The sequence below is a fragment of the Eumetopias jubatus genome, unplaced genomic scaffold, assembly GCF_037043125.1.
Source record: "Eumetopias jubatus isolate StellerSeaLion01/CBP00866 unplaced genomic scaffold, mEumJub1_p1.0 scaffold_2, whole genome shotgun sequence".
Classification (NCBI taxonomy): domain Eukaryota; kingdom Metazoa; phylum Chordata; class Mammalia; order Carnivora; family Otariidae; genus Eumetopias; species Eumetopias jubatus.
Window position 1 is genome coordinate 152,905,055 of NW_028274808.1, and position 1,153,433 is coordinate 154,058,487.

At 35.1% G+C, this 1,153,433-nt stretch overlaps 1 protein-coding gene, 1 non-coding gene and 2 pseudogenes across 21 annotated transcripts; 1 reads left to right on the forward strand and 3 right to left on the reverse strand.

Annotated features, from left to right (window-relative positions):
• Positions 1-92,947: 92,947 nt before the first annotated feature.
• On the reverse strand, positions 92,948-585,156 carry ADGRL3 (adhesion G protein-coupled receptor L3). Of its 20 annotated transcripts, none has more exons than XM_088020839.1 (24): positions 567,376-567,574; positions 493,091-493,304; positions 413,298-413,407; positions 358,661-359,461; positions 314,661-314,741; positions 242,009-242,311; positions 239,799-239,902; positions 229,472-229,657; positions 226,470-226,508; positions 207,907-208,090; positions 206,730-206,852; positions 200,820-201,028; positions 199,944-200,120; positions 177,705-177,914; positions 174,467-174,687; positions 161,727-161,793; positions 159,896-159,987; positions 134,786-134,812; positions 132,053-132,221; positions 125,417-125,542; positions 118,428-118,524; positions 100,572-100,700; positions 95,665-95,682; positions 92,948-93,747 (listed from the first exon to the last, which is right to left on the reverse strand). In XM_088020839.1, exons 2-24 carry the CDS (start codon positions 493,279-493,281, stop codon positions 92,948-92,950), a joined length of 4,464 nt encoding a protein of 1,487 aa, XP_087876965.1. In that variant the 5' UTR covers positions 493,282-493,304; positions 567,376-567,574. The 20 variants fall into 20 exon arrangements, with proteins under 20 accessions (XP_087876965.1, XP_087876968.1, XP_087876967.1 ...); XM_088020842.1 differs by lacking the exon at positions 100,572-100,700 and adding an exon at positions 361,769-361,783; XM_088020855.1 differs by lacking the exon at positions 100,572-100,700 and adding an exon at positions 361,769-361,783 and having other exon boundaries at positions 93,687-93,747; positions 95,631-95,682.
• LOC114206878 (U6 spliceosomal RNA) lies at positions 141,826-141,932 on the reverse strand. The gene has a single exon (XR_003608737.1). It is a non-coding gene; the product is annotated as a U6 spliceosomal RNA (small nuclear RNA).
• A 153,464-nt stretch (positions 585,157-738,620) lies between the features above and the next one.
• Positions 738,621-779,155, forward strand: LOC114206679 (large ribosomal subunit protein eL28 pseudogene; annotated as a pseudogene).
• A 143,837-nt stretch (positions 779,156-922,992) lies between these two features.
• Positions 922,993-923,060, reverse strand: LOC148164916 (U6 spliceosomal RNA; annotated as a pseudogene).
• Between the last annotated feature and the right edge of the window lie 230,373 nt (positions 923,061-1,153,433).

Consider the following 1,153,433-nt stretch of genomic DNA (forward strand, 5'->3'; position numbering starts at 1 on the left):
TTTCCCTTCTTAGTGATATATCGAATAAGTATGGTTTAGAGTCATTAGCATTTTGGATTCCATTAAATATGGTGTATTACTTCATTTCTCACAACAACTCTATGAAATGAGGAATATTTTCCCATTCTCTTTTCTCCCAAACCATTGACAGGTCAGAAAGAAAAGCTTATCAGTGGGATAAGAAGTGAGAGAGAAAGAGAAAAGAACCAGAATAACCTCTTCCCAAAAAGCAGACAGCCCACCCACAGAAGCTGAGGGATCTGGGAAAAGTCTTATCTTTGAGTGAATACTGAAGTGTCAGTCAGTATTGTGAAGCAGAGACTTGAAGGCCATGAATCCACACCAGTTTTGCTATTGACACTAACCAAAATATTCCTATCAATGAAGAGGGAATAGAAAAGTCGTGCATTTTCTTCAAAAAGTAAGGCAAATCTATCCTGCTTGATCAGTGGGATAAAAAGAATGGTGAGAAATAAAAATAAAGTTGCATTTATAATTATACTCCATGAATTTTCTTTGTTTAATGTACCTACTACACAAGGAGTCAGTTCCTATGTTGAAGGAAGTCTGTACTAGGTTAATTAATGTAGACTTGTAGTTGGCTTTCCTCTGTGTATAGATGATGAGATGCAGAGAAAGAGATAGAGAGATAGAAAAGCAGAGAGAGAGAACCTTCTTCCCCCATCAATAGGTTCCTGGAATAGGGCACATTAATTGGTAGTTTTAGGTTATTGGGCAGGGCTGGTAGGGTATATAGAGAGCCACTAAGTAGGCAACTGGAAACTCCTCCTCCTCCCCACCCAAGCAATATTTTACAAATTCAAAAGGGTTTACAGGGTATTTTTTTTTAGGGAGGAATCTTTTTCATACATCCACTGTTCGAATATATGTTTACCTCAAATTTCACTGTGTTTCTCTCTCAGAACCCAAAGAACTCACCCCTGAGGCCACTTGCAAACTCTTTCTTAGAACAGTTCCCTGGCCTGAGCCAAAGGGTAAAAGTCATTGCTGCCGGCCTAATTATTTACACGGGAAAGAAAGAGGCAGTTCTTTAAGGAATCACTCTGCTGATAGCTCCCTGGCCCACTCTCACTTTCACACGTTGACTGTGACCTTGGAGTTTCTAGAGAAGATCTATGCTTATGTCTAGTACCCAGGAGCACAGTTTTCTTTTCTTACTCCTTCAGTTTTATCACTTGATTTCTAGTATCTAGGAATTCCTTAACTGTTTGTTGTTCTGGTAGAAACATTTCTTGATTTCTAAGGACAGCATTGTTGCTGCTTTGTTGCTTTTAAAGATTTTCTGTAATTTCAGTAGAATAGAATCCTCAGGGGAAAGGAAACAGTTGCCTGAACTTAGTATTTGGAGACTCTTTTAAATGTTTGAAGTCAGCCAGAGATAGTTTTCAAACAATTGCAGCAATTCATAACATATTAACAGGATCTATGATAGAATTTGAACGGTTATTTTCTAGATTTGGCTTAAATCATTCAAATAAGTTAAAATTTAATTTTTTTGGTTTTTTATTTTTTGTTTGTTTGTTTTGTTTGTTTGTTTGTTTTGGTATGGAGTCCTTGGTGCAAAGAAATAAAGAGCTATTTTCCACTTTCCAAGAATTAAGGCAAAATTAAAATGCCTTTTGAATCTACCAGCTACTTGAAAACATCAGATTGTTGTTTTTTTCTTTTTGTTTCTTTTTTTAAAGATTTATTTATTTATTTATTTATTTATTTATTTATTTATTTAAGAGAGAGAGTGTGTGTGAGTATGGCGGGGGCAGGGGGTAGCCTTGAGCAGAGGGAGAGGGAGAGAAGCAGACTCCGCTGAGCATAGAGCCCAAGGGGAGGCTTGATCCCATGACCCTGAGATCATGACCCAAGTAGAAATCAGGTCGGACGCCTAACAGAATGAGCCACCCAGGTGCTCCTATTCTTTTTATTTCTTTCAAAAAAAAAAAATCCAAAAAACAAAACTGTATAGAGGAGCTTCATTATTCAGTTTGGCCACAGACTGAAGCTGGAAAATAGGAAATCCACACCACCTTCTTTGTCTCTTTGGAGGCACTTTTCTCAAACGTGACTTCTCTGCTCTCCCATAACTTCAGCTTACATGTGGCTTAGGTATCTCAGACTTCACCTCTACTTAAGGCACCTCACAGATAAAATGGAGCTGTTTCCATATTACTTGTTGTGTTTTTCTCTGCCTCTTAAAAAAGCTAATCATATGAGGTTAGAGGTAGCTGTGGCCTAGTGAAATGAATAATGGACAAAAGTCAGAAGATCTTAGTTCAAGAACTAACTCAGATGCTCAGTTAGTCATTAACCCTCCAAGACTCTTTCTTTTCCTATAAAATGATATTTTTAAGAAATTTTAGACGAAGTAGGCAGGATCACATCTGTACTAAAACAAATGGGGAGGGAATTATAAAACTGATATAAAGTATAGTTGTTTTTATTCATCAGAAAACATTATCTTTTATAGTCAGAAATGACATCATCTCATCATAAGCCTAATTTAATGTAAATTACAAACATAAAAAAAGGACATTTTTTTCTTTCCCACCTTGAACTAATAGGACACAATTCAAAATATGCATTCACTACCTTAGAAAAAAATACCCTCTTTTCTCAAAGTAATGGTTTCACTTCCTTACTAGTAAGCGAAGCAGGAAAGGTCTATACAGGTCAGATGTAGCAAGATAGACTATGAAAAAAATTATAAATAACTCCTGACCAGACCAAGGGACTTGCTTTCTCTGAAAGAATCTTTCAACCCCTAAAAAGTGAACTTGTTCAGAAGTTCAGTTCAGTTAAGTACCCAAAAAATTTGGCAGTTGATCCAAATGTTATTTGAACCTCTAGAGCACATATAATTATACTGGAAATCTTATTAAAACAAGATCACTGTCTGGTACTATTTCCACAAATTTTGCCTCTTCATATAGCCATAACAGAGGACTAGAAACATATGTAAAAGTAATTGATGAAAATTGCCCACATTTTTGTGAAATACAGGATAAGACTAAAGTTGGCTTGTGCTCATGTATAAGGTTCAAGTTGTTTTAAATGCATTCCCATGTGGCAGTTCAAAAGGGTGAAAAGTGAATGGTTCAGGTGATGGCTTTCTCCTAAACTAAATTGTGAAAGCAGATTAAAACAGCCAAGTAAAGAAAACCACCAATTTCTTCACATCCAGTAAAAAAAAAAAAAAAAAAAAAATCATCATTCCCCATTTAAAAATTCAAATATATATATGTAAATATACTCTTTGTTGATATTGTACATATGTGTGTATATATGTATATACATGTATAGATACATAGATGCAGATTTAGACATCTATATTAGGAACAATAGACATCTCTATTAGGAACAATAGACATCTCTATTAAGAATACCAGTCTTCCTATAGGCTGATAAAGATCTGCTTGGTCAAAGATTATAAAATTCTTGAAAATAGAACTTGCACTCTCTTTTAAAATACATCAACTATTTCAATTCATATCTCCACTCAACTGAGGATAACATGCTTGCAAGTGTAGGGTATAAATTTAATTCCTCTCTCTTCCCAAATAGTTTTCTACAGCATAACTACATGTTACTATCAATGATTTCATTTCAATACACACACAAGAATAACATGACCTTCAAAAAGCCTAAAAAGTGCTCCCCATCCCTGTGTGAACTCTGTAAACCCTACCATTGCCTTATTTCCTAGAGGGAAGAGAAAGAGGAAATAACTTTTTTTTTTTTTACTGCCACTCCATGTCAAGTTTTGTTTTCTCATATTATGTCATTCATCCATTCATCATCAGTCTAGCATTGGATTAAAAAAAATGCTGTGGGATTGTGCACATAAATGATAAATACTATTAAAATATCTGTGCAGTAGAGAAAACAATATGAATGCAAGCCTACAACTTGAAGTGGAAGTGTATTTTGGTACATGTATGCTTATGACACCCTACTTCTCAACTCTTAGGAGAAGGGCAGGAAGGAAGAAAAGGAGAAGGAGGGAGGGAGGGAGAGAGAGGTTTATACAGTTTGTCCACCCAACTTGCTTGGATCAGTGTATCAGTTAGTATTAGGTTCCCCTTTATGTAACAATGCAAACAAACAGGGCTTACAAGGTTATGCACACACACACACACGCACACACACACACACACTGTGTAATTCTCTTTAATAAATAGTCCTGGATGGGGATGGCAGTACCACAGTCCTCAAATTTCCTCCTTTTTCTCTAAAATCCTTGCTTCCGAGATCTTGAGGTTACATGCCTCCTTGGGATCCAACAATTCTCAGGGATTAAAATTTCTTATTAAACATCCTTTTTCCATAAAAGAATATAAGTACTTATGTAACGATTATCTTTTATTTTTTTAAAGATTTTATTTATTTATTTGAGAGAGAGAATGAAATACAGAGCATGAGAGGGGGGAGGGTCAGAAGGAGAAGCAGACTTCTGGCTGTGCAGGGAGCCCGATGTGGGACTCGATCCTGGGACTCCAGGATCATGACCTGAGCCGAAGGCAGTCGCTTAACCAACTGAGCCACCCAGGTGCCCAATTATCTTTTATTTCAAAGAGCTTTCTTCACAGGTCACATTTTCTAGGTGCCATCCTGTATATTTTGATTACCACCTTATTCAATGATGCTCCTTATTTGAGTTGGAAATTAAAAAACAGGTCATCTTGGAAAACAGATTCACTGGGTGTTACCAACAGAAAGAAATGAAATCTGTACTCTAATACTTCAGCTTCTTAGGCAGGCAGATGGCAAACACTCTATCTCTTAAAGAATTTGTTTCTGAATCATATTACACAACTCAGTGAAAATGTGGTATGTTTGCAATAAATTTTAAAATTAGTACCTTTTCTATTTACAAAACAAAACAAAACAATGGATGAAGAAATCCAAACTTGATTTTCCAAAATCATGTAAAACAACAACCAAAATAATCATGGAACACAAAGAGAAATAACCTCACCCCATGTAGCCTTTTTTTTTTTTTAACTTTTATTGGGGTAAAGTACACATAACCCTTGCTATTTTACCATCTTATTTTATTTCTTATTTTAAGTAATCGCTACCCCCAGCAGAGGGCTCCAACTCAAGATCCAGAGATCAAGAGTCAAATGCTCTGCTGCCTGAGCCAGCCAGGTGCCCCACTCACCCCATGTAGTCTTAATGCAGAAGGCTCACTCTACCTATAAGACTACTCACATGCTTGTAGAAATCCATGAGGGTATATTCTCAAGGCATATTTTAAATGGGTATTTGGCCCCAAATTTATGTGTAGTACAAATGCTCCTCCATTTAATAATTCCTCAATGTTATTTCACCTGTCAAAGTCATTCACATATAGTTTATATTCATAAATTTCACTTAAGAATCCTTAGATACAGGGGCGCCTGGGTGCCTCGTTCCATTGCGCATCTGATTCTTGATTTCGGCTCAGGTCATGATCTCAGGACTGTAAGGTTGAGCCCTGCGTCAGGCTCCGTGCTGGTAGTGGAGTCTGCTTAGGAGTCTCTCTTTCCTCTCCATCTCCGCCCACGCCCCTGCTGTCCCCCATCCTCATTCTCTCAAAAAAAAAAAAAAAAAAGAATTCTTGGATACAGTGGGCTGTCCCTCTCTTAAGAGTAACAAAAAAGGACGCTGAGATTTAAGATAGTGGATATAGAGCTAGAACAGGCCCTTAAGAGAGTATGAGAATGTCTCATCCCAGAGGTACATTTTTACTCATAGCAATATCAAAAATAAAGAAATAGCCTAAGGACTAAATGCCATTTTGATTTTCCAGGAGGTCTACTACTCTCCTTTACATCACTGTAGCATACATCAAATGCTATATTCAAGGCCCTGCTTTAAGAGACTGTGAGTTTCATTTATTTATCCTTGTAAGTACAATTATTAAAACTGTCCTCTCACCTTAACATTTGCTCAATTATTTTAACTATATTGTTTTCAAAAAAACTTTTTTAATTTCCTTGACTATTAAGGAGACTCTGAGGAAGGCATATAATCCTTGCCCATCTACATTTTAAAACCTTTCTTCATATTGAATTTAGCTAAAAAAAGATATAAAAATTAGCTGGGAAATTTTATAACAAAATGATGTTTTCATTTTCTATTTTGATCACTGATGTCTTCTTTGCAGAATCCCTAGAAATCCTACTGGAATATAGGCCTTAAATTGACACCTGTCAGAGACAGCCAGCCCCACCAATTAACGGCCAGTCTTTTTTGCTGCTAAATCCTGGCAGCAGAACTTTTCTGTAGAAAAGAGCCTCCAGAAATCTCATGAACTGCTTTTTCCTCAGAGGGCAAGAGAAATGAACCTCTATATTAGCAGAAAGACAATATTAAACAGCTGCTCACAAGTCTCTCTCCAAAAGCACTTGATTTCTATAATAAACAGAATTAAATTGTGTCCATTTCTGGTGCTAAACAACAGGGCTGGGCTTTCAAATGTAGACCAGGCACATAAAACCTCACTGTAAAATCCAGCCTCTATCATAAATAGGATAGTCTAGGGAAATTCCAGATTGAAACTGTAAGCCAGAGCTTATTAACCAACTGCTTTTAAAGGACATAGGCAAGTTTTGTTTTAATTATTTTTTATCTTTATTCCTAGAAACCAAATAAAAAAAAAACTTTTTGTTTGACAAAACAACAGGGTTTTTCTTTTTTTAATTTTTTTTGCCATCCTAATTTGTAATGAAGATAAAATTAAAATTGCCACTCTTGTTTAAATGCCAACGCATGTCATTTGTGCCAAAATGGCTTTATCTGTGTACCAGCCCCATCAATTAAAATTCACAAATATAAGGGACTTGGAGATTTAGTGCTGTGCCTGTTGAGTAGCCAGTGAACAGAGAATTTCTTTTCTTTCATATGTAATACCTACTGATGACATGAGTGTACAAAACGCCTAGTGAGAATAGCTGGATTGTTTCCAGGCTCCTTTTACCTCCCCAAATTCTTCGAGGCTCAGCTGTTGTTTTGCTTTATGTGCCCTGAAGACATCAGATGTAAGCTCTTGGATCTATCCACCTAGGACACGATTCCTTTGGTCTATTTATCTTAAGTACTACCTCTTCAAAGATAGCATCCTGAATGAGACCCTGGCCATTCTAAGACAAGCACCACACTGCAAAATGGCCAGTCTGTTATAACTTGGGCCATCTGAACAAATGAAAAGATTATCTTTGACATGATCTAGTTGTTTAAATAGTTAAAAACAAATTGAGGTGCTGCCAAATTCACTCAAAATGTGTTCAATTCAGTTACTGAGTAACAGGCTTAATTAGCAATAAGAAATGATAGCAAACATTTATAAAAGTATATTTTTAAAAACATAAATTTACTTTCACAAAATACATATGTATGAATGGAATACAAAAACACAATTCCTAAGTGCCAGGACTTTCCCTATCACTGAGCAAAGAATAAAAATAGTAACCTCAAACTATAACAAATTATTTTAAATTCATATCAAATAATGTTCTAAAAATCATATGTGTGCTATACACTTGCATACTATTTAAATTGTGCATTTTCTCTAGCTATTAGATTTATAAGAGTAGAAGTACCTTGAAATTAAAAAATATCCTGTAACACTATTTCAAAAGGTTCAATTGGGTGACATTGAGAATCTCCTAATCTATTTTTTCTACAGGAAAGGTACTTGGAAAATGAATAATTTATCTCATCAAGTAAGTATAAGAGTGAAAGACAGTCTGAAAACTTACATACTAAAAGTTCTAAAAATAAAGAAATATTCAAATTGAATTAATTCTATGTCATACATATACACACATGTATGTATATATCAACTGTTCTTCCCATTATTTGTCCTTTGAATTCTATTATGTTTAGGGAACATATTATAAATAAATAGGTACAAAAGGAAGAACATTTGTATTATGTATTTTTCTAAAAGTATGTGCACACATGCACATGACACATGTATATTTCAGTCAGGATGCAAACAATAGAACCCATTCTAGCCAATTTGGTAGAAAATGAATTTATTAGTGAGGAGGTGGCCCCCAGATTCTCTGGCATCATGCTCAGAAGCTACAGAGTCAGAGACAGTTCTCAGAAAAATATTAGAGGCTGATCATGGACACAGACATTAGGGCCTTTGCTACCTAGGCTCCAAAAAACTGAAATCTCTTCAGCAGGCTCTGTTACAACTGCCTGAAAGATCCTCTGAGTGCCTCTTTCTTCATGTCACTCTCTTCCCAACAGAACACTTGAGTGGTGTGTCTGGGGAAGGTAGGATAAATGACAAATACCTACTACTATCAATTTCTTGACCTCCCAACATCACCAGATATTTTTCTTCCATATTTAAATTTCAAACAAGAAAACACCCCAGCCTAACATATTGCAACTATCCTTCATACATATGAAAATATAAACACTCACACTCTAAAGCCTCATAGTTTTCTGCAACCAATTCCAAATTTAAGATCGTATCTAGATGATAGTTGTAACTCTTCTAAGTCCATTATAATGCCATCTTCATACTTTCTAACTTATGGACTAAATTGCGAACTAAAAATGTATAATTATCAAATAATAGAGGAAAGGAAGAGAAGAAAAATATTTGAAGGTATGTAAATACATGTAAGACACTGCAGGGAATATGAATATGTACTATATTCCCCATTTTTGGAACTGTTCATTATGTCAAGTTTTGATTTTCTTTTTCTACTATGTATTTGAGGTGTCTTTTTTTCCTTCAACCCGTTCCTTAATTGTTCAGGGTTCTGATTTGTCATGGAACACCAAATTGTATTTCTTAAATGTAGAAGCTTTGGTGGTCCTTCTTGCATGTTCCTATCTATAGTAGTCTTCCATTCACTATACCACTAGTTATAATAGCACTATGAAGACCAGAATATCTCTATATTTCAAATATTTATTTCTGTACCCATTGTGTAGTCCCCCATTATCTTTGATAATCAGAATCAGTCACCCTAGCAACATTTTAACTCCCATTCCTGGTCAATTTACAAGAAGCTTGTAATGATCATGAGGCAATTTCAGCTCCTAGTTCTATAAAAATATAGTTAAGTGCTAGGGGGAAGCATTCTTCACTTGGGTGCTAAGACTTCCAAACCAACAAAGCCATGAGCCATGAATCATAATTTTGGTCAATGGGTCCTAAGGAGTAAAAGTGAGAGGTGATATTCTGACTCCTAATCTCTTTATTCCCAGATCTTGGGAGAAAAAAGCACCATGTACTATTTAATGGTACATAACAGATGCCACATTCTTCCAGTTGGCATTCTAGCCTCATCATATTGGTACCATATTGTGTCTTCAATAATTTTGTACACATCTGTCAAGGCCAGCAGCTCTTGGGTGAAAAAAGCACATAGCTGGACCTCTAAATCTAGCATGTCTAATATGTCTATGCCTTAATTCTGTCCTGTAAAATCAGTCCCATGATCAGAAGCCATGGTAAATTGGCTATCATAAAGGCAGACAAGACATTCAATTAATGCACAGATATTATCCCCAGAAAAGAGAGAATGTAAACCCAAAACAGTAATTTATTTCATTGAGGCCATATCACTGCCCAGTTCATGATAAGTAAGTTGTCATACCCTACCACTGAGTATAGATGGTTATCTCTATCAGAGGTTGAGGGCTTTGCCCTCTGAGGTTTCTACCACTGGCTAACTGCAAATCTAATGTAGTCAGTAAATGGTTAGATCGTGTTAAGGGAAAGACATGTTGATTTGGTGCATATCCTCCTCACTGAAAACAAGAATGAGCCCATTCAATATTGGCATAATTACTGATATTTATTGGCTAGGTCACCTTTTGTATCTGAATATTAATAATCTCCTTCACAGTGAGAACCTTTAGTTTATCATTCACATGGGAAACAAATAATCTCATACTCTAGGTGCATTTTGTTATCCATCTAAATAACTCCTTAATGTGCCATGTCGCAGTCCTCCATTCCTGCTTCTTCTAAGTTTAAATCAACGACAATTCAGCTGAATTACTAATCAGTGTCCGTGAATGGGTGTGGAAGGTATGTCAGGTCTTATTTCCTTCTAATGAAAGGGCAATGAAAGGTATTGCTCAAAATTCTTCCCTTTGGGATATTAATTCTTCTCTACTGTCTTTTAGGAACAACCCTGAGTACTGTTCTAACATTGCAGAAATCCTATTTCTGATATACCATGCAAGACGGTTTATAAATCAAAGCAAGTTCAACTTTTTCCTTCTCTGGTAATTAGTCATTGGGAACTTCTAATGGGATCATAGGTATAAATTAATGGGATGAATGAATTCACTTGATGATGGAGGGTTACTGTACATGCCCAAATTTATGACTTGGTACATCACGTAACACCCAAAACATAATGGCAACTCCTCTTCCAAATCAAACTCAAGTGGCTGCTTCTAATTGGCAGAGCCTTCTAATTCCATGGTCTGAGTTGCAAGGGAGGCTGGGAAAGTAAATACCTGGTATTTTCCTTGAGGAGACAGAACTTATAAGGAAGAAAATACCCCTAAACATGAAAAGGAATATTCAAAATGTGGTGGATACCCACTAAGTATGAAAAATAATCATTGCAACATACCCATAGATCCTAGATGCAAATAGAATTGGCATCCTAATTGAAGATATTGGAGACAAAGAATCAAATAAGAGTATATTACATATTTTGGGGTAAATGATAGTGGTAAACAAAACAAAACAAAAACCCAAATTGTCTAATCTAGATTATTCTCTCAAAGGAAGTTCAAAAAATCCACTGGAAAGAGTAATTCATTTATCTATGCTATTTATTTACAGCATATGACATGATGACTTCATTGCTAAGCACTAAAGTTAGAACATTGCTTGCATTCCAGAGGGAAAGCTTGAAGAATCATATAATTTGAAGTCAGACAGAACTTTATGATACAGACCCTCAAAGCATTGCCAAATATGAAGCTAGTCCCCGCAAATGAGGCAAGTCTGTTGCTTACTGAATAGAAGTGAGCAGAGACAGCAAAATTAGAGATAAAAACTTGATTCAAAAAGAAAAAAAGAATTTTGATGTCATCATAATGTTTGTCCAGAAATGCAATGAGCTTTATTGAGTGACCCTAATTTCTAATCCATTCCCTAATAGTAATTAAAGAACTTAAGGAGATTCTTGGTCCTTTCTGGTCTATAATGTTTACTAGGCACAGCTTTTGCAGTGGCTAATAGCCAGAAAAGATGAAAGAGTGAATAAAATGAAAATGACAGTCATTAATTTTTTTGGTCAACAAATTCCAAGTTGATAAATCATTTCCAGGTCAGGCTTCCAGTCAAGTTGTAAAATATTTTTCTGGTTAAAGCTTTTTTAAAAGATACAGTATCAGGCATCATCTTTTATTTTATTTTATTTTATTTTATTTTATTTTATTTTATTTTATTTGCTTGTTTGGGAACATTTTTAAAATCAATTATATTGAATATAACTGACAAACTGCAGAAAGCACCCATTTTAACTGCATAGTTTTTTTTAAGATTTTTATTTATTTATTTATTTATTTATTTATTTATTTATTTATTTAAGAGAGGGAGCGCACATGAGCGTGAGCCAGGGAAGGGCAGAGGGAGAGGGAGAGGGAGAAGTAGACTCCCCGCTGAGCAAGGAGCCCCATGCAAGTGGGGCTTGATCTCAAGATCCCGAGATCATGATCTGAGCTAAAGGCAGACACTGAACCGACTAAACCCCCCAGGCGCCCCTTAAGTGCATAGTTCTATGAGTTTTGGCAAAAGTATACAGGCATGTAACCACCATCAGCATCAAGATATAGAACACATTCATCATCCTAAAATAATCCTTTGTCTCCCTTTCCATTCACCATCCCTCCTCCTGCCTCTTAGCCATCTTTTATTTTTAACCTAAAAAACCCTAACATTTGTATTTTAAACATCTTTTAATTTTAAAAAACCTAACATTTGTACTCTAAACTTCTAGATGGACTTTTCTTTGTCTCTGCTTCTCTCTAGCCTCCTGAATTTGTCTTCTAACAGCTAACAACAGCCTTCACAATGTTAAACTCATTCTGCATTTGGCCAAACTTCATTATGTATGTTTGTGGTGCAATGTTGTTAAATCTGTAGGTGTTTTTCTCTTTTTGCCTGCCACAGGAAAAAAATCGCTTAAATTTTTATATCCCTATATTTCAAATATCATTGAGAATTTACTTTGTGCCAGGTGTATATTTAGTACCAGGGTCAAAAATATGGTGCTGACAAGATTAGACAATGTCCCTGCCTTCATGGGATATTACAATCTAAGGTGAATAAATTCACTATAAACCAGACCCAATATTCTATTGAATTCTCTTGTACATCATGTACAACTTTAACACCAAAAAAATGTTTTAGCTGTACAAAAGTCGGTATATTTGATATGCATATAATTAAATCTATGTAATAAATAAGGACTTATATAAGTAATTAGTATATTGAATTATTGAATTTTTCATTTATTGACTTCATTCAGTATTTGGTTGGTTTGAAGAAGTCTATGATCTGTATATATACACAAGAAGTGTTTTTGAAAACTAGTTCTGAGAGTCTTTTCTTTCATTAGAAATAATTTTTTTTTTAAGATTTTGTTTATTTATTTGCCAGAGAGAGAGAGAGGGAGAGCACACGCAGGGGGAGTGGCAGGCAGAGGGAGAAGTAGGCTCCCTGCTGAGCAGGGAGCACAATGCGGTACTTGATCCCAGGACCCTGAGATCATGACCTGAGCCGAAGGCAGACGCTTAACCATCTGAGCCACCCATGCGCCCCTCATTAGAAATAACTAATGAAATATATTATATGGCAGCAAAACTCTTCCACCAACATCTCTCTTCATTTTCTTCCCTGTATCCGCCATCTTCCTCATCAATGTGATGGGCGAAATGATTTTTAAACTCTTCTGTTATTTCCAGTAATATTCTGATATTTAAAATAAAAAACTTCTAAAGATTAAACTTCATTATAAATGTCTTTCTTCTCCAAGTCAAAAAAAAAAAAAGTCAAAATCAATTCTACAACAAAATATAGAAATGGTTTCACTGAATGTGTGCAAGCCAGGGAGCAAAACAGGCACAATCTGTATTATATGTTACTCGATGAAATAGAAATGGATGATAAACTGAATGAAAAAACTATACAAGCAAAGATGGAATCCAGCCAAAGAGCTAGTAAATGGAAGGTTGTAATTAAGCAGGCACCTAGTGGATTAGAGGAAATTAGAGTGCTGCTGCTGTATTTCTGCTGCCAACACAGAATGCTTTTTAACTCAAAATAGTCAACAGCCTACCAAGAGGACTGTAATTATATATTTTTAATTTTATTTCACAGGGTATGATTGCAGGCAAGATAGAATCAACAAAAATTGAGAAAACTGCCTACTATCAATGATATTAAGTTTGATAAGTACATCTATGTAAGAAGAGTTATTAAATTTTAACTTTAAAAAGTTAGATGGCTTATTTATTTTAATTTCAGTCATGTGACATTCAGTCAGAGCCTTCCAGATAAAAATCGAAAGGTAAATATGTGAAGAATTCCATTGCCAGCATCCTGCACAAGAAACATCTGGCATCATAATCCTAAAATAACATATAAAGAGAGCAAATGCCTTGAGCTGAATAAATAAATTCAAACATCTCAGGCTAGAGCATCTACATTTTGAATTCACTAAGTTTCCTTAGGCACTCTGATTGGGGGCCAGCTTTCAGGGAAATTATAAAACTCAAAAGTTTTCAGACTTGTCTATTAGCTGCGTCTTCCCTTCATGCACTGTCCTTGTCATGCCCACCTGCCACCCATCCATGTGTCTCTAACTCCCTTTCAGTTATCTACTCCCCATGGGCTCTCCCAACACGAGTTTCCCTCAATACTCCCCAAAGTGGCTCCAGTTTACTAGTCTTAATGTCAGAAACCAACCTGACCATTTAAATCCCAATAGTTAGATCACTCACCATCTCTATGGGCTACTCGTTCTCAGAAAACATCTACTTCCAGCAAGTGATATGACAACTGCAGATTGAGTGGCAAAGGATAACTATGGCAAAGACTATAGGAGATTGCAAAGAAAATTCCAGAAATCAATGCTTTGTCTGGTAATCTCTGGCCAACCTTTTTTTTTTCTTTTTCCCGCCAGATTATGTTATAGATCTGCCTGCTTCCTTTTCCATCGACATCACCAATTTTAACATGATGACTTGTTTGTGACTCGTTCTAATTCAATCAACCAAGTTGCTATTGAACACTTAAAATTCTATAATTTTAGATTTGGAAAGCACTTTGGAGATGATTTTAGCTAAATACTTTCATTTAAAGTGCGATGATATTGAATCCTTGAGATATAAAGCCATTTGCATAGGATAGCACAAGTTAAAGCTGGAAGACCTATGTCTTCCAATTTTCAGAGTAGCACCTTTCCTTGAGAACAATGAAAAAGGGAACAATGAATTTTTTCATGCTGGTCAATTCAGGGAAATGAAAATGATTATCAAACACATATTTTTCTTCATTGAAAAGCAAAATAATTTTATTAAGACTGAAGAAAAACATATATTCTGTACATCATATTGTTAACAGAGGGCATTTCTAAGGAAAGAGATAACGAGAACATTTCACTTTCTATGTTGTGTATAAAACCAGATTATCCCAAAGTCGTGCAGTCTTCCAGAGTTGCCCTTCATTAGTATCTTCACAAAATCAACTCAAGCTTCCATTCTGTGAAACATGAGAGGACATTCATCCCTCCTCTATTTCTGAAACTTCCTTAGATGCCCTACCACAGGGTCACAGAGAAGGAACCTATAGACTTGCCCAGATACTTTGTTTCAAATCCCTGCTCCTGATACAATTTTCAGTTATGCAGTTAAGACCCAAAGCTGCCACAAGTTGCTTGGGCTTTCTATGTGTCAGTTCATCCCAAAGCTTTTGTTTAATTTTTACCAAATGCCTAGCAGTGGTATAAGAACTTTATATGCATTAACTGATTGATTTAATCCTGAATACAGCTCTATGATTTAAGGACACTTTACCCCCATTTTGGAGCTAAGGTAAATGAAGCACAGAGGTTGGTAGTTAATGGTGCCGGAGCCAGGATTTGAACCAAAGTAAGTCTGGCTATGAAGGCTGCATTCTCAAACATGTCTGTACTTCTGCTAATTCATCTCCCAAGGTACAACTAACATAATGCTTTTGTGTAAACTTCTATCAAATCTACGGTATACTGGGGCATAATTACTGCAGCACGAAAAATAAAGATTAAAAAACTGAATGACAGCCATTATTGTTTCTCTGCCAGAAAGAATCTCTTACTCGCTTTCTTTTCTTTGTTCCCAATTTCTCACATTCTTGTTCCCCTTTTAGGGCCATCTTTTCCCATTTCACCTCTTGCCTTGAATCTTTGAGGCAAACCAGCATTCTCTCTTGAGTCTTTAATAGGCAAAGGACAACTCAACTCAAATGTCATCTTATTGTTTTGAATAAAAAGTATTTCTTTTTTTTCCCCTCTCCATAGTAGCCTCGGTTTTGACCCTCCTAATCAAAAATCTATTATTCTGAGTTTCCTTTTTGAAAAATTCATCTTTTTAAAAAATTCTACTTCTCTTTCTAAAATGAGAATGTGAATATAGTTCAGTTTTGGTTGACATTATTTTTCTCGATGCAGGTGTTTTACAAAAAGAACAGATTGTTTTGAAATTAGAAGAAATTATTCTAAAGTTACAAAGTTTGATTTATACTTAATTCTTTAAAGTGTCAATATGAAAATTGACAGTTTTCTAAACCCTAAAATATAATACAGGGACACACTTGGAAACTTGAATAGTAGACGGTCCTTTCTACTTTTTCTTCCTGGATATAAATGAAGGACTCTACTAAAAACCAAATAAACTTAATGTCTGTTAAGGATATTAGGATAGTCATGAAGAATCGGAAAAACAAACAAAAAGTTACTTATGTGAATTATTTTAATGCAATCGTTAGAAAGTGTCTAATATGCAGTCGTCATTTGAACCATTAAAAATTAATCATCTATAATTATTTGACATTTTTCACTTCTTGATCACTAACTTAGAACTTATAAAAACTAAAAACTCCTTATGGAGAAAAATACACATACACATATACAAAAATAATTTTGTACAAAATAATAGGAAGTTGACCCATTTCAGGGGTCAGGAGTCCACTGATCTCTAGTCTTAAATTATACAGTGCTATGTTAAAATTGTTTTTACATGTATATTTTGCACAGTTTATTAAACTTACTTTTAGTATTGAATATCTTTTTCTAAATTTAAAACATATTGCCATATATAATCAAATCAAAGTTACCTTCAACTGTAACATGCTTCATTATTTTTGTTTCATGAAGAAAAAAATCATCCATTTTTAATCGTAGGATGCCACTGATGGAAAGATGCTTCCAGGTTGGTTTCAGAGATATTAAAATGTTTTAAAAAGTGCATCTTAGCATCAATGAATTCTGGTATTTTGTTTTTATTTTAGATATGAAATTTGCCTTTAATTCAAATAAATGAATATATGAATAGTAGGTCTTAGAGTCTTTGCCATTTTTGTTTATTATTTTCCAAGAACTGAATTCACTTTCCTTCAGAAATTCATATACTTGAACCTGGTTTTACTGTAAATCTCTTATTTCCAAAAGACTATTTTAGCAAGTCTGACCTTATACTGCCAGCTTCTGACCTCCTTCTTGCTTAAAATTATATCTTACCACCTGAGCCCGCCCACTCTAGGAGATAGTATAAAATGGGACAGAGGCCAAGAAGCCATCAATTTCTAGAATCAGTCATCGTTATTCTCCTATTACTCAGATGTTGAATTCTACCTTCTATTATATTTCAGTTGGGTGTCTTTGGAGTCCAGAACTGAGATGTCTGCCAGATCACTCCTACTCCTTGTGATTTTTTGGTTTGGTCTCCCTTATCAACCTTATGTCGATATAAAAGGTTTCTGAATCTTTGATCCAAACCTTTGTCTCAAATCAGTCCTAACACTACCCTCCTGATCCACCTCTGCCAGAAGTATCAATAATGCTGACATTAACCATAAGGCTGGCAAGGTTTTCCATCAGGAACATCGTTTTGGGATCAGATGACTCTTCCTCCCCGTTTCTTCACAAGCTGCATTTAACTAAAAGTCGAGTCAGTGAACAAAGAGAAGCCTGAAAAAGTTTAAACATTAAACATTAAAGTACAGAAAGCACTTAGCCATACCAACTTCCTGCTAGTGTCCAGAAAGAAACCACAGGTGGGAATGTTGGTAGGACTTAGGCTAAGTTATTTGTGTTTTAGTACCTTTAATTTGCCAAGTGCCCAGGAAGTCACTTGACAGATAAGATCTATCCAACTCATCAGATGTGTAAATAAAAGAAAAAAATTATTTCAATCTGAGGTATCTTTGAACAAAAGAGAATAATTAATTGATTAGATAATTAACTTTAAATGTAGTTTAGAAACTGAAAATATTATACAGGATTTGGGCACTAGCTTTTTGCACTAAATTCTTTAATAATGGTTAAGGAATTTTGACATATCCAAGCAAAACTAAAACCCACAAATGATAAGCAAATTCATGTAATGTGTAATGTAAATGTCATGTAATGTAATGTCATGATGTAAAAATGTTTCCAAAGTATTAGCAGTTAACCTGGCCAGTTAAATATAGGACAAATATAATTTCCCATATTATGACATTTATCTGAAAATAGAAATATTCTAAGAATTCTAAACGTGGGGCACCTGGGTCACTCAGTCAGTTAAGCAACTAACTCTTGATTTCAGCTCAGGTCATGATCTCAGGGCCATGAGATCAAGCCCCACGTCAGGGTCCGTGCTCAGTGGGGAGTCTGCTTGGATTCTCTCTCTCCTTCCCTCTCTGCCCCTCCTCCCCTACTCATGCTCTCTCACTCTCTCTCTCTCAAATAAATAAATCTAAATAAAAAAAGAGAGATTTTTAAACATTGAAAGGTGTCAATGCCAATACAGAATTTTTGTATATGTTAGATCATTGACTTATACTACTATGACTTCAGGCTTTACATGCTTTAACAGTTTTCAATTCACAGTAGTACTTGTCAATTCTAAATATATATATATATATATATATATATATATATATATATATATACATACAGTCTATCTTCCTTGTTCACAGATTTCATATTGTGATTTTATTTACTTGCTAAAATTTATTTGTAACCCAAAATCAATACTCGTGGTATTTTGCTGTCATTTGTAATCATACTCATGCACAGAGCAGCAAACAATTTCAGCGGCTGGACTTTCACATTCCCAGCAGAAATTAAACGAGGCAACACTCTGCCTTCTTGTTTTAGCTCTCATACTGTAAATGTGTCCCTCTTGCAGTTTATTTAGCACTGCACTTTTTTGCATTTTTGTGCTTTTTGGTGGTGGTTTTGCTTTTTAAACTATCCCCTAAGCATGTTGCCAAAGTGCTATGTAGTGTTCCTAAGGACAAGAAGGCTGCAATGTGCCCTACAGAGAAAATACATGAGTTAGACAAGCTTCATTCAGGCATAAGCTATAGCACTGTTGGCCCTAAGTTCAATGTTAATGAATCAACAGTGTATGTTAAATAGGATGTCTTTAAACATAAACACAAATAAAAATAGGTTATATATTGATCAGCTGATGAAAATGTGACGAAAGGTTCACAGGAACTTAGTTCTGTATTTTTCCCTAGGTGCAAGGCTTAGTATTCACTAATTCAGTGTTCAAGGAGACGTTATAGAACATAACTACCACAAATAACAAGAATCGACTGTATATATATTATGGAATGCCAAGTTCAGAGGACATCTGTTTTTCTTTAGTTTCCCATTACTCAAGGTTTCTTCTTATTTGATGGAGGAGATTCTCTCAAGATGAAGGCATAATTTTTAATATATTCTCGGAGGGCAACTTTCAGTAGCAACAGTATTTGGTCATGGAGACCAGACCAGACAACTCTGCAATGTGTCCAGAGCTAGGAATCTTGATGCTAATGCTTCCTTGTTTCCTGTCCATTTTCTGAGACTGATTCATCAGTCTTCCCATCCAGTCTGTGAGTGATGGTCTGACACACTTCCAATAAATTCATTTTCTGATAAGTTAGCCAGCTTGTTTTTGTAGCTTGCAACCCAGAATCCAGACTGATATAACCATTATATGTCAAGTGTTATGCCAAAACTGTCAAATTATATTGAATATCTATATGAATTTGGGATTATTTTAGAAAAACAAAACATATATGAAGTAAGTGTATTTCCCTTAAGGATTTATCATTTTATGTCTACCCTTTATGTAATATTTAATCTAAATTGTAGTGGAGAGAACCAGAATTTTTTAAAGGTGCTTAAGATATTTTGAAAGATTAATATATAGTCAATAAAACTATTAAAATCTATATTAAAGGCTTAGATTAACCTAAAATTTGGATCTAGCTGTTAAATCATTTCATTGATAATCAATTTAATTTTAGAAAGAATTTTCAAGGTCTTTTTTAACTTTCTACAATCTTCTGAACTTTAGGGTTTGACATTTTCTCCTGCAAAAATATCTTATAATTAGAAAGCATAATGAATTGCTTTTCAGTTCCATCAAAATGCGTAATAAAAGTATATCTTACTAGAGGTTAAAAATTAATAAAACCAAACAACTGTTCTATTGACGTTTCTTACAAATACAAGTTTAAGTAACTTGATAAATTCTGTATATTGATTAGCCACAGATAATTCAGTGTTCATAGGGTGATTTTCCTGGCATAAGGCATGAAGCCTTTTGCTTATGTTCTCTTTTGCATTAGCTGCATATTAAGTATCTAAAGCCACCAAAAGCATGCAGCCTTTAGTTAATTCTTCTATTTTATAAAGCATTTAGTGGCATGGTGCTTTTGGTTTTGTTTTGTTTATTTCATTTTCACATTCCAGAAGTATTGAATAATAAAACTGTTTTCACAGATTATATTACTCAAAAATTGTTTAGATATACTTGCAATTTCTCTCACTTCTTAAAAAAGATGGTCCCTGGTCCCAGAAGTTGAAGTGTCAAAGGCCTCAGGCGGAAGAAATAAGAGTTTCGTTACCCCTAAATTAAGCCTATCACTGAAAGCAGTAAGAAATACTACCCACATCTTGGAAATACAACTGTCAAGTTCTAGAAATAACACTTATCAAACCCACCTGAGATACACAGCTGACACAGACCCAGAAAAAGTCTTGTGGCTGGTGAATGTTTTGGCAGCTTCTAAACCCAACATCCCTGGGTATTTGTAAACCAAGTGAGCACACCACGCCATCACAGAAATATGTAATCATGTCATCTATTCAAATAAAACCTGTGAAAGTGGAAAAGGAAATATGCCAATAGTAACCCAGTGACCAACCAAATTGACATGGCTTTTCTTCATCCACATTGCAGAAGATGGAACAGCCACAGGGCCAAGAAGCTATTCTGCATCATATTATCTACACTCTCTGGAAAATTGCCCCTCCTGTTTGCAATTGTTTAGACACATTTTCCTGGAAATATGTTCAAATTCCAAAAATCAATTTTATATAATAGAATATTGGAGTTATTTTTCCAAATATTTTCAATCATCCAATAAGGCATTTTAACAAATACTGCTAATAATCCTAAGTATTGTTAACAAATATTGTTAACATTGTTAAAATGTCCATACCACCCAAGGCCATTTATAGATTTAATGCAATCCCTATCAAAATTCCAAAAGCATTTTTTTACAAAAATAAAAAAAAATCCTAAAATCCATATGGAATCACAAAAGACCTCAAATAGCCAAAGCAATCCTAAGAGCCCAGAAATAAAGCACTGCCTTTACAATCAACTGATATTTGAAAAGGGAACCAAGAATAATCAATGGGGAAAGGATAGTCTCTTAAATAATGTTGCAAAAACTGGATAATCACAGGCAGAAGAATGAAATTGCACCCTTATTATACACTGCTCATAAAAATTAACTAGAATAGATTTAAACATAAGACCTGAAACCATAAAACTCCCAAAGAAAAACAGGGGAAAAGCCACTTGACAACAGCCTTGGCAATGATTTTTTATTATGACATCAAAAACACAAGCAACCAAAGCAAAAATAAAGTTAGACTACATCAAACTGAAAAGCTTCTGCCTGGCAAAAGAAACAACTAACAAAATAAAATGGCAACCTATGGAATGGAGAAGATAGTTGCAAATCATATATCTGATAAACGGTTAACATCCAAAATACACCAAGAACACATACAACTCAATAGCAAAAAAATAAACAATCTGGTTTAAAAATGGGAAGAGGATCTGAATAGATATTTTTCCAAAGAAGGCATACAAATGGCCAAAAAGTACATGAAAAGATGCTCAACAAGACTAATCAGGAAAATGCAAATCAAAACCACAATGAAATATCACTTCATACCTGTTAGAATGGCTATTATTAAAAAGACAATAGATAAGAAATGTTGGCAAGAAGATGGAGAAAAGGAGAAACTTGTACACTGTTGGTGGGAACGTGCACTGATTGCTGCCACTATGGAAAATTGTACAGAGGTTCTTCATGACTTTAACAACAGAACTACCATATGATCCAGCAATCCTCCTTCTGAGTACATGTCCAAAGGATCTCAAAGAGATCATCTGTATTCTCATGTTCATTGCAGCATTATTCACAAAAGCCAAGAAATTGAAGCTACCTAAGTGTCCATCAGTGGATGAATGGATAAAGCCGTGGTACATACATTCAACAGAATATTATTCAGCCACAAGAAAGAATGAAACTTTGCAATTTGCAACAACATGGGTGGACCTTGAGGGTATTATGTTAAATGGATTAAGTTAGATAAAGCAAAACAAATACTGTATGATATCACTTCCATATGGAACCTAGATTTAAAAAGTCAAACTCATAGAAACAGAGAGAATAATGATAGATGCCAGGGCTGGGGATTGGGGGATATAAGGAGGTATCAGTCAAAGAATACAAACTTCCAGTTATAAGATGAATAGTTTCTTGAGACCTAACACATAGCATGGTCACTATAGTTAAAAGTCCTGTATTATATGCTTGAAAGTTGCTAAGAGAGGAGATCTTAGATGTTCTTACCACAAAAAAAGAGAAATGGTTATTATGTGAGGTGATAGAAGTGTTAACGAACCCTACTGCAGTAATCACATTGCGATATATATCAAATCATTGTGTTTTACAACTTAAAATTACACAAAGTTTTATGTCAATTATATCTCAATAAAGCTGGAAAAATATATATTAAATGACAATAACTTATATGAAGAAAAAAAGCAAGGTAAGATGTATAGAGAATTTCAGATGGTAGATGTTTTCTTTTCTGTGTGGTGACAGTTAAGAATCACATGAGGAATAGCTATGCAATCTCTTGGTGAAGTGCACAATGAGAATAGCAAGTGCAAAGTCCTGAGCCAGGGACATGTTTTGCATATTCAAGAAACTGCAAGTTGGCCAGCCTATTTGGACTCAAGTAAACAAGGAGGAAAATAGAAGATGAGAGCATATAAATGTCATGGAAACCAGATCATTAGGACTTCAGATTTTAGCCTTGTGGAAATGGGTCACTACTGGAGGGCATTGTAGGTAATGACATGATCTGTTAAAAAGAATCCCCCTGGCTGTGTGAAGATACTTAACAGTAGTGAAACAAGGTGATAAGGAAGAGGCCAGTTATAAGGCTACTGCAAAGGGCAGGCAAGAAACGATGGTGTTTTGGATGAGGATGGTAGCAATGGAGGTGGTAAGAATTAGCAATGGAGGTGGTGAGAATTAGTCAGATTCTATATTGTATATCAAACACAGACATGGTAGAGTTTGCTACTGGTTTGGATGTGGGGATGGGACTATAGAGAGAGAAGTCAATGATGACTTTAAAGACTTTGATTGACCAGCTTGAGTAATTAAATTGACTTTTACCAGGATGGAGGATTGCAAGGGAAAAAGTAACTTTAAGAAAGGAAATCAGGAACTTGATTTTTGATACATCAATATGAGAAATCTAAGTGGAGATATCTATGGTGGTTTGACATTCATGCCTGGATTTCATGGAAACAGTTTAGGCTGGAGCTATAAATTTGGAGTCTTCAGAATACTGAGGCTATTTGAAGCCATGTGATCTGATGAGACCACTGGAGGTGAGTAGATAGATTGACAGGATAAAAGCTTCAAGACTGAATCTTGTAGAGATTTTACGCCAACCTGTATACATTATAAAGAGTGGAACCAACAAGAGTAGACTGAGGAAGAATAGCTTGTGAGGTAGAAAAGAACCAAGAGAGAATTTTGAATATTTTAAGCTGAAGGAGTTGGAGAAAAGGGCAGAAGCACGAAGATCACCCTGACCTCTACCGCCCCTCACACTTTTTCCCTGAAACAAGTCATAAAACCCTCAACTGAGATGCCTATACATGGAGAAAAGGAGCACCCTTCTCTACAAAGACAAGGGGACACCAAGAAGAATCCTCACAAACAGGTCCTGCTAAGTTTCCTTCAGTTTGCTACAATTACCTCATACTTCTTAACTTATATTTCTTCATGACTATGCACTCCTCATCAAACCTAGCATAAAATGCTCAGGTCTAACTATTTTCTAGGTCTTCATTTTCTTATGAAGTCTTCCATGTCACGTAAAATTTGTATCAAATATATTTGTATGCTTTTCTCCTGTTGATCTGTTTTTGTCAGTTGAATTTCCCATCTGGGAACCCATAAGGTCAAGGAAAACTTTCTCCTCCCCTACACTGTTGATGGATAAACCCTGTGTCTAACCACATGGAGGTCATTAGGGGTATCCTGAACTGCCCAGAATACAAAATGATATGAGGGCATCTTCTCTCTGGGGACTGTGAGGTGACTTCTAGGGAAAGGGTTGTCTTCTATGAAGCAGGAAGCCAGAAACCACCACTTTCTTAAGATTATGCAGCAAGAAATCCCTTCCCCATCCATAGCGAAGGAAGCATGATGAACAAAATGATCTGTTTGTCCCTCTATCCTTAAATTCTTCTCACATCCAAACATGGGATCCCTAACTTTACCACACAGAGCAAGCCCTGCCCCCAGTGCACCTTCTCAAAGCTAACCAAGTTCCCCCATCTGTGAAAAACTAAAATCTGTTAGAGATTAGATTAAATGGCAATGGAACTGAATCATTAGGATCTGTTGCAGGTAGAGCGTAAGAGTGAAGTAATTTCGGGATTAATTGAGTAAACAAATCAAAATCACGCAAGGTACTTCATGATTTACATAGGCTTTTTGTAATTCAGAAATAAGTTATGTCGATGCTACCAAGCCTAAAGCATGGCATATTATGGGTCAGTGATTCATAAATGTGTTACTGAAACCTTGTTTCATTTGGTATGTGGATGGCTGTGATGGACCTCAGTTTCACTAGCCCAGCTCACTGTTCTAATGCTTTGTGGCTCACTCCTGGTCTTAAAGATCTGGGGTGCAGACTATCTCTAAATATTTCTGGGATCTTAGGTCACTTGCTTTGAACACCATCTCCATAATACACTTCTTGATATGGTGGAATTCATCTCCTATTACCTATCATTTAGATCAATTGGCCCCCAAACACTAATCCTTTTAATAATACCACTAAAAAGGTAGGGAAAGGTATACTCATCACCATTTGACGCTGAAAAATTGAGGAAAACCTTGTCAACATTGTTTTGAAATGCAAAAGAGAGTGCATTTTTCTTTGTTTTTTTTCTTCAGGTTGATGCAATATGTTTCCAATTCAAAGGATAAAAGTATTGTGCTTTTCATAAGATTACAAGAGATCAGATCACAAGATTAACTATGAAGCTAAAGTAGCTTAAACTTCAGGGCACTCACTAGACCACACCTCTCCCAAGGTCCTGGGAGGGGGCCCACTAGCTGTGTGTTTGTGATTTTGTACTTTATTTCTTACAAAGGGCTCCCAAAATTTTACAAGTTTCAAGCACCACAAAATTGATAACCACCCTGCCTAAAAGTCTTCTATTTGATGGACACGGAGCAAAACAAACTTAGTCACATAGCACTAAGTATCATTAATTAGTATTTGTTGAATAAATAAGTCCTCATAATAGACACTTTTTTAAAAATATAATCTTTACTTTTTTAATATAAAAAATAATATCTTTGAAGGGGAAGTAAAAGAATGAAATTTATTATGATCAAAATGAGAACCAAAGCTGTAGGTTTATATCACTTTCTAACCACTTTCAAACTTATCCTAGGACAAATGTCTCATTTTGCCCTATTAGTTCTTTTTTTTTTTAAGATTTTATTTATTTATCTGTCAGGGAGAGAGAGAGAGAGCACAAGCAGGGAGAGCAGCAGGTAGAGGGAGAAGCAGGCTCCCTACTGGGCTGGGAGCCCAGTGTGGGACTCGAGCCCGGGACTCTAGGATCATGACCTGAGCTGAAGACAGACGCTTAACCGACTGAGCCACCAGGTGTCCCTTCTATTAGTTATTTTTGAATAGGAATGATATGCTTCAGTTATGTGGTAACAATATATAGGTTTTTGTGTTTTAGTGTATTAAGCCATCGATAATAAAATTTTTGATATTAGATCTCAGGAAGACTATTTAAATTGGCATTTCTCTATGTGATCTTAATCTTAGTTTTTGTTTACCTCTAAAACGAATCGAGTAGCATCTATGAATAACTATATGTTTGTCACTGTTCCTGCAAAGTGTAGTAACTCATTTCATGGGGATCCTTTCATTTTGAGCCAAAAGAATATGTGAAACCTTCATTGCCTGCTCTGTCTGCAGTGACTTGTCAATCTTTGATGTGCTCACCAATCCTCCCCTGACCATCCTATAATTTAAAAATGGTCACTGGGACTAAGACAAAGCTTCACTAAATATTGTTCAGTTTGTTCAGGGAAGACAAACTAAAATGAGTTTTAGAAAAAAAAAAGTGTTCATCGTTTTTGTGTGTGTAAATTCAATCTCTTTTTTCACCTTCTCCCAACCCAAAACAAACAAGCAGAATTCAACTTCATTCTGGCTCTTTTTCCAAGTATTGTCTGTTTCCACATCTGTTTTTTTTTTTTCCCTCAATTCCACAGTTGTTAAATGAAGTAGGATTGCAAACTCAAAATGAAGAAAATCTAATTCTTGTTTTCGTGAAGCTCTGGTTCTGATAAGCAAACATCACACCCACACAGGGAATTAAATGTCTATAAAATGTGTGCATGATGGGGGACTTTTCTCTTCAGTTATATTTTATTGCTTCACCTATTGACTTGAACATATTAATTCTCATGCATTTAATTTCTTGCACAGATGAGAACATTTGGTTGAAAAGAGAAAAATTAAAAACTCCTCACACACATAAAGTATAATGATGCCAGTCTCTGTGACTTTTCTCTCTCTCACCCCACCATTTCTTTCAAAGCCCAAGAAACTAGAAAGAGAAAGAAAACGTTATTGATAGGAAACACAGCACATGCACGGGCTGTCCCTTTGTCTTTAAAGAACGTGAGACGAAGCAAGAAATAAGTTTCCTACTAGTCCCTGTAGACCAAAGTGATGAATAGAGCCCAAATACTTCCCTTGTATATAATATTACAGCGTTTCTGGCTCTCAGTTCAACTTTATTTTTGACTATGCACAGAGCTGAACTTTCCTTGGTTATTATTCAAATTGTAAAAATATTCTGAAATTAAAAAAGAAAATTCTGATTGCTCATCAAATATCCTACTGATAATTTTCATTTTCATAGATAACTATGTATTGCAAATAGCCACACTTGTAAATCTCTGATCTCTCTGGCTCTTTCTCTTGCAATGTGTCTCTCTCTTCTTTCTGCAAAATCACTTAGAAATTTTAGTTTAGAAAGCTAAATTTGCTCAGAGCAGCAAAAAAGATATTGGTAGAGATGGGCACATAAGATGTGTCATCTAAGCTATGAAATTTAATAAATACATCAAAACTCAGTAGGGGAGAAGCCTTCAGTCAGCTATCCTGGCAATTTACATCACATTACCCACAATGCCCACTACTTGGAATAGTATTTAAGAAGTCATGATTACATAGGAAAGAATAAAAGAAAACCCTAAAAAATGTCCAATCTAAATTGTTGAATCAAATTTGTGGCAATCACCTATTAAGTTGTGCTGACAAATGCTTTTTCTATGCTTTTTGTAAATAAATTTTAAAAAAGAACATGAAATGAAGGTAATTTTGTCACACAATAAGGGATTGCATTTTAGTGCAAAAGCAGGTCTCTGCAGGGCCATCAGACAGCTTCCTGGAGTGGAATAATTAAGTTTGAGATTGCTGAAGGAGACTGCAATGGTATTTTAGTTTATGGCCTCAAAGCCAAGGGGACTCATTAAAATGAAATAAGTGAAATTGTGCTAGTTCCTTGTAGGCCAAGTACCTGAGTGATGTCACCATCATCAAGGTAACGTACTTAAATGATACCAGGCTACATTTAATAATAGCGGAATCTCAGGCAGTCTTTCTGCCATACGGGGTAAAACAGTGCTCTAAGGAAAGGGACCTGACAGAAAATGAGCCACTAACGGGGCAACGATTAATTAAAGAGTCATTTGGGAGTTGAGAGAGCTGATAAACAGTCGTGAGAAAGTCACTAAAATCTGATATTAAATGTGATTTAGTTGAATTCAGTTAGAAGGCAATTTCACAATGTGACTCCCAGACAGTCTGTCTCTAAAACCCAGTTTTCTCATCTCCAATAGATGTGGGGGATGCAGCGGTGTAATTGACCCTGGATGACAAAATCTAAGGAATATAAGTGAGACCCAAAGTCTTCTGAGAATCCCTAAGTTTCAAAATGAACTATGCCATCACTTGAAATAGTATGGCACACACACGAAGTATTAAGCATGAATGATTTAATCTTTTTAATAGTGGAAGTGATGGAAACTAAAATGTTTCCATTGAAAGTTAAGTGCTATTAAATTCTATTTATCTATGGCACTGTAAAAAAAAAGTATGTTGCGTTACAAAAATGTATCAGCTTTCAATATGAATCCAATTGCTTGGATTCTATTTAAGCAGCCTAACTTGTATGATGAACAAGCAGGACTGAGACATGAATAAGCCAACTTTCTTTTGCTCTCCCACCACCCTTTTAGACTTTCTTCAATATAGACCATCTTTGTGTAGTCCTGGATGGAAGCTCAGGCAGACCCTGAGGTTTTTTGCACGTTCTTAAAGGATAGACAACAATATGATTGTTTTAATTGCAAATAGCATTTCAGTTCAGTAATTAGAATATCCACTGTAAGATCTTAAAAACATTCCAGTCTTGAGATAGCTTTAAATCTCTTCCTTCCCCCCAACTAGAAGCTCAAGAAAGGTGGACTGAGGTGGTGCCTGGTGCTTCTGCTATCAACTACTGGCTCCTCTCTCCCTTTATTTGCAAGCTGGCTATTTGGCCAGATTTACTTCACTGGGAGGCTTTGTGCTATGTGGCGGAGTAGATGGGTGAACCTAGGTACCCTTGGTGCCCCTAGCAAATGATTAAAGCTGACTCTCAGTGATCTTGATTTTATGAGCTTTGGGATGGTTCTCTGCTGGGCCTCTTGCCTGAAATTCCCTTGTCCTGGGTTGATTTGTCTCTACTCTACGTGAACTCTTCTGACCCTTTCATAGTCCCAGAGCATGATGAGGACACTTCTAGCCCTCATCCCTCTTGAGATCCCTAATAGACAAGCTCCCCTGCCAAAAACCAAAACCAAAACAAAACAAACAAAGCCCTCAGCATGGCCCACACCTGGTTCCCCAGAAAATCACACACACACACACACACACACACACACACACACACCCTTGCCTTGACAAGCCTGGAGAGGGTGGGCCAATTCCAATGCAGCCACCAAAACTGTTAGAACTTATGTCTTCCTCTTGACTTCCTGGTCGGGAAAGACGTCAGAACGCATTCTGCTTTAGCTTCCTTTGTCATGGTCTGGCATTAGTAATCAAATTTCCTGATTATTTTAAAGGTCTTCAGCTGCAAGCATAGAAGCTCACCCTCTTCAAGTTTGGGTTTGAATTCCTCTCCCTCAAAAGAGTATGGAAGAGTCAACAGGCTAACAGCTCTCTCCAAAGAAGTCTCTTTACTAATCCCTTTCATACAATCCTCTCTTGAGACCATGATCCTCTTGTATATTTTCTAAGTACATGAAGGTGTTCAAAAAGTAAAAGAGTAGGTCCTTTATCAGTTTCTTTCAACATCTCCATGGGTAGATATTTCTCACACTCACTTTGGTATTTGATATTATCAAAATAGGATCTAGGCTGAAACTGAAGCAGGAAGAATTCAATCCTATCACACACCCTAGAGTCATATAAATGTCATGTTATCTTTGACTGGAGATAAGCTTATTAAGCTTACTAAATTAAATCATTAAAATGCACAAATGAAATGTACAGCTTTCAGGAATGTCACTTGGATGGTGTTGAATGGCTTGGAAATGAAGTGGGACTAGTCTGTATTTGAGCAGAGCCTGTCAAAGCCAATAGTGTTAGTGGATTTTAATCACCAAAGTAATGTATTGCCTCCATCAGTTAAAGGGCAGGATAATTCATTTATTCAGTGAAACATTTAAAATAAAGGGGAAATTAAATCCTTTCCTGTGGAATTACATAGAGGCAGAAAGCTGGGGTTTCAGGGGAACTAAAGGTTTTGGCAGTCATAGACCATCAGATTTTAGAATTTGATACCTAATGGGCCATATTCTCCTCAAAAAAAAAAAAATCACACACACACACACACACACACACACACACACACACACGCACGCACCCCACAGGAGCAAAATATTGCATACAATTTCAGCTGTGAACTTTAGGCTAAGCACCCCTCAGGGACATGGCGGTTATTTGTTCCTTTAAGTCGGGTTCCTACCTTGAGGAACAATTTGTTGGTTATATAACACTGTGGTTACATCCTTGGCCAAACTATCTTCTGTTAGCAGATCCCCTTAATAATTATAGTCCAAAATAGAAACATTTATGAACAACAATATAAAGGTATTCCTTCTGGATTGTACTCTTGGCCATCTATAGTGTCAACCTGGGTTTTATTTCAGTCTCCAAATTTAGATTTTCAATATATCTAAAACTATAAAGCTATAAAACTCTATGGAGAAAAAATAATAATATGAAAATACAAACTAGGGAGAAAGAAGATACAGAAATGCCTATCCTAAAAATCACTTTATTTTTGCTGCTCAATTCACCAAATATAACTAAGTGAAAAATGTAAATTTTTTAAAGAAAATATAAATTAACAGTTTCTATAATTGCAGAATAATGGGGAGAAATGACAGGTATAATCCTATCCCACACTTTCTCTCCTTCATATCTATACCGCTTCTTGAATATATTTGATGCCTACCACATATTTGTAAAATAAGCAAACTTTTGGTTTAAATTATTAGTGAAAATTGCTGTCTCACTTTCTTATTTTTCAGTTTTTATTAAAATGATTTTTAGAAATGAGCAAATAGGAAGAATCATCTATAGACAAAAGGGATAAATAACTAAAAAGGGAAAGATCAGATAATTGGCTTCCTGTGATTTTATGCCTTCTGTAATATCTTTGGGAAATTTTTATGACAAGTGACAATTATCTTGCATAATGAGAATTTTCTTGATAACATATGCACAAGTGTGTGTATGTATAGTATATACCAGATAATATTTGACCTCATTCTATGAAACATCTATGAATATCTCATTAATATTTTCACCTTTTTAGCATGTGCTCAATAATTAGAGATTCAATTAGAAAAATAAAACATCTGAAAATAAAATTATATATTCTCTTTATAATGCTGAAAATTCTTTGCCATTTCACACTGAGTTTACCCGATTTATTAGTTTGAATTTTAAAATCTCCTCAGTCTCAAAATATTTTAATTATAGCAAAAAATAATTTTGTATATATCTAAAAATAACCACAGATAATATTTAAGAACCTGTACTTCTCTATACTAAATCTAGAATTAAAAACTGTATATAGTCAGGAGACCATCAAATGAATAGGTTCTCTGGCCATTGGTGTCAGATTGAAATTTCCACCAGGCTACAAATCAGACCAGATTATTTTAGGCCCCTGGTGCTCAGAAAAAAAAAAAAATCATAGTCTGGGGACAATGGCTTGGTAAAGGACATAGCAGATATATACTCTTAAGATCCATATATGTACATACATATGTACTCTGGAATTTTGATGACTTTTGGGATTTCATAGATCAGTGGAAGTGGGCATAGATCAGTGCTATCAAACCAACTTTGGCTTTTTATAGCATATATTTTGTAATACACACTTTTAACACCTAGAAATGAAGATCATAGATAGGAAGATCTACCTATACATAGCTTTTTAAATATATATAGCGCCCTATCTGCAATTTAATTATAAATAATAAGAAAGCAACTTATTAGGAAAAAAAATCTGAATTCAATATGTATACTCTTAAGCACAACTACACAAGAAGATTTCATGAAATAGGTGCTGGTCTCTATCTGTATAGTCACATAAATATGAAACTACAAATGTTGTCTGATTCAGGTAAAGCACTGAGGACTCAAATTCTATGAACAACTTGCTATTAGTAAAATGATTTTTCTGGAACAGTGGCTGATACTAGATAATGCTGGCTAAAATTCTAAACAAAATAAAGTGCAATAATCCCTCAATATACATGGTAATCTGTATTTCTAAAAAAAATTCTCTTTGAAATTATGCAAAAAAACCTAGTTATATCTCTCTATATAAAAACAGAATTGAATTTTTATTCAAATAAATCTGAACTTTTTTTTCATGTGTGAATTCCTTATGTGTCATTTGAAAATCATGTAGGACAAAGGACAACTGAATATACAACACTTCTGGTCGTTTCTCACTAAAAAGGCAAATAGCACCCACTTCCAATCATTATGAAAAATAAGATCTCAAATATTGTCTAAATAGTATAGAGAATGGATGCATGGAAAATTAAATATGGAATGAACATTAAAGGCCACCTAGCAGAGGTTATTAAGTGGCTTCAAGAAGACCTGCTAAAATTAGTTTGGCAAATGATATCAATACCTCAGGTATGTATTGAAATTCTTAGGTTGGTCACAGCCCCCCATTCACAATGACTATTCACTTAATTTCCTTTCTGGCTCCTAAAATCATATGAGTAAGAAATAGCTGCTATTTGCCTTTTTAGTGAGAAAGGACCAGAAGTGTTATACATTCAATTGACCTTTGTCCCACATGATTTCCAAATCACATAAGGCATTCACACGTGAAAAAAAGGTAAATTGAAGAAGGAGTTGGACATTAAGTAAATATGAAATCAAACCTTGCTAGTTGCTTTTTCACCTTAAAGTTCCAAACCCACAAACTTGACAATAACAAATGGAGGGATTTCATGGAAACATTTGTAACTGGTCATCAGGTGAAACGTCTTTCAATGCCCAAGAATCAGTGATCAATGTCCAAAGTTGAAGACAAAGAGGCACTGACTACTCAACATTTTTAGAAGATCTGGTCAACAACAGAGGACAAACATAGCCCTCACCTGCACTACTGAGCTAATGATGGGGTTGAAGAACCAGCCCTAACTTTGCCACCCGCTACTACTCCACCATCTTTTTCAATCTAAGAGTAAAAGAGAAAGATATTAGGTTGTGTTTCTTTCAGAAACTGTAAGCTCTTCGAGAAAAATTATTAACCTCTCTTCCCACAAGGAAGGCAATTCTTCCCCTCAAAGAATCTGAAGCCATGTGATATTCTTAGAAATAGATTTCCTGCAAGAAAGGGAGCCTGGCATAGCATTCCCTAAGTCAGTTATCAAGTAGTAGACCCTTCATAGCAGGACAAGAAAATTAGAGAGGAGTGTGGAAGCAGAAGGAGTAGAGTGACCTATCTTCAGTATGTGGCATGTTAAGAATGTGTGGACTTCTCCGAGTTCAGGGGAATGAAACATAATATCTGGGTTGTCTTGCCAGTATACCATATATGAGGACTGATCTCAAAGGCAAAAGGATGACAGCAACACAAAGTTTTGGATAGACTGCTTGCTATAGAAGTTAAGAGAAGGAAGGAAAGTTGAGCTTAATTAAGGCTCACCTTCCAGATCAGAAAAATTAGAGTGGGGAGACTCCCTAGCATTCTCTTAATAACCTGCATATGCGACCCAATGGAGCAAATATTGGATGTCTGCCACAGAGGAATCAAGAATAAGTGTATTTCTTTCCTAAGGCTGTCATAACAAATTGCCACAAATGAGGTGGAGCACACCAACAGAAATTTATTACGACATGGTTCTGGAGTCCACAAGTTTAAAATCAAGGTGTCTGAAGTATTGGTTTCTTCTCAAAGATCTGAGGGAGGATTAATTCCTGATGGCTGCCAGCAATTCTTGATGTTTCTCGGCTTGCAGATAAAAAACTCCAACCTTTGTTTCTATCTTCACATAGTCTTCTCTGTGTGTTTCTGTGTTTTTTTCCATTTCTTTCTTTCATAAGGACAGTCCTCCTTGGATCTAAAGACCACTATAAATGCAGGAGAATCTCATCTTGAGATCCTTACATTAATTACATCTGCAAGGACCGTATTTCCAAATATGGTCACATTCACAGGTATCAGGGGTTAGGACTTGGATATATCTTTTTGAGACCCCTATTCAACAAACTGTTGCTTATCCTGAGAAGCTCTATGTTCAACAGAAGGGGATTTCATCATTTCCCACTTAAATAATAAGATAGGTCTTGTCCCCTAAGCTGTACTTCCAAGTCCTGACAAATAATATCTTGGACCTGGAAGGGAGTGGTGGAGGATGTATTCCAGAGCCAGACTAAACCTCTCGGTGCTCCCATCAGGTCCTAGAGCCAGGAATTTAGTCTGTTCTGAGGGGAGGAGAGGAGAGGAGAGGAGATTTAAATGGAGTTTGAGGCCCAATTTTCTATCTGGACTGCCTTTAATAAGTGACAGCGACTGGAATTAGAGAATCTCTCTCAGATATTGCTTAAGGTACCAGAAGTAGAGCTTTGTTGAAAGCAATGATAGAAGAAAAATAAAACTGCTTCATGTTTTTAGGCAGTTGAATTTAGACAGCTCAACAGACTAGTTACATAAACTTTAAATATATATATAAAGTTTGAAGAGAGTAGTCAACTTGTGAGAGGAAGGGGGAAGGTGCAGGACACCAGGAATCAGATCCCCCTGCCCCATCCAGAACTTATCCCCCAATCCAGGACCAAAATCTGGCTTGATACTTTGGCATCTTTGTCATCTCTTCCTTGAATGATGTATTTAAAAATTGATCAATATGTTCTTTTTCCTATGTCTAGTGTTTTGTTTTTCACGAATATATAAATACATGGTATCTTATTGAACAAGGATTTGTAGTAAATCTGAGCTGAAACAATTGCATGCTGTATTTTATGGCTGGAATTTATAGAAGATGAATAAAAAGGGATTAGGTGAAGAGTGTAGGAAATTTATCTCAAGATTGCAAAATATAGCTAAAATCTTAGCTCATCCTTTGGATAAATGAAAAGGGCTGAAATTAATAATAATTGCAATATTTTTAATGGATAAAAATCTCACAGCATCGAATCACACCAAAAAATCCATTGGAATCTACATCAAATTAAATTAAACTCAATTACATTAAATCTTAATTACTTACATATTACTGTGAGCAGGATCAAGAACTCAAAAATACATAGGTCCTGTCTTGATGGAAATTAAAAGCTAACTAGAGAGATTAGACCTGAAAAAAACTGAAGAATTTAGATACCAGCATGGAATAACTTATAAAGAGTATTTGAAAACAATAATATAAGATTTCAGAGGAGAGAGGGTTAAAGAGGGTCAATCAGGATGCCTTTTTTGAAGAAGTGGAATTTGAAGAATTAAAGACCTATCATAGGGAGGCACTGCCAGGTGCAGATTCATTTTTCCAGACATCATGTTAATCAAAACCACAGTATTTGGAAATGCAAATTATTAAGATTAATACCTTGACGTTATATTGGTCTCATTTTATTTAGAGTGAGGTGTTTACCAGTATATTAAAATGTACACATGGCTACCATGCTTTATCTAGGGAAAAATGATTATTGACCAAAATTCTCCCAGAATTTTTTGTTATTGAAATAGTCTATTGAACAACTATTACGAATATGAGAGAATTTCTATTAACAAATCTGCTGAGCTATTTCAAAGGCACTGACCTTTGAGTATTGATGAACCCTTATAAAAAATTTGAAAGTCAATTTTTTCAAATAAGATGATGTGTAAGATCTATGTTTTTATAGATAGCAATGTATTTTTCCTATACTGATTTTTTTCATACAATATGTGACAAGTTTTGGATACATTCTTATTCCCCATGTGATATTTATAAAATTGCCATTTTTGACTTTTTTTTTCCTATTTATCGCATGTTCCTAGCAACTAACACTCTTGCTCCTTTGGTGGCCTCTTTTGTCATATATGAGCCAATTAATATGTATAGGATTATTATTACAAGCTTGATAGAAAACTGTGCCAAAAATACAATTGACTAAGAGTTCATGTTTATTTAAACAAATATATCTTTAAAATTATTATTGCTAATTATTTATCAAGGGTAGATAGAAGTTTTATGGGGCCTGAAATTCATATAATTTGGGGGACTCTAAGAAAAATAAACCTACATCTTTTAAAAAGCTGATTGTAGCATAAATATAAAATTGAGGGGGAAAAGAATTTGTATTAGTTAAATGCCTAACCCTTTTATACACCTTTCCTGTATATTCAGCAAAAAATATAAAATCAAGAAAATGAAGATATACAGTGCAATTTAAACTTTCTTCTAGGTTATACTCATCTACATAATTGTATAATCAAATTATTCTTATATTCTATGAATGATAGCAGAATATACCAACCCCAAATATGCCTCCTTGTCATAAGTTTGTTTTCGAGCTATGATGAGAAACAACAGACACAGGAGAAGCTCTGGAAACAAGTAGAAGTTATCCTCTTGAAAGAGAATTTACATTTATAAAGGAAATCTCCATCTGTTAGGGTGTCATCAGCTGTGTACCAAGAAGGGAAGGATGACTTTTTTTCTTTTTTCAAATTTTTATTTAAATTCTGGTTAGTTAACATATAGTGTAGTATTGGTTTCAGGAGTAGAATTCAGTGGTTCATCACTTACATACAACACCCAGTGCTCAACACAAGCACCCTCCTTAATACCCGTTACTCACCTAGCCCATCCTCACCCACTGCCCCTCCAGCAGCCCTCAGTTTGTTCTCCTTACTTAAGAGTCTCTTATGGTTTGCTTCTCCTTCTCTTTTTTCCACCTTTCCTTATGTTCATCTGTTTTGTTTCTTAAATTCCACATATGAGTGAAATCATATGGTATTTGTCTTTCTCTGACTTATTTCGCTTAGCATAATATACTCTAGCTCCATACACGTCATTGCAAATGGAAAGATTTCATTCTTTTTGATGGCTGAGTAATATTCTGTTGTGTATGTGCCACATCTTCTTTATCCATTCATCAGTCCATGGACATTTGGATTCTTTCTATAATTTGACTATTGTTGATAATTTTGCTATAAACATCGGGGTGCATGTCCCCCTTTGAATCAGTATTTTGGTGTCCTTTAGGTACATACCTAGTAGTGTAGTTGCTGGATCACAGGGTAGCTCTATTTTCAAGTTTTTGAGGAACTTGGAAGAGAAGGATGACTTTAAATCATAGAAGAATCTTATCATTGGAGAAGGCCTCACTTTTAACTGCATAACAAATCTTATCCTCTATTGCTGTACTTTTCCTGGTAACCTCTCCATAACTGGCTCCCCCTCAACACAAAAATGCCTTTTTTTTTTTTTTTTTTGGCTTTAGCTAAAGAAGGTATTTAAGCCTGAGTTCTAAGCCACCTCAGAATTACTCATTTTTTTTTTTTTGTGGATATCTCCCATGTATACCTGAGGTATACATGTTAATAATTTTTTTTCTCTTGTTAATCTTTTATTACAGAGATCTCAGCTAAGAATTCAGAAGAGTAAAGGGAAGATTATTTTTCCTGATCTACATCTGTAGTCTTTGTATTTCCACATTAATATATCCAAGCGCAATTGAGTTAAAGAGCAATTAGCAAAAGGACACACCTATGTCACCTCTCCTTCCTCCCATTCTCACTTCGCATGTTCTAATATTTAAGAGGGTACAGCAGTATCAGGAGAGGCTGAAGAAAGGAGACATGAGTTCATGTCCTCATTTCAGCCGTCTCCACTCCTCCAATGAATGAATGAATGAATGAATGAATGAATCCTATGCAACATTTAATGGTGATCAAATATATTCTAGGCACATGAGGCTGGATTGCCTCAGTCCTGAACTGTTTCTCTGTGTTCCTCCAGATTTTCTTTCTCAAGCAAGATTGTCTATTGCTTAAGAGTTTCAACTGGGTCTTATGGTTTATTTGTAGTCCACTTCCTCACCTAGGGCAGGGTCTGAAACATAGTAAGGACCTCAGTTCTTTTCATGGATTGTTTATTCAGCTATCCCTAAGAGCGCTTTAAAAATTCAAAGACCACAAAAATAGTTTATTTTTGTGATTACTTCTTGTTCTTACATCAGTCTTAGAGAACAAATGAATTTAATATTACTAAAGAGCTACAAATGAAAAAAATGACCTTGGACTCTCCTCCAACCATGGGCAGCCTCGAATGATGTTCTTATTTATGTTTCATATGCAGCAAGGCTGAAATAGCACACTAAATCAGTTGTTTGCAGTGATCAGAGATCTTGTGATGTGCTATCACGTTTGAGCCACATTCTTTTTTTTTTCAAATATTTATTTATTTTACAGAAAGAGAGCGAGAGAGAGTGAGTGAGTGAGCATGAGCAGGGGGAGGGGCAGAGGGAGAGGAAGAGAGAGAATCCTTAAGCAGACTCCCAGCTGAGCGAGGAGACTGACCCGGGGCTCAATCCCAGGACACTGAGATCATGACCTGAGCTGAAATCAAGAGTTGACCACTTAACTGACTGATCCACCCAGGTGCCTTGAGCCACATTCTATCACCATATCACATACATCACCATGTCCTATTATGATTCTCATCCTCTTACTTTTTTTTTGTAATCCACATAGCTACAAAGCATTCCTTTATTTGACCCATTCCTTTTTTAGTTCAAGACTAAAACAATGTAAAGAGAGCAAAATCAAAAGAAAATTGGATTTATAAATACAAAATCCTAGATCTGGGTATTCTCCAAGTTTGATTGTTTTTCTCCTCTGCAATGACAGAAAAAAAAAAAAACTGTGTTATAATCAACATGCATAAATATTGGACAAACTGAACTTGCCTAATCTGACTGTGAATTTTAGTCAGATTTAATGGGGATTCATGGCAATGACACAGCTTCCTTATATATCATGGACTTAAAATACCGTCAACTGCACTTTTACTGAGCCTTTAAGTCATGTGTTGAGCATGGGAAGGTGAAGGATTCTATCAATTTTATTCCACTCTTCCTTTGCTCTCCACATTGCACATCTCTGAATAGATTTTTCTTTTTTTTTTTTAAGATTTTATTTATTTATTTGAGAGAGAGAATGAGAGAGAGAGAGCACGTGAGAGGGGGGAGGGTCAGAGGGAGAAGCAGACTCCCTGCTGAGCAGGGAGCCCGATGCGGGACTCGATCCCGGGACTCCAGGATCATGACCTGAGCCGAAGGCAGTTGCTTAACCAACTGAGCCACCCAGGCGCCCTCTGAATAGATTTTTCAAATAATTTCACTGAAATCAGGATTCTTAGAGTCCCCTCTGGCAGATCTATAAATCATATACTGTAATAATGACTTCTATTTTCTGGGCCTTCTCTATTTTTCTATTTAGTTTGCACTTAAGATTTTGTTGTCTGCCTTTCAACTTCCATGAAATATAAAGTTATATCCTTTAGTATGGTATTCTGACTTTTTTCTGGATCAGCTAATTTAGCTCTTCACTTTTGTCATGAGAGTAACAATAATTTATCTTGTACTCCGTCCACAGCTGCTTCTGAACTTCCAAGATTTCTACTGCTGTTACAGAATGTATGTTTATAACACCAACGATCAAGAAACTTTTTTGAGCCTGCTAGCTACCAAAACAATTGCTGGGCCAAAGAATCCAACCCATGATAAATGGCCAAGTGCTCTAGAGTTGTTATCCATATAAAGAACCCTTAAGGTGATCTTGTAGAGGCCTCAACACCTGGCAAAGGAATAAGTAAATTTAACTGCCAAAGATCCACACTTAGGAAGATAAAGGGGGCAGAGGAGACTGAACAATACAGATAACACCATAAACCTCATTTAGTCATTAGACTGGACACATTCTTTCAGTTTTGATGCAGGTTGGCTGGGTCTGCAGGACCCTAAGGGGTCCTGCAGAACCAGCCAAGAGAGTCTTCAGATTCGCACAGGATAGAAATCAAACACAAGCTGAGGGGAAGTGGGAGCAGAACTTATTAAAGATATACCGAGAATGTAGGTATGGACAGAGCATCCAGGAGACTCAGAAAGAAAAGGAGAGTGAGTTTCATCTTTGCTTGGGGCCCAGGGTTTCTATTGATGATGGTGGTCTGATGCACATGTCTTCTCAGTAATCTAGGAACAAAGATGAGTGTTTAGTGGCCTTCCATAAGACACCTGGGCCCTGAGCCAAGTTCTTGATGAGTCAGTGGTCTTGGAAAATGTTCATGATGACCTTGTCTAGTCACTCCTTAGATGTTATCTATTGTGCTGGAAAACTCCAAAGAAATCATTCAATCCTTGACCTTTACAAGGAGGGCATACATGCTCTGTTCTATAAGGCCTGTGTGAGGGCGGGCATATAGGTCCTAGCAAGGATAGAAGCAGGAAAAGAAGCAAAAAGCAGTTTCTCAGGGGGATCCCTGTAGTTCCCTTGTCTCAGTTTTATCTCCTTTCCTTTTCTTCTACAATGAGGCATCTGAAATGAGATGCAGCATGCAAAGCAAATCTGCAGGAGACAGAAGAAGGAAAAGCAATCATTCTGAATGTCCACAAATAAGTTGAGTGTCTTTTAAAAAAAAAAATCTAACTTGATAGCTGGTACATAGCTTCAGTCCTGAGATGATAGCAGATACCTATTGTGATTTTTTTAAATGAGAAAGAAAGTAAAAGCAAATTTGAGTTAATAAACAGAAAGGAAATGGCTCGTTGCAGAATGATTTGTTTGAAAGTCTATTTAAATACACAATAAATTAGAAATTTGAAGGAATATTACTTGGCAGACTTTCTTGGAAAAAGAAAGTGAGTATAAGGATTAAAATGTAGCCCAACAATAAATGAAATAGAGACAAATTCTTTCTAAAAACAGCACCTCCAATTTACAAATTCAAAACCATGATTTTTGAATTAAAAAATAAAGCACAAGATGAAATTAAAAGGATATACTATCTTAGTAGCGAAATTTATAGATTGTTTTAAGAATAGGACTTGGTTCCTTTTTAAATGTTTAGCCAAAAAAAAAATTGCATTCAGATGAGTTCCAAACAACACCCTATCACCCCACATTACTTGAACCATTGTATTGTCATTGGAACTGTAGCCTGTGGCTAAGGAACTTGTCCTTTTAGAATTTTCATATGCAACAAAATTGTTTAAAAATAATTAATTCTTCACCATTCCTACTCCAACCATATTCGTTGTCAATCTAGAGGATTCATGTGGTGACATTTTATGTTCCAATTTCAATCGTAGTCACAAAAGCAAGCCTTCTAATTCTGTCACCATTTAATGATAGACAGATGATTTTGCACTCATTTGACCTTTTCCATGCTCTCTTGTTTGATTAGCAGCCCATTCCTGTTCTCTTACAATAAGAGGTAGAATGGATTAGCCAGTCAGAATTCAGACTATTTAAGTAGTTAAAGCATAACAACAGATCACTGCTGGCAAGTAATGCCGACATTAAAATTCTAATGATTCATTCCCCTGTCACAGATGAGGAAAGGAATAGAAATAGACATAACATGGATCTGTTCTTCTGAAACTAATTATAACAGGAATTTGAGATGGTAAAGACTTCATCCATTCATGTAAATCAGTGTTTCCTTTAGCTTTAGTTTGAAGCCCTCGGAGTTTACCAAAATTCAGACTTTCTGGGTATGGAATCAGATTAGCTTAGGATTCAGTATTAAAAGAGATCTTTTGAAGGTGAAAGAACAGAGAGGGATGTGAAAGAAGGAAGAAAGAGAGGTTAGAAACAAAGGTAGACTCTCTTTACTGAGAGACATAATTTAAGAGAAAGTTCGATATAAAAAAACAGAAATCAGACTCTCAGAAAAAGTTGTAAACACTCTGTCAGAGCACCTTCTTGCTCAACTAGAGACCCCAACAGTTAAAACCAGATACAGATGAGACCACTTAACTCAGGCTTTAACTAAAACCCATTGTGCTTATTCTTTATTGCACCTTCTTGAGGTATTGCTGAAGATATTTGGCAATGACTCCAGTCTCCAGGCCAGAAAAGCCCTGATAGCAATGGAATGCCTAGAAGATCACACCCGACACATCCCCTTCCCTGCCTTTGATCACGTGCTGAACACATACTGAGCCCCACCCATGCTTCTTGCCTGCTCTCTTGCACATACCCCCTAAGCCTCTCTATCTTAAAGTCTAGGTGCCCCTCTTGCTGGAGGAGAGGTCAATCGTTAAGGCTTGAACCTCTCACCTCCCCCAGCTGCTCGCACCCAAAACAAATTACTCCCTTTCTCTTTTCCAAACCTTCATCTCTTGAGTTACTGGCTTCTCTTATGATGAGTTTATCTGGACTTTTTTCAGCAAACTGTTGGCAAACCAGCCAGGACCTATGCTTTTAATTTGTCCAGCCCCCTCAGGATTCCCTGGGAGGGAGCTATTGGCCATGGCATCACGCCAGGGCTGACCCATTCATTTCCCGAGTTAGCTGCTGTGATAGATCAGTAACAAATCTATGACAAGAAATGAATATCTACACAAGATATTTCCTTTTTTTCTTGAGCTATCATAATATAAACCCAGATATTATAGACTACTTTTATCCTACACTATAAGGAATAGTAGTCAAATAATCCAATAAATATATTTTTTGAATTTGGGGAGGTGCTCTGCAATCCACTAGTGATATCTTAGAGACTAAATAAACATGTTTCCTATCCTGGCCTGCCCTGAGTCTATAAGTGAGTTAGTAACAGAGACATTAATCAAATGATCACACAAAAAAATATAATGTTGCCACTGTAAACAGTAATGTGAAAGGTACCAGAATATGCCAATCCAAAATATGCCTCTTTTGCATATGGATTATTTGGGAGTTTTGTTGTGTTTTGTTTTCATTTTCTACATATGTATTATTTTGTTCTAAAGATCATTGAGGACCTGAAGATGTAGGAAAAGATCTAAAAACAGGATAGAAATTTTCCTTTCACAAAGGAAATTTACATTTATAAAGGAAACTTCCATTTGTAAAATGTGTTTCCCTCTCCCATGCCTGGAAGAGGACTCTTAATAGCTCTTATCAATGAAAAGCCTAGACTACTTAAATCTGCACAGCAGGGGCACTTGGGTGATTCAGTCAGTTAAGCATCCAGCTCTTGATTTCAGTTCAGGTCATGATCCCAGGGTCTTGACCTCAGCGTCATGAGATAAAGCCCCATGTGGAGCCCCATGTTGGGCATAAAGCCTGCTTAAGATTCTCTCTGCCCCTCACCACCCACTAGCACTCTCTCTCTCTTAAAAAAAAAAAAAAAAAAAAAAACCTACATAGCAAACCTTACTATACCTTGTTTACTTTTCCTGATCATCTTCTCCTTCTCCCCCAGAAGCCTAAAACCTCTTTTCTTTTGTCTTAGTCTAAGTTGGTACATAAGCCCAAGTTCTTTTTTTTTTTTAATTGAAATATAATGGACAAATGTTACTTATGTTAGTTGCAGATGTACAGCATAATTATCTGACATTTGTATATATTGGAAAATGATCACAGTAAGCCTAGTTAACATCCATCACCACACATAGTTACAATTTTTTTTCTTATAATGAGAACTTTTAAGATTCACTTTCTTAGCCGACTTTCAAATATACAATACAAATAAGTCATCAGACTGTACATTACATCCCCAGGACTTACTTATTTTATAACTGGAAGTTTGTACCTTTTCATGACCTTCACCCATTTCTCCTACCCTTACCCCTAAGCCTAAGTTTGAAACACTCTTTTGGGTTACTCATCACTGGGTGCTCCCGTGTGTACATTTATGATGCACATGTTAATAAACTTCTGTTTTTCTCTGGTTTGGGCCAGTCTAATTTACAGAGCCCCAGCTGGAGAGTTCATACATCTGTATGAATATGATTAGATTTCCATATAAAGTACCACATTAGTACACTGTGGAGAATGGGTTTGGTGGGTAGTTAGGCAACAGGAGATGTGGGGAGCCCAGTTAGGACACTGTTGACATGTCTAAGTCTGAGATTATTACAACCAGAATGGAGCAGTAAATGGTAAAGAAGAAAAGAAATTTGAGTTTACAGGTTATAAAGCACTGAAAAGCAGTTGAATAGATTAAGAAAAGACATGGCAGCTGTGACATTTAATACACACATGATGCTGGTAAAAAATAAAGAAGACAATATGTAAAACTGAGAATTATTTAATCACTCATATTATCTCTTTTACTCATCATCACTTTTCAGTGAAGTGGAATTTATTATTCTTCTTCCTAGATTTGCATATGAGGAAGCTAAACGAGAGAAATGAAGTGTCTCCCGTGTGATCACTCAGATAAAGGGTGACACAAATCAGTTCTGATTCCAAGGTTGAAGCCTGTCTTATGACTTCATCATTTTCTGTTTGAAATAAGTTTGCTGGTTGTTGACATAAACCATTAGAACATATCTCTGGTCTAATAGGTAGTATATGGTCCACTTTTTCAGAATGGTTTAGAATGCCATCTTCCAATGTGTCTAGGATTTTATGAAGTATTACATGAAAACAAAAAGAGCTCTATAAAAAAGTTGCAAAATCTTTATTGAACAGTGCTATTTTAGATTGAATTATTGCCCTGAATCTTTTCCTTTCATTGCCTCCACATATTTGCCATGGCCCCAGTGTAGGTATGTTTTACCACCCCTTGACTTTGGGCTTGATGAAATAACTTCCTTTGACCAAGGGCATAATAAGCAGAATTAAGAGTGTGCCAGTTCTGAGCCTGGACCTCAGGGGGTCACACATGTTTGTGCTTATTATCCTGCCCCTCTCCCTATGCTATGAGGGGAAGGAACATCTCTGACTACCTCTCTGACATAAGGAGAATGAGAGACACTGAAGCAGGGCTGCCCACTCGGCCTTTGGTCCTTCACTTACGAGCACGACCCCAGCCACTACTGTGTACAGACCACCACCTAGTCATGTCCAATCTAGATCGCCCAAATCCCAGATGACAAACAGATGACCAGAGTGAATGAATGTTATTTTAATCTACTGAATTTTGAGTTGATTTCCTACAGAGCATTTTTGTGATTTCTCAGAATCTTTAATATGCTGGGAGTCTGAGGATTCCTCCTTTGGAGAAGTGCTTCTCTAAACCACCATTAAGAAATGCTATGTTAGAGGGGCCCCTAGGTAGTTCAGTCAAGCGTCTGACTCTTGATTTTGGCTCAGGTCATGATCTTATGGTTGTGAGATCTAGCTAGCCCCATGTCCAGTTCCACACTCAGTGTGGAGTCTGCTTGAGATTCTCTCTGCGTCTCTGCCTCCGCTCATGCTCTCTCTCTCTCTTAAAATAAGTAAACAAAATCTTTAAAAAGAAGAAGAAGAAATGTATGTTAGAATAAGAGCTAGCAATCAGAAATAATATTTTAAAAAAGAAATAATATTTTTCCCTAACTCTTAGTTCAGTATGCATTAGTTTTTCTGAGCAGCAAATGACCATAGTAATATATGCCATGTTATAGGGTATTGAATGGGACATTTCTTATTAACTTGAAAAATTTGGCTAAATCACCAAAATTGCAGATAGTAGGTGATATATTACTCCCACATTCAAAGAGAGCTACAAACGTATTCCCACAGAACTTACTAATATGTGATTAAATTGGTCATTGACTATTAACTACTATCATCCACTTCTTGTCTCTGTTAAAAATGACTGGAAGGTTCATGGAGGAAATTACTCAAAGAAAACACGTAAGAGGAAAGAATGCTGTGGCTTCTCTCTTTCCTTTCTCTGTGGGGAGAGGAAGGTATGCATCTCCACTGTCCCACCACCATCATGTCAAGAGAGGTGACTGAAGGAATCATTCACAGAGATAAGAGTTATCTGTAAGAAAGGCTACCTCTCTCTCACTATCTGGATCTTAGGCTTCCTGAGCTACAAATCTACTAATGATATAGGGCATCAGAGAATTCTTAGGAAAAACTGACATAAGTCCTCAGGATTTGGGAGTATATGTGATAAGAAAGACAGGTACACGCTTATCTTGGGAAATTCAGAGGCTAGGGTGCCAGCCTTGGAAACCTTTAATGACAAAGTAAAGGGAATGGACAGTACAGGAAGGAGACAGCCCTGCACCTTAGTTTTTCTCGGCAACAAATGAACATAGTAAGATATGTCATGTTTTAGGCTGTTGAATGGTATGTTTCCTATCAACTTGAAAAGTTTGGCTAAATTTGGTATTTTGTTCACACAGGAAGCATGAGTTTCCTTAGGCCACTTATCTGGAGCTGTGGAGTAGGGGGCAGAACCACTGGGGGACAGAACCAAGAACCAGCCAAAAAGTACTATGTGTTGTGTATAAATTCACATAAACTCATGGATACCTGACATGACAAACCATATTGATAACCAGATTACAGGTATACAACCAGTAAAATATTTCCTCTATTTCTCTTTTGCATTCAAATCCTACCTTGGTAGTATCAGAAAGACTGGGAAGGAGTTGGAGCAAGAGAGAAAAAAGAAAAAAGAATAGAACTCATCCGTACTGCAGGTACAAGGCTACAGATCTGGGGTGAAGAGAGGGAGAGAAAAAGCTTTAAAATTTGTTTAAGATCAACTGAGACTATTTTTATTTTTATTTCTTTTAAGATTTACTTTATTTTTCAGGGAAAAAGAGCACAAGCTGGGTGGGGAGCGGCAGGCAGAGGGAGAAGCAGGATCCCCACTGAGCAAGGACCCCAGGACACCGGGATCCTGACCTGAGCTGAAGGCAGATGCTTAACTGACTGAGCCACCTGGGTGTCCCAAATGAGACCATTTTTATAATTAGACGGTGACTGTATAAAACTACAGGATTTGCCAGAGTTATTTTCATCAGATGGGGAAAGGAGAGCTATATCAGAAGACAGTGATAGGTAAAGAATAAAGAATAAAGCTTTTCTTTTATTGAACTTTACTAATTTAAACCCATTTAAAAAAAAAAAAATAGTCCCCTCAGCCTCTGGAATACAATCTATGGCTTTGTTTAGGGTTGGGGGCTGGCCACACTGGGTCTCACTGTGGGACTGGGCATCCTAGAAAGACCAACCATGTGATCTCTTCCTTTAGTTGATTTTTTCAATGTATTATTTCCTTGCAGTAATTCATAACCCTGAGTTTACTAGCTTTCTGTGAGTATTTCTACCAAATTATTGAAATTGATGAGTAGGTTACTCCCAAAACTTGCTTTGATGTCAAAAGTCTGGGCAGTAAATAAATAAAATCTAAAAAAAAAAAAAAAAAAAAAAGTCTTGGCCAGAGTTAGCAGTCTGGAGGCCTACATTCTCAAACCTTACATTTCGGCTCACTCTGATAGCATCTTATTTCATTTGTAAGAATTAATATTTTTTAAGTCTAATGGAATTCACATAAATTTGGTCATGTTGTCTATACAATTGATCAAATCAACACATTAATAGTATATAGTTTTCTGATATACAAAACAAAAAGTGATACATTTAGAAAATTTTAGGTAATGGAATGTAAGAAGGAAAATTAAAATCATCAGTAATCATACCATCCAGATATATGCAATATGAGTATGCTAACATATTAGTGTATTAATGTGTGTATTCTGGGTCACATGAATTAATAAATACTGTTCTGCAGAAAGGTTGCAATTACTTCCTAGACACAGCTGGATTTCTAGGCTCAAATAATAACTCCTAGTCAATTTGTTTACTTGCTATGCTTTTCTTTATGTAAGCTTCTTTCTTAAGCTTCACACAGTGATAAGATGGCTACAGTAGCTCTAACTTCATATATTCTCAGGTTCAAGTTGAGGAGGAAAGCCTCTATACTAGTAAACCCCAGAAATATTCTAAGATCTGAATGCATCTTCACAGGACACATGCCCAGCCATGAAGTACTGATGAGCTTGAGCCTAGATTACATGTTTCACCACTGGGGTATGGGTGAACTCTCTAAATAAGTTTCAGGGCCTGTGGTCAGAAGAGGGGTCAATAACTGCTAGAAAGTTGAAACAAAAACAAATGTTCATCACATTATACACATAAACTATTAGTATTTCTCTATGAGCTATTTCCAAATTTCAACAAAAATTTTTAGTTTCCTTTGTGAATTTTTTTAAATAAGATATTAAGGTAATAAATTTTTGTCTGTTAAATTTCTTAAACATAATTACTTCCCAGCTTTTCATGAACATTCAATCTGAATAATTTTTTTGTGTATAGAAATTTTTCTAAGGGACCAAAACTGTCCATCCTTTGTGACTTCTTTCATTTGTTTTGTGCTCTTGTTTTGTTTTTTCTTAAAGTCCTCCCTGTAATAAGAATTCACCTATTGGAGCACTTGGCTGTCTCCATCCGTAGTGCATGTGCAATCTCACGGTTGTGAGTTCACACCCCACAATGGGCATGGAGGCGAATTAAAAAAAATTAATTTTCATATTGTTTATTGTCTTGTTTTTGCATTGTGCTTTGTGTTGTACATTTTTTTAAAGATTTTTATTTATTTATTTGACAGAGAGACACAGCGAGAGAGGGAATACAAGCTGGGGGAGTGGGAGAGGGAGAAGCAGGCTTCCCGCCGAGCAGAGAGCCCGATGCGGGGCTCGATCCCAGGACCCTGGGATCACGACCTGAGCCGAAGGCAGACGCTTAACGACTGAGCCACCCAGGTGCCTCTGTACATTTTTTTTTTTAAGATTTTATTTATTTATTTGAGAAAGAGAGAGAGCGAGCACAAGCCGGGGGGAGAGGAAGAAGGAGCAGGAGAAGCAGGCTCCCGGCCGAGCAGGGAGCCCGATGCGGGGCTCAATCCCAGGACCTTGGGATCATGACCCAAGCCAAAGGCAGCCGCTTAACCAACTGAGCCACCCAGGCCCCCCTGTGTTGTATGTTTTTGAATAGTAATTTCATACTTATTTATCATCCTCTCTATAACAGACAAAGAAAATCACATTGGCATACTGAAAGAGTACTTCATGTCTTCCTGAAATTTGACCTGCCTGGTTTTCTCTGTTTGAAAATGCAGACAACTGTAAACTGTTCAGATCCTTTAATAAAAAATTAAAGAACTCTGTCACACTCTAGAAACCTAAGAAGTGTGCTTCTTATACACTGTTTGCGAAGACCAGCTGTCTACAAGTCTTGCAACCACAGATCTTACCAATTCCCGTCATAACAGGGGGTGAATTCCTAATGACAGTATAGTGTGTGCTGTGGTCATGTTTGCTATGATTTGACAGTCTAAGGTCATTCCTCAGAAGAGAGAGGAAGTAATCCATTGTATAAAGATTTTGTCTCATATCCTAGTTATGAAAGATTTTACGCTGCCTTTTTCTTTTTTGGATATACTCGTAATTCAGCACCTTGCAACATTCTGGAATCACACCAGGAAACAACCCTGAAAATAGCTGAAGACAAGAGCAGAGTAGGAAAATTTTGCTTCATTTTCTGTAACAAGACCATTGCCTCCGATACCTCTTAAATAGCAGAAGGAAACTGTCAAGAGCCTCTCAGCTAAAAGATTCCCAGGGGCTTCACGAAAATGCTGTAGTCTTCTAAATAACATGACTTTCTGACTAATTTGTAGCCATATGTTTCCTATCTTTTTCTTGATTGGTGGGGCCTGTGAAATTAGTACCATCTAGTTCTATGGGAGGGTTGGAGAAACAAATTCAGTGCAATGGTTAAAGAATGATTATAATAAAAGTATATGTGCAACAGGGGCCTCACTGAAGGGCCAAATCTGTGACTACACTGAATTCTATCAGTTTTTTTTTTAATTTTTTAAAGATTTTATTTATTCATTTTTGAGAGCGAGAGAGCATGCACACACACAAGTGGGGAAGGGCAGAATGGGTGGGAGAGGGAGAAAGAATCTGAAGCAGACTCTGCACTGAGCTCAGAGCCCCACACTGGGAGATCCCATAACCGCGAGATCATGACCTGAGCTGAAACCAAGAATCAGAGGCTCATCCGACTATTTTAATGCAAAAGTGAAAAGTCTCCATGGAAAAAAGTGTGAAAAGACCTAAATTCTGACAGTTAACCTCAGAACCACCCAAAAATCTATACAGGAGAGGCACCAGGAAGTTCCTTCCTTCTCTCATTTCACCCCAATATCTACATTCAAACAAGCTTCAAACACGGTGAGAATTACCTCTTTAACTAGTTCTTGAACTCGTTCACTTTGTCATAACTGCCATTTTAGAAAGAAGCCACCATCATGCCTCAGGGGCACTACGAACAAGGAGCCACGCTGCACCACCCAATCTGTCTCTGATCTTGCCATTGTCCTTTCCATTGCAACATGAGTGAAGGAGGGATCTTCCCCAACTCCAATCTTAAAATAGCTTTGCACTCGAGGGACTCCTCTTTGCTCCTTCTGTGAAATCTAACCTTCTTAAAATGACCCCCAAATTCTTCAGGATCTGGCTAACCCCTCCAGTTTTCTCTCTTCTCATTCTCCTGACATTATCAGAGCTTCCACCGCACTGAAGCTCACTCATGACAGTACACATGCTCTTACTCTCCAAGTCTTGCTTCAGGCTTTTCTTTCCTCTTTGAAAATTGTATTCTTGCAGCCATATGTCTTATCTTGCATTTTGTTAGTTTAAGGAGATTCTTTAAGTCTTATGCTACAGAACATTTTCTTCAGGAATCCTCCTCAGACACTCCAAATCAGGCTTCGTTGCCTCTCCGATATGTGCCTCTAGTACCCTGAATATCTAATATTCTTTAGCATACCACTCTTGATTACAGTTACCTGATTTCACTGTTGTTTTTGTTTTTTTTGGATCATACTTACCATAAACTTCTTAGGCAGAGAACAGGGCTTTCGTGTTCATCAATGCAGTCCTGATGTAAGCTAGATTATTAATCATTATTCATATCCTGAGTCAATAGAGAACTCACCCTGTGTTTGGCAAAAGGAAAGGTGTCATCTTGAACATCTTCCACCAAGGAGGCAGCTGATGGCAATGTCCTCCAATTTACCCTGGGGAAATCTGCTTGAAGTGCCTTCTGAGAGAAGGCAATAAGAGACATAGAGATGCCAATTAATAAAGGAGTATGCAATATTAAAGTTGGTAAAAAGAAAGAAAAAATAGAAACCTTGGGGAGAAGAAATCAAAAAGGGGTCAAATCATCAGAACAATGAAGAGGTGGAAAAGAAGAAGTTTTAGAAGTGCTGTAGAATGCAGAGCTGACTACTTAGGATCGTGTAAGGAAAAGGAAGAGATTTCAGGTGTGCTTGGAACTCCAGTAATTCCACCAGGCGATGCTCAGAGACAACACAATTTTTACCTTTATCGCTCTTGCCATCCATATTCTTTGAATAACATGTCACACAGTGGTGTGACTTTGAGCGAAGCAAGTAATATCTATGTGTAGAATTAAAAGCTGACAATGTTTCATAATAATAATATAACTGTTAGCATTTATTGAGCATTTACTTAGAGCCAGACAAAGTGTAAAATACTTTGTATTCATCATTGCAATTATGGTAGGCTGAAGAGTAGCTCCTAAATTTATCTACATCCTAATCCCCAGAACCTGTCAATATTTTATTATCCAGTAAAAGGGACTTTGAAGATGTGATTAAATTGAGTATCTTAAAATGGGAAAATGATTCTGGATTATCCTTGTAGGTCCTAAATGTAGTAACAAGGAATGCAGGTAGCCACTAGATGTTGAAAAAAGCAGGAAACACATTCTCCCTTCAGAGCCTCCAGAAGAAACCCACCTCACCAACACATGGATTTTAACCCAGGGAAACTAATTTAGAACTTCTGAGTCTAAAACTGTAAGAGAAAAGAACCTGTGTGTTTATGTAACTAAGTTTGTGGTAAATTGTTATAGCAGCAACAGAAAACTAATATACCATTTAGTTCTCAAAATCACTCAATTATTGGAAGCCCAGGAAGTTAAATCAATTGACAGAAGCAGGATTCAACTCAAGCAGTCTGATTCCAAATCCCTTGTCCTCAACTACTACACTCCCTCCATGGCGGGAAAACCGAGTATATATTTGTGGTCACTCCAATCACATGCGGGTTTTTGATTAACCAATGTAAAAAAGAATACAAAAGCAGAAATATACATTTTGGGAAACTTTGTTTGGAAATGGTTTCAGCTATTTTTAACTTTCAGTTTCCTGACTGTTTCCCACAATAAAATAAGGGCTCCTTCTATTGTATTAAAGATTTTTAAAAACTATCTTAAGCCCTGTGGCACCTGGGTGGCTCAGTCGGTTAAGCGTCTGCCTTCGGCTCAGGTCATGATCCCAGGGTCCTGGGATCGAGTCCCGCATCAGGCTCCCCACTCTGCAGGAAGCCTGTTTCTTTCTCTCCCCCTCCCCTTGCTTGTGTTCCCTCTCTTGCTGTGTCTCTCTCTGTCAAATAAATAAATAAAATCTTAAAGAAAAAAAACTATCCTAAGACCTAAGACATATTAATTCATTAGCGATTATAATCACATTGTTATTAGATTCACATAAATAATATACTCAATTATAACTAATGCATGATTCTGTTTCAAAGAAAAAGGGTATAAAAAAGTCTCTGATGTGCATAGTTGAGTACTAGAGACTTGAACTTACAAGTTAGATACGAATTTCAGCTGCAGATTTTCTCTTTAGAGTTTAACTGTGAACAAGCAATTTAACCTCTCTTGATTCTCTTATCTATAAAATGTGGAGTTTGCCCTATCAGCCATCTTTCTTTTCCAAGATTCTAAGGGTCTGTGATTCACTTTGTTCCTCAAACTTTTTGGTGACACTGGATTTTTCCGTATAAAAAGTTGTATTTTGCCCTGTCCTGAACATACTGCTTATAGTTTGATTCCAAACAGAAATCCATCCTTTGTCCTATTAACAACTGCTTTGGTCTGTTGGGAACTCTGATTTAGTAACAGGCTGAGACATTTTTAGTGACACCGTATAGCCAAAATTTGGTAGAGGCGCCTCTACCAAAGCACATTGGGTGCTTAACATCTATCAAGTACTTTTGCATATTATCTCTCTTTCTTTTGCATATTATCTCTTTAATCCTTGCAATAACCCTTCAAAATAAGTGTATCCTCCTAATTTAGTAGACGAAGAATCTTTAAATAATTTAACAGGATTTTTAAGTTAATAAGTGGCAAATATCGTTATCCCAAATCTTTGCCTTTTCCACAATTCCATGTCATAGGATATAAAAGTAATAATAGCTTCTGTCTGTTAAACACTGTAGAAGTTTTATTTTTCTAAAGATGATTACTCAATATATGTACCCCATCCCATATGTTCTTGTGATGTGACTCAAATATTCCTACGAAGAGGTGGGGTTCCATTGCATCTGGGCAGGGGATTGTGGCTGCTTTAACCAACGGAGTATGGCGGGATGATTTTATGTTACTTCTGAGGCTAGGTTTTATAACAGATGCAGCTGCCGCCTGGCACCCTCTCAGGACATTCGTTCACGCAACCCACCCACCATGCTGTGAAGAAGCTCAAACTAGTCCTCACACAAAGAAGCTCATGTCAGGAGGTCTTGAGGCTCTCTGGTAGCAGCTAGCATCGACTCTAGATGTATAAACTGATGATTTCTTTTTTTTTAAGATTTATTTATTTGTCAGAGTGAGAGAGAAAGTGCATAAGCAGGGAGAGCAACCGGCAGAAGGAGAAGTAGGCTCCCCGCTGAGGAAGGAGCTGGATGTGGGGCTCTATCCCAGGATTCTAGGATCATGACCTGAGCCTAAGGCAGACGCTTAACCGACTGAGCCACCCTAAATTGATGATTTCTTCAATAATTTCAGCTTCCATCTTCAGCCAAGGCCAAGGACATTGCAGAGCAGATACAAACCATCCCCAATGTGCTTCTAGACCCACCGAACCCACAAACATGACTGTTTTGCACCATTATTTTGGGGGATGATTTGTTAGGAAGCCCCAATAAATGGAATAAGTATGTATCATGTACAGAATAACTTAAAAATTTTCCACTTTACATAAGTGAAAACAGGCTCAGAGATTATATGACTCACTGTGAGCCACATGGTTAGTATATAAAGATACTGAGATTAAAAATCAGGCTGTTTCCCTCTCCCCCTCCCCCACAATACTCATGCCCCATTCACTATATTATCTCCTGAAAGAATCCCAATCGGAAGTTGTTGAAGTTTATGGATATTCACCAGCCTATATTATAAGCCAAATTTTGATATGACATTAAATTTATGATATTTGATAAATTCAAGGCCATTCTGTATATGTAATCTGGTACATCAAAAAAACAAAAGCAAATAATAAGATTTTAGGAAACCACGTTATTTCTAGGTCATTTATATTCCATATCCATTTTATCAGTTTCATTGACTTTAGGGTATATTTTTATTTTGTCATTTCACATTGGGAAGCATATAATTTTGCTTTGTTTTTTTTTGAGAGCTTTAACTTTCACAAGCAATACAGCAATTAATACATTAATGTAGCGAAGCAATGTTATGCTTCAAGTACATTGAATAATTTGACTACATCAAAATTGATTTCAAATAAGACCTCGGAAGCAGATGTGGTTGGTTGCCTATCCAAAAACCATTTTATCTTCAATTTTGCTCTCAGAAATCTGATTTCATTTGGCATTCACCAGCCCACTTCCCTGCTGGGAGTAGACTGTTTTTAAAAGTAAGTAAAATGAATTTTGCTAAGAGTTTATGTCTTTCAGGAAAAAGATCCTTTAAAAGAAATAGTATGACAATTAGGAGGAAGAGCTTCTCAAGTAACATTTTAAAGTAAAACTTAAAATTCACTGGTACATAAAATATATAATATCCTGTATTCGTTTCATTCTAACCCCAAACATTATTACAAAAAAGTCCTTAATCTTTTGTTTTTTATTGCTTGCGACTTGTTACCATTTTCCTTGTACTTTAAGGGTTGTTTATTATAAAGTTTTTCCTTTTTAAAATAAAGTCACTGAAACACTAAAAATAGTACTTTGTTCTGATTATTTCTTTTTAAATATTCCCCCACAATATGTCTTTTGCATTTCCTCTCTGAAGTCAGGCAGTTTTTCAATTTTTTTTTAACCGTCAGTGGAAATAGTCAATAATTTCATTGTGAGATTAAATGTTGACCTTCCTGTCTTTAAACGTAAAAAAATATAAATGCTGGTATATAGACTCTCTAAATCTTCACTATGCCTTTGCAAGTATAATACACAGTTCTTTTTTTTAAGAGAACATTCTCAAAGTAAATCAAGAATTTTGATTGGTGCAAGATATTTGAGACAAGTTTTAAGATGTTGTACCTTAGAGTAGTAATTTAATAAATTCAAGTGCTAGCTAACTTCCTGAGAAATTTTTGTCACTGATAGAATCTGGCTCACAATGAATGAAATGGCAGGCGTTTTTAAACCAAACATATGTTTCTAATAACACTCTTGTGTATGCAGTGCAGTGTTTTCAATGTAGATGAGGTACTCTGGTGACATCATCCTTTAAATTCTCTTTAGGTAAACCAGATGGTTGAATGTGTATGCAGTAAGAATGCTGTTAAACTGTCCAGAGAGAATAGTTTAATAATCTTAAGGAATGTCACTAATACCCAACATGTGTATTCTTAAATGGGTATTTATATTGAAAAAACTGATGTCCCAAAATGTTTCAGACAATTCTCAGTTAAACTAAATGATAAAAGTTGCAGGATTTTTTTAAAAAAGGAAACAAAAAAATAATCTTAAAAACTTTAAGATACAAGATTTCTGTATAGCAGCTAGCAATTTTGTTACCAAACTATAAATTAATAACATTAAAATTTGTACCATACTACAAATAAATAGCTATAATTTTTTTCATGTCTAAAGGTGAAGAGACTGCTAAAGAAGTTTGGAAGTGAAACAAACAAATGAGAAGAGAAGAGAAAATGGGGAAGGAGAAGCAGAACTCAAGCTTCTCTTTCTACATGAAACCTTAGAGCCTAGAGATTTGACAAATAAATCTTGTCTCCATGGTTTTCTTATGCATTCCACATACACAATGTCATGGGAAGAGATTAGAGTCTTATGATGATGGAATAAGTCTAATTGAGGTTGGAACTGAAGGAACCAACATAAATTGAGTTGATCCACTAAGAAAGTAAAAATACATTCTAAATTTGATGCTTGAGATTTTCATCAATATAGTTGCATTGTAATTAATGGTTTACCCTGGATCCTACACAATGAGCTTCCTCCCACCCTGAAACTGGAAATATTAGAAAGGAAGTTGAGCAGAAGGAAATAGATGAAGTTAGAAGAGTTTTAGCAAAGAAGGTGCATCTTTTAATTATAAATAGTAAGAGGAAATTAACAGCATTTTAATTATATATTCAAAGTTAAAATAAGTTTGAATTCATGATTCCAAAGTTTGGGCTGGACTTTACTTCTCTGAGGATGTCATAGGTCACTACTTAATCTTACATAAAATATATAAAATGACAATTAAAATTTCAGGTGAACAATCTATACTCAGATTCTGAAAACTACCCAGTATGTTAGAATGCCATTATTTACCAGTGCTTAAGGCATCTTCAATTCCATAGTAACAAAGTTTTGTGGCATTTCACTGCATTACCTTAAGGAAAAAAAAATATATAGTGAAGCTCAAATTACCTTGATCTTAAAAGGAGAAATGACTTTCCTGATGGTGATTCTGGAAGAAAAAAACTAAGCATGTCTCTTGACAACCTCCGTGCTTCTGTTTTGTCTGTAGGAGGCACATATTCTGGTCTGTTTGCTGTCTTATTCATAAGGGTCTGGGGAGGAGCTCTGCTTTGTCCACTCTGTGATTGTGCAATTCTCCCAATAATGGGTGAGTTAGTCTAATACAGAGATTAAATATTAACAAGCCAACTTAGACTTATATCTAAATTTACCTTTCCCAATTAGTCATGAGAGAAATGAATTTTGAGAGAAAAGGACATTTTGCCCTTTGTCTGACCTCTATCTCTCAGTTTGTTCCAAACTTGAGAACAGAATAAAACTTGAGAAAAGAATAAAGAATTCAATGCGTTTTATGCAAGACACACTCTACCAGAATTTTTCATCTTATGAAATATATGAGAAAAAAGAATCAAAATATTGAATCAGAATAATATTCCACCTAACCCCATGTCTTATGGAGATATTAAAGGATATTTGCAAAGTTCTTTAAAATCAATTTTTATGAGATCAAGGATTGCCTTTTTGATTATAGGAAGGCATAAATTTACCACAAAACTTCTAACGTGGAGGTTCTGACTTCTAAAATGTTGCATGAATTATCTGTGGCGAATCTAATATTGAATCAGGAAATCAGGAAGTTAGAGTTCTATTTATGGAAGGAAGCTTTGCAAAAAATATATAAACATCATCAAACAATGTCTTCCATGTATTTCTCCTTTCTCTGCTTACCTGTTTCTGACTAGTACATATACAATGGTGTAAGATTACATGAAGTCAACCTAAACAAAGGATCAAGTTAAAACTCCAAGTGGAATTTATAATCAAATACGAACAACATACACTATTTTGATGTTCCCATTCAAGAAAGATACCTAATGGCAATAAATATCTAACCCAAACCAGCCATACTTGGCTCAGTAAAAATAGACTTACCAAAGAAGAAAACTTCTTTTTGCAAGATGTTAGAGTAAAACTATTTCTAAAAGTGACATGACAAATCTTGTTGTCATGAACCAAATAAAATTGAGTAAGGGTGAGCATATAATAAGGGAAATAATTATGATAATAACTAATCCTTACTGATGCTAACCTTATGCCAGGATATGTACATTTTCTTTTAATTCCCAAACCTCAGTAAAGGTATTGTAATTATTATGTCCACTTTACAGACAGGGAAGTGAGGCTTAGAGAGTTGATGTAAGTAGCCTAAGCATATGCAACTAGTAAAACGTTGAACCCAAATTCAAATCCAAGGCAGTCCAATTCCATATCATCCCAACTCAAGTTAAAATGTATACTATGGTGATAAAAATAAAGAACGGAAGGAAGGAAGGAAGGAAGGAAGGAAGGAAGGAAGGAAGGAAGGAAGGAAGGGAGGGAGGGAGGGAGGGAGGGAGGGAGGGAGGAAGAAAGGAAGGAAGGAAGGAAGGGAAGAAAAAGAAACCTAGCTAAAAACAATTATATTTGCAAAAGCTCAGTTATTGGTAGATCACAATCTGAGCATGACCAAATACAAACCAGAAAATCTGTGTAAATTATTTAGAAAAGTTTCTGGCATGTAAAAAGCATTAATAATACTTGGCTACTAATGTTTTACTCTGTAAAATATCCTTACATAAAAATTTAGGTATATTTTACCTAAGAGCTGAGGATTTCCATTATCCTAAATACTTTCATCAAGTTTACCTGGATTACTTGTTTCCATTTGAGTTGTCCAATCAGCTATTATTTTTTGTTAATTAATATAAATGTGTCATACTAACAAAATTTAGAAATACATTGTCAACGGATATATTATGCTATCGTTCATACATAAAATTGGAACTATTGACCCAAATTATTAGGATCTGAACCTTAAATTGTTTGACTTTTCCACTAGTAGGAATGAATTTGTAGTAATCTACAATTCTCAAGAGTCCCTTTATATTACAATTAAATAATATATAAAGAATTATATATAAAAAATGTTGATAGGGATTCTGCTTAGATATAAGTGTTAACTCAAGAAACTAAAGGATTATGTCGATTAGGAGTAAAGTGTACCTTGAAATAAAACCAATCTTCATGTACCTGGTCCTGACTTTTTAATAGACTAGAACCATGTTTTCAATTATCAATATGCAGACAAATCACCTGAGGATATATTAAATGCAAATCCTGATTCATAAGGGATAGGACAGTTCTGAGATTCTAAATTTCTAACAAGTTCCCTGGTAATACCAGGGTTGTTGTTCTATTGACCTCATTATGAATGGCAAGGAATTAGAAAATGTAACCATTGATCACATGCAAGTGACACTTAATAAATTGTCTCCCAGTATCTCTTTTCTGGGAATATTCCCCTTTCTTTCCCTCAATACTGGTACACTGGCTGTCATCATGATCATACTTGATTATCATTCACACCTGGGGGGTATGCCCTGAACTTGACCAATCAGTTGCTTTCAAATTGTGAAACCTGAGACCCAGAGAGAGTCAATTTAGTAATTCTCAATGACCTCGTGACTTTACATACATTTCAGAGCAAGTGTTTGTGGTCATTTTCTACCTAGGGGACAGGGAAAGAGAAAAACAGTTTTGTAATGAAGGAGAAAAATAAAGCACAATATACAGAGAGAAATAGACATGAGAGGCACCAAGAGAGTAATTTAATGGTTTTTTTAGTGTGTTCACATTCAAACTCTATTCCCGAGGCCCAAGTATATTGGTGCCCTAATAAATTACCTTTTTGCTCAAGCTGAGTGGGTTTCTATTTCATACAACCTAAGGAGTGCTAACTTTACACTCTAAAGTGTAATGTACTTTATCTTTATACATCTAAAAGTACATGAGCTTGGGATCCATAATCAGAGTCTCATTTATGTGAAGTGCTAGGAATCTGCGCTAAGCAGGCGCAGTATATATATAATAATATATATTACACACATGGACATTATTGTAATGAATTTTTGCATCAAATATTTTATTTCACTACATCTGTTACTTTAGAATTTGGTTCTAAATAAATAAACATAGCAACCATTAAACTTACAGATGTGCAATGATAGAAAAATCTATTAAATGATATATGAGTGAATATTATATTCCATAAGCTAAACAAACTGCCTTTTAAAAATGTATGCAATTCTCCTTTCAAAAGCTCAGTAGTTAATTATAACGATGAGAAATCTTACATTAAATACATATGTTGATTGCTAACAAAGGCACCAGAATGGTATTTTCCTTTAGACAAAGGTATTTGAAATTACTCTAGTGCTTCCATATTATTCACAGTATCTATTCGTATTTAACTGCTTAAAAGTTTAGCCTGATTAAGCAAAATGTTTACAAATAAGCAATGCCATGAAAGCATCTCCAGTTTTGGGGCTTTGGCCAAATCAACTTCCTGTAAGCGCTTAATGATGAATTCCATAACTGAATAGCTAATAAACCCATCCAACCTTAGATCGTATACTGAATCCACATATTTGTAGCAATCAGATCATTTCTGTAACACAGGTGTTATAAAGTTATCACAGAAACTAGGATCTAAAGGAAATATCAGACTTCCTTTTCCTCAAATATTTATATTAAATGCTATGTAAGCTCCAAGTATGGTTGTTAATCCTAAACACAACCAATTACATTGTTTGAATAAATCACCAACATTAAATTCCAGGAGCAAATCTATAGAATTGGCTTTGCGAAGCAGTAACTCAGATTGGTCCTCTGGTCAATTTACAGCCAAAATTCACATTGTACATTTAATGCATAAAAACTTGTCATAAATTTACAGTAAAGTTATTGGAGATTGGTAGGACTTCCAGGGATCTGGAAGAGGCAAATGAAAATCTTCTCTAGAAGAGCAAAGCTTTATCCTAGGACTCAAATAATCCCCATGAATAAATTCCCTTCAAAACATGAGCAGCACTAATAAAAATAAAGAGTACTCAAAAAATTATGTGTAAGAACACTATACATGTATATGTATATAGTGCATTATATAGCAGATATCAGACGGTGGATTTATTAGACAGCAGAAATAGACCATAAATTCATCATATAGTCACATTATTAGAATACAAAGTAATTATGCTGGCTAGAATTAAAGAAACAAAACACTAGTTTGAATCTATCTTCGAGGAACTGGAAATAATAAAACCAAGCAGTTCTGAAAGAAAAAAAATATTTAAAAATTCATATTTTAATTTTCAAAAATATATGAAAATTGAAATTAAAAACTCAGTGAATGGTTATAACATCAGATTAGACACGAGAGAGACTGCGTTAGTAGAGTGAAAGATAGAAGAAGGTATACATGGTGCAGCACAGAGGAAACATACGGAGACCTCAAAGAAGGTTAAGATAATGAAATTAACTGAGAAAGTCTAACATAGTTCTTTATGGTGTTCGAGCTAGAGAGAAGGACATTAATCGGTACAACGAACACGGCTGAAAATATTCTATAACTAATGTACAATGTCAAACAAAAAATTCAAGAAATCGGACGTCGCAGGCGCCTGGGTGGCTCAGTCGTTAAGCCTCTGCCTTCGGCTCAGGTCATGGTCCCAGAGTCCTGGGATCGAGTCCCGCATCGGGCTCCTTGCTCCTTGGGAGCCTGTTTCTCCCTCTGCCTCTCTCTCTCTCTCTCCCATGAAGAAATAAATAAAATCTTAAAAAAAAAAAAAAAAGAAATCTGAGGTCGCATTTGTAGAACAAATTGTTTTAAAAATCCATACACGGGAACATCTTAATGAAACTGTGGAACATCAAATAAAAAGACAGAATATTAAAATGAGGTAGAGAAAAGGAGAGGTTATTTTCTAAGGAATGCAAGATAGTTAACTTTTTAACAATAAAAATTAAATCCAGAAGATAGGAGAATTATATCAAATTTTCAAAGAAAAAATCATGCCAAATATTACAGACAATAGAAAAGAGGAAATCCTCCAAACTCATTCTACTATTCCTGGATATATCTGACATTAAAATCAGGAAAATTTGTTGTAAGAAAGTAAAATTACAGAAGCACTTCATTCAATATAGATGCAATATCCTAAACAAAATAGCACATTGAATCCAAATGTATTTTTCAAATAATATATCTTGGCCAAAATGGTATCCCAGTTGTAAGAGAATAGGTGAATATCTTCAAATTCATACATGTAATTCAGCACATTAACAGATTAAAAAGGGGGAAAAAGTAATCATCTACTTAAGGTTGAAAAAAATGTTTAATAAAATCCAATACCCATATTAGTAAATAGGAATAGAATAGAATGTCTTTAACCTTATAAAGAGGATAAACCTAAGGTAAATGTCTTGAAAGGGGAAACATTAGAAGAATTCTCTTATGGGTGCCTGGTTGGCTCAGTCGGTTAAGCATCTGCCTTCGTCTCGGGTCATGATCCCAGGGTTCTGGGATCGAGTCCCACATCGGGCTCCCTGCTCAGTGGGGAGCCTGCTTCTCCCTCTGCCTCTGCCTGCCACTCTCCCTGCTTGTGCTCTCTCTCTCTCTCTGTCAAATAAATAAATAAAATCTTAAAATAAAAAGAATTCTCTTATAACTAGTACTTTTACACAACATTGTATTAGTAATCTTTGCAAGTGTAAGACAAAAAATTGAATATAAAGATGCAAAGTAGAAATTGTATCATAATTTATATGGAAAATCAAAAAGTCTATAAATTGCTACAAATAATTTAGTAAATTGGCAACATATAAAATTAATATTTAATAGTAATACCAAATTTATACCAGTTGTATTTCTAATTATTAGTAACAAACAACCTTAAAATGCAATTAAACACCTATCACAATTTGCAATATTATCACAGATTATCAAGAATCTTTAAAAATGTTCAAGACTGCTCAGGGGAAATTTTTTTAAGGTTTTATTAAGAGATATTAAAGGATATCTAAATATATGGAGTGATGTATCATGCCCTTGGCTGGAAAAACTGGTATTTAGAAATAGTATATCTCCTGATCATGGTCATGTCCATTACGATTCCAATGTGTAACAAGGTTACTCAAGTAAGATGATTCTAAAATTTTATATGGAAGAGTAAAGGGCCAATAGTAGCCAGAGAACAGGGAGAAATGAATTGCCCACCAAGTCACCGGGAATTACTACAGTGTAAACTGGCACAAGGATAAAGAAAATGACAACCGAAATAGAAAACTCAAAAACATACCCACATGTGTTGATATATGACAGAGGTGACATTTCAGATTGGTTGGGAAAGGAAGAATGTTTGAGGGAAAAAATGGCTATCCATATGGAAAAAAGATTAAATTGAAACCACTTCACCCCATATAGAAAGTGCAAAGAAATAAAGATGTAAATGTCAAAAATGCAATGTTTTAAATGTCTGGTAGAAAAACCTATATGAAATATTTTTCGATTTAGGGATATGGAAAAGTTTCTTAAAAGTGCATTTAAAAAAAAAAAGTTGACCGTAAATAATAAGACTCACAAATTTGACTAGATCACAACTGAGAACTGTTATCAAAGCAAAAGATATATTAAAGTAAGTGAAAAACGTGGTAAGATGGAAAAATATTTACAACACACATAAACAACAGAATATTTAGATGTCCTAAAAAACTTTACACAAATCAATATGAAAACCTTTTAAATGATAAAAGAAATTATCAAAAGGGATAAAGAGAGTTTTCTAAGGAAAATTCATATGGCCAAATAAGAACATCAGCTGTGACCAGGAAATGCAAGATAAGACCACAGTGAAATTTTATACACACTTTTATACACACTTAATAACAAAGATTGAAAGGAATGACCCTTCCAAGGAGAAGAGATAGAAACAAATCCAGGTTTGCTAAAAGGCCAGATGTTTATTTAATTTCTCTAAAAAAAGAAATAAAGAATAATAATAAATTAGGTGCAAAAATTAATATTTATTTAGAATGAGATAAGAAATCATAACAAATCACAAGTTTTAAAAAGCCGATAAAAACCATAAACACCAGAAGCCAAAACAAATCTTTTAAAAAATTTCTTTTTGGACCCACTTACATAGCAGTATTTCTCTAAATCTTAAGATTCTCTAAATCTTCTTTAAATCTTAATCTAAATCATACTTTTTTATGGTTCTTTGTAAAATAACAATTTTGGAAATTTTTCAGTAAAGAGAAAAGAAAGATAGTTCCAATATTTTAAATGTGATTGAAATTTGTTATTAACATCTGGAGTGTAGGAAATGTTTCGGCTTTATGACTTATTATTAGTAAATATGTCACTTTATTAAGGATCTATCAAAATTAGGAAAATGCCCAAATTTGGTTCATATGTGAGCTATGAAATTTCAGGGTATTTAAAATTTTCTTGTGCAGAGAAGTAGATTAAAGAATTGTGTATTTATTAACCAAATTATTGTTGATAGACTCATTGTATGGTATACTTACCGATGTTAGTATTGTGGGTCACATTAGCAGGAAATCTTTTTTTTTTTTAATATAAACCATGCCATTTGGAACTTACAGCACGAGATAGGTCAGATATTCTAAGATGTGCTCCCTTGTGTTGAGAAGCATAAAACATGAGACTGAACATAATGATGTACTTCTTTGTAGCATGCCTGCAGCTTTGTGCCCTACAACACAGGAGGTCTAATAGATTCTATTGTGTAAGACAGTATTTTTTGAAGTGCATATTTATAATTGTACATGTGAATTACGGAGTATTTACCTGACAAGAGAAAGCTTCTATTCTGACTAAGCGTCAAGAAGAACAACAACGACAACAAGAAAGTAAAAGAATCAAATCCTCTGCTGACAATTTGAAACCTCTTTAGAAGAATTTTCCACAGATACATTTCTGCATTCATACTTTTCAAAATTCCTTTCTAGTCCACTTCACACACATTTGTGGTGCAAGGGACTGTAGGAAAAGTTCATATGGCAGCTCAGCTTTAGGGGCAGAAATTCTGTGCCCTGATGCCAGGTGAGTCAGCGCTATGCACACTCAGAGGACTTCTGGAAGGCATCCCTACACCGATCTGGCAAACAAGAATTAAATATTCAGGAAAGTGACTCTATAAATCCTGTAAACATATCTCTCTACACCTGAAGTATTTTTCCCCTCCACCGAACCCCCCATTTTCCATGGCCATTCTATTGCCATCCATCAGGGGGAACATATGCAATCAGTAGCTGAAAGAGTGAGGGAAGAGCACTGATACACAACCTATTTTCAATAGATGTTCACTTGATAAAGTGACTTGAATGACTAATTGAAGAGTCACGGCACAGAAAATGGACTGGTTTTGCAATCAGGAAGTTCACTTGGATAGGCAGAGAAACCTGAGTACTACGTTAAACTGTTCAGTTTTTGTTTTTTTTTTTTAAGATTTCGGGGTTTTTTTATTTATTTGAGAGAGAGAGACAGCGAGCATGAGAGCAGGGGGAGGGGCAGAGGGAGAAGTAGACCCCCCCCCCCACTGAGCAGGGAGCCCAAGGTAGGACTCGATCCCAGGACTAAGATTAAGGAGTCAAAACTAATTCAAATCCCTGTGTAAAACACACTAATTCAGTGTAAAATTTAGGTCATTTATTGTATTTTATTTTTTAAAGATTTTATTTATTTATTTGACAGAAAGAGAGAAAGAGAGCAAGTGTGTGCGTGTGCCCATAAGCAGGGTGAATGGCAGAGGGAGAGGGAGAAGCAGATTCCCCCCTCCCCGCTGAGCAGGGAGCCCAACCCAGCTTGATCCCAGGACCCTGGGATCATGACCCGAGCCGAAGGCAGATGCTCAACCGACTGAGCCACCCAGGTGCCCCAGTCATTTATTTTATTTATTATTTTTTAAAGATTTTATCTATTTATTTGACAGAGAGAGACATAGCAAGAGAGGGAACACAAGCAGGGGGAGTGGGAGAGGGAGAAGCAGGCTTCCCAATGAGCAGGGAGCCCGATGTGGGGCTCGATCCCCAGGACCCTGGGACCAAGACCTGAGCCCAAGGCAGACGCTTAACTGACTGAGCCACCCAGGCGCCTTAAACTGTTTGGTTTTATTAGATAAATAAATCTGTTTCCAGTAAAAGAGTTTAAAGTTTTCTTCATCTCCTTACTGAATGCAAATGTAACCTGTAACAACAGATCTACTTGTGGCAGGTTTTATTCTTCCTCAGAGTTTAAAAGATTGGGTTATATAGGAGATGCTTGATAGAATTTGGTTTAGTACCAAAGTTGCACAGAGCGCTCCATTATGTAACTACTTTCTATCAACCAATCTCTTTTACCTGTAACTAGGCTGCATGCACAAGATCACCTGAAACCATTTTAAAAATTATTTTATTTTAATTAAGGCTGGTCCCTTAGTGAAGTGAATATGTCCTTCATGCTGCAAAGTGACCTCCTGCCAAAATCAGTTCATTCATCTGAGAATAAGGACATCTGACAAGTCCTCCTCCTGAAGGTAGTGCTTATGTACCCAGGCATGAGCACCACAAATTCAGTTCTATTAAAAGTAATAAAGTAAGAATGTCAGTACAATTATTTGCAAATGGCTTGTATCTGTTCGGGTTTTTTCACAGTTCAGGGTAATAGCTGCTGCAGGCTTATAAAATTCCTGTGCAGCAAAGCCTCACTGTGTGATGCTCTGGCTTTTTATTTTTTTAGGCACCAAAAGGTCTTACCTAGAAGATAATTTTGATCTCAACATTAGTCACTAGCAATGAAATAGCATCCAGTTCACAAGATTGAAACAGAGACTTCAAAAAAAGTCCAAATGTTTTGCTTACAATGTAGTGGTGGCAGTCACGGAGCTGGAGACAGGCCAGGGGGTTTTTACTGTAGATGCATGGCAAGTTACTTAGATTCTCAAATATAACACAAGAGAAATAGAGTCACCTCACTTAAGATTCTGCTAGTAACCTTATGTGAATACTGAGCTAAAATGTGGATAATATTTAGTTTGGCATCAGCCATACGGTATTTAATAAATGTTAGCTATTATCAGTAATAACAAAAATATTACTAAAAATAGCAAAAAGAAAATGTTGGCAGAATTTTATTCCATGCATAACTAGATTTGATTTTATTGATAAGGATTTACAAATGTTTCTTCTCATCTATGACTCTGTATTATCTAGATGAGCCACGGTTGCAGAATCATTATAGAGAATTATAGGCAGAACTCTCAGATGATCTATAATGATTCCTGCCTCCTGTTATTCACATCCTTTTATGATCCCCTCTACTCGTGTGTGGGATAAACCCAGTGATCTGCACTTCTAATGAACTGAATCCAGCAAAGGGAATGGTACTACCAAGACTGGATTAAAATCTGACCACCATTGCTAGCACACCTTTTATATGTCTTCTTGCTTGTTTGCTCTCATGAACCAAGCTGCCAAGTTGTGAATTGAGCTAGAGAGAGGTCCAAGTGGCAAGGAATTGAGGGCAGCCTCTGATCAACAGCCAGTGAAAAACTGAGCAACAACTTGGTGAGCAAACTTGGAAGTGGAACCTTACTCAGTTGAACCTTACAATGACTATGGTCTTGGCTGACATCTTGATTGACTGCAACTTGAAAAAAAAAACACCTAGCCTAGCCTCACTTGGATAGCTGATGGACTGAAACTACGAGATAATAAATATTGTTGTTTTAAGCCACTAAATTTCAGGGTAGTATTTTATGCAGCTATAAATAACTAACCAAAGGAGGAAGGACTTGAAACCTGAGCCATGTTTTCCAGTAAATCAAATAATCTTTAAAAGGGAATTGGGGAACATGAGTTAGGAGTTTTGTGTATAAACTCCAAAATCAACTGTTTTGTAAAAGAGATTATACCTATGCTGTTTTTTAAAAATATAAACCTCATTTCTACTCCTTTTTAAGTATTCTTCTCCCATAAAAATGAATCCAAACAAAAATTACTTCAGAAACTGTCTCTGTGCCCAAATGATGTATTTATGATATTAAAAATGACCATTTCTATGGGTTTAAAAGGCTTTATAAAGACATATATGATTTTCTGGAGGAAAATTGGCAATAAAAAAGGATAACCATAGGATATTAGGCAGTCAGCTCTCAAGTCCAGAAACAAAGTAATTTGTTAGCTAGCAGTTAGCACAGAATCCAGCACACAGAACACAGCGCACATTTGTTTTTCTTGTTGAATGAAAACAACTGGATTTTTTAAAAAGAACTATGTAAATAGAACATAAATTTTGGAGCCAGCAGGTTTTATTCCAAATGCTGCCTCTGCCCACCCCATCATTATATGACCTCAGGCAAGTCAGTTATTTCCTAAGAAAGTGAAAATTACACCTAAATTTAATCTGGTAGAAGGAAAAAAATTAAGAAAATGTGTCAAGAGAGACATAGTCCTATACATATTAAAATATATTATAAAGATAATAATTTTAAATGGATGTTAACAAAAAAAGTAACCTAATTTCTTAATATGTTAAAATAATGAATACAAACAACCTGTTAGAAAGATGTTCAAAAGATAGAAAGCATTATTTCACAGGAAAACATACATGATTTGCCTAGTACAACCATGAAAAGAGCTCAAATCACCTCTCCTTTCTCAAGTTCATTCATGAAAGGCAACATAAAACAGTGTTGGTACAACTGTTCATTCTTAGACTGCCAAATATCAAAACTAATGATATCTAATGTTAGCCATGTTGTCAGAAAGTGAACTCTCATAAACTGTATGTAAGAAAACATGAAGTAGACTTTATTAAGGGAAATTTGCCACTATCCATCGAAATTAAAAATCTACATACGCACTATTCTAGAAAATACTAAAAAGATGGTTGTGGTGGCATAATGATGGATCTTCCAAAATCCGATCATAAAAAGTAAGATGGCAAAACAAAGACCTCACAAGACCTTTTACTATAGGCAACTATAGTAAAAATGATGACAAATTATCTCCATGGGCTCCAAAATACACGCAGATGGAGATAAACCAATAATAGCCATAAAATTGCATTGTATAGCATCTATAGGAGGGATAAGAATGAAGAAAATGAGCCTCTGAATGACCTGAAAGAACCTCCAAATTCCAACACAGTCTCACCAGAAGTCAAGCAGTTGAACGCAGAGAAGGTTTTTGCACAACCTAATTCCTGGTACATGAGTTTCACAGTAAGGTCTCATAGGATAGAACAGTCTGGTTTCTGTGAGCACTCAAAACTAACCAGTGAAAACTTCCATCCTGGACAAAGTTCTACAATGAGAAGAAATTATTGGTAATAGGATCCGAGGTGAGCAAGACAGAGATAATTTAGGCAGAAAAAGAAGGTCCAGATAAGGACCTGATCAGGAGAATTCAGAAAGTATAAAATCATATATTTTATCACTTCACTAAAACAAGAAGGTGACCTAGAACTATGAAGCTAGAGAAGATGTGGGGGCGCCTGGTGGCTCAGTTGGTTAAGCAGCTGACTCTTGATTTCAGCTCAGGTCATAATCAGGGTTCTAGGACCAAGCCCCACATGTAGCTCTGCACTCAGCAGGGAGTCTGCTTGAAGATTCTCTCTCCCTCTCCCTCTGCCCTTCCCCTCGTTCTCTCTCTTTAAAATACATAAGTAAATCTTTTTTTTAAAAAATGTTAGAAAAAAAAAGAAAAGATGCTCTGACCCACCTCTCCTTTCTAACAGTTCAGGAAAGCTAAAATTTCACATAGGAAATAGGCTATAGAAAGTGATTGGTTTGAAACCCATTACAAAGTTTTTGGAAGTAACAAAAGAATGTGGAGCAGGAAACCTCCTACAGATATGAAACCAGGCCAGAAATCGTCAAAAGAGATGAGAATTATTAACTAAAAATTTCAAATGAATTAAGGAAATAATAAAATAAAAGAAGTTATAAAAGAACAATATAGATGGGGAGAATTTTAAAAGTTCAAACAAGGTGTCTGAACTCAAAAAATTACAAATAAAAGAAAAAAATAAATTCAGTAATAAAAAATAACTATTAAAAACAGGTGAGCTGCTAAACTCAGATAATCTTAAAAGAAATACAAAGAAAAAGGAAAATTGTAAAAACGAAACAAGTGAGGAAAGCAATAAGAAATTTTGAGGGGAAGACAGATTTAACAAATGGGAAAATAAGCTCCAATATATCTTTAACTGTAATCCCTGAAGAAGAAACCAATAAGATGAAACAGAATGAAAATTAACTCCAATATATGTGTAATGGATGTCTCCAAACAAGAAAATTAATGCCAAGAAACAGAAAAAGTATTAAAAATTATAATTCAGGAAAATCATCATTAAATGAAAAAAATATTACAAAGGTATGCATATTGGAAAACTTGACCCAAAATTGCCAACATTGAGGACATATTTTAATAATGTTATAGATATTTAAAGAAAAAGAGAAAAAAGTTCTGTGAACATTAAGTAAAAAAATACCAAATTATTTATGAGGAATAGAAAATCAGAATGTCATCAGATTTTCAATAGCAGCATTTTATGCCAAAACACACAAGAATAACATATTTATCATATTTTACACACTCAAAAAGCAAATGTGAGTCAATGATTTTTTTCAGCCAAACTCTTTCAAGAATTTGTGACTTTTGTCATAACTTTTTTAAAAACTTTTTTGAACATCTATGAACTCAGCAAATACTGTTTAAAGTGAATCTTTCTTGGGGCACCTAGGTGGCTCAGTTGGTTAAGCATCAGCCTTCACCTCAGGTCATGATCCCTGAGTCCTGGGATTGAGCCCCAGGTTGGGCTCTCTGCTTGGCAAGAAGCCTGCTTCTCCCTCTTCCCTTCTGCCCCCCCCCCCGCCCCCGCCAATGCTCGCTCTCTCTCACTCTCTTGCGCTGTCTCTCTCCCTCTCAAATAAATAAAATCTTTAAAAAAATAAATGAAATGAATCTTTCTTGAGAAATTCACTGAGAAATTAGCCTCAGGCAATGAAAATCACTGGAAATATATTGACATAAGTATTGATGTGATTATTAGTGGCTACTAATATCCTATAAAGAGAGATAACCAGACATTATTTGTTTTCTGATGGAAAAATAATCACCTATGAAATAGTCTTGCCAAAACCATTTTGCCTGAATCTACTGAAGCTTCTGGATTCAACTATTTATAGAAAATATGCAGAGAATGGAGGAATTTGGCAAAGACACCCCAGGACACATCAAACAAAATCCAGATTGTTGTAAACTCCACAAAGCAAAGAACATGGTTTCTTTAACACACGCGCGCGCGCACACAAACACACACACACACACACACACACACACAAGCAAGGAAAAAAAAACAAACTTAAGAGATCTAATCAGTCTCAGTGAAAGAACTATATCTGGTTCCTGATCCAAACTATAAAACAAATGGCAATTGAAAATGTAAACACTGACTAGATATTTTAGGATTTTAAATGAATTACTTTTAATTTTAAGGAGTGCAAATGGTATCCCAGTTATGTTTAAGTTAATGGAGTCATGACCTCTTAGAAATACATGTTGAAATACGTATGGATGAAAGGACATGATTTGTTCCATAAAAAGGAATGCAAATCATAAAGATGACTTCCTTCAAAATGAAATAGGGAGGGAGGAGATGGATAGCTATATAAATGAAACAATACTGGACAATTTTTAATAATGTTTGAAGGTGGATGGTAAGTATATGGGGGATTTATATTTATCTGTTTTGGTATATGTTAAAAATGTTCCATAATAAGTTAAAAATGCATATACTTCTGACTTGGCAATTCTACTTCTAGAAGTTTATCTACAGATATGCTAACATAAGTATAAAGAATATATGTAGAAAGGACACCAGAAAGCTAGAATTAACTTAAATTGGAAGTTGAACCTGGTTGAAAAGCCTACTGGTATAAAAAATGAAACATATATATATTGCATAGGAAGCTGTCTATGGACTACTTATGTTAAAAAAGCAGAAAATTATTTCTCATAAGTAACATATTAAATCTGTACATATAAATGTGAGTCAGTGAAAAATATATAATTATGTAAAATGTGCATGTGTGTGTGTGTATATATATATGAAAACGTACGTATACATGTCTGTGAATATACACACATTGGCATATCCCCAGAAAGTTTTTAGAATACGTACCTATTTGATACCAAATTTTATAAAATTCTATTTTTAAAATTTGTATTATTGCTTCTCCATTCATCCACTCATTCAACATATATTTATTTTGTGCCTGCTCTGTGTCACGTGCTCTTCCAGGTCCTGGGAATAATGACTAACACACACATCAATCACCATCCTCTTGAAAAATAGAACCTGGAGAGACAGAGCAGATGCCTGATAAATAGAAAATATTATGGGATAAGAAAAACGAAGAGAGCAGGAGGGGGAGACTGCTGGACTTGTAGATGCGCTGGCTAGCACAAGCCTCACTGAGGAAGCGTGTGAAGTGACTACAGGGATTCGCAGGGGAAGGAGCACTGCACCATAGGCAACAGCTATTGCAAGGTCCATCGGCAGGAGCACACCTTCTGTCTTTGAGGACGAACAGAGAGAAGTGTGGCTGAGAGAATGGGGTGAGGGAAAAGTAGTAGGAGCTGAATGCAGAGGGCACTGCATGGAGTTCACTATGTGGGGCTTTGTAGGTCTTAGCAAGGACTCACTTTTGGATGCTGAGTGAGATGGGAGAGGCCATCAGATGTTTTTTGTGTTTTTGCAACACTAGCTTTGGGGATTTTGCTTATGTAATCATTTTGTGGTGATTTATTAGTTTGTATTGTTTCCATATGAAAATGTTTATAAAAAAGACATCTGCAGTTGTCTTCATATAATTTGGAAATCTGACCATTTCCAGAAAAAGAAAGCATTAGCCTGCCTGCCAACTGGCAGTCCTCTCTTTAAGAACCGATCAAATCAAACCTTGAGTCATTTTTAAATACTTATGTGTTTACCCACCAATCATCACTGCTTTTTCCTTGTAACCACTTGCTAAAACTAGTTTTACCTGCCATGATATCTAATTATACTCTCCCTGTTTGCTCCTTTTAATTCTAAGTAACAGAGGTACGTGTATGTGGACAAAAAATGGAGAATGTAGATACATCCAAAAATGTCTCTCTGAGCAACGTTTTACCAAATGATTTTACCAATAAGATAAGTGTTTATCATTTATTAGTGATATATCATGTGTCATGTGTTACTGGAACAGAGAGTTACGTCTTACTAAAGTCTTATGGCAAAATGACATGGCCTTATCAAGAGAAAAGTTAAATTACATGTGTGGCCATCTGCCCCCTAATAGGATGCTATAGCATTTGTTAAATGCCTCCTCATAGTGTGCCATTATGGCCCTTGCTAAGCCTTATCTAGGGCTGGTTTCTAACTGAGTAGTTAAGTGTTTGGTATAGACAGATTTTCTACAGGAGTCAAGAAAGAAAAGAAAGATTTGTGTTGCCATCAGGTTTTAACTGAAGCACACTTGTATCTTGTGACTGACTACTTCACTGCCATTTTCATAATGATTACAACCTTGAGAGGAAACTCTCCTGATAACTGTGGGCCAGTAATGAGAAATCATGCTGTGCAGGAGCGAAATGATAGCTGAGCTTTCCCCCACAATAATACATAATCCATGAAGAGTTTAGAATTAAATGGAATTGTCCTGTCTTCAGCAGTATACGATGAGACCTTGATGCAAAGCTGCAGTTTAATGTTGAAATGTAAAGGCCTCTCACTTTTATGTTTAAAAGACAATGGAATGACTGGCTTGTGCCCGGGGTGTCTGCGGCCCTCTCCATCATCATCTTCAGAAGCATCCCGCATTATTTCCAAATATTTCTTAGACAGGCAAGGACCAAAATGCCAAATAAAACCCTCAGCTAATTTTATTAATCTGCATGCTTTTGCCTTTTAAAAATAGCATTATTATTACTACCTCTTTCCACTTGGGTCAAAAAAAGAAAATAATTTGAATTGACTTACTGCTCTATCAATTTGGAATTATGGCTAGCTGCAGGTACAGAGAAGTCTAAATAAGAATGCCTAAAACAAGAGTTATTTTTGCTCAGGTTAAAAACACAGGTCTGAAGGTAGGCAATTCGGGGTCATACAGAAGCCCATAAGAGCAGGGGCCTATGCTCCGTCAGCCTCTCTGCTTCGCCATTTTTAACGTTTTGCTTTCTTTTTCAAGGTGACCCAATGGTCCAAGGTGGCTGCTAGAGTTCTAACCATTATAGTTATATTCCAACAAGAAGGAAGATGTAGGGAAAGAAGAGTAAAGAACACACTGCCCAGCTGAGACAGCCCCCTTTAAAGAAACTTCCTAGAAGCAATATCACTGAGTTCAACCTATATCTCATTGATCGCCTCTAGCTGTAAGAAACCATGGTTAACAGAGACTTTTAGCTGGGCACATTGCAACTTTACTAGAATATCAGGGTTTATGAGTAATAGTCATAGAGTAGTTTAATTATATACATTGCGTGCGTGTCAGGCACAAACACGTATCATGAGTTCTAAGTGCTTTTCATAGATTAACTTACTTAGTTTTCATAACAACCCTATGAAGTAGATAAAATTATTATTCATGTTTGCAGATGTGGAAACTGAGGCACAGAGGGATTAAGTAACTTGCTTACAGTCAGATGTGAGCCAAGATTTGAAGCTCGGCTTTCTGATCTGAAGTGTGTACCCCTAACCATGAAGGCAGAGGCCACCAACCTTTTTTTTATAAGGGCTAGATACTAAATATGCTAGGCTTGTCAGCCCTCAGGTCTTTCTGCTCTATTCAACTCCCTCTTGTAACTCAAAAACAGCCATGGATGCCACAAAAGGGAGGGCCGTGGCTGTGTTCCAGTAACAGCTGCAGGCCATACTCGGTTCATCTCTGCAAATATCCATCCTGCCTCTCTACGAAAGACCATGATGACTGGGTAGGTAGCATGCAATTCTTTGTTCACCAAAAAGTGAGTGTATTCTGTCTCCAACATCTGACTTATAAAATAGAGCATGATTGAAATCCTGCTGATCGAAAACTAAGTTTAGAAATCACTGGATCATGGACTTAGTAACGGATGTCTAATATATGTTCTAACTTGATTTCCTTCTTTTATATCCTATCATTTATTGTCTTAATAAAGATTCAGTTTATGTTTTCTTGGAGGAGATCACAATGAAGGTTAGTATATTAAGGCTTTTGTGAATTTTGCGGTTAAGAAACATGTTTAAATTTGTTCAATCTAGTCTTCCTGAATTTGCTTGGCCCACAGAGAGCCCCCTACCCACACCCACCTCCCCCTCCAGACATACACACACAATGTCTCAAAAGAGAAGTTTATCAGAGTAGCGTGGGAAACACTGACCTAAGTCTTGGAGTAACATTCTTATGCTTCATTGCTGTGGAAATGTCATCATGATAGAGATCATTTTGAGGCTCGATAACTTCTTCTAAACTCTTTAAATAAGAGGTGTAATATAAACATCAATTAACTGGGGAACCACTAACCTTTGACATCAGTAGATCATTTTTTTTTCTTTTCTTCTGAAGAACTACAAAATGGAAGTAGTTATCCAAAGCTTTTATCTCTAAACCTTTGTGTCTCAGTTTTCAATACAGTAAACATTCTTGCCAAGCTATGGTAGATTTTAGCAGAGAAAATAACCCTAGCAGGATGTGTTAAAAAAACAAAACAAAACAAAAAAACACACCTGTTACTTGCTAGCAACCCTCCTCCATTCCATTCTTCCATTTTTCTATGTTACTTTTCTTCCTCAAACCTGCTTAATGTAGTTTGGGTTCAAGTTAAAGTTCTAAGTGGATCGCTAAAAGGTGTATTACAAGGGAGATCAGATAATAGCAGCTGAATTAAATGCAGGTCAGATCATCCATCCCCTCATTTAGAAAAACAAAAAACAAAACACTCACTGGATGCCTGCTATGGGCAAGACATTGTTCTGGACATAATGTTAAATGTTTGTGAAATAATTGGAAATAATTATTTGGCTAAGCTGTTTCTATCTAGCAGTAGTTATGTATTTATTAGTCCACCGACTCTAATGGTATACTGTAACTTAATATGTAGTAGTAAATAAATATCTAATGGGATAATTAAATCTCAATAGGGACATAATTGCGGAATAGCATACTAAAACTCTGGAGCCATCAGAGCTTCGGCTCATTTAATCAAAAAGGTTTTATTATTTGCATAGACAGTTTATATTTTCCCTCTACAGGATGGTCTTTACAGCACCTATTTTCTGGAACAATCACATCAGGATTTATTTGTAGCACAACATGTTTAGTTACAATAGTCTTTTGAGAGTTAGAATCCTTTTAAGTGCTCCCTTCTCTTAAAAACATTTTCAAACACTTTGGGCATGAGACTATATAAGCCCCAAATGTAATTTAATCCTCTGTATTTTGGTTTGTTCTTGAAGTTGATATTCCTCTAAGAAGAGTGAAAGTATATGTTATATTTTGTATGTTGTTAACATTTATGTAGGATGATGAGAACTGGTGGATCATCCAATCACCTTAAAAACTTTAGTGTCAAAAAAAAAAAACAAAAAAACAAAACTTTAGTGTCCTTGGGTGCCTGGGTGGCTCAGTCATTAAGCATCTGCCTTCAGCTCAGGTCATGGTACAAGGGTCCTGGAATTGAGTCCCACATCGGGCTCCCTGCTCAGCAGGAAGCCTGCTTCTCCCTCTCCCACTCACCCCTGCTTGTGTTCCCTCTCTCACTGTGTCTCTCTCTGTCAAATAAATAAGTGAAATCTTTAAAAAAAAACTTTAGTGTCCTAAAATTATGCAACTGCTCTAACATAAAGCCTATACACATAGACAAAGGAATAGCCCTTTTTTAACAATCGAGTTCCACAATTCCAAAATCTAGGCTTTTAAATCTAGCAAACCTTCAACAAAGCATTACCATTCAACTGAATTTTGTATTTAAACTTGGCAAAATTTAATTGTATCTGTAATTAAATCACAATTAGTCTTTAATTATTATAATTAAAGATTTGTATCATTTCCTTATGATGGTCTCCCCTGTAGCTTGTTTTAAATTAAATCTACTGGAAATAATAAGTAATTTCTTCTGATGTATGTCCAAGTCTCTGCGTCTCAGATTTGGAATACTTCAAGCTATGTTTTTAATGAGACGACTCAATTAGGTTTTATTTTTGTCTGTGGAAATGCTAGAAATGCTTCAAAAGGAAAATCGAAATTTAGTAGCACTTCTACTTTGTTTATTCACAAAAATCTTAACTACTTCCACTTAGAATAAAACCGAAGATACTAATAAATAATGCATAACTCTACATACATATGGCTCATTGAGCAAAAGAGGCAGAACTGTAATTGTTTTTCACTTCTGATGTTCACTGGGTAGAGCTGAAAACCCTATGGCATTATGTGAGATTTGCATCTTCTCCTTGACACAAGAATGTGGAGGATCCCAGAATATGTTGCGTACATATTCCTCCTCAAATTTTTGTGAAACTGGGGAGATGAAATGCTAAGATTTGTTTTTGTTTGCTAGAATTGCATATATATATATGAATTTTTTTTGCTTCTTTTTTCCTTCTAATAACTGTGTGTGTGTGTGTGTGTGTGTTGGAAAATAAGATCAACAATCCATAGTCAAAAAAATGCTTGGGTACAAGGTGTACCTTTGGAAAAAATCCCCACAACTTTATCTGAAAGGCTGTTTTTAACTGGTGGCAGCACTCTTTTAAAGGAACTGTTCTTTTATTTAGATGTATGTATTGTGGTGGGGTGTACCCCTCAGCTTTAAGCCTTTAGGCTTGGTGAGAATAACAGCTTTTTTGGCTATCTCTTGCTAATCCCGGATTAAACCTAATAGCATTTTCATTTCTACCCTTTTTTCAGGAAGAGTTTTCATCAAAACCAATTTAATTAGCTTTTCAAGGACACATGAGTGTTTAGAAAAAGTAGTATTTCTCTACTTGAAATTTTCAGACTTATAGAGTGAAATCCAGGCCCTTGGTAGAAAAGAAGAGTCCATAGAAAGACTAAATATTCAGTTCTGCTTTTCAGATGTTTATAATGAAATCTTATTAATAAGAAGAAATCTTATTAACCAATAGAAATGGGAAGCTTTGTAAACATGACTGAATAGTGAGATTAATAGTTGCTTTTGATTAGTGTGACACTAGTGAGATAGAAATGGAACTGAGTAAAGACAAATGGAGGTCAGTTGGATATATAGCATGATTTAGATAGAGCAAAGAAGTTTACAAGGCTCATGTCTCAGATGGACTGCGCAAACTGTAGCATTGTAAGAACTGATACTAACACAGATGTATTTGTCCAGCTTCCCCCTCACATCAGCTTCTGGTCGGACTTTGCTGCCCTAGTTGGAGATATAAACAGCAACTTAGGCTGTGCAAATCATGGCACTCAATCCCCTGGGCACAAACAGATCCAGAGTAAGAAATAAGAACCAATCATGGTGAATCTGAATACTTCCTTGGATTTTTCTTTAAAAAAAAAAAAAGATTTTATTTATTCATTTGACAGAGAGAGACACAGCGAGAGAGGGAACACAAGCAGGGGGAGTGGGAGAGGGAGAAGCAAGCTTCCCGCCGAGCAGGAAGCCCGATGCAGGGCTTGATCCCAGGACCCTGGGATCATGACCTGAGCCAAAGGCAGACCCTTAATGGCTGAAGCACCCAGGCACCCCTGGATTTTTCTAACTAGAGCTGTTTTATATTTCCATGGAGCTATTTGATTGAAAGTCCAAAGCTGCTACCAAACATGACTCTGTCTATAACAAGAGACTGGCCTGTTATTACAATAAGAATAGGGGACGATTCTTAAGCATTTATTATATGTCAGACACTGTTCTAAAAACTCCAGTAACTTATGATTTTAACTCTATTATTCCAATAACCCTATTTGGTAGATTTTATTATTCCGTATTTTACAGAGGAGAGAATTGAGATACAGAGAGGAACTTGCTCCAAAGCACAAGGCTAGGACATGTGGGAAGGAAGTTTTCAACTCAGGCAGTCTATATTCAAAGCCTGGGCACTCAACCACCATAAAATACTGACTTTCCCTAGGAAAAAAATCAAGCTGGCACATAAGGAAAAACAGAAAAATAAGAAACAGTGTGTTTCATTGTCCTGTCCAATTGTGTTCAGTGTCACTGTCCAATTAGCCCTTGCCTCACCTTTTCCCTCCCTGATTAGGTGAGTCAGTAAATCGCATTAAAGGTATTTTTTTTATTTGTTTAGCTTCAGTAAATTTGAATTATGCTTCTTTAGTTAAAACCAATGGATCTTTAAAAATACTCTAGTAAGAGGGGCGCCTGGGTGGCTCAGTCAGTTGAGTGTCCAACTCTTGGTTTCAGCTCAGGTCATGATCTCAGGGTCACGAGATCCAGCAGAGTCAGGCTCTGAGCTCAGTAGGGAGTCTGCTTGAGATTCTCTCTCACTTTCCCTCTGCCACTCCCCCTGTTTGAGCTGTCATTCTCTCTCTCTAAAAAAAAATAAATAAATCTTTTTAAAAAAATACTCTCATAAGAGAAGAGAAACTACATCACAGGCCAGGCAAACATATTGCAACAGGAGGACTTAGCCAGGAAAATATGAAAAAAAAAATGTAGTAAAAAGGAGCTGGTCAGGATATCCTGATCCAAGAATTAGCTTTAGCATGAATGAGCTATGATATCGAATAATTGAATCCCATGTTCTCTTTGGTCCTCAGTTTACTTACCTGTGAAGTAAAGGGATTGAACTAAATGATTTGAAGGGATGTCTCAGATCCACAATTCTGTGAATTTGCACCATATACAGTAAGAAACAAATAGCTTAGAAAGATGGCAAACAAAGGAAAGGACTGACTGATGAATAAATCTTAAGGCTGAGTGGGAGAAGATGCTAATTTATGGAGCAGAGAAACATCAGTTAATATGTGAATGACCTTTGCAAAACACAGAAACAAAAGGGGGGGGGAAGTAAGGTTAAGATTAAACATGTGAGAAAGACTGAGAATGAGGTTGCTATGTAGGAAAATTATAAAGGAGAAAAGAGATTCCATATTTCTATGAGATTGGACGGAATTTAGTCTGAATCTGAGGGAGACTGGTCAGGGATTGGTTGGCTGGAGGTGATGATTGGTCAGAGCAGAGGAGAGCTTAGGTATAAGCTAAGTGAAAAATAATAGGAAAGAAAATCATTCTAAACTTTGCCCAGTAAGTTATACAAAGCAAACATGTGAAAGAAGTGGAATGAATGATATAAACAATTTTTCTGCTCCCCTTGCAAACTATTTTCTATCATTGCATAACTGAAGTAGTTGTCATCAAAAAGGAGTTGGGGGTGGGAGATGGGCAAAATAGGTGAAGGGGATTAAGAGGTACAAACTTCCAGTTATAAAATAAGTAAGTCATGGGGATGAAAAGTATAGCATAGGGAATATAGTCAATAATATTATACCAGTGTTGTATGGTGACTACACTTACCCTGATTAGCATTGAGAAATGTATTATCAAATCACTATGTTGCACACCTGAAACTAATATAACATTGTATGTCAACTTTACCTCAATAATTAATAACATTGTTTTAAAAAAGGGAGTTAGGGCTCTAGATTCTTCTAAAATATGAGTATCAGATATTTGTATTTACAACTTCTGTATCAGGGATGGCATATACATTGCACATGAATTGACCAATCATTTCCCTCTGTGGTCCTTTTCCATAATTGTAACAGGCATAAATGATCCATCATGGAATTCTTTCTTACTAATTTTGGATAACACCTATTGAAGACATCACTCCAAACAGGCATTACCATTTGATCCGTTGTCACTAGAGTAAAAACTTATGTGACACTCCATCACTCTACCCATGAAAGTTATGTGTTAAGTAGCTAGGTAATTTAGCTGTATTAATTCTGTGTATGATTGCTAACCACTGAAGAAGACTAGAGGATATAACAGCCCGACAGGGTGGTTTTTCTCTCTAATGAATTAATAAGTTTCTCTTACCTTCCATGTAGTCCTCCATTCTCTTCCTGTTTAGAGAAACTTTTAGGAATCAAGATTAATTGTTTATTAAAATTTAAAAAGAACAACGTGAATTGGGTAGCCTATAGAAGCTAAACACAAGCTGGGAGTCATATTGAAGAAACTCAAGTTATTATTTATTTATTTTATTCATTTTTGAGTAAGTAAATTCATTCATACTCATTCATTCATTCAATTTATTTATTATTCATTTTGAATAATAATTAAAAAAGAATATCTTTCATCAACTTAAAGCTGCACTCTCTGGCTTTACAGGCAATTCACTTTAACAAGAAGTAGACTTTCAGATAGCTGTGACACTGTGCCAAAAACCACATAGATATATGGTCTGATGATAGTCAAATGTCCAGAGAAAACTTGAAGAAGCTTTTGTTCCATGTAAACAATTCCTAATACCTGTCTGTGAATTTTGCCTGATGTAAAATTAATAACTGACTTTTTTCTACTATGATAGTATTTATAGACTCTTAGACTGGTGATAGGAACTCACATATTTTGAATAAGAATTTTTTTCCATGAGTTAAATAATGAAAAATATGGTTAATAATCTAATTGAATTTTATTTGAATGATATATTATCCATCTTTATAAATTGGAAGGAAAACCATAATTAGGTGATTAACTAGACTCATCTGAGGAAAAGAAGTTTTCTATTTTGGTCTCTCCCATACATCACCTGCTTAAAAACAAGTTGTATAATATTTAAACATGATTAATGCAAATACATATCCAATATTTTTTAAACAGTTAATTCTGCAATTCTTTGCTCAAACTGCACATTAAATCACCTGTGGACTTTTAAAATTAACTTAGACCGGGACCCACCCCCTCAGAGATTCTGATTTAACTGGTCTGCAGTGAGGCATGGGCTTTTTTTGTTGTTGTTTTTGTTAATATGCTCTAGGTGATTCTAACTGAAGCCAAGGCTGGGAAATGCTGAACTATTTTACTGACTCTCATAGTAACACATAAAAACAGCAAAATAGTTAATATTCTCTTTAAATAAATGGGGGGGACGCCTGGGTGGCTCAGTCGGTTGAGCGTCTGCCTTCAGCTCAGGTCATGATCACAGGGTCCCGGAATCAAGCTGGGTTGGGCTCCCTGCTCAGCGGGGGCATCTGCTTCTCCCTCTCCCTCTGCCATTCCCCATGCTTGTGGGCGTGCACATGCGTTTGTTCTCTCTCTCTTTCTGTCAAATAAATAAATAAATTCCTTAAAAAATAAAATAAGTGACTCAAATTTTACACTGAATTAATGTGTTTTACACAGGGATTTGAATGAGTTTTGACTCCTCAATCTTAACTATTACTCCAATTTGAATTTTTAAAGCCAAACATTATTAGTTATTATTTTTAACCTTTTAGGCAATTTATAAACTACATAAACTGTGTATTTAGGTTATAACTGTAAAACAATTACATTAAAAATTTTAGATTATAGAAAAATAGCATGTAATACTTAAAAATAAAAATTTTAAACAAAAGAGGTTAAAAGGAAGGTTCATATTCTTTTTTCAGTTTCTGTCTCTTCTTACTGTGTTTTTCAGAATTAACAGAATCGCTGGAATTCTATTTTCATCAGTTACAATGAAATGGTGGCAATTACCACTGTGCTAGAAACTTTCTAAGAATGTAAGAAATTATTAGCTTTAAGACGTATCAAGTGCAAGACAAAGGGCTTATATTTTAATTCACTTTACCTTTCTTCCCCCCATATTTAAAAATAACTGTTAATTTCTAGACTATGACTTAACTGGCAGGATTAACAGTATATATATTAAATATAAAATACTTATTCTCATATCTTATAGAAGCAAAGCATGAATATCAAAATAAAAGTGATAGTGAGGTTTAGTGAGATGATTTTACCATTTGGAAATATAAAAAGAATTATTTTGGAGATTCAGACATAAGTCTTGTTTTTAGAGAATTGTGATTATCTGAATGATCATGTTCATTGAAGGATTATCTAATAAAAGTATGTGGGCATTTGTGTTTAATATCATGGTGTGTTTTGACCTTAACACACTTAACACACAATTACCAATATAGAAAAGATCCCTTATTTCAATTTATACATAAAATCTTCTGAGCCTGTTAACATTCTTGGTACTTTTGGATCAGAAGTTAATATTTCCTGATGCTGTGACTGGGAATAAATTCCGGATGAAGCATCCTAGGTAAGTAGAAAAAAGTGAGCTGACTTTCATCTCATTAGATATTATACTGAGACGAGATTCTTCACTGTTAATAAACTTTTTAGTATTGCAATGAAACAAATAACTATAACTTATTTTTAGAAATGGATTTATCTATAAAATTCAAAATAATGTAACTTTCTGGGCATTCTTTAATTTTTCGCTTTTTGTCATATCTTCCTATGTGATTATATCCCACTTTACATACAAATAGAAGACTGGCAAGAATCTCTAACTGCAACAATTAGATCTTTTACATACTCAAAACATTAGTTTAAATTTCTCTAATAAATATTTCTAGTGTGTTGTATATAAATGTTAATGAGGAAAACTCCACTTTGCTAAGATCTTTCATATATACAATTACTACCTATATATGTGTTTTTTACATATACCTGCAATTACATATAGACACCAATGCAGAAACACACGGTCTCCTCCTTTCCCATGTCATTTTAGATCGAAAATGATGGAGTAAAACAGTCATGCTTCAGCTTCAGTTCTACTGTATCCATTACCAACCTTGAGAATCCACTCCGTATATATTTTCCAAAATATTAATAGATTTATTTTTTTTGTAAAATCAAGGACTTTCTGGATTGTCCTGAGACAAAGAGAAACTCTATTAATCCTTTCCTATAATATATTTCCTAGTGTCCCAAAATAACGACCTAGGGGCAAAAAACCCTAAGTAAGGCATAATGTGTTTCTGAGGAAGAGACAGTATAAAAGGTTTGGTACTGGGTGGAGTGGCCATGAAGACAGGTGTGAGCTTGTTTGAAACTGAGACCCCAGACCTACTTCCCGACTAACACAGATCAAAATTTGCATCTTAACAAGAGTCTCATGTTACTCATATGCACTTTATAAATGAGAAACACAGTAGTTGAGAATGGATTCTTTGTCTCCAGTTGCTGTAGCCAAATGGACAGTTGATATTAGAACATAGGAAGCTAAACCAAAATGAAGGGATTCAATGGTTAGGGCAGAATTTTTAAGGCAGGATTCATTTCATTAATTGTTCTTCCTCCACCTACAGATTGGGACCAGACATTTAGTGGAAATACTGTTAGTATCACATTACTTTATCATGAGTTATAAAGTTATAAATTAATATTGGAGGAGTCACACATTTCCAACATTTCATTCACATAAAATACTCAGAAAAAAACCCAAAACTCAGTTGTAAGAAAAATATTTTGGGTAATGTTTCACAAACTGAGTTCCATGGGTTAATAGTGCTCAATGTATTGCTCCTTAGGTTCCTTGAGAATTTCAAGACCAGATAATTTTTAAAAAGATTTATCTATTTATTTTAGAGAGCGAGAAAGAGAGAGCTCATGTGCACAAAAGCGGGGGTGGGGGGGAGAGGGAGAGAGGATCAGACTCCTTGCTGAGAATCCCGACACAGGGCTCTATTCCACGACCCAGATATCATGACCCAAGCCAAAACCAAAGTCAGCTGCTCAACCAACTGAGCCACCCAGGAGCTCCAGGGCCAGATAATTTTAAGAAACAGTGCAGTAGAGTTTTGCACTGTGTTCTCTGAAATTCTACAATTAAAAAAAAAAATCTCTGTGACTGTTAAACCTGGCATCTCCCAGGTATAATTAAACTTAGAACTGTTTTTTCCATCAGATGAGACCTGTGGAATGCAGATTATAAAATGCTGTATTTAATCGCTAGACGTTCAGTTGGTAAAACTGTTGTGTAAAGATTAAATATCGAGAAATTGCATACATAAAGACCAAGAAACTTGCAGTTATTATGCTGCTTTGATAATGGGATGAAATAGTCCTATAGATCAGAGTGGAACTTTAACTAGAATTTGAATTACAAGTATACGACTCTTCTCTACCCATTATGTATATTGGGGCAGAAGTGGAGGAGTGATAATATAAACAAGACACACACACATGCAGTCTATTTAGTACTAACTCAGAATCTGTTTCAGAATTTTCTAAATGAGGGTTTCATGGGTGCCAAGTACATTATATATGTATATATATTACACATTTATATACATATAAAGTATAGTTTTATACATTTATGTCACATACAAAATAGATATTGTATTTACTTTAGAGTTGAGGAACCTAGTCTTAGAAAAGTCATTCAAAGATAGAGAATCGGTGAAACCTCAATCTCTCACTCAACTAACTCCTAGTTAAATGGAGTTTAAATACTTTTAGCATCTTAAAAGTGGGCTCTGTATTTTTCCAACATTCCCTTGGCTGTCTGTTACCCACCCTGCTCCTTAATTAAATGAAAAGGGGTGGGTTAATTTTTTTTTAACCAGTTATTTAGTAGATGCATTATAACATTGTTACAAATAAAAACAGACTTTAGACTATGAGATTTTTGTTCAAAAATCACTAGCTCTATGACTGTAAAATCTGAATTTAAATTTCCTCTGTGAAATGAGCATGAAAAACAAATCCACTTCACCATATTATTAGAAAGATTAAACAAGGCCATTCAAAGTGCCAGGCACATCCTGGGCACTCAGAATCTGATGATTCCTCTTGATGTCCTTTGCAAATAATTCTTATGAAAATGTGTTTTCAATAGTATAAAGGAAAAGTATCTGAATTGGATTTTTCCAGCTGACATTTGTGTTCATTTTTCTGATGCTAAGAGTTAGTAAACGAAATAATCGGAGTCCCTGACACTACAAAATGGTGATTCTATAATGTCTATCTTTGCGACCCACACCATATACTAATATTGATTGCAGCCTTTATTCAAAAGAAAGGCATGTCCCAGCACAGATGTCCATAGTCTCCTTCGCACCAGAAGTCCATCAGTGACTGACTGTCCTTACCTCCACAAGTCCCCCAGTTCAAGACAGGGAGAAATAAGATTAGGTGACATTTGATTATATCTCAGTATTGGCAGACTTTAAGGGCAAACGGTAAGTTCCTATTTTAACTTCCTATCCTTCTGGAAAGAGCAAATCACCTTATGGTTACCTTGGATGGCAGCAGTTCTCTGAAGACATTAAAAAATAAAAAGCCCTCACATTTTACTTTTAAGGTGTGAAGAAAGGGTGGGGGGAGGGCATGGGGATACCAAGGAAATCTACTAGGAGTCTATGTTTCAATTACCCTGTAGTTCGAAAAACTGTCCCAAAACTAAAGTTTTGGCACTCCCATATAATAAAAGTGACTACATCACTTATTGTTTACTGATATTTTTTATTGAGGTTTGTAGCTCATGATTTTACATGTGATTGTACAGAGCATTTAAGAAAAAAAAAGGTTGGAAAGGTTGTACAAGGGAAAAAATCCAATAGCTAGAAATCTGGAAGGTGTATATGATAAGATTAATTCCACGTGTAAATATATGAGAATGGTAAGAGACCAGAGCCTGCGATAGCTATTTTCTTTTTCCTAGAAAGAGAAATTTTTCCTATCAATGAGAAATAACTTAGTTATTTTAAAAGATAAACTATCATTTTTAGAAAACATATATCTTGAATTAGATTTAATGCTTGGCAAGTGGGAAAACAGTATGGAAAAACTTCCCAGATTATCCTTCTACTTTCAATGCATTCACAGAAGCCAAATGAAAGGAAATCAGGCTGACTCTGTTATTATTTTGTAATTCATAGGCAAAGATTAGTGTGGGAATATACAAAGAAGACTTGTTTATAAATGAACACATTCTGATTGTCTACAGCTGTTTCAAGACATCATCTTTTATTACTTAGGATGGTAAAGGAAATCTTTATACTGAAATGAGGCAGGGAAACCAACTTAAGTGTTTTTTTTCCTCATCTTTCTTGATTCATGATGGTATTCAAAACATAAGACATTGTGACAGCCGGAAATTCAAGGCATTAAAAATGCTCTAGAAGACTAGGCAGTGGTCAGCCTAAGAAGACACTGTGTTCTAGTCACTGTATCCTGAGTTCCATCCCCAAAGACTTCTACGGACCGTTAAAGAGTTGATGACATTCATGAGTTTTGCTGAACATTTTTTGAAGTCAACCAAGCCATTTCCTTTTGAAGCTAGGATCATTTTACCAGTTTTATCTTCAGAAGAATCAGGGAATTTTTAACCTTTAAAAAGCTACATTACGTAAAGAACTTAAACACATTTCCTTGCCAATATAGTGTGAAATTCTTCAGTCTTGGGTCATTGAGAAAAACTTAACTCTTTTAAAATTTAAAATTCTCCAATATTGGACTAACTATAAATCTTTAATAACCTTAGATCACAGAGTGGAACATTCTCATTTTAAAATTAGTCATTCTGAATGGCAATGTTAATCTAAATTAGATCCTTAGAAGTTAGCTTTCCTTTCCTCTTCTTTCAAGCTCTTTCCTTTAGCGTTCTAGAATGAAAGAAGCATTGGGAATACTTTTAGACACATTTGGATTATGGAGTACTTTGATAAAATGTCATACAATTGTCTGCAGAATTTTACAAATTGACTATAATAATTGAAGAGAGAGAGGACTTGAGAGTAATATTTTCAGCTGTGTAATTATTTGTTCAGTCTCAATGTAATATTCATAGATACAATAAATTATCCTGTAATATGAATATTGCTTGATTATGAATTATCTTGCACAATGTACATAATTCCAATTTAATATTAATTTAATGTTTATTAGAAAGATTCATAATAAAGCTCTAAAAGGTACAAAGCTACTAGTAGCATTAACGGTGTTGGCATACAATAGAGTAAGCAGATTAGAGAGTGAAAGTGAATTGAGGCAAAAATAATTAAGAAATATCTATAAAATATTCTGTTTCCTTGAGACAAGGTGTGGCTAGACAAGGAATATTTAAAGAGTGTGAAAAGTGTTTAGAGTTGCCTGTGGAATCAGCAGGATAAAATTATAGTATGGTATACTTCAATTTTTGCTTTAATACATCAATAGCATTTGGTACACTAAGATTTTTACCACTCTGAATGATTTCATTATTTTTTCCTGGAATTTTTTTTTTTTTTTTTGTAACTCTAATTTAGGTCCTGCTACCTCACCATAAGTCTGCCAACTTGGTTCTGCCCTTTTCCTGTTCATACTGTGATTGAAAAGACCTGGTTATCCCAAAAGAGTCTTTTTTTCCTTGACTTCCTCATATAAATCAAAGTTCTCTTTTACCATGCATTCTTAAAAATCATAGTTTGCGTTTACCTTTGAAATACTCTAATGGGACTTAAATTAGAAAAATTTTGTGTGACATACTTCTGAGAGAAAGAAACATCAAAACATAGTTGAAATGAAGGCATTTCAATAATTTAAAGGTCCTGGATGTTAAAGACGTGTTGGCTTTTAATTTTCTTGGAAGAGGGTATAGCAATAACTTTATTGAAAATGAAAATATGCAAAACCATAATAACTGTTTCATTAAAAAAATTACAGTTATTTCCTCTGCAAGCTGTAAATAAAAGGAATTAAAGTATGTAAGTGTGTATATAGGTGAAAGTTAAAGATTGATCTCCCTTTTAAAGCAAAGGGGAAGTAGAAGTAATCAGGTTAATTAGCAAATAGGAGCGATTCCTCTGATGGCCTAAGCAGGAAAGAAGCAGCTACCAACACTTTTTAATTAGAAATGAAAATTTAGATATTTATCAATATTTTTCAGATGGCTTAAAAAGGATGTATTTACCGATTACAAAACTGAATTTATGGTTGGGATTCATCAAATCTATTTTATGATCTCAAAGAAGCTTTCCACATAGAATTCATTTGCACAAAAAAGCTTCCATAAGCTATTTTTGTAAAGTTGCTGCTTCATTCTTATGCTTCCATGTTCCTAATTTATTAATGTGCAGAAATCTAACATAAGATATATTTAAAGTATTTTTAGAAATGCATAGTAATTATTTATGTGGTGAGTTATAATCATGAATTACTAAACATGAACTAATTAAATCTTAATACCCTGGTACTATAGTATACTAGGAAGATTGTACATATTGTTCTTTTATCTCACATACTTTTGTTAGAGAAGAAAAGACATTCTTGTCAATATTTTTAGAATTGCTCAAAATCAAATTAGGGTTTCAGTTTGTTTATCTCTCTCTCTAAGTTTGAACTGACACAGTAGTTCTATAGTGTTTTGTTTTGTTTTTTCCAAAAACATCTCAAGCAGTAGCACCTTGGTACAGTACTAGTGAAAATTTCTAAAAACAAATTATTCTTTCACTAATGGGCGATGATTATTGATCAGTTTGGAGTTGATCTTTAGACAACTCAGAAACTATTTTTCCTTTCCGTTTTGGTCTCTATAATGTCAATCTTTAAAGTCTTTAATGTCATTTTTTAAAGTAAACAAGCCAGTCAATTGATTTGAACATGTGTGTGTGGGGGGAAAAGCTGAAGATATTGCCCAAAATTAAGTCTATAAATATTACTAATTGTCTTATATGTTTATCTCCATTACCATGAAACGTTTCATCATACCAACTAAGTTAATATTTAAAAAAATTTAAAAAACTAAATTTTAAAGATCTTTTATTAATATGTTGAGATTTTTAGGTTAATGGGGATTTAAAAAATATAGGCCATAAACTACACTTTTAATTTAGAGTCTCTGTGAATTTCTTTGACAATTTGCTTGACATATTTCCATTATCTGCATTTGATTAATACAGTTTCCTGATTATTTTCATTTCAACATGATTGTTCTCATGCAAATTCTTTTTTGTCATTATGATTATTTTAGCATAGCAATTTATTACTCAACTATAGTATTTTTAACTTTAATAGAGTGGAACCAGAGGGATACTCAAAAAGCTTAAAGGAAGTCAAATCTATTTCTCCTTCACAAAATTTAGATTTCTCCATAAATATTATCAGTTAGGAACATGGGCTGTATAACAATCAAACAGTCTGTGATTCAGCTAAACATGAGGTCTGTTAGCTAGTATCCTGGTAAAATAGCATGGGAAATAGACCTCAAAACGAAAAAAAAGTTCGAGTAAAATATTATGAAAATATTATTTTACTAGGAAATAATAATTGGTTTGTTTCATTGGCATAACTTTTACTTGCAGCTATCCAAATAATGTGCTATGTATGTACAGTATTTTGGTGAAAATTTACTTTATAGAAAATCAGACAAACACATCAGAAATATGCAGATAAGTAGGTCATGTATGGCACAGGGTAATAAAACATATTCAACCTAAGGTGGTAAAAAAACAAAAAAAATTTAAAATTATTAATTTACCAATAGCTACACAAGGGAATATGTGGGGAAAAAAGTCAAGTTCAGGAATTCAACCCTTGCTAGTGTAAAATGGACTAAATGAATACATGGTTGATATACACAAATTTCTATTGAAGTGCATACATAATTAATTTCTTTACTGTTTTGTTTTATTATAGTCACATAAAACTTGGGGGAACAATCTCTTTCTGTAAAAGTCTTTGAGATCTTAAATCTTTCTGAAAGCACATCAATTATGATGTATTCAAATTCAAAAATCTCATCCTTTCATCTTGATGCAAGAGCTTGGTAGTAACTGACAGTACAAAATGGCCTTCTGCACCAATTTATGTATTCAAGTGATTTTCTTCAGCTTGGTCTACGTAAAGCTGGGGAGGCTACCTGTTTCAAATTTCCACATAATGAAACATAAAAGATAACGGGTGGGGAGGTAGCAATATCTGAAAATCAGAATTGGCAGCATCAGCAAGCTGAGTTGAGGTAGTTTCCCCCATTGTTCTGTGAAACTTGCTTCTTACTGAGAGAGCTGCTTTCATATGGATTTCTGTTGAATTGGTAAAACAAGCATAAGTGCTCATTATCCACAGACCAACATCTGTGTTTCTGAAGTTACCTTAAACTTGTCTAAAAAGGGTTCTTTCATTACCAACTGTATTCTATGTAACAGATAGGATAACCACCTGTCAGGTGTTAATATTGTCATAGGGTGGTATGAGAAAACCTAATTACCATTAAAGCTTGTGTTTCTCCTGCAACTTAAAAAAAAAATCTGGAGACTTAAAAAATACTTCAGTTAAGTGACCAAAAAGGAATGATAAGTAAGATATTCTAAGGTGATATTAAGGTTATGATGTACTCTGGTCCAGCCCAGAATTTTTTTTGTCATATATTTTAAAACTATATATAGATTACTGGCTATTCTGTAAACTACTTTTCATCTTAATTTAAGAAATTAATTTATAGATTGATGGTATTTAGATTTGGGGGGGGGAAGAAACAAAAGAAATCACCAAAATATTACATACTACAAGAGAAATTATAATTTGGCAAATTCATTCTGGCTTTGCTCTAGAAGGGACTCCATGCTTAGACACTGCTGGTAAAGGTGCTTCAGTAACTGGAGATGTAGAAAGTTTCTTTGAAAGGACTTTTTTCCATATATGGGACAAGAAAAATTAGCATAAAAATATATTATCTTTATAAAATGGATATTCACTTTGCCATTATTCTGGCATTTTTTTAGCCAATTGAGTGACTTTAAATTTCTAACATCGAAATGGGACTTACAAGGAAGGAAAAGACATGACCCACACCCTCCTCCAATTCCATGCTTAAATCTCTGATTGAAGCTGGCTTTTATAGGAGGCATAGTGACTCCAGCTGGTTTATAAAATAAGCACATAGTAACATATTAACCTGCTTAAAAGTAAGTTATATATCTTATTTCATCCAACATAAACATGCCCATCCCATTTCTCTGGTTTACTTTGTCTGCAAAAATGGTGTAATTTTGTGCTTAGGTTATCCATCTAGGCAGATTTGATTTCTTTTGCCTGGCTCATTTGGGCCATAGAGGATTAGCAAAGTATATATAATGAAAACAGAAGGAAAGATGAGAAAAATGAAAAGAGTAATTAATCATATAGTACATACATCAAAACAATATCTTCTAAATCTCAATCAGTTGTTTATTGTTTGGCAAACAAGTTTCACTTTTACAACAAATATTAGTAATGAGGTCATCCAACTTTGAGACCATACAAAATGGATCATAAATTTAAAAAAAAAATTATATGTGCTGCTAATTTACCTCTTGTATTCCTACATTACTTAAAATCCTGTCAAATAAATAAATTTTCCTGTTAATAAACGGAAGAGTTTAAAAAAAAATCACTTCAAAATAACTTGACCTTTCAATTCTTACTACAAGGGAGTGAATTTCCTTTAAAAATTGGTAGTGCAGGTGCCCACTTGGGGATCAGACTGAGCATTCAGCACTTTAACGCCTATGGGATACCGTTTGTTTTTTTTTTCACATGCAGAAGCCCCACTAGTTCTATTGACACCTCTTGACTTCTAGAATCATAGCTACTGTCTTGGTGATGAACTGCTTGCCAAATATGCTTTGCATTACAACAGATGTGCACTGTAAACATAAAAGTTCGTCCTGCTCTAATTTGCAAAAATGCTCTTGGAAATACTCTGACTGAATAAAGATATATAGTGAGGGAAGAGAGTCTAATTTTATTTATTTTATTTTTTTTTGTAAAAAATAATTTGTTTGTATTACTAGAAAATGATTCTTATAAAGTGATAGTTTCATTTATTTATTTATTTATTTTTTGCCAGGTGAAATTTTAAAGAAAAAAAAGCAATAAAAAAAGAAAGAAAGAAAGAAAGAAAGAAAGAAAGAAAGAAAGAAAGAAAGAAAGAAAGAGAAAGAAAGAAAGGAAAACAGCAGAAAGAAAGAAAAAAGGAAAAGAGAGAAAAAAGGAAAAGAAAATGAAGGAAGAAAGAAAAGAAAGAAGAAAGGAAGGAAACTTTGCTCTCTTACTGGTAGACAAACTTGCAAGACCAGCACGAAAGAAAAAGAAAATATCTCTTTTTTTCCACTACATTAACAGGACTCAAATTCTGGAGGAACAGAAAGCTGACTATATGTGCAATGCTAGTATCTGTACATTACATAGAAATTGTTCAATTTTTTTCTGCCATTAGTTTTATCATCAGTTAATACAGCAAATCATAAAATATGCATTTAGCATATAATTCTAGAATTCCCCTCCATTTCATTATTTTGTTGTTTTATCTTGTATTCCACAGCTATTCCTGCTGCGGTGAATTCAGGTTGTGAGTGACTAAAAACCGCTATGTGATGCAGTTTTGCTTTGTTTTTATGTTTGTGCAGCACTCCAATCTAGATGCAGCACTGTTACTAATTTCAAACAACCATTCTGGCCTTTTAAAAATCAGGTCCTTGTTATTATAGTAACAGAGCATCAGAGATGTTAGAACAAACACAACAGAATTCAACAAGGCCACAATGAGTGCCACTTTCTTCGTATCTCGTTCATTAACATAATGAAGTCTCCATCTGAGGGGGAAAGACAGGAAAGGAGAGGGCACAGGGGAATTTCAGCAGTTATCTTTCTCCCCTGGGCTGACCTAAAAATCTCAGTTAAAAAAAAAAAAAAGTCTGAAAGTTTGTGTTTGTCTCTCAAGAACAGCATAAAGATTTAGGAGTACACACATTATCACCACTGCTTATATCAACTCAGAACAGTCAACCAGGTGTTAGCAGTTCTGTTGGCTTAAATTTCTGTGTCATCTTCTATAGACTAGTGACCAAATGAGCTGGTCCTTTTGAACTGCCCTCTGGAGGGGTCCCATCTTTGTTTGGAGGAACTATAAATCCATCACTGCTACCGCGCCCTAGCTGGTAGTAGGTGTGCAGCTGATGGACGTGGTTTCTGGAGCCTAGGTTTGGCATGCTTTTGTAGTAAACATCTTCGGCATCACCACATTTGGCCGGTGGGGGTTCGGTCTGGGTGCTGGTGGTAACGCTCTCTGTGGCAGGCACACCAGCCAGGGCCGGCATGCTGGTGTACAGAGAGTCCCTATGGGGTGACTGGAGATCTTCTGTGTGCTCGTTGGTTAGCAAAGGGAAAAAGCTCTCACTGTGGTCTTGGGGGAGCCGCCTTCTGGTGTAATGGTGTGGCTGGTGGTTCTCCGCGGAGTAGACTCTTGGGGGAAGCAAAGGAGCATCAGATTCCTCATGAATGAGTTCCAGGCCCAAACTCTCCTCATGGTTAAAGGAGGTGGCATCATCCAGGACAATGGCATCATCTTCACTCGCGCTGCCGAGGTTATTCACCAGCTTGTTCATCAGATTCCTGTTCTGTTCACTGGAGCGCTCATGGTTGTTAAGGTAAGACGGGATATAGTTGGAAGTGAGTTCCTTCAGAATCTTTTTCTCTAGGGCGGTCTCGTTGTGGTTATAGCCACGGTCTATAATTTGCACACAGTTGCTCAGGTATTCACCACTGGCAATGCTGTAACTATTGCCATGGTTACCATTCAGTGGTAGAGTATCCATGACACTTGTATCCCTGGCATTGTTCAGAAGCCCCTCTGAAAAAGATTACAGAACACTATGACATTTACATCCAATTGGCCAGAGAATGCACACACAAACACAAAAGCAAAAACATCCAACCATGAAGTATGTATAAATTGCTAGCATGTTTAATTAAGTATCAAATGTTTGGAAATAAACAAAAAATACTAGTAAGTCTATATGTACATATCTATATATACACTTGGGCAATTGATAGAAACCCTATAAATGGAAAAGTATCTAAAATAAATCTTTAAAATAGTAATTTTTAAAAACCTATGAATTTGCAATTTCCACACAAGCATTGCCTGATATTATCTGAAGCATATTTGTCTATAACTTGGAAAAAAATAACACAAAATTTTGGTGTAATCATTCGTAGCTTTCAATTTATACACATCAAAGTCAATTCAATAATTCATTACCTTTAATTTTACATGTCAACATTAAAATAGGTATAATATTAACATAATTTATGTGTGGTGCTTTGAATATGCTAGTCAAAAGTAAAAGAATCAAGCACTTTCTAAGAATTTGATATAGAATTTTGTAAGATTCAAATTAATTCCTACACACAAAAATCACAAAAGGATTATGTTAAATTTGTCAGAATGATGTAGTCATGAAATAATGCTTAGTCAAGTAAATGGCACATCAAAATAATTTGCACACAGGAACTTTCAAAACAAAAATATTTGGATTTACTTTCTAATTTTTTTTCTACATATAAACCCATTAGTGATTGTTTAGGGTCAGTAGGTAATAATACAAGAGAATGTGTAAAGACACAGGGATCTGATTCCTAAAAACATAGTGTCAGTATTAAAGATTCCATGCCATAATGAGTGATGACTTTGTGTGCATATATTAAACTTTGAGTTTAAAGGAGATTAAACATTTTATTCTGGGAAGAAATAGTTGCAGTGAAATAAAATTTAACCACATGCTTCTTCAAGGTTTTTGCATTCTCTTGAATAAACAGAAATCCAAGAATCTATAATAATAGTTCCAAAATCAGTTCAAATGCAACCACGAAAGAAAACACAAACATTTAACCAATACTCGTAAATAAGAAAGGATATTTCTTTACAGAACAATTAATTGAGGAATTCTATTAAACTTCTCAATACATTGCTAACTTGTGAAAATATAGCATTCATTCTATATCTGTGATGCAGTTATGTTTATCCAAAACTGAACTCATTCATTGCTGGTTTAAGTAAAGTCTCCCAAATGTATCAATTTTTATATGGACTTCTGATGCATACTCTGTACTCAAGTAACAGTTTCCAAAAAGAGGAACGCATAAAGGATTCATTAAAAAGCAGCCATCACAGACATAGAGTGAAGCGATTTATTTTCATGTTTAAGATATCTTGTAGACAAATCCACAATGTTAAGAAAAATAAAAGTAAATGCTCTTTAAAGGGCCATATGTAATGGGTGATTGCTGCTGTGGAGGCCGCAATGGTATGGTATGCTGGATGGTTATGGTTGAGTGACTGATGCATTGAAACGTGTGTATTACTTCTGTTGTCAATGCATTAGGTACAGGTTGGAAACAGCCATAGTAAAATAAAGTGGGTATGTTGCATGTGACATACATTTGTATGACGGAATGTACTAATAAAAATTAAAAATTTATGCATTACTTAGCAAAAATAAATGCTTGATTTAAAAACAATTTAACTCACACAAACATTACATGAGACTTAACAACTATGTTGATCATGTGACACAATAAAAGAATCAGACAACAAAAGCGTCTAATCTCTATTAACAGAAATTTATATAAATCGATTCATAGGCTCTTTAGTTTTTAAATTGTGAGATGAACTGTTTTTAATAACTACATCATCTATATGTGATGCAATAAAAGTGAACTAAAAAAAATTACATTTGATATGCAATGTTTAGCTTTACTCCCATACTTGTCTCTCTGTAGGGCTCTAAACGACAGCATGAAGAAAAGGAAAGAAAAAACAACAAGTAAGCTTACAGCGACAGTAGAAGAAACATGAGTAAAAAGCAAATTGATGATATGCAGAAAAAAGAGTCAAAGGAAATAATTTCCACTGCCCCAAAATTCATGAGTCTGTGTTACATGGTTTATCATAATTAAAAATACTGAAATGTTAGTCAGGAAATAAGAAACCCCCCTTAACACATGCTAATAAAATGAGTCTTTAATAAGCGTTTGTACAGTTTATAAATGTCAAACAAGAACACGTTTATTTTAAAGTTCAGATTATCACACCAACCAAGGAGAGTAAAGATTTGAGTGCCAGCCAGGACGATTCCCACAACTCTGTTTCAATATTGCATATTTTTATGTTTATATATGTTTGGACATACCTGCTTCTAAGGAATGTTATTTAACTTTAAAAATTTTCAGTAAAATTATAAATGAAATCTTTAGCTTGAATACAGAGAAAAAAAAAAACAGTTGTAAGTTTCCATAACCATGAGGTTTTTCCTTTATGTATCTTTTCTCTTAATGTAAAAAGGTTATCTTTCCCCCACTGTCCCACTGTACCTATACAAATGCTTCTTATCATTTGTGAATAATACTGATCAGAACTGTCATTTCTGGAACTCTTATTCAAAAGTTGTATAACTATGGAGAAAAAAAAGGTTAAATCCAACCATTATTCAGCATCAAGACAATGTGAGGGGAAGAAAAATACCACCATCAATATCAGGTTTTCTTCTGGATTGTTGCACAATCATTTGCAATCAAACATTTTTAGAGTCGATCCTTTAAAAAACAATCCTAGCAAAATTATTCTTTATTTATTTATCTTATTTATTTATTTTTTAATTTTTTTATTATTATGTTATGTTAATCACCATACATTACATCATTAGTTTTTGACAAAATTATTTTTTAAAAAACACTCATATTTTAATCAGGTCATAAAGGACGGCTCTTGCTGATTTTGTTTACAGGAAAGTTAAATCATCACAAAAATGAAAACCAGGAAGCTCACTGGGCCAACTCATTTGAGGAGATTCCAACTGGTTATAAGTTAATCATTGCTTTAGAGATATGGTTTTTGCATTAACAGTTGATTTGCTTCTCAGAAAAGACCAACAATATTTCAAAATGGAGAGGAAAGTTCTTTTAAAGTTTCCAAATAACTTTAGAAAAATAATTTGAATTGAAGAGCCAAACCAGTATAGTAACAGATGGAAATTGTTTGTAAGCTCATTATGTCTTCTTCCCTAAATGACAGAATTTTAGAACTGGAAAGCCCATGAGAAGATAACTGAAGTTCAACCCCTGTTTTTCAGGGACGAAGAAACTGCAGCCAAGATAGGCTGAGCCTTATCTAACCCCACCCTGCTAATCAGTGGCAGAACTGAGATCAGAAAGAAAATCTCATAGATTTCCTCTGTCTACTACCATCTATGTCCTCTTCACATCTGCCTTAGGCTTTGAAGCCATAACAGAATATTTACATATATATATATATATATATATATATATATAGCTCTTATTTATATATTTATATATAAATATCCATCTACCAAGGAGAGTAAAGATTTGAGTGCCAGCCAGGACGATTAAATATAAATATATATATTTATATATTTTATTATATATTATTTATATATATATAGCTCTTATTTATATATTTTATAATACAATCTTATATTCTTACCCACTATAATGTATTCCTCATTATATCCTGCCCTAAGGATATGTCTTTCTTTAAGTTGGAGGGGAGAATTAAATTACTTTAAAATGTAAATTATTTTGTAAAATCATGACATCCTCTCTATTTTCTGTCTTGTTGACAGGTTAATCTATAGCGAGATTTATCTTACAAAAATTGAATTCTCCAGTAGTGACAAGAAGATAATCGTCCAGAAATACTATGCATGAAGTTGTAAATATTTCCACAGACAGAATCTGAATCCAATATAATAAAAGTATATTACTCATCTTTATTCCTAACTCTGTATGCTTCAGTAACTCTATAAATACATCTCGACATATTTTAAATAAAGGCATGACAAACAAATATGGATACTTTAAATCTGAATGCTTCTTTGCTTGGATGGCATTGGTGCAACTGAATTAGAGAACCCACAGAACAGAACCAAGCGGTAATTCAACATAATCCACTCCAGTACATACCGAGTCACCTACATTTCAAGTAAGATTCCCCCTTGCCAGTAAGAATATTAAGTGCATTCATCTGAAAGCATAAGATTAGTAGCAATATGACAATCACTAAGATTTATTTTTGGTCAGTGGTAAAAAGAATTATTTTAAGCACTACCATAGTTTAACATCTTAAAAAAATCTTAAAACATAAAACAGTTAATTAAACAATTTCACTTCTGACTCTGAAAAACATGAATAAGATTATTTACTTTTGTTTTTAAGAAAAGTCAGTAGAACTTATTTAATTTACTGACAAACACAATAAATCCATTCAGAAGAATACTTTGTGAATTTATTGATGATCTTAAGAGCAATATTCAGTAATAAATTTCACAGGAATAAAACTTTATACCTATTTGGTATTATTTTAAATTTTCCGTTGAGAGAATTTCACTTTGATAGTGTTTATAGTAGTGTTCCATCCTTAGAAAAGTCCCCTAATTTATAATATAGGTAAAAATAAAATAAGACAAGAAGGCAGATATTGAATTAGGGAAAACATATAGATTAATAATTGTTAGTTTTTCATTACATAAGACATTAGAAATTATATCTGAATAATCAAAAAAGCTGAACAAAAGGTTATCTAAATTTTTACTAGTTTTATAACAATATTAAATAAGTAAAACATTTTTACAGTTTTTCTAACAACTCTTCACATAAAGTGAATAATGTAGAATAGATTTAATTTGCAGATACAATGCAAATATTCACTTAACATTATTGAAAACTTACTAATATGTCAGCACATTGTAAAATGTTTATAATGATACAATTATCTGTCACTTAATTTAATGAAAAAAAAAGCGTTCATAAGGTCTGCTAAATTGCTCTGTTAAGCTGCATTTGTTGTGTTGTGAAAGGTACACTTCACAATGAAATAGGGACACTGACAAAGGAGAGACAATTTAGAAGGGGCACCACGAAGAAGGACCCAGAAACTATCTCATATTGATGGCACTCAGGTTGTTTTACTAGAGAAATGGAGGATGGAAAGGAGCCAGATGAGCTGCTTTCAAAGTATTTAAAAGGATTGACAGAGAGAGCAGAAGAATACTTTGCTCTTCTTTACTCTAGAGGGCAAATCAAAGCATTCTGGCCAGAGGCAAATTTTGGCTCAGTGGAAGGAAAAAAATATATGTAACAAATGGAGCATTTCAACAATTGAATGTATGAAATCCTGAGGTGAGAAGGGTCCCCTTAGAGGGGATGGACACAGGCTGACAGAACGTCAGCAATGTGGTGAAGAGGATCCGTGAGCTCTGTCCCTTCTTTTGATTCTAAAAGTCTGTGATTCTTAGACAGGCAGGCCTTATGAAACTTGATAAATCTAAAGTTCCCTTAATTACTTCACCCTACTGAGAAACAGTCTGATCATATTCCTGAAGTCACTTCTGTATTACTGACTTCAGTATTTTTGAAATAATTTAAAATCATCTATGTATCTGATTAGGTGTCACCTAGGAAACTCAGAAGGTTTTAGACACCCAATGGCTGTGCTGTAACACACACACTTTTAAGGAACGGCCATTCACACCGAGTTTTATGTACTCGCGACACTAATATTTTACCTCTGACTGAGAAGGAAAAGAAAACGCAAAGATTCCCACAGAGACTAATAGGAATTCTATTCAAAATTGCCTGGGAAAGCTAAATACTGCTAATCTATCACATCCAACTTCAAAGAATCACTTCAGCCTCTTTGTTACAGTGAATTTTCTTTCAAATATAATATTACATAATTGGATCCCTAACCAGGACTTTTCTTTTAGGAAACTTTTATTTGAATAGTTCTTTCCTGTGGTCTCTTCTGTATGATATGAATATTTTTAATTTCTTGTGCTCCAGTACATTTTTTTATTCTTAGAAAAGGTAAAGCCATGTCCAAACACTTAGAGTAGAAGTGGTTTTAAAGAGATTTATGCTTATTTGTTTGAGATGCAATTAAATTTGTATATCATTTAGAGCTGGAGGATATTCAGAAGAACCATATCCCAAAGCCTTGTTTTTCGCACACAGCCGCAGTTTTAGAAAAAAAAGTCATGATGTTCCTGAACCAGCTCACATTGGCAATGGCAAGCTAGAGTAGAACCTGACTTGCTATTATTCAGTTCAGTAGCAAACTGAATGGCTCTTTTTTCCATGGCTTAGTTCCATGTAATTTTCCATGGAGTTGGCCTGAGTGCTTTCACCAGTACCAATGCCTTGCGCCTAGAGTGTGCTTCATGGCCCAATAATGTTAAGATTATTTTCTTGATCTTATAACATTAAGATGCTTGAATCAAGTCTTCCTTTATCTTACTTACCTTAGGCAAATACCTCATTTCTCAAAATAAATACATAGGTATTTAATATAGAAATCAATCAACAACAAGAAAAGCACTGACACATCACAATACATTTTATAACGTTACAGAGAAACAAACACAGATTGATGAATCAAGCATTTGTTTATCAGAAAGAAGAAATCCATTGGTTACTAAGGAAAACCTAAGGAAAATGGAAAATAAAAGCACCAAGAGGGGTGGAAGGCGAAAGGAGTCTGTGTGTCTGCTTCCAAAAGAAAGAAAAGGCAGGTGGAAGGAAAGAAAAATAGAATGTGGCCATAAAAGCTACATAAAATGGGACTCTCATTTGAAAAAATTAAGATAAACTCCAGCACACCTTGTGTGTTGTACATGCTGACAGAAGGGTTGTTACAGACCGCCGGTTCCCCAAGCAATGTATTATAGGGATTGTTAGTACCATGCGGACGAAGCAGAGCATTGCTTATAAGATGATTAGCCATGGCTCCTGGAGCAGCCCCATAGAGAGACAGAGAAAAAAAAAAAAGGTCAATCAGGCAAATGTGTTTGAAAAAAAGAAAGGAAACATTTAGAATGACAACAGTTGACATAGCCCCGATTACAGGCAGGCAGCTAATTAGACTCAAAAATATATGCCACTAAAGCACACGTGTTTCCAATAATGCACATATCCGAGAGTCATTGGGAAAGAAAATGGTTTACAATGTTGATTAAGCCACATTTAGGGTGTTCTCTTTCCCAAAATATAAGCAAGAATATACTCCCATGCTTGCTAAAAATAAAAAAAAAAAAATTAAAAAAGCAAAATATAGTCTTCCATACAAACAAAACAAAAGCTGGAAAAAAAAATTAAAACACAGAAAGAAAAGCCAAAATAAACAAAACATTCCCTCATTCACCGAAACTATTGGGTTGTTCTCAATGAAAATAAAAAAAGAATAAAAGGTAACATTACGATAAAACACTCATTTGGAGAGCAGTTGTTGACACAACAGAAGAATTTGACATTTCTTAAAATTCTGTGAAAGGAATTCCTTAAATTGAAATAAAATAACATATAATCACTCTTATTAGTACACCATAGGAAGCATACTAATTAGATGAATTTACAAATCTGATAAAATAATCATATGGATATTATTTTAAAAATATTTTTAAAAAATTCACTCCGTAATATCCAGCACATATATAATTCCATTTTCCATTTTCCAACTGGTTGTTCAACTTTGGCACAGCAAAGTCACAAAGTAAAATTATTTCGTCTCTTTGTGAGTAGATGTACTTAGTTATAATATCAGCATGAGTTGCAACCTCCCAACTTCCAAAACTCCTTAACCAAAAAAAGCAAAAGATCAGAGGAACAGTTTGATTAAATATAACTAAGCCATGTATCAAATGAATGCAGAATGCATGTTTATGTTAGATGATAAAGAAAATGTGACTGAGGAAAGGAAAATGCAAATTGTATGGGGATAGTCAGGTTAAACACAAGTATATGGTAACTTCAATATACATATTAGAGACTTAAAATACAATCTACAGACCAGGAGAGGATATTTGCAAACAAATTCAACAAAAGACTAGTATCTGGAATATAGAAAACACTCTTAAAAGTCAACAATAATATAACAACAACAACAACAACAATTAAAAAAACCCAAAACAGAAAACAAGCAAACAAAAAAACCCAATCCAATTAGAAAATGGACCAAAGACATAAACAGACATTTCACAGCAGAGGATATATAGGTGGCAAAGAAGCCCATGAAAAGAATTGTTATTAGCTACTGGGAAATACAGATTAAAACAACAGTATGATATCACTACCCTGATATCATGCCGAAAATTTCCGTGGTGACAACATTAAATGCTGGCAAGGGTGAAGAGAAACTGGATCATTCATACTTTGCTGAGGGAATGTAAAATAGTATAGCTACTCTGGAAAACAGTTTGGCAGTTACTGATAGAACTAACCATGCAATTACTATACCACAAAGCAATCGTACTCTTGGACATTCATCCCAGATGAAATGGAAATTTATGTTCACATAAACACCTAGGCATGGATGTTCATGCAACCTTATTTATAATAGTCCATAATGGGAAACAGCTCAGATACCTTTCAACCGGTGAATGGTTAAACAATCTGTGGCACATCCTTACAGTGGAATACTATTCAGCAATAAAAAGGAACAATTATTGATACACATAACAAACTGGATGAATCCCTGGATAATAATAGAGAGTAAAAAAGACAGTCCAAAAGGTTATGTACTAAATGATTCCATATATATTTCCATATATATGTGTATATATATATAATATTCTTGAAATGACAAAATTATAGAAACGGAGAAGAGATTGGTGGTTGACAGAGTTAAAGATGCAAGGGGGAGGGAAGTGGATATGGTCATATGATTATAAAGAGGCAACATGAGGCTTCCTTGTGGTTATGGAGCTACTCTGTGTCTTGACTATGGTGTTATAAAACAACATACTCTTGTGATAGAATTGCATTGAACTAAACACACACATACACACACACACACACACACAAATACAATTAAATATAATTAATATTGAAGAGATCTGAACAAGATTGCTAGATATTGGTCAATATCTTGGCAGTGATTTTGTAGTATAGTTTTACAAGATATTACTGAGAAACACTGGGCACAAGGTATGCAATCTCTTCATTATTTCATATAACTCTAAGTGGATCTATGTTTACCTCAAAACAATAAATAATCTATATTGAATGAATGAAACAAAAATGTTATTTGTAGAAAAATGTAAAAAAAAATGAGAAGAAAAACCTTGGCCATGGTAGTTTTAATATTTTTTTGAAATCATAGCTCTTTGTGATACAGTAAATTACCAATCAAATAATACATACTTTATCTTGTTTTTTTATTTTTTTAAGTACGCTCTATGCCCCATGGGGGGGCTTGGACTGTTGACCCCGAGATCAAGAGTTGCATGTTCTACTGACTGAACCAGCCAAGCGCCCCAAATAACATACACTTTAACCTCAAAACTGGGTAAGTGAACACCTCTAGAGTTACAGGACATTATAGCTTGTCAGATCTCTAGAGATGGAAGGTTTCAATTCTTTTAGGAAATAAGCCATGTGTTTGTGTTCTATACATCCTGCGAAGAACTAGCACAGGAATAGCACAGAATTTTTCACTTATTAAATGAGAATTTGCTGAAATAGTACAACATATACATTCAAATGGTTTTAACACAGTGAGATGGCAGATCTTCAATTTATCATACAATGAGTCAATCAGGCTATTAACTTCCACTGATAAATTAAATATATAGAATACTTGCAAGAAAAACTACAAGGAGTTGGCTACAGTGCCTTTTAGATAAGAAATGGAATATTATAAATATTAAACATGTATATCATTAATGTTACACAAATTTAAGATTGTTAGAGACTAGACTGGGTTTGCACAACATTTTTAAAAAGCAAATTAACCTGTAAATTGTACCTGATACCTAACATTTATTATTGTAGCTTCTTTCAAGTAAAAAGGAAAGTTAGTCTTCCAACACAAATAAATAAATAAATAAATAAAAACTTTCCAAAATTACTCTAAGAATTTCAACAGAAAATGAAATGTGTAAACAACTTAAAATGAACCAGGGTAAAAACCTTAAAAGTAGAAAATTGCTCAAAATCATTACATTTCCTTCACACATCAAATAAGGGTTAGACCTTTGTGGCTGGGGCTTATATCTGTACTCTATACATCTTCCTTCATTACTACACATGACTTAATTTGGACCAATTAAAAAACAACTAAACTATAAAAATTGCATGCTACTCACCCCTCCTTGCTTCATATGGATTACAAAAGAAAATATTCCTTTGTCATACCTGTCTCTCTATATTTTTTTCTATACCAATGTAAAAGAGTATACCCTTCAGGTGCTTTAGGATAAGGAAATAGGTGAGTTGGGAAGAATCAAACATAAGCAAAAAGCAGGTGACTAAATATTTTGTTTTCTGTTTATCATTGTTTATAAAAAATTAAGATATAAGGACAAAAAATTTAATCATACAAAAATGGAGTTCTGTAGTTGAATTCTACTGCAGCTATCAAAATTGTGACAGATAATCCATCTGGCTATAGCTTTCCTAGCATAAAGTTCTATTCCAGTTCTTTAAAGTATTTTCTAGTTTTTTGAATGTACTTGAAGACACCGTTATTAAACTACTAATGTAGGAAGTCTGAATTTTTTAATCAATTCCCACTCATCTTGGAAAGGCCAGCAACAATCACAGAAATGCCATGCTGTGACACAGTGTTGACTAAATGCAACAACATTCAGTCCCAGCCATGTGGCTTTGGTAGGTGGTTTCCTCAAATCTGGGTGCAATCCAGATCAGATACTGATCTATAGCCTAATGAGTGACTTGCAGTCATAATTAGAGATCCACCTGCCTTTAAACCTACAACCACACAAACACTTATAAAAATAGTCTAAAACTTTCCAACAAAATACACTTTTTTCTTTATCATTGGTATTCAGGGCCTTTTTCCTGATAGAAAGTGAATCAGTTTATGGATCAGGTTTTATGGATTTGTTAGTTTGAAAGAATAAGGGATATGTTTGAGTAACCAGTTATCTGTCATTTGATTCCCCTAGTGTAAGAAGGTAATCCTTTTTTTATGGACGTTCAAAGCTTGCAAGAGGTCATTTTTCCTGCTTCCATTCCAAACAAGTGCAACAAGCCATTATCACATGGTTCCTACAGTCCCCACTGTCATTTAGTCATTTCAGTGGTACCTTTGAAAGGTGGCCCTTACCGTGTCAAAAACACCGGCTTTCTGTCAATGCCTAGATCTCTGAACTGAAAACTTGTCTAGAACCTGTCTTCTTGGGTCTTTAGTGTGCAAAGTTACTTTTGTCTTTCTCTATAGCTGTCCTGCATTTCACTTGTCTTTCCTGAAGCCTATTCGGTTGCTTCTTGCTGTTTCCCCAATTTACTCAGGTCACTTTGAATTCTGATACTATTTTCCAAGGTTTTGTCCATCCTGTCTCTTCCTCTTCCTTCTAACTTCTGACTTGTAAACTTCCTTTCTAATAGCTGTGAAATTGCTGCAGACTTCCAAGAAGGTCAGTGTTTACAGACCATCTGTCACTGTTTTTCAGCTGAAAGTTAAGCTTACTGGTTAGTCAGGTTGAAGACACAAATAGGCTGATGTTGTGGGGTGGAGGAGAAGATACTTACAACACTACATATGGGAAAAGAATGTTTATGTGCAAATTCCACTAGAATGTAAGCCCCGGGAAAGCAAGGAAGACACTGGGTTTTATTACTGCTCTATACCAAGTGTCTGGAATAGTTCCCGGGGCTTGGTAAATATTTATTAATTAATGAAAAAAAGGTGAACTCTATGGCATCCTTAATGTATCAAACTAAAGCAAGTCATTTTAGCAATTATGAGCAGTTTTCTAATTTGAGCAAATTTCTTAAGAGTGTCAGTTGTCCAATTAATAATGTGATTTCTTCATTTCCTTCTAACACTGTACCAGATCCTATAATATTGAAACTTTAAAGCAGTGTTTATAGAGTGTTATAAACACTCATATGATTATTTGGAAAAACAAAATGCTACCTGAATACTAACTGCAGATAATACAATAAGAGGGGGAAAATAACTCGGCACAGCCTGCTGTGACTTAAAATAAAAAGCTCAAATTGGGTAAAAGAGATCAAAGTAAAAAAAAAATCTCCAAGTGGCTATGTAAGAGTAACCACTCCTTAATTATCTGACTCACTAAATCCTGGGTATAGTCTAGTCAAAACTGCTCCTTTGCCGTCACAAACAAGGGTTAGCTCTTTAAGAAAACCATGGAAAAGGAATTAAATTGAATTTCAATATATGCGGATCATCAACAAGACTGTCAACAGAGAGCCAACCACAAGATCTTTTCTGGCGAAAGCAGGACACAAAGCAAAAAGGTTTTTCATATTCCATACTGAAAAACTTTGGGAAGTTTTTCTGACAATTATTTGAAAGTCAGATCCTAAAGCCACTGAAAGTATTAAATGTAAAATCACAGACTTTTTAAGAAGAGTCTTTTTCTTTTTTAATTCGTTTCTATCTGAAGATAGAGATAGATACAAAAGTTTTTGAATGAGGGCAATTTGAATGGAATAATAAAGAGCACACTCTTTCCCGATGCATAGTTTTACCACAAAACTGTTGTATTTCTTGCCTTATGAAAATAAAATAGATGTTTTGACATGGGGAGGCATTGAACGACAGCACTGTCTAGGCCAGTTCAGTGTGATACGTGTAATTGAGGCCTGGAAATCAAACGTAGAGTGGCAGGCTTTGAAATTGTGAAGTAAAAAAACAGATCTGAAAAAAGATGACCGTTGAATCCCACTTGAATCCATATTATATCATTCAGAAACCTAATTCAAACAACGTCTCTTTTTCACAGCAGGCTAACAAAAGTACATCAAAAAGCTCGTAAAAGAACTTGAATTGTCACTCTGCTCTGGCCCTCACACTTTTTTTTTTTTTTTTAAGTATACTTTCCTTCTTATTTGTTCTTATTGGGTAGGCAAAGTTGTCTAGTTGTAGACCTTGTCGTTCTAATGAACCAACTGAATACACCATTTTTGAGAGTCACATACAAACATTACTAATTTTCAAATTCTTGTCATTTATGAATATCTAGGATGGTAAATGTTCTGTTTTATTCCAATAGAACATTTTTACCTGGATAGGTCTTTGTTCTTTAATATACCTTGTCCTCCATTCTATACCCTCATGGTTCTCTCTCCCTTGATTTGACATATTTTGCTTTTATGAAGTCATTTCCAATACATATATTGACTAATGCATATAAATCAGAGTTCTATATAAAGCAGAGTTACTACTGGATGATGCCTCTCTGCTTCTGTCTTCAGAACTTGATTCTGGGCCATAATGAAACTTCGTTTTGTACAAGTAAAAAACAGTTTCACTAAAGATGGCATTTTCTATAGAATTTTAATACTAACTGTTAAGCAAGGGATCTTCTGACAGGAGATAGTATCTATTGAGTTGTGAGGCCCTTAAAACTGAATGTAAAATTGTATGTGTGGTCAGTTGTGCATGCACACGTGACTGCATTTCTAAGGGTCCTGTGACTCTGATTTTCTTTTCAAAGAGCTAAGAAAACTGGTCTAGAGAAAAAAAAAGATAAGTCTTTTTCCTTAGTGAGTGAACTATATTATAAAGAGGAAAACTGGAAAGAGTGAATCAGAAGTACCCCAAATACGTCTTATGAATATAAGAATCACCTGATGAATTGCAGCATAACATAATGGAGAAAAGTTATAACTCAGAATTTAGAAGTGAATATGATTCTAACATTATCTAATCTCTACCATCATTTACTACATAAAGAAACACAGGCCCAGAGACATTTATAACTTATTCAAGGTCACACCTGACTCTGGTAGTTTTATTCAAACACATTTAAATCGGTGATTTTCAAACATTTTTTAGCATCCTCTCCCAAAAATATGTTTCAATAAAATTTTATCAGGAGCCTTATAGGAGTACATTACTTCTCTCTCGTGTGCTTTTCTGTAATGTTCAATTACTTAATTTTTATATTCATGTATTAATTTATATTATATAAACAAACACAAATGAAAGCTAATCAATAAAAGAGACTTCCAGAACTCTGGAGAACTGATTCAATAGGTATTATCTATTTTAAGTATTTTGTTTTCCTATTTTTTTCTTTTTCTGTGTAACAATACAATATCAACATTACACACAATCTACAGAAAGAGTGCAGAAACGATTAAGTTCAATTTTAAAGGGCTGCTTTATAAAACAGGAACAGCCATTTTAATCAAGACCAAGTTGTTTATAATAATGAACAAAACTAAAAGAATCTACATGCTATCCTTAAAAATTATATACAAATAACTTTAAAATCATAGAAACCATAATTTTATATTTTGCACTGTTTTTATTCAAATAATTAATGAAATTATGAAGTGTCAAAGAAGAAATATTTTATTGAAAGCCAAGAACCCTTTCATCATTTTTTTCTAAAGTCATAAATTCAAGAGCTGACACCTTAATTTATCACACTGTGCACTTTTAATAGCCAACAAGTTTGCTATTAAATTTTAATCAACCTGCCCTATTAAATTTCTTTCAAATGGTTCAGAGATAACTTCAGCTTCTTTTAATAGCAAATTCATTCACTGGGAATCTATTAATATGGACTTCAATGACATGTTTTCTCCAAAGTACAGATTGGGTTATTGTTAGTTCAATATGAAATTAAATATTCTGAATGCAGAGGTGTTGTCTCTGGTTTAATAGATAAGCTCAGAGTTTTAGATACGGGAACCCTAGAAATTACCTTGTTTTGCACTAATTGGCTTTATAGACATCTTCTTGTTCAGACACATGAGTTTTTCTACAATAAATACTTAGAAGTCAAATTACTGGGCCACACATTGTCCACATTTCAATTTAGAACATACTGCCAAAATTCTGTCAAAAGTATTTGTACCAATTCACACTTTCATGAGCAGTATAAGTTTTTCAGATTCTTATTAGCACTTGGTATCGTAAGCTTCACATTTCTGCCAATCTGATGAGACAAAATGACACCTCATATTATTGTTATACTTTGCTTTTCCCTGATTATCATAAAGATGGGGTAATTCTTCATGTTATTAGCCAGAAGGGTTCCCTATTTTGTGAATTGTGTTACCTTTTGCCTATCTATATTGATTTGCAGACATTCTTTATACAACGTAGGAATAACATTTTGTATGTTATATGTTGTTTATACCTTCTCCCAATATCTTACTGTTAGAAGTACTGCTCATATTTTGAGGCAAGAACCTTACCTTTTTCTTATAATTTATAATCTGTGTTTTGTTTTTAAGAACTCCTCCTTTAACCTAAAATCTAATATATATATATTTTTTAAAGCTCTAAAGTTTTATTTTTTGTATTATATATTTTTATGTATTTTATATTATATCCTATATTTCATTATATGTTGTAATTATATATAATAATTTTACATAATTAACTGAAAGCAAAACTGCTTAGAGATCTTGGGTTTTCTGACTGCTCAAGCCAACAGCAGCAAAATTAAAACTCAGAATTCTTGGTGAATCTCTGCTGCACAATAGTGTCAGAGGTTAATCTACAGTTGAAATGATGAACATATGCTATTCAGACATTCATCTCTAAAACTCATTCTTTGTGTCCAAAGGCATATATTTCTGGGTGCTATTAACTTGGGACATGTTGAATACCTTTGGACATTTTTGAATACATTTCATAGTACTAAAAACAAAAAAATACTAAGTCTAAAGATAACGAGCCAAGTTTGCTTAAGGCAAAATAGCAGTAAATTACAGTTCTTTTTAGTAAGTCAAAGGCATTTATCAAAAGAATATTTACCATTGTCATTCACACTATAACTACTTAAATCATTTTCTCTTCATTGGATTATCTCATAGTGATATCTGTTAATGGTATGTAGTCAATCCCACAGATACATGTATTTGTAAATCACACATTGCTTGTGCATTTTCACTTAATAAAATACACCTCAGAAAAAAAGAAGGTAAGCAAAGTATAATAACTCCCTAACAATATGAAATGCTTTACCAATGTGAAGAAAATATGACTTTTTATGTAACACTCTGCCCTACATTGGCATATTTTCCTATATTGAGCAAATTATATAGCTTACATGCAGAAGGTCTATCCTGGCTAAAACCTGAATATTAAATTTGGAACTGATATTTAAAAAAATATGTCTGAGAAAAATAAATTAAAACAAAGTATCTGTGAATAAAGAGATTCTTGATAACATTCAGAGAAGGCCTATTTTATCATATAATCATAATCAGTTCTCTCCTATTTAGGGACTGAGGCTGTTTCAGGAAACTTACATTGTTTCTACTTTTCTACATCAAGATTAACTATCTTTCTTCAATCTGTGTATCCTCTCAAATCTTTCTTAATTCTCCAGTGATTTTCTGGGGTTGTAAATTACGTTCTTTGAATGTGATGAGTAACTTGTCTTAGTTTTTGAAGCACCTGCATTCCTTATAGTAATAAATTATGTAGAAAGTCTATTATGAAAATCATAGGAGAACCTATCACAGGATGCAGTGTATACTTTTAAATGGCAGGCAGTATATAAGGTTGAGCTATATAAAGTGGATGCTTCTGTATGTAATGTAATTCAATAAAGCAGAAATTAATAAATTATTGGTAATGACAATTTAACTATATTTTTTCTATTGAGGACTCTTTGGCTAACCATATATTCCTCTTCCACGATTTAATTTTTCATGTAATTGAATTAATTTCTATTTACTTTTAAAGTAGCAGATACAAATTAATACAATCTATTTCTTAGAAAAAAACAATTTGAACAAGTAATGACATTGTTAGTTAACTTTGGCTGTTGTATACTACATTTATATCACCACAAGCTTTATGTTTATAACACAGTGGGAACATTTTTCCAGATGAGAGGTACAGTCAGGTTTTGTTTTTAAATTTTAATTATAAGACATTTCATACTTTTTGTTAAAACTGGACTTAGCACATAAAAATAGTAAGTTTAATTTAAACATTATCAGTATTTATTTGAAGTTAACTCAAACAGATTTTCTACTTGTTCTAGGCATTTTTATGTTGTCCTGACAGATGACAATATCAAATTCAAAAGTATAAATATCTGGGCAAAGTTATATCTTTGGCTGGTGCTATACTGAATTACTATAGGCAGAAGATATTTACCTGATTTTTAAAAACAATCTTTGCTCTGACTAAAATGTTCATCCTTTTACAGAAACATAAGAAATTAAAAGATAAAGGATTCTATGAATAAAATACCTTGAGACCTTCCAGGAAAGAAAAGAAGAACGATTATAAAAATCTTCTTGCAACCTAAGTCCTAAAATTGGACAATAATTTATAGCAAATCAGCATATTCCATACCAAGTAGTTTTGAAAAGCATTGCCAATCCATCTCTCCAGAAATTCACAGTGTTTTATGGCTTTTCTTTCCCTAAATGAATAGTATGAATACACACTAAAGAAGTATACCTAACACAAAATGAAGTAGAAGGACATGAAGAGTACGTGAAGGAAATTAAGAAATAAAGATGTTAATACTTGTGGTGTTAAGAATATCATATTTCCATGTGAAGTGAGAAAAATAGCTTTATTCTAGTCTTAGCAAGCTTCATGAAAAACTGTCATCATAAGAGTAAACACTTTTGTTCTCATGAGTAGGGCTTTGCAGTCAGAAAGATCTTGTTTAGAATCTAGATTTCATCCTTTATTAGCTATTCCACTTGGACAAAAAAATCCAGCTTCTTCATGGATATAAAGATAATGGATGAATAATGAATAGTGTACAATAGATAAAATCATAACTATACCCACTACAGGAGAAATCCCAAAGCAATCAAAAACTAGAAAGAGCCACATTGGGTTCTATTAGAGGAAAGAACACCAGAGATTTCTGAAGAGAAGTTGAGTATGTATATTTAGTTCTTAAAAATAGATATTTTTTTGAAAAATTACATCCTCAGCAACTTATGAAACAACAGTAATATTTCAAAAATATTGGGAATGTTTTAGAGTGCTATATTTAAAAATTATCAAGGTAACTCACTGTAGCTTGTTTAAAATAAGGAGATAAGAGATATGGCTAACTATATATAAGGCAGTAAGATAATAAACTGTAATAATGATGAATCTACATAGAGAATTCTCTTTGTGAAGGGATCTATAAAAGCTATAACAATAATAATAATAATAGTAAAATACAAACCATTTTTACTATTGTGTAGTTGGCTGTGAGAGGTTGGATGATTTAAAGGATTCATACCGAAGAGACAAAGTTAAAAGCAAAGCATAAGAAGGATTCACTGGGCAAGCATTTAAAAGTTTTATTTTTTCAATTCCTGCCAGCAATTTATAGCAAGAACATTTGCCCCTGATTGCCTAGAAATCAATATTTAATATATTTCATTTTGTAATGGAGAATTCATTCTGAAAATTATTTGGTCTCCTTGAGCTAGGAATCAAGGTATTAGTAGCATTGTTTAATTATCTATTTGGCATAGCATTTCACTTTTAAAATCTGTACATATTTTGTTTTTGTGTTATTAAACTGATTTTCCTAACACAGAAGATACTCTTATTTTATTGTACATTTTCTGATTATGTCTTTATTGATGACATGTATAAAAGGAAAGGAATTAACACAGAGAGTACTATTGCCTCATTTACAAATCAAGAATATAAAGGTCAAAAAATATTAGATATAAATGTAACGATGAATCTCAAATGAAAATTGTTTACATGCCATATCACACTTATAATATTTGCACTCAAGCATATTATCATAATGCTTGTTCATAATAAAAAGTAATTTGTTATACAAGTCCACTTTGATTTATTAGCCATGCAAATACTCTTAGGCATATCATTTAACTGTTTTTGCAAATTTCACAAATAAATGTCAGATTATAGCAGGATCTCATTAATATTTACAAACAATTTTATAATCTTTCAGAACAGCAAGGCTTTTGGGAAATATGACATATTTTATGCATATAAAGCCATATTATAATATTTACTGAGATTAATAAAGTATGAGGGTTTCACCCATTTAAGCTTTAATTTATAGAAGCCATTAATTACAGCGAAACACCACTTACAATTTTTCATTTGCGTTTTTCTTTAAAAACACAAAAGCAAAATATTTTGAGTAGCCTGAATATTAATGAGGTGACAGGTGATTTATTGTGAAGTTTCTTCTGCCTTGGTGACCAGCCTCCTGGGAAAGACAATACAGGCTCTGAGAAGACATGAGTTTAAAATGGGAATGAGTCGCATTCCTGCTCTGCTACATAACTGGTTATTGAGCAGGGTTGTATGAATTGAACTAGTATTCTCTGAGCTTCTGAAGGGCAGGATAGGGCTTGGAGGAAAGAGAAGGCAGTGTTTGCTTATATCATTATCTAAGGTAGGGAGAAGAAATATTTTACCTTTATTTCTTCAATGCTAAAATACGGTTACAAATCAAAAGTGGAAAGTACAACTAGGCAGATATAATGTGCATTTAATTTCTAATTTAGAAGAGACAATTCAGTTTTATTAGTTTATCTCTTTTTGTTAGCCTCAAGGGTAGCACCATTTTAGGTAAATTATTATTTCTTTTACTTGGCATTCAGGTAACTATTTTATTCCTCCCACCTATTACTAGAAAATAAAAAGGAAAGAAAACCTTCAGTAGTGAATGATGAATTTTAATATCTAATTATCTGAGAGCACTGGCAAGGATCAGTTTTCATTTGTTAGAAGATGTAAGGGAACTTCTAAATAAAATAATGATAAAAGTACTTATTATTTTGCAGGCACTGTAGTAAGGAATTAACATATATAAACTCACTTAGTCCTCTCAAGGTCCCTGTGAAGTGGGTGCTTTCTATATCCACACTGCATAGACACTGAGAATATAAGCAATTTACCAAAAGTCACTGAGTTAAACTCCATTCTCAAAACTACTATGAGTAAATAAACAATTTGCAAAGTCTGTTTGATGATGACTTTCCCCTTTGAATCAACAATGTTCCTAACAGGTGAGGCCACCATCAGTAGGTAGTTGTGCCACTGAGAGCCAAGATTTACCCTTAAAATATGAAAAGATTGTCATAGGCTATCATAATTGTGCTGATTACATAAATTTACTGAGAATGCATGTGTAGACTAATACGAATCTGAACCTTGAAAGGATAATCCATCAACTTTAATAAATATGTGCTGCACATCAACAGATGAGACAGTTTTCAGTCACACAACACTTAGATTTGGCTTAAATAAATATAGCTTTACTGGTCAGATCCCCATGTATAAAAATCACATTATATATTCTGTGGGAGGTTGATGAGATGGAGGATGGGAGATAGGGGGACATAAAAATCCACCATGCTAGCCAAGCTATTGTTTCAGAAGAAGAAATGTCTTTTTGCTAATTCTGCCACTAAGATGGGTCACATTTTTATAATAACTCCACAGTTGGGCAGGGGGTTGGGGTGAAACATTTTTCAGAATTCTTACATCGTATTGGTAGCAGCTACCAAGCAAAACCTGATTTTAAGCTGAATTTCTGGTGTCAATTCAGCTAATTAAATAAAAAGAAAATGGAAAATGCAATTATATTATTCACGATGAGATGAAGCCTAATAAAATCCGATTTCAGAAAATATCCCAATTTCTATATAGATCTATAAATGAATAGAAATGTTTAACCATTAACTGAACTACCAGAGAAATTTCCCAGCAAATGCTTCATTTGGGGATCAAATTCAAGTTTTAGAGGCATCGCTAATCTAAATTGTTCAGCATGAGGTTTGGCCAGCACAGATTGTGAGTTGGAAATATGAGTGGGAAAGATTACCTCAGCTACAAATTGTTTCTACCACTCCTGGGAAGTTAGAACTACTAGAAATTTGGGTAAGGTTTCTAAAAATCTGGGAGAAGCTCGGGGGGGGGATTGAGGATTGACCTCAAGATATGTGCAAATAGTAAATATTTAAATGAGCAAATGAATAAACCCTCCTGTGGTATTTGTAAAAACATGAGTTTGGATCAGAGTTAATCCTCCTTAAAACTTTCTATAATCAACTATCACATTAATGCTCTTGAAAAACTCCTGACTGTGTATGAAAGTGGCACCAGAGAAGTTAACGTGATCGTAGTCCTGGGGCACTGGCCTCAAGGAATTCTTAATTTACTTGAGTGAGTAGCACTGTAGCAAATAATTCAGAAGGGGAAAAAATATCTTACAATGTATAGGGAACATTTGGAAAACACCTTCACAAATACAGATATTCAAAGGACAAATGGAATGGAATGTGTAATGGAATGTTTTAAAGAGATGAGGTAACCAAATAACAAAATACCAAAGAGAATATATAAGAATGATTACACAAATTGAAAATTATCAATAAATCTTCCAAGGTTTTGCATAATTCCAAGGAATAAAATCCCAAAAGCAATCAAGTTTATCACATGGGGAAATCTACACAGGTAATCTGATACATAGGCTGTAACAAGTTGGTTCAAGAACAGAATATTAAAGATGGTTTGAAAAAATAAAAACCATTGAGAAGGAGTTCTGTACTATATGGTAGATGCTTTATTCTTAATGGATCCCAAAGATGAGAATGACGCATTTTTGTTTGGAAGAATAGATGGTAAGACACACAGAACTGTAAAATAATTATTCTTTTGATGAACTGAGCAGTGGTATGAATAGGAAAGAAAACCTAAAGTAGATACAGGATTAATTTTTAGACAACTTCTTATAGTTTTTGAGGCCAGAACTAAAGACAAAAATAAGAGATTTAATAGATCTAACTTAGAAAGAAAGGAAAATGGGGTTTAAATGAACAAAAAATTGCTAGCTGTGAGAAACTGAGAATGAATGGGAAGTTAGAATACATGAAGATGCAAAGATGCAGTGCCTAGAATTTTTATTTTTATAATAAAGAATATAATCTTTTGATTAAACAGAGGTGAATAAGTATGCTGCTGAGGTGACTGAAGTGTTTATCTGGAAAGGTGAATCTTGGATTTCACCTACCTAAATATGATACACACGCCTGAATGCAGGGAAGATAGGACCCTGGGAAATAAGACAAGATTAAAGAAGGAGGTTAAAGACTATCTTCAGAGATATAATATGAAGAAATAAAATTTTAAAGTATTCCATGTATCTGAGATAAAAAATAATGAGATGAGAATAAAATGAGGAGTTTCTGACTTGGGGGAATAGGGAATTAATATGGGAAATCAAGAAGATCACTATGATGTCTACCACCATTAAAGTCACTGAGTGAAAAGAAGATTACATATCCTGAAGGAAAAGACCACTGCCTGGACACACTTCAAATCATAAATTCAATTTAACCCCCTCTCCAAAGTCAATGTTAGAGTAACTTACTGTATGTCACAAGAAATTTTATACCCTTCTTCAAGAGTAACTTTAAGAAATACTTTTAAAACTAAAGACTTTAAAACCAGATTTAAACACATGATCAGTCAATATAAAATATTATTATTTTCTTTAAATATATTTCAAATTGACCCAGTCATCCACATATCACATATTCCAAGTTGATGAAATTCTTGAGAATGAACTAAAAAAGGCACAGCAATGTTATATGTGAGTGACCTTAAAATCAAGGTCACAAAAATGTGTCCATTTAAAACAATTTTTAGTAAAGTCACATGCCTTACAATCTTTACATGAATTTAGATCATAATGCTAGACAACATAATAATTTTACATGTTTTAAAAAATAATAATTTTACATATTTTAACCATCTTCACAGAAGGCAAATAAACAGTGCATCATTAAAATCACATGATCTCATCTTTTGTTTAAACAACAATTATTCTATAGTTGCTGTGCTCATTAGATGCAATATACTCCTAATAATAAATCCTATTCATAAGGGTAGTTATCTATCTAGGAACATACTATAAATTTTCCATTTATGGGATTAGACAATAAACAAAATCTGTCACTATGAAAGCAAATAAGTTCCTAAACTTTGGAGGCATTTGTAAGTAATTCGTTCTCTATGATTTGGAAAATAAGTCAAAAGTTAGAGTATTCATATTTAAATAAATTTTCACAGACTAACCATTAAAACTAAACTTGAAAAAGAGAAGGATATTTGGAGGATAATATGTAAATCAAAATCTAGCAAATAAAAACAGACTAATAATGAAACAAAATATAAGAAGGTAGGTGTTTTAGTGTATTTTCTTTATATTTGGAGGAATATTTGCATTCACTGTTCCTCCTTAGGCAAAAGTGATACAGAAAATTTAATATCATTACTAGGTTATGGTTATTATACAACTGTTCCAAATAACATATGAAAGTCAATTAAGATTATGTGTAACATGGATCCCTATATCAAATTCAGCTTGGATACTATCTGTCCTAATTTCTTTTATGAAAATAAGATGCAAATTACTTGAGTAAAAGTAATTAAGAGCACCAGCATCTGAATTTTTCTGAATCATAAGCTGTGATTGTTAAATTGTTTGTTTCTGAGTAGCGTTTAATATAACAAAAAGCTGACAGAAACAGGTTTAAGTGAACTAAAATTCTAGTTTGGGGATAGGAAAAAAAAAACAATGTTGATCATAAAAAATAACTACTGAATATATACATCAAAAATATCTTTCTTAGGACAGTGTGATTGGAATAAGCTCATGCAAACACCATCTTTCCAGATAAAACTATATTCTAAATATTCCCCAGCAATGTCTGTAGTGTACCCTAACTCTACACAAATATAGCATCTACTCATTTTTCCTGCAATCAACTTAATTCTAATCTCCCCACTCCTCCCCCCACCCACATACACTAAAAAAGAGGGAGGGAAGGAGAGGAAGGGAAGGAGAAAGAGAGACAGAAGAATAAAAAAAAAACAAAAAACCACGAACCAAACAGTAGATTAAGGAAACTTCATTTTAAAAATCGAAATGATGGCGCCTGGGTGGCTCAGTTGGTTAAAAATCGAAATGATGCCCTAGGAACATGATAACCAGAAGCACATAAACACACAAAAATCATTATATAAATATTCTTTTTCCTCCTAGATCTTTAAATATGCTGGATAAGTTTGTAGATGCTAAAATTCGTTGTGATTTTTACACCAAATATACAGGATGCCTCAAGTATGTATTAGACAGTATACTTTTACTTCCACAAAGACATGAAATTGCTCTATGCCTGGGACAATGTGCAACTCTATGATGCTTAGCAGACTATATAGCCACATAATTGCCCATTTTCACTGCTTCCAATGAGGCCTGACAGCTCACCAGTTTATTACAGTGGCAGATGACTAGAAAAAGAAAGTTCTTGTTTTCTAACTTCTTTTCAGAAAAGATTTTCTGAAAACCCAGGATTGGAAAAAAAAAAGAGGCTTATGAATAATGGAACACACTGCTACAGTCAACCAGGTTTTATAACCTTGCAATATTCCTATCACATGGAACAAGGTCCAGAAGTTGCAAAAAAGGCAATGCATTTAAGAACTTCTTAAAGTAATCACAAAAGTAATAAATATGAAAAATCATTTCTAATTACCTCTGTTGAGTGACGCTGAACTGTTTATATCTCCAGTAATGAAGGAAGACTCTGACTGCTTTCGGACCGTGTCATTCCACATTCTACGAATTCGGCTCTGGATGGGGGAAAGGGAAAAAAGGAAATGAACTCACCAGGCAGTGAATTTTAACACAAATCATTCTTTTTCTTTCTGTCATAGTTATATGAGACCTTTGTTTCTGGCATCTGGCAAATATATAACTTCTACGTGCTTGCAGTACAGTAGCACAAGAACATCAGAAACTAAATTAATGATAATAATTGGTTCTCATTAAGTGTATTCCTAAATGCTTATACCAAAAATAATTGTAACTATGAAAAAGCAATAAACGTAATGTACTATACCAATTTAAACATGTTGAAGATATATTGACGTGTACTCTAGATGGTTAGAATTTAATAATTTTAGTTTCTAAAGTGAAACAAATTATTTTCATTGTAACTTTTATGGGAATGGGGTATTTAAATATGTATTAAATTGTCAGTTTTATTAACAAAAGATTTACTTTAAGAATTCAGAAACTTGCAAGAAAGAAAAAGTTTGGTAAGAAAAGAATACAGTATTATTAAAATGCTACTAAACTTAACATCCTCCATATATTTTGTAAGACTAGTGTAATTTTACAGGTTATATATGATTTCAACTTTTCTTTCTTTTGAAGGAGATAAAGGAAGCCAATTCACCCTTATTCATTTCTTCACAGTAGGTAGTTTTATCAAGAACCAAAAAGTCTTACATCATTGTTTATATTCTCAAATTCAGTTCTAAGTGTCAGATAATTGAAGAAAGCGGTGTAATATTTTTTCATTTGGGAAGGAGAAGATTTTTTTCTGGTTTATTGTTCTGTTATTTTATTGAGTTAAGGATCAACAAAGTATTAACAATCCTGTGAGGAGAAACAACATATTTTCAGCTTTTTTAAGGATGAAATAATTTTAAGAACTATTACTACTAGTAATGGTAGCGGCAAAACCAAGCTCATAAATGGATTATGCTCCAAATATATTTGAACTCCTTGAAAAATAGAAGTATTTAATCTTAAAACACTAGACAATTTGTTTTATAAATCTTGCGACATGTTTATTCTTCAGAAATATTGCTTATATATATTTTTTTAGGTCAGCAAGTACACACACAGACCCATACAGAACAAAACTAATCAAAGAATTGGAGGGACGCCTGGCTGGCTTAGTGGGGAGAACATGTGACTTTTGATCTCAGGGTCATGAGTTCAACCCCACATTGGGTGTGGAGCCTACTTAAAATACACAAATAAAATAAAAGAGATTAAAACATTTTTTAAATAAAAAAAATAAGAAATTATAAATCCTGAGCATTTGAGAAATGTTTCTATCAAAAAATACTTCAAAACTTCAAACTGAAATACTGGAAACAATTCTCTCACATTTGTTTTATTAATTAATTCATCAATTAATTAAAATATTAATTACCCTCTACTGCATGCCAGAAGCTACTCTAGGAGATACAAAGGGAAAAGGCAAACAAAAAATATCTTTGTCTTCATGGAGCTACTAGATTAGTTAAGTTTTAGACACAACCAATTATCACAAAAATAAAAGCCAAAGTAAACAATGTGCCCACAAATCTCCATAGAATCATTAATTATTATAGCTAAAAACTACAAACCCAAATGACTGTCAGTGGTAAAATGGATATATAGAACAATATACAGCAATAACAATAAAAAAGCAACATAGCCTCCTGCAGCAACATAGATGCCTGAGGAAAGAAAGAAAATAGAAGACAGTAGGTACTGGGTGACTTCATGTGAATAAGTATCAAACACATGCAAAACAAAATGTACTGCTAAAAGTTAAGATGGTGGTTACATTAGAGGTGAATGATGGAGAAACGTTCAAAGGGTTTCTAAGGTACTCCCGACACTCTAATATTTGACCCAGGGAGGGGTAATGAATCACTGTGCATATACCTATATTTTGTGTACTTTTGTTAATGTTTATTAGACTACATAATTAAAAAAAATGTTTAAGTGCACATAATGAGGGGATATGTCCTTGGCTAGGAAGTCTGTGAGACCCCATTGAAGAAGTGACATCTTAACAGATTTGATGGAATTATGATCATTGTTAGGTGACATTTACATGAGCCTCTCCCATTACCTCATTTTCTGTTAGTTTCCCTAACCTGGGCTAGCCACACTGGTTCTCTTGCCATTCCTCAACAAGCCAAGCATGCTTCTGCCTCAGGCTTGGGACAAATGTTTCCTCTGCCTGAAGTGTTCTTCCCCTAGATACACGTATGAATAACTCCATCTCTTTAAATTTTTGCTCAAATATTTTCTCCTTAAAGAAACCTATTCTTCTATTCCACCCACCTAACCCTGCTGTTTTCCTCCCGTAGTCATTATCATCTTATACAACATGACCTATAATTATAATGTATTTATTTCTTAATATTTGTATATAATGTTCAATATTTAATGTCTAATGTCTGCATTAGATTTGAGGTTCTTTTGTCTTTCTTGTTTCTTGTTATTTTTTGTTATTGATGTGTCACACCCTGAAATAATACCTGGTATAAGATAAATATTATATGTACGCCTACATAAAATATGTAAAATATGTATCTTATATGTAAAATCTTTAAGCACTTCAATTAATTCTTTCTATGTTCTAGGCTCTATACTATGTAATTTTTCATTTATTCACTCACTGAAATCTCACAACTCCTTGAGTCAAGTACTCTTATTCATTAGAAAATTGATGTTTAGAAGTTAATTAGCATGTCCAGTGTCACAGACTTAATTAAGTGACCAAACCAACATTTGAATCCACTCAACTGGCTCCTGATCCAGGAGCTTAACAGTTCACTACACTATGTCAAATAATAGATGAATAGAAAAAGGAGGAAAAGATAAAATATTGCAGGCAGAAGAAAAGTATACATTACGTAGCAGAGAGCCAACACTTCAGTGTTCATGGAATGAACCAGGACGATGTGGGGGTGAACAAAGCAAGTCACAGAAGACTACATACAATAATATGCCACTTCAAAAAAAGATTTTTTTTAAAGATTTTATTTATTTGTCAGAGAGAGATAGAGCACAAGCAGGGGGAGTGGGGAGGGAGAAGCAGACTCCCCACTGAGCAGGGAGTCCAATGCGGGGCTCGATCCCAGGACCCCGGGATCATGACCTGAGCCGAAGGCAGATGCTTAACAAATGAACCACGCAGGTGCCCCCCCCAAAAGATTTTAAAAAGTAATACTAAACACCTTTTTGGAGGTGGAGAAACTATTAGAACACATCAGGGAAATGAAGAACAAAAGTTTTCTGATTGCAGGCACAGGAATTGATTAGGGAGAGTTTTCAAGAAGGGAAAATATATGTGGCGCCTGGGTGGCTCAGTTGGTTAAGCGACTGCCTTCGGCTCAGGTCATGATCCTGGAGTCCCGGGATCGAGTCCCGCATCAGGCTCCCTGCTCGGCAGGGAGTCGGCTTCTCCCTCTGACCCTCTTCGCTCTCGTGTTCTCTATCTCTCATTCTCTCTCTCTCAAATAAATAAATAAAACCTTAAAAAAAAAAAAAAAGAAGGGAAAATATATGGAAAAATGTTCAATTCCTGAGTTGGATGTCCACTTCACAAGTGTTCATTTTACTACTATACTTCATAATTTAATAGATGTTACATACATTGTTTTATGTTTCAAATATCATATGATAAATGTAAATTCATCTACAGAGTCAATAAAACAAATAAAAAAATGACAGAACAATTAAAGAAAGGTTGAAGTGAGAAGGACAATACTTTAGTCCACAGTTTTTATAAACACACATAAACACAAACCAATCCTATACATGTCTATGAATATCTACTGTGTGATTATGGTTACTACCAAGCTTTTATAAGTGATTATTAGCACCAGGAAGTAAGTATGGGGGAGCAACATGTGGAGAGGATTTTCACTTTTTAGTCTTGCCAGTCACGCTCCTCCATTATCTACATGGAAGCCACATGATCTTTATTATACGTGGATGATCTCTGGCCACTTCTTTTTCTAAATCATCTTATTGGCTTTCTAAAGTAACCAAAATAAAATCTAAATTTGTATACTTTTATAAATCATTACCGATCCATCTCTAGCCTTCTCCTTTGACTTCATCTCCCATTCACTGTCACCCAATTTAGCCAATGACATTCTTTCCCTTCCAGAGTTTGCAAGTCCTCCCCTACCTTAAAGGCTTTGTATTAGAGTTCTCTCACCTGGAATTCTCTTCCCCTGAATTTCCTTCCTGTCATTCAGAATCTTGGTGTCAATATCATCTTCCAAAATCGTCTTTCTCCAGCACTTACTCCAAGTAGCCACCTGCGCTTTCTGTATCAAATCACTACATTTGGATCTCTACCAGCTTTCATAATTTGATATTTTCCATTGGTTTGTTAATAAATTTTCTGTCTTCCACAACTGGAATGAAAGCTCCAGATCACAGGAGAAGTTGTCTTTTAACCACTGTACCTCCAGAGCTTAGAAGATTGCCATTATATAGAGGATATTCAATATTTCTTAGTAAAAAATAAAACATACAGAGATTGTTATTTTACAAGTTCTCTGATGTGGAAAAAGACATCCGTAGTCCAAAATTTTACCTTAATATCAGTGACTATTTTAGACTATGGAAGGTCATAGTTAATATGAAATACATTGATTATTTTTACCTAAACAGACTGGATTTAAGTACCTGTTACTTTATGTAGGGTTGGATTGTCATAGTTAATCAGAATTACTATTATATTAAGCATAAGAAAACAATGTAAGGTTTTTTTTCGAAGACTAGAATTGTGACATGAGAACCATAAAAGCAAAGAAAAAATATGATACAGCTTTAAAATATATATCTGAAATTATATTCTGTAATAATGACACTATTAAGTGATGGCTGCTCTGATTTGTTGAGTACTTGCAATTTGTTTTCAATGTTTTGAATATATTATCTCAATATTCCTAACATAAGAAATCAGTATCATCACCACCACTTTAGAGCTGAAAAAACTGAAGGTCAATGTTTTTAGGTGACTTGTTTTGGGTCATGGCTGGTACATGCCAAGGCTAGAATTCAAACCAAGGGCTATCCACACAGCAAGCTTATGATTATTCTCTTAACCTGCATTGCCTTATCTTTTAGCTTACTGGTATTGCTAAACATTACACAACTTTGTTGTAACATAACACATAAAGTTCCAAATAGTATTGTTTCATGAATGGCATTTGTCTAATGACTACGTGATGGTGGTTGCTGAGCTCGGCTATAGGAAAAGCATGTAAGAACTAATGAAGCTGGATGACACACAGGATTTCAGCAATTTCAGTTTAAAAGCTGTGGAGGTAAGGATTATTAGTTTGAAAATAAAGGTGTGGAATCTAAGGGCCTCATGCTAGAAGCATCATCCAGGTGTACCCTACAATTATGTGAGCCTTCAGATTTCTAACTGACCATTTTAGTAGTCCTACACTCAGAAATCTCGGCCCACCTACACTGGTACATCTGTTCCCCCTAATTTGCAACTTTGTAACCTCAGTAAGGTATAGAAATAAGAAATAAAATTCAAACTATTAATAATTGTGTATTATATGTAGGTATAAGTTTCAGGTTTATTATGATAACTTGTGGTTGTTAATTTAAGTATTAATAGTAGGACAGTTTGCCAGTTATACATTCATTTTAAATTTTAGTTGGAAATATTAGATTAAAAGATCAGATGTGGTTTTATTCATAAGATAAAAGAGAACTCCATCAATGTGAGGAAAGTGTTTCATTATGAGAACATTGTTCATTATCTTTCATTTCTAAGAGTCATTCAGGTGCTAGTTAGGGGTGTACAACTGTCCAGTCTGACAGTGAATGTGTTTGAGAGAATCAGATATATGATGTTTGTAAACGATATTTAAAGTCAAAGGATTTAATTTTCTAAGCCTATAAATGGAATTGTTGGGAAATTTAATCTATTGAGTTTACAAGACAATTAAGCATTGAACAAAGAACACCTGAAGTGATCTTTTCTATTTTATACAAAATTACCAAATTTACAAAAAAAATTAAGATGCAGAGTTAAAGGCTTAAGAAAAACCTAAGTTCCTGATTTACACGTTTATCAACTTTAAGTCTTCTTTCGAAATCAATTGACAACACTGAAAAAAAAATGATTGGTTTCCCCACTGGGTCAGGAAATCTTCAAAGTATTAGTCGGCTAGTCTGAACTCAAACTCACTCATGGCCCACATCATCCTGTCTTTTGTTTCCCTGGCTCATTTCAGCATTGTCAAGCTGCTGAAACTTCTACCTAATAATCTCTGGACTCACACCATGGCCGGGGAAAAATGACAGACAGGCTATTGAAAGTTACGAGGAGGTTTACGGCTCCCCAGGTTGACAGCCAACGCCATGGCCACATCGAGTGCCAGACAGCTGGGAGCAGTACATGCAGCAGTTAAGTCCACGATGCTATGATGGTATCCTTTGCTGCCCTGAGTCGTCTTCAACTTGTCAGCAAATCATATGAGTTAGGACTGTTTTTACTGAACATACCATTTAATAAGTACATGTGTTCAGTATGCGACAGAGAGTTATTACACTGGCTAAGAGATGTAATTTCCTTAAGATTCATATATGTAAAATATTACTTTCTTAGAATTTTTGGGTAAAGTGCCAAATTCCTTTTGTCACCTCCTATATTCATTCAACTAGGGATAATCTGAAACCATTAATTATTATGCAAATAATTATTATACAATTATTATTTCATAATTTTAGTGCAATGTGGTTTTCGAAATGTTTGTCATAATCATTCCTATTTGACACACTGAAACAACAACAACAAATTTGATGGCGTAAACACTTGGGATAGAAAATAGTTCTGATCAAGAAAGGACAGCAACTCGTGACAGAATACAGGTAAGGGATATTTCATTTTAATGAACAAATATTTACCTGTGAGCCTGTGGAGTAGCGTCCAGGAGTTCGAGAACCAGATGTTTTCCCTGAGCCAATGGAACTCTCTGTACTTTTGCCACTACAACAATGCGTTCGCAGGCATTTCCCATACTCTTTTCGTACCTAGCCAATTAAATATAAACTGCTGTTAGCATGTAATTCACTTCGGCTGGAACTATGGTATAAAATGTATGTGAGTTTCATTTTCAGATAATTAATATAATTATTGCCTTGCCCTACAGATACAAAAAAAAATCTGTTCAGCATAGATTTTACAATATAAAATGATATTCAAGCCACCAAGCTTGAAATTTTGCATAACTGGAACCTTTTAAAATATGCACACGTGCACACACACATGCCCAATCCTGCTATAATGTTTACTACCTCTTAATTCAAAATATAAAGTTAAGACTCTTTAAGACACTATTTTTAGCCTCATAAATTTGATTTGAAGTAGTCTATTGGTGCAACTATTCTCTGAACTGAGGTCTAGTGAGAAAGCCACAGAGAAAAGAGGGGATGGAGAAAGGGAGGGGGGTGGGGAGGGAAAGGAAGAGAAAAGAGAAAAAGAATGTTTAAACACAGAAGAAAGGAATGTACTGGGTTAAATTTCCTTTAAATCTGTATTTCTTTGAAGTTTATTTCTCCTAAAAGAGGTCAAATTTGTAACTTTATAAAATTCAAAATATTTTTAATTTATTCCCGCATAATAGTTCTATTCAATAGTCATAGATTGCTTTTCTTTATTAAATCCTTAATCCTGATTGTAGTATAAAATCATGGGAAAAAAAGGAGATAAACATTTTTTAGTTGATGTTTTCAAGCAGGAAAACAGACTAACAACGTCTGGGAAAACTTTTTTCTTGTTTAAAATTATTATTACTGCCTCTTTAATCAAACAAGACGTACAAAAATAAACAGTTACTGCCCTAAATCATACTTCCACTATCTACAACAACACAAATAATCCCCAACTATGTCTTTCTCAACTAAAAACACATTCTGGGACTTTTTATTGGTTATACATTCCAAATTTATGTTCATTATGAAATAACACTGTATATATAATTATTCTTAGCTCTTTACATATTGAATTCACATGAGTTCATCCTTTCCACAATTTGTGACAATGTAATATCCCAGTGTAATTTTATTTAAATCGAAGTTATAAATACATGCTTTTTTGAGGGACGCTATTTAGAATCAAAAGCAAAAAAATAGGAGTGTGAATGATACATTAATATTAGCATTCAAAACTAAAATATTGTATTTTAATATTAGAAAGTTCATTCCATCAAAGATATAACAGAATCAGAGATAGACTACATTTAGGTTTGTTTGAAGAATTCACATTTATTAAATGCTTATTCTGTGATAGGAACAACAATCTAGAGATGGGTGAATCAAAGCTGGCAGGAAGTAGGGGGACCCAGGAATGCTTCTCAGAGAAGAGGATTTCTAAGAGAGTCTTCAAATGATGGGTTGGAATCTGTCAGGTTAGAGAAAGAAGTTGAAAGAAAGGACAGACAAGAGAGACAAAGGCATCCTACGTATTGCGAACAGGGTGAGCAACCTTTGAGGACTTTCTCTGATCTGGAATACCAGCATTACATTCTTTAATATATTTTAAATTATAGTGATATGTTTTCCAACCAATCTCTTCTATGCTACATTTATGAATAATTAGAAATAATTAGTTTTATTCAGTTTTCAAAAGCCAATTCACATTTTGTTATTTTTTGAAAGAAATAAGTTGATACCCACTTGTGTTTGTGTGTATGTCTAATATATATGCGAGGCTGGGACTATGGAGTGAAGAAGTTTCTAATTTTTATTTGCTATTTACTAGGATTTATGGTATGTCCCTCCCTCAGAAGGACTCTGGGAAATAATTATTACCTAGATTTTACAGATAAGAACACTGAAAAGGTTAAGCAATGAAAATAAACTGAAATACTGAAAGATTAAGCAATATGCCCTTTGTGAAAAAATCCACATCTTATAGGTGCTCTATGGTCAGAAAACTCCTTCTAAGAGGCCACATTTCTAACATTAACGTGTTAACATTATTATTAAAGTAATCTATTAAATTATCCCTTTCTCTGTATCTGGAAAAATAGGGACAAATGCTTTAATTAGAATTTGAGAAAGCTTAAAATAATCTCTACCCAAAGGTAAGCACTATCAATTACAGTTTAATATTAGTCCTGAATTAACAACAAAGTATCTCCAAGAACCTAAACAATGATCATAACCTACATCCCACTTTGTTTTTCCTAATGTACTCAACAAGTATATTTTCCTCTTAGGAAAGAAAGTATTTTTTTTAACAAAGTGATTTAAACCTAAACAAATATTTTAAGAGGGAGAGATAGAGCAAGAAAGAGAAAAAGAGAACCACTCCCATTCCTGTTATAAAGGCAGCAATATTGTATAAGCCACAGGAATTCATCATGGACTATTTTCATTTTCCAACAAAGGTTAAATGTTCTGAACTGGTAATATAAACAACCAAAAAACCAAGGTATCTAGTGATGCCAAGTTCCATATTTAGGTATATTACTTACTGAATCTTTACTGCCTTTATTTTTCTGTGATTAGTTTTGAAATGCTAAGCGTGTGTTTTAAAAAGAAAAAAAAGCAAAATAACATGGCTTGTATCTATGAGATATTTTTCTTTAGATTACAATAAAAGTTATTTGATCGTTCAATCATATGCATATTCTAATCTACTATTTCACACAATACTCCATCTTACCACGACCAGATATGATATCTTAGTATTTTAATATCATTCTAGAATATAGAAGATGGGAAAGAAACTATACCTTATCAATGGAATATTTCTTTTATACTCTCAGATCAGAAATAAAATAATTATGATATCCTCTGAGATTTATAATCAAGTGCATAACAAAAGAAAAAGTGATAACTTTAATGTCACCAGTAGAAATACTGGTATTGGTCATATCATGCAATCCACATTCAGAATAGGACTGATAACTCAAAGTTTGATTTTTGTTAATAAGTTGAATCAATCAACAAATAGCTCTAGAAGGCAAAATATCTCAAAAATGGAATATTTCATATTTCTCTAATCAAAACATATGAGCAACTAAATCAGCATGGGCACATCATTGAAATTCAATCAGATGGCTTAAGAGAAACTCTTTAAGAGAATTAAGATTGTTAAAATGTGCATACTACCCAAATCCATCTATAGATTCAATGCAGTCTCTCAAAATTCCAAAGGTATTTTTCACAGATATGGACAAAACAATCCTAAAATTTGTACAGAACCACACACAAAACACACCCCCCCCAAAGGCCAAAGTAATCCTGAGAAAACACAGCTGGAGGGATCACACTTCTTGCCTGCAAACTATACTACAAAGCTGTAGTAATTAAAACAGTATGGCGTTGGTATAAAAATAGACACATAGACCAAGAGAACAGAATTAGCCCCAAAATAAATGCTTGCATTTATTGTCAACTAATATTTCACAAGGGAGCCAAGAATACTTGATAGGAAAAGGAAAATCTCTCCAATAAATAGTTTTGGAAAAACCAGATAACTACATGCAGAAGAATGAAATCGAACCCTATCTTACACCACTCACAAAATTTAACTCAATATGAATTAAGGACTGAAACATATGACCGGAAGGAAACTCCTAAAAGAAAGTATAAGGGAAAAGTTCCTGGACACTGGTCTTAGCAATGACTTTTTGACATGACATCAAAAACAAAAGCAACAAAAGCAAAAATTAGTACGTGGGATTAAATCAAACTAAAAAGTTTCTGCATAGCAAAATAAATATTCAACACAATGAAAAGGCAATCTACAGAACTGAAGAAAATATTTGCAAATCATATTTCTATAAGGGGTTCACATTCAAAATATATAAAGGACTCATATAACTCATTAGCAAAAAACAAAACAATTCAATTACAAATGGACAGTGGAAATGAATAGATGTTTTTCTTAAGAAAACATACAAATGACCAACATAAAAGATGCTCAACAGCACAGATCAGGGAAATGCAAATCAGAACCACAATGAGATATCACGTCACATCTGTTAGAATGTCTATCATCAAGAGGACAAGAGAAAAAAAAAGAAAGCAAGAGATAACAAGTATTGGTTAGGATGTGGAGAGAAGGAAGCCCCTGTGCACTGTTGATGGGAATGTAAATTGGTACAGTTATTGTGTGAAACAGTATGGAGTTTCCTCATAAAAATTAAAAACAGAACTACCATATAATCTAGCAATTTCACTTATGGTAAATATACTAAAAACTCTAGACTTGCTTTTGGATCCTGAGGTTTAATATCTCTTCCTGTATATCAAAAGCAATTCTTCCTTACACCAGCCATGTGTATTTGTAAGATAAGAAAAATAAAAATAATTATTGGGAAAACCCTAAAAGATATTGGCTAATAGAAATACTCAAAATCAAAATAATTAACACATAAAATACAAAAAAAATATTTTCTGCTCTAAAGAAAATTTCTATGTAACATTAAAATTTTAAATTTTTTTACTCCAAATTTCTAGCTAATGCATAAAGATAATAGGTAAATCTGGTTCATTATATTTGAAGATGTTAAAATTGCTTATGATGGCCCAATATTCCCTTATTTAAATTGACAAATGCTACCTTTTCCCTTAACCTCCAATTTCGCTCCCATCTTTTTACATGTATTTCTTGTGACAATCAGTTATGTCTTTCTTCTATCAAAATCTAGAAGTTTTTTTTTTCCCAAATGCTTAGTCTCCCTGACTTCTCTGAAATGTTTTATAATACTGGTTACTGTCTACTTCTGGATATTTTCTCCTATCTTTAATTCAGTATATCATCTTGATGCTGATTTTGCTCCTTGGACACTTCATTTTTCCATCTCTATTCCTACTCATCATTCACATGTCCTACTCTTTACATTTCTCAAGTGTGGTAGACAGCTAGCTGTTTATAACACCAAATTCCTCATCTTCCTGAGGTAAAAAAGCTAGACTATGTTTCCTAGACTTCCTTTCAGTTTCGGTGGTACCACTGATAGTGTCCTATCTGATGCAAGGGGAGTAGAAGTGAGGTAAGCCTCTTTCAGACCTTTTACACAAGATCCTCTCTTTCTCAGACTGCCTGCTCGATGCCAATACTCAAGGTGACTGTGGAAATCATATGTTAAGGTTGGTTGAGACTTCATCAGCCTTCCTTCCTTCCTTCCATGAGGTACCAACATCAATTGGGCCATAAGTAAAAAAAATAAATTTTGGGGGTTAAGCAACTGCAATTTTAGGTGTGCACTAAATATTTGGGAAGGTTCATCCATTGTAATATAATCTCTTTTCTAAATTAATTCTAATCCAGTAGATTAGAATATATCCATTCCCTTATAATCTCTTTACTTTTCTGTAACCTACATTTATAGGCCTGAGTCATCATTACTATCCTAGCCTTATTTATGATCATGTCAACACATTTTTGATAACTATCACCACACACAACTGAAACAGAATACGACTGGACTCATCTTGACAAGTGGACACCTCCCTCAAGTTTTGTTTTAGGTCCTATCAGTTTCTCAAACAAAAAAATCACAGACATAGATATCTTTACTCTTTTTTTTTTTTTCCAAAGAAAAATTTTAGGTGTTGTTTCTTTCTTAGATGAAATTTTCACATTTTGACATTTCGTTTTCAGAGCCACCTCTCAATATCTCATAATTATTTTTATTACCTCCATTTTACACATGAAGAAACTAGGGCATGAGCAGGTTAATTAACTTGCCCAAAGTCACATAAGCTTTTATGTTTTAGAGAAACTAGGATTTAGACTCAGACAGTCTTGGCTCAGGGGTCTATGTGATTGGAACTATAATGATCATATTTTTAATAGAGTTAAAAAGCATAAGATGAGAAAAATCAATCTTGAGATGTCTAAAAAAATGCAATGAAAGTATTTAGTAGCTAAAATTAACTTTGAAAATGAATATTTTAGGTCTTTGTAAATGTGAAAAATTACAAAAAAGACCAGCATGAAAAATTAAATATTGCATCCTAATCATCCAACTCATAGATTTTATAAAAGATGCTTTTAAAGGACAGAGACCATTTACTAAGTACATCATCAGTCACTTAAAAAACATAAATGTTATCATAAAATGATAAACATTCATATTGTCCAGTATATACAAACTGGTTTTTAAAGAAAAACAGAAAAATGTATACTTCCTATGCCATATATACATACATATATATATATGTATATGTACATATCCACCCCCCACACAGCTCCATAACATCTTAGAAAAGCTATTTCTAATACACAAATTCCATGTGTCTGCCAATAACAATATTAAAGACTATAAGGTTAAGCCTACAAGAATATAATTTTTGTACATTATCCAAATCAGCAAATATTTTGATTTTTTATTTTGCTGTTAAACACATTCACCAATTATTATGCTTCTGTTTTGTGTCTTTTGTCTTACTATTGTAAAAATAAAATTAATGAAGTAATATGCTTATTTCTCAGAGACCAAAACATCAAGAACAATTTATGTTATGGTTGCTTTGCTCTTGAGATATATGCCATTTATTTTTGAATAGAGAATTTTTGCTTACCTTCTTTTGTAGGACACAATGGAAAATGAATATAAACATTCCCTGTAGAGAATTGAATATGGTGAAGAGATACGCCATGATGACTGTGCTTTCATTAATATACATGAGTCCAAAGGCCCAGGTCAATCCTAATAGGCAGAGAAGAGCTATTGCACCTATAACCCATGACCTGTAGAGAGAAAAGAAAATTAAGGGTTATTAAATGATTGGTTTTTAATTAGCACAGTCATATCATATCAACAATACTGACACTGAAAAAAATGTTACGGTAAGTTTTATTGACAGAAAATGTAAGACAGGTGGTATAAGTACTTTAAGATTTTAATGGCGACTACAAGTTTTCAAACTTGAGGAGATATACATGAATGAGAATGTTATGAACACAGAAATTCATTTAAGCAAAAGCAGATTTGTACTATTAAATTATTCATGTATTTGCAGCACATATGCAAATGATATGGAGATGTAATTATGGTGAATGGAAAGGGGGAAAAAGTCTATAAAGCTATGTTAGTTTCCACTGGCCTCATTGTTATGATAACATTTGTTTGATTGGACTCTCTCCATTAGTGCTTCATCTGATACACTTTTACCCCATTTTTCCAAATTTCCTCTTTTTCCATAAAAATTTTAGTGTTTACTGACAAAAACAGAGCTTGAATTCAAAGGAACCAGTATATGGAATATATGTATGAATTAAAAGTTCTATTTGTCTGATTCTATAGTTATGTAAAACAAGTGTGATACAGTGGATGGGAAAAATTGTTCCACTCTAGATCACAGTCTGTGTTGTTTTGGCCTTTGGATTGCTGTCTTCTAGGTTAAGTTGGACTAGACTGAAAATCAGGCAATTGGCAGCTTTGCTGAAAAGAAGCTTAAAAGCTCAGGGCACCTTCATCACTTTGAAGGGTCTGTAAACCTGAAGGAGAAAATGAAGCTGATAATGGGATGGAGTGGTATGAACAAAGTAGGCTAGAATGGAAGACAATTCTCACTCTCCATTCCCTTAGTTTCCTCCAGCTGCCATCCGCAATAGTAATCAACGGGTGACAAAAGTCCATGTATTTGTGGCTGTGTGTTATGTATTTACTATCAACATAAAATGAATCTTTCCAATAGATGGGAATCCAATAAGTGAAAATGGAATCCTTCTCAACTCCTCTCTAAGTATATAGGAGAACAGGACCAAACCAGTCTAGATCTCTATATACCGATGAACCCACCCTGTCCTTTCCCAGTACGCCTTCCTTGAAAGAGTAAATATTTCTTTTCAGCAGACTATACTCTTCCACTTGCATTGTCTAAGGAAGAAATATTTATGGGGATCGAAACTTTGCAAAATGAAGGGGTTAAAAGAAACCACACATGTATTTACCAAATCTGAAGCTGGGTTGCCTAAAGTTTTCAGAAAGCACTATGTCTTAAGAAAGATATGGTCCCAAAGTAGTCAATTAGTATTAAAGTCTTATTAAAATTCATCATGACTATTTACTATTTTTCTTCTACAACCATCAGCTACTATATTGCATATTTAAATATCGCCTAAATTTAACATGTTCAATTTAAAACATTAACGTTATTGAATAAAGAATCCCTAAAGGAGGCTTGCCATTGTATGTGGCATGTTTGCTTATATGAATCAGAAAACATCTTAGATATTAATATTTTATTCTATAATTAAATTGAAAAATATGGGAACTCTCAAGGTAAAGCTCTCAGCTTCTTACAGGCATTGGAAAAAGGAAAAATGGAAAGAATACCATTAAATCAAGGTAAAATTGCTATTTCAATTTAGAAATAAAATGATAGAATAAAATACTCCAGTCAGCTAGTATCTGCTAGAAAACACGTTATGGGCCCAAGAGTTAATGATATAAAAACTGCAATGAGCCCAATTTCTAAAGAAAAAAAAAAAAAGCAAGAGCATGAAGAAGTAAGTGAAATGTCATTGGAGAAAATGAAAACAAAGGACTCTTCACCAGAAGAACAAACTGAAAGTCTAGAGTAAGGTCACCCATAGGCTGCCCCAATCTTAAGTTTATTGTGGCAGGACACATAATTTTAAAATGTACAAAAGAAAAGAGCCCAAATATCAACATTTGAGTTTATTCTTATTAGATTAGTACAGACTTGTAGCTTTGTTTTAGAAATCTAAAAGATATATTCATAAACAGGTCATTAATCAAGTGACATGTGTCAACACTGAAAGAGGTAATTTTGCATACATAAAATTGAATTTTTGAAGGAGACATTTTTCCCTTTTTGGATATTTAAAATAGAAATTCATTAATATCCATTGCAATTGGATAGCTTCTTACCCCTAAGATCGTTTGGAAGATACATGGCTAAATCACAAAATAATTTTGGATGAGCGATGTCCAAACAAACAACAGAAATGACGACATATGAAGCACAGAGTTACACATCACGATGAAAGGAGAAAGCTATTAAAAGCGAAACAAGTCTGTACCACATGAAGTTGCTATGATTGTGGCACTGATTTCAGATGGTATCCAATTAAAAGAGGTGAAGCAGAATTTGTTTTTGGCAATACACCTGCAGCATATTTATTCTGCATACGAGTTGTATGCCTGATTATTTTCCTGCACAGTTTGCTCTTCTGCCTCAATGTGAATGACAGAAGCTCTAATGATTTTTCAGTACTGATCTGACAGCTGGTTCATGGGACCACACTGATAAATGGAATTTATCAGCCATTCAGGTCATTCTTACTTGATGAAGGGTCTGTTATCCTCATAGCTAAAGAATGCATAGACATAAAGACAAGAACACCAACATTAGCATTTTATGACAAAGATTTCATATGAAAAATATTCTCCTGGTCCCCAGAGGCCTCTGTACCCCACCTCCCTAAAAGGCATCATAACCTTCCCTTTTTATCCAGAAGGTAAATCCTAAAATGACCATGAGAACTTACATAACAAGGAATAAAATCAACTTTACAATACTGCAATATTCCTTATGAGACTAAAAAATTCCATTTTTTCATCATGTGCTCATATTACTTGTGACTTGACAGAGACATTTATTTCTTAGAGATAGCATTTCTCTAGAGAATGAGAAATCTTATGAGCAATCTGGAAAAGGCCTCAGGGCATACTTAAAATGACAGATTTCATGTCACCTAAAGGTATCCTTATTCTGTAATATTAGTAGGTAAGATTACTTAATTATGGACAGTACGTTTCTAAGTAATTTTAACTTGCGGATGATTGACCTGAGTTGAATCTGAACACTATAGCCCTCTGAAAATAATCGATCCTGACTACTTTAAAATTCTTCCTGTTAGTGTACTAAGAAAAAAATCTGAATAATCTTTTGTAGTAATAGAAGCAACCATACAGCACCTGTTCATTATCACTTATATTAACTAATTTATTTTGTGTCATTTTGATAAAATAAGATCGCAGTGCCAAATTAGTGGAGATAAGTTAGGGAACATTTTGGATCATCTTTTCATAAACAGTCTGTTCAGTGAATTGTGATAGAACAGAAAAGAAGGGAAACTGTTCTTTTCTCTTCTCTCTTGCTAGGGGCAATAGTTTTCCAATACTACACATACACAAATAAAGCTCTTAGACCCCAAATGTGATGTATTTTTGAACAGAGAGAACTACTGAAGGGAAACCTCACTCTACAAAATGATGAAAGAGTAAAGAATGGAGGGAGAGCCTGGGATTTAAAGCCAGTTTGCCTGGAATTCACATCCTAGATCAGCCACTTAACTAGATAAAGGCAACAAATTAACCCATGGATGTGTCAGTTTATACAACTATGAAATGGTGATAATTATAAGTATGTAGGTTTCTTGTGATAGTGAAATTATATATTCTATATAAAGTGCTTAGAACAGTGCCTGACACATTTTATGTACAGTAAATATTATATTGTTATTATTAGACTATTTAAAGCTAGAGTAAAGTCACACTGAAAAGACAGAATCTCTCACCCAAAGAATAAACCACCAAATAATAGATATTGAGTAGTTAAATTCATCTGAGGACATTTCAGGAGCAATATTATGCAGCAAAATAAATGTGGCGGAAATAGGCTTGTAAATGGAGCGGGGAATGACTAACTGTGCTAATATGGTGACTACTGGCCCGTGGGTTTATTTAAATGTAAATTCTTTAAAATGAAATAAAGTTTAAAATTCAGTTCCTTAGTCACACTAGTCACATTACAAGCACTCAAAAGCTTCAGTAGCTGCCATATTGGACAGTGCAGTTCTAGAACATTTCTGTGTTCACAGAAAGTTCTACCGGACATCGCTGGACTAGGACATTCAAAGAGGGTTTTAAAGCCAGAAAATGGAATTCCAAGTGATATTTAAATAATGCCATGGATGTGTGAAAGGTAAACGGAGAAGAAGTTCTAAGAATTGATCATATTTAACAGTTGTGAACTGTTCCTAGAAAGAAAACCTTGTACTTATACCACTATCAGTTATAGAACATAATAATATGATATTTATTCCATTATATGCATTCCCATTGCATCAGTATATGCCATCTGTGACTCCAAGTTCATGACTGTAATAACTATTTCTACTGTAATTTGTATATAGTGGGATAGGAGTAAAGAAAGTTTCAAAGGTTAGCATGTAAGAACATGTGCAAACATGCTGTACAAAATTGTACTGAGCTATCTAAATGTTTCAAAAAAGAAAATACAAAACTTGCACTGTAATTGCTGGAGTGAGATGTTTTGCCATTAATGTGAACTATCAAGAAAGGGTACAGTTCAGCAGGTTTTGTGGGCAATTATGGGGAAAGTGCCAGTTGTTCCGCTCAGTAACAAAGACTGTAATCCCAGTTAAACTTACAGTTAGCTACAGCCATGCATTTAAGTAGTGTCCACTGGGATGTGAACAGAAGGGAATTGTGACATTTCTGGGTCTTGCCAATTAAAGGACTGGAATTGGGCTTCCCTTGACCATTTTTGCCTCCCACTTTATTAGGAGAAAATGACAATAGAGCCTCAGATCCAGAAATGGAAGCTGTTTTTTTGATGTGGAGCCAAAGGTATTAGATTTAAACCACGTTTATATAACCAATTTAAGCCACTATATTTTAGAGTATTTCTTTTACAGGGGCTTATGTGCAATAATTAATAAAGCATGTAATTTGTATCTTTTAGCTATAAGAATTACCAGCTCATATTTAATACAGAAATCCATGCTAATGGACAAAGAACCATTCACTAATTTTGTTTCCAGAATATCATAATTTATATACAATAATTCAAAATCTAGAGATCACTGAAAATTACCTATAATATGTCAATGTCTTCCATCCTTTTGTCAGATATTCTGCTGGCTTAGAGGATCTAGTTTTATAAAGTCTCTCCACTAAATTCAAGTTAAATTGATAGTAATGTTGCCACCATATAACTGTGGCAGTTATATGCTATTGATTCACTTAAAAAAATATATATCTACAGAACTAGTCTCAAAGCTGAGTAATTTTCATTCCGATTTACCAATGAATGTCTATTGAAATAAAATCCCATCCCAGGTTGTATGACTAAAATGATTTCACTGCAGTTATTTTAAGATTTTATAAAAAGATGGACACAAAGTTCTAAGATGCTCTGGCCAGATGTTAAAAGGAAATTTCAGGTCATCTTGTAAGTGGTGACTTTCTGAAAATGAAGTGAAATACCTTGTACATACAATTTTTAAGGAACAAATTTTAAAAAACAGTCTTGTTTCTTTAGCAAATACATTTTCCTTTTGTCAAACATTTTCTTATTATTTTATTCAACTAACATCTAAAACTGAAAGCTTTAAATATCAATGTCATAAAATTATCTTAAAAAGTGATTAGAATCAAGATCAGAAATTTTCGGGGTCTCTGCACTGACTGATAATAACAATGCATGTATTTATATATTCTATAACAATTTCAAAGCATTCAAAAGGGCCATTAAAATCTAGCCCCATGGAAATTTAGCTCAAACTACATCTTCAAGAGGATAGATTTTTTAGCCAAAACATTAACCTATACATACTAATAATATTGTGATATAAAGATTCATAATAAGTGTATCAGCATAGACAGATGATGAATGGATAGAAACAATGTGAATGAATCAAGTTAGTTGTAAGACATTCTTTCTCTGAAATCAAGAGTTCAAAATAGAATTGTTTTTGGACATAATTTTTGATGGAAATATCTAAAATTCAAGATAAAAAGAAGGTAAGTTAAATAATGTAAAACTTTCCCTTCAGTTATATTTACATATAGAATTTTTTTTAAGTAGTGGGATAGGTTAAGGTTTGGTGTGAAGGAAGATGGAGAGATGGAGGCATATATATAATCCCCAAGCCAAAATATCTAGCCATTAAGTCACAGCAGGTTAAGGAAAATGAAAGGTTTAGGCAAAATTGTAGATCCCATCAACATTCACCCCATTCATCTTACCAATATGAATGTATTCTGGGATCCTCTGGAATTGTTGGGTAGTCAGCTAATTATTGTTGGTAATTGAACTGTATGCTTAACAGCGAAAAAGAGAGCTATCACAGTATATAGATACACCGATTAGTGTCCCAATATTTCCAGGTTCAGTATGCAGCTGAATTTACTTTCCCTGGCATAAAACTAATTATATCAAAGGAATAAAGACATTTCCCCTTGAATTTGGTTTGCGTTACCACAGGAATGATAAAAGTAATGTCAGTGAATTTCTGAAGGTAAAATGTATTCTCCGTTTTTCATAGAAGGAAAAAAAAAGGAATAATAAATACTTCTGCATCTGTATGTTAAGCAGGCTTTCCCTACTGTCCCTTAATCAGTTCCCAACTGAGGACTGAGAGGTTTCAGTTCCCCATGTTCTAAAAGGAGCTGACGGCAATGCAAACTAATGGACTTCACGTAGAAGTGATCTTTGAGATGCTACTTTGCCAAAGTACCAATCCAGGGGGCCCAGTCTTTAAAAGCAGAATTGGAAAGACAAGGCCTTTTAGGACTACAATGTTCACAGAATAAATGAAACAGTGGAAAGAGGAAGGAAAGTAACATCTTTACTTGCACTCATTCCCCAGCAACAAATGTTAGCAGGCAATGGGGGAAGAATGTTTTAAATGTGATGTCATTCATGTTTTAAATTGATCAGATACTTAAAAATATCTGAATAGCCTGGCCAAGCAGCAACACCTAAGACAACATTAAGAGATCTGCTGCCCAGTGGTTAAGGAATATTTAAGATAGCATAACTCAAAGAGTAGTGATCAGAGAAAGATCTAAGTATTTCATATTTATACCTCACTGTGTTAAAAATGCTTAATCAATTAGTAACACTTAGGATAAAAATCATGACTGTTTTATATTTCTTTCAAGCGTATTTTATATTTGTGGGACTATATACTACCCTAGAATTACATTCAATTCTCTCTCTTAACAGCTATAGGAAAATTAAAGAAAAGGCATTTAGAATATAATTCAACATTTCTGAGTAAAATATGAATAATGTTTCATTATGGTCATACATTTAAGTCACTAAGCATTAAAGATATAAACAATTCTTAGAAAAATATGAAAGTCATATAACATAAATGCAGAAATTACCAACAGCAGAGAAGATGATTATATTTCAACTATGGATTTTATTGCTATTAAAGTATTACTGTTAAAGCTATATTGCTATGTTTTGTTCATTCAATATTTATTAGGAAAAGAATGAAATGAACCAAAAAAATAAACAGCTCAGAATATATCACGAACATTTTCATTCCCATGCCTCAGTGTCCCTATAATAATATTGCAGATTTGAGAGCATACACCAATATTTAATTTTTAATCACAGATTTCACCCTGCTGATGAATTGGGTAAGTCTGAAATTAAACAGAATTGAGTATAATAAATCAGGATCAATAAATATTAAATCAATGACTGATAAAACTTTAATTATACTATCTTCACAACTCAATGTTATGCAAATTTTCATAAGTCAATATAATATGGTCAAAAAATTAATTGATATATGAAAGAAATTAAAGCTATCAATTATGAGAATGAATAATGAACTATTATACTGTACATAGACAGCTACAACCTTATTACAATTTAGTATCTCCCTCTACCAGATTTATAGAGATGACTTGGTAGGTTTTATGCGAATAAGATCTCAAATTTTGGAATCCTATGTTGAAAGCAAATGATATCACCCTATGATAATTTATTAATTTTAATGTATGAAAGATAGTATAGGTTTTCCCCACTATCCAAGAGTAGAGTATTCCTATGAAACCTTTGATAGGCTCAAATGGCATAAAGCAACGAAGCAGTTTCATTAATTAATATGTAAAATTTTTTGAGCATTCCAAGACCCCAAAACCAATCTCTCTCGGACTTTTTTTTTTTTTAAGTTTCCTTGTTTTTATTAGTAGTCTCTGCACCCAATGTGGGGCTTGAACTCACAACCCCAAGATCAAGAGTTTCATTATTTTCTGACTGAGCCAGCCAGGCACCCCTCTCTTAGGCTTTTCTGATACCTTAGGACACATCTTGCTAACAGATGCACAAAATATACTGAGATAAAAAACAGATGCTCACAGACACAATGCAAAGCTATGGTCACTTGATGCTGAGATGGTGAGTATAGTTCCCAAGGAAGGAGCCTGACAGCATCACTCTTTTTGCTCAGGATGTGCACTGCTTCTATAACAGCTCGCTGCAAAACAAATGCTGAACGCTATTTTCGTTTTATCCCTTTTTTTTTTTTCATAAAGGTGAATATCCTCTTCAGGGTTTTCTCAGTTAATGCCAGTGTAGGCCTTTCGCAAAAGCCAAGTGGCTTAGTGAAAACTTTTGAAAAGTGGGGGATACCTGTATATCATGGTAACTGAAAGCCTGGACTTGTGAATCAGCTTGCCTGAGTTTGAAGGCCAGCTGAGCCTTTTACTAACTCTGCAACCTTCGGCTAATTATTTAACCTCTCTAATTCTCAAATGCCTTATCTGTGAAATGGGGATAAATACAGAACTTTTTTTCATAGGGCTGTTGTGTATATTAAATAAAAGTGCTTGGCACTCATTAACACAAAAAAAATGTAAGTATACAAAATTTTAATATACAAAAATACTCTGTAAATATTTGCTGTTACAATTACTATTGTATACTGACCTTCTGACCTCAAAAAAGGGGCCAAAGGGGAAAAAATACAAACACAGTGCTACATTAGGTTTCCTTGTAAGTGCTTTGGAAATTCATATTTTAAGTAGAAATCCAAAGGGGAAGAGGGAGTCACTGACTGTTTTTGAATTGATCCTTAATTTTACCTTTAAAAAAGGCTCAGTTCATACAATGTTTCATTCAAAGATTTCTTTGGGCTTACTAAATGCTATGATTTTTTACATTCTCAATTATATCTGGATTCCTAATGAACATTAAGGTAGAAACCCAGAGTTCCCTGAATTACATAAGAAAGCTAAATTTAATTCATAAATATGTTGTATCCTCAGTGTCAAAAAGTGCACTAAGGAAAGGCAAAGTCTCACTAAACATAATCATTTGAATATAAAGAATAAAAGACATAAAATCATATGTGAAATGTTCATGAAAATTCACTAAGAAATATATGTTCCAAAATTGGACTTCATGAATATTTTTATGATTTTTTGAAAATTTTAAACCTTGAATAGGAAAGATGAAATAAATGATATCTATATACAAATAAATTTGTATTTAAAGATGAAATAAATGATGTCTATATACAAATAAATTTGTATTTCTTTTCTTTTTCTTTTTTTAATATGGAATGCTTCACAAATTTGCATGTCATCCTTGTGCAGGCACCCTGTTAATCTTCTCTTTATCTTTCCAATTCTAGTATATGTGCTGCCGAAGCCAGCCCTGTATCTCTTTTCAATAATTTTTATCTTGTAATCAATGAAAACTGTGGCTTTAGTCAGTAATATCTCAAGATCCATAAAATAATAGCAACAAGCTGAAATCTTTTCTTTACCGATACTTACAATTAAAACCACAACGTTTCCTGGTCTACTATCTGAGGGCCAATGTTTTTTAGACTCACACAGTCTTAGAATTTGCTGATTCTTTAGAACATCTGACTACTGGGCTGACCAAATTTGGTCATTGCAATGCAAGGAGATGAAATTCTTTAAAGGGTATATTACACTTTCAGGATTTCTTTTTTCAAATTAGAAGATGCACAAACTTTTAATAACTTTTAATAATAATCAGGAAATTAACAACTTTTCTGTATTCTTGCCAAATGTGTTTTGACAGGTTGAATTGCTGTTATACTCTTTCTCATACCATATGGTATCATCACCTCTTGTTTCAACAACTTGTAATAGAAACATTCATTATACCCCTTCTGTGAATAAACACCTTATTATAAACTGCTTGTAAGAACAACTAAAACATAAAAAAAAAAAAGCACAACCGAGTATTTAAAACAAGTCTGTACTTACTAAAGATTCCAATAAATGGAACCATGGGAGGCACTGAAATACAATAGAAAGCAGACACGTTTTATTTAACTGTGGACAAGTAAGGTAACCTTCATGAGCTTTATAAGCTTCAGTTGACTCACCAGCACAATGAGTAAAATAACCGCACTAGGATCTTCTCAGAGTTAAATGGATCCAGGTAAGAAGAGTCTATGGCTCCAGGCTATCAGTTGGTTAAGAGCTATTATTGAAAAGTACTCTGAATTCCTGAATTTTTCATTCATATGGAACAGTGAAAGTCCATTGGTAAAGAATTTTAAGACGTCGGCCCACATAGATCGTGCATGAGAGCCAGTTACTTCCACAGTGAGTAGGCCTAATTAATGACCCAAGATCTCTACCACATACTACTTTTAATAAGATGTTATTGTTCCCAATTAAATTTGTTACGAGGAATCTAATCTTAAAATTATGTCAATGAGGAAAAAGATTAAGCAATATAATAAATAAATCCAATTTTGTAGATATATAAAAAGCTCCAAATGGCAAAGTAAGAAATCTTAACTCAATCACATTTTATGCCAAAGGGCAGCCTCAGTAAAGTACTAAGAATCAACATCAATCAGAATGTATTCTCTGATGATAACGACATTAAGTTAGAAATCAGTAACTAATACAATATGCACACACACACGAGCAATTATCCATCTGTTGCTACACCCAAAATAGCTTCAAGCCCCCCAAAACACTTTACAAACAAGTTCTATCTAATATTCAAGTAACAAATAATTCTTTTCTCATGTAAGTTAGGCCTGAACAGAATAGAAGGAAAACTCTGAGACTACTATAACTTAGCAGGTAAGGAGAGTTTAAGACAGTAAAAAACAAATTATAAGAACATCTTACTTAAGAACTTACATAAAAATCCTAAAGAAGCTATTAAATAGAAACATCTCATGGTGCATCAACATCATGATCCATTAAGATTTACCTCAGGATTGTAAGGAATATATTAAAAGAATTTAAAAAATAATTCTGGAAAAAAATATGTGAAAGAATAATAAAAGTCTATGAGTCACTAAGGCAATTTTGAAAGACACAATCAAAATGGGAAGACTCACTCTACCAGATATTAAGCAAGTTCTGGTAATAATATGGTACAGGTAGAATAGCAAAGTGTAAGTCCACGAAACAGAAGAGAGAATACAGAAACACGGTTTTGATACAGGAGAGTGTGGTAGCATCAATCTGGTGGAAAAGATGGAATATTTAGCAAATGATGTTGGAAATTTGGCTCATTAGATAAAGAATTCAAAATATCCTCCAAAGATCTAAAAAGTACTCACTGTAGAGGAAAGGTTAATGGTTTAAATGTATGTGTTTCTTTGTAACAAAGGCAAAATTAATATTAAGAGACATGACAGATTGGGCAGAGACATATACAATGGCAAAAGCATTCAAATTGCAGTATCCGCAAGTAAAGGAGAAAGTATATGGGAAAACTAACAGGAAACATAGGAAAACATTAAAACTTATTTTAAAAAATAGAAAATCTAGCTGGGCATAAATAGTTTACTAAAAGGGTTCCTCTGAGTATTATTGAAGAGGTTGCCTATGTGCTATTTCATTATATTGCACAAATGAAAGTTACTGAGTGGAAGATGTGGCAATTTTAGAAACCTTTATACAGCTAATTGAGCAGAATGTGGTAAATTCAAAGAAGGCAGAAAAATCAGAACTAGAATGACAAGGATGGTTACAAAGAAAATATGCCATTTTTTATTTCTTTCTTGGTATAAGTCATGTATTACTAGCCAATAATGTCGATACTTTTGCTGATAAATTATTACCTTCTGTGCTCATGGCTTGTTTTGTCAATCTCATAATTAAGCAGTTTTAAATTATAACCTTAGACTATCAATCTCAGTTCTGGAACTGAGAGGACTTTGCAATCAGCACATTGAAGGATCTGACTGAAAATATCAACTGCAATAGAGAACATTCCATAGTATTCTAAAATGCATACTCAGTGCATAAATGGCACATTTATGAAAGTTCCAGGGACTCTGATGACAGACCTTATTTAAAATGCATAATTGTATGTAGTGGAAAAATCCAGCAACAATTGGGACTCAGCCAAGAGAAAATTAGATTAAGAAATTTTCATGTGTGGACTGAGCAGCTCAAGACACAACATTCTACTATACTGTCTGCACATTTTAATTACAAATTCAATGATTTAATACATAATCCTTTATTTAAAGTAACTATGACTTATATGCTTTCACCACTTTTTAAAATGAGCTAAAGGAAAAAAAAAACAGTTTTATTTTATTAAAAAAAAACACAGTTTTAAAACACAGTAACACTCCTGTAAGAAAGCACTCCTGGAAAACAGGAAAATGAGAAAAGTTGAAGTCTGAAAGAATGTTATCTTCTTCCTTCACTGTCGTTTTTACTTGAATGAGAGGTATACCCTCAGAATTAGGGGAAACTGAAATGCATCCAGAGTACGCTGATAAGATTTTCAGTCCATCTGTGCAGTCTATAACCCCTGTGGTGATTAATTTGCCAATCAGGGTCACCTATTTATTACCTTTAATCGTAGAGCATTTTAGTCTCCTTTTATTAATTGGGATATATTTAAGTAGCCTGAGCTGTGGTTCTTCAGACTTGTGTATCTCAGTATTTTCTAGAATTTGGGAAGACAAGTGTAAGTAGTGTTGTCACCCATCTAGGGGACTTTTCCATCTCCACTGGTAGGGACTCTATTGCTTAAGATGGTAAGTGATGGCAAAAAGTAAGTAATGAATTTGGACAACAAAAAATGGTAACAGGCTTATTCCTTCAATTCATTTTAACATTCTTTTGGGTATATCTCTTAATCCAATCCAACTTTCCACCATTTCCCTTCCTCCCCCCAGAATTCCATATCTTGTCCTTTGAAATTCACAGTCAAATATCCACAAATTCCCCTCTACAGTAAATTTCATCTCTGGGTATTTCTGTCACCTTCATGCCTTAAGAGAAATTGTCCCCTGTTGACAGGACTTTCCACGCAAACTCAAATATTGGTTCTCTCACAACCCTGAGGCAGTAGAAGTGCCATGGCCAGACCATGATTTCTCCTGTCAAACCCCCAGCTTTTTTGAGGTTCTTGCCATCAGATGTTTACTACCACTCCAGGCCCCTATTTTTCTTTCTCTACAGTTACTATACATCACTCCATTTGTGATCATACTTCCCTGAGGCCAATCTAGATCCTATGACTTCTTACTTTCTTACATCCCCTTTCACTTTTAATGATTCTAAAACAAAACAAAACAAAAACCCTGAATAGGTGGGCATTGCTAGAAAAAAAAAAAACAAAAATAAAACACCAAACAAAAAACCAATACACAACCATGATTACTTAAGACATGCTAAATTCGTGACAATAAATTTCTTTCTTTTCCTTCCTCCCTCCCTTCCTTCCTTTCTTCTTTCCTTCCTTCCTTCCATCCTCTCCCTCTCTCTCTCCCTTTCTTTTTTCTTTTTTAGAAATAGAGAGAGAGTGAGCGGTGGGGGTGGGGTGGGAGGGGTTTGGGGCAGAGGGAGAGAGAGAATCTTAAGCAGGCTCCATGCCCAGATCCAAGGCCTACTTGGAGCTTGATCTCAGGACCCTGAGATCATGACCTAAGCCAAAATCAAGAGTCAGATGCTTAACCGACTGAGCCACCCAGGCACCCCGACAAAAAATTTCTAATGGCACTTAACAGTGTCTGACAAGCCAACGATACTTCCCTAGCACATATGCTTTTCCATTTTCTATAAGTAATAGTTCACATCTTCCTTCAACCTCAAACTTTCCTCTCATCCTAACCTCTCAGCTGAATGTTGTCATCTATTTCCTCGAAAAAACAGAAGCAATCGGACAGTTGCAAACACACGGGTGCACTGTCCAGACCGTGCAATCTCTTGTACAGCTCCTGAATTTATCTTCCAGCTGCTGCATGCTTAGCTGCTAAAGGCTTACCCCCTGTGACCTACAGATGATTGTGCTTGGGCACTAGAGTTATTATGCCCACATAGCCAGCAGTGCCTGGGAGTTTACATTCCATTCTCACCCCACAGCAAGCCTGTGGTCAATTACTAACAGGTGTGAAGTTATACAATCCCAGCTCCTTTGCCTCAAGGTCGGAAAGTTCTAAAGTGTAATTTACACTCAGAGCTCCCTTTGGGATCATGGTCAGTCTGAGACTTCACCCAAAATGACAACATTGCATGCTTCTTCCCCTTAACCAATACTGCTCCCCCTTACTTTCTTACTGATTTCTTCTGAAAGCACTTCCTTAATAAGGTACTTGAGCTGAATACTTGGCTCAGAGTCCACCTCTGGGAGGACTCTACAAGAATACTGACAGAAATGTTCTCATCTTTCCAAAACCAAATCTATCAACTATCTTCAACAGTCTATACACATTTCTTCCCTCCTTTTATAATGAAAGAATTGCCTTTGTTCTTACAAAGCCAATATATCTGCTCATCCTGTAATGACTGTACTCTCTTGTGCTTCATCAATGTCTCCTTCTCTACCAGCTCATTCCCATCGGGAAACATACTTTAGTATTCCTTACTTTTAAGAAAAAAAAAAAAAAAACCCTTCTTCCTAGATCTGAGAGAGTCTCCAAGAATCTTATGTTATCATTTACTGAAAAATATATCAAGACTTTTCTATACTAGTAATCCATACTTGCTCATTTTCTTAAAAGCTACTCTATTTAGGCATTCTTTCCCCATAACTCCACAGTGCCCCTGTCATTGACAAATCCATTGTTAACTTTTTCCATCTTATCATACTTGACCATTCAGAAATATTCTATGATTGACTACTCCCTTCTATTCTTGGCTTCCATGACATAATGTTATTACATTTACCTTGTTAACCGTACTTTCTGAGTCACCTTTACCAGAAAAACATTCTTCTTGGGTGGTTTTATTCAGAAATTCACCTTAAATTCCAGCAACTCTGAAATCTCTCTCTCTAATCCTGACAAGACTGTTGTGCCAGTAAAACTTCTCACAATTGCATTTTGCTAGCATGATTTTATAGTTCATAACTTAAAATATGAAAATCATAGGTTTTTAAAGATGGGGCCCTTGGTGATCATGTAATCCAATCAATATTTAGATTTAAAGTTTCAGAAGTATGTACTCAGTATAAAATGATGTTTACTGAAAAGAAAATCATATCTTTAAAATTAAACACCATTTTAGATGTGCAATGTGATATGACAAAGGCTATATGGTAATGATTAAGGAAATGGACCCTCAAGTCTGACAGTCTCCTGAAATCCTAGTTCTGGCACTAACTAGCCATGAGGTCTTGAGCTGAATTAATTACCTTCTTAGAAACTTAGAAGGTTTAGTACAAAGATTAAATTGACACATGGAAAGGACTTAGAATTGTGCCCAGCACATAGTAAAACTTCAACAAATTAACTATTTGTCTTATTATTTTGCATATAATTTCAAATAGACTCAACACATAAAATCTCAAAGTGCTATTTAATCAAGTATAGCAATTATAGTTGATTTAGGGGCAGAACCAGGGAGTACTGGTTTTTATTTCAGAATCCATGACTGAATTTTTACTTAGTGTATGTGACTCAAAATACAATATAGTATTTAACTTAATATTGCCTACAACATTTTAATTTAAGTATTTCCAAGAAGCATTTGAAACTTGTGTTGATTCAGATTTGGAGTCTCAAAGTCTTTCAGCCCAATATTATTTATTCAGTTTCCCACAACATATTTTCAAAATCAGTAAGTTTTGGTCAAGTTTCAGACAAATTTATATCCATATATATAATCACTACATAAATAAAAATTACAATTTAAAATAATGTGTCATTTTAAAGAAATCTCTATTAGAAAAAAATGTATTTCCAGTTGGTTCTGATTTCAGTAACCAGGCAAACCCTTAAAAGTCCAAAGATTATGATACCAGTGAGATTTCTTGAGTTCTTCATTCAGCCTTTGGAAGTACTTGTATCCTCCATGTAATACTTCAAAGAACTATGACTTAAATAATCACTGCATAAAAATTGGCTTATGTATTGAAAAAAAATCTACTTGGAAGTAATCAAAAAGTGATTCAAATGCCTTTACTTACAATTTGGAATCTACAATTCCTTGTATAATTGTTTATAATCTGAAACTTCATTAAAATAAATATATTAAGAGTGAATGAACTCATATTTGTGAGTTTTACCCATAATACATAAGAGTTAATTTTGCAACATAGAATTAAACAAGATATTTCTAAATGTATGTATTCATTTTTGAACCTTTATTCAAACGTTTAAAATTTAAAGGAAAATAAACAGCAATTATACTGTTTAAATGAACAAAAAATATAAAAACAGAGTAGGTTTAAAATCTTTATCCCCAAATTATAACTAGATTCTCACATTAATTTTTAAATTACATATCTAAAGCAATTTACAACACTAGAATGAGCTCTTACAAAAAATTTGGAGACAAATGAATCACAGTAATTAAATGTTCTCATTTTCATAAGATTTGATTAAATTTTCATTATGTAGCTATATACACAGTAGCATATTAATAATAGAAAATTTGACTTGATTTTTTTGAAACTTTTTCAGAGGTTAGCAATATAGGATGACTCTCAAAGATGACATTCTTTGCTCTGTTACTAATATGTTTGTGGACATAATGTAGGGCAAGCCATTTTCAAGTAAAATTTTTTATAAAGTACTATAATATTCATCAAACTAACTTCAAAAAATCAAGATTGCTATGGTATAACAAAAAGTAAATATTGGGTCTTTGTTCCTGGGGCAGAGTTTTGAAAACCCTTGAAATCTCTTGAGTGATATCAGCATCTTTTGGATGCTAATGAATGATGGGGGTGAGCAGAGGGAATAGGGGAGGGAGAAGGTGAGCAGGGTGGACAAGTCTGGAGAAAAGCCATGATTACAGGGTTGGAAACTTCATCCCCACTCCCACCTACAAGTCCACCCCCACCAAGGGGGCACACACAGATTGAGTTCTATCACTATTGGCCAATGATTTAATCAATCACACCTTTGAAATGAAGCCTCCACTAAAACCCCTCACAGAGCTTCTGGGCTGGTGAAAAATTTGAAGGGCGGGAGGGTAGACCCCAGAGAGGCCATGGAGTTCTGCACTACTGCTACCTCAATCCCTCACCCTTCCCCATCTCCTCCATTTGGTTTTTCCTGAGTTGTATCCTTTAGAGTAAAGCTACAATTTTAAGTAAAGCACTTCCCTGAATTCTGTGAGATGTTCTGATGAAGCACTGTATCTGAGGGGTGGTTGTGGGAGCCCCTGAATTTGTAGTTCACTGGGGCAGAAGTGTGGGTAGCTTAGGCAACCCAGTTGAGGCTGGCATCCCAGTGGGAGGCAGTGTTATGAAACTGAGCCCTTAACCTGTAGGGTTTATTCTAACTGCAGGAGTTAGTGTCAAGATTGAATTTAATTGCTAGACACTTAGTCGGTGTTGGAGAATAGGTTGGGGTGTGGAAAATTGGTATATATGTGGTACATAATTGGTATCAGCAGTGCTGTCTGAAAATAACATACAAGTGCACAAAATATAACATTTTAAATTATACATAATCTTGCCACCAAAAGGTGACCATTATTCATTTTATAGTATATTTCCATTTAGTTTTTTTCTGCATGTATAGTTATTTCTGAGAAATAAGAATGTTCATCTTATATCCCAAGAGGTATATTAGCATGCTGCTCTCCTATATAGTATGCTTAATAAATTTTATGATATATAGCTTTGTATTTTATTTCCAGGAAGATAGCTAAATAAAGAATTGTTTCTAAGGTATCAAAATGCATACCTTGTTATTACTTAAAGGAAAAAGAATTTTGTTGCTTAGGTAATTTTTATTGATGATTAATTCTTCTCTAAACTCTATACCCTATTTATTTTGCCTCTTAAATTCATGAAATTACACATAGAATTTACTAAATATGTACAAAATAGAAAAGATTGACTTATTAATAAAGTATTTCATTTACATTTTATAAAAAGTACATATACTGTAAATCTTATATATATATAATATAATATACAGGCACAGACCTATATATACATACATGTAGGTATGGATAGATTTTATAAGTAGAATATAAGGTTTATGACTAATATATATTAATATTTATATTAATTATATATTAATATTTATGTTAATTATATATTAATACTTATATTAATATATAAAGGGGGAAGTAGAGGATTAAAATAATCTTATAATAATGTTATATTTTTCAAAGTTATATAACTTTCTTTCCAGGTAGGTGAATGCTTCTAAATACAATGAATACTTACTACTTATGAGTCATGATAATTTATCGCATTACTTTAAAGGAAAACATCTGCTGGTCAATAACTTAACAGAACTCAGTCATAATTTCATCATATAAAGGAAAATTTGTTTTGTCTGTACTCCTTCTTACATAAGACCAACCTTCACTTGTACACGAGATCCCATCCCCCCTTGCCTATCAAATGTAGAAACTACACAATTTTCCCCTCTTGCCAGCATCAACTACTTGTCCATTCTTACCAGATTAAAAGGAAGAGGTTATAATCTCTATCATGCTTAAATTAATCATTCAATAAAACAAAACCCAAATTCCCTTGACCCTATATTTCCCTCCAGCTACTATATTCCTTCGCTCTTATTTACAGAAAAATATCTGTGGCTTTTTTTACATGTGGTTTTTAACTCCTTCTTCCTATTCTCCCCTCAACCCACTGGAATAAGGTGTTGTCAATCACTCTGCCAAAACAGCTTCTGAATGCACAAGGATCTCCATGTGGTCCAGTGGTCAAGTCTAAGTTCCTATCTTAACTAAAAGGCTTGATTCCCATAGCTTCCAGGATCTCTAGCCTTCTTTCTATCTCACTGGCTGCTCTTTCTAAATCTATTTTGTAGGTTCTGCATTTCCAATATGTCTAAAAGTTAGAGTGACCCAGGGTTACAGCCACTGATCCTCTTATTGCATGTTTTTACTCTCAATTTCTTTATTTTATCCAGTATCAACAATTTAAAATAAAATCCACCTTGAACAATTTTCCTACAATTGCAGCTAGTACCCACACTCTTGGGTTCAAGGAGTGGCCAAGGCGCAGCTGTTTATGGGAGGCACAGATGGAGCTTAGGTCTTTACTGACATCATTGAGTTATTGAACCAACTCTGGAACCACCTACCTCTGAATGTTTTGTTCCATGTGTCATGATTTAGGCCACCACATTGATCAGTATTTGATAGTCACACCGAGAGCTATCCTAACAGAAACATATTCCTGTGACCAGTGAGGGAAACCAGGCTGGCTGGAATATCACTATCTCATTTTTTTGCCCTATCTACATACTACTTTTACTATTTGATTATTGTTATTTTCCCCCAGTCATCTCACGCTGCTTAATATTTAAAGGAAATGTATCACTGTGACAAATAAAAAAACAGGATTATTTGACATAATAGAAAGTAATAAATATATATAAAATGAAATCAATACTAAAAGAAAATAAAATATAGGGGTGCTTGGGTGGCTCAGTTGGTTAAGTGTCTGCCTTTGGCTCAGGTCATGATCTTGGGATCCTGGGATGGAGGCTCCCTGCTCAGTGGGGAGTTTGCTTCTCCCTCTCTCTCTGTCCCCCATCCCTCTGCTTGTGTGCTCTCCATCTCTCTCAAGTAAATAAATAAAATCTTTCAAAAAATAAAAATTAAAAATAAAATATAAAAACACACTGCATGCAAAAATAAAACAAACCTATACACTGATGACTCCAAATATAAATCTCCAGCGTTCATTGCTCTAACTGCCTACTCAACGTCTACATTAAGATGTTTAGTGGGGCGCCTGGGTGGCTCAGTCATTAAGCAACTGCATTCGGCTCAGGTCATGATCCCAGGGTCCTAGGATGGAGCCCCGCATCGGGCTCCCTGCTCAGCGGGGAGCCTGCTTCTCCCCCTCCCTCTGCTTCTCCCCCTGCTCACGCTCTCTCTCTCCCTCTCTCTCTGTGTCTCGAATGAATAAGTAAAAAAAAAAAAAAAAAAAAAGATGTTTAGTAAGTCTCTCAAAGTTATGTTGTCAAAAAAAAAAAAAAAAATCTCCTGACTGACCTCTCAGGCGTTTTTCCTACAATGTTTTAAATCTTAGTAATAACAACTCACATTTCCAGTACCCCAAGCGAAAAACTTTGAAATCACAATCCACTCCTTCCTCTGATATTCTATATAAAATAAATTTGCAAATTCTATGTAAGTTCTATCTCCAAAATAAATCCAAAATTTTAGTACTTCTCATTTATTAAATAAATTAATGAATAAAGAATAAAAATCAAATCAAAGTTCATATATTAAAAATTAAATATGCGAATAATATGGAACGCAAATATTATTTACTTAAAATTATTCTCAGATTTCTACAACTTTTTTGAAAATCTGCAGCTAAGTATTTTTAGGGAAAAAATGAGTCTAGTTACTTCAGAAATGTTGGTTTCATAAAAAAAAATTCCATTTACCAAGTACTCAAAGTCTGACTGCACATTTCACATTGGAGACAGAGGATATCTGAGTCCAAGTCATATATAAAAAAACAAAGGAGCTGCTAATTTTTATGTTTTTATTATAAAGAAGAACTATTTTTCCCTTAGGTAGTCTTTCAGGCTTTCTCATCCTTAGACTGCACTGCAATGGACTCTCCTAAATTTGATATAAAACTATTTTGTAGAAAAGTGAAACTATTATTTAATCTCAAGGTATAATGCAGGACAGCTCCAGTGCACCTATAACAGTCATCTTCAAGCTGTTTTTCTCAAATGTCAGCTCCCAATGTATAAAGTATGCCAAATACAGTGATGCATAAAACACCTGGCTCCTAGAAAGATCATAGGGGGATTTAAATTAATTTTAATGAAGAACCTTTAAAAAAAGGAGCCAACACTTCTTCATTTCAGAAAACTTAAGATTACAGCCTAAATTGTATGATACAATGAGACTGGCAACAAAATTTGCAGAATGCACATCTTTGTGAATCTGTGGCTGAAATTCATTTTCCAAATAAGTAATTGTTAAATGCTTTTACTGTTGAAATTAAGTTAATCAGTAAGGGACTGCCTACTACCTACTTCCTTAACGTGTTTGAAGCAAATCTAGTGATCTTATAGCAAGCAACACACAGAACTCCAAACAGTGTTGTTTAGTCTTCAAATACACCCGGATCATTTATGATAATGTTATTGTACATTTCCAGTGATTTTTAACCACAGACCAAGGAAATGGAGGAAGACTGGGGAAAATGAAATAACAGATGATATTCCTTTCAAAATTTTCTTGAACACTATTTTCTTTTATTACAATGAATAAATAAATCAATTACTAGTTTTACTCTTTCTAGAGCTAGAGTGCTTATGGTATGTATGAGCATTAGGAAGTTTATCTGATAAAGAAAGATTTGGTAAAACACATCTTTAGTATAGTATGTTGATCCAGTAATCTTTTTACAAAAGAGGTGACAGTTTTTAAACACAACATCACTAAATATTTAATATAATTAGAAATGTGTAAAATTTAAATTTGAATTTAGTAGTTTTGGTGGTGAAAGGTAAACTAAGAATGAAATCAATTGCTTGGAGATACAAGCTATTCCTTTTTAAGTCTGCATGGACTATTGGACTACACTGAGCTTCCTTTTAAAACAATTAAATTGATATTTCAAAATTTTTATATCACTAGCTAATATTTTGAGAAAAGTGAGAAAGTACTCAAAATATTTTCCTAAAAACTCATCCAGAAACTTTGAAGTGGATCAATATTTTTGCTAAGTACAACTCAGAACTAGATTTACTTTCCTCATAAAGGTTCAAACTCTTTTTAGGATACTCTGACTACAGTATAAAGACAATACCATTTGAAAAGGAGGCTCTCTCCTTTCCTGCATGTGTCCTTTCTCTCTAGCTACATATACATATATATCCATGTTAATATGTTAATATAAAGGAGAAAAATTAAAGAGTTAAAATATTCTTGTGATACTGTTGCATTTTTCAAGATTATTTCAATTTGTTCTTCTGCCTTCAATCTTTAGAACCCTACCCCCTTATTCTAGAAATAATGTAATACTAGTAATAATGTAATAAGGTAACATCAAACTGAATGTAATTCTGACTTGACGGCTTCTACCAATACCTAGAAACATAGTCCTCAAAGTAAAAGTTACCTTCAAGAACAGAATAAGTTATTGTGGATGCTGGTAAGGTACAACATTTTTCTATTCATCCCTAAGCCTTCTTAGATTTCTTTATGTAGGGCATGTGTCCAAACTCACTAAGCATACTTCTTTTTCTTTTTGTCAGAACTAACTACAGAATTTGTTACTTATTAATTAAATGAGCATTTCCCTCCTAGAGCCAATTCTTTCATAATAGAATAAGTTTGGCTTAAACTATATATATATATATATATATATATACATATATTTATAATTTACATATTTATATATATATCTTTATACACATTCTTAATGACACCACATGGTAAACAAAGCCAATCAAATTCTAATGGGATTTTGATATGAGATTGAGCAAATTTCACCATGGAAAGCACAAAGAACTAAAGGCAGCAGTATATTTTCACATAGTATTTCAAAATAATCAAACCATCTTGTATGGGCACAAATTATGTGATGTATGCATTACACATATATTTAATTATCTGAAAACTCTACAAAGTAGATACAATTATCCCCAGTTCCAAGGAGATACTGAGACTGAGAGCCATGATGAAACTTTCAAGGTAATATAACAATGATTAGATGGAACAGAAATTCAAACCCAAGTGTCTGACACTGAATCATTACTCCCCTGTACTACTGTGCCTTCCTTTAGCAATTAGAGAACTGGGAAGAAGGAAGCAAAGTGAAACTATTTCTTTAAACCACCTGACAATATGTTTGCCATCCCATCACTCAAGCCAAACCTAGGTGAAGAGGAGAGACCAGAAATCAGAAAACATGTCTAAGCCAAAATGAGAAGTCCAGATGCAGAATTCTGTACATGGGAAAGGAGCTAAGGGACAGACACAGAGAAGGGAAGACTAAGTAGACTCCCTGTCACTCCATACAGGCACCAATTTTCTTTCTTAGCCCGAAAAGCCTCTACCATTACTTTTCACTCCTTAAAGTACCTGTGATGTTATTAAACCAGTAATAGAAGAAATAGTTGATAACTATGCAAGCAATACATTTTTATTGTGAAGGTAAAAGTTAAAAGTGCTCTAAATGCCCCTCAAGAATTAAAGTTTTACATGTCATAATACTTCAGCAATAATATAATTTGATTCAATAACTGTTTTATTACTATTTACACATATATGTATATATTTAAAATTAGTTTCAATTTTTGCTATGATTACTGTAAGCTCTAATTTCAACTTGCCAGAAACTCAACCAGAAAATTCAAATGAGTGGAATAACTTTTCTTCCCCCAAATACAATTACTCATTTTGATGAAAAAGAGACAAAGACAAGTAAGCGAAAAGCAAACAGAAATGTATTTTTAAATTTTGATTATGTTTTTGGGAATCTGAGAAATGGAACCCCATTTCCTTGGTAATCATGTTACCTATACTAATTCACTCTATTATTATTTGTTCTGGAGTATATCAGTAATATAGTAATGAGCCAGCAAAATGAAAGCTCTAAACTAACACACACACACACACACACACACACACACACACACACACACACACACGTGTTTATTTTAATGACCGTGAAGTAAATTTTGAATTAAAACATAATTAAATTGTTTTTTAAAATAATAATTAAATTAATTAGGGGAAACTGGGAGTCAGCCAGGAATAGTGTTAGGGAAAATAAAGTCAGTAGAGAAATAGGAAGGGTAAAACCTGAAGCAAAAGGGAGCCCATCTAGAATGGCCAAAGGGGCAAATGGCTTAAAAGAGGCTAAGGAAAGAAAGGAGCAACTAGAACAGGAAGGCTTAGTGGGGCGGGGTAGGGAGTCTCGACTACTGTGTGAGAGTAACAGGAAGCCAATGAAGAGTTTTACCCAAGGCAATTGCATGATGGGATTTACGCTTTTCAAGAGATCACTCTGGCTGATAAAGGTAGGGGCAAGAATCAATATGGGGAAAGAAGTTACAAGACCACTGCAGTGTTTCTGCAGAAGTTGATGGTGGCTTAAAAAAATGGTGGCAGTGAATATGGGGAGAAGGAAACACATTTTAGATAAAGGACAGATCTATGTGTGAAAGAATATGTATAATAAAGACAGTAAATATTTGATAAATGAATGAATGGTTTTAGAAAGACACTGACTTCCAAATATCCTTATATGGTGGGTTTTCTCCTCAATAAATTGAGCACAGTGGCCCATCTTATTCAGCATTTTACAAAAATACAAAAAACAAAAACAGGAAGACATTAACTTTTACGTCCTTTCCAGATAAATGATGCTTATGTCTCCAAAATAAATACTCCCATACCACCCATAACATTTAAAAATACATTTTACAAAGATCCTTATTTTTTTAAATAAAACGGATGCCAGATTTTGTGTGTTTTCCCTAATGTTCAAAATTATTTTTACCTTTCTTAAATTCTTCTTTCCTAATCAGTTATGCTCTGCTGATTCCTTTACATGTACTTCTTAAATAGTTAATATGTTTTCAATAAAATGAGATGTCCTTCAGAGTCTGGGAAGTTTTAAGGAATATTTTCTTGAGATTTCTTTCTTATTTTCTCTCTTCAACATGCCCCTATATCTTGCAGATGGCCACTTTTCCTACTTCATAGAGGAGAGCAGGCAAAAATTCCTCCATTTACTGCCCTGCCCTTGTTCCTCCAACATAATCTACATCACACCTATTATTTATTTCACCCAGTCTCAGTGGAAAAGAATCCTCCTTCCCAGCTTCTCTTACCTTGGTAGAAAAGTGTCCCTCATGTAATCTAATAGAGTGGAATGCTTGACCACTGTTCTGGACATCTAAAATCTCTACCCTACAATTCCTCAGGTCACAGCTATAACAATCATTCCCTTTCCCATGCTTCTAACCACTCTATTATTGGTTCTTCCTCATCAGCATGTCCGTGTTCACGTTTTTTTCTATTTTGAAACCACCCTCTCTAACAACTACTTAATGTCTCTCCTTGCTTTATTGACTCTTTTAAAAAAAAATCATCAAAAGCTGTGTATATTCCTCTGCTCATCTGATGGTTGGGTATTTCATTATTATACACATTTTATTTCAATTTTATTTTTTTAAAAAATAGTTAATACCTTCATTTATTTTTAAGTAAGTTCTGAGCCCAATGTGGGGCTTGAACTCACAACCCCAAGATCAAGAGTCACATGTTCTACTAACTGAGCCAGCCAGGTGCCCCATTATTATACCCGTTTTAAAGATGACGGGAAGGCTCAGCAAGTTTAAATAAACTTCCCAAAGGCTATATAAACTATAAAGCAGTTTGGACAGAATTTAAATCAAGATATTCTCTTTGCTTTGTAATGTAAAGCTTAATGCCCATCAATGTCATTACATGAATTATTGCCTTTTACGTGTTTGTTTTTTTAAACAATAACATCATAAAGATTCAACCCATATCACTTAAAGAAATATACATGAATAAATACAGAACAAATTGATCTTTTAAAATATGTGACTGTACTAAGTACAAGAACTTTTTCCCCTGATTCTTAACATTATAAAAGCTGTTATTAAATATCAAAGTATTTACTTCTGATAGTATGTTAAAAACCTAACATAAATGGTAATAAAGTATTACTTGCATTTTGCTTTATACTATAAAATAATAGATACAAAGATGTTGTAATTTACACCAAGGGGAGTAAAACTATGATGTGACAGAGAAAACGTATTTTATATGCCTATTTATTTATCCAAATTCAATTTCATCAGGAAAAGACAGTACAAGGAACTAATTACTACAGTTTAGAAGGGCAGTCTAATTGTACACAATTCAACAAAATAATGACTATTACCTCAACTAAATAACATTAAGAACTACAAAAGTCTACTACTCATAGTAGATAATTCCTAGTTTGCTACATTACATTTTTCTAATTTCTTAGCTACCTTTTTCAATTAAGTTAGACAGATGGTTCCTTCAAAAAAATGAACCGCTTCATGTCAATACACTTTTGTCACTAACGTCTTTAATTTACTGCTTTATCCTATAAACATTCATTAACGGCCTACTATGGGCAAGGAACTATGTCAGGAACTAAATGTAGAAAGATGGAAAATGAGTGACATAGCTGCTATCTGAGGTAGTTCAAGAAGAATGTTCAAAAGTCACAGGTGACCTCATGAAACTTCTGAAAGTACATTCATTGAAATAAAAAATTTAGCCAGGTTAATACATAGCATAGGCAAATTATATACAAATTGCAATTTAATATATAATATATTAATGACTAATGTACATCTCCACATTACTATCTTTCCCAATTGTCACAGCCTCTGAAGGAACAAGATAACATTTTTGGTTATACTGAGGAAATATTTTTCTTTTCAGAAAATGTAAATTAGCTTCTGTGTATATACAAAAGTGCTACTAGTGTGGAAATGTGAATATTTTCATATCTCTGCATGGCAAGGGCTTTCTGAGCATAGAAAAAACAGAATTTGGGTTAAAGGACAAACTTTGGAACTTGAAAGATGGCTGAGTAGATAGCAAGAGACTTTTGGAGTGATTTACCTCCCAGGAGGGAAACGTTAACATTTCAAAGGGGGCTAAAGCCTGGAGCCCTGTATTTATACACCATAGGATTTTACATCAGGGAGTTGTGTTTTCTCTCCCTCTCTCAGAAGGAGAGGAGGGAAGCTGTATAAGAGCTCCTCTACAAATGCCCAGATCAATAATCTTGGGGGTTTCTCTCCTGTGGTGGAAAATCTCCCTTTTAGTACTTGCAGGTGGCACCATCTGACTCTCTTCACAGTGCTCCTGAGGGGGAGATGGAGTGTTGGAACAGATATGGTTATTGCTCCAAGAAACAACAGTCTGCCCAGATACAGATACTTTGTATTTGCTTTCAGGACAAAATACATAAATGTACATATTAAAAACTTAGCATGTTGCAAATCAGAGTGTAGGGGGAAAAGTTTTTTTGAAGACAGCTTCATTCTACTGAATGAAGATCAAGTCATCTCAACAGTCAATAGATGATCTTTTCAGCAAAGACAACACATTGATCCTCTTCATTTTGTCACAAGATTTTAGTAGAATTAAGAGTCGGGATAATTTAGGGTACCAAAATTAGGTTGGCTAAAGAGAACAAAAAAGAAAAATCACTTACTTGATATTATCAAGGCAGCCCGATTCAGGTTTCAGAATGGCAGTATGATGAAACATTTTATATAGAGCAATCCCAAGGAAGATTACATTAAGCTGGAATGTAAAAAGTACTGTTATGTAGCATAACTGGAATATAAGAAAAAAAGGAAGTGTATTCTCCATAACAGATGAGTTGTTCTGGGAAATTAGATCTCACTATACTTATAAAGGAACTTGATCACAGATGATTGCCTAGTATTTTAGTAAAGGCAAGAAGCTACTTTAGGGAATTGGGATACCAACGAGTTACAAAGCACTATTATGACAAAATACGTACAAATACAAAATCAGCAGCAGTTGGAATGATGCCGTGGAAATTGTAAAGCAACTCAAAGCCAAGTATATGTTTAAAAAATATATATACAGGTGTGTTACTCTTTCTACCGTCTGAACAAAGCCCTGAATTTGTTGTTTAGGGATATATTTTGAAATGCTATGTTACAAAATCATAAATACTAAAATCAATATATTTTTGAATAGCTAGATCAAAAGGATTATAAAATGGTGGTTAATTCTAATGCTGCAACAAACTAGGATTAAAGTCCCGGAAACCCAAGACAGTATCAGTGTCTGTCTTGTCAGTGGAAGCAGAGAGAGAACAGGACTTAAAACAAAAAGTTCCAGTATGAATTCTATATATCACATATATGTAAACTGTATAGAAAACCACATATTGAATTGCCCTTTGTGACCTGGTTTGTTTATATGTTCCAAAATTTAGGATTGGTAGGGACTAGGAAAATCCAATTATAAGTCCTACTGACGTTCTCTCAATAATACAGTTCTATAATCCTTTCTCAAATCCAAAAAGTTTGAAAAATGAGAGTTTTAAAAAATTCATTGAGTGGCCAAAAAAGCCTAACCTTAACTAAACCCATTTGGTGGGAAAACCTGATTTGCACCGACATAAGGTCTTCTGTCTTTATTCCACTTGCTCCTACTTTTCCAATTTTTTTTTCTGTTGAATTATTACTGTGTTTGGATTCAGAGTCCTGCCTAGTCCCTACTGTGAGTATTGGCTGATGTGTTTGATTTTGGGCAACTGCTTATTCTCAACAAGGAATATTATATAATATGCAATACATGTACCATATTATCTTTCTAAAGTCTGAAAACTTTCTGAATTCTAAAATATACCTGCTTCAAGGGATTTCAGATAGTGAATTGTAGATCTATATCTTATTCAAAATCAAGAGGCCATTTTATTTTAAAAAATGGAGAACAATTTGTATTATAAAGCGATGACTACATAAATAATAATACCAAAATTAGGATAAGTAATTCATATGTGAAATAATCAAGACATTATGCATCTAAAAATACAAAAGGAAGTATGGGTACAGAATGTTTGCTTAACTAATTTGTGCCATTCTCAAGTGAAATGTTTTTGGATTTTAAAGTTTTCGAGATGTTTATAAAAAACAAAACTGGAAGGAATAGTAAGGTATAATGCCGCATTTCCAAATTCCGATTCCATTCATAATTCAAATTATCCAAATGAAAAAGAAAGGAAATATACTGTTGTGAAACTTGGGATCATCACTGTTTAAAAACCTACAGAACCAAATGACTTTTGTGAGATCAGGCTGTTTTCTTTGGCAACATTTTTGATTAAGTATTTCACAATATAAAAGTAGATTAGAATGAGTGTCTAATTGCTTGAGTTATAATAGGGTCAGATAAGTAGATGCTTTGCCCCAAATTATCTATGTGAATCAAAGGTAGGCAATGCAAGGATCGCGGAAGTTTTAGTTCTTGACCTGGGAAACACATAGTTAATGAGGCGTTCTTACCATAATTATCAAGGTCGCTGGTCCTATAAAGCTCCAAATGAAGTAGGTGTCAAGTCGGAGCCAACATCTGCAATGAAACACAAGGGAGAAAAGGCATTCAAGGACTGGCTGTGGGACATACATCAAGAGTGAGCGAGTGACAGAGAAGAATGTGAACTGCAAAGCATTCCACTGGGAGACAGGAAATATTACATTGCTTGTTCATTTAAATGCTGAATTATGTGCCCAATTTCTGACAGCACTATTGATGGAGTAAGATAATTACCCCTGGAGGAAGCACGGAAAAAAATGGCACTAGGCCTATTTGCTAAGGCCTTTTGTGTCTGTCATAGAAACCTTAGGGAAAAAAAAAAGGAAAAGAGAGAAAAAAGCCATACATACAGCCATTAAGTCGAGTAGCTTTAAGCTATCCTTTTCTCTCCAATTATGGTGCTACATAACCTGTCTATCAGCTGTCAGGCAAAGTGACATTTTCCTGTCAAGAAGATCTGAGGAAATTCAGTACAAAGAAGAAATAAATTTGGTATCAGAAGATTGAAGTTTAATTAGGTTGGGCAGCCAACCTTTGAGAGTTCTTGAGTCTTACAAAGTGCATTGTTACTCCCAGTGCTTCCAAGGTTGCAAATGATCCTGAGCATCCCGTGAAGTTGATTCATGACCCAAAAGTAAATTATTAATCACTTAATTTCAGTTACATTTAATACTCCCCCAATTCTTAAAGCCTCTGGGAAATTACATTTTCATTCTTCAGGATGACAGGAAGACAAAATGGAAGTGACTAGTTATGAGCAAGATTAATGTAAATTTTGAACAAATCACATTTGATGTTAAAACTCGTATCTTGAATTATTTGCCATTTTGCTATATTTGAGGCATAAGTAAAAAAGAAAACATCTCCAGTGGAAAATCGTCAAGAGTGGTTTTGCTAAGTGGCCTAAAACTGCGAATCCAAAGTACGTAAATACCTCTTGATTACTATGAAAACGTTACTTAAACCTCAGAATGAATGGAATACCAGAGACACCATGAAGAAAGGAACTTATCAATGTCCATCAGTAGAGGAATGGGTCAATAAAACGTCTTCTCTTCATAGGATGAAATGTTGTAAAACAGTTAAAAGGGAAGAGGTGGATCTTTATATGCCAATAGGATAGATCACGATAACAAAGTTTAGTGAAAAAGTAACACGAAGAATCTATGCCCTGTACCTTTGAACACTTTTGAATCACCCGGGTTTGAAAGGTATGGGTCCACTTATATGTGGGGTTTTTTCCCCAATAAATACAGTACAGTACTGTAAGTGTATTTTCTCTTCCTTAGGATTTTTTCTTTTTCTTTTTCTTTTTTTTAAAGATTTGGTTTACTTATTTGAGAGAGAGAGAAGAGTGAGAGAGAGAAAGTGCGAGGGAGTGGGAAGAGGGAGAGTGAGAGGCAGGCTCCCCACTGGGCAAGGAGCCCAACGACGCAGGGCTCTATCCGAGGACCCCGGGATCACGACCGGAGCCAAAGGCAGACGCTTAACAGACTGAGCCACTCAGGTGACCCGGATTTTCCTAATAATCTTTTGTTTTCTCTAGCTTATTTTAGTGTAAGGATACAGTATATATTATATATAACATACAAAATATATGCTAATCAACCTTTGATATTATTGGTAATGCTTCTGTCTGATCAATGGTAAGCTATTAGTAGTTAAGCTTTGGGTGGGGATCAAAAGTTAAATGGAGGTTTTGGACTGCATGGGGGTCAGCATTCGTAGCTGTTCAAGCTGTATATTTAAAATAATACTCATATTATTGATAGATACACATATGTAATTTTTTTAATTGAAAGGAAAAGAAATCAAACTCACGTTAGTGGTTGCCTCTCACATGACAGTAGGACTAAAAGTGGACCAAAGGGGCTTAACTATATGTTTTATTTTAATAATTACTGGAAGCAACATGCCAAAATGCAATAGCTTAACATCTGAGTGACAGAGGCAGTGATGTTTATTATGTTTTTCTTTTTACTTTTCTGTAACTCAATTTTTTTAAAAAAGGTTAAAATCTAAATCCTTAGGCAAAACAAAGATAACCATATATCCTGAAAAAAACAATTTTAAAACAACAAAATCTGACTTTCTTCTACTAAGTATATGTAAACTAACTTCAATAGAAGTATAATATCTGTACTCCAAAAAGAAACTGATTACAAGTTCACATTTTTTACATAGATGATTTTATTCAAGATATACATAATAATCCTATTTGAAAAAGTGTTACCAGGGAAGAAATCCATACTTAAACTATTAGCTATGAGTTTGAGTACTTATCTTCTTATTGGTCTGTTGTTCTAAAAATGTGGTCACGGAAAATAAAAGTGTGGTGCTGCCAATAAGCAGAGACAAATTGGAAAATTCAAGTTTGAAATATGAACATTATCTTCATGCTGACCATAGGCTAGCTTGTTATCATCCTAGTAAAGGTGTGTGTATGTGTGGAGTGAGTCCCTCTTGTTCTCAACAAAGACGGTATTTTCCCTCAAGATAAGAACAATAAAAGACAAAGCATGGACATTTTACCAGATTAAACACACATGCGTGTACATGTACACACGCACACACACGCAACAAGAATTCTGCTGAAATTATAACATGATAGGATACTAATAATAAATTTTAAAATGGCTGTTCCTAGCATAGCCCCTGTTCCTTTGTAGGTCAAACAAGCTTTTGGGAGCTCATCAGAGAAGTAAAACACATTTTCAGCAAATTCTTTTTAAAGGAAAATGTGCTTCTTCTGAAAAATGTTATTCTACAGGTTAAGTGCTTCTTATACAAATAATTTAAATTATATTATTAGAGAGTACCTTAGACTAGGTAGGGGATTTTAAAATGTTAAATAATCTCACCAAATGTGTTGTTAAAATAAAATAATGTTATTAAATTTTAGCCTTACAAAGCTTTACTTTTTTGAATACAGTTTCAGCAAATGCTTAGTTGGAAATAAACATGCTTTTGGCACAGTGATCTTTAAATGTGGAACTGAAATTACTTTAGAAGTTATTATTTTTTTTTATTTTTTTAAGAAAACGCTTCAATATCTATTTGGTATAATAGATTTAAGTTCCCTTTGGAATTGAACAGTATAAGAGGCAATATGAAACACTTCAAATGTACTGAGTAAATCATCCCTTCATGAGAGCTGCCTGGGCTTGACTATCTTCTGGAAGGCAGTGTGGCAAAATCCCTTTTCTAATTCGATTGCCATATGGCCATACCTGCTGTTGTTTTTGGCCACATGCTGGCTTTCTCAGAGCTTTCTATAGTTCCTCTCTTTCCATTAACTACCTTAAAAGTTTGCATGATTCCTGCTGAGTTCCCTGTGCCAATGTTGAAAGGATTCACCCTGGCTTGAAGGTAAAGCAGTATTATGTGGGGTGTTCATTACACACGTGGGCATATATATCCCACATCATGGTATTCTAGAAGTCTAGGCCATTCAATGTCAGTTGGATATAGTGAAAATGTACTGGTTAAGAGGAGACAAATGCTAGAGGACAACTTACTACACTAAGCCCAGTAAAGTCCAGCTTGCAAATGGCCAGACAGACCTGCTATTGAAGAATATAATTTATCTGAAAATTGCCTTTATCCACTAAGCAACATTTAATTTGTGAAATCATTAATTTTAATAGACCATTCTTGTTAATTTTTAAGATACATCAATTTCTTTTTTTAATGAGTCATATAAATATAATTTATAAAGTATGTTTATAGCCGTACTGTAACAAAAGAGAGGACTTGCAGTTGAAAAACAAGTACTTTCTAACCTTACTACATGCTTATTTGAAGTAATACTGAAAAATCTTAAAAGACCAGATATATTTTGGAATTCAAAGGAGTACTTGTCATATATCATAAGCCTTGACTTTTTTTCTCTCATTTGCCTAAATACAAAGATGTCATAAAAATTCTTTTTGTAGCATTTTTTCAAATTGTAAAAGCAACATATAATGTTATATATTTGATGAAGTCTTACGACATTAATTTAATATTCTAAAGAAACTGGTGAGGGGCGCCTGGGTGGCTCAGTCGGTTAAGCATCTGTCTTCGACTCAGGTCGTGATCCCAGGTTCTTGGGATCAAGCCCAGCATCAGGCTCCCTGCTCAGCGGGGAGCCTGCTTCTCCCTCTCCCTCTGCTGCTCCCCCTGTTTGTTCTCTCTCTCTCTCTTTGTAAAATAAATAAATGAAATCTTAAAAAAAAAAAAAGAACTGGTGCTAATCCATAAGGACATATTATTCTCTTCCAGAATTATTGTCTTCCAAAATCTAAGAAACATTATTGTATATTAAATAATAACATGTTGATATCTGGATCAGTCTTCCTCAAAAATGTCAGTTACCAATCCAGCAAGTACCACATTCATGTTTACTCAGAAAAGAGAAAAATAAAATAATGAAACAACTTAATTTCTAAAAACAGGACAACCGAAAACCATACTTCTAAAGCTTACTCTCTTCTATTAAACTACTCACCACTTTATTTTCATCAGTCATTTTAAAAATGTATGATTCTGTATTTAGAAAAATGGTAAACCAATTACCCAACATAAATAAATGACACTTAAAATCTATGTTTTACAATGCTTTTAGATGACAGTAACATTACCAGAGTGTAGTTTCTTATTCTAAGTTAGCATGTTTAATATAGTGCCATTAAAATGCTTCAGGACATTGTATTTTTGTCACCTGTTTAATTTGCTCTTCTCAAAGTAGACATCTGACTATTCACCAGTTTTTTGAAATAACGTAAGTTCACAATGGTGTTTGCTTCATTTTCTACAGGACCCTAAATCTCAGACTGAGCCATCCTTGGTGAGCCATCCTTGGTGAGTATTCATCCTGTAAACAATCTTTGGCTACTATTAGACCATAAAATTTACAAGGCTTAATTATATCAGGTTGTTTATGAGCATTTATATAATACATAACCTTTTTTTCTCCGTAACATATGCAGATCTCTTTATATTTCTACTACATATATCTGGGAAGATTGAGAGAGAAAAAAAGGAATAAAGAGAATTGGGGCCAAAAAAAAAACAAACAAGGAAGAGAAGAGGAAAAGGGACAAATATATACTTCAAGCATAGTAACTCCAGTTCTAAGCTTACTGCGTAATATGTCTGTTAGGTTCTTTTAGTGCCATTTTCATCACAGCACACTCATGCATCTAGTCTTGAAATACTTTGTGAGCAAGTACATGAACTGGAAAAAATATTGGCAGAGCGATGCAGGAATGGAGCGTGACCCGTGGTAGTCAAGACTAGCATTTGTGGTTCGGCTACAGTTTCGGATCTTAGAAATCAAAACTAGATTTCATTTTGCAGGTTATGTGCATTTTATATGCAGGTTATGTTGTCTTCATGTCCCCAATATGTTATTTTCTTTAAAAAGTAAGTTTTTCATTATTTCTTCAGCAAAATACATCCTACATTTTTATGGTGGACTACAATGGTTAGAAAAGCACTATCTGTTTTAATTTATTAATACTAAATGTTGGAATAATTCCCACAGTCCCATGTTGCTTAAATTAATAGAGGCAGCAGCATAAGAACTGTAATCAGAACTCTATAAATGGATGCTTTTAATACAACTTATTTTACAACTAAAACAATGTTGCTAATCATAAAGTTTGTATTCCTTCATCTGGATTAGCCAAATAAGAGTACCAGTAATAATAACAGTTCTAATTTAATAAATGTTTATATATGCCAGAGACTTTATACATATGCTTGCTTAAATATATTTACATATATATGCACAGACACATTCACATATGTATTTACTCACATATGCAAAAATTCATATTCTCAAACTTTGTAATAGTTTTGCAAGGTGTTTACATAACAACTGCCACATTATAGATTGGAAAATGAAACTCAGGAAAACTAAGTGACTTGCCCATAGCCACATGACTAATAATTAGTTGAGCCAAATTTTATCCTAGTCTACCTGACTCTGAAGTTCCTGGCGCTACTATGTGTTTCTCAAAGAAAACAATGAGTTACAGAATAAATAAAAGTTCTAGTTTTGCTGAAATTTATAAATTCTTAATGAGTAGAAGAGAAATTTATATGCTGCACAGAAAGCATAGACTGTTGAAACATTGCTCAAGTAAAAATATTCAATCTTTTAAAATATAAAGTCATCTCTTTGTAAGTTAGTAATTTTTAAGCAGTAATTTTAGTATTTTTAAGCAGTTTTATTGCAATATAATTTAAGCAGTAATTTTAGTATTTTTAAGCAGCTTTATTGCAATATAATTTATATATTATAAATCATCCATTTAAATATGCAATTTGATGTTTTTAGTCTATTTAAAAGTTGTAAAATTATCACCATAATCTAACTTTAGAATATTTTCATGGCACCAAAATGAAACCTTGTACCCACCTCAAGTCACTCCTCACTGTCTCTACCAAATTCACTCACAATGCCTTCCCTACCCACTCCCCAGTGCTAGGAACCACTATAATTTTCTCTCTAAATGTCTACCTGTTCTGGATGTTTTATATAAATGGGATCATACAATGTACAGTCTTTTATGACTGGATTCTTTCATTTAACATGATGTTTATATGGTATGATCATCTTGTAGCATGCATCAATACTTCATTTTCATTTCCAAATAATATTCTATCATACAGATATACCACATTTTGTTTATCTTTTCATCAAACGTTGGAGAAAGTATTCCCACTTTTTGGATAATATAAATAATAACACTCATATACAAGTTTTTGAATGAACCTAGATTTTCATTTTTCTTGGGTAAATACCTAGAATTACTGGGTCATATAATAACTATGGTTAGCATTTTGAATATCTGTCATACTGTTTCCCAAAGTAGCTAGCTACACAATTCTACATTGCCACTAGGAATATGTGGGGATTCTAATTCGTCCACATCTTCACCAACATATGTTATTATCTGTCTTTTTTTATTGTAACCTTCTAGTGGGCGGAGTTATGATACAAAGTGATGTCTAGATGTGGAAGTTATCATATTTCTTTGGTTCCAATAAGAACTTAAGACCAACATTCAACTTCAGGGCCAACATTTAACCACATTTTGTAAATAACAGGACAGCAATCCAGATGTTCTCTTAAATAGTTCTGGTATGGCCAACTCCTTAACAGAAAAGATTATTCTCAACCCCAAATTCTTATATATTATGATAATTTTATGCCCAGTCATAGGGTTCCCAAGTGATGAAATGATGACACAACAAACCATCAATCTCTTATACACATACACATAAATCATGCTCTTGGCCTTTAATAAAATAACATAGACACCCAGTATTCCCCACACACATAGTGAATAATCGTCTTGATATATGTTAGTGAAAAATTCTTCTTCGTTATCTATCCTATTTCCCTTGGTCAACCTAAAATCAAGGTAATAACATGTTCAGTAAGGTGGATGCTTCATATCAATGAAATGTTACAAGTGGGAACATTTTATAACATATAATAATATGCTTGGAGAACTACTCCAAATTAATATATAATTTCCTGTGAGTGGGTTGAAGTGCTTCGAAATTGTGAAACATATTAAATAAACATGCTGTGCATATAACTTGTAGATACTATCAAGTTCAATGTGTTTTGTTTGTTTGTTTAAGTAAATTCTACCTACGATGTGGGCCTGGAATTCATGGCCCCAAGATCAAGAGTCTCATGCTCTACTGACTGAGCCAGCCAGGTACCCCCAACAGGTTCAATGTTCTTTGGCTTGGCTCTTTCTTGAATAATACCATAATCTGGTATTTTAAAGAATCAATAATCACTTTTCTACCCAAATGATTATATTGGTTGAATAATGACGTGAAAATAAGAAACTGGGGTGGGGGAAGTGGGGGGCAGCTTTTAACTAGCAGAGGAGATCTTACCTTTTTTAGAGTTGTTCTTAAACTAGTGAGCTAGGGAGACAAAAATATGACTTAATAGATGACTTATAATAATTTTCAGATCATAAAATTTGATTTCAAATATTTTTAAGACCTTGGTTATGCTTCTAGTACTCAAGGATGTTCTGATTCATTATAACTGTTTATGACCTAATTGACATCTTTTGGAAACCCCTTACAAATTTTTAAGCCCATATTTTAAGTCTTGGGCTATTCCTCAAGCTTCACTCCTTTCCAGAGCCCTCCCTCCTCCTAGAAACTGCTCCCACTCCTTTTCCAATCTACCCATCACATTAACCACTCTTTTTTCCATTGTATACTTGGATTGTGAGGAAAGTGGTATAAACTATAAATGTGATGTTCTCTTTAAATAAAAATTAACTGTTAAAACGGTTTGCATTTTTTTGATAATATTGAGGTAATTAAAGTTTACATGAACTAATTAGTTTCAGGTCATAAAATTAAAGTATCTAGCACAGAATTTCTAAATCAGCCATGTTTAAAATATTGCTAAGTCAATGCCAGCTTTTATCTTCTGACAGTATCATTTACTGGATGGCTTCACTGAATGTGCATATGAATAAGAGTTTAAGAGAGACTAAGGGAAGATTAAAAAAACAGATAAAATTGAATAAATGCCCATTGTTAGTGCAATTTAGAACTGTGGTCCACTAGCTGTGAGTTTTTTTTTTTTATTATTATTTATATGATTGTACTGGTCTTCTAATCTAATTTTTTAAATGTCCAATTATTGTGACTAAATGTAATTCTAAATACATTCTCGAGATAATGTCAGTACAGATAAAAAGATTTGATTAAACAACATCAAAAAATAATAAAATTCTCTCACAAGCATTGCAAACTGACGGCAAACTAAGCAACTTCTCAAAATCAAATTATGTGTGCTTTGTGTGTATGTGTTTTGTACATATTAATCAGTTCAACAACCCTAAAATTTCATAGAAAAACACATCATAATCCATCAGTCGGATGGAATATGATAGTTACCACTCTCTGTATCAAAATAACATACAAAACTAATTTTATTTCTAATTTTATCTCCTACCATTGATATGAATCTCTGCTTTTTAGAATTGTAAGCTATTATTATTACTATTGTTAAAGGTTTCAGCGATAAAACCTCATTGTCAGTATAATAAAATATAATTAGATACATTAAGAGGAAAGAAAAGGGAAGAATGTTTATTATTATTTGGATTACTATAATATATATTCAATGGTTTATTCTAGATGTACTCTGAGTGGTTGAAACTGAAGTAAAAATTTAATAACAAAGTTCCAAAAATAAGTGAAATAGATTTCTAAGACATAAAAATTCATTGTATTGAGCTTAATAAGAATTTACAGAAAAGGGTTGAAAATATGTGTCTGAATTCTGGCTAATTCTAGTTTATTTAAGACTGTGGACATTATATATTTGTATTAAAAAATCAGTGTGGCATATAAGAAGGTAACACTGGCAAACAAACAAAAGAACAACAGCACAATCTGAGATAGATTTACATGAGAAAAAGTCATGAGATGAACAGGCAGTCAGGAATGCCATCAGAAGTCAAATAAAAGCAATCAACAATAGTAACAGAAACCAGAACAACAAAGACAGATTTGATAATAAGGAACAAGATATATAATTCTATATGCAGAAATCCTTCGAGTTGTGTAAAAATTCATTGTTTATATTTTTCTTTGAGAAGATATCTTGATTAAACTCCTGATGGAAAACATGATCTGTTAATTTCAGCTTCTCAAGCAAATACAAATGCCTGAATAATGTTTCTTGTTCCACACCTGCTTCTTCAATGGGCAAAATAGACCCTGGATTGGACGCGTTCCCAATCGGTAGAAGTTAAACATTTTTCCCATGTATTCTGGAAGGTTTCTCTGCGGACGATTTATTTAAAATGTACAAATCAGACACCAAACACTCTGTGCTTGTGATAGAATTTTAAAGCAATTTTCCTTATTCTTTTCTCTCCCTCTTTCATCTACCCTCCCGTTTCTCTATATCGGCTTTGCTGCTCTTTGTGTTGGGAAATATCATAATTGTGGAACTGAACTATTACGAAGGCTTATTTTAAAACGGTGCCTGGGAAGTAAATTAGCCTCTATTCCCACACAGTAATAATGTCAGTAAATGAGAGCTTCAGTTTTGGTGCAGGAAATTAAAGCAATGATGGCCAAAGCTTGAACAGTCACAAGAGACTTCTTATTATTGATTCTAAGAAAAGATAGATCCCTACTATCCAGAAAATGACATTGCTCTCAAAATAAATGATTAAAACGCAAAGCAAGTGAGTTTGAGTCAGTTTAGGAACAGGAAAATTTGCAAATATCTAAAAAGATAAAAACAACAACACGAGAGCAAAACGGAATTTCTTAAGAACAATATTTGAATAGTAGAAGGTCACAAATCACTATATCACTCAATTTGATATCTTAGAGGGGATATGCATTAATTAAAATGTAAAATCCTATGACCTAAGGGGAATGACTGCTAGTGGGTTTCTTTTTAAGGTGATGAAAAGGTTTTAAAATGAGGTAGTGGTGATGGGTGCATAACACTGTGAATGTACTAAGAACTACTGAAGTATACACTCTAAAAGAGTGAATGTTATGGTATGTGAATTATATCAGTAAAGGTATTATTTTGAAAAAGAAGTCTGATCTACCTAATTTCCCCTCACCTCAGAGGTCCTTAGATGCAAGCATTTTAATGTTTTTATCTAATCCTCATTTGTTCCAAAGTTGTCAGTGGGATCCACAAGATGAACTCAGATTTGACCACAATTCATAAAGGTTGGATTAAAAAATAATTACTATTAGTTACGTTTAGACAAATGGCCTTTTATAGCCTCCCCTGTACTAAAGAAAAATTCAACACAAGTGAGATGGTCTTCTTTCAACCATGTTGTTGGTGCCTCTGAACCAACACATATTCTACTTTCTGCTCCCAATAATGGTTCTGCTTGTCTTCCCTCCTTATGAATTCTCTCTTCTGGGAAGTGAGCTGCTTTATTGCCAGCATATTCAGGCTGCTGATTGCTGGTGGAAAGTCATGAAATTTGGCTTATTAACTTTTGTACAAATCGATGTTATCTAACCTCATCTGAGCTTTCACTACTGCTTGGAAATCTTTTTATTAATGTCTAACTGGCTCCTTAACACATTTTCCATAGTGCTCATTTCAAGACTTTTCAAATCTCCTGTCCTCTCAACGTGACCTCACCTATTCACACAGCAAAAGTCAGCTTCTTCTACTTGATGGAAAAGTGGTTCCACTTCGAAATTCATCTTACCTCTTCTTTCCTTCACACTCATCTCAGAAGAGAGGGGTCATTTTACTTTTCCAAAACCATTCCTAGTTTAGTGGAAATAAATCTGATTTATTTTATCACACATCTGCCACTATCTAGCTCTATAACCATGGGCAAGGCAATTAATTTATCTGGTCCTTGATTTTTTCATCTGTAAAATTGATGTCTTGGGCTAGGTGAATTGCAAAGCCACTTCCTGTATTAAATCAAGGTTTCCTTAATCTTATGTGTAATCTTAAGCCTTTCTATCCCTCTAGGACTTTTCACTTTCATTCAGCCTCTCTATATATTGCATACAAATGAGGCATAAGATATTTTCCCTCTATTAATCTCCTCCTATCAAACTGATTCTTCCCACCCCTAGACATTTTTTGGACTTCATTTTTAAAACTTCTTCTTCATTACTGTAACCACAAGTTAATCTTTTCACTATTTCTCAATCAAACTTTTTCAGGGTATAGGTAATACTTTAAGACTCTACTTTCTTGCTATTGACTTAATTCTTCGAACCTTCCAATTTGGCTTCTGCTTCCAGCACTGTCAAAATAATTCTTGCAAAGGACAAATAATTTTTTCTCAGTGCTTATCCTACTTGAATTATCTTTGATATAGAACACCGCAGATAGTGTTCTGAAACGCCACCTTGAAATGGCCTTCTCATTCTCTTTTAAGGCTCTCATTCTCTTTTAAGGCTCTTGTCTGTCCTTATTTTTATTTCCCCACCTCAAACTATGTCCTAAATGTGGGCATTCATCGGAACTCCATCTTGGTCTTCTTTCTAATCTTTCTCTATTGAAACTTTCATTCATTCTCAGGATGCCAACTGTTATATTGATGTGGATTACAAAAATATTTTTCACTGAATTCGTTTCCACTATGCTGGACATCGCTTCATGTATGTCTCACCAATCTAAGTGTATACTGAAAATAACATTCATCACTACAACCCAATACTCACCTAGGAAAAAAAAGGGGGGGATAACAAGCTGCCCCTGCTCATATTGTTTTTCTTTCTGTTAATGGTATAAATTTCTTTTCAGTGACTAGAACTGACAGGTAAGGAAGAAGAGAAGCCATTAATATCAGGGACTGTGCTGTCCTCTGAATACACACTTTCTGACATAGCTAGTTCTTCATTTGACAAATGTCTCAATGCCCTGAAAGATATTAAAGTGCTCATCTTCTTATAATTACTCAAGGCTCTGATGTAGCTGTAGGAAAATTAAGCTGTTTTAAACAGCATCCTACTGAATCTTAGGATTTTTCTTCTCTTTCTATATCATAACAAAAGTATAACCATGAATTGAATTATCCCCAGTTGCTTCTCCAGTTCAATCATTTCTTGCTGGGAGGTAGTATAAAGACCTTAGCTTCCAAGAAAATCCAAAGCATTTATTTCAACTGGATTTCAAAAGAGGGGAAAAAGAGGAAAGGAATGATAAACTCACACTTTATCTGTTCCGTAACTCCTATAGTCTACCGCGGCTGACACAGCCACGATGAGTGCGGGCATCCCGTAGCCCACTAGGTAGAAGTATTTCCTCCGGGAATGCTCACTCTCGAACACCTCCACCAGCATGATGTAGAGCTGCACTCCCTCCAGGAACATCCAGGTGAAGGCGGCCAGGAAGAAGAAATGTAAGAGGGCAGCGAAAACGGCACAGGCAATCTAGGGAAGGGAACAGAGGACTCCAGTAACAACCGAACAAAAGATCCTCAACCACCATAACATCAAAATAAACATTTATCAAGACTGCGGTAACACAAGAGGTCTGCAAAAGAACACTTTAGACAAGATTCTTACAATTCAGATATTAAAACCTAATTAAATATAACCTATCTTTCAAAACCACATTTAACATTTTATTAATAATAGCTTACAGATGACAGCATAGGATGATAATAAGGAAACATTATTAATAGTTTTTTATTAATTTTTTCTTATTACTGAGATTAGCCTGAAGTTTTAAAAACAGTATCTCATGCATTATTTTTCTTGGCCATAATCATGTGTGTTCTATCATTAAGTTCTTCAATTGTAAATGAAAAAGAAACATTAAAACCAAGGAGAATAAAAGCTCTTAAAGTTAAAAAAAATGTAATAATTACAGTATTTTGTGATGGGATCATTACTTCATTATTATTATTTGCTGGTTTACTTCTTCCCTGCCTGATTTCAGAAAGGATTTAAGATGGCATTGGGAAGTTCATGCTGCAAAGTATAAAGGTAGGTCTGGTTAAAATAAAATAAAATAAAACAAAATAAAATGTTCCAGAGTGCTTTCTTTCTCTCATTTTTCTGTTGTTGTAAGAAATGTTGGGCTAGACAAGCTTCGTCAAAAAAGACAGCCTGTCCTTATTTTGGCATATTCTCTAAGGCACTACAAGTTTCATCTGACCATATATTAATTTTTTTTATGTCAGTTCTGAAATTCTCACTCCTTGGGGGAAGTGGGGGTCTTTATTTTTTATTTAAGAAATCCTAGGGGAGCACGGGTGGAGCAGTCAGTTAGGCTTCTGACTCTTGGTTTCAGCTCAGGTCGTGGTCTCAGGGATTGTAGGATCAAGCCTGGTGGGGCTCCATGCTCAGCATGGAGTCTGCTTGGGATCTCTCCCTCTCCCTCTGCCTCTACCCCCCCCACCACGTGCATGCTCTCTCTCTCTCAACTAAATAAGTAAATCTTAAAAAAAAAGAAATCCTAACCAAAATCTTTATCTCCTACTAGAAAAGGGCAACAAATTTATAGACATTATCAGATTATAATGGATTCAATGATGAGTGTGATCCTTGAGAAAGAGGCAAAGGGCAGGTCAGTTTTCTTGAGTGGGAGAGATGACAATGAAGGGAGATGAGGATGTCCAGTGTCAGCAGGCTAGAGAGAAAGCAGAGCCTAATCGCCACCTAAGAGTCAGGAAGAGGACACCTACCCAGGAACAAGAAGAAAGACATGTTGAGCTAAGATGTATTCTACTCCAACTTTTCATATCAATCTTTGTTCTCTATGCTACTTGTCAGAAGTTAGTTTTGTGCAGTATGCAATGTGTGGCGAAATTTATCATACCATATGTATATCAGGAAACAAAAGTAAGAATATGGTTTCTAAATGAAAAGAAATCACACAGCTTTTGAATTGCAGGTTAACGAGAGAATGAAATGATTTCTTCTTAGAAAATAACACAGTTTTCCATTTCTTGCTTTTTAGAATTAGAACTTCAACTATTAATTTTTGTTATCAGAAGGCTTTACTTTTTTGGGAAAAGAAATGTGCTCTTTGATTGCTTATTCATATGTACGCATTTATGGGAAAAGCCATCACATTTGTATATGATAACCAATTAAAAGTATAATCACCATAATTGTACCCTTTACAGCCATTAATCATGAATGTGTATTCACAAACATGAATCCGACTGCATTTTTATTGTAAAGTACTCCATACTTATGGACACATACCAGAGGACAGCATTAAGTGAATGAATTATTTATTATGCCTACATGTCTTCTAAAAAATGGAAGTTTTCTTTTCAATTATAGTTTTAGTCATGAGACCGAACATGGACTATGAATCTTAAGTCAATAGAATGGGCCTCACAAAAAGTATAAGTAGGCGTAGAGTCTGTTGAGTAATTAGATACTGTTACTCATATTTTCTGTTTGGTTTTACCAAGCAGTTGGTTAGTGTTGCCTCTTTCCCCGCCTTTCTTCCCTTACTTCCTTCTGTTCCTCCTCTTCTTTATTTTCTGGTATGACTAAACATAGTTTGTAGTAAAGTACAAAGCTGACATTAAAGATGTAAACAGAACTTGTGCAAATATAATGTGTCAAACAAAATTTGGGAAGGGCTTATAAATTCTAAAAATGACCTATCGTTTGAACTATTTTCCAAATATGTCAATTTGAAAAACTCACTTTAGACATTTTAAATATGATATAAACTATTTTTGTTTTTTTTTTTTTTAAGTATATGATAGGGGCAGCTGGCTGGCTAAGTAGGAAAAGCATGCAACTCTTGATCTTGGGGTCATGGGTTTGAGCCCCACTGGGTATAGAGATTACTAAAAAAATAAATAGACTTAAAAAAAAAAAGCCTGTGATAAGCTTTGAAAAATAACAGTTATATATATATTAGGAAAGACACCTTTCCATTCCCCAAATGATTTTACTTAGTTTCCTCAATATTCTGTTCTGATAAAAACAAAGCAAAACATGGGGTGCCTGGGTGGCTCAGTCAGTTAAGCGTCTGCCTTTGGCTCAGGTCATGATCCCAGGGTCCTGGGATCGAGCCCTGCATCGGGCTCTCTGCTCCACGGGAAGCCTGCTTCTCCCTCTCCCACTGCCCCTGCTTGTGTTCCCTCTCTTGCTGCTCTCTCTCTCTCTCTCAAATAAATAAAATCTTAAAAACAAAACAAACACACGCACACACACACAAACTAATGAGGAGACACAGTTCTTGAGAAAGTCAAGGTTATGAACAGAATTTCTCAAGAAATATACAGTCATACATCCCTAACATTCACTGCTTCTTTACAATAATGGGGTTAAAAAAAGGGAAAACGGAACAAGATCTGAAAATTAATAATTATCTTAGACAACTGGAAGAGAGGGTACTTTCAAACAAGAATATTTCAAGTACTGGAAAGCTGGAAATGGAGATATTTTTCCTATTATTGGTGTAAGTTGCTTACTGGTTGGTCAGTTCGGTTGATCCCGATCAGGAAGAGCAGTTCAGCTACAAAAAGGCTGATGCAGAGGTTCTTATGGATGGTATTACGGTCACTCTGGAGCCCGCGGAAAAAGCAAAATGTGAAGATGCAAATCAGGAGACAAACAAGTGACAGCAAAATTCCAACCCACGTGATCACATCCAGAAGAAGGTCATGGACTGCATCACTGTGCTGGAAATACAATAGAAAAGCCGTAAGTTGCAATTATGCATAACAAATTATGAAGTCTTATGAGGACCTGGATTCATGGAGCGTGATTTTCATAATGTACTACATATCCTATGCACACATAAACAAGATAACTTAATTATTTGGGTTTTCTAGGTCATAGGTAAAGCATTTAATATTCTCCCTGAGGTGTAAATCAGTTTGATATTCAGGGATGACAATAGTGTTTGCACTTTTTTTGGTTATATATATTTTCAGGATACAAAGAGTTGAAGCAAATCAACTAATTCTGACCTACGATTTTAGGAAAAAGCTTTATTTTTTCAACTCATATCACTTTTATAGGCTATTTTTTTTGACAACTCCCACCAGGGAATACTCTAAAAAATTAAGTTATACACTTAGGGAAGTGGTGTCTCAACTAAAATGCTTTTTAAATCACCAAGGTACTTTTAATAAAAAAATACAATTCTTCTGTCATTTAAGTTCTTTATCAGAATTTCCAAGGTTGAGTTCATAAAAGTATGCATTTTTATGGGAATCAGTTAATTCTGATGAACAGCCACATATGCATACCATTTGTTTAGTGGAAGATCTAAAAGAATGAGGATATTCACTGGCTTTATATTCATACTGAATGGCTTAAGGAGATCAGGAAGTTTGATCCTTGAAGGGTTTTGCATGAATAGAGCCTGTTATACACAGACGGAAAATAAGCATTCAGTATTATATCCCCGATAGCAGCATAAAACACATAGGGCTAATAAACAGAAAAAGCTCATAAAAGCTTCTGTACTAAAACTGCATTTTTGGGGGGCTCTGTTAAAATAGTCCTGTGAGTTCCATTCCTTTCACGTACCTTGTTCTGTGTACTATCTCATTTCTGTCCTTGTTCTAAGATTCCAAACTCCATTCTTTCCCCCTGGTAGTTTGCCTCCACCCAAAACCACTTCTGTGAAGCATTAGAATTTATAGTGGCCCAACATATCGGTATACCAAGATGCTGGAGCAGAGTTGAGAAACTCTATGACTATCAATGCTTCTTTTCTTTGTAGGTTTCTTGAAAAGCCCTGAAGACCTACTTTCCATAAGTAGGGGAACAAATAAATAATGGTTGATTTATAGAAATGATATTCTGAAGAGCAATTGAAAATCAGTGTTCTAAATTTATAGTCACAAACATGGATACTTCTCAAAAACCTACTATTAGATTTTTTAAAAGTGTAAGTGGCAAAAGACCTGTACAGTATAATGCCATTTATACAAAATGAAAAAAAAAAACACAAAACAATGACATTGATTTTTATGGATATATATTTAAGTAGTAAAAGTGTAACATAAGCATGGGGAATTTTTTAGTTGAAAACAAAGCAATGTGTTTCTAACTGACATCTTTTTCAGCTGTGTAGATCATACACACTGATTTTTATTTTAGGATGGAAATTACTACATTTAGTTGTCTTCCACACTGTTAGCTCACTTCAAAAATACATAAATATCCAGGTTTTCTAGTGTTGTTTGTTTTTATTCAAACTTCATGCTTTTCTGCTTTATATAAAACTCATGCAAAGATTATTCTGAATATGGAAATTCTTACAAGCCAGTCACTATGCTGTAACCTAAATCATAGCTCTTCTCAAAGCAACAGATAAGTCTTCACAGTTATTTGATAAAGAACTCTGCTAGAACACTGTCAATGAAACAGTTCTGAAATATTCCTGCATAACTCTAGATATATTTCTCAGAAGGAGCTCAAATCATGAAAGAAAACTACATGAAATTTTGCTATAACTGCTTTGTTCTCCAGGGGACATTACTAAAGTAGTGTTGGGTCTCAGATAGCTTAAATTACTTTTACTGTTTGAGAGTGGAAAGTGGTTAGTGCTACCTGGTTCCCTGAACAGAGGGCTATTTGCTCTCTTCTTTGACTCAAAGGAAAGATGCTGTGATTGAGTATCAAGCACCAATGTTCAGCACAGCAGTCTTCTATAATGGGAAAAATGGCAGGTATAACACATTCTCAAATGTATCCTAAAGACCTAAAACACTAACAAAAAAAAAAAAAAAGGAAAGAAAGAAAAGAAGAAACCAAAAAATTCCTGCCTTTGTCTGGGTAGTTGCATTATTAGAAATGCATTTACTTTACTCAGTGCCTTCATAAGTCCTTCAAAAACCCCATGCAGAGTTATTAAGAGAAGAACACCAGATGTCAAAACATCAGTACAAAAAGTACATTACACTCAAAGACAGAACAAAAATGTCTACTGATTAATTCGCCTTTCAGGTATTACTGTCTAGCTCAGAAAACATCAACACCAACTACCTTGTATATACTATACTGTGATAGCAGCACCCTTCAAACACAACTCACCACTTGAATTTTATAAATAAGATGAAAGGAATAGAACAATGGATATTAAATGCCAAAAAGAGCTGTGAGAATAGCCCTCTTTATAACAGTGTGCCATAATAGAAATTCCAGGAGGCCAAGCCATGAAAAACAACAACAACAACAACAAAAACCCTTCAAGAGGATGACCAGTTGAATGAAACTCTTAGGTATGGTTGTAACATAACAGACCACACGTATTCTTATTTTCAAAGTTCCACGTTTGTGAGCACTATATTACTTAATCACCTACAATATGTACTATATACCATTATGTACCTTGTTATTTTTATATCTTATTAATGTTATATCCCAGCACCTAGTACTGGGCTTGACACACAAAGATGCTTAAGAAATATTTGTTTTTAAATGATGGCAATAATCCCCTCTGCTTAGACCAAATGCCTTAGAGCTGAATTCTCTATGTCAGTATAGCTCTGCATTCATTTAATCTCCACTGGATGTTTAAAAAGGTATCAAATATTATATGTCCAAAACTGAGCCCCTCATCACATCCTTTCTCTCCCTCTACCATCCAGAAAAACTTCTCTTCCCTCTGTTTTTCCATTTCAATAAACAACAACTTCATTCTGTGAGGTATTCTTGCCAAAAACTTAGGAGTCATATTGATTCTTCTCTTTCACTAAGAAACCCTGAGGAAATCTTGTAGGTCCTGTCTCCTAAATCTGGCAGTTGCTCATCACCTCAACTACACCAAATTGGCTGGAGCCACCCATTTTTTAATAGCCTCCTAACTGATCTTCCCACTTTGACCCTTGTCCCCCTTCCCTCTATATTCAACAGGGCAGAGAAATTCTTTTTAAATATATAATTCAGGTAATATGACTCATTGATGAAAGGCATCCAATGTTTTCCATTTCAATGAAAGCAAAAACCACTCTTCCCCTTGTTTCATAAATTCCACATATCAGTGAGATCATATGATAATTGCCTTTCTCTGATTGACTTAGGATCATAGGGGAAGAGAGGAAAAAATGAAACAAGTTGAAACCAGAGAGAGAGAGACAAACCATAAGAGACTCTTAATCTTAGGAAACAAACTGAGGGTTGATGGAGGGGAGGGGGGAAGGGGGATGGGGTAACTGGGTGATGGACACTGGGGAGGGTATGTGTTGTAATGAGCACTGGGTATTATATAAGACTGATGGATCACAGACCTGTACCCCTGAAACAAATAATACATTCTATGTTAATTTAAAAAAAAAAGTAAAAACCAAAGTCTTTCAAGGGTCTACAAGGCACTATAACATCTGCATATCTGTGACATCATTTCCTAGTCTCCCCTTCATTCAGTTCATTCCACCTAGTTGGACTGCTCCATTCTTTGAATATGCTGAAGACATTCCAGTCTCAGAGGCTTTGCCTTTGATGTTCCTTTGGCCTGGAATGCCCTTTCAAAAGATAGCTGCATGGCTTACTTGCTACTCTCCTTCAGTCCCTCATTCAAATGTCACCTTCTCACAGAGCATTTTTCTGAGTCACCATATTTAAAATTGCGAACACATTTTCCCTATTTTTTTTCTCTATTACTTTCCCTGCATTATTTTTCTCATCAGCACTTAATCTAAACTATATATTTTGTTAATATTGCTTGTTGATTGTCTGTATCCCCCACTAGAAGGTACATTCCAAGAGAATAAGTTATTTTATCTCTTCTGATCACCAATGTATCTGCAGGTCCTACAAAATTGTCTACCATAGAATGGATGCACAATTAATATGTTGACTAAATAAATGAATCTCTCTTAAATTATCCCCACCTTCTAGAATGGATTTCAATCATAACCTAAAAGTTGTATCATGCTGCCCGTTATACAATCTTTGGGACTCTTAAATCTCGGGTTCTTAAATCACCTACTCTAAAATCTTAAGTAAAAGATAAAATTAGAGTTGGAGAATGAGAAGGTTGTTACACGATAATATCTTAAGATATGTCAAAATGTCAAACTGTTAAACAATTATGACAATGGAGACCAAACTATGCATGGAAGAAGACTTTAGGAGTAAATTGTAGAGTCTAAAGGCATGGATTTAACCTTGTCAGTCCAATTTCACAATTGTTACCTTGAACAAACTACTTAACCTTTTGAGTATCAAAAGCCTCATACACGTAGAGATAAAATAAATCTTCAGATTCCTGTGATAAGTAATTAAGATAATACATATGAAAGCAAAAAAAGAAAGATAATATATATGAAAGTGAGAAAGTCAATTTTTTTTGATTGTTTGTTTTGAGAAATGTGGGATCTTTTATGTAATTCTTACACAAGGTCATTGTTTCTTATTTCCTTTTTTAATCTGAAAACAGGGGCACCTGGGTGGCTCAATAGTTAAGTGTCTGCCTTTGGCTCAGGTCATGATCTCAGGACCCTGGGATGGAGCCCCATTTTGGGCTCCTTGCTCAGTGGAGAGTCTGCTTCTGCCTCTCCTCTGCCACTCCCCATTGTGCTCTCTCTCAAATAAATAAATAAAATCTTTAAAAAAATCTGAAAACAGTCTGGATTATTTCCTTGTTTGGCAGCTACTTTCATATAAATAATCAAAAGTTTATAAAAATGATAAGGGATGGATCAGAAAAATAATAACCGGAACAAAAATAAATGTTAATATTATGTTAACTAAGGACACAAAACATTATTCCAACTAACTGATGAATTACCTAAGTCCACTTGATAACATTGCCAATTTAGTTTATGTTACTAATATTTGTGTTACTGATGAATTAAGGTCACAAAATTCCTACATCGTCCAAAGGAAGCAGATTTTAACTTTAGAATTTGAATTCTACATTCATTACTGTACAAATGTGTTTATGACTTTTGAATAATAAAAGATAAAGGGGCTCAATTTCACCTTTATATTCTTCCTTCAGTTATAACAGAAAGACAGAGTAGCAACAGAAGATATATACCTTATATTTTCCCCCCCGAAGGTGTACCATTCATAAACTAGTATGATTTGTTGGAAAGAATGGCTTGCAAACTCATAAAAAATTTTTTTTAAATACAAAAAATCAAAAACTTCAAGGAGATTAACTTCTAAATAGAAGATGGTGAGGTGTGAGAGAAAATCTTCAAGCAGAATGATGGAGTGATTCTCAGAACGATATTCTGGAAAGAAGATACTTTTGGGAAATGAAATGATTCTATCCTCTCTACAAAGAAATTTTTATTAAAAACAATACTTATTTTTCAGGCTTTCTATGAAGTTTCTATTCATATTTGAAATGCCAAATACTTTGTAAAACCTATGGACAGCTTGCTGAGTAACTCAAATACCACAAAAGGGTGAGTGTCATTTGGGAAATAAAAATGTCTTAAACAATGATGTTTTGTGAAAGCTACTCTGTCAATGTAAAACACTCAAATATACAAATAGGTACATTTAATGAAACTAAATCCAAATTTACAGAAAAGGGAAATGTGACTTTTGTCTTATGATTTATAGTAATTCAATCTGAGTACACTAAGACCTTTTGCGGAAATCCTGATGTTTCCAACTTTATTGTTCAAAAGGCAAGTCAACAAACAAGATGGAGAAACAGATTTTGAAATGGTTTTCACTTTAACTGCATAAGTGTTTGCAGATGGGGCACAAACTATATGAATTAATTTTGAAACCCTCTAGATGGTTTTTCTTTTTTCAAACTTTTAGAAAGTTGCATTTTCCAGACACTACTTGAAAATCACCCTCTAGTAATTATTAAATGTGGGCCAGTAATTATCAATAACCTGTTTTACTTTCTGCATAATAATGTGTATACTTAAATGTACAGCCAGATATGTTAAAGCATAATAACATGATTTTTAAATTGCCTCTTAAACATATCTCATTCTGAAACATTTGTAACATAGCTAAAATAAGTTTTCTTTCCTTTTTGCAAACATATGAGCACTTGCCTTGCTACTAATGGATCACATAAGTCAGTAGGGTTACAAAAGACTATTTTCTGATAAATGTTGTATAAATTCTGTAAATCAGTTCCCAGCATTGCTCTAACTCTTGGGAACCAGGTCATCAGACACAAAGTTCACTCTGCAAATGTTTGAGAAAATAAAGGGCTCAATGGACTCAGGAAATTAGGAATTTGTTACAGAACAGGATGAAGGTCAAAGTTGAGTAACCCAGCGAGAAAAGCAATATAACTGCATTTCTTAGAATTTTTACAGTAAATTAACCAAAAACTCAGCAAAACATTTTCAAGTTTGTATTACATTAAAAAAAAATCTAAACATTTGCAGGCTTTAATTGCTAAAAGAGAAACACTAGCAAGTAAGAGGTCCCAAAAACATCCAAAACCAACATCCTTTGGATTCAATAGAACTTATTCAGCAAATCTCCTTGGGTTCAAAATCAGCATAGCACACTCTAAGTTATTGAAAAATTTCTTGCTTTGAATTAAAAAAACAAAATATGAGGTGCCTGGGTGGCTCAGTCAGTTAAGTGTCTGACTCTTGGTTTTGGCTCAGGTCATGATCTCAGGGCTGTAAGATCAAACCCTCCCCTTCCTCCTCGGGCTCTGTGCTGGGTGTGGAGCCTGATTAAGATTCTCCCTCTCTCTCCCTCTGCCCCTCCCCACTTTCTCTCCCATTCTAAAAATATAAAATAAAATAATAATAGTAAGTAAATAAAATCTCACCATAGTTGGTGAGCCAAACTTACAACTATCATAAAGAAGGAAACAGAAAAAGAAATAGTAGAAAATGTAGGAACTAAGAAGCTTAGTGGAGTTGAGAATTAAACACAGTAATAGGTTAAAAAGGGTAGATTAAAGGTGATAAACCAAAAACTGTTTAGTGATCAGTTAGAACTTTTTAAGGAATGAAATGATCGAGCAGTAAATAAGATTTTAGGAGTATCTGGGGTGAGGGTAGGAAAAGAAGCTAGGCAGACAAAGTTCCATCCTTAGTATTTCTGAGTTATGTAATGTGATGATAATAATAGCTAAAATATAACTTAAAAATTTAAGGGCGCCTGGGTGGCTCAGTCGTTAAGCGTCTGCCTTCAGCTCAGGTCATGATCCCAGGGTCCTGGGATCGAGTCCCACATCGGGCTCCCTGCTCTGCGGGGAGCCTGCTTCTCCCTCTCCCACTCCCCCTGCTTGTGTTCCTGCTCTCGCTATCTCTCTGTCAAATAAATACATAAAATCTTTAACAAAAATTTAATATTCTGTTGGAAGTGCTTATTTATTAGGATATCTAATCATACAAAACATTACGATGTGATATTATTATCTCTAGTTTATAGATGAAGAAACTGAAGCACATTGAGTAAGAAATTTATCCCAGATGATTCAACTAGTATGCAGTAGGGCTAGGATTGGTGGGAGTGTAACTAACTGTTTAGGTTTACTCAGGACTATCCTAGTTTTAGTACTATGTTTTTGAACCCTTGGAAAGTCCTCCCCAAGACATAAATGGATCCCCGCCATCAGAGATGCTTCAGAAATTTGGAAGAAAAGTACAAATCTGAATGACAGCCTAAAAATCAGAGGTTAGAAGCTATACTATCTGTAGTGTTGAATGGATGTAGCATTGATTAGCTACTTTCTTTAGTAACTCCTATTGTTTTTCACCCCAACTCTTGATGTTGGCATCCATGATTTGTACTTCCCAGTATTGGATCATCCATTGCTGCATCCCTCTGAGTGATAGAGCTTTAGTGCTTGGGATCATGTCTTCCTCTATGACTTTGGGTTAATTTTTGTGCCTTGTATCAGGATAGCACTACTTCAATTTTTAACATTGTAAATATTGTGACCATGTTTCTAACAATTCATTGATGAAACTGAGAATGACCCTAATATAATAGTATGACAATACTAAAAAGGGCTAAACAACTATGTTATTTTAAAGACACATGGAAGAATTCATGAAATCAGATTAGAGAGATAACCAAGACAGAACATTCTGAACAATATGCAGAAATGAATTTGGGACCACACATACACATGAAAGAGAAGGTTGTATGAATGCGCATATGGAGGCTGAATCTCACAAGTTTGGGAAGAGACACGCAAGTTTTTGTAAAATCAAAAGGTTTTTTTTAAAAAAATCCCCCCCCCCAAAAAAAAGACACCAATGCTCAGTTGAAACTAACAGTCATTGAATGCACTGGAGTATGCCATAAGAATAAACATTCATTGTTGTTTTGTTCCCTTGATTTTTCTATGTACCTAAGGAAAATTACTTTTCTTGATTTGGAGATTGCAAATAAATGTGCTGTGGATAAACAAAGGGGAAAATTTTGATAGCCATGGGTTTTGGCCCTTCATAGTGTAGAGCTCATTCCATCAGATTTTATTAATAATCATACTTTCTATAGGATATCAAATGATGTATTGAATCTTGGCAACAAAAAATGTTTCCCCTACCTCTTAGGTATTTTGATTTGAAACATGGAGTTGAAATCATTTTCTTGATTTCTATAAAAATTTTAATGAAACTTCAGAAGACACAAACAAAAGATTGTTGACACCTTGTTTAGGCATAAAATAGACTTTACTCATCTATGTGCATATTCAATAGACAGTGCAAATGTAAATTTTGGAAAATTCCATTTAGCCTATAAACCTTTTAGAAAAGAAAATAAACAGTTCTTACCTATTAAATGTCCTATATACCTTGTACACAAGGCAGCTAAAAGGAGATGTGGTTTGCTTACCTGTGATAATGAAGCTTTATAATGAAACTTTTTGGTCACTTTTCAGTTTCCTCAAAATGTGCAGTTTTTTGGTTTTTTTTGTTTTTAACTTTCTAAAGGTAAGGAGACAATCTCCTGAGACATGTCTTACAAGATGGATATCATTGCTCCTGGTCATAGAGAAGATGTTAAAATCCTGGTCTTCTATAAAATCCTCTTTTCAAAGTGTGGGATAAAAAGACTGTCTTTCCCTAATTTTGAAATATATGACAGATGAGAATGAAGAAAAAGTTTACAGTAAGAGAAATTTTTATGATGTTTCTACAGAACTGATGAACTCTGAAAAAGCTATAAGGAACCTAGAAAAGGTAAACTGATCTCATCTGAGTTGCACGGAGTTCTGTGTAGATTAGGACAAAATCTCATACAGAGAAAAACATGACTTATTTTGGGGGGATTTAAGACTATTTTCAAAGAAAATGTCACTACCAAAGGCAATCAGGTTAAACAGGACTTTCTCATTCCTTTACTAAAACTGTAACTTATTTGGAATCCAATCTTGAAATCATAAAGTGAAATTACGTCAGTGCTTTAAAACCATTATCCTTGATAGTGTTCTACTTTATGTTAACAACCAGAGTGCTTGGAAGTGTTTAAAAATGATGAATATTTTGGACATGGACAACATATATGATGAATTCACAGATGCAAAAGAACTGACTAATAAAAAGCTAGTCTCCCAAATAAGTCTCTAGATACAAAGTGGAGGGGCATATTTGGAGAGATGGGAACTAATTCCTACAAGTCTAAAAACCTATTAGGTAATGATATTAAGTAAAATCCTTTGTATTCTATACTCAACATTTTTTTTAAGGTTTTATTTTTAAGTAATCTCTACACCCAATGTGGGGCTTGAACTCAACAACCGCAAATCAAGAGTTGCATGCTCTACCAATTCAGCCAGCCAGGGACCCCTATCCTCAACATTTTTGTTGAGAAGATATTTAGTTTGATGCCATCACATTGGATTGACACTAGGAATCTATGTAATATGGGCTTGGTAAAAGCAGAACTATAGGTCAAAGAGAATTTTACTTTTGACTATATTCACTTTTAATTCTCTTAAAAAAAGACAGAAAAAGACAAACAGAAAGAAACAGTTCACAGCTATTTCTTTTAAATATAAGTCCTATCTGTTTAATTATTGTACTTTTTAAGTCTCACATTTATATATCTGAAAAATATGCAATGACATAGCCACCAAATTTAAATATCCAATAAAAGATCTGTAGTATCAGAGGACAGAAAGACACATTTAGAAAATGTTTCTATAGTTTCTCACACTATTAGCCCTACTATTAATTAGTATTAAAGACTACTAATTGTCACAGTTAAGCAGTAATAACACATGTGTATAATTACTTATTAAATATTAAGTATATTTTTGATCTGGTAGTGCTGTTTCTCATTGAGCTCTCTAAAAAGCTGATCACCCTAACTTGTGGTCAAATACTCTCTGCTCTTCACAACTTCACCAACAGTGGAGAGAACCACAGATTCTTTCCTGTATCTCCTTTTATGGCCCAATTATACTAAGCTCCTTAGAAATGGATGGAATCCAGGCTTGCCTCGGTAAAAATTTCTTAAAAATATCCTTTGACTGCAATGATTAAATCCAGCAGTTCTTTAAGACAAAGTTTGCTGGTGATTATTCAGGAAATTTCCTAAATCTCATACAAAATGGGTAACTTCTCCTAAGATTGTTACTATTAACACACACACACACACACACACACACACACACACACACAATTTTTGAAAGTACTTCTTAAAGGGGTTAGATGATGTGGCACGGTGTAGCGAAGCTGAAGTATAGTGAAAGGAAATAATGGAACTGCCAGACTTGAATTACCCAGATATGTTTATTGTTACATATGTATCATTCTTCTCATAGAGTAATTTCCTTTGTCATGTAAGCAAAGATAAATTCACCACAATAAGAAAGAACATTTTTAAAATAGAAACAAATCAACTTAGGCTTAAAAGAGAAAGTAATTTTGCATAACTAGATTATGAAAACCATACAAATAGAAACTGCATCTAGCCCAAAGTATCTAACAAAATCTTGGTAGATTCATTCTAAGAACTTTCACTGGATGCCTACTCTGCTTCAGGTACTAAATAAAACAGAATGTAAATATAAACCCTCAGACACACACACACACATACACACACACACACACACACAATACATCTCACTTTTATTTCTTTATTCCAATTTCAATTGATTTTCTTAACTAAAGCAACTTCAGGAAAAAGAAAAAGGGGATGGTTCCTGGGCCTCCTTTTTGCCATTTTCATGAATAAATTTATTGCATTTTAAACAGAGTAGGGGTCTTCCAGATAATAACCCTAGGGGCAATTACCTCATATGTCTAGAGACAATAACTTGAGTTAACATTACATTTTATAAAATTAACATCTTAAAAGTTCTATGAATTGGTTATTTAAATTTGCAAGCAACCAACCATAGAAAACCTTTAAATGGTGATGCTTACACTGTAAGGACACACATAGTAGATTGGCAGTCCTTTGAATTGTAGAGACAGGAAAAATGGTTTAGTTCAGCCATATTTTTGTTCAAATGCTTTTAAAATCTTATTTATACAAGTAGACCTTGTTGCCTAACCTTAGGAAGCTGTATAAATAACTATTTTGAAAATCTACCCTAATTCCTTAAGAGTCCAGTAGTTCTCTAGCTTTATCACTTTATTTATTAGACACAGGAATGAAACAGGCTAGGAAAAAAGAAAATCACTGAATAGTCTCCAAGTTAAAAAAAAAAGTAAAATTTTGTGATCTGGAACAAATAGATAGTTAGTAAACATATCAACTAGTTCTTACTAAGAACAGTATAAGCAATTAAGGATATTTTTAGAACATTAGGGTGGAAGAGTTTTTATGCTTAGTTGGTTGATAATACCTTCTAAGCATGGGTAAATTGGGTAAGTAGAGCTATTATATTTAAATTAATAAAAAAAATAATTCCTTCAGTTAGTCAATGCTAAAAATTATCTCACTAATGAAGAAGAAAAAATGCAATCAATAAAAAAGTTATGTATTGATTGTATTAGTGTTGATTTATGAATATACTTAAAATTGAATTTGGAAGTGCTGATATTACAGGAATTTAATGTCCATATAACCAACATTTTGAAGGGCTGAAAAGTTATTTGTAGTTATGATAATAACTTGCTGCAAATCTATTATTTGACAATTTCATTGTGAAAAAAAAATCTGTCACTTCAAAAAGTGAGACAAAGCACTAGCCTAAACTCTTCTCTTTTTAGGGAAACTTAGCTGTATAGCAGTAGATAAAAATCATCACATTTTATTAGAAACAAAATTAAATATTTGGGCCTTGACAGTTAACTACCCCCAGAATCGAGAGCTCAAGGGCTTTTGGGACAGGTAAGCATATCATGTATTAAAAAAAAAATATTTTTTCAGAAAACTTTATAATTCTCAACATGATTTTAATACATTTTTGTTACTCAATCCCTAAAATAATTCTGAGATAATGTTAGAAAAAAATTATTAGTCTTATTTAACTTATTTAACAATAGGAACAGGGAATTCAGATGATTTGCCTGTTTTTCCCAAAGAACTGCAATCAGGACCCTAAGTCTCCTGATTTTTAATTCTTATTGCAACTTCCCTTCAGATTATAAAATGGGCAAATAAATTATGATAATAATACTTGTTGTGGTATTGCAGATTAAATGAGATAATGTATGTACACATTAAAGAAATGACATTCATTCCTATTATTACAGGACATGTCAGGCCCTTCTGAGAGGTGAAGTTCTCACTCAATCTCCACTCTTTGGAATCTCCATAAACTTGATTACTTATTCCTGATAAAATATTTCAAACTAGAATTGCAGATGAATCTCCAGCTGCTATTTTTAGCCAAGCTTATTTACTGAAGATGATAAAGAACCTAAAAATGGTAAGTGTAAAGATCCAAGCTGTGTATGAGAAGATCACAGGTTTCTTTTTGCTTAAAAATTCCACTACAACCCCGAAATAAAAACAATCAGAGTGTTATTAATACTCTTAAAAATATAAAATTTACTGAAAAAATGTACTGTAAGACCACAAAAACCCAGCCTTATTTCATGCTACTTCAACCCTGTCACTCTCATTTTGCTTAAACAGTTATGTGCCTTCATCTAGAGCATATTCCTTGACGCTGCAAGGTCGAGTTAAGACTCATTCCTGTGTGTTAACCACAGCATCCTCTACCACAATGATAAGACATTTCTCACAAAGCACTGATTTTGCTGATTACTTATCTGTGCTATTAATTGGACAATGAACTCTGCCTATTACAAAGACAACATTCAACTATTTGAGAAACAAAGGTAGACCAGACCCATTACAATTTTAAAAATGAGATGTAGAAAACAAATTTTTCAAATATGTTTCGACAGATTCCTCTTAATTATAAAAATTTGAATGTCCTTTCAATGTTCCAATAAGCAGTTTCTTGATAAAACGGAAAAGATACAGTATCTCCCACATGGATTTCTTGCCAAAAATGTTTAACTTGAATCTAATTATGAGGAAACAATCAGAAAGATTGAAATTACGGAATATTCTAAAAGGACAAATGGCCTGGACTCTACCAAATGTCTTTTTCATGAAAGACTGAAACAGGTAGGAAAACTTCTACATTAAAGAAGGCTAAAGAGATACAGCAACTAAAGGCAATGTGTGATTCCTGACTGGGTACTGCATGGAAAATCAAAGCCTTATATAAAGGACATTATTTGAATTATCGGAAAAATTTGTGTAAGGATTCTGTACTAGAGGATAGTACTTAATCAATATTAAATTTCCTGTGTGTGTTAATAGTAGGGAGAGAATGTCTGTGTTCTTAAAACATGTTTGCTGGAAGATTTAGGAATTAGATATTATAAAGTCAGCAATTTACTTTTGAAAAATCAAGTAACAGCTGAATATATATATATACATACATACACAGAAAAGTGACAGTCAAATGTGTCAAAAATTCAAATGTAAATACAAAAAATTGGTATATGAGTGTTTATTGTACTGTTCTTTCAACTTTTTAATAAAAGTTCTATAAAAAGAGTAGAGGAAAAAAGTGATAAAAGAATTTTTAATTGTTTATTTTTCTTCAAATCCATAATTTCAGCTCTTCTCTCTCTATAAATAGCTAATTTGGGATATATCTACCCCTTTCACAAACTGAAGAAGTTTGACCACAGCTAGTTGCCAATTCTTCTCAAATCCATATGCAAAAAGTATCCTCCTTGCTATCCCTAGGTAGGCTACCTTTCTTCCCTTCCTCCCTGTCCTGCACAGAGATAGAGGGAAGACAGATAGAACTTTCCTTTTCTTCTAATAATTTCCCCTTTTCTTTAAATTTTTTTTTTTTAAACTTTTATTTATTTATTTGAGAGAGAGAGAATGAGAGATAGAGAGCACGAGAAGGAAGAGGGTCAGAGGGAGAAGCAGACTCCCTGCTCAGCAGGGAGCCCGATGCAGGACTCGATCCTGGGACTCCAGGATCATGACTTGAGCCGAAGGCAGTCGCTTAACCAACTGAGCCACCCAGGCGCCCAATAATTTCCCCTTTTTACATCAACTTCATCAAAAGTCAGACAAAGACTGTAGGCAACTGGTGATCTAGTATAGATTAGGGGGAAGTGATATGGAGTCAGCATCCTTCATTTCTTGTTATTTATGCAAAAGAGCATTAGAGTTGAGGTCATGTGATGCTCCAGGAGCCATGGTAGTGGGAAGAAAAGTCTCCCTTCACACTCACTCATATTTTGAAATATCTCCTCAGCTTACTTCTCACAAGTATTACAAAATTGGAAATAGTCTCTCTGACTTAGGAAATTAAAAGATGTGTGTTTTCAAGTGTCTGATACACGGGGAGGGGTGTGGGTCAGTGAGGAAGGTAGTGCTATCATTCTTTTATTAACTAAAAGGGATATGTTGCTTCTTGGTAGCCTGGGCAAAAATGTAACCAACTCTAGGAAATCACAAATTGTTACAGGCTTAGATCTAGGTATATTGGACTCCAGAATAAATACAGTAACTGATTTTAAAGGACTTAAAATTAAAAGGAACTAAAAGAGACATAGAGATAAGCTATCTTGCAAAATATATATTTACTAAATATATATTTCTCAGTATAAAAATGAATCCACACTTTAAGGAAGTATATATATCATTTAGGGTCTGGGCATGGCTGAAGTTTCCCTCTCAATAAATATGTTTCAAACTGGTAGATGTAAAACATTTAATACATTACATATGTAACGTATGCTCAAAACTCTGCTGTGGTTTTCCATTGTACTTTGAGTGAAACTTGCACCCAAAATCATTCTGATGGCCTACAAAACCTTCCATTCTAGACCCTTTGACTTTTCCACTAACATACTTTTTCTCCTATTCTTTCCACTCCAACTGAAGTTCTTCAGACACATCAGAATCACCCTGGTTCAGGGTATTGCTCTTGTTCCATCTGCCTGGAAGAGTCTTTCCCCAGATGATCCGCACAGCTGACTCTCTCACTTCTCTCTGCTCTTAATACTGCACTAGTGTCTAATGAGAGAGTTGGACGATCAAGCAGCATACTGGCAAATAAATACTCTCAAATTTTAATAAATCTATGAAGGAAATATAGCATAAAATGGTTCACAGAGAACATCCAAGAATAATTCTTGGTTCTAAAAGGTTGTCAGTTTTAAAATATAAAGTTAATATTCAAATAATGTAACAAAATCTTACATGTTTGACCATTTTTTAAACCATTTTCTTTTCCCCCTATATTTGGAGGGTATTCAATTTGTCAGTTTCTAGTATCTTTCCCTAAATAAATACTTGGTTTAAAGTACTATATACCAGTTGTGATTTTTAATCTCTACCTCTCTCTCAATCCCATCATGCTATATCTGGTAAAATTAAAAAAAAAGAGCATAAAAATTGGGCAGTGGATATATACAACCTTATATACATCATACACTAAACATTTTATTTTTGGGGGCACCTGGGTGGCTCAGTCATTAAGCGTCTGCCTTCGGCTCAGGTTATGATCCCGGGATCCTGGGATCGAGCCCTGCATCGGGCTCCCTGCTCAAGGGGTAAGCCTGCTTCTCCCTCTCCCACTCCCACTCCCCTTGCTGTGTCTCTCTCAGCCAAATAAATAAAATCTTAAAAAAATTTTTTTCACCAATAAAATCATTGCTTAAACTCAAAATAATTTTTTGTTTTGGAATTTAAAGAATAAAAATATTATTTTTTAAAAATAAGTACTTTCCTTCACTAGCAACTGCAGAATCTTCCAACATAAAATTACCTGTTTTTTTCCAGCCTAGAAGAAGTTTAGCTATAAAATATTTGACACACACAATCCCTGGTATGACATTAAAATTTTCTAAATTGTCACTGTTTGGAATCAATACTAAATAAAGAAATAAATACAATGATTTCAAACAGCAAAATCAATGCTTATACTTGAACTGGAGTCAAGCTGGGGTGGGAACAATAGGATATATTAAACTGAAAAAACACAGAGAAAGTGATGCAAGCATTAAACTAAGGAAAGTGAAGCCTCTTAAAAATAATAAAGGGGTGCCTGGGTGGGTCAGTCGGATAAGCGGATTGCTCCTCACTCACCCCACCCCCCCGCTCGTGCTCTCTCAAATAAACAAATAAATCTTTAAAAAAAAAAAAATCAATGTCAAGTTGAACTGACAGGAAAAAGTTATTTTTTTTAAATTATCTCCCAAAGAATTACAATTTGAGTAGAGGAAAGAGCTAGAGGTGATATAAACTGTCAACTCTTTTCTAAAGCATTTGCTGCAATGCTTTACAAAATCACAGTAGAAATCTTGATCAATTAGTTTGAAACCTATGCTCCTTTTAACTAAAATACTTCTCCCACAAAGGGTGTTCACAAAAATAATCACTAGTAAGAGAAGAGATAGACAATTGAATTTGATGTATTTAATATTCTGCTGAACAATAGACAAATAAACCTGTAGGTGATCCACAATAATGGAAAGCTTTTAAAACACCATAGATACTAACTCAGTTTAGTATAAAATTACCTAAATTTCTGTAATGATTACTTTAAAAAAAAAAGAGAGAGAGATTTTATTTGTTTATTTGCAAGAGAGAGGGAGTGTAGGTGCCTGAGCAGGGGGAGGGACAGAGGGAGAGGGAGAAAAAAAATCTCAAGCATACTCCCTGCTGAGAGTGGAGTCCAATGTGGGGTTCAGTCTCATGACTCTAGATCATGCCCTGAGACAAAATCAAGAGTCCTATGCTTAACGGACTGAGCCACCCAGGCACCCCTGGAATGATTACTTTTGTTTCTAAAAGAAAAGACAATCAAATGTTTCCTTAGAAACAGAAGTACAGTGAACTCAGAAGTAGTTAACCAGCTAAATTGCCACCTTAGGTAGAAGCATCCCTTTCCTTCTTTAACCTGCCTAAATTGACGTAGCTATAGTTGAAAAGAAAAACCACAGGCCCAAAATGGCATCACTGAGGCCAAGTCACCAATTGCAGTTTCAAATGTAAGCCTTAACTAATCAGTCAGAAATTTTTTGATAAACATCAATGAGGTAATCTGTCACAAGAGTCCTCTCCATCCCCCCAAAGATGAGGTAATTCCACCTAATAAGACCCCCTACTTTTCCCCCAAGGGAAGGCGACCTTGCCTGAAACAATCCTTTCCTCTGTTTTGCTAATAATTTCCTTCTCCTACCCTCTCCTATAAAAACCTTCCATATTGTACAAATCATTGGAGTTCCCCTCTACTTGTTAGATGGGACACTGCCTCATTCATGAATACCTTAATAAAGCCAACTAGATCTTCAAACTTACTCAGCTGAATTTTTCTTCTTTAAAATTATGAAATCCCTCTTACCATTCCATTCAAAAATGAGTCTTAGCCCTTCTCTCCCTTGGTAAATTATGAATTCCCCAAGGTCAGGAAACTGTTTTGCCTTATTTATTCCTCACAGTATTTTGTGGGGGTGGGGTAATCTGAAATTTTAAATAGAGTGGATAGGGTAAGCCTCTTTGAGAAGGTGCCAGTGAAGCAGAGACTTAAAGGGGATGAGGAAGTTGGCTCTGGTGGCTGTTTGGGGGGTGGGGGGGACTTTCAGGTCTAACTAATACCTCATCTGTTTGTGGAAAGGCAGGTGGCCTGTCATGGCCGAAGCCAAGTGTGCTAGAGGAAGAATAGTAGGAAAGGAGGTCAAAAGATGCGAAAGAGGTCAAGATTTGGGATTTGATCTTATTGAGAGGAGTTATTCAAATTGGATCAAAGATATGAAGTACCTGATGTGCATTTTAAAGGGATTACAGAGCTGATTTTTGAGAATGAATCAGACTAGGGAGAAGGTCTGACTCATATCTTAAGAGTACCCCTCTGGCAACTCTACTGAGAACAAATTTAGGAAGGACACAAAGGAAGCAGAGAGAACAACTAAGGGGCTATACCTAGAAAGTGAAGGCCAGATGACAGTGGCTGGAACCTAGGTGGTAGTGATGAAGATGCTGAGAATTTGTCAGATCCTGGATCTTGCAGACTGTGCTCATAGGATTGGGTGTGCAGTATGAGCAAAAAGAAACAAATAAAAAATGGTGTAGGGCTTAGGGCCTGAGTACCTGGAAGGGCAGAGCAGCCCCCTTTACTAATAAGACTCAAGTGGGAGAATACCAAAAGTGTAGTTCTAGAATTGAGATACTTATTAGAAGCCTAAGTAGATATAACAAGTCAGCAGTTGAATCTATGAGTCTGGGGTTAAAAAATGGAGATAGAAATCTGGGAATCATGAGATGTTTAGAGCCATATGGCTATATGAGATCATCTTGGGACAAAGAACAGATAATGCCTACACTAGATCTAATTATACTTTGGGCCGGAGCAACAATGAGAGGTCACGGTGATGGGGAGGAACCAAAAAAGGAAGCTAAGAAGGACCAGCTGCACAGGAAGGAAACAAGAGGGAGGAGTATACCCAAGGCAAAGCGAAGAAAGTGTTGCAAGAATATGGTCAGTGCAAATTCTCCACATTGCCTTACTAAATACATCCTACTCAACCTTTAGAACGGGACTTTTTTTATTTTTTGATAAGAACCTTTCTGAACAGCCCTGCCTAAATAGATGATCCTCCTCTGCATTGCAAAATCACAGTGCAGGTCTCAATTACAATACTCAAAAATGCTGATAAAAGAACAAAGGAGGTGCTCAATGAACGGCAGAGAAGCATGGATGATAGATAAGGACGGCAGGTACAGTGCACAGGTGGAGCCTGGAATGAAGACCGATGCATCAAGGTACCACGGCTTAATGGCAATGGCTGTGACATTACTCAGCCAACTCCTCTTGCTCTCCTTCCAGGCTCATCAAGCAAAACTACCCAATATAATTTTGTTTCCTTCATACATTTTCCTGGGGAGTTAGAAAGTGACAACAAGCAAACAATAAATATCTATTCCAACTGGTCGCTGTCTTTCTCACTGTGCACAAACAGATTGGTGTTCTGTTTTAAGAAATTAGTCTCAGGTAAGTTTGGTTAGTGTGTTTCTTTTTGGACCTGTGGTAGTGTTCAGTCTGCTTTTCTGTTTTTCAAGTGCCAAAACCATTCTGTGAGATCCAAATGGGGCTGACTGGCAATTGCAAGAGACTATGGTACAGAAAACCAGGACATCCATGCTGTGTGACTGACTGCTAAAGGGAAATACTGATTTGCATTTATTTTGTCTCTTGCCGGCATACAAGAATGGTCAGAGCCGGGATTCTTGTATAATGGATCGAGTAGAGGGTGCTATGCCATGCCTGCAGGAAAAAAAATGATATTTTGTTGTTGTTTCAAATCTGATCCATTTTTTCTGAGTTTGAATTTATTCCCTAAATGGAAAATAGAATCCCAGAGCCACACTAACACATTCCAGGTTGAAATCTCACATTTGTTAGTGGAGCTAGTCTTGCTAAACTACATCAATTTGTGATGCTCTGACAAAATAGGGTATATAGTCCTTTAAAGACCAAAATGTACACTGTTCTGACACAGCTAAGGTAATTTACTTTTAAGGTGCTAACAGGGTTTGGATTTGATCTCCCTCTGGGATACCCACACTACATCTAAATTCAATAGTGTCAAGGAAAATTTTGGATGAAATTATTTGGAAAAATGACACCGAGTAGATAAAACCTGTGCCACAGTTTTCACTTTTAAAAACATGTTGGTGAGTAATCCTTCCTCTCTTTTTTTTGACATCAAGGAGATGAGAAGAGAATTTACAAGTATATAATTTCTTGTTACTAATCCATCAATCCCTATAAACAAGCTAATAAGCCTTTTGTTTTTTTTTAAGACTTTTGTATTTTTATGTCCTAAATATATCTGAAATCTAAATCCTCTTCACGCCCTCCCCCATGCACGGCAGCCAGAGTCATGCCAGGAGGAGACTGATGCAGCCAAATTAGCTGCGTGTCTGACTTTGGAAACTACCTACCACCTAGATTTTTCCTTAAGTAGGGTTGTCTTGAATGGAAAAAAAACCCTCACATTATATTAGAATTTGCTAAGCTCTTTGCATTACCAGGCACTGTTTATTGTGCTAACAGCTGCTTTTCAAAGAGTCATTTGGGCAGTATTTAATCCCAGGGTCTGGGATTCTGGTTCTTAACCCTATTGCACTGGCCTTTGGTTCTGGGGTCCTACCTTGCTTTGTTTATGTGATCTCCTTTATTCATAGGAAATAAGAGCAAGGGGAGACTAAGGGGATTTTTTTTAATATCTAGCAATTTTTTTTATTATGTTATGTTAATCACCCTACATTACATCATTAGTTTTTGATGTAGTGTTCCATGATTCATTGTTTGCGTATAACACCCAGTGCTCCGTTCAATACGTGCCCTCTTTAATACCCATCACCAGGCTAACCCATCCCCCATCCCCCCTCCCCTCTAAAACCCTCAGTTTGTTTCTCAGAGTCCATAGTCTCTCATGGTTCATCTCCCCCTCCAATTCCACCCCCCTCATTCTTCCCTTCCTGCTATCTTCTTTTTTTTTTCTTAACATATAATGTATTATTTGTTTCAGAAGTACAGGTCTGTGATTCATCAGTCTTACACAATTCACAGCGCTCACCATAGCACATACCCTCCCCAATGTCTATCACCCAGCCACCCCATCCCTCCCACCCCCCACCACTCCAGCAACCCTCAGTTTGTTTCCTGAGATTAAGAATTCCTCGTATCAGTGAGGTCATATGATACATGTCTTTCTCTGACTGACTTATTTCACTTAGCATAATACCCTCTAGTTCCATCCACGTCATTGCAAATGGCAAGATTTCATTTTTTTGATGGCTGCATAATATTCCATTGTATATATATACCACTTCTTCTTTATCCATTCATCTGTTGATGGACAGCTTGGCTCTTTCCAGTTTGGCTATTGTGGACATTGCTGCTATAAACATCGGGGTGCACATACCCCTTCAGATCACTACATTTGTATCTTTGGGGTAAATACCCAGTAGTGCAATTGCTAGGTCAGATGGTAGCTCTATTTTCAAATTTTTGAGGAACCTCCATACTGTTTTCCAGAGTGGCTGCACCAGCTTGCATTCCCACCAACAGTGTAGGAGGGTTCCCACTAAGGGGAATTTTTATAAGAACAATTTTATTTTATAAGTGAACTGCAATTTCATAAACTGTGTTGCTAACAGAACAAAAAAACCTTTCTTTGAATCATCCAGGAAGGTATGGGTTGAACCCTAGAGAGTTTCCAAACAAAATTACTAGGAAAGTGGAAAACCTTTAAAGTAAGACTGGCCTATGGACTTAGGACTTTTTATAGTAATATCCTGCCATATGCTTAGATATCTTTATTTTATGGTATATATCTTACCTTAACTTCCACATGTGCCATCAGTACTGCAAAATTGGTTAGGTGATTGCAAGAGCATGTAGTGTGTGTCTTATTTGTTGTCAGCAGCCGGCAGCCTTGTGTTGACCAATAACCTGTCATTGTGCGCTTGGAATAGCTCCAAAATGAACAGTTAGGGTTGAAATTCTCCTCGGACTGCTATGGGGAAAAGAAAATCAATAAAGTCAATAACTACTTTATGATCACGTAAATTAGATAGGCATTTTCTTTACATCTAACACACTTCATACTCTGTTCCAACTTTTGTGGAGATGTATACCAGTGTTTTCGTATTAAGTGGGCTTCATCAAGCCTAAGCAAATTTGAATATATATTGTTGTTTATTTCCTCTGATTAGAGGTGAGTTTATTTTTTAAAAAATTAGTATTAATGGAATACTAGTATCAGTGACTCAGAATGACCAACTAATTTCAAAGTAAGTACATCATAAAGAATTTAATTACTCTAAACAATTTCTGAGATAGTCTTTAGAAATCTTTGTTCAATTTATAATACAATCTTTTTACATACATAAAAATATATCTACTCACAAAGACAATTTCTTGTGATATCACATGTGAAGCCATTTCCAATTCCACTATGTTGCTAACTCTTTTTAATTATGGAGACACATTTATAAATCCATCTACAAATATTCTTATCGGAAGTATTTACATATTCAAGAAGTATTCTCCTCCCACATTTTAGAAAAAAAATCACCACTATAATTTTATAGGTAATGAATTGCTATCTGTCAAATAGTAGGAAAAAATTAAAGGAAAATTAATATATTCCATGTTTATGCTGTAACAAATATAGATAATGTGGATAACCAAACTTATCATGGCATTTTCTTACCTTAATATGTTTAACAGTGAACACCACAGGATCAGCTAAATAAACCTTATTGCTGAACTCTTTGTTTATTGCTGCTGTAATAACAGGGGAATTGACGATAACAGAATGATTGGTGGACAAAGCCTCTGTTCCCAACTTCATGCTGGCATTCTCCGTGGACAAATAAGGACCCAAGTTGTTGTATAGGACAAAGGCTACTCTGATCTCTCCTGAAATAAATGTAAATGTGAATTATAAGTTGGGAAGAAACTTTGTACATTACTTTGTACATTCCACCTAATTTAGATAGCTCTAATTAAATTATAATCAAATCCATACGGTATATATCCTCAACAAAATTAAGCATTCATTTTAACCAAAGTGCCAAGATATTTACGAGAAAAGGAATGTCAAATGATGCTGAAAAAACTATCGGTATTTTAAAAAATGAATGTCAATTCCTATATCACTCTGTACTCAAAACTTAAAGACAGATCATAGACCTAACATAAAAGCCAGAACCATAAAGTTTCTAGAACAAAATATAGGATCTTTGTGATCTTGGAGTAGGCAAGGATGACTTGAATAGGGTCCAAAAGACATTAACCATAAAAAAAATGGTAAACTGCACTTTATCAAAATTAAAAATGTGTCTATCAAAATACAGCATATTAACAATAATAATATGAAACTTCTGACTATATATAGCATTTCTGCTAATCAACCGAAAAAGAATAAATAATACATAAAAATGGCAAAAGACATAAACACATAGTTTAGAAAAAAAGATATGTGAAAGGCTAATAGAAACATGAAAAATTATCAGCATCATTAATACTTATGGAAATAAAAATGAAAAATCACATCGAGATACCATCTCATACCCACTAGAATTTCTAAAATCAAAATGACTGGTCATGCTGATATTGATAAAGATGAGGGACAGCTGGAGGTCCTGCACACTGCTGGTGGAAATGTGAAGTAGTTCAACTATGTGGAGAAATGGGGACTTTTTTGTGTGTGAAGTTAAACATATCTACCTTTCCTAGATAAATGAAAATATATATCTACAAAGGAAAAAAAAAACTTGTATAAGATTAATAGCATCCTTATAATATCTTCCAAATAGAAACAACTAAAAAAATCTATGAACAGACAAATAAATTAGGGCATATGAATATAATGGAATAGCCTGTGCATCAATAAAGAACTACTGATAGAGCAAAGAAGCTACTATTAGAGCATGATGATGGAATCCCAAAAATACTGTGTTTGGTTAAAGAATACAGACAGAAAAAAACACATACTACATGATTCCGGTTGTCTGAAGTCTAAGAACAGGCAAAATTTGTCTATGGAGATAATAATGAGAGTAGTTTCATCAGATGGGGAGAGGAGGTAAGAAGACTGGAAAGGGTTAACAATTTCTGGGTAATAGAGATTCTGTCTTATTTTATGTAATATTACAGAGGAACGTACAACTGTCTAACTCGTCAAGTTACATTCTTAAGGGATGTGCATTTTATTCTATGTCAATTATATCTCAATTGCAATGAAAACAACAGGGATTCAAAACCCTTATCTGTCTTCAAACTCAATTACCATATTCTTCGAAAGTCACTTTCTCCATACATCTTTCCACCTTATTTTTTTCTCTTATGACTATCTCCTACCTGCAATCTTCTGTAAAATTAACCTTCTTTTAACATGGGGAGGAAGGGCAGAGGGAAAAGGAGGAGCAGACCCGCCCCCTCCCCCCCCCCCCCCCCAGGCTGAGCAGGGAGCCTGATGTGGGGTTGGACTCCAGGTCCTGGGATCATGACCTGAGTCGAAGGCAGATGCTTAAGTGACTGAGCCACCCAGGTATCATGTTCTTGATCATATCATTTTCTTTCTTAAAATACATCAAGCCCTATGTCTTAACTTCCAGTATGAAATCATATTGGTTCACTAAAAGATAGGTGCGATCCTGACTATCATGGTGACTAAGCTGAGGAAGTCTCAATCCTTATTCCTGAATCTTAGGGTCAAGTGGGAATAAAAACAAGGAAATTTTAATAGATTTCTTTTGCGGAGGGCAGGGACTGTCCCAACATCTAAACTGTGCTCCCATGTTTGGAAAATTCCCTACTATTAGGGATTTATAGACACAAAATGGATGTACATTTGCTTTCCCAGCCTGTCTTGCTCTGGGCACCTGAGCTCGATGCCTCCCAACAGATGCCCTTGTCTTCGACTTTAGGTGAAGAGCTGGTGACAGCAGGGGGCGGGACAGCAGTCACCCTCACTTACGGCAGCCCTGACATCTCACGCAATGATGCTGTGTGTTGATACAGGCTTCTGTCAGCCTCCTAGCTCCTGTAGACTTTCTGGGCCCGATTCTCCAGCCTTCTCAGTGATTCTATGAGACATCCATTATCCTTTCAGGAATTTAGCAAAGAGACTATGATAAGAGCTACGTAAAGGAAAGGGGCATTCTTAAACTTCCACCCCACATCCGTTAACGTGGTACTGAGCAAAGAACAGTAATTCACTATATATTTCTTGTCTGTTACAACACTGCATTTAATTTTTGTTCTTTTCTCTAGATTTAATATGAAAATACTAAATTTTGGAAGGCTAAACTTAAGAATAACATTTTTTTTTTCCTTGTTGACAGTAACAACTTTTATTTTAACTTGTTGATAACCGGTTGATAATTCCTACCAATTTCCACCTGTGGGGCAGTGTCATGTTGATATCCTACCCTTGTTTTATCAATGCATGGAGTCACATATAATTGTTACATATTCTCCACTCCAAAATGAATGCTTAAATGTGACCTAAACTACCCCCACCCCTCCCACACACTACTTTAGTAAGTAAAATAAATAAGTTCAAAACATAATATGACTGGGGTACCTGGGTGGCTCAGTCATTAAGCATCTGCCTTCAGCTCAGGTTATGATCCCAGGGTCCTGGGATCGAGCCCCGCATCGGGCTCCCTGCTCAGCTGGGAGCCTGCTTCTTCTCTCTCTGCCTGCCACTCCACCTGCTTGTGCTCTCTCTCTGTCTCTCAAATAAATAAAATCGTTTAAAAAAATAATATAACTAATATAATCATATTTTAATTGCCATTAGCTTTATATCTGAAAGTTCACACATTTATTTGATAAATTCTTAGAAAGTTTATCCATGTGCTAGGCACAAGTGTTATATCAGTGAACAAGTAAGAAAAGATCCCTGCTCTCATGAGCTTACTACCTAGAGAGAAAGTCAGATAATAAGCAGGCAATTTAAAAAAATAATAATATTTCATATAATGTTAAGTGAATAACCTCCATGAAGAAGCACTGGTATAAAATGGCTAATAGGAAAAGAGCAATTAGGAAAGAATGGTGTACCTTCAGGGAGAGAGAGAAAAACTTCCCTTCCTAAAGAGGTAAGATTTATACTGAATAGTGAATGATAGAGAACCTTCAATGTAAAGAAATGTAAAAACTGCATTCTAGGAAGAAAACAAAAATGCAAAAATCTGATAAAGAAACACTCTTGGTGTATTCAAGGAACAGAATCAAGACCAGACCAGAGAGAATCCTCATGCATTGTTGGTGGAAATGTAAATTGTTATACCACTGTGGAAAACACTATGGAGGTCCCCCAAAAGTTAAAAATGGAACTACCATATGATCCAGTAATTCTACTTCTGGGTTTTTATCTGAAGGAAACAAAAACACTAAATTAAAAAGATCTCCATACCCATGTTCATTGCAGTATTATTTACAAGAGCTAAGACATGTAAACAACCTAAGTGTCCCCTTATAAATGAATGGATAAGAAAATGGAATATTACTCAACCATTAACAAAGAATGATACCTTGTCATTTATGATCACATGAATGGACCTTGAGGGCATTTTGCTAAGTCGGAATATGTCAGACAGGGAAAGACAAGCATTGTATGATCTCACTTATATGTGGAATCCTAAAAAATTAAATAAAAAAAAACTGAATTCATAGATATGGAGAAGAGACTCGTGTTTGCCACTGGCAGGGGGTGGTGCATAGACAAAATGGGTAAAAAAGGTCAATAAATTTCCAGTTATAAAATAAATGTCATGGGGAAATAATATATAGCATAGTCACTGTAGTTAATAATACTGTATTATATATTTTGAAAGTTGCTAAGAAGGTTGATCTTAAAAGGTCACAAGAAAAAATAAAACTATATGTGCTGATAAATGTGAACTAGACTTATTGTGGTGATGATTTTACAATATATATAAATATCAAATCATTATATTGTATGCTTGAAACTAGTATAAAGTTCTATGTCACTTCTATCTCAATAAAAAGAAAAAAATCAAGACTAGACTGTCTGGATCATATAGGGCATGCTAAAGACAGACAGGAAGCGGGGCAGATGGGGCAGGAAAGAAGTGGACAAGCACATGGTGGCCTAGTGAAATCCTCTGATTTCATTCTGAGTAAAACTGCAAGTGAACTGGTCAGATTTACATTTCAGGAAGATCTGTTTGTCAACAGGATATCCTATTGGGAGAAAGAGTGGAGGGAGGGAAGCCAGCTGGAAAGCTAATGCAGAAATCTGATTTTGCTTCGTAGAAAATCTTACCGCTGCCTCAAAATTCACATAGTCAAATTAGCGATATAATGACTTTTAAGGTCACTTAAAAGATTTCCAACACTTAAAAAGAATTTTGTTCTGTTGACAACAGCCATAATTTGTTTTGTCTTGGTATTATTCAACAGGCTCTTCTTTGTTTAAAACTATGCCCCCCGGGCGCCTGGGTGGCTCAGTTGGTTGGGCGACTGCCTTCGGCTCGGGTCGTGGTCCTGGAGTCCTGGGATCGAGTCCTGCGTCAGGCTCCCAGTTCGGCGGGGAGCCTGCTTCTCCCTCTGACCCTCTCCCCTCTCATGCTCTTTCTCTCTCTCAAATAAATAAATAAATAAAATCTTTAAAAAAATAAAAATAAATAAAGCTATGCCCCCCTGCACTATGAAACGCCAGCTTTGAGCTGGTTGCGACAACCTGAGGCCATCTTCCCATCACCTGACAGGTCAAAGGATCTCATTTAGTTGGCAAAAAGTATGTTTTTAAAAATTTAATACTGGTGACACTTGAGACATATTTTCACTATGAGTTTATTTAATTCTCATTATAGTCAGTGAATTTAATCTAGTATCAAACTGACCTATATTACCCAGTTCCTTTTCCTCAAATCATCTCCTCACATTTTAAATTTTCTATATGCTTTACAAAGAAAAATCACAGAAACACATTCAAAAATAGTGAGTAAGGAAAAAAATCTACAATTTTAAAATTAGAAGTAACATTTCCATAAAAAAATTTAGAAACCAGGGGCGCCTGGGTGGCTCAGTTGGTTAAGCGTCTGCCTTTGGCTTGGGTCATATCTCAGGGTCCTGGGATCAAGTCCTGCCTTGGGCTCCTTGCTCGGTGGGGAGTCGGCCTCTCCCTCTCCCTCTGCCTGCCGCACCCCCTGCTTGTGTTCTTTATCTCTCTCTTTCTCTTGCTCTCTCTCTCTCTGCCAAATGATAAATAAAATCTTTTAAAAAAAAAATTAAAGAAACTAAATCTGTCAACTCAGTGAGAGTTACTCCTTTCAAGAAAAAAAATCAGATATCTGGATTTTGTTGTTCATTAATTCCTCTCAGATTCAAATTTCTGACATTGTACTGCAACTGAAAAGTAACAGAACAATTTCCAAATCCGACTGATAATGTTATAGAGCAAATTCATTGTGACGTTGTTGGTGCAGAAGACGGGAAAAAGAAGGAAGTGAAAGAGGAGAGAGAAAATAGTCGAACGAGAGAAAGAGACTTTTGGATAGCAGAGCTAAACTCCCAAGCCAAGAAACAAGGCACTGATGATGAGCTCGATCTCACCACGCTTATCAGATAAACTCTAACCTACCGTTTCGGCCATTTTGTTTTAAAGTATTTGCGGAAAGCTGGATAGTGCTTCCGTGACCCATGTTTTCCGGAAATTTTAGGTCTTCTAAGTTTCCTTCTGTGCTCAGCCTTGCAACTTCCAATTCTGTTAATGGCAAAGAGTTATCAGTGCTCATTGAGAAATGCACCAAAGCTAAGATGATTTCCTAAATCACTGAAATATTTCTGAAATCAAAACACTGGAATTAACTTCTATTAATTTATAGTAGTCAAAATGAATAGTAGTTCAATATTTTATTTCGAAAGTATTTCTTTAGTATTTTATTTTTTAAATAAAGCAAATAAAAACTATTAAACAGGTAAATAAGAACACAAATGCATCAATTATAAAGCCTCAGATTTAAAATTCAAGCTCAAATTCTTATACTTTGTCATTTCCTTTATCTTCAAAATATTATTTTCTTTTGTGAATTAAGTAAAAGTCTCTTTATAATCTAAAGCTGCACTATTATATCAATATTGATATATCTTTAAATCTAATTAGTTTGAAACAGCTTTATCAAATCTTCTGAAATAAAACTGTCAGCTACATCCTTATGCACAACAAAATAGATTTATAGTCCTTATAAGCCAATAACACAATTACAAAAAACTGTTTTATCACCTTCACTAAATGACTAATTTCTTTATAGTACATAATTCAGAGACATTCTTTTTTTTTAATTTAATTTTATTATGTTATGTTAATCACCATACATTACATCATTAGTTTTTGATGTAGCGTTCCATGATTCATTGTTTGCGTATAACACCCAGTGCTCCATCCAGAGCCATTCTTATTCTAACTGATGTGAACCATAGGCACTATGTTAGGAGGATAAAATTTCAAATAGTACAGTGCATACATAGATACACACAGACATAAAAAAACTAATTAACTAACTAACTAAAGGACCTCACTGTGAGTGATCTCAGGCTAACATATCCAATATTGAATATCCTAAGGAGGATAACACACAGGATTACAAGGACGCTTTTTAGCCAATGGCAGGTGATATCCTTCTAATTATAGAAAAAATAATCACATCTCCACTGAAATAAAAATCACTCATAATATCTGCACTACCATAGAATTTTTTTCTTTTCTCTCTTCTGCTGTCCAAGGGTCTCTGGCCCTTCTGTATAACAAGGCCACTTACGAATATTGTCTGTGTTCTCCCTGACAATGTCAGTCTTCAAAAGGTTATCAGCCAGCACAAAAGCACTTTCCTCCACAGTGTCAAGCAACATGGTCGCTGCCCGTAGTTGATCGCTTATAGTCAGGTCTCTCCACGCATTTGAGGCTTGTGGCTGGAGGAGGTTGTTAACTGTCTCGACCATCGCCTACAAGAGGATGAACAGAATGACAGAGGTCTCTAGTGAACTCACAGAGCTGTCAGAAATCCAGGTGTACATGTTGCTCAGCAAGCAAGGATCAGCAGTGTGCATGAGTTCAGTATTGTCCCAGCCTCCCCTGTGACATGCTGCAGCAGAAGCATTCATTATTGTGTTCTGTTAAAGCCCTAGCTGAGACTGCAAGGCAAAAGAAAAACCAGCTTTTGTTTTGAAGGACAACAAATAGATCCATGCTTGCTTCATAGAATCAATAGCAAAGGCTTCAATAAGGCTACAATCACATAATTAAATTATTTGGCTGGAGAACTGTTGGCAAGTAATTTAAACCAACACTTTTATCATATCACCCACAAAAATGATTTTTCCCCCTATATATCACCATAAAACTAAATGCTGAATATAGCAGAGGTTAAAGGGATGACAACAGACAGGACAATACAAGAATTTGTTGCCTATAGGTTGAGGACTCACTAAGCAAACCAATTTATTTTTTCTTAGCCAGCTGGTAAAATGTCAGAATGGGAAAAATATCAAAGCATACATACTCCCAGGGGCTTGGGATATGTTACATGTGGAGAAAAACCTTCTTCATGCTGTGTACTATTAGAGAGGGGAATAAACATTTGGAACTTGCAACTTGTGGCCCTCAGGTGTTTTTCCCTTAAAAAAAAATCAGCAATAGGTACACATAGAGATAAAAAGTCACAATTCTCATTGCTTCGTCCAAAAGAATCACCTCCCTAGTTACAATTTATATATTTCCCGTGGTTAGCTTTATGCTCTAAGTTACAAAAGAAAAACAACAACAACAACAAACAGTTCTCCCAATAAGGTTTTCTTAAGGTTTCATTCAAACAGAGAATTGCAAAATAGAAAAATACAACACCTGCAGTTTGAAAGTGATCATCCCTGAACCCGTTGATTATGAAATATGCATCTAATCGAGAAATAAACTTGAATAAACAGACGACACAGGCAATTTCTAGGCAGTGCATGGGTGTTTTAAAACAAGCCTTATATTATTGACATGTTGGCAGAAGGATTAGGAGAGATTGAAGAAAAATACCCATTGCACTACAGTGTTTTCTTCTGGCTGGTGTTTTCATAGTAACCGACTAACAACTGTTAAAAATTCAGCTTCATAATGAAACACCTTGGCTGCCAATTAACACCATCTTCAAAAACTAATTTATCTTTTCATAAGAGTTGTTTTTTTCTTGATATTTTTCCCAGCTACTCCAAGTTCTGGCCAAAAATTAACATCACTGGACTTTCATGTAAAATACAGTCCTACTTGCAACTTGAGTACTTTGCATCATTTAAAAACAAACAAAAAACACCAAAAAGATCTCTCATGAGTTCAATAACTGGGCGTTTTCACATAGTGTGCTTAGTTCTGTCATGTGTTCTGAGTTTAAAGCATGACCTAGAAGCCAGACAAAAGCATTTCCGATCACAACAAAATGATTTGCTTTCCAGGAAGTTCTCTGTAGGGATAATGCCAACAGGATATGCCAAAAAGGAGGTGCCACATAGGAAACAAATGAACAAAGCAAGTTTAGGTATTTTCAGAAGCCAGAGAACATCAACCTCCTGATTGCAAAGAAGTATTCTTTCTGTGATTAGATGATGCTCTGAATTCATTAGAAATGCTCTGAAAATCCCACACACAACAGAAATTATGCCTGTTCTTTAAAGGAGCAGGCCATTGTAACATGAGTTAAGAATCTTATACCGATTAATTTAAACCTTAACTCAGGGAAAATTTTATTGGGGATAATGCAATATTTCTACTCCGCTCTTTATTTTTTTTTTTTTAAGAAATGCAAAAGGAGGGAAAAAGAAAAAAAAAAAACAAGAAAAATAAACAACTATGGTCAACTCTGAGAATGTTCCAAATAGCTACCTGTTTCCAAAGACTGCTTTATGTAAAATACCATGTTTGAATTGATAACTAATGAATCAAAGGCACCCCTTATTAAATTATCTTAATTTTGCATACAAAAATGTATGTGCTGCAGTATTTTTTCATAGTTATAAATTTTAAGTACATTTACAACAATTGCATCTTCCCAAATAAATCATAATCTTTAAAGAAGTTTTCTATTAAGGCCCAAATGATTCCCAAATTTTTATAGAAATGACAGACATAATATATGGTCCTAAAACCTGGATGGTTTAGGAACAAATTTAATATTTATATTCTTCTTTAAAAAAAAGCACGTGTTGTGATTCCTTAAGCATCAACATAAGGAAATTTCAACACAAGGGTTAGGAGACGGAATTCTGTAGTCCTAAAATCAGAATATGGGATTGGGAACCATATCTGCTGAGTTTGTACCTGGACTATGCCACTTACTAGCTGTATGATGTTGGGCAGGTTATTTAACTTCTCTGCACCTCATCTGCAAATCAGAGACAATAGTATACCCATTTTATATTGCATGGCGATACAAATGCATTTATGTTGCCTGGCTCATAACACATGTTTAAGGTGTAATCTTATGTTGACTTTCTTTGGCTATCTAAGTCCAGCTTGGGAAGAGGAGAGGTCTTCACTGAAGGAAACACAGGTAATACCTGATAATTACAAAATATCTGTTCTGAAGTGAGATCCCAGAGGAATAACTTCTACAATGTAACCTTAATGAATAAACCTGTTTCACAACTTAACTACTAAAGACTATAACACCTGAAGCTTTGAGGAATAGGACAGTACAGAAACGCGTATATTAAATAATTCATAATGTGTGTTTTAGAGGTTTGAACAGCATGGATAAGTCAATTCTAATAGCTTTATAACAAATGCAGTTTGTTTAAACTTTCCAAAGTTTGCTGACATGTCCCTGTGACCAGTTTAATGAAAGCCAATTAAATAGTCACAGCCTTCAGTGACAAAAGATTATATTTTGTTTCCTTGTACATTTTTGCATTTGTATATTTTACCCACAAATGATGACATCTGGTCATTATGTATGTGTGTGTGGTTTTTGTTTTTGTCAAACTAGTTATTTGCATTGCTTTCATTAGTTCAACAACATCTCTTTTTTATTTTTTTAATTTTATTATGTTATGTTAATCACCCTACATTACATCAATAGTTTTTCAACAACATCTCTTTAAAAACAGGTTGATTTTCATTTTATTTGGTTACAAGGACATGGGCCTAACTATGCTTAGAACCAAAGTTGAACAGGGAATGTACAATGAATTTGATTAAATGAGGTACTGGGACATCATTTACTGTCCAACAGCTCTCCCTGACTTCTCTTTTTGTGCTATAAATATTTTTCTGATCTAAAATTTATATGATCAGGTTGGAAGAAAATACACTTGGTCCAGCATTGATCATAAAGAGAAGACTTGATCCACGAGAACAAAAAAAAAAAAAAGAAAGAAAAGAAAAGAAAAACAAATCACTTAATGGTTTTGATGTGTACAGACTAAAATAATCTAAAATTCTGAAAAGTTAATTTAATCAACAATGTCCTTGTCAGAAACTAAATGTTAACTCACTTTATTTTCTTTTTCAAAACACTAGAAAAACTGAATAGGAGATGGCACTGGAAATTTGCATTCTAGTTGTCACTAAATTTCAGTGTCTTTGGACATATTTATGTTTTCTAACCAATCAATAAAGTGGGAACTACATGAGAAAATAAGTTTCAATATGTTTCAAATTGAGATAGTCAGGGGCATTCTGCTATTAGATATCACTCTTCTCCATTATATAGTTTATGGCTAGACTTTAAAGTGACTTTTGACTGTTTCTAAAAAATCAAATATAAATTAGAAAGTGTAAAAGTGACTTAGATTCATACCAGGATTATGAGCATACCATATCCTTTTGGACATATATTTGCATTACACAACCTAATTGGACCTTCTTATCATAAAATTCAGATCTTAGGCAAATTCATTTGACTAGTTTTACCCATAGCATATAATTATAGTATGTTTGTTAAAAGATGTTATAAAGTGTATAATCATACTATTTCAAAAGGGACGATTTACTTATTTGCTATAACTACTGTGAAAATTTGGGGGGAACCAGCTATATATCTCTCTAGTAACAACTTCTGTCACTATTCCAAGAGGATGTGCTTGTGAAATACCCAGGATCAATGATGAGAGACCTATCAATGGCACTTCTTACCCAGGTAAACAGTAAATCTTAAACTAGGTAAGCAAAATCACCTGGAGAACTTACTTACCCCTCTTTCTTCACTTGAAAACCACTAAACTAATGACCCAAATAGAACAAATGCTTGTGTAAAGATATGTAACTTTAAGGGGTGCGGGGGTGGTTCAGTCGGTTAAGCATCTGCCTTGGGCTCAGATCATGATATCAGGGTCCTAGGATGGAGTCCCGTAGGGCAACGGGCTCCTTGCTCAGCAGGGAGCCTGCTTCTCCCTCTCCCTTTGCTCCCTCCTGCTCCCCCTGCTTGTGCTCTCTCTCTGTCAAATAAATAAATTAATTAAAAAAAAGATATGTAACTTTACCACCACATTTTTCTGAAGATAGGCTTTTTAATCTTATGCTGGTTCAGGTTTTAGCTCAGGTACAAAGAAGTTTTCGATTATCATTATAGCTAGGGAGAATCCCCCCGACCCTTAAATCTGTTAGCTGTTCTGTTTTCTTTGTGTCATGAATCATTATCTAAAGTATCTAAAATGTGTATTTATCTACACAGCTATTTCAGATCTCTCACTCAAGAAAAGGTATGCTTCATGAGGGTGGTGACTCTGTGTCATATTATAAGTGCCCAAAACTCTGCCTGACACATGATAAGTTTTCAATGACTCTGCTGAATGACTGTCATCTAATGAAGATTTGTACTTCAGTGAATCTTCTCCATTTTCATACCAGCAGGAAAAAAAAAAAATCTCTGAAAGTATTGATTTTATTGATTTATTGATTTTATAAGAGAAAAGAATATGTAAGTACAAATGGAAAAAAACCCAAAAAACAAAAAACCTAGTAACTAGTCAATGTTATCTGAATCATTATCATTTAGAGATTCAGTGCCATAATGGGTTCCCATTTTAGTACTTATTCACCTTGAATAGAACTATCCATACTCGTGGTCTGGCTTTCTCATGAGATTATCATGTTCTCAAGGGAGAGGGCATGTTTACTGGTGTTTTCCTAGGGTAAATTTTAGTGCCTTGAGACATTTTACGTACTCAAAAAAATGCTCATTCAGCAAAGATGATCCTTTAACTATCAAATCATTAATGACCTTATATATAATAGGAAAATGAAAACATCTTCTAGTGTTACAACTTTTTGCCATGTCTCCCAAGAGGTGTTCTGAGAGAATCTAGTGTTCAGATATCACATGGTTTGGAAGGAAGACAAGGCTGAGTTAGAGGGAATTAAGAAGATAATCAGAGTTCAAAAAGGAGAAAAGCAGAACCACAGGCTATTGTAGTAAATGCAAACCACTAGGCATAACAACAATATATTCTACAAAAAGCTTTCCAAAATGTTTTTAAGTGTACCAAAGCTCACTTTCAATGTAATTCAATGAGGTCCTATTAAGTATGTATGATATGCACAGAACTAGGGAAGTCACTGTTGGAGGAGGTTAGGAAAGAGAAAAGAAAAACAGAGTCAGCCTTCAATTTGTCTACACTCCAAGGCAGAAGGTAAGCACAAAATAGAGCTAAAAACTCACAGCATATGGGACAAAAAGCAATGAATTCTTACAGAGGAAGATCAAGAAAAGATCCCAGAAGGTGTGTGATTTTGAGTTAGACATTAAAAGATGAATAAACTTTCCTCGATGATGCTCAGGAAACCTGAGGCTAAAGGACATAGTAAGCAAGTTAATGCCTAAAACAAAACAAAGCAGGTACTAAGGCAAGGGATGTATTGGGTTTGGGATGAGGAGAGTGTGTGGTGCGTGGAAAAAGAGTGTAGAAAGATGAGTATGGTGGGAGAAATGGTAAGTAGCAGTCAGATCTTAGGAGATCTCCAGTATGACAGAAGTTTGGGCTTTACTGCATAGAAAATATTCAGCAAGTAAATATATTTAAACAAAGGAGTTATATGTTTAGATATGTTTGGAGTAGAATTATGAAGATGTCCCCCAAAGATAAACAGAATGGAAAATGAATCCTATATTAAGTTCATTCATTATTTTTTTAAAGTTGTTTTGTGTTATAATAAAGCAGACATTTATAAATATGCAAATTATCATTAGGCAGACCACTAGAAAGTTGAGCAATTATTTCCTCTCAGTGGATGAATATAAGGTAATAAATTGCTGACATCCTTTTGGAAAACTCTCTAGCAATATAAAATTTTATTTTACTCTTTACTTCTACATCTTTGTTTTTTGATGTGTGATGATGCAATATTTCTTCATCAGTACATACTGTAATCATTATGCTGAACATGGCTAGTTCTTACATATTATATATACAATTATGTTTGAATATTTTCTTCATGTATAAACCTCAGGATATGCAAAGAGAAATGTCTTCTGTTCTCTGCTCCCATCCACTGCTTTCTGACTACATATGATGTGTGTGTGTGATAGTATATTATATAATATATAATACAAAATACATAATTACATATATAATATAAAATATAGTTTATATTAATTTATAATTTGAAAAAATAAAACTTTTCTTTAATTCTTCATTTTTGACTTGATATGAAGGTTAACAGTTAATAAAATAAAATGAGCAAAAGTTTAAAATCATTACTGAATAGGGCACATTGTACTCTAATCTGTGTTTATATATTGATTCAAATCAAAATTTTAAAGGTCAAATGTTAGAGGAGTCTTCAAAACAGTTTTGAACTTGCAGAGTTTTTATTAGAAGTCAAGTTGAGTGACTGATATTTACACATCTGATCAATAACCTAAGGTTCTTTTTATAATCACTGTCATTTAATATTATTAAGCATATAAAAACTACTAATCTCTGAACTCCCTTTGATATTACAGTGAAGTGTTGGCATTTTCAAGTCTTAATTAAAATTAGATTATATAACACAACTAACCTTAATATAGTGATAAGAGCCCTTATCAGTAGAACAAGATGAACCTAAAATTTCATAAAGACTCCCTCTTTAAGAGATCCCTTGTTGCTTAAAAATGTACTGTTTTTAGCAAACTGTAATTTATTGTACTATTTAAAAAATCCCATTTAGGGGCGCCTGGGTGGCTCAATCGTTAAGCGTCTGCCTTCAGCTCAGGTCATGATCCCAGGGTCCTGGGATCAAGCCCCGCATCGTGCTCCCTGCTCCGCAGGAAGCCTGCTTCTCCCTCTCCCACTCCCCCTGCTTGTGTTCCCTCTCTCACTGTGTCTCTCTCTCTCTCTCTCTGTCAAATAAATAAAATCTTTAAAAAAAAATAAAATAAAAAAATAAAAAAATCTCATTTAGAATTAAATGATTGAATGCTGTCAAATAAATCTATATTGTGTTACAGGAATTAAATAGAGCTATAAACTTGACTCAAATTTCTTGTTAACTCAATATTTATTCAACAAATATTAACTAAGTATTTTCAACTGGGATGCTGCAAGAAAGACAGATGTTCTCCCATCCTTAAAAGTGATGACAATATAGTGACGTCAGACTATTAAACAAGTAGAAACATAGCAGGCATTCTAATAGTGGAAACACAGAGTTCAAGCACTGCATCGAAGAGGCTCCAGGAAGTAGAATTCCAAGCCTAAATTCAACATTGACCAAAGAGGCAAAAGGTGGAGTATGTGCATAGAGATAGGGAGGGGAAAGAGAACAAACACCTCCAAGGAACTGAAAAGATTTCCTGTGGCAGAGCAGAGTGCAATGGGTTCAGTGGCAAGAAAGTGAGTGAAGGCTAGTTTTCAAAGTTTGCAAGCCATGTTTAATATGTACAATTCTTCTTAAAAGCAACAAGAAGTCACTGAAAAACTTAAAGTAGAGGAGTGATATAAATTATAATGGTTAATATTTATTGAGTATTGGAGTACCTTGTTGGTGCAGTCGGTTAAGCGCCCAATGCTTGGTATTGGCTCAGGTCATGATCTCAGGAATGAGATCAAGCCCCACAGCAGGTTCTGCACTGAGCAAGGAGTCTGCTTAAGATTCTCTCCCTCTGCCCCTCCTGCTTGTGCTTTCTCTCTCTCTCTCTCAAATAAATAAATAAATAAATAAATAAATAAATATTTTAAAACATATTTATTATGTTCCAAATTCTCATCTGAATGCTTTAAGCATCAGCTCCTTCCTTTAATTTTGACAATAACTCAATGAGGTAGAAATGAATATCCTCACCTTGCAGTGAGAAAACTAAGACTCAGAGAAGTGAAGTAACTTGCTATAGGTTAATTAACTAACCAACGCCAGAACCAGGGTTCAAATCCATACATTCTGACTCTGGGGATGAAGAAAAGTAGAGATTCCACAGGCATTTTTTAAAAATTTGTCGATTCATTAAAGTCAGTTGGTAAGGAAAATAAAGAAGCACAGTGCACAGAATTTGAACGTAGGCCATGAGGTGGCACACATTTAAAATTGGAAATAAAGAGAAGCAAATTTTTGTTCTTTAAAAGGTGGAGGATGCCTATTTTGAGTGCAAAGTAAAACTTGAATGGAATCAATTTAAAAGGTCTACAGAAGCCTGGTAAGGGAGGAAAGCCTTCCCTCTACTTTACCCTCTTCGTGTGGGATATACCAATTTAATGCCAAGACCTGAAAATTAAACCATTAGATAAACAAAAGAAAAGCATACAAATTTTATTTAATATTTTTATGTGCATCTAGGAACTTATATAGGAAAAATAAAGGCTTAAAAAAGCAGTTAGGACTAGCTAGCAAGCTTACATAATTTTTAAAATAAAAGAACAATACATTTGTGAAGAAGTAACAAGATAAAGGAAAAGGATTTGAGCTTTCAGGAACAGTAGGTTGCGGGAAAGTAACTAGGAAGTATATAAGGGAAACTAATGGAAGATAAGGATTAATTTCATATGTTTGTTGCTTTCAGCTCAAAATAATCAATATGCCTAAGTGGCATATTTGGGGCATGTTCTTACCCCCTCAGCTGGAGCTTACTCAAACATCTCTTCTTGACATAGGTTTAGGTATTATGAAGTTAAATAAGAAGCAAGCTATTGGTATGTCTGACCTTACCCAGAGAAACTGAGTAGAAGAAGAAGAACCCAATCATAGAGGAGAAAATGTAGAAAGAATGGTCAACATCTGAGATGAAGAAAGCAGAGCCAGAAGAGTGTGGTATGACAGAAGGTAAGGGAGGAGAGTTTCCAATGGTTTCAAAATAAACTCGACCATAAAAATATCCAAAACGCTCTTCTTCTTGAAATAATAATGACTCTAGGTATTTTTTCTGAGAACTGGTAGAATGGTTGTGAAATAAAGAGAAAAAAAACCCAGAGAAGCTGTTCTTGAGGGACCATCAGTTCAGTTTTATGAATTTTTACTTTGAAATAGGACATATAAATATATAAAATAATGTATGTTAGTAAAATAAAAGAAGTATATGCTTGTAAACAGTATTGTTTAGAAGTACATAAATTAAAGCCTGAAAAATCTGTTTATGGGACAGCAGCACCAACCTCACCCAAAGAAGAAATCACTTTGAGAGTTTGTTGTAGATCTCTCCAGACTTGTAAATATTTACACATACATACCAACAAATGTGATCACTATAATCATGCTGTTACCGATTGGTTTTTGCTTGCCTGTTTGTTTTCTCCTCTAATATACCACACCCACCTCTCTAAATCAACACAAGACCTACCTCATTCCTTCTGTGGCCTAAGGAGTATTCCATTATTTGGTAGAGCAGTTTATTCAACCCATTTCCTACTGATGAAGAATTAAGTTGTTTTGTTTATGTAAACCATGATATGAGGCTACCCTGTGATTCTCTCTACACATTTATTCATTTCAGTGGAGGAATGCTGCCCCATTATGTGGTTCTGCCACAAGCTACTCCCAAAGTCCTTATTGTAAGCAGACAGAACAACACTGATCTGTGATTTATAACAAGATTTATGAAAAAAATATTGTAAAAACATGGATAAGAATAAAAATAGCCTTCTCTGGTAGGCTATTTAAGAGGCTGATAATAGTGACTGTTTTGAAGGAGAGTTGGGGAGAGAGAGAGGGAAGGCAGGATTGTACTACACAACTCCAGGGGGCATCCTCCAACTAGATCACACTGTAAGGGGCACACCCCCGTCAGCAATGCCATGGCCATGGTGAGAAGACATTTTTATTATTCTTACTTTTTGAATTTTAAATGATGTGCCTATATTAGTTATTTAAAAAAAATAACTACTACTTTCAAAAAGAAGAAAAATGCTATCTGAAAATGATTTGAAATCACCTTTTCAACAAAACGATTGCCCAAGACCATAACTAACAAAATGATCACAAGAGAATTTTAATCTGTAGGGTTCAAAAGTAACCCAAATGGTCTTAAATCTATGGTAGGTTATTATATCAAAAGTGGATGAAGATATCAATATGTACCATGATATGAGAAAAAGAAGTATTTTTGGTTGCCTCTAAGAATGCTCGCTGCCCAACAACACTCTTTGACTTAGACATAGAATCACTGTGCACTGCCCACCTATGTGTCTTTTGGAACATTCTCAAAAGAGATGAATCTTTCAGTTACTTGTCCTTCTCCTTCTTCCCACGTAGAGATTAGCATGAAGAGATGACTGGAACCTAAGTAGCCATCTTCTCATTTTGAGGATGGAAGCCCATGTGTTAAAGATAGTAGAATAGAAAAACAGAAGCAGCCTTGGTCTCTGATGTGGAATTTTCATGCTAATCCTGGACTACATTGTCTGCATTTCTTTATATGCATATGAATAAAGCCCTGGTTTGTTTAAGCCACCTAGTTAAGTTTTTGTACTACCACATGTATTAAAATTCATACATTAGATAAAGGAAAATATCAAAATTATAACTCTGTTGGGAGCAGTACTAAAAAATCATTTGTTTGGTTCCAAGCCATCAGGCAACTACTTTCCTGCAAATTACACCTTAAAACTTCCATTTCTTTTCTGACCTGCACCAGAAAAGGTAATGATAACTTCAGAAAGTAGGGTCTTAAATCTGCAATGCTATTTTTAACATCTTTTTCCTTCTGGTTAGCTTATGTGATCATAAATATATTAAAGAAATAACAAAGTAAATTGATGTGTATTCTTTTTGTGTTTGCACAGAAATACTATTTATATTTTATGTATTCAAAAACCTTTCTGCAGGTAAACCCTTCAGAAAGCAATGATGCATTAGAAAGGACTTTAAATCAACAATTTTACAATTAAGTAATGACCCAGGCTCTGATAAAAAATTACAAGTGAGAATGCAACTTGGTGAAAAGAAGTGGGAAAATATTTTTGTTTTAGATGAAAACATTTTATTTGAAAACAGAGGGGTTTTTTTTTTAACCCTCATAAGAATTACTTCCTGAAGCATTCATAAACCACGTATATACAAAGAGCAGCTGGAGCATTTTGTTTATTTATAGGAAATGTGCAAAGTGGAAGAAACGGAAATGACTCTGTAAAGCAGCCCTCACTGGTTGACCTGACACATTCACCCCAGAAATTTTGAGAGATTCCCAGAATGACGTTCTTTGCACACATCAGAGTAGCCTCTCCATCATCCACATTTGCCATCGCCCTGTAGAGGTTTTTTAATTTTTAGATTGCTGAACTGACCTGTCCAAGTTAAATAATAACCTGTATAACTTAACTCTGCATACATTACAAACAGTTTTACTGTCTTTTGAGTCAATGATTGCTTTGTAACAGCAATTAAGGACTATAACTTATTGGGCAAAATTCTTAGGACTTCTGTATCTAAAGAAAACTACTCTGGTTTTGCAGATGAAAGTCACTTTCTTTGATCTCAATGTCTTTTAGCAATAGGTTCAGAGCACCGAACACGCAGGGTGCAGATTTATATTTTCTCTCTTACTGACACAAATCAAGTGCAGATTTATCAAGCTGTGAAATATATTAAGTTCACAGGGTTTTAACAAAGGGTTACCAAACCTCAAGGACCTGCTGTGATTCAAACTACTTTCAGATGTCCTTTTAATTATATTAAATGAAAGTTTGGGTTGGCTTTGATGCTTATGGGCAAACATCGAAATCTCTTGAACGAGCTGCTAAAAGTACTCCCTGTTGCTGTAGTTAATATACTACATTGTATGCACACCACTAGCCAATTTATTCTAGCCACTTTAACAAGGATATCCAGCCTGACACGCCACACAGAATAGTATCACAAGTCAAGCAAAGCACAAATCATTAGAGGACTCTGAAAGTTGTTTGACATGCACCACGGAGCTCTTTGTCACACAGCCAATTAAGTGACCAAACAAGGAACTTGAAAATACTCATTAATTTCTTCCTAGCAGTATAAATGGAGGTTAGAATCCTTCTTGTCTTATGCACCAAAGGCAGACAAGTAAAACGGGCATAATTCAATTTGCACTTTGTCAAAGGTGCAAGTAGCAACTTTGGTTCACAGAAAAGTCTGCATTAAAGACCCAAAAATTAAAGGAAGAGGTAAAAATGTTTAGATAGTACATATCATAATATAGCTATATGGGCTCTGGGATTTTTTTTTTTTTTAATTCAGCAAAAATTGACATTCCTTTTAATCGCTGAGAAGCTGCATCAGCATTTCTGAGCAGATTTGGCAGCCCTTGACGTTACTTCCTCCTGTGTGAAACGAGAGAACCTCGGTCGCCTCCTGAATGCCATGCTCTGCAGGTCTTCCTTGTTCCTTCAGGCTGCTCTGTGGCCTCTCTTGTTGCCTTCTCTTCTCCCTGACCTCTTCGGGTCTGACCGTGTCCTGGGGCTCAGACCTAGATTCTTTTCTCTTCTCTCCCTATGCTCATTCCCTTGATGAATTCACCTAGCAACAGTGGCTGCAAACACCACCCGAAGTGAAACATGGCCAAACGATTCTTTCTAGCCTGACCTCTGCACTGAACTTCATGCTTGTCTATCTGACTGCAGATTTAACATCTGTGTTGCACGGCTAATGGGAATCTCAAAGTGGACGTGCCCCAAAGTTGAAGTTCTTGTTGTGCTTGTCCCAACTTGGTCACAGACAGACCCTCTCAATAAATAGGACTTCATCTTTCTAGCTGCTCATGTAAAATAATTTCTGTCATTTTTGGCTCCTCCTCCTCTGGCATCTCACATACCACCCCTAGCAAGTTCTGTTTGTTACCCTTAAAAAAAAAAAAAAAGATCCTGAACTTGAGTAGTTATGTCAGCATCTCACACTCCTATTCTCTTTGCCCATTATTGTCCTTGGTCACCCTGTTTCAGCCCTTAGTTTTCCTGCAATAGTCTACTCTTCACTTGTAAAACACATTCGTTCATGTCGTCACTCTGCTCGGAAAACCACAGTGGTTTACCGTGTCTCTGGGAATAAAAGCCAGCGTCCTTACAATGCTCTTTCAGATCTGGGCCCTTGCCATCCCGCACATTCATGCTCCACGACCCTCTTCTCTTTCACACTGGCCTCAGGAACTGTCTATCTCTCTGCTAGAGGGCTTTTTCCTGCATAGCTGCATAGTTCACTCCTTCACCTCCTTCAGGGTTTTGCTCAGATAATCACCTCAGTGATGCATTTCTTGCTTTCTTTTTCTTAGTATTTATCATCATCTCATATGCCATATTTTTCGCATACTTACTGTATTATTTATATTCTGCCCCTAGAAAGTTCACCCTACAAGGGAGAGCAGGATTTTGCCTGTTATGTACATTGTTGCATTCCCAGTGCTGAGAAGGTTATCGGGTCCCTGTGCTCAACTATTAACTCCTGACTGTTTTTGTTGTTAACTACTCTGTGGTTTATTTCTTTTTTTTTCCTGTGATCAGATTTGTGTTTTTTTTTAATAATTTTTTATTGTTATGTTAATCACCATACATTACATCGTTAGTTTTTGATGTAGTGTTCCATGATTCATTGTTTGTGCATAACACCCGGTGCTCCACGCAGAATGTGCCCTCTTTAGTACCCATCACCAGGCTAACCCATCCCCCCACCCCCTCCCCTCTAGAACCCTCAGTTTGTTTTTCAGAGTCCATCGTCTCTCATGGTTCGTCTCCCCCTCCGACTTACTCCCCTTCATTCTTCCCCTCCTGCTATCTTCTTCTTCTTTTTTTTTTCTTAACATATATTGCATTATTTGTTTCAGAGGTACAGGTCTGTGATTCATCAGTCTGTACAATTCACAGTGCTCACCATAGCACATACCCTACCCAATGTCTATCACCCAGCCACCCAATCCCTCCCATCCCCCACCACTAAGACAGATACTGTTTTTCCATGCTCGTGCCTAGGATAGAGATCTCTAGGGGATAGTTAAGGTAAAACAAACACTAAATTAATAAATAAGTAATGAACAAATCATAGTTCCAAACTGAAATAAACAGATGGCTTGTTTCAAATACTTTGTAAGTTTTTTTAAGATTTTTTTTTTTATTTATTGGGGGGTAGCAGAGGGAGAAGCAGACTCCCTGCTGAGCTGGGAGCCCAACACGGGGTTCAATCCCAGGACCCTGACATCATGACCAGAGCTGAAAGCAGATGCTTAACCGACTGAGTCACCCGGGCGTCCCCAAATACTTTGTAAGTTTTAAAGAACACAGACCCTCTACCTTTGAAGAAGAAGAAGGTGGCAGAGGAGGAAGAGGAGAAGAGGAGGAGAGGAAGGAAAGGGACCAGGGTGTGTGTGTGTGTGTGTGTTCATTCATTTGCATCTATCTACCAATTTTTTCTGATCAGTTCTCAACCTGATGGTGCAGTTAATAGCAGATTCCAAAGAATGACTCAAAAGATTCATATGGATAACTGTATGTACTTATATCTTCCATTAAGCAAGGTTGACTGCAGACCCTCCAGGGAGTATGCGCAGCCTCTGAGATCTGGAGAACAAAAGGAATTGCTGATAAAAATTAAAAAAAATACTTATTTCCTTAGTAGGGAAATGTCCTGCTTCTAAAGCCATGAAGAATGAATGTCAGTAATTCTTAATATTTCCTGCTAAAGAAGAGAACAATGCACACAAATATTACTACTTAAAAATGAGAAAAAAATGTAAATCTAAGCGCTGGTTACATTTAAAGAACATGAAATAGCTGTTCTTAAGTGGTTTGAAGTCATATTTTCCTCCCAGACTCTCATGCATCTCTTTTTGGAGCCATGTGACTTTTTACTGGTTCAAGGACTATACTCCCAGAACCCCTGTCCCCATTCCATGACTGGAATTAAGAACTTTGGCAATTCACCTGTACTAGAATGGCTATAATCAAAAAGACAAAAAATAACAAGCGTTGCTGAGGATGTGAAGGAACATGCATTGTTGGTGGAACATTGCAAAATGCTGCAGTCACTCTGGAAAACAGTTTGTCAGATCCTCCTTTAACAGAGAGTTACTGTACTTCCTATTTGTTTTTCTCCTCTCTTAATATGGCAATTTTTTGATCACAGAGACCTCTGAAAACAAAAGGACCTCAAAGCAAATTATGTGTTTATTTGCACTTAATCAACAGTACAAAAATGATTATCATACAGCCATTTCAACTCAATCTCAAACAAAAAGGAAAGAAAAAACTATTTTAATCTATACTAGCCCTGAAATACAATAAAATAAATCAATAAACATAAACCAGAAGATCTATCCTGACTCCTAACAATAAATAATGAAGTCAGTTCTATAACAGAGATATCCTAGGGATTTGGAACATGAGATTCTGAGTCAGGAAGTCCTAGCTTTGAATTCAAGACCCCCTCAATTACTATTGCATGATCTTGTGAAAGTCATTTAATTCCTCCTGGGCTCCATTTTCTCCATTCTAAGTTAAAATAGCAATAATTATATCATAGGATTTTTGTGGATATTAAATAAGAATTTATGCAAACTGCCCCCCACAGTGATGGCCACATAACTACTGCCTAATAACTGCAGTTATTCTCAATAATAAATCATTGTTGATGTTGAGAAAGGATTGAAGGCACGTTAGAACAGCCGTATTAGTGCCATGGGTGCCAATGTGTGACCTTGGGCCAGTCATCTCATCTCTCCAGCTAACTCATGTTCATCTTTAAGGTACCTTCTATTTATACATGACATCACAGTAGTTATCTAATATACATATGTAACACAAGCCTTACTTGTCTTCTCTGGCATAAAATTTAACACTCTCTTCTTAAATGAAGGTATCTCTTTTGCCCAAGACATGTAGTGATTTCTTCTTCTTCTTCCTTTTTTTTTTTTACTATGACTCATATTAGTTTCTATCTTTTGATAGTAAACAAAGATTTCAGTGTAATCTAAATTAAAATGAAATAAGAAAAATATTGGACCCAATTGTTTGGTTTTGTTAAAATTTTGGAGGTGCAAGCATAATGAGTATTGGGGATCCACATATTATTTAAAAAATCAAAGCAACCACCATTTACTTGTTCGCCTACAGATCTGTTAACAGTTATCATGGTTGACAGATGATGGTCCAGATTTTACTGTCCTTTTTTTGGTGAAATAAACAAATATAGGAAGTAAAAAGTAAACAAATGGAAGGATGGATCTAGGCAATTCATAGAATAGACAGTGTACCTCTAAATAGTTAAAAGCTAAATGGATTTAATGGTCAAAGTCAAACCTAGAAGAATCATTACTTAAACCCATGGAAAGGCCACATTTTTTAAGAATCTCATGACACCTAAATAATTATATTTTTCAAATTTAATACATAAAGCATTTCTAGTGTATTTTATACCTATTTCATAGATAGCTCAGAATGTGCTCCAAGCAGAAACACTAGGGACATCAGCCAAGTCTTTAAAATTCAAATAGACTAAAGTTTAAAGTATGATTTACCCTAGAATTTCATGGAGTAATAATCTACGTGACAACGAATAGAACTAATGCCATGTCTTAGTGAGCAGAGCATTTCTGCTTCACAAATATTCTGTTTGTATTTGGTCTTATCAGATGTTTAGTCAATAGCTGAAACATTTATTCACAGCCAGTCAATTACAACACCAGGAAATCAACCATTGAATAAACTGTGCTATTAATTTTCCATCAGAGATTCATGTTTGAATGGCCATGCATTTCATAGATTTAAATACTGAAAGTCTGATTATCTGCAAGGCCCCATTAAGGGGATAGCATAGATTGCAATCAAAAACAATCCTAATATTGCTCAAAAAAGATCTTCAGCTTTCATTGCTGAAGAGTACTTCAACTTCTCTACCTATTGTACATACTAAGAGGATAGGTTTTCATGTGTGTGTGTGTGTGTGTGTGTGTGTGTGTGTGTATAAAATTCCCAAAGCCTTAGGAGAAAAAACAAAACAAAACAAAAACAAAGGAATGTTTCTTATACCCAGAAATTCATTAATTTATAAAGTAAAATGCACATTATCTAATATCTGTTTGATGTAAATTATTTTCCCTCTTCTTTCTTGAAGCCCCTGGCTCCTTTCCCATTCCTTAGCTCAAGATGACATATAAGCCTCAACTGCCTGACTGCTGTTGAGTCTCATATCTTTTGGGGGCTCCTGTACATATGGAATTAAATTTGTTTTTCTCCTGTTAATCTGTTTTACATCAATTTAATCATTAGACCAGCCAAAGAACCTAGTGGGAAAAAAGGAAAATTTTTCCCACTTCTACACTGCCTTCCTGCCTTCTTCCCTTGTAAAAATAACTATAAAGGTTGTTTCTAGGATCTTTTCACACAGAACCCATAAACATAGCAATGGTTTCTACACTGCTTAGAAACAAATTACAACATGTTAACTGGAGAAAAATCACATTTATATCAGGACTAAAATGTTTACAGTGAGTGGGAAAATAAGACAGTCACAGCATGGGTTGAACATTTTGGTACAGAAGCATGATATTCCAAATGTTCTGGACTATTCTTTGTCTTATAGAATTTTGATTATATGTCATTTCTGAGTGATTTGCTACTCAATATTAATTGGCCTAATGTATTAATGAAATGTTTTCATACACACCACCTCTATGAAGAAATGAGAGATTTATATATCACAACCAACTCACCTTTTAGTTGTGATCAAAATTGTCACATACCAAGTTACACCTCCTTGTTGGTCTGTATTCATCTTGTATATGACAGAGCATGGGCACTGCCAAATTTCTTTTAAGGCACATACACTTGCAACATGTCTCTCTATTCCCACCCTTCATGCCCTCCCTGAAATCCCTTTAGCTCAACAGGGTACACTATCTTTTTTCTATCAGATGCCCATAAATGCTACCACCAACAGAGACAATTCAACAACTTAACACATTTATAAAAACGCAGAAAGTACCTGGACATAGGCTCTGCAAGAGCGCTCTCTTTTCTGAAGCTGAATCCATTAAGACAGCAGATTAAACACAGAATAGAAAAAACAAGTTAGTGACAGAAGAAAACAAGAAAAATAAAAGAACACATCTACACAAAACACCTTATTTTGTTGTGCACTACTTTCTAGAAGAGAATGAAAGCTAAGCAGCAGCAGAATGTAAGCAATGAATGGCTTGAACACTAGTCGCCAGCACCCTTTCAGAATAACCCAAGTGAAAACTGGATGGTATAAAGTTGTTAATGATGGGAGGAAATCTTGGAATAAATTTAGTAGAAATTAGTAAAAATCATTATACTTCAGTCATTTGAAATGATTCATTTCACATCAGGTTAGCTGTTAATTCATGAGCCACAAATGAAGACATACGAAATTAAGTAAATTATGTCAAAAATTTGGAACCCACATTGTTTGTGGTTTAAAGATTATATAGATGGTTAATATGCACCACAAACCATATGTTCAAACACAAGAAATTTTGTTTATCAGAAAAATAGAAGTGCCCATTCATTATGATTATTCGGTTCCAAGGGAAAAATACCAACAGATAGGTAACTTTTGATTAGAAGAATGTGATTAATCTTCTGATTTATCACTGCTTTTATATCTTGAATAATTCCTTTTCATGGTTTTGACCAAAAACAAAAAAAAACCCAAACCGAACAAAAAAACTTAAACATTTTAGAAACTTCTGTGGGATAAGAAGCCTGTTTTTGTTTGTTTGTTTGCAAACAGAGTGATGTTTTTCTGGGCAAAAGGTTAATAACAACTCATATTCAATCCCATTTTTTTTCCTGGTGATAAAATAAATAAGAAGTAAGTTTAATTGCCCTGTTTGAATAAATGACACAAAATTTCAAGAATTAGACTGTGACTTTCTTCCTCTTCCCTATTTTTTTCCTTCAGTAGCCTTGATTGTTGAAGGAGAAAATTACCCAGGTTTAAGAAGCAGTTACTCTGATGCTTTTTGTGCGGTAATTCATGCAGTCTTCAATGAGCATCGAGCAGTTACTCCTCTAAAGAATTAAGTGAGGAATGAGTGCAAGTAAATTGCCAACGCTGTCATTTGGATCACTGACTCGCATCTTGGTTTTGCAGGACTCTAAACAGTTCAGAATTTCAATGTGGAGTTCAATTGATTTGTACCAAGTTGACTTTGCAAATCTGATGGGTTACAACGGCTTCAGGGAACAGTGGGAACCACAGGAAATGAGAGCAAGCCAGCAAGCGTGTGAACAACCTTTGCCCTCCCATCTCCTCACCCCATCATGCAAATTAACATATGACAAACCACATTATATAAACAATTGAAAAGAGCCAAATGGGAAACAAAAGAAAGCATTAAAAAGCTTCACAAATGGAAATTTGCCCATTATGTAGTTATTTGATATTCAGAGTAGGCAAGCTGATTAGCTGTAGCCAGTTAGAATGTGACATTAATTACCAGCTTTACCTGATATTGTCAGACATCAACACCATTTTTAAATAAAGATACAAAGTATTGCTATAACAAGTAATGTTATGGATATGTAACATTAATAGAAATCCTACTTCCAGTACATTAGGATAACAATAGCTGGTGGCAATATTCGTTAATAGCATCCAGTCAGCCTGGGTAATAACACATTAAAATCACAGCATGTCCAGATTACATAGGCAGCTGTGGATTACATTTTATTAGGGACTTGGTTGTGATTCTATCAGGGGCATAAGTGACAAGAATAACTCTTCTATGCTCAGCATGAAAAAAAACTTTAATAATAATTTATATCTACTAGATAAAACGGAATCTGTCTTCCGAGGATGAAACTGCAGGAAAAACCATATTTGCCGGATAGAATGTCAGGCCTTCCTGTAACAAACCATCATTATTTGAAAAATTTCTTCCATCTTGATCAGTGAGACTCTTAGTCTGGTGAGACACAAAAAACTTAACATATTAAAAGACCTCTCTCAAAAGTCATTTTTCATTCTAAAGGGGAAAGTTCATTTAGTGAATTCCCTAGAGGACTTTATTCTGTTACTGCCGAATTCTTGACTTTTTTAAAGTAGGAGGCCTATCATGACATTCAAGGCCCTAAAATCCAGTTTCAGTAACTGATCACTTCTACTACACAAATATCTTTCAGGGAACACACCTAGCAATCCTAGTATCTTTTCATTGGGGAGTTAATTCGCCATGTGATTTTATAAGGAATAAATTATACTCCTTAAAAAGATGTAAAACATACTTTACATATTTATGTAAATAAACTGCTTATATACTGGATAGGTTATATACAATAAACATATAAAATACTATGTTTATATAAGTGTATATTATATACTTGTAAGTAGAAATAAGAATATAAAAAATGTATCTTCTCTGAAATTTAAAAAATGAATTATTTTCATTATTTACAATTCAAATTTGCTGAAATACAATTAAACCTTCTAAAAGTGTTAACATAGTGAAGTAAAATCTGAGAAATTTAAATATCAAAAGGAAATATAAATTAAAACCTAATTACTTATCCCATGAGTTTTTAAGTATATTAATTAGATTAAATTATTTCATTTTTAAACATCTTTAATGAATTGCTAATATGCTTTCTCATTGAGGCTATTTTCTAAACTTCTACTTATTGATTAGACATTTATTTATTATGATTACTTTGATATAAAAGTATGAAAGAAAAAAAAACAAAATAAATCACATTTACTCATATTGACCTTGCCAGAATTTAGCATTCAAAACAGTAAGCACCAAAGAAAACAGAATTGTAAATTCAAAATGTATAATGAGAGATTATCACTTATTGTGTCTTTAGATTAGAGGTCAAATAGGGTCACCATTATAATAAAAGAGTGAAGCAGATTGAATATAACTAGTGATGCTCTTTAGAATGATCTGATTTTACAGAAAGAGAAAAATTAACAGAGAGCAGTCTCACTGATTTTACTATATATCTAAGCAAAGTCCTTACCTTGTTCAAACTCCGTGCAGCACTATCTTTTCCTCCTGGGGTCAAGTTCCGGAGTTGTACATCTAAGAGGCCTACCAGCTGGTCCATGGCGCGGACTGAGTAGGTGATGTCTCCAGCATTCAGATGATTTCTTGTTTGCTCAGCCAGCTCTCTAGCAATGTTGGCAGCTGTCTCTCCAGATTTCAACTGCAATTTTGAACACAGAATAAAAAGGAAAGAGACCTTCAATAAGTGACTTTATTGGTCTCTGTGAACAACAGTTCTTTGCATATGAATTATAATCAAACCAAGAAATAGTTTTTAAACTCCTTCTTCACCTGAAATATATGCCCTGTGTTTTCCTGTTAATCCATTTTTTTTTTTCTACAATACCTAACTTGAAATTTATGTCTTTAGGAAGCTCCCCCCTGAGGAATCTTACTTCTGAAAATTGTTCTCCCCTTAATTATCCATGTGAGTGGTCAAATCTAAGGTTTCCCTTTTGATTTTCTCTGTGGGTTTTTAAATCTGATGTTGGTAAATTTGTGTTATGACACCCCAACCATATTCTAAGTTCTCAGAGGCAAACACAAATTTTCCATTATGCCTAATTTAGTACTTAGTACACAAAGGCTACTGACTGGCTGCTAAGCTCTGTGAAAATTTTATCTCAAATACAATCCCTGCTTTTCAAAGGGTCTTCATTTTCTTATTAACCAAGTAAGGGGTTTTGATCCCAATGCACTAGGTAGCAAATTATTGCTATTTCTAGCATCTTCCTTTTTGGAAGCTATATATATGGTGATTTTTCAAATATATTCTGTAAGAATATATCAAGTTATCAACACTCCAAGGATGTTAAAAAAGAGACTAATACCCCGTGCTCATGTGAATAAATCTGATAGTTTTGGGTATTAAGAAGATAGGGATATTTTACCCTGTAACAACTTAAATACATAAATGTCATGTTTACTAAACTTTTTTTTTTCCTTCCCTTTTTTTTTTAGCAGTCCAGTATAAAATTTAGGGTTAAGGATGCCTGGGTGGCTCAGTTGGTTAAGCTTCTGCCTTCGGCTCAGGTCATGGTCTCGGGGTCCTGGGATCCAATCCCACATCAGGCTCCTTGCTCCAAGGGGAGCCTGCTTCTCCCTCTGACTGCCACTCCTCCTGCTTGTGCACTCTCTTCCTCTCTCTCTCTCTCTCTGACAAATAAATAAATAAAATCTTAAAAAAAAATAAATAAAATTTAGGGTCACACAGAGAAAAGTCCTCTCTGTAAGGCTATCTTCCTAGCAGGTATTCAGACAGTTCTAAGGAGCATGACTAAGACTCTTGGTCACATAGGTTATCAGTATCTTCTAAGGGATGCTTAATAAATGTTTGTAGTAGGATCGAATGCTAAAGAAACAAATACATAAATTAGAGCTATTGGAACAGCTAAATCATTAATAATCTCATCCTCAAATATATAGAAAAATCCAAATTAAATGCAAAAAAAGTGTAGTAACAAAATGTTGGCAAGGATTTGTGGAAATGTCTATCACCCTCAGAAATTACTACTAGGCATATATATTTGTATAGCCCCCATGTAGAACAAATTACCAGTGTCCATTAAATTTTGAAATGTGAAGACTATACAACTGAGTGATTTCTCTTATCAATTTCAGCCGTGAGAAATAAAATAAGCCCACAGATGTAAAAAAGAAATGTTCAAAAATGTTCATTCTAGCTTGTTTATAATAGAAAACAAAATGGATTATGACCTGCAGAAAACTGCTTACATATATAAATATCATAGGATACCGTACAACAGCATAAAAGTATAAAGGAGATCAATATCGTTAACATCAATTTTCAACATACTTTGTTGAGTTAAAATAAATGCAAGTATAAAAATTATTTATCTCAGTCGGTTAAGTGACTGCTTTTGGCTCAGGTCATGATCCCAGAGTCCTGGGATCGAGTCCCACATTGGGCCCTTTCCTCAGCGGGGAGCCTGCTTCTCCCTCTCCCCATCCCCTGCTCGTGCTCTCTCTCTCTGATAAATAAATAAAATCTTTAAAGAAATTATTTATATAAGCTAATATCTATTAGCATGGTATTCATGAAATAAAAATGCAAAACAGTAGCATATAAACATTTATCTATGAAAAAGAAATACAATACATACAGCATGATATTTTTGTTTATTTTATATATATTTAAGCACATAGAACAAAATCTGAAAGATGGGAATCATAGGAAAAATCTTTTCTATAATGTTTAAATTTTACAAGAAGAATATGTTAAAGTATTTACTATATAATCAGTACTTTTTAGAAATCCTTAAAAATAGAAAATACCCACACTAACTTTAACAAATTTGTAAAATATGGTCAAGGACTACATACCTAAAATACCTATAAAGCCAAATGGAATACATTATAGAGTTCAAGGAAAAGTACATAACACATTCAATGTAGATCAAAGTAGCATTCATGGCCCACTGATGATGGGTCATGAAAGTACTTTTAAGTGGTCACCGAGTGACATAAATGTGATAATAATTCATACATTTTAATTTTACATACAATTTAAGGCTGCTTACTGGCAATCTAATAATCAATGAATGATTTATAAAATTTGGTATTCATTAATTCAATTAGTGAGATGCTAGTATTCGCTAAGTATTCAAATTCAGTATTCCATTTAGTAAGTCTAAACACATGATAGAAGTGCTTGGTAACTTTGAAAGACTTTTCCTGTGCATATGAATATCCAGTAGCTGGAATTCCTATAATTGTCCAAGGGAATGTTCTTTTAATCAATGCATGATTTCAATGTGATGGCATTTGTTGTAGTTTCCATCTATGCTATTCTTATAAAAATGAATATATTTGTAGAACTTTATGGTTTCACTTTGTTAATCATTGTGTTGTATAATTGCTCTATAACCTTTGTTGTTGTTATATTGTTTTCTTCTATGCCTTTATTACCACATATTATTTTTTCTTTTCTTTTTTTTTAAGATTTTATTTATTTATTTGATAGAGAGAAAGCAAGACAGCACAAGCAGAGGGAGCAGCAGAGGGAGAGGGAGAAGCAGGCTCCCTGTTCAGCAGGAGCCCAATGGATGCAAGGCTTGATAGCAGGACCCTGGGATCATGATCTGAGCCCAAAGCAGTTGCTTAACTGAGCCACCGGGGTGCCCCCACATATTATTTTTTCTTTGAGAAATGTCAGGGCAGAGGAAGACCTCTTTTGATTTACTTGTTGAAAAAAACTTGAAAAAAGTTTGAGATCTACTGAACTTGGTAATATATTTTCCTTATTTCCTTTCTTTGAAACGAAGGAGGCAAGTATTGACTTTGATGACATCTATCAGGGAAAAGCAAAATTGTTTATTAAACAGAGAAAAAATAAGAAATGATAGCAACTGGTATTTTCATACTGTTATTCCATTTCTCTTTTTTTTTCTGTGTAGATGTATAAGCATAGTTTTCAAATTTGTTATTATAATATTAGGGTGGGACATGAAAAGGTGGAAAGAAGGCCTATGTAGTTTCCTTACATAAAAATTTAAGCTTTTTGTTTATGTACAGTCATCAAAAAGTTAAAAATGTAGATGACTAATAAGTCAAAATATAACTGTTCTCAACATAAAAGATGATGGTGCTCACTAAGTGTTAATAGCAGATAATCTAGTGTGGTAAAACAGTGAATCAAATATGAAAATCACTGGTAGATTATCTTAAAATAGTAGCTGTATTTTAGCATTCAAGAAGTATTTATTTATGAAGAATAAATCTAATTATGTCCGCCAAAGAACTCTGAAACTCAATATTCACCGAAAATAAAGTTGTAAGGTAAAGAAAAATAAACTGAAGTACACTTAAGTTACAAAAATGTTTATAATAAAAATGTGGAAAGTATGTTTCTAAAGTAAAATAAAAATTGATCCTGATCCCCTTAAAACTTAAGAAATCATAATAAAAATCTTCCATTCATTCAACATTCAACAATCATTTGGACACTCGTTATTTCCTGAGGAAATAAAAATGATTGTTATATAGCTCTTGTACTCACAAACCTTACATTCTACCTGTTGGGATGGTGGTGGGGGTAGGGGCATAAAGACAGGTAATAATAATGCAACAGTGCAATTTTAATTACAGAAATGTATATGAGGTATTATGGGAATATAGTAGAAGCGTAATGAACAGGCTGGAAATAGGGTGGGAAGGCTACAGAAATTAACAACTAGAATAACCGTGGTTTGGGAAGACAGGGTGCTGTAGGTACAATGGAAAGAAAAAACACACTTTTCTACCTTCAGAATTCAATATTGATACCTACGTAGTATACACTGTGTATGCGTATGTGGTAAATATGTATTGTATCTTACTTTAAAAAATAGGATGACTGTCTCTATAATTTCAACAATTATTCAGCCTATATGTTCATTGTTCTTTAATTAACACATGAATTTCTTTTTTTTTAAGATTTTATTTATTCATTTGAGAGAGAAAGAAAGAGCACAAGAGGGGGAGAGGGAGAGGAAGAAGAAGCAGGCTCCCGCTGAGCAGGAAGCCCGATATGCCACTTGGAGCTCAATCCCAGGACCCTGGGATCATGACCTGAGCTGAAGGCAGAAGCTTAACCAACTGAGCCACCCAGGCGCCCCTAGCATGTGAATTTATAATAGCACTGGGCTAAAGTCTGAGGCTACAATACTGAATAAAATGGTTCCTAATAAAAAGGAGCTTACATACTAGCAATGGAAAGGGTTTTTAATAAATTAACTAAAGAATTATTTAATTTTAATTTTGTTGAGTGCAATACAGAACGCAAGTTTAAGGGCATTTTACCCTAGTGTCTGTAGTTAGGGAATAATGTTGAATGTGAGATGGAATGGAAAGGGAATTGGGTTGGGAGGTAGGGAAGGGCCTCTTGTAAGAGAGGACACTTTAGGAGGGAGCATGGGTCCTAGGGGAACTGAACAAAGGGGGCTCTAAGTGGGATTTAGGCCACTGGAGAGGTGAGCAAGGGGCAGATTAAGTGGTCCCCTTCAGAAGCCATGATGAAGATTTTGGGAACTGCGCTAAGAGCGAGGGAAGGTACTAACGTGTCTAAACAGGAGTGGTCTAATCAGACTTGTATTTGAAATCAAATCAATCAGAATGGATTAGAGGTTCTGGAGTGGATGAAAGGGACCTTGCTAAGAGCCTCCAGCAACAGAAGCTGTGTTGGATTAGGGAAGCGGTGGTGAAAAGTGGCCTGATTTGGGAGAGATTTATTAAGTACAGGCCTACTATACCATTGGCTGTGGGAGGGGAAGGAAAGAGAGGCACTCCAAGGTGGTGTCATTAACTGGATTCTCCAACAGCCATTGTGACCACAACATTCATAGCTCAAAGTTTGCCTTTCCAGACCAGACTTTCACTGACCATATTCTTTCCAGTGGCATACAGAGGCTACTCTATGGTCTTTCTGATTGCTCTATTTATTTCTCTCACCACAGTAGTCATGGCCCACAATTACCTTATTTCTATACAACAGACATATGCATATCTTGAATCTGCCTCAAGTCTTCTGTGCAAAAGGGTTGAAATAATGTTACTCTTCATATCCTTGCTTAAAGACCTAATGAAAATCTCTGTTCTCTAACATTTCTTGCTCTAAATTCTACTGAAGTTATTTCTCAGAAATAAGCACATGCACACTGAGAGACCTTATGAGTTCTGTGAGGATTAGTAAATTAATGCCTATATTGAAATGGTGAGATTATATCCAGGACATGAATGGGAGGGGGGAAACCTGCAGCTTATTTAAGGATAATAATTATGACAGAGATAGATACTACTTACATTTCAAATTTTGACACATGTAAAAACAATTTTCTTTGAAATGTTTTGACATTTTCTGAGATTTATTACATCAAACATTAATTGGGTGCCAAAACAATTCATGAAAGAGTTTTTCATAGTGTTTAAGTATCTAGCTATCATTTCTTTGAAAGATCTACTTATGTTATTTTGCTATAAATCAGAGTCAAGAAGGTATATAAACAATTAAATGTTTCTATCTTACAACTGAAAGTAGGTTAAATAGGCCTGAAGTCCTAGAAACCCTACCAGTCTCTAATTAAGAAGCAATTTGTTTTCATTCCATATTAGCTCTACAGAGATTTAAAGAATGAAGAATATAAAATTCGGGTGATAGGATTCAACCTAGTCTTCCCAGGCAGATAACTGGCTTATTTTATACTGTAGAATCACTACAATTCTGGATCCTCACATCTCTAGAAAATGCAGGAAGAACTCTACTTATGTCAAAATCTGTCAGTAGCTTGTGAACAAACAAAGGACAAGACTCTTCAGTTTGCTAGAAATAGAAAGACTATTTCCAGTGACAATTTAGGCATTTATTTTCCATATAATAGTTGAACCAGGTAGTAAAGCAGGAAGCATAACTCACTTCATATGCAAAGAAGTATGGCCGCTATTCAAAACTGTAATTTCAAAGAATTTTAAATTGAAAAAGACTGGAGGAATTGTAAAGTGCAATAAGCTCTTTAAAGGTAAGCAACGTAGAAAATATAAACTCCTTTTTGAAAATCTGAGTGTAATCTAGAGATCAAGCTAAAACCAGAGACTTTATTTTAGCAAGCAGTAATTAAGGTGAGAAAATAGGATATTTTACTACATAGGATTGAGGAGCCCGAGCTCTGAACTAAATTTGCTGGCTTTTTAAGAAGAAGACCAATCTATCTTTCTATCCATCCATCTATTTATCTTTGAACTTGCCTTTCCTTCTATCCAACCATCCATCTATCCATCATCCATCTATCCATCCATCCATCCATCCACCCATCCATCCATCCATCCATCCATCCACCCAACCATCCATCCATCTATCCATCCATCCATCCATTCACCCATTCACCCATCCATCTATGAAACTACCTACCAATTTTTCTCTCTCCCTGCTCCCTTCTCTATTGTTGCTGGGGTAAAGGCCCCTTTGTGTACAACTTTTGCCTTTTTCTTTCTGCACAAATTATGCTTTTTATTAAATCTCATCATTATGAAAGTATTCTGGCTAGTTTGTAATAAATTTCTTCATGAAATTCTGACTTTAGAGGCTTACATTTTCTCTAATCAAATGTAATCCACTCTTTATCACTGCACAAAATTTAATCTATAATTTCACCAGTATGTAAGTAGCCTGAATTCATTTGTGAATTGGAAGCTGTCAAGATTCTTTGCCTGTTTTCTTTCTCCCTCATGGTCTGACTGCAAGGATGGGGGTGGGGGACATCACTCATTTCTTAACAAACATGAAAATATAGTTTGCTTCTTCAAACTAAAGTAAGCATCCTGATCCATTTATTTGTGTATACTTGCTGTCTACAGTGGTGCCAAACACACAGTGGGTGAACAGTATTAACAATAATGAAAAGAATGATCCTCCCCATGGTATAGATACAGAGACTGATCCAGAGGTGTTCTTTCCTCGAAAGCCCTCAACAATTCCCCAGAAACACTATAAAGTCATAAAGGAGGTGCCTCACATTCCAAGATGCTTTCACTCATTGAACTCTTGAGGAGGGGAAACTGAATACGCTGTTTACAGAGAATCACTCCCTCTTTTCTTTTCTCATCTATGCTTTCACAAGAGGTAAAAAGTGTTCCTTTATTTTAAAAGTTTGAAGTTCACAGGACAACAAAAGGGGGAAGAGAGAAGGAATGGATCATGAAAAATAGCTATTTTATTTTAATTTTTCAACATGACAAAAAAAATCCACTAAAAAAGGGGGGAATTTAAGAGCAGAGCAGAGGGAATGGGGAAGACTGGGAGGTGGGGGGCAGTGCAAAGAGGATGGGAAAGGGAGGGGGGTTAAGAGAAGGGAAGTGCAAAGCTGAGAACCATGCTGGGTACTTTCCAATTCTTGGTTCAAGGCCACTTTCCATCCTCCTCCATCCTGCTCTCTGCCCTACAGAGTGAATTTAGGATGTTATTCAGAGTGCCCCTTTTCTCTGGCTTCCACTGAGTTTGTCCAATGGGGAAGGTGGGCAAGTGAATGTAAGGAGGAGGGAAAGTGAGGTGAGGGTATTTATTCCCCTAGGTCCCTTTCTGAAAAGTTGCCTGAGGCTAGGCTGAATCTCTGTCTGTCCTTCTGTCCATAGGTCAACTTTCCTCTCAAAGACATCTGCTTCCATTTTTTTAAGTCACTCCTTTGATACAGCAACCACAGGCCTGGGGTTGGGAGCAGCTCCACCTCTGTTACTAGCACTGCATTACTGCTCAATCCCTCACAGTTCACCTTTGCTCCACCAATCACACTGTAAACAAACCCTATTCGAATGTTCCATCTGTTTGTTGTTGGGACTCTGGTACTGACAGAGGAAATGAGCAAAGGTATGAATTCAGTGAAAGATGCTTTGGAGAGCAGGGAGATAATTTAGACAAATCGCTCTGTGATTACTGCATACAAATTCTCTCTTGGAGGTTTACAATGTTAACATTTAAAAGTTTTGGAGCTTTGTGGTTAAGAAACCTATTCAACTACTGTTTATATTCCATGAATAGCATAAATATTTGGAAGTATGAGGGACACAACAGGTAAAAGGATGGACAAAAGTAAAGAGAGACTAGGAAAGTAAGTATGATAGAAAGGCAGTCAAAATCTGGGCACATTTTAATCAGTGTTGTGGCTATGCATGATGTCTTGATAAAGGCAGACCCAGCTAAAAACCCAGCTCCAACAGTGACCTTGGGCTAGTTAAATTATCCGATTCAGGGTGCTCCAAAGCCTTCTGTTACACCTTTGAAGATTTTATAAACTTATAAGAAATGAAGCTAAGGCATTATTATAAATTCCACTGCCTAAATGCTATAATCTTAATATAATTGTAATATTACATAATTTTACAGACTCTACAGTATTAAACAGAAATGCTCTGGAATATGGAATGTATTCGTTATATTGAAAAAAAAAAAACACCCATCCATAAATCAAATGGGCAACAGCTGTCTGGTCTTTGCAAAGAATTATCTCTTTTGTCATAAGATTAGGAGGTCTGCAGAGGAAAGAAAAGAATTAAGCATCATTATCAGGTAAAGTCACCCAGTAATTCCTGCAATGAAATAGTCAAACTATATTCAGGAATTATCATGAAAACACTCAGCTTTCTAGGTGAATTATTACTGAATTAATATTACCCCCTGGGCTAAGTATGTAGGGAGTATTTTTTAAAAGTTGCTAATGTAAGGAGATATGCTACTGATCTCTTAATCTGATCACATCCAGCAAGAGTTATTTGCCCTGGGGTCTGAGCTACATTGTAATAAAATCAAAGGACATAAAAACTGTGGCAGGAACAGTGCTGAAATTGGAGAAGCATCATTATGAATAGCAACAAGTATGGAGATGCATATGTAAGAGGGTAACTAGAGTCAATATAACCACTGTTCTTCCATGATTTAGGGTAAATAGATAGTTATGGCTCATCTGCTAAATGATCTACTGGGTAGATATTTATGGATTATTATACAGTATATTATTGAGGATCAGCCTGGTTAAAAACAAATAGAGAAAAGAGCAAATGGCACAGACAGGCTTTTAGTAAGGCCATCATTTGTAATATTTCTCAGGAAAAAATCTCTTTCAGGAATTCCTCAGCCTAGCTAATGTGCCATAGAAGGACTCTTCACTTTAGGAGTGCATAAATCCACACAAATTGCTATAATAAGGATTCATCCCATAGCCCTTTTGGCATAAATGCACATCTGGTCTCTGTTTGTAATGAAATCAATTCAAAGCCCCACAGTGCATTAATAATAAAAATGTTCAACATATTGCAACTAAATAAGCCCTGAAAATTTGAGTCTGCAAGATTCTGTCACACATATGTATACTTTTAACACTGATAAATGATTAGGTTACAGAACATTTATCAACTAGCTTAAGATTCCAAAGGTAGACTTTTTTTGGTAATTATTATTTCCACAGGAAAATCCATATGCATGTATGCTAGAAGCTTTTGCTTACTTGATTTATAATGCCTCTTGGACTTTTATATCTGGAGTTCACAATATCATAAAAATTTTATTAATAATAAAATTATTATAAGCAATAGTGCCTGGCTTAGAGGAAGTTCACAGATTTGCCCTTTAAAAAACAACAAAATTCTAGATTAGCACACAGTGTTATCAAAGGTTGTCACTAAATCTTAAAGAGAATTAAAATGGGAGAGTATTTCCACATTAATTAAAAAAAATCTTAACTATTTTGTTTGCAAGAGTTATAATCAACAACAGAAGATCTAGGTTTGGGAAAAACTCCCTGGTCAGTCACACGATTTACCTTTTGTGTTATATGGTTGACCCAAGGAGAAGAACAATTGCTAAGATCCGGTCCTTGGGGATCCCAGATTCCATCAGGAGCCAGACAGAGATAAGTTGATACTCCTAAAACAATGAGAAAAAATAGCTCTGCTTTAAATATTCAAACCATCTTGCTTACAAAGACTTCCTGTGTTATGTTTAAATATGAACAAAGGCAAAACTGAGATTATTAAACTAAGATAATGTTTGTTAAAACACCACACACAGAGCCTGACAAACAACTGACATTGGAGAAATGCAACAGAACAAACAAAATCATTCAATACTTTAAAAGCATTTGTTGGCAACTACACCAGATACAGGAAACAATTTCATAAATTAGAGTGATGTGGTACCTGCCTCTATGGGGCTGATTGTGTGAGTTTTCAGAGTCAAGGCAGCAGGTGAGTCTTAAAGGAATCAGTTTGCAGGTTTTTCGGGAAAACGAGGTAGGAAAGGGCATTCCAGGTGCAGAAAAAATATGTTGTCTTTGGGAAACTTCAAATGTTTTAAATTGAGGTCTACTATATAGTGTTTAATGGACTTGGAAAGACAAGCAAAGTCAGATCATAAACTCCCTTGTCTGCCACCTGTGGGTGCTCGAAAATCAATGAACATTAAGCAGAGGAGAGAAATGAGCTGATTAAGGTTTTAGAAAGATAACTGTGGCAGCAGCATGGAGGGTGAATCTGAGCAGGGAGATGTGAAGGTTTGGGGGAAGCTATTACAATAATTCAAGTGACAGCCTGTGTGGGTCTGAACAGAACTACAGCAGAACGGACAGAAAAAATGTTAAAAATAAGATTGTAGCATAGGGACATTCACCTGGGAGGGCTCCAGAAGGTTTGGTTTCCTTTAAGCCTCTCTCAATTTTCACAGAACAATAATGACATACTTCTATAGTGCTCTGTAGTTTTCAAACTGCTTTCAAATAAAGTATTTCACTCACCTTCACAACAAATATCTGAAGTGTTCGGTTGTGGGGGGGGGGGATGTTATTATTTCTCTTTTAGAAATGAAGGAACTGAGGCCCAGAAAGAAGGGGACAGTGCTAAGAGAAAAGGTTTCAAACTGTTGGAACCAAATGGATTTCAGTACCACAGAAAACTTTAGAACTAAACATTGCACCCTTTCATAAAGGGAAGAAAGATTTCAGAATATTTTTAAACACTTTGCTGAAAAAAGAAATTAAACGTGCACTTTCATAAAAGCCAGTATTCTTTTTGGTCTTTCTACCACTTCACAAACTATAGGATTCAGAATGATATATCCACGTTGGAACTGTTCTAAGACAAACCCGTTTAAAGCAGCCAAATCAATAACACCCAAAGACATAGTCCTGATTGCCTGTATCGTGACATTTATTGTGCATTTACTTTATTTACATATTTTATGGAATAAGGCAAATTTTATTTAGTGTATCAGATATTAGTTTTATGAAGAGCAATGTATGTGATAATAAGAAAACCAGGCTATTTCTGGCATAAAAATTGTAAATAATAATATGGTTACCACTTGAGGATATTATGAATCACATCAGTAAAAAATGAGCAGGAGAGAGGGAAGAACTATTTAGCTCTGAACTATTCCCTAGAGAAAACAACAGCTCTTGCTCTCTCTAGGGGGTGTTGAGGGATGGGAGCCTGTCTCCTGACTCTGTGAAGAACCTCTGGTTCTTAAAGGATAGCTACACTGACTTATCAAAAGGATGGTCAAATTTTATCTTTTGTGAAGTTTTAGGTCATTTCAATGATCATCTTCTAATGGAGAAGTCCACCACCTCCTTTTCTGTTCTCAACATTTGACAGTTGGTGACAAGCATGAGAACTAGCTCCCAACAATCCAGTGATTCGCTTGGGGCTGCTGCAGAGATGGGCTGGCTTTCTGGAGCAGCCGGGACATCCACAGCCTAATGGTAACTTCCCCCACAGCCCTCACACCAGGGACAAAAAAACCACTGGCCTCACGTGGATACGCACCAAATCCTCACTGGTGACTTCTCCACAATGTATTTTCAAACTCCAAAAATACACTGCTTTAAATTGCAATTCAGCTGAGTTCAGAATTCAATCAAGCAAAGTCACAAAAATATATAGTAATGAACAAGCAAAAGACTAAAGAAAAAAACTGCAAGAAAAGCAAGCTAACCTAACAAAAGACCTTTAGCTTCGCTCTGCAGATCATACTTACCGATTGTTCCTGCAGGGCACGGCTGCTTGGCCATCTGTCCTTGACGGGTCTTAAACCACATGATTTCTCGGGCTTCCACAGCTTCACAGCTCTCCTCCAGAGCTGGGATTTGGGACGATGCTGATGGCAGATGTGTGGTCATGTCATCAAGCACCTCCACAGCTGGAGACGGGGTGCTGGTGCTCCGGTTTCGTCTTCCTGACACTGATGGGGTGGTACTTCTGCCTGGGCTCCATGTTGTGGTCCGTAGGGTGGTACTGGTGGTGGTGCTTCCCATGCCAAGAGGTCCTGTGGTAGAGATTTCTGAAATAAAATTCAAAAGAAAACACCTACATTGCTTGCTCATCACCTCAAGGTGTCCTAATACTTTAGAAACCATTTTTATTTGGCAGTTCAAAAAGCCTTCAACATGGAAAAAAAACTAAGCCAGTACCAAAGTACCTGAATGCTACCTCAGTACCATGACAGCCATCTGACCCATGCCAAACATCAGCTTGTTCATGGTTCCGCTCAACTCAAATCAGAGAAAACAAAATTACAGCACAGCCCAACTCTTCAGTAAGCTTCATAATGCTTCAGGCCTTTTTAACCATTAGAGGATTGATACTTAGAGCACTCACCTTAGAATTTTCAGACCTAGTAGAATGGGGGAGAGCTATTGTAATAGTCTTTTCACATTAAGTATCACACGAATTTCTAAAGATAAAGCAATTAGGGGAGAGGGATCAGAAAAAAAAAAAAAGGCACCAAAATGTAAAGTGCTCTCCAGCTAAAAAGTAAAGAACAATTCTGAGTATGGTCTCTTTAACATGAAGTAGCTTGATGATCTACCTGATGCTCTTAGAACTGACCCATCTTAACAAAGTTCTCAAACTTGACATTTATTAATGTAAAGTATATGTTGTTGCCAATTTAGTTGTCTCACAAATTATCTTTTTTTTAAGATTTTATTTATTTATTTGACAGAGAGAGAGAGAGTGAGAGCAGGAAGACAAGCAGGAGGAGTGGGAGAGGGAGAAGCAGGTTTCCCGCTGAGCAGGGAGCCCAATGCAAGGCTCGATCCCAGGATCCTGGGATCGTGACCTGAGCCGAAGGCAGACGCTTAACAACTGAGCCACCCAGGCGCCCTCATAAATTATTTTCTAACTAGATTTCTTAAAATGGGGAAATGTATTCCAAATTCCAAATAAAACTGGTAAGGTTCCTTGACCAGATATAAATAGGTTATTAAGCCTAGAACATATCCAAAGGAATGTTCTAACAATACCATGGAAATAATCACTGCAGAGAATCATCTTTCTGGGGAAAATATATTTATATTTCCATCAAAGGAAGGCAAGGGTATGCCAGTCTTCCACATATATACATTGCATTCCTAACTTAACCTCATTTACTGGCAATAACCCCAGGGGCCCTGACTCTAGCCAGATTCCAAGTAGCTCAGGTTTATGGAACTCAGGTAGTCCTGTGCTGAGCCTCTAGGTGTTCGTCATTCATTGTCTGCTTTCTTTAACATGTCACTGACTTGACTCTGCTGCCCTAGAAAAGGTGCCACATCTATCACAGTGTACTTGGTACGTATAAAGCTTCCAAAAACACGATAGAGATGGCAGTAGGAAGGGGGTATGGATTTTCTGCACATTTAATCACTGAACTTGTAGCATTTTCTGAAGTGATGCTATTTTCCTAGCTGTCTCCTTGCTTGTTCTGTTTCCTCTTCCTTTCTTCTAAGCTTTCCTCTTTCCTCTAGGGTTCTCACTCTATGTGAATGTAATGTTCATAACTTCACTGACACAAAGTTCATGAAGGAAGAAAGAGTATCTTTTTTCTCCCCTTCTTCCATTGACACCACATCTCCCAAAGTCTCGTAGATTCTGTCTCATTTCTCTATTTTTACTTTCTTCCCAATCACCACCAGCTACACTCCCCCCACCATCAGCAGTGGACGAGTAAGGCAGGCTTTTAAACTTTTTAGCCAGTGAAAGCAACACTAGAACAAAATGGCATTACTGGGATTTCAATATCGATGTTTGCAAAATCAAAATTCAGAATTCATAAAAATTGACACTATGTTAACACAATTCAGATATAAAATTTAGCAACATAATTAAGTAAAATGGAATCCTTAAAATTTAAACAGTAGAAATGATTCTAATATATATCATTTGCATTTGAATTTGCTGAAATGTCTCAAAAAGAAAAAACACAATGAAGAAATATTAATAACTTGAAATTAAATATTATTTAATATTAAAATAATTAAAATAAGTTAATATTGAAATTAAATACTCTTATTTTGTTCTTATTAATTTTGTAATGTTAAAGTTAAATGTTAAAATTAAAAATTAAAATACTCTAATTTTATTCTTATTGTTCTTATTAATATTAAGCATTAGCCTTAAAAACGTGTCAGTGGTGTCATTGCTGGGATACAAGCACCTTTTTTGTGCAAAGTTTTCTGGCTGATGGAAAAATTCTTCTCCACTTTTATACCACTTGATAGACTAGTAAGGCAATAGTTAAAACCTAACTCCAAGCATTTTCTCCAGCTCCTTCAATTTAAATAATGCCATCTCTCATTTGTAGTTGATTCAGAATTATATAGATACTGAAGAATGCTTTCTAAATGAATGCACTTTTCTTCATTTAGATGTTTTAATTAGCATATAATGCTCTGGGAGGGAAGAGACTTGTTTTGCAAACATTTTTGCTCCGATGAAACTGCATAATCCCACATGGAATGAGAAGATTGACCGGCCTATTGTCTCAATCACACAAATCATACACAAGGAGCACTGACACACTGTCACAAGATGCTTGTTTGCTGTGACTCTGGCCTTGCCAATTTTGAACAGATTTGTCTTTTAGCATAGAGTTAGTATGTTTATCTTTGTGCTCTATAATGATCCAGATTTCAGATTTTTAAAGACTACAGTATCACACCAAAATGTATCTAACAATACACCACATAATAAATTAATGTTCATTATTTTTCTCTAAAATTACCCCATTGAAACAATTGTCTACCTTTTGCCAGAGGCATCTTGTAGGGTAGAAACTGGAGTATGTTACCCTCCAGATTAAAATCCCTTAAATCACTTTTGTCTGCCCTCTAAACAAACACTGGACTCCTTTTCTTTGTGCCTAAAGCCCTTCATGAGTTTATTTCTCTAGCTCATTTGTAATGCTTATTCATCTTTCAGCTCCACTATTAAACCATACAAAATTACCAGTAATTTCCCAACTGTACCCTGTTCTTTCTGCCCCAGGGCTTTTGCACATGCAGCAGTGTTTCTGATCCCATTTCCACCTGGCTAATTCCTGTTTAGCCTTTGGGGATTGCTTGGATGCCATCTCCACCAAGGAATATTTTCAAATTTACCAAAATGAGGTTACATACTAATGTGTTTTGTTCAGGATTATTTCCTCAGCTTTTAGCCTTGTGTCTGACCTATAGTAAATTAGCTCTCAGTCAAGACAGATGAACATTAGGGGTAGGTCAAGGGAGCAGGGGAGGGTCCAGTTGTGAAATATCACAAAAAAAGGAAAAAGATAATAGAGGAAAACAGCAAATGGGGTAGTTAGGAGTTCTCATAGTTGATAGGCTAAAAAAGTTATTTTATAAATGCAGTTTACACTACCGTTAAGAAAACTACCAGATAGCTCAAAACAAAGAGAAGCAGGGAGAACACAAAGTCTCCTTTTCCCCAAAGTAATCCTATCGCAGAACATTCATATTTAAATTGATTGTGAAGCAATGATACTGATAAAAGAGATTTTTTTCAAGTTTGAATTGTTACATATTACATTGCAAGGACTTAATTTAATACAGACATACTAATGTTAAAGGATCAGAACTTATTTCTTCGGAATTGTGCTGCAGAGAGGTGTCTACAAGCAGGGCCATTTCATTCCATTTGACTTTTAGCAGAATAAAAGTCAAATTTATCCCCCATCCCTTCTATTCCATATACTGCTATGTAAGACTCCCAAGAGTTCCACTCAATGCCAGACTTTGGCAGAGTAAGTACTAGTGATATACGTGTTGTCACCAGTGCCCAAGAAAGAACTTGCCTTATTGCTAGATACTGGAAAAGAAGATGTAGATTCACGGAAGAGTCATAGCAATGCACTTTGGCCAAGTTCCAGCCCATATCATACACCACAGGAGTTGGCTTTCTCTATCTTCCAGTAAGGGCAAAATGATATGACACTTTTTTCATTGTATTCGGTTATTGAGTCTTACTTGATGATAGAGCTAGTTTAATAAAACTATGTTATTAAATGCCTCATGTGGTTGTGGTTGTGTATCAGGGAAAGGTTAAAAGAATATAAAAGAAAATACATTTGAGTCACTATTTACATATAACACTTTATCAAAATTGTGTAATTTTCCTTACTATTCTATCATTGTTATTATGCTCACTGTGCTTATTATTTTCATAAAAGAAACTAAACAAAACTCCATATTAAGATTTTCCCACATAATTAACTTATTTCCAGAGGAAAATTTCAAGTCTCCTGTCCCCTGAAATATATTGCCCATGGCTTATTTCATTCTTGTATTTTGGTTTATTTTGTTTAATTTATTTTTCCTTCAATCTGCCTTGAAAAGAAGAAATATTATTTTCAGTATTACTACAGGTTATAGTTTGTGGAGTATTCTAATGGAAAACAGTGAAAATAACAAACATTTGTAGAGTGCTTTACATTTTTCAATGTCTTTATCTCCATTATCTAATTGAATTCACTGCAGAGTAATTGTAACTACAAATTTCTAATTTTACAAATGAGAAAACATAGGCTCAAATGGTAAGTGAATCATAATCATACATATAGAAAGTAAATCAGTGTCCCCCAAGTCCATATTCCATGTTTCTATAATAAGCTATCAAAAATGACATTCTGAATTATGTCATGCATTCTACAAATGAGTCTGCCAAATGCTTTAAGAAGGGACTGAAGTAAATAGGATTCTAATAAAACATTCTTGATCACAAAACATATTTATTTTGGAGGATGGACATTGTTAATTTTTTCCCCCGAGGTCATATGTTGAAGCCTTAACCCACCTATAATTCTATCTGGAGATGGAGCCTTTAAAAAGGTAATTAAGGTTTCAGTAAGGTCATAAGGGTAGGGCCCTCAACCAATAGCACTGTTGTCCTTAAATGAAGAGGACGAGATAGTAGGGATGCATATTCACAGAGTAAAGGCCATGTGAGGACATAGTGAGAAGGTGGCCATCTCTAAGTCAAGGGGTGAGACCTCAGGAGAAACCAACCTTACCAGCACCTTGGTCTTGGATTTTTAGTTGCCAGAGCTGTAAGGAAATCAATTTCTGTTAAGTTACCTAGTCTGTGGTATTTTGTTATGGCAGCCCTAGCAGACTAATACAGGCATTTTCTAAAAAACTGTAAGTTTAAAACAATATAAAGCTTCACAATACAAGTTTACCTCCTACTCATAAAGTGCATGAGCTCTCTTCTTGATTCTCCTTCATTTTTTCCTTTCTTCTCTAAAATATGTATCTCTCCTCATGGTTTTCCCTTCACTGATCTTCTGTGTTAATTTCATTCCAACATATAATATTTGGGCTGACTACAGAAACATTTCCTTCTCCCCACCCTCTAGGTATTTATTTAAATCCAAGGTCAATTACTGAAGAAATCTTCCCAAGGGCTTGATAGAGGAAATAAGAAACCTAAAACTATAACAACACTGCAAGTGGCTTTTGGTATTTGTGCAATGCTCTGGGTAGAAGAGAGAAATTCTGCCTGATCCCCATGGATATCAGATGGTTACAGGAGATTTGATTACACCTACGTTTTAAAAAGAAACATTAATTTTACCTGTCAGGAAATTATCCAATTCTTTTCAGAATTCACTCATAATACGTGGCTTTACGGCTTCTTAAGATAGTGAAATTCCACAAATTAATTAGCCATGTGAAGGTATATTTATTTTTGTAATTTAATCCATTTATATTTTCTGATTTTCTCATAGCATCTCATGCTTATTGCAAATAGAGGTAAACATCTGCTCTAATTAAACATGAATTTGTAATGGTCTTATTATATAAAATAATAACCCAAAATAGAGGGTTTGGGGTCATCTTATTAAAATTATCTGCTACATATTTAGTCTTACCATGCCAGAAACTGTGTCATATGTTTTATATTTGTTCTAATTTAATGCTCCTAACAATCTTTGGGTAGATATATTTACCTTCACTTCAGAGATGAAAGAAGTCAAATCAAGTAATTCTCCAAGCTCACATAACTGTCGAGTGATAGAACCAGGATTTCAAACCAAGTCCATCAAAATCCCTCACTTCCCATTAAGACAATGGGTGGTGTTAACACTTTAGAAATTTAATGACGGAAACACATATGGAAAAATCTTCATGTTTTGGAAATTAATTTGTCCCAAACACTGCTCATATGTACTTTTACAGGAATTGTAATTCTGAGAACATATCTATGAGGAGGTACTATTAATTACTTTCATTTTACAAATGATGAAGATGAAGCACCAAGAGATTCAGTAATTTTTCTTTCTTTTTTTTTATATTTTATTTATTTATTTGACAGAGAGAGACACAGTGAGAGAGGGAACACAAGCAGGGGGCATGGGAGAGGGAGAAGCAGGGTTCCTGCTGAGCAGAGAGCCCGAGGTGGGGCTCGATCCCAGAACCCTGGGATCAGGACCTGAGCCGAAGGCAGACACTTAACGACTGAGCCACCCAGGCGCCCCTAGATTCAGTAATTTTTCAAAAGTTAAAAGTTCATAAGTAGAAGAACAGAAAAACAACAGAGGCACGGTTACAGAGACCTCACTCTTAAGCATACTAACCTGGAGGGGACATTGAGAACCTCAACTTGATCCATAAGGAAACAGCCTGCCCACTGTTGTTAAGAGTGGGGGAAAAAAAAAGAGTGGAGGAAGTAATTGTCTTTGAGCTAATTTCTTTCTGCTTATGGCATTTCTAATTTTCCTAAAGTAAAAACTGTAGAATCCACAAAACTCAGTACATTGTTTAGCATCTAAGTAGACAATAAACAAGCAGCAAACAATAATGTGAGATATTAGTTGGCCTTCATTGAGCATATATCATATACCAGGCAGTGTGGTACTGCTTTACATGCACAATTGAGGTACAGAGAAGTTACATGAATTTCCTTACTTCACACAGTCCATAAACGGTAAAGTCAGCATTTAAATACAGATAGTTTGACTCTAAAACCCGTGTGTATCCATATTATCTAATAGAGGTTTGAAATCTTTTTTTTTTTTTAAGTATCAAGTCTGGCATATATTATGTGCCTTTAAGAGAGTTCAGCTCTAGGAATTACACGATTAATTCATTCTACCCATATTTATTAATCAACTATTAGTAATAGGAGGTGTATTGGGAATAAAATGTTGAGTATAGTTTTATGTTCCTTGCCCTCATTAAGCCCTTTCTAAGAGGCTTTATGGGAGAAGCTACTGAAGAAGATAGGAAATAGAAGGAAGAAAAATATACTAACTCTATTTTTTATTCAGGATATGTTTGCTGGTGTTTGCCTTCTATTATATATTGTGCTGGGCATCAAGGATTCAGAGGTGAAGCAGAGAGTACTGACCTCAAGAAGGTTTTAATATACTGTATTCTGTTGAATGTACAATATCATCAATTATTCTTTGTGCCACTTAACCGAGAAAAATGAAATCTTTGCTAATTAAACTCTAACATATTTTTGTTAGGTGCATTCCAACTTATGAATGTTAAAAGATGAAAAAATGAGAATCTTAGACTTGGTAAAACACTATAATAGCAGAAATGTTTTCTTATAACATAATGAGATAAATAATCATTTAAAAGAGATGTGACTTTGGGGCACTTAGGTGGCTCAGTGGGTTAAGCATCTGACTCCTGCTTTTGGCTTAGGTCATGATCTCAGGGTCATGAGATTGAGCCCCATGTCCGGCACCATGCTGGGTGTGGAGCCTGCTTAAGATTCACCTCTCCCTCTGCCCCTCCCCATTTAAAAATAAGTAAATAAATAAATAAACTGATTAATTAAATAAAATGAAAGAGATGTGACTCTGAACAAATTATAATACCTCTCAGTGCCTTAGTTTTTTTCCACTACATGGAGCTAATAACATATATACTTATTTGAGAAAAAAAAAAATGGCAGTATGGATTTAAAATACTTAGCAAAGTAAATGACAGAGAATGATACATTAATAAGTGTTTATTATCAGTGATAATATTGTTATTTATTCCTTGCTTTGACCAAAAATTATTGATTGCTTACTATGTGCCATATGCTATTCCAGATGCTGGGGATACAGAGGTGAACAATAAAAATGACAGAAACTAAAAATCTCTGCCCCCATAAAGCTTACATTTTAGTAGGAGAGATAATAAATAGGACAAAAAATTAAAATATACAGTATGTTAGATATTAAAAAGTGCTGAGGATTAAAAAGAACAAATAAAGCAGTGGAAAGTAATAGAAAGTGCTGGGTGAGGGCAATTGCAATTTTTGATAGGGTGTCAGGCATGGCCTTGCTGTCAAGGTGACACGTGGCAGAGTGAGAGATGGGAATACCTGGGGAGCCTCTCAGATCGAGGAGCCAGTGTCCATAAAGGCTTAGGAACAGGAGGTGGCCAGTGTAACTGGAGCAATGGATGTAAGGGAAAACCACCATGAAAGGAGATTGGAGAGGTGGCGGAGACTGCAGGCCATAGGACTTTACAGTTATGCTGAGGACTTTGGTTGGTATTTATCTGGTATGGGAAGTCACTGGAAGGTTGTGAGCAGAGCAGTTACGTGATCTAACTTAGGTTCACTTGAGTGGCTGAATCAGCAAAGAGCAGAAGTAGGAAGAACAAGTGCCTAACTGGCCAAACATCTGAGGTGCTGGCGGTGATGAGAATGACTAGAATGCTGTGACATACACATATACCCGCAAAAGCATGGGGTTTGAGAGAGGAGGTGATGACTTTTGGGTATGGGTGTTATGATCCTCACTGACACATAGTAGGCCTTCAATAATTGTTGATTGAATTGAACTGATGTTTGCCCCTTCACTTAAACAAAAGGAGAGTTAGTCCTTCTCATGTAAATTCTCCTCTAGCTCCATTCAATAATTATTATATAAATAATTAAATTTGAAACAACCACAGAAATATATTGATTTCAAACTGTATGAAAATATTCCTGAGGACTCCTGAGTTATAATCAACAGAAGCATGCTGGTTTGCTCATTACTGTAAAATATCTAGAAGTTTTAATTTCTGAGAATATTAAGTAAACTCTGGTCGTGATGAAACCATGCAAACAAACAAACTAGGAAACTAAATTCAAGTGGATTTGAATTTCCTGATTTCTCAACAACCAGTGAAACATTCAAGGAGGGGAAGTAGTTGAATTGGTGTTAGGATTTAGAATAATTCCTTTTTTCTAGTCTCAATATTGTGTTTTATTCCCCTAGATTTGACATCATTGTTATCCAGTTACTGGAGTTATTGCCTAATGTTTGCAGTGACATATGTTTTATTATTACCTTGTGAATTGTAGTTTACCTGTGAAGATAAAGTGATACCAAAATATAAGGGTTATACATGATTTATTTATAAGTATAGTGTTAAAATAAATTCAAGAAAAATAAAATTATCCTCTGTTTGGAAATGAAATACTCAAGTGAACAGTGAAGAATGAAGAAGAGTTCATCATTTGAGCTTCAAGTTTTTTTTAAAGAAATGTAATTTTAGTAACTTTGATCTATTGCAGATGCTTGAAAAATATATATGTGCTTGTCCTTGTTACATCTGCACAAGTTTCTAAGAAACTGATAAAATATAAGGCTCTATTTTAGGACAGCTACTGGTCTTGGCTATTTGCTTTGTTGTTTATGTTTAGAGTCTGGACAAAAGAAGGACATTATATGGCTTTTTAAGTACCTCAAAATATTTCTTTCAACCCCCCCCCAGAAATTTAAAAACCTCTAGCCCCCTTTTTTTTTTAATCTAATAAACCTGAGAGTGACATGAACTGGAGTTCCAATTAACTGACAGAATGGGACTTCCAGGTTCTTTATAACATGTTCCCTCTCCTCAAGGAGTTTATAGGGTAGGCAGTCTAATTTTATCATAGGTTGTAGAAAGTTAAAGGGTAGCTCTTCACTGTGCCCATCAACTCTCTCATACTGGTGAGTCACTAAACATTTCATTTATTGAGGTAATTTAAATAATGAAAAGGAAAGCAGCTGTAAAATTGGCATATAAGTGATTCTTTTTTTTTTTAAAGATTTCATTTATTTATTTGACAGAGAGAGACACACCAAGAGAGGGAACACAAGCAGGGGGAGTGGGAGAGGGAGAAGCAGGCTTCCTGCGGAGCAGGGAGCCCAATGTGGGGCTCAATTCCAGGACCCTGGGATCAGGATCTGAGCCGAAGGCAGTCGCTTAATGACTGAGCCACCCAGGCGCCCCAGCATATAAGTGATTCTTAATTTCAAATGCAACAACACCCACATTGTATGGTCTTCTAAAGGACTTAACCACATAAATTATAGACTTGATACATAAATTAAGTCTATCTGCCAAAATCACACTTAAACTTTACAACTCTTCCCGAGTGCAGGGAAATTTGACATTCTGTTTTGTTTCCATGTAAATATACTTCTTGGGATACATTAAGTACTCAATCATGCCTGTTGGGTTAGTGAGAATAAATATGCTTTCTTTTGCAAAGTATTTTCAGAAGATCTATGTATACTACTGTATCTCAATTACATTGACATTTTGGATTAAATAATTTGATTACCTACTCTAGATTACATTTTGTAAGCTTTGATATACAAGAGTTTCAAATTTTTACTTACACAATATTCAAAAGTCAAAATACAAGTATCAGAAATTATAGACCTAGACCCTCAAGGAACTTAAATATTTAAACAGATGCTATTAATTTATAATTACTTCCCTTTAAAATAATTGTTTAAAAAAAAGGAAATAGATCCAAAATGGAGTCACTTGTGCTAAGCCCCCCACCAGCAAACCAAGACTTAATACTTAACCTAATTGCAGTTTCAGCTTCTTCTAGGAATGTAACCTTTAACCAGTTAGTCTGGAATTACCTGGTCAACACTAGTGAGTAATCTGCCTGATGGACCCTTCTTTTCCCCATAGGAAGGTGACCATGCCTAAAACAATCCACTCTTTGCTAGAAATTTCCTTTTTCTGTCCCCTTCTATCTACAAAAACCTTCCATTTTGTATAGCTTTTTGCAGTCCCTTTCTACTTGCTAGATAGGATGCTGCCCAACTCATGAATCATTGAATAAGACCAATTAGATCTTCAAATTAACTCTGTTGAATTTTGCTTTTTTACAAAGGAAAGGGTAGAAATCGTCTTTGTTGAACTGAGGATTAGGTGATTGAGTGATTAGGCCAAGGTATTTTCTGTTACAGACTCAGGAATAGAATTCAGAGCGTTTAAGGCAAATGTTTTCAACTAGTCCTCATGTTGAGAATTAGCAGCTTCTTTTCTCTTACTTGTGCACCAAACAACTTATTTTCTTTCACCTATCATGCCAAACATGCCTAGCCATCACATTCCAAATTAAGGGAGTAATATAGAAAAACCTCCCCATCTTGCTTTCTCCTGGTTATTTCTATTATTATTATTATTATTTAAAGCATTCTTTTTAAAAAAAAGATTTTATTTATTTAGTTGTCAGAGGGAGCGGGGAGAGAGAGAGAGCGTGCAGGCACGCACACACAATCAGGGGAGCAGCAGAGGGAGAGGGGGAAGCAGGCTCCCCACTGAACAAGGAGCCCGATGTGGGGCTCAATCCCAGGACCCTGGGATCATGGTCTGAGCTAAAGGCAGATGCTTAACTGACTTAACCACCCAAGCATCCTTTATTATTATTTTTTAAGAGGATGGAATCATGTACTCCATAGGTAGTGATAAGTAGGTCAGAGAAGCAAATTGCTCGGGGAGAATCTGCCCACAGGATAATGATTTCCAGGTTTCTCCACTAAAAAGAAAAAGAAAACACACACATACACACATATTATGTACAAATACATGCACATCACACATATATTCCGAACTGCTGGGGAAAATAAGTAAACAAAATGGATACTGATTATATTGGGCTCCTCTGTTTCAAAAGAGTTATGTTCATTTTCAGAGACTTATGAAGAAACCTCAAAAGCTTCATAAAAGGGCATTTACTGTATTAATAATAGAAGGCAGTGAGGTAGCCTGGGAAAAGCATTGATTTTAGGTTCAAATATTAGATTATCATCTACTAGCTATTTGGCTTTGGGCAAATTAATCTTCCAGAAATTCAAAATTTCCTTATCTTTAATAATGTGGATTCCTATTATTTACTTCGGTGATACTAACATACAATAGACATTCAATAATAATATAACATTATTATAATCAAATTCAGGTTATTCCAAGATGCCATCAACTTTCTTTCAGAAGAATTATAAATAGCCATCTACCTTACAAAGGTGAAGTAGTTTTTGCATTTCTCTAACAAGAACAGAAGATAGGCCAGCCTGAAATAAAATTATAAAGTTTATCTTTTTCACCTCAATCTCTGAAGAACATTTGAAACCCTAGTAGTAATTTACCACCCACTTTATCCAAGCCAGCTTTGGAAAAGACAGTGATTTTGTTAGTTGCACTCCAATGGGAAATAATTTTTTTAAGAAAAAATAATGTGAATAAGGAAAAAAAAATTTCTTCAAAATTGTTTGCCTGCTCTGAATAGGATTGGGAGCATACAGGATATTTCAAAACTTTTTTCAAAAAAATATTCAGTGTTTAGCTTTGAAAGTAAAATGGGAGAGGGAAGATTGGGAAAGAAAAGGGCCATTTGAAATCAGTATTGAAATATATCATTTGAATAAAATCAAGATATTATGGATTAAAAATTGTAGATGGTCCACATAATTTAGGAGTCCACAAGTAATACTGCCTGTAGCCTGATCTCTTGGAAGCACAACTTGATCTTCATGTAGGAGAGTGTCAAAAAACTCTGCAGGCCAACTTTTAGACTCTTTTTGGTAGTCCAAAGGCCCCATGAAGACAGACTATTGCTGTTTTTCTCAGCAGTAATCCTCAATGACATGAACAGCATGTGACACAGAGGAGGGGCTCAATTAGCATTTGTTCAATAAATGCACTCTCACATCAACTGCCTTGATTCACTACAAAATATTCATAATAGGACTTGCAAATTTGATCACTGATGCACTGAGAGTATTGCTTTCGTTATTCTTCACCACCGTTCCCATTCTTTAAAAAGCCTGTTCTATTATAATAGCCTTAAAAAATAAACTTTTCATTTTAAAATAAGTATAGATTCACAGGAAGTTGCAAAAATAGTAGAAAGAGCCCCTCCCTCATCCGCCCTCAATGGAGAGATCTTATATACCTACAGTAGAATATCAAAGCGAGGAAATGGGCATTGGTACATGACTGCATCAGTTTGACTACAGACTGTATTTGGTTTTCACCTGCATTCATTTATGGGTGCATGCTTATGTTCTAAGAGATTTTATCTCAGATATGGATTTGTATAACCACTGCCACATTCAAGACGCAGAACCGTTCCATCATACAAAAGAACTGCCTTGTGCCACCTCTTTGTATTCAAATCTGTCCCCACCCCCCCATCGCTATCTCCTGGGAACCACTTATCTATTCTCCATCTCTATGGTTTCATCCTTTCAAGAGTGTTATATAATAGAATCATAGGCATGACACCTTTTGAGATGGACTTTTTTCACTAAGCATAATGCTCTTGAGGGCCACCCACGTAGCTGTAGCTATGGGTAGTTAAGTCATCTCCCTGCATCATCAAATGAGTACCTATAATCTGTCTTTTACCTTGTACCTGCAGATCTCTGAGAAATACAAATCTGATGTTGTTGCTCTTTGAAAGTTCCCAACCGATCTTACTATAAAGTCAAAATCCTTAAAGATGGTATTAAAAGCCCACTAATCCTCACCCTGCCTACCTCTTCACTTAAGCCTCCTTGCCTTTGTTGTCTTCTAACCATGCTGGATTTACTTCCTGTGTCCCCAGAAAGGCCCCTTCTCACCTTCAATGATGGGAGTGTGTCTTTCTGGAACACTATTCTCAATCTCAACTACTCTTCCCTCTTGTGTCCCACTCCCTGTACTTGGTTAAATCACTAATCCTTTTGGGGCGCCTGGGTGGCGCAGTCGTTAGGCGTCTGCTTTCAGCTCAAGTCACAATCCCAGGGTCCTGGGATTGAGCCCCACACTGGGTTCCCTGCTCTGTGGGGGGCCTGCTTCTTCCTCTCCCACTCCCCCTGCTTGTGTTCCCTCTCTCTCTGCATCTGTCTCTGTCAAATAAATAAATAAAATCTTAAAAAAAAACCAAAATCCTTTTGATATCTGTGATTTACAGTGATTGTAAGCAGAAATGGGAACTGATTAAAGAAATTGTTATTTTGGATTACTCATACTTGTATTCAATGTATTTTTTTTTTTTTATTCTTAGGATATAAATTCAGAATAAGAATTTAGGAATCCATTCTTTCTGGGAGTGGTCATTTATTACCCCACTAGCTAGACAGAGCCACACGAAGGGACATCTGCCTATAAGTACCAGCTCCTGCACATTCTAGTTGTGGAACTTTGGACAAATCTCTCAACCAGGATGAGCATTAGTTCTCTTTAAAAAATTGAGTAAAGTAGACTTACGAATGATAATGCAATATTTCACATCCAGAACAGTGCCTGGCACATGATAGGTGCTTAATAAATATTTTGTGTATTTGTGAATATCCATATAAGATATGCAAATGGTGCAATACAAGGAAGTTATATGAAGGAAACAAAAAACCTATTTGACTATATAATTCCATGTCCTCTAAAATTACGCATTATGAATACAAACGATATAAAAGAGAAATTCTGGATTCTAAGAAAGTGAAAACTACACTTGCTATCTACCATAATGCAACTTTAACAGTATCACATATGTGTTAAATATCACAGAATATGTCTTATATTATATCTCATAGATCAAATGGTATCTGAAAAGAATTAGTTATTTGTACATCTTAAGAGAATACAAATGGAAAAAAGATTCAATGTGATCATAAAACTCTTATTCATTAATATTTTGCTTCACTGCTAAATAATGAATCTCTTTAATATTATAGCCTTTGTGGTATCACTTTCTCACTGCTAAAATTAATTTCCAACAATGTAGAAATTAATCTGGCTTATATTAATGGCAAAGAGAAACATAGCTGCATATCAAAGAATATAGATTCAGCACATAATTGAAGTAAAAGTAAACAGAAAAAGTTCCCCAGCAAGTATCTAGTAAACAAAATTTATTATAACAAGACAAATTTACTATAACAAGATAATTTAATTTATGGTTACAGAGATTCAATATCTATTTTTGTGTTATGTAACTCACGGTACTTTCAGTTATTAGTTATTCAATTTATCCTATGTACAATTATATATTTTAAATGTAGAAGAATCTTCACCTATCACTAGCAGTGATGGACCCAAGATAGCCTTTCCTCTCCCCAAGCCTCCTACCACCAACCATCAAATAATGTGAAAAATCTTAACACAGAGGAAGAAAATAAAACAGAGAGGTGAGCAAGCTAACAGTGACAAAATATAGGTCTTCAGAAAGAGGGGACCAAATAAAGCAACATAGTTTTGTGAGTTGACTATAGACAGAGCACTCTGATGTTATTGCAAATACTCTACACCCATGAAAAAGTAGCAGTGATAGGCATTATGTGACAATTATCTGTGGTCTCCTTTCTACTTCCCTGAATAATACGTATATTTTACCACCAAGTATTTTATATGTAGCCCATTAATAGCAACATTTTTTAAATAAAATGCAAAAATAAATAGAAGATTATTTCCCTTTGGCAGACAGACTCCTAAGTGGCCCCCCTGATCCCTATCTACCAGTGTTCACACTGTTGTGTAATTCCTTACTCTTGAGCATGGGTGAGATCTGTACTTGCTTCTACCCTATAGAATATGGCAAAGCTGTTGGAACGTATGTCATCACGTGCACAATCTACATTACATATTTTGTCTGTCTTATGAAAAGACTTACCATTCTGGCTTTGAAGAAGTAAGCTGCCATGGTTGTGGGCTGCCTACAGAGAGGGTCACAGAACGAGGAGCTGAGAACAACAGTTAGCAAGAAACTGAGGCCCAGAAATGTAATGCTGCCCATGAACACATAAGCTTGGAAACAGATTCTTCCTCAGTCCAGTATTCAAATGAGAACTCATCCCTGGTGGCGCTATGATTGCAGTCTTATAGAAGATCCACCCAGGGTAGGCCTGGACTCCTGACCACAGAATATTTGAGATAATACATGTCCATTTTTTAAGTCACTCAGTTTATAGTAGCATTGTTATATACAATACAAGCCCTAACTCTTTTCACAGTTTTTGTGAATTAGAATGTAAAATTTAGGATATGATTTGGCTTTATATCTTTATTTACAGCAGGAATTCCCAACCTTGGTACTACTGACATTATAGGACACAACAATTCTTTGTTGTGTGGCTTTATGGGGTGTTGTCTTTGCATTGTAGAATATTTAGCAACATCTCTGGCCTTTATGCAGTAGATGCTGGTAGTACTCTCTATCCACAGTTGCGACAACCAAAAATATCTCTAGAAATTGCCAAATGTCCTTTCGGGACAAAGTTACCTCTGTTTGAGAACTCTTGATGTAGAGGAATTTCTTCATTTACCTCTAATCTGTGTTTGTTCAATGAGAGGGCTACTGCATGCTGATAGTGGCTTTAGGATATTTTAAATATATATTAACCTAAACATGAAATGGCTCCATGGTTGCTTTTAAACTTGTGAAATGACTCAAAGGCTGTATATAAAGGGAAATTGGATGGCTTTCAAAAACACAGATTCTGCTTTTTCAATTTCTAGTAATTCAGTGTTTCTAAGACACACTTCCACAAATCACACATTAATATTTAAAAATTGATTTTATTTTGTGGTTTTACTTAATGAGAACATGCACAGCAACATAACAGGAGACCAACAAAAAGCACAAAATACGAAGCATCCCAACTCCATGCCTGAATATGATCAAGAATGGGGGTAGTTAACGAGAGAAAGAGAAATTATGGCAGCTCCATGTTTTCTGATTTCAGAGATGACATGACACAGATCAAATTCTGCCAGCCTCTTGTTTGTTACATTACGTCTGCCTTCCAAAGATGTTCGAATGCCTCTAGTGTCCAGTTGCTTTCTGAGCGAGAAACCTGAGAATGGAACTTCTTGCTTCATTGCCGCTCCATTCAATGGTCATAAATTATTAGCTCTCACATAAGCATACCTCATAGATGTGTTCTCAAGTTAAACATTTAAGGAAGAAATCATGAAAAACAAACAAACCTGCTCTGAAACGAGTTTCTATCTTCCCCCTTCCATTTATTATACAGTTGGATTCACATCATTAACATGCAAATCATACTGCACTACAGTGCATTTTAAACAAAGAACTGAAAGCAGGGCTTGTAATTTCCTTATGGGTTGATAAAGAGATTTTGCTTTAAGAGTGTAAAATAAACTCTGATCATTTTGTTTATGTTTTTGGGGTTGAATAATAATTTCAAAACTAAACAAGGAAAATTACTACTTTTCTCACCTTGCTCAGGGTCACTGTTTAAGTTACCCCAAATTTAGTGTGAAAATCTAAAGACTGTGGTAACCAAGTTAAATCGGGAAAATACTGTTTTTGTTGTTGTTTGTTTTTTCTAGAAGACAAAACATTTTACCTTATCTGAATTCCTATTTTTTTTTAAATAAAGTTAACATTGAGACTAGAAACCAATTTGCAAATGGATTAAATGAATGTCTGATTTAAGCCACAGGGCGGGGGGGGGGGCAGGGGAGGGGGGGAATCCAAATTAAAATAATAAACAAATTTAAATCATGCTACACATTATATATCTTTAGTGTTACCTATAATTCTAAGTACATGATAATATAAACTATTATGGATAGGATGGGGAAAAAAGTTTCAGAGACAACCTCTTACTTGAAACAAAGACAGGGATTGAGGGAGAGAAAGATAAAGGGGTGGGTGAGGGGGTTGGGGGGGTAGAGTGGGGAGAGAGAGAAAGAAATTTAAAAAAAGCAGACCAGAGCACACTTAGTTAAAACTCACCAAAAAAAAAAAAAAAAAAAAGCCCACAATTGCCTGTCTCCAAGAAAGCAACACAATTAACAATGATAACTACGTTCCCCTTCTCACCTCCCTTCCATGGTTCTCCCTTGTTTACAGCATATAAGATTAAACTCCTTCGTGTGTCTGTAACAGATCCCTCTGCAGCAAGGGCTCCTCCTTCCCTCTACAGCCTTATTTATCACCACCCCCCATGGCTATCCTCTGATCCAGCTATTTAAGAACTATTCATAGTGTCCAAACACACCAGGCTGTTTGAGATCTAGGTGTTTCTGTCACTTCTTTTATGTGAGCAAATATTTACTGCATATCTACTATGTGTCAGGCATTTTTTAGAGACTAGAGATAGAGCGACAAAATCAACAAGCAAAATTTCTTCCCTTCGTGAGGAGGCAAATAATAAACAAGGTAAATACGTAAAATATCTGTATGTTAGACAGTAATACATGCAAAGGAGAAAATTTTGAAATTTAGATTGGTGATCAAAGCAGGCTTAACTGAAAGGTGACATTGGAAAGCAATGAAGCAGTGAGCACACAGAAAACAAGGAAAGATCATTCTATACAGAGGGAATAGCAAGTAAAACGAACATGCCTCTCTGCACCCTTCTTTCTTTAAATTTAAAAAAATAAAAGCATGTATCATATGACTTCACTGATATGAGGAATTCTTAATCTCAGGAAACAAACTAAGTGTTGCTGAGTGGTGGGGGGTGGGAGGGATGGGTGATAGACATTGGGTAGGGTATGTGCTATGGTGAGCGCTGTGAATTGTGCAAGACTATTGAATCACAGATCTGTACTTCTGAAACAAATAATGCAAGATATGTTAAGAAAAAAGAAAAAGAAGGAGATAGCAGGAGGGGAAGAATGAAGGGGAGTAAGTTGGAGGGGGAGATGAACCATGAGAGACGATGGACTCTGAAAAACAAACTGAGGGCTCTAGAGGGGAGGGGGTTGGGGGGATGGGTTAGCCTGGTGATGGGTATTAGGAGGGCACGTTCTGCGTGAAGCCCTGGGTTAACACCCTTGCTAACACTTAGGAGTTATCTGTCTTTTTGAATATAGCCTATCCAATGGTTATAAAGTGGTATCTCATTATAATTTTGATTTGTATTTCCTTGATGGCTAATGATGTTGACCATCTTTGTGTGTTTATCGGACATTTGTATATTGTTTTTAGAGAATGTCTCTTCAGATTATATACCTAATTTTTAATTGGGCTAATTGTCTTTTATTATAGAGTAGTAAGAATTCTTTATATATTCTGAATACAAATCTCTTATCAGTCATAATTTACAAATAATTTCTCCAATTTTGTGGGTTGTCTTTTCACTTTCTTGACAGTACCCTTTGAAGCACAATTGGTTTTCATTTTGATGAAGCCCAATAGACCTATTTTTTTCTGTATTGCTTGTTGCTTGTCATAGCTAAGAAACCATTGCCTAATTCAAGTTTGTGAAGATTTATTCCTATATTTTCTTCTAACAGTTTTACAGTGTGAGCTCTTTTAAAAAAAAAAAAAATATCCTGCCAAATTCTGTTCCTTACATTTTGGTTCTGCATTGCATCCAGTTTGTTCCAAGTTAACCAGTTTGTGGTTATCATACAGGTTTTATCTAGACAGGTTATAATGAAATTAATTTGGTTTATGTTTACTGGATCAAAACTGTCACTTAGGTAGGTCCCAGAAATTATTCCTAAATTATTTTAGTTGGAATTAAGAGTGATCCCACCTCCTTTCTTTACCCAGAAAGTTAATTATTAAAAAGTATATGAATTTTACTAGCTAATTCAAATTGGTCAGTTTATTTTATTTACCTACATGTTCTGCGGGGAATTTCACTGTTCTCACATACTCTCAACAAAATGAATTGTTATGAGGACTAAATGTCGTATATATGAGAATATATTTCTAGCATATCAATTGACATGATACCTTGCACACAGTAGGCATTCAGTCAATGTGAGATAATACTATTATTTTATTCTGGAAAATAATCACAACACCTATCTCTTGGTGTTATTATAATTAAAATATGGGTCCTTTCTTCCTCCCTCCCTCCCTTCCTTCATTCCATCTTTTCTTTTTCTTTCTTTCTTTCTTTTGAGACTGGAGGGCTACATAAAGTTGCTCCAGTCATCAAGATAGCATGATATGGCAAGAGGCAGGGGTGACTGAACAGGTATGGACCCAAGCCCAAGTGCCACTAACACACCAGACACAATATCTCCATACCTTGCAAAGCAAGACAATAGCTTTCCTCCCAACACCAGCCGGCTGAAGCTTCTGATTTGCCCTCTGCCCATTCCTCCTTCAGGTCAAACATCATCTTCTCAGTGAGGGCTTTTCTGAGCACATTATCTACAATTGTCACACACCCTCTCTCTCTTTCTTTCTGGCATTTCCCTGTAGCTGTTATCATCACTTAACATGTTTTAAGATCCATTTTGAGTTCATTTTTGTGCATAGTAAGTATGAATCCACCTCCATTCACTGACATACGGATATCCAATTGTCCTTGCACAGTTTGTTGAGAAGACTATTATCCTTTTCCTGTTGAATTGCCTTGTCCTTAAATTCTTGGGTCTGGTGCGCACCGACTCATCATTTAAAGCAACTCAAGTTCCATTCATGCTGTCAACAATTACAGAATTGTGTGATTTTAAATCTCAAATCAGTGCAATTAGTTTCCAAAGAACAGGAACTATGGGCTTTTTGCTTTGTTTTTCTTTCATTTTTGAATCTCAGTGCCTGCTACACAACTGGCTCTTAGTAATGCCAGGTAAGTTAAAGAAGGACATTTCAGATGGGTCTCAAATGTTGGTAGTATTCTGATGACTAATGGTACCAATGAAAGGCATTTAAATTTAGGTGCAAAGTTACGAAGTGGGTTGAAGTGATACTTTCCTGTGTCTTGAAGGATTTCAATTGCCTGCTAAATTAGAAAGATTCTATTGAGGCTTATGAACAGAGAATGAAGTTCTGTTTTAGGAAAATTAATTTGGCTACAAAATGTAGAATATAAGGGAGAAAAAGAAGAGATAGAAAAGAGTAAGGAGATGATTATAACAAACAGTAGAGTTAAAATGTAGTCAGGTCACATGGTGATTAACATAACAATAAAAAAATTTTAAAAGATGTAGTCAGGTCACAATGGCACTGGTAATGAAAAAGGTAATACACATTTTAACATGCTAGTGATATATGTGACGACAGATGAAGAAGGGAAGGAAGAAGGGAAAGAGATAGAAATCTCTTGGTGTCTAAAGGGATCAGAACTGGAATTTAAGATTTCCTGAAGCCTAAAGGGAAAGAAAAAGCCAGAAAAAATGAGAAGAGCTGGGGCGCCTGGGTGGCTCAGTCATTAAGCATCTGCCTTAGGCTCAGGTCATGATCCCAGGGTCCTAGAATGGAGCCCCGCATCGGGCTCCCTGCTCAGCAGGAAGCCTGCTTCTCCCTCTCCCACTCCCCCTGCTTGTGTTCCCTCTCTCTCTGTGTCTCTCTCTGTCAAATAAATAAATTAAAAATCTTTTTAAAAAATGAGAAGAGCTAGAGAATCTTGTTGAAAAGTCTTAATCACTGAATTACTTTCATATTTCTAGGACATTTAAAAATCAAAGACATATTTCATTTGTTTATAAATAAAACACATACAAATGTCCCTGGGAACATGTATGTTTCTCTCTTTTTTTAAAGATTTTATTTATCTTAGAGAAAGAGAGAGGGTGAGCACAAATGCGGTGGGTGGGTGACGAGAAAGAGGGAGAGGAACAAGCAGACTCAGCATCGAGCATGGAGCCTGACACGGGGCTCAATTCTACCATCCTGAGATCATGACCTGAGCTGAAACCAAGAGTCAGACACTCAACCGACTGAGCCACCCAGGTACCCCAACATATATGTTTCAATTTACAGTTTTTGTTAATTGTGCATATTCAAAACATTAGCCAAGCTGGATTTTCTCTAAGTAAATAGGATTAAAATAGGCTATTATAAAGTTTCAAGCAAAGAGGAATCAGGGCTATATAAAAAATGACAACATACGCAGAATGAATAAAAACATTATAACCCTTTCTCTTTATAGTTCCACTTAAGGGAATATATTATAAGAGAATTTTATGAAAGATATCCATGTATTTATATAAAGTGATGCATATTTGTGCTGCATATTGGGGGGGGATGAAAAGAATACAAATATGCAGTTTGAAAATGGCCGAAGTGGCCTATTGATTATTGCCACTTTCAAAAATGCAAAATATGTAGTGATGAATATATAAGCTACACAGATATACCTGAGAGTTTATACACAATCTAAGAGGAGAAAAGAAAAACAAAAAGTACAAGACCCAACATTATGTGCCTAATTATTGTAAACATGTAAATACATGCTAAAAGGTGTAGTTTGCATTTCTGGATTGAATTATATAGATATGCTAAGTAGCCAATAGAGGTTAAAACTCTGCTGTTAATATTGTTCTATATAGGCTATCTTATATTCTTTGATTTTATCTCAAACTCTTCTACTGGGAACTAAATATATGGATATATTTATGTATATAACTTTATGGAGCAATGTTATCAGGAATATTGCATTTGTCACACCAATACTGTAACTTATTTATATCATGTATATTATCACTTATTATCCTATATAGTCAATGAGAAAACTGTATAGCAACAAAAATGTCAATCTTACTCTTACATATTATACTGGCCTAAATAAAGGATTGTCATTTCATGTAAACCTGCATTTTACCAAAGTCACTTAAGATGTAAAAATAATTTTACAAGGTTCTCTGCTGCATCCTCTTATAAAATAAGTTCAATTACATTCTTTTTTTGGAATATGGTACATACTCATATGAATAAATAATTGTCGTTAAAAATGTACAATGGCAACATTTCAATTAAATGACATTTCCCATAAACAAGAAAAGGTATAAATTCACCTTTACCACAAAAGCAAAAATCCATTACCTCTTATCAAGTACTCCAAATCTATTTAGTAGAACTCTAAGATAAGAGTTATTTAAAAAACTTCAAAAAACTAAACAAATAATACTGCTCTTTCTCACTAGAACAACTTCAAATAACAAACCGAAACTCTTTTCGTATCTGTTACTATAAACTTTTAGTAGTTCAATGTGCTGCTTAAAAGACTATACTGGGGCGACTGGGTGGCTTAGTCAGTTAAGCCTCCGACTCTTGATTACAGCTCAGGTCATTATCTCGGGGTTGTGATCTCACGGTTGTGAGATAACATTCAGCACAGAGTCTGCTGGAGATTCTCTCTCTCTCTCTCTCCCTCTGCCACCCCCCCCCCCGCAACGTGTGCATGTTCACTCTCTCCCTCTCTAAGTAAAAATCTTTTTTTAAAAAAAGACTCTATACCATTAATGAATGAATCAAGTTGCATTTTATAGCACCTACTTTAAAAAGAATAAATACACTACTTGATCTTAGACTCCACTAGCTCCTCCTTAAAATCAACTTCACTTAAATTCATTTGTTTGGTAATGTTTTGGGGGAAAATAATTACTGCATCCTTTCAGAAAGGCAATGATAGTAACTATCAAGAACAACTACTTAGAAATATTGCAGGGAATCAAAACAAAGTCTGTTTGACTCCTAAGGTGGGTCTTCTCTACTCAACTGGGTGAAATTTTCTCTTGTTTCATCCCTTACTACCTTTCTAAATTCCTGCTCAAATTTTATCTGCCTGAATACCCTCACAGGCTTATCTTCTCTACCTCCTGTCTCTCTGCCATTCATAAGTCTTCCTCCTCTTTCCCTTTTAAGCTTAATTCTTTAACTTACTATTGAGTGTTAATATGAGTATCTCAAGAAATTATTTCTACCTTATGTAGGTTTCTGTTTGGTTTAATCTAACCAGTAATACAGCAAATTTTCCTTAGCATATCTGTTAAAGAAAATAGATATGGGCTAATATCATATTCCCCTTTCTGGTTTTTTTAATCTTAAAAAAAAAAACAGATTTTGAAGGCCAAGTGCATAAGAATTTTCCGTCTTGTAATCAAAAGAAGCTTGCAACAAAGTCAGTATGATCCTTATAGAGTCTGTACATAATCTCTGTTGTATCTATAGTTGACTCTCAGAGTACAGCTAAATGCCTTAAGCTTCAAAAGAGCAGAGGAGTTTTTCTTTTGTTTAATTTTGTTATTTAACAAGTACTCAGGAGGACTGACCAATGTGACACTACCTTTAATTCCTAAAATAGAATTACAACAGAAGTGAGAAAATAATCTTCTCTGAAAGAGGGCTTGAGTGCATGCTCAGGGGAGAGAGGCAGTTTAGTTAATGCCAGAAAGTGAAAGGAGTCTTCACTGAAAGGACTGAGTACAGGGAGTTCCTTAATTATGAAGCTTCGGAAAGCGAGGTTGGAAGCTTGGAGGCATTTTGAAATCTGACTGTTCTCCCGACTCACTGTTGATAAGAAGAGAATGGAGTAGCTTTGAGCCGATACCAATAGCATCTGACTTTGTCCTCACATGGAGGACCTGCATGCTCAGTCAGGACAGGCTGCCCAGCTCCAGAGCAGACAAATCTGATGTCATTAAAGACCACAGGCAAATGATGTTCAGAAATGTTGTTACATATGGAACTATACATTGCATTTTAAAAACTGTATTATTCTTGGAACTAGAAGTTATGATCAGGGAGCAAAGGTAGCTATAAGGGCAGGGAAAGCATATGGCAGAATTAGAATAAAGGTGTTGTACGATTGGACTTGGAATCCTTATTTAATGTAGTGATTACAATCCAGTTGATTATTCTGGTAGATTGAAATGCTGAGCCACAGCCTTTCAGACATCCATGGTGTTTTAAAAATCCCGTCCCAGGTACTACAGGCTCCAAGTTGATAGAAGGCAAATGCCTAATAATTTTTTGAAGCTACTGAAACCTGATATTTAGGTGTTTCTTTCTTTCTTTCTTTCCTTTTTTACATAAATTTGGTTGTAGGATGGGGATGGGAGGCAATTGCGAACTTCTTATAGATACTGTTATTAGTCAACCAACATATCTCAGATACTCTGGTCTAGAGAAATCTAATTATAAAAATAATGATCCATAGTATCAACGATATGTCAAAAAGCAAAACAGAACAGAAAATCACATCAAGAAATAACCACTATAAAAAGAAATGTTGATATTAGTGCCTTGACCAATCTTCTTCTATGTGAAATTTCTTTTAAATAGCTAAAATGTATTAGCAAATTTATTATTTATTTTCATTAAGAAAAAAAAAAGAGATTCTCCTCAAATATAGTCTAGGAGTTCAGTGAGTCTCAGTAGGGACAACGTGTGTCTCTTAAGGGATATTTGGCAATATTTAGAGATATTTTTGGTTGTAAGAACTGGGAGGGAGGCATGATAACCAATGGATAGAGGACAACAATATCCCATAATGTTCAAAATAGCCCATTAGAACAAAGAATTATCCTGCCCCATATGTCAAAATGCCCAGTCAGCTCCTGCCAAAAGTGTTGAGGTTGAGAAACCCTGAAGTAGGCAAGAGAGAGGAAAAAATGGGCATATGCTTTTTGACTAATTTTTGCAATCAAATAAAATGTGTGTGTATGTTTATGTGTACGTGTGTGTGTGTGTGTGTGTATGTGTGTGTATTCTTTAAGGGATACTTTACAAGTCTACCTGTTAGCTGAAATGGAAAAATGTCAGATCAGTAAAAAAATTATCCTACATCAGTACAACGAATAAAAACTAATTCCCACTTTGCTCTCTGTGTTGAATATATGTTGTCTTTGCTTCCCTCTTCTTGGATAAGCATTGCAATTTTGCTTTAAGAAACTCTCTATCCAGCCTCATGTGCCTACAAACTTATAGAATGCCATGGAAGATGCCCTCCCGTTCCTTGGTCCAGAGGTGAGTCTATGAGTCAAGCTAGACCCAACTAGATGTTCTGGAAATCTGGATCTTGGGTGAAGTGATATCAGGGTACAAGAGAGTTACACTAAGGTCTTGAAGAAAAATAAAATCATTCAAGTCTATTTTGTTTTGTTTTCCCTTGGAGGTTTCAAGTTTCTCATCTAAAATAATTCTTAAGACCAAAAATTGTTTTCATAGTTTCTGCCTTGTTTAAATCAACCTCGTTCAGTGAAATATAGGTAAAATACTTAGCAAATTACAAACATTTATACATAAATAATATTTTCTATATACTTTTTCTTCTTTTTAATATCTTCTATATTGTATACTAACAGTTTAAAAATCACTAATTCCTGCATCATTATTTAGATATTTGAGACATTCTGGATCAAAGTAACAAACATGTGACAGTGGATGTCTGCTAAACAAAACAACAAAATACCATTAAATGTAACATTATATACTAATTTTGATTATTGCATTTTAGTTCAACACTTCACAATTTTATGTTTTTCCAACCTGTTCCTTTTATGTGTCTTTGTGACACTATTCACAGAAACCTCTCAGTTCAGTAAATCTAATTTTTTTTTCAGTCAGTTCAATACCAGATTCAAAAGAATCTTAAAGATTTCATTTTTTTGCTCCAGTTTCTGCTGGTTATCTTAGCTTTATTTGGTGCCTCATCAGTATAAAGTAATTCTAACCACAAATTAAAGGGAATAGTAGATCAGAATTCCAACCTTCTAAAGTCAGAATTATTAGTTTCTGCATGTGTTTTAGGCAGTAAGTGACGGTCACAATAACATCTAAAAGCTTGGCTTTTTGGTGAGCTCAGTTTTACATAAGTATCTGAAACTCTGGGGCTTTGAAAATGTTCAAATCAAATGTAAGGTAAAGAAGAACCAGGATTTTATGTTGGACATGCCAATATTTACTGATACTCATTAAAGTCCTTTTGCACTGAAGAGAAACTAGTTAGTTTGCCTTCTTGCTCTGATAGCTTGAAGTTAGTGGGGAAATCATTATTGGCTTAGAGAAGTTATCTGTATAGATCAATTTCTAATACCTCTTGCCAATTTACTGATAAATTAGAATACATGACAATCATTCATGGGTAAATTGATTTCAAAACAAGATACAAACTTATTGTTAAGTTTTAAAACTAAGGACTTTAACTCAGTAAGTGAATTTTCAAGGATAAAATACATAGATATAGCTCCTTCCTGTAACAGCTTAGTGTTGACCATCTTTTACTTAAATATATTGATACTACTTTCAAGGTTTTGATGACAATCTATTATTCATATAAAATGTACTTTGTAATTAAAGTATGTCTATATACCAAAACTCTCCTTTTGCTTCCTTGCAGAGCTAGATGTTCAGAAAAATCTATGCTGACCAAAACTTCACATGGATAATTGCAATATAGTGTTTCATTCCAAACACCTGTTAGAGCATAATTAAAATAATTTAGAGGGAAAAATCAGTCTTTTCTAAAATGATGCCACATAAAAATCAATGTTTCTGAAATGCTGCATGTATGATTCAGTGGTTTGTATGTATGATTCAACGGTTTCAAACTGTGTCCTCATGTTGTCAGTGAGGTTTTGTGTCTTTGCTGCAAATAATAAAGGACTGCCCTGAAGTTACAAAATATCTTCTTTCCTCCTACAACTAATGTGATATATTTCTAAGACTTGTGTTAAGTAATGTTTGAAAATAAAGTAATTTTCGGTGTCCTTATGCATGTGCTTTTGTGTATACTGCTACTGATGTAAAATATCTACTTTACCTCACTTCCCTAAAAGAGGTGGGTAGTGGAATTACGGAAAATGGATATATCCAGACGGTGTGCAGTAGAATGTTTGTCAATAATGTATTGGTCTGTGTTCTTGAGTTCAGGATATCATGCATATGGCAGGAAGCCTGAACAAGTAAGGGTCATACTATTCATCTGGTTCAACTTGCCCTTCTCAGAGAGGAGTCCACAGTACTGAAGGGTCAAAGCTGGACTGAAAAATACCAGTTTCTGAAATCTAAGTCCTGTGTTTTATGTTTTGTTTGTTTTTGCCTATGCCCCTGTTTCCCATTGGCATTCATTGGTACTGAATCAGGAGCACTTCGGTGATGAAACCTAGGAATCTGAATTCAGTCTGATTTAAAGCCTCCCCCCCACCCCCAAAAATGGTTTGGATACACTCCTGGGATGAGGACTGCTAACCCAGTAGTTTTGTTGGAGCAGTGTTTCTCAAACTTCAGCAAACATAAGAACTGCCTAGAGAGCTTGTATTTAAACAGCTTCCTGGGTCACCGCCCAATGCTTCTGATGTAGTCAGTCTGGGATACAGTATGTGAATCTGTAGGGTTTTTTTTTTAAGATTTTATTTATTCATTTGACAGAGAGAGACACAGTGAGAGAGGGAACACAGCAGGGGAGAGGGGGAGACAGAGAAGCAGGCTTCCCATGGAGCAGGGAGCCCGATGTGGGGCTCGATCCCAGGACCCTGGGATCAGGAACTGAGCCGAAGGCAGACGCTTAACCGACTGAGCCACCCAGGCACCCCTGAATTTATAGTTCTAACAAGCTCCAGGGGAGCCTACTGCTACTGGTCCAGGGATCACACTCCAAATTGCACTGCTGTGAAGAGCAAGACCATTAGTACAGGCAAAGCCTTGGCCAATGGCTTCTCCAAGGTCATGTTGGCCATGGTGCTACAAGGGCCGTGGGTGAGGGGACATCAGTAGGCTTTGTTTTTACCCATGGCCAGATTCCTCGACATCCTATCATAGGCCAGTCTCCTTCTCTTTTAACCCACATTTGACAACGCCAACAAACAACTCTAGTAAAAAGTGGGTCAGGCCAGCTGAAACATGCAAATGCCTTGAGTTGGCTGATCCAGACTCTGGCCTGACATAGTTACAGCTCTGCTCCATAGTTTCTATCTTTTGTGCAGACTGTATTTTGAGCAACAGTATTTTCTTCCCAGTGCTCTTTTGACTATGATCTTGCGATAGGGAAACCAAACTGTCCTGGTTTTCCTGGGATTTCCCAGTTTTAAAACTGACAGGGTTGTATCATAGTAACTCCCTAGGTCCTGGGGAAAACAAGAGGGTTGGCCACTCTACCTTGACATTTCCCCATCAAAAATGAGAGTCTAATTCATTTCCCTTGAATCTTAGCTGTCTGTCCTTAGTGACTGCCTTGCACCAATAAAATGTTTGTGAAGAGACGTTACATGACTTGCAAGTCAAGGGCAGGAAAGGGTATTTGGCTTCTATTGTTCTCTTGGGAACACCTGTTGTCTAGAGGCTTTAATTGGGGCACTCTCTTTCAGAAAATGAAAGCCATGCTGAGAGAAGTCAATTCCACATGGAAACACCACATGTGGATAGATGCTCCACTTGTCAGTTTCCAATGGGTTTGGACTTCAAGTAACCAAGCTCCAGCAGTAGACATGAGAATGAAGAAGCTTCCAGATGGCTCCACCCCAGTCATTCAAGCTATCTCTAGTGTTCAGGTCTTCTCAGCTGAGACCACAAATATTGTAGAGGCACATGCAAACCAATTCTACCATGCCCAGGGTGAGGTGTTGATCCCAGAATTCGTGAGCAGAATAAAATGATAGTTTGTGCTACTATATTTGGGGTAGTTTATTATGTACCAATAGGTAACCACAATCCCATCCAACCCAAAAGGTATCATCCTCGTTTCTATTTAGACTTAGTTCTGTGAAGATTGTTGCTCAAGCTTGCAGCCTCTCTGTTGCATTTAATCTTCCATCCCTTTGATTCCTTGATTTAATGTAATTCAGTGCTTTAGTCTTTCAGAATTATTTTCTAAACATTAAAAGCACTAAGTATTCACTAGGCATTACCGTAAATCAATAACCTATATTATTTTCTGTCATCCTCACAACACCCTGTGATGCTATTAGCCCTATTTCACAGACACCCAAGTGAAGATCTTATAGACACTGGATTCTGAATTCAAATATGTGCCTCATTCCAAGGTCTTTGCTTTTAACAATCATTTTAACAACCACCTTTTCCCGGTCCTTCCCTGGTAATCCTGAAACTGTTTTGTTTGTTTGTTTTTTTTAATTGGACCGATGGTTTTTTAAAAGAAGCAGACATAATTGCCCTTTTACACTTCTATTTCAAAATTATGTCTTCTGGTACAAAGCAGCACCCTACATGCTCACTACACTAGGAAATAGAAATATTTCAGATGTAGAAATGCTTTCCAATTGGATACAATGTGATGAGTGATTTAACACAGTAATATCTGGCAGCTTGGCTCAGGGAAGAAAGCAAAGGTTAGGCCAAAGAGAGTTCTTACCTTTCTCTTGCTGGATAAGTTACTTTATAGTTGCTGACACTCAGTTTTCTTATTTGTAATGGAAGGATGATGATGATAGTGATAACAACCAACTTGTAATACTGTGATGATCACTAAATGAGAAGATACAGTGCCCAAAAGAGTCATGTTTCCACATGACATCTGCTCTCACGGAGGCTATTAACAATAAGAAGGAGCTCTGAGAGATGACTTCGCTGGAATGGAGCATTTCAGTGGCAACTCTTAGCCCTAGTGCCCAGGGGAAGTACCACAGATGGAACAGAGTGGATGAGAAGATTTGTATGATGTTGGCATCGACAAAGGGGCCCAGATATTGGCATCAGCATGCTGTATGGATGCCAGCAACATAAAAGTCTCTGCTCCACCCAGATTCAGGGAGATAAAAGGATTAGTTGGCAGCTGCTGTTATCCTATCTCTGCTTGTGGGCAAATTTGTTCATTTTCCGATCAGTAACGCAAATAATTCCACATTTCATTCCAACCCTGATAATTTGATTTTGGACAATGCCAGTAAGTAAAAGGGTTTAAGTTTATCTCCATATTGTTAAGGAAAAAGACAAAAGAAAGGAGGAGAGAATGGGACTTTTCGTCAGGTTAGTAGTCCTAACCTAGATGCAGAGAAGGAAGTACACACACACGCACACACAATATGCACACATACCACACCCACTATGCCAGCCCCCCTACCCTACTACTGTGTTTCTTAACTTTGAGCCGCATGTTAGAAGGTACCTGGTTTTGGGGCACCTGGGTGGCTCAGTCGTTAAGTGTTTGCCTTCGGCTCAGGTCATGATCCCGGGGTGCTGGGATGTAGCCCCACATCGGGCTCCCTGCTCAGCGGGGAGTCTGCTTCTCCCTCTCCCCCTCCCCCACTTGTGTTCCTTCCCTTGTTTTGTCTTTGTCAAATAAATAAAATCTTTAAAAAAAAAAAAGAAGGTATCTGGTTTTGAAAATTAAATGCTCAGTCACCCCCGTCCTTCTGATTCAAAACTCTCTGCAAGTAATTCTGAAGTATACCCAGTAGTAGAAGCTTTGTTTCAAAAACCATGAACATAGATATGCATCTTTATTTCTATTTTTTAAGGTAATTATAAGGATTTCCATTTTGAAAAATACCCATTAGCTTTTAGTATAGTGTTATTAACATAAAAGCAAATGAGAGACCATATTTCTCTAACTCAGACAAGCATCAGAAAAAGATAATGTCATTTATTTCTTTAACATAAATAATCAGGCACTAACTTGCCTCCCCTAAAATTGGTTTCAGTGATGAGATAACTGGCTGTCTTAAGTGGATGCCTCTTTACAGAAAATAATGCCACTTTCATACTACATACTGTAGAAACAGATGATTATCACAAATCCCTAGTCATAGTTATGTCCCAGCATTTAATCAGAACTAAATTATAATAGTTTCTAACTGTTTTTAAGTTTTTTGACCTTTGAATTTCTTCTATGTCTTAAAAAACTGCATTAGGTTACTGGTGTTTCTAGGTCATGCTTTTCAACAACTTAAAAATTGAAAAGAGAAAAATAGTTGAGAAAATACAGAGTTTGGTTTACTAAAACTTAATGATTAGGGACTCAACCACTTTTAAACATCAAAAAAACTATGAAAAATGAAAACATTTAACACTATCACTGATTTGATCTGAAAATTATTGCAAAGATTACGAGAATTTTCTTTAGTTTCCTTTCTGCTTATCTAGTAGGTAGAAGAAAAAACAAAACAAAACAGCCCACAACTTCAGGTGTTAAATCCAATAGTTCTAACTACTCACAATCCATCCCTTAGACATTTTTCAAATGCTTCTGTTGCAGATGGTACACAAAACACTGAAAACTACATGAAAGAATGAACCCAGACGTGCAGACAGTATAGTAGATACATACATATTTTATATAGTTAATGTATTTATAAAATAATGATTGTGGGATTATCCATTACAAAACGGATTTGTTTTACTTCCCAAATCTCTTTTATTGATTCTTACCCCTTAAATCCTGGTGGTTCCTTAGCCATATCCCAGAGAGACTCTTTTCCCCATCAGTCCTTGGTGAGATGGTATTTACAACAATCACTTGAGATGTGTTCTTAAATGCTGATAACAAAACCATGCCTTTTTCTAGTCCACACTTTGTTGTTGTTGTTGTTGTTTTAAGATTTTATTTCTTTATTTGAGAGAGAGAGGGAGAGAGTGAGAGAGCATGAGCAGGGAGGAGAGGGAGAAGCAAGCTCCCCGGTGAGCAGGGAGCCTGATGCGGGGCTCGATCCCAGGACCCTGGGGTCATGACCTGAGGTGAAGGCAGACATTTAACCGACTAAGCCACTCAGGTCTCCCAAGGCCACACTTCTTTGTTGATCAAGGGTCAGCCAGTTAAGGACCTTGGGTCAAATCCGCCATGCTGCCTGTTTTTGTATAGTCCTTGAGTACTAAATTCTTTTTTTTTTTCATCTTTTAATATTTGGGAAAAAAAGAATACTTCAAGACATGTGAAAATGATACAAAATTCAAATTTTAGTGTTCATAAATTTATAATGGAATGTGGCCCTACTCATTTGTTTACATATTTTCATGGCTGCTTCCCAGCTACAAAAACAGAACTGAGTGACTGTGATAGAGACCTTATATATAGCTTTCAGTGACTAAAATATTTACCATCCTGTTCTTTATGGTAAAAGTTTGCCAATCGCTGCTCCAGATCATTTTAGTGACTGCCCTTGGGGACTGTTACCCCGGTGTCCCATAGGTAGCTCACACTCAATACGCTGAAACTTAATTACCTTTCCTCACAAACCAAAGTCTGTGCCTTTCAATAATGAAGTCATCTGTAACATCTATACTCTTACCGCTTACCATGCATGGATCAAGTTCCAAGAGATTCTGTCTCATCGAACTTTCTCACATTTGCCTTCCTCTCTATTGTTATTGCTAAAACCTTAATTCAGACCTCTCAGGTGGACTATTAAAACAGTCATTTAACACTTTCTCAGCTGTCTACGATCTTATCCCCCTCTAAAGTTTTTCTCATCTTCCTGTCCCATCACCTTTAAGGGCTGTTGTAACGATATTCCTAGGTATATTATTCCATCATAGTGGAGAGAAATAGTAGCGTTTGGTTGGTAGGGAGATAAAATATAGCCCCAAGACATTCTGATAGGCAAGCCACCCTCATTGTCCTTGATAAATAGCTGCTAGAATGACTTGATCACATTATTACCTTATTTAAAACTCTAGCCAGGCTTATGAGCTCCATTAAAACTTGGAGTATGTATTTCCAGGATTTTCTCTTATAGAACCTTTTCTCTTAGAGAATCTCTACTTCCAGCATGATTGAGAAATTCTCAAACACTGGCAGTTGCCTAAATTTGACATACAGCTTCAAGACTCTGTCTATCCATCTCTTTTCGGCATAGTGAAATACACCTATGGAACCACCTATTCACAAAGCCTTTTCCAGTTATCCTATCCTCCGGAATTGATGACTCCTTCAATGCTCTCAATGGACTCAGACAAATATTTTACTTAATTGCCCTTATTGATTATATGCTCATTGTATTTACCAGATTATAACCTTCTTGACATTGGGGACTTTGTATCCTCAGAACCTAGCAATTGATAGGCATTCGAGAAATGCTGGCTGAGAAAATAAAGGAATTACATTTACCATCTTTCAGATAACAATTAGGTAAGTATTCTTTCCTTCACTGATAGCTCATAACCCTCATAGAACTACTTCAAATTATTTAAAATGGGTTATTAAAGTCCCAATGTGGGCCAGTTGTGCATTTTATTGGTAACAAGTTGCTGATATCTAAATCTGTCATGATATTTTCAGTAGTCCCAGGAAACGTCTTAAAAGTGAAAAAAAATCTTTATCAGTATTCCCTATTGATATTTCTATATTCTTTATTGATAGTTCACTCACTGAACAATGTCTTTTAATTCAGGACTCTTATCTGTTGGAAGCAAGCAAATACCATATACTTTTCAGTTTTCTGGATTTGAATGGTTCCAGAAAACATTCTTCCATACAAAAACTGAGTCAGTTCTATAAATGTGAGTTTGGTCTTGCAATTTTACTTATTTTCTTTTTAATTACCATTTTATTTTACAATAAAAAAAACTGGGATCTAGTTTATTACATAAAAGTTGTAAAGATAACTTTGCAACTGGATTCCTATATGCACAGCACTCAATTTCCCTATTTTTAACATCTTATACTACTATTGTACACTTGTCCCAACCGATAAACCATGTGTGCTGGAGATGTTAACTAGACTGTGGCATCAGTGGTATACAGATATACATCATTACATTGTACGCCTGAAACTGATATAATGTTATATATCAATTATACTTAAAACACTCCCACCGATATTAGTAAATTATTATTAAATAAACTCCACTGTTCATTTGAATTTCATTAGTTTTTCTCTAATGTCTTTTTTCTATTCTAGGATCCCACCCAGGAAATCACATTACATTACTTGTCATATCTCCTTTGCTTCTTCTGGACTGTGACACTTTATCCTTTCCTTGTTCTTAAAGATGTTAACAACAATCAATGCTAACATTGTCATTGATAATCATATCTTATCAAGTGTCTATGCTATTAACATGTCTTATCAATGATGATGTTAGCACTGATCATCTGACTGAGGTAGTGTTTCCCAAGTTTCTCCTCCGTAAACTTACTTTTTATTTTGTTTTTCCCTTCTTACATACTGTATTCTTTGGTAGCAAGTTATTAGGTGTAACCCGCACTAAAGGGGTGGCAATTAAGTTCCATCCCATTGAAGAGGTGATATGTACACAAATTATTTGGAATTCTTTTCCACAGATTTGTTTCTTCCCTCCATTTTATTCCTTCAATGGTTTAACTTTACCAGTATGGACACATAGATATTTATTTTATACTCTATGATGTGATCCAATGCTACATTATTTAATCTGTTGCACGAATGAATTGTTTCCATTTTGGCCATGGAAGCTGTTTTGGGTTGGTGGCTTTCCTCTCTTTGACATATTCCTATCATTTTATTTTTTGAGCACTTCCTTACTTTCTGGTGCTACAAGATTCTTCAGGTTCATTTTCATATTTCCTCCTGCAGCCCCAGACTCAGACATTTTTCCAAGGATCTAGTTCCTTTTTTTGGAGAATTCTATTAGAAACCAAGACTTGGGTGCTGGATGGTTTCTTTTATTTTTGATTTGTCATCAACTTTGTGAGGGGGGTATTGGCCAGTCAAATTTCAGGATGCCTTCCTTTACAATTCCATCACTTCTTCTAATGAATATGAATACAATATTCACATACATATGTATTTCTACAAATGAAGAGGCAAGAAATTGCCAGATATGCTGGCTTATAAATATGCAAAGATAGAAGAGTTCTCAGAAAATAAACCAAACCATATCTAAAAATGATAACCGTAATGCATCAACATCCATAACTACTCAAAAAGTTAGATATACTTTTGATGTCAAGCAATAGATCTCTTAAATACAGGCTACAGAAGAGGCTATAAATAAAGCAAATTATGTTCAGTATAGTCATACTTTCCACATCTGGCTCTTCTTTGTTGAGCTTTACAAATATAACTATCCCTTGGGACTATGACTGAGGATCCTGGAAAATAAGAATAAATCTCAAATATTAGGAAGTGTATATAAACATCAATTTGAGGGATGCAAATCATGTGAAGAGAAACTGCTTCAGTAGGTGGGTCAGAGGCAGAGGACACAAACATGGTTCTTTAGTGTCTCTAGGAGAGAAATGTTTCCTAACATAATTAAAGTAATAATAATACTTTGTAGACAGAGAGTGTTTTTAAATAATTCCAAGTATTTTCATAGCCATTATGCTGAAGACAAAACTGAAATTATGTAGTAAAATATAAGAAAATTAGCAAATGATAGGGCAGTAAACACACTGTGAAAGTTTACTGATAGTTTGGGAGAGAAAAATATAATAATATTCTACTCTCCTCAGAAATGAAGCTGTGGTGTAATAAATAAATTTGGTCTTGTTACCAGTATCTGGCACAGAGCTCCTAAAACCCTTGGAGTTTTTTGAATGGTAAGTGTGTTTTTTGTTATGCATAAAAATATCTCTTTCTAACCATACCTGAGTTTATGCTAATGAGGTGACTCAGGGTGGGGACCCAAGATAACCTTCAGGAGTGAGCTACTTAACAGAATGAGACCAAACACATGGTTAGAGGGTAGAAGTTTTAGTCTCATCCACCAACCTCCTGGGAGGGGAGTAGGGTCTGGAAACTGGGTTATAAGAACTCTTGAACAACAAGATTCGAGAGCTTCTGGGTTAGTAAATGCACTGATATGCCAGCAGAATTATAGATTCAGAGAGGGCATGGAAGCTCTGAGGAACCCCCACCCCTGCCCCCCATTGTTCCCAAGTTATATACTTTATATTAAAGCTGTGATCATAACTAGAGAATTTTCTTGAGTTCAGAAGCTCTTTGATTTATTTTTAGCTAATTAGTGAATTTGAGGTAGGGGAGGGAGTCACAGGAACTCCTGAATTTGTATTCAGCTGGGTAGACATGTGGGTAGCCTGGGCACCTACTTGTGTCTGGTGTTTGAAGTGGAAACAGTCTTCTTGGACAGTGTGGTCTACTCTTATTCTGGGAGTCAGTATCAGAATTGAATTGAATCATTGGACACCCAGTTGGTATCAGAAAACACCACATATGAACAATATGGAAATGGACCTTAAATAAATGACAATATTTATTAAAGACACATTTAGTCCCTAAATGTTCTTTAATTCCAGACTTTCTTTTCTTAGTGCCTTCAGTGCAGTAGTAGGAAACACAAATTAAAAACAAACAAAAGAACTATTGCTATCATTTTGAAATTATAACTGAGAACTTCTTGGTTTTTTTTTTTTTTTAAACATAATATTGGGCACTGGTAGCATTTAAATATGTCTTTAGTCAAAAGGAAGAAGTAGCAAACTGAGAGAGAAGCACTAGGAATACTTTTATTTTAACAGAAATTAAAAAGAAAAAACACAATCATGGGGACACAGATCACTAGCCACTTAGAGAGGAGATGGCACAGTTAGGACGCGACAGAATTTTACACTTAAGAGCAATGTTAAAATATTGCATTTTTCCAAACTCTGAGAATTTGAAGGGGGGAGGCATTTTATAAATAAATATAAAAGCAGGGAATAAATCATGAGGAAGGTTTTAAAAAGAAAGCATAGGTAACTGCCTAAAATAGTGGTTCCCAAATGCCAGCCCAGGAATACATACCAATCCATTTCAGTTTCTTTTTTTTTTTTTTTTTACCAGAACTCAAAATAATATCCTTATTCTGAGATTATGACCTTTATTCTCCCCTTCCTCATTGAGAAAGGGTCTAATATAGGGTTTAATAGATTCTTTCTTCTTACGAAATGATGCCAATAATGGTTTTATATATAATAATATGATATAATAATATATATAATTAATGTCCTTACTTGGCAAAAGTAAAAAGTTGTCAATCTTGTGTTTCTCATCCATCTTTTATGAATTTTTTTTTTTTTAAAGTAGAAGCATGGAGCCCAATGTGGGGTTTGAACTAATGACCCTGAGATCAAGAGTCAGGACACTTAACCAACTGAGACACCCAGGTGTCCCTACATATACATGTTTTTATTTGGTTAAGTTTTACTAATACAAGAAATCTCCTTTAGGGATGTTAGGGCATGCAATTGTTAGGATAGTTTGGGTGAGTTGTGCCAAGGATAATAACAGATTAAAAAACAAGGCTGGAGCACAGAGTGGGATTAAAAAAATAAAATCTGGCAGTATTTACCACTGAAAAGCAATGCCTTTATTCTAATTCTTGAAGTTAGTTAACAGGCAAATCTCAGTGGGGATTGTTGATGGCTGTGCCCATCCCTGACTGTGGAGAATGGGTTACTGCCCCAAGAAGGTGCAATCGTGACTTCACTGAGGGTGGGGACCTAATGGGAAAGCTGTGAAGGTGATTAAGAGGATTCTTGTTCAATTTTTGCATTAAAAATCATTGCCATTCCAATGAGAGAAATTAACTTATTGTTTACTAGATATTAGACTGCACACATATGATGTCTATGTTTGTCCAATCTGGCTTATTGCTTCTGTTTGTTTCACTCATCTTGTGAAAACCCCTTGAGGGCATGAATACTTGTTAAATAAATATTAAAAACCTTAAGGCAAAGGATTTCTATAAATTCACTTATTAGTTTTGCAATTTGGGATAAGTTATCATATTCTCTGGGCTTCAGTTATGCTTTGCCTGTGAAACAGGGACAAATAGTGCCTACCAGATAAAGTTGTTTTAAGAATATAAAAACAGGGCACCTGGGTGGCCCAGATGGTTAGGCAACTGCCTTCGGCTTGGGTCATGATCCTGGAGTCCCGGGATCGAGTTCTGCATCGGGGTCCCTGCTCAGCAGAGAGTCTGCTTCTCCCTCTGACCCTCCCTCCTCTCATGCTCTCTCTATCTCATTCTCTCTCTCAAATAAATAAATAAAATCTTTAAAAAAAAGAATATAAAAACAGAGTATTTAAAAAAAAGTGCATACAGTGTTGCCTGGCATATGATGCATGTTTAATAAATATTAGTAACACAAGTCGGCAATCGTAGTAATAGTGTTAGGGTCAGGATCAGGGGAATAAATGGGCTATGATTACAAAAATTTCCCAAAATGTTAACAAAGCAAATTCTGTTTCACTATCATAAACCTAAAGACTCAGAATCTCTGAGATGGGCATTGGAATCTGCATACCAGGTAATTCTTATGAATATTAAAACATGAAAACCACCAGGTCCTTAAATAGATACTGGTTTACATTTATTCTATGTGTTTACATTTCTTTGAAAAAATATTAATTGCTTAAGGCAATCAGTGAGAACTAGATTATTACCTTTTGCCCCTGAAAGTGCAGACTATAGACCTTGTGCTCGTTAAGAATAAGAGTGCAGAGAAGGATAAGGTGCCGACAGGGACATACCTCTTGGGCACAAAACAAGTTTCTCCTATAGCCAATAGCTGGTGATGGTCAAGAGAAGGGAGCAAGATGTATTTTTAAAAAGTAAGAAGTTGAGTTCTAAAACTGGATTCTTTTGTGGGAAAAAAAAAATACCTACCTGGTAATTCCAAACATTTTGAGACTTGACTCAAAGATTTTCCATATTTAATTTTACATATTCTAACTAAATGCACTAAACAGACTAAATAAACTATGACATCTATATGCCAAAAAGAGGTGTTTTTTTTTTCTATGATACTAAAGGGTACATCAATGCAATATCTATGCTAAGTAGAGTTTAGACAAGCAGAGTTTAGAGAAGCAGAGTTTAGAAAGACAAACTTCCATTTTTTCTTAATCTCAAAAAAAGAAAAAAAATGTTCTAACAAGTAAATGAAAACAATAATATGGCCACCCTCAAATTTGTTATTTTCCATCCTGGAAGCCTCCCAATATGTAAACTTTAAGATCTAAACTTTAAATTGCTTTGAAAAACTTAAACACTAACAATATATATTTTAGCTATGACCTTCTTTTCTCCATAAACACAAATATAACTACATAATCGGTTCCGGACGAACTAAAAGCTATGCTGATCTTTTTTTTCTAGGTATATGGCAAAACAAGTCTTTACTATATTGTATGTTGACAATGTCATTTGAGATTTAAAGGTAAATCTATTGCATCCATTATTTTCTGCCCAAAACACATAAATTGTTTCGCATGTCATTGAAGAGATTTATTCTACAGCTCAAAAACAACAACAAAAAATCTTTGAAATATAATTTCAGGGAACACCAGTCTAGAGTGATATTCTTTTTTTTTAAGATTTATTTTTTAATTTGAGAAATAGAGAGAAGGAGAGCCAGCATGAGCAGGGAGAGGGGCCGAGGGAAAGGGGGAGGGAGAGAAGCAGACTCCCTACTGAGCAGGGAGCTCTATGTGGGGCTTGATCTCAGGACCCTGAGGTCAACACCTGAGCCCAAATCAAGAGTCAGATGCTTACCAGTTGAGCAACCCAGCTGCCTCTAGAGTGATATTCTTGTGAAAATTTCTACCAGTTACTCTGTATAACTGCCCCCTAGAAATGACACTCAAATGCATTGAATCAAGAACCTCAGTTTGTTAGTCACATTATAGGTACATGATAGATGCTCTTGAAATGAATATATATCTTTTTCTGAGCAATACATCTTTGCTCATTTAAGTTACTAGAAAAGATTTTCATAATTTCTCTGTATAATATGACTTTTAGATAAATCATTGTATTTAAAAAGAAACAGATAAAATACTTGGATATTAAAGCAATACATGTGATAAAAAATACTGGATAAAGAAGATAGAATTACATTTTTTAGAATAATAGATATGAAACATTTAATTCAAATTTCCTTTTTTATGTTGAATGGTTAAAAATGTCATTGACTCACTTTTTAATTCACTTTCATTATTAAGAAATGTGCTTTTTCTTTTCAGTAAGGTAATGCTATTGGGGGGATGATTCCATTTGAGGATAGAATTTTCAATAATAGTATATCTTGATAGTAAGTGATTAATAATTTTGCTTTATCTTAAGGTTTTTTTTTTTTGTCTTTTCTGCCTTGTTGCACCATATTTAAATTTTCACTTAACTACAACCCTTTGTAACATGGAAGAATTTTAATGCTGCTATAAAGAAGTAATAGCCCTGCTCAAATAGATGATCAATTTTAAGTATAAAATGCTGAAAAAAAGATGTACCTAGGGATATTCCAGAGAAGTAGTGTTGTTATGTTGACATTTCAGCTGTCATTAACAGTATGATTTTCCTTCAGGGTCTGAAAATCTTTGGCCTTGAACAAAATTAAGCCAAGGGATCTAAAATGGATCAGGACTATTTACTTAGTTACTAAAGTTACTTAAGTTTATCATCTCACTAAGAATGGTAAGAAAAGCTAAAGTCTGATATCAACCCATTCTAGTCTTTTTATTTCACTGATGGTTAAGTATGTAGTAAGTGGAATAACAGTATTTAAAACTAGAACAAGAAACTTGATTCTTTAATTTTTCTAGGATTCAGTGTCTATACATGTAAAATGGAAGAAAAAAAATTAACTCAGAACTATCGTGAGTATAAGAGGAAATAACAAATATAAGGTGCCTAGCAGAGTGCCTATGGTCCACGGCATGTCCTCAATAAATATTAGCAAATATGAACTGTCACAATGTTCTGAGTTAAAGAATTCCTCTACTCATAGTTTTCATCAAGACATGTATCAGATGACAGTACATATATCTAGTAGGAGTTACAGATTCTCATGTCCACAATAGGAAAAAGTAGGAAAAAATATAATGCTGAAAATCTGCCTGAATATGCTGTATTATGCCATACAACTCAAGTGAATATTTTTAAGTCAATCTGTTTTGCAAAAGCATTGTTTACATGTAATGTGTTTATACTTAAAATACCCAAGGCAATGTTTACTGGAATATGAAAATATTTTAAGCAGCCCTCAAATTAGGAATAAACTAAACGTGTTTGGTTATGTTGATTGCATTTTTTCTTTGTTTGTAAGAAATGAACTCACAGCTGGCATTTAGATATTAAATGAATGTAATATCTATAAGAAAGAGTTGGAAATTTAACCTAAAGAGAATTAAAATCAGAGACAAGAAACAGAAAATAAAGAACTATCTCTACAAGCCACATACAACTTCTCTATAAAATGGATAAAAAGACCCTCCAAGAGTGCTGCAGAGGGACTGTTTACTGGAGTTACAGAACAGTTGATATGCCAGCTTGTACCCAATGAATGAAGAGGGATCCAGTTTTTAAACCACATCCCACAAAAATTATATAAAACATCACTGTTCATCACAGAAAAGTACAAAACACATTGGAATCTATCTTAATGACACTGAGAGCTTCAGCACTAAATGAAGCTGGGTAATAAAGGGAAAGACAGCATTTAGAAGTTTGTGCCCTAGGGAAGCAATTCTTCATTGGTAATGCAATCCTAAAAAAAAAAAAAAAAAATCATTGGATTTAAAATGAAATTTGAGCATCTCTATGAACAGACTGGGGCTTTTACAAATTGTAGTAAGGGCCCTAATAAAGAAAGTGACATCCCACGGTAGGTTATTGTGAGAGAGGAAAAAAATTAAAAAGAGAAAACAATCAATAGAACTTAGAGTGGACAAAAAAGAAATCCAGACTGGTTTAAAAGGAATAATTCTTTTAAAACAGTGGCTAAGACATTTCACTAGACGAAAACTGGTTATTACTATCATTAACTTCACTGTGTATTGCCAAAAGCGTAACTTATTAAAATGCTTATACTGTACTTCCTCTTTATGCAACCTGATTCAGTAATTATGAACTCCTTAGATAGTTTCATAAAGCATGTCTTTAAATAGTGGTATGGACAGAGATGTGAATAGGCTGGAGCTCTCTTCACTGCCCTCTGCCATGATTCAGATACCTGTGACATCAGCAACATGTCTCAGAAAATCCTCAGAGTATTTTAATTTTGCTATTATTTGTATATAGGAGGATTGCTAGAACAGATAGTAGCCAAATAATGCTAAATTAAGCCTTTTAGCAAGTTTGGTCATTTAATTAATTTCTTCTTGCATGAGGTAATTCTATTAAAATTATCAACCTAGAAGTAAGAACTATTATTATCTCATTACCAAAACTAGATTATAATTTACAGGATTGAATTTAAGATACAGGGTGCCACAGATTGAAATGTGTCTTCCAAAAAGAGCTTGGTTAAAGTCACAAAGCTGGTACCTGTGAGTGTGGCCTTACTTGAAAATAGCATCGTGTCAGATACAATCAAGTTAAGATGAGGTCATCCTGGAGTTGGGGGGGTCCCTACATCCAATATAACTGGGGTCCAGAGACACAGACACACAGCAGGAAGATAGCCATGTGAAGACAGAGGCAGAGGTTGGAATTATGCTGACACAAGTTATGGAACTCCTAAGGTTACCAGATGCTGGAAGAAGCAAGGAAGGATCTTTCCCTAAAGACTTTGAGGAGATCATGGTCCAGCTGACATCTTGATTTTGAACTTCTAGCCTTCAGAGGTATGGAGGGAATAAATTTTTATTGTTTGAAGCCATTAAAAAAACGTACTGATTTGTGATAGCAGCCCTAGGAAACTAATGCACATGGTTTCAGAATTAGAAGAATGAGTATAACTCAATACCAAAAATAAGACTGGTTTATAAGATAAAATTTTAGATACATGATTTAATAAAAACATTCTGCCTTTCTTCTATCACTATTTAAATATATAGATTTTTTCATTTAATGAAAATTCCCACATGGGACTTTTTTTTTTTAAGATTTTATTTTTAAGTAATCTCTGTACCCAAAGTGGGGATTGAACCCACAACCCTGAGATCAAGAGTCACCTGCTTCATGGACTGAGCCAGCTAGGCACCCCCTCAACTTGGGACTTTAAAGCAACAGAATTCCATAATAAAAATTTAATGATTCTTCAAAAAATTCTTCAAAAAAATGTGTAATACCTACTTTCATGTCATACACACACACAGACACACACAAACATACAACTTCCCCTTAAACTGGCAAACATTTTTCAAAGATTTTTTTTTTTTTTAATGGCTCTACGAGTTGGTAAGATTTTAGGAAAAGCCCTGCTCCACCATATACTGCTGCTTAGATTACACGGTATAATATTTCTGCAGGACAACTGTCAATGAATATTTAAAAAGATACTATAGCATTCTGCAAATGTTTAATTTAGAAATTTCATTACCTAAGATTTTAGTTTAAGGACACAATCACAGATATTCACAAAAAATATCATCACACAGTTTGCAAGAATATTCATGGCAGTGCTATTTAGAATATGAACTAACTGGAATTATCCCAAGTATCCCATAATATGAGACTGGTTGAATACATTATCTTACACCCATACAAATGAAATATTACACCAACATTAATAATACTGTAGAAAAATGTTTATTGATGTGGACAGTTTTTTCGTGACCTATTTTGGAATTAATAAAACAGTTTGCAAAACAAAATGCACAACAGTTTTCCTTGTATAAATAGAACAGGAGGCTAGGTGGCTATAAAATAAGATGATAATGTCAGTAACCTCTGGGAAGTGTGTAGATGAGTAATTTTTAATTTTATTCTTTTTTGTTTTTTAATATGCTCTACATGAGTGTGTGTACATTTTTAATGAAAATATAAGACTTTATGTAAATAAAATTTCACAATACAAGAATAAAGGATTAAAAAATGTTACACCACTCAATCCTATGAAAGCCTACTGAACAGTATACATCAATAGAATAGTACTGGTGGAGTTAATTGCTGGCAAGAACTGGTTGAAAGGCCATCATGTAGACATCTCAGCTTAAATATGTTACTAGATCCCTCTAATCTCTTCTGATTATCCCCCAAATTGTCATACTTCCCATAGAGGCTATTGGTTTCTCTCACTGAGGATTAGCAATACTACTGATCAAATTCTGGGTTACTAAATAGAGCACAGCGGAGTGACAATTGTTAATAAAAGAGAAGAGAAAAAGATAGTGAGAGATCTGACCAATGGTCATGAGTCTCTTTCTATTTCTCAATACAAGAGATGGTCCAAAAAAGAAGAGGTAAGGGTGCATTCGAAGAGATTTTTTTGCCTCAAAGAAAATTAAAATGCAAAGAAATAAATGATCAAAACACAAAACTAAAATAAAAACGTTTATCGTACATACGAGAATATATTTGATGATTGCACCTACCTGCATAAAATTTTAAAAATGACTATAAACAGGAAACCTGGCTTATTTAAGAAAAATCCCTTCCTTCTTTCCTGCTCTCCATCATTCCTTTTCTCTACCAATATTTAGTGGGTTGCTACTATATGACCATTAGTCTAGACACACAAATGCCCTGCAGGAACAAACAGTTCAGTTGTTTTTGGCTGACTTGTAAACAATAACTGCTCAGTATGTGGTTAAGTGTTAGGGAAAGAGGAAGCTGGTCAGAGAAGGGAAAGAAAACAGTCCCAAAGCAGTGAATGCAGTTTGAGTCTGTTGGAAAAACACAAACAAGAGAAGAAGAGGGTTTGAGAAAGGCAAAAACAGTTGGAATAGGAAGGAAGGCTACCCCAAAGGCAATATTTAAACAACAGTTCAAACTATGAAACATTGAGTTTATTGTCACAGCATTCACTTTTAGCCAGTCTTTTCTAATTTAGAGAGGAAAAAAAATGCGCAGACTTAAATAAATTTTTTTCTCAAACATCTGTGGACTGCTAACTTTTGTTTTATTGACAGTGATTGCAATCAGTAAAACCAGCACAGGAAAATAAAGGAAACAAAGATGAAATAGAAAATACAAAATCTAATTCTCACATTTTTTATACATTTTGAGAGGCAGAGATCCTCATAAATGTGATATAGTCACCGTCTACTAGTGAAATTATTACTGTATCTTATGGCTAGAGTATAAAAGGTAAAGTTTAGCTGTTAGTGACAGAAAATCCAGCATAACAAATGGCTAATTCAAGAGATCATTTTATTTCCCTCTCAACCGAAAACAGGTTTCTGGGCTCACATGGAAGCAGCAGGCATCTTCTATCATGCTCTTTGTTTTCTTTGATACATAAGGGTCTACATTGTGATCTATAACAATTCCTCTAGTGTACTGCAGCCAGCCCATAGGAAGAATAAAAAAGGAAGGAAAATGACACTTTTATTCAAGAACACTTCCAGGAAGTTGTACACGTCATCTCCACTTATGTATTATTGGTTAACATACCTTAGCTGTAAGAGAAAATCTCTTTATTCCCAGTAGTCAGTAGTCCAGCTAAAATTGAAACCTCCATTATCACAGAAGAAAGGGCAAACAGACACTGGTGGGCAGCTGGTTGTCTCAGCTACATGGATTTTGCATATCTATAAATTTATATCATCTATAAATTAAGAAATGACATCAACTTGACCCACTTTCTAAAAGTGAAGGAAATTAAACAATTTTATGGCATGAAAAGTGAATCTGTCTCTCTGTCTCTTTCCTATTACACCCTCCCACCTAGACTCATATTTTGAAAGATTTACTCCCCTGGTTCTCTTTATTCCCCTCTTCCATTTAAACCACTCCATATTTGTATAGAGGAGGTGATATTATAAGAATTTTAAGTTGCTCTTTTTCTTTTCTTGCACATATTTCCTCATAGCCTACTACTGAAAGCCGTGTATAACAGTCCTTACAAAACCAGTGCTGGAACACCTGTTTCCAATTTCCAACGTATAAACTAAATGTTCAGTGCAGACTATATGCATTCATGATGAGAAGCCTCCATTTAGCTGATCTTTTCAAGAAAATGATACCAAAGTCATCAGCTACTGAAAACAACAAATGATGCATCCTCATGCAAAACACAAGCTGTTTTCAAGCAGAGTTTATATGGATTCATCCTCTAGCCTCAGCATTATGATAAAATTGATGGATTTTATTCATCTGAAATCAATACATTAATAAGGTTTTGGTTTTCTAAATGATATGGTAGATTTTTTTTTTTTTTTAAACCAGGACCACCTGGGAAGATGGCTCTTTGGCCAGATGCTTTTTTCCCCCATGGGAGATGACTCCCAATCCACAACTGTGGTCGAGCCAAGTATGAAAGAAGACCTAGCTCAGTGGTCTTTTCGATCACCCAGGCACCTAAATCTAACCTCTGAACCTACCAGCGGAGAATGAAGACTTTATAGCCTTTACAGACAGACCTTTATTTTTCTAAAAAGTAGATATCTGTAGATCAAAAAATCCATCAGACAAGAACAGAATGTGAACTTGATTATATACTTAACTAGGTACAAAAATCCACAGGAAACAAAAAAAGTGGGGGGGAGGAATGCAGGGAATAAAAAAAAAAATCCCTTCAGCCAAAATATGGTTTTCTTAGCCGTCTGCAAACATTTACCTCTGTTCTCTCCACTGACTAATATTTTAATCTATATAATTTATTTTCACATTTCTCCGTAAGATATTGCTTTTGGTATTTAAAGGTCTCAACTGTACAGCGCTTTATTCACTAGTACCTTTTTTACATCCCTGTATTATGAAATTCTGTCATACATAGAAAAATAGATTTAAATTTGGCTTTGGGAGTTTGCCATTTCATAAAATTTTCCCTTAGGAGTTTCAGCTAATTAAACAAATGATTGCAAAATACCCACAGCGTCAACTTTTCTGGCTCTTACAACGGGCTAAAGCCAAATTTCAGCCATCTATCTCTATGCATGCTGGCCTCTTCCCATGCCCTCTCCCTCCCCCACTACAAGTACTTACTATAGTAACAGTGTGTGCTAAGATAAGAGTAAAGTTTGGGCAGCAAGGAATTCAAAAATTTTAAGAAGACATCAGGCAAGTACACATGATTTCAGTATTCACATAGACATTCAGCAGTGAAAATCATTTTCTTCTCACGATAATTTATTTTACTCTGTGCAAGAAAAAATTTTCTCCCATCCCACAATTTTGAAATTATCTCATGAGTTAAATTAATTCATGGATGTGTTCCTTCTTCTCAAAGAAATTGTGTCCTCTTATATGGCATATTCTTCAAAACAGATCTGTTTTGCCCTGAAAGGGAGGCAAAATATGCCACCCCAAAATGTGCCACTTTGGCATGTGGATTATTTCAAGCTGAAGTCAATCAAGACCTAGCAGACTCAAGAAAAAATTTTGTCTCTCCTTTAACTACTTAAAATTAAAAAAAAAAAAATTTAAGATTATTTATTTACTTGAAGGAGAGAGAGAAAGAGCGTAAATGCATGAGCATAAGTGGGGGGACGGGCTGAGGCAGAGGGAGAAGCAGACACCCTGCTGAGCAGGACCCTGTGATCATGACCTGAGCCCAAGGTAGACTCTTAACCAGTGAACCACCCAGGGACCCCTAGAAGAATTTAGATGGGCGTCTGCCCAGAAAGAGGACTAATACCAGAGATAACTTCTTAACTGAAACACCTTTCTGTTTGGCAAGATAAATAGCTACTTACCAAACATCAGCTCTTCTCATCACCTTGTGAACTCCCCTCTGCCCTTTGAAGCCCCAGGTCCCTATCTCTTTCCTTAGCTCAGGATGGCACTGAAACCTCAACTGACTGACTTGCCATTGAGTTTCATATCTTTGAGGTCTCTGTATATATAAAATCAAATTTGTGTTTTTCTCTTGTTAATCTGTCTTATATCAAATCAAATTAATGATTAGATCATCCAATAAATCCAGAAGGGAAGAAGGGAAAATTTTTCTGTCCCTATACCTTCTTTAACTTCTTTTTCTCATTTCCATTCTCAAAATCTCTATTAACTATGCGGTGTTGACATCAAGTTTTGGGTCAATTACCATGAGAAGTTAGCTGAAAAGGTATGGAAAATAGACACTTCAAAAAGAATTTTTTAATGACACAGGCTACTGTGATCTTGACTTGAAAATCACCTGAGACTATTTGTAAGGCCTAAGGATGTATATGGAAATTTAAGAAACTACATAATTTACATGCAAATACATAAGTGAGCCTCCAGCTTATTGGAAAGTCCTGGTGGAGACCAACAATTTTTAGTTATGCCTAAGGATTTTCATACTTTGGATTTTCAGATGTTTAAGGTTTGAACTAGGATTTCTATTGTTGTCATGGTTGTTTTTGTTTAGGCAAAATGAGAGAGGGAAAAAGGAGAAGGCCTAGAATAGGCAAGGTAAGAGGTGAAGAGAGACCAGGGGTGGGGTGGAGAGGCTGGCTAATGACTTGCCTTTCAGGAGAATGTTGGGTGTTTGACTTTAAAAACCTATCCAATGTAAATTTTTAGTTTACACTGATAAAGTACACCTGGAATTTAGTTATTACTCTCCCTTGAGATGAGAGGAAGTTCAAGGAGGAAATCTTTATTAGACTTGGAATAGAAAAAGGAGAAGGAGAGGGAGGGAAGCAATTTTAAAAGACAAAATCTAAACCTGAACAAACACCCAACAATCTCCTGTCCTTTCACTGAAGGGGGAGACTGTCTTAAGTAGCATATTTTGGTAGATGATCATCCACAAGCAGCAGCGGAGATTCTTTTAACCCTTTCCTTCCAAATTCAGAAGCAAACTCATGAACATAGACAGTTTTCCAAATTAAATGACTTTCTTTCAGGGGAAAATTCTCATTTCAGGAGGGGGACTGCTGGAAAACTAAACAAACAACAGCAAACACCTTTATTATAACCTCCCAAAGGCCCTAGCATGGTAACCAGTAAAGTAACACTGGAAAAGATAAAAGTGAAAATAGAGAATTTCAGTCATGTTTGACCAGTTAAAGGAAGGCCATACATAGAGATGCTGATTGATTTAGAAGAGTGAGCTCACACTTAGACTCCCAAAAGGGTACACTCAAAATGTGTTAATACCAGTCACAACTGTGAGAGCTTCCCTTTTCTTATTTTGTTAAAAAGCAAGACAACAGGCCCCAAATAGAATTGCTTTTGCTAAGCCCTACATCACCAAACCAAGACTTAATTACAGATTTGGTTCTCCCAGAAATGGAATCTTAAACCAGTGAAGCAAGAATTGCCTGGTCAGTACTAGGTAGGTAATCAGTCTGATATACCCCTGCCAACTCCTGTAAGGAAAATAACCTTGCAATAACCAACCCATTTTTTTTTTTTTTTTTTTTTTTTTTTTTTTTTTGTGTGTGAAATAAGAGTAGTACCTTCCCCTTATCTGCGGTTTCTTTTTGTGCATGTTTGGTTACCCCCCTCCCCACCCCACTGTCAACTGTGGGAAGCAGATGATCCTCCTTCTGATACAACTGTCTGAAGGTCAATAGTAGCCTAATGCTATGTCACAATGCCTACTTCATTTCCTCACTTTACCTTATCATTTAGATATTTTATCATCTCGCACCATCACAAGTAGGGTGAGAGTAAAGTACAATAAGATATTCTGAAAGAGGACCACATTACATAGCTTATTACAGTATGTTATGATTGTTCTGCTTTATTTTGAGTTGCTGTTAATCTCTTACTGTGTCTAATTTATAAATTAAACTATCACAGGTATGTACAGATAGGAAAAAATAGTATATATAATGTTTAGTACCATCTACCGTTTTAGGTATCTACTGGGGGAACTATTGTTTCATTTCCTTGTTCCTTCTCCCTTTTGTTCATAAAAGTTTGCCATTTTGTACGGCCCCTTGACACTCCCTTCTATCTGCTAGATTAGATACTGCCTGATACGAATTGAGTGTTGCTTGAATAAACTCGTAATTTTTTAAATAATGCCTCAGTTTATCTTTTAACATATGTAAACAGAAATTTTATATCACTTCATGTGTATTTGTGAAAAATTAAATGACATAAACTAAAGTTTAATTCCTTTAAATAAAAAAGGTAACAACATTCTATGGTATTACATGAGAACCCAGATTTGCTATTCTCTTGCAGACTCTAATTTTTCATATGTTTTATCTCCAGAACCTATAACTAAGTCAAAAGCAACCAACTAATTAAAAGAACCTGACAAACTATGGCAATTAAAAAGAAAAAAAATTACCATGAGAATAATTTTTCTCATTATTTAATTCAAGAATCACAATATAACTATAAACTTTATAGTTATATAAAAACAAAGAATACCATGGATAGCAATACACGATTTTAAAACTACCACAAAAATTATGATAATTTTAAATACTCTAGCACACACTATTTTCCTGTTCCATTCCCCCACTACACCTCACCTACCAAGTTTCTTTAACAGAAAATCACTCTCTCAATACAACTCTTTATATTAAGTGATAGTGAAGATTACTTTTGTGTTAGTCTCACTAGGATTCAACTCAGATATTTTAAAAGATTGTTACCATGCGCTTTAGGCACTTAGACATAGAAATGAATGAGTTAATTTATAGACAGAGACATTTATTTTTCATTAGATTAAACCAACCCTCTTATCTCTTCTACAATAAAATATAACAAAGGGAAGAAGTTAAATGAATCAGCATCTTCAGACTTATTCTTTTTTTCTTTTAAGATTTTATTTATTTATTTGACAGAGAGAGACACAGCGAGAGAGGGAACACAGGCAGAGGGGGTGAGAGAGGGAGAAGCAGGTTTCCTGCCGAGCAGGGAGCCTGATGCGGGGCTCGATCCCAAGACCCTGGGATCATGACCTGCGCCAAAGGCAGACGCTTAATGACTGAGCCACCCAGGCACCCTCAGACTTATTCTTAAAGATGAAGGACACAGACCTTTTTTACTTTCAACCAGAGAAGACATAGCTTTTCTTGTGATAAAATTTTATTTGTTAATATAATAGAGCTGATGGTTCTTCAATTGTTCTACTGTGAGATGTTAGATATGTACTTATATATTAGATATCTTTATCTACAGTTAACCAAAGTAACTCAATTCTATATGTTCATATGCAGTTTTAATTTACTTCATATAAACAAAATTTGAAGTTTCAACATATAGAAGAATGGTCTTGAGTTTTACCTGCTTGGCAATCTTACATTAAACAGAATTCTCAATAAGATCTATGCTTAACTGCCATGAAAAAGTCTATAAAAATTTCCTGTTTATTTCTAAGTTTTCTTTTTTATAGAGCTAGGTTCATATTGCTCCTGGTAAGTAATTTTAAACCACTGTAAACACACTCTTAAAATAGCTCTGCATTTTTCAGAAACTATTCACAAGTTTCCTTGATTTTAAATGGGATATTTATCTTTATATATAATCAGATGGTCAGAGTGGTTCATGAACAGTTCTTTCCCCCTCTGATGAAATCCAGAAAGTATAATTATTACTAAATATCATCACAATGTGGTTTACATTTAACTTCAGCTTGGGATCTGGGTAATGTGACCCATGGTAATGAGGGTTTGATGGGAAACAAACTTTATTAAACAACAACCAACAACACGGTTCTAAATCTTACTCCTAACTGCATATAAAAACATCATGACAAATGGAACTCAATTCACTTCATTTAACTTTGAAATAATAATGCAATGCCATCCCTGCCCCCCCCACTCCAAGCCCCACCTCTGGGAAATAAGGCCTATTTACTGATAACAGTGTGTGCTATCTGCTGTCTAGAAGCCTATCATGATTTTTATTTTGCAAGTTGTTTCCTAAGAGATACTAGTATTTTGCTGCTTTTTTTTTTTATCTTTTACTCACTATAAAAAGAGTATTACTGTTTAGAATCTTTTCCAGAATCCTAGATCTAGCACTTAATAGCTGCATAACCCTGGATGAGCCACCTCATTTTCTCTAAGCTTCAACTTCTTATTTCTATAATGAAGATAATGATACCTACCTCCCCAAGTTTTCGTGAGAATTAGAAATAACCAAATGAAGCACCAAACAGTGTACTAGGCTTAAAATTGCCATTCAGTCAGTGGTGACCTTCTTGTTCTTATTTTATTTGCTAATGACATTTCTAATGATATTTCCTAAGTCTTGGATTTCAATTTTTCTTCTATTATTCAGTATTACTCCTATAGTTACAGTTGGATAGCAGCTGAGTAAAAGTCATATCTTAAATTACATGTTTATAAAGGCAAAGATTTCATATGACAGAATAAATGGAAATAACTACCAATTTTTTTATCCTAATCGAGAACATATTAAAAAGTTCCACAGAAGTAAATTTATTTCATGATACAGTCATTTAAAAATGAAATGTTAATAAGTGCTATAACAAGCATTCATGAATAACATTGTTATTCAAGGAAAAATATTAGCATAAGGAAGACATTTGGGTTTTACATTTCCCTTGACTTGAATTATTGGTACTTCAGATTCATATAGTTTTAGAAATGAACAATGTCTTGAATATCACATATTCAGATCTGTTTGGTAAAAGGAACAAGAGACTATAAAGTTTCATTTAATCATATAACACTATCTACTCTAAATCACACAAGAAAAAAGAAAAACTCCAGTGGATTTTATAAAGGACACAATGCACTTAGATTGTTTCCACTTGGCTCTATGACTTTGATGATGCCAAAGTCTCAATTATTTGTGTAGCAGATTTGATTTGAACAGTACATACAATAATGAGTTTACATAGTTTGATAGGAACCTTGTTACAGAACATTTTTCTCAGAGATCTTAGGATTTTGAAACTTTAGTGAATAGTTTTTCTACTGTAGAAAATGAACAAGGATTAAGCCATTTAACCTATATGAAACATAAAAAAGGAACAAATAGTAACAGTGCAAATTCTCAAAAAAATTATAGCATTTTTCTTTAGATTAGATATTCTTCAATTTCTGCAAATAAATGTATTATTCCCAAATTCCCAGCAGTTTAATGGATCTGATTTAATAATGGTTCTAATTATACCCAAGAGGGAAAAGAAAGCTGCTTACATTTTAGAATTATTCCATTTCTTGCTGAAGTGAAAGCAATTTACATTTAGTTGCCCTATAGCTTAAAATAGATGCTATATCTCAAAGTTTTCTATTAAATTCATCAAACATCTTATTGGATGGTTAGTGTTCAAATATCAATATTTATAGTCTTTTCATTGTGACCATACACACCCTAAATAAATTACAGTTGCCCCTTGAACAACGCAATTCTGAACTGCATAGGTCTATTCTACACAGTTTTTTTTTTGATACAGTACAGTACTGTAAGTGTATTTTTCTTACAATTTTCTTAGTCACATTTTCTTTTCTCTAGCTTACTCTATTGTAGGAAGAGGATATAAAATATATACAACATATAAAATATGGGTTAACTGTTTATATTATTGGTAAGGTTTCTGGTCAACAGTAGGTGATTAATAGTTAAGTGTTGGGGGAGTCAAAAGTTATATATGGATTCTCAACTGTGTGGGGGTTGGTGGCCCTAAGCCCCATGTTGTTCAAGAGTCAACTATATAATTAGATCATAGGCTTCCTCCACGTTGCTATTACAAATGACTGCTATGATATTTTCCACTCTGTGCTGTTTCATTAAAAACATTTTTTTAAAGATTTTTACTTTTATTAACATTTTCTCTTTTCTTATTAAACACTTAAAATATTTAAAAGTATATTTGCTTTTGTCCCTTAGCAGGGGTGATGCCCAATTTCAGTTTCTATGATAACTGATACTACTAGCATGGTTTTTAAAGACCATAAATATAGGTAGAACAAAAAGGCAGTGTTCACCATTGCACATTTTTAGCATGAACCAAGTGCCCTTGCAAGAATTATGTTAGTTTTTAAACATAAAATCTCAGTGTAGCCCATATTTTTCCTACTGTTTATACAACATGATATATGCTTCTATTCTCAATTCAGCCTTGGCATAACCAGTAAAAATAAAATGAATTTGAGGATAAGGGTACAAATAAATGCATATTTTTTCTTTTAATTTCTAGATGGTAATGTTCCTTAATGGTTTTTACTTTGCACACCAAAACACTCAAGATCTTGCCTGTAGACACTGCAGAAACTATATGTGGCTCTACATAACGCTGATGATCAGAAAGGTGAGAAAAACAATGATTCTGGACCAGTCAAGTGACTATAAAAACAGGCTTTCCAATAAGGTTTCGGAAGACCAAGCTAGATATTTGATGTGGCAGATCCAATGAAGCTGTGAGATATAAATAATGGAAGAAAGGAGAGTAAATTGCCAGAGATCCCTCCCTGTCAAGTACCAGACTGGTAATTTAGATCAGGCAATGAGGTCTAGTCAGTGTCTAGTGCTTGAATTGGCTCAGGGCACTCCTATGTGAGGCTTACTCTGCAGGTTTTGGAATATTTTGCTAGCCAAATGAGACTTGCTGCCAGCTCCCCTCTGATTCTGGTTACACTTGCCCAAGGTTACAGATCTCTAAAAGAGGCCGTCTTAATCAGTTCATGACTGATTAAGACTTTTCACCAAATAAATTTGAACAATATTTTTTGGGTTGGTCATAAGATTAAAGATTAAAAGATCATCTCCTACAACCTGAGTATCTTAATGAGCTCTGCAGTCATTCAAGTCAATGGGATAGTCTATAGACGAATGTGTCTATTGACCACTGGTATCGATAGAGAAGAAATTAGAGGCAGTTAGGTCCATGCCCATTACAAATATATTACTGTAGTCAGACTTTGCAATTGCATTCTTCCACAGTACCAGAGCTTTTAAATTCTTTAGGGTATTAGGAATACACTCACTGTTATCTCCCACCTAGCATCTTTCCCTTATTTCTTCTTGATGACATTTTTTCAGTAGTGCAAGACAAACATTCCAAAAAGTGTGATTTCTTTAAAGAACTAAAAAAACTCCAAGGAAGAAATTAGTCTTCTGCCACGTTGTTTCCAGTGCAAATGGCACCATTCAACGCACTGAACACCAGAACTGAGTGAAAGACAACCAGGTCCATAATATGATACAGGGAGAACCTTCTTTTTGGTAGCTCCAGCCTTTTAGATGGTAAAAAACAATCCTACTATGGTGTTGGTAGTAAATGTAGATTCAATTTCATACCATCCAAACTATTATCAGTCCATTAATATTCTCCTGCCTATAACATTCACTTTCTTTCTAATCTGGTAGGTCCAATAGTTTTATTGATTATTTAATAGTCTTTGAGAGTCCCCCCCAACCCCCGCCCCCGACCAATAGTTGGTCTTACCACCACTCCAGGGCTAATATCATTAGATAGCAGTTGAGACATCTCCAAAGGGAACTTTTTTCATAGGTAATAATTTAAGACAGGAATTTCACAAGAACAGCTTTGAAGCTCTAAGAGTGATCTTGAAAATAGACATAGAAAAGTTCTGACTGTATGTTCTCAAGTTCAAAAAAAAGGACCAGAAGATTCTAAAGATGACAGTAGAGAACATTGGTTTTAAAAAAACCTACAAAGTAGTAGTTCTTTGGCTCTCTTTTTATTTCCCTCAGCTTCCTTCTCATAAACCTCAGCTTCTCTTTTCTTTTCACTCTCTCTCCTGTACATATTGCCCTGTTGACAGTGCCAAGGTTGAATATATACTTGTTTATGCTGTCCATTGGAGAAGCCTTTTTAAATTGTGGTAAAGAACACATATGAAATTTACTCTTAACCAAATTTTAAGTGTATAGTACAACATTGTCCACTATATGCACATTGTTGTACAACAGATCTCTAGGAAGAAATCTTGTTTTTCTTTTTTTTTCCTCAAAAGCATTGTCACTTTACCAAAATCAAACTAAAGTTCCTTAATAAAGGAAACTAAAAAATTGCACTATTTTGGACAGATGTGCACATTAACATAGTGAAATTTTATACCATATGTGATTCACATTTGCCCTTTTTTCCCAAATTTGATAAATATAAACAAAATGTTTTGTATTCTAAATCCCAAAAGGATATCAAATTATTTAAATGTGCTTGAAAAAGAGGCCAGTATTAGGAGAAGGAAATTTACAGTAAAAGTGACATGAATGGGCCATTTATTCGTATGGCCACTAATTCCATAGGGCAACTGATCATAAATTGAGTGCCTGACATTCAGTAATAGATGATTATATCTGACATAATGAAGTTATAATGGAAGGTGTTCGCACACTGCTTGACTATTAAGTGCCCATTTATTGTCCCTGCACCAGGTGTGATACTGATAGGTTATACAAATCATCCAGAAGAAATGTCAAAATAGGCTCCTTTGCTGATAAAGCACCACACATGTTTATTAATATAGCAGCTTGTCTTAGAACTGACCCATCTGCTCATTTAAAACAAATCTTTTTCCTATAAATATTTCAAAGTTAAAAGCATGACCACTCATCATAGTTTCAGAGTGGTAGGGATGGAAAGGGAAGAGAACAGAAAGGAAAATAGCTGGAGTTTTAATAAAATATTATGCTCTCCCTTTTACCTTAGGTACGTTCAACAAAAGGGGCAGGGAGGTAGCTTTTACTGTGGCATTTACTTTAGATCAGTGCTGCATGAGTGTAGGCCATTGAAAATGGTCCAGGCTCCAGAGCCAGGTGGGAAATGGCAAATTTCACCAATGTTTTCCAAGTACACATTTCAATAAAGTGCAAAATGAAGTACTCAATTAAGAAATTCTCCAGAGCCGTAGTTCATATGCATTTAAACTCATCAGAAATATTTTAGCTGGGTAGATTTTATAAAGAAAAATAATACCACAAATTTTTCTTGGGGCGGGAGGTGATTTTACAACTCTGAGGATTCGCTTCTAAACCTGTTTTCTCTAAGGTATCACCGTCATATTTTTATATAACAGAAAAGAAAACGGAAGCAAAATTTGAATGTTTACCTCCCGTTCTTTTTTAACTTTAAGAAATCACAAGTAGAAGGCTAAGACATTTTCTATCTGGTATTCTGGGTTTTATATGCTTGCTGAGCAGCCTGTATGTGCTGTGTTCTATCTTCAGGAATGGTTTTATCTAACCAACAAACAAGTATGCCCTGAAGGCGCCCCTCTCAAATGAACACACACATTTGAAATGAAGAAGTACAATTGTTCAAAATAGTGAAACAAAGGAAAGGCATGGACCATTTGGTAACCACAGGTGGTTTTCACTCTATGGCCTTGGCTTCATTTATTCATTCATTAAAACCTAAATAAAGTCTGGCAGGCATGCGTTTCAGGTTCCAGGAAAGAACTTTATCAGACTCAGTATCACATAAATCCACTAGTCGTACTTTTCTAAATAAATTACATCTTGTGATAACTAACCACCTGGTGACCAAAGGGCCAATTCAATTACTTGTAAAAAGCTAAAGGTCTCAGATACCCTTGAAATTATTTTTTTACATCTCCCATAGACTGAAAGGAAACAATTTCCAATCACATTTCATGTTACATGTATTTTCCAAAAATTAATAATAGGTGATCTTCAGTTCGAACATGAACTACCCTTGTCTTCCAGAACACTATCAATATCCACCCAAATTATCCAAATTAGAAATCCAATAATTATCTCTTATTTCTCTCTCATATCCAATCACCAAATCTTATGTTTTTGTTTTTGTTTTGTTTTGTTTTTAAGAGTTTATTTATTTGAGAGAGAGAGAGCGTGAGAGAGATAGATCATGAGCAGGGGCAGAAGGAGAAAGAGGGAAGCAGACTCCCCGCTGAGCAGGGAGCCCAACGTGGGAGTCGATCTCAGGAGCCCAGGATCATGACCTGAGCCAAAGGCAGATGCTTAACCACTTAACTGACTGAGCCAGCCAGGTGCCCCAAGTCTTATGTTTTAACTACAATATCTATGAATCCATCATGTCTCTTTTATTCCCCTTGCTACTGTCTTTTAGTTTGCACTTTCAAGAAACCTTTTTTGAAATAACTTATTAATTCTCTCCGCTCCCAATCCATCCTAAGCATTTCAATCAACATTTCAATGCAAAATAGTTGCTTACTGTCTTTTATGCCTGAAGTCCTTTGTAGTTTCCCCGATGTCTATAGATAGTATACTTAGAATTGCTAGGCTTAGTCCACAGAGGTCTATTACAATCTGAGCCACAAGCCTTCTTGCCAGTTTCTTTCTCAGTTCATACCATATCAATGGTGGACAGACACTGAAGCCTTGGCCAGTTCCAGAGGCAATACAGACCAACCTCACCAACAGCTGAACAGCCTCACAATCACCAGCCAAGAACCTCAAACAATGCCTATTATAACAGAATCAATAATTTGTGTGTAGCTTGAGAATTCGATCCTTAAGGGTGGAGCAAATGCAGTCTTTTCATTGGTTATGTGTTAGGAAATGCTCTTCCTCCCTGTAGGCACTGTAACCCCTCCCCTGGGCACTGAGTGGACTCCAGGCGTGTGTCCTCTCAGCTTCTGCTTCCAAAGGGCTCAGCACTTGTTCCCACAGCAATCTAAATTTGCCTGTTTCCAAATCCGTCAGCTATTTCTGACTCAGAGATGAGAAGTCACACATTACCCAGAAGCTAGTAATGTGGAAAATGGAGGAGCTAGAGGGAAGAGAATCTTCAGAGAATTTAAGTGGCAAGAGAGAATTCTGTAAATGAAATTTTAAGGAAAGGCCATACTTAGATGATTGGATTTACCTCTCTCTAAGCCATTCTTCACCAGAGTCATCTTTTAAAAATCGAAATCAGATTATGTAGTATTCTGTGTAAAAACTCTTCAGGGGCTTTTAAAACCTTCATAGCTCTTAAAACCTCAACTCTTTTCAGGGCTTACTAGGCTGGCAAAGACTCTTTGCTTGACCAAACTTTAATTAGGCTCCTGAACCTTCTCTTAGGACCATCTCTACACTTGTGTAAAATCCAGGTATAGCAAGGAAAACTACCTACTAAATCATTTTAGCCATAACCCCCCATGCTCCATATCTGATCACCCTCTGTATCTGATCAGGTTTCTCATCCTCTACCACCCCCTCGATGATGTCTGATCACTCTGGCTTGTCTTCTGCAAGAATCCCATCAAGTTGATTCCAGAATCCCCCTGACATTTCCTCTTAGTAACTTTCCATCCAGTGACCTCCCACTCTGTTCCTTGGCTATACATTCCCACTTGTCCATGCTATGCTTGGAGTTGATGCCCATTCTATACTGCTCTTTTTCCCTATTGCAATAGTCCTGGGGGAAAAAAATCTGTTTTTATTGCTCTAATACTTGTCCATCTCTGTTTTTTCCTTGAAAAAAAAAAAAAAAAAAGGCTGCCTGATCTGAGTCCTATATAAGTACTCTGCCTATATCCTTAGTTCCCTATCTCACTTTGTTCCAGAAAGTATCATGTCCATTTATGTGGTTTTTAAAATCATTTTATTGTATTTTATTTTATTCATCACGGTAAGTGTATCTTTCCTCCCCATCCCTTATTTCACCCATCCCCCCACCCACCTCCTCTCTGGTAACTATCATTCTGTTTTCTATACTAAAGAGTCTGTTTCTTGGGGCACCTGGGTGGCTCGGTCAGTTGAGAGGCTGCCTTCAGCTCAGGTCATGATCTTCAGATCCTGGAATGGAGCCCCACATTGGGCTTCCTGCTCAGCAAGGAGTCTGCTTCTCTCTCTCTCTTTCTCTCTCTCTCTCTCTCCTTCTGCCCCTCCCCATCACTCATTCTCTCTCTCTCTTTCAAATAAATAAAATCTAAAAAAAAAAGAGTCTGTTTCTTGGTTTGTCTCTCTCTTTTTCTCCTTTGCTCACTTGTTTTGTTTCTTAAATTCCACAAAGAGTGAGATCATATGGTATTTGTCTTTTTCTGACTTATTTCCTTAGCATTATACTGAGCTCTATCCATGTTACTGCATATGGCAAGATTTCATTCTTTTCTTATGGCTGAATAATAGTCCATTTTGTAGATATTATATATATATTCCCACCAACAGTACAAGAGGGTTCCTTTTTCTCCATATCCTTGCCAAGACTTGTTTCTTGTGTTTTTGATTTTAGTCAATCTGACAGGTATGAGGTGATATCTCATTGTAGTTTTGATTTGCATTTCCCTGATGTTAAGTGATGTTGGACATCTTTTCATATACCTCTTGGATATCTGTATGTCTTCTTTGGAGAAATGTCTATTCATGTGTTCTGTCCATTTTTAAACTAAATTATTTGAACATAGAGAGGAATTAAATAAACAAAATCTCTAATGAAAGAGGAGAAATAACAACCAACATCACAGAAATAGAAACAATTTTAACAGAATACTATGAAAATCTACATGCCAACAAACTGCACAACATAGAAGAAATGGTTAAATTCCTAGACATATAACCCACCAAAATGAAAGCAGGAAAAATAGAAAATATGAACAGACTGATTACCAGCAATGAAATTGAATCAGTAATCAAAAAACTCCCAAAAAAGTCTAGGACCAGAATGATTCACAGGCAAATTCTACCAAACATTTGAAGAAGAGTTAAAGACACTTTATTTATTTATTTATTTATTTATTTAAGAGAGCATGAGCAGGGCAGGAAGGAGCAGAGGGAGAGGGAGAAGAGGGCTCCCTGTGAGATCATGACCCGAGCCTAATTTTTATTATTTAAAGAAGAGTTAATACTTTTTCTCCTCAAAATATTCCAAAAAAATACAAGAGGAAGGAAAACTTCCAAATTCATTCTATGAGGCCAACATCACCCTGATACAAAAAGATAAAGACATTACAAAAAGAGAACTAGAGGCCAATATTTCTCATGAACATAGATACAAAAGTCCTCAACAATATATTAGCAAACCAAATCCAACAATACACACAAAAAAATTGTACACCATGATCAAGTGGAATTAATTCCCAGGATGTACAGGTGGTTTAATATTCACAAAACAATCAACATGATTATGTCACATCAGTAAGAAAAAGGGCAAAAACCATATGATCATTCCAATAGATGTAGAAAAAACATTTGACAAAGCACAACATCCATTCATGATAAAAACCCTTTGCAAAGTAGGTCTAGAGGGAACATACCCCAACATAATAATAGCCTTATATGAAAAACCCACAGCCAACATCATAGTCAACAGTAAAAAAAACTGAGAGCTTTTTGCCTAATATCAGGAACAAAACAAGGATGTCTACTCTCACCATGTTTATTCAACATAGTACCAAAAGGCCTAGCCACAGCAATTAGATAACATAAATAAAAAGCATCCAAATTAATAAGGAAGAAGTAAAACTCTATTTGCAGATGACATAATACTATACATAGAAAATCCTGAGACTCCACCAAAAAACACTAGAACTGATAAATGAATTCAGTTAAAGTCATGGGGTATAAAACCTACGCACAGAAATCTGTTGCACTCCTATACACTAACAATGAAGCAGCAGAAATTGAAATTAAGAAAACAATCTGGTGTCTGGGTGGCTCAGTGGGTTAAGCATCCAACTCTTGCTTTCAGCTCAGCTCGTGATCTCAGGGTTGTGAGATTTAGCCCCACATCAGGCTCCATGATCTGCACGGTGTCTGCTTGGGATTCTCTCTCCCTCTCCCTCTGCCCCTCCCCCACCTCAAAATAAATAAATACATCTTAAGAAAAGAAAACAATCTCATTTATAATTGTACCAAATCAATAAAATATCTAGGAATGAACTTAACCAAAGATGTAAGGGACCTGTATTCTGAAAACTATAAAACACTGATGAAAAAATTTCAAGGCAATGCAAAGAAATGGAAAGACATTCCATGCTCATGGGATAGAAGAATGAATATCGTTAAAATGTATATACTACCCAAAGCAATCTACAGATTTATTGCTAACCTTATCACAATACCAAAAGCATTTTTCACAAAACTAGAACAAATAATCCTAAAATTTGTATGGAACCACAGAAAACCGTGAATAACCAAAGCAATCTTGAAAAAGAAAAATAAAACTGGAGGTATCACAATTCCAGATATTGTTATATTACAAGGTGGCAGTTAATTAAAACAACATGGTACTGACATAAAAACAGATACATAGATCAATGAAGTAGAACAGAAAACCCAGAAATAAACCTACAATTATACGGTCAATTAATCTTTGACAAAGGAGGAATGAATGTACAATGAGAAAAAGGTAGTCTCTTCAACAAATGATGTTGGGAAAACTGGACAGTCACATGTAAAACAATGAAACTGGAAAACTTTCTTTCACCATACAGAAAAATAAACTCAAAATGGATTAAAGTCCTAAATGTGAGACCTGATACCTTAAAAATCCTTAAAGAGAGCACAGACAGTAACTTTTTGACATAGCCTGTAGCAACATTTTTCTAGCTAGGTCTCCTGAGGCAAAGGGAATAAAAACAAAAATAAATTATTGGAACTACATCAAAATAAAAAGTTTCTGCACAGTGAAAGAAACAATCAACAAAACTAAAAGGCAACCTGCTGAATGGGAGAAGATATTTTCAAATGTCATATCTCATAAAGGGTTAGTATCCAAAATATATAAAGAACAGATACAACTCAATACACAACTCACCTTCATTCTTCACAGTGCAGCTCAAGAGTCACCTCCCTAGAGTTTTTTTTGTTTTTTGTTTTTTTATTTATTTATTTGAGAGGGGGGGAGAGAGAGATAGCGAGAGAGAGCATGAGCAGGGAAGAAAGGGAGAACAGGTTCCCTGCAAGCAGGAAGCCCACCATGGGGCTCTATCCCAGGACCCTGTGACCATTTACTGAGCCAAAGGCAGATGTTTAACCAACTGAGACACCCAGGCTCCCCTAGAGTGGTTTTTCTTGACCATCCACCTTACATATCTTCTTTATACCTCTAACCATAACCCAATTCATAATCTTGTTTATGTAATATATAATTGATCTGTTGCTGACTTCCTCCAATACAAGGTAAAGCCCCTGAGGACAAACATCTTTCCTCTCCTGTGCATCACTGCATGGCCAGTACCCTGTAAAGTGCATGGCAAATAGTTGGCATTCAGTATAGTACTGTCACAGCAAAACTGACTTGACTTAAATTCAACTACATACATTCATAAAGCATTTAGGGAACAATTTCACTTGGCATTTTAATCAATGAGCACATGGCCCAGAGAGAAAGGATGACAGGGGCAGTGTTTCTTCAGTTCTATGTTTCCCCACACTGTTCATCAAACAGGTATCACCACAGCCAAAAGAGGTTTTAGGTATTTCTATATTCACATTTTCTGATATTGAGGAATAACTCACTGTTGGATATATTGTATTTTGAGGATAATTTAGAGGATTTCTGAAGGTGGGCTTTGTTTTTGTTTTTGTTTTTTGACCTCGCTCGCTAACTTTAGAATCTGACTCATGTGTAAGATGCAATCACATAGAAAATACTTGTTCAACACTGACTGAAAGTTAGTCTTTCAAAAGACCACAGAAAAAAGAGCTGATCTATAGTTTTATTGTTTGATACATGTTTGAAATTAAATGCATAGGCATTCACAGAAAAAAAAATTGGTTATTTTTAATATAAAACTGTATTATAATTAAGTCGGTATGATTTTAGGAGTATAAGAACATTGTAAACTCTCTTAAGGACTTACCTTCTTGATCTTACCATGAATGAGCTACACTGAGTCTTAAACTAGAACAATAAAGACTGCTGCTAAATTATACTAAGCAATATTTACACAGCATTTTATAAGGTATAAAGCACTTTCATATATATTATATTTGGTATTTGATCCTTAAACAAATTTGGGAAACAGGTTGTTGTTGTGGCGATGAGATTTTTCCATGATCATATAGTTAGCCACCTGGGGTGGGGTTAGCAGATTAAATGCCAGTATTAGCATTTAAGCTGCATACTTCCATGTGACTCCATCTAGGAGAATGTGATGCCAAAAAACAGGAGCACCTGCTCCAGTGAAGGAAACTGTTTTTTTTTGTTTTTTGGGTTTTGTTTTGTTTTGTTTTGTTTTCTTTTGTTTTGCTGGACTCTTAAGTACTGGTAGTAATTGCTAGATCCAGAGATACACGAACAAAGAAAAAATTGCTTCTTAGTACACATTGAAGGAGTTAAGTGCCTCTTAGTGTGAAGGTAATACTGTTTGGGGTGTTATAGGATGAATAATTGCCAAAGTCAACACTTCCCATAGAGAAGAATATGCTTTTTAGCAGCTGGGGGAACAAAATCCTCATTCACCAAGTAGTGATATGTAAGTGAATGTTATGTCTGTAACAGTCCCAACACTTCCTGTCCTTCCTGTCAAGGTATATAAATGTATTTTTGGAGAAAAGAGATCTTTATCTAATCTTAGGCAATTGACTCTAAGAGCAAAAGATATTTTAAAATTTAAGGATTTAACATATATGAATTTTACCCTGCTGTCTTTTAAATCTATTGCCAAGTAAGAATAATTAAAGAAGATACTCCTGAGGGCATGAGTGTGCATGAGTGCATATGTGTGTGACTACACCAAAGAATCGGAACTTCGCAGCTGTGAGTATTCAGTAGGCGGGGACAAAGGTGATTATTCCATTTGGAAGTCAAAACCTCCTCCACCCCAGGCTTTGGTAGTAGCAGTCAACACAACTATCAGCTAGCTGTCTCTTCCAGGCAATAAGATAATTAATTTTTAGTATACTGGTATAAAATTATTTTCTGGTGATTACACAAATCATAACCATCTGTGGGAGAGGATATTGAAAACTACAAAAATAGGGTATTTTATCATAATGCCTGACTTCTTTTTTTATGGATGCTTCTTTTGAGAGAAACAGTAAGCTATTTTATGAAAAGAGTAAAAAGTAACAGTGTTAACAATACAACAAAGATATTCTATTTTATGGAAGAAGACACATGGATGGATGTCACATGGATACACAAAAAACTTATTGGTCACTGGGTACTAAATAGTAAAGTGTTCACACTACTTGTGCCCTATTGTTTTCTTAAGATGACTAATAGAGATGGTGAGGAATTTTCTTTAAAATACTGTACTATGGATAGTCAGATCTTCCAATCCCTTGTTCATAATATGTTTCATTACTAATTACTTGCTATATATAGTATGTTGTTTTAGAAATTAAATCATGATTCCTACTGTATAAATATAAAACTGACAGAGTAGAATTTTTATAGATGCCTGGGTTTGACTCCTGGGTTCAATGTGTAATACTTAATCTGACCTTTATGAAGTTAAAGAATCTCTCAATGGCTCAAATTTTTTATTCACAAAATTACAATAATAATACTACCTGCTTCATGGGATTCAGGAAATTAATGAAATTAGTAATCCATATCATGTGCTTTGAATAGAGCCAGGAACAAATGTTAATTGTAAATATTAAATGTTCATACCATGTCCACTCAAAAAGTATGTATCTATTAGAATATTCAGAAGAATATTATGATTGATTTTCTATGGTAATTGGGAGAGAGGGGGTCATGTGGGTAATTTTCAGTTTGAATGTATGATTTAAAGATAAATGTTAACTATTATATTATTATTACTAACTAGCAAGAGCTTGCTATAAAAACTTGTGACATTCAAAAAATGCTAAATGTTTTCTCTCTGAACAAGATAAAGCAGCTACACTCCCATCTTTCCAAATGAGAATAAAAGCCAAGAAAAACAAAGAGCAGTCAGTCCTGGAACTTAAAGGAGCAATCTTAGGAGAGCTGGGCCAGTGAGCAATCTTTGGAGGGCAGAGGGTGCTAGGAATGGGGGTTGGGTGGGGAGGTATGAAGTTTAAAGAACTGAACCCTGGTCATAGCTGCTTAGACCCATCCTAGTTCCAGAGACTTTCCCTTGCCTTGAGCAACAGGCTCCATGGAGGAAACGTCATTCAAGTCAAGGATCATTATCACTGGACCTACCATCAGCTACACTGAACCTGAAAGAGGTTGTTCAGATCACAACAGTATCAAGTCTCTATTTAATGTCCTCTAAGTACTAAGAATATCATTCTATGAGCCAATGTAGAAGTAGAATTCAAACAAACTCTGTCTCCCTTTTCTTTCAGGCTGACTGAGAGACTATCAGGACTAGATGACCAAGAACCTATTGTAAAAAACTACCAGATCACGCTACTTTCTGGAAAAATTATTCTCAACATATGAATTATATACCACAAGGGGCCTGTAGGATTGTGCTAAATTATTTCAAATGATAAATGTTGGCTTTTAAACAATGACTTATATTTGTAAAGTATGTTATAATTTACAAAGCCTTCATACTTATTCTTAATAATATTGAATAAAAAGTATATTTTACCATTAAGTTTAGGATTTAACTCCAATTAAATCCAACCTAATTTCAAGTATTACTATATAGTAGTATGCCTAACGCTAGAAATACAATGATGATGACCAGTAAGTCTGAATGAAAAAGTGATAGGATCCTTGTAAAATGAAATGAGACAATGCATATAAAATACTTTTTCCTGTGTCTGACACAAGATACATACTTAATAAATGGGAATGATATTTACCATTAATATGAACAAGCTCTATCTTGTAGGTGTTCACAGTGTACTTTAAACACAGTAAAAAAAATGTTTGGCATTTATAAGTGTAGAAAAAGCGTGTTTATTTAACATGTACCAAAGTAATCTGTTATATGCAAGTTTCATTTTTATTCCCTTGAGTTAAGGGTGGATAAAACTAGGAAATTATGTTCTACCATATAATGTCTGCACTCAAGATAAGTTAGAAAAATAACACCATAGAATACTAAAAAACAGGCCTGGAGACTCCTCAATAAGAATGCCAGATGTCTTGTTCTTATTTTATTTTCATCAATTTCAAATGTTTTTACATTCCACTAGATAGTATGATGTGCTAGTGTCTCTAATTTGTGATGCTAAATCTTTGGCTATAGCCTATTTTTAATATAGATGCACCAGGCAGGACCATCTGTTTATTTTGAACTTTAAAAAATATTTTCAATGTGGATTTGCTGAATGTAACTCAATTTGCACATAAAACTTAATGCTTGGCATTATTCTACTTCATTGATTATGTGCCAATTGAACCATATTTATATTACTCAGTTTATTATAGCAAATAAAAAAAGACCTAAAAAATAAATGTAATTTTTCAAGTGTGCCCAAATATTTTAGCTTTTTTTTCAGAGTATTTGTAACTGTCAACAAATTAGCAAATGCATAAATTAGTATTTAGCATTAGACTTCTAATTAAATATAAGATCTTACCTAAAGAAAAATTATACAAAATAAATACAAACTGTTTTCCCCAGCATTACTACTAGTGGTTTACTACATTGGGAGGTGGAGAGTATTGGTAACTGTCCAACTGTTTATACAGAACATTATAAATACCATTTTTAGTAATATAAATGGAGGACATTCTTCAGAAGAGAACTTTTTTTTTCTGGGTTATTGACAGGAATTTATCTAACTTGAATTGCCAGTGATGTTATAAAGGATTCCTAGGTTGGGTTCTATAATTGCTAAGGCCGTCACAAAATTGTGCAGGAAAACAATGAAGCAAAACAACACCAATAACAAAACAATACAGTCTCAACTCAAGGGCATGCCTCAGTTGATGTATTTGAGTCTCAAATAATATATACTTCTGCTTAGGATTCTGATTCAGCTTCCAACACAAACTCCCACCCAACCACCTTCTTTGAGTCAGTCTGCTTGTAATGTAGACATAACTCTGGGGGTAAGGGGTTTTGCGTTTGAGTAGTTAGGAGGAAAATAAAGGTCAGGAAGAAAGAATAGTTGGTGAGAACACATGACCTTCAGAACTACAACTCTTAATGAGTTCTGCTAAGAACTCCAATGTGCTTATTTACAAATCTGCTACAAAACTACCAAAGTAGTTTTTCATTTCCAATTATAATATAAAAAAATGGGGAAATATGTCTCAAAAGCATGTAGAGCATATTTGCATAAAAATATATAATCAATCCCATTAAATTAACTAGAAAATTATAACAAACTTGTTTTAATAATGAAAGGTTTAAAAATAATATTGTTTCTAGATGAAGCTATTTTTTTAAGTCCTGATTAATGAGACATATGGCAAGAAAAATTACTATAATGGCAAATGCTGATTCAGGATCTTATTTTTATTGAGTAGTTTATAGTGAGGGCTGTGGCTATTTTTCTATTTATAGTGGCAGCTCTGGTTAATTACCTTGTAATGTATTGTGACATTAATGCACTACTAAACTATTGGAATTTACACCCCTATTCAGTAATAAAATCTGTAAATTGAAGAATGCATATAAAGCTATCACAGGCATAAATTCTGTAACCAAATGCTATGTATGATCACATTAGATTTAAAGAATAGAATCTCTCAAATTTGCTCATCAGTGGCTAAGCTCTACAGAATTTATATTTTTATTTTTTTATTTTTTTTAAGATTTTATTTATTTATTTTGACACAGAGAGAGAGACAGCAAGCAAGAGAGGGAACACAAGCAGGGGGAGTGGGAGAGGCAGAAGCAGGCTTCCTGCTGAGCAGGGAGCCCGACGCGGGGCTGGATCCCAGGACCCTGGGATCATGACCTGAGCCGAAGGCAGACACTTAACGACTCAGCCACTCAGGCGCCCCTCTACAGAATTTATAAACTGCTGCTACTTTGAAATGCAGATCACAATATTTTATTCAAGGCTATTTGGTAACCTGCTACTACATTTTCCATATGGTTACTAAGATCATGTTGGTCAGAATTAAAATGCACAATACTAAATAAGAAACATTATGACAAACAAATGCATCAATGTCATATTTTTTCCTTAAAAAAATGAAAGAGAAGTGAAAGAAATCAAGACAATTGAAAGGAGGGAGAATAGTGGCATGTGGATTAAAATCATGATTCATAGGTGATATAGAACTTGAGGGGGGAAAAAAGAAAATGTGATAAATAATGTAATTTTTTGAGATATGCTTACTTAATTATTTTTCAGAATAGAGTTTTACAACACAATTCCAAAGTTACCAATAATTAGTTCACTATCTCAAATATGCAAAGCACAATCACTATATATATATATATATATATATATATATATATACATATATATATAGGTGTGTATAAAAGTACCAACTAATCCAAAATATTTCAGATGAGAACAGAATAAAATGGCAAAATATCTGAAGCAATCTGATATGTTACTGTATGTTAAACAGTTAATATTTCTATCAATAAGTTCCCTGTGCTAATATTGATAACTATATTGATACATTTTAAACATTGTCATTTTGTATTGTTACCTTGATGAATGTCAGAAAATTAAATATGATATTCCTATAAAAATACAGGTCTATAAAATACATAAGGAATTAATATGTGAAGCAATAATTCCTAAAACATTAACATGCATGTAGACCAGTAGAAATTGGTATAGAAAGGGAAAGTAAGAGAATATATGCAGAGAGAGAATATAGAGAGACAGTAATATCTTGATAAATGTTTCATATTCTCAATATGTATATAATTATAGTAGAAAAATAGAAAAAGGAAAGCTAAATTGGTTAGCTAATGTTAATTTTTAGGGAGTTCAAAGGATATTGTTCTATATCTCACAAAAAAAATCGCAATTATTGGAGCTAGAATTCCATTTTATTTAAAGAACCTGATGTATTATTTTATAATTCATATAAAAACCTATAACATACATAAGAAATTCTGTTTATAGATATAGATTAGACATATGTAGAGTTCATCTGCATATAAGTATCAACAGCCGTATTCCGTATAATTAAAAATAGCAAATGAAGATGAGAGGTGACAGCTGAAAGTTGAAAGGAAATACTCTGTGGTTCCAGAGTAATGCTATTATTATGCCAACTCTATCCCATTTCCAATATTTATTTTTGAATGAATTTTAGATAATTTTAATAAAAAAAGCAAAAGATTTTTTTCAATGTAATGATAATTTATACAGACCTCTTTTTTTACCTTTTTAACTGTTCTCTGAATGTTGCAGAATTGTGGCACATGAGCTAGTAACTCTAACTGCAATTGTGTTAATCACGGAGCAGTTTAGGAAGAGCTCTGGGTCAATGTATACAGAGGAATGCTATGAAAACTAGAAGTTATCAAGACAATCATTCTAAGGTAGAGAGGACCATTTGAGGCCAATATCAAACAGAGATGACTGCTGGATTCTAGTAATTCATTCTTTACCAGGTCAATACCATCACTATTCTGACCAGGATGGTGCCATTTTAAAGTGGAGCTTTTAATAATGCCTACCTACCTTCTAACTCTTTAGGGTCTAGTTCATGTCACGTATTTGCCAGGAACTTGGCACTTATTATTTTACATAATTATCCTAATACACTTGCTGGGGTGATGTTATTATCCTTGATTTACAGATGGCAGAAAGAAGCTGCCTAAGGTCATTCAGGTCTGCCTGGCTTCAAAGTCCAATTTTCTTCCCTATGCCACAGCAGTGAGCCCAAAAGTACATAGGGATAGCCACATTATATCTAGGGCCTACCAGATGCCAGATTCTATTCTGTATTATCCCTAAACCTCACAAAGACGCTATGAAGTTCCTATATCTGATCTTCTGTGTACTAGTTGAGGAAACCAATGATAAAATAGGTCTGGAACTCCCAAGTTTAATTGGCTTTAAATTCCTTTATTTTATCAGTCAATTTTTGGCTCACTTCAGTTTACCCTTTTCTGCCTTGCTGTGGTAGTTTGAAATGACCCAATTCCCCTCTTATCTGTATCCATGGTCTTTTGGATTTTGGTTCCTCAATCAAGCAATAAGAGTCATTTTCTCCCTTTTTAAGTCTGGGATTGGCTATGTGACTTGGTTTGGCCAATGAGACACAGCAAACAGGACACAAGCAGAGTATTGAAAAATATTTGAGCTTTAGGACTTGTCTACCTATTGTTGGGAATCCTGTCACAATAGGAATGAGCCTGTGCGAGACTGCTGGATGATGAGAACCATGTGACCATCATCCCAGACAACATTAAGGTGACTACCAAGAACTGACTGAGTTTCCTCCCATGCAAAACCAACCAGCTTACTACCTACTAAACATTTAACTTCAGCCAAGTCAGCTTTAAACATTATAATACATTTTGAAAATAATAAGTATCTCTTTAAAAGCGGAAAGACAAATTCTGTCAATTACAGAAAAATAAATGTTACTTTTAATTTTTATTTTGTATGACTATTTTAAAAAATCTTTAACTTAAACAGATGGCATCAATTTAAGTCATAATTTTAATTTATATATTTTTAAAACTAATCATATTAACACTAAAACGACTTTAAAAAGAAAATATAAAATATCACTTTGAAATGAAATAAGTCTGTCAATATGACTTCGTTTAAATTATATTAATTTATTTTAAAAAAGGATAGTAGAAGAAGAAAATTCTAATAAAATGTAATGGTTATCTGGTAATCTTCTGAATCTAAGTTGGTTTTCAAATAGTCCTCCAGTAGTTGAATTACTACGTATCCCTATTTCTTATTTTGTTTTACAAATATTTCTCAGAACAGTATTTCATATTTTAGTTTATAAATAAAATTTCTTCTTTCTGTTATCAGATTCCTTGTACACTTATAACCCCCTCCCCACTTTTTAAACAGGCACTGCATTGTAAAATACATATTTACAACTATCTGCATTTTAATTGTCCTTCATCAAAAATAATGAATACACTTTCTTTTTCTTTAAATAGTAGTAGTAATGATAATAATAATAATAATAAACTCACCTCTAACAGGGGGTCTCTCTAGCTCAGAGTCAAGGTGAATAGGTGGAGAGATGTAGGACACCTGTCCATGATGTGCCTGCCCTGTGGACCCAAAAGTAAATGTTAAGCAGACATTGCAGTTTTGTCTTTTTATACCTTTTTGTTTGTTTTTATGATGTCATATTATCTTTCTTCACACTGAATTAACTGTCATCATATCACGTAGACAGAGCTATTCAAACACAGGAGCATTATGCATCATCCAAACATCAAACAATTAAATCAGTCCTTCTTAAAACTGCCTATTTTTTTTCATTAAATTATACATTTATTGTAGAATGACACTTTTAAAAATACAATGAAAATGACTTACAAGAAAAATAAAATGGAAGAAAAAAAGACATAAACAATGTAAGTCCACATTTTTTACTGTTAGATTAAACCAACAAGCACTCTATCAATTTGCTAAAGTGTTTCTAAACACTTATTCTCAATTTATGCACTTATTTCATTGTCCCAGACCAGTAATATGCAGTCTGCAGACTGGCATCAATGTTAAATAAACTCGGGTAGCACTTATTTAAATAACTTTATAACTTTGGTTATTTTTTTTTTACTTTTTATAATTTATTTCTATTATTTGAATAGAAAACTACTCCTTCCTGCTCAGTGTATTTTATGGAAAAACAATAACTAGCCACGATATAGAAAGTAGGTAGATGAATTCATTTTCTATTCCTTGCAAACCATTCTTTGGTTCTCAGATAGTTTGTAACATACTTTCTGTTTTATGAGTTAAGGTGCTGATGTGAAGGCCAAGGTGCTGATTGGAAAAATTGCTAGCTTACAAACAAACAAAATTCTAATGTTCAAAGTAGCTATAGTTTGTATACTGATAATTCAGTAAGCAATTAGAATTTCAAGGCAAGAAGGCATAATCACAGAGTCAGTTCAATTTCTAAAGCTACTTTTTCAAACTATTTCTAAAAAAAAAGGTTTGGGTAGAAGCAGAGGACCCACCAATTTCTTTCTACAATGGGAATATGCCGTTATATTTTACACATTTACTATAGCAATTTACAGGGTTGTTAATCTCTTTTCCTAAACAAGGAAAGTTAATGATACATAGATTATGATAACAGTTAGAGTAACCTTCCCGTTTCAAGTAATATTTGACTTGTAATAAACTCTGCTGATTCCTCTTATGAGGCACATTTCAAATAATTAATATGGCTCCCTGTTGATAGTACTCGTTGTTGCTCCCAGCCTTTTTCTAGCTAACAGCAGACACAGTGGAGACATGGGAATATACAGAGCCCCTCATAATGGTAACTAAGAATATTGTGCATTCACTGGCCATGTTTCAGTGGAATACTAAAAGCACTGTTATGAAAGAAGTAACACAGTCACTGTGCCCTTGTAGCAGTCCATGTGTAATGCAACTTATTAAAAACTTTAGGCTATCTTAATTATGAAAACACCTGATGCTTACCTATGTAGCATACTTGATTGCAAAATCACTTTTTATTTTTAAGGTCCTGTGTCATTACAAATGAATTGGTTTGAAACTCTATCGATTATGTAAATGAAAATAATAATCTTTGACTTTATATTGGTTCCGAATAATCCCAGCATATAAAATAATATTGATTTTGTGTCTAATCAAGGAACAGGACTTTTGCCACATATAATAACTAACATGCATTCAGACATACATCATCTCCATTTATGCAACCATGTCACTACGGGGATTTAAAGGTAGGTGTTATGTCAACATATTCATATTTTTAAATCAAAGAAACAAGCAGAGGAGACCGAGCAACTTGTTCAAACACATGCAGCTAGTAAATAGCAAGGCCAGGGGCATTTTGACTCCAAATGTGAAGTGTTTTCAAGTATATCAGAGTATTATTCTCAAAGAAGGTCTCCGCATACTAAACCTGGGGGAAAAAAAGTGTATAGATTTTAGTGATTAAACTCTGACAAGTAACTGCTTGTGAAACTGTCACCCTTACATTTAGTTTGAAGTAAAAAGTCCTCTCAAATGTCACATTTGCCTCTGTTCTTGGGATAAGCACATAACTTCAAGAGTGCTCAACAGAATACTTTAGGTAGCACGAGATCACAGTGTGTATGTCCCTAAGGGGGACTGGAGATATCAAAGAGGCAGCAGAATGGGATGAAGGTATTGACAGTCAAGTCCTGAACTTGGTTTGTCAAAATGTCCATTCCTTCTCCAATGAGAACTCAAGCAAACTGCCGGATGAGGTGTGGCAGGGAGAGCTACAGTGACAGGAATTGACAGAGACTCTCAGTCTTAGAGGAATGTCAGAAATGCAGTGATAGATTTCAGTTCGGTGACTGAGATTTCCGATCCACAGAATAGAAACTAGAAATCATGGAGGCTGCTGTTGATTAACTACATTAATCAAATACATAAAAAAAAATTCTGCTTCACTTTAGATCAGTGGTACTCACACATTTGCCTCCACAAAATCACATAAGAGGTAATAAAATCTATTCTAATCTGCGGTTAACTAAGGCAATGAATCTCAGGGAGATAAATGCTCTTCATCAGGGAGAGCATTATAGAACATGGAGAATTATAGTTTGAAAAAAAAAAACAATGACTATCAAATATCCACCCCCTCATTAAGAATTACTGCAAGATAATGGTAATAATAACAAAGTGTGTCTAAAACCATAAATAACTTCCATGTATAATTCTTCTAGACATTATGGTGAATAATATTCAACCAAAAATGTGATCGGTTCAAAAAGAGCTTAGGAGGATAAAAAGTATGGCAAATGTATACTGTTTTTATTTTACTTTTTATTTTTAAATTTTTATATTTTTTTAAAGATTCCCAAGAGAGAAAGGAGGGGAGGGGCAGGGAGAGAGGGAGAGAATCTCCAGCAGACTCCCTGCTGAGCTCAAAGCCTGAGGCAGGGCTCTATCTCAGGAACCTGAGATCATGACCTAAGCCAAAAACAAGAGAGGGATGCTCAATGGACTGAACCACCAAACACATACTGTTTTCAAAGATTTGACTAGAATACTTTTAGACAGGGAGCATACCTGCTCTCTCATTTATCACTGTCTTTGCCACCATGCTCTCCTGTCTTACACTAGACTTTCCTGGTCCTTATAACAGAAGCTTTATATATCCAAGTGTGAGATGTGCTGCTCCAATTTTTCCCTTCCTTTTCCAAATTAAAAAGATACAGATTTGTTTATTTATTTCTGCCAAATTTTACTTTCCTTTTTTTCCCCTGGATTTTAAAGCCAAAAAATCATACTGAGATTTTGATTAGAATTGCATTAATTCTTTAAATTAATTTGGAGGATAAACATTTAAAATATTTTGTCTTCATTTTCTTTTAAATGGATCTCCACTTGTTTGAACTGTCATTAAACAAGTTAAATATTTTTTGAAATTGTTTATATTTTGGTTTAAGAATATTTCATTGTTTAAGTATTCTATTTTCCCCATTTAGATGAAATATTAAGATTTTCTTAATAACTTTCACTGAACTTTTTTGATGGCTGTTGTTGGAATTATTAGTTAGTGACTTTGACCTTCTCAGCTCCTTAGAGCTAGATACACTGACTGATACTAAAGTTTAGTTATTTTCTGTGATCTTTGTTTCTTATATGAAATATATTCCCAAATTAAGTTTCACCTATATACTCTTTTAATTATTTTGTGCTATATAATTTAAATTTTAAAAATTGATTTTATAGGACATGAAATTTAGATGACAGAGTTTCCTGGTGATGCTATTCACCTGTTAATTTACCTTAATTTCCTACAAAGTATTCACCAAAGGAATAAACAATACTGGATGATAGGTTCCATAAAAGAATTAAAAGGGAGAGAGAGAAAGAAAAAAAAAAAAACAACTCATGGTTTATTGCTAAGGAGTCAAGGAAAACAATGGCAGTAGAAAAATAGTTGGGTAGCTTACGAGATTTCATTCATTTTAGGTCTAGGTAAAATGATAAATTTGTGTGAAGATGTCATATATACACACACATATGTGTGTATATATGTACATTTATGCGATAAATCTATATTGATATATAATTTACATACAGACAATTCCCCCATTTAAAGTATACAGTGGTTTTCAGTATATTCACAGAGTTGTGCAACCACCACCATAATCAGTTTGAGACCATTTTCATTGCTACAAAAAGAAATCCCAAGCCTCTTATCAGTCACTCCTCATTTCCTCCCAACTCATCCCTATCTTAAGCAACCACTCATTAACTCTCCATCTCTATATATCTGCCTATTCTGAACATTTCATATAAATGAATTACACAAATATGTGGTCTTTTGTGATCAGCTTTTTTCATTCAATATTGTTTTCAAGGCTCACCCATGTGGTAGCATAAATCGGCACTTCATTCCTTTTTGTTGTCAAATAATATTCCATCGTATAGACATACTACATTTTATTCAATCATTCATCAGTTCATGGACATTTGAAATCATTTTCACTTTTCCATTATTATGAATAATGCTCTTATGAACCTCTGTGCACAAATTTTTGTGTGGACATGTTTGCATTTTTCTTGAATACATATACCTAAGACTGGAATTGGTGGGTCATATAGTAAATCTATGTGTAAATTTTTGAAGTCTGATTTCCAAAGAGGCTGTACCCTTTTACTTCTCATGAGTAGTGCATAAGGGTTCCAATATCACGGAAATGTTTTTCAGGGTTTTTTTCTTTTTATTTACTGGTTTATTTTTTTATAGGTGGTAGTGTAGTTAAGTCAGAGCTGATTGAAATACTTAATATTAAGATAACTGTAAAACCTGGGAAGGGACCAATCTCCCCCAGTGGATATAGATAAAACAGGATTTGAATCAGAAGTTGTATAGTTCATCCACATTGTGAAAGTAACAAAAAAAAAAATGACCCAGCCAAAAAAAAAAAAAAAAAAGCAGCTCACACTGTAAAATGAAAATATGTGGACTCTCCAGTGTCAGGTATGCCAAAGATGTAGAAATTTTAAGGGTGGGGGTAGTGGTCAACAGAACTCAGCACCACAGCAAAAACCCAAAGACTGTTATGCATTCTGGAAAAGCCATTATTTTTTTTATCTTCCATCTCTTTTTCGACTTTCATCTAATTTCTATTTTATTGAAGAATCCTGCACAATTTCTATTAAAGGTCAAATACAGGAAAGACTTGACTAGAATTAGGTACAAGAAAAATATTTTTTTTCGTTCTACTGAAAATACTTTACTTGCACAACAGAGCACAGAAATACATTCTGTAGAAACACAGAATTTGGAGGGAGAAAGACATTTGATAGGGTATAGTCCCCAACCTACATTTTAGAATGAGGAAACACATTTTGAGAAATTGGTGACTTTCAAAAGTCAAATCAAGGTGGTAGTTGTCAAGCTGAGTATCAGTGGACAGTAAGAAAGGGGATGCTTTACAGCTAGCCTGCAAAACTAACACACCCTCATTCTCAATTCTGAAGCCTTCTTTCATAGGCCATAATTTTCAAGGTGTGTGGGACATAATCTTTCAGGTGTGTTGAGAGGTTCAAAAGCTTGAGAACTATTTATTTATGAAATACATACATTTTTCCCCCATAAGGCTATGCCTAAAAACTAAAGGCAGTTTGTCGTAACAGATAAGATCATGCCCTCGGAACAAAACTATCTGTGTTGATATCTGGACTCCGCCACTTTTTAACCATATAACCATTAGTCATATAACTAATTAGCCAGTAAACATCAAGTTGTTTAATTTCTATGTGCTTCAGTTTCCTCATTTGTATAATGGGGATTATAATAACACTTACCTCATAGGGGTGCATTGAAGGTTAAATGAACTTACGCCATGTGTAGTAATTACAACAGTACTTTTTGGTACATAGTAAAGTACTTAGAATTTTTAGCTATTATAATTATTATTGCAAATTTATTATTTAATTCATTAATTCATCAACCAATATTGGTTGAGTACCTAATACATGACAAGTACCTTTCTAGCAACTTGCATATATCACACAACAAAATAAGTGATAATGCACAATCTTATGTAAGGGGAGACAGACTGTAAGCAATTAACAAAATCAATAGGTCAATAATATTTCATGTACAAGATGAGAAAGGGCAATGAAAACAAATTAGAACAGGCTAAAGGGGATCTGGAGTGGAAGAGGCAGGTTGCAATTTTAAACAGGATGATCAGGAAAGGCCTAATATTTCCATGAACAGCATTTGAAGAGTTCAAGAGAAGACAAGAGATAATATCTGACTTTGACAGGAAACTAAAAAGATAAAAGTACAGATAAGGGCCCAAATCTACTTTTAATACTTAAGAATGAAAGAACACAATGTGCTGTATCAGATACTTCTTCCTCATGCATTTACTTCAAATTTTACATATTCATAGACATATTAATGCCATCACCAATGACCAATGAGTAAAAGAAGACATAAATAAAATATGGAGATAACTGGGAAAGGAACACAACTTTCTTCCTAAAGCAAAAACACATTTACTACCATAAAGTCCCCATTGGTTTCTCCAGTTACACCATCTTTCAGCTCAAATTTCTCTCATTTTCTATATAGTGTTGTAAACAAGTTTAAGAGTTTATGGCCCTCTAGGCAGATCTCATGCCTTTCTTTTGTTTGTTTGCTTTAAACTTTTAACTGCTGATCTTGATATTTCCTCTGGAGGTATGATATTTCTCCTCCTTAAAAACAACAAAATAGGTCTCACATTTTGGCTTTTGGGGTTTTGAATAATTTTATCATTTTCCTTTTTCAACCTTTAGGATGATAGCAAGTTACATCTCTGAACCTGACTGTCCTACTACAATAATGATTTCATGTGGAATGTGGGAACCTATACTAAACATTTAAGAATGGCATATGGAATTTTTCTAAGTTTCAAATATTCTGAAAGTAGCTAAGCCTCCTTCCTCAGAGGAAAAAAAAATAAAGTTTAATTTCTTGTTGAAAATAATCTCAGCTACTGATAAAAAATATCAGAGGTCAATATGTTGTTTGTGTTGATGGAAAATTGGGTGTGCCTAGCATTATAACAGCTTTCTTTTTTGTCTTCAAATCCCAGTCTGACTATAACCATCTGGCATTTATAAAGTCAGCTTTCAGGTAAAGATGTAAACACCACTCAAAAGTAATCATCAAAGAAAAGAGCTGTAAAGTTGCCAATTTGATACTTATCTTTTCCCTCTGGCTTCCTTTTCCCCCTTCATCTTATTACTCAAACTTATTTTCAGTGAATTTAGTAAAATAGGAGGTAGCAGAGAAACAAACTACATGGTTGACTTATTGAAGATACAAAGTCATTGATGGAGGCACAAAGGTCACTGACGGCCTTCTCCCCAGTGGATATTACTTGCACACAGAAAACAGACGGAATAATTTGAAGCAAAAGTAACTTTCTTGTTTGTGTGTACATGTGTGCATTTCATTCAGCAAATAATTTTTCAGTACTCACTCCCTTTAGTGGACAGTCTTAACAATACCACATAAACAAGATAAGATGCTCCCTCCAAAAGAGATTTCAGTTTAGATGCAGGATTAAACAACCATAGTGAAGTATGATATGTACTTTGACAGAGATGAGAGAGAAGAGCATGACGATACCATCTAACTGAGGTAACTGAACTGAGGGAAGAACAGTACCTGGAGAATACAAGTGGTAGTCTGGTAAAAACCAATGGCCCGTGTAGGGAAGCAGAAGGAACATTACAAGTGGATGCTTACAGATCTTATGACTTAGAGGGATAGGAGACAGGGAACCACAGGTGGAAGGCAGGCAAAGAAAAAGATGATTAAAAATTAATAAAAAGTTTCAGAAATGTACCCCCCAAAGGGCACCTGGGTAGCCCAGTTGGTTAAGTGCAGACTCTTGGTTTTGGCTCAGTTCATGATCACAGCCTTATGAGACTGAGCCCCACATCAGGCTCTGAGCTCAGTGTGGAGTCTGCTTGAGAGTCTCTCTACCTCTCCCTTTGCTCCTCCCACTCATTCTCTCTCTCTCAAATAAATAAGTAAATCCAAAAAAAAAAAAAAAAATATGTACCCCCACAAAAGAATAAATAATACATGCCTATTACCCAGCTTTAACAACAGTCATTTCAGGGCCTATATTGTCTCATCTCTCTCCTTCAATGTTCTCTTCCTCATCCCAGAATGTTCTGAAGCAAATCCCAGACAATATAATTTCACTTGTACATTATTTGAGTATGTATCGATAAATTATAAGGGCTTTTAAAAAAAACTGTAATATCATTATGATACCTAAATATTAAGAAGCTATATTATGAAAAATCAATTTAATGTCAAATTCAGAAAAGCAACTGTCTACAAGAAATAAACAAGTCTGAAAGAGATGAATTCTGTTAGCCTGCAAAACATCCCATTGGCCCTACTGTTGAAATTGTGTTGGACTGAGGAATGCTTTATACTTATGATGAATTTCACGTGCTCACAAATATAAAGGGGAGTGTATTTTATAAAACCATACAAATACATTTCTCTGTTTCACAAGCGTGAAAAAATGATTTGGTAGTTAAATGACAAACATTGCCTTCTAGAAGCACCACTTCAAAAATTATTCTATGAAGTCTCAAAAACCTATTGTAGCAAGCATTACAATAATAAACTAAAAAAGAAAAAGAAATCAGGGCATTTATCTTCTCTGAATTTCTACTTTTTTATAATCCTCCAAAAATAAACAGGAATGAATACACTAAAAAATTGAAGATCATGTTAATAAAAATAGTTATTTTCTAAGAGCCTAATACTAAGAAGCACTATGTGAGGTAAATATTGTTTCCTATTTTAAAAATGTGAAATCTAAAGCTCAGTAAGGTTAAATGCATTTTCAAAGGTTACACAATACTGTGTGTGGGAATCAGGTTTCAAATCCAGAGACCATGTTCCTACTCTATAGCTCACTGCCTTCACATCCTATAAATATACCAACGGGGGTGGAGAGAGAAGGCAAATATACTATAATTTCTGAAACATTAGAAATTCTTAGTTCCTTATTTTCAGAATACCTAAAATTAAGTGTTTAATTACTAAAGGACTAAATCACAGAATAATCAGGATTATAAAATTACTTTTCTCAGACGATGAGTAAAACATTACATTCTCCTTAACAGGAGGGTAAGTATATTAGCCCTTTCCTGGCTTTTTTTTTTCTTTTTTTTTTTTTAATGAATGCCTTAAAAAAGGGTTAGGATTCAGTAATACAGACCTCTCTGAACCACTGTGATTTCCAAAAGCTGGAAAAAAGGTTTAAAGCAGACTTCAATCCTCTTCCCTCTAAAATACACACAGACATCTTTCCTATTATTTCCTATTATTTATCACCATTGTACTGAGCTCATGTTTGCATACAGTAGAGTAAGAAGAAAATTCTTTTACTATCCAAGCACTTAATATTCAAGTCTATAAAATTTAGGGTATATGAGTGTTCAGGGTGGGGAGCTGTGACAAGCTAGATTAGAAAAAGTCAGATTTTGAGTAACACAGGCAAACCTAATCAGCAGAACTGTGATTTTAGCATGAACTCAGGGATCAATAATTCCAGTTGGTTAATTAATGAAGGACATAAAAAAGGCTATTTGTTTCTAAGCCTGCTTCACTGCCAGAACAATTCTGATTTAATTCTGAGTATCTGAATTAAGGTCACCTCTGATACGTTGCTTAGAGCTTGTGTTGGGTAGAATAATGGTCCCCCAAAGATGCCCACTTCCTAAATCTCAAAATCTGTGACTATGTTATCTTACGTGGCAGAAGGGATTCTGCAGATATGATTAAGTTTGAGATGGGAGATTATCCTAGCTAACTGTGTGAGTTCTTCAAAGTGGAAAAGGGAGGCAGATGATTAAGAGTGATACAATGCAAGAAAGACAAGTCAAGCCATGGATGGCTTAAAAGAAAGAGAGTGTAATAAAAAAAAAAAAAAGAAAAAGAAAAAAGAAAAAAAAAAAGAAAGAGCATGTGGACCAGAACAAAGGAATGATGGTTGCTTCTAGAAGCCTAAGCAGACAAGGATCCTTCCTAGAGTCTACAACTGATTTTAGCTTGGTGAGACCCATGTTGAAATTTGTTCTAGAAAAATGTAAGATGATAAATTTGTATTGTTTATGATTCAAAGTTTGTGGTAATTTGTTCCAATGTACAATTTAATAACTAATATTTATTTTAATTCTAAAAAACCCTGTCATTCAATGTACTAATTATTTGAATAGATATTATATGGACATGATACATATTCAACAAAATGATAGCATCTTACCCACCTAACAACTTCCCACAGGCAAAAACTCTTTCCAGTACTTTTTTTTCAGTTAAGCAACTGGTTCTTGATTTCGGCTCCAGTCATGATCTCAGGGTCGTGAGACTGAGCCCTGAATTGGGATCTGCGCTCAGTGGAGACTGCTTGAGATTCTCTCTCTCCCTCTCCCTCTGATCCTCCCCCTGACTGTGCTCTCTTTCTCTCTAAAAATAAATAAATAAAATCTTAAAAAAACAAAACAACAATAACAAAAAACCTCTATGAGGGTTGGAGGCATATGAAGTACAGTTTCTATGCCTTCTCTTTGTCCAAATGTCCAAATGTCTTGGGCATTGTAAAGACCCAGTGCATTTTTGGTGAAATTTCACATTAATGACATGAAAAGAAATTAAGAAGACTATTAAAGTTGCTATACTCCAATCACAAACAAGGCAAATAGTAAAGCTCTGGGAAATTTTCTTTCAAAACTGAAGACAAATTCACAACATAACCAATTTTGTTTAATTGAAAAATGTTACAAAGTTGATAACTACGTTAACTCTCTCAGCCGGTTTTGTTCATGGTATTTTTGAAAAGGTCTTTACCAAAGGAGATACATATCAATTCCCCAAATATAGACTTTGGTTCAGTGTATTTATGTAAAGTAGATCTCTTACAAAATACTCTTTTATCAAGCATTTAAAGAAGAGTTAATATCTATTCTACCAAACATCTACGAATGTACTTTTATTGATTTTCCCCCAATAAAATAACTGTATGTAGATGGCAATGATGTCATTATGATAAACTGCGAAAAACCTGGATAAAATGACACCATATTTCAATTAATTATTTTTAAGATACCTGAAAATAGTTGATGCTATTAAAGGAAAGACTGATTTTCTGTGTTCAGGAGAAAGGGTTAGGGTGCCTGAAAAGTGATATTAAAATTACTTCAAAGGAAAACTGGCAGGTGAAAATTTGCTTCTAGAACCACAGAAGCAAGCAGCAAGAGGAAAAATAGAGACCAGGGTATTTACAACAAAGAGGTTTGTTCCCTACAGTACAGAGCCCGGAAGCTGGCCTGCTGTGTTTATGTTTTTAAAGTTCTGCTTCAAAGACTATCCCAGCATGCTAAGAAAAACATAAAAAGTTAAACTTTCCTGTCCTCCCTGCTGTTAGATCAGAAAACATCAAGGAACACTAACTCAAAAAGAGGAATGGTAAAGCACGTTAAAGGTACCTGAAACAAGGTTCATGGATAGATAGCAACAAGATGGTAACAGTTCCCTCTACAGCCTCCACTTCCAAGGAAGGGTCTGAGATATGAAAAGTAGTAGCAGCCTGGATTTGACTGAATAAATGTTATAAATGGAGAAGTATGATGGTACAGATCTCAGAGTAAAAGCTACTCATCGTGTGTTACTCTCAAATGATGCCCATGAAGCATTTTTTCTTTTAGTTCCTAAGTCAGTAAAACTTAGAGAAAGCAAATTTACAGGAGGATTAGAATGAGACCTGTGGATACCAGTCATAGTAAATTAAATGTGCCTCAACTTATTTTGGAGAAGAGTAGAAAAATTCAAATACATTCATTATAGGTTCAGTGTTCTAATTTCTTTACATGTTTAATGATATGATGAGGCAAGATAATGAAGGATCAGAGGTTTTTTACAAGGATATATGTAAGGTTTATGAAATTAACTGTTCTTCTAAAGAAAAGAGATAGAAGACACTTATTTTCCCCACAATTAGGTCAGAATCTTTCCTTCCTTTTTATCAATCCATGAGACCCGGGAGAAAAATCTCTCAAGAAGACAGCCAAGCAGGACCTGCTAGCATGGTCAGTTAGGTGACTTGAGATCAATATGCCCCCAAATACCTGACTTCAGAAAATTCCATACAAAAGCACTGTGTGCATATGCTCACAAACATGGGGTAAGAACGACCCAAGCATAATAAGACCAGATTGGCACACAGAAAAACAAAAAGATGGATATTCTCTTAGGATGAAGACAGTAAGACTGACCACCTAATTCTTTTCAATAAACTCTAAAATATATCATTGTGTAGAATGAAACTGCCTCTAGTGAAATTTTGACAACTCCCCTCTGTGTGTTAAAATGCTGTCAGCTGAAAAATCTGAACTCTTTGTGAAAATTGTTCATTTTTGACAGATTTATTCTACTTTTATGTTTGCAGTCTTAATCACAGGAATTTGAAAAAGTTAGAATTTAGCTCAAAGAATTGGAAGCACAATTAGCATAATTTAGAGGTACTAAGCGTTTATATTATAGTTCTCTACAAAAACCAAAAATTGTCATAGAAGTGAAAATATTTATAAAGCAACAGTATTGAGTTTGATTGATTTTAAGATACTGTATATGTATCTGTATACACACACACAGCCTGTTTCTGTTTCATTCCTTTGCTCACTATTACTAAGTGGCTAAGAAGGTTAGTCTTTGCTGGACCTGACAAGGTTTAGCTGAGATAGGTTTCACTAACCCTAATCAAAGTCACATATTCCAGGACACATGAACATCAGTGGTGGAGCTGTGTTGTGTCATGGTTAAGAATACGGGTTTTAGAGACACTAGACCTGTGTGTCCTCATTGTAGTTACATCACTTACAGACTCAGCGGCCTCAGTCATATTAACCTTATAGTGTCAGTTTCTTCATCTGTAAAAAGCAAACAATAATAATCCTATTTCACAGCATTCTGGTAAGGGTTTTCCAAAAAGAAAAAAAAAAAGCCATATATATGAAGCAGAGTGCCTGCCACATAAGCACCTAAATATTGAACTACTGTCATTTTCCTTGTTTATATCATCACTACCTCACACTTGTTTCCTCTGAGGCAAACAAGACAATACCAGCACAGCTAATCAAATCTCTTTGAACACAGGGATATTTAGGTTGGTGATTAGGAGATGGTATTCGGAGATGATATGCTTAGCTGAGGATCAAAGCACTGTCTTTAGTTGGAGCAGGTTGGTTAGCCTCTTGGAGGTTCCATTTCTCCATATGTAACCTAGGAATAGGAAAAGATATTTCATAGAGCAAGGGCACAGTCAACTATAGTCCCTAGGCCCAAGTTGGCTCATGCCAATTTTGTATGACCTGTGTTCTAAAATTGTTTCTCAACCTTTAAAAGGTTAGAAGAAAAAAAGTGAGCAGAAAGAGGAGAAATGGAGGAGGTAGAGAAGGAGGAGGAGGAAGACCACCAACAGCACCAGAACTAGAGACCAGGTGTAATTTGCAAAATCTGAAATATTTACTATCTGGGCCTTTACAGAAAATGTTTGCTAATCCCTGTCTTTGAATTACTATGAATACTAAAGAAGCCCATATATGAACTATACTAAGCAGAGGACTTGGTATAATTGTAGTTATTCTCTTGCTACTAACATCCTAAGCCTTCACCTGAACAATAAAGGAAGCAGTGATCCTCCTTGTGTTACCTTTAACTGCTAATGTGGAAATATCTGATATTCTAAACTCATTAGAAGGAACCTCTCAACAGGGCCCCTTCTCTGGTTAAAGAAATATGCTAAACAAGGCAGAGGCAGATGCACAATATTATCTTTGGCAGGAATTATTTGGCAAAAATAGTTTAGACCTTTTTGCTTCATGCAGGTGCATTTAATGGAAGTTAGTCCTACATCAAAGATCTCCATTCTGAGACATATTTACATATAAACACACACACATACACACAAAGTGTTGTGGGTGCTGCTTTGTGTATATCTCTTGTTCACTCAGTGCCATCATAAGGGAAAATCACATACTATAGGACTCAGAAATGAGAAAAATTTCCAATGTGATTTGGTATGATTTTAGCTCTGAGAAATTTTTAAACCTAGTAATAGTTGACTGTCCCTGTTGCTATTTTATTATTAATCAGTACAATACAACTAACAAGTGGGGGTCAGTTGCTTCAGAGAATGCATACTCAGATTTTGTCCATAAGGTACAAGGGTGGAAATGAAACAATATGAATAACAAAGATTGAGATACATTTTCTATGCATTGTTTGATCATCTTAACCCTTCCACTTGCTAAATGAAACAGAAGACTATGCTTTCCTATACTAATATATAGGGGTGATATCCAGTGACTTCTCTAAAGTCACAAATCAGTCTGTAAGAGGTAGGCAATAAAAATAAAATAGCTAACAAGAATGACAATACATTAATTACTTAACTAATAATGATATGGCTCCTGATACGCAAGTTGAACATGAAAGAAAATTAATACATCTGTTAAGAATTGAGAATTCAAGTACATAGTAGTCAAATTTAATCTAAAAAGGAGTATGTATGTATGTATTTATTTTTTTTTACAGCATGAGCATCTGGTTAAACATGGAGACTTTTTCTTGGTTTATCAGTTGGTTTATTAAAAATAAAACTGTTTTAAGGTTATATAAAAATGAGGAGAGTGATAATGTTGAGGATATTTGTTGAATATTTAACTCTGCTAAATTCCGTTAAGTATTTTATAATCTCATCTTGATCCTCACAATAAATCGGAGGTAGTTGCTATTATTATCATCCCTGTTTAGCCAATGAGGAAACTAAGTCTCAGTTTAAATTATGTTTGTTTGTTTGCCCCACATGCTCTACCTCAAATCTGTGGCAATTTCAGAGAAAATAGGATCCCTCAAATTAATACTAAGGACTTTGATTTAGAAATACCCTTTTGAAGCCCACTTAATTTCCATATTCACCTAAAATTAAATGATTACTTTGAAACGTTAGTCATCATGTGTCATAAAGTCTGAATATCCTTCTTAGATGCCAGAGTTTTAATCAAAACTCTGATTTTCTTACATTATAAATTTACATTGCATAACCTCCCTGTGGATGCAAAGCTATCAGAGAACTGAAAGAAGCAAAGTATCACTAAATTTCATTTGAATTGGTCATGTAAAGACAAAAAGGCAAGGTGCCTGGGTGGCTCAGTTGGTTGAGAGTCTGCTATCGGCTCAGGTCAGTGTCCTGTGGTCCCCAGATGGAGCCCCATGTCAGACTACCTGCTCAGCGGGAAGTCTGCTTCTCCCCTTGCCCCTCACCCATGCTCCTTCTCTCTCACTTACTCTCTCCCAAATAAATAAATAAAAATCTTAAAAAAAGAAAAAAAGGCAAAGCCTTCTGAGAAATCTCTTTCATTCTTTGGAGAAGCAAAGAGGTGTTGTGCTTGAGAAACAAAGGTAAAGCCAGCTTAAGGAAGAAAAAACAAAGTGAAGGCTGTACATGATGAACTTCAAAAATTCTAAAGAAAAGGAGAAAATAGCTCTACCACAAAATCATATTGTTTAATTACAAAACCCAAAATATAAAAGGGCAAAAACTGATTTTGTGTTGTTTTGCTTTAGAAATCTGTTCCTATTTGTTAGAATGAGACCCATTAATTTTATTTTTTATTTTTTTAAGATTTTATTTATTTATTTGACAGAGAGATACACAGCAAGAGAGGGCACACAAGTAGGGGGAGTGGGGAGTGCTCCCCCAGGAGCAGGGAGCCCGACGCTGGGCTCGATCCCAGGACCCTGAGATCACGACTTGAGCTGAAGGCAAAAGCTCAATGACTGAGCCACCCAGGTGTCCCAGAGACCCATTAATTTTAAACTATTCTAAGGAAAAATTTAAAATCATATGTGGCAAATAATTAACACAATAAAACTAAACCACAGTGAAACTAAACTAACACAGCTAACAACAGTAATACTAAATACAACTATAAATACAAAAAAGGGACATTAGATCTAGCATGGAAAAAAACTGAGGTAAAAGAGAAATCAGTAAACCTTCTGTCATAATCAATTCTATCATTAGAATAGTTACATCCTTTATTAATTCATCAACAAATATTTATTAAATGCATATAATGTGCTAAGCTAATGATTGTCTAGCCTCATCTCCCTCATCTCCCTCAGAATCACCTTCAGGGCATTTTCAAATTTCATAAGAGCTCTGACTTCAGTTTTGGATTTGATCCCTTTATCTTCAATCCAGGGAGAGAAAGCCTTTCCATCTCCATCATGAATTATTCTGGTAATGAGGCACAGACACTGATGAGAGGAGGAAGTCCCACAAATATGTTGGGGTGGAAAAAAACTGTGAAGAAAGTATGATGAGGATTCAGCATGGTTATGGCATAGGAACCTACCTTAAAAGATCCCTTCTAATGGGAGAAACAGGCAGGTATCCAGACAGTACATTTACAATGTGTTAAGTGCCCAAAGAGGTACAACAGCAACAAAAATAGGAAACAAGCATCTCTGTTCTGCGAGAAATCATCACAGAAGAGATACGGCTCCAGATGGCTGTGAAGTGATGTGACCATATGATCCTTCTGACACCTACATTTAAGACTTCCTGCTTGATAGCTCCCCTTTTTCTTCTCAAGTATCCCAACTTGGATTATGAATGGTACAATCATCATTGCAATCTTATTTTTTTTGAAAGAGAGAGAGAGAGCGCGTGCAGGCACATGTTGGGGAAGGGGTACAGGGGGCAGAGGGAGAGGAAGAGAGAGAGAATCTTAAGCAGACTCCATGCCCAACACAGAGCCTGATATGGGGCTAGATCCCAGGATCTTGAGATCATGACCTGAGCTGAAATCAAGAGTCAGATGCGTTACTGACTGAACCATCATCACTACAATCTTAAAAGGTCCAGAGGAGTTTGCCTCCTGAGTGAGGAGAGGCAGCATCAGAGTAGCAGCCTGTGGGGAGGTTCATTTGCATGAAAAAGCACAGGGACAACATCCAAAACTAATGATGTAATGTATGGTGATTAACATAACATAAAAAAAAGAAAGCACAGGGACCACAACAGTTCACTGTGTTGGGGTGCAAATTGCCAGGAATAAGGAGTGGGATAGGAGATAAGAGACGCAAGCAGGGTCAGATTATGTTTGTATTTTCCAACATGGTTGCAGAATAATTGTGCAGGGTGTGAAATAAAAAAAAAATAATCCTTTTTCAAAAAGTAGTTGTTCCTTTGTGTTGCTCTCTGAATCTGGCATACTGCCAAGAAACAGTGGAAGCTCCCATGACTAGTAGAAAGTATTCCTTTGAAGAGGGTCGTTGATAAATTGGACAAGTGACTTGTCCTGTTCTTTATATATTTTATTTTCAAAATTTGCATATATATATGTAACTTCTAGCCATAGTTAAACAGAGATGAGTTCAAATGATTTCCTCAAGGTCACATATGAACTGAAGGGATGAAACTCAAGAATTCTAGTCAGTAGCCGCTCCCTAATCATTCTTCATCTGTTCTTTTTTAAATCTAGGGTGAGCTCAAACTGATTATTTTTTCATTTTTTTAAAGAATAGTTATTATTGTTTCTATTTGATATACAGAAAAATCCAATGAATAGCTCTTTAATTTCTCCTCAGTGTCCTGACATAAAACTATTCATGTAAAGTGCATTTATCGCACAGGAATTTTTTGAGCTGCTTAGGCATGAAAAGAGGTTAAGAGGTAAGAAGTTATTTATGTGGAAGTAAGTGTGAAAGTAACAGCAATACGTGACTTTCTTAGACTAATTTGCAGTTAAGATCTATGCTCAAAATGGTCATTAGTTCACAAGCAAACATGACAGAAAATTGAAGGAGCCATCACCTAACGATTACCTTATTTAGGCTCTGCGACTTACAAATGAGCAAGTGCCTCTTACAACTCTGCTACTCTATTCTTTAAGTCAGTCAATCATTGCGAAGTATATTTGAGTTCCTCTTCACTAAGAACATCTCTAGAGACAAAGTGAACAATCACTTGTCTTTCCTTTCCAGGAACCTCAATAACAGGAAGCTTTTATTTGTCACAAATTGGGAGAAACAGACAACCAGAAATGAATCATGGCTATTCAGATTAGCATTATCTTTTAAACTGAATTCATGGGAAAACATCACAGTCATTATTTAAGAAGGGACAGGTGTTTTCTTTTTAGAATAATTGGTTTAAAAACCAACCAATTTGGTCTTTTCAGAAAGTATTACAAGCAGAAATTTCCTTCCTGTTTTGAATACATTAGTAAAGGACATCACAAAGGTATAAACTCCTACAGTAGAAAAAATACTAAGGACATAATGGTGCAATAATTCATCCACTTACGTCCTTACCTTATGAAGACAAAATTACCCCCTAACTGATGTTCAGGTAACAGTGACCCTCTTTCCCCACAAATTTATAAGTAGAGGAAATGGTGAAATAACATTTTGTGTATCATCAACTAAACTAGGTCACACGTTTAAGACTCTTTTAACCACAAAAATAAATATGATCTGGCTGGTTTTCTTAAGGCAATATACCCTTATCAAGTATGACTGCATCTGTAATTTATGGCATCATGAAGATGGCACCTAGCATCCTTTTTTGTAAAACAGATTTCCTATGATTCAGTATGCAGATCATTATATATATATATTAGGAATTTATTCTACCTTCTTGAGCGCTTCAATGTATTTAAAATCTACTTTTAAATTTAATGTTTTTATTTTTAGACACTGAATAAATAGAACGTTTTCTCATTTATAGTATAAAACTAGGTGAAATTGTGACTGCACATGTTTATGTGTAGACTATGTGTTAAGGTCATATTTCTCATGATAGATTCATAGGGTTTATCATAAAACAATAGGGAATCAAGAAAATAAACTATGGGATTTAAATTATTGATCTGAGTTTGGGAAATATTTGGTATCCTACATACATGTAGGACAAACTGAAAGTGGAAAGGAAGGTGGAAAAGAGTATCTGAGATTAGGAGCAGGGAGTTAAATAAATTATTGCAAGAGTATCGATAGGTGAGTGATGCTTAGAGCCTGAGACAGATATCCTGGTCTTCAGTCTCCAAATACTTAAAGGAGACACATCTCCATCAGAAACAGTGACACAGAGCAGTCATTCTCAACAAGTGAAACTCTGGAGGATGAAGGGGTTTCAGAATATCGATATGTATTCAGGAAATTATAATACCTTAAACCGCCCCCCCCACCTGAATAGAGAATTAGCCAGTGGAACTAATGGGAGTAGAAAGGGGGATTCCAAGATTGTCACTAAAAATAAATAAATCTAGTTTACTAGAATTTGAAGTGAATGGATCCAAGTGAGGTGTTTACTCTGTCAACACTGTTCTACTTCCCATTTTTGATTTTCAAAATGTGACAAAGGCATTATTTCAGAGTAATCAGAGTAATTTATGATTGCAGAAGTAGATGTACAACCAACTATTGTCATAGGAGCTGTGTGATAGCCCAAAGTTTAATTTGAATTATAAATGTTTCTAACAAATATATGTTCTAAGTCATGGGCTCTTAATTTCCCACAAAGTCATAGAAAAAAAAGAACCTATTTATTTTGAAATGATGTATTTAAATATGAAATATGTAAGACAGGTCCAAACCTACAAGCATGATGATCTGGAGTGACCAAGAAAAAGTTAAAAGTTAAGTTGAGTTAGTTTTGCTAAAGAAAAAAAAGTGTCATGTAAAGATTTTAGAGAGGATCTTTCCAAAATGATTAAAATGTGTCTTAAATGTGTTAGTACTTAAACATTCTCATTTAGATGGAAAATTCAGCTATTCAGGATGACTCATTTTCTGAGAGATTCAAATAGGAAAACTTCCATTCTCTTTTTAATAACAGGTGCTGAGAAAAGGGCATGGTTCATTCATGCATTTGCAATTTATATTGTACATTCTGATGTTAATTATGCAACATTTTTCAGTATCTTTTTGAAACCTTCAGCAATTAAGTTACATAATGTATGTTCTAGTGTATGAACATACTTTGGAAAAAATGAAAATAATTAAAGATTAATTACATCTTGCTGGTAGCGAAGACTTATTTCATTCCTTAGAGAATTCTTTGAAACTGGACTATCAGCCATTTTTATTATGAAGTACCAATTAAATACTTACAGTTCAAACCTGTCAATTAAAAAGAAGCTTAGTATGCTATTACTTAGCAATAATATCTCATGCATAATTAGAAAAACTAAACATACAGTAATACATTTTAAATTGTGAAAAATAAAGCTTTAAATAAGATTCTTGTATATAATTGCCCACATATTTGATAAACCTTAGAAAAGAATCTGAGATCTTCCTTTAGCAAACCACAAAACAAATGCTTTTCTCAGAAAAATTTGATAATTAATTGGTCTGTTTTTAAGTGTGTCATATAAAGCCCTCATAGGACATTTCTAATCTCTGAATTTCTTCTTTTGTTAACAAATATCCATATTTTTACCCATATCATTTAGTGCAAATTGTGTTCAGAAAATATATACTTTTCATTCCAATAATAGATCTGTTCTAAAATTTAAGGTATATTTATTTTAACAAAAATATTCTGAAAATAAGTGAAAAAGTGAACAGTATAAATAGCACAGCTTTAATGCATGTGTTTATGCCATAAACGTATACATTTCTAACATCATGTCTCCTATATTAAAATTTATTAAAATGTTTCCTATTCTCTACTTAATTTTCAAAGTGAAGAACTGACTTCATATAAGAACCCATAATTATAGTGAATTTAAGTTTTAAAATATGGAACAAATATATTTGTATACACACACATATATGTACGGAGGAAACACAGTTTGACATTTCATATAAATAAGTCACATTTTGGAAAATTCTAGTTGGTTTTCTTTTTTTTTTTTAAGATTTATTGATTTTGAGAGTGGGGGGGACTGAGCGAGAGAAACTCAAGCAGACTCCACGCTGAGCATGGAACCCAATGCGGAGCTCATTCCCATGACCTAAGATCATGACCAAAGCCAAAATCAAGAGTCAGATGCTCAACCAATTAAGCCACCAGGAATACCAAGAAAACCGTTGGTTTTCTTAACCACAAACTCATCATTAATCAACAGAAGGATGCATTGAGATGCTTAAGCTTTAATATATTCTTTTTCTATATTAAAATGGTTTAGTATTCTGAACAAAGTCAGATGTAGATTAAAATCTTGGCTCCTAAACTTATTAGCTATGTGATCAGGGAGACAGAGTTAAACCTTTGTAACTCCCAGTTTCTTTATTAGTAAAATGAGGAAAATAAAACCTCACAGTTAATTGAAAGGCTCAATAAATTTTAGTGGTTACTGTTGATAATAGTCAAACCACCTCTATAATGATCACGTTGTATCTCTATGTTGTGCCTAGTTTGAGAATGGAAAGAAAAAAAAAAAAAAGGAGACCAGAAGTCTTGGGAACCATGTCACAAAGATACATAGTTGAATATGAAGGGTGTTCAGACTGGAAAGGAAAAGACTAAAAAGGGGCATTATTCAATTTGTGATGGGCCATGATATATTTTTTAAAATGTTGATTTACTGCATCCTGGTCCAAAGGGAAGTGGGAAGACCTTACTATGCTGGAACAATGAAATCAATTCTCAACAGCAGAATCCAATCTCGAAAATGGAACCCATGTCACACAAAGAAGAAAGAGGATAACCACAGAAATGACACCAGTATTTCAGTATAGGAAGAGAAAATGGATACAATAACATCTCATTATTTTTTCGACTCTAGCATTTGATAACTAAGTTACATATATATCCAATTACATGTATAATTATATATGAATTTTATTAATAAATTACAAATGTAAATTTATATATATACAATTTTAAAAATCCTGTTCCCTGTTCTCATTTATAGAAATGGATCCTTACTGTCACAATTGTAGCCAGATATCAGGTTATGTAGTATGCATTTTCAGTCTCATTACTTCCTTCACTTTATTTTCTCATTTTTCTTAGTCTTTTTCAGTTTTAATTTATGTGCTCTCATTCTGTTTTATGTGTGAATGTAAGCCATCTTAACTTTTTCTGAATTTTTTGGGAACTATTCTATATCTTGATTGTGGTGGTGAATTTATTACTGCATTTTTCAAAATTAGCAGAAACCTACACTAAAATGAGTGATTTTTTCTATATATATATATTCTTTAAAAAAAAAGGTAGAGTCTTAATAAAAGTAAAGAAAATAGCATATCTTATTAGAAATTCTGGCAATTGGGATGCCTGGGTGGCTCAGTTGGTTAAGCGCCTGCCTTCGGCTCAGGACATAATCTCAGAGTACAGGATCGAGTCCCGCATCAGGCTCCTTGCTCGGCAGGAGTCTGCTTCTCCCTCAGCCTGCAGTTCCCCCTGCTTGTGCTCTCCTCTCTTCCTCTCTCTGACAAATAAATAAAATCTTAAAAAAAAGAAATTCTGGCAATTTATAATTTTAGAATTCTTGTAAACTGTAAGAAAAATAGAATTATTTTTAATGGGTTTGTTTTGGATATTAAGTTCCACCGGATTGTTATTTCCCTTCACAGGCATAAACTAATACTGAAACACCCCCAAACACTATTTATGGTGTTACTTCATAATATTACAAAGAACTTACGATGAGATTTTCAAAAAACACCGTATTAGATATGCTCTGGCAAATATTATTTAATTCAAATTCATTGTCACATGTTTTTTTTAACCCATGAGTATACTTTGCTGGAATATTTGAAAAATAATGAAAGGATAACTGGAAATTTTTACAAAATTCTAGGATGTCCAATAATGCCTGAATAGCATATATAATTAGTCAAAAACAATAATTTATCTTATGTGACATATTAATTAAAGAGAAATGATACTTTCCATTGTGATGTTAATGAGTTATTCACAAATTTTGTCATTTATAGCATATAACAGCAACTCCCCCTGTGCCTTTTTCCCTTGCCTCTCACAACCTCCTGGGGCATACCTAGTACAGGAAATTAAGAACTGTTAATAAATTTATTTTAATTAATTACTCTTCCAGATTGCTCTTTATCTTTTGTATATTGGTGAATGCAATCAGTATTAGCAGCATCACTTTGTGTGGCATTTTCTTCGCTTAATAATGAAGAATCTCTTAAGTAATCAGGATAAAATTTTATGAAAATATAATTTTTGTTATTGTTATTGCAAAATGAGAGTTTCTGAATATAAAATATTTGCTTTTATCAATAAATTAATCAGCCTATTTTGGATGTATGGCTTATTATAATCATGATATAAGAATTATTTTTGGGTACCACATGATGAATACCATTGTATTTTTTCAAAAAGCGGAATGGCTTTCAAAATCTATCAACTAAGAAATTATATTACAATAAATATGTGAAAGCATAATGGGCAAACATTAGAATATTTTGTTTGTTTTCTGATCAAAAACTCATTTAGGGTAAAAAAAAATATCCTATTGGTTTATGAGGTCACCTGTGGGAAAACAAACAAAAATCTACAGTTTTTTTAAATTCAATCTTTATACTATCCAATATGATGATGTCCTTTTCAGGTAGGTCATTTGTTAAAAAATAAAAACAAACAAAAGCTATGGGGAATGTAATATTTTGTTGGCTAATGGCAATAATATCTAAAGTAAGGGTGCCTTACCAAATATCTTATCTTTTTTTATTCCCTTGGGTCTCTCACACCTTTTTACCATTTTGAGTATTATTTCATCATTTTATGAATGCTTTTCCTATTCTTTCTCCATTTGGTTTATTCATTTAAAGTCTGCGTCCTCGGCGGGGGGGCGGGGGCTGGGTGGCTCAATCAGTTAAGTGGTTAAGCATCTGCCTTTGGCTCAGGCCATGATCCCAGGATTCTGGGATCATGCTCCAGGTCCATTGGGCTCCCTGCTCTGCGGGAGCCTGCTAGCCTGCTCCTCACTCTCCCTCTGCCCTTCCCCCTTGCTTGTGCTCTCTCTCTCTCAAATAAATAAATAAAAACTTAAAAAAGGAAAAAAAAAGTCTGTATCCTGAAGTGGACTGCATTCATTTTTGGTAAGAATTCACTTCTATATATTCTAAATCCAGACAAAGCACCCACCAAATAACCTCACTCAAAACAGAATGAACTAATCCATGAATGAATGCTTGAACTTAGGAGGAAGAATGAGAACTATTTATTGAATGCAAAAACTGTTTACTGATCACATTGCAAAACTTACACATTTTTTTTTAAATTTATTTACCTGACAGAGAGAGACACAGTGAGAAAGGGAACACAAGCAAGGGGAGGGGGAGAGGGAGAAGCAGGCCTCCTGCAGAGCAGGGAGCCCAGGACCCTGGGATCATGACCTGAGCCAAAGGCAGATGCTTAATGACTGAGCCACCCAGGTTCCCAAACCTTACACATTCCTAATAAGGAGAAAGAGGTGCTTTTGAAAACAACAACCAGAACAACAATGAATGACTTTCTCTTAGCATTAATGCAGATACATGTCAGCGGAGACACAAAACCAACAATTCTACAGATGAAGCTGTAAATGTTACCCAATTAGTATATATAAGTCTATAACTATCCTAGGTATATAGCCTTCAAGTTCATAATGGAAAACTTCCATTGTCCAGTTACATAAGGCTACACAGCTAATATCACTGAGCCACAGTGTCAGTAGATATGCCAACATTCTTATTTTTCCGGATTATTTATGGATGGCCTAAAAATATTGTAAGCTTAGCATACTAGGGGAACAAAAACAATGCCCTTTTAAGGAAGTAATTTTTACAAATACCATTTCAAAAGCTCCACTGTTTCTTCATGACCAGGGTTTTATTCTGAAAATGTTACATTAAATTAATGTTAGCAAGAGAGGGTTCACTAAAACCATTACGAATAATCAAACACTTTGAGAAGGATGAAGTCACTGCAATATGACAGTTATCATAAGAAATCCCTGATCATGTTAGTAGTAGCACTACACTGATGAAATTTTATTTGGTTAAAGAAAAAGAGAAAAAGAGAGACGAAGAAAATTATTTGAATTTATTCTGAAAATCTCTGGCAGAAGAGTTCCTGGAACAGATCCCAGGATTTCTGGCTACCACTGTAAATCAGCTATATTATCAGTCAATAGGAAGTCATGACTCAACATGGCATGGACTTAGTTAGATTCCAAACCGTTATTAAGAATATATTTTGTTTCCATGTTAGGAGTTTATAATATTTCTGAAATTTGTTTAGATCTTAAAAACATTGTCACCTACTTCATGTGAAAGGTGTCAAGTTGTGGAGTTGTTGAGGCTAATTTTCCACATTTTGCATCATTTTGGAAATGACCAACATGTAGGAAGGAGGAGAGCATCGTAGATTTAAAACTGGCTGAATTATTTTTTAAAAATTAAATTATATTTTATACAAGAATTTGATTTGTCCTCACCCTGTGGTTTCTAACCACTTGCTAATGCTCCCTGTAGGAAGAATGAAGTATGAATTTTTTCTCATCTACAGACTTCTCTTCAGATATTGGAAGATACCTCTTTTTTTTTCCTCCTAAACCCCCTTATTCCTCAATAATCTCACTCTCCATCTGCTTATCTATCTAGCCATTTATGCAGTTAAGATTTGTATGTCACCATGTTCCACTCATTGTTTTAAATACTTTACAAATATTAACTCACTAACTCTCCTGAACAAACCTGAGATGAAGGTAATATTACAATTCCCATTTTATACATGAGGGTACTAAGGCAAGAGAGGCCAGGTAACTTGCCCAAAGTCCCACAATTGGTAAGTGAAGGAGCCACTTTCAAACACAGCCCATCAGATTTCACAGACTTTAGCTAAGAATCCTATTCCTTCCACCTTTCATCAAATGGTTCGTACTTCCCAGAATATACAACAATGGAAGTGTCCTCCATTGGATGAACTCTCACATGTTGGCATTGCTCTTAAAATCTGGTGCCCAAAAGTCCTGAGACAAATTCTTAGGAAATGGTCTGACCAAATGGGAAAAGCATGAAATTTTATCCTTTATTCTAGATGCATTATCATCATCATCGTCATCTATATCATCAACACAGTTGAAGACTGCATTCATCTTTCCCACCTCATAACCCAAATTACTGATACAAATTTAATCCGTGGTTCCCCAAATCCCATAAACTTGAGACTGACTGACTGCGGGGACTGACTATGTTTGAGTCATTGCATCCCCAGTATATTATGCAGTGACTGGCAAAGAGTGAGTCAACTAATATGGATTTGCTGGCTGAAAATGACTGAGGTTCTCCCCCCGCCCGGCCCCCGCCCCATGAACAACTGTCTAGCAGAATCTTCTCATATTGGAATTATATAACAAACAAACCAAAACAGAGAACTTTATATTTATCTGTGTTAGATTTCATCTTTTTCACTTTAGGTCCTTGATAACGTCTGTCCATACCCATTTGATTCCTGACTTTATAATCTGGTCTATTTATATATTCTTTCCCTATAACCTGTCATCCAACAATGCAAATTGTCACATCTTCTCTATCCTCATCAAAGTTATTGATTTAAAATATTCAGCAGGAGAGGGTCAACGACAAAGCTTGTCAACGTGCCCAGAAGACCACCTTCTAGGCTGATTCTGATTGATCTTGCAAGATTTATTATTTTATTAAGATTTAGCAAATTAATTTGTTAGGTCTTATAAAAAAAATAATACTACACAATTTGGTTACTTGCCACGACTGGACTTTGTTCCTGTGTGTTGCCTCCCTAACTCAATGATAAGTTTCTCACCTACGGGGCCCTGGCTCTTACTTTTATCTCCTACAGCACTCAGGGAAGCATTTTGCACATTACAGACACTCACTGAATGATGAACAAATGAAATCAAATATTTTGAGCATGGTCATGACTCATCTAACAAAGAATCCTCATTGGCAGGCTTTATATACAATTTCCTGGAACCATCGATTTTTAAAATATCACCTACAACCAATCCAACTTCTCTTGGCTTTAATAACTTTTGGTATTTCTCACTCATATGAGACCCATACATATGATATTTATAAATAAGAAAAAAAATCCCTTTTTCTGATTAAAAGTAACCTCTTCAGTCTATGGGAATACTTAATCACCCATTCCGCTTGGCCTGGAGAGGAGACACTGCTTATGGTGGCATAAAAATAAATAAATAAATAGATAGATAAATAAATAAATACAGCAAAGCAACAACACTTGCCCCAATCATAATGAATTCACAAAATGAGTCATAGTATCTGCTAAGTTACTAGTGCCAAACAATGTAAATTTAACCTCTGTTTGGCCCTTAGGCAAAACTGATGCTGTATTAACACATTACAATACTAGCATTTTCATATCATTATACCAAATACTACATGACACTCTAAAGCACAGCCAACACAAGTGAATTTCTGAGAATACCAGGTCTAGTCAATGGAGCCTGGGAATACTTCTCTTATCAAAATCCAGAGTTCTTAAGTGGGCTTATGATGCTTCAAAGTCACTTATAATTAGAGGAAAATATCCGCAGTAACTATGGGATTCTTTCCAATTATGGATTTCCTGGTGTTTGAATTAAGATTTCTTTGGCTCTAAAATGAAGCCGACAAACACACTCAGACTATGTCTATCAATATTTCTGGGTTGGAGAGCTCATATAATTCTAGATTCTTGGTAAGCTGTCTGACTTCTTTACTGGCAGAGTATTCTATCAGAGTGAATTTGTTATTAAAAGATAATTGCTTATTTTTTGTTAAAGTAATCTTCCATTTTCTACCCATGTAGTAGTTTTATGTTATGGGAAAAATAAAACAACAGGGGAATTACAGTCACTGTCCTCAGTATGTGAATGAGTATGTGTTTATCCGTACTATTCTTCTGAAACTGAAAGCAAAGGAGTCTAACGTGATTTTTCTTGTAATCTGACCGTTTTTCTCATTTGTCTGAGGCTTATTATGTTTATCTGTGGATGACTACTGTAATATTTTTAGCACTACTTATTAAAACTCATCTCTTGAAGTCTTGCTCAATATTGCTAATTAACTTCTTCATTACCATAAGCATGCTGCTAAGCCACACTACTGTCATAAAGTGTTTTAAATGAATAAACAAAATCATGTAATATAAACAATGATACAGCTGCTCATTGTTTATACAGCTCAGCAAATAATAGCCAAGTGCTACAGACTGAATCAGTGAATATTATTCCTTCTCATTAATGGAAAAAGAAAGGAATTTAGTATAAGCCGTGCATGTCAAATAACAGGGTGCTCACAAATTTGGGATGCAGTCGGCATTACATCTCTGCCTATAGTACTCAACCTCATCGGTACTCTGCCAAAGGGTGGCTCTGCCCTCCTCAACCCATTTCAAACAGTATATAATCAGTCCACTGGAAGTCTAAAAAGAATTGCTTCAGAATTTAAAAGGATCACTTCCATCACATGTTCACTCTAATTCATTTAAGATCTTGAGTACAGAGCTAGACACAAAATTAAGAATTTGGTAAGTATTTGTTAATAGTGAATTATGTAAAATTTTTAGCCTTATTATGTAAATTAAGGAAATCTAAAAGGCCTCCAAATGATCTCAGAGAGAATATACTTAGAATCTAAAATAAATAATCATGATGGTTATTAGTAAAACAAGAAACTGATCTATCTTTTAGATTTTCTTTTCCTATAGTTTAGAAATGCAAAAAAAAACTTGTAAGGTTTGTGTGAGGCTTTACTTTTTTTATTACTTTTGCTATTTCATACTTTTATTTTTTATTTATTTTTTTAAAGATTTTATTTATTTGAGAGAGAGAGAGAATGAGAGAGAGAGAGAGAGAGAGAGAGAGCACATGAGGGGGGAGGGTCAGAGGAAGAAGAAGACTCCCCACTGAGCAGGGAGCCCGATGTGGGGCTTGATCCCAGGACTCCAGGATCATGACCTGAGCTGAAGGAAGTCGCTTAACCAACAGCCACCCAGGCACCGTATTTCATACTCTTTTAAAATAGGAATAACAGCAGAAATATTTTACATCCTAATCAGTATACAGTCTAAACAAATAAATCAAACTTCATGCAATGAGAATGACTGAATTTTCAGCTCTAAACTGGGGGAAGAGTTGGTGTAAAATTAATAGAATTAAAGGAAACGAAAGAAAAGATCTTTAGAACAAACAACTACTCACTGCAGTGAGCTAAGCCAAATACTTCTAGGGTTAACTCTGATGATACATACAAAAAAATTAGGTGAAGGGGAAATGTAACCTAAAGAAAAGTTTCTCTTAAAAATAGTTATTTCATTCACTGACACAGCACCTCCATGCACAATTTCAATTTAAAAATGAAAAAAAAAAGATATACAATTTTGAGTCTCCTTTAAGCACATCAGAATATTTAATTCAATGGATTCACATTTGAAAATGTACAGTCCTATTGGGTCAAGGCCACCAGATATTTCTGTCTTAAAGGAGAACATGCAGAGCAGCAGGGGACTGGACCACATAAAGGTTACGTATCAGCCTGATTGAGGACAAGAACGTTCTCTGCACTTGCCCAGATCTCAGCTGGCAAAGCTGAGTGCCACTCGTGGCAGCCTTGAATAGCCAGAGTAAATGACCAGAATCAGAAATAGTGATTAGACTCAGACAGCAGCACAGCGTTTCCAAAGAGCTCTTCATCTGTCCATGTTTAGGAAAGTCAGTGGGAATGGACAGATCATATGCCACAGACTAGGTGTTAGTACATGTGGCAAATTATAAACATAAATGAAAGATTCAGAATTCTACCTACCCCTACTTTTGTGTATGAAAGAAAACTTTGCCCTAAATTAAAATACAGAAGTCTGAGGTTCTGCTCATGGTGAGGATAGGATTCTCTTGGTTACTACATTCCTTCAACTGTAGTGGCAGATCTAATTTGTTTTCCTCCTCATTTTCCTTTTCCTTTTCCTTTTTCTTTTCTTTTTTTGTTTTGTTTTGTTTTGTTTTGTTTTCCCAACACATGAACAGACCATGAGCGGTTGCAAAGCACTGCATGATTGCCTGGAGTCTTATTGCTCTTCTCACTGTGTTAATTTATTCCAGCTATTCAAGGTGAAGATGAATGGCACCTTGCTTTGCCAGGAAAAGCTTGAGAGGGGACATGTCCATCCTGTCTCACACTGCTGTTCTTTTCTGTCAACCACACAGGTAGTAATTCTATGAGGACACAAAACAGGGTCATTTAATATAACAAAGTGATACATTTTACTTCCAGAGAAGCCTTAGCCTAGAGAGGGGGTAGTTAATATATATTGCTCCACAGATTCTTAATGCATTAAGATAATATTTGAGCTAAGATATAAATCCTATTTAAACACTGGAGAATCTAGGGTAGTGATTCTTTTCCAAACCCAGAACCAACTCTAAAAAATACTATCTCTGGGCCTCACTTGATATATTGAATCAACATCTTAGGGATGATGAGATGGGAAACAGACAGGAAATTTGCATTTTTTTTAAAGATTTTATTTATTTATTTGACAGAGAGAGACACAGCGAGAGAGGGAACATAAGCAGGGGGAGTGGGAGAAGGTGAAGCAGGCTTCGTGCTGAGCAGAGAGCCCGATGTGGGGCTCGATCCAAGGACCCTGGGATCATGACCTGAGCCGAAGGCAGATGCTTAATGACTGAGCCACCCAGGCGCCCCAAGAAATCTGCATTTTTAACATGTTTCCTCAGTAGTGAGTTATAGAGCCTCTTTGCAGTAGTCAGTAAACAGGAAATGGGAATCACTTACTTAAAGGCAATCAACAAAATAGTCATAGAAATTCTAAAAACAAAGAAAAACTGTTTAATGTTTTTATTATATTCTATAGTATATACTAACCTTGTAGGGATTATGGATTATACAGTAATTCTCAAATTTAGCAGGTTATTAAATATAATTACTGGTATCCATCCCCAGAGTTACTGATTTGATCTGGGATGCAACCTGAGAATTTGCACCTGTAACAAGTTCCTTGGACCACACTTTGAGATCCATTATCCCATATAACTTAGGCATCAGTTATTTGCAGCCAGTTTGCACATATTGAAATTTTATTATACGAAGAAATATAAAAAGAGGCTTCCAAAATATTTAAACCCACTGATCACGAGAATAGTTATTTGCCTCCTAAAATAATTACACAAAATTGTGATAAAACATTCTAATACTCTCTGCATAAATGATTTTTAACATTATACCATGAAAATGTCCATCAGTGCTTCTCTCTCATCAAAAATATTCATCAAATATCTTGTTTTAATGGCTAATAGTCAATGTTCAATGACCATACTTAACTACTCTTTCCTAAGAAATATAAGCACGAACATAAAAAGGATATGTGTATAAATGACAAAATAATAATATTGACTGTTTAATTGTCAAAGCTAAAAGTAAAAAAAAAGTTTCATTTCTGATTAGAATTGACTCTCCTTTCATTCATATTCAATGTTGTCATATTTAAACTATTAAAAAGAAACAACAGACTTAAAATAGAGTCACTTGTGCTAAACCCACATCACCAAACCAAGGTTTAATACTTAACCTAATTCCAGTTTCAAATTTTTGCAGGAATGTTGTCTTAACCAGCTAGTCTGGAATTTTCTAGTCAGCACCAATGAGGTAATCTGCCATAAAGACCCTCTCCAACTCCTAAAGGAAGATGACGTAATCTGTTCTTTCCTTAAGCTTCCCCTTCCTGCCTCTAAAGTCTTCCATTTTTTTTTTAAGATTTTATTTACTTGTTTGAGGGGGGAGAGGCAGATGGGGGAGAGAGAGGGACAAGCAGACTCTCTCTGAGTGCAGAGTCCAATGCCAGGCTCGATCCCAAGACCCTGAGATCATGACCTAAGCTGAAATCAAGAGTTGGAAGCTCAACCCACTAGGCCACCTAGACACCCCTAAAGTCTTACATTTTGTACAGCTCCTTACAGCTCCTTTCTACTTGCTAGATGGCTTGCTTCCTGATTCATGAATTGTTCAATAAAACCAATTAGATCTTAAAATTTTACTTGACTGAATTTTTGTTATCCAACAAAACTTATGGTTTTCTTTTTGTTTTTCTCTTTTCAATGTTCACCCTTACAAACAACAGGTGAAAACTTACAGTTTGAACTGTTTAGTCAAAGTCAATACAGTACCACTAGACCCAATAATGTAGTGAAACATTGGAACTATTTCTAAGGTCTCTGGAGTGAGAGATCAGCCTATTTTGTTATTCCATATTTCTATATGAGAGTAGATTCAATCTGTGTTACACACTTTTGTAGGGCTCTGTAACCAAGGAGTAGAAGCAAAGCCTCTAGGAATGTCCAATACTTTTAAGAACTACACATTTTTCTTTTCTAACAAAGAAAAACACAAAAATACCAAAAAACTAAAAATAGAGTAAGTCTCCTCTCTTATAGTTTTATTCTCTCAGTAAGACTTTGACATTTTCTTATTTGTGAGACCTAGTGCTAATTCATTAGTGACTGTTCTGACACAATTAGAAAGCCTTCTTACATTCCATCATAGAATTCTAGATTATCAGTATTCTATCCATGTGGAGTATTAGCTCAATTTTTAGAAATGTATTTCACTACTTCAAAGACAACATATTCACCAAAGAAATTTGGTAAAACCCAAAAAAAACTCAAATCTGAACAATTTAGAGCTTAACTTCCATTAAAACTTTGAACTATATACTTGTTAAAATATATACTACTACTACTACTACTAAAATGCTTATTCTCATAAATTTTTAAAAGCTTTTTATAGAAATCTTCAAATATAAACGAAAGTACATAAAATGTATAATGATCTAAATTTCCAGTCACTTAAACCTGCTTTTATAAAATACCAAAATTTTAGCAATACGTAATGAACATTTTTTCATATCATTAAATATTCTTATACCCTACAACTTTTTTAGTTGCACGACTGAGAAATTTAATAAATGATCTAAAAGAATATATACAGTGGGGTAAATATATACACTGAGTTCTCACAGAATGGATTTATCCACACAGAAATAACTATGCAACTCCCTTTGTTAGTATGGAAAATTTGTACAACACAGATACATTTACTTGACATGAATTCAAATAGTTATGTAATTAAAATACTATAAACTTATACTTTGTAAATGTACTTTTTAGTATGTAGAATATGCCTTGCACATAATATATCCTACTATCTCAGCACTCAATAGGGATATATATATATATATTTTAAAAACTCACTACATTTATAAACTATTAAAGGAGTTTCAAAAATCATTTGATTATGTCTAATTTTTACTTTGATTCTTTAGACTCTAACCCCAATATACCATGCAACTCCACTAGATGAATATTTTTATATTCCTTCTGTGAATTCTGTCCTGAAATTCAACACTTTAAGGCATACATCTCTTCTGATTAGCTTATCTTTTCATTAAATCTGAGAACTAAAACCCCCACCTTCATTCATATATATATCTTCTTGTTCACCGTTAGGTTTAGAAAGTTATAAACTTTTCCGTACTGCAATACATGTTTGAACCCTTGTTGTGGTATTTTAAATTTCTAATTCTGGAACATGATCAGCCAAGTCAGTAGCCCTATTCATCCACTGAGGTACTCTGCCATGTTCCTGAAAGCTTAAAAAGTATGATTATACTAAAAGCTATCATAAGAATCCGGAATACATGGCAAGTTAATACAGTCATATTCAGAAGAAAATTCAGTGAAGGTGATATAAAAATAATTTTTGAGCAATTAAATTCTCAAGAATTGTTTAATATGTACAATAGCTGAGACACATGGTAGTTACTATGGGTCATATCTGATTAAAATTCCAGAGTAAAACTGCCCTTTTCTAACAAGAGAGGGCTTCTTTTACTAAAAACGTAATGATTTCATAGAAAGAGGTAAAGGTTTTTGGTGCTCTGGGAAGTTTGAGTCCTGGCTTAAAGCTTTGAGTTATTAAAGCCACATGGTGCTATATTCCTAGAAAGGGGAAATGCCACTTCAAGATTTTTTCTGACTTACCTTTTCACAGGTACCAATAGTTGATTTGGTATATTACTTTCTTTTTTTAATTTTATTTTATGATGTTATGTTAGTCACCATGCATTACATCATTAGTTTTTGATGTAGTGTTCCATGATTCATTGTTTGCATATAACACCCAATGCTCCACGCAGAACGTGCCCTCTTTAATACCCATCACCAGGCTAACACATCCCCCCACCCCCCTCCCCTCTAGAACCCTCAGTTTGTTTCTCAGAGTCCAAAGTCTCTCATGGTTCATCTCCCCCTCCAATTTCCCCGCCCCCTTCATTTTTCCCTTCCTACTATCTTCTTCTTTCTAAGGGATAAGTGATCACGTACTGTTTCCCTCTACCATCCACATTGACTGAGGCTTTTAAAGTCTCTGGTGCCAGCCAAAGGCTTGTCTCATTCATATCTTCTATTCCAGCTGCTTATTATTCACCTGTGCAACTGCACACAAGCTGCCCCATCTTCCTTTCCTACCACACCCTGTATCCTTCCACCCGTTGAGGGACAGTTTGGGGTACTCCACTTTTATGTTATTTTATACATAACATAATACCCTTGTACAAGCCCCTCTTCATATAAACATGAAAGTTTCTCTAGGGAGGAAACCTAGAAGTAGATATGCTAGTATACAAAATAGGCCTATCGCGTAGATAAGGGTTTTACCAGATATTGCCAAGGTGGTTATTACAATTCACATTCCAACCATCAAGGTATAAGCATTCCACACTGTGTCCTTAATTTTATCTTTCACCACTTAAGGAAATTAAATCAATCTTGGAAAATAGCTTTTTAACATTTTTAAATGCATGCTCTTTCATCACTTTCCCTTTGAAAAAAGAGAACTCATTCATTTGGATGAATGGGAAACAAAACATATTTATTTCCTTTTATTTCGCTCTTTCCTAACTCCTTTCTTCCTTCATTTTGCTTTTCCATCGTGTTGCATGTTGCCAATCTTGCCCATAGATGGTGAACACAGAAGTTGCCCTAGCAATACATCTGAATTACAAAAATGGAAATAATAATATAGATTAACTAGAATTAAATCTAATAAAGAGCCCCACACCATATCCATGCACCATAACATCACATTTTATTATATGCTGGGTGCATTATAACTTTTTCCATTGTAAATACAAAATGTTGCGGCTTTATGAATCAAATACACCTGAGCTTTTTTGAAACTCACATCGACATCACAGGTTTCTCTGGGCAGGTGACTACGTTTCTCAGTCTTAGTTTCCTCATCTGTACCTCATGGCATTTTTTTAAAGGGTGAAAGTGTGTGTGTGAAACCTCGTGCAGTTTGGAGGGGATGGTGGTACTCTACAGTACCAGGTGCTTGGTGCTTGTCCTCACTCTAACTCAAGGTTGATGTGTCTTTGCTGCCTTTCATTTCTACTTCAGCTAAGCTACTTTACTTATATTCTAGTACATCTACATTGCCTTCCTGCCTTCCTTGCTCCTTGGCTGTGGTACCTGTATTCCTTTTAATGACCGACAAGTGCCAACCAACAAATTCCTTTTAATCACCGACGATTCAGAAAGTCAGACAGATTAGGATTCTAACTGCAACTCTGGACCGTTTGCGTTATTTACCTTCTCTGACTCTCAATTTCTTCATCTGGAAATGAGGATGATGCTTCCTTTGCATGATATTTGTAAGGGTTAAATTTGATAATCTATGTAAATGGCAAGAAAAGAACATTCGGTAAATAGGGGATACTACTATTTTTTGACAACCCACTTTCTTTCTCTTTTTATTTGTTTTCACTATTCTTTTAAGATTATTTATTTGAGAGAGAGAGAGCACACCAGTGGGAGGGGCAGAGGGAGAGGGAGAGAGAACCTCAAACAGACGACACACTGAGCATGGAGACCCTCTTGGGGCACAGTCTCATGACCCTGAGATCATGACCTGAGTGGAAACCAAGAATCAGGGCTAAATCAACTGGGCCATCCATGGTGCCCCTGTTTTCACTATTCTGTAAGCTCACTGAGGATAGGGTCAATGCCCGCCCTGTTCATAGTTGTAGCCATAGAGCATAGCACAGGGCTATATTTAAAGACATGTTTACTGAGGGAGGAGGGGAGGAGGGAGGAGGGGAGGGATGGAAAAAGGGAAGAAGGGAGGGAGGGAGAAAGGGAGGGAGGAAGGAAGGAAGGAAGGAAGGACAGGAGGGAGGGAGGACCAATCAATTACTGGGCTTCTGACTTAAAGCCAATTTTGACTTCCTGCTTCTGCTTTCTATAGCAAGTCTGATTATGTGCCTGAATGTCACTTTTAATCTTTGGCTTTTTCAATTCCACTTTCAAGTTTCCTCTCCCTAAACCACTGCCACTTATGTCTCTTGGTGGGCTTCTCATAAAATATAAAAGTCTAAATTTTTTGTTTAATATGTAAGTATGTAGTTACAATAGCAATATTAGCATAGATTTTGGAAAGTTTACTGTTTTTAAAAATCACAGTCCATTTTATATTTTTTTATTGAATAGGATATTTCTAAATAAAGTGCCATTTTCTTTTTTTTTCCAAAGGCAAAAGTTTCTTCAAAGACATTTCTTATATTTAAAAAAATTAGCATAAGAGATCATTCTAAATCATGAAATCAACAAATACCTAACAATTCGCTCATGTCTGTATATTTTTGGTTGAATCATTTTTTCTAACATTATTTTTAAAAATCCAAATTTTAAAGCTAAAATATTTCAGTCACAAGACATTTCTGAGAGAAAGGACTGGATAATTTTAATTTGTATCTTAATTGGGTAAGGGGATGCAAAAAGTTCAACCATGAATTGTACTATTGAAGAGCATAAAGAGAAACAGGCAGAGTTCTTATCTAAGCAAATAAAAAGGAAATGTTCTCCACTTGTTTTTAGGGGAATCTGATAGGTCTCTCCCCAAAAACTGTACAACACAGAATTTACCTGTTATTTATGTATCTTAAATTATTTGGTCATTCATCATTATAATTTGAGAATTTAGCTTCCTGATAGAAAAGTACTTAAGAGGGAAATACCCTTGTTCTTAAAGTCGTACTTTTGATGGTCAACCCTATTCTAAGGTACTTGACCACTACCTAAAACTTGAAGGAAAAACAAACAAACAAAATAACCAAAGAAATAAAGCAAATGTCAGGCTTTGCTATATAATAAAATCAATTCTCATTTACCCATGCTAATGTGGACAGAGGCAGAGTATTCCGAAGTGGAACCTTTAGATAATCAGAAATCTCATTTTAGTCACTATTGCCAACCCTCAGGAGATGTCTGAATAATGAGCAGCAGAACTATTTCAGTTCCACCTGCCTGCCCTCTGCTGGACATGCTCATGAGCAGGGAAATGGCTACGGAAGGGACAGCTGGTGTGAGCTGGGAAGCTTATTCACAAGTAAATCATCTTTTTCTGACTGTGTTGCATGTAGAAACGATTTTGATTACATTTCTAATAATTATACATTTATCAGGGACATCACTCTCTAGAAAAAAAAAACCCATAAGTTAGTATCATTTGTGAACCTCCTTACCCTTTGCCTCTTGTCTCCTACATGTCCCATTAATGGCTAACAGAGGGCTTGGCTGTAAAAAGGCAGGTCAAGCTTTGCTCTGTACGGGACTGTGATTTGATATTCAGAGCCTGAAAAGCAGGTCTCTTTCTGAAAAGGTTTAACCTTCAGTTATGAAGAAAGGAAAACAAAAGACAGGTCAAGACAAACAGAAGAGACTTCAGCTGATGTTGAGTGGCAGTGGACTAGTGAGGGCACATTTTGCAAGTTTTGGCTGGGCTCCCTCAAAAAGCACCAGCAGCAACGCCCTAAGGCTGGAGCCGGCACTCCAGGCGGGGAAACAGCACCGGGAGGAAGACAGGGGCTCCTCTGCAGACCTGGCAACAGCTGATGCATAAAAATACAGACTGGGATGAAATGAGCAACAAGTAGCTGATAGCTGACTATTTTTTCTTTTTGTAAAGCTCACTCAGTTACTAAGTAGAGACAATGTAGCCTCTCACGAGGAACTGTGAAGCAATCCTAACCCACAGGCTCAGGACAAGTCTGATTTAAGATCAGGCTCCTTTCAGGCTCTATTTTGTGATTAGGGTGCACCATATTTAACTAAACCGTTCGGGAAGCAGATTCAGCTACCTATGAAACACGTGACAATTTCAAAATGTTCAGGATTCTTTGCCCAGCACTCACATTACTCAGCTGTCAAAGTAAAGGGCTCAGATATATGATGTGAAAATTACATTTTAACGAGGTGTCATGTGTGTTTAAAGTTCTTATTCATCACTACATAGTCACAGCCTGTACTGGAGATACAAATGCACTTAATTAGCATATTATAAGGACAGAAGGTTCACCTTATCTGCATTGTTAAACTGTTCTGTAAAGGCTTTTTGTTGTTGTTTTAGCTTCTGTTATCCTCAGCACATAAGAAAGGATACATTTACATAATCTCAAATGGCTTTCGAGAAAATATGGATTGTGTTCAGGAAGCAGAAGAACAGTCATAAGACAGTAACTGCATGTCTTTATTGTTCTGTTGTTCTTCCTGATTGCCTGATGTGTTTCACTAAATCTCAACCAACAGATTTTTAGGTCTGTTAGACATGCTAACTTTAGGAAATTTTTGGAAGTAGGCTTCTCTGAGTATTCTTATCATCAACCTAAAGCTACTTCCTCCTCCTTCAGTAGCAAATACTGGAAAACTCTATATGTTTGGCAAGGCAACTTTAGATTGTTGTATGAAGAGTTAAGAAGCGAACCAGAAGAGGAAGAGTCAAAGAAAATACCTCACATTTCAGTCCTATTTATTAATGAATAACGGACTTGGCATAAGGCAGTTTGGGACAAAGAACTGAAGAGTGAAAGTCAGTCCACAAGTAATAATAGCTGAGGGGAGGTAATGCAACTGCTTCGCTCACACTGGATGTATCAGGATATAAGGTAGTTCTAGAATTATAATGCCCACCTGAGAATCACTCAAATAACCTGTGGAACAGCTAAGTATTATTTGGAGGGCTTGAATGGCTATCTTACAAGAGAGCCAGCTGAAGGCAATGATGAAAATATAGTTCCTATCATATTTTATAAGATAGGAAAAAGGCTCAGTTAAAAGTACATTTGAAAAAAAATTCTAGATCTGATAGCTCTAGGTATGATTTTCTGCTCAGAAAAAAAGAGAGGAAGCACTTTTACATTTACTTTATACTCAGGTGCTAATGCTTCCAAGCAGTTTTGATACAGGTGTCCCAAACTGAACACGCTGTTCTGCAGACAAAACATGTTTTCAACAGAATACGATTATTATTCGTTCCCGAATATAACACACGCTCTGTTTTTTTGAACTTGAAGAAAACCCTGGAATTCGTCAACTGAAAAATTTGAGAATATGTTCTTAATATAAAATTCATTGAACAGTTGCTCACTTTCTTCCCTATTGTAAGACTACCAATTTAATTTCCTCTAATTACTTCTGAAAGAAAGCGCATTAGGTGTTAATGTGCTTTGGCACGTCTCCCTGACACCTGCTAAACTTGCTTAAGGTTACCAAAGCTCTTTCCAGTCTGAGTGAAGAAGGGAAGAAGCTGGGTGCAGGTGTTGGGAGTGGGGAATAACTGGGATGAATCAAAACTTCTAGAGCAGAGCACGGAAGTGTGAGGCCAACAGTGAAGGGGACTGCCTGAGAGGCATATATGTAATCCTCATAAAAAAATTTTGGGATATTCTTATTCTCTGATAATTCATTCTTTGATTTCTTAAATCATTCAACAAATCTTGACAGAGCACCTACTATGTATCAGGCACTACATATGGACCTGTAAACAAAAATGAGTGAAACAGTATCAACAAGATTATTTCAGTGTGAATCAAAATCTCATTAGTTCTGGAACAAAAGCTTTTTATAAATTGGGAATTCTTCGCATTTGTATGTTCTTTAGCATGTGAGATATAACTATATTATTAAAAACTGCTTCTACAAAATTTGCAAATATAAATTATTATGTGAATAGCAATATCACATAAATACGGGTTCATTTTCCATTACTTTCATACTGGAAGACTATAGAAAATGCTGACAAACTTGCATTTAATGTAATGCAAAATATATAATGACAGTTCCGAAAATGTTTTTAGACAAAAATGAGAACAAATTTTAAGCTTTTTAAAACTTGGTCCAGAAGAGCAGGCCCATTAAAGCACTTTTCAAGGAGAAACTTCACTTAAAATTAACAATGAACATTTGGAAAACAAGTTTAAAAAATTGCACTAATATTAATTGGTTTATACAGCTATTGTTGAAAACAACCTGTTTCACAGACTGTACCATTCCCAGAATGGTTTCCTTTGAAAAAGAATACAGACCGATGTCCTGTAGCTGAGCCAACCCAACAAAGGCAGGACACTTAGCAGTTTGAAAATGGGTGCTGGGAAAAGTAAGGGACTGAAGTTAAATGATTTCTGAAACTACTTTTAGGATATTTCTGAGACACTGTTTTCCTTTTTATTCTTCTTAAAGTTCACCATTTCAAAATTTAAAATGGATTCTTGTTAAAAAGAGAAAATACATCTGATTTCACGGTTGAAGAACAGATAGAACTTTTTGGAGCACTAAGCTATGGTAATCTTACCGTGAGAACTACAAATTAGCATCTAGAGAGTGCCTGGCATATGGGGAGACTGAGATCACTTCCATCACATGACCGAATCTAGAGGCACAGCCTCACTAAACACACGTTCCATGACCAGTGTCATAGGAGGGGACATGAATCTGGAGTTGGGTTGCACTTCAATAGCTGTGGGGTTTTTGAGTAATAGGAGCTCTAGTGACTTAAGTTCCTCATTTAGAAAATGTGGATGAGAACGATTTTTGCAGGGCTGGTCTGTAGCTATTTGGTTAAGTTTGTTATACCTACCACAAATATCATCTCATTAAAATCTAACAATAATTTTCGGAGATCGGGTTATTTTTTCCATTTTGTAGTTGAGAAAACCAAGACCAAGAAGCTGAGCAACATGCCCACAGTCAAGCACTGGAGGCAGAATTCAAAGCCAAGTCCTTCAGACTCCCAAGCTCACTTCAGAGCAGCATGCTACTGGCGTGTATGCTTCCCCAAGGGGTTTTTATGTGTACAAGAGAAACAGACTTGCCCCCTAATTTCTAACACCCAGATTTTTTAATGTGCAGAAAAGTGATATTCAGTAGAAGTATAACACAGGTACCCCTTTGCATTAGAACTTCAGAAGTGTGAATTTTCATTGATTAGAACTCAGTTAAAATCAGAGCAAAAAAGCTCGCTTCCAACAGATGGCAACAGCAAATACACTTTAGAGCTACAAACTCAGAATTAGCCTTTTTGACCTAACATATTTATAGTAAGTTGGCTGTACATAAACTCATGAGAAGATCCATAATAAGAATTCACTAAAGGCAATTTCTTTGAAAAATGTCAACCTAATTTACTGAAGAAAAACACCCAGCTGAAACTGTTTGCGAGGAATAAGATGAACAGCCTCTATTAATGCTAATTGAAATTCTCATATCCACACATACAATGCATAACATTTACTTCTACACTTATTCTTTCCACCTCTAAACTCCACTAAGTCCACACCAAAATGCTGGCTTTTAAATCTGAGCATTAATGCATGAAAATTGATAATTTTTCTTGTGATTATATTTACAAATTTAATACAGATGGAATCTTACTCTGCAAAACAGATGAGGTCTTCATTGTTGTTTAAAGAGAGGGACAACTCTTAGGAATTTGTTTCAAAAGCTGAACTTCGCCATTTCTCAGTGTTTGCCACTTTAATAACATCCTTTTAACAAACATGAATGCTAGTGTATTTGGGCAAGATGGTTTAATATTTTAACTCCCATAAATAAACACATAAAATTAAATGAGTGGTGTACTTTTCCTTATGTCCACAATGACTGATCATATAAATATACACACACATATAAGTATATTAATCCACTGGAAATATCTTTGTGTCAAGTCTAAATACTAGGGACTATGGTATTGTCTTGCTCTTTCAGGATAATTTAAAAAACTAAACTAAGAATTTGCTTCAATTCAAGTCAAAACCTGGAAAGCTAATTAAATTTAACCTATTTATTATTAGAGATAAAAATAATGTATAATGTTTCCAGTAAATAAAACTTGAAACATGTTACTGTCTCTTCTTCACTGATTAACCAGAAAAGATGAGTTGTTATCTGCAGGCAATTAAAATTATGTCCTATTGCAATTTAAAAGTCAGAAGAGGCTAAGAACCACACATAAATAGAGTTTTCACTGACAAAATATAAATTTTAATTTAAGAATATTACAGCTATGAAAAAAAAAAAAAGTCTTCCCAGAATACTCCAGATGGTTGACCTTTGCTTAGGTTTTCAACTGAAGGGGTGTATCAAATTGAAAAAGCTTACCTGTACAGCAGTGAACCAGGTACTGTACTTGGTCTAAGAGATTTTTTGAGGATTTAGTAAGGAGACGTTGCTTTTGTTGCTGTTGCATACTTAGGCATAATATTAGCATTGCAGGCCACTGCTGTCACTCTGCCTAAGGCCTCTCGAGATTAAAGAAAATGCCAACTAATTTCTCATTCTATCAGAGTAAGAAGTGGAAAGCTATTCACTCATTCATTCAACAAAGAGTTACTGAGCCTTTAATTTATAGATGCCATCTATTATATGGTGTCCATATGGAACTTAGAATCTAGTTATATAAGAAGATGTGTGTAATGAACTAAGTTAGGAAGCAAAACGGCATGCTAGTAAAAGCATGGTAAGAGCAGTGCAGAAAACAAATTATATTAACACGTAAGTACTGAAAGACACAAATGTAATCTTTGAATTGCTATATTTCTATCAAAATTCAGACACCTATATCTTAGTTTTCCATTATACTTTATCATAAAGAACAGCATTATTGCTAGTTAAAATAACTGAACCTCTAAACTTAGATAATTCTATTCAGTTGTATAAGTAAAAATTTAAAATAATAAAGCAATTTACGACTATCTTTAAACAACATTAAGAGGAAATGGTATGTCCTAGAGAGGAAATGGTATGCCCTAGAGAGGAAAAAGACAATTTTAAAGAATTGGGGGGCACCTGGGATCGAGCCCCACGTCAGTCTCCCTGCTCATTAGGAAGTCTGTTTCTCCCTCTCCCTCTGCCCCACCCCTGTACTTGTGCTTTCTCTCCTTCTCTCAAATAAATAAAATCTTAAAAAAAAAATTGGAATTAAAGATTACCTCTGGTTTACTCAAAGCAGTGTTTTGCATTGTTTTTTTCTTATAAAATTGAGGTCTATCTTTTTCTGTATTCATCAGTTATAAACATTTTTCTGTATGTATCAATTAGATACACTCAGACATGTGCACACTCAAACTGACAATGTTCCCAATAGGGTGGTCATATATGACACCCTCTGCAAAGTGAATATATTGGCATAGGGCTCCTGAAGCATTATATCAAAGCAGCCCTTGACATTTTTCCAAGCGGAGAGCACTTCTGAGGGCATGTCACAATTAATCAGACAGGATGGCATTCTATTTTAGTAAAGGTTTTGTGTACTTCACTACACAAAGAACTAACCAGCTGATAATAAAAATGCCCTTCAGAGAAGGGCTTAAGATTGGAGACTAGCTGTACAAGGGAGAAAAAAAGTTTCTTATACCTTTATTCTTATAGCTGAAAGTGCTTAATGGCAACATTTTTTAGATGAAAAGACAATGAACAGTTTTCAGGTATTTCAGGCCAGAAGGAAAACAGCAGAGGAAGTCTAATACATATAAAAAAAAAAAAAACTTATCAAAAACAAACTACAAATATCTCCCCCTTGAGTACCATCAAAAGTCAAACTTACCTGATCTACTATCCAGAGGTCCAAAATCCAAAGAGTATTTCACGACGTGATAATTATTCCATACGTAAAGAAGGTTGTCCCTGGGGTTGTAATCCACAGCTGCTATGTACTGGTATGAATTGGGAAAGGGTACATCCACCAAACTATCCTTACTTTGGTCGGTGTTGTAAATGTAGTCAATCTTATTCCCCGTGGCCTCATTGTCGTCATCCTCATATACAGATTTGACCACATACAGAATCCCGCAAATCATAAATGCATTGGAAGCTGATCTTTTATCATACGCAGTATCCCATGTCCCTTCAATCCGTAGGGTGTAAGGGTTCAATTGACTAATGACAATTTTACCATTATTTTGTTCTGTTGCATAGATTACCCAGAGCCCATTTTCATCCACTGCCAGGTCTATGTCAGATTTGCCTCCCCATCGGTAAGGGGAGGTATCATGGTAATTGGCATTTGCTATGATCGCCTCTCCACTCTTTATCCTAGTCCGCAAATCAAATTTTACTATGTTCCTGGTGCGCTCTTTGTTGAAAAACAAAGCTCCATCATACACTACAAATCCTGTGCCATCCACCCTGTGAGGAAGCTTGTAGGTTGTAGTTGGCCTTCCAGCAATGAAGTCATCCTTGGATGAGTACTCAGTCAGGGTATCGGTTCTGTAGGGAGTCCAGGGCATATAATAAATCTTGTCAGAAGCCTGTAGAGGGTCCTTGCACCATGCCCCAGATTGGTGGTCAGATTCAAACAAATGTTCACTCTGGTATACTCCTTTTAGTAGTCCAGGACAAAGAAAAACTGTTGGAAGGGAAAGAGTTAAAATAATAAATATATTAATTTTAATATTTTGTCAGAGATTTTTATTTTTCACCAAATGGAATGTAACTCTAATAAGAGATACCCACCACCACTTAATTCTTTTGTGGCATTCTTCTGAGTACACAAAGTGTCTCATATTAATTCTGACTTTTGCTCAAAATCATTTTGACTTCATTTGCTGAAAAATGTGGCCTCTCAATGAGTATTGTGTTTCCTTTGATTTTTACCTTTGTAAACATGTGATACAATATTTTTGGATATACATATACAGGTGTGATGTATGTCTATGTATTCTATAGACATAAAATAAATACAATTGTTTATACATAATATTTTATGTATCTTATTTGAAATTAAATATATATATATATATAGTTTTCCCTCTGATGACATTAGCCATTTGATAACTTATCATTAAGAAATAAATAGAAATCCAATAGTAATTAAGTATAATAATAAAGGAAAAGAAAAGCCCTGTAATACAGGCCACTGAATCTTCTAGCAAAAAAAAAAAAAACAAAACCTCTTAAAGCTGCTATAGCACACACAGAGCATGCAACCCACACAATTAAAAATGAGTGATGGATGGATACTGGGAGGAAAAAGAGAAAGGAAGAAAAAGAAGGGAAAGAAGAAAAGGTGAAAGGTTACAGAGAAGAGAACCCAAGATCTAGATTTTAATCAGTTAAAAATGTCCTGTTAAATACAGTAGTATTGGAACTTAAAAACATGTGCCTTTTACTGTTACATGAGAAGAACATTAAAAAAACAAGATTACTTGCTACAGTATTTTGCTGCTCATACTTCAGGTTGAAAATGGGCAGGAATTATCTGATTCACTTCATTTTTAGTATGATTCTGTAGTGCACTGTGTGGATAGTGGTAAGAAACCTTGGCTGGCTGGTAACGCAGGGGCTATAAAGCAATGTTTCCCAAAGAGTGGTCCTTGAAGCACCTGCTTCAAGTGGTATAACTAGATGTTACACAGAAAGAAAACAGGGATCCTTAGTCATATGTTTAAGAAACATCATATTAAATAGAATTGTGGCAGAGATTCAAATAGCTTTGGTACATCAGTGAATCTCCAAGGCAGAAGTAAGGAAGATGAACAAATTTCACAAACTAATCTGATCACGGAACCCTTTCTACAGAGCCTATTTAAAGTGTAGTGTTCTGTTGAACCTGCTATGGGAAACACTGCTCTAGTATTTTTGCAAAGCAAATGCACTGAAAAATAATCATGCAGTCCACTGTTATGTTTGAAATGATTAGAAGGGTACTGGGTGGAGAAATTAAGAAATCAAAAGGAATTTGGATGTTGACCCATGTTTTAATGATTAAAGTACTGTTCTCTTGATACTAGTCATTTGCTCTTTAATAGCAACTATAAACCTAGATCTAATGGAAAAGGATCTAAGATAACACTCAGTGAGGATGTGCAAGTTATTAAAAAGGAAAGTGCATTACTAAAGTGTCCAAAGTTTTACTTTTGTAGAAATGAAAAGTTCAAGGGCAAAGTTGACCACCAAAATCTTCCATAGCAAGGATAGAGGGCCTTCATCAATTTATACTCAATAATAAATGGGAGAATTTCTAATATGATGACTACAATTATAAAGAATGGATAGGCATTGTTGTCAAAATTGTATATAAACTTTAGGTTGGTTAATAATGAGCCCATAGTTACCAAAGTAATTTTTAGAAGGTATTTCAGAAAACCATCTCCCCTTTTCCACCAATAGTTAAAAATTAAAGGAGGGATGCCTGGGTGGCTCAGTCAGTTAAGCGTCTGCCTTCGGCCTAGGTCATGATCCCGGGATCCTGGGATCGAGTCCCACATCGGGCTCCTTGCTCAGCAGGGAACCTGCTTCTCCCTCTCTCTCCCTCTCCTTGTGCTCTCTCTGTCAAATAAATAAAATCTTTAAAAAAAATTTCAAGGAATGGGGAAACCACACCAGAGCTATGGAAAATTATCTAGTATAGAAATAAAAACAAATCTAAAGCAATCACTATCCATCACCATCTACTGGATTTTCTAACTACTTATTTAAAGGTAAAGAGGAAGAAAATGCATGGTTGAAAATTTTACATGATTAAACTGTTTTAGGATAAAAGGATCAAACCAGCACTGGTCATCACAACAGGTTAAAGTGAAGTTGAGCAGCAGAAGTAGTAAATAAATTTTCATAAAATAGATAAGAATTAATACAAAATTATTTTAAATGTTAAACTGTTAAATAACTTAGCCTATAAATAGTATATAATTTATGAAAGGTATTTAATTACCTTTTTGTTCCACTTCTATTGGAGAGAGAGAAGTACAGAGAGAAAGGAGAAAAGAGAATAGATTAATGGTACGGTATTGGCCAAGCACTTTTTATTCACCTCTTCCAAACTGAAAGTAAATAATTTATTTCACTCATACTTGCTTTTTGAACATAGTTTTTTTTTAATAAAAAAACATTCCCCTCGTAAAATTACTTTTTAAAAAAGCAATCATATTATAAACTTAAAAAACACAGTACAGACTTAGAAAACATAAGGCAAAAGTTATTCAAGCTAAGACTGAAAAAAACACAGTTTCAAACTATAGACATAGGAAATACAATATTCATAATAAGAACACCAATATTTCCCTTTGAAAGTTAGGAAGGTAATTATACACATAATGCTTTCAAATAGCTTGACTAAGTCTCATTTATAAAATATTATAGTTTATACCACTATTTAACATAATAGTCTTGCTTTTTACCCATCTCAAGGATTCAGAAGAAACTACTCTGCAAGCATTTCCTAAGCCCTAAGATTTTCCATGTCAGTCTTATGAGAAATAAACCTCATGAGGCTACACATTTATGGGGAATGCTCTCATACTAAATAAGTGGATTCAGAATCTTTACTGAAAAAACTGCTCTCCCTCCCACTTATAAATATTTGATATTGTGGAAAAAAACTCAGAATAAGCTGTTATCAGAAGGTTGACATAAATATTGAGCCTCCTGTTCTGGCCTTTTCTGAAATTCTTAACCGAGTCAACATACCTTTGTAAGAACAAATTGAAATCCTCAGCCATGTTATGGCTATGTATCTCTCAAATTAGATTCCATTTTTACTTTTAAGGTACTGACCAATACAAGTCATGAAAAATTGGGGAAATTGTAACATATTCATGTAACTCACAAAGCAGCATCTTGTTTATCTTATAAGCATTTGTCTCATGAGAGATAATTTGCCTAAATCAGAAAAAAGAACAGGGCCAACAAAAAACAAGGGGAAGAGCTGGGGAAAAATGGGTTCAAAACACAAACTTAAAAATCACAGATTACAGTTGATATAAATCTAAAAAAATTCAATGGAATGGATGAACTATTATTGTACAATAGATAAAAACTCTAGGGAAATTTCAAAACAAGGGAGAAATACTGTTTTGGGTAATTACAATTACATTTGGGTGAGACTTTTGTGCTTTGACCTAAGCTCTTTTGTCTTCTATTGTCAAAATCACACAGTCATTTCTCTCAATTGACTTTTTTGAAAGCTCAGTATCACACGTGTTAGAAGACAAAACTAGCCTATATCAAAAGTTATGCTTGGGGCACCTGGGTGGCTCAGTCAGTTGAGCCTCCGACTCTTGATCTCGGCTTGGGTGATGGTCTTGGGCTGTGCACTCAGTGGGGAGTATGCTTGAGATTCTCTCGTTCTCCCTCTCCCCACCCCCCACTCGCTCTCACTCACTCTCTCTAAAATAAATCTGAAAAAAAAAGTTATGCTTAAAAAGTTGCAAATGGTTTTTTTTTTAAGATTCCTTATCTCATTAATATACAAATCTTATTTTAATAGTATTCCTAGGGCTCTTTTAACAACTCTATTTATACTATTATAATTTATCATCATTCTCAGTCTTTATCGAGTGACTGCAGTGTTCACTGGATTATATGCCTCATTACAGGTCATTTAAATGCTTTACTTAGGAGATGCACTTCATTTTGTGTTTAGAATACTCACAAATCTGCGTTCAGACTGACAACTAAAAGAAGCATAAGAAAGCACCTTAAGAAATTATTTAATCAGTCTCGAAAGTTTGGACTCAAGGCACATTACAATGAAAGTGGAGTCTGGAAATGGGAAGTCATACTGAAGTTTACATTTTTCAGCAACTAGACTGCAAAAATATAGATAGAACAAATTTTGTTCCTTGAAATACTTCTAAATATGTATCCTTTTGAGATTTGTATATAGAGGATTTATAGTCTTTTTTTTTTTTTAAAGATTTTTTATTAACTTATTTGACAGAGAGAGTGCACAAGCAGGGGGAGCGGCAGGCAGAGGGAGAGGGAGAAGTAGACTCCCTGCTGAGCAGGGAGCCCAATGTGGGGCTCAATCCCAGGACCCCGGGATCATGACCTGAGCTGAAGGCAGAGGCTTAACTGACTGAGCCACCCAGGCGCCCCTTATATTCTGAAGTATAGAATGTATATACACACAACTTTAGTTTTATTTCACATAAAACTCTTTGTTTTATTCTACAACACAGTTATCCTAACTTCTTGGTGACTAGTATTTCTTCAATAAATATGTAATGAGGGAGACTGGATATGTGATACAAAGTATTGGCAAGGTATTTGTTATCCTGTAAATACTATTTTACAATTCAATGGATATTGTTATTTTTTAGGAACTTTTACTTCTATTTTCTCAATTGTCATTAGGTAAAATTTTACTTTTAATTCTCTGGTCTTGGTCTAATTTGAGATAAACTGGCATAAGCTGTAGCATCAGTAAAGCTTGCTTCTGTTACTTGCTGGTTATTCAAAATTAAGATTTATTAGGCAGTTTCACTTTGGAGAAAATTATTATGTTCTTGCCTATGTCATGACTGGCTGTAGCTCATTTATCATTTATTTGCCATTTTCAAGACTCAAGTAAAACAATCCTATAATTTAAGTTGAAACAAGCACACACAAATCATATTCCTGTAACAAAAACTGGCAAGGCAAACATAATTTGTCATTGAAAAGCTTAGTAACATTTAGGATTAGCCAGTCACTGTCATCATCTAATTCTGATTCTAGAAGTTTCTTTCCCCTGGGGGAAAAAAATACTCATACAAATTGAAAGATACAATTTAACACCCTTGCCACTATATCCTTCATAACCTCACAGTGCTTGGCACATAATAAGTACTCAGTGAACAGCTACTGAATTAATACATAATCCAAATAGAGGTGATTAATTCTGCTTCTTAATACTTTAAGCATGTAGCAAAAAGAGAAAGTAGTGAAGAGAATCTGGATTTGCTATACACAATCATACATGCAGGGTATTCTCTGTATAATGTCTTTGTATATTTTAATGGATGTGGAGGAAAGTACAATTTAGGAGCAATATGTATTTCCAACTCATTAAATGTAAAACTGGAGGGGTTTTGAAAAGAAGGAAAATAAGAAAAACTGTATGGATAGTCTTGAGGATTATACTGGCAAGAAAAAAGGGCTGCTATAAAACAGGATGCAATGATCTAAAAACACAGACCGAAAATACTCCCTTTTCTCCTCTCTGTAATGAGATCATAAATAAGTGAATTGTACGATGACATCTGTGCTCTGCCTTCTTCAGTACCTCCTGTCTTTTGGTCTGGTCCAATATCCTGAATTCTGCCATTATAGCTGTCATTGCTCATTTCCAATCCTCTCTGGAACTAGTTACTCTTTTTCTCTTTTCACTTTTAATCCCCAAACTATTTTTATTGTCCATTCAGCCTCTGCAAATATGTTTATATATTTCCTTAAAGTGATTTCATTGTTGTCCTTTGTCAAACCTAATGTCATAAGCTATATCCTGTGGTTAGAGTAAATGACAAATTCAAACTAAGGGTAATTTTATTCCGTATAAAAGGCAGAAATGGAAAAAAAAAAGGCTAGTAAATTTTCCCTTCATTTCCCAACAGTTCATAAAAGAGATATAATATATAGCCAATAACCATATTATTGTTTAGAAAAATAAGATGTTATTAGTTCTATCCATATCTGTACCATATGCAGTACTTCTGAATTGCATTTTTTAATTAGAAAAGGTATGGATGAGAGAGCATATGTGTGCATTGCCAGGCTTTTCCAAATTGCATTGCAAATTACAGAGAAATAAAATTGTTGTGAGCTAAAAATTGTGAGAACTAAATTGTCATAACTAAGAACTATGAAATTGTGTCTAATTCTAATGTAGCTTAAATTTTCTTTTCTTTTAAACTGTTAAGTCATACCATACATTTTCTATGTTATATCATCCGATGATGCCTCTGTATTTCTGTAATATAAATAAAAAACACTTATGGGGAACACAAGATAGTTATAGAACATTAAATAATTTATAAATACCTATTTTTATCATTGAAACTTGGTAGGATTTTAAACAGTATTATTTTCTTGGTTACATTTGGCCTGGACTCCTCAAATACATTTGGGCTACACTTAACACCAGCCAGCTGGACAGTGAAGGAGATAGCAATAAGACAAACTAAGTGAGTAATAAAAAATCAGTCTTGGATGAAAATTTGCTGATGTATCTTCCATAAACAAAGCCATCTATAAGTGGATAATCAAAAGTTTACAATAATACTTCCACTTGAATAGCACTTTATAACTTAAAATGTTTTCACATGAATCACTTGATTTAATTCTTCAAACAACACTGTGTTGTGGTATTTATTATTCCCATATCAGAGACAAGTCAACCGAAACTCAAAAGGTTAAAGGATGTGACCAGAACAACACTGGTAGATGGCAGAGTCTGTCATTTATCTAATATACACTGGCTCTTACAACATGCAAACTCAGTGAAATTGTTGTATTCTCGCTCTCTATTTTCCTCATGTCAATAAATCCAGGTAGGAGTGCATGTTAGAGGGATAAAGAACACAAATGGAATCTCCCTGAGGGTAGGCATTTTAGGAAGGAATGTTCACTAAGCATGTACTGTGTGCTACACAGTGCACTGAAGTTTTGCATACAACACTAACTTAATCATCTCACAGCAACCTTATGAAGGAGATATTCTCCTTGTCTTAACTTTTCAAGTGAGGAAACAGGTACAAAGAAGCATTAGTCTTTTGGTTAGTGAGTGGTAGAGTTGGAATTCAAATACAAGTTTTGATCTTATTCATTATGGCATCTCCAGTGCTCAGCACATAGAAAAAGCTCAATTAATATTTCTTATGCTTCCATGCAATGATGAATTGCACCATAGTATTTTCAGAGAATGAGACTGGATGCCATATTCTTCAGTGCTATTAACCCTGAGACTAGTGATGCAAAGCATCTCTCCAGAGAAGACAAAATAATAAAAAACAATGGTTCCTCATTTCTTGGCCAAGGAAACAAGATATTTCTTATCACCAGAAGGAAACCTATGCTGCATACCTCATGTCCTGTTACTTCTCATTATTTCGAAACAGAGAACATTCTCTTTTTCTACCTCACATACACCAAAAAAATACAGAAGCACTTCAGTAAACAGAAATAAAAAGATCTGTGAAGTTCATTAATTTTTTTGTTATACTGCATATCAAAAATTCTGACAGACATCTGTCTCTTTCAGTAAACAAGGTGCTAATCCTTTATTTAATGAAAGACAGGGGTAATCTCTGCAGCTCAGCTTCTAAATTATGTTTTTCAAATAATATCTGTGCATCAGTGAGTAAAAGTGCTGCTCAAGCACCTTGTACTACAATGGCTTTATATAATGTGTTTCCAAAATTATTACCTTCTAATGAATTTCATCCTGGTGTGTGCCGATTGAAAATGTCAATAATTCATAAGATGCTTTCACTACCCACATTCTAATTTAAACATTTAAATACAGTATCTATAGATGATGCAGAAACTGAGGATGCCTTTTATTTTGTAGTAAATTTCCATCGTTCTGATAGATCTGTAAAATCTTTTGGTTAATTTAACCTTTTAAAAGAAAATGGTGCTATTAGTAGGCTCTTTGGGGAATATATTGGTAAGAGTCTTTATAAAAATAATTTTTCAAAGGTATTATTGGTAGTAAAGTCAACATTACATTTGGTTCATCATCAACGATATACCCTTGTCATAGTGATTTATGTAACAACCACATGGCATTTAGAGTTGCTGAACAGGGGCGCCTGGGTGGCTCAGTTGGTTAAGCAGCTGCCTTCCGCTCAGGTCATGATCCCAGCCCCATGTCAGCTCTCTGCTCAGCGGGGAGCCTGCTTCTCCTTCTCCCTCTGCCTGCCACTCCCCCTGCTTGTGTGCACTCGCTCTCTCTGGCAAATAAATAAAAACTTAAAAAAAAAAGTTGCTGAACAAAAACAAAGGGAGAGTCCCTTTGCATAGCTATAGATCATGCTATTATATACATAAAAATAGATGTATATTTATATTAGGCCCATGGAACGTATTTGTTATTTGCAAGGCCCTTAGAGCTGTGAATACAGAGAGAAGTAATAATAATCATAATACCTAACAATTTCTGAACGTGTACTATGTGAATTGTTATGTGGATAATTTTATTTAATCCTCAAAGAAGCTACAAATTTGATGGTACTATCATGAACATGGTACAGAGGAGGAGCTGATCTCTGCCTTAGGGAAACTTACAGTCTAATAATCTCAGAGGAACCTGTGTAAAGAGATTAAAAACAGACAAGAATAGAAGTGAATAGCAGAGAGAGGGAATCATGAAGAGAAGCCAAAGTTAAAAACACCAGACACAGCAGTTTGACTAAAATCAAATTTCTTATGGAAAATGTCACCATTTGTTCCTGAGAAATTTATTTGACGGATTCCTATTACTAGGTTCTATACATCCACTGCTTATGCAATAAATAAGATATTCAAAATTAATCTAATCTAACCCTAGGTTTAGTAAATATGTTATAATTACTGAGGTTTGGGGGCTGGATTTTATTTTGGATGTCATTTAGTCTCAGCCAATATTTTACAAATAAAAAAAAATGAAGCCAGAGAATTAGATATTACCCCCAAATCACAATTTACTTTTTAACTCTTATTAGTACTAAAAACAAATTATGAAATAATGTAATATTTTTTGATTCATTTAACGATTTTATGTATTGTGAGGGCAGGAATGATTGTTCTAATTTTCTGATGAGAAACATCAAAAGCTACAAGAAATCAAGTTGCTTTGCTTTTGACCCAACACTGTTCCTTCAGTCTTACAGGAGCTCTTAAGATCTTATGCATTTGGACGCCTGGGTGGCTCAGTGGGTTAAGTGTCTGCCTTCGGCTCAGGTCATGATCCCAGGGTCCTGGGATCAAGTCCCACATCGGGCTCCTTGCTGAGCAAGGAGCCTGCTTCTCCCTCTGCCTGCCTCTGTCTCTCTTTCTCTGATAAATAAATAAAATCTTAAAAAAAAAAAGATCTTATGCATTAATCATGGAATTGGAAGTTTGTATCATCACGTCCTGTGAGAGAGAGACGACAAAACCCACAGAGTCATTCAGTAAGGGGAAGAAATACCCAATACACATAAAAAACATCCTGAGGAGTAGTTTAGGAATCTGAGGAGCTACTACATTCTTTGGCATTTTGTAGAAGTACTCCAGATACCCCAACCAATTTGGGACTGGATTCACTAGCCAAAAAGCAGAAAAGATTTTGTACATATAATATCATGGTTAATAAAAACAAGATAAATAATATAGATAGGATTCCTAGAACTGTAAATAAGAACAAAAAAACTTAATCTCAGAATTCATTAGCAAAAACATACACACCACATATATCCTATACTTGTTAACTATATCTCTTGAAAGGTAGATTTAAGATTCTTACTCACTTTTTTTTTTTGGTGTTTGATAAAATTGAGATGCTAATATCAATTCACCTGAATAAATTCCAAGTTTTCAGATTCATTACTATAAATTTCCAAAAGTGTGTTTCTCATAGTATTTTTCCAATTTTATGTCTTATTAATCCTATAGGCTAATCATACTCTTTACAATGGTTTATTTTCACTTTATATACTCCACACTTATATTTATATTTTTCAACTTTTCTCAGTCTATTGCCCCTGTTCAGAATGCCTCATATCTCCTATCTCTAGTTAAGCCAAACTCTATCTCTTGGTTCTAAGTTCTTCCTTCATAAATATTGCTTTGCTTACCAGTCCCACATTGAAAAAAACATACAATTTCAACATAGTTTGTGGGGGAGGGAGGTTTTCAGTAATGTTCTAGTCTGGGGATCGGCAAACTTTTTCTACAAAGGGCCAGACAGTAAGTAAGTAAGTTAGGCTTTGTGAGCCACATACAGGCTACTTTGCATAGCTGTTGTCATCACAGTCGTCTTCTTTTTTTTTAAAACATCTCTTAAAAAATGTAAAAGATATTCTCAGCTCATGGGCTAGTAGAAGAACAAACCACTGGATGTTTATCCCATGGCCATTGTTTGCCAATTATCTATTCTAGTTCATTCCACTTATACTGTCTCACTATTCTCTTTGGCACTTGATATTTTTACCTTCTCTCTATCTTTCTTCTGGAAATATATGGAGGTTTTTGAAGGCAGAGAACCCTATATCATTCATCCAGGCATTACTGGGTTCTATCTCATTGTCTTGTTTTAACTGCTGGTCAATAAATGTTGGCACTGACATGCTTTTAAAATCACAGTCAAATGGCTCCAAATATAAACTTGGTATGATTTGTTCAATGATATGAACAAAGGAGAAGAGGACAAATCTTACAGATGGCAAAGCATGTCTTTCATTTCTGCTAAGTAGGCACCCAAAATCCTCCTTAGGTAGTACATCTTATCTCTCTTTATAGTGGAATCCATTATCTTTCTCACCATCTACTTACAGAACTGCACATTGCAAAATATTTATTCTACGATCAATTGCTAACAAAGATTTTATACTCTCTGTGAAATTTCTCCTTAATAACATTGAAACAGGCTATTTTTAGTCCAGTTTACTTAACATTTATAGTATGTCAGTCTATTTGCCAAATACTTAACCTACTTCGTCTTGTTTACTCCTCAGAACAATCCCGTTGAGATTATTGTCACCATTATACAGATGGAGAGACTGAGTATAGGGGTCATTAGCACTTAGTAGAGCTAGTATTTGAACTTCTGAGCCTACAGTCTTAGCCTCTATGCTTTGCCCTCTGGCAAAGATGAAAAGTGATGATGACAAAAATAATGAGGATAATTCATATTAATGAGTACTTACTAATTACCAGTTTATGGTTTTAAATAATTTACATGTATTATCCACTTAACAATTATATTACCACTATAAAGTAGATAGCATTATTAGCTCAATATTAGAAAGAAAGAAACTATGATACAGATAAGTTAAGTAAGTAGTAAGTGACAGACCAGGATCCAATGTCAGGCCTCCAACATCAGAACCCAAGTGCCATCCCCATGTCCACAATAGCCAAACTATGGAAAGAGCCCAGATGTCCATTGACAGATGAATGGATAAAGAAGATGTAATATATATACACAATGGAATACTACTCAGCCATCAAATAAAATAAAATCTTGCCATTTGCAATGATGTGGATGGAACTAGAGGGTATTATGCTAAGCAAAATAATTCAATCAGAGAAAGACAATTATCATATGGTCTCATATGTAGAATTTAAGAAAGAAAATAGAGGATCATAGGGGAAGAGAGGAAAAAATAAAACAAGATGAAATCAGAGAGGGAGACAAACCATAAGAGACTCTAAATCATAGGAAATAAACAGGGTTGCTGGAAGGGAGGTCAGTGGGTCGATGGGGTAACTACATGATGGACATTAAGGAGGGCATGTGATGTAATAAGCACTGGGTATTATATAAGACTGATGAATCACTGACCTCTACCTCTGAAACCAATAATACATATGTTAATTAATTTAATTTAAATAAAAATCAACAACAACAACAACAACAAAAGAACCTAAGTACTAAAACACTATCTTTCAAGTACAAGCTACTTGCACTATTTATTATCACTGAATACTTTTCACTGAGGGAGGAGATACAGTTCTCAGCTACCTCTATCATCAAAATGCCAGGCCTGCTTTATCCACTAAGTTATATTTAACGGGTATAGAAAATGATTTGATGGCCTGCTGTTAGTGACAATATCTGATTTTGATTTCAACAAAGAAACAAAAAGTCCTTTAAAGTTAGTATTAATACCAATAATATATTGAAAAGAACTTACTATGCTGATTTTTTGCTAAAGAACCTCTTCTCAGAACCATCTATTTAAGATCTGTTTTCTGACAAGAGGCTTTCTTGGGATACCTTTCAGGGAAGTGTCAGATTCCAGATTCACTAGGCACAAGTTGGTCACCTGGAAAGCAAGGAGCCAGCATTTGCCTGAAATCTATAATGTCTGCAGAGGGGAAAGAAATGCCGGGGTAGAAGAATTAAATATGCCAAGAAAAAAAAAAAAAAGAAGATGATATACATAAACCTATTTGCTACCTTTTTTCCTAATGAAGGATGAAAACATGTTGTATGAATCATGGAGCTTAGAGCAATCTGCAGACGTAGCAGTTTTCTCCTGAGAGTTTCCTGTTCCTTCTTTAATTCTTCAGGGTCCATTGCAGTGGGTCTGTGACAATTCTGTGTCAAGATTCCCCTGGCCCAGCCACACCTAGTTTCTACTTATTTTCTGCTCACAGTTGGAAGCATTTATAATGGGGTCTAGCTCTGCCATGTTATAATATTTGACACAAGAATTGCATGCTCCTAAGAAAGGGAATATATTCTTCACTATCTTTTTCCTGATGGATTTATGTTCTTCCTTGGAGAGACGGTGAGGGAAGGAATAAATACTCAAGTGACCGTTGTGCATTAGCTGGGTCAAAGTTGAGAAAAGAAATGAGCAGTTAGCTCTTCAAATGTATGTAATGTGGTACAACACCCATACTCCACCCAAAGCTGTGACATTAAATCTAAAATTAAATTAAAACAAATAAACAACGAAGTATGCTTTCCCTTCCATTCTTTATAATACTCAACTAACATCTGCTCAGTAATTCACTGAATGCACTTTTTGTCTATTAGTGAAATATGTCAAATTAGAGGAAAAGTAAGTTTTGGAGAATGAAACAAGTAATCACATTACTCTTTTCTTGATTGGACTAGGGGCAACATACTTTACTGTCTATTTAAATTAAGTAGCTCCCAACTGTTTGTTTTCCCTTGAAAGCTATCCGTACAGGATCATAAAAATTAATTTGCTGGTTAGAGCACTGAGGAAGGAAATATCATGGCATAATATTATTAGGTGTATTTTTTTTTTTACTTTTTAATGAAATAAACATCCTTGTAGACAAAACAAAAATGTTGATATCTACTAAAATGTTGGTATTTATTAAACTTTTAATTTGTTATGTAAAAGTGTAACACTAAGTATTATATAAGTATTATTATTACATCTACCACATTAGGTGATTATTTAAAAAACACATTATACACCAAATAAATTTCAAATAGAAACTGTATCTCCTCAGAAACCCTCACACTGTGACATATTATTCAAGGACTCTATTTTATTCACTGCTGTGTCCCACCATCTAGAATAGTACCTGGAATAGAGAAGCTACTCAGTAAATAGCTTAACTTTATTAAATCAGTACAAGGGTCCTCTCACCTTTGATGCTCTTGAATAACTGGTATAACTTTACTCATATTACCAAAGGCAAAACAAAAAGAAACACAATTAAAAATAAAAAGTGGATATGGATTACATAATTGCTCTGCTGGAGTAAATATTTTCTAAATATGAGGTTTAATTAATAAATCCATTTGAGTTTTGGCTTAATATCTAATTACTAAAACAAAACAAAACTACTACACTCTGTTCCATCATGCTGCATTTTACAATAATGAACACTGAAAACAAAATAGCTCGTAGTTTGGGGCATTTTCAAATATGACTGAATAAATGCATAATTTGAAACAACAAGCACTTATAGCAACAACAGCTAACAGTTATTGAATGTTTACTGTGTGGAAACACTATTAACTCATTGAACTACCAAAATAGCTCTTTAAGGTAGGTATATTATCACTGTTTTACAGATGAAGAAAGTGTGGGGCAGAAAAATCAAGTTCACAAATCTTAAACTCACATATCTAATAGGAAACAGAATGAGGATTTGAAAAAAGACAATCTGGCTCTAAGGTTTATGCTCATTGGATAGTCTCCATCATCTCCCAAGAAATTACTTACACTCTTTCTCATCCAGAAAATGAAGTAACACAACAGTCTGATGCCCTATTTCAAATGTCAATAAAGTTTGAAAAATACATTCAATGTATGATATTTTGAATGAAATCTCAACTTGTGAGTTTTGGCTGATTTGCCACTTATCTAAAAACTGTATGACCTCAAAATCTGGTATCTACTTTTAAATAAATGACATATACAGTTGGAAATAGAGTGAGGAGGTAAGTTTTACATTTCCTAGATTTCTCAGGTTGACATTTTTAATCCCAAACAATGGCATCATAACCTACAAGTCTTCTCTGAACATCAGTGCACTTGTTTCATGTATAACACGGATACATCAGATTATGGTGAGGTTCTAGGCTCTACTGTGTCTACCAGTTTTAAAGAGGAGAGATTTGTGATGGAAAATAATAAACTCTTCACAACAAAAGTAAGAATCAAATGCTTATACTACCAAAGGAAGAACAAAGTACAAAATTCTGGTGTGCAGTATCCTATGAGAATGGTTTTCCTTTTTTTGAAATTAAATGTAATTTCTTCTGACACTGAAGAACTGATGTGTTCATATCATGTCTAAGTTAAGTTTATGCATTTGAAGGAGTCAACAGTCTAATGATTCTTCTCCCTCAGCTCAGTATACTATGTATTGTCTACTTGAATTCAGGGTCATTAAATTCTTGCAAAGTGTTTACTGCATTATGCATATTATTGGTCCTGTCACTGAACAGTGCCCTCTTTCTGTTTTAGAGCTAATGCAGCATTTCTCCATGGCATCAACAGATCAAAACATTTACTACCAGAAAAAGTATGTGAAAATGGAGCAAGCTCATTTTGCTACAAGCTAACTCAATAAATCTGTCTAGTTTACTGATGTTCACTTTCATTTAAAATTGGTACATATTTATCTTGCAAACTTGAAGAAGGCAGAGAGATAAATTGTTTTTCTGTTTTTGCTCCTAGCAGCAACGCTACTTAGTTAATGTTAATAAGTGGCAGTTTAATAGGACCAAATCTATATTTCTGATATGTATTTGGGAATATTTAGAAAAGGGCCAATCAAAGGTATATTAAGACTTTAAAAGATTTTATCTATCGTTTTGACAGCCATATGACTCCTTCACTACAGAAAGAAGCAAGATAGCTTAAGTTAATTGGTTTAATTTTACATAGTTTAATGCCTTTCTTAAAGTTACCACCAGAAAAACAGGTCATTAACAAACTTAAGTTTATTTGCATTTGGACAAATAAAGGAAATTTAGTCCATATTCTTAAACTGATAATGGAGGAATAAACAAAATATTTGGAGTAGTCAGTACTTGTCTTGACAATATTGTGGAGGGAAACTTTTTTTTTTTTTTAACTTTGAGGACAAACAACTCTTGCTTTTTCCAGTCCCTTACCTCCCACAGAAGATGGTTATAGATATGGCTTCTGTAACTGGTCCTCTACAGCCCTTCTGACCAATTAGTCAAGCATGCAACAGTTAGAATAGAAACATGGGATACTACAACCTGTCTCTCCCAGTTCTATGTGACAATAATTTTATCCTTGTTTATGACAATACAATGGAAGGAAAATATTTATATTTAGTAAGCCAGATCATGTACACAAATATAAAACAGTTATACTACATCTTTTACACACCTATGACAAGTCCAAAATAGCTCAGTAAATATATGCCAAAATTTTTATTTATGATACATTTTATTTTCCCTCTAAAAAGCTGTGTGTGAATGAATACCTTGCATTCATTTTTATATGCTATTTTTTTTTCACATAAACTTCCATTGTTACACAAGAAAAAGCAAGGTGGTTATAGGACCACTCTCTCCCTAACCATCTCTTTTGGATGAAACATAATGATTCTCATCTATCTGTGCCCTTGCACATACCACTAATTTAATACTGACTTTCACTGGGTGCTTCAGTGGCTCAGTTGGTTAAGCATCTGCCTTCGGCTCAAGTCATGATCCCAGGGTCCTGGGATCAAGCCCTGCATGGGGCTTCCTGCTCAGCAAGGAGTCTGCCTCTCCCCTCTTCCTCTGCTCCTCTCTGCCCTGATCGTGCTCTCTCTCTCTCTCAAATAAATAAAATCTTACAAAAAATACTGAACTATCACAGTCTCCAATACATTCATCTAAAATCGGGTAAAATCCCTCCCCTTCCATGAAGTTTTCACTTCCTATGTGAACCACAGTTTTCAGGAAAGCCTGCTTTTGAAAGATAAGCTTTAGGAAGAAAGTTTTGCTGAAATTGATCACCTTGTGAGATCTGGAGTAAGACATTACTCTAATTAGTATGCTAACAAGAAATTCAGTAATCAGTAAAATGCCAGAAAGGAGCAGATTCTCATAATATCGGCAAACTGTTTCAAACATGTAAATGTTACTTCGCCAAGATGCCAGTTGCTTTCCAAGAAGGTAGATGATACGTTAAATGTTAAAAGTGTTGGTTAAGATGATTACCATTTTGTCAAATCAGATTTACAAAAGGCTGTGTGATATTTTTTTTTCTTCTTCTTTTTTTTTCTGTGTGGTATTTTCATAATTACACTAAATAAGTGGTTGGTAAATACTTATTGATTATGTCTACAAATGTTTTGAGTTATTTGAACATAATAAGTTCAAATGTTCCTATATGGTATAGTGTTCTATTTTGGGGTCCCCAGAAAGTAGAGGCCAAGATAAGGACTTTGATGCAGGTAGTTTATTTGGGAGGTAATCCCAGGAAACAAGTGTTAGGGAAAAAGAAGAAAAGCTACAATATGTGTTATTATTGAAGTTGTCACTGATGGCAAGGAGGACCAAATTCCGCCAAGATCTCTGGGAAATATAAAGCTGGGGTAATGATGCACAGGCCCTTCTTCCCCAGTGAACTTCCCTGTACACAAGCAGATGGCTGGTTGCTAGCCATAGAGTCACCTGCTTAGTTCATAAATTCAGTCCACAGACATATTTAACTTGGGTACAATTTTTGTATTGTTATGTTAATCACCATACATTACATTATTAGTTTTTGATGTAGTGTTCCATGAGTCATTGTTTGTGCATAACACCCAGTGCTCCACGCAGAACGTGCCCTCTTTAATACCCATCACCAGACTAACCCATCCCCCCACCCGCCTCCCCTCTAGAACCCTCAGTTTGTTTCTCAGAGTCCACAGTCTCTCATGGTTCGTCTCCCCCTCCGATTTCCACCCCCCTCATTTTTCCCTTCCTGCTATCTTCTTCTTCTTCTTTTTTTTTTTAACAAATTATATATTATTTGTTTCAGAGGTACAGATCTGTGATTCAACAGTCTTAAGAAATCTTATGGCAGAATGCTAAAAGACAAATAGGAGGCATTTGAGTTGAGAATTAGGTAGTGGGGGTAGGCCTGAGTGCCAACAAAATAGTTTACTTTTGGTCTGGATAAAATCAGAGTTGAGCCAAGGGTATACTATGTATGCCAGAGGCATCTGCTAACAGTGTGTGTGTGGATGTGTGTGCGTGTGCATGCACACGCGCATGTGTGCACATATATACAAACAAAACAGCACCTACCTAAATCTTGAACTTCTAATTTTCACAATGCCCAGTTTTATATTTATTTAGTATCACTTCAATTTGGGATGCCACAAAAATATTATTAATCCCATTTTTTAACATAGCAGTTTTTCTTCACTTTTTCTCCAATTAAAAAAAAAATACTACTGTAATATTACTAGCTTATTTTTCTAACACCCTTTCCAGTTACCTGCAGTTGAGAATGTAAAGTTCAGAAAAGGATTGTAGCTAAAGGTCTAAAATGTACACATTCCTCAGAACTACTGCTGCAGGCATAGAGAGAGGAAAAATAGAACTTGTTGTGGCTGATTCTGTTTATTTTTATGTCAATCATGGGAATGGAGAAAGAGGAAGATAAATTACTGGGGTCATGAGTCTTGAGGTCACAAGCAGCTAAGGCTCTACCGGCGTAGAAGTAATAATTCTTTTCTACTACTTCATGCTATGATAACATTCGGTTAAATTTAGCCCTTGGCTAGCCCTTCCTATTTTGGTAAGAGAAAATGTGTTTAGATAGACCTCCATCGTAAGAAATTATTAAAATACTTCCTACAAAAAAACCATTGATCTTTTTCTAGGGTCTTGCTTCTTGGCCTTTTCAAATACAGAATACACTAGCTAGTTAACATACAGTGCAACACTAGCAGAATTCTTGAATAAAGAGTATGAAAGAGATAGGAATGCTTGCAATTTTAACTCCTATATTTTCATTTACTAACTTACGTATGGAAAAGTGAGCCCTTGTAACTTTTAAGACTCCAAGAGAACATAATTTAAACCTAGAAATAGATCAAGGTCAATTAATCTACACAGTAAATTAGCAAGCAACCTGAAATATTTATAAGCAATTTAAAGGCAACAGAATGCATGCTTTGGTGAACACTGGGTACACAATAAATACTTGCTGATTTATTGACTTAATGAACATATGATGAGTTAATACAAACTAATTTTAAGATGGAGGAAGAACATACCAAAAAAAAAGAATATACTCAGTCCTCATCCTAGAAGCGTAATTAGCTCCAAAATGTTTCCTCATTGGAGGGAATAACCAAAAATAACCATTAACTACTGATATAATTAATATAAAATGACACTAGGTGTATGAATGTAAAAGTAGGCTCCTGAATCAGGTTAGTGGTATGGTAATACGCAGTCATATTTGCATACTTAAATAATAATAAAGGTTTATCATTACATGTACATATAGTTACTTTTTAATGAGGAGGGTACTTAGAAATAGTTGCAATATCGGTCCTCATAATTTTCCAAGTAATCTGGGTGTTAGGTCACTCAGATACCCAGGTTTAACTGATAGACAATCTTGAAAGCATATGACAATCATTTTTGTCACAAAGCACAATTTTAATTTTAAAACAACACATTTCAATGCAGAAATGCAGAACATACATGTATAGAGTGCTGTGTATAGAGACAAAAGGAACTAAAAACACAGAAAAGAATAAGACATCATTTGCCTTCATGCAGATGGCAACTGGCTCTTGAATTTAAATAGGTGACAAGTATGCTCACATAATGCACGTGAGCTATGTAGCAGTATGCACCATGAAGGGGATGAGAATATGCCTCCTTAAATATGGCACCTTGGCATATTAAATATTTGAAGCTGAAGGACTGTGAAAAACAGTAGGTACAAGAAGGACTCTCTAACCTTCCCCTTACTACCCGAAGCAGGTCAAAAGACCCTTTTGTAAGAGGTGGCCTCCCTGTACCCAGAAGAAAGGAACGTCCTTATCTCCCAAGACAGAGGGATGCTGAGAAGAATCCAAAAGAACAGGCCTAAATTTCCCCCAGTGTATTACCCTTTGCTCATACTCTTTTATCCTACCCTGTTTTCTCACAGGTTTCTGCTCTTTGTCAAAACCAGCATAAAAGCTCTCAGGTTTAATATTTCATAGGGTCTTCATTTTCTCATGAAGATTCCTATGCCATATAGAACTTATATTAAATTTGCATGTTTTTTCTCTTTTTAATCTATCTTTTGTCAATCCAGCACGTAGGGTCTCAGACAGACAAACTAGGATGGGAGTAGGAAAAATAATTTTTCCTCCCCCTAGATAACTATCAGTAAAAGCTTGTGGGAATTGAGATATACGTTAGTGAATTACACACTTTAATTTTTTTAATTCCATTTAGTTAAGTGATTGATTACTATATACGTGGCATTGTGTTAAACATTTTACATACAACTTCTCATTTATTCATTTTGTAGTTATCTTCATGTTAGTAGATGAGGGATCTGAGGCTCATGAACAGAATGGTCTAAAGACACATAGCTCATAATTGACAGGCTTGGAATTTCAACCCAGATTTGTAAGATTTTAAAACATCTATTCTAACTAAAATGATATACTGCTATTTATGGATATAACACAGTCAAGAATCAAATGCAAATGTTTAATACAATTTTATTTGCAAGGATTCCTAAAAGTGTCAAAAATGTTCTTCCCTGATACTGTTCAAAGCCAGTGGTATTCTAACTGACTTACTCAAACAGTAGCATCTATCAGTTTTACCATCGTACCATTATAAGAAAATATCTGAAGCATAAGTTTTGAGGCAGCAGCACTGTTAGGTTCACAGCATGCCCTGTTGCCAAATGGATCCTAACTTTAGCAACGCACAAAAAGTACTGAAAGAAGCACCAGCAAACAACGCATACTCTTCATGCAGAAGGAACTCAACATGGCAAACTAAATATCATCTATAACTGGTGCAATGAAATATATTCTCCCAATAAAATGATAACAGGCAAATACTATTTGGTCGCATTGTGAATACTGACAATCATGCTGTAATATGTGTTTTATGAAAAATCAATGTGTGATATAAGAAGAGGCTGTATTAAGAAAATTATGTGTCTAGGGCCCCTGGGTGGCTCAGTCGTTAAGTGTCTGCCCTCGGCTCAGGTCATGATCCCAGGGTCCTGGGATCGAGCCTCACATTGTGCTCCCCGCTCAGTAGGAAGCCTGCTTCTCCCTCTCCCACTTCCCCTGCTTGTGTTCCCTCTCTCCGGTGTCTTTCTCTGTCAAATAAATAAAATAAAAAAAAATTATGTGTCTAATTAGGTCATTAAAGTATTGGGATTGGCCTTTACCTAGGAACAATGTCCACCTTTTGGTAACTTTCCTAGACAGTTTACCAAAGTCTATATAGTTCATAATATACCACAGTTCCTTCACATATTATGCTGTCAAATTTTGATCAATATGCAGAATTTAACATTAATACAACTGGAAAGCATTATGTCTGCTGCATAGTGTTAAATTGAGTGGAGCAAGGTGGGAACATGTGGGGCAGAACTTACTCAAAGGATAGGCAATGCCAAAACAAAACAAAATAAAATAAACAAAAACCCAAATCAGTAATATTTACTTGAAATGTATGAACCTTGCTTGACAAATATGTAAGTGTAGTAGGTCAGCAAATAGTTATGTTGAGAGGGCAACACACTAAGTGAATATATAGTGCTATATTTGCGAAATTTAATGCATTCAAGAGAACCACCAAGATTCTGGTGTTTGGATGTGTTTTAAATACACCTGTATACACACAAGTTCACAACCATTGATGTATACTGTAAGCATAATCTACAATACCCTCAACTCAGTATAATTCTTTTGGAATTAGACCTGTTGGCCTGCCACCTGGGCAGACAAACCAATGGGTCAACCATCCAGGAAAAAGGCAATAGCTCCTGGGCAGGTACCGGGAATACTGCAGGTTACAGTCTCCAGAAAAGTAAAGAGACATTGTGAAGAGGCCACAGAAGGCCAGGGCCAACCATCAATAAATTTAAGGTTATTTTAAAGTTCAAGACTGGATCAATGGCCATTTCCCACCACTGACCCATTGGTTTTTCTTTCTGTAAATAGCACCTATTGTTTCTGAAAAAAGTCATTAAAAAATATTTCTTTTGTAAATACAGAATTTCACGAAGGCTTTAATTCCAAAGCCTAGGGAAACCTACCACTCAGCGACTGACTTCAGAACTACATTCATTCATTCATTCATTCATTCATTCATTCATTTACTTAGATAGGGAGAGAAAAAGAGAGAGAATGTGAGTGGGGAGGGGCAAAGGGAGAGAGAGAATCCCAAACAGGCTCCACGCTCACTGTGGTTCCAAAGGCGCTCAATCCCAGGACCCAGAGATCAGGACCTGAGCGGATATCAAGAGTCTGATGCTCAGCCGACTGAGCCACCCAGGCGCCCCAGAACTGCTTTTAAATGTCATTGTTTAGGTATTTAGATAAGATAAAGAACCCATCTCATTTTTAAATATCTGGAAAAGTAGCTTCCACAAACCAAGTTTAGTTTAAGAAGTAATAATCATGTTTTCTATGTTAATTATTTCAAGGCTTCAACCACAGCAAAACCAACTTGGCTACAGTAAAAACTTATGCTGCTTTGAGTAACTGTTGCCTAGGAGATAGCATGCCCACAACCTGATAAAGGTCACTGGGACGCACGAGTCACTCTAGAAAGTTAGATGCATTGACCTACTTAAATTCTATACTATCATGTGTAACCCTCTATGCCCAAGTATTAACACCTTGAATAAACCAGTAAGTTGACTGAAATCATTAACAATGCTTATACTAATCATTACTGGCAGAATTTAGATTGATCTATAAAAACATAATTTATTCAACAAATAGTTCGTTGGGGGGTATATTTTATTTGGCAGAGTAGTGTAGCAGTTGAGAGAACAGGTTTGAGTCACATCGTTTCAAATGAGTTCAAATCCTGGTGATACCACTGCATAGCTATGTATCATTGGGTGACGTACATAAAGTTTCTGTGCTTTGGTTTCCTTGTTTTTTGAAAAAGAAAAAGCATAATAAATTTATTTACTTCTCCAGCTTATTTTCATAATAAACAGGGCCTGACACAGAGTAAACACTTGGTAACTACAAGTATTACTATTGTTTTTTTTTAATAAAGATATGATTTCTACTCATTGCATAAGCAAAAAACAAATACATGGCACAATTAGATAACATATAAATATGAAATAAAGTACCATGTTAAATGTGAACTGGGCTAAAATGAGCTAAAGTAATAGGCTAAATTTAAGAATGTGCTACAAATAGTCAGAAGGGTGTAATATCAAGATCAATTATAACTCTTGGAAATGTTCTATGGGTAAAGTAGGGCATAAACTGAAAATTTAAGAATTGTTAAGAATGGAATAGATAATCCCTTAACTTTGATCAATTTTCATTTATAACTGAAAAAATATAAGTAAAAAACATTATCATGTATTTCTTTGAATCTTTACAGAATTTTCCTATTTCTACTTAAATATACATCTAAGAAATTCTGAATTTTCAACTTGGAAATTTTGCATCAAAAAAACCTGAGAGCTTAAGAGTTTAAACAACCAGTAACTTAGAAAAAACAACAACAACAACAAATAACAACAACAAAAAAACAGTATCTGTAAAAACGTTTTAAACCTTCTTTAAAAATAAAAATAATCAAAACTTTCCTGTTAGTGATATAGAAAACAAAACAAAAACAAAAACGGCCAGCAACTGCAATTAAAGAAAAGCATTCGAAAGGTAAGATATATGACTTTGATACATTACTTTACTTAGAATGAGACAATTTATTATAGCTCTAAATCCCTCTACATCCCAAATGACACTTAATTGTTCATAAAGAGGTCACCTTCTCCCAGTGCCAGTGTAAATTCAAAGGATATTTTTTAAGAATAAACATGAAAATGTCAGCAATACTAAACAAAAGGGAGATGGCAAATTTGGAAATAAGACACTAACTGTGCCAAATGACCCATGAACCTTGAATTTCAGAAGGGAGTGTCTGAAATTTGGATAAGTGGAAAGCCGCATTCTGAAGAAAACTTAAATTACACATTATAGCCACAAAAGAAGGGAAAGAATAAAAGGAAGACAGGGTGACTGACCCACACTGAGTTTGAAACAGAGTAATACACGCAGTGACACTGTGAGTTAAGTCCTCCACAGTGCATCTAACAGGGTCCTGGGAGACTTACAGCAGGTATGTGAGCAAATATGGGCCTCTCCTCAGGGGGTCTTGGAACAGTGGCTGATCCTACATACCAGGGAGTACATGCTGGGATACAGATGAAGAGAGATAAGCATGTGAAACTCTGGGGTTTTCGATTCCTTTCCATAATTACTTTTCATTTGCTTAAAACGATTTTCACATGCTGCAAAGAATTTCTAAGATCTGATTAGACAACTAAAAATGTCCATGTGCTTGAGCAAAGTGAAACTAATATAGCCTGAAGAAAATCAAGGTCAAGCAAATATCTTTAAAATCAGTTGAAAAGATAATAATATTAATACCTTAAAAAAGAAATTAACAAACTGCCATTTATTTTTTTTAAATCAAAACTCTCACTCTGCATTTTACCTTTCTTTGCAAGTATTAGGACTCACAGAAGGGTACCTCCTGTGGAAATGTTTACTGACTGGCAAGTGGAGAGACTGATACTTTTTTTTTTTTTCAATCAGTCTTCGATTTGCTGTGATATGAAATAACAAAGCCTGGCCTAACTTGACCTTCTTTAGCAATTATAATTTTTATGTTCCCATTAAAATCCTTCAGCCAGTGATAGTGTTGTCCCATGAAGCACTGTTAATTAGGTTTTAAAGAGTATTACACATTAGGTCTTCTACAGAGCGTAGGCGCTACCCCAAAGAAAGAGTATCCTGCTCAGCACTTTTGAAGCAAGTGATTATGGGACCACAAAGACATCTGACCACCTCCTAGGGCACAGATACTATTCCTCATCTCTTCTCCATCCTGGCTTCCAAACAAACGTTTCTTTGTAAAAAGGAAAATGGTTAAAATAAACATCAAAGCAAACAATAGAAGAAATATATCATAAAGGAGCATCGTACAGCCTGGTGGAGGAAGGGCATATAGATTCTCAGGTGACAGGGTTTGGTCTTTTTTTAGCGCCCACTTTCTCTGTCGTCTGCCTCTCTGAGTCACTGCCCAGCAAGACCGTCCTAATTTGCTCTCCCTAACAATAGAAATAACAGTCTTGATGTCTACCTCTTTTATAAATTGATCCATTTTTCCTAATACCAAACCCTATCTTTCTAATACCTGGCATTTTAACTTCAAATGCAGATTGCTTTTGTTTTCAGATGTTGGATGGATAAACAGAACCTTGCATTATTACATATTTCACCCGGATAGACCTCTCCCACACTCTGGGTATATAGAAATAATTAAATACTAAGTTCCCAGCATAACCCTTTCACTTCTCAAGCTTAGTAACTGAAAGGAACTTTTGTATTTATTCAACAATTCACAGTTCCCCAGAGCATTTTCACACTAGGGTTGTAAATGGATCATGCTTCTTAGTCAAGATTAGTGTACTGAAAAAAGAACACCAGTATTTGTTGAGCATTTACTTTGTGTAAGGTACGCTTTAAGCATTTCAACTTATCTAGTTCTCCAACAATTTTATAAGGTAGATACTATCATTATCCCCAAGCTACAGATCAGGAAACTGAGGCACAAAGATTTGAGTAAATTACTCAAAATCTCAAGGCCACTAGGTAAAACTACTTCATGAAATAATAAAACACAAAGGAAAGTTGTGGGTAATAAGACAGACAAATGACTTTTGTACAAAGGAAGGAAATATATGTTTAGAGAAATATATTAGTGATGTTGAGTTAAGGCACAAGCAAGATTCTAGCATGAATGCAGAGATGGCTTCTAAGTACCTAAAAATGAAAATGGAATCACTTACAAACTGCATCAAATTAGTACTACTTTCTTTATAGATAGAAAATCAAAAAACTCAGGAATAAATATCTTACTGGACTCCAAACAGCTTTGGCAAAGTTCATCCTGATATATAAGTGGAAAGAATGTAGAAATAAAAGCAAACAAACAACAGATGAACAGGGGTGATTCATGTAAGTGAACTCAAAGCTACGCCCAAAGAGCTGGACACAGTAACTGTGTGCTAGGTAAGTTAAGGCTGCACAATTAGTTCTTGTGGCTTTCAGCAAATCTCTGTCCTTCATACTGATCACTTTAACATTAATATTCAGTTGATGAAATCAAAGGCATAAAAGTAAAACCTGTTCACATAAAGCTAGGAGCTCTAATAAAAAGGAATTCAGAATGAATATTTGAAAAAGTTCTTTAAATGCCAGGCAAGAATACAGGGCTGATAGTAATAAAATGTAAATGCAAATTTTAGTTATAAAATAACCTTAAAAGGATGTTTCATTCATGTTTAAAAGTTTTATAATTACTACAAGAATTTTAAAAATTCATATAAATTGAATACAATTGACTGAAATTCAAAGGGAACAAACCCTGTGATCATGTTGTCAAAAGACAGAAAACACACAGTGCCCTAGAAAAGTCAACTCAAGTACTGTTTTCAATTCTGAGCAACATATTTTGAGAGCATTACCTATCAAGGCAGACTGGTCTAAAGATTGAGACTGGAAAGGTGGGGTCCAGAAACCATGAAAAAATAAACTAGAGCAATGAGAAGAAAAATCAGTCTGGGCCTAGTAGTCCTACCACCCTTTACACATGCCATGTCCCCTCTAGGCAGTGGGCTCTGTAACTGACTTGGCTCCAAGTGATTATAACACACAGTCAATAAACCACTGGCTTTATCCTTTTGTTCTAACGCTACAATTCCTGTGTCATGAGTTTTCTTCATCTGTTTATCCCTAACCCTCATGCCCAGATTTCAACTGTTCTTTTCTCTCCCATCACCCCCCTTTTAACACTCCTCATACCTTAATAACTCAAGAGCTTCTCTCTCTCTCTTTTTTTAAAGATTTTATTTATTTGACAGAGAGAGAGAGAGAGACAGCGAGAGAGGGAACACAAGCAGGGGGAGTGGGAGAGGGAGAAGCAGGCTTCCCGCCGAGCGGGGAGCCCGATGCGGGGCTCGATCCCAGGACCCTGGGATCATGACCTGAGCTGAAGGCAGACACTTAACGACTGAGCCACCCAGGCTCCCCAAGAAGGCTTTCTCTTAAGAGCAATTCAGTGGAATGACTTCCACAAGGGGGAGGCAGGTTTCAGTGATGGTCAGCCAGCCATGAAAACATTCAGACTAAAGATGGCAGGTAAGGAGAAAGGCAACTGGGTAGGTAAGTAGTATGGGAACTGGTGATTACTGGCATAAATAGACACATGGGGTATCATGACCTCAGATCTCACAGTCCAAAATTAGGGTAAGCCAAACATCTTTTTCCTAGGCCTTTGTGATTTTCCTATGATTCACAAAAGGGTAGCTGCTTGAAGTTTCCATTTTTCTAATGGTTAAGGAAGGGGTTTTATTGTAATTGCTTGTTTAACTTTATTAAAATTCCTAATAGTTTTCTCCCTACCGGTTTATAAACTCTATGAAGTCAAGGACCCATTGATATTGCTAACAATCTTATATTATTGTATGTTGATTTTCTATGCAAATAACATACTACATGTATCATCTTTTTAATTTTCATGATTTAACATCATCTTGTGCGTTTTTTTTTTAAGATTTATTTATCTATTTGACAGAGAGAAAGACAGCAAGAGAAAGAACACAAGCAGGGGGAGTAAGAGAGGGAGAAGCTGGCTTCCCGCAGAGCGGGGAGCCCGATGTGGGGCTCGATCCCAGGACCCTGGGATCATGACCTGAGCCAAAGGCAGATGCTTAACGACTGAGCCACCCAGGCGCCCCAAGACCTTCTCTCTTTTAGAATCCTTGTCCTATCACTGAACATGATTCTTCTGTTAAACATATGTTCAAATCTGTATTCTGTAGGTTAAAAATTCTTTTTAAAAAAGATGACTCTACGCTACCAGGAAGTTAAGAACTTCCTTTAATTATTTCCCTGTGCTAATTTGTGCTGAATGTGCTAATTTGTATTGTGGTTCTAGAAGATGAGGGGAAAGAGGATAGTGATAGCTTATTATTTTGTGCCTTACAAACTTCTTCTCCCTGGCCCCCTCAAATATATTGCACGGCTGATATTCCATAGAATGTACTTTGAGAAATGTTGCTCTGCAGAATTCTGTGAGTTAATGTGCTTCTTTCTCTTTAAACTTCTTTCTCTCTTTTTTTTAAGATTTTATTTATTTATCTGAGACAGAGAGAATGAGAGAGAGAGAGAGAGAGCACATGAGGGGGGAGGGTCAGAGGGAGAAGCAGACTCCCTGCCGAGCAGGGAGCCCGATGCGGGACTCGATCCAGGGACTCCAGGATCATGACCTGAGCCGAAGACAGTTGCTTAACCAACTGAGCCACCCAGGTGCCTAGTTTTTGTGACATTAGGTTCTTTCCTAGATTCTGGGTTAACAGCTCTCAACTTTGACATGCTTTCTCCACATACATCTCCAGCTTGTTTTGCTTTGCCAACCCTTTAAATTTTCCATATTTTGTCGTCTTTTTTCTTCTTTGGTTATTTTCAGATAGTCCCACCACTCTCAAAATTTCACTTGTACCTTTATACCAATGATTCTCTAATGTTTAGTTCTTCCTGAGGGGCAGGATAGTGGTGTGGTTCAGTGTACTGACTCTGAAGGAGTTCAAATCTCAAGTCTATTTAGTAGCTGTATGACCTTGGATTTTAGAAGTATTTGCTCAACAAGTTTTGAGAATTAAATTAGGTTTATGGTAAAAATGTCTCAAATACATATAATTAGCTATTATTTTTCTTTGTTATCACTGTTGAGCACTGCAGACTTCACTGGCACCTCAAGCTTAATGTATTTAAGACTTAATTTCAACCCCAAATCACTGAACTCTACAAATCAACATTTCTTGATTTTCCTATTGTAAATAATGGTATTACCACTTGCACAATCACTACAGCTCAAAACTCAGTTCTTGACTTTTTACCACACTCAAGACTTTGTTAGTTTCTGTCAAATTTTCTTTACCACCTCACCCCGATTTTTTTCCTTTTTGTGACTGTCACTGGCACCTTGGTTCAGGTGGAATTATGCTGTATCTAGACTGTGGCATTCACCTAATTCATTTACTTACCCATTCTTTCTGGAATCTAAGGCATATGAATGCAACTGCCATAGTATTCTCTAAAATTATTTTGGCAATACTTTTATCTCCTTTGAATTTATATTTAAGGGAAAATTTTTCCCCTCTTCAATCAAAACTTGGTAGTTTATTTTAGACTGTTCTCTAATGTAAAATCTCCTTGGATTCTCCAGTCATATTAAATGTCTTCTTTCATATTCCCATTTGGTGGCACTTATGGTATTATGTGTAATATTCCAGTTTTTATGCAATTATTTATTCTTCCGATAGACCAGGAGCACTCTGAATATAGAAACAATGTCTTAATTCACATCTTTTTTCCCTTTAATTTTTTCCCCTTTAATTCCAGTGTAGTTAACATACAGTGTTATATTAATTTCTGATGTACAATATAGTGATTCAACAGCTCCCTATATTACTCAGTGCTGATCAAGATAAGTGTATTTTAATCTCCATCACCTATTTCCTCTTTACTTTTTAAAGATTTTATTTATTTATTTATTTGAAAGAGAGGGTGGGGGGAGAGAGAGAGAGAGAAAGAGAGAGAGAGAACGAGCCAGGTCAGGGGCACAGGGAGAGGGAGAGAGAGAATCCTCAAGCCAACTCTCCACTGAGTGCAGAGCCTAATGCAGGGCTCGTTGTCATGACCTGAGCCAAAATCAAGAGTCAGATGCCTAACCAACTGAGAAACTCAGGAGCCCCACCTATTTCCTCTCAAATCACTTTCCATAGTGTTTGGGAAATACCTGACACAATATTTGTGAATTTATTTATATACATTTCATGAATTGACTCATTTGTAACCTCTTTCTCTCTCAATGGCCACTTTCTCCTCAAGTACTGGTTTTCTTTTCAGAACTCCTACATTTTCATAGCTAGCCCACATGACATATCTGAACACTTTCCTATCATACTGCAACTTCTTGTAAACACAATTTGAATTTGTAGTATAATTATGAATATAATTATACATATATAAATATTAATACTTTCTTTCAAATTAAGCAATTTTCAAGTAGTTCCTGAATGAAACAGCATATTTTATTGGAAAACTCAATACATTCAAGATTACTTATTCCTATATAATTGAGTTGCTTTCTAGAAGTGATTATTATCTGTTCAGGACCCATTTAGCATGTGGTTAGGACATAAAAACAAAAACAACCAATATACAATGTTAGAAATAAATTAAATGGGTTTTCCCTGTTCACACTCTTAATCCTCTATTTCACAGTTCTACTGAAAATGATTTTTTTAAACCCCAAACCATCTTTAAGCCCTTCAATAAACTTAGACCAATCTAAAAGCTGTTCTCTGGCCCACAGGCCCTGTAGGATCTGAATCAATCCTGTGTCTTCCTAACTCTACCTGGTTCTATTTTGTTTCCTGCTGCACTCAGTGCATAACATACTGCAAGACACAGAATAACCAGTTAATAAATAATTACTAAAAAATGATAAAGCAAATTAAATATTAGAATTGATTAGAAAAAACATTCTAAAAAATCATACATTCTTTTGCAGTGCGTCTGATATTCAGCTTACTCCTTCCAGTTCTTTCCTCATATTTGAATGCTCATTATATCATATCAGAGTTCCCTTTTGAAAAACTCAGCTTTTCTCCTTTGTCCCATTTTTCTATCTGTGAAACTGAAGGAATTCTTCTCAGCTCGTGGTTACATCTCAGGGATGTAATGCTATGAACACTAACAAGGTCATATTGGCAGTGCTCAAGACTTCTTCAGATAAAAGACGTTACCAAGTATAAAGTATTATTACCATTTCTGATAGGATTACATTCTGATAGCAAAAGTATAAATGGGAGTCCCTGGAGGAAGAAGCACACTAATGGTTTAAGTGAGATGCTGAAGACTCAAGATAAACTAATTTAAGTCAAAGCTCCAGAGTTAAAAAGAAAGTAATTTTAACTGGATTAAATAATGCCACCCATCGCGTAAGAACACTCTGCCATTTACATAAGATATAATTTTAAAGTGGATTTTCTGGAAGTCTATGTAATACGCAATTATCTCAGTTTATAAGCAGGGGCTGGACTCAAGGATCGAAATACACTGTGACCGAATGAAAAATCACTCACTAGAATGATTCTATCATACTTAATCATACAGTTTTCCTAAGATAAACTCACATACTATTAAAACTTATGTAAATGATGTATTTAATGTATAATTAGTAAAATTTTAAAAATAAGTACTTGAGAATGTCACAAGATTTCTTTTCCACACTGCAAGGTCAGCGACCTACTGTTTTTTCACTTTGGGCCTCAGCTTTTCACCCAATGCCTAGCATATAGAACTGGAGCTCAGTAAATGTTTTTCTGTAAGAATCATAAAGTTCACAGTCATTAATACTGTATAACTACATAGAGCAAGTCAGCTTTGGTACTAGTGTGTCAAAGGAAGAGTCAGACCCCAACAGAGAAAACTAAGGTGAGTAATATTCTCTCCTATAAACCCCAATTTTTAATTGTGGGAAGCACCTTGAACAGCATTTACTTATTCTAAACATTCCTCTATACCTGAGAGATAATGATATAGATCAGAATGATCTGATATAGTCCAGTGACCTCTCCTGGGCTGCATGTGGCAGAAATGTCTCTGTGGTTAAGTGGTAAAGGTAACAAGCTAATTTCAGATGAGTAAGTGGCATTCCATGCTAATAGCACAGGCCCTCTGAACTGGTGCAGAAGCTTTGCACCTACCTGTGGGTTTCCAAAGAGGGCACTGGCTCAAGTTCAAAGACACAACAAAGTCCCCTAAGCATAACCAAAGTATGCTACAATTATTAGGCCAGCTCCTGGATAATTTAGAAATGGACAGAAGTCGGGCGCCTGGGTGGCTCAGTCAGTTAAGTGTCTGCCTTAGGCTCAGGTCATGATCCCGGGGTCCTGGGATAGAGGCCTGCATTGGGCTCCTTGCTCTGCAGGGAGCCTGCTTCTCCCTCTCCTCCCCACATGTGCTCTCTCTCACTATCTCTCTCTCTCTCAAATAAATAAAATCTAAAAACAAAACAAAACAAAACAAAACAAAAATGGACAGAAGTCCAGGTGATAGCGTTTTCTCGAAAACCCTTTTGCCTCTTCTAGAGGGTTCAATGAACAAAAAGTTACCCCCTATTTTATCCATTTCAAATAATGTCAAATATGTTTAATTTGTAACCTTACTGAGGCAGATTTTTAAAATCTACTTCATTGTATTATTCCTATCTTGAAATCTTCAGTGATTTTCAGTTTTGAAGATTTATTTCTCTGTCTATAGAATCTTTTTTTAAATTTTATCTATAAAGCACTATCATAGTTATTTGCGAATTTGTATTATCTCACCCATTTGATGATAAGCTTTTTAAGGATATTGAAGTTATGTTTGTATTTAATCTTCAGTTGGTCATTTAATCAATAGTACTAAGTATCTAGTATGGATGGAGTAATGTGATACATAACGGGATATGAACATGGACAAGAAATATATAGTTCTTGACCACATGGAACTTGGGGGATATATCACTTATCATTTATATAGAAGCCATTTAATAAACAGACGGTATATAAGAAAACTCTTCCTCTGTGGTAGGTGGAATCTAGAAATACAGCATCTGTTACAATTATAATTAAAATATAACCTAATTGGAAAAATATCCCACAAAATTAAATTAATAAGCCATCATGTAAATCCATGGTAATAGTGGTTAAAAAGAAATAAAGTAGATAATTAAAACCACAGTTAACTTACTATTTTCTTATGGACGGAAAAATCACCATGAAGGTGAAGTATCACCTGCAGGTGATTGGTAAAATTCATAGATAGGCAAAACCTTGTCGTAGGAAACAAACTGCTTTCTGGAATAGGATAGTCACCCTGACTTTGTGGATTCAAATCAGATGTTGATTCAGAAATAAGTTTAATAAAGAAATTCAACCCTCAAAAATTTATCACCAGACAAACATTTTGCTAGGGGTTTCCTCTGTAATAGTGATTTGTTATAAATGTAGTTAATGATTGCATTTAGTGACTATCTGCCATACTAGAAAGAAAACATCTTAAGGACAAGAATCTCTTCCATCTTATTCATTGTTCCATAATGATGCCTTTGCATGGTATTTATATTAATTGCATATGAGATTCAACTGTTGTGCAAATTTTGCAATTTTTGGAGTAAACCAAAAAAAAAATACACTTGTTGAGTAAATAAAATATTAACACCTCAAATGTGGCCAAGCTTCTCATAAATTAAATTTCTATTTGTTTATTCTTCAACATGTAGTAAGCATATTAAGAAAGCAATTGTAAATTTTTCAGTAAGGCAGGACAGAAAAATGAGATGATCACATGATAGGTGCCTGGATGACAAATAAAATGTGGAAAACATGCTGTTTTGAAGTCATTTTCATTTGCTTGCTTCAGAAATAATTTTGAGAATTACATTATATACATATATATTGCTCACTATTAGAAGAAACAGAGTACTACAGATTTTCATAAGCCACTTAGAAAATGAGTATCTTATGTAAGACCTGCTATTTTCAAACTTTTAACATTAGGAGACTATTAGAAATTATTAACTATCTTGACAAAGATTTTGGACACCCTAATGCTCTCCTAAATAGACTCACAGTATATCCGTTCCATTTTACTATACATAGTCTTTACCAAATTTCACAAGATGCTATTTAATATAAAGCTGAAGAAAGCTGACAAGACCGGTCTTTTCTTACCAAATATTGGAAAATTTAATTAAATAGACATTTGACTTCAAGAAGGCAATGTTGAAAACTAAATAAACTTTATCCTTTTAACCTTATTGACCGACCAGAGTAACATGAAAACATCAATACCTCATCTGCAATGAGAACTCATATTGGACGAACTTTGTCTCTGTCAGGGATGTGATTACTAATGGAGGTGGTGGAGCCAGACTTAAAATCAAATTACTCTGATGTGATAGCTTAATCTCAGACTTAACATAATTTTTATTCTACCACTTTGAAATTTCTTGGTGATTTAATAATACTGAATTTACGGGTCAAACATTATAAGCTTTAGGTATGCCAGTTGGAATTCTAGGGCACTAAATATTTGGTTTGTCTAAAACACACGTAAAAAAATAAATTTTGGTTGACTAAAATTATCCACTTGCTTTGAAGCTTTAGAAGAGTGAACACGACAGTTGAAAGTTTAATCTGGTTACTTTATGTAGGAAACTTAAATAAACAGTGTTAATAGTGAATGAAAGCATGATAATAGAATGGCATAAAACAGAAGGATGCACTTTGTGTTATTATTCCAATTATTGTTTTTCTTTTCACGAAAGTGGAGATCATTAAGCTTTACAAAGCTAGGAAGAAAACAACAAAAACTCCTTAACTTTAAGTACTTCTGATCATGGATTTTGGCATTTTCCCCCGAGTTCTAAATTCCATACAGGGAAGCTTTATAAAAAATGAAATTATATGATAGTTTAGGGATATGAAGGGATTGCTATAGAGCGATAATAATTTTCAAGATAAAAATTCACATTTTTTCATGCCTAGTCAAAAACACACTGAAGCTACCCATTGCATATTTATTGAAGGAATAGAAACACTGAGTTCTTCAAAGTATAAAAATTCAACAAGGTATAATAATTGTAATATGAAATTGAACTGGAGAAAGGCTCTTCAAAATTTAAAGACATATTAACAGTATCAATGAGAGAGTCAGAGAGAAAGATTAAATGGCTTATGGTCAGGTAGAAGGTATATAAAACTCCAACAACCAGTACTGTGATTGTATAGTTTCTTTTATATGGAGTTTGAAAAATAGAGGGGAGTGAAAGAAAGTATGGAAAAGAGGGAAAGAAAGAAATGCCAAAAAGAAATAAGTAAGAAGAATGAGAGAATGCAATTAGAGAGATATTATGTACAAAATATTTTCACGTAAGTCAGAGGAAGTGTTTAGTAAAGGAGATGATAAATGGTCACAATTACTGCAGAGATATTGAAGATGACTTCCATGAAAATAAAGTTTGACTCAAAAGGAAGTTTCAGATAATTTTTGATAAAATATTATCAGTAAAATCATGGAGGAAAAAGACTGCAAGGAGGTGATCATTAATTACAGTAGATCATTAAGGTAAAAAATAGAAAAAAATTTCCAGCTTTGCTGCCACCACAGAAATTAGTTCATCGGTGTAACAGTCCCTCCTTTTTTGAGTAGTTCGAAGTTACTTTGTTTCTCCTCTAATAGGTATTTTCATTAAGTTAGTGGCACTACCTGTGACAGGTGTCATAAGACACTCCCATGGTTTACTTAATGAAATTCTCCTAATCAAATGACTGTAGAGATACATAAAACACATGCCTCAAACATCAGCAAAGGCTAAAAACTGTCAATGGTATTGGGTCAGTCACTTTGCTGGAGAATGAAAGGTCACAGTTTCAATCCCTCTCAGCTTTACTCCAGGGTATGTGCTATTAACTCTGGTCAGCAGGAAAGTTCTCTTGTGTCAAGTGGCAAGTGCCTCACTGCCATTGAAGATAAAGCAGATGATTCTAGCAGGTCAAGCAAGATAATCTTACCAGTAAAGATAAAGATTTCAACATCATTCACCTTCTGACATAATGAAGCCAAAAAAAAAAAAAAATCCACCAGTAGGGTAATGACTGAATACATTGTCTCTACATCAAACCATGAACTACTTTAAAGCCCTTAAAAAGAATTAAATAAAATTATACCAGCTGACATACGGGAAACTTCATAAGACATTGTATAGCATAGTCCAATAGTGAGAAAAGCAAGATGTGTATAATATGATCCTGTTTTTGTAAATACACACAGAGACATATTTAAATCAATATTCATGTAAATTCTCCAAAGGACATCTGAGTGCATAGAGAACTGTGAAGAATATACACTACACACACGTGCCCATGTATATACACATACATACACACAGGTATACATATATTTATCCTATGCATAAAATCATGTGTGTGTGTGTATATGTATATACACACACATGAAGTAATACCTAAAAGAATGGTCATGGCAATATCAGTTGAATTTATCTCCAGGGGTAGAAACTCAAGTAAACTTCACTTTCATCTTCATATGTATTTTTGTAATATCTTTATTATTAGCTTACTTACTATGTAACCAGGAAAAAAAAAAAGACATTTTATTGTGGAGGAAAAAGGCAAGTGGCTTGGTTTCAATTTATTCCACAGTCTGAAATCAGCCATGGATAGCCCATTTACTCTTAGATATTATATGAGCATTCTGTGATCACTGATATTTGATAATCAGGTATACTTAATCATTAAGAACTAGAAACCAGACGTTTCTCCAAAGACAACATACAGATGGCCAAAAGACACTGGAAAAGATGTCCAACACCATTTACCATCTGGAAAAGACAAATCAAAACCTCAATGAGATATCACCTCACATCTATTACAATGGCTAAAATCAACACAAGAAACAAGTGTTGGCAAGGATGTGGAAAAATAGGAACACTCGTGCACTATCAACGAGAATACAAACTGGTGCAGCCACCATAGAAAACCATACGGAGGTTCCTCAAAAAATTAAAACTAGAACTACCCTACAATCCAATGATCATACCACTGAGTATTTACCCAAAGGGGGAAAAAAAAAACTAATTCAAAGGGATACATGCACCCCCATGTTGATAGCATTATTTATAAGAGTCAAGCTATAGAAGCAGCCCAAGTGTCCATCGATTGATGAATGGATAAAGAAAAAGTGATATATCAAAAAAAAAATGAAATTTTACCATTTGCAATGAAACGGATAGAGCTAGAAAGTATTATGCTAAGTGAAGTAAGTCAGTCAGAGAAAGACAAATACCATCTGATTTCACTCATATGTGGAATTTAAGAAACAAAACAAATGAGCAAAGGGAAAAGAGAGAAAGAAATCAAGAAACAAACTCAACTATAGAGAACAAACAGATGGTTATGGGGGAGGATGCGGATAGGCGAAATAGGAAATGGGGATTAAGGATGGCACTTGTGATGAGCACCGGGAATTGCTGATCACTATATTGTACACCTGAACCTAATAAAATACTGTATGTAAAAAATAAGTAGTTTCACATGTTTTCTGTACTGAATTGAACTTTTAAAAGTAAACATCTGTACTTAATTAAACAAACCTGAATAATGTCCTCTCCCCAGATGTCCATGCCCTAATCCTCAGAACCTGTGAATTTTTTTACCTTTCATGGCAAAAAACAAACAAAAACACTTTTTTTTGGGCAAATGTGATTAATTTAAGGATTTTGAGATGAGATGATCCTGAATCATCCAGGTGGGTCCAATCTAATCCTAAGGGTTCTTATGAAAGGGAGGCAAGAGGGTTGAGGTCGGAGAGAGGTGAGGACAGAAGTAGAGGTAGAGTGATGTGCTTTGAAGTTGGAAGAAGAGGACACATTGCCATAGAATGCCAGTGGCATTTGGAAAAAACAAGGCAACAGATTCTCCCCTGACATCTTCAAAAGGAAAGAAGCCCAGTCAGGACCCTGATTTTAGACTTCTGGCCTCTGTACCTGTAAGAGAACACACTTGTAGGGTTTTAAGCCACCATGTTTGTGGTAATTCAATATAGTAGCAGTAGAAAACTAATGTAAAAGCTCAATTATTAACAGCAACAGAATATTATAAATAATACTCAATTCAGAAAAAGTTACAGAATAAGTGATAATGATCATTCTACTCACCAACTGCCGTTTCTCTCTCTCCTTGTTCTTTTTTTTTTTTAAAGATTTTATTTATTTGACAGAGAGAGATAGTGAGAGCAGGAACACAAGCAGGGGGAGTGGGAGAGGGAGAAGCAGGCTCCCCGCGGAGCAGGGAGCCCGATGTGGGACTCGATCCCAGGACCCTGGGATCATGACCCGAGCCGAAGGCAGACGCTTAACGACTGAGCCACCCAGGCGCCCTCTCTCTCCTTGTTCTAACATTAGATTCCTAACAATGATTCCTACTTCTTGATGGAAATTCCTTTAAAGTCAGGCTAACTTCACACCCGATTCTACTTTTGAGGCACCAGGATAGAGGGTGGTAAAAGAAGACTTTAAAAGACAGCTATTTAGTCTTGTCAATTCTCAGACAGGAAGATATTTTTACCTGCCTTCTTTAGCATAATAAAAAGAGCAAGAACACCTGAATCAAAGGGAAACACTTGTTTTCAAATCCCTATTATCCCTTTCCATCCACCTACCAGGCATGGGAACTTGGGCAAACTAAGCTACTTAATTTATATTCCTAGGTTCCTTATTTTTAAAATGGGAATTGTATCATCTAAATAGACTGCTATGAGAATAAAATAACATATTACACAAAGTATTTAGCGTAGTATTGGCACTTGGTACTTGTTCAGTGAACAATATCTACTCTCAGGAAAAAGCTCTTTTTCCTAGCAATTTTTCTCTCCTTTTTGATTATGACAAAGAGGAAGAAAATCAAGTCGAGGAGTTATGGTCTATTTTTATTAAACACCTCAAGATTTTCTTTTTCAATTGTTTCCTGAGCTATCAGCTGCTAAGTCACTCCTGTTTCCACTCCAATCAGAGACTGAGCTGCTAAATGTTTAATGATTAATTTGCATCAGTTACCTAGCAACCACCACTAATATAAAATTAGATCAGAGTCTCTGTAAAAGTCTACAATCTACTAAAAAGAATTCAAAGATAGATGAAGTCTAGTCAATGTCAGAATTTTAACACTTAAAAACACGTCCAGATAGAATATCTCAAAAACTTAAATTGGGATTATACACTATTTTCTATATCTTGGTAGTCACAGTTTTATGTTATAGTGTTTTCAACAATAAGCTAAATACTCTACCCATACGGTACAGTACAGAAGACATTAAAATAATAGCAAACTCTTATTAAGCACTAATTATGTGCTAGAAATTATTTTAATTCTGTTGTGTATATCATTTAAGTCAAATGACCTTGAAGTGTTTACAATGAAGAAATAAATCAAATTTCAAAAGTATTAGATTAATTTGGAAATTTCTAGGAAATAATTAGACTCTTCATTCCTAATATCCAACACAGAATTAAAAATAGGTCCTGACCTACTACGTAGGTAGAATAAAATGGCAACCATGGTCTTCCTACGTTGGTTCCTTTTTTTAGATTTTTTTTAACTTATTTATTTGAGAGAGAGAGACAGAGATAGGGATAAAGATAGAGAGAGAGAGCAGGAGTGGGGAGCCCAGGTAGAGCTCGATCCCAGGACCCTGGGCTCATGACCTGAGCTGAAGGCAGACACTTAACCAACTGAGCCACCCAGGCGTCCCTCTATGTTGGTTCTTATCAACTCTGGATCTTCAACAATTTTGGAACCTGTGATAAATGGAATTTTTAGTGAACAACTCCTACTGGTGTTCAAAATACTGCCTGTGGATAAAAATAAGGTATTTCAACATTTTAGAAAATATCATCTGATTCTCACAAGGAACAGCCACTGGTAAGTTTCAATCAAGTAATATAACTCATCATAAACTCTTGAATTTTGTATTAGAATCAGTGCTAATCATAAACCAAGGGGCAATATTGATAAATGAGGATTGCTGAGTCCTAAAGATAGAGAATAGCATATGTTTGTTGCTTTACACTTCACTCATTCTTAAAAAGAGTAACACATACCATCTGTTGCAGGGCAGTCAGTCATAACTGATGAGATCCAAGCTTGGTTATTTGAACCCATGTAATATGAGCGTTAGAAAGTGCATGATAAAGTAGGAATGAGGAATTCTTACAGCTTTGCCTTGTTAATATCCCCAATAATATTCCTTTACTCGGCAGGCTTTTGTTTTTGTTTTTGTTTTTTTTGAAGTTACATTGGATAAGCTATCTCTTGGTAAGTAATAGATCAGGATAGGACCAAAATACTGCCATAAAAACAGTTTCTATTAGACTCTGATACACACAAGTAAGCAGTTATCAGTTCTATTGGCACTTGAACAGTCAGAATGAATACAGAAGGAAAAAAAGGAAGCTTTGTATTAGGAATAAATGCATTTTGTTTCCAACAAATTTGAATATGATCTTCCTTCTGAGCCTTTCCTCTTATCATCAATGAGTTCTCTAAGAGGTCAGGGAATAGGAAAGGCAACAAGTCAAGGAAAACCATAGTTAAGGAAATTTTATGTTCTGCTTTTTAGGAGATATTAATTCTCTCTATAATTCCATTAGTTGTGTGTGTGTGTGTGTGTGTGTGTGTGTGCGCCTTTTAACTGCAGATAGTTTTTGGCAACTATGAAATTTCAATGTTATTGAGCACTGAACTTATTTCAAGCTATTCTAAAAACTGAGACAAAAGATTTGTCACAGAAATTTGGATGCCTATATGAAGGATTCAAAAAAGCAAATGGTTAGCGTCTAGTGATTTAGTGAACATAAAAGCAAACTGCATAGCCCACCTTCTCTAAAAATGTTCACTTACAGGCTTTCATGAGGCAGTTTTGAAATAAATTTGAAATAAATTTATGAGAAAGGCCATACAGCTTGAAATCTAGCACTATGCACAGAAAGAATGATCTTTCATAATACGGAGAAAGTTGAGTTTTTTGATATCTCAATATGCCATCATTAATTGTGTTAATTATGGGCCACACTGAACGCAAACAAAGACCAAATAATCAGTCACATTAGGACCATTTTGAATTCTAAAATTTTTCTGAAAGAATTTGAATTAAAATGAGGAACTGGGCTAGAATGCCAAATTTCAGTTAAAGAGGATATATTTAGATCTTTTATATTTTTGAGAGTATGCTTTAATCATAATCACAATAAATGAATGTGGTCAGGGTCCACCTGGAGACATTTGAGTACATTGATAGCTCCGTATTTTTGCTGTCTATGACAAGAAATAGGACTGAAAGTAAATTAATTGGCAGTAAAAAAAGCTAACACCAGTGAGAAAAGCATGAAAATAAAAGATACAATGCCCAAACTCCATGGCAAGCTTGGTGTGATTCATGCAATTGCAGTACCAGCAGTCAAGTCCAGAGGAGTGCAGAGCCTGAAATTTAGGTGATAAAAGAACCCACAGAAACCCAGTAGGTTGAGTGTAGATTCAGGAAAATGTTGTCTGATGTGGCTTAGTCATCATGTTGGGATTAAAAAGAGTAACCTCATAAGAGAGAACTGGTTTAAGAGCTAAATCATATGGCAGATGCCTTTTTATTTGAGTAGGACTCAAAATTCAGATGAGATCTGAAATAAAAAATGGAGACTTGAGACAGAAGTCTTGTAAAATTACACCAGTAGTCAAGAGAACTAGAGAAAGCTGTAACTCTAGGATGCCAGGGGGCTCCCCGAATGCTGGGATAAGTAACCAGTGCATGACGGCACTGAAATACGGGTGAGAGGCAACATGCAGATTCAGTGGAATAGCATTTCTAATGTGGTCATCACTGTACTAGGCTTTTAGCATACATTTCTTTTTAATTTTCACAGAAAGTCTATGAGTTGATTATCATCCCTATTTTATATGTGAAGAGTCTCATTCACAGAATAGTAGAACAACTTCATGAGAACTTAGCTAGTAATTGGCAAAGTCAGAACATCAATTCCCAGGCTCTCACTCTAAACCACTATTTTATAGTCTCCAGTGCTTGAGAGAACTAGGTAATATGAAGACAGGGAAAATGTGATAGGAACAGACAAAGACCATAGGTAATATGTCTTTGCCATAGAGATGTACTTAGAAACAGCCACTTCTTTTTCTCTGTATCACTTACTATTCTGTTCCGCATTGATTTCTGTTCTAATTGAAGTTGAAAAGCAGTTAGCATAGAGAGAAGATAATATGTTTATAAAACATATTAATAAAAACTAAACAGTACTGAGTTTCCTTCCTAGGCTTTGATTCTACCTTGATCTGATTACGTGAAGGATGATAGAATGATGAGGAGATTATGGGTTCTTGGAAGTTAGGTGCTAGTCATATTTATATTATTGGGGGCAACTGAACACTGCAATATTTTAAAGATAACTAGATTTTCATTAAATGTTGGTAAAAGGAAATTGAATTAATACATACAGAGCAGACTTGGAAGTCCATATATATGGATTTAATTCAAGTATTACAAGTCAGTTTTTGTGAGAAATTCCTCTATAAAGATATAAGAATTCCTATATGAGTTATAGCAGTTTTGGGGTGGAGTCTTTTGGGTTTTCCATATGAACTATCAAATCATCTGCAAAGAATTCAGTAAAGTAGCAGGATATAAAATCAATGCACAAAAATCAATTGAATTTCTATACACCAACAATGAAACAGAAAAAAGAGAAATTAAGGAGTCAATTCCATTTACAACTGCACCCAAAACCATAAGATACCTAGGAATAAATCTAACCAAAGAGGCAAAGATCTGTACTCAGAAAACTACAGAATACTCATGAAAGAAATTGAGGAAGACATAAAGAAATGGAAAAACATTCCATGCTCATGGATTGGAAAAACAAATATTGTTAAACTGTCTATGCTACCTAGAGCAATCTACACATTCAATGCAATCCCTATAAAAATACCATCAACTTTTTTCACAGAACTGAAACAAATAATCCTAAAATTTGTATGGAACCAGAAAAGACCCCGAATAGCCAAAGGAATGTTGAAAAAGAAAGCCAAAGCTGGGGGCACCTGCCTTCAGCTCCAGTCATGATCCCAGGGCCCTGGGATCAAGCCCCGCATTGGGCTCCTTGCTCAGCGGGAAGCCGGCTTCTCCTTCTCCCACTCATTCCCGCTTGTGTTCCCTCTCTTGCTGTGTCTCTCTGTCAAATAAATAAATAAAATCTTAAAAAAAAAAAAAGAAAAGAAAACCAAAGCTAGTGGCATCACAATTCTGGACTTCAAGCTCTATTACAAAGCTGTAATCATCAAGACAGTATGGTACTGGCACAAAAACAAACACATAGATCAATGGAACAGAATAGAGAACTCAGAAATATACCCTCAACTCTATGGTCAATGAATCTTCAACGAAACATGAAATAATATTCCAATAGAAAAAAACGTCTCTTCAACAAATGTTGGGAAAATTGGACAGTCACATGCAGAAGAATGAAACTGGACCATTTCCTTACACCATACATAAAAATAGACTCAAAATGTGTGAAAGACCTAAATGTGAGACAGGAATCCATCAAAATCCTCGAGGAGAACACAGGCAGCAACCTCTTCGACCTCAGCCATAGCAACTTCTTCCTAGACACATTGTCAAAGGCAAGGGAAACAAAGGCAAAAATGAACTATTGGGACTTCATCAAGATAAAAAGCTTTTGCACAGCAAAGGAAACAATCAACAAAACCAAGAGACAACTGACAGAATGGGAGAAAATATTAGCAAATGACATATCAGAAAAAGGGCTAGTATCCAAAATCCATAAAGAATTTACCAAACTCAACACCCAAAGAACAAATAATCCAATCAAGAAATGGGCAGAAGATATGAACAGACATTTCTGCAAAGAAGACAAGATAAATGGCCAAGAGACACATGAAGTAAGTGTTCAAAGGGAAATACAAATCAAAACCACAACAAGATACCACCTCACATCAGTCAGAATGGCTAAAATTAACAAGTCAGGAAATGACAGATGTTGGTGAGGATGCGGAGAAAGGGGAACCCTCCTACACTGTTGGTGGGAATGCAAACTGGTGCAACCACTCTGGATAACAGTATGGAGATTCCTCATAAAGTTGAAAAATAGAGCTACCTTATGACCCAGCAATTGCACTACTGGATATTTACCCCAAAGATACAAATGTAGTGATCCGAAGGGGCACATGAACTCCAATGTTTATAGCAGCAATGTCCACGGTAGCCAAACTATGGAAAGAACCCAGATGTCCATCGATAGATGAATGCATAAAGAAGATATGGTATACATACATACATACATACACACATACATACACACAATGGAATATTACACAGCCATCAAAAAATGAAATCTTGTCATTTGCAACAGCATGGCTGGAACTAGAACGTATTATGCTAAGTGAAATAAGTCAATCAGAGAAAGACAATTATCATATGATCTCACTGATACATGGAATTTAAGAAACAAGGCAGAGGATCATAGGGGAAGAGAGGAAAAAATGAAACAAGAAGAAACCAGAAAGGGAAACAAACCATAAGAAACTCTTAATCTCAGGAAACAAACTGAGGGTTGCTGGAGGGGAGGGCAGTGGGGGGATGGGGTTGCTGGGTGATGGACACTGGGGAGGGTATGTGTTGTGGTGAGCACTCTGTGTTGTGTAAGACTGATGAATTGCAGACCTGTACCCCTGAAACAAATAATACATTATATGTTAATAACAAAAAAAAAAAAGAAAATTTGCATGGAAACTCACTACATTTATTCATCCTATTTATGTAGCTCTTATATTCACAATCAACTCCTTATTTACTCATCACTTTTTTTTGCTGCCTCACATAAATAGTAGATAAGTTTAATATAGTAAAATGAATTTTACTAAATACTAACTTGACTTAGGATTGCCTATGGTATGATACATTTATAAAGAGAATTAACATATGACTTCTGTCTATAATGACATGCTGCATATCCTACATCTCGCCAGTCTATTACAGAAGGTTTATAGGTTTATATTTTAAAAATATCATGAGAAAAACATGATAATCTTTATTTAGAAAGCAAAACTATGTCTTTAAGCCCATATCTTAAGCAAACAATGATTTTAAAAAAACAATATTAATAATTTCAGGGAAAAGATTATATTATTAAAAGTTTTATTGGTATCCTATTGCTGTTGTAACAAATTACCACAAACGTAGAGGTTTCAAACAACACTATGTCAGAAGTCTGAAGTGGGTCTTAAGGACTAAAGTTAATTGTGTTCATTCTGGAGGCTCTAGGGGGAAAAATTTTTTTCCTTTTTCTCTTCAGCTTCATAGAAGTTGCCTGCATTCCTTGACTGGTGGCGCCTTCCTCTGTCTTCATGTGTTTCCTTCCAACCCCTGCTTCTCTTGTCATATATCCTGCTTTCCAACATTGCTTGCTCCATAAGTACATTTACAATTATCTTCCAACTACTTGGATAATCCAGTATGATCTCCCCAACTCCAGATCTTTAATTAAATCACATCTACAAAGTCCCTTTTGTCATTTAAGGTAAAAACTCATGGGTTTTGGATATGGACTTATTTTTGGGGGGGGGAGGCATCATTATTGAGTCTGCCAGATAAGAATTTAATTGTTTAAAAGTCTCTGGGCTCTATAGAAGGGTTTTGAAAATTTTTTAAGCAATTAAAAAATTTTACAGCCTTCACAGGAACTGTGATATCCTACCATTTGAGAAATTCCCCAACAATAAAATGAAAATATTAAAATTTACATATATTTTACCTTTATCACTTACTCATTTTAAGGAAATATTATGTTGAATTGTAATATTTGAATGGAGTGCTTTCTAAGCCAATTGATTCAATTCTTCTAGTTTCATAAATTAATGATTAAGATATAAAAAAAATTAAGAAGTCTCTTTCATAGTATTTTGATTTTACTATTTTGGAAAATTTAGGAAAATTTATCTAGACAATTAACTCCATAGGTCTTATACATCATGATGTTTTCCGTAAGATCTTTTTAGCAATAAACACTTTGGAAGATAACTTCACTTTCATATGTTTTCACTAGTTTGCTTCCCATATGCAGTATATATATTTTTCAATTTTTAAAATTTTAATTTTTTTTAGAGAATCTGCACACGTGAGCCGGGGGGGAGGGGGGGGGAGAAGAGAGTATCTTAAGCAGATTGTGCTCACGGAGCCCAATGTGGGGCTCAATTTCATGACCCTGAAATCATGACCTGAGCAGAAATCAAGAGTCAGAAGCTTAACCAACCAAGCCACTCAGCTCCACCCCATATGCAATATATTTTAAAAACAAAACATTATATTCTATATCTTTTTTAATCCTGCATGTTTATGCTATTCAATTAGAGCACCTTGTAAAATTTTCTTTGAATTCAGTTTAAGTGCACAAGCTCTATAATTTTACTATTTCAAATAAAGCAAATGAACATAGTTAAGCTAACCTCTCAAACTTTATGTCTGTAATAACACTGTACTTCCCAAACCAAATCTTTTCCTAACTCTGGCAATCCAATTAATTTTTTTAATATTCCCAATTCATCTTGTTCCCTTACAATTAGCATTTACATATTATTTGTATTTGTACATAAATGTACAAAATACATTTACATATTATTAATCTACCAGAAATATATACAGAGTTTGTCTAGGTATTGGTGCCACCTGCGTTTGGCTTATTTGATGCAAGTTTACCTTTATATTACTGTAGAATCATGCAGTATTTTTTACACTATGTATTTTAAAGAGAATGCCAGTTTATTCAATTTCATTTTGTAAACTTATTTTGATTCTTAATAAATCTTAGAATCTTCAAAGAAATTGCTGCTTCATTAGCAACGGTATTAGCAGTACTAATTGCTGGTTTGTTTCTCTCCAAGTCACTCTCCTCATCTTGACTGTAGTCACACTGACTTTCTATTGGGTCTGGGAACAGGCTGACCTCATCCCCACCTGGGGGGTCTTCACTGCTGCACGTCTCTTTGCCTTGGAAGTTCTTTCCCAGGCTCCTTTCCTGACTGTCTTATCCCCAATCTTCACGTATTCCAGAAAACCTTATGTGAGCTGGCCCTTTCCCTGTTCTCTATAATACAATTGTGTTTATTTTCTTCTTGCATTTTACTGCGGTCTTTAATGATTATATGCATTGGTTCATGTGATATTGCCTTATCCCCCAAGTCTGCCAGCTTCATAGGGCCCATATCTATTTTTCCCCAGTACCTAACATAGGGACTAACCCATATTAGGCACCAAAAAACTTCTATTGGTAGAATTATTGTTAGTACACAAACTTACTATCCTTTGAAAATTAAATAATATAGTAACAATTTAGGAGTGCTTTTCCATCTATTAGCACTGATTAGATCCAAACTCCAGAACAAGAGCTGCAGATTTAATATCTTCAGAAGCCAGGAGACATTTTCAATTATTATTGTGAACTAGGTACAATACAATAAATACTGGATAATATAGCAATTTGAGAAGAACAGACCTTATTTAAAGGAGGCAGCCCCTACTCAGGTCTAGTCTATCACTGCCCAAGGAAATGTAGGCCCAGTATTGCTCCAGACGTTATGTTAAATTTATCTTTCCAGCGTTTGAGAGGCTTATGGAATTGCTCTGCAGGCTGAATCTGGTCCGAGCCACTTAAAGGGCAGTCTTTGCACTCAAGTCCACTGAAGGGTCTGATCCTTCCTGATCACAGAAAGGCTCTTTGCTAGCCCCATTTTCTTTACATGAAAACACCTGGATAGTGGATGTCACGTACTTTTGATGTCCTAACCTAGATCATTACAGAAATTAGATTAGATGAAACAATTTCTGAACTAATTCAACTGAACACAGAATCCTGAGGAAACTCTCCACTACTTCTTGTTCCGGAGATCGCTGCGTCTTATTTTCCTGGACCTGGTTTTTACCTTATTCTGGAACCACTACTTTGTATCCCCCCATCCCCCACAAGTTTTAACTTAAATTAGTCAAATTGTTTTTTGTAGATTTGCAAAGAAACTTGTCTTATTATCAGTTAATTGCCTTCAGAAATAGTTTTATTGTCTTTTTTGTGCTCTACACTGGGACAGAGGAATCACAGCCTACAGGGAGGTCACAATTTCTACCTGCCAATTGGCAGGTTCATCTCCTGTCACTCTTATGTTCTGTATTTTATGAAAACATCAAACTGTTTTGGTTTCACATTTACCATAGAGTTTCTTATCTTACCTTGTCCCATCTATTACAAATGATTGTTCTTCTCCCTGGAGTCTATTCATTCTTTAAGACTCAGCTCAAGAGTCATCTCCTCTAGAAAACCTTCCCTGAAGTCGCCCATCCCCTACCCCATACTAGCCACTATGGGATGGGTGTGCATTCTCTGTACACTGCTAATGTGAAATATTCCATGGCTTTGCTGAACTAAAAACACTGTAACTTTGGGGACCATGAGCCCCACTTGACTAAATTCTTTGAGGGCAGAATCTTTTTGCATAGCTTTCTACGCTAGTGTTTAGCAGTGCCTGGTATACAACAGATGTTGAGTGATGACAGATAAGTGGGATGTCTTGAAAGCAAATGGCATCATTTAGGTGAGAATAATTTCCATAAACATATGAACAGCTAGACAAAGGTATGAGAGAGTTTAGGATTAGGACCTCCAAGAAAGTACAGTCCATCTATGCTTGTTTTCTACCAATTTTTTATAAATTTATAAAAACATATATTTCTACCAATTTTTATAAATATATAAAATGTTGGGCATATTGGCAAACTTTAAATTAACTATTAAGTAATCACTGATTCATTTGTAAGAGATTTGTGGATTACCTATCAGGTATAAGATACTGTGAAATAGGGAAAGGTATTTGAGAGAGAAAGAAAGAAACTGTAGTGGGAGAGCAAAAGGAGAAAAGAAAGGGGCACGTGGGTGGCTCAGTCGGTTAAGCATTTGTCTTGGTCATGGCTCAGGTCATGATCTCAGGGTCCTGAGATCGAGCCCTGTGTCAAACACCACACTGAGTGTGGAACCTGCTTAAGATTCTCTCTCTCCCTCTCCCCCTGCTCTCTCTCTCTCTCTCAAAAAAAAAAAAAAAAAGGGAAAGAAAGGAAGAATTTGATTGCTTTGCTATAAATATTATTCTAAAAGAGAATTTAAATAACTAATTCTGCTCTTATGGAGGGACTAATATTTAAGGGACAATACTGGCTATGTTACATGGAGGCACAGGGAAGGATAATATGAAAAGCAAACTGGTTGCTGGTAGCCTTCTTGAGGAATACAATCCCCAAACAATTTGAAGGAACTAAAATTCATATACTCTATATTTTTACCATAGATCATCCCTTTGAATTAATAAGGTCTTGTTTGTAGACAAGGGTTTCTTGAATTTATCATTCTAGCTGTGAACAGATAGATACTTTGGGAGGAGCCATTTTGACTAATTTTCTTTCTTCTTTAACCATCCAATACATGTTTCTCAAATGTCTCCGATGTGTCAGAAACTGAAAAAGGTACTGAGGCACTAGGAGTCAAACTATATCTTGACATTTCTGTGATATCTTATAAATTAAACGTATGGGTTAATTTTGCCACATGGGTTTTAAAATATGTATTTTTTATATACTAAGAACCAAAGAATGTATATATTAAAATATGTACTCACTTGAACATTACTAGCAAAAATATATTTAGTTATTTATAAATAAATACTTGTTTGTTTTAAATGCTGAAGGAAAGTGTAATGCTTTTTCTTATAGTAAAAAAAGACAAAACTAACAGATTATGTAATTATAAATATTAATTTTCCAATAATACTCATTTTGCATGTCTTTCCATAGACAAACACACATAACTTCAGATGACTGATGTGCATGGTGAGAAAGTCTCTAAGTGGTATAAGACTGGTTTAATCAAACACTCATTTCCAGTAGCTCTCCAAATTGTATGCTTCCTCTCTCCATTTCCTAAGAAGATCTATCCTGAGGAAAGCTTGCTAGAATAAGTAATATGTGCTTTGTATTTCTAAAAGGAAGAAACAAAGAACTGAAGAGAAAAGCTGGGTTGTGAGAGAAGACAAGCACTTTCTGAGGTAATGTGCGTGAAATTGTATGCCTTGGAAGAAAGACAAATTGTCAGCAGGATACAAAGTAAAGATTCTTTGCTCAGAAATACTCCACCTAGGTGGTTAGTTGTTTTGTTTTCCCCTAACACAAATCTTCCCTGTAAACCAGCTAAATGAGGGAAACTCTACTTGAAGACGCCACAATTTCAATCCCCAATCAGGCCAGAAGGAATGGAAGTGGGGCAAGAAGAAGCAAGGTGGAGAGCAAAAGTGTGGCATTGGTAAACACTGAGGTTTACTCTCTGGAATATCTGGGTCATCTCCCCGGAGGGTGGGGGAAAAAAAACACTCAGGAGGAAAATCAAACCTCAAAAGAAAATGCAAAGGCTCTATAAAAGTCACACTGGAACTGAGGTGTGATGGGGACAGAGAAAGGTATCGATTCATCTGTCCCAAATTTGGTCACAAACAGGGTATCTGTGAACCCAAACATGAAAATACAGACAGGAGGGAGAAGTTAAGATTTAGAAAAAATGAAATATAACTTTAGTGATTCAGAAAAGTTGACAAGACACTCAAAGAAAGTGGACTCACAAAATGTTTTTAATCACTATTTTTTTTTACATTTTTTTCCTATGAGCATCTTTAAAAACAAAAAAAAGAAAGAAAGAAAAAAGTCATACCATTTGATTCAGGTTAAGGCTGTTCTAAAACCATACACCTATTTACTGGTGCCTAAAATTCTTTGCAAAAATTATTGCAAGCTTAAAAAAATATATTGCAAGCTTATCTTAGATATTTTAACTCCACATTTCTGGTGTGATACAAAGAATTTTGTTGAGTTTTTATGTCTATCACCTCTATTATGCCAACATATCATTAATATTGGTATGTTTTCCCACATATTTTATCTATATTTTTATATTTTCATCTTTTCTGTATTTTTCCATGAGAAAGTATCACCTTAAAAATCAATATTACCAAAGGAATACACACAGAGTCTATATTAAGAAAGAAAATATCAATAATAGTGTTTTTTCCACATCTCAATATTAAGAAATAAACATTCATAAATATCAAATTCATCACATATATAATGCAGTTTGTTGTCTTAAATTAAAAATGAAAATGGGTATTACTGAGTTGTATAACAAACAGAACCTAACATAATTTGTTTATCCATTGTTCAATTAGAAAAATTTAAAAGACTAACAATGAATACGAAAACTGACGTTTACCTTCTAATAACACATTAGGGATATTTTAGTTAGGTATATTACATACAAGGATTTCTCTTATAATACAGGTGATTTAAATAACTTAAGTTACTACTTAGATAAGAGCCTCATTCCAAATTGTGGGCACAATTTTTATAACACAAACTCGTTTTTGCCATTATGCTTTGTTAGGTGTTTGGGAAAATAAAAGTTTGCAGTGATCCAGCTGCTTAAAGAAAGACATAAAAAACTCTTAAAAGTTAAGTAGCAAAAGAACTAACAAAAAGGGTCCAGGCCCTTGAAGCATTTGCTTTCACCATGTGCCACTACTGCAGTGATGAAAATTATAAGAGTTAAATACTGAACAAGACTGAATAACTCATGAAAATATAGAGGGGAAAATCTCTGGGGAGAATTATAGCTGAGTCCTTAACAGGTATTAGAGACAGGCTCAAATCATGGCTCTGTCATTATCCAGCTACTCTATATTTTACATGAAACATTAACTTTTCCTACTGAGCTTCAGTTTCTTCTTCAGAATAGTGATACTCATACCTAACAGGGAGGCTATGGTGAGAATTAAATAAAATAATGTACACAAACATTTAACCCATGTGGTAAATGAGATGCAGTAAGTGCCAATAAATGGTAGCTATTTTAAATAAGTGATTTTTTAACAGCATTGGAAAAGTCTATATTTTATGCTAGAGATAAGAAAAAGAATTTAGTGTTGCTCTAAATCACAACTTACTATATAGATCAGGGAATGTCTATAAATTGAGATCCAGAAAATTTTAATAGCTTACCTTAGCTTAAGGACCCACGCTTTTTTGTTAAGAAACCAGACCATATTCTGAACCCTGGCTTCCTGATCTCTGTTTGTTTTTTTTTTTTTTTTCCTACTAAACCAATCTACCTTTCAAATAAGTCACTATACTTTATTTCATGGTTTATACTTTCTTTTGTATTTTTTTTAAATCATGTTAAATTCACTGAATGAATTCCCAGTTATGCATTACACTTTTAATCGAAACATACTGAAGATAATTAAACAAGCGCAATCATGCTATGCTATATAAATTAAACCAGTATGTAAACTGGCAAGTGGCTGCACCTAGGTTTATAATTCTTATTTAATAAAACAATCAGATAAATATTTTAATATAATGGACATACATCTAAGGTGATCCATAAATTTTATTATTTTTTATTTTTGTTTTGTTTTTGATCCATAAATTTTAAGGATTACCAGAAACCTGAACATATAAACATACAGGATACTCAGAAATTGAATTGTTCATCTCTGAAAATTTATAAGAGAAAGGAAATGTGTGGTAAACCATACTTCTTTTATGCAAAAATATGTGCACAAATTCTTATTTATATTGAAATAATTTAAGTAGATGATTTTTCAAAATAAGTTGGGCAGAGGATTTTGAAGTAACTGTCCTCAAAGAAATTCTGAAGAAATATAGAAAATTGAAGAGACAGCTGTGAAATTTTTTAATATTTAAAAATTGTGAAAAAATCTAGCTTGACATTTTCTACTTCAGCTTTCATGTTTCAAAAATATGATTGAAAGTTTCCTCAAACTGTCTTTAAAAATGAGGTATTCCTTATGGTAATTTTTATAAAGTGCCTTTGGAAACAGCTATTCTACATAATTCACAAAAATCTTATACAATCCAAATATAATTGTCAAAGTTCCAAGAGTCAAATGTTATTACTTTAAAATATCACTAATGAACAGTAACTGGTCAGTAAGAGCTTTATATTTTCATAGAAAGATCCCTAAAGATAACAATGTATAAGAAGCATAACTTCAGTTGAGATTTCAATAGAATGTATATGCTTATGCTTTCTTTTATAACCAGGAAAATAAGCTTCTAAAACTTCACCAGATAAACTTTCTCTAATGAATCACACGATAAATAAAACAAAAATGAAATTTTCTCTTGATTGATTTCATTATTACTTTAAAATTTCAATTCATTTCTTGCTGGCCAAATTGCTCTCTATTATTGGATTACGCACACTTACAGTTTATGAGTAATGTGCTGCTTCTTAAATAAGCAGAAATGAGGCAAGCTTTAAACTATCTCTTGGCACAGCAAACTGGCTGATCTCCAGATACTTCACTTCGGAGATGTCAAAGGAAGTTGGAATCTGGGATTTATTTGTGATCCCAGGTGTTTTCTACTTTGGGGATGAACTGAATATCTAAATGTGAGAATGCAGGATTTCCCAAGTGATCTTCACTAAGGAATCCCATTAATAATTAATAGATCAAAAATATTTTTATGAAATGGTGATTCTTCCTTTGGGTAGAAAAGTCAGAAAAATGTTCCAGTTTTGATTGTTTGATTCTTCATTATTCCTGAAGAAAAAAATATGTGGTTGGCATATACAATATCTGACATAAAAGTTGCAAAGACAAACTTCTTGACGCTGTAAGAGATAAATTCTGAAGAGAGCTTTAGTTCATGTAATTTTTGTATTTTCTTTTCAGTTTGTTGCTTCTGGATGAATATATTTCTCATCCTCAAAATGTTGACAGCTCTTGTAGATTAGATATAATTGCTTCTATTAAATTCAATGTTAAGCAATTTCTATGCCACTATAAAAGTATAATATAAAGCGTTATATAATATATATATATACTTATATATATTTATATAATATAATATAATAATATGTAAGTATATTATTCATTTTCACTTCCTGTTTGCTTGGTCCTAGAGGGATGCAGTATTGGCATACCATTCATCTCAACTTTTTTCTAAAAATTTTATATTCTTGCATTAAGAAAAGTTTTAGAATAAGTATTGATATACAGAAATGTATAGTCAAAATGAATGCTGCAGAATCATGCAGGCAACATCTAATTATCCCAATGGTGGGCAGATATATGATCCTGAAAAATTCAAATTAGCCAGTCCTTAAAAATTATGTAAAAAAATATATGATAATCCTTATGCTTTCATAGAGAATACTTTGTCAATGCATGCAAAACAAAGCTTAAAGTCTTTTCACAAGAAAAGAACAGGAATATACATACTGTAAGGGACACATTCATACTGCACTTCAAGGTATTTATAGGTTCCTGGACACGGGTCTGGAAAAACATCAGGACCTGCCACCACTGCACACTGCGTTCTGTTATTGCACCTGAAGTCAAAAGAAAAGAAGAAATAAGAAATTTATGGGAAGTTAAATCATTATTAACACCAGTATTAATTTTATTTGGTTCTTGTTACAAAGATTTTACACAAGGTTTTGGTCAATTTAGAATTTTAGACTTATGAAGGAAATATCTGTAGTACACTTAAAAAAACTGGAAATAAAAATTAATTCAGCCAGTTTACTCCTACTAACAAATTTAATATTTCAGCGAAAACGGTACGATTTTGAGTTAGAAGTTAAACACTGCTTAAGCAACACTAACTGGTCCTTAGGATATTGCCAATGGGAACACAGGTAAGGATTGTTTGCTAGGAATCACTCACTACCATTATTAAAAAAAAATTGAGAAAATATGACCAGAGTTTTATTAGAAATTATAAAATAAATTCGCTCATTATCATAACATCTATTTTTTTAAGATTTTATTTATTTATTTGAGAAAGAGAGAATGAGAGACAGAAAGCACGAGAGGGAAGAGGGTCAGAGGGAGAAGCAGACTCCCCGCTGAGCAGGCAGCCTGACGCGGGACTTGATCCCTGGACTCCAGGATCATGACCTGAGCCGAAGGCAGTCGCTTAACTGACTGAGCCACCCAGGCACCCTGATTATCATAACATCTATTTTAAAGGCAGTGAAAATATGATGTGGAAAAGCATTTAGGCAAACCTAAAAAGTCAATAAAAATTTAATAATTGAATATTAAAATATACTTTAATTTATATAAATTGATATATTACTAACACCATAAGTTAAACCATTTTTAAGCATTGATGCTCATGTTCAGGTGTTCAGTCAAATATTTACACTAACCTCAGAGACTGCTGTTCACAAATGCCAATATCCTATAATTTAAAATAACTTTAAATCTCCAAAGAGAATAATCAAAAGCCACTACTGAGATAGAAATATAAACTCTGCATCTTTTGTGGCAATTGGGCTAAACAAATCTGGGCTATGCAGACTTAATCATGGGTAAATATACATATAATGAAATTGATTCTTATTTTGAAAAAGACACCCAAGTTCAGAATGGCTTTGCTAAGGTAAATTTTACTTAGAAATTGTCTAGATTTGATAATTTATTGATAGGTAGATATTTCTATGGAAAAAACGATGTTTTTTTCCAACTATAATATTGTCACTAAGTGTATAGGATGAGACATTCTATAGTTATCCTCTGTTTTATGTTCTTGTTTATTCATCTCAGAAAAATAGTACCTTACAGCTAGAACTTTCCATTATGCCTTCTTGACGAGATGCTTCATTCTCTGATATGACCTTATACTTCCGTATCCTTCCTTGATACTAGAAGGATAAGGAGCATCAAGGGCAGACCTCAGTTTGATTTACTGTGAAAATGCTTTGTGTTTACTGGAGGCTACTATTTGTTGGCCTTAATGAAATTTATTTAGTCCCTAAATTAAAATTGATTCATTAGTGAATGTTGTAAGCTGAAAAATATATTCTGTGTGATCAGTGGAAGATTAATAAAAGTCAATATTCCATACTTATCCAGCAATTTAGCATAACAGTTAATGCTGAGGATCAACATGTCCCTAAAGTTCTCTTATGTGGATTTAATGTCTGAGGGTGATTATTAGACATCTGTATAATGACATTAGTGTAAATATGGCTGTTCTCACACATATGCTGTAAGTAGGCACCTTGCCACGTTAGTGTACTCAGACTTTCAAAAAATAGCAGCACTTCTCTTTTACAAAGAAAACTTTTTGAAGGAGATGTCTCAAGTTAAAATACATGTTTCTTTGCAATTAAGGTATATGATTTTCACATCATGCTTGAAAAAAAACCTCATAAATCAATCTCAGGTGTTTATAAAATGAGCATATATAAAAACTTAGTTATTTCTGTAATTTGTCAAAGTTATCAGGAATACATTTGAAGTAGAAATAATTAATAAAAGAAGTATATACCATGAAATTTAGTAAAATGTAAATATTCTGTAAAAGTAATATTTCTGATCTGCAGTCATTAAGTCATGGCAAATTTGAAATATATATATTATATATATATATATGTATTGCTTTCTTTCTTGGTCTACTGTTGTTTTACACCCTATTATCAACATTTTATTCTAATTACTACAGTTCAAATAATAAAATTCATTTAGAAGTTGTGTGTATTCTTGTAATATTCTGATATAGAAGGGCAACTAACACATCTTTTATTATTTAAACAATCATTGTTTTATATCAACAGACAGATTACTAGTAATTTATGAGTTGGGCGCAAAGGTTAAAATTTACAATTATGTAAGTGTTAGTTGCACAGAAAGTGGTCTTGAATCAGAGACTTCAAATGGTTATTGTCTGTATAGACTAGATTAAAAAATAAAATATGAACACTATAATAATCCACCTATCCACTTATCTATCTAGACATGTGCAACATCCAGTTTACATATTACATATTATTTAAGTTATATAAATACAAATTATTTTTGTATATATAAGAAAATTAAGTGATCATTTGCTGTAAACATTAGACACCTTTGTAAGTCCCAAATATCTTACTCAATGTTAACCAAAAATAAGTCAAATAAGCCTTTCAACTAATGAGACAGTGTATGTGAAGAGGTATATAAACCAAAACATGCTATACCAATAATATATTTGCAGTCATTAGCATCATTGTTCTGCATTTAAAACATTAACTTTTCAAAATAATTCCATATTTTATTAATAATTCCATATTAAATGTTCTTTATAAGTTAAGATTCTTAAAAATCAGGGAGAAAGGTAGATAATCTCTAGAATATTATTCTTGTATATGATATATTCTAATATTGATTGTTTAAAGACTACATTTCAAAAACAGAAGTTTAATGGTTCTGTCTTCTTTTTTAATGACTTCAGTTACTAGAAATAAAAATGAAATTAACTATACTTTTGATGAAAACTTATTGAACAATGAACAACTGACACCAGTATGAGTAGTTTTATATACATTTATAGTAATGTCAAAATTGTTAAATTCATTCTAAAATATTATAGATGATAAATGTGAAATAATCAAATGTTCTCATGTGCCTTAAACTCAGAATTTTTCATTGTTTACTTTTAATGTAAATATAAATTTAAAAATGATTTTCAGTATCCTTGATATTAAAGATACTTTCAAAACCCACAATAAAGGATAAGAAAAGAATGCAATAATATGGTCCATTGCATCCTAATCCACTAACATTCACAGAGGAAACATCATAATCTTATGAAAGTATTAAGGCATACTTACAGTGACAGAAGTTTCAGTATTTTTTCAACAGAAACTTTATGCAATAAAAAAAAAAATCCACTTCAGTAACAGACAGTTTTGAAGAGAAATGGCCGAAGGGGGTCAAAAGTTTCACACTTCCAGTTATAAAATAATAAAATCATGGGATGCAATGTATAGCTTGGTGATTATAGTTAATAATACTATACATTTGAAAGTTGCTAAGGGTAGACAGTATGTATAAGCAGGTAGCACTCACAAATACCAAACAGTATTCTCAGAGAAATCTCTTGGAGTTTGACTTTTCACTTACATAACATGGAAGCCAGTTATTTTATTCCTTCACAAAGTTGATGTGTTTATAAAAATGCATTAGAAAAAAATGTAAAATACCATATATATGCACTAAGTACACTTTTGGTTGTCACAGTTACCATTACTATCAATATTAACATTTGTTTCAGGGTAGGTTAACAATATTTCATTTCAAAAGACTGAGTCTTTTCAGAGGAACATTCAAAGAAGTAGCGGACAGAAAAGCATATAAATTCTTGGGGTTTAGACTAGAAATAAGAGAAAGCAGATTCAGATTTTAAAAAACCAAAGAAACTTAAGCCAAGTCATTAGTTGTATGCAAACTCTTCACCAGGGACACCCTAAGTCCAAAATTTAAAGTAACGATGTCCTATATTTGTGTAACCCTTCGCATTTATAAAGCATATTCATATATATCCTACTTGTCACGTCTTTTATGAAATGAGTAGTACTACCTCCAATTTCACAGAAGAGGGAATAGGTGTGAAGATGATAAATGACTTTTCAGACTCTCAGAAATCAAATGGTAGTCACTGGATACCAGAACAGTGACCTAAAAACCATGTTACTGCTATCTTCTGAAATGTATGAATGTCTTCATATATTTCATGGTCATTCTGGAAAACTTATTTAATTCACTCTGATAGGTTCTTAGGGGTACTATGATGATCTGATGAGGTAGAGACCAGGTGTAATATATCCAAGTAGCCCAGGATTCCTTCAGTCATGATGTGGATCAGGCATTCCAAGGAGATTCAGAATTTAAATTAACATTACACAACCAGGCCCCCTCAATCCAAATTGGTATGTAGCGATTGGAAAGATCAGTCTCTGAGCCTAAAGGAGCAAAGGATGAATGAATATTTATTCAGATGTTTGCGAAAGAAAAAAACCAAAAACATGCCCTTTTAATTCAACCCACATATAAATCTTCCAACGTACGTCCAGTTGCCATCCACTGATCAGTTTTATTTAATAAATGTTATTTAATATGTTGAATGCTATTGATTGTCAGCACTAATTTTAAAGCAATATTCTTTATTTTTTAATGTCTTATGATGACTGCCAGGAAAAATATACACAATCACAGGATTACTAATAGGATACAGAATCATTTACTGCTTAATTATTCATTCCAATATGGTTCAGAGCAGCATAGGAACAAAGTTAAGTATGATAATGAAAAAATCACCTTTGGATAAAAAAGTTCCTCTATTTGCCACAACATAGTGCAGCATACAGTGAAAACGATATTGCTACGTTTATGTGCATATCAACTATTCATTTGAGTTCTTCTTATATATAAAATAATCAGCCTCTTTTCCGCTAAATACAAGAAAGTGATCTTTGTTTTAACTTCCATTATCCAAATAAAAATTATCAGCTATTATCTCATTTTTGGTTACAAATATTTATAGGTTAAGCATATAAACATGATCCTTAACTATATTTTTTAAAATTTCTCATATAATAGATATATAAGGACGGTATTAGTTTGTTTCCACGGTCTAGTAATTTAATATGGTACCATTAAAATAATTTACATTTAATATTGTTGTATTTATGTGCTGGAGTCTAATCCACAGGGGCTCTCCATCAATAAACCCTTCCACCACATATTCTTATTATACTCTAAAATCAGTGTATACAAACAAGCATTCCTGGGAATGTTAAGAAACTTTTCACGTAATGCTACAGCCATTTAAGTGTTAAATGTGGAAAACTCCATTGAAAATCATTGCAATGACAAGATATGAAAGTGTAGAAAAAAAAAGAAGTGCTCTATGAGTGTCTTTTTGTTAACAAATTAGTCATATGAATTACGATTATCCCTTTTCAAATGGCATGTATGTGAAGAAACTACTTATTATTCCCAAGTATTTCACAGCATTTAATATATGACAAATCAGTGTTTGAATCATATAAGATACTATTCTCCGAGAGGAAAATGTTTTAAAGACATGTTTATGCAAAAAAAAAAAGCACCACCATCATAATATTTTAATGTTTAAAATCTGAAAACAGGTTAGGTAATCAGAGTAACTGAAGATTTCAAATTTTCATGATAAAATACAGCAATATAAAAAAAGTAGTATTTTGGGACACCTGGGTGGCTCAGTCACTTAAGTGCCCGACTCGATTTCAGCTCAGGTCATGATCTCAGGGTCCTGGAGCCTGCTTCAGATTCTCTTTCCCTCTCCTCTGCTCTGCCCTGCCCCCCTCCCACTCCCTCTCTAAAAGAAAATTAATAAATAAAAGCAGTAATTTGTTCAATGTCAATCAACAGAACAACTTTTGTATACTTTCCTTATTTTTCACTGCCTGTCACTCAGAGACCTGCTGATCTGCCATTTGTTTTGGTTTAGAACCCTGGGAAGGAGAAGGCAACTATTTCATGGCAGAATATCAATATATATATATATATATATATATATATATATATATATACACACACACACACATATATATGTCATATATACATATATATACACATATATACATACATATACATATATATGTCATAAAGAAATCATCTAGATCTTACTCAAATGGTAAGAGAAATAAGTAATCAGAGAAAAAAAATCAATCATCATCATTAAAAAAAAAATTCAGGGTGCCTGGGTGGCTTAGTCAGTTAAGCTCCCAACTCTTAATTTCAGCTCAAGTTGTGGATCAGGCATTCTGATCCCTCAGGGTTGTGAGATCGGCCCTGTGTCAGGCTTCCTGCTGGACATGGAGCCTGCTTAAGATTCTGTCTCCCTCTGCCCATCTTCCCCACTTTCTCTCCCTCTCTGAAAAAAAAAAAAAAATTATATTGTGGCTATACACATAAGTATTTGCAAAGGAGTTTGACAGTGTTGTCTACTTGTTTTTTTAAGATTTTATTTATATATTTGACAGAGAGAGACACAGTGAGAGAGGGAACACAAGCAGAGGGAGTGTGAGAGGGAGAAGCAGGCTTCCCACGGAGCAGGGAACGGATGTGGGGCTCGATCCCAGGACCCTGGGATCATGACCTGAGCCGAAGGCAGACGCCCAATGACTGAGCACCCAGGTGGCCCAATGTTGTCTACTTTTAATTTAAGTGGCAATTTAAGATATGAAAACTACATTCTATGTTTCACAAGGTAATTGTCCAACCTCAAGTCTCTCTTTTTCTACATCCTTTCTTTCTTTCTTAAGATTTTATTTATTTATTTGTCAGAGAGAGAGAGCACAAGCAGGGGGAGTGGCCGGTAGAGGGAGAAGCAGGCTTCCCGCTGAGCAGGGAGCCCGATGCGGGGCTCGATCCCAGGACCCTGGGATCATCACCTGAGCCAAAAGCAGATGCTTAACCAACTGAGCCACCCAGGCGTCCCTTTTTCTACATTCTTTTACATGTAATTTCACAAACATTCTTCTATATTAGAAAAATGTAATTTGATACAAGCAAGTAAAAACATGACCAAAGTGATTAGTGAGGAGTGCAGAAACTAGGATGCTCTATTAGTTTTCTTGCTGCTCCTGGGAAAAATTTTACAGCTTAAAATAATGCAGATCTATTCTCTTAGAGGTCTGGACATCAGAAATCCAAAATGAGTCTTACATGGCTGAAATCAAGGTGTTGGCAGGATTGGTGCCACGTGCAGGGTCTGCAGAGAATCTGTTCCCTTGCTTTTTTTCTACTTCCTAGAGGCTGTCCCCTCATTCTTTGGCTTGGGTCCTGCATCACAGTAACCTTTTCTCACTTTGACATGACATCACCTTCTTCTTTCTTTGATCTGTTTGCTTCCCTATAAAGACCCTTGTGATTATATTTAAGGCCCACCTCCATAATCCAGGATAATCTGCCCATCACAAGAGCCTTAGTTTCAGCACTTGTGTAAAGTTCCTTTAGCCATATAAAGTAACACTCTTTTTTTTTAAAGATTTTATTTATTTATTTGAGAGAGAGAATGAAATAGAGAGAGAGCATGAGAGGGAAGAGGGTCAGAGGGTGAAGCAGAACCCCTGCTGAGCGGGGAGCCCGATGCGGGACTCGATCCCGGGACTCCAGGTTCATGACCTGAGCCAAAGGCAATTGCTTAACGACTGAGCCACCCAGGTGCCCATAAAGTAACACTCTTAAATTATAAGATTAGATATGGGAAATTGGGCTATATTTACCTGACAAATATATTTAAATTTTAAAGCATTTTATAGAAACTGGAATATAGTTTCACTTTGGACCTACATAAAACCTTATAAAATATGAACTATCAAACATTAAGAAATTGTTAATGAAACCCACTGATACATATTAAATAGAATTTGTTTCTGTGTTATTAATACCACTCTATAAATAAATTAAAAATGACTCATGTTTATAGACTGAAATAATTTTATTTTGACAGAACCCAATTTAAAATAGTAATTTTCAACATTTCCACTGGCAACTTAAAAAAAATAGAAACCTTTTCAGATTCCCTTACTACAATACAAATTTACAAATATGTGAACCTTTGAATTTTTCAAAATGACTTAATGATAACTCTAAAATACAGAAATATATTTCAAAATGTAATCTTGCAAAGAAGTCCAATTTCCCAATATTCCACATATCTCTGGGTAATATCTGATAGAACAAATTATCATAATCATCAACATCCATAGAATACTGAGGGAGCCTATTCCAAAAATAAAATGATTAGCTATGTCAGACACACGAGTACAATTCATAGAAGCGTATATCCAAAATAAATGGAAATGTGCTTTTAAAATTAACATATTCATAAACGCTGTTTAGAAAAACATTTCAGTCCTGAGTTCTGTACCAATGATTTCTAAGCTGTAATCTTTTAGTAGTTGAATGCTATAACAATGGGAATGCTATAACAATGTAAAATTATAAAGAAACTTCTCATTTAAAAATAACTAGCGTTGCATCTGTATTGGTTTATTACCACCTACGTATGGCAGCATTTTAGAGCTGAACATTCTTTACCTGCAATGCATGGTTAACAAAATAAATCAGTGTGTGTCTGCATTAGTTATCTGAAAGAATGGCAAATAGAGGTATTGCTCGTTTTCTCCTAAATAAAAAGGAGCAATATTTTATATGTATATATATTATATGCAAGTTTTTTTTCTTTTTTTAAAATATTTTTATTTATTTATTTGAAAGAGAGAATGAGATAGAGATAGCATGAGAGGGGGGAGAGTCAGAGGGAGAAGCAGACTCCCCGCTCAGCAGGGAGCCCAATGTGGGACTCGATCCCAGGACTCCAGGATCATGACTGGAGCCGAAGGCAGTTGCTCAACCAACTGAGCCACCCAGGCGCCCTATATGCCTGTTTTTCTTAAGTGAAAACAATGTCCACTTTACTGAGAGCTATGAGGATATTGATGCATCTATTTTTGAGGACTACTTATGTTATTCTACTTTTTTTTTTTCTTTTTAAGTCAGAGACAGACTTACTTCATTATCCTTCCTCAAATTGTAAGGCATTCTTTTCTTCTGTGAGCTACAAAAATGTCTTGTCTGCATGACTGGGCTAAGATGAATGTTACACTGAGCCATTTAGTTAAATCTTTTTTTTTCCCTTTTAATATGTGGCATTTCCAAATCAAAGTATTTATATATGAGAAAAATAAAAACAAATAAAATAAAAATTTCAGAAAAAGAATTATAAAGAAAAGGGAATTTTTCTAACATTGGATCCTGAAGTCAGTTAACATGAAAGTCTATAAAAGGAACAACAAGATGAGCAGGGAAAAATGCCTTTGGCATCCTCACATTTGCTTTTAATAAAGTCCTAAATGAAAGCAAATGAAAACCTGCATGTGTGAGTATGCACACATGCATGCATGCATACAGTATACACAACATTTATATATTAAAAATAAGATTTCCAGGGGCACCTGGGTGGCTCAGTTGGTTAAGTATCTGCCTTTGGCTCGGGTCATGATCTCAGGGTCCTGGGATCGAGCCCCACGTCGGGCTCCCTGCTTAGTGGGGAGTCTGCTTCTCCCTCTGCCTCTGCCTCTACCCCCGGTTTGTGTTCTCTGTCTCTCTCTCTCTCTCTCTCAAATAAATTAAAAAAAAAAAAAAAAAGACTTCCAAAGCAGGAACACCTAGCAGAGGGAAATGACGTTTTCTGTCTAACTCTGTCCTCATACATAATTTTTTTAATAATGCAGTAGTAAGGTTTTTTATATTACATAAAAATAATTTTAGTTGTCTTCACACTTTGTAAGTATAGTATAACAGACATGGTACACAATAACTAGGAAAGAAAGTCCACATATGGCAGTTACTGAAGACCAGTAATTTTCATGGGTTCCTCTCCTCTTAGGTGTTTCATCTCTCACTTCTGGTACCAGGGCTTGTTAGACTGACTCTGTTATATTAATTCCAGTCATGAACTCAGATAAAGACACATGTCAAGCACATATCCTACCTGCTTCGATTTATACTATCCCCCAAAAGCAATAAATATAAGAGAAATGCTATGACATTTCTTTGTATCAAAATGCTTTAGCTGGAAAAAAAAAAAAAGCAAACATAAATAAAAGTGTCTTAAAAATAAGGATTGCAACATCTCACATATTAAAAATTGGAAGATGGGTTTGTTACAAGTTGATTACTTCAGAGATTTAAAAAAGTCATGACCGTGGCTTGAATTCTATGAAATTCTCTTGGATTTTGTCATATGGTCCTAAGATTACCATTGCATCTGCAGGTATTACACAGAGATAATACAATCCAGAAAAAGTCACATCCTATCTTGTGTCTCATTTTAATAGTGACGATGTTTTACACATAAGCCACTCAGCAGAAAATCCTTAGAGAACATTGGCCAAAAGGAGCCAAAGTCTAGGCCTATGTCAACATGCCTGCGCTTAAAACAATAGTGCAAGAGGAGTGGCACCCACATGACTGATTTTGCCCAGTGAAAGTTCACCATCATGGGGCCAGAGCAGTACCCATGCTCCTCTGAAGGACCTCACTCCTTACAAGAAAATGAACAAATCAGGATTTTGTTGGTGAGGAAGAGAGGAAGAGTGGTTAGAGAATGGATCTGTGGTAGGCAAACAACAGTATCCATCATACCATTCTCTCAAGTTTCCTTCTCTAATGAAAAACACCTCATATTTAAGACATTATAAAGTTTGTAGCACAATTACTAAAAAAAGAGACATATAATAATTTTTTCCAATTTAAACACAGTATTTTACTTTGAAAGTATATTATGTAAGTATTTTAATGTATATAGTCTGGTTAAATACATTAAAATACATCCATATTATGGGATGCTAGACAGTAATTAAAAATGATGAGGCCAGCATTACCTTGATACCAAAACCAGATAAAGGTACCAGAAAAAAGAGAACTATAGGCCAATATTTCTGATGAACATAGATGCAAAAATCCTCAACAAAGTTCTAACAAACCAAATCCAAGAAAGCATTAAAAAAATAATTCACCACGATCAAGCGGGATTTATTTCTGGGTTTATAAGGTGGTTCAATATTCTCAAATCAATGTGGTACATCATATTAATAAAAGAAAGGATAAGAACCATATGATCCTTTCAATAGATGCAGAAAAACATTTGACAAAGTGCAACATCCATGCATGATAAAAACCCTCAAAAAAGTAGGGTTAGAGGAATATATGATATAATAGAGGCCTTATATGAAAAACCCACAGCTAATGTCATCCTCAATGGGGAAAAACAGAGCTTTTGCTCTTTAGGCAAGAACAAGACAGGGATGTCCACTCTTACCACTTGAATTATTCGAGATAATACTGGAAGTCTTAGGCACAGCAATCATACAATAAAAAGAAATAAAAGAAAATTGGCAAGGAAGAAGTCAAACTATCACTATTCGCAGATGACATGATACTATATACAGAAAACCTGAAAGACTCCACCAAAAAACTGCTAGAACTGATAAATGAATTTAGTAAAGTCACAGGATATAAAATCAATGTACAGAAATCTGTTGCATTTCTACATACCAATAATGAAGCAGCAGAAAGAGAAATTAAGGAATCAATCCCATTTATAATTGCATCAAAAACAATAAGGTACCTAGGAATAAACTAAACCAAACCAAAGAAGTGAAAAACCTGTACTCTGAGAACTATAAAATACTGATGGAAAGAAATTGAAGATGACACAATGAAATAGAAAGACATTCCATGCTCATGGATTGGAAGAAAAAATATTGTTAAAATGTCTATACTACCCAAAGCAATCTACACATTTAATGCAACAACTATCAAAACACCAATAGCATTTTTCACAGAGCTAGAACAAACAATCCTAAAATGTACATGGAACCATAAAAGACCCCAAATAGCCAGAGCAATCTTAAAAAAGAAAAGCAAAGGCATCACAATTCTGGGCTTCAAGTTATATTACAAAGCTGTAGTAATCAAAACAGTATGGTACTGGCAAAAAAATAGACACAGATCAATGGAACAGAATAGAAAACCCAGAAATAAGCCCGCAATTACATGGTTAATTAATCTTTGACAAAGCAGAAAAGAATATCCAATGTGAAAAAGAAGGTCTCTTCAAAAATGGTGTTGGGAAAACTGGACCACTTTTTACACCATTGACAAAAACAAATTCAAATGGATTTAAGACTTAATTGTGAGACCTGAAACCATAAAAATCCTAGTAGAGAGCACAAGCAGCAACTTCTTTCAAGATTGGTCTTCTGAGGTAAGGGAAAAAACAAAATAAACTATTGGGACTACATCAAAATAAAAAGCTTCTTACCTTCTCCTTCAGAGAAGGAAACAATCAACAAAACTAAAAGGCAACCTATGGAATGGGAGAACATATTTGCAAATGACATATCTGATAAAGGGTTAGTATCCAAAATATAGAAAAGAACTTATAAAACTCAACACCTAAAAAACAAATAATCCAATTAAAAAATGGGCAGGAGACATGTATAGACATTTTTCCAAAGACATACAGATGGCCAACAGACTATAAAAATATGCTCAACATTACTCATCATCAGGGAAATGCAAATCAAAACCACAACGAGATATCAATTCACACCTGTCAGAATGGCTAAAATCAACAACACAAGAAACAACAGATGTTGGCGAGGATGCAGAGAAAGGGGAACCCTCTTGCACTATTGGTGGGAATGCAAACTGGTGCAGCCACTCTGGAAAACAGCATGGAGGTTCCTCAAAAAGCTAAAAATAAAAATACCCTACAATCTAGGAATTGCACTATTAAGTATTTACCCAAAGAATACAACAATATTAATTCAAAGGGGTACATGCACCTCGATGTTTACAGCAGCATTATCCACAATAGTCAAGATATGGAAATAGCCCAAGTGTCCATCAATTGATGAATGGATAAAGAAGATGTGATACATAGATATATACACACACAATGGAATATTACTTAGCCAAATACCATATGTGGAATTTAAGAAGCAAAACAAATGAGCAAAGGGAAAAAAGAGAGAGGCAAACCAAGAAACAGACCCTTAACCCTAGAGAACAAACTGAGGGTTACCAGAGGGGAGGTGGGGGGGAGGATGGGTTAAATAGGTTATGGGGCTCAATGAGGGCACTTGTGATGAGCACCAGGTGATGTATGGAAGTGATGAATCACTATACTGTACATTGGAAATTAATATAACATTGTATCTTAACTAACCAGACTTTAAATAAATACTTTAAAAAAGAAAAAAAATATGAAGTAACTCTTCTTTTACTAGCCTGAGAAAAACCTTCATAGTAAAATTTAAAAGGAAAATATTAAAAACAGTTCTATAACTTTATGCACGTATAAATGTAGAGAATAGTTCTGAAGGACTTGTAGCAACAGCGATTACCACTGAAATGTAGGATAATTGACTTTTCAGTCCTTAAGAGTTTTTCTCCTTTTAATTTTTATTTATTTATTTTTTAAGTAGGCTCCACACCTAGCATGGAGCCCAACATGGGCTCAAACTCATGACCCTAAGATCAAGACCTGAGCTGAGATCAAAAGTCAGAGACTTGGGGCACCTAGATGGCTCAGTTGATTGAATGTCTGCATTTGACGCAGGTCATGATCCCAGGGTCCTGGGTTCAAGCCCCACATCAGGCTCCTTGCTCAGGGGGGAGCCTGCTTCTCCCTCTCCCTCTGCCTGCCATTCCCCCTGCTTGTGCACTCTCTCTCTCCCTCTTTCTCTCTGTCAAATAAATACATAAAATCCTAAGAAAAAAAAAGAGTCAGAGATTTAACCAACTGGACCACCCAGGAGCCCCATGTCCTTTTTAAAAGAGTGAACATTTGTTATTTCATGATCATTCCAAAGCATATTTAAAATTTAAAGAGAATGAGAACTCTTTCAGGATTATCCATATTGACTACTTCATATTTTGATAGCCTTTTAACTCTTAAAATTTTACATAGTAACATTGACACAATGCAGCTTTCATAGAAGTTATTTTTTTGTTAATTTCCCTCAAAGTTTCTCCTATATTTACTGCACATCTCTCTGTCTTTAAACCACTGTAATTATTTTTGGTACTGAAATGAGATACAGCCTTTTTCCAGAGAAAATGAACAGGTGTAAGTCATCTCAGAATTCTGGCACAATGGAAACCAACACTGCCAAATATCCAGAGAGCTAGTATATATCATCCACAACTGGATAAACTCTATTACAGTTTGCTAACAGCCTTAAAATGATAACAGTGTTAGTTGATCCATCTTAGAATAACTGATGACAACTTATGACATTTTATCATGAAGACAGATAATGTCTTCAGGAGTGTTTTATATTTGTCTTTGTCAGAGTTGTGGAAGTATTCCATACCTTAGAGAAATATAGGCAAGTGGGGGTTATAATAATCAACCCAACAGAATGAATTATCTAGGATATATGCCCCATAATTTATGCATGGTTGAAAAACCCACAAACAATTTAATGTTTGTGGTGGAAGAGAAAAGGGGAAAAAATCTGGTATCACAACTATTTTTAAAGAGAATAAGCAACACTTGGGTAAATATAATGTATTTATTTTCTTCGTTGCCATTTTCAATAACTGAAAATTGGCAGCGGAAACAGATACAGATGATATTATAAATTTGTTTCAGGAATTATTAATAGCAGAAATAATAAAATATAGAAGCAGATTTCTTATAGGTGGTCTACATGAAATGTAAAAATGCAGATCTGTATTTGCTTAGAGATATGAACACAAATCAGATGGGGATCTCCCCAAGTAGAGACAGTAAGGAGAAGGAGTACACCATGGGTACCCAGGGTCAAGGGTACCCAGAAGCCTTTGACTCCATAGATACACTTTATTTTAATTTAATTTAATTTAATTTTATATTATTTTATTTTTAGATTATTTATTTATTTGTCAGAGAGAGAGAGAGGCAGGCAGAGGGAAAAGCAGGCTCCCTGCTGAGCAAAGAGCCTGATGCAGGACACAATCCCAGGACCCTGGGATCATGACCTGAGGCAAAGCAGACACTTAACCAACTGAGCCACCCAGGCATCTCTGATACATTTCATTTTTAAAAAGTGAGTAACGTGTACCCATTTGTTCATTACATTATATTTTGTAATAGCATTGATATTTTCAATGTATTTTGAAAAACTAAAAAAATAGAATAGATATTTAATGAATATTTTATACAGTTTGAACTTTAAGTAGACGAAATTTGCATTACTAAACCAAAACAAGATGAAACAATTTTATGTTTTATTAGTTTCCTTTATGATTATAGAATCACAAATATGAAATATAAATAAAATATGTATGGAATGCCTAATGCCCCAGTCTAGAAGAGTTTATAATGAAATACACACAATCATTACTTTCTGCCTTAAACTTGAGAGCTAAAATCAATATCAATATTATTCAATAATCATTACATTGTTCTTTAAGGATTGTTTCCTTTAGAGAAACAAAGTTTCATAAATATTTCTGATAACTAACAAACACAGGATAAAAACTAAAGGGGTGCCTGGGTGTCTCAGTCAGTTAAGCATCTGACTCTTGATTTCAGCTCAGGCCATGATCTCAGGGTCCTGGGAGCGAGTCTTGAATGGAGCCCTGGGTCTGGCTCTCTGCTCAGCAGGGAATCGGCTTGGCACTCAGTCTCTCTCCCTCTGCCCCTCCCCCACCCCATTCACATTCTCTCTCTAAAACAAATAAATCTTAAAAAAAAGAAAAAATAAAGTTTTTTTATGAATACCTATTATGTGCCTACTATGTATTAGACTCTTCATTATTCATATATATTCTAACATAAACTAGTAGAATGCTCTGATGGAAAACTATCTTTTCAAAAACACAGTCCTTTTTTGTTTTTTTAAAGAAAATATAGTCCCTCTTTTTTAAGAAAAATACAATTCTACTACAGAGTAGTAGTTGCAGTTTTACTTATTTATTTTTAATTGAAAAAGTCTGTAATGAGGGGCGCCTGGGTGGCTCGGTCAGTTGAGCAACCAACTCTTAGTTTCAGCTCAGGTCATGACGGGGGGAGACAGGAGTGGGGGTGTGGGTGGGAGATAGATAGGTTGTGAGACCCAGCTGGGTCAGGCTCCATGCTCAGCAGAGAGTCTGCTGGAGATTCAATCTCTCCCTCTCCCTCTGCCTCTCCCACCACTCGAGCACTTGCTCTCTCTCTCTCTCTTTCTCTCTAAATATAAATAAATAAATCTTTAAAAAAATAAAAGAAAGAAAAAGTCTGTAAGGAAAGTGATCATTTTATCCTTACTATTGTTAAATGGATTTATATTGTATTATTCACAATGGACTATATACACATTTTGGAAAATATGCAAAATATATGAAGTATCTAGGTTATTGACAATGCTTGAAATGTGAAATAATTTTAAGATACTTAAAAAGGTGAGATACCATTAGTGATATAGAAAGTATCCTAGAATTAAACTAAGAACCTACATTTGAACTGATACTATCATGAAAAACAACACAAGATACATAGACTCTCAGGACCTCAATTTCTGTTTATTTGTAATTACGATCTGTAATTATATTTTGAGGCTTAAAAGCAATAATATACAGGACAACACAACATAGAACCTGAGATGGTGTAGGTACTCCATAAATGTTGGGTTACTGAATTGAGGATATACGACAATTAATTAAAAATAGTAAGAATTAAATAATTAAAAAGGTAAAAAATAAAATAAGTTTTCAAAAGAAAGAAAAAGAAAGAAAGAAAGAGAAAGAAAGAAAGAAAGAAAGAAAGAAAGAAAGAAAGAAAGAAAGAAAGAAAGAAAGAAAGAAAGAAAGAAAGAAAGAAAGAAAGAAAGAAAGGAAAGAAAGGAAAGAAAGGAAAGAAAGGAAAGAAAGGAAAGAAAGGAAAGAAAGGAAAGAAAGGAAAGAAAGGAAAGAAAGGAAAGAAGAAAGGAAAGAAAGGAAAGAAAGGAAAGAAAGGAAAGAAAGGAAAGAAAGGAAAGAAAGGAAAGGAAAGAAAGAAAGAAAGAAAGAAAGAAAGAAAGAAAGAAAGAAAGAAAGAAAGAAAGAAAGAACAAGCAAGCAAGCAATCCTCTTTTAGGTCATTCATTTGGAATTCCAAGTAAAATAAAACAACCTCACAGGCAATCAAGTAAAGCACTCTACCTCCAAACTTCATGATTTCACTTTTGATCAACGGGATTCACTTTAGAAATGTTAGTTCAGTAGAAAGAAGCCACTTAGCACTATGTACCTCCGTTTTCTTCCTTCACACTAGATTGCCATTAACTAAAATTATTAATATATGGTGATCTTTATATCACTATGCCATTAGATTTTATTCATGAACAGCTTCATTAAAATGCTCTCGATTAACAGAGACAAAAATAGAAAACCATTTAGTTTGGGAGGATTGTGCTCCACTTTAAAACCATGTTCATTTTCAAAAATACACAGTATTTTTGACTTTACAGGACTGTAGATCTATCTCTGAAGATAGGTAAGGATTAAGAAATATCTGTTGATTTTTAGTAGTTAAGGGAATGGAATATATGTGGGTATAGTCAGAGAAAGTAAGATTAAAATTACACATATACATGCTTTACTTTAAGATTCTGAATCAAAAGTCCGTTTTTAATGTAGTAAGTATGCAAGCAAACCACTTATCCTTCTGAGTTTTACTCTTACTCATGTGTAAAACAGCCGTAATGATGTAGGCTTCATTTCCCTACATCAAGGTACTATAAAGTGGAGAACAGTGAGGAAAATGTAAATATTTTATAATTACAAGGTATAGTAACTTCAATAGAGGTCTCATTGATGCAAAATGATGAAAAAGACATGCAGAGCTTCTTGTATTTATCAAAAATATCATTCTACTGGTCTGAAATTTTAGATTCTAGCATCTATAGCACAATACCTGGCATCTGATAAGGTGCTTGACAGATTCATTCAACAATGCTTCCTGAATCTCTTTCTTCTTCCTCCCTCGCAACATCCAATCAGCCCCAAGCCCTGTGAGTGCCCCCCACCTCTTCTCCAGGCTCCTGTCCTAACCAGCTTCAATATTGCTTCTGTGGTTTGCCTTTTCTTATAATTTTCACTTGGTTTTCATGACCCTTCATTCATCTCCTCCAGGTTAAAAACCAAACACAACATATCAGGCTCTCTATAAGTAGCCTCTACTTTCTGATTAAATTAAGTCTCGGGTGATTCTAGAATGGAAAATGCAAAATATAAATACCTGAAAGTGAATCTGTAAGCTATAACTTCTTTCATTTGTATTTTATAGATAAGCAAGAAGAAATTAAGTAATTTCCCCAAGGCTGCACTAACAATGAGACCCTGGGAAAATTCTCTTTGTTCCTGATTCAAGGTATTCCTACTTCCTTTCTCTTTTTAGCAATGGGGAATATAAAAATCAGATTGTTAAGCATTACGTGACATTATCGATCCTTGTAATCTTTCATGTTACAAATCCTGTTTTTTAAAATAGTGAACAATGATTTCTTCATTTAACTGACACGTAGCAAAAGCCTACTATGTGTCCTGTGCTAGAAAATAAAGATAAATGAGACATGGCATATGCTCTGAAGAGATGGAAATCTATTAGAAGAGATACACACCCCAACAGGTTATTAACCTCTGATGAATTAAGTACAATGACAGATGTATGTATGCACAGGTATATGACAGTGAAATAGGGTGACATAGGGACTGTTATGGGTTTAATTGTGTCTCCCAAAAGGATACGTTTTGGGGTGCTTGGGTGGCTCAGTTGGTTAAGTTCCTGACTCTTGATTTCCATTCAGGTCATGATTTCAGGGGCAGGAGACTGAGCCCCCTGTCGGACGTGGAGCCTGGTGGCATTCTCTCTCTTTCTTTCCCTCTGCACCCCCCATGCCTCCAGCACTCACTCTCTCTCTCCCTCTCCCTCTCTCTCTCTGAAAAAAAGAAAAGAAATATTAAGTGCTCATCCTCCAGTATCTCACAACATGCCCTTATTTGGAATTAGCCTTGTCGCAGATGTAATTAGGGAAGATGAGGTCAGACTGGAGTAGGGTGGGTCCTTAATCCAATAGATAGTGTCCGTCTAAGAAGAGGAAAATGTGAACATAGCTAGAGATACCCAGGGAGAACACAAAATTATGACAAAGGCAGAGATCAGACTGACGGAGCTGCAAGCCAAGGAGAACTAAAGACTGACCGCTACCATCAGAAGCCAGGAAGAGACAAGCAATGATTATATCCAGAGTCTCAGAGGCAGCATATCCTGCTGCTATCTCAGTATTGCTGGGTTTCAGAACTGTGAGAGAATACATTGTTGTTTTAAGCCAGCTGGTTTGTGGTACTTTGTTTCGGCAGCACTAGAAAACTAATACAGATACCTAACCTGGACAGAAGAAAAGGTATTAGGGCAGGTTTCTGGGAGGAGGTGACGTCAGAATTGAGTGTTAAAAGATGAATAACAGTCACCTCGGTGCAATTAATGAGAGACTAGAAAAGGCATTTCAGACAAATAAAAAGAAAAAAGGAATTGAAACAGCATGGCAATGTAGAGAGCTAGAAGCTCTTTGGTGCTCTTGGAGAAGGCACAGCCTGACAAGAGAAAGGTTAGAGAGGGGACCAGAGGCTCAAAATACAGTGATTTTGTATAAGATGTTCATAAATGAGAGTGGCTAACACGTATTGACTGCTTCTCTGTGCTCAGCACTGTGTATAGTGCTTTATGTACATGACTGCATGCAATCTTTGCAATGACCCTAAGAGGGCTGTATATACGTGTAAGTGAGAAGACTGAGACTTTGAAAAATTATGTGATTTATGCAAAGGTTGTCCAGCTGCTTCTTAAGTGAGTCTAGACTTGATCTATTTGGTTAAGTGGAATCATGGAATGTGTTACAAGCAAGAAATTAATAAGCTCTTGTTGCTTTTGATATAGGTTAATCTGTCATTTCCATAGGAAATGAATCTATGGAGTATAGGCCTACACACACAGGGATCTCATAACAGAGATCGAGAAAATGGATGAATTAAAGAAATATTTAAGGTAATAAAATTAGAAGGCCTTGATAATTGGTGGGAATGTCAGGAATTGAAAGGAGGCAGGAACCAAGGAAAACTCTAGGTCTGTAAGTTGGCTGGTGATGTAACCCATCAAGACAGAGAATACACGAGGGGGCAGAAGGTACAATAGATGTACATGAGGAAAATAACAAATGAAATACTGGTTCTGTGTTGATATGTACACAACAGGGGCTCTGAATGGCTGTTGGTAAACTTTCAGGGTCCCTCAGCAAGAATTACTGCTTGGCTAGACTGTGCTATAATGTGACAAGAGAGGCAGATGGCAACACTCTGTTAAACAGACTCCTGTCCCTTGCTCTTTGAAGTTTATTGTTGTCACCAAAGAGATTAAGATATAAACCTAAATCTCAGATGTCAAAATAAATAACTTAGGTATGCATCCTTCGGTTTTCTAGTAGATAGTCTGAAATATTTAGAAATTTCCAATACACCACACACACATTTATATAATCAGATTTTCTTGGTGGTGGTGCTTTTTCCAAAGAAAGAAACATTTCCAAAGTAGCCAGAAAGACAAATTTCTCAGAAAAGCGATTATGAGAAATGGTCTAAGTAGTCAGCTACAGAATTAAAAAAAAAAAAAAAGATAACCTTGTTTCTTGAGTCTTGGTGCTAAATGGGAATTTTTACACTCCACTCTAAAGAACTGAGTCTCTAGAGAGAACAATACCTATGTGAATGAAATTCCCATACTGTCAGTTATTGATCTGAGTTACCATCAGTTAGCAATATATTTTTGAACATACGCAAATTATGAACAAACATGTATTTACCTAAGGCATATATAAAAGTCTGTAGATTTAGCTCTTGAGGGTTATGAAGTTTGAGTGTTTTGCAGAGATGACAGACAGTCCCTGAAGGCAGGGAATAAGGTGGCCGTTTCTGCAGCATTCCCTATGGTCTAATTATAGAGCCATAAGATACCTGCATCAGCTTAAGGGAAAGCCACTCTCTTGGCTTCTTAGCTGGAAGCAAGTTAGATAAAAGTGATGGAGAGAAAATGGAGAAGCCTAAAAGGAAGGTACAAGAATGAACAGGAGCAAAGGAGGGAAAAAAACAAAAAACACATATGCTTTTTATTGGTTACCACATTTCAAGCATTTTAATCCACTTGATACGTAAACACATTTTACAAATAAAAAGTATCAAAAGGATAGACATTTGGCAAGTGTATGCAAACTAAAGGATTTCTTTTCTGCTTTTACAAAGGGAAAAAACACTGGAAGACTGCCATTAACAGCAAGCCAACTTAGAAAACCAGTGGAAGTTTGGCAAAGACAGAAAATAGAAGGGGATAAAAATTAAGGAGCAGCAATGGCTAACTGGATCTGAAATGTCTAAATGCACATGAACTAGTGGTCAACTAGCAAGTGTGACAGTTCACACTGGGTGAGAAGGTAGATAAAGCTAGGAAATTTATTGTTTCAACTCTCTACATAGTACACTGACTTTTCTTGACATCAGTATAGAACTACTCTGGGAAAGTCACATACAACTACTGTATCTCAATTTGCCAAAATCTACAAAATGGTAAGACAAAAATATGAAAAACCTTTTCTTGACTTGCATTTTACCCGGCAGCTAAAGAACTCATTTATAAGTCATTTGTAACATGCGGTTTACAAATTTAGATTCCAAAATTAAGGGATATAAGTTTCAAGGAATGCTAATCCTAATCTTCAAGATCTTCTTGAGTTGATTGCATGCCGCAAAAGAAAAAAATAGCGTACCAGAGTACATTTTTTGTATGTTTCAACCAATTCATATAACTTTATTGAAATTTGTTTTCCCAGTCGGCAAATGGTCACAATATAAGTTTAATTTCATATAGAAAAACTAAACTAATGATACATACTAACCTTTTAAGAACATTTTAAGATGCTGTCTTATAGTTATATGTATGAGTGATGGCACCAAAAGAAAGCACTAAGGAATATTCATAAAATTTATAACATTGTCTGCCAAATGATGAAAAGTATGTTTCACTAAAATAATGAATGGCCCTATGACAATAAAGTGAACATTAAATGCTTTATTTCAACATCAAAAACATGTGATTAAAAAAATGCATTGGGCCGCATGGGTGGTGCAGTCCATTAAAGAAGTCAACTCAGTTTCAGCTCAGGTCCTGATCTCAGGGTTGTGAGATCAAGTACCACATCAGGCTCTATGCTCAGCATGGAGTCTGCTTCAGATTCTCTCTCCCTCTGCCCCTCCCAGGTGTGTGCTATCTATCTATCTATCTCTTTATAATCTCTTTCTCCCTAAAATAAATAAATAAACCTCTTAAAAAATGCATCAAAAGCCGCTGGAGGAAACCAAACAGATAGGCCTAAGTGAACCACTGATCTTGAATTTCAACTTCAACAAGGAAGCAGGTAGTTGTTTTGTTTTTTATTTTTTTATATCAGTGGGCAAAATATAGTCCAAATATTTCTAGAATCATAGTAATCCACAGGAAATACATGTTTTTGCTAAAAATCTAAAACTATGATAATGTTACTTGTTTTGATTGAATTAAATTCAAATCAACTGCATATTTATAGAGTTCCATAAAAAGAAAAACTAAATCTTATTTAGGAACTTGACTCATTCAGAGGTCTAATTTTCCATTTATACCACAATTTACCTTAGTAGTCAGCATATAGAAATCACTGATCGAGAAAGTTTTTGAATGACTCTATCAATCTAGAGAAAAATGAAGGCCTCAGTTGCTACTACCCACAACCTCAATCATGAGCCAAAAATGCTAAATAGGAAAGACAGGCATTTGCATAAAAGCAATACAAACTTTATGTTAATTTCTTCCTAATGTAAAGGCATTTTTTAAAGATGTTTTCCTATTTTTTACTTTATTTAATTTTATTTATCTTAGTTAATACTGACTTGATTCAATTGTAAGCACAAGGAAACATATTACTATTACCTACAATCATAAAGGATTTGCTAATGAAGATTTTACGTATATACAATTGCTTTTTAAAATTACATGACAGAGGTAAGAAGGCAACCTTGCATAAGCTTAAAAATTAGGCAAACCTGAAAAAAAGAATCCTAGGTCAACCAACATCAGCTATTATGGTTTATACAAGTTACTTAACGTCTCTAAGCCTCAAACTCCTCATTCATGTAATGGAAATAGCACCCACACTTCAGAGGGTTCCTGTGTAAATTAAAAGAGGCAAGGCACGTAGTATGTGTAAGTACAATACTGCTCACTTTTAAAAAGACACTTTCTTTTAGGTATCAATGGTGCTAATGACGAGAGCCGTACAACAAATAATAGTGAAAGCCAGCTCGTTTAGAAAGATCATGTTCCTTGAAAAACTACATCCTTAAAACACTTTCCCCTTTCCATTTCTCTCTATATACTCACATATACAACAACTAAAGAATAAAGTTTTCTTTAAAGTAGACTCAGGTCTTATTACTATATAATGCAAATTTCATAATCATTTCTATTTCAGGAAATAATAGAACATTACATGGAACAGAGTTCTAAGAAGTACAAAGGTGTTAAAATCATTTTAATATTTAATTTGCAAGTCACTGATTTATCCTACAGCATATTAACAATTTTATATATTCATCTGGAAATACTTGAAACTCAGCTCATAGATAATAATGAGTAAGAGAATCAAGCTGAATATAAAAATCATGTCCTGTTATTTTGATAAATTTTTGTTGAAAAAGTTCAAATATAAATTCTTTTCTAATGAAAAAAGTCACATTGATTGAAAATTTTCATTTTCAAGGATATAAAAAAACATAGGTTTGTTGAATATTTCAAATTTCTAAATTAACTAATTACCAAGATGCACCTAATATGAGAAATTCAAAATTTTACCATTACTGCAGGAAATCCTAAGTATATGGAATTAGTACATTATTGAAGTTTCCCTAGAACAACTTTTCATTTTAATTGAATGTAGTTGACATGTGTTTTCTCACCTAGCACCTACTCCTACAAGAGCATCTAGATTTTGCTCTGTAGGAATCATTTGCTCATATTCTCAACCCATCTAGGCACGTCAACCATGTCTACCTGATTCATCTCACTGGTAACAGTGATTGATCAATAATGTCCGAACTTGGAATTTTTGCTGAAAAACTGGAAAAAAAGATTGCTGGTAGCCTAAAACTGAGATTAAAAGGTCAAGCACATAAGCTTCGTGCTGCTGGGTGCCAATATGCTAATACCTTAAGATGATACCCAGCACAAAGGACAAAAGAAGTGGAGAATGACAGACTTCTGATGCATCACTAGAGCACCTGGATGAAGACAGACCAGGGGTCAATTAAACCAGGGGCTTTTCAGTTAAAGGAGTATTTTCTTGGAAACTCATTTTAAGTCAGGCTTGAGTTTCTTGCAATCGAGTCTTCAATAGCTGAGTTTCCTTCAGGCCTGACTGCATCTTATCATTGCACAAAAAAAAGCCTTCACACACAAACAAACAAGTTGTATTACAACAGGCCTAATTTGGAATGAGGGCCTTTTCTTGCTGTCCCCTGCTTTATTTAATCAGTCAATCCAGAGAACACTCTATTTTGATTTTAACATCAATAGCTATCTTTAACTTTCAGACTGGGTTAAAAACATAAATAAGGTATTAAAATTTTATGCATTCTATCATTAAATAAAACACACAAAACAATTCCCCCAATTTAATTATATAGCTGTGCATTCAATGCATATGTTGGTATCTAAAAGAAAAAAGCAAAAACAAACAAACAAAAAAGAACAAAGAACAAACAAAACAAAACAAAAAAATTCCAAAATTTTGCAATACTCTAATGAAATTATCTATACTATCGGCCATGCCATAGATGCTTGGCAAAACATAGAAAACAAATTGTTTTATAAATTTTCAAGTTTTGTTAGAGGGTATTAAATAAATTCTTTATAAATTAATATGCATATACAAACTTTGTCAGAAAGCTTGGTTAAAATAAATAAATATATACATAATCCAATTACCTCTTCTTTGGCTTAATAAACATTTTAAAAAGTTTTTTAAATAAAATTCTTTTTTTAATACTTAAAATTTATCTTAAAAAGTCCTTTATTTTAAAAATATTACTCAGTGAATGTTTTAGCATTTCTTACAAGAAACACTAGTCTATGAAGAGTTTTCATTCCAAATCTTAAAAGCATTACTACTTGAAATGTATTTTCAAAAGTGCCATTGTTGGATAAGGTTTTTGTAATAAGAAGTGCTCACATAAAGCAACTAAAATCACAGAAATGTAAGTAATTTAGTGATTTTCTACTGATTTAGAAAAACACTATAAATATATTTAGTGATTTTTAGTGATTTAGGAAACAGTATAAAGGCTTTATATTCATTGTGCACATTTATCAGTTTTCATCACTCCATTTGCTTTGTTTGGGGATTGCAATTACCCTTGCAATATGATCCAAAAAAGATCTGCTTTCTAATGGACCATTAATGATTTGCTTAGATTTCTAAACTCATTCTCATATGGAAAGTGCCTCCATAAGCTAAAACCTTTCCTCCCAATGTTTTAAAACTATCAAATTAGTAGAAAAAAAAAATAATTCACTTTGTCCAAGAATCACAATGATGCGTTGATCATATTATTTAAATCTCTTTGTCCTTCCATTGATCCTTGGCTGTATTTTTCTATTACTCCCTTTTGTTTTTCTTAAGCAATCAAAAAGATATGCAAAAGATAACGTTTCTAAAATTATTTATCATTCATTTCCCAAAATAAGCATGGGTTTACCAGCTCACTCTTACTTCATATATAAATGTAGGAACCATATTAACATTCTTTATTTTAATACTTTATTTTAATCAGTTTATGCACTATGGTGAAGGTGAAGGATGATCTCTATCATGATCTTGTAGTCAGGAAGTCATGCTTTCTTCAATTCATAATGATGTAGGTCATAGTATTTAAAAACATGTTAAAAAAAGGGGGGGGTGCTCCTGGATGGCTCAGTCGTTAAGCATCTGTCTTCGGCTCAGGTCATGATCCCAGGTTCTGGGATCGAGCCCTGCATTGGGCTCCCTGCTCTGCGGGAAGCCTGCTTCTCCCTCTCCCACTCCCCCTGCTTGTGTTCCCTCTGTCACTGTGTCTCTCTCTGTCAAATAAATAAAATCTTTAAAAATAAAAAAATAAAAAACATGTAAAAAAAAACCCCAGAAAAACCTGAAAACATATTAAAAGAAAATACAAAAAAAAAAAAAATTACCAAAACATGAAGGTTCGTGTTCACAGCTTTTTAAACAAAAATTGTAGCAAAAACATTAAAATTGAAAAATGATATTTAAGTTTTAGCAATATATTGTTACAAAAAATATACAATGGGAAGACTTCAGTCAATACGAGTGTTAGTAATATGACTGCAGATTGAACCAGGTAAAACCCTTGGAAGCCTAATATATGCTTCCTTTTTTAAATTATTTTTTAAAAAGGTTTTATGCATTTATTTGAAGGGGGAGAGAGAATGAGAATGAGAGCATGAGCTGGGGGAGACACAGATGAGAGGGTGAAGCAGACTCCCCGCCAAGCAGGGAGCCCAATGCAAGGCTTGATCCCAGAACCCTGGGATGATGACCTGTGCCCAAGGCAGATGCTTAACCAACTGAGCCACCCAGGCGCCCCCTTATATATGCTTCTACTCAATACATTTTTTTCCAAATGTTACCGAGTATGTATTGACAATAATTACAATCTACTTTTTAAAAAGTAGTAAGTTTTCAACCCTGGCGATCAATGGGGTGACAGATGTCGCAGCCAGATCACCCTCACATCCGAGTAGTAAGTTTTCAAGAGAGAATTATTCAAAGTTTAATTTTGATTATACTTTATAAAATGGTATTTTACTTTATTGATTATCCTGCTTAATAAATTTGCATTGTACATCCTGATAACATAAGAAGACATACAACAACATTTACTATTGTTCAAGACAAATATTAAAAGCCTATATTTCTCTTGGTAGATTTAGTTGCCCTAAAATTGATTCTCTACTGTCACACTGTTAGCTGGTTAACAATACTTTTTTTTTTTTTAATTTTATTTATTTATTTGAGAGAGAGACGGCGAGAGAGAGAGAGAGAGCATGAGATGGGGGAGGGTCAGAGGGAGAAGCAGTCTCCCCACTGAACAGTGAGCCAGATATGGGACTCCATCCCGGGACTCCAGGATTACGACCTGAGCCGAAGGCAGTCGCTTAACCAACTGAGCGACCCAGGTGCCCCAACAATACTCTTGTAATCAGACAGTGGATTACAATTCTAACTCCCAGTGCCCATTCTGGAAATGGTTACAGTGAAGGCTAGATCAGTAAATCTTTGTCACTTCCAGTGTAACGAGAATCACAATTCCCTCCTAAAGTATGATGGACCACTGTAACAGGAAAGCAAACTGAGATATAAACTCATATCCATAAACACACACACACACACACACACACACACACACACACACACACACGATCAATATTTTGCAGAGCTAATAATTTATACAGAAGCTACACCATGGGTGTAGTTGTATATTATATCACTGTATAATAATTTATACAGAAGCTACACCATAGGTGCTTGGTTCTGTTCCCGACATAGCTCCTCACAGGTTGAAGAACAGTGTGACTGATAAATTAAAATTTTCTCTCCTATAAAAAAGGGGATTGGATTCTCTCTAAAACTTTCATCTTAAACAACCAAGGATGTAAAATATTAAGATAATCAATCTTTAGGATTAGCCCAGAAGAGGTTCTGTGTTTTCCTAAGTGCTAAAAATATAAATTAAAAAAAGTATAGATCTTTAAAATAAAGAGATGTGACAAAAAGCTAAATCCTTCTACAAAGTACATAAATAAACTATAAATCTAGCAAAAGAAATAAAAGACCTGTAGAAAATAAAGGATAATATAAAAAGGCAAAGTACAACCTATAAATTTACTAGGGACTGAAAGTATAAAAGTAAAAGATAAACATATCCTGAGAATAAAGAGAAAACTACAGCCTTAAATTTTTTATTTGGCAAATTTAGATGTTGCTGCTACTAAGGATGAATTAATTATAAACTTGCATCTTATTAATAAAATACTGAATACTAGAGGGATACATATCTTGTTACCATATTATTAAAATTTATGAACTTGACTTTTTTCATTAATAAATGATGGCACATCCACATATAACTATTAAAAATAATGAGATAGAGAGCACTATATTTATTATCATGCGCTTCCAAAATGTGTTTTTAACTTTAAATATCTAATTGCAGAGCAATATATACAGTAAGATCCTCTTTGCTTATATATAGTAAATACATGTAGCATTAAAATATGACTGTTAAAGTGGTTACCTTTAAGGACTAGGATTTGGTGTTGGGGAACATTATTTCTATAATTTTAACAAGAATTTAAAAGAGGGAAAGAAAGTATCTAGAATCCTGGAAAGGGGAAGACTGAAGTCATAGATAACTGTTCTTACTATGTCCCTAGTACTTTTAAGGTGTAAAACTATTAAAAAAAATTACCAGATCCATTAGGCTGCAATTTTCTCATCAATAAAATTGGAAAAATATCTAAATGACTAGACGGGATGAGAAGTAATTGAAATGATATATGTAAAGTGCTTAACAGTGTCTGGCACATAGCAGCTATGAAATGAATGCCAGTTTGCTCATTTTCCTCCCTTGTTCATTAGTGAAAGGCAATAATGTTTCATATTGTAGACTGTTCTTTCTCCCCTAATTAGAGAATAGAAACATAGCTTATTAGACATTTAGCTTCACAGACTTGAAAGATTATTCAGTACAGGAACATATTTTTTTAAAACCTAAAACAAAAAAACAAAAAATTTCTAATACAAAACAAATATCTGTGACTGATAAGAATGACAATGGAGACAAATCCTTAAATTGATTAATTTAGTGACTTAAGAAAGGAATGTGTGAGATTTCAACATAGCTGAAGAGAAAAGCACTCATTAAGGGTTGTTTTCAACTGAAAAAATATATGCAGATTTCATTCCTCAAGTATTTAAAGCCAGTCACAAAAATCCTAGATTAAATATAATAGATTTAAAACTTCTGCTCTGCCAAAGACAATGTCAAGAGAATGAGAAGACAGTCAATGGACTTGAAGAAAATTTGCAAAAGACACATCTGATAAGAACTGTTTTCCAAAATATACAAAGAACTATTAAAATGCAATAACGGGAAAACAACACGATTAAAAAGAGGGTCAAAGACCTTAACAGACAGCTCACCAGAGAAGATATACAGATGGCAACTAAGGCCATGAAAGATGTTCTGCATCCTATATTATGGAGGAAATGTGTATTAAAACAAGATACTACTACACAGCTATTAGAATGTCCAAAATGTGGAACGCTGACAACACTAAATGCTAACAAGGATCTGGAGCCACAGGAACTCTCATACATTGTTGGCAGGAATGTAACATGGTACAACTACTTTGGAAGACAGTTTGGTGGTTTCTTACAAAACTAAACATCCTCTTACCATAAAATTCAGCAATCGCATTCCCTGATATTTACCCAAAGGAGCTGAAAACTCATGTCTACAGGAAAACCTGTAAACAGGTGTGTACAGCAGCTTTATTCATAACTACTAAGACTTAGAAGCAACCAAGATGGCCTTCAATAGGTGAATGGCTAAATAAACCATGTACATCCAGACAACAGATATTATTCAGTTCTAAAAAACAAAAACAAAAACAAAAAACTATCAAGCAATGAGAAGACATGGAGGAACTTTATATTTGAAAGAATTCAATCTAAAGAGATTATACACTGTATGATTCCAAGTACATAACATCTTGGGAAAGGTAAAACTATGGACATAAAAAAAAAAAAAGATCAGTAATTGTGAAGGTGGGGGCATGTGGGGCAGTGGCAGGGATGAATAGGCAGAGCGCACAGAGGATTTTTAGGGAGGAGAAAATATTCTGTATGATATTGTATTGTTCCAATTTTAGTATATGTGCTGCCAACGCGAGCACTATTCTGTATAATATTATAATGATGGATATATTTCATTATACTTTTGTCCAAATCCTTGGAATATATAACGCCAAAAGTGAACACTTAAGTATACTATGGATTTGGGGTAATTGTGATGTATCAAATTTCCTTGGTAAAAAATATATGATTCTGGTGAATAACCAGGAAGTCTATACATGTGTAGGGGCAGGGGGTATAGGGGAAATATATCTTCTTCTCAATTTTATTGTAAACCTAAAACTTTTAAAAAATAAAGTCAAAATTTTTGAAAGATGTATCATTTAATTCAAAACATTGAGTATTTGAAGAAAAGTAAACAATTTCTTTCTGTCAAATTCTACTTAATTCACAAAGGAAAATAAATTTATCATAGAAAAACAAAGCATTTTTTTTGCTTAAAAGAAAATAAAGAGCCCATCCAAGCAGAACTCAAGAATAACAATTTATCCTATTGATTAGTATGTGTAAAGTCTGTTTAAAAATGGTCTCTTTTTATAAGTATGAAGTGGTAGAAATCAATAAAATTTTCTTAATAAAAAGTTTTACAAACTAATGATGTATGGTGATTAACATAACAATAAAAATTAAAAAAATAGAAAATAAAAAATAAAAAGTTTTACACACAAATACCTGAGTGCTAAATATGTGGCAAGTCCTGAGCCAGGAACCACTATTACTGATAGATAGATAGATAGATCGATCAACAGATAGCAGTTTTCACACTCATAGAATTATTCCATGGAGAAAAGATGGATATGGACAAATAAATCAAAAGGGATGATGGAAATGTGTCACAAATATAAGGTCACATGGAGAATAAACAGGTGTTTGCTCATATAATCCCACACAATGCCTTAAAAAGGCTACTGTGGCTAACTATGTATACAGGAATCTTCTTGGTGGGGGGGCGGCATATTAACCTTTTCACTTCAGTCCACAGGAGGCAAAGGTCACCTCCACTGGAGGCTGTCAGTGGCAGAGTCATCTGTTATGTAACTTACTCTCAAAAGACGACATCTGCTAAAAACATTGTATTGGTACTTTATTACTTTTTTCTTGTTTTGTTCTATTCAAAATAAAGGTATATTCCATTATTTCCTCTTGCCATATTCTGCTGTTGAACAGCTCTGGCTGGCAGCAGCATGATCTAATTGGATTATTGGTCACAGCAGTTTAAATGATTCTGAGTAGTCAGTTTGCTGAAAGTAAAAAGGTGTTAATTATTCTAAACCCTTCTTGCTCAGGGAGGTAAGGATATTATACTCTGAGCTGCTCCCTAGATTCCAGCAGTGAGCAGGAAAGTCAGAAGTCATTTCTTCAGACAATTCCATTCTCTTTTAATGAGTGTGAGTCTTGGTTAGCCTTTGTGAGATATAGACAGTCTCCATTGTTTTTCCATGCAATCTGTAACATGAAGGACTAAGGAGAAATCTAGATAGATACTAAAATTATGTGAAAAGATGGTCAATATTAATTAGAATTTAATACGGCTATATCACTGAAGTTTAAAAATTAGGGTTATGAACACATAATTCTGAATGAGAAATATGTGTGGGCTCATTCTCTTTAATTTTACCCACTACTGAGACTACAATTTTAAAAACCTTTTTAATGAGATTTTATGACCTCTCTGCTACTTCGGTTTATACTTGCTTCTGTAGAGTCTTCGGCAGGAGATTATAATAGATTTTATTAATTGAGTAAAATAAATTCCCCTAATGAATCAGTCCTATTTTAGATGATAAGCCTACTTTCCAGAGAGAGATTTTAATTTATATTCACCCTTTCCTATGTTGAGTTGCGAATGTAACTCTTGAATGTCCTTTTTGAAATCACACCAGGATGTAAGTTTTGATAACCAATTACAGAACACAGCAATAATGTTTAATTCTATTTTGGGAGATAGTTCTTCTAATTAAAAAAATGTGCATGATCATTTTATTATTAGGATATTAAATATCCTAATATTTTAGGATTACATTAAACTTCATTCCAAAGTCTTATCCTTCTCTTAAGAATGTTGTAAAGACCTAAAATCTCTTAATAATCATCACAACACATCTAATAGGTTTGGGGAGGTAGGGCAAGGGGAATGACAGAAAAATACAGTCTAAAAATGGGTTTTCTACTTTTAAGTATAAAGATACTTTGAGTTGGGATTCTGTCTACTTCTTTTTTTTTTTAAGATTTTATTTATTTGACAGAGAGAGAAAGAGTGAGTGAGGGAGCACAAGCAGGGGGGTGGGAGAGGGAGAAGCAGGCTCCCCACTGAGCAGGGAGCCCGATGCGGGGCTCAACCCCAGAACGCTGGGATCATGACCTGAGACGAAGGCAGACGCTTAACTGACTGAGCCACCCAGGCACCCCGATTCTGTCTACTTCTGAACCTAGTGCATATATACAGGAAAAAGTTTCGGTCTTGTCTTTGGTCTCCTGGCTGCTTTCAATAAGCTGGTTTCATTGAGGGGCATGTAAGTGCAATGTGAATGACTTAGGACAAATGGTCAATTCGACAGGTCACCGAGCCTTATGCCCCTGTTTGCTTAAATAGAACTACTTTACTGAGACAGAAGAGCAAATGAGACAGAAGAGCAAATAAGTTAAGTGGGGGGGGGGGGGAACTATATTTACATACTACTAGTAGAAGAAATTTACTGAAGTCAGTCAGAGTCAAAATAATGTTACTTAAGGTTTGTCTTGACCACTGATCACCTCACTGATTCTGGATAAATGAACATATGAGTAGCATTATCCCCTTTATAAATTAGAGATAATCACTCTGAGCCTTTCCTGTTTAACTCAGAGTAATTTGGAAGTCTGAATAAAATACTATATATATAGAATACTTTGTAAACTAAAACTCAAGAGTATAAACATTAATACTATTTATAGGAATAGGATACTACTAGATTAAAACCAGATTAAAACATAGTGTACCTCAGCCACTAATGATAAACACACAAATAAAAAAACCCAAAAAGACTATATTCCAGAATAATGAAATGTGAGGGTATTTTTTATTCCAATTTATTTTCCAAATCACATAAATAAAATGAAGAGTTCTTAAATATATTTCAATCAGTTTTGACAAATGCCTAGATTCATCTAACTCAAACCATTAAATTACACCAGTTCCTTCACATGCCTTTCTACTGAAACCAACTCATCTGATTTCCATTACCAAGAAATCACACAGTATATACTTTGTGGTGTCTGGCTTATTTCACTCAACTATGATTTTGAGAGTTATTAATTTTGTGGCATGTATCAATAGTTTTGTTATTCTTTATTTGTGAGTAATCTCATATTGTAGGAACAGTTTATCCATTCTCCAATAGATGAACATCTATAGGCTATTTCCTATTTGAGGCTATTATCAGTAAAGCTAGTGTGAACATCTTGTAAAGTACTTTTGTGGATATCTGTTTTCATTTTTCATAGGTAAATATTTAGAATTGGAATTACTGGGTCATTAAGTCAATATATGTCAATTTTTATGAGAAAACAGCAAACGGTTGTGCAGTCTGACAATTTCTGCCTTTTAATTGGACTATTTGGCCCATATATATTAACATGTAGTGTATGCATTCATTGTAATATTTGGATTTAATTCTACTGTCTAGGTGTCTGAGTTCACTTCATCCAATCTGTATTCTGTTTCCCTGTTCCTCTTTTCTGCCTTGTCTTGGGCATGGGTAAATCTAGTATTTTTAGTATTCCCTGTTATGTTCTACTACAGAATTCAACTTAGAACAATGCCTCTCTGTGTTGACTGTTGTTATTGCTTAAAACATCACTATATGCATTTTTAACTTATCACATTATTCTTTCAAGAAATATTCAATTAGTTCATAAGAAACATAAGAATCCAGTGCCTGGGTGGTGCCTTCGGCTCAGGTCATGTTCCCAGGGTCCTGAGATCGAGCCCCACATGGGGCTCCCTGCTCGGCAGGAAGCCTGCTTCTCCCTCTCCCACTCCCCCTGCTTGGGTTCCCTCTCTCGCTGTGTCTCTCTCTGTCAAATAAATAAATCTTTAAAAAAAAAAAACATAAGAATCTTACAACAGTACATTCCTAATGATCACCCTCCTACCCTTTGTGTTCTTATTATCATGTTTTACTTCTATATGTGCTATAAATATATTATGTTGCTATTATTTTCCCTTAATCAGAGAATGTCTTTAAAAAGATTAATATGTATGTATATTTATTATGTAAACATATACATGCATATATTACATAGAAATAGTCCTATATATGCCTCTCTATACATTTCATAGATATCCATCTATAAAAATAAATTCCTCTTTATATTTATTAACATATGAGTCTTCGAGGTGTTCTTCACCTGAAAGATTATCAGCTACATATCTGGTGTCATTCACTGAATAATCTTTTTTTTTTTTTTTAAACATATCTTGTAGTAGAGAACTCTTAGAGAAAAACTTGCCTTTTTTAATTTAGGAAAATGTCTTCATTTCACTTTCTTTTTTGAAAAATATTTTTTGTGGAATATTAATTCTAAGGTTTACAGACATATCCATTCTACAGTCTCATGGCTTCCAGTGCATCTCATGAGAAACCGATGCTCATTCATATCACTTGTCTTATATTTAATGTGTCCTTTTTCTCTGGTTGCATTCCCAAGTTTTCTTTATATTTGATTTTCAGAGTTTCATTAAGATAGGCCAGTGTATATTTTTCTTTGTATTTGCACTGCTTTTAGTTCTTTGGCTTTTTGATCTGTGGGTCAATGTTTTTCATGAATTTTGGAAAATTATTAGTTATTCAAGTATTTTTTTTCCGTTCTCTTTCTCTTCTCCTTTTGGGATTCCAATTAAAAATAGTCCCACAGAAATCAGTTACTCTGTTATATTTCTCCCTGTGTGTCAAGTTAGAAAATTTGTACTGTCTTCTGTTTGGCCAGGTTTACTGATATTTCCTTTCAAGTGTTAGATTACTGGTAAGTCCATGAAAAGAATTATCCATTTCCAATGCAGTATTTTTCATTTCTGTTATTTACATTTGATTCTTTTTCACAGTTTTGAAGTTTCCCGTCTTTTCATATATGTTGTCCATCTTTTTAAATAATTCCTTAATATACTTATTACAGGTATTTAAAAAATCCTATCTAATAACTGCAACATCTTGACCATGTCTGGATCTGGTTTTAAAAGACTCTTTCCTCTGTTGGCAATGCATCACATTTTCTTGCTTTTTTGTGTACTGTAATTTTCTTATTGTAACACTGTATGCCAATATGGACTGAGGTAAATAATATTTAGACAGAAAAGGGCACACCTCTTGTTTGGACTGGTTGTTAGTATAGCTGGTTGAGTCAACCTAGTGTATATCTTAGATAGACGTTATGAGCTCAACTGCATCACCTCAGAGTTCACATGTTGAAGTCCTAACCCCTAGTACCTTACAGGATGACTGTGGTTGAAAATAGGGTCTTTACCTTTAAAGAGGTAATCAAGGTTATATGATATATTAGAGGGTGGACCGTAATCTAATATGACTACTATCCTTATAGGAGAAAGAAATCTAAACACATAAACACACAAAAGGAAGACCATGTGAAGACAGAGAATGAAGACAGACATCTACAAGCCAAGGCAAAAGGCCTCAGACGAAATCAATTCTCTGGGCACCTGGGTGGCTCTGTGGGTTATGCGTCTGCCTTCAGCTCAGGTCACGATCACAGGGTCCTGGGATGGAGCTCTGCCAGGGCTCCATGCTCAGCAGGAGCTTGCTTCTCCCTCTCCCTCTCCTCCTCCCTCCTGCTCCTGTACTCTCTCTCCAATAAATAAATAAAATCTTGAAGAAGAAGAAGAAGAAGAAGAAGAAGAAGAAGAAGAAGAAGAAGAAGACAACGACACCAACTCTGCTGACACCCTGACCTAGGACTTGTAGCTTCCAAAATCTTGAGAAATAACTTTCTGTTATTTAAGCCCCTCAGTTTCTAGTTGTTTGTTATGGCATAGCTCAAACTAATACAATGGGTTTGGGCTCTGTTGTCATTTTAATTAAATTCAGTTCACCACTGGCTTAAATTATGAGAGCAAAATTAGAACGTTTTCTGTAGCAGGACTTGGAGTCTAAGTGCCTTACTTTCTTAGTTGTTGTACTTTGTCTTCAGATGCCTCAGAGATATATCTCAGCTCTGCTTGGTCCACCCCTGGGATACAGGGCCGGCCACTTCTGGTACTTGAGCAAGGACCCAGAGCACCCGTGGGGTTTCTGTCAGTTCTCATCTCTGCCTTCAGTGGACTGGCAGCTACTTCTGCTCCAGCTTCAGACTTCATTTAACAGGCTCTGTGCATCTGTGACTTCTTCTCTTTCCACTCTCCACTCCCTCCCCTAATGAAAGACACACACTGACTCACACAGTGGAGACTCCTGGGGGTCCTCAGCTTTCCCATTGCCCTCAGCCACTACCAGGCTACATGGGAAGTCAGCTCTTCTAGCCTTCCCCCACCACATGTCCTCTCCAGCTGAAGCTCCAGCCTTGCGCATCTGCGCCTCAGATGGGGACGATCTCTGCCACTTTCTACTGAATCCCCACCGGAAGGCCCAGACTGCAGCACGCTCATTCTCCACACTCCTGCCTCTTGGTGTGCCTGCTCATCAGAGCGTCTCCATTTTTTTTGCTCTCACTCCAATCTCTTTCATGAGCTCTCAGTGATGACAGATGGAGAAGAGAGAGGGAGCAAGTAAAGATTCTCCTTGTATCTTGGACTCCCAGGAATTCTAAACTCCTATACCAACCCACATTCGGCATTTAAAATGTTCAAAGTTCAGCTGTCCTTTTTTTTTTTTAAACTGCATCTATAGTGACTTCCTCCTCCCACATCTCAAAACTGAAAGCAGCCATGAGTACTAGATATCCTAGGAGAAGTTCGTCAAATTTTGGATTTTAATTTATTCAACTGCTTTGGGCCTGACTCTTTGATGGGCTAAAATAACTGATCTTGTTGTTTATTCAGCTTGTTTTTATGGTTAGGTTGGGAAGGGCATTCTCTCGAAACATTCTACATCCTAAATAGAAACAGCAGCCTCACCACATTTATTTATTTTTTATTTTTTATTTTTTTAAATTTTTTATTGTTATGTTAATCACCATACATTACATCATTAGTTCTTGATGTAGTGTTCCATGGTTCATTGTTTGCGTATAACACCCAGTGCTCCATTCGATATGTGCCCTCTTTAATACCCATCACCAGGCTAGCCCATCCCCCCACCCCTCTCCCCTCTAGAACCCTCAGTTTGTTTCTCGGAATCCATAGTCTCTCATGGTTCGTCTCCCCCTCCGATTTCCACCCCTTCACCACATTTATTTTTAATTACCCTTTCTTACTTCCCCATTTCTCTCCCTTTCCATTTTTCTCTTTCCTTCATGCCTGTGCATTTTGATGTTCCAGTGGTCTCTATATTGTTTGAAATTTACATCCCATTATTTTTTTCACAGCTCAAATGACCAAGTGTTCACTAAGTAAACACACTGTTTTGAGGGCATTATACATATTATGCCATTTAATTTTCAAAACAACTCTACAGGGAAAATACTGCTGCCCGCTTTACAGGTAAGAAAAATGAATCTTAAGTAACTTGGGCAAGGTGACAGCGCTTAAAAGGGGTGCATTTAAACCCAGGTGGTCGGACTTTATAAGGAACTCTTGACTAGTATACTGTTTTTACTTCTCAGAAACTAGTACTTGTTTCTTTTCTGTGCCGTTAGAAGATGTGAAGTCGTACGCTTATAGAATATTGCAACTCAGACGTTATTTGCAGTTAGCATTAATAGTGGAATTCTGTTCATTTTATTTATTTTTTCCATTTTATTCATTATAAAGAGGCACCCAAAAGGTAAACTTAGAACTGCACATGAAATAAATGTTAAGCCTAAATGTGTACGCCAAACGAAACTCATCCTATAAAACCAAAAACTGCAGTATCAACCCAGTTTTATCAGGTTACTACTTCAGGAATAAAGGAATAAGAAAACCACCTTTGGAGTCCCATCTCCAAAAGTGTATGTGTATGAGAACACAATACAGCTCCATACTATGTGTATGAGAACACAATACAATTGACTCTCCAATATGCAATTTGTTCCTCCCTTATATAGAATAATAATGTCTATAATTTTCACAGGGTTACTGCAAGGACCAAATAAAATAATACGTGTGAAGGCACATCTGAAAACCTGTAAGTCACTTTTCAAATGTAAGATGTGAACATCACTGTTATTACTAGGAAGCTCCAAACTTTAAAAGTTATCAACATTATTTCCTTAAAAAAAGTAATGAGTCTTTTAACTTGTCAATAACATAGACTCATATATAGTGCATCAATGCCACCCAGTAAGTAGTGGTAGATCAACTAAGGTGAAAACCATTCTGGAAAACCAGAAAGGCCATTTACCTCAGCCCATAATAACAATGTATTGATAACTTATATTTACACCTTTAAGGAAAGTAATAAGAACTATGTGCAATTATCCTTGGCAAGAGAAGTAAAATAAGCATGAGAACAGAGAAGTTGTTTGGGGGTAATGAGGCTCTGAAAGGGAGACAATAATTAGCTTCCTGATATAAAACATCAAGGACCAGTATCTAGATCATTTTTATCATGGACTTAACAGGCATGACACCAGACTGTATATCTAAAGGCTGAACAAAGATTCTTTCTAAGCTTCTAGGCAGAGAGGAAAAAAAAATTAAAGTGGAAGAGCAACACAGAGGGCAGTTCCCGCATTGATTTTTAAACAATATATGCTTTGATGATGACTATTGCTTCCTTTCATTAACTTAAAAGAACAAGCTAATACTCATGGAGATTTAAAGACTCAATAACATATTCTTCACTTGTAATGTGACTTTCATAATATTTATGCAGACTTTTTATTTAATGTGTAAAAATGATGATGGCCTTAAAATTTCTAGTACACAAAAATAAATATTTTTCTGGGCAGGAATTTAAAAATGGGAAACATTTCCTGGTATTATCATTTTAAATAAAATAATATATAGATATAGGCAAGTAAAAATTAAGGAATCCATGCTCAAAATTAATATAGTTTGATTTACCCTAACTATTACCAATTATTATCTGTGAATGTATATGTGTTATAAGAAGCTGTCTAGATATTTTGTTTCATAGTTCCTTGATAAGACATCTCTGCTCGAAATTAACTTGAGCTTATTTTAAAAGTAACTAGCAATGTTATATTTTAGTAAATAATTTGATTTTAATTAAACTCATGTTCTTCCTCCAGGTAGTTAGTCTAGTCCACAGAGGTTTAGTAACCATTTCTTTATGCCTACTACATACTGTTATTTTATAATTATTATTTCAATGAAACACGTAGAATGCAGAGACTCAGACAATAAACAAAGAGAAAGCAGTTAAGAATCCCTTCTAATGGTCTACCTCAGCGTTTCCCAAACATTGATCTACAGAATAAGAGTCTCATGAGATACTAATAGATATTCCATGATAAAAGGATTCATTGGTCAAATGCTTTAAAGAAATGCTGGGATAATCAACATTAAACAGGTTTCTTTATTGTAGAACTTCTCAAAGCACTAATGTACCCTGTGAATCTCCAAGGAGTGATAGAATACACAGCTTTACCAAATTTATTTGACCTTAGAAATCTTTATTTTTTTTCCAGAACATTCATTAATATCTGTGGATATGACAATTCCACAAAACCGAATTTAGAAAGTGCTGAGGTAGATGAAATCAGAATTAGGGAGATGCCATTGGAAATATTGAGAAGAATGCAAATTCATTAAGCATGGTAAAGAAACAACAAGAAAAACCTCTGAGAGTGTTGTAAAAAACTATGAGAGAAGGACTAGTCAAAGAAAACTGTCACAGTGTATAGCTTGGGAGTTGGAAAAAAATGGAACTATCAATGTAAATTGAGATTCTGATAGGTATGCCTGATATCCATTACTCCAATTATTTAATCATGCAAAAAATATATAATTAGCAGTCAGAATTATGTAGACTAGGAAGGGGGCTAGTGAAGGAAAAAACTATCATCCTTTTTCAGTAACCTATAGCTTAATGATCAAACTACAATCTTCTCTAAACAATAATGTAAGTAGACATTTTTCAGAGTGTCTGACTACCACATCTTTGAGAACTACTGTCAACATCCCATCCATAAAAAGGCTCCATATTTATATATGCACTTTGCATGTATTCATACTTCTACTTTGTGGCTAAGATTTGTAATCTAACCCAAATGTTAGGTATTTGGCTAGTTAGATTGGTTTCTTAAACTACAGACATGTTGACATGATTTCTATGGGACTTTTTAGCCATGTACACAGATTGGTGGTAAAAAAGATGTAACAATGAAAAAATAGAGTGGAAAAAGGGGAGAGAGAGAGAGAGAGAGAAAGTAGGGGGAGAAAAGAGAAAGAGAGAGTTAGAATAGGAAAGACATGTAGCTCCTGGGTCCCTCATGTCTTTATAAGTCTTTTGTTATAGAACAATGTGAAGTCGGTTGACAACACAGTATTTTCCAAAAATTTTTCTTTTTTAATCAATAGATTCTTTACTGAGGACCCCCACTATCTGTAGTAAAAAGGCCTATGATTAAAACAGAATGTCATGCATAATAGTACATATGTGAAATTCTAATAATGTCATTAGTGAAAAAATTACTTCATGTTTAAGCAACATTATATTAGGAAGGTTAAAGTATGCCTGAAATATTACATGTGTATAAACATATTATAATTTAATAGTCAATTCAGTTCAGAAAACTGTTCCAATCTATATAATACACCGAAAACCATGAAAAGTACAGTACACTTGAAGTACTGATTTCACAGGAGTAGTATTTCACATTTAAACAAGGTGGGTATACAAAATACATAGATGAAGAGATCTGTCATGTTGCTCTCACTCTGGGGTGTTAAAATGGCAGTACTGGGAGGCATATGCCCAAAGACTGGCAGGAATTCTGTCAAGAACTTAGCATAGAAAATGATGGGAAATCCAGAATGTTTAGACAGAATTGATTAGAATTAGTCTCTACAGAATATCATGCCAACACATGGATACAATTAGGACACATGTTCAATGCAAATGACTCTGATTCTGGAAGTCTGCATGGTGATTTTTTTTCATAATCCAAATTATTTGGACTTTTTTAAAAATGAAAGAAAAACATGTAGTACAACTTCAGATACTAAAAATGGATGGCCCTGAATAAAGATGAAACATGTATGTGTTAAAATTCAAATACAAGTCCATAAATAAGAAGGGGGACAGAAATAACTGATCTTATTACACTGGCTCGGAGACATACATTTATCCCTACCAGTTTCTAATAGTATCAGCATCCATTGTTTGTGAATGTTACAAGTTGTCCCTTCAGAAAATGAAAATGTTTTCTTTTTTTTTTCTACACAGCAGTTTTAAGGCAAAAAGATTCCTAAAGAAAGTTTCTGCTGTATATGGTAAGGTGCACTCATTCTCACCTTGCTGATCTGCAAATCATATCATTCTCACCATAGTCTCACTCGTCTTCTCAGCATTGATTTGTTAGTTGAGTGAGGTCGCGAGATCTCACATTCCAGAGACTCAGAGGCTCTCAAGCAGGCAAGGTTGTATTTGCTTTGTAGGAAGAGGTGCTATGTAAACAGAAAGTATCACTACCATGTCATGGCAGCACTTATTCTCCAGGGGTTTTATATACCATCAAAAAGAGCAACAACTAATTTTCTTTCCTTTAATACTAAGTTTCTTAAACAGGACTGTCCGTAAACTACATTTTCAAGTAGGAAAAGTTGAGTTTAGGCAAAACACTTCCCAAGCTTTTTATAGAAATCTCTTTGAGCAATAAACCCTGCCCTCAAAACTTCACCAAGAACAACAACAACAAAATGGAAAGCATGGTCTGTGAGAGAAAAGAATCAACTGTCTTTCAGGCTGTGGAGCCATATCCAAACTTACCAATTAGGCAGGCTAAGATGTCAACCTGTGATTTAAACTCTTAGCCTTCATTTATAATCAAAGTTATCATCAGTGAGATGTACAGGGCTAAATGAAACTGCTTAGTGAACTCAGTTGTGAGTAAAGCACATAATACCCAATATTCCCCCAAGAACTCCTTTACTTTCACAAAGTATCTGAAAAATGCATTATTTTCATCCTATGAACCATTAAGTCACTGCATTGGTAGCGGTAGGTTGGGACAGTAAGGCTCATTAGACCAGCAGTGCGGGTTCATAGTTAAGAGCAGAGAGACTGTGGGATCACCCCTGCTTAGGTCGGTATTCAGATTTCAGCACTTTGATGGGTGTGTGATTACTGAGATTTTAACCTCTCCACACTAGTCTTCTCATAATGTAATATGAGACAATAATAGTACTCGTTTAAGGGTTGTTATAGAATTAAGTAAATTCATAGCAAGACTCACACTAGCCATGTTATGTGGGTATTAGCTGCAATTATTGCCATTATTATTATACTGTATACCTCCTCCTACCATATTATCAAGTTAATTCCAAGAAGAGCCACTATATAATATGCACCAGTTTGGTCCAAAAGTCACTGTTACTCAGGTTTGCTCCCAGCATCATACCCTTGTTTCCATCTCCTTTCTTCTCTTTAATCCCTATCCCACACAATCACAAAACACAGGACGGCAGTGACTCAAAGATAATCATCAGCACAAACAATGAATAATGGAACACATCAAAAACTAGTGATGTAATGTATGGTGATTAACATAACAATAAAAATTATTAAATAAAAGATAATCATCAAAGTAATGTGTTCATATTTTAAAAGAAACTTTAATGCAAAAAATGGTGTAAATGATTGGAAAATCAGGCACTCTAAGCAGGCAGGGTGGGCTAAGGAAGGAACTGTCCCCTTTGAAGCATGACTTACTTTTTCAAATTCAGTCTGCTATTGTAATCCAAAATACTGAGAGGTACTGAGAGGTAGTATTTGTTATTATAGTTATCAATGTATCAGCTCTGAAGGACAATATGTGAATATTTCAGAAAAGAGGGGTTTTATTTTTCACAAGCTGTAAGAAAATAAGGCAAAATGAATATAAGATCGAGTAAAGATGGAAAATTCTGCAGAATAGCAGAATTTTAATACCTCCTGATACGTGAAGGAAAGGATAATAAAAATTATAAAAATTAATCAGAAGCAACACAGAGTAGAAGTTTTCTCTAATTTATTTGAGAAAGAGCAATATCTAGATTAAAATCATGAACTGATGCAGCATATTATTGTTTTAGGTGGTCAACTATAATGTACACATTTAATTTAAGAAAGGACAAGAAGTCAAAAGGAAATAGAATTGTGCACTATCTCTATGTCAGATCCATTGCAGGATGACCAGTATATGATATTTCATTTAGTTTTTATTAAAGTTATATATTTGATATTATTATTTCCATTTTAGAGATTGAGAGACTAAAAATCAGGAAGATTAAGATAAGGTAATTTCCCTGATAAAAATTATGTAACTTAGGTGTATATCACTTTAAAGCCAGTGTTCTTTGGTCAGACCAAACTACTTCTAGTGTTTTCTAGTGTTTTCTTTCATAGAGGTGTACTAGTAAGTGTTTTCATAGAGGTGTACTAGTAAGTTCTTTGGTCAGAACAAACTACTTCTAGTGCTTTCTAGTGTTTTCTTTCATAGAGGTGTACTAGTAAATGGAATTTAAAAAGTATGTGATTTATAAGCATAAATAAGAAAACATATCCTTAGCCCTATGATTTTTAATTAATGGTTACTTATATTGTTGTTACTCTTGATCCCTCTTGAGGAAGAAGAAATTTTACTATTTCAGCCTTGCCAGAGGGTAGAAAATACAAACAGGATAATACAACAGAGATCAAAAGAGGAAAAAAAAACCTTTTTAAAAAGTTTGAAGAGAATGTCAGTAGCATATGGTCAATGACTCCAATCTGTTTCTTACCTAGTTCTTATGTTTGAAGAAATATGCTGAATTATGAATTATATATAAATATAAACTCAACTGGTTGATACTTGGTTGATAAACCAAATATGGAGATATTTAGAGAAAAGGAAAGGGAGCTCAAGACACATAGAGAAAAAGTTATTCTACATAAAACATTCATTTGATTACTCTCACAGTAATATTTCTGGATAAAATAAATCATTAAATCATATAAAAATAAGTCAGTTCTTTGATTCTCATAGACTTCAGGGTGAGGAATTAATATCTCTACCCATAGTTTTCTCATTAGATATGAATATCATATAAAAGACCATGCAAACATATACTCTAAACTGTAGAATGCTGGGAAAATATAATTTAATGGAATTTAACTACAAGTACTTAGGTTTCTACTTAATAAATAGTTAACACTTTCAGAACCACTTGATCCTTGTTTGATGGTATATAGCAAAATAATAGAGCATGGAGCAAAAGAAAATACTGTCAATCAATGCATTACCTTTATTTATTTACTGTTAAAAAGAAGTAATCTTAATGATAAGCCTAGAGGGCCCATCACCACACCCTTATTTAGCTTTATTCTGCTTTCTAGTAGCTTGTACCTTCCCTGTGAAGCCTCCCTCACCACACCCACATTAAACCACATGCTTTACCAGTGTGATCTCCTATGACCATGTGTTGATCCCACCCAGGTTCTTAGCTTTGTATTATGCAACTTTATATATCTGCCTGACTTCCTAGTGAGACTACAAGGTCTGCGAGAAAATCCATTCAAATTAAAAAGTAGAAAACATCTAGGTTAAGGTTGATATATATAGATATAGCATTTTTAAATTTTAAATTAATATTGTAACTTAATATATAGAATTCTATAAATCAACTTATATAGACTTTATTCCATTTAGCACTTAAGATTACTATCCAAAAAAGAGTAAAAAATTAGCATAAAAGTACTTGAAGTTTGTAAGCTAAGTCAATGTACTTTTTGTAACAAATACTATCAATCTTGCTTATGATTTTTTAACAAGGACTTTTCCGAACACCTCATATGTATAGCACCCTGGCCTATCCCACCCCAAAACATATTTTATCTGGTTTGTTCATTGATTTATCCCAGTACATGAACACTGCTTGGCATATATCATACACTAAATAAATACTTATTGAATGACTGGATGAAAAACAATACTTTATATCTTAATGTAATTACATCTAGGTTTAAAGTTCAGGTGGCACTGTTTCATTTTCTACATCTCATTTTCAACAGTTAAGACTCTCTTGGAATCTTTATCACCATCTAAGAAATTTATCAAAAATTTATCTCTAATAAAATATCTGAAAAGTGGTACATTAATGAACATATTATCTACTACTATAGTGTAATTTTTAAAAGATGTCTTATAAGTTTTTAAATTGTATTTCTTAACTACATATAATCAAATATGTAAGCTGCTTTTGAGGTACCTTAACTATTAGATAAAATTAAGTTGTTCTAATCTTGTCATGATAATGATTTTTCTTCACATCAAATGCTTAAAGACATCTCATATTCATTATATTCAGAGCATAGGCCAAATGCTATCTGGCATGGATTAAGTCAGGCTTTCTCAGGTAGAGTTTTGCAAGTTAATTAAACCTTATGTAGAACCCTCAGTTTGTTGGAGCGGGGTAGGGGGATGGGTTAGCCTGGTGATGGGTATTAAAGAGGGCACGTACTGCATGGAACACTGGGTGTTATACGCAAACAATGAATCATGGAACGCTACATCAAAAACTAATGATGTAATGTATGGTGATTAACATAACATAATAATAATAAAAAAAAAGACCGTGAAGTAGAAAAAAAAAATTAAAAAATAAAATAAAATAAATAAAAAAATAAATAAACCTTATATAAAATGACTTGATTGGCTATCTTCTCAAATTCTTCCAAGGAATTTACAAGATTAGTTTCACTGTAGATACACAGAAAAATGGTAATTCATTATACCCAACAAATGCCTTAAGAGGCATTTAGGATTTAATTTTTTCATGGAACCCAGGATGGGAAGAACTTGAGTAGGCACTCAATAAATATTTGCTGAATGAACCTTCTGTCCCAACCTAGTCTATTTTTTACTTCTTTACTATTATATATTGAGCAATATAAGCCAAAAAAAACCCAAAAAACAAACAAAAAAGAAAAACAACAAATCAACAACAACAAAACAGGAGTTACCCTGAACACATCTCATGGCCTCATATCCTATATCCTGCCCATTCCTACTTTCCAACTGCTTATTGCCCTTCTGCTTATCGCCCTTCCCTCAGACTCTAATAATCAATAAGAGCTGTTTTCTGACGTCAATCTGGATATCCACTCTGGATATCCTCCCATCAAACTCTACTCTGAAGCCAGATCTTTCCAAAATGCAAACCTAACAGATTATTTTGCACCATTGCTTGGATCCATTCAACAGATCCTTAAGATTTTAGGTTTGTACCAAAATGCTATAATGTGGCCAGTAAGACCTTGCATGATCTGACACATTCCTGTATCTCTAGTCTCACTGTGTACTCATTCACCACCTTGCATTCTGAGCTCCAGTCACACACAGTAAAAGAGTCTTTAAATTCCTTAAGAGAGCCTTTGGCCATACTGTTTCCTCTTCTTCAAACACTATTCCCATGTGACCTCCACACACTTCCTGATCCTTCTCCTGTATTTCAGCTCCTGTCTCTCTAAGGGTGGTTTCCTATACATGACCCTACCTGCCCCAGACTAACTAAGATTCCTTTGTTAAACACAGAACAGTGCTCCTATCCTTCAAAGCACTTATATCAGACTAGCAATATACTTGTTGGGGTTATTATTTGACGATGTGTCTTCTTCAATAAAGACTATGTTCTCCTTATCACCTAGTATAGTGCCTAACACATATCAGGAGCATAGTAAATACCTGCTAAAAGAATTAAGATGAGGGACAAGATGAAACATAGGCAAGGATGAAAGACTCTCAGTTCCTGAAAGATGAATGTGTATTACCTTTGGAGAACTCCATTAAGTATTTCTAAAAGGATTACATCCTAAAATTCAAATCTCATAGAAGAAGATAATACAGTATTTTGTGTTGCCGATTCATTTATATTAAAATTTTCTTAAAATAGGTAGTTGTGACCACATAGATCTGCTTGAACGCAATCCCTTTTCTTTTTTCTTTTTTAAAGTGACCTTTTGTCTTTTGTTTTGTCCGCTTTTGAAAGGGCCAGACCACATTGGTTGGAATGGTCTTTTGGAAAATCAGGACCTCCCTGTGTAAGGACAGGTGTTATCAGGAAAGTGTGAATGGATGGATACACTGAGTCAGGGAAGAACAACTTAGGACCTTAGGTTGGAAAGGAAGATGTGTGGCAAAAGACAAAATGGAACGGCAGAATAAGGTCTGAAGAGGGTAAGACTAGGTCATTTCTTCAAACTGCAGATGCTACTATAGGGCATTGTGTGGAAAAGTAAATTATTTTGGTAAACCGGCAAACAATCTCAAGTTAGCTTTTAAAATCCTTACCTGTTTACTAGCCTATAAATATGACCATGGTCAAATCTAAACTTTTTTTTTTTTTTTTGTCCTTTCGAGATAAAAGGACTAGAGACTAAACTGGTTTTCTCAACTTTTGCTTAAGTCTTCTTGAGAAGGACGGCATCAGCATAGCTACTTTATATGACTAAACTTGCCCTTGTGGAAGAGGAAAAAGACTTCTAGTTAGAGTGGGTTCCTGTAAAGGACTGCGCCAATTCCCGTGCACTGCTTACTAGCTATAGGACTCTGGGAAACGTTTTAAATTCCCATTGGTCCAGGTTTTGTTTCTGACTTTTTTAATGTAAGCAGAAATTTTATCTACCTAATTGTTCTGAGGATTAAATGAGATAAGCCATGTAAAATGCACACCGGAATGCCTGGCACACAGCAGACTTAATAAATGTTAACTATTCTTTTTCTTCTCCACCATCACTTTCACCACCACCACCATGATCATCATCATCATCATTTTGTCATTATTAGTGTTATTTTCATTATCATTACCCCACCACATGTATAAAATGATACCTTAACAGATCAACTTGAGTTTGTGCGAAAAGCTTTGGGGAAATGTAAGGTAATGGTGGAATGTTAAGATAGGAGTCCTTTGTAATGTGAGAATATTATATGGACTTTTTTTTTTATCTAACAGCCATAATACCAATATTAATTTTGGTTTGGATTAATATTAACCTATTTTAACAGAATATCCCCAATCTGAATATAGAAGGATTGATACAATGTTTTAAAATAAAATGACATTTGGCTCATCAATGTCAGGTCAACGATTTATATAATTTGCCTTTAAAAGACTATCTTTTCATTTTGCAATGTTTAAAAGAAATGCAGTCCCAAAGTCTTCTTTGTTTTGCACACATGCCTCAAACTTGGTTCTGTAAACTCTCAGAAAACACAGAAAGCAACATCATTTTGATATAAATATACCAAGAGCGGCCACAGACATGTAGGGAGCCTCTTGATGAATAAGTACTGTGGTCTAACTGTCTGAGTAAATTTTGCATACAAGTATAGACATAGATGAAAACAGCAATTCTTTCTACCCTTAGTGTTCACTTAATAAATTCTGGGGGCAGAGATTAATTGGCTTTTTCCCCTTTTAAGGCAGGAAAGGAAGGTATAATTATTTTTTTTCTTTAATTTTAAATTTCACAGCAAAAATTAAAACCACAAACAAAACCCTAAAAACTGCCTTGTTGTACTCAGATTAATTAGTTCTGCTATCCTGGTGACAGTACGTAAAAGGAAAATTAGCTGTTTGGAAGAATTAACTAGGCATCACTGAGCAAAAAGAGTAATATTGGTTATACTGGGAATGGTTAATATACTTACACAGATTTTTATTAATGTTAAGAGTGTAATTTTTTTTAAATTTGAGGGAAGTTTAAAAAATTTTAATGAAAAATAAATCAAAATTAGTAATTTTTTCCATTCAGATTTTACTAATTTATCATGAAAACTATTTTCAAAATTATAAACACTAATATTTCTGGAGATCCTACTGCATCTTGAGGTCCACGGGGGAAAAAAGGAGGGGGAAGAGTATAACATCTTTCTTAGAAATCATCAGTTATTACTCTGTGTTTATCATCATTGCTATTGTTTAACTCCAGACAAGAATTTAATCTGTGATAATTCCATTATAACCTTCAGGCTTCAATCGATCCCTGTTATTAAAATAAATTATATAATAGAGAAGGGATATAGGTAAAGAAGAAGCTAGAAAAAAGTAAGAAAACATGTGGAAAAAGATAAAAAAAACATTAATCAAAATTAAATCAAGCCATAAGAGTATTCATTACTCTACATTACACTATACACAAGAGTAGGAAATAATTCAGCTAAACTCTTTGTCTACTACTGCAAAAGAGATGAGGGAAAGAGAACAAAGGCATACATACAAGACATACTTGTGTAGATTCAAGGACCTGGGCTTCTCTGAGAGTCTGGCGTATTAAATAATTTTATTTTAATGTTATTGTCCACCTCCAGAAGGACCTGGTACTATCAATCCCTTAGACCTTTGGATGTAGTTGTTTTTAGGTTTTCTACAATGTCATTTTAGAACTGAAATTTCTCAGGTATGCTCAATTAGTTACCACTCAGCCATCTACTTTCCAGCTTCCCAAATTGTCTATTGTTTCCTTTATCATTCTTCCCACTGTTGTAGAATTTATGTCTTAAAAATCTCTTGACTCTCACTTGAGTATGGGTTTTGAAAGGTAGAGAAATTAGTTGTATGAGTTAAATATGTTAAATTTATTGGGAAGTGTTCTTGTTCATACTTTTTTATATTGGTTAAGAACCCCCAACTATTTTAAGAAAAAAGCCTAAAGCCAGACTTATTTTATTTATATATATGTAAAGTTGTTATTTATTAAATGAAGTTTATATATAAATATACATATTTATATAGATATGTGCATATATTTCTTAAAATATGAAAAAATCCTGACTCATTTAAGGAAAGCTTTTAAGTATTTTTCATTTATACTTTTACTCTGCTCTACTCTTCCTATTGGTAAAAACTCCACCAGAAACTCGACAGAGACAAAATTTTAACTATTTGTTCTTACTAGGATGGGCAGTAGTGTATTTTTGCTTCGTAAGCAGTAACCTCCAAAAATTAGATTTGCCTTCTCCCAAATGTGAAGCCCTTTGGTAGGATATGTTTCTATTGAGACAGCTGGTATAGTCTGAGTAAAGAAAACAATGTAAGCTAAGCTTCAGCCCCTAGAATTTCCAAGTGGGAACTGCAGTGGGGTGTGGTGGCTCTGCTCCCAAGGTCACCCTGGCGGCCAAAAGCCGCGGTCAGCACGCAGTGAGCAGCCTTGTGAGTTTCAATCACTAGCTAGGAGTACCTTACACACTAGGGAAAAAATGGATCAAAAATATTGTAAAAGTTGCTCTAAATCTAAGAACATGACAAAAAAAATCGACAACACATTCTACAAAAGCCTAGTGATAAAGCTATCAAACAAAAACAGAGTATTTCAAATATGTATATTGAGTAGCACAGAAAAGGCTCTTAAAAATTAATTTCAAGATCTCCTTTCAAAGAAAATAATGATTTTCTTGCCTGTGATTTTTTTTAGGGAAAAAGAGTATTCGGGGTCTTTTGTTTATGGAAGATTATAATAAAAAGGCTAAGTAGAAAGAATAAAGGGGATCTGAGAGGAAGTTAATGTATTCAATGAGTAGTAACAAAAACAAACAAACAAGAAGAGAGACTGGCCCTTCTTGTTGTAATTTATAACGAATAATTGGCTCCAAGGCAAATTGGCATGTGCTTTTCAAGGTGAAAGCAATACAATAAAGGAAGAAAAAAGAAGAAAATCATAAAACTTTATAAAACCTACAGGGTTCCTGGTAGATTGTAAAGATGGCCAGAGAATTTTCCTATCCTTAAATAAATGATCTTTTTGCCAACTGAATTGCCAACTATTCCCTTAAAAAGGTGGGGTTTCTTTCTCCATCAATTGTCTCTGGAATTGGCAATATGACTTGCTTTGGCTAATGGTTCATTAAAAAAAAAAAAAAAAATGTGACTCAGACAGAGATTTGAAAAGTGCTTGTACATCAGGCTTTGCTCTGGCCTGCAGCTCTTTGGAACTTCAAAACCACCGAATAAGGAAGCCCAGAAATCAGATTAAGGCCAGCTCAGACAAGAAGCCCTATTTGATCCCTACAGTAACCAAGCTAATCACTCTGCCAACCGCTAGCTATGTGGGTGAGGCCATCCAAGGCCATCAAGCCCCAGCCTAGCAGGCCCAGAGCAGATCAGAAGACCCACACAGCTAACCAACAGAACTGTGAATCTGATAAATGTTTATTGTTTTAAGACCCCAAGTTTTGGGGTACCTGGGTGGTGCTCAGTCATTAAGCGTCTGCCTTTGGCTAAGGTCATGATTCCAGGTCCTGGGATCCAGCCCCGCATCGTGCTCCCTGCTCCGTGGGAAGCCTGCTTCTCCCTCGCCCCCTCCCCCTGCTTGTGTTCCCCCTCTTGCTGTGTCTCTGTCAAATAAATAAATAAAATCTTAAAAAAAAAAGACCCCAAGTTTTGGGTTGATTTGTTAAATAGGAACAAGTGATCCAGTAATTTTATCCACTATCTTAGTTTGATTAAAATTCAGAAGGATAAAAAGTATTTTGAAACAAGTATTAAAAATAATACAACAGTTTTATTATTTTATTTTATTAAACAGTTTTTATTAAAAACTTACAGTTTTTCTCGTCTCTATTCTTCATATCTCCGGGCTTCTGCTATTAGAAATATCTTCCTTCTTTGCTTACTTTTCAAGATAGAATTTTTCTCAGAAAGATATCCTTCACTTTCAAGATTGGTCCAATAATTTCTTACTGGATTCCAGTAGAACCCTGAACACATCTTGTTTCCAGGGCTTACAATATTGACATTATCTATTACCGTGACTTGTTCCCTCACTAGATTTTAGGTGCTTGAAAGTCAGGAAGATGTCTTATTGTCACGGAAGCTCAGATATGCAGTCTGGCATTAAATATTTTTAAATAGTAGCTATTGAATCTATGTTATTGAGTTGAATTTACTTAGCACAGGTTTTCTGATTTGGTTGATACAGAGCAGTCAGGCAGAGCCCAGGTAGGTCATAGAAGTAAGTCGATACTCAACTAGAAACTATTTTTAAAAAAGTTTATACAGAGCAGGTTGAGGTTTTGGCAGTAGGAAGATACTGAGCATGTTTTCAGAATTCAAGCTAAGTCAAAAAGATTCACAGTTCAAGAAATACAAAGTAGAGCTGGTTATTAAGAAGCATTGAAGTGACATGAGTTGAGGCACATGCTCTACACATGGAGCAGCAGATTAACAGAAGTTTCTTTCTGACTGAGCAGCAGAAGTGCTGGCCTTACAGGTAGCCCTCAGAGTAATTTTGCAGGCAAACAAAACCCAAAAAACAAGAGGCGGAAGAACCAGTCAGTGATCACCCAGAAGAATAATGGGAGAAATTAAAGATCTTGAAGGAAAGTGCTCATGAAATGGCTTAGTGAAAGTAAGTGCTTTGGGTTTCAAAGCTTAAGAAAATGTAAATGGTGCAACAGAAAGAAAGGTTAAAATGAAGAGGGAAGGGGAAAAAATGAAAATATGAATGTATTCAATAACCAAAAATTCTAAAGGCCAGTATTTGTCACAAATTACATACAAATCAAAACTGATAAGCATCAAATTAAATAAAAATGCTATACTAATTTATTTATTTATTTATTTATTCATTTATTTATTTGAGAGGGAGCACATGTACATGGGAGCCCCATGCAGGGCTTGATCTCATGATGCAGAGATCCTGACCTGCACCAAAACTGAGTTGCTTGCTTGACCAACTGAGGCACCCAGGTGCCCCCAAAATGCTATACTGTTTAAATGTAAGGTTATATTTTCACATATTCAAACTATTTTTAAAAATCCCATCCTAATGAACAATACAGACCATCTATATTTTATTGTCAAATCCCTTAGCAATCAAAATTAATTAATTCTATGTGTATAAAAGTGCTTCTGCAAATCTAGATTTTCATGAAATGTACATAAGAAATATTTGATGTATCTTAAAGATAAAGATTTTATATTAGGAAGGAATCAGAAACTATAGAATCAAGTTTGAATATTAAAAGTCCATCCAAATTAATAGTTTTTCTAATTTTAGATACCAACATAAGTGAATATAATTTATTTATAATATAAAAGCTTATTCTTTACATCAGTCACATTGTATAGTATGGAGAACAGAATAGAAAGTCACAAATTAGTATGAGAAATCCAGCCTTTCCTATTCCAGGAATTAATCAAAATTATAAAGGAAATCCTTGTCAATGTGGGAGGTTGTCGTCAATAGTTGGATAGAGACCATTTATCCAACTGCTAAAATAGCACTGTTTTTTTTAAAAAAAGAAAGAAATCTTCTACCAATCAAGCTGTTTCTGAAAAAAAAGGCTTCTCTTGTGGTTTTTGTATTGCTTATAATTCTAAACGACATCTTTTAAGGACAGCAAAATTTAAATTCCTTTCTCTTGATTACTGAAGTAAAAATCAATCTCCAGTAGTGATGAAATTGTTTTGCCCACTGAACTATTCAATAGCTTTCACTCTCAAAATGAAAATATAAATGGCCTTAAATTATACTTTAAAATGTTAATTGTGTGGATTTTAGGCATCCACAAGGCACATTTTTGTATTTTCAGTAACACACTGCTTTTAAAAACCTTTATTTCTAATAATGTTTTAGTTTTCAATGTATCCCTAAGTCACAGTTATATAACTACTAATCATTCTGTTCAAATAACTTATTCAAGTCCACGTTTTGTTTTCCTACCACTTATATCATCAACCTCTTGAAATAATTATCTTTTGGAGCATTTTCTCTCAGTGTCTAATTCCCTCGTAATTTTCAACGTGATCTTTACAATATTTCCAATGTTCTTCCTGTGATTCAATAAAATAGCCAGTTTTATTGAAACATATATCCTCAGACTCTGAGTTACAAACTTCTCCTAGCCATTATTTTCTATAGAACAAGTCTATTCCTTATATCAAGGTGTCTCTAAAAAATTTGGGGGCGCCTGGGTGGTTCAGTCATTAAGCATCTGCCTTCGGCTCAGGTCCTGATCCCAGGGTCCTGGGATCGAGTCCCACATCAGGCTCCCTGCTCAGTGGGAAGCCTGCTTCTCCCTCTCCCACTCCCCCTGCTTGTGTTCCCTCTCTTGTTGTGTCTCTGTCAAATAAATAAATAAAATCTTTCTAAAAAACTTTTTGAACAAACTCTGCCTTGATTTCATATAATTATGAAGAAAAAATATCACAGAAAAATTCAAATATATTTATATATATGTATTTGAGGTTCTTTTTAGTGTATTTATGTATTTTCAATAAAGAAAACCTATGAAAACAACGAGTCATATATTCACAACAACAAAGTGAGTCACTAAATTGTATGAGTATTAACACTACCGTTGCTCTTAGCTCAAGCCCTCATAATTTATTATCTCTCATCATTTCTCTGATGTCCAGGGACATTCACTGTATGTAAGCAACTAGCTCCTCTCCTATGCATCTAGAATGGTATTACCTATGGATCACATTCGATAGAGTTGCCAAGACTCACTCAAATAATTTCCTACAGGGCTTAATTTTCCCACAAAAGCTCAGTTGAGAAATTCAGCTAAACACTAGCCCTACTGAAAATTCGAAGGAATGCCGTATAAAATTTGGCAGGTGGCAGGTGGCAGCTGACAGGAGAGATGGGTTTTTAAAAATGATTTCTATGGCCAGAACATGGAGGGAGACAATGTTGCAAGTTCAAGAGAACAATAGATTTCTTAAATCTATTTAGATGGTCGGTGGTCATGATGTTTCGAAGATACCATGTAACTTGTTCCGCATCTTACAGATGCATGATGTACATTAACATACTGAATTTGCTAAGAAGTTCTATGATCATAATTACTATTATAGTAATAAAAAAATACAATGTTAAGCCTGTTTATCTTTGTTAAATGTAACATTTCCAAAACATGGCCGATCATGCAATCCTTTTTCACACACTCTTCATGGACATCCCCTAAAACCAGTGTTTGATTGAACAAACTTTGGGAAACACTGGAGGGCTAAAATATCAATCTCCTAACTTGCCACATTGTCTGCCATAGAAATCATTTTTAAAAACCCAAGCCTTTTCAAGTTATATACCCTTCCTTAAAATTCTTTGGCAGCTTCTTATCACCTAGAGAATAAAACAAAACTGTATTCTCTAATCTGGTATTCAAAACCACAATTTGCTCCCTTTTTCTTTTTCCCTCATAGTGTTCTGCCATTCTGTCACATGACACATACACAATTCAGTCCAGAGTATACAAATTCTTTCACACGTCTTTGCTCCTTTTTTCTCTCTGTCTAGCCAATCAACACATCCCTATTCATATTTCAAAATTCAGTTTAAATAGTACCTCTTGCTCAAAGCTTTCCCTTAACATCGCAAGGCTATTCCCTCTTTGTTTCCACAGAGCCTTGTACCGCCTTCCACGTTTGCACACACATTACATTACTGATTTAAATGTTTTTCAGTTGCTTTCAATTCTCTCTAGACTGTGTACCCCTGAAAGGCAGGACATATGATATGCTCTATTAATCTTTTTATGCCTGATATCTAGCACTATGTCTGGTACATTAAAGGTAATTTAATAATTATTACAAACAAACTTACAGCAGTCATAATTCAAGATAACAATAGATTTCTTAAAATCTTCATCCATATACATACATATTAATTTTTGTTTCATTTCAAACTGCATTTTTTCTTATCATTCTCCTATAAATGAATAGCTTCCTTTTCATTATAAAAGTTTTTTTATAAAAGTTTTTCTATATTCTGACATTGCTTATAGAAAGTTGCTGACTTTCGTTCCAGCGAGAAAGAACATTATACATTCCTTCTTATCCACATCATTCAAACATTTTTTTTAAATGGGCAAAAAGACAAAGTCCCTACCCTCATAGAGCTGATATTCTAGTTGAGTGAGACAAAAGTAACGAAAAAAAATTTTTTAAATAGATTATACTGACTGGTAGTCATGTCTAAATTAAATCAGGAGAAGGGGACGGAAGGAAAAGTGTGTCTGATGATGTATTTGGGGTGGAGGGATTGCTATTTTAGACAGAGAAGTTACAGAAGAATTCTTTTATGAGTTGAGTTTAAGCAGAGACTAAATTAAGTGAGCATCAAGCCATGTGCAATATGTCCTTTCCTGGCACCCTGGATTTGCTTTCTCTGTTAGACGTGACAAATTTACCTTAATTCTCTTAGCAACAGGGCGATTACTATGCTAAAAAGTGCTTCAAATCCAGTGTGGCTTGTTGAAACTATTAGAAGCTCGCCTTTATAGTTTAGTCATCAGGATCCCAATTGATTGCTCACACCCTGCAGTGAAAGTTTTCACAGTAGGGATGAACGGCACAAAGACTAAGTAGTGACCTTAAGCATCAGCTGTCTCATAGCAGACAACAGCGGTTGCTTACTTAATAAGATCAATCACTTTCTGAAAAAGTTTGGAAAGAGATCCTTCTGAAGTTTGCCACTTGGGATAAATTCAATTTTTTCGAGATCATTCTCAATGTAAGCATGCATAATGCTATTACTGAGAGAAGTGTATTAGGTAGCATGCTGGCAGCCTCGGCGTTTTCTAGTGACAACTTTCAACTTCTGTGCTGGTTGGTGACTGAATATTGCAAATATTGCTAGCAGTAGTACCTTTCCACTTGGTGATATTGTCTTGAGCTCAAATGATTTTATTTTCTTTGTAAAAAATACTACTTTTTTCAGCACTATTAAAAATTAATCATTATCCACCAAAAACCTCACTAATAAATTTTGGACGAGTTCACACTGCTGCTTTGCTACATATCATTTAGGAATTTAACACGTGCCTCTTTCTTCACAGCTGGAAACTTGCACGCGACAGTAGCTTTCATCTTGTTCATTTTATACATGATATGTTCCTACACTTGCATCTCAGTTTATCTATTATCGTTTAACATGGTACTAGTGTTATTACCATTAGACCTACTATGCAGTGTGTAAATAGGACTTATTCTTGACCAATTTTTAAAATATACAATTGTATCTTGGAATCTTGGAAAACATCAGTGACAATTTGCAGTTGGACACAGAATTGTATGCCTAGGCCTTAAATATATCATTCTTTGTAGTAAATTAATCAAAACAAGAAATATAGAGAAGAAAAATAAAATTATCTTCTCAATTACATTTTCTTTAAACTTTCCTCCAATCAATATAAAGAACAAATAATGAAGGAACATATTCAGAGCCATAAACAACATGTGGGTGGAATTTGGTGAAATTAGGGAACATAGTAGGAGATGAAGTCAGACAGGTGTTGGCAGTTCACATCATATTGAGTCTTGAAGGCCATGCTCAGGCACAAAATATGATTATTTAATTTTAAGAGGCTGTTCCTTTAACATTTTTGTTAAGTTACTTCAGCTCTGTGATGATAGGGATCATCATATCATACCATTTCATATCAATATCCTATACAGTGATTAGGATGACTAAGAAAAACAGAAAGAAAAGAAACAAATAAATATATCTTAAGATTTAAAGAAGCGTTAGAATTTCTTCTTCTTCCCTTTCTCCCTTGAAGTAGACAGCAGCTCCCAGTCAGGCCCTAGGGTTTACACCTACTGAAACCCAAGGTGAGGGTACCAATCTTATGTTCTGACTGGCTAGACTAAAGTGGCGAGCACACCATTTTACATTTCAGACATCCATGTAGAACAATAAATAATTTAGCAGTGCTCAGAGTAGTGAAGTCTATAAATGGCCTGTTACTTTGCATACTAGGTTGGAAAAGCCTAAATCTGTAACCTTTCTGTAGATAGCAACTTAATCCATTTTCCCAATCATAAAAAGGAAACTGAAGCTTGAATTTAAGGGCTTTTTAAAAGTACCTTTATTTTTTAATTCTCTCTCAAGGTGTGTTGCAATGTCTACCAAAGGTTATTGAAAGTAAGGAAAAGATTATTGTCATAGGTGAATTCTTTAGAAAACTCTTGAAAAGACTTCATATTTTTCGTTGATCCAACCAATAAGTAAAGGTATATATTTTCAGGGCAAAACACAGGAATGGCTATCATTCCTTTCACTACCAGAGACTGGGGTGTCTTTGACTATTGTTTCTGGTTACCAAGGAGTCTTCTAGCAGACTGTATCACTTGGAGAGTTTTCGGAGGGTAAGAGAGTGAGATCCTTACCAGTAAATGCTTTATTTGATAAAATTCACAATAACCTCATGGCTGAAAGACAAAATCATGAAAGATCAAAATCATGCCAAGTAATATGCTATATTTGCTTTTGTTTCTAAAGTTTCTAAAGTTTCTAAGCACTCATTATATGCTTAAAATGGCCACATTTCAATCTGACGAGAATAAAGGGACTTTTTTCTTTCAGCTTGTAAATTAAGACGAACATTTTCCAACAGAAAAACTAAGTAAACCCTTTTTCATGTTTTCAACTTTTATTCTCTATAAATGATCAAATTTCCATTTTGTAATGTGAATAGGAAATGTATATGTTTATACTAAAACACTAGGATAGATGAGTTACTGGTTACTAAGATTCTTCTCCATTAAATGTACACATATAAATTAAAAAATGTAATTAATATCTAATCAGTTAATTCATGCACATGGTATTAATTCCAAATGTAAAAAAGGTATTCACTGAAGATATTTTTCCCTTCAGCAGCCCAGCTTACCGCCCTAGAGGTACTACCCTGATGGCTTGTTAATACTCATCGTTTGAATGGACTTTCACTATCAAATTAAATTCACCATAGTTACTATGATAGAGACAGCTAGTGACTCAACAAAAATTTGTATTCTTTATTCCAGAGTACGGGAGGTGGCCGCCCAAAGAAACTGTAGACCTGCAGGGCACCTTTAGCAGGTGTGGTTGTGTGACTAGTTCTGGCCAAAGGATTCTGATTGGAAGCGATGGGTGAGCTTTCCAAGGTCAGGGTTTTGAGGAGCTGTAAGTGATCCTCTGCCTCTAGTCCATGTCCTCTGTCTGCTTGCCAATGGGCAGGGGAATCCCAGGCCCTTGGGAAAATGGAAATCACAGGTTAGAGGAATCTTAGTCTCTCTCATAACCATATGAAAGAAAATGACCTGCCAAAACATCAATGGTGAAGTCTTATATGGAGAAGTAATACACTTCTGTGTGTTAAGCTACTAAAATTCTGGGGTTTATTTACAAAAGTATCTTGTATCTCCCAGATACAGAATGGTTCTGCATATATGGGTATTTTAACATAACAAGCTTGAAGGGAAAAACAACAACAAAGAAAAATATTTTCCCTATGCCTACGAATATTAAAAGATTTTGGTAAGTAGTTGTCACTTTTTAGTCAAATTGCCAATGCTGATTATATGCAGATATTCTTTATCTATCTCTTTCGTATTTATTTATATTTTTATTGATGTATAATTAATATACAGTGTTAGTTTCAGGTGTACTACATAATGATTCAACAATTCTATACATTACTCTATACACTATTTGTTTTTCTGATTTCTAGAAAATGAATTTTTAATCTAGAAGAATTAAAAAACCTTTCTCTTTCAATGTATTAGTGTAATCTTCTATTTACCTGGTTAAAACATTTTTTTCTTTTGTCTTGCCACTGACAAGCAGATAACATGCTAGAAAAATAAACTGAACATCTGCATGTTTGCCTATAACCTTGCTAAAAATCAATGAAAAATATGATATGCTCTAGTAACTTGACCATCTCACTATAATCTCTGTGAAGTTATTTCTAAAGGACTTTCCTTTAACAAATATTTAGTCTAGGATTATTCTTTTAATCTGCTACATCATGTGTACTACCAAAAGTTTAGGCTGTATGTACCCGAGGTTGGAAGTAATTTTTCTCTGTCCATCACGTCCTTTAAAGATCAGTCCTGATGTAAGAAGGTGACCTATCATGTCTAAATTTGAAATTACACATCTTCTAAACTGTAGTTTGCTGACTTACCCTTGAGCAATCTTTGGAAATAGAACCCATTAGAGATGAAGAAACAATGCATTACTCATATAAGATTAGAATTAAGAATGGCTTTCAGGAATGTGGCACCTGTCTCAAAGTACTAAATTAGTCAATAAAACTATATATTAAATGTTTGCATCATAGATTTCTTTGCATTAAAAATGAAATAGTTTCCCTTTATGAAAGAGGCATATGTATCAGTTCTCTTATTTTAACATGAAATGTTCATAAAGATATAATGAATTCTGGTAGCTAGAATTCATACAATGTGCTAGTTAGTCCAGGACTCTCCTGGGACACTGTGATCTTGACATAACTGCTAACTAACACTGCCCACCTTCACTTTCAAAAGTGTCTCTGTTTAGATAAAAATACCTATCATCCTACATATGACACATCTTTGGTAACTATTATACATTTGTTTCATTTCAATTTCTTTTTGAGGGGAAGTTTATTGAAGGTAGCAAAAGAAATCATGGATAATTTATGCCCATTTTACCTGTATATGAAAACCAACTACTCAGACCATTTTTAAAATTCAGATCAGAAGCTGGAGGGTCCTAATTTGATAAATTTGTTATCACAATGTTACACATTTGAAAATAACATGGGACATGCCCAAGGGAAGAAAGGATTAAGATGTAACAATATTAGGTGAAGCTGGGTTGCATAATCAGGATTGTACACATAAATAGAGGAAAGGAAATTCAGGACGAAGAATTCTAAAATATTCAAACACTTATAGAGAAATTGAATAACATCAGTTAAAGTATGAAACAATTCTTTAAAAATGAATTCCAATTTTTTATGTGTCTTTTCCCCATGAACCATGTTTACTTCTTTAATTTAAGAGCTCAGCTATTAAATATTAATAGCCATGAAAATTAATCAGGCACATTCTAACTCATAAATGACTTTAGGAAACCTAATAAAGGTTTCAAAATAGTCTTTAGGGTATAGTCCAAAATAGTATATACAGCATGTTGTACCTTGCTTATTAATTATGGATTTGCATATGTCTGCAAAGATAGAATTTATTATTTCAGAAGGTGAGGAATAAACGAAAGTCTAGATTTCTCTGGGAATACCGATGAGTAAATTTTAATTAATCTCAACATTAAACAATTTGGAACTCAGATATCTTTTTCCATGTGAATTTGGCAAATAGACTAACCAATATGAAAATGTTGGCAATGATCTCCCTGCCTTATCCCTGCTGTGACTTCCTCTATGCAGTTAATAGCTTCACAGTTGATAAGGCTTATCCACATAAACACAAATAAGCATTATCATATATTCCAACAGAATGATAAACTGTAAAAAAACAAAAGAAACAATTTTAACACACACACATATGTGTGTTCACGTGTGCGTGCACACACACACACACACACACATTTGTTTCACCTTAATCTTAAGCAAGAAATTCTAAATAAGTTTACAGATAGACAGTAAAATATTAATTTTCCCCAAAAGATAATAACCTTGTTTCAAGAACACTGCCACATGATTGAGCTGATTGGATGCCACTAGCAATATTCTCACTTGTATTTCTAATCTAAGTCATATCTTTATGTTGTTGTATATATCAATCATTTAGACCATTCCCAATTAATAGAACAAATAAAAGGCACAATAAATTCCACGTATCTGTGACCTTGTAGTGCTTCCCATAAAAGACTTACGCCCATAAAAATAAAACATTTTGTGTCTGTCATGTTCAAGGACGCCTTCCTGGCTGGATCAGAAGGAGCAAGATTCGGAGTACAAAGAGACAAGATCAAAAAGGCAAAGCTGTGTACATTGTGGGAGGTGTGCAACAGAGGCAGACTGATCCAGTTGTAGGCTATCTAGGTACTTAATCCCTTTCCATATAGGCCTAGACTCTGGTGGTAGTACCACCATCTGTTCTCCTAAGACAGAAGCTTGGGATTTATCTTTTCCTTTATTCTTTCTCTCACGCTGTGCTTCCAATTAATGATGGATTTCTCTCGACTCAGTCTACCTTTCTCCATTCATTCCACAACTGCCCCAGATCAATCTCCTACCTGGACAATTTGTTACATGTTTCTACCTGGTCCTAAGGCCTCCATTCTTTCTCCCCTTCACATCTATCCTCATTATACACTTAGACACAAGTTTTCCTAATGCAGGATTTTATTTTACTTCTTCACTTAAAACCCCTTTATTGGGAGGGCCTGGGCGCCTCAGTGGGTTAAGCAACTGCCTTCGGCTCAGGTCATAATCCTGGGGTCCTGGGATCGAGCCCTACATCGGGTTCCCCCTGCTCTGCGGGGAGCCTGCTTCTCCCTCTGCCTCTGCCTGCCACTCCCCCTGCTTGTGCTCTCTCTCTCTCTCTCTGTCAAATAAATAAAATCTTTAAAAAAAATAAAAATTAAAAAAATTAAAACCCCTTAGTGGGGCTTCTTCATGGTTATTGTTATGGATGGATCTGTATCCCTCCAAATTCATGTTGAGGCCCTAACCTCCAATATGTCTGGATTTGGATATGGAGCCTTTGAGGAAGTAATTAAGATTAAATGAGGTCATAGGGTACAGCCCTAATCCAATCGCACTAGTGTCCTTATAAGAAGAGGAAGGGACACCCAGGATGCTCCTGCACAGTGATAAGGCCATGTGAGGACATACAGAGGCCATCTGAAAGCCAAGGATAGAGGCCTCAGGAGAAAGCAAGCTTCCCAACGCTTTGATCTTGGACTTCTCAATTCTAGAACTATGAGAAAATAAATTTCTGCCCTTTAAGTCACCAAGTTGTGGTATTTTGTTGTGGCAGTCCTAGCAGGTGATTTCAGTCATTATAATATACAATACTCTGAACATGATAGTCAAGGCCACTATTTTGCCCCTATATGCCTCATTCTTTTACTACCCTCTGATTTATCCTTAAAGTTCCAACGTCACTGAACTGCATCTGTGCAATCCCATACTTCTCCCCATGTCCATGCTCACCCCTTAGGCTCCGATGCCTTTCTGATACCTTTCTCCTACACACTTTAAGACTTAGCTCGGATTTCATCCCCTGTATTTCCCAGTTCACCTCAGGCTACATTAAGACCCCTGCCTTTTAGGCCTTTAGTTATCCACATCATTCTCACCGTATCTTCCACACTTAGTCAAGTTAACTGTTTACACAATCTCCCCCCATTAGCATCCTTGTCATGAGGAACTCCTTTAGTCATGTTTAAGTTCCTGGCCTTTAGCACGATTCCCGGAATAGCAGCATGCGTGGAAGCATCTTTAGTCATAGCTTACCTCTATGGTTAATTTGAGTCTATTTGAGCTATCAAACCCGGACTTGCTCCGCATCAGCTTTCAATACTCCTTTCACATACATAAGCTTTTTTTTTTTTTTTAAGATTTTATTTATTTTTTGACAGAGAGAGAGGCATAGTGAGAGAGGGAACACAAGCAGGCTTCCCACTGAGCAGGGAGCCCGATGCGGGGCTTGATCCCAGGACCCTGGGATCATGATCTGAGCTGAAGGCAGACACTTAACGACTGAGCCACCCATGCGCCCCTCACATACATAAGCTTTTAATAAAAGCCTACTGCAATATGGAAATCCTGGATATTTGTGGGGTGTCTGACAAGTGAAAATTGAACTTCTTCTATCAAAATGATTTTATTGACAAAACAAAACAGAACAGTCTTTTGGTTTTTCTTATATTTTTAGTTTGAAATCAAGTATCTTAAACTACTCATAATTTAATTGTACCTCTGGACTATAAGTAGAACTACTTGTACATCATACTGTTCACCTAGAATATGGAATTATTAATGAGAGTGCACTTTTTTGCCCTTACAATGAACGATTCAAGTGGAGTTGCCCTGTGCTTCTAAGAAATACACCCCACATGACGTATTCAACATTGTTGCAGAAGCTCATTTGGTATTGGTATTTCTGCTGAAACATCAAGTTCTCTCTCACAAAACATAATCAATAGTCTTCTTTACTCAAATGCATATACATAAAAAGTGAAAAAAGATTATTTTTTGAAGATCCAAATTCTGCAAAAAAGTACTTCCTCTTTTTCTTTCTTTTCTCTTTTTTCCCCTCCACTTCAATGAATACTTTGTTCCTCTTATGTTTTACAACCAAAGCGAGTTGCCATAGAGAACCAAAGTAAAAGTCACAAAGTTAAGGCACAAAAATAAGAGGAAAGTCAAGACAAAATCATATTCAGGTGGTAGAAGTAACTGAATTGCCCTCAACAAACTGCAGTTTCTTGTCCCAATCTTCTGCGAACACCTGATTACCCAAGTAACAGATGATCCAATTAATTTTAGTTTGGTTTGGCACAAATCACTTTACCTTTTTGATAACATATAAACCCTACAGGTTGTTTAGTTCAGCCTGACATCAAAGTGATTTAAAATCCCTTGTAGGGGAAATGACAAATGGTGAAGGATGACAAGGCACAAGCACAAGACTGGCTTTAGGAACACTGGTTCCAGGCCAGCTGCACACAGGCAACAGGAAGTTGTCCCTCTGGCTCTACCCTATTCACACTGCTCTTTTCTGTCCTTTCCTCAGGCTGAAGAAGACTCCATTCTCTTTCTACCTTTCTAGCTTGGACACCTTGGCCAGGTAACAAGGCTAACAACTTGGGGAAAGACACTCAGTAACATTTCCTCTACTATCCGACTCTCTCCTTTCTTGTCTTTTCATAATAAGACAAGTTTAAAGGCTTCCCCAAAAATGGAATAATTAACTTTTAATTTACATTTTAGTGCATGGTAGTTTCTTCTAACAACGAACGTTTTCTAATTTTTTTGTAGATTAATAGACCTCATGTGTTTATAATACACCTTTTTAGTTTTTATTCATAGTGAAATGGAAAATACTTTTAAAGTGGTTAGTGCTAAAAGCAATATGTATATTTTTTTTCTGTGAGAAATGAATCATACCATGTACTGTGTGATAGCTAACAATGGTTCATTTACTATGTGTAAACAAACGAAAGATGTTAGGACTCTGTAAAATTGCAGCAATTACTCTTATAGTAGAACATATGGAATTGTTTTATTGAGTTTCAAAGTGCAATTTGAGCTAGAGGAAGGGGAAGAAGGGATCATTTGAGATTTTACATTGCTTTAAGACTTTTTGTGTGTGCTAACACATAATATACAATTTTAAAGATCTGAAAAAATTCAGCATAGAATTCATGGTTATTTCATTCCTTGAGCAAACTGTGATGGTACTTGTCTTTCTACCTTTTTGAACATTTTATTCAAAGAAAAAATACCATTGATTAAAAAATTAAGTAATTTTAAAAGTTGTGGCTGTTATATAGCCTGATCCAGGATCACACATCCAATTTCTTTCATTAGCTTGACCTCAACAACCTAGAGTGGAGGGCAGGTGCCACGTCAGGGAGGCATCCCTGATGAAAAGCGCCTGCGCACACTCAGGGGTGAGCACTGGCCAAGGATTCCAGGTTAGTTTCCGCAGACCAGTGATGGAAAGGGAGGGAGAATTTGTAAAGGACTGAGATGCAAACCTTGTAACAAAACTACAATTTGAATTCAAATTTAAGTAGTGCCAAAAATTTCTTCTTTCATGCAGAATCTCTGTCAGATCACGTCGCATCCGGTGCTCTACTTGCTCCAAGATTGAAACCGAGGCACTGGTTTTCTTTCTTTCAAAATTGAAGCACCGCCATGTGGGAAAAATATTTGTCTTCTCTGGTTTGTTTTGTTTTTTGTCGAGGGTATTGGTACTGCAGAGACTAAAAGTTCTGAGATTCTGAGTCTTCAATTGGCGTTGTTATTTGTAGTACAAGGTAAACCATTTTGTGATATTCAGCATGAAGAGTAGGGAATGGAGAGTTTTCACTATCTCCCCAGCATCTGTTTATCTCTTTTTCTATCAAGAATATACAGACTCACTTTTGGTAAGCATTCTTCTCTCATTTTTAGGAATGTGCTTTACCTGGGATTGGAATCATTCTTAGCCATTGGTGCCATTAAACTAACTGAATGCCAGAAGGGAAAACAGGCAAAACAAAACAAAACAAAACAAAAAACCAACTGAGAGGAAAGGGATTAGTAAACTTAGTTTTCCAAAGAGCTGCTGTTTCTGCTATTTTTTTTTCTTTCTGAAAATATTCTGAACACTGAAAGATGAGTACATTATTCCCAAATCTATGAGTATATGTAAAAGAACCTATTTAAATAATGTTTGTTCTAGTCTTATGAAGGAAGGTCTGCACAAGCCAAGGAGAATTCTTATCTTATTTATGTTTTGTGACTAAATGTGTGGTAATATATATTTGGAAAGAATCCTGAAATTTTCTAAACTCTCAGATTGGATTGTCCAAGAAGCATTTCCTTGTGAGAGTACTTCTTATCATTTTCACTAATAGCAAACTTTGTATTCAAACCCTTCTCTCTGACACTTAATAGTTTCTATTCCACAATTTCCCCTGCTGGGTTTAAAAATGCAGCTGGCTTCCCACTGTGCCGGTTATTTCATTAAGAGTAAAATGTTGGAGTGGTGACATTGCCTATAATCTCTCTTAAAATTCTCTGTTAATTACTAATGTAAACAGTATGTGGGTGACTGTTCCTTATGTGGTCTATCAAGATGTTTTCAACATTGGCAGAATGAAATGACATTAGAGAGACAAAATTCACAAGGATAAGACCCTTTTCTCTAAAAATCTAGGAAGATTATGGTTTGACCTATCTTACTCAAATTCTTTTCTCTATAGAATAGAGAAAATCTACAAAATTTGATTATTCAATACCAAACCTAAAGGAATGATCTGTGGAGACATTCCCAAGCCACATTCTTATCCATCTAGTGACATTTTCATAGCTCAAAATTTAGCCTCTTGCTTTGGTGTAGATGAACTCCTAAGTAGAAAGCAAACACTTTGAAGAAATGGTAATAGCATTGATTATATGTGTAATATACACTATTATGCCTAGCACTGTTATTTCTATTGATGGGTGATATTTCACATAAAATACTAAATTATTTTTGGATGAGGGAATGGAGAGTTTTGATTATCTTCCCAGCAACTATTTCTCTCATTTTGTCAAGAACATACAGATGTACCTTTGGTGAGCGTTCTTTCTTCATTTTTAGCCATGTGCTTTGCCTGAGATCGGAATAATTTTTAGGTCCAAAGATAATTTTAAAGTAAGAAAGTGATGACAATCTTATTTAGGACTATGAAGGCTAAGGAGTGGGGTTAAAAAAAAGAGACTGTACATACTAGAGAAATGAGACCTAAGGTCCCAGAAGTTAAAGAAATGAAAGAATCCCTCCCCCCCGACCAAAAAAAAAAAGAAAAAAGAAAAAAACCTCTTCAAGTTTCAAAGGTAAACTTCATGTGTATTAAGGGTTTTCCCAGAACCAGAATGGTTTACTCAGAGAAAGAATCTCTCTTGTGGGGGGAGGGGCAGAGGGAGAGGGAGAGAGAACCTCAAGCAGAGTCCCTGCTGAACATGGAGCTTGACGCAGGGCTTGATCCCATGACCCTGAGATCATGTCCTAAGCTGAAGACTGACTGAGCCACCCAGGCACCCCACAAGTAAAAATATTTTTAAATAAAATAACATAAATGAATAAGAAGTGTATCTCTTGATTTCTTAATAAATGAGAGAAAAAGTAAACCTGAAATCTTGAGCCATTAGATAATATTTAACTATTGGATTCCTGGGTAAATATTTGGCATTTTTCTTGAATTAATCTGCATCCTAGAAATACATATCATAAATACTCTATACACTTATATCTCAGGAGTTATGTTCCTTTTATTTGTCGGTGTGTGTGTGTGTGTGTGTGTGTGCGTACAGGTATGTCGTCTGTGTGTTGGTGTACTACTTTCAGAGCTGCCACTCTAAGGATACATTGAGTTCATGCTATCACCATCAAAACAACATTCCCTTCAATTATTTTCTGCAAGAAATTATGATACAACAGACTAAAAGAATCTAGGAGCTAAGATTTATGTTGCAGCTTCTTTTTATCATTTGCCGCTGACAGGCTTTCATAATACAATTACAGCTATCCCATATGCATCCAGCTACATCACTTCAAGAATGATCTTCTCCTTTGCGGGCACTAACGTGGAACACTTCAGACATGTGTTTGTACCTCACAATGTTCACTGAGACACATTTTCTGTTAGTTTGCAGAAGGAGGCTCATATCCCATCCCAATATCCATGTGGACTTGTCATGCTTTTATTAATTTATTCCTTTCCACTTCCATGACTTTCAGTGAAATATTGTAATACACATGTTTGTTGTTATAGTTGTAGTATTTTTTTTATTATGTCACAGCAGGGAAATGCTATTGGAAGAAATAATTAAATGTAAAGTCATTTGAAGGACTCTACAATTTCTTTAGAACTCAAGTTGCAAAGTAATTCAGAATCCTACCTCCTCAGGCAAGGATGATCTACTTGAATTCCTTTGGAAAGGTGAAGGGCCTTTTATTATGACAAATTTTGCAGAGACTAATTTGTGAAAAAGAAGTACATTTTTTCTGACCCTAATTTCTAAAATACCTACAGAGAAATAAGTCCCATGTTCTAGAAGGTTGTCAACGATGAAACTGGTCATAGGAATTTTTATACCATAATGAAAAGAAAAAATATTTCTGGTTTGTTTAGAGAAAAATAGTCAAATTTAGTATATAAATTAAAAATGTATAAATATATATCAGAAACACATAGGTAACATATATCACATTCTATGATGTTGCCTACAGCCAGGCTTTGGTGGGCTTCATGAGTATAATTCTGAAAATAAAGCAAAAACTCCTATTATCATGAAACAAACAAGTCAATGTTACTAAATTAGGAGATATTAGAATACTATTTTTAATAAGATGCTCATATTGGTAGAGGATTGTCAGGATCTTTTACACAGCATGAGTATACTATATTTGAGAAGTGAATTCAAATCTTCAGAAGTATATTAATTAACTGTAAAATATCCTGAGTTGCTTAGCTGATCGGTGGTAAAGGTTTGGGAACATCAAAACGTCTCTGAATAAATCAACAATGTGAATAATTTTAGCTGAAAAGGTTCTCTTTAGTTAAATATCATCTCACCTTCAAACTTCTAGTCATCCAGTTTCCTCCTTTTGTACCACTCCTCTCTTCTTGTCTTTTTTACTGCTTCTAAAGTATGTGTTCTTCTTTCTATATGCAGTATTCCTGCAGACTTCTATTCTTTTCCAAGCATTTACTTTCTCAATACACTAATAAGTCTAAGAAACAGCTCCAAATGTTTATTTCCATAAGATTGATAGTACCAACAGTTATGGGTACTAGTATTCTGGAAAGACTTCAGGTCTTTTCAAGCCAAATCACACATATATTTATCTATTGAAATCAGCAGATATGCATAAAAAACATATTTTGCTTTTGCCATTTGGTAAAAACAAATAAATATGATTTACATATTTTCCTGATATACATGTGATAAACATCTAATTTTATGGAAACTGGTATCAATTAATGCATTTTATTCATATTAACAAATATTAGGATAATAGTAATTCCCCAATAACTTGGGAAATAACATTTCTCAGAGTTAAAGTACTCTCACATCAGCACATAATGGGAAGATTCCAAATGTATTATACAGAATGACTTACTAACTATACTTGGTAGTATTCTTTTTTTTTTCACATTTAGCTGTATTTGATAATATTCTTAATAATAAAGAAACAATGAATCAACTAAAGCTTGTGGCTAATAGAATATTCATGGAGGCAAATTTAGCAATGTTTTTAGCATAATTGAATTTTTGCAAGATATGAAAAAATAAAACAAAAACACTAAAGAAGAATAAACTCATATAATCAAAGTTACTATAGTGTGTTACAAATAAAGATCCATTTTCATCTTTGTAACTTATTAGCAAAAGCTTTGTGAACATTTACGCCATCTAAAATCTCATTATATAAAACATTAGAAATTTTAAAGCATTCTGTTACTTATATTCAAGCTTAATTAAGAAAGGCTGGCATGATAGATTTTCTCATTTACAAGTATTTCAAAGTACTCATGTGATGTATTTAGTTTCTAACTCATGAGCCTTCCCGGTTCATAGTTTACATATTGACATCCATTTTATTTTATTTCCATATGCCATACAAATTTCAACTTATTCCCCATTATAACCAGTGTATTTTTTTTTACTGAAGTATTGCCATAGATAATTGTGTCGCCACCAAGTCCAAAATGTTAAAAGCAAGATCTTATTTCATAGATTTTTTTTTAAACTAAATATTTCATCACAAGTACTCAAGTGTTTTTGCCTGAAAATTTATCCTAAGGCAGAAAATAAATGCCATATAATTTAATAAGCTAAATACTATGTTTTCATTATTTGTATGTGAAAAAGGTAAGCAATCATTAATAGCACATGTGTGTGGGGGATGAACATGCACAGACACACAAACATAAAGACACATATATATTTTCTTTTCAGTAACAAGGACTCGTTCATACTTGTTTTCTAAGTCAGTCTCTTTTATAAAAAACAGTGCACATTTTAGACAGAGCACACAAAGCAATGAATTGCAATAGTAATCATGGATTTTGGAGCTGGATTGCGTAGGCTAACATTTCAGCTTTGTAGGCACCATGTAACTTTTGGTGTTAATTAAACTCTCTGCCTCAGTTCCACCATCAGTGAAAAATGACAATAGTATCCATTACACAGGAGTAAGGGAAGAATTAAATGTGTTAAGTCATGTAAAGTGCTTAGAACATTATCTGGCTTATAGGAAGTTCTCAAAAAAATCTTGCTTATAGTTATTAGTTATAGCTGAAATATTTAATATTAGTTATACAATCAGCTTTGTCCTATCAATGCTTGTTTTTCCAAGAAGCATTAAATGACCTAAAACACTTTATAAACACAATTGATTCATATAAAAAAAGAGGCTGAAAGTCTCGAGAGCTTCAGATTCACAATAATTTAACTATTTCAACTAAGAACTTCAATAATAAAAATTTGCATATGGCTGTAATTGGATATAGATAAAACCTGAGTCAAACCAATCCAATATTTGGTTGAATGTTTGCATGAGAGAAAATGAGTTTCTTTTCTCACCATCATGATGATGATCAAGAGCATAGTTCTTAAGTATTTTAAATACTTTATCATTTTATCATCCTTGCTATAATGAACAAAGTCTCAAGTCTCTCAAATAAGACAGTGTATTGACTTAAAATAAATTCTTCAGCAAGTAAATTTCTACGTGCTTTAACTACTCCATTGGTACAACGGGAGTGATAACAATAGATATTGCTTAATGTTATGGGGAAGAATTAATGAACTAATGAAAGGTGAATTCTTTACCAGAGTTTATGGCATATAAGAAGCACACAATAAATGTATATAAGTATTATATTACCAACAACAACTGAATATATTTCCTATTTATACAAGCATATTATACTCTGAATATTAAAACTACAGCTAAAGGTAAAATGCCTAAATAATCAGCTAGCAAGGAGAGGATATTGTCCTAAAAGTATAACTCAATGGCTATATTGATCAATTTTGTAAGACTGGTTTCTTATTAAAACTTTACTCTTTTTTAAACTAACATATTAATTGAATTATACAAATTATGGATGGATTTGAATCTTTCACTGGATTTTTCTGATGTGCTAAGAAATGAAAAAAAAATTTCTGATAATAAAAATAACTTTAATGTCTGAGAAAAAGTAGTAAAAAAAAAAAATCATGGGCTTTGTACCCAAAGAAAGCGGTCATGCTTATGTCATCATATAGTAAGTAATTTTAGGTGAATTTCTTTTTTTTTTAAAGATTTTTTTTATTTATTTGACAGAGAGAGACAGTGAGAGCAGGAACACAAGCAGCAGGAGTGGGAGAGGGAGAAGCAGGCTTCCTGCTGAGCAGGGAGCCTGATGTGGGGCTCAATCCCAGGACCCTGGGATCATGACCTGAGCCAAAGGCAGACGCTTAACGACTGAGCCACCCAGGCGCCCTAGGTGAATTTTTAAATTCCATGTACTTCAGTCTCATCAGTAAAATGAAACATAAATGGCAGTCAAAATACTTTGAGACCCACTCCCCTAGTAGCCTTAGCAATCTTTAAAATTACTGTAATGACAGAGCAAATGAGGTATTATTCTGAATGTCTGCTAAATCTCACTATAACTTACATTCCTCCAGAGTCCTGTGGTATCCAATTAATCAGTGCCAGAATTTATGTTTATATTCTGCTTTGTTCTTTTCCATATCAATTTAAGCTATAATGAAGATGATTACTGCAGTGCTTTTATCCTATATCCTCTGCTTTTCAGAAAATTATCTTTCTTTCCTTGGTGATTTCTTCTATATTTTCCACAAGATGTCAAGTTCTATAGACTGACGACAAAGTGTAAAAGTATCTAAAAACCTGGAGGTGGGGAAACAACTAACGTGACCATTCACTATAAATGAAAAAAAAGTGATCCTTATACTTTATAAATCAAATGTGCATAGGGGATATTGTAATGACTTTGTATGACAGATGGTAAGTACACTTATCATGGTGAGCATTTCATAACATATGTAATTGTTGAATCACTATGTTGTGTACCTGAAATACAATATTGTATGTCAACTATACTTCAATAAAAATAATAATTCACTCATGAAAAAACTCTAGATGATTTTAAAACAAACAACATAAAAATAAGACAAAAATAAATAATGTTCAGCCATAAGTAGAAATGAAAAAAAATATTTCCTAAAACATCAATTCTCCTACCCTTTTGTCTCATGACCTCTTTAACTCTTAGTATAACTAAAATTCTCAAAGACTATTGGTTTATGTGAGTTATATTATCATGCACCATGTTAGAAATTAAAACTGAGAAATTTTTTAAAGTACATTATTGCTACTGTCTTGATCCCTAAGATGGCATCAGATTTACCTACCACTGCTTTTGCAAAATCAGTACCCGTATCTAATACAATGAAAAAGGCAAGTAATGTCAGAATTGTTATGAAAATAGTTTTGACCTTGTGGAATCCCTGGAAAGAACTCAGGAATTCCAAATTTCCATGAACCACACTTTGAGAATGGCTGCATGAAGGGTTAATATTCCCCAAGGTCTGGAAGAGACAGCCAACACAACTCCCTTTAGTTTTTATCCTAACCTATCCTGAAATATTTTAATCATTTACTAAATTCTTAAATTTCAAAGCACACATGTATAACATAATTTCACTCAAACTTAAATGAATAGCAAGAAGTACTAGCAAGCATTTTAGTAGGACATTATCAAAGTATATTCTCAGAATTGAAAAGGCTGAAATATTAACGAAGAGAAAAAGTGTCTTCCAGACAGGAATTTCCCAGCTTCTCCATATTCTCTACATTTCGGATTTGATAATGGGAATTATTTTCCTTCCTTCCTTTCCTTTCCTTTTATTCTTAATAAACATGGACAAAACAGTAAATCTTAAGGCAATCTCTATGCCCATCTGTTCTTTTTACTGCATCGAACAAGCATTCAATGGAAAACTCCCTGATATGAGGGATTATTTTTGATCTGTTATAAGTCATAAAAGAAACTCAAGATATAATGTAATAATTCTGTTAAAGGAGCAAAGGAGAAAACTGAAATGGAAAAACTCACAAAAATACACACAGTTATTGCAGAACATTTACCCAGTTATGTACACACAGAAACTGCTGCTGACATTTCTTCTTTGACTGCTATTGTAAGAGTTCTTAACTTCACCAGGATTGAATACAACAAAAACCAAGATCTTTTTGTAAACTGTAAAATCCCCTGCAGTGGTACTGATATAAACCGAAATATAACTTTTTCAGAAAGGTGAGAAACAAATTTATTTCTCCCTTCTTCCCTTCATCACTCCCTCCCCCATGTTTTTGTTTGTTTGTTTGTTTGTTTGTTTGTTTTTTTGCATGTTCCCATTGTGACTAGGACATAAGACAATGTAACCTTGCTAAAATGCTGGTAGAAGATTAAAAGTAAAACTCAGATCACTCACTTAAGTAGAAAAAAAAATCATCCTACTTTATATATTTAACATCTCTACTTGATAGAAAACCCTAAAGAGGGTATTGGTTAAATGTCTAGATTATGATTTTTGATTCCAAGAGAATTCAAAACACAAGAAACATATTTCTATCCATGCCTCCAGAAATAACTGCTATTTCTTTGATACTGTCTTACTGAAATGCCCACTAAACCTAACTTGACTTTATTCACTTTCTAGCTTAAAACACAATGCATTGGAGCGCCTGGGTGGCTCAGTCATTAAGCATCTGCCTTCGGCTCATATCATGATCCAAGCATCCTGGGATCGAGCCCCGCACTGGGCTCCGTGCTCGGCGGGAAGCCTGCTTCTCCCTCTCCCACTCCCCCCTGCTTGTGTTCCTGCTCTTGCTGTCTCACTCTCTGTCAAATAAATAAATAAAATCTTAAAAAAAAACAACAACAATGCATTAAGAATAGACATGTAGACAGAAAATGGATTAGTCATTGTGTGGTGTGGGAAGGAGATGGAGATTACCAGTAATGGGCATCAGGATCTTAATGTGGTGATGGAAATACTCTAAAACTGATTTATGGTGATGTTGCATCACTTGGTAAACTGGTAAATTTACTTAAAATATCATTATACTTCAAATGAGTGGATTATATGGCATATAAAAATGCTTCAATAATGTTATATATAAAAACGAATGCAATGAATGAGAGAAGCAAGACACCAAAAAGCATATGCTATATGAATTCATGTATTTAAATTATGAAATGGGCAAAAATGATTTAAGGTATTAGAAGGCTCAATAGCAGCAAAAGTTGGGGTGGGAATAGACAATGGCTGGTGCAGAGTATGAAGGGGTACCTCTGAGATGCTGTTAACGTTCTATGTCTTCATCTGGTTGTTAGTTGGATGCGCTTTGTTTGTGAAAATTCACTGAATTGTATATATTTATGATACGAGCAATTTTCCACATGCATATTACCTCAATAAATGTACACTATATACACATACATATATACCTGTTCACAAATGCCTTTTCAATTTGAACAATATATGCAATTCTACGTAAAGTAATACTGTTATAGCACGTATTTAAAATATGTGTCCAAAAAGACGGCCTGAGGAAGTCATATGATATTCAAACTTCCCACATTTAGATGGAGTTTATGTCCAACTACTAAGAAGAACTCCAACAGGACTTTGTATTGACGAGGGGGATAGCATCAAGCTAGTTTATTATCAAATTATCAAGGTTTCTTAAGAGCATATGAACTGGATCTATGCGGAGACTGGTGGGAGGCTCGCCTCAAGTTGTAGCACTTTCCAAAGAGGCTTTGGAGAAACTAAATAGTGCAGAGCAGGCACCAATAAGCTTTTGAAGAGCGAGAAGAGGTTGGGTGAGGGATTAGTGAAGGGAAGCTGTCCCCTCATGCTCTTTTTGGTGCCTTATATACCTAATATATCTTATATATCTAATATATTTTATGTCTAATATCACTTTGGTCTCTTCTGGTTCCACAGACCCTGCCATCCTTCAAGGACCAGCTTAACCTTCTCTCTCCAATGAACACTCTTTAACATTATCTGGCCAAAAGAGCTTTCCTCCTTTTTTTGAACTCCTCAATAAATCTAAATGCAATAAAAATAAAATACTGAGCAAATAATCTGTTTGTTTTTTATCTGCCAAAAAGCTATAGGTGTGTGGGCAGGAACCATGCCTAGCTTAATCATCCACCAAACTCCAGAGCTGTCAGGGTGCACTCGGAATTTCAAGTGTTGGTGGAGTTAAAAATGGAAATATTTCCATTAATAGCCGAAGATAACATGAAACCTCAGCTGCATTCAAAATGTAAAATTTCTGCAGTTATCAGTTGCCAACAGTCATTTTCACATTTAGATTCTAAAGCTATATGTACCATTTTTTTAAATCTCTCTAGTGTGTAAGTGTAAAATAAAAAGAAACAAAAATCACTCAGATAATAGAATTAAGAAAGCTTTTAAGTGGCACGACACCATCGGAGAGCACATTTACTTATTCATTTACACATCATTAAACATCAGAAGTTAGTTTTAGGTAAAATCAAGAGAAAGTCTGCCCTCTAGAAGCCTACAATTTACTTTAGACAAAGCAACTGTCTGGGGTGTGATAATACGGGTTTATTAATGTTTAGCTGCAATAAAGAAGGATGCAGATGATAACAAGTGAGTGAGAATACAAGTTCCGAGAAGGATAAGGAAATGTCTTCTGACATTTTAATAAGCCTTCTAGCAGGATAATGAAAGAAGAGAAAAAGCACAGAACTTTCGGAGGGGATGAGGGCAAAATGGCATAAAAACACATTTGGATTTGAGAACATGAGGTGTAATCGGCAAGACAGTGAAGAATCTGGCAACTCTAGGGCAGGTATCAGATTCAAAGTTCTACTGGGGAAAAACATGGAAATCAAGTGCCACATCCTTTAGATTCAAGTCCCCAATTTTTCACACATAACTAATATTTTATTATACGGTTTTATTTATGTATTTGTTCAATGTGTATTCAAATATCTACATGAATACTATTTCATGTCTGCCCTTGCCTGTAACATCTGTCTAATTTATGAGACTGAAGCAAGTTATGAAGGCTGTTTAACAAGGTTATACAAGGATACACAAAAACATTTTGTATTTTGTAATATAATCCTCTAAGCGAGAGACATGCTTAAAAATGTTTAGACACTGATATAATGTCTTTCTAGAACTTTAAATGAGAGAAAACAATAATTATCTAAATATCTTTTAGAAAAGTTCCCCCATTATAATTTTAATTCAAATTGATTATTTAAGCTGTCCGTATCATTATTAATATGATACATCCATATAATAATTAGAAATTATTAGCATTATTTAACATGCTGTCACTCACAGGACAGTGAAAGTTCATTAATTAAAAAGCAGCTGAAGCTGACATGGCCATCTCATCTCTTAAGAACTTACAAGATGGAACCTGACTTCTTCTAAGAGTCAAAAGCATTTATTTACAAGTGTAAATGTAGTATATTTAGCAGTCCAAACACAACCAAGGAACTTGCCTCCATACAGAATTAACCACAATTATTTCAGCTGACAATTCTTACTTGAGAAACCACCAGGGGTCTTCCACAAATGATTCACTCAGGGTGCTTAAAGCAATTTTACTCTTCAGATTTGTCACTTTACAGACACATCCCATATAATTCAGCAGCTTGAGAGGATCCATTGTAACTATTTTTTGTAATAATTATAAGATTAAAGGCTTATTTTGGGAGCCATTAATAATATCAGTAAAAGGATTAAAACAATTTCAATGAAAATCATAAAGAGATCAAAGAGCTAGTGAAGTTAATGCTTCTGCTACATTTAAAATGAAAGGCTAGTCACAGAAAAGCAGAATTTCCTCCTCGACCTACACCTCGAATGCATAAAGAATCCATTTTTGTTTGTTGGTCTGACAGAAATAAATAAAATAAAATAACAATTTAGTCATAGTGCCCATTCATACTACACATGGAAAATCACTCAGGACAGACACCATTATAACACTTACACAATAATGAAGTAATTAGACCTCTTGTAGGCATAACATCAGAGAATTTAACCATAGTTGGAGGCATGTCAAATATATAACAAGAAGAGACATACAATGAGAGATAAGAATGAAACACACAAGAAGAACCAAACACAACCAAACTTACATCAAATGGAATCCCTAATTTTAAAATCTTATTTCTCATTAATATTCACCTTAGCATGAGTTAGCATTTTAGAAATAGACAAGCAAAAGCACTTAGATTTGCCCAGAGAGACCATTAATCTTTCAAGCACACTTCAGATGTTTTGATCATCAAAAACTGGGCACGTTATAATTTCTATTAACAGTTTATACAACAGTAATTTATAAAAAAAAAGATACTATCAATTTATTAATCACACACAAACATACATATCAGAATTTTAAGCATCAAGAAGACAAATAGTTAAAAACAATACAGGCTTTCTCAAGCACAAGAAAGGTAAGCCTCAAGAACTATTGTTTGTGCTTTTATATACTTGAATTTGTTTATTTTTACATATGCTATGACTTCCCCCATATTTTAAGAACTCCTTAAATAATAGAAGAAAATAATTGGCTAAATAGAAATCCTAATGAAAAAAATAATTCACTAAATAAGTAATTTACTGATTATTTTAAAATTACTTTGTGAGCAAGTAGTCAGAAAGTATGAAGGCGGAGCGCCTGGGTGGCTCAGATGGTTAAGCAACTGCCTTAGGCTCAGGTCATGATCCTGGAGTCCCGGGATCGAGACCCACATCGGGCTCCCTGCTCAGCAGGGAGTCTGCTTCTCCCTCTGACCGCCCCCATGCTCTCTCTCATTCTCTCTCTCAAATAAATAAATAAAATCTTTCAAAAAAGTATGAAGGCCTATAGTAAATGATTTCACAAATTTCTGAGAAATCATAGTAATACTGAACAAATATTTAAGAGATATATATATAATATTTAGCCAATTTATCAAGAAACTTTAGTATAATTTAAACCTTCTATAATATGGATTCCCATTAACCATTTCCTTTAGAATTGAAGATCTTTTCTTTATCCAATGATATGATATTATATATAATTATATATATTATTTACATTATTTGAACATGGTAATATTGTGAATAGCTTAAATGAGTATTACTAGATAACAAAGTAATACTTTTTTCATTGTTTTTCAAGGCCAAATAATCATTAATCAATAGCCTTTTACTACATTTTGATTAATGGTTACAAAAATTGCCTATTAACTTTTCTTCTTTTTCATACATTGATAGAAAATATTTATTAGCAGTAAAATAATTTTTCTGAAATTTTTGGAGAAAATTACAAAAGTCTGTTTTTGAAAACTGTGAAAAATAAATTTAGTTTCTCATCTATAGAGCCCAGTTCTAGAGAAGTCAGAGTACACCATGAAACCAAATAACTAATCTAATAAATTTTAATAATTTCCAAATGCCATTTTTAATCTCTAATACCAACACTTTAGTGATATGGGAAACCAGTTTGAAATTGAAAAAGTGGTTCTTTTTTTTTAAGATTTTATTTATTTATTTGACAGAGAGAGACACAGTGAGAGGGAACACAAGCAGGGGAAGTGGGAGAGGGAAAGCAGGCTTCCCGCTGAGGAGGGAGCTCGATGCGGGGCTCAATCCCAAGACCTTGGGATCATGACCTGAGCCAAAGGCAGACGCTTAATGACTGAGCCACCCAGGTACCCCGAAAAAGTAGTTCAAATTATTCTAAAATATACAATGCTATTTGTATTCTTACCTATGCTCAATATGTCACCCAGATTCATGTTGAGAGTTTATACTAAATGCACAAAAAAAAGATTAGAAGTATCATACCTTTGAGACATAATCTTATAGGCATCTGGCAGGTAGCATCGGATATTCTCCATCTGAGCAGGGTCAGAGTCACAAATTTTGTCATCAGTCCTCCCATAGTTGGCACTTTCTATCATGATGACATCCGTTCCTGGACAGCGGAGCTCTATGGGGTAGCTCTCACAGGAGAGCTCTCTGCGGACCACAGCCATCGGAATTGGGGCACGGCTGAAAGCTACCGGAAGGAGGAGGAAGAAACGTCAGTCATCTTTATGACATACAAAGGAAAAGTACCTGTGTTTGCTTTTCCAGTGTTTGGGGTAAACTAATACCAAAAAATAAACCAGTTGCAATTAACAATTTTAGCTAAAACAGAAAATTTCTCACTTCAATAAATTTAGAGGACTTTTAAAAATCTAAGAATAACAGCTATTTCATAAAACCTTATCTAATACAGTTTTCTTATAAATGAAAGAAAAAAGAACACTCGATTTTCTAAAACTTTAGCCGGTATGTGAGGTAAAGTTTATGTAGAAATATTACCCAGTTTGTAGAGAAAGATTCTCAGGTAAGCCTCAGGGGTATCATATGTGTGTCTTGTTTTATTTTGTTTTATGGAAACTATTACCAAAAATTGCATTTTTGTTGAGTTCATATAATCTTAAGTATTCTATTTCAATTTGAAAACATGATTTCATTTTACAGTAAAAAATAATATAATCAGTATACTTTATAATTTAATTATACTGATAATAAGTGTTCTTTATTTTTTTTATTTTTTTTTTAAAGATTTATTTATTTATTTGAGAGAGCGAGAATGAGAGAGAGAGAGAGTACATGAGAGCGGGGAGGGTCAGAGGGAGAAGCAGGCTCCCTGCTGAGCAGGGAGCCCGATGTGGGACTCGATCCCAGGACTCCGGGATCATGACCTGAGCCGAAGGCAGTCGCTTAACCAACTGAGCCACCCAGGCACCCAATAAGTGTTCTTTAGGAAAGCAGAGATTTATATGGAGAAAAACTAAATTTTCCTTCAGCTCTCTCCACACACTTTCCCCTCACTGTCAAGAGATAACCAGATAGCATTGTGGTGACCCTCCTATTAGAATTTTCTACAGAAAAACAAATAGACATTGTATGTTTCCTCCTACCCTTCTTTATATTTTATTCAGGTGGTGTTACACTACACATGTTGTTTGATACCTTGATTTATTTTATTTATTATTTTAATGAACATCTCTTTTCATTTCTGTATTGTAGTCCTCATTTTAATAGCTGCATTTTATATACCTATAAACATTATATAATTGATCTTATGTTGATGTGCATTTGGGAATGTCCATGTGTTTTTGTCATAATACTGTAAAGAAGTATAAACGTATTTGTGTACCTTGGCTATAATATTTTAGAAAAAATATAATTATCCAAATATATTTTATGTATGTTTTTATAAATGAAATTGATGGATCAAAGGGGAAATATATTTCAAGTTTGGCAAAAATCAACAACTAGATATCCAAAAAACTTAAGAAACATGTACAGTTCTACCAGCAGCACTTTTCATTGCAAAACAACATATTACCAATTCCTTTAAATTTTGCCAATGTGATAGACAAATAATGGTAAAATATCCTTTTTACAAAATTTTCAGTATTCTATTTGTACAATGGAATATATTTTCATGTTTATCAACCTTTCAAATTCCTTTTATTTATGAATTGCTTGCTCACATTTATACATGGGTCACTATTGTAAAAGTTCTTTGTATAACAAAAATTAAAAATTGGTCCTTTATATTTGTGGCAAATACGTTCTTTTAGTTTGTTGTTTGATTTTAGATGTTTGCTGAACATATGTATTTCATTTTTACACAGGGAATTACCCATCTTTTCATGTCGAGTTTATGTTTCCCACTCCAAGATTGTGAACATAATCAGTACATTATTGGAAGAAAGTCAAATGTTTAATTGTAAAAACTCAAGTTTTCTTTTAAAAGCATATAATTGAAATTCTAAATTAAGTGTTTACCAATCATCTAATAAGTGAATTTCCACATAACAGAAATAATTATAGAGATCCATACATGATAGCTATAAATATGCATTATTTGATTAATTCGCTAATGTGTACATATACAAAAATATGTATTTAAATAAATATATGCAACTTTTCCTGTAGCTTTTTTACAAAGCATGAAATGTGAAAATAAAAGAAGAGAGGAGAGAAACAATGAGTGGAGGTAGAGAAAGAAAAATTTTATTATTCTAAGTATTTTCACTTAAAACTTAAAAGAAATATTGATTTGGGGGATGCCTGGGTGGCTCAATCAGTTAAGCATCTGCCTCCCGCTTGGGTCATGATCCCGGAGTCCTGGGATCGAGCCCGACATTGAGCTCCCTGCTCAGCTGGGAGTCTGCTTCTCTCTCTCCCTCTGCCCCTGCTCATGCTCATGCTCTCTCGCTCACTCTTTCCCTTAAATAAGTAATCTTTAAAAAAATATAATTTGGTTTGTGAAATCATACGATTATTTCAAAATTGGGAATGATATTAGTTTTTATGTCATTTCTGTAATGTTTCAGAAAAGCTACAATTGTACCATACACCGCATGTATAACTTCTGAGCAGGTCCCTTAAAGTTCTCAAGCAGCACATATAGGTAATTCCATTCTGGTTGTTATTCAACAACCATCTTGTTTGCTCTGTCACTCTCTCTCTCTCTCACACACATACACACACAGAAGAATCTAGCACATCCATAGCATTCATCAGAGAGTTAACATAATTAGAGGTTGTTTGTAACATTATTTTTAAAGTTTGCTCGAGTCAACATTTTGACAGGATATTCCCACAATAGAGAGACACTGAATTTCTGAAATATGCATTTCTATTTTTCTTAAAATAAAATAAAATATCCTTGTTTCTCTATCATTCTGAAATTAGATGGTTGTTTAAACACGACATCCTTTTTAATAGTGAGGTTTCTAAAAAAAGAAGTGGGATTTCAGTTTTCAAGGATAAAGACATTTTCATTAATGTATTTAGTATTTTAAGTAATGGAATCATTGAATAATAAAAATATTCCAAATTGGGGATCCAGTTTCATGACTTAGGTATGGAATCATAGGGGGTGTTTTTGTTTCTTTGGTTTTTATTTTTCGCTTTAATAAAAGGTTTCTGAAAACAGAATTTTCCAGGAAATTTTTTAGCATTTGCTAAAAGGCAATTTGTTTCTTAACTTTGGTATAACTATTTTAAAAATAACATTGAAACTGCTTCCAAACATTGAATTGATCTGGCTATATTTTAACTTAAACAATTAAGTTAAATTAAGTTAAAAAGCAAGTTAATTTAACAAGGAAACAAAACAAATAAGCAAATCATACAATTAAAGCATTTGTCTGACTAAGTGGATAATTTGGTTAATTAAATTCATCAGTCAATTTTTGTCAAAACATGTGTACATAGAGAAAGCTTTATTCTGGTTCTTAATTGTCAAAAATATGATTTAGAACCAGACCCTCGACAGTTGCAAAGTCAACTAAAATGTGGGGGCCAAAATTTTCCATGTATCTCTTTTGACCCTGTAAGAATTATGCATAAGTTATGTATATGGCAATTTTTACAGAGAGCCAGAGGTGATTTGTGGATGCTTTCTTCCATTTAACATATAATTGCATTTGTATCAGTAACCCAGTGATAAATTACACTCCTAAATGATGGATGCTTTGTGTAAAGGAATGTATTACTGGAAACTATCACATTGTCTAATTAGCTATTTAAATTACTTTTAATTATATTGCTAAATGCTTTAATCAGCAACCAAAGTCCAATGGAAAAAAAATATGCTTAAGTTAAATTTTTTTTGTTTGTTTTTTAACCATTCAGTTATTGTGCTAACAACAGAGAGATTTTGTTTAGTAAAGACTAAGACATGGGAAATGTCAACAATTCAAATTCAGGATAGTCTGTGAAATTGTCTATTCCATATTGTATTAGGGTAATATTGCATTGGGCATTGGGAAGTGGCTGTGGGAAAATAATTTGGAGCAAAGAAGGCATATTCTTGAACTCCTCCTCACTTTTATTCCATGAGTTAATCTGTTATAACAAGGAACAGAGTATCATCATTAGATGTGTAATAGGTATTAGCTAAATAAATCAGAAAAACATTACCCACTGACCATGGGACGAAGGAGGCATGGATGAAATGAAGCTTCTCTACTAAAGATGGCCAGAACCTCAGCAAATGTCCAGGTTCCACGGCAAGCACACACCTAATGAAAAGTGCTCCTGACCAGGGATTAAAATAACACCAGAAAAAGCTCCCTGTCCTTGCTCCCTAGTTTCAGCAAAAAATACTTCCATGTTTTCTTTTCTAAGGCCTCAGCCACTCTGTTGTTGAAACCTCTTAACTTCTTTGGGCTCTCTATCCTACTGTTAAGCCTGCTTGGTGACATTTGACTCAAAATACCTTAAGTCCTTAGTGAATTGTGGATGATAATAACAAAGATATCAGTCTAGGAATGGGAGGTGGGGGTGGAGGCAGAGGCTAAAAGCTGGTGACCAAAAACAAGTCAAAGGATTCTTTGTGGACCCCAAGGAAAGGGCTCAGAGACTTGCTAGGATAACCCTAGGGCATCGGAAGGGAGCTTCAAAGAAGGGAGTGGTAGTTGAGAAATAGAATTTTAAGACAAAGGATATCAGTTAAGAGTAACAGTAAACACAGACACAGAGGCAAGCAGCTCCAGTTAGTGGGTTGAGAGTATACACAGTATAATTTATTACATTTTAAACATGCTGAATTTAAGGAGCCAGGATAATATTCAAAAATGCTCAACTGTTGGGGCACCTCGGTGGCCCAGCCAGTTAAGCTGGGACTCTTGGTTTGGGCTCAGGTCGTGGTCTTAGGGTGGTGAGATGGAGCCCTGAGTGCGGCTCCACACTCAGCATAGAGCCTGCTTGAGATTCTCTCTCTCCCTCTCCTCGACCCCTTGGGCTCATGTGCGTGCTCTTTCCCCCGCCCCATTCTCTCCCTCTCTCTCAAATACATAAATCTTCAACTCTCAGTTGGATTCAGGAGTAGAATATAGGCTAGAACCATGGGAAGGACATGAAGTAGTGCAGGGAGTATCTCTAGAGAAAAGAATGAATGCAGAAGTTGGAATATCAGTGGCCACTGAAGAAATGTTGGAGGAGCATGTTACTGAGTCACACAGAGAGAGGCTCTGTGTATCTATTCAAGCAAGAATTTGATTAAACCAACTAACCTGCTTACCACTTACCACTGCTTTGAGGGTAAGGAAACTTGGTTACAGGACAGATGAATCAAGTTTGCATGTGCGCACGTGTGTGTGTGTGTGTGTGTGTGTGTGCGTGCGTGTGCGTGTGTGTGTGTGCGCGCACACGCGCGCACCCATCTCCTTGGGCCAAGCTTTCAATGCCCTGTTCAAATCTCATTTTTCCATGAATTATTCCACTTAAGTCACCAGATTTTATACATACATACATATATGTATATATAGAATTTTATTACATTATTTTATCATTTAATTTATATGTAAATATATATAAATACATACAGTCTTCAGCACTGAAAAATGATTATGAATAGGTGCTAAAAACATTTTTTTTCTGCATGCAAATAATCGTAAGAGGAGAAAAAGAGGATCTTTTGAAAACTTTAAAATGAAAAGGGAAGAGATCTGGTTTCTTATAAGAAAGAAGTAAAACTATTTGTAAATCAAGGCCAAGGATTTTAAAGGCATTTCTTAATTACAGAGAGGGACACAACTACTTGGAAGTGGGCTAGTTTCAGCTTATTGCTAATGACTTTAAAAAATACTTCATTACATTACTTAAATACTGCCAAAAGGCATATATTCCCAATTTTAAGTTTCAATAGAGCCTATGACATAATTTTCTTAAATACGTGTATTTTCTCTGTACCATTTTACATGCCAGCACACTTATCCAACTTTTAAAAAATGTGCTCTGAAAATAGTGTCCAAAATATTTGGCAGCAAAAATAACATTTAAAACCCAATGAAACATCAACCTATCATCTACTTTCCTTAAAAGTACATCTGCTACCAGAAAGCCTCTAATAACCAAATTTCAACATCTCTATTTCAGCAAAAAATACAATTTAAATATTATAGTATTTAATAAAGTTTAACACAGTAACAAATAAAACTGATACCCTAAAGGAATAACCAAAGGCAATTATGTTCTGAGGGCAAAAAAACAAAACAAAATAAAATGAAACAAACCAAAAATAAATAAATAAATAAACAAAACCCCAAAACCCATGAAATTTAAAATTTCTGAAATTGCAGAAAAAAAATGTACTAATGAGTGGAATATCATAAAACAGTTAATGCTGAGCTATCTTTTGACTTATGTAGCTTCACCATGAGGGTAACATTAATCTTAATTTTGGAAGATATCTATACAAAAATAGACAAAAATTCAGTAAATACAATTATAAAATTCAAAATAAGTAAAGAAGATACGTTAATGTAATTCTCAGTGTATATTGATCACCTACAATGTGGCTGCTGGGAGTTATTAAACATAAGCCATGGATGTTGTTTAAATTTTCCCTCCACACTGGGGATTATCTCAGACCTAGGAATGGTTCTATACACAAATGGAATTCCAAAGTCTGGCAGAAGGAGCTTCAGAGTTATAACATAAAATCAAGAAGATGGTAAAAATTCATGAATGTGATGATCAATTGTATGTGCCAACTTGACTGGGCTAAGGGATGCCCAGGTAACTGGTAAAATATTATTTCTGGGTATGTCTGGGAGGGTGTCTCTGGAAAAGAGCATTTGATTCAGTACACTAACAAAGAAGATCGCCCTCACCAATTTAGGTGGGTATCATCCAATCTGTTGAGGGCTTGAATAGAACAAAAAGGCAGAAGTATGAATTTGTTCTGTGCTCGAACTGGTATATCCACCTGTAGCCCTCTGACATTGGTGATTCTGATTCTCAAGATTTTGGACATGAACTAATATTGACACCAGTGGCTCTCCAGACTTCAGGCCGCTGAACTCTGACTGAGACTTCCAACACTGCCTCCCTGGATTATCAGGCCTTTGAGGTTGGACTGGAACTATGTCACTGGCTTTTCTGTGCCTCCAGCTTGCAAACAGCAAATCATTGGACTTCTCGGCCTCCCTAATTACATGAGTCAGTCCCTCATAATAAATCTCTTTATATTAATATATAAATATATCTTTATACATATATATATGTCCCTATATATGGATCCAAATATATATCTTATATATATGGATAATTGTGATACATAAAATGTGATAGTTTTAGAAATTTTATTCCTCATCAATATAGTTTAAACACAATCTGGAGAACACTGATTAATAATATGAGTGTGGCAAAGGCCCAAAAACCAGGAGTCAGTATCCATCATTACTAAAAACAAAGACTTACAGGACACTGACAAGATCAGAAGAGTATAAGTCTGGAGCAGGATAGGGCAGATGGGCTGATGATTCAGAGCAAGAGTACTGAGAATCTTCCTAACTGTCTCCATGGGACTTCAGAAGCTTGTAGTTAGAGAATGTGCATCCTATGCAAGGCATAGAACATTTTAAAGCACAATGAATTATACAGAACAGATTAAAAATTTATGGAGTGCTAAACATGTGCTTGGTGCTTAAAAAAGACTTTTTTGAAGGTAGCAAACTTGAGCTGGCCATTAAAGATGAAATAATATATGAATAGGGGAGAAAAAAATGGCAAAATATTCTAGACAGAAATTCTGAGCAAAGAAAGATATATTCAGAGTTCCGAGGGAGGATCTCAAAGAAATATCTGCATTTCCATGTTCATTGCAGCATTATTCTCAATAGACAATACACAGAAACAATCTACACATCTATTGATGGATAAATGGATAAAGAAGATGTGGCACATATATATACAACATAATGAAATATTATTCAGTCATGTGAAAGAAGGAAATCCTGCCATTTATAACAAAATGGATGGATCTTGAGTGTATTGTGCTAAGTGAAATAAGACAAGACAGAAAAAAGATAAATACTGTATGATACCACTTATATGTGGAATCTAAAAAAGCCAAACTCATAGAAACAGAGAGGAATATAGTGGTTGCCAGGAGATGGGGTGAAAAAGGTAGGACTGGTCAAAGGGTATAAACATTCAATTATAAGATGAGTAACTTCTCGGGATCTAGTACACAACAGAGTGATTATGGTTAACAATACTGTATTATATACTTAAAAGTTGCTAAGAGAGTAGAGCTTAAATTTTCTTACCACAAAAATAAATGGCAATTATGTGAGGTGATGGAGATGTTAACAAACCCTATTGTGGTAATCATTTTACAATACATACGTGCATCAAATCAACACACTGTACCCCTTAAACTTATACATTATACGTCAATTAAATAGCAATAAAGCTGGGGATAAAAAAAGATATATTCACAAGAGAATCAGGAGCAGATGCAGACAGAACTCAACAGCAGTCAAATCAGAAAGATCATTACAATCAGATTCAAAATAAAGTCCAAATTACATAGGACAGTGGAAGATAACAATATAGTATAATAACATAATAATATTAATAAAATTAATCTTAAAAAGCATTAGCCAATAGATTATTCGAACAGTGAAAGATATTAGTAGAGAGAAAGATAACAGAGTCTGGAATTAATGAGGAAGATACTGCGATAAGCTGTTTAGGGCAAGATGATGATAATAATTGCTAACATTTAGGGAGTGCTTTCCATGTGCTGGTGCTTTAAAGGTATCATTTCATTTCAAACCCAAACAATAAAAGCTTGGCAATATTATCATCCCCATTTAGTATACCAGGATATGCAGCTTAGCCAAAAAAAGAATGGGAGGCATGAACTAGAAAGTTATGTAGGTAAGAGATGCGATGACCCTTCTTGCGTGTCACAAAAAGAAAACAAAGGAAGGAGGCTTCTCTTGGGAAATGCATAATGTATTATTAGAATATCACACTAACAATCAATAACACAATTTTATGGACTGTTATTCCTTTATGACATTAAGTCTAATGCCTGAAAATGAAATGTAAGAATTCCATTTATTATGCCTGATAAGGTTTTTTTGTTTTTTTATTTTTATTTTAAGATTTTATTTATTTATTTGACAGAGAGAGAGATAGCGAGAACAGGAACACAAGCAGGGGGAGAAGGAGAAGCCGGCTTCCCGCTGAGCAGGGAGCCCGATGTGGGGCTCGATCCCAGGACCCTGGGATCATGACCGGAGCCGAAGGCAGTCGCTTAATGACTGAGCCACCCAGGCGCCCCTGTTTTGTTTTTAAATAGCATAAAATATTATTACTATTCTGACAACTTTAAGAAATTCTCTCCTAACACTTTGATATTATATTACAAAAATTTTCTTTGTGTAAAAATCTGCAATAAGATGGAAAAATCACAAATTTTAAAATGTGGCATTAACTTTCAAATGTAGTAATTTTACTTATATTGCAGTGTATAAATATGCAATGTTCTTTATTTCAGATCAACAAATTTAAAGTTTGTTATTCTCATGGTACAACCAAGAAAACCTATAGTCCTAAAGATTCTTTTCTCTCTCTCTTTCTTTAATTTTATTTTTTATTTCTTATTTATTTGTCAGAGAGAGAGAGAGAGCACAAGCAAGGGGAGCAAGCAGGCCAAGGGAGAAGCAGGCTCCCTACTGAGCAAGGAGCCAGATGTGGGATTTGATCCCAAGACCGTGGGATCATGACCTGAGCCAAAGGCAGACACTTAACTGACCGAGCCACCCAGGCATCTCTACATTGCTACAGATTCTAACAGAAGAAACGCGTGGGAAATTTAGTGAAGGATAAACATAAATTTTGAATAAACAGTGGTGTCACAGATTAAAACTAAACAAAATTTAATTTTGAAGGAAAGAAATTGCTCAACAGTGAATAAATGCTCTACTGCACAGCACACACCATTCAGAAATACACAAGCAGCACTTAACGCACATTCTTTCCTTCCTCCCCACACCACCATACACAATATTTACTGGAAAGGATAAAGAGCTTTCAGTAGCTTATCATTTTTGTTTGTTTGTTTTATCCTAAGGAGGAGTGATACTAAGATACTTCTTTCTAACTCAGCAGCACAAATCCTCTGCAGAAGAGACCTTGTAATAAACTCTTTGGTAATCTTCAACACTGAAAAAAATACACCAGCGTTTATAAATCCTTTATCCACAAGCTCTACAACAGCATTAACATATATACTAACCCCATCAGTATGGAACTGTTAGTATCGATGTAATCCACCTGCAAGTAGAACAATATATGTAGCCATAAAGAGCCTGATCAAATCCATTATTTCCACATTGTTACATTTTCCAACCAAAGGTTCTTCTCTGTTTAACATTCATTCCACTGGAATGTATTTGTTAGGAATATTTGTAAATTGACTATGCTGCTTGCAAAATGAAATGCTTATTCTTTGTTTTAGTCCAAGTGAAAACTTTTATTAGCAATGTTTTCAATCAAATACATTTTCATTAAGAAGTTGACTAACACTAAATACTAAAAATAAATCCTGGCTTAAAGACTGGGGATCTTTAAATATTTAGTCATATCAGTAAATGAGGAAATGTACTAACCAATCAAATCCCTCAACCCATGAAAGCCCAGATATTTGCCAAATACTCTAAATGTAGGATAGGAAAAGTAGCCAGCTAATTTTTTTTTTTTCTATGAACACCAATGACAATTTCCCATCCAAAGCAGAAAAGAACAATCAGAATGAGAAACAGGCCAGCCAAAATGAAACTATAGATGCTAGGCAAAACAAACAAACAAAACAAAAAAGAGCACCCACTGGATAATTCTGGAAACTAGCAAAGATCTTTTGAGTGAAAGTGAAGAGTCTGTTGGGCTAGTTAAAAAATGAACTCTCACCTGCCACCCCCAGCTTTGAGACAAAGCCACCAGAAGAATTCTGAATAAATAGATTTTTATCTTCTTTTTGACAACAATAAAAAACAATACAAATATTCTGAAAGGCAGAAAAGCAGCTCACACACTTAACATCCTAAAACCTCATAAACTGAATTCCAAACCACATTAAAAAAAAAAAAATCACAGGAAATAGGTGATAAAAGCTAGACCAAGGATTCTTTGTATATGTAAGAAAATTGTCATGAAATGCCATAGGCACATAGAGCACTCTAGTGTATTTGTCCATCTCAACCACAAAATAACCATTGAGGTTTCTAAAACACATTTTCCCACCTACAAAAAAATTTAATAGAAAGTATTTATAGAATTCATTTTCAGGGACACAAGTAAAGTTTCTTAAAATAGGTTAAAATCAAAGTTACAAACATCTACCCTGAAGTTTCCTCAAATAATTAAATAAATTTTGAAATAAACAGGAATTTTCAAAGTGGTGGTTGAGAAACACATCTTCTGTCATGCTTCAATGATCAATATCAACTCTCCACATCAATGATTAACTTCATTTATTCTTTCAAAAAACATAAATTTACAAATATAAATTGAAGTGCCAGATATTGTTCCAGGTTGTGGGTATTCCATGGTCAATAAAACATTGATTCATGACCTCATGGAATTTACAGTATAGATGGGGCAAGGGATAACATTAAAAACAAATGAACAGGGCGCCTGGGTGGCTCAGTTGGTTAAGCGGCTGCCTTTGGCTCAGGTCATGATCCTGGAGTCCCGGGATCAAGTCCTGCATCGGGCTCCCTGCTCAGCGGGGAGTCTGCTTCTCCCTCTGACCCTCTTCCCTCTGGTGCTATCTCTCATTCTCTCTCTCTCAAATAAATAAATAAAATCTTTTAAAAAAACCAAAAAACCAATGCACAAATAATTAAATAATCCTCCACTAACTATGAGAAGTATGATGGAAAACAAACAAAGTATGATACTCTGAGAGAAAATAGCAGTTTCACCAGCTTGAACAACATGTCTATCTCTGGTGTACCCAAGAAAGTTGGGAGTGTACAAAATGATTTTAACAAGAGTGTCTTTAAAATTACAAAAACGTAAGTTTAAAATCTCATAATGCTCTATGTTATTGAAAATGAATTCTTATTAAGTCTTACTCAAACTCTTTTTTTTTTCTTTTTTTGTTTGTTCATTATGAGAAAAGTACTCTTTAATCCCCACCTCCTGTTTCCCCCATTCCCCCACCCACTTCCCCTCTGGTAACCATCAGTTTGTTCTCTATAGTTCAGAGTCTGTTTGCTTGTCTATTTCTCTCTCTCTCTCTCTTTTCTTTATTTTTTTTATTTCACATATGAGTGAGATCATATGATACTTGTTTTTATCTTATTTTGTTTCCCATTATATTCTCTAACTCTGCCCATGTTGTGGCAAATGACAAGACTGCATTTTTTTTTTATGGCTAAATAAAGAAGTGATCTTTATCCATTCCATCTATTGATGGACCCTTGGGCTACTTCCATAGTCTGGCTATTGTAAATAATGCTGCAGTAAACACAGGGGTACATGTATTCCTTTGAATTAGTGTTTTTGTATTTTTGGGGTAAATATCAAATAGTTTGATTCCTGGATTGTAGAGTACTTCTATTTTTTTTTTTTTTTTTTTTTTTTGAGGAACCTCCATACTGTTTTCCACACTGGCTGTGCCACTTTGCATTCTCACCAACAGTGCATGAGGGTTCCTTTTTCTCCACATCCTCACCAATACTTGTTGCTTGTTGTGTTTTTGATTTTAGCCATTCTGATAGGTGTGAGGTGATATCTCATTTTAGTGTTGATTTGCATTTCCTTGATGATGAGTGATGTTGAGCATCTTTTGATTTGTTGTTGGCCACCTGGATGTCTTCCTTGGAAAAATGTCTGTTCATGTCTTCTGCCCATTTTTAAGTTTTTTGGGTGTTGTATTAGTTCTTTATATATTTTGGATACTAACCCTTTATCAAATATGTCATTTGCAAATGTATTCTCCCTTTTAGTAGTATTGTTTCCTTAGCTGTGAAGAAACTTTTCATTTTGATGTAGTCCCAATAGTTATTTTTGGTTTTATTTCCCCTGCCTCAGGAGACATATCCAGAAAAATTTGCTAATGGCTGGTGTCAGAGATATTACTGCCTATGCTCTCTTCAAAGTTTTTTATGGTTTCAGGTCTCCATTTAGGTTTTTAATACATTTTGAGTATATTTTCATGTATGGTGAAAGAAAGTGGTCCAGTTTCATTCTTTTGCATGTTGCTCTCCAGTTTTCCCAACGCCATTTGAAGAGCCTGTCTTTTTCCCATTGTATATTCATTCCTTCATTGTTGGAGATTTATCCACCATATATTTGTGGGTTTATTTCCGGGCTTTCTGTTCTGTTCTATTAATCTACGTGTCTATTTTTATGTCAGTACCATACTGTTTTAATTACTACCACTTTGTAATATAACTTTAAGTCTGGAATTGTGATACCTCCAGATTTGTTTTTCATTTTCAAGACTGCACGGGTTATTCTAGGTCTTTTGCGGTTCCACACAAATCTTAGGATTGTTTGTTGTAGCTCTGTGAAAAATGTTGTTAGTGTTTTGACAGGGATTGCATTTAATCTGTAGATTGCTTTCAGTAGTAGACATTTTAACAATATCTATTCTTCCAACCCATGAGCATGCAATGCCTTTCCATTTTTTTTTTTTAAAGATTTTATTTATTTATTTGACAGAGAGAGAGACACAGCGAGAGAGGGAACACAAGCAGGGGGAGCGGAAGAGGGAGAAGCAGGCTTCCCCGCGGAGCAGGGAGCCCGATGCGGGGCTCGATCCCAGGACCCTGGGATCATGACCTGAGCCGAAGGCAGACGCTTAACGATTGAGCCACCCAGGCGCCCCGTTTGCCTTTCCATTTTTTTGTGTCATCTTGAATTTCTTTCATCACAATTTTATAGTTTTCAGAGAACAAGTCTTTCACCTCTTTGGTTAAGTTTGTTCATAGATATTTTATTGTTTTGGTGCAATTGTAAATGGGATAGTTTTCTTAATTTCTCTTTTTGCTACTTCATTATTAGTGTATAGGAATGCATCAGATTTCTATACATTGATTTTGTATCCTGCAACTTTACTGAATTCATTTATTAATTCTAGCAGTTTTTGAGTGGAGTCTTTCAGGATTTTTATGTATACTATCATGTCATCTGCAAATTGCGAAAATTTTACTTCTTACCAATTTGAATGCCTTTAATTTCTTTATGTTGTCTAATTTCTGTGGCTAGGCCTTCCAGTACTATGGTGAATAAAAGTGGTGAGAGTGGACATCCTTGTCTTGTTCCTGACATTAGGGGATAACCTCTCAGTTTTTCACCTCTGAATATGATGTTGGCTGTGGGTTTTTCATATAAAGCTTTTATTATGTTGAAGTACGTTCCCTTTAGACCTAATTTGCAGAGGGTTTTTATCATGAATGGATGCAGTACTTTATCAAAAGTTTTTTTCTGCATCTATTGAAATGATCATATTTTTTTTTATTACTTCTTATTAATGTGACACATCACATTGATGGTTTTGTGAATATTGAACCACTCTTGTATCCTGGGAATAAATCCCATTTGATCATGGTGCATGATTTCTTTTTTAATGTATCGTTGGATTCTTTTAGCTAATATTTTGTCAAGGATTTCTGCACCTGCATTCATGAGAGATATTGGCCTATAGTTGTCTTCATTTGTGATGTCTTTATCTGGCTTTGGTATCAGGGAGATACTGGCCTCACAGAATGAATTTGAAAGTTTTCCTTCCTCTTGTATTTTTTGGAATAGTTTGAGAAAAATATGTATTAACTCTTTAAATGTTTAGCAGAGTTTGCCTGTGAAGCCATCTGGTCTTGAACTTTTGTTATTTGGGAATTTTTTGATTACTGATTTATTCTCCTTGCTGGTAATCAGTCTGGTCAAATTTTCTATTTCTCCCTTCTTTAGTTTTGGTTGTTTATATGTTTCTAGGAATTTATCCATTTCTTTTGAGTTGCCCAATTTGTTGGCATATAGGTTTTCATAATATTCTGTTAGAATTGTTTGTATTTCTGTGGTGTTGGTTATTTCTCCTTTCATTAATGATTTTGCTTATTTGAGTCCTCTCTCTCTTTTTTTTTTATGAGTTGTGCTAGAGTTTTATCAGTTTTGTTGATCTATTCAACTAAACAGCATCTGATTTCATTGTTCTATTTTTTTTTGTTTAGTTTTTATAACATTTATTTCAACTCTAATCTTTATTACTTCCTTCCTTTTGCTACGTTTAGGTTTTGTTTGTTCTTCTTTTTCTAGTTCCTCTAGGTGTAAAGTTAAGTTGTTTATTTAAGATTGTTCTTGCTTCTTGAGGTAGGCCTGTATTGATATAAACTTCTCTCTTGGAACCACTTTTGCTGCATCTCAGAGACTTTGAACCATTGTGCTTTCATTTTCATTTGTTTTCATGTAATTTTTTATTTCTTCTTTGATTCCTTGGTTGACCCATTCATTGTAGCATGTTATTTAACCACTATGTATTTGTGCTCTTTCCAGATTTTTTCTTGTGGTTGATTTCTAGTTTCATAGCATTTTGGTCCAAAAAGATGTATGGCATGACATTGATATTTTTTAATTTGTTGAGACTTGATTTGTGGCCTAATATGTGGTCTATCCTGGAGAATGTTCCATGTGCACTTGAAAAGAATGTCGGGGTGCCTGGGTAGCCCAGTTGGTTAAGCGACCACCTTTGGCTCAGGTTATGATCCAGGTTCCTGGGATCGAGCCACACATTGGGCTCCCTGCTCAGCGGGGAGCCTGCTTCTCCCTCTCCCTCTGCCACTCCCCCTGGCTGTGCTCACCTGCTCTCTCTCTGTCAAATAAATAAATAAAATCTTAAAAAAAAAAAAAAAAAGAATGTGTATTCTGTTTTAGGAAGGAATGTTCTGAATGTCTGTTAAATCCATCTGGTCCAGTGTATCATTCAAAGCCATGGTTTCCTTGTTGCCCTTATGTTTCAATGATCTATCCACTGATGTAAGTGGGGTACTGAAGTCCCCTACTGTTATTGTATTATTATAGGTAATTTTCTTTATATTTATTATTAATTATTTTATGTATTTGGGTGCCCCATTTGGGGTGCATTAAGTATTTACAACTGTTATGTCCTTTTGTTGGATTGTTTCCTTCATTATTATATAGTGTCCTTGTCTTTTGTTAGTCTTTGTTTTAAAGTCCATTTTGTCCAATGTAAGTATTGCTACCCCAGCTTTCTTTTCACATACGTTTTCAGGGTAAGGATTTCTCTTTAACCTCACTTTCAATCTGCAGGTGTCTTTATGTCTGAAATGAATCTCTGTCTCTCTCTTTTTTAAGATTTTATTTATTTATTTGAGAGAGAGAAAGAGAGTGCAAGTGACAGTGAGGGGAGAGGCAGAGGGGGATGAAGTGAGAGAATCTCAAGCAGACTCCATGCTGAATGCAGAGCCAGACAGCCAGACAGGTCAATCTCTCGACCCTGAGATCATGTCCTGAGCCAAAACAAAGAGTAAGATGCTTAACCACTGAGCCACCCAGGTACCCCTGAAATGATTCTCTTGTGAGCAGCATATAGATAGATGGCTCTTATATTTTTTTTTATCCACTCTTATCACCCTGTATTTTTTTATTGAGCATTTAGTCCATTTACATCAAAGTACTTATTGATGGATATGTATTTGTGCAATTTGTTACTTATTTGGTCGTTTCTATAGATTTTTTTCTGATCCTCTTTTCTCTTGCTTTCTTTCATGGTTTGTTGGCTTTCTTTAGTCATATACTTGGGGATTCCTTTCTCTTTATTCTTTACATATCTATCATTAGTTTTTGAGTTGTGGTTACCATTAGGTTTGTATATAACAATTTCTGTATATAGCAATGTATATTAAGTTGATGGGTGCTTAAGTTTAAACCCATTCTTTAGGGGCTTGTGGGTGGCTCAGTTGGTTAAGCAACTGCCTTCGGCTCAGGTCATGAGCTCAGGATCCTGGGATCAAGCCCTGCATCTGGCACCCTGTTCAGCAGGGGAGTCTGTTTCTCTCACTCCCTCTCCCTCTGTCCCTGCTTCTGTGCTCTCTCTCTCTCTCTCTCACTCACACTCTCAAATAAGTAAATAAAATCTAAAATTATTAAAAAATAATAATAAACCCATTCTTTCCTCTCCTGCAACATTTTAGGTATATGGGGTCATATTTTACATCCTCTTATTTTATGAATCCCTTGGCTTATTTTTGCAGAAATATTTATTTTTATTCCTTTTGTGGTTTTACTTTTCATACTCTCTCTTATGGTCTTTCCTTTCCACTCAATGAGTCCCCTTCAATATTCTCACAGGGTTGTTTAGTGGTTTTGAACTCCTTTAGTATTTGTTTGTCTGAGAAACTCTTTCTCTCTCCTATTCTGAATGACAGCCTTGCTGGATAGAGTATTCTTGGATGCAAGATGTTTTCCCTTTCAGAACTTTGACTATATCATGCCACTTTCTTGGGCATGCAAAGTTTCTGCTGAAAAATCTACTGATAACCTTATGGAGTTTCCCTGGTATGTCTCTTGCTGCTTTAATTTTTTATCACTACTTTTTGCCATTTTGATTACCACGTGTCTTGGTGTGGACCTCCTTAGGTAGAATTTTTTTGGAGATCTCTGAACTTCTTGGATGTGGATATCTATTTCCTTCCCCAGATTAGGAAAGTGTTCAGCTATTATGTCTTCAAATAAATATTCTGCCCTCTTATCTCTCTCTTCTGAGATCTCTGTGATATGAATATTATTAGGCTTCTTCAAACTCCTAGTAGAATAAACTGAAAATGTATTATTACCAACAGACATTTACTTGAATCAATACGGTGTTGAAGGAGAGAGCAGAAAGGACGATTACATTCACAAATGGCTTTCTACAATTCATAACAAAAAAGGATAAATGAAGAAATAAATTGCATTTATTTTCCTACTTCAAAGTACATCACTTTGTAAGAATATTTAAACAACCATGATGAAAAGAGTATGCTCATTTGTAAGAGAAGATTGTCAGATCTTTGATTTAATTGGCATAGAATGTAATAAATATTCTTGAGAAAGTAGCTATAAAAAGATGCATGTAACCTTAAATAATAGAGAGGAGCCTTCTAATATTAATACTGAATTTTATACTGAGGTAGTCTAATACAAATTTACCACTCTCTCTATTTCTAAAAGAATTTATCTGAGCAAAGATATCTTGTAGATTTTAATAGGCCTCCAAATTATTATTTCAGGATTACAAGGTAAAATGAAAGTTATTCTTAATAAAGGAATCATTTTAATGCCCAGAAATGTGCCTAACTCCAAGAAATAAATCCATCATTAGAAATACATAAATCTAAAACTGTTTAAATTGACACATCTTCCTGTCAACTATATTGGATTCACTAAACTGAACTTTAATTATATCCTGCTGATCAGCTATTGTCATATTCATTTATCACTTGAATATCCTCTAGTATTTCCAAAATCCTTGTTAAATGTTGACTATTGTTGATATATCTCCTTATTCTTTAAACAGGATTCTGTTCTTAGTATTTGTTCTTAAAATATATATATATATTCTTTTAACTAACTTATCCATCAAATTGATAAAGTGAGTTCAGAAGGCATTTGCCTACTTTAATATTTAAAAACTAAAATTTCAACTTAATTATTAAATTTCTAAATTGATAAATTGACAAATATTTATGAATGACAACTGTGTATATATATATATATATATATATATATATATAAAATTGCAGACCTTCCATTTATGCTTCTTTTTTCAATATATAGAAGAATCACAAATCACCTACTCACACACATCCATATACACATACAGTTGCTTTATTAAAATGTGCATATTTAATTTATTTTCCTAGTGCTGCTGATGGTTTAAAACTGACAGAGCCACACTCTTTCTCTTGTTTTGATTTGAAGTATGCTTTTAAGATGACCAGTTACCTGTAAATGTCCTAGTCATAAAACAGAGTTAGGCTGAATGACAGAGGCGACTTGCTTTAGGAATGAACATATTACATTTTAAACAAACAACTTAGAAAAATAATCATAAATGTACTTTTTAGTGTTCCTCATTTTTCTTGTTTGTAAACTCATTTGGCCAATGCTTTGGGTTTTTTTCTCCCACATAAATTTTCAGTAAAAAGAGATTTGTGGTTATTAAAAAAAATTGACTATCATTCCATAATAAAATAATAATAATATCTAGTTTTCCACAGTTAACATGTTTTTTCTGGTTATGTTTTATTTCTGCCCCAGCCCATAGCATAATGAATACAATTTAGTAGGTTTTTCATCTACACTTATTGAATGCAAGTCAGTAGAGGTGTCTTTAAAAGTTCTTTATATTTATCAATTTCATTTTAACAGCCTCTTTTTCCAACGTCTCTCCAAAAAGAGATTCTATTCTAGCTCGTAAATTGATGAAAAGGTAAGAATCGTTTGACTTCTATTCACAGACATATAATTTAATACGATATGACTCTAGAGGTTTTTTTTCTGAAGGGACAAGTGGGAAGATGGGAAGAACTAGAAATCATATATATGTTCACTCATTCACTCTCACTCAAAGCGCATTAAATGTCTATCTACCATGTTTGAAATATATTTAGGTACTTGAAAGTTTAAAAATGATATTAAAATGTTTTCTATTCCGGGAGCCACAACTAAGATAAATGCAATTATATCTGATATTGCGTACTAAAACAATTATTAAACCCAATCTAACTAACTAATAGCCCTTTTTTGGGAAAAAAAAAATTAGAGCAAATCTGAATCTTTCCAAAAAATTAAAAATTATAAAATATTAGGATCAATGCAAGTAATACATATATTGTATTTATTTTGTGGGATTATTTTTTCAAATATGACAGAACAGATCCTGCTGGATCCCAATACCTAATACTATGCTTAGCATGTAGTTGATGCTCAATTTTTATTGAATAAATAAGTATCTTTATATCTGTAAGTTTTACACTAATAAATAACTGTCATATTGGTCCTATGATTTCACTCAGAAGACCCATAAATCTTATTTCAGAAATGCACTAGGAATTTGGCATATAAAAATATCTGAATTTTTGGCAAACGACGATCATTTACATAAAGATGCTTGGAGACTCAGATTACCAAAAGCATTTCTTTATTGGGTGGTCTCAAAGATGAGGTCATATCACAGAATGGGACCTTGAAAACACATGGAACTTTCACATCTGCAATAATTATAAATCTCTGCAGTAATTGCACATGACATAAATTAATGCAGTGCCATTTATGGGGAAAATGGATTGTGACATAAGTAAGTAAGGTTTTTATTAATCACAAGTTGCTGGTATATTACTTAATATAGTATTTTGATATACCACATTGCCATAAATACCACCAATGACCTGGCTTAAATTTCCTAAGATTGGATAATGTGTTTTTCAAAATATCTATTAAAGTTATGCTCATCTGTAGTCTCTAAGATAATTCATAATGTCTCATAAATTGCTCTTTTAAAAAATATATACATATTTAAAATCGTGGTTATTTTCTCACATTATCAACAGCTGGATAAACTAAGAATTTTAACTTCTAAGTTTAAGGTCAGACTGAGCTATAAATTGATTCACAGAACAAAACAGAAGACCATGAGAAGCTGAATAAATTGTGGTTTTCAGTGAAGCAAAAAGTGACACAGGAAGAATAACTGCACAGATAGGATTTACTAAGAATAAGTTTCTTCTATACTTACAGTCCTATGAGTAGTTTCAGTACGGAAACTGTAAGCCCACTGGAATACTGTTTGCACTTTTTAAAAAAAGTGATGAATTGCATGATCATAGTGTTTTGTATGGTTTATGGTCTTGTTTACCATAACATTAAATCTCTTAAAGCAAGTTTTGCCAAGAAAAAGGATTTAAAAGAAGCCAACAGAATTTCCGCAAACTCCCTAACAAATATTATTAAAATCTTCAAAAACACTCAAACAGTTCATTTTGGGAAAAATCATCTGATGTGAACTTCTTATTATTTGTAAGTTAATACAATTTATTTATCTATCTACTCACCATTCATTCAACAAACAGCTGTTGAGTTTTATTATATGCCAAGAAATAAGCTTTATTCTCTGGGAGATGAATATGAATGTAATGAATATAAATGTTATGGTTCTTATCCAAAAGTTATTTATTCATGAGCAACTTTCTCAAACTTTTTAAGTAGTAGTTTTCTTCTGTATTAAATTAGGATAATAATTTGAACCTCCTTCACAGGAATTAAATCAATTGTCAAACAGTATCAGGCACAAAGTAAGTACTCAATCAAAGTTGCATATCTAGTGTGTTTTGATACTGCTAGGGTTTTAAGTGAATATAAGAAATACATACAAAATCATTCCTAGTAGATGGAATGGTGTAAAGGCATCGAGAGCCCTCTGTGGGTCCTAATGGCATCTAATAAAATAACTATCTGCCTCCATGCTGCCCAAAACATCCAGGTTCCTCTGGTCTGAGCCCTCTAATTGTCTTGAGGCCTGCAAATGGAGTTCCTTAAGTCTAAGTTCTCCAGTTCAATGTAAATCTCCTTTGAATTTTACGACTTTTTCTCATACCAAATCTTGTGTCATTTTCAGCATCTTCACTACTTAAAGATGTCTTTTGAGATAACCTTGATTTCAGAACCTTTTTGACCAAACGTCCTTATAATCCTCAGCCTCAGGCTCTTCCATTCTCACCCATTTCTCCATTTGGTTTAACTTAAATAAACAGCAAGAAAACATAGGTTTATTCAGGAAATGACAAGAAGTCTAGCTTTGCTATGGCCACAGGTAAAAGACAAGAAATAATATATTTTACTGATGAAAATATATATTAGGTTATGTTGAACAGAGCACTTGATTTAGTTTTTACTTATTTCAACAAATAATTATTGATTTTTGCATAAAGTTCAAAAAGCTGGACCGCAGCAGTAAACAGACAAAAATCTCTACCTTCATGGAGCTTAATTTCTGAATGAAGGAGGGAAAATAAAGAACCATAAATTCATGTTGCGTCATTTAGTTGTAAGTGTTACCATGAAAAATATAACAGGCCATAGTCTAAGTTCCCTACATCATGCTTGTTGATTATAGTACAAGTGCCTGCCATTAAACTTTTGATTGCTGAGGTATTCATTTCAAAAGACACCCATCTTGAATAAACATTGCCAGCTATGTGGCAGTTACTAACAAAACAAAGAGATAAGGAGCTAGGCCATCCCCAGTCTTGAAGATCCCTCTTCTAGAGAACCCTGGGTAACTTAGATAACTGACTACTTGAGAAACCCTCCTTCTCCCTTCCAGAATTCTAATCCCCATGCTTATGCTTTAAATTAACCAATAAACAGCAGAACAACAAAATCCTAAACACCCCTCCCCCTTAGATCCTAAGAAAGAACCCCAGGTCAATCAATTCTCTTTCTCTCTTTCTACCTACAGCCCAGCTACATGGCCTTTGGGTGTGCTCTGTACCTTTAGGACCTGTGAGCAATAAATCTTGTTCCTGGAAGTTCCCAGATAGTTTTTTGAAGTGTGTCCCGGAATCAAAATAAAAACCACAAGGGCCTGTCCAACCACAACATTGGCAGAAATGTCAATGGGGTCTCACTACAAGCAATACAGGCCCTGAGTGAGAAAATCAGGTGTTCCCAGCTGAGGGTACTATCATCAATCAAACAGGCTGAGGATGGAGGGAGCAGAGACCAGGAGCGGTCGGGAGGTGCTTCAGAAAGGAAGCACTGATATCTCTGATTTGGTTATAACTGCACATTAGGAGTAATAATCTTCCTGAGAAGAGCAAGATGGACTTGAGAGAATTTAGAGAGAAAAAAATGGTAGAAAGAATAAGAAGATGATAATTGTAATCACCTAGGTAAGAAAATGATGATGTTAGTAAAGAAAATAGAGGATGCATTTCTAAAACACTTGTGAAAATTAGTCTAAATTTTGTTCCCCCTCAGGATGTGGGAAGAAAGGATAAGATGCTATCAAAGTTGACAGGGATGGTTTTACTAGCAGCAGAGAAAGGGAAAGTCGTGGGTATTTAAGCTGGTGGGGATAGAGACAAAGGTTAAGTTTAAGATAAGCCTTTACATACAAAAAGGTTTCATAAACTATTTAGCCCCTAAATCTGAAACACACATATAAATCAGTCTTGGGGAAATATAAATGATGGTCATCTAAATTACAAATGATATGCAAAGTCCGTAAGTTAAAAAAGACTGCCAACAAAAACTTGTATAGAAATGTTCATAGCAGCAATATTCATAATAAAATGGAAACTACCCAAATGCCCATCAACTAATGGGTAGATAAACAAAATGTGGTATACTCATACAATGAAATATATTTTAGCAATAAAAAGATGTGAAGTAGGTAACAAAAATGTTTTAGAACTTGAAATATGTGGTTCTTGCACCTCATTGTCAATATATTAAATGTCATATAAGTTTATAATTTTAAACAGTTATAGTATGTGACTTTGATAGAAAAATTAAAATTAAAAAAACTGAAGTACTGAAACATGCCATAACCTATATGAATCTTAAAAACATTGTGTTGAGTAAAAGAATTCAGTCACAGAATCGAACACATATTATTATCTATATGAAATATACAGATAGGCACATCTATAGAGACAGAACATAGATTAATGGTTGGCTAGAAATTGGAAATTTGAAGGAAAAGTGTGAGTGACTGCTAACAGATACAGTTTTTCTTTTGGGGATGATGAAAATATTCTAAATTCTAGATTATGATGATGGTTGCAAAATTCTAAGAACATAGCAAAAACCACTGAATTGTATAATTACAAGGATAAATTTTATGGCACGTAAACTACATCTACAAAAAGCTATTATTATTATTTTTTAATTGACAAAAGATGGGGACCCTGGGTGGCTCAGTCGGTTAAGCATCTGCCTTCAGCTCAGGTCATGATCTCAGGGGCCTGGGATAGAGCTGCACGAGGGGCTCCTTGCTCACTGGGGAGTATGCTTCTCCCTCTCCCTCTGCCCCTCTGTTCGTGCTCTCTCTTGCTCTAACTCAAATAAATAAAATATTTTAAAAATTTTTTTAAAATAAAATTGCCAAAAAGAAAATCTAAACAGAGAAGTGTTTCTGAAACTTTTTTCTATTTTATTATTGTTATGTTAATCACCATACATTACATCATTAGTTTTTGATGTAGTGTTCCATGATTCATTGTTTGTGTATAACATCCATGCAGAATATGCCCTCTTTAATACCCATCACCAGGCTAACCCATCCCCCCTCCCCTCTAGAACCCTCAGTTTGTTTCTCAGAGTCCATAGTCTCTCATGGTTCATCTCCCCCTCCGATCTCCCCCCCTTCATTCTTCCCCTCCTGCTATCTTCTTCTTTTTTTTTTTTAACATAGAAAGTATTATTTGTTTCAGAGGTACAGGTCTGTGATTCAACAGTCTTACACAATTCACAGCACTCATCATAGCACATACCCTCCCTAATGTCTATCACCCAGCCACCTCAACCCTCCCAACCCCCACCACTCCAGCAACCCTCAGTTTGTTTCCTGAGATTAAGAATTCCTCATAACAGTGAGGTCATATGATACATGTCTTTTTCTGATTGACTTATTTCGCTCAGCATAATACCCTACAGTTCCATCCATGTCGTTGCAAATGGCAAGACTTCATTCCTTTTGATGGCTGCATAATATTTCAGTGTGTGTGTGTGTGTGTGTGTGTGTGTGTGTGTGTGTGTGTGTGTGTGTGTACCACATCTTCTTTATCCATTCATCTGTCGATGGACATCTTGGCTCTTTCCACAATTTGGCTATTGTGGACATTGCTGCTATAAGTATCGGGGTGCACGTACCCCTTCGGATCCCTACATTTGTATCTTTGGGGTAAATACACAGTAGTGCAATTGCTGGATCGTATGGTAGCTCTATTTTCAACTTTTTGAGGAACCTCCATACTGTTTTCCAGAGTGGCTGCACCAGATTGCAGTGCACATCCTTTCTCCACATCCCCACCAACATCTGTCGTTTCCTGACTTGTTAATTTTAGCCATTCTGACAGGTGTGAGATGGTATCTCATTGAGGTTTTGATTTGGATTTCCCTGATGCCGAGCGATGTTGAGCACTCTTTCATGTGTCTATTGGCCATCTGGATGTCTTCTTTGGAAAAAATGTCTGTTCATGTCTTCTGCCCATTTCTTGATTGGATCATTTGTTCTTTAGGTGTTGAGTTTAGTAAGTTCTTTATAGATTTTGGATACTAGCCCTTTATCTGAAACTTTTATTGACCATGATCCTATAGTATAAATACATTTTTATGTTTAACCCAATACAAACCTCACACACATGAATACACAAGGGAAACAATAGTCTCTCCAACCAATACCTACAGTATAAAGTACACTCTATTCTATTCTAGTTCATTAAAATAATTCTAGTCTCAATACATTAAACTAATTCTGTAACTTGATCATTCATAATCCATAGATTGAAAAAACATTTTCTAGAGAAGATAATATTGATGAGGATTACCCTAAAGATTAAATTGATTTTAGTGAAAGAGGTAAAAATAGAAGAAAAAATCATGAAGGGTAAAGAAAAGGGAGTTAAAGAAGCAAGCACAGAACCATGACTACACTTTATAGAATCCAACAGAGTAAAGAAGATCATGAAGGAACTGGCAATCAGTATCAGACAATGTAAAATTTTCAGTGATAAAGACTTAAAATGACCATTAATTTTAGTGCTCTGGAGTGCATGTTTTTGTCCCCCAAAAATCCATAGGTTGAAACCTAAACCCAATATGATGGTATTTGGAGGTAGGACCTCTGGAAGGTGATTAGGTCATGAGGGCAGAACCTTCATGAATGGGATAGTGCCCTAATAAAAAAGACCCCAAAAAGATTCCTCCCATGTCACCATGTGAGAATACAGTAAAAAGAAGGCAAAGCAGGCCCTCATCATCAGACAACAAATCTGTCAGTACCTTGATCTTGGACTTGCTAGTTTCCACATCTGTGAGAAATAAATTTCTGTTGTTTATAAATCACCTAGTCTGTGGTATACTTGTTATAGCAGCCCAAGGGGTCTAACACATTTAGTTAACAGCTTTGCTCTAGTACATTATAGTGGGACTGATATAGACAATGGAGAAGTTCTTTGTGATAGCATTTTGGCTTCATCACTTTCTCAGTATATAACCCTTGTATGATTTCTTAATTCCTTACAGCCTCAGATATGAATGTAAGCACTTATTTCACAGTGTCTTTCATCTACTGATCAAGAACTGGTTCTACAGAATAGAAGGAAAGGAAAAAGTGAATTTGGATCCACTAAAGCTAAAGAATACATTTAGTTACAAATTAACAGTATGATTTGAAGAAAATGTGTAAGAGGATAGGTTACAGGGTATATGGTGTATACCTTCAGAAATTAACAACATTATTATTTTACTTCATTTATTAGCTTGTTTGTTTGAGCATTTCTTGCTAGAGAAGCCTAAAAATGTTTATAGATATTTGGTGTGGGGCCATGCCAAAAGATTAAAAATAAAAGGACATAAGATTATATACTGAAAGAGAAGAAAGATTTCAAATAAAGTCAGATAATACACTAATAATTGGGTAGTTTAAAGGGTAAGTGAAAATTGAATGAGGAAAAACATAAGGCACCATAATAAGGGGGAAAAACCACAACAAAACAAATTAATAATTAGACTTAATTGACTTCCTGCCCTGACAAGAATGGTATACAGAAGATATCAGTGTATTCCATAGAAAGCTCAGGAAGGGGCTAAGGAGCAGCAACCTAGCTGGATATTTAGATGACAAAAAGATAAAGGGTCTTATCCTTAAACTTTAATATATTTTTTCTTCCTAATAATTAGCTACTTACTCCAACAGTACTATAAATTAAGCTATGACTTCAACAGTCTGAAGACTGTAGATACTCTGCCTATTTTTCCCACTTACGTATGCTTTTGCTTAAATATTTTTGGCAGTTACATATATCTAGGCTTATTTGGGGGATGGGATGATGAAGGTCAGGCTTCCTAAGGCCCCTAAAACATCCCTTGACATGAAACTTGCTTGAATTGATTTGGAAACGAGTATACCAGTTACACTTGAATTTTAATATTTACTCTATCACGGAACTAACTGTATGACTTTGACAAATTATTTAACTTCTCTGAGCCTTAGTTCCCTCATCTGGAAAATTACAGAGCTGATGAACTCAAAGGTCATTTAAAGTTGTAAAATTAGTTGAATTTTTATTCTATAATTTTTGGGATCTTGCCTTACATTTTTTCCTAATTGCATAGCATTTGGCAAGTCCCTTCTCTGCTTCAGGCATCTATTTCCTTATCATTAAACACGGGAAATAAAGTAAAGGATTAATAATGTTCTTTAAGCTTAGAGTCCAAGTCGAATGGGTGACTGATGATACAATACAGGCAGGTCCATGTTATATAAATTGTGATGTTACATTTTAGTTGAGCAAATAGATCAGCTTTCATGAGAGGAAGAACAATCTTTTTAAAAAAATTATAACAATCAAAGGGAATAAAATGGGCACAAGTGCATTGTTAATGACAGTAAAAATGGTACAAATTTTACACTAAATTATCAAAAAAAGTTCTTTTAGTAAGTTAAACTTCCTTGCATAAACTATCATTGCACGTTACATTTAACAATTAATTTTATATATAATCCTACCCATCTTATCTTCACCAGACACATTAAAACTACTGAGTTTGATGCCAAAACATATCTTGTAAATTTCCTCTAATATACACAGATACCCAGAGAAAAGGTTTATATTTTAAAAAGTACTTTCAAATAGCAAGTCTAGCCAGACTAGGGGGAAAAAAAAAGAAAATCCTTTTATTTTTCTCCAAAATCCAACTTTTCTTTTCTGTTATGTGTTGAATTGTGTCTGCTGACAAAATTCCCACGTTCAAGTCCTAACCCCCAGGATCTCAGATTGTGACCTTATATGGAGACAGGATCTTTACAAAGATAATCAAGTTGAAATTAAATTATTAGGATGGGGCCTCATCTACTTCGACCGATGTCCTTATAAGAGGAAATTTGGACACAGAGACACACAAAGAGGGAAGAGTACATAAAGAAACAGGGAGAGGAGAACCATCCATAAGCCACTAAAAAAGGACTAGAACAGCTCCTGCAGTCGCAGACCTTATAAGAAACCAGCCCTGTGAACAGCTTGATCTCAGACTTGTGGCCTCCAGAACTGTGGGAAAATAAATTTCTGCTGTTTGAAACACAGTCTGTAGTGCTTTGTTACAGCAACCCCAACAAACTCATAAACTTCTTGTAGTTTAATGTTCTTTGGCAAATCCTCTCATTTTCCCTTTCCTAGAATCAATACACTTTTAGACTTCTCCCCTCAAAACTATGAATTGGAAATCATAAATCTCAAGAAAACAGTTTATAATTCCATACAAAATCAAACAAATCAGGGGAAAAATAGTTTCATTCTAGCAGTATTACAGCTAATATTTTTTTAAAGATTTTATTTATTTGAGAGAGAGAGAATGAGAGAGAGAGAGAGAGAGCACATGAGAGGGGGGGAGGGTCAGAGGGAGAAGCAGACTCCCTGCTGAGCAGGGAGCCCGATGCGGGACTTGATCCAGAGGACTCCAGGATCATGACCTGAGCCAAAGGCAGCCGCTAACCAACTGAGCCACCTAGGTGCCCTTACAGCTAATATTAATAGACCTCCAATCAAAGTATATTAAAGAGATGACATGAATAAACTGATATATCCAAGTTCCACTGATTTGGCCTTATGTTTTAGTTCTAACTTATTGTCAGTCCGGCCAGATTTATTATCCTCTATCATCATCAATAGTGCCAAAATAATATGTGATTAAATATAAATTAAATATAAATTTTAAGTCTACTTAAAACACTAATACAGAGCTATGGCCACCTTATGAGTAATAAATTCACTCAGGCAAGCCTGAGTTTAGAATTAGCAAACCATAGGACAGATGGCATGAGAAGAATTAACACTATGCTATATATATATATATATATATATATATATATATATCTCACTAAATGAGATCTTCTAGCTAAAAATAATTTCTAAGGTCAACCTCAGAATTAAAATAATAATTCATATATATATGGAATTTTAATGAAATTTACAGCTTATAATTTATAAGTCTCCCTGAAATAGAAATAGAACAACAGTGTGTTTCATAATAGAGAGAAACATGTGCAGAGAATATTTGCTTTCTCTACAAGAGCTTGACCAATATTTATTTAGCCTAAGGCTATGGAAATTTCAGGTATTCAAAAATTCATCTCGAGTTAAGTCAAATATCCTGAAGAGACTTTGGTCTTACCCCCTTCCCCACCTCCTGAATCATCTGTTTTAAAAAAAGCTGTAAATTACTCATTTCTCTTCCTGGAGAAGAGATGTTAAGGAACCTAATGTACCTAGAGTTAGATGAGATTACAAATGAGATACAGGTTGAAATAATTGCATCTGGATAATTAGAAGGTCTATCATCTTCCAAAACATGCATTACTTTCTCAACAATTTTCCTAAACCAGACAATTGGAAATGGAATATGTTCTTTCAAAATTATGTTCAAGTGGCATTGTTAAATAGTGGAAGATAAGCAGAATTAGTTTCTCTTTTATCTACTACCAAATAAGTTATTCAACATGCATCCTAATAGAAATGAGTCTTGAATGGCAAAATTAATTTTCCCTGATGGGAAAAAATTTGACGTAAGAGCTTACAGTAAGTACTGATCAGTATTATTAATAAAGCACACTCATACTCCTTCAGCACCTTGATGGAAAGTTAAAATAAAATGTTCTGTGTTTATTTATCTATATGATAGTGTATCTTTCTCCACAGTCCAGATACTTTTCTCAAGTTATCGGCAACCCAAGTTACCATGACATTTTACCTTAAAGAAAATTGCTCCAACCTTAAATAAACCTTAATTAAATCTTGATTCTAGTACAATGAAAACAAACCTATGACTTATCTCTTTCCCACTGTCTTATTACCACAGTAAGGAGATCCATATATAGTAGGCCCTAAGCAGTGTGGGACACCATATGGAATCAGCCAGACGGAGATAAAAAAAACTTCTGTACGTTGCTATATAAGGGCAGATTATCACTCATGTCCTTATTAGAGTAAAAAAAAATAATAAACAAATTTAGTGGAATTTGGAGTACTGAGTAAATTCATCAATACTGTGTTTCTCTAAACTATCTCTAACCACTTAGTGATCTCCAAAGGCAGGTATACACCATAGGTTCTTTAGGTACTCAGATTATCTCAGCATTTCCCAAAAGACAAAGCCAATCATCACAACAGTTTTAGGATATAATAATCTGATTCTTGAAAATTTAGATTCTCTTGGTGATTTAAAGGTCAAATACAATCAGATTACCATTAGTTTTTACAATTTCTACCTTGAAATGTAGGGGAATAATGTTATATTCCAAGTGATTTCTAGAGAGATAAAAGATATTAACTATTATATTTAACATTCATTATCTCATAAAACAAATAAATATTTATTGCAAATGACAAGCTAGTCATCATGCTAAGCATCTGATATTTGAAGTAACAACACAAAGACACATCCAGCATTTCTCCCCAGTTTGGAGTTCTATTTTGCTTCCAGAAGAACAAGCTAAGTGCCATACTAGAACTGTGCACAGTAGGCCATAGGAGCAACAGTGATTTCCAGCCAGGGAAGGAGTCATAGCACAGGAGGGCTTCTTTAGGAAGTAATGAGTCTTGAAGCTGAATCTTTAACGATAATTAAAAATTTGTCATGTGAATCAGAGGGGTATGGTTAAGGATCAAAGAGAAAGAAGAAAATTCCATGTTGAGTGAATAGGCATGAATGAATATGGCATGCTCAGGGAGCAATAAGGGCACTGAGGATCATATTCTATTCCTTCAAAACTAATTTTTGTTCTATAAAACATGCATAACGCTAGACTAAAAAAATAACATGACTGTGCTTGTGCATAAATACCTTATTACTTCCTCTTTAGGTCACCGAATTATGCACACGAATATGGACATAAGCAAATTGAGAAGAAAGGCACAAATATTTTACTCATGCTTTTCTTGTTTCCTACATTTTTAGTCACACTTTCATCCCCTTATGGTACTGCCAGAAAAAAAAGTAACACATAACAAATATGTCCACACACTAAGTACAAAATATTATAAAGCATGAACATTTGTGCTGGTAAAACCTACTGCCAATGTGTCAGATGTACTGACTATTAGTGTACAAGTAGGAGCCAAAACCAGCCTAATCATACTAAATGCCATGGTGGGTGCAATCCAAGCTTCTATGTTTAAACTTTTTCATTTTCTAATTTTTATTTAAGTATCTAGCCAGGCCATAAACAAAAGCAGCTTATATTGGCAAAGAGGGCAACTGACAGAAGATATTCAAGTCATCACACAAAAATTAAAGGAGACTGAAAAATAGTTCATAGCCATGGATTCATTGACTACAAATAGATTACTTATTATTCAAGAATAACATTTGGAATTTTATGTAGTAAGAAAGTGACAATGGTTAGAGATGGTGATGGTGGTAATGATGATCATTAAGGAATGCCCACTGCAGAGAGCATTCTCTGTGCCAAACACAGCACAGAATTTACTGTGTAACCTACCTCATTTATTCTTTAAATAGCACAATATGCGATGATAATAATAATGCCTAAGTATGACTAAGCCCTTATTTTTCACCAGCACCTGTGCTAAGCAGTATTTTTGCTTAATCCTCATTAAAATCCTCATTTACACATAGTACGCTTCTTTCTTTCTTGTGATAACCCAAAGGGTATTATTATATAATCTACATTTACTAGTGGCAAAAGAAGACTCAAAGTTCAAGTGAGACACTATAAAACTTTAAAAAAGATTTAGATATGTCAAATACATTCTTCGTGGCTTTGAAAAAGGTACCCATTTCTGCCAGAAGTTTAACAAGATCCCTCTTTAAAATAAAATGGTTCCATGGTAGGAATCCTTTAAAATTTTTTGAAAAACAAGGAGCTCTACCTTAGCTCCTACTTATCATAATCACTACCATCACCATCCCTAAAAGACAGTGGAACCAGGAGCAATATTACGGGTTAGAGGTTTACCAAAGGGTTAAATGTCAATTTCAAGGTGCTGTCTTTTCTTACTTAGCCTCTAAAAGCAGCATCCAGTGCACACTGGAAAAGTCCACAAGGAAAGGAGCCAGAAACACATAAGGAAAATGATTAAAAAGTGTTTCAATTTTATCAAAACCTCCATTCAACTATACTGTTCTCAGATTTCGTAGCCAGAAAATTCAAGATATTATTGTGGGACAGAATATAAATCAATAACCCAGAATTTTGAACTAACTCAATAGGGGTACTAAAATGCAAGATATACATTCTGACATTCCCAAAACTCGGAATGCTTTTTAAGTCATATCTTACAAGCCACCATATAAAGATTGCTGTTTTTGCCCATAAGTCCCACACAAGGTTTTAAGGTAAAGATCCATATCATATCAACTGTTTTATAAATATTCTTATCAAGGCAACCTGTAATCCTCCCTCATAAAAAAATGCTGGATAAATTTTGTATAATAATCAAAAAAAACTTAAAAAAATTTTAAAAATTAAAAAAAAAACATTTAAGGTAAAATAGCCAAAGTATATACATTTATACTAATAAGCCACACCCTTTGAGAGATTCCTAAGGTTAGATTTTGAGTGCTCTTATGAATTCCAACTCTAGGGACCTAAAGCACTTTAGCATTACAGAATGAAAGGCAATCTGCTTGCTGGAGAATTTTACATTAGTAATGACTTATAAATGCCCCTGTAAAGCAACTCCATCCATTGGAACAGTCAGTGCCATCACTGAAATGCCCAATTCTGTGGAGGGTACACATTGATAATAAATGGGTTAGCAACTTTTACTGCCTTATTTTACTAAAACCACATAGTGAGTCTACAAACTCCAGCAATTCCTGGTGCCTGGCATCTGCGATTCAATGACATATTTGTAATAAAAACAACCGTACGTACCAGCATCCACCAAGGATACATAATGGAAATTTGTTTTAGATTATACACGTGTATGAGTGTTCCTGCTATTTAAGAATGAAATATTCTAGAGTGTTTCTGTGTTAAGAATCATTTTAATCTGATAGCAAATTAAAAATCATTAAGGCAAAAAAATGCTTTAATTTAGGTCATACTCACTATTGGATTATGACTAAAGATTTTTTTTAAAGATTTTATTTATTTATTTGAGAGAGAGAGAATGAGAGATAGCACCAGAGGGAAGAGGGTCAGAGGGAGAAGCAGACTCCCCGCTGAGCAGGGAGCCCGATGTGGGACTCGATCCCGGGACTCCAGGATCATGACCTGAGCCGAAGGCAGTTGCTTAACCAACTGAGCCACCCAGGCGCCCATGACTAAAGATTTTTAAGAACGAAATGTTGATAAGCCTTTCACCAAAAAAGATCTGAATTTAGGGGCTGATCTCTCTCTCCTCTTTATTGTACTTCTTATTTACCAGTGTTTTGAAACTGTTTTATCCTAGTGTAGCTTGGAAAATGCAAACTGGAAGCTTTCTGGTAAACCCTACCCTTAGAAAGGCTTTAATCACCCCAACAGTAATGGACCGTAGAGTGCTTTAAATACCAGTTAGTGGACATACTTCTAAAAATCAGGGGATTCAACAAAAAAATTCCTATTTTGGCTTCTCTTAAAAAATATAAAGACCTAGCAATGCTTGGGCCCACGTTACTACACTGTAAAAACTGAAGATGAACAGACTTCCCTGCAAATGGGGCACCCTCAAACTGGGATGCCTGGCCTTCACCACTACCTGGAATCCTCATCACTGAGGCTTATGTACCTATTGCCCTTTATCATCATAACACCCGGACGCTTTCAACACTTAGCTTTACTCCTTTACATTATCTCCCAGTCCTGTAGGAATCTGTGTTTGTTGTGTCCAGTTTTAGGGGGTTAGCAAAATCTTTTACTTCAAAATCAGGAAGGCCCTTCCCCACTGCAATAGATGCTCTATACAATAGGCAGAGGGATCCCTACAAACAAGCCAAATCATGTTTTGGCTCTGCCCAAAGCCCTCTCATTTTCCTCAGACCAAAAGCCCTTACACTGCCCCAACTAATCCCACCAACGCACAACCACTCCTACCTCCTCCAAAACTCTCCCTTTCCCCAGTGCCCAGCTCACAGCTCAGTGTTAGTTACACCAAGTTCTTTGCTGTTCCCCAAATACACTCCATCTCACAGCCTTTTTTCACTTCTTGTTTCTTTTGCCTAGAATGTTCTTTCCCAAGATATGTCATTGCTCAGAAGTCACTTTTTCACTGAGATATCCTCTGAATATATGATTTATACTTGCAACATCCCCATGGACTAGCAATCCCTCTCTCCTCTATTTTTCTCCACAGTACTTAGGGAGATATGATTATCATATTTTTTATACCATATTTTCAATTCTTCCCCTTCTCTCTGCTAGGCATTTCCCTAGAATGCCTTCTCATGCGAGCAGAATATTGTCTGTTGCTTACCCCTATCCCACTCCTGTGTTATCTGCATCTAGAACACCCCCTGAGCAGAGTAGGACTCAATGTTTACTGAGAAAAGGTAGAATGCATACAATCTTTTTTTATATATATTTTATTTATTTATTTATTCATGAGAGCCAGAGAGAGAGAGAGAGAGAGAGAGAGGCAGAGGGAGAAGCAGGCTCCCAAGGAGCAGGGAGTCCGATGCGGGACTCGATCCCAGGACCCTGGGATCATGACCCGAGCCGAAGGCAGACGCTTAACCATCTGAGCCACCCAGGCGCCCCGAATGCATACAATCTTGACTTTTTTTTTTCTTTAATCACTTCTTATGTCTTTTGCATTCTCCAAGAAAAAGATGCCTGCTACCTTTAAGCTGGGAAATAAAGAGGTAAAAATTTATTAAAATTAAAACGTAGCTATACAAATTGGGAGACATTTCTCTTACTGGACATTTAATGACATTTGCTTTAGCAAATGAAGGGCATCAGAATATGTCACCCCAAAATATCCTACATTGGCTTAAGAATTATTTTGAGCTGAAGGTAATTAAGAAACAGCAAACACAGGAGGAGCTCTCTGCCCTCCTACTTTCTACATAAAAACAGGGAACAATCAAAAACTAATGATGTAATGTATGGTGATTAACATAATAATAAAAAATTTAAAAAAAACAGGGAACACATTTCCCTTTTGTAAAGGAAATCTTACATCTGTAAAGGAAATTTCCATCTGTAAAGCTGTCCTCCTCTCGCTTACCAGGAATAAGAGAACTACTCTGGAAACCACACTTATCAACTGAGATGACTGGAGTCTGCACAATTAACCTTATAAAGGACCCTCCTTACCTACAGTCCTCTCCCAAATACTCCTGCCCCAGAAGCCTGAATGTCCTTTTTTTCTATCATCTGAGGTCTTTTCCATACCTTTTCATGCTTTGTTAAAATGGTATATAAGCCCCCAGTCTAATTCATTCCCTGAGATTTTCACTTCATTTCTGTTATATACCCATGTGCATATAAAATAAACCTTTTCTACTGCTAATCTGTCTTTTGTCAGTTGAATTCAGAGGCTCCAATGTCTGAATCTAAGAGAGCAGAACAAGTTTTGTCTTCCCTATACTGAGGGAAATTTAAGTCAGTGTGGCCACTAACAGTTTTTTTAAACATTTAGATACAAAATCAATTTTCATCTCTCTCCCTTTGTTATCTCCCCGTGCCTCTCACTCCTCTCTCTCTCTCACACACACACCAACACAAACAAATGGTGGTTAGAAAATAGGTTGTAGAAAATATCAATATAAATGAGAAAAACCAAACAGCTAAATTTAGGAGAGAAATTTTTATAAGTTGAAGTGGCACAGAATTTGTCACCCCAATATATGTTTCTATGGCATAAGGATTATTTTAAACTCATTATTTTTAAGAAACTACAGATTCAGAAAAAGCTCTTAACCTCCCCCTCAATTGCCTAAATTTACATTGGAAAGGGGGCCTGTACCAGAGAGCTATTACCAGAAATACCTTCTAACCTAAAACTCAAGGCCTAACAGGGTAACCTCTGCTTTCAAACATCTAGTTTCCCTTTCCTGTTAATGACCTTCCACCCCTTGGTGTCCCTAGACCCTTACTGTTCCCTTAGTTCGGCGTATTATATAAGCTTCAGTTGCCTGGCTACACTTTGGGTCTCATATTTGTACGGGGCTCCTGCATGTGTAAAATTTGTTTTTCCCGTTCACCTGTCTTAGATTAAATTAATTAGACCAGTCAATGACCCTGGAAGGGAAGAAAAGAACATTTTTCAGTCCCTACAGAGAGTGACCATGAAGGGACTAAATTCACCGACTAGACACTGCTCACTCTGAGGTTGCTGCAGCTGAGACATCCTGGGACTTAGACACAAAGCAGGCAGATGGTAGGAATTTTTACTACAGCAATTTCCCAGACCTCTGCCTGCAGGGTCCAGTGGAAGTGAGAGTCCTACACACACACCCCACCCCCCACACACACACCTTTTTTTTTTTTTCTTTTCTAATTGAGGATAGCAGGAAAAAAATATTTGGGAAGTAGTTTCTTGGGTACAGCAACTCTGAAAAAGATGTTTTGACTACTCTTGTTTTCATTGATCCTTTTCATCCCTGAGACGGTCATTGTTTTGCTTTGTCTCTGTTTGCTGTTTTGTTTGTCCTAAGAAGGAAAGTCATAGGGTAGAACTCAGGCTTAGGTGTCCCTATACATCTGTTGTGGGAGATATTCTCACCAGACCAACACCTGCGTAGATAAACTTTGCTGTGGATTAATATGCAAATGAGATATAGGCTGTTGCTAAAGGACATCTTGGAAGCTAAAGGCACAAAACTGGTAGGCACAGGATGAGCACTTAGAAGCTATAAGGCACTCACCGCCTAATCCAAAGACTCTCATGGTAAGATGAATTGGTAATGAAATGAGTTAGATTGACACTAGGTCATCCACCAGCCTCTAGAAAATGTCCATGCGATGAGGTACTCTGCAAAACACTGCACAATCCCCCACCCGGGAGTGCATTCCTCTCAGCTATTAGTTTGCCTCCAGGAGACCCAAATCTTAGCTAAAGCTCTTAATGGGCATATTCAAATTAATTAATTAATTAATTAATTAAAAAGAACAGATGAGGTTTTCCTTTTATCTTGTTCCACAGAGAGAGAGCCTGGCTTTGTGTCCAGTGAGAATATTCTCTCTGGTCTCCATTAGCCAGAAGGTGTGTGCAGTTGGTATGCGTTTTGGGGGCCAGTTAAGTAGACCGAGGCCCTAAGACATGAAGTCAGAAGTAGCACCCACTCTCTTCGTTCAACTGTGTCAATTCTTAGGGGAATTTGTCATCAGGGGTCCCAGTACATAAGGGCCTTTTGTCATTTCAACCTTTGTTGTCTTGTTAGTGCTGGAAAGGTCCCATTCCACTAGCACCTGCCTGGTCTCACAGATAAGCAGGTCTGTGATTGGAGGCATCTCGCATCCTCATGGGAGACCAGAGACATCATTTTTACTATTCAATTCTTAAAGCCTGTGACAATGAAGGTCTTTGCTATTTTAAGCTAATTCTGAAAGTGAACTTTCTGGATCTTGTTGACAATTGCATCTTTTGCACTCTCCTTTAAGGATACCTCTTACACGCATGGTTAAACCATAAAAAGGTTTCTTGGTTTGAGTCAGTACTGAGATTAATATAAGACCCTTCTCATCCATGTCCAGATAATGGATTCTTTGAATTGACTACATTTAAAAGAAAACAATTTCTACCAGTACCTATGTAAAGACCAAATTAAAAAGAAAACACAGAGGAGTATAAGGGCAGCCTTAGGGACTCCCTTAAGATGAAAGAACAGAAATTAGACTTGAAAGAAAAATTAATGTTCACATCCAGTGTAAATCCCCTTTCTCAAAATCCAGCCTCATCTGTCTGTTTTAGCTTCTCCTACAAGATTTACAAAGAGCACTCCAGCCTGATATCCAAGCCCAGAATAAATAGGCTACTCATATAAATGTTGAATACCAGGAAGTGAATTTAACAGAAATACCTAGGATAGGCAGTAAGGTTCACACTGCTATTTCTTACAACTACTACTTTCCAGGACTCTATAATCCTGCTCTACCAGCTTCAGGCTTTCCTATGCAATATCTTTTGCAGATATATCCCAGATGCCCCACCCAAAGAATTCATGTCCTCCGGACAGCAGCAAATTTTTTCAAATTATAAAGCCCTTTAGCCTTGATATTCAGAAGATCCTATCAAACTTAAACAGGCAATAGCATCAGATGGAAAACTTGGTTAACAAAAAATCTTAAATGTCTTCTCCACAAATATTACTAAAAATTTTAGCTCTCTAAACAGGTAACCTTAATTTATTCCATCTGCCAGAAAACAAATTTGATCTCCAAACTCCAGGTTTGGAGATCAAATTCCTCTTTTATACAGTAGTGAGTCCTGCATTATCATAACTGTCTCAGGGCTAAAATTTTACAACAGAAGCTATAAGATCTGTTTGTATCTCTTTGTAAGTTTATGTGTGTCTATATATGTATGTTACAGATCTGTGGTATTTCTCTACCTCTGGACAGTATTGCCAAAATTAATTCCTAAAGAGCTCTATTTAATTGGCTTAAAATTAAACACTTAAAATTCATGATTTCTAGAGTTCTCAAAAATATAACAGAAATTAACGCAAATGTTTTTCAGGTTCATGTGGTCTAGAAAAATATTTGGTATTAAAGCTAGCTTAAGTTCATTGGTTTAATGAAAACAAATATTCCTCTAGAGTTATCAACACTGAACATAATACACTCATACAACTTTTATTCTGCTTGGGTTTACTAGTCAAATAAGTTCATATTTTATCTTCTACAAAATTTGTGAGCAAGAAAAATAGATTAGGATGATATCTGACTTTGTCTAATGTCTCATGAAGGTTCTGTGAGTCATCTAAACATAGTTGTTGGAAGCAAGTGATTGAGGTAGACCTAAGTGGGATAAGAGTTTTGTGAACTTTTTAGTACAATTATATTTTATGGGATGCATACTTAAAAAGAGCTTCCAAACTACTTTTTAGTAACTTAAAATGTTAGAGTTTGGGTAACTTAAAATGCTAAGCGAAATGATAGAAATTCATCAAATATGTAGGTTATTTGCAAATAAGATAAAATAGTAAAACATTAATTACTGAACATAAATATATGTATGTTAGCCTTTCTTTTCACAGAGAAATGAAAAACATTTGGGCCTATTAGTAAACATACCTTGTCCCACATTAAAAGATTATAAGGAAGTATGTGTTTCTAGAAATTGTGAAATATATTAACAAATTTGCCAATCAAAAGAATGCTCGTATAACAGTTTATAATTACTTTTTAGTTTTGCTAGAAATTAAGGTTTCTAAGGGTTAACAGTCTAATTAATATATGTAATTAAAACTACTAGAAATAATAAGGGAAACAACTCTGTATGCAAGGAAACTAGGATGTGTCTTTGAGTATAAAAAAAAAGATATGTGATAAGGAAATGTATTTTTGTTAAGGGAAAAGAAACTAAATTTGTACTAAAGTAAAACTGGTCATTTAAAAATGGAAAAGGAAAGAATAAAGGACAAAATTAAACAGAAATTTGGGAAGAGAGAAAAAGAGAATCTTATCTTGTATAGTCAAGTTGGCTAAAATTGAGTGAGTTTATTATAAGCGTTATATAAAATTTAGCTTTAAAATTAGTAGTATATTTATGTAAAACTAAAACAATTTTCTTTTATCTGCTAAAAGGATAAAGATTTCCTGTACTGTTGGTCTTCTCTTGATATTAAGATATTGTGGGAGGTTTTCCTTTACTTCTTAAGTAATCTTTCTAGAAAGCAAGGATTTTGTTTCTTACAAAAATAATTTCCTATTGTCTTAATCAGGTCTCTGATTACTTAAGAAAATTGAGTCTTCTCAATATTAAAAGAGCTAAGTATTGCTTATAACCATGTAATTTTTTTATATTTGCCACTGAGATCTTTTATCATCGCTTTGGTTAATTAGATAATTATCATTTCATAATGATCTGTGATCTTTATTTAATCGAGTCCCAAATTTTTGATATTTTTCATGCATTTCCCCCAAATTAAATTCTAAATAAAATCTTTTGGAGTTGGAACTAATTTTAGGATTTTCCAGGACATCCCTGAAACATCTCAAAAGATTTGTTCTCTCTGTAAAAAGAGATGTTACGCTAATTAGGATTACTTGATATGTTAAATTATGTGGGAGGCATTGTCAAAATAAGTGATACTGAGCATTTTTAGGTTATATTTGTGTGAATATTTGTTACTAATATAAGGGTTCTAAAAGATGAATTAAAGTCCTGGAAATCTGATATGTCTTGGTATAATGTTTGTTATTGGTCATAATTCCAGTTATTACCTTAAAACATTGTATGTCACAGAAATAAGCAAATTACATTGTCAAGTGTATTAAAATGAACTCTCATCAAATCTTTAACCATGGTCACTCTTAACTCTTTCGTCATTTACAGTTGTTGTTTTCCTCTGATGCTTTTGCAAAACTGCTTTATCTTTAGTGAGATTCATGGAAAGAACTTTGAGTACAGGTTTCTGATAATTTAAAATTATACCATTGAACTGGGTAGGAATTTAAAAATTTCCTAATGGAAAAAATGGATTATTGAAACTGCTAACAACAGATCAAAATCAGCAGGAATTACATGAGACTGAATAAACTAATGATGATTATAATTTTTTATGACTTTTTGTTTGGTTCTTTCATGTTTATTTCCAGATTTAAGGAAAGTTTTTCTCCTAAGCTACCCATAGCTTTAGAGCAAATATGTATTTGTGAACAAGAATGAAACAATTTGGGAGGCCTGGGTGGCTCAGTCAGTTGATTGTCCAACTCTTGATTTCAGCTCAGATCCTGTTCTCATAGGTCATAGGATCAAGCCCCATGTAGGGCTCTGAGCTCAGCAGGGAGTCTGCCTAAAGATTCTCACCCTCTGCCCCCCTCCCCACTCAAGCTCTCTCTCTCTCTCTCTCAAATAAATAAATCTTAAAAAAAAGAAGAAAACAATTTTTCTCCCTACCTGATCCCACCAGAATTTGAAAACGTGTAGTGAGTATTCTTATTTTTGTGACAATATATTTATTTGCATATGCTCAATAGAATCCATTCTCCTTGTTAACAGTACACAAATAGAAACTGGTTATATTACCAAGGCTTTGACTGGAATGTCATATTTGAAAATATACATAGAATCAGGTATGCCAGAGAGCTTTAAGGAACTAGATTGACTTTATGAAGCCAATAAGAGCCCTTCAGAAAAAACAGCCAGGTAACTTTCTTACACAGCTTCCAACACCCTAGCGAGATGAGTAATGAAGATCACTTCCTGGTAGGTGCAGGAATCTCAGAATGTTTTAGAGACCTTGAGAAGAGAGGAATTCACACAAATCTATAGTTATTGCAGGAGAGATCTGATGGCAACTCCTCGGCTTGGCTTTCTGGTCTTAAGAGGCTTTTAAAAGTCCAATCTGAGATTCCTGATTAAAAGTTCCAGTATAACAGAGTTAAAAGAGCCTGTATGATTAGTCAGTATGCTTGCTGCACCATTTAAATGATGAAGCCAAGTTTATTGAAACTAAACTTATTTTTGAAACAAGTTAGTCTTAATTTGGCTATCTTTGGTAGAAATGAGGGTGATTTTAGAGATAAAAAATATGTTTCAGTAAAAATTATAGCACATACATGTGGATATCAGATTCTAGTTCTGTTAACTGTCTTTGAGGTTTTATCATTTACCTGTAAGCTGGATTGTATAATGAATTCATCTAGTTTCCTCATCTGATTATAAATTCCAAAATCACATTTCCAATTTTCTCCCTTTGACTTGAATCATTGAGAAGTAAAGCTGTGCTTTCCCTTAAAGCCCTGCAAACTGAAGCGAGGCAATTTGATATAAATTTCAGAAAAATCACCACAATAGTTTATCTGTGTACAATCTTTGTGCCTGTTGCTGTGTGGCCACTCAGAAAGATCACCAGGAGAATTCAAACTGCAAACCAGGAAGATCTATCACATTATCACTGCTTGCTCTCACTCCATCTTAAGATGTTTTGAGCCTGACATCTATAAATATTCTTGACTGGCAACTCTCAGGATTTGGACATTGGATTTATAATTTGCTCCCACCATTAAACCTTTGTTTTTCTTTTGTTTACACAGAAATGTCTTATATTAATTGCTTGACAATATAAGCCTAATTTTGGAAGCCCACCTGCAAGGTCATCTCCCAAAACGTACTGACCTATTCTTAAGACCAAAATTAGTTCAATGGGATATGGAGCAATCAACCAATTTAGCTTCTGGATTACGAAACTTCTTATTTGAAGTTTCAAAGGTGGGACCAAAAGGAAGTGAATTTTTTCATTACAATATATGTCTCTTTGGCATACAGATTATTTCAGACTCATTATTTTTAAGGAACTACAGATACAGAAAAAGCTCTTTACCACCCCCTCAACTGCCTAAATTTATATTGGAAAGGGGGACTGTACCAGGAAGAGAGCTATTACCAGAGATAACATGTCAACCTTTGTTTTCCAAACATCCCCTCTGGTCTTCCTGTGAATGGCCTTTTTCCTTTTTGGATCCCTAGATTCCTACCCCTTCTTTTAGCTCAGGATGTTATATAAATTTCAATTATTTGACTCTGCACTTTGGGTCTCATATTTTTACAGGGTTCTTATACATACAAATTTGTTTTTCTCCTATTAATCTGTTTTATTTTAATTTAATTTCACCAGCCGAACAACCTCGAAGGGAAGAATGGAAATTTTTTCTGCCCCTTGGAAGCAAATAGGATCAAACTTTTATTTAATTTTTATTGTTATGTTAATCACCACACATTACATCATTAGTTTTTGATGCAGTGTTCCATGATTCATTGTTTGAGCATAACACCCAGTGCTCCATGCAGAACGTGCCCTCTTTAATACCCATCACCAGGCTAACCCATCCCCCGACCCCCCTCCCTCTAGAACCCTCAGTTTGTTTTTCAGAGTCCATCGTCTCTCATGGTTCGTCTCCCCCTCCGATTTACTCCCCTTCATTCTTCCCCTCCTGCTATCTTCTTCTTAACATATTTTTTTTTTCTTAACATATATTGCATTATTTGTTTCAGAGGTACAGATCTGTGATTCTTTTTTTTTTTTTCTTAACATATATTGCATTATTTGTTTCAGAGGTACAGGTCTGTGATTCAACAGTCTTGCACAATTCACAGCGCTCACCATAGCACATACCCTCCCCAATGTCTATCACCCAGCCACCCCAACCCTCCCACCCCCCCATCAAACTTTTAAAATGTAAAATAAAGGAAGTCTAATTTACAATTAAAATCTATAGCTAATATGACTTTGAGATTCTTATTAAAGACCTATCGTTCCAAACTGGGGAAGGCTAAAAGTATATCTTAATAATCTTATGAATTAATGGGGATTACAATGAATTCCTAAAACAGAGATTGACAAAATCGGCTTTTTTTTCCCCTCTGAACAGCTTTCACCCAAAAACATTCTCTTCAGCCCTCCATCAAGTAGAGGCAGTACCCTAGCACTAATTTAAAGAAAATTCCGCATAGCATTGATATGCAAATTATGATTGCTTCAGCTCAAATATTCATTTGCATAAGCTAATTTAAAAATGGGCTGTTAACTCTACTTTGAGCTTGAAAATCTGAAAACCCAAAGATGTCAATTGTAAAAGTTAATTGAGAAGTTGAGAAAAATTTTCACCAAGTCTACAAAACATCCTGTTGACTAGCCACTGATGAACCAAACACTTCCACTGGTAAGAAGCGTAGAACAATAGGATAAGCACTTGAAAGAAATATGCCCAGTAAATTAGAATTATTACAATTTCCTTTTATGCCCTGTTCTTTATGCCTAAATAATCCCTCTTTTTATTATATTGTGAGGTCAGCCAATAATCAGTAAGTTCATATGGGGAGAAAAAGTTAAATAATGGTTCAAAATCACAGTGGCGACCAGTTGTGTAATTAATTGGAGAGGATAAATTATTTTTTTTAAGATTTTATTTATTTATTTGACAGAGAGAGAGACAGTGAGAGAGGGAACACAAGCAGGGGGAGTGGGAGAGGGAGAAGCAGGCTTCCTGCTGAGCAGGGAGCCCGATGCGGGCTCGATCCCAGGACCCTGGGATCATGACCTGAGCCTGAGCTGAAGGCAGAGGCTTAAGGACTAAGCCACCCAGGCGCCCCGAGGATAAATCTATTTTAATACTAAATAATTTACACTGTTTAACTTTCTTTATTTAGCATTCTGGGAAGTACTGTATGTTTATGGGAGCATAATTAATAGTTGTGTCATTTTATCCAGCTAAAAAATATCTCCTTTTCTCCTCTGCCTAAAAATCTGTTTTTCCACTTTTTTCTATTGCATTGAAACTTATTATGCTTATTTTTATTATTCTTTTTGATCTGGGTTATATGTTTCAAGTAGAGAAATGCTTATGTTCATAGACATGCTTTCTTTGGGTTTGGAATTTCAAACTAAAGGAGAATGGAAACACAAGAACAAGAGCTGTTTCACCTTTGTCACAGCACATTTATATAATTTTTGATTAAGAGAAACCTGGCCAGGCAACTAGGTAACATATACAAATATGAAATACGCATCCATAACCTAATCCTATTTCTAAGTGACTGGACACAGCTTATAATTTAAATGGCACAGGTGCAATAAACCAAAGACCTTAAACATGCATTGAAACTGTCACCAGCAAGACTCCCACTAACCCTATTCCATCTCCCAAGGAAAGTTAACCTTGTCTTTTAGAGGAAACAACAAGAAGAGCTCCCACCAGTCTAGACCAGTTTGAGCTTAAGGACCAACTCACACCTCACAGATGGACCAAGGAGTGTCCCATGGTTACCTCTATCTCATGATAAAAATTTCCACCTAAGTAGGAGCACAAACCTCATTAACATGCTATGCCTGTATAGATATGTTTCCTGAGTACACATAGGTGACCTTATGCGCACCCTCTACATACTATGACAAAACTCACCTTTCTGAATATTTATCCTATACTCTAAGCATAAGGAGCCCAGTCACTTCTTCTCAGAGAGCTTTGGAAGCTATTCCCCATGATCTTATTTGCTGCATATAGTTTCTTTTGTGTGACAACTCCACCTAGTATAGTCTCTACCTGTAACCACCAAGGAGTGAACTCACCTTAGTAAGGTTACAAAATTTCTTAACAGCTGTGCATTCCCCTACTAGGCAAAGATTGATATAGATAGAGAGATTGATCGATATACATATATAGATAACTTTATATCTATTTATATCTATCATCTATCTATTTATCTATCGTCTATCTATCTATCTATCTATCTATCTATCTATCTATCTATCTATCTATCTATCTATATTTCCCAGAGCTTGACATGGCTTTGGGCACATTGTAGGCTTGAAGGGTTCAGAATTAGCTTCCCCAAATGTATCAGTTTGGCATGTGGATTATTTTGAGCTGAAAACAATCAAGGACCAAGAGACTCAGAAAGAGCTTTTTACCTCCCCCTTAACTGTCTCTAAGAATTTAAGTAGAGGGCCTGGTTCAGGAAGAGAGCTATCACCAGAGATAACTACAGAGAACATGGACTAGGTGTGTTAAGCTGCAGGAAGCTGAGAAGCACATATTTGTTCAAATTCCACTCTGTGTCCCATTGTGTCTGCATGACATGACAAACATTTGTTAACCAAACATTTGCTCTTCCCTTCTACCTGTAAATTGTCTTCCCTTCCTTTGAAACCTCAGACTCCTAACCCCTTCTCCTTAGTGCAGGATGGCATATAAGCCTCAATTGTCTATCTTAGAGTCTCTCATGTCTCTGTGGAATGCGTGTATACAGATAATTAAATTTGTTTTTCTATTGTTAATCCGTTTTAGGTCAATTTAATTAATAAACCAGCCAAAAGAACCTATAAGAGTAGAGTAAAATATTTTCCTCTCCTATAGAGTCTTCACAAACATTCATGGAAATAGGACACAATATGAAGAACAAATGAGAAAGGGGAAGAAGCTTGACGGAGAAGTAATTTGGGGAGGAATACAAGGTCTAATATTATATTTCTGGCCTTAATATAACAGAGACAAGTAACACAGGCCTTTTACAGATGAAAAAGGAAAATATGATTCAGTGTGGTAGTACTACCCTGTGATGCAAACTTTAGCAATCTTTTAAGGATTTCCTTTTTTGTTTTTGTTTGTTTTGTTTTCTTTTCTTTTTTTAATAAAGAATACTTTTAGATTAAAAAGCCTGAATCAAATATTTGTAACCAGTTACCTAACTGCAGATTAGAAAGTAAAGAAAGCAATCAGTAATAAACTCCAAGAGACAAGATTATAATGAATCTTTGTTACTATAGTAGGTACTCAACCAATTTGGTGGAATGGATTAATGAGTAAGTGATGTGTATGAGCCTTTTAATGTTACTAAGCTGCTGCTCCTATATTTGTTTTATCTATTAGACAATTACTTATTCCATATCTATAATCAATATGTATCTTAAATATTTAAAATAATTATCTCCAAAATTCATGGTGTTAAATAAATGTAATCCATCTAAGAAAAGTGGTGGTTTCATTTCTCCCTTAGTGGACTAGTAACTTCCAGAATATTGTACCCCAAATATGTCCCTTTGGCATAACGGTTGTTTTGGGTAGATTATTTTGAGAAATAGAAGATACAGAAGAAGGTCTTAAAGGAGAGAAGTTCCTCTTTTGCAAGGGATGTTTACATTTATAAAGAAAATCTTCATTTACCAGGATTAGATGGATGATTAAATAACAAGAGAATCTTGATCAATGCAGAGACACCAACTTAAACCTTCCTAACAAATTTTACCTTTGTTTATCTTGCTTTTCTTGGTAAACTCCTATAACTGACCTCTTGCACTTTTATTTTGTATTTAGCTGAGAATGGTATTTTAGGTGATGGCTTAGGCCACCTCAAAGAGTTGTTCATGTTTCCCTGTGTATCTCCCACACATTAATAAACTTCTTTTTGTCTTTCTCTAGTTAATCTGTATTTTATTACAGGGGGGTCTCAGCCAATCACTCAGAAGGGTAGAGGGAAAATTATTGTTTCAATCGTACATTTATACGTACAATTAGATTAATTTCAAAGCTGTGTGATAATATATAGTATGTGGGTGAATAAGTATGTATACCTGTATAAGTGTATATACAATGTATATATAGTGTATATGCAAAGGGTAGATACAACGCATATACAATATGTAGTTCCATGCAATATTTCTATAAATTCAGCATTTTCAGAATATTACAAACTATGTCCTTTCTGTGATGGTCAACATAGGTTTTAAAAAAACATGGCCTGAAATCTTATCTACTCATTTACTCATTTAATTATATCCCTGTTCCTCTCGGTGATTCTTTACGCTAATTCAGGCATGAGTATATTTGTTTGAGATGAATATATAGTATAAATTATACAATATATAATCTGTACATATTCCCCTAAAATTAGAGATTATCAACCCAAAGGGTGAGAATAGACCTTGTTTATTTTAGCAAAAGGAGTCATATCCAATTCTTTATATAACAAATTTTATATAATGCACTCACCTCTTGTATAAATGCTAACCTCCTCTGAACACAATGCTATGGTTTTTCTCAGTTATCAGTGCCTTCAGTCTCCTCTAGAATTGTAACTCTTAATTTTGATATATGATGAAAGCAAAATAAAGAAAAAGAAAATGACCAAAACACTTAAATATTAAGATGTCCATAGTGTCCATATAAACACTAATTTTGAGGAATTTTTGTATAGTTAGTTACACTTGTCTCAAGGTCTGGGGGTGGAGAAATATAGCCTCAGAATCCTTAGCTTAATCTAAAAGGATTAGGCACAGTGGATCAGGTGTTTAGCTATAATCTAGTAACAGTTGAAGTTCTATGAGAAAAGGACAGCATAGCTACAAAGTGATTAATATCTTCAAAGTAAAAATTTACAAGTGTCTAGTTACTCACACACACACACACACACACACACAAGTTGACAAGGGAACTGAAAATCCTGTGGCTAGCTCAATTTATAATGTAAATAGTGAAATATTTAGGAATTACCTGGATTTATAGTGTCATTATTTAACAGGGTAACTACTTAGTTGGCCAGCTCCCTAGATTAATGGTCCATAAATTAATAAATATATCATGGCTCTAAAACTAAGCGGTAGCCAACCTCTCAAAATCAATTAGCCTCACAAGTAGGAATGCATCTGGAATCACATTTATAGTCCTTCCTTTGTTATCTCTTGACTACTGCAAGTATCACTGATTTACCACTCACCATAGCAAAGTATCTAAAAAATGTTGTCTGTTGCTCCATAAAATGAATCAACAAAGATTATAGGACAGTGAAGTAATCTGCATTCCCATAATATTTTATTGTCATATCCAAATAGAACTCATACACATGCAAGCATACATCTCTGAATTACTGTACAAGTAGAGCATGCCTCTTTCTAAGAAAGTACACAACTTTCAAAATTATCTTTTCTAAGAGAGGTGAATTAATTTATTATGCTGACTCTGTCACTATTAACAATAGTCTTTATTAGCACCCACCAGTTAGTCCTCTCATCCTAGAAACCACAAAAGGAAAATAATCTTCTTCCATGAATCTATTTACCTTCTGGACTTCAACTGAATCCCAAAGTAAAATTATTTTGATCAAAAAATACTGTTTGCAAAAATGAAGATAATGTATAAATAAAAGAAAACAAACACTTCATATACTTAAAGCCCAGGAATAGTTTCTAGTGCAGTGGATTTCTTCCACAACAAATATACTAGACAGTTTCTGTAGACCAAGTCAGAATAAAACTTTAAATGGTTTATTTCATGGTGGTCCTGTTCCATGGTATTTTGCCAGAAAGGTAAATAATTTTATTTCTCCCTGTGCTATTTGATACGGTGAAATTACACTCTATAATTACTCTCAAGTCAAAACAATATTGATTTTGACTCAGATTGCCATATTTGAGTATTTTAAATATAATTTAAAAAATAAACTGCAATCTTTAAATGTAAACTTCTATGATAAAAAGAGGAAAAAAAAAACCTCACGGATAACTGCATTTAAATATAAGAATTTATAGCCAAGTTTAAGTTTATATCGCTATATTGCTGGAAGAAATTAAAATTTAGTAACTTCTTAAATGGCCATATTATTTATTAATAATCATATTTAGGATCTATCTAGTTTTAATTATATTAATTACTTAAAAGTATTTTCTCGTGTTTAACAAATGCTAGATATTTTTTAAGGTCCTGTGAAAGCAGCAGTGATGAAGCCAGACAACACATAATCCCAAATCTCATGGTCTCTTACATTTGAGAGAGAGAGCGATAAAATCTGGGAGGCAGATAACACATAACAACAATAAATTATAATACTACTAATAATAATATCTGGTCTTCTGTAGTGAAATAAAATAGAATGACATGATAAAGACAGACTGCTTTCTAGCAATATACATGTATGTATATAAAAACATGCATTTAGTTTATTATAAACTTTACTGATAATAAAGATGTCTAGCACACAACTTGCAAACAATAAAAAATATACAATACCCTATGTTGTAAATACTATATGGCCAAATGGTTCTCACAGCATCGCTCTCACTGACTTCTGCTGTACTCTTGTATTTGTAGCCAAACTAAAGTTGTACCTGATAGAGTGTAATTCCAAAGCAAATGCTGAATGATATTTGTTTATTTTAATAAGAAAGATGAAAATAAAACAACAAAGACATATGTTGGAACTTCACTAGTTTATCTGTGATGTAACTTCTTTTCTCTATTGCACAATGGAATCCAAATACTAGAATATATCCTCAATTTATGCTATTCAAATGTAACAGGCTAGACACAACACACTGTTAAGTTTACTCTGCATTGATAAAGTTTTCTCCAACACTGTCCTATGTCTAGACAATCATCAAAACATTAAATAAACCTTGACTTATTACGTTTACCAAAGTCTATGATATAAATACTACCTACAGAGTTAATATCAAGCTATCAATATGACTTCACTGTATATGAAGTTGGGGGGAGATGTACAAGAACAAATCATTATATAATATTTCCATCATACACATTCAATATACATGAAAAAAAAAAACCCAAGAGCATAGATAATAGTAAAATGATTAGGAAGTAATGAGCTTTGAGAATTTACTGCATTTGCTTGCAATGCAATTTACCTAATTGCAGGATTACATAATACTTGTAGTAGTTGGTTTTAACAACTGGCATGCAAAATATCCAAAAATTTAACAACTGGTTCTCACAAGTCATTGCAAGCTGACTCTAGCAAACTAGCTCAACATGGATATAGCAACACAAATGAGGCTGCAGCTGTAGACAGGGACATAGTTGGTATGGCCTTTATAAACCAACATAGGGAGTGTTTATTTCAATTGAAAGAATTTTTTAAAAAATCATTGGAAGGTTGAAATCAAGAGAGACGTGTGTCTTAATTTGTGTTTTAAAATGTTCACTTTCAGGGCATCTGTGTGGCTCAGTCGATTAGGTGCCAAGTCTTAGTTTTGGTTCAGGTAGTGATCTCAGGGTCCTGGAATCCTGCCCCACATGGGCCTCCACACTCAGCACAGAGTCTGCTTGTCCCTCTCCCTCCACCTCCTACCCTCCTTTCCTCTGGCCTCCCCGACACCCCTCCCCCCCCCGCCCCCGGTCAAGCACATGCTTTCTCTCTCTTTTCTCTCAAATAAATACATAAATAAATATCTTAAAATAAGATAAAATGTTTGTATTCAGTCCTCTGGAGAACTGACTTCAGGAATCTGAGAATAGGGAGGGAGGACACAGAAAGATCAAAATCACTGTAAAAATCTAAGTGAGAGATAATGAGGGCTTCAGAAAGAATATACTCATTGCAATGATGTTTTGAAGGTAGATAGACAGGACTTACTGATGGAATGAGGAACAGGCAGCACCAACTTTAAACCAGATTAAGACCCACATATCACATTCATAGGAACTCTTTTATACTCCTTTTTAGGTCATAAGAAAGTTTTTTGAAATCTCGATAACCAAGGATAATGACAGAGAGAGACACAGGCAGCACTGAACTGTTCCACACAGCACAAGAAGAGAATCTGAGAACTAGCCGTTGGGGTGGGTGTGAGGGGTGAAAGGTGAGGATGGATTAAAAATTCATAGACAATGCAGTAGAAAATCAGAGGACAGAGTGGCTGTTTTTGTTTAAAGTCATCTTTCTCTGATGACCCGGAGTCAACATCTATGCAGACTTCCCTCTCTCTCCACACTCTGCTTAGAAATGCCTAGAACTGCCTGGAAATCCTGACTTGGAAAAATGAGATATGGGGGAGAGGCACTGTCCCCCTTTTCTCCCTAGAGTTTCATTATGTCAGTCCTGCCTCAGGGTGGATCCTGAGCTGAACCCAGCCAGCTTCCTACCAAGCAGAACAGTACTACCTTCAGGTTTATCAGGGTTGGCCACACAAGGGGGGGAAGTCCTTTAGCTTCCAGGTTTCAGGTTGATGACCTCAGAAATCACAGCGATAGCCTGATTTGTAACTTTTAACTATGACATATGATATGTAGGATTCTATTTAAACTCCTATTCTAGGCCTCACAAATGTTAAAGGCAATGTGAAAAGAAAAGGTAAAGGAAATAGAAAAATCCAAGATGACTTCTTGATTTTTAAATGAATATTAGTATGATTCCCTTATGAGCTTCACATAAATCTATCTCAATTCAACAAATTTCCAATCCAAATCCAATCATAAATTCTGGGAAGAACTTGACAATGTTTTAATTCTGTTGTTGTTGTTGTTGCTAGAGAGAGACGCCCAATGAGTTGGTAGAGAGGGAGCACAGGGAGAGAGAGAGAATCTTAAGCAGGCTCCATGCCCAGGGAAGTCTGACAAGGGGCTCCATCTCAGGACCCTGAGATCCCGACCTGAAATCAAGAGCTGGTCACTTAACCGACTGAGCCACCCAGGTGCCCCTGTTTTAAAATATTTTAAGCCAACTGTGAAAAAGAAGAATAAAAAGAAGGAACTTGTTCCCCCAGGTATTAAGCAATATTGCAGAGTCATAGTGGTATACTGGATTGGATACAGGCTAATGAACCAGTGAAACAGAACAAAAAGGCTATTAGTATATGGGAATTTGTCATAGACCAGTAACAGCACAAACCACTGGGAGAGCTTACATTATTTGATAAGGTGTGCTGCAAAAAATGACTTACTTCATCTAAATAGTGTTGTCTTTCTAACATATAAAAACTTCAAGCTAATTTATTTGAATTCTAAGTGTGAAAGGTAAAATATTTATGATACTAGGTGAGGAATGATTTCTGAAACACCTACAAATCACAAACCAAAGGGGGAAAATGGAATATTTTGACTATATTGATTGAAAGATTTCTGTCCAAACGTATCTAAAGGGGCAAGAGAGAGGAAGAAGATACTTGTACAATTGAAAAAAGGCAAAGGCTTACTATCAGCAGTTCTTACGACCTGGAGGGGAGAAAACAACCTGAGAGAAAAGTAGGTAATGACTATAAAGTCATTTTACAGAAGAAACTATCCAAATGTTTAATTAGTACTGAAGGAGTATGTTCAAGCTCACTAGCATCAGAGAAATGCAAACTAAAACAGGAAGATACTACTTAATATCTAGCAGGTGGACAAAAATCAGAAAGCCGGCTTCTACCATCAGGTTTTGGAATAGGAAAGGAAGCTCTCAACTCTTTGTTGGAGTGAAAATTGTTGCATCCGTCCTGAAGAGCAATCTGTTAGTGCTTAGTGAAGTTACTATGTGTATAAATTTTTACCTCTCCCTTAACTGCCTAAAGCAACTTAGATAGGGGGTCTGGCCCAGAAGGAGAGATATTACCAGAGATAACTTATTTTTTTTATTTTTAAATCTGAAAGACTTATCTGCATGTCACAGAAAATATCTGCTCTTCTTATCTTCTTGCGAATTTCCCTCCTCCCTTTTGAAGCCCCAGGCCAATAACCTCAGGATGGCATATAACCCTCAATTGCCTGAATGCCTTTGGGCATATTATTTTTATGGGCCTCCCATAGATATAAAATTAAATTTGTTTTTTTCTCCTGTTAATCTTTCTACTAATTTAATTATTAGACCAGCCAAAGCACCTAGAAGGGGAAAAGGGAAAAATTGTCCAACCCTACCACCAGCAATATTGATAGAGTTCAAGAATAGCACTGAGTGAAAGAAAAAACAGATTAAGATGAATAGCACAATACTATCTAGAAAACATTTTCTTTCTTTTTTTTTGTAGGGATACTTGTATGTTTAAGTAAACTTTGAAAGGATGACTGGAAGAATACACATTAAGTACACTAGAGTGGGGAAGGAAAAAGATCTTGAGAAAGGATGATGAAAAGTATGTTATTTTACTATTGCTGCAGTAACAAATTACTATTTATCAAGTGGCTTACAACACAAATTGTATTATCTTATTGTTCTGTAGGTGAGAAATTGGTGTGATTCTCACTGGGCTCCTTTCTGGAGTCTCCAGGGGGAGAATTCTAGCTTCTAGAGGCTCCCTTCCTTCATCTTCAAAGCCAGCAAAGGTTGCATCTATTCATGCTCCCTTCCCTATCCCTCTGACTCCTTTTGCCTCCTACTTCCACTTTTTGTTGTTGTTGCAAAATAATTAACATACACTGTTAGATTATTTTCAGGTGTACAACATGATTCAACCCTTCTGAGCATCATTACTCAGTGCTCATCACAGTAAGTGTAGTCACTATGTGTCACCACACAATGTAATTACAATCTTATCAACTATATTTCCTATGCTGTATTTTTCATCTCTGTGACTTAGTTATTTTACAACCGCAAGTTTGCACCCTTGGGGTGCCTGGGTAGCGCAATCGATTAAGCGTCTGCCTTTAGTCCAGGTCATGATCTCAGGGTCCTGGAATCAAAACCGGCTTGGGGCTCCCTGCTCAGCGGGAAGCCTGCTTCTCCCTCTGCCCCTCCCCTCTTCTCATGCTCTCTCTCTCTCTCTCTCTCAAATAAATAATCTTTAAAAAAAAAAAGTTTGTGCCCTTAATTCCCTTCATCTATTTTACCCACCCCTCACACTCACCTCCACTCCAGCAACTACCAGTTTGTTCTCTGTATGTATGAATCTATTTGAATTTTTTTAGATTCCACATATAAGTGAAATCATATGGCATTTGTCTTTCTCTGACTTATTTCACTCAGCATTATACCCAATAGATCCACGTTGTTGCTGATGGCAAGATCTCTTTTTTTTAATGGCTGAGAAATAATCCACTGTGTGTGTGTGTGTGTGTGTGTGTGTGTGTGTGTGTGTGTGTGTGTGACTTCTTTATCCATATGTCAACTGAGGGACACTTGGGTTGCTTCCATATTTTGGCTATTACAAATAATGATGCAAAAAACAGAGATGCATCTTTCTTTTTAAATTAGTATTTTTTGGTTTTTTGGGGGGGGATCCAGCAGTGAATTATTAGATCATATGATAGTTCTATTTTTAATTTTTTGAGGAACTTCATACTGTTTTCCACAGTGGCTATACCAATTTACAGTCCTATCAACATTGTATGAGGGTTCCCATTTCTCTGCATCCTTGCCAACGCTTGTTATTTCTTATCTTTCTTATTCTAGCCTTTCTAATAGGTGTAAAGTGATATATCATTGTGGTTTTGATTTGCATTTCCCTGATGATGAGTGATGTTGAGTATTGTTCCATGTGCCTGTTGGCCATCCACATGTCTTCTTTGGAATAAGTGCACATTTTAATCAATTATTGAGTTTCTTTGCTGTTGAGTTGTAAAAGTTCTTTATATATTTTGAATATTAACTTCTTATTGGATATATAATTGTAAATATCTTCTCCCATTCAGTACGTTGCCTTTTTTATTTTGTTAATGGTCTCCTTCACTGTGCAAAAGTTTTTTTTTGGGCGGGGGGTGGTCCCAGTAGTTTATTTTTGCTTTTGTTTCCCTTGCTGGAGGATACATATCTAGAAAAACGTAAATGTTGCATCTCTTTGGCTTTTCTTCCATTTCCTTCTGACTCCTTTTGCCTCCTTCTTCCACTTTTAAGGATCCTTGAGATTCCATTAAACCCACCTGTATAATCCAGAATACACTTTCTACCTCTAGGGTCTTAATCAATACCTGCAAAGTCCTTTTTGCCGTGTAAGGGAAAATATTCACAGGTTCCAAGGGTTAGAATACAGACATCTTTGGGTGGCCATTATTCTATGTACCACAGGGAAAGATAAAAATAAGTAAAAATAAAGACTAAACCAGTTAGGAAGAGTGATGATAATAAATATGACACCCAATGAAGAATGAAATAAACAATTCTATATGCTTGAGGTGCTAAAATAGAGGAAATAGGAAAAAGGGGAGGGGGTATGGGGAGTTGTCAACTGTGCCAAATGATGCTGAGAAGTCAATTAAGATAAGGATAGAGGAAACCGTCATTGGATCTGGCAAAATGAAAACATTTGGTGAACTTAATAAAAGCAGTCTTAGTGTAGTGGTAGCAAAGAATGCAGGATTAAAGTGGATTGAGGAGAGAACACAAGATGAGGAAATGATGGGAAAACACAGTGTCACTTCTATAATATGTGGTTTTATTACATAAAAATCTCCTTCTAGAAAAAAATGAAATTCCACAAAATAAAAAGCACATGAAAGTAAATTATTTTATCCCTTAAAGGAGTATCATGAAATGCAACTACTATAAGCACTTTCAAAAAGTATGTTTTTGAAATTTTAGTTAAAAAAAAGAAAAACATTAGAGTATAATCACAATTGCATTAAAAGAAGTAGATGCATAGATAAAAGGATAGAAAATACGTAAAAGTCTTCATAGTGGTTGTCTTTAGCAGGTTGATATATGACTTGTTTGAATTTTTTCCTGTTTTTCCAATATTCTATACTGAACATGATTTTTTTCACTTTCCAGAAATAATGTAAATTCTTGGACATACTAAGATTCTTCAAAATTGTTTTTGTTTGAACTAAAAATAAAATGTAAATATTGTACTTCATACTGTGTGTGTGTTCACAATAACCAAACTGTAAAACTTGATTGGAAATGCAACTAGGATTCATAACTGGGGTCAGCCCATTAACTACAGAGAAGTTAACTGAAACTTCTGGGCCACAATTTCCTCATTTGTAAGTACATGGATAGTAGATATCTCAAATGTTCCTTCTAGCTTAAGCATTTATGAGAATATTCAGATTCAAATGACATTATTTTCATGTAATCGCCGTCATTTATATAAAAGTCTATATAATTTACTTATATCAAAAATTATCAGGAAAAAAAGGTGAACTCTCTTGTACTGCTTCTAATTATCAGAATTTGTCAAAGTTTGGATGAATTTGCTACAACCCCATACAACCATGTCAACAAATACAGTCGTAGGTATGGATAGACTAAAACATTTAACATGGTTTCAGAAACTCAACCACCTCTGCTACTGAAATACTTGTGTATATACGTGTTAGGCTCAACATATCCATGTGCCTGGTTGGTTGTCTTTCTTTACAGATTGTCTACTTTGATAAGAGAGAAAGGAAGGCCACACTTGTAGCCACAAGGGAACTTTGGATAATCACCTAGTCCTTTTAGCAGAGAGTTCTCTCTGGAAATGTACAGAACTGCTCACTCATGTTTCCTACCTTCTGGCTTTCCAATGACAGTTTTCCTGACATGATGACTTTGGAGTTTAGCTATGAGATGGGAAGAAATCAACTTTAAGAATTGAAGAATATCAATACTTCATTTCCAATCCTTTCTCTATTTATATTTCCTGAGACACATCAGCCTTGAAGGATATAAAAATGGCAGCCTTGTGGGCATGGAATTATAGAAAGAACCATTACAAAGTCTAGCTAAAAGAGTAAACTACATGTGACTTGCCCAGCTGTCCGGGGAAAAAAAAATAGCATCCACCAGAAAACAGCATCTGCTCTACCCTTGCCCTCACTAAGAGCCAGCTGTTTTAAAGTTATTCTCACCTGCTGGCCAGGTTCTCTCAGGATGAACTCTTGCCAGGGGTGAAACAAATAAAGACAGTCAAGACTGAGCAACAAGCTACTTCAGTCCTTTCTGTGCTTCTGAGGCCATGAACTCCTTCTGCCCATCTTGCACTGGACCTTTGGTTTCCTATGGCTCGCCAGGATGCCAGTAGTTTCTATGAACTTTAGAATGCCCCTCTTACTCTGCCTCCAATAATAGTGTCCTCCTGGTTTCTGTTTATCAAGCCTCTGGGGCATTATCTCCCCAGTTCAGTCCATCTGATCCTAATTACATTATGACTAAAGGTGTGTGGCAATTTTTGTTTGTTTGTTTTCTTTTTCGAAGTATTTTCTACAACAAATTTAACCTTTGATAAATGTCTAGTGAAATTAACATTGTATATTGTAATTTCTTTTCTACATCCAAGGATGCCCCTTACTGTCACTAATTCGTTGGAGTAAGCGATGGTAGATTTCCAGTATGCACAGATTTCATCTCTTTTTAAAGTATTCCTTTAAAGTATCAATCCATTAAGTTCTAATTAATCTTCAGGCACAATGAATTCAACCTGACAACTGTGCTATATTCTCCAATCTTTTCCCTCGAGGTTCTGCTATATTTATCCAGTTTTAGGAATGTGTTTAATAATTCTAATGTCTAAAACATATGGAAATCTTAGATTCCTTGAAGAAAGTCTATTGCATTTCACTCAGTATTGGTGTTTTAAAATGCAGCATAGAAATAAATATTTCAGACTTTGTGGCACACTGCCTGAGTTCAAACCCCAATTCTGCCATGACCTTGGACAAGTCATTTAATTTCTTTCTGCCTCAATCTCAATGTAATGGTGCCTACAGTACGGGTTGGTTACAAAGATTAAATAAGTTAATATATGTATGTGCTTTAAAAAAAATACCTGGTATATAGTATATTTTTAATAAGTAAGCTACTACTATTGCTGTTGTTGCTATTTATCTATATATTTTTTCTTCTTTGCTAAAAGTATCAACAAGAGTTTCAAATTCATTGTTAATATATTATTTTGACATTTGAATGCAGAGCAATGCTTTAGAATTCATAATATTAGAAAATTCATTAATATGGACATTCCGAGATATAGAAAATAGATAACCTAACCATATGACATTAGACATAGCGAACAAATAATAGCATTGTGGCAGAGATGCTAATGCTGGAAACAAATGAAGAGCCCTCCAGAATCTATTTAGATGTTAGTCAATGGTTCTTTTAGTCACTGAAGCTAGTTAACAGTGAAACAAACCAGTGAAGACAGATAAAATGAAGATAGAGGATACAAAAGCTCTTAGAGAGATTACAATCTCAGTAATTGTAGTTTCCCAAGAATTTTACATACCATCCAAGTCCAACCTAATCCCATCATTGCACAGATGAGAACTCAGAAACAGGACACAGGTGCTACCTTGAATCACGTGGTTTGGAAGAAAACAAGTCAGAACCAGGACCCTTGTCTTATCTAGAGATCCCATTTACCACGTCACAATAACTGCTTATGTTTGACATCTTAGATTGAAACTACTATGGCTTCATGTTCAAAAGCTTCAACGTATATGCATTTTACTGACAAGACTCCCCAAAGACTACTAAATTTAATTCTGAGTCTTAATTGGCCAGAAAGGTCCTTATCAATAACAAATTCCATCAACTTTCCTGTAGGTTTGCTTATTCTTTGTTTTACGACAGATGGCTTTTCCCTAATTAAGACTCCTTTCAGGATACAGAGATTATGCACTACACCTTGAGAAAGCAAATCCTTTTTCTCCTAAGAGCCCCATGTTCTTAATATCCAAAGGAACTGAAGGCAAAGAAGCTGAACATAATCCAGTCCTCCTTCTCCAGCTGAGCTTTCATTTCATACTTCACTACAGTTACTCTAATCCCCACTTTCTCTTTGGGTTGTAGTGTATGGCGAGCACACAGCACGTTTAAAATCCCTGCTGATCCGTTGAGATGCTACACAGTGCATGACAGAGTTTGGCAAGCATGTGCATTGAGACCTTTTTTTAAAACATCTAAATAAAACAGAGCCTGTGTTACCATCAGTTTTACTCTGTTTTGGAGGCCACTAAATCTTCTTGCTACTCCCAGGAGTGACCCTTCATCGAACAGACATCATTCTAATTGGGATGCGACCAAACAGCTGGATTACAGTGAAGCATTACCCACTGGCTGAATTCCTTACACACACACATCCACATACATGCAGCATCCTACAGAAACAAGACTTACAAATGAATGCTTGAAGACTCTTTTCTCACTCTGACCCCTGGGGTCAATGATGTCAGAGAAACTATTTCTGAAAAGAGCTCTAGAGTGGGAGTGAACAATCAGGACCAACAGTAATGAGCAGCTCTTGAAGGTCACAGCTGTTGAGCATCTAATTGTAACTTGAAAAGCTGAGTCCCAAGTTATTAATGATCTTGCTGATAAACTTTTTTCCCCACTCCAAGTCATATAAGCTCTTATTCTAACTTCGAAGATAAAGCAAAGAGCTGCTCTAGCTATAAATGCAAGACTTTTCCTGTCTAGATGCAGCTGTGCATATTTGACTGCCTTCCTTCCTCACACACTCGGTGTAAACTGGTGACCTTCATATAAATTGAGGCACATCTTCTGATTCTAAGATCTCTCCTAAGGGAAGAGATCATCAACTCTGCCAAATATTTTGTTTTAGCTTGTTAGCTACTCAGTATTATAAAACAGACTGAATGAAATCAAATAAGTAATTTACTCAGAGAGCCAAAATGATCCTTTCCTTACTTTATATGCATGTGGCAGAAAACACAACACCTTCCTTTGAAACACAGATGCTATAGTATGTTTTTTTTTAAGTTGGGTTATGGGAAGTGAAGTAATATTTCCAGAGGCCAACAAAAATTATACTGGAGGATAAAAAGAACTGTCTGCTTTTCTCAAAAATCACTAAGGACAAAGTAATGCAGACATAAGGAAATATAAGGTATACCATTAAAAATTTAGGAGACACATCACGCATGAGAATACTACTCCAGAAAGCATCCCAGATCCCTCTAGGATGATTTAAATCGGGTTTGCTCCCCCTTCTTGCTTCATTTGGTCTATTGGTTTATAACTTCTTCCCAAGTAGGGGTTAAATCTTCACATTCCTCCAGTTCATCTTAACAGAGTCATTTATTTATACACAGTAGGTTCACAGTAAATGCTTGCTGAATGAAGGAAATAATTATAATGTCTTTCCAACTGGAGGGCTGTTCACTGCTCTCACCACAGCAAGCCACTAAGATTCTTGAATGAACCCCTGAGGCTGTCACAGAATGATGCAAGGCACTCACCTTTCCTCCTCGCCTCCCCCCAACCGCCCAGCAACCCTAAGGGAATTACTGAGCAACTTCCACCAAGCCCAGAAGCAAACAACTGAAATTGGAACCACAGCCCATTAGTAAGACCTAAGTTAGACTAGGAGAAAAACTTGGCTCCTGTAGGGTAGAGATGGGAGCAAAACATTTAATGAGATTTTTCTGAGATTCAGATATGTGAAAGAACATGTGTGCAAACACACATCCTCATTCTCTATTCTTTTTTCTTTTCTTTTTTTTTGCTGAATAGGCTCATCTGTGATATGCCATACAAGTACAGCAATATTTTGTCAGCCACCCCTTGCTTTCACAGGTAGTGGTCTACAGATCACAAGTATTTTGCTTTTTGAATTTTAATTAATATATCATTAAAGAAATAGTTATCGAGTAAATATCATGAGCCACAGATAATATTAAGGACCCTAGCAAATACATGGTAAATAAAACACAGTGCCGTATCTCAAGACTTTTATGATCAAGGAGGAAAAGTTATATAATATACACATAACTGTAATATGATAGTGTGATAAGTTCCCTAAAATATTTTAGTGTCAAGCATTGCCATCTACACTTATACTAATCCCTAGAAACTTCTAAGAATGTACAGATCATTGATCTGTACATTTCCATCATTCTTGCTTTTCCATACACCTACAAAAATGAAGTTTCCACCAAACCCAAGTCATTTAATCATCTATCAAATCTCTTGATATTTTCGCATTACCACGGCAGGCTGGTGGTACCATTTTTTTTCAGTAGTGTCAGATCACTAAGCAGGGGTGCAGCAAGACTTAAATAATGAATGGGGAGATCCCCATTCCCTTCAAACTATAATAACAACTTACATGCAAAATTCCAAAAGGCAAAATCTTATCTCTCCACAGTCTGCGTTCACCAAACTCAATGCCAAGCCATGGAATTCTCTAGTCATGACAAAAAGTGAAATAAGCAGTACTTCATTAAAATGAAACAATTCATATATCCATCTGATCTGAGAAGATTGCTTTTTTTTTTTTTTTGAGGGTGGGGCAAACCCAGTTAACTATATGGTAAGATTTTTACAGTTAATCTTGAAAGACCCAGGGAATAACTAATCAGCAAAAACAGTCAGAAATGCTATTCAATTCTCTTCACTTCCCCTGTACCTTTACACTAACCCTTCTGGGACAATTCACACATTTATGTGATTTTTCTCTCTGTAGGTGATACCTAAATCTGTTGCTAAAGATCTAATCTACTTTAATTCCCATTATTCAAAAAATTCCTATAGAACGGACTCATAAACACCTAGAAATTTATCATATTGAAAACTAAAATCACTACCTTGCTCAGGAACCAGTATTCCTCGCCAACCATTCAATTCAATGTACAGATAAGGAATATAAGCACAGGTTGAACTCACAGCCATAAAATATTTTTAAAACCACATATAATGATTTCAAAGCCTTTTATTTAATATACTCCATTTTTAAAGAAATAATGAAAGTGCTTTTAGTTTCTCAATTTTAAAGTCTATGGTCACAATGTCTCAAATATTGTGCCCCAAGTATAAATTAAAAGTGTAATTTTGCACATTTCAAAGTAGTTAATGCATGCATTTATATTCAACTTGCATTTAGATCCATTTTTAAATGGAAAAAATGCACTTGTCTTCAGGGTTGTAGTCCTATGAATAGACTCAAGACATAAAAAGCTTCATATTTTTTTTCCATAATGTCAAAGAATTTTAGATTTGGCAAGGGCTTTACAAATAGTAGCCAACCCACTAATTTTATGGATGGGATATTATATAAATTACTTCAATTTACATAGTTCTACAAGTAGCAGATGGTAGATTAATACTAAGGTGACTATATACATTATCACCCAAATCAGGACACTTTTGAGAATGAAAGAGGACACTATTAAGGATTCCTGCAGGATAACAAGTCTCTCTGGGAAAACCAGGACATATGGTCAGCCTAACTGTAACACATGCAACATGTATTTGCCATTTTAATTGAGAATAGTCAATCTGCCATAGAGACAAGAAACAAACAGGATAGATGAAACTTATGTATTCCATATACATAATGTATAGGCAGGTAATTTGGAAGGCATAGGCAGAATCATAAAATGTATTAAGAATAGACAGTAATTTAGTAACTTACAGACATAGAACTAACGAACATAGGTCAATTAAACATCAATAACAAGAACGGAACAAATAAGAGTGTTACTTAGAATAGGAAGTGAAGACCGTAAGCCTAAAATATTCATAAATCCCAGATCATATCACCTCTAGATTAACAGTTATTTGTCCCTAAATCTTCTTCCCTTGAAGATGACATCCATTATGGCCTCTCTCTGACCCCATGGAGTCTATGCTTGAGAAACAGGTATAAGCTATAGCAGCACAATACATTAAACAGTGAGCTACAGCTGTGCTCAGGTATACAAGTACCTGCATCTGTCTTACAAAGTAAGCCAGTGTTCCCTTCAGGAACCTCAACTATTTATCTTCCTCACTTATCTGGTCTTTGGAACCACACAATCAGGAAAATTCACGGATGAAGCAGAAAGTAAATTAGGATACTGCACCAATGTATAAAACAGAATATGTGATCCTTCAATCCATCCCATGGAACCCTATGCTAACTGTGTACACCTACCCTATAGCTTTCTCCTTGGCTTCCCATTACAAAATAAATAAACCCCATGATTCCAGAATCTTGTCATCTTGGTCTATGAGCCTTTCAGTTTCATGACCTTAGTTATAACTTTCCCGGTAGTTTACACAGAGGTTATTATTCTTTGATATAAATTCCCACACAACAGAACATATCTCCAAAATCTCATTAATTTATTTACTCATTCAACAAACATAAGTACCTTTCACAGAGCATCTCCAATTTTGTGTGCTTAGAATATAAAGATGAAAGACACAGTGTCTGTTATTAAATAGAGTCAAAGGAAGAAAACAGATGAGTCAAGAAGACAAGGTATGATAGTGTTGTCATACCTTAGCCTTCAGGGATCAAGGAAGGCTTCCCAGAGGAAGTGACACCAGACAATATAGAACAGATTAAAAGAGAGAAGAGAAAAATACACTCACTGGCACATTACCTACTGATGCTAAAACATTCTTTTAAGTAAATGATACAGATTAACTCATTTAACACAATAACTCTATAGCTATTATTCCTATTTGAAAGATAAGAGAGGTCAGACAACTAGCAAATAATGGAGTCCAGACTGAACACCAGACATTCTGGCCCAAGAAACTATCCTCTTTATCACTAAGTTACACTGCCTCTTACCCCAAATACCAAAAACTAAAATATGACTGGGAGTTAGAAAGGCAAAAAAGGGAGAGAAGGGCATGGCAATGAGAGAACCCAAAGCAACAGAGTTAGACATAGCATGGGTTTAAGGAGTAACCAGAGATGAAGCCATTAAATTAGGAAGGACCCAGAAAATGAGATTCCCAAAGCTCTTACCAAAATACCTATGATGTCCCTTGTCATGTGGTCGCATAATTCAAAGTCTATATCATGATCTTGTACGAGGAAAACAAGGAAATACCTTATGTAGCATGAAAAACAAAAGCCAAAACAAGCCTTGACATTTTCAAGTAATAATAACTTTCTTCAGTTATAACATCTTATAAACATTTTATATTCTCTGAACTACAACACAACACAAAGATTTTAACAAAGTGTATATATCATCTAAAGTAGAATTCTAACCATGGGTTACCTAACCATATCTACTTTGTTTAAGTTTCACACATGTAATTATTATCTGCAAGCCTATGGATATGCACTTGTGTATATGTGTATGTCAACTAAAAATGGGAGAGATGCAAAAATAGGTATCACACAAGTAGGTCTTTACAATACTAGGTGGTAGCAGACATTTAAGATGGTAAACAGATTTGTGTAACGGGAGAAATAAAATACAAGTAAGAAATAAACCAACAAAACACATATTTTCATATGCTGTTCAAATAATTCTGCTAGACAATCTTCCTATTATAAATAATCAAATTATTTTTCATTTGCTATAAGTAATTACATTATTTAATATGGGCAAAATCAAATTTGTAAATATCAGATGAACAAAATTGTACATTCTTTTTTCCAGATGTGAAACTGTGGGATTAAATTACTTTTACAACATCAACAGTTTCAAAGAAAATTGAGAAGTCAATCTTTTTGAATTCCTAAGATTTTTAAAAAGTAAAAGTCCTAATGTATCTACTTTTTAACATAGAAATGAAGGTAGATGTAAATATTTTTTGTCTAAGAAAATGCATTGGAAATAATGTTTTTTTTCACATTTTAAGCCTACTTTTGATCAACATGTCATTAATGACAAATACTTTTGCCATAGTATAATTCTTAAATTCTAAAAAGATTTAAGTATTTAGACAAGTAAAATGATTAAGTATTTAGTTAGGGGTAACCTTGGAGCATGCTCCCATCCTCCTGCTTTTTTTTTTGGCTATACACTACGTATAAATATATTTAAATTCATTCAATTAAAAGTCATTACAATATATAATATTCAGTTTAATTATTTATAAATCTGATCCAAAAAGATTTTTTTATTAATCTCCAGCAGTATTACAACATTCCAGAAATGAAATTTTTAAATTTGTACTACATACTTTTAATATGTGTTCACTCAAGCACTGCTTTAGCCTGATGTATTTATAATTAACTAATGATCAAAAAGGAACAGGGAAATGCAACCCCCAAATAGGAGAAAATCACTAAACTTAGTCATACTTCCTTAATTCTATCATATATACTCATAAACCTCATCCTCTATTATTTGCTCTATTTATACATAGGGCATTTAAGAAAGATCACAGCATCAATAATTTATCACTGAGAATCAAAAACACTTTCATTTTCTCATCCATTTAGCTCCTGCTCTGTCATCATTATGTATGAACTTTCTGTGGATTAGCATTAGCAGAGGCTGCCAGAGGGGCAAAGCATAAAAAAATTTTGGGACTTCCCTTTAATTTACCAATTGTGTCAACCCATGATTTGATCACCTTCAAGAGCTTATAATTTTCCCTTCCCTAAATGTAGGTATATCCCCAGGATCTCTCATTGCCTATTATCTTCTCTGCTTTGGGTAATCTCATAAACCCCCACAGCCTTAATTATCACCTTTATGTTGAAAACTCCTAACTTTATTACTAGCAATAACTTTTCCCTTGATATTTAGATTCATATCCCAGAGTTTGCCTGACCTTTATACCTCTAACCCAGTATTTCAAAGACCAAACTCACCATTTTTTTTTCCTGAAAACCAAAGCTTCCTCTTGACATCCTAATTCTGTGAATGGTCCCAATCCAGTCACCGAGGCATCTTTGATTCCCTCATACTCACTTCCTACATCCAATGAACCAGTAACCAAGCACTGCAGATTCAGTCTCTGTGCATCTCTCACACTGTTCTGCTTCTTTCCATCCCCACTGCTATCTCCCCAGTTCGGCCCTACAGCAACAACCTAACTGATCTTCCACTTTCAAGTCCCTCTCTACCCTAAAGTTTCCCAATCCTGACAGTTTCTAAGCTGCAACTCTGATCAAGAGCTTTTGAAGAATTTTAGCTGCAGACAAAATTATGCACAAAGTCTCACCCGGACATTTAAGATCCCCTACAAGATGGTTACAACCTACCCCTCAAACTTCCTGCCCCACTATTTCTTTCCTCATGTCCATATTGCTGGTTAAACTAGACTCTTCACTATTTGATGAAAATGACAGAATTTTCTCTAACTAACATTTTGTTCACATAATTCAATACTTTGGAGCATGCTTCCATCCTCCAGCACCTCCCACCTATGCTTGCAAAGGATCCTAGGGATTTTCAAGAGTTAGTTAAAATACCACATTATCTAAGAATTCTCCCTTCCTCTCTTCTCTCCTATCCCCATGCCATGCCAGGAATGCCATCTCCTCCTTCTTTAAAATTCTACAGCACTTGTGGGACACTGCATTTCACCAAATCATAGTCAAATGCATACTGGTATACTTATTGTCTCTGTCTCCATCAACAGACTACAAATCCTGGAAGAAAGGAACTGCCTTACAGAGGGTTCTATGTACATTACAGGCACAAAGTGTGAATTAAATTGAGTTATTTTCTCTTCTAAACATTTATGTTTAGTTACCCAAGCTATCAACCCATAATGTGCCCAAAATATAAAGACAGTATTTTAGAACATTACTTTGTCTCTTCCTCAACCCAAACAGAAATATGAACAAGTATTAAATAAATTCATTGAAAATTCTCCATGGATCTTCCATTACATATCTCTGGCTTGTGTTCCCTTTCTCGCTGTGTCTCTTTGTCAAAAAAAATAAAACCTTTTTTTTTGTTTTGTTTTAAAGGGTTAGGGGTAAATAGTGGTAGGTAACACTTAACTGGTCTCAAGGATTATATGCTTAATCATATTTAACATATTTATATATGATACTTAATAATTACAACAACATATGTACTTTTGTTATCACACTATACAGAAGAGAATTTTTTTTTAAACACAAGTCCTTGAAGTTGGTTAAGACTGCTAATAAAAGGTAAAACTGGGAATGAACCTAAATCTTTCTGATCCCAAAGCTCAGGTAATAATGGTAATTCCATACTACTACTCTCTCTGTATCATTAAAAGCAAAATGGTGAAAAATTAAAGATATGTCTAATAATCAAGAAAAAGAATTACTTCCTCAGGAAGTAATTGTAGTGAGGGAAAAGTCATCAACTTAATTAACCATATATATAAAAGAGAGAAAGAATAGAGTGCCTGGCCAAGTTTCTATACTTCTGGACCGGAGACTATATGAAGAATGCAGAATCTAAAAACATAGGCATAAGCCAATCTATGAAAGTATAAAGTTTTATACACAGCACATGTTCTGCCCTTCCCTTTCATCTTAATTTAGGGTTAAGGCTTCTATAAATCAATGGAAGTTTCCTCTGTATCTGGGATACACTACAGATCTCTTTCGTCACATACATTGAGTTGAAAGGAAACAGAAGAAAAAGGAAGGGATTTACTGGTAATTGACTAAATTATTCTGAGAAGTATCTGTCATTGGTAGTGTTAAATATGCCCCTTTGGGACATATATTCCATTTGCCAATTAACATGTGGCAGATACTCAATGAGTTAATGAAACAACTTGCAATACATTCCTAATTAAATCAAGGGAACATATTTTTTTTTTTGCCTAAATGTCAAAGTTTAGCTTCTATTTCCCATTATTCATATTGTTCATAATAAGAAAAATATTATGGTGAAAAATATAATTTCCATAAGCATTTTGAGAAGCTACTCATATACTTCTCAGATGGAAAGGGAAAATAATTTACAGTTTATGCCGAAAGAAACAAAAGAATTTATCATATTTTCCTTTAAATTCTTGAAGGCCAAACTCACTAACACATTTATTTTCAATTAGATTCATCATTCTGGTATTTATACCATTTGGGAAAGAAAGAAGCTCCTAAAGAAACGCTTTGAAATCATATTTAGGGCTGCAAAGTTTATTATTATTTTTTTAACCTCTGTGTTTTACCTATTTCCGTAGAGGCCTATTACCCTTCTTTCCACATAAAAGTATAATGTATATAAGAATTCTAAAGAGTGATGAGCAAATAATGTGTTTTGCATAATAATTAGACCTGACATTTTGTCTCTAGTAGGAAACCTCACTGAAAGACAAATAAAAGTGAACAGAGTCTATTATCTGCAATAATACTATAGTAATATAAAACAAGAAGCTAGCACAGCACTTTGAAGGCCATATTACATTGTTCTCTTGCAGAAACAATTACATCCAGAAGGCTGAGCTTGTAAAACAGAGAGTTTTCCATTGCAATTCCAGCAATATTAATCTGTTCTTCTGTGACAAGTTCCTTCATCCCCATTTCTCCCTATGAACTTCTAGACTTTACCTACATACGTCAGCAGACTGTAATGTAGTAACAAAATTAAATGAGCTTTTCCAGAAATTTGGGAGTAGGGGGAGTAAGAATATGAGAACATCCCAGAAGGATAACTTATCAAAGTCAATATAAGTAACACTAATAAAAACATAGTAAGAGTAACATGGTCTCAGATTTTCCAATGATCATCAGTTATAGCAAAGGCAAATATAAAAACCAGACAGAGGTAAAGAGAAATTGTTTACCACATGCCCATGCTTAACTTCCAGGACATTCTAGTTGAAAATCAAGAGAAGGATAGGAATTGTTCTGTCAAGACGAGGGCTTGAGATGGGTGGAATACGAAGGAAAATCAATACAATTCAACCCTACATCGAATTTTTAGCTAAGCTGAAGAGGACTCAGGTGGCATAGGACATTCCAACCAGCAAAGATAATATCATTTGCAAAGATATAGAGAGAAAGGGGCATGGTTTGTCTGGTAAGCTGACAGAACTTCCACAAGGCTGAAGAATAAGACATGTGTGGAAATGTAGTCTGAGATAAGAGAAAATGTGCTGCCTATTAATCTTATTTAGTAGGTGTATGTGTTCTTGCCGATAGATTTTAAAGCATCCCACATTTACCACTCCCTGTTCCTCATTTATTCCAGTGGCCACTAATTTGCCCTCTCATGTTGGTGAGTTCATGGTATATAAAAGAATTGACTCCATTCCCAAATCATTTTGTTAAACAAGTAACCCAACAAATAAGTTTTTGCCACCCTTTCTCTGCCTCTATCAGTTTGTTATAATACTGTTACATGTAAAATTAGGTGAGCTCTTCAACTACAGTCTTATATTTTTTACTTTAAAAATGCTTATTTTTTTTAGTGCAGCTGTGATTTTCTAGACTCTTAACCACTGAGAATATTAGACATCTCTTTAAGAAATAGCATCACTTTACAATGTCATCAAAGGATAGGCTATTCTAATAATCAGGTTTAATTAGGCAAGAGTATAAATCAAGACTCATTTTTGAGGTACTCTCAAAAGACTCGTGGGGATTATCTTTTGTTATTATTTTATTAAACTGTGTGTCATGTTATGCTGTGAATGAGTACAAATATGAGCAGATTAGTCTCCTGTATTCTTCCAAATTTTGACATGGAACATTGTACTAAGAACTGAATGAATGTCAAATATATCTGGGCCTGTAGATCAACTGTCCTAACTGTCCAATCTGTTTCCCTGCCATAGAACTGAGAAGTCCGTATTGTGAATGCACATATATAATAAGCATTCTGTCAGCTGGGAACACAGGAGAGCTCAAAATCAGATCTAATCTTGGCTCCACTCTAGCCCTGCTAGGTATTACTGGGAAGTAGAAGGAAGGATTGAATAAAAATCCTAGCAGATGCTCTTTTGTTACAGAGTATCTTATCATACCTAAGCCAAACAGAATGCCTCACAAAGAATGGTAATAACATTTTTTTTTCTTTTTGATGAGAATAACTTATGATCAACAAATAGCATTTTTAATTATCTTTTTTTCAGATTTGTGTATTGTATTTAAGTTAGGAGTTCTTAATTTGGGGGCAAAAAATTCAGGTTTCTAGTCAAAGGAATGTGTTGAAGAAGTTACTTGTACATGCTTGGATACTAACACCATCCTTCCATACCAACATTCTCTGTTTCGTCTTGTCATTATCTCAGTAAGTGGTACAATCATTCATCATGCTATCTTTCAAGCTAGAAACCTGACTGTCCTCTGAGTTTTCTTTTGGCCTAGTCACATATTCCATGAATCTCTAACTCCTGCCAATTGATCCGCATTATCACTAATGTCACTCACTCCTTGAGTCAGGACTAGCATCATTTCTTACTTGAATCAATAGAATAACCTTCCTATCTCAAGTCTCGAAGTCTCTAGTTCATTGTTCAAATGCAGGCAGCAGGTCTTTGCTTAATGCCTATAAGATTAATTTAATTGTTCCCTCACTGCCATCAGCAAAATTCTCAACTCTGCATAATGTTGTATCATGCCATCCTGATCAGACCTTTAACCACTTCTCCATATAATTTCTGCTCCTGCATTTAGAACTCCCTCTTGAGTATGCAGAGACCAAATATTGTGTCTATTACCATTTTATAAACAAGGTTCTTGGCCTCTTTGGTTATAGGGGAGAGGTATCCTTTAGCAAGCATATGCCACACTGTACTCTCTTATTATGTCCCAATACTCACTGAGAGAACAAAGTTTGAGTTTCCTGTTTGTGTCTTCCTAGCACTTAGTCCAGTATCCAGCAGGCATTTATACTCAACCCAATGTCATTGAAAAAATAAATAAGGGCAAGAATGAGTGATGGAACATTCAGTATTTTATAATTCAGATTAATTTTAAAGGTTGACTTTTGTTTAAAATAACAAAACAATCAAATGGAGTTTTCTACTTGCTTATAATTACCATAAAAGCATTCCCATTTATAAACATAAAAACCCAAGAGTGGGGAAATGAGAAAAAATAAAAGGTGATGGTAGAGTTCAATGTGATTCTCCAAAAATACTGATAGAATACACAAGTCCCTTGTAAAAGCATTTTGGCTCTTGCAAAGGTAAGCTTTAAAATGAGCACAGGGTAGAGTTTTTATGACTTGTCAGGACTGAAATGCTTCCGCTGTATTCTGAGAGAACACTCCTATGAACCCTGCACACTACATGTGTGGCTTGCAGGATGGTTATTTGTAGATCATCTCAATGAACTTCTTATGCATCTGCAGAACAATCACAATTAAAGCAAGGAAAATCCTGATAAAAAACACATTTAAATTCCTTTGGCTTCAAGGAAAAGTCTTGATATCTAGTCATTAACTGGGCAATCTGCCCTGAGACTTCCTTCTGCCTTAATATGCTAAAGAGAAACATGTCTTCTGAGAACAAGAAAGTCATTGAGATTTTAAACTCTTTATGCTTTGCTACTCTACTGTGAAGTCCTAATTCCTATGAATCCAAACATTCATTAACTCTTAAAAACCGTTATTAGCTATCCTGAGTCAAATGAACATAAAATTTTAAAAAGGACAAAGGTTAACTTCAAACCAATAAAAGGATTTTTTTTTTTAAATATTGTTAGGTTTGCTTTCTTTGGGTTTCTACTTGCTTGTTTGGCTATCTATAGGACAAATACAGAAGTACAGAGGTATACATTTTTAAAAGGAGTATCAATTTGATTTCTCAATTAAGAATTACATTAATATCAGTCTTTATAATTTATATTGATTTCTGAGTTTTCTGTATCTTAGAGTATCTTGCTTCTGTAACAGATAGTTGTTTTTATTTTGAGAAAGGTAGAGGAAGGGAGAAAGGGAGGGAGCCGGAGTTTATTGGATCTTCTCTTGTTTGCATTCTTCCCTGTCTTTTCAACTTGAAGAGTTCAAAGTAATGTGGTATTTCTTCTTTCACTTTCATTTTTAATATGTGTCCAAGCATTCTAGCTGTATGTATTATCTTCTACATCAGGAAAGATGATGCCCCTGTAATATTTACTGATTTTTTTCTTTATTTTTACTTTAAGGGGGAACGAGAAGATGACCTTCAGATGCTCTTTACCTCCATGATAAAGTTACTTTTGTGCAAAAGCAACTTTCAAAAACTATTGTCTCATTATAACAGATTAACATGATTCTGTAGGCTCCTTTTAAAATCACATGATGTTTACTTCAGTCTTCACTTATGAGATCACATGAAGTTTGCCTAATACCTATGCTTTCTTTTCTGTCTAAAGCAAAAATATAATGAAATTTTCCCGTTCGTAAGTTGAGAGAAAAGCATGATTTAAAACCCATTACTACACTGAAACCTGTCACATACATGACACAAATTAAAAGCAAGTAACATAGAAAAATCTTAATAAGCTATAAATTTGGGGGAACATTTAAATTCAGCCAACTTTTTAGTAAAATTTTATAGTAAAAACTATTCTAACCGACTGATAATTCTGATTTTTTTTCCTCAAAACTGAATGGCCAGCAGGTGTGGTTTTTAATTTTATATTATTATTTTACAATATAAATCAAAAGCCAACATCATGAGGGAAACTTTGTTGAAGCACATTCTGCAAAAAATATGACTGCTTCCACTTTAGACAATTTCAGGTTTGAAATGGTAATACAAAACAGAAAGCAGAAAAAAAAAGTTCTTAAAGAATGTTTACTATACATTTTCCTTGAATTTGTTGAGCACACTAGAGTCAATTTTACACACTTCTGTGGAAGCATATGCACTCCCCCATCATTAATCATCAACACCAAGGGAGAAATGCTAATCTGAATGGGAAGATTCTAGGCCATTGATTGAACTATGAGCAGACAGTGTCCATTGAGTGAACAGAGCCACCGTGAGTGCCAAGTCACTCTCACACTTACTCTTTCTACGTGGCGGCAGCAATTGAGAGGTAGGTTTAACTCTCACATGTCAGAATTGGAAAATCCATCTCAGATGGTCCCTGAACTGAAAACCAAGTATTCCAGCTTATTTTACCAGAGAATATGGTTATGGGGTTAAGAAGATAAGCTCAGTGGTATTTCATGTTCTTTTGCCAGTATTTCTTGTATGAATATCATCCCCTTGAAGAAATTATGAGGTAGGAGAGGTGACAGAATTTTAGGAAAAGACTTGATAATTATGGTTCCCCCAACCAAATACTTCCTAGCCTTTTTCATGTAGCATACAAAGGAAACTATTAATATAATATATATGAAATATATGCATATTGCATTCATATAAATTTATTAATTTAACTATTATAAATGAATAAACATTAACATAACATATATCACAAAAATGAATATGTATTACATATATAAAATATATATTACATCTATAAAGAAAATATATATTACATATCCTATTATATTTATTATATTATATTCCCTGGAGGAAATAAGAGGGATAGGAGTGCCTGTATGGAGTTTAGTGAGAAAAATTACATTGCCTAAGTATTACATAAAGTATTGGGGAAAAGAAGAGTATTAAACTTTGTGCAAATATTATATTTCTCACTAGGGCTTCAAGAGATGGATGTCATTCACTGCACTTACCAGCTGCACAGACAATATTATAAAGTACTTACAACATTTTCATAAGAAAATTAGGTTGCTTTATAACCATCACTTTTCTATCAGATTTTATGCTTTAAATGACTATATACATAATTCCCAACCAAGGTGTTTTCATCATACTCTCCTCAAAATCTTGGTAGTTTTCCATTGATGAGAATTTTTTTTTCAAACACGCAGATGATCAGAAATATTAAAACTTGCCTTTTACAACCGTCACATTTTACAATAGTTGAAATGTTCACTAAAAGTAATTTTAAATTTCCTGTGATAATGCAGAGATATTTCAAGCCCATTCAGAAATTTAAAGTAAAACATTCTGACATAATGAGGAGGCTCTAATGTAGAACAAGCATGCAGTGTTCAATGACTGGCTGGGAGACCACTAAGTGCAAACATCAGCCACAGTGAGTAAATAAATGAGAAGACACATTTCGGGCACTGCCTGGGGCTGAGCCTTCCAGGAGTCCCTGCCCAGCCACCCCCAAACCCCCCTCCCCACCACTGGCCGCACCTTGGGCTGCACTCTGGGCTCCTTGGGCACCTGGACCACGACCTCCTCTGGTAGCTCCACGGGGCCCTTGTCCACGATGAGTAGTGGCACGCTCTGCTGCTGGTTGCTGAAGGAGATGTCTGGGTGGTAGAGCGCCTCCTGGGCTGCGCTCAGCATGTCGCAGTGGGGCAGCAAGGGCTGGATGTCGCTCACTGTGCTTGCCACCTGCGGGGACCGCAGGGCGCACCATCAGACTCCACTCAGCTCAGGCCCGCTGCAGAGGAGCCCAGCTAGAGGCTATTCCCAAGGCTGCTCTCTGCTGCAGGCCATAGTCCCTGGACTCCAGCCACCCCAGGCCCCACTCAGATAACCCTGGAGCGGAGGAGAACACATCTCCCAGTCCCTAGGGTGGTATGGACTGTGTATTTCTGTCCTAGCTAAACACTACCTTAAGTCAAACACCTCAGCCTAATCCCTAGCAATAATTGGAAAATTAGACATAATTATTGAAAGCAGAGAAAGCTACTTGAAAAAAATTAAAATTTTTAATTTTATAGATTCATGGCATTCTGCTGTAAAATTATAGCCATTAATATCTATAACTATAAATAAAAATGTTACTGAACTAAGTATTTACACACAAAAAGCTTGATAAGGTAATGCTTGCCGAAAGTTTCAGAGAGGTGTTTATTTATGTATTTATTTTATTAGTTTTGTTTTGTTTGTTATGTTGTTACATTTACATGGGTTGTTTTATATTTATATGTTTCAGGTCATTTAACATTTTTTGAAAGATACTGTATTAAGATCTGTGATGAACATTAAGGTGAAAAGGATATACATACATTTTTACCATTTAAATACACAGTGATTTTACTGACAAATGGTACATATTACATAAATGAATAAATATGGAAGACCAAGACAATAATGAAAAAATAAAATTGTACACATATTTTTTTAATAATTCACAAAACAGTCATACATAATACTCTATGAAAAAACAGAGTTATTTAAGTACAGGGTTTTTTTTTTTTTTTCTGGTGAATTGATACCCAAGATACACATTTTTCTACACTAATTGCAACTAGTGTGATAAACAGGAATGATAATGAAAATGTTCCTACTAACAGAAAGGAAAAGACCTTACAAGGAAAAAGATTTTGCTTTACACAGTTGTTTTTAACATACTACAACATGCATATTTAAAAACACATTAAAAATGCTATCTGACTACCATTCAAAAGTCAGGAGAGAAACTAGGAAGTTCAATAAGGCAAGAGAATTTTATTAGCATCTTTCTAACACTAAGTTTATACAGTGGTGCTATTATTTCCTAACACATAAAATTTGCAAATTAAAAACAAAATATATGTTTTCTCCCAAATCACAAGAAACTAATAACCTTTATAGAAAACAAAAATATTAAGAAATTTGCCAAACAATCCATCTTCAATTAAAAAAAAAAAGTTTTAGAATATAACTAGCCAGTCTACAACATAACTAAGTTTAGCATTGCTCTGAAACATCATTTTTATTTATACTCATTATAATGGGTGAATATTAAAATAACTGGGCAAAAGGTAACCTCAATGTAATTTTGATAGATCATGTAAATGAAAAAGGTGTCAAAGAAGGAAACAAGTTTTAAGACCAAAAAAGTTATGAACAAAATCTCTAAATAATTATCTCCTTTAATGTTTAATTCCAATGATGTTCTGAACTTTTGACTTCTAAAATATCCCTCTCCTCATTGTCCAAAATGTGACTAATTTTTAATTATTTTTTACATGAATACATACAGGCATGTTTCCCCTAACATCTTTATAAAATATACTGTGGGCAGGAAATTAACAAAAGATGATAAAGCTGTATTTTCCTATAAGCTTCAGTTATACTAGAATTGAAAGATTTCACCCTCAGCCAAGTTAACGTCTGAGGACATTTGGAATGACGGAGCATGCACTTATTTGTTCACTCAACAAATATTTATTGAGTTCACATTATGTGCTAGGTCTTTTTCTTGGTGCTGGAGATTTTGGTGAGCAAAACAGACCACGTGCCTACTTGAATGAATACACTCACAGATAAAAGTGTTCTATAACTATAAGTAATTTACAGAAAGTTTAAAATAGGGTAATATGTAAAGGATACTCTGTTTCGGGTTTTATGGAAGACATCTGTGGGAGTAAAAATTTAAACTAAGATCTCAATGAGATTGGAAGTTGCTGGTCATAAAAAATAAATAAATAAATAAATAAACAAATCAGGAGTAAAGAGCATTCCAGGCTGCTGCAACTCCTCAGGTTGGAGCCACCTCGGTCTATTCAAGAAATAGCACAATGGCCAATGAATCTATATGTAGTGGGCTGGGAGAAGAATGGTCTGGAATGAGAGCAAAGAGGCAAGCAACAGCCAGATCACGAGCTCACACTGAAGGAAGTTACTGGGAAGGAAGAACAGGGTAGGATAGGGAAAAAGACGGGAATAGAGACCTCTCCTAAAGTAGAGAGTATTTCAGGGGAGGTCGATTTCTAGAATAGAGAAAGACAAATGATTTAAAACACATACAAGGTGGAATCACCATCAGCAGCAAAGTATAATACTTTCTGTATTAAAGGAAAGAAACTATGCTTAAATAAGAAATAAGAATAAACTCACTAGAAAGCAAAATCTAGGGACCTAGAAAGAATAGGTTTGGGTTAGAGAATAAAATGATTTCATGGAGCAAGACTGAGGAATACAAAATATCAGAAAGTTTAGTAGACTTTGTTAAGTTGAAGGAAATGAGACTCTGATTTGTCTTATGGAGTATCTTCTACGTCTATAGATCAGAGTCCCCTTTAGCTTCACCATCTCTATAAAAGGAATCCAGTGTCATCAATCCATGCCACCAGCAGTGGAGTGGCTATTACACTGCCCACATGGACAAGGCCTATCAGAAAAGACCCCAAATCTGGACTTTTGTTTCAAAAATATTGTATATGTTATACTTAAAATACTGTATGACTTCAGGAGAAATATTTATTTGAGTTATAAATATAAATCTAATTTGTCTTCCTGAAGCTATTATAAAAATAAGTCTTCAAGATAAACATCACAGTTTTAAGTCTGGTATTCCATTAGAAGCACAGAATCTGAGGTCTGGAAAGAATCATGCAACTCACATGCTAGTTAATAACCCCTAGAGCATGCGTGCTAAAAAACTTTGAAACTAAAATTTCATGTTGAAGAGGCAGCGATCAGAAGCTCATTCAGCACCCAATTCTATCTGAAGCAATACGTTCTCCCTCACGTGAAGAAAGCTAATATCTATATCTTGGCATTCTCCAAACACTTGTCTAAATTCTATATAAATGGGCTGTGCAAAATACATGAAGCTGCTCCCAGAAGGTAATTATCTTCAAGTATATTTGGGGAGAGCCTTCACATCCTAAATGTCTCTTCTCTTCTCCAGATTAATAAGGGGAAAGATAATTTAGAAGTACACACACACATCCCTCCCACCATACTCTTCTCCAGTCTCCATTTGAGATCACATTTTCAAACTCTGTTGTATGGACTCTAAGATGTCTCAAAGGCAACTTTGGTTTTGGGGCAGGAGGTAATGATAAGGCCAGCATATTTTGTTCTTCTTTCTTTCTAACCTTCTTCAGAAAGGGTGACACTTCATCTTATTTCCTTTAAGAATTACATATCTGATTGAGACTTTATATTTTTAAAAAAGAGAGATTCACTAATACTATACAAGTTTAAATTGCTTTCATCATAAATAATATTTAATACTCATCATAAGTAATATGAGTCATTGCCATATCCAAATTGTCTATATAATCACTTCATACTCAGATTTTCACTATGTAAACACTTTGATTCTGCTTTCCTAAGGGGAAGCATGAAATATGAAAATTAATATCTCACAATCTGCTGAAATGATCAAAATATTTCCTCATGTTTATGTTAGTCTCCAAACATCAAAAGCCATCAGAGCATCAAAGTTCCTGAATAATAGTTTGGTGTGAACTTAAGGCAAGAAGTAAGAAAAGGAAAAATAAGGAGCACATAAGATATAAAGTCTGTATGATGGCAGTACCAAGAGTTTTCACCTTGCCTGTGGAGCTTAAAATTGAAATAAATATTTTAAAAAACATATTTTAATGGCATATACTTTCTGAGGTCAAGATTTGTAAATAAAAGTACTAAATAAGCATTATTTTTAACCAATTTCAACTGTTTCTGTTTTCTTGTTCTCCTTGATGAATAGCTATGTTATTCTGTCAATTATTCAGCTTCTTCCTCCAAATATCTACTGATCATAATAGTAAGCATGGGATCTAGACAAAACCATGGGCTGTAATGCTATTTATAAGGTAAGAGAAATGCCAACAACAAAACACCACCAGAGAGTATTTATCAGAGTTACAAGTAATTTAAGTTTCATACCTAAGGATGTTTCTCACAAGTCATTTGTTTTTGTGTTTGGGAGCAATATTTTAACATATTTTTAAAATACGTAGCTAATTATGAGCCTTTATAGAGTTTGAAATGTACTATAATTACAATGATGACCCTAACCCACTAGTCAATTTTACCTTTCTCTATTATTATCTCTAGGTTTACATAAACACAATACTGGTTTTTTTCTTCCCTTAAATGAAACTTTAAAAATTTTACTTGTTTTGTTTTGTAATATTCTAGCTCATTCTTCTATATGTTGTTTAGGTTGGTTTATTTATCATTTAAATCATAGGTCTATGAAATAAGGAAAATGCTCATAGGTCATTAAAATGCCTTTGGAAGAAGCCTCCCTGAGATATTTAAGAGATTTCTGAGTTTCTCTTCTATGAACTATTTGAAATGTCACTGCATCATTAGATTGACAGTTCTGAATCTATTTTTTATCTTAATATTACTGATATTACTACCTATGGCTCACTGGATATGAGTATTCATTGAGCTATTGTGTGCAAAAGTGTTCAGCCAACTGTAAAGTGCAATGTAAATGCTAGAAATTATCCTGAAATACTTATAACATATGGTTAATTGATAAGGAATGTCTAGTCCCTCCCACTTCTGTATAATATACATATATGAGGAGAGAAAGAGGTAGAGAGGAGGGGTAAGGAAGTGGGGGAGGGAGGGACCAGCAAAGAAGAGAGGGGGAGAGAGAGAGAGAGAGAGAGGGAGAGACAGAAAAGCACACTATTGCTTCTGCTTCTTTTCTTTGTCAGTAAAGACATTTTTCCAATTCTGCTTCCTTATGCACACTAAAAGGTGCTACCTTTCCCCAACCACCTTCATTTTGGCCATATAAGAAGATTACTTCTTTCCTGAGTTCTCCCTAAGGTGTATGTGACAGCTGCATAATTTCTTTATCAGCTGGGTAGTAATCTCTAACAATAGTCATAAAAGTTTCAATTAAAGCACCTGACAAGGAAGCCACCAGGTAGAAATTACAACATGGAAGCTCTAAAATCTGTCTCATTCTGGTTCTCAAAAGAAAATGGTTTTGTAGTGATAAATGACACACCTGTGTATGATGAAGCAACTTTCATAGCATACATGGATATTATCCAATTTAACTCAATACACTTCTTCTCTAGACTGAATTGCTTCATGAAGCATTGGTATGCCCTATGTGCTGAGTAAGCAAATTCCCTTCAATTTGGGTTCCTTACTCTTCTTCTCTACAACATAGCTTGTTACAGTAAGATAAAACATACTATGGCTAAACTGTCACCAAGAGACTGAACAATCAAGATACAAAAACTGTATGATATTCTGAGACTATTGGAAGAGTCAAACATTGGTTATGAATAAAGCTAAAGGGGAACTTGATCCCTATTTGTTAAAAAATAAAAGAAACAGCACTTAAAGAATACTTTTTAATTGGCTTTCAAGTCTGGCATCTTTCATGTCGGAAAAATTGTGGTTCATTCATTGTAATAGTTGCCTAGATTGTAATATTATGATGTAAATATCTCAAACATTTGATAAAACGAGTAAGCAGAGGGTAAAGTTTCCGCTGTTGTAAATTTATTTTAAAAAAATTAGCTTCGGGCAAGAAGACATTATTTTCACTCAAATTAAATAAAATGTATATTATATATCTTATTCATCAGAAGAATGATTACTAATAATTTTTCTTTTCTAACTAAAAATATCTGCTTTTTATGAATATAAAGTAAACAGATTTAAATTCATGGGAACAAAAATAAAATTCTAGAATTCATTATTTGGAAAATACTGATTTTTTCTTAATTTCCTTCCATCTACTTCCCTGCTAAAGTACACTAAAATTTTAATGGCATGGAAGCTGTACTTTTACAATGTTGTAAAGAAAATAATTTCTTTAAAAATCTTCACAACAATAGTAATGGGGCACTTTTCCTTAATCACAGAGCCAATTATACATGATATGTGGGAAAAACCAGTGAAAACCCTATGTATTTTGACAGAAATCTATCTCGTTAGTTCTATCTTAAGTTAATCATAACTGGCATCTCTGAAGATGGTTGAGAAGAATGAAAAGTTTTTATCTATTTGTTTTCTGGTAGTAAGTTGCCTCCTCAACACAAAATGAATGTCTAAATGCTGGTTGACAAGAAAGCAGATAACATTAACAAGCTAATATGTTAAAATGATCTATTATATTATGTTGGTTGTGTGTACATAGAATGTGATTATTGAACATCTACTTTTAAAAACTGACATGGTGGTTTTTATAGGGTGCAGAGGCATGACATCAAACCTGTCTCCTAACAATAGCCTGTAACCTATAAAACTTGTAGGCTATCACAGCTACTCCCAATGTACGGAGCTACTGTGACTAAAAGGCTTCCTTTTAAGCAAATGTGCAGCATTCCCCAGAGGGACAGTATCATACTAGCCTGTTGCTTTGAATTCTTCATTATTAAATAATGTGCCCTTAAGGTTTGCACGGTTTCACCAACTTCTCTATCAAAAGGGCAAAGAAAGGATCATTGCTAAATAGTCACCACCATTGTTGATTTGTAACAGGAGCTCCAGAAAAGAATAGTCCTGATCTAATTCAGGTCCTGTCTATGATTACTACTTTCATGGTATAACCAACAGCTTGGAGAGAAGCAGTAATGTGTGAAAGCCAACTGTTCATTCTTTTAATAAATACAGAGGGCTGTTTCTGTTTTTTGTTTTGGGAATTCTTTTTTTGGGGGGTCATCTATATGATCTAATCATATCTGGATCTTTTTCCTCATGTCATCTGTTATTCTCTAATGCAACAATAAAATTAATATTTTAAAGTCATCTGAGTGCAGCGGAGAAAAAAACAAATAAAATGCTATTTTGGTTTTGCATATTATTTTTATCTTTGTACTTAATCAAAATAATGATTTCTCTGATTTAGCTCAATATATTTATCCCTTTTAAATTAACATTAAACTAACAATACCAAAGTGAGAGTATATCTGTCACTCACTATTCAATTTCTTTAAGCCTTGGATGAATAGTGAAGACAGGAAATTTTATTGGGCTTATAGGCTAATTAAAAGCAACAGGCCTGCACTCTGAATAGCTTTTCAACACTCTTCAACATTTTTTTAAATGCTGATCTAAGCTTAAGATGTTCATTAGTAACTCATTAAAGACTTAGTTACAGTCCAGTGGGTGAGTTCTGAATATAATGATAGAATGTATGTACAAATGTGTAGGCTCATAATTAGAGAAACCGTCACATTTGGGATTAAGAACACACAATGCAGTCTTTGAAAAACACTATAGAAAGTAAGTGACCCCAAGATGGTGTTGTATTTTAAATTTTGCTTACTATCCAGGTCATTTGTTTTTTTAGTTCTAATTCCAAAAGGTATGTTTTAATGACCACATTCTCTCAGGATTAAATGTGTGAGGCTTTGTGTTAGGGCCTTTCTATACATTATTTTATCTGATCCTCATACTATAACAAAGTAGGCCTAATTATCCCTTCAACAAATAAAGAAACTGCGAATCAAATTAGTTAAGGTCATGTATCTTGGAAGTAAAAGAATTGGAATTACACTCTACATTCTGAAATCTTTCACTTCATTCAATAGGGGCATGCAAATTAGGATTCTAAAAGCAGCTTAGATTGGATGATACTGTGAACTCCAGTTTCTAGGCTTCCTGTAAATACAACTTTCTAAATATGTTGACATCTTCCTCCATTCATGGTTTGTTAAAGCTATAGGAACTGTTCAGGGCGCCTGGGTGGCTCAGACATTACGCGTCTGCCTTCAGCTCAGGTCATGATCCCAGGATCCTGGGATCCAGCCCGCATCAGGCTCCCTGCTTGGCGGGAAGTCTACTTCTCCCTCTCCTACTCCCCTTGCTTGTGTTCTCTCTCTCGCTGTCTCTCTCAGTCTGTCAAATAAATAAATAAAATCTTAAAAAAAAAAAAAGCTATAGGAACTGTTCCGTATCAACCTTTATAAATCATGTATTGTCTTTATTTAGCATTCTCCTAGTCTTTTCTTCTCAAATAGTAATATTTCAGATAAGCCCAGTGTGCTAAAATAGTGCAAAGTTGCTAGGATTCTTGCCATATAAAACCTCAGGTTTTCTTCTGTTTTTCATCTTTGCTTGTTCATTTGTTTGTTTGTTTGTTTGTTTGTTTAAAGCAATGAGTGGATCCAGGGGGTGCCAGGCTGGCTCAGTCAGTAGAGCATCTCACTCTTGATCTTGGGGTTGAGTTCAAGCCCCACATTGGGTATAAGACTACTTTAAAAAAAATAAAGCTTTCAAAAAATAATAAAGCTGTAATGTGTGTGAGTCCAAAGGTCACTATTATACAATATACAGATTTGATAGACAAAATGAATTATATAACTTTCTTGAGATGAAGTAAAAGGGGCAACAAGTAGTTTGAAGAACATATTAAAGAAAACAAATCTATGGATTTATATTTATAATATAATTTGAGTGAAGACACAAAAATATATAAATAAGAGGATTTCCAAAATCTGCAAGGACAAAAATTTGGACTAGAACAAAAATAGAAAAACTTTGGCCATCAGGATTAAAGCTTAATGTTCTTTATAATGTTCTTAGGGAAGAGTAATTGGATACCACCAGAAGAATCCAATTAATTACCTTGATGTTTTGTATACAAGTAACTACTATACAATTCACATATCAGAGTGAAATCTCAATAACTGTCAATTACCAGTTTTTGTCCTAATAAAAACCTGATTTAATGATCTACTAGAAATTAAATATGTAAGTAAAAGGGGACGAGGCATGAGGCTAGATAAATGGCATAGGATTTCAAAGTGAATGTAAAGCAGATGAGATTTAAGTGGGTAAATCCAGGCAAAAACCTTCTCTTAGAATATGCAGTTGAAAGAACTCTTAAATCTAAATATATTCTAACAATATTCTCTGGCTTTTTCTAATAAATATTTCTATAAAGAACACTCAGAACTTCATTATAAAAAATTTTAATTATTAAGAAATGATTGAATATTTCTCCAGTAAGGTATACAAATGACCAAGGAGCACATGAAAAGAAGCTCAACATCAATATGCATTAAAAAATGCAAATCAAAACCACAATGAGATACTACTTCACCTTCACTAGGATGATAAAGTTATAAAGACAGGCGATAACAAGTGTGGGTGAGTATGTGGAGAAATGAGAAGCTTCACATTGCTGTTTGGAATGTGTAATTGTGAAATCACTCCGGAAAACAGTTTAGCAGTTCTTCAAAATGCTAAACATACAATTATGTGACTCAACAATTTCACTTCCATGTGTACACACAAAAGAAGTAAAATCACGTCCGTACAAAAACTTGTACGTGAATTTTCACAATGGCATTAAGTAGAGTAGCCAAAAAGTAGGAATAATCCAAATTTCTATCAACTGATAGATACAATGTAGTAAGTTCAGACAAAGGAATATTATTTGGCAATAAAAAAGTACCAAGTACTATTACATGCTATAATGAGGATAAATTTTTTAAAATTCTGTTAAGTTAAATAATCGAGCCATAAAAGATCAAAAATTACATGATTCTATTGATACAAAAGGTCCAGAATAAGCAAATCCATAGGAATATAAAGTAGATTAGTGGTTTTCAGGGACTGGGGAAAGGGGAAACCACGTGTGACCACCAGCAGGTATGGGGTTTCTTTTTGGAGGATTGATAATGTTCTAAAATTGATTATGTTGATAGTTGCCCAACTATGCATACACTCAAATCCTATAAGCTATATACTTTAAATGAGTAACTTATTGGTACGTTAAATGTATCTCAATAAAGTCATAAAAAAATCCCTCCATTTATATATTTAAAAATATATATTAGTGCTTTAAATCCAGTTTTTTTTAAGCTACATGGTATCTTTTATAAATATCTTCCTTTATCACAAGAGGACTACACGTTTCAGACCCCTTTATAGGTATAGCTATGAGGCTGAGTTTTAGTTAATGGAAATGGCAGCAGAAGTAATGTGAATTACATCCAAACATATCCACTGAATCTCCACAACGCTCATTCTCCCTTCCTGCAGACTGGAATGGCAATGACCCTCAAAATGACTTTGGAAGCTTCATGCCATTAGACTAGTTCTATGTATAACTGTGAGAGCAAAAGAATGACATCCATCACTATTTCCCACCATACACAAACACCCTCATCAGAAACACCTACCTGCCTTGGAATGCTTGGTGAACAAGGAAGCTTTCTCTGGAAGCCAATATTAATTTAGGAATATACTGTGACTGCAGCTTACTTTATACTCTTTGATACATTGTTCAAAAATGGACACTAGGGTAGATAACACAAAGAGGTCTTCCTTCAGAATTTTTATTGTATATAATTTGAAATACACACACACACACACACACACACAGTTGATTTGTTCCCTACTTAACTACTTCTAGTCCTAGGCATTTGATTTTCTGAGGTGTCATTATAATCACATTGCAACACAGACATATAAACTGCAGTGCTATTTCATGGATCTCATTTTTATAGTTGATCAGTTTGCCTAATTTTGAGATTTTATCTTTATTTTATTTGTATAATATATGTTTTATGATCAGTTGGGCAAGTGCCTTATTATTCCTTTCATTTATACTAGCTTTTTTCTTTTTTAATATTCAATATATATATTTAAAATAATTCTGTTGAATTTCTACATAAAAAAGCTGATATGGGTACTTTGAATGCAGTTGTGTAAAAATCTATAAAAAATAATTTGGAAATATTGTCGATGTTGCTGTACTCAGTCTTTTCATCCAGGAACACAGTATATTGCATGTCTTTCTTTTATAACTCCCAGTAAAGTTTTAGACTTTTTTTCTCATAAGTTCTATATATTTCCTCCTATGATATCTACTAAATAACTCATACAATTCATTGCTGTTTTGACTCAAGTCATTTCTGTATGTGAATCATATATCTGAACTCAAAATGTTCTTACTAATTCTGAGAAAGATTATCTTTCTTGAATTTTCTGAATATAAAATTATACACTTGCAAATAATATCTTAATATTTGAATATTTATTCTTATTTATATTTTTTCATTATTGTAGTAGCCAAACCTTGCAGAATTGTTTTAAACAACTGTATTAATAGCAAGCAAGGTTTCACTGATAACTTATTAACATTCATTTAAGATAGTTATTGACTAACCTAAAAAGAAGTCATTTTTTTTTTTCTTTCTATTTCTCAAGAGATTTTCTTCTAGAGGTACAAAGATAAAGTCAGAGTTTATATATAAGTGTGTTCCTTTATAGTGCTATTGGTAATGGCAATATATCAATGACCTTCTCTGTTGATCAGAGATATATGGTTATATATGGTAATATATGGTTAAACAATGGTTTCTTCATATGATACAATACTATAATTTTTTAAAAAATAGACACAAATATCTACATTTTAAGGTTAAGTCAAAATGAAAGACAAATTTTATTTCTAACATTATTCCATTTTTTTAAAAAATGTAATACACATACATGACTGCAAGAAAAATCTAATAACTATTAATATTAATTATGTCATTGGGTCATGGGATTATTGGATTTTTGCTTTCTGATTTAAATTTGTATGAGGAAAGTTACTTTGAGAATAAAGTAGGTGACACTGGTAATGACAAACAAGGTGATATATGAGATATATAGAGATGCTTGTACTTTACCAGTAAGCTATAACCTTGACTTCAGGACATCCAATTCACCACAAACTATGTGTAGATGAAATAAACACAGAAAGCTTATCAAATGTCATTGTGAGACCTTATTTTGTACAAAGACCTGTATCCATTACTTGTGCAAATACAGCCAGCATATTTTTCTGGCAAATCCCTAGGTAGTCTAACTTATTTGATCAAAGCCTTCATTTAAGCCAGATTTTTTTGGATAGGAAAACAATTGTCTATATTTAAAGAAACTAATTCGGCTATGATGACAATATAAGGGAAATATAGAAATAAAGCAAAAATGTAATTATTGAAAAAATGTAAGGTATTTGTTTTCAATTTATCAATTAAAAACTCAAAAAGAAGTAGAGAAAGAATGAACCCTATTTTTCAACAGGGTCTTATTCTGAACTGTCAAAACAGATTATAATACAATATATTGTTTCTTATTTACATAACAAATCAATGAGACTATTTCAACTATTGCATTTCAATTTTTTGAGTGGTCATTAAAGAACCATTTAGCAATCAGAATGGAGGAAGTAAATTCATGAAAAATGTATTATGGCTGCTTATATGAAATTATACATGTGAGAACTTATTCTTACACTGAGAATGAAAGTCAACAGCAATACAAAGAAGAGGAAAATAAATAATTAGATATTTATACGTTATGCAATCCAATTGTTTTTTAATTCACTCTACATCAAGCATACAACTACCCTATTGCAGTCCTAGTCCATTCCAAGGCCAAGAAATATAAAAAATAAGATATGATCCTAAAATAGTCAGACATAAAATCTGAAAATAAGAAAAGGCTATTTTGCTCTCAAAGTATATACATATTACTCTAAAGTATCAGCACAATACAATTCACCTATAACACCTTTTGCAAGTGCAAAGGCAAGAAAAAGTTCCTTTCTAACTGCTAACCTGCATACCCGAGTGTGTAGGGAAGGTTTCTGAACATGTTCTCACAAAGGAAAAGCTATCAGCCATGCATATTTGTGGTTTACACTGTGATATTAGAGATTATAGTTAACTTACAAAATATATATTTTGAAATTCAGTACCAAGTGGGTAATGCAGATGGTGTTGGCTATGTTCACAGTGGCCTCATATATCATGACCATGACAAAGATTTTTTTGTAAACATATTTGACCATAAACATAGTGATATTACTGGGAGTATTACAAATTATCTAGGCTGACAAATATTATAAACATTCCAAGGATGACTAATTTCTATAAATAACAAAGCAGAGCTTAGAAGTCAAGCTGACTTTTTCATAATCAATAAAACATAACTTCATAAAGAGAATTATATAGTAAGATGCTATATAGTGAAATGTATTTTTGTTTTCTCAAGCTTCACATTTTATTAGAAGTTAAAAAAATGTGTATTATTTAAGTCACTGATATATTAAGTGGTATTATAACTGTAAAATTAGATTAATAATAAAATGGAAATTACACAAAAACATAGAGTACTAAATATATATGGATATAATCAGCAGTTTTGTTCCTGCTAATGGCTATTTATTATAATTAATTACTTGAACATAATAAAAAGCAGGTTAGCCTATAAAGTACACAAATATATAAATACACATGCAACTTTAAAAAACAGACTTGCAGAAAAAAAGTATGCATATGATGGTTATAGAAGAATTTTTAAGACCCCATTTTTTATGCAGAAATATTATAAAATATATTTCTCCCCTTTACCCGCAGTAAGTTCCAATTATCCTGTTTTTTGTCTCTTCAACTGTGACACAGTTCATGAGTACAATTTAATGAGGAGATGGAGTTAAGATACCTGAGCAACCCAACCACCTTCTCAACTCCCAACCCATTATGGCTTGGGTATCAGATCTCCTAGCCCCCCAACCACCTTCTCAACTCCCAACCCATTATGGCTTGGGTACCAGATCTCCTAGCCCATGTATCACACTGGACATTGGTATTCCTTTACTGCCAACCACAATGCGCCCAAGGGCCCAGGTTATTATTGGATTATTATTCTCTGATTCCCTTCTTTTCCCTTGCTCCCAACCACATCAATAGAACAAAAAAATCCTTTATCTTCATGCAACACTACATTAGTTAACAGCAAAAAACTGGCCATCTGCTTTAGTGGTTTCTTTTAACTTCTGCCAGGTTTCATTGCATTATAGATAAGGGTTTTATGGCTGTACAGGAAGGGGGCACAGTCATGGAAAACAGAAAAAGAGAAATACGGAGGTACACAGAGACATAAAATATGGACAGATAAACACAGAACCAGAGACATTTCCAAATTTAAAAATTGTGTATATATACATATACAGTGTGGATGTACTGATTAATTTTGTTTTCCTATCTTAAACACTGGCCAGACTTTCTAGGACAATATGGAGATTATTCAACTAATGTAAACATTATTCAGAATTAATTCTTTAGCTTAGTTTTTTAATTTTACCCATGTGGAAATCATGAACAAAATGCATCCCTGACAATTAGATATTACCAGTCATATACCTACTACCACTGACAGTTATATACTATATTATTATATAGAGAGAATTATGCACTAAACCTTCATACATACTGGCTTGATAATAATTTTGAATAGAAACTAGTATCAAGAATTTACTGGAAAAACTTAAATGCTGAGATTCAAGTAGAAAAAAAATTTATTTCAATTCGCACAGTGAGAATCCAGGTAAGTAGGCATTTTCCCTATCTAATGCTCAGAGTGTTAGCTCCATTTCAAGGTAATTAGGGATAAGCAAATAAAATATAAGGAAGATTTACCAAATGCCAAGCACTATGTTAGAAGCTATACATATATATTTTATCTACCTCTTCAAATAACTCTGCATGGAATAAATGTTCATTCTTGCAGATAAAAAGTAGGCTTACAAAATTTTAACTTACTGTTAGCTCCTTGAGGGAAGAATTAAAATCTTTTGTTTACTAGCATATCTTAGGCAGCTAGCAGGGTTTTCTGGCTCACACTGGGTGATAATGGATATTTATTAACTAGTTTACCAAGTAACATGGTTGCAGAACTAGTAGGTGGCAGAGCTGAAATTTCATCTCAAGAAAGCCTCATCTGTCTGTGCCCAGAACATGGGAGAAGCAGGGGATCTGCATTTCTGTTTCACCTTCTCCCAAATGGCCAGAAGACTTGAGATGGGATTCTCTGCAGGGAAGAATGGCCTTGATAGTAATTGCTTCTCTACAGGCAGAAAGACCAGAGTTCAAGAAGCCACGTCCTTCATTTAAATCTCCTCTGGGTCTCTGTGTTACTTCAGTCAAGTTCTTTAACTGCTCAGTATCTCAATGTTTTTATTGTAAAAAATGATAATGATAGTAATAGTAAATAATATTAAACCCAGGAGAATGTTGTAAGGATTAATTATACCAATACATCTAAAGTTTATGGTCATAAAAGTCAGCGGTCATCATTGTTATTCGCTCTGGAGAAAAGAGCAATTCAAGTCTTTCCCAGGTAAGTTAATTGTGGTCAGGAGTGCAAATGAAGCTGAACATCTCAACAACAGTAGGCAAGGAGATGCTACCAGGGGATGTTTTGGAAACAAAGAGTATGTCCTTCTGTAACTGTGACATCATTTTAACTCAGTTGTCTATAAAGTTTCAAGTTATGTGGTATTCCTTTAAGACGGGATGGTTAGGGACTCTAAAAAAAAGTCCATCCTAAAAGATCAGCACTGATCAGAGGTACATACACATTCCTTTAGTTATGAGCAAGCTGGGTCCCAAAAGGTTGTTCATATGAAGCCCTCTATTTACAAATGCAGAGTGGTATCACAAAGGCAGTGGAGAAGGCCTTATATTTTCTCTGGTGTGAAGTTTTTAAAATTCCTATTCAAGGTAACAGGATCAAGTTTATAAATAGAAAGCTTCTATATTGTGTAGAATATGGTTCAAAGTCAAGATAAGATAAAGTAGCTCACATACAACAGAAAAGATTACTTTCGCCCAAAATATTTTATATACTAGGTCAATTTTCTATTTGCTCTCTGAGGAGTTTTTAAATACTTCTCAGAATTCCTTGGAGAGAGAGAGGTGTGTGTGTGTGTGTGTGTGTGTGTGTGTGTATAGAGGGGGGCGGTTCTGATTATCAACAACAATGAAACTGCTCTCATGGTTAGCTAATTTCTGGTTGTTATAATTTATTAAAACAGAAATATACTAGAGAGGCAGATAGTATGAAGAAGGAAATTAGCTTGTTCAAACACTGAATATATTTGTCATGCACTGTGCTAGATTCTCTACGTATGCTATTTATTTAATCCTCAAAATAACCTTATGAGTGAGGCATCTTTATAACATCAAAACCTAATTAGAATAATCTTTAGGTATACAGATAATTAGAAAAACACTTGTTTAAAGAGACATAATTCCTTTATTGTCTCATACCACAAAATGTTATATGTGCCCAAGTATGTGAAAGTAAGTGCTCCATCAATGTATGAATTAAGAAAACATTTTGATTTTTTTTTACAAATTTACATTATTTAAAATTAGATGGTTGAATCATTTTACTTTCATTTCCTTAAAAAAGCACTACCTCATATTGTAGTGATTATTTAATGTGTTAAATCAGGGAAACTTTAGAAGAAAACATCAAACGACACATAAGGTATTTTATCCACTTTTTATAATGACAGCAGAATGTAATTCATGTTGAAACAAGAATATAGGCCAAATTCAGAACTGCATCGCTGATAAACTACAATAGATTTTTGTAGTCAATTAAAAACCAAAAGTGAGCTAAAGAGGCTAAAAACTGATTCCAGGTGCTTGCTACATCGTACTATTCTGAGACCTCCGAAGGAGTGGCAAATATAACTGTGTCCCTTTCTTTGCTATAATTACCATAAATGTATGAGATAGTGACTATATTACACCATTTTCATCTTAGTGCAAAACCAATGATGATTAGTAGAAAACTTTAAATTGTCAAAAAGGAATATAAATGTAGACTTTGCCAGTTTTTAGAAAGATTCAATGAATATTATACTAAGTTGTACAGAATTTATCTTATTTATAAATAATTATCTTTTATAAAATTTGCAAAGATATAGCATTTCTTAACTATCATATTTGTGTTATAAATACCATAATGTCTAAATAAACAAAGTATACAGTTTTTTATGAGTTGATTAGCATGTTTCAGTAAAATTACCTTTTAGCATATATTCATATCATTTTGGCTTTTTTTGCATTAAAAGTATATGTATTAAAAAATAATTCTCATTTAAATGAGAGGTTTAGTTTGCATTCTGTGTATTAAAGATTGAACAGAGTAGCCAACACTGAGAGTTCTTAAAAATAACAAAGAATTGGTTACACATACATTTCAAAAGCTACTTTCAGAAATCAAACTCAAAGTTGTATTTATTGCACTTGAACATATTATGGTCTTTTTACTTTAACTTACTTCTATTAATATATCGTAGGCAAAAGCTGCTAAATCAATGAGCAAAGATTTAGAAGAAAGGACCTAGTGCAAATAGAGACAAATTAAGCTTCACACAAAAATCTAAGTAAAGGTCTTACCTTGAATGATTGGTGCTGCAAGCATCATGAAGACTAGCAGCTGTGATGGCCACATGGCTGTGTACTGGGGTGTAAGAGTGCCTCAAGAGAGAGCGTTCACGACGTGAAATGAAATAAGTGTCTTTCTGATTCCTCTTCTGTATTCCAAGACCGATGATTTAAAAAAAAAAAAAATCCCTCAAAAAAAAATTTCTCAAACACAGAAACACCAATATCCCAAATTTGAATCCTGCAAACAAGGAAAAAAGAATGGGTTATCAAATACAAGTTTTCTCTTCTTAATTCCTTGAAGGTTTATCTGCTGACTAGAATATCGATATAACCTCCCTCCCTTCATAGTAATTTACACAGGCATCATATAGAAAACGAGTAAGTAACCTAGAGGACGCTATTTATGCACAATCAACACAGTGTTTATTTCCCAGGCTTCAAATGGACTGAAATAAATAATTTAGTCTAATGGGAAAAATTAATGTAAATATACTATATTTGGATAATAATAAATTAGTAATTGATTTATATACTTTGCTAATCTATATAAATAGAATTGGGACTTAATTTGTATACATTTTCCACAAATACAATTTTTACTAACATTAGAACAGTAAAAAGAAAAAATTCATTCATTACCATTACTGTAAGTTTAAAACAAACAAACAAAAAAGTTAAATGTAGAGGTCTGGCCCCGATATTCAATTCAGAATGTATTACTTTTCAAAGCATCCTTGTAAGTTAATCTATGAAGATCCTAGATTTATGTTAATTAATTATGCTCAAACATAGCGAATTCATTCAAAAGAGTTTATTGAGTGCCCAGTGAAATACAAAGCACTGGGTTAGGAACACAGGAGAGAATACTGAATAAAACATGCAAACTATTCTCCAGGATCTTACAATTTAAGATGAGAAATGATGCTTAAATTTTAAATATCTATATAAGACATTAAAAACTTTTAGCATTAAGAGTTACTTTACTGAACCAAACTGATATAGCTGCCTTCTCTTAAAGACTGCACAGATTTATCTTAAGAAGCAAAAATATTGAAGAGCATGACCCAAATTTTGAGGATGTCTTTCATAGTCAGCACCTTTAAAATGGATCAATCAGTACAAACTAGGTCATTCTCCTTCCTCCTTTTCCCTCTCCCTCTCTCTCTGTTTCTGTCTCTTTCTCTCTTCTGGTGATTGATATGTATTTAAAAACAATTTCATATTTTGAGTATAAATTTTTAAAAAAATTTCTGGAAAGGGTTATACAAAACAGTGATAGTTTTACTAAAGATTCTATATAGTTATAAGGCAAAATTACAGATTTATGTGAATTTCTGGCAATATTATTTATAGCACGGTAATTAAGAGCACAGATTCTGGAGCAAGACCACCCAATATCAATTACTAGATCTACCAGTACTGTGACCGTGGGCAACTCATTTAAGCCCTCAGTGCTTCAGTTCCCTATGTTAATGGAGGGAGCAATAGTACTTGATATGTCTATACGACATTAAATGAGCCAATATTTGGAATCTTGAATTCTACAAAACACATAAAAATTTGTACTCTCCTGAAGTGCCTAGCACATAAGTGTTATTATGCCTTAACAATTATTAAACATCGGATTAGTTTTTTTATTTTATCCTCTTGAGCCTTTTTTTTTAATATTTTATTTATTTATTTGAGAGAGAGAATGAGATAGAGAGAGTACATAAGAGGGGGGAGGGTCAGAGGGAGAAGCAGACTCCCTGCTCAGCAGGGAGCCTGATGCGGGACTCGATCCCGGGACTCCAGGATCATGACCTGAGCTGAAGGCAGTTGCTTAACCAACTGAGCCACCCAGGCACCCCCTATTGAGCCTTTTAACATGTATATGTAAGAAGCCAGTTCATTCAATAATTTAGCTCAAAAATATTTATTAAGTCACTATTGTATAGACAGGCTCTGAAAACACTAAATCTGAACACAATAGATTAAAAAAGTTTTAATCTCACAGACACATTGTAAGGAAATGAGGCTTACAATAGACAATCTCATAATATTTTACTTTTACAAATAGGAAAAGCAGTGATAAAAAAAAGTTGTTGAGATAAAAGAGAAACTATGTCTCAAGGAATCATGTAAAATATTTTCATTTTTTTCTTATTCACACTCTGACTTACAAGAAATTTTTCAGAACTTCTTAACTGCCATGTGTAACTCTTTCCAAAAATAACTTAAAAAAACTGCTAATTTAAAATTGCATTAACATACATGTAATAATTAATGGACATTTAAAGGATACTAAAAATGATTGATATATCAACTAGTAAACAAGGTCTCCCTACTCTAAACATTCAGTTACTGTGTCTTTTCTTTCCTCTATGTCCATTGAGTATGAGTGTCAAAAATTGTGTATGCACATAGACACACACAAACAGGTACATAAATATACATAAACATATACAGAACTACTTTGCCACTGGGAAGAATTGTGGGCAGCTACTAGGTGAATTACTTATTCATTACTTAAAAATATATACTAAGGGGCGCCTGGGTGGCTCAGTCAGTTAAGCGTCTGCCTTTGGCTCAGGTCATGGTCCCAGGGTCCTGGGATTGAGCCTCGCATCGGGCTCCCTGCTCGGCGGGGAGCCTGCTTCTCCCTCTCCCACTCCCCCTGCTTGTGCTCCCTCTCTCGCTGTGTCTCTCTCTGTCAAATAAATAAATAAAATCTTTAAAAAAATATATATATATAGTAAATATTAACCATAGTAGATATTAAGAATGAAGATGAAGTAGAACAATTTTTTCACAACTCACACTGGAGTGGGAAAAACAGAACATAGGAAATGAAGTCACAAGATAAAGAAGAGAAGAATAAACATGATTTTAGTACCTATCATATGCCAAGCAATGTTCTGTATATTATACAATTATCTGATTTAATTCTCCATACAAATCTATAAAGCAGATAATATCATTTCATGTTTACTGAGGGGGAAAATCAGAAATATTATGCCGCAAGAATTTCAAACGAAATGTCTGATTCTAAACCAATGTTCTTTGCTCTTTCTATAGTAGAAATAAACAAGAAAATATAAGAGGATAATTAGGGATATTAAATGTACAAAGGAAGGGGACAACGTAGCAAGTTTCCAAAAAAAAATACTTAGGCATTTCTTAAAAATGTTACTAGATTTTGAGAAATGGAGGACCTGGAACAGCATGAATATATTAGGTAGGGGCAGAGGGACAAAGAGAAAAGAGAAGACATGTTTAAAAAGGAAACCAGCCTCATTATAACATTGTATCTTTTGGAGAAACAGGGAAAATTACTTCCATAGTGAAACATGAGTATTGCTATTGTGAATTGTGGTTTTACTGAAATCCAGAATAGTTTATTTCATATGATATGTATTTCCACATTGATGAAACAGTGGGAGAAAATTACTTTATATAAGGGGTTAAAAAAAAGGAAAGGAGAAGAAAATGCACATTATTTATAGTAATGATTTAAGATATCACAGCAGGACATAAAACCATGTCTACGAGGATATTTCACATTGGATTTGGGCATGGGAATTTGTTTTCATGATTATTGTGTAAACAGAGGTGGGGAAAGGAATTGAGAAGAATAGAAGCTATTATTTGAAGAGGGTAACATCTTTTTATATTCCAGCATCACTGTCTGCCTACCACTCACCCACAGCCCCAAAATAATGTGCTAATTTGGGGGCACATTTAATAAAATTGCAATAATTAAACTATATATAAATTTTAATAGATAATTTGAAAAACAAGATTGTTCATAACATATAGAAAGATAAACCAGTAATTTTGCATACTAACATTAAAAAAAAAACAGAAAACTTTGTGGGATGATTTTTTTTCTAATTTATATGTTATTAACTACCAAAACAATCAGTTTCACATAAAAGGGATTTCCATTCAAGACATTTCTGAAACAAAGCTCCTCAAAAACACATAGAGAAGAAAAACCAAGAAAAGGCATTAGAGACTCATTAAGTCACATATAACAAGAAAATTACTCATAAAAAAAGATTTACTAATGATATAAAGCATTTAACAAGCTAACTTCAAAATACATTTCCATCTCCAATAAAATTTCTTTCGCCTTCTCTACATACCATGCACTATGCTAACACTATGGGATCAGGTGGGAGAGTGTGGCCACAAGTCTAAAATGTGATAGCCCTTTTAAAACCATAAAATATAATGCTAAAAGTTATATTCACCAATAATTATAGTGCTGTGCAAAATGTGGTATGTGTTACATGAGATGTTCTAGGAACATAAAGTAAAAAGCTGTCAGATTTTCTTCTGTAAATGCAAGGGATATAAAATTATACTTGACACAAGGGAGGGGAGTAGGGTTGGTAATAGGCAAAACAGGCAAAGGGAGTGGGAGATACAGGCCTCCAGTGATGAAATGAGTAAGTCACAGGGATAAAAGGTACAGCACAAGGAATATAGTCAATGGTATTATAATAGCATTGTATGGTGACAGATGGTGGCTGCACTTGTGGGGAGCATAGCTTAATAATGTATACACTTATCCAAGCACAGGTCTAGGTATGCAAACTCTCCTTGAGAATTCTATAGCTGAACAATACATACTAAAATAATGTGAGGTTTTATAAAGGAGAATTTTCAGTGTTTCTCTTGTTTCAAATATATTACTTATGACACTAATTTCCAATAATAAATCAACACAGTAATGTTTTAAAAATTATTCTTGAAAGATGGCACATCTAATTTTCATCAAAGATTACTACAATATGGTGAACAATTTTGCCTGTTAATTTTGCCTGTTACCACATCCGAAACTTGGAAGGAATATATTCTAATGTAGTCCTTGATTAGGTACTTGGTGTTTATATGTCCTCAAACAAAACTACCAAACTTCATCACTCTTCAAATATTCAAAATTAAAAAAATGAGGTTGATTAAAGTATCCTATTTTACATCATTAATATTTAAGATTATAGTTGTAAAAGTGTGTGATCTGACTGAAGTTTTACTAAAAGTTAAAAAAAATTACAACATGGAAAGATATTTTACAAATATTTATGTAACTAAAGCCTTTTCTCATAAACTACACAGAAAATCCCTTATTTGTTAGATTTAGACTAACCTGCACTCACATGTAACACATTTATTCTCTGAAAATACTTGAATTTTGTTATTTGAAAGCTTTCATTTTTATGGTATATTTGCTTCCTTTCTACATTCCAAATAGATATTAGTATTATAATCTGAATGTTATTCATCTTGGAATTACTACCTTCATTTGAGCTACTCTTTTTTTTTTTTTTAAGATTTTATTTATTTATTTGACAGAGACACAGTGAGGCGGGGGGTGGGAGAGGGAAGAAGCAGGCTCCCCACTGAGCAGGGAGCCGGATGTGGGGCTCGATCCCAGGATCCTGGGATCATGACCTGAGCCAAAGGCAGACGCTCAATGACTGAGCCACCCAGGTGCCCCTAAGCTACTCTTAATCACATTTCTGTAAGATAATTAACTCTCAATTTTTTCCAAGGAAAATTGCATTTTATTATTATACCTTTCCCCTCATAATAATCTAGATAAGATACTATATCCTTTTTGTAATAGTTGTACATTTTCCCAAGTGATACATGTTCACTTGTCACAAATTTTAACTACAAACTTTACTCCATATGAACTTTATAAATTTCAATTAATCCATATTTTATTTTGCCTATTTGCTTCTTTCTGTCAAAAAGGACTCTCTGAGGGGCACCTGGGTGGCTCAGTCGTTAAGTGTCTGCCTTCGGCTCAGGTCTTGATCCCAGGGTCCTGGGATCGAACACCACACTGGGCTCCCTGCTCCGCAGGAAGCCTGCTTCTCCCTCCCCCACTCCTCCTGCTTGTGTTCCCTCTCTCGCTGTGTCTGTCAAATAAATAAAATCTTTAAAAAAAAAAAAAAGAGGGCTCTCGGAGTGGTTAATTTTTTTATATGTTTGGCACATGCCAGATGTATAAAATGCCATGGGGCTATATTAATAATTAATTGGTTTACAGTCCTACAACCCCATTGCTAATTATAATATAGGAGTTTCTCATTTAACATGAGTTTTTCCCTTCATTCCATATAGGGAAATCATAGCTATTAACCCAAGGGAAAAAAACAAAACACCACAGAACAAAACAACCTTACTTTAGACATATTTATAAATACTACTTGGGTATTATCTGTATTCTTCCACAGTTAGTACATGGATTTGGAAATTTCAATGATTTGAAATTATATTCACTAACAAATCAAATATTTATCACAATCCTTCTCCATAAATTATCTGTTATATAAAACTGACATATGGAAAATTATTAAAATATAAAGGAGATTAAACTATTTTATTTTATCATCTGTCACTACCTTAACAAGCAACTATCTGTTACAGAGCATCTAGATAATCTGATTTATGTGGACACAGCTCCCTACATTTATAAATAAGAACCATCCATTGTAACCAAAAAGAGCCAAGCATTTTTGAGAAATATTAATTTAATAAGGCTGGAAAATATACTTCACCTAGAGTATTTAGTCATGTATAGATGCTTAGATGAGGGGCTTTAACGCTCATTAAATCAAATCTGAGATTGCAAGATTTCTATGATTTACTAGTATTGCATAATCATAAGCAGATATACAGCAATGCCTCATAGTCCATGTCCTATGAAATGACAGATGAGCTTTTCTTCCCAAAGTGCCTTTCCAAAAGCAGTTCTACATGTAAGACTCCTGATGTTAATGAAACTCTATGAAATAGTTAACTCTTAAGGAAAAGAAGCAGGGCAGCAAGACAAGACATCAGACTATAAGACAGCTTCCCCCATCACTATCCCATAACACACTGAAATGTTTGGTCTATTTATCACTGGGTAAAAGCAAAAAGAATTTTACAGGAGTTTAGACAGAGTAAAATACATATATTTTTTTTAAATGTGAGGTACAATCGACAGGTTCTGAAACCTCTAAGTATTGTGTTTCTTTTAAAGTTTTCTTGGTGTTTGCTAAAAGAATTGTCTATTATCTTTTGACCAAGAGGGTGCATGTGAGTATATTATTAACTTTGGTCCTATTGATCATATTAGTTTTTTAAAAATTAAACACTTTGTCTTAACATTATGACTCTGAAAACAAAACAATTGCAATAAGGTTAAGGATCTTTCCTGTCTTTATTTATGGAGTCAAAAGCCATTATACTACTATTAACTATTAAAAAAGTATTTAACTAGGAAGTGGACTGGGGGGATTGGTTAAATAGGATACAGGATTAAGGAATGCACTGGTTGTGATGAGCACTGGGTGACATATGGAAGTGTTATATTAACTACATTGTACATCTGAAACTAATGTAACACTGTAAAACTAACTGGAATTAAAATAAAAACTTAAAAAATCTGAGGCACCTGGGTGGCTCAGTCGGTTAAGCGTCTTACTCTTGATTTAGGCTCAGGCCATGATCTCAGGGTCCTAGGATCCAGCCCTGCGTTGGGCTCCCCACTTAGCAGGGAATCTGCTTGTCTCCCTCTCTCTCTCTACCCCCCCAACTCTCTCTTTCCCCCACTCAAATGAGTTACAAAAAATTGTTTTTAATTTAAAAAACAAAAATAAATAAGTTAAAAAGTTTATATAGATTAAAAAAATACAAAACAACCCCACAAACACTTAAAAAGAAAACAGTGACAGCTATGCAGATGAATCACATATGCTATTGATATTTCATTGGTCCTACTATTTTTCATAGAGGTCCCTGTATTCTTAGCCATCCTAGGGCACTTGCAGACTCTTGAATGTGCTGTCTTTTCTCATCTTTAAGCCTCCATCCTCCTTCTTATAACTTCACTCATTCTTCAAAAGGCAATTAAACAACTTTTCCTAGAAAACTTCCCTGTCTTCTTCCTTTATAGTCTTACTGTCTAGCATTGGGCCAAGTACTAGATATTCAATAAGTTTTGAAAGAATGGATAAATGATATAGGGATCAATACTAGGGTTGAAAAAATTCTCTTCCTTTCCATCGGAGAAAGTCATCGGGAGGAGACATAGTTCCAGGGATGAGGAAAAAAAAAAAGGGGAGACATGAAGAATATAAAATTCTTATACATGAATTATTTTTAGAACTACATAAAAACTGAGTTTCTGATAAAAAAATTGGAATAAGGTGAATATTCAACTACATACCTACAACTGTGTGTGAGTGACTAAATTATTCACATCAATTTTTTTAAAAAGTATTTAACTATAAAGTACCAATAAGGAGCTGAATAATTTAGTAATGATACTTTCTTAAATAATGTTAGATCCCTTTGGAGACTCAAAGGACAGATAACAATCATCTTGTTTAATATTTTCAAAAAATATGAATTCAATCTGCCTATACATGTATTTCTTTGGCAATGTGTACCAAGAGATCTTCAGTGAATACAAACAATGTAAACTATTTCTGGTCATAGGAGAGAAGTCTTATATATATACATATATATAACATCTATATGGCATGATTCTTGCATCATAGAAAGGAGGAGAAGAAAAGGAAGAGCAGGAAGAGAACAATGCAGAGGCAGGACAGAAATGGAGAAGAGATAACACAGGAAATACAAATCCAAATATCATGAAGAAGAGAGCTTAAAAAAATAGAGGAAATAATCAAGCTTGGAAGATCTGGAAGATCTAAAAGAAGAGAATGGTTATTATGCTAGAATGTGTAAAAAGAGTCAAATGCATAAGATTTCACTAAACAGTGACTGAAGGATGAACGTTCGGGGTTGAGAGGTAGTATGAAAAAAGGTAAATATGATTTTGTAATATTTAAAGGTAAAAATTATATAAATACATAAAAATCACTGCAAGTACTGTCTTTCAAGAATGAGTAAATATTTATAGTGAATATGTTCCAAACATTTTTATAATCCTATATTGCTCCTAAACACTTGAACATTTTGTTCTGAATTTAATTTGTGTAAATATCTCTGGTTTGAAATAAAGAGCCTGAGTTAATAGAGGTATTAACTGAAATAGAGATATTACGTGAATCATTAAATTAATGAACTAACTAGTATTTAGATAGTACCTAACATGATACCACACAAAGATAATGCAGTCTTCGCATTTTCGTAATATGATTCTTTTGTCAGGATTTCAAACTTGCCTAACACTGCTTAGTGGCTATTATGCTATTTGAGATTAAATACTGATTCCAGAGAATCACAACACTTTTAGATACAATGGTACTCTTACCCATTTGACAATGCATTACTACAAAATAACAAACTATAACTGTACTGTTTATCTTCATAGGTGTAAACATTGAAGTCAAATACAACCTGGAAGAAACTTCGTACACACTATGTATGTATCTGTCTTGACTTAGAACTGGATGTGGCCATAATTTTCTTAATCCTTTATTTCTGCATAAAAAAAAATCTAAGCTCCTGTCTTCAAGTATTAAATATTGCATAAGTCGGAGCCATCAGAAGCAGCAAGAATAGAAGGTACAACATGAACTTTGAAGTGAGAAAAAGTGTTAAGTCTTCTCTCTTCAAACTCCGAGCTTATGGCCACAGGCAGATTACTTCAATTTTCTATACCTAATGTTCACATGTGAAATTAATCCATATTCTACCAGGTGGTAATAAGGCTTTCTATTTTATATATATATATATATATATATATGTATATATATATATATAAAGGCTTAAATATAAATATATATATATATATATATAAGCCTTAAACCTTTATATATATATATATATAGGTACTATATATATATATATATATATATATATATATATATATAGAACCTATAAAGTTTCCTGGCAGGAGTAGACATTCAATAATTGAAAAAAAATCTTTCATTTAATAAAAGGTTTTATATTCAAAAGTAGGGTTATAAATGGTAAATGAGATTACATTTGGAGGTGAGTAGTACAGAACATCTGATACAAGTTTGTGAGTGGTTAAGCAGGAAAGTGGATAGAATCAGAAGGTACACTGGAAACACTGTGCTTTTAGATTAAATTGGCAGGGGTATATAGAGAAAAATGGAGAGGAAAGAAAAAATACCTTAAGCTAATGGTGTCAATGACAGTATTTGCCATAATTAGTATGGGGGGAGTTCACAGTGACCTACAAGTCCAGAATTGTGATTTAAAATACAGTTATTTGAAGAAAGTCAAGACAACAATTTTTCAAGTCATAGAAATACCACAGTTACATTTTTTTTTGGAGTAGGAAGGAAAAATAAATCAGGATGGGAAATAGAAGGAAAAAACAGAGAAAGGGCAGAGAGGATAAAAGAAAAAAGTTAATCAAATTGGAAGTAGGAAGTGTAGTTTAGGAATAAAACTGCATTTTCCTACAAATTTCAGTCAAGCCATTCTTCCCTCATTTCTTCCCTATCTCCTCCACATGTTTCAGAGAGGTCAGAACACAGAAAGACCTATTTGTATTCAATGGATTTTTTTTAAAGGTTACTTGCAACAGTTTTTAAGCAAGGAAGTGCTAAATCTCAAAACAAAAACTACCAAATGATTTTTCTCACTGCTTAAAACACCTATCTCCTTATAATTATATTTCAAATATAGTTTGATGCTATGTTAGAAAACAAGTAATCGAGGAAGGTAATTTTAATAAGAAAGTTCTCTAGAGTAAAAGTCCCATGTAATTGTCTTTCAGATAATGTTATAATCTAATAAGTGTCTATTAATGTTTAGGAACAAATTTGGATTTAATGAACATGGCTATTTTTGGCTTTAGGGCAGCATATCATTTAACCATGAAACAGATTGATGTTTTACACAGAATCATTTTCTTGAGACGTGTCCTTGAGTTAACCTCTTCCCTGAGATCCTACAAAGCATTTGATTGAAGTCTGTTTCCAAAAGGCCTTGAATAAGAGAATATTTGTTTCCATTGATATGTGCAACTGGAAATAAGTTTGAAATTAAGGTAAGTAAAAATAATTACATTAAAGCAACTAGTTTGGAAAACAATTCAATTGCTTTCAGTGACATCGAATTAAAAAGTGGATCGCATATATCATCCATGTATCTGATTTGTAAAATGGATCTTTTACTTCACTCTTCAAAAATGAAAATACAGTTGATCCTTGCACAATGCAAGGGGTTGGGGGCATGGACTTCGTGCAGTCAAAAATCCAGGTATAAACTTTTGGCTCCCCAAAACTTAACTACTAGTAGCTTTACCAATAACATAAATAGTTAACATATGTTTGTACGCTATATGTATCATACACTGTATTCTTCCAATAAAGCTAAAAAAAAGAAAATCATAAGAAAGAGAAAATATATTTACAGTATTATACTGCATTTATTGGGGAAAAAAAATCATGCATAAGTGGACCCATTAGTTCAAGCCCATGTTGTTAAAGAGTCATCTACACTCATAAAATCTCAACTTTTATTATCAATATTAGCTATTAAAAATAAGCCTGAATGAAAAGTCAGAATGAACATAGCTATTATTTAAAAGAATATTCAAAAAATAAACAACTGCTTTACAATATGTCATTTATGATTATAATCAAGGATTGATTTCTATGTTTCTGAGAGAAGTTGAAATCAGGAAGGGCAAGCAAACTATACTTAAAACATTCACAATATAAAAAGTATCTACTTCAAAGTAAATAATTCCATTTCTAATAGGAGCATATGAATCTATTCCAAAATCTACAGTGCAGCAGGCCAGATAGTCCTCCTCATAACAACAGTAAACACCTACTGAGTCTTTATATATCAGACACTGTCCTAAGAGCTCTCCACATATCAACTCATTTCATTGATTTTAAATATAAACTTTATTGTTATTCCTACAAAAACTCTAAAGAAAGCGACTATTATTATTCCTACTTTACAAATGAGGAAACTCAGGGACCAAGAAGTTAAAGAGCTTGCTGAGGTCATACAGCGAAAAATTAACAAGCCCAGATTTACACCTGAACAGTCTAGACCTATGGTTTGTACTTCATTCATTTGATTCTACCACCTCTCATCACTTCGAGTGACCACTGATTTTCCAGCAGACCTACTACAAACTGCATGTTTGTGACTCCTCAGAGATCTTATGTTGAATCCTAATGCCCAATGTGATAGTATTTGTAGGTGGGGCCTCTGGTAAATAATTAGGTCACAAGAATGGAGCCCTCATGAATGGGATTGGTGCTAAAAGAAATCCCAGAAATGTTTCTTGCCCCTTCCACCATGTGAGGTTACAGAGAGAACCCAGCTGTCTGTAACCCAGGAAGTGAGCTCTCACAATGCTGGCAGCCTGATCTTAGACTTCCACTCTCCAGAACTGTGAGAAATAAACTTCTGTTGTTTGTTAGACACCCAGTCTGTGGTATTTTTGTTATAGATTCCTGTGCTAAGACAACCCTTCATATAAATATAAGGTGCTTTTAGCTTGGCAAGATTGGTGTTTAATTTCATTCATCTCATTCATTTAATTTATCTCATTCATGAGATGGAGATCTAGGATACAGACATATACTGATATATTCAAACAAACTTCAGATTGAGAGAATCACGCAATCAAAAGAAAGCCTTCATTATCTTCACTTTTAAATAATTCCTACCTAGCACCACATATGTCTTTGGTACACTTGAATAGATACCAATGACCCATTTTATTCATGCTTGTTTTGGGTGAGTGAGGGGTAAGACCACAGACTTCATTAGGTGAGTAACCCAGAAATGATGGTTTGGGAGGTTCTTAGGTGCCAAGCAAGTGCTTCTTAAATTATACAAAAAGCTGAAAACAATCAGGAAAAAATAAATAAATAAAAAGATATCTCCCAAATAAAATGTTGAAGATTTCAAAATCTATCAATCTTATTCCAATCAGCATGACTATTTAATTCCATTAAGGTATTTTTCCCAAAAAGGGAACTGAGATTACTTTGTTACTGAAAACAAAAACAAAAACAAAAACAAAAAACATGTATCTTCAAAGTAGAATTGTTTGTGACTTTGTCATACTTATTTTAATGTCCAGAATCAAATCGACAGGGGCATCTGGGTGGCTCAGTTGGTTAAGCTTCCGGCTCTTGATTTTGGCTCAGGTCATGATCTCAGTGTCCTGGGATCTAGCCCCACGTTGGGTTTCATGCTCAGTGGGGAGTCGGCTTGGGATTATTCCCTCTCCCTCTCACTTTGACCCTCCCCCCCAATAAATAAATAAATCTTAAAAATAAGGAATCAAATCAACAAGTGATCAAGTTAATCTCAAATGTTTCTAATACTTGTTGGATTTTTATTACCTACAGAGGCTTCATGATTGGGCTAGATTAGTACTGTCTTATGTTGTTTTCTTTTTGGCAATTTCATAACTGAAATCACCTGAGTACTTCAAGATTGAAAACCATGATAATATACTCTATCTAGTAAGTCTGTGTTATAATTAAAATTCCAGGGTTTGATTTAAAACTAACAAAATCACATTTTCTCCTGTAACAATCTAAAACAGCATCAATGCAAATAGCATTACAGTTGAGATTGGCTAAAAAGTTATTTCCATAGCTGGGAACAATGAACTTTAAACATCAAATTCGATGATCAGAATCATATCATGCCACATTAATGAATTCAGGGGAATGAACTAGAAAACATCTCATTTTTTAACACTATTTCTCTGAAAACAATGCCTGTTACAAAGAAACTGACTTTAAAAATAAAGTCTAGAATAGAGAAGGTAAAAGAAATGAGGGAGTAAAATGTCAAATTCATTCTACTCCAATTCCTTCAGACAGATAAGGAAAAATACATATCTACTTACACTCTCTTTGAAGATTTTCCAAAACCAAGAGGAATGCAGGGGGAAGCTAAATCTCATTATGAGCTAGATGACTATATCAGAGTTTCACTGTGGCTTAGTTATCATGACTGGTCATTTCCATTCATCTCTTTCATATAAACATTTTGACTCTAAACCCCTGATATTCACACTGTTAAAAATTTCCCTAAGTTTCCTTTTCAAATGCAGTTTAAACAAGTATTAAAAGAAAAAATACAATGCTGGAAACTTTTAAAAAATGTGTATCAGACAAGGTCTAAAAATAATTCCTTTAGAACCTCCTTAAATAAAAAGGATATCCATGCTTTAAATAATTTTCTTGAGATTATGAAAGAAATATATTGTCTTTTGTGATCCATAAAGTATTCCAACAAAGCTTTTCCATATTTCATTCGTTGTAGTTAATATATCAGTAGCAACCAGGCAGGAGAAAAAATACACATGTTTTGAAATTATCTCATCTCAGTAGGGTACACCTGGATAGGTCTCAAATTAAACATGTTCCTTAATGGCCCATTATGGAGTATCAGTGCCTAAAATACTCAAAGGGAGTCAGGGACCATTACTGTCAAGGGAGAGTTTCTAAGGTTGTAGCATATGATGCAATATTTCTGCTGTAACTTTAGCCTCACTGGAAGTTTATTTAAACACATATTTATTGTTTTAAAATCAATAGCTACCACAGTAAGGTTCAGCATGACCCTACAACACAGATTAAAAGTATGAGTGCATCAATACATTTTTATAGTAATGCTTTAATAATTAGCATTTATAGGTAGCTACCAGCTGTGAAATGGGCCCTTTTACAACAGTTAACTTTTTTTAAAGATAGCTGCTTGAATCCCAAAATGTATTCTTTGTGGGAAAGACAAAAAAAAAAAAAAACCTAAAGTAAATATTTATAGTAAAATGCATATAATTTAGTAGAAATAATCATAACAGCTATTCTTTAGAAGTTCTTAGTAGGTGTTAACCCACTGACATGAATTATCTCATTTTATGAATTATTTCATTTTATTCTAATAATATAAAACAATTACAAGGTGGAGATATTGGCATACTAGCTTTCAGGATAAAAAAGCCTATTTTCTCATCAAGAATACCTCCTCAACTTCTAGAGCTTTACTTGGTTGGCAAAATAGCAAACAGGGAGTAAAAAGAAATCAGAATGAAACTATCCTTTTGTTCCATTCATCTTACTTCTGTTTGTCCTATCACTGTAGAAACTGACATGAAGTAGAATAAGGAGGGCGCCTGGGTGGCTCAGTCGTTAAGCGTCTGCCTTCGGCTCAGGTCATGATCCCAAGGTCCTGGGATCGAGCCCCGCATCGGGCTCCCTGCTCAGCGGGAAGCCTGCTTCTCCCTCTCCCACTCCCCCTGCTTGTGTTCCTGCTCTCGCTGTCTCTCTCTGTCAAATAAATAAATAAAATCTTTAAAAAAAAAAGAAAAAAAGAAATAGAATAAGGAAAAACTAAAAAGCAGCAAATTAGGTCTGGAGATAAGTAAGTAAAAGATTGTGTGGAAAGAAAAAAATCAAAAGAAAAGAAGAGAAAGAAAAGTCTTAGATTTCTATAATTAAAGAATTTTATAACAGAATGTATATTTATTAATATACATACTTACTCAACTGTATATATGAAATACATATTATATAAATATACATATAACTATACACAATAGCATATACTTTTTATTAAACCATTTATTCATATTTTTATCCAGTAAGTGTTGCAACTCAAAATTATTGTGATTTTAATAAACTAGTACAAGAGAATGTCTATGAATACATTAAACACTGTCATTAGTCAACTGCTATATCTCAGTGTACCATCTGTTTATCTGGTATACTTAATAATGCTGAAAATAAATGGCACCTCAAATTAAATAATGTCGAGCACTTGTCACTTAAAAAAATTACACTGACTCTTAAAAATATCTACACAAATAATGTATTTTCTGATGTAGCAAGATAATAAAACTAATCAAATATAGTGACTTAATTAAGACAATTACTGTTACTCTTTTTTATATTTACTGTGCAAATAAAACTTCGTCATTACTAGGTCATTTTAGTCAAAATGAAAAAAATGCATGAAACTCTTTAATTTTATTAAATCACATCATTGAGCTTATCATTACGTATTATTTAGATTACTGACAATTATATGACTTGAGACCCTAGGTGTCTAGAATAAATAACCGTTCATTTCCACAGCCAGTATAATACTAGAGATGTGTTAGGCACATTTTCATTTTATACTTACATAAAAATTGGTATATGTATAAAAATTTGGTAAAAAACAAACAAAAACTCTTGGTTAAACTGAAGAACAACAGCTGAAAAAGAAGAGCCTCATTAAGAAATGCAAAAGCAAGAAGAGCTGACCACAAAAACTGGCATACTTAGCATACCTAGACTTCTTTACACCGTATCCTCTGGCTGTACTTTTCAAAGTGTTCAAATACAGGAACTTCACTGAAATCATCTCACTGATTTAAGCAAGATAGCATTTTTATAGGATGACTTTTTTTTTTAATTTCCCATTAGGTAATAAGATATGTTATATAATTATCCCCAAGTTATATTTAAATAAATTCAGGCCACATAGCAACCCACTCTACATAAAGACTTTACACTGAAATGCAGAAGGAATGAAAACTTGAAAAACAGAAGCATAAAAGTGACTATCCAAAATCATTTTAATAAAGATTGCTTCAGATAAATGTCTGTGAGACACTTTTTTTTTACAAAATTTTATTTTCTTAATAATTAAGACATCTAAAATGGCTGAATGACTTCTATTTACTTAAAGATACCACTGTTTTGATCCCTACAAAAAGGCATTTTTTCCTCTTTGGTAAAAATATCTTTGAGTTATGTGATTTAAAAATTACATTGAAGTTTCAGTACATGAATCATTTCTTTGTTCAGTCCCTTCTCTGCAGAATGGTGATTTCACAAGGACAATTCAGGAGCACCTAGGTTCTAAAGTAACAAAAAATGGCAAATTGTACAAAAAGATATATAGTGTCATTGTTTAATACTTGGTTCTAGCTGGAAATAAAGTAGGGGAACATAGATTGACTGTGATGGAAAATCCATCAAAAACAGCCAAGCTGGAAGAATATTATATGTATGATATCTGGATCATTTTTAACTAATATTTTATTTAAATATTCTCAACATTTATTTCACAGTGATAGCAGATAAAGAGCCAAAGTAGATAACTACCTATCATGAAAAATGTTGAAACATCCTTAGGTTAAAAAGATTTCTTAATTGAATAACTGTATTTGTACATTTTAAGAATTCAAAAATTATGTTAATTAGAATAATCAAAAATCTTTCTTTTACCTGCTTTAGAATCAGTACTCATATGTTTTCTGGTTTTGTTTTTTCGAGCATGTCTATGATTACCGAACATTGAACAAGACATAGTTAAAAGCAACCTAAAGATTATTTTCACTTTGCATTTTAGAAATTGATTTTTTAGTGATTTAAAGAAATAAGGTGATCCCTGAAATATGTCAGGACAACTGCATTCAGGAAAAAAAAACACAGTCTTATCTTAGCATAGAATTTTTTTTAAATGTTATGCATGAGGATGACAGAGTTTAAACACAGAGTATAAGTCCTTTACTTCTTATCTTCTAAAAATGTTTGAAAAAAGGAAAGACCATTACTTTTCTGCATGAAAGCATAAGATTATTTAGTCTAAAATAGTGGTCTTCTGATAAGTGTCCTTCTTTCTCTCCTCTGTATTTAGTTTCTTTATCTTTAATAAAAATGTGTATTCTAACATGTAGCATTAAAATAAAACACAGATAAATACAGTTTGTCTCACACTTGCCCATGGTCTTAATAAAAGTACCTAATTAATTATAAAGTCCCAATCATTCCTAACATAAAGTGTTCCATGAATTAATTTTATTTAATGGCCTTTCATTATCTTGTCATGAGTGTTTTTTTTTTTTTTTTAATCCTGTATCAGTTTTGTCCACGTGAAGAACATGTACATTTTTGGTGAGTCTTGTTGGTCTTTTAAAGTTGGATCTTTTAAAGTCTTTTAAAGTTCCAAGTTCCATCTTCCTCAAGCTCCCTCATTACACCTGTGGAGCCTGAGAAAACAAGGCTTACATACTAGCATCACTCATCAGTACATGACACTATTTATAGAGAGTTACCATACCTTTCTTTTGCCTCCTTATTATATTCATTTCATATCCATTGTGCAAATAAAACTTTGTTATCACTAGGTCATTTTAGTCAAAATGAAAAAATGCATGAAATTCTTTAATTTGATTAAATCACATCACTGAGCTTATCATTACATATTAATTAGATCATTGACAATTATATAATTTGAGACCCTAGGCATCTAAGTTAAATGACTCTTCATCACCACAGCCAGTATAATACTAGAGGTGTGTTAGGCACATTTTCGTTTTATAATTATATAAAAATATCAATATTCACCATTATAAACTGTTCAGCAATTAAGTCAATGTCTTTTAGAGGAATTTATTATGATTTAAAATTAAGAATTCTGTATATCTCAAGGAACCAGAAAAAGAACAAATGAAGCCCAAATTTAATAGAAAGAAGAAAATAACAAAGATCAGAGCAGAAATAAATGAAATAGAGACTAAAAAGAAAGTAGAAAAGACCAATGAAACCAAGAGCTGGTTCTTTGAAAAGACAAACAAATTTGACAAACCTTTACCTAGACTCAACACAAAGAAAAGAAGTCCTGAATAAATAAAATCAGAAATGAAAGTGGAGACATGGTAACAGATATCACAGAAATACAAAGGATCATAAGAGACCACTAGGAAAAATTATATGCAAACAAATCTGACAACCTAAGGAGAAATGAATAAATTCCTAGAAATATACAACCTTCCAAGACTGAATCATGAAAAAATAGAAAATTAGAACAGGCCAATTACTACTAAAGAGACAGAATCAATAATTGTAAAAGTCCCTACAAATGAAAGTCCACAAGCAGGTTGCACTTATCAATTATACCACACAAAGAAGATTGATACCAACACTTCCCAAACTCTTTCAAAAATTAGACAAGGATACCAAAACTAGACAAAGGCACTATAAGAAAGGAAAATTACAGGCCATTATCCCTGATGCACAGAGATGCAAAATTTCTCAACAAAATATTAGGGAACCAAATTCAACAATACAGTAAAAGGATCATATGCCATGGTCAAGTGGGGTTTATCCCAGGGATGCAAGATAGCTCAACATATGCATATCAATCAGCATGATATACCACATTAATAAAATGATGATGATATGATAATCTCATTGGATACAGAAAAAGCAGTTGACAAAAATCAGCATCCATTTATGATAAAAACTCTCAATAAAGTGAGTATAGAGGGAATGTATACCAACATAATAAAGGCTATACATGGCAAGCCCACAGTTAACATCATACTCAATGGTAAAAAGATGAAAGCTTTTCTCCTAAGATCAGGAACAATACAAAGATGTCCACTCTCACTACTTTTATTCAACATACTATTGGAAGACCCAGCCAGAGCAATTAAGCAAGAAAAATAGAGATAGATGATAGATAGAGAGATATATAGATGCCCTCCAAATTGGAAAGGAAGAGGTAAAACTGTCACTATGTGCAAATGATACGACACAATATATAGAAAACCCTAAACACTCCACCAAAAAACTGTTAGAAAAAATGTATTCAGTCAAGTTGCAGAAAACAAAATTGATATACAAAAATATATTGCATTACTATACACTAACAATGAACTATCAGAAAGAGAAATTAGGAAAGCAATCCCATTTACAATTTCATAAAAAAAAAAAAAACACCTAGGAATAAATTTAACCAAGGAGGTAAAAGGCCTGTAAACTGAAAACTACAAGATAGTGATGAAAGAAATTGGACAAGACCCAAATAAATGGAAATATATCTGTGCTCATGGATTGGGAGAATTAATTTTGTTAAAATGCCCATACTGCCCAAAGCAATCTACAGATACAATGCAATTTCTATAAACATCCCAATGGCATTTTTCACAGAGCTAGAACACACAATTCTAAAATGTGTACGGAACCACAAAAGATTTCAAATAGCCAAAGCAATCTTGAGAAAGAAGACAAAGGCTAAAGTTATCACTTTCCCTGATATCAAACTATACTTCAAAGCTATAATACTCAAAATAGTATAGTACTGGCATAAAAGGAACACATATATTAAAGGAACAGCATAGATAGCCCAGAAATAAGCCCATGCATATACAGCCCATAATTTGTGACAAAAGAACGCAAACTGTACAATGGCAAAAGGAGAGTCTCTTTAATAAGTGGTATGGGGAAAACAGATGTCAACATGCAAAAAATGAAACTGGACCACTATCTTATAGCATATGCAAAGTTAACTCAGAGTGGTTTAAAGACTTGAATGCAAAAACTGTAACCATAAAATCCTAGAAGAAACCAAACGTGGTAAGCTCCTTGGCATCAATCTTCATGATGATTTTTTTAGATTTGACACCAAAAGCAAAAATAAACAAGTAGGACTATATCAAACTAAAAACCTGCAAAACAAAGAAAACTATCAACAGAATGAAAAGGCAACCAACCTACTGAATGGGAAAACATATTTACAAATCATATATCTGATAAGGAGTTTGTGTCCAAAATATGAAGGACTCATATAACTCAATAGCAAAAAATCCAAACAACCCAATTTAAAAATGGGCAGAAGATCTGAATAGACATTTTTTTCCACAGGAGACATACATGGTCAACAAGTACATGAAAAGATGTATGCCATCATTAATCACCAGGGAAATGAAAATCAAAACCACAATGAGATATCACCTCATACCTGTCAGAATGGCTATTACCAAAAGACAAGAAATAAGTGTTGGCCAGGATGTGGACTTTGTGCACTACTGGTGGGAAAGTAAACAGGTATAACCACTATGAAAGCAGTATGGAGTTTCCTCAAAAAAATAAAAATAGAACTACCATACGATCCAGCAATTCCACTTCTGGGCATTTATTCAAAGAGAATTAAAACACTACCTCAAAGACATATGTGCCCCCATATTCATTGTAGTATTTACAATATTCAAGGTATGGAAACAAGTTAAATATCCATGGATGGATGAATGCATAAAGAAAATGTGACATATATATAATGGAATATGATTCAGCCATAAAAAAAGAATAAACTTATTATTTCCAACAACATGGATAAACCTTGAGGGCATTATGCTAAATAAGTCAGACAGAGAAAGACAAATACTGTATGATCTCACTTATATATGGAGTTTAAAAAAAAATAAAAGACACAGTAAATAAATCAGTTGTTGCCGGGGCAGGGGGAAGAGGGTAGATAAAACAGGTGAAGCAAATAAAAAGGTACAAACTTCCAGTTATAAAATAAATAAGTCATGGTGATACAATGTACAGCATGGCTATTACAATTAATAATACCATATTGTGTATTTCATCATAAGAAAAAAATTCTATAACTATGTTTGGTAATGAATACTAACTAGACTTAACTGTGGTGATCATTTCACAATATATGCAAATAGCAAATCGTTATGTTGTATACCTAAAACGGACACAACAATGTATGTCAAATTATACTTCCATAAAAAAAAAACTGCATCCTTGGAATGTAACAATGTTAATTTAAAAAAGCAGAAGGGTGGGGTGCCTGAGTGGCTTAGTCGTTAAGCATCTGCCTTCGGCTGAGGTCATGATCCCAGGGTCCTGGGATAGAGCCCGACATCGGGCTCTCTGCTCTGCGGGAAGCCTGCTTCTCCCTCTCCCATTCCCCCTACTTATGTTCCCTCTCTGGCTATCTCTCTCTCTGTCAAATAAATAAATAAAATCTTAAAAAAAAAAAAGGCAGAAGGGTGCCTGACTGACTCAGTTGAAAGAGCATGCAACTCTTGATCTCAAGGTTATAGGTTCAAGCCCTACACTGGTTGTAGAAATTACTTAAATAAATGAACTTTAAAAAATAAAATTAAAAAGGAGAAATAGTATCATTAAAAACAATATGATTATGGATTACATATTTTAAAATATCATGTAAACACTGTATGTTCATTACACCTTTGATGTACAAGTTTCCAGTGAATTCACAATATATTCTTACCCCTCCAATTTCTTTTATCACCTTAATCTAGAGCTATGTCATGGTGTTAGACTTCTTTACATTTACTTATACTAAAAAATATTTTTAGAAAGGCTTCCAAAGAATAGTTCCCTTTATGAAATACTCCTATCAGAGAGGGTGATACTCTATATTTTATATTTTTACAAATTCAAGAAATGCCTTATGGCCCAAATGTATTTGATGCCAAGGAACTGCACAGGAAGTTAGGTAGGTAATATAACCAAGTATTTTTTGAGTATACACACTTCCACCTTGGAGTATGGGTGCATGTGTTCCACATACATAAAGTTTATATGTATGTATAAAGTCCAAATATCTTATCATAAAATCCTTTTTAAATATGTAAATTTTCTACCATGGGTAGTTGGTTTATACTCAGGGATTATTTGCTTATTAATATTAATTTTCTTCTAACAGAAAGGAAAACTTGGATCTGCTTGGGAGCCTAGTGTGGAAAAAAAAAAAAAACGGACTGGGAATTAAAATGCCAAAAAGGCACCTCCTTAACAATTCTGTCTAGAGTTGACCTGCTAATAACCAAAATCTAAAGTAAAAGGAAGAGTAAAACAGGAAATCTTTGTCAGTTCAGATGCCTATAAATCAAACAACAAAATTATGTTCAAAATTTCCTAAATGACCTAGTCTACATAAAGTTTTTTAGAGTTTACCTACATATTTTTTTCTTTACCATGGAAACATATTATCTGAAATAAAAAGTGCTTTTATTTCACATTAACATAAATAAAACAAGCACATACACATGCACATTTAAAATTTTGATAGTAAGGGATGTATTATTACAAATCAGTAGTTAGGGCAAACTTACTGAATACTGCCAGTAAATATCAAACTATAAAATATCTTCCTCATCTAGAGCCACGAAATAGGTATAACAATGATGATCTTTATCTGAAAGAGAAAAAGTCAAATTGTTCCATACTGGATTCCCAATTTTTTAAATTCAGATATGAAAGCATATAGGAGAGGCCAAAAAGAAATGTGATTGGCAGTCTGGAGAACATCAGTGTTCCCAGCGATTAAAATCGTTAATGTAATGGAAAAGTTTCTTTGAATTCTAAGGAGCATTAAAAAATACATTTCAGACATCGTTAAACCAAAAACGTCCATTAGCTACTCTCAGACATGACCCCACTATGTTTCCTTTTCTTTTTTCTTTCTCTTTGCTTTTTTGACTCAGACTGTTCAGCCAAGAAAGCAAAGGTTCACTAACACTATTACCAGAAGCACCCTGCTATCAGTGCAGAAGCTTTTATACAAACACATATCTCAATGAGAGTTTGTGTATTTTAAAATTAAACAGAAGATAGACAATTGCCTAAAAAGAAATGTAGCATTAATCCCTGTAGCACAGAGTTCATCCTAGATACCCATAAAAATTACTCTGACATAGATCAACTTTTTATTGGCTTTAGGAGATTCTGTTCCAAATGAAGTGATTATTATTTTATGTTCTATTCTTCAAGCAAATTTATAAGGAAATAAAAGTGAAACATGTGACTCGAGATATTTTATGGAGAAATTAACTAAAATAGTTTAATATATTTAAAAAGTACAGAGTCCATATTTGGGTAATTACGGTGTTTTAGAACTTTAGGAAAACTGTTAAAATCATCCACTTCAAGTCTTTTTTTTTTTAAAGGAGAAATGTAATGCATTAAACATCAAAAATTGATTAATTTTTTCACAAATTCTCTAGTAAAAATATATTTTATGCCAAAATAATTAAAGCTTCTTATAAAAATGATAAAGATAAGGAAGGATCATAATATTATGGCAGAATTCACTGACTCCAAACCCAAAATATCCTCCAAGACATACTTTCAATTATACACAGATTGTCAAATCTTTAAACCAAGTAAGGAGGAGATAATGTTATAACCTACTTCCCTAAACTCTCTGTATCCTTTCCCTGCACATATTTCTTACTATTGGGATACATTGTCAAATGTCCTAAACTGAAGAAGGTGTGAAATACAGTTGGGAAGTAACTTTCTGTTTAGAAGGAACTAAAGGTTTAGTTCAAATTCTTGATTCCACACAGTGTTGTACCTAGCACTTTTGTCCAGAGAATATATTGCTTCATAAAATATTAATAGCTTTAATAAAAAAATAGGCTCTTTTGGTTTGACTCTTCTTTTTTATAATTTTTGATGTGAATCATTTCTTTTTTAAATGAAGTATTACTTTTTTTAAAAAGTAAATGTTACTACAGCTTAATAATAAAACAGAAATGATCACTACACCAAAGCTGGATCATATTACCAGATAAAAAATGCTGGCCATGAATATTCTAACATAATGACGGGAAATCTCATTAATTTCTTTGATGCATTTGACTTTTGTGGTTTTATAGTATTTGTATGGAGGCCCAAACTATAGTTGAAATTAGATATGCTGAACAAAAAATTACTAAAAAGCAACAAAATATAGGTGTTTAAAAATTATGTAGCAGGCATATTTGTGTGTGAATAATGCTTTTTTCAAATAAGAAAGAGTAAGATGTAGTGCAATATATTTTCATATATTTCTGTGTATTTCTTTAGTGTTTTCACATGAAGTTCAAGTTCTTTGTTTAAGTGGGAAGTAGGAGGTGGGATACAAGAGCCCTATCAAAAATAATCACCCTTATAAACTCCTGATATGCAAGAACACTTATTGAATACTCAATTATATTAACAAAGTATAGAAAGAATAATTTAGAAAGGAATTAGCCATAAGATAGAATAGTATGGCTACTGTGCAACAGAAAATTTGACTTATAAATGCGATGATAAATATGAAGACTCTTATGAATCAAACTAAGCACAGCCCAACAAAGGGTCCAAGGGCCAACATGGATTATAATACTGCTAAACCACCCACATTTTTTTACTAAAATATTTGTGTACTATCATGAAGTTCTTGAAATTAAATGTCACCATTATTTTATCAGTATATGATCTGTAGATTTACTTCACAATGAATAAGATGATGTCTATAGATTTCAACACTAAATGCACATAGTCTATAAACCTACTGAATAGAATTTACAAGTTTCATTTATCCCTGATCTAATATTCTTGAATTGAAGTTTAAATCCCTGAAATAATATCAAAGCTCCTGAGGAATCTCTACAGTCGTAGCATTTAACACAAGATCTTGGCAGGTATTTTGACAAAACAAAGAAAATGTAAGATATATTTTATGAATATTAATCAAGACCTACTCTTGGTAGTCATAATTCATCACTGTTTCAAAAAATCAGAGTGGCTTTGCTAACATTTCCCAAATCTACCTTTAAAATACAACTTTATAAAAATATCTTGCCATTAACACTGTTTCTTATATACTTCAAGAAAGATGTAGTACATGGGGACTAAGTGGGACTGACAGAAAAGAAACTCTAAATCTTGTCACTTTCAGAAATGGGCTCTGAATTCAACCAGAATTAAGCATTTTCATTCTCTCTCAGCTGGAGTAACAGCAGTTCTGTCAATGGTATTCCAAATTGTTTTGTCCTCTTCAGGTTCTAATAAAATATGCTTAAAATTTCATGATTGAAACAAACACTATTACATTTTTACACAGAGAATGAAGGGACGCTGACAGGTCATGTTATGTAATAAATACTACTACAGAACAAATAGTGATAAGCGATTCCCTAGCTTGTGAAAACTGTTCAGAATGTTCAATTAGAGCACAGTGAGAAGACATTTATTTTACATTTTCCCTCCACATTCTAAAATAGTTTGTTAGATTAGTCTAAAATAGTTTAATTGATTGTTATGAGGTGTACACGTTCCTTGGTGAGAGATTAATCATTTTAAATTTAAAATGTAACTTTATGCAATTGGGCAATAATGATTTACTGAGAGTTGGGCAGTAATTTATATTAATTTAACCAGCAACCAAATCTTGTGGGAGAAAATGATTTATCTTCGGAAGAGATACACTACGTTTGGATAAACAGGTAAAATATAAAATAGCACTAAAGTGAAATGTATTTATGCTTTCGATTCTAAAGAGGTAATTCCTTAGAGCTAAAGCTTTGAGATATGGAGGTCTTTTCCTATTCATAAAGTCTACCATGGTGCTGATGAAATTAAAATACTCATTCTTGTTTAGGGTGAACAAAATTATGAAAAGGAACACAACACGGACATTTCTCATTGTTGGGGTTTATTTTGCTATTTGAACTCTTACCACTATTTAGTCTTGTTAGACAAATGAGTATTTTAACAGTTCCCCCACAAAAAAAGAAAAAAATCAAGATTTTAAGGCAACAATGGTGCCACTTTGGTTCAATGAATTTAGCAACTAATAATACTCTATTATAAACACCTGTATTCAACAAATAATGTAAAATTATCTCAGTGTCCTAAAAATGTTATTTATCATAAAACCCAGTGAAACTTGTTTGTTTACATGTGCTTAACTTTGAGAACCTCATATGGTAGGGGGGCGAGACAGCCTCCCTCACAAAAGACTCAAATTAAGTTTGTCAACTATACTGAAATAAAAATTTTAAAAAGATTCAAACTGAATTTTTTCACCATCAATTCACAAAAGGTGACAGGACCTTTTTCACTTCTTTTATCTTCCTTGTTTAGAAGTCATTCATACAAGACACTTGTAACTAAATGCCAAGACTACATTTTGAGTATTTCTGTGTTCTTTTACACACATTGTCTACATTCCTATTATATACCAAAACTTCTTTTTGTAAAATGTTCTGTCTGCTGGCTATATGGTAAAAGTAAAGACTTGGGCATGAACTCCCTGATCATCTATATTGTTAATCCATTTGTTAAAGCTCTTTCAATCAAAAAATAAAACCTAATTCTCGGATTTTTCCAATGCGAAGGTTTTCCTCAGAATTCCTCAAAATGCCTATTCAAAAGTCTATCACAGGGTCAAGAATACTTTATTACTCTCATTTGTTCATATGTATGTATCTCCTTCTGGACAATAAGTCCCAAAAGGACAAGGTCATGTTTTATTCATTTTTATGGCCCCATCAACTAGCACAAGGCTCCACATATAGGTCAATAAATATCTGCCTCAATAAATTGTAACAAAACAAACCCATGATTAATGTTCAAGATAACAGAGAAATTAGAGTTGGTTAGGTCAAAGAGAAAATGCCTGAAAATCTTTTTTTCCTAAATAAAACTAGTTAATAATAAGGGTTAATATGTATTAAGTTCTTAGCATGTTTTATGCCCTGTTATAATCAATATATATGTTTTGTGTTTATCTTTGTTGTTCTTGTTTTTCTTCATTTATTTTTTGTGCAGTCTGGAATTAGACCACTTTACATACGGCAAAGCTGAGCCACAAAAACTTTCAGAAACTTATGCAAATACTTGTCACCAAACGGATGAAGTGCTAGAGCCAGGACTCAGTCAGGCAGTGTCAATTTAGAGACCCCTGTGAATGTATACTCTCTGCCTTCAATGACAAAAGAAGGAAAAGCTGCTTTCCCTCATTTACCAGAACTCTGCCCTGTTTACTTTGCCCTCGGCACTGTAAAAAGCACCCAGGGTACAAAGATGAATGAAGCTGAGGCTTTTTTAAATCCCTGCTCTCTATCTTTCTCAGAAATATATGAAAGTCTCTCATGCTTTAAAACAATGAAAAAAAAAAAAGACAACACACACCCTCAAACACAAAAGAGGTGTCTTTTTCCTTTCACTACCGAAATTCTCACCTTAGCAACCAATAAACATTGGCTCCATTACCTCACAGCCACTTCAATCTCTGATTACTTTCAGTCCAGGTTCTGTCTCCTTCACTCACTGAAAATTCTCTCAAAAAAATCCCCTATTGGCCTTATTATAATTGTCAAATCCAATGGCCTCTAAATTGTTTTCAATCAACTTAATTCATTTGTAGTAATGATAACCTTTATACCCAATCAGATTCCTTGACTCCTAAAATACAATCAGATGCAAGGAATATGATGGCATAACAACAAATAATAAAGAAACTTAGGTATAATTGAGCCTAGTACCTCAATGTACAAATGGGAAACCCATGGACTAAAGAAGATAAATAAGTTCTCTCAAGATCTTATCTTGACTAAGCCATGGTTAAAATTTAGAGAAATCTCTCCAAAATCTATTAATACTTAGCTTAATATATATCTATCTTTCTACTTCTACATCTCAGGCTTTAATATCTGTAGTAAGCACCCTGTAAGTGGGCCCCACTTGCCTGCAGGTGTTCACAAGCTTGTGTAATCCATTCCCCATGAGACTGGAGTGGACTTCTTCTCTCACTTCTAACAAAAAGCATATGGCAGAAATGATAGGATGTCTCTTCCAAGATTAGATGACAAAAGGACTGTGGCTTCCAACTGAGGCACTCTCTATTTTGTATGGCTCACTTTGGAAGAATTCAGCTACCATGTCATGATGCAGCCCTGTACAGTGGCCCACAGAAGTGAGCCTAGAAATGGATTCTCCTCCAGTTGAGCCTTCAACTAAGATTGCAGACCTGGCCAACAGCTTGACTACAACCTCATTAGAAATACAGAATTAGAGGCACTCAGCTTATCACTTAACACTCAGATTCATGACTCAGATAAATTATGAGATGACACTTGCTTTAAGATGATAGTTTTAGAGTATGTTTTTCCTGCAGGAAAAATAACTAATACAACATCTTATCCTGAGACTACTGCAATAGTTTAAATACCTCTTCAGCCCAAAGCATTTTACATTTTCTACTCCTTCATTCTTCCAAAACCATCATATGGACCGTGTGTTTCTATTAACCAGCATCCCATAAACAATGTCTTAAATGTAACAACAGTCCAAGGATATGCTAAAAATACTGAAGTTAGTACTCAAAGCCAACCACAATCTTCCACTTTGTGCTAACAGGTTTACTACTTCTCAAATATATTTAGTGGCTTCCTTTTGTTGTTTGTGATCATGACATTTGAAACTTTAAAATAGGTAATGAAATCTTACAAAAATATTCAGAATTAGCAAAAACTCTGTCAGTAATGCCTATATTGACTACTTTCTGCAATTCCAAAGTCACTGTTATCTAAATGCTTTTGTCTCCCCCGGCAGAGACAAACCATGAGAGACTATGGACTCTGAGAAACAAACTGAGGGTTCTAGACGGGAGGGGGGTGGGGGGATGGGTTAGCCTGGTGATGGGTATTAAAGAGGGCACGTTCTGCATGGAGCACTGGGTGTTATACACAAACAATGAATCATGGAACACTACATCAAAAACTAATGATATAATGTATGGTATAACATAATAATAAAAAAATAAAAAATAAATTCTTTTGTCAATCAGATAAGAACTGCCTAGTTTTATTGGTTCTACTGTTACTTAAGTGTTTCAATTATTTCTTAAGTGTTTTAATACAGTGCTCTTTACACTCAGGTATGCCTGTTCTGGGAATATAGAAAGACTCTCTAAAGGTATGGGATCCCAGATAATTTTCAGATAATCAATTTTGGGATCCAAAAATTCAACATATTCTTTGAAAAAATGAGTCTGCCTCAGAAGTTATCTGGTATCAAGATTTTCCTCCCCAGGCCCTTTTTAAAAATCATATTTTTTCCCGGTTATATGAAAGAAAGACTTTCCTCTCAACTGTCTAGAATCTTACTATGATATATTGTCTAAAAATGTAAAAAACAATGTGATTAGAAGGGAAAAGCTGAATTTAAATTAGCCTTATCTAATTAGTGTATATAATCAATAATGAAAAATAAAGCATTCAACTGGTAGAAAGCATACTCATTGCTTTAGAGGTTTTTGTGTATTTTTTTGTTGTTTTTGTTTTTGTTTTTTTACAAAAAAGACAGAATAAAATTATATCTTATTAGGGGTACAATGATGATAAAAATATACTGTCTCCTTTTCCTTCCTGGCATATACAGTTAGGAGCCTTGGAGTTATGCTTGACTTTTCACACAAACCATCCATAACTGTATGTTAAATGAATTTCTATAATACATACTCTTCGCAGTTGAATTTTGTCTAATATTCTCATGTTAGAAACTATATATGATCGAAAATGGATAACACTTAGAAGATTCACATGGCCAAATCTATCTATCTCTATTTCTATCCAAGTCAACCTCAAGAGAGTCACTAAGAATATTTTACAAGTGATAAAATATTACCACAAAGTTTAAACTGCAACTCCAACCAATGGTTCTAAAGAGAAATCTATGAGGCTGTGAGAGCTTTTAAAACAGAGGTCATTACTTAGTCAGCAAAATCTTCCCCATACTGAACACCTACTATGTACAAAGCTTAATTTATTTAATCCTCATAATAATTCTTCCTATCATGTCTTTTACTGATAAGGAAAGTGAAGTACCGAACAATTAAATAATTTCCCAAGAGGGTGTCACTATTCACAAAGTCACACAGTGGCAAAAAAGGGATTCAACCCAGGCAGGATGACTCCAGGGTCTGAACACTAAACCACCAGGTAATAGTGCCCTTCTAAGATCTGAAGTTTGAGTAGGAGTCCATTAGGTGTAATGGCGGCCAGACCTCCCAATAAGGACAGAAAAAATTCCAATGCTCTAATGCTTCCTAGAGTTAGAGGACAGAATTACATAACAAAGCCCAGCCAAGTCCAGCAGAGAGTCCAGAACTCTGAGTCTGGCTCCAGAGATACAAAGTAGAAAGAGTTTAATTAGTAACCTGCTTTTTTTTTTCCTTTCATTTTACCTCTTACATTAGAAATGGAAGCAATATCAATACAAAAAGGTAGTTGTGTTGAGAGTCAATGACTCAAGGAGGGAAGTTTGCCCTTTTTTCTCTGATTGAGTCTGCAGTGTAGGCTCTGTTAAATAACATTCACTCTCTCTGCCAGCCACTGTAACAAAGCCTTTATTACTAAGTCCATTAAACAAGAAACAATGACTTCTCACAATTACTAATAATTATCCCAGTCCTATTTCCAGCCTCTACTGGAAATTCCTCACTGTTCTCGCCACTATTTGCAACATGCAGATTCATAAGACACTATTATTTTGGACAAAGGCAAGGAATTTTTAACTCAGTTGAGGTTAAGGTTTTGATAAAGTAAAATTTTATCTAAAACACTAATCATCTTGTGTATCACTGAATATTTAGAACACTCTGAAAAAGACTTTGGGAAAATGGCTCCTTTCAAGGTGACTTGACAAAAGCAGACCCGTTGAAAAGCGATCCCTCACTCGCCACCCAGCCCTGGTTTTCCAGCTGTACCTCATAATGATTCACCAAAGCCGAAAAGTCAGGAAAACAACTGCTGAAGCCAAGCTACCTGGTATTTATACGCCTGGCAATAAAACACAGACATGCTTTCGCAAAAAGTTACTTGACCCTTGCGTAAGGGATGGTGGCAGCTACATGGTTAGGGGTTAAGGAGAAGGGATGGAAGGAATTAGGCCAGTGGTAACTGTGTTTCAACAATGGTTTTTACTTTGTTTTATTTCCTTTTACATTTAATTCCTTTGCAGCACCTGTTGCAATAGGCACTGCAATGATTTAGAGAGCTGTTAGCCTCAAGTGATTTTTCTGACTATAAAGACTACAGGGGAAAGACTGTTAGAGCCTGGCTATTTATTGCTTCCCTAGCACACAAGCAAAGGAAAGCAATATGTGTATGAATGTGTCAGAAGTTAAGTTCCTATATGTGAAATCGCTTAAAATGAAATTATTGTACATCACACATACACAGAACTATTATATGTGGCCTTTTACAAACCATTTTTTTATGGGGATGGCAATAGATGTTCAAAGAAAAAAAAGGCATAATTTGATAGAGCAGGGGCTTTTGCATCAATATTCAATGCTGCCATTTTAAAGTTTCCTCAAGACATAAATCAATCATTAAAATCTGAAAATATTTTGAAGGGCATACAGAATTATAATGAAACTGTCAAAATATTTACAAGGAAAAATGGCAACTATTAACGAAAAACATCATTAATAAGGAGAAAAACCAATGTGATTATCATTTAATTCAATTGCCAAGAAAGAATCTGAGTCCTACTATAACTCCTAAATGTTTCCCCAACAAGGAATTACAGCAGACCCTTGAAAAAAATATAGGTTTGAAATGCACAGGTCCACTCATGCAATTTTTTTTCAATAAATACTGTACAGTACTGTAAATGTATTTTCATTCCTTCTGATTTACTTAATAAATTTCTTTTCTCTAGTTTGCTTTATTGTAAGAATATATATAATACATGTAACACACAAAATATGTGTTATTCAACTGTTATCAGTAAGGCTTTTGGTCAACAGTAGGTTATCTGTCATTAAGATTTTGGGGAGTCCAAAGTTATACTCAGAAAAAAGAAGTTATACTCAGATTTTTGTGCAGGGGATTGGCACCACTAAACCCATGTTGCTAAAGAGTCAACTGTACTTAGAAATGTTTCCATCATATCTAATATTTTATAGAAGTGTCAAAACTCAAGGGATTACTATTGTTCAACAATAAGGGTTTAACTTTATTTATTTCAATTGTTTAAGTACTATATATCTGAAATAGGAAATCAAATATCTCATAAACTAATCTTTCCAAAGGACACATTTGCAAGTTCTCAGAACTGTAATAAAAAGACAAATTTACACATATCCATATCAAGATTTATAAACTAGACAAAAGAATTAGAAATCAAGTGTTCACTAACATTTAGTACCATAAAAACCTGGAAAATAAAAAAGGCAATAGTTTCAGTAATATCACTTTAGTTCTTGACAACAGCAAATATTCTTAGGCAAAAATATATACAAGATCATATAATTGTATTTTGAAAACTAGATTATATCTTTTATTCTATAAAAAAATTCCTGAGTGATAATTTTTGAAATAACTAAATATGCTATCTTGAAACAAATATTCGATGGGGATTGATTTTTGATGTTTCAAAAAATAAAAGATAGGTAATCGGATCAAGAGAAGCTAAAGTTAAAAACCTTAATAAGGTTTTAAATATGTCACAAGGTCTCTAAACTTAGATAATCTCAATACCCTGAGAAGGTCTACCTCTTGGCCCACACCCCAAAACTCTTGGTTAAGAATTGTACAGAATTTCAATTTCTATATAAAAGTACCATCTGTCAGATAAATCAATAAAGAAAATGTATATTTCTGTAGTTCCTAGTTTTACTTAGGAGACTGACACACTTATATAAATGTATAGTATAATTTTTCCCGAACATTAATATATTCAGAGGACTTATGGTTCAGTAAAACAAGAGGATGTAGATTAACAATACATATTACGGAATGTGTCATCTCTTTTTAGAGGAATATTTGTACTCCTTATTGTGATTATTACAAAAATTATGCTGTTTGTTCTATCCAAGATTTCAGCACATGTCTTCACTTTTTACATTACATTTAGCAAATATATTAAAGTAAATAATTATTAATTGCTAGAGTTTAGAGGACAAAATGACATCACTTGTGTCTGCTTTGAATAGTTCTGTAATAGGTTTTTTGTTGCCTTGTTTCTAAAACTTTTAGCTTCCTCCCATAAAAGAGGCATTTTTTTTAAAAAAAAGATTTTATTTGACAGAGAGAAACACAGCAAGAGAAGGAACACAAGCAGGGAGAGTGAGAGAGGGAGAAGCAGGCTTCCCGCGGAGCAGGGAGCCCGATGCAGGGGTCGATCCCAGGACCATGGGATCATGACCTGAGCTTAATGACTGAGCCACCCAGGCACCCCTAAAAGAGGCATTTTGACCAGTTAAATTATTCCAAAGTTCTCTATCCCAAATATTATCATTTGCTTCATACTAGTTTATTGACTAATACTTAGATGTGAATCTAAGGTAGCCACCTCTCCTTTCTCCAATTTATCCCCACAATGCAGAATAACACACATTCTCTTCTCTGGACACCTCTTGTTCTTCTCCATGTCCCTTTTAATCTACTCCCTGAGATATCATGGTATACTTGCCTTAACCAGGGTCTAATCTACTCCTTCTTTGACGAAGCACTGTTAGGTAACAAGAACAATTTTCTGCAATGATTACAATATTCTTCCCTTGTGTACATATCAACTCAGTGATTAAAGAGGAAAAAAAACAGACATGCTGCCATAGTCATGAATAGAGAAGAGCATATATGTGGGTGTATATACATTTCTCAAAGTTTCAAAAATTAACAAAATACTTGAGAGAGAGAACATGAGAGAATGAGAATTAATCAAAGATTTTTTTTTAATGAAAAAGGGAAACTGTTGAAGGAAAGTAGGATCTGCAAAGTTTACAAATGGGATAATGAGGTATCAAATAATTAGGAAGTGATTTAGCTATATTAACACAAGCTGTGATGAGGAAACTAGAGGTCACTTCTACTCCAGAGTGTTTCAACTTTAAATAAGAGTTCCTTTCATTGACACAAGTTTTAAAAGAAACTGTTCTCCAACTACATCTACTTCAATCCTCATTTACTTTACATAGCTATGTGTCTACACCTGAAATCAATCAAATGTCTCATTAATTTGTTAACTCATTCATTCAATGGGTATTTATAGAGTAGCAGACACTGGATTTCTTTAGCTAAATATATGTTAGGCACCAAAATGCTTTATTTTATTTATGTATTTTTTTAAAGATTTTATTTTTAAATAATCTCTACACCCAACATGGGACTCGAACTCACAACCCCAAGATCAAAAGTCACATGCTCTACTGACTGAGCCAGACAGGTGCCCCAAAAATTCTTTAAATGTATGGTCTATAGTATCAGATAAATAATTTCAACAGTAGAGAATGGAAGTGAAATGTAACAGTAATATATTCAAAGACTTGAGGCAGCTATGGAAGTTTTGACATTGATAGATGAGAGATTAAAACAAAACATACCTAAGATAAAATGCATGGCTCCATTAACACTTTAATGTTGGCCTATTATAAGCATTAAAAATTTAGTATTAAAATTATTTATTTATATAACTCTTCCTTCTCCCTGACTTTGAACCATTCCAGGCTGTGTCTTATTCATTTCTGAATCCCAGGACCTAAACCAAAGCTTTGTACAGCAGGTAATTATCATAAGGTTGATGAATGAATCAATTCATACATATAGTTTTAAAATAGTTACTTTTAAAAATGTGTGCTTTCTATTTTTTATGCATCGTGCTACATTCCTTTAAACATACTTTTTTTTCATCCAGTCATTACATTAGTTGTAAATAGCAACTTAAATATTGACACCCATTTCTTATTAATGTGAACACAAAGGATCAAAAAGACACAAGGAGCTTATCTAAAATCACCAAAGCTGACACTCAAGCTGGGATGTGTTTGATTTAAAATTTATTTTCTTAATTTTAAATAATAATTTTTTCCAAACTGTTATTGGTTTAATCAGACTCTTATTGGTTTAATAAACACAGGAAGGCATCATTCATTTAACAAATAACTATTCAATGTCTACTTTGTACAAGACCTTCTAAGTCTGGAACAGAGCAGAGAACAAAACAAATCTTATGAAACTTACAATCTCTTGAGGATATTTCATTCTTTAAATAGTCCTGAGCCCAATCTTTGGCAATTTAATAGCATGAATAATATAATGTAAAATACACTCCTGCATAATCTGATTTATGTATCCCCCCTAGACCAACTACATAGACCAACTATAACTTCCACGATGGAAATTTATCCAGTAGTCCTTTTATCGATACCCATATGACATGATGACATAGATGTTGGGATTTTTTTTTTTTTTGAGAGAGAGAATGAGATAGAGAGAGCATGAGAGGGGGAGGGTCAGAGGGAGAAGCAGACTCCCTGCTGAGCAGGGAGCCCAATGCGGGACTTGATCCCGGGACTCCAGGATCATGACCTGAGCCGAAGGCAGCCGCTTAACCAGCTGAGCCACTCAGGCGCCCCAATGTTGGGTTTTTAAAAACTATCTTTCAAATAAAAAACTAATATGGTGAGTTGAAATACATTTTATATTAATTCTAGAGATGACAAATTTCCCCAGAGCTTTGTTTCTGGATACTGGTTAATGTATGAAATACCCTAGAAATAAGATTAAAATGAATCAGCTAATAGAAATTATTTTAAATGTTACTATCAACTTTAAAATCCTTTAAGTTTTCACATTAAAAATGACTTTGCATATTTTATTATATTTTGATTATAAAATAAAAGCATGTATCTCATGTAAAATTCATGTATATTATTTTACCATTCTAGAGCCAGCCCAAGAAACTGAAACAAGGTACAGTGTTATTTTCCACAATCATGTTGGACAAACTTACCAACAGAAAAAACAAATTTTGGGCAAAATCATTTGGCAGTTAGAAATAATTCATATTCAAATAATTATTGGATTTTTGAACATTTAATTTTAAAATTATAAGAAATTAAATAGAGGTGTACCTGGCTGGCTCAGCCGATAGAATATGTTGACTCTTAATCTCAAGATTGTGAATTCAAGCCCCATAATGGGCCTAGAGCTTACTTGGAAGGAAGGAAGGAAGGAAGGAAGGAAGGAAGGAAGGAAGGAAGGAAGGAAGGAAGGAAGGAAGGAAGGAAGAAATACAGGTAGAAAACATAATATTTGCTTTTCTTTTAATAAAATACAATAAAGATTCATCTAGGTTATTTATAAAATGGACAACCATGTCTTTGCAATTGTATTTCAATTATATTTAAATGTAATTCTATGTATTGTGTCAGAGCTGAGCAATTTGCTTATGACAAAAAATGGCTATTTGTACACTGTATTTAGACTATTCAAGAACTTTTTAAAATTATTTTTTTAAAGATTTTATTTTATTTGAGAGAGAGAGAGGGCACAAGCACAGACGAGGGGCAGAGGGAGAGGGAGAAGCAGGCTCCCCGCTGAGCAAGGAGCCCATCACAGGGCTCAATCCCAGGACCCTGAGATCCTGACCTGAGCCAAAGGTAGACGCTTAATCGACTGAGCCACCCAGGTGCCTCTTGAACCTCTCAAAATTAAATTGGACAAATATTACTATTAAATGAAATATATCTAAAATCTTGGCAAATTCTAGTATTTTTATATTTGCATATGTCTATGCTTATAAAGTAGATATATTTATAGATGCTTTTTAACTAATATTTTGTTGATATAAAATACTTTAAAATGTAGCATTAAATTGTTCTAATATCTACTTGTGTCTTCTAAAATAATCCAAATATTTAAAAATGTATTTAAATGTATTTTCCCAAATCAGTTGACCACAACAATTTATAAAGGACATTTCTGAAGGACACCCCAGAGCCTCTTCATTCAGCTTAAGATTAAAAACATATGGATAGCAGAGGAATAGTTACATTGTTCTGTAGACTAATATGCCTATGGTACTTCCTGAAACATTCACTAAGTATATATATACCATAAATACAAATTGGTTTTCTGCATTAGAGAAGGTAGTAAAGCATGTATGTGCTTCAAACATGAAAGTTTTCTAGAGGACACATAAATAATAAATGTTCTATCTAAAATTTAAGGCAATTTTAAATCAAGCAGTCAAAAAAGAATACCTTCCATATCAGTTACATGCAATGCGTATTCCTGGTCCTAATATTAAAATGTGCATTACATAATATAGATTCTTTAGGAATTATATTATCAGTTAGATGTTACTTTAAAATAATAGAAGTATATTTTAAATGTTCAATTTTAGAACTTTAGTTAACATGTTTTCCAAAAGTCTCAATTAAATGCAAAAGGCACTACAGAGATTTGTGAAATAAATGGATATTTTTAAATATCATAGATAAAGAGTGCAAACGAAAGGTTAAATTTAAGAAATTAGATTTAAGAAATGAAAATATGAAAGCATCTTGGTAGAGAAAGTGAATCTGATTGAGTTTATTCCAACTAACAGTTTTGCTTACTTATATTCCCAGGACAGACCTTAATGACTCATTTCAATTTTACCCTTTTGCTGTATGTCCACGCACTCCTTATCCTAACATGCCTAACATGCCAATAAACTATAAGACTTGTTTTGAAAACATACATTTGTTCCAATACAATTGATGTCTTTGGGAAACTATTTGAGCATAATGCAACTTCTGGATTTGCTTATATGAGATTTTGTAGGCGAGAAACATTAAGCCATGGGTCTGCAAACCTATGCAAAATCAGCTGGTGGCCTGTTTTTGTAAATACAGCTTTATTGGAAGACAGCCATGCCCTTTCTTTTATGTATTGTCCAAAACTGCATCATGCTTCAAAATTAGAGGTAACTAAAACAGACCACCTCTTGGACCTTTAGGAAAATGGCTGTACTCAACTGATCCAGGCTGCAGAAGGATACACAAAATGCACAAATAGATCTCCCAATGTCTAGTAGTGACTTCAGTTTACTGTGTATGAGTGATGACCATCTGCAACAAGTACCGGAACTTTCCATCCAATTTTAGGTAACCCTCCTACCCCACTCCTTCCTCACAATAACTCACAAGCTGACACCCACTTCCACAATAAACTGGAAGTCTTTTTCAAGGTAAACCACTACATTTATTATATTTATCATGTTCCTATCTTTTTCCTTTAATGAAGTTTTTGACTGTTGTATCCCTAAAATAGGATTTGTCGGATTTAAGTAAAACATGAAGGATGCTAATGAAATGTGAATTTCAGATGAGCAACATACACTTTTTCAGTATGAGTGTGTCCTAAATATTGCAGGTCATTGTACACTCCCTTTTCCCCTTCCCTTTAACCATACCTAGGAACAAGGGAAATTAAGCAGGTCTACAACAACTCCTTTGTCATATCATTTCTACATTCAGTTTACTTTTTTTTAATTTTTTATTGTTATGTTAATCACCATATATTACATAATTTGTTTTGGTGTACTGTTCCATGATTCATTGTTTGTTCATAACACCCAGTGCTCCATGCAGAATGTGCCCTCCTCAATACCCATCACCAGGCTAACCCATCCCCCCACCCTCCTCCCCTCCAGAAACCTCAGTTTGTTTTTCAGAGTCCATCATCTCTCCTGGTTCATCTCCCCCTCTGACTTACTCCCCTTCATTCTTCCTCTCCTGCTATCTTCTTCTTTTTCTTTTTTCTTAAAATATGTTGCGTTATTTGTTTCAGAAGTACAGATCTGTGATTCAACAGTCTTACACAATTCACAGCGCTCACCGTAGCACATATCTTCCCCAATGTCCATCACACTTTTAAAGTGTGTCACCTTTGTAAGAATATGAGCTCTATAATAACTGAAGCTTATTTTTTTTTCTACTGAACTCCCTAAAAGAAGGAAAAAGCAAGCATCTGAGCAGTGGACCATTTAAATGGCTCTGATTAGACCCTAATGTGACTAATTTTTCATCCCTCTGGTGTAGGAATTGTGCTCTTGAGCTTTGGTACAAGAAGCAGGTACTGTACAATCATTATACTCTCTGAACAATGGCTGTTTCTTCTGGGCTAACAATGAGGCACCTGGCTAGGCTGACTGGCCCTATAAACTCAGCCAAGTCTAAAATAGAACTCTCAACATTATCTTCTTTTGTTTTTTTTTTTTTTCCTAAAATACTCAGCTCTATTACTTCCTTCTTTTAAGTGGCATTTAAGGAATAGTTTATTAAGGGACAGTAACACTACCAGTCATCGTACCCCTTGCTAATTATGTTTTAGTATATAATGTTTTCCTACTGATTCAGTGAAAAGGGCTAACAAGCCCAAAACATAGAGGAGACTTGTCACTCAGTCTCCTCTATTTTGGAGCTACTGTGTCCACACTAATACTTCCTTTTCCTTTCAGAGGCCCCCTTTTCTCAAAGCCTCACTCCTTCTTATCCACCTTTCTCAGGAAACAGTGTGATAAGCTTCCTTACATAAAACATAAAGTTCTGTAGGGCTAACAAGGGCTAATTTGTTATCCTTCCCATGAACATCTGCACTGTAATAAAGCCAAGAAATGATCTTACTGGAGACTTCACTCATCAGCAAAGTAGAGGTCAGAGGATACAAGGGCTTTCTGATATCCTTAAAATCACAATACATAAACAATAACTTACTGTCCTATTTTTAAATTCAGCCCAAATTAGAAACACTTGATGACAGCATATTTCTTCCTATCTCCATGTATGCATTCAGGGGAGATAAACTGTTTCCTAAAAGGACTATTAAAATAAAAGGTCAAGTATAAGTTTTATAAGAAGATGCTATTTAATTACATCTATAAATACTATATGTTTTTATATCTCTAACAGTTAATAACAAATACTTAGGCATTTATGATCTTTTTGTTTGATTTTTTAATTACCTTTTTGGTTTGTTTAAATTAGGAAAAGGTAGCCTCTCTGAGAAGATGAGTTAAAAAAAATACAGGATTCAATTATGAGTTAACTCACAACAGAAAAAAGACATAGAACTAGAACTGGTTGTAATTTTGAGGTTTATCATTGATCCAGCCTGGGTGTCATTTGTTACAGCACAGTGTTTACATACATCCATTCAATATGGTAGCTACTAAGATCTGTGCTGGGTCTTAGGAAAATGAAATATTTCAGGTTCTAATGACTTTTTAAACCATTACTGGCTTTTAAGGTAAGTGCCTAAAAATTTAGTGTTAGGAATAACAATGGATTTAAAACTTAAGAATAAAATGAATCCTTAATATTTAATATGAAAAATTTATAAAGATAATTCATATAGAACAGAACATGAGGGGACAATGGTAAACTAAAATTCATTTTTGGCTGTGTATATATATATATAAAGTTCATCCATTCAGTTTAGTATATGCACATTTATAATAACCTACATATAGGGCTCTGAATCTTAGTTTCCTCCATATCATCTTTCAATAAATGACATATTATTTTATTTCTAATGTTTCGCTTATTTCTGTCCCTCCAAGTGGAATATGTATTCCAGGAAAACAATTATTTTTTCTACTGCCATATATAAGCCAAAGACCTAAAAGAGTAATTGGATATCATTAAACATTTGTTAACTAAATAATAAATGAATGGGAATGCAAGAATAGTTTAAAATACAATCTCTTGAAATTTTTTTTCTTTTGATTATATATTTTGAAAATGTGAGCATATATATTTTCCCCTCTATATCATTTTCTAGAATGTGAAGAAAATGACCTACTCTTTAAATTTTGGTGGTGTTTTTAATATTCAACAGAACTCCTAAAAATATATTACCATCAATTATGTCATAACATGTTTTTGAAAAAAATGCCTTATTGGTGATACTTTAAATGTATTAAATCCTTTAAAATAAATGTGATAAATAGGAATTAGAAAAATATATAGAACTGAAATTATGAGATCATAGTGTCATGCAAATCACATTGCAATTTCACTATTTCAAAAAATAAAATATCTAGAGAATGTTTAGGGATAACAAAGTTCTAAAAAGTAAATAAACAAAGCTCTCATAAATTAAAATATATTTCCAATGTAATTTAAAATTAACTTCAGTCAGTAATATTAGGTAACCTAAACAATCTGTTCTGGATTTGATGAGGTAAATCCAGTTTCTTGGCAAGAAGGCATTATATTGTCTCATTTAAAAGTTGGAATAAATTGGTATCCAAGATCAAATTTCAGGAATTTTCTTATTTCTAGTCCTATTACATTCCCTAATTCATTTCTTCTAAGACAAATCACTAACTGGATTTGTCTTAGATAGGAATATTATTAGATCATGCTCTTATCTTAAACAGATTCATAAATCATGCCTCTAATACATATTTAGTATATAACGAATTGTCCCTGGAGGTGATATTTCTAGTCCTAAAATTATATTAATTCTTCTGAACAAAAATTACTAATAAAGGTTTTAACTTATTAATTTGTAAATAAATCTCCTTGATTATCAAGCAAAGTAATTATTTTGGCTCAGAAAAAATAAGGAAAAACTGAATTATTATAAGTAAATTGTTTCATCATATTTTTATGAATTAAAACACTTTCATATCTATGGACATATCTACTTAGTTATTTTCACTTCCCAAGAAGCAGATGCAAATCAAACAGAAGTGGTTCAAAATTGTAGTACAAAGTACCCTATTATGACAAAAACAAGAATATTATCACATGCACTCTATTTTTAGATAATTACTGTCTACAAACATATTAACTCAATGACAAAGCCATCTTGACAAATTTGTGACAAAAAAGCACTTCATTATATCTGAACACTTTCAAAAAGACTAAATTCTCTATTTGCAAGAGACCTTAAAAATCAGTGGTTGTTTATTTATTTTTGGAGATTAGATACTCCAAGAAAAATATCTACATACACACATACACACACACATTCACATACATTGTGTATATATACACGATTTTTTTTTTAGATTTTATTTATTTATTTGAGAGAGAAAGAGAGAGCATGAGCAAGGTGGAGGGCAGAGGGAGAGGGAGAAGCAGACTCCCCACTGAGACCAGACCCCAGGACCCTGGAGATAATGACCTGAGCCAAATGTAGATGCTTAACTGACTGAGCCACCCAGGCGTCCCTACATACACATGATTTTATACATAAACTCAAGGTCTTCAGGAGTAGCTACAAAATTCCAACCTTGTCCAATCTCATCATTTTATAAGTCAGTAAAGTAAGAAATGTTAAATGACTTTCCTAAAATTCACGCATATAGTAGCAGACCTTAAAAGGGAACACACATGAATTTTAATTGCCAGTTCAGGACTCATTCTAGAATAATATACTGAATCTGATCAGTCACAAAGAACAAGAAACAAGTCAGAAGGGATTAAAAATGTAAATTAAAACCCCATTAATTTGATTAAATTCCCATTATTCAACAGTATGTAATTTGCATTTTAACAGAGGTTTTCAAACTAAGCTACTGCAGAACATGACTGTTAACATGATTTCAACTGAAATTTCTGCTTTCAAAATTGTATTCACAGAAAAGAAACTAATAGAATTTTCTGAGTTTTAAAAATCTCTCAAATTTTTTCTTAATTTTGGAGATAAGTGATTTAATAAAAATCAGTTTTATTACTTCATGTTTAATAATCAATTTCCCATAATCTTCCATGTCAAGTGGAGTAAATATCAAGAGACAATCCTAAATATTTGAGAATGACTACATACAACCCTGTGAAGTAACTTTTTAAACTACTAAATTACTCTATATCTGGAAAAATATTAATTTGGGAAATTTTATATTTTCAAACTGTGATTTAATAAAGGAGCAATGATTTTGCTTTTTTGTTTTTAAACAATGGAAACAGCCACTAAATCACATTCTAAAAATAGTTAAGAGTAGGAAGAGGACCTCATGATATATTAATTTAAGTAAAGGACACAAACTGCACATGTATTCTGGTCCATAAAGACTATAATCAGAAAGAAAATCATAGGTACATATTTTTTCAAAAGACTAAAAATTATATCAAAATAGTATATGTTATTTTTTTGGTAGGAAAACATCACAAAGAAATTCAGAAGAGAGATTGAGTTATAGAACTCCGTAAATTTTACCATATAATTAATTTGCATGATTAAATTTTTACCAATAACTGGAAAGTCATTTCCCATCTTCTCCTTCTGATAACTTCTTATGCATACTTCCAGACCTATCTCAACACACCTCATTTCAAAACTCTAATTTACCTCTATTAAAAACCAAAGGTATCCCTACATAGTTTCATCTGAACCACATACCATTTTGTTTGTCCTTACTCGTTCCCAAAACTCCAGGGGCTGTGTTTTACTTTACATCTGATCTGCCTAAATTACACAGCCAAGACAGAGTAGGTGTAGAATAAAGCCTGTTTAAATAACTTAGTCCATTGAGCACCATTCATAATTGTTTTATACTATTTCATTCAAATATCTGGTTTATTTTTAATAATATGAAGAATTAATAGACAATTTGGTAGAGACCAAGTGAATGAAACATATGTAACTCCTAGCACTTATGTGAAAATGGTTTTTTGTTTTTGTTGTGGAATAACTAAACATATATCTCTACATTGTTATAGATCAATAGTGTTTTACATCTAATTTTGAAGTAACAGGTTTATTTCATGTCAAATATCTCAATGATACAAAAGAATGTGCTTCTTTAAATAGTGTAGGGTGTTATCTGGAATTTTTTTTTTCTTAATTCAGAATCAAGTAAGGAATAGAATGAAGTAGGATGCAATAGAATACAATAAAATGGAATGGGATGGGATGAGATGGGATGGAATGGGATGGAATGGAATGGATGGAATGGAATGGAATGGAATGGAATGGATGGAATGGATGGAATGGAATGGAATGGAATGGAATGGATGGAATGGAATGGAATGGATGGAATGGAATGGGATGGGATGGGATGGGATGGGATGGGATGGGATGGGATGGGATGGGATGGAATGGAATGGAATGGAATGGAATGGATGGAATGGAATGGAATGGATGGGATGGGATGGGATGGGATGGGATGGGATGGATGGAATGGAATGGGATGGAATGGGATGGAATGGATGGAATGGGATGGGATGGGATGGGATGGGATGGGATGGGATGGGATGGGATGGGATGGGATGGAATGGAATGGAATGGATGGAATGGAATGGAATGGAATGGAATGGAATGGAATGGAATGGAATGGATGGAATGGAATGGAATGGAATGGATGGAATGGAATGGAATGGATGGAATGGGATGGGATGGAATGGAATGGAATGGATGGAATGGGATGGAATGGAATGGAATGGAATGGAATGGAATGGATGGAATGGAATGGAATAGGGTAGGACAAAGTAGAGTAATATAGCTGTAGACTATTAATATATAAAAATGTGATTTATTATACTTATAAATATTTACTTGTCTACTTCCCACCAATCAAATATAAATTCCAAGAGGACAATGTCATCTGTTTTTTGCTGTTGTTGTTTTTTGTTTTTTTTCACACCTACAATCTCAGGGCCAGGCACATGGCTGATGCTCAGAACTTTAGTGACTAAATGGATGAATTATTTAGAATCTTGTACTCTCAACATCCAGCCTCAAGATACAGCTAAACTCTCACATATTCTAATGTTTTCTAGTTATAAGTTTACAAATCTATAACCATTGTCATAGGAAAACATTTTCAACAATGGAAATATTCCAAAATTATGATTAATTTTTTTTCACTTTAAATAATACTGCTTAGTTGCTTTTCCCACTGCCTTGTCTACTCCTCCAGCCTTCATGTGATCTTCTTTCTGCTTTAAGAGTCATCAATAATTAGGAAATAATGTCTTTGAAGTGTTTCAAATCTAAAAATTGTCTTCCCCATGCCACCACTATTTTTTATTATATTTAGGTACACTAAAAGGAGAACCCACTAAAAACTTAGTTTAAGATTATTGAGTGGGGGGGCACCTGGCTGGCTCAGTCGGTAGAGTGTAAAACTCTTGATCTGGGGTTTGTGAGTTCGAGCCCCACGTTGGGTGATTACTTAAAAATAAATTCTTAAAAAAATTATAAAGTGGTTTTTTTGAGAGTTTTGTTGTTTGGGGTTTTTATTTGTTCTTTGCTTTTGCTTTAACAGTTAAAATATATTACTAGCCACATAATGAAATTTCTCATCTTTAATCTGTAAGGCAACTGTTACTGAGAAAGGATTTCTAATGTGAAAGGCATTCATGCCATCCTGGTAAAGTGAGCTCTAAACAAAAGAAATTCCAAGGACAGATACTACTCTTCTCATTTTCAGATTAAGAAAAAAATATCTTCCACTCTGTCCTATCATATATTTGCATAAAAAAACTCATCCTACTTGCATACATTCTCATTGTTTTGTTTTAAAAATAAATCTTTGTTTTGGAAGTAAATTTAAAATGCAAAGTATTTGTGTCATGTTATAAAAGTTATCTGAATATTATCCTAAAAAAAAGGTAAGAATGAAAAACAACTCAAGCAAAAAGAAAGGAAGGAAAAAAGAACAAAAGCACTTATTTTTGCTAAAGATATCTTTTTTCTCTCTCAGTGAAGCCGGTATTCAGGAAGCAGAAGTACAGATTTTAACTTCCAGTCCGAAGCTTCTAGGTTATGGCGAGCCTGAGTCATGGCAGTTGTGTAATTAAAACCTCATGTGATTCAGAGCTGCAGGAACAACTGTAACTCAAGGATAGGCAACCATGATATCTCCAGCTTTCCTTCCTGGCAGGCCCTTTGCTGAGCACTTCACATACATGTTAACTCATTTAATATTCACAACAACCTTACAAAGTAAGAACTCTTAGTATCCCTAATCTGTATACGAGTAAACTGAGGAATAGAGAACGTAAGTGACTTGCCCAAGGCCACTCAGCAAACAGATGGAAGAACCAGGATTTGAAACCTGCATGGTCCACATATGCTCTCTTTAACAACACTACATTTTATTTCTCTCTTATAAATGTTCTTACAAATTGTATGTGAGTTTAAATGACATCGCCTTGCATATTCATCTCCTTTTCAGGAATATCTTAATTGTTCTTTACAGCAAATTGCTATTTAAAATTGTTATGTCTAGACATGGGTGTTGAGGTCTTTTCATGCCCAAGTACTTTGGTCCCCTGAAAAAAATATTGCAATAATGGATTTTTCACTACTCCAAGCTTCAAAATGTTTTAAGGTCTACATATCAGCTGCTATTCTAAAATGATCTATCAATTGCAAGAAGAAAGCTATTATCCTCTTAAGAGCATTTTTAAATCCCAGAAGTAACTTTCTCAAGACTTCTTTATTAAGGCCAAATCACAGAATTGTTGATTAAAACATTCTACTAAAAACTGTGAGCATTAACAACTTTGTATTTTCCCATCAAAATATGAGCTAGCATGGTGTTATATACACAAAATTAAAGATAATGGACAGCTCAGAAAAAACACAGTAGCAAATGTATTCTTTTGTTTCTATGTGAAGCTATGAACAAGAGCAAACTGTTATAAAGACATAATGACCACAGGCCTAGCAAAAGGGGCTGCCATTCACAACTACAATTGGGTGAACATGAAGAGCCCGGAGAGCCCAAGCAGAATAAAACTATCTAAATATGATCCTCAAAACAGGGCAGTTTATTTATGTTTTAGATTCCAATTATAAAATACACTTTTTATTTTTGCTATTTTATTAGAATTATCATTCTGGAAATTAGAATTTATGATCATTCAGAGAAAGTAGGCTTTGTCTTTACATAGTCTTAAACTCCAAAAAAAACCCCAAATTCAATAATAATAATACTCCAGTCACAAATACTTTCTTTATGTCTAGCAACATTTCTGCCCTGCAGGTGGAGAACAGAGGAAGAAAAGATTAAAGATAAAAATTTACAAGTAAACATCATTTATTTGGATTCACAGTAAAATATATGTGGTACACATCTATTTTGTAATTGAAATGATAGGTATAAATAAATATTACCTCCTAAATCTTAAAGAATTTTAGGGAAAATTTATTTCAAAAAATAACATTAGTAAATTAATAAGCAATCAAATAGAAATCTAATTTATAGATTAAAGAGTAGAATAATTTAATTTTATCTGGTTTTGAAAAGTTAGGAAGTGTGCAAGGTCTTATCACTTACATTTAAACTATCTGGCTTGCATAACAAATTCACACTTGAAAATAATACAATTTTCATGTAAATATTTAAATATGTGGGTATAATTGGTAAAAATTTAATTTAGGAGGAACAAGTTATATATATATATATATATACATATACATATATATATAGACATTACCACACACATACGTAAAGTTTAACTATATACTATTACTACATGACACACCCATTAGCTTTAAACTTACAATAATGAAAATTAACATTGTTCATTTTTAAAAATTCATTAACCAAACATAACGATAGCCTACCACATGCTCAGTACAGGGAAAATAAATATTCATATTGCAGAAACTGAGTCCCTATTATTTTTAAAGATAAAAAAACTACCATAAATTTGAAAATAAAAATAAATCCAATATAAATAAAAAGTTTGTATATACAACAGTCACTATTTACACCTATTTGCAGAAAAAAATCTTGTATTTTATTTTAATCTTTCCTCTATGAGTTCTACATAATAATCTTATTACTCATTAATAACTAATTTTATAGTAATTTCTACCAAGGTCATCTATGCAACTTTTTCTTATCTAACACTAACAATACAGCAATGGCCCTAAAGAATATTCCTGGAGAAAAGAAAAAAAACATGAAAAAAGATAGGAAAGCTTACGCAAGAAAAAACTTAAAAACAATGATAATACAATTAAAGGGTATTATAATTCACTATATGAATATAACAGAGAAAAGTCACCAGTATTAATAGAATGATTAGGAAAATTATAAAAATGTATTTACCTATAACTACGGATACAGATATAAATGATAAAGACATAGATCTTTCATAGTTTTGCTACTTCTTTGTAAAAATCCTGACCAGTATTCAATAAAACAGAAGTTATTTCTCTGTAACAAATCTAAAAATAAAATGAATGAGGGGCACCTGGGCGGCTCAGTTGGTTTAGTGTCCAACTCTTGGCTTCTGCTCAGGTCATGGTCTCAGGGTCATGGGATCCAGCCCCGCATCAGACTCTGCGCTCAGCACGGAGTCTGTCCATCCCTCTCCCTCTGTTCCAACTCCTGCTTGCAGTCTTTCTCTCCCTCTTTCTCTCTCAAATAAATAAATAAAATCTTTAAAAACATAAAATGATACAATCAACTTGACCATATTTTTAGTTCTGTTAGCTTTACACTTCAAGTTTTTCCTTTGTAGTTACCTCATAAACCTCTGTTGACATAAAATGTTCTTCACTTGCATAATCACATAGCTTTCAAAATTTTTCTATTTACAATTAAGTGAAACAGCTAGGAATGAGGAAGACACAAATCTGGTTTGGAATCACACTTACATTAGTTTGAAAGGTGATACTACTTACTTCTATCAACCATATGGGAAATAGGGAATGTTCTTAGAAAATGTGAAGATCACAGAGTCTAAAACGAGTAAAATATAAATGCAGATACCAAACAATCTGTGTAATTATGAAATACTGCCTATCTGGATTATCCATGCTAATTCAATTCAAATTAAGAAATGAACAATGATCAAGCCTACAGAAATAGTTGCATAAGTGCTAGTAAATGCATATAGAATATATATTGTTTGCATTTTACATATAAAACCTGAACATGAGTGATGTATCCAGTCACTAAACATGAGTCAGGTCTGAAGGTGTTCCTAATGTACTACCGAAGGAAAAAAGCAAATTACAAAACAGTATGATCCTGTATGTATAATTTTGAAACCCAGCAGAGAGGGTATGTGTGTATATGAACATCGGAACTTCTCAGAAGATACATGGCAGGAGGGAACGGGGGACTCTTGCTCTTTTATGGTAGCATTTGCACAATGATAACATATGACTTGTATAATTTTAAAAAGGTTTTCATTTAAAATTTTTTTTTAAATTTACTTTCACTTGTAAAAAAAAAAGAAATGAACAATGACAGCAGTTTGAAAGCAATTCAGGTAAATATAGATATACCGATTATTTTGATATATATATATATAGATATCCATACATCCATATCTATCTTTACTTATATCTATGCTGTATCTACATGTATATATATATATATATAGTGCATGTGTGCCGGTACTTATGCAACTTTTAGACATTAAAAAACATTGTACCTAGTGCTACTACCTATTACAATGTTTTTTTAAATAAAGAGTTTAGTGGAGGCTAACAGAAGTGCCTCAATCAGTATGGTAGAGGTAAAACTATGTCTTTATATAAGAAGGGGACAATAATTATAAATTACCGATTGATGTGTACCTGTGAGTTCAAATCAATTTTCAATATCTGCACAACCATCACAAACATGAGGTACTAGGTAAAACCAACATGGCTTTGTAAAGTATAAATACTTTGAAATCAATTTAATTTTCTCCTGTGATAAACCTAGAGTCAATGTACATAAGAAGAAAGGAACATATTTAATCTGTGCATTTCAGCAAACTTATGATTTTCGTCTATATGGCATCCATTACAAACTAAAATGATAATTCTGTGTCTCAACAGGTCAATATTCAACTGTGAAAAAGTTGTACGACTATATAAGATAATCTAAGTCAATAGTCAACCCCAGGAATCAATCCAAGGGATATAAAACAAATACATACATATAAACTTTGTGAATAATGGGATTGGGAATGTGATAATCTAGTAGACCTCTGTCCTACATTGAGATTATTTCCCAAACGGCCCTTCCACCATTCTCTTCCTGTACAAATTCATCTTACACGTCACTTTTTTTTTTAAGATTTTATTAACTTATTTAACAGAGACAGAGAGATAGCAAGAGCAGGAACACAAGCAGGGGGAACGGGAGAGGGAGAAGCAGACTTCCCACGGAGCAGGGAGCCTGATGAGGGGCTCGATCCCAGGACCCTGGGACCATGACCTGAGCCGAAGGCAGACGCTTAACTGATTGAGCCACCCAGGTGCCCCTTACATATCACTTTTTAACCTGCAATATATTTTCATGTTATCTATTCCTTCAGTCCTTTTAAACTTCATACTATCTACAAAATAAAGTGCAATGTCCTTAGACTATTATTCAAAACCTTTCACAGCCTACCTCCATTCTACCTGACCTTAACTCGGAATGTTCTTGCATTGCTGTTCCCAAATGGTTCACTGCTGACCTAGTCTCTTCTCTTCTACAAATCTTTCCCAATCACACTATGAGACTTCTGAACTACAATAGTACTTATGGTCCTTATCACTTAATTATAACTTAGTATATAATTTCTAGTGTAATTTATGCATGTCTCTTTGAGCTATCAGAAAATTAAATGAAACTTACGATGAATATCTCTTATGTCATCTATACAACAGAATTTTAAAAACTCAGGAAAATAATAATAATAAATCCTTTATAAATTGCCAAGCTGTTTTACATGCTGACATTTTTGCTTCAGGCATTTTGTGAAATAAGAGCTGTCTTACTTGCCTATTCCATTTCTAAAGACAGCACATTATGGGGGCGCCTGGGTGGCTCAGTCAGTTAAGTGTCTGCCTTCGACTCAGGTCATGATCCCAGGGTCCTGGGATGGAGCCCCACATCGGGCTCCCTGCTCGGTGGGAAGCCTGCTTCTCCCTCTCCCACTCCCCCTGCTTGTGTTCCTTCTCTCGCTTTGTCTCTCTCTGTCAAACAAATAAATGACAACTTTAAAAAAAAAAAAAAAAGCACATCATGGGATTTCACATGCCACAAATGCTCCAAATCTCAAAATGGATCGTGGACATATCACATTCATTAGACCTATGCCTACAATTTTAGGGAGATTGAGAATACAGGATTAGATTTACATGTTTTGTGCCTTAAAACCCTGTCAATGATTTATAAGATGTCAAGGATGATTTCAAACTCCAAGCAAGGTACATTTAAAAGAGTCTCAAACATTACCTGCACAAATTCAACAAAGGAAAACAGTTTGTTTCCCTCTTCCAGGGAGCAACAAAAACTGAGATAATATCAGCAAAATTTGGAATATTGTCCTAATTGTGACTAGTGTTGTAGGTCAGATTCCCTGGAAAGCAGACTCTGAGTCTGAGATATATTTGCATGAGGTTTCTTGGGAACAACACACAAGAGGGAGTGAGGAAAGTAGATCTGGGAGGGAAAGGCTGAACTATGATAATATACAGAAGCCTCAGGCTAGTCCCACAGGAGACTGCAAGGCAAGATGGCTCTTTAGGGTTGTCATGGAACTGAGGCACTGGAGAGGGTCTGCGTACCATAGTATTTTTTTTTAATTTTATTTTATTATGTTATGTTAATCACCATACATTACATCATTAGTTTTTGATGTAGTTTCCATGATTCATTGTTTGTGTATAACACCCAGTGCTCCATTCAATTGTACCCTCTTTAATACTCATAATGAGGCTAACCCATCCCCCCACCCCCTCCCCTCTAGAACCCTCAGTTTGTTTCTCAGAGTCCATAGTCTCTCATGGTTCGTCTCCCCTTCCAATTCCCCCCATTTTTCCCTTCCTACTATCTCCTTCTCCTTTTTTCTTTTTTTTTTTTTAACATATAATGTACCATAGTATTGACCACTTATTGGAGGAAAACTTCCCTAGGGCAGAGATATAACCTTGAGCAAGGTAACTGGTTGCCTGAGAGAAACTCCTGCAGAGAGATTCAGTTATTAGCCTAAAGCAGCCACACCCAGGCATATGGAGTACCCAGTATTAGAGAGGGGAAATCTGGAAAATGTATACAACATCCATTATTACTAGTGACTTCTTTTCTGTAGGTAGAAGGGCTTTGAAAATAAAGTAATATAAAATCAGAGTTCAATATATATCAACCTTAGTCTATTGTAGGTCTTTAGCTGGTATGCTTGCTACCATAAATTCCCAGTGACTTCTTGGAAACTGAGCCCTATTCTTGATTCACTGAGATCAGAAAAGATAAAGGAGGGCTGCTAACTAGTTCATGTGGTGTCCAGAATATGTCCAGATTAGGTTATGTGTTGGGCTCCTCCAAACACATAAACTATGTATACATACAGAAAAAAAGAGTCTTAAGATTATATTTGGGCTTCCAGAAGACATAATGTAAGTCTCACTCAATCAGATGATATTTTCTGAACCTTTGTATCCTTTGGTGAGGAACTTGAGCTCAAAGTTTGAATGTCCATTTATACTAGAAAATATTGCTCATCCCTCCACCATGTATGCAGACTGCTCTGAGTTTTTCTGTTAGGTTTTAATCTATTAGGAAAGTAAATTCTTTTATTTACCTTGGTAGTATGTGACCTAGTCTATCCGTCAATCTGGAAATTGTTGAATCTATTGACATTCAACACAGTGTTTGTACATCCTTGGTGATATTTTTCATTATGTGTAAGCTTATAAAATGCTTCACCATTCAGAGGTAAGTAGTATTTGGCCCATTTTTTATTAAAATATTTTATCTTTTATATTTAATCTTTAAACCATCTATAATTTTATTAGTCATATGGTATGAAAGAGGGTCAATACATTTTAAGAGAAATATCTAACAAATTATCAGAGGAACAGTTCTTAAATACTTCAATCTCTTTTTTATATATTTGAGTAATCTATTTTATCATATATTCATTCAGGTCATGTAAAAATCTACTAGGGTCTGCTTTCGATCTATCTATTCTATTCTAACGATTTTCTTGTATCAAACGTACTCCTTTAAAAAGATTTAAACTATTAAATTAGATAATGAATGTAATAGAAAGCAAAGAATAAGTGCTCACTAAGTTTCTCACTAAATTTCTTTTCAACTATTTATAGTTCCAGATTAAATTTTTAAAAATCTTGTCAAACTTTAACACTATTATAATTGTGCAACTCCATAAGTACATCTATGTAAGTTGATTCTTTTTTTTACCAGATCACTTTATTAAACCTGGGTTTCAATAATAAACAAATGCATTTAAAACAAGCTGAGAGAACAAAAAATAACAGAAAATAGAAATCATTGCAAAAAACCTTAAACCAAAATATATACATAATTGTAATACATGTAAACGGACTCTAGGTCAACCAGAAAACTATTTATTCAAAGAATAACTAGACCAAATAAAGTCATATGACTTGCCCCAAATCACACAACTTCTTAGATGCCCAGTCTGGACTATGACATAATATGTTTATTTGTTTGTTTGTTTGTTTATTTGTTTTAAGATTTTATTTATTTATTTGAGAGAGACTGAGAGATAGAGAGCATGAGAGGGAAGAGGGTCAGAGGGAGAAGCAGACTCCCCGCTGAGCAGGGAGCCCGATGTGGGACTCGATCCCGGGACTCCAGGATCATGACCTGAGCCGAAGGCAGTCGCTTAACCAACTGAGCCACCCAGGCGCCCATGTTTGTTTGTTTTTTATAACACTCTGGTGTATGTAACATTCCCTAATTTGGTTTTAGTTACTCACATTACAAATTATGATCATCTAGAGAACAGAACCATGTATTTCTTTACTTAATTTTTTGGGGCGTTAGCTAATTTTTAGCTGACTAAATAAGGACTTTATAAACTAACCAAAAGTAAAATGTTCATATTCAACACCTTCACTGAATACAATTAATACTAGTCCATGGAAACCTGAGTTTCTCCAATATACTTAATAATTTTATTAGAAAATGTAAAGTCTTACAAGGAAAAGGACACAATAGTGTTTCTCTAGGCATTTCTGTTAGAAAAAGCAATGTGATATTCTACTAATCTGAAATAATTAACAATTACCTTTTTTAGATTTTTGTTTTTTATGGCTTGTTAATAGTAAGTCTGTTGGCTTTAGGAAGAAAAATAAAGGCTTCAATGTAAAAATAAACATATGTCTGTAGTCTTGCCCATGGAATATGTAGTATATACTTAATCAAATGTTGCACTGAATAGAATATTTATGTTTTTAATAGGCTATAATGTAATTTTAGACAATTTTAATTGATTGAAATTAAGTAATTAACCACTATATCTTTAAAAATATTAATTTTGATCTAGCTTTACAAAATATCTGAAAATATAAGAACAAAAACTAGTCCTGCACTGGTAGAATATATATCATTATAAATTACTAATTGATGATGGTGAAGGTAATGATAATGCAATAATTTCCTTTGAAAGAATGAATTCCTGGGGCAGTTTCTTGTCACACATTAATCCATTTGTTATCTAAAACTCTCAAAACTCCCAAATTAACATTAAATTGAATATAACACTAAAATTGAAAAATGTACATACTACTCTCATATTACTATGGGAAATGGAAATAAAATATTAAAATAAGCACTGACTTGAATTTAGAGATGAAAGACTAAATAGCTTATGAAAGAAATAATTAAAAATAATTATAAAAACAAATATAATAGTTCACCTTTGCCCAGCATTGTTCTTATTTCTTTATGTGCCTTATATATATTTTAAAGAGTTTATTTATTTATTTGAGAGAGAGCATAAGAGGGGGTAAGGTCAGAGGGAGAAGCAGATTCACTGCTGAGCAGGGAGCCCGATGTGGGACTTGATCCTGGGACTCCAGGATCATGACCTGAGCTGAAGGGAGTTGCTTAACCAACTGAGCCACCCAGGCACCCATGCCTTATGATATTTAAAGCTCACAAAATAATATATGGTACCCACAATTATCACCCTTGTTTTAATTTTTGGGAAACCAAGGCACAAAGTAAATACACCATCACCAAGTAGTGAGCCGGAATAAGAACTCCGGCAATGGTACATAAAAAGGCTGGAATATCAATATATTTACAACTAGGGTAAAGGAAGCTATAGCACTGCTACACCTTCTAGAAAGTTTGAACTTAAAAAATCATTTCTACATATTTTTCATGTTCGACTAAATTCCCTTTGCTTCTCTTATATATAAAGTAACCGTATATGAATGATTTCCATTTTCTCACAAATATATCACTCATTAACCCCTTATAATCTTTTTCTCTTAACATTCTACGAGGACCTGTATCATTATTTGTGTGAATATTTTATTAATCTATAAAGCAATATAGAGTAATAAGGTGATCTTAACCTTCAACTCTAGGTTTAATTTACAACAGTGAATTCTAGTCATGATTAAAATTGCACAGTCCATCTTCATTTGTTTAATAAAAAGAGAATAATGAAATGTCTAGGAAGAGTTTGTTCTGAATAATTAAAAGATGAGTGTGAGGGTGGGCAGTACTCTTTTGTAAAAGTATCTCTGTAGAATAATTATAACTACCATTGAATAACTGTAGGACATAACACATCTGTGATAGAGAATTCACTTATATTATTTAATGCTTATTTTCACTTTTACATTAGATGAATGTCAGACCCAGATATTTAGGGCTACTATTAGCCCATAGGTTAACTTTATGCAAATTTATTCAAAAAAGACTCCCTATCCATGCATACTCATCGCCATACTAGACTACATGCCTTGGGAAGTGAAAGTAGAGTCTGGGTTTCAGGCTTCATTGCCTCCTTGATTTGTACAGTAAACAAACTTTACATCTGTAAACAACCTTGTATATATTAGAAAGCAATGCACATGAAAATGTGGTTCAAAAATATCATGTGATTAAATATTTTTTTATAGTCTTTAAAATTATACTATTATGAGAAAAATCAAAAGGAACACCAGAGAGAAAAGAGAAAAGCTCAAAAATAATATTATTCTAGGGGCACCTGGGTGGCTCATTCGGTTAAGCATCTGCCTTTGGCTCAGGTCATAATCCTAGGGTCCTGGGATCAAGCCCCACATCAGTCTCCCTGCTCAGCGGGGAGTCTGCTTCTCCCTCTCCCTCTGCAGCTCCCCCTGTTTGTGCTCTCTCTCTCTGTCAAATAAATAAATTAAATCTTTTTTTAAAAAATATTATTCTATAAACCTTCAAATCCCTGTTTTCTGTTTTGTTTTAGGGAAAGTAGAGGTAACATATCCATCCATACTCCATTATTCTTAGCAAACAATATACAGTCTACAGATTATACATACCTGTGGTCAAAACTCCAAGAGACTTGAAAAACAGTGGATTATTTATTCCCTATATGTACATTATTTTCTGGTCTGAAATATTCAAACAATATCACTACAAATTCTCAAAGGGATTTATTAAGGTTTCTTCCTACACATTTGTCAAGATGAGCTAAAAATCTAACTCTAATAAAAAAACTAAGTGACAAAATGAACACTTCAATTTAGTATGTGATCAGTTAGCTCATAAACCCCAAATATCCTCAGCATTTAGCAAAAGAGATGCAGTGCCCAATTTCAACTTCCCTATATACAACCTCCACTGCCATTTCTGCCCTTTAAGACAGTTAATGAGATATATATATATATATCAAATTTCAACTGAATTACTTCAAGTCCACAGGATGTGATGTGCAACACTGATCAAATGATTCATATGCTGAGAAGTGCCACAAGCACTTTAGATACATTTGTCATTCAAACCACATAAGAATCTATGAATTAATCTTAATGTCTTCATTCCACAAATAAGGACAGAAACTGAGGCACAGAGAGGTAAAATAACTTGCCCCCAATTTCCCTGCCAGGCTCATTGTTACCAATAGTCTACTTAGAACTATTTCCCCAAGTACTTTATCTCTCATTATTGTCATTATGTCCACTTCTCCTTCATACTTATTCTTTTTTCAGTTTTGCAATAGCAAATAATTTGCTAGCAAATACATTTTTTTTGTTGTTGTTCTAGGCTAGGCCTACAAGAAGTTAAATAAATACACACCTGGCTGTTTACAACTGAGAAAGAAGCAGGGGAAGATTTTATCAGCACACCGTTAGTGATTTCAAACAATACTTATTGCAGCTCCATGTATGTCACTGAGCGAAATTCCAGGTATTTAACAAAAACAAGATTGCCCCTGTCTATATAGGCAATAAATCTTCTCCGACTTTCAATGTGCTCATCTATATTTCCTCCAACTATCCTAGACAGAATACATCTTTTCCTATGGGCAGCTTTGCCAGCACCAAGCATGGGCCAGGGCCTAGGTTTCTTTCTAAAATCCAGAATGGAAGTACCATGTATTAATAATTTGTCAGTTGGGTGCCTGGGTGGCTCAGTTGGTTAAGCTACTGCCTTTGGCTCAGGTCATGATCCTGGAGTCCCTGGATCAAGTCCCATATCAGGCTGCCTGCTCGGCAGGGAGTCTGCTTCTCCCTCTGACCCTCCCCCCTCTCATGTACTCTCTCTCTCTCATTCTCTCTCTCTCTCTCATAAATAAAATATTTTAAAAAAATAAATAATAATAATAATAATAATAATAATAATAATAATAATTTGTCAGTTATCAATCCTATCTCTCAGGTTCAAGAAACCTAATCAAAAATGTTTGTTCTGGGGCGCCTGGGTGGCTCAGTCGTTAAGCGTCTGCCTTTGGCTCAGGTCATGATCCCAGGGTCCTGGGATCGAGCCCCGCATCGGGCTCCCTGCTCGGCAGGGGGCCTGCTTCTCCCTCTCCCACTCCCGCTGCTTGTGTTCCCTCTCTCGCTGTCTCTGTCTCTGTCAAATAAATAAATAAAATCTAAAAAAAAAAATGTTTGTTCTAAGAATCCAGGGATTACAGAGGGAAAGAAAACGATAAAACCTGGTTCATGATTAGCTTATAACCACCATATATAGACTATGACAATATAGGTCACACTGGGGTTAGGTGAAAGCCAATACTGGATTATAAAAAAACAAAGTGCAGGTTGAGTGAATTGAGAAATAGTGATTTCTATAATAGATACCCCTATTATACAGGGATATCTATAATAAAAGATCAAATGACAAAGTAAATGATAAAAAGAATGCAAGAATCTCCAAAAAGTAAGATCTAGTGCCAAGAACAAGCTCTCTGGAATTTATTAGAAGATTAGGAAAGAGATAAACATCAAAGAGCCAGGCATACACAAACTGGAGTGAGTGAACAAAATGCAGGCTGAAGCAAAGTGAGCTCAGGTCAGAGGCTGTGTCCAGATATCAAGACAAATACTGTTCATCATCGAATCTGATGTCTGTTGGGGTTGGAAGAGGTGCCATTGGCCAATCCGAGAGTCCAGACAAGGAGACAAAGCTAGAAAGTCAAGAACTGACAGGCTGGCAGGCTGGTATCAAAGGCCTATGACTATAGACAAAGCTCCAGTATTTCTAAAAGCTGCTCATCTGAAGGAATTAATCACATTAAACTAATACATCAAGTAAGGAACAATACAAATATACCCTCATAAATAGAAAGACATTGCATGCTAAATGTTTTCATATTAAATGCATAAGAATTGATTTGATATTGTGAACAAGGAGTGCCTTTTTATGCCAGCAAATATAGTGTCTTTGCCAATACTACATAATACAAATTCCTGTCATTATTTTTCATCTAATAGCACACACTGATCCAGACATCAGAATCAAGTATATTTGCAGTGTATTTAAAGTGAAACCCACTGAAAATGGAACCATCTAAATCCTGTGGTTAGTGAACTAATGAGATTTTCGCATCTCACATAACTTATGGTGGAATTTGTCCTTGTACCCACCATCACTCTCATTGAGTAACAATAAAAAGTTTGGATATTTGAAGTTAGTTATGATTTATCTCCATCCTATTCTTCCTTTGAAAAACTGATATATGATTTTTCAATGAGAAATAGAGAGTATAGGAGGAATATAGAGAGCCAAAATGTGTTATGAATTTGTAAATTACTCCCACACCATCAGTCTAAAAGACAAAGCATGATCACATCACAAGTGTACATAACATATGATCAGTAATATCTTCAAATTTAAAGAAATGTAAAAAGAAATTAAATGTTGGCTATTATATACAATAACTTTATTTGGACGTTTTTAAGGGTTTCCTTAGATAATAAACATAAAAAAATAAACAGTGATAATAAATAATGTCTTTGTTAATGAGAAAATGACATGGCTCCAATTGCACTGAAAGAAACAATCCATTAAATTTTAAGTAAGATTAAAAAACAAGTATTGATATATTGTTTAGAGCATGAGTTCCTGTAAATCCTCATTTAACATTTAAAAATAAGAGTATTCATAAAGAATGTAGCTGTGTATGCTGCAATGGGATTTGGAAAATTACTTCATTTGCTGGTAAACAGACTGTGTTGTAAAAAACAAAGACGAAAGTGGCCTTTAGTTGAGGAAGGCATTTGACTTTCATTGATACAAAACTGGCTGAATTTCACAAAAAAAGGGTCAGAACCAGTACACTAGTTTTAGAACAAAATGGTTTTGTATCTGAGTCTTTTCACTTCTTTTTAAAAATGCTATACAAACAGTCCATTTTATCTTTTCAAGACACATTATATTAAACATAATTTAGGACAAAAATGAATTCAAATTTAAAAAAATGTCCCACAGCAGTGAGTGTCTTGAACAAGAATCTTCTGCATTTCCTCTCTTTCTCGTCATTAAAAAACCAAACAAACAAAAAACTTCCATGCTTGGGAGTGGAGATCTGAAATAGATGGTTATGTCGTGTTTTTTTAAGTATAAGTTATTAAGACGCATAATCGTGTTTTGACTTCAAAGAACCTAGATAGAAGCATAAGAATTAAAAAAAAATTAAGACAAATTCATTATGCTTGTTCCCTCTCTCAAATTCTCCTTTCTTCATTTTTTAAAAATTTATTTATTTATTTATTTGTTGGTTTGTTTATTTATTTAATTTTAGAGAGGGTGGGGCAGGGGGAAAGTGAGTCTTGAGTTCAGCATGGAGCCCAACACAGGGCTCAGTCTTACAACCTTGAGGAACAAGACCTGAGCCAAAATCGAGAGTCAGCCCCTTGGGTGCCTGGGTGGCTCAGTCGTTAAGCATCTGCCTTCAGCTCAGGTCATGATCCCAGGGTCCTGGGATCGAGTCCCACATCGGGCTCCCTGCTCGGCGGGAAGCCTGCTTCTCCTTCTCCCACTCCCCCTGCTTGTGTTCCTGCTCTCGCTATCTCTCTCTCTGTCAAATAAATAAAATCTTTAAAAAAAAATAAAAAAAAAGAGTCAGCCCCTTAACTGTCTGTGCCACCCAAGTGCCCCATCTCCTGTTTTCTTTATTAAATTATTAGCATTATCAGCCACCCAGTGTTCAAGATGAACATCTAAGTCACTCTTTCCTTTAAACCCACATTCAATTAAGTATGATTTTCTTATCCTTTTCACACTCGTCTCCTTCCATTATTATTCCCTCCATCACTTCAAGCACGATATTCTCTCCCAGTTTATTGAATATGGTTCTTCAATGATCTCCCTGCCAGTTCTGCCTCTCCAACCTAAGATTTACAGTGTCATAAGTATGATTGTGTCATCTCTCTGCTTAAATGGCTCTCTTTTATCTATTCCAGACTACTTTTAAGCCTGACCTCTCATCATTTTCTCCTATGCATCTGATACTCCAGCCTCCACCCACTCTTCCCCCAGCACAACACACGATCATTCCTCCAAAAATCATCTAACACTCTGCCCCTTTACTTATAATATCTTTCCTATACCCAGATTTATGCTTTAAGATTCAGCTCAGATGTAACTTGCCCATGCAAACTAACCAACGCTCCTATTTCCCAAATGTTTAATTTGAACTAACATTATAGTTACCATCAAAGTATTTTTGTTTGTTAATGCCTGGGGTTCTATTTTAAGTACAGCCAAGGGGTCTTATTTATCTCTCAGGCATGCAATATAATAAACATACTAAGTGCTCCAAATGTTTTCTCAAACTCAAAATAATTGAATTAATATGTTTTACTGAATTGAGTAATATTTGATAAGGAATAAAATAAAGTATTTGTAGTTTTAATGAAGACAGCTATCTGATCCCTGGAATTCAAATTATATCTTTAGTTGAATCTATTATTCATAATTTTCATTGGGTAACATAAAAATCTCAATTTTTAAACAAGAGTATTATGAACAACAGCTTGAACCATACTGTCTAGACAAAAGTGGTAACTATAGAAAAAGCATATTCAACCAGTATAAATAGAATCAGAATCAATATGATTCCAGCAAATATAGTATTTCATGTGAACTAAGAACTATAAAATTATAACTCAGTAGCCAAGATTAGAATTTAGATGAATTCAATAGACCCTCAATTCAATTCAATAGACATTTATTGAACATCTACAATGGGAAAGAGAAAGATGAATCAAGTATGGTCCATTCATTCATGGAAGAGATTATTTTCCATTGGGAAAAGTTACCTAAACAGAATGAAGGACAGGCTGAATTCATGAAGGCAGTTAATAAGATTGGTAGGGGGGACAGGACATTTCAGGGAGATAAAAGAGCCGTGAGCAAGGACTTGGACATATTAAAAAGTAATGAAAAGTTATCTAGCTTGATTTAAGTTTATGATTTGTGAAGGAGATTTCTGGATGTAACCAATACTTGTTGACATGCAATTACGGTGATAGTGAATGCCAAGATGGCAAGCGTGCCCTCTAATTCTTTTTGTAAAATGTGAAGGAAATGAAGATTGTTAGAGTATAAAAAGAATCTTTACAATAATTTCAGAAAGATTATTCAGCAGTAACATGTAGGAATAATTTGTAGGGCTATTTGCAGGCTTTAGAACATGCTGAATAGTAATGATATATAAAAGAATTTTATGTATCTGAGCGATGCTGTAGATATACAAAAATAAAGGAAACCATGAAACAGGATAAAAATCAACATCATGTGACTCCTGTTTGTAGATAGCAATTGATATTGAGACAAAAGGAATAAGTCCAGATATTTAAAAAAGATAATGAGAATATTAACTAAAAAGAATATGACATAAATATTGGTAGGAAGACAGTGAAATTTCTAGGGTATTTTCAAGCAAGGCATTGATCAGGCATTTGGAGATACAGATAGGAAGTCAGAAGAGAGGGATGGAATTACAGATATCAATTTAAGAATTATCTGCCAAGAGAAAACAACAGTTGTTGGCGAGGATGTGAAGAAAGAGGAACCCTCTTACACTGTTGGTGGGAATGCAAAATGGTGTAACCACTCTAGAAAACAGCATGGAGATTCCTCAAAAAGTTAAAAATAGAGCTACCGAGGCGCCTGGGTGGCTCAGTTGGTTAAGCGACTGCCTTCGGCTCAGGTCATGATCCTGGAGTCCCAGGATCGAGCCCCACATCGGGCTCCCTGCTCACCAGGGAGTCTGCTTCTCCCTCTGACCCTCCCCCCTCTCGTGTTCTCTCTCTCATTCTCTCTCTCTCTCTCTCAAATAAATAAATAAAATCTTTAAAAAAAAATAAAGGTGGGAAACTTTATAAAAAAAAAAAAATAGAGCTACCTTATGACCCAGCAATTGCACCACTAGGTATTTATCCAAGGGATACAAACATGGTGATTGGAAGGGACACATGCACCCCAATGTTTATAGCAGCAATGTCCGCAATAGCCAAATATAGAAAGAGCCCAGATGTCCATTGACACATGAATGGATAAAGAAGAGGTGATACACACACACACACACACACACACACACAAAATGTAATATTACTCAGCCATCAAAAAAAAAAAATGAAATCTTACCATTTGCAATGACATAGATGGAACTAGAGGGTATTATGTTAAGCAAAATAAGTCAGTCAGAGAAAGACAAATATCATGATTTTGCTCATATGTGAAATTTAAGAGACAAAACAAATGAACATAAGGGAAAGGAAGGAAAAATAAAATAAGACAAAAACAGAGAGGGAGGCAAATTGTTAAGAGACTCTTAACTCTAGGAAACAAACTGAGGGTTGCTGGAGGGGTTTTGGGTTGGGGGGATGGGGTAATTGGGTGAGGAGCATTAGGAGGGCATTGGAAGTAATGAGCACTGGGTATTGTATGCAAATGATGAATCACTAAATTCCACCTCAGAAACTAATAATACAGAATATGTTAATTAAATTGAATTTAAATAAAAACATTTAAAAAGATAATTATCTGCAGAGAAATGAAAATTGATGCAGCAAGAATGGATCAGTTTGGCAAGAGAGATGAAGTACAAAAAGAAGAAGAATAGCAGGAAAAAATAATTGTAGTAAGTCACTCAGAGACCTGAATTCAGCCATTATTTCTGCTGTTTACTTATATGAACTTTATAAGGGTCAAATGCATAATGTTTAAATTAAACAGCATGTGACTTATTATACATTAGGACCTCAGTAAGTTAACTGTAATCCTATTATCAGTGGTGGTGTTTCTGTTGGCTTCATCTTTCTCCTCAACATTATATCCACTAATATTAGGAAAAGGAAAAGAAAAAGGCAAGGAACAATGAAAATTATGATAATATAGCACAGTATAACTCACGACAGGAGAAATGAGTAGAACATCACTGGGTAACAACATACTGTGTTACACAATATATATTTCGATCTCAAACTTTTCAAACAGTAATTCAACTTCTACCATCAAAGGTGTTAGCCTCTTATAAAATCACCCTCATCATGCTCTCTTAAGAAAAGCTACTCACAAACTATAAGGAATCTACTGAACATGGTTGATAAATCTGAGCTGTCCTATGAGACAACAGATGGTGTTTCATAACTAGGCTTGAATCACCTGTTACATGACTTGAGCAGCCCAATTACTAAGTCCTTTTTCTAAACTTTGTCAGTTTCCAAATGAAGTATGAAAAAAAAAAAACTAAATTCAAGAACCATAGCCTTTATATTAAAAAAAGTAAAGGACAGCTACATCATTGATGGGAATAGCTGAAATTATAATAATTTTACTGCATATGACAACTAGACATATTAAACGTGTATGTGTATATGTATGTGTGTATCCATGTATGTTGTGCAAGGGTAAAAGAGGTGACGAAATAAGAAAAGGGGTCAAAGGTGAAGGATGAGTGTAGGGGAAATGATAAAGGTAGAAATTTATACTTTTCTGAAATTTATACTTCTAAGGGTCATTTTTTCAAGATAAACAAGAAAGCTATTTAAAATAAAAATTCATCCAATATATTTATATCTGTTTCCTTAGCAAGAAGAATGTCACCTCTGATTTATAAGGGTCATCTCAAACATTACTTGAGACTAGATCTTGACAAAAGTGTAAGCTAAGAATACATTGTTGCTCTTATCAAACACTGTCTTTCAACCTCCTAAGGTCTATTTTCCTCTTTCAATAATTTCTAAGTATAGTGACCTCAGAGTTAATACATGTCAAATAGATTTACAGAGAAGCTTCCTTATCAGATGCAATCCGGATCAGAAAATTTTAATTGAACAGAAAATTACAAAATACTGATATTTTCACAAGTATTTTGATTTTGCTATACAATTTCTAGCTCAATATCATTCCTTTAATTTAAAACCCAGTGAGAGTAACATAACCTGTAGGCCTCATCTTGGGGTTTTAACATCGCATGTTTTTGCTTAGCTAATTAATTAATTCAACTAATATTTATTAAGTTCTAAGTACTATGCTGATGCTGAGGACATAGTTGTGAAGACAAACAAGTATGCTATGGAGCCTAGCCTGTGTATCAAATAGACAAAAATGCTACATAATAGAAAGATAGACAGATAATAGACTCCTTTCTGATGATACTTAGTACTATGAAGGAAATTAAATAGATTAGTGTGAAAGTGACAGAGTGATTCCAATACCTACAGACAGTTTTATATTTTTATATACATTTTAGCATACAAATTTCTAAGAGGGATATTAAAATATTCATAACTTCTTTCCATTCTGTCATATTCATATTCATCACCTCACTGGGAGCACATTTGCCTTATCATTCCATCCAAAAATGCTTGCAGAAAGACAATGAGTAACACAATGTTGGGTATAAGGAACTCCGAGAAGTACAAAATACGATGCCAGTCCCTATGGAGTTTTCTCCAGGGAAAACAAGTTACACAGGCCTAAGAAATCAATCTTGGAAATTTATTAACAATGTTAACAATTAAGTTCCATATACAAATGTGTGTCACAAGAATTCCAAAACAAGTGTCTTGGAATGAAATATTCAATATTTCTGAGAAGAATGATCTGATGAAAGTAAGAAGATTCTGAGACCAGTATGCAGTTTAAAAGCGGAAGAGAAAATTTATAACAATTAGAAGGTAACAGCTTTAATGTAAGCTCACATAGCAGTGGCAATAGGAAAGCACACATATAAAATGGTTACCGATTCCACAGATAAGACAACATGTCTGACGAGATAAGTAGGTTGGGGTACAGGAAAAAGGAGCTGTCAAATTTATTATCAGTGACAGGAAAACACTAAGGCTTTATTGCCAGTAACATTATGCTATATTAAACACTACTATTGAATAAACTTAGCCATCACAAAGAAGTAATGGATAGTTTTTAGGATGTCTTCACACTTTTAACATGTCCCAAGCATTTTTAAAACATTTAATATGTTGCATGTTTTATATGAGTGTATATTCACCTTTTCAAATCCTTGAAAAAAATTTAACTATAACATACCAAAATTTTAGTTTGGGATCAGTAGATATACTGGCCATTACCTTCTTCACCTCTACCATGATGTTTCCATATTCATATGTAACAATATTTTTATAAAACCATCTTCTGTTTTCTGATTTTTTGTTCCTGTCAAAATTATTTGGTCCAGTATTACTCGTAATCTTCAGATAGTTATAGATTAAAAAGAAATGAACAGGATGGGGCTTAAGGGGATGGGTGAAATAAGCGACGAGGATTAACAGGTACAGACTTTAGCTATAAAATAAATAAGTCTCAAGATGTACAAGTATGAGAGAGAGAGAGAGAGAGAGAGAGAAACAAAGTTGGTAAGTGCTAAAGATCTGTCAAGTTCAAGGATCCTGGAAATTTCAAGCAATCACACATCTTTTTCTCTTATCTATATATGCTAATCAATCGCTGTCTCCAGCCTACATCTCTCTCTTTAATACCAAGTATTACATATTTAAATACTTTTTTCTAACAGTCTGTAGAGGGACAATGGCTATGGATCTGAAGCTGTATTTCATATGAGGTATTAATATTCTCATCTATAAATCTTACCACTAGAGTTTTCAAAAAAATGACCTCAACAGTTATAGGGAGACTGCTCTATTTCTATATTTTAAATTTGGGGAACAAGATACTGTTTCATATTACTGTGCCTTTGAACATATTTTCTCTACCTGGAATGAACAGCCACCAAAGCTAGGTCTCATCATCTCCTACAACTTGCTTCTTTGTGAACACTGAGAGATTTAATTGTTCTCCTATATATTTCAGCCATATCACTTGTACATACTGTTTTATGCATATGTATTTAGGAAGTTTTAAGGAACTTATTACATTTTCTCATAACTATTTATAAGTCACTCTTCCCAAATCAACCATGATCAACTGCACTATGTGTTCATTGAGAGAAGAAACTGCCCAGCTAGATGTACATCACAAGTATGAATACAGAAAACAAAGTGACATCAGTAACTGATTCATGGACTGCATAAGGAAATGAACACATAAGAATCAGAATAGGCTTGTCCATATGACAAGTGACCTTGGACACTGATCACGGTCTTTTTAGGGTGGGGTGCTGATCAAATTCCATGTCCATAAACTTTTATTCCATAAATAAAATTTGGAAATATTTTAAAGAGAAGCAAAAAATGATTTAGAGTTGTCACCTTTAATTCTTCCAAAAAAACAAAAAATAAATTCTAAAACTGCTAAGACCAAGAAGCTAAAGAGGATCTACTAACCAATATTGACAAGAGTATTACATTATATAAGAGCAACTCACTTTTGAAACCATAAACTTAACTCAGTACCCATCATCTCTTGATTACATGTAAAATGAAATTAATTCTTTTTGTCCTTTCATACTAATGAAGTTATTCAGTGTACCCCAGGTCTCTAAACATTTAAATACTAATTCAATTTTTTAAATAATTTATAAAAAAGCATTTATTATGCAAGGTTCAAATTTATGTATATTTTCTTTGCCTAATTTATGTATATCTTGTATTAGGAACTAATTTAATTTTTTCTACATATCTTTAAATACACTAGATTATATAAAATTGAGAGGCTGGGGTTTTTTTGTTTTGTTTTTTAAGAAAAATAAGATTAAAAATCACTTGAGAATAGAAACAGAAGAAAGGTGATGAGTAGAGATAAGAAAACACACGAGGACTAGAAAGGATGAAAATGTTCACAAAATGAGACACATTCTCTCATTTTGTCTCAATCTGACAGACTGTATCTATTATAAGTTCCTAAAAAAATAACTGCAGCTTGCTCACTTAACTGACTTAGCACCAATATCCAATAATTAAAAGAGTATGTATATTCATCACTATACATGGAAAACCTTGGAATATAAGTTTACACATTTATTACCAGACAAGCAGATGCACGTGAATGAATACACACATAACACATATATGGACACAACACTCAATTTCCTTGTCCTTATTAAAAGTGAAGCACTCATAAAGAAAAACAAATACTATGAAGCTGGTATAGATCCCTAACCATGTGTAAGCTGATATAAAGTGCATTTTTTTTAATATGAGAATGTCATAAGTGTAAATAAGAATATTCTCAAATACTTCTTGAACTTTTTTCCCACCTAATCTTTTTTTTTTTTTTAGATTTTATTTATTTATTTATCAGAGAGAGAAAGAGAAAGAGTACAAGCAGGGGGAGCAGCAGGCAGAGGGAAAGCAGGCTCCCTGCTGAGCAAGGACCCAGGTGCGGGACTTGATCCCAGGACCCCGGGATCATGACCTGAGTGGAAGCAGACACTTAACCGACTGAGCCACCCAGGCGTCCCTTTCCCACTTAATCTTGCCTAAGACTGAATTTTTTTGATCTGGCAAAGATATTTCCTATATTCTATGTAAACAATGTTTTACAACCTCTTTAAAAATAAATGGTCCAAGAATAGACTCTTAACATTTTACAATATACAAACTGCTGACAGACAGACATACAAGAGAACAGTTTAGACATAGAATAGCCTGCATTGGGAAATCTGTAATACTCAGGCAATGCTCTTGGTTGGGTAAACATGGAAAGGAATATTAAATGGTGCATTGTTCCTAAGGATTTTAATATGAATCCTGAAACATTCCTAGAAATATCTGACATAGTCTAAAATTATTATTAAATTATTATCCTGAGATCTTTAAGATTTTGTAATGGTGACTACTACAAAAGTGACTACTAACAAATAAAACTGATACAATGAAGATTAATATCCCACTGATACCTTTAATTTGGACCCACCAAAATAACTAATTAGCTATTCTTCTTATTACCCCTAATTAGTTATTTCTAATTTGAAAGTTCAAAGCAGGGAAATGATGAGATTTGTTTTACCTTTCAGGGTGATTTCCCGGGCCATTTTATAGAGAATGGACTGTCAGGGGACAACAGAGGAAGTCGAAGACTGGACAAGAGGCTAAAACAGATGTCCAGGTAAGAGATAAACATGTGGATTATGCATTGATCAGAGGAGATGGTAAGAATTAAACTAATACATATTTTAGAATGAGACAGTATATAGACAATAGAATACAGACAAAATAACTTGTCAAGTCTATATATAGAAACCTGAACCTTTCTATTTTCACATTGAAAATGGGCACATACACATTCATCAAGAAATATACTGATATGGAAAACTGAAGATATTTATGAAGAATTCATAAATGTCTGGTAGGAGTTGAAATTTAAGCAGAGGATTACAAAGGGACCTCTACTTTTTACTATGCTTTCTGTTATTTTTCTTTCTTATTAGTAAGGATGAACTCCTTTTGAAACAATGAAAAATACTTGAATCATGAAAGAAAACTAAATAAATGGCAAAGTCAATGACTGAATATTAATTTTATGGACTACAGCCTCCATAAAAAAACAATAGTTGTATTTGTAAATGGTCAAATCCTAAAGATCACCAAAATATTATAATAATCACATATAAGCACATGTATTACTCATAAAATATTTTCAAGAAATATAACAAAGCAAAATTGTTCTGACATTAAAATGTGAGTTAGCGGTACTTAGGTGGTTCAGTCGGTTGAGCCTCAGACTCTTGATTTTGACTCAGGTTGTAATCTCAGGGTCATGGGATCCAGCCCTGCATTGTCAGGGTCCACAATTAGCAGGGAGTATGCTTGATTTTCTTTCCTTTACCCCTCCCCCTGCTTGTATATGCTCTTTCTCTCTCTTTCAAGTAAATAAATCTTTAAAAACAACTAAAAATAAAACTGCGTTTTACTTTGCTTTTACTTCAACATCATCTATAATGAATGGAATTATGAATTCTATGTTCTACAATTATAATGTTTGAAAACTATCTCCTAAAAACTGATATTTTTAAAGCTCAATGACCATACTACCATATTAATCAATTTTCTAAAATATTAATTAATATTTGAAAATATTTGCAAAGTACATTTGGTTTCAAAAATTATAGTGATGATATGTACATCTTTTGTTTAACAAGTCTCAATTTTTTACAATTTATATCAGTTAAACCAAGCTGAATGTTCTAAAGTCAGCTCTAACCAAAAACTCTTGAAACTGGCATAGCTGATGAACGTTAGTTAATTTTGAACTTACTCAATGAATAAGAAGCTAAATATTCATTAAAAGCAGTAGTATGAAGTACTATTCTTGATTCAAAATTATTACATCCCAAATTTGAGAACAGTTTTTTTTTTTTTTTAAGATTTTATTTATTTATTTTAGAGAGAGAATGAGATAGAGAGAGAGCATGAGAGGGGAGAGGGTCAGAGGGAGAAGCAGACTCCCCGCCAAGCAGGGAGCCCGATGCGGGACCCGATCCCGGGACTCCAGGATCATGACCTGAGCTGAAGGCAGTCGCTTAACCAACTCAGCCACCCAGGCGCCCCCAAATTTGAGAACAGTTTTAAATAGCAGGATTCACAATAATCATTAAGTTTTCATTCATAGTTTTATAGGAAAAAAACTATACTATGTGTGTCCATTATCTATTCTGACTTCAGAAACAAAGGACTAAAATCAGAATACCATTTCATTTTATCACTATTTGAATACATGGAATTTCATAGTTAGATAACATATATTTGGAATTAAGGAAATATATACACATTTGGGGCACCTGGGTGGCTCAGTCAAGATCCCAGTGTCCTGGGATAGAACCCTGCATCGCTGGGCTCCCTGCTCAGCGGGGAGCCTGCTTCTCCCTCTCCCACTCCCCTGCTTGCGTTCCCTCTTTCCCTGTCTCTCTCTGTCAAATAAATAAATAAAATCTTAGGGAAAAAAAAAGAAAATATATACACATTGTACTTGCAACACTGCTTTGATCTAAATCATGACTCTTTCTACCAAAACTTATCACAGTGTCAAAGTTGCAGAAAGATTTCATTTAAAAAGGTCATTTGAGGGCGCCTGGGTGGCTCAGTCGGTTAAGCGACTGCCTTCGGCTCAGGTCATGATCCTGGAGTCCTGGGATCGAGTCCCGCATCGGGTTCCCTGCTCGGCAGGAAGTCTGCTTCTCCCTCTGACCCTCTTCCCTCTCGTGCTATCTCTCATTCTCTCTCTCTCAAATAAATAAATAAAATCTTTAAAAAATAAAAAAATAAAAAATAAATAAATAAAATAAAATAAAAAGGTCATTTGAATTTACCACAAATAATATCAGGGTCAATTAGCACAGGATTTGCCAACAAATCTTCTAACCATTGCTGTGGCTGACATCATTATCAAGGTATCATTTATCAGTGATTATAAAAAAAAGCTACTCCAGGAAACCCCAATCAACCCATTCATTCCTGAAATATCTTCTGACACCTACTGTGAGCCACATACTGATCTATCACTTGAAAAATTACAAGAACCCAAACATATCTAATCCCTGCTCTTAAGAAGCTGGCAATCTAGTAAGGTGACTGAATCAGAAAACTAGGTGGCATGTACGAAGTCAACAGTATTTAGGAATAAAATGAACATAGGATCCATCTGAGACATATTTTGGTCTGATTAACAGGACCTGATGAAATAGTAGCTTCTGGAGGAAGACAGAGATATCAAGAATAATTCAAAAGTTGTTGGCATGATGAAAGTCTTATTTAATAATATAGGGCACCCTGGTAAGTAGAACAGTTTCAGAAGGCAGAGAGAGATTTTAAAAAATCTGTTTAAGGGGTGCCTGGGTGGCTCAGTTGGCTAAGCGACTGTCTGGGATCAAGCCCTGCATCTGGCTCCCTGCTCAACAGGGAGTCTGCTTTTCCATCTCCCTCTGCCCCTCCCCCTGCTCATGCTTTCTCTCTCTCTCTCTCAAATAAATAAAGAAAAGCTTTTTAAAAAAATCTTTTTAAAATATTAACTTTGAGAAGCCTAGGAGTCATACAAGTTGAGACGTCAAGTAGGCAGCTGAATATAGGAGTGTGGAGCTATAAAGTAAAGCCTGTAAATTTGTGAGTCAGGGGCATAAAGTCAGTATTTACAGAAAAGGAATGTTAAGAGGTCAAGTAGGATAGAAAACTAAAAGAGTGAGCTCAGTATTTACTAACAGGTAAAGGAGGAAAATCACATAGCATTGCCTCCAACTGAAAAGGAAATATAAGAGACATAATTTGGTTCATTACATTAAAAAAGGAGGAGAATTCAGGAAGAAGTGAGACATTCAATACTTTGAATATCATTGAGACTTAAGGAAGATGAGACTGGAAATTATCCATCATACTTTGCAACACAGGGAGAAGAGGTGGCCTAATAGAGAATTAAAAAATATGCACCATCATGAAACTACAAATTATCAAAAGTCATGCCTTTGTAAACACTTCACCACCTAATACAGTACGTAAACATCTTATATAATGTGTATTTATTGATATATTTAACAAAGTTTGATTAAATTCCTCCTAAGTGATGAGCAATCTATTGTGGGCTGACAACTGGAAAGGGAATAATGCAGGTGATGCAGTTTTCATATATAACGAGTCCAGAATAAAATGAAACAAATACACATGAGACACTCAATAGCATTATAATGAAAAACAGGCATCATTAGAATGCAGTAAAATAATCATTTCATTTCTCTGTTCTACACAGTTTGCTTGAGAACTTCTATTTCTAAATGTTAAAATAGCCATTATAAGGACTATTGGTTTGTAGCATAGCCTTATGCTGAACTTTAAGCCATTATTAACTATATGCCTAAATGAAGCACCAGAAACAGCAAAAACACCAAGTTTGAGTAAGGAAAGTATTATAATTATTGAGACACTTGCAACAATAATTTAGGATTAGGAGAGAGTTCAATGTGCTTGTTATTTATCAGGCTTCTCTTGCCTTTTAAAAGTTAAAACCTGCCTTATACTCTTATTTGCATGATGGGCAATATATAGATATGAAATGCATTAAAAATGGATGAGCATAGAAGAAATATTTCATGGCAAAACAGTCACAACCAGATTAATATGACATAATAACTTGACGGAAAAGAGTCAATGTTTTTATCTTTAGAATCCTGACAAATAAAAATGTATGACATTCACAGAATCATAAATGTGGCAGCACAATTTCAATTATATCTTGAAATAAGATATAATCAAGAACTTAGTCTGGCACTAACTCTTCAGGGGAAAAATCGATGATTTATGTATTTCAAACAAAGACATGGATTCTACAAAAAGCTCCAAGAAAGCCCAGTAGGTTCACTTTGCTATTATTAATGATTAAAAAATAATAGCAAATATTTAACTTACTCTGTGCTAGAACCCTTCTGAACACTCAACATACATTGACTCAATCACCATAACAAAACTATGAAGTAGCTACTATTATCTCCTTTTTAATTATAAGGAAACTGCAGAAAAAAAATTATCAACTTATACATAGTCACTTAGACAGAAGGTATTATTGATATTATTATATTTTATTAAGGGCTTAAGTTATTTTTAAAATATTGTTACAAGACTCTATTAGACAAGTACATTATAAGGTATTATTGACATCAATACTGTGACTTCAAATGCCTTCCAGCCTGAGGAACATTTAATATCAATCTGTTTTTTCCAATTTTCTTGCTTTCATTTCATTCCACTCATTTTTTAAAATTTTATTATGTTATGTTAATCACCATACATTACATCATTAGTTTTTGATGTAGTGTTCCATGATTCATTGTTTACATATAACACCCAATGCTCCATTTAGCACGTGCCCTCTTTAATACCCATCCCCCACCCTCTCCCCTAATCATTTTTGATATGATGATTTTACAATAGAAATCTGTCATATTCCAGTTCATTCTATTGATATTTAGGTTTGTTCTCTGTGCAACACACAAAACTTTAGAACAGTTTGAGGTCAATGGAACTTGTTAGAAGTGGTAGCAAACTGGTCCGTTACCTAAGACTGAGTACTCCTAAAAAACAGCTGTCCTCTATGTCAGTAGGCCATCTTTTGTTGAGTGTTTGGCCTCTGAAAAGACAACCACTTCCCCTGACAAAGGAAAGGGTGCCTACTATCCAGTGAGAGCAGCAAGTGTGGGGAAGGGGGATAGATGCAGATGCCAGATGGCCCTCACATCTATTGGTCTTGTTTTATAGAAGGATTGCTTAAAGCATCTTAAAGATCCTATTTCACAGTCCATACAATTTACCTCAGATTCCTCACCAAGGCAGACAGTTTATTTATTTTTTTTAAAGATTTACTTATTATTTATTTTGAGAGAGTGAGAATGAGAGAGAGAGAGAGTAGATGAGAGGGGGGAGGGTCGGAGGGAGAAGCAGTCGACTCCCCGCTGAGCAGGGAGCCCGATGCGGGACTCGATCCCGGGACTCCAGGATCATGACCTGAGCCAAAGGCAGTTGCTTAACCAACTGAGCCACCCAGGCGCCCACCAAGGCAGACTGTTTAAAATTAAATTGACACAAACTATACAGAGGCTGCATCCCAATTCACCTCTTTTCTTTGGTTACAAGTGATGATAATAATGATTACAATGACAAGTGATTTAAAATTAGAGGGCCAGTTTATCTTACACCGGCATTTCAAAATTTGGGAAAAGGCCAAGACTTATGGAAGGAGAATGGATATTAGCAATCAATGATTATTTGAACAGGAAAGACACGAAGTTTGAAACAACTGTTTAAGACTCATCATTATTTTAACAGCACCTGGAGGCTTTCCTGAGCTCGTGATTTTAATGTTGTCACTAAACCTCTGCTATCCTTAGTATCAAAATACTCAGTGAAATACATTCTGATATCAACATATCAGATATGGGGTACATTCACAAGAAAAATCTTAATATGCATAGTGAGTTAGTGTTAGATCCAATTTCTTAATTCTGTATTATCTAAGGGACATTGAGAAATACCACCTTTATAAGGAATGAACAAAGAATGAAATTAAGTATATAAATTTTTCAAGTTGTATTTATTTTTATATCTCAGTTTTATTGATTGCAGGTTTTAAGTACAAGCATTGTTAAAATGTACATTTCAGTAAGAATAAAATAACTTGGCTAAAAGAATGGGAAATAGGAATAAATTTTCATTTGAATTCAATATTGTTAATGCAAGTTGCATGTACACAGTCTTATTCTCCCTACAGAGGTTGTACTTTAAATTGAAATGTCATTGGTATATTTTATAAATCAGAAGTGCTAGTTCATGTATATTTTATTCTCTATACCAATCCTTTTAGGACATAATTAAATGCAAACAAACAGAAAAGAACTAACCCGAATCAATGTGTCCTTCTGAATGACATATCCTTCATACCTGCGAAGCCATCTCATCAACGAGACTATTGCACTCACGCTCATAAATTTGAAAAGGCTGGTTGATTCCCTTCCAATCCCATTTACATTCAGAAATATGTAGCCATATAACTTATTTTTCTATTAATTTATAAAGTGCTTCAGTTATGATGAAAGGCAAAATTACCTGTTTGTTTCCAAAGATAGGTTAATATTTTGATTATCTTTGTGTCTCACTGTTGATGTCAAGCTTTTGAATATAAACTGAAATGTTAGGCAGATTTTGTTGTGTTTCAGAAGACAAAGCATTCAGTTAGGATACTCCAAAGCTGTCGATGGGATCATCTTTCACTAAAGCCACTTAAGCCAATATATGGATAAAATGATTCATCACTTCAGCTCTACAAGCCATTATTTCTAATTAAAAACTACCCCATAAATACCTATTTTATTGTGACGTCTGTGTGGTAAATAAATTCAAGCAATCAGTAAAACACTCACCAAGGAAACTACCTTAAAAAAACTACTTCATTTCCAAGTGTATCTTCCTAATTAAGATGACTATTTCCAATTCATATTTCTGAACTGTAATTTATGATAGATAACCTGAGTATCTGAATATCCAATACTTAGGCAAAGCTATTGCCCTAATTTCTTAAATCATACTGCCTACAAAATAGTAACTGCTTTTAACCATTTATTGGCCTTTTACAAACATGTACATGAGAATTTACAGAGCTACCTCTTATGTTCAAAAATAAAAGCAATAAGGCGATGAAACTCCAAAATCACTTTTCCCAAGTTTAAACAGCAGTGGCGAGGATAAAATCCACTTCAGTTACATTTATTATAAAATTACCTGGGAATATACTAAAAGATATATGATACATGAACCCACATAATCATTAACATTACAGTCCCCAAGGCCTTTTCCCCCACCACTTTACTTAATGTATGCTTCATTCTTCCTCACCTTTAACTTTTCAGCTTGCTTTCTAAGCATACTTCCTTTTTTAAGAGAGACAACAAGACACAACGGAAAACAAAAATTAGGATTGTGTTTCATTAGATACAGATGTGAGTCTTTACACTGCCATTTACTAGAAGTACATCATGGGCAACACAATTTCCCTTGCTCAGTCTCAGTTTAAAATTGTCAAGGTCCAATTCCCTTTATTTCCTATGCTCCCAAATAAACACTTACCCAGAATGTTGTATATTACTACATTTCAATATGTAAATAGGAACTATATGTTCATAAAGCCGTGCCTTTTCAGATCTAACTTTTACAACTTTTGGCATTGTTGTTTTTCCTTTTTTTCCCTAAAGATTTACTTAATTATTTGAGAGAGAGAGAGAGCAGGGGTAGGGGCAGTGGGAGAGGGAGAATCCTGAAGCGGACTCCTCACAGAGGGTGGAGCCTGATGCCAGGCTCCATCCCAGGACCCTGAGATCTTGACCTGAGTCAAAATCAAGAGTCAGCTGCTTAACTGACTGAGCCACCCAGGCGTCCCTGTTGTTTTTCTTAAAATTCTCTTCAGTACTATCTTTCTGCCCCATTGTCCTCCCCTTCTGTGTCCCCTTCTAAATTCCTATTTAATATTAATCCTTCTCAGCTTCCTTCACTGACACCTCAACCTCTATTACTTCTTTAAATGGAAGTGTTCATCAAAGTCCCATTTTTAAACATGTTCTTTTTTTTTTTTAAGATTTTATTTATTTGACAGAGAGACAGTGAGAGAGTGAACACAAGCAGGGGGAGCGGGAGAGGGAGAAGCAGGCTTCCCGCGGAGCAGGGAGCACGATGTGGGGCTCGATCCCAGGACCCTGGGATCATGACCTGAGCTGAAGGCAGATGCTTAACGACTGAGCCACCCAGGTGCCCCTAAATATGCTCTTACTCTATAATCCTTTTTTGGCTTATGGCTACTATATACATATTATGCCCAACTCATATCTCAAGTTAACTTTGGCCTTGCTTCTAAGTTCCAAAACAATGCATTTCCAACTGCATCAGGAACAACAAACACAACCAATATTTTCAGCAAGTCTCAACAAAATTTAAACATCCTACAACCATTAATTGCCCTCTCCTAGTAACCTCAACTCTTACATTCCCTATGATTTCAATCTATTAAAATCGCATCACTGGTCTTCCAGTCTGCCATGTTATAAATTCTGTTAAATGTTGGAGACCTCCTTCTTATACATTCTTCAGTCTCACCTAATCATTTGAATTCTTTTAAACTGATTCCAAAATACCTCTTAACACCATCCCCTTCCTTTTATTTCTATAATTCCACAAGCTGAAAGTTCTTGTGAACTCATTTGGCTCTTATCTTCCACACCACTGCCAGACAGGCCTATTTGAAATGGTCTCTCCTTATACTTTTATGAAGTCTCAGATGACTTCACACTACTATAGCATTCAATAACTCCCAAAATTCAACCTCAATCTATCTTCCAGATCATCTCTCACAAATCTTCTCCAAACTGGATTCACATTCCCTGAAATGTCATAAATGTTCATGACCACCTACTTTGCCCATGCCATTCCCTGAGTCTCAACCCAACAGAATTTTAACAATTCTGTTTCTTGACTGAAATGATCATTGCCTCTCTGGTTGTTTTATTAGAGTAGTTGCTTCTCGACTCCAACATCCACCTCCTTAGAATCCTCAACTCCACAGAAATACTATGTAAGCCAGGTAAGTAAAATTGTAAAATTTAGGGAGTAACTGACTCAGATAGGCTAGTTTGTGTTATCTCAAAACTCAAACCAGTTCTCAATTTTAAAAAGTCTTAACCCCTCACACCAAAATTAATGACAAAACTCATAAAATGTAGTCCCCTTAGAAATACTTCTTCATAATATTAAGGCTAAAAATTAATTTGTCTCACCTATATTTTTCTTAAAATTTCTGAAAAGTGTTAGTTTTTCTGTTATCTGCTAACCTTACTTTTTCTTGCCAAACCAAGATAACAACTCATAATTTCTACCTATCTCTTCTTAAATGTGTGTGTACATATATATTTAACATTCATATATATATATTCTTTTATGCATAAGTCAGATATTAAGAATATATAAATTCCTAAAACTATTCATGAAGAATAATACATTACCAAAACTTTTATGCAAGTGAAAACTGTGTTGACAGATTACTATTCAGTAATAAAGACAGTAAGATATCTCTACCCCAGCTTATTAAAAAACTTTACAATATCAATGAATTAGATATTCTAAAGCATTAAAGATTTACTTAAATGAGCATTAAGTACTTATCTGCATATCCTACCTAAAAATACCTTGGACTAATTTTGGTTTTTTTTTCATGTTTACAGAAAATAGCTTGGAAACCTTAGTATATAATATAACCAAGTATAAAATAAGATGCTCCATAATACTTCCATTTTCTCTTATCTGTGTTTATGCATAAACATGTTATGTTTGGGAATATGTTAGTATATATTGATAAGCATAGTAATGACATATGTTTGTCACAATCTTAGCTGAAAATACATAATAAGAAATCAAATAAGCTAGAAATAAAAAATCTTACTTTTTATTTAGAAAAAGCCAAATATCTAAAAATGTTTTAAGGAAGACATTTTGAAGATATTCTAGTTGGTTTTCTTTTTCTTTCTCCTTTTTTTTTTTTAAGATTTATTTATTTGACAGAGAGAGACACAGCGAGAGAGGGAACATAAGCAGGCAGAGTGGGAGAGGGAGAAGCAGGCCTCCCGCCGAGCAAGGGAGCCCGATGCAGGGCTCGATCCCAGGACCCTGAGATCACAACCTGAGCCGAAGGCAGATGCTCAACGACTGAGCCACCCAGGCGCCCTGTTGGTTATCTTTTTAGAGATACTAAAGTGAATACTTGCATAAAAGGGTTATAGATCCATTTAAACTCTTGAGACTCTAACATTTACTTTAAATGAAAGATTCAGAAGACTCCCCACCCCCAACACACACACACACACACACACAAAATCTGATGGTTTTTCTCTTTAAAGTATGGAAAGACATGAATATATAAAGCAATAACTAACTACATTTGCTTCTGTTGGGACAAATTTTCTAGTATATCCTTTACAAGTTATCAAAGTTATATAAATTAAGGGATGTGTGAAATAGTTGAAGGGCATTAAGACTACATTTATCTTGATAAGCACTGAGTACTATATGGTATTGCTGGATCACTGTATTATACACCTGAAACTAATATAACATTGTATGTAAACACTGTAAGTTAACTACACTGGAATTAAAATTTTTAAAAAGTTATACAAATTAAAAGATAAGTCAGGAAAAGATTCTCAAACGTAGTAGTACCTCATTGGGACCTTGAAGGATAAATAGTTATTTTAAAGACCAAGAAAGATGATGGAAAGAATTAATGATCATTTGAAAAAAATTCATATCTAATTATAAAACTGTGAATGGTATTTAGCCACAAATATACAAGAGATACTTATCTCAGCAGCACATTATATTTTTGTTATCTGGAAAATAGATACTAAAGACAGTACCATCAAAGTATTCTGACTCATGATTATCAATCATACTTGTGGAACTATCTAGCATCAGATGATTTTACTAAAGTTCCTAATATTAATTATTTGATACTACAGATCATATTATATAAATTAATTTTAATCAATTTTTAAAATTAATAGTCATAAATTAAATCATGCTGAAATCATAAGGCAAATTTTCCTACTTGTGTATTCAGCATCGCAGTGTATAGAAATATTTCTCTGTATACAATATAAGAAAAATAAGCAGGTCAAATGAATAAGGCACTAGAACAATAATAAAGTACCATAAAAAATATAAATGATTCTTCTTGTTGATACTATTATTAGACCTCTAGTGTTTTTCACATGCATCTCATTGATCTTCACAGCAATTGTGTTAATTTGTTAGCCAGATGGCATTTCCCAGTTTTATGGAAAACTGGTAACAGACAAGTATTTTGCCCCAGATTATGCAGTTCTAAAAAACAAAGCTAAAACTTGAATATAGGTCTTCCAATAGCATTCTAAAATAACTAGAGTGGGACTTCTTATCTGGTGTACAAATTTATTTGAGACAGGTGATAAAAAAGGAAAGATTTAGAGAAAGACATTCTAATTCACTTCAACAAATAAATGGCTTTTTTTGACCTTGGATAAAATTCATCTTTGCTTTTGTTTCTTTACCTATAAAAATGAGACTCTGAACTAATCTCTAAACTTTTGTTCAGTGGAAATATTTTATTATTATTCTAGGATTTGCCATGAAAAAAATATCTGTGATGAAACACTAACCGATGTTATTTAAGAAAGCCAGAATGTTTTAAGATTACTAGTTAGTAAATCTAATGCACATTCACATAGTGACGCTCCCTAATGTAAAAGATATCATGGCAGAAAAAAATGGAGAATAGAAATGTGGTCCTTAAAATTTTTAACTGTGTAATCACACCAAACCAGATCTAAATTCATAAAAACAAAGAAAATATTGTTTAAAATATTTAAATATATCTTACTTCTCTGAAAATACAAAAATATAGTCATTATTCTAAAAATTTACCAGCATATATCATAAATGAATTGTACCTACATTCTTAACACAGTAATTATTATCTAAGCTATGAATTTTGAGAACTATAAAGCCAAGGAAAACCATAATACCACATCTTAAATCAAGGAAACTATTGAAATGTATGACATAGGATTTCTATTTATAGTCACATTAAAATATAATATCTGAATTAAATTAATATACTTTTTGCCTCCTATAAATTACAGAACCTTTAAATTTTACTTTATACTATCTATATAACCAATTGAGTATCTGTGCCTAAACTCACCTCAGAAGTATGAATATTCACCACAGTTAATAACATTAAGTACTGAGCCATATTACTTTCATTAACACATATTAATGTGAATGAATAGAACATTTTACTGAAAAGGATCCAAACAAAGATTGGGCCTTATTAATTTTCTGAACAGAATGTTGTTTCTCTATTCAAAGTGGTTCTTTCATAGAATTTTTCAACCTGTATCATTTTATCAAAGAATAAAGCGCTTAGCGAGACCAAAAAAAAAAAAAAAGTGTCAATAAGAACACTGTCAGAAGAATAAAGTACTGCAAGACCATAAGGATCAGACACAGATGACTCCAAACAAAATTTTATCTAAATTTGCTGCCTTTCTGAAGACAAAAGCAGTTCAGGTGTCTAGAGCTCCAAGTATGTTCAACTGCAAAATATCAACAATTGCTATGGCAGAGATTGCTGGGTAATTTACCCAATAGCCATTCTCTATTTCCTCCTTACTAACATAACTCCACTTCTTTTAGCAGAAGCCCTATTCTCATCTTAAAAAGAAATCACACTCCCACTCTTTCAGATATGGAAAAATACAAAGCATTATTTTTTCTAATGAAACATGAGTAAGCTCTTGAGTGTAATACCTTGATAATCTCCAAAATGAATGGTGGTCCTCGATGACAGGTGCCTTTTGCTTCTTGTCCTTCTGCTTTTCCAGCCAGAATATGGGGACTGGTACTCCAGTGACCATTTGCAAGCATGAGAATGAAGGTCACACATAAGGACAGAAGAAAAGCTGAGTCCTATAAAACCATACCAGCCTCCATACCGTGTGTCTAGATGACTCATTTTAGGAGAAATAAAAAATCCTATCTTTAAGCAACTTGGCCCAAACTCTACAGCTAATTGAAACAGTTGCCTAAAATGTGTCTCTCATTTTAAAAAAATAAATTAATAAATGTTCTTGAAAGCCTTCACTGCACTGCACTACCATCAACATATGATCAACCTGATTCCGTCTGACCTATTACTTCAGCAGTCAAAATTTCCCCCCAAAAGATCTCCCTCGCCAAAGGTCATAATCCATATGCCTCATTTATGGAGTAGACCCAACTTAAGCACAAAACTGGATGATCCATTATATTTCTATACACTTTCTCTAAAGTGAAAAAAATGGAGTTTGGTTTAACTATTTTTTTTAAAGATTTTATTTGAGAGAGAGAGAGAGAGAGCAAGCATGAGACGGGGGGGGGGGCACTCCCCACTGAGCAAGGAGCCTGGCACGGGAGGACTCAATCCAAGGACCCTGGGATCATGACCTGAGTTGAAGGCAGAAGCTTAACCAGTGGAGCCACCCAGGTGCCCCTGGCTTAATTATTTTTAAACATCTATTATCATTTTAATTAACATTAAAGGACCCCTTTCTAAATTTTCTCAAATATAACCATACAGAAAACAAAAACCAAACAAAAGATTACCTTATTATTTTTTTTAAGATTTTATTTATTTGTTCAAAAGAGAGCACATGCATGTTAGGGGAGGGGCAGAGGGAGAGGGAGAGAATCTTAAGCAAACTCCCCACTGAGTGCAGAGTCTGACTCCGGGCTCGATCTCATGATCATGGGCTTGATCTCATGATCATGAAATCATGACCTGAGCAGAAATCAAGAGTTAGACACATTAATGAACTGAGCCATTCAGGTGCCTCAGAAGGATTACTTTCTGGAGTAACGCTTTACAGACTATCTGTACCGAAAGATATTTTTAATGTAATCTATCATAAACCAGTTATTTCATAAAATATACCACTCTGAGCAAAACAAGTCCACTGATCTTGTTTGGATATTAAAACAAATAAATTGCTATAAAAGTTTCTCCAGAGAGTTCCCCTTGCCTTGTCACACACTGGAAACCAGCAGTTAGCACACTGGTATAGATCCATAGCCCATACTTTGTTACCACTTTTCTAAGTCATTTATATTAAGATTCAAACATGTAGGGGCACCTGGGTGGCTCAGTTGGTTGGGCGACTGCCTTCGGCTCGGGTCATGATCCTGGAGCCCTGGGATAGAGTCCCGCATCGGGCTCCCTGCTCGGCGGGGAGTCAGCTTCTCCCTCTGACCCTCTTCCCTCTCGTGCTCTCTCTCTCTCTCATTCTCTCTCTCTCAAATAAATAAATAAAAATCTTAAAAAAAAAGATTCAAACATGTAGGCAAAAGTATTTTTCTAAATATTATCAGTACACCCTCTGATCCAATTTAGTGTTCAACCATCCTCTTTTCTTTACCACAAATGGGAACTGAATTAAATAACATCATTTTGAGGAATCTGGGTAAGTTTCTGATGTCCTTACTCCTTATTTTTGGGAATAAAAAAAAGGTTCAATGGTTTTTTTGAAAGACATTTAAAGGTTAGTTTATTCTAATAGGTATAGAAATACTAAAAACACTCAAAGTTTTAGCTTTTACTAAAAATGTACTTTTTTTTTCCTATGTTTTCAACCAAAATTGATACAGACATGTCACTATGATGGCTGTAAAAATATACTAACAATAATTTCAGATTAACACATTATGATATTTCACATATTTTTACCTATTCTAAAATTGAGCACACTGAGAAAATGACTGAAAAATGTACTTTTTTATAATCTCAAAACTATATTCTATAATAACCTAAGCTTAACAATGGACACTGATGAATTTTGATGGGTGTTTAAACCACAGAAGAAAGAGATGAAGGGAAGAAAGAGCCTTTAAAAGGCAAGACTATCAATAAATTCTACAATGCTTTATTAGAAGAATAGCTCAAAAGCAAGAATAATGTGTTGGTGTCAGAACCTGGTAAACATGTCCTCATGTAGATTCTCTACTTTGGGCAACGTCATGCCATATTATTAAAATGTATGTCCTTGGCTATCTTGGGGTGCCTGGGTGTCTCAGCCAGTTAAACGTCTACCTTCGGCTCAGGTCATGATCCTGGAGTCCCGGGATCGAGCCCCATGCCAGGCTCCCTGCTCAGTGGGGAGTCTGCATCTCCCTTTCCCTCTGCCCCTCTCCCTGCTCCATTTCTCTCTCTCTCCCTCACTCTCAAATAAATCAATAAAATCTTTAAAAAAAATAAAAAATAAAAAATAAAATATATGTCCCTGGCTCTCTCAAGTGATTATCTGGAAAGCTAAAGATATATGTTATATTGAAAAGAAAACAAGGCACTTTAGTTTAAATAAAGTGGGTTGTTTTTTCTTTTTTTATGAGAAGAAAGAAGAGGAGAAAAAGGAGAGGAGTAAGAAGTTATTGATAAAAGGAAATAGTGACAAAGAATACAGGAAAATGAGATAGGTGAATTATGGTCAAATTTATTTGTTACTGTTATTTATTAGAAGATTATTATCTTTATAAAAACAGCATATCAACCTCAGGTAAACAATGATTTGCAAGATGATACAACCTTAATATTGTTGTGGGCTTCATGTAAAAAAATTCTAAATTTGTAGCTTCCATCACTATTAAACGTTCTGCAAAAATTGTTTGGGATATACTACCTTGGACAAAAATGTTGTCTATCCTTAGTAACTCTTTAGTTCTTTAGGAAAATAAAACAAAACAAAATCCTCCTAAAATAAAGAAGACTCAAGGAAATAAGGCATTTATTTATAAATAAATAACATTTTCAATAATGAATTAACCAATATATGAAAGGCAAACTACAACTGTGAATTTCTTGGTATATGACTTTTTAATCAATTTATTCAAGTTTTATTGAGATACAATTCATATAATTTTGTATTAGAGTGTACAACATGTTTTGATATATGAGTATTTTGGAAAATGATTACAATAAGTTTAGTTTTAATAAGCCTAGTTTTAAAGTTTCTTGCCTTTTTTTTTAAGACTTATTTTATTTATTTGAGAGAGAAGAGAACATGCGGAGGTGCAGAGGGAGAGGGAGAAAGAAACACAAGCAAACTCCCTGTGGAGCACAGAACCCCCCGTGAGATTCGATCCCAGGACTCTGGGATCAGACTTGAGCAGAAACCAAGAGTTGAATGCTTACCAGACTGTGCCACCCAGGTGCCCCAGTTTCTTGTCTTAATTTATTCAAGACTATTCCTATTAAAATACATAAAATATTTTCTAACATCAAAGCAAAAACTAGGAAATATCTATAAATAAAAATATAAAACTTTTCCATTCAGATACATGTTAGAAGCCAGCTTTAAATATTGATATACACATTTCAATTATTTTTAGAACAACCAGAAAGCTATAATATATATTAAGTAAATATTGTAGTTACCTAGGATCTCCATAAAAGTTGGAGGATTTAAGCTGAGATGATAATATAAAAATAAAAACTTTATTATCATTAATTTGATGACTAAAACTGGAAAATCTTAACAAATTTTTAATCACAATTTTACCAAATTTTGTCTTTTACAAAAAACTAAGTGAAAAATCATTTTTATAATGTATGACAAATATCAATTGCTATCACAACCAGAGAAAAGACAGCCAAAAAAAATAAGAAATATAACTCTTTCATTTATGTGTCCTTGCAAAAGACAAACCACTTTCATATTTTCTTTGTTTCCTCTCCTCTCTTTCCCTTAGTATAACTGCAAAAATACTGGTTAATGAATAACCAAAGAGTTAAGCAAAATAACAAGCACAATAATACAATAGTTGGAAATACTCATTTGGATCATGTTACTTTAAATAACTCATCTCTTTACCAGAGGAGAATAATAAAAGATTCAAGCAAATAAAATTCTTCTCTGGGAATAAGAGTGGTACATACTTAAAATATAAAAGAAAAAGAAAATTGATTATCAATCAGCCCCAATGCTCAAAATAATGAACATGCATTGAGTAGTAGAAAGAATATTCTTGGTGGTTCCTGTTTAGATTACATGCAAGGGACAACTGTATCTTATATTTGTGAAGCATTTTTTCACTGAAGAGTTTATGACACTTTACAGATTTTAACTAGGCCCAGCCAGAGGCAGGTGGAAGCCTCTGTTATACTATTATTCCCCCAGGTAAGTTAGCTCCTGGGTCCCTATTTCTGTGCAATACTTTCTGCTCTTCAGAATGATCTATGACAGCTGAAGAGCGACTTCTGATATAATTTCCTGACTTGTTTCCCACAAAGGTGATGAATTCAAGTCGCAACAATATGGTTTAACCTAATATTGAAAACAAGAATTCTGGACATAAAGATTCACAATAAATGTAGGAAAATCACACACAGCTGCCAATTATGTAGAAATTATTTGAAAAATGCATAATTTTAATAAATTGGTTCCAAATTAGTAATATCCAAGAGATACCCTGTCAACATTTGACTCCTGTTTGGCTTGCTATTCTAAGGTACCAAAACCCAATACAAGGGAAAGAATAAAGTAAAATAAGGAAAGGAGGCTTACATATAGTCTCATATTTAAAAAAAAAAAACAGTAATTTCTCAGTTTTCAACATACTCATCATTATTAACTGTGAATAAATAAAGGGTGAATATGTTTTCTTTTCATTTGCCATGGAGAAGAGGTCTAAAGAGTTAACTTGTCAAATGAATTAATTAGTCTGGATCACTAAAGAGAAAATACTCCCAATTCGAAAAAGGGAATGAGATAATGAAGGTAAAATTAAAACAAAGTTAATGTAAAAATAATGGCAAAGTTATGGATTGGTAATATGGAAGCATCTATTAAATATAAATTTTCATACTAATCTGGCTTTCATATACAGATACTTCTTATCAGTGGAGCATAAAATTTTAAAAATTTTTCATTAATAGTAAAAATTAGCAATAACCCATTTGCTCTCCTTAATCCTGAATCTACATCTAATAGTATACATATTCAAACTGATATTTTCTGAAGTCATAATGGTATCTGGAATTGCCCTTATTAAAAACAAGGTAAAGAGAATACTGATCTAAGAAAGAAGGTATATATGTATTTTTTTTCTATTTCTCTAGCTAAGTAAAACTAAAAATCCTGGACATTATACATAAAACAAAACACAAGAGGACCATGAATAGTGGAGAGAATAAGTCAGACAGTCTAGAGACTTCAAGATTCAAGGAACAATGTGGTAGTGACTTCCCTGTGTTTTGTTTGTTTGTTTGGACTTATATAACCCAGACTTGGAACACAAGAAGCCAACAACCTGAAAACACCAAAAAGTACAGACCAAAAAAATAGTCCAACTAAAACTTGCTCTAGAAAGAGGCAGCACAGTAATTCAGAAAACTTTTAACAAGAACCAATCCACCCCAGGCAAACAGCACAGAAAAAACTGTAGCCTCACCTGTATCCATGCCACCAAAGGCCAAGGAAAGCCTATAGCTGTACCTCCACTAGCTTACTGGAAAGCACCACAATGCCCCCCACCCAACAAAGGTGGTATCAGAGAAGGCTCAGTGGGAAGTTTGGACTTTCATCCCCGCTAGGCAATAATAGCGATTCTCCAACTCCATGATATCTGTAAGATTACATGGAGAACCTGGATACATGCTGAAACAACAGTAATGAAGCACCACTTACAGGGTAGTTTGAGCAGAGGCCAAGAAAAGACAGACCTTTACCACTGCCCACAATTAAAGAGACTCCCTACCCTGTGGTGTCACTATAGGCTACACGATGAGTAGTAACAAAGCACTATAAACCCTCCCAATCAGGGAGTTATCAGTAGAGGACAAGTGAGAACTAGAAGTCCCAGCAGCATCCAACAGTAACAAGGAGCTCCCTTTCAGGTTTTAAGTGGTTAAATAGGGAATTTGGACTTCTGGTTCTACAGTACCATGACAAGGCAGCACTCAACCTCCCCAGCTGGGACAGTGACCAAAAAAAAAATCAGCTAAACAGAAGATTGAAATAAAATCCACAGGGTCATAACATAATACACAAAAAGTCCAAGTTTCAACTGAAAGTCATTCGTCACTTGAATAACCAGTAAGATCCCAAACTGAATAATGTCAATACTAAGATGACAGCGATTTTGGAATTATTTGATTTTAAAACAACTATCATAAAAATGTTCCAATAAATAAAAGAAATAAGCAAGGATACAAAAAAACTCAACAATGTCATCAATCTACATACTCTTAACTGACATTGTAGAATACTCCACTCCAAAACAGCAGAATACATATTTTTTTAAAAGACTCATAGAAGACAAATATGACGGACAATATCCTGGAATATAAAATAAACCTCAACAAATTTAAAACAATTGAAATCATGCAGTGCGTGTTTTCTGACAAAATGGAACCACTAACAGAAAAATAACAGGACAATCTTTGAATACTTTGGAGACTAAATGACACACTTCTAAATAATCCAAAGGGAAAAGAGGAAGTCTCAATTAAAAAAAAATAGAACATACCAAATTTGTTGGACACAGCTAAAGCAGTACTAAGAGGGAAATTTAGAGTACTCAATGCATATTAGAAAAAAGGAAGAATGTCAAATGGGTAATCTAAGCTCTGCCCTCAGGAACCTAGGGGGGAAAAAAAAAAAAACAGGAAAATAAACCCAAAACAAGCAGAGGAAGATAGATATAAGAGCAGCAACCAATGAAATTAAAAACAAACAAAATACAGAAAAATCAATGAAAGAAAAAGCTTCTTCTTTGATAGGATCAATATAATTGAAAAACCTTTAACAAGACGGAAAAAGAAAAAACAAAGGCACAAATTACCAATATTAAGAATCAAACAGGGCATATCATTGAAGACTCTACATACATTAATAGAATAATAAAGGAATGCTACAAATAATTCTTAGCAACTTAGTTGAAGTAGACCAACCCCTCAAAAACCACAAATTAACACAACTCAATCAATAGCTCTATAAATATTAAATAAATTGAATTTGTAAGTTAAAACCTACCAAAAAATGAATCTCCAATCCTAAATGGTTTTGTTGGAGAATTCTACCAATACTTAAAGAAGAATTAACATTAATTCTATGCAATATCTTCCAAAAAATATAAGAGGAGGAAATATTTCTTAATTCATTTTATGAAGCAAATACTACCATGTTAGGAAAACCAAAAACATGTAAAACCATTCATGAACATGTACATGAAAATCCTCAACAAAATATTACCAAATACTAGATTGATAGGTAGGTAGGTAGATTGGTTCAATATTCAAAAGTAATCAATGTAAGCAATTAAGGCAGACTAAAAAAGAAAAATCACATGATTATGTTGACCACAGCAGAAAAAGGATTTATACAATCCAGCACCCATTCTTGATAAAAACTCACAGAAAAAAAAATAGGCATTAAGAGATATTCCTCAATTCAATAAGAGGCACCTAAACAAATGACAGCTAAAATACTTAGTGGTGAAAGACTAAATGGTTTCCTCCCAAGATCAGGAATGAGGCATAGATACCCACTCTCATTAGTCTTGTATTGTTGTAATAATAAAGCCTGTAGGGACAGGGATAGCCACATGGATCACTAAAAAAGAATAGAGAACCCAGAAATAGACCAGTACAGTTATGCCCAACCTATTTTTGATAAAGCTGCTAATGCAATTCATTTGAGGAAAGATAGCCTTTTCAACAAATGTTATGAAAGCAATTAGACATACATAACAAAAAATAAACTTCAATCTAACTTGTATATTTTATAAAACTTAACTCAAAATGTATTACAAACTTAAATATAAAAAACAAAACAACAGGGGCGCCTGGGTGGCTCAGTTGGTTAAGCGGCTGCCTTCGGCTCAGGTCATGATCCTGGAGTCCCAGGATCGAGTCCCACATCGGGCTGCCTGCTCAGCAGGGAGTCTGCTTCTCCCTCTGACCCTCTTCCCTCTTGTGCTCTCTATCTCTCATTCTCTCTCTCTCAAATAAATAAAATCTTAAAAAAAAAAACAAATTGTAGAGAAAATACTGGGAGATAATCTTTCAGTTCTAGGGCTAGAGACTTCTTGGGTTTGCTTCCAAATGCACAATCCATAAAGGAACATTGAAAAATTAAGACTTCATCAAAATTAAAAATTTTGGCTGGAAGAAAATATTTGCACCACATATTTGAAAAGGACTAGTATCTGGCATATACAAAGAATGCTCAAAACTTAACACACACATACACACACACATGAATTCTCCTTAAAATATTGACAAAAGACATGAATACATATTTTACCAAAGAGGATGAAGATGGGAAATAAATACACAGAGAACATTCGACATACTAGCATTAGGGAAATGCATTTGACATACCCATTAGGGAAATGCAAGTAAAAGCAGCACTAGGACATAACTTCTCACATGTCATAATGGCTAAAATTTAAAATAGTGAAAACTTCTAAATGAAGACAAACCAGATCACTCACACATTGTTGATTGGAATGTAAAATGGTACAGTCAGCATGGAAAACGTTGCATCAGTTTCTTTTTTTTTTTTTTTTGAAAGGTAGTACCATTTTATTTAGTGTTATAGAAATTTTAGGTTACTTCTTAAAAACAAAACCAAAGAAATTAAAAACTCCCAAACGGCAGGAAATTATTTTATAATCAAAAAATGCTGGGTGATCTTTCAATCAGAGGGTGGAAGAAGTCAAGTTAGTAGCTCATATAATAGATATTGAGAAACCACAGAGTTGAGGTTGGTAGGACTACTAGGAGGCTAAATTCTCCACCTAAGGCAATTAATTTGTCAGCCTTGAGGGATCATTAATTTGTAGTTCTCAAAAAGAAAATAAAAAGATCGATTGGGAAAAGGGACTCAGGGAGGGAAGATCCTGCCTAATTTAACATTAAATTGCCTCTGGCCTTCAGTTTGGTATGTGGCTGAGTGTCAGTGTCTTAAAAAACTAAGTATAGAATTATTATATGGCCCAGCAATTGTTCTCATGTATATTATTTTCCAAGAGAACAAAAACATGTATTCACACAATAACTTGTACATGAATTCATAGCAACATTATTCATAATCACCAAAACTGGTCATATCCTTGAACAAGTGAAGAGTTAAGCAAATTGTGGTACAGCCATATCACGAAATATTACGCAGCAATAAAAAGGAAGGAACCAATCATATTATGTAACACCCGGATGAAGCTCCAGAAAATTAAAGTGAGTGAAAAAAATTCCCAAAATAATATATACTGTATGATTCCATTTAACGCTCTTGAAATGACAAAAATAATAGAAAAAGAGAAGAGATAATGGTTGCCAAGGATTAACAAGTGGTTAAGACTTAGAGAGAAATGGATCTGGCTATAAAATAGTACCAGAAGGGATCCATGGAATGATGGCAATACCCTGTACTTCACTGTATCAACGTCAATACCCTAGTTACAATATTGTACTGTGGTCTGGCTATATATTACCATTGCAGAAAATTTAGTAAAAGGTAAAAGATATCCCTCTGTAATACCTGTTACATGTCAACCTATATTTATGTATAAATTTTGTAAATAAAAACATTTTAATTCAAAGCAATGTAAAAAAATTTAATATTAAAATTTATTTCAAATAATGTGTTTGCTTATAATTGTTTACTACAGAACCTTAATTGGGGATTATAATATAGAAAAATAAGACATTATTCATATTTGTAAAATAATGTTTCTTCCAATAATTTTCAGAGTCAAAAATTTGATCAAAATAATAATCAAACATTTACTAAGGTGATTAGTAGGTAAAATATTTAAAAAAATTGTATAACTTTGGGTGCCTGGGTGGTTCAGTCAGTAAAGCATCTGCCTTTGGCTCAGGGCATGAACCCAGGGTCCTCGGATCGAGCCCCCCATTGGGCTCCCTGCTTGGCAGGAAGCTTGCCTCTCCCTTTCCCTCTGTCTGCCACTCCCCTGCTTGTGCTCGCTCTCTCTCTGTCAAATAAATAAATAAATAACTTTAAAAAAAAGTAAATTGTATAACTTCTGTATTTGCATATCAATTGTATTTATTAGATATGCATATAAAACACAAACTATTTTAAAAGAGAAACATTTTATAATTTATAATTTAAGTTAAATAAGTGACTAAAAGGACATCTTTTCATGTGTCTGTTGGCCAACTGGATGTCTTCTTTTGAAAAAAATATATATTCATGTCTTCTGACCATTTTTTAATTGGATTATTTGTTTTGGGGAGTTGAGTTTTATAAGTTCTTTATATATTTTGGATATTAATCCTTTATCAGATATGTCATTTGCAAGTATCTCCTCCCATTCTGTAGGTTGCCTTTTAGTTTTACTGGCTGTTTCCTTCACAGTGCAGAAACTCTTTATTATGATGAAACTCCAATAGTTTAGTATTGCTTTTGTTTCCCTTGCCTCAGGAGACATATCTAGTAAGAAGTTGCTACAACCAATGTCAAAGAGGTTACTGCCTGTGTTCTCCTCTAGGATCTCAATGGTTACCTGTCTCACATTTACGTCGTCCATAAATTTTGAATCCATTATTGTGTATGGTGTAAGAAAGTGGTCCAGTTTCATTATTTTACATGTTGCTGTCCAGTTTTCCCAACACATTTGTTGAAATTGTCTTTTCTCCATTGGATATTCTTTCCTGCCTTGTTGAAGATTAATTGACCATAAAGGTGTGGGTTTATTTCTGGTTTTTCTATTCTATTCCACTGATCTATGTGTCTATTTTTGTGCCAGTCCCACAATGTCTTGATCACTACAGCTTTGTAATATAACTTGAAGACCAGAATTATGATGTCTCCTTCTTCACTTCCCTTTTTCAAAGTTGCTTTAGCTATTCGTGGTCTTTAGTGGTTCCAAACAAATTTTGTGATTGTTTCTTCTAGCTTTGTGAAAAATGCTGGTGGCCTTTTGAAAGGGATCGCATTAAATGTGTAGGTTGCTTTGGGTAGTATAGACATTTTAACAATATTTGTTTGTCCAATCCATGAGCATGGAATGTTTTTCCATTTCTTTGTATCATCTTAATTTCTTTCATAAGTGTTCTATAGTATTCACAGTATAGATCTTTTACCTCTTTGGTTAGGTTTATTCCTAGGTATCTTACAGTTTTGGGTGCAATTCCTTGATTTCTCTTTCTCCTGCTTCATTATTGGTGTATAGAAATGTAACAGATTTTTGTACATTGATTTTATCTCTTGAAATTTTACTGAATTCATCATCAGGGAAATACAGATCAAAACTACAATGAGATATGACCTCAAACCTCTCAGAATGGCTAAAATCAACAACACAAGAAAAAAACAGGTGTTGGCAAGGATGTGGAGAAAGGGAAAACCCTCTTATACCATTGTTGGGAATGCAAACTGGTACAGTCACTCTGGAAAACAGTATGGAGGTTCCTCAAAAAGGTAAAAAGAGAACTACGCCATGATCCAGCAATTCCACTGCAAGGTATTTACCCAAAGAGCCCAAAAGTACTAATTCAAAGGGATATACACACCCCAATGTTTGTAGCAGATTATCTACAACAGCCATATTACAGAAACAGCCCTAGTGTCCATCAACTGGTGAATGGATAAAGAAGATGTGGTGTGTCCACAGCCATAAAAAAGAATGATATTTTGCCATTTGCAAGGACGTGGATAGAGCTCGAGAGTATTATGCTAAGGGAAATAAGCCAATCAGAGAAAGACAAATACCATATAATTCACTCATGTGTAATTTAAAAAACAAAACAAACGATCACAAGGGAAAAAGAGAGGCAAACCAAGAAACAGACTCATAACTATAGAGAACAAACCAACGGTTGCTAGAGGGGAGGTGAGGGTGGGGAATTGGTTGGATGGATGATGGGGATTAAGAAGTACCCCTGTTGTGGTGAACACTGGGGATTATATGTAAGTGTTGAAACACTAAATTGTACAGCTGAAACTAATATTATACTGTATGTTAAATGGAATTTAAATAAAAACTTAAAATATAAAATTAAGTTAAAGTAAATTAAGACAAAAAACTTTATCAACTATGACATTAAGCCACTTAAAAAAAACAGTGATTGCATATATATTATGCCACTTAATTATTTCTAGATTATTTTAAATGGAAAAATTTCACACCATTAATTGTTTAGTAAATTGCAAAATTACAAGTGCTTGGTATAATGGCTTAGGATTTGAATATAACTTCAGGAACTACTTCTGTTTCTTCCTATTAATATATTATTCAAAATCCTATGAAAAGTATGAAACTGAGGTAATTAAATTAAAAACTGCATTTTTAGTGCATACTAGATTCCAAACATTGACTACTATGAAAATATTGAAGTCTAGTACATGTTTAGTGTTTATATGTTTATGTTGACTGTATTTGAGGTATTTAGAATTTTTTTTTTTTTTTTAAGTAGTCTCCATGCTGGGCTTGAACTCATGATCCTGAGATCAAGATCTGAGCTGAGATCAAGATCAGGAGTCAGATGCTTAACAAACTGAGCCACCCAGGTACCTGCTATTTAAAATTTCTTTTTTTTTCTTTAAGATTTTATTTATTTATTTGTCAGAGAGAGAGTACAAGCAGGGGGAGCAGCAAGCAGAGGGAGAAACAGGCTCCCCGCTGAGCAAGGAGTCCAATACAGGACTCGATTCCAGGACACGGGGATTATGACCTGTGCCAAAGGCAGACGCTCAGCCAACTGAACCACTCAGGCATCCCGGTATTTAGAATTTCTTAATATGAAGTTAATATACCAATGTTTTCAGTTAATATATGAGAATATATACAACTAATGAATCGTTGAACACTACATCAAAAACTAATGATGTACTATATGCTGGCTAACTGAACATAATAAAAAATAGAAAAAAATAATAATATATGAGAATATCTTAATTATGAATATTTTCATGATTTTCATAGTTTTACTATTTTATAAAATATTATCAGACCCCAGGCTCCTATCAGAGTTTGCAATTTGTAACATAATTTAATAGAATATTTTTCAAATGAATGACTTTGATAAAAATTTTATGTACCCCTTAAACTGTATAGATAATTTTTCCCAAGATACTAAAGAAAAACTGGTTTGAAATATCACAAAGCTGGTCACCAAAGCTTAGTTGCAATAATATCACTTTTTTTTTTTTTTTTTAGTTTTTGATGTAGTGTTCAATGATTCATTAGTTGCATATAACACCTAGTGCTCATCAGATAATGTGCCCTCCTTAATGCCCATCACCCAATTACACCATCTTCCCACCCCCCTCCCTTCTGTAATCCTCAATTTGTTTCCCTGGAGTCCTTTTAAATCATTTTCCTTGAAAATTCAAGATATTTGGAAGACTTCATTTGAGATTAACAAACAAATAAATAAACCCCCTTAAAGAACACCTAATCTTTCACCTTAATATTTTTAGAATGAAATAAGAATATAAAAGCCCACTAATCATCAGGAGAATGCAAATCAAAACAGTGAGGTCTCACTTCACTCTAGTCTGAAAGACTATTAACAAAAAGGTGAGGATATGGAGAAAAGGGAACTCTCCTGCTTTGTGGGTAGAAAAGTCAATTAATCCAGTCACTATGAAAAACAGAATGGAGTTTCCTCAAAAAAATTAAAAATAGAACTACTATATGATCCAGCAATTCTACTTCTGGGTATGAAGAAAATGAAAACATCAATTCAAAAATATATATGAACCCCCATGTTCAATGTAACATTATTTACAGATTCAATTTAGTTAAATAATTATTCATTCCCGTCTTAAGTACTGGATTTGAATATCTTCTCAGTTCATTCTACATTTAATGCTGTGTTTCAACTCCTGTTTGAGGGGAATACTCTCAAGGAGCATGGAACCTCTTTTGGGGGATCAATAAAACTAAATCAAATATACTAAAAAAGTATTATAAAATGAATCATCATTAAAGATGGTATAAATACAAGACCTCCAATTTATAAAGGTAATGAATTATTCCCTCTATTTAGAATGTTGTACTAGGGCACCTGGGTGGCTCAGTAGGTTAAGCATCTACCTTCGGCTCAGGTCATGATCCCAGGGTCCTGGGATCCCTGATCAGCAGAGAACTTGCTTCTCCCTCTGCCTGCCACTCCCCCTGCTTGTATTCTCTCTCTCTCTCTCTCTCTCTCTCTCTCTCTCTCTGACAAGTAAATAAATAAAAGCTTAACTAATAATAATAATAATAATAAAGAATGTCATCCCTAGCATTCATTCATCTTTTAAAATTTATCCAATGGTAGGCAAACTTACCAATATATAACACTTCACTAAAATTTCCAAGTTGAGTCAGGCACCCACAATGGTGCTTCCAGAACATTCTGTCCTATCCCTTTTCCTGGGCTGAACCCTACTGAACTGAAACTACTGGGCTACTTGTCTGGGTCTTTGACCAAACATTGAGCTTTTTGAGATAAGAGACCACAGTACCTAGTCTAGATTTGAGATTTGAAAGGTGACATATTACCCAGAACTCAACTCATATTTATTAAAATGAATGAATAAGGCTTCACACATACTGAATATTTAATCTAAAAATAAGAAAGTTTAAATGTCTTCATTATATGTAAATCCTTTAAAAACTGGCTCTCACCTTAAATGAGAATTATCATTTCATTAGTTGATTTTTTAAAGTGATTTTCTTGATATTATCACTGATTTGAAAGTTTTTGGGAAATCTCTCAAATTTTCCAAGTATTTCCTGAGATCTAGTAAGTAAAATATAAGCAGTCATCCCACCAGCTCAGTTTAAGATGTACTTGAAATTTCTGACAGGTCACAGATGTGGAGAAAACAAAATTTAACAATAAAAAGAGAATTGATCATTTTTCCATCAAAAGATAAAGATAATATTAGCCAAAATTCTACATAAAAGTACAATGATTCAATTAATGATTCAAATCTAGAAGTTAAATATTGCTCTTAGGTATTAGCAGAGATCATATCACGTTTGAAATAGCCAGTTATCCATATAAGAGGCAACAAAAATTTAACAGGCTGTTTGAGAGAAAATCCTCCTTATTTTGTTACAGCATAATCTCTACATAAGAAGGAGGGCTGGCAAATTAGTGATGCTGACGTTACTTGTCTCCTGATAGGATGTCCTGAGAAGACCACCACATCACTTCTGTGGTATTCCCACCAAAATAATGCATGACATAAATCTAATTATGAGAAAACAGAAAACTCAAATTGAGGGACATTCTGTAAAATAACTGTCCTATATTATTCACAAGTGTCAATGTGATGAGAGAAAAAGACTGAGAAATCATTAAAAAAAAAACAACTAAAGAGGCATGATTACTGAATATAATGCATGATTAGGGATTTTCTTTTGTTATAATGGACACTGGTGGGACAACTGATAACGTCGGAATAGGTTTATTATAAACATGACCAGCTTAAAGGGCATGCAACCAGTGCAGTTACATGAGTCCTATGCTCAAAAGAATCAACATTGGGGTGAAATACACTTCTGTAATCATCTTGAAATTCCCTCCCTCCCTCCCTCCCTCCCTTCCTTTCTTCCTTCCTTGCAGAGAGAGAGAAAGAGAATGCACAAGCAGGGGGAGCTGCAGGCAGAGGTAGAGGGAGAAGTAGGCTCACCAAGCAGGGAGCCCGATGCAGGGCTCAATCCCAGGACCCTGGGATCATGACTCAAGCAGAAGGCAGACGCTTAACAACTGAGCCACCCAGGCGCCCCTCATCTTGAAATTCTCAATAAACTATCTTTGCATTTGTGGTCTGTAAGTGAAGCATGATGTGACATCATAGTATGTGTATCCACGGTGCTAAAAAACTGTGGTCTTTTTTTAGCAACTGTGGTAACAGGTAAAATGTTAATATTTGGAGGAATGTAATTGAAAAATATACAGGAATTCTTTGTATAATTCTTGCAATATATCCAATAAAAAGGAGGAAAAAATCCTATTCTGTCTAGCCCACCTCTCAATATTACTCATTTTTATAACCTATGCTTATAGAAATACAAATATAAAGTTATGAAGGGATGCCTGGGTGGCTCAGTCCATTGAGTGTCTGCCTTCAGCTCAAGTCATGGTCCCAGAAGTCCCAGGATCAAGCCCCCAGCCGGGCTCCCTTCTCAGTGGAGAGCCTGCTTCTCCTTCTGTCCCTCACCCAGCTCGTGCTTGCTCTCTCTCTCTCTCAAATAAATAAAATATTTAAAAAAAATACATAAAGTTATGAAAAAAAAATGTCATTTTAAAACTTCCAGCACCAGTTCTTTTAAAGTAATGAATAACTGGAAACAAAAAACTATAGTTATAATTTTTTCTTCCCTTACATTTGCCAAAATGCTGATTTAAGCAGTTTTATTTTTCAAAAAGGACATTAAAATACACACACACAAATTATTTACTGTAAAAATTTTATATATCTATCTTCATGTACAAAAAGGTAAGTATATACTATCTCTATCCTAAACCTTCCATTCTGTGATCCTAAATTAAGCTCTGAACTTTTAATTTTATAAAAGGCTGATTTTAAATTGTTCATTTAAAATGTAAAGTTTACACTTTTTATTTTATTTTTTTAAGATTTTATTTATTTGACAGAGAGACACAGCGAGAGAGGGAACACAAGCAGGGGGAGGGGGAGAGGGAGAAGCAGGCTTCCCGCTGAGCAGAAAGCCCCATGTGGGGCTCGATCCCAGGACCCTGGGACCGCGACGGGAGCCGAAGGCAGAAGCTTAATGACGGAGCCACCCAGGTGCCCCTAAAGATTACACTTTTTAAAAAGACATAGCAAAACCCATTCTTTTTATTAACTTTAAATTAAATCATTCTTTTTATTTTAATAATAAACACATAAAAATCAGTGCAATTGTTTTTAAAGTCCAAGTTAAAATATGAGTCCATGTTTATAAATCATTTTAAAAAGAAAATATAACCTTTGATTTTCTGATTCAAATTTTCATTGAAAGGGGCTTATGGTAATATTCAGTATATATATATATATATATATATATATATATATACTGCTAAGTATATATATATACTTATATATATATATATATATATATATATATACTGCTAAGAAGAATAAAAACTGAAGTAACTTTGTCTATAAATGAAACCTTTAGACCTCTACACAATTTGGTATTTAGGATGCCTTTCTTTCTTTTGGTTCATTTGGACTAGTTTTGGGGTTGTGAGTTAATTAAGCCTATAACAGTGTCTTATTTTTATACATATCTGAAAGGAAAATAAGTGATATGTATCCAGCTTGAAAAATATGAAAAGGAAAAGCCTGGGAAAAGACAGATACAGTTATAAAAGTTTTCAACAAAATGGTAATTTTTAGTGTCTTTTTTCTCAAAAGTTATCTTTGCTTTTATTAAAAGATAACAGGAAAAGCAATTAATGAACAAGGCAGAGCAAGGCTATGGGCAGAAAATGCCAGTATCAGAATTCCACAGCTGAAATCATTGTGCTTATGACACGGTAAGGGTCAAGAAGATAAATACAGGAAATTGCATTATTAAGACTTTAAGTCAATATATTTAAGCTGAAAGATCCACACATTTTATTACTGATTCTTTTAAATTAATCTATAATAATAGCTTTAGAAGTCTCATAAATAAGCTTAATAGCATGTTAGATTTAGCAAGACGCAATACACTTTGGCATCATAGAAACTCAGTGTTTTCTTAAAGAATTTTCAAAAAAAATCACACTATCACAAAATTTAGATTTGAACCTCACTCTAGAGCTATACATACTAGTTTTAAGAATTTTAAAATGCATCATTGCTGACCCTTTTGTACTTTATATAAATGAAATAATCTACATTAAAATCAATTGCCAACTTAAATACTGGTAAGTAAAGGAATTTTCACAAAGCTTAAGACTTAAAACCAGGCTTCAGTCCAAAGTCAGTCCTCCATAACAGTAACAGTTGGAAAATAGATGTGGGACTTCTGGTAACCTACTCTCATAAGCAAGGAATGATCAAATTAATCTCTGCACAGTCTGCAACGAGGCAAGTCTTTACAAGCAGCAGAGCAGGGGGGGAAATGGACAGCAGCTAATACCCCCATAGGCTGCAAATACCCAGGTGCAGGGTCAGTAGTTTAAAACAGTCTTCTCATTGGCCAACTGGGACCCAATAATATAAGTAAGGGACAAGCTAATAAGCTTGGCACATTTGGAATTAATTGAAGGCAAGGAGAAGGGAAAACCTCTCCAAAAAGAAAGCATACAGGATGGTACAATAGTCAATTTAATGTGCTCTTTAAAAAAAACCCTTGCTAGATGTTATATTTTGTAAAATGTCTCTGAGAATCACAGATCTATTTACAAATAGTGCTGGGACCCTTCCTTGTAATGTGTTAATACCTTCATACCCTTTCCTTCTCCCTCCTTCCCTTGTCCTACCATCATTTTCAAAATATGATACCGACTCACTATCATGTGCATTTCATGGTTATTTTTCCAGATACATTCCTTATAGTCTATAAAATGTATGCTATGGAAAACTAATGTATAATTTGAGTCTGTGATTAACAAAAAAAAAACCTATTTTTTCACTCCTTCTGTAGTGAATTCATTAATTCAGTTATATAGTACACACATTTATACTTGAGAATGCATGCCAGAGTCAAAAGAATTTTTATAGCTTTAAATACAGGCATTTGTGAAATTAATGGTAAAATATGTACATTGCATATGAGCTAATCCAACCTCCTTCATCTCTTGGGATGTGAATCTCTATCACCTTTTTCCAGTCCTTCAAGATGTTCTATAATGATGACAGAGAAACTGCTGTAATAGAATTTGTCTGGAAGGTAAAACAAGATACAATGTAAACTAAAAACTGGTTTACAAGGCTGCCATTTTCTTTTGTTTCTTGTGGACAATTCTAAGACACCATCAAGATGTTATGAATAAAGAAAGATTGTGAGAACCTCAAAGGAAGCTTCAGGGCTTCATAAGATACAAAGAAAGCAAATAAAAGGATTAATTATTGTATTTATTATATTATAGTTTCAGACTTTGTCCAAATCTTAAAGGGCTGGGACTATGCTCTCATTATGGATCTGAACAAAGAAAAAATTCGTATGTGCAAAACTAAGGACAGATCTACTTCTGCGATATCAAAGCAAGTTATTTTTTAAGGATATTATTTTAGTATAATTTCTAATGCAATTTTTCCATGTGGCTCTAATCTTGGCTTCCAATTAGAAAAAAGTTACCTCAAATTATCTTTATTACGAATTATGCAGAATTATAACTAAGTATTAGAAGGTTTTATTGTATCAGATTTAGGCACTGTATATAAATTTTATCACTGAAACCAAAGTAGAGAGTCCTGCTGAATTATTTATATAATTACTTGCCTAGCAGTGTAATGCCATAGAAGAAAATAAAACTTACACAAATCAGACTAAAGTAATCACATCCATAACATTCTATTTTGTTATTTTAAATCTTAGTCGTAATATGAAACCTTGTGCTCTATTTTATGACAGTTGGCTCCATGAAATGACTTGTGGCATATAGCATACTGTTATTAGCTAAAGGAAATACCAATGACATCATTTAGCCATTAAAGGAGATAAGCTCACCTATTAAAGAACAATACAACACTGTTTTATATTTTTATTAACCTGGCATGTCAAATAAGTTGCACAGAATATTTTCTTCTACAAACACATTATGTATAGTTAAAATATTTGAACTACCCTTGCCTCTCCAAATATGAATGTGTAATATTGCAAAGGTTTGATAATTCCAATGATCTGCCACAGCCACATTATCTATCCAGTTGAATTTTTATAAATAAGAAAATTTAAATAAGAAAAAGGAAAAAATAAAGTAACGCAAATCTGGAAATAACTTCTTTTTAGTAAAGTGCATTATCTATCAACACAGACATATTAAAACGTAAGGCACAGTAAAAAAAAAAAAAAAAAAAAAAAAGATTCTGCATGTTCACCAGGGAAAGACATCTTAATAAAATACTGCCTCATTTATTTCCCTTATAATATATATCATCTTTAAAATAAACTAGTAATTCATAGGAGCGGCATGTAGTCCCTCATTAAATAATCACAAGAATCAAGTCTTTGACCAAAATATGAAATTTAGCCATTTAAGTTATCTCACAGGTAGGGTCAAAAATTACTACAAACTATAGCAGCATAGATGGAGGCTGTATTGTGCAATGTTTCATTCTCAGCCTTGCATTCAAAGCTTGGCTTTCCTGCATGGCAGCTATATGGCCATCCACGAATTATTCCTACTCAGTTCTTTCATCTATACCATGAAGAACAAACAGGGATTTGTTCTCACAGAGTTGCTATGAAAATTACACAAGCTAATATATGTAAATAATAGGTGTCCATGGTCTTCTCAATAAATGTTAACTATTTTCCTTATGCATGTTTTTACCATTTCTGTGGATAAATGGATAAACTGTTTGAGGTTTGTTTCTTCCTGGTAATATTCTTAATTCTTCTCAAATACATTTTGCTGCACTAAATAAAATATAATGTAACCATAAGTCACATCTGGCAAGAGTATTTCTGGTAGGCTTAGCATTATAGTGACAACCAGATGTTGAATTATACAGATCAAAATGAATTCTTTTTCTGCTGTGGTTGACCACTACACTAAGCAATGTTAATTATTTAGAAAGCTTAGCATTTGCAATGTGAAAAATATGTTTTGCATTTAATACAAAGAAGCCTCTCAACACAAGAATTTAGCAGTTAGGGTCAAAATTTAAATTTCATTTTACATCCCTAAATAAACAATCTGTGTCTTATAGTAATAATATTTACTCATAATTTTAAATTATATATATGTTTTTACTTCAAGATTATGGGGGATCGGAATTAACTGAAATAAATGATATGTACCTTTCAGCTTAATGGAATGTTCTCATGCCATAGGAATGCTTCAGTCAACCTTAACAAATTTTTTTATTGTCATCACAAATCTCAAAATAAAGAATCCCTTTGGATATTACTATAGATAGGTATCTAGGCTACACAGGTCCTAATTAATACAAATATGATTCAGTGCTTTACAAACAGTACCTCTTATAGAACCGTCTCCTTTACATAAGAAATGTAAATAGTTACTATTATATCAAGTACAAGACTGAGTTCCTAACACACATGGAAAAATTTGTCAAAGCCCATTAAATGTTACGTTTCTTTTCCTAAAGGAATCATTTATTCTCTATAAATTCATGATTGTTTTTTAATCTGCCAATATTTCTGTATTCTCCAAAATGAGCAACAGGCAGTGGTTCCAAAGACTCTTGACATTTACATTCCTTCTTCAATTAATTCCATCTCTTTTCTTTTTTTTTTAATTTTTTTTTAATTTTTTTATTGTTATGTTAATCACCATATATTACATCATTAGTTTTTGATGCAGTGTTCCATGATTCATTGTTTGTTCATAACACCCAGTGCTCCATGCAGAACGTGCCCTCCTCAATACCCATCACCAGGCTAACCCATCCCCCTCCCCCCCTCCCCTCTAGAACCCTCAGTTTGTTTTTCAGAGTCCATCATCTCTCATGGTTCGTCTCCCCCTCTGACATACAGTCTTGCACAATTCACAGCGCTCACCGTAGCACATACCCTCCCAGCTACTATGAAAACTTCCCAAGATCAGGTCTGGGAAAGGGCTTTGTAAAGACCTTCTGGTCAAGTGGAGTGCGTGGTAAACATATTCACAACTTTATTTACATTTTAATTGCCTCTATATATTCCATCATTTTCTATGGTACTTTCATTAATATTGCAAATATTTTAGACATTCTTTTGAATATGAGGATACTAGTAACGTAGATTTCTAAAAAGATAAAAAAGGTTTCTATTTAATCCATTATTTTATCATGATTCTGATACTTTTGACTTGATCATTAAAAACATGAATAGATTTTCCCCTTTGATATTAACTAGATATCTTATACAAAGGACAAAGTAAACATGGTATTGATATGGACTAAAATACATACAGTATGAAAATTGTTATTTTTCATTCAAGGTGGCGATAAAAAATTGATAGATTGAAAAATGTTTCCAATTCTTAACAGTAACACTCAGTTGAGGCATCCTCAATATTAATAAATATTAAAGCCATTTTTATTTTTTTTAAGATTTTATTTATTTATTTGAGAGGGAGAGAGTGAGGGTTGGGGGTGCGCAGAGAGAGAGTCAGACTCCAGGCTGAGCAGGGAGTCCAACATGGGGCTAAATCTCAGGAACCTGGGATCACAACCTGAGCCGAAGGCAGACAGTTAACCAACTGAGCCACCCAGGAACCCCTAAAGTCATTTTTAATTTTTTGAGGAAGCTCCATACTGTTTCCCATAGTAACTGTACCAAATTACATTCCCATCAATAGTGAATGAGGGTTCCTTTTTCTCTACATCTTCACCAACACTTTTATTCTTGTCTGTCTTTCCTTTTTTTTTTTTTTTAAGTAATCTCTATGCCCAATGTGGGACTCAAACTCATGACCCCAACATCAGGAGTTGCATTTTCTGCCAACTAAGCCAGTCACATGCCCCTATTTCTTGTCTTTTGGTTCTAGCCATTCTCATAGGTGTGAGGTGATAGCTCACTGTGGTTTTGGTCTGCATTTCCCTGATGATGAGTGATGTTGAGTATTCTTTCATGTGTTTATTGGCCATCTGTAGGGGTTCTTTAGAAAAATGTCTATTTAGGTACTCTGCCCAGTTTTTAGTCATATTTTTGGGGGGTTGGGTTGCATAAATTATTTATATTTTTTGGATATTAACTCCTTATTGGATATATCATTTGCAAACACCTCCTACCATTCAGTAGGTCGCCTTTTCACTTTGTTAATGGTTTCTTTCACTGTGATTTTTACTTTGACATAGTCCCAACAGTTTATTTTTGCTTTTGTTTCCCTTGATTTATGAAACATATCTAGAGAATTGTTGCTACAGCCAATGTCTAAGAAATTACTGCCTATCTTCTCTTATAGGAGTTCTATGGTTTCAGGTCTCACATTTAGGTCCTTAATCCATTTTGAGTTTATTTTTGTGTAAGGTGTAAGAGAGTGGTCTACTTTCATTCTTTTGCATGTAGCTATCCAGTTTCCCACAACCTTTGTAGTTATCTTGAAATCTGAAATTGTGATACCTCTAGCTTTGTTTTTCTTTCTCAAGATTGCTTTGACTATTTGGGGTCTTTTGTGATTCCATATAAATTTTAGTATTATTTGTTCTAGTTTTGTCAAAAATGTTGTTGGTATTGGGGCGCCTAGGTGGTTCAGTCGTTATTTGGCTCAGGTCATGATCCCAGGGTCCTGGGATCGAGCCCCACATTGGGCTCCCTGCTCAGCGGGAAGCATGCTTCTCCCTCTCCCACTCCCCCTGTGTTCCCTCTCTCGCTGTGTCTCTCTCTGTCAAATAAATAAAACCTTTAAAAAAAAAAGTGCTGTTGTTATTTTCACAGGGATTGCTTTGAATCTGTAGATTGCTTTGGGCATTATGGACATTTTAACAATATTAATTTTTCTAATCCATAAGCATGGAATATCTTTCCATTTGTTTGTGTCATCTTCAATTTCTTCATCAGTGTTTTATAGTTTTCAGAGTACAGGTCTCTCACTATATCATCCAGTAATTCCACTACTGGGAAGATAACTAAAGAAAATGAAAACACTAATTTGAAAAGATAAATGCACCCTTATGTTTATTGCAGCATTATTTTTTTTAAGATTTTATTTATTTATTTGACCAAGAGAGACACAGGGAGAGTGGGAACACAAGCAGGGGGAGTGGGAGAGGGAGAAGCAGGCTTCCTGCTGAGCAGGAAGCCCAATGCAGGGCTCGATCCCAGGACCCTGGGATCATGACCCAAGCCAAAGGCAGACGCTTAAGACTGAGCCACCCAGGCTGTCCGGGTTTCCACCGGTAGAAAACAGATAAAGAAGATGTGAGGTGTGTTTATGTGTAAATGGACTATTACTCAGCCATAAAAAAAAAAAAATGAGATCTTGCTATCTGTGGAAGCATAGATGAACCCACAGGGTATTGTGCTAAATGAAGTAAGACAGAGAGAGACAAATACCATATGATTTCACTAATATGTGGAATCTAAAAAACAAAAACAAGTAGAATCAGACATAGAAACACAGAGAACAAACTAATGATTTTGGGGGGGTGGAGAGGCAAAATGGGTGAAGAGGAGTGGGAGATACAGGCATCCAGTTATGGAATGAGTAATTCACAGGGATAAAAGGTACAACATAGAAAATACAGTCACTGATATTGTGATAGTGTTGTAAGGTGATAGATGATAGCTACACTGGTGGTGAGCACAGCATAACATACAGCATTGCTGAATCACTGTGTTTTATACCTGAAACTAATGAAACATCATGTGTCCATTATACTCAATTTTTTAAAAAATTTCCAATCTATGGAAACAAAAAGATCAGTGGTTTCAAGAGGTGGGTCGGGGAGAGAGATAAATAAGTGGAGCACAGAGAATTTTTCAGGATACTGAAATTATCTGTAGGATATTATAATAATGAATATATGTCATTGTACTTTTGTCCAAACCCATATAATGTACAACACCAAGAGTGAACCCTAAGATAAACTATGGACTTTGGGTAATTATAATGTGTCAATGTAGGTTCATCCCTGTATTAGGTAGAAGCTAGACAAGAGCAGTGGAAGGAATACCCAGAGGCAGAGTCCCAAGTCCTTGAAGGGGAATGTTAAAAACACAAGCTGGAAACAAGGATGGTGATAAATAAGCTACACATTGAAAGCCCAGGGGCACAACATTCTGACCTCGTGGCTTCCAAGACCTTGAGGCTGACAGATCCAGAGCAACAGGTGCAGAACATATACTTCCTCTTCCACATCTGCTTCAGGGTAACCCTTAGACAAATTATAATGCATATGCATTGTGGGTACCTTGGAGAAAGGCTGCCATGACAGTTATGGTAGAAACTTTGAAGGATCAAAAACTCCCCTTTCCAACCTGTGGGAGGAGTCTCCCAAATGACTGGAAACAGCAACCATTAGAGACCACCCCTTACAGGTCACTGTTCCTCCCAGACCAAAGAGACCCAGTAATAGCCAGTTCCAAAACAACCTAGGGGCCAACTGTATCTCAAGGAACCTGTGGGCTCTCCCCCCTTGAGAGTGTACTTTCACTTTAATATACTGCTTTGCGCTTGCAACTTTCCTTCTGGCTGTCTTTATTCCAGTGCTTGTCCCCCACATAAATCTTCTCCTGGGAAATCCAAAGACCAACACCTCCATTCACACAATGTAGACTCTCCCACTGGTAACACTTGGTTAAAAAAAAAAAAAAATTATATATATATATATATATATCCATCCCTCCAGTGGTGGTATATTTACGGCAGGGAGGCTACTATGTATGTAGAGGGGAATGGGGTACATGGGAAATCTCTATCTTCCTCTCAAATTTGTTGTAAACCTAAAACTGCTCTGAAAAAATGAAGTTTTAAATAAAAAGTAAAGGCAAGAAAAAAGAAAATGCCAGAATAAAGAAGTATTAAACATGGTTCTAAACTTTTTCAGGTAAGTTGTTTCAAATTCAATTAAATAAGGTTTATAGACTATGGACTCATTCCTGTATTTCTACAGACCAAAAAGTAAGTTGCAATCGTAAAAGTACAGGGAACCATTCCCCCTCCTCACAGTAACTGAACTGTAGGGAAGATTATGGAAACATGCTCCCTATAGTGACAGGGGATTTTTTTACAAGCTACTCCTTTTCTATAGAACCCTTCCAGTCTATGGGGAGGACGTCTATGAATGTATCAGGCTAAGGTAGATTTTTTTTTTTTTTAATGCATTACATATATATTCTTTATTACTATAATGTTCTCAAAAATATTATTCCTTTCCTCAAAGAACTTATTTCAGTTTGCAATTACACATTAATTCATGCCTCTGTCAATACAGTGTAAACAGCAAAGTAGCAGAAACTTTGATTAATAAATATATCTATATATAGTAACTAGAAAAAATCTGGTAGGGAGTAGGTGTATGGACAGAACTGTGTCCTTCTAAAATTCACACATGGAAGCTCTAACCCCTAACGTAATTGTATTTGGAGATGGGGTCTTTACAGATGTAAATAACGTTAAATAAGGTCATAAGAATAAAGCCCCAATCTACCAGGATTAGTGTCCCTATAAAAGAGAAACCAGAGAGAGGCGGAGCAAGATGGCGGAGGAGTAGGAGACCTAGATTTCATCTGGTCTCAGGAATCCAGCTGAATAGGGATCAAACCATTCTGAACACCTACGAACTCAACAGGAGATCGAACAGGAGAGTAGCAACAACTCTCTGAACAGAGAAGCGACCACTTACTGGAAGGTAGGACGTGCGGAGAAGTGAATCCGAGGCGATATTCGGGAGGATAGACAGCGGGGGAGGGGGCCTCCGTCGGCCGCTTCTGGCAAGTGCTAGAGCCGCGGAGCACAAAATCGGACCTTTTAGAAGTCGGCTCCGCGGAGGGACGTCGCTGCAGTGGCTAAGCGGGGGGTGGAATCCTCCCGGGACAGTGTGGTCTCAGGACCCTCGGGGTCACAGAAAGACCGGGGGTGCCTGAGTGCGCCAGAGCTCCCAGGTATCGGAGCAGGGAAGCCGGCTGCAGAGACGGAGCAGAGTCGCGGGCTCTCAGCTCGGGGTGGCCATAAACTGTGATCTGTGGCTCAGTCGGGGCACGGCTCCCCCAGCAGGGACCCAACAAGCAGCAGATCCGGGGAGACTCCCCTTCCTTCCCGGGGAGGAGCGGTGCGGGAACGCACTGCAGGGATCTGCTGGGTTTGGAGACTCTGCGCGGGGTCGGGTGCCAGAGATAGCAACGCTCGATCACAGGCCGGGTGAGCACGGAGTGCGGCCGGAGACCGGGGACACGGAAGTGACTGCTTTTCTCTGGGGGCACACTGAGGAGCGGGGCCCCGAGTTCTCAGCTCCTCCGAGTGGAGATTGGGAGGCCACCATTTCTGCCCTGGTCCTCCAAAGCTGTACCGAGAGCTTGCAGGGAACAAAAGCTCCTGAGAGCAAACCCGAGCAGCTTCCTTAGCCCGGACCGACAAGGGCGGGGCAATTCTGCCTCCGGCAAAGACATTTGGAAACCATAGCAACAGGCCCCTCCCCCAGAAGATCAGCACAAACAGCCAGCAAGCCAAGACCAAGTTGATCGATCAAGGAGAATAGGAGAACTCCAGCGCTAGGGGAATACTGCACATAGATTCATGGCTTTTTTTTTTTTTTTTACCATGATTCATTATTTCATCAAAGTTAATTTTTGTTGACTGTTTTTTTTTTTATTTTTATTTTTCCCTTTTTCAACCAACATCTTATAAATCCCTTTAAAAAAAAAAAAAAACTTTTTATTTTTCATTTTTATAGTCATATTTTATCCCTTCATAGTAGTTACCCTTATTTTTGGCATATATATATAAGTTGTTCTCTCTTTAAAATTTTGAGGTACAGTTTCTTCTAACAGATCAAAATATACCCTAAATCACTAGTGTATGGCTTTGTTCTAGTCTCCTGCCTGATCACATTCTCTCCCTTTTTCCTTTTTTTTTTTTCTTAAATCTTCTTTCTTTTTTCAAACAACTTATCTTACCAAGTCCTTTTATAAGATCTTTTATAATTTTCATCTTTACAGTCATCTTCCATCCCTTCATTGTATCAACCCTTATTTTGTACATATATGTCTTTCTTCCTTTAAAATTTTAGGAGGCACTTTTTACTAACAGACCAAAATACGCCCAAAATCTAGTGTGTGGCACTGATCTATGCACTAGCCTGATCATATTTGATCATATTCTGCCTTTTTTGTATTGTTTTGTTTTTGTTTTTATCTTTTTTTTCTTTTTTTTTTCTTTTTCTCTTTCTTTTTTCTTTCTTTCCCTTTCTTTTCCCCTGGTTTCAGGTCTTTTCTGATTTGTATACAGTATATTTGCTGGGGACGTTGTAAACCTGTTAGCATTTTGTTCTCTCATTCATCTATTCTCCTCTGGACAAAATGACAAGACGAAAGAAATCACCTCAGCAAAAAGAACAAGAGGTAGTACCGTCAGCCAGGGACCTACTCAATACGGACATTAGTACGATGTCGGACCTAGAGTTCAGAATCATGACTTTAAAGATACTAGCTGGGCTTGAAAAAAGCGTGGAAGTTATTAGAGAAACCCTTTCTGGAGAAATAAAAGAACTAAAATCTAACCAAATCGAAATCAAAAAGGCTATTGATGAGGTGCAATCAAAAATGGGGGCACTAAATGCTAGGATAAATGAGGCAGAAGAGAGAATCAGCGATATAGAAGACCAAATGATGGAAAATAAAGAGGCTGAGAAAAAGAGAAACAACTACAGGATCACGAGGGCAGAATTCGAGAGATAAGTGATATGATAAGACAAAACAACATTAGAATAATTGGGATCCCAGAAGAAGAAGAGAGAGAGAGAGGGGCAGAAGGTATATTGGAGCAAATTATAGCAGAGAACTTCCCTAATGTGAGGAAGGAAACAGGCATTAAAATCCAGGAGGCACAGAGAACCCCTCTCAAAATCAATAAAAATAGGTCAACACCCCGACATCTAATAGTAAAACTTACGAGTCTCAGAGACAAAGAGAAAACCCTGAAAGCAGCTCGGGAGAAGAGATATGTAACCTACAATAGTAGAAACATTAGATTGGCAACAGACCTATCCACAGAGACCTGGCAGGCCAGAAAGGACTGGCAAGATATCTTCAGAGCACTAAACGAGAAAAATATGCAGCCAAGAATACTATATCGAGCTAGGCTATCATTGAAAATAGAAGGAGAGATAAAAAGCTTCCAGAACAAACAAAAACTAAAGGAATTTGCAAACACGAAACCAGCCCTCCAAGAAATATTGAGAGGGGTCCTCTAAGCAAAGAGAGAACCTAAAAGCAGCAAAGAGCAGAAACGAACACAGACAACAGACAGTTAACAGTCACCTTACAGGTAATACAATGGCACTAAATTCATACCTTTCAATAGTTACCCTGAATGTAAATGGGCTAAATGCCCCAATCAAAAGACGCAGGCCATCAGATTGGATTAAAAAACAAGACCCATCAATATGCTGTCTGCAAGAGACTCATTTTAGACCCAAAGACACCCCCAGATTGAAAGTGAGGGGGTGGAAAACCATTTACCATGCTAATGGACACCAAAAGAAAGCTGGGGTGGCAATCCTTATATCAGACAAACTAGATTTTAAAACAAAGACTGTAATAAGAGATGAGGAAGGACACTATATCCTACTTAAAGGGTCTATCCAACAAGAAGATCTAACAATTGTAAATATCTATGCCCCGAACGTGGGAGCACCCAATTATATAAGGCAATTAATAACAAAAGCAAAGAAACACATTGACAACAATACAATAATAGTGGGGGACTTTAACACCCCCCTGACTGAAATGGACAGATCATCTAAGCAAAAGATCAACAAGGAAATAAAGGATTTAAATCACACACTGGACCAAATGGACTTCACAGACATATTCAGCACATTCCATCCCAAAGCAAAGGAATACACATTCTTCTCTAGTGCCCATGGAACATTCTCCAGAATTGATCACATCCTAGGTCACAAATCAGGTCTCAATCGGTACCAAAAGATTGGGATCATTCCCTGCATATTTTCAGACCACAATGCTTTGAAACTAGAACTCAACCACAAGAGGAAAGTCGGAAAGAACTCAAATACATGGAGGCTAAAGAGCATCCTACTAAAGAATGAATGGGTCAACCAAGAAATTAAAGAAGAATTTAAAAAATTCATGGAAACCAATGAAAATGAAAACACAACTGTTCAAAATCTTTGGGATACAGCAAAGGCAGTCCTGAGAGGAAAGTATATAGCAATACAAGCCTTTCTCAAGAAACAAGAAAGGTCTCAAATACACAACCTAACCCTACACCTAAAGGAGCTGGAGAAAGAACAGCAAATAAAGCCTAAACCCAGCAGGAGAAGAGAAATCATAAAGATCAGAGCAGAAATCAATGAACTAGAAACCAAAAGAACAGTAGAACAGATCAACGAAACTAGGAGCTGGTTCTTTGAAAGAATTAACAAGATTGATAAACCCCTGGCCAGACTTATCAAAAAGAAAAGAGAAATGACACAAATCAACAAAATCATGAATGAAAGAGGAGAGATCACAACCAACACCAAAGAAATACAAACAATTATAAGAACATATTATGAGCAACTCTATGCCAGCAAATTAGATAACCTGGAAGAAATGGGTGCATTCCTAGAGATGTATCAACTACCAAAATTGAACCAGGAAGAAATAGAAAACCTGAACAGACCTATAACCACTAAAGAAATTGAAACAGTCATCAAAAATCTCCCAAGAAACAAAAGCCCAGGGCCAGATGGCTTCCCAGGGGAATTCTATCAGACATTTCAAGAAGAATTAATACCTATTCTCTTGAAACTGTTCCAAAAAATAGAAATGGAAGGGAAACTTCCAAACTCATTTTATGAGGCCAGCATTACCTTGATCCCAAAACCAGACAAAGACCCCATCAAAAAAGAGAATTACAGACCAATATCCTTGATGAACATGGATGCAAAAATTCTCACCAAAATACTAGCCAATAGGATCCAACAGTACATTAAAAGGATTATTCACCATGACCAAGTGGGATTTATTCCTGGGCTGCAAGGCTGGTTCAACATCCGCAAATCAATCAACGTGATACAATACATTAACAAAAGAAAGAGCAAGAATCATATGATCCTCTCAATAGATGCAGAAAAAGCATTTGACAAAGTACAACATCCTTTCTTGATCAAAACTCTTCAGAGTATAGGTATAGAGGGTACATACCTCAATATCATAAAAGCCATCTATGAAAAACCTACAGCGAATATCATTCTCAATGGGGAAAGGCTGAGAGCTTTTCCCCTAAGGTCAGGAACGCGGCAGGGATGTCCACTCTCACCACTGCTATTCAACATAGTATTAGAAGTCCTAGCCACAGCAATCAGACAACAAAAAGAAATCAAAGGCATCCAAATCGGCAAAGAGGAAGTCAAACTCTCACTCTTTGCAGATGATATGATACTGTATGTGGAAAACCCAAAAGACTCCACCCCAAAACTGCTAGAACTCATACAGGAATTCAGTAAAGTAGCAGGATATAAAATCAATGCACAGAAATCAGTGGCATTCCTATACACCAACAACAAGACAGAAGAGAGACAAATCAAGGAGTCGATCCCATTTACAATTGCACCCAAAACCATTAGATACCTAGGAATAAATCTAACCAAAGAGGCAAAGGATCTGTACTCAGAAAACTATAAAATACTCATGAAAGAAATTGAAGAAGACACAAAGAAATGGAAAAACGTTCCATGCTCATGGATTGGGAGAATCAACATTGTGAAGATGTCAATGCTACCTAGAGCAATCTACACATTCAATGCAATCCCCATCAAAATACCATCCACTTTTTTCAAAGAAATGGAACAAATAATCCTAAAATTTGTATGGAACCAGAAGAGACCCAGAATAGCCAGAGGAATACTGAAAAAGAAAAGCAAAGCTGGCGGCATCACAATTCCGGACTTCCAGCTCTATTACAAAGCTGTCATCATCAAGACAGTATGGTACTGGCACAAAAACAGACCCATAGATCAATGGAACAGAATCGAGAGCCCAGAAATGGACCCTCAACTCTATGGTCAACTAATCTTTGACAAAGCAGGAAAGAATGTCCAATGGCAAAAAGACAGTCTCTTCAACAAATGGTGTTGGGAAAATTGGACAGCCACATGCAGAAGAATGAAACTGGACCATTTCCTTACACCACACACAAAAATAGACTCCAAATGGTTGAAAGACCTAAACGTGAGACAGGAGTCCATCAAAATCCTAAAGGAGAACACAGGTAGCAACCTTTTCGACCTTAGCCGCAGCAACTTCTTCCTAGAAACATCACCAAAGGCACGGGAAGCCAGGGCAAAAATGAACTATTGGGATTTCATCAAGATAAAAAGCTTTTGCACAGCAAAAGAAACAGTCCACAAAACCAAAAGACAACCGACAGAATGGGAGAAAATATTTGCAAATGACATATCAGATAAAGGGCTAGTATCCAAAATCTATAAAGAACTTATCAAACTCAACACCCAAAGAACAAATAATCCAATCAAGAAATGGGCAGAAGACATGAACAGACATTTCTCCAAAGAAGACATCCAAATGGCCAACAGGCACATGAAAAAGTGCTCAACATCGCTCGGCATCAGGGAAATCCAAATCAAAACCTCAATGAGATACCACCTCACACCCGTCAGAATGGCTAAAATTAACAAGTCAGCGAATGACAGATGTTGGCGGGGATGTGGAGAAAGGGGAACCCTCCTACACTGTTGGTGGGAATGCAAGCTGGTGCAACCCCTCTGGAAAACAGTATGGAGGTTCCTCAAACAGTTGAAATTAGAGCTACCGTTCGATCCAGCAATTGCACTACTGGGTATTTACCCCAAAGATACAAATGTAGGGACCCGAAGGGGTACGTGTACCCCAATGTTTATAGCAGCAATATCCACAATAGCCAAACTGTGGAAAGAGCCAAGATGCCCATCGACAGATGAATGGATAAAGAAGATGTGGTATATATACACAATGGAATATTATGCAGCCATCAAAAGGAATGAGATCTTGCCATTTGCAACGACGTGGATGGAACTGAAGGGTGTTATGCTGAGTGAAATAAGTCAATCAGAGAAAGACATGTATCACATGACCTCACTGATATGAGGAATTCTTAATCTCAGGAAAGAAACTGAGTGTTACTGGAGTGGTTGGGGGTGGGGGGGATGGGGTGGCTGGGTGATAGACATTGGGGAGGGTATGTGCTACGGTGAGCGCTGTGAATTGTGCAAGACTGTTGAATCACAGATCTGTACTTCTGAAACAAATAACGCAACATATTTTAAGAAAAAAGAAAAAGAAGAAGATAACAGGAGAGGAAGAAAAGGGGAGTATGTCAGAGGGGGAGACGAACCATGAGAGATGATGGACTCTGAAAAACAAACTGAGGGTTCTAGAGGGGAGGGGGGTAGGGGGATGGGTTAGCCTGGTGATGGGTATTGAGGAGGGCACGTTCTGCATGGAGCACTGGGTGTTATGAACAAACAATGAATCATGGAACACTGCACCAAAAACTAATGATGTAATATATGATGATTAACATAACAATAAAAAAATTTAAAAAAAAAGAGAAACCAGAGAACTCACTCCCTCTATTACTCTCTCCATACACATGTATGGAGGAAAGGCCATGTGAGGACATACTAAGAAAGCAGTCATCTGCAAGCCAGGAAGAGAGATGTCACAAGCAACTAAACAGACAGGCACCCTGAGATGGGACTTCTAACCTCCAAGGCTGTGAGAAAACAAATTTTCATTGTTTCAGCCACCCAGACTGTTTTTTTGTTTTGTTCTGTTTTGTTTTTTGTTATGGCAGCCTGACCAAACTAATATAGTAGGTAGCCAAAAAGATGGGAATGAATGAATAAAAGAAGGGGGGACCACTTTCCCCTATATTCATTTTTCATGACAAAGAACAGCATTTAATATAACGTTCTGGCATTCGCCAGCCTTTATTCATTCTGCTAAGGGAAGAAACGACTTCTCTAACTGATGAATTTAGGAAAGGAACATGACATAGCCAGCTCTTTTCTTTTCCCTCTCCCAGATGGGAGAGGGAAAAGAAACACAGATACTGGTGTGTTATACTATACCATAAATTTGACAGTGGCATCACTCTACATGGGAGAAGAATATATGTATCCCAATGAGCTTGAAACTGCTTAATTCTGGGATGGAATATTAGGGAGCCCAAGGCAGCCATCTGTGTAAGTTACATTCTCTAACCACTTTATTAACATTCTGACCTCCTTCTAAATTCCTGTCTATCTTTCAATTTGCTTGAAACTCACATGTGGAAAAAAATATGCTATTAATTGGACCTATGAAATCTGCAGAGATGATGTTGCAATTGTTTCAAATAGAATGGATCATCATATATTCAAATGATCAATGGAAACTGTATACAATTTTAAAATGTAATTTTGAATGCATAGTGTTTAGTGTTTAAGTATAATTTTTTATCATGCAGGTAGACAACACACTGAATGCTGATAAACAAATAACCTCTCCTCCAAAAACACACACACATACAAAAAAACAGGGTTTAAGAAATGACAGCGTAAGAGATTAATCTGCCACACTGTTTTCATATATCCCACAAGCTAAGAATATTTTTTTACATTTTATAATAATTGGAAAAAAATCAAAAGACGAATTTTTCATGACATTTCCAAGTTACATGAACTACAAATCTCGGTGTCCATTGAACTTTTATATTTTAAGATTTTTTTAATTTATTTATTTGAAAGAGAGAGAGCATGCGAGAGCATGAGCACAAGCAGGGGAAGCAGCAGGGAGAGGGAGAAGCAGGCTTCCCGCTGAGCAGGGAGCCAGATATGGGGCTCGATCCCGGGACTCTGGGATCATGACCTGAGCCGAAGGCAGACGCTTAACCGACTGAGCCACCCAGGGGCTCCTCCACTGAACTTTTATTGGAACACAGTTAAGTTCATTTTTTAACATACTGACTACAGCTGCATTTGTCTACAAGAGCAGATTTCAGCAGTTAGCAAGGAGATGGCATGTCCTCAAAGCCTAAAATGTTTACTACACAGCCCTTCATAGAGGTAGTTTGCTGACCTCTGCAACAGACAAACGGTCGATAAAATTATGCTTGATTTTTAAAGTCTGACCCACTGGCATTTATCCATGACTAAGTATTAACAGAGAAATACTTAATCTATGTTATCTTATTTGAATATATGTAAGAAGTTACTGGACTATTTCCTAAGAAATATTAGTCTGATCAGCACTTTCTATATTTAGAAATGAAAATGTAGAAAAGTCTTTGTCCTTACATTTACTTACTCTCAGCAAAAATGTCACTAGCTCATATGTTCCTTGAAACATATAAACTCACATAATGACAAACAGCATAACTAAGCTCATAACGATGCTCAATAAACACTACTATAATACGTGAAAAATTCCTTATCTGAGCAGGCCTCTTCTGTTCCTACAGCACAAACATTCCTCACTTATGTCTGTGCGTATATATATGTATATATATATTTTTTTTAATTGTATGTAACATTTTTTCCAATATATTCTAAATACTACATTTCTATCAAAAGTGAGACAGGAATGTAACAGAACACCTTAATGATTATTATCCCCATTCTTGAGTAAAATGTATTCTTCAAAAGATGTCCTCCAAATGCATTTTACCATTAGTGATCATTTTATATTCCAACGCACTCCATGCCCTAAATTAGTCTCATTTCTTACTTGGGATTCTTTTCATGTTGATGATAAAAATGAACTTAATAAAAATGGGACTTTAAATAGCTGTCTTAACCCAAATATTCAAAATGAAAGATAACAAAAACCCAGTACTACAACTCTATCTACGTATTTAAAAAGCTTTTCAGTAAAAAAAAAAAAAAAAAAAATTCTCTCTCACATGAATTATCATGAGTTCCCTAAAGTCAGATTCTGCAGATATTTTAAAACTGAAAATAAACTGAATACATTAAAAAATGCAAAAGGTGCTATAAAAATAATCATTTAAAACCTAATGAAAATACATCAGCCACATGAGAATTACAACAGACCTCTCAGTGTACTGCACAAGCACGTGACATACTATTAAGCAAATATAATTAAGGACAAGAGAGCTGGACTTTTTTTTTTTTTGTAACTTTAGCTGCACATATGGAGCATTTTGTTTCACTTCTGGTTTACTTTCTATTAATCAAAGACCCCCACTGTAATGCCTTCACACAGGGCTCAGTGTTGTAGTTACCATGGAAACCATAATTCTGAATGTCCTAACTTGTGTGATTAAAATTTAACACAAAGTAACATTGATAGTCTCCCTCATTTCCACTACCACCAATATCCAATTCTAATTAGCCTCACAATAACTGGTTTGGAGGGAATAAAAAGCTCTGACTACCATAGCCAAACATTGCCAGTGATTCACAGGGAATCTCATGGACAATATATAGTGACGGTTCTCTTTTACAAAATGCTGGGTTTAAACAGAGGAATTATTTCTACTTGGCTTTCCACTCTCCTCTAAAAAATAAAATATGTCATTTTCTTCTTAAGATATTATAAGAATTTTTAAAATTTATATTTAACTTGACTGTTCAACTGCAACAAAAGATTTTTCTAATGGTCTAATATACTAAGACAATAAAAAAACTATATGACATTTTAATTCCCCAAATCTACTTGTAATAATCATATTCATTTCTATAATTATTACAATGGTCTCCTCAACATGGAATTAACCCTTCTAGATATATTAATCGTTAAGATTCGACATAAGCAAAACCTTTTTATTTAACTGACATTTAAAAATCCAACTGGATCTTTTCCCTTTTCATCCTTTTTTTTTTTATGAGTACGTTAATAGGAGCTGATAAACTCAGTACTCCATTAAGGAAATATTCTCTTGCTGATTATTTTGATTTACAGAAAATTATATTGTCTCAGGGGAACACTTGCCCTGATCATGTGCTCTGGTTCTCATCGCCTATGCTTGTAACTAAGCATAAATTTACTGCATTAGTCAACATAACATTTTAAATCTGGAAATTATACTCTGTCATTCTGACTGAGCTGCTTGTCTAACTTATCATATATAAGAGCAAACATGAATGACATTCCTCCCCACTCCTAAAATCCCAAAGGAAAAATTTAAGTTTACACAGCAAGAAGGAAGATTTTAAATATTAAACATTTAGAGTCAGGAGGATATCTCAGTCATTAAGTCCAATGCTCTCAAATTTTAAAGTAGAAATTGAGGCCCAATGAAGTTAAATGATATCCTTAATATACCCAGTAATAGAACCAGTACTAGTTGCTTGAAGTACTCATTTAGCATTTTCATTCATTCACTACACAAGAGTGACATTTCAATTATTAGTTGCCAACCGTTTTCTACTTTTAATGACAAATCTAAATACCTTAAAAATATAAAGTATATATAGTATTTATAAAATAAATCTTGAAAATTAATGAAATTAACCCCAAAAATGAACTAGGGATAAATTAATAGTTTTGTTATACATTATTGTCTAATATATGATTTACATCATTTAAAAATTTGATTTTATACTGGAAATAATCTGCTTTTATGATTATATCATAAGCCACATAATGCACTTTCAAAGTCAGTGCTAAATTAGTCAGCAGTGCCCTTTATCAATCAATATTAATTCCTAATGTGAAAAATATTTTAAAAATCATCTCTATTCGTTAGTTTCACATAGTCCATTTAATGTTATTTATTTATTAGTAAAGATCTGGCTATTAAGTAAGCAATTTTTACTTCGAATACCATTTTGACATTTGAATAAATAATAATTTTAGTAATGTGTGAATATGGACAATTTCTATTTCCGTATACTTTCTATGTACAAATAAAGGATTGTCCTCTCCTATAAATGGTCCATTCAGAACTTTTATTTCCCATTAGAATATGTGAATAAATTCAAGTTAGCCTAGTATAAGTTATTCTTTCCTTTTCCGCAAAAAATGATGAAGGAGAGAAAAGGACCGGTGTAGGGAATGTGCAGAGGGCGACAGGATTAGGGAGAGAGTTATGGAAGGAAAAAAAGGAACATGCAAAAGAGAAGAGGAGAAGAAAGAGAGGATTCCCTTTATTTACATGTTCTCTACATCAAATCTGATACAGTATATAAATAAACACTAGATTCTGAAAGATCCTTTGAATATGTAAGTTCATATTTCAGGAGTATATCAAGTAAGGCGAACATGAAAAGTTACTAAAAAAAAAAAAAAATTCTGTATCAGGGACTCCCTAAATGGAGCTGGAGAATAAAAGTGTACAGAGGAAGCCAAAAAGATAGAGTGATCAGTCAGAAAAGGCATAGTAAAGATATTATTTTACTATGTAATAGTGGATCAGATTAATATTGATAGGATTACCATAAATTAAACTTGCTAAACAAGTCTGAATGAAGACTTTAAATATGAAATTCTTTACCATGCTTGAAGTATTAAAAGATGAGAAAAAAGATAAACTAATCTCAATAAAAAAATTACATTATTCAGGTTGAACTATGGTGCCATTTACTGTCAATATATTTACAGGCTAATAATTCTCACCCCATGATTATGTAATAAAAGGTCTACTAAAATGGGTATTTTCAATCAATCAAAACCCAAAATTTAAAGCTAAAATCCTTACAGTTTCTATCTTTAGAGTTTCAAAGGCTGTTTGTTCATTAATAAACTACTTCAACTATTCCTTAATTTTAATTCCTGGACATATCAACAAAGGGCATTGGGAAATTTTCAGGATTGTAGTTTCTGTAAAACATTGTTCAATGATTTTTTTTCTCAAGGTAAAATACATCAAAACTAACATCATGCTGTTATTTCATCATTCAGGCTATTGGATGTGACAAGGGAGTCTAAGATATTATGAAGAATGGTTTACTCCAGAAATTTCAACGGAGCATCTACTTACAAAGTCCAAAATATGGTGTGGTGGAGTGACTGGGTGGCTCAGTCATTAAGCATCGGCCTTGGGCTCAGATCATGATCCCAGGGTCCTGGGATCGAGCCCCACATCGGGCTCCCTACACTGCAGGCAGCCTGCTTCTCCTTCTACTCCCCTCTGCTTGTGTTCCCACTCTTGCTGTCTCTCTCTGTCAAAAAAATAAATAAAATCTTTTAAAAAAATAAAAAACAAATAAAAAAATTAAAAAAGGTATGGTGTGGTAATGGTGCTTCACTGACCAATTCATTAATCCTGTATTCCATTTCTACAACTACACACTCAAAACATCTTTGCAGTAAAAGACAGATAAGAAGGAGAATCTTTAATATAAACTTAAAACTTCTTTGAAAAAAGGATTCTTAAAGAGATCCAATATACCACTTAGGAGCCTGCAAAGACCAATTACTATTTTTAAATTTTTTATGGGAGATTAGCAACTCCTATGGTTATTCAAATTTTCCCAAGATAGGTACTTATATGTAGCACTAAGAAAATACAAGAAACAAAACAGGACTAATCTCAACCAGCATTAGAAACACTGCCATTCTAGCTCTATGGTGCAAAACAGGGAGGAAAAGTTGGTGAGGACATAGATATGAGCTAACTAGAAATTGAGAGGTAAAAAGACTCTGTGAAAAACATAGTTCTCTGGGGGATTAAGGTGGTCTCTAGGGGTTTTAAAAATCAGGACCTCCAGAGATTATGTGCTTTCATATTTTTATATCCTCACATTTGCCACACTTCCCTTTTGGATATCTTTTTGACTACGGGTATCTAATGCTAGCCAGACCACAGTAATGGTGGGTAACTCTGCATTAGTTACATCTGTCCTGTTCCTGAATAACGTCTTTTGTAAATTTTTTTTGAAATTCAAAAACTTTTGTGAGAAGACAGCAAAAGCGTTACGGGGCGCGGGGGAGAAGCTATATTAATATGCAACAAAGAAAAGGTCTATGATTAAAAATCCTAACTTTTCTAATTTCGTAATAATTGCTACATGATGATGTAATGATTCGATTACATTTTCTATAAAAATGAACTAGAGGGATGCCCGGGTGACTCAGTCAGTTAAGCATCTGCCTTCGGCTCAGGTCATGATCCTAGGGTCCTGGGACTAAGCCCCACATCTGGCTCCTGGCTCAGCTGGGGAGCCTGCTTCTCCCTCTGCCTGCCACTCCCTCTGACTAAGGCTCCCCCCTGCTTGTGTGCACTCTCTCTGTCTCTCTCTCTGTGTTAAATAAATAAAATCTTTAAAAAATAAAAAAATAAAAACTATAAACTGCATTATGTACTATTTTATAATTTTAATATTATATTAAAAATTAATAATGAAATATAAATCTTTATGCTACTAAATCAAATTTCCATTCCTCTCAGTAGCAACAGTAATATCTTCCTTACTATATTAATAAATGATTAAATAAATTATATGAACATTTGTTCCACAATGCATAGGACATAATAGATACTCAATGATATGAATTTGAATGTATCAAAAAAAAAAAAAAGTTCTATCCAAATATGTTATTGGGATCAACAGGTACATGAATTTATTAATGGGGAAATACATGGGTTTATAGTAAATTTATAATAAGTGCATTGTACATTAATATAACAATAATAAAGGTTTTCCTCCTGGATGAGTTATTTGGAGTGAAAGAGAAGGCAGTGAATGGGAGAGCCCAAAGTGTGCCAGCTACTCTTTTTTTTTATTATTTTTTATTGTTATGTTAATCACCATATATTACATCATTTGTTTTGGTGTAGTGTTCCATGATTCATTGTTTGTTCATAACACCCAGTGCTCCATGCAGAATGTGCCCTCTTTAATACCCATCACCAGGCTAACCCATCCCCCCACACCCCTCCCCTCTAGAACCCTCAGTTTGTTTTTCAGAGTCCATCATCTCTCCTGGTTCGTCTCCCCCTCTGACTTACTTCCCTTCATTCTTCCTCTCCTGCTATATTCCTCTTCTTTTTTTTTCTTAACATATATTGCATTATTTGTTTCAGAGGTAGAGATCTGTGATTCAACAGTCTTACACAATTCACAGCGCTCACCGTAGCACATACCCTCCCCAATGTCTATCACCCAGCCACCCCGTCCCTCCCACCCCCGACCACTCCAGCAACCCTCAGTTTGTTCCTGAGATTAAGAATTCCTCATATCAGTGAGGTCATATGATACATGTCTTTCTCTGATTGACTTATTTCACTCAGCATAACACCCTCCAGTTCCATCCATGTCGTTGCAAATGTGTGCCGGCTACTCTTGCTGTGTACCCACACTACATGTTGTCAGAGATCAAGGTGCTTCAAATGATAAAATACTCAAAACCTCAGTTCAAATCCGTCAAGTTGGCAATAATTTTCCAGTGTAAGTCAAAATAGGAATCTCTCCTTCCAGAATAACATAACAAACGTGTTCAGTGTAACATGATGTATGTGTATTCCCATAAAAACTTTAAAATACCAAATTTGGGTTGAGGTAGGGCATTATCAAGGATAGTAAATTAAAATCTTTAATACCATTAATGGCAGAAATGGGCCAACATTAAAATTGAATTTGTATTCTAAATATATTAAACATGAATATACATAATGTGAAAAACCTAATGTTATTAATTTTAAACCTTGTTAAAAGTTCACTTTCTGCTACAGCTGAAGTTAAAAGAATTTTGTTACTGGATATCATATGTGTACAGGAAATGTGTCAAGCATTTGGGTAAAATGCACAATCTAGATAGCGCTTCACAAATAAATCCTTTCCCTTTTTAGCTAAACAGGCTATTGTAAATGCAATTTGAAATATGTATCTCAATTCAGATGTGGTCTTCAATCTATGGTGAATAGTTTCACGGAGACTCCATAAGTTCATTATTCCTTGTTTGTGTATTAGCATGAGCACAATGTACTCTCAGAAAATGGGATTAAAAAAACCTATTAGTGTTATTCTTCCTAAACAAACAGTTGGGTTATTCTCCTACATATCAATATTTTCCAAATTTTTTACAGTATTAAATTTATTGCTTGGCATTCTAACTGAAGTCCATGCCAGTCAAAACTTCTTCTGCTATCTTACCATTCCTTATCTATTTCAAGTGGGTTCCAACTGGTTATTTTTTAAATGAAAGCTTTAATTTGTTGTGGTATTTTGTTGAATGGATTTAATAACCTGTTGTAATCTTCATTTTTTTTCTATTTATTGTATATGGTTAGTCAAATAGATGTTTTACCTATGGCTAAGAAATAGTCTAGGGCACCTGGGTGGCTCAGTTGGTTAAGCGACTGCCTTTGGCTCAGGTCATGATCCTGGAGTCCTGAGATCGAGTCCCACACTGCCTGCTCAGCCTGGAGTCTGCTTCTCCCTCTGACCCTCCCCCGTCTCATGCTCCCTCTCTCTCTCTCTCTCTAGCTCTCTCTCTCTCAAATAAATTAAAAAATCTTTAAAAAAAAGAAATAGTCCAGTACAATGAAGCAAACTTACTAGAAATGATCTATACAGCCTTTTGCCCAAGGATAATTTTTCAGAAGCTATATACTCAGCTTTTATAATACACTTCTTCTGGTCTTTTCCTATTATCAATTCTTTTCAAAGAAGCATTCATTTTCTTTGGATATTTATATATGCTGAGAATAAATGTCACACCTTCATTTTCAAATATTTATCACTAGAATAAACAATCAAAAAATACTGCTAATTCAGTGCATTTAATCAGGATTGAAATGAAAAAGAAATCTATTAAAACCTTAATGTGTGAAAGAGTTAATAAAACCAAAGATTTCTCCACTCATGGTTGAGAACTCTAAGACACAATATAACAAAAAGTGTTTGTCTACAAAATTCAGTTTCTTCAAATATACAATGGAGAGTTTATATGATTACACATGCATCACCACCAAGTTTTATAAAAATCTAGTCATTCACAATTTTTGGCAACAAAGCCAGCAAACAACTGCTTGCTTCCATTACACTTGTAAGAGGCAATTTGAGAAGTTACTCCCCAGGAATTAAATTTGTGGATAAACATTTTAGCTAATTGCATTATTGTCCTCAGAACATTGAAGGCAGCACTAAGCCAAACCAAGAAATCCAATTTATTTGTTTCTTTTTTTTTTCCTTAAGCAATTAAATTCTCTTCCACTAACACATTTTAGGACTCAAGAAAAAAATGTATATACTATATATTACATGGATTGGAAAGATATAAAAGAAAGTTTTATTTAAGTGTAAAATTTATGTTTTAAAGAAGGAAAAAATGTGGTTCCCCTGGGCTGAATAAATTCTAAAGGTATATATTTCACAGGTTTCTATAAAAGTGCAGTGAAGGGAGTTCATCATTTGAACTTTCATCAATGCTGAGACCTCTGCTATTTGCCAACAGTTTACAGAATACTGTGGCTGTCATTGTAGCCTCCATGCAATGTTTTTTTATCTAATTGCTTTACCCCACCTTTAATGCATCTCTCACACTTCCAAGACCTGTTGCTCTTTAAAACAACAGTATCCCAATAATGCTTTACAATTAGGTCTCTACTAAATATATAATATAAAAAGGGTCTCTTCCTACGTCCTTCAATTTCCTCTTAAGTATCTTTACCTAATATTCTATCACTCTGGAAAATTATAATCCTCCAGAACAGAATATTCCTTAGTCTCTAATGAGTATTCTGGCATTGTCATGACCATTCTCTTAGAATACCCATTCTCTGTTCTCAGTAATAAAATCCTCTCATATGCAACCAGTTCTGCAAAGCTTTCCCAAGGCCTTTTATTCAGAATTAATTACTTCCTCTTCTCATGCTTTACTATAGTACTTAGCATATTGTAATGTAGCTAGTTGTACATGTTTCTGTATCCTCAGCTAGACTTCTAATTTTCTTTAGGTCAGGACAGCATTATCACTCCAGAATACAGCAGAGGTCTTATATGCAGCAGATACTAATATACTATGTACTAAATAAATGACTTTAAAAAGAAATTAAAATTAACGTGTTTTAATCTTCATTCCTCTTCAAGATTTATGACATTCCTTAGCCTTTGAAATACGTTACTTCATGAAGTGGTAGTTACTCTGCACTAAGCATATGCAACCAAAGATGATATTTTTAATATCAGTCTCCCCTTCTTTTTATTTAAGCTTTATTTCAGAAAATGCATATTTACTCAGAAAAGACTGAGAATTTATTCTAAAGCCTATGTTTCATAATTGAGAGGCAAATAATCAAATTTCTACTGACACTTTTTTAGAAATTCAAGAAAAAATTTCAAATACAATCATGTAATTCTAAAAAATATGAATTTACATTTACTCATATTTACTTAATATAAAACAAAATCCAGAATTTTTCAAATTATTAAAATTTTGAAAAACAGGGAAATTAATAATTCTATAATATTCAAGCTTTCTGGAATACTTGTTAGATTTTTTTCAAAACACCAAATCTGGGGGCACTTGGGTAGCTCAATCGGTTCTGCCTTCGGCTCAGGTCATGATCCCGGGGTCCTGGGATCAAGCTCTGTGTCCAGCTCCCCACTCAGCGTGGAGTCTGATTCTCCCTCTCCGTCTCTCCCCCTGCTCGTGCTCTCCCTCTCTCGCTCTCTCTCAAATAAAGAAATAAAATCTTTTAAAACACACACACCAAAACTGTTTTTTAAATTGTACATACTTTCTGAAGTTTTTAAAAATGTATTGTATGTATCCTTGCCTTCTGACAAAGTATATTAAACATACATACAAACTAACTTTTTCTTCTCAATGATCCAAGATCATCACAAAATTGCAGCATCCTATTTTTTTTGAAGCAAGAAGGTCCTTTATGGATAATCTAGTGCTGCCCTCACTAATTGGACAAATGAGAATACTACAATCCAGAGAGATTACATGATGTTCCCTGGGTCTCATAGCAAGTTAATGGCAAGACCAGGCCTAGAGTAAAGGTAACCTGATCCAGAGTTCTTCCTAATAGGAACCACATTTGTAAAACGTGTATAACTCAAAGGCTCTTAGATACATACAGAAACTACACTCTGACATATAATTATCCAGCCTGCTATATTTACTAAAATTTTTATGAATGACTTTTAGTGGTTATGTGGTCTCAACCCTTAATATACAATGTCAAAATTCATGGTTAGTTTTTAGTATTTCTATTCTTGTATAATTTGGTACTACTAATCTGCTGGGTCTTCAACGCCAGATGACCAAATTTGTTATTACTTACTATAAACTATTTTCTCATGAGGGTCTTTTCTATGTAAAAAGCACATAAGTTTTAGTTAGAATAAAACAGTTGAATATTGCATCCAGTGCAAAAAAAGTTAAGCTTTAGTTTTTTGTGGTTAGTTGCTTTAGGATAATTTACTAAAGAAAACAAGACACACTCCTAAAGAAAAGTAAAAAATATCATGGAAGGAAAAATCTTAAAAGCAGTATTTTCCACTTGGATGATATAATTTTTCCTACCTAAATTCAGAAACCAGCAAAAACAGGTCCTGACATAGACTAGTATTAAAAAAATTAATAACTTAGCACTAGAAGACAAATTTCTGTACACCACCAATTTAAGTAAGAACAATAGCACTTAGAATAGAAATAAGATAAAAACAGGAACAAAATCCAGTAAGACAAAGTAAAACACAGAAATAATTTAAAAATCATATATATGCACTTCACCAGGTGACCCAGCAATCCAACTCTTAGGTATTTACCTCAGAGAAATGAAAATTTGTGTACACACACACACAAAATATGAATGTTTATAGTAACATTATTTCCACCAAAAACTAGAAACAGTCCAAATGTTCTTCAACAGGTGGATAAAGGAACTGTGAGACATCCATATAGTAGAATACTGCCCAGCCATAAAGAAGAAATAAATTATTGATATACTCAAAAAACAAGGATGAATCTCAAAGGCATTACGAAAAGTGGAAGAAGTCAGTCTTAAAAGACTATTCACTGTATGATTCACTTACTGACATTCCAAAAAAGCTAAAAATATGGACTGAAGTATTATGGAATAAAGAACAGATTAGCAATTGCTAGGGGTTATGGATGGAAGCAGGAAATGACTACAAAGGGACAGCACAAGAAAATTTTTAGGTTATCAAACTATATTGCACCTGACTTATAGTGATGAAAACACAATTCTATACAAGACTTAAATCTCAAAGAACTGCACACAGAATACAAAACAAACAAAAACCTATAAGCATAGATAGACACCTAGAGAGACTGATATACAGATAATTAACAGACATGGTTGCATATGTATATACATTTGTTAAAACTCCTCACATATTTATAATGGTTAATTTTAAACATATGTACTCAATAAAAAGTTTTAAATGTATATGCCTAATTTAAAAAGTCATAAACAAATCATTCTCCCGAAAAATAAAAAAGTAAACAGCCAATAATGATATGTTTTTTAGCTTTTAGCCGTGGCACAAAACCCCAATCTGTAAATATTTATAGCATAGAGCAGATTTCTCTCTTTTCAATATAGCATCCCTGATTCAGGCAGAAACGAGCAATCTTTTTTGAACCACCATAATATTTTTTCACCACCATATATTAATGGCAGTAGTGAACAGTTTTAGATGAAAATCTGGTAAAGCACAAGGGTCAGGACACAAGATCCCGTCCAGGCCACTCCTAATTCAGGGTTTATTCATAAAAAAATAGGAAATAACAGAACATGAACATCACAATCCTCTTAGAGATTTGACTGGACTAGTACTTTTCATATATCACCCATATTCAAGGTTAACTACAGAAGTAAAAAGCTGTATATACACCATGCTATTCATTCTCAACTAGTCTTTTTGTTTTGTCTTTAAAGTACTGAATTAAAGAACATGTTCAGGTATTTCAAGATGAAAAAACTGAAGTTCTGTTTGCATTCCAAAATTATGGTGGTCACTACTTGTTTCCACAGCAGGAAAAGGCATGGTGTTTAAAACAGGCAGAGGGGGCGCCTGGGTGGCTCAGTCGTTAAGCTTCTGCCTTCGGCTCAGGTCATGATCCCGGGGTCCTGGGATCAAGTCCCACATCGAGTCCCACATCGGGCTCCCTGCTCAGCAGGAAGCCTGCTTCTCCCTCTCCCTCTGCTGCTCCCCTGCTTGTGCTCTCTGACAAATAAATAAAAATCTTTAAAAAAAAATAAATAAAAAAATAAAATAAAACAGGCAGAGACTACAAAAAAAGACAGGAGATGAAGAATGAACTTTGTTTGCTCTGATCGCCAGTCTCTCTTATCACACAATTTATGTATAATTACTTTAAATGCTCAAAGTTTTAAAATTTTGTTTGTATTACTTTTTCCTTTAGTTTTAGGTATTCAGCACTGTTCTGAAATGTAAATGTTTTAGGTTTAGGCTGATGGGTGAGGTAAGTGATGAGATGTTACTTTATACAGAAATTGAAATTTATAACAATAATCAAAGAAAATGAATTTTTAATTCATAATTATTTTTCTGCCTTACATAGGTTTTAATTTCCTAAATGTCAAGCTTTTATCAGACATTTAAAATACAACATTTAAAAATAATTAAAGAAGATGAGGATACAAGTAAACTGACAGCTTATAAAAGTAGAAGTTGAAAGGAAATTTTAACAAAACATATCAAAAGCCTTAAAAAAAAAAAGAGTCATACCCTAGAACTTAGTAATTCTACTACAAAAAATCTGTTTGAGGGAATAATCACTTATATTAAACAAAAAGATGTATATAAATATGTATCTCAGTAGTACTTATGATAAGCAAAATGTAGTAAGATAACATTAAAAAGGTAGTTAAACATGTTTTTTATCCTCATATACGTGTATGTATATTTGTCTATTTAAAAGAAAACTATGAATATACACTAAAATGTTGACCATGGTTTCCTCTGGGTATGGGACTATGGGTAATACTAATATTCTCTTTTTGCAATATTTTCTAAATTTTCTATGAGTATGCTTCAGTTTTACAATATAAAATCTAATTAACATTTTTAAATGATTAAAACTTAGTTAAGTACTTTTAAGATATAAAAGTTTTAGCAAAAATATTTAGTGAATAAAACTATGTTTACTGAAAATACGGACCCAAAGATATTAAGTTATTGGTTATAACTCATTTAGACTTTGTAAAACTCTATTAAAAAGGTTTGGGGCCCCTGCGTGGCTCAGTCCGTAAGCATCTGCCTTCGGCTAGGGCCATGATCCCAGAGTCCAGGGATGGAGCCCGGCATCAGGCTCCCTGCTCAGTGGAGAGCCTGCTTCTCCCTCTGCCCCTCACCCCATTCATGCTCGCGCTCTCTCTCTCAAATAAATAAATAAAATCTTTTAAAAAAGTTTTATTTTCATTTTTGGTGAAAAAAGTCCTACTTGTCATTTTGTATGTACTCCATTTTTTGTTTACTGCTTCACGGCCCATTCTGTGGTTTAAGTAGTGGTTGACAACTTTTGCTTTGCTCAACTGACTGGCAGCTATCACTGGAATGCCAGACTTATCTTTATGCAAATTTTCCAAAGGTCACCATTTATGCATGTAAATTTTGAAGGGCACTAACTCTACAGCTGACAGATTCTGACAGCCACTATATCTCCAAGAATGGAATAAGCAGGGATGACTGTCTGAATAATTAATGTGCTTTTACTCTGCCCATGGCCAGTTTTTATATCCTCCACTTTCTGACTGGTTTTGAAATTAATTAGAAAATGTAATTTCATAGCAAACCAAAAATTTTTTTTTTTACTTTCTATGAACAAATGGTACAAAATGAGACAATGATCTTCGGTTCAAGGTGTTATATTAGTAGAGATCACTCCTATCTAGAGATAAAAATTAACACCTAGCTGTGGATGTTATTTCTGTAAAAAAAACATTAATTATTATTATTGTTTAAAAAACACATACAAAGAAAGAACCCTGCTCTGTAAAGCTCAGTAAATGGTGCCACCAGCCATTGGGTTGCCATTTCAAACCTCGGTCTCGTCCTACTGAGACTTCAACCCTCACTAGTAAAATGCAGTCAGTCACTAAGACCTGTAAATTCACCTTCTAAATAGTCTCAAAGGTATTACTACCACTCAATCCACTCAAGGTTGTTGCCTTAAACCAAGTCTTCATCACCTTACCGGAGTCATTTCATATATTTCCCAGAAAATCCTCCTGCCCGTAGCTGCAGTCACCCACATTGTCTACCTTTCTAATATCCATGATCAAGGTCCATTGTCCAATATAAAAGACACTTAAAAATAGAAACTAAAAGGGTGTTATAAAGAGAAAATATTTAGAATATATTAACTAATGGGAAGAGACAATAAACAAAATTGTGTGTACTGTGATAATTTGTCAGGAGAAAAATAAAGCAGGAGAGGAATGCAAAGGGGTACCCCAGGCAACTTCAATTTTAAATATGATGTTGAGGGAAGGCTGCCATGAGAAAAGGAGATTTAAAGCCTAGGAAATAAGCATGGAGAGAATGGTGATTGGGTGAGCAACCAATAGGCTAAGGACCCCAAGTAGAACGGGCTAGTGTGTTCAGCAAATGGCAACGAAGCCAGGATAGCTGGAATGCAGAGGAGACTGAAAATGGAACAGGGATGAGCGCTGTACAGGGAAAATGATGTAGCAAGGAAAAGTGAAGGCTACTGTAATTCTTTAGGCAACAGGGCACTGTGATCTGGATCAAGATAATAGCCAAGGAGATGTTCAGAAGTGGTCAGATAGTATGTGCTAATGGATGTGCAATGTGTACAAAAGAAAATTCAAGATTCACTCCAAGGATTTATGCCCAAGGAATCGGAAGAATAGAGCCATTAAGCAAAAGTTTTCTGAAAGTGATGTTTATGAAAGGTCCTTATTGTTATTTATTACTTTATTTATAATTATTTCGGAAACCTTGATTTGACATTTTGTGGTTAAATCCATCCAAAGAGGTATACCTGGGTGGCTCAATTAAGCATCTGACTCTTAATTACAGCTCAGGTCATGATCTCAGAGTGGTGAAATCGAGCCCCATGTCGGGCTCTGTGCTCAGCTTGAGATTCTCTCCTTTTTCCCCTCTACTCCTCCCCCAGCTTGTGCACTTTCTCTCTGTGTCAAATAAATAAATAAATTACTGTTTATTGAATGGATAAAATATTTTTTATTGGATGGATATTTTTAATGGATAAAAATCCATTCAGAGGTCATTTACTGTGGAAAATGTATTTTCTACAGTACATCCTTCCTTTGAGGTTCAAAAAATTAGTTTATTTTACCAAGCACTTAGTATTTCTAAGTGCTTAGTTATGTGTAGCTCTATTTTAAATGATATACGGTACATAATTTTATTAACCCCATACTAAAAATAAGGAAACTGAAGCCCAGAGAGGATAAGCAACACCTCCAAGGTCATATATAGTGTCTGTCTCTAAAACTTGACCTCTTTGCTGCTTTCTCTCAGGACTGGTTTTATATTTCATTACTAAAATAGAATGAAGCTAGAGGTTCTCAGGGCTATAGTGGTGGGAAGTGGGAACTACAGAAGGGCAGAAGAGAACTTCCAGGGATGGCAGATATATTCTCTATCTTGATTTTGGCGGTACTTACACAACCTTATATGTTTGTCAAAACAGAATTGGACATTAAAAAGAGTGATTTTACTATGTATGAATTATGCATAAATAATCCTGATTTTTTTTAAAATCTAGCAAATATAAATTTACATAAATTGATATGGAAATACACAAACTTTAAAGTGAATCTTTCAGGGACAGCTGGGTGGCTCAGTCGGTTAACCATCTGCCTTCAGCTCAGGTCATGAACCCAGGATCCTGGGATGGAGCCCTGCACCTGGCTCCTGGTTGAGCAGGGAGCCTGCTTCTCCCTCTCCCACTCCCCCCTGCTTGTGCTCTCTCTCTCTTTTACTCTCTCTGTCAAATAAAAAAACAAAATCTTAAAGAAAAATAAAGTGAATCTTTCATGCAACATAATTTGTTTGAATACTTTTTTGATAAAAGCAGCATTTTTAATATCATCTTCCAACAGTACTTACTGAGAAAGTAATACATTTTTATTGTTGCCATATAATTTTTCATGTGTGATTTTAGCCATTTTGAACACAGCAGAAAGTTCTAGGCTTTCTCCAATGCTTTTATTTCTCCTCTGCAGGAAATCTCAAATAAGGCTTCTAAACATCTATCAAAGTTCAGTTAAAATTTGTACATGTCTAGATTGAACATGACTTTAAACACTGCTAAAAAGACCTGGTTATTTGTGCTCCAGATGTTATTAAGTCTTGTATTCATGTTGCTGTGTTCTACCATTAACTTATAGTCAAGACAAAATTTGTTCTTAGCACAAGTTTAATCACTTATAAGAGACCAATCCCTATTTTATAGTCTTCTTGATTATTTTAGTTTTTAGCTATCCATAATAATTCTAAATAGATTGTTAATATTTACATTAAATAATAAATCAGGAAAATATATCCCAGAATACAAGTAAAGAAAATATCAGCTCTGCCATTTTTTGTTATTTTTTAATTAATTTATTTTCTTTTTTGGAGAGAGAGAGGGAGAGTGCAAGCAGGTGGAGAAGGGGCAGAGGGAGAAGGAATGAATCTTAAACTGACTCTGTGCTGAGCACAGAGCCCGATGTAGGGCTCAATTTCATGACTCTGAGATCATGACCTGAGCCAAAATCAAGAATCAGATGCTTAACCAACTGAGCCACCCATGCGGCCCACCATTTTTTTGTTGTTGTTGTTATTTATTTGGGCATGTAGTTATCAAATACTCTTCAATTTGTAATCTTTATTTAACACTTCTAAACTCAATTGTCTAAATATGAGCAGTCTAGTTAAAAATTGACATTAATTCAGTTAATGCACTTATCCAAACTCATGTAATATCAGTACACTAAAATATTCTTAAAAACAATCACTGCCATCAAAATCCTGTGAGATACAACCTGACTTCCATTAGGATGGCTATAATCAAAATTCCAATAACTTTTGGCAAGGATAGGGTGAAACCAGGACACATGTCTGGGGAGAATGTGAAATGGTGCAGCCCCTTTGGAAAGCAGTTTGTTAGTTCCTCAAAAGGTAAAACATTCAGTTACCATATATTCTACCACCGGTATATATCCAAGAGAAATGAATACATATGCTTACATAAAAACTTGTACACAAACGTTCATAGCAGCCATTACTCATAATAGACAAAAAGTATTAAAAAAAACCCAATGTCCATCAACTAATAAATGGATAAACAAAATATGGTATGTCCATAAAGTAGAATATTATTCAGACATAAAAAAATTATGTCCTGATTCACAGAACAAGGGTAAAACCCGACAACATTGTGAAGAGGGTAGGTACAAAAAGCCACGTATTGTATGATTCCATTTTTTATGGTAAATCCATAGAAGCTGAAAGTATATTAGCTGTAGCCAAGGAACAGGGCAAAGAGGCAAAAGTGAGTAAATGCTCAGTGTATAATCTAGATAAAAATGTTCTGGATTAGATAGTAGTGATAGTTATGCAACTTTGTGAATATACCAAAAAACACTAAATTGTATACTTTTTAAAAGAGTGGATTAATGGTATATAAATCATATCACAAAAAACAATGAAACAAACACTGTTAATCATTTAACACTGTAAAAAACCCCATGAATCCTCTAAAAACTTCATATTTTGGTGCCTGTAGCTGTCATTATGTTAAATATTATAAGGTCTTAATTCCTTCTTATATTTTGTGATGAAAATGAGTATCAAGGAGAGGTTCTGAAATTTTCTTCTCACAACCCTACAAATACCCTTAAGCACTCTGGAGACATCTTGGCTAGAAAATTAAGCTCATGATACTTGCATGGGCTGCTCCAAACCTACTTTTCCATATTCATCTCCTAACACTGTCCCACCACATGAGTAATCCTTCAGCAACATTAGAAATATCAATCTTTCAATGGCCATTCCTTGTTCTTTTGTGTACTCTTTCATAAGCTCTTCTGTTAGCTTGGAATGCATGACCTCACCTTCTCTGCCTCAACGGCCCCTCAGTGAATTTCATAACTTGTATGAAGATTTCAAGAGACTCCAGCAAAAGTGACTTGCTCCCACTTTTGTTTCCTTAACAGTCTGCCAGTGACTCTTACAAAATGTATACAGTAATTTCTATAGAGTTTCGTATCTTTCCCACCAGCATTTAACTTCTCCAGAGCAAGCATATCTCAGCCTTGCGTGGCTAAATATTTTGGAAAAAAAAAAAAAAAAAACGATTGAATCAGTGTGTTTTTGTTAATTTAACTAATTTATATCACTAAGAACCAAAAACCCATTTCATATTCAACATAGTAAAAGAATGTCTGCAAAATTTATATGTTAATGTATACATAAGCTAGTAAATACAAATAAAGGAGATTCAATCATATCTACTGTGGGAAATAGGAAATAACGTTTGCCTATGTGAATGAATGTGCTAAAGAAAGCAGTGGCAAAGAAATTAAGGCAAAAATATCTAAAAGAAGGAATATCAATTGGAAATTTTACTGCCTACAGAGGTGAGTGCAATATTTTTATAGTCTTAAATTACTCAGTACTCTTCAAGTAAAAAGTACAGAATCTTTGAAAATAGACATAACAATTTATAATACATACCATTAAATCAACAACTCAAAATTAAATGAACATGATTTAATGTGAATAAGAAAATTGGTATTTCTGCTTTTAAGCTGTATATTTATAATAATGTATATTCTAGATATTACAAAGTCACTTTAGAGAAATTAACATGGTAACTTCAAGAACAAAGGAAATTCCAATTTTACTGTTGGTTGATTAATATGAAGACCTACTTGCCTTCAAATGATTTGCTGAAGAAGATGCAAATCATTTATGTTATTAATATATGGAATATAAATTATTATTAAGAACGCATTTATTGTTCATCTAGCTAAAGTATGCCTCCTTAAATGGAATTCTGTATATTTTTGGGAAAATAATATTGACAATTCTTATGGACAAATATGTAAATTTAAATATGTAAATTTATTTGTCCTCAAGAAATATCAATTTTATTTTCCCAAAAATATACAGAATTCCATTTAAGTAACTCATTAAAAATTTTTCAATATGATCCTCATAAAAACATATACAAACTTGAATGGAAACATATTAAATACACTTTGAAATTACTAACAATTATGATTGGCAAAAATTATCTAATAGTTACCTTAATTTGCTCTTCAGTAGCTAAAAGTCCATGTTCTTTTCCTCCGATTTACTGAACATTTAAACATTTCTGTAAAAAAAATACATTAGATGATGAGAAAAAATCATACTTTATGGTTATACTTTTAGGACTATTTGGGTATACTCATTTATTTCTTATTATTGGTCAAGTGCCTTTTTTCCCCACAATGCTTGGGGTATAGCATTTCATAAAAAATGAAATTCTATTTACCTCTGACACATCTTCTTCAACCATCTAATTTACTGTATCATTCACTAGGAATAATTAGGTACGGGAATTTAAATATCTTCCTAATTTAAAAAAGATGCAAGGGACACCTGGGTGGTTCACTGGGTTAAGCGATTGACTCTTGATTTCAGTCAGGTCATGATCTCAGGGTGCTGGGATCAAGCCCCAGGACAGGCTCCGTGCTCAGTGGGGAGTCTGCTTGATTGTTTCCCTCTCCCTCCGCTCTTCCTGCTCATGCTCTCTCTCTCTCTCAAATTAATAAATCTTAAAGGAAAAAAAAAGTGTCCATTGCTAGAAACCAGAAAGCTTCTTAGAGCTCATAGAACTTATTTTAAAAACTTACATCTTCTTTTATTTATTTTTTAAAAGATTTATTTATTTATTTTGGAGAGAGAGAGCAAGAAAGAGAGCATGCACATGAGCAGGGGGAGGGGCAGAGGCTAAGGGAGAGTATCCTCAAGCAGACTCCCCGCAGAGGGTGGGGACAGCCTCCTGACTCCGGGCTCAATCCCAAGACCGTGAGATCATGACCTGAGCCGAAATCAAGAGTCCAACACTTAACTGACTGTGCCACCCAGAAGCCCCTGCAACAGATATTTCTAATAAGATCCTGGGATGTGTTTAATCACTTTTACCATTAGAACTGCTGTGTTAGCCTGGTGATGGGTATTAAAGAGGGCACATACTGAATGGAACACTGAGTGTTATATGCAAACAATGAATCATGGAACACTACATCAAAAACTAATGATATAATGTATTGTAATTAACATAACAATAAAAATAAAAAAAATAAAAAAAGAACTGCTGTGAAAAAAAATTGAAAAACACCTTTATATCTTGCCACTTAATCATATATACCAAATATGCTCTCTGTGTATTTATATACATAGACAGAGACCATGATTACAATAGTTTAAACAAATTCAGATTTTAAAAATAATAGAAAGGAAAAATATAATAGAAAGGAATAAACAAAGAGTTTACTAAATGGTATCTTTACAGGGATGACTGCTAGTCTTCATTTTCTTTAAATTGCCAAAATATTTTCTATTTCTTTTATTAAACTAATATCAACGTGCCAGACATTTTACCAAAAAGGGGGAAAAAAAGAGTAATATCCTTCAAAGAAGTTTCTTTGGGATTTCAATGTTTTCTAATGGCTCTGCACTGGTCATATCAGGTTTTAAACTTTTTTTTTTAATTTTTTATTGTTATGTTAATCACCATACATTACATCATTAGTTCTTGATGTAGTGTTCCATGATTCATTGTTTGTGCATAACACCCAGTGCTCCATGCAGAATTTGCCTTCTTTAATACCCATCACCAGACTAACCCATCCCCCCACCCTCCTCCCCTCTAGAACCCTCAGTTTGTTTTTCAGAGTCCATCGTCTCTCATGGTTCGTCTCCCCCTCCGAAGGTTTTAAACTTTCTAGTGAGTCTATTTAAGTGCTTTATAGGAGCATCAGCTGCATTAGTTAATTATTATGATACTTGGTATTTATTATGCTATTCGTAGTAGTATGCTATTAGCAAAACGTTAAGGGATCATATATGTGCCAAAACAATGACAAAATCTAGTATCTATTCTATAATCTTGTTCCCAAATGGATAAGGAATTAGATATATGCAGAAACTCATTAGCATAAAATTAAGTTCTCCTTTATAGAATCACTATTGATTACCATCAGATATATATGAAAACAAATTAGTGTAAAAATATTCATTAATAAAAGCATTATATTTTGCTTGAGTTTTTTTAAACTATATTTTTCTTAGTGAGTACCCACCCATATTTGCTCAATTAGTGAGGATTTGTACAAGAGCAATCCATTCCGTATCTGAATGGTATGCCTAACTACTTGAACAGGCAACTGAGAGCAATTTTTAGGCAATTTCTTAGCTGTACACATAAGGTATTGTTTCCCAGTTTTTGAAGAATAAGCCCATCCAATCTTACAAATATTTTACATGTCTGAACAATCATGGGTAATGATAGCACAGGCTCTCCTAGAATTATCCTCACTCGGTAGATTTTGTTTCTCTCAATTAGGAAATAAATTCTGATATCCAAACATGACTTATTCCACAAAGTTCTCCCTAACAGCACCAAACCAACTACCCACAGACAGAACAAATCTTATGTTCCCCGATGCTCCCATACCCCTGTGTATATTCTTCTATATGGCTGAACCCGTACATTGTAATGTGAATTGCTTCAGAACAGAGACTGTGACTACTTCTTCAGTTGGTATCACCCCACCCTAAAGAACCAAACACTTAAAAGGGCCTCAAAAATGCTGACTGGGTAAACAAAACATTTTCTTTTTAGTTTAAAAAAAATTGTAAGTATTTATTGGAAACTGTATTGGTCTCACATAAATTGAGACCAAGAACAAAAATGCACCATTATATGTCTTTGAGTTTGTTTGCATAACTATCTTTATAGGTCCATTTTCCTTTTGCTCAGAAGATCAGAGAATCTTCAGTTTACAGTTTGGCTATTCAGTGTCTCAATGCTTCATCCAATTATTGCCCCTTCAGGCACTTCAGAGTTAGTAGACAACTTAGAGAGCCAACAACTCAGACAGAAGAACAAGCTTACACCGGGTCACAGCTTCCTAAGGGGAAGGAGACCAGGTCAGAGGTAAATCACAGAGAAGGAAAAGGGGAATAGCTGGCTAAAGGGAATTGAAAACCAAACAGAAGGGAAGAAAAGGTATATATATCAAGTGATACTCTTCTATCAGCATAAAGTGTTAGCCTGAATTTCTTTTCATATTTAGTAAACTTGTACTAAAAGGGATTGTTAAAAGGAGCTATTAGAATAATTATTTGAATAATTTGACTACTTCGAAGGAAACACTCAGAAAGGATAGAAAATTTGGTGTGTTTATATCTTCGTATTTTCAGCACCATTCAAAAGTGACAGAAAAAGAAATTTCCTAGCAGTTATTGCAGTTCACTCTATGCTTTGCAAATCAGATGGAAATACCTGAATACTAGATTGCTTTAATTAAAAATTAAAAGCTAAATTAATCCATCCTTTAGAAAAAGACCTTGTAAACAAGCAGATATATAAGACAGCAAAAATGGAAAATAAAATTATAAGATTTGATTCACCAACTAAAAAAGGGAATACATAATAAAGAAAAATGTTCAAAACAAATTTTCTAATCATGAGACAGCAAGTTTAAAAAGTAGAGCAACATTCATTCATTCATTCACCAAATATATACTCTGTGCCCAGGCACAGTTCTAGGTGCTATGGATTCAGGAGTGAGCTAAACAGACAAAAACAGCATTCACAGAGTTTATCCTTACCTTGCGGTTGAAGGGTGAGAAAAGATTGAAAGAGAGAGAAAGAAACTGACTATATTCTTCAGACATTTTTGTATTATTTTTAAATGTTAAACACTTCATATTTTTGAATATTTTATATTCCCATTAACCTTAAATTTTTTAAGGTTTTAAGGACTTTATATTCTCACTTTACCTTTATAAAATTCCTGAGGTTAGTATGAACATTACCTTGTTTATTTTACAAATAAATATTCTGAGACATTGAGTGGCAAAGCCAGAATGTGAATATAAGTAATCCAAATTCAGTCTATACCCTCCAGCTTCTCAAACAGCATTATATTGACTATCACTGCCCATATCTGAAAAGAGGATGTTTATAAGGATAAACAGTAATTTTCTGTAAATGAATTCTTTCGGGAATAATCATCTCAGAATTTCATAACACTGATTATTTTTTGAAGGTACCTTGGCATTCTAATATTTAAATGAGATTCCAGGAAATCAAAGTAAAAATTAGTCTGGAATTAAGATGAAAATATATTTTATTGTCTTGGTCTGTGAGGCATTAATTTATGTTACATCTCCTACTGAACTTTCCAATAAAGGTTCAGGAAGAAATGAAGAATTCATTTGTACAAACATACCCTAAAAAGATCATTCTAGGGATGCCTGGGCAGCTCAGTTGGTTAAGGGTCTGCCTTCGGCTCAGATCATGATCCCAGGGTCTGGGATGGAGTCCCACATCGGGCTCCTTCTCAGCAGGAAGCGTGCTGCTCCCCCTGCTTGCGCTCTCTCTCTCTCTCTCTCTCTCTCTCTGACAAATAAATAAAATCTTTAAGAAATAAATAAATAAAAATAAAATAAAATAAAGATCATTCTAGTGTCAGTTAAAAGATGTTTTGCAGCCTAAGATGACAGCTATGTTGTTGTTTTTTTAAGAAAAGTGAAAACAGATTTTTTAAAAATACAGTGAATTAGTGGACTATTTGTAAGGTAATATATTTTGTTTTGTTTTGGTCTATGAGAGTCCTTAAATCATTTTTAGAACTAAACAGTTAAATGTTAGGTGCCACAGTTTCATTATCTGTAAAAAGAAGTATATAGCCTTCCATCTATCATTTCCAAATATTTGGAAGTGAAATAAGTAAATATGAGTCAAAATGCAGTAAACAGACACATTAACTGCATTATGACATTTCATCTCCACATCTTCAACTAGGTTTTCCAATGCTACCTCTTTAGTTATGATGTTCAAATCATTTTTCTAACTACCCCCTCTCAGTTTCTCAATCTACCAGTTATCTTCAAATACCTTCTACTTTCATTCCATATCAATAACCATTATCATGTACCACATTTCCTCAGTAGACTCTTCAAATTTGTTTTTCATTTTTATTTCCAGTAATTTTACAGATTAGAAGGTGCAACTGATAAAGATTATCATGGTTATCAGGTGATGGTGCTTAAACAAGATCCCAAGGCATTTCACACTTAGTCTGGCCTCCTGCCACTTCAGGCTGTCACCACTGGCCCCCATACTTGGAATATTGCAAGGTTCAAGAACAGCACCTTCTCATTCATATAGCACCATTTTATCCCCACTCCTATCTACCTTGCAAACAGCTGCCAGAATAACCTGAGACCTCATTTTTCCCATGATGATTTCTGCTCATTAATCCACAAAACACTATGTTGTTTTCTACAGGATCTGGTTTTTCAAGACCCTTTAGGATGAATACATTATTTTCTATTAAGAACATTTTTTGACACTACTCTACTCCACCAGACAGAATTTCCACATCAGCAAGTTGAGGTTGCTGACTGGCTCCTGAGACAGATTATTCCAGATAGAGTGGCTTGTTAATGTATCAAGAACTGTTCTGTGCAGTTCTCTACACTTATACTTTGAATGCCATGCTAACGTTATGCTAAGGTCTCATTCTCCAATGAAATTAGCCTCCACACTTTAGGTACAAACAGGTCTGTAACTTCTGGTGCATTTAAATCAAGAGTACAAAGTTTAGTCCTCAATGTGCCAAATTTCCACATGTGATCATTTTCAGCCCCCAAGAATGTAAGCCATTGTATAAAGGAGGGTGTCTCAGGTGCAATTTTCTATCAACATAAAACTGGACAAAATTGACAACAACAACTATTTCAGGACTATGGAAACTGACCAGTCATCCAATCAATTTAAGGGTTTATGCCAGAAAAATTACCCTACTTTTAATAAGAACAGTGGGAATCCTGTAGTATTTTTGCCTGGAAATTCTACTCTCTCACCCCACAACTTCCAGCTAGACTCTTAGGTCATAAAACAAACCTTAATGAATTTAAAAGAATTGAAATCATAAAAGTAGACTGACAAAAACAGAATGAAATTTAATTTTTTTTGGAAATCCCCAAATATTTGGAAATTAAAAAAACATACGTATCTCATGTATCAAAGAAATTAGAAAATAAATTAGAAAATATTTTTCAACTGAGGAAAACTAAAGCAGAGCATATCATAATTTAATGGAATGCAGCTAAAGCTGTACTTAAAAGTAAATTTATAGCCTTAAACACTTAAGAAGAAAGAAAAGTAAGAAAAGAAGAGCAAATTAAGCAAAAAGAAGGGAAGAATGAAAGGGAAAAAATGTGTGACCAGAAAATTATAAAACGAAAACATTCCCACTACTTATTCTGTTATTAAAAATCCCTTACCTTTTCTAACCCTTAGGATTTCATCTTTAACATGATAATTAGAATAAATTACTCATAACCCTCCTTTGCTGAAAAACATAATTGGTATTTTTTGGAATAGCCAACAGATCTATGATATTAAAAATATATACTACATAGAAAACTCATAGTTTATGAATTGGGGGAAAGGACTGCTGATAATCCAAAACACAAAATAATCTTGAAAACTTAATATATTATACACATTTTCACTTATAAAAGATTGAACCTCTTACATTTTGTTTTGATGCTATTAAAAGAAGTCATAATTAATGGAAGATAGGGAAAAATTATGATGGTGGCAGTTTGCCTGCTTGCATACAGAGGAGAGCAGAAGATAGCACAGAATATATCGGACAGGACAAGGAAAAAAGAAGAACCCTTCATCAGTGTCTACTATATACCAGCCACGGGGCAATATCAAGCCTTAGAGCAGTATATACAAAGACCCTGTCTCCACAGAAAAGAGTTTTTATTTGTTAAAATCAAAATAAAAGATTAGGTCTTTTAATTATTTCCGTTCATTTGCAATTCAATTACACACAGATTGTTTCTTCTCTCACAGAAACAGCAATGCCCTAATGAATCAGTTCATCAGAAGTCCATGGCATGCATAACCCCAAAACTCCTCATCCCAGCAGGTATGTGCTAAGGTGATGCCCTTGAATGATATTTCTTCCAGGGATCTGTTTCTGATATATGCCTTCAGCTGATAAACATACCAGAAGGCAAAGACATTAGTCTTTCCCAGGTATCCAAAACTAAAACAAAGCTTTTAAACCCACAAATACCTCTTTCTCTGAGTTTAGCCTAGGACTGAATCAACCAATGCTTTAGCTTATTCCTGGGTAAGGACTATGCAGCCTGCTACTCTAACCCTAAGGACTCTTGGGTGTCCAGGAAGATTATTTCCTCAGCAATGTAGTTTTTTTTCTTTCTCTGCTTGAGAAACAGCTTTTAAGTTATCAATATAAAAAGCAATCATTCAAATTAATCTGTGCATTTACCCCTCAAAAGTGCCTATAATTACACATATTTGCATCCTATAGTTTCCAAAGTCTATAATAGGAGTTACCAAGCTACTTTCATTTATAATAAAATATGCCTACATTCTATACTTTTAAATAATCATTTATTGGTAGAACACACTGAAAACCACCCCATTACTTATATCTTGTTCTGTTTCATTTCATTTTAAAAATTTAAATGAGGAACTTTAAAAATGCCTAAAAATGAAAGTTCTGATATATGAAAAGATCTTTTTCTTTAAACATTATCCTCTCCTTAATTATCACGGTTTTTTTGTTTGTTTTTTGTTTTTAAGATTTTATTTATTTGACAGAGAGACACGGTGAGAGAGGGAACACAAGCAGGGGGGAGTGGGAGAGGAAGAAGCAGGCTTCCCGCTGAGCAGGGAACCCAACGTGCGCTTGATCCCAGGACTCTGGGACCATGACCTGAGCCAAAGGCAGATGCCCAACAACTGAGCCACCCAGGCACCCCAATTATCAGGTTTTTAGCTCACAAAAACGTACTTTCCCTTCATGACTATTCTAGTAACAACAATTTAATCTCAAACTATCTCATATAGTGAAAATAGCTTAAGAACAAGTTTTTGTGCCAACACATACTACCAAATATTTTCTACAGACTCATGATTGGATTTTTATACATTTATGCAGTTTCTGTTCTAGAAAAATGATTTTTATCTCCCATGTCTATGAGGCCAAATTGTCAGCTGATAATCAATTCCAAAGAAAATCCAGTATGCCAGAATCCTAAGTTTTACTAAGGATGAGAACCTGGTGTCTAATGAAGTGTTCTCAAAGGTTTAAAAGAGTTTGGATTGCCAAACCAGACGCTGCATCTCAGATAAGCTTCTTCCAAAAATCCTCATTCCTCTGGTCATTAAAAAAAAAAAAAAAAATCAATGAATGTATTCTAACCAAAGTTTAAAAAGCTTCTGAGAAATGACCTCTGCCAAAGTCCTCTGGGGACTTTCCAACTGTGCAGGGGGTAGGGTGTGGGATCAAAAAGCAGAAAGAAGGAAGAAATGCTTCTGAGCAAGTGAAAAAAAAAAAAAATCTAGCTGGAGAACTAAAAGGGATTAGCTTACATATCAAATATCAGATTTCCATTGCACTGCTACTCTGCTTTCTCTTCTTTTTTCTGGCCCATTCTTGCATTGTCTGTAGTTCATTACACGAAGCTTTATTTCCCACTTTTTCTAAGATTTCAAGCGAAAATCTTCAATACTGAAATCTTTAAAATGGTATGCTTTACATTACACAGTAATAAGTACCTTATCTGAGACTCCACTATCTGGAAATCAGACCAATTTAACATACAGTCCTAAATCAGGAAATACATTTAAAAGAAAAAAGAAAAAAATCTCACACTGCACTGACACTCAATGAACTTGACTCGCAGAGAGGCCTTTAATCAAGATGTAGTTATTCTTTATGTTCTCCAGTAATCTAACAATGAGAAATCAGAAGCAGAAGCTGCACACAAACATCCATCACAAATACACAAAGATCTGAGGAAAACTGAAAGCTACTCCGAAGGCACTGTGGAAAGAGTTTTTATTCAATTAGCAATAATTGCGCCTCAGATAAACCTCATTCTGTCAAACACCTGGAGTTTTGCAAACTCTTTAATTGGGTGGATGTTTGCCTCAATTTTTCAGAAATTTTTCTGTACCCAAAGAAGCCCCCACCCAAGCAAGACTCTATGTAACTGAAGTTTTACTCATGTACAATTCAAAATAATCATAAATCAACAAGGTCAAATTTACAGGTATTATATAGACAATTAAAATTTAACAGCCTTGGTAAAGTATAAAGGATATGTGTATGTTTGTGTGTATTTTACCCATCCCTTTTGAGGACATCACTTTTAAGTATATTTATTTTATTTCTATATATTATATATAGAAAAAGATGAGAAGATAAATACATATTTTAAGTTATTTAAAGATCACATACCCATGAAGGGGAAATCCATATCACTCCTTCCAAACAGTGTCCACTAGAATTTTTTTTAATTAGTTGTTTCTTTTTGGGGGAGCTGGAGGAGCATATTTCTTCACAGGGCTTTTAAAAATAATAAATGTTGGGGCACCTGGATGGCTCACTCAGTTGAGCATCCAGCTCAGGTCATGATCTCTGGGTCATGAGATCCAGCCCCAGGTCAGGCTTCGCACTCAACACAGAGTCTGATTAAGTTTTTTTTTAAATTTACCTGGTATTGAATTTAGTTTACATTATTACTAAATATAACCAATTTACTTTGAAGTACACATGCAGAAGATGTAAAGAAAATACTAATAGTTAAATAGAAAAGTTTTTCCATTTTTGCTACTTTCCCTCCTAACAAAGTTAATTTCTCAAAACTGTATAGGATAAAATACACAAATATAACTATACTTATCACTATAAAAGAAATAAACTCTATGTTTCTTCGTCCTTCAAAATAGTATTTAAAACTAAATGACCATGTTTTATGTAAAACAGTCACATATTGATCTTCTCTTACATGATTATATACCTATTATAAGACTAGCATGCTATGGTTATTATGGTTAAAAATCAAGACCAAAGATGAATAAGATATTTCTGGGATAGCAGCAGAAAAGAGGTTTAAAAACTTTGCTGAAATAATTTTTTAGCCCCCAAAAATCGATTTTTTTCTTCTAATGCCTGGCAAAATCCCTACTAATAAGCAACAGCTTCTAAATTCCATATTTCAACTTTAACCTTTACTTAATAAAATGGATGCAAATTTAAAATACATTTATATATATTTAGATTCCAAGTTAAAAAAAAAACTATAGCCATTTTCATTCAAGAATCAATCCAGCAAAGAAAGCCACAGTAAACCTGGAAGAGGGCTAGCTAACAACCACCAAACTGAATTAAACATTATTCCCGCTCCCAGAACACTCACAGCCAACTGTACAAATTCTTAATAATGTACAGCACTCTTGGTTTGAAAATATTTAATTATCAACATTAGGGATAAGAATAATAGCAACAATAACAACACAACAGCAATAAGCTTAAGAGGTCAACTAACTTAATCAAAAGCACAATTTAGATTACACTCTGGACAAACTGTGTTAATAAGCACAACGGAGTACAAAGGCAAATATACTGAAAATATTACCTAAATATTAAATAGCAAATAAAAATAAAATCTTTCTCTACTTCACCGCAGGCAAAGAAAGTCAAATGCCACTTGATCCAATTAAGCCAATTTAGGATACACAAATACTTAAAAGCCTGAGCCATACTAAGTGATGAAGGCAAAATGGACTGAGTCCAAATCTGCTTTATTTGTTTAGATGCTATTTATTATGGCTCTATTTTATTATAGGGTAGTAAAAAAAAAATTACAAGGCAACATCCTGTTATTTTCCACTGGGAAAAATGATACAGATGCACTATTAAAAACTCAGCTCAGACAGCAGCATGTCAGGCTGCATGCCTACTTGTGCCTTTACAATGTGTCAATAGACACTGATGTTCATGCAGCTGATGGTAAAACTAGCCTAATTATTGCCACTTAAATGTTCCATAAAATTGTGGCTTTATAGAAATCTAGAACCTTTAACTCTATACATATTGGAAGGGAAAGAGTTGTTTAAAACAACTAAACCCCATTATTTCTTTGTAAAAAATAAAATGTCTTAATTCTCCCCCTAAAACTACTACCCTGTTTGCAGGGTAGTTAGCATATCATGAAATCACTATTATCAAATCGTAAATTGTGAGCCCTATTTCAAATCAGTTATCTAATAAGTAGCCTAATTTGTTGAGAAAGTGAATGAGCTTCACAAAAGAATTAAGAGCAAAGGAGAGGGAGAGAGGGGGAGAGACAGAGACAGGGATAGAGAGGGAGAAAGCAAGAAACAGACTACTGAGAACAAACTGATAGTTACCAGAGGGGAGCCTGAAATGGATGGATGAAACAGATGATGGGGATTAAGGAATGCACTTGTCCTGATGAGCATCAGGTGTTGTATGGAATTGGTGAATCACTACATTGTACACCTGAAACTAATATAACACTGAATGTTAACTATACTGGAATTTAAAAGAAAATTTAAAAAATAAAGATAATTAGGTTATAATCAATTTTAAAAGATTAAGATAATTGCTTTTCTTTTCAAAGATTTTATTTATTTGAGAGAGAGAGAAAGCAAGAGAAGAGCCAGAGAGAGAGAGAGAGAGACAGCACAAGCTGGGGCGGGGGCAGGGAGAGGGAGAAGCAGGCTCCCCACTGAGCAGGGAGCCCGATGACAACAATGCAGGGCTTGATCCCAAGACCCTGGGATCATGACCTGAGCTGAAGGCAGACGCTTAACTGGCTGAGCCACCCAGGTGCCTCAAGATAATTGCTTTTCTAATAAGTCCTATAAATATCATCTTTTCTCCTTTCATCATTATTCTCATCAATCTACATTCATTGTGTCATGAAAATGTTGCAAGCATTATATAGAATTCTAACTACACAAAACAGAAATACTCATTTTTTTCTGTTACTTGAGAAAGATTAAGGAAAATTAGATTTTGTTTAGTATTTGGCACTTCAAAGGACACCAACTGGTGTTCCACAGTTCCATCCATTTTAGATGGGAAAATGCTGTGCTGCAGAGCGTGAGTGCTTGGAAATACTCTTAGTTTCGAAGCAGACGCAGCTTTAGACTTACTGCCATAAAGCATCTCAAAACTTCTGCTGATCCAAAAGCTGAGAGTTCCTGACATGCACGGCACCCCTGCAAAGTACTCCTGGACCGCATGAAAATGTAGTGCAGAGATGGCACCAAGGAAGGTACACTTTCCTTGTCTCCAATATGTGGATGATTCTTTTTGAGGTATTTTAGCTCAAATGATCTTGAACATCAAATAGCCTGTGTTTGCTAAGAGTATCCGCTATGCCTGCCTGTCCATTTCCCAAAGTATTAGTCCCTTCAGCAGCTCTGCAGAGCTAAAGCAAATTAGATTTTACAGTTTAGAAAAGTCAGTTATACTTGTGAGTGGTAGATGGAATTAAAGATTTTCTTTGGCATTGTGATCTCCAAAGTCAAGTAGTCAAGTAAACTCAATATTACAATCTGCCGGGGTGTTTTGTTTGTTCGTTTCATTTTTGTTGCTGTCCAGAACAGCCAAGTTTGGTTAGGAGGATGCTTGGGCAGCAGCATCTGAATGGCAATCATAATGTCATAACCACTGTTTTACGGCTTGAGCATAATTTATTAGCCAACAATACCCATCTCATCTTCCATTCCCTTTACCAGATAAACATTGGGGGGTAAGGGGGAGGAGGACCATTTAGAGACTATCCTACTGCTTAATGTTCCCTCTAAAAATTCAACCTAAGGCTAAAGTAAGATTTGTCATAATTGCTAGAACAGTTTTAAGAACATGGCTGCAGGATTATTCTTTACTTCATCTATTATAATATCATGCACAACATAGCTACTCAAAACTTGATGATGACATTAAGATATGGTCACTGTTGAAGAGAACAGACCACTGCAAGTCACATTACACAAACTTTACTGTTATTACTGAGTTTTGGTGATCTCTCAAATGCCCTGTCCTCACCTGTAACTCCAACCTGTTTGTATAAATGGTCACCCACATTTAGAACATCCTTCTCTGATTCTCCATCTGTTAATGGCTTCATTTATTTGTTCATTCATTCATCCTACAATATTTATTTGAAATCTATTCTGCTCTAGACACTGCAATACTCTGTGTGGTATAAAAATAAGTAACAGGAGAGTCCTGCTTTCTAAGAAACTTAATACCCTATGGAAACAGAGTTGTGTAAATAAATAGTCAAAAAACATGAGGTAAACACTATTTAAAAAAAGAACTGATAGCAGTAGAGATGCACAACAGGCTCTTATGCAAAACAAACATAGCATAATCTAGACTTGTACATTCATTATTTCACATTCATGTATCATCCACCACATGATAACCCCTTGGAAGATAGGATATACCATTATGGAGTGGTTTGACCATTAGCCAAATTAAATTTATCACTGATCATCCATATAACATATAAAATATATATATAACAACAGTAAAAAAACCATGAAGTCTGGCTATGCTGATTAAAAACTCTACCTCTGACACTGGAGCATGAACTTGACGTGTTTGTGCCTTAATTTGCTCATCTATAAAATCTAGACTATGAAATATTTTAAGTGTTATTAATGGGGCACCTGGGTGTCTCAGTCATTAAGCATCTGCCTTCAGCTGAGGTCATGATCCCAGGGTCCTGGGATCAAGCCTCACATCGGGCTCCCTGCTCAGTAGGAAGCCTGCTTCTCCCTCTTCCACTCCCCCTGCTTGTGTTCCCTCTCTTGCTGTCTCTCTCTGTCAAATAAATAAATAAAATTTTTAAGTAAATAAATAAATGAATAAATAAAGTGTTATTAAGATTAAGTCATCCATGTGAAAACCTAGAACTGTCTTTAGCAAATAGGCACAATTTTTTTTAACCTATTAAGGCCAGAAATGTTACAGTTGATATTTTACATGCATGTATTTTAAAAATCTTTATTTATAAATTATATAACATGAGTGCCATTCAACAGGTGATGAATCTGCAGCACAAAGAATGCAAAACATCCTCAAAACAAGAGAGCTACTAAATGGCAGAGTCATAAGAAAAAAATATATCTACACTATTCACAAAGGACAGAAATAAATGACACACATATTGGGCATCATAACCAATAGACCCACAATTCTAGACATTTCAAGAGATAAGTATCACTATCAGAAAAATACTTGGCAAACTAAGAGCAAAATTTTTTTCAACTATTAAAACAAATCCAAAACAGCTAAATATTACTATTTTAATTCAATTGATTTTTTAAAAAATTGAGGCCTTTGTCTAAGGAATCCTAACAAAATGAAGTTTATCAGTGCATTTTTTTAGTAATAAACAAAAAGAATATTATTTAATCACTTCTGACGATATTTTGTACTACACCCATCATAAAATTGCTTCAAGGAAGTTTAATTCTTAAGTCTTTTGGAGTAGATATACAATTTAGATATAAAATTTCGATATATAAAATTTAGATATAAAAATTCATGGCCTTTTCGATGAAATTAAGTACTTGCTTTTCTTACCAAGTGTATAATAATCATTTTGTTATTTATTTTTTGTTAAATTTTGTTAGTTATGTTTATGCTAATTTTGTTATGTTTATGCTAATGACTTTCTCCTAGAGCCTTAAGAAGCATAATTACAGTAATTTTTAACACTACAATTTCAAGGGCACCTGCGTGGCTCAGTCGGTTAACATCTGCCTTCAGCTCAGGTCATGATCCCAGGGTCCTGGGATAGAGCCCGGCATTGCATCGGGCTCCCTGCTCAGCGAGGAGCCTGCTTCTCCCTCTCCCTCTGCCTGCTGGCCCCCTGCTTGTGCTCTCTCTCTCTCTCTCTCTCACTTTCTGTCAAATAAATAAAAATAAAATCTTTAAACAAAAATACAATTTCAAAAACACAGTAATTGTTTCAACAATTGAAACAGAAAATTCCCCTCATGGGAGTAGGAAGCCAGGACATCTCTAAGTGTACCACCAGACTTACATGATGATTATTATCACAGTAATCTCCTCTAAAACTAATGTTACTTAGTACAAATGCTACTCATACCAACAAACTGTTACACAGAAAAGCTACTATCCTAGTAACACATTCAGTTTCCTATATATCCATGCTTCTCTTTCTGCCAATCCATACTGTTCATCACTCCCAGAGTACCCGTCCTAAAGTAAAGGTACGTTCACAATAAAAATAACTGGTTTTACCGTGTGCTAGGCCCGGCTGTAAGCCCTTTTACATACAGAGACTCAGCTCATCGTCACAACATCATGAGAGTAGCTATCATTACCGCCCTGATTTTAAGAAATAGCAACAGAAGCCTAGAAATTTATTCATAATTGGCAGGGCCTGCACTAGAAATCAGGCCCGTTTAACCCCAAAGCCCATGCTCTTAACCACTGCATTTTGCTTTTTACTTTCTTCAGCTGGTTTAATGCTGTTTATATTTCAAGGCTCAAACCAAAAGCAAGTATTTCAATAAAGCTCTTTAAAATCATGCAATCAGTCAAAACAAATCTTCCCTCTCAGAATCTGTAGCTATTCTTCTCTGACCCCTTACACTTACTGAATAGTTGCTATATGCTAGGCTATGCTATATGCTGTTTCTATACATGAATCGCATCACAAATGATGTAGGTCATAGAGTATTCTCCACTCCATAAATGTAAGAAATGAAGACATTTAAAAAGACACAGGAAGTCACAGGGCTGGTGAGGATTCAACATGAGCAGCTGTGTTCTCCATACCCTGCACAGCACACAACATCCTATTGCCCCCTGCAAAGAATAGAAGAGGGCTCCTATCCAGGGTCTCCTTATTAGATTCCTAGATTATTAGACTCATGGCCTTTGGTGGGTTGTGGTGCCTCTTAGCCTCAGTTTCTTCACTGGTAACAAATATAAAAAGTGTTTAACTCACAGTATCGTTCAGAAAACTAAGTAACACAGGAGGGTGCTCACTAAACATAAATTTTAGCAGCTACTATTGTTACTATTATACAACCTTTTCATCCTCTAGGGGAAGAGCTTGGAAAGTAACCACATGCTCAAAAATGTTGCATCTCTAGTATTTAAGTATGCAACAAAAAAAAAAATGTTCATTAAATGTCTGAAGGGTTTTAGTCTTCATTATCTGGAACTCTAAGAGAGAAAAGTCCATTGGAGTATGTTGTATCCAGTAGCTCTTTTTCCTCATCTAATATCCAAATCCTTCTTAGAGTTTATAGAGCCTTCACAACAAAGTTTTCTTTTTTAAAAAACTACCATGTGAAGATAATTTTTTTAAAGATTTTATTTATTTATTTGAGAGAGAAAGAGAGAGAGAGAGAGAGAGATCACGAACACGGGAGAAGGGTAGAGAGAGAAGCGGACTCCCTCCCGAGCCGGGAGCATGATGTGAGACTCGATCCCAGGACCCCGGGATCATGACCTGAGCCGAAGGCAGATGCTTAAACGACAGAGCTACCCAGGTGCCCGAAGATAATTTTATTAATATCACATCCTCATATTTAGCAACTCTTGTAGGAAGTTTTTACAGTTTGGGCCAAGGGCCATTTCTTCATTCCTTTTGTTATGTTTTTGGTAGCTATAAAAACTACTGGGTCCAAGCCCTCTGCCATATACATAGAGCTTGCCATTTCCCTTCTTTCTTCAGGCTAAATAATCTGTTTCTTTAGGAATTTCACATATATAATCTTTGGTCACTTTTAAGATGCCTACCTCTAATAAATAGCGTTTATATTGGATTAAATATTATAAACTATATTCAAAGTTACCTTAGAGATATTTATATCCTTAAAATCACAGCTTGAAACTATCTGCTCCCAAAGCCACCTCGGGCGTAGACTATCTCCTTCTAGCATCCCTCCCAGGCATCTCTGTTGCATCCTACCCCTCAGACATTTTGTCAAAAGACTGAAAGAAATCCCCTCCCTCCTATGCCTCTCTCCACTGATAGGAGGTACAAGGAGGTCATTTTTTTATATTTCTCCCACAGAAATGCAATCGAGATAGAAAACCAATACTAGAGATGAAGACTAATCAGTACTATATATAAAAATATTTATAGTAATGAAAATAATAACAGGATAATAGTGAATACTAAGAACTGAATATGTAGTAAGTGATTTAAAATTCATTCATTCAATAAATATTTAATTAATTTAACAAATGCATTAAGCTTCTCCTTTGTGCTCAGCATTTTTTTCAGGTGCTGGGAATAAAGCAATGAACAAAACAAATATTCCTAACTTTGAGGGACTTAGATAACAAAACATGCTAAGTAAAATATACAGTATGTTTCACAGTGTGAAATGATAACAAATGTGTAAGGATTTAAACTTTTTAGATAGTGTAACAAAAGAATCTTTCACTGAGAAGGTGACATTTCAGTAAAAACCTGAAGGAACCGAGGTAGCAAGGTCTGTGGATATCTCTGGCAAGAATGTTCTAGGCAGAGGGGAGCAAGTGCAAAGGCCCTCGGGCAAGAGGTGAAAAAGATTTTAAATACCAACAAGGAGGCTAACAGGCTACAGGAGTGAAAGGGAAAAAAATGATGGAAGGCATCAGACACCTAACAAGAGGCTAAATCCTTATTTTGGTACAATTTTGTAGGCTATCATTCACACTGTCTTTTATTACATGGGATAGAAAGCCGCTGGAAAATCTTGGGGAGAGTAAAATTTATGACATATTCTAAACAATGACTCTGGTTGCAGTGTTGGGAACAGACTATATGGGAGAGGTGGACGAGTTAGAAAGACAGGATAATAATCCAGGTGAGTGAGGACGCATTTTATTTATTTTTTTTTAAAGATTTTATTTATTTATTCATGAGAGACAGAGAGAGAGAGAGAAGCAGAGGGAGAAGCAGGCTCCCAAGGAGCAGGGAGCCCGATGCGGGACTCGATCCCAGGACCCCGGGATCATGACCCAAGCCGAAGGCAGACACTTAACCATCTGAGCCACCCAGGCGCCCGTGAGGACGCATTTTAGTTGGAAGATGGTGGCAGGGTAAGCAGTGACAAGTTGTAGAATTTTCAACTTTTCACCGTATGTAAAGTACAACCAATAGGATTTACTTGTGAACTGGATATGAGGTGTGAGGGAGAAAGAAGTCAATGTTTTCTACATTTGCAACTGAAAAGAGTTGCCATTTTTGACGCTGTTAAAAGCTTCAGGAAACATGTTAGGTGTGTGAGGGGGAGAGTAAAAGTTTAGCTTTGGACTTAGTATGTTGGAGGTATCTATTACAAAACTAGTGGAGATGTTTGAGAATGTGGCTACATATGTGAACGTGCAGTTGTAAATGTTTGGGCTAGGGATAAAAATTTGGGAATAATCAGCATTTAGATAATATTTAATGCAAATAAGGTATCTCCAAGGAAAAGAATATAGGTAGAAAACAGAAAAGTAGCAAAGACGGAGTTCTGGGCATTTCTGAGATTGGGGATGATAGAGAGAAACTATCGAAGAAAACGAAGGTAGATACCAGAAAAATAAAGGAACACTAGAAAAGTGGGGTGCACAAAAGAAAGCTGAAAAAAGGGTTTCAAGGAAGAGAGACAATCTGTATCAAAGGCTGCTGAAAGATCAAGATGAGAAGACTAATATCTGATCTCTAGATTTCACAGCATGAACACTGAAAAGAACAATTTTGATAGGATGATCAGGATTAAAGCCTGATGGTTAAGAGGATGGAAGGAGGAAAATTCGGGCAGAAGCTTTCATCCTCATACCTGTGTATAAGCGGAGTAAATTGCCCATAATTAATCACCCCGGTTCTAAGGTCTGCACCTTAACCACTGGTAATACTGTAGTCTCCTTCACCCATCATATGTAAGTGATTGCTTCTGACTTATGTTAGAGCAGTGTTTTTTCATAGAAATGTTCCAATTTGTATATATTGAATATTTTCTCCTTGAGTTCTTGATTTTTGCCTTTCTTCCCAAACAGATCAAGGTGTTTATTGTTTTAGATAACTTTCATGGGTCTGAAAACTGTCATATTAATATATTTTTATCAAGAGGCTCCCCAGTTATTAAAGCCAAATAGCTACCAAAAAATGTGGCTTTTGATGCCTAAATGAAACCATCCCCATTATGAAAAGTGTAAAATGGTCTTAAAAATACTTACAATACAATGTAAACTAAAGAAAGCAGGAAACCAAGGTAGTATATATAATATTAGAATTGTTTTAAAACAATATAAAAAGGGTAAAATAAAATATATTAAATATTTTTTAAATTTGGTGACCTCATAAGTGAAAAGTTCTTATTTTCTTCTTTTCTGTATTCCTTAATAGATACACATTAATATGTTAATGGAAAAATACCAACATGCCATACTATGTTATCCTTCAATATAACAAAAAATTCTACTGCATTAATTCTATTATACTGCAATTCATGCCCTTAAAAAGTTTTCTTATTCCACGATATTTTAATGAACCTCATATACACACTAAATAGTGATCTTTAATAAGCAATTTAATTTAGTACATCTGTATTGTAAAATCAGAAAATGTAATCATTTAGTAAAAGAAGGCTATGGGTCACTACTTCTTCCAGATCAACATGATAAAATAAGCTTTAAAATTTGCTAATGCCAATGGATAATGACTTGATTAACTAATTCAATCATCTTTGCACATATAATCTGACCAACATTTTACTGAAAAAAAAATCCAAAGCACTGTATTTTGTCAATAAATTGTATCACTAAGTTGTCAAATACCAGGGAGTAAATTGAGATATAGCCTGAAAAGTGTTCACTGAGGAACAAAATACCAGATAGTTCAACTGGTTGTGTCAAACAGAAAAAAACAACCTTTTCAGAGCAGGACTTAGCAGACAGGATATTTTAACTGGTTATTTTTTTACACTTATCTTTGTCCCGCTTATGATAAATAGTAAAATGGATTTGCAAGAAGTTTTGTTTATGAAGAGAAACTGCAAGGGAAATTTTAATGTTTGTTTTTAATTTAAAATGAGACCAAGCAAAGAAAATTAAGAAGCAAAATCTGAAGAAGCTATTTAATATAATGACCTTGTCAAATATCCCATGGAATGAATTGTGTTTACTTCACTAGAGTATTACAAAATCCTTACAAAAATGAAATAAAAACCATGATCAGTATTATGGAAATGAAAAAAGCTATTGTAGATGGTCATTAGTTACATAACTATTTTTTTTTCCTCTTTAAGGAAAATATAATTTTGGATGCTTCCTCTTAATATGTGGAATCATTTTTATTCCATTAACAAAAACAATGTTCCATTTTACTAATGAAGTACCAAAAGACAGTGCATTTGAAGTAGCCTGAGTGTTCTGAAAAGAATTTTACGTAACATATTTCTTTTTTTTATTATGTTATGTTAATCACCATACATTACATCATTAGTTTTTGATCTAGTGTTCCATATTTCTTAAGGCTAAAAATGCAAGCTCTTCTAACATCTTTGTTTGGAACACAGAAATCTATAACCTTAACTAGACACCAATGAGAATACTAGTAGGTAAGTAATCTGAGTAGGGGAAAAATCTCTTATATTCTAAAATTTTTAGAAAACAGAAAAGGAATTTATCATGAATAAAAGAAACAAAATTGTGTCAAGTTTATATAATTTCCTCTATCCACTGGTCATAAATATGACATTCTATATATAAGGTACTAGCATTTAAGTTTTCCTGTAGAAATAGTATCCACAGGGGCACCTGGGTGGCTCAGTTGTTAAGTGTCTGCCTTCGGCTCAGGTCATGATCCCAGGGTCCTGGGATCCAGCCCCGCATCAGGCTCCCTGCTCCACGGGAAGCCTGCTTCTCCCTCTCCCACTGCCCCTGCTTGTGTTCCCTCTCTTGCTGTGTCTCTCTCTGTCAAATAAATAAAAATCTCAAAAAAAAAAAAAAAAGGAAATAGCATCCACATATATATTTGTATGGACCCAAAATAATTAATAAGTATTACATTGTTATAATTACTAAATCTTAATTTAATAAAAGAAACCAAATTAACTAATTAACAAAATTGTTGTTATTACTACTAAATCTTAAATTAATAAAAGGAAACAAATTAACTATTGGATTCAAGATTACACTTTGAAACTTGAATATTACCATGAACATTGTATCTGCAGCCAAAAGACCATACTTGAAACAATCCATTCTTCATACATCTAACCAACATTTATTGAAAAACTGCCATTTCTTCTTTTCTTCTCTGCTAAATGTGTAACTCCCATAGGAAGGCTGGCATTGCTGTGCTGGGAAGAGAAATGGTCAGCAACTACATTGTACATACATACATATACAAGTATCTTGAGGAAAAAGTAGAGTCAATGTCTGCTGAGACTGCCAAGACAGATTTTGTCTAAATAGGGCCACAAAGGGCTCAGTCACAATCACCAATTTCAGACAGATGGGTAAAATGGAGGTTTTCGTATTTTGATATGTACCTTCACCTGAGAACTTAGAAAATGCTTTTAAACCAAGTACATATAACAGGAACCTGCTCAATTTCTGTGGCGTGAATAATGCATTAGAATAATGTAAGGATTGAAAAATTAGTTTAAAGATAGGCTATGTATATACATATATATTTTGAGAGTAAAATACATGTCTCTGAGAGGAAGGGTTTTTAGAAGAGGCTTAAACTAACAACAATCAATTATAATAATAATATAATGCTTACAGTTGTGGCGTCTGTTTATAGCTGATGAAAATATTTTTATCTTACTTGACCCTTACAGCATTTCTGAGCAGTAAGCAGATTTCATTTCACCAAAGTTTAAGATGAGAATGTCAAACCTTAGCCGCATCTCAACGAATGTCATCCATCAGGCAACTAAAGAATTGGTATTAGAAAAGAGGTCTCTAGGGGGCGCCTGGGGTGGCTCAGTCGTTAAGCGTCGGCCTTCAGCTCAGGTCATGATCCCAGGGTCCTGGGATTGAGCCCCGCATCAGGCTCCCTGCTTGGCGGGAAGCCTGCTTCTCCCTCTCCCACTCCCCCTGCTTGTGTTCCCTCTCTTGCTATGTCTCTATCTGTCAAATAAATAAATAAAATCTTTAAAAAAGAAGAAAAGAGGTCTCTATACTCCTATTTTCATAAAATAAATCTAGTCTTTATGTTTCTACTTTTAAGTTAAAGGGCCAAGGGCAACTTATTCTGATCCACTGACCTTAAATATTCTGATCAATTCAGACTGTGACTGAAGGAAAAGTTGAAACCAGAGACTGACCCGCTCTAGTAAGTATAAACTGCAAGAAGAAAAGAGGCCATAAAACTATACCGCTGTTCAAACCAAGGCAGAACAGAGACTCAAGGTGAACACTAGAAGCTTTTTAAAGAGTCTTAGCAAGGTCATGCTGATAAATTGAAATGAATAAGACTTGGAAGTACTAATAAATCATGCTAATTTCTTCAGAACGCACTGTCCTGGCCTCTCTGAACTCAGAGGTAATGGGCAGATCATTCACATTCCTGATTAATAATTTTGAAAATTTTATATATCTTACAATAGCTTATTGAGTCAGAGTTCAAATTCTGTATTCCATTTGGGTCACTACAGCATAAAAAAAAGTCTTATCATCTCTGGGTAATAGAGGACTTCATATGAATATAATATATGCCACTGTGTTCCATTTCCCAAATAAACAACCTCAACCATTAAAATTTCTTCTCAAATAAACCCTTCCTTTATTTCTATAATTATTTGTATTGCTCTTAACATAATTTTGCCTTAAATAATTTTGTTTCTGTAAGTCCATTTTATATTGTAATGTAATATACTTAGACTTCCAGGTACTGGGAATAAACTATTTGATAGAAGCAGCATAGTTTAGTAATTAAGAGCATGAACAATGGCAGCCAGACTGCCAAGGATTCCGTCTCTGATCCTCCAATCACTGGTTGTGAGACCTAAGGGAAGCCACTTACCTTCTCTATACCTCAATTTGTTCCCTATGAAAAGGCAATGTATCATTATCTATATCATAGGGTGTTTAAGAGGATTAAGAGGTAACACGTCAGTCACTTAGCAAAACCACCACCACCTAAGATCTTTCACTCTTTTCTTTCTGTGCTTCAGCTAGTTTATCAACATACCACAGCCACTGATCAGCATTTTTGAACTACACAACATTTTATTCAGACTTCTTTGTTGGTCTAATCAGAAATATTTTTCAATTTTTTCCCAAGTTTTCATTTCTTTCAATACAACTACAACATCTCAAATCAGTATCACAACAGTTTGACATTTCTACCCATAATTTAAATTTTGTTAACTCTCACTATTTATATCCAGTATTGTCGCCTACCAAATTCCTTCTTTGCCTATTACCTTTCAACAAATTTGATATCACAACCTAAATATAAACATTCAGATGATGTGTGGGAAAACAAAATAGGCTGCTTCCCTTTTTTGTCCTCAAAGTTATGACTAATCGAGAAAATTATACACCGTTGATTAGAAAATTCATAGGTGAATAATATAGACATTTACATGAAAATAGTTGGAAAAATAAGGCTACCTATTAAGATAAAAGGGATAAAAACCGAGAACATACTAATGGCCACTTTACATATTTTATCCATAAGCGTACAAATATCTAAATAACTAAATAGGCTTTTTACCATGTTTTCCATGAAAACAATTCATAACATAAACTTAAAATGCATTAGTAATAGAAATGGTGTAAAATAGCAGGGTAGAATATACTTATACATGTATGTGTATATAACTATAAACATATATCATATATACCTAGGTATATATGTACACATGTAAAATATAAAGAAATATAAATACGTATACACAGACTTATTTACTTCCTTATACAGAACAGCACACAACTAAATTAATAACTCCGACCATCTGGACCACTTTGCCCAAAACAGCAGCAAATGTCTCCTTCTGGGAAGTGTTAGGACCTATCTCCATAAGCTAAAGCAGCTCAACCTGAAAGATTCCTCTCTTGGGATTTTTGAACCGGAGGTCAAATAAATGGAGAGACTCAGTTCCTTTCCTTTCGTGTTGAGCTGCAAGTCTGGGGACTAACAAGCACTGAAAATTTTCAACTCCTAACATATCACTCAAATCATTAGGTGCCCGAATGTACCAAAGTAGTAATTAGGAATAACAGAAAGAGCACCGCATTGCTGCTCTTAATTTTATACTTTTGACAGGACAGTTATTATAGACATCCAAATTTGCCTAGGCAAAAAGAAAATCCTCTATCAGAATATTTTGGAAGAAGCATACCTTTTCATAAAAATTATACTCTCTACTACATAATTACTCTTCAGTATAGAATTCAAAATCTTAAAAGGACCATGATAGTTGTATTAACTGAAAATATAACACATATGGGCTCACGCTCCATGGATGTCAGCACCTCAAATAATTTTCTCGTAATTGATATCAGCATTATGCTTGAACTTGTTTCCCTGCTTCCAACCTGAACCCCTTCTGAAACATTCTCTATCACACCTGGCCCATACATATATAGTACTCAATATGTATCTGTCAAACTAATAAACTTTTAAAATAACTAAATATATCCTAACCTATTGACAACCTCAGAAACTGTCCTGGTTCTGAGTGACCACTCAAAAAATATTTATAGAATAAATGTTAAGAAGTAGTGAATGTTAACATTTTCAATGGCTAACTCAAAAATAAATAGAAGCAAGGTGTAGTGAGAAAATACCATCTATGAAACATTGATTCATTCATTTAGTGATTCATTTAACAAATATTGACTATAGATAAGGTACAATTTTAAGAGCCATGGAGAAATATCACAAAAAAAAAAAAAAAAAAAGCCCTATTGACCACACAGTTTAATGGAAAATAACAATATCTAACATTTTTTGAGTGCTTGTTCCATATAAAGGTACTAGTATTTGGTAAGCATTATTTCCTTTGATCTTCACTACAACCTATAAATCAAGCACTAATATAATGCCTTTTAACAGATGGTCAAAGAGGTAAGCAGTTACAGCCTTTGTGTGATCCAGCTAGGAGTCTGGGCTTGATCAAAGTTGATAAAGGGACATTGTGTTGTATAATATGGTGAGCCTTATATAGAAAAAAATAGAGAATTCTGGTGTATCATTTTGGGAAGAAGAGACTTGTAGTTATCAACAGATGAATGGATAAAGAAGATGTGGTATATATACACAATGGAATATTATGCAGCCATCAAAAGGAATGAGATCTTGTCATTTGCAACAACGTGGATGGAACTGGAGGGTGTTATGCTGAGTGAAATAAGTCAATCAGAGAAAGACATGTATCATATGACCTCACTGATATGAGGAATTCTTAATCTCAGGAACAAACTGAGGGTTGCTGGAGTGGTCGGGGGTGGGAGGGATGGGGTGGCTGGGTGATAGACATTGGGGATGGTATGTGCTACGGTGAGCGCTGTGAATTGTGTAAGACTGTTGAATCACAGATCTGTACTTCTGAAACAAATAACGCAACATATTTTAAGAAAAAAGAAAAAGAAGAAGATAGCAGGAGGGGAAGAATGAAAGGGAGTAAGTCAGAGGGGGAGACGAACCAGGAGAGATGATGGACTCTGAAAAACAAACTGAGGGTTCTAGAGGGGAGGAGGGTGGGGAGATGGGTTAGCCTGGTGATGGGTATTAAAGAGGGCACGTTCTGCATGGAGCACTGGGTGTTATGAACAAACAATGAATCATGGAACACTACACCAAAACAAATTATGTAATATATGGTGATTAACATAACAATAAAACAAAAAAATTTTTAAAAAAATAAAATAACTATGGGTTATGCTGTTACATTTTCTATAATCACTGAAAGAAAAACAATAACCAAAATTAATTACCTTTAAAGTAGAATCATATTATAAATAGTTCTCAGCAGTTGAGAACATTTTAAAATTGCTTTTGTTTTCTGTTATTCAGAGAATGCTTTCTAAATGTTAAAAATTGTACAGGAAACAAATCCACATATTGATAGAACACATCTCGACATACCAAAATAAAAGATTATCAAGTTTTACTACTTCATAAGATTCAAAATGTTCTGTTATATTTAAAATTAGCATTGCTATTTTACACATGGTAACTAGGAACATCATAAAAATTTTCTGTACTTAATATTCAACCATAACCAGTCCTTATAGAAATAAGATAAATATTTTAAGGTAAACACATATATCTTAAATAACCATATTCCCAAACCCTTCACCATCCCTTCAAAATTCTCTTCTGAAATTATACTAAATAAAAACTTCGTTAAAATAGTTCTGTTTTGTTTTTTTACTTTTTAAGTCCAGAAATCTTTACTTTCATTTGTAGTATTACTTTGCCTTAACTGCAGATTTCCACATTTCTTAAGACAAATTTAGCTAACTGGTGCAGTAGGAGACAAAAGAATAATTTATTTAAAAAATTAACCACTGAATATTAAAAGGCAAATTTATCAGATTGTCAGGTCTTCCAGTTTATGAAACAATGTCTAATAAAATGGCAGTCATGATTTACTAAGGTTTTAAAATTCATTATTATATCTACCATATTTTATACCTTTAGTCCTTTTCTCACATTTAAGCTTTCTGTATCATAGAAATTTATTTTCACTCATTAAACAACCTTAATTCTGTCTTGTAAAAGTTTAATTTGAGAATTATGCATCCACATTCCAAAGAATATGTTTTGTTAATGTATTTTAAGAATATACATTTATTCTGGCAATACTATCAGTATACTCATTTGAATATGCCATGTTTTTTTTCCCCCACAGCTCTGCTTTGTAGTAATAAAGAATATTTATTACATGGTCTCACTGAAGTACCCAGGGAAGAACAATAGCAGAATGTTAGAAGAGCAAGTTGTGACTTTTTTAAAGAAAAAAGAAAAAAGATTAACAAATATTTTCAAACACATTCAAAAATTACCCTCCTGGTAATTTCAATTTATATGACATAAATATATACAAAATGAAGAGTCAGCTACATAGGAAAATAACTGTATTATGATTATTTTGATTAAAAACATTCAAATGTGAATATGGGAATAAAAAGTGTCTTATCTCTGGGTTTTCAGGTTTGATTTTATATGGCTTCTTTTTGCTAACCAAGTTTTCAATTTTTTAAATAACATTTGCTTTTATTACATGTTTAGAAAAAGTGCTAAAATTATCTAAAAGTGTTCTCCAGTAGTTTTATTTATTTTTGCTAAGGATTTATTTACTTATTTTAGTGAGAGAGAAACGAGGAGGGGCAGGGCAGAGGGAGAGAGAATCTCAAGCAGACTCCCCGCTGAGCACAGAGTGCCATGTGGGGCTCAATCTCAGGACTCTGAGATCATGACCTGAGCTGAAATCAAGAGTCAGAAGCTCAACCAACTGAGCCGCCAAGGCACCCCTTCTCTGTTGGTTTTAGATGATGAGGAATCATTAACAAGTCAGCTTGTTTATCTTTAAAAAATGATGGACAAGAAATAATCCACTGGGGTACAATAATTCACTAACAAAGTCTGTTTTGAGAAATGAGAATCAAAAATCTGAATATAACCTGTTTTGATAGCTACAGAATAAAGATACAAATTTTCTAAATTTTTAACAGGTACCTGAAGCTAACTTTTCACCATGGTAAAATAAATGCAATTTCTCCATATAGAAGATGACTAAAATAAAGGTTCATTAAAAAAAAAAAGATTTCATTGATCAAACTGGTAAATTCATTCTCTTTTGATTCTGGTTTTGAGCACAGTACAAAAACCTCAACATTTTTTCTCACAGAATACGCAAGATCTTTGTGTATCTTAACTTATTAAAAAGCAAATGTCGGGCGCCTGGGTGGCTCAGTTGGTTAAGCGACTGCCTTCGGCTCAGGTCATGATCCTGGAGTCCCGGGATCGAGTCCCGCATCGGGCTCCCTACTCAGCGGGGAGTCTGCTTCTCCCTCTGACCCTCTTCCCTCTCGTGCTCTCTATCTCTCATTCTCTCTCTCGAATAAATAAATAAAATCTTTAAAAAATAAAAATAAAAAATAAAAAGCAAATGTCTGTGATAGGTCCTTTCATTTGAATGGAGTCATTACTTTCACTAGAACTTTAAGTATGAATCAAGGGGGTTAAACACTGGGAAACTTTGCATTGGCTTTCTTTATTTTTGGTGAAGTGAGACACCACACTGCAGGACTTACGGTTCAAAACACCATTCTGAGTAGTTGTGAGTTTTATACTGAAAACCAAGATGGTGTATTAATAATACAATGGGCTCTACTATTTCGATAACGCATTAAGTGGTACCTATTGGCCTGAAAGTGCTAATGTACCTTCCTATAGCTGTAGGAAGTGACGTAGTCACCAGGGGGAATCAAATATAATATACCTTCCTATTTGTTAGCAGGAAAAAAAAAAGAACTATACCTCTTTTATTTTTCCTTACAAAGCTGGAAGTTTTCACTTTGATATAATGAAAGGCATATAAAGAATTTATAAACAATTTTCCTCATTATCAATGTAGGGAAGTTTCACATAACAATGGAAGAGCTTAAAGTTTCTAGTACACTCAAGTATGTAATTTTAGGTGCTCTGAAAGTTGCATTAACTCTCACAAACATCCTGGATAATTATAGGAGGACACAAAATAGTAAGAGCATGGATCATGGCATCTACAGACAACTATACAAGGTTGCCCTGCCCCCAAGTATTTATTCTCTTCCTTAGGCTAAACTGGCTTTCAATATTCCTTTATATAACATGGTCTGGAACTTCTTCACCATCCTAATTTTTCATAATTAGGACCTCTAAGAATGGCTGTTATTCTTAAATTTCTTTCTGTTCAATACTAAGCATAACTGCCTTATTCTGGATAAGATTAAATTTCATCAATGACACCAACCCAGTGTCAAACTGTGGTAAGGTAACAGAAACCTCAAACTTGCAAAGTGATGCCCATGGTTAAAATGACTTTGTTTGTTTCCTTAGGCAAACCTGCCCCTTCTGACAGAGCATCACATATATATATATATATATATATATATATGTCAGCTGTTACTATAAGTTCCTTGCTCGCACAGGAGCAACTGAGCCTCACATGCAGTAAGCCCTCAAAAAGGTTTGCCAAATGAATAAAACCCCCACAGTCTTATCTACATGAGCAGCTCCTAACCCACTTCATCCCAATATAGTAATTCCTCAGATGATCTCTTGAATCGAAGAAATCAGATGCCATAAACCTCTTCTTCAACCCATGCAAATTTTATAGCCTGAAGAGAACAATTTTGGAATTTATTTTTGAAATGTGATATTTTGCTACCAAGTCAGTGTCCTCTGCAAATAAGGAGAAATTACATTTGATGTTGTTCTTCAAATCACTAAAAAATGATGAATATTTTACAGGAGGACAAGAGACAGAAAAGTATAATATGCCACAGAAAACTTCCTGTCAGAAAGTATTGATAATGACAATCCTCTAGGTAGAGTTCTTGAATCTATTAATATACATAATTGCCCTTGTATTTAGACCACAGTTTTTATCCCTGCCCATGCAATAAACAGAGAGATTTTGCCATGGTATCAACATGGGCTTTTTGTTTGCCTTACAAAATGTTTCCTATAAAACAAAAATCAACAAATTAAATGAGAACTCAATCAACATCACAGCCAATAAAACAATTAATTTTTAGAAATAACAAAAATATGTAATTATTTAATCATAACAGTTATCAAAATTAAATATAATTTAATTGCTTATCCAGAGTCATTAATTATGTGGAGTTGAAAAATTACACTATTGAAGCAATCATTTAATCATTAGAGCTAGAAAAATATCTAAGTACTAATTCATTATTTCTGCTATGCTCTTGGGAAATTATATCCCGTATATATAATAAAACTAACAGAATTATTTTAAAATGCATAACCAATAACATTGGCATGAATCTTTAATATGCTAACTTAATATATGAAAAAAGGTAAAATTTATAAATATTTTCTCAAAAAATAAATTTAAGACCATGAAATAATCAAACAAAAAAAAAAGGGATGTATACAATTCATAGAGCTCTGATTCAAATGTAGTACCCTTGGTTAAATTAAAGTTAAATCTCTTTATTACTTAATGACCAGAAAAGGCTCAACTATTATTCTCACCAATTTAATGTTGCTTTAACTTGTAAGAGACACTTTAAAAAAATGCTTTATAGCTCTAGGCTTTTATGATGCCAGGAAAGACCTAAATATGAAAACTCTCTTCAAGGGAACAGTAGACAGAAGAGGGACTTTTGGCTGACCTTTTAGGGGACATTATTCAAGGATTCATATGCTGCAGAATTACAATTAGTCTCTGACAGTGACTTTTGTTAATCAAGTTTGCATTTCCTTTGAACTTTACAATCCTGCACTTGCGTGCATCTGTTTAACTTGCACTTACTCAAGCAACCTATCAGAATCACTAAATTATGCAAAGCAACTATTGGCAATTCTTATATATACATGTATTTCCAAAAAAAAAAATGTATCTACTTTTTCATATAAGTGACTTTAAAGGAAGGTCTTAAAGAAACCTTCATTTTCCCTGAGTGATGACTGTGGAATAAGGAAGGGATTACTTGCCATGCTGTAGTTAATAAATCATAGGAATTGTTTTCTCTCTCTCTGATATAGCATATAAAATACTGCTGATCTCAAAAGAATACTTCTTAAAGAAGGACCACTGTCAAGGCACTATTTCATTTGTGGGTGATATGTAGCATAAATCCATCTCATTGAATTATGGAGATACTGAAGTGTATCTATCCCAGACTTTCTTGGTGAATGAACAAGCACATAAAGTGAATTATAAAATCATGAAATTAAAGATCAAAAATAAATAATGCCAAAGATAATTTGGCCTGGAATCTTCCAAAGTGTGTTTTACTGAACCCAAGTTCTGCAGATATGAATTAAGTGTATGAGGCTCCATAGTCAAATAGGTTGAGAAATGCTAGGATAAACAAAGTTAAATTGTTTTTTCTCCCTATAGGAATTCTCTGACTTTAAGATGTTATTATGCACTGTAAATGTGTAAGAGGAAATAATATGCTGTATTTGCCAAACTCACTTGACTGTGGGATTCTTTTTTTATGTAACATCTGGGTCTAGCATCTATTATATTTTAGAAAATGATGATCTAGTCCAAACATTACAATTTATATTGCCTAGATTAGTGAAGCGACTTGCCAAGGTTGTATTACTAGTCAGCACAAGAGCAAGGACTAGAATCTGAGCTGGCCAGGGTCCTTCCAACACATCACTTTTGACACAAGGTAAGACATCTTGCTGGGCTGGTGTGATGGAGGGAGAAGGAGCAAAGCTTTCAAGCATATTTGCAAGGCTGTACGGAAAATGATAACCTGAGATGTAACATGGATAAGAAAGAAAATCGGTGAATTAAAAGTGCTGATACAATGAGGGTATCTGAGACAGTTGGAAGAATAAAAGACTGTAAGCAGAAAGGGAGGTCTGATTTTTGTGGTTTTGAAAGCTGAAATACCTGGTGATGATAAGATATAGGATATTCATGGCAGAGGGGTAAAGTAATAAGAAATGGTTAAGCCTCAAAACTGAGAGGTGTTAAAACCACAGCTGTTTGAAGTCACTGAAAACAAGGTTAAGGATTTGGTGAGACTGACCCTTAAATGTTCCCTGAATGAGAAAAAGACAAGATCAGTCTTGTCAGCAATAAGAGAGAAAGAAGGTGGGAAAGCCCAGCAGCAAGAATCCCAAAAGAATATGGCTTGTCAAGGGGCGCCTGGGTGGTTCAGTCGGTTAAGCGTCTGCCTCCAGCTCAGGTCATGGTCCCAGGGTCCTGGGATGGAGCCCCTCATGGGGCTCCCTGCTCTGTGGGGAAGCCTGCTTCTCCCTCTCCCACTCCCCCCTGCTTGTGTTCCCTTTCTCGCTGTGTCTCTCTCTGTCAAATAAATAAATAAAATCTTTAAAAAAAAAAAAGAATATGGCTTGTCAAAAAAAGAAGATAAATATGAAAGAGCAAAATGGCAGCCAAAGAAGACAACTGACTTCTATTTTCCCACCCTGAGCTATGCAGGGTGTGAGGAATGGATGTGCAAGGCAACATATTCTCCTCAGGGATCACCCAAAAATAAATTAGAAAGGAAATTATATATATGGCATTTCTCTGAAGAGAGAGCCTAAGTTTTCATTTCAGTAAATATTTATATCCTTGGTTATCCTGACAATGCAAGTAAAATTACACAATAAGTAAAGAGTCATGAACTAATAAATTTGGTCAACTGATTGGTTCCACAGTTTTGGCCCAAATTTTAACTTTAAGCCAAAACTATAAAGTTCCTATAACAAAAAAGAAATAATACTCTGGGACTTGAAGAAGTGAAATGGATTGCAGCACTTCAAGCATCATAAAAACCCTTCAGCAGCAGCACTGTGGGAATGCTGCAATAGGCATATTTAATCCTACAGTAGGGAATACAATTGGTACAATCCATGTGGGAAATAACTTGGCAAAGGGCATCAACCCATTATTACATGACTACTATTTAACCCAATATTTATATAACTTCTAATATGCCCTAAGAGACTAATACTTAATACAGAGAAAGTGTGACATGAAAGATATTTACCTTATTATTTATGATTGCCAAAACTGGATACGCATTGAGTATCAAAATAAAGATATATAGTTAAAATATCATAGTAGTGCTATATAATAAACAGATAATACAGAATGTATTTAGTATACAGAAAGTATACCAATGTATATGGAACATACCCTGACATTATATTGGGGATTTGAAAAAAAAAATTAGGTTGGACAGAAAGACAGTATGAAAATGCCCATCCCACTCTCTCTGCCCTCTAAAAGTGAGACAAAGCAATTAGAAATCACTAATTGCTATAACAAAGAGAAGCATGGAAGATACGGTAGGAAAGAGGAAGGTGAGAAACGATTCACTGAGAAGGTGATATTTCGGACTGGACTTTCAAATGAGGATTAATAGAGCTAGTCGGGCTACCCTCTGGTGAACAGCAAGCAAGCAGTCAGATGTGAGTAGAACAGAATTATTCCCTAGAGCAGAATGTCCAATTTAGTTTGAATCTGAGTAATGATGGCTCTGATGCATGTCCTGTCTAAAATACAAGCCTAATCACCACATCACAGGTATCAAAATAAAGCACTGCATCCTCAGATGAAGTACGTTTTGAAGTCCAAAACAGGCAGAGTTAGATAGCCTACCCAACCTCATGCTCCTCTTTACGTGGCAGCCAGGGCCAGCTGAAAAAAAAAAAAAAATATATATATATATATATATATGCTAAACAGGGATTTCAATAATGTTGTTTTTCAGTTATTTTGACCAGACTGACTTCCTCTAACTGCTTTAAGAGTTATTGTCCGAGTACTTCCTCTGAGAAGAAGCCAGCTGGCAGCAGACTGGCTCCAAAAAACCTGAGCTTCACAAACCCAAGGACCAAGAAATTGGAGATTGTCCCCCTGGGCTCCATCATCATGCAGAACCAATTCCAAACTATAGAACCATCTCTGCCAATTTATACTAACATACAAAGGGCAAGACAATTTTAGCTATAAGACTATTTAAATATCTGTGTAGCTATGTGTTGTTACTAAAACAATTCCAAAAGAAAAAATTATTTTAAAAATGTAGTATAAAAGAATTTCATATTCCCACTAATATTTAAAATACATACAAAAATATCTTCCATGATATAAACAATTATCAAATGGGTGCTACTCAATAACAATGAACTCAACCTTTGTGAGTTAAGGCACCATAACTTTATGATCAATAGTAAAGTGAGGCTAGAAGGTGTGTATTCTGTATCTGAATCAAATAAACCAAGTCCATTGCTCATTCATTATTCTGTATACATGTTCCTCAGTTGCTGAAATGCAAGATGGTGGCATGGGTGTTTACTTAAAAATCTCTCAGATCTCCTTTCGTATAAAAGAAACTAACCTAAGTGCCTTGTTGAGTCCAACAAACATCTAAATAAAACTGTGCTGATATCCACAATCAACAAATCTGTAGATTGTCTACGTTTCTTTGACACTCCAGATCACCTAATTAAACATTTATAGAAGGTTTAGTATGTATGAAGGATTGTGCTAAGGGCTTGTGTACATATGTTTTCATCAAGTCTCAAAATAAGTATCTATGAGTTAGGACTACTCTTATAATTGTTTAATTAGGAAGTGCCAAGAAGTGAAGTATCCTGAGCAAAAACTAGAAAAGAGTGATTTTGGAGAGTCAGGCTCGTGGGAAAGCATTTAAATACTACATTGGTGTGCCTATGAAGAGAATTTTAAAATCTCCTCAATACTACCATCAGTACTCATGAATGAGAGCAATGTCATGGATTAGGAATTATTGCGTATGTGTGAAACATGGAGTGATCATGAGTCAACTTTGCTGGCATGTGGAAAGTGTTACTTGATAAGATCTAACATAAAATACACTTTCATAATACTGTTACATTCTTTTGGTTTATCTAAAATTTCTAAGACTACAATTTACATTCATATAAAATGTTCATTTATAATTTATACACTGACTTTCACTTAATAGTTATCCAATATTTTTTGACAAATGGAAAATATATGGTGCTATTCACACAATTTTTTAAAATGCATACAAAAATTGAATATATATAGTGTTCTTCTGGTGATCAAATTTTAGAAATGCAAATTAAATCAGCTCAGTTGATGAGCAGAGCCATATATAGAATGATACATTTATAACATTAGATTTCACACATGATGACCTTTCTCCATGATCCTCACTATGGTTTCTGAGCTTCTTGTATGAAAATCAAAATGCCTACTTCACATACAAATCTCTGTGCCACAACAATACCTGATAAATCCAATGAATCTCTTCTCTGTCTCACACACACACACACACACACACAGACACACACAAATACCAGTGAATCGTAGGCACACTAAATTTTGAGAACCACCTACAAACATAAGGAACAGAAAGACAAGTTTCTTCCATTCTGCATTGTCATGAAAGTCCTTGAAGTACTCAAAAGATGTATTAAAACTCAATGTTAAGGGACACCTGGCTGGCTCAGTCAGTAGGACATATGACTCTTGATCTCAGGGATGTGAGTTCAAGCCCCACGTTGGGCATAGAGCTTACAAAAAAAAATTCAATGTTAGAGAGATCGTGATATAACAAGTATTTTTTTTTTTACTTTTAATTACAGTAGCTAAAAGACCTTGGACCTGCCTTAGATCCATCTACATTTATGAAAATATCAGCAGACACTGCTATCGTGTGTGTGTGTAAGAGTAGGTATAAGAATTTATACAGGCCAATGTTCTGCATAAACAACCAAGGTACAATAATACAAATAAACTTACGTGTCTTAAAAAGCCAAAGAATCTCCAAGGAAGCACTGACTTTCACGGTCGCACGTTAAGTTCATTAGTTAAATGAGAAAACATGTGAAGCAAAGTACTAGGCCAGTGCTCGGTACTTTATTGTGATCCTTTAAATATCAGTTTATAGTGATTTTTCACAAAAAGAATGAATGCATCATTTCCATCTAAGTCAAAATTTCAACAAAACTAACCAGGAAAGAGGGAAAGAGGAAGAGAGTACCAAGACTTTCACAAAGCCTCTGCAAATTCCGTGGGAGGGCCTGGGAAAGACAAAAGGCAGGGGCAGAGCATTCCCTTAGTTTGCTATACTGCCCCAGTTGCTTTTCTTCATAACTCAGGGTTTTAATTCTCTCTCTCAACTAATGGGTGAGGGTGTGGAGGGAAGGAAAAACAAACTTCTCCTTGATTTGTGATTGTCACTTATCTGCTGAAGATTCTGTCACTTTTTGTTCTCAAAAGCACCTCAGACACCCACAGACAAGAGAGAATAAACCAGAGACTCAAAGGAGAGAACCACAAAGAGGTCAAAGGCACATCTTCCTTTGAGAAGACAGTTCCGGGTTAAGAATTCTACTGGATTGCTGTGGACAAAGCAGGAGCTTACAAGGATCACAGAGGCACTTCTAAAGCACAAGTCAAGAATAATCAATGTGGCCACCTGCCAGGTAAGGTAAGTGCAAGAAAACAAAGGCCAATTCACCCACACCTCCACAGGTAGCCAATCAGCCTCAAATGTAGCCCACTTTAGCCTAAGAAATGAATCAGGTTTTAAAACTAGAAACTTCCCTCCTCCTCAAGCACGCCACATTGTGTAAGTATGGAACGGAGTGGTAACTGCATATATTTGCCTCCCCGTTTCCAGAAAATCCTATCTTCAAAGCTAGTTTTTTTTTTTTTTTTTTTTTTTTTAAGGGATTATAAGAAGACTAAGAAATACAAAGGATGCCTTTGTGGCTCCACACACTGTTTATATCCAGATATCATGAAGCTTTGCATTCAAACCCCAGTCGTAATGGAGTTCCACAGCAGAATGGGTACAGTGAATGCAATCACCATGACTGTTGGCAGATTATTATACAAAGGGCAGTTATCCTGCAGAGAGGGCTGGCAGGTTGACAGGGGACCAACAAACGAATAAACTGAAAGGCATAATGAGCCCGATTTCCACCCTAATACACTCTCTCTCTCTCTCTTTCTCTCTTTTTCTCTCTCATGCTGAGGAAAACAAGCCACCAAAATAACCTGCTACCCTCCATACTCCTTACAACGCTTTTAGAGGGGAAAACTGCAAACAGACAGACCTTCTCAAGGAGCACAGTCCTACCCAGAGAATGAAAATAAAAGAAAGGAGCAGAGGCTCAGCTTCACAGACCTTATAGGACTTCATAGACTCCTCTGGATCCCACCACATGGGCATGTTGGAAGGTATTTTCAATCTATATGGAGTATGGATAACAAACAAATCATTTCTCAGGTCCAACTCATTTTTGAAATGGAAAAGGAAAACAGCCATCCCAAACCATTTGCTCACAAAAGGAGAATTTTCAGAAAGATTTGAGGGGGAGCTTATTGTTTGAATTTGACTGCCAATATGAAAACTGTAGCTTGTGTAGTCTTGCACTGATCTAAATACTATTTACAGTATTTTTATTTTTAAGGTGTACAATGTGATGTATACATTGTGAAATGATTACCACAGTTAATTAACACATTTATTTGCAGTATTTTAAAAGCAAGTTCAATGTTGTATATATTATGCATTTTCTATATTACAATTAAGTTCTCATAGAATTCATCTTATATACTCTATTATTATTAATCTATATAATCTTTGTTCTCTATCCAACATGTTTTCCACATATATGTAATATCCTTGGTTTCCTTATTAATGATCTTACAATAAGTAAAATTCTAATTATCAGTGAAAACCATTAAATCACAGTTTACATTAGATATTTAGATGTTAACAACAGTTAATCGAATACTTCTTTACTTTAATGCAATCACAATGATATACCAGTTGCAATACAAAAGTCACTTGAGAGTTTGAAATAGAGTTTACAGGAATGAAGAAATATTTCTCAAATCCTGAAATCTGGGAATCAGATGTAGTTATATACACATGAATGGATCTTTTTGATTTGTGCTTCCATTTTGCCTTGTGCATTGTCCTAGAAATATGTAAACTGTAGGAACTCTGATACGTATTTGAACATTTTACTCCTATCAGCCAGTCTTTGCCCCAATGGCTCCAACTGTCAAATCTCTTGCTTTTTTGCTGGGTAAATTGCTCTAAGTAAAAAAGAAAATGACATTCCACTCTTAAAAAATGAAGCTTTTGACATTTCAGGATGTTAATAGATGGGTAAACTGTATAACAGGAACATCAGTTCTGAAAGAGAATCTGACCTAAATAGCCATACATTGCACTCACACATTTATAATTTGCACTAGGAGATGAATGACCAAAGATGAAGTAGAACCATTTTTCAAGATTCATGCTGTGATTTCTCATTACAGGGATAATCTTAAACAGTAATGGTATCCCTTTAAAAGCTGAATAGTTTTAAGAATAAAACAGAATGAAAAAGTATCAATACATTAAACATTGCTTTTTAGGTATCTCCCATATACATGAGACAAGCCCATCTTCAGATATAAATTCTCCATGAAGTTTGCTGAAAGGTGTTTTCTTCAAACAAAAAATAGACAACTGGTTATTAACTCAACATTTTACTCATTTTTAACAAGCTGGTTCTACTTTAAGCAAGCTTTTCCAAGGAAAAAAAAAATTATATTTTTCATAAAAAGCTTACAAATGTGTTTTTAAAAAGAAGTTATTAAATTTATATGGATTATAGTCATTCTTTTGTGTTTAATGAGGAAGCAAATATTGTGCCTTCTATATAAATTTAGGAAATTTTATTCAATATCATGATAAAATACCACTTAAGACTAGATCTTGTCCCCATTTAACCTATTAGGATGACAAATCTCTTTCTAAATCCAATTTGATGAATACAAAAATCCTACGGAAGCTGTCTCACAAATCTAACTCAACTGAATTCAAATAGATGTATTTTATGGCCTTGTCAAGGAGTTTTTAAAATATAGGTAGTGTATAAAATTGTATTCATGTTTGTTCTTCCTAACCAAAATAAAAAAGATTAACATGGGCAAACCCAACTAGAGACATCTGCAAAAGGTTTCCCAGAGTCCCAAAAATATGGCTAGAGAAACCCTGCTTCTAAGATATATTTTCTGTATCTGTTTGAGGAACAGGACATTTAGTGATAGTGACCACTGTTTTTTCCTTTGAACGTGTTAGGTATTTATTTTTGAAATGCTTCTTTTTACTTTCATTTTATGCCAAAATGTACCCTTTTAAACTCTGCCACACATAATTAATATCTCTTCAACACAGAGTATTTTTCTCAGAGTATCTTTACTGAATACACCAGAGAGCAGAGAGAAATTTACAAAAAGTTCCAAGGGTAGACCTTCTCTCCCTCTTCCCAATGTTCCAGAAAATCTGTCCTAACACTCAGATAAAGAAATACATTTAAATTATCTGCAAACAATGGGATATATTTCTTATGTATTTTTGGCAATTGAAATTTTATATTGAATGATGTTTTGGCAACACTAAGATCAGGAAGTTCAATAAAATTGAAAGTTTAAATAAGAACATATCCAGAATAAACAAGATAAAAGTGACAGTCTCAAATAAAATTGAGGCAGCTTCTAATTTAGTACATCCCCAGGATATTATACTATATATTTTGTGATGATTTACCTGTAACCTGAACAATAGAACACTAAATAAAGTAGAATCCCATTAGTTTATAAGGATTGAAAAGTTCCAGAGTTCAAATCATGTCCCCTGAGTCATTACAGTGCTATGTGGTAAAGCCTTATAGAACAGGGCTAATTTATCACAAAGAATTCTGTTAGCAATATTAGTATGTTTACACCAAAGTTAAAATTTCCCAATGTATTCTTTTTCATCTCCAAAAGTCCAAAGAAAATAAAGTTTCAGTAACTATCTTCATGTTTTAGGACTTGGACTCAAACAAGCCACCATTATCTGTGGTTTATTGGTAAAGAGACAGCTTTTTAAGTCAAGATAGCCATATGCACCTTGCCTCATTTCCCCAAAACAGAGGAAATAAATCTCATCATTTTACTTCTTTGTAAAGTATACCATTTATCACATAGGTGAGATGTTCACACATTAATGGAATATGGATTTTCACCGTGCCAGCAACCTAATTGTCAGAGCCACCAAAGACAATAAATTCCTTAACCTCGATCTAACATATAACAGTGAGTTTTTTCCAAGAAAAAAACCCACAAAAATGTAAGGTGACAGCTTTATTTTCATTGAGGTTTAGTTTATGCATTTTTCAATTAAAATTAATTATATAAAAAGTGGAATATTTTAATAGAATTGTGGAATAATTCAATTTTCATTACTACCATTTATGAGAATGTATGTTTATTTATAAGCTAAAAGTAAGCTCAGATATATATCATAATAGCAAAGAGCACTTCACTAGTTTAAGTGATATTTTCACTTCTCTGTCAGCCTCTAACCATTTACTTATTTGAACTAATGTTCCATAGTTCATTTTCGTCATTAGCATTGATCAGCAAAAGAGCTTATTTTTCACAGACACATTAAAACCTTAATTATCAACAAACCCAAACTAATCTAAACTCTATTTTTTATTGTACACAATTTTTAAGAGAAAGAGATAAATCACAAGGAAACATACTTTAAATTATTATTCTTAAAACACTGTTATCCAGAATAGGTCCTGGACTCAGGAGATATGTCACATAATTTCATTCATAACCCACAATTATAATTAGAAACTCATATTTCGAAAAATGATCCTGAGGCACTATAAGATCTCATATCAAGGAGGATATAGCATTTCTATAATGCCCTATTTAAAAATTAATGTGCTAAAGCATTTTAGAAATATTTGTAATACAAATGAAAAATTGAGGTTACTAATTCACACTTCATAAATTTGAAGCTCCTTTAAATCAGAATACTTAATTATCCAAAAATTCCATTGTCAATGATTTCTTATACTTTTGAATCTTAACTATTTGCATTCTTAATAGTGGCACAGGCCCACTAAAGCTTTTCTCTTTGAGGTTTAATTAATATATAGTTTGTTTGCTTTTTCTTGTTTTTCTTTCCAAGTTTTTATTTAAATTCCAGTTAGTTAACATACAGTGCAATATTAGTTTCAGGTATAGAATTTAGTGATTCGTCACCTACATATAATACCTGGTGCTGTTTCTTGTTAAGCCAATTATGATGATAGCTCAAAATAGAAATAGAAGTCACTAATAAATATCCAAGTGTTCACTCTTATTCATGGGTGTTAATTTCTATTCCTACTTTACTTGCAAAGTATATGTGATTACCTTCTACTTTGATTAAATTGCTTATTCAAAACAAATGATTTTTTTTGAATGAAGCCTTTGCAGAGAGTAAATTTTAACAAAAATTTAGCCTTATTAAGCCAAAAAAATGTGTCCACTGCCAAACTTTATGATAGATTTAGTCATCCATGACGGATTTAAAGCTATATAAATATCTCTTTTGTGAAAAATACATATACTAAGATTTTGCAAGGTTCATTCCAATGAAAAGAATGCCAAAACATAATCCAATGTTTGGATACTTAGAATTGGTGCAAGGACAGCTTGCTCCAAAATCGCTCTCAAGATTCTTACCTTGGTGGTATATTCATCAAGAATAGTTCAAACATTCATGAAACTCCAATTATAGGGAAAATACTCGATAAGTTTTTATCTACTGAAGTAAACACAGTCCCTTATCTTTAGGAAGCTTACAAGCTAGAGGGGAAACAAGAACAGAACACTGAAATATAATATGCTGGTAAATGTCTTAAAAGCAAAATGAACAGGGTGTTCTGGAATTGCAGAGGAAGAACGCTTACCCCTACACCTCTAGCTTCAGGGAAGGCTTCCAGGAGGAGAATATACCTGAATTGAATAATAAAAAGTGGGTTAGATCTACAGAGGTTAAAAAAAAATAATAATGGGAGAAAGGAACACGCCCGAGAAAGTAGCAGAAAAGAGCATAAAACAGGGTTCTTTTGGTAGTTCACTGTTAACAGAATATAAGTGAGGAAGAAAGTAATCAGTGAAACATTCTGACAGAAAAATACCAGATCACAGAAGCAGATTACGACCTACAATCTATAACACCATGAAGACTTTGGATAGTCTCTTACCAAACAAATGTGCCTAGTACTGAAACTATGGGTTAGATGGTAAATGGTGATAATAAAAGCTACTGTCCCAAATAAATGTCTGCTCCTCTTTGTGGCTATGATTCTAGAAAGTTTTCAGTACCTGAAATGAGAGATTAAAGCTTAAAGGCATTATAGTTTTTACTAGACAGTAGTATAACACAGTAAGAAGAAATGTCCCCCTACCTTCATGTGTATCACAAGGAAAACCAGTGTCTCTCATTGGGGGCACCAATGGCAAATGTGGGAGAAAATTATTTGTTCTAGGAGCCTGAAGTAGGCATTGCAAAATGTTTTAACATTCCTGTGTCCCAATCACTAAATGCCAGTGGCAACACCCAGTCAATATGACAAATGAAAATGTTCTTGCATGTTTTCAAATGCTCCAGGGGTGGTACCATTCTACTTAATAATCATTGGCCTGGAAGACAAATACTCATTAAATATGTCCTCTTTCCAATTAGAAACCATGTTTACAGAGTGCAGGGTCTATATCACGTTAATATAAATATATAATATAATCAGGGAAATGACAGATTTTAAATTTTGACAGAACTAAATTCACATTTCAGTTCTATCATATACTAACAGCATGATAATAAGAAAGTTTAGTTCATTTCTCTGAACCTCAGATTCTCCATACATAAAAAGCAGACAATACCTACCTCATATGGTTGAAATGATGAATAAATAAAGAGCACATGTAAATAGCCTGATAAATTATAGATGCTCAATACGCAGTTCTCGAAATTAGTTCCAACTGCTTTCTTTTACAGCAGATGAAATGAAACCACATTTTCTAATAGACTTGGCCCACTCCCAGAGAACAGTGAATGTGCCCACCTTTTATTAACAGTGCCGTGAAAGATGCTTAAAGTTCATGTTCCTGTTCCCCAAATCAGGAAAGAAAAGACTGATTCGAATTTATATGCTTTCAAGTTAGAAAAATGACTAAACTCTGTGAGCAATTATATACATTTTTATGTATAATTACTAGCAGTTTATAGCTAGTGATGTTAAATATTTATTTACAGTTAAAGTTAGCCTTATTTAGAATGTATATTCTTCAAACCTAAAATTTCATAATGTTTAATAATGAGTTAAATAAAAAATTTTATTTTTTATTTTAATATTTTATTTATTTATTTGTCAGAGAGAGAGAGAGAGAGAGAGCACAAGCAGGGGGAACGGCAGGCAGAGGGAGAGGCAGGCTCCGCGCTGAGCAAGGAGCCCAATGTGGGACTCGAACCCAGGACCCTGAGATCATGACCTGAGCCAAAGGCAGACGCTTAACTGACTAAGCCACCCAGGCATCCCAAATAAAAAATTTTAATGTCTGTATAGTGGAACCATCATAAACAAGAGAGAAGGTCTACATGGTAAAATAATTCATAATCAATGATAGACAAAGTATTAATAATCCAAATATTGAGAAAAAATTCCTACAAATTGAGCCAAAGTGACCACAGAAAAATTAATCTATGAAAATTTAAATAGGGCAACCTGGCTGGCTCAGTCGTTAGAGCACACAACTTTTGATCTTGGCCCCATGTTGGGCCTAAAACTTTAAAAAAAAGGAATTTTAAAAAACTTAAGGTGAAAAAAAAAAACCTAGGAAGTATACATAAAACATTTTTAACTTCCCTTTTAAATAAATGTTATGGAAACATAATTTTTTTCTGGGTATGATATAAGTTCAAAGTCTAAAGACTAACAATCAAGAACTGTTGATGTAAGTATTTCAGGTACTATTGGAAAGAGTGTCTACTAGAACAACTTTCCGATAATCATATTGGCAAGATATGTTAAAATTTACAATATGCACTTTTTATCTTAAAATTTTACTTATAGGTATTTATCCCAGAATTGTAATCAGATAAGCACAAAAATATATGCCTAAGTATTCTCTCCATCATCATTCCCTCTCTTTAGAAAGGCTGCACACATACTATCTCCACTGTTCCTGCTAAGTGCTCAAGCTATGGTCCTCCTCCCCTCCTCGAACCTAGCTGATTAGAAAAGCAGGAGCCACTTGACCTATGCCAACCACATACTGTTTCTCTCCTTGGAATTTGGAAATAAAAGTGAAAACTTTAATCAACCTCAAATTGTGAGAACATGTAATAGTGGAACAGTCATTTTCCACTGAATAACACTGATGAAAGATTGCCAGCAGGTGCCAAAGAGAAGCTAAGACAATGAAATGTGCCCAAAAGTGACCCCAATTTATTTCTTGTTGATTCCAGGGCCTAAAGAAGGCCCAATTCCACTGCATATTTCTTAGGTGCATAGACCCTGATGAGACATCCCTATGTGCACAGACAGCTTAAATAGCTATCTCCTGGTATAGAACAATGAATGAGACATAATTAGTCCTCTACTTTGTTTATGACATTAGAAAACTGTAAAGAGGGACACCTGAGTGGCTCAGATGGTTAAGTGTCTGCCTTTGGCTCAGGTCATGATCTCAGGGTCCTGGGATCGAGTCCCATATCAAGCTCCTTGCTCAGCAGGGAGCCTGCTACTCCCTCTCCCACTCCCCCTGCTTGTGCTCTCTCTCTCTCTCTCTGGCAAATAAATAAAAGAAACTTAAAAAAAAAAAAAGAAAACTATAAACAACGCTGTATGCCCACCATTAGAAAATCAGTTAAATATCTGAATCTTGTACAGCCATAAGAAGAGAACACAGACCCATATATATATATATTGTCTTAGAAAATGGTCGTGACACACTGCTGAGAAAAGAAAAGCAGTTTACAGAACACCATCAATTCAGTATCGGTGCACAGAGAGATATCTGGAAGAATAGTGACCTAAATTTAACAAAATTCATTTTCGTAGAAATATCAAGTGATTTTATTCTTTTCTAGAATTTTCTGTATTGTTGGCTTTTCATTGAACATCTATCTTCTTTTATAGAAATCAGGGAAAAAAATCAAATGTCTACATTTAAAATAAATTGGAATAGAAACAAGAAAGAAAGAAAAGAACAAGTAAAGGCTCAGTGAAACATCAAAGGACTGACTTTTCATTTCAAACAAAGGATGGTTTGATCCCTATAGGAAGGGAACTCTGACATTACTATCAACTTTCAAGACTAGGTACAAGCAATGAGACCATACAGTTGAAGATTTGAGTTTCCACTAGCCAGCTCAACAGGTGTCTTTTTCCCAAGCACATAACTTGTTTTATTTTATAAAGTTATTTGAAACCACAACAGGAAGACATGCAAGAGGAGTTATTTTACTTAAATGCTAAGGAGTATAGCATGTAAATTTGTATCCTGTCCACTAGCTGTTCAGAAGCAAGGGGGGAAAAGAAATCAATACACACCAGTCCTTCATCTTTGCTCAGTTTAGCTCTTTTGGTGAGCCAAGAATTCTTTCTGGTAAACATCCAAAGCATCCCAATTTCAGGCAGCTTGACAGCCCTTTCAACCAGACCAGTCCTAACAGAGATAGTAATCAAGCCCCCTACTATGAATTTCATTCATATCATCAGAGTGGGACTGATCAGGGAGCAGGTCAAATCACTACACCCTCTTGGCTGGAGATCAATTTTCAGCTTGAGGGACTATGGAGAACAGTACACAATGAGGCAGGGAAAGGACCAGGAGATTTCAATAGTGTAACAAACCAAACCAAGTGAGATCCTCTTAGTATAAAGAGAGGCTGAAAACACTAACAATCACAGAAAAACTTAGGATGTTTCTTACCTGGACCCTGCTAACCAGAAAGTATTAAACAAGAAATGTTCTATCATCATTCTTAAATAATCAAAAATTGTTTTTGATTAGCTATTTACAGTCTTAAGAGTCCATAACTAAATAACACTCTCCAAAAACAATATATAATGTAGTCAATACCTGACAAATTAGCTTTATGGTAAGTTTGAACTTCTCTAAATCCAGCATTTAAAAAGATGCAATGAAAAATCACTTGAATGAAAAAACATGTACTTGTATTAAAATAGAAAAAGAAAATAAGCTAGGAGCGCACCTCACAAGATATATTTATGTTCCTTGCCTCAATCAACAAAACGAAGAAAAAAGATGAGTAAAACTCAATGTGTAGCTTATGCTAGATAGAATGTTACTGAAGATTTGGATGTACTTAGTTTAAAAATAAGGACAATGGAGAAAAAGGAAACTCAAAGAATATGACATTATATTAATGAATCCATTGGGCGCTCTCACCTTGTGCCGCAGAGACTTCTTTTCAGAATCATAGCAAGAACTAAAATGAAGTCAAAATAAAGCATCCCTGTCTTGTCTGAAGTAAAATGTATAGTTTAGTTCATTGAACACCACATTTTCAATATTAAGAGGTAGTGTATTAGATTTGAGCTCTATGTAACAATTCACATAACCCTATATCAAATAAATATACTTAAAACTATCTAAATATATATTTATGCTGTGGACAATAACTTTATTTTAGCATCTATAATAGCCAAAAACTACTCAAACGTTTGGGGGTACATTTTCAGCACAGCATGAGCAGATTTAGCCCAGAGATTCCCATTAACGTCAATGAGACTTACATGGTTCAATCTTAACACACACTGCGTTGAAAATTTACCCCAAAGCATCAGAGCAAAAGCTCCCCAAAAAGAAAGGAAATTTTAAATTTTCTAACACAGATCTAGTTTTTTTCAGTATAATACCCATTCAACATTCTTAAACTCATAATATAAATTGGTATTCTTTCCCTTAACACTAGTTGCTTTATCTTCAAAGCAAAAATGAAATAGTTTAGTGGCAAATTTTAATACTGACAGCTCTGTCCCCCATTAACCTCATAGAGGAAGAGAAACCCCTCAAAATATTTTAAAGATTTCACTGAAAAGGGATGCCTCGGTGACTCAGTCGGTTAAGTGTCTGCCTCCAACTCAGGTCATGATCCCAGAGTCTTGGGATCCAGTCCTGCTTCGGGCTCCTTGCTCAGCAGGGAGCTTGCTTCTCCCTCTGCCTGCCGCTCCCACTGCTTGTGCTTTCTCTCTAACAAATAAATAAATAAAATCTTTTTTTTTTTAATATTTTATTTATTTATTTGAGAGAGAGAATGAGAGTGAGAGAGAGCACATGAGAGGGGGAAGGTCAGAGGGAGAAGCAGACTCCCCGCCGAGCAGGGAGCCCGACGGGGGACTCGATCCCAGGACTCCAGGATCATGACCTGAGCCGAAGGCGGTCGCTTAACCAACTGAGCCACCCAGGCGCCCAATAAATAAAATCTTTAAAAAAAAATATTTCATTCAAAAATTTGCTATTAGATGGCTTAATAGTCGTGTGCTTACCAAAATAATGCTACTTTAACTATATAGCTTTCTGTTTACTGTGGATAACCTTTGGTGCAAAAAGAGTATTAAATGTTTTTGCATCTTAACTTCAACTTTCTGTTTTACATATTTTCCAAAGTTTGGGCTCATTAAATTTAAATTAATCTTTAAATTTAGATCCTGTTGTGTAAAATATGAAAGTAGTTTGGCAAAAAATACCATTCTTGGACAATAACAATACACAATTTTCAGACTAGATATAGTCTAATAACAAACTTGGAATTCTTTTTTATTTTTTTGATTACACTTTTAACTGGAATAGTTGGCTACCTTGATATCAATAACACTATAAAAACAAATCTTAATTAAAACTAAATTCTTCTAAATAAAATCTAGCTAATAAAAGTTCATGGATTTTGCCACATAAAGTAATTTTAGCTACTATTAGAAGTAGTATTGTTCTGCTACCTAAGTTGTTCTTGATTTTTATCTTTTTTAATAGTTTTATAATTAGCTAAATAATACTTTATTGAAAACATATAATAAAACATAGCAAATGACCAGATACCTCCTTGTGTGTCTCAGACAACATTTAAAAAAAGTGAATGTATCATCAATATTTAGCTTCTTACCAAAGAGATTGGCAAATTCATCCTCTTAAACCCAGGGCATAGCAAATGGTTACTACTCAAAAAATGCTTATTGTAAGATCTCATTATATATGTAACATTTTTAGATTAACAAAATATACTTCTTTCAATGACAAAATTTTTTCACGTACATTAAAATTAAGGAGAAAGAGTTACAAGTAAATTGTAACTACAGAAAATGATTTCATGCATATAGAGATTCAAAATTAAATTTCCTGATAAAAAAACAATTTATGGAGGTCTATTTTTCTATAACAATTAAACAAGTAATAAATGCTTATTTTCTTACACTATTTTCAAATATTTAAGTGCTCATTTGAAACCTATACACAAATCACAGATTTCCTAGAATTCCCACTGAGATGCAGACAAAGGAGTCTGCTTTATTACTTCCGTGTGGACTCCAATAGGTTATAATGGTTCTGATGTCAGAGGACTTCTGTGTGATAATGCATACAATGTGGCCAAAAAGACTTCAAATTCCTCTTAAAACAATACATATTAACAGTATACAAATACCAGAAACATCTCATGCAAGAGAGTACATAACCTACAAACCAAGATGTCAGGTTTCATTTGGGTTAAGAGTATTTATGTTGGAATGAAAAACACTTGGTTTCTAGTCCCAGCTTTCTCCTCACTTGTACCACCATAAGCAAACAATTTAACTCTCCAGGTCCCAGTTTTTTATTCTTATATTTTTTATTCCTATATTTTTCTTAATTTCCTATATGGAAGATACACTTTTCAATGTAATAGGTTAGGGGCACCTGGGTGGCTCAGATGGTTATGCATCTGCCTTTGGCTCAGGTCATGATCTGGCATTGGGCTCCCTGCTCAGCGGGGAGCTTGCTACTCCCTCTGCTTGTGCTCTCTCACTCTGTCAAATAAATAAATAAAATCTTAAAAAAAAAAAGTTCAATGTAATAGGTTCTAGCACTCCTAAAGGGACAAAATTCTCTGCAATATGTAAGTAATCAATATTTTTTTCACTCACTGCCCCCTTTCTCTTCCTGTATCACAGTAGTTCAAAATTAACTTTTTTACATAAGTAATTTATTAAATATAGTTTTACTCCTCTAATTTATTTCACGTGTCTACTAACAAAAGAATACTATCATAAAATTACTAGGAAAAATAAAGAATTATATTAGCAAAAAAAAGGCCAGAATATAAGATGCATAGCATAGGGGCAGGATCTTTTCTATTTTAACTTGTCCTCTATACACAGAATTAGGAAAAGCCAGTTAAGTAAATGAGAATTCACATACTACTTTCAAAGTGGTATTTTCTGTTGAGCTACTAAAAATGTTCTTTCTGCTCACATTTCAATAGTACTTCTGCCTTAGTATATGAGCATATGTTAATATCCAAACATTGCACTACAACATAAATAAAAATAACAGTACAAAATCTGTTACAAATTTTTATACACTATTTTTTAAGGAATGCATTCAGTGAAATCATCTGTAAAGTCAGAGCTCCATACAATAAAAGCTCTATTATAACTATGATAATAAAGTTATTTTTTGAAGCTTTCAGAATTTAACATTCTATTTCATGTATGATTTAATGGATTACATTACTCAGGTGCTTGGTTAAAATTTAGCTTCTCCCGGGTGCCTGGGTGGCTCAGTTGGTTAGGCGACTGCCTTCGGCTCAGGTCATGATCCTGGAGTCCCGGGATCGAGTCCCAGATCGGGCTCCCTGCTCATCAGGGAGTCTGGTTCTCCCTCTGACCCTCCCCCCTCTCATGCTCTCTCTATCTGATTCCCTCTCTCAAATAAATAAATAAAATCTTAAAAAAAAAAATTTAGCTTCTCCCTAACTATGCCAACGAAAGTACTAAATTCACAGTATTTGTCACAGACAGGAATTGTGAGAGCTAAGACAGAAAACTGCAAAGATGTTTAATATGCAGCCATTGCTGTCAAAAATCTTAAATCTAAAAAATACATGCCAAAGTGTTTTACAAGTATTTTCAAATTCAATATAAAGAAGATATATGATCAGTGCTGCTTCCATATTTGCCTGTTGAACTGCCAGGTCCTGATTAGGTGAATAATTTGGCAGATTACTTCTCATTTCCAACAATAAAAATTACAAACACAAATCTACGTCTGAAGTTGATTTTACAATCTAATCTGGTTTTGCTTCTGATTCTCTACTGAGACGATTTAATGTTTAATTACAGGGCTATATAGTCTTAAAAATAATAAGCCTACCTTACTATGCCTTTTTCTAAAATTCACCACCCCCTCCTTCAAATCAGGAGAAAGTCAGGGCACAATCAACTCCTCCTTCAAACACTCTTATTTTAATATACTCATTAACCTTTCTGATAATGCTTTATCTATTCCCATTTCCATGCATGAAGTATCTTTTATTTAGTAGGTACATGTGTACATACAGAACATGTCACAGTGTTTCTAGTTGCAAGATAACGTAGAATAAACAAAGTGAGTTATCCTGGGTTGCACAAAACCTTAAAAAAAAGTTGTGGAACAAACTGATTGTTATGATATCTATCTCCATCCCCCTAACCGATTTATATTACTTTTAATTCTCTTAAACAACAATTGAAGCCTATAATCAAAAAGAGACAAATGAGTAGATTTCTTGACATGTGCTAATCACTCTTCTAGGTGCTTTACAAGTATCAACTCAATCTTCTAAAAAAACTATTAGTTCAATTTACAGATGAGAACCTGGGGCAAAATGAAGTCACCTATGAGAGGAGCTCGCTTAATAAACCCCAGAACTTGTGAATATCTTATGTTACATGGCGAAGGGAAATTAAGGTTGCAAATGGATTTAAGGATGCTAATCTGCAGATCTTTACATGAAGAGATTAGCAGAATGATCTAAGTGGACCAGTGTAATCACAAGAAACCTTATAAAAGGAAGATGGGGGGAGATAAAAGAAGAACTTAGCTTTGAAGACAGAGGGATGAAACCATGAGCCAAGGAATGCAGACAGACTCTGGAAACTGAAAAAGACAGGAAATGAATTTTTTCCTAGAACCTCCAAAAGGAGCTTAGTCCTGCCAACATCTTGGCTTTAGGCCAGTGAGAACCATTTCAGACGTCTGATCTCCAGACTATAAAGTAATAAGTATGTGTTATTTTAAGCCACTAAATTTGTAGTAATTTGTTACAACAGCGTAATGGTTAATTTTATGTTATCTTGGTAGACTATAATGACCAATTGCTTGGCCAAACACTATTCTAAATGTTGCTCTAAAGGTGTTTTGTTTTGTTTTGTTTTTAAGATGTGATTAACATTTACAATATGTTGACTTTATTAAAGTGGATTACCCTTCATAATATGGGTGGGCCTCATCCAATAAATTGAAGGCCTTTAGAACAAAGACCAAGGTTTCACAAGGAATAAAGAATTTTACCTCCAGGCTGCAACACAGAAATTCTACCTGAGTAACCAGCCTTCAGACTCAAGACTGCAGCATCAACTCTTACCTGACTCTCCAGCTTGAGCCCATTCCTTAATATCAATCTCCCTTTCTCAATGTGTGTGTGTGTGTATATAACTTATTACTAGTAACTTACTACCAGTTCTATCTGTTACTACTATCCTTAGCTATATTATTATCTTGAAAAATGTGTCTTGGGCTGCCATAATAAAATACCACACTGAGTGACTTTAACAGAAATTTATTTCTCACAGTTCCAGAGGCTGGGAAATCAAAGATCAAGGTCCTGGTCAATTTAGTCACTGGCTTGCAAACAGCTGCCTTCTCACTGTATCCTCACATGGAGAAGAGAACTCTGGTGTCTGTCTCACTTCTTATGAGGGCATTTGTCCTACTGGATTAGGGCCCCACACTTACGACCTCATTAACCTTTATTTCTTCTTCACAGATCCTATCTCCAAATGCAGTCACATTGAGATTAAGGCTTCAACACATGAGCTGAAGAGGGGGTACCAAATTCAGTGTATAGTCAAGGAGTACAATTCTCCAAAGCAGATGCACATATTTTAGTACTTTTATATTTAAAATTTAAGAAAGTTATACAGACATGAGACCCTTACACTATACAACTGCTCAGGATCCGTAGTTTATCACTTAATGATATCGCTTAATGATATTTAATTATTTATATAGCATTTGATAGTTTACAAAGCACTTTTAAGCACATTACAAAAAAATTTTTAATAGTTACTTCCATTTTATGTATGACCATTTTGAACTCAGTGGGGTACACTAGTTCTCAATATATGAGTCTCACAAATAGTGAAGTGGGATTGAATCTGCATCCTTTGATTCTAAATGTTATAGACTGTGCATATTCAGAACTGCTTATCAACTGCAACATGATGAGAAAAGGGGGAAGAATTTCTAAACCAACACAATACAATAAAGTCAATTTTCAAGAATTAGTCAGACATTCTCATCCTTTTCTTAGCTCTCTAAGTATAAACATGTAAATATACCCAAGATTCTGAACAGAATAAGACAAAGGAAAACTTTAATATCTTGGACATATAGGACAGAAAGTACTATTGATATGCAGATTTTTGTCAAATTATTCAGTGATTTTTTTTTTCCAAGTGGTTGTAGAGAGGACCAAAATTTTCTTTCCCAATAATGAAACAAAAGTGAAAGATTGTGTTTTCCTTGACTGGTGTTTTTTGAGCTTCCAAAAATGCCACATTTCAATCTAAAATTTTGTTTACATTTTTCACCAAAAAATAACCCTGGAAAGAAAGTATAAGTTAGTAATTCAGGGTTTGTTTCAAAACCAGGCAGCCTGGTTCTTCATTACACCAGTTACCCATTGTCATCTGGACAAGTTATTTAATATCTCCAAGTTTCTATTTTCTTTTAACTAAAATGGTCATAATATGCAAGACTGCTATATAAGAGGGATGCCTGGGTGGTTCAATCAGTTAAGCATCTGCCTTTGGCTCAGGTCATGATACCAGGGTCCTGGGATCGAGCCCCGCCTCGGGCTCCCTGCTCAGCGGGGAGCCTGCTTCTCCCTCTCCCTCAGCCTGCTGCTCCCTCTGCTTGTGCTCTCTCTCTCTCTGGCAAATAAATAAATAAAATCTTAAAAAAAAAAAAGATTGCTATAAGAATCAAATTAGAGAATTAATTTATAGAACTTGCCAAATATCTGATAACTAATAATTGCTAAATAAATATGAGATTTCTCTAGCCTTGTGACTGTCGACATAATAATCCTATTTAAAATATTTTTATTCTCTGGATATTAAATTTGCCAAGGAAAAAACATAGAAAATTTAACGGAAGGAGTTTTCTTATTTGCATAATCTTAGAGCTGTTGTAACTGGGCTAAAGTGTGGTGTGCACTACAATTGTAGATGTAGTGTATTCGGTGGTGCAAAGCTATTATCCTGATGAGGGCCCCTGGTGACACTTATCTGAAGACTATTCAGAGCGGCTTTGTCATTCTGTGAACTAGCATGAGCTAACTCTGCAGAACAGTGACAAGACTGCAGCAGACAGTGTGTGTGTAGTGAATGCTTCTGAAAAGGAATGATGACTCAAATCATGAGAACTATAATGATGTGACACTACTTCATGAGTCACAAACTTTCCCAAGCATTACCTCATTTGATCCTCTAAACAATCTTGACCTAACAGCAAGGCAAATACTATGGCCCTTTGGCTGCCAGGTAATTGAGAGTTCTGAAATGGTAAGTTTGGTCCATTAGCAAAACCAGAGTTAAAATCTCTATCTTGAGTCTCTTTGTCTAGTGCTGCTGGTAACAGTCCTCTTCCAAAGTTAAGTAGATTGAATTTGAAAAAAAAAATCATTTATTTTCAATAATACCCTATTTATTTTCTTCTTATAATGCACAAAAATAATAGCTCTGAGTTTTTACATCAGGGTGGAGAAGAGTAAAAAAGATTTTCAGAAGATATTTTGCTATTAAAACTGTTAGTGCGACAGGCTGGAAGGCTGATACAGTCCCTGGATATTCCATCTATAAGAAGAGAAGCTGCAATCTTCACTTTGCCTTTTCTTCCTCCAGTCAAAGGATATAACTGGGAAACAAGCTACTTTGCTCTCCACTAATCTGCATTCACATTTCACAATTCATACTTACTGTGCCCTTCAAAAAAGTACCAAGCCCAGTGCATAAAGAAAAGCCTACTAATGTCTCCCTTATGCAAGAAGCAAAAAAAACAAGTTAATAGCTTTTGATGTAGAGAGATTCATTTCCAGCCCTCCTATAAACCCCGTAAGGATCCTGGCAGTACATAATAAATGTACTCTAACCACTCTTTGAATAATGACACAGCAAAAGCCTTTGTGAGGTTCCTATTAATCTTTGGGTCAAAAGTGCCTTCAATCTACTAAGGTACTTGCAAATGGTTCCACCACAAATCTGCTATATATTTTGAAAAGTTAAAATAATTGCTACTTCTTTAGCAGTACCAGCAGCTTAGATAGTAGTCTGCCAGATCCTCTCCCCGATTCAGCTCTAAGAAATATACTAACGTGCTTAAAAAACATACATTGCAGTTCCAGCCTCACGGTTGATAACAAAACAATCACAACACCAAAAAGTGACCCCAGTTTTCAGAGCTGTAAGGGAATTTAGAAATCAACAGAGCTTTCATTTCTATGAGTTTCAAGGGTTTACTTTTATACCTTTCCAGGTAATAAAATACCCCCAAAAGTTAAGTCTGAGTGGAAGTTTAAAAGTTTAATGCCTTAAGAAAAAACTTAAAAACAAATCAATTTACACTGTTAAATTTTTGTATTATCAGGAATTTACTATTTATCTTTAACAAAATTCATCTTGAGTAAGAGACATTAGGAGAATGGCCTAAAATTGTCTACTTGCCTTTCCATAGTTCAAAAGAAGGGAAGGGAAAGGGACGGGGGGAGGGAGGGGTGCGCCACATTATATATCAGACACTTGGTATGTTCACAAAAAAATGTACTCAAATATTTAAAAATCCCAAGGTAAAAAGTCCTAAAAACATGAAAATGACATAGAACTGAATGGGACAATTCCAAATCATTTCCTGAATCAAACCAGTTTTTTTTTATAGTTTACTACTACAATTCTAGAAATTTACCATTATCTTTCACCTGAAAACCAGTTTTTTTAATAGTTCACTACTATAATTCTAGAAAATTACCATTATCTTTCACCTGAAAACCAGTTTTTTTTATAGTTCACTACTATAATTCTAGAAAATTACCATTATCTTTCACCTGAAAAACTGCAAAAGCATTGTAACTCATCTCCTGCCTTTTACTCTTAGCCCCAACTCACCCCCAGTTCATTACCCATCTAGTAACCAGAATGATCTTTTACAAGGTAAATGAGATCTATCATTCTTTCTTCTTGTAACTATCTAAACTGATTTACAAGTAGAAGAAAATCTAAATTTCTTACTGTGGCATTTTAGGATCCTACATAATTCAGACCTAGCATATCTTTCTAACTTTATATTTTATCCCACTTGGTCTGCCATACTAAATGCCAACCCAATTGGCCTTTTCTGCCTTTGAAATAAGCCAAGTTTGTTTCAAGGCTCTTGCATTTGCTATTACCCCAGCTCCTCAAGAGGCTTCCTCTTTGTTATCATTTGGGTCTCATCTCAAATCTTACTCCTTAATGGAGCCTAGGTGAGCATTCCCAGATCATTCTACATTTCTTCACCTTGTACTTTACATTGTATTTTAATTGTATTTAGCACTATCTGAAATTGTTCTATTCAATAACTTATTTATAATTTTTTCCATAGTCTATCCCCCCGACCCAAATAGAATTAAATTTCATGAGAGAAGGGATAAATTTCCATTTACTGCTGTGTCCTGGTGCCTCAGTCTGGGACACAGTAGAAAGTCTCAATAAATATCTACAAATGAAAGACTTAAAGCATGAGAATTCAGAACTGTATTTTTACACATGATATCTGGGAAATGGGGAGAATGAGACAAACTTATTCTAGAAGTTCATTTCACATTTAACTTACTAAGAAGTGGTGTCATCCTGAGAATTTGTTACTAAGACTGAGAGCAATCTGAAAATGGTTTTATGGCATTTTAGAAAACATCAGTCAAAACCCCATAAGAGCCAATCAAGTCTGACTCCTGTTGTATCTCTTGGTCCCTAGTCTTCTTTCATGATTTCCAGAAGTTGCTGGTAAGAGGAAGAATCCTATTAAATTTATGTAGCAAAGACTTAAAAGCAAGCCCATCCTGGCTCCTTGCCTCTACAGTCCCTCCTTCAGGATTACTTGAACTACACTTTTTTTTAGGCTTATATTAATTACTTTTTATTTATTTATCTCTTTTATTTTAATTTCAGTATAGTTAACATACAGTATTATATTAGTTTCAGGCTTGCAATATAGTGATTCAACAATTATACACATTACTTGGTATTTATCATGATGGAACTACACTTTAAACACTGTCTTTAGACACTTAGTCCCTAATGCCATGGAAGAAAGCTTTATACAGAGCCCTTGCCTAATTTCCTGAGGCTCCCCACAGGGGAATTTGTGTCTAGTTTCGGTTGTATATCAGACCTTTCACTCAATTCCTATGGGTGGTTTGGGGTGACCTATAAAGCAGTTATTAATTGTGTCTTGGAACTGAGGTAGAGAATCAAACACTGTCCATAGTCAACCGTGGACCAGATATCAAATCAGAAGTAAGGGTGTGGGACAAGGCACCTAAAGTGCCCCAGAGATTACTACATGGCAAAAGGCAGACACACTCAGAAATGTGTTAGGTGGGTTCCTGCTCAATAAAGAAAAAACCAATTTCATCTATTACAGTAAGGAGAAATAACTGATGTATTTAAATTATGTCCACTTTATTTTTAGAGAAGTTTCAGGGTTACAAAAAAAATTAAGCAGAAAGTATAGAGTTCCCTTATAAACCTTATCTTAGGTAAGAACTGAGCATTTCCTCCTCTGGAGAAGGCAGACCTGATTCTTACCAGTCTCAGAAAGTGTTAGCTCTGCTTTGCACACTTTTCCCTGTCCACACCCTCCCCCCAGGCCTCTCTTAAAACTTTCACTATACCTTACCCTTCAAATCTCAGCTTAAAGATCCCTTCCTTAGGTAGACTTTCTTGATATCCCAGGTTGTATCAAGCTCCCATGTATGTGTTTGCACTTAAAAACATAAATTACAAGTTCTTATTGCAATAGTTACCTCATAAGTATCCAATGACTGAATTAATGAGTGATGAAGATGATTAGATAATACATTGCATTTCCAACAAAGCGTGAAAAACAGGGAGGCTAAGCAGAATTTAACCATCGTACTACTGACATTTGGGAATGGGTATTTCTTGGCCATGGGAGGCTGTCCTGGGCATTACAGAATGTTTAGAATCATCCCTGACCTCTTCACACTAGGTTCCAGTAGTACACATTGCCACCCCCACCTCAAAGGTAACAACCAAGAAATGTTTCCAGACATTGTCAAATGTCTCCAAGAAAGCAAAACTACCCCCCAGTTGTGAACCACTGGGCTTGAATAAACTGACTGGAATCTTCTGCAAAATTAATAGTTTCCAAGAAGCTAACAGAATGGGAAAGTGCTCACCTTCAGCCAGCGGGAAAGGTAAAGTGCCCTAGAGATTACTACATGGCAAAAGGTGGACACGCTCAGAAACGTGTTAGGTGGGTTCCTGCTCGATAAAGAAAAAAACAAGTTCATCTATTACGGTAAGGAGAAATAACTGATGTATTTAAATTATGTCCACTTTATTTTTAGAGAAGTTTCAAAAAAAATTAAGCAGAAAGTACAGAGTTCCCTTATAAACTACCTCACTCCATCCCCCTAAACAGGCAGTTTCCCTTATTAGTACATCTTGTATTAGTGTGATATATTTGTTAGAGTTAATGAGCAAATATTAATTATTAACTAAAGGCCATTATTCACATTAGGGTTCATTCTGTGTATTGTGCATTCTATGGGTTTTAACAAATTTATGGAAACATACATCAATATTATAGTGTACTACAGGATAGTTTCACTGCTCTAAAATCTGTGTTCCAACTGTCCATCCTTCTCCCATTCTCATGAGCCCCTGGCAACCACTGATCTTTTTACTATATCTCAAGTTTTCCCATTCCAAAAATATTGCATAGTTGGACTCTTTCTGTCTCCAGCCACATTAGTGAGGAGTTGCTGCCATCACCACCCACCTGCAATGGATGGTCTTGCACAACTGCTCCAGCTTCCTGATCAAGAGGAACAAGCAGACATACAGCACCGAACCCCAGAAGCTGAAGGCTCACAATTCCTTCCCTACAATGGGCTGATTTGCTCCAAGCCTGTGGGCGTGGAGCCAGTGGCCAGAAAGCAAAGGTGTAGAGGTAGTCACGAAGCAGACATCCGGCCAGCGGAAACCGGCCACCTCATGAGTGGACTACCATCAGTAAGAACACCTGGGCTACCCTTCGCAGAATCAGACACATGATTCACAAGAACAAATACCACCCAGATCTGCACATGGCTGCCATTCACAAAGCCAGCACCATCCTGAGCAGCTAGAAGCCTATGATGGTGAAGAGGAAGCTACTGTCCCACCAACAGCTCCTGAACACCTGCCCCCCACCTCCAAGTCAATAAAGATGTCAACCACAAAAAAAAAAAGAAAAAAAAATCACATGTTGAAATTATAGAGTATGGAATCAGACTAGCTTCTCCACCAAGAAATATGCGTGTAAGAGTCCTCCCCATCTTTCAATGCGCTGATATCTGTGAATAATATACCATTGTCTGGATATACCACAGTTTGTTCATCCATGCACCTATTGAAGGACATCTTCCAAGATTTGGCAATGAGGAATGAAGCTTATATAAACCTTCATGTGCAGATTTTTGTGTAGACACATGTTTTCAACATTTGGATAAACACCAAAGAACATGACTGCTAAATCATATGTAAGAGTATTAAAAAAAAAAAAAAAAAAAAAAAAAAAACCTGCCATATTGAAGCACCTGGCTGGCTTAGTTGGAAAAGCATCCAATTCTTGATCTCGGGGTCATGAGTTCAAGGCCCAGGCTGGGTATAGAGATTATTAAAAATAAATAAAGCTTTTTAAAAAGTAAACATCTTAAAAACAGAAACAAAAACTGTCACACTGTCTTCCAAAGTGGTTGTATCATTATGCATTCTCATCAGCAAAGAATGAGAGTTCCTGTTGCTCTATATCCTCACCAACACTGGCTGGTGTTGGTGTTTTGGATTTTAGCGATTCCAATAAGTGTGTAGTGGTATCTCATTGTTGTTCTAATTTACAATTTTCTAATGACCAATGATGCTGTGCATATTTTCATATGCTTCTTTGCCATCTGCATATCTTCCTTAGTAAGTTATCTGTTCAGATCCTTTGCCCACTTTTTGATTGTATTGTTTTTGTTTGTGCCCATTAAGAATTCTTTGTATACATTGAATAGCAGTCTTTTATCAGATTAAATGTTTTGCAGTTTTTCTCCAAGTTATGACTTTTCCATTCTTAACAGAGCAAAAATTTTTAATTTTAATGAAGTTTATCAATGTTTTCTTTCATAGACTGTGTCTCAGCTGTTGTATAAAAAGTCTTCACCAAAACCCAAGTTCACCTAAACTTTATCCTATATTGTCTTCTAGATGTTTTACAGTTTTGAGATATACATTATGTCTTTCATTTATTTATTGAGTGAATTTTTGTGAAAGATTTAAGGTGTGTTTCTAGCTTCATTTGTTTTACATGTGGATATCCAGGTGTTGAATACCATTTGTTGAAAAGACTCTTTTTTTTTCACTAAGTTGCCTTTGCTCTTCAGTGGAATATGAGTTGATTATATTTGTGAGAGTCTACTTCTGTTCCATTTTCTTTCACCAATACCATACTGTTGTAATTACTATAGCTTTATGGTAAATCCTGAAGTCTGATAGCATCATTCTTTCAACTTTGTCCTTCTCTTTCTAAATTTTTAATAATGGTTTATGAGCACTAAGACACCTAAAGTATCTAGGTGTACATAACATGATTTGAAAGTTGCTCTGAGGGCAAAAGCGTAGGTTTTTTTTAAATGAGTTGATAGGAGCACTAACTATGGGCAGAAACAATAGAGCTTATTCCCCACATTATAAAATCTGGGCAGACCTGGTCCTCAAACTATAGCCCTGGTCTTCTAGCTCTTTTCATACTACCACAGCATCAAATGCCATATATTCTGGAAGGAATAATAATAAAATGGAAGTAACCTGGGTCTACAAATCATGATTTAGAGAGTACCTAAGAAAATCACCTGACATGCACTGGATACAAGCAAGAAATAAATCTTTATTTTCTTAAAACTTTTATTTGTAACTGCAATATAGCTTATATTATCCTGAATTACACCCTAGAAATAGTAGGTTGTTTTCTGGTTTTTGTTTTGTCAGCATCATTCAACAGTCAGAATAAGAAGCTCAGAAAGCAGAAGACATACGTAAAGTTGAAATTTGGCACAAAGTAGAATGTCCTTGCTTAAGATCTAGATATCCTTTATCCTTTCTCTACCAGAATAATACATCTAAGATATTAACTATTCATCTGAAGTCACAACCTAGACCAGAATATACCCATTCCACTCTTTCTAACTCCTGTAGAACATGCATAATTTATTTACAGGCATTAAATTTGTAGGGTCCACAAGCACTCAGCCTGAGGTGATTCAATTATCTTCCCCTGAAGTGGGACAAGTAAAAAGCAGCAGATGAAAGAAAAGGGAACAAAGGAACTCTAAAAAAATATAAGCTGATCTTAGAGGGCATGGAAAAAGCATTTCTTAGAAAGTAGTAATTGTAATAAGGATGCTCATCATTTTCACATGCTATCTTTATTCCCAAAAAAGCTCAAAGGATTTTGGATTTGATCTCGCAATTTCAATACCTGTGTGAGTGCTTGAGAAAACTAATAATTCTCACAAGATACTCTCTTTGAAGGCACCAAAGTGGAGGATATAATTATATGCCCTGACAGATTGATCACTTGACTACACCCTAGAATAACCCATGCCCTTGGCAAAGAATGGAAAATTGGTATTCTTCACAGAGGGAAAGCAGATTCTTCATTTAAGTAGCCATTGTTTAAAGTCAGGAGAGACAGCAAAACTATTTGTACATATATCAGAAGCCAACATTATAGGTATAGTTTACCAAGAGCTTAAGCACTCTACTGTTCCATAAATCTGGTCATTTAATAAATAATCTTTGAATGCTTAATCAGAATAAGAGTTGGTCCATTTTATACATTTATATTTACTAGGTTTCATCCAGGAGAAAGAAAGTCTCTACTTTTCTAAGAGCTCTCATAATCTGCACATGATCTTAGAAACTGGGCAGTGAGACTACCTCGAATGTTTTCTAGACCTTAACCTTCCCATGACTTTTTGAAATCTGACAAGCAGAAGACCCTTTAACAGTATATGGCATTCATATCTAATGTTTAAAGGTTAAACAGTATATATACATTCAGCAGACAATTTGTGCCAAGTGCCAAAAAATAATAACTCAAATCCTAAAATGAGTTCTTGATATATGTAAAGTTGCTTGCAAAGGAGAAAAACAGATAAATTAGCATAATTCCTTCTTTCCTCAATATCCTTGGCAGCAAAGAACAAAACCCCCCACTGGTAAAAAGCTGCTCCATCTGCCATCATATTGCAAGAACAGCTTGCTTTCTTGGAAAGATGATTTATGGGACAACCAAATCATATCTTTCATTTTGGAGGGTGGAAGATTGTGGTAGTGAAGTTTCTGTGGAGAATGTCCATCTATTGTAGGCCCATTGGCAAATATACCTAAAAAGCCATACTCTGAACTAATGTAATTACCAGCAATCTACCTTCCCTTTCCTTCGAACCTCTTTAAAGCATGAGGTTGTTATTCTTATCTAAAGACACTGCTATGTATACATGATTTATTAAGAAAGTTGTGCACATAAGAACGAGAATTTTTAGTATGATAAATGATCATTGCTACACAGCAATATGGAAGTATTATGGTGGAAGTAAGTGTCTTGCTAATTTTCACATATAGACAATAAGTACATAGGATGCTAGTAACATTCCCCAGTAGTGATTCCTCTGCATTTTAATCTGTAGATGCAAAAAAAGGTGGGAGACTTAAATGATCTGACTCAAGTCCCCAGTATAAAACTGTGGCAGAGACAAATTAGTGTTTGAGATGTGACCTGAGATACTGAACCACATGGTAGACCAAACAGTCTCTGAATTTACTGAAATTCAATAGGTTTCCAGAAAAGTAATTGACAGATATGAGTTCCTCTCTTCCTCCACATTTTCTCCCCTCTGGAAAATCAATTAGAAATAAGCAACGTTTAAAACTTTACATTTTCATGACTCAAAATAAATTCTGATCTCTTAAAATTTACTTTGGAGCCACATAATTTAAAGGAGTATTCTTTTGTTGACATATGCAGCAAAAGTATAAATGAATATTTTACTTTATTATAAAGAAAAGAAACATAAAATAGAAAGTTAAAATAATATTCTTTTCCATTACAGTATCTTTTTAAATAAGACAGTAAACTAATACTCTTATCAACAACTCAGTAATGTTGATTGTGAAAATTCCTCCTTCCTTGGCTTCATGACCTTCAGAATTGTAATTTAATGATGAGAGGAAGGTTTCAGAGACCCTTTTTTTTTTTTAAAGATTTTATTTATTTATTTGAGAGAGAGAGAGAATGAGAGAGAGCACGAGAGGGAAGAGGGTCAGAGGGAGAAGCAGACTCCCTGCTGAGCAGGGAGCCCGATGCGGGACTCGATCCCGGGACTCCAGGATCATGACCTGAGCCGAAGGCAGTCGCCCAACCAACTGAGCCACCCAGGCGCCCTCAGAGACCCTTTTAAGACAAGGCAAATCTTCAGAACTATTATGCCATTTGGTTTTACATATGCATTTTAATTTTTCTACTTTATGACTCCATTAATCTCTCATTTTAAACAGCCTCCATTTTTAATTAAAGTACAAGTTTTGCAGACCTTATTTTTATTGCTGACTGATGCCTTCACTAACAGTTTTTATTCTATTGTGAATCTCAAATGCAGTTATGGTGCCAGGCTGAATCAACACACTAGCTGCAGTCTTAAGTGAATGAACGGGTTAAGCATAGTAAGCGTCCCCCATGAAGTCTTAAAAACTCTAGAATATAAATATGCAAACACCTGAAGGTCACTCATACCAAAACCTCAAGGTATATGAAAACCATGAGCAGCAATGAACATAGATGAGCCCCTTTCTCTCTCCTCCCACTCACGACAACTTCCTGGGCTCCTGCTGTGCCACAGCCCTTCACACTTAGGAGCAGCGTCAGAGAGGAGGTCCTGTTCCTTCTCTCTCAACAGAGGGCAAAACTGGTACAAGGCTAGTTTTCAGTGAATCCTACTCAACAGGAGCAGCATTCTTATGCCAGGGTCCTTTCCCTTTTTCTGGGCCTTTTCCTTTTTTCACAGACCTGCATGCCCAGAAGTGTCTTTCTCTTCCCACTACAAATTCTTTAGAACAAGCCTTATGCTTGCTTTCTTCAGGGAGATCTAAATTCTCCAGCTTCGCTCTCCACAAATAGGGAGGTGAAACTATCTGAGGAGGATGGGGTTGGAAACCTTGCTTTTTCATTGAAGCTCCATTTTTTTAAATTGGCTTTGATGATTCCAAAAGCCACAGTTTGATCTCAATTCCCAATTGATTCAGGAATGAAACAGAAGGGTGTGATTAATTTGTACTAAACACCTAACCAATGGGATAAAAAATTAAATTGATAATCATCCAGTGTCTGGACTACAAAACTCACTTTTCAGTAAAATATGCTATATACCTTAATTGTACTCTAAATTGTTGAAAAATATTATGTTTATATACAAAATATATCCTTTCATCTGTATTGTTTCCATACTTTTGGAAAGACTTGTATTGTTTGCATTCTTTCATATTCCATATCATTAATTGATATCTGTAATTCATGAATTTGTTACAGAATGAGTAAACTCATCAAGAATAGTTTTCAGTCAAAATAAAAATCAGTAACATCAAAACATTAAACAAGTAAAATAGTTTTATAAAAAGAAGTCTTTTTTGTTAAGATTTCACTTATTTATTGTTTTTTATTATTATGTTATGTTAATCACCATACATTACATCATTAGTTTTTGATGTAGTGTTCCATGATTCATTGTTTGCATATGGAAATCGGAGGGGGAGACGAACCATGAGAGACTATGGACTCTGAGAAACAGACTGAGGGTTCTAGAGGGGAGGGGGTTGGGGGGATGGGTTAGCCTGGTGATGGGTATTAAAGAGGGCACTTATTTATTTATGAGAGAGTGTGTGCATGAGCGGAGGGAGGTGCAGAGGGGGAGGAAGGGGGAAAAAAATCTCAAAATCCATACCAAGCATGGAGCCAGATGCAGGGCTGATCCCACGCCCCGAAGATCATGGCCAAGTTGAAACCAAAAGTGGGATGCTCAACCAAGTCATCCAGGCACCCCTAAAAAGAACAGTCTTTAAAGTTAAAAATCCCTGTTTAAATTCCAGCTCCAAGATTCATTTGATATGTGAATCTGTGCAAGTTACTTAATATCTCTAATCCCGGGGCGCCTGGGTGGCTCAGTTGGCTAGGCGACTGCCTTCAGCTCAGGTCATGATCCTGGAGTCCCTGGATCGAGTCCCACATCAGGCTCCCTGCTCGGCAGAGAGTCTGCTTCTCCCTCTGACCCTCCCCCCTCTCATGTGCTCTCTCTCTCATTCTCTCTCTCTCAAATAAATAAAATCTTTAAAAAAAAATCTCTAATCCCTAGTTTCCTGATCTGTGAAATATGAATGACAATATTACCTCATAAATTTGAATGTAGGTTGGAAACAGTTTCTCAGAATGGTGTTAGGCAATTAATAACTGATCAAGACAGTTTAGATACTGTCATCATCATGTGGTAATCTTATCATAAATAACCATTTTTCATTATTATATTAATCTTCAAAAAGTACATTTCCAAGCTTATAGAAAAATAATCTTTAACTCCATAATTCTAGTTTTTCATTCTCACCTTGCCCACTAATTATTTGACATTGGGCATGTTACCTTTTCATTATGAACCTTAGTCTCTGCATCTAGAAAATGATGTTTTGAAAACCGCAGAATTTTTGTACACAGGGATTCAATACTGGATATGTGGTAGTTAGCACAGAATAAGTGTTAAACAAATATGATTTCCTTTCCCTCCTTCACATGACCAAAAGAATGAGTTCATTTTGTCTTCTTTATAGTAAGAGATTGCCAATGGTTGTTGTAGCCTTTGGGCTTCATCTGCTGAAAAGCCAGAATCCCTTTGCCCTTTCAAATCAAGTTCTAGAAAATGGTTGCACAAGGGAAGTATGGGAAATTGACCAGAAAGGGACACTTAGGGAACTTTCTGGAGTGATGAGAATGTTCTAAATTTTGTTTTAGGGGGTGGCTACCCAGTTGAATATAACTGTCAAAAATGACTGAAGAACTCTTATGAGGTGTACATATTATTTTACATTAATCAAATCTAAATGTTTTTAAACCCAGGCTAATCTGAGAGTTAGAAAAACAAAAGGCTGTCTATCTTCTTTCTATGAATCATTATTATTAAATAATTATAGAAAAAAAGCTTGAGGGGCGCCTGGGGGGTGGCCCAGTGAAACATCTGCCTTCAGCTCAAGTCATGATCTCGGGGTCCTGGGATCCAGCCCCAGGTCTGGCTCCCTGCTCAGTGGAAATCTGCTTCTCCCTCACCCTCTGCTGCTCCCCCTACTTGTGCTCTCTCAATCCCTTTCTCTCTGTATCAAATAAATAAATAATATCTTTAAAAAAAAGAAAAGAAAAAAGTTTGAAATAGTAGGCAACATTTAAAAACTAGTAAAGATCACATGGAAACCTAGATGCCCTACTTCTCTTTAAAAATCAGAAGACCTGGTAAGAATGAATACACATTTCCTCAAGTAACAGTCACTAAAAGTGAATAAAAGCTAACAAATTAGAAAGAGTTTGCCCCAGACCCTACCAACTCTAGTGTTTCCTACACCAACCACCCAAACTTATGAAAACAGAAGCCTCACTGATATTGTAATCCATTTTACAATACCATATTTAACATAGTTTTTGGTACTTCAAATTGAAACTCTCCTCAGAAGAGGAAGTTGAATAACAATACAATAATGTAGAAATTCTAATACATATGTCCTACTGCTAAAAGCCCAAATGTAAGACTAAAACTCATTTTTCAAAGGAAGATACAATTGCTGTATTATAACAAAAGCATATCTTGTTTATTATAGACTTAAAGTAGTTGAAAAAATCATGTACAAAATCTATTGTTTCAAAGAAATAAGTGCTTTAAATTATTCCTGCAAGTGGATTATGCAAGGCACATGGCTTAAAATTGGTAAGAAACACTGGTGGTTTGGGTTTTTTTTTTTAATACAATCTTGTCTTCACAATTTAATAATTCCATCTTGTCTCATAATTTAATGAGTTACAAGTATGACCCAGAACTCTCTCTTTGCCTAAACTTGAGCAGTAGTATCCAAACACTCAGGATTCTAAGGCAGGTACCACCAGTTTGTTGCACTGGCAAAAGTGAATCACTTCTAGGACTGGTAGAATCACTTGAGCTGATTCTTACCTTAAGATGAGAAAAACCTTCCTGTTAAAGGTCCACAATGCTCTGGATTTCAGTAAGCACTCACTGTATTAGTAATACTCATTTATGAGATTTAAATCAATGAGAAGACACCCAGGAGAAATTACACCAAGGCCCTTTGGAGCTAGTTCAAACAGACACAATCAGAACCACAGGAACATATTATTATTATTATAAGAACGCCACACATACACACATGGCACACACACAACACACAATTAACTTTTAAAATAAAAATCTGAAAATTGTAACAAGCAAAATAATAAAGGAATAATAAGCATGCAAATGCTAAAATATTCATATTCGATCAAATAGAGAATACGCTAAGTAAAAAACCTGTTATAAAGCCTAAAAAAGAATCTTGTTTTGTTTTGTTTTGTTTTTAAAGGGGCTCCTCACTGCTTGTTGCCATTCAAGAGCTGGTTTTTCAATGGCATAACCCAAAGGCAGAGTGCAGTATTCAATCGCTTTATCCAATAATACAAACAAACAAGCTGGGAGCTTCATGACCTGAAGTGAACAGAGAGAATTTGGTCTCAACAGTACAGTGGGCATTCCCTTGGGAGATGCACAACTATTGGATAGAGATCAAGTGCCTTTCCCTACAAAATGAGAACTAAGGATTGAATCAATTAACTGAAGGCAAACCCAATCACACAATGAAGCCTTTACCACCATGAATGCAGCAGAAGAGCAAGGTAGGAGGGCCACTGCACAACTGTTCCACAATTAACTGCAGTGGCCACAAACAACACTGTAGCTTTCATTTACCTGGAGAGACTGTCACATCTGTGCACAGCGGCCACAGCTGCTGCCCAAGGCAGAGAAGGAAACTGTTCACACCCGTGAAGAAACAACCTATCTATTATCATCAGCTAATACTGAACATGATGACTTGTGAATAGAGCAAAGACTCTGCGTGGTGTTTCAATATATTTCTTCAAATTGTGATTGCCACAAGGTTTACCATATCCTTATTTTTTGTCAGATGCCTATTTTATGTAACCATCCAAAATGGGTGTGCATTCTTTAGTATTTATTAAATGAAATGAGGAAAGCAAACTAAATGAGGTAGTCTGTGGGAACCATTCATAAAATTCACCACTCTGTTTAAGAACACGGAATCACTTACTTTAAACCCTGGAGAAAGAAAGCTGTAGCAACTTTAAAAATCCCACATTTCAGACACTTATTGCTGCCACCTAAAATGTAAAATGAATATACATCTAATTAACTGGTCCTTATTATAAAAGTATAAAACTCCAAGCAATCAATCAAAGAAAATGACAGATTTAATCCTCTAACAGTTCTTCCCTAGAAACACTTTGTCACAACTACTTTCAGGTGAAAATCACAGATAGGACCATTTAATATTAAATTTGCTAGTGAGGCGGGCGCCTGGGTGGCTCAGTTGGTTAAGCGACTGCCTTCGGCTCAGGTCATGATCCTGGAGTCCCCGGATCGAGTCCCACATCGGGCTTCCTGCTCAGCGGGGAGTCTGCTTCTCCCTCTGACCCTCTTCCCTCTCGTGCTTTCTATCTCTCATCCTCTCTCTGAAATAAATAAATAAAATCTTTAAAAAAATTAAAAATAAATAAACAAATAAATAAATTTGCTAGTGAGGCAAAAAAGACTGGATCAATTCAAATGTATCAGTATCACCTTATTAACTGTCAACGTTTAGGTAACATCTTCAACGTGCAGGGCACCATTCATTCTAAGTACTTCGCACGCACTAAATTATTAATCTCTACAACAACCTATAAAGGAGACACTATTATTATTCCCAGTTAACAGAGGAGGAAACTGAGTAACAGGAAGATGAGGTGACTTTTTCCCCTAAGACCACACAGCTAGTAAAGGCTGAAGCTAGGTTTCCAGAGGAGGCATTTCCTCTCCCAGGCTCTGAGAGTCTACTACACAATTAGCATCTAAACTACTCTCCCAAGAAGCAAATGTTTGGTGTGTGAACTCCATAACAAAAAGTTATAAATTTGGATAGTCACATGAGTTGACATTATAAGATAATCTAATTTATTTTTAAAGATTAGAATTTATACATACAAATGAATGCAATTTCTTTTATAAGTCACCTTTTAAAACATTTATGCAACAGAGCAAATTTTCCATTACTTAAGAAAGAGATATATTGGAAGCCCTCCTCGAATTTAGCACCTCTATTAGAATTCATTTTCATACTCATTAATCACTAATGTTTTGGGGGTACCAATGAAATCCATAGCATATTTAATAGTATATTGCTATCTTTGGGGAGGGGGATTTCATCTTTTTGAAAAGTCAAAATATATTTTGAGCCAAGCCAGGTGAGTGAAGTGATAGAAATAGTTCATATAGTTTTTGACAAAACAGTAGGATTTACATCCCCATCCATTACTGATCATAAAGACAATTCCAGTGAGAAGTTTCAAAAATGATTCCGCAACATCCTCACCACTAGAATGTGTATAGTTTTCCAAAATGACTACTTTAAAAGACTGCCTTATTTGCATTAATTGCACTAATTCTGGAAGTTTGGTCTTTAAAATCACATTACTTTGTAGTTATATCTCATAATCTAAAATAAATAATGAATCAGGATTTTGTTTTATGGTATTTAAAAAATATGAATATGCATGATGATACATATGAACACTTTTTTTACCTGAATAATAAAAAATTCACAAAACTTTAGAGGTAAAATTAAATCTTACAAATATCTGTGACTGAAGGAATTTTTTCCAGCACTAAACAAAAATTTTAAAAAAGAGGAAAAAGAGAAAGTGAGAGGGTGTCCAAAAAGAAGCAAACAATGCTCAGTTCCACAAATTGTTCCAATTTTAATAAAAATTCCTTATACCTATTTGTTAGACAAAAACAGGCAAGGACACTTCTTTTTCTGCCTTCTTGGAGCCTGTGGAGGCCTGCTGGGAACAGGACTCTTATAATGCCAAATAACGTCCGGAAGGCTGTGGTCCAAGGCCATTTTTGCTGGCTATAAGCAGGGGTTGCCCGAACCAGAGGGAGCACACAGCTCTTCTTAAAATCAAAGGTGTTTATGCTAGAGATGAAACGGGATTCTATCTAGGCAAGAGATGTGCTTATGTGTACAAAGCAATGAACAACACAGTGACTCCTGGTGGCAAACCAAACAAAACCAGAGTAATCTGGAGAAAAGTAACTCATGCTCATGGAAACAGTGGCATGGTTCTTGCCAAATTCCGAAGCAACCTTCCTGCTAACGCAATTGGCCACAGAATCCGTGTGATGCTGTACCCCTCAAAGATTTAAATTTAATGAAAAGTAAATAAATAAAGGTGTAGATTTAAACACACACACACACACACACACACACAAGGACAAGATTTTGGGAAACACCTGCTTCGAAGGGTCCACTAGCCAGTAGCCCTCACTTTGTTATCTTTAACACTGGGCGAATTCTCACTCTCCCAACAAATGAGCAGCTCTTATGCATCCCCCTCATCCTACTGCAGCTTCATTGCTTCCCTTCACCCCCTCTCCCCACTATTAGCCATCATCACCCTTGTAATAAAATCCTCCTATTTTAGGAAATAAAGATTCATCCAATCTGGTCTCAGGCACAATCTTTTGCCAATTGTTTCCTCTCAATTTACGTCTGCAGTGATACCACGCACTGTTGATTCTCAAGCACCTCAAAGAAAATTCCTTTAGGCCACGGATTAAGATACAATCTTTACAATGTAATCTAAGCCTCAAGTAGATAATTATTCCCCAGTGTTTAATAAATACCTTCAAACTAATTTCGAGGCATTTATTTCTTGCCTTTGCCAATCTTGATCTGTATGTTTCTGAAAGTCAAATTCTGGACTTTCCTCCTTTTAAGCAAAACAAAACGTGCACACACACAAACACACACCTAAATTCTAGTGATAAGCACTAAGTAAATTTCATTACCAGAGTATCTGCTGAACTAGTCATAGATAACATTTTGTACATTTTTCTTATTGTTGTGATTGTTTTTATTATTTCAGATTTGTCCTCATCAACAAATTGAGATTATGTTCTTACTCCTAATATTCAACGAAATCTCTCTTTCTCTACCAAAATTGCTTCTTTGGCTATTTCACCACTAGGGGAGTAAAATGAGGCGAAGCAACAAAGAGAGTTATCTGTTGGCCCTTTTGGGGTGAAAGAGAAATTTTTACACCAGTTAAGATGGCTGTAAGTGAATTTAAAATATTGACACAAGATTGGCAGCTAGCTGCTCACATTCTGCCTGAAAGGTTTACTACTGGCAGGAACTCCCAGCAGCTGCTTGTTTGAAACGTGAGAAAACATTTGGACAGTTAGGATAGCCTGATTTTCCCCTTAAAATCTGTTTGGCAAAACTTCCTGGCAGTTAATATGATCCTGTGAAAGCCTTAAAAAAAAAAAAAAGTGTTCTCGTCTCATCACAAAACTTGTTTCGCCAGTGTAGACGATATTTTAAAAAGCCATATTTTAAACTCACAATCTTCTTATTGCTAGCTAATATTTTTCCTGCAGCCAATAACTAATGCAAAATGGATGGCAAGACCTGTTTTTATAATAAAATGATTAGATGATCCATAGTGGAAATCTTTTAGCGATTACCAGTATCATCCATGAAAGTTAATTTTCTTGTACCAAGTTGAGATTAGAACAGAGAGCATGATGTGCAGCTTCATCAACGAGTACAAAATCTTTATTAAGAAACTCCTCTAACTGTGCTATTGATTTAGAGAACTCATTCTTAAGCATTAAGGCAAGAACAGTCCAAATATCTTAACTTCGTTCTGCCACGGTCACACGGTAAAACGCAGCATGAGCTCTCATGCATCCGGGTACTCTGCATAAAATAACCACTATCCAGGGGTGTGTAATTTGTGTATTCAACTTTTATAATAATTTTCTGAGCATTTCCTTTCCTTAATGGGTGTTCCTCTCTCACTTTAACTGCTTTCCTCTCATCCACTTTCAAGTATGTCATGGCCTCTGCAGTGCTACCCCTTATCTAAGGCATGGCAATCTAAGGATATTGATTTATGATGGCTATGTAATTTACACACTCCGCAATTTTCCCGGATGATTTATTCAAAAAATAGATTGTACATTAAGCTTGGCATTCATTAAGCTGGCCCATTCCAGTTTCATATTAATCCTGTATCAGATACGTTTGGAAGTTTTATGCATGTATAGTTGTTTTGGCAGATTTTAAAGTACATGCAAAAATCACAGTAACCCTTTAGAAACGTTTGCACTGAAGGAAGGCCACGCACTGTAAGATGGGATTACATGAAAATAAAATACTAGCATTGTATATAAGAATGAATTACCCAGTGAACATGACTTTTAGGAAATTGATAAATTTCAACTATGTTTTTTCTTTAATTAACATAAACAGAAGAACATTGTAAGATCTATCCATTATTAATAAATGCAAGCTAAATATATTCTTAAATATATAAAAAATCCACTTTTCAGCATTATGCTATGCTTGTCTGAAAAAAGAAACACAGATCACAGCATCTGATGATAAATAAGACAACTAAAAACTTGAAAGTTAATAATAATAACAATAAAGGATACTCTATACATTTTCTACTATAAACACAATATTATTGGTAACCTTTAAAGAAATCATCTCTATTATTTTGGATTTGCTAATGAACAGTGAACTGTTATTAAGCTTTTGCCAATAATTGATAAAATATAAAACATAAACCTTTAAAGAGAGTTATCCAGATTCTTAACAATAGCCTTCATGTACTTCAAAGAAAAAGAAAGTGATCTTCAGGTAACCTCACACATGCATCTTTTTTCATCTAACCAAAACTGAATTTAAATTCATATAAAGCTGCTCATTTGTTCAAGTCCATACTCTTAAAGTAAAGCAGATCTTTTCAAAGATGTAAAGTGTTCAGCAGAAGGTGGCATCATTGTGCATAGATTGATGCCTCTAATTCCATATGTGACTTAAAAGCAAATTGCCAGCAAACTGACAATCTGAGTCAGCATTTCATCTCATTTCCTTCATTTTTAGAATGAGAAGGAAATTAACTGAAGATGTAGACAAAAACATGGTCTTTCATTTAGGACATCAGTAGAAAAGAACATGATCAAGGACATTTAAAATAATAAGAACCTCAGAGACCACAAATGAGTTCTATGAAAGTCTCCCTGACACAGCCTCACAACACTGTACAAATTAATATTTATATTTATGCTTTGATTGCAATACATAGAATGTTATTCCAATGTTCTGAACACCATAGACCACCACAGAAAAAGGGGGAAAAGAAAGGGAAGGTGAATGATGTGGAAGAAGGATGGAGGGGAACGCTCAAGTTGTAATTTAAAATATTTTTTTCTAATTTAATCACCAATATATGGTATCACATATTCAAAAGCAGGCTAAATGTTCAATATGGTAATGTGCTTATTGTCTCTAATGTAGAAAAGTGGGCTCGTGCTATTTCTGTGCATTAAAATTATTTCAAAATTTATAATTATTCAAATCATCACAGATTTTTGATTGCTCAGTGAACTACAAAACAAAAGCTGATGTCTGATTAAGTTATGGTAGCCTGCAATAAATCATTTGAAGTCATTTATTTGGAAATGGAACCCTTTATAAGCTTTTCTTTTTTAAAACATATCAATCTAATCAATTTAATTTTCAACACAGATATTGCTTTTCCCTCCCTGTCAAAATGTACAATGGGATTTCTACTAAATACAAGTAATTAATTTTTAACTACAGAAGTAAAGAACTCTGCTATTTAAGGATTTAATTTTATTATTATTTTTAATGTAGCAGTGTCCTGATGGTTATTATTTGGCTGAATGAATTGAAGTGAGGCTCCCTGGGCAGCTGCTGACATAATGACTGATTGTGTGCAGAGCTGAGAATGTGAATGATAAATTTTGAAAGGCTCTGGAATTTGTGAATAACAAAAGTAGCTACAGTTCCTAAAATCTAACCATTTGTTCTTGGCAACAAAAGAAGACTCAAAGGCTTTTGTTTAATGAAATGATTGAAAAACAGGATACACCGGAATTAAGGGTTATCTGTACCAGCACAATTCAGCAAGCAGCTTGTGTGCCCAAGTAGATGGATCACAAATGTAGGCTGGTTAACATGATATAAATGGAATTAATCTCATTCTATTCCCCCTTAATATTATTATGGTAGTCTCATGACAGCTTAGTATCTTCATGCTTTTTGCAAGGAAAAAAAAAAATAGCACATAGAAATAGGAACCATTAAATAACTTTTGCATGGACAGGTTAATGACTAATTCAAGAAAAGTCAGTAATTAAAACATACACTTGTATTAGTTTTTAATAAAAGTGTCATAAATTGTTAAAAAGATTTTTTAAAAAAGAACTGAAATCCTTGACTATAATATATACTAGCTATGTAATCTTGAGGTGCTGATTCTTCTTAGACATCAGTTTCCATGCATGTAAAATGATGATTTGGAGAATTATACAAGATTCTCCAAGTCAAACACAAAACAGAAAGCCTGGCAAATGATAAGTGTTAATACTGGTTTCTGGTGTTGGAGGTGGGTGAGGTAATAGTGGTAAAAGTGCCATTCCAGAGGGTATCTTATTTAACCCTCATAACAATCTCCTGAGATAATTAAAACAAACCCTTGAACAGCAGCAGAATAAACCACCTTAAAATAGGACTGTAGGAGTTTAGGACATCTCACTCCAAAATACACTGCTTTGGAATACTGATTATTTGGAGATGTAGGCACATGAGAAACAGCAAATGCAGGGAGAGATTTTTCTCTGAACTCTAGTTATCTACCTAAAGACAGATTCTCTAGAAGGAAATCATTGTCCCCTCCCAGAGAGTTGCATCAACCAGGGAAGACTGACCATTACCACAAGAGAGGAAACTTGAAGTGGACACCACACCCAGACACACTTTGTCACAAACTATCACACCTCCCATCTATTCTTCTAAAAAAGGCCCATTCATCTGTCCTAAAAATCATGTACTCTCCTCTGTCGGGGAGGAAGATTTTCCTCTGCCCTATAGTCCTTCTAGCTAGATTTAGAATCAAATTGACATGAGACAGATTAACAGGAGAAAATCAAATGTAGTATGTATACGTACGGGGGAAATTCCAAAGACAAGGAGACAACATGAAGCCTATGTGAGCTAAGGAGAGGGGCAGGGTCTGAGGATACAAAGGAGAGGAAGACCATTAGCAAAAAGTTGAGAAGAGATGTTTGGAAAAATAAGGTTGCCCTATTATGCAGATAAGGTTCCTAGGTAAAGGGGAGTCTGTTAATAGCTCTCTTCCTCCCAGTACAGGCTCTCCTTTCCAATGTAAATTTAGGCAGTTGAGGGGGAGGCAGAGAGCTTTTCCTGCATCTGCTGGGTTTTGATTACTTTTAACTCAAAATAATCTTTATGTCAAAGTGGCCATCTTGGGACAATCTGCCCAGGACCCCTACACCCTTAAGAGGCCTAGAGCCCCCTAACCTCTATTCAGATGGTATTGAAGACTGAATTAGCCCCCTCAGGAAGGTACTCATTTTTCCCTGCGTATGTATACTTCACATAAATGAAGTATACATCTTAATAAACTTCTGTTTTTGTCTTGTTGATCTTTTATTACATGGGTCTCAGCTAAGAACTCAGAAGGGTAGAGGGAAAAAGTATTTTTCCTTCCTTATAACCTACATCAGAAATGAGACAACGGGGTAAACCAAGGTAAAAAAAATATATAATAAGGTAGAAATTTAGTGAGTTCTGTGACACTCAAAAGCCCACCTTTTCCCCAGGATACGCTGAGTCTTCAAATAAAGGGATATGACACAAGTGAAAAATAGAAGAGAAAAAAATATTTTGTTTGGAATAAAAACTGTACCTTAAAGCTTTATAAAAATTCAAGGTAAAAATGGAAAATGTGGCACATTTTTATCATCACTATTAATAAATTAGAAATTAACTTAAGTATTTCTGTTTTTCCAAAAATTTTTCAAAGTACAGGACAAAGGCTTAAAATATGCAATTTAGCATATATTATATGCTATATATATTATATATAATAAATTATATAATAAATTATAATAATTAATAATATATATATTATATTATATATATTATATGCTATATTATTATAGGGCCAAACTTGTGAATTGATTAGGTGGCGGCATACTCAATTCAATTAAAGGAACACCAGAAAAAGGACTCCCTTTTCCAAAAACATCTCTGGGATATCTTCAGTAATGGTGTTCAGTGTAGCTACTCAGAGATCAAAATTATCCATTTTATCTAGGAAATAAAACAGAAGAGCTTTAAAAAATAAACTGTTAGCTATGCAATCAAAAAGCACAATAGATACATCAATCCTAAAAGAGACTCAATAATTATGAATAAGAAACTAATAATAATTTGGATAATGGTACAATTCTCAATTACAGTGCCACACACTGATCTATTGTTTTGATGTTGCTTATAGTGTCTTAAGAAGGTGCAGGGAGAATGCCAACTACTATGAAAGTGATATTACCTTTTTGAAATACCTTGCTGATAGTTTTCAAATAGTATGAGTATGCTAAACATACCATAATAATGTATATGTAATTGCATATATATGATTAAAGTAACTTTAAAGTAATGAGTCAAAGAATAGACATATAAATTATATATTTGAGCACTGCTACTTTCACAAAGTAATATTTTATAAACATAATTCAACAAGTTTTACTTTGTGAAAGCAAGCTACTTACTTTCAAAAATAAAGATACACAAAATCAAATCTTATAATGATAATATATTTTGGAAATATGAGAGTCTTCATTTCCAAAGGAAGTTTCAAATAAAGACTTCTGCTATTTATATTTTGTTCTCAAAGGCACTGTTTTGATATGAAATAATCTTGGTTTTCTGGTAAAAGAAGACCAAATAAATCCCTTAATTCTAATCCAGTATGTATCATCTTTACTGTGGATGGATTTTAAATCCTTAAGCAATTTATCTATCAAAATATAAAGCAAGGCACTAACTTCCAACTGCTGATTTTTATTTCATGTATCTGCTGAATTTACAAATTTGCTGAAAGGCACACCAGGGCGTCAAAAGCTCCCTCATGGCTAGGTTTGCAGGCATTTACCAGGAAAGAGCAGTTGAGTTTGTCTTTGTTCCCAGCCCCACACTTTCAGTTAACCTGAGAGATTTTTAAAGGAAGTTAAGAGTCACTTTACCTTCTGTTTCATTTCCTGTGACTCTTAACCTGTCATGTTCTGGTTCTGATCTTTCACTGCTGCACTCTGACACAAGTGTACCTCATCACATAATTTGCAGAAGTACAAAAAAAAAAAAAAACATTATTAAACTAGCTTTGCTTTTGAAACTTGCTGAGGTATGAAAATAGAGTTAGCAGAATCATAGCAATTACTAACTTGATGTTCAGTTACCAAAATTTCAGTACTTTTATTATTGGCTATATGTTTATGAGGTCTATATTTTATTAATCAAAAATAAAGTATATATATATATACACACACATATACACACACATATATATATATATATTTATACATTTATTGTTTATTTATTTATTTAATTTGAAAACGACAAAAAGAGCCTGGATTGAGACTTCAGTAGCATTAATATCAGACACTGTCTGATAACAGCAAATACTAGCTCCACAGAAAAAGAAAGATGACTAACAGAGTTATGGCACACATAGTTCCACCGTCACAGGATTAAGACACCTCTCATTAAAGGGCAGAATATTATTTTATATGCCATTTTATGAACCATATTTCAACAAATATAGCATGCCTATGATTATAAGGTAGAACATAATTTTATACATCATTAAGGAGAAAAGTATGTTGCCAGTTAAACTAATAGACTATTATGATGCATCCAATTTCAGATATGCTAAAACACAAATATAATGTAGGTCTTGAAATGGATAAATTATAGAATGTTCCAGTCACTGTGCAAAACTCTTAAGTTCATTACCTATTTTATTCTTAAAAACCACAAGCAAGCTTTTCATATCTACAAAGTGGAGAAACTGGTGGAAAGAGGTTTAACCATCTTTTTTTTTTTTTTTAATTTTTATTTATTTATTCATGAGAGACAGAGAGAGAGAGAGAAGCAGAGGGAGAAGCAGGCTCCCAAGGAGCAGGGAGCCTGATGTGGGACTCGATCCCAGGACCCTGGGATCATGACCTGAGCTGAAGGCAGACGCTTAACCATCTGAGCCACCCAGGCGCCCCTAGTTACTTGCTCTAGTAACCTAGGAAGGTCAGAGCTAGGAGTTAAAATTAATCCCACATTAATTATATTTTATAATTATAAAATTATATTTTATTTGGGGAGGTTGACCCCTCCCCAATGCTTACCGCTTGTTGGATCTGAATTATTTTTTTTAAAGATTTTATTTATTTGACAGAGAGAGAGAGAGCACAAGCAGAGGACTGGATAGGCAGAGGGAGAGGGAGAAGCAGGCTCCCTGCTGAGCAGAGAGCCCAATGCAGGGCTTGATCCCAGGACTCTGGGATCATGACCTCAGCTGAAGGCTGACACTTAACCAACTGAGTCGCCCAGGCGCCCCTAGATCTGAATTATTAACAGACCTGAAATTAGATTCCCTTATTAAAATGTTAGTAAATAAATATTTGGGACCAACAGAATGTTTTTCTATTCAGTCACTTTCTTCAAGGCTTATCAATCCATATAACATTAATCAGAACATTCTTATTGGAATCTAATAATTACTGATTAACAAACAATTAGGATGCAGAACACATACGTAAGGTGTTTGTTAATATATATTAACATATTATATATTAATATTAATGATATATATTATATTCAGCACAACTATGTATATCTTAACAAATAAAATAAGTCAGTAAGTCAGAATTCTGAGTCCCTCAGCTCTTTATATACTTCCATTTACAGGAAAAGGTAAGGTTTTAACATCGCTGGGAAGAAATGGAAATAAATCCATTTTAGAAATGTCTGAGCAACTGTTTTAGATCATATGCTTTGCAGGTGAAATCAAGGCGGCTTTATTCAACCTATGTAACACAAACCTAGCAGAAATTATGTTTTATGCAGACCCCTTTCAAAGTGTTATGGTAATAATGGTATAAAGGACAAAAGAGAGGGGCGCCTGGGTGGCTCAGTCGTTAAGCGTCTGCCTTCAGCTCAGGTCATGGTCCCAGGGTCCTGAAATGGAGCCCCCCATCGGGCTCTCTGCTCGGCGGGAAGCCTGCTTCTCCCACTCCCACTCCCCCTGCTTGTGTTCCCTCTCTTGCTGTGTCTCTCTCTCTCTCTGTCAAATAAATAAAAATCTTAAAAAAAAAAAAAAAGGACAAAAGAGAAAAGGAACACAACTATTCTCTGCACTCCAGTTATCTGTACTCTTCCTTCTGATGAGTCAGCTCCATGGCTCTTTTCCCCTCAATATAACCAGCACTTGAGCTTGATTTTGGTGTCTTCTACTTCACAAAACCTCCAGCTGCTACACAGTGTGTCTCAGCAGTTCACCAACTCCGTTTCCTGCTCACAGCTGCTCTGCTGAGGCAAGGGCTCGGTGTCTGATAACTAGCTATAGATGGAACTGAGACAGAGGAAGCCAAGAAAGTGGTTCACCCTAATAGCCTGTGAAGTCCCCCGTACTGTTCCACAGGAGCCTCCAACTGGACAGGTGACCTTAGGAAATTACAGGTCAGGAGATAGAGTCAGGCCATTGAGGTACACATTTCGTTAAAATGATTCTTGGTTTGTTGGTCAAGAAGGTTCTATTTGCCTTCCCAGTGGTGCAATCTGAAGACAGGGGAGCATTTTGAGAATTAAAGGCATTAAAGAGAAGATACAAAAGCCTCTAAAACTCTCCACCTTTGTAAAGTAGATGTTTTCCTGCCTTCTAGCTACCTCCAGGCTTTCAGGACTTTCTCTGTGACTCTGATCTCTAAGTTGGTGCTAACAAAGGAAAAGCCCCCCAGGCGGACCCCCCTGTCATTTGTTATCCACTCCAACACCACCATGCACTGGATGTATAACATAGTCATGAATGGACTATGTTGCAGTCTTGAAATTCACAGTTTTTATTTTTTAATGTTCAAATTATGGATACACAGTTACACATACACACATAGGCATGCTTTTATATAAACTAAAGATAATTGCAAACATGTGCATGCTTGATACCTAGTTAAACAATAATCTGATTCCCAAATACTAGCGGTTAGCAGTGCCTTCCAGATAAGCCACAGTGAATGTTACTAGTCTTATAACCATAGCCCCCAACTCCCAGAGACTGTTTTATGTTATTATATTTTTTGTCATCAAATTTAGAAGACTTTCTCACTGAAATAAACAAACTAGATTAAATTTACTTTTTTTTCCCCCAGGATGATATTGTATACTTTGGCCATAATGAAAAATGAGTATATTTCAGCAAGCTTTAAGATTGTTTTAATTATGAAGAGACATTAGCCTCCCTATAAGTTATACCTGTTTATTTACTGAGTTCGTGCTAACTTCAGTATTACTGTGGCTCTATACTTTTGACCCTACAAACTTTATACCAGTCAACAGACACTGAAGAAAACCATTCCCATGTCATCTACTCTACTCTGATGGGTGCAATATTTGCTCCTCCCCTTTGAATTGCAGGATTTAAAAATTAATGGTAGTAATTAAAACTGCCTCTTTTTTCACATCAGAGCTTAAAATTGATGCTTTCAACAAAGAAAAGAGGTCTACTTTTTTAAAAATATTTTATTTATTTATTTATTTGAGAGGGGGGAGGGTGAAGGATAAGCAGACTGAGGAGCCCAAGCAGGCTTGATCTTACGATCCTGAGCCTAAATCAAGAGGTGGCCACCTAACCGACTAAGCCACCCAGGTGCCCCAGTCTATTTTCAACTAGCAAAAACTATCATAGTATAAAACATAAAGACCTACCCTAAAAAATGCAGATTAGATGTAAAAGAAACAAAATCTTCTCCTAAATAATTTGAAATGGGCTTTATATTATTCTCATCATGTCTCCATTTTAAATTCCTGTAGTCATTTTTTTTAATATACTGAATTCCATAAGAAGTTATTATTTGGCCTCTGTATTAAACCATTCATTTATTTACTCAAATACACACACACACACACACACACACACACATTTATTAAGTCAGATGAAATTCTAGGTCTTTCAAATTCAAAATAAATTTAGCACAGTCCCTATTTACAAAGAAATATAATGGCATGGGCAATGATCTTTATTTCACCAATTTCTTTTCTTTTTAAAAAGATTTTATTTATTTATTCATGAGAGACAGAGAGAGAGAGAGAGAGAGAGAGAAGCAGAGGGAGAAGCAGGCTCCCTGCTGAGCAGGGAACCCGATGCGGAACTCGATCCCAGGACCCTGGGATCATGACCTGAGCCGAAGGCAGACGCTTAACCATCTGAGCCACCCAGGTGCCCTATTTCACCAATTTCTCACATCTTTCAGTCAAGACCAGTATTTTCACTAGTGACCCTGAGTGACTTAAAGGAAAAGTAGCAGTCCATTCTTAAAAAGTCAAGCATTCACACATTTTTTAAAGCTTATTCATCAACAGAAAAAAAATAATAAAGCTCATTCATTTATTAAACTTTTCATTTATTATATGTTGTATCTATAACATGTTTTATTATTTATATATAGAAATATAACTCCTGGAGCTAAAACAATAATAATGTGCTACAGATTTACAACTAGGGAAACATAAAATTAATCAATGGTCAACCTGGTCAAGGCCCAGGTCATTGTAAATAAAATCACATACAAGGATTAAAAATAACTTAAATACAGTCCTATATTCCTTAACATTGTGTGTATGTGTGCACATAAACAGATAAAGAGATAAAGAGGGAGAGACAAAATATGTCAATAAATTAAACTTTTAATTATATGACAATTCCTTATAACTAGAATACTGAATTTCATAATTAACTATTTAAATTTGTATTAGCCAAACTAACTGAGTGTTCTGATCATCTATGAATGACAACTCCAAGAGCTCATCTATGCTAAATTAATCTCAGATAAACTTTGTAAAAATTACAAAAGTTGTGGCTGATCAGGACGGGTACATAGAAATGTGGTAATAATCAGGGCGCCTGGGTGGCTCAGTCAGTTAAGTGTCTGACATGATTTCGGCTCAGGTCATGATCTCAGGCTTGTGGGATCAAGCCCCATGTCAGGCTCCACGCTCGGTGGGAAGTCTGAGATTCTCTCTCTCCTCTCCCTCTGCCCCTCCTCCCATGTGTGCATGCTCTCTCTCAAATAATAAATATTTTTAAAAATATGGTAATAATATAATTTGATGATCATATGCAATTATGGAGGCTAATGAGTGTTCAAATCTTTTTATAAGTAGATCTAATATTTAATGGACATGTGAAGACCCACAATACTTTGGTAACTGGAAGGGAGGTATGTTTTGTTTTCCATTTATCAAAATATAATTTTAAGTATCACTTCTACAAGTTTTACAAATTAAGCGATAACGACAAGAGGTAAGAGTTACTAAGTGCTTACCATATTTTAAGTACTATGCTAAGTGCTTACATGGATAATTTCATTTAATCTTCATAACAGCCATTTTAAAGAAGAGTAACCTAAAGAACAAAGAGCTAAAGTGACCCAGGGTCACGAGCTCATAAGTGGTGAGCTGAGTCGTTAGCTCAGACATTCTGTCTTCAGTACCCTATTACTATACCCTATCCTAACATTATATTGGGATTGTGAAATTTGCCTTTATTCTTTTTTTTTTTAAATTCATCTAACCTGAACAAAAACAACAGTCATGGAAGAGAATCTTTGGTATATCAATATCCAAATATTTACCTTGTTTGAAAAAATTGATTTAGAAGTTCTAATAGAATGAGAAAAAAACTATTATGTTAGAACTTATCTCTAAATGGATACCTTACTATAATATAAATTATGGCTCTGCCATAAAGATAATTATTGCCATAATGTATATTCCTATAATTTAGTATTCAGCATGTTAACAGTCTTCTAATGTTGGAAGTGACCAACAAAACAAAATTATCCAATTTTGTCTTGTAATAAATAATTTGTAAAATTATCTATCTTAAGTCATAATTACTTAAGTCTGGCACAATGATAAGTATCTTAATAGATGCAAAGTGAGAAAAAGAGAAACATGGTGTGAAATGTAAGTAAACATTTCTCTGAGAAGATGCTAATATTTTCTATGGATGAAAAATATCTACAGTATTTCTTGCTAATAGACTACACCAATCATGTAATTTGAATAAAGACAGGGGTGCCCATTTAAGCCCATGAAAGGAGAAAAGTTTGAAAAGTAGTACATGAAAGAAGACATATGATGAGGTCATTTTAAAATCACTAGAATTCCTCAGTTGGGCTACACAACAAAAACTTCTATTTCCCTAATACATGATAGTATGTACATATCTCTAGATATATATAATATTCTGAGTGTATATATGCATATATAAGTATAATTTTGCTTTAATTTTTGCATTATTTATTAATTTTGACCCAACCTGTTTTCACTATTAGTGCTCTGGCTAGAGAAGCATGCAAGTATAACAAGTTTCACATAATCAGCTTTTATTATATAAAATATTTTATTAAAATGGCACTCTCCTAAAAATTCAGAACCACTGAAAAAGCACAAGCACTGAGCAAGAAGAGGTGGATCTCAATACTAAGTCTTCAGTACAGGCCTGGCTCTTAATTCCATGCCTCTACCCAAAACAAAAGGAGCTGTCTCTTACTCTCAGTAGTAGTTGGAGAGACTGGTCACCCAACTATCCTCAGGCACATTCCACTGGGCACCACCCCTACTATAGGTATTGGAAACCCTGATATTTATTTACTCATCTATCCTACAGATAGGAATCATTACATATCCTAGTTCTAGCTGATATAGAAAGGGAGTTTGCTGGGTAAATTCAGAAAAATACTTGTTCAATCCACCATACTTCTGCCTTTGAATACTGTTATGTCAGGACCTGATGCCAAGTATCTGAAAACCATCTTACTACCTAGAGTTAACAAAACTACACACCAAAGATGTTGAAAAGATAATGGATCCTTGATGATCAGTGGCAAGGCCAAACCATCATAGGTAACCCCTTATTCTGGAATTCTTATTAAGTAAGCAAGTGTTCTTTTATTTCTGGCCACTGCTAGTTGGTCTCCTGGTGTGTAGAGCCAAAAGCTTCTAAATGAGCCAATCAAAGAGAAGTATTTATTTGGTGAAATAAATGTATCTTTGGGACCAGATAAAAAATGTCCTTGGGTGAAGGGAGGGACATTGCAGCTAAAAAGCATAGGACAAGGTTTTCTCCCGCATCCATTATCTTTTCTAAATAGTACCCCAAGTTTCCTAACAGTGGGAAATTAGTCTCACACCTATCTCAACATCAGCCAATTAATATGTGCCATCCTCACTGCCGTACAGATGGATTAGCATAGGTATACTCTACAAATCAAGCCAATCTGAGCAAATGGAATTAATCCTGAGATATTTATAAAACACTATGGGGAGACAACTTTTCTCTTTCCTAACAGAATTTTAAAGAAAAAGCATATGATGAATTTATATAAGAATTTACAGCCATCCACAAAGTTTATCTGGATATACAAAAGAGGGAAAAATTCATGCCAGACTGAAGTATTATATTTAACTATTTGCATAGTTTCCCAATTCAATGTGTAATCATATATAGTTCACCAATTTGCCTTAATTACATGGATACCATCTTGAAGTATCAGACTACATTTATCTTCTCTCATTTAATGACTTCTGTCACCATCCAAATGCTCTAAGATATTCTAGGAAAAAACTTTTAAATTTTACTTCCAAAAGAAAAAGACTGTCACAATCAAACATTCTTTAAAAACCTCATTCCCAATGCCAACTAGCTTTCATGACAAAGTGAAAATCTTAATTGTTGGGGGAAGAAAAAAAACAAACACTAAACAAGTGAATCCATCCTCTAACCAAAAAACAAACCTCATTGTTTTCTGAGGATGACATGAATTTGGCATTATAATCCATGTGAAATATTCTATGGGTTCAAATATCTGTGCCAAAAAGATAAATCAAGTTTCAAATAACGGTATTTTAAAAAATACACTATATATCCCCATGCCAAGAAACTGTGAAATTGTTGACCACAAAGAGGATTAATTTTACAGCAGAATAAATCAAAGTATTCTAATATATTTAAGATCTCATTTCCTTTTCTAAAGTGCTCTGAGGGAACTGAACACTCTTCTCCAGTTCTCCTATGCATGAGTTGAAGAAAACAAAGAAATAGGACAAAGGAAAATAAAGCAGAAGCCTCAATAAGTCAAAGCTGTCAAGTAAAAGCAAGTGAATTTTATAAAATTTCCTAAGAGGGACTAGCCTCCTCCCTGTTCTTCTTCGGTACTATATTCAATGAATTCTAGTGCACTGGAATGCAAAGAGAGCACCAAAAGAACAAAGCACTTCACAAAATCTGTAACAATTTTTCGCATAACGCCAGGTTCCCAATTGGGTTCCTTTAAGCCCCTAACTAAAGCAAGAGGTTAAAAAGTGAGGTTAGAAAATGCACATTTTCCTTTGTTTACAACAAGGAGTGACTGTCCTGCTTCACCACCCCTGGAGCACAGAGTTTACCAAATTGCAAAGTGTGGCTGTGGAACAATGCTGCTCAGTGAAAACTTAAATACGTGAAGATTGAGTCAATGGATTCATCAGCAACCTAAGTGCAGAGTCAAAAAAACTGAAAAAAATACAAATAAACATTTTATATTTTAGAAAATATATTTTTTCAAGTTTAGGAAAATAACATTCTAGCCAACAACAAACAAATCATAAGAAATAGACACATCTACCCCTTAGTCTATATATATGACTTGAAACTTATCAGTATCCCAGAAATGAGAACTAAAACCATATATATCTGATCTCCCCTTTGTTGACAAATATTCAAAATTTTACTTAGATAAATCAACAACTTTTTTTTAAAGAAAAGGTTGATTTAATCAGTGCAGGTGGTTAAACCTTGTTATAATTAACATCTAGAGATGTGGTCTTTTTATGTGTGGCTTCCCGGTTGGATAAAGCATTATACCAGATAAAATAGGGTCATATTTCTTTCTTTCTCTGCAAGATTAAGTAATTCTTCTTTCATTGCTAGAAACAATACCCAACTACCTGAAGCCAAATATCTCACAAATACATATTTTGGATACTAAGATCACTAAGTTATTATAGAAAGATTAAACAAAGGGTAAAGTACACAAAAAAAAAATAAAGAGAAGAGGAGAAGAATGGTTTAAAAGAGATGAAAAAAGGAGTAAGAGAGGAAAGAAGGAAGGAAAGGAAGCATGAACAATATCTTCATTAATTCACATGCCTGTACTTTTTCCCATTTGATATCCCACCCCATCTCACTCCAGTATGATGCAATTTCATCATCTGTTTCTATGTTTTAAGGAAAACACAACTCTTTTAAGGTGAAGACTTCCATTGTACAATACAATAAATGAATGTAACAATGCTAAAATTTTAAATACATCTCCCCCAGTTATTTAGACAGCCAAAGTTTAGTTAAGAGTAATTAGTAATGGATTTCTAAAATTTCCACAGTAACTAAACCAAAAATTTTTTTAAATATAAACTTCCAATTTCTTTAGTAGTCAAAAATGGATTAATAAATTTTAAAACTCTGCATACTTTCAGACAGAAAAAAGATATATCTCTGGATCCGTCATTCCCATGTAGCTCAAAAATGGTATGTGGCAAGATGCCTTGGGAAAGAGTAGGCACTAAGCTTTCATTTAAATTTGGCATACAATTTTCTGTACTTATGGGTGCAGACTTTGGCCCTATTAATTAGGTTAGGTTAATACAAAGCAAACAACTCCATTCTTCCTTGTAGAAGACTTAAAAGCAGTAGAATAACCTGATGCAGATATATCAGAAGGGAAGTGAATAGTCTCAGTGATTAAGGAAGTTGGTTATACCTTTTAAATGAGTTAATACTCTATACATGTGTTATAATGTTATGGTGAGTTTGACACTTCTGGAGAATGCCCTGTGACAGAAAAATACTGCTTGTTCAAGCAGGTGCTTGTAGGAGATGTGGAGTCTGTAAGCATCATCTCACACTGAGAGGCCACAGAAAGAGACACTGAAATAGGCAGGTTATTTTATCAATGATAAACAATCCACAGTGTATTGGGTTCAGTTATATACTGGGGACAATACCACAGCCTTGTGACTGTGGATCCAAACAGGTATGGTTATACAGCTGTGAGACTAAAGAGAGGGAGATACTCTTGAGGATAGACCTGAACACTATGAATCATTTCAACGTCAGGAGACATTCAGGACTCTGAGCACCTCCCTCTCAAAAGTGGACCAGAAAAAAGGAAAAAAAAAAAAAAAAAGTGGACCAGAATTTAGAGGGAGTGAGGTGCTAGAAGTACACCACCTGGTAGAGAGGTAGAGAGTAGGGTGTCCCAGGTTGTTTGTAAAGAGGTAAGAACCTAGAAGACCCTGAGGACAAATGCAAGCCTTTGAGATCAGAGATTTCTTTAACACTTGTAGATTACCAGGCATTTCTTTTTTGTTTGTTTGTTTCTTTACCTTACCAGAAAAGTCCGAACCATTACGGTCTGATCTCTATTGTACTTTGAAGAACTGAAGAAAAGAATCTGTGTCGTTTCTGAAAGTTAGTTACAGAGAGAGCAGAATCTTTCTTTTCCTAGGCCACAAGAGGTGACAGTATTTGTGATCGGCAGAGCTGAGGGTACAGGCAAGGGCAAATCTCAGAAAAGTAATCATTAGTCCCTGAGGCAGCTGATGCAAAAAGGAAAAAAAGAAAAGGTAAAGAAAGAAAAAGCTGGATTTGAAGAACCAGAAGGGCCTATTCATGAGCACAACTGAAGACAGCTCCCCTGAAAAATTTTCAGTTCTTATGGGCAATTTCTGTGGAAATTAAGTTTTAGCTATCAAGCCAATGGTAGCTACAGTTACCATAGGTGCAAAAGCTAATCAACTTCAATACATTCAACTGATATGTTTGTCACTTAACTTGCAAAGAAAACATGAATGCAAAGGTAACAGAGAAGAATACTTTTATTTTTCCAAATTATATTAGGCATTGTGTGATATAAGTATTGGTGGCCTCATTGAAGACCCCTACCAAGTGTGATTACCTACTTAGCTAAATAACCTCCTACTGTGATTCTTTAGTATTTGTTCTCTTTGATGTAATAACATATTACTGAGGAAGAACTGTGTAAATTTAAAAAAGTAGCTGGACCATGATTTAACAAGGCTTGATCTCAAGTACGAAAATTTATGTTTTATAGTAAGAGGAAGTTCTTCATATTTGAAATCTTTCATTGAATAGCAAAAACTCTGGGTCTGCCAGGTAATAATGAATAAATGAAATAACTACTAGTGCTGAGCTCTGGGCAATAGGTTTCAACGATTTGTTAAATTTAAATTGTGTGTCTAATGATCAGTATCAAATCTCAGTTACCATTGAATTTCAGATTTTTATTTTTATCAGTGCTATTTATTGTAAATCTGTTACCAATATTCACCCATAAAAAACAGTTCCAAGCAATGTAAGTTAAATAAAAAGATTATAAGTACAGGAACTAAAAAAGAATTTACTATGTTAAATATAAAAAAGTACTGGAATCTCTGTAATGTAGCCACAAACCATCCAATTACTCAAAAAACTCATAAGGTGTTAGGAATTCAAAAGCATTATGAATCTAACTTCCTGACTCCCAATGCCAACTGTCTACTATGCTATTCTATCACATGTGCAAAAGACCCCTGCATAAAACAATCTTATGTGAATATTAAAATGATTACCAATCAATTTAATAGCCAAATATGGATTTTAAATATGATGTAAAACCTCATTATACAGTCCAGATTTTGATCTTATGAAAGTAGCCGTTAAACACAGTGTTTAAAATTAGGAGACTGGGACACCTGGGTGGCTCAGTCGTTCAGTGTCTGCCTTCGGCTCAGGTCATGATCCCAGGGTCCTGAGAATGAGCCCCACATCGGGCTCCCTGCTCAGCAGGAAGCCTGCTTCTCCCTCCCCCACTCCCCCTGCTTGTGTTCCCTCTCTCGCTGTGTCTCTCTCTGTCAAATAAATAAATAAAAATCTTTAAAATAAATAAATAAAAATAAAATTAGAAGACTTACCTTTTTTAATCCTCTTTAACCGAAAAATTCTATTACCAGCTGCCCGTACTTCAGAGACATCATGAGGGCATATAAATGGCATTCTTTGCAGACTACTCAAGAAGCCTGCTACTTATAACTTCAAGATATGCAAAGCATCCTCAAGCTTTATCTCAATGAATGATTAGGAGAGACTTTATTTTATTATTTTTTTTTTATAAAGTTCCATATTCAGAAGGCAAGCAAAAGCAGCCGCTGCCCACCCCAAAGTCCGGATAGCAAAATGAAAAGTTTTTATTTTTCACTGAATGTGGTGCCCAAAGTTAGAAGACCTAGAAACTAAGGGCCAAGTGTCTTTCCAGCGTGGACAAACAAAATGGGTAGTCTGGAAGACATGCTCACATTGGTTACTCTGGAAAGATGGTATTAACAATAACTGAACAGATTTTCTAAGGCTTGGGGAAAATAAACAAAACGTACTTTTCTAATCTAATACTTCCTTTAAATTTTTCCCCCCAAATCAATGTTATGGTTTTGTCACTGAAAAGAAATGGAATGTTGTACAAAAGAACTGTAACCAAACAAGGAACCAACAGTTCACTCAAAGTCAGCCAAGGTGCCCAGATCTAAAAAATAAAATTGCTTTGCCCCATTCTCTCTTGCCTTTGCTTCCTTGGTCTTAGGATATTTGGAAGGAATCAAACGGAAGGGGTACTTCAATCTAAAGACTCTGAAGCCTAAATTCTGCCTTCTTTTTCACACCTGTTTGTAACTTAATGCTTCAACCAGGAATCAAGTCCCTGTAGATACTCCTGTTGATTAACAATTTTTACTGCATGTATATCCTCTTAGGATATTTAGCTTTTCATTAGAATAATAATTTTATGTGCAAGAAACACTATTCTTGAGGTGTCAAAAGGTTAGGTCACAGAAATATTGTCAGATTTATAAAAAAATTGGAAGTTTATAAGTGAAAAGCTTAAAAATAGCAGCAATGGATATAGCAAAAAATCTAGTTGAGTATCATCTTACTGTAGGTCTTTGGAATAGTAACCCCATTTAGGCAATGTAACTCAAATAATCCTGATTTTTGAGAAAAACTGAAAATAGCTTTATTGTTTTGTCAGATAATAAAGTAGTATTTGCTAATTTTTAAAATTCTAGACATAAAGATATATAAAAATGAAAATTATCGGAAATTATCAGAAGACTTAACTAAACATAATATTTTATATACAATATTCCAAACCTTTCTATATTTTATCTATCAGTATGTTTTATTAAAAAGCAGGTCATAATGTGTGAATCATCTTTTTTATTCAGTAAAATATTACAGCTGTTTTCCAGATCAATAAGTGTAAAGTTTATATCAATGTTTCAAATGTTGCAAAGCATTCCCCTAAGTGGATATATCACAATGTATTTTAATTAATCTCTTTTTGTGAGACATATAAATTGATTCTGGTATCTTGCTATTAAATATATACATCTTTATATGGACGTCTGTGGTTAGCTATTTCCTTTTAAACAGGTATAGGGTACCATTTTGATCATTAAACAGTGACAACTTATTAATTTAGAAAGCCAGTCTACTCTGAAATAATTTTCTCAGGAAAAATAATCTCAGATAAAAAAAAAACTATAACCTGGAGGGGGATTTTCATTTAACACTATCCCATATTTAACCCCTATTAATGTGTCCCAAAGTGACAAGATATATTTCAGGGCAACACAGTATATTAGGGATAGGAAACACCTTATACAAAAACCACTTTTACTTCCATTAATTTATCCTTTTCCTTAAAAAAAAAAAATATTTTAAACTGATTTTAGAGAGCAATATATCAACTGGGTTTATATCTCCTCTAATAGTGTCAGCTTCTTCTGCGGTGAATATATCACAACATTATATTTCCAACATATTTTATACTTCTCAGAGGCCCCATGTATTACTACATTTAATGCTGAAATGTTAATCAGCTTCTAGTGGTTACAATACATAACTATCCTTCTTTTCCAGATAAGCAAACTTTGCTGAAAGACGTTAAGTGACTGGGCCATAATCACACATTTATTAAGAGCCAATATAAGTACAACACATTTGACATCAATCTCCTAAATCTAACTGCTTTTGTCATGGAGCAAGGATGGAGAGTAGGAGTGGGGATCCTAAAATAAAAAACAGATGGAAAAAGTGGGGAAAAAAACACCAACAGAGGAAACCTGTAAAATCCTCAGACTGAAAAATAAGTCCAAAAACAAACATGGTAAAGCCAAACATAGGAGATTATTACTCATGTAGACATAGAATCATAGATGTGACCTTAGATATCATAAAATCCAGCCTTATACAGATGAGGGGCTACCTCTAATGTTTTAGTCCTGAACTTAAATGTCTTCTACGTAAAGACGCTTTCCTTGATCTCACACTCAACATTCTCTCCTGTTAATTTCTTTGTATAGGATGCTCAGTAAATGTATTATGAATGGATGAAAAGACAGTCAGCTAGCTGCTATGAGAAAATGAATCGTGTTCAGGGAAACAGATATTTTCACCTAATAAACACAAAACAAAATACCATTCAGAAATGTCAATGAAAACCTAGTTTTTGATACAGCAGTTTAGTTACATACAAGTAAACTAAGTTGCAGAACTGATACCTTTTTGACTTCAACACCCAGTCCAAGTAGATCTGTATTTTAAAAGGAGCTGCCCCTAAGCTGATATATTATAACTTCCATTATCAAATAATGCAATATCCTTTTTGAAACCAGTCTAGACAGGTACAATCTGCTGGAGTCTGAAATATTTTTCTTTTATGATCATGAACAGACTTGGAGCAATATAACATGTTTAAGGCACTAAATTGTAGCCACATAAGAACTTCACTATTAAAGGAGTTTTGTTCAGTGTGAATTAAGAGTTGACATGTCTGTAGGCAAAACATACAAAACCTGTGGAATAAACTAGGCTTTGATACTACACTGTGCTCTTATTTGCCCCTTTTGGTATATGTGCTCAAAACTATTTCCTACTAATAAAATGTTTCTTTTTTCCCTTTGAAATATCACTGCAATGTATCCTAAGATATTTTGCAACTGATATCATTTTTATTTCCAACCCTCAAGATGACCAGAAATACCATAAGTTATGTTTAATAGTCTTAAAAAAGCAAAATTCCATTTGTTACTAGCTCATTAATTATCTTTGCTTAGAACTCCAGAATTCTGATCTGAGGAAAAAATTCCCTTGGGGGGGAGGGGGGGACTTTGAATTTTAGCTCCATGTTGGAGGGCAAGGAAAAGGGCAGATGAAATAAACCATCTTTTCAGAATATAAACATGATTCATGCCATAACCATAAGCAGCCAAACCTGGCTACAAAAGTTAAAAAAAAAAAAAAAGTGAAAGGATCAGCTGTGTCTCAGTGGAACAATTTCAAGTATAAAGATCCAGTGGAAACATTACCCAATTTTACTTTAATCTGTTCTCTTAATTTCCTGACCAGCCCTTTGGAAATTGTTGACTGCTCACAGTCACAAAGCCTTACTACTGAGAATTTACCCAGCAGGTATAAATACTTGGCCAGCTTCCCTCTGGGATTAGGCCTTTACGGCTTCTTCTATAGGCATGAAGATCTACCTTTCTTCTGCTAAAGTTTCCCCTCCTAATATTTGCATTATTGGCCTACCATGAACAATAGCATCACTTATTTTTATAGTGCAACAGAACTTATAATACATTTTGACATGTATAAATTTATTTGATCCTCACAACAGACTTTGCTGGTACACAGGATAGATATTATTAACCTATTTTTATAAATGAGAGAGGAGGATTTCACAAAGGTAAAGTAAATTGTTCTGAAAAACACAGCTGTCAAGGTGTGGCTCTGGGACTGGAATTAAGATCTTGAGACTCCTATTCAAACATCCTTTCCACTAAATCCCTGTGATTTTAGATTCTGGATTCTATTCAATTCTATGCCAATGTTGACTCTAGATGTTGACTTTATCTAAGTAACTGAAACTTTGACCAAAAAATTGTATTTAAAGTAAATAAATGTACCATAATTTAATGAGAAGGGGAAACCAAACTAACATTGGTGTTTGGCTACCTGGATCATGCCCTATGCTGTGTACTTTATATGTTACCTGCATTCATCAAAATAAAGCAATATCAACCACTTACTAAAGTACTTTAATCCATGTGCTATTCTTAAGATTCATATATGTGACTGTAGTGGATTTAAGTGGGTCAGGCCTATATTATCATCCACAAATGTGGAACCTGAGGCTCAAGATGAGGTCAAATGACTTATTTTCCTAAGTGTCAGAAATTGAAATCAAGTTACTGGCCTGCATAATATTTAAGGGAATATAACATATGTAGTATAAACTCCACCCATAGGTAGCCATAAACCATCCAAAACACTTGCTGCAAGTCCAGTCATTATTTTTAAAAGTAAATACATAAAACCTGGAGGATTTCTTTTCTAATAACTACACAAGAAAGAAATAAAAATTTAAACTTGTTTAGTACTTCAGTTTCCATTTTCTTTCACAATCATCAATTACCTGATTCTCACAAAAATATCCATTATGTATACTGGGTATTTTCTCAGTTTTATGGATGAAGTTTATAATAATTTAAGAAAGTTAAATAATAAGCCTAAGATTTCACAGTAAAATCTTTTAGAAAAAACAAAGCATTAAAATGTATTTTTTTCCTTAAATTTTAGCTGTGTTCTTGCTAATGTACCAGCTTGCAAAAAAAAAGGGGGGGACTGTCTAAATATAGAAAACAGTCAAACCGGCATAAAATGAAGCTCAGTTATACATTACGAACTAAGATGATTAAAATGAATTAGAAATGAACAGCAGGGATTCTAAAATCTGTAATACAAAATGATTCTTTAAACAAATCTGTGTAAACCCCACTAGAGAACAAAATATAGCCCAGAAAGCTAGAAACGAAGAATAAATACAATCAAAACCTGTAATAAAATCATGACTACTGGGAAAAGACATTCACTAACTCCTTATATATAGCAGAATTGAGTGCTATTCTTTTAAGTTAGAAAGAGGTAAATATATAGCAAATGGAAAAGATGTATTCTCTGTACTACAGGCATTACATGTATGAACCCAAGAATTGTACAGACCAAAAACATAAATGGCTTAAAAACATGGATGACATGCCTTTAATGGGGTTAAGGCAGGGTTAAGCTCTAGAGTTATGGTGGGAAAGAGCCCTCTCTATTGTGAACATTTTGATGATGTTGAAAAAAAAAAATCTTTTCTGCCCAGCGGCATGACCTTTATTTAAATGGATTGCTTTGCTGAATAGGATAATCAACTTCTTTTGTCTAACAGTCTTTGCCCCCAGGTAACTACTCCTCATTTTGCCAGGATAATTCTCCCATCTTTCTGCTTTTGGCCCACACTCTTATTATCATGAACTCTGATGCCAGCTTATTGTCTTTTCCCTAACATCTGTCTTTGACTTGCGATACAGTCGCAGATCTAATGCTTTAAAAAAGAGTCACAAATGCCTACCTCCTTAATCTTTATTTAGTGTTCTACTTCTATTTTTTTTTTCTACTTCTATTTTTAAGAGAATAAACTGACTCAGCAGGGTCTCCCCTGAGGCCAACAGACATCACTTTTATTTTAGATATGTAAGTAGCCAAATGCCCAGTCTGATCTGTCTAGACATGGTTAACACTCAAGGGCCTGCAGGTACCAGGCAGGTTATGTAAATGAATCAAGTGGGCTGGGCAGAAACAATGCAAAGGAGCGAGAGCTCTGGTAAACTAAAAAATGCATGCTCCCTCTAAAACAATCTACTTCAGGTTTCTAAAGAACACTGAGAGACAAACTTTGCAGACTGGTTAGATCTTGCAGGACATTCTGAGACTGCTGGAGAAAAGAGAAGAACCAGAGACCCTGTGCTTTCCTTAGGATAATACAGTGACAGGACAGTATAATGCTTATCAATATGAAATCCCACACGCACATCCTATCGAAACAGAAGCAAATACCCTTCAGCTACCACACAAGCTAGATGCCCCTGGGGGCATAGTCATTACCAAAAGATACTTTTCTGTTGTTATTGAAGAAGGCATTAAGGCAGGTATAAGAAAAAGCGTAAGAGAGGCACCACTCAAAGTTGATCAAGGTAAGATCCCTCCCCTCAGATAAACTTCGATAGCATAATGGAGGAGATAATTAATCTGAAAATACAAAGGAGTGAAGTGCATTACAGCAGGTAAGAGTGACAGCAAAGACTAACTACTTTGTCCCAGCTATACAGACAAGATTCACTGTCTGGGAACAGTGCAGAGGGTTGATTCTACCCTCTTTATAAAGTCTGAAGGCTGTAACTACCCTCAGTTGCCATTCTAGACCCCTGTTCCAGGAAGGAGAGTAAAGTCCAGAAAAAGAAAGTGACTTGCCCAAGATCACAAAACTACTTTTGCAAAGTCAGGAACAGATTTCTAAGCTATTCTTGACTGACCAGCACTCTAATTCTGATGGCCAAAGAAACATTTATAGAAGATACGCTATATATTCTAAACATGCTATTTTTAAAACATTCATTCAACACATTTACTGAGGAGTTGTAGGCTAGATACCGCGGGAGGGGGGAGAATAAGTTATTAAACACAGCATAAACTGTCCTGCCCTCACAGAAATCCAGTGTCATGGGGAATTAGATGTTGGCAACATGGGGCCAACATAGTTTCAAGCTCATAATATATTTTTTCTTGTCTTCCATTAATGGGATACAATTTGGAACTCCTCAGTTTCATATTGGAGATGGCAGTCTCTCCCGTGGTTTATATAATAATATTAACATTTATCATTTTTATATTTGCTCATTAAAGTGTTAGGGATTTTCATGTTGAAAGGGAGGAAAAAACTACTCATGACAGGACTTTGTCATCAAATATTTCTCAGACTTCCACACTTTAGTTAACTTTTTCTCACCAAAGCTATTCAAACTGCAGCAGCTTCTTCTTCTAATACTGCTACATATGCACAAGATTTCTTGACTCTTTGCTCATTTATTATGTTGCATGTAGATTCACCTACAAGATGAAGGTCATTTTAGCCTCCTTTATTATAACCAAGATTGCAGATGATAGATTATTTATTGAAAAAGTCAGAATTTTTGCAATTTTTCTAACCATTCATATTTACTATAACAATTTCTTTTAAAACGACATTTATGCCTATGAGCAGGTATCTTTGTGGGGATAAGTATCTCTTTAAATGCTTATTGAAATATTTATTAGATAAATAACAAAATGTCATTAAGACTTGCACCACAGATTCCATTTGGGGGCACAGACGTTAGTTAGAGAAAATGTGCCTTAAAACCTCTAAATGTTTTTATAATACGTAGAATTAATAAATTTGAACTAGTGTGGCAGCCATTTCCTTCTCATATGCCACATGTTGGGGGGTGGAGAATGGGTCATAAAAATTTTACCACAGCTTTCATAAAACTATACTTCCATTCTCTAGAGCAATTCTTTTTTTTTTCTTTTAACATTGGCTAAAAAACAGATGGAAACAAATCAATGCCACAAAATATGTCACAAGGACTTTCTATACAAGCCTATATTTTTCAGCAAGCACAGGATCTCTGTACAACTCTGAAGAAATGGCTCGTCACTAGGCATATCCCTGGCAAGAGTGACAGCTATACCACACTGACACGGAGTCCAAAGCATTAGGCTAGCTTGCACCACATTCAGGACAGTGCATCTTAGCAGTGACGTGCCTCCACCAACTGCAAAAAGGCAACATACTGTACATTCACCTTCAAATACCACACTCAGGAAAAGAGAGCTTCAGATTCATGATCATCATCTTAAATATTTATTTTCCTTTCCAAATCAAATAAATTCAACACAGTAAACTAAAATGTGGTCCTGAGTGAGTCAACATGTGCTTTTATTCTCTTAAAAACAACAGCAAAAACAAAAATAATAAGTAAACTACCACTTAATACCAGAAATTGCATTAAGCATTCACATGAACCGTCTCCTATCCCAAAACAAAACAAAACAACAACAAAGTAGGTGTAATCATTACTCCCTGTTTACTGAGGACAATATCAAGACTTTAAAAGAGTGTAAGTAACTTACCCAGAGTCACACTGCTAGCAAGGACAAGAAGGAAGCAAATCCAGGTAGTCTGACATTAGAAGTTCCAGGATACTATACATCACTCCAGAATACCATATAACAGTTTAAAGGAGATTGTATTTATCCTCAACTAATCGGAATGTTCTTCAATGGGCATAAAGAATCTTGATAACTTTTACTTTAAATCAAGATTCCTTTTCATAAATATCAAAATAAACTCAATATTATTGACAATTAAAATCACTCAAGACTTACTTTTCATCCTAAATATTTCAAACGTCAATTAAATGGCAGCATTAGTGTTAGTTTTAGTTGTCCTCATACCATGGAAACCTCGCTGAGGCCACGACAATGTTCTTACCAGCAGTGTGTCCCCATCTGTCTGGGGAAACATTAGAATAAAGCACTTCCACTTAATGAAAACCATGACTGCATTTTTTTTTCCTTTAAAAAGGATGCTCAAAAAGTAAAATCCTACAGTCTTCATTATATAGAAAACCCAGGGCTTGTACAGATACTTGATTTATGTGAATGCAACCTTAACTTGACTAATAAATTGCCTTTACTTTCATTTGAAAAATGTAGGACTTTACCCTAACTCTGCCTTTTTTAGATTCACTTCCTACACTTCTTTTTAAAACATAGTTTCTGAACACACTTCATGTTTCTGAACGTAAATTGTTTTCATCAAAATTTTAAGTTTGTCACTAAAATTCAACACATAGACACACAAAAATTTAAACTCAGTATCTCAAAACACATCTTGTTTTAAAACTCTATAAAAGCTCTGCTTTAGCAAAACACAAATTTATATGAGAAAGGAAAATGTTTTAGTGTCCTCTGAGACACATCACTTAGAGAAATCGGATGTTCTAAATAATTCCCAAATATCCAAATTATATGGAATTGACTATGAATTCATTCTGTTATCTGAATACCTCACAGAGATCAAGCACTTTTAAAAAATGTATTTTCACCTTTTTTTTAATGTTTTATTTATTTATTCATGAGAGTCAGAGAGAGAGAGAGAGAGAGGGAGGCAGAGGCAGAGGGAGAAGCAGGCTCCCCGCCTAGCAGGGAGCCCGATGCAGGAATTGATCCCAGGACCCTGGGATCATGACCTGAGCCGAAAGCAGACACTTAACCATCTGAGCCACCCAGGCGCCCCATTTTCACTTTTAATGGTAAATTTAATACATACTGAAGGGTTCTTTGTTAAACAGACACATCATTTTCTTCCCTCTTGGTTTGCATTAATATCACACAAATGAACAGAAAGAATCTAGAATTAGATAGAACTATATATCACCCATTTATTCTCTAATGAGAATGAACATCTATGAAAAGGAAACCCTTCTACCATTTGGCGCAAACAGAGGAGAGGTTCATGACATCTAAAAATCTACTTCTTCCAATGATAAGTGACGTTTTCCTCTGTCCCAGTTCTGAGAAAGGTCACTTACACATTAATTCTGGGCTGGCCATGAATGCTGCTTCTAAATAATCTGAAGCCCAAAAGCAGTGAATACTCTTCCGTAAATTAGTGAGCTCTGGGATGCAGCTGCCTTCAGCAGAGATCAGAAAAGAAGTAAGCTTCTCTGTTTCCTTACCCACGTCAGCCTTTAGCAATTTACTTTTTCTTTACATGCCACAAAATCAATCTTATAAATACCTACACTTCACACTGATGCGTACATAAAAGTTCTATGTACATAACAGATTTCATTTTGCAAATTCTTCCCATTTATTTTCAGATCTGAAATACTAAAAAAACTTAATACTACCCTTCCTCTGAACCACCAAAAGCTCTACGGTAATTATACTTTCTAATGTCACCATATAAACTCATGTGAGATGAGATACTTGAAAAACTGGGTAGCATTCGATTCTGTCAAATTGTGAAGGGCAAGGACTTTAGACATTCAATGCAATACAGCCATGAAGAGCAAAGATTTACAACAAATAGAAATTTCACAATTTCATTTGACCTTCTTGGCTCCTAGGGGCATTTGAGTTTATAGTCTTTATTTAGACTTTGAAGACCTGGATTTGAATTCTGGTTCCACTACTTCTTAGTCGTACTCCCTGAGCATTAATTGTAGAGAAAGAGAACGCTAATACCTATTTTTGGCATTTTCTAAGAGAAGGTCTCTTACATTCTTCTCATATAAGAACATTCAATTACAGCTTTTCTGTTTTTTCTTTTAGCCACAGATTTCCTCCGTTTATTAGGAGACAGAGTTTTCTAGGAATGAATGTACAGGCAAACATTATCATTTCCCCTATTCATAGTGTGAAAAGAATTTAGAAATCACAAGCATAAGGTCTTCCAAAATTAAGTGTTGACATAACTATGGTCAATGAAGGAACTGATGAGGAAAGTCATAAAACAAAAATCAGGTGTTTCTGACATAGCAAGGACTCCATATTTAAGGAAACAAATCCTTACTATATTAGCTGCTATGAAAGGCAGGTGTTTTGGACATTCTGCATTTCTTGGCCATTCTTAACATTTCATTTGCTTATTAGCAGCAATAATAAAAACATGCTTCTGATAACATTAATTTCCTTACAACCTCTCCAACTGCCTCTGCACTGTGTACGTCTTTCCTCTGATGCAGTGTTAATACAACGTCTAACCCACTATAATCGCCACTCCACTATAATGCTTACTTAAGACCTTCATGATTAGGCAGATACATGCTTCCCAGAGTATCTAATCTCAGATAAACAGATTTTTTTCCTTATTAAGAACATTAACTGAAAAGTAATACAAATAATATGATTGTGGTGTGGGAAATATTGGTGCTGAACATGTAAAATTCTCTCAAATTCACACCCTCTATAGAATTGAATCAGTCATGCCACAACATTCTGTGAGTACTTTAACCTTTAAGGTTTCCCTTCATGAAAACACAGAAGAAGCAAGCAGGGTCCCTGCACTCAGGAGCCTACAATTTTAAGTTTAGGCTTAGAAGCTGTAACTATTATTTCTGGGCCTCTAACATTTAACCTTTACATATTCTGACCTTTAAATGTGGATTGTTGTTGCAAGCTCCACAGGTCGAAATTATTTGCACTCTAACAGTTCTCAACAAATTAGGATCTGAAAACAAACTGCTTTATATAAACAAATTTTAGACAATTATTGTGTCTTGTAAACAGTAACCAATCTCTTTGACATGATATTTTGAAAAGAAACCTGCAAGTTGGAGGAACTGGTTTTTCTGGCAACAATTTGATATGTAACTTAAGCATGCTACTCTAATTTCTTTTGGTCTCAGTTTCTCCATCTGTAAAACAAAGGAGTAGAGCTAAATGATTTGTAAAAGTTCTTGCCAGCTCTCAAATCGATGATCTCATTTAAATTTTTTACTCAGATGAATTAAATGGCCAGTTAATAAATCATCTATTATATTAAATGTGATGATCTGTGTAAGGCTTCGCTGGAGAATGGCAAAGACTTGCATTTTGGTTTAATTTTTAAAAGAAAGGCTATAGCCAAATTTAGAGCTAGTTGAATCTGACAGCTTGTTCTGCAAATGACATTATTACTTGAATAGAGCATTAGGCCATATTTGGAAAGTGCTTGAAGTAGCAAAGCAAAATAGATTTTATTATGGCTTTATTTAATGCCATGCTTCAGAAAAATCACAAATCAGTTTCATTAAATTTAAACAGATACATTTAAAACTTGGCAAAGGTGACTATGATAATGAAGAATGATTATTTCTCTACCTATCTGGTACAACCAGTCTGTACACTACTACGATAAGATTTAATCTATTCAAGCTGGAAACAAATGGGCTCCGTACAGAGTTCAAGTGCATGTAGTTAAATTTCTCAAAATCAGACCTATTGTTCTCAAATTCTTTTAGAAATCTCTTCTTAAAAGAGCACACACAAGAGAACAGGGAGGACAATGTAAAATGCACTAATAAAGAGTATGTGCCATTAAAAAGGGAGAAAAAGAAGTCTGGATTCTCATTCCACCTTGATGTTCTAATTAATATTAGTCATACAGCAGACACTGCACCTACCAGCCAAAAGTTTATAATGAACAGAGAGACTTACTGCAGAGTCTCTTATCAGTGTAGCTCCCTTGGGGTCACAAATATTGATCCTTTTCATTGAATAAATACTAAAGTAACAACAGGAATTCATTATGTCTGACCTAACAAGAATTTTTAATTGAGCAAGTTACTATCTGAATGCCCAGGAAACAGTAGATATACTATCACTTACCATTCACTTCTTAAAGCTCCAACTATAAAGGGCAAATAATTACTGAGTTGACAAAATTATTCGTTTTCCCAAGAGTGCTCTCCAATCTCTAAGTAAATGTCCTTAATCTTAAAAAATTAATACAGTTTTTGCCAACTGAAAAACTCAATCATATATTTCCTGTAGTGTAGTAGCAGTGTTTCTCAAAAAATTATCTTGCCCAATTAATAAATGATAAATTAGAGGTTTAACATTTAATTTTATATAAGGTCTTTTTCCAAATATGTGTCATATTTAAATATGTCACACACAAATGGAATAAAATGAAAAGAAAGGACATTTCTTTCTCTTAAAAGTAGATTACTAGCACTACAATGGTATGCTAGCAACTCGATGTTAAATTTTCCATAGGAAATTAAGATACATGAGTATTTTCCTCAAAACTTCCTCAAAATATGGCTGAGTCAAATAATTTTTTAGATACCTTATTAGACCCTAGAATAAAACCAAACTGATAGTAAGATGTAGATTTAATAAGATTAATCAGGAAGTAATAGGGCTATTCTTGAGATGTTCTACATTCTGCATCTGCATTAAGAGAAAAAAATGAATTCATGAGAGAAAAGATGCAATTACTTCAAATTTGCGATATCAAGTCTGTGTCTTTTACATTAAGAAGTTGATCTTGCCCACTCAAAATACAAATAACTTTCAAAAGAACTGAAGCAATATTAATCAAGATATACTTTCCCCCCTAAGCTACTTATACTTTTGTTTTCATTTTGATCAGTTAACAAATTGAATTCATAACAAAAGCAAAATAAATTTTATAGACTATCTGAAAAATGAATCCATATGTTTTAGAAAATCAATCATATATTTACATGGGATCATAAAAAAAATGGCACATCGGTCAATCTGATAATTGTATATATTTAGGAATTTTAAAGTCAGTTATCAAATTTTCCTTGCCAAGATTTTGGACTAAGATCATATTCATATACTTCCACAAAACTTACTTGATTAGGATTTTATATCTTTAAAGCATTTCAACATCCCTTTGGAGGTACAAGTGTACTACTTATTTCATAATTACAATACTTTAACAAAATTGTGGAAATAAAAAAGTGAAAGTAACTAAAATATTCTATAGTCTACTCCAATTTGAGACAGATAATAGCTTCTCTGAAATAGATACAGAGATTCAGTCCAGGGACAGCCCACCTTTTAATTGAATAGCTCACAAATTTTGTGTGCCAGTACATGAGAGAGACTGAGAAAAGAAGGTACTTTTGTTTTTCTTTCTTTTTTTTCATCAAAGTATAGTTGACACACAATGTTAGTTTCAGGTACACAGGTTCTTCTTATAGAACCATGATGTTAAGGGAAGGAGAGCATCTTTATTTACCAAGCTAACAACAATAACTTACTGTGATCTTTCTAGTCTGTGCTGAAATGTGGAGGATACCTTTTAGGCAAGCTAAAACCAAAAGAAGGATAAGGAAATGGACACTCTGGGTGAAAATGAATCCAACTTGGGCCTCCTCAACTCTCCAGGGCTAATGTAGCAGTGGAAAATGGGATGAGGGTGGCTGCAAGTTGGCCAATCTTTGAGATCAATGACGGTATAGTGGTGTTACAAGTACTCTCTATGTGTAAATCTTACTTAAAACATACAAATCATTTGGGGGGAGGGGACAGAGACTTTTATTCATGCTAAGTTGCAGCTGTGGCCCTCGTGGAAAATAAGAAAATGCTGATTGATGCCTCATAAATATCCCATGCCAGTAATTTATTATATGAGATATTTATTTTGCTTTTATAAAAGTTATTATAAATATACTCCAACAGAGTTGAAAGCTTAGTTTTCCAACTAGAACTATAGTTGCTTTCATTTATGCAATTTATTTATGTCTGCTTAAATCTTTTTTTTTTTTAAGATTTTATTTATTTATTTGAAGGGAGCACATGAGCGGGGGGGCAGGGTGAGGGGAGGGGCAAAGGGAGAAGCACACTCCCCACTGAGAAGGGAACCCAATGCAGGGCTCAATCCCAGGACCTGGAGATCCTGAGCTGAGTCAAAGGCAGCCACTTAACTGACTGAGCCACCCAGGTGCCCTGCTTAAATCTTTTAAACATATTTTAAAATACAGCATTTAATGCACCAAAATTACTATTAGGCTCAGTATTATAATACTTACAGAAAATATAATACATCAAAATCAGAATATTTGCAAAACTACTAAATACTAAATACCACTATTAATACTGAAACACTACTAAAATACTAATGCTATATACTAAATACTACTACTAATACTAAAAAAATAAATTAAAATTCATTTATTAGCAATAATTCTGCACATTTCCATTGCCAAAAATACAATGCTAAACACTAACTCTCCATTGCCTTGTTACCATAATGTTCTTGCGAATTTATTGTTAAAGAACAAAGGCACCAATTTTAATTCATGGTTTACTTTACTTACTGGACTACTACAATTTGGATCCAAATGATTTTTGAGTCAGGCATAACATTTTTTGGAATGATTAGTTTTTTCTTACATATAACTATTTTCATTCTATAAGGATATGCATTAAATTCTAAATAACTGTATTACAAAAAGTACTTCCTGAAAATTCTTATCCCTATATTTTTATAATAGTCTGTAAAAAATGTATGTATATACCACAGATCTCAATATGGGATCCACTGCAGAACATTCCTCATCCACAAATTCTATCGAAAAATATTAAATGCTTAGTGAATCAAACCAATATATGACAAATCTCTTTTTCCAATAGAAATAATGTTAAAATTGAATGGCATGTTTAAGATCTAGAATCCCTATTCTCTAAAAGTCTCCCCAAATGAAAGAGTCCACTCTTCATTCTGCCTTATGAATATGTATGAGCACAATTTAAACTTTCTAAAATACCCCTAAATGCATTTAAAAAGGTAACATAGTAGTGACACATGGTAAAAGCCTAGAAAATGGAGCCCTGTCTTAAGTAGTCCCAAGCCTGAAAGACCATGAAATGGAGAACCAAGTCCACAGTCTGAAAGACCCTTCTGGTATAGTTGTGCAGGGTGGCTAGAAGAGGCATGAAGGAGGTGGCCCAGAGGACCTCTCTGAAAATAAAATTACTGTTAGACTCACTACAAAAATAAAAAAAAAAAATCTAACCTGAAATGGTACAAGTTACTGTTGAGTTTATCAAATTGTAACTGCCCGAATAAAATTCTATAAATATATCAAGACTTAAAGATGTAAAATGCAGAAGTTAATATATTAGAATTCCTCGTTAATTTTACACCACTGTGGATAATTTTCCCAAAATATTCATGTGCACTGATGTGTGTGTTTTTTGTAAGGACTAAGGAAAAGATGAATTCCAAAATGCAAATTTTGAAGATCATTATTTGTTTTAAGTTAATCTCTTAACTTTGAATGAAATTGTACTGAAGGTCAAAAATCTTAGACTGAAGCTAATTTTTCACATTATTTTACTGTGCGTGCCAGGACCTCCCATTTACTGGAACTGACTGACCTCCACAGTATGTTATATTGCTTTTATCCAAAAGCCAGTTTGATTCAGCACTTTTCATCATGTTCAAGGCTAGTAAATTTCAAAACCTGTCCATTCTAGCCAATTATCTCACTTTTTCCTCCCCTAAAAAAACTCCTTATGTTACACTTTTTATCTTATATTACTTAGAATTTTGCCCACAGAGATTAGACGTTGTTTACAACACAAGGTATATCAGCCACATTCTTCTGCCACAATTCAAAGCCACCTTATTAACTGTTCCCCTTTTGTTTAGCCTGGGCGGGAAGACAGGCAACAACTAATGCTATCATGGGGTAGACACAAAACCTAGAAGATACAGCCTCGGAAGGTCAGGTACATGCCAGCCCTGCCATGGAACCAAAGAAAAGTCAGTCAGTCAAAAAGAAAAAACAAAACAAAACAAAACACCTGGGAAATAACCTTTTGAATTGTGAACATGATGAAGAAAGATTATCAGCAGATGATGAAGCTTCACTTATATTAAAACCCAGTATCTGGGGGCGCCTGAGTGGCTGTTGGTTAAGCATCTGACCCTTGATTTCGGCTCAGGTCATGATCTCAGGGTCATGAGATCCGGTCTCATGTAGGACTCCACACTTGGCATAGGATCTGCGGGAGATTCTCTCTCTCTCCCCATCCCTTTGCCCCTGCCGTCACTTGCCCTAAATAAATAAATAGATCTTAAAAAAAAAATTTATCTGTAGCAATGTCACAAATGGTTTTTATCAAGTTCTTCTTTGCTAGATTCTAAGTTCCCAGAAATGCAGAAGTATTATTCAAGTTGATGCAATTAATAAAAATTAGTTCAAATGTTCTGTATATCAAGATAATACCTAATATTGATCATTCAAATGAGCATGTTTTGAAGAATTTATCATTTTTCTTCCCACCTTTCTCTGTAGAGAGAGACGGCTGTGAAATTCCATTAACACTTTTCTGCCTCTTAATAGCATGATCAACAGTACAACTTTACAGGTGACTTGGCTGTAGCCATAAAACATAAGATGCTCTTTTTTGACATGGTTACTGGGACCTATGACCTTGGTCTTCCTAACTTGTATTGGTACTTACTCAAAGGCTCTGTGTTTTTTTTTTTTTAAAGAAACTTTGTTGAGGCGCCTGGGTGGCTCAGTCGTTGAGCGTCTGCCTTCGGCTCAGGTCGTGATCCCAGGGTCCTGGAATCAAGCCTACATCGGGCTCCCTGCTCCACGGGGAAGCCTGCCTCTCCCTCTCCCATTCCCCCTGCTTGTGTTCCCTCTCTATGTCTCTCTCTGTCAAATAAATAAATAAAATCTTAAAAAAAGAAAAAAGAAACTTTGTTTTTCCCCCAGACATAGTATACACTTTCAGTACAGTGTATTTTTTTCCTCTCCCATTCTGGAGAACCCAAAAGATAAACAACAATTTCAGTACTGGCAGTACTGGTCATAGGTCAATTATACTACTCTAATAATTCTCCATTTCATTAGGTAAAAGTAAGTTTTCACTCAGCAAAATCTGAATCCAGATAACATGGTCCTTTGCTACATTTGCCCATTTGGAGTTCTGTGTGTAGAGGGTAGTTTAAAGAAAAGGTTAATTAACACAGCTGTGGCCTACATGCTACATTTTCTAGACTAAGACAATTTCAATTCAGTTCCCCTAGAAATCAGTTGACTGGAATTCTTGGCTTTCTCCCAGGCAGTTTCTTAAAAAGGTTACCAGCTTAATTGAATGAAATCAGTGTCTGCAACCATCAACAATTATCTATAGAGCAATACTTGTTATTAGACTGAATAAAATCAAAGTTAGAAACCAACCACAATTATTTATGGAGCAGTAATTCTCAATATGGGCCACTTTGATTGCATCTGTAACTATTATGGAAACTTCCTGAAATCTACTTGTTTATTCTTTCATGCAGACGCCATGCAGATAATCAAACACACCAACCAACAAGTCTATCTCAAAACAATTTTCATATATTTCAAAGAAAGACAAAATTAACCTGGATCAAATGAGAAAAGTCTACACTAAATGGTTAAATAATCACAGCCTATTTTACCCACAACTATGAAGCTCTCTATATTACGTTTGCTGTTAGCCAGTCACTCCCACTATATGGCATGTTTTTTTCCGTTATCATTACTTATGTCTCCCTGGCCCTGGGAACATTTTTTTATTCATTTGAGAAAAGGATGCCCACAGTTTTGACGGACAGAACTTGAAATGACCGAGTAACATAGTCATAATCACATTGTACCGAATGCCTCCCTAGATGACTAGTAGCACATCACGTATCATTTAAGGCTTTTTCTGGCACCTCATAGTAGACAGACACTCCATTCAAATGGGAGAAATTCAGAAGTATTTATTCTTCTTGCAAAATGAAGGGTTAGAATTAAACTTAAAATTTCAGAGATTAGACTTTTCCATGGTCTTTTTTTAATGTACCAGCTATAAAGACAACTGCTTTGTCATTTACATTCAATTACAGCTAATATTAAAAGGACTAAACCCCAATCACGAGTTCACTATTTCTTAGGAATAGTCTGATTTTTTTTTTTTAATGCCAAAGGGAATTAATACATTATTTTAAATTCCTTCTTTCTAGGAAAATTAGGGGTATCTTTACTACAAAGCTCAATCTCTATTAAAAAGTATTTTACATACTGTAAATCTCATTCCAATTATTACATTCAATAACAAATAACAGTTATCTTATATTTAGGAAACAGTTTATCTTATATTTAGGAAATAATACAGCATAAAGCAAATTGAGAATGAACTCTTTCTGCAAAGATTTTACATTTGCCTTTTTAACTTAGCTATTAATTATCTTCCTAATGACTAAATATATCAATATTACATTAAAAATTTTTCAGAAATCTCAAATGTGAAATTTTCTCCTTTGTACTGGAGTCTAAATTCATCTAAATATGCACAGTTCCTAATACACCTGAGCCCTATTTTTATAAATCTTCTCTGGCACTGTCACTGAGACGGGAGGTGCTGGTACTTTGTCCCAAACTATTTGAAAAGACATGTCCTTTTGTGTTTGACTTAGAGTAGTTTTTGAGAGTAGGTGGCAGTGCATCACAGGACAAAAATAATGAACTGGTTCCTTATTATTCAAAATAAAGGTGTCCATGGTTCCTGGTGAATAGGTGGCATTGTATAAAGTAGGACGAAACTAGGGGAGACAGAAGTCCTCAACTCCTGTTTCCCTTCTCTTTTCTCAATCAAGGTAAATGCTCTTAATATTGACTATGATAGAACAAATATGATTAGGAGGAAACTGGGCCCAAAATAAAGGTCATGGGAGGACACCAAGGGAGAGATTTTTAAATAAGTTCAGGATATAGGCCCAGGCAGTAAGCAGCCCAGGTTATTGAAAGAACAGAGAGTGGAGATTAGTAATACACTGTTCAGAGAATGTAAAAGCAAAAGTTGCCCAAATTTTTTTTAAGAAAGTGAAGTCTAGAAATAACACCATCATGAGGTTAACATTTCTTCCTGGTAAAACTGAAACAGCTATAAAATAGAATTAGCACTTACAGAGGAAAGGGGTGATTCCTGAGAAGGTTACCCCAAACTGAATTTATTTTCTAATTTTGAAAGAGTTACTGTTATCAGGGAGAATTTAGACACTCAGTGTATGGAATTTCATAAAGGTTTTTATTAAAAAAATAAGACACAATACATAGGAATGAAAAATGTATAATTATGTAGTCATAGGTGGCTAAATGACCATACTACACAGGTGGTTATGAAATGACCAGAGCTTTCCCAGAATCTATGGTACTGCTAAAAAATAATTTCTGATAACTGTTACATATTAAAGATGACCCTTACAGAGAAGTCTTGATTCCTTCAACAAGCAATAATGTTGAAAGGAGAAGCTTGTAAACATGGCTTACTTCACCCTTCCCGGATCTCCGTTTATCCTCTTCAATCTCCTCTTTCCTTCTCTGTCTCCCCTCAAAGTCTAACATTTAGCCCCACAGAACTCAGTTGCTTAAAAGAACAATCCTCTCTTAGCTTTGGACCCTCATAAATGTTGTTTCCTTCTGCCTCAAAGAAGTTCTCCTCACTTTGCATGGCAAATCCTAGAGCCTTTCAGACTCAATTTAGATGTTTCTTCAAAGGAGATACTCTCTTTGACCTCCCTGGCTGGTTCCAAAGTCCTTGTAAATACTACCTTGAAACACTGTATTATATTTTGTATCATATTTTACTGTGATTCTTTAATCACAATTACATGTTTCTTCTATTCAGCACTATGCTTTAAACCACCTCTTGAAAAAACAAAGATGACTGATTTGTATCCGCACCACCACCGCACGCACACCACACCGTGGCTGACTTCAAAATACCAATCATCTAAATTCTTAGAAACACCTTGGCAAATTGATATTTTTCTTTTTTTTTAATTTTATTTATTTATTTGACAGAGAGAGACACAGCGAGAGCAGGAACACAAGCAGGGGGAGTGGCAGAGGGAGAAGCAGGCCTCTTAATACAGATGAAGAAACTAGGTTTGGTTGCATATGATGACAAAGGTCATAAACACGTCTCTCAAATCAAGTCATAGTTCAAATCTTTGTGTGTCAAGGTGTAGTCTATGACAGAAACTGCTAAACACTTTTCACTTACCTTATTTAATTCTCACAGTCACCCTGAAATACACATTTGTGGTTGAAAAAAAATGAGACTCGGTGATACTAAATAATTTTTCCAAAATCGGAAAGGCAGTAAATATCAAAAATAAGAGTCAAATCTACATTAGCTACACCAAAGCCTTTGTTCTTACCATTACACTCTAATTCTGACATAAATTATACTACACTACACTGTCTCTAGTCATTTCATTATTTATTAACAAGTAGATCAAGCAATGCCCAGGGAAAAAAACAGACAGAAATGTACACTTGTGGTTCTTCCTATGAACAGCTGTTGGCTAAATGCTTTGGTAGGAGGTATCAAAATCAGTTCATTTGGGCCTTCGTCTCTCATCCTTATAGTATAAAACAACCAAACCATTATTAGGTTCTAAATACTATTCAAATATTTCACATCTTTACAGGTTTAATATTCAATGAAACCATCTTCAAATATTTAAATCATTCTCATCTCTTCTGACTGTGACCTCATATGGTATTAATATCTAGTATGTTCATCATGTGTTTTGACACTTAATCATACACATCTCATAAACACCAATGAAATCTGAAGTTCCTTGATTGTTAAGACCCATCTTTTACTTCTTCAGGAATCTCTGAAGCCTCTAGCATGGTGTCAGATACCAAGTACTTATTCAAATGTTTCCTAAATTGAATCATAAAGTAATGATTTTTGAAATTGTAGGAAAGAGAGAATCTAATATGTCACTAGCATATATCTTGGTAACCTATTTGAGTCTGCATTGATTTACATCACTTTATAATAGAATCACATAGATTTCCAATGAAAGTGAATATTTTAGAATATAAACATGTTCAAAGAAAAAAAAAGTACAGGAGTAAGATATAAAAAGCCAACACTGCCATTTTCCTCCTTTCTCTCAACATGTCAGTGAGAGACTAACTTGCAGCTGAGACTTCATGCAATACAAACATGGTGAGGATAAAACTGTAAAGACCCTAGGCTGTGAGGAAAATTGCTTTGCTTGGTTGCTTAGATTTAAGAAAAAGCCTGAACAATTCTGAGTAGTGATGGTATTCTATTAAATCATCATGCCATTTGTCTTGATTAAAAAATAATTAAATACGGGGGCGCCTGGGTGGCTCAGTCGGTTAAGCATCTGACTTTTTTTTTCAAGATTTTATTTATTTATTTGACACAGAGAGTGAGAGAGCACAAGCATGGGGAGCGGCAGAGGGAGAAGCACTCTCCAGGGAGCCCAATGTGGGGCTCGATCCCAAGAGCCTGAGATCATGACCTGAGCTGAAGGCAGACGCTTAACTGACTGAGCCACCCAGGCACGCAAGCACCGGACTCTTGATTTCAGCTCTGGTCATGATCTGGGGGTCATGGTATCGAGCCCTGCTTCAGGCTCCACACTCAGTGGAGAGTCTGTTTCTCTCTCTCTCTCTCTCTCTCTCTCCCTCTGCCCCTCCTCCCATTCATGCTTGCTCGATCTCTCTCTCTCTCGCACTCTCAAATAAATAAATCTTTAAAAAATAATTAAATATCGTGACAATGAGAAGATGTTGGTCAAAGATTTTTTTGGAATAATCATGAATTAGTTTTGAGATAAGCTCAATTGATGGAGAGGCATGCCTGAAGTGATATTAAGAGCTAATGAAGCAAATATGGGAATGCTTTAAAATCTTGGAAAGACAGGTAAAAATAAATTAGTATCTTCTTATTTTGGATATGGGATTTAAGGAAGCAAAGTATATACAGACTATTTTTTATTTCACTTGCAATTCAAAAGTATCTAATTATATTTCCTAAAACTGAGTTGCTTTATTTTATTGACATATATGAATAATATATGATTACTCCTGAGGTAGTTAACTTATCTATTCTTTATAGTCACATTCATGTTATAGTTTTGGGGGCTACAAAGGATAAGTATGAATGTACCTGATCCAGATCTAAGCATGTTATGTGCATTATGTTATTTGATATAACATAATCAGAAGACAGTACTATTTGCATGGTCCTTATACAGGGATGGAGATCAGGGAGATAAAGTAACATCCTCAAAGTCACACATCCTAGAGAAATAGATCAAAAATTAAAAAAAAAAGAAATAGATCAAAAATTTGACCCCAAGTCCCCATGAACTATTTAATGATGTCACATATGCCACATGCTTACACAACCCAGGAGGTCCAGATAGGTCCTAAATATTGCAAGAGCTATATGTAGACAAGATTCTGATATAGATGGAAAGGTGATCATCAGTACCAAAACCATGGTCTCTTATAGAGCAAAGTATGTCTTCATTTGGGGATTTTCTGATGTTGTAATAAAGAGGAGTCTTTTTTTACTGGTATCCAGACTATAATTTATCAAATGGCCTGGTCCATGAGTCCATGCAACACTAAGAAGCAAGATCCCCTGGGATTGCTAGTGTTGAGTCTTGATGAGGTAGAAATGTTAATATCCAGGCTAAAGTTTAAAAAAAAAAATACATTAGTCCTGGGGGAATGAGGGAGCTGGTCGCTAAAATAAACACTTTAGGGGGCTCTAACCTGCTCCTACTCACATACCTCTTCTTACTCTCAGAGAAAGAACAAGCAGCTGGGACCACATGCACAATTTCCCCACAAATTGCCCGGCCTTCTGCCCAAAAGTACATGTGTGTACACACACACACACACACACACACACACACACACACACACACTCACTCACACACACACACACACTCTATCTTAATTAAGCAAAATGGATCTCAAAATAGCATCAAGTAAAATAATCTTTTAAGTTCATATAAACTAACTACGAAAAACAGTGATAACATAGTAACATTGCAAGTATTGATTTTTGCTTCAAGACTATTAATTATATCATACATACCAAAATATTATCAATAGTGTGATTTTTTTAGTTGACTTTTAATACTTCTCTCCATCTTTTAAAAATGGAACCCACAATATATAAAGTATTCCTGAACTACCTTATTTAATTGTTAAGTTCAAAGAACTCTAATCTTTTTTAATGCATACCTCATCTATAAATATAAGTGAATAGGTTCACCGGCCCATACAATATAAACTTGCTACCCAAGGATTATAATGGCTTTCAAAATAACAATAAACAGTACTAATTAGAAACCATGAATAAATACTAAAACTATGTTTTGAATAACTGTCTTTTTTCTTCTCTCCAAAATTTAGAAGCAAATGGAATTCTTTTATTTCTTCCAACAGAGTTAAAAATTGGACCAAGATCAGTTTCTTGACATTGTGATCTATCACAGACTACAGCGATATTATTCATAGGAGACCAAATGTGTCAGGGATAGACTTAGGAATATGGATCTAATAGAAATACTGCATTTCAATTCTGAGAAATTCAAGATACTGGAAAGTGAAGTGAAAGCACTGAATACATTTTACAATGAAACTGACTCTAAGAGCTATGGGCAAGATTTGTCACAGGTTGTGGAAAGTACATTAAGCACTTTTCAGTATGCTTTTGTGTTCAGCTGAAAAATACTGTTTTAAAATTTTCATGTTTGAATTCTTGCTAAAATCTGGTTTTATATGAATGTGTGTGTGTGTGTGTGTGTGTGTGTGTGTGTGTGTGTGTGTGTGTATAAAAGACCTCAAGCATAAAAAATAAGAAAGTGAATCCCAAAAATGTTAAGACTTTTAATAGGAAAAATATTAAATTTAGTTTTTCAAAGGCACAGATTCTTTTTCCATAAATACAAATGACAGTATGACTACAGAAAATCAAATGCACCACAAATTTAACTAGCTTTGTATTTTAAAAACGTGATTCTATCCTGGATGTCCTCAGTCATCCTTAGAGGTTATAAACCCAGTTTGTTCCCAGATAACACTTGATGGGAGATAAAAATTAACATAAAGTGAATCACTGGCAAAGTAAGAATGTGCTTCCAGTGTTTGATTTGGTCTTCATTAACTCACAATATTTCTTCCCACAAAACAAATAAACAAACAAAGGAAGCTAACCTTTGGAAATTTATCTTGAGAGATAAAAATGATGTTCCTGAAAATGTCAAGTCCTTTTACCAGGCTCATGCCCAGAAAAAAAAAAAAAAAGAAAGAAAAAATGCTGGTAATTATTGGTACCAACACAGAGAAAACTCAAGAGTTTTCATAAAATCTACTCCGCTTTGCAGAAAAGATGACTTTCAATTTACTTTTAAATTCTCCCCAAGGAACCATGAGAGACTATGGACTCTGGGAAACAAACTGAGGGTTCTAGAGGGGAGGTGGGTGGGGGGATGGGTTAGCCTGGTGATGGGTATTAAAGAGGGCACACACTGAATGGAGCACTGGGTGTTATATGCAAACAGTGAATCATGGAACACTACACCAAAAACTAATGATGTAATTTATGGTGATTAACATAACATAATAAAATAAAATTTAAAAAAAATTCTCTCCCAGATAAATTTCAAACAAACGATGCAATAATTTAAAGCAATACACAAATAATCACGAACAGGGAAGGAAAAGGCATACATTTTGGATTAATGGATAATTAAAAGGATGATTAGAAGATAGCCAAACAGCTCATGTTCATTTTGTCTCAGGATTCTGTCAAAGAGAATTACCAGTTGACTGGAAAGAGCAGATGAAAGATTGATCAGAAGGAAAACGAAAGCTGAAGAAAATGTTGAGAAACCCTCACTTGCTAGAAAAATATTCCAATCTCCTGAACCACCTGACCAAGAACCAGATTTTTTTGAGAGAACTTGCAAAATGGATCCAACAACTGCAGTAATCTTTGAAGGAACTTAAAAGATTGGAGTGGGGCCAGAAGACTACAGGCAAACCAACAAATGCATTTTCAGTTTGCAAAAGAGAATAGTAAATTCTTCAAAATATCCACAGAAGAGTTTTACATTATTCTTTAAAAAGCGTCCATAAAAACTTATTAGGAATTGATTTGTGTAGTGCTAGAAAAGGATTATTGTTTGTCAGGGGCTACTGTGGCTACACTAACCATGAGCTATCTGAAATGAAGGAATGAAAAACAGACCGTATAGTGCAGTGGTTACAAGTGAGAGCTTTATATTTAACCTCCCAGGACTAATTTACCATCAGTGTGATCTGGGCAAGTAATTTCCACTCCCTATATCGTGGCTTCTCCTCTGTAAAACAGTAGTAACAGCCCCTCTTCATAACAGTGTTGTGAAAAAATAAATGCATTTAATAGATCCCCAGGACAACATAAGACAAGAATGCACATCTCCCTCAGAGTAAATAATCAAAAATGGCATCTCTCACTATATAACATCATCATTTCAGAACCTACCAGACATATAGAGCAGGGAAATGCAGAAGATAGAGTTTAACTGGTTTTAACAAGGCGACAGGCAAGATCACTCATGACAGTCGTGTCCACACATTAGAAAATAGACAAAAATCAAACTGACGTTTGCAAGAGGAACCCGAAAACCATTTTCATAAAAGAACCAGCTGAATCATTTCAGGGCCTCTAGATCACCAGTCTATGTAGACTATAACTTCTGTGCCATAAGAGCTACTTCGGAACAGAAGCTCTTTGCTTGAGAATTTTCCACTTTAAAATTTCACAGAAGTGAGCAAGTCTGTGTTCAAGAGCCACAGGCTATCCACCCCGACTGCCAACAACAAATGGATTCAGCAGTCAGGTAATGTCATTCTGATACCAGCCCACAGCACTGTTCTTTAACCTAATGTGTGGTCACTATATTTACGTTACATTTTAATTACTTTGTGTATATTATCCATCCCATTCTTCACACTAACGTAAAAAGTGCAAGAGTGTTAAAAGTGGTTAAGAAGGGGTATGTTATGACAGTGATGAAAAGTTAATAAGAAAGGAACTACTAGAGCTGAGATGTGCACTGAGTCAAGCACAGTGAGGACTCTGAAAGATAGAGAATAAATCAGAAAACAGATAAAACAATCTGGGCTGATCCCTGAGAAAGAAAAGTAATGGGCAAAAAGGAAGAATTTTGAGTATGTGGATAACCAGAGGGTCAACATCTATCTCTCTTGGATGCCTGTAAACCTGATGTTCGTTCAGGAGACAGAAAGTCATTCTGAAATATAATAAGCATGGTAACTACCTCTGAGTAACTTTTGTCAAAATCAAGGGATAATTATAGTTCCCAGGCAAGTTCATACTCCTACAACATAGCAGTGAGGAGGGGCGATCCCCCAAGGGGAGGAGTCTATTTGGAGAGCGATTCACAACAGAGTATCTATCAGCATGAAGCTGAAGAGCATGCCTGATGTAAAGTGATGGTTGTAAGAACTAATAGACTTGGTCTTACAGAGTCGTATCACTTTACTCCTTTTTCTTCTTCTTAGGAGTTTTGAAATAATTTTAAACAGCACTAAGGAAGTGGAGTATTTAACAATAAAACCTGGGTTTCTGGTTTCTCGAAAAATAATCTGAGAATCTGGCCACACGTACACAATATACACCTAACTTATTATGGATTTCTGCTTGGCCCTTTGAAGCTTCTGAATTTAGGATCCCAGATTTCAAACTTCTAAAGAACTGGACCACACTTCTACATGAGGGAGGGAAAGGAGGCAGATCAGCCAACCCTTCTTACACACTCAGACTAAACCCAAAGATTCTGAATGAAAATAAAAATGTAACTGGGCAGAAAAAAAGACACAATGAGGTTGAGAAGTGGTTAAAATAAGAAAAGATAACTCAACCATTATTTTAATATTGATAATGTTACTTGATTATGCAGCACTTTGATCAGCTTAATGTTTATACTTGGAATTAAGCAAAGGTAAAAAATAAAATGAGGCTTTCCTTTAGAAAAATAATCAGGATCACAGAATCAGGGATTGAGAGCTACAAAAGCCTCTGGAGATCATCTGGTTCAATTTAAGAATGAACTAATTTATACGTAAAATTTCAAAGCATTAGAAACTTACTTTAATTATAAAGTACATAATACTTCTAGCAATGAATTTAGTAATTTATAAACTTACAAAAAGGCTGTGGCTATATTCTAAGTCATGCAAATATGAGTGAAACTGAACATATAAACAAAGTTGTGTATATTTCACAAACTAGGCCCTTCTCAGCTCCCTCAGCTCTCACCCCTGTGACCCAATCAGGATGTTTTAATGAATACCCAAGGAAGGTCTGCACCATAATATATTCCCTGGCCTGTTTGGAAATCAGACAACAGTCCCTCCTGGGGTTCAGTCTTTGGTTCAAAGATTTTCCTCTCTTTTTTCCCAGCAAATGAGAACTATGTTCACCACGAGAGTAAGAGAACACTGGTTACACCTGCCTCCAATAAATACACCAAGCCAACACCCCAGAGACAATCAAGGAGGCTAGTAATGGATGTCTTATTCATACTGCAAATACAAGAGTAAATTACCAAATAATAAATGCTGAATCTTTGGAATTGGAATAGCCAGCTTAAAAAAAAAAAAAAAAGTCTTGTGCATGAGTCAGAATCATTAACATAATGTTGCCATGTCTGCAAATTTCTGGCAGGTTAATTTTTGATAGCTGGGGAACAGCAAAGCTTCCAACCAATTTTCTAAATCATCTTTAGGCAAACATCCAGGAGCAATCACCTGTAGACTCATGCCTAAAGGCCCAGGTATGTTTTGAGAAAGCAGTCAGATTCCTGAATGATTTACAAAGTTAACTGTCAGGGCTGCTCATATAACTGGCTTAGACTGAGAATAAATAACTAAAAAAATAAGCATGACACACTTCAAACTCTGTGTCCTCACCTCACCCAGAAGAGGAAAAGAATCAAGAAAAGGTGTAGTTACCCTGACTATTCAAATAATTTTTAGACTCCTACTAATGCAAGGTGCTCCTAGTATGAGGTCACTATACATAAAAATGAAAGCAGGCTTGATTGTAAGCAAAAGAGAGTATGGTCATTAATATGTTTCCTTTTTGCTTTTAATAGGTTTAAAAGCAAAACTTTTTAAAGTTAATCACCCAGCTGAATCTGCAGCCTTCCAGGGAATTCCATATAACACTTACATGTGTTTCCAGCTGAAAACTGGAACCAGCTGAATCATTTCAGGGCCTCTAGATCACCAGTCTACGTAGACTATAACTTCTGTGCCATAATCACTGGGTGCTATAATCCCAGGTTTTGAAATAAGCTTTCAGGGCCCCATTTAATTTGAGACAACTGAAATACAAATAAGAAATAATTCAAAATATAACAATCTGAACAAGTGAGCTATTAGAACTAAGTCTGATGATATGTTGTTGCTTCCAAATAGATAACAGATCAGTTTGGAAAATTAATGAGATATCCACATCTTAAATATAAATGCAAGTACAACCTTTAAAAAAAGAATGTTCATTCCCTGTCTTTAAAAATGTGAATCACTAATTTGTTGACAATGGATTTTTGACCTTTAAAATAAATTCATTGGTCACTTTTGTTTTTCAAATCTTTTGACAAAATATTATAGTAATAATCTTAATGGTACTATATTGGTAAATATTATACTGATATAAGAATTATTTACTTCTTATTATTCCTATGGCATTTTATTTATTTATTTTTTAAAGATTTTATTTATTTATTTAATTGACAGAGAGAGAGACACAGCGAGAGAGGGAACACAAGCAGGGGGAGTGGGAGAGGGAGAAGCAGGCTTCCTGCTGAGCAGGGAGCCCAATGCGGGGCTCGATCCCAGGACTCTGGGATCATGACCTGAGCTGAAGGCAGATGCTGAAGGACTGAGCCAGCCAGGCGCCCCTCCTAAGGCATTTTAAATGAACATTTATATTGGACTTGGCAGTATACTTGGTACTTGTTCTAAGTGTTTTAATATTAGGCAATTCAATCTTCATAAAAACCTTAGAAAATCTTCTATATGAGAAAAGTAATGTATGTCTGCCTGAGAACTACAATGACTTTTCAGCTTTTTAAAAAGAATATTCATCCTTGTGTTGAATGTAAAGGTCCAAGATTAGCAGGATTGTAAACTAAGATTACATTTACAGTGATTTTAGGCCTTTGATGAAACATTTAACTGCTTATTAGAGGGTGACAGAGTTACATTACTTTTGAGAATAATTTACAGAAAAACTATTTTCAAACAAAATCATGTTTATTCCTTGTTGCCTCTCATTCTTCTACAAGGAACAGTAAGGTGCTAGAGATGGCCCCAAGTTCTTTGACACTCCTTCCAATGACACATAAGGTTTATGTCCCCTCCCCTTGAATCTGGGAGGGCTTGTGAGTGCTTCAACCAATAGAATGCGGCAGGAGCAACGCCATGTGCCTTCTGAAGGGAGGTCATAAAATGCCATGCAGTTTCCTCCTGGTTCCTTAGAACACTCCATCTCCGAACATTCCCCCTCCAAACACAGCTGTCATGCTGGGAGAAGTCCAAGCCACATGGAGAGGCCATGCATAGGTTCTCTAGTCAACAGTCCAGCTGGACACAGCCTTCAGGTCACCACAGCCCAGAAAGCAGACTTGTGAGTGAAGGAGCCGCCAAATGATCCAGGCCTCAGAACTGAGACACTCACAGCCTCAGAATCTTCCCCACTGAGGCCTCAGACAACTGTGAAGCAGAGATAACATTGTCACCTTCATGCCCGGTCAGAATTCTGACCACAAAATTTGTGACTATAATAAAACGGTTGTTTTATGACATTTAGATTTGGGATAGTTTGTTATGTAGCGATAGATAAATGGGCCATTACCCTAAATTAGCTGGCTATCTAAGCCTATTTCCAGAATAGTAAAAGTAGTACAAATAAACAGTAGTACAAACTCTCCCTCACAGACCTATAAAACAAGTATAATAAACAGTCCCATGTCTACAGATGAGGAAACTTGTCTTTGAGAGTATAAGTAATCTCCCCAAAGACCCAGAACTAACAAATACCAGAATAAGTATTTACCTGGAGTTATTGGGAGAGCTCAGTTATTAGGAAAGCACTGCTCATTTGAGAGGGGAAAAAAGAAAAAGGACTGTTCATTTCATAAAAGTTCATATCAAAAAGGCATTAATGTAAAGGACAATAATGTATAATCTCAAAGTCATTTTACAACAGTTTAAAAAAAGTATTAATGTAAGTATCACTAAACTATTTCATTCTGAGTATTTACTTGGACTAGCTCAAGTCTGAATAATCTGCAATGCTTAGAATTCAAGAGAGGAAAACAAAGAAGTTAGTATCTCAGGCTGCGAAAATCATCAGTGTCAAATTGTAAAAGTTCCTTAAAGCCCACCAGCTAAGGCCCTCACTATACATCTTCACATAAAAGGTAGCAAATACCACAAGAACCTAACTGACCTTTAAAGATCTAAAGAGAATTAAATTCTCACAGTCATATTATTTAAAAAGCAAGGAGGATCTCAGAGAGCAGCCAATCCAATCCTTCCTTTGAAAAGGGTCCAGGTGGCTTGTCCAAGGCCATCCTTTTCTGACCTCCACATAGAGCCCTTTACTAAAGAGTTTCTGCTCTTCTTTAGGTAGATTGATTATTTCTGTGAACTCAGTAGTTCCCAAAATTTCAGAAGAATCACTGCTGTGGCTAATCCTTTTCCACTTCAAAGAGTGACTACTCCCCAGTTCTCATACACATAGAGTATGAAGCCAGAAGTGCCCATGTTGTATAAGGCATTATAGAAAAGAGACAACACAAGGAGACACCAATTGCAAACAAAGCACATATTAGTCTCAAAAGTGAAATAATTCACAAGTTAATGTGGATCATCCTATCATAAGTGTCCATAAAAGCCTGGAGACTTCCTACTGCCTTAATGTTACAGTAATGATAAGGGAAATGAGAATTAGAAAAGCAACCATGGTGATATTTACTGTGTTCCAGGACAAAGTATCATTCATGCACTATCCCCTTTAACCCTCATACAAACACCATGAGCAGTCAGTTTTTCTCATTTACAGATGAGGAAACTGAAAACTGGAGAAGTAACCATCACGTATATATTGCTGCATCATGTATAGCTGCACATAATTGCTAGCCACACATAATATCCATTTTCTTCTTTTTTCTTTATTTTATTTAATGGGGCAATGCACCCCGTTAAAGACTAGGCTTCCCAACTACTCTTTCAGCTATGTGTGGCCATGTTATTAAGATCAGGCTAATGATACATGTAAGTGTTATATGGAATTCCCTGGAAGGCTGCAGATTCAGCTGGAAAATGCATTCCTTTTGTCCTCCCTGCTTGGCTTCCTTCCTTCCTGCAATATGCAATGTAGATGAGATAGCTAGGGCTCCAGAAGCCATCTTGTAACATGCAGAGATCCTGAGAATGACAGTCAGAGCCAAAATGTTGAAGGAGGCAGAAGCCTTGCTCTCCAAAGATCATGAAGACAACATAGAGCCATGCATTGCCTACTGATAAACTTCTTTTCCAATACAGAGAAATAAACTTCCTAATGTGTTGGATGTTTTGATAAATGCTGTGTGACACAGCTAATCCTTACTAATATATTACTTTTACAGAAAAATGTTGCCAAACAAAATGTAGAAAACTCCTTAAAAAAAAAAATCAGTGTATACCTAATAGTCTACTTTACTGTAATTTCTATTTCATCTTGCAAAAGACTTATACTTCAAGACTGAATGTACAAATTTAAGATAGACACTGGAGACCATAATTGTCTAAACTGCATAATTCTGTTTGAATCATATTGCAGGTAGGGAGGTGAGATGGGGAAAGGAGCTTAGCAAAAAAAAAAAAAAAGAAAGATAGCTTAAAGAAGAATCAGAAATGCTACAGTTAGTCGACTCTAAGCTTTATGCTGTGCACGTAGAATACAACCAACCAAGAAATTCTACCTATTATTTACGCAGTGACAGATAAAGGAAAATGAGGTGTAGCTCGATAAACAAGCTCACTCCTAAAGCAGATTTAGACACTATTCATTCCCTTCTTTTCAGTCTAGAAGGCTGCTTAGCTGGAACTGTAAAATAAATTCCAGTACTCAGAACATTTCAAGGAGGAATAATTTTCAAAACTGGCTCAGGCTTTATTTTTCTTCGCTTTGAAATTGATTAGATGTGCTGGTAAAAGAAAAATTGTTAGTGTCTCAAAGAAAAGAGAGTATTCTAGACAAGTATAAGATAGCTAATTTTAAATGCACTAGCTATTAACCATTTCAACACATTTGTCATCAACTCACAAATAAATCATGTCAGATTAGGTTTTACTGCAAATCAAATTATACCAAAAGATAAAACAATCAATATTTCAATATTAACCTAGTATTTACTATGTAGTAAACTGATTATAAAATAGCAGTGAAATGTGTTTTTTAAAGGACTTTAAATAAACAATAAATGGACTAAGACAGTAGAAATAAAATCACTGATGAGCTGCTTAGTAAGTAATGGAAATCAAACTCAATACTTGGAAAGAAATGTTACATGAATAGTAATTTAATTTAACTTTTCAATTTGGAGCAAGCCTAGTCGTATGTAACTTTCTGAAATGAAGCATTTCAACAACTCACCATGGGTGTGCTTTAGAAGATAATCTGAGAATCTATAAGAATGACAAAAAAAATTTACTATACTGCTCTGTTAAAGAAGGAAAGACAAGTAAATGAGAATGTTTCCATTCAGTGAGTCAACACTGCCTTTCACACGCATAGCAGTTTGCCCCTTTAAAACTATAAATGGCATTCAAACTAAGTCACTATGTTCTCCTTGTGGTGGGGGAAAGTCTGGAGTAAACAGAATAGCTCTGAAACATAAATCAAACTAACTTTGTTGTGAATGATTTCATGTTTCTTTAAAGCATTACTAATAAACAATATTCAAATCAGTTTCTTTGTTGTTAACTGTGTGAGCAAGGAAACATAATAGGGTCAGCATGCAATACATAATTTTCAAATGAATCATGAGTCAGTGAATGATGCACTGGTTTATGTTCCATGAGATGTGGATATTCTAGCACTGGTAATAACTGGCTGAATGGTATCAGTTAATTCATTCAAGAGTGACACGGCAAAAAGACATGCCAATAAAGTTTTACAGGCAGATCTGGGGGTTCAAATCTTGAGGAGCCAGGCAATATAGGAAAGGCATTTTTCATGCCTGAGCTTCAATTTTCTTAAGTGTAAAAATAAGTTAATAATGTATAACTTCCATGGTCACTATAGTCCATAGTTCCTGATTTTGCTCCTGTCAAACAGTTTTTCCTGACCTACAAATGACAGCTATTATTATTATTATTATTATTGACATCTTTGAGTATTATTTTATTATGTAAGAAATTGCAGGGAAGCTGGGAGGATACAATCGGATTTTTTTTTTTTTTAAGATTTTATTTATTTATTTGAGAGAGAGAGAATGAGAGATAGAGAGCACGAGAGGGAAGAGGGTCAGAGGGAGAAGCAGACTCCCTGCCGAGCAGGGAGCCCGATGTGGGACTCGATCCCGGGACTCCAGGATCATGACCTGAGCTGAAGGCAGTCGCTTAACCAACTGAGCCACCCAGGCACCCTACAATCGGATTTTTAATGTGAAAATGTATTAAAAGATAAAACTTCACAGGATGTAAATAATAGCAGAATTACTATTCTGTTACTCAACTAGAAGCATCTGCAACTGACTGAAATTTGTCAGAAAAGAGTCAATACTTCAATACAATTCTGAGGCAGGGAAACAGACAACTGTGAATTATGGCAATAGTTGTGAACTATGGTGGAAAATAAGCCCTTCGAAATATTTTTAACTCCCATCACAAACTGCAGATAAGGTATTTAAAACCCACCCAAGTTTTACAGTTTGTATTGTAAAAAAGTGAATGCCCCGTGAACTTTCAGAAAAGAGCTAAACATTTTACAGGGTTTACAGCACACAAATTGCACATATACATTTTGGTCTGCCTATAGGGAAGAGTATATAGGCAAGATTTCTACTTATAAAAGTACCCCTGAATTGAAACAGAATACAGTGAAGGCTGTGTGTTGTATTCACCTCTCTATCCCCAGGATGTAGCTCAGTGTCTGGAACTCAATAAATTTATGTTAAATTATTAGCTAAATAAATTTAGGTAAAACTACAAAATACTTTACATCATGCTTTGAAAGGCAATGTGCTCATAATAAAGACATCTGAAACTAAACCACATAGTAGAAAATTACTTTTTTTTTAAGATTTTATTTATTTATTTGACAGAGAAGGACACAGCGAGAGAGGGAACACAAGCAGGGGGAGCAAGAGAGGGAGAAGCAGGCTTCCCGCGGAGCAGGAAGCCCGACATGGGGCTCGATTCCAGGACCCTGGGATCATGACCTGAGCCGAAGGCAGACGCCTAACAACTGAGCCACCCAGGCGCCCCGAAAATTACTTTTTAAAAAAACTCAATCTCACATTGTTATATTATCATATAAGGTATTTGCATGAAAGATAACCTATTAGTAGCAGCGTTCAATTTGTCTTGTCTTACATATTGTAAATTGAGTATCTTTCCTATAAGCACATGATAACATTTGATACCATAGAAGAGGTAATCCTAGCCAGAAGCACTCATCCCAATTCTGATCCATTACCAAATATAAGTAAAAATAACAAATTTAAAATTAAAAAATAATTAAAACCTCATTTTGGTTAAAAGTGTGATACAGGAAAAGGGTTATTGGCATAAATCTATTATTTTTAGTGTAGTGGATCGCCACTTGTTCTGGACAAAACAAAATTAAAATAATAACGTGAAAAAAATAAGACACATGAGAACAAGTGAAATTTGTATCAGACCAGGACATCTTCAAAGCCAATACTGTTAAGTTCCAACCTACATATATATTTAAGTGTATGGCAAAACTAAACAATGTTGGGCATATGCAAATAATCAGGTCTGAAGGTTTGCAAACTTTTTCATCAAATAGCAGCCTTTAAGAATCCCAAATGTGCAACAATATAGCAGTGACTAAACTCACCCCTGATGCTTGACATAAGTTCTGTGAGGCACCACCTAGCTTCCCCCAGACTAGTCCCACTATTAATCATCTTACAGAAAACTCTTCCCTGATCACCTGTTACAAGATAGAGAGCAGCTGGACTACTTTATGTAATAAGGGACTTGGGTTTTCAAGGTGGTGAGGGAAAAGAACCAGAGGCTTGGCAGCTGTGAACCAACAGCCCCGCCCTTTGACTATGTAACAAAAATCAACTGTTGCTTCAAGGGCTGGCATATGGCTGAGGAAAATCAGATCTGAAAAGAGTTGTAGATTTTATGTAGAAGGGAGCCTTGGTTAGGAGGCAACAGAGTAGCAAAGAGAAGAGGTGATGGTGGGGGAGGAGAAGAATCACAGAGATGTATGTTAATTAAGTAAAATTAAAAAAAAAAAAGAATCAGAAAGCTGATACATGTGGTAAGCATATCTACCTACACTAACAAATTGTGGCAGGAACTACTCACAGAAATTATGGTAGCCTAGAACCTGAGAAATTGCTTACAAAAAATAAGGGGGGCACCTGGGGGGGCTCAGTCCGTTAAGTGTGGGACTCTTGGTTTTGGCTCAGGTGGTGATCTCCAGATGGAAAAAAGGAGCCCCGCTTTGGGCTCCGAGCTGAGCAGGGAGTTTGCTTCTCCTCCCTAACCCTCTCCCTCTGTCCCTCCCCAACTCACACACACAGACTGGTGTCCACCTGCTCTCTCTAAAATAATAAATAAACAAACGAACAAACAAAACCAACATCTGCCTGAAGGTATTTTTATGGCCCTATCTGAAAGTAGGAAAAGTATCTTTTGAGCTATTTTCTCACCCTTCAATCTGTTTACCACTTAATGCTATTACTATGTAGTGAGGTATTTATTTATCTTTTTAAAGATTTTTATTTATTTGACAGAGAGAGAGCACAAGCAGGGGGAGTGGCAAGCAGAGGCAGAGGGAAAAGCAGGCTCCCCACTGAGCAAGGAGCTTGATGAGGGACTCAATCCCAGGACCGCGGATCATGACCTGAGCCAAAGGCAGACACTTAACCGACTGAGCCACCCAGGGGGCCCCAAAGTGATGCATTTAAAATAAAGTATTATTTATTTTAAATATAAATTTAAGATTGTTTTTAAAAAAAATTAAATATATTAAACCAGCTGGGTGGCTCAGTTGGTTGAGCACCTGACTCGATTTCGGGTAGGATCCTGATCTCTGGGCTGCGAATCTCCAGGGTCACAGGATCAGCCCCCTGGGGCTCCACGCTCAGCATGGAGTCTGCTTGAGATTCTCTCTCCCTCTCCCTCTGCCCCTCCCCCTGTTCATGCACACTCTCTCTCTAAAATAAATAAATAAAATCTAAAAATTAAAGTCTGCTAATTATCAACAAGAAGATATTTGTGACAAATCTTAAGCTAATGACTCTGACTTCTCCAGCAGACTGCATTTTGAGACTGATCACAATTTCTCAGGCATTTATTTACCTAGCAAACCTACAATGATGTCTAGCCCAGTACGTGGCACATGGTTGACAACAATTAATGAGGCATGGACATGGCCTCTATTAAATGCATGTGGGAGAGAAAGGTATAAACACTAACAACACTACTTGTGATATGCTGAAAAGTGAACAAAAAGAAAGAAACCTGCTCTGCTGGTAACTAGACATGGGAAGATGGGCAGGAGGAAGTGGCAGGACGAAGATGGGCTTCATAGACTGAGCTAACATTCCAGCTGGTCTTGAAGGATGACTAGGGTTTATCTGAAAAGGAACTTTTTACAAAGGTGTTTCTGAAAAGAATAGCACATGCAAATACAAGAGCATGATAGATGGGAGAGGGGGCTGACTGGGAGACAGTGAAAGGATTTGCTGAGCAGTACTCAAGCTTCCGCTGAGGCTAAAAACCTTACATGTGTAATAGCACTGATCCACAAGTCTATTTGATTTTTCTTCAGCTGTCCTTGACAGTCTGGCAAGGAAAGCAGAAGTAAGGACAGCAAAATTGAATGTGCTTCAGACAGAAGAGGATGAGAAGGAAAAAACGTCCAGGATGCTGTCTCTGCCCTAACCCACTTACTGGTCTAACAGCGCAATTCACACCAGTATCTGGGAAGAGTAGGGGAGCAAGGAGAGGATTACGGAGAGTACCCTCTTTTACTAAACCCTTCACTTCTCTCTACACAGATGATCTTTTATTAAAAAAAAAAAGAACACTGAGTATATGGCATAATAAGCAAAGATGAGTGGTGGAAATAAGAGTCATCCAGTGAAGCCATATCACAGTGTTAAGTGCAAACGTTTAGGTGAAGATTAATCTGGCTGCCTACTTCTCCAGCCACTGTATAATATTCCTAGTATCACTCCACGTCCACCAGAGTCCATACGTTCTACCAAGTTCCAGACTGTGTTTTTATGGAGGCTGATTCCATCTGTGTGTTTCCAATTATCGACTCAGGATACATCCGTTCCATAGCAAGAAAATCAAGAATGAGTTTTATTTGGCTCTGTTTTATGAGCTTATTTTGTTACAGCACAATAACCCTAAAAATTAAATGCTAGTTTTATTTTCTCACTGTTAGAGATTTAAACTCACATAATAGAATATACTGTTCATATACTTATGCATACATCTATTTAAAGAGAGAAAGAGAAACATCAGTTTTATGTTTATTTATTACCTGTATAGTTATTCAAGCCTCATAGAAAAAGAAAAACAGGTTTTGAAACTCTTCCATAATACTATTTAAGGGACTTTTATTTCTATTCTATCAAACAAGCAGTTATATCAAGTAAACATTTTTATAAGGAAAATATTCCCCAGAGAGAGGATGACCTGAAATACAAGTCTAATTCCCAATCTGTTTGCTGATCAGTAACAAGGAATCACTCCCCTTTCATCATATTTAATACTGCATAAATCAATGTAACTGGAGTCAGCTAATAAACTTTCACAGCCAAAGGTCTCACACTGAAGTCGATAATCCACAAATATTTGCTCTATAAAATATGACAGATTGGGAAAGTTAGGTAGATCTGGATAGCAACAAACAATCCTAACCTTTGCATTCTATCAATGAACTGTACTTAAAGTTGCCAATACAAATTTACCTTCACTACAGAAAAAAAAAAAAAGTCCAAGGCTAGTATTTCATTAAAATATTTTAGTAGTAAAGTAAAATTGAATTTAAATCAATCTTAATAGTGTGGTTAGCTTTATTAGATTGCACAGTGAAATAATGTCCTTTAACTTATTTTATGATGTGATATTAAAATCAACCTAGGGTTTCACTCACAAATCAGACATAATAGTCTTTTAATATTATTTGCCAAAGATTTCTACTAATATAAACATGATATCCCTTTAAAGATCCTTGAAAGAACAGAAACTAGAATGGAAATTTAATACTTTCCCTTCAAACCTAAATGATACCTTTAAACAAAAGCCACTATTAGAACTAAAAAGGCCTTATTTAAATATTATAAGTTTGTATCATTTAAAACTTAAGCCAGTTTCTATTAAGATATATATTGTTAGGAGGAATCCCAATGCTCTCTCATGCAGAAACTTCTACTCCCAAGAGAAAAACACATTAGACAATCTCTTCATTACTTAGTCACTGCTGCCCAGGAGAGAAGCAGAAATTACATGGTAGGGCGGACCTCAAGAGTCTGTCAATGCATCTACTTTCTTCAATTTAGCAAGAGAAAGGTGTAAAAAGTCACCATCTGTCCATAATCTGGGTCTCTTTTCTCTCTAGGTGTGGACAAGTTTAACTCTAGGGGGAAGGTATTTGGAAAACCATTTGGTGCAGATCCAGACTATGGTTTCTAATTGAGATCTACCAATAATAAGGTAAATAGTTGGATCTCTACCTGATGCTTGTATTTATTTCCCACTTGGTTTGAAATTCAATTCCTACACCAAACACACAGTGGGGTCACAGTGTTATCAATTCGCTTTCTGAAATTATACCCATCTTTAAATATCCATATCTTATATCATTTATTTCAGTGATAATTTAACTGATTCCCTTGTTGAAATTACATGTTTCTCCTCAACGTTCTCACGGCACCTTGTATTTGGTTATAGCACTTGCCCCATTTCCTCACTAGTTTACAGATAAACTCCTTAAACCCCAAGACAATTCGTTATTGGTAGGCCCTTTAAATAGTGCCTTGCACTATTTAAAATCAAATAGAGCTGTTTGATAATTGTCTGTTAAATTAAATTCCAAAAGTCATATATTCCTTAATGTTAAAATATTAAAATTAAACAATGTGTTTATGAAGTATGAAGAGAATGACAGTCTGCAAAAATGAAATCATCACATACATTCTATTTACCCAACAAATAAGAACACATTTCTAAACAGTTCAGGGGAAACTGTTAGCCAACAGCCTTCAGGCAAAGATAACTCGTGCACTGGGAATTTCTATGTATTTTCTGCACTGCTAGTTCTAATATTCATGAAAAATGCATGCAACTGTTTCAATGGAAAGCTCCTTACTGATAAACCCAGGTCCTGGTTTTTCTTGGGATTTCACATTAATCCTAATTTTATGTTTACATATAGATAAGAGATTTAATGTTTAAAATAAAGCAAATGCCCTTTGTTTCAAATATAAATCAATGTATGAGATAACAGAATAAAGAAAGAAAATTTCACAGGCACTCTCAGAGCTACGCACAGGCTTCCTTCTGGCAATTAACAAACCTATGTGTTCGAAAAACACTGAAGCAAAACTTCATCAGTCTGGAGAACAGTCATTCACTTCATTTAACAAATATTTACTGAACACCAGCTACATGCCTGGTCCTCTGCAGGGACTGGAGGTATAGCAGTGCAGCGTAAGAGACACAATCCTCATCCTCACTGAGGTTATAATTGGTGCAAAGAGTTAAATATTAAACAGGTAATCAAGCAAATAAAATCATAACTGAATGTTGCTCAGGAAAAGTGGGGGCGAAGTGAGAGATGAGCAAGGAGTTACATGATCAGATATATTCTGATATCCAAATCATGTCACCTACCATAGGAAATATAAAAATTTTAATATTTAGATAAACTATGAACTATAAAACCTACTTCTCTCTAATAGTACACTGCTAAGCAAAATAAGAGAATACAAAATTCACACTATACTAAGAGCAAATGGTATATATAATTTGTATTTTTGTGCTCACAATTTTAAATAATCGATACATTATGCTGCAACCATAGGATAAATATGTTGATGTTTACTAAAATCTCAGAAAGGCCCAGGTTAAAAATGAACAGGGATAGAAGACAGAGCAGTCAGGAAAAATCTACAGATTCTGTTTATAAATAACTTACAAATTTTATAAAAATCAAATATGAAAACCACAACTAAACATATTTTTCTTTATTTTTTTAAAGATTTTATATATTTATTTGAGAGAAAGAGAGAGAGATAGAAAGCACGAGAGGGAAGAGGGTCAGAGGGAGAAGCAGACTCCCTGCTGAGCAGGAAGCCCGATGTGGGACTCGATCCCGGGACTCCAGGATCATGACCTGAGCCAAAGGCAGTCGCTTAACCAACTGAGCCACCCAGGCGCCCAACATATTTTTCTTTATAATACCCTTCCTAAAAATAAGAAAAGTAATCTCCTTCAAAAGTATTTACAAGCCACTTGTAGATTAATCTGGCTAAATAGGTACTGACGAAAGTAGTTTTAATATTGATGCCTAATTCAAGAATCTACCCGATGTCCAATTTCCAGACGACGTACTAACATTATGCCTATCATTCAAGATATCTTCTGGAATCTATTTTAAACCACATAGCCTCTTCCAAAACCTTTACCCTAAACATTTACAAAACTACCATAAATGTCTTTGTCATCTTTATCGAACCAGTCTATCTCTTTATTCATCTCATCCCTAAATTATTTCTATCCTTTAAGGCCCAACACAAACTATATATGCTCCATTAATAATTTATCAGACTATTCCTAGAAATTATCAAAGATTTATACTCTCACTATAAATCTTACCATATATTATTGGTATGGATGTGTGTGTCTAAAGATACAGTTTCTTTTTTTCACTTAAAGATAAGTATAACACAACATAATTTGTATGATTTAAATGAAATATGAACAAAAAGACCAAATAGTTAAGTGTTCAATAAGTATTATATATTATGCATAGATATAATATCCACTAAAATCATACCTATCATTAGGTTCAACAAAACCTTTCACTAATTCATTCAACAAATATTTGACAAGCATGTACTATGCATAAAGCTATAATGAACAAGATAAATTAGATTTATCTCTCATGAAACTTACATTAAACAAGTAAATGCACAAACCAAAAAAAAAAAAAATACATCTTTTGGAATACATTAAGAAGAAATGAGCACTTATGGAAATGCTGCTGGTAGCTCATGACTATATCCCGATCAAAATATCTGTATATAGCTCCATAGATCTATTGAACTTTCCTAAAATTTGCTAATAAGATAGATAGTAAACACAGAAAACTGCCACCTATTCAACAAAATTTTCTTTCAGCACTAAAATAATAAAAAAAATGTATAAAGATCTTTACATCTATTTTAAATATGTTCAAGTAAACTCTATTTGAAAGATGAACTTTTCTTTATGTTAAACTTGTGGAACAGAAGGTCCTGCTTGGAGATAAGAAAAGGAGATCTTGGATGATCAGTTGGGGAAACACCCAAATTAATTAGTTCTGAAAACTAAAACTAAAGTGGTTGCCAAATATTCAACAGCCTTGCTATCTTCTGATACTCAGCTAAAAACATAAGAAAGGACACAGACATCAGTTTATGCACTTAAAACTGTCAGTTCTCAAGAATGTATTTCTTAAGTATTTTCTAATTCTAAAGTAACAACTCTCCTACTTCAATGTCATATTTTGTTTTACCTATTTTCAATAAGTGATACCCTGAAAGAAAATCCTTTTTCTTCATGTTAAAATTTCATTACATTCAAGCACCACTTAAACTCTCATAGAAATAAAGTATTATATCTTGTTACTGCTGCCTCTTCTTCTGTTTTTTTTTTTCCCCTGTAAATCTACTTTGACTTATTTGTTACTCTTTCTGTTTGTATTTAAGTGGGTAGGCAGCAAACAGCGGGGATAGAGATACAGACCATCAATTACTCTGCTCACTCAGAGTTTAAGTGTTCTGTTTGAGGTCTCCTGGGAGAGAGTAACATCCATAGTAACAAATGTAAATGCACTTACTGTAGGGCAATTTTAAATGCCACCACTAGTTTAAAAAAAAAAAAGAATCCGTATAGTTTCTGGGCACTAGGAATCAGCAATAACTTTCTCTTCAAATGCTACTGGCTAAAGTCTCATCAGGTTGAAGATTGATATATATTAAGCAGTCAGCCACATGTTTGCATCCCTTTAAAATATCACCCCACTCTCTACCTCCAACATAAAAATATAGCCCAAGATGGTATATGCGGACAATCTGCCTTGAATTTGTATGAATATTTCATCATTCATGCTTTGACTTTTTCCCCCCTACCATTTGTTGTGGAAACCATTTATATCAAAAAAGAAGAACAACAACAACAAAAAGCCAATCCTTGGCAGAAGTTGTAAAAAGGACACTTCAATCTGTCCGTAAGAATTCCTAAATAAAGAAGAGCTAGAACAGATACAGATAACAGGAAAAGGCTTTCTGGAGAGGAAGTAGAGGCAGACATGCTGCTCACAGATAATACAAAAAGCCTGACTGTCTGGAATAAGAGGACGTATTTATTTTAAGGGGATTAAGTTACTCTATAGGTCTTTAATTATTTTCTTTGCTAAGCTTAACTAAGCTAAAGTAAATCATTGTTCTTTGTTTTTAAATGTAGGTCATAATTAGAATGAATATTACTTAATATACATGGTAGGTTTTTAAAAACAGTGATAGTTAGGGGCACCTGGGTGGCTCAGTTGTTAAGTGTCTGCCTTCGGCTCAGGTCATGATCCCAGGGTCCTGGGATCCAGCCCCGCATCGGGATCCCTGCTCGGCAGGAAGCCTGCTTCTCCCTCTCCCACTCCCCCTGCTTGTGTTCCCTCTCTCGCTGTGTCTCTCTCTGTCAAATAAATAAAATCTTAAAAAATTAAACTCATTATTAACATACACTATGTGCTTTATATAAAATACCAGTATTAATCTTCATGATAATTCTATTACAATCCTCATATTATAGATAAGGACACTGAGAAATGAACAGTCAAATAGTATGCCCTAGGAAGTGGCATAGAAAGGATTTGAATCTAGGTTTGCCTGAACCCAAACCCTAATCCTTAACCCCTTCAACTCTATGTCTCTAGTTGGGGCTCATCAATTTTAAGTTGATTCTTAAAATAGCTTTGAAAATAGAATGGGTGTTCCTGAAATAAGCACAATCTGGAAACCAAGGCCCATGACTTTTACAGATAACTATACATGTGTGTATGAACATACATACAATATAAATAAGAATTTACCCTTTCACTAAATCATGTTTAAGTTCTGCTATAAAATATTTAGATAAACCCTGAAAACAGTCCTAAGTTTACACAGATAGTATAAGGGAATTGGAAATATTTTGCTCTTAAGTGAACCTTCAACTTGTTGAAATGTTTTCGGTGACATCATAATTGAGCGTATCGATAATTTGTAGCCTCTCTCATAAGGAAGATCTAAAGAGGCAATGTAAAGAAAACATGGGAGCTCTGTTTGCTGCAGCACTCGGTCTGTGCTCTTGTACTGTAAGAACAAATGCTAATTACTGTTCAGCCCTAATGCTAATCTCAGCATCTGCTAATTAAAAGATCACATCTTCTGCAAAGTCAGCATTACCATTCAAATGAAAACATTAATCAGTTTGAAAAATTCAAAATCAATCAGCTGAAAGGAGAAAGTTGTAGGCCTTCAGCACAAACTCAGGAGTGCAAAAGAGCTGGTGTACATTTATACGCCTCAGCAACAGATTCACATTGTTACAAAAATTACTCAGAAATGTATTTCATTGTGTTTCCCTGTTTCACCCTAACAATTTCACTATGTAATTGTTTTTATATGAAGTATGACAGTATTATTCGGCTCTTAAAGAGGTCTTGTTTTACATTTAATGCACTAAAGATGTGATTACTGACCAGATTTTTAAAATAGATGTTGCAGAGTTTTCAAAAAGCTAATGCAACTTAGTGAGATATTTCCAGAATACTAATAACTGTAGAAAAGCTCAGCTGCATTAATTATTTTACAGCTGTTTTTTTCAAGCTAACCTAAGGGTCTTTTTTATGATCTTTATCAATATTCAGAACATCTAAAGGGCAGACTGAGGTTATACTTCATGTCAAAAAAAACAAAAAACAAAAAAACAAAAACAGCATGTTTCTCAGCTTCACTCATGAAGTTGTCATAGACAAAAAAACTTCTGGATTTTGTGGGTGGTGATCTCTTGCATCTCATTAGGTGTTTTTCCCCATGTCAAAGGATAGAGACTACTGGGAACCTTCTCTCTTTCAGCAGAGCAAAATGCAGCTAACCAAAGAATATTTAAACAGTCCATCCCGCAGAACTAAAACTTACGATATAATTATAGATAAGAGATGGCAAGATATACAAAACATTTTAAGTAATGCTTTCAGTTTCTTAAATTTGAAAAACTTAATATACATAAAATTTCCGGCAGACCAAATGAATATACACTTGGAAAATGGAAAGACTCCTAATATTTTCAGAATTTTATTGTTCGTGAATTAAAACTAAGGAAAATAAACATAAGTGATTTCTTGCTAAGTCATTAACACAATAAAATATAAAATTATAAACTTAGATGAAACACACCTGTTAATGAAGTTTCTTTTTCATTTTGAAAAATAAATGATTAAAGAATTATATGTAAATTCACATGTAGAGCCAAAGATATTAATGTCATAATATCTGAAATAGAAAGTCAAATTCATAGTCTTGTTGATAAACAGTCCAGAACACAGTCCTGGACAGATTTACAGAATGATTTCATCAGGCAGACAAAGAGTTTTGATATATACCACACTAAGGAACTTAGCTCTAATTCACTTTATTGAATCATGAAATAAATAATACTTTTTCCATAGCAACTTCATGTGGCAATTGTAATTCAAAGGAATTATTACTAGAATTTATCAAGTTTTTCTTAAACTTAATAAGACAGATACCATGAACCTATATATCTTACACTGATCTCTACTAACAAAGGTTAAAAATCACTAAAAATAGCTTATCATAATATTGATAGATGCTGATAAAAACTGTTTCATACGTATAACCCCAAAAAATCTTTATTAGAGTAACATTCATAGATAGAGGTGCCTGGTGGCTCAGTCAGTTAAATGTCTGCCTTCGGCTCAGGTCATGATCCCAGGGTCCTGGGATCGAGCCCCGTGTCAGGCTTCCTGCTCAATGGGGAGTCTGCTTCTTCTTCTCCCACTACCTGCTGCTCCCCTTGCTTATGTTCTCTCTCTCTCTCTTCCTAGCTCCCTAATAAACAAACTAAATCTTTAAAAAAACTAAAAAATAGAATAACATTCATATGTAGTAAAGACTGTTTTCATATAACACCAAAAAAATGAACAAGAACAGCTTTGAATGGTGTAAATTTTTATCTCCATGATGCACAGAGTAGAAAAATGGCTGATGTGTTCATGAAAGAAAAAGCTTCAAGGTGTCTCCTCATTGACGCATGCTAGAAAGTATTCACTTTCACATGCATAGAAACACTGATGAAGGCTGCACATCCAGGAAAAAAAAATCTCTAGAAAGCAGAATCACTATATCCAAGCCCAGAGAGACTGATAATACATAAATGGAAGGTCAACTTATTAATTTACAAGGAGAAGTAACCTTCATGGGGATCAGGATACTAGAGGTCTCATCCATCAGGCCCATTCCCTCTCTAAAGGCAGACTTCAGGGGAAGTCAAACAAGGAATCAGAACAAGAGGAATCAATTGACTCAAGCATTTAAAGACCTCCGTAGACAGTCAAGTTCTCTATCTCACAGAAGTGACAGTCTTAGCAGGGGGAGCAGAATTCCTTTCCTATATATTCATGGTTAACCAGAAATTCTCCCAAGTGACACATTATTTCATCAGATCTAGTAAAACTTCAACCCAGTCCTAGCAAAGAGCTTCAGACCAGGGAGTAATTCAGTCACTTTTGAGATGGCTTTACAAACCTATACTTTATTCATTCTGTGCTCATCTCACTATTCGAGGAATTTTATTTTGCTTCTTTTCTCAATTCTGTAAGAAACACTTGGTCCATACGCTCTAACACACTGCACTATCATTCCGAACTATAAGCCCTATAGTTGTAAAGCTTTATACAATCAGTGACATTACCAGAAAAGATTTGGTAATTTAAAAATTAGCCAAATCACAGGCTTGGATTGCCAATTAAGATACAGCGACCAAATAGTTCAACACTTTTTCAAAATCATAAACAAAAGTTGAATACTTTCATTTAATACATATCTACTGAGGGCAAACTTTAAGTCAGACACAATTTTGGAGTGAGGATTTGGAGGCTGAACGGACCTGTCCTCTACTCTGTACCTATTGCCACCAGGCACTGGACTAGATAAATGAGGACATATTCTCTCGTTTACTCCCTACAGCCGTAAGATAGATACTGTTACCTCCACACGCAGAAGAATAAGCTGAGGCTCCCCCTCCATCTCTTCCGGGACCTTGTTTTATTGGTAGTCCTTCTTTTGCTCATGTCTTCAATTTGGACTTTTGAACTCATACTAGCCTCTTACATCTTCACAGTGCAAGTGAGCAAGACAGCAAACAAATAAAAACCAACCCTCATGAATGTCTATAATTCTTCTTTGGACACTGCCAAAATTTTCTCTTTTCTTTCCCAACCAATGGAGAAGTAATTTAAACTTGCTGTCTCTTCTTACTCAACCCTCATTCAATCACCAACCCACTGCAATCATCTTGTAGGCACCACCACACCACCTTTCACTAAAACTGCTCTGGGAAAGTCACTAATTACATTTGAACAACAACTTCTGAAACATTCCTCCCTTTGCTTCCATTTTTAAACTGAACTCTTTCTCCCCCTAGCTCTTTTGACCATTCCTTCTTGTTTCCCTTTTAGTTTCTATCCTGCAATGTTAGAATTCCCCATGGCTTTATCCATGGCCATATCCTATGCCCACACTTTATACATTAAATTCTTCTGAGTAATTTAATCCATAATCTTGACCTCAACCTCCACTCAAAGATGCCAAAATCTGTATCTTCAGCCCAAATTCTCCCCTTAGCTTCAGAACTTTATATCCAGCCCATACCCACCTGTAAGGGCAAGAAGTGTCCTATACTGAATGCAATACTTTCCCACTAATTTTTCATAAAATGACACCATCCTTATCTCTATCCCTCAAGTAATCAATATGTAAATGAGCTTTTGTCTTCTGCTTTACTGTCTGCCTCTAATTTAATCATCAATTCCCAATATTTTACTTCCTTAGATCCTCATACAACAGTACCCTTTCTCACCATTCCCATGGCTACTGCTTCACTAAGTCCCTAATATTTTTTCAAGAAGCATCTAACTGGCCTCCCTTCTAGGACGAAAGCTCTCCATCCATACTTTACACCGGCTAACTGCAGTTAAGTCTAAACTTACCAGAGTGTCAAGGCCCAGGATTAGGCTCATACCTATTACCTCTCCAGCTTTAATCCCCAGAATTTATTTTGACTCCCACCCCCAAAAACCACACCAATACACACACACACACCAAATATTCAAGAGTTCATCCTCTTTCTGCCACAGCATATGGCACAATATTCAGGTCAGTGCCACATTGATCCATCACCTCATACAGTCTCAGGAAACCAATTTCAGCTAACTTCTTTGTTGACAGTCCTGATTTACAGTATGTTTTAAAAACCAGAGTATAATTATTGATATTGCAGAGTTCTCTTCCCAGTTAAATGTCAACAGATAATTCTCACTTGGGCAGTTTAGAAAGGGCCAAACCACAACTCCCACCACAACAAGAATTTTGAGCAAAGTGTATTACAATACTCTTCTCTGTCACAAATTAAGAAGCTTTTCTATCTACATCTACTACTATTAACAGAGCTCATACTTTGCCATACAAGGACTTTTGAATTACTTAGGAGTTTTGGCTCGCCATAATAATAAATCACTACACTAACAACAGAGTGGTAATGTTACTTAGGCTGGGAATACTGAATATGTGGCTATATAGCTCAGAGTTATTAGCAAACAATTCTGACATTCTATAACTTCCAGCGTCAAGAAAAAATTTAAATGTGATGCTGAACCTTGAAGGCAAGCCTTTGCATTCACTTAGATAACATTATACTTTTGTATGCAACTGGAGACTAAAACGGATTAAATGTATTTTTTAAAATTTTCAGTAACTCTCATACAAACACATTTTAAGATACAATAAACTTACTATAAAACTAAAAAAAAAGTTTAATTTTCAAAAGGAAAAATCTTTTCTTCTCAAAGAGACTGTTCTCATTGTGTAAGGGGATGATAAAATTCTTAACCTAAGCAGGTCATTTATATCTATCAGAAGAAGTTGCCTGTTCCTCATTAGTAAATTAAGGTTTCCCTAACAGAGGTCCTTGAAATTCAACCATTTACCTATAGAGCAGGGTTCGTATCTATAACTATGGATTATATGTCACAATGCCTAAAAGGTAGATTATGAGTGATGTTTTCATTTCCTTATTCATTTTTTTTTCCCCCAGAGAGGGAGAGAAGGCAGGAGGGGGTGGGAGCAGAGGCAGAGGGAGAAAGAAAATCTTAAAGAGGCTCCAGGTCCAGCATGGAGCCCAACACAGGGCTAGATCTCACAACTCTGAGATATGACCTGAGCCAAAATCAAGAGTCCAACCCTTAACCGACTAAGCCACCCAGGCTTAGTTTTCTAATTTCTATACAATTAAAAGCTGTTTAGAAATCTGGATTAAACTTTCTTATATATTTTGACATTCTTCAAGTCTTCGTTCAAATGTCACCTTCCCAATGAAGACTGCTGTGACCTTCTATTTAATGTCATAACCTGCCTTCCGTTCCCCCTAATCTGTCTCTCCGATGCCCTTATCCTGCTCTGCTTTTTTTTTTTCCTATAGCACCTATTACTTTCCAAGAGCAATATAATTTTATCATTTATTAAGTTCACTAAGTATTTTATATGTTTTTATTTATATAAATATAAATATATAAATATTCTCTCTTCTACAAAGTGTTTCATGAGGACAGGGATCTTTGTCTGTTGTCTATTTATGATCCCAAGTAATCAGACCAATGCCTGGTTCTGAATAAGTGCTCGAATGTATAATTGTTGAATGCTGAATACATAATTTAAAGTCATCCTAGACTCCATCATTACAAGAGTCTAGGATGAAAGTGAGACTTGCAACCCTGGAACATTCCCATGGTCAGCAACATGGGAATTATCTCGTGATAATTTTAATACTAATTGTAAAATAAGTAAATCTGTTTTAAAAGTCTGTAATAATAAATACTCAAGCACCTAATTCTATCATAGAGCAACATTCAGAAGTATTGAGGCATCATCACTATCCACATTCAAGCTGACACCGAGGCAACAAAATCATCCTGACTGACTACAACTTTGGGTAAATCATGGTGCTGATGACAGTCCTGTAACACAGCACGGCCTCCTTTGGCTATATGCTTCTAAAAGCCCTGATGAAACCTGAGGGCCAGTCTCTTAACATAATATTTTGTATTTTTACCTATAAAAATAACTAAGTATCTTGAAGCAGATTTTATAAGAGCCAGGCCCGGTTGCAAACACTTTCCATGTCTTAAGTCACTTAATCCTTGTAACAGCCCTGTTACAAGGAAATCAACAGCCCAATTTAAAGAGGAATAAACTTAGTTTTCCAAAGTGACACTGCTAGTAACTGGTAGAACTGGAATTCAAACCTAAGCAAACAGAAACGATGTTCTACCTCTTTAAATCCAGATTAAGAATATATAATATAGTGTCATAATGTATACAAAGTAATCGATCACTTACTCTATTACAAGCCTGATTCTGGAGGCTTCATCCACATCATCATGTGGAAGTCTGACACCAATCCCAGGTGGGAGATATCACCATTCTATCCACTGCTTTCAGATGAGCAAACTGGGGCTCTGGGCGGTTAAGCACTTAAACAAGGTCATACCTTTACAATCTTCCTCATCTATCTGTCTAGCACTGCTTCTCTCAGTGTTTCCTTCATTTCCTTATTCCAAGCTAGTGACCTCACTCCAGCATTGTTAATAGCATGCATGGCCCAGTCGGGAAGCACCTCTTCAGTGTTATGTGTTCGAATGTACTCCAGCCAGGTACTAGAAATTACAACGCAGATGTCTCACGCTACAGATGCCTTTGATTTGTATTTATCACGTACCATGTGCCAGGCAGTGAGACAAATCCAGAGAAGAAAGTGAAGGACACAGATACTATTTGTGGGGGGAAAAAAAGCAAGTTAGGGAGTTAGAGAAAGCCCTGATAAGTTGCCGGGGCCAAGGAAGTGCAGCTGAGAAGGAAATGTGGGGAAGGACCAACTTATTCAGATTTAGGGAGGCAATGTCTCATCTGAGCCCTAAATGATAAGGCTGCAATGGCCAGGGGGAGAGGGAAGGATGGGGAGATGGATACAAAGTACAGCGTTCCTAAAGAAAGAAAAGGATAAAGGTCTCACATTGTGAGACTGGTTTTTTGTTTGGTTTTTTGTTTCAACCCCCTCCCAACAACCTCTACAGATTATTTCCCTGTGTGAGTCACTCACCTGCTGGCCTCTTCTTTCTTCAAACCCTCTCACCTGGAATCAGAGGATGTCTTCCAACTTCAGTTTCTGCCCCACCCTATTGCCAGACAAGACAGCAAGTAGAACAACTACGATCCACCCACTGGAGTCTCGCAGATTTCGTTTTATTGCCACAAACGGCTTATGGGGCGTGTCTGGGTCCAGCCCTGTCCACTGCTGTGACCATCTCTTCACAGATATCTACCAAACTGCACTATGTCAGGCCACTCCACACAACGGGGCTTTGCCTCAGTTTCCCTGTATAGCACAACAGCACCTGTAATGGCCTGGATGCCTGGATGGGACAAAAGCCTGTCTGACTGGGTCCAAGCCACCCTGTTCTTATGAGCACCTCTCCCCAGGAGGCTGTCTGTACTCTTTTACCCAAGACTAAAATATTTGAGACTGATCTGCAAGTTTGATAAGCCTCCATATACTATTAGGCATATCAAGATGCAAACTTCTAATTAGCACACAGAAAATATTTTGTTGAATGGATAAGTAAATCTGCACTACTATAAAACTCACACACACGTGACAGGTGGTTGGGATAAACAGTGATATGGATTCTTGGTAAACATAACATGCAAATAAAAGAAACACGCTGCGGATGAAAAGGTTTAAATGGAATGGAAAAAATATCTCTCATCACAGTCTCTTAATAACTTAGGCAATAAACCCCACATTACAAATTCAGAAATGATAGAGAAAGGCGGCAACGTTAGTAACATATACAATATTTGAAAGTTCTACTAAGTACTGTTTCTGTCTAATCAAATTGGGACTAATCTTAACGATCTAAAAGAACTCAAATCCAATACAGTAACAATGATAACAATAGTAGAATGGCTACGGACATGGAAAACTCACTGTGTGCCAGGAACTGTGAAGGGCTCTGTAGACAGGACAGGTTACGTACCATCCATCGCCCTTTTCCTAAGTAGCAGAAACTTCATTTTGTTCAGGGTAGGAAAGTGCTTCTTTTAAAAATCACTTGCTTCCCCAGACATTCTTGCTTGGGGGGGGGGGGCTTGACACACCACTGATGAAAGACAGATAAGCTGAATACTTTCTAGGAAAGTTTTCCTCTCCCAGTACTGGTTCCAAACCCTCCCAACCACATTTGGTCCTCCCTCACACGGCTGATAGGAATGCCTGGCATGTGAGGGGCTGAAATTGAAGGAACCAAGGAGGGACCACGAGGACACATATGATACAAGAGCAAAATTATGGGCGCCTGGGTGGCTCAGTTGGTTAAGCGACTGCCTTCAGCTCAGGTCATGATCCTAGAGTCCCGGGATCGAGTCCCCTATCGGGCTCCCTGCTCAGCGGGGAGTCTGCTTCTCCCTCTGACCCTCTTCCCTCTCATGCTCGCTCTCTCTCTCTCTCTCTCTGTCTCTTGCAAATAAATAAATAAAATCTTTAAAAAAAAAAAAAGAGCAAAATTATGAGGCTCATGAACCAAGAGGAAACAGGAGTTTCAGGTCCTACTATCATCATGAACCTGCTACGCTCGTTTTGGACTGCTCACCTCTGGATTTATGGCTGCATGAAAAAATAAATAAATAAGGCTCTATTTGGTTAAATCTCTTTAAGCATATTTGCATGCATTATTTCACTTGGGTTTTTTTCCTTGTAGGATTTAGAAATATTCTTATTCCAGGAGCCTCGTAAAATAAAAATGCTTCTGTGGTAGTACTTTTACTATACAGCAGTAAGAAAACTTATTAAAGTCAACATTATACAGCTTCCCTCTTTTCTCATTGTCATAGCACTCCTAATGTATTCTCATCTCTCTACTTTTCTTTATTCATATGATTGCTTGATTACCTGCCCATTCTTGACCATATTTTGATAAAGCATTTACATATATGATAATCTCTAAATTCATTTAAAAGTAAACTAATCTTTTCTTTCTAAAATGAAAATAACAAGTATACACCAAAATTAAATGATACAAGTTTTCATAATATAACTCCTAATTACCCAGCAATGATACTTCTACTAATTTATCCTTAATACTCACTCAAAATATTATCATATAGTATACTGTGATTTAAATCCTAAAATGATGCCTTCTTTAAAGATTCTAATAACAAATATTAAATCTTTATTATGGAACAAACAGTCTGCTGTATGCTTTAGATATATTATCTCATTAACACTATTGATGTAAGTACTATTTAGCATCCCTGATTTTCACCAGACTCTGGAACATGCCACTGTGACATGGCTAGTAACTGCTAAAGCCAAGTCCTAAATTCAGGGTATTCTGACTTCCAGACATTATTAAGTCCTTATAGCTAGAAACATTTAAAGATCAGATACTGAAATACATATATATTTAAGTACATTTTAGATCCTGGTTTATAAAGTCAATTGATGTTAGCCTGGCTTTTATTCATCATTTAGAAAATTAAAATTACTCTATATATGGTTGAAAGAAAAAAGTTATTTATTTATGTTTTTTTTTTTTAAGATTTTTATCCATCTATTTGACAGAGAGAGAGAGAGCACAAGCAGGGGGAGCAAGAGGCAGAGGGAAAGGGAGAAGCAGGCTCCCCACTGAGCAAGGAGCCCAATGTGGGGCTCAATCCCAGGACGCTGGGATCATGACCTGAGCCGAAGGCAGACGCCCAACCAACCATGCCACCCAGGCGCCCTGAAAAAAGTTATTTTAAAAAGTAGTATTTCCAGTGTTAATCTGAAGACCAAGAAGTATATCAAAATACAAATTGAACAAATCTTATGTTAGCCAATGTTTCAAGTTTTCTTGAAACAATATTATGAAGCTAATAATGCCTAGATAGGGCTATCAGAGAAATTATTTTCATTGTCTTATTATTTGAAAGATATACTTCAAAAATTCACCATCAATACAACTCATGTGGCACAAGCCATTTTATAACTATGCATTATTCATAAACAGATAAACAAGGCTTCAATAAGCACAAAAGCAAAGACACAAAACATGAAATGCTGAGCATACTGGGCAGACAGCTGGGAGTACAATATGACCAGGTGAGAGTGAGGAATGTACCGGTCAGGATGTACAGGAATGTAATGGCTGGGGCGAGGCCTACAGGCTAGAAGATAACAGGACAAGCTTTTCTAAAGCCCTTTCTTTTCCTTTTATTCACAATCTCCCTCAAGTCCTGTTTTAGTCTGGAACATTGACATTCTACCACTTACTGTCTTCTACTCTAAGAACAGTGGTTATTACAACTGATGAGACTGATAAAGTATATACCTTTTATAGTATTATAGTTCTAAACATCAAACAAAAATATTTAACTTGAGCACTGGGTGTTATGCACAAACAATGAATCATGGAACACTACATCAAAAACTAATGATGTAATGTATGGTGATTAACATAACAATAAAAAATTATTAAAAAAATATTTAACTTGATTCTATATCCACAACCATTTGGAAATACAGAATTTATCATACTTTGGAAAAAGATCATCTAAATGGGGCTAGAAATAAATGCTAACCCCATTAATATTTAATGATTTCCTAAAATAGTAATGATATGGGGTTCCCTGTTATCAGAAACTTCACTTCATGCCACTATGCTTTTAGGGAAGACCACATTAGTATGGCGTTCCTTTTCTCATATGCTAGCATCCAAATATGTACTTCAGGGTAAGAAAAAAGGAACGCCATTCTCAGAGCATCATGGATTAAAAGAGGCTGGTCAAAGTCCTGTCATTACTCTCTGAAAAAAAGTAAATAATGACCAAAACTGTCAATCATACATAGCTCCAACTATAAGTTACTCCACATCTGAATACATCTCTAGTACATTAGTGTAAAACTGGTGAAATATGAACAAGATCCGCATCTTAGAATTTAGCTAATGGTATTGTACTAATGCTAATTTCTTGGTCTGTCTGGGTTGCTGCACCGAAATACTACAGACTGGGTAACTGTTAAGCAATTAACATTTATGGCTCACAGTTCTAGAGGCTGAAAGTCTGAGATAAAGGCACTGCAGGTTAGGTGTTTGGTCAGCCTTCCTGGTTCATAGATGACCATCTTTCTACTATGTTCTCACATGGCAGAAGGGACTAAGAACCTTTGTGGGGTCTCTTTGATAAGAACACTAAACCCATTCACGAGGGATCCACCTTCACAACCTAACCACCTCCTAAGACCATCACATTGGGCATTAGTTTTTCGACATATAAATTTTCGGGGGACACATTGAGACCATAGCAGTTATGTAAATGATAATATTAGGGGTAGTCGATTAAGGGGTATGTGGGAACTACTTGTCCTGTTTTTACAACTTTTCTCTATGTTGCAAATCGATCTAAAATAAAACGTTTAAGAAAGCCCTCATTTCTTTTAACATAAAATTTTAGAGTAGCTTGCTGAGCAGTCCAGATGTCACAGAACATCAAATGCTGACCATTTCAAGTATTCAAAGCTTTAGAATATCAGCATATCAGAGCTTCTACTGACTGTGTTTAACAATTAGAGCTTATTAACCTTTGATTTTTGACAAAAGAATGGTTTTACAAAGATAGATCCATGAATAAAAAATGAAAATCTAAGTGCTACATTTGAACTTGAGAAGAAAAACATTGTATTTCATAAGTTATAAAATTCCAAGGCTCAGCTAAGGAAAGAATGAAACAAACCGATCATTCTTTTCCATTATAATTGTAATATAATTCTTAGAGATAAGAAACACTTTATGGGAAAATGTGTTGCCAGAAGAAAAGGCAAACATTCCTCAATCATGTTCTGCAGACATCTTTGTGAAGGCAAAACAAAGCTTCACCCCTTCGTTCATGCAATATGCATTTATGAAGCACATATTCTGTGCTAGGCACTGTAATTAATGTTAAGCTCCAGAAAACAAAATTTAAAATAAAAAGATTTTATGATCATTTAGATATGGAACTTACTCCCAAAGCACAGGTTAGTAAAAATAATCTAGTTCTGTTGAATCACAGACCTGTACCTCTGAAACAAATAATACATTATATGTTTAAAAAAAAAAAAAAGACGACGAAGAAGAAGATAACAGGAGGGGAAGAATGAAGGGGGGGAAATTGGAGGGGGAGATGAACCATGAGAGATGATGGACTCTGAGAAACAAACTGAGGGTTCTAGAGGGGAGGGGGGTGGGGGGATGGGTTAGCCTGGTGATGGGTATTAAAGAGGGCACGTTCTGCGTGGAGCACTGGGTGTTATATGCAAACAATGAATCATGGAACACTACATCAAAAACTAATGATGTAATGTATGGTGATTAAGGTAACATAATAAAATAAAAAATAAAAAAAATAATAATCTAGTTCTAAATATCTAAAAATGGTCAAATGATTTCCCAGTAGTATATCTCTTCTGTGGTTCTCCTTCAAGGAGAGTTTAAGTATCTCAATTTATGAAGATAATGAGGTTCCACCTTCATATACCTTTTTTTTTATTCAAGGGATAGTAGAAAAGAGTTGGATTTTGTAGAGTATCTGTTTTCCATCAGGTTTTTTTGTTTGTTTTAGTTTGTATTTTGTTTTTCTAAGCTAACACTTAAACATCTCCAGAGTGGGGTGAAAGTACAACTTTATGCCACATTCCGCCCTGAGTGGCCTCCCTCAAGTAGTCTGCCCCGCAATCTAAAGTTGAAGCAGAAAACCTCACAGGGTTTTCACTCCTCCATCTTCCCATAAAGTAAAGCCAGTACACAAAGGTCAAATATATTCTACTTCCTAATCGAGAGATTATTCACTTCAGGAGTGGCATTTGTGTGTCTCCTAAGGTCCAGGACCTAAAAAGAGTCTCATAAAATGAATGTTGTTCCGCTATACACTTCACATCAAAATCTCAGTTCTGCTATTAAAGACCCTAAAGTTAAAATAATCACACCTGCAAGGAAAACTCTAAGAGAGTTCTGACATTGTGGAAAGCAATGAGACATGTCAACGACAACAAAAAAAGATTTTTCTCCTCTCCACCACTTCAAAATGAAATGATTTATTTATTACAAATTCTAAAGATTGTCTCGTTATAGTGAAAATGAACTCATGGTGTTTTCTTTTAAAAAAGTAGTCATTAATCTCAGCCAATTGGGTAACTATAGATTCTCAGACAGTCCTCACAAAGCTAGGAGAAAGGCTTGTGATAATGTCTGATGGGAAGCATGATAATTGTAATTGGGTTTAGAAATGTTAATGTTTATGGTAATATTTAAGCTGAAAAGAAACAATAGAGAACTAAATCTAAGCTTGGCAAAAGTGACTAACCTGTAATGCCAAGATGAGTCATCATAAATTCTAAATGGCAATTCTTGGCGAGACAAGGATTAGGGCTGGAGAGCACTCTGAGTGGCTATTACTACAAAAATGAGAACATGAGAGTTTGTATAGAAAGAATTCAGATAACAAGAAGGTAAAAGCAGTGATGGAAAAAATATTGAGAGAGACTAGGGAAATAGTCACTGGAATAGTCACTGTGACCATGGGCCAGGAAAGAAAACAGATACAAAACCAAATCTAAAGAACTTGATGAGCTAGGTTTGTCACTGAAAGATCAGTTTGGCTGTTGATAAGGCTCAGAAGAACGAACCTTGCTTCTCTAAGAATGAAGTAAGCTTAGCTCCAGAATTAAACTGGGTATCACTACAAGAGCAGATGGAAGTAAAAACAGAGATGCCTACTAAACAGATGCCTGTCAAAATATAAGAATCTATACCTCACTAAAGCAAATAACAAGGTGGTGTTTGTAATTACCCGGACAGACAAATCTTTACTATGGTACTGTGACTGATTTTCACACGTCTTACCAACTGAATCATATTACCTGATAGTTAAAGGACATTAAGTTTATGCCTCCAGGACAGCACTGAGGTTGAAGAGGACGAAGCAGAAAGGATATTGTCCCTGTTAGTATAGAGATGTGAAAGGGAGAAATGGAAAGGCCATACACTGACCCAACAGCTACATAAAACTGATAGTTTCTAAAATTCTCAGTCTTGGGGTTGCCTAGGTGGCTCATTTGGTTAAGGGTTTGCCTTCGGCTCAGAAACTTTAAAGGTCATGATCCCAGGGTCGTAAGGCTCTCTGCTCAGTGGGGAGCCTGCGTCTCCCTCTGCTTGTGCTCTCTCACTCTCTGTCAAATAGATAAAGAAAATCTTTTAAAAAATTAAGACTAAATAAAATTCTCAGTCTTACCTAGTCCCTTAACTGTGGGGCCACAAACCCCAGGAAGGTGGGTTTGGCTGGGAACTTACTAGGCCATAGTACCATCCAGGAAATAGCACAGGTCACAAGGCCATACCAACAGAACATGGCTATTCCCACTCCTTGGGATCACTGAATTGCCCTTCCACTCCACCAGGCAGCTGCATTGAGAGCACCAGGGCGCAAATTGCTAAATTCCAGGGAGGAGTTCCAACCTTGGGGTGAAATGATAAAATTGATTCTTTCCTCCCCTCCCTTTGCCAAGAGATAAAATACAAAGGAGATTCCAGCCTAGAAGTGACAGGACCAGAGAACATGGAAGGGAGGCACTCTTCCCTCTGTTCTCCAAAATGTTTGGGGAATCATGTAGAATAGATGGTGGCTGGGTGTTACATTCAGAAGATCCTGGACCAGGTCTGCAGAGGATTCAAGGAGGTTCCCTCAAGAGAGTAGGGGCATGTTCATTTCTGCACGTCCAAGTGACCACTATGAATTGTTAACCTCTACTCAGGCATTTTAAACACCACCACTCCCTAGACGTACACTTTTTCTCTGGCCTTCAAAAAATCTAAGGTTTGGGGCGCCTGGCTGGCTCAGCCAGTGCAGCATGCAACTCTTGATCTCAGGGTCGTGATCAAGCTCCATGTTGGGCATAGAGTTTACTTTTTAAAAAAGTAAGGTTCATAACACAACTTTTCTTTATTCCCTCCAGAGAAAATCTGGAAGACCCAGTCCATTTTTTTCTCCTGCAGCTAAAAAAAGTATGAACACACAATGTTTAAATAAGAAACAATAAATCTATGCTTTGGAAACTTTCAACTTGTGGACCAAAGTCAACCCACACATTTAAAGTTTCTGACCACTACTATATCAAAATTGTAATAACTTTTTTCAAGATTTTATTTATTTGAGAGAGAGACAGACAGAGATAGCGAGAGAGAGCATGAGCAGGGAGGAGAAGGAAAAGCAGCCTTGTGCTGAGAAGGGAGCCTGACGTGGGCCTCAATCCCAGGACTCTGAGATCATGACCTAAGCCAAAGGCAGACACTTAACCAACTAGCCACCCAGGTGTCCCTGTAATAAGTTTTAAAAGAATAAAAAAGTGGCTCCCACATTCATGTAACATACATTTGAATGTCAATAAAGACCCAAATAAAGACATATAAACACCTTTTAGATATTTGAAAGTCCACCCAAAAAATTATAGCTATGGAAAATAAACATTAAAGTTTTCTGAAAACTGGAAGAAAGAGTAATAATAAAGGAAGTTATTAGTATGAAATTCCCATCAACTCTGACTTTGAGACCCTACTCAGGTATACACAAAGATTGTTTCTGGAAATAAAAATTAAAGTACGATTTTTAAAAATTATCCCCAAAATAAGTTCCCATTTACCAATATAGAAATTTTATGAGTACAAAAGGTATTGTCTAATTAAGCAATACATCAAGAAATTAAAATGAGAGGTTAATAAATATAAAGACACTTACCTAGTACTTTGTGAACTTAGATTTCTGAATGTAATTAATATCTGGCAACCCCGACAAATCATACATTTAAAGTCTGGAATCTACTAGCATTTTGCCCTTGGACGCTGATCACTTGCTTTCTAAATTACTTTTTCTATTGTGCTTCACAAGGCATAGGGAGGCAGACAGAAACTGGCCAACATAAGAATGACAAGTAACTCCAAATGACCTACCTCTTTTGCCCAGACAATCACTAAGTCACAAACACTCAGACACACACCCTCAACACCATAGGAAAAAAATTAAAATCAAATATGGGCTGTTACCCCATAGTGTGTGGGCAAAACACCCACAATGTTGACATATAAATCTTAAACACAAGTAGGCATTTGACTGACACCACCACTCACCAATCTGGTTCTACACCTACATTCAAAACCACCCTGTTCCAGGAGAAGAGGATTGTTTTAGTCCTCATTTAAATCACTGAAGCAAGAGGCCAATGAGAAATCCATAAAAGGACAATTTTGCATCACTGTCTTTTCACTGCTCATATTGTAGGTAGTATCTGTAGCTGCAGAGAGAGCCCATCAAATATGCTTTCTACTCTTTTCTCAAAATCCCATAATAAAAGCAAGAGGAGATAAAACTATGTCGATGATTCCCCTTCCTTCTTTAGCATTCTAATTTCTCTCTAAAGAAAAGTTTGTGAAATGCCTCCAACCAACTTTCTACCAATGAAGAACGCTTGAAAAACTTGCTCCCTGAAGAGGACATGAATAAAACTGAAATAAGAGAGAGAACATTACTTTTTTAAACAATTTAAGACTCATCCTAATAATTACTCTTAGAGGTGGAAATAAAATTCCAACTTCAATCTTCATTTTCTGTATTTCCTCAATAAATGGCCTAGACAAACATCCACATAAGCTGGAACAATCAATTAGCTCCGGTAATTATTACAGCTCATGGTGGTTTTCTACCATGCCAGCAATTTTCTCTACAAGCTTTCCATACATATGACAAAAATCAACAATTAGGACCATAATATCAAACATCTTACTACAGCCCCTTGTATACAGGCCCTTAAGACAGAATATAAATTTAAATTTAAAACTTTTATTAGTATAAAAAGTGATGCTGTTGAGATTGTCTTAAGAGGAAATTATTCAGAGTGCCTGGGTGGCTCAGTCGTTAAGTGTCTGCCTTCAGCTCAGGTCATGATCCCAGGGTCCTGGGATCGAGCCCCGCATCGGGCTCCCTGCTCCGTGGGAAGTCTTCTTCTCCCTCTCCCACTCCCACGGCTTGTGTTCCCTCTCTCACCGTGTCTCTCTCTGTCAAATAAATAAATAAAATCTTTAAAAAATTAAAAATTAAAAAAAATTAAATTAAAAAAAGAGGAAATTATTCACTTTCTGGTGTTTTCTTTTCCACCTTTCTTGACTACAAAACAAGAAGACTAGAATATGTAAACTCATTCCTTACCACTTTGGTCCCTATACCTATCATGATATCCTGCCATTCTTCTCACTGGCATTTCTAATGGAGCTTGAAATTAACTTTTTTTTTTTTTTTTGCTTTATGCCTTATTTTATTTTGTTTTGTTAGTCTAGGTTTTGTTTTCCTTTAAGTGTTTTACTTTATGCACCATTTTCTGAGAAGTCAGCATAGCTCTGGAAGCAGTTTGCCTTAACTAATGCTATAGAACAAAAGAGGAAACATATAAAATATTAATATTTAAATTTCTCTCATATATTACAACAGATTTTTTTTAGAAGGTGAAGATAGAGGTGTAGGTTTGGGAGAAAAAAAAAAAACCTTGACGATATGACAGTAGTATATCTGGAAAATAAATTACACCATAGTGTCTTAACAAGTAGCCTCAAGATGATATAAGATTAACACAAACCTACATGGACATATAATCTAAATGAAAAGTAGAATCTAATTCAAGGCCTCCAGAAGGATAAAAAGAAGTAAAATTCATAAAAATAAAAAAACTAAAAGGCTTCTCTGCAATTATGGTTATGATGGAATTGGCACAGCATGGTTTTAACCACATAGAAGATTAATATTTATATTCAACAAATATAGCTAGAAAAATGTTATTGTATCACCTCCTTTTCTCACTAGGAGCATGCTGATTGAAATGGATTCCTTTATCTAAGCTGACAGCTAGACAAAACTATATTGTGAATATTTTTTGTCTCTGATTAAATAAGAACTTAGCAACATCTGGTTTGCTACAATTACCCTATATTATTCAAAATAAGTTTTTTTTAAATACGTTTAGCTATGTCACACTGTGTTTAACAGTTCTTTTTAATACAACATTCAGGAAAAAAATAAAACAATTTAATTGTGGAAGAAAGTATTAAGTCAAAAACTCACAGTAAAATTACACATTCACTTTTAGAGCAGTTAGGATTATAAGTAAAATCAGGTATTTGATTACCCAGAATAAGAACTTAAGGGTTTTTATGTTCTTTCAAAAAGTCCTTTCAGCTGTCAACAGAGGTTTAAAATCTTATCTCCTCTATAATTAAAGAACAGAGAATATCCTATATTGAAAGAGCAGTTCTTCGAGAGGACACAAATATTGACATCATATTACAAGCCTAGCAAGTTCTCACAGGCCAAGAATAAAGGGCACCAACTCCTAGTTCATACACATCTGTAAATGCTTTCAGAATACCTGCCTTCAAAATGTTTTTGAAAACTATACTGTTTTAATTATGCATGGCAATTGTGTATTTTTTTTTAAGGATGCCAATAAATTTGCTGAGTACTATTTAATTATAATCCCTCATTGTTTTATACATGTTTATAAAACTGTATTCCATTCAACGTGACAGAAGTTGTTCAACATAAAGGACTCTGGGCGCATACCCTATCCTCTGAAATAGTTCTTTCTTTGTGACAATAATACTATTTTCTTTGATTGTCGCTTTTAAAATGAGTCATTTTCTTCAAATCCTAAATACAGTTGATTTAGGGGGAAATGCACAGGTGCGAAAGTGTGTCTGCCCTGAAACACTATGTAGACAAACTGCATTTTATAGTCTCTCTCTATTAGGTATAGATGCCTACAGAATGTATGGAAATAAGTAATAAAGGCATTTCTGGCATTCTTATCTGACAGTGCCTGCAAACGTTCAGGCTTCCGTTTGTATCTCATAAATTGCTAGATAATCATTCCTTTCAGAATAACTCAGATAAAAAAGATAGTATGGTGTACATGAAGTAACATGACAAAATGATTCCAAATGGAAGCCCATGAAAATTGCAGTCAACAGATAAGGAATATGTCAATCTCACAAAAAGTTTGTGAGCAAAGGAAAAAAATAGATGGCTTGAATCACTGTGCTCTACTCTTGCTACGTGAGGCAAGGGTGATGACAGCACTATTTTTCCCATCTGACTCTCATATATATTAATCAAACCTCATGACAGTGCACTATATTGTATGAACTACTTTAATTCTCACAACCCCACTATGAAATAGATATTATTAGCCCAGTGAGTCGGAGAGGAAACCAAGGCACAGAAAATGACCCAAAGTCACACTGCTGTGATACAGTAGTTCCAAGGTTTAGGCTGAAGTTCATCTGCCTCTCATGCCCATGTTCTAAATCACTAAGTCTCATAGACACAGCCAAGTTTCTAGAGTCTGTGCTATTAATTATTTTTTTAATTACACAAGGTGCATTTCATGTATAATGCTTTATCTAACACACTACACCACCACCTTTAAAAAAAATCAACCTATCACCATAAAACACAAACCTCATTTACATACTCAAGTACTCCAGATTAGGAAAAACGAAGAGCAGCCCCAGCCTTCCAAGAATTTACATTTCCACAGAGGTAAAAAGCAAGAAGAACAATCAAAAGCCATGGCACAATGTCATAAATGCCATAAAACAGATATAACAAAAGGGCTACAGAGAATTGGAAGGCAGGACTCAGGGAAAAATAAAATATTTAAATTTTTAATGAAAGACATGAAAGCTAAAGTGCCTTAGAAGTTCTTAAATAATATACAATTAACGTTTTTGCCTTTGTCACTCAGATTAGCAGACCACTGTAGTGTTGCAAGAAACATGTACTACTGCCTTTCCACATATCATTAAAATAGGAATTCCTTCGGGGCCACCTCAGTCGCTCAGTCGGTTAGGCGGTTAGGTGTCTGCCTTCGGCTCTGGTCATGATCCGGGACTCCCAGGATCCAGCTTGGAGCTCCGGGTTGGGCTCCCTGCTCACTGGGGAGTCTGCTTCTCCCTCCCTCTGCTCCTTCTTTCTCTCTCGCTCACTCTTTCTTTCTCAAAAAAATAAAATCTTTAAAAGAAAAAAAATAGGAACTCCTTTGAATGACTTCAATAATGAGGATTCATAAACATTGCTTTGACCAAAATGCAAGAAACTTTGTGGTTAAACCCTCTTAACTAAATTAAATGTAGTTCCAACATATGACTTTTACATAACATTCAAAATACAAATATATAAAAATTCTAATTATATTATAGGTCTCTATAGAAGAAATTTTAACATTCAGGTAAAAATACATCTGACTTTACAACTGGATAATTATAACTACATAACAGTATATCAACATCACTAAAAATGAGTAACAAGTTCAGATAAGGTCATTTAACCAGTGATCACCATCACTTAGATCCCGTGTCCTTACAGTCAAATTAGAGTACAGAATATTAGAGTCAAAGGGGATATTATTTAATGCAAACCTCTTCTTTATATATGACTGACACCGGAAAGAGGCAGGGTCTCTCCTACACCTCCCAGCTACACGGCACAAGCGTGGACTCTCCTAACTGATCTCTCCACATCCCTTTCTTGATGCCTCCTCCAGTTACTTCTACACAGAGGAGCCAACATGATCTCTGTAAAATGAAAATCCAATATTGTTATTGCCCTGCTTAAAACCTTCAATGTCTTCCCACTGCTCCTAAGATAAAGTCCAAAACACCTAACCTCAAAAAGAAAAAAAACAAAAAACTACAAATTCAGGGCTCCTACTTCATAGCCAGATCTCATGCCACTTCCTCTCTCAATCTTTATGTTCCTGCTATTAGACCTTCTCAGAATTCCTCACATGAACCAAGATCCTTCCTCTAGGGACTGAAACAGGAGGTTCTCTTTTCGGGAAGGCTATTTCTTGGTCAATTCCTACATATACTCCAGGGCTCGGCAGAAAAGAAAAGCTCTCATCTAGAATGCCTGAGATCCCTGGGCCTAATACCCTCAAAAATTTGGTATTTTCCCTTTTTTTTCATCTCTATCACAATTGCATTTCATTTTATCACACAGGAAGCACTCAACAGACATTGGTAAATGGAGGAAAAAGATTAATGACTCCAAATTTACTATCTTCTTACTATAGTATTTCTCCACTTAAAAATTTTATTCACCTAACAAAATTTTGTTAAACCACACTTACCATTTTGCTCACTCTTAAACTAACATCGTCCATTTTCTAAAACATGCTCTACCATTACTTTGTTAGTATTAAAGGATTTGTTCTGAATAACAAGAAAATCAACTTTCTCCTCAAACACTGTGGGAAGCCTCCAAAACTTAAATAATAAGCTAACTTCTAGAAGTGAAGAGATGACACACAAACTCTACTGTCTTTTCTAAATGATAATACCACATTTCCCTTAACCACTGTTTGACAGGTTGATATTTTACGGCTATTCTTTGACAAGGAAGTAGTGATAACCACAGCACTGCCAAACCTTAGTAGCGGTATTCCTAAAGCTAGTTCCTTCCCTTCTTCAGAGTTCCTCGGGAACAAAAGATACTAGACACCTCATAGGTCAAGAGGGATGGGGAAAAAACTGGATGAGGATGAAAAGAAACCAATCTTTTGGAGGAAAACCACCCCACAGTCACAAAGACACAGATCTACAGCTCCAAAACTAAAAAGCTTTGCTTTCCGTATTTGTGTAACTCTCAAGTATGTTCCTCATCTCAAATCTACCATTCTTTATGATCAACAGATGGTTTATCATCCTGAAATTTAATATTACAGGCAGACAACCAATATTAAAATGTTCTCTATATTAGCTTACTTTCTCTGGAAAAGTGAAAAATTCCGGTGTGGCGTCCCTAGTGCCAAATCAAGGCAGCCATGCTCAATTTTCTTCCCTTTATTCAGCTCTATTAACCTCCTCTACTGGAACATACTTGGGTTTGTGATGAGCTCTTCTGATGACAGTATGTGAAGGGAGCAGTGAACCAGCCTATTCTCTTGGGTGCCTACTCAACCTTCGTATCTACTCAACCTTCCTATCTCAGTTCAAATGTCAATTGCTCTGGGAAGTCTTTCCAGATCACACTCACCCCCCAACACAGACAAGGTCTGATCCTGGTGCTATAACTCTCTAACTCTCTTACCATTCTAGACTTGACCTTTGTAGCACTTAACACAATTTTAACAAAATAATTAATGATAATAGATGCATTGCTTAATGCCACTTTATTTCCTTGATTTTGCAAGTGCTATGAAGGCAGAGGCTCCTTCTGCCACATTAGGCTCCATATATATCCCAGGATCCTGCAGACATTTATTGTTAAAAAATACATATAGTGGGGGCGCCTGGGTGGCTTGGTCATTAAGCTTCTGCCTTCGGTTCAGGTCATGATCCCAGGGTCCTGGGATCGAGCCCCGTATCGGGCTCCCTGCTCGGCGGGAAGCCTGCTTCTCCCTCTCCCACTCCCCCTGCTTGTGTTCCCTCTCTCGCTGTGTCTCTCTCTGTCACATAAATAAATAAAATCTTAAAAAAAAAAAATATATATATATATAGTGAATGACAAAATTAATGCCTTAATGAAGCTGGTCTTCTGAAAACTGCAGAAAAAATCAGAACAATTTAGTGACCTACTTCGGAGATGACAACCTCAACAACAAATGAAAAAATTAACACAAACAATAAAAGCCATCCATGGGCTAAATGTTTTATATATATCATCTTATTTAACCTTCATAATAACTCTTAAAGGTAAGTGTTTTTATCCTCATTTTAAAGCTGAGGAAACCAAGGTGTGGAAAAATTAAGTAACTTTTACAAGGTTCTAAAGAGAGAGGGCTGGAAATCATGCATTTCTCACTCCTAAGCTTATTCTCTCTCTTTGCTTCACATTAACATACATTTTATTGCTATATTTTGTATTCCCCTACATGTGTATTTATTACTTTCAGTAAAGATCATTTGTTTAATATAGAACTTAATGTACGTTAATGCTTAAATCCTAACATGATGTATAATAATTTTATGTAAATAAATTCAGCTATGTAAAAAAAAAGGAGAGAGAGGAACATTGATTATTCAATATTCAACATATATATTTCTGCTTTATAAATGAAGAGCTGTTGAATTTGCCTTAGTATAAGATAATAGTACCTTGGGCCCAGAGCTCTGGATGTGGAATTTTTTTGATATATAAACATAAGGGAAAGAAAGCTGATATAAGAAACTGTATCAAAGCCCATATATCAAATCTTAAGATGACTTATTGCTAATAATTAGTATGCTTAATATAGAGAAATATAAAAAGAGAAATATGAGAGAAACGTCTTAGAGTCCTTAACATTTTTAAAGAATGTAAAATACCTTCATTATGTCCATTTCTTTTTAAGCATTCACAAATAGAATGTCTAACCTATTTTACGGTTTTAAAATATACTCTTACCACATGCAATCTTGTGCATCAGCCCTTTAAGAAGGATGTAACGTGAAAACTCTTTAAAAATAAATACCTATTAAATTTTCTTGAAATATCAACTTGCAAGTACAGCTATTCTATACTAATGAGCTCTACCATTTTATTTTACCTATGGATGTTTTTAGAGAGAAAGAACCCCCAGTCCTATCCACGATTTAAGTTATAGGACCAGTGTGATCAGCTACACAGTGACACAACCATGCCTAAAATCAAAAATGAGAACACTCAAGTGCAAGACTGAGAAATTCCTTAATAAAAGGCAGTGTATGCTATAAACCAGCCATGTCGCTTTGGACATGTCACTTCAGTTCTTGAGAACCTAATTTCTTTTAATTTTTACTTTATTGTGGTAAGAATACTCAGCATGAGACCTACCCTCTCAACAGGTTTTTAATTGTACAACACAATATTGTCACTATGTTTAACAATATTGTGCAGCAGATGGCTAGAACTTCCTCATCTTATATAACTAAAATCTTATACCCGCTAATTAGCAAATAGGGAGTTGCTAATCAACAACAATTTAATATTTATTTTGAGGAAACAAACTGTGCTAGAGTGTGCCTTTTAAGATTCTTTCTATGCCTTTATTTTTTCATATGCTGATACAGAGCAATTTTCAATGGTACTTGAACTTATCTTGCAACAGTAACTTCAAAAACTGCTTTCATGTTCAATTGTTTCTTCTAGGTCCATAAAGCACATTCATGCAGTTATATATTCATTTATTAATCAAGCTTTAAACTGTCCTATAAATATGTTCCGGTGCAAATTTAAAGAAAACACAGAAAGTGAAATAAGAACTGGTTACCAATCTGACTGCTAGAAATGTACCTTCCATTTATGTCTTTATGACTGGAAGCAGAAGTCACAAAGATGATATTTAGCTGTTAGTCCTTTTGACCAAAGAATGAACTACCGAAATCAAACTCAACAGGTATCGCCATCACTATAAAAATGACAAAAAGTTGCATTATACACCTGCTGTTTTCTTCCATTTTACTTGAGAGTTACTTAACTTACTTAACTTAAATTATGAGAGAACACCTCATAATTTACAACCTCATTCTTATTTTTACAGGCAGATCTTTAATTGAACTTACACCAAGCAAAACTTGAGTTCACGTTTACTAATTATGAGCCACAATGCACCGCTTACTTTTCTTTACTGACCTCTTTCTCCTTTTATAGACAAACTTTATTTACATTAAATATGTTTGCTGATAAAATTTTTAATTTTCATACTTAAATTTTAAAAAAGCCCAAACCAAGCCCTCCAATGTTCTTGTTCCATATGGATTTGGTAGAGGAGAGCTTTGTTAAGTTGATGTTTTAGACGAAGTTAAGAGAGAAGAGACCTATTCAGAGCAGAAAACAAAACTAAGAAAGTTTATGGGGACATAAACTGGATGGTGAACTTTCTAATTCTTCATAAATCAGTTTCATGTATGGTTTTGTTTTAACATTATGTTAAATTCAAAGACATTGGGCACAGTCCTTTATTTAAATGTTAATAGCCAGTAAATTTCATTTTTTATTACTATTTTATTGATCTTGGCTTTTACACATTGATATATATGAGTTAGTAATTCTTAAAAACTACCGAACAGTAAGTTACTAACTTTACTAAGTATATAATTACCTAGAGTTAGTAATGACTAATTACACATAACCAAGAGTTAACAATTCTTAAGAAAGAATTTCCAGAAATTTAGGGGGACCACTTATGCATGTGGATCACTGTTGCCAAGCAGTAAAACTCCAACGGTAATTATTTACTTTGTCCTAGTAACTGTACTTCCAAGGAATCTATGCTACAGAAATCATCAGAGAATGAGACAAGCTTAACATCACTTATCCTAGAAAAATATGACAACCCACATGAATAAAGAAATGTTTAAGTAAATCATAATGTATCACTCTATGAAATATTGTACAATATTTAAAATGATGCTTTCAAAAAATGAATGGCATTGGGAAATTTAGAGATTATTACACAAACTGTATATATAGTTTAACCTTAATTCTACTAAAACAAACACATACATAAAATACAGATAATATACAGAATATGTGGATAATCAAGCGAAAATATGTGTGAAATAATGTCTGTGAACATTGAGAGGTACCACTGTGATATATGGGGTGATTTCTATTTTGACTTTATGTATCTCTATATTTCACAAGTATTCAATACGAGCAAGTACTATAATCAGGAAAAAAAAACCTTTTTAAAATATGTTTGTTCAGAATTTAGAATGAGCTGCATTGGCAAGGATGAGTGGAAATTAAATTCAGCTATTATGGGCACCCAAGTAGGATCAAAAGAGCTTATGTACATGATGAACACTGGGATAACAGCAAAAATTCCAGAATAACATCTACCAAGCTAAGAGAGAGTAGCAGGTAAGGAAGTTAACACAGTAAGATTACTAAACCAAAGCAGACAGACTAGCATACCATCCTCTGATAAAGATATGTAGTCCCTCACACAAATAGTTCATTCATTTGTAATAAAGTAGGTTCATTTCTCATTTACAAACCTAATGCTTTCTTTCATACCTCATTACTTTTGTGTTGTTGCTCTATCTCCATACTCCTTATATTTGAGGAAGAAAACACACATACACACCAGTGCAATCTCACTATCATCCATTATTCAAAAAAGGTCTCGTTGAAAAATGTCTGTTCAGAGGCTCTAAGCAAATTTCATTTCTGAACACTACTGTCTGCAGTCCAGCAGGCTGTTTCACCAAGATACGATCACACATTTAATCAAATGCACCAAAAAAAGAAATACAAAGTTTGCTTAATAATGTCAAATCAGAAAAATACAATGTTGACAGCCTACTAATTTTTAGTGCTCTTTCTTCTTCAAGGATATGCAAAAATAAGGAAGGTACATGGGAGTTCTTCTAATTAAGTTTTATACTAACCTTTAAAAATTCTCCAAATTATCTTCGTATGTTACTATTTATATTGAGTTGGTACTTAAAAATGAAGTCAATACAACTTCCCATTTTGAATAAAAAATTTAAAAAAAACAATAAATTAAGGAGGTTTCCCAACTTCTACAAAAAATACTTCTAAAGCAACATTTTATTTGAGTTGGTCAAGTGTCAGCATTAAACATTACCCAAACTCTAGTTTTCATAATAATGGATCTATTATTTTGAATAATGCTTGTCATTTGAATAACATTATTATTGGATAGGTTGAAGTATATTTTCATTGGATTCTTTAAACAGCTAATAAATTATATGAAATATCCTACTTGATGTGCTTTTGAATATTCTGCCTCGAAACATAAGGTTTACTTGAATTAACATATATTCCCATCAGTAGCATGACATAATGAGTATACTAGCAAGTGTAAAGCAATTAGATGTCTCAAATGGGTGGATTCATAGCTGCAAACCCATGTTTCTGCTTTTACTTCTATCTGCATTTCTTTTTATGATGTATTTATTCCCATGCCATAAATTTTTGTTTCTTCAGTTCCTTCCAGGATAATTTTTTCTGTGTGCAACCTCTACTTGTTGTTTAGGAACTTTTGTTCCTTTTCAATAAGGACCCTCTTAATGTGGCTGGTGGAGCTCATACATAAGTTAATTTAACCATGAACTCTTGTGTCCAACAGCACATCTTGGGAGCTCTGTTCCCCTGGTTATGCTCAATGCCTAAATAATTTACATTTAAACTTGCACTTACATTTAAGATCAGTATTGCTCTGCATTTTTAAGCACATGTAGCAAAAATTCAGCACTCTATCTGCCACCAAACTTGTGTCCAATGCCCCTGTTCGGAATTGCACAATGACAACTCTACCATCATATGACAGAATGGCATACATTGCTTAAGTAAAGTAACATCTTTCAATTATTTGGTGGCTTTACAGATATGCAGAGCCTTGATAACTTCTGCAGTTTCACAGGTGTTCTTGAACCTGAAGATTTGAATCCCTTGGTTTACATGGGCTTATTGGGCCAAGTAAGTAGGGAAGCATTTTCCAAAATCACCTTGGCCACACACAGGAAGAGAATAAAACCCATTTTTAATGGTTTTCCTAGCCAATTCTCCTTATGTCTGATCTGTCTCAGTTAACAAAGGATCATCACAGGGGACATTCAGGTTTTAACTGCCTTTTAATGAGTTTTTCCTTCTTCAAGCTAACTATGTGTTTGTCCACAGAGGATCTACAATATCGTTACTGACTCCACTAAGCTAGAGATAGTAGATTGATCTAAAGCTGGGTACCAAAAATTCAGACTATGGTCAAAGGGAAAGGATCCAGTAAGCAAAGAGAAGGAAAAGTGGTACTGAAGTAGGGGCATCCAACTGGAGCAGAATCCTAGTGGTATTCAGGGTGCTATTTTTTTTTTTCTGATGCCTAGGTAAACCTCCATTCTTCCCTAAGATTCTTTAGGTGAGAAACACAATAACCTGCCAATAAATTAATCATTTTAGCCTAAAGCTAGTTGGAAGTGTCTTTGCAATTAAAAGAGATAATGAATACATTCATTTTACTAAATCCTGTAAGTTGAATTTAGGTCCATAAGATAATTGAAATGTTATAAAATATGCAGCATTTTGGAATGACTTAAATAATATTTAACTGTCACATAAAAATTTTGGAAATTAAAGTGAAATTTCACTGAAAATACCTGTAACTCAAAAAATATGCATTATTTTAAAAGAAAATGGTTGCCTAAGCTCTTCTTTTAAAGTCAACTACAGTTAATAATATGAGTAAACCTCAATAGACAAATTCAGCTGAATAGTTAAAGCCAATATAAAGAAGAAAGGCTATAGATATGCACATGTTAACACAAAACTATTTCTCAATAGACTCTTTGTCCACTCCTTGAAGTCATGATCAGTATTCTGAGTCAAGGTTCAAACAACAACCATCAGCCATTGACAGACAAATCAAGAGCACTGAAAATTTGAAAAAACAGAAGACATAAATATAAACCAGTCGAGCCTTCCATTCTTGCCAGAAATAAAATCTCATACAAAAAAGATGACCATCAGTCAGGGCCATTTACTCTTATCCAAAAGTATTTGGAAGAGCTTTGAGGAGAGGAAAAGGAGAAAAAATACCAAACCAAAACAAAACAGGAGACTGTTGAAAAACTTCTTACAGGGTCAGCTGTCAATGGAATGCATTTTAGTATTCAGGTTACCCACCCATGCAGAACATCAAAAACTGGGCTTGAGTCTCTCCCCTATTCTCACAGGCTCAGGCTACTGTGGAGCCACTGGGGCTGTCTTGAATAGTAACACACTCTCCCCTGCGGGACGCATAAACACCAACACAAGCTGATCAAACAGAAGGGGGTGTCCTTTCTACTTGGCTTTCATTTTCTTGAGTCATACTTTAAAACACTTAATTCTGGTACAATTTAGCAACTCAGCTGTCCAACGAGCAGCTTATTTTTTCATTCATGTTTACCACCTACCATGTTGTTGTACGGTCTTCCCGCTTGAACATAAATGCTGGGTAATTATAGGTATAAGTCACACATTTTAATAACTTCCTTTACTGGCAATCATCACTGACCCACCGATGTTAATTCTAAAATTTGGACTTATTTATGACCCTTTCAATACTTCTGGTCTTTAAAGCAATTTTGGGATTTGAATTTTAAGGGTTCATCTACATTTATCGCAATCTTATAAGGATTTGACTTAAGGATTATAAATCTTTTAAAAGCATAGAAATCCTTAAATCGTGGAAGTTTATGATGACTTGATTTGGTTACAACACTGTAGGAAATCCTGATGCAGTTAAAGCTTAAAGAGCTGCTGATGCCATGTGAAAAGATGATCAGGAGTTTAATTTAAAATGTCTTAAGTTAAATTGCTACTTCCATTTTATACGTGATTTGAAGTCAATCTTCAGACACAGCACTTGGTGGCTGTCAAAAATATTTTCCTGCCAGGATTATATGATTTTTGGTGGGGAATTAGTAGCAGAGCATAACATTTTAAGATTAGGAAGAAAAATTCAAAAACAGGTACTTAACAAAAGGTTAAAAAAGAGAGGGAAAAGAACACGGGAAAGACAAAAAGACATGTGAAACCTTTCTCAACTGCATAAGAAAATGCTATTGATTTTCAAAGCTCATCAAGAATTCTTCAATTAAGAAAATGATATTTGATTTAGCTAGATTTTCTTACTAATGGTACTTAAGGACATTTCTAATAATACCGTAACTAAGAGTAATAGGGACCATTCATTAAAAGCTCACTCTATCAGGTATTTTTCTCTTTACTTCTTATTCCCCTCCCCAAACCAGCCATGTAGCTTTTATTACTTTTATTTTCAGATAGAGATGACAGAGCTAGAAAGTTGTGGAGCTGGGACAGAATTCAAGTGCTTCTCATTCCAAAGGCCATTTCTGAGAAGTTCATAATTAGGGACAGTGCCCATTTAAGGAGTATAATTTAGTTTCTACTATCAGTAGGTCAGTATTAACCAAAGTGGAGATGATAAGTACTGCAATACTAATTTCACAGTGGCAGGCCTAGGTCAGAAATTACACTAGCCATGGAATATATCCCCCCAAGATGTATATAGGTTATGAATAACATATCTCTAAAGTTTTCACATAGATGTCGAAGTACCATTTACAGTTCTCCAGTTAAAGTTTAGCATCTAGTAAAACTAATCTCTTTGTGGAGCCTCCCTTACTCATTAGGCATATTACCACTCACAAACAAACTGAACTACACCATATAATTACCCCAAAGATCCTTTTCACTGAAAATGGCCTGTTGTAGTGCTTGGATAGTGATTAACAGACTAAGAGTGCAATGAGTCGTCTTAATATCACTTCAGAAAAGTGATTTCCTCCCTAATAATTCCCAAGATACATAAATATTCAATTAGGGTCTTTGAAATCTAGTTTTAATTGGGCTTTCATTCTCTACCCAACTTCAAACTTAGCCCAAGCTAAAAAAGGTATTTTATTAGTTCTTACTATAAAAAAAAAAAACCCATAACTCTTCATGAGTTTTAAAGTGGGAGGGTAAAATAAAGCCAAGATTATATTTTATATGAAATTTTCAAATTTAACAGCATTTTAAGACATATTGTAAAGCAATGAGGTGAAACATAATTGCTTTCTGAATCACGTGGGAAGTTGATTAAAGTTTCCTGGGACCCTCCTGAGATTTAGTAAAAATAATAATAATGACAGTAGCAAATAGTTGCATCTCTATTATTATGTGCCCAGAACTGTTTTAAGCACTTCTTCACAAAAACCTATGAATTAAGAACAAATGTACGGGGGTGCCTGGGTAGCTCAGTCATTAAGCGTATGCCTCCGGCTCAGGTCATGATCCCAGGGTCCTGGGATCGAGCCCCACATCAGGCTCCCTGCTCCGCGGAAAGCCTGCTTCTCCCTCTTCTACTCCCCCTGCACGTGTTCCCTCCCTCTCTCACTGTGTCTCTCTCTGTCAAATAAATAAATAAAATCTTTAAAAAAAAAAAAACTGTATGTCCATTAAAATACATCAGGAAATTGAGGCATAGAGAGATCCAATATCTTACCCAAAGTCAAATAATTTATCAAACCTAGGCAAACACACCACAGAGTCCCTTCTCCTCCCACCACACTATTTTGTGTCTCCAGATATGAGAATATCAAGACCTGGGGCCCAGATTTTAAATATTTCCTGTAGCTCCTCTGCTATTGTCAGGCTGGAGACCGGCATTTTTAAAGTTTCTATTTCAGTAACTGGGGACCAACAAAAAACTAAAAACAAGCTTTCTACATTGGAAAAAGAATACTGAAAATGTCAAGTAATAAAATATCCAATCTCCTTGTGTCTTTTTAAAGTCTGAACAGTCTTATTTTCTTATCCTAGATGACTCTTTATATGGTCAGATGGGGCACAAGGAGTAAGTACAAGGGGACAGATCTTGCAAAAGTCAACACCAGCAGTTCTCAGACTCTCTAGTCCCAGGACCCTTTCACATGCTTAAAAATTGATGACCTAAAGCAACTTTTGATTATGTTGGTTATAGCTTTCAATATTTATGAACTAATAGTTAAACTGGGAAAATTTTAAAACACAAGAATATACAAGCACACATGCCATCACAGAGCCATGATGTCATCACAAGTCACATGCCTTCTGGAAAACTCCATGGTACACTTGTAAAAGTACAAGAGTAAAAGGCAAATATCATCACAGCATTGTTACAAAAATGTTTTCTTTTTACGCACTCTCTGAAAGGGTCTCAGGGACCCACACATTTCCCCTGAACTCACTTTGAGAAGAGAGAACTACCTACTCTACAAAATAATGGACCCACAAGTTTTACCAGAAAGAACTATTCAACTGGGGGATTTAATTTTCCATCTCAGAAATAATTTTCACAGTAAACAGAATTACCACCAACATCATTCCATTTAGATTCCTGAATGATATGGACCAAATGTTAACTTCTTCTAATATGTATATGTAATCACTCTTATGAAGAAATTCATTAATATTAAACTAAATTCTTGTTTTAACTGTCAATAAGACATAAGCAAGACACAAATTATTAAGATCTATAGAATCTATTATGATGAAATGTAAGAAGAACTCTCCCTCTTCACCCAGTCCCTAAAACAAATGGAGAATTCCAATTAATTCTGAGTACAATGGCTAATTTATTTATGTATTTGTTAGTACATGAGTAAACTTCACAGTTCTAAGAAAAATGTCATACCTGGTCATACCTGGCAGTAGTAGAATTAATTTTAGTAGGCCACAACAACACTCAGACAGAATGACATTAAAAGGTTTTGGGGGATATATGCACATCTTAGGACTCATAAATGCTATCTAGAGGAATGCTCACATTACTTTCTCACACTGGCCAATAAACAACAATACCAAAATCACAATGAATGAAAAACAGGGATTTTTCTCCCCATTGATCAACAACAACAACAACACACACACAAATGGAGATATCAAAGGGAAAATGTCAGGAGGACCTTACTTAATTTGAGTGTTTTAATTTATATTTTATTATAAAGTATTCTATAAAGAAATTCATTTGCATAAAGACAAGACATAAACGCAATAATAGTCTACGTGTAAATATGTCCTTGAAGGCAAACAAAGGCTAAACTACAATATAGCCTCTGTCTTTAGGGTTTCTCCCTATGTGAACAAATCCATATTTGAATGTAATGCAAATCTCAGAAATCTAAGAGAAAACAGCCATTTGCAAAACTTAAGGAAAGATCATCTCCCTCTAATTCCAACTGCTTTAGCCATACACACCATGCTAAATTTAGGCTGCACAGCATTTCTCAAAAATTGCTCTTTGTTCTTAAATACAAAAATCAATCAGTTTTCCTTGCTGATTTCTGGGCAAAAATGCCCCACTTGTAACAGTAACTGTCACTCCTAGTTGGCAACCCTTTTCAGAGAGTTTCAACCAGTGGTTAAAGTGGTCCAAATGAAATCTAAAAACAATTGAGTTTAGCATTATATTATTTGACTAACTTCAATCCTTTTGCTTTTATAACATTTTTAAATCTCCTGTCTAGGATTTCCTAGGCTATAGCTCACCAAAGAATCAAAGGTAAATCAAGACCATAAAAAATTTGTCTTTCTTAATTACTAGAAACAATGCCAGCCACAGTAGCTGGAACCAGTACGTCTCATACTTGCTATTATTCCCCGTAGAAAAGAATATTTAAATCTCTAAACTGTAAGAAGATCATTAAGAAAACCTTCCATTCATATTTTTGAGGAGAGCTCTCAATCTGAAGGATAATCACACCAAGCCACTTAAAATGAGACATCAAAAGCATTTACCCATCAGGCAAATCACATGCTGGTTTATCACTCTTCAGGCCAGGGATGCCCGATTCAGCCTAACAGGTCTAAGAAATATTTGAGTATTTCACATAAACCTTTATACTAATCATTCCTCCCATCCCGAGTTTATAGAAACAGTCCAGATAACCATATACACCAATGGAGCAGGTTACTGAATATTTAGAGATACAGAAGTGCTATGGAATGGCATTCAAGCACTCTGACACATTCACCTTCAGCTAAAGACAGCACAATACATTGACACAGTTCTAATGACATCAGGACCTGTGGAATGTATGACTGCTAGGAAACACATGCTGCTAGGAAACAAAGAACAGATCTGATCAAATCTTCTAATGTAAGGACTGGGAATCATTGCGATTAGATCTTCTAAAATCAGAGGACAAGTATTCTTTAATCTTCAGAAATATTTACAAGTATAAAGACCATAACACATATCCTCTAGAAATGAAACAAATATATGAAGCTAGATTCTCATACATTAAATCACAGTTCTCTAAGTTTTCTATTAAGATGACAGCCACTAGCAATAGCGCATAAAAATATAACTTAATCAAAGTCAGGTAGCAATGATTCTGTATTCCTTTCTTTTTCAGCCCAAGCTTTTTCAAGAAGTCAAGATCTTAAAAGAAAAGAAATCTAGAAATTATAGTACATGGAAAATAAGTACCATTTGACATTTACAGTGCTATACACTTTTAAAAACAAAATAGAACATAGTCATTTGCACCAAAATCCAAAGCAGTCAAAGCTAATCTACAACTAAGGAATTTAATAGCTTTTAATTTTGAAACTGGAAAGCAGTTTGGCTTTTTAACTTTTTAAAAACTGTTTATCTTTGTATATTTTTTAACCCTTGCTTTGATTACAAAAAAAAAGTGAAACAAAGCTGAGATATTTCAACACAAATATCCTTTTAGCTCCTACACAAATCATTTGAAAACCTCTTGGTGCTGCTATAAAAGAACTGACAATTCTATCTGTAATCCACAAACAAACTGGGCACCAGAACTCCAGGTCATTTAGTACCATTACAGATTGAAAAACGTTATCAGGGAAATCTGGCTAAATTCTGTTTAATCTCATAGGGAAATGAAGAACATTCTTCAAGTAAAAAATTACTAAAGAGGTGTTTCTTTGTAGATTCTACAATGACATTCTTTAGTGCCAATAGCTCATATGACAGTAAATTAGCAGACCGCCTATTTACTTCAGAGCAAAACACAGAAGGCAGTTTTTCCTTCCTGCCAGAGTCTATGCGTCTCTTCATTTCCCCAGCAGCTGGCTGCAAGGATGTAAAATGAGAGGTGCAAGAAGGCTTACACTTCCTAGTGAGTAATCCGCCCAGGAAAGTAAACAGGACAGACACCACCAGGTTGAGCTTTAAAGGAGAGTGCGGCAGGACTGCTTACACCGTTGTTTACAATGTGCTCCAACTACCGCAGGCAGGATCACACACAGGCACAGGGAGGAGACACCCAGAGGTGGCTCACACACCTAGAGTTCGCCCAATTGCTGTGATATCTCTGGCCATAAATAAAGCAGTGCACGTTTCTATCAGAGTGAGGGAAGTGACCGGAGAATTCCAGAGACCAGGGGTTATGCTGGCTTGACTCTTATTTCAATCTGCTCAAGGGATGACTGTTCTATCCCTTGGTCCTCATCAGGGCCAATCTGGGGGTGCATCGAGCGCTGCACCAGAGACACGCGCCGCACGCATCTCGCGGAAGTGCTCCTCACTGGGGAGAGGGGACACTGTGAGGCTTCCTTGCAACCCCTATGGGGCCCCGCGGCCTCCTCAAACCAGATTTTCTAGTTAAGCGGATCCCAGGCGATTTCGATAAGCAAGCTCAGCTCAAGTAGCATCAGCTCTACCATCCCCACAAATACCTCCCGGCCATCCCCCCGAGCGCGCAGGAACGCTCACATACTGTCACGCACACGCTGACCGCACAGCCAACTGACCCTGGTAGCAGAGGTCGCCCCCACCCCTACATATACACCCACCCACCTATAGCTGGGGGCCTGGGCACGCTTAGCCTCTGAGCTCCGACAGGGGACCAGTGGCGGGGGCGCGGTGGCACCGACACTCCGCTGCAGCCGGAGCGTTCCCTTCTCCGGTTGGAAGCTCCCGGGCGCCTGCCCTCCTACCTGTAACCCAGTCGACCGCGGACACCAATGCTCTTCCTACCCCGCCCTGGCATCCTGGCTGCCCGGATTCGTGCAACACCGTCCCCCGCCCCGTGCCCACTCCCAACACCGCGCCGCCCCGGGCCACCCACGAAAGTAGCAGCTTCCTCCAACCAAAACCGCCTAACAAAGCCTGGGCAAGCAGCTCTTAAACAAACTGCCGTGAAGGGGACACAACGGGCGGGGTGCGAAGAGGCAGCACGGCTATATGACTCAGGGGCGCGACCTGGGCAAATGCGGCCCCTATGGATGCTCCAGACAGGCGTCTAGGAAGGATCGCGGTGAGCTCGCCGCCCCTCAGTCCCCATCACCCCAGAGTCCAGCTCTCACCCGGTCCCTGTCGGTTATCCAACCCGCTCCCGCCTCCAGCGGCACCAGCTCGGGCCGGTGGAGAGAAGGCGCCCCCTGGTCTGTTTTCAGCCCCCGCCAAGGGATGACACTGGGGTGAGAGGAGGGAAAATTCACGGGGTGGAAATTCCAGTTGCTATTCCCAGCGTGTTGGACTGTGAATGTACCGGGTCTGCTCTCCCCTTCATCCCTCTCGGCCGCCGCCAAATCGCCCAATTGCTGGAAAAACCTCGAACCCGTGCCAAACCCCAGTGTCCACCAGCCAGGAGGCTCCCTTCCCACCCCGCATCACGATCGGATGAGTGTGTGAGCGGGCGTGTATGTGAGTGGGTGGGTGAGTGTGCGTGAATCCCGCACCCCCTCTGTTGCCCTCCCCGCGGACGCCACCGCCTGCGCCGGGCCAGGGCCACCACTATTAGGAAGAGTGAGAAGAATAAATTACCTTTCGTAACCGCCGGTCCCTGAGATCGTCCCATCAGTTTGTTCAACAACCTGCAGCCGGGTGCAGTTTCCACAATCCAGCCATGGAACCCGGGGCAAAAGACCGGCCGGCCCCAGAGAAGACACCCCACCACACGCGGCAAAAGAATGACACTAAAGCGCAGAGAAGGCAGCAGGAGGGTGGAGACCCCGGCCAAAGAAACAACAGAAAGTCTCTCCTTCCCCCTTTCTTCTACTACACAGCCTTGGAGAAAGGTCGGGAAAAAAAAAAAAAAAAGAACCAAATGTTTGTCTTCCTTTATGTGTTCTCGCTTCAAACACACCAAGGGGGCAAAAACGGAGCAAAGAGAGAGGAGGGTTCAAATGTCTCTCCCAGTCCACAGTTGCACAACTTCGGAGTCGGGCTCAGTCTCCGGCAGCAGCCGAGACCCAAGCGGCAGCTAGTAACATGCGGCAGTCATAGCTGAGGCTGCTTCTCCTGCTCCTGCTGCGGACGCTGCCGCCGCTGCTGCTACCGCCGCTTAAGGAAAGACGCTGCTGAAGAGACCAAAAATCTTCCACCATCCCCCCCCAGCCGATCTTTATATCCAGTTCTCCCACCCCACCCCCTTCGCCTTCTTTTTCTTCTTCGTCGTCGTCCTCTCCTTTCCGCTTGGGAAAGGGAGCAATGGAATAGGTAGGGGGAGCCGCTAGAGCCTGGGGTGGCTTCTTCTCCGCCAAACCCGCCTCCTTCTCCCGAGGTTTTCCCCCGGCGAAGGGTCTCCTCTCGCGCCCGCAGCCTGCGCCGAGAGCCGGAGCGAGGGCCACGCAAACTCCTTCCCGGGTGCACGGTGGGGGCGCGCGGGCGGAGCGGGCGCCTGGCCGCTGAGGGCTGCGTCCCGGGGGCCGCGGAGCCCGGAGCCCGAGGGGTGGCGGATTAGCTCGCCGGCCGGGCCAGGCAGCTGAGGGCATGTGGGAGCTTCATCGCGCGGCCCCGAGCTCCGCGCCGCCGCCGCCTCTTCGGTTCTTTCTCTTCTTCGACTCTCCGAGAGCGAGCAAGGCTCCGGCGCTCTCCACACACGCACACTCACACACGCGCACACACGAGCAAGCTCCTGCCAAAGCAAACCGTGCAATCCGCGCGCGCGCACACACCCGGAGAAAGAGGACGGAGGCAAAAAGAGAAGAAAGAAAGGGGAGGGGGCGAGTCACAGGCGGCAGCAGCAGCAGCAGCTGTCGGAGCGGAGGCAACGAGCAGTCCGGGAAAAACCAGCAACGGCAGCGGCGGCGCCCACCCGGACCAGCGGCAGCGTCTGCATCCCCGCTCTTGGGAACTGGGGGGAGCGGTGCCGGGCGAGCAGGCGACCCGGCGACGCGCCGAGAGCCGGTCGGAGCGCGGGCGCGCGGGGGCCGTGCAGCCTGCGCGCGGAGGACGCAGCCGGGGCCCGAGCCGAGGCCAGAATGAGCCGCGGGCTGGCGAGCGCCAAGATCGCCGAGAGCCGGGGAGGGGGCTCGCGCGGGGGGGATGAGGGTGGCACGTAAAACCCGGATCTGGAGTGCACTCGGGCACCGCCGCGCGGACTCCACCTAGCTGCTCGGCAAACGCTTGGAGGTGGGAATGAGAGGGCTGCTACATGAGGCTTCCCCTTCAGGGTTTGTCAAACAAAGGGTACCTCTTCTCCTGGCTTTGAGGCACGATTCTCCCTCAGTCTCGCAGTGTCTCTCTCTCTCTCTCTCTCTCTCTTTCTTCGTCTCTCTCTGTCTCTCTTCCCTCTCCTCCCTTCCTCTCTCCCTCTCTCCCTTCTTCTTTTCCTCTACTCCACCCCAGGTAAGTAAACGTCAGACTGAAAGTCCTGCCAGTGTCTCTTTTTCTAAGTGCAGATTATTCCATATTTTCATTATGCAGGTACCGAGTCCCATTGCGTTTTCTGCCTTTGGTCCATTTTATGTTCCTTCAAACTTACCTCAACGTGCAAGTTCATCGCAGACTTTAAAGTATCCTCTGTTATTCGGACATAGGGATTTAATGATTTTATTTCATAATCAGTAAAAATTACCATAATGGATATAGAAGGGTGCCAATTCCAAAGCAATGCCTTCTGATGGAGGGGAAAGTCTGCTCAAGTTAACTGAGTGACCTTGGTCCATTACTGAGCCCGTGTGTGCTTTCTTTGTAATGAGAGAGAGGGTTAAGTAGGTAATTTATAAGGTCTCTTCCTGCTCTAAAATTTGATGATCTGAAAAGACTAAGGTGTTATTTTCTGTATCAGTAAATTCGAATTACAATTATGAGAGAAACTAAGATTTATTATATGCATTCAACAAGCTTATTATATCCAAATTGTATTTGGTTGTATATATTCAGGATGATCTAATGCCCTTCCAGAGCTCTTTGGGAGGTATAATCAACCTCAGTACATCTGAAGAACCTAAAACCTCATTAGAATTAACAGACCATACCCAACACAAGTGACTATCAATATCTTCATTCGTTCTTCAAAGCTCAATTCTAGTGCGGAATGCTCCAGAATGCTCCTTTTCTCACCAACCCCAATTAAAATAATCACTCCTTTCATTATATTCCCATAGCACTTTGATGGTATATCTACGAAAACACCTATTTCATTCTGTTTTTTTTTGTTCATTTAAAATAAGGAGTTGCTTCTCTATAGATCTCCTCAGATTATAGGATCTTCCTTAAATGCTAATTCCAAATTTTAATCATCTGTATAACATAAAATTATTATTTATCCACAGTACTTTGCACATTGTAATTTTTTTAAAAAATTTGGAGGGGAATTTCCTGATATTTCTGAATTCTGACCAGCCAGATGTTCGTTCACACACTTAAATTAGGCTACTTGAATTTGCCTAATATAAGGCATCCACAAACTCCCCTGAATACATAAAGAAAATGTAAACTGACATCTGAAGTCACTTGTTACTTAAATAATCTTGGAAATAGACTCTAGCTAATCGTGACAAAAGGAGGAAAAATGGAAACTACCCAGTTCATCTCCCAAATGGATATATGTGGAAAAGTAATAAAATAACAAAATGTGGAATGAATGACTCTGTATAGATATTAAGTGTTATTAGTGATAGCAGCAGAAATATAAATAAATAGTACCTACAGACCAATTTTTAGAATCAGTCTTATCTTGACGGGTCTGGAAGGATACGGGAGAGGAATTCAAACTAATTTAAAATGAAAATTAATATATCAAAATATAAAATATACTAACTGAAAACTGCATATTAATTTAAATAAGTAATTAAATATGAGACATAGTAACTGAAAAGTAAGCATATTAAGTTAAATAACTAACTGAGAGTATTCACCAAAGAATTGACCACAAATAAAGTTACAAACAGAAAAATGAGAAGAACCAAAAAAGGGAAAGAAGTGAGTAAAAAATAACTCACAGCTATCTAAGAAAAGCAGGTAAAGGAAAAGAATAGGTAAAATAAAAAAACACACACACACAATCAAATGTCAATATAGTAGCTTTTACAGCAGCAACTGTATTTTGGGCTCAAACTTCATGCTTCCAAGTCCTTTTTAATCTGATAGGCGTAGTCTTTTATATTTAAGATATAAAGCATCCTATTCTATTGCCAGGAAATCCATGACTCTTGCCAATATTTTTCTAAGGTGAACCTTCTAGAAAAATAAAATCAAGTAAATTCTGTGCCTTTTTTGCTATACAACTATATTTAACACCTTCTCAGGGACAAGATCGCATGATGTTTGAGCAATGATGCTATTATACAGGGTAGAGCTGTGTGCGAGAGTGATGTTTGAAAATGATGGCATGGTTGGCTTTAGCTCTATTAAACTTGAAAAAAAATCAGTATTTACAATGTGGAAAAGAAACCCCCAAATTTAAGCTGAATATCCAATCAAATAGGATAATTAATATGAAAATATTTTAATAACTAGTAAAATTCTCTGACCAAATGACTCTTTCAAATTAATAAATACACTAAGATGTCCAACAGTGTAAAAGTTAGGAAAAGAATATGGATAAAATGTTCACAGAATAGGTAAATACAAATAAATAACCAATAAATGTAAGGAAGGATGCTCTGCCTTTACCCACCCACACACACACACAAAAATCCCATGCATAAAAATATACACAATTACAAGACCTATCAGGTTTCATGTTTTGCCCAGGAAATTAGCTGAAAAGTAACAGTGCCCTACTATTAAACTCGAAAAAAAATACGTTGAGCAGGCTTACTCTTATGCTAATAACAGACATTGATGTATTTTTCTGGAAAGAAAGTTGAAGATATGTGTCAACTGACTTATAAAATATGTATGTCATTAATCCAATCTTTCTGTTTACAGATACCACTTCTACAGAAATAAACAGAAGTATGGACAAGGATTTTATACAATGATATACATCTCAGTCATAATTGTTATGTAAGGGGAGTGAGTATGTAAGGTATGTATATATTCAGAGGGAACTTCTTCATGCTCAGTAAAAGACCCCTTATCTGATTGGATTGGTAGTTATTTAGTTGGTGGGAAAAAATGTTGGTTAAAGCAAAAAATATTTTTTAAAATGATCCATATATTCTATTTTAGTGAGGATTCATTTTTGCTGCAAGCAACAGAAACACAAAATAACAGCAACCTAAACAAGATAGAAGTTTATTACTTTTTCTAGTGAAAAGTTTAGCATTTGGTGATCCAGGGCTCTTATGGCCCCACAAAGCACCCTGGGGGTAAAAGACACCTTTATCTTCTTGCTTCGCCACCTATGACCTTTGCTCCCAATTTCAGTTTTAGCAATCATGCTACATTACAGAAGTAAAGAAGAAAAGGAGGAAGGTAAAAACATTCTCACACCCAAGGACATTTTCCTAAAGTTGCACACACCATTCTCCTTTCACTTCACCCTCAAAAATGGTGAGATGGTAACACTTAGCTACAAGGCTAGTGGGAAACATTGACTATTCCAGGCAATCCTGTGTCCAACTGAAAACCAGATTCTTTCATTATTTAGCGTTTCCCCAGTCTATAACTTAACATTGTGCACCACCTTGAACCAAGCTTTGCATACATTAGGTTTTCAGTAACCAAATAAGGGGCTAATGCAGACCCTAGACAATGTCACCTTCACATGAAATGACCTTTCAGTTCAACCAGAGGAAAACTTTCACAAAATTTCAAATTACTGGGCTTTTGCCATCAAAAAAAAAAAGAAACAAAAAAAAACTCTCTAATACCCGATCAAATATCAGCGGACAGTTAATATCTGAAATGCTACTGAGCCTAGATAGACTGACAAATCAAGGTAATCAGAGTTAAATTACATCTGTAAAGCAGGTAGCAAATCTTAGTACTCAGATTCCTAGTATGCCATGGCATGATTAGAATTCTAAGGGGTCTTGTGTTCACTAGAATAATGATTCAAATTTATATTATATATTGGGGCACCTGGGTGGCTCAGTCAGTTAAGCATCTGCCTTCAGCTCAGGTCATGATCCCAGGGTTCTGGGATCGAGCCTCACAGGGGGCTCCCTGCTCCACAGGAAGCATACTTCTCCCTCTCCCATTTCCCCCGCTTGTGTTCCCTCTCTCACTATGTCTCTCTCTGTCAAATAAATAAATAAAATCTTTTCTAAAAATTTATATTATATAGACCATCAACATATTTGATTGCCCTATGGGATAGCTTAATTCTAAGAAGTGCCTGGTGATGCTCTCCGTTCCCTGGAATACACATCAAAGGCCCATTTTAGAAGATTGTAAAATCTTACCCAGATTATATTGCCCTGATAATTTGGTATCATCTATTCTTTCCTGCCTCAAGCAGTTCACCCTTATTCTTTTTCAATCCAAAAGACGATCTGTGTATTTTCTACATTCTAAATGACCTGGAAGCTTATCTATAGATAGAGATAAGGTAAATCTAGATCTAGATATTTTTTAAAACAGCTTTTCCTAATTAAGTGGTTAACTTTTTCCACATCCTGACTTCCCCCCCAACCAATGGAAGAGACTCCTTAAAACTCTGAGTCATAATTTCTCTAATGCTTAAAAACATGCATGTCAATTCTGGAAGACTCTGAAAGGAACAAGCTTCTTCTTTATTTATTTTTTGTAACTTTCCCCACTACCTTGCCTTAGACCCAACAATTAAATTACCTTTCATAACTGCAAATTAGGTTCAACACCAAATGCTTTCAGCCACTGACTATAAATGTTAAACACTGGCTCTTACAGAAGTATTCAGTACTCACACAAACATAGTTGCCTTAAAAGCATCGCATCATAGTGTCTAGATTCTAGTTTCTAGATTCTAGAAATATGAGAATATTCAAAAACCCAATACTGTTTTCTTATAAAGACAAATATGCTTGTGCTTTATAAATGAAAATATCATGGCCAACCAGAGATAGTCAGTAATGACTGTCACGTTCTGAAAAGGAAGGAAATAGACTTTTGGTTCCTTTGTAAAACATTGCCACTCTTTTGGGCTCTGCTCATCAGCCCTCTCCTTTAAGACTATAGGAGACACAAAGAACAGATACCTAACTCATAATTAATCCTCTTCTCTGAGAATGGTTCTTACAGATGTGGGAGGTGGCTTTGTACCTATCCCTTGGCCATGGGAGATTGGTCCAGGCAAGGTCAGCTGACCCAAGCTTGGCTAATCAGAATCATTCTCTAGGATTTTTCCGACTATATGATGCAAAGAGTCTCAATATATCCCCGATTCTCAGAATCCATCTTCTTATTCTTCTTTCTTTAACATAGAATGTATTATTTGTTTCAGAGGTACAAGTCTGTGATTCAACAGTCTTGCACAATTCACAGAACTCACCATAGCACATACCCTCCCCAGTGTCTATTGCCCAGCCACCCCAACCCTCTCTCCCCACCATTCCAGCAACCCTCAGTTTGTTTCCTGAGATTAAGAATTCCTCATATCAGTGAGGTCATATGATACATGTCTTTCTCTGATTGACTTATTTCGCTCAGCATAATACCCTCCAGTTCCATCCACATCGTTGCAAATGGCAAGATTTCACACCTTTTGATGGCTGCATAATATTCCTGTGTGTGTGTGTGTGTGTGTGTGTGTGTGTGTGTACCACATCTTCTTTATCCATTCATCTGTAAACAAACTGAGGGTTCTAGAGGGGAGGGGGGTGTGGGGATGGGTTAACCTGGTGATGGATATTAAAGAGGGCACATTCTGCATGGAGAACTGGGTGTTATGCGCAAACAATGAATCATGGAACACTACATCAAAAACTAATGATGGAGGCGCCTGGGTGGCTCAGTCAGTTAAGCATCTGCCTTCGGCTCAGGTCATGATCCCAGTGTCCTGGGATCGAGCCCCGCATCGGGCTCTCTGCTCCACGGGAAGCCTGCTTCTCCCCCTCCCTCTGCTCCTGCTTGTGTTCCCTCTCTCACTGTCTCTCTCTCTCTGTCAAATAAATAAAATCTTAAAACAAACAAACAAACAAAAACAGGAACTTTAAAAAAAAACTAATGATGTAATGTATGGTGATTAACATAACATAATAATAAAAAAATAAAGAAAAAATATATATCCCTGATGATGGAGGAGGCTCAGTAGCTATCTATGGCCACATTTTCTTCTATATGGTGCTACCTAAACCTGACCTAGTGCAATAATTTCCTGAAGAATGCAGTCAGATTTTTAAAAGAAATAGCCTTAATCAGAAGTTCTTTTTTCTTTTGCATCTATTTATAAACTCCCAAACAAGATGTACACAAGGGGAAAATTCTGTATGGACATGTTGTTATAGTTCTAACGTGCAATCTGTGTTATGGTGATACCTAGGAAATTAGGTTCCCCTTAAGATTGCCTACTGGATTTTCCGGAAAGCTGAGCTCATAGAAGGCATATTGCATTATTCTTCTGGGAATGGTGGTCACATTATTTTTGCAGTACTCCCAATTAGATGATTTTCTCATTTCTGGTATCTGCTTCAATCATACACCTCACCTCTTTTCCTATAAAAGCAAAATGAAAAGTGGTAGGAAAAATAATGGTTATTGCCTACTTGGAAATACAGTCCTCAGGCCCATAGTAGATATTCAATAAACGTTTGGTGAATGAAATAATTCAAGACAAGTGTTATATAATATATATTATCAAATACGTAAGGCATATCTATTAAACTATGTCAGATTAATATATCTATCATTCTATTAAGATTATGTATTAATAGAAGTTATACATCTAAATGAGAGCCATCAAATTCAAATTAGTCACCTTCACTAGAATAGACAGCCATTGCTCAAAACAAATTGAACTCTTTTGAGATCATTTTATACTATAGCATGCTTTGTAATGGCCTTACGATGTTGGCAAATCTCTTGCTTTTAAAGTACGTTTGATTTTTTTGTTGTTGCTGGGCTAATGATTTAGATCAAATGAAAAAAAAATCACTGGCATTAAAGACCATAATAGAGCTTGGAAATCGACTAATTAGTTATCAGGCTAGAAGATAACATTTTTTTGTTCAGAATAAATAAAGTACGACTAATTTTTTCTGTGGATTAATTTTAGGCTATAACTTCTTTAAAGTAATGATCATCATCTTCTGTGGCCTGAGTCTAATCTTCCGAAGAAGAAACCAGCAACAAATGTATTATGCCCACTTTATTAGTAATGATACTAAGATTCAGATGGTATAATAACTTTCTCAAGGCTAAACATTCAGTAGTGTATACCATTTAGACAAGTTTATCTTACTAACCCTCTGCCTACATTGGAAGAGATCCCAAAAGCAAGTTTTCACAAAGAGAAACTTCCTCCTCAGCTACAGTTTGATGGATGAGGGAGGTGGGGAGGTAAGTTGCTTGATAAAATCAAGTCTTCTTCCTAGGGAAGTTGGAATTGGGCTTGAGAGAGTCATTGTTTCTTTCTCTGAGTAGGTCATGTGGGTGACCAAGCTGTGGAGTGGCCTTCTTTCCTCTGCCATATTAATTCAGGAATCAGAGGTGGTTCACTCTTGAGGAGAGACATGGACTAGTCTATCATTAGCTAAACTCGCTTTTAGCCACCCAGCAGAAGTGACGAGAAGACTAAGTTGCAGAAAGAAGCATAAAACACGTGTACAGACAGGAGTGTAGATAAACTGCAGAGAGAGATTTTGAATGGCTTTCTGGAACCTGGTTTTATTTCTTTCCTGGATATCCAGCTGCATTTCTGTACTTAACTGGAAAACAGCCCTTGTGGTGTTATAGTACATTCTTCTTTTTGATGAAGCCCACACAACTTTGTAGTAGTTATCAGTGGGTTTTGTCTGGTCATTTCTCTCTTTGCATTTCTGGAAATAGTATACCTCTTCCTTGGGTGTCCCTTTCCTCTTCACTTTATATACTGGTAATGATCTGAACATTCTGGTACCCAGCTCACACAGGGAAGGCACATGATCCAGGCCAAATCAAACACTGTAACAGGCTCTCCCCCAGTGATTTGTTACAGATGGCCACATGACTTAAGCCTGGCTATTCAGAATACTTTCCTGTGATTTTTTTTATGTGAACACTGGAATAGAGAAATTTTCCCTCCTTCTCTAGTGTGTTTTTAAATTGGAATGGTATAAATCTGAAGCTTGCTTTTATTTAGTTGTTTCTGTATTTACTTATCTATTTATATTATCCAAAGTGCTCTCTCTCTCTCAGAGATTTAACAATTATAAAAATAGAATAATAATTTTCTTCTAATTTATCTCACAAATGATGAAAAGATTGAATGTATACATGCCAACAGCTTGGTATATTCTTACCTTAAGTTATTTAATATTAGATTTAAATGAGATATACTAGTTATACTTATGTGAAATGTTATGAAATAAGGTTCCAAACCTATACTGTACATCTTACACTAAAATATGCATACTGTGTCTCTGATTGTCTAATGGTCCTGGATCTCTAAAGTCCTGGATCAGGACTATAACATGAAGAGTGGGGAGGGTGGCGATATATAAGCCTTTAACATAAGGCTTTTGAGGTTGTACTGGGCAGACCATGGGTAACAAAGAAGAAGAGTGACTTCTTAGCATTTTATTTATGGGCTTGCATGATCCTTATCATGTCCACTTAGATTCTATTCACAAGAACTCAATAATATGGCCACACCCAACTGTAAAGGAGGTTGGCAAATATGCTCTAGCTTTTGGTCCAGGAAGAAATTGATGTAAGTTTATAAACAACTATGCAGTTTATGCCATACACTCTTTTCATGATTCGGAAAAAAAGAATTGTGAAAGAATATGCAGAATTATGTAGCCCAATCACTGCCACATAACTGAAGTAATATTTAGGCGGTATGACATGATACAAAGAGCTCAGGACATGGATTCAGAAGACTGTATTTTCAGTCTTGTCCTTACCACTGACTCACTCTGTATTGGGCAAGTCTCTTGATATTTCTAGGCTTTATTTTCCCTATCAGTAAAATTGGCATGTTAAAATATCTGTCCTACCTACACTAGTTTATTGTGGCTACCAAATTAAGTGTATTACAAACTTAGAGTCCTGTTCAAATGGAAGATCCTTGCTAGCACACACACACACACACACACACACACACACCCCTACACTACTTACACAACCAGAATTCAATGTATTATACTCTAAGTCCTATGTTTTCCCATGCTATTTGAATCTTTTCTCTATAAATGTAATAACCTCTTTCGGGGATGCTATGAAACACCTTGCATTTTCCTTCTCCCTAGGACCAAAATATTCATTTCCACAGCTGGAGGAATGTAGACTGCTCGTAGATGAGTCCCTCAAGTATTTTCCTCTCTCTGCTGGAGGGAGATGTCTTTTTCAAAATTATGTTCCCTCCCCAGAGATCAACCCATATTCAGTAGCTTCACAGGGGTACTTACAATGGGCCCATTTCCTGGCCCATTTCCTCAAGATTCCAAAGAACCATCCCAAGTTCAGTGAGCCTCACTGGATTGCCTGAGGGCTCTACTGCTCTTCCATTTTTCCCTCTGCCCAATTCTGAGTCTCTCATCCCCCCCACCATCCTATGCCCACACTATATTGTTCCTGAAAGTACCCTGAATAAATCCCTTGTTTGCAATCCTCTGTCTTAGAATATGTTTCCCAGGACACTTGACCTAACATAGGCTCCTCATTCCTATCCTTGACCTTGCTTAGTTTATTCTTCACACTCAGCCAGAGAGATGTTGCTAGAACTAAGTGATTATATCAGTTTAGGTCCTAGAGTTACTATAACAAAGTACCACAAAATGGGTGGCTTAATACAACAGAAATCTGTAGTTTTACAGTTCTGCTAGAAGTTAATTGGAGCTCAAGATGTCAGCAGAGCTATGCTCCCTCTGAGCCTCCTTGAATCCTTCCTTGCCTCTTCTGAGCTTCTGACAGTGGCCGTCAATCCTTATCATTCCTCAGTTTGCAGCTGCGTTACTGCAAATTCAGCCTATGTCATCATATGGCATTCTCCCTGTGCCTCTGTCTTCATATGGTATTTTCCTTTTCTTGTAAGGACACTGATGGTATTGGATTAGGGCCCACCCTAGTGACCTCATCTTAATTTAATCATATCTTCAAAGACTCTATTTCCAAATAAGATCATATTCACCAGTACCTGGGATTACAACACCATCATAACTTTTGGGAATACACAATTCAATTCATAACAGTGACCCTGCCCCAAATCCTCCACTTGCTCTATCACTCAGAATCAACTGGAATTGGCTGGCAAAGCACTACCCATTCTGGCCCCTGAAGCCTGCACAGCCTGATCTTCCACTCCTCTCCCCAGAGATCACTTTGCTGCAGCCATAATAATAAGAGCCACCTTGTTGCTTCCTCACTTGCCAGCCACACCCCCGCCTCAGGGCTTTTCATCTGCTTATCTTTTTACCCAGAATGTTCTTCACCTAGACATCTCTGCATGGCCCTTTACCTAACCTACTTCTAATTTGTGCACAAATTCTCGGTGATGCTTTCTCTCACACTCTATTTAAAATTACATACAACCTTACGTAATTTTAATTATTACATACAACTCTATCACCTTCCTTTTTTCCTCCATAGAACGTCTCACCTTCTAATATACTATGTAATTTACTTATGCATTGTGTTTATTAGTTTGCAGTATGACTTCAGTGGTCTCAAGGCACTTTTGCCTTAATGGACCCCTTCCTCCATAAAAAATATTTAAAATTATATTTTATGGCTGCATTGTTATAGAGAAAAATATAATCCAGGATGGATGCGTTATTATAATATTAAAATTTTTCCTGGTTTTAAAAGAAATTAAAATTAAAACATTTTTGTGGGCCCCTAGGAAGATTGTGGGCCTTAGGCCCTCTGTGTAATGGATGGATAACGTGGCCCTGGTTTTATAACTGTCTCCCCATCAGAGAATGTACACTCTTGGAGAATGAGGACTTTTGTCTGTTTTTCTCATTGATATTTCCCCAGCAAGTAAAACAGGGCCTGGCATATAGCAATGCTTAATAAATATTTGCTGAATACATGAGTAACTAAAAATATCATTTTGAGGGGATGCCCGGCTAGCTCAGTCGGTAGAGCATGAGACTCTTAAAAATATCATTTTGATTTTCCATTAGAATTAGTTTTCCATTCCCTTTGTAAAATAGGTTTGTGTGGCCTAACCTAGAATGTACTGTTATTTCCACTTCAGTACTTAAAACTTCAAGAATAATTCTCTAAGAGGCCAACCAATCTTTAAACTCACTGTAGGACTCCAACCTTATACAACTCTTGGGAACCATGGGTAGCTGATGGTAAGTGAGCTGCAGGAATTACTCCCCTGGATCCCTTCAGGGTGCTCTGTAAACTTCTGTGCTCTATCAGAAAGTTATTACAAATATTATGAAAAACATTTTTTTGAACTTAAAAAAACTTAAACAATTATAAGAAAAAATTTTGCTAGTACCTTGAAATAAACCATAATATTGAAATATCTTCTAAGTAACAAAATAAGTCAGGAGAACGCTTAAAATAATTTTATAAAACTAAACTAGTGTGGTTGCCATATTACAGAGATTTGTTTTAATGAAAAAAAAAAACTCCTTGAAAACTGGTGGGTCTCAGGTGGTAGAGCAAAGATAAGAAAATGACTAAATTTGATTCGTATTTATTAGAAAAGGAGAGATCAGACCTTCAATTTGATTTGGGAAAACCGAAGTTAAACTTACAGGGGTATAAATATTGCTTATTTTGTACTGAAGAATCTTGGAACTTATGAATTTCTTAGGATAAAATGTGACCACTACACCCTTTTGTGAGGAAATGTTATTTCATGGGAGGCAAAAATCATTACAGTGCTGCATACACTTATTAATATGCAGAATATTCAAATTTACAGCTGATGAGGAATTTTCATGGTTATTTCCTTACCCTTTTTGGAACTACTGTGAAATTTCCCATTTGTTCTACTTTCAGCAATCTCATGTGTTTTCCTTAGAACTTGATTAATACTCAATATTTAGTTACATATGTCTGTCCTCCCTTAAACTGTTAGGGAAATAGGTACAATTTATTTTAGTACGTATATCACCCAGCATGATGTTTTTCATATTAATAGATATTCAGTGAATAAACTGTTGAATGTAAAACAATTTAAAAACTATAGACATCGGGTGATTTTCTTAAGGTTGTTTTCATATATAAATATTTATAAAATTCTTTCCTTTGAAGGTTTATTTTTTTACTGCCTGACATCTATGTATTTCGTTTACCTGTTCAAGATATGGAGTCCCAGCCCTGTCAGAGCATAGCAGAAGATAGACCCATTATTTATTTATCTAATTACTTGCCTAAAACTTTGCTGGGGACATGATTTCAATAATAACAACAACTTAGAGATATAGGATTTATTTACTTCATATTATAAATTAAAAAGGCCAAGGCTGAATAATTGGCTCAAGGTCAAACAGCCAATAAGCTAGAGTGAAATTCAGTCCTAAACCTGCCTAATTCCAAAACTTACATTCTTTCTCACATGAACAGAAAATCAACTCTACAAAGTAATATGATATTTAGGAATGGAGCAGGCTTTTAGAACAAGATATTGAGAGATAACATAATGAGTTTTTATAAAGTAGCTTAAATTTTAATTCAGTCACCACTACATTAAGATAAGAAATTTAGGACGCCTGGGTGGCTCAGTCGGTTAAGTGTCTGCCTTCAGCTCAGGTCATGATCCCAGGATCCTGGGATCGAGTCCCGCATCGGGCTCCCTGCTCGGCAGGGAGCCTGCTTCTCCCTCTGCCTCTGCCTCTCTCTCTCTCTCTCTCTCTGTCTCTCATGAATAAATAAATAAAATCTTTAAAAAAAAATAAGAAATTTAGGGGTGCCTGGGTGGCTCAGTCAGTTAAGTATGTGCCTTTGGTTCAGGTCATGATCCCACGGGCCTGGGATTCAGCCCCACATTGGGCTCCCTCCTCAGCGTGGAGTCTGCTTCTCCCTCTGCCTCTACCCCTTCCCCCTCATGCTCTCTCTCTTAAATAAATAAATAAATAAATAAATAAAATCTTTTAAAAAATAAGAATTTTAAATCATAATGATCTGTCAGGGAAACCTATATGAAAATAATGAATACGTTGCCAGGGAAAATATAGACATTTATAGCGACAGATATTGGTCCATGGAATTTTAGTTCATTTTTACATCTGTGTTTTGTCATGTCCAGGTCAATTGTGAAAATGATTATATTTTTATATTCTTTATGCTTCTTTATCTTTTGTGATTAATTATTTCTGCCTGTCTCCTTTAGTCTTATAAGCCTCATCTTCACTTGCATTGCTGATTATTTTCTATCTTACTCCTATGAATTCATTACTCATCCAAAGTTTCTTTATATCTTCTCTTTTTGTCCTCCTGAAAGAACTTATCATAATACTATCTGTGTGATTTCAAAGACATCCCAATGTAGACCCATGCAATGTTTCTTCTCAGATTTCAGAGCTAGGGAAATATCTCTTCCCTGATAATTTGGTTTTCTACCTTATTAGCTATTAAGAGTGTTGTATCCTATTATATTTCCCTTTTGCTTTGAATGCCTGAAAGATAAGCATTTGGTATTGTGCACAATAGCAGTAGTTTCCCTAGACTTCGTTGTCTGGGATGATTATTGTTCCCATCATTACTTCTCTGTTGTCATTGTTTAAATGATGTTATGGTTTTGTCATGTGGGACCTTAATTTGTAAGAGACTGCCCTTTCTTTTTGAAGGTAAGTAAGAGAAAAAGAAAAAGGATGAGAAAGAGACTGAAAGAGACAGAAAGAGAAGAGAGAAATTTAAACAATTCATCAATTTTGCTTCAGGTCTGGTTCTGTCTTGTTTTCTTCAATTTAAGTTAATAATTCCTGTCTTGCTTTGTATGCAACTTGGAATGGCTGGGACAACTGATTTACTCTTTTGTGCTTGACAATATGTATTCATATCTTATTTCCTCTAGGAATGGAGCTCTTCTTTATTTTGACAAAGTTTTTCTACAGTCTGTCTTTTTCCCAGATTGGAGCCCTCCTTCTGAATGCCAGATCTACACAGGGGGTCTTGTCACCCTTGGCCAGAGAGCCCCAGTTCTGAATGTGAGCCTCTCTCTCCATCTGTTTGTTGTTATGTATATGTATGCACACACACCTGTATGTACACACGTATATTGTACACACATATGCATGTTAATGGTTTTAAGGAACTCTAGCAGAAGGTGCGGGTGTGTATTTATATTAATGCTAACCACTTGCCTGGGCTGTTCCTGTTATCTCTCCCATATTTTAGTTGGTTGCCTTTTCCCCTACTATATGCCTTTCAAGATGCTTTTTACAGCACAGCATCTATGTCTACTTTGAGATTCATGCCCATCACTGCCAGCTTTAACACACAGCAGGCATTTCTTTTGCTGTTGGATAATCTGGTTTCATTTTAAATTCTTTTATCTCTCCAAAAAGTTAGAAGAAAACATTGCTTTATAGCCCTTTAGTTCGGTTTGGAATTTAATGCTATGTTGATAGTAGATTAGGTCAGCCTGTATGCATATGTACATACATATGTTTGTATGTATACATTTATATTCTGCCTTATCCAATAAAAAGGGCATTCATTTCTACAAATTAGCTGTGCCACTAACACATTGCCCTTCTGCAATTCAATTCATCAGAACTTTTCTGGGTCTCTACTATGTACAAGGCACTATACTAGTTACATAGTAACAAATATGAAGAAGACATGAAGTTTATTCTTTATGGAGTCACAGTCTATGCTGGAGGCAAAAACACCTGTAATAGAAGCAGAGAGAGATATGGATCTTGACAGTGATTCAAATTTTGTGGGTGAAATGTTTCCTAGTGGCATACTTCCGGGGTAGACCTAGGGACTTGTGTAACTTTCAGAGCATAAGTTGTCACTATGACCTTTTTTCCCTACTCAGTGGTGGTGGTGGTAGTGGATTCTTTTAGGAATAATCTTGAATTTCAAACACATGTATGCTGTTATGTGAACCTGAATAAGCTACTTAGGCTCTCTATAGCTTACTTATTATTAATAGTATATAGTCATATGTATTTATTAAATGAATGAATACATATAATGTATGCACCTGGCACAAAGCTATTCTAGGGGATAGACTGGTGTAGAAGACAGACAAGTTTCTGTTTCATGAAGACTAAATTTTAAAAAACAGGCTTACTGGCCAAACTGTAGTAATATAGAGTTACATATATAATATATAGCATATTATAACCATATTTTATGTTACTATTATTGCATATTTGGAAGATTATTTAATTCAATATATTCATATATTTATTTTTATTTATAGGTAATAAAAAGTGAACTTTTTCTTGCATCACCCGGGAATCAAGGTCTTATAATCACAAAGATCTTATAATCACAAAGGGTTACATGTATCATATGTATTTAATATTTTATCTCAAGGTACAGAATACAATGTAGTAAGTGTATTTGGCAACTTTCATTCAGTGCAGAGATGTCACAGGTATTGTAAAATGCTGTTTGATTTGACATTTCACTGATTCTTGAATCTGGCAGTTGAGATGAATACCAGAGTTCCTAATATGCTATGTCCCAGGTTTTAAATCACCTTCTGGCTCCTCTATTATTCTCTGAACTTAATAAAGACATTATGCCCATGTGTTTTCCAGATCTCATAAAGCGTAAGGAGATGTAACCTAAGGTGATGGAGGAAGGAGTCAGTAGATACCTCAGAATGGCCCCTTTCATCCTGATCACACAGCATGGGACATTAACACAGATCTATGCTCTTCTCCAGCAGCTGGACCCAGGGTAACTTCTGAGAAATGCTGACCTCTGGACTGACTTTAAGCAGAGATGAAAGAAATGTGTGTACATTTTAAAAGCAGTGATTAAAGATTTGTCAGACTTTCTGCTATTCTTTCATCATTTATCCAAACCTATGAGTGTGACAAAGTGTGTCATTAGAAAGCTTTTGTTAAAAAGTAATCACGTGAGATATGTGTAATGATGTGTTAAGAAGTTTCCAAAAAATGGTGTAATGAAGTTTCAAAGTAATAACTTTTAGGTCATTTTGCTCAGTGAGAAAAAAGATGTTTCTGAATATGGGGCCTCAGTTTGCTTCTCTGTAACACAGGGGCAATAATAGAGGGTCTTTGTGAAAATTGAGTAAGTTAATATGTATGGAGGGCTTAGAAAAATACTTGACAATAGAAAGTGCTCTCTCTCTTTCTCTCTCTCTCTCTGTATCTATCTGTTATTATTCCTAAATTGTTTAAAACCAGAGTACCTAAGTAATTATAAAGTGCTCATGATAGGTCTCGGGGTTATATGATTCAGGTGATTTTTATATTCTTTTCTTACCTACCTGCATTTTCTAAATTTTCTATGATCTATATGAATTTTACTGATATAATAGCAATATTATTAAAAAGTATTTCTTAAAGTTAATGGAAAAGATAATCCCATTAGGAAATATTAGATGTATTATCATGGAGAGGGGTAAGGGATAGTCAAGCACAATTTAAATAGTCTATGAACTAAAAGCGCAAAATAAAAAAAAAGGAAAATTCCTGATTTACCAGTTCTGTGCTTTTGGAGGTGGGGGGGGGCAGGAACTGAGCCTAGCCAAGAGGAAACTACAAGAAGAAATCCAAGTAAACCTGTGTTGTTTCTTCTTTTTCCACTAGTGAGTTAGTCTACATCAGAATCCCAGTTTTTGAAAGAATGATGTTGTTACTGTTTACCAATCAGGTATTTCATTATCTATTACTGTATATAACAAATTACCCCAAAATATAGAGACTAAAAACAACAGTTATGTCTTACATCACAGTTCCTGTGGGTCGGGAATCTGGGCTCAGGTTCTCCAGATCCTCTGTTTCACACTTTGTCATGGGGGTGCAGTAATGGTATTAACCAGAGCAGAGGTCATTCCAAGGCTTGAGTGGGATAGGATCTTCCTCCAAGCTTACTCATGTGGCTGTTGGCAGGACACAGGTCCTTGCTGACTGTTCACTGGAGGGTATCAGTTCCTTACCATTAGTGCTTCTCCATCAGACTTTTACAGGATGGCCACCTTTTTTCCCCTTGTGTAAAAAAGGATCATAGGCATGCACAAAAAGCAAAGGGAGAGAGGAAGCGAGAGAGAGAGAATAGAGTCTTAGTCTTTTGGTTACCTAATTTCAGAAGTGATATCCTTTCACTTTGTCCATACTTTTTGTTAGGAGAAAGTTACTATGTCTAGCTCCTGACTCAGAGGGTATTACACAAGGATTTGAACACAGGAAATGGGATCACTGGGGACATTTTAGAGATTGTCCACCACAGATGTCCTGAAGGATGCTTGTTAAGCTACATTTATTGATCCTAAACACATGATTGATTTATGTGATAGTTATGTATATTCAGATATGAAGTTAAGTTAATCAAATTATAGAGTTGAATGAAAGGATCTTAGAGAGTGTTCATTCCATGACCACACTCCTTATTTTGCAGATATAAAATCTCAGACAGGAAAAAGGTAAATAACTTCACCTAAGTCATACTGCTGGTTATAATCACCTACAATGCAAGAACTAATGTATGGTCTTGACTTATGGTTTATCAAGAAATTGAGAAAGATACTATACAAATAATGTTAATTTTATATGGTCACTGTGTTAAGCCACTGAGATTTTGGCATTTATCTCTTAGGCAGCTTGTCTTACTAGAACTAATACACAAATTACCATTAGAAGTGAGTAGGAGTGGGGCGCCTGGGTGGCTCTGTTGGTTAGGCATCTGCCTTTGGCTCAGGTCATGATCCCAGGGTCCTGGGATTGAGCCTTAAATTCGGCTCTCTGCTCAGTGGGGAGTCCGCTTTTCCCTCTCCCTTTGCCTGCCGCTCTGCCTGCCGCTCTGCCTGCTTGTGGTCTCTCTCTGTCAAATAAATAAGTAAAATCTTTAAAAAAAGAGACGTGAGTAGGAGTTATAACAGCAACAAAAACAAAAGCCTAAAAGATAGATCTTGCCTTAGTAGAAAGTCAGTGGATGGCAAGAAAATTCATGTCAGAGGCTAGAAAGATTGAGACCCAAGATATACAGTGGCAAAATACTTGGCAATACCAGCTGCAAAATCCTAGAAGGCAAGCTATATGCATACCAAATCTGCATCAGTCAGAGTCCCTGAATAAATGAATGAATAGGCAAAGCCTGTGCCCTACCTATTTTATGTTAAGTGAGTGAAAACTGAAATTCCATTTTGTTAAGCTATTAAAAAACTTAGGTTCATTTGTTATTTCAACTAGTGCAACCTAAACTAATACAGTCTTTTGTGTAAACATCTATCTGTTATTTTGGTCTTAATTTTGTTATTCACCAAGTACTTTCTTCCTGTTAATTACATGAATTTTGCCACGTTTTTATCCAAAATTATTTTAAATACACTAGAGATTAGAAATGAAGAGTACTATTAAGCACTTGATTTTTGCCAGGTACTGTGCTAAAATATTTAAATTATCTGACTGACACTTTACAATATGACCCATGGCAGATATACAATCCTTATTCCCATTTTACAGATGGGTAAACTAAGGTTAAGAGAGCTTAAGTAACTTGGTTCAAGTTATAGGTGGTACATGAAAATGGTTAGTAACTTAGGACTGTGATACAGGATGAAGATGAGATTGATGATACTCAAAACTATTGAATATGGGTGATATAGTTTAGAAAGAGTATGTTTATGGGAGAGAAATAAAACAAAACAAAAAATAAAGAGGAGATAAGAGAAAAGAGCTGGTGCAGTACTTGAGAAATAGCTAACTTTAAAGCATGGGTAGAGTAAAATAAGCTGTCAAATGAGAGTGATCAGGGAATCTGAAAGGTAGGAGGAAAAATAGAAGAGTGTACTTTCATGAAAACAAGGAAAGTGAATGTTTCAAAGAGGGAGTGAGTAATCAAGAATGTTAAATGTTGCAGAAAGGACAAAGAAAAGGACCAAATGAGAAGTTTCCTTTAGAATCATTGGTGAAAACACGACCTCGGCAAGAGCAGTATAAATGATGGAGGTGAATCACACTTGTGCAATGAGCTGTAAGCGGAGGTGAGGAAATGAAGAAGACAAGAAGTAGAGATGACATTTTGAAGAAGTTTGACTGTGGAGGGAAGAGAAGTATAAAGTAGTAGCTGGGTGGACTGTGGTGTTGAATTTTGGGGGCTGTTTTGGGGGAGTAAGGGGAATATGTTGGGAAATAATAGTAGGGAAGGAGAGGCTGATGATGCAGAATACATAATTTGCACATAATAAAGCAAACATGAGGGTCTTTTGAGTAACCCAAAAGAATGGAATCCAATATATGGGACAAAGATTTATATTTTAATTTGAGGAAAGATGAAAAGGATAAAAAGTGAGGCAAGTAAGTAAGTAGAATTATTTTAGGTAAGGAAGTTAAGACAATTCTTCACTGGTGTGTTCTATTTTCTCTTGAGAGAGGCATGTAGTTAGTGGGCTGAGAATGAAGATAGTTGAAAGTTGGAGAGAGTGGTCATGATTTTAATTATCTTCAAAAACTGGAGAGAGCTGCTAGTAAAATAGACATAATAATACAGGTCTGCAGTGTGGAGGACCCAAATGAGGTTGAAAGCCAAACACAAAGAGATCAAAAGCACTAGAATTTTGCATACTCTTTGATCTAGTGTGTTTGGATTAGAAATTTATCCTAAGGAAGTATAGATGTACCCAAGATATAACCACGAGGATATCCATGGCAGAATTTAGGATAGTGAAAAACTGAAACTAACTTAAATGCCTATTGGGAAAATTATGGTACATTTTTAAGTAGAATATCATGAAGCCATTAAAAATTGCGTTTTAGAATACTTAACAGCCTAGAAATATGTATGTAATATGTCTAATGAAAAATAGAGACTGTAGAAAAGAACATGCAGTATGATTCCTTTTTTATAAAAATGAAAGTATAACTAATGCATATAAAAATGACACAAAGTCTTAAAAGTGGTGACTTTTACATGATGGGATTACATGTGACATATTTCCATTTGTTCTTGTCTATATTTATACGTCTATTATAAGATTTATAATATTTATCATTAAAATGCCTTATTTTTAGAGGATTTATTAAAGGTTTACTGAGAACCTAAAATACATGGATTCATGACATAGTACAGATACCTTAAGCCATTGCTCTGAAGAATATTATTCCATGTGCTATCTGTAGGGGGGAAATGCTCACATGGGTTTGGAAAATTTTGTTTTAATTAAAATTTCACAGGTATGACATAATGGTAAGAGCACACAGAACTTCTAATATACTAATTTTCATGGGGAATCTTCTTTCCCAATTTTAATTGACACTGAATCCTTTTTGCATGAAATACATATCAACATTCCTTAAAACTAGTATTTCTTATACCACTTTGATAAATATTCTGTTAGCATAAGTGTCCTTAAGACCATAGATGGTCTCTATATTGGATGCCTTGTCATGACACTGATAAGTAAGAGCAGGTATATGAAATTTTAGGGGCTGATAAAGATTGTCAGTTTTTAGAAATCTATCTTCAAGAGCGTACTACTCAATGTATAGAGTTTGGTTTTTCTCATTTTTACCATTTTTTAGGTGACAGAACTTTTACACTGCTTCAGAAGTACAACTGTTGTGACTTTCAACCAATTTAAATCAATGAAGTTATGTGACTGAATGCTGTTCATAAAAATAGTTTCTAAGAGATAGGCTAACCAGTGCAATAGAAAACAAAGATATATAAAATGTGCTGACATAGAACTTCATAATTTAAGCTTTTTTTTCTCTAATGGCTTCTGTCTTCATAGCATTAATAAGAACAAGATGAAGCTTGATTATAAGTTTTATCTTTTAAATTTATTTAAGATGCTTTATCTTGAACCTGTGGAGGTATATTTATTCTCCTCTGATATATTCAAATGTATTTATCCTCCTACTACTTATTCAAGTATTCTACTTGCATCCTACTTCTTATATGTTAAATGAACACATGCCAAAAATCTATATAATCACTAAGTAATGAGGGCACCAGTAAGGTGTTAACTGCTAGTTTGTACAAGAATCCAAAGAGCAGTAAGTAACTGATACAGGCCTACGGTGAATGTTCAAATAAATTTACTTAATACATGCACAACTGGCAAAATTGGTCAATATCTACAGAGCCGTAATCCACTAAACACAATTTGGACTTCTACAGTCAAGTGTCATTCACATTACAGTTGACTCTTGAACAACATAAGAGTTAAGGATGCTGACCTTTCATGCAGTCAAAAATCCATATATAACTTTTGGCTTTCCCCAAACTTAACTACTAATAGCCCACTATGGACCAGAAGCCTTACTGATAACATAAACAGTAGATTAACACATATTTTGATGTTAGATATATTATATACTCCATTTTTACCATAAAGTAAGCTAGAAAAAAAAAAGAAAATCTTATTAAAATCCTAAGAGAAAATACATTTATAACACAGTACTGTATTTATTGATAAAAATCTTTATATAATTGGACCCATGCAGGTCAAACCCAAGTTGTCCAACGGTCAACTGTATTTCATATTCTACAATTTATAAAATTATAAAATAGGTCAAAGACAAAGAAAAGTGTAAACCCCAAAGAGTCAGATAACCTAGAAGGGTGTGCTCTAGACAATACATAGTTTTCTATTAAAGACAGCTAGTAATCTTTTTGCTACCTTCCAAAGTCTTTCACATTTTTCCCTGACAGTCTCTCCTTACCTTAAAATTGTAATAATCACAAAGAAAGATTTTCTTGATTACAAAATAAGGCTGGTATCACTAGGTTTGACCTTATTATTTATTATATATATGTGCAATAAAAGTATTAAATTACCATATAGACCTTCTTAAACTTCTTGCAAAGCAAGAGCCATAAATAATTAACAATTCCAAACACGACAAGGTTAACTTCTTTTTGGAAGTTTTCATAAGTAAGCTCAGGTTTGATTTATAAAAGCTTTTATTATTTACTATCCCAAGGTGAGGAAATGAAGCCCAAGATATTCCCTCTCCACTATATTTCCCCTGAAGTAGTTCTAAATTTGGGTGATTTTTTTCTCTTTTCTCACAATCCTCCAAATATTCTAATTTTCATCATCTACTGGGAAGTAGCCTCCCTTACTACCTGTAAGGCTGGATCCTGCAAATCGGGTATCCTGCCGGAATCATGCAGGAGGGTTTTGTATGCATTGCCCTCATAATAAAACTAGCCTTTGTTTCTCAAAAGCAGCTTGTCTGGATTAAATAAACATTGTTCTCAAATATGACACTCAAGATAAGACCATGGTTATACAATCATTTTGTTCTCTTAACATCTGGTAAAAAGAAAGACTTTCTTATCAAACCTATGTAAATAACTATTGCCATAAAAAGTAAAGAGTAGTAAGACTTTCTGAATTTAGTGATCAATGAGAATATCATTTAAAATATTTCATTTCAATTTATAAAAATAGAATTTTACTCAGTTGTTCTGGGTTTCAGATAGCTTAACAAACAGAAAAAGCACTTTCTTATATATTCATGAAATAGAACAATATCCCCACTTAAAGATTACATTAAAATTCTCCTCATCAGTTCATACAGTTCTAGAAATCCTGACTTAGTCCACTGGTACAGCCTGATAGTGGTCTAAACAATGGTGGGTCAGAAGCATATATCCTACATTCTCTTCGTTGAAGTGTCAATAGTTTGAAGTACCTAGTATAGTCCTTTTCCACAAGATTTTGAGACTGTCCTTTTTTGTTGATGGAGACTTTGATCTTTGTTTTTAAAGAAGTCACTGAATGTTTTAAAAAATGGCCTATTTTTTATAGAAGAAAAAAATCTTGAGGTCTAACATAATGAGACTGAAACATAACATATGTAACAAGAGTATACAAAAAATATCAAACTCTGGAGTAGGACCTATGACATCTACATTTTTATAAATCTGATGGGCATCACTGAGAACTACTGGCTTACACTCAAATGAAAAGAAGTAAGGTGGTGGCCTATGCACGTTTTAAGTAATAACTGAAATTATGAGTGATAACGTTTTATTGTTGTTGACTAATATTATTAGATAAAGCACTACCAGGACTCTGAAAAAATATATAGAAATACAGGAAAAGAGATTTAGACAGGAGAGATTTGGACATTTGGTTTAGATAGGATCATGGGTACCTGAGAAACAGTACTTAGGTTAAGCATTTAATTAAAGTGATAATAAAGCACTAAAAAATTACATAATAATAGGATTGTAAAAAACCTTAGCTCTTTGAGAAGTGATTACTTTTTGTTCTTTTTAAAATTTATTTATTTATTTATTTTTAGCGGAGAGGGGCAGAGAGAGAATCTTAAGCAAGGCTTCACACCCAGGGCAGAGAGCCCTACAGGGCTTGATTTCATGACCCTGAGATCATGACCTGAGTGGAAATCAAGAGTGGACACTTAACAAACTGAGCCACCCAGGCACCCCTTTAGTTTTTTGGGTTTTCCCCCCTTTAAATAATCAAGGCTATAATAAAGTTAATATAAAACACAGAAAATATTCTGACTAAATACAGAATTTTACAATGTAGGCAGGTTACACAGAGGGTAATCTTTCATATTATAGGTGAAGGTATTAATAAGTAAACCAAGGAAACAATCAGGACTGAACAAACTGCTAGAATTTTAATATATTTCATAGCTTCTCTTCAGACTCAAGTATCATAATCCAAGGTAAATAAATTCACATACAAGTTTTGTTCTTTATTATACTTCTTCAGATTTTAGAAGTGACACATTACTTTAGGATAGCACTTAGGGAATCCATCAGGTAAAAACTAATTTCATAAGTATTTTTTTTAAAGATTTTATTTATTTATTTGACAGAGAGAGACACATCAAGAGAGGGAACACAAGCAGGGGGAGTGGGGGAGGGAGAAGCAGGCTTCCCGCTGAGGAGGGAGCCCGATGCAGGGCTCGATCCCAGGACCTTGGGAATCACGGCCTGAGCCAAAGGCAGACGCTTAATAACTGAGCCACCCAGGCGCCTCCAATTTCATAAGTATTTTAAGATATTATTACTGTCAACATGCAATGTATTCATCATTACTCTCTCTCTCTTTTTTTTTAAGATTTTGTTTATTTATTTGAGAGAGAGAGAGAATGAGAGATAGAGAGCACGAGAAGGGGGAGGATCAGAGGGAGAAGCAGACTCCCTGCTGAGCAGAGAGCCCGATGCGGGACTCGATCCCAGGACTCCAGGATCATGACCTGAGCCGAAGGCAGTCGCTTAACCGACTGAGCCACCCAGGCGCCCTACTCTCTCTTTTTTATTAAGATTTATTTATTTTTATTTTAGAGAGGGAGAGTGTGTACAGGGGGTGGGGCAGAGGGAGGGGAAGAGAGAGTCCTAAGCAGAGTCCACCCTGAATTTGGAGTCTGACTCGGGGCTCAATCTCAGGACCCTGAGATCATGACCTGAGCCAAAAACCAAGAGTCAGATGCCCAACTGACTGTGCCACCCAGGCGCCCCTCATCATTACTCTCTTCAGATAAATTTAAATAATCATCAGTTTTTGGGTGCCTAGGTGGCTCGGTCTCTGTCTGCCTTCGGCTCAGGTCATGATCCTAGGGTCCTCAGATGGAGCCTAGATCAAGCCCAGCATTGGGCTCCCTGCCCAGCAGGGAGTCTGCTTCTCCCTCTCCATCTGCCTCTCCCCCAGCTTATGTTCTCTTTCACTCTCTCTCGCTCAAATAAATAAATAAAATCTTTAAAAAAAGATCAGTTTTTGTTTCTAATATGGTAAATATTGGTAGCCATACACAAAATACAAGCTCTTGGAGATCCTCAATAATTCCTAAAAATGTAAAGGCATGCAAAGATCAAAAAGTTTGAGAACTCCTGATTTGGACAAATTACTTTTTCCTTAAGAAAAACAAAAAAGTTGTGTTCTTACTATATTGTGTGATCTCAACTACTCACATCAATTATAACTTTTTTTTTTTTAAACTGTATCTTCTTTATTTTGCATACTTTAATCTCGGAACAAAATAAACAAAAAAACACCCACAATATATATCCAAACCCCGTCATACATCAATTATAACTTTTAATAAAGGTAACTAACGTCTATTTCACAGAGAAAACCAGGTGGATTGGAGAATGGATAATACAGAACTGTCTGTCTTACACAAGTATTTTAACAGATTAGCAAAGTTTGTGTAAATAAATATATAATAAAATTTTTGATAGACACACATCTATTTTTATACTTTCTTGAAATGGCAAAAATGAACATTAGTATCACCCCAAGATATAGCCTCTGTATAGCACAGAAAAATAAGTAAAATATATAAACTTTAAGTTTTGAGTAATACTCAATGGTTTTGATGTTTCAATATTCTATTTTACATATTAATTAGGTGTCTAATGGCTATTCATTCATTAATTCAATTTAATATTAACCCAAAGTTTTAAGTTTTTGGAAATTATCTGCAAGTTGACATACTACAAAATAGAACTACTTTTGAAATCAAGTTTCAGAACGATTCAATTTAACTGAATACAAATTTATATTTTAACAATCTTAAACCCTATGTAGGAATAAAGTTAACTTCATCAGTAAAAAAGTAAAATTTGATTTAGAAAGGCAAGCCCAAGTAGAATAAAATGTATGCTTGCATTATACTTAAAAGAGAGAAAACTTGAAAACCATGTCAGAGAAAAGGCATAGTTTGTTTCCATTAAGCCGAAATTATTAAACTGGTCTTGCTTGCCAAAGATTTACATTAAGTTTACCAAATTCACATACTTTAAGCATAACTTAAGTATATGAACTTGGATTCTTAAAAGATTTCTGAGTTATTTTTTGTAAGAAGACATTTTTTTAAGTCAAGCACATTTAAAATATTAGAAGTTAAATCTTCTTACTTTCTAGGAATTTTAGGAATAATGTATATATTCACTTATATCTATTAACCAATTGGAGCATGTGAAAATTAAAACTTAAGAGAGTTTAATAATAAAGATACCTTAGTAATATAATTATTGCTAAAATTACTATAAAAGCTAATATTAATGCACTTACCATAATCAGTAACTGTTCTAATCACAATATGAAATATCTGATTTATTTATCACAACACTAGTATACTAAAATATATATGTAGATATTGTTATCTTCATTTTATAGGTGAGGAAACCAGGACACATAGAAGTTAAGTATCACACAGTTAAGTAAGCAACTGAGCCAAGATTAAGGTAGATACTTTAAGGTCAGACAGCCAGTAATTGTGAGGCTGGAATTCCACCTTGGGTTTGTGTGATATCCAAAGTTCATGCTTTCTTCTTCCTCATGTTGTTTCCTGGTGCTTTAAAAAAAAAACAACTGAAGCCATGTACATACAAAATTATAATATGAAGCCAAGTATGAGAGGACATGAAAGTGTTGTAAGTTGCTATTGGATGGAGTTCAGAAGAGGACTGGGCTGATTCGGCTAAACTTAATGGTGGCGTTGACCTTTTAACTCAATCTAACTCAATCTCAGTGAGCCTGTTTTTGCACAGTAACATTCAATAAGTGTATTCATGATTTCAGTAAGTGCATTCATGACGTTCCCTAGAAATTCTGTAATTCTTTTGTGAGGATCCTAAGTCTGGAAAATGAACTCTAAAGAGGAGATAAAGATCCAAAGAAAAATACAGGTATCCCCCACTTTTGGAAGTTTGTGCTATACCACTTCATGTGTACGAAAGACCAAATTATTAGTACCTGTTTCCACGAAATGAAAGAAGTCTGAAGAGAATTTTCACTTTTATGAAATAAGGTGAAAAGGGAAAATAACGTTCAGTGTTTCTTTTGCTGTGAGCTGTTACCAAGGCAGGGTGAACCCCAAGTAGCCAGAGTGGCGCTGCCAAACTCCTTCCTGGGGAACTACACTCAGCATCTCAGCATCAAGCCCCATAGCTTTGAGCAGTTTCTGTGAGCATCTGTGGTTTATCTCGATTGATTTTGTTTATCTGGTCTTAAGTTATCAGAAAAGCCTAAGAGAGGTTATTTTTTGGCTCTAGGAATGCTCAAAAATTTTCCATGGAAATTAACGGTAATTGCTTCTTTGCTTTCTGCCGTTTGGTTTATGAAAGGTTTCATAGGAACGTTCTACTTTTAGATGGCCAGGAGACCTGTAAAGTCACATACACCTCAATTTATGCAAAAAAAAAAAAAAAAAAAGAGGAAAACAGTGTTTTTCCATGAAAGGGAAGAGGAAGGCAGGCATTTGCCACAGAAGAGGCCAGAAAGGGGAAGTATACTTACAGGTGCCTCCCATTTTCTAATTTTCATAAGCAAGGGGGAGGAAACAAAGGTATCTACTAATGTTATGAGAAAGTACAGAGGCTTCCTTCATCTAAGCCTGGAAGGTGTTCCAGGTTGGGGGACTACCTACATGGATACACTTCATGGATAAACAAACTCAGATTAAAATAAATTAACATTTAATTTCCAAAAGCTAAAAAGGGGCAGGAGTAGGATTAGAACAAAGATCTGTCAATTCCAAAGCTCGTTCTCTGTGTAAAACTGAATGCAAGGAAATACTTTTTTTTCCTCCAAGTGTTGAACAGGGGCTCAGGCCAACCAAAATGTCATTTCTTTCTTCGCCTTGCCAACTGCAAAATAAAGTAGACTGCAAACCCCAGGCATCTCAGACATGAGTTACATAAACCATAAACCATATTTAATCATGATAAATGTGGGTAATATATTTCTTGGATATTCTCTCATTTATTTAGTGTTTATTAGTCATTCTTCAATCTAGCAATTAGAATCTGGGAAGCTGGGAACCTCAATATGATTTGCTTTGCTAAGTCATTTTTAGCCTACACCTGTAGTACACAGTTTAAGATCTAGTTCAGAAATAAAAACCATTCACATACCAATGTGAAATTTTATACTGACCAACCTTGAAATAAATACATGTGTTGAATTATTGAAAGGATCCAAAATTCAGAAAAGGTAATTGACATTGACGTCTAAAGCTCAGATCTTAAATGTTTTACAGGTTTGTTTCATTTTAATGACTATTAAAAGAAGAAGCATTGGCAGAAAGAGTTCATTTTATTCCATTTCAGGATACTTGTCTGTAATATTCAGTAATAGGTGTAAAATGAGAAAAATATTGGCTTGTTTTAAGGGTAAGAGTTTACACATCATATATACGAACAAATCTGTAATCTATTTCATAATAATTTACTATAACCCCACATATTACTAGCTTACATTTGTTATTATGATTTCCAAAATGATTTTATATTTGATTTATCATTGTGATAGTTTTTACTATTTTATGTAAAATAGGTTTCAAAACTTTGTGAGATATAGTTAACTATAATCATGGAAAATACTTTGTTTTTTGAGAAAAATAAAATTATGATCCTCTGATTACTAAATATGAATAATTTTTTCTTAATAAGGAATTTTGATTAATTTTTTGTATTTATTTGAGCTTTAATAATTTTGTATCTGCAGTAATAATATTAGCTAATATCCATTATTAGTATAATATCTCAAAAATCCTGTTTTACTCATAAAAACCAATCTTTCAAAAGAAAGTTGATAACATTTTGGGTAAGTAAAATTTTCTGAAGTAAAAATAAAAAAAAGGAAAAGTTTAGTGTATGCTTGTTCTTGCATTTCTAAACCTTTTAGCTAATTTACATTTACATTTCAAAAAAAAATCCTCAGTGCTATATTTAAGAACAAAACAAAAACAATTAGTATATGAGTGGAATCAATACCTCATAGTAAATGAACATCAGCATTTCTTTGGATCAAGTAGAATATGATTTTCACGGAGCTGCTTATTTATTGTTAAGCACTTTCTGAGTTCCCTTATCACCAGATTATGACAATCTTTTCAGCTTCTCACATTTCTGCAGGAAATTACATTAAAGACATTTCATATAAGGCACTTGTGACAAGGCCTTATGAATTTGAAATGCAGGAATTGGGAATATCTTTCAAAATAACTTTTGGATTTTTTTTAAACTGAAAGTCCTCAGAGAAATTAGTTTTTGACTTACGGGACTTCTTCCTAAACTTTACCAATCTGTGAGTTCTTGTGCCTCCAGATTTCTGGTACTTTAGTGTTAAAGGTTGGATATTCTCTTGGTTAATTTATATTTTATTTTATTTTTCATATTTGAAGAACAAAATTTAAACTCTTCTCAAATGTATAGCTGGACATGAATCATCTAAATAGCTAACAACCTGCTATAAACTGTTGATCCTCTTGCCGTAAGGAATTTGGAAATTGGTTCTTAAGTGTCATTTTGTGAAGTCCACATTATACTTTTCATCTAAAAACGACAGAGTCAAGCTGAGCAATGATTATTTGGTCTCTTTTCTTCATTTCAGATAACTCTAACATGAATTTTCTCATATAATAACCGAAGGCTATAATGTTTTATTTTAATTATTGTATATTTTCAGTTTATAACTTCTATATAATATTTGTCATATCTCAAGCAAAATTCTTCACTTTATCTTTTTTGTTACTGTTTTCATTTATTTTCTAGAACATTTTCATAACAGTTACTTTAAAGATGTCTGCTAAGTAACATTTGGATTGCTAGAGGATTTTTTTTTTTATCATTTACTGTTTTTCTGTTGTTTTCAACCACATGGTCCTGACTTGGCATGACCAGTTATGTTTGATTGAATGACAGATATTGTAGAGATTCCAGATAATGTTATTTGTCTCTAGAGAAGGTCTACCCTTTCCAATAGTTAAAGAGAGTAGCTCATTAATCTACCAGAGATTTTACTGAATAGAGGCTGGTTGTAGCCCTGGTAAGACCAGACTCTTCTCTTCCCTTCTCTTCCTTTTCTTTTCTCTTCTTTTTTTCTTTTTTTTTTCTTCCCTTCCTTTCCTCCCTTTCTCCGTCCCTTCCTTCCTTCCTTCCTTCTTTCCAAGACTAGTGAGTTTCTGATCCACCCCTGTCCCTCCAGGATTTTCAACTGAGAGTTGATTCAGTTTTCTTGGACCTTACTTCTGTTTTAACTTACCTGCCAGAAAAATCTGATCAGCTTTTCAGAGGTTTTTCACTTAAGTTTTTAGTCTCCTATTCCACACAGAGACTGGCCACACATTTGAGGCTTCCAAGAGTTTCCACCAAAAGCTTTTTTGGTTTCTTCTTTCAATGGTCCTTCATTAGTATAAATTTTAGATTCCAGCCTTCTGTCTTTGCTTTGAATTTCTGCATAACAAATTACCACAAATTTAGCAGCTTAAAACAGCACCCACTTTTTAGGTAATATTTCTGTAGGTCAAATATTTGGGAATGGCATGACTGAGTTCTCTGCTCATGCTTTTACCAGGCTGACATCAAGGTGTCAGCTGGGTTGTGTGCTTATCTGGAAGGCTAAGGAACAATCAACTTTCGTTCAGGCTATTGGCAGTTCCTTGCAGTTTTAAGACTGAGGTCCCCTTCTTTTTGCTATATGCTAGCCAGTGGTTACTCTTAGCTCTTAGGGACTGTCTGCTATGCCCTGCTGTGTGGCCCCCTCCATTTTCAAACCCAGCAAAAGAAAATCTTCCTCATTACCCCTCATACCTGGAATCTCTCACAAGGAACAGCCCAGTCCCCTTTAAGGGCTCACCTGATTAGATCAGTCCATCAGGGATAATCTCCCTTTCCTAAAGTCAACTCTGCCATTTAGCATAACCTAATCACAGGAGTGACATTCAAGATCCCTCTCACACTCTTGATTGATAAATGCTCCAGGGTAAAAATGACTGTAGTAGTAAACTTACCTTTTCAAGGTTCTCTGGAGTTTTAGCCTCTCCGATACTCATTGCCTAAACGGCTTGCTGAGCTTTCCATTTATACAGATTCGCTGGTTGTTCCAGGTGGGACGTTGCAAGCTGCTCCACTCCACTTGAAAGCAGGCATCCTTATTAAGTCTTTAAAATCCTTGAGTTACAAATTTCTAATTACAATGATAATAGTGAGCCATGACTTAATTCTTTACATAATGTCACAGTTTACTAAACAAAAAGTGATTTCACAAAGATGATGTCTCTTGGTTACTTGGCTTGGTAATTTGCTCTGTAGGACTTATCATATCAGAATGCTGTTTTATTGTTTTGTACTGTTTTGTTTTTTTAAAGATTTTATTTATTTATTTGACAGAGAAAGACACAGCGAGAGAGGGAGCATAAGCAGGGGGAGTGGGAGAGGGAGAAGCAGGCTTCCCGCGGAGCAGACAGCCCGATGCGGGGCTCGATCCCAGGACCCTGGGATCATGACCTGAGCCTAAGGCAGACGCTTGGCCCACTGAGCCACCCAGGTGCCTCTGTTTGTTTGTTTTTTTTTTTTAAATATGTAACTCTTCATGAATTTGTGTGTCATCCGTGTGCAAGGGCCAGGCTAATCTCTGTATCAGAATGCTGGTTTTGTTAGATATGGTTGTCCTGGGTTTTAATTCACTTATTTTTATATAGACTTGTAATATTTTTAATAAATATTTTATAATCAGATACATAATTGTTGTATTATGTTGGGATTTTGAGACTCCTGGATTTTGAAAAATTTTCAGTTTCAACAAATTAAATTGAAGCATCTATTAATAATAAAAATATTTCTAATTGTATTTAGAAAGAAGGCAACCATTTAAAAAAGGAAGAGGACACACTGGGTTAAATGAAATCCCCAAATGAACTCAGTCAGTAGGATAATTAATGTATTTTTAGATAGCATGTGCAAAATTCCGCAGCTATTCTGCACTAAGAAACCATTAATTCTTGCATTCCTCTAGATTTTGAGGGAGAAAATTTTAGTATTGCTACTGTAACCTATAACCAATCAACTAGAAATTTAGAATCCTTGAAGCTTATTTTAAAGTTTTTAAGTAGCTAGGCCTAACCAAATTGACACATTATTTCACTCTAAAATTCATACCACTAATCTGAGAAGAAATTGATAAAAAAGAATAATTTAAAAAATTAAGTTCCTTTTCCAGCTCAGTTGAATTAGGTACATTATATATAAGTTTCTGATCTTTTTTATTTCACTTAACTGTTCCTAGAAAATATGCCAAATGCTTACATGCAGCTGGGCAATTAAAAATAATCAGTACATTATTACTTAATCCTGTTATCACTTGAACACACTGTAGAAGCAACACTCACACACATGAAAAAATTTTAAAGATGTTTTATAAATCTTAATGTAAAGCATTTAACAGACAATGCTATAAGCTGGTATATGTGAAAAATGCCCATATTCTCATATTCCCAATTCATTACAAATGATGGTATAAAAATAGTATTTATTAAGTACCACCTGCACATACTACTCTAAGTATTTTAGGCAGTGCATTCTTAAGACGGATGATATTTTCTTAGCTTCAGATCTCAAAAAAGATTTCATTTTGAATTTTGCTTTACAGAGCTTCTTAATCTTTGTTTTATGGATGACCTTTGTAATGTAAAAATCTTAAAATTATCCAATCCTTTTCCCCTCACCCCCCACAAAAATCTTTACAGAAACGAGAGCGTTTCTTTGCTTTTAGTAAGAATGTAAGATAGTAAGAACTATCCTCATGAATACAGATTATGCTTTCAATTTATTTGAGAAAAAAGTATAGTTATTATGTTTTGTAAATGTAAGAATACATTTGAAAGAATTGGCAAGAGATCATTCAGATGACAGGCTGTGGTTAAAAGGAAATATTAGCATTCACATGCCTATTAAATACGCGCGCGCGCACACACACACACACACACACACAGTGACAAAGATAAGGGAAATATTGATGAACAAAAAAGTCTCATATTTGCAATTAATATGTGTTGGCACTGTAATAATTATCTTCAGGCTCTCCTTTGTGTTATTCTTAACTTCATGGGATTCTTCAATATTGCAAGGATCAGAGAATAAAACAGTTTATTATATTTGCTTTCTTTGGAGCAGTAGAGTATAATGGACTGAGAGCATGAGCTATAGAGACATCAAATCTGTTTTCTCATTTGTCTTTACCTAAAAAGATAGGAAAAAGTAAGACCCACCTTAACTGAGGGTTCTAGAGGGGAGAGGGGTGGGAGGATGGATTAGCCTGGTGATGGGTATTAAAGAGGGCACGTTCTGCATGGAGCCCTGGGTGTTATACACAAACAATGAATCATGGAACGCTACATCAAAAACTAATGATGTAATGTATGGTGATTAACATAACATTAAAAAAAAAAAAGTAAGACCCATGACTGTGAAGAATCCAATACACTTAAGCAAAGCAACACACTGGCCAAATATATGAGCGTGCATTCTCAAAATATAGCCCAAAGCAATTATTATTTAACTGAAAGTTTCAGTAAATGAAAATTTTAGGAAAACAGCTTCAGTTCAAATTTAAAACTATCACCATGCATTGGACAGTGAGATTTATATCTTTATAACATAAATACTCAGAAAGTTTACTTATTTTCAAAAACTGTTTTAGGTATCTCGCTGCAATAATTCCAGGCACCTGAATGTGTTTCTGAGCATCTGAGAGCATTTGTAAATGGTCCCACTTTCCTTGGTACTAAGTGGTTTAGAGTCCCCAGTGCTTACTACTACTTTATGTAACCACAATTTTTATTGCTGTGTTTACATTAATTTATTTAATACATTGTTTTGAGACTGAATTCCAATATTTCTGAATTCTCAATAGCTCTAAGGGTAGAAGTTGTAAATTCTTGGTGGCGAACTCTCCCTTGTTTCTGGAAGTTAACACATTTAAGAATCTTCATAGTCAGGCACATGTAAGGGAAATATCAAAAATATAAGTCCATTTTTCTATAGAGACATACAAATTGAGGATAATCCAAAAGAAAATGTTTCAGTCTGGGATGTCAAATATAATCTGTTTCATAATGGAATTGCTTTAGGGAGGGATATCTCTGTGCAGATAATTAATATATTATCTGAGGTCTTGACTAGATATGGATTCCAGGCACTTAGGAAAGAGAGAATTAAAGAAGAAGAGTTAAGCTTAAGACCTGAGCTCTAGGACCATGGTGACAATCTGGGCAAAGGGGAAGGACAACCATTAGGGACATGTAGTAAGGGGAAATCTTTCAGAATTGAGGATTAGTTTTGAATTTTTATTTTTATTAATATGTTCTTTCTAAATTCTTAGAATGTTCAATTCAAAAGTCTTAGATGAGTGGTAATTTAAAGAATAAAGCGGGGGGGTTGTATTTTGTAGTGGAAGTGAGTCTGAGACACCCACAACTTTTGGAGTGATAGGTATCCACTGGTCAAAGAAGATGAGCAGTAAATATCAGAAGTACTGGTGGAAGGGACTAGATTCCTTGTAGTCAAGATACAGGCTCCAGATGAATAACGTTCAAATTTCAGAGTAGGTTGAAGGGTGAGATTAAAATTTCAGATAGCATATTCACAGTAGGTTCTGCTGGAAACAAGAAACTTAGTCAAGTCTTGAATGAGGGAAGAGAGTAAGTATAGAGATGTCTGGAGGAAGGAACATTTGATACAGAGGAAACAGTAAGTGCAAAGGCCCCGAGTTGGGAATATGCCTGTTGTATTTGAACAATTAAGGGAAGCATGCGTGATTGCCTGGAGTGATTCAAGGGAGAAGTCACAGAGGTCTTTAGAGCCTTATGGATTATTGTGAAGATTCTGGCTTTTACAGTGAGAAGGTTGGGAAGCTAAAACTGAAGAATGACTAGAATGGATATTAAAAAAAAAAAAACTAAACTCACTCTAGCTGCTGCTCTGAGAGTCAGGGCAGAATCAGAAAGACCATTTAAGGATGTGGGGATGTGAGAAAAACAGATTCCAACATTTTTTTGACTGAGCAACCAGAAGAACAAAGGTGCCATTTACTGAGACGAGGAAACTTGAGAGAGAAGCACATGTTTACGCAAGGTGAGAGGGAAGGAAATCTACCAGCAGATTGGTTTTGAATGTCATAAGTTTGAGACCAAGTAAAGATAACAAAAAGACAGCTGTATGGACAACTTTGGAGTTCATAGGGAAAAACCCTATATTGGATATAATATATATCTTTAATATCCCATTACCCACCTTCACCTTTTGAGAAAACTTTCATCCCAAGTGGTAGGTACAAATGTTCAGATATGGATAGGTGTAGAAATATTTTAAATGCGGAAACATTGCTTTGGAGTGGCACACTATGGAAGTCCTTAGCAGAATGTAAGCAGATCCATAGAGGAGTGCTGGCCAAAAAGAACAAGATGACAGGGTCCATCTACCTTTTCATAGTTAGTGCTGCCTTGATCCTGAAACCAGCCTTCCCTTCATCCCAGGTGGAATTCTATGTCTCATTTCTCCCCATTTCCTTCTAGAGCCTTTTTGTTTTAGGAGGCCACACGTCAACATTGATTTGTATTTATGTGTTTATAGGTCTCACTCTACCATTAGATTGGAAGTCTTTAAAGAGTGAAGTCATGTTGATTATTTTTTAGACTTCTTGTTTCCAATACAGTGTCTGATACATTGTAGCTACTCAATACCTATTTATTGAACAAATAATTGAGTGAAGCTTTTCCTGTGTCCAGAAACTAGTATTTTAAGCTGCTGGATATTTCCAGTTGGATGTCCTATAGTCACCCCAAATATAATATGTTCAAAACGGAATTGATTTCCTTATCCTAAAAACCTGCCTTTTATCCCGGATTTTTAGTGTCAGTTAGGAACATAAGTTTGCAAGAAGATGTATTGAAACAACATTCCAACCTCAACTTTCTTACTCAAGTCTTATGCTACAATGATGTCCTATTAATTTAATCTCTGAAGTGTCTTTGGAATTAGTTCTTCTATTCACATATCTACTCTTTATGTCATACCCTGTATGCTTTTCTACTTTTGCTCATTTTTCCCCACTACATTCTCCCCATATCACAACTGATTACAATCCTTGAAGTCCCACCTTAAACTCACACGTGGCACACAGTTGTCCTCACTCCCTCAGTCAGCATAATTTTTCTCCCTCTCCACAAGCACAATGTAGCTCTATAGCCTATTCGGTGTTATAGAAGGGAAATTGACACATTTATTTCACATTAGCTTGTGGTTTTCTCATCTTTGCACCCCAACACTTAGCCTTTCATAAAGAATAAACTCAGTAAATAATTGTTGAATCGATTATGTATGGATCATGTTCTATGGATTCTTTGACATAATAATTCTTTTCAGTGGAGAAGTAATTGCCACTCATCAAAAGTCATTCTCTTTGATATGTTTGCTTTTCACTTACATTAACCCTTACTATTCAGTAGCAGGATACATTTATTTATTTATTTATTTATTTATTTATTTATTTATTTATTTTCTTTAAAAGCCCTTTATTCAGGAAAGTAAAGGGCCATGCAGGATACATTTAAGATACTTTTTAAAACAATATTTTTCATCTTGAAAAAAATGTCCAACCATTCAGTATAAATTACTTCCTCTCTTGTGGAAGGTCTAATTGGAGATGATTTGTCAGGCTGGTGCACCAACGTACTAAAATGCGATGCAAAAGTGCTACTCCTTTGCATTCTAAAGATTTTGTGGCATCCTCTCTGTCTGACTGAGGAAACATGGTATTTTAAATTTTTATTCAAGTGCAGTTAACAGATATTTTGGTAATGCATTAGAAATGGAATCGAGCACATAAATATTTCACTGTGCATTGATTATATTTATCACCCTTTTAGAGCATAAGAGGCAAATATGCTGTCAAGATATTCTTGAGAGTAGAGCAAATTGAGTCTATTGTTTTTCTAGATAAGTGAATAGTCATTGTACCACCTCAAAAATGAAGACTTATAGCTGTATGTTTACAAATTAGAGGGAAAATTACAGAAAAATAATTTGATTTGTCAACACGAACACAGAAACAAGAGAATGCTTGAACCGCCAAGCTGAAAGCAGGTCAACCAAAAATCTTTAGGTTTCGGTGAAATTCTATGGATGGTCACATAGGCTATGAATCTTTTTCACTCCTGTGAAAGAAGTGCTATTCTGAATAAAGGATCTAATGCAGCACTTACCTATTGACTATGTGTTTTATGTGATAAAAGTATGTTATGAACTTTGTGAATCCTAGAACTCCAGGTCCCATCGTATTCATGGTCATATTCAAATAGGTGTGCAGACAATTATATCTAATGATATTTCTGATACTTAGATTCTGAAACTCTCTTCTCTTCAATTCTATATTGCTTTAGAGTCTGTCTTTGTCTAAAATGAGTCCCTCAAAGGTTAGCTGAATGTAAATAAAGAATAATAAACCACCTTTTTCAATATCTCTTAATCAATGCAGATCTTTCTTGTTTTATTTTCCAGTCTCTAATTACTTTTATTATGTAGGTAATCTTAGTGTCTCATAAAAAGTCTTTTCCTACTCCAACTATTCTTTCTTCTTTCTCTTGGCCTATTGTCTGATTCTGTATCATAGTATTCTGACAAAGACACACCTTAAGAAAGAGAAAATGGCAGGGAGAAACTAAATAGAGTACATTCTCTTCAGTTAATGAGGTACAAAGACTGGGAAATTTATGAGTTAATATTTTCACTCTTTTAACACATTTATCCTGGTCAATCTTCACAGATGCCTTCAAGGCAAATCCAATATTTAAGTGGGACTTTCAGATGATCCTTTTATTGACATCTACCATGCCCTGACTCCCTTTCTTTTCACTCTTTTACTGGGGTTGGAGGAGGAGGGCTTGGTGAGTGCTGTGTAATTTAGCTGGAAAAACTCCAGAAACACTACCAAGCAGAGTCATACTAAGTTCATCACAGTCCTGCCACTCTACCTCTAGGCTGGAGGAAGGGAACTTCTAATTTATTTCCCTCACTTTTCAGGTATCACTGAAAAAGTAGTTTGAGAAAGAAATTTTGTTTACCTTATAACAATATTAATAGTTGTTAACCACTGAAAGATCTTATTTTCCAAAACCAGTGCAAATGTTTAACCAGTTCTACTCCAGCTGAGTTCTGAATGGATATCCAAGTAAGCACAGTGATTCTTCTTAGGGCCATTCCTAACTTATAACTAGTGGAGTCCAGTGATTAAGACCAGGAAGCTTGTTTATTTCAGTCATCTGGGATCTTTCATCTTTTAAAGTCAGAGACAAACATAGCCCATTTGGTTTATCAGATTCATGCCAGAATCTCAGTTTGAATTTCTTCAGTTGATCTGATTTCCTGATAGCTTCTATTATGTCCTCCTTTACCTCTTCAGCTCTGATTTGTTTCACGAACAGTGAAATTCTAGGAGATTTTTGAAAGAGCCATGGATTCCAACAGCGCTTACGAATTCCTTACTCTCTATCACTTCTGTTTTCACTTACTTCTGAGCCTCCATGTCTTGTTCTACTGTCCCTTGTGGAACCATCAGAGTTAATACAGCCTAATCAGGACAGAGAATACATTTCCCCTAGCTTTAATGTACATTTATGAACAGAGGTGTCTTCTATTTTGTTCTAGTGAAATGGTTGGCAAACACTTTCTGTAAAAAGCCAGATAGTAAATATTTTAGGCTTTGCAGGCCACATCTGGTCTCCGTCCCAGCTTCTCAACAGTGGCCTTGTAATATAAAGGTAGCCTTAGATAATGCATAAATAAATGAGTGCGACTCTGTCAAAATAAAACTTTCCTATGGACACTGGACTTTGAATTTCGTATAACTTTCACATGTCACCAAATATAATTCTTCTGATATTTTTTTCCTGGCCACTTAAAAAAATAAAAACCATTCTTGAGAGTGGTTTAAAAGAAAGAAAGAAAACATGTAGCAGGCCTCTGGGCCATAGTTGCCTACCCCTGTTCTACTATAGTTTAGTTAGTCTCTTCATAGAAATATTATTTTTTACAGCTTTAATTCCCATTGTAAGGCTTGAAAATGAATTAAAAATGGTAACTTTTCTCTGTCTATAATTTTTTACATTTCTATTCAATGTCTGTAGTTATTCCAGTCATGATTCAGCATCTAACTGACTTTGTAAAGTATTTTGCCTTACCTGTTTTCTAAGTTCTTTATACAAATAACTTGTACAAAATTTTCAAAATTTATTTTAATTCTAAGTCTTTGTGAGCATACCTCCACCTTGTCCCCCACCCCCCAAGATTTGGTCTTATCCACATGGAGATAAGAAGAAGCCACTCACTTATCCATGCAAGGTGAGCTTGGAACTCTTTTTATTTCTGTTAAGGACTCCAATTTCTAAGGAAACTGATTGTGGAGATGTGTGTGGATGTGTGTCAATGGGTAAGCAAAGATTATCTTCTATTTCAACACTTCTTAAAGGAATAGGTTCAGTTTTCTCAATGTAGTGGACTATGTAGGGCTACATTTGTTTGGATTTATGGCTCATATAGTCACTTCTTTTTTTAAGATTTAGTTAATTTATTTATTTATCAGAGAGAGAGAGAGAGAGAGCACAAGCAGGGGGAGCGGCAGGCAGAGGGAGAAGCAGGCTCCCCGCTGAACAAGGAGCCCATGTGGGACTCCATCCCAGGACCCTGAGGTCATGACCTGAGCCAAAAGCAGCCACTTAACTGACTGAGCCACCCAGGCACCCCTCATATATTCACTTATAGATATTTTTCTCAACTTTGCACCCCCAACTTCATTGTATTGTCATCTTCAAAATGGTTCTTTGACTTTATAATTTAGATAAACTTGATTGTATCATCATTCTAAATCCCTAGTAGTACTGATTTTTATCCCAGGATTATTTTGAAATCTTGGATGTATCCTCTAAATGTGTCTTTTTTATTTTTTTTTAAATCCTGGACCCATGTGTCCAGAGAATTTCAGTGTTTGAATGATAAAGCTCTAATGAAAACTCAATAGGTAGTCAGAATGCCTTTTTACTCTGGGTTTGTTACTCTCACCACCCAGACATAAAAAATATCCCTCTTTCTTCATGCTACTTTAACCCAAGTGGTTTTTCCCTTACCCCATTTTCCTCAGCTTTATTGTATGTATCTACTTGGCCTCTCATGCTAAGTTTTTCTTCTCCCATTTCTCACATCTTCTCCACAGTATCAGAGCCTGCAGTCCAAAAGAACTGAACTGTACAAGGTGGGGTGTTTGGTGGGGAGAAGCTGAACATTATTTGTGATGGATATGTACATGACCATATGCCTATGTACAAGATTCTAGGAGCATCTACACATTATTAATCTTTGAATTTTCTACATTATCAATCTTTGAATTTGCTACATTATCAATAACTAAAGTGAGAACCCAACAGTTTCTTTCAAATAATAATATGAGATATATCTGTTTCTGTTCTTCAATTATATTTTCTTCCAAATGATCATCTTTGACTTTAGGGAACATTTTGAGAAATTATCTCTTACCTCTCATTTCAGAGGTATGTACTCTTGTTCAAGTAAATAACTTGTTCACTTGCTATCAAAATACAAACAGTAGGATGATTGCTTTATTTACTGCATTAAGGTTTTCTTTTTCCAGTTAGAGCAAGAACATCACGTGAATAGATTTGAAAAAACATTGAAATATTTGTATTTTCTTTTTAAAATGGAAGAACACCGATTAATGAGAAGTTGGATGAAATTAAAGTTAATATTCACCAGATATTAAATGAAATAGAAGGTTATGACATTGATGGGTCTGGAAGAACTCTGACAAATTGTCTAATCTATACCTCACAATACTTAGCTCACACACAATTTCTTCTCACACCCGATATAAATGTCTGGAACAACTTTGTGGCATTAAATATTAATGGTCTGTAAATATCAAGCAACTTATATGTGAAAAATGCACCATATAACCAGCATTTTTCCCATAAAATTTGTATTTTAAACTAGTATGTTGGTCCTTAAAACTAGCATTTCAATACAGAAGATTTTGATGAGGCCATACAAATTTTCTTGTGTTGTCCAAGATAGGTCCTAGGTAATTTTTCAATCATTGTCTCTGCAGATGTCTCATGGGTAAATAGTATTCAGTATTCATATATTCTCTTTCTGCTCATCTTACCCTGGGGTTCCTTCACCATCTTGAGCCACAAACCCTTTCTCCCATGGCAATTAATCCATTCCCAGCCAGTAACCCTGCTTGTTGGTCTGCAGAATAAATTGTCAGACAAAGGTTTTTCTAGTGTCCTTCTTCTTACATCTGAACAAGTACAACATATGGTTATTTTCCACTTTTGCTTCATGTCTTCTGGGCAAACATTTTCTTAAGCAGGCAGGTGGGCAGGGTGAAGTGAGAAAAAGCTGCCAAAGTGCCTGCAAAACCATCCTTCCTATTTAGCAGTTCTTTCTAGGTATTATTTCCTTTGCTCAGGATGACTTTATTAGGTGGGTGTTATTTAATCCCTACTTCAAAATGAAGAAAAATGATGCTCAAAGGGATGATGTTTCTGGTCCAGTGTAATGTAATAATAAGTGAAGAATATTGGAAAACTTCACTGTAATTATAATCCTGCTCCATAATACAGGCTGAACTCATGTATTAACTTGATTCATGAACTTGCCCTAGTTCCTTAACTTTCTAATTTTCCAGTTACTGATTTGTTAAGTAAAGATAACAATATCTTTCCTCCTCACTTCACACAAGACCAAACTGACTCCAAAACGATGATATGTAAACATCTGTCAAATGTTAAAATATTTGCACATGAGATCACGTAAGCCTCTCTTCCTCATTCTCTATGCTTTCTTCACTTTTGCCTTTATCTACAGATCACACTATTTTTATTTATGCCTTAAACAGAGAGAGGGAAATATGATTTCTTACACATATCAAGGAAAGAAAGTCTTACATTTTGAATTTGAAATCATAGGAAATAATCTCCAGGGCCCTTAAAAGTACCAAGAAATCTCAGAAGCCTTAGAAGTCTTCCTATTCTAAATCAAAAATGGTTCTATACCAAACACCAGAAACATGTACTTTCATTTGAAAATTTGGAAATAATCTGAATTATTTTACTGAATAATTGCTAGTCTTCCACTGGATCTGGAACTAGAGATATAATTATTAATAAGTCTATGATATCAACTATTTACCATCTTAGAAAGGAAATGCACATGCATACAGACACAATTGCAAATTAATAAAATAAATGCTAAAATTGAGTGCTGTGTTTACCAATGAAATAGATTCATTCAGTCCAGAGTATCTAGTATGGAATTTGGAGAAGATGAGAAAAGGGAATGGAAGGTGAAGATTTAAGTGTTGGAAGAATGGAGAATATATATATTTTTAAAAGTGACTTGTGACTTGTTCAAAGTAACATGGCAAAAAAAGAAATTGAATGAATGAATAAGTAATTGAATGTTCTATGCTGATCAAGTTAAATAATACATTTTATTATTTTAAAAAACTGTTTAATTGGGATTTTACGTCATTGAAAAGTGAGACAGTTTACCAAATCTAAGGATTCATAAGTTTCAAGCAAGCCATCAGATGATGACTTCCTGCCTTTATAGGGATATTTGAAGGAAAACTTCAACATTCATGTTTTTGAGACCTTTGCTTTGAGTTTAAATCTGGCTATTTTCCTGGCCTAAAATGTTTCTGTTGGCTCTTCTGGGTCTGACCCAGTTTCAGGGTGTGGATACACACTGGGCAGATGGTAACTTCAACCCCCAGTTTAATATACCAATTTTCAGGATTGACAAGTAGTCAGTTGACTGGAAGTTTTTGAATGTAGTTTAGGTTATACAGAGAAGACAAGTCCATGCTAACTCACTCATTCATCCACTCACTCATTACTCTTTCATCTGGAATGGATGAAGCCCTTTAAGAGAATAACAGTATTGCTCAATTTTTAGTTTTTTTTTTAAAGATTTTATCTATTTATTTGAGAAAGAGAGAAAGAGACAGACAGAGCACAAGCAGGGGCAGAGGCAGAGGGAGAAGCAGGCTCCCCGCTGAGCAAGGAGCCCGATGCAGGACTCAATCCCAGGACCCCGGGATCATGACCCGAGCTGAAGGCAGATGCTTGACCGATTGAGCCACCCAGGGCCCTCAATTTTTAGTTTTATTTCATGTCGGTACACACCTTCCTCATAGTGGGAATTTTCACATTAAGAAAGAGAAGCTATTTATAGTCCATAGAGAAGACATTGGTAGGCACAATAACCTTCTTTTCCCTTTCCTTGCTGTTTATATTTTTTAAGAGAATTCATTATTATTTGAGGCTTTTGACTTTCCCTCAGATAGCACAGGTGAGAGCATGGAGTCCAGCCCTGGCCAGTCACGGTATATCATTTTCCTCTGGCTTTATTGATCCGTTCAGGAAAAGACAAATATGCTCCTATTGGCTGGGACAATCAAAGTCCTCTTAGGACCATTTTTTTGAGCTAGTGGTAAAGAGACTTTTTTTTTTTTTTTCTCTTTGGTGCCTAACATAATACATAAGTTAAAGCCATTCTAGGACATCATTTTTGTTACAAGTAGGGAGTCTGAGCATAAAGCTAATAGAAGGGGAAGCAGAGACAACAGATAGAGATAGGAGAGAGAGAGAGAGATAAAATCCTGGATCTAGCCAAGTATATTCAGCTTTCACTTCTGTAACTTTTTCTACTGTTTCATTTAGTTTAAGCTGGATTTCATTCATTGCAAGATTTTGACAAATACAACGCCTAAAATGTGCTTTGATGATGAAAACAGGACAACTAACTCACCTTTTTTTCTTTTCCTGGTAATTATGAGGAGATGGCATTCTTTTGACATTTAAAATCTTAGAAAAGGAAATTAAAAAAGGTATGTTTTTACTTTTTGTCTTTATGTTTGCATTTTGAATCAAGAGAATTTCAAAATATATTTGAAAAAAATATAATGGATTTTAATCAGAGCATTGAGTTATATTTGACATCCAATTCTTCAGGGGTTTTCTCATGTTTTTGAATTTTATTAAATTCTGATCAGCCATTATGATTAGTGTTGGAATTAGAAGTTAATAAGTGAAACAGTTAAGCATGGAAAAGAACAGCTGTGCTTTAAAAATAAGTGTAGTTATGCAAATATTGAATTAAATGACACTTTAAAAAATTCCTTGAGAATAATGAAATGTAAGAAAGACTAAAGAATTAAGAAGAAGCTTTAGGTCTGCATGAGCTATGCACATCTTATTTTAGTGGTGGAATAATGGGCATAAGGAAGAGGGAAAATGGAGTTGAACAAAGTCCTGGAAAACAACTAAGGTCTTACCATCATGTTTTGAAGATCAAAGTTGCCCCATGGTTCTCTGGGATCAGAACATACTGAAATCAATGCATGGAATAGCGGGGACCTTGGATCATGCAAAACCCAGAAGGACAAAACAAAGACGTGGCTGAAGCCAGCAGCTATACAAAGGAGAAACTGATATATAGTATGTATATTAAATAAATATATATATATATATATATATAGTGCTGGGGAAAAAAGAGGTAAAATCCACTACAAAAAAGAAATTTTGTTATGCTGTTTTTCTAAGATGTGGTTATACCAGGGTCTAGGACCTTAAAATCTGCTGCTGTTTAAATAAAATCTTTCTATAAGTGCCCGATAAATTGAGGGAGCCAAAAAATGTACCCATTTATGGAGAGCAAAGCAGAAGGATTGGGACAGATATGGATGAACCTTACTTGGGGAAGAATGAAGGTAGCCCACTTAGCACATTGATACACAAAAAAATAACTGGAATAGTCTTGCTGTAAGTGTGTGTTTTACCAACGCAGAAAATTCATCCAGCATAATTCAACACATGGCTTGACAAACTTTTTCTGTAGAGAGCCATACAGTAATTATTTTAGGGTTTGTAGGCCATATGATATATGTCCCAACTACTTACATCTAACTTTGTAGTGCAAAACCAGTCAGGGAATGGGTGTGGCTGTGTTTCAGTCAAACTTTATTGGCAAAAATGTCACTTTAGTCTGTGGACGCCAATAGAACAGATAAAAGTATGCACACGTGGTGTTCTGGGGGTAAAAACAAATGCCCTGTTGGGGAGTGTTTGCTGATTTCTGTGTTATAAATATCACCACCATGGCCAGTTTCAAACTACCAATAGTTTTGAAAACCAACTTGCAAAATTCCCTGAAAAATCAAACATCAGCACTTGGGGGCCCATACAAGAAAATTGAAGGATACTACAAAAAATGTCTTACATAGAAGTAAAGAATCTGTTGTCCCAACCCTTAGTTTTAAGGATCCTGCAATCTTATATTACTTTCCTTCCTTCCATGTTTCTCTGTTCTGCCCCTCAGATCTGCTTCCTGGAGTCACATTCCCACAAAAACCAAGTACATGCAAGCCTTTGACTTGGGCACTGCTCAACCTCAGAGCTACAAAACTTTTTATATTCTTTATATTCTGATTTATTTAAAGGCTTACTTATTTATATTTCCCCCATATGAGTAATAAAATTTTGAACAAGCACCTGTATTATAATTGTCAATGTGTTATTTGGGAAAAGTAGATACCTAGAGATCAGTTGATGAATTTCTATTATAGACCTATAATAGAAATTACTACATAAAATGATGTTTTCACAATCAAAGGAAACACATTACAAAAGACAGTATGTTTAGGAAAAGACCACAGAATGGGCTGAAAGGGAACATAATTATGAAACAAAGAAATGATGAGAAACAAGCTTAGGTTCATTTAGGGATGTATAAAAACTCTAGGTCCCATCCAACTACTCGTTATTAGACCATTTTCATAATGAACCTGTTCCAAAAAAGTCGAAGTGGATATGAACTTGGTGCTAAATGAGTTTAGAAATAAAACAAAGCTGTGAAAGACTTCTTTTATCCTCCGTCAAATTAGAAAAACCAAGTAGGTCTTTGTTCTTGTAATAGTCTATTTGCTTAAACACATAGACAAGTGGCAGGGGGATCATTTAAATGTTTGCAGGCAGTCAACCGCATTAAAGAAGCACAAGAAAACAGGCTGAACTCTGAAGTCAAACTGCCAACTTTATTCTAATTAATAACCTTAAATTGTGTAGCTATTAATGTATTGCTTACATTTGGGAGATATGAATGTTGAGGCTAGAGGCTGAAATGAGAGGTAAAATAAAACAAAATCATCACCATATGTGAAATGTTTGGTAATCCATGTAGTGGTAAATGGAGATTGTACATCTTTTGAGATTTAAAAGGTTCTATGATATGAATAGTATGTGACAGCCACAATGCTTTTATTTCGTAATGTTTCAGTCCTACCTTTACATTGGTTTATCCCTCACTAATCTGTCATAGAATCACTCTGTCATCCATCTAGTCCAAAATTCCCCTCCTTAAGAGTTGCTTATAAATGCAAGATTGAGAAAGTGTGCGTGCTCTATGAACTTACAATTCGTCGGAACTTATAGTCTCTATCATCGCTTTCTATGTTTCACTTTCATGGGAGGACCTTGCTTCAAACTTCACTGAGATAAGAAAAGGCTATCATAAAGCAGATTAGAAATTTCAACTGCAAATAGTAATAATTTCTGCCTTAGGCCATTTGGGCTGATATAAAAAATATCATAACTGGGTGGCTTATAAACAACAAACATTTATTTCTTACAGTTCTGGAGGCTGGGGAAGTCTAAGATCATGGTGCCCACAGACTAGTATCTAGTGAAAGTCTGCTTCCTCATTGGTGATGTTCTTTTCACTGTAACCTCACCTGATGGAATGGTGAGGGAGCTTTTTCGGCCTCTTTCATAAGGGCACTAATCCCATTCATGAAGGGCTCTACCTTCATGACTTAATCAGCTCCCAAAGTCCCCACCTTCTAATAAGATCAGTTCTGGGTTAGGATTCAACATTCGAATTTTGGGGGAGTGGGGAGGACACAAACATTCAGTCTACAGCAATTTCTAAAGTGCAGATAATGCATCAGGTCCCCTTCCCTTCTCGCTCCAGTGGATACCCTGTTTTATCAGAGTGCCTAGCCCACAGTGAAAATTAATAAATACATTTTTAATGAATTTTTAAAAAGATTTATTTATTCATTTTAGAGAGTGAGTGCAGCGGGGAGCAGCAGTGTAATATATTCTTAATATTTTACCTCTAATTTCTCTTCCCAGGCCTGGAAGAGAACTTTCCTCATAGCTCTCAGAAGAAACCAAACCTGTTAACAGCTTCACTTCTGACTTCAGCCTCCAGAACTGTGAGAAATACATTTCTGTTGTTTAGGCCACCCAGTCTGCAGTGCTTTGTTATGGCAGCCCTAACAAACCAATTCATCACCTCTTAAACTAATCTCTCTGACCTTGTGCTATTACATCATTAAATATATTTCATATTTATTTTCTTTTCCTCATCACTAAAATGTAAATTCCATGAGGGCAGGGAGTTTTTCTCTCATCCATTGATGTTTTCCTCAGTGCTTTGAAAAATGCTGGACACATACATACATGCGTACATGGATAAATATGAATTTTTATTAATGCATAATCTTTTCAGGTAGGCACTAAGAACCAGGTGAAAAGTGAAAGTCACTCTGTAACTCTGGGTAAATCAACTCAATTTATTATAATCTTAATTATCTCATATGTAAAAATAAAATGTCTGGATTCCTTTAAAGTATAGAGGATCCCATCATTCTGTGAAGGAATGAATATTCAGGTTTTACTTTTTCACTACTTGAAACACATTTGGTCTTTGTACTTTGACATCCTTTGATGAACTTTCTTGGATCCAAGGATTTTGTTTCTTCTACCTTTCTGTGTAAAACTTAGGGGATACTTGTGTTTCTCCTTGTTTTTAGAAATTAACCAGTAAGTCTTCTACATTGTGACTTGGAAGTGAAATAAATATGTGTATATTTAGATTCTCCACTTTATTTTCAAAATTAATAGTAGGTTGGAAATTCTTGTTAGTTCTGGTAGAAATTTAATTTTTCATGGAGAAAAATTTTAAAGTTGTTTATGGAAAGGAATGATTATTAAAGAAAATTTAGCTTCATAAAATTACATAACTTCATAGTTGGACTCATTGGATTTCCTTTCTCCCTGTATTCTGTGAATTAACTAGTTAATAGATAACTGTTAAGTTTATCTAACCTTTATTTTGGAAACAGTTACAACTTTCATTGCAAGATTAGTTCAGATTTTATTATTCATTTTATCTTTGACCTCAGTGGTTAAAACTATTAACTAAAGTAATGCTAATTGTGGTGGCGTTTTTTGATTTAGTCACTTGTCCACTAGGAATTGGACCGAGACCAATTCATTTCATTCTGGCTACTGAAAAGACATCAAGCTGTAATGATTTTTGGTCACTGTCCAAGAGTTTACATTAATATAAAGGGCACATAGGGTAAAACTCAATCATAAATACCACCTTTACATTTAGGGGGATGTTTTTGTACTAAACTGGGTGAAATAATGTGGAAACTATAAATATATTTTAATATTTTGCAACCTAATATGAAACGTCCTTATATGTTTTATTCTGATATACTATCATTTTCATCAGATGAAAATGACAGTGTATATAAAATCCGTATTAAAAACTAAGAAAGGGGTGCCTGGGTGTCTCAGATGGTTAAGCGTCTACCTTTGGCTCAGGTCATGAACCTAGGGTTCTGGGATGGAGCCTGGCATTGGCTTCCCTGCTCAGTGGGGAGCCTGCTTCTCCCTCTCCTTTTACTGCTCCCACTGCTTGTGCTCTCTCATTTTCTCTGTCAAGTAAATAAATAAAATCTTAAAAAAACTAAGAAAGTTATTATTTGCTTGATTCAACAAATATTTGATTGCCTAATATTCCTAAGGTACTATAGAAAGAATACATAAGATCCCAAATGAGTAAGGCATGATTGTGGCCCTCAGGAGACTTATGGTTTAGTAAAAGTAATGAGATTGGTAAATTGATAATAAATGCATATTTAAGATAATTGATAACATTGATTGAGTACTCATCATGTACCAGGCACTCTTTTAAGAGCTTTATATACATATACCAATCAAACCATTTTTTTTTGTTTTTTTTTTAATTTTATTGTTGTGTTAATAACCATATATTACATAATTTGTTTTGGTGTACTGTTCCATGATTCATTGTTTGTTCATAACACCCAGTGCTCCATGCAGAACGTGCCCTCCTCAATACCCATCACCAGGCTAACCCATCCCCCCACCCTCCTCCCCTCCAGAAACCTCAGTTTGTTTTTCAGAGTCCATCATCTCTCCTGGTTCGTCTCCCCCTCTGACTTACTCCCCTTCATTCTTCCTCTCCTGCTATCTTCTTCTTTTTCTTTTTTCTTAACATATGTTTCGTTATTTGTTTCAGAAGTACAGATCTGTGGTTCAACAGTCTTACACAATTCACAGCGCTCACCGTAGCACATATCTTCCCCAATGTCTATCACCCAGCCACCCCATCCCTCCCACCCCCCACCACTCCAGCAACCCTCAGTTTGTTCCTGAGATTAAGAATTCCTCATATCAGTGAGGTAATATGATACATGTCTTTCTCTGATTGACTTATTTCACTCAGCATAACACCCTCCAGTTCCATCCACGTCGTTGCAAATTCAAACCATTTTTTTGAGAGAGAGAGAAAGAGAGAGAGAGAGTGATAGTGGCTGAGGAAGAGGGAGAGAAAGAATCTTAAGCAGGCTCCACACACACCCAGCATGGAGCTGAAGCAGGGCTTGATCTTGATCATGAGATCACGACCTGAGCTGAAATTAAGAGTTGGATGCTTAACCGACTGAGCCACTCAGACGCCCCTAGGATAAATTTTTTAAAAGCAGTATAAAAACAAAACAAAACCCTACAATCTTGTTTAATGACTCGCATATGGCAGAAACCACGTCTATGTTGGAGGAACATACAGGGTGTCTTAGGAAGGTTGGAATGGACCTTAAAGCGTCTGGATATGTGGAACTCTAGAATGAGTTATCATCTCCAAATAGACAGGCTAGTTTGTTACCAAATCTTCCTCCTGTGCATAGAACTACACTATCTTTCTCATCCTCCCTTGTAGATGGGTGTAACCATGTGACTGAATTCTAGCCAGAGGAATATATACTGAATAGACATTGTAATTGTTATTGTATAGAATATACAATATATATACAGTATAGAAATGCTACAAAGTCTACAGACTTCTAGGTCAGGCCTACAAAACCACCCATTTATGATTTATTTTTCTTGCTCTTCTTGTTGCAGATAGTCTGTGGATCTCAGAAGCCAAATAATGAAGATCAGAGATCACATTCACAGTATGGAAGAGTACTAGATCCCCAAATCACAGCTTGAGGGAGAGCCAGCCACTGATTAGAAAAACCCATTTTTAGGCATTTTTCAATGAGAAATAAATGTTTACTGTTGTAAGCTACTGAAAATTTGATATTTGTGGCCTATAGCAGTAAGCTTACCTTCACTGACCTAGGGAATGTAAGATACAGAGTGTCATAAGGAGGATAGATTAAATTTGCTTCTTACCAGTGGATGAAAATACAGGGTTAGGTTCTAAAGCCAATAGGAAAGGTTAAAATTGCCAACTGCAAAACTATTTGTAAATTCCCTATAAAATTTGATATATACAAAACAGTACAATATAAAATATAGTATACTAGTTGACCTTATACAAACCTATAGAGTATTATGTCAGTTCTTTTCACTCTTGCATTGTTAATGTCTGGCTAGTGTTAATTAATTATTCAACTTCTTCCTTTAGGATATTGATGAAAACATTACCACTTATTTGTCTGGCCACCTGAACCACACATTCCATTTCTTTATAATGGAAAAGGAACATATTCTTTCTAAAGTGTTTGGCAATATGTATTGGCTATTTCAGCCTTGGTTTCTACCGTTGCTGTCAAAATACTTTTTGTATGATTTCATGGAATTAAGAGGCAGTTTAATATCTTAGAAATAACACAGGCTTTATCAGGAGAGGACTTGAGTTTGAATCCTAGCTCTAGCATTGTTCAAGTTGTGTTGTGGACTTGGGTAATAAACTTAAATTTCCTGAAGGCTTGTTTTCCAGTTAGTGAATTGGAGATGAAAATACACACATTGTAAAATTGTTCAGAGATAGGGATGCCTGAGTGGCTCAGTCAGTTAAGTGTCTCCCTTTGGCTCAGGTCGTGATCTCAGAGTCCTGGGACTGAGCCCTGCACTGGACTCCCTGCTCAGTGGGGAGCCTGCTTTTCCCTCTCCCCCTTCCCTTGCTTGTGTCCCTTCCCTCGCTTTGTTTCTTTCTGTCAAATAAATTAATAAAATATTTTAAAAAAAGATTGTTCAGAGATGAAAATACACACATTGTAAGATTGTTCTGAATATATGTATATATATATCCGTAATATTTATTGAGTACTTACCATGTTGCATCTTCTAAAACAATTGCTCTATCATAAGTTTATAACATTTTCCAGGTTTCTGTGCTTTATTAAACCTTTTTGCTTTTGGTCTGTACATGTCACACATTCTATTCAGTGTTTATAGAATTCCCAGCTCAGGGATAGACAATGTTTTCGTTTATTTTATTCTCTCTCTCTCTCTTTGTTTTTCTCTTTCCAAATCTCCCATTTACCATTATATTTACTTTCAGCATATTCTTTTTTTAAAAGATTTATTTATTTATTTGAGGGGGAAGGGGCATAGGGAAGGGGAGATAAGCAGACTTCCTGCTGAGCAGGGAGCATGATGTGAGGCTCCATCCCAGGACCCTGAGATCATGACCTGAGCTGACATTAAGATTCAGATGCTCAACTAACTGAGCCACTCAGGTGGTCCCTTTCAGCATATTCTTAACTCTGTTTACTCCATCATCTTTAAGATTGGTTACATATATTAAAAATATATTTTTAAGTTAGTACTTAAATTACTAAATTTTAAAAGTTTTACACTTACGGCAACCTTAGTAACTAGTTCAGGAAGGTGCTATTATCCTCATTTAAGAGTAAATGACTTGCCTGATGTTCCACATTATTTAGTGACAGAGCTAGGACTAAAACAACAATTAACAATTATTGAGCACTTAGAAGTTGTGTAACATTTTTCATATATTAACTAATTTCATGCTCATAGAAACTCTATGAGCTAAGTATTATTATTATTACAATCAAATCATACATCAGAAAAAGGAGGCAGAAAGAGGTCTGCGTTGCTAAATATGGTAACATAACTACTGTTTGATTTGGAATTTGAACTCAAATATGTGTATTTCTCAATCATGCTACTATGTTGATTTTCACTAGAGTGTATACAATATTTGGTGCTGTGACTAATACAAAATATCAGTGAAAGACATTGTTATTGAACTATTCAGCAATCTGAGAAGGTCAACATATCTAAATCATCTTGCTGTTGTACAATTCAGAGGAAAGTTTAGCTAGAAAGATGTAGATGGTACATGTGTTGGCATTGGAAATCTTAAATGTCATGTTTTGCATCTACATGCTTAAACATCAAACATTAGTATTATTTAAAATTTTAAAACCTCAAGTTAAAAAAACAATGAGCAAATGTATAAGATGAAAAAAATTTCAATTCTAGGATTGAATCTAAAAGATTAAAAGAAAAGTAAAATAAAATCCCAATTGTACATTTACTGGAAAACTTTTTTTACTATGTCATGGGATGAATTTCAGCTTTTAGGAAAAATATGAAGGTAAAAGCAATAATAGATTATTTAAAGCATTAAAAATCTAATGTGATTTTTTTTTGCTTTATACTAAATATTTATATTATGAGGATCTGTAAGTATATGCTATATATCATTTTGATGAGATTATTTTAGACAGCTATATGCATTATATGTTGGTAGGCAGAAACATTTTTTTCAGTAACACTCCAGCCACCCTTTCTACCTTTGGCTGAAGTTTGAAATGTATTGGAAAATACACTATCACTGTTTCACATTTACTCCTTCTAAGTGATATCCATATAAAATGAACTCATTTAAAAAGTTAAAGTTTATCATTTCCTAGCTAACACTCTGGTCTCAACCTAGGGATTGATAATGAGGCCATGCTTCTTCTCCCTCTCATATAGTTATGAGAAACATGAATTTTGCAGCTGGAATTCAGCTGACAAATTTGGTTGTGATCCAGTTGTCAGTTCTGTAAAAAGACAGCAATAGGTATGGTCACAGAACTAATCATGTTGATTATAAATGTGCTATTTTTTAAAAAGCGGCCTTTGTAATTTCTTTGTATATGATTTATAACCCATTTATTTATTTTCATTTATTTAGACATGTATGTAAAATAATCCTATATTTTATATAATGTATCCAAATTAAATTCACTTTTATACTTATACATATTTTCATCCTACAATCTCTTACTAACATTTGTTACTTAAAAACTTTAATTTTCAATAGCTTGCCATCTATCTGGGGGATGATTAATTGTGGGTCAATGGAGAATACTGAAAGAGAGACTGGATAGCTTTTTGCTTCAGTCAAATTTAATTGAAATATTTACTGTTTATTATGAAAGCACTAGGATTAGAAGTGATTCCAAAAATTCCTATGGTTTGTGCTTTTAGGTGAGAAAGTGAGGTTAGAGGACTTGTAATGACACTGTTTTTGGATAATAATTGTGTTATTTACTTAAATTATAAATTGGGTGGGAATGGGGTGGAGTGAAAGAGTTATAAAGGGGCTACAAACCCAGCTATTTATAGGCACCACCACAAATTAGATTATATAAAAATAATTTAGACACTTTTTTCCCTGTTCTTTAATCAGCTGATGGACAGAGATATACACAACAACCCTAAACCTGTGAATTCATAATAAAACTGTGAAATGAATGCCTAAATTAGCACAAGTAAACAATTGATTCTGACCTGTGAATTATGACAGATATCATCAAAAAAGTTATATTTGGGGGTGCCTGGGTGGCTCAGTTGGTTGAGTGTCCAACTCTTGATTTTGGCTCAGGTCATGATCTCGGGGTTGTGAGATTCAGCCCGTGTTGGGCTCCATGCTGAGCATGGAGCCTGCTTAAGATTCTCTTTCTCCTTCTCCCTCCGCCCTGCCTCCACTCTCTCCCTTTCTATATATATATATATATTTGAACTGAGTTTGAAGGGTAAATAAGACTTAAAAAATTAGAAAGGAGGAGGAAAGATATTCCACACACAGACTGTACAACAGTGAATGATCTTTTATAACTAAAGATGGATGCACAGTTGGGTAGGGAACAAGGAGGGGTGGAGACAAAGCAAAAACTCGGGATAGATATCATTTTGAAAACCTTAAATGACACTCTGTTATGGATATTTATTTTTGGTCTGTCTATCACATTGCTCTTCTTTTAACAAAAGTATATTTTTTGGGGAGGTGGGTGTATGTGTGTGTGTGTGTGTTCAGAGATTATCTTGCAAGAGCCACTCATGATCAGACCTAATGACAGACCGTTGTTTTTTTTTTTTTTTTTGGAATGTGCAGCTTTTGAGTAACTTGGACCTGCTGAGTTAACCATTTGCTACCCACAGATAATGCCAAAATTAGTAGAGAATCAGCAGCATCTAAAATGCTAGAGTTGGGGCGCCTGGGTGGCTCAGTCGTTAAGCGTTTGCCTTCGGCTCAGGTCATGATCCCAGGGTTCTGGGATAGAGCCCCGCATTGGGCTTGCTGCTCATCGAGAAGCCTGCTTCTCCCTCTCCTACTCCACCTGCTTGTATTCCCTTTCTCCCTGTCTCTCTCTGTCAAATAAATAAATAACATCTTTTAAAAAAGATGCTAGAGTCTATCAGTGGGGGGTGGGGGGCGGTGAAGTTTGAAAAGAGTACTGAAGTTACCATAAGGACTCATGAATTTGAAACCAGGAGCATGTAGTACAATTAGGCAGGCTAGGTGGGTTTGGAGAGGGATGTGGGTTCTGAATCATTGCTTAGCTGTCATCTGTGATTTGCTTTTATGAGCTTACCATGACTACATGCAAAGACAGATTAATAGGATCCAAACCCCAAAATAAGTCAAGAATAAAACTGAAATAACCAGAGAAGAAAAACTAAACATTTAAATTTTTGCTCCCTCTTCTTTCCCCGAAGTAGTTGGCTCTTGCTTCCTTCTTCTTCCCATGATTCTAAATCCCCAAAAGGAGAATAAGATGCCCAGAGTTCGGTGAAACACTTTTTTTTTTTTGCTTTAAGGCAAGGGCAAAGGCTGACCTTAAGGTGGCAGGATCTGTAGGTGCTGTATACATAATGTATTGAGTCTTATCTTTGGCGGACTCTTTTCCAGCATTTGACAAATGGGGTAGAATATGAAGCTTTGTATTTTAAACCTTAAAGGAAAGGAAGTTATATTTTTTTCAGGAACAATTTTTTTTTTGGTGGCTGGATAGAGAAACATTAACTATATGAGGTAAGTAAAAAGGAGCTTTTGTTTCCATAGGATGAAAGAGAATACAAAATGGAGTGACAGATAGTAAATATCCACTACTTCATGCTTTTGCATGGGATTGGTCCCTCTTTCCTCTCCCAAGTTCTCTTTTGTTATACTCTCCCTCCACACCAATATTCCCTTTCTGACCCAAAAACTCCTAGCCAGAGCCCTTACTCCTCACTTCTTGATGGCTCACCCAGATGACTAATCCTTAGCTGCTGCCCAGATGCAATGCTTACTCTTCTATATGATATTTTCAGAAGCACCAAATTCATCAACTGCACAGGTACGGATTCCGTTTCTTTTATTTTTATTTTGAGAGACAGAGTGCACACACAAGGAGGACTGGGTAGAGAAAGAGGGAGAGAGAACCTTAAGCAGGCTCCATGCTCAGCAGGGAGCCCCATGTGGGGCTCGATCTCACGACCTGAGCTGAAATCAAGAGTTGGCTGTTCAACCTACGGAGCCACCCAGGTGCCCCCACATTCTGTTTCTTGTGAATGAATGCTCCAAGTGGTTGGTTGGATATAGTCCTCAGAAGATTGGAAGCAGGGAATCTAACTGGATATGTTTCCCTTGGAGTGACTCTCTTTTCTGAACAATGTGACTAATAAGGCACCTAACACATAGTTGAGGCTCAATAAATGTTTATTGTTGTTAATCAAGGCCAATGACTTCTTAAGTAGCTTATGGAATAGAACATCCAATAGAGAAAAATGCAGGAATTTTCTAACTGTCCTCAGTGGAGAAATGAACCAGCTGCAGCATGAGTATGAAATGCACAAGAACAAAATAAAAATATTATTTTGAGGTTTATTTGGAAAATAGCTATTTCCTAAGGCCTTGCAGATTGTGGACCAGATTTTATCCTTGTATAATTCTGTGTGATAGCTCTCTAATCTGCAGTGATTAAAACATAGTATTTCGAGACTTGCCTTTGTTATTTTATTATTTATAAGAGTAGTTTTCATTGTTAATACTTTGCAACCTTCCCAAACTTTGCATTACCTTCCCAAAGTAGTGAAGTTTATTGTGTGAATCACTATACTCTCACCAACTTATAAATATAATGACTGATGGATTTTAAAGATCTATATTATATTAAGGAAAAGAAATGGACATATAATAGGAAGTATAAATTGAAATAAATATTTATTCTTTTCTCCTAATCCTTGAATTATTTCAAATGCACATCTGTAATGGATAAGGATCTTTACATCAAACACTTTGGAAATTTTCTCCTTTACTTTTCTTATAGTAAGAGCTTAAAATGGTCATTCAAACCATCCAATAACCAGTAAAATACCATAAATTCAAATGGGAGTGTAGAACCTTCTTTATCACTTTCTAGATGTGACAGCTCTAGCTAGTTGCGATAATTTTGTTTGATGAGGTCTGCTCCATCAATTTGCTATTTGAAAGGTCTAGCTAACAAGACAATCTCTTCACTGATAGAAAGTTATGCATTTTCCATCATAAACTGATATTTACGGAATTGTTCTTTATTCTAAATTATTATTTTTTAAAGATTTTATTTATTTATTTGACAGAGAGAGACAGTGAGAGAGGGAACACAAGCAATGGGAGTGGGAGAGGGAGAAGCAGGCTTCCTGCTGAGCAAGGAGCCCGACGTGAGGCTGGATCCCGGGACCTTGGGATCATGACCTACGCCGAAGGCAGACGCTTAAGGACTGAGTCACCCAGGCTCCCCAGACTTTTTTTGTTTTTTTGTTTTTAAGTAAGCTCTAGGCCCAACATGGGGCCTGAACTCACAACCCTGAGATCAAGAGTCACATGCTGCACCGACTGACCCTTGAAAGACCTTTTTAATTCTGTCCATATTTTTGTTTACAAAAACTGGAATAGAGAAAACAAGTTCAAAAGTGAGGGAATGATTCTTAGGGGAAAGCTTGTCCCTCATGGTCATAGCAATATCCATTTTATTTTTTAAGAAATAATTTAATACGCTGTGTAAAAAAAAATGCCTGTTTGTTGTCTCACTATTCTAAGTGAGAAATGGATTAGCAATTAACATATGGCAACTCTCTGATGCTTTAATAAATGGGAAGGAGCTTTTGCTCAAAACTGTTGGAGCAATTTCACAAATTAACTGACCCTAACAGGTGGATATACTATGCCCCATGTTCCAAAGAGGGAAATGAGTATAGCCAGCTTAAAATAAATTCTAAAGTTGTAGAACATATCTAAAAGATAAATACTTCTGAGAGGCGAATTTGGGGACAGCTTTACATTTTCTTGTCCTAGTCTGGTAACAGAAGGCATCATTTCTATCCTTTCATTCTGACCTCATATGTTACAGAACTAGTTTTGTCTTCAGTTCCAAGCCTATGAGAGAGAGGAAGTCTAAGCTATATTTCCATAAAGGTACTTTAATAAACTCTTCATGATTATATTATGATTTTTTTTCCTTTGGTGATTCTTGTTTGTACCTATACAACATTCCATGTTTAAAGGTCACATACTGTGTATTTTATTTATGTGTCATTCTGGAAAAGACAAAGCCCTAGTGCGGAGAACAGATCAGTATTTTCCAGGGGTTGGGACATGCTGTGATTACAAACAATAGCCTAGGGAGTTTTTTTTGGGTGGTGATGGAACTGTTCTGAAGCCTGATCATTATGGTGGTTGCATGAATTTATACATGTGTACAATTTCTTGAACTAAACACCCCAAAAGATCAACTATACTGAGGTAAATTTATAGAATAAAAAAAATTTAAAAAGATGATTTTATTTTTTGTACTGCCTTAATTTTTTTCTTACCTTAAATGGTAGAATGATATTTAAATGGTTTGTAGGAATTGCTGACAAAGATATTTTCAAATTTTAAATAAATTCTTGAATCTCTAAATATCTGTTTATTTAAAAAATTATTTTTATTTTTATTTTTTTAAAGATTTTATTTGTTTATTTGACAGAGAGAGAGAGACAGCAAGAGAAGGAACACAAGCAGGGGGAGTGGGAGAGGGAGAAGCAGGCTTCTTCTGAGCAGGGAGCCCAATGCCGGGGTGGATCCCAGGACCCTGGGATCATGATCTGAGCGGAAGGCAGATGCTTAACGACTGAGCCACCCAGGCGCCCCTAAATATCTGTTCATTTTATTGATGGTTAAAGGGATACTGTGAAATCTTTTTGTAATACAGACCTCAAGAAATCAGAGCAAGAGATCGCCTTAGATTTGAGGTTCTTTTATAATCTTTACCTTTTTCTTTTTTTAGATTTTATTTGTTTGACAGAGAGAGAGAGCAAGCACACATGTGCACAAGCCTGAGGAGGAGCAGAGAGAGAAGGAGAGAAACCCAAGCAGACTCCATGCTTAGCACGGGGCCCAATGGGGGGCTCAATTCCACAATCCTGAGATCATGACCTGAGCAGAAATCAACAAGTCAGATGCTTAACCGACTGAGCCACCCAGGTACCCCTATTATCTTTACCTTTTAAACTTCTCTGGTAAAATGAATGATAAGCTTCTTTCTATTAAATTTTTCTTAGGATTAAAGTGTTACAGTGAAATTTCAGTGTATTTTGCCACCTATTTTCCATATTTTTGTCAGCCTGGTGGGTAGAATGGTCTTATATTTTTAAGTTATATTTTGATTAATTTCTCTATTCGTATATATGTAATGGTATATGTAATATATACCACAAATATTATATAATCATAAAACTGTTTATCGTTTATATCTCCATATTTTCAAATCTGAATCATGTATTTATATAGCAGTGCAGCAAGTTTATAAACAATAAAAATTATCCCAGAAAAATAAGAAGGTTAATGTCAATCCTTTCACTGGCTATGAATCTCAAAGTGTACTAATTTCAAGTTCTAATTGAACTGGGTAATTTAGCACTTCTTTATGCCTGCCTGCAGAATGTACCTAAAAACATGTCTCTCCCTCGAATAGTTTTGATAAACAATTAAATATTTGTACTGTAATTTGTACCATGCTGAAATTAGATAATTTTTCAGTAATAAATGGCAACACCAAAGGTGTCCAGATTTTTAATCCCTTATTGGCCTTAGAATTTTTCTAGTCACATTAAAAGGTAATGATTTCCTTCATCATTTAACATTTATCAACTTTAAACCTCAAATATTCAGTTTCTTACACACTCCTAATGAAAGAAAAAAAAACTGGTTCAGATGTATACTTATTTTTTGAATATATGAGCTTGCCCTAAGAATTTAAAACAAAGGAAAATAAATGTAACTTTTGAAATTTACTGGGCATTCAGTTTAAAATACAAATTTCAGGACTTACACTGGGTTAGGATAAGATTAGTTTTGTCAACCAGTATCCTTCTTTTCTCTCTCTTTCTTTCTCTCACTGATTTGTTTGCTTATTCACTAAAACTATAGCTCACAATGTTCAGGGACCCAGAATATCCCGGGATGATGGTTTTTACTAATTCCATATCTTTTGAAGTTGCTAGTAGAGATTCTCTGTGTTGATTTTGGCACAGGATCATCCCTAGAGTAAGGGGAGTAAGTGAAAAGAAAGGATTGAATTGGAAAAATTTATGGGTGTGGAATGATTAAAGAGCCCATCTTACTTCCCCTTTAGACCTCTCTGATTCACTCACTGTTTATAGTGAAATTATTTTAAGTTTAAATATGTGTTTATGTGAAGTGAGTTTTAATTACAGAAGTTTTCTCAACATGGTGTATTTTGTGGAATTTTTTTTCCTCAAGGATCTTCCAGGTGTATCATTTGTCAAATTGCACTAATAATTAATTGTGCGGAGTTGAATTTTAATTTCTACAATTTTAGGTTGTCGAGTGAGTCAGAAGAGCCAGTCATTAAAAAAAAAAAAAAATATGTGACCATGTATAGTAGGCAGAATTCCAAAATGGTCCTGAGGATTCCATCCTTTCCCCTTGGATGTGGGTAAGACCTGTAAATATGATGGAATATCATTCCTGTGATTATGTGACCTTATATAGCAAAAGGAATTCTGCACATACAAATAAACTCCTTAATAATTTGACTTTGAATTAATGAAAAGGAAGACTTTCCTAAGTGGTTCTGATATAATCAGCTGGGCCCTTAAAAGAAAACAGAGAATCAAATAGTAGATCTGGCTGTCCTTGAGGACACAAACTATCATGTTGTGAACTGCCTCATGGGGCTGGGGGAGATTGACAAGTTCTTAAAGATGGCCTCTAGGAGTTGAGAGTGTTCCTGACCTCCAGCAAGCAAGATAATGGAGACTTCAGTCCCTACAGCTTCCAGGGACTGAATTCTGTCAACAGCCAATAGGTTTGGGAGAGGACCCTGAGATTAGGATGAGATTGCAATTCCTGGCTGCCATCTTGATTTCACCCTGGTGACACGGAGCACAGGAATAAATCTGTACTTAGATTCCTGACCCAAGGAAAATGTGAGACAATAAGTTTGTATGGCTCTAAATAGCTAAATTTGGAAGAATTTGTTATATAGCAATAGAATGCTGACATTACAAATGGGTGACTTTTAAAAAGGTATACCCAATGAAAATAAACTTTCATGAAATAACACTTATAAAAATTAGTATTTATTAGTATTAATAAGATACTTTTTTAGAAACATTACAATACCTGGACACTTTGATCATGCAAGAGGCATTCAACTTTCTAGACAAATTGGTGAAATTTCTAGGAGTCCAGATCATTAGGCAGAGTTTTCAGTGGCAAAGGGGTAATTGTTTATGGAATTAGAAATTCCCTCATCATTAAAAAGTAAAAAATGAAGTTACTACCTTAATCAGTACACAGATTTCGGTTATCTATCTCTAACAAAGTTAAACTATCAATTCTCAAGTAAAATACGATTTGGACTTTAAATGCCAAATCATTACCCTCACTATATTCATTAATTAACTACATTATTTTATAGGAAATGGTTGGCTAAATTTTAAGGTTTATTTACATGAGATAGTACTATGTATATTTTTGATGTGTATGAGAACAAATAACTAGAGATAAGCCCTAATATTCTGGTAATGAAATCTTTAAAATGAAATTGCTTGATATAAATGAAACAAAATAGTAAATAAATATGAGCACAATGCAAGCTTCAAAATCAGTTAGCTAAGATGATTTTTAATTTTGCTTTCTTTTTTATTAGAAGATACATATTTTATGAAGTTGCAGTATGTCTTCAAATTATTGCTTGAAGTAGTCATCCTTGAATACTTCCTCTAAATGCTTCATGAATGATAGATCTACCACCTGTCTCCTCACCTATAAGTAATAGGAAAGGTGATTTTAAGAATATGACCTTGCTTTATAATCTTATACTTTTATTAGAGTCACAAACATATATTTAAACATGGGTAAGTTAGAATTGTTCTCTGTGGTAGATTGTTTTATTATTCTTAATCATGCTCTCCCTTTTCTAATCAAGAACTGTATCTCTCTTCTCACATCCACTTGCCATGTGGTTTGCCATGCTTCTGATTAGGTAAAGTACACTTTCTGACCACTTGGTCTTAGCCATCTGGCTTGTGGGAACCAATGGAATTGGAGCAAAAGAGATCTTGTTTCACTTTAAGCCAGTGGATTTAGGACATTGCCAGTTGATGGGAACTCTTCTTGATGTGCCACGAGAACACATCCCAGTAGGAGCTGCTCCTTCAGCGTAATCTGAAAATGAAAAAACTCGTGGGGAGCAGAAGTGTAGCCTGGCAGCCAGAACTGAGCTGCAACTGACCAGCAGCCATTCACATATGACTTTTTGTCATTTTGTAAGGTTTGTAATTGTTTCCTCCACAAAACTGAACACTGTAGTCTGAAATTTAATTTTCTTTGAGATGAAAATATGACTATTTCATTTCTCTCATTAACACTTCCATAGTTCTTTATTGCCTTCAGACTAAGACCAGAGTCTTCACTGGTCTAGAAGGTCTTGAATGTTTGGGTGTCTACCAGACTTTATTTTAACAGTTTCTAGAATTCACCATATGTTCTTCCTATGTCAGGAATTCTTTCCCTACCCTCCTTTCTCCCATTGCTTCGGACAGCAGGAACAACATATGCAGAGATCTCGTGGTTATATGTAACTACATATATGATTAAATGATTAGTGCCTTTTTTCTTACTTTACTTTCTAACCAAGATAACAGGGACTGTATTGTTTGTTCAATATTTTATCCACAGTACCTATCACAGTGCTAGAATATACAAGCCTAATGAAAATATGTTGAATGAAGCAGAAAATGAAATCAGTTCTTTTGATCTATCATCTTTACCCAAGAGACATCGCACATTTTCAGAATTAGAGCTATGTTTTCTTAAGGTTTGAAGAGTTTATTTCCAAAGACTCAGAACATAATGTTTCTATAAGAAATATAGGAAATATGCTTTTAAATATTACTGGAATATTTATTAACTCAAAAGTGTAACTAGCATATTGCACATCCTTCTTTAATAATTATTTCTCATGGAGCAAAGATTCATTTTCACTTTCCTTAGTGCCTAAGACTAGTTGAACGGTTTTCTGTTGCCATAGTAACAATACTCAGTTTTTACTGTGGTTTTCCTCATATTTTAAACATTATATTATTTCATTAAAGAAACTTAAGAATTTTGAGGCAAATAATATTGTCTGTTCTTCATGGCTAAAATACACACAATTTCCTATGCTTTCTGCATATATTTAAATTTGACTTTTAAATTATACTTATTTTAATGTAACTCCATTCTCTTTTGTGTTTTGCACTTTATATGTTCCAATTTACAGAGTCAATCTTTATTCTTTCTTAAGTTTATATTTCTCAGTATGTGTTTTTAATAAAAAAGCATTGCTTTCATCCATCAAATTTAAGGTTTAGCTATTCAGACCTGAAAAGAAACATGGCATAATATAAGGCAGGTTGAGAATAGGCCAGAAGGCAATTCTGTAGGGCATACTCAGAATTCCATTATATTAATCAAAGACTGAAGAGCATATAGCTAAGGTGTTAACTGGAATATTGTTTGATATGATAAACATGAAGTTGTAATACTTCAGTAAATATGGACCAAGATGGAAGGATGAATATTTTCCTTTCTGACTCCTAAGCAGATATAACTAGTATTCATATTTTTAGGATATATAGATATAACATGAACAAAGAGAAAAAGTTGGGAAGGAAACATAAATAAGTTGGATATAGCTGTGGTAGATCTTTCCACAAGATAGTATTCCACAAGGGTATTTTTGCCAGTTATTAAAATTCAATGCTCTACCTTGACAAGAAATTTCGAATAAACTCATAATGTGTGCTTTACATGTTATGTAGCAGATTTCCTGTGAAATTGGTGCTTCAATTTTGCTTCTGACAGTTACACTTTTTCTCTGAGTGTTGAATTAATATATTGGGACTTTGTAGAAATGCAGCTATGAGAATTTGGCAGAGGCCACCCATGAGTTGCTGAGATATTTAAGGGACAAATTTTCATACTTAGTGGTGTCTGTTAGATGACTGAGTACTTTGGTTTAAGCCAAATGTAAAATGACACCTTTCTCCTTTCCACAAATAATATTATAATTATCTGCTCTTTATATTTTTATATTCTAGAATGAATGATTTTTTGAGACTTTCCTGGAAGTAAAGGGACTCAAAAATAGAGTTTGGGTAAAGGGGTAGAAGAAGAAAACAATGAAATAAAGGGAGAAAGTGAGCAAGTTGTTTTATTTTATTGGAATATTGAATGAAGTTTAAATTTTTGGAAATGAAAAAAGCAAAAGAAAGGAAGGGAGAAAGGGAGAAGGAAAGAAAGAAAGAAGGAAAGAAAGAAATAAGGAAAAAAGGAAACGTTTTCTGTTAGTTTAAACTTCCAAGGACACAAATTCATCATTTGGATATACAAATTTAGATTTTGCAGAGAAAAAAAAAAAAGTGTAGGGCTGTGCCGATGAAACTGGTACACTATGATAGATGATATCACAATCATTCTCTATTTTGAGGCCATTTGTATTAGGGAATCTTTTTTTGTTCCCTGCAATTAGTGCTTTGTGTACCCTAATTAACTTAATGCCCATCAATTACTGAGTATTGTTCACAACTTGAAAAATACATTTCATTAAATTGTGCATATGAATGGTAGATTATGAAGTAATTTTTTCTAACCTCATTGTATTGCCTTGAATACTGTTGATGGTGATGATGATAAAATAATAATAACTTATTTTGTGCATAATATATACCAGGTACTGTGCCTTTGCATCTTAACAAATCGATAGGGTAAATATTCAGCTCCAGTTCTGCAGCTGTGGAGATTGGAGCACAAGCAAGTTATTTAATCTTTCATAAAGATCATAGATACTATAACAAGTGTTTTGGGGATCTGAACAAGTTATTTTTGGGGATTTCCCATGCTCTTGCTATTATGCCCCCTTGCTTCTTTAAATGCAAAATTAATAGATGTATATAAAGAAAATGGTAGAGAGACCGATAATTGCCTTTCTAAAATATGGTGATTTTGGCACACTAAAAATGGTTCCTTTTAATTGTAAGATAGTAATAGGTAATGGTTTTTATGGTGTTTCTTCTTTGGAATTTAATGTGGAACCAAGAGGTCAAGGTCATCCATTCAATTATTTATTTAGAATTGTTATGTGTAAAGCATTATTTTAGGTCATCATTCTAACAAGCCCTCTTGCTCTGCTATGGACCCCAACAGTTAAAAGCAGAAATAGACAAGACCACTTACCTCATGCTCTAATTGAAACCAATTATTCTTACTTCCTATCACACTTTCTTGAGGCATTGACGAAAATTTTGCAATGACGGTAACACTCCAACCTCCAGGCCAGAAAAGCCCTGATAGCAACAGAATGACTTGAAGACTACACCCAGCATGTCCCCTTCCTTGCCCATGATCCTGGGCTGAACACATACCACCAACCCCCACTCTTGATCACGGGCTGTCTGCCTGCTCTCTTGCACATTCCCACCCTTAACTCTCTCTATAAAACCTAGGTGTCCATGTTGCTGGCCGAGATGTTACTTGTTAAGGCCTGAGCCTGCCACCTTCACAGGCTGCCAGCACCCGAAATAAATTTCTCCCTTTCTCTTTTCCAAACCCTCCGCTAGAATTATTGGCTTCTCTTGAGATGAGTTTATCGGAGTTTGTTCTGCCACATTGTTGGCAAACCCAGCCAGAAGCTATGCTTTCAATTTGTCCAGGCCCCTTGGGATTCCCCAGGTCTGAGCAGCTAGCCCTGAGCCCTGAACAGAATACCAGGGTTTACCTGTTCTTTTCTCAAGTTAGCACCTGGGATAGATCATTCCCTAACAATGGAACAGAAAAAATTGCATAATAGCTCACTTCAACAAAAACAATTATTTTGCATAAATTTTATCCTTCAACACCTATGTGAAGGTGGAGGGCAGGTTATCTTCCTTTTATATGAGGAAACTGGGGAACAAATAGTGTTCTTCCCCATTCTTCTGAATCAGATGGGAAAACAAGCCCTTAAAACAAATATTACATTTTGGATTAATAGCAATATACATGAAATATAAAAAATGAAATAATTTGGCCACCATAGACTTCTGAAGATTAGAAGATGTTGTTTTCTAGTGTACAATTTGTGTGGTTTAGGGATTCATATAATTAGAATGTAATTCTAATTTGATGGCTTGGATAACCTATTAAGGGAATGGGGAATGTTGGCTAAAAGAAATTCCATTTTATTAATGAGGCAGCCTTGTCTAGCTGTGGAAAACTCAAGTTTTGGAGATGCACGTGTGTGTGTGTGTGTGTGTGTGTGCATATGGATATACACTATTTACAATATATGTGTCTTCAGAAATTTTACTAAGTCTTTTCTGAGATTTAGTCTCTGCATTCAAAGAGATACTAAATGTGTGATAGTAATACTTAATATTTAAAGTGCCAGGCACATAGGGAATTTTCAGTCATGTTAATTCTATTCTTCCCAGCTCCCTGCACTACTTGTTTGATCTGTGACGTTTCTAGATTCTGTGTCAGAATCTCTGTTTTTTTCCTCCTTTCTCAAATTTTAGATCTCAAAAGGAACGGCTTGAATCTTTTACAATCATTTTAGTAGTATATTTATATATATGATTATCATGGAAAATACGAAGATGTTTATGTCAGCATTAAGCCAGTTTGGTTTCTATCTTGTACACTATTCTTGAAAACTTCAATAAAATTAATTTGTTTTACCCTATTAGATGGGAAAGTGAAGGAGAAATGCTTAAGTCTTATGTGGATTTGACAGAGAGGAAAACAAATGGTGAGAGACAGAGAAAGAGAGAGAGAAAGAGAGAGAGATCTATATGTTGCCCAGAAGAAATCCCCGTTAGAAATATGACTGGAAGTTTTTGAGACTGAATTTCAGTAGGAAAAAATTACAGAGGAAAGAGCAGAGAAAACTAAAATATCAATACATGAAACACATAAGAACTTATTTACATAAAGTGGGCAATTAGTTACTTAAACAGAAACCAAGACCATGAACTGTGAAGTAACTTATTTCAAAACAATGTGCTATTTTCTGTCCTATGGTTGAACACAGACCAGCTGAACACAGAGAGGTGTTTCTGAACAAAAGTCCTGGTGTTCAACACTGACATTACACCTTTGTAGTAGTCATAGAAGTATTTAGTTGCCCTGGTTTTCAACATTTATTTAGATGTTTATTGGAATATTATATTAATACCTAATTTGACTGTTTTTAATAAGTTAGATGAATTAATCTATAATTTGCTTAATAAAAAATTTTACTTGCTTGAATGTTTGATTATCTGATTTTTAAAAATTTTTCAGTAAAAAATTTGCAGGCAGCTTACTGAAGCTACCAAAAAACATCAATAGGTAATGTTTAATCCGGAATCTTTGAATTCAGAGAAGAAAGATTTCTGGATTATTGATAGCTAGTATCATGACAATTTTCTATATGGAATATCGAAATGAAATTGGGAAAACAACCAAACTTGTCTGAGGGAAGAAAAAAATGCAAAGGTACTGCTGTGTTCTGAGTTTCTTAAAACTTTAAAATTCTTTACTTAAATGTTTATCTCTATCCCCAAATTTCAGGAGTACTTTTGTTTGGCTGCATAAAGCCACAACTATGCTGGGAATAGATTAGATGCCATTACCCATTTTGGAAATCCGTTATACCAGGTATATTTTCTTGATGCTCATGCATAACTTCCATTAGTGTTAATGAGAGTTGCATTCGTGCATGGAGTAGAAAATAGATCCATTATCTCTAAAGGGCAGTTTCCTTTTTAATACATTGCTCAAGTTTCATTACATGTTTCCCTTTTGTTTATATTATAGAGACTCATTTACAGAAAAGGATATATAACTGTGGGATGAATCTCCTTTGTTGAGGTTTCTTCAGACAGCTTTTAGGCCACGAGAGTAGAAGTATTATCTTTTAAAGTCTCTGTTCGTATAAAACTGTTACTATCCTTGATCCACATAAAACAATAAAATAGTTTAGATTTGAATCAAACAATCATTCCAGTAGTTACTGAATCAATTGTTGATATTTGCAATCATTTTCAAACCTACAAGAAGTAATTTTCTCAGCAACTTTGTTTGAGTACAAGGGAAAAGGAAGTTGTCAGTGAAAACTTGGTATTTCTACAATGTTACATCAAATAATATAGTCCCAAGTAAAATATTTTGGATCTTTTTTCACATAGGCTAAGTCTTTAAAGAAAAGAAGAAAGGTAAAGAATCGTAATTTTTTTTTGATAATTGTTATATAGGTGGTTGTAAATAATGGTAGGAAATAATCATAAGGAAGATTGTCCAGCTATTTCCTGCATTCTACTTCTGTATGGATTTCCTCTTAGAAATTCCCTTATCATTGGTATGGATGATGAAATGATCTAGCCTTCAATGAGAGAATTCTTTATTGATACAAACAATAAAATGTTTTTCCTTTTCTGTCTCATGTACTAAACAAAAACATATTGAATCAATAAAATACCACCTATGCATATAACATCCCTTCTACATTATTTGTTAAAATATATTAATAAAAGCACAGCCTTTGTTGATTGTCAAAGCCTTGTAATAATTGATATATAAATGGTATTACCATTTATACAGAGTGACAAAGAAAAAAAAAAGATTTTTTCCCCCTCCTACTTTGGTTGCTGAAAAAACCTCAAATCCAATGCCACCTAAAAAAAGTAAATGTAATGATTTTTTTCTTATGCTAAATTACTTGGCCAAAATATCTTTAATAATTGCCAATATTACCAGATAGGTAATCACCAATAATTAGTGGTAAAGATGTGACACTGTCCCATCTGTACTGTGGATGGTATATAGTAGCTGTTCTATAATGGAAATTAGATTTGCAGCAATTACCAAATTTTTTAGTACAAATTACCGTCACCCTCTCTGTTCCTCTCCACACCTTGGTCTACAAGCACTCTATGAGGAGTCTTTGCTGCTGTCCTCTTCGGATAATTCTTCTGGATCCTGTCTCCTGTCTTCTCCTTTAAACTCTTTCCCCCCCTTTTTTTCTTATTTCTATCCTGTCCTTTAACACTTGAATTTTCTCTTTCAGAATGTTTGTGACCATTCAACTGGCTTTTTGAATAGGCTAGATTGCTGCCGTGGGATCACTAGAAATGCTGGTATTTCCCATACTGTTCTTTATGTCATTATGTCCTATATCACTGTGTGTATTATCACAGAATTTCCAAGATATTCCCATTGCCATATTTCATCCCCATATGGCTCTGTATATAACCTAGTCTCCATTTCCCTTTCTTCCTCATCCCACAAAATTCTTAGAATGTACCCTCTGGAGCCCTGATTTTAGTTGGATACATCAATTGTCCAGTATCAAATAATACATTGTCTAGCCTTTCTTGCAACAGCGATTGTCATGCAACTAACTCTAACCAATGTGATATAAATGGATCTGTTACATGGGACTTCCAGTGTGGCGACTTGAAGAGAACTAACACAATTGAAAGGGTTCCCTTCATAAGAGCCTGACTTTCCTTCTTCCAGCTTGAATGAGCATGTATTTGTAGGATTTGGTCTCATCTGAATAATAGGTGAGATTGAGAATGCAAAACATGTTCCAGGAGAGCAGAGTGTAAGTATGCAAACTTGAATCTCCAGTGATATTTTGATTCTCTCTCTCCAGACTTGTTTTACATGAGCTATACACAAGCTTCCATAATTTTTAAAAGATTTTTTTTAAATTTATTTATTATTTGACAGAAAGAGTGAAAGAGCACAAGCAGGGGGAGCAGTAGAGGGAGAGGGAGAGTCAGGCTCCCCACAATGCAGGGACACCGATGCGGGGCTCCATCCAGGACTCTGGGATCATGCCCTGAGCTGAAGGCAGATACTTAACCATCTGAGCCACCCCCTGGAGCCCCAGGCTTTCATAATTTTAAAGTAGTTTATATGTGGTTTCCTCTGTCATGTGCAGAGGGAAATATATCCTGACTAATATAGGTCTTAAACCTGCTCCTTCTTCAATCTTCCTTGTATCAGTACATGGCAAATGTATTCTCCTAGTGGCTTAGACGCAAACCCTTGAAGACATTTCTGATTCTTTTTTCTCATAGCCTTCTGGTAATATATCAAAAGTCCTCTAGGCTCTTCTATCAAAATATATCCAGAATCTGACTACTTTTTGCCATCCCTACTCTATTATTATCTTGATTCAAGCAACAAGTAGGTTGGCTAATGTATCTTTTCAAAGAACATTTGGTTTGGTTGGTTTTCTCTATTGTTTCTCTTCTCTTTTAAATTTTATTGATTTCTGTGTCTTTATGATCTCATTCCTTCTCCCTTGCTTTATGTTTAACTCTTATTTATCTGGCTTCTGGAGGTGAAAACAGTAGGGGAAGAAAAATAATTTTCCCTCTGCACTTCTGAGTTCTTAGCTGAGATCTCTGTAATAAAAGACAGATAAACACAACAAAAACAAACACAAGTTTTTAACATGTATACTTTATATATACAAGGAAAATAACCAGGAAGAAATGAGTCACGCAGAGAGCTGGCTTAGAATTCAGGCATAAAGAAGAGGGAGGAGGATGAAGGTCTCTAGGGCAGAGTAAATGATTTTTAGGAAAGATGAACGGGCTCTTAGAAGAATAGATGGGAAGTATGATAGTTTGTGTGAAAGTTTGTCTGGGTGTGTTGTCAACTTCTAGTCTCCTCTCCTGTGGTAAGTCAATCTTCCTTGATTGATGAAACTCCTAGGGAGGGGATTTAGGACAAATGAGTTCCTTTTGGAGCATTGGTCTTTAGGCAGATAAAGGGAATTCAGAGTAAGCCTTTCCATGTATTTGCTGATTTTCAGGTGCTTACAGCTCAAAATAATCAGTATGCTTAAGTGGTATATTTTGGGGTGGTATGTTCTGCTACCTTTCACAACTTAGTTTACAGATTTGCTATCTTCTTTTCTAAATATGAATATTTATGGCATAATTTTTACTCTAAGTACTGCTTTAGATGTTTTCCTCAAACTTTGATGCATTGTATTTTCATTTACATTTAATTCAAAATATACTTTAATGTCCCTTGAAACATCCTGTCTATTTAGAATATGCTGTTTAACCTCCAAATGTTTGGAGATTTTCCTAATATCTTTCTGTTATTTATTTCTAGTTTATGTCTATTATGGTGGTTCTTATTCCAGGTAAATGGAGCAAGCATAGTTTACCCTGTCTCCCCTGCTTAGCACACTATATATAAAACTTAGACATAATGAATAAAGCAGCAATTTGGGGACTCTGAAAAGAAAATACTGGCAAAAATATTTTTTAGTGATTCAAGACTGGTAGTGAGTTTAACATTTTTTCCATTATTTCTTAATTTGGACTCAAATCAATTGGATATCCAGAAGCAGACATCAGCGAAGATACAGAGCTCTCTAGGAGAAGCACCTTATTTAGTGGTTAACCAGCAGGAAATAGAAATTTGGTAGCGACATTGGTGATAGCACTGTGCACTGGTGTCTAAAACTGAGAAGGAGGGGAAACTTCCTCTTTGATCAGAAGGACTGTGATCCTAGGAGATTGGGGTAAGCCCTTATTGCTTTGAGTCTCTCTCCAGGCCACCACGACTCTACTCATATGCAGGAAGTGTGTGTGGCAGAGTGAGGTAAATATAGCCCCAGCTTTCTGGTTAGAGGACTGAAAAGGAGAGTCCCTGGGAATTGGAACATACTGGGGAACTCAAGGAGAGGAAGGAACTTGAAAAAGCAACCTACATAAATTTATTATGAACTGTTGGGATCACTCATGAGATTTCTATGTGTGGATGTAATCCTAAATAGCATACTAGCGATTTGAAAACTGAACTAAGAGATAGAACCCCCATCCAAGTCCCAGGCTAACCACTGAGTGGCACACACAGAGAACGGATCCAAATAACACTGTAAAGACTCTAAAAATTGAAGTGACAATGAAACCAAAACCAACTGAATCTTGGTCAGTTCTTGAAGTGAGGTTGATTGTTTGATAAAATAAAAACTTCAACATTATCCATAATATTTAAATAAGACCCAAAATCTCATAACATAATATTCAAAATGTCCAGAGTAAAATTCAAAATTACTCAATACATGAAGAACCAGGAAAATCACAACTCACATAGAAAGGATGGTCAACGGACCCCGATGCCAAGGTGTTGGAGTTTTCTAAAAAGACATTAAATTAGCTCTTATAAAGCCAATGGAAAGATATGTGACATTTTATTGTTGGTGTTATTCTTGATCACTTGTTGTGGGTGGAATAGTGTCTCCCAAAATTCACGTTCATCTAGAACCTGAAAATGTGACCTTATCTGTATATAAGGTCTTTGCAGATGCAATCAAGTTAAGATGAAGTCATACTAGATTAGTTTGGACGCTAAAACGAATGACTATTGTCCTTTTAAGAGGAAAATTTGGCAACAGGCACAGACAGGCTGTGAATAAAGCCATGGGAAGACAGAGGCAGAGATTGGAATGAAGCCAAGGAATGCCAACCAGTGGCAGTAACCATCATAGAAGAGGAAAGGAAGAATTCTTTTCTAGAGACTTCTGAGGAAGCATGGCCCTGCCAACAACTTGATTTCAGATAATTAGCCTCCAGAACTGTAAAAGAATGCATTTTTGTTGTTTTAAGCCCCGAGTTTTTGGTACTTTTTTTTACCATAGCCTTAGAAAACTAATGTACCACGTAAAGTGGTCTCTGCTAAATTTCTCCACTGTAAAGTTACTGTGCATGCAAGTCACTAAATCCAACCTAGACTCAAGGGGAAGGGAATTAAACATCATTGTCTGGAAGGAGAAATAGCAATGCATTTGTGGACACATAGTAAAAACCGTAACAAGTTTTATTAAATACTTTTGGGGAAATATTTTGAAGCTTGGCAAGCATTCTGTTTCTCTTAAAGGTTTTACTTACTAGTTTTAGCATTCATCACTGGACTTTGCTGCATATGGTCCATTTGTTCTACATTTAGTCATTGGAATTTTCTGTAAAGAGATTTGTTCCTTATTTATTTATTTATTTATTTATTTATTTATATTAGCATGGGTATATGAATATTTATTATATTCTTTGGGTTTATAATTCAGTACGATCTTTATTTATTGTATTGCAGAAACTGTTCCAGGTGTGGCTGTTGGGAACTCCTTCTGTTTGACTTCTGTGCTCCTTGGACAGGGGTTCCTACTCAATGTCCTTTTCTCGAGCCCTTTCTTACTTCCTTATACTCTAAGATGCTCTAGGCTCATCTTGTATTTTCTCAGTTTCAGCCTTAGAGCGAGTCATTTCTTCAAGGAGCTCTAATTCTTTTTGGAATTAGGTATTTAGAAACCAAGATCTGGGCATGACGTGGGCTTATTGTTACTGGATGCTTTTAGGTCCTTAGCTGACAAAACTAGAAAATACCTGTATGTTTGTATAGATATACATATCTACATTACTGAATCTGTTTGTATCTATTTGTATATATATACAAATAGATATATATACATAAACAGAAATTCATACTGATATTTCTGAAACAAGCTAGCACCATAAGTTTCATTCTAGCCTTTCTTCCTTGCTTATTTGTAACTTCTTTCTCTGGCAGTGAGAAATGAGGTCCTATTATGTACAATTTATTTAATTATATGTTCAAGCCTATATACATGTAAAGTAGTTTTAGAATTGCTTATCCACATCCTTGTGATGGACCAATATACCAACAAGACAACAGTGGTTATATACAGTTCTTTTTGTCCTTGGCCTTAATATCTAATCAAAACATTGTTTTAAAGTGATTTATGCTGACTTTTTTTCTTACCATACCCTTGAGTGAAATTATGCTATGGATTTATAATCTAATAAGATTTTTTGTCACATATTATTTTTTAGTCATAAATTCTATTCTGCAATTCCCTGACATCTTGGTTTATTTTTTAAAATTTGCAAACTGGGAAGTTCAATCTTTGTTGTGAATAATTCTGTGTGTCTTGGCAAAGGCATAGAGTCATGTATCTAACACCATGGTACTGTGTAAAAGAACTCCATCACTGTAAAATTCTCTTCTGCAAACTCTTAAAGACAACTGCTCCCTCTATTACCAACCTCTGGTACCACTAATATGTATTCTATCCCTAAAGTTTTACCTTTTCCAGCGTGGTCATATGGTAACTCTATATTCAATCTTCTGTGCAATTGGCTGTTTTTCAAAGTAATCATGCCATTTTATATATTCACCAGCAGTGTTTGAGGATTCCAATTTCTCCACATCCTCACTAATGTTTTTATTGTCTATTATTTTGATTATAGTCATCCTAGTGGGTGTGAAGTGCTCCTCTTTCTAGTTTTGATTTGCATTTTCTTAATGACAAATGAGATTAAATCTCTTTTCATGTGTATATTGGACATTTGTATATCTTCTTCGAATAAATATTTTTTCAATTCCTTTGCTCAATTCTTAAATTGGGTGGACTTTTTATTGTTGAATTGTAATAGTTTTTTATATGTTCTAGATAATAGACCATTGTCAGATATATAATTTGCAAAGGTTTTCTCCTATTCTGTGGGTCTTTTCACTTTCTTGATAGTATCCTTTGCAGCATGGAAGTTTAAAATTGTGATGAAATCCAATTTATTTTTTCTATGGTTTTGGTGTCATACCTTAGAATATCATTACCTAATCCAAGGTCACAGAGATTTATACCTATGTTTTCTTGTAAGAGTTTTGTAAGTTTTAGCTCCTACATTTAGGTATTTGACCCATTTTGAGTTAACTTTTGTATATGGTGTGAAATATATATTCAGTTTCATTCTTTTGAATGTGACCATGCAGTTGTCCCAGCACAATTTGTTGAAGAAACTGTCCTTTCTTCATTGAATTGCCTTGTAGAAAATCAATTTACCATAAATGTATGGGTTTATTTCTGAATTATTAATTTTATTTCATTTATCTATATGTATATACTTATGTTAATACTACAAGCTATTGTTTACCTTGGCTTTCAAGTAAGTTTGGAAGTCAGGAAGTGGAAAAACTCCAACTTTGCTCTTTTTATATATATATTTTTGGTTATTCTGGGTCTTTTGCATTTCCTATGAATTTTAGGATCAACTTATCAATTTCTACAAAAAGGCCAGTTGGAGTTTCGTAAAGATTTGTTGCCTCCCTAGATCAATTTGGGGATCTATTTCTTTTTAAGCCATTTTCCCCAACCTTGTTTATCCACAGACTGATGTTACTTAAATTCATTACAATGTCATTACATAGGAATGAAAGGAGACAAATTCAGGGGTAATAAAGATGAAATAAAATGGTAGTTTATGAGGCATGGTGAGAGGGGTGGTTAGGAATATACTTTCAGCTGACTGTTCTAGAATGGTTATTCCCAGATGCTTAGGGAGCACTGTTCTCACTCTGCAAAATGGTTATATTTTCATGAAACTAAATGATAAGTGTAAAGGACTTTTAAAGAAATTGTTTTACATTTTCAGTGTTATGCTGTTCTTTAAAAATAATAGTATTTTGAAATGTCATACTTTAATATCACGATGTTTGCCAATTCTATGTTAATTCATAAGTCTAATTTCTCTGTTTTAGTTGCCTAAAAACGTCAAGTTTTGGAATATTCTTTAATGAACCTCTGATATCAGTCAAGATCCTCAATTATAAGAAACAGAGGTAACTGGATAATTGAAAAAGAAAAAGGATTCATTAAAAGGATACTGAATAGATCATTACCTCTCTAGGAGGGCTAAAACATTATGGCAGAAGCTTCTATTGTGACCACACTGGTCACATATACTGATTGTAGCCTCTACCACAGGGGAGTTTCATAAAGACCCTAGTAATCACATTCTGAGGATATGAACCTGCCACCATATTTTAGTGTTAACAGCTGGCCCTTATAATGGAAATTTTTTTTAAAGCTCCAATTTAGTTTAAAGCTCTCTGTGATCATTCAATTAAGTTAGACAAATGTGCATTGACCACCCACTATGAACACTTGGCTAGGCTCCGCTCATGAGCCCTGCTATGTTTGACTTGGCTTGCAAACAACTTAGCCATGTTAAATGTGTTTCCTTGCCTACCAGTGAATGAGGAAGGGGAACTCTCCAACTCTGTTGGGTTTTGATGCTAAACAGCACATCCCGAGAGCCCTGCTGCACCTGATGTTATACACAGAGAGCAGGAACAAGAATAATTACAATCAGGCTTCTGCTGGCTGTGCTGAAGATCAACGAGTCAGCAGAGTGCCAATCAGTGCATTTCTGCAGAAGCTTGTGATAGGAGCTTCCCTTTTCTCACAGCAAGATGGCCTGTTTGTGGGAAACAAACAACCCTTGCATGCTTTTCCACGATTGTAGCGCCCCCACTTAAAAAAAAAATCGCAACAAATTGAGAGTGAAAAGTGGCTGCCTGTGGTGTTAAATATAAGGAATGTCTTCAAGATGTTGCACTTTAGAGTTCTTTCTGGCAAGAAGGCAGATCAGCTGAAGCAGCAAAACAATCAAGCCTTATGAACTTGTTTACGTGTTATGGGAAAGACCTTAGCCAAGAAGCGTCATGGGTTGATGGTAAACTTACACGTTTAGTATCAGATGCAAAGTTTTTTGTGGTTCATAAGCCTACCTTTGTGTCTGTCAAAATAAGAAAGTATCTGTTGGTAGCATAAACTGTCTTAGTCACGGGAACCCCAATGTCTGAGAGAGTGGAAATGGTTTATTTTTAAATGATATACTTATATAATAGAGTTCAGGCTAGCCCCAGAATGGTTTCTGACTCTGAATTGCGTTTTCACTTCTCTGAAAGGAATATTATTTCTTAGCTTCTACCACACCAACAATTTTTACATATGGCTTATATAAGGAGGTTCGTGCTAACCAAACCTGAAGACATTATGTCTTTATTAAGGGCATTATTTCTTGGACTGGCATTGTTCACATGCCATTTCTTCATACGTGTTGCACTTTATTTCATATATCTAATTTATCTTTAACATACAGACATGCAATCTTCTTATTTACGTTGAACAAAAAATGCTAAAAAAAACCACTGACAAGTTCATTACTTTAAATTTTGCAAGTACACTGAGAGAAGGGATCTTCCATCACTGGAAAATTCCTCCATCTAATTCAGTTCTGCCACAAGCATCTACCATGCAGAATGCCTTTAGATTTAAAGAGTGGTAACTTACTTCCTAGATCTTTCTGTTGTCAAAAGGAACTAGACAATGGGTCTAATGATGTATTTCTGGAAAAAATTGTAGGACAATCTGACTTTTTCGCCCTCCTTGTTCTTCTACTAGAGGAAGAGTAAATTAGGCATAAATATTTGTATTTCTTTGGGAAAGAGTCTCACAACATAACAATTCTTGAGAAGGGACACAACAATGACCTAACAACCTTGAAAGTGTTCTTTTAAAGTATATTACATGCTGAAGTATCATTTCTAAATGGAAAGCTTTTTTCTTGCTTGATAGCTTTGATTTTCCAATAGCGTATATGATTGCCTGTGTTAGTGTGCAAATTAAAATTTCAAAAGGCATTTTATTTTTCTCCAAGAACACTCAAGTTGTGTTTTGCTTTGTGTTTTACCCTTGCTTTCATTTCTAGTCAGGATATTAGCATTTTTGGACATGACTTTAAAGTGTTTAGACTATTTAGATTTTTATCTACCTTGATATAACTTTATTGATGATAAGATATATGAATATTTCTTTTTAATTGAATAAATTGGAAGTTTAAAGTGATTTCAGATGTGTTGTAAGTTACTCAATTTTATGACTTTTTACTATTACTGTTATCTTAAAGTTAGTTATATGTTGTTGAAGTTTATTATAGATATAAAATTTTTATCAACACAAAGAACTAAAATTCTAAGACATTGTTATTTTGATTTGAGTACTGATCACTTTAAGCCTTCTTTATCCTTAGATGGGAATGGAATATTTCTAATATGTTAGATAAATCTGTCTTGATCAAATGCTTTGAAATTAATTAATTCCAGAAGGAGCATTGCACATGGATCATTGAACTATGGTAAGTTGAGGATTTTCTGCACTCCCAAATACAACAATTAAGATGGTAATAAAAAGGATAGTTTAGAAGGATCCGTGTCTGAATCTGGTTAGAGTTTGCATGACATGTTCTACTAACTGGAAGTTACCTCCAGAATAGCTGTGGATAATGAGCAGAAGAGGATGCAGGGCCAGGTGTGACTAGTGTCATATTTGGGGGAAGGCCTCCAAAAGTCTTGTGAGCTCTACTAAGACATTCTGTCTTCAATCGCATAGCACCGGAAAGCCTTTAAGTATTTTAAATTTGGGGATATAATGATCAGATTGATATTTAAAAAAAAAAAAATTGGTCTGAAGTTGCATGGAGATACAACTGGAGGATGGAAGTGTGGGTGAGGAAATGAGTAGCTGGAAGTCTGTTGCAGTATTTCAGGTAGGAAATGGCAACAATTGGGACAAAAGGGGTGGCAGCGGGTATGGAGAGAAGGAAATAGATTCCCGGATGTGCAGGCTCGACTTAGGGAGTTTGTAAATCTGCCTTTTAACTGTATTGATTAAATCAGTCCAGGCACACACTGACGTTGATTTTTTTCTTTTTTTCTTTTCAAGAAATAACTCTTTGCTTATCTGGACTGAAGTTTAGTCCTCTTTCTTCTCGAAAGCAAGCAAATCTCATCCGTTCTTTTTTTATTGCATAGTTTTACTCCCATAACGAAATTCAGAAAGTTGTTAGATATAACTAGATAATTGTTGCTTGTCAGGTAGTCATTAAAAATGTTTTCAGAGCAAATAAATAAAATGCATTTTAGATAGTACTCTTCTTAACGGTTTTGACATCCGTGGGTGGGTCCTGTATTTTAAAGTAGCTCCTTTTTCTCTGCTCGCCAAACACATTTACATTCCCAACTCCCAGTAAAAAAATGGGCCTCCTCACAGTGCTGAGGAAGATTCCTTCCCCATCTCTTGTTTGAACACTTTTGTTCTTTTACCACCCAGAAATTAATGGGAGTGGGGGCAGGCAATGCAGGTGAGGTTATAAGAGGAGGAATCCTAACTCCCCCCCCCCTTTTTTTTTAACGGAAATTCCTTCCTTTCTGGCAATGTCTGCAATTAAACATTTCTAGCAAGCTACTGAAAATGAACAAACTATTATTTTTACCCTAATGTGAAGAATCTTAAGGTCCATTCACAATTGTTGAATAAAAAGAGACTGGCAAATTAGGACTATACTGTCTGAATTTATTCAATGAGCTCAGTATAGCATTTTCCAGGTTCTCCTTTATTTTTCTCCTTAGAAAGCCTGCTTTATCCTGTAATTGGAACCATGCAATCATTTGTCTACGCTTCATTTCTATCTACTGAAAGGCTGAGCTAGGTTATTTTCTACTTTATGGTCAGTGTTCAAGTAAGTTCTTTCCCGGTTTGAGTCCTAACTCTATTGCTCATTTTCGCTTGAAGCTATTTGAATAAAAGAGCTTTTTGAAATCTGATTTGGTGATTTTCCCCTGCACCGTCCACCAGGTTTTCTAGTTTACAATCTTGTCTGAAACTCAAGCCTTTAGCGCCAGCTTCAAGCCGTATGTCCTCTTCGGTTTCCTTCTACCTTTATGCCGTCAATATTTGTAATATGGAAAAATAATTACCAATCAGCATCCAAATCTGTCTCAGGAAAGAATCTATATTTATTTGGAAAAAGCCAAGTAAACATTTATGAATGGAACAGGACTCTGAATCTGCAGGGTATGAGTGGGACTGTTCTGCTAATTGGAGGGTAAAGGATTTGTTTGTTGCTCCAGAAAAGACATTGCGGGGGACAGGATGAGCAAAAGAAGGAAAGAGGAATCAGTGAGCGGCTGCAAAGTCACGGTCGTGAACCCTGGCATATAACCACTGTTTAGGACACCAGCTTAGTTTCAGTACCCCCACCCCAACAGAAACAACAGAAAACCACAAATGAATAGCAAACAAATAGAGGAACAAAAAACAGTAAACACAAGAATCTGAGACATAGCCTTGGGTAAAGGTAGTTACTGGCAAGTGGTTTTATTGTCAACTGTGAAGAAGTGGGGAAATGAGACAAGGAAGGTAATGAGGCAATAGAAGATGAATTGATGAGTCTGTTATTGCTATGGAATCCACCCTATGTGAGCCCTTTTAGAAACTCTTAAGAGTGTCCCACTAGAGGGCGGATTTGATGGGGAGGCCCCGGTATCATTGAAGCCCACTCTCCGTTCATTGAGGATTGCTTCTGCCTCCTTCCCACGCCACACTGGCTAGAATTGTGTTTGTGGGCAGTAGAGCAGGCTCCTGATTCAGAGATTACAGATCCCGTCTCACACCTGCCCTCTCCTACAAGCCTTGAAAAAAGCCTACTGAAATCATGAAGAGACTGAATTGTGTCCAGGATGTCTCAAGGCATGGATAGAACCTTCAAGGATGCAGCATGGTGGAGGCAGAGAAAACCATGACAAAATAAGTTGCAGGAACTAGTAGAAATTCTAGGGAAGGTTTTTTTTTTCTTTTTAAGATTTTATTTATTTATTTGACAGAGAGAGACACAGCGAGAGAGGGAACACAATCAGGGGGAGTGGGAGAGGGAGAAGCAGGCTTCCCGCCGAGCAGGGAGCCCGGTGCGGGGACTCCATGTGGGGACTGGATCCCAGGACCCTGGGATCATGACCCGAGCCGAAGGCAGATGCTTAATGACTGAGCCACCCAGGCGCCCCTCTTGGGGAGGTTTTAAACCGTGATAGGCGAAGAGGCTGAAGTTCAGATCCCGATTTGTCCACGTCTTTGCAAGGCAGGAGATCTTGACTTTAATCAGTGAATCTGACAATTCCCAAAACTAGGGGTCCCTTGAACCATAAAATGAATACAAATGATTTAAACAGCTTAAAAATAAAAGGGATCTTAGTATTTCACTTTCTTTCATTGTTCCAGGTGTGAGTTAATTTTTTAAGCTTTTCTCCAAAATCTCTGCCTCTCTGTCTCATCTCTTTCTGTCTCCAATTAGAAGACACAGGGATTGTACGGCCCTGGTGCCTGCCTATCTGTTTAAAAGGAGCAGCTGCTACCTAGCTGAAATCCACCCTGCTGAAATAATCTCCATGAAATCAGGGATTTTTTTTTCTTTCCTTTCCATCCTTTCTCCCCCTCCTTCCCTTCCTCCTGTTGTTGCTGGTGTTCTTTGACGTATTCTCAGTAACTAGAACAATGCCTGGTCCATAGAGCTCAGGGGATATTTGAAGAATGAAAGAATAAATTGGTTACATGAGAAAAAGCAGATATAATATTATCAGACCTTTAGATTTTTTTAAAAATATACAAGCTGGGAATCTGAATATTTAGCTGAGACATTCTGATTTTTAGATGTTGGAAATCAATGGAAAATGTTAAATAATTCTGTTGGTCTTCCTTTGACAGACAATTAAAATATACCAAGGGAGGGCTGCTACATTACCACTTATACCCTAGGGTTTTTATTTGATTTTCTAAACACATCTGCAAAATGCTTATGCATCCTCAAACTTTTAATCCTTGAGGGTTCCCAGAACATATTTAATGGAGTCTCCAGTCATTTATCATTAGTTCTTAGTCATAGAAGTTTTCAATTCAGACTGATTTTGAGAAAAGTTATACATACATATATATATATATAAAATTACATGTTATTTTGTTTGTTTGTTTATTTACTTATTTATGGTAGGGGGGGAGGCTATAGTCCCACAGCTTTCTCCTTTGATTGTTACATGATTTAGCCATCTTTTTTTTTTAAGATTTTTTTTTTTTATTTATTCATTTGCGGGAGAGACAGAGAGAGAAGAAGCAGGGGGAGAGGCAGAGGGAGAGGGAGAAGCAGACTCCCTGCTTAACAAGGAGCCCGACGCGGGACTCGATCCCAGGACCCTGGGATCATGACCTGAGCCGAAGGCAGATGCTTAACCATCTGAGCCACCCAGGCGCCCCATGATTTAGCAATCTTTTTTGTCTTGTGACGCCAGTGACTGAAGCCTTTGTGAAGAATCCATATCCAACATCTTTGCTTCAAGAATTTTTCTCCAACTCTAGTCTGCATCATTGTCTTTTTTGAAAATCTACTAAGTTTGCAATCTTTATCACTTATGTTTATGGTCTTGTTATGATGAAATTATGTGTATCTGTCTTATTTACTCAATAAAAATTAAAGCTTCATGTAGACTACATATAGACTGTCTTACTTAGAGCTTCTTATAGAATTTAAAACTTCATTTCTATTTTTCTCATATTTTATTCAGTACCTAGTACAGCACTGGGCTTAAACGAGTGTTCAACAGACATCTCCCAGAAAAAATTCCATCAATATCTGAAACAGGGAGACAAAACTTTTCAGAAAACAGAACCTTTTTCCTCACTTGACTTTTTCATCACTGTCGAAGCACATGCATTTCCCATCACTCTCAGACATGAAACTTAGTTAGCCTTTGCTTCTTTATTTTTTCCCCTACAATGATTTCAGTTAAATTCAATTTCTTCCTTCTTCTTAGCACCTGAGTCTAAATAGTATCATGTATCAATTGCAAATTGATTTCTCATGGATTATCTTCCAAAGCTTTCCTTTTTTTGTGGTGTAAAATGATAAAATATACTCTCTTCACTTGACCAAATCTTCATTTTCATTAAAATTCTGTAGTTTGTCCTTATCAACATCTGTATCAAATTTGAAGCTGGAATGATTTAATTTCCAGTCTTCTTATTGCTCTTTTTCTCTTGTCATTTTTCTTTTACTATTAGTCTAGTAACTTTGAGGCAAACAAAATGGCCAGTAAGGTCTTCTGGTGTGTGTGTTCAAACCCCTTTCCTAGATCCCAGAATATCTACTTATTGATTTTCAATGAAAAATTTAATTATTGCAGACCAAAGTCTGCATCACCACTGCAGGTTCTTTTCGGTAATTTGCATGGGAAGTCACATTATAATCTAAGTCACTTACTAATTTGCCATAAGAAAGTCTTGTCACAGAAGCCATAAATACTCTAAAATCCTTTTGATCAGCACGTTCTTTCCCCATTGCAGAACCACATGGGAAGCCAATTCATAATCAGAAGGTTGCTTAGCAAGTGTGGAATTAGAACAAGTAGCTTGAGATGACTCAAATATTACATGGGATGAAGCTAAGATTGCTACGGCACAACTCTTTTCACTTGCAAGGTTTTCCAACTGTGTTCTGAAATCTTGATAGGTAGAAGCTGCAAAAACTGCCATATAAAAAGCTACAGGCAGCTTCTTTAACGGGTAAGGACTTGAAGACTCCTTTGGAGCTGATTGTTCCTTCACTCTGGGAAAACCTCCTCAATGGGCCTTTAGTTGCACAAATGTAAAGCAAGAATCACTTATGAATTATGTATTGTTCTTGAAGAAAAATGTGATGTAATTGTTCGCCTGAATGAAAACATTTTGGACTGTGAAGCTAAACATGCTGTTTGCTAATGCAGGATTCTGCCTCTGGTTGTGCAAGTTAGTGAACCTCTCCCAGCCTCAGTCTTCTCCTCAGTAAAAGGGGGATAATAATATTTGGGAAAATTAAATTAAGTAATACAAGTAAACTTATTTGAATGGGGTCTCACATCTAGTAAGTAGTGTAATATTAGGGATAATATTTCTGAGAATATAATTATTATTTTTTAAAAGATTTTATCTATTTCTGAGAGAGAGAGAGAGAGAGAGCGTGCACAAGCAGAGGGAGTGGTAGGGAGAGGGAGAAGCAGGCTCCTTGCTGAGCAGGGAGCCTGATGTGGGACTTGATCCCAGGACTCTGGGATCATGAACTGAGCCGAAGGCAGACACTTAACGACTGAGCCACCCAGGCATCCCCGAGAATACAATTATTTTTTAAGATTTTATTTATTTGAGAGAGAGAGAGAGATCACAGGGGGAGGGGCAGAGGGAGAGAGAATCTGAAGCAGACTCCAAGCTGAGCATGGAGCCCAACATAGGCTCAATCTCATGACTGTGAGATCATGACCTAAGCTTAAACCAAGAGTTGGACACTTAACTGAGCCCCCCGGGCGCCCCTATTATTATTTCATTTTATTGAGACTGTGCTTTACCAGTAAATGGATTTTTGTTCTCCCTGGAGATAAGGGTTCTTTGTTTTGAAAGAAGATGGCAGAATGAACTGTAAGTCTGCTCCTTGCTTGTTGCAGCAGGACTGTGTATAAAGTACAGGGCGGCAAGTGCAACATGGAAATCGCTGTTGATTATTACACATACGAACCCAAATGGTTATAGTAATATGCACTATTGTGCTCTGCCATGTTTGCCTGTTCCTGGAAGGAGGTTTTTTTTTTTTTTAATTAACTTTCTTGTTCACAGCTATCGAGTACAGGAAGATTCTGGGACAGAAAATTAGAAAGTAAACTTTTAAGTGAGGTGGAAGGGAAATTGTTTTTTTTGCTCCGACCAAAGGACTCTTCGGGTGTATAATCATGGAAGTAGGTTGCATCCTCCTCTGTGGTAGGGAGGGGGTATAAATCAGTCACTATCCCCTGAAATTTGGTCAGAGTGGGGCTAAGGTCAATTGTGATTTGTGCAAAAATGCTGCCTATTAAAATTTATTCTCCCTTTTTCCATCGGAATGGAAATGTTGGACAAGTGCTTGGTCAAGTACACTACATTCTCCACTTTTCTTTGCGATTGGATATTGCCAAATGACAGAGCTGTTGCTGATGGAATATGAATAGAAGTGTGTTCCATTTGCAGGCCTGGTCTATAAGCCTCTTGAGCATTTTGCCATGCTCTTTTCTCCTTCTGTCTAACTAGTGTGACAACAACCAGAGAGATTTTGGCACACCTATGTGTTGAAAATGGCAGAGTTACCATCAGATTAATCTCTGAATGACTGCATGGAGAAAAGCCAGAGTTGGCCTGGAACCCCTACTCTGACTTTTATGTGAAAAAGACATATTTCTTAAGCCACTAAATTTTTGGTGTTTGTTTCAACCAATTTGCCTATTGTCGCCATTCCAGAAATAAAGTTTTGGGCAATGCTGCCACAGGCTAAAACGTTGGAGAAATATACGAAATCATGGCAAAACGTTGACATTTATTAAAACCACCTCCAACTATAACTTGGAATACAGACCACATGCTTATATAGTTTTAGTTGTAGTAGTTGGAAAGAGCCAGAATGTTTATACATGTTGGCTGCTATTCATTGCTTCAAGTAAGGTATTATAAGAATTGGCTGGTTTGTGCACAGAGATTGAAGGGGAGAGAGAGAATTCACAGGTGAAGGGCCTCACAGGGTGGGAGAAGCTAGCTGCTTCTGAAACCTAAACAGGAAATACGATTTGAAAATGTTTCAAATGCAAAGACCCAATAAAAAGTCTAAGTTACATTAAGGTACTTAGCCTTGCAGCAAACATCAGATGAAGAATGATATCTTCTCACCCAACTATTTTCGACGTCCTTAAGGTAGCTGTCATTAAGTACACACACACACACACACACACACACACACACACACACACACACACTGCAGGCAAGTTAAAAAAATAAAAAAACAGACTGAAGAATTATGTCTAAGAAATTATTTTGGGTATGGCCACTGACACTTGGAAAGGACAGAAAATGAATAGACCAAGAACCGACTTAATTTTTGAGGGACTTGTACTGCCAAGGAAATCTGAAACTTCACCTGAGCTTTTGATTTTCTGATCTGTAAGGAGGACGTACCCTCGATGTTCTCAGTGTTCATCACAGATGTGCCATGGAGGGTGGCAGAGAAGGAACCTCTCAGAAGGCAAATCCAGGAGCCTCCAAGGATCATGATCAAGGAATGCATGTATATTCTCCCAGAGAGCAGAATCATGTCTCATCTGGGAAATCCCCTCTATTACCAGGACAAGGATTTACACAATGCCAGCTCAGCAGGAGTGCGTTGTTTTAATGGACTATGATTGCTGAATTCTCTAGTCTTTTCTTTAAAAAAAAAATAGACTTCTTTTTTGAGCAGTTTCAGGCTTACAGAAAAATTGAGCAAAAAATAAACAGACTTCCTGTGTACTCCTTTATCCCAATGCCCTCCCCATCCCAGCTTGCTCTATTATTAACATCTTCCATTACTATGGTATATTTGTTACAATTGATGAGACAGTATTGATATGTTATTAACTAAATTTCATAGTGTACATTAAGGCTCATGTTGTATATTCAGTGGGTTTTGACGAATTCATAGTGACTTACAGCCACCTGTTTAATATCACACAGAATAGTTTCACTGCTCTAAAAATTCCTCTGCTCCACCTATTCATCACTCCCTTCTTCTTCAAACCTCCCCCCACCACTGTCCAGCCCTAGCCCCTGGTAACTAATCTTTTTACTGTCACCAGTTTTGCCTTTTCCAGAATGTCATATAGTTGTAGTCATATGTCTTGTAGCATTTTCAGAATGGCTTTTATCACTTAGCAATCTGCATTTAAGATCTTTCCATGTCTTTTCATGGCTTGATAGCTCCTTTTAAAAAATTACTGAGTAATATCCCACTTATAGATGTTCCAGTTTGTTTAGCCGTTCACCTACTGAAGGTCATTTTGGTTGCTTCCAGGTTTTGGCAATTATGAATTATTCACGTGCAGGTTTTTATGTGGACATAAGTTTTCAGCTCATTTGGGCAAATACCAAGGATCATGATTGCTGGATCATGTGGTGAGAGTATGTTTACTTTTGTAGGAAACTGCCAAGCTGTCTTCCAAAGTGGATTTACTACTTTGCATTCTTACCAGTAATGAAGAGAGTTTCTGTTTCTCTACCTATTCCTCTCTTTTTTAACAGGAATTTTCGTTACGGTTATCCTGCTTCATCAATGTGGATCGACTGGGCTTGGGGTCGATAACCTTTATTATACTTCTCTGTACTATAAAAACAAACCAACAAACCAACAAACCAAAACCCATTCAGTCCTGGTGGGGAAACTTCACATTCCAGAGATGCTGGACTTTGGAGAGGATGCAGCAAGTTGTCTCCTTGGAGAAGGGAAAGAGTCTATTTTATCTGTGTACAGATATTTGCTGATCAGAGAAGAAGACTGTACTGGAGATGACTATTTGTTCCTCATAACCTACTCCTCCCTTTTCCATTATAATCGAAGTGCTGGACATACGGTTAGTGAGCTACACGTTTCCCAACTCCCCTTGCATTTAGGTATAGTCATGAAAGTATGCTCTTCTGATTGGTTCCAGTGTTCTATATGAGTAGGAATAATGGTATCACTACTGATGCAGGCTATAAAAATTCCCAGACATGCCCCTTTATGCTCTTTCTCACTGTTCATTGGGCTGGAATGCTGATAATCAAAGGTGTCCAGAAGAACATTGGAAACCATGTATTATAAATGACCAAGTGCTGTGAATCTTGGTGCCTGAATAACAGCATTGCGAACTACCCTGCTGACCTAAACTCTCCCCCTAGACTGTTAAGTGAATGAGTAATGAACTTCTATTATATTTGAGCTAGGCTTGGTTCTATTTTAACAGAAGTAAAGAAATTGGCATCTAGTTGTTGTTTCTTTACTACCTGTGCCTACCTATATTTAAATGTCAGATTTTGTTAACTTGGAAAAAATGTTTTTAACTTTCAAACTCTAGTATACTTAGCTAAATACCTATTTTATAGGCTTATTGTAGAAATTAATTAAAATAAATTGTGTAAAATATTTAGCATAGAAATTTGACACTTAGGTACACAGGCAACATTAGCTATTAGCTAGATCTTAATTCTGTGAAGTTTGCGTTTATACCTACATTTAGTGGAGAGTCTGGTGTTTAAAATAAAATAAACAAAAAATGTTTCCGCTATCCTCATAGCCCCCGGCTGAAATACCTTTTGACTTTAGTCAGAGTGAGAAAATGAGGAAGTATAAAAGACAAGGGTTTTGTTTGATTTCCTGAGAGACTAGTTAATTTCTCCAAATAAAGTAAAATAATAGCACCTCCCACTGGGCAGAGAGTTTGTAAAGAGAATTGCTGAACTTCTCTATACCCGAAAATTCAGCAGTCAGGGCAGATGCCAGAAACAGCAGGAAGGGGGTAACACAGTGAATTGCAAACGTGCACAAAGAGTTTAGCAACTGGCAACCACTTGAAAACTGCAGTGAGCATGTGTTGCACGGAAGTTATTGGCAGATTCAGTTCAGAAATCCAGCAGCAGCTGAAGCAGTGAAGACAATAAATAGCTTAAATTGGCAACCGACACTTTTAGCGAAAACTTATATATACATAGTGAGAACAATACAAAAGAGTGTGAAGGAGGGTGAGCAGGGGGTTGGCTGAGCTTCTTAAGGAGGTCACAAAGCCCACATGTGTGGATTAACTAGACTATGCATCACTGTCAAGGGTCCCCGCAAATCCCTACAATGACACCAAGGAAGAAAATAGAAGAGCAGAGAAGTGAAGTACAATAAATCAAGTCTTACTTTCAAAAAGAGGACGGTGAAAAAAATCGGTGAGAAGAGATTTTCCAACTTCCCAGGTAAAGAGGAATTGATGGTCAAATCCAAACTCAAAACAAACAAACAAATTCTTTTCAATATTCTCAATTAAATTCCTCTTTGCTATAATTCCCAAATCATAATTCTCACAGGGAATTATTCTACTTTTAAAACAATGCAGCATTTGGACACTAACAAATGTGTGACTGTTATAATAAAGTGTGGTCAGTGATTAATTATACTGAGTTGAATCCATCACTTTCTAACCTATAAAGGAGAAGGAGGAGATAGGCTTAAACAGTCAAAGTTGAATTTAAGTTCTTCTCTGGTATCCTGCCAATCAAATGATGGTGGCAAATGAATAAAATTTAAGTGCAGAAAAAAAATCTGTAGGTGAATAACTCAGAGGCAAGGATGCAATTCTTCTTAGAATATTATCTAATAAATGAAGTTTCCAGTCTGGGCAGGCTGGCTGCTCACTCTACCTCACCTTGGCCACAGTCCTTGCTTCTGAACTCACCTTTTGTGCTCATGCCATTTTTTTTTTTGGTAATGGTTTTCATTTTTTCCTTTTTCTACAAATCCTTACTCATTCCTCAGAGCCCAGATTAAATTTTCTGATCTTCTTCCTATTGTTGAACTTGTGTAGCATATAGTTCTTTGAACAGCAGAATTTAACACTTTATTTTATGGCCCTTTAATCATTTCATGTATGTAAATCATATTTTGCCAGTAAGATGATATATTCTTTGAATAAAGGGCACAGGTCTTTCAGGCACCTGGTAGAAATTTAATAAATATTTATTGATTGTTTAATATGCTTTCTAATGCACATAAATTACTCTTAGGAAGTAATTATACAGTGGACGACTCTGGCTAAAAAAAAAAAAACTGATGCAGAAGGAAGTTGAGGGGAGAACTGGATAAAAACAAACCTTGCATTAATGGTAGCAAATGACATGATTAACACCTTTTCTGGCAGCCTTGCTGCTTGAATTTGATAAAGGAAAGTAATTTCTCCAAAGAACCAAAAGCTAAATTGAGTGATTGAATTTAACTCCATAGTGTAAGGCTGTGTTAGTAGATTTTTAAAAAGATGACATTTGAGTGTATTTTAAGTGCAATACATCAATCTGCCGTTGAGCTAATGAACTTCAAGTTAAAAATCACTGAGGAGTTTGGTATAGATGACTCCTTCAAGTATCCTTGGGGAAGCAAGATGTGTAGGTAATTGAATGAAAATCTATTCTGACTGACCCTAACGACAACAATGTCCAACTCACATTACAAATCACCTGTAGTCTTTAATGGACTATTTTTTAATTGCTTTAAAAATGTTAATGGTGACTACAAGGGAGCAGAGTGTTTCTTATTTGCTTATTCCTCATCAATAAAATATATTTTGAGTGGGTTTTTTTTTTCTTTCTTTATCACTGGCAGTTTAAAATTAGCTTTAGTTGCTCTAGTTTACATTTCATCGGAGGAGAAAAAAGCACATTTGGTTGTCTTTTATTTTGCTAATCTCTCTGTCTTTATGAATGCCTTGAGATTATGGGATTAGATTTGTTCAACCATAAAATGTGGGAATAAACGAGTAATTGGTGACTGTAAACTAATAAAAAGGAAAATAAAATAGAGAAACACCTTTTCCTATGAGCTCTTGCAGGCCTGCATCCAAGTTCACAGCTCAATTAAAATATGATTTTCTGTTTTTCTAAAGGGAAACATAAATGTTTAAAGACTTACACAAATAATATATTATGGAGTCCTAAAATGAATACATTTTTAAGAAATGGTAAAAAATGCATGTAATCAATCCTTAAAATATGTAGTAATATTAATAAAAACAGAACCCATAGCTAGAATATTTAAATTAATGCTTGGCCAAATGTGCTCTTCGAGTACATCATCAGAATTACTTGAATGCGGGCGCCTGGGTGGCTCAGTTGTTAAGCGACTGCCTTCGGCTCAGGTCATGATCCTGGAGTCCTGGGATCGAGTCCCGCATCAGGCTCCCTGCTCGGCAGGGAGTCTGCTTCTCCCTCTGACCCAATCCCTTCTCATGCTCTCTCTCTCTCATTCTCTCAAATAAATAAATAAGATTAAAAAAAAAAGATTTAAGAATTACTTGAATGCTTGGAGTGCAGGTTTCTAGATCACACCCCAGATCTACTGAATCAGAATTTCTGCAGGTGAATCACAAAAATCTACATCGTAAGATAGTATCTCTGATGATTTTTGTAGATGCAAGAATTGGAAAACTATAACATCCACTTAATTCTTGACTTTCAAAAATATGTCTAGAAAGATAATAGTGTCAACTCCTGACTGCATTGTTGAAGGAGGGCAAACTCTTTTAATTATACATCTCTGCATTATCTTTCCTTCAAATTCGGTATCCTTTAGTCATTAAAGAGAATCCATGCAATTGATGGTTTCTGATATTATTATGAGTTGCATTTTGTCTGTGGCTTCTCACCTCCAACTCATATCTGCTGCTTCAAAGGGTCTTATTGGGGAAATTGTGGTATGGCTCAGGCTGCCATAACAGAATACCACAGACTGAGCGGCTTTAAACAACAGGAATTTATTTTCTTAACAGTTCTGGAGGGTAGAAGTTCCAAATTAAGGTCTGGCAGAATCAGCTTCTGGTGAGAGCTCTCTTCCTGGCTTGCAGACAGCCACTGTGTCATCACATTCTTTCCTCCGAGCCTGGAGAGAGAGAGAGAGAGAGAGAGAGAGAGAGAGAGAGAGATGAAGAGAGAGGAAGAGAGAGAAAGCCTGTGAGCTCTCTATCTCTTCTTAAAAGGACACTAATCCTATCAGATCAGAGCCCCATTTTTATGACTTCATTTAAGCTTAATTACTCCTCTACTCCAGGAGTACAGTTCGGCCATGCTGGCTGTTAGGGCTTCACCCTCTGAACTATGGGGGCGGGAGGGGGACACAAACGTTTCGTCCCTAACAAGGATGAGCTTATGTATCTGAGGGAGCCATGGTGAGGGAAGAATAAAGTGATCTTTGTTAAAATCTTTGAAGATAAGATCAAAATGTAGAGACCCAGTGCCAAAGTTTAAGGGGTGGAAATGAGGTAATAGAGATAAAATAGAACAGAGATAAAGAGCTGGGAGGAATAGGATTAAAATGGAAAGAATCCAGGAAGATGACCATAATCAACAACGGACACTCCCTTTCAGAGGCTAACAATTTGATAGCTGACTTAAATTTCCATGTTAAGGGCCCAAGAGTCAGAGACGATCCTAAGTTTGTTACCTTTTTTAATGATTTTACTTTCTAAATTACTAGATGAAAATAATATTTAATTCATTTTTATTAACAAAAAAACCCCAGGGCTTCTTAGTTTATAGTAAGAATGCTATGAATTTGACATCGAAAACCCAAGTTGTTGATTCTAAATATTTCTGAAAAAAAAAAAAAACAAACAGTCTGTTAAGAGAAATCGAGAGAGTATAACGTAGAAACATCACTAGTACAAATCTGGAATCACTTATATATATTCAGGGACATAAACTAAATGGCTAAACTTAGTTCATCTAAGAAGAAAAGTCTCTAGTGGGAAAAATGTAGAGAAAACAGACAACTTGAATTTTCTATTTTTTACCCTATCACTTTCTCTCTTCCTCTGGATGTAGGTTTATGTGATAGGAAAGATCTTGTTGAATCAGAACAAGGACAGGTTTTGTTATACGTGTGGGCTAGTGGTAATGTCTGCCTCTCCCATTCCCGCTTAGCTGTGGATTTCCCTGCCCTTTAAATGAAGAGGCATCCTTGTTTAGCTCCTGAACTCATGCTGGCGAATACCAGGAACACATTTGTTATTTCAATCCCACCAATGGACAGAATCTAGAAATAGTTTTGATGTTATTCAATCAGGATTTGTTTTGCCTAAAATGAATTTCTTGTATCTACATGTCTACTCAGTTTATATTTTCCATATAGATCTCAACAGTTTGCTCAATTGTGCCTTCATGTACTGGTAACTCCTAATTTTCTCCAGGGGTTAACTTTTTTCCTGAACTGCGTACCTAAGAAAGAACTCTAACACTTTGATTACCTTTTGGTATTGCCATAGCATAAGTTATGTCTTGTTCCTGGTATCGTCATTACCTGTTTGGTATCTTCTTCATGACTCGATAGCCTGATACCAGGATTGTATTATACGCCTGATATCAAGTCATGCCAGCTTCTTGGACCTTTGCTCTGTGTTCTCACTTGCCTGGTTGGAGTTCCTCCATCTTCGGTGGCTATTAGAACAAACCATGGGGTCTTTGGGCACTATTTGTTCAGAGGGCCCTCCTTCAGAGTTGTGCCTTAGAGAAATGTCAATTGTTTTCAGTTACCCCTCTTTTATGGTCCTAGTTTCCTCCTCTTGCCCACTGGCCAAGCTTCTTGTTCATTATGCTTGCATTGAGGCCAAGCTCAGTCAACATGTAGTGGAATATGGTGACTAACATAACATAATAAAATAAAATTAAAACAAAACCAAAAAAACACATGTAGTTGAAAGAAATTTTGAGTTATAGTTCTCAGTGCTTGATAGAAGCATAGGAAGGATATATGTTTTTGAATCATAGACATACTAGTAGAATTATTGCCTCTAAGAATTTCCTAGGGTATGGCAACCTCCCATCATTTGTGGGATGAGATTGTCTGATATGAATTCAGGAGGGGGAAAGAAAAGATTTCTTAGGGAACCTAGCCATCAGAAAGTATCTTTGCCTTTGGACTAGTGTGTTGGGGGAATGATGCCATGGTGTCCATGGTTATTCCTATTTTTGAGAGGCCGGCACAAACCTGTATTCACCCCCTTCCTGACTGGTTTTTGCTGTTTTATGCTACATAGGATCTTTTAAGAATGGAATGTTTTGTGCTCCAGCTCATTCTCCACTCTGCATTTTTCAATGCATACCTGGAGTAAAAGAAAGCAAGTCATGAATACAATTTGTATGATTCTTTTATAATATTCCATTAGCATTGTTGTAATGCCATTTTTCTTGGCTACAGATGTAACAACAGCATTTCTACTTTATGTCTACCTACTCTTTGACTGACAGTCTCATGTTTTTACTAAATGATTCCCAGTAGGTTTACATAGTCTTACATACTCAGCTTGAACAAAGCCACAGTAGCCCCCCTTATTTGTGAAACCAAATATATCCTCATGTGCTTCTATGCACCTTTGCAAGCAGCTTCCTGTTACTACAATGTAACAATTTGTGTGACATCAATTCCTCTTTTTCCCTTTTTTTTTTTAACCTATTTTATTTATTGACCTTGCATACTTTGACCTACTGTGTGGACTATGTTCCCTTTGCATTTATCACGAGGAGCAATTTTCAAATAAATTTCTCTGGACCTAGACTTTCTTTCCTTACTTTTCTTATTGTAACTGGTAGTTCAACAGCTGGTCATCCTTAAGTTTGTTTCATAGAGCTTTCCAGCAGAAAACCTCTAAGAAGATTATTTAGGTGCTTTATGTGTCACTGCCTTCTAAATTATAAAATGCATTAATTTTATTTACAAGTGAAAAAAACGAGCCTCAGAGAGTTTAAGTGACTTCTCCAAGGCCAAATCACTAGCAAATGATAAAAACAGTTGTAAATAAGCATCTTCTGATTTTAAATCCAATCTTTTTTGATGAAACTGTGCATTAATAGGTAAGTATTATCTCATTGGCTCTTTCATTGGCGGGAAAGAGTAAAAACATGAATTTGTAAGCACTCATTGACTTTTTAGGTGGTCATCTTATATAGCTTCTCTGCTCATTGAAGGGTGGTAGTAAAACCTCAGACTTTCATCCATAACTGTCTTCAATTCCATAATGATTCTTCTTTTCTGAGGTCTTGATCTGATTAAATTTTCCTCACCCTGTTAAAGTATGCTTAGAGGGCATTTGATGAGGTTTAGTTGAAGAAGAGGAGAAAATAAGGGACTAATTATCTGACATAACAGTATAACAGATTTTTTGTTGTTGTTGTTGACACATAATTTGAAAGTTAAACCATTTCTAGAAAAGAGCAAAAGACATTTTAATGTGAAGTAAAGGGAATCCTGCCAGGAAAAGAATCTCTTTACATATAAATCTAGAACTTAAAAATCCAAACAGAACTTTGAATTTTAAATTTCTCTTGTTTTTACTATAGTTTTTACAAACAAAAGTACTACTGGAAAATAAAAAAAATTATGATCCATTTATTTATATATTTGATTATAGTACAAGTGCAGATATAAGGGTTCAGCCAACACTAGAATTTCAGAGGAATTAATTTTGTTGAATATATATTTATTTTTTGATTAAATAAAAACTTTCTGTGAGAACCTGAACAAAACTATAGATGAATACTGTTTATTAAACCAAAATTTTTATGGGACTAAGTTATGAGTGGGGCTTAGTTCTGTACAGATTTTTAAGGTTTTTAACTGCTTAGGTGTAGTATCCTGCTAGTGGCTCAAGTTAAAATTAAAATAAACACAATATTATGGTCAGTGGTGATTATTATTATTACTGAAATTGCTTCATCTTCAGATTGGAAACTTTGGAGAAGTAATCTAATCTTCCTATTCTTTAGATTTGGTATCAATTTTTTTAAAGATTTATTTATGTATTTGGGGGGGCAGAAGGAGAGGGACAGAGAGAATCTCAAGTGGACTCTGTGCTGAGCATGTGCTAAGGATGGTCAATCTCATGACCCTGAGATCACGACCTGAGCCAAAATCAAGAGTCAGACGCCCAACCAACTAAGCCACCAGGTGCCCCATACACAACCTTAACATATATATTTTTATGTGTGTGTGTATATATATATATATATATATATTTCTTTCTGAAATTGCTATTACACTCATTGTTTTCTCATAGCCACTTTAACTCATATTCATTCTCTAATCACTTTAACTTGATCACAGCAGTAACTTTTTAACTGATGTCCCTGCTTCCACCCTCTCTTCTTCAAACCTATCTTTCATATTGTTGTCAGCTTAAGCATGCTAACATGTCACTTTCTTCATGTCACTCGATTAAAATAATCAATAATTTATAATGAGTTTACATATCTATAAAAAACCAGGTGGTAATATCGAAAAGTGGGCTGTGAAGTTCAGGAGAGAGAACTGTCAAAGAGATAATTAAGGGTTATACAGAGTTAGAAGAGAATCAATATCAAAGAGGTGAGTGTGAAAATAGGAATTGGAATATTAAACTGAGAAAGAATGGCTCTAGAATCATGGCTTGCAAAATTTCATCATAGCTTGTAATGAGAAATACATTTTATATTTTGGCCAGGTATACAAATGCACAATAACCCATCTACACCACACACACACACACACACACACACACACACACACATACACACACAACCTGAAACAAATGTCACCAAACAATACTTATTATAATCAGTGTGATGCATCAGATGTTTTCAAGTCAATTCTCTTTTATTTTATTTAAAAAAATGCAAATTTGTGGTGATAATCCACTAATTGAGTTCACGAGTGAGTCTTGACCTGTACTTTGAAAAATATTCCTACAGAAGAAAGTAGTTGCAAGTGTGCCATTAAGACCTGAGAGAAAAGAGTTTTAAGGAGTTTTAAGCATTTTAAGGAGATTAATCTAGGGAGTCAAAGGCAGCAGAAAGATTAAGATAATGGTTAAAAGACCTCAGTTGGCTTTAACAATCATAAAATAATAATGAAGGGGTGACTGTTGCAATGCTGACCTCAGTGATCAAATGTGGAATAAAACCAGATTGGGAAGGGCTAAGAAATTATCAGGTGAGGACGGCTGTATCCCTAAAAGAAAATTGAAAAAGGCTTGAGGATATTGTTTACCCTGACTTTACCTGAAGAAGTAGGTTCACAGAGGTTAAGAAATTTACCCACCCTTGCACAGGTGTTGGTAACAGAACCAGCGTTCAGATCAAGCTAGCTCTGAAGCCCAAGCTTTCCCCATCATATCACAAGAGGGCGTGACTGATGAAGACCATGGTGGGATTGATGCTTTGTCTAATATCATGTCCTCCATTAATGTTTCTCTGTTCATGTAGCCACATCCTCCTTTTGAGCATCTATTGTGGAGTATTTGTTGTACTCATTGGACAGTTTCAAATACTGTTTTTTATCATCATTAGTTACATGTCTCATATGCCCCACTAGGTTTTAAGTTGCATTTCAGCAGAAATAATGTCCAATTTTTTAACTTTTTTGGTGACTGTGGTCAGGGACTGGATATGGTGTGTTAGTCCATCACTCCCAGCACTTAGAATAAGACCTTGCACTTAGAATATATTAGATAAACATTTGTGGATTTGTTGAATAAGCAAAAATATTAGTTGCTGCCTACCCTTGGAAAAGACGGTTGCTTTAGAAATCAACATATATTGGTTATTTTATAAGTAGGGTGATTGGCCACAAGCTATATGACTAATATATAATATTAAACTCTTCACTAACCTTTCTAATTTTTCCACGGATTTTGTAGACATCTTTCAAAGCAACATAATCTTTATCTTTTCTGTTTTGTTTCTGAAAGTACCTCTAACTCACCTTAGTTAAGTAGAAGCAGTAATTTTTCTTTTTAATGAGGCAAATGATACACTATTGTCCTGCTTTTCTACCTTCACCATTCTTTCCTCTCAATTGGAGAAAATCTGTTCTAAGAATCTAACAACTCAGAAAATGCCTCTTATAAATATCCTGACAATTACAGCAATTTTTCATTTTGTGTGTGTGAAAAATCTAGTGATAATTAGATATACTAAACTTGCAACTTTGTTTCTTTTAGTATTGTGTTTTACTTTAGTGTTTTTATAGGAGCTGCAAAATTTTATAGACTACATATATCTTAACACTTGAAGTTCTGAATTAGTTTGTCTGTAATTAAAACATTTCTTGTTCTATGAATTTTGTAAGCTAGCCATTAAACCAAGTCAAGTTTAGTATGGTTTCTTAAACAAAGATCCAGTGTATCTTTTACATTCTTAACTCTATTCCTAAGAAATTACCTCTTTTTGAAGGTATGGGAAGAAAACTATTAGAGACCATACTTTTGTTGAGAAGCGGCATCTGTGAAGTGAGGGCACTATTTGGCTTTAAAACGATTCTTTCTTAGGAATTTTGTATCCTGTTGATATAGGAGTTATTTCTCATCTTTGAATTAAAAGTGGAGATTTCTGCACTAACTAGAGAGGAGTCCATATGGCATTGTTCTGGGTTCCCATTGTAAATGAGAAGGGAAACTTTCACCATGGCTGGAGCCCTTAATGTTCCGCAAATGGAGGAGGATGTCCTCAAATTCCTTGCAGCAGGAACTCTCTTAGGTGTCACAACCTTGACTTCCAAATGGAACAGGATTTTTTTTTTAAAGATGTTATTTATTTATTTGAGAGGGAGAGACAGAGATAGCGAGAGAGAGCACAAGTGGGGAGGAGAGGGAGAAGCAGACTCCCCACTGAGCAGGGAGCCCGAATTGGGCTCCATCTGGGACCCCGAGATCATGACCTGAGCCAAAGGCATACGCTTAACTGACTGAGCCACACAGGTGACCCTGGAACAGGATCTTTACAGAAGGGAGAATGATGGCGTCTGCATCATAAATCTGAGGAGAACGTGGGAGGAGCTTCTGATAGCTCCTGCCGTTGTTACCATTCAAAACCTGGCTGATGTCGGTGTCATACCCTCCGAGAATACGGGCCAGCTAGCTGTGCTAAAGTTTGCTGCCACTGCTGGAACCATTCCTGTTGCTGGCCGCTTCATTCCTACAATCTTCACTCGAGATCCAGGCAGCTTTCTGGGATTGTAACTTCTGGTAGTAGCTGATTCCAGGGCTGATTACCAGGATCACAGAGGTCTTATGTTAACCTCCCTACCGTTGCTCTGTGTAACACAGACTCTTCCCTGCAGGATGTGGACATTGTGATCTCTTATAAGAAAAAGAGAGCTCAGTCAGTAGGTCTGATGTGGTAGCTGCTGGTCCGGGAGTTTCTGCGCATGCACAGCACCATCTCCCATGAATGCCTGAGGAAGGTCGTCTTTGATCTTTCCTTCTACAGAGATTCCGAGAAGATTGATAATGAAGAGCAGACCACTGCTGAAAAGACTGTGACCAAGGAGGAATTTTGAGGTGCCTCGTGAATTTACTGCTACTCAACCTGAGGTCGCAGATGCAACTGAAGGCGTGCAGTGCCCTCTGTGTCTACTCACCATTTCTTTGAGGAAGACCGGAGTGCTCAGCTCCCCACTGAGATGACTCTGCTGACTCCACCACTCAGGCCTCTGACCAGGTAGGAACAACCACTGAATTGCCTTCAGCTATTATTTCACATACTTGAAAACACAAAATGGTAACAAGGTTAACAGGAAACAAACTTAAGAAAAGGGAAAAGTCCACTTATTAAGTGCCTGCTCTGTGCTATTTACTAGGCTAGGACCTTTACATTAAATATATCTCTAAAAATTAATGCATTTTTTCAGTATAATAGGAAAATAGAAAAATATATATTTTTCTATATAGAAAAAATGTATTTATTTACTTTTAAAAGATTTTATTATTTATTTGAGAGAGAGAGCATGAACAATGGGAAGGGGCAGAGGGAGAGAGAAGCAGGCTCCCCACTGAGCAGGGAGCCCCACGGGTGCTCAATCCCAGGACACTGGGATCATGACCCTAGCTGAAGGTAGACACTTAATCGACTGAGTCATCCAGGTTCCCCTATATAGAAAAAAAATTTAAACTATAAAGTGTATAAAGTGTATTCTTTAGCCCCAGTCTCCCAGCCACACTTTTGTTTTCTTAGAGTTAAACTTCATTTTTCTTGAGCATTCTTCCAGAAATAGTCTATGTGTGTTAGATATGAAATTGGGTCTTTTTCACTACAAAGTTTTTACTCTTTCCATAAATTGTGCCTCTCCAAAATATTATTTATTGAATTATTTTATTATGTTATGTTAATCACCATACATTACATCAATCTCCAAAATATTATTTAATATATTTGGTTTGCATATCTTAGCATCAAAACTAAGGAAGAAGAATATGGGCTAATGTGATTATCTTTCAGTCAAATTTTTGTCTGTTTGGAGTTACAAATTGTTTAGCCTATGCAGAATCTGCGAGCAGTGGAAAGTGCATATACGTTGGTATGCTGTATGGACTAGGCTAAGCTAGCCCTTGGCCCATTAGTTGGGACTCTAGAAAAGTTGTTTGAATTCTTGGAACTTCAGTTTCCTTTACTGTAATTTGACTGTTCAGTATTATAGCCCCCAGGGTAGGAGGATTATCTCTGGGTCATGTGTTCCAGGTCATGAATCTTGGCTCTATCACTTTTGCCACTGAGAAAATTACTTAACCTTTCTATGTCTTACATTATTTGTCCCTGTTACAGGGATACTAGTAACTACCTTATGGATTTATTGAAAAATAAATGACAAAATACATGTGCTCTGCTGACTTGTAGTATCAAATACTCTTTGATAATTTTTACTCATTGTCTTGATTAAATTAGATAATACCTGCAAAATACTTGGCACATAGTTAATAGTCAACAAAATTCCCTCTTTTCCCTGTAAATCAGTAATGAGTTGCTTTATAAATCAAACACTGTGTAATTTTACATTGGGGATTGATAATATTCCATTTATTTTTTTGTATGTGAAGTTAAGACAACAGGAAACTGATTTAATAAAAAGTTTAGATTAGATATTCCTTTCTTATTCATTGAGATACAAAATGAGAATCTCTTTCATGAGAAAGGTGGTCATGGTGCCATAAGAATTTAATGGTTATCTAGCTTGATCTTTGGCCATGAAATTTTTGTTTTATTGCATATACGTGGGGAAGAGTGGGGAAGGGAGAATATTTTCTTGCACAGATTATGGAAGGAGATGTACTAGTCAAATAGTCAACATATGTAGAAGGGTCACAAATGGATTATCTTAGTTGTACCGCTTAGGGGAAGAAATGTTTTGTTCAGACAAAACCTTCAATAAGCCTCTGGGTGGGGACCAGAGAGCCAAAATTGAGGCTTGTAAGTTTCAGGGAAAAAGGCTGCAAAGTACTCAGCAATAGGAGTTGAGAGAAGAGGAACATAGCTAGATTTTAAAAATTTCAGTTGTAGGAAGGTTAAGGGAAGTTTTTTGAAAAACAATTGATTTTATGTGATTTGTGTTTCTGTAGCATAACTTTTCTGTCTTCAGGAAAATCTAATGCACAAAAGTAATTTGGTGGAAATCCAGGAAAACAAGTAAATTCCATGTGGGTTTATGCTACATGAATAGGACACATATGAGAGAAATGATGAAATGGTTTCCACACTGAAATTATTTTAATATGCAGAGAGATGGAGATGACTATGAGAACCACCCCATCCTTGCTGTGCATTCAAATCTAGGGGAAGGATTGGCTCTAACAATCAGTGGAATGGGAATTTGCATCTGTAATTTGGATATTAAGAGGAAGGGAGATCCCAGTTGATATCTGGGTTATAGTTAGTGAGAAAAATATTTCTAAATGCCTACAGTATTGGTTTTATTACTCCCACAACAAATTTAGTGGTCTAAAACAATACAAATTTATTAACTTACATATTTGTAAGTCAGAAGTTTGACATGGGTCTTGCTAGGCTACAACTAAGGGATGGGCAGGGCTGTGGCCCTTTCTGGAAACTCTAGGGGAGAATCTGTTTCCTTGTCTTTTCCATCTTCTAAAGACCACCCACATTCCTTGGCTAGTGGCCCCCTTCCAACATCTTCAGAGCCAGCAATAATGGGTGGAATCCTTTTTGTATCTCAACTCTCTGACCCTCTTTCCATAGTCCCCTTCTCTGACTAGAGCTGGAAATAGTTCTTAGCTTTAAGCACTCATGTAATTATGTTGGGCCCACTTAGATAATCCTGGATGATCTCCCATCTCCAGATACTTAATCCAGCCACCTCTGCAAAGTTTCTTTTGCCATATAAAGTAACATATTCAGAGATTTCTGAGGTGAGGACAGGGACATTTGGGGGGGAGCACCAATATTTTGCCTACCACATATACAAAAGCTGAAATGGTAGAGAATGAGTATATCATGTACTTAATATTACTATTTAAGGAGAACCTTAGTGTTTATTTTAATAATACCTTAATACCATAAGTATGAAAGCAATAACTATTACTCTGTCAATGATGATAGCTCTGCAGCAAACCTGTTAAAGTCTGTTTTCCCAACTAGGAAGAAATGCTGCCCTTTCTACTCAAGCAATTGTGTTATTGTACATGGTACACCTTCACTATGGAGAAAGAAGAGAAACATTTTGGGGAGTTTTCTCTTTTATGGAGCTCACCCTGAGGTGTATTCAGTTCAGTGAATTAAAACATGGTGCACGGTTTCCCACAGCGATACTTTTACAAATGGTGATTAGATGCTGAAATACCATTAATATTATACTTCAAATAAATTCTAGGTAAAATATGCATACATGGGCTTGCTTGCCTAAAAGCATAATATTATTTTTTCCAGGAAAAACCGTGCAGTTTTTTCACAACTGCATTGTAAACAAACACAAGTTTCTTGTCAGTTAACACCCTGCATTTATAGTCCCTGTTTTGAGTGAAAAGGGAGACATGAACAGGAGCTGGGGCAGTGCAGGATAATGGGACTAGCCCTTGGGTGGGAGAATGCTACCCCGACTTCAGGTTCTACTACTGAATAGCTGTGGGAGGAAATTGGACCAGATAATACCCAGGCTCTTCTAGGTGGGGCATTCTAGGCTTCTTTTTCATTTCTTTACTAGCAGAAATTAGAAGTAGCTTTTAACTCTATGATGTAGTAAAAACCTTAGGCTTCTCATTGAGGTTTTGATTTGGATTTCCCTGATGCCGAGCGATGTTGAGCACTTTTTCATGTGTCTGTTGGCCATTTGGATGTCTTCTTTGGAAAAATGTCTGTTCGTGTCTTCTGCCCATTTCTTGATTGGATGATTTGTTCTTTGGATGTTGAGTTTCATAACTTCTTTATAGATTTTGGATACTAGCCCTTTATCTGTTATGTCATTTGGAAATATTTTCTCCCATTCCGTCGTTTGTCTTTTGGTTTTGTTGACTGTATCTTTTGCTGTGCAAAAGCTTTTTATCTTGATGAACTCCCAATAGTTCATTTTTGCCCTTGCCTCCTTTGCCTTTGGCGATGTTTCTAGGAAGAAGTTGCTGCGGCTGAGGTCGAAGAGGTTGCTGCCTGTGTTCTCCTTTAGGATTTTGGTGGACTCTTGTCTCACATTTAGGTCTTTCAACCATTTTGAGTCTATTTTGTGTGTGGTGTAAGGAAATGGTCATTCTTCTCCATGTGGCTGACCAATTTTCCCAACACCATTTGTTGAAGAGACTATCTTTTTGCCATTGGACATTCATTCCTGCTTTGTCGACGATTAGTTGACCATAGAGTTGAAGGTCCATTTCTGGGCTCTCTATTCTGTTCCATTGATCTATGTGTCTGTTTTTGTGCCAGTACCATGCCGTCTTGATGATGACAGCTTTGTAATAGAGCTTAAAGTCCAGAATTGTGATGCCGCCAACTTTGCTTTTCTTTTTCAATATTCCTCTGGCTATTCGAAGGTTTTCTGGTTCCATACAAATTTTAGGATTATTTGTTCCATTTCTTTGGAAAAAGTTGATGGTATTTTGATGGGGATTGCATTGAATGTGTAGATTCCTTTTGGTAGCATTGACATCTTCACAATATTTGTTCTTCCAATCCATGAGCATGGAACATTTTTCCATTTCTTTGTGTCTTCCTCAATTTCTTCTATGAGTATTTTATAGTTTTCTGAGTACAGATTCTTTGCCTCTTTGGTTAGATTTATTCCTAGGTATCTTATGGTTTTAGATGCAATTGTAAATGGGATCGACTCCTTAATTTCTCTTTCTTCTGTCTTGTTGTTGGTGTATAGAAATGCCACTGATTTCTGTGCATTGATTTTCTGTTCTGCCACTTTATTGAATTCCTGTATGAGTTCTAGCAGTTTTGTGGTGGAGTCTTTTGGGTTTTCCACATAAAATATCATATCTGCAAAGAGTGAGAGTTTGAGTTCTTCTTTGCCAATTTAGATGCCTTTTATTTCTTTTTGTTGTCTGATTGCTGTGGCTAGGGCTTCTAATACTATGTTGAATAACAGTGGTGATAGTGGACACCCCTGCCATGTTCCTGACCTTAGGGGGAAAACTCTCAGTATTTCCCCATTGAGAATGATATTTGTTGTGGGTTTTTCATACATGGCCTTTATGATATTAAGGTATGTACCCACTATCCCTATGCTCTGAAGAATTTTGAACAGGAACGGATGCTGTAATTTGTCAAATACTTTTTCTGCATCTATTGAGAGGATCATATGATTCTTGTTCTTTCTTTGATTAATGTATTGTATCTCATTGATTTGCGGTTGTTGAACCAACCTTGCAGCCCAGGGATAAATCCCACTTGGTGATGGTGAATAATCCTTTTAATGTACTGTTGGATCCCATTGGCTAGTATTTTGGTGAGAATTTTTGCATCCATGTTCATCAAGGATATAGGTCTGTAATTCTCCTTTTTGATGGGGTCTTTGTCTGGTTTTGGGATCAAGGTAATAATGGTGGCCACATAAAATGAGTTTGGAAGTTTTCCTTCCATTTCTATTTTTTGGAACAGTTTCAGAAGAATAGGCAGTAATTCTTCTTTAAATGTTTGGTAGAATTCCTCTGGGAAGCCATCTGGCCCTGGGCTTTTGTTTGTTGGGAGATTTTTGATGACTGCTTCAATTTCCTTAGTGGTTATAGGTTTGTTCAGGTTTTCTATTTCTTCTTGGTTCAGTTTTGGTAGTTGATACATCTCCAGGAATGCATCCATTTCTTTCAGATTATCTAATTTGCTGGCATATACTTGCTCATAATATGTTCTTGTAACTGTTTGTATTTCTTTGGTGTTGGTTGTGATCTCCCCTTGGTCATTCATGATTTTGTTGATTTGGGTCATTTCTCTTTTCTTTTTGGTAAGTCTGGCCAGGGGTTTATCAATCTTTTTAATTCTTTCAAAGAACCAGCTCCTAGTTTTGTTGATCTGTGCTACTGTTCTTTTGGTTTCTATCTTATTGATTTCTGCTCTGATGTTTATTATTTCTCTTCTCCTGCAGGGTTCAGGCTTTATTTGCTGTTCTCTCTAGCTCCTTTAGGTGTAGGATGAGGTTGTGTATTTGAGACCTTTCTTGTTTCTTGAGAAAGGCTTGTATTGCTATATACTTTCCTCTCAGGACCGCCTTTGCTGTATCCCAAAGGTTTGAACAGTTGTGTTTTCATTTTCATTTGTTTCCATGAATTTTTTTAATTCTTCTTTAATTTCCTGGTTGACCCATTCAATCTTTAGTAGGATGCTCTTTAGCCTCCATGTATTTGAGTTCTTTTTGACTTTCCTCTTGTGATTGAGTTCTAGTTTCAAAGCATTGTGGTCTGAAAATATGCAGGGAATGATTCCAATCTTTTGGTATCATTTGAGACTTGATTTGTGACCTAGGATGTGACCTATTCTGGAGAATGTTCCATGGGTCCTAGAGAAGAATGTGAATTCTGTTGCTTTGGGATGGAATGTTCTGAATCTATCTGTGAAGTCCATTTGTTCCAGTGTGTCATTTAAAGTCTTTATTTCCTTGTTGATCTTTTGCTTAGATGATCTGTCCATTTCAGTCAGGGGGGTGTTAAAGTCCCCCTCTATTATTGTATTGTTGTCGATGTGTTTCTTTGCTTTTGTTATTAATTGGCTTATATAATTGGCTGCTCCCATGTTAGGGGCATAGATATTTACAATTGTTAGATTTTCTTGTTGAATAGACCCTTTAAGGAGGATATAGTGTCCTTCCTCATCTCTTATTACAGTCTTTGGTTTAAAATCTATTTTGTCTGATAAAAGGATTGCCACCCCGCTTTCTTTTGGTGTCCATTAGCATGGTAAATGGTTTTCCACCCCCTCACTTTCAATCTGGGGGTGTCTTTGGGTCTAAAATGAATCTCTTGCAGACAGCATATCGATGGGTCTTGTTTTTTTATCCAATCTGATACCCTGTGTCTTTTGATTGGGGCATTTAGCCCATTTACATTCAGGGTAACTATTGAAAGATAGGAATTTAGTGCCATTGTATTGCCTGTAAGGTGACTGTTACTGTATATTGTGTGTGTTCCTTTCTGGTCTGTGTTGCTTTTAGGCTCTCTCTTTGCTTAGAGGACCCCTTTCAATATTTCTTGTAGAAATGATTTCGTGTTTGCAAATTCCTTTAGTTTTTGTCTTGGAAGCTTTTTATCTCTCTTTCTATTTTCAATGACAGCCAAGCTGGATATAGTATTCTTGGCTGCATATTTTTCTCATTTAGTGCTCTAAATATATCATGCCAGTCCTTTCTGGCCTGCCAGGTCTCTGTGGATAGGTCTGTTGCCAATCTAATGTTTCTACCATTGTCGGTTATGGATCTCTTCTCGTGAGCTGCTTTCAGGATTTTCTCTTTGTCTCTGTGACTTGTAAGTTTTACTGTTAGATGTCGGGGTGTTGACCTATTTTTAATGATTTTGAGGGGGGTTTCTCTGTGCCTCCTGGATTTTTATGCCAGTTTCTTTCCCCAAATTAGGGAATTTCTCTGCTATAATTTGCTACAATATACCTTCTGCCCCTCTCTCTCTTTCTTCTTCTTCTGGGATCCCAATTATTCTAATATTGTTTTGTTCTAATGTATCGCTTATCTCTCGAATTCTGCCTTTGTGATCCAGTAGCTGTTTATCTCTCTTTTTCTCAGCTTCTTTATTTTCCATCATTTGGTCTTCTATACCACTAATTCTGTCTTCTGCCTCATTTCTCCTAGCAGTTAGAACCCCCATTTTTTTATTTCACCTCATTAATAGCGTTTTTGATTTTGACTTGTTTAGATTTTAGTTCTTTTATTTCTCCAGAATGGGTTTCTCTAATAACTTCCATGGTTTTTCAAGCCCAGATAGTATCTTTAAAATCATCATTCTGAACTCTAGTTCCGACATTGTACTAATGTCTGTATTGAGTAGGTTCCTGGCAGTCAGTACTGCCTCTTGTTCTTTTTTTTTTTTTTTGAGGTCATTTTTTCCATCTTGTCATTTTTCCAGAGGAGAATAGATGAATGAGAGAACAAAATGGTAACAGGGTAACAACGACCCCAGAAAAATGTAGACTAAACAAATCAGAAGAGACCTGAAAATAGGGGAAAAGAAAGGGAAAGAAAGAAAAAACCAAAAGATAGAAAAAAAAAGAATATGTTCAAATATGATCAGCCTGGTGCATAGATCAGTACCACATACTAGATTTGGGCGTATTTTGGTCTGTTAGATGAAAGTGCCTCCCAAAATTTTAAAGAAGGAAAAACTTATGTAAGTACAAAAATAATGGCAAATATGATGAAGGGATGGAATATGACTGTAAAGATGAAAGTTATAAAAGATTTTATAAAGGAATTATGATAAGAAGTTGGTTCAAAAAAGAAAGAAGAGGATTAAAAAAAATTAAGGAGAGAATGTGATCAGGCAGGAGACTAGAACAAAGCCATTCACTAGAGATTTAGGGTATATTTTGGTGTGTTAGATGAAATTGTATCCCAAAATTTTAAAGAGAGAACTTATATCTATACATATAGCATTATATATATATAAAAATATATATATATTTATATATATATTTAATGCATTATATATATATATATATACATATATACACCAAAAATAAGGTTAACTACTATGAAGGGATAGAATGACTTTAAAAATGAAAAATAAAAAATATTTTTTTTTAAAAAGGGATTGATAAGATGTTGGTTGAAAAAGGGAAAAAGAAAAAAAAGAAAAAAAAGGAAAATTAAAAATATTAACTTTGAAAGACTAAAGAATCATGGGAAAAAAACCATGAATTCTATGTGCAGTATTTCCCTCGTGCTGGAGTTCTGCCATTCTCATTGATGGGTAAACTTGGTCTTGGCTGGCTGTTCTTGCTGATCTTCTGGGGGAAGGGCCTGTTGCAGTGGTTCTCAAATGTCTTTGCCGGAGGTGGATTTGCACCACTCTTGCGGGGTGCCAGGCTAAGTAATCTGCTCGGGTTTGCTCTTGGGAGATTTTGTTCTCTGCAAACTTTCCATACAGCTTTGGAGGATGAGAGTGAAAACAGAGGCCTCCCAATCTCTGCCCAGAGGAGCCAAGAACTCTGGGCCCCACTCCTCAGTGAGCCCCCAGAGAAAAGCAGTCCATCACTCCCGTCTCCCTGGTGTCTGTCCGCACTCCGTGCTCACCTGGCCTGTGACCGAGTGTTTCTATCTCTGGCACCTGACCCTGTGTGGGGTCTCCAAACCCAGCAGATCCCTGCGGTGCACTCCCGTGCTGCTCCTCCCGGGGGAGGAAGAGGAGTCTCCCTCTATCTGCCGCTTGTTGGGTCCCTGCTGGAAGAGCAGTGGCCCCACTGTGCTGTGGATCGTGGTTTATGGCAACCCTGAGCTGAGAGCCTGCTCCTTGGCTCCGTCTCTGCAACCAGGTTCCCCACTCCAATCTCTGGGAGTTCTGCCACACTCAGGCACCCCCAGTCTTTCTGTGACCCTGAGGTTCCTGAGACCAGCAAGGGAACCCTTGTTCCAGCAAGGGTTCCACCCCCCGCTTAGCCACTGGAGCGTTGTCCCTCAGCGGAGCCAACTTCTAAAAGTTTTGATTTTGTGCTCCACTGCTCTATCACTTGCTGGTAGCAGCTGACGGAGGCCCCCGTCCCCCACCATCTATCTTCCCAGTTATCGCCTCAGATTCACTTCTCCGCACGTCCTACCTTCCAGAAAGTAGTTGCTTTTCTGTTTAGAGAGTTGCTGCTATTCTTTTCTTGGATCTCCTGTTGAGTTCGTAGGTGTTCAGAATGGTTTGATCCCTATCTAGCTTAATTCCTGGGACCAGACGAAATGTAGATCTTCCGCTCCTCCCCTCAGACTTTGAAGGTTTTATCAGAGAAATGCTACAATCTGTTGTACTTTTGAGTAAGGTTACTCTGGCAGCTCTATGGAGGACATACCAAATAAGACAAAATCATAAGCAAAGACCAGACGAGGGGCTGTTGCAGAATTCTAGATGAGAGTGGCCAGGATGTGAGTGCTAGCAGCTGAGCTGCTCAGGCACAGTTAGATGTGGAATATATTTTTGAGTAGAATTGACAGGACTTTCTAGCTTTGCTTCTTTCCCTCCCTCTTTTCCTTTCTTCCACCAGTGCTGAATGGCAGGATGCTAGTACTTGGGATCCTGAGATAATTATGGTACATTTCCTGACCATCAGAAGGCTGTGGTGGGAAGGCGGGTAGAAGAGAGTGACAGTGGAAGAGCAGGCTTGTAAATGAGGAGGTGTGCCTGCTGGGAGATACGCTGGGATATATACACCCAGATAGGAGAGTGAGAATTCCACCAGGGTGGACATCCACGAGGGAGTGATCTGGAAACTTTACAGAAAAGGTAATGTTTGAGCTGAATTTTGAAAGACGAGTAGGTGTTTGTTTGCTAGGCAAACAAAGAGGGAAAGAAGACTCCTGGCAGAAGCAGCAGTGTATGCAACAGCAAGGCAGTGTGAAATAGCCTGGCACTTTTGAAGAACTGCAAGTCATGCAGTTTTGTATGGTTTGAGGTTGAGAAGAGTGGGTGGATGAGTGGGAGAAGGAAACGAGAGGCTTGATAAGAAGTGTAGCTGCAACGGTAGGCTGGGGCTTGGACACTGAATGTCTTATGCAGTCTGATAAAGAGTTTGGGCTTTGTCCCTTAGGCAAATGAGAATCTTCAAAGGGATATATAAATAAGGAAGCTCTTGATCAAGTTTGATTTTTTTTAGAAATGGCAAAATGTTAGCAGCATGAAGAATGGATTAGTAAGAGGATGAGACAAGGCATAAGAGATTTTTAAAAAATTAGTAACTTTGTTTTAAAACCAATTGTTATTAGTTAATAATTGCTTATAACAATTCACAAAATTCATTTATTATTGTTTTCCTCTATCACATATTCATATAGTTCTAAGTAAAATCAGAGAAACTTGTTTTTGTGTCTATATGTAGTAGTATTATTGGAATTGGAAATGTCCAATTCCTTTCATAATTTTTAGAGAATTTGTGAAGCTGCATGTTGGGACCTGCCAGCCAGATTGTCTCTAGGGTCCCTTTGACATTCTGTGAGCTTGTAACTAGAACCAACATAGAGCTTTTGCTCCTTTTGCAGATATTAGAGAGTGTTCTAGTTAAAATAGTGTCTATGCTGATATTATCAACTACAACCTTAGTAAGTTCTCAATGAGCCAAACGTGCTTAGAAGTTGCAGTAATTGTACTTCACTTATGGTTGGCAGGGTTTTGATATGAGTCATATGAACACCACATAGAGATATGTGTATTGCCTAATGATGCCATCACTGAAAATGAGAGAAAATTGGCTCAAGGTTAGTGTATCCTTTGGAAGGCCAGCAGCATAATACTGTTACTGCAACTACTGTCTTACATTTGTGTAGCATTTCATAGTTTGCAAGTTACCTTCACAAATATTCAGTAAACCCCATATTAAGCAAAACATCCATAAGATAGTTATTTTCTTTCATCATCCGTGTTATGACACCAGGTTCTTTCTACTTTGGTAAATATCAAGTGACAGGACTAGATTAATGCAAACAATTTGTTCCCAGAACGCAATCCACGAAAATTCTGATAAGCTGGACGAGGCATATGTGAAAGGTGGAAGACAGCAGAATATCTGAATACCTGCTTTGTTTTCAGTTCAGTTGGGACAATTTCAGGAAAGGCAGTAGAAAATGCTGATGGAATTCTGAGTTGCACGATCTTAAACCACAAGACACAGCTCTAGGTAACTCAGAAGCAACGGCAACTGGAAAATTGCTCAATTGGTGTCAGGATTGGATCAGCTCTATTGGTAGAAAAAACTAACTTTTTCTACAAGGTAGAGAAAACCAACCTTGAGTTTAGAAGGCAGCTTCCCCAGGCCTGGTGGAGACATTCACCAAAATAGAATTAATTTTACTTGTCTACAGAATGGAAAGAGCTGTTAGTTCGACATTATCATCTTCCATCTTTCTCCTACACAAAGATTTGGTTCTTCTTTAAGACCCGGGACAAATGCCATCATTTCCATAAGGCCCAGTTCAATCTAACAATCTAACAAGAAGAAATAATTTCTCCTTTCTCATGATAGGCACTTCTAAATGTTAAGCGAATACAGTAGTGTCATCTTGAAAAAGATAAATACACCTGCTCAAATTTTTTCTTACTTTATATTCATATATTTATAGGGCATTTAAATCCGAAGATGGACTTACTAATTTGAAATATATTAAACTTTTTCTTTCACTCTTTCTGGTTCCATTTCAGTTCCATTTCTTTTAAATTTCCCTTTTTCCTAAGCACTGTCATCAGACAGCTATCATATTCAGATGCTTTGGTGAAGATTTTTATTTCCATTTGCATTCTCTGGTCAATTTTGAGATGGGTGTCTGCTTAGCTGTGATTAGTATGGAAAGGAAGCAGCTGTGAGTAGGGAGGCACTGGCAATGAGGATTTTTGCTTTTCATTTTTTTGCTGTTGGTAGAAATTGTCTAAATAACAGGTGTCTATCATCATAAGTGTGAGAACATGTTATTTTTATCACCGTGAGGGCCAGATCCAGACTCTAGGTACTCATCTGAACTCAGAGAGAAGTCAGCTGTGCTGAGTCCCTCAGTGTAGGTTTCACCTATATGATTCTGTGTTCTGACCTTCAATTGCTTCCATATGTAAAAATTCCACTCCTTAAGCATTTCTACAAATCTTTGCTACAAATCTCATGAATATAAACATACCATCCATTGGCTATGACATAATACAAAACTTTTCTTCACAATGAAAACAGGCTATTGGCAGTTAACATCTACAATTATAAGTAGCAGATAACGTAATTTCAATCATTCTGGAAAACACAAACCCTTTGTCACTGTTCTCCCACGCAGCCCTGAAAATGTCTCATGATGGTTTGAAACACTTTTGCATTCCACAGATATCTTTGAAAGCATTTTTATGCTGGTGGCAATACACCATTAGCAACATGCAAGATACTAAAACCTTTTCTTATTAATTATTTTAATATAAAGTGACTAATTATGTGCAATGGGAAATCCTAGTGCATGACTGCACAGAAAAGCACAGAGCTGTGCCTCATGCACAACTCTGCTCTGCACACTCAGAGTTCAGATGGCATAGCAAATTACTCTCCTTCCAATCATTTAGGTCATCAGAACCCACTCGCTGTGAGTACATAGCCTTTTAATTTAGCAGTGCAGCTTCTCTACCTAAGACAGCATGAGCCAAGCAAAGTATGAGTATAAGAAAACAGTGTGCTGATTGCTATTGTCCCTTTGACGTTTTGCTGAGCCATGATATAAAAGAGGAAACGTATATGACTACAAGGTAACATTGGGCAAGTATAGAGATGGATTTCAAAAGGGATATAATGATGATACCCAACTTACTGAAGATGGAATGGATAGATATATATTTTATAATCTCTGGTAGCTAATTCCAGGAGAAATTAATGTTTTTCATTTAGATTTTAAATTACTTGCTGCCAATGGCACATTTTTCTAAATCTGTGTATAACCACCTTTTATTCTTAGCAGTGCTATGCTCACGGCAGGCATTTAGTAAATGTTTTACTTGATTTGAAAGGGTTATCTAAAAATTAGTTCTCCAGTTAATTATATTTCTTCTATTTTTAGTAGTTACTGAGTGCACAGAATGGTATCTTATGTATTAGATAGATTTATAAGTCTTATCCAAGTGCTTTGCACAGAGTAGGCACTTAACCAATATTTTTAAATTGAATTTTATTGGATTAAAATGAAAGGAGTCTTGTTTCTAATAGCATTAGTTTGACAAGTGACTTTAATATGCATTAGTTTTTAATTATTTTTTTGCTTTTTTCACAAGTATGTAAGTGCCATTGCTTGACTGGGATTTAGAGTTGAATTTGATTCTTTTCTATACCTCCTCCTACCACCCAATATAAAACAAATTCTGTTTGCTCTACTACTAAAATATGGTCTGAATTTTTCTCCATCCCAGTTACTACGACCCTAGTCTGAACCACCTAGACACTCTCCTTAAGAATTCCAACATTCTCGGGGCACCTGGGTTAAGCGTCTGCTTTCAGCTCAGGTCATGATCCCGGGGTCCTGGGATCGAGTCCCACATCGGGCTCCCTGCTCTGCGGGAAGCCTGCTTCTCCCTCTCCCACTCCCCCTGCTTGTGCTCCCTCTCTCACTGTGTCTCTCTCTGTCAAATAAATAAATAAAATCTTAAAAAAAAAAGAATTCCAACAGTCTCCCCACTGGTCCCTGTTTCTGTACTCCTGTCCCCCAGTGATCTATCTCTCACACAGCAATGAAATCATTTTTTTAAAAAAAAGTAACTTCACTCCCCAGCTTACCACTCTCCACTACCTTCTGCTTTAACTTAGACTCAAACCTAACTTTTTAAACAAGGCCTGAGGGCGCCTGGGTGGCTCAGTCGTTAAGCGTCTGCCTTCGGCTCAGGTCATGGTCCCAGGGTCCTGGGATCGAGTCCCACATCGGGCTCCCTGCTCCGCGGGGAGCCTGCTTCTCCCTCTCCTACTCCCCCTGCTTGTGTTCCTGCTCTTGCTATGTCTCTCTCTGTCAAATAAATAAAATCTTTAAAAAAAAAATAAATAAATAAACAAGGCCTGAGCAGCATTCCGTCATTTGGCCCACACCCCCTTCTCCCTGGTTGCTTTTCTTCCCACCTTGCCTCCTCAGTCACTACATGATGGTTACATCAGTCTGCATTCTAGTCTTCAGATCTCCTAAATTTGTTCCTAATTGAGCGCCTTGGAATTTGCTCTTCCTTGTGCATAGAATGCTCCTCCTTCACATCTATGCATTGCTAGATCCTTGGAGAAATTCAGGTCTCAGCTCAAAGATCATCTCCTCAAAGTGGCCTTGACTGCCCTCCTTTTTTTTTTTTTTAATTTATTTGAGAGAGAGAGAGAATGAGAGAGAGCGAGAGTGCATGAGAAGGGGAGAGGGTCAGAGGGAGAAGCAGGCTCTCCAATGAGCATGGAGCCAGACATGGGACTGGATCCTGGGACTCCAGGATCATGATTTGAGCCAAAGGCAGTAGCTTAACCAACTGAGCCACCCAGGTGTCCTTGACTGCCCTCCTGTAGGAAGTATCATCACATCACGTGCTCACTATCCTGTCACCATGTTTTATTTTCTTTGTAGCATCCATTACCATCTGATGGTCATTATTTTGTTTGTTCATTGTCTTTCCTTTTCAACTAGAATTTAAATGTCATGAAAGCAAAGACTTTGTTGGTCTTGTTTATACTGGCACATAAAAATATGAAGAAATAATTTGTTGAATGAATGAATGAGTAAATGTGCATATTTAGAAAGCATATTATGAGTTTAGTAAGAAATTGTAATGAAAGAACACTATTTGCAATGATTTGCTTTAAATAGCACTCCCTGTTGAAGATCATGGATTTAAAAGACTTACTCCTCAGCTGTTTTCTTTTGATGTGTTGGGAATCATCCTATTGATCAAAATCAATATTGACCAAAACATAGTTCTGAAGACTTTTATATATTCTGAGACATATAGAAAAGATTCAAGAGATGTGGCTTTGAGTTGCAATATATACAGTCCTATTTTCCAGTCTAGAAAAAAGGACTGAGAACGACCACTTTCTAATTTGTTTTTCTAAAGATTTTATTTATTTATTAGACAGAGAGAGAGCACAAGCAGGGGTAGTAGGAGAGGGAGAAGCAGGCTCCCCACTGAGCAGGGAGCCTGATGAGGGGCATCATGACCTGAGCCGAAGGCAGACGCTTAACTGACTGAGACACCCAGGTGCCCCTCTAGTTTGGTTTAATGTTTTAAAATATTTTAGTGAATGACCTGGGATTTCAAACTGGAGACTGTATGAATACATATACATACATACTGACATATGTGTGTATACATATATAATTTGTTCATGATACCGAATATAGGATTATTAGATAGTTGCTATAGTACCTGCAGTGTAGGATCTGAAATTAAATTATTCTTATTATCTTGAAGAACTGGCCAGAAACGAATAAGTTGAAATTCATCAGGAAAAGGTATAGAGCAGTATGTTTTGGGATTAAATGAATTATGTTTTTTTTTTTACCCATTTAATTACCTAAAGCCATTATAAAATATTTTGTGCCAGATTTATGTATTGTGGTAGATAGTTGCATGCATAATGTGGTTTTAGTTTATTTTTATAGAACAAGAAGATATTAAAATATCTTATTTTACAGAACAAGAAAATATACTACATGCCCATAGTATATTATACTACTATACTATATATACTATATACTACACTACGAGGGGGAGATATTATATCTCCCTGTCCCAGTATATCTCTATACTACATTACCCTATACTACATGCCATATTGTCTGAAATTGCATCATTGTAGAGTCATGTTATGTTTGGTTTGAGTCTTATTATTCTAAGGTCTCCTTTGAAAACACAACTACTTTGTTTTTCCAAAGTAGTTTGTCAGAGCTCTGGGATCCTGATCTCAAATTTTGAGGATGGCAGAAAGAGAGCCTGAGAGCCAGATGATATTGTGATGGAAGGCCATGCCAGGGTGGTGGGCCACCTGTGGCAGTACTGCTTGATAACTGCCTGGGCGGGGGGGGGGGGGGGGCATCACCGGAATGGAAAAGGGTGTGGAAAAGATTGGTAGGCAGCTGCTGCAGCCAAATTCACTACCTTGCAATTGTGCCTTAGGCAGGCCCTGTCATCACATTCCTTTTGGTGCTAAGCCCAGATCTGTAGGGATTGATTAATGCTGAATACCTTATGGTTCTTACACTTTATGATCCTCCTATCATGTATCCCACTATCATGTTCCCTTTCTTAACTATAGTCCTATACTGGTGTCCCACTGTCATCTTATCTACTATGATTCCTGATCCTTTCTCTCTGTATTCGTACATCTGGTCCTATCCCACCCTGTAATTGAGAAGCCTTTTTATCTGAGGCACCAGAATTTCTTCCCTTTTATATTTTTTTCAAGTGAAAAGACCTGAATATATGATTCTGTCAGTATAAGCTCTGCTTATAATAAATTGAACTGCTAACGTGAATGAAACATACATCCATGTAAGAACTTAAAAATCAGAATTTGAAAGTGGACAGTAATATATTCAACCAGGTTTTGAGTACTTGGGATTGGCATCAGGGACAAAGGAGATTACAGAAAAACAAAAAAAAACAGTGGATGCAGGAATAAACAGTGAGGAGCAACAGACAGACCATGTAAGGTATATGATAAGAGAAACCCAAGCAGGTGGTGAGTGAAGAAAGAGCAAAAGACTTGGCTTAGCTTCATCCATCTCCCACGAAAAAACAAAGGCCAAAACACAAAAATAAAAAGATTAAAGGGGAGAGAGAGATAAATGTAAAACCTTACTTAGAAAAAAGTGAATTTGATATGCAGAAGTAAACTCCTCCCTGGCTTCATTATTTCCCTTCTATCAACTCCACATTATTTATTTCTTCCAAATTAATCTTCCTTTTTCACAACTATGATTATGTCTCTTACTTGCTTAAAGCAGACACACACACACACACACACACACACACCAGCCTTTTGCTGAATAATCTCCTTTCCCTGGCTTTCAGTATCCTTTACTTTGTCACTACATTGGATGGTCCTGGTCTAAATGGCAAAACTTCTCTACTTGTCCTCAGATTGTTAACAGACTACGAATCCATCATGTAGAAACTTCTTCATATTCATCATTGTAGGGCCATTGCTAAGCCCAATGTCTGGCCCACAATAGATAACTGTACTTAATCCTTTACTGCCTCTGAGCTTTTGCTCCTTCAGTTCCCAGTTTGGAGTATTTTCTCCCATTTATCTGTAGATACCATAATTACACCAACATTTCCAGAACCATTTCAGTTACTTTTTCATGATTCCACCCAAGTGAATGAATCCATTTTCTTTAATCATTTCTGTGTCACCTAAAAATATTTTTAGTATCTACTTTCATATTCTATCTTATGTTACAGTTTTCTATATTGCTGTCTTTGTGCCTAGGGGACTGTAAACTTCTGAAAGATAAAGGCTGTCTCTTACTTTTGGCATCTAATATAGTTTTTGTACAGACAAATGTGCCCAGTATTTCTCATAATGAACCAATGAATTGACGAATAAGGAAACTGGGGAGAAGAGGCTCTCGGTTAAAATAAAATACTGTGTTCTGAACTTGAGTTTTAAAAAATTGCATTTGTTTCTCTATCAAACAGTAATTCATGCTTCTAAAGAGATAAATATGTTTCTGAGTACTCTGCTATTTATTTGTACAGAATTAGGAATTTAGGATGATTGTCATATCTTCTAAAATAAAAAACTGTGATTCATCTCTTAGCTGGCTTCCTGGGATAAAATATCCTTCCTATTAAAGATAAAACAGTGTAAAACTATCACTTCTGAATTGAGACAAAAAGTCAACTAAAAAAGGCACTGGAGAGATGCTACTCAGTTTAATATGTATGAAAATATATTTCACACTGTTTTATAAATTTGTAGAATACTGTGTAATTTGATAAAAATATCTAGAACTTTTAACATTTAATTCCAGCCCAGGAGCACCAATATGAATTGTCAAAAAAATATGCTAAGGCCATGCAGAGACAGAGCACTCTTCTAGAACACTGATAGAATTGTTCTTTTAAGATACACAGAACCAATTTGTGCCGCCACTATCTTGTCAAGACAAGACAGTAGTCCTCCTCCTCAGGGTGTGTTTTTGTTTTCCTCCACACTAGTGTTTTTATATACCACTGTTTCCCAATGTTTCTCAGTCTGTGAAACATCTCTGACCTTGCCAGGATGATAGGGAGATTGGATTTCGATAAAGCAAAACTGAGGGAGAAAGGAGATGATACCTAGCAACTGCAAACATTTGCAAGAATAAACACATATATTTATATACATGGGACATCCTCCCTTCTCACTCCATGGTGGTTATCACCACTTCATTGATTATATTCATCTTCCACCTTCTCGGTTTAAAAGAAAAGACAAAGACATCCAGAATGTCAGTAAAACAAGATGACCTGATATAGTTCTTGGGAGAGAATAGTCTGTGACAATATTAGTCACATATATGTTAGGAGATTATTTAGTTTTTTAATTATATAAAAATAACTGAGTGCTTGCTATTATTAACTATGAAACTTCAAAAATTAACTTATAAGAATTCTAAGTGATAGATTTAGAAAATAAATAAGATGAAAACTCTTCTCAAAAGAAAAAATTTTCTAAAGAAAAGAGCAGATGGAAAACCAAACATAAAATTCTCAAACTAAGACTGGTTTTGCAGGGAGTAGTCTTAAAATCCTGATTTTGGGCATACTTATTAATATCATTTATGAACATAGATATTTCATATCTAAACATCTTCTTTCCTTTATTGAAAATAAAAGCTTTGTAATGGATGAATGGAATCTTGTAAGCACTTTCAAGTTCTTTAGAAAAGCAAAATGGCATGTGAGATTTAGGAGCTATTAGATTTTTAGTGAACACATTTTATTTATTTATCTATTTTTATTGTGTTATTTAATTTCAGTTTGGTTAACACACAGTGTTATATTAATTTCAGGTAGATAATATAGTTATTTGACAGTTCTATACATTACTCAGTGCTCATCATGATAAGTGTACTCTTAATACCCCTCGCCTATTTCACCTGTCCCCCTCCCCATCAGTTTCTTCTCTATAGTTAAGAGTCTGTTTTTTGGTTTGTCTCTTTTTTCCTTTGTTTGTTTGTTTTGTTTTTTAATTCCACATATGAGTGAAATCATAATGTATTTGTCTTTCTCTGACTGACTTATTTCACTTAGGATTATACCTTCTAGATCCAACCATGTTGTTCCAAATGGGAAGATTTCATTCTTTTTTGTGGCTGGGTGATAGTCCACTGTATGTATATATACCACTTCTTCTTTATCTATTTACCTCTTGATGGACACTTGGGCTGATACCATAATTTCGCTCCTACAAAGAATACTGCATAAACAAGGGGTACATACGTCTTTCAAATTGGTGTTTATGTTTTGTTTTGGTGTTGGGTTGTTTTTTTCTTTTTTTTTGGATAAAAATACTGAGTAGTGGCATTACCCATCGTATGGTAATTCTATTTTAAATTTTTTGAGGAACCTCCATACTGTTTTCCACAGTGGCTGCACCAGTTTGCATTCCAACCAACAGTGCACAAGCGTTCCTTTTTCTCCACATCCTCCCCAACACTGGTTGTTTCTTGTATTTTTGATGTTGGCCATTTTGACCGGTGTGAGGTGATATCTCATTGTGGTTTTAATTTGCATTTCCCTGATGATGAGTGATGTTGAGCATCTTTTCATATGTCTGTTGGCCATCAGTATGTCTTCTTTGGAGAAATGACTGTTCATGTCTCCTGCCCATTTTTAATTGGATTATTTGGTTTTTTGGTGTTGGGTTGTATAAGTTCTTTATATATTTTGGATACCAACCCTTTATCAGATATGCCATTTGCAAATTCTCTTCTCCCATTCTGTAGGTTGTCTTTTAGTTTTGTTGATTGCTTCCCTTTCTGTACAGAAGCTTTTTATTTTGATATACTCCCAGTAGTTTATTTTTGCGTTTGTTTCCCTTGCCTCAGGAGACACATCTAGAAAGATGTTGCTATGGCCAGTGTCAGAGAAATTATTGCCTGTGCTCTCTCCTAGGATTTTTATGGTTTCAGGTCTCGCACTTAGGACCTTAATCCATTTTGAGCATAGTTTTGTGTATGGCGTAAGAAAGTGGTCCAGTTTCATTCTTTTGCATGTAGCTGTCCAGTGTCCCTAACACCATTTGTTGAAGAGACTGTTTTTTTCCCATTGCATATTCTTGCCTCCTTTACCGAAGATTAATTGACCATATATATATAATTGTGGGTTTATTTCTGGGCTCTTGATCCTGTTCCATTCATCTATGTGTCTATTTTTGTGCCGGTACCATACTGTTTTGATTACCACAACTTTGTAGTATATCTTGAAATCTGGGATTGTGATACCTGCAGTTTTGTTCTTCTGTTTTGAGACTGCTTTGGCTATTGGAGGTCTTTGGTAGTTCCACACAAATTTTGGGACTGCCTCTTTTAGTTCTGTGAAAAGTGTTCTTGGTATTTTGATAGGGATTACACTAAAACTGTAGATTTCTTTGGGTAGTATAGACATTTTAACAATATTTGTTCTTCTGATCACTGGGCGTGGAATATCTTTCCATTTGTGTCATCTTCCACTTTTTCATCAGTGTTTTATAGTTTTCAGAGTATATGTCTTTCACCTCCTTGGTTAAGCTTATTCCTAGGTACTTTATTCTTTTTTGTGCAATTGTAAGTGGGATTGTTTTCTTAATTACCCTTTCTGCTGCTTCATTATTAGTGTATAGAAATGCAACAGATTTCTGTATATTGATTTTGTATCCTGTGACCTTACTGAATTTATTTATCAGTTCTAGTAGTTTTTTTAGTGGAGTCGTTCAGGATTTTTATGTATACTATCATGTCATCTGCAAATAGTGAAAGTTTAACTTCTTCCTTACTAATTTTGATGTCGTTTAGTGCTTTTTCTTGTCTCACTGCCACTATCGTGGTGATTGATTTGCCAATATTGGACCACCCTTGCATCCTAGGAATAAATCCCACTTGACTGTGGTGAATGATTTTTAAAAATGTATTATTGGATTCGGTTTGCTAATATTTTGTTGAGGATTTTTGCCCCTATGTTCTTCAGCGATATTGTCCTATAGTTCTCTTTTTTTGTATTGTCTTTATTTGGTTTTGATAACAAGGTAATGCAGACCTCACAGAATGAAATTGGAAGCTTTTCTTCCACTTCTATTTTTTGAATAATTTGAGAAGAATAGATATTAACTCTTATTGAAATGTGTAGTAGAATTCACCTGTGAAGCCCTCTGGTCCTGGACTTTTGTTTGTTTGAAAGAGTTTTTTTTTTTAGTATTTTATTTTTTTATTTGAGAAATAGTGGAGTGAGAGAGAGAAAAAGAGAGAGAGAACGAGCGAGCATGAGCAGGGGGTGAGGCAGAGGGAGAAGCAGACTCCCCCTGCGTAGGGAGCCCCACATGGGACTTGATCCCGGGACTCTGGAATCATGACCTGAACTGAAGGCAGATGCTTAACCAACTGAGCCAACCAGGCGACACTGTTGAAAGTTTTTTGATTTGTGACTCAATTTCATTGCTCTCAATCAGTCTGCTCAAATTTTCTATTTCTTCCTCAGTTTGGGGAAGTTATGTGTTTCCAGGAATTTATTCATTTCTTCTAGGTTGTCCAATTTGTGGGCATGTAATTTTTGATAGTTTGTTATAATCCTTTGTATTTCTGTAGTGTTGGTTTTTATTTCTCCTCTCATTTCTGATTTTCTTTATTTGAGATCTCTCTCTCTTTTTTTAATGAGTCTGGGTAAAGGTTTATCAGTTTTGTTGATCTTGTCAAAGAACCAACTCCTGGTTTCATTGATCTGTTCTATTGTTTGTTTATTTGTCTTTAGTTTCTATTTCATTTATTTCTGCTCAAATCTTTATTATTTCCTTCCTTCTACTGAATTTGGGTTTTGTTTGTTCTTCTCTTTCTAGCTCCTTTAGTGTAAGGTTAGGATGTTTATTTGAGATTTTTCTTACTCTTTAGGTAAGCCTGTATTACTATAAACTTCCTACTTAGAACAGGCTGTGCTGCATGAAAGATTTTGGACCATTGTGTTTTCATTTTCATTTATCTTCATGTATTTTTTTTATTTCCTGTTTGATATCTTGGTTAGCCTATTCATTGCTTAGTAGCATGTTATTTAACATTCATATGTGTTCCCTCTAGATTTTTTTCCTGTGGTTGATTTCTAGTTTCATAGGTTTGTGGTTTGAAAAGATGCATGATATGACTTCAGTATTTTTGAATTTGCTGACTTGTTTTCTGGCCTAACAAATGATCTATCCTGGAGAATATTCTATATACACTTTAAAAGAATGTGCATTCTGCTGTTTTAGGATGGAATGTTCTGAATATATCTGTGAGATCAATCTGGTCCAATGTGTCATGTCACTGTATCTTTGTTGAATTTTTCTTTGGATGATCTATCCATTGATGTGAGTGGGGTGTTAAAGTTCCCTATTATTATTATTATATTACTGTCACTTACTTCCTTTATGTTTGTTATTAGAGGCTTAATATATTTAAATGATACCATGTTGGGTGCATAATCATTTAAGATTATTATATCTTGTTTCATTGTTCCTTTATGATTATGTAGTGTCCCTCTTTGTCTCTCCTTATAGTTTTTGTTTTAATGTCTATATTTTCTGATGTAAGTGTTGCTACCACAGCTTTCTTTTCACTTCCATTTGCATAATAAATGCTTTTCCATCCCTTCACTTTCATTCTGCCTATGTCATAGGTCTGAAATGAGTTGTAGGCAGCATATAGATTTTTTTTAACCACTGTCACCCTATATCTTTTGATTGGAGCATTTAGTCCATTTCTATCCAAAGTAATTATTGATAAGTATGTGCATATTGCCATTTTGTTACTAGTTTTATTTTTGTTTTAGTGGTTCTTCTGTGTTGCTTTCTTTTGCTCTTTTCTCTCACAGTTTGCTGGATTTTTTTTTAAACTTTTATTATAATGTTAATCACCATACATTACATCATTAGTTTTTGATGTAGTGTTCCATGATTCGTTGTTTGTGTATAACACCCAGAGCTCCATACAGAACATGCCCTCTTTAATACCCATCACCAGGCTAACCCATCCTCCAACCCCCACCCCTCTAGAAACCTCGATTGGTTTTTCAGAGTCCATCGTCTCTCATGGTTCGTCTCCCCCTCCAATATCCCCCCCTTCATTCTTCCCCTGCTGCTATCTTATTCTACTTTTTTTTTTTACATATATTGTATTATTTGTTTCAGAGGTACAGATCTGTAATTCAACAGTCTTGCACAACTCACAGCACTCACCATAGCACATACCTTCCCCAATGTCTATCACCCAGCCACCCCATCCCTCCACCCTCCACCCTCCACCACTCCAGCAACCCTCATTTTGTTTCCTGAGATTAAGAATTCCTTATATCAGTGAGGTCATATGATACATGTCTTTCTCAGATTGACTTATTTGGCTCAGCATAACACCCTCCAGTTCCATCCACATTGTTGGAAATGGCAAGATTTCATTCCTTTTGATGGCTGCATAATATTCCATTGTCTATATATACCACTTCTTTTTTATCCATTCATCTGTCGAACAACTTGGCTCTTTCCACAATTTGGCTATTGTGGACATTGCTGCTATAAACATTGGGGTGCACGTACCCCTTTGGATCCCTACATTTATATATTTAGGGTAAATACCCAGTAGTGCAATTGCTTGATCATATGGTGGCTCTTTTTTCAAGTTTTTGAAGAACCTCCATACTTTTTTCCAGAGTGGCTGCACCAGCTTGCATTCCCACCAAGTGTAGGAGGGTTCCCCTTTCTCCGCATCCCCACCAACATCTGTCGTTTACTGACTTGTTAATTTTAGCCATTCTGACTGGTGTGAGGTGATATCTCATTGAGATTTTGATTTGGATTTCCCTGATGCCGAGCGATGTTGAGCACTTTTTCATGTGCCTGTTGGCCATCTGGATGTCTTCTTTGGAAAAATGTCTGTTCATGTCTTCTGCCCATTTCTTGATTGGATAATTTGTTCTTTGGGTGTTGAGTATAAGAAGTTCTTTATAGATTTTGGATACTAGCCCTTTATCTGTTATGTTATCTGCAAATATTTTCTCCCATTCTGTCAGTTGTCTTTTGGTTTTGTTGACTGTATCTTTTGCTGTGCAAAAGCTTTTTATCTTGATGAAGTCCCAATAGTTCATTTTTGTCCTTGCTTCCCTTGCCCTTGGTGATGTTTCTAGGAAGAAGTTGCTGTGGCTGAGGTCAAAAAGGTTGCTGCCTTTGTTCTCCTTTAGGATTTTGGTGGACTCCTGTCTCACATTCAGGTCTTTCAACCATTTTGAGTGTATTTTTGTGTGTGGTGTAAGGAAATGGTCCAGTTTCATTCTTCTGCATGTGGCTGTCCAGTTTTCTCAATACCATTTATTGAAGAGACTGTCTTTTTTCCACTGGACCTTCTTTCCTGCTTTGTCGACGATTAGTTGACCATAGAGTTGAGGGTCCATTTCTGGGCTCTCGATTCTGTTCCATTGATCTATGTGTCTGTTTTTGTGCCAATACCATACTGTCTTGATGATGAAAGTTTTGTAATAGAGCTTGAAGTCCGGAATTGTGATGCCGCCAACTTTGCTTTTCTTTTTCAACATTCCTCTGGCTCTTTGGTGTCTTTTTTGGTTCCATACAAATTTTAGGATTATTTGTTCCATTTCTTTGGAAAAAGTTGATAGTATTTTGATGGGGATTGCACTGAATGTGTAGATTGCTCTAGGTAGCATTGACTTTTTCACAATATTTGTTCTTCCAATCCATGAGCATGGAAAGTGTTACCATTTCTTTGTGTCTTCCTCAGTTTCTTTCATGAGTATTTTATAGTTTTCGGAGTACAGATTTTTTGCCTCTTTGCTTAGATTTATTCCTAGGTTTCTTATGGTTTTGGGTGCAATTGTAAATGGGATCAACACCTTAATTTCTCTTTCTTCTGTCTTGTTGTTGATATATAGGAATGCCACTGATTTCAGTGCATTGATTTTATATCCTGCTACTTTACTGAATTTCCTGTATGAGTTCTAGCAGTTTTGGGGTGGAGTCTTTGGGTTTTCCACATACAGTATCATATCATCTGCAAAGAGTGAGAGTTTGACCTCCTCTTTGCCGATTTGGATGCCTTTGATTTCTTTTTGTTGTCTGATTGCTGTGGCTAGGACTTCTAATACTATGTTGAATAGCAGTGGTGAGAGTGGACATCCCTGCCGCGTTCCTGACCTTAGGAGGAAAGCTCTCAGTTTTTCCCATTTGAGAATGATATTCACTATGGGTTTTTCATAGATGGCTTTTATGATATTGAGGTATGTACCCTCTATGCCTATACTCTGAAGAGTTTTGATCAAGAAAGGATGCTGTACTTTGTCAAATGCTTTTTCTGCATCTATTGAGAGGATCATATGATTCTTTTTTTAAAAAGATTTTATTTATTTATTTGAGAGAGAGAGAATGAGAGATAGAGAGCACAAGAGGGAAGAGGGTCAGAGGGAGAAGCAGACACCCCGCTGAGCAGGGAGCCTGATGTGGGACTTGATCCCGGGACTCCAGGACCATGACCTGAGCCGAAGGCAGTCATTTAACCAAGTGAGCCAACCAGGCACCCTGGATCATATGATTCTTTTTCTTTCTTTTATTAATGCCTTGTATCACGTTGATTAATTTGTGGATGTTGAACCAACCTTGCAGCCCAGGGATAAATCCCACTTGGTCCTCTTGAATAATCCTTTTAATGTACAGTTGGATCCTATTGGCTAGTATTTTGGTGAGAATTTTTGCATCCATCTTCATCAAGGATATAGGTCTGTAATTCTCCTTTTTGATGGGGTCTTTGGTTTTGGGATCAAGGTAATGGTGGCTGCATAAAACGAGTTTGGAAGTTTTCCTTCCATTTCTATTTTTTGGAAAGGTTTCAGAAGAATAGGCAGTAATTCTTTAAATGTTTGGTAGAATTCTCCTGGGAAGCCATCTGGCCCTGGGCTTTTGTTTGTTGGGAGATTTTTGATGACTGCTTCAATTTCCTTAGTGGTTATAGGTTTGTTCAGGTTTTCTATTTCTTCTTGGTTCAGTTTTGGTAGTTGATACATCTCCAGGAATGCATCCATTTCTTTCAGATTATCTAATTTGCTGGCATATACTTGCTCATAATATGTTCTTGTAACTGTTTGTATTTCTTTGGTGTTGGTTGTGATCTCTCCTTGGTCATTCATGATTTTGTTGATTTGGGTCATTTCTCTTTTCTTTTTAGTAAGTCTGGCCAGGGGTTTATCAATCTTTTTAATTCTTTCAAAGAACCAGCTCCTAGTTTTGTTGATCTGTGCTACTATTCTTTTGGTTTCTATCTCATTGATTTCTGCTCTGATGTTTATTATTTCTCTTCTCCTGCAGGGTTCAGGCTTTATTTGCTGTTCTCTCTAGCTCCTTTAGGTGTAGGGTTAGGTTATGTATTTGAGACCTTTCTTGTTTCTTGAGAAAGGCTTGTATTGCTATATACTTTCCTCTCAGGACCGCCTTTGCTGTATCCCAAAGGTTTTGAACAGTTGTGTTTTCATTTTCATTTGTTTCCATGAATTTTTTAAATTCTTCTTTAATTTCCTGGTTGACCCATTCAATCTTTAGTAGGATGCTCTTTAGCCTCCATGTATTTGTAGTTCTTTTTGACTTTCCTCTTGTGATTGAGTTCTAGTTTCAGAGCATTGTGGTCTGAAAATATGCAGGGAATGATTCCAATCTTTTGGTATCGTTTGAGACTTGATTTGTGACCTAGGATGTGATCTATTCTGGAGAATGTTCCATGGGCCCTAGAGAAGAATGTAATTCTGTTGCTTTGGGATGGAATGTTCTGAATCTATCTGTGAAGTTCATTTGGTCCAGTGTGTCATTTAAAGTCTTTATTTCCTTGTTGATCTTTTGCTTAGATGATCTGTCCATTTCATTGAGGGTGGTTTCAATGTCCCCCACTATTGTTGTATTGTTGTCAATGTGTTTCTTCACTTTTGTTATTAATTGGCTTATATAATTGGCTGCTCCCATGTTAGGGGCATAGATATTTACAATTGTTAGATCTTTTTTTTTTTTTTAATTTTATTTATTTATTTGAGAGAGAGAGAATGAGAGAGAGAGAAAGCACATGAGGGGGGGAAGGGTCAGAGGGAGAAGCAGACTCCCTGCTGAGCAGGGAGCCCGATGCGGGACTCGATCCAGGGACTCCAGGATCATGACCTGAGCCGAAGGCAGTCGCTTAACCAACTGAGCCACCCAGGCGCCCGTTGTTAGATCTTCTTGTTGAATAGACCCTTTAAGGAGGATATAGTATCCTTCCTCATCTCTTATTACTGTCTTTGGTTTAAAATCTATTTTGTCTGATATAAGGATTGCCACCCCAGCTTTCTTTTGGTGTCCGTTAGCATGGTAAATGGTTTTCCACCCCCTCACTTTCAATCTGGGGGTGTCTTTGGGTCTAAAATGAGTCTCTTGCAGACAGCTTATCGATGGGTCTTGTTTTTTTATCCAGTCTGATACCCTGTGTCTTTTGATTGGGGCTTTGAGCCCATTTCCATTCAGGGTAACTATTGAAAGATATGGATTTAGTGCCATTGTATTGCCTGTAAAGTGACTGTTACTGTATATTGTCTGTGTTCCTTTCTGGTCTGTGTTGCTTTTAGGCTCTCTCTTTGCTTAGAGGACCCTTTTCAATATTTCTTGTAGGGCTCGTTTTGTGTTTGCAAATTCCTTTAGTTTTTGTTTGTCCTGGAAGCTTTTTATTTCTCCTTCTATTTTCAATAACAGCCTAGCTGGATATAGTATTCTTGACTGCATATTTTTCTCACTTAGTGCTCTGAATATATCATGTCAGTCCTTTCTGGCCTGCCAGGTCTCTGTGGATAGGTCTGTTGCCAATCTAATGTTTCTACCATTGTTGGTTACAGATCTCTTCTCGTGAGCTGCTTTCAGGATTTTCTCTTTGTCTCTGCGACTCGTAAGTTTTACTATTAGATGTCGGGGTGTGGACCTAGTTTTATTGATGTTGAGAGGGGTTCTCTGTGCCTCCTGGATTTTGATGCCTGTTTCCTTCCCCAAATTAGGGAAGTCTCTGCTATAATTTGCTCCTGTATACCTTCTGCCCATCTCTCTATTTCTTCTTCTTCTGGGATCCCAATTATTCTAATATTGTTTTGTCTTATGGTATCACTTACCTCTCAAATTCTGCCCTCGTGATCCAGTAGTTGTTTATCTCTCTTTTTCTCAGCTTCTTTATTTTCCCTCATTTGGTCTTCTATACCACTAATTCTGTCTTCTGCCTCATTTATCCTAGCAGTTAGAGCCCCCATTTTTTATTGCACCTCATTAATAGCCTTTTTGATTTCAACTTGGTTAGATTTTAGTTCTTTTATTTCTCCAGAATGGGTTTCTCTAATAACTTCCATGCTTTTTTCAAGCCCAGCTAGTATCTTTAAAATCATCATTCTGAACTCTAGTTCCGACATTGTACTAATGTCTGTATTGAGTAGGTCCCTGGCAGTCGGTATTGCCTCTTTTTCTTTTTGTTGAGGTGATTTTTCCCATCTTGTCATTTTGTCCAGAGGAGAATAGGTGAATGAGAGAATAAAATGTTAACAGGGTAACAATGTCCCCAGAAAATATACTCTAAAGAAATCAGGAAGGACCTGAAACCGGGGGGAAAGAAAGGGGAAGAAGAAAAAAAGGAAAAAAAAATGGAAAAAGAGAACAACAAACAAAAACAGAACAAAACAAAAAAACAGAATATGATCAAATATGATCAGGCTGGTGAATAGATCAGCGCCACACACTAGATTTTTGGGTGTATTTTGGTCCGTTAAAATTAAGTGCCTTCCAAAGTTTTAAAGAAAGAAAAACTTAGATATGTACAGAAATTAGGGTTAATATGGTGAGGGGATGGAATATGATTGTAAAGATGAAAATTATAAAAGCTTTTGTAAAAGAATTGATAAGATAAGAAGTTGGGTGAAAAAAGAGAGGATTTAAAAAAACTAAAAAAGGGAGAGAATGTGATCAGGCAGGAGACTTTAACAAAGCCACACACTAGAGATTTAGGGTATATTTTTATCTGTTAGAAAAAACTGTATTTCAAAATTTTAGAGAACAAGTATAAGGGTAAGTACTATGAAGGGATAGAATATGTCTCTAAAAATGAAAAATAAAAATGTTTTTTTAAAAAGGAACTGATAAGATGTTGGTTGAAAACGGGAGAAAGAAAAAGAAAAAAAAAATTAACTTTGAAAGACTAAAGAATCATGGTAAAAAAGCCATGAATTCTATGTGCAGTATTTCCCTAGCGCTGGAGTTTTGTCGTTCTTATTGATGGGTAAACTTGGTCTTGGCTGGCTGTTTTTGCTGATCTTCTGGGGGAGGGGCCTGTTGCAGTGGTTTTTGAATATCTTTGCCGGAGGCGGAATTGCCCCACCCTTGCTGGTCTGGGCTAAGTCATCTGCTTGAGTTGCTCTTGGGAGCTTTTTTTCCCTGCATGCTCTCCGTACAGGTTTGGAGAAGGAGAGTGAAAACAGCGGCCTCCCAATTTCTGCCCTGTAGGAGCCGAGAACTCAGGGCCCCACTCCTCAGTGAGAAAAAAGTCAGTCAATCCCATCTCCCTGGTCTCCGGCCGCACTCCATGCTCACCTGCCCTGTGACCGAGCGTTTCTATCTCTGGCACACGACTGGCTGTGGAGTCTCCTAACTTAGCAGATCCCTGCAGTGTGCTCTCGCGCCCCTCCTCCCTGGGGAGAAAGGGGAGTCTCCCTGGATCTCCGCTTGTTGGGGCCCTGCTGGAGGAGCAGTGGCCCGACTGTGCCGCGGATCACGGTTTATGGCAACCCTGAGCTGAGAGCCTGCTCCTCGGCTCCGTCTCTGCTTACGGCTTCCCTGCTCCAATCTCTGGGAGCTCTGCCGCACTCAGGCACCCCTGGTCTCTCTGTGACCCCAAGGGTCCTGAGACCACACTCTCCCACGAGGGTTCCTCCCCGCCACTTAGCCACTGGAGCCACATCCCTCAGTGGAGCCGACTTCTAAAAGTTCCAATTTTGTGTTCCGCTGCTCTATCACTTGCAAGAAGCGGGCCCCCTCCCCTGCCGTCTATCCTCCCGGATATCGCCTCATATTCACTTCTCTGCACGTCCTATCTTCCAGAAAGTGGTCGCTTTTCTGTTCAGAGAGTTGTTGGTATTCTTTTCTTCGATCTCCTGTTGAGTTCGTAGGTGTTCAGAATGGTTTGATCCCTATCCAGCTGAATTCCTGGGACCAGACGAAATCCAGGTCTCCTACTCCTCTGCCATCTTGCTCCTTCCCAGTTTGCTGGCTTTTTAAGTAATATACTGGATTCCCTTTTCTTCATTTTTTTTTTTTTTTGCATTTCTATTACTGGCTTATGATTTGTGGTTATCATTAGGTTTATATATAACATCTTATGCATATAGCAGTCTATATTAAGTTGATGATCACTTAAGTTTGAACTTATTCTTACTCCTCCATTCCACATTTTAAGTATATGGTGTCATGCTTTATTTTCTTTTATTTTGTGAATCCCTTGAGTGATTTTCATAGATATGCTTAATTTTACTGCTTTTGTGTTTCTTACTTTTTTTACTCCTGCTTCTAGTCTTTCTTTCCACTCGAAAAATCCCCTTTAACATTTGTTTTTGGCTGGTTTAGTTGGTTGTGACTTTCTTAACTTTTGTTTGTTGGCAAACTCTCTTTCTCCTTCTGTTATGAATGATAGCCTTCCTGGATAGAATATTCTTATTTGAGGGTTTTTTTCTCTCTCAGCACTTTTAACATATCATGTCACTCTTTTCTGGCCTGCAAAGTTTCTGCTGAACAATGCCTTATGGGTTTTCCCTTGAGTGAACACATTTTGAACGTTCTTTTCATCTAAATATTTTTCAAAGTTTGGTGGTTAATATTTGAAGAGGCAGTGACTATTTGCTGTCTTGCCTTTATGTTTTTCAAAATATGCCAATTATAGTTTATTCCAAAATAATTTTGTTGTGTGAAGTTGCTGGATATACTGTATGTCAGGAAAGGTTGCAATATAGTCCTCATCTACTTCCTCATCCAGCACTGGACATACAGACATTGAAGTATTAATGATAAAATATTTTCACTACTCTTAGGAATTGGTGGGCCCTTTAAAATGCAAATATTTGGGTGCCCCTCTTTTACCATATAGGACTGTTTTAATACATGCTATTTACTGGCTCCAAGTTCAAGCCACAAAATGCATTTGGATTAGATACTCCTCATTTCCCATGTCAATTCTTGCTCATTCTCTTACAGTATCTTTTTTCAACAGTTTCAGAAAGAATAAGTCACTTGCTCCAGGTTACACATTTGAATTGTTTTCAGAGTCTCGTCCATAATCTATGTCTATTGACTTCTAATCCAGGGCTGTTTTGACTACATCATTTTGCCTCCTAGTTTGTAAAAGAGAATATGTACTATTCTCTGGTGAAAGAGACTCTCAGTACTAAATATTTCTCCAGAGAAATTTCACGTTCTTAAAATTAAACTTTGCCAGTAAAATCTTAAGCTCTTTGTCCTCTTTTGCCAATATTTGTTTTCTTGGCAAGATTTGTGTTTTCATAAAAAAAGGTCTGGAAATTTTGTTCTATTTGAACTATTTAAAATAGCATCTAAGTTGTGCATTTTCAGCTTGCAAGAAAAAAAATACAGGCTGATGGTACTTCAGATGCTGGGGCAAGTCAGGCACCAAGGTGAATGGTGAACAGCATACAAAAAAACAGGTCTTTTGGAAACCATTTCTTGGGGGGAAACTCACAGAGACTAGTGCCCTATGATCTATTGACCAACATCTTCAAGGACAGCAAATGGATGTTTCAATGCCAGGAATCTAACTCAAACGTTTTGAATTTGTTAAATATCTTGATTAGGAAATCATTAGTCTTTCCCATGTCATGCATCATCGGGAGCTGGGATGCAATTCTAGCATCAATAAATGGTAAATCCTAGTTTTTAGCACCATTCTGCCAACATGGTGGGGCAAGATTCAGACGCTTCTTTGATATAATCAGGGAGGATGCATTTCAAGATTCCTGCTACATTTTTTCAGAGCTAGTGAGTAGACCAAAGGCCTGGTAACCAGCTCCACAGTCTACTAAGACAGTTGGCATAAGCACTCAGCTGTAGCCAATTTCCGTGGTGTTCTAGGAGTCCTGCCTGAAGGTAAACAAGTAGTTTAATTCTTACCTCTCATTCAAGTCAGAAAAACAGAAAATGTGTCTGAGGTTACTAAGCTAGCTCTCATAGAAGTGCAGCCTTGTTTAGGCAGAGCAGAGTCTAGAGATGGAAGGGCACATCTAATGATTACCCTCAACTTTGGTGTTCACAATGACTCAGTCAATTATGTTACTCAGCTTATTTGTGTGTTTGGAATACAAATCTGAGAGAAAGGAGAATTTTTCTTTTTTAAAGATTATCCTGATGACCTTTTCATATCCTTAAATCATCTTTATCAAGATTATTAGAGACAAGTAAAAGTGACTGTTAGACTAATAATTCTGATTTGTCAAAAGGATTACTTCCATATATGTTCATTCCAATCTCTTAGAGAATGATTTGTGTGTGTGTGTGTGTATGTTTAAAATAACTGTCTTTTCAAGATCACCAAAATCTACCCCTACACACAATTTCATTAATTTCAGCTTACATGTGGCTGGAGGCATAAGTACTTAGATCACTCAAATCTACACAGCCAGCCATGTCTTTGAGTAGTTGTTGATTATGACACTAGGTCCTGGTAATATCATCCATTTTATCCATTTTCATGATTGATGTAGATTACGTCAGACTCACAGTGGTTAATATCAGCTGTTATACTGGCTGAAATAATGGATTAATTATGCCAGAATTCATATATTTCATATATGAAGGCAAGACTAAATGTGATCAGAAGAGGGGCTGAATTTTTAGTCTAAGGCAAAATTGAAGCAGTCATCATGAAAAATTTCAACTTACAATGAAAACTTTTTTCTATTGTCACATTTTGGTTGTAATATAAAACATATATATGTATTATTTTTTATTTGAAATTGTGTTTTTTACTACTTCACTATTAATATAGACTCAAAATGCTGGCATTCTGGGATTTGGGAAACAATCACTTCAGTAAAACTTGACCTCTAATATTTGATAGAACATTTATAATACACTTGTTGTCAAAGTGAACTTTTGAGTTTTGGAAGAGTAAAAGTCTTTTGCTTTGCAATTCAGGATTGTAAAATCAATCCCTATGAGCCCAATGATAGAAAAAATTATAGTTGGAAGTTTTGTATTACCATTATATTAATCTCCTTTAGAAGAAGGCAAGGCTATTATAAAGAAGCACATCATAGAGTAGACTAAATTTTATTTTTATGATTTCCAGTTTGATTCATTAGGCCTCTTGCTGAATAATCATTAGAGTAAAAATAAAGTTTTAATTTTTAAGAATACTATAAAATTTTGAGACTGTATCATTTAACTTTTTTTTTCCTAATAAAAATCCTCAGGCATCTTGGAAGAAATGGAAATAGAAAAAAATTTTTAAATGTTTTCTGTTGCTTTTGGTTAACTATTACCAACTTTCAAGATGTTATAAAATTCTCAACCTTTTAAAATTGTATACTTTAATGACAAAATATTATCATGAGATCATAGGCATGCATTTTTATAAGTGCTTAACTTTTTTAAAAATTTTATTTTATTATATTAGTCACCATACAATAAATCATTAGTTTTTGATGTCGTGATCCACGATCCATTGTTTTCGTATAACACCCAGTGCTCCATGCAGTACTTACCCTCCTTAATACCCATCACCAGGCTAACCAGTCCCCCCTCCCCCTTCCCCTCTAAAACCCTGTTTGTTTCACAGAGTCCATAGTCTCTCATGGTTCATCTCTCCCTCCAATTCCCCACCCCTCATTTTTCCCTTCCTTCTCCTAATGTCCTCCCTGCTATTCCTTATGTTCCACAAATCAGTGAAACCATATGATAATTGACTTTCTCTGTTTGACTTATTTCACTTAGCATAATCTCCTCCAGTCGCATCCATGTTGATGTAAAAGTTGGGTGTTCATCCTTTCTGATGGCTGAGTCATATTCCATTGTATATATGGACCACATCTTCTTTATCCATTCATCTGTTGAAGGGCATCTCGGCTCTTTCCACAGTTTGGCTATTGCGGACATTGCTGCTATGAACATCGGGGTGCATATGGCCCTTCTTTTCACTACATCTGTGTCTTTGGGGTAAATACCCAGTAGTTCAATTGCTGGGTCATAGGGTAGCTCTCTTTTTAAATTTTTGAGGAACCTCCACACTGTTTTCCAAAGTGGCTGTACCAACTTGCATCCCCACCAACAGTGTAAGAGGGTTCCCTTTTCTCCACAACCTCTCCAGCATTTGTTGTTCTTTCCCTGTCCATTTTTGCCATTCTAACTGGTGTAAGGTGGTATCTCAGTGTGGTTTTGATTTGAATTTCCCTGATGGCTAGTGATGATGAACATTTTTTCATGTGTCTGTTAGCCATTTGTATGTCTTCTTCAGAGAAGTGTCTTTTCATATCTTCTGCCTACTTTCTGACTTGATTATTTGTTTTTTGGGTGTTGAGTTTGAGAAGTTCTTTATAGATCCTGGATCCCAGCCCTTTATCTGTAGTGTCATTTGCAAATATCTTCTCCAATTCTGTGGTTTGCCTCTTTGTTTTGTTGACTGTTTCCTTTGCTGTGCAGAAGCTTTTTATCTTGATGAAGTCCCAAAAGTTCATATTTGCTTTTGTTTCACTAGCTTTTGGAGAGGTATCTTGAAAGAAGTTGCTGTGGCTGGTGTCAAAGAGGTTACTGCCTATGTTCTTCTCTAGGATTTTGATGAATTCCTGTCTCACATTGAGGTCTTTCATCCACTTTGAGTTTATCTTTGTGAATGGTGTTAGAGAATGGTCGCGTTTCATTCTTCTGCATGTGGCTGTGCAATTTTCCCAGCACCATTTATTGAAGAGATTGTCTTTTTTCCATTGCATGTTTTTTCCTGCTTTGTCAAAGATTCTTTGACCATAGAATTGAGGGTCCATATCTGGGTTCTCTATTCTGTCCCATTGGTCTTTATGTCTGTTTTGTGCCAGTACCATGCTGTCTTGGAGATCACAGCTTTGCAATATAGCTTGAAATCGAGCAACGTGATGCCCCCAGCTTTGTTTTTCTTTTTCAACACTTCCTTGGCGATTCGGGGTCTTTTCTGATTCCATACAAATTTTAGGATTGTTTGTTCCAGCACTTTGAAAAATGTCATTGGAATTTTGATCAGGATGGCATTGAAGGTATAGATTGCTCTGGGTAGCATAGACATTTTAACAATGTTTATTCTTCCGATCCATGAGCATGGAATATTTTTCCATCTTTTTGTGTCTTCCTCAATTTCTTTCATGAGTGTTTTGTAGTTCCTAGAGTATAGATCCTTTACCTCTTTGGTTAGGTTTATTCCGAGGTATCTTACGGTTTTTGGTGCTATTGTAAAATGAATCGTTTCTCTAATTTCTCTTTCTACAGTTGGGTTGTTAGTGTATGAGAAAGCAACGGATTTCTGTACATTGGTTTTGTATTCTGCCACATTACTGAATTGCTGTATGAGTTCTAGTAATTTGGGGGTCGAGTCTTTTGGGTTTTCCACATAAAGTATCATGTCATCTGCAAAAAGAGAGAGTTTGACTTCTTCTTTGCCAATTTGAATACCTTTTATTTCTTTTTGTTGTCTGATTGCTGTTGCTAGGACTGCTAGTACTAGGTTGAACAATAGTGGCGAGAGTGGGCATCCTTGACGTGTTCCTGATCTTAAGGGAAAGGCTCTCATCTTTTCCCCATTGAGGATGATATTCGCTGTGGGTTTTTCATAGATGGATTTTATGAACTTGAGGAATGTTCTCTCTATCCCTATACTCTGAAGAGTTTTAATCAGGAAAGGATGCTGATTTTGTCAAATGCTTTTTCTGCATCAATCGAGAGGACCATATTGTTCTTCTCCCTCCTCTTATTAATGTGTTCTATCACACTGATTGCTTTGTGAATGTTGAACCACCCTTGCATCCCGGGGATAAATCCCACTTGGTCGTGGTGGATGATCCTTTTAATGTATCGTTGGATCCTATTAGCTAGGATTTTGTTGAGGATTTTGGAATCCATATTCATCAGGGATATTGGTCTGAAATTCTCCTTTTTGATGGGGTCTTTGCCTGGTTTGGGGATCAAGGTAATGCTGGCCTCATAGAATGAGTTTGGAAGTTTTCCTTCTGTTTCTATTTTTTGAAACAGCTTCAGTAAAATAGGTATTATTTCTTCTCTGAATGTTTGGTAAAATTCGCTTGGGAATCCATCAGGCCCTGGACTCTTGTTTTTTGGGAGGTTTTTGATCACTGCTTCAATCTCATTACTGGTTATTGGCCCATTCAGGTTGTCAATTTCTTCCTGTTTCAGTCTTGGCAGCTTATAGGTTTCCAGGAAGGCCTCCATTTCATCCAGATCGCTCAGTTTATTGGCATACAGTTGTTGATAATAATTTCTAATAATTGTTTCTATTTCCTTGGTGTTAGTCATGATCTCTCCCCTTTCATTCATAATTTTATTAATTTGGGGCCTTTCTCTTTTCTTTTGGATAAGTCTGTCTGGTGGTTTATCGATCTTATTAATTCTTTCAAAGAACCAACCTCTAGTTTCATTGATCTGATCTACTGTGTTTCTGGTTTCTAATTCATTGATCTCTGCTTTAATTTTACTTATTTCTCTTCTAATGCATGGCTTAGGCATCGTTTGTTGCTTTTTCTCTAGTTCTTTAAGGTGTAGAGTTAGTTGGTGAATTCAGGATTTTTCTATTTTTTTGAGTGAGGCTTTGGATGGCTATGTATTTCCCCCTTAGGACCGCCTTTGCAGTATCCCATAGGTTTTGGACTGATATGTTTTCATTCTCATTGATATCCATGAATTGTTTAAGTTCTTCTTTGATTTCCTGGTTGACTCAAAGATTCTTGAGCAGAGTGGTCTTTAGCTTCCAAGTGTTTGAATTTCTGCCAAATTTTTTCTTGTGATTGAGTTCCAGTTTTAAAGCATTGTGGTCTGATAATATGCAGGGAATAATCTCAATCTTTTGGTATCAGTTGAGACCTGATTTGTGGCCCAGCATGTGGTCTATTCTGGAGAAAGTTCCATGTGCACTTGAGAAGAATGAGTATTCTGTTGTTTTAGGGTAAAATGTTCTCTAAATATCTATGAGGTCCATCTGGTCCAATGTATCATTCAAAGCTCTTGTTTCCTTGTTGATTTTCTGCTTAGATGATCTGTCCATTGCTGAGAGTGGAGTATTGAGGTCTCCTACAATTAATGCATTGTTATTAATATGACTGTTTTGGTTAACAGTTGGCTTATGTAGATGGCTGCTCCCATGTTGGGGGCATAGATACTTACAATTGTTAGATCTTCTTGTTGGATAGACCCTTTAAGAATGATATCGTGTCCTTCTCTGTCTCTAATTACTGACTTTAGTTTAAAATCTAATTTGTCTCATATAAGAATTGCTACCCCATCTTTCTTTTGAGGTCCGCTGGCATGGAAGATGGATCTCCATCCCTTCACTTACAGTCTGGATGTATCTTTAGGTTCAAAATGAGTCTCTTGTAGGCAGCATATGGATGGGTCCTGTCTTTTTTATCCAATCTGCAACCCTGTTCCATTTTATGGGAGCATTTAGGCCATTCACATTGAGAGTGATTATTGAAAGACATGAATTAATTGTCATCATGTTGCCTGTGAAGACGTTGTTTTTTTAGATTGTCCCTGTAAATTTCTGTTGTATATCACTCTTGGGGTTTTTCTCCTTTTATAGAACCCCCCTTAATATTTCTTGCCGGGCCGGCTTAGTGGTCACCTATTCTTTCAGTTTCTGCTGGTCGTGGAAGCTCTGCATCTCTCCATCCATTCTAAATGAAAGTCTTGCTGGATAAAGTATTCTTGGCTGCATGTTCTTCTCATTTAGTACCCTGAATATGTCTTGCCAGGCCTTTCTGGCTTGCCAGGTCTCTGTGGATAGGTCTGACGTTATTCTGATGTTCCTCCCTCTGTACGTGGGGAATCTCTTCTCCCTAACTGCTCTTAAGATGGTTTCCTTGCTTCTAAGATTTGCAAGTTTTACTATTACATGCCAGGGTGTTGGCCTATTTTCCTTGATCTTGGGAGGGGTCTTCTCTGCCTCTAGGACGTGAGTGTTTGTTTCATTCCCCAGATTAGGGAAGTTCTCAGCTACGATTTGCTCAAATACATCTTCTAGTCCTCTCTGTCTCTCCATTCCCTCCAGGATTCCAGTTATTCTGACATTGGAATGCTTCATGGTGTCACTTATTTCTCTGATTCTATTTTCATGGATTCTGAGTTGTTTTTCCCTGGCCTCCTCTTTTCCCTTTTTATCTATTATATTGTCTTCCAGGTCGCTTATTCGTTCTTCTGCCTCAGTTACCCTAGCTGTTAGATTATCTAGATTGGATTGGATCTCATTGATAGCATTTTTAAGTTCTGCCAATTCAGCTTTCATTTCTGCCCTTAGAGACTCTATGTTTCTATTAATTGATTTCTCCATTCTAGCCATTGTCTTCACAATTGCTAGCCTGAATTCCATCTCCGACATCTTGGTTATATCTGCATCCATTTGTAAATCTGCAGCATAAGTCATAATCTTTGAGTCTTTTCTATTTTGGGGGCTCCTCCTCCTAGTCTTTCTGGTGATGGGTGTTTGAGGGAATGTATAGGGTCCAAATTATTGACCAGAACCCAAGCAAGATGCACCTGTTTTTTGGGGACCTTAGGGTTGCTGGCATCTTGTTTTTCCAGCCTGTCTTCTGCGGGAGGGGTCTGCTGAGCTGTTACTCATGCAACCCTCTTTGGGCGGAGTTGCCCTGTTTTAGTAATATTTACCTTGCTAATTCTTTGAGTACTGTGTTTAAATAAAATAGAATGAAAATCTTTTTTGAGCATGCATTTTTTTGACTTTAATGAACTTTTTCTTTAGTCAGATCTAATATCCCTTTTCCTTGGGAAACACTGCATAAATATTCCAACTTTTCTTTCTTTGGGTTGGCCTTTCTAAACTCTATGCAGACCATTTCCCCAGGGTTAACATATTCCTCTCTCAGCTTTAGACATGGAAATTAGTTGTTATCCTCTCTGTAGACTATTTCCTGGTCACTTGTATTAGAATTTGTTTCCCCCAATATGTGACCCACTTTTTTCCATATTATTTCTCAGGATGGGTTACTTCTATATCCCATTAAGCCTAGTGAGTACTTATATAACTATTGAATTATGAACATGGAGTGATTAATTCAGCCTCATCCTTTCTCTATTAGACCTGTCTTTTCTCATGTCCTTGAAATAACATTCTCTCTCCAGCCTCTACCATTTCTTTCTCTAGAAAAAAAAGACAAAAACAGCCTTTTTTGTGTGACAGAAGATCCATTCCTTGAGGGATTATCTGAATTCCACAAGGTTAGTTATGGCTAAATAAAATTATAAGAAATAATGTTTTTGATAAGGAATTGACAAACTATACTGCAAACGTATCCTTAATATTGGCAAAATTTAAAATCGATGTTTTTAGAGAATGGGCAAGCTATTTGTTCCAGATATTCTCACTTAATACTGTTACTCATTTTGATTAGACCTATAATTCCCACAGAAGTTTTAGAAATTATTTATCAGGAGCACATACTTAAGGTGAATCTTGTTTAGTTATTGAACAACTACTACTTGTTATATCACTGGCTCTTTGATTCTGTTCAATATTAGTTCATTAGGTGGCTACATCATATAAAGAGAAAATAAAATTAGACAAATGCCCTCAACCTTCTTGCTCAGTTCTGAGCTATTTAAAACTTGACTTTAAATATATATTTGGAAATTAGCTTCTTTTCTGATACTATCTAATGGAATATACAAGCAATATTTTTGACCAGTTATCATGACTAAAGAAGGCTGCAGTGTCTTCAGTGTATAAGTACTGTCAGAGATACTTTTTGGCCAATACGTACCAGAGCTCTAATCAGTTTCAGGCAAGGAGTTGTGGCCTCATTCTGGCACTATGGAGAGGAAAAGAGGCATCTAGGATGCTAAATAAGTCTATGAACAAGGAGCCTAGAAATGTAAAATCCTGCTGCCCATACCCAGGAAGAAAGGGAATAAAACCAAAACTATCTAATTTAATTTCCCCCTATATTCCATAGCAGACAATCTCTGTAACTTGAACTGAATCACTAGAATACTTCTTTTTGCTAAGATACATGTTTTCATCTAAAGTAGGGAATAAGGCCTGCTTTAATTTGTAACCCTTGCCGTGATCCTCTCCATACGAAAGGGTCTCAGATATTTCCACATTTCACTGAGTAGATCAATTTATGTCCTTTCTGTGGGAGTAGGCCTCTTTTAAGACTAGATCTGGCTGTATATATGGGGTGCCTGTGTGCGCGGGACTTAAGGAAAGGCTGATTTGGTTGGTTCCACAGGTAGCAAGGTCCCTGTCTCCTACTAACATTCAGCTCTACCAGCCACAGCATAGTGGTCCCCCTTCCAAGGTTGCCTCATGACAAAGATGGCTGTTGGAGCTCCCACCATTACATCTCCATTACAGGAGTAGGAACAGGGTTGGGAGTGGAAAGTATCTTTAGGCAGGCATCTTAGAAATCTCACAAGAAATTGTCAATCAGACAAGAAAAAGCACTAAACGACATCAAAATTAGTAAGGAAGAAGTTAAACTTTCACTATTTGCAGATGACATGATAGTATACATAAAAATCCTGAACGACTCCACTAAAAAAACTACTAGAACTGATAAATAAATTCAGTAAGGTCACAGGATACAAAATCAATATACAGAAATCTGTTGCATTTCTATACACTAATAATGAAGCAGCAGAAAGGGTAATTAAGAAAACAATCCCACTTACAATTGCACAAAAAAGAATAAAGTACCTAGGAATAAGCTTAACCAAGGAGGTGAAAGACATATACTCTGAAAACTATAAAACACTGATGAAAAAGTGGAAGATGACACAAATGGAAAGATATTCCACGCCCAGTGATCAGAAGAACAAATATTGTTAAAATGTCTATACTACCCAAAGAAATCTACAGTTTTAGTGTAATCCCTATCAAAATACCAAGAACACTTTTCACAGAACTAAAAGAGGCAGTCCCAAAATTTGTGTGGAACTACCAAAGACCTCCAATAGCCAAAGCAGTCTCAAAACAGAAGAACAAAACTGCAGGTATCACAATCCCAGATTTCAAGATATACTACAAAGTTGTGGTAATCAAAACAGTATGGTACCGGCACAAAAATAGACACATAGATGAATGGAACAGGATCAAGAGCCCAGAAATAAACCCACAATTATATATATATGGTCAATTAATCTTCGGTAAAGGAGGCAAGAATATGCAATGGGAAAAAAACAGTCTCTTCAACAAATGGTGTTAGGGACACTGGACAGCTACATGCAAAAGAATGAAACTGGACCACTTTCTTACGCCATACACAAAACTATGCTCAAAATGGATTAAGGTCCTAAGTGCGAGACCTGAAACCATAAAAATCCTAGGAGAGAGCACAGGCAATAATTTCTCTGACACTGGCCATAGCAACATCTTTCTAGATGTGTCTCCTGAGGCAAGGGAAACAAACGCAAAAATAAACTACTGGGAGTATATCAAAATAAAAAGCTTCTGTACAGAAAGGGAAGCAATCAACAAAACTAAAAGACAACCTACAGAATGGGAGAAGAGAATTTGCAAATGGCATATCTGATAAAGGGTTGGTATCCAAAATATATAAAGAACTTATACAACCCAACACCAAAAAACCAAATAATCCAATTAAAAATGGGCAGAAGACATGAACAGTCATTTCTCCAAAGAAGACATACTGATGGCCAACAGACATATGAAAAGATGCTCAACATCACTCATCATCAGGGAAATGCAAATTAAAACCACAATGAGATATCACCTCACACCGGTCAAAATGGCCAACATCAAAAATACAAGAAACAACCAGTGTTGGGGAGGATGTGGAGAAAAAGGAACGCTTGTGCACTGTTGGTTGGAATGCAAACTGGTGCAGCCACTGTGGAAAACAGTATGGAGGTTCCTCAAAAAATTTAAAATAGAATTACCATATGATGGGTAATGCCACTACTCAGTATTTTTATCCAAAAAAAAAGAAAAAAACAACCCAACACCAAAACAAAACATAAACACCAATTTGAAAGACGTATGTACCCCTTGTTTATGCAGCATTCTTTGTAGGAGCGAAATTATGGTATCAGCCCAAATGTCCATCAAGAGGTAAATAGATAAAGAAGAAGTGGTATATATACATACAGTGGACTATCACCCAGCCACAAAAAAGAATGAAATCTTCCCATTTGGAACAACATGGTTGGATCTAGAAGGTATAATCCTAAGTGAAATAAGTCAGTCAGAGAAAGACAAATACATTATGATTTCACTCATATGTGGAATTAAAAAACAAAACAAACAAACAAAGGAAAAAAGAGACAAACCAAAAAACAGACTCTTAACTATAGAGAAGAAACTGATGGGGAGGGGGACAGGTGAAATAGGCGAGGGGTATTAAGAGTACACTTATCATGATGAGCACTGAGTAATGTATAGAATTGTTGAATCACTATATTATATACCTAATAAAACACTGTATGTTAACTATGGTGGAATTTAAAAAAATCTCACACAGCACTCATGCTTAGGTTGTCAGCACAGAGTCACAATGTCATACTTGGTACTAGGGATGCAAGAACGTTAAACTTTAAGATCCACACTGCCAATAAAATTTCAGACTCTTCCATGCCTCAAATATTAGATTTTTCTATTAAGTATTTTGAAATTATTTAGGAAGCCTAGAGAATTCTATGGTGTTTTTAAAGTTAAAGTGATGCTAAGAGATGTATAGATTTGATTTTCCCCATTTCAACCATTTTAAAAAAAAAATCTAAGTCAAGTCACAAACTTGGGGACACCATTCTTTACAGAGATAAAAACAGTATAGTAGGTGGCTTAGCAACTGACAAAAAATAATTTCCCCAAAACCAGAAAAAAACTCTAACAAAATCCCACATTTTTTTTTGTTTTGTTTCTGCTATTAGTGTATTTATTTCATGTATGTTTAAAATGATGGTGTTGGGCGCCTGGGTGGCTCAGTTGGTTAAGCAACTGCCTTTGGCTCAGATCATGATCCTGGAGTCCCGAGATCGCGTCCTGCATCGGGCTCCCTGCTCAGCGAGGAGCCTGCTTCTCCCTCTAACCCTCCCCCCTCTCATGTACTCTCTCTCTCTCTCTCATTCTCACTCTCTCAAAATAAATAAATAAATCTTAAAAAAATAAAATGATGTTTTGTTTCTATTATCTTAGCTATGTATACAAATTAAGCAATGTTAAATTTTTGACAGTTACCTAAATAGTATTTATTAACAAACATATCATTTACTATTTGTCAACTAGTTTTCTAAAAGCTTTATAGACAGTGAGATTGTGAATTCTTATAGCCACCCTACATGATGAGTACTAATATTTTCTTTACTTAGTAGATGAAGAAACTGAGCCGGAGTAACGATAAATAACTTTTTCAAAGTTGTATAGGTTTTGCTGTTATTTGAGCTTAGAAGTGTGACACTGGAATGTTTGCTCGACACCACCGTGCTACCTGTTCTCTAGAAATACATGCTGTATTTCTAAAGTACCAAACTTACTTCAAGAACATACTGTTACTCTTATAATTAAGCACAGCAATTACTCTTTGATAGTACAGATATAGAAACTCCAGGCAGGATAAGTGAAATGTTTGGTCTTATCTGATTATTTCGATCTGAGTTGTAAATAGAACTCAGGTTTTCAGACTTCAAGCAAATGCTAAAATAGCATGAGCCTTCTTATCTCTTTGCAGACAGAAATATTCATGACATATCTCTATAGAAAAATATATTCTGATCTTTTTCAATGAATTTAGAGATGAAATGTGAGTCCAAAGTATTAACATTATTTTCTTTTTATACACTTAATAATTTTGATTCACAAGAATATTGTGTTATGACGTTAAAACTAAAGATTGATAGGAGAAATTATGCTTGTTTTGTTGCTTACCAAAGTATACTGTTCATTGATTTGAAAACAAATTATTAGAAGTCTTATACCTAGAGTCATCTAAAAATGAATTATTTCTATTTTCCAGGAAGTATTTGAATTTATTACTTGATTTACTTTATTGCTTTAATCTTTATTAAAGATTATAAATATGCATATATATATAAGATTATTTATATATGAAGGGTAGATAGATGGATAGATAAAGTGATGGCAAATCTAACATTTGAAAAGCAGAGCAAAAACACCCCACAAATTTTAAGCCTGTTGAATCCTATCAACCTCAAGCATGATTCAAACATTTCAGATCTTCATAGAGTCAATTATGAAATGAAAGTGTTTATAAAGCATATGCAGCATGTGTTTTACAACCTTTGGATTTTTTTTTCGGGAGCTTCTGAATCATTGCTGCTGTTTATAATCTGCATCTGTTATAAAATCAAATAAAAATGATAAAAATGTAATTCATAAAAATACAATAAAAAAACAGGAGAGTCAGAAATGTATTTGTTTTAGGAAGGAAATGAAACAATAATGAGGTTGGGGTACATTGAGGAGAAACCTTGTTTGCAGTCTCCAGAAAGGCCTAATGGCATGGCATTACCTTGGAGAATTCATGGAGTTTCAGGGTATAAACTCAGTCTTCACTGGGCTTCTGACCAGACATGGGGAGGCAAATAAAGCAATTAGATTTAGAAGACACTGGAGTATATAAAATATCTGCCAAATTGTATATACTGTTTTGATTTAAACCTAAGCAATATTTTCTTTTGGGATTTAGGTACCTCTGGAAATCTCAGACAGACAGACTGAGCAGGTGGAGCTTCCAGAAACTTATTTGTATGACAGAGAAGCCTTCTAAGAAAAAAAAAACCTCCTAAGAGGTGAGGGAGTTAACCTTAGTTCTCAAATAGAAGTAATGATTCTGAGAAGAATCACACATGTTTGTCACATAAATTAATCCCCATCCTACCTTCCACGAACTCATGCTGAATCCTAAGTCAAAAGAGCTCTGAGTAAATAATTCAAAGATTTGGGGACCATGGCCATGCTGTGTTAAGTTCTCCCCTAAGAGAGTGTGACACAAAAAGGAAGAGACATTCTCTCCCATGTACCCAAAGATCATAATAAAGCTTTGGCTTCTCAAGGTCTCACATGTGTCAATAATATTGGCAGTGGGAGACAACAATGCATGTCAGATGAATCAGTTATTCCTTAAAAACTGATGGCATATCGTGAGGAGGCAGCTGTGTTAGAGTGAGGTGATTGTATAAGATCCAGAGGGAGAGGTGGAAGTGTTCACAGATGGGGCTGTTCCCTGTGGAAGTGGTGATATACCAGAGGCAGGAGCATTACCTAGGAGAGGCATGATGGTAGTATGTACTCAAAATGGCAACAATGCCTAGCAGAAGAGTTTGTATCAGGCAGAAATGGGTGAACTGGTGGAAAGCAGTTTTTCTCTAACTGCTGGAAGCAGTGGTGGGTAATAGATGCTGTTGGTGTTTCTTTCAGCTCCTGTTGACTGGTTTAGACACTTATTCCCTAATTGCTGTAAGTGTTATCTCATTTCATCTCACAGATGGTCCCTTACCTGTAGAATTGCCAAACATATTCCGCATTGTTCCTAATATGCAGTTGCAGATGAGCAGTAACTCGTGATCATGGTCAATTACTGCCAGTATGGTAACTCTGTTTTTGCTTTCTGGAAGCAAATTTTCCATCCTGGTCACTTCAACTTCTTACTCTTGGTTTCCAGACCCTTGTATTCTAATTACTGGGGACACATCACCACACAACTGCCATTGGTTGCAAATACGTACTGCGTTCTGAAGAGTAGCAGCCCTTCCACTTTTTGTGAAGAGATTAATAGCCTGAGGCAAGTGTATATACGGACACATGAGCACTGTCATACTGCTTAATTTATGATCAGTGGCTTGGAAAGAGCAAGATTGAAAGATTAGGGACAAGAAGGTTTGGAGAAAAAACATGTGGATAGACAGAAAGTGTGAGGCTCTTTGTATCACATCCTAATGTCTACCAGAGAGCATCCACTGCAGAAGAGGCATTGAAACCAGTGCACCAAATGTCTCAGTTAGTAGATATCAGTAAGATTCTGTCCTTGACCTTCTTAGTGCTAGTACCCTATCGTAGCAGTGAAGGATGCTATGCATGGACCTGACAGCATGGCCTACCTCATCAAAGATGAACATTCACCCTTCCCACAACAAAGAATAACATTGAGCTCCCAGTATGGCACCCTTCTTGGAGGAGGCAAACTAGTGACTTGGAGTCAAGTGGTTTATATCAGTCCCTACACATTATAAAAAGGAAAATGTTTTGGATTGAGATTGACATGTGATCCAGATACAGATTTACTTTTTTCCCCTTCAGTTCCTTCCTCCACAAAATTAAGGGCTCATGGTATCTGATCCAACAGTGTGAGATTTTGTAGAATATTGCCTTGGACTGAGAGACTTACATTATAGAAATATGCTGTTGTGATGAACTCTGTCCATTGAATCCACCTAGCACACATGCAAAAGCTGCTTGCTAATAGAATCAGTTTGGTAATGAATCACAGAGATGCTTGGGTGCTGTCCTCTAAGACATCTTAAACTAATAGTCATTAAGTAATGACTAACACTGTTTGGAGCTATGTATCCAATAGTTAGAATACTTGGTGTAGGAAATAAGATAGTGGCTCACCTTTTCTACTCGTGACTCATTTAGGAATTTGAGATTCCCATCTTTGTAACTTCAGGCTCTATTGATCTTCAGATTCTGATTTGCAGGAGTCACTCCACTGGAGGACACAGGGAGATTTTCACCAAATTTAAACCTAAAGACACTACATGGTCTCTGTATACTTCAAGCCAGTAGACTAGTAAACAAAGAAATGTTTGTTTGTTTCTGTTACCTCTAACATACTGGCAGGCATAATTGATCTCAATCATCATGAGGAGGCATAGTTGCTACTATACGTTCGGACATCTCTATAGTTGTAACTGAAAATGGTAAGTACAGTAACCATGGTCTGAGAAAGGCATGATAACCAAGGGCTCAAGAGCCCTCAGGCATGGTAGGTAGTCAGGGTCATCTCACAAGGCAAAGAAGAAATTCTGACAATCAGAAACATTAGAAAATGAGCAAGAGAACCTAGAAAGGGTGATGGAAGAGGAAGATGATTTGGTTATGGGTTCAGGACCAGGTGCAGCATCAGGTGAGGCAGTTCATTCCACTAACCTTTCTCTTGTAAGTTTTCCCAGAAAATGAGATTAACCAGAATCCTAGAGAAGCTGTGCTCAGATGAAATACATTTAATGTGACAAACAAGTGGATCTGAGTTATCTAAGAAGTGGATATTGTTGGTGCCTCACCTGGATTCCTTTGCCATCACATACACCCATCTTCCTGATACTCTTGAGTGTTGGGTAATAACAACCCATTGCTCTCCCATTCTCCCAAAAGTTGTTATTGGCCAAACAGAAGACACCTCCCCCCACTTCCTGCGAGTAGACCTTGGCCAATGATTGTGCAATATGAGTGTTCAAAAGGGCAGCTTCTTGCCTTAAGGTGGGGCTACCTTTGCGGTGCAATTTAAATTTCAGAACTTCATTATAGAATCAGAGGGAAGCTAGTCACCAGCTGAGACACGTCCTTGCTTAGCTTCCCCCTCACCCCCTGGTCAATCCTGCTTCTCTCATCCCACTCCTCATAAAAGCACCATCCCAAAATACCACTCAAAGAAAGTCTCAACTCAGGCTCTGCTTCTATGGAACACATCTTAAAGGAGTGGTGAAATGTCTTCTCACTTTTCAGCAGGAAGGAAGTAGTGACCGTAGTCATGACTGGGGCAAATCAAAACAAATAATGTACAAATGGTGTGGTCACACGGTTACTGAACAGAATTGCTCATGAACACTTGCAGATAGCTATTGGGGCATTCCCAATGTAACTGGACAAAAATTCTATCAAGAATTGGAGAAACTGAAAGTCAGAACAAGAATAAGTAAAATTTATTGCTAGTATGTCTCTATTTTATACCCTGGACTGGGAAGTGTGTTATTACCATAGGAAATCAGCATTTCCAGTCATTGAATTGCTTTTTGTTTTCCATTCAGATTACTCCATGTCTTGTTGTATGTGATGTTATTGTGGCAATCAAAAGATGGATCATTGTGCATGGACTCAGAATGAATAGACTACATGATTTGAGGTATGGTTCTTTTGGGCCATAGTGACCCCTGATGAGTGATATTCACCCTATTTTATGATTTACGTACATAGTACTTTTAAACATTGCAAACTTGAGCCTTATTTGGCATAATTTTCCTATCTTCTGCTATTACCTTTCTCTTCATCAAATCTTTTTCTAAATATTTTATTTGATTTCCACCTTTTGAACTTGGAAATTACAATCCAACCTCCCTGAGATATCGCTTAGGTCTACTTAAGTATTTAATATTCCTATACATATCAGTCATATACAGACAGTTCCTGGATTTATTTCCACAAAGCTACTGACATTTGTTTTATATGGATTTTATTGTTTGGGATCTTAGAGCATTTTTAATACCTTCAATTACAAGATATAAGGGCACATCTATTTTTTCCTCAAATAGTACTTATCACTTTAAAAAACTGGGCAGAACTGAAGTAAAAAAAAAAGAAAAGAAAAAAGAAATGACCTGAATATCAATTATTTGCAAAATACCAGTGCATTTTATCTTAGAAGAAGACTGATCACAAGGATTTTCAAGGCTGTTAGTCTATCTTCATGCTTTCAGGCTAGTACTAAACCTAACAGTTGAGAGCAGAGGATTTAATCTCTTTTTAGTTTATCTTTAAACTGAAAATGATTCCTTTATATTTTAAGATTAATCTAGAAGCTAAAGATACCACAATTCTCTCATAAATCACTATCATTTCATAACTATATAGCATCAGAAGATCCTTAACACCTAAAACAGCTTGAATAAACTTCTATTTATCAGAGAGTTGATGTCTATCAGTTAGGACCCATACATACACTGCTGAATCTAGGCATATCAGTCATTTTTGGAACTAGAAAATTTCTTGTATTCATAAATACTCCCAGATTTGCTGTAAAAGTCACTGTGACTCCATCACTTAGAGATTTGTTTATTTGGCTTAGGGCTTTGCTTCTCTGTGATTTCATTTAGCAACCTGGATGTTGGGTATCTAGGCTGAATTCGTTTGCATCCTTATCTGGGACTGTTTTTGCACAAGGGAAAAATGGTATTTTCCTTCTGGCCTCATTCTTCTTTCTTTCTGAGACTTTAAATCAGAACGAATATGATAAGAATAAGATTCCTAGGGACAATTTTCCCTATCAACAACATAAGACTAGCCTAGTCTTACCCAAACTGTGCTCTGTGGAGATGTTAATAAATGATATGGTTTTCTTTGAATAGATGGCACCATGGCTACTTTATACCACAGCAGGAATTATAATGCAATTAGAAGCTTTGAAAAAATGTTAACAGAAAAGAAACTTGATTCTTTGTTTAAACTTTATATAAATAATTTTTAGTAGTATATTGTTTAACCTCATTCAAGCCACTAATATTTGGACTACTAGTTGGGAAATACTGGTTTAGAATAAAAGCAAGGGATTGTTATCCCAAATCCATGTCACATCCTGTCTCTGTAATGTTCTCATCTCTCTAGTTCCTGTGATCCATGGGCATATGAATCACGCAGCATCCTCAGCTAGGGACTTCCAACCTGAATGTGATCACTGTGGGTTTCTGTACTAATTTTTTTTCAAGAGTATTTTTTTATTATAAAATCAAAATATACTCACCATTAAAAATATAAAGGTTAGTTATATAAATTGATGTATCAAATAAAGATCAATCTTTTTTTTTAAAGATTTTATTTATTTGAGAGAGAGAGAGAGAGCACGAGCAGGGTGAAGGGGAGAGGGAGAAGCAGACACCCCGCTGAGCATGGAACTTGATGCGGGACTCAATGACCCGAGCTGAAGGCAGACACTTAACCAACTGAGCCACCCAGGTGCCCTAAAGATCAATCTTAGTTACAAGTTCCAGAAATGCAACTCAAGCTTGCTTATACAAGGGTTTTCATCAGATGATGAAATTGGAAGGTCACTGGAGTGCCTGGGTGGCTTAGTTGGTCAAGCATCTGACTTTGGCTCAGGTCATGATCCCAGGATGCTGGGATTGAGCCCCGCAACTGGCTCCCTGCTCAGTGGAGAGCCTGCTTCTTCCTCTCCCTCTGCCCCTCTCCCTGCTTGTGCTCTGTCTTTCTCTCTCTCTCTCTCTCTCTCTGTCAAATAAATTAAAAAAATTCTTAAAAAAAAAAAAGGAAAGGGGCTGGAGCAAGATGGCGGAGGAGTAGGAGACCTGGATTTCATCTGGTCCCAGGAATTCAGCTGGACAGGGATCAAACCATTCTGAACACCTATGAACTCAACAGGAGATCGAAGAAAAGAATAGCAACAACTCTCTGAACAGAAAAGCGAACACTTTCTGGAAGGTAAGACGTGCGGAGAAGTGACTGCAAGACGATATTCGGGAAGATAGATGGCGGGGGAGGGGGCCTCCACTGGCCGCTTCTGGCAAGTGATAGAACAGCAGAGCACAAAATCAGAACTTTTAGAAGTTGCTCCAGTGGCTAAGCGGGGGGAGGAACCCTCACGGGGACAGTGGTCTCAGGGCCCTCAGGGTCACAGAAAGACCCGGGCTGCCTGAGTGCGGCAGAGCTCCCAGGTATCGGAGCGGGGAAGCCAGCTGCAGAGATGGAGCCGAGGAGCGGGCTCTCAGCTCGGGGTTGCCATAAACCATGATCCACAGCACAGTCGGGCCCCTGCTCTTCCAGCAGGGACCCAACAAGTGGCAGATCCAGGTAGACTCCCCTTCCTTCCCCGGGAGGAGGGGCATGGGAGCGCACTGCAGGGATCTGCTGGGTTTGGAGAATCCACACTGGGTCGGGTGCCAGAGAGAGAAATGCCTGGTCACAGGCCGGCTGAGCACAGAGTGCAGCTGGAGACCGGGGAGATGGGAGTGACTGACTGCTTTTCTCTGGGGCTCACTGAGGAGTGGGGCCCCGAGTTCTTGGCTTCTCCGGGCAGAGATTGGGAGGCCGCTGTTTTCACTCTTGTCCTCCAAAGCTATACAGAAAGTGTGCAGGGAACAAAAGCTCCTGAGAGCAAACCTGAGCAGATTACTTAGCCCGGACCTGGCAAGGGCAGAGCAATTCCACCTCCGGCAAAGACATTTGGGAACTGCAACAGGCCCCTCCCCCAGAAGATCAGCAAGAATAGCCAGCCAAGAACAAGTTTAACGATCAATGAGAATGGCAGAACTCCAGCGCTAGGGGAATACTGCACATAGAATTCATGGCGTTTTTACCATGATTCTTTAGTCTTTCAAAGTTAATTTCATTTTAACTGTCTTTTTGTTGTTGTTGTTGAATTTTTCCCTTTTTCGACCAACATCTTATCAATCTCTTTTTTAAAAAAAACATTTTTATTTTTCATTTTTAGAGTCATATTCTATCCCTTCATAGTAGTTACCCTTATTTTTGGCATATATATATATAAAACTTGTTCTCTCTTTAAAATTTTGAGATACAGTTTCTTCTAACAGATCAAAATATACCAAAATCTCTAGTGTGTGGCTTTGTTCTAGTCTCCTGCCTGATCACATTCTCTTCCTTTTTTTTTTAAATCCTCTTCTTTCTTTTTTCAACCTACTTCTTATCATATCAATTCCTTTTATAAAATCTTTTATAATTTTCATTTTTACAGACATATTCCATCCCTTCATCGTGTTAACGCTTATTTTTGTATAAGTTTTTCTTTCTTTAAATTTTTGGGAGGCACTTACTTCTAACAGACCAAAATACACCCCAAATCTAGTGTGTGGCACTGATCTATTCACCAGCCTGATCATATATGATCGTATTCTGTTTTTTTGTTTTGTTCTGTTTTTGTTTGTTTTTAATCTTTTTCTTTTTTCCTTCTTCCCCTTTCTTTTCCCCCGGTTTCAGGTCTTTCCTGATTTGTTTAGAGTATGTTTTCTGGGGACGTTGTTACCCTGTTAGCATTTGTTCTCTCATTCATCTATTCTCCTCTGGACAAAATGACAAGATGGGAAAAATCACCTCAACAAAAAGAAAAAGAGGCAATACCGACTGCCAGGGACCTACTCAATACAGATATTAGTACGATGTCGGAACTACAGTTCAGAATGATGATTTTAAAGTTACTAGCTGGGCTTGAAAAAAGCATGGAAGTTATTAGAGAAACCCATTCTGGAGAAATAAAAGAACTAAAAATCTAACCAAGTTGAAATCAAAAAGGCTATTAATGAGGTGCAATAAAAAATGGGGGCTCTAACTGCTAGGATAAGTGAGGCAGAAGACAGAATTAGTGGTATAGAAGACCAAATGAGGGAAAATAAAGAAGCTGAGAAAAAGAGAGATAAACAACTATTGGATCACAAAGGCAGAATTCGAGAGGTAAGTGATACCATAAGACGAAACAATATTAGAATAATTGGGATCCCAGAAGAAGAAGAAATAGAGAGATGGGCAGAAGGTATACAGGAGCAAATTATAGCAGAGACTTCCCTAATTTGGGGAAGGAAACAGGCATCAAAATCCAGGAAGCACAGAGAACCCCTCTCAACATCAATAAAACTAGGTTCACACCCCGACATCTAATAGTAAAACTTACGAGTCACAGAGACAAAGAAAAAATCCTGAAAGCAGCTCGTGAGAAGAGATCTGTAACCGACAATGGTAGAAACATTAGATTGGCAACAGACCTATCCACAGAGACCTGGCAGGCCAGAAAGGACAGACATGATATATTCAGAGCACTAAGTGAGAAAAATATGCAACCAAGAATACTATATCCAGCTAGGCTGTCATTGAAAATAGAAGGAGAAATAAAAAGCTTCCAGGACAAACAAAAACTAAAGGAATTTGCAAACACAAAACGAGCCCTACAAGAAATATTGAAAGGGGTCCTCTAAGCAAAGAGAGAGCCTAAAAGCAACACAGACCAGAAAGGAACACAGACAATATACAGTAACAGTCACTTTACAGGCAATACAATGGCACTAAATTCATATCTTTCAATAGTTACCCTGAATGGAAATGGGCTCAATGCCCCAATCAAAAGAACAGGGTATCAGACTAGATAAAAATACAAGACCCATCGATATGCTGTGTGCAAGAGACTCATTTTAGACCCAAAGACACCCCCAGATTGAAAGTGAGGGGGTGGAAAACCATTTACCATGTAAATGGACACCAAAAGAAAGCTGGGGCGGCAATCCTTATATCAGACAAATTAGATTTTAAACCAAAGACAGTAATAAGAGATGAGAAAAGACACTATATCCTCCTTAAAGGGACTATCCAACAAGAAAATCTAACAATTCTAAATATCTATGCCCCTAACATGGGAGCACCCAATTATATAAAGCAATTAATAACAAAAGCAAAGAAACACATTGACAACAACACAATAATAGAGGGGGACTTTAACACCCCCCTCACTGAAATGGACAGATCATCTAAGCAAAAGATCAACAAGGAAATAAAGACTTTAAATGACACACTGGACCAAATGGACTTCACAGATAGATTCAGAACATTCCATCCCAAAGCAACAGAATTCACATTCTTCTCTAGGACCCATGGAACATTCTCCAGAATAGATCACATCCTAGGTCACAAATCAGGTCTCAACTGCTACCAAAAGATTGGGATCATTCCCTGCATATTTTCAGACCACAATGCTTTGAAACTAGAACTCAATCACAAGAGGAAAGTCAGAAAGAACACAAATACATGGAGGCTAAAGAGCATCCTACTAAAGAATGAATGGGTCAACCAGGAAATTAAAGAAGAATTAAAAAAAATTCATGGAAACAAATGAAAATGAAAACACAACTGTTCAAACCTTTGGGATACAGCAAAAGCGGTCCTAAGAGGAAAGTATATAGCAATACAAGCCTTTCTCAAGAAACAAGAAAGGTCTCAAATACACAACCTCACTCTACACCTAAAGGAGCTGGAGAGAGAACAGTAAATAAAGCCTAAACCCTGCAGGAGAAGAGAAATGCTAAACATCAGAACAGAAATCAATGAGATAGAAACCAAAAGAACAGTAGAACAGATCAATGAAACAAGGTGCTAGTTCTGTGAAAGAATTAACAAGATTGATAAACCCCTGGCAGACTTACCAAAAAGAAAAGCGAAATGACACCCAAAAAACAAAATCATGAATGAATGAGGAGAGATCACAACCATCACCAAAGAAATACAAACAATTTTAAGAACATATTATGAGCAACTATATGCCAGGAAATTAGATAATCTGGAAGGATTGGATGCATTCCTGGAGATGTATCAACTACCAAAACTGAACCAAGAAGAAATAGAAAACCTGAACAGACCTATAACCACTAAGGGAATTGAAGCAGTCATCAAAAATCTCCCAAGAAACAAAAGCCCAGGGCCAGATGGCTTCCCAGGGGAATTCTACCAAACATTTGAAGAAGAATTACTGCCTATTCTTCTGAAACTGTTCCAAAAAATCGAAATGGAAGGAAAACTTCCAACCTCGTTTTATGCAGCCACCATTATCTTGATCCCAAAACCAGACAAAGACCCAATCAAAAAGGTGAATTACAGAGCTATATCCTTGATGAACATGTATGCAAAAATCTCACCAAAATACTAGCCAATAGGATCCAACAGTACATTAAAAGGATTATTCACCACGACCAAGTGGGATTTATCCCTGGGCTGCAAGGTTGGTTCAACATCCTCAAATCAATCACTGTGATACAATACATTAATCAAAGAAAGGACAAGAACCATATGATCCTCTCAATAGATACAGAAAAAGCATTTGACAAAGTACAGCATCCTTTCTCAATCAAAACTCTTCAGAGTATCGGCTTAGAGGGTACATACCTTAATATCATTAAAGCCATTTATGAAAAACCCACATCGAATATCATTCTCAATGGGGAAAAACTGAGAGCTTTTCCCCTAAAGTCAGGAACATGGCAGGGATGTCCACTGTCACCACTGCTATTCAACATAGTATTAGAAGTTCTAGCCACAGCAATCAGACAACAAAAAGAAATAAAAGGTATCCAAATTGGCAAAGAGGAGGTCAAACTCTCACTCTTTGCAGATGATATGATACTGTATGTGGAAAACCCAAAAGACTCCACCCCCAAACTGCTAGAACTCATACAGGAATTCATTAAATTGGCAGGATATAAAATCAATGCACAGAAATCAGTGTCATTCCTATACACCAACAACAAGACAGAAGAAAGAGAAATTAAGGTGTTGATCCCATTTACAATTGCACCCAAAACCATAAGAAACCTAGGAATAAATCTAACCAAATAGGAAAGAATCTTTACTCAGAAAACTATAAAATACTCATGAAAGAAATTGAGGAAGACACAAAGAAATGGTAAAACTTTCCATGTTCATGGACTGGAAGAACAAATATTGTGTAGATGTCAATGCTACCTAGAGGAATCTACACATTCAATGCAATCCCCATCAAAATACCATCAACTTTTTCCAAAGAAATGGAACAAATAATCCTAAAATTTGTATGGAACCAGAAAAGACTTCGAATAGCCAGAGGAATGTTGAAAAAGAAAAGCAAAGTTGGCGGCATCACAATTCCGGACTTCCAGGTCTATTACAAAGCTGTCATCATCAAGACAGTATGGTACTGGCACAAAAACAGACACATAGATCAATGGAACAGAATCGAGAGCCCAGAAATGGACCCTCAACTCTATGGTCAACTTATGATCGACAAAGCAGGAAACAATGTCCCATGGCAAAAAGACGGTCTCTTCAACAAATGGTGTTGGGAAAATTGGACAGGCATATGCAGAAGAATGAACCTGACCATTTCCTTATACCACACACAAAAATAGACTCAAAATGGTTGAAAGACCTAAATGTGAGACAGGAGTCCATCAACCTCCTAATGGAGAACACAGGCATCAACCTCTTCGACCTCAGCCGCAGCAACTTCTTCCTAGAAACATCACCAAAGGCAAGGGGAGCAAGGGAAAAATGAATTCTTGGGACCTCATCAAGATAAAAGCTTTTGCACAGCAAAAGAAAAGTGAATAAAATCAAAAGGCAACCGACAGAATGGGAGAAGATATTTGCAAATGACATATCAGATAAAGGGCTAGTATCCAAAATCTATAATGAACTTCTTAAACTCAACACCCAAAGAACAAATGATCCAATCAAGAAATGGGCAGAAGACATGAACAGACATTTTTCCAAAGAAGACATCCAGATGGCCAACAGGCACATGAAAAAGTGCTCAACATCGCTCAGCATCAGGGAAATCCAAATCAAAAGCTCAATGAGATATCACCTCACACCAGTTAGAATGGCTAAAATTAAAACGTCAGGAAATGACAGATGTTGGTGGGGATGCAGAGAAAGGGGAACCCTCCTACACTGTTGGTGGGAATGCAAGCTGGTGCAACCACTCTGGAAAACAGTATGGAGGTTCCTCAAACAGTTGAAATTAGAGCTACCATTCGATCCAGCAATTGCACTACTGGGTATTTACCCCAAAGATACAAATGTAGGGATCCGAAGGGGTATGTGCACCCTGACGTTTATAGCAGCAATGTCCACAATAACCAAACTGTGGAAAGAAGCAAGATGTCCATCGACAGATGAATGGATAAAGAAGAGTGTTATATATGTACAATGGAATTTTATGCAGCCATCAAAAAGAATGAAATCTTACCATTTGCAACAACGTCGATAGAAGTGGAAGGTATTATGCTGAGCGAAATAAGTCAATCAGAGAAAGACATGTATCATATGACCTCACTGATATGAGGAATTCTTAATCTCAGGAAACAAACTGAGGTTTGCTGGAGTGGTGGGGGTTGGGAGGGATGGGGTGCCTGGCTGATAGACATTGGGGAGGGTATGTGCTATGGAGAGCAGTGTGAATTGTGCAAGACTGTTGAATCACAGATCTGTACCTCTGAAGCAAATAATACATTATATGTTAAAAAAAAAAAAGATAGCAGGAGGGGAAGAATGAAGGGGGGAATCGGAGGGGGAGATGAACCATGAGAGACGATGGACTCTGAAAAACAAACTGAAGGTTCTAGAGGGGAGGTGGGTTGGGAGGATGGGTTAGCCTGGTGATAGGTATTAAAGAGGGCACGTTCTGCATGGAGCACTGGATTTTATATGCAAACAATGAATCATGGAACACTAAATCAAAAACTAGATGTAATGTATGGTGATTAACATAACATAATTTGGAAAGGAAAGAAATTGAAAGGTCATAGACTCAAAGAAAGAGCTTCAAGTTTGAGAAGAGTTCTGGGGATATCAGACTCCAGAACCAGAGTCCTGTTCCCATCAGGGCTCCTTCTAGATTCATCTCATCTGGGATTGCTTCTGCTTGGCTTCATTTTCCCTTACACCCGACAGCTTTTTCCCATGTTGAGTGAAAGGCAATGGCTTCTAGTAGCCACCAATTCACATTTTTCAAACTCCATAACCTAAAGTGAAGGACCCTTTTCTCTTGCTTCAATCAAAAAACTCAGGACAAGAATCTGTTTGGCCTATATTATATCATATAATCAGCTTGAACCAATCACTGTGGACAAGTGAAATGACAAAATGAGTCTAGACTTGGATTATATGCCTACCTTTTAAACCTGAAAGGTGGGTTATTGAATCACTCTGAACTGAAGAAGTAGTTCACAAAAGAACAGGTTGGGGGAGGGAGGAAAAAGAGGAGTTCTAAAAAGGCAAATATAGAAATATTCACTACATTTCACTCTTTGGTGGACACAGAATGTCTGTTTTGCCAATATATAAACTTGCAACAATGTCCATACTTAAGGAAGAGAGTAACTGAACACACTTTTACTTTCTTCCATCAGAACACTATCTGAAATCTTGTTCAGTTACTGCATTTAGAATCTCTGGATTAGGGGCACCTGGGCGGCTCAGTCAGTTAAGCGTCTGCCTTTGGTTTAGGTCATGATCCCAGGGTCCTGAGATTGAGCCCCACATCGGCCTTCCTGCTCTGTGGAGAACCTGCTTCTCCCTCTCCCTCTGCCTGCCACTCTCCCTGCTTGTTCTCTCTCTCTCTCTCTGTCAAATAAATAAAATCTTAAAAAAAAAAAAAGAATCTCAGGGTTATATTCACTTTCCTCACTCAGGTCTACATGTACCACTTCATGATCTGGCCATTTATGGGCTAACTGATAAATAAACAATAAAAGAAACACTATAAGACCTCTCTTTTAGAAACAGGGAAAATGGAATGCAACATGCAGAGATCAAAGCTCCAGGATACAGATTTTATTCTAGTAGACAATGGTCACTAAATTATTTCCTCCCTGGCTGAATAGTGAATTCTACAAAGGAGCAGCCATATTTCCTATAAGCAAAAGGGTTGGAGCTTGCTCACCTACCGTCCTCCATGATGGCTCTTCACTGAGAAGATTCCTATCTGTGGATAATACTACTTTGGAAGTTCTATTTCCTATTTATGAGTTTGGGAAATCTTGGAATTGCTTTAGGGACTTAATAGTCATAGGATTTTGATAGCCAGGCCTGGGTGGCAAATACTTAAACAACTGGTTGGATGCCAGGCAACTGGAATTTTTTTCTCTATAGTAACTTCCTAGGTATTTTCATAGATTTAAGGACATTTATGAAGCTCAGTAAATATATTACTCCCCACATTAGCCCTGTGCATTAGACTTGCATTCCCAACTCCTCTTTGGAAGTTCTAATTTAAAGAAGCCAAACCAGTGGGTTTTCTCATGTTTTACTTTCTGGCTCTGTGATTCACCCATATTCTCAGGCCAAACACTCTTATAAGTCATTGATTTATGCACAAATCCAAGTTTTTTTCTGAATCTGAGTATTTATCACCACTTCCACGGCCACTATCCTGATTCAAGCCAACATAAGCTGTTGCCGGGACTACATGCTTCATATACAGAAGCTTCATAACTAGCCTCCCACCTCTTTTCCTGAATCAGTACTCCTCCTGTAAATTCACTAATAGCAGCCAGAAAAAGATTTTATTTTAAAGTTGTATGTCAGATCAAGGAAACCTGTCTGCTCAAACAATCCTATCATTTCTTTATTTTATTTTTTTAAAGATTTTATTTATTTATTTGACAGAGACAGACACAGTGAGAGAGGGAACACAAGCGGGGGGAGTGGGAGAGGGAGAAGCAGGCTTCCCGAGAAGCAGGGAGCCTGATGTGGGGCTCGATCCCAGGACCCTGGAATCATGATCTGAGCTGAATGCAGACGCTTAATGACTGAGCCAGCCGGGCACCCCTCATTTCTTTATTTTAAAATAAAATTTAAAATCCTGGCCTTACCCTGAGAGGCTCTATATGTCTTGGCCATAACCATCTATGAAGTCTCATTCCGTAATGGGCTCCACCTTGCTTGTCCATTCTGACCACAGGAAATTCCTGCTTTTTACCCAACACTTTAAGCTCATAATGCCTCAGGGCTTTTATATTGCTGTTACCTCAGCTCTATCTTTCTATCCCCAGATGTGAACGTGACTTTCCTCATTTCTTTCAAGTTGCCCCTCAAATGTCACCTCCTATACCTTATGTTGTTTTTTCTTCATAAGGCTTATATTTACCTGATATTAAATATTATTTGTGAATTTTCTATCACCCCACTAAAATGCTAGAATATGATCTCTCTCACTATAAGGCTTTCTTTGTTTTGTTCATTGCTGGAATATTTTATCTTTTTCTCTATATGTATGCATATATATAATTATATATATGTAATTATGTATCATATTGGATGTATATATAATTATTTTTATGGTTAGTAACCAATGCCTAACTCATGATCATTTAATGTTGACCTGCCTTTTTGGTTTTTGTTTTTTATCACAGCTAGCATAGGCTCTGTTTTTAATCTTATTTCTAAGTCTAATAAGTGTCAAGCCCTGTTTTAAATGTCTTAACAATGTAATAGTTTGTTCTTCTATCTCAGCAACCCTATGGGATAGATAAAATAGTATTACACCATTTTAGAGAAGGGAACTGAAGCATAAAAGTGTTCACTTACTTTCCCAAGTTACATGCTAATAAGAAGCAGAACTAGAATTCAACTGAATTAGTTTGGCTCCCCACTTGGTGCACAAGAATACTTACATGACACTGTCCCACATGGGCCTTGACTTCTTCTTTAGAGCACTGAGCAACACTGGGTTATGAGGGGAGTCTAAGGGAATATCCCAGGATGCATTTCAGGAAGGCTTTGTAAGAGGGCTTATGCAAGGGCCTGGCCCAGGGCTTTCAGACTTTTTTACTTTCCTGGTACCATCTTGGCTTGAGGAGGGGGCCCACCTCAGTTTCATGCAATCATTCAGGGACTGGTTGCTTCCATGCTTAGCCTAGAAGAGAATTTCATTCCTTCATAACTCATGGAAAGTAGTGAGATGGCCAGTCTTCAATGTAAGAGACTATAAAATGTATTTAGCTGCATACCAGGTAAAGGAAACACATTTAAAAAAAAAAATCCAAGAGTGCCTGGGTGGCTGAGTCGATTAAGCTTCTGCCTTCAACTCAAGTCATGATCCCAGGGTCCTGGGATAGAGCCCTGAGATGGGTTCCCTGCTCAGTGGGGAGCCTGCTTGTCCCACTCCTTCTGCCTCTCCCCCCCACTCATGCTCTCTCTCTCTCTCTCAAATAAATAAATAAAATCTTAAAAAAATATAACCAGCATTATCCAATAGAACTTCCTTTAATAATGAAAATGTTCTGTTGTACTGTCTAATATGGTAAGCATTACGCTGTAAGTGGCTATTTAGCATTTGAAATGTAGTGTGACAGAGAAAATGAATATTTCATTTTATTTAATTTTAATTAATTTAAATGTAAATAGTGTGAATGATAGCTTTCATATTGGAGAATGCAGGCCACTTGCATAAGGCAATAGGATATATGTTCATGGATGTTTATTGGGCATTACTGGCAATAATAAAAATTTGGAGGCAAAACGAATAGTCACTATGGGAATTTGTGATATGACCCCCTCAGCAAATGGTTAAAATATTATGTACTGAATATTGGTGCTTAGGTTCTGAGCCTGTGAAGCCTAGAAATTTAGGAGACTTGGTAGAAAATATCAGAGTATCAGAGCAGATTGGGTCTTTAAAACCTTGGTTAGATACTACAAAAAGCACCATTCTTTGGTCTAAGGCAATAGTTCTCAAAGCGTGGTCTCACCCAGCAGCATCAGCCTTGCCTGGGACCTTGTTGGAAGAGTAAATTCTCCAACACCACCCCAGACCTACTGAATCCAAAATTCTGGGGGTGTGGCCAAGCAATCTGTGTTTAATAAGCCCTTCTGGTGATACTGACACATGCTAACATTTGAGGACCACTGATCTAAGGCAATAGTTCTCAACTCTAGCTGCTCATTAGAATTACCAAGGGAACTACAAAAAAAAAAAAGGGTTGCCATGGCCCATCCTCAGAGATTTTTATTTAATTGTCATGTGGTAGGGCCAAGTATTTTTAAAAGTCCCCTGGGTGATTTGAATGTACAAACAGAATTGAGAACCAAAACTGAGGTGACCCAAACTGAAAACAGAAAAGGAAACAGATCGCAATTTTATTACAAAAGACTTTTTCTACCTGTGGTTCAGGGCACAAAACTGCTGGTGAGTGAGAAATAAATCTTGACGGTGTCAGTCCATTAATATGTTGAGGTATTTAGTTATAACATTTAGCCCAACTTGATTAGTGCATTGCCCTACAAAAATGTTAGGAACTGTGATATAGCATTCTTAAGTACGAATAATTTTTCTTCAAAATACTGCAAACATTAATTCATTCTTATTGTCATTTATTTTTGTATAGTAGACACTTGAATGCAGTTTCATTTTTTATTTCTTTGTAGGTAACTTTTTTCTCTTGATATTTGCAGAAATTATTTTTATTCATTGAAATATTTATTTTTATATATGTATGCATTTGTTTTTTCTTGGTACTTGGTGAACCTTTTAAATATCCTTTTAAATATTTAACTTAATGTTAGTTTTTAGCTTAAGAATATTTCTATCTATTATTTCTTTGATTATTACTTTGAATCTGTTTGCTTTATTCTCTCATGAATTCTTTAAGGTCCTTTTTTCCCCCTCTATAGATTGAGTTTCCTGGATCTAGTTCCTTTTTCTTTCATCATTGTTTATCAGTCTGCTCAGGCTGCCATAACAAAATACCACAGGTTGGCTGGCTTAAACAACAGAAATTTTATTTTCTCACAGTTCTGGAGGCTTGTCCAAGATCAAGGTTCTGGCAGATTTGGTTTCTGACCAAGGCTCTCTTCCTGATCTAAACTAAAAGTGATGTAAAGTTCACTTTTTTCAATATGCTTGTAACCTGCAGCTTATTTTCAAAAGCAAATTTCATAATCTCTCCCTTTCTTTCTCCCCAAACATTTGACTGGATTGTTGGGTTTCTTAGAACAAGGACATTAGGCATTAAAACCAGTTGCTTATCATGAACGATGACTTCCCTCTAAAGATAAGCTAAACTATTTTGAAATCTGAATTGATCAATTTATTTTTACTTTTAAACAAATTTCAACCTCAAGTTTAATCTCAGCAGTCATATATTGAGTGGTTATTAAATACAGAAATATAAGAACCAAATTATTTAAACATTACTCAGGAAAGTGCATTGTGTTCTAATATCACTCAAATTGCAAAATAAACATCAGTTAGAAAAAGCTAGGCTATGCTGTGATAACACATAATCTAAACCTCTTAATGGTCTGAAATAGCTAAGGTTTGTTTCTTGCTTATGCTTCCTGTTTACTTCTGGATAGCTAGGACCTACCATCTAAATCTTCCTTACGCTAAGCCACAGTTTCTTAACAGTGGTGCTATTGACATTCTGAGTTGGATAATTTTTTATTGCCCCAGAGAGAGGTTAGGATTGTCCTGTGCACTGCAGAATATTTCGTGCAGACCTGGCTTCTATTTACTAAGTGCAGGTAACTAGATATCTACTCTCCAACTTACACCACCCAAAAAGATATCTTTAGACATTGCCAAACATCCCAAAGGTGGCACAAGTAGTGCTTGAATACCACTGCTCCCAAAACACTGCTGTTAGGACAGAGAGAAAGAGCCCATGGAGAATTGCGCATTGGCTCTTCAAACTTCTGTCTGAAAGAGATACACAACATTTCTGCTTTCATTTGGTTGGCCAAACATGGCCATATTTAACTTCCAGGGAGGGAAGTACAAATCTACCATGGTCTCATGAGGAGAGTAAGAAATATTAAGGGGCCAGAATTAATGACGATCACAGTTATACATTTTGATGGGGAAATGAATATTTTTTTCTTTCTTAAAAAATAGTATATTTTTGACAATGATCATTGACTTTAATAGTTTCAGTATATACTTATATATGTATACATGTGTATATGTATATGTATATATATATATGTACATGTAAAGTATATCAACTATTTGCCATATCTTTGAGGATATATTAGAAAATAATTACTAAAAAACTAGTGATTATATAGTTGTAAGATCAAAATTTATAAGGAAATAGCACATCATCCTCAACCTTTTTCTGTTGTATTTATAAATGTGACCACATTTATTCAGGTGGTAAGAGACCCTGGATTCAGATCCTGGAGGCCTCTACTCAACTCTATGCTCTCTTTATCTTTCTTTTTTTTAAGATTTTATTTATTTATTTGAGAGAGAGTATGAGATAGAGAGAGAGCATGGGGTGGGGGAGGGTCAGAGGGAGAAGCAGACTCCCTGCTGAGCAGGGAGCCTGATGCTGGACTCAATCCCGGGACTCCAGGATCATGATCTGAGCCGAAGGCAGCCGCTTAACCAACTGAGCCACTCAGGCGCCCTGCTCTCTTTATCTCATACATCTTGGCTTCTCAGTGTCCACAACCAAAGAGTTCACAGTTTATTTAGATATGACATATATGAAAAAATATCTAGCAACAAAATGTTTAAAGGAGTTATTTCTTTATACTTAAAGTTATATTAGGAGCTGGAAAAATTTCTTGTCGCTTAGAGTTAGGGAGAGTATTAAATGTCCTTCAGTAAAATTCTCCATCTTAAAAATTCAGGTGGACTATTTAATTTATAACCAAAATTTCTGATTACTTAAATGTATAATGTTAAAACTTACAAAAATATCATAAGATATAATCATACTACCTAATGTCTTTTTTTATGGTTTGATATATTTTAAATCAAAGCAAACTTACAGGAATAGCACAGAAGACAGACAATGTTAAAAACCTGTAGGACAACTCAGTTGGAAAAATATAGTGAATGGATGGAATCTACTGTATGATAAAAATGCTATAAACACCATTTAGTTGCCACCAATAAGAAATTTACTTGTTTTAAAAAAATTCAAATGCTGGCATTGTCAGAAAAATCTAACACATTTATTTATAACTAAACTGCTAAAACTTGTTCATCAAAACATTTGGCTTACATTAATGTTTATGTTCCCACATTTATATTAACAATTCACACACAAATGAAAATGGATAAACTGCCAATACCTGATTTCTGTCTCCTATTTTTCAACTTGCAATCATATATACTCGGGTACTTTTTGACTCCATGGGGAAAAAAGATATCTAATATTCAGAACTACTCATAACAGGAAGAAGAAAAAATTGTTTTTGGGAACTTAATCAATCACAGAGATAACAGTCTCTCATTAGTAGGGCCTCTCCTGACAGGTGCAGAAAAAGGTACCAAGATACTCTAGTAGCACTACAGTTGTCATCTGGGAGTATTTTAGGGTCAAATATATCATGGAGTGTTTGACATGCTAGTACTTCATTTGCAAGCATCATTTTCAGAGACTGGTTTGTCCACTCAAATTGACCTCAGAGCCACTTCGGAAGACAGCTTGGTGGTTCCTCAAACAATTAAACATAGAATTACCATATGACACAGCCATTCCACTCCTGAGGATATGCTCAAAAATATTGAAAACAGGTCCACACAAAAACTTGAATTTAAATATTCATAGCATCATCATTCATGACAGTCAAAAAGTGGAAACAACACAAATGTTTATAAACTAATTTATGAATAAAAAATGTATATCTATGCAATGGAATATTATTTGTTATTTAGCCATAAAAAGGATTTAATCATTCTTTTCCATCATGTTTGCATTTTATTGAACATGGATTAAAAAACTTGGAAAAAAGTCTGGATTTGTTCTTTTATTTTTGATACTTAGAAATGTTCTTTGTACAAATGTTCATTAGTTAGGGCTTTTTTTGTTGCTAATAATTGAAATTTACTCATCTAATTTAAATAAAAGAATAGTTTGTTGAAATACACAGAGAATCTCTCAAAATTGACAGAAAAATCCGAACATCCAAGCTTTTGGCAGGAGAGAAATTAGGGTAGTATCAAGTATCAGTAGTCTCCTCAGGTACCTTTCTTTGGGGCAGTTTCGATTGTTTTCTTTTTCCTCCTAAACAAAAGGTCTCACATATTACTGAAGTACCCTATGAGTACAGAAGCAGAGAACAAAGAGAAAATTCATTGTTTTCCGAGTAAAACATGTCCAACTGTCCAGTGACCTTTGTAGCTTGTTATGGTAAGATGTGAATGACCTTGATACAGCGTAAGTGTTGGTGCCATCTTATGTGTAATTTCTTACAGAATCAGCTTAGGTCTTCCTCAACATCTCCTTGTGTCACTGTATGTGACTTCATTACCAATTTTTATCTGGATCAATTGGAGCATGGGATGATTTTGATTTTGTTTCTTTTTTTTAACTTTTTAAAAAAAATTTTTATTGTTATGTTAATCACTATATATTACATCATTTGTTTTGGTGTAGTGATTTTGTTTCTTGTTCAGCAATCACTTGATCCTGAAAGTCTTGTGAGAAGAGAATGGAGTGAACCGCTCATATCTAGGTGGTGGAAAAAAGGCCATTCATTTTTTGTGTTTGTTTGTTTGTTGTTGTTGTTTTATTTTTTTTTAAAGATTTTATTTATTTATTTGACAGAGAGATAGAGAGCACAGATAGGCAGAGTGGCAGGCAGAGGGAGAAGCAGACTCTCCGCTGAGCGGAGAGCCCGATGCGGGGCTCGATCCCAGGGCTCTGGGATCATGACCTGAGCTAAAGGCAGACGCTTAACCAACTGAGCCATTCAGGTGCCCCTGTTGTTGTTTTAACTCATGTCATTCTGCTTAAGACACAAACACTCAGGAGAGAGATTTTGATTGGCCTGGTTTAGGTCATATGCCAGTCCTTGGCTGTCCTACCTAAATTATATGAAAGAAGGTAGTTTCCCAAAACATATTCAGGGAGCCATACCCCAGGAAGGTGTCAGGTGACAGAACTTCCTCTGAACTGGCATTATTCCATATACATTTTATGTCATTTCCAAGGTCACCTAACACCAGCACTAGTCACTAATAAAAATTCATCAGGAAAGGTGCAGTTTTGCTGGTAGGGAAAGTGAATCATGTCTTTCTTTCATTTCACTTTAGTTTGCTAAGTGTCCTAATTGGGCAGGGAACTTACCATTCTCCAAAATTTAGGGAAGGGTAGGAGCAGACAGTTTAGGGTAATTGGTGCAGATGGGAGAGATCCCTTCTCTGACATATAAAAATAAAACAAAAATAAAGCAAAACACATCGCACAGAGCAGTAGAATATAAATAGTAATTGTTTAGCCAATATATTCCACAAATATTTAGCTCATATATAATTTGGTGTACTTTCATGTTTTCTCATATACATAGGGAGTTTTGCTTTGCTACCAGGTATTGACACTACTTCACTAGGGAAGGAGGGACCAAGACTTTCTTACTTTGACATTTTCTTCTTTAGTAACATTGCAAAAATTGATGATTTTGAGAGCTCATGAGTTTTAGATGAAAAGCTGTTACTTTTTAAAATCCATATATGCTCTTATGGAGACCAGGAACTTTTGGATATAGAAAGAAATTCAAAGATGTTAATTATTTTTGTATAATCTGCTTTTATTTATGCCTATCTACATTTTCAACTTTTTCTTTTTTAAGATATTTTTATTTATTTGAGAGAGAGAGAGAGAGGAAGAGTACAAAGGAAAAGTGAGAGGCAGAAGCAGACTCCCTGTTGAGCAGAGAGTCCGACGTGGGGCTTGATCCCAGGACCCTGAGATCATGACCTGAGCAGAAGGCAGATGCTTAACCGACTGAGCTACCCAGGTGCCCCTCAACTTTTTCTTAAAATTTATTTGGAAAGCTCTAGGAAATGACTATTTCCCAAATACTCATTACATATATTTGTAGTGCTATAATTTATAAAATTTTTTTATGAGACCTGGTGATTTATTGCTTTATATTTTCTTTTATTGTTTATTTCTTCCTTCATGCAAACTTCTTGGGGGCAGGAAAAATTTCACACAATTCTCCAATACTTAAAAAATATTTTAAATTTTAATAGTTATAAATAACCTATGTGATGTATCTTATGTTTCCTCTAATGAGATAGATAATACTACCATATCTATTTACAGATGAGGAATTTGGAGCTTACAAATCAGCCTATATTACACTTGTAGTAAATAAAAGTGTTAAATTTCAAAAACAGAAAGTTTGACTCCAGGGTCTAATGTTCTTTAAATTATAAATCCTACTGCTTTAAAATGATTCTAAACATATACTAGACACTTCATAAATGCCTGTTGAGTTGAATGGAATGGCTGTATGTGCTCAACAATTAGAATATCTTTAATGTGACAGTTTCTATTACTTTGCATAATAGAAGAGTTGGCAAGCCCCTATGACAAATCAAATCAAAATTTATTTATCTACATCAGTCAATGTCTTCTGATAGGAAAGCACCCTTTCCTGAGAAGAGCAGCAGCCAGCAGCAATGATTTTTCAATAATATTTTAGAGGGAAACACTTTATTATTAAGAAAATGAGTACTTTCTCACTAGGAACTGCAGAGGCCAGATCACATTCCCCAGCCGCAGCAGGTGGTTCCCAGAGTCACTGACAGTCAATAAGCTTCTAGAAGAGCAAACAACAGTGGGCCTCCCAAGTTTCAGGGCCTCTCGGCATGGAAAAAGAATCCATTCCTTCAAGTACTTAGGGGGTAAAACTAAACCAGTACTTACCAGTTTTCCAGGCTCCAGGTTTCCACCGACAACGAAAAACAAACACCACTACAAGCAAGCATAAAAAAAGAGCAGCAGTGAGACTGAAGAGGGAGGGAAAAAATGAATTGTTTTGGGAAAGGGAATGTGAGAAAAAAACAGGTACTTAGAGTAATAGGCTTTGAAAGAAGTATTTGAACCCATGTTCACATAGAAAAGAAATATCAGTTATCATATAGAAGGTCTATTTATCATAGGGTGGAGATTGTAACGTTTTGTATTCTCTCTTGTTAAATAACCTCGTATTATTTTCAGTTATATTTACAGACGTGACATCTATTTTAAAATTGTGATAAGTGACATGAAATAAAGAGTTTTTTTAAGCCTCATAATAGAACACAAATGTGTAACTGTCATAGGAGCCTCAAACATTAACATCTGCACTATATTTCTTAGACCCTACTTTTGAAGAATGGGTATAGGCTTCAGGATGAACAATGTTTCCTAGTGTCTCCCTAATTTTGCCATTCTAACTAAAATCTACATCTCTTGCTTTTGTCCATTGTTGATATTTCAGGTATCAAACATACCTTGTAAAATCCTAAATTGAATTGAATTGAACTATGCATCATTTGAGAAAGTTCTTTCAAACATTGTAATTCATGTTGCATTAAGGTTGTTTAAAGATGCCAGGGTAATGGTAAGGAGCAGAAAGCACACTAGTAATTTAAAAAGAATTATTAATTTATAAAATGGGACTAGCGAGTAAAGAGAATCCTAGACAATATTGGGATAGCAAATATAAGGTTGAGGATACTCAAGGAAGGAACAAACTTGAAAGAGATACTACCTACAACAGGGCTGAAATTCACTCTTCATAGGCAAGATGTGGCTGTGGAACACTGGGTGGAGGAGGTTTGGTGGGGTGTCACTGGCCAAGGCTGGTGAGGAGCAAAACACCCACTGGGGTTCCAGGGAAATTCTCTAGGTCACTGTTCATTTTGATGCTGGCAAAATGTTCCAGGAAGCAACTGGCTACACTGGTGATGAGACTATCTGGAAAGGTTTTCACTGGGGTGTCAGCAAAACTCAGGAAGATACTGTGCACTGGTGTACTTGTGATACTTTCTAGGAAGCTGTTGCTGGGATGCGTGAAAAGAGTTTGGAGTTTAAGCCCTGCCAAGTAAGAAGGTCTTTCTGCACACCTCAGGTTTTCCACTGAATCCCAAATAGGTTCTTACAAATCCGCAGATGACCCAGATATTGCAGTTGGCAATATCTGACACTTCTCAATTTGGAATGATACATGAGTAAACAGAACTTAAACAGGAAATAGCAGTCTTACTATCACTATACGATGAAGAGATACCGGTTGGAGATTGGATCTGCCAGATGACCGGAAATTGACAATGAAATTACTGCAACCTCTTTCCTTTCTATGTATTACACCATCTGTGCTAATTATCAAAATCCATCCTTCTTTGCCCTGCTTTATGATGCTGGAACTGCACTTTGCAAATTTTTTTCCTTGCCAGCTGGCCCAACATTAGACTTTGTCAGTAAAGGGATCTGATAGGATGTTGTAGGAAGAAAAGCTTCACTTATGGCTCCTTATGCTTTTCTTTTTGCTGTAACAGTGCTACACCCGGTAGGTATCTTACTGTGGGTGACCCAATAACACATATCTTTGAGTAGAAATAAGCCCAGGATAAGGGCTAAATGCTAGGACTAAGAGAAAAATAAAAATAGAACCACTTTAATAAAGATAATGACTAAGATCACATAAAATCAAGGTAATAAGCTAGTAATTTGACTGTGGTTAAACATATTACAAATTTCAATAATAACACACAGATTCAAGAAGCTTAGCCAAATTCAAGTAGGATAAATACAAAGAAAGGTACATATAGGAATGTCATCTATAGAAGACCAAAGATAGAGAAAAAACAACTGAAAGTAGTCAGAGGACTAAAGGACATATTACTTATAGTGGAACAATAAGAAGAATCACATTTGACGGGTCATACAAAGAAAACAGAAGCCAGAAGATAATCAAATGACATCTTTAAAGTACTAAAATAAAAAAAACATAAAACTATGTCACTAGAATTTTACATCCAGTGAAATTGTCTTTCGAAGTAAAGGCAAAATAATGTCATTCCGGATAAATGAAATTTGAGGATTAGAAACAGATTCCCAAGAATGTTGTAGAAATTTTATTAATCAGAAAAGAAAAAATGTCAGGAAAAAAATTGACCCAGAGAAGAGAATAAATAGTGTTAGAAGAGGTAAATATAAAAACTATCTTCAAATGATTTTAGACTGTTTTTAAAAGACAATTCGCTAATGTAAAAATAACAATAAAGTATTGTGGAGATTATAACATATGTAGAATTAAAATGTATGAAAATGTGAGCTGAAGAATGGGAGAAGAAAATGGAAATATAATGTTACAAGGTTCTTACACTAGAACACTACTAGAACCTTAGAACATCACTATAAACAAAGCAAAGGAAAACAAAAGAAGTATCACTAACAAGAGAATAGTGGAGATAAAATGAAACCTAAGTCCTCAGTTTATCCAAATAAAGGCAAGAATAAAAAGAACAAAGTTCAAATGGGATAAATAGAAAAGAAATATCAGGATGGTAAACTGAAATCCACTCATATATATATATCATTATTTACATTACATATGTAGATCAGTGAAAACAGTTAAGAAGCAGAAATTGTCAGATAGGATAAAAAAAGTAAAATCCAACTGCTACCTATAAGAAACTCACTTCTACATATAAAGTCACAGATTAAATGAAAAGGAAAATATTGAATGAATTTAAATGATAGAAAAAGATGCAAAAGGAGTCTGGAGTGTTCATATTAATATTGGACAAAGTAGATTTGGACATAGAATATCACCAAGGACAAAGGGGGTAATTTCCTTATCATTCAGGTAATATTAGACCTTGTCAATAAGGGATCTGATAGGATGTTGTAGGAAGAAAAGCTTCACTTATGGCTCCTTATGCTTTTCTTTTTGCTGTAATGGTGCTACAGCCAGTAGGTATCTTACTGTGGGTGACCCAATAACACATACCTTTGAGTAGAAATAAGATCAGAATGATAAAGAAATCAATTCATCAAGAAAATAATCCTAATGAGTACGTATAAAAACATGATTTCATTGAAAAATTTTATAAACCATGAGAAGTAACTGTACACTAAAAATATGAAGTATAGTTGAGAGAAATTAAGGAAAAACTAACTAAACAAAGAGATATCCCACATTCATGGACCGGGAGACTCAATATTATTAATAAGTCAAGCGTATAAAAATTGATCTATGGATTCAAAACAATCATTCAAAATTCAAGCAAAATTTCTTGTAGAAATGGACAAGTAAATGCTAAAATTCATATGAAAATGCAAAAGATCTAGACTTTGTCAAATGAATTTTGAAGAAAAACCATTTGGAGGACTTAAACTACATAATTTTAAGATTAATTCTAAAATGATAGTCATCTAAGCTGTTTGGCATTGCTGTGATGATAGGATAGGTCAATGGAAAAAGATAAATTCACACATACACCGTTAATTGATTTTTGACAAATATGCTAATTCAGAAAGGAAGGATAGTGTTATCTCAAAACCATATTTTAATGAAAGACTCCAGACACAAGAAATTTTATATGATACGATTTACAAAATTCTAAAAAAGTTGAAAATATAAAGCAGACCAGTCAGTGATCGTCACAGCCTAAAGTGAGGGCAATGGTTTGACTGAAGTGAGGGGAGAAGAACACAAGATAACTTTTTGGTATCATGGAAATGTTCTCTATCACGATTGTGGTGGCTGTTGCCTGACCATGTATATTTGATCAAAGTAATTGAATTGTACACTTAATACTGTGAATTTTTAAAAAAGTTTTATTTCACTAAACTATATTCATATAATGTAATTCATTACATTTACTTAATAAAGGGTAAAAATCTAATGGACACTATAGTAGATGGGAAAAAAATTAAACCAAAACAAAACAGATTTGGGGCTCCTGGGGGCTCAGTCGTTAAGTGCCTGCCTTCAGCTCAGGTCATGATCCCAGGGTCCTGGGATCGAGCCCCACATCGGGCTCCCTGCTTGGTAGGAAGCCTGCTTCTCCCTCTCCCACTCCCCCTGCTTGTGTTCCCTCTCTCGCTGTCTCTCTCTGTCAAATAAATAAATAAAATCTTAAAAAAAACCCAGATTTGATAAAATTTACCATTTATCGATAGTAAAAACTCACAGTAACTTAGTAGAATAGAATGTCCTCAATCTGATAAAAGGTATCTATGATAATCTACAATAATGCATTTTCTCTAAGATCAAGAATAAGGGAAGGATACCTGCTTTTACCATTGTATTCAACATTGTTCTGAAAGTCCTAGTAGTGCAACAAGTCAAAAAAATAAATGAAGAGCATAAAGATTGGCTATAGCATCTTCCCATGATATAAAATCAATTTATCAAAAAAATTGCATTTCTATATACTAGCAATGGTACACTGTTATACTGCATAGTACTGTACAATACTACAGTACATTACAGAGAAAACAAAGAATAAATAAATGGGGAGATATACCATGTTTGCTATTAAAAGACTCACTGTATAAGATGTAAATTTACCTCAAATTTAGCTATAGATTCCATGAAAACCCAATCATACTGCTAGTAAAGGATTTTTTTTAGAGTAATTGTTGATACTAATATGTATAGAAGAATGTTAAGGCCCTAAAGGAAACAAAACAATCTTAAAACTGAAAAAAGTGAGAAGACTTATATTACTTAATGCTAAGACGTATTTTATTTTATTTTTTATTTAAATTCAGTTAATTAACATAAAGTGTATTATTAGTTTCAGAGGTAGAGTTCAGTGATTCATCAGTTGTATATGACAGCCAGTGCTCATTACATCACATGCCCTCCTTAATGCTCATCACCCTGTTACTCCATCACCCCCCTCCCCTCCAGCAACCCTCAGTTTGTTTCCTAGGGTTGTGCCTATTATGGTTTGTCTCCCTCTCTGATTATGTCTTGTTTTATTTGTCTCTCCCTTCCTCTATGCTCCTCTGTTTTGCTTCTTAAATTCCACATATGAGTGAGATCATATAATTATCTTTCTCTGATTGACTTATTTTGCTTAGCATAATACCCCCAACTTCTACCCATGCTACGATATGTTTTAAAGCTGCAATAATCAGGAGAGTGTGATATTGGCATTAGCACAGACAAATACATCAATGGAATATAATAAAAGTACAGAAATAGATCCACAATATATGATCAAATTATTTTAAACAAATGTGCTTATGCAATCTAAAGAGGAAAGTCTTTTAAAGAAATATTTCTGAAAAAACTGGATAACTATGGGGGAAAAAACGGATGTCAACTCTTGAATACCATTCCCCCAAATTAATTCATGACAGATCACAGAACTAATCATATTAAATTAAAACTTTTGAAAGTTCTAGGCCTTAGATTAGGCAAATATTTCTTAGGAACATAAAAAGTTTGCTTAATCAAAATCAAAACCTTTCCTTATCAAAAGACACCTTTCCAAAAAAAAAAAAAACTTAATTGTGAAACATTCACAATACATACATCTGATAAAGGGCTTTCATGAATGACATAAAAGAACTTCTAAAAAAAAAAAGAACTTCTAAAAATCAATAAAAAGAAAAACACATCAATAAAAAAATGGGAAAAAGTCTTGAGCAGATAAAAGAAAATATAAAAATGGTCAATAAGACACAAAAAGATGCATAACATGATTTGTCATTGGGGAATTATTAAATAAAGCACAGTGAGATAATGGTTCACATTTTTCTAGATTGTTAAAATTTAAAGGCTGACAATAACAAATGTTTATGAATGTATGGAGCACCTGGGATGATCATATATTTCTGGGGCCTGTGAAATTGTACAACTACTTTAAAGAAAGCTGTGTGGCAATTTCTTATAAAGTTAAACATCTATTATGACTCAACAATTTTACTGTTATTTATCCAGGAGAATGATAGCATTCGTTCTCACAAAGAATGTGGACAAAAATGTTAATAGCAACTTTATTCATGACAATCTTAGACTTGAAATAACTCAAATGTCCTTGAACAAAGGAATGAATAAACAAATCTATCATACAAAGGAATACTTATCAATAAAAAAGAAAAAAGTTTGATTCTAGACTGGATCCCTAGGAGGGAAAGATCACAGAAGACATACTTGAGAGTACATAATTGACAAAATTAGAATATGGGGTAGTTTTATTAAAGAATCTTATTGATGTTAAATTTATTGAATATGATGTGATTTTATGGAGAATATTTAATTGTAGGTAGCCCACTGAGTATATACAGGTAAGGAACCATCATGTATGTAACTTCTCAAATGTTTGAGAAAAATTTTATATATTATTTAAAATGTAAGTATGGCTAATACCCTCCAGTTCCATCCATGTCATTGCAGATGGTAAGATTTCATTCCTTTTGATGGCTGCATAATATTCCATTGTGTATATATAACGCTGTGAATTGTGTATGACTGTTGAATCACAGACCTGAACCTCTGAAACAAATAACACATTATATGTTAAAAAAAAAAAAAAGAAGATAGTAGGAAGGGAAAAATGAAGGGGGGGAATCGGAGGGGGAAACGAACCATGAGAGACTATGGACTCTGAGAGACAAACTGAGGGTTCTAGAGGGGAGTGGGGTGGGGGGATGGGTTAGCATGGTGATGGGTATTAAAGAGGGCATGTACTGAATGGAGTGCTGGGTGTTATATGCAAACAATGAATCATGGAACACTACATCAAAAGCTAATGATGTAATGTATGATGATTAACATAACATAATAAAATAAAAAGAATGGATTTACCACATGACCCAGAAATTTATCCCAGAGAAATAAAGACTTACATTCACACACACACACACACACACACACACACACACACACACACACACACAAATGTAAGTATGGAGATGTTTATATGTGCATACATATGTACGTGTATGTGTACACAGCTGACCTTTGAGCAACACAGGTTTAACTGTGTGATCCGTTTATATATGGATATTTTTACTGTACAGTATTGTAAATGTATTTTCTCTTCATTATGATTTTCTTGATATTAATTTTCTTTTCTCTAGCTTATTTTTTGAAAGAATACAGTATATAATATATATAATATACTAAATATGTGTTGATTGTTTATATTATTAGTAAGACTTCTGGTTTTCTTAGTAGGCTATTCGTAGTTCAGGTTTGGAGAGTCAAAAGTTATATTTGGGTTTTTGACTTTGCAAGGGGTTGGCACCTCCTAACTCCCATGTTGTTCATGGGTCAACCTTAAAAATGTATAAAATAAGAGAGAGAGTGCATACATAAATGTCAAAAGAAATAGGTAAATACTGTCAAGTGAATCTGGATAAGAGATATCAGTTTTTTGTGTTATTACTCTAATTCTTGTAAATTTTTTATAAATTTGGAATTATTTCCAAATAAAAGATTATTAAAAAAAAGAAAAACACTGAAAAACACAAGGATGTACCTCAACATGTTATTTTTAGTGAAAGAGGTCAAACACAGAAGTGCCCTTAGTGTATGATTCTGTTTAGATGATGTTCTAGAATAGATAAAGCCAATCCATAATGTTAGAAATCTGAATTATGGTTCCCTGGGCAGGGAGTAGGGAGTGATTTCATTATTGATTGGAAAGGAAACAGGAGACCATTCAGGGGTGAAGGGAATGTTTTATATCTTGATTTTCTTGTTAGTTACATGAGTTACATGTACATTTGTTAAAACTCATGGAACTGTTGTGGAGTTGTGCATTTTACTCCATGTCAAAGATATTTCAGTAAAATTAATTATAAAAAGTGCATTTATAAATTGTCATTCCAGCAAGAGATGTAGCCAAGCAAAATCAAGTTGCCTTTTGGCTCTCACTGAAGGGTCTGTATTGAAAATTTGCTTTCTGGACCTAATACTAACATCATTAGTTAGCATAGCCTGTGACTAATGACTAAGTATTTTATTGTTTTATACTGACTGTTTTATCGTTTTATCCTTTGTCCATCAGTCTGTGTATATGAATATATAACTCACAAAAATACAATTAGGTTGCCAGCAGCATGTTGGGTAAATTAGCAATTGGCACTATGGTAAAAAAGAAAAAGAAACTTCCATGTAAATAGTTCCACCATGGCCAATTTGTAGCTACCAATGTGATGTCATTAAAAACAGAATTATGAAGAGATCATCAATAATTAGCTGTGGGGTAGCTTCAACACATCACTAGGTATAACTATATACATTCAACATTTATATATCTAAAAAAATGCTCTTCATAAAGCATGGCAAGATCCAAAACAGTCAGTAGAAAATCTCTACCTACTGCCTGCTATTTGGCCCTTTAGATACCATTGATTGATTATTGGTGATTATATATCCTATTTCGATTCTTTTCTGTTTTAGTGACTTTTCTTTTTCAGCTGAATGTTAGCTTCTTTTCCTCTGTAAATCTTGTAGCATAAATCTGAGTAAGGGTCATTTAGTCCATGACTAGCTGAATAAGCATTGGATACTGCTGATGGTGATTCTTTTTTACCTGGTGGCATTAGGAGATGTTTGCAGACAATGACATTGTCAGAATACTTATCCTTTACTGCAGGTATTGCCCTGAAAAGTCTTGATTTTGTGTCATCTCTGATTAAGGAGGGCCTATTCTCTTCTCCTCAGCACATGAGGCAGTTCTTCTTCCAGTGGATTTCAAACTGCAGGCTTCTTTGAAAAATGTATGGAAAGGACAAATTTTCCCCCATCTATTCTCCTCTTCCTTCCCCCTGGTTTGTCTCACTTTTAAATTAAAGAAACATAGACATTGGTCTTAAGTCAATGGAAAGGTTCAGAGTGTTTAATAAGACTATTTTTAATATATATTGATGGACAAACTCTAAAGGCGTCCATGATTGTAAACAAGAATTTTGCCAATTCGTCATCTGATTGGCAACTCCACTTTATATATCTTTCCTCACTGTAGGTTTTTAAAAAACCCAAGCAATTTTTAAAAAGTTCATTAGGTTCCTGTTAATGTTTCCTGTGTGCATATTTTGAGGTATTATCTTTCCTCATTATCTAAACTGGTCATTGTATCCGCCCTGTTCTACAATAGTGTAAAAAAAAAAAAAAAACAGCTATTTTATGCTGTCTGCATATACTCTCTCCCACTCCCATTTTTTTAAACAATGAGTATAATTCAATTTAATTTAGATTGTTGAATTTTTAGTATTTTATAGTTGTATGATTGTGACTTAGAAGAAAAAATAGTACAAGGCATAAATAACTGATTTATCCTATGGAAAAATTGTAGACATATAAAATTTAATTTTATGAATGTTCATCTCAGTATTATTTACATTTGTGAAAATTCCAACTAATCCAAATGTAAAAAAATGGTAAACTATATAAAATCATTCATATTGTATAAAAGTTTTTAAACTAAACATGAAAATGAAGGGTAGAGAGGAATATTTAAAGATGTGGGAATATTATGTTAATAAGTGAGAGGTCAGGCTAGAAATTTATAGGTTATGATTTCACTTTTATTTAAAATACATGCAAAGAGAGAAAGAGGCAAATAAGAAACAGACTCTTAACTATAGAATATATTAACTATAGAATAAATTGTTGGTTACCAGAAGGGAGGTGGATGGGAGAATGGGTGAAATAGGTGTTGAGGATTAAGGAGTACACTTGTGATGAGCACTGAATGATGTATGGAAGTGCTGAACTGCTATATTGTATACCTGAAACTAATATAACACTTTATGTCAACTAACTGGAATTTGAATAAAAACTTTAAAAAACAAACTTGGGGGGCGGAGCAAGATGGCGGAGGAGTAGGAGACCTAGATTTCGTCTGGTTTCAGGAATTCAGCTGAATAGGGATCAAACCATTCTGAACACCTACGAACTCAATAGGAGATCAAAGAGGAGAGTAGCAACAACTATCTGAACAGAGAAGCGACCACTTACTGGAAGGTAGGACGTGCGGAGAAGTGAATCCGAGGCGATATTCGGGAGGATAGACGGCGGGGGAGGGGCCTCCGCCGGCCGCTTCTGGCAAGTGCTAGAGCCGCGGAGCACAAAATCGGAACTGTTAGAAGTCGGCTCCGCTGAGGGATGTCGCTGCAGTGGCTAAGCGGGGGTGGAACCCTCGCAGGACAGTGGGGTCTCAGGACCCTTGGGGTCACAGAAAGACTGGGGTGCCTGAGTGCAGCAGAGCTCCCAGGTATCGGAGCGGGGAAGCCGGCTGCAGAGACGGAGCTGAGGCGCGGGCTCTCAGCTCGGGGTGGCCATAAACTGTGATCCGCGGCCCAGTCGGGCCACTGCTCCTCCAGCAGGGACCCAACAAGTGGCAAATCCGGGGAGACTCCCCTTCCTTCCCGGGGAAGAGCGGCGCGGGAACGCACCGCAGGGATCTGCTGGGTTTGGAGACTCCACACGGGGTCGGGTGCCAGAGATACAAATGCTCAGTCACAGGCCGGGTGAGCACGGAGAACGGCCGGAGACCAGGGACAAGGGAGTGACTGCTTTTCTCTGGGGGCGCACTGAGGAGTGGGGCCCTGAGTTCTCAGCTCCTCTGGGTGGAGATTGGGAGGCCACCATTTTTGCCCTGGTTCTCCAAGGCTGTACGGAGAGCTTGCAGGGAACAAAAGCTCCTGGGAGCAAACCCGAGCAGCTTGCTTAGCCCGGACCGACAAGGGCGGGGCAATTCAGCCTCCGGCAAAGACATTTGGAAACCACAGCAACAGGCCCCTGCCCCAGAAGATCAGCACGAACAGCCAGCAAGCCAAGACCAAGTTTACCGATCAAGGAGAATGGGAGAACTCCAGCGCTAGGGGAATACTGCACATAGAATTCATGGCTTTTTTTTACCATGATTCATTAGTTCATCAAAGTTAATTTTTGTTAACTGTTTTTTTTTTTCTTTTTCTTTTCCCCTTTTTAACCAACATCTTATCAATCTCTTTAAAAAAAAAACAAAACATTTTTTATTTTTCATTTTTAGAGTCATATTTTATCCCTTCATAGTAGTTACCCTTATTTTTGGCATATATATATAAGTTGTTCTCTCTTTAAAATTTTGAGATACAGTTTCTTCTAACAGATAAAAATAGACCCTAAATCACTAGTGTATGGTTCTGTTCTAGTCTCCTGCCTGACCACATTCTCTCCCTTTTTTCTTTTTTTTTTTTAAATCTTCTTTTTTCAAACAACTTCTTATCTTATCAAGTCTTTTTATAAAATCTTTTATAATTTTCATCTTTATAGTCATCTTCTATCCCTTCATTGTATCAACCCTTATTTTGTACATATATGTCTTTCTTCCTTTAAAATTTTAGGAGGCACTTTTTTCTAACAGACCAAAATACAACCAAAATCTAGTGTGTGGCACTGATCTATGCACTAGCCTGATCATATTTGATCACATTCTGCTTTTTTTGTATTGTTCTGTTTTTGTTTTTATCTTTTTTTTCTTTTATGTTTTTTTCTCTCTTTCTTTTTTCTTTCTTTCCCTTTCTTTTCCCCTGGTTTCAGGTCTTTTCTGATTTGTATACAGTATATTGGCTGGGGACGTTGTAAACCTGTTAGCATTTTGTTCTCTCATTCATCTATTCTCCTCTGGACAAAATGACAAGACGAAAAAAATCACCTCAGCAAAAAGAACAAGAGGTAGTACCGTCAGCCAGGGACCTACTCAATACGGACATTAGTACGATGTCGGACCTAGAGTTCAGAATCATGACTTTAAAGATACTAGCTGGGCTTGAAAAAAGCGTGGAAGTTATTAGAGAAACCCTTTCTGGAGAAATAAAAGAACTAAAATCTAACCAAGTCGAAATCAAAAAGGCTATTGATGAGGTGCAATCAAAAATGGGGGCACTAACTGCTAGGATAAATGAGGCAGAAGAGAGAATCAGTGATATAGAAGACCAAATGATGGAAAATAAAGAGGCTGAGAAAAAGAGAGAGAAACAACTACAGGATCACGAGGGCAGAATTCGAGAGATAAGTGATTCGATAAGACAAAACAACATTAGAATAATTGGGGTCCCAGAAGAAGAAGAGAGAGAGAGAGGGGCAGAAGGTATATTGGAGCAAATAATAGCAGAGAACTTCCCTAATGTGGGGAAGGAAACAGGCATCAAAATCCAGGAGGCACAGAGAACCCCTCTCAAAATCAATAATAATAGGTCAACACCCCGACATCTAATAGTAAAACTTACGAGTCTCAGAGACAAAGAGAAAATCCTGAAAGCAGCTCGGGAGAAGAGATATGTAACCTAAAATGGTAAAAATATTAGATTGACAACAGACCTATCCACAGAGACCTGGCAGGCCAGAAAGGACTGGCAAGATATCTTCAGAGCACTAAACGAGAAAAATATGCAGCCAAGAATACTATATCCAGCTAGGCTGTCATTGAAAATAGAAGGAGAGATAAAAAGCTTCCAGAACAAACAAAAACTAAAGGAATTTGCAAACACGAAACCAGCCCTCCAAGAAATATTGAAAGAGGTCCTCTAAGCAAAGAGAGAGCCTAAAAGCAGCAAAGATCAGAAAGGAACACAGACAACATACAGTAACAGTCACCTTACAGGCAATACAATGGCACTAAATTCATACCTTTCAATAGTGACCCTGAATGTAAATGGGCTCAATGCCCCAATCAAAAGACACAGGCTATCAGATTGAATTAAAAAACAAGACCCATCCATATGCTGTCTGCAAGAGATTCATTTTAGACCCAAAGACACCCCCAGATTGAAAGTGAGGGGGTGGAAAACCATTTACCATGCTAATGGACACCAAAAGAAAGCTGGGGTGGCAATTCTTATATCAGACAAACTAGATTTTAAAACAAAGACTGTAATAAGAGATGAGGAAGGACACTATATCCTACTTAAAGGGTCTATCCAACAAGAAGATCTAACAATTCTAAATATCTATGCCCCGAACATGGGAGCAGCCAATTATATAAGGCAATTAATAACAAAAGCAAAGAAACACATTGACAACAATACAATAATAGTGGGGGACGTTAACACCCTCCTGACTGAAATGGACAGATCATCTAAGCAAAAGATCAACAAGGAAATAAAGACTTTAAATGACACAGTGGACCAAATGGACTTCACAGACATATTCAGAACATTCCATCCCAAAGCAACGGAATATACATTCTTCTCTAGTGCCCATGGAACATTCTCCAGAATTGATCACATCCTAGGTCACAAATCAGGTCTCAACCGGCACCAAAAGATTGGGATCATTCCCTGCATATTTTCAGACAACAATGCTTTGAAACTAGAACTCAATCACAAGAGGAAAGTTGGAAAGAACTCAAATACATGGAGGCTAAAGAGCATCCTACTAACGAATGAATGGGTCAACCAGGAAATTAAAGAAGAATTAAAAAAATTCATGGAAACCAATGAAAATGAAAACACAACTGTCCAAAATCTTTGGGATACAGCAAAGGCAGTCCTGAGAGGAAAGTATATAGCAATACAAGCCTTTCTCAAGAAACAAGAAAGGTCTCAAATACACAATCTAACCCTACACCTAAAGGAGCTAGAGAAAGAGCAGTAAATAAAGCCTAAACCCAGCAGGAGAAGAGAAATAATAAAAATCAGAGCAGAAATCAATGAAATAGAAACCAAAAGAACAGTAGAACAGATCAACGAAACTAGGAGCTGGTTCTTTGAAAGAATTAACAAGATTGATAAACCCCTGGCCAGACTTACCAAAAAGAAAAGAGAAATGACCCAAATCAACAAAATCATGAATGAAAGAGGAGAGATCACAACCAACACCAAAGAAATACAAACAATTATAAGAACATATTGTGAGCAACTCTATGCCAGCAAATTAGATAACCTGGAAGAAATGGGTGCATTCCTAGAGATGTATCAACTACCAAAACTGAACCAGGAAGAAATAGAAAACCTGAACAGACCTATAACCACTAAGGAAATTGAAGCAGTCATCAAAAATCTCCCAAGAAACAAAAGCCCAGGGCCAGATGGCTTCCCAGGGGAATTTTATCAGACATTTAAAGAAGAATTAATACCTATTCTCCTGAAACTGTTCCAAAAAATAGAAATGGAAGGAAAACTTCCAAATTCATTTTATGAGGCCACCATTACCTTGATCCCAAAACCAGACAAAGATCCCATCAAAAAGGAGAATTACAGACCAATATCCTTGATGAACATGGATGCAAAAATTCTCACCAAAATACTAGCCAATGGGATCCAACAGTACATTAAAAGGATTATTCACCACGACCAAGTGGGATTTATCTCTGGGCTGCAAGGCTGGTTCAACATCCGCAAATCAATCAACGTGATACAATACATTAACAAAAGAAAGAACAAGAATCATATGATCCTCTCAATAGATGCAGAAAAAGCATTTGAGAAAGTACAGCATCCTTTCTTGATCAAAACTCTTCAGAGTATAGGGATAGAGGGTACATACTTCAATATCATAGAAGCCATCTACAAAAAACCTACAGCGAATATCATTCTCAATGGGGAAAAGCTGAGAGCTTTTCCCCTAAGGTCAGGAACGCAGCAGGGATGTCCACTCTCACCACTGCTATTCAACATAGTATTAGAAGTCCTAGCCACAGCAATCAGACAACAAAAAGAAATCAAAGGCATCCAAATCGGCAAAGAGGAAGTCAAACTCTCACTCTTTGCAGATGATATGATACTTTATGTGGAAAACCCAAAAGACTCCACCCCCAAACTGCTAGAACTCATACAGGAATTCATTAAATTGGCAGGATATAAAATCAATGCACAGAAATCAGTGTCATTCCTATACACCAACAACAAGACAGAAGAAAGAGAAATTAAGGTGTTGATCCCATTTACAATTGCACCCAAAACCATAAGAAACCTAGGAATAAATCTAACCAAATAGGAAAGAATCTTTACTCAGAAAACTATAAAATACTCATGAAAGAAATTGAGGAAGACACAAAGAAATGGTAACACTTTCCATGCTCATGGACTGGAAGAACAAATATTGTGTAGATGTCAATGCTACCTAGAGGAATCTACACATTCAATGCAATCCCCATCAAAATACCATCAACTTTTTCCAAAGAAATGGAACAAATAATCCTAAAATTTGTATGGAACCAGAAAAGACTTCGAATAGCCAGAGGAATGTTGAAAAAGAAAAGCAAAGTTGGTGGCATCACAATTCCAGACTTCCAGCTCTATTACAAAGCTGTCATCATCAAGACAGTATGGTACTGGCACAAAAACAGACACATAGATCAATGGAACAGAATCGAGAGCCCAGAAATGGACCCTCAACTCTATGGTCAACTTATCTTTGACAAAGCAGGAAAGAATGTCCAGTGGAAAAAAGACAGTCTCTTCAACAAATGGTGTTAGGAAAATTGGACAGCCACATGCAGAAGAATGAAACTGGACCATTTCCTTTCACCACACACAAAAATAGACTCCAAATGGTTGAAAGACCTAAACGTGAGACAGGAGTCCATCAAAATCCTAAAGGAGTACACAGGTAGCAACCTCTTCGACCTCAGCCTCAGCAACTTCTTCCTAGAAACATCACCAAAGGCACAGGAAGCCAGGGCAAAAATGAACTATTGGGATTTCATCAAGATAAAAAGCTTTTGCACAGCAAAAGAAACAGTCCACAAAACCAAAAGACAACCAACAGAATGGGAGAAGATATTTGCAAATGACATATCAGATAAAGGGCTAGTATCCAAAATCTATAAAGAACTTATCAAACTCAACACCCAAAGAACAAATAATCCAATCAAGAAATGGGCAGAAGACATGAACAGACATTTTTTCAAAGAAGACATCCAAATGGCCAACAGGCACATGAAAAAGTGCTCAACATCGCTCGGCATCAGGGAAATCCAAATCAAAACCTCAATGAGATACCACCTTACACCCGTCAGAATGGCTAAAATTAACAAGTCAGGGAACGACAGATGTTGGCAGGGATGTGGAGAAAGGGGAACCCTCCTACACTTTTGGTGGGAATGCAAGCTGGTGCAACCACTCTGGAAAACAGTATGGAGGTTTCTCAAACAGTTGAAATTAGAGCTACCATTCGATCCAGCAATTGCACTACTGGGTATTTACCCCAAAGATACAAATGTAGGGACCCGAAGGGGCACGTGCACCCCAATGTTTATAGCAGCAATGTCCACAATAGCCAAACTGTGGAAAGAGCCCAGATGTCCATCGACAGATGAATGGATAAAGGAAAGTGGTATATATACACAATGGAATATTATGCAGCCATCAAAAGGAATGAGATCTTGCCATTTGCAACGACGTGGATGGAACTGGAGGGTGTTATGCTGAGTGAAATAAGTCAATCAGAGAAAGACATGTATCATATGACCTCACTGATATGAGGAACTCTTATTCTCAGGAACAAAGTGAGGGTTGCTGGAGTAGTTGGGGGTGGGAGGGATGGGGTGGCTGGGTGATAGACATTGGGGAAGATATGTGCTACGGTGAGCGCTGTGAGTTGTGTAAGACTGTTGAATCACAGATCTGTACTTCTGAAACAAATAACGCAACATATTTTAAGGAAAAAGAAAAAGAAGAAGATAGTAGGAGAGGAAGAATGAAGGGGAGTAAGTCAGAGGGGGAGACGAACCAGGAGAGATGATGGACTCTGAAAAACAAACTGAGGTTTCTAGAGGGGAGGAGGGTAGGTGGATGGGTTAGCCTGGTGATGGGTATTAAAGAGGGCACATTCTGCATGGAGCACTGGGTGTTATGAACAAACAATGAATCATGGAACACTACACCAAAACAAATTATGTAATATATGGTGATTAACATAACAATAAAAAAATTAAAAAAATATAGGCAATTAAAAAAAACTTAACAAAAATGCATGCAAAAAACATTCAGTGATCTTCACTGGGTGATAAGATTATGGTACATTTTTGCTTTTTCTTTGTGCTTTTCTATATTTGATAAACATTCTAACATGAACATCTTTTTCTATTAAGGAGAAACTTAACTAGAGGAAATAATCTGTGTGACAGGATAATAGAAACTAAAAACAAATGTCATTATGTGAGCTTTTTCTTCTTTTTGATTAGTGAAGAAATAGGTAGAGTCATTTTATTCTTACTCGGTTTTTTTCTGTCATTACTGCTATGACTATAAGGGTTTTTCTTCTTTTATTAAGAAAGAACTGAAATTTATGCAAGCTACTTCATATAAGTGAGAGTTTAGTGTAAAGCTTAAGTTCATCACTACTAGGAAAATATGAATTATTAGCTCCCAGACAATGCTGGAACTGTAGAACTATAGAACTGTAGAAAATCTAAGGACTCATGGAGGAAAAGCAAGATCTTAAAAGAGTCTAATTAAGACTTGAAAGCAGCATTGGAGTTTCTTCAAGAGGAATTTCTTTCCTTTTTCCCATATTCTCCTTCCCTTCCTTTCTCCCTCCTTCCTTCTTCCTTCCTTCCTCTCCTTTCATCTTTTCATCATTCCTTTCTTAGATATTTTGAGTTCCTACAACATTCTAAGCACTGGGTATCCAGGCAAGTTCTCTGTCTACATTCTCCTGGATGGGAAAAATAACAGCCCTTAACCAGTAAACAAATAAGAGGATTGTAGGTAATAAATAAATAAATAAATAAGAATTGCAGGTAGTGACAAGTGCTAAAAAGAAAAACTAGATGATGTGTTAGTTACTAGATGAAGGGTTGAGAAATAAGATGAGGATGCCTTAGAGTGGGTGATTAGGGAAGTCCTTTCAGAAGAGCTGATATTTGAAGAAAAGATCTAGAAACAAAACCCTCTAGGTACAGGTGCTCAGTGAACAGGAGGAAAAGGTGGTACAATATGAGCTGGAGAGTAGGAACTGGGTAGATCATATGGGACATTACATTTTATTCTTAGTACAATGGGAAGACCTTGGGTGATTTCAAGCAAGCATTCAAGTGATAAGATGCATAATTTAAAAGACTACACTGGCAGTTGTATGGAGAATGGATGGATTTTAGTGGGCAAGGATAACAACAGCATAGCTAAAGTTCGGATGTTATTGCAGAAATCCAACGGGCATATATCTTCTCCCTAGTCATTAAGTAGCTAGCTTCTGTCTTCCATCTAATTATCTCATTTATTCCCCTTATTTTTGTTCTCCATTTGCTTTTGACTTAGTTTTATTCCCTTTTCTCCACTCAACTTTTTAGTACCTCTTTGCCTCTGTGTCCTCATGAATTTAGCTCTCTGTGATTGCTCATTCCCAGATTCAACTTCCCTGCCGCTAGGCACTAATATACCTTTTTGATCTTCTATGTGCAATTGTTCAGCTTTAGGTCCCTCCACCAATTGCTCAGTTCTCTCCAAGACAATATGCCAGAGAAAATTAGCTTAATTAAGCTTATCTTGCTATATCAGGCAACATCATGTGTTGCTGGTGAGCCTATAGATCATTGTTAAACTTGAATTAAGTATCTGTAGTTCAGGGAGTTAAGACAAGTTGTACAAGTCATGACTGTCTAGAGCTACCCCCCTCATCAGGAGCTGTGAATAGAATGGTTTCACTTAAATGGAGCCATGGGGGGTGTTGGATATCAGAATTGACATGCTGGTATAGCTATGTGGCATTTTTCTTTTGGTTGATTAGTGGATAATTCTAAGAAATCCAATTAATCAGAAGAATTGTGAATAAAAGAGACATGCTACCAGGAAATAAAAGGAATAGGTAGTTGAATCATGTGTGCATGTGTGCATGCATGTGCACACTTTGTGTGTGTGTTTTCCAGTTACTAAGACACACTTCAGGAGGAAGGCATGTGTTGTTTTGGAAATCTGAAATTGTAGGCATAGAATCAAAAATAGTATTCAATTTAGAAAACTTTGTTTATGCTCCCTCAATTTACCAGAGGACAAACTGTTGAATAACCGAGTTGATTGAAAATATGTTTGAATCTTTGGGTCCATGATGATTGAAAAGCAATTTCGGTAAATTTACAGATTCAACTAAAGTTAATACTAATAATGCCTATAAATGTTAAAAGTCTTGGAAAGATATTTCAGATTTGTATTACACATAGTACTGTTCTTTAAAAAGATTAACCAGTGAGGGTGAAATGTGATGTAATAGTCATTCAACCTCAATTTTATTTTATTTATTTTTTAAAATTCATAGTGTTATATTAGTTTCAGGTATACAAAATAATGAGTCAACAATTTTATGCATTACTCAGTGCTTATCATGGTAAGTGTAATCTTAATCCCTTTCGCCTATTTTACGTATTCCCCCATCCACCTCCCCTCTTGTAACCACCAATTTGTCTCTATATTTAAGGGAAGGAAAAATAAGATAAAAACAGAAAGGGAGGCAAACCATAAGAGACTCTTAACTATAGGGAACAAACCGAGAGTTGCTTGAAGGGAGGTGGGTGAGGGGATGGGGTAACTGGGTGAAGGGCATTAAGGAGGGCACTTGATGTAATGAACACTGGGTGTTATATGCAACTGATGAATCACTAAACTCTACCCTGAAACTAATAATACACCCTGTGTTAATTAACTTGAATTTAAATAAAAAATTTTAAAAAATTAAAAAAATAAAAATTTAACAATAAAAAAAGCATTTTTGTTTGTCTCTTTTTTCTTTCTTTCTTTGTTTAGTAAATTCTACATATGAGTGAAATCATATGGTATTGTCTTTCTCTGACTAACTTACTTCCCTTTGCATTATGCCTTCTAGATGTATCTATGTTGTTGCAAATGGCAAGATCTTACTCTTTTTTATGGCTGAGTAATATTCTAGTGTGTGTGTGTGTGTGTGTGTGTGTGTGTGTGTGTGTGTGTGTGTATACATATATATATTTATTTATTTCTTCTTTATCCATTGATCTATCAATGGACGCTTGAGTTGCTTCTTTATCTTGGCTATTGTAAACAATGCTGCAATAAACATAGAGGTTCATGTATCTTTTTGAAATTTGTGTTTTCATTTTCTTTGGATAAATACCCAACAGTGGAATTATGGATCACATGGTAATTCTATTTTTAATTTTTTGAGGAACCTCCATACTGTTTTCCACAGTGGCTGCACCAATTTGCATTCCCACCAACAGTACATGAGGATTCCCTTTTCTTCATATCCTCGCCAACACTTGTTATTTCTTGTGTTTTTGAATTTAGGCATTCTGACAGGTGTAAGGTGATATCTCCTTGTGATTTTGATTTGCATTTCCCTTATGATTGGTGATGTTGAGCATCTTTTCATGTGTCTGTTAACCATCTGTATGTCTTCTTTGGAAAAATGTCTATTCATATCTTCTGCAAATTTTTTAAATTGGATTACTTGTTATTTTGGTGTTGAGTTGTGTAAGTTCTTTGTATAATTTGGATATTAACCCCTTATTAAATATATCATTTGCAAATATCTTCTCCCATTCAGTAGGTTGTCTCTGTTTTGTTGATAGTTTCCTTCACTGTGCAAAAGATTTTATTTTTGTATAGTCCCAATAGTTTAATTTTGCATTGTTTCCTTTGCAAGAGAAGACATATCCAGGTAAATTATTCCATGGCTAATGTCAGAGATTACTGCCTATGTTTTCTTCCAGGAACTTTATAGTTTCAAGCTTCACATTTTGATGTCAGTGGGTAGCCTTGTCTTGTTCCTAATTTTAAGGCAAAAACTCTCAGTTTTTCACCATTGAATTTGATGTTCACTATGTCCCTAATTATGTTGAGGAATGTTTGCTAAACCTACTTGTTGAGAATTTTTATCGTGAATGGATGTACTTTGTCAAATATTTTTTCCTGCATCTATTGAAGTGATCATGTTTATTTTTGGATAATTCTTTTTTTTAAAAAAGATTTTATTTATTTATTTATTTATTTGTCAGAGAGAGAGAGTGAGAGAGCACAAGCAGGGGGAGCGGCAGGCAGAGGGAGAGGCAGGTTCCCTGTTGAGCAAGGAGCCCAATGTGGGTCTTGATCCCAGGACCCTGGGATCATGACCTGAGCCAAAGGGAGACGCTTAACTGACTGAGCCACCCAGGTGTCCCTGATCATATGGTTTAAATCCTTTCTCTTAATGTGATGTATCACATCAATTGATTTGTGAATATTAAACCACCTTTGCATTCTTGGAATAAATCGTACTTGATCATGGTGAATGATTTTTTAAGGTGTGTTGTTGGATTCAATTTGCTAATATTTTGTTGGAGAATTTTAACATTTATGTTCATCAGAAATAACGGTTTGTATTTTTTTCTTTTTTTGTAGTGTCTTTATCTGGTTTTGGTATGAGAGTAATGCTGGCCTCTGAATGGATCTGGAGGCTTTTCTTCCTCTTCTATTTTTGGAATATTTTGAGAAGAATAGACATTTACTCTCCTTTAAGTATTTGGTAGAATTCACCTGTGAAGCTATCTGGTCTTGGACTTTGTTGGGAGTTTTTTTATTTTTTTGATTACTGATTCAATTTCATTGCTAGTAAGTGATCTGTTCAAATTTTCTATTTCTTCCTGATTCCATTTTGGGAGGTTATATGTCTAGGAATTTATCCATTAATTCCAGGTTGTCCAGTTTGTTGGCATATATTTTTTAATAATATTCTCTTATAATCTTTTGTATGTCTGTGGGGTTGATTATTATTTCTCCTCTTTCATTTCTGATTATATTTATTTGAGTGCTCTCTCTCTCTCTCTCTATGGTCTAGCCAGACCAAATGAGTCTGGCTAAAGGTTTATCAATTTTGTTGATGTTTTCAAAGAACCAGCTCCTGGTTTCATTGATCTGTTCTATTGTTTTTTAAGTCTCATTTATTTCTGCTTTAATCTTTATTTTTTCCTATTTTCTACTGGATTTAGGTTTTGTTTGTTCTTCTCTTTCTAGTAATTTAGGTATAAGGTTAGGTTGTTTATTTGAGATTTTTCTTGTTTCTTGAGGTAGGCCTGCATTGCTATGATCTTCCCTCTTAGAATACCTTTTCTTGTATTCCCAAATTTGGACTATTATGTTTTCATTTTCATTTTTCTTCATGTACATTCTGATTTCCTCTTTAATTTTGTGGTTGACCCATTCGTTGTTTAGAGGCATGTTATTTAACATCCAGGTATTTGTGTTCTTTCCAGATTTTTTCTTGTCAATTTCTAGTTTTATACTATTGTGGTTGGAAAAGATGCATGATATGACTTCAGTATTTTTGAATTTGTTGAGATTTGTTTTGGGACCTAACATGTGATCTGTTTTGGAAATGTTCCATATGCACTTGAAAAGAATGTGTATTCTGCTGTTTTAGGATGTATTGTTCTGAATATATTTGTTAGATCCATTGGTCCAATGTTTCATTCAAAGCCAATGTTTCCTTGTTGATTTTTTGTTTGGATGATCTGTCCATTGATGTCAGTGAGGAGTTAAAGTTTCCTACTGTTATTATATTACTATCAACTACTTCCTTTATGTTATTTATTAGCTGGTCTATGTATTTGAGTGTTTCTATGTTGGGTGCATAGATATTTACAATTGTTAAATCTTCTTGTTGGATTATTCCCTTTATGATTATGTAGTGTCCTTCTTTCTTTCTTGTTATAGTCTTTGTTTAAAGTCTATTTTGTCCAATGTAAGTATGGCTATGCTGGCTTTCTTTTCACTTCCATTCGCGTGATAAATGTTTTTCCATCCCTTCACTTTCAGTCTGCATGTGTCTTTAGGTCTAAAATGAATCTCTCTCTCTTTTTTTAAAAGATTTTATTTATTTATTTGACAGAGAGAGACACAGTGAGAGAGGGAACACAAGCAGGGGGAGTGGGAGAGGGAGAAGCAGGCTTCCCGGTGAGCAGAGAGCCCAATGCGGGCCCGATCCCAGGACCCTGGGATCATGACCTGAGCTGAAGGCAGACACTTAACGACTTAGCCACCCAGGCACCCCTAAAATGAATCTCTTATAGGCAGCATATAGATAGGTCTTTATCCATCCCATCACCCTATGTCTTTTGTTAAGAGTGTTTAGTTCATTTATAGTCAAAGTAATTATTGATAGGTATGTACTTATTGCCATTTTGTGATTTATGGGTTTTTTATTTTTCAGTTCTCTCTTTCTTCTCTTGCCCTCTTCCCTTGTCGTTTGATGGTTTTCTTTAATGTTATGCCTAGGTGCTTTTCTCTTTATTTTTACATATCTACTACTGGGTTTTGATTTGTGGTTACCATTAGGGTTATATATACCATTCTATGCATATAGCAGTCTATATTAAGTTGATGGTCACTTAAGTTTGAACCCATTCTTAAAGTACTAAATTTTTACTCCCCTCCCACATTTTATGTATATGATGTAATATTTTATATAATTTTATCTTGTGAATCTCTTGACTGATTTTTATAGATATAATTAACTTTACTTCATTTGTGCTTTAACCTCCATACTGGTTTTATAAATGATTAATATACTACTTTTATTGTATTTGTATGTACCTGTGAATTTTTTTTTTCCTTTTCTGATTATCTTACTCCTGATTGTGACATTTCCTTTCCATTCAAAGAATTTCCTTTAACATTTCTTATAAGGTTGGTTTAGTAGTGATGAATTTCTTTAACTTTTGTTTGTCTGGGAAATTCTTTATTTCTCCTATTCAGTATGATAGCCTTGCTGTATAGAGTATTCTTAGTTGTGGGGTGTTTTTTCTCTCAGCACTTTTAATATATCATGCCACTCTTTTGTGGCCTGCAAAGCTGCTGCTGAAAAAATTAGCTGATAGATATTTTGGGTTTCCCTTGTATGTAACTATTTTCTCTTGCTGCTTTAAAATTTATCTCTTTATCACTACGTTTTGCCATTTTAATTATTATGTGTCTTGGTGTGGACCTCCTTGGGTTGATTTTTTTTTTTTTCAGTCTCTTTGTGCCCCTTGGGTCTGGATTTCTGTTTCCTTCCCTAAATTAAGGAAGCTTTCAGCTGTTTCTTGAAATAAATTTTCTGTCCCCTTTTCTCTCTCTTCTTCTTCTGGGATCCTTATAATGTGAATGTTATTGTGCTTGATTGATGTAGGCTGGCTGGGTCTGGTGACTCAGAGGGGCATCTTGCAGGACCAAGCATAAGGGTTGATCCTTGACTTCGTGCAGAATAGAAATCAAATGTGAGCTGGTACGAAGTGAGAGCAGAGTTCATTGAAGATGCAGAGAGAGTACAAATACAGACGAGAGCATCTGGGAGACTCAGAAAGGGAACGAAGAATGAGTCTCATTTTTGCTTGGAGTCGGGGGTTTTTATTAAGGTTGGTTGTTTGATGTACATGTCCTCTCAGGTAACCAGGAACTGGTTAAAACAAGGAAGAGTGCCCAAGTATCCTCTATATCCCTTATGCCTTGGAAACAGGGGCTTTGGCAACAAGGTGTCTGGAGTCAGTGGTCTTGGAAAATATACATGACAACTTCACCCTTCACTCCTTAGATGTTATTTATTGTGCTGGAAGACTTTGAAGAAATTATTTTTTTTAAAGATTTTATTTATTTATTTGAGAGAGAGAGAATGAGAGATGGAGAACAAGAGATGGAAGAGGGTCAGAGGGAGAAGCAGACTTCGGAGCCCGATGCGGGTCTTGATCCCGGGACTCCAGGATCATGACCTGAGCCGAAGGCAGTCGCTTAACCAACTGAGCCACCCAGGCGCCCTACTTTAAAGAAATTATTAACACCTTGACCTTTACAAGGAGGAAATACATTATCAGAACTATAAGACATGTATAGTGTGGGGGTGCTGGTCCTAGGGGGAATAGAAGCTGGAAAAGGAAAAAAAAAACAAAAAAAACAAAAAACTGTTTTTCATGAGGTTCCTTCAGTTTCCCTGTCTCATGATGATGATGTTGCTGAGTTCCCTTAACCTATAGTAATTTTTTTTTATTATTCCTGTTTTCTTTTTGCTGTTCTGCTTCATTGCTTTCCATTACTCTGTTTTCTAGCTCACTGAACCATTTTTCTGCTTCCTCTAGTCTACTGTTTGTCCCCAGCAGTGTATTTTCTTAATTTCAGTTATTGAGTTTTTCATGTCAGATTGGTTCTTTTTAATATTTTCTCTTTGTTAAAGGTCGCACTGAGATCTCCTACTCTTTTCTCAAGTCCAGTAAGTATCTTTGTGACCATTACTTTGAATTCTCTCAGGGTAATTGTATATTTCATTTCATTTAGCTCTTTTGTTGTGATTTTTTTTTTAAAGGAAGGACATTCTTTTTTTTTATAAAGATTTTGATTTATTTGACAGAGAGAGAGAGACAGCGAGAAAGGGAACACAAGCAGGAGGAGTAGGAGTGGAAGAAGCAGGCTTCCCGCCGAGCAGGGAGCCAGATGCGGGTCTCGATCCCAGGACCCTGGGACCATGACCCAAGCCGAAGGCAGATGCCTAATGACTGAGCCACCCAGGTGCCCCTCTTTTGTTGTGATTTTTATCCTGTTCCTTCATTTGGGACATATTCCTCTCTCTCTTCATTTTGTCTAAATTTCTGTATCTCTTTCTATGTTTTAGGAAGTCAGCTATGTCTCCTGATCTTGAAAGTAGTGGCCTTATGAAAAAGAGGTCCTGTAGGGCCCTGTAGTGCAAAGTACCATGTTCACCAGAACCTGGTGCTTCACTAGTGTCTCCTGTGTGTGTTGCATGCATCCTACTGTGGTTGAACCATGTTTGCCTTCAGTCCAGTCATTTGCAATGATCTTTTTTGCCTGTTCTGGGCTGGGTTTAATCCCTGTGCTATTAAGAGCCCAGTCTGTATCATACCAGATGCCTGCCTTCAACCTGTTTGTCAGAACTGCGGTTGCACTGAACTGCAGGGTGCTTTTCCTGCATTGTCCCTTGAGAGGTTTTCATTGGTGGGTGGGGCTGGCAGCCAGGCCAGATGTCGGCCCCAATCTGTTTGTTGGGGTTTTCATGACCCTGAATTACAGCGCTCTCTCTTTGTGTAACCCCTGTGAAATTTTTTTGGTCAGGGAACCTGTAGTCAGATCAGATGTCTGCCCTAGCTCAGTGAAAGGGATGCAGTAGAAACGGTGTGTGTGCTTATCTTCCCCTCTTTCCAGGGCAAGAGTCACTTCGGAATGGTGCTGGCTACTGTTGGGTTTGCTTGAAGAATGATAGGCATCTGATGCTGCTTTGGAGGGACTCTTGCAGAGTGCAGTGGGTTGGGTGAGGGAAGTCTTCAGGAGAACATCAGTTTGGGGTGTATGGTGTTAGCAAGCTAGATGGCAAGTGTTCCTGCAGTGTCTGCACATCTAGGCTAGGCTAGGCTAGTGCCCACCAGCTCTTTTGTTCTTGGAGTAGTCTCCTAAAGATATCTGCCACTTATGTGCAAGTTCTGAGATCAGTAAATAAATCTTCCTCTATACTCTGTTTAAACTGCTACTCTTTTTAAACTGCTACTTTTATGCCATATCTTGGTGAGCTTGTTTTTTCTGCTGTCTCTTTCAGGGCAGGGATTCAGTTTCCCACTGCCCTAGGGCTCTTCTGAGAAGATGTCCATCGACAGATGAATGGATAAAGAAGATGTGGTATATATACACAATGGAATATTATGCAGCCATAAAAAGGAATGAGATCTTGCCATTTGCAACGACGCAGATGGAACTGGAGGGTGTTATGCTGAGTGAAATAAGTCAATCAGAGAAAGACATGTATCATATGACCTCACTGATATGAGGAGGCCACTGATTTTTAAAGTTCCTGGTGTTAAGCTTCAGTGGTTGTAAAAACTCAGGAAGTTAAGCCCCTCTGATTTTCAAAGCCCAGTGGTATAGGAACTTGTCTTCCCAGCATAGGTCCCCTGTGTCTGGGGTGTCTGGTGTGGCGTCTGTTCCTCTTGCTTCTTTGTGCTTGTGGTGTCTTTCCCATTTGTGATTAGTTTTGCTGGTTAGTTTGGTTCCAGAGTGGGACTCCACCCTACCTACCATTTTCAATGTAGCCACCTCTGTATGATTAATTATGGAAAGTCTGCTAGACTTTGGTTTCTTTTCTATGTTAGTTACACTGATGTGGCTGTTATCTAGGTGTATTTGTGGGATGAGGTGAGTTTAGGATTCTTCTACTCCACCATCTTCCCGGGCTCCTCAAGCTATACTTTAGATAGGTCTCTGTATCTTTCAGTGTCTTATTCTGTGAAATATGATTGAATGATTCTAGTAAAGTTTTTTTCATATCATTGGAATTTCTCACTTAGAGAGTGTATCTCTAAGTATATATAATGAAAATGAAACAATTTATTTTCTGATAAATACATAGATAAAAATAAAGGAAGAAAAATTGATAGAAAGATTGTTTTTAAAAATATTGGTAATTTGTTTAATGTGATATTTGGTAACAAATCTTGCAACTTATTTCTAAAAGCAATTTGCCTGAGAAGATTCTATCTTACTTTGAACCCAATACACAATGGAAGAATCTCTTGCAAATAGAAGAAAGTATAACTCTAACTCACTTATTATTTTCTGTTTCTTGGCCAATATCTGCAATGTACTCTCAACAACCAGTGTTTTGCCTAAGAGGAAAAGCATTGTGTCATCCATATTAATTACACATCTTGTGTCTGGCAGTAATATCACTATTGGTACTGCCAGAGCTTTTCAAGGATATTCCATGATTGGATCAGAATTGGGACGCGAGAATTTTTGGCAACATTTGAAGATTTCATACAGATGAAAGGAAAAGAATTAAGTTATAAGTGTTTGCCTACTTTGCTCTATTGGGCTGATTGGAATAATGGGTAAAAATTATTGATTGAAATCTAAAAAGACTAAGTTGATCTACATAACATATGGCTGAGTGTGGATCAGTGCAGAGAGAGTGTATAACAAATAAAAGCCAAAGCAGAAGAGCCAGAGGTTATTTTAAGAGGAAAGATTTTTGGAAATCAAATATAGTGTCAGAGAGAGGAGAGAATTTCTGAGCAAGCCATTGTGGATATTTGGGAACAGAAAATAGCAAAGACAAATTATAGAGCATATTGCTCTGGGTCATGCCATTTCATGTATCTCCTTTGTCCTTCAGTAACTTAAGTAAGAATATGTTTCAGTGCATTTGAAATGTGGGACTTTTATCTTTTGAATGTGATAGTTTATGGAAATTTGCTACAAAATAGAAGCAAGAAGGCAAGGCCTAGTTATATTCAAGTTAGTTAGGAAAAAACACTAGCTCTGAAATACACCTCAGTTGTCTGTCCTCATTCTCTCAGAAAGAGAAGTGAACCCAGAGAAGTTTAATAATTTTCCTGAGGTCATATAGCTACTATGGGAAATCTAGTACTAGAATCTAAGCATTCTTGCTCATATTTTAGCATCTATACATAATCTCAGTTAATGCTACACAGTTGCAGGGTGTTAATATATTCAGTTTATTACTGGGTGTCATTAAAGAAATTGATATTGGATATGAGAAAAAAATTTAAGTGAATGTTTGTGAATGAGAAAATAATAACAGTAGTAATCTTTTGCCAGTTGCTTTCAACAAAGATTAACAGTGACAAAAGAACAGTGCACTACCAAGATATCATCATGCAACTTTCAAACAACTACCCCACTGAGAAATTTTACTGTTGGTTTAATTAATGGCATTGTCAGTGCCTTGGCTCATTATCTTTACATTTCGTAATTATCAATCAGTTATCAATATTTACTAAATATCAATAGGATACTTAATTTATATAACACAAAAATCAATATATTTTACTTATTTATGAATTTATATAAAAATAAACAACAGTACCTAACAACATTCCAGACACTGCTCTATAAATTCTATATATGTTAGTGAGTTTACCCTCATAATAATATATGATGTATATATATATAACTTCTATACATTTACCCAAATACATAGCCCATGTTTTACAGATGGGTATTTAGACAATAGAGTTTTATTTATTTATTATTGTGGTTAAAAAACACATAACATGAAGTCTACCTTCTTAATAAATTTTTAAGTGTGCAGTATAATATTGTTAACTATATGTGCATTGTTGTGCAGCAAATCTCTAGAACATTTTTCATCTTTGCTGGACTGAAATTTTATACTTTGTCAGTAGTAACTCCCCATTTCCATATACCTCCCACCCCTACTCTTGGCAAGAACCATTCTACTTTCTGCTTCTATGAGTTTGATGACTTTAGATACTTCATGTAAGTGGAATCATGCAGTATTTCTCCATTATTTACTGGCTTATTTCAAACTCAAAATTCATCCATTTGTAGCTAATGGAAGCATTTCCTCCCTTTTTAAAGGCTGAATAATCTCGACTGTGTATATACACTACATTTTCTTTTCCATTCCTCTGTTGACAGTCAGTTAGGTTGTTTCTACCTGTTGGCTATTGTGAATAATTCTCCAATGAAAAGTGAGTGTGAATATCTCATAGAAAATCTATTTTTCAATTATTTTAGATAAATACTCAGAAGTGGGATTGTTGGATCATATGCTGATTCTACTTTTGATTTTCTGAGGAACCTCCATTGTCTTTTCCATTATATCTGTACCATTTTATATTCCTATCAGCAGTGTACAAATATTCCAAATTCCCTGCATCCTTGCCAACATTATTTTTAAATGATACCTATCTTAACAGATATGAGGTGACATCTGATTGTAATTTTGATTTGCATTTCCCTGATGATTTGTAACGTTGAACAGCTGTTAGACATTTGTATTTCTCCTTGTTCTTACTGTTCTTGTTCTCCTCCTCCTTCTTCTTCCAGGGGAGTTGTAGGAATTCCTTATATATTTTAGATATTAACCCTTTATCAGATATAAGGTTTGCAAGTATTTTCTCCTACTCCATAGGTTGCCTTTCATTCTGTCGTTTCCTTCGCTGTGTACAAGATTTCTAGTTTGATGTAGTCCCGCTTGCTTTTGTTACCCGTGCCTTTGGTATCATATCTAATAACTCATTGCCAAAACCAATATCATGGACATTTTCTTCCTTTCTTGTAGGAGTTTTATAGTTTTAGGTCTTAAGTTTAAGTTTTTAATAAATTTTGAATTGATTTTGTATGCATTATAAATGTCTGGTTTCATTCTTTTGCATGCAGATATCCAGGGTTTCCAACATCATTTGTTAGAGACTATCCTTTCCCATTGTGTTTTCTGCCACTCTTGCTGAAGAGCATTTGACCTTCTATATCTGGGTTTATTGCTGAGCTCTCTATTCTATTCCATTGGTCTGTATGCCTGTTTTTATAACTCTATCATACTGTTTTGATTACTGTGGCTTTGCAATATGTTTTAAAATGAGGAAGTGTGCTGCCTCCAGCTTTGTTCCTCTTTCTCAAGATTGCTTTGTTTATGTGGGGTCCTTTGTAATTACATATGAATTTTAGGATAGTTTTTTATTTTTGTGAAAAATGCCATTGTGATAATGATAGAGATTACACTGAATATGTAAATCGCATTGGGTAGCATGAACATTTTAGCAATATTAAATCTTCCAGTCCATAAACACAGGATGTCTTTCATTTATTTGTCTTTCATTTCTTTAAGCAATGTTTTGTAGTTTTTTGTGTATAAATATTTTTCTCCTTATTTAGGTTTATACCTAAGAATTTTATTCTTTTTTATACTATCATGAATATGCTTTAAAAATTTCCTCTTAAGAGGAATTAGTTATTTGAGCACAGACATGCAACTAATCTTTGTATGATGATTTCGTTTCATGACACCTTGCTAAATATGATTGTTAGTTCTAATAGTTCTTTTTTTTGTGTGTGTAATCTTGAAGTTTTCTACATATAAGATCATGTCTTCTGCAAACATAATTTTACTTCTTCCTTTCAAATTTAGATGCCTTTTATTATTTTTTTCTTACCTAATTTCTATAACTAGCAATTCTAGTACTATGCTGAATAGAAGTAGTGAGAGTGAGCATTCTTGTTTTGTTACTCATGTTATAAAAAAGCTTGCAGCTTTTCACTGAGCTGTGTGATGTTAGCTGTGGCTTGTCATATATGGCCTTTATTTGTTGATGTAGTCTTTTATTCCTAGTTTGTTGAGTGTTTTTATCATGAAAAGTTGTTGAATTTTGTCAACTACTTTTTCTCCATCTATTGAGGTGATCATATGATTTTTGTCTTTCATTCTGTTAATATAATGTATCACATTTATTGATTTTCATATGTTGAACAATTCTTGCATTCCAAGGATAAATCCCACTCAGTCATGGTATATGATACTTTTATTTTTTATTTTTATTTTTTTTAAGATTTTATTTATTTATTTGACAGAGAGAGACCCAGCGAGAGAGGGAACACAAGCAGGGGGAGTGGGAAAGGGAGAAGCAGGCTTCCTGCTGAGCAGGGAGCCCAGTGCAGGGCTCGATCCCAGGACCCTGGGATCATGACCTGAGCCGAAGGCAGACGCTTAATGCCTGAGCCACCTAGGCATCCCAGTGTATGATGCTTTTAATATGCTGTTGAATTCAGTTTGCTAACATTTTGTTGAGAGTTTTTGCATTTATGTTTATCAGGAATATTGGCTAGTAGTTTTCTTATACTATCCTTTCCTAGATTTGGTATTAGGGGAATGCTAGCCTTAAAAATGGGTTCAAAAGTGTTCCCTCCTCTACAATTATTGGAAGAATTATGGAGGATTGCAAATAATTCTTTAAAAGTTTGGTAGAACTCTTTAGTGAAGCAATGAGTCCCTGGGCTTTTCTTTGTTGGGAGGCTTTTGATTACTAAATAAATCTTGTCACCAGTTATTGGTCTGTTCAGATTTTCTATTTCTTTGTGATTTAGTCTTTGTAAGTGAAATATTTCTAGATATTTTCAATTTCTTCTAGTTATCCAATTTGTTGGCATGTAGTTGTCCTACCATTCTCATAATTCCTTTCATTTCTGTAGTATCATTTGTAATGCCTCCTCTTTCATTTCTGATTTTATTTATTGGAATCTTCTGTGTTTTTTTTTTCTTCTTAGTCTGGCTAAAGTTTTATCAATTTTGTTAATCTTAAAAGAATAACTCAGTTTCTTTGATTTTTTCCTTTGGTTTTCTACCATGTATTTTGTTTATTTCTCCTCTAGTCTTTATTATTTCCTGCTTTTTGGGAACTTTGAACTTGCTTTGTTCTTTTTTTTCTCAGTTCTTTGAGAGTCAAAGTTATATTTCTTAAATAAATACTTTATATTGTAATATTTAATATATAAAATGCATAATGTAATTAACAATTAATTATATTAAAATAATTATTGTGTATATTATATTTTATATTGATTGCTAGCTATAGTTTTGTATAATTATATTTCACATTATATTAAGATGTAAGAATTAATATAATAATTTTAATATGTGATGTTTATGTTATAAACCTAAAGTATTAATAATTGTATGTTTCCTCATTCCATAACACAAAGAAAGAAAATAAATGCATTTTCAATTAGTATGACACAATACTTTCTTATTCCATGGAAGTATTACATTATATTTACTGAAAGAGTTTTTTTGATGTAGATTTTTCATATCACACACACACATATAAATATTAAAACAAACATTTAAATGAAATTACTTCTTTGGTTATCTCTAAAATGTCTTCTCATTCAGATTCTTCTGAATCATGTTTTAGCTTAGTCATTGAGGTGTGTGTTTTCCCACACAGTACTGACCTCTGTGGCTTCAAGAGAATTGGTCAGGCAGTAGTTATCAAACAGACCTCCACTATTGTATCCAAAACTTTCCACCAAACAGCTGTCAACCATTCTGTAAGTTTTCATGTTGCTCATTTTGATTTTAGTACAAGGGCTGACAATGAAACAAGCCATTGACCACTGCCTGGTCAACAGAAATTATGAGACACTATTTGGTTTCAGAAATGTTAAGATGTGAAAAATGTAGGTCTTAAAATCAGTGACATATGGTAGTTGAAAAGCTTTCCTTGGAGGATATGATTAATATATCAAGACCAACCTGGAAAGAATTGTTAATGTATTTAACATTATGTCACAAGAGTATGCCCTCAGCCTTACCCTGTTCAAAATAATCATTAATATTCTAGATGACATGAATATCAAAATTACTCCTTACATGAAACTGAAGTGAATAGTAAAATAGTCTTTATTATCTAATAAAGAACACAATTGAACAGGAAAATATAATAGGGATTTATTGTGGTACTGTGTGCACTGTTGCCTCTGCTCAAAGGGAAATTTCCCACTGATTCAATTTAATTTTCTTTGGTGAAGGGGCAAGATCTTTCCTTCAAACCCTCAATCCAACATGGGGTATCCAAGTTCAAAGCTTTGTTTGGGAATAGGTGGGGAGAGCTCTGGTGGCAGATTGCCCAGTACATTTGATTAGCAGATTGTCAACAAGTGATAAAATGGTGTACAGAATCCATGCTGAAAGACAACTTCCAGGCCTTTTTATTGACTCACAGAAAACTGAAAACTCTTTTTAAAAATCTTTTTTTAATAACCATTTTCTTTTCTATACTCTCTTAAGTTCTCAATGTTAGTGAGGAGTCTAAGTCTCATCTAAATGGTTCTTCATCACCTACTTTGATATTTATATTTAGTTTGACATCCCACTTGGGTATTTGACACTGTTCATTTTAGGGTCTCAGCTGGTTTCCATTTTAGCATTCTGTTACAAGGGTACATTTAAGATGCTGCACCAAAACATATAGATTTTTATTGGTCCATGTAGAAAGATTACTGAGTATACTATCAGAAACTTTAGCTTCTGAGCTTGAATCTACAACAGATTCTTTATATTAGAACTTTTAAAAATTTTTGTTTTTTTGTTTTATCAAAATGCACATAGTAAATGAAAATTACTTATGTGATACATTCTCACATCCTAGTAATAAATGTAATTTAAGCATCCTAGTCATAAGTGTAATACTTTTACACTTACTCGAAAGAACATACTCACATTGAGTTAAGACAGAAATATACGAATGCAGATACTCTTTGTGTGAGTGAGAAATTCTTTGAGAAGTTCTTGCACTAAAAAACTGAAAATAACTAGCAAGATTTTGTTTTTATTTTCTAAATGACACATTACTTGCAATATGGTTCAAAACTACTAATGATAACAATGTGTTGTGATTCCTTGTTGAGAACTCCTCTGTAATCTTCAGGAAGTTATTATTATTATTATTATTATTATTATTGAAGTATGGTTAACACACAATGTTCCAGTAGTTTCAGGTGTATAATATAGTTGAGGAAGTTGTGATCCTTGACTTTTTCCTAAACTGAAAATTAGTGAACCTGAAGATCTCTTTCAGTCGTAAGATAATTTATTGCTACATATAGGATGAGGCATTATGGTTAATTGCAAAACATGCAAAAGGCTTATGCATTTTAGTTGAGTTATGGATACACAATAAAAATATTTAAAAATAAGACAATGTTTACATGCAATTTTTCGTATTTATAACTCAATGTAATTATTGGTTTTGAAAGAAGAAAAAACCTACAAGAAATGTTAATTAAGTTTTCCATTTATAGCTTTGATATTTCATTTTTAGTTTGCTTAGGTAAAATCTTGAGTATTTTTTTTTTATTCAAGTAATCTCTACACACAACATGGGGCTCAAAATCACAACCCTGAGATCAAGAGTTGCATGTTCTTCAGTCTGAGCCAGCCAGGTGCCCCAAATCCTGAGTATTTTTGAAAGAAGGGGAAAGTGTATGTTGTAATTGAATTTGCTTCATTACTTCTGAAAACTGCTTATTAAGATCTACTACCTCAGCCATTTTGATTGATGCAGCTCCTCTTATATGTTGAAAGTCTTTTATGCAGGTTAGTTATTTATAATTCAATCCAGAAGGTAACAGATAAGGAAAATGATCAGCAAATTGGAGATCTGCTCTTTAAGCACCATTATTACACTATCTCATTCAATGTTTTATCTTTTCATTGGATATTTTGCATGCTAAATTCCCATCTTTAATAGTTTCTTGTGTCACAGAATAGCATCCTTATGTTTTTATCAGGTAATTGTAATGAGATATGATGTTACTTCAATAATATGGTGTTTGTTTTTTTCTATACAATTTTGATAGGTCTTAACCATACCTGCAACATTAGAATAACCTGGAAAGTCTGGAAAAGATTACTATATCTCAACCTCAGAGATTCTGATTCTTTTGATTGGGGATGGGGCCAGGCATTAGGTACTTTTGAAAAGTTCCTTGGATGATTCCAAAGTGGAATCTCGACTGAGACCCACTTCTATAAACATTGCAGAATATATACATATGTATATGAATATATATGTATATATTCTGTGTATATATATATATATATACACACACACTATTGCAAAATATGTAATTATACTATTATAATACTATTATACTGTATATACATGCATATAGATATATAAATATATTTATAATATATCAGTATTTTCCTGTTTATTATGTAATCAATCTGTATATTTCACTACCTTCTGGCCCAGAGTTATATTGTGAATAAAGTACAAAATATTTCTTAATCAGATGTGAGTTAAATTGAAAAGATAGTGTTAAAATAGCCAAGTTAAGAATAGAAAAAAATGCAAAAATTTTGATATTTATAGGTACTGTAGTTTGAATATGGCATTATTTTAGGTCCATGAAGTCCTCTTGCTTCCCTGACTAAAAGGTCATTTTGTTATTCTAGCCAATGAGATTTGAACAGAGCTCAAGGTGGACTTAACTTGGATTGAATTCTTCATGGAAAAGATTTTTATTATCATTCTGTTATGATGTTACATTATCTAGAAGATATTTAATGATATTTAAGTTTCAAACCAAATATTAATCTACATCTTTGGTCTTTGCATGATGATAATGACTTGCATCCTATTCTCAAGAAGTGGCCAGGAATATCATGTCCTTATGTAAACCAGATTCCAGCCAGGACCTAATTTTAGGGTAGGATCTGAGTGATAAAAGTCAGCAAAAGACACATTTTTTTAATTTTTAAAAAAGATTTTATTTATTATTTTGAGAGAGAGAGCCAGGAGAGGGACAGAAGGAGAGGGAGAAAGAGAATCTCAAGCTGAGCATGGAGCCCTATGCAGGGCTCAGTCTCACAACCATGAGATTATGACCTGAGCTAAAATCAAGAGTTGGATGCCTAATTGACTGAGCCACCCAGGCACCCCAAGATACATTATTTTTTAATTTTACTTGTTCTTATTGTATTACTAGTATAAATAATTTTATTTTCTCTATTCTTGCTACTATTATTATTTTTACTGCCAGTGACTTCTATTTGCAGAGATAGGATTTATCACTTTTTGTTCATTATTTTTTATGTGAGTGAAATTTAAAATGGGAGAATGTTTTCAGTTCAGCAAGCCTTAATTGAATACCCATTATAAACAATACATAGATTTGTCTCCATGAGGATTAGAAAGGTAATAAGACATATACCTTGTCCTGAAGTGTTTTATAATGATAGGAGATGCAACCCAATATTAATATGTACAGTTTGGAATGCTGGGAGTACTATAATAGAGGCATGATATAATTAATATTAACTTATAAATAACCATCCTTGTCTTATATTTTCAAAACTATTAGAGCATGCAGTTTTTGCTCTAAAAAATGATTGTCATCAAAGGTGGATTTGACTAGGTGGAATAGAATATGATTATGGTTCTCACATATAAAAGATACTCAAGCCAATTATATAAATGTGTCCTAAAAATTAAAGTATTTTGACAGTTTTTTGAGATTTGTTTTTATACATGAAGACATATAAAATGTAAATTTTGCAGGAGATATCCTTTTGATATTGTAATTTTAGGCTTGCAATATTGCCAGATAAGAGACAAACTTTCTAAGTTAAAAAAAAGTCATTTTTGGTGCCTGGGTGGCTCAGCTGGTTGGGCGGCTGCCTTTGGCTCAGGTCATGATCCTGGAGTCCCAGGATCGAGTCCCAAGTCGGGCTCCCCACTCAGCGGGGAGTCTGCTTCTCCCTCTGACCCTCTTCCCTCTCGTGCTCTCTATCTCTCACTCTCTCTCTCTCTCAAATAAATAAATAAAATCTTTAAAAAAATCTTTATAAAAAAAGTCATTTTAACGAAACACAAAGAATGTTAGTTTTGCCTATTGTGGTTATTGTTGGAGTCCCATATTCCAGTGACCCACCTGAGATTACATGCATTAGCAGTGAAATTTCCAGTGCGTTTCTAGCTTCCTACCTCAAGGGCTGGGATTCTTTTGCTCTTTGCCTGAAGTCTTTCTCTAGTTATGGTACAAGCTTGTTTTATAGCACATGGCAACCAAGAAGTGTGAGATCATGAATATTCTCATAGGGAACTCTTGTCCAACGGGGAAAGTGGTCTTAAAGGAGAGCCTCAGTCTCCCTTTCTCAGGTGGAATGATTCTGATGTATGTTTCATGTCATTTCTCTGAGTGTACCCAAAGGACTAGAACATACAAGTAACCTGCTTATTGATGCTCTGTGATTTGGGTTTTTTCCCTTTCTTTTTCCATTTTTAAAATTTGTGCTTCTAAGATCACTATTTAAGATCATCCCCCTTGTGTAACCGTTTGTTTTGGGGGCTACCAAAACAAAGACATCTCTCAATATTTATTCTTACCTACTCTCTCACAGAATAGAAATCTTTAGTTTGGGCTGTGTTATGGCTTTTCACAATAAAGACTAGATTTCTCTGTTCTTTTTGCAGCCATATATGATCATATAACTAATCTTTGCTAAATAGAATATGGGTACAAATTTTTGTTGCACCTTCGAGGTTGTGTCCTTAAATAATAGGGATATCTTGTCATTTTTCCTTTTCTCTCCTCACTAAATAGAGCTAAGCCATCTTGACCATGCAGAAGAAGGCTTACGACTTTTGCAAATTTGGGAATGACAACAGAAGTCTAGATACCACATACCATAGAGACTCTGTAGCAGATTACAATGCTTATATTTAGGCTATTACTTAAAAGAGAAAGAAGCTTCTCTCTTATTTCTGTATCTTTCTGTTACAGGAGCCCAAACTATATTTAAATTATTATATTGTCTACACAGATTAAATATAATTGCATGGGATTGTATCTAAGAGCAGAATTATAAACCTAGTGGAAACATTATTTTTAGTAACATATATCACACCTAGATTGAAATAAGACTAAGAATTCTCTAAGAGATGATGCTCACTTCATTTTAACACTCTAAATGTGAGAATTTTAACTGAAATTGTCAGGTAGAATTGTGTCACTTCAGGAACTACTTAAAAGAATACTTGAAATAATTTTTTAGCTTTAGTTATAAAATGACTTGGAAATAGGAAAATACAATTGAATCTTCTCTCTGGAATGAGAACATTATACATTTAATGATTCATTAGCTTAAGCATTCAAATATTCAACCATAAAAATAGTTTGTTGGTTGTGATATGAACTTCCAGTTCTTCCCAATATGGACTTTGTAGTGATGAAGTTACTGAGAAATCATACGCAAATTTTTTTCAGGATATACCTGCCCACTTAACAAATCTGTATTTTATTTTTTTTAAAGATTTTATTCATTTATTTGACAAAGAGAAAGAACACAAGCAGGGGGAGCAGCAGCAGAGGGAGAGGGAGAAGCAGGCTCCCTACTGATTAAGAAGCCTGATGTGGGGCTCGATGCCTGGACCCTGGGATCATGACTTGAATTGAAGGCAGACACTTAACTGACTGAGCCACCCAGGCGCCCCTTCAAATCTGTATTTAAAAAAAAAAATTCCAGGCATTTGATGAGCACCAGAATATGGGAAGCAGTGTATTAATCAGCAGTGCTGAGGGTTCTTTGTGAATTGGTCATGCAATTATTTTAGGATTATTATTTTCAGTTTTCAGAATATTTTTTGTCTCTGATAGCATTTTTAACTTTTTATTTATTTTTATTATTATGTTCAGTTAGCCAACATCTGATAGTATTTTGTTGCAAGCATTGAGTTTTTATCAAACATTTTCCATGGATATTTTTCCCTGCAGTATTTCCTGAAAAGTATCTGTGATTATTTAACTTAAAAATGGCTTCTCTCTCTAACTGGAGTTTGCTGTTCTGCATTTGAGTTGCTGTTCTGTTTACTGTGTGTGCTTGGATAGATCAGGAGCATTGTATTTATTCACTCAGTCATTCACTCACTCATTCATTTATTCACTAATTCAAGCACAGTAATAAGCAATGTCCCTTTCCATTTGGGGATCAAACTGAAGGCATGCCTTCCTTGGAAGCATCATGACATTGCCTTGATTAATGCCCTCAGCACTCACCTTGTGGCATCGGCTAGGGTGGCATTATTTGTAACCATCCCATTGCCATGAAGTGGACTTCATTTGTTCTTACATTCCTGCCTTTGGTGGTTATATTTCCACTGTAATTGCATACTATCAGTATTATTCTATAAAAACATTAGGTTTCTTTGAAGAGAACTTAAAGTTGAACTTCCTTATTTGCTCTGGATATAGTCTCCAATTTCTTATTAATGACTTATTTTCACCTTGACAGGTTTGAGATTTCTAGTTTTGCCTATTCACTTAAAAGGTAATTGTTTTGGTCCGTCTCAATAAGGTGAAGGAAAATACAGAAATTTTGCTAGAACAAGGCTGTGGAGAATCCACAGAGCAATTAATGGAGAGAAAGTTTATGTTCTGAAAAGGTCAATGACTTATATTGGCTGAGATTATTTTGAGCCCTGGTTTTCTTTATCATCAAGTGTTCCTGAATACATTATTGTTAATCTCTTTGTTAACCTAATGAATTATTCCATATATAATACTCATGCTTAAGTAGTGTCATAAGGGTAAAAGAAAAAGGTTTTTTATTAACAGAAATGTGCAGACTAAAATACAAAATGAAAAGCAAATTATTCTGTTTCCTTTTGGCTTCTTCATTGATTTCAGTGAAAAGACAACATCAAAAGTTTAGTGCTATCTAAGTTTATCTCTTATAAAAACAACTGTGTCTCCTGTTTGAATTTAATGTAAGATGGACATCCTGAATCCATCCCAAAGTATTTTGGGATTATAAACACTTCAGTTTTAAAATCATGGCTTATACTACATATGAAAGACACTTGGCTTAAATGATTTATTCATCATTTCCTCATTATGGTCTTCTTCAGTCCGATATAAAGAAGTGGGTATATGTTAAGTCATACAGGAATGAAGAGCATGACAAACGTTCCTATTCTGTTCTTTATGCTACTTGTAATACTATACAGTGAGGAGATTCTGGAGTACATGAGGCAAAAGAAATTTCATCTTCTAATACATTTAGATCACATTTCAAACTGCCAGAAGTGGTTCGGCATCTTTTCTCCACAGCCTGGCAAATTAGGCTATTTTAACGTGATAAAATATAGTCTTGATGAAAACTTTTATTTTTAGTTTGGTATCTTATAAAGGAGGCTTACAAAATCACTGTGTCTGTGTATGTGAGTGTCTGTCTACCCCCATATGCTGTCATAGACAGTTGGCACTGCCTTGGCAGCCTTACAGGATCAAATTGCTGCATTCAGTATTCAGTGAAAGCAAAACCAGCGCTGCCTCTTCTCCCCATCTGTAAATGAGAGAAAATCAATCTCTGTAGGTTTGAGTCTTTTGTTGTAGTCAGATAGTTATAAAAATTATAATAAGCTCCTTTGGGGAAGGGAAATGTTCATTTGATTTTGTAACAACTGAGCCTTGCCTGTACCTGGCTCATAGGAGGTTCTCAATAAGTCTTTTTTAATCAATGGATTTTTAAAAAAGGGAAATTGTATCATTGCTTCTGGATTGTTTCAGAAGTTTTAAAAAGTATAGTAAACTACTTGGTGATAGGAATAGCTTCAGAACGGAGGTGAGTAACTCACAGGAGGCTTTTGCAAGATCTCACTTCTGTGAAGATTATTCTGCTTTCCTTCTTCCTTCCAGATCTCCAATGAATACCTCTCATTGGTGGGAATTAACCCAGAGATTCTGGGAAGTGTAGTTTCCAGGATTACAGCTCCTGTGGTGCAGGAGAGAGCATAGAAGTGGGGGACTCTTGCTGAGTTGCCAAAAGATAATTCAGCACAGCTTTCTAGGCACAATTCTTACACAAATTACCTGGAAATGGCTGTATGCCAGGCCTCAAGTAGAATTCGGTATGACTGGTCCAGAACTTGGGCTTATGCAAGGATTAATTGCATACAGGTTTCAAAATGACCTCATGCGAATGTTTTACTATAAGATTTAAAATGATACCAGTATATACAGGCAGTTCCTGTGTTTGTCCTTTTGAGATTTTTCCTATGGGTATGCTCATTGACTTGTCACTTTGAAGAGTCCTTGTAAGTAGGTGCTAGTTATGGGAAAATCTTGAGACTATTCCTTATGGGTGCTAAGATTCTCTGATACCTCAAAGTTATAATTTTTTCTTTTAGGGAAATCAGAGTGGACTAACTACTGATCTTAGTAAGTTAAAGGATCTTTTGTTTATATAACAAATATGTAATATCTATCCATTTTATCCTAAAGATTTATCTTTATTTTGAAATCATTTTTGCTAATTTTTAGAATGCTTCTACTAAAAACTGGGATAAATGTGTCCTCCTTAAAGTCCTGAATGAGGTATGTTACCAGCCCCTCCACCCCTGGCCCACATTCTCTTCTGTCAAAAGTTATAAAAAAAAGTTTGGAAAGAATTCTCTCCCCACCAAACCTTAAATACTGCCTCGTATACAGTAGGTGCACAATGTATATTTGGCAATGAATAATGAAATAAAACATCATTTGGGGTATCAATGTTTAAAAAGTTTTAACTTAATTTTGTTATGAAACATCTCTTTGATGTGGCTGAGAGCTGAAAAATGAGTTTGGCTTCTTTTTATGTTATTCTTCAATGTTGATTCAGTGCTACACACTGCCTTCCAGGAAACCATCTCCATGGGGAAGCCAGTAAAGCCTACCACCTTCTTTCTAAAGGTAGGAGCAAGGTGTCTTGGGGATTAGTGTAGGAATTAATGCAATAGTACTTTAGAAAGACAAATGACTTGGGTTATAAGACCTATATTACAAACTGTTATTCACCTATCAAGACTCAGGTTTCTATGATTTAGACACTTGTCCTTTTTTTCCCTTGGGTATTTTCTACATACCTCATTTATTGCGTATTCATTTTATATGAACTCAATTTGTCCATATTTATTGTTTGCTTTGCATTAGATGTTATAGTAGGATTAGCATACAAACAAAAATATACTATCATACTTCCTTTCAAAAATTTGCAATTTAGTTGTGGAAACAGATGGTAAACTAGAATTTTAATATTTTGAGTGACATATAGGCATAGAGATGTCCATTGGCTGCAGTAAAGAAAAAAAACAAAATAAAACTGATAATGCATTTAATTTAGAAAGGGGTTCAGGGCTGGAAGAATATGTTGTTCACTTTGTACACCTAACAACAATTAATAGGATCTCAATTAATGTGCAATACACTGATTAATAAATTCCCAGGGCAACAATATTAATGAAGTAATGAATAACTAAAAGTATATTTTTGAGGGATGCCTGGGTGGCTCAGTAAGTTAAGTGTCTGCCTTTGGCTCAGGTCATGATCCTGGGGTCCTGGGATGAAGCCTGCATTGTGTTGGGCTCTCTACTCAGTGGGGAGCCTTTTTCTCCCTCTCCCTCTGCCACTCCCCCTGCTTGGGTTCTCTCTCTCTCTCAAATGGATAAATAAAAATTTTTTAAGAAGTATATTTTTGATTGATCAAATGTCACATGACATATTCTATTTTTAAGAACAAATTTTAAACATTTAATTTGTACATAATTCACTAAATTTTGAGTTTTTCCAAAGCTCTTTTGTGTACAGCATGTTAAAACCCAGCATTGTTTCTAACTGGAGGTAAATTAGGAAGTTTGCTTTCATTTCTTGGTAGTGATGGAAATGCAGTGTTTCTGTATCTTTGAAAATCAGTTCCTCCTGTGCTACCATGACTACCTTTGGTTTATATTTAACTGTAAAGATAATATGGAAGTGATTCCATGAATTTTTCAATGGGCAGGCTCAAATCTAATTCAAGGTATACTGAGAATAAATTTTGGCCCACTTGGGCACATGTGAAAGATTTTACTGCCTGTTAGGTACACACTTGACTCATCCTTAGCTCATACCCTGATGCGTGTTCCCGACACATCACACCAGCCTCCTACATCTTTCCATCCCACAAACACACTACTAACTCCACATGGCACAACACCCACCACTCCTCAGGCCATCAGGATCACTAAAATGTATTTTCACAGAGATATGCAAGAAAGAACACACACAGTTCTCCCACACAGCTCGGAACAATCATGCAGAGTGAAGCACAATCTATTCTGGTTTCATATTCCTGTTTTCCAAAGGTGAGTAGGCAGATACAAAGATGATGATGCTGTAATAATCTTTATGGTCATAAAAAATCTTCAAAAATATTCAGCAAATATATTCCTAGGGTTATTTGGTCTTTAAAACTAACTCTTAGTTAATAGGGATCAATTCACCCACTGTTTTTTAAACAAATGCCAGGTCTTTTTAGCATAAATTCTTCTCCATAACCATCAGTCTCCTCCTTATAAAGGTACCCAATCTAAATGGTCAAGAAAATTGACTTCTGCATTTCAAATGCCAGCAGGCCTTATTACCGCTGGCATTTGAATCCCTATTAAGATCAAAACAGAATCAAGACAATGATTTGGGGCACATCCAAGTCAGGACGCTTCATAGATAACAGAAACAAGAAGGTAATTGTTTAAATGTGGGAAGATGTCTTTTAGGCATTCAGGTATTTACAGGCTACCTCAGTTTCAGCATTGATATTTCATGCGTGCTCTACATCAATAAACTGAGATCCAGGAGACCTGGCTCCTCATCTCAGATCTGCCACTTAGTGCTTGTGTGACTAGGGACAAATGGCCAGATTTCTTGTCTCAATTGTCTCCTAAGTAAAACTGGGTATCCAGATTTATATGATGCTATATATAACTCAACTGTAAAACATACACACATTTTTATTAGATATATTTCTCAAGGAAAAATTGGGAGGAGAATGTAGAGAAAGCTATAATATTTCTTGAACATCTATAATCATCTTACATAATCCTCAAAACCATCATAGAGTTAGGCCTCTCCCCTCCTGCCCCTCATTGCTTACCGGAAAGCAGAGCCCAGAAAGTAGGAATACTATGTATAATGCTCCCAAAATAGTAAATGATGTAATTAAAAGCTCAATCTCTGATACTAAACTATCCGGAATTATCATTCTCTGACAAGATAGTATTTTAATTATGAGTGCCTTATTTATCAAATTTTAGGAGATATTTAAGTATTTAAGGAAATCTATGATTATTAGTAACTTTTATCCTAATAAAAGTATTGTACTGTCCTTATAAAATAATCTTTTATATTTGAATGTTTGAACTTTATTTTTATTTTTGATATTTTAATTTTTTAAAATAAAGATTTATTTATTTGAGAGAGAGAGAACAGAGAGAGAAAGGGAGAAAGGGAGAAGGAGAGAGAGAGATTCCTCAATCAGACTCTGTGCTGAGCATGGAGCCTGTTGCAGGACTTGATCCCATGACCCAGAGATCATGACCTGAGCCAAAATCAAGAGTTGGATGCTTAACCAACTGAGTCACCCAAGCACCCTAAATGTTTGGATTTTAAAAATCTATGTTAAATTATAGACCAGTAGACATTTTTGTATGTGCATATTTGTACACATTTCTGTTTCCTTGTAAGGGAAATTTCTGGTGAAAGGGTCTGAACATTTTTGAACCTCTCTATTCATACTAAAACATCATTTTCTAAAAAGAGTTGTAGACAATTACACTTTCACTTGAGTATATCATTGTCTGGCTCTAGCACCTAGTCTAGCAATAAAAATCACCATTATGAAAGATATTTACTAATTTGAGTAGCAAAAAATGATATTTATTTTTTGTTTTAATTTATATTTATTTAACTATATTGAAGGTGAACATCTGGTTTTATATAGATATTTCTATTACCAACTTTATCTATCTGGGATTTATTTTGTTGTTTGAGGTGAGGTGAAGATATACTTGGAACTTTTCCCTAATTGGAAGCCCATTTTTTCAACATTATTTATTTCTTAGCCTCATCTCTTTATTGATCTGTGGTACTTCATTAATAATATGTTAAATTTTTTTACTATTAATACTAGAGAATGCTTCTAGAGAATATATAGCCTTGTAAAATTTTTTGCCATAATGTTACTGTTTTCATAATTATAATTTAAAAATGTTTTAATAGTTCATGCTAGAGTTCTTTTTTTTAGAGATCTCTTATTTTTATGAGTATTTCCCAAATACTTTTGTTAGTCTCGCTTCATTTTTTAGATATACTTCAAGATAAACACACGTTTTAAAAGAAAAATCATGTGTTTTCATTGCAAGTGTATTACATTTATTAATATATCTGACAAGAATTTATATCTTTACATTATTTAATCTTACCATCTGGGAACATGATATATGTCATATTTCCCAGGCTTTTAAAAAACTTTTGGTTATTACAAGTTATGGGCAACAGATGCAATGATAAGTAGAAGCTATAAGGAAGTTAGAGTTAAGATCATAGGAAGAGTAGAAGCATTGCTAGAGGGTAGCTGAGTCAATGAAGCCAAAAAGCAGTGGAGAAATGAGCAGGGGATTCTTACTGCTGAAGGATGATAACACAGTGAGAACTCAGGAGCGTCCTTAGTCATCTACAAGAGTCCAACTTCCAATAATGCCTGGTTACAATTTCAATAGTATTCTAAAATGTGTCCTCTGCTCTTGGAAGCCTGGCTGTGGGCTATTCCTATTTTGTTCTTTTTTTTTTTTAAAGATTTTATTTATTTATTCATGAGAGACACAGAGAGAGGCAGAGGGAGAAGCAGGCTCCCAAGGACCAGGGAGCCCGATGCGGGACTCGATCCCAGGACCCTGGGATCACGACCTGAGCCGAAGGCAGACGCTTAACCATCTGAGCCACCCAGGTGCCCTTCCTATTTTGTTCTTATATTCTGGTTTCTTTTTAAAATTAATGCTTACCCTCTGATGTAGCCTCATTATGTCTTCTTTCTTTCTTTTTTAAAATTCAAATATAATTAATATACAGCATTATATTAGTTTTAGGTGTACAATATAGTGATTCAACAATTCCATACATCACCCAGTGCTCATCACAAGTGCACTCCTTAATCACCTATTTCAGCCATCCCCCCACCCACCTCCCCTCTGGTAACTATCAGTTTGTTCTGAGTCTTTTGAATCTCTGAGTTAAGAGTCTTTTTCTTGTTTGTCTTCTTTTGCTTTGTTCATTTGTTTTGTTTCATAAATTCCATGTACAAGTGAAGTCATACGGTATTTATCTTTCTATTACTGACTTAACTTCACTTAGCATTATGTGCTCTAGCTCTATGCATGTTATCTCATATTTCATTCTTTTTTATGGTTCATATTCCATTGTATTTATATATTACTTTTCTTAAGCATTTATCTATGGATGGACACTTCAGTTGCTTCCATATCTCAGCTGTAGAAAATAATGCTGCAATAAACATAGGGGTGCATATATCTTTTGAAATTTGTATTTTTATTTGCTTTGGGGAAATATCCAGTAGTGGCCTTACTGGATCATATGGTAATTTTATTTGCAATTTTTTGAGGAACTTTCATACTGCTGTCCACAGTGGCTGTACCAATTCGCATTCCCACCAACAGTGCATGAGGATTCCTTTTGCCCACATCCTTGCCAACATTTATTTCTTGTGTTTTTGATTTTAGCCATTTTGACAGGTATGAGGTGATATTTTATTGTGGTTTTGATTTGCATTTCCCTGATGATTAGTGATGAGCATCTTTTCATATGTCTGTTAACTATCTATATGTCTTCTTTGGAAAAATATCTATTCATGTCCTTTGCTCATTTTTAATTGGATTATTTGTTTTGTGTGTGTGTGTGTGTGTGTGTGTGTGTTGAGTTGTTGAAGTTTCTCATATTTTGGATATTAACCACTTATTGAATATATCATTTGCAAATATCTCCTCCCATTCATTAGGTTGTTTATTTTGTTGATGGTTTCCTTCACTGTGCAAAAGCTTTTTATTTTGGTATAGTCCCGGTAGTTTATTTTGCTTTTGTCTTCCTTGTTAGAGAAGACATATCTAGAAAAAAAAATGTTTCTATGGCCAATGTCAAAGAAATTATTGCCTGTGTTTTCTTTTAGGAATTTTATGGTTTCAGGTCTCACAGGTCTTTAATCCACTTTGAGTTTACTTTTGTGTATGATGAAGAAAGTGGTCCAATTTAATTTTTTTGCATGTAGCTGTCCAGTGTTCCCAAAACCATTTGTTGAAGAAACTATTCATCATGTCTCTTTTCTCTGCAATGTAAAAAAAAATTTAAAGATAATAATTACTTATTCTTTTAATGTACTACTAAATTTGACTTGCTAATATTTTGTTTTGAAATTGTGTATCATATTTATAAGTGAGATTTGATTACTTTTGTTTGTATCATAAAGGAGAACTCTCTGCTAATCCCTTGATTTGATCGCCTCAGTGATTTTCACAAAAAAGAATGATACATGTAACTTTATGGCTGATGAACACTTGGAATATATGTATTTTCCTTTCAGGCTCTAAATATCAAAGCAAGGAAAACGTTTTAGCACTATAGTAAAAAAAATTGTGTTGCATTTACCAAATGTATATTTATTTATTTACTTACTTGCTTACTAATTTTTAAAAAGATTTTATTTATTTATTTGACAGAGACACATCGAGAGAGGGAAGGAACACAAGCAGGGGGAGTGGGAAAGGAAGAAACAGGCTTCCAGCAGAGCAGGGAGCCCAATGCAGGGCTTGATCCCAGGACCCTGGGATCATGACCTGAGCTGAAAGCAGATGCTTAACGACTGAGCCACCCAGGCACCCCCTTGCTTACCATTTTTTAAAAAGTAAGTTCTTATGCCCAACCTGTGGCTTGAACTCATGACCCTGAGATCAGGAGTCTCATCCTCTACTGACTGAGCCAGCTGAGTGCCCCAATATTTTTCTTTCTTTTTTTTTTAAACTAAACTCTACCTCCAGTGTGAGGCTCAAATTCATGACCCCAAGATCAAGAGTTGCATGCTCTACTGACTGAACCAGCTAGGCACCCCTATCCCGCTGATTTAAAGCAATATTTTATCCTGGTTATCAGTGGCTTACCATTGATTAAGTTCTTCAATGTAAGTAGAACTAAATAATTATTGAATGGACAATGACAAAAACAGAATATTTATCAGTATATTTATTGAACACCTACTTAATTTTTAAGAACTGGGCTAAGTACTAAGTATTCAAAGATTTATATGACTGGTTACTTATTCTTACAGATCTACAAAGTCTGCAAATGGAGAAAATATATACATCATTTATTATAATTCAGTTTGAAAAGTGGTATAATAAAAATATATGCATGCTCTGGGTTGATGAGGAAGTACACTGGGTACTTTACTCTTTGTTGTACCAGGCCCTGTGGCAAGTTATAATAAGAAATAGGACACTTTGGTGGCTGAGGTATCTGTACTAGTTCAATAAAGTTCAGTTGCCACCAAGCATTTATGTAACCAGGAGTAAGTTATTTAACCTCTGTGCCCCAGTTTTCTTGTATATAAAATGGAAAAAAAATACAGTCCTCATAGGATTATTCTGAAAATTAAATTACTTAATACATTAAAATGGATCCCTGCATATAGTAAGCATAATATATTAACCTCTATTATGAAGAAGAAGAAAAATAGAAGTGGAAGAAGAAGGAGAAGAAGGAGGAAGATGAGGAAATAGGAGGAGAAGGAAGAGAAGAAGAGGAAGAAGGAGGAGAAGCAGCAGCTATTAGTGAAGGAGAGAAATCGTCAAAATCCAAGCAATCCAACCTGCATGGAAAACATTGTATGAATAGTTCCAAACGAGTGCATGATGTTAGATGTGGGGCAGGGATCAGCAAAGGCTTCCCAGAGGCAGTGACTTCTAACTTGAATCCTTTAGGAGGAATTCATAAACACCTGGTAAACTTGGCAAATTTGGGAGGGAAGGTCACTGTTGAATGAAGTAGAAAATTCTGTAACTTAGCAGAGGCAAGAGAATGCATGACTGGAGCACAGAGTGTGAGATTGAGTTCTTATGAGAACTGATGCTGGTTGATCTAAATGGGAACATGATCAAGAAGGATATTTGCTAGGACTCTTGCTAGTTGCAGTTGAAAGAAAAACTAGTACAGAATGATTTAAGTAAAAAGAATTTTTTTAAGTTCTTGCAACTAAAAAGTCCAGGAGTAAAGATGATGGAGTTCAAGCAATGTCCTCAGGATCTTCTCTTTCTCTGTCTTTCCACTCTTTTTCTCCAACCATTTATTCTCTCTGAATGAAAAGACTTACCTCTCATAGTTTTCAATACAGCAGAAAAGACAATTATTTTGTCTTTATCACTTACCAGGGGTTGGCAAAGTAGTGTCTGAAGATCAAATCAGTTCTGGATTCTTTTAATGTAAGGCCAGTGTTATGGACTGAATATTTGTGTCCACCATCTCCCAAATTCATATGTTGAAATCTTAACCCTCAATGCAATGGTACTAGGAGGTGGAGCCTTTGGGTAATTAGGTTATAAGGTTGGAGCTCTCATGAATAGGATGAATGCTTATAAAAGAGACCCCATAAAGCTTTCTTGCCCTCTTACCCACGTGAGGATAAAACAACAAAATGACTGTCTACAACTTAGAAGAGGGCTTTCCTGAGACAATGATCATGTTTGCACCCTGATCTTGGACTTGGAGTCATGAGAACTGTGAGAAATAGATTTCTGTTCTTCATAAGCCACCCAGTCTGTGGTATTTTGTTATAGTAGCTTGAACTGACTAAGACAGCCAGCAAGCTAAGAATGCTTTTTGTACTTTTAAAGGTTTGTGAACAAACAAAAACAAAAATGGATATGTAACTGAGACAGTATGTGGCTGGACCCTCAAAGCCTAGCACATTGTCATTTGGCCCAACTCCCTTTCTTCAGTGAAAGTCCTGTAATTATTACAGAGCCTGAAAGAATTGGCTTGCGGCATAGGCATGTCACTATCTTGTCACATTGATTGTGTTCATATTTGTCAAGTTTGTTTTCATGCCCACCCATGGAACTAAAAATGGAACCAGCTTATCTGAAGCACCTGGAATGAGAGTTGAAGAGGTATAGTTGCTCTGAGAAAGATCAGAGGAAAATCTTCTGGGGCCATAAAATAATCAATGTCCAATATGCCCTTGCAAGCCATTTTGAAGAGAATGTACTCTCTCTTGAGGGTATCAGGTTGCCACTGAAGGCTTTTTATGGTGTGGCCTGGCATGCTTATATTTGTATTTAAATGTAGTCCAGTATCTGGATTAATTTCAAAACTTTAAGCTATTGTTTCCCGTGAGTTTCTCTGCCCCTTAGCACTTGCAGAATTCTTGCTCCTTCAACTCAAGGGCCTTTTGCCTTACCACATTACTCTGATGAGTATGACGAACAGGTTCTAGAAACACAGAGACTAGGACTCAAAAGAAGCTTCTGGCCAAAGTTCCAGACAGAAAGATTTAGATGCATGCTAGCAGAGCAAGTTTTTCCACTTCTAGAAACTAGGAAGATTCAGACTGAGAATAGAGGAAAAAGCTATGACAAATGAAAAAGAAGGAATGGCATTTAATCCTGGAAGAGGGGTGGGGTGAAGTGAGTTGCTGTGGATTAGTAGAAAGGTTTCCTTTTTCAGAATGGCTTCCTAAACTTTAATGTACATATGTGTCACCTGATTTATTGTTAAAATGCATATTTTAATTTAGTAGGATTGGGATGAACCTTAGGAATATACATTTCTTCCAAGATACGAGGAGTGAAATTTCCACTTAATGTCCACTATAGGACTAGATATAATCAGTTAAAAATTTCTCTCTGAACGGGGGTAGCAGTAAACATACAACCCCTATAACACTCCAGTACCGGGCGCCTGGGTGGCTCAGATGGTTAAGCGTCTGCCTTCGGCTCAGGTCATGATCCCAGGGTCCTGGGATTGAGTCCCGCATCGGGCTCCCTGCTCCTTGGGAGCCTGCTTCTCCCTCTGCCTCTCTCTCTCTCTCTGTCTGTCTCTCATGAATAAATAAATAAAATCTTAAAAAAAAAATAACAGTGTGGGTGATGGATTGGAAAAGAGGCAAGACAGGAAATAAAAGCACAGAATGCTGTAATATTCTAGAAGAGAAATAATAGTGTTCTAAATTGAGATGGAGACAGGCAGCTGAGATAGATAAGAGATCTGGAGAGATATTGTCAGTAGAACTGATGGAATTTAGTCCTTAATTTCACATGGGGCATGGAGAAGAGGAAGGGATCTTGAATAATATCTAGGCTTAGAATTTGGGAACAAGGAAGGGTGAGAATTATATAGATAGAGAAGCAGAGTTAGTGATGATTATAAGGACCCACCCAAAACCCAGTTAAATAAGCTACTGGAGCTGTGACTGGAGATAGAGTATATGGAGCAGGGAATAGAGAATAAAGTAAGCCTTTAAAAGTAGGTGGAGGATGGGGCACCTGCGTGGCTCAGTCAGTTAAGCATCTGCCTTCAGCTCAGGTCATGATCCCGGGGTCCTGGGTCATGATCCTGGGGTCCTGGGATCAACTCCCACATTGGGCTCCCTAGGGAGCCTGTTTCTCCCACTCCCTCTGCTTGTGCTCTCTCTCTGTCAAATAAATAAGTAAAATCTTTTTAAAAAAATGTAGGTGGAGGCAAAATCTCAGAGGATTTTGAATGCTAAACAAAGACTGGCAAATTGTTTCTGAAGATTAAGGGAAGCCATTCTGGAATTTAAGCAGAGGAGTGACATACTCTAATATAGAATTTAGGAAGAGAGAAAAGGAGCCATTTTTTATCAATGAATTTTATGTAACAGGGTTTATATTAATTATCTTGTTTCAGCATGGAGAATGAATGGCATTGGGCTTGTAAAATGATGATGGCGAATTGCTGCAACTCTAAGCATGAGAGGTACAGTTTCATTCTTAAACAGAAGGACGCTTTTCTTTGAGAAATGCACCCTTTTTAGTATTCATTTCAAGCTGAACTACATAGTTAAGTATGAGTATATTACCTTTAATATAATGACCTGTGGCCACCATGCATCCATACTATAGTTAGTTTTTTGGGGGAAGGGGAGAGGGGTGATGAGTACAAAATCTTCTGTGTACCTGTCACTAATACACTCCAAAATTTCTGGAAAATCTATAATGGTCCTATCAATACATTTATCCACATTAGGTCTTCTAACTTTTTTTTTTTAATTGTAGATATCTCTTTTAGAGGTTTTTACCTATACAATATAGATTGCTCTCTAAGCTGGAATATAGATAGTTTTGAGACTTCCCTTTGCCTTAATTTTGGGAATTCCTTTTTCTCTAGTGTTGAATTTCCTGTTTCCTATATACCATCTCTTCCTCTTTTGGTTTATTCCTAATGAAGTAGACTCCTTAGTAGGTTTGTGATAAATGGTGCATGAGAGTTGTAACTTTTTAGATATTGCATGTCTAAAATGTTTTTTATTCTATTCTGCCAATGACTAATAATTCAGGTAGATATAGAATTTTATATTGCAAATATTTTTCCTGGATTGTGCCTCTAATTTTCTTATCTTTTTTCTCTTTTAATATCTATTTTTTCTTTTGTCATATTTTCTTAAAGATTTCCTTTCTTTTCAAACTTTCTATTGATTTTTAAAAATTTCTTCTATTACAGTTTTAGTTTCTAAGATATCTTTATTCTGTTCTGATTATTCATTATTTATCATTTCCTATTATTGTTTCTTGAAGACAAGGTTTTCTTTCATCTCTCTGAAGATATTAATCATAGGTGTTTCTTTTGACGTTTTCTTATGCTTCCTGTCTTGTCACTATTTCTTCTGATTTATTTTCTAAAATATTGCTATTTTTTCTGAATTTGTTATAAGAGGTTTTTCAAATTTCTGGAAACACTTGGTTTTGTAGGCAGAATTCTAAGATGGCCCCCCAAATGCTTGCCCCTGGTGTATATGCCTCATATAATCTTCTCCCTTTGGCTGTGGTGGGACCTATGAATGTGATGGGATAGTCACTCCTTTGATTTCACTTATGAAATTACCTTGTCTTAAGAAAGACTCCCTTTTTGCAGACTGGAGACAGATTTTTCTGTTGGCCTTGAAGAAGCAAACTTCCCTGTTGTAGAAAAGACCACATGGCTAGAATCTGAGGTTGGTCTCAAGGAGCTGAGAGTAGCCTTCAACCAAGTCAGTAAGAAAACAAGAACTTCAGTTGTACAACCATAAGAAATTGAATTTTGCCAACCACCTAGATGATCTTGATAATGAGTTCTTCCTTAATAGTGTAGATAAGGATACAGTCTGGCTGACATCTTGATTTCAGTTTTTTGAGACACCGAGCAGAGAACCCAGTGCCTAGAAATCTTCTGACCTAGAGAACTGTGAGCTAATAAATGGATGTTGTTTTAAGCTACTGAATTTGTGATAATATCTTACACAACAATAGAATAATAATATATCTGGTATCATGCTTTGTCTTTTTCTATTTAAGAAACACCACAGGAGCACCTGGGTGGCTCAGTTGGTTAAGTGACTGCCTTCGGCTCAGGTCATGATCCTGTAGTCCCAGGATCGAGTCCTGCATTGGGCTCCCTGCTCAGCGGGGAGTCTGCTTCTCCCTCTGACCCTCCCCCATCCCATGCTCTCTCTCTCTCTCTATCTCATTCTCTCTCTCAAATAAATAAATAAAATCTTTAAAAAAAAAAAAGAAACACCACAAAATAAGGGCACCTGGATGGCTCAGTCAGTTAAGCATCAGACTCTTGATTTCAGCTCAGGTCATGATCTCAGGGTCATGGGCTGGGGCCCCATGTTGGGCTCTGGGCTCAGCATGGAGTCTGTTTGTCCCTCTATTCTGCTGCCCCCCACCCCCCGCTTGTGTGCTCTCTCTTTCAAATAAATAAATAAATAAAATCTTAAAAAAAAAAAGGAAGAAACACCAAAAAGTAGATTAGAAGCTTTGAGTACATAAACTAGCTTTAATTACTGTCACTTAATTCATGTCTGGTCATATTTTACATCCCAAGATTGGCCTTTCTTTACCATCTTTTAAGAGTAGCACCCATGGGGCGCCTGGGTGGTGCAATCGGTTGAGTGTCTGAATCTTTGTTTCCGCTCAGGTTGTGATCTTATAGTAATGGAATTAAGCCCCACGTGGGGCTCCATGCTCAGGGTGGAGTCTACTTGAGATTTTCTCTCCATCTCCCCTGCTCCTCCTGCTTGTGCTCTCTCTCTCTAAAATAAATAAATAAAAATAAAAAAAAATAGTACCCATAATGCTATCTCCTTACATTTCCTAAATTTGCTGAAAACAATCATCTATACATCCAAACAGCTTAACTAACTTGAAGTAGGATAAATGCAAAGATAGTCATACCCAGGTACATAGCCAAGATGATGAAAGTCAAAAAACCTTGAAAGCAGTAAGAGAAAAATGATTCATATATATAAGCAAATCCCAATAAAATTAACAGCTAACTTTTCCTCTGAAACAATGGAGGCCAGAAGGTAGTGGGGCAGCATATTCAACATATTCAAAGTGATGAAAGTTAAAAACAAAACAAAAGTGTCGACTAAGAATCTTATATTTAGCAAGGTTAAGTTTCAATAATTAAGGTAAAATAAAGACATTCTCAGATAAGCAAAACTGAGAGAATTTGTTGCTAGCAATTCCACCTTACAAAAATACTAAAGTACTTCGGGCTGAAAGCAAGTGACACCTTACAGTAATTCAAATCCACATACACAAGCAAAAAAGTGTCAGTAGAGGCAGTTATGTGGGTGATTACATATGAGAGTATAATTGCATATTTATTTTCCTTTTTAAAAAACTAATTTAAAAGTACTTGCATAAAACAATATATATGTATAATTATATCGTTGAGCTTATAGCATATAGAAATGTAATGTATTTATCAAAAATAGCACAAAGGAGGTGGGTGGGAACAAAGCTTTATATGAGCAAGGAAATGATACCAGATGGTAGTTTGAATGCACAGGGAAAGAAATGAAGAGAATTAAAAATGACAAATAGGAAGATTAATATACAAACTCCAAATACATATTTGTTCTTCTTTCTTCCCTTATATTTAAAAGGTAGAAGATTATAAAATGTAATAATTATACTAATGTATTATAGGTTCTGTAACATATAAGTATGTAATATGTATAATAATAAGAGCACAAAAATGGGGGAGGATGAAGCTATATATGAATAAAATTGTTATATTTCACTGGAATCAAGTTAGTATAAGTCTGAAGTAGATTTTGGAAGTTAAGATATATAAAGCTCCAGAGCAATCACTAAGAAAATAATTTTAAAAAATATAATTAAAAATTATCAAAAGACTTAAAACGTTACTGGAAAGTACCTATTTAATACAAAAGAAGGCAGTGAAGGAGGGACAAAAATGATAGGAATCACATAGAGAACAAAATGTAAAATGGCAGATAAAAACCTAACTATATTCACAATAATATCAAATATGAATGAATTAAGTAATCAAGTCAGATAGTGTCAAATTGCGTAAAAAAACCCAGGACTCAATTATATGCTGTCCATAGGAGATACACTTTAGATTTAAAGATATAAATATGTTGAAAATAAAAGCTAAATAAAAGGATTTATCATGCAAGCAGCAATCATAAGTGAGATGAGGCAGCCAGCCATACTACAATGAGACAAAAAGACTTTAAATTGATATATGAAAATCCATGGGGTGGTTGAGTAAACATGACTGTTTTCCTGAGGAACCAAAGTGCAGTAACCAAAGGGCTTTTTTCTGGGGCTGGTCACTTATTCCAGAGAAGAATACTCCAATCCAAGGTAAGGTAGATATGGTTTTGGTGGTGGTGGTGCAATCTAAGCTAACTAGGTACTATTCTGGGAACTTGAGCGGTAGGTGGGCCTGAGAGGGACTTAACTGTTTCAGATGTGAATGTTTCATCTTCTTTTTTCAAGCTAGCATCTTTCTTCCACCCTAAATTGTGCCCGTGTTCTTAAGACTAGATTTTTTTCAGGTTCAATCTCTCTAAAACCGGGATCCCCTGCTAGGCTGAGACAGTAATTGCCCAAGTGGGAAATGTAAGGTAAGGGATTTAAGGGGTGGGGGATATTAAGGTTTTCTACTTAAAAATATTTTTTACATTAATTTTTTTTTTTTTTTTTTTTAGCCCTGACCCATATTTTGGCCTTAATCTTTTCAGGGCTTTCTAACAGGAATTTTCTTTTTCCTAGCTGCCATACCAATTACCTTCCACCTGCTTTTTATTTTCTATTTTTTAAAATATTTTATTTATTTGTCAGAGAGAGAGAGAGAGAGAACAAAGCAGGGGAGAGTGGCAGGCAGAGGGAGAAGCAGGCTCCCCGCCAAACAAGGAGCTGATGTGGGACTCGATCCCAGGACCCTGGGATCATGACCTGAGCTGAAGGCAGACGCTTAACTGACTGAGCCACCCAGGCATCCCTGATTTTTATTTTCTAAATATTTACTTCTTTTATATATTATCTCCTCCTCTTTTCTTTGTCTTCTTGGGTTTATGCTTTCCACCCCTGTCTTTACTGTAATTTTAGTGGGATTTTGGAGAGAGCAAAGATAAATGTAATTATTTAATCTACTATGTTTGATATTAAAGTATGGCCCCTTGGAGATAGTTCAGCAAAGTAAAAATAATACAAGTTCTGTTAAACACATTTTGGTTCAGATACTGAGTCAATCTCACACTGATGGTGTTGTAATAAATAGGTTACATATTTTCTCTGAGCCACTCTTTTCTCAATGGGAAAATGTACATAATAATACCTACCTCATTGGTATTATGTGAGAAAAGATATATATATATATATGTATATATATATATAGTGCTTTCATGGCTTGTTTTTTTGTGGCTATAATCTTCATCATCATCATCACCATCATCATTATCATCATCATCATCCTGCCTCCACATAAAACCAGTATGGCTTGAGTGTCTTAGATCAGTGTTGAAACTCTTCAGCTACTTAATAATTTAATATTATTATTGGATTTCAATTAGATTCTTCAAATAACAAGGGCCAATACATTTCAAGCTATTGTTCTGCCTTCTTTGTAAGAAAAAAAATTGCTTTGAAGAGAATGTGGATCACAATTTTGAGTCTCTTAAATCTGAAGTTGAGATGAGAAAGCTGAATTCAGTTTTGAAGATTGCGGTGTGCTGAGGTGCTAATTAATAGAATGGCTAATAAGAATTTAAATCATTAGAAATATGAGATTTGTGAGATGTCATGAATTATATATGATGCTTGAGGAAGAATTCAAGATATATAGTTTTTTTTGGTTCATTTTTCAGCTCATTGCATTTAAAAATTTTTTATTTTCCTCTTCTTTGTCTTAAGGTTTTAAATATGATGGCTTTATGGCCATAAGTCTTCCTTGATTAATACTACTTGCTTGTACTCATGGGTCATGTTGTCTTTAGTAATGAATAATTCATTCATAAAATAATAAGCACATTCTCATCATTCCAAATGAACCATACGAGTGTTAAATAGCTTCTTGACATTCTTGTGAACCAGTAGCGCTGGAGTAGAATCTGATTGCCTGAAAAGATAAGAACTAAGAATAATTAAAAAAGAATTAAATCTTCAGGAATCAGAAGAAAAAGTGCAAATATCTGACTGTCATAAATAATAAAAATTTGCTATTCAATATTTAATGTATACATCAATGTATTTTAAAATGTGATTAGTATCAAAAGCAAAATACCTTTTATTTGTACATATGTTCTGAACAAGAGCCTTCCAGTCTTCATAAATGTTGTCTCTATATTTAGAGAACTTTATTCAGACAAAATAACTTTTTAAATGGAAAACTATCCCATTAATTAAATATTTTTTTAGAGTGGCTGCTTTGCACACATTTCATGCTACAGGATTTAAAATTGTTGTGTTTTAATACTGATTAATAAATTGTCCATGTATTTTGTAAACATCCCCAAGGAAGGTAGTCTGTAAAATAATAAAATTGCTGAAGCAAGGATATTTATCACTGATCCAATAAGATTTTATGTACCCTGTAAATGCAATATTATATATTTTATGCTTCCTCTGTCTTTGGTGCAATATACATTCATTTTTTTTTCCCCACAAGGTTAATTTCACAATCAGTAGATATCTCTGAACAGTATTTTGTTACAGTTTCATGAGTACTGTAAGTTTACAGTGTCATTATTTTTTTCCCCAGGTAGTGATAAGGGACCAGACTATCTGAACCCACATTATTTAATTTTGAAATCCTGCTTGATATCTAAGTTATAATTATCTTTTATTTACTTATCTATCATATTTATATATTTCTCTTCACCACTTACTTTGAAGTATATCACTAGCTAATCTAACAGCTTATGTAGCATCATGGACATCAAAGTCAAGTTCAGAATAGGGTGCATTTACTTAAGTAACAAAATGAAGGGAAACGTGTTTTAGTTCTCAGTTTTGCATGGTTAGGAGGGTAAAAGTAACTTTCAGTCCTCTCCTTGCTTGAAAATTCAACATTACATAATTTAAGTATACACCAATATTTGGTAAATGTATGTACATATGTACACATGTATCTTTGTATATTCACTGTAACATAATAAACTTGTTAGAATAAATAGAATTAGTTTTGTGAAGAACAGGATTACTCAGTAAAGGAAGCTGGATAAAGGATTGAGATTTTTAAATTATTTTATTTTTATTAGTTTCAAAGGTAGAATTCAGTGATTCATGAATTGCTTATAACACCCAGTGCTCATTACATCAAGTGCCCTCATTAATGCCCATCGCCCAGTTACCCATCCACCCACGTACCTCCCCTCCAGCAACCCTCAGTTTGTTTCCTATGATTAAGAGTCTCTTATGGTTTGTCTCCCTGTTTTCATCTTATTTTATTTTTCCTTCCCTTCCCTTATGTTCATTTGTTTTGTTTCTTAAATTACACATATGAGTAAAATCATATGGTATTTGTCTTTCTCTGACTGACTTACTTTGCTTAGCATGATACCCTTAGTTCCGTCCATGTTGTTGTAAATGGCAAGATTTCATTCTTTTTGATGGCTGAGTAATATTCCATTGTATATATAAATGACATCTTCTTTATCCATTCATCTGTCGATGGACATCTGGGCTCTTTCCATATTTTGGCTATTTTGAACATTGCTGCTATAAACATTGAGGGCATGTGCCCCTTTGAATCACTATGTTTGTATCCTTTGGATAAATACCTAGTAGCACAATTGCTGGGTTGTAGGGTAGCTCTATTTTTAACTTTTTGAGAAACCTCTATACTCTTTTCCAGAGTGGAGCACCAGTTTGCATTCCCACCAACAGTGTAGGAGGGTTCCACTTTCTCTGCATCCTCACCAATATATGTCGTTCCCTGACTTCTTAATTTTAGCCATTCTGACTGGTGTGAGGTGGTTTCTCATCATGGTTTTGATTTGTATTTCCCTGATGTCAAATGATGTTGAGCATTTTTTCATGTGTCTTTTAGCTATTTGTATGTTTTCTTTGGAGGAATGTCTGTTCATGTCTTCTGCCCATTTCTTGACTGGATTTTTTGTTTTTTGGGTGTTGAGTTCTGTAAGTTCTTTTTTTTTAATATTTTATTTATTTATTGGAGGGAGAAAGCACACATGCATGAGAGAGAGCAAGAGCAGGGGGAGCAGCAGAGGAAGAGGGAGAAGCAGACTCCCCACTGTGCAGGGAACCAGACGCAGGGCTCCGTCTCAGGACCCTGAGATCCTGACCTGAGCTGAAGGCAGCTGCTTAACTGACTGAGCCACCCAGTCCCCTTAATAATAATAATAAAAAAAATAATAATAACTTTATAGATTTTGAATACTAACCCTTTGAGACATTTGCAGATATCTTCTCCCATTCTGTAGGTTGCCTTTTATTTTGTTGACTGTTTCCTTTGCTGTGCAAAAGCTTTTTATCTTGATGAAGTCTCAATAACTCATTTTTGCTTTTGTTTTTCTTGCATTTGTAGATGTGTCTAGCAAGAAGTTGCTGTAGCCGGGGTCAGAGAGGTTGCTGCCTATGTTGAGATGTTTAAATTCTTATGTCAGTTCTGTCACTGATCTGCTTTGGGAACTTACAAAAATAACTCATTTTTAAAAAATTTTTGCTCTAAAGTAGAGAGTGAAACATTTTTATTTATTTATTTTAGAGAGAGAGAGAGAGAGAGAGAGAGCAGGGGGAGGGGCAAAGGGAGAGGGGAGAGAGAAAGAATCCTCAAGCAGACTCCCTGCTGAGTGCAGAGCCCAATGTGGGGCTAGATGCAGGCTTGACATGATGACCTGATTCCATGGCCTGAGCGGAAATCAAGAGCTGGTTGCTTAACCAACTGAGCCACCCAGGCACTCCCTTATTAGGTCTTTAAAGTCAAGTCTTGGTTGTAAACTCAGAAGGAAACTGTTCCTGAACCCCCTTGGTTTTAGTGGAAAGAGCATCAGCACTAGGATTCAGTGTACTGAGTTCTAGCCCAAGCAATACCAGGGTCAAATGATATTTCTTACAGACAGAATTTTCTTGTTTGAAAAGATAATCATCCTTCTAACTCAAATGGTTATTGTGAGAATCACAATACTTCAAAGGCCAGGAAATCTGTTTGGAGAATATGAAGTGTTATATAAATGTGAGATGATATTTCTTTTTTTAAATTTTATTTCTTTTTTTAATTTTATTATGTTAATCACCATACATCACATCATTAGTTTATTTTTATTTTTATTTATTTATTTGTCAGAGAGAGAGAGCACAAGCAGGGGGAGCAGCAGAGGGAGAGGGAGAAGCAGGCTCCTCACTGAGCAAGGAGCCCGATGAGGGACTCGATCCCAGGACCCTGGGATCATGACCCGGGCCGAAGGCAAACACTTAACGACTGAGCCACCCAGGCGTCCCCATCACATCATTAGTTTTTGATGTAGTGTTCCATGATTCATTGTTTGCATATAACACCCAGTGCTCCATTCAGTATGTTCCCTCTTTAATACCCATCATCAGGCTAACCCATCCCCCCACCCTCCCTCCCCTCTAGAATCCTCAGTTTTTTTCTCAGAGTCCATAGTCTCTCATGGTTCATCTCCCCCTCTGATTTCCCCCCCTTCATTTTTCCCTTCCTGCTATCTTCTTCTTCTTCTTCTTCCTCTTCTTTTTTAACATATAATGTATTATTTGTTTCAGAGGTACAGATCTATGATTCAACAGTCTTGCACAATTCACAGCGCTCACCATAGCACATACCCTCCCCAGTGTCTATCACCCAGCCACCCCATCCCTCCCACCCCCCACCACTCCAGCAACCCTCAGTTTGTTTCCTGAGATTAAGAATTCCTCATATCAGTGAGATCACATGACACATGTCTTTCTCTGATTGACTTATTTTGCTCAGCATTATATTTCTAAAGGTGTTTCAGAATAAAACATACTATCATAAGTTAATGGTTAGGTATATTCAGAAAACTGCAATGACTTTCACCTCAAGAATGATCATACTTTAAAAATATTTTGAGTTAAAATTATTTTCTCTCTGCTAGGAGTTCTAACAGTAGTTTTTAATGCTCAAGCCATAATTTTATAAACTTCTAGATCACCACTCTATCACTATTCTTTCTTTAAAAAGTAATCCATACAAATTTTTTCTTTCTCAGTATTCGTACAGCTTCTTTATCAGCCATGATTTAGCTTCCCCAATTCAAATAAAATTATTCTATAGTCACAAAGAGCTGTTTAGTCACCAAAACTGAAAACTTCTTTTCACTTCTTATTCTCATTACGCTATCTGTAGTATTTGAACATTCCCTATTTCCTGAATTGTTCTTCATTTGCTTTCTTTAAAATGTTCTATGCTAGAGATACAGAGGACAGATTGGTGATTGCCAGAGGCAGGGTTATGGCTGGCAAAATGGGTGAAGGGAGTCAAAAGTTACAAACTTCCTGTTTTAAAATAAATAAGTGGGAATGTAATGTAACACAGTATGGCAACTGTAGTTAATAATACTATATGCATGTTTGAAAATTGCTAACAGAGTAAATCTTAAAAGTTCTCATCATAAGAAAAAATATTCTGTAACTATGTACAATGACAGATGTTAAGTAGACTTATTGTGGTGATCATTTTGCTATATATATGAATATATATATATGAATATCAAATCATTATGTTTTATACCTGAAACTAATATAATGTTATATATCAATTATATATCAATTAAAAAATAAAACTGATCTTGACTCAAAAAAAAAACCACCAAAAAACTATGCTAGCATGCCAACGAGTTCCCCCTCACATCTTCCTTTCTTTTGTGTATCTACTCCCTTGCCTATGAAGCACAGTTAATATTCAAGATCTCGCTTCATCTTTTCTTGTTTTTTCTCTTACTCATTTTTCTTACATTATTGAATTCTTCAACTGTCTATTCAAATGAAGTTAAATGCCAATTCTATCTCTTGCCCTAATTTCTACTACTTCTCCATTATTACTTCCTATTATTCCCTTAGATACCTTTCAAATTGGAAAACCTTACCACTGCATTATCAAAATGTTTAGTGTTTCTCATCTCTGTTATCTGGGTCATTCTCTGCTGTTAGTTTCAGCTATTTCCCAACATTAACGTGATAAAATGCTAAAAATTAAATGGTTGCATACATTCTATGGTTTCTAAAACATTTTACCAGTTAAATTATAAGACTGGAAAATTTTAACTAAGTAAAAGTATATTGAATTTTAAATAAAGTAATTGTATTATTAAAATTATAAAAAAATTAAAAATAGTATCACTGTAGGTTGAAAGTTTATATTCAGTTTTGCTCGGTTTTTATGAAATGAATTCAGCTTCAGTGAGAGAGTTGATATCTATTTCTACTTTTAATGGGGAGGGTTTTTTTTAAAGATTTTATTTATTTATCTGAGAGAGAGAGAATGAGAGAGAGAACATGAGAGGAGAGAGGGTCAGATGGAGAAGCAGACTCCCCACTGATCAGGGAGCCCGATGTGGGACTCAATCCTGGGACTCTAGGATCATGACCTGAGCTGAAGGCAATCGCTTAACCAACTGAGCCACCCAGGTACCCCAAATGGGGAGGGGGTTGTGGAGGGAGTCATATATAAAGACTTAATCCAGACCTGTAGTGCATTGTGATTTTTATCCAGTTTCTTAATGAAGGAGACAGATTTATGTTCTATTATTCAAAAATACTTAATAAATGCTTAAAGAATATGTAAAATTTTACCAGGGATTTTGGAGGATACAAAAAATCAGACCCAGCTTTTATGTCAAGGAAGTTAAGGTCTTGATGTAAATATACATGAATGAAGATATGTAAAAATATTTCTAATACTAGATAGAGTGAAATAAGTGCCTTAAGAGAGGGAGAGATAAAGTGCTATGCAGATTTTATGATATGCAATAAAATATATGTGGCTTGGTGTTTATACTCATATGCAAACTGCAATTATTATTTTTCCTAGATGTCTGCAGTTTTTCATAACAAGGAATTGAATAGGGTAGTGGCTGGGTTCCAAGCCAGACTGCTTAGGTCAGACCTATAATCAGTTGTATACTCTTTCCAATTTAATTCACATTCTCTGTGCCCCAGTTTCCTCATCTGTAAATTTGGGACAATAAAAATAGTACATACTTCACATGATATTATAAGATTTAAATTCAATTTATTTGTAAAACATTCTGAACAATGTCTGCATCACAGTAAGTGGTAAGTACATGAGAGCTCAATATCTTAATGATACTACTTCTGTTTTTACTTGGCTCAGATTTAGAATGACCATAATTTGTACTTCATTTTTACTTCTAAAATGTTAGGATAGTCCCATCTAAGAATCTGACAATAGCCAGTGATCAACAGTTTTAATCATAGAACCAGGCAGATATTAGGCAAATTTCATCCAAAATCATGGATTAGAAACATCTTATCAGTAAAATTACATATTCTGTGTGACATAATCCTTTTGTTTTTTAAAAGGCATAATTCAAGCAAAAAGAATTTTAATTTAAAAAAGCACAAGAAGGAAAATTTTCCATTTTCCCCATGTTTGTTCTAAAGTATTTTATCTGGCTTATATAGAAGTTTCCAGAGACAGGTTAAGACTACTATCATTATGTATGTATACCCAATTTTGCTCCAGGCTCTTTTCAACTATAATGGATATTAACAGTTCAAAATGTTTGCATATAATTTCCCAGCTCTCCTTTTTAAAAATTTTTGACCAAGCTGGAATTTGTGCATTTTTTTTTTTTATTAACAATATCCCTGCAACACTGATTCCTGTTTAATATTGTTTTAAATGCAGTGGAAGTTTGCTTGTGAGAACTAAGTTGAAATGTGCAAGTCTATAGTTATATTTAAAAGCTGAATTTCATCTTTCTGTTTTAATAAATATTTCTCAGAACTTTTTTTTTAAAGATTTTATTTATTTGACAGAGAAAGACACAGTGAGAGAGGGATCACAAGCAGGGGGAGTGGGAGAGGGAGAAGCAGGCTTCTGCCGAGCAGGGAGCCTGATGCGGGGCTCGATCTCAGGACCCTGGGATCATGACCTGAGCCGAAGGCAGACCCTTAACGACTGAGCCACCCAGGCGCCCCTTCTCAGAACTTTTTAATTATTCTGTATTTCTGTAGTTTGAGATTAAAGTTTTAACATCCTTTATGTTGGGATATGAACATAAAAGAGGAAAATGTTGGTAACAATGCATACATAATTCCTTTTCAGTTATAGATAATTTGAATTTGAGAATTTGTTGTGTTTGACATGTAGTCATTATTAGCATTTGAAAATTAAAAAGGATTTGAGATTAAAAGCTTTAGACACAAAGGTCACTCCATAGTTGTTAAAAAAATTCCTGAGCATACATGATGAGAAAGAAATAATAAATGTGTTCAAATAGAGAGAGGATAAGTTTCACAGTTGCCTTCCAGTCATGTAGAGGAATATTTGTCAAATCTTTTGGCCCAGAGTAATCTTTTTATATTATTATTATTATAAATTTTTTATTAAAGAATAATAAGCTAGCTGAGAATACTCAAGTGGATATTTAAGGGAAAGCAACAAAATACTCAAATTTCATTTACACAAATGAGAAGGGCTTAGTAAAGATAATAATAATATGGTAGGTAATTGGGAGAGAATAATATACTAGAATCTTTTGGAAAGCCAAATTTAAATTTTCAGACCAATTCCAACATTTGTTTCAACTCTTTTCATTCGTAATAGTTGTTTCTTAAGGGAATGGTTTTATAATGAGTATTTCTTGACTGGGATTTCCTGTCTATTTGCTTCATTGTGGGATTCATTAATAAAATGTAATATCTGTTTTTAAATATATAATATATTTATATATAATTTTGTTATATGAAAATATAACACATAAATTATCATTATATAATACTAAGGTAAAATGTATAGGCCTAATTTTATGAAAAATGAGACAAGGGATCTATATGAATAGTCATTTGTGTTATTTTAATTTTATTTATTTATTTTTAAAAAAACATTCTCAAAAATAAGTCAGAATTAGAGTTTAAGAACCTATTTAAAAGCAAGGATGGCTAAATCCTATGAGTATGGAACTAGAGACCATTAAAACCCATACAAGCAAAGGTGAATATGATCCAAGCTTGGGACAGAGTTAATTGAAAACTGGTCTTGGCTGCAGGAAGATAAAGGGTGCACAGTAAGGTCACCCTGAGAGAAACCACAGTAGGGCAAATATTGGAACACTTGGAATAGTCAGGAAAGGGGCAAGCTAGGTGCTGCCAATGGTGATATATGTATGAAGTGGAAAAAATTAGAAATACTCAAGTATTTTTAATGCCCAATACAGATAAGTATCCAGAAAAATAAGTAGAAAGCATTAGAGGTGATAATTAACTGTAAAATGGCTCTAAAAGATAAGACTTGAAATGTCTTTGAGGTAGTCTCAGCTGATTCTTAACTTTTTACCTATCTCTCTATACAAAATGATAAAGGAGGCCAATACCCTCACTTACCTCTTCCCCCTCTTTCCCCCACTCTTATCAAAAGTATTTTCTAGCTATTACTTGGATTAATTTATTCTCAAAAATTATAAATTACTAATATATCATATTATGTATATAGCTGTCTATTTTTTCCATTTGTTATGCTGACCTTGGGCTTAGTGGTTTCTCTCTCTTTCCTCAACCTAGAATTCTGATTCCCAAATTTAGAAGCGTTGACTAAATTTATCTGGTTAAGTCAGTCCTCATTCATATGCTGCATTTTATCCATCTAGGAAATGGGTTGCTTACTGAATTACAATGCCAAATAAATGTAAAAAATTTGTTGGTAAAAATGTCTTTCTATAAATCATTTGTGAGGGAAATAATGAAGAAATGTTAGCATACTAGAGACATCAGAATATTTCTAGTTTACAATGCAGAATTACATAATTTACATGAAACTGGTTAAAGAATAAATTGCATTGTAGGAAGTGTTCAACCATGATAACCAGGTCAGTCAATTCTCCTCTCAGCTTACTATGACTATTTTTTAGATATAAGAAGTGACAGAGAACGATTGTGTGCCTTATCCTTAGTTATAAATTTGAAATAATTTGAATAATTTAAAGTTAACTCAAGAAAACAATTTTTAAAAAGAATATATTATTTAATACACAAAACAATTATTGTTATCTTCTTTGCCTTTGTTGTATATTAATAAAATGAACTCCATATTTTGAAATGAAGATAAGTTGAAGGTAGTTAGCTGTACAGTTCTTGGAGTGGGAAAAAACCTGTATTTCCTCAATTTACTAGAGGTTGTAAAAGCTCATTGTCAGGAGGATCAGGTTTATATTTGTATAGAATTAGATGTGAAACCATAAGATATATTCTTATTGTTTCATGTGGATATTCTTAATAATGCCTCAGGATCTGTGAAATCTGTTATTCAGGCAAAGCCATATGATGCTGCCACAAATAAGTCTAAAGTGCTACTAACTGGGACTACTGTATTGTATCAGCTCAGCCTAATTCATTTACAATCAAATAATAAGATCCGAGTAAAGCCCTGGTGTCTGTTTACCACAGCTGGTATGATTGTAATTTATTTATATTGGTGAAATTACAATAGACTCAGCAATTATATCACAGGTATTAGTGGAAGATTGCATTGCCTTAGAACTAATGAGCCAATAGTATCGATGTTTTGGGATAGATAGATCCATAGGAAAGAATAACAAACATTAGTTAACTAGGCTCCTTATATGCTTTTATTCAATAGACATTTACAAAATTTCTATGATTCTTATTAAAAAAATCTTGAATAAGCCCTAGATTTAAGGAAGTCGGAGTCCATAGGGATAGGGACCTCTAAACAAACAGTTATCTTCTAGGTGGACATAATCGTGGGAGAAATAAATTCCACATTGTGTAGTCAGGGTGGGTTGTGATAACATTGGTGCTAAGGGTAATAAGAGTGTGAGAGGTAGCCAACATTTTAGGTATATGGGGTCTGTGCAAACGCATAGAGATAGAAGTTACCTTCTTTTACAAGATTATGTGAAATAACTGAAAGAATCTAGAGTCTGTATAAGGAGTGAGCATTGTACGAGTGGGATTTGTAAGTGGGGGTAACAGTGAAGGAGTAGGTGAGCCTGAAAAGGTAGTTCAGAGACAGCAAATATATTTGAATGGTAAGTTGTTTGGACTTGTATGAAATGAAAATCTGTAAAAGGTCCAACAGGGAAGTGTCATGATCACAACTAGGCTTTAGTAAGCTGAATATGGTGCCAGAGTGGAGGTGTGGGAGATGAATAGATAGCAGAGAGGGGAGAAAGAAGTGACACTTAATAGGAGGCTATGGAAATACTTAATATGAGAGATTAAACAAGTGTGGGGTAAGGACATTATAGTTGGAACAGAGAAATAAACACATAGAGGTGACAAGGAACAGGAAAAAGAAGAATTTGTAATGTTTCAGTGTGTTGGATAAACATCCTATTTTCAATTTACCAATCAGTTACATTTGTCCTATACACATATACAGTTGTCTAAAAATTATTTTGTTCCTCTCTTGTTAGACTGACAAAGCTTTAGTAATAAAATAGGCTCTCAAATGGGCTCAGATGAAGTAGACTTAGAATAACCAGACGAATGGCATAAGAATATAGTTTCATGGATTCTGCCCTAAGGTAGTTATTAAATTGCTCAAGTTTTCTAGAGATTTTTCTACATCTTAGATAACCTGGAACATTAGTCCAAACTCTAGTTCCACCTTCTTGGGGCTGGAATTTATTATTTTACATGGATTGAAATAACAAAATTATAATTGCCTATGTATTTTTTTGGTGAATATTTTGCCCTGCTATTATTAATTTGGCAAAATGTGAAATTCTTTAGGAAAGAATGAATTTGGCATTTGACAAGAAATTATAGATGATAACTAACTACTTGACAGAGATGCAAGATATGGATTATTTCCCTCCCCCCCCCGCCCACTCTGTGTTGGCATCAGAGTCACCTTTGTCCCACCTGGCACAAAAAGGTTCCAGTCACATTCGGCATGGATTATGGCACACTGAGCTGCTTCTCAACATGTTCTTACAGCCAGAAGATCTCAGGAGGGATTCCCCGTGGAAGATGTAATCTCCCACTGGCTGCTTTTTTCCTCCTTCTTTCTTCTTTTCTTTGCTTTGAAGAGCTGGACAAGAAAGGTATCCATGCTGAAAGCTAAGTAAACCTGGAGGGCAAGCGCTGACATTCATGAGATCAGAGTCACTCTTGCAAGAGCTAACCAGCAGGGTAAACAGTTTGCTATACTCTAATAAATGAGATTAATAGAAATGGTATCAGATTGGTTAATCTGCACACTTTTCATTTTCATACACAGCTAGTAGTCACTGAGCTCTCTTTATCACATAATTATTTTTTTTTTCCAATTCCCTTTGCTCTTTCTCTCACTTAACTCCTCAGTCTGTATAAACCAAAGGCAACATTCTAAAATGTGATGTGATTATTGGGAACATTTTGTTGATAAAAGATGCTCACACAACAGGAGGAAATTAAGTTGTTACTGACATTTCTCCATAGAAAAGTGGAAATCTCTGCAGCTGAAAGACCACACAGTGGAATTTCCATTTAGCAAACTCTCTATGACTGTGAGAACTTCCTGGTAATATCAGATACTGCAACTTCAGACATATAGACTTAAATGAATAAATGGTAGTGTTGAATATGCTGTGGTACAGAATTCTAGCTCTCTAGGGAGTGTCAAGTATCCTATATAATAAATCACAGGAAAGAATTAAAAATAAAATTAGGACAATACTATACTTCTATTTTATTCTTACACTAAGAGCCTTGCAAATGTAGAGAAAAGATTATTTCTTATTTCATATTTTCAGCCAAGTCTCTATAAGAAAGCTGGATAAACACTACACATTTGAGAAAAGCCTTCAAAAACAATATGTTTTAATTTATGAGCATTTAAATTTCATCCAAAGCTAGAATTTAGTTACAATCCAAGATTGAATCAGCAGGGAAGTGCCTCTCATGATGCTAGATCTGTTTCTGTCCACAGTGGTGGTCTTGGATGTTTTAAAGAGTTCCAGATATGTGTAAATATTACCTTTGCTTTAAATTAGAGAAGGAAGCCTTTTCTAAGCTGGCCATTTATATATTATGGTGATATAGTTTGAACCTATCATAAGTCATCACATGGAAATGTCCTTTAAATTTTACTATTGATAAAGTCATTAATGCCATGGGAGGACTAGATGTCTCATTACAGCATCTAATGTAGTAATTTAGTAAAATAGCATTTGTTTTCCCTCCTATAACATGGTAAGATTCAGGTAAAATCTTTTCCTACGACTTTGTTAACTAGTTAATGTCTATCATAGATGAGAAATGTGAAATAATATCTACATTGAGACTTCTCTCAACTTTATGGTGTTTTTCATACATCTAAGGTGATATTTTGATTATATTATTCTGATTTTCTCTTGACTTTCTGTTCATAAGGACTTTTATCTAGCTAAACTGAAGTTTCTGTTGATTTCAGATGGTGGTTAGATGGGATCAGGAATTTTATGCCAGTATGCAAAGATTAAGATTGAATTAATGTTTAATTTTTGACACCCCCCCCCACCCCCAGTCGTTTTCCCACAAGAAAGCAGTAGACAGATAGTTCAAAGCCCATCCTTTTTGGTCCGAAGGAATTTCAAGAGATAAAGGAGAGAAAGGCAGATAAGTAAAGGAGTGAAGAATCTCCCATTTTCAGACTTTGTTTTGGACGGGAGAAGGTGTGTTATAAATTTAGTTAAAGGAATTGCCAAGGCTAGGAACACTTACCTAGATTCAGCTCTGGAACTCTGGGAGGAAATGGCCATAGAAAACTAAATTCTATAACTCAGCATGGTTTGCCTGAAGAATGTGGTTTAGCTTTCCCAGTTGCTTCAAGTGACTATGAGGTGTGTGTAGAATGCTTGTATGACCCTGCTCCCACTGGGAACTTTTGAGGATGGCAGTGATCAGAGGTTTAGGGATGAGTTGCCTATTCCAGGTTCTAGATGGAACATGTCGAAGAGATACAAGAAGATTGACAGTATTGTCAGAGGCTGAGGTGAGGCCTTGTGTGTCAGAGTTCACCACTACACCTTGATGAAGCCTTGCAGAGCCCTGACCATGAATTACAGGAGGGGATTCCAGCAGGAAAAACAGTAGCGAGCCAAATAAGAAATCTCCTCTGAGACTCGAGGAGTCAAAGGACAAAGGGCATTCCAGCACCCTTCCTACTCTGAAGTCTTAAGAATAAAGTAAGCCCCCTGATATACCCATACCACACTTTGAGAAAGAAAAGAGTAAAAAGGCAAGAATGTAAAGATGGAATATCTCCCTGAGAAGCCTGAGCAGTCAAAACAAAAACAAAAGAAAACCGCAACACTAACAAACAAACAAACAAACAAAAAGCCCACAAAACTTTAAAACTGTTCTGTGAGGGATTTGGACTTTTCAGTGTAAAAATCAGAAGTAAATGTAATACTGTTATTTGGTGGGAATAATTTTCTTCTATGGGGAATAGTCTCTGGTAGAAGATTAGGCCAGATTTAAAGAATAAAGGAGCAATATTTTTCTGTATACTTCTGAATGTTGTGGGAGAAAATGTAACAATCCTCCATGTTTTTAAGATGTTCTGTACTCATTTGGGTCTTATAACCACAGCAAAATATTACTCATAGCGTATGACAAACATCATAATAATTGGGAACCTCTCCATTAAAACAAGGACAGTCTATTAGTGTATTCGGATTCTATCACTTTAGAACAAATTATCACAAATTTAGCAGCTTAAACAGCATACATTTATTAGCTCATAGATCTATAGGTCAGAAGCCTGGGCAAACTCAACTGGGTTCTTTACTTAGTCTTCCAAAGTAGAAATTGAAGTGTTAGCAGATCTGAGCTCTTCCCTGAATGCTCTGGGGAAGAATCCACTTCAAGCTCATCCAGGTCATTGGCAGAATCCAGTTCCTTATGGATTGTAGGTCTGAGGTCCCTATTTTCTTGCCATCTGCCCCCTGGGATTACTCTCTATTCCTTGAAGTGACCTGAATTTTTTCCTCATATGGCACCCTCCACCTTCAAACCAGCAATGGCATGTCAGGTCTTTCTCATGCTTTGAATCCCTGATTTCCTCTTTTGTTACTAGTTAAAGAAAACTCAGGCCTTTTAAAAGTTTCATGTGATTAGATTTGGTTTATTCACTAGAATCATCTCCCTTTGGATTAACTAAAATCAGTTGATCAGTAACCTTCATTAAATCTGCAAAATCACTTTTGTTGTGAATTTCCAATCTCAGTTCTATGGATTAGGGAGGAAATCATGGGGGTTAGGGGATAGGGAAAGGAGGGCCATTTAAGGGTTACTCCTACCACTATGAATTTTATTGTGTAACTTTTCATATTACAGTAGACCCTAATAATAAAGTGCTGTCGACTAGAAGAATAAATAATGCTCTTGATAACAGCCATGATTCAATTATTAAATATCAATAGTCAGTATGATTAAAGATCCATAAATGTATGTATTGCTTTTCATGAAAAAGCATTTATTGAATATTACAAACTCTGCTATGTGCTGAGGGCATGCCTAGGCAAATGGGACTCAATGACTTTTCCTAAAATGCTCACAGACTGTAAGCAAAGACAAATATATAGGTATATGATTACAGTACAATTGATAAAGATTATCATATATAGGCATATAACAAGTGCTTTCGAAAGACAGAATCCTGTGAAGTCAGTGGAAAATTCATCAAGAAACCTTGAGAAAATCATATTTCTTGTTTGCTCAAAGCTTAGAACTCTCCCTAATGATAAAACAACACAGGTTTATTATGCAAACTGGAAAATATAAAAGGGAATAGAATAATAATAACAGACAATCCAACCATCTAGAAATAATCTTTATTTACATTGTTGACATATTTCCTTTATCTTATTTCATATACATATTTTATAGTTAAGGTTAAGGCTATAGTTAAGGGTATACTTCATATACATTTTAGCACACCTCTTTTGTATATAGTGCATTAACATTTTTCTGTATCTGAAGAATTTTATAAATATTAGTTTTACTTATTTAGTAAAAATTCATCATATGGAAGGACCAAATTTTAATTAACCATTCAACTTATTATTGGATATTTTAGTTGTTTCTGATATTTCATAATTATAAAAAGCTTGAAGTCACGTTTTTTCACATTGTTGTCATGGAATTGACTCTACAGAGAACTGTGAGTACTCATAGGGTAAAATGAAAATCCAACTTTACATATGTTGAAAATAATTACAGGGTAGGCCCACAGGCTGGAAACCCAAGGAAGAGTTGCTGTTTGAATCTGAAGGCGGTCTCTTGGCAGAAGTCCCTCTCTCTCATGGTGGAAGTTACTTTTTTTCATAAAATTTTAATTTATTGGATGAGGCCTACCCACATTATGGAGGACTTAAAGTCTACTGATTTAAAATTTAATCCCATTCAGGGGCACCTGGGTGGCTCAGTCGTTAAGTGTCTGCCTTCGGCTCAGGTCATGATCCCAGGGTCCCGGGATCGAGCCCCACATTGGGCTCCCTGCTCGGCGGGAAGCCTGCTTCTCCCTCTCTCACTCCCCCTGCTTGTGTTCCCGCTCTCGCTGTGTCTCTCTCTCTGTCAAATAAATAAATGAGACTTTAAAAAATTAAAATAAAATAAAATTTAATCCCATTCAAAAAATACCTTCACAGAAACGTCTAGAATAAAATATTTGGGTACTGTGGCCTAGCCAAGTGGAAACATAACACTAACCATCTGGGGTGCCTGGGTGGCTCAGGTGGTTAAGCGTCTGCCTTCCGCACAGGTCATGATCTCCAGGTCCTGAGATCGAGCCCTGCATGGGGGTCTGTGCTCAGTGTGGAGTCTGCTTGGGATTCTCTCCCTTTCCCTCTCCCTCCCCCTCTGACCCTTCCGCTGATCTCTCTCTCTCTAAAATAAATAAATAAATAAAATCTAAAACAATAACAACTAACCATCACACAGAATAATTATGAAGAGTCACTGGCAAAATTTATGGCCGTTTGAGGTTTGCATGTGGGTTCTCTGTGTACTCTGTGAACAAGTGAAACAAAAGGAAACTAGCATTTATTTTTTATTCTTTTTTTCCAAATTACAAATGTTTTCCTATTTAAAACTTAAAATTTCCATTCTAAGAGACATAATGACATGAGAAAAAGTCTGAGAGATAGTCAAACTGTGGAGAGAGCCCAAATGTCCATTGACTGATGACTACATAAAGAAGATGTGGTATATATAGTGGAATAATATTCAGCCACCAAAAAGAATGAAATCTTGCCATTTGCAAGGACATGGATGGAGCTAGGGTGTATATTACACTAAGTGAAATAAGTCAGTCAGAGAAAGACAAATACCATATGATTTCACTCATATGTGAGATTTAAGAAAAAAACAGATGAACATAAGGAAGGGGGAAAAGAAAAAAAAAAAGGAAACAAGCCATAAGTGACTCTTTTTTTTTTTTTTAAGATTTTTATTTATTTATTTGAGAGAGAGAGAGAGAGAGCATGAGTGGAGGGGAGGGGCAGAGGGAGAAGCAGATTGTGTGCTGAGCAGGGAGCCTGACATAGGGCTCGATCCCAGGACCCTGGAATCATGACCTGAGCTAAAGGCAGATGATTAACCTGCTGAGCCACCCAGGTGCCCAGCCATAAGTGACACTTAATGATAGAGAACAAACTGAGGTTTGATGGAGGGAGGTGGGGGGGAGAGATGGGCTCGATGGGTGATGGGTATTAAAGAGGGCACTTGTGATGAGCACTGGGTGCTTTATGTAAGTGATGAATCACTAAGTTTTACTCCAGAAACCAATATCGCACTGTATGTTAACTAACAAAATTTAAATTAAAAAAAATACACAAAAAAGAGAAAAAGTCTGAGGAAAAGTTATCATCAGTATCGAGCTAGTAGTAATAAATGGTACCTGCAAGTGTCCTTAAAGGATAACAAATTTTCTGCTTTTAACTGTCCTAGTAGTAAGATGAAGTATTATTTACTATTTTGATAAATATCTCTCCAATGAGGTCTATTGGTCGTAAAGTTTGTATTATTAAATTAAAATTTGAATTAGACAATATTTAAAGGAAACACGGTGTTCTAGTTTTAGATGCACATAATTACCCAAACAGGAGTAATTGAAAAAACTGACTAGCCTAAAATGCTTTTCTGAGTACAAACCATAGGGGAATTTTCTTTTATGAATAACCAGGGAAACATTGTAATTAATATATTACTATATGTAAATTATTTGAGAAGCTCTTGAAAATAGGTCTTTGACTTGCTTATTTAAAATAAATCCCTAGCTATTTTGTTTATACCATACATTTCTAGAATCTGAAAAGGATTGGCTAGATAAACTAAGGTAAACTTTAGTCTAAATCCCTTTTAAATTATTGAAAATTCCAAGGGATTGTGAGTTAATAAAATTTATCATGCTTATGTTAATCTTTGGAATGTATATTTTTTTCCCACAGCAGAATTCTGTGGTTTATTTTTTTTGGTCAAATAACTTTTATATCAAATATAGTAGCAGGGATATTACTGGTAGTTTAAAAATAATACATTAGAAAAAAAGCATGTAAATTTGTATAAAATTTTAGTCTTATGTATAGGAAAATGTTTTAACTTGGGGATAGCAGTGCTTGCTATGGGTAACAGGCCATTTAAAATTGACCTCATTTAACATTTAGCAGTATTCATTGAAATGGTTCTTCAATAAATTTCCCCCAAATGAAATGAAATACAGATTTCAATTCCTACAAGGGGTAATAAACTAACAAAATCATGGAATGAACTTAAAAAATCAACAATGGAATTACTGGTTTTCTGACCTAACCAAGAACCTTCACTTTGATCAGAGCTTTTTAGTCCTATGATAAACAAGGTAATCCTAGATCTCATGGCCTTTATCTGAGTAAGCTAATAAAGTGTTGGCATATAGAATGCAAATCCCATTGGCCATGTAATAGGTCTTGTACCTCAATTCTAAATAATGCTTAAGGGAACATGTTTGAGTTAAGAATTATTTATGAATAAGGATTTAAAACCTACCATTCTCTTAATTTAGCATTATGGCTACTCATTTTAAAATTATAAAACTGCAAATGAATAATATATCATATATTAATCCTGAATATTATTATTTCTTTTTAATTGTTTTTGGGTTTACATTTCAGAAAAATGTTAATATTTTTCCAAGTGAAACAAAAGGAAACGAGCATTTATGTTTTATTCTTTTTTTCCCCAAATTACAAATGTTTTTCTGACCTTTAAATACTAATGAAGGGAAATAAAATGAGCATAAAATATTTGCCTTAATTGTTTTGTGTTTTGTTGCTTCATTATGAATCTTCTCTTAACAGCTTAATTATTCCCAATGTCATTGTAGGGGGATAAATATCAAGTGGGCCACCAAAGGGACATCGGGGGTTTCAAAACAATTTCTGAAAGCAAAAGAGGATCATACAGGCAGCCCCCTTTTATTAATATAGATAATTTGACTGAATTACTCATAATGCAGCAGAGTTACTATTTTTATACCAATGTCTTGGGGAAAGAGGAAACTTCATACCATTCTTATAATGGATAAGAACTACTCTTTCTGAGGCTAGTGGTTTCTCTGGAGAAATTGTGATTCAGCAAAATATATAATACTTTTTGAGATTATTTTACTCTAAATAATCAATATCATTTTCAAGGACTAGGGAGATCACAGAAGTGAGTTCTTTATCTCCCTTCTCTCCTACTTCTTTCCCCCACAGTCTGGATACTGTGTTCTAATGTATCCCCGTTCCAAGCTTTCTGACCTGTTGCACTGCTTGGTTTTTATCTCTTGGCACAAATGGTACATGTCCCAACACCATAGCTTTGTGATGGGTTTTGATATCTGGAAAGAGAAGTCCCTCACTTTATGTTTCTATCTTTGTGCCAATTATTCATTCTTTTTTATACTTCCGCAAAAACTTTAAGATCTGCATTTGAAATTCTTGTTAGAATTTGATTGAATTGGGGTGCCTGGGTGGCGCAGTTGATTAAGCATCTGACTCTTGGTTTTGACTCAGGTCATGATTTCAGGGTTCTGAGATGGAGCACTGCTTTGGGCTCTGCACTCCCCATGGAGTCTGCTTGGGATTTCTCTCCCTCTGCCCCTGCACCCATGCTCTCCCTCTCTCTCTCCCTCTAAAATAAATAAATAAATAAATCTTTTTTTTTTTTAAAGAATTTGATTGAGTTGATTTTGTAGATTAATTTGGTGTAACTTTACATCTTTTCCCCAACTTAATGTTTTTAATGTTTTAAACACAAGATATTTCTCCATAGGCCTTTAATGTCTGTCAGCATGTTATAATTTTTTTTTTTGTATGGGTCTTACACACCTTCTTTTGGACGTATTCCTAGATACCTCATCAGTTGCTAATATACAGTGTATATTTTTACATAATTATGTGTTGCTGATATATACAATTGCAATTGATTTTTAAAATATCAATCTCCTAGCTATCTAATTTGTCAAACTCTATGCTTATTTCCAATAATTAGATTCCAGAGTCTTTTGAATTTTCCATGTACACAGTCAAGTCATCACATAAGGTGATGCTTTACTTTGCAATTTTAAGTCTTTATTTTTCTTGCTTCAGTGTTAAGAACATTTAGTACAATTTAAAATAGAAAAAGACTTCACCATATGCAATCTATCCAGAATCTGACTTTGTCTCAATTGCCCAGTACCAGTCTGGTCTAAGACATCTATATTTCTTGTGAGGATTATTTTAATGGCTTCCTAACAGTTTGCCCTTACCTTTCTCCTACTCTATCACTACAGTTTATCCTCAGTAGCACAGCCAAATGGTTTTACAACTCTCTAATGGTTTTACAACTCCCCGCATTTAATATAGAGTAAGAAACCAAGTCGTTACAAGACGTACAATGCTCTATAAGATCACCCTTCCCTTAATCCCTTTTCCCTCACCTTATGTCACTGTTAATTCTGCACCCCATATCACATAGACTTACCTCCTACTTCACTCATAGCTATGGTGATGGGTATTTAAAATTCCCACTAGTACAATCCTATTTCAAATACTTGTGTGCCTTGATCCTAGTTTCTCTGTCCATAGACTGACTCTGGCAGCCAGAAGATTGCTGAGCCCACTGCAGGGCAGCCCAGAAGTGCTGGGTATGTGATGCTTCAACTTTGTCCCTTAACCTGTGGAGGATGGAAATCAGTGGATAAATATTCCTGCTTCCCTCTCTCTTGCTGGGGAATTCTAAGATGTCATGTACATGCATCCACAGCTAGTCCTCAATAGGACTGAGATTCATCAACCCACCTTTTGTTAGCCATTTTTTCTCTGCCTTACATTCCTCCCATCCTTTTGCATGCTCCTCAGGATCACCTCTCAAATAAACTCTGAGTATCCAAAACCTTGGTAATGGAATTACTATCAGGGAAACTCAGTTTAGAATCTGCCTTGGCCATGCTGGCCTCTTTGCTACTTCTCAAACGTAAAAGCATGTTACTACCTTACCACAGTTTCACTGTCAGGAATTCTTTTCCTTCAGATATTTGTTTGATTTCCTTCATAGCTTTCATATGATTCCTAAATACTTTCTTCTTAATGAGGCTTAGCGTGACTACCTATTTTTTTTTTAAAGTTTTTATTTAAATTCTAGTTAGTTAACATACGTTGTAATACTAATTTCAGGGGTAAAATTTAGTGACTCAACATTTCCATACAACACCTAGTGCTAATCGTAAGTGCGCTCCTTAATCCCCATTACCTCTTTAACCCCTTCCCCCCACCTCCCCTCTGGTGACCATCAGTTTGTTCTCTGTGGTTAAGAATCTGTTTCTTGGTTTGCCTCTCTCTCTCTCTTTTTTCCCTTTGCTCATTTGTTTTGTTTCTTAAATTCCACATACGAATGAAATCATACGGTATTTGTCTTTCTCTGACTTACCCCGCTTATCATAATACTCTCTAGCTCCATCCACTTCCTTGCAAAAGGCAAGATTTCATTCTTTTTTATGACTGAGTAGTACTCCATTGTATATCTCTATATACCACTTCTTTATCTATTCATTAGTCAATGGACACTTGGGCTGTTTCTATAATTTGGCTATTGTAAATAATGCTGCTATAAACATTGTGATGCATGTATCCCTTTGAATTAGTATTTTTGTATTCTTTGAGTAAATACTTGATAGTGCAATTCCTGTGTCATAGGGTAGGTTTATTTTTAACTTTTTGAGGAACCTCCATAGTGTTTCCCTGAGTGCTGCACCAGTTTTCATTCCCACCAGTAGTGCAAATAGTTTCCCCTTTCTCCACATCCTTGCCAACACCTGTTGTTCTTGTGTTGTTGATTTTAGCCATTCTGACAGGTGTGAGGTGATACCTCATTGTTGTTTTGATTTGTATTTCCCTGATGATCAGTGATGGTGAGCATCTTTTCATGTCTGTTTGCCATCTGTACATCTTCTTTGGGTAAATGTCAATTCATGTCTTCTGCCCATTTTTTAACAGAATTATTTGTTTTTTGGGTGTTGAGCTTTTTAAGTTTTTTATGTACTTTGGATACTAACATTTTATCAGATATGTTTGAAAATACCTTCTCCCATTCCCTAGGTTGCCTTTTAGTTTTGTTGATCGTTTCTTTTGTTGTGCAAAGCTTTTTATTTTGAAGTCTCAATAGTGCATTTCTGCTTTTGTTTCCCTTGCCTCAGGAGACATAGCTAGTAAGAAGTTGCTACCTATGTCAAAGATGTTACTCCCTGTGTTCTCCTCTAGGATTTTCATGGTTTCGTGTCTCACATTTAGGGCATGATGACCTATTTAATGCTACAAGCTATATCACACACCACCCTTCCACCCGTGTACTCCAGACTTTCTTAATCTGTTCTACTTTTCTTCTTTTTAAATCATAGTTCAGATTATAACAGTTATCATGTTTATTTAACATTTATAAGTATCATATTTTCAGATTCTGTCATCTATGTGATAGAATAGAAATTTACTGTTTGTTTTCTATTATCCATTATGAGAATGTAGGTTGCTTGAAATTGGGGATCTTTATGTTTTAATCACTTATATAGCACAAATGCCAGGAAGAGTAGCTGGTATAGGTTTAATCAACATGTTTTTATTTTTATTTTTTTTTTAAAGATTTTATTTATTTATTTGACAGAGATAGAGAGAGCACAAGTAGGCAGAGAGGCAGGCAGAGGGAGAGGGAGAAGCAGGCTCTCCACCGAGCAGGGAGCCCGATGCGGGACTCGATTCTGGGACTCCAGGATCATGACCTGAGCCGAAGGCAGTCGCTTAACCAACTGAGCCACCCAGGCACCCTAATCAACATGTTTTTAGTAAGTGAATGAATGAATAGATGAATCAATGGACATCTTTGACTTTTTTGTGATATTAAAGTAAGAGATTTTAATGTTTCTCCATTATTTGCTGTGTTTGGTAACAAATCTTTATCAGCTTAAATTAATTTCTAGCTATGTTTTGAATCAAGTTGGCTTTTGTCTGTCTTTCTTTACTGTCTTTTTCTGATTTTTGCCTTTATAAAATTAGTGGAGAATGTCACACTTTTTACCTTCTGGAAAACTTTTTATAATGATGGAAAGACATATTTCTTTAAAGTTTGATAGAATTCTCTTCCAAAACTATATGATCATAGAGGCTATATGTGTATATGTGTGTGTGTGTGTGTGTATGTGTGTGTGGGTATGTGCATATATTTAATTATTGCTTCAGAGCCTATAATTGTTAGAGGATGATATAGTCTTAAGTCAGGTTTGATGTTTTAATTATATCAGAATCTAGTAATTGCATGTAAGTATTCAAATGAATGACATAAAATTGTTAATCTCATTTCATTTTCTTTGTATTCTCTGCTGCATGTGTATCTATGTACTCTTGTTTTCCTTATGTTTATTGGTGAAGTCTCTCCTATTTTCTTTCTCAGACTTTCCCAATTTTTGCCTATTATATTATTCCTTCCATTATCAAGGTTTAGCTTTACTTTATCTTTGCTTTTTGATCTTTAATTTCTGTTCTTATCATTACTGTCTTCCTCTTTCTACTTTCTTTGCATATACTCTGTTCTTTCTCTAACATCTCAACTTGAATATTTATTTCATCCATTTTTCCATATCTTTCTTTTGTAATATAACCATTGAAGACTATAAGTTGGTACCGATTTCATTAAATTCTGCAAGATTTCATTAAATTCTCCTCCAACTCTCTCAAGAGGACTGACAAATATTTTATTTTTAGAACTTCAAAATGGTTATAACCAATCCAGTGAGTTTTTTTCTGTTATATGCTATGTGCTGTGACAAAGAGGTTGAATAACTCATAATCTTAACTCTAAACCCATCAAGCTCATATTTTAGTGAGAAACAGATACATAAAACAGACAATTTATAATCTAGTGGTATAGGTGCAACACAGGGGATAAAAGGTAGTAATAGGAGCACAGTTAAAAATTAGTATCTTTTCCAAAGCTAGCAATGGAAATTATAAACAAATATTCAATTATTGAGGAGCTCTTCTGAAGTACTTCAAATGTGGTTATTAAAATGGAAAACAAAATTGCTGTTTTTGCACCATAATTAATTTTGATGGCCAGGGGAAGAGAGAATTCCTCACAGTTATTTCATAAGTTTTCATATATGATATTATCTGAATCATTTAGTTCTAAATAGTTTAGCTTTCACTATGATTTCTTCTTTGATTCAAGAATTGTTTAGTCATGTAGTTTTTATTTTACAAATATATGAGGATTTTTTAAAAATTAAAGTTTATTGTTATTAATATCTAGATATATTAGTCAGGGTTCTCCACATAAACCGAACCAATAAGATGTATGTATAGCTCATATGATTTTAGAGCCTGAAAAATCCCAGGATCTGCAGGGGGAGTCAGCAAGCAGGAGACCCAGGAGAACCAATGTTTCAATTGAGTAGGAAGGCAGGAAAAAATTGATGTCCCCGGTTATAGACAGTCAACGAGGAGGAATCCTTCTTCAGTAGGGAAAGGGTCAGACTTTTGTTCTAGTTGAGCTTTTGTTCTATTGGATGAAGGCTACCCACCCAAGTGACCCTCACAGCAGGAAGCATTTCCTTGCAACTTCATTTAGTTCTATCTTACCATGGAAGAAGTGTCCGTTATTTTCTGTTACCAGTGGAGATGAGGGAAGATATAAACGTGTTCTGTTTTAGCATTCCCCTTTTGCAAGCTGCTTGACTTTGCCCACTGCAGGAAGCAGAGTAGTGGATAATAATACAGAGCCAGGCTGACTTTGGTATGAGCCCAGGTGTGTTACCTTGGTTAAGTACAGACCCTACTAATTTCCTTATCTGTAAAATCTGGACAACAGTCTACCTCATAGGTTTGTGTTGAGGATTAATTGCATTAATACACATAGGTGTGCTTAGAATAATGGAACCTAATAAAAGTGTTACTTATAATACCATTGCTAAGTGTTGACTTATGTATACACCAGTGAAATAGTCACCATAGTCAAGATAATAAACAGAGCCATAACCCCCCAAAATTGCTTATGCCCCTTGGTGGTCCCTCTCTCACTGCTTTGCACAGCAACTGCTGATCTGCTGTCACTTGGATGAGTTTTGCTTTTCTAGGATTTTATATAAATATCCCATCATATGTATTCTTCTTTCTGGTCTGGTGTCTTTCAGCATAAATTATTTTGGGGTTTACCTATGTTACATATTCATTATATCAGTGGTTCTTTTTTTTTTTTTTTGGCTGAGTAGTATTCCACTATGGAAATACCAAAATTTGTCTATTCATCTCTTGATGGCCATTTGGGCTGTTTCCAGTTTTTGGTTATTACAAATAAAGCTGCTATGAACATTTGTGTTTAAAAAAAAAAATATGTACCTAGGGATGGCCTCTTGCTTTATTTACTTAGTCTACCTATTCAAGTATTAATCTCTTCCAGAAACATCTTCTCAGATACACCCAGAATAATGTTTGACCAGATGTCTTCATACCCTGTGGCCCAGTCAAGTTGACACATAAAATTAACCATCACACTAACCTTATTTCATAATGGTTATAGAATGTGATTTCTATGACAAGTTTTGAAATTTGTTGAGAACATATTTATAGCCAATTTGTCACCTAATTTCATGTGAATTTGAGAAAATATGATTCTTTATTGGGTACAAAATTTAGATATGTTTGTGCATGCACACATGTATGTATGTTTATATATATAAATATATGACTTTGAACAGGGTATTCATTTTAGCAAATAGAAAACTTTGAGTCATTTTCCTTTTAAAATTCAGTGTGGCTAGGGAGTTTCAGAACTCGAACCAACAAAAATGACAATAGATTCCTACACTTCTCAATTATGTACTGTGTTTTTATAAAACAAATTTTTATTTAAAAATAAATTATCTATTCTTTACTCATTTTTTAAAAAGATTTTATTTATTTATTTGACAGAGAGAGACAGCGAGAGAGGGAACACAAGCAGGGGGAATGAGAGAGGGAGAAGCAGACTTCCCGTTGAGCAGGGAGCCTGATGTGGGGCTCGAACCCAGGACCCTGGGATCGTGACGTGAGCCGAAGGCTGATGCTTAACGACTGAGCCACCAGGCGCCCCTATCCTTTACTCATTTATTCAACATTGTATTCACAGTATTTTCTGCATGATCATTTTTTTTCTCAGTCAAGTGTCTTTTCTGGTTTCTTAAAGCCTGCACATTAGAAACATAAAAGAGGAAAAGAGACATATTCTCTAGTATCTGCAATTATAGCTGTTCTCTGAGGCAAAAAATACAGAATGGTCGGGCTGACTGGATGGAGAGTATTGGGAATCAAGAAGAAAGAGGAGGAAATAAAGGAAAACATAAATCCCAGAATACTTTTTAGAAACTACTAAATTAGGGGTGCTTGGGTGGCTCAGTCGGTTAAACCTCCGACTCTTAATTTCAGTTCAGGTCAAGATCTCAGGGTTGTAGAATTGCGTCCCATATCGGGCTCCATGTTCAGCAGGAAGTCTGCTGGAGATTCTCCTTCTCCCGTCTCCCCTGACTTGCTCACTCACTCTAAAATAAATAAATCTTTTAAAAAATTACTAAATTAGATAGAATTTTCCCTACAACTAGAATGAATCATCCATTCCTAGGCTCAATATCTTCCTTCTGAATGCAAATATGACTTCATACACTCACATCCTTTTCAGATTTGCTCTGTATGTCAAAATGAGCCAGAGTTTACCTATGTTCCTTTGGTCCATGTAAGTCTGAGAGTGTAAAATAAATTACCAGGAAAGTGTCTGGAGGCAGCCTGATGTAAAGTCCCCTGTTGTTATTAATAACATGATCCATACTAATTTTAAAACTTAAACATACGTAAGTAAATTGAAACTTACAATGCTCTGGCCAGTACTGAGTCTAATACCTCTGCTGCTGTCTTGCTGTTGCCCAGTGGGCTACAGTTGGTTACTTCAGTTTCAAACAGACTTACCATCAAAATGTTTTGACCCTAGACCACAATGAACAATTCCAATTTTTTCATGAGAGCATTACTGATTCATGTTTCTCAGACAGCTTAATCATACTATGATCATATCTTTCCTTTTGGAGTCTCTGGTAGATATATAGGCTTTGTCATTTGTTAAAAAGAGAGAATAAAACTATATACATATACATTCCAACTATGACAAATAGCTACTGGAAAAGTATTTGCTCTTCAGCAACATTTTTCATATTCTGTCTGCCTAATTTTCGTCATATAAAATGCTATAATTAGCCAATTTACATCTTAGAATGCAATTAAGAATTGTTTTGCATGCTTTCCACAGATCTCCTAGCATTCGTTTTCCCCATGTTTCTGTGTGTGGAGGGTGCCCTTTGGTGCGCTTTTGCTTTCAATAACTTGAGCCATTTACAGAGCCTTTGCATTTTGGAGGCCTCTTTGCCAAAAACATCTGGATGATGCTTCTTAACAAATAACCAGTGGGGGCCGGAGTCCACAAGACCCAGACCCGCTGCCTTGGCTCCAGACAACTCAAGGACAACTTGTACTCCAGAATATCTCTGCAGGATCAGGCTGAAGCTACCTACTATTCTGGGACTTGGGCTCAGATGGTCTGCCTAGTCTTACTTCTCTTGCTTCCCCTAACATTTTAATGGTTTTCTCAAAAGCATTTCCTTATAAATCATTTGCATATAGATCCTCAAATCAAGATCTGCTTCTGGGAACTTGGCGTAAAGATATTTAACCTTAAAATCACAGGTAAAATATGTCCTTACCTCATCTTTAATGTGGTCGAAAATATACCTGAGTTTACTCTTAGACTCTAAAGGTTTTGACTGAGGCTTCATTCTTGCAATACACATAGTAACACAGTTTTATGACTTGCATTTCATTGACAATTTATCAAGTTGTATTCCTAATATGCAGATGATTGAAAAGCCATTGCATTTGAAAGTCCCATTATATCTATAGAGATATAAAAAAAACTAGACTTGAGAGTACCAGAAATTACCAAGAATTCTCTGACATATACTTTGGTGTGCAGTCACTTGTTCCCATTGGGTTCTATGTAAGAATATGAAATTCTTTGACTTCATGGCTATTTGCAGAATTCTTGAGCTGTTGAAATAAATGGACAGTCTTACTAACATTAAGGCAGCTAGACAATTCACTGAGAAAAGCTACAAAAAATAAATATTATATTTTCCTTTAGAGAATTTTCTGCGTAGTATATAACTAGGGAGATGGTTCTCTTGAAAAAAGGCAAGCAATTAGTCATCTGATATTGATGAAGCTCAAATATTTGTAGTGGGTCAAAGTTGGTGGGGGTTTCCTGGGAGGAGAGTGTATTGCTGGGAGAAACCAAACAGGAGAAAGAGGGTTTTTACAAATGACCAAACCATAAAGAAATAAACAGAAATTAAACACCTAGAAATCATTCAACTCTTGTCACAGAGTACAGGGGACTGAGAAGAATAGAAAGTGGGAAACAAAGACCCAGGAACAAGCAAATGAAATGGAGGCATTTGAAAGTGTTTGGCAAGATGGAAGAGATATTTATTTTAATCTATCACAGTGGTCATAACACTATGTTATGTGCAGCAAACCTAAGTTACATAATTCAAAAGTACTCTTTTATCAAAATAAATTTTTTAAATTATAAAACCTAAATTCCATTTCCCCTCTAAATATGTAGGCAATACTTATCTTGTTTTTATCCAGGCCACAAAAAAAGTCCTAGTAAATTATAAAAATTCAAGATTGTATAAGTCATGTTTTATATTATACAAACCTACAAGTTAATTTTTGAAAAAATAATAAATTAAAAAATCTACTGGGTAAAAAAGGAAATACAAATTATAATTTTAAATGTGAATCAAGCTTTTCTCTATTGTAAAGCATTCAAAACTAGATAGATGCATCATTTATTAAGAAAGATAATATGACTGCATATCAAAATGTTGGTGAATAAATATGATTTTTTTGTTTTGGGTAAAATTACAAACATATATAAACTTATTTGTTATATATGTATATGACTTATTTCCAAATAATTGAGTAACTACTGGTCCCATTTATGTTGATATAGTAAGCAGAATTCTAAGATTATACCCAGTAACCCAAGCCCTTGTGTAATCCCTTCCCTATGAACCTGTGAATATGAGATATCACTTTCCTGATTACGTTATACTGTACAGTAAAAAGGAGCTTTTCCAGATTGGACCTAACCTAATCAAATAAGTTCTTTAAAAGCAAAGACTTTTCTCTGGCAGGTAGCAGACAGAGAAGTTGGAGAGAAACACTCCTCCTGGGCCTGAGGACATGAACTGCCAGGTGTTGAACTGCCTAAGAGGGTCCATGTGGCAAGGAACAAAGCAAGGACCTCAGTCCCAAAGCTGCAAGGAGATGAATTCTGCCAAAACCCAGCTTGAGCTTGGAGACAGATATTTACTGAGTCAAGATGAAAACACAGGTTAGCTGACACTTTGATTTCAGCTTTGGAGACCCTGAGCATAGGACCCAGCTAACAGTCCTAACTCACAGGAACCATGAGATAATAAGCCAGTATTGTTTAAAGTTGTTACATATATAGTAATTTGCTCTACAGAGACTGAAAACTAATATCGTTAGATAAGTGGTGTTTTCTTTCCATTCTTTGCCAAGACTTTAACAAATTCTACTTTTGCTTCTTTTGAATTCATCACGTAACATGGTTAAGCCTTAAGGCAGCGGTAAGGAGTTTTAGTTGGATTGCACACAAAATAAAATGTTGATTATTCATCAAAATGATGTTTTAGTAGATATTTTGGTATATTTCTTGACATAGAAATATGTTCCCAATATATTGTTAATCAAAGAATAATAGGTTCTAAATGTATTCAGTGCTTGATTCCTTTATATTCTAGACATGTGTTTATATGATTGTAAGCATATATGCATTCACACACTATATGCACAGATGATACTTTGCAAGTTAAATACCAAAATGTCAATGGAACTTTTTGATGGTTGGTACAATTGAGGTGATTTATATTTTCTTATTTTCTATAGTGAATATTATATAATTTAAATATATACACATAGGAAGCTAAACACTCTCCTACCAGAATTTTTATATTTAATATATTTATATTTCCTAGACCTTTGGTTTTATTTTCTTTCCCTTTTCAAAAAATTTCATTGTTATTATTTTCATTGAACTCTAAAAACATTTGTAATATGTATGTATTAGAGTTCTTCAGAGAATTAGATTCAATAGGACATAAATAGATATATGTAAGGGGAGATTTATAATAGGAATTGACTCACATGACTCTGGAACCCAGGAATCCTGCAATCTGTTATCTTCAAGCTGGAGAACCAGGAAAGCTGGTGGTATGGTTTAATCTGGGTTTGAAGGTCTGAGAACCAGGGACCAGGTGATGTAGGTCCCAGAGTCGGAATACCAGAGAGCCAGGAGCTCCAATATCTGAAGTCAGGAAAAGATGGACATCAACAACTCAAGAAGAAAAAAAGAAAATTCACCCTTCCTTTGCCTTTTTGTTTATTCAGGCCTCAACAGATTGAATGATGCCCACCCAAGTTTGTGACAGCAGATCTGTTTATTCAGCCAACTGAATCAAAGGCTAATTTCTTCCACAAACACCCTCATAAACGCACCCAGCAATAATGTTTTAGCAGCTATCCAGGCATCCCTCAGCCCACTCAAGTTGACACAAAATTAACCATCACAATCTGTCTAATATATCAGAATAATACAAGTAGGGGTCACCCTCAAACCACATATTGAACAGAAAGGCCACAACATGAGTCCCATGGTAGATCTGTCATATACAAATCAATATCAAAGATGTATTAATGCCTCAACAGTGCCCTTATAAGCACTAGGGACAACAGTGAAGCAATGTGTCCTTGTCTAGTTGACATTAGAATACTGTTTATGCACAGTACACATTTCTTTGTACTGTATTTACATAGCTTAATGGGGTTTTGAAAGGTCAGAATTAGAGCTGTAGACATTTGGAGCTGTGAATTACATACAGAAGCATTGTTGAATTCTTAATTATATTATTAAAGGCTTTACACAAGTCTAGTTTTTACCAAAGAATAGATTGCTCTTGGTATACATCAATTTAAAACTTGTATTTTCACTTATTTTTCAGACCTCAATATCATATAAGAAATTACTATGTGCTAGCTTCACATAAAATAAAAACCTGGTTGTCCTGCACTATTCTATATTTTCCTGTAGTATATTTGACTTTTTCTTTCTCTAATTGGTGAATACCAAGAATTATCACTTGAACAAGATGAATGTGTTTTCTGAAAGTATTCTGGGAAAACTTTGGAAATGTAATACTAACTGAATAAAAGCACTGATTAGTTTAATTTGTTTTTCCATTACTTTTTTTAGTTTCTCATATGCATTTTCAAATAATCCCAGAAGGAAGCCATAGAAAGAATCAAAGTTCCAAGTGACTTCAAGAAAAATGACTATGCCAATGGGAATTCTGCAGTTTGCAGCAACAAAACAAGTGAAATTTCTCCAATCACGGTGACTTTATTCTCTTTTATGTTTTTCCTATTGGAGCACATGTGAGAATAGAGTTTCCTACTTTGAAGTGAAACTACATTTATTCTCTGCTAGGAAAGGTTTGTTCTTCATCTAGGAATCTCATGAATTGAAAGAAAATAGGTAAATAAGTCAAAAAGGAAGAGTCCTTACCAAGTAAGCAAGTCCTTTGCAATTTTAATGGAAAGTGAATGAAAGACAAATGAGTTCTCAAAAACAATTTTAAGTTTTAATAAGTTTTGCCTGACTGCTTTTGTGAGAATAAATATAAGATATTTGGGTAACCTTAGGCTGACTATTAGACCAAAAACATTGTTTTAGTTCAAAAATGAAATATTAATGAACAGAAATTGTTTGATGATAACAATAATAAGATAAATGATACAGTGCTAAAAAAGATAGCTAATATATAGGATGAAAGAACAGAATTCAAAAGGCTTTTGACAGGCTAAATTGAATGGAACCAAAATTTACTGTGTATAAATGTATAACTTTGTACATAGGTTTAATAATATATCTACAAAGTAAAGGCAGGGAGATCTGATTGGCCAAAGTTCATGTGAATGAGTCTTGAGTTTTTGTATTTTTCTTTTGCTACACTAGAGCAATAACATTACTAATACTGTCTACTCAAGCTTATGCCAGCATACAATACCTTAATACTAGTATTAATACTACATTGATAGTCCTTAGATGAAGTGGGAAAATTAATCCTCAAGGATCTGCCCCAGTTATACCACATCTGACCTATTGTATTCAGTTTTGAAAAGTTGCAGTTTACAAATAGGAAAATACAAAGGATAGTGAAGACACTCTAATTCAAGATATATGAAAAGTGGTTTAATGAAATTCACTTCTTTGAGAGGGAAAAATAATAGCACAATAGTTAGCTTCAAGAGCTGTGCAACCAGGCTTCTTGGGTTTGATCCAGTGCCACTGGGCAAGTTACTTAACCTTTGGTAGATTTCTTCAATATCCTTCCCCTCTTTTCCCACATCTGTACAATGGCATTGGCAGCTGGGCTTAATCTTTAGGATTGTTGTTAGCATTCAAAAGATACACACTAAGCATATAGAACCATTCCTGGAACATTGTGCTCAATACATTTTGGTTATTATCATTGTTCTTGTTAATATACTACTAAATATTTGGAAAGAAGTTTGTGTGGAGGTGTCAAGAACTCTGACAGTTTTCATAGGGCAGAACTATTAATGGTGGGTTAGGCTTAAAGTGAGGAAGATTAACTCAATATAGGAACTTGGAAAAAGAGTTAACATGGTCTTCCTAAATGAAATAATGAATTCTTACTCCCAGCTGACTTTTAAAAGCAGACATTATGGGTCATATATAAGGGAATCCTAGAGTGAATGGGAGGTTCAAGGAGATAATCCCTATAGTTCATTTCCACACTGAAGATCCTGCATTTCCAAAATGTTTTATAAAAACATTTCCTGCTTGAGAAAATAAATATTTAAAATATAGGTTATATTTTGTTTATCAATTATACTTTAATAATGCTGGGAGAAAAATAAAATATAGACTATCATAATTTATAGAAACTAAAATAATACATATTGTGTCTTAAATATGCTCTTAGTTGTTATTAAGAAGCTGTTAAGTTTATATTTTATGTTAATTAATGTTGCTGTAAAGTCATTCTGAGCCATGGCCAAAAGCAAAGCATAGATGACATTGGATAAAGCAACCTTTCAAATTGTTGTTGCAGTGAGTCTGAGTGAAGACATTAGTTGAAAGAGAGGAAATTTTGATTCTTTATTCTTTGGTGCTTTGAGAAATCATGCTTCTGAGTATAAGAATCCTCATATGGAAAAAGATTGTTAACTATTGACTTTTCCAAGTTCTTTGAAAAAAAATAATCATATAGTCAATGATTACTCACAGGTTGACTTCGTATGTGGATATTTTCAGATAGTTACATTTAACATTAAACCATTTTTCTTCACTTATGCAAACTCACCAACTTTCCTCATGGAGTTATCAAGTAGAAGGATATTAATTTGCATGTACATCATAAACAAAATATATTATAGCTTGAATTAGAGGGAAGAGTTCTGTTTATAATAATGAAGTTTTGAGTCTGTAACCATAGTAAAGGAACAAAGTAATGAGCACATGCTGTGTGATTTGTATGTGGAAGTGACACCATGATGTGTGTGTGCATGCACACACACACATACACAGTGTAGACACAGACACACAAATTGCCTATGTGTAGCCAGAGAGAACCTCTGAATGATGTTAATTGACTGCATATATAGTATCTCTTAAAAGTTACTGTAAAGTGTCTCGTTACTCCTAATTTGAGTTAAATTCAAATGGATTCATTTATGGAGAATTTAAAGATTCTTCGTAATCTCAAATTTTGTTTTTCTTCCACCTCTGAGGCATAGGAGGCAGCTGTGAGGAACCATTGCAATGAAATGAAACAGCTAGATTATTTTACCACAAAAACTAAAATTTTTGTAGACAAAAACCAAAAGAACTTAATAGATGTAGTTACATTTTAATTTACATGTTGACTTAGATGAGCTTTTTTCGTTAAAGCAATGAAGATGAAACCAGTGGCTTGGCACCACACACATTACAACCAATAAAGAGAAAATGAGCTAATTCCTTCAAAAGGGCATTGCCCTTTTTCTGATTGAGCTCTGTATAATGCTGTGCTCTGTGGAAATTTTAATAGCGTCACACAGTGAAGCAAGCTAAGGGACCATAAAACCTTGCACCTTATCTGTGCTTGAACAGTAACCTAGCATTGATCTTTTTGTACTGCTATGCTAACTGCAAGTGCAATTATGAGATTGAACCTAATTTACCATGTGGATCTACCAAAGTAGAATGCCAGCCAAAATCAAGTTCATATTCTGTATGTATTCATTTAACATTTGCATTTGAGCAAGTATTTACCATCATACTTCTGAGGTCTACAATGTCAAACATAACAAAATTTTAGAAGCTCATTCGAAAATTACTTCTATATTGAATTATCTTTGCATTATTTCTGCCCTCACAGATCTGTGCCTTTCCTCTGAGATGTGTTGCATGTGGGCAGATGTTTAATTTGGGATGATTTCCAGTTGTTATTTTTTAACTCATTATCAGAGTCTTCTTCATTTTACAAAAATACACCAGCAGAAATGAAGATGCAATTTGGATAAAAAAGACATATTCAAATAATTCTTATTTTGGGGTAGAAGAAAGAATAGATATTGAAAATATAGTGAAAGCTTGCCTGAAAGTAAGGTTTTTAATATAAGACATATTTGTTAGCAATTAGTTTTATTTATATACATAAACATTGGTTTTAATTTTTATAAATTTTTAGTTTGATAAAATTAGACTAAAAAAAAAAAACCTATTGAAAGACCAGAGACAATTCAATGAGGTCAATTACTATTGAACAAGTGTTTGAAAATTTTATTCAATAAGGAATTTGAAAAACTATATTCTATATTCTTTAAGAACTATATTCTTTAGAAATAACTGAATTATATTAATAGGTCAGAAAAGTAAAACTCAGAAAAAAAGGTATGCATTAAAAAAAATTAGAAAAAGCAAACAAATGCTCCATTTAGTCAAAGTAGTCTATCTCTATAAGTAAAGAATGACTACAAAAAATTATTAACTTCTATGATCTGGAGCATACCCAGTTAACGGAGATGTTACCTTACTGAGAAGAATTAGTATTGTTCTTTAATATAAGACGTATTTGTTAGCAATTAGTCTTATTTATATACATAAACATTGGTTTTAATTTTTATAAATTTTTAGTTTGATAAAATTAGACTAACGAAAAACCTATTGAAAGACCAGAGACAATTCAATGAGGTCAATTACTATTGAACAAGTGTTTGAAAATTTTATTCAATAAGGAATTTGAACAACTATATTCTTTAGAAATAACTGAATTATATTAATAGGTCAGAAAAGTAAAACTCAGAAAAAAAGGTATGCATTAAAAATATTAGAAAAAGCAAACAAATGCTCCATTTAGTCAAAGTAGTCTATCTCTATAAGTAAAGAATGACTACAAAAAATTATTAACTTCTATGATCTGGAGCATACCCAGTTAACGAAGGTGTTACCTTACTGAGAAGAATTAGTATTGCTCTTCATTATTCAATCATTCACTTAGTCATGCACTCATTCATTCAATCAACAAGTCATCATGGGATGGATAATATATGTAATCTACCATAGTAGTGTGCAAAAAAAAGGGGGGGGCATAAAATTTTCTGTAGTTGTATCCCTACTCCTTGCACTATAACTTTGTAGCTTTTCTCTATATGTGTTGAAGTCTATTTCTCCAGTCCTCGAATCTGAGTTGGCATTGTTACTTTTGTTGGATGAGAGATGTGGCAGAAGCAATACTGTGCCAGTTCTAAGAATAGGCCTCCAGATGCCTTACCCACAAGGACCTCCCTGGAAAACCTGTCCAACTACCACAGGCAAAAGGCTGAGCAAAAACCTGCCAGATGATAAGATTGCCATGGTGCTGACTACCTTGTCTTCCATGCAACAGTCAGCCAACTCTCACAAGCACAGCTACTTCACTGACTGCAGACATGAGAAATGAGCCCAACTGAAATAAAAGGAACTGCCTAGCAGCTCCTGGCCCTAGGTGACCCACACACAGAACCATGAACTAAGGGTTGTTTTAAGCCACTGAGCTCCTGAGAGGTTAGCTTTACAGCAAAAACAACTGATATGAATATACTTTTTTAGAAAATGATGTATATATAAATCATTAGATAATTTTACTTTTGTAGCTAGATCTTATACATTGTCCTGACTGAAATGTTTTTACTTTCTGCAAGTAGGAGTATGAATTTAGAAATTGGCAAATAGGTATTTTAGCTCATTTTCTTCTTTGGATTAAATTTAATACAGCCAAAGCATTGCTTCCCTCAGGAATTTGTCACTGTTTTCTCACCTCAGGAAAGAGTTTTCCTTATATAACAGGGACAAAATGCACCCTCTCAAACTGTAAGTGTGAGCACAGCATGTGCTATTCAACTATTCTGGAAAAAACCGAACCATTGTTTTTTGTTTCTAGTTTGTGAGATCAAGGAATATTTATCTCTTTATGTACTCTCCTACTTTTATTCATTAATTAAAAAAATAGAGTTAAAAATTTTTGCCATTTCTTTTTTTAAATATAAGCATATGTCAAGTTATTACTGTGACTTGTTTACTTTATTCAATGAGATATTGAAAATTTTCTATAGTTCTTTAAAAAATTATTTAATTCCATTTCTAAACTCTGCATGTTGG

What these genes read in the sequence shown, in the direction of transcription:
- ADGRL3 (XM_088020841.1), bottom strand. Translation starts at nt 585,147, where the DNA reads ATGTGGCCATCACAGCTGCTAGTCTTCATGATGCTTGCAGCACCAATC. An exon ending in TGGCACATGTGGAAGTTAAG is followed by an intron (nt 177,915 to 199,943) that starts GTAAGATATATA and finishes TTGTATTTCCAG; the next exon opens with CACAGTGATGCAGTCCATGA. An exon ending in GGCTGCCTTGATAATATCAA is followed by an intron (nt 134,813 to 159,895) that starts GTAAGTGATTTT and finishes TGCATTCTTTAG; the next exon opens with CTATGAGGATAACAGACCCT.